The 1,153,433-nt window shown below is 44.3% G+C and overlaps 4 protein-coding genes and 1 non-coding gene across 10 annotated transcripts; 2 read left to right on the top strand and 3 right to left on the bottom strand.

Moving 5' to 3' along the window:
- Positions 1-254,821: 254,821 nt before the first annotated feature.
- On the bottom strand, positions 254,822-263,187 carry shox2 (shox homeobox 2). Of its 2 annotated transcripts, none has more exons than XM_070882351.1 (5): positions 262,941-263,187; positions 260,368-260,576; positions 257,970-258,027; positions 257,493-257,581; positions 254,822-255,100 (listed from the first exon to the last, which is right to left on the bottom strand). In XM_070882351.1, the coding sequence occupies exons 1-5, from the start codon at positions 263,185-263,187 to the stop codon at positions 254,822-254,824; spliced, it is 882 nt and encodes a 293-aa protein (XP_070738452.1). The 2 variants fall into 2 exon arrangements, with proteins under 2 accessions (XP_070738452.1, XP_070738453.1); XM_070882352.1 differs by having other exon boundaries at positions 254,822-255,064.
- A 3,392-nt stretch (positions 263,188-266,579) lies between these two features.
- On the top strand, positions 266,580-893,599 carry rsrc1 (arginine/serine-rich coiled-coil 1). 3 transcript variants are annotated; one of them, XM_070882349.1, is made up of 11 exons: positions 266,580-266,599; positions 268,693-268,736; positions 294,840-295,043; positions 299,658-299,786; positions 388,935-389,111; positions 516,696-516,732; positions 622,166-622,217; positions 791,873-791,941; positions 882,157-882,260; positions 886,619-886,762; positions 893,059-893,596. In XM_070882349.1, the coding sequence occupies exons 3-11, from the start codon at positions 294,862-294,864 to the stop codon at positions 893,155-893,157; spliced, it is 993 nt and encodes a 330-aa protein (XP_070738450.1). In that variant the 5' UTR covers positions 266,580-266,599; positions 268,693-268,736; positions 294,840-294,861; the 3' UTR covers positions 893,158-893,596. The 3 variants fall into 3 exon arrangements, with proteins under 3 accessions (XP_070738450.1, XP_070738448.1, XP_070738451.1); XM_070882347.1 differs by having other exon boundaries at positions 266,594-266,680; XM_070882350.1 differs by lacking the exon at positions 791,873-791,941 and having other exon boundaries at positions 266,594-266,680; positions 893,059-893,599.
- On the bottom strand, positions 671,466-671,663 carry LOC139266367 (U2 spliceosomal RNA). The gene has a single exon (XR_011593700.1). It is a non-coding gene; the product is annotated as a U2 spliceosomal RNA (small nuclear RNA).
- On the bottom strand, positions 730,051-730,217 carry LOC139265374 (large ribosomal subunit protein eL39-like). The gene has a single exon (XM_070882346.1). The coding sequence runs from the start codon at positions 730,204-730,206 to the stop codon at positions 730,051-730,053; it is 156 nt and encodes a 51-aa protein (XP_070738447.1). The 5' UTR covers positions 730,207-730,217.
- A 4,429-nt stretch (positions 893,600-898,028) lies between the features above and the next one.
- Positions 898,029-1,092,034, top strand: mlf1 (myeloid leukemia factor 1). Of its 3 annotated transcripts, none has more exons than XR_011593545.1 (7): positions 898,029-898,319; positions 923,959-924,121; positions 954,709-954,795; positions 955,035-955,163; positions 983,093-983,252; positions 1,020,316-1,020,414; positions 1,067,451-1,067,538. XR_011593545.1 is itself a non-coding variant. In XM_070882345.1 (7 exons), exons 1-7 carry the CDS (start codon positions 898,285-898,287, stop codon positions 1,091,822-1,091,824), a joined length of 798 nt encoding a protein of 265 aa, XP_070738446.1. In that variant the 5' UTR covers positions 898,029-898,284; the 3' UTR covers positions 1,091,825-1,092,034. The 3 variants fall into 3 exon arrangements, 2 of the variants coding, with proteins under 2 accessions (XP_070738446.1, XP_070738445.1); XM_070882345.1 differs by lacking the exon at positions 1,020,316-1,020,414 and adding an exon at positions 1,091,713-1,092,034 and having other exon boundaries at positions 1,067,451-1,067,562; XM_070882344.1 differs by lacking the exon at positions 1,020,316-1,020,414 and adding an exon at positions 1,089,085-1,089,253 and having other exon boundaries at positions 1,067,451-1,067,562.
- The last annotated feature ends 61,399 nt before the right edge of the window (positions 1,092,035-1,153,433 follow it).

Genomic DNA, 1,153,433 nt, shown 5'->3' with positions numbered 1-1,153,433 from the left:
CCATGATTTTATTGAATGGCGGAGCAGGCTCAAGGGGCCGGATGGCCTACTCCTGTTCCTATTTCTTATGTTCTTCTGAGTACTTCATCACACTCCTGGCATGTGCCTTGTAGATGGTGGAAAGGCTTTGGGGAGTGAGGAGATGAGAAACTTGCCACAGAATACACAGCCTTTGACCTGCTCTTTTTGCCACGCTATTTATGTGGCTTGTCCTGTTAAGTTTCTGGTTAATGGTGAAGTTGTAATGAACATATTTATCACTATAGCTTTCTGTTGAGAATTTGTTGAGTGTCCAAGAAAGCCAACATATGTCAGGATTGTTTATACAACCTTCAACATGTTTTAAACTAAGAATAAGGGGGTGAAATTGTACTGTGCCCCATTTGGGATCAGTAACATCTGGGAGGTGGGACATTCTGCACATTTCAGGTTACCGCCACTGAAAGGAAGTGGAGCACAAAATAACGTGCTCTACTTCTTTTCTGAGGTGATAGTGCGGCGGACGGTTCGGGAGCGGGGCGCAGCGCTACGCACTGGGCCGCGTAGGAGGGGCTCTTCCCTTCATTAAAGGAAAGAGCCCAAGCTGCAAACTTTGCAGGTATAAACCGAGCCTCCAAGGGCCACTGGGAAGTCGGGTTGCTGTGCCAACAGCTCAGCATTCAAGCAGAGTGACGGGCTGAATAGCTGTGGCACAGACCCCACGATCACGACGCCCCAGTAAAATGCCACATTTTTTTTTTTTTACATGGCCGCCACCTCCCCTTTAAGTCGCCCAGTTCACGCCACTGGCATCGCCCGGCGCAGCTTCAGGTGGCCCTCCCCAATTTTTGTACCAGGGCAGTGCAGTAGAACAGGGCGCTACAGGTTACCGCCGCTGCTAAACTCCTGCGGAATATAGCGGGAGTCGTTAGCGGCACCGTGCCCGGCAAAAAAGTCGTTTGCGCTCCATGGGGGCGCTAACGAGGGCGTAAATTACCCGAATTTCTGCACCAGAGTGAATAGTATTGGAAAAAAGCTGAACTATGCACTGATGGGGGTATGGCGAGAAAGCAGGAATGGGGTACTGAATTTGCATGTTCAGCCATTGAATGGCGGTGCAGGCTCAAAGGGCCGAGTGGCCTACTCCTGCACCTATTTTCTATGTTTATGTTTCTATGATATCTAGCCTGGTTTCTGCCAGACCGAGAGAGTTATACTTGCCCTTAGAATTTTTATCCTGATTTTAATTTGATCTTTTATCCCCAAACGAAAGCACTACTTATCACCTGTCTTTTTATTGCTGTTAATTAAAATGTTTACATTTCTTACAGCTGTGTGAGAGAGACAGTGATATATAGATACAGACAGACACAGTGATACAAGTTCAGAACCCATCACAAAATAGCAAATTCAAACTTCACAGATGATATCTATGCTTATCACTGTAATAAATCAAACGTGGCCCATGCTGGAGCTGATCACCTTGTGACCTTTAGGTTTAATGTAAACCCCAAAAGTGAGCACTGCAGGGGGAGCCTGCTTTATGTTGGGAGGCAGCATGAGGTGTACTAATGTGTACCTCCCGGGCTTTCCCCATCTGTTGGCTATTACATGTAATTACATGTTACAATGCATGGTACAGAGCATGGCTGCAAATACATCACAACACTTCCCCTCCAAGTCTTAGATGCGGTTTACAGGTGAAGCTTGACCGGGGGTCTGCGCTCTCTGGTTGAGTGTCTGAGTTGGACACTGGGTGTGGGCGGCCTGACCGGAGTATTGCTGTCTTGCGGTGCTGCGGCACTGGTCGGACTGTCCGGTGTGACGGGTTCTGTCTCTTGGTGAACCACCAGTTCCGTTGTTTGTGGTTGGAAGTTGATGTCACTGTCGTCATCCAGCGGTTTTGGATCATCGATGAACCTCAATTGGGTTTGATCGATGTGCTTCTTGCAGGTTTGGCCATTAGTGAGTCTTACCACGAATACCCTACTCCGCTCTTTAGCTACGACAGTGCCTGCGAGCCACTTGGGGCCCATACCAAAGTTCAGCATGAAAACAGGGTCATCGACATTGATACAAAGCATTACAGAGTTGCGGTCATGATATGTACATTGCTTAAGACGCCGGTTTTCGACAATCTCACTTAAAACCGGGTGCACAAGGGACAACCTTGTTTTGAGGGTCCTCTTCATGAGGAGTTCGGCGGGCGGAACCCCTGTGAGTGAGTGGGCCTCGTCCGATAAGCAAGCAGCACGCGAGACAGACAGGTCTGCAAGGGGCCTTCCGTCACTCACTGCATGCCCTGCTTTATGATCTGTACTGCCCGTTCAGCTTGGCCATTGGAGGCCATTGAACAGGGCCGACCTGACATGCTTTATGCTGTTACAGCACATAAATTCGCAAAATTCAGAACTCGTAAAGCATGGTCCATTGTCACTAACAAGGACGTCGGGCAGGCCATGGGTGGCGATCATTGTCCGAAGGCTCTCTATTGCGGCGGTGGATATGCTGAACGACATTATAACACATTCAATCCATTTCGAATCAGCATCAATTACAACTAGGAACATTTTTCCTAGAACGGGACCTGCGTAGTCTACGTGGATATGGGACCAGGGTTTGGAGGGCCAGGACCACAGGCTCAGGGGGGCTTCCCTGGGTGCGTTGCTGAATTGCGCGCACGTATTGCACCGGCATATGTACGACTCTAAGTCTGCGCCAATGCCGGGCCACCACACATGCAATCTCGCAATGGCTTTCATCATTACGATGCCGGGGTGTGTGCTATGGAGATCCTTGACAAATAAATCTCTGCCCTTCTGGGCAGGACTATGCGATTTCCCCACAAAATGCAATCGGCCTGGACGGATAGCTCGTCCTTGCGCCGGTGAAACGGCTTAAAATCGCCATGCATCTTGCCATACGTGGTTGCCCAGTTTCCACTTAATATACAGTTTTCACCTGGGACAGCAGTGGATCTTAGCTGGTTCATATTCTTATCTGGCGTGCCGTGACGGGTGACCCTTCGCCCTCAAAGGCTTCCATGGCCATGACCAGTTCCGCGGGCTGCTCCGCTTCACCCTCGGTGGTGGCAAGCTGGAGCTGGCTGAGTGCATATGCGCAGTTATCTGTGCCTGGTCTGTAGCGGATCGTGTAAGGGGACAGCGTTAATGCCCACCTCTGAATGCGAGCTGAGGCATTAGTATTAATGCCTTTGCTCTCAGAGACTAATGACGTGAGCGGCTTGTGGTTGGTTTCTAGTTCGAACCGCCGGCCAAATAGGTACCGGTGCATCTTGTTTACCGCATACACACAAGCTAGGGCCTCCTTTTCGACCATGCTGTACCCCCTTTCAGCCTTGGAAAGGCTGTGGGACACATACACTACAGGTTGGAGCTTACCCGACACATTCACTTGCTGAAGCACACACCCGCTCCCGTAGGATGACGCATCGCACGCTAAAACAAGATGCCTACAGGGATCATACAGCACCAGTAGTTTGTTTGAGCACAATAAATTTCTGGCCTTCTCAAAGGCAGTTTCTTGATTTTTACCCCAGACCCAGTCATCACCCTTACGGAGCAGTACATGAAATGGTTCAAGCAAAGTGCTCAGCCCAGGCAGAAAGTTACCAAAGTAGTTCAGTAGTCCTAGGAACGAGCTCAGCTCCATCGTGTTGCGTGGTCTCGGGGCCTTCTGGATCGCCTCCGCCTTAAAGTCTGATGCCATCTGCTGCGATTCTCCTTCCCAGGAATTCCACCTCTGGTGCCAAGAAGATGCATTTCGTTCATTTCAATCTTACACCTACTCGATTTAGTCGACGTAGCACCTCTTCCAGGTTATGGAGGTGTTCACCGGTGTCCTGTCCGGTGATCAAGATGTCGTCTTGGAAGGCGACCATTCCTGGGACAGATTTCAGCAGGCTCTCCATGTTTTGTTGGAAGATCGCCGCCGCAGAACGGATCCTGAAGGGGCACCCATTGTATACGAACAGCCCCTTGTGTGTGTTTATGCACGTCAGCTTTTTGGACGATTCCACCAGCTCCTGGATCATGTACGCCGAGGTGAGGTCCAATTTCGAAAACAGCTTTCCGCCCGACATGGTCGCGAACAAATCCTCTGCCTTGGGTAGCAGGTACTGGTCCTGTAATGATACTCGGTTTATGGTTACTTTATACTCTCCACAGATTCTAATTGTCTCATCACTTTTAAGAACGGGGACAATGGGATTGGCCCAGTCATTAAATTCCACTGGTGATATGATGCCTTCGTGTTGAAGCCGACCTAGCTCGACTTCTACTTTCTCCCGCATCATGTAAGGGACCGCTCTGGCCTTGTGGTGAACGGGTCTCGCGTCTGGGCTGAGGTGAATTGTCACCTTGGCCCCTGTGAAACTGCCGATGCCAGGCTGGAACAGGGACGGAAACTTGTCTAAGACCTGCACACACATGGCTTTCTCCACCAACGATAATGCTTTTACATCGCCCCATTTCCAGTTAAATTTCCGTAGCCAGCTTCTGCCAAGCAGCGTAGGCCCGTTACCAGGAACAATCCATAGTGGCAATTTATGTACAGAACCATCATACAGCACCTGAACTATTGCACTTCCGAATACCGGGATAATCTCTTTACTCTAGGTGCGCAGCTTCGCATTGATCGGAAAAACTTGGGCCTGTGTGCCTTGTTTGCTCATAACTTCTCGAAGGTCTTCTGGCTCATGATCGACTGGCTCGCACCCATATCCAGTTCCATCGGTACTGGTATGCCGTTCAATTTAACGTTCATCATAATTGGGGGACCCTTGTTGGTAAAGATGTGCACTTCATGCACGTGCACCCCATGAACCTCTTCCTCCTTGGTCATCTATGCGCGATCCTCCGCTACGTATCGAGTTGTAGCACGTTTACACTTTCGTTGGAGGTGCCCCATTATTGAGCAGTTCTTGCATATTGAACCTGCACAGGTTTGCTCGATAAGCCCCTCCACAGCACCAACAGCTTGCTGATGGACTTGCATTCACAGGTACTGATCTCTTCACATTAGTCCATTGTTGTGTTGAGTGAGTCATTTCAGGTCGAGCAGAGGTAGTATTAGCCCAACTGGGGGCATTTCTCCTGTCTGCCGACGAACTTAGCTTATTCACAGTGTTTGGCCCTGGGTGATTCCGAAGTTGTAAGTAGAGTAGCTTTGTTTCTTCCTCTCTGGCCATGTATGCCTGAGCCATTAGGGTGGCTTTGGCTAGGTTCAAGTCTTCCTCCGCTAGCAATTTGCGGAAAATCCCTTCGTGCTCAATTCCATAAACAAAGAAGTCTCTTAACATGTCTTCAAGAACTGTCCCGAGTTTGCATAGTCCAGCAAGACGCCTTAGCTCAGCAATGAACACTGCCACGTCTTGGCCTACTCCGCGCCGGTGTGTGTAAAAACGGTACCTCGCCATGAGCGCACTGAGTTTTGGCTTTAGGTGATTTCGAACTAGCTTGCACAGTTCTTCGTAACTTTTCTCAGCGGGTTTCGTCGGGGTCAGTAGGTCCTTGATCAGTGCGTATGTCCATGATCCGCAGACCATGAAGAGGACGGCCCTGCATTTGCTGGCATTCGCAGCTCCTTCTAAGTCTTTCATGACAAAGCATTGATCCAGCCGGTCAATGAAGTCATCCCAGTCTTCCCTGATGCAATATCGCTCAATGTAGTCAACGGTGACCACAGCTGCGTGTTAGTATCCCATCCTCGTCGCCAGTTGATATGTATGCTTATCGCGGTAATAAATCACACGTGGCCCATGCTGGAGCTGATCACCTTGTGACCTTTAGGTTTAATGTAAACTCCAAAAGTGAGCACTGCAGGGGGAGCCTGCTTTATATAGGGAGGCAGCACGAGGTGTAATAATGTGTGCCTCCCGGACTTTCCCCATCTGTTAGCTATTACATGTAATTACATGGTACAATACATGGTACAGGGTATGGCTGCAAATACATTACAACAGAGGCCCTTAAGAAATATCATAAACCAGTAATTGGATCTCCCACCCAGTGCTGTCAGGGTCATGCCTGGCCCTTCCCTCCTCTCCCGACATCTAGTTCTGGATGAGCAGAAAGTTTCTCTCATTGAATATTAGAAAGACCGAAGCCATTGTTTTTGGTCCACACCACAAACTCCGTTCCCTAGACACTGACTTCATCCCCCTTTCCAAACTTCTGTCTGAGGCTGAACCAGACTGTTTGTAACCTTGGTGTCAGATTTGACCCTTCGACCACATATCCGCAGCATGACTAAGACCGCCTATTTCCACCTCTGTAACATCGCCCGTCTCCACCCTTGTCTCAGCTCATCCGCTGCTGAAGGCCTCAACCATGCCTTTGTTACCTCTAGACATGACTATTCCAACACACTCCTGGCTGGCCTCCCACATTCTACCCTACGTAAACTAGAGGTGATCCAAAACTTGACTGTCCGTGTCCTAATTCGGACCAAGTCCCGCTCACCCATCACCTCTGTGCTCGCTGGCCTACATTGGCTTGCGGTTAAGCAATGCCTCGATTTCAAAATTCTCATCCTTATTTTCAAATCCCTCCATAGCCTCACCCCTCCCTATCTGTGTAATCTCCTCCAGCCCTACATCCCCCCTGAGATGTCTGCGCTCCTCTAATTCTGCCCTCTTGAGCTCCGCTGATTATAATCACTCAACCATTGGTGGCCATGCCTTCTGTTACCTAGGACCCAAGCTCTGGAACTCACTGACTAAACCTCACCACCTCTCTACAACTCTACCTCTCTTTCCTCCTTCAAGACGCTCCTTAAATCATACCACTTTGACGAAGCTTTTGATCACCTGGGATAATTTCTGCTTATGTGGCTTGTTTCCAAATTTTTATCTCGTAATACTCCTGTGAAGCGTCTTGGGTCATTTCACTATGTTAAAGGCGCTATATATATACAAGTTGTTGTTGTTGTTGTTGATAGATATCATGAATCCACCAATGAGCCAAACCTCACAATGTACTGTAGTTCTGCCAAACCTCAGGGCTGACTTCCACAGTTGCGCTAAACCCTAGGTTCCTCCTCCACAGTGATGCCAGATCAAAATAGTCCTCCAACGCAGACCCCGCCTATGCTGCCAAACTCCCAGACTCACTGCAATATTATAAAATTCCAGGGCACCAACAAGTTCTGCGAAGCCCTGGGACCATTCCCCAAGTGTTCTGAAAACCCATGTCCTACCCTCAATGCTACAAAATCATAAGACTGCCCCCAAGTGCAGTTAATCCCATTTGCCCCCTCCAAGTATTACAAAATACAAAGGCCTCAAATTTAAACTGGCCATGGTCTCAGCAGTTATGATGGGATTGCATCCACTGGTGTTCTCCAGCACTGATGTTGCCAGAGTATATAGGGTCACTTGGAGGACACCTCACTTATAGGTGGCTGGCAGGTGCCTGCTCCACTACGGGCGCATCTCAGGCACATTCCAGGCCAATACTGCTCGAAACTCTTGCACCTGCTGTAATGTATGCACCTGTGAGTATGCTCACAGGTTACGTTCGCACCAGGGTGTCCCTGGAGATGGAGCACGCGGTCTCCACCGGTACACTCGTGGCCTTCCACGAGAGGTGGGCACCGGAGGGACTGGAGTGCATCATCACCCCCGGCAACCAAATTTTAATTTGATTTGTTACCGTAAAAGTTTTCATTCGTCAATTTGTCGGCTCTAGTGCCCCTTTTAAGGGAGGGCACTTGATTTATAGTTTTACTTAAAATAGTGTAGAGCTGTTGTATTGGTTTAATGTTCCAAAGTTTAATTTGTTATTTTTTGGTTCTAGTACTCCTTTTATAAGGGCGCACTTGATTTTATGTTTTACAAAAAGAGTTATAGAGCTGTTGCATTGTAAGTGGCTTAGCCAGTCACGTGATGTTCACAAGACTCAATAAAACCCCAGTCAGTTGGGTCTCGGTCATCCATGATGAGGGATGCAGTTGTGAGCCTAGTGGATGAACTGGTAATATGTAATGTAATTGTTAAACCTTGTTAATAAACCAACTAGTTATTAATAGCAATGTGTTGCTATGAATTCTTAAGCAAAAAACCCATGAAATAATACATTACAAAATGGTGACGAGGATGGGATTTTCTTCAGGAAATAATTTTGGTGGAATTTCTCTTTGAAAGCAGAATGCAGTGGTGGATGCCCTTTCAAGGTTGCCTCATGAAGATTCTGAAATTGGCCGCCAATAGTCAATCTTTACTCTAGATGTGGTTGATGAGGAGTTTCCGGTCACCACCTCTGTTATTGCAGAGCACACAGAGAAAGATGTCACATTGCAGCGGGCCTATGAGCACACCCTGCGAGAGTGGTTTGAAGATCAAACGCATTTAGATGAGGGTGTAAAGCCCTTTTACTCATCGTCGGCATGATTTATCATGTGAGTAGGGATATCTAAAATGGGGCCTGAGAGTAGTCATTCCCAGTGCACTGTGGGCCAAAGTCTTGACGGAACTTCACGGTGAGCGTGCTGGCATAATAGGCATGCAAGCGGTGACCCGAAGTTGTGTTTATTGGCCTGGGTTGGATAAAGACTTAGAAGTATTAGTAAGTAAGTGTGCTATCTGTCAAGACTGCAGGGCCATGCCAGCTAAAATGTCGCTGCAAACATAGACTTAGCCAACGAGACCATTCCAAAGAACACAATTTGATTTTTGCGAGAGTAGCAGTGAGAATTTTCTGGTTCTAATTGATAGCCATTTGAAATGGCTGGCCATCTACGATTACAGGACATACATTGGATGAATCACAGGATATTTTTGTGTGCCATAGCCTGCCCGAAGAAATGGCATCAGATAATGAGCCACAATTTCGGTCCATGCAATTTGCGAATTTTGCCAGACACAACAGTATCAAACACACATTGGTAACATCATATCATCCTGCTTCGAATGGCATAGCTCCAAATGTCGGTCAGGATTGTCAAGGGGACTTTACGGAAACAAGTTTTACAGACTGGATCATCGGAGAGCATAAAGCATAGGTTAGCGAATTTTCTATTCAAATACAGAACTACGCCTCATTCTACCTGCTGAATTATTGATGAAGCATAGGCTGAGGACGTGTCTCAGTTTATTGCAACAGAACTTATCTGATAAGGGAGAGAAGGCACAATCAGTGCAGAAACGTCATTATCATTCCGGTATTAAAGAACGGTGCTTTCAGAAGGGTGATCAGGTCAGAGATCTCAGTCCATCGAAAAGGGCAAATCCACGCAAATGGGATATTGGTACAACTATTTGGACATGTGGCACCAAGCAGTATCTGGTCAAAATTGGTGAATAGATCAGGAAGATTCATAAGAACATAAGAAATAGGAGCAGGAGTAGGCCATTCGATCCCTTGAGCCTGTTCTGCCATTCTATAAGATCATGGCTGATCTGATCTTGGCCTCAACTCCACTTTCCTGTAGATTAAATGTGTCTAGCGAGTGATGTACCTTCGGTAGCATGAGTAGATGATAATGAGTCTGACTTGTACAATGATCAGAGTGAGTTGGCAGGTCCAAGTGCTTCAACGAACACAAGGTCACAACGTCCATATCCCTACCAACTCAGGTGCAGCTGACTGAAGGCAGTTCTGCGGGTATGGGACAATCTTGCAGAGACTCTGTATCTTTCAAGGGGGATGTGGAGTTGGGGTTCAGTTGAGAAGATCAACCAGGCAGGATATTGATAACTGGGAATATCAAGATCTTAGGAAAAAGTGAACACGAGGACTGCTGTAAGGGGTTCAAGGAAACTCAAGAGGACACAGGAAGATAGAGGTCAGGAATCCTGGGCTACATGCCCTGAAAACAGAAATTCCCCAAGACAGTCTCCGAAGTCAAATAAGAATATAGAAAATGGGAATAGCCAGCCAACTGAAGGTCAAGAAATGGAGGTCAGAGCAGGAGGATGCTAAAAGCTTGCAACAGGATGCATCAAATTTGTAAAATTGTAATCAGTATAAGTAATCTTTTGAAATATTGCATAAATACCTTGCTTCTAAAAAAAAAGGGGAAGCAGTGTAACATATGCTCCTGTGACTATGCTCGCAGGTTTGTAGAGTTGTTGTCCTGGGCCGATGACCGGCTCGTGGCCAAAGCCATCGAGTCGCTAAAAATGGTACTGGGCCCTGAGTCCACGAGGTGTGTCGAGGAGGCTCAAGCATGTGGTGAATCCCATCTAAACTGGCCTCCGTCCAGACAGAATTCCTCATCGGCACCAAGCCCCGAAACCGCCCTCGGGAGCTAGCACCTCACAACATGATCTGCCTCCGGGAAATCCCCTCCGTGCCTGTCAGTTCTGTGCAGAGGGGATTCCTGTACGGGCTGCTCTAGCTCACCCTCCATTTGCCACCCTCGTCTTCCATCCAGACACACCATGGCGTACCATCTTGACATCCGGAGGAGGCGGGGGTCCCCACTGGAGGGCTCGCTATGTGAAAGTCCTCCCTTTATCTATTGGAGACTCGGCCTGGAGGGTGTTACATGGGGCAGTCCCGTGCAGTAAGTTTTTAAGTCGGTTCACGACTCCTAGGCCACCTGCAATTTCTGCGGTCTGGAGGACTCCGTGTTCCACGTTTACATGCAATGTGTGAGGTTGCAGCCTCTATTCCATTATTTGAAGGGGCTGCTCCTCGAATTTTGGCTGCACTTCAGTCCCATGCTCCTGATCTTTGGGCACCCGGTGAGGAGAGGAGCGGGCACGTCAGAAGGCCTCCTCGTAGAACTGCTCCTGGGCCTGGCCAAGGTGGCCATTAACAGGTCCAGGCAGTGGGCGGTCAAGGGGGTCGTTCAGCATGACTGCCTACCTCTCTTCCATGGCTATGTTTGCACCAGGGTGTCTCTGGAGGTGCAGCACACGATGTCCACCGGTACGGTCGTGACCTTCCACGAGAGGTGGACACCAGAGGGACTGGAGTGCATCATTACTGCCGGCAAACAAATTTTAATTTTGGGGGGAAATTTATGGGTTCTAGTGCCCTTACCAAAAGGGGGCATTTGATTTTAAGTTATGCTCAATATAGTTGTAGAGCTGTTGCATTGTGAGTGGCTGAGACAGTCATGTAATGTTCACAAGACTCAATAAAACCCCAATCAGTTATGTCATCCACGATGAGGTATGCAGTTGTGAGCCTAGATAACTGGTAATGTGTAGTGTGATTGTTAAACCTTTGTCAATAAACCAATTCTTAATAGCAATGTGTTGCTATGAATTCTTAAGCAATGAACTCATGAAGCAAATACATTACACCTTCTATTATCCGAAGAGAGGTACCTAGCTCCACCCCTCCAGTAAAAGCATATCTCTGGCCCCTCCAGTCCTTTTTGCCAGTGGAGCAGTAATGACATTATTTTGAAAGAAAACATACTGTTTCTTCCAGAGTGAAGGTCCAAAACTTGGTCTGACCCCCAGGTGAGGTCTACTTGTGCCCTTCTGGAGATTGGTATGTATGCTTCACCTGACTTATTGCATTGGCCTGGCCATGTGTGTCCCATTACAGCCAAGGAAGCTGGAACTCACTGCATAGAAAATCCCCATCCAACTCAGTGGCCTTGTTTGAGGCAGGCAGAGGCTGCGTCCTGAAACAAGGCCACTGGAAACTCCGATGTAACGCCTAGACCAAGCCAATCCGGGTCGTGGTAGAGTTTCCAGGCATTTTACTAGACACCCAACAAAGTTACTGGAATGCCCATGTATATTTGAATCCAGGATATCTATCTTCAATTCATGCAGCTTGTATACCATCATGCTGTGTATTCTCAGCTTTAAAAATGTTAAGGGATATAAATTAAGCGCACAAGTAAAGGTATATACACACAAGGCCATTCATTTTCAGTTTTCACAGTATATAGGACAGAGTTGTGGAATTCAAACCCCAAAATACTGTAATACCATTTAATACAAATGGAATTTGAGTTATTCAGTCACTGTAAATAGAAACATAGAAAATAGGTGCAGGAGTAGGCCATTTGGCAAATCAAGTAGCCCTGGTGTTATCCCCTACATAGCAATAACACCCTGGTAAAACAGCGAATCTTCGGAAACACTGAGCAACAATGTTGAATATCTACTAGTTTAAAGTACCTGTACACATAAAACAGAGTGCTTATTACTAATATTAAGCCGCAAAAGACAACATTTCTGTCACTATTAAGCTTTCAGATTGAATCAGCAAACATCTGAATATGGAGCTATCTTGCTGAAATGATGAGCCATACTCAAACCTCTAAATTCTAAACAGCCCTCATAATAAACTTTAAATAACAAAGCAACGAGGAATTTCTAAATCCTGTTATTCCTGATTGGTTAGGAGTGACAGTTGCAAGTGCAAGGTACAGGCTCACAGTGCTGAGAACTGTGTCTTAATCTGAAGCAACAAAGGGAGCACACAGCCTCAGTGCAATTGGCTGTGTGCTGTGTTGCTAAGCAACCCACAGACTCCATCTCAATATTTGTGGGGTCAAAATGTGTTTTTCTTATTTACCCAGGCTGGCGGTAGTGCGAAGATTGTTATTTTTTCCATTGTTTGGCCATGGTGAGTGCAGAGACTTTCAGTACCATAGTGGTGTACAAGAATGTTCCAACACTTGTTGAGGGAGTGCTTGGGTATTTGAGTACAGTCTCCAAACTATCTCACATACTAAGAATTATTCAGTTGACAACGCACAGTCCTACAGCAAATTAGGGAGTCCCAAAATTGTACTCTCAATTAACAGAGAACTCCCTCAACAAAATATTATAAAATTATATGAGAGATACAATGTTGAGTGATTTCTGAGACATTTATGATAAGGAAACCAATAAACTAATCATTCAGTGGGGATTTGAACCATATTGATGTAGGGAATTATGCGAGTTAACATTTAATCATTTCAAATGTTCATTCTTCACTGTAAGAATGATCTTCCATGAGAAACAATTCATACAATTTAATACATTTCTATTTATGAATATTAAACAAATTAATTAGGGAACTGAGCAAAGCTGGAAGTAAAGAGCAATGACTTCATCAGAGGTAAAACATTGAGAGAATAAGGGCTGGATTCACTTCTTGTTAGTTTTAGTGTGGGTCTTCCACCTGCCCATGTGGCTCAGTGACCAAACTGGTAACTTTCCTAAGAAGGGCCTAATCGCTGATGCTGTGCAGGATGGCAATGGTAAAACCACTGTTCACTGTTGGGAGGGATGAATAGAGTCCTGCTACAGTATTTAAAACACTGCATCTTATTAAAGGGCCACATTTTCTTCTGTGCAAGGTGTAGCGGAAAAGAGCAACAATAATTGAGGAAGAATCTGCATCCAAGGGGTGGGGCAATAGGACTCCAAGGTTTTCTGATCCATCTACTGATATGTTACTAGCAGAAATAAGGGGAAAGAGGAACAGTTTCTTGGGGAGTGAGAACAGGAAGTCACATACAAGGTTGGTGCAAACATTATGGAGGCAGATTGCTGAGGCAGACTGTGCAACCCCCACCACCCTCAGAACTGACAGGCAGTGTAGGAACAGATTTAATAACTTCCCAAGGTTGGCCAAGGAAAATGCAAGCGCTACTTCCCATGCACAACCTCTAACTCTTGGATAGGTTATGATTCCAGCTATAAGAGGATATACTACCCTGGATGGATAGGTATTTAACGGGAGTCAGTACCTGCAAGCATGAGAATAATGCAATGGATTAATACTTCTGTGCATCTTATTTGACCCTAAGCACAGCTTCCGTAGCCTCTCCATTACAAAGACGGCCTAATTCCACTTCTGTAACATCACCTGTCTCTCCCCTCCCTTTGTTGCCAAAACCCTCATTGATGCATTCGTCACCTTCAGACTCAACTATTCTACTGCTTTCCTGGCTAGTCTCCCATCCTCCATTCTCGATAAACTTCAGTTCATCTTATGCTCTGGTGCCCATATCCTATCCTGAGCCAAGTCCCACTCATCTGTGTTTATCTATAGAACTGGGCAGCTTAATCTTTTTATTTTTCCTGTTCTATTGAGAAGTTTATGAAGTGCGAGCCCCCCCCCCCTGAATAAAATGTTGTGCTGCTGCCTGACTAACATGACAAAAGGTCATCTGAGGATGCCTGGAAAGGCTCAGTGGTAAAGCAATTCAAGGCTGTTGCCACTTCCACTGCTGAAGACTTAACTGCTCTCTTGATGGTTGTGGACTTCAGGACTTCATCCAGCAACTGGTATAACTTCCCAATAGCCTCTAGGTGAAAGCTCAGTGTTCTGAGACATTGATGGTCAGAAAAATCTAAATAAGACTTTCTAGGTTTAGCTACCATGTAGAGTGAGTATTGACATGAAGGAAACAAATGTCTTCCGTGATGCCTCACTCCAAATGTTAATTGAATAGTATATGATCGATTCAGTATTTTTTTTCTCAGTTACAATAAACCATCCATTTTCCCAGTCCAAAATGTATTTTCTCAAGTATGCACAAAACCCATCAGGAGAAGTCTTGAGAGCAGTTCCAAAGCAAGAACCAACCAAAAATCACTGTGAAGGCAATGTTCCTGCAAACTTCAGTCATAAAATCCAAATAGCCTCCTCAATGCAGTGTCCACCTCTGGGATAGCACTGTGCTGCTCATACAACCACTGAAATAGTAATTGTATGAGCTCAGGTTAGGGGTGAGAGTTGAGGAGATGGTATAGGAATATCGGCTATGTCGACCGACAATCACCTCCTCCCTCCCACCCCCATTTAAAATACAGCAGGGCAGATTCCAGGCAGGCAGCAATATCAATGGACCAGCTTGTCAGTTGACAGTTTTGGTGGCCATGTTTTGGGGCATAAGTATGATGGTAAACCGGATCATTCCATTTTAAGGGCTCAAATTTTCCCAGGAGTTGCCCTACTTTTTTTGGAGCAAGTAGCTTTTTTTGGAGTAACTTAAAAATCGCAAATTTCCCCATTTAATTTGTTCCAGTGTAAGTCAGTTAGTTAGGTTTTTTTTTTTAGTTTAGTTTTGTTTCTCCAAAAGGGGGCGTGACCAGCCACTTAAGCCTGTTTTGGCCATAGAAGCAAATGTGGCCAGCTAAAAGTTACTCCAAACTAACTTAGGCCAGTGTATGTGGCCACTTTTGTTGGCACAGAAAAACCTTACCTATATTTAAGAAATCAGTGTAGGTAGCCAGAGATAGCAGGGGGAAGATGAGTTAGAGGATTCTAAAACACTAAACACCTTCACAGCACCAGCACAAGATCAAAACAAATTCAGCACATCTTCATGACATCATCAAAATTAAATGAAAGTTAAATCAGCTGCTGAAAATAAAGCAGTCCTGCCTTGCCGACTGCAGAACGCACCGGCTAGCCCTTCGGCCAGGGCTAGGGGTGGCAGGCATGCATGACTGTTGGGGTGAGGGATGTTTTTTTTTACAGTTGTTCCTAAATGTTGTGTGGTGATAATGGAACATGATTCAGTTTTAATGCAAAATATCTTTTATTGGAAAGTTTACAATGCACTTCCACAACAATAACAAGAACAACAGCAAACAACGGCTGCACCCATCTCTCACCCACATCTCGGGTAATGTGCACTTCCTCATAGGAACGGTGATGATGGCGGGGGGGGGCACTGGGGGCCCAACTTGGATCTCAGCAGAGGCTGCTGTGGGGATTGCAGTGGGAGTGGCATTTGATTGTCAGTCTGGTGTGTCTTTATTGCAGCAGCTAGCTCCCTCGTGGCCTCTGCCACCATCTGCACTCCCTCTGACATGCCCGCCTTCAGTTCCCATCTCAGTGCTGATATTTTTCCTGACAATGTCTCAACCTCATCACGCACCCCACTGACGGTGGCCATGAGTGATTGGATGAGGAGACCAATGCCCTTACCCAATGATGTACATCTGATGAAGACTGCATCTCAGGAGAGGCTGGTTGGCTTCTCTTTCCCCTCGCCGTGGGTCTGCCTAGCGGCACCCATCCAGTGCGAGGTGCAGGCTGGGATGGTGGGGCTCTGGGTGTTCCAACCTGCATTCCACCACCGCCACTGGGACCCGCAACCTCGGAAGGTGTGAAACCAAGGAATGTCGTGGCAGAGCTCATGGAGGTGTCTTGCAAAGTGATGCCCTGTACCATGGACTGATCCATATCACGATCAGCATTCTCCCATGAACACAGATCCATGGACCCCTCCTTCCCCCACCCGCCTTGGTCTGGAGCGGACGCATCTGGATCTTCTTGTTGATCTTCAGGATGTTCAGGATTATCTTCTTGTTCTGCAAAATACAACAGATCAGTCAAATGGTTAGCAGGAAAGCAGGGGGCAGGATGGGTGTAATGAGTAGTCTCACGCGTAGCAGGCCAGTCAGCAAGTTGATTTGAAGGGCAACGATGCATTTTCATGATTGACCCTCACCCTCGCGTGTGAGCCCAGCTTGTGCAGAGCTGATTCTTTTTTTGCAGGTGCGACTCAGCAAGACAGCAACCCTCTGTTTCAGTGGTGATAGTTGGTGCGGATTTGGCGGCCCTCCTCCTGTTCTAGTTCTCTCCCTTTTGTTATCGGCCAATTTCTTCTGCAAAGCTGAAAATATAATGCTTGCCACATGGTGAGCTTCTGATGGATAGGACAGATACAGATGATCACAGTAACAATTGCAATTCCATTTAAAACTCAAGATAATACTTACACTCACAACTTGACCAACGTCCTGCCATTTCTTTTTACATTGGTTTCCAGTTCTTGCGTATTCATCCCTGCGGTGAATTCTTCTGCAACTAGATTCCAGCGTTTCCTCATTTCTTTGGGTGTAACTTTTGTGGGACCACTCTTACTGATATCCAGCTCCTGCCATCTGTCCTCAATGAGAGTGACTATTTTCTCCACTTCCTTATGCAAGAAGTTCTTCGTTCTTGTTGCATGCTCTTGCGTTATTGGTGTATCGGATTCACACTCAGGTAGTGTTGAAAAACACAATTCTCACCTATGCAGCACTCCTTTCCACTCCCTCAGCCACCCAAAAATCAATATTAACACCTTACCTTCCAATATGGCCCACTACCAATGCTGCTGACACTCTCCCTTTAAATGGTCGATTGCCAAAGTTCCTGGCCCATTGCGCATGCGCACACGCTTCAATGCGCATTGTGCATGCGCGCACGCACAGACGGACATGCGTCCCCGGCCGGCACTCGAAGACACGCTGGGCCCAAGCCCCGCCCCCCCCGCTGGCTGCGCTGAGCAAGTACGACCCAAGCTCCGCCCCCCGCAGGTTTCTCAGTGCCACACCACAGGACCACAGGGATCCAGGAGCAGCCAAATTATCCCGGTAAGTTTTCGGCGCGTTTTCTCCGCCACGAAGCCGGCGTACCTTGTCTAACTACGCCGCTCTAAACGGCTGGGGAAATTTGGGCCCTAAGCTTCGTAACCACCTGAAAACTGAGAGGTTTTCAATGGGAATTCCAAGCGTAACTAAAATCGAAGTGCTGATACCAAATAATATTATTTTCCAGTACATTAAAATTTCAGAAACAGTTTCAAATAATGCTTGCAAGTTTTGAAAACAAAATCATTGACTTTGATGTATATGAGTGGTCTTCCTAGATTTAATTCTTTGAAATAGTAACCTGATAATCTGAACAAAAACACTACAGACAATTAAAAGGTGTGTAGGAAACTGAGTTAAAAATTCCACTGAACTAGTTTGACCAGTGCAAACATAGCTGAATGCTAAGACCAAATGTTTAACCATATCAAATGCCACATCAGAAGCAGGAGTAGCAGCACCAGCAAAAGAACCAGTGTCAAATTACATTTTATATTTCATAACTGCATCAGCAGGGAACATGGGTGTCCCAATGGTGGCGGCAAATGGAGTAGACTTGATCTTGTGTGTGGCAGAAGTGATATTGTTTTTGTCAGTTACTATTAGTGTTACTGGGGATGCTGGCTAGTTCTTGTTCCTTTCTTCATTCTCTGGGAACACAACATACTGAAATTCTTGTGTGGTTAGTCAATTGCAAATTCTAAGTAATTCAGATTTTGGATGCCGGGTCATTTTAAACAAAAGCTCCACTTGATCATTCTTTCTCTTTTTTCAGGTGCTATGCTTCCCCGAGGAGAAAACAAATTGAATTACAATGTAAGCAACATAATGCCTACATTCATTATATCTATATATTTTTTTCAGTATTAAACTCATTACTATACCATCACAGTAATACTGGAAATGCATAGCACACCAGTATAATTTCAATACAACACATGCATATTAAATGGCATTTAACAGCCATGTTCAGTCCAAACAATATTATCAGGCTATAAGCTCAGTATTGTTTACCTTTGCTCCAGTCATATCTACCTTTGCTTAAAATGTTAATTGAATAATATATGGTCAATTCAGTATTTTTTTTCTCAGTTACAATAAACCAGTCAGCATATGAAAGGAAAAATATGCTGATAGCTCCTCAGTGTTAGAGATCAACAAGATGGCAGTTATAATGCACCAAAACTTGCTCATTAATTATTACCAACTATACCTGACTCTTTTCTTATTACAGGCATTAATAATAACAAACACAATCTAATTTAGCACTTAATGTAATCACTCACTGAATGAAATGTTTTCATTGAATTCAATTATAAAATCGAATTGTGCATGAGGATATAATGTTGATCGAGTATACTACAGAAATAAACAGTATATTACATCACATTAAAGGATGTGACTGTAAATTTCAAATAAGAAGAAATGATTATTATGGCAGTTAAATGCACAACTGTCCACCTGAAATTATACTTACAATGGGTAAATTTTATTTTTAATTGAGAAATTATGATAAGAAAATAAAAGTAAAATCTTCCAAGAAAGAAAGATATTTAGTGCTGACAAGTAAATGAAACAATGCAATTAAAAAATTGAGGGGGTTTAGGAAGCTTACAAGTTGCAGAACAAAACCAAAAGGTTGACTTGATTTATTTTAATCTTCCTTAAAACAATGATTTGAAACTAATTTTAGATTTCACAGATTTTTCTTGCACAAGTATAACTAATTACATTTCAACTAAACTATTTTCCATTTATAACAAACATGTAATGAATTTGATTAAATGAAGCTGGGATACGAAAATTATTTCAAAAGAAGGAAAAATGCCAAGTTACTAAAGCCTTAAAATATATTTGAAAGAGACATCGTTTTAGTCATTTTCTTTCTGACTTGCTTGCTTTTATTCAGACTTCCAAAAACATACAATGGTATATAAACAATTGGGACAGCACGTCTCTTTATGCAGTTTTTATTAGATTCAGTGCTTTTTGTTGAAGACATTCTTAGAACTTCACTATGACAACATTAGATCAAACTGCTTTAGTTATACAATAGTAATAGCCTTGCTACACCGTCTCTTCTGCATAGTATCTATTAAGTATGCAGTCGGCATTCAACATAACTGTTAAAGTTTTCTGTATTTTTACAACAATGGATGCCTAACTTACTTGAACAGCTCAAAGATATCAACAGTGGCCTGACCTCTGATCACTGTCAAAAGAACAGAACTGAATAAGGTAGTAATACCATTTTAAAGGTTCTGCCAGTGTTTTCCCTTAAGGGCTTCATAGATTCTGATCTATTTTTTATTGCAACATACAATCTTCAACCAACAGAGTTTTGGTTTTAGTGTTAGATACTAGGAAGGTAAAATCTTACGGGAAAATTGCTGTCATGCATTTAATATACCTTCCCTGGTCTCTCACTGGTTCATATTTATGCTTTGTTTTATGTTTATATAACTTGTTTTTGTTTAAAAAAAGGAGCCGTTCTTCCTGACTTAGCTAAAAATATACAAATACTGCATGATATTCCTCAATTACCAGACTCTTTAAAAGGACCTGAAATTAATATCTTGCTGTATTCAAAGAAATTTAACTGTAATAAGGATAGCATACTCTTAATTCATAGAAAAACTGTGAAACCATTATACAGGTATTACAAGTATTAACCAAACTCAATACTGATCTTGGATAATGCAATTGGTAAAACACAATCATATGATTCATGAACGGGTTTAATCATGTTATAATCTAAACAGTTTACAGATGTATAAACTACAAACTGTACAGATCCTATGTCATCATCAGAAATAATGCTCTAAATCTTATCATACAGTGATCAACACAGACACAAGCGAATCATTTGAAGTAACAGAAATGGCTCATCAGTCATACCTAGAAATTAAAAACTAAGATCCATCTGAATAAAAACCTAACATGATATCTATATTTAAATATTATTTATATAAATGCTACGCAGCTAGTTATTAAATACAAGGGGAGATTTTCCAAATCCCTGCCAATGGAAAAGTTTCAGGCTGTGAATGAAAATGCAGAATATCTACCCTGTATCGTAGAATTATTTTTACCCCAAGACAAGAGTCGTCATAAACTGTTTTCATCAAACTACTTTCATCTTTGTACAAGCATCCCAGATAATGCTGAACATTTGAGCTAAAGGCAGTACTTTCCCTTCAATACATGACAGAAAATCAAACAATAAGCTAACATTTGTTAACAACCATCAATGAATAGATAAAGACATCCTCAACTAGTTAATTAAACATTGTCTATGTAACTAAGCATGGTAACATCTACGAAAGAACATTGAAATTTACAGAATTAGAATATACCATTGCAGTCCAACGAGCCTTTCCCAAAGTTTAAAAAATACCATACTCGACTTCAATATATTGTACCATTTAATCACGTCACCAAAAAACTATCCAGCTTGAATCTGCTGACAGTATCTGCCTTCACTGTCGCCCTCAGAAATCTATTTAATACTTCAGCAACTTCTGAATGAAATAGTTAAATCAAAACTCTCTGCTCATCTTCCCTATTCTGAGCTTGAGTTCATGTCACTGATTGCAAAATTTGTGGTTACATCAAACAATTGATGAGGGTTCAGTTTATCTATTGCCCTTATAATCTTGAAAACCTCGGTAAGATCTCCCTCAAGACATCTTTTCTCCAGTGTAAAGACATCAACCTTCCTTAGCACCCCTCGCAGTGTAGGTGCCTAATTTCTGTAATTACTTTAGATACCCTCCTCTGTATACTCTCTAAAACCTGGATGTCTCATTTGTAGTATGGTGACAAGGGCTGTATACAGTTCTGCAGGTGAGGCAATCAGTGCATCATATAAGCTCATTATTGTAATGTGTGTTTTAATTTGCATTAATTTGACCATACACCTCAAAACCTGGTATGCCTTCTTTACCATTGTGCTAAAGGTTCAAACAAGTTATCCACCAGCTTCCCTAGATCCCCCTCCTGCATTGTCTCCTATTATCTGTATTTCATTTTTTATTATTTGTTCCTGAGATGTGGGCTTCGTTAGCAAGGCCAGCATTTATTGCCCGTCCCTAATTGCCCTTGAGAAGGTGTTGCTGAGTCGCCTTCTTGAACTGCTGCAGTCCGTGTGGTGAAGGTACTCCCACAGTGCTGTTAGGGAGGGAGTTCCAGGATTTTGACCCAGCAGGAACGGCGATATATTTCCAAGTCAGAATGTTGTGTAACTTGGAGAGGAACATGCAGGTGATGGTGCTCCCATGCGCCTGCTGCCCTTGTCCATCTAGGTGGTAGAGGTTGTGGGTTTGGGCGGTGCTTTTCAAGAAGCCTTGGCGAGTTGCTGCCTTGCATCTTGTAGATGGTACACACTGCGACCACAGTGGTGGAGGGAGTGAATGTTTAAGGTAGTGGATGGGCTGCCAATCAAGCAGGCTGCTTTGTCCTGGATGGTGTCAAGCTTCTTGAGTGTTGTTGGAGCTGCATTCATCCAAGCAAGTGGAGAGTATTCCATCACACTCCTGACTTGTGCCTTGTAGATGGTGGCAAGTCTTTGGGGAGTTAGGAGATGAGACACTCGCCGCAGAATACACAGCCTCTGACCTGCTCTTGTAACCACAATAATTATGTGGCTGGTCCAGTTAAATTTCTGGTCAATGGTGCCCCCAGGATGTTGATGGTGGGGTAATGCCTTTGAATGTCAAGGGGCGGTGGTTAGACTCTCTCTTGATGGAGATAGTCATTGCCTGGCACTTGTGTGGCACGAATGTTACTTGCCACTTATCAGTCCAAGCCTGAATGTTGTTCAGGTCTTGCTGCATGCTGGCATGGACTGCTTCATTATCTGGGGAGTTGCGAATGGAACTGAAGACTGTGTAATCATCAGTGAACATCCCCACTTCTGAGCTTATGATGGAGGGAAGGCCATTACAGAAGCAGCTGAAGATGATTGGGCCTAGGGCACTGCCCTGAGGAACTGCTGCAGAAATATCCTAGATATGACTTCAGCCAGTGAAGAGTTTTCCCTTCGATTCCCATTGACTTCAATTTTAGTGGGGCTCCATGATGCCACACAGTCAAATGCTGCTTTGATGTCAAGGGCAGTCACTCTCACTTCACCTCTGGAATTCAGCTCTTTTGTCCATGTTTGGACCAAGGCTATAATGAGGTTTGGAGCCAAGTGGTCCTGGTGGAACACAAACTGAGCATCAGGTTATTGCTGAGTAAGTGCCGCTTCATAGCACTGTCGATGACACTTTCCATCACTTTGCTGATGATTGAGAGTAGACTGATGGGCCGGTAATTGGCCGGAATGGATTTGTCCTGCTTTTTGTGGATAGGACATACCTGGGTAGGCAGATGCCGGTGTTGTAGCTGTACTGGAACAGCTTGGCTAGAGGCCCAGATAGTTCTGGAGCACAAGTCTTCAGCACGAGAGATGGGATGTTATCAGGGCCCATAACCTTTACTGTATCCAATGCGCTTAGTCGTTTCGTGATGTCACGTGGAGTGAATCAACTTGGCTGAAGACAGGCTTCTGTGATGTTGGGGATCTGAGGAGGAGGCTGAGATGGATCATCCATTCAGTACTTCTGGCTGAAGATGGTTACAAATGCTTCAACCTTGTCTTTTGCACTCACATGCTGAGCTCAGCCATCATTGAGATATTCATGGAGCCTCCTCATCCTGTTCATTTGTCCCCCGCCATTCACGACTGGATGTGGCAGGATTGCAGAGCTTAAATCTGATCTGTTGATTGTGGGATCGCTTAGCTTTGTCTACAGCATGCGAGCTTTCGCTGTTCAGCATGCATGTAGTCCTGTGTTGCAGCTTTCCCAGGATGCCACCTCATTTTTAGGAATGCTTGGTGCTGCTCCTGGCATACTCTTCTGCACTCCTCATTGAACCAGGGTTGGTCCCCTAGCTTGATGGTAATGGGAGAGTGAGGGATATGCCGGGCCACGAGGTTACAGATTGTGGTGGTATACAATACTGCTGCTGCTGATGGCCCACAGCGCTTCATGGATGACTAGTTTTGCACTACTAGATCTGTTCTGAATCTATCCCATTTAGCACGGTGGTAGTGCCACACAACATGATGGAGGGTGTCATCAGTGTCTCCACAAGGGCTGTGTGATGGTCACTGTTACCAATGCTGTCATGGACAGATGCATCTGCGACAAGTAGATTGGTGAGAAAGAAGTCAAGTAGGTTTTTCCCTCTTGTTGGTTCTCTCATCACCTGCTGCAGGCCCAATCTGGCATTTATGTTCTTCAGGACTCGGCCTGCTCGATCAGTACTACCGAGCCACTCTTGGTGATGGATTTGTAGGCCCCCATCCAGAGTACATTCTGTGCCCTTGCTACCCTCAGTGCTTCTTCCAAGTGGTGTTCGACATGGAGGAGTACTGATTCATCAGCTGAGGGAGAGTGGCAGGTGGTAATCAGCAAGAGGTTTCCTTGACCATGCTTGACCTGATGCCATGAGACTTCAGGGGGTCCAAGTCAATGCTAAGGACTCCCAGGGTCACTCTCTCCCGACCGTATACCACTGTGTGCTAACGATGGTGGGTCTGCCCTGCTGGTGGGTGGTGATGGAGGAGTTTGAGATATTGGCTGAAAGGTATGATTCTGTGAGTAGTACTATGTCAGGCTGTTGCTTGACCAGTCTGTGTGACAGCTCTCCCAATTTTAGCACAAGTCCCCAGGTGTTAGTGAGAAGAACTTTGCAGGGTCGACTGGGCTGGGTGAGCCGTTGTCATGTCTGAAGTCGGTGCTGAGGTCGATGCCGGGTGGTCCGTCCAGTTTTATTCTTATTATTTTTTTCTGTAGCGGTTTGTTACAACTGAGTGGCTTGCTAGGCCATTTGAGAGGGCAGTTAAAAGTCAACCACATTGCCATGGGTCTGGAGTCACATATAGGTCAGGCCAGGTAAGGATGGCAGATTTCCTTCCCTAAAGGATATATTCACACGATTTATTCACCATCAGTTCCATCACCTTGCATTTGGCCACATTGAAAATCTGCTCCAACAATGCCCAATCTTATCCAAATCCTTCTCTCGTATTCTTCGTTATTGGCAACAACCAATCCCCCACATGATCCCCCATCCACCTCCCCCCACTCCCTCCAGAATGTTATAAATTTTCAGCAGACATTGGCAGTTTTGTTTCTACCCCCACTTCCAAGACCATGTTTCTCTATTTTCTCATGGCATCATGTTCAATTTTGTTTCTTCTGACTCAACCAATTTCTGCTCCACTCCTGAAACTGCACGTCATTCCATGCTTTCTGACCTGTGGACATTCTCCCATGTGGCAACTGAGTGAAACGTTTTGCTAAAAATTGAATAACAGCCACTGAACTCCCGTTAAACATTAGGTTCACGATCTCCTCAAAGAAGTCATGCAGATTTATTGGACAAGAGCTCCCTATAATAAAGCTGTGCCGACTTCTTTGTTGTTTATATTTCTCTCAACACTTCATTGTTCCCTCCTTCAAAATACCTTCCAATATTACCGACCACAGATGTCATGCTCACTGGTTCGTAATTCGCAGGGTTATCTTTAAGCCCCCTTTTTATAATTTAATGTTACTTTTTCTCTTCTCCAGTCATTGGAAATTTCCCTTTTCAATGAATCCCGAAAGTGGTCCCTTAGACTATGATCAATTCACTATTTTAATAATCATAGCCCTGAAACTCCTGGGCCTGGAAAGGCAGAACAAGGATACAAGTGAGGCAGGGGATCCAGCATTTGGTGCAGGATCTGGTTCCACTGGCTCTTCACGCTTTTCATGTTGTGAAATTCCAACAGGAGGGACAGCACTTCTTGCACCTGTCCCCTTTAATCATGATATCATTGACAGTTGGGTCTGCCTGGAGAATATACCCTGGCAAAAATCTTGCTAGTTCCTCATTTCTGTGGTGAAAGAGCCAGAAGAAAGCTTGCCTGCATGATACAGGAGTACATAAGTGGAAGCCTAATGATGCTTTTAATATGGATATTAATAAGGCTCTCTAAGTTAGCCAAGTGGACAAGAGTAAAAGGAGCATTGTTGCTGTTATATATGTATACGTATTTACTCTGTATAGCCACCAGAGGGCTCATTTAAGGAGGCTTTACAGGTTGGAGAGGCACTCTGGAGACCTGCAATAAAAGACTAAGATCACACTTTACTTTGAGCTCATAGTGTTTAGTCTGACTCTTTCTCCACACACAAGAACTGGCGACGAGATACAGATAGCGAACCCAAAAATGCAGAGAACGGTGGGAATCTTGGAGAAATTCCCGGAGGGAGATGATTGTGAAACTTTTGTGGAGCGACTCGACCAATGAGCAAGATGGGGAAGAGAGCGCTGCCAAACGAAGGGCGATCCTCCTCACCGTCTGTGGGGCACCAACATATGGCCTCATGAAGAATCTGCTCACTTCAGCGAAATGCACGGAGAAATCGTTCGACGATTTGTGCACACTGATCCGAGAGCATTTGAACCCGAAGGAAAGCGTTCTGATGGTAAGATACCAGTTCTACACCTACAATAGGTCTGAAGGACAGGAAGTGGCGAGTTATGTTGCCGAGCTAAGACACCTTGCAGGACATTGCAGATTTGAAGGACATTTGGAGCACATGCTCAGAGATTTCTTTGTACTTTGCATTGGCCATGAAACCATACTTCACAAACTTTTGATTGTAGAGACCCCAACCTTGAGCAAGGCCATAGCGATAGCCCAGGCGTTCATTGCCACCAGTAACAAGCAAATCTCTCAGCACACAAGTGCTGCTACAAGTACTGTGAACAAAGTTGATGTTGTTTTCGAATCGTAACATACAGGGTAGGTCACACATACCTGCAGCTACACGTCCGCAGATGTCTCAGAGTCCACCATCAAGGGTGATGAATGCAAGGCCGTTAACACCTTGTTGGCGCTGCGAGGGTGATCATCGGTTCCATTCATGCCGATTCAAAGAGTACGTCTGCAAGGGCTATGGAACAATGGGACACCTCCAACGAATGTGCAGGCGAGCTGCAAAGCCCGTTAAACCTGCAAATCACCATGTTGCAGAGGAGAACAGATCCACGGAGGATCACGACGAACCAGAGCCTAAGATAGAGGAGGCACAGGTACATGGGGTGCACACATTCACCACGAATTGTCCCCCGATAATGCTGAATGTTGAACTAAATGGACTCCCGGTGTCAATGGAGCTGGACACGGGCGCGAGCCAGTCCATCATGGGCAAAAAGACTTTCGAAAGTTTGTGCTGCAACAAGGCCTCAAGGCCAGTCTTAAATCCAGTTCGCACGAAACAAAGAACTTACACTAAAGAGCTGATTCCTGTAATCAGCAGTGCTACCATAAAGGTCTCCTACGATGGAGCGGTGCACAAGCTATCACTCTGGGCGATGGTCCCACACTGCTCGGCAGGAGCTGGCTGGGAAAGATACGCTGGAACTGGGACGACGTCCAGGCGCTAATCGCCTGCTGACGACACTTCGTGTGCCCAGGTCTCAAACAAATTTCCTTCGCTGTTCGAACCAGGCATCAGGAAATTCCAAGGAGCAAAAGTACAAATCCACCTAATTCCAGGGGCGCTACCCATCCATCACAAGGCGAGAGAAGTACAGTACATGATAAGCGAAAGGGTAGAGATCGAGCTAGACCGGCTGCAAAGAGAGGGCATCATTTCACCGATCGAGTTCAACGAGTGGGCCTGTCCTATCGTCCCAGCCCTCAAGGGAGACGGCACCGTCAGAATCTGTGGCAATTACAAAGTAACTAGCAATCGTTTCTCCCTGCAGGATCAATACCCATTACCAAAGGCCGACGACTTCTTTGCAACGCTGGCGGGAGGAAAGACGTTCACGAAGCTGGATCTGAGTTCAGCCTACATGACGCAGGAACTGGAGGAATCATCGAAGGGCCTCACCTGCATCAACACGCACAAAGGTCTTTTTATTTATAACAGATGCCCATTTGGAATTCGGTCAGCGGCGGCGATATTCTAGACAAACATGGAAAGCTTACTGAAGTTGGTCCCCCACACCATGGCCTTCCAGGACATCTTGGTCACAGATCGGAACACAGTCGAGCATCTGCAGAACCTGGAGGAGGTCCTCAGTCGACTCAACCGCGTGGGGCTCAGGTTAAAATGCGCAAAGTGCATTTGCCTGGTGCCTGAAGTGGAGTTCCTGGGAAGGAGGATTGCGGCGGATGGCATCAGGCCCACCAACGCGAAGACGGAGGCAATCGAGAATGCACCGAGGCCACAGAATGTGACGGAGCTGTGTTCATTTCTGGGACTCCTGAACTACTTTGGTAACTTCTTAGCAGGTCTCAGCACACTGTCATAAACACTGCATGTCTTACTATGAAAAGAGGAATGGGTTTGGGACAAAAGCCAAGAAAATGCCTTTGTAAAAGCGAGAAAATTGTTATGCTCAAACAAATTGCTTGTGTTGTATGATCCATGTAAGCGTTTGGTACTAGCTTGTGATGCGTCGTCAAATGGCGTTGGGTGTGTATTGCAACAAGCTAATGATTTCGGGAAACTGCAACCAGTTGCTTATGCATCTAGGAGTCTGTCTAAGGCTGAGAGAGCCTACAGCATGATTGAGAAAGAAGCGTTAGCGTGTGCCAATGGGGAAAAGAAAATGCATCAATATCTGTTTGGGCTAAAATTCGAATTGGAAACTGACCATAAGCCACTTATATCCCTGTTCTTGGAGAGTAAAGGGATAAATACCAACACATCGGCCCACATCCAGAGATGGGCGCTCATGCTGTCCGCATACAACTACGCCATCCGCCACAGGCCAGGCACAGAAAACTGCGCCGATGCTCTCAGTAGGCTGCCATTACCCACCACAGGGGTAGAAATGGGGCAGCCCGCAGATCCAGGTTATGGAAGCATTTGAGAGTGAGCAATCACCCGTCACTGCCCAGCAGATCAAAACCTGGACAAGCCAGGACCCCTTATTATCAGGTTAGATGCAGGAAGAATGTTCCCAATGTTGGGGAAGTCCAGAACCAGGGGACACAGTCTAAGGATAAGGGGGAAGCCATTTAGGACCGAGATGAGGAGGAATTTCTTCACCCAGAGAGTGGTGAACCTGTGGAATTCTCTACCACAGAAAGTTATTGAGGCCAATTCACTAAATATATTCAAAAAGGAGTTAGATGAAGTCCTTACTACTAGGGGAATCAAGGGGTATGGTGAGAAAGCAGGAATGGGGTACTGAAGTTGCATGTTCAGCCATGAACTCATTTAAAGGCGGTGCAGGCTAGAAGGGCCGAATGGCCTACTCCTGCACCTATTTTCTATGTTTCTATGTTTCTATCTCTAGTCAAAAGCTGTGTGCTTCACGGGAGCTGGTCCAGTGTCCCTCTGGAAATGCAGGAAGGGGTTGACTGTGGATGGGCAATGGCAGACATTTAGAGACCGCATGGATGAACTACAACAATTGTACATTCCTGTCTGGCGTAAAAATAAAAAAGGGAAGGTGGCTCAACCGTGGCTATCAAGGGAAATCAGGGATAGCATTAAAGCCAAGGAAGTGGCATACAAATTGGCCAGAAATACCAGAGAACCCGGGGACTGGGAGAAATTTAGAACTCAGCAGAGGAGGACAAAGGGTTTGATTAGGGCAGGGAAAATGGAGTACGAGAAGAAGCTTGCAGGGAACATTAAGACGGATTGCAAAAGTTTCTATAGATATGTAAAGAGAAAAAGGTTAGTAAAGACAAACGTAGGTCCCCTGCAGTCAGAATCAGGGGAAGTCATAACGGGGAACAAAGAAATGGCGGACCAATTGAACAAGTACTTTGGTTCGGTATTCACTGAGGAGGACACAAACAACCTTCCGGATATAAAAGGGGTCGGAGGGTCTAGTAAGGAGGAGGAACTGAGGGAAATCCTTATTAGTCGGGAAATTGTGTTGGGGAAATTGATGGGATTGAAGGCCGATAAATCCCCAGGGCCTGATGGACTGCATCCCAGAGTACTTAAGGAGGTGGCCTTGGAAATAGTGGATGCATTGACAGTCATTTTCCAACATTCCATTGACTCTGGATCAGTTCCTATGGAGTGGAGGGTAGCCAATGTAACCCCACTTTTTAAAAAAGGAGGGAGAGAGAAAACAGGGAATTACAGACCGGTCAGCCTGACATCGGTAGTGGGTAAAATGATGGAATCAATTATTAAGGATGTCATCGCAGTGCATTTGGAAAGAGGTAATATGATAGGTCCAAGTCAGCATGGATTTGTGAAAGGGAAATCATGCTTGACAAATCTTCTGGAATTTTTTGAGGATGTTTCCAGTAGAATGGACAAGGGAGAACCAGTCGATGTGGTATATTTGGACTTTCAGAAGGCTTTCGACAAGGTCCCACACAAGAGATTAATGTGCAAAGTTAAAGCACATGGGATTGGGGGTAGTGTGCTGACATGGATTGAGAACTGGTTGTCAGACAGGAAGCAAAGAGTAGGAGTAAATGGGGACTTTTCAGAATGGCAGGCAGTGACTAGTGGGGTACCGCAAGGTTCTGTGCTGGGGCCCCAGCTGTTTACACTGTACATTAATGATTTAGACGAGGGGATTAAATGTAGTATCTCCAAATTTGCGGATGACACTAAGTTGGGTGGCAGTGTGAGCTGCAAGGAGGATTCTATGAGGCTGCAGAGCGACTTGGATAGGTTAGGTGAGTGGGCAAAAACATGGCAGATGAAGTATAATGTGGATAAATGTGAGGTTATCCACTTTGGTGGTAAAAACAGAGAGACAGACTATTATCTGAATGGTGACAGATTAGGAAAAGGAGAGGTGCAATGAGACCTGGGTGTCATGGTACATCAGTCATTGAAGGTTGGCATGCAGGTACAGCAGGCGGTTAAGAAAGCAAATGGCATGTTGGCCTTCATAGCGAGGGGATTTGAGTACAAGGGCAGGGAGGTGTTGCTACAATTGTACAGGGCCTTGGTGAGGCCACACCTGGAGTATTGTGTACAGTTTTGGTCTCCTAACCTGAGGAAGGACATTCTTGCTATTGAGGGAGTGCAGCGAAGGTTCACCAGACTGATTCCCGGGATGGCGGGACTGGCCTATCAAGAAAGACTGGATCAACTGGGCTTGTATTCACTGGAGTTCAGAAGAATGAGAGGGGACCTCATAGAAACGTTTAAAATTCTGACGGGGTTAGACAGGTTAGATGCAGGAAGAATGTTCCCAATGTTGGGGAAGTCCAGAACCAGGGGACACAGTCTAAGGATAAGGGGGAAGCCATTTAGGACTGAGATGAGGAGGAATTTCTTCACCCAGAGAGTGGTGAACCTGTGGAATTCTCGACCACAGAAAGTTGTTGAGGCCAATTCACTAAATATATTCAAAAAGGAGTTAGATGAAGTCCTTACTACTAGGGGAATCAAGGGGTATGGTGAGAAAGCAGGAATGGGGTACTGAAGTTGCATGTTCAGCCATGAACTCATTGAATGGCGGTGCAGGCTAGAAGGGCCGAATGGCCTACTCCTGCACCTATTTTCTATGTTTCTATGTTTCTATGTAAAGCCGTTCCAGTGGCGCAAAGATGAAATGTCGATACAAGCAGACTGCCTTCTGTGGGGCAATCAAGTAGTGGTCCCCAAGAAGGGCAGAGACACCTTCATCCATGACCTCCACAGTACCCACCCAGGCATCATAATGATACAAGCGATAGCCAGATCCCACGCGTGGTGGCCCGGTATCGATGCGGACTTAGAGTCCTGCGTTCATAGATGTAATACATGCTCGCATTTAAGCAATGTACCCAGGGAGGCGCCGCTAAGTTTATGGTCTTGGCCCTCCAAACCATGGTCTAGGGTACATGCCGACTATGCAGGCCTGTTCTTGGGTAAAATGTTCCTTGTGGTTGTCGACACGTACTCCAAGTGGATTGAATGTGAGATAACATCGGCTAGCATGTCCGCTGCCACTACTGAAAGCCTGCGGGCCACGTTTGCCATACACGGCCTACCCGATGTCCTGGTGAGTGACAACAAGCCATGTTTTACCAGTGCTGAGTTCAAAGAATTCATGACCCGTAATGGGATCAAACATGTTACATCTGCCCCGTTTAAACCAGCGTCCAATGGTCAAGCAAAGAGAGCAGTGCAAACCATCAAGCAAGGCTTGAAGAGGGTAACTGAAGGCTCACTGCAGACTTGCCTATCCCGAGTCCTGCTTAACGACCGCACGAGACCCCACTCACTCACTGGGATCCCACCTGCTGAACTGCTCATGAAAAGAGCACTTAAGATAAGGCTCTCGTTAGTTCACTCTGATCTACATGAACAGGTAGAGAGCAGGCGGCTTCAACAAAGTGCATACCATGATAGCGCAAATGTGTCACGGGAGATTGAAATCAATGATCCTGTTTTTGTATTAAATTATGGACAAGGTCCCAAATGGCTCCCCAGCACTGTCGTGGCCAAAGAGGGAAGCAAGGTGTTTTGGGTCAAACTTTCAAATGGACTCATTCACCGGAAACACTTGGACCAAATCAAACTCAGATTCATGGACTATCCTGAGCAACCCAGCTTGGACCCTACTTTTTTTGATCCCCCAACATACACACCAGAGGCAACCGGCACCATGATTGACCACGAAGCAGAACCCATCATCCACAGCAGCCCAGCAGGGCCCACCACAGCTGCACAGCAGCCCAGCGAGGACCCAACACATGATTCAATGACACCAGCTTTCACACCGAGATGATCAACCAGGGCAAGAAGGGCCCCAGATCGACTCACATTGTAAATAGTTACACTATTGACTTTGGGGGGGGATTATTGTTATATATGTATACTTGTATTTACTCTGTACAGCCACCAGAGGGCACATCCTCTGGAGTCCCAAGGGGTCCCATAATCCCTTGGAAGCACAGGTATTTAAGGAGGCTTCACAGGTTGGAGAGGCACTCTGGAGACCTGCAACAAAAGACTGTCATACTTTACTTTGAGCTCACAGTGTTCAGTCTGACTCTTTCTCTATACACAACAGTTGCCACTTCTCCAAAAGCAGCAACAGCGAAAACAATGTTCTCTGAGAAAAAAATTGCTACAACTTACCCCTGAACCTGAACTACGGCCACTGTCTGACCTTGAGGAGCGAGTTCTGCATCTCATTCACCCGCAGGTGGACGCCGTGGCCGGCGGAGATGTCGACCCCGCTGGGGGCAACAACGGTCTCTTTATCCCATCACCTTTTCTCATACATTTTCCACCCCTGCCACCGCTACATCAGAATGCTTTATCACTTTCCAGCTCCTGATACTGTCTGCCTTCCTTGCTCCATTCCTGCCCCACTGCCCTCACCTTAATACAAGTCTTTTGTCATTTATGCTTTCAGATAACCAGGCAGAAGCAGTGGAGCCTGCAACTGAGTTCCCCCTGCCACCCCCGCCAAAGAGATAGTGGAGGGAGGGGAAGAGGAGGAAGAGCAGGAGGAGGAGGAGGAGGAGGAGGAGCTGGAGCTGAACATTGCGTCATTGCTTCTCTCACCCGCAGGCACCAGATCAGATACTGGCACTACACATTTGTTCGAGGTTAGATTAGTCGAGGGGTCTGCACTGGGTGATGCACCAGAGCCTAGTGAGCTGCAGCAAGGCCAAGGGGAAAGGGAACCTCAGGAGCCATCTCCCCGGAGTGCGAGTCCTGCTCCACAGGACTCAGATGAGGACCTCGATGGGGAAGCATTCACACAAAGGGTGATGGCCATGCAATGACATCATAGGTGCATTGGCAAGGGTGCCGAAGAGTCTCCCGGCAGTGGTAAGGAGCATGGAGGAGTCCGCCTCCAGCATTGCACAGAGCTCTGCGCACACCATGGAACCCATCATTGCCAGTCTGCAGACGATGGTGGACTCCCAGAGAGACCTCTTGTCACGGGCAATGTGACAGCTTCCATTGCAGCACAGGTAGAAGCAACGCAACGTATTTCTGGAAACAACTCAATGGGCTAGAACCTCCACTTTTTTTGCATGCTTAATGCCCACTTTACCGCTGAAATGACGCATAACGCCCATATATCGCCCATTTTAACAGAAAATGGAAACTGACGGGCATTTTTAGGAAACTTATCGCCGAGCGTTACTTTCCCATGTGCTTAACACCGGGAAAAAATATTACCACCCGCCCACTTTTTTTGGGCGGAATCAGCAGAATGGGTGATTTCAACGCCCATATTGTCACCCAACGTTACTTTCCACACGGAATTAATGCCGAAATTCAATATTAACACCCACCCACTGTTTTTTGTCGTAAAGAGTATATTTACCCAAACTAGCGGCCATAAGGATCAATTTCACCACCTCACACCCATATCGTTCATAATATCGCTCTCCAAAAAAAACACCCGCAAAAAGTGGAACTAACTGGGACAGAAGCCAGCGGTGTGGCTGCCATTTGTTAAATCCCACTATTACGTGAGGAGCTGATATCTGAAAGATTTGCCTGAAAGAGCGCTGATGTGAGTGACAACGCTGACACACTGCAGTGTGTGTGTGCAGCTCAGACATCAATGGTGTCCATCACCTTGGTGCCAATTAAAGTTTACGTTGATTGATGTTAAGTTGTATTTAACCCTTTCATGGTAAGAAATCACCAGTGTGTAATGGTCCAGCTATCTGAGACAATGCGCAACAAAAATTTAATACCAACATTGGTCTGAAATCATAAGTATCGCAGCCAATAACACCCAATTCCCGCCCATACCCCACTTTTCCCACCATTGACATAAATCACATGTTCAACATGTCCAGCAACACAGAATACAAAGGCAAAGCAGGATCGTGGTCCCCAGCCCCCATACATTGCAACAAATTGCATATACCCAGATAGAGATATAACACAGCCATCACCTGCGCACATGCACCTCACTTTCCTTCCCCCCTCCCCTTATTCTCCCCACCTTTATCCCTTCCCCTCCTTGCTCCATGGCGCCTGGCCGAGGAGCTCCTCAGGCGGTGCCCCATTGGGGGGATGAAGGCAGATGCGGTCTTTGGACGGGGACGGGAGCGGGGGTGCCGAGGGGGCAACATTCTCTGATGCAGAAGCAGGATCTTGGTCCTTGCTCTCATCTGTCATTCGTAGTGGTGGTGCGGAACCTAGGGGTGGAGTGCCGTGCTCGGGGACCACTGGGAGGCCTGTGGCAGCAGTGTTCCTGGCTATCGCATCCAGGGACTCCGCCATGCGCGGAATGTACTCTGTCATGGTGGCCAGCTGTTGGGATATGCCCCCCAATGCTTCGATGAGCTGGTCACCAATGTCTACAGTCCTCCTGGACAACTGTACCATCTCTCCGCTCTCATGTCGCGTTCGTGGAACAGACCTGCCGCGTCCACGAGGCCTCCACGGAGTCGGCGCCGTCCTGGGGACAAATGGGGTGCCCTGTGGAGAGGTGCTTGGGGCTGGTACCTCCAGAGTGGAGGCGGGAATAACCAGAGGACCACTAGATGGCCTTGGGGTGGAATGGCTTCTGGAGCGTGGCGATGCAGCTTCTTCGAAGTCCCCGCACTCATCCATGCAGAACAGACCCAGCAGATTGACAGGCGAGAATCGGAGCTCCTCAGCACCAGATATAGTAGGATCGGCCGCCGACTCCTGACCCGCGCCCCCACCTTCTGGCCTCTGTGGTCTTGCTGCTGGCTGAGCTGCAAAACACAAATTAGGTTATTAGAGGAGAAGGGAGTGCTAGGGTCACAAGGTGAGTCCAGAGCTACACACAGCATATGCACGGCAAAAGCACCACTGCTATTAAAATCATCACAGACATCACATTTCATGACCATCAACACATTGTGCATTGCAATGATTTTCATTAGGTCAGCATTATTTCTATGATAGCTGATTTCTCAAATTGTCATATAAGATTGTTTGGATATGAGTGGGTGTGGCATCTATTGACTTTACATGCCGCAATGGTGTAAGCTTTACTCACATGGCATCACTTCAAGGTCTGCAGATGCATCCATGGCTGTCCGGAGGTGCTTCCCCACGTGTGCGAGCACACGCTCCTCCATGTCAGTGATGTCGCTGGGGACTGGTGGCCCCCCACCCATTCGCCTCCGCGTGGACCTCATTGTCGATAAAAGTTGACAGGACGACATGGCATGAGATCATTGCGGGATATCATTGCTAGGTACTGTCACAGAGACTGATACAACACGTAACCAACAGATCTAATCACGATTATTATGATAATTATCATTCTTTACCTAAAGACGTACACCGTGACCGCAGGCTTTGAGTAAAATATTCCCAGTAAAAGTGCAAGACCTCACATATGCTGATAGTCATTCATGACTGTTACAAATCAAATTATATAAATATATAAGTACATGTAAATCAATGTAATACTTACTCTTGCAGATCCCACAAGGTCGTTCCATCGTTTGCGGCATTGGCTGCCCTCACGCACCTCGTTGGTCGCCGACGAGACCACCTCTGCTATCTCGGTCCATATCTTCTGGTAGGCCTTTGGGCTGGGTTTCCCTGTGTCAAATCACCCCAGCGTAACGTGACCTCCTGCAGGAGGGAGGCATTTGCCTTATCCGAGAACCTCCTGACTCTTTTGTGCCCTCCAATGTGCTCCTCTCCCACCTCACTGCTCTCTCCAACATCAGTGCCTCCTCCTCTCTCTCCATTATAGGCCAAATTAGGTCAAATATGTGGCTGGTAACACCTACTTTTTGTTTGCCTACTTGCTGTGAAGCTCTAAAGTCTCCCTCCCTCCAAAAGCAACCACACCACACCCAGTCATGTCTTCAGTCCCTCTGAGCTCCCTCTCTTTCTGTCTCCTCTTCTGCGCATGTCATGGTGACCCTTGACCTCCAGAATCGCGGGAATTGAGCGTGGCCATGCCGTTGCTAAGGACGGCCACACTTTACGGCAGGTGGTCAGAAAAATGTAACGCTACTGCCCATTTTATATCGCTCGTGGTAACGCCCATTTTCAGAAGTGGAGACTAGGTGGTTTGAGAATGGGCGAGAAGCCGGCGATCTGAAAACGCTTTTTTACCGGCCACGCCGGAAATATCGCCCACCACAAAAATGGAGGTTCTAGCCCAATGTCTTGGTGCTGTAATGCAGACAATGGTTGGTGACATGGAAGCTCAGACTGCTCTCATGCAGTCTCAGCTGGATGCCATGCATGCTCTGACTGCTACCATCGCCACTGGGTCCACCACAGTCCACCGAGGATCTCATGGTGCCGCAGCAGCCCACCAAACTGCATCACAATCCTAAGCGACATGGGTGCAGTCAATGTCACCCTGCACTATGGAGACACCCACTATCCTGAGGAAGCCACATGCACGCTCATGCTGCTTCTCTCTCTGGTCATGGGGAAGGAGATGTAGCCCCTTCTCCTTCTGCTCGCGGTGGAGCAATGGACGGCAAACTGGGAGATGTTGGAGATGTCTCCCATCACTCCATGGAAGGATCCATTGGCATAGAAATTGATGGTGACTTTGACTGCACCCTGGTTTGAGGCTCGAGGTCTGGTTGCAGCAGATGGCAGAGCTCTGTGACCACATCCTTGCTGAAGCGCAGCCTTCGAACACACCGTTCCTCAGTGAGATTGATGTCGGAGAACTGCTGCCAGAATAGCCTGGGAGGGTAAGGTCTCCTGTTGCCATCCCTGTTGGGCCTACTTCCTCTGGCCACATTTTGCTGCCTTGCTCCCCGTTTTTGTCTGTGCTTTGCTCCCTGTGCTTCTCCTTGTGCTATCAGCAGGAATGTGGCACTACCTCTTCGCGCCCCTGCAAAACCCTTGCCCAATTCCATAGAGGGCGATGCTCTCACCCAAATATCACCCTGCAATGTCTTAACATTAATACCTGTAACATAAACAACTTCTTTTGGTACAAAGTCTTCTCAAATTCAGTTCAGTTGTGAAGTTGAATTCATTGAAATTAATTTATAAATCACATCACCATGGTATTGCATTGGGAAGTCGATAGGGTAGATTTTCCACTTACTGTCAGGCGTAAAACTGGCATTTCGGATGGAAATGAAAAAGAGCTGTTTCAATGGTGGCTGACGAATCCACCACCGCAGTTTTATATCTGGGCAGTGAGTTCAAAATCTATCCACATGAATGTCTGCTTCATCCACAAGTCTTGCAGAACATCAGACTATGTAAGGATGTTTTAAAAAGGATAACCCCTTGTGGACTATGGATATTGTTTTTGTACCATCAGTAAGCTTGCTGTGTCTTTCTGCTTCTGTTTATTATTTTACTTAGAAATAAATCTATTAGTTTTAACCTGAATGTAAGAGTCAGACAATGAGGTATTTACCACCCTGCAGAGTACTCAGGTGAACAAGGTGGGCAGCTCACTTGTAATATTATATCAGCTGCAGCCTTACTACTCACAATACTCCCCTCCCCACTTCCTTTCACTCTCTTACAATCACAGCATCTCCTTCTGCTCACACACTCTGCATCTCCTCCTCCCACTACTATTGCAACCCTCACTTGTTTTTATAATTACTCACCGGATGTGAGCGTCATTGGCAATGTCAGCATTTATTGTCCAACCCTAACTGCCCTTGAGAAGGTGGTGGTGAGCCGCCTTCTTGAACCGCTGCAGTCTGTGCGGTGAAGGTGCTCCCACAGTGCTGTCAGGTATGGAGTTCCAGGATTTTGACCCAGTAATGATGAAGGAATGGCGATACATTTCCAAGTCAGGATGGTATGTGACTTGGAGGGGAACTTGGAGGTGGTGGTGTTCCCATGTGCCTGCTGCCCTTATCCTTCTAGGAGGTAGAGATCATGGCTTTGTGAAGTGCTATCAAAGAAGGTTTGGCGAGTTGCTGCAGTGCATCTTGTGCAGCCTTTGGCATGGTTGACCATAGAATTCTGCTCCAACACCTCTCCACCATCGTTCAGCTGGATGGAACTGCACTCTCCTGGTTTCATTCCTATCTTTCCAGCTGTAAACATGGAATCATCTCCAATGGATTCTCTTCCAGATCCTGCATGGTCACCCCTGTTGTCCCCCAAGGATCTAATCTTCGACGCCTCCTATTTCTTAACTACATGCTGCCCTTCGGTGACATCATCCGGCAACACAATGTGAGTTTTCACATGTATGCTGATGATATCCAGCTCTACTTCTCCTCCACCTCTCTCGAACCCTCCACCATCTCTATACTATCAGACTGCTTGTCCGACATCCAGCACTGGATGAGTAGAAATTTTCTCCAATTAAATATCGGGAAGACCAAAGCCATTATCTTCGGTTCACACCACAAACTCTGTTCCCTTTTCACTGATTCGATCTCTCTCCCGGCAACTGTCTACAGCTGTTCAAGTCTGTTCACAACGTAGGTGTCATATTTGATAACGAATTGAGCTTCCTCTCTCATATCGATTCTATCACTAAGACTGCCCATTTCCACCTTCATAATATCGCCCATCTCCGCCCTTAGCTCAACTTATTTGCTGTTGAGACCCATCATGCCTTTATCACCTCCAGACTTGATTATCCCACTCTTGGCTGGCATCCCTAATTCTACCCTCCATAAAATTGAGGACGTCCAAAACTCTGCCACCCTTGTGTGCTAACTCGCACCAAGTCCCACTCACCCATCACCCTTGTGCTTGGCTCTCTGTTAAGCAATGCTCGATTTTAAACTTCTCATCCCCGTTTTCAAATCCCTCCATACCCTCGTCCCTCCTTATGTCTGTATGTCCTCCAGCCCTATAATCCCTCGAGACTTTTGCACCCACCTATTCTGGCCTTATGAACATTCCTGATTTTAAATGCTCCACCACTAGGGGTCATGCCTATAGCCGCCTAGGTCCAAGTTCTGGAATTCCCTCCCTAACTCTCTCTGCCACTCCACTTTTCTTTCCTCCTCTAAGATGCTCCTCAAAATCTACCTCTTTGATCAAGATTTTGATCATCTGCCCTAAAAGTGTCAATTTTTTTTTCAATACTCCTGTGTAGCTTCTTGGAACCTTTTGTTACATTAAAGGCATTATATAAATATAAGTTGTTGTTGTAAACACTGCAGAATCAGTGCGCTGGTGGTGGAGGGAGTGAATGTTTAAGGCAGTGGATGGGATGCCAATCAAGCCGGCTGCTTTGTCCTGAATGGTGTCGAGCTTCTTGAGGGTTGTTGGAGCTGCACTCATTCCTGATGTGCCTTGCAGATGGTGGAAAGGCTTTGAGGAGTCAGAAGTTGAGTCATTTGCTGCAGAATACCCAGCCTCTGACCTATTCTTGCAGCCACATGATTTGTGTGGCTGGTGACCCCCAAAATATTGATGGTGGTGGATTCGACACTGGCAATGCCATTGAATGTCAAGGGGAGGTGTTAAGACTTTCTCTTGTTGGAGATGGTCATTGCCTGGCATTTTTCTGGCACAAATGTTATTTGCCACTTATCAGCACAAGTCTGAATCTTTTCCAGGTCTTCCTGCATAAGGGCACAGACAGCTTCATTATCTGAGAAGTTGCGAATGGAACTGAACACTGTGCATTCATCAGCAAACACCCCCACTTCTGCCCTTATGATGGAGGGAAGGTCTTTGATGAAGCAGTTGATGATAGTTGTGCCTAGGACACTGCCCTGAGGATCTCCTGCAGCGATGTCCTGGGCCTGAAATGATTGGTCTCCAACAACCACAACCATCATGGTGTCAGCCGTGACTTAGTTGGTAGCACTCTCGCCTCTGAATCAGAAGGTTGTGGGTCCAAGCCTCACTCCAGAGACTTGAGCACAAAAATCTAGGCCGACACTCCAGTGCAGTACTGAGGGAGTGTTGCACCGTCAGAAGTGCTGTCTTTCAGATGAACCGAGGGCCTGTCTGCTCGCTCACGTGGCGTAAAAGATCCCATGACACTATTTCAAAGAAGAGTAGTGGAGTAATTCCCGGTGTCCTGGCCAATTTTTATACCTCAATTAACAGCACTAAAAAGAAACAGATTATCTGGTCATTATCACTCAGCCGTTTTATGGGAGCTTCATGTGTACAAATTGGTTGCCGCATTTCCTACATTACAACAATGACGACACTTCAAAAGTATTTCATTAGCTGTAAAGCGCTTTGAGACATTCGGAGGTCATGAAAGGTGCGAAAAAAAATGCCAGTCTTCCTATTTTCTTCCTTTATGCTAGGTACGACTCCAGCCAGTGGAAAGTTTTCCCCTGATTCCCTTTAACTTCAATTTTACTCAGGCTCATTGATGCCACAATCGGTTAAATGCGGCCTTGATGCAGTCACATTTTTTATCATATAACACTCCTGTGAAGCGCCTTGGGACGTTTCATAAGAACATAAGAAATAGGAGCAGGAGTGGGCCATACGGCCCCTCGAGCCTGCGCTGCCATTTAATACGATCATGGCTGATCTGATCATGTACTCAGGTCCACTTCCCTGCCCGCTCCCCATAACCCCTTATTCCCTTATCGTTTAAGAAACTGTCTATTTCTGTCTTAAATTTATTCAATGTCCCAGCTTCCACAGCTCTCTGAGGCAGCGAATTCCACAGATTAACAACCCTCAGAGAAGAAATTTCTCCTCATCTCTGTTTTAAATGGGCGGCCCCTTATTCTAAGGTCATGCCCTCTAGTTCTAGTCTCCCTTAACAGTGGAAACATCCTCTCTGCATCCATCTTGTTAAGCCCCCTCATAATCTTATACGTTTCGATACAATCACCTCTCATTCTTATGAATTCCAATGAGTAGAGGCCCAACCTACTCCACCTTTCCTCATAAGTCAACCCCCTTGTCTCTGGAATCAACCGAGTGAACCTTCTCTGAATTGCCTCCAAAGCAAGTATATATTTTTGTAAATATGGAAACCAAAACTGCACGCAGTATTCCTGGTGTGGCCTCACCTATACCTTATATAGCTGAAGCAAGACTGCCCTGCTTTTATACTCCATCCCCTTTGCAATAAAGGCCAAGATTCCATTGGCCTTCCTGATTACTTGATGTACCTGCATACTAACCTTTTGTGTTTCATGCACAAGTACCCCCAGGTCCCACTGTACTGCAGCACTTTGCAATCTTTCTCCATTTAAATTATAACTTGCTCTTTGATTTTTTTCTGCCAAAGTGCATGACCTCACACTTTCCAACATTATACTCCATCTGCCAAACTTTTGCCCACTCACTTAGCCTGTCTATGTCCTTTTGCAGATTTTGTGTGTCCTCCTCACACATTGCTTTTCCTCACATCTTTGTATCGTCGGCAAACTTGGCTACATTACACTCGGTCCCTTCCTCCAAATCATTAATATAGACTGTAAATAGTTGGGGTCCCAGTACTGGTCCCTGCGGCACCCCACTGGTTACTGATTGCCAACCCAAGAATGAACCATTTATCCCTACTCTCTGTTTTCTGTTCGTTAACCAATCCTCTATCCCTGCTAATATATTACCCCCAACCCCGTGAACTTTTATCTTGTGCAGTAACCTTTTATGTGGCACCTTACATTTTTATTATGTTAAAGGCTCTATATAAATACAAGTAGTTGTTGTTGATATCAAAGGCAGCCACTCTCATCTCACCTCTGGAATTCAGTTCTTTTGTCCGTGTTTGGGCCAAGACTAATAAGGACTGGAGCCGAGTGGTCCTAGCGGAACCTAAACTGAGCAGGTTATTGGTGAGTAAGTGCCACTTGATAGCACTGTCGCCAACATCTTCCATCACTTTGCTGATGATTAAGAGTAGACAGATGGCGCGGTATTTGGCTGGATTGGCTTTGTCCTGCTTTTTGTGGACCATAGCAATTATCCATTTTGTCGGGTAGATGCTAGTGTTGTAGCTATACTGGAACAGCTTGGCTAGAGACACGACTAATTCAGTTGCACAAGTCATCAGCACTACAACCAGAATGTTGTCGGGCCCCATAGCCTTTGCTTTATCCAGTACGATCAGCCGTTTCTTGATATCATGTGGCGTTAATTGAATTGGCTGAAGACTGGCTTCTGTGATGTTGGAGACCTCAGGAGGAGGCCGAGATGGATCATCCACTCTGCACTTCTTCATGAAGATTGCTGCAAATGCTAAGCTTTGTCTTTTGCACTCATGTACTGGGCTCCACCATTATTGAGGATGGGGATGTTCATTGAGCCTCCTCCTCCTCCTGTTAGTTGTTTAATTGTCCACCACCATTCACGACTGGATGTGGCAGGACTGCAGAGCTTTGATCTGATCTGTTGGTTGTGGGATCAATTAACTTCCCCACACCTCACATCTTATACACTACATACAAACTATTTACCATGACACAGGGGCCAAAATTGGTCAGTTGTGCGCCTCCGGAGGGCGGTAACGGGGCGTGAAAGTGTTTTCGCCTCGGGGGGGGGGATGGGAGGGGGGGTGGGGGGCGTTGGCTGCGCTACTGGCTCCCAAGAAATTGCAGCGGAGTTAGCGGAGGCACAAGACCAGTAGCGTCGCACCCCAGCTGGTAACCCCGGGACACTGCGCGTCTGGCGATGACGTTAGTGCCGTGTGCGCCAACTCCTTTTCGCCCAGCAGTGGCCTGTTTTCGCCCTGCGGCAAAAATTGGGCAGTGCCCCGTGAAGCTGCCATGGGCAATGTCAGCACCAGCCTCGCGGGTCACGTACCGGGCTGTACTCCATACGCGGAACGAAATTTAAAGGGGAGGTGCGCAGCGTCATTTTTCTTTTTACCGACTTATCGATTGGGCCTTTCTCTACCGATTTCGCAGGGTCCATGCTGCGATCATGCAACCCGGCACTCTGTTTCGATGCCGGGCTGCGGCCACGGCACTCCGCTTCCCCGGAGGCATAGTGGTGGCCCATCAAGAGCTGTGCAGAGCTCGCAGCGTCCCTATAACCAAAGGGGAGGGCCCGTGGAACACATCGTGTTGGACACATTTTGCGCCCCCGAGAGGAAGTGGAGCATGCGACATTACGCTCCACTTCCTCTCGGGGCGGTGACCCCAATTTGGGTCACGGGGCATGACTTCACGCCGGGCACAGGAATTCCCACCTCGCATGGGTTACCACCCCCAAAACGGAGCCCTCACATTCTCTAAACATCTCACAAGGATGTCACTAATGAATACACTCCTTTCTTTCTTACAGGGGAGAAGTCCGTGACTACAGAATGCTGAGCCCACCTGCACATCCTCTACCCTGTGGAAGAAGACATGATGAGCATCACGGGCAGGGGTAGATCAGGGCCGTGGCGAATGTCAACCCTGGACAATACGTCGTGCAGGGTTTCTTCACACCTTAATCCTCTTTTTCCCTTCTGACTTCTCTCTCACCCAACACACACTGCATTACAGTCTGCAGCTGCTATTAGCAGCTTCTCTCTGATCTCCCTTCACACTAAAAGCCAACCATTGTCTCTCTCTTTCATTTCAGATTCTGAGAATGTGGATGTTCATCTGCCACTTCAGTAAGAGGTGGCCAGCCTTCCTGCAGCGTCACTCGATCTGACCCTAGCAAGCACCAGCTCAGAGACTGGCGCCATGCACACTTTAGAAAGTAGGCTCGAGGAGGATCATGATGTTGGTGAATCACCAGCCACAAGTGCCCAGGAGCTAAGGCAGCGGGACAGGACACCCCAGGTGCCAGCTCTCCCAAGGGCGATACCACATACCAGTTCTGCTTGCAGAGGTCTCAGGTACAGATTTCAAGGGCCCAGGCTATCAAAGAAAGTTGAATAGCAAACAACAAGAAATACTTGCTGCACTGGGCAGAGTATGGAGGAGTGCAGCTTCATTTTGTGTTGGGGCTTTGCACAGAGCATGGAGATCATTCTTTGCAACATAGAGCAAGTGGTCAGCTCCATGAACAAGATAGTTGCTCGACCAAGATGGAGCCTCTGCTGACAGCTTCCATGGCAGCTCACAGTGCTGTCATGGAATCTTAGACACCTGACATCTTGGCGCTGGGCTTCACATCACTCATGCTCTTTTCTCTCATAGAGCAGTAGGAGTGCTGAGGTGCAGTCCCAGGAGAGTGTGCTTGGCTCCATAGCTGAGGCACCTACTGTTCTCTTTCAGGGTGATAGCATGTCTGCTCCTCAGCCGCCCACTCCACCAGTGCACTTGTTAGTGCCAAACAGCCAGGTGGGCTAGACTGCCCCAGCCTATGCTGAAATGCTACAGTCTGTCAGCTAAGCCCTGATGTCCTAGAGCTGCTCAAGGTCGCCTAACATGGCCATCTGAAATGTCCTCAATGGAAGCTCAGTTATCTTCCATCTTTTAAGCTGTAGCTGCTGGGGATTCACTTCATAGGAGCACTGGGCCACCTAACCTAGCACTCAAGACCAACTCAAAAAGGATGTACAAGAGTGATTCTTAATTAGTCCTGTTAAAAATTAGCCACAGATGGAATTGAGTGATTAGAAAATCGTTTTTTTTATTCTGGATTTAGTATTCATATTAATATTTATAGTGAAGTGATGGCAACGCCCAAAGGGCTCGAGTGAAGGAAGACAATTGGATGGTAGTAGAAAGGACGGTGGTGATAAGGATTGTGAATCGTTTATTGCATTGGGTATGAGAGGGATGGTGAATGTGAAGCGCTCTTGGATGAACTGCTGTCTAATAGTTCTGACAGCTAGGTACACTGGTGGTTTATGTTGTTTCTGTTCTTCCTATTTGTGCTGCTCTTCTTCCTCCTCCTCCTCTTCTTGCTGCGCAGCTGGTGGTAATGGCTGGTCCTTCATTATCACAAAGATATGCAGCATACAGAAGACAAACACAAATCTGAATACACAGTCAGGACTGTGCTGCAAAACTCCTCCTGAATGGTCCAGGCAGTGGAAGTCGTTGTTTGAGCATGCCGACTGTGCCCGATTAAGTTTCTGGTGGCAGTATGGCTCTCATGTACACCAGATCTGCAGCTGTGTCCAAGTTCCTGACAGGAGTCATGAGCCATGTCTGAAGAGGATGGTTCTTGCTGCCCAGTAGCCAGCATATGACTTGAAGACCTGGTTGGAATAAAGGTGGCGCTGAAGACTGGTGCAGGATGAATGAATCATGACTGCTTCCATGAAACCAAGCAGTCTATATTGCCTGTGGTGACAAACACCTGAAATTATCTATTACTGACTGTATGAGATTATATTTATAAATAAATGGAAGATGTAAATAAATTTGTTTAATTATTTAACAAACAATTCCATTGGTTAATTTCAGTTGCTCTTTTGCGATTTATAATTGCTATTTAGATTTTATACTGTGTTGTTTATCACCAAATTTTGTAATACAGAACACAGGAGGTGAAATTCAACTTCGGCAGAGGCACAAAACAGGCAGTAGCAGACCAGCCATCTACTATACACTTGATTTTCCTTTCCACTGAACTCAGAAGAAAAATCAAGCAGCATGTATAATGGGTGGCCCATCCGCTACTGCCTCGCCAAAGTTGAATTTCGCCCCCAGAATATTTTAGTTTTTGACAGCACATTTGCAAAAGTTGTGCGATTCCCAATCACAGATTATGAACCTTGTTGTATAGTAGCCAGCCTGTGACTTGACAAACACAAATTTATAAATTAAACTTGGTAGATATAGCAAATATTGAAAAAGGTAAATTAGAAGCAGCGATGATATCTTGACAAACAATAAAGTATTGGGACTGAGTGATTCAGTGGGTTAGCAAATCTAGTTCGAATTGATGGTTGAAAGCCTCCTCTCTCTGCGTATGTGAAATGAATTTTTCAAAGTATCAATCTAATTTCCAGTGGATGTGGGCCTGTCACACAGAACTACTCACAATTCAGTCCAATTTGGTAATCTCGCTCAGAAAGACGTTAAGGATCTTTGTTATAGGAAATGGAGAAAATCACATTGATGGAATAAGAGATGCTCTCCTAAATCCTGGAATTAAACCACATCTTGAGGACATGTTAAGAGAGCTGTACCATGCAAGCAGCTTATGTTATACCAGGTTAAGGTTTCTACTTATTTTGTAGCTGATTGGTGAAAAAAGAAAATTCAAATAATATGCTACACAAAATAAAATTATGTACATTTAGGCTTTGTATATTTTTGTATATTTGAATATTTTTAAAATATTCACAATATGAATTTTTAGATAAAATGATCTGGAATTAAGAAACATTATAATAGATCAGAATGGAAGATGATTTTGGATTATACAATCTTATTCACTTAACTAGCTTCTGTTCACTTGTAACTACTAAAAATCCCACTTCAGTAAATATTTGACAAATCAAAATTCTATGAAAAATTATACAACTAAAGAATGCTAGCAGTACACAATTATATAATTTTGACTCAGAATGCATCAATGCACCGCAGTAAAAAATGGATTTCTGTGGTACACAACATAATGTGTGCCTCAACAACCAGCAGAGGATTACACTTGTGAATAAATCTATGTAAACAAAACAATGTCCACCCCTGTCTATCTTTCCCTTTTGAATGATCTAATTGATGTGTAAAAATCACATGACTCCTAAATCGGAGCTCATAATGGTCGGAGAACCCTCTTCTGATTGATTGCTTCTAAACACGTGCTCTTGCATAGATCTGAGAATCACGTTTCAAAACAAACACAGAAGGCAGCCATTACACACTAAACTGAAATTTTAAATAAGTTGAAGTAACTTTAACTGTTTAAAAGTTGTAACTAAAACCTTAACTAAGTTGAATTATTTAATAAGTTAACATTTAATATTTGATGGGGTTAAAACATAAGAACATAAGAAATAGGAGCAGGAGTAGGCCATTTGATCCCTCGAGCTTGTGTCACCATTCAATAAGATCATGGCTGATCTGATCATGGACTCAGCTCCACTTCCCTGCCTGCTCCCCATAATCCTTTACTACCTTATTGCTCAAAAATCTGTCTATCTCCACCTTAAATATATTCACTAACTTGAGGAAGGACATTCTTGCTATTGAGGGAGTGCAGCGAAGGTTCACCAGACTGATTCCCGGGATGGCGGGACTGATCTATCAAGAAAGACTGGATCAACTGGGCTTGTATTCACTGGAGTTCAGAAGAATGAGAGGGGACCTCATAGAAACGTTTAAAATTCTGACGGGTTTAGACAGGTTAGATGCAGGAAGAATGTTCCCAATGTTGGGGAAGTCCAGAACCAGGGGTCACAGTCTAAGGAAAAGGGGTAAGCCATTTAGACCGAGATGAGGAGAAACTTCTTCACCCAGAGAGTGGTGAACCTGTGGAATTCTCTACCACAGAAAGTTGTTGAGGCCAATTCACTAAATATATTCAAAAGGGAGTTAGATGAAGTCCTTACTACTAGGAGGATCAAGGGGTATGGCGAGAAAGCAGGAATGGGGTACTGAAGTTTCATGTTCAGCCATGAACTCATTGAATGGCAGTGCAGGCTAGAAGGGCCAAATGGCCTACTCCTGTACCTATTTTCTATGTTTCTATGTTTCCATGACCCAGTCTGCACAACTTTCTGGAGCAGAGAATTCCACAGATTTACAACCCTCTGAGAGAAGAAATTTCTCCTCATCTCATTTTAAATGGGCAGCCCCTTATTCTAAGACTATGTCCCCTAGTTTCAGTTTTCCCTATGAGTGGAATTATCCTCTCTGCATCCACCTTGTCGAGCCCCCTCATAAGTTTCAATAAGATCACCTCTCATTCTTCTGAACTCCAATGTGTATAGGCCCAATCTACTCAACTTATCCTCATAAGTGAACCCCCTCATCTCCGGAATCAACCTAGTGAACCTTCTCTGAACAGCTTCCAATGCAAGCATATCCTTCCTTAAATACAGAGACCAAAACTGGACGCAGTACTCCAGGCCTCACCAATATCCTGTACAATTGTAGCAGGACTTCTCTGCTTTTATACTCTATCCCCCTTGCAATAAAAGCCAACATTCCATTTGCCTTCCTGATTACTTGCTGTACCTGCATACAAACTTTTTGTGTTTCATGCACAAGGACCTCCAGGTCTCTCTGTACTGCAGCACTTTGCAATTTTTCTCCATTTAAATTATAATTTGATTTTCTATTGTTTCTGGCAAAGTGGATAACCTCATATTTTCCCACATTATACTCCATCTGCCAAATTTTTGCCCACTCACTTAGCCTGTCTATATCCCTTTGCAGATTTTTTGTGTCCTCCTCACAATTTGCTTTCCCATCCATCTTTGTATCATCAGAAAACTTGGCTACATTACACTCAGTCCCTTCATCCAAGTCATTAATATAGATTGTAAATAGTTGAGGACCCACGACCGATCCCTGCGGCACCCCACTAATCACTGTTTGCCAACTGGAAAATTACCCATTTATCCCGATTCTCTTTTCTGTTAGTTAGCCAATCCTCAATCAATGCTAATATGTTACCCCCAAACCCCATGAGCTTTTATCTTGTGCAGTAATCTCTGGTGTGGCAGCTTATCGAATGCCTTCTGGAAATCCAAATACACCACATCCATTGGTTCCCCCTTATCCACCCTGTTCGTTACATCATCAAAGAACTCCAGCAAATTTGTCAAACATGATTTCCCTTTCATAAAACTATGCTGACTCTGCTTGATTGAATCATGCTTTTCCAAATGTCCCGCTACCACTTCCTTAATAATGGACTCCAGCATTTTCTCAACGACAGATGTTAGGTTAACTGGTCTATAGTTTCTTGCTTTTTGTCTGCCTCCTTTTGAAGAAGGGTGGGAGGAGGCTTGTGGGAAGCATAAACCTGTTGGCCCGAATGGCCAGTTTCTGTGCTGTATATACACTAATATTTTGTAACTATAAGCATTTAAAAATTCAAGTTCTAACTAAAATTTTCATTAAGTTGGGGACCTTGGCATTGTTAAGCCCTGGGCATGCTGGACCAATCTGGGATTCAATTCATGAGCAGGCTGATGTTAAAACTGTATGTTGCTGAGGTCAACAACTCAATTTCAAATTGAGATTGTCTTAAAATATTTTCTATTATGCAGAACATAATCGTGTTCGTCATGTTTATTGCTGTGTTAGCAAGGGGTCAGTTTATTCGACCTTCAATCAGCTGTAGACCATAAAATGTATTTTCAAGAATTGTAGCTATTTTGCTTGGGATGTACCATTGTCAGTATCATATTATATTCCAGGAGCCAACTTATGAAAAATAGTTAAATAAATGGAAGCAGAGCATGCACATTTACATTGGTAGAATGGGTCTAAAGATGATCCTTAGACTCTGCTCTATCACACACGTGTCTTAAACGTTTTCTGTTAGGGAAAAGGGTGCTACAACTTCACATATATCTCACATTGGCTCCAGGACTATTTAATAAAATTTGTTCGTGTGTATTGGATTTTCCCCCTTTTTCTTTGTTGCTCTTGCTACAAAGTTTGGTCAATCTTTCAAACTCATTATTTAAGAAAAAAACACTACATTGGCTGATAAAATCCAAGGAGAAGATATCAGTTTCAGAATGTGCCATTTATCAACTTCATTCTGGAATGCAATAAACTGATATGATAGAATTATGCAAATCAAAGAAATCTGTGGGTGGATGAAACTGGGTAACCTTGACAACCACAGGTGCACATACTCAACTGAAAACTAGCTGTCGAGATTCTATATAACACAGATAAAACACTAAAAACCTTGTGGTTGCGGGAAGGAAGAAGATAAAATGATTAGGCCCAAAGAACACCAGGGAAAGTAGTCTTTAAAAATGTTGAGAATTAGAGGTACAACTGAAGAGTGGAAGGAATCAATTACATTGTCTGATTTAGATGCTTAAATCTCAAACCATCTATGATTAGTTGTGCAATTTAAACACCCACATCAGATCAGGGATTCTTGGGGAGACTGTCTGGTCCTTTCCAGCCCAACCTGATCATGGTTATATTTGTTAGATTAAAAATGTGATATCCCCCTTCCAGCTTGATAAGCAATATTACTCTAAAATACGTAGAAGGGAATATTATTTTTTTCACTCCTCTATATCAAGAATGAATGCTTATTTTCCAGCTTCACATTCTAGTGGTAGTATCTTTCTTCCCTTTACTGGAATAGCTAAGAGATGATTCTACCAGTTTACTCGCAAGTAGCAATATTAGCTTTCTTTTTCCCTTCAAATTTTATTTTGTGACTAGCTTATTTCATTGAGGTACATTCTGCTTCCTTCTACCTAAATTAACAAGACCCAATTTATCTTACGTGAAGAAATAATCATTCTCCCTTGTCTGCTAACTCACCAACCATTTTATCTGGAGACTAATGTGTTCTCATCATTTGTCTGTTACAGATAAGGTATACGGCAGTGATCATTCCTTTTTCTATTAAATGAGGGTTGTAATACTTGAAAAGCAACTCAAAATTATTATGAACAATTGAATTGAATGATCTAAAACTAAGAATGGCAAGATTCATATTTCCAAAAACAAGATTGCAGTAGACACAAAATCCAAAATGGGGGAGAAATTCAAAAATGAACTAACTTGAAAGTGATTGTGTCCAGACTTCAGAATAGTATGTTTAAGCTAAGAGCAAAAAAGAACTTGAAAGAAATATACCTGAATCAAAAGAAAGAAAACTTATGTCTAACTCTTCAAAATTCAAAGGAAAAAGTACTGGCTGAAAAAGTAGTTAAAAGTAGCTAGGAAAATGGTTGTTTTTTTGTTAAACTGGAATGTGGAAGACAATAAATATTGAAAAAGACAGTTTCATAATATCATTTTACATGCCATCATAGCAACATTACAACAGTGACTACACTTCAAAAAGTACTTCATTGGCTGTAAAGCGCTGAGAAATCAAGTGGTCATGAAAGGTGCTATATAAATGCAAGTCTTTCTTTTCTTTTTAGCATAATGATTTAAGATGTGTACCCTGCACATAACATTGCCACTATGAAGAATGTAAAGTGGTATATAAATCTACTTTTGGCTGCTGAGTTTAAGATGAAATTGTACATTTAAAATTTCCATAAATATTTATTAACATATTTAGGTTGAAATTTTACAATGTATCCTTGATAAAAAGTGGATAAAAATCTTAATTCTAAGAGTTTGGCTTAGGATCAGAATTTGAAAAAGGAAGAACATCCTTACAACTCAGTGCTTTTATTCAGTGAGTCTGATCCATACAAATCCGGAAATTCCCTGCTGAGTTATAAGATCTCAGGCAGAACTGTGTTGCGGTAATATAACTGGCCTTAATACCACTTAGTTAGGGAAGTAAAGATCTGTTAGGATTCCCATCCATGCTCACGATCCAGTGACACCTGCTGGGAGTGCACGCATATGCATATGGAGTGAAGACAAAAATCAAGCTTGGCTTTGATGTCCCAATGAAGCTGAATAAGCTACCAACATTTGCAGCTTACGCATGCATAATGGTTAATTAGGCAAGGGACGAAAAGTAATCACTGCTTGTGTAACCATATCCCAATAAGAAGTCAATGCCTTCAGAAGAAACTGGCAGTAAATCATTTGTGAAGGAAAAAGAAACCAAAGATGGCAGTTTTTGGTAACATTTACAGCAATCCATATGGAGATAGAAAAATCAAGCAGGGCAGCTGTAAATCTAGTCACGGAACTGCAAAGTTTCATCAAAGGTTAAAATGCCAATGAGCTATGTTTTGATGTTGTTTCCTCAGTAAGTAAGTAATTCATTAGGCTGTCTCAACAATTGATAAACACCTCATATGCACTGTTTTGGGAGGTCTCCAGTCTCGGATGCAGGGTTGTCTGGTGTAGATCCACCTTTTGGATTGTGAACATAAAGAGATTTATAAAAAAAAAAAGAGATGTATAGAGTCAGCCAGGTTTTTAAAGGGAAAGCATCATTGGCAAGGGTATTGCCAGGCTCAGAAGAAGAATGTAAGCTGGTATTCAGCAGCTATCTTATTTAAGGCATGCAAGATAACCCAATGAAGTGGGGGAGCGTTCATTATTGTCATATTACTAAGAGGAAAGAGAGAATCAAAAGAGAAGCAGCAAAGACAAGCAAAAGAGTGTTCATATTCTCTCTCTCTTAACACATATATGTATATATAGAGAAAGAAAGTGAGCTTATGTATATATGAATCACAATCAAAGGGAGAAATAACAATGTTGATGCACGTTTCATCCTGTGATAGTATCAAGCACTCCAGTATAGGTGAAGCATGGATACTAAACATGGTTCCCAAACAATTATTTGGCAATCACATACTTCAACTTGAACATTGCAGGGATCCCAGGAGCCCAACTCTAGCACTTTTGTCCAGCAGATTTATGTCCACCGGGAACCAAATTAATATGACTGGGATGCACTTCACTTGTGAGCTGCCAGTCACCTGAGAGGGAAGACTTAACTGCAGTCTTTCAGGCTGAACTTGTGCACAGATCCCAAAAGTAAATGGCACCTGTTCTAATATATGCCATTTACTGCTTGAAAACACTAATAAGCTTGATTAGAGCACTGACATAAATGATTTTAATAGAATCCAAAAACATTTAACCTAGCAAATAACAGTGAGATCAATTTGTTTAGCAGTTAAAAGCTTATTGATTAAATTTAACCAGAAAGAAGGTCCAAGTGTTAATTATGTTGCTGAGAAGCTCTGAAGAATTATGCCCTCTTTATTCAGATGCATTATATTTATATTACTTTTTGGTACATTTTGTAGTAATTGCACAGGAGCTTTGCTACATGCTTCAATGTAGATAAATTTAATTTAGTTTTGCAGTTGCTATGTAACTTAATTTCATTAGCTAAGACCTGTTGAGTCTATTCAAAGTACTGTAGTAGACGCACTTGAAATGAAAAGATGCTTCCACTTCCCAATTAACAGAATCATTTCCTTTCAACTAAAATGAATGTTATTGAAACCAATTAATGTGGACTGGAAAATCTCTCATTAATGAGGGGAGTGTGGGTGAGTAAACAGCAATGAAAAGATGAAATTAGAGAAGAGCCTCTTCTTGTTGGCCTGGAATAATTACACGCTTAGTTGACTAATTGTCTGGTAAAAAGCACTGCAGTGATAGTAACAGATTGCCACATTCATTAGGCTGCAAAAGCCCACCTGCTGCAGGGCCTCATTTGCTTCCAGTCTTTATACATGTGTTTATCCCTAGGGGTTGATATTAGGACATAACATTAGCTGTGAAAAGCAAAGCAGCTTGCCAATATGCTGCAATATTGTGTCCTTTATGCAAAATACAGGAGCTTAATATGTCAACTGTAATGAATAAAACAAACAGTAATAACTCAGTATGTTACAAAAGTGACCTCATAATATGACATTAGAGTTTCATTTGGAGTGCAGATTAATCGTTTTGCAACCAAAAGTTGTTGTACTTTCAATGGCTTATGAAGTATATAAAACTTAGCCCAAGCTAAAGAATTTCTCAAAAAAAAACAACTGGCTAAGCATTCTGCTATGTTATGGTTATCATGCATATTATATTAGATTTTGAATCTGAGTGGAAGCGATTCAGTCATATAATTGAACTGTGTAGTTTCCACTATGTAGAAGCTATGACCCAACCTGACTCTGATCCAAGTGGAATTCTATCTGGAAAAAATTTTATTTTTCTGGATTTAACTCTATTCCATCCAATTGTCTGGTTAAAAAATGACTACGGAGTTTCTTGATGATCAGGTTTTTAGATCTAAAACCCTCGGCAGATATTGTTCTAAGGTCAAATAGAAACAAAATGAAGGAGAGTGATTCCCTGGCATATTACACCAACATATCTGGACTACTTTGCTCCTCAAAAGTTTGTTTTGTGCATTAAAAATTAATTACAGCAAACCAAATCCAATCATATCACTCAGTGGATTTTGCTTGATTTCATATTTCTCTAAATGTTTTCCTGTGCTCTTCATTTGTCTCCACAGAAGCCACAGATTGAACCATTTCAATTAGACCGATATATACTGCAATCCTATCATAATGGATTTAGCTTTCTAATTACATTCATTGCTATTGAACCAGTTTAACAATACCTTCACCTGCTCATCATACTTATCTTACAAATAATCTCCAGCAGGCCCAAGAGTGCAACACTCTGTGCAATGCAGGCCATGTAAATTAAAATACTCTCTCCATGGAGATGTTGTTCATGCTATCATTCCTAGAGCATTTAAAGAATGTTGAATTATAACATTCTAGATACAATAGTAAATATCAATTGACTGTACACAAATTGAAAGCGCCAAACTTCCAGCAGTTAAGGATTTTAACCCTAGCTTAATTGTCGATTATTTATTATCAGCAACATTTCATTTTTCTAACAACTTCTGATACTCACTGGATTAGATACAACAGAACCAGATTGCCGAGGCTCCCTTGTGTCAACTGGAAGCAAGCAACTGTTGGCCTCCTATATAGCACTAAACAGATGCATCTGCTGCAACCTTTCATTCTATTCTTTAGTACCTGGTGAACCCTCACGGCTTCAGAAGATGGGTCTGAATGTTAGGAAAAATGTTTTTGGCCATAAATTTTTATTACTGTTTCCTTTTTAACTAGGCTAGTGATTAAAATAATGAATAAAATCAAACATCTACAGTGTTCCACCTTATAACTCTTCGAAATTCAAGATAGTTTGCCAACAATATTTTGTCAAACAAAATCATTTTTTGTACTATAGAAATTAGGCATATTTATTTGCTTCCATAAAGCTCCGATTTCTATTTAAAACTGAACATAACTATTTCTAAAAGCTGCAGTTTTTAATGCAAGCTTTCATTTGAATTGCAACATACCTGTGTATGTATATAGAAAGAATATTTTACTTTGTTAATTGTACTTGTACTTAAAAGCAAAATTATGCTCTAATTTAACTATTAATTTATTAGAATATTCCACTGTAAAAATGACATTTCAACAAACAGTATGACACAAGAAACTTATATGGTTAATGGTGTAATATTATTAAACCTTCAGATAGTGAATATCCTTTGGGTCTTTCAAAATGTATCCATGCTTTCTGGTCACATAATAGTTCCAGCAAGACTCGTGTGTGCTATTTTTATGTCAATGCGATAATCTAGTATTTCCTCTTATATTAATATCAAATGTAATTGAAAAAATCTTACTGGATTTAATGTTGAAAGCAAGAATCCTAGTGCAACTACTTCAATATTCAGTATTGTCATGTACATATATAGATCAGTATTGCTAAGACGCATGGTGAAGAAAGTAAATGGGCAAAGGGGAAAATTCCAGTTACTTCTCTACAAAGTGGGGGAAAAAAACAAGAATAAGTCAAAGCTCTAAAGCAGCACTGGTAGATGCAAACTATGTCACCTGTCTGCTCTCTCAGTCAGGTGTCTAGAATATGAAGTCCAAGAGTAAAAGGGTTTTTTGTTACAACGGAAAAAAAATGAAAAATGCCAGTTATTTTGCAGTGTTCCTTTAATTTCAAAGCTGGATAAATACTAACAATAGATTGCTTTTGATAGAAATTTAACAAACAAATCAAGAAAAAATGAAACATAATGTAGAATAAAGAAAAATAGAAAGAATCAAAAATGGAATGAAGACCAAAAGAAAAACTGAGCTGAAGTTAAAATATAAAGTACGAGAAAGTTTGGAAGCACAGATCCAAAGGTTTTAAGTTTCCATTTAACTCGCTGTAAATCTGGCAAATGCAAACTGCAAGCTTGGGGTAAACTAAGGAGCACACAGTACACCCTAGATCAAAAAATAAAAATGCTTCAGAGATAATGGGGTAGATTTTAACTTTCACCATTGGGCGTAAAACTGGAAGGTTACGGATTGCCGCTGGTTTTACACCCCACCTGATTTTATTTTCCATTCAACAGGATAAACATAGGAGGGGAGCATCTGTCATCATTACTGTCTTGCCCAAAGACCAACCAGGCCACTGACATGATTCAGCTTGATCACCGATCAATGCAGGTATAAAAACAAAGCCCCCCATTCTTGCCCAACTGTACCCCAGTAGAATCGATCAAACAAATTGCTTCAATCCTTAAGCACACAATTTTGTGAAGCCAGGCCAACAAAACCAAGGTACTGGTGTACTCATTATATTCTTCCCTGTTTCATTATATGTTGGAAATACACAGCAATTCTGTCAGCACCTGAAAGAAAGAAAATGGGCGTACACGTTCATCAAAAAGCACTCCGACAAATGAGCGGAACAGACTCGAGGGACTGAATGTGAAACTTTCATTGGAACAGAAATAGGCCAATCAAAATATTAACCTGTCTTTTTCTGTTACGGATGTTGAAAGGTTTGCTGTTTATTTCCAGCATTTTCTGGTTTTGTTTCAGAATTCCAGCATTTGCAATCTTTTTTTAAATTTTATTTCTTCCCAAGAAATATGCAAATTGTATACTGACCTCACAACATATACATATGTACAATAACTTCCTGAAATATATGTATGGATGTAATGTTTAATAAATAAATATTACTGTAGAACAGGCCTTGATCATAGTCTGGCCTCACATTCAGAACAGATGGTGAACAAGTTTGAAATGCTGCTGAAATTTAGAGTTTAGCACTTTTTATAAATGGAGGTTTGTCCTTGAACACAGTACTTTGAAAGAGAAAAAAAATCAGTAACTGGTCATAATTTTATTTCACTTGCTGCTTCTGAACATCTCAGTCACTGCCGAGACAGAGGGCCCAAGTTTCCACATGATTCGCACCTGATTTTTAGGAGCAACTGGTGGAGAACGGACTATTTTAGAAATCGCAATTCTCCACATTTTTGTTTCTGCAGTTCTAGTCAGGTAGAACAGTTCTAGTTTAGAACAGAATTTTTTTCTTCAAAAGGGGGTGTGTCCGGCCACTGACGTCTGATTTGAAAGTTTCCACAGTGAAAATGTACTCCAAACTAAAGTAGAATGGAGCCAGAGAAGATTTTTGTAGAACTGAAAAAACCTGTTCTACACATTAAAAAATCAGGCGCAGGTTACAAATTAGGCGTCCAGAACGAGGTGGGGGGGAGGGAAGTCATTAAATTCGACAATAAATCCTTATTTATACTTCTACAATAAATCCAACCTGAATAAACATTTATAAGCCAAGAAAAGATTAAATAAACCATCTTCCTACCTGTGTGAAAGTGCTTCAGCCAGGGAGAATTCTGCAGCCGTTCGTGCCGCTGAGCGGGAGGGGGAGGGAGAAAGCCGTTCGTGTCGCTGAGCGGGAGGGGGAGAGAGAGAGAGAGAGGGAGAGAGAGAGAGAGGGGGGGGAGGGAGGGAGAGAGAGGGGGGGGAGGGAGGGGGAGAGGGAGAGAGGGAGAGAGAGAGGGAGAGAGGGAGAGAGGGAGAGAGAGAGAGAGAGAGAGAGAGAGAGAGAGGGGGAGGGAGAGAGAGGGGGAGAGAGAGAGAGAGAGAGAGAGAGAGAGAGAGAGAGAGAGGGGGGGGAGGGAGGGGGAGAGGGAGAGAGGGAGAGAGGGGGGGGAGGGAGGGGGAGAGGGAGAGAGGGAGAGAGAGAGGGAGAGAGGGAGAGAGGGAGAGAGAGAGAGAGAGAGGCAGGGAGGGAGAGAGAGAGAGAGAGAGAGAGAGAGAGAGGCAGGGAGGTAGAGAGAGAGAGAGAGAGAGAGAGAGAGAGAGAGAGAGAGAGAGAGAGGGGGAGGGAGAGAGAGGGGGAGGGAGAGAGAGGGGGAGGGAGAGAGAGGGGGAGGGAGAGAGGGAGAGAGAGGGGGAGGGAGGGAGAGAGAGAGAGGGGAGGGAGGGAGAGAGAGAGAGGGGAGGGAGGGAGAGAGAGAGAGGGGAGGGAGGGAGAGAGAGAGAGGGGAGGGAGGGAGAGAGAGAGAGGGGAGGGAGGGAGAGAGAGAGAGAGAGAGAGAGAGAGCGGGGGGGGAGAGAGGGGGGGGCGGGGGGGGGAGAGAGAGGGGGGGCGGGTCGGGTCGGGGAAGAGGAGCGCGGGTCGGGTCGGGTCAGTCGGGGGTGGGGGGGAGCGGGTGTCGGGTCTCGGGTGGGGGGGGAGCGGGTGTCGGGTCTCGGGTCGGCGGGGGTGGGGGGGAGCGGGTGTCGGGTCGGGTCGGCGGGGGGGGGAGCGGGTGTCTGGTCGGCGGGGGGGGGCAGAGCGGGTGTCGGGTCTGGTCGGCGGGGGGGGCGGGGAGCGGGTGTCAGATCTTGTCGGGGGCGGGGAGCAGGAGCTGGCCGTGGGAGGAGCCTTATTCACGCAGCCCCAGTGAGGCCATTCGGCCAGGGCTAGGGGCTGCGTGCTTCGGGCCCCTCCCACACAGTTCGGCGCCTGGAGCTACTGCACTTGCGTGCCGACTGTAACGCGCATGTGCAGAGGTCCGGCACTGTTTTCAGCGCCGGGACCTGGCTCCGCCCCCCCCCCACAGCTCGTGCTGGCTGCGCCGAGGGCCAGAGGACCTGTAAGTAGGTGGAGAATACCGAGGATTTTTTTAGGCGCCGTTTTAGGCGCGAAAAACGGGCGCCCAGCTCGGAGGGGCGCCCGTTTTTTTTCTTGTGGAAACTTGGGCCCAGAGAGTGGCATCAGCTGCACAGTTTCAAATGTTTCTGGAACCTTTGGTGCATCTCTATACCTTCAATACACATAGATTAGGTCATCTCAGTTATTTGCTTTAAACAGGGTGATTTTCACAATCAGGCAACTCCTTTAAAAATCAAACAGTTAAAAATAATTAGGATTCTGTTTTTTTATTTTTCTGTTTATTTCTATTGATTTTGTGTGTATTATTATTTAAGCACTAAGCACCAATTATATCATTTGATGAAACTGGACTGAAGAAGTTACTGACCCGGCATGAGAAGAAGCTGAATTAGCCTCGACAAATACAAGGACTAACCGAAGGTACTTCAGTGGTCATGTCATTTCAAGTGTGCATCATCATTCAGCTTTCTTGAACTATTCAGCTCCCTGGTGCCTTTATCAATATTCATTCTTCACAATAAAATTAAGAAGGCAACACAAATGGGTGGATTATTTTTTCAAAAATAAAAATTAGAAACTGTTTATTTTTAAAAGGTATTATTATACATGCCTTTCTACACTACTTTTTTTTAGTGATTTATGTGAATTTCTCAGGTTTAACTCTTCCAACTACTGTACTTCCTTTAAGGAACAATTGCTCCCATTCCCCATTCTCATGGGCATGATTTCTCAATACTATGCGTAGCAAGAGGAGAACAATCAGCGTGGAACTGATAATGAGAAACCAGCTGAATGGAGTCATTAGTGACGAACAATACAATAGGAGCAATCTGTATAGGACTGGCAGTGAGGTACAAGAACAAGATCACAAGATAATTACAGATGAGGAAGCCCATTCGGCCTATTTGATTCATTCATCCAGAGAGCGCCAAATATCCACCAATTGCACTATCCAATTGTTTTTTTAAAATGACTTTAGTGTTTTTGCCTCCACGAGTTAATCTTTTTTTTATTCATTCATGGAATGTGGGCATCGCTGGCAAGGCCAGCATTTATTGCCCATCCCTATTTGCCCTTGAGAAGGTGGTGGTGAGCCACCTTCTTGAACTGCTGCAGTCTGTGCAGTGAAGATACTCCCACAGTGCTGTTAGGGAGGGAGTTCCAGGATTTGGATCCAGCGACGTTGAAGGAACAGCGATATATTTCCAAGTCAGGAAGGTTTGCAACTTGGAGGGGAACTTGCTGGTGATGGTGTTCCTTCTAGAGATTGGGGGTTTGGAGGTGCTGTGGAAGAAGCCTTGGCGAGTTGTTGCTGTGCATCTTGGAGATGGTACACATTGCAGGCAAGGTACGCTGGTGGTGGAGGGAGTGGATGTGTAAGGTGGTGGAATGGGTGCCAATCAAGCAAGCTGCTTTGTCCTGGATGGTGTCGAGCTTCTTGAGTGTTATTGGAGTTGCACTCATCCAGGCAAGTGGAGAGTATTCCATCACATTTGTGCCTTGTCAATGGTGGGTAGGCTTTGTGGAGGCAGGAGGTGAAATGCTTGCCACAAAATACCCACGTATTTATGTGGCTGGTCCAGTTAAATTTCTGGTCAATGGTTACCCCCAGGATGTTGATGGTGGGGGATTCGCCGAAAGTAATACCGTTGAATTTCAAGGGGTGTTAGTTAGACTCTCTCTTGTTGGAAATAGTCATTGCCTGGCACGAATGTTACTTGTCACGTATCAGCCCAAGCCTGAATGTCGTCCAGGTCTTGCTGCATGCGGGCATGGACAGCTTCATTATCTGAGGAGTTGCGAATGGAACTGAACACTGCAATCACCAGCGAACATCCCCATTTCTGACCAAATGATAGAGGGAAGTTCATTGATGAAGCAGCTGAAGATTGTTGGGCCAAGAACACTGCCATGAGGAACTCCTGCAGCAATGTCCTGGGGCTGGGATGATTGACCTCCAACCACCACACCACCTGGAAATTTATTCCACATGTTGATTATTCTGTGTGTGAATTTCCTGATATCAATCAAATTTAAACCTGTGTCCCCTTGTTCTACTCCCACACTTTTTCTATATTAATAATCTTATAAGTATCACTGCAGTTGTTTCTTTTCTATGTTGAATCGTCCAACTTTCTCCTGTCCTTCCTCAAAACGCAAAGACATTGAGGTTCAACCTTGTGCTCTTCTTCTCTACATTGCTTACAACACTTGAATGTCTCTTGTTCTTGGTGATCAGAACTAGACACATTACTCAAGATGTGGTCTGACCAGAGCACTAACAATTGTGATCATTATCTCCTTTGACTTATATTCTACTGTTTTAGCATTCCAGTTAAAAATCCTATTGGTTTTTTTGATTGCTGCTCTGCATTGGTTAGACAAGTTGGATCAAACTTTTATTGAGACGAAGAAGGTTGAGAGTAATCAGCATTGATCTATACCAAGAAGCCTTAGGTTCAGAGCAATCAGTCTGCAACTGTTAGTGAGGAAGGCCAAGATCGTAGGAAAACCAGATAGTAAAAGCTTTTACACAGATAGTAAAAGCTTTTACCGATATATAAAAAGGAAAAGAGTGACTAAAGTAAATGTTGGTCCCTTAGAAGATGAGAAGGGGGATTTAATAATGGGAAATGTGGAAATGGCTGAGACCTTAAACAATTATTTTGCTTCGGTCTTCACAGTGGAAGACACAAAAACCATGCCAAAAATTGCTAGTCACAGGAATGTGGGAAGGGAGGACCTTGAGACAATCACTATCACTAGGGGGGGTAATGCTGGACAGGCTAATGGGACTCAAGGTAGACAAGTCCCCTGGTCCTGATGGAATGCATCCTAGGGTATTAAAAGAGATGACGGAAGTTATAGCAGATGCATTCGTTATAATCTACCAAAATTCTCTGGACTCTGGGGAGATACCAGCGGATTGGAAAGCAGCTAATGTAACGCCCCTGTTTAAAAAAGGGGGCAGACAAAAGGCAGGTAACTGTAGGCCGGTTAGTTTAACATCTGTAGTGGGGAAAATGCTTGAAGCTATCATTAAGGAAGAAATAGCGGAACATCTAGATAGGAATAGTGCAATCAAGCAGATGCAACATGGATTCATGAAGAGGAAATCATGTTTAACTAATTTATTGGAATTCTTTGAGGATATAACGAGCATGGTGGATAGAGGTGTACCAATGGATGTGGTGTATTTAGATTTCCAAAAGGCATTCGATAAGGTGCCACACAAAAGGTTACTGCAGAAGATAAAGGTACGCGGAGTCAGAGGAAATGTATTAGCATGGATGGAGAATTGGCTAGCTAACAGAAAGTAGAGAGTCGGGATAAATGGGTCCTTTTCGGGTTGGAAATCGGTGGTTAGTGGTGTGCCACAGGGATCGGTGCTGGGACCACAACTGTTTACAATATACATAGATGACCTGGAAGAGGGGACAAAGTATAGTGTAACAAAATTTTCAGATGACACAAAGATTAGTGGGAAAGCGGGTTGTGTAGAGGACACAGAGAGGCTGCAAAGAGATTTAGATAGGTTAAGCGAATGGACTAAGGTTTGGCAGATGGAATACAATGTCGGAAAATGTGAGGTCATCCACCTTGGAAAAAAAAAAACAGTAAAAGGGAATATTATTTGAATGGGGAGAAATTACAACATACTGCGGTGCTGAGGGATCTGGGGGTCCTTGTGCATGAATCCCAAAAAGTTAGCTTGCAGGTGCAGCAGGTAATCAGGAAGGTGAATGGAATGTTGGCCTTCATTGCGAGAGGGATGGAGTACAAAAGCAGGAAGGTCCTGCTGCAACTGTATAGGGTATTGGTGAGGCCGCACCTGGAGTACTGCGTGCAGTTTTGGTCACCTTTCTTAAGGAAGGATATAGTTTTGGAGGGGGTACAGAGACGATTCACTTGGCTGATTCCGGAGATGAGGGGGTTACCTTATGATGATAGATTGAATAGACTGGGTCTTTAATCATTGGAGTTCAGAAGGATGAGGGGTGATCTTATAGAAACATTTAAAATAATGAAAGGGATAGACAAGATAGAGGCAGAGAGGTTGTTTCCACTGGTCGGGAAGACTAGAACTAGGGGGCACAGCCTCAAAATACGGGGGAGCCAATTTAAAACCGTTGAGAAGGAATTTCTTCTCCCAGAGGGTTGTGAATCTGTGGAATTCTCTGCCCAAGGAAACAGTTGAGGCTAGCTCATTGAATGTATTCAAATCACAGATAGATAGATTTTTAACCAATAAGTGAATTAAGGGTTATGGGGAGCCGGCGGGTAAGTGGAGCTGAGAACACGGCCAGATCAGCCATGATCTTGTTGAATGGCAGAGCAGGCTCGAGGGGCTAGATGGCCTACTCCTGTTCCTAATTCTTATGTTCTTATGTTCCACAGTAGTTGCGGCGAGAGTGCACCAGAGGGGTCACACAATTTTAGCTCCGGTTACTTTATGTCAGAAACATACAGCAGGTTAATCAGCATATGTGAAGAAAACAGATAGACTATGTTTTGGGGGAGGGTGCGGGCTTGTGGGAGTAACCTTCTGCAGAACTCAAAAAATAAGAGACAGGCAGGTATATTAACATAATCAGAAAAAAAGGGAGGAATAGAGATTTAATAAAAAAACAAAAACACAGAGAGAAAGCATCAATAAAGTAATGTGACAGATCACCTAAGTCAAGTAATGGACAGAAGTATATGAAGAAATAAAAGACATTAAAGAAACAAAGAACATGTGAAAGAAGCAAGACAAACGGAAAGGAAAAACGGGTGGCTGATCCACCACCGACAGTTTTCCGCCCGGCAGTGAAAGTTAAAATATCCCCCAATGTTCCTGAAGCTTGCAGTGAGCTTTGTTAGAACAATATACAAAGCCAATAACAGAGGTCAAAATGGGAATGCCGAATTATAAGTGGCTGGAGTGTCATATGAGGAGAGATTGGATCAACTGGGCCTCTATTCACTGGTGTTTAGAAGGATGAGAGGGGATCTCATAGAACGGATAAAATTCTGACGGGACTGGACAAGTTAGATGCGGGAAGAATGTTCTCGATGTTGGGGAAGTCCAGAACCAGGGGACATAGTCTTAGGATAAGGGGTAGGCCATTTAGGACTGAGATGAGGAGAAACTTCTTCACACAGAGAGTTGTTAACCTATGGAATTCCCTGCCACAGAAAGTTGTTGATGCTAGTTCATTGGATATATTCAAGAGGGAGTTAGATATGGCCCTTACGGCTAAGGGGATCAAGGGGTATGGAGAGAAAGCAGGAAAGGGGTTCTGAGGGAATGATCAGCCATGATCTTATTGAATGGCGGTGCAGGCTCGAGAGGCCGAATGGCCTACTCCTGCACCTATTTGCTATGTAATTCAGAGCTGCTTTTGTGGAGGAATGGAGGTGTTCAGTAAAACAGTAACCCAGTTCTGTTGTCCAATACAAATTGCTGACTAACCGCAGGTTTGGCTAAAGCGACACCGTTGTAGTCACAGGCACTAGTTTTAGTAGAAAACTACTGCTCCACTCACGCAATACAGGTGTATGAAATTCACATGTATATTTACTTAACAAACATCTACCACCATACAGTAACCAAGGAAGTAAAGCACTGGCAATGATCAAAAAACACTTACACACTTTGCTTTTAGTTTTACCATTTTACCAACAATTGCAAAAAAATGTTAAATTACATATGCATACGCTGTGCAATTGAGTATCATGATAACTTGCTCAATGACTGCGTCTATTACTCATTTTTTATTTACTAATCAGAAATGCAATTAGCCACATCTGTATTCCCAATTAGCCACATGTGACTGGTGGATAATGTATTGGACAACACAGGTGTAGAGATTGTAGCATGAGCAGCAAACACAGTATAATTAATTGGAGAAAATACACGTAAATTCCTGTCTCACAGAAGGAGTGTTTGAGCCATTGGATAAAGCGGTGAGTAAAGGGGAATTGGCAGGTGTTGCATCTCCTGTATTTACCTGGGAAGAAGTAGGGATGGGGAGTTGGAAGTTGGGTGATGGTAGAGTGAATCAGGGTGTTGCAAAGGGAGTGGTCTATCCAGAAAATGGAAAGGGGAGATGATGGCCTCGAAATTCATGTACTTACCGCCACCGTGTAATGCCAAAAAATGGCTAGCGCCACTCTTCCACCAGCTAGTGGAGAGTTCTGCGGCAGTCGCCATATTCCTCTCACCCTTTGCGCTGCCAGTAACTGGCAGTACCCGGAGTGGGGAGGGGGGGAATGACGACGTAGTGCCGTCATTTGGCGTGTAACGCCGACTTAGCATGTGTACAGTTTTGGTCTCCTAACCTGAGGAAGGACATTCTTGCTATTGAGGGAGTGCAGCGAAGGTTCACCAGACTGATTCCCGGGATGGCGGGACTGACATATCAAGAAAGACTGGATTAACTGGGCTTGTATTCACTGGAGTTCAGAAGAATGAGAGGGGACCTCATAGAAATGTTTAAAATTCTGACGGGTTTAGACAGGTTAGATGCAGGAAGAATGTTCCCAATGTTGGGGAAGTCCAGAACCAGGGGTCACAGTCTAAGGATAAGGGGTAAGCCATTTAGGACCGAGATGAAGAGAAACTTCTTCACCCAGAGAGTGGTGAACCTGTGGAATTCTCTACCACAGAAAGTTGTTGAGGCTAATTCACTAAATATATTCAAAAAGGAGTTAGATGTAGTCCTTACTGCTAGGGGGATCAAGGGGTATGGCGAGAAAGCAGGAATGGGGTACTGAAGTTGCATGTTCAGCAATGAACTCATTGAATGGCGTTGTAGGCTCAAAGGGCTGAATGGCCTACTCCTGCACCTATTTTCTATGTTTCTATGTAACATCACCAACTCCAAATTCGACCCCAGTGCTGAGGTGGGATAGAATCATCTGCCTGCAGTTCCACTGGCTGGGCAGGCTGCCTCTTCTTGTTAACCTGCCGTGCAAGCAGGCTGAGTGTGGCAATGTCTGCAGCTCTTAAAGGGAAACACACATCATTCAGGTAAGCTTGAATTTAAGGGTTTGAACTGTTTTTTTTATTTTATTGAAGTGGTGGCTTGCTCCATAGATATGAAAAGTTTTTTTAAGTGTGTAGGGAGTGGTGCTCGATGCTTGCAAGTGCTCAGATGGTAAATTAATTCCTTTGAGAAGACAGAACATGTTAGGAATACTGAGCAGGTCATGCAATATCCATGGAGAAAAAAAACAGAGTCCACGTCTCAGGTCTACATGCTGCCTGACCAACTGAGTATTTCCAGCATCCGCTTGCAGAAGGAAGAGGAAGATGCAGAAGAGGAGGAAGCCGAAGTAGAAGAATCAGATGGAAGGATGCATCCCAGACAGCCCCTTTGTGGCCGGTATATCTGAGATGGAATCATCCGCCTGCGGTCCCACTGGCTGGGCAGGCTGCATTTCTTGGATGTGTGAAATGAGGAAGGCACGGGTGGAGTTGTGCTGATGGGGGTGGCGGGGCAGGAAAGCAACAGGTGCATGCAAGAAGGAGGATAACGTATGAGGATACCTGCATCTTGTTTCCTTTCAGTCCTGCCACTGGCCAAGGGCTCAGCTATGCCTCTGCCAAAAATGGTCTGCACTGTCTTCTCTAAGGGATGAGGTGAGGCTAGAAATGGGAGATATGCCTCATCATTGGTGCAGATTGTTGGTAGGTGAGTGATTGGGGATCGTGCATTGAGCAGTGTGCAAGGCTAGTGGTGCAGTTAGTAGAAGATGGCTTTTGAAGATGCATTCACTGACCTTGACCACTGGTCTGAGGTCATGAAGCTTCTTTGGGCACTGGATTCAGATGGTGGGGGCAACACTGCTGGCAGTGATGGCCTCAGTGATGTACTCCCACATCGTTCTTTATGGAGGGCCTCCTGGATCCTGTGGGTAGGCCAGTCTTGCAGTGTTCACCCCTGCACAAAGCTGGAGTGCTGCATGTGAGACCCTCGGTGTCCCTCCCCTGGCTTGCTGAGCCATTTCGGTTAATGCTGAGGCAGTTTTCCCATTTGTTGAGGTTAGGAAAGTAATTCTGTTTTAACAGCTGAATATTCACGTTTGGAACTTCCTTGAAATGATGAATATTTCTAAAAAGGCAGAAAGGGCTGAAAAATGTATTGATTCACTGCATTTTATTTTATATTGCTTCAATTGCCCCTTTAAATCTCAGACCTCTTCAATACCCTCAGTTCCTGACTAACTCCACAACTTCGCTCATAGAGACCATGGAAAGCTGATCAGGAACTTAATCCCAGATCCCTCCAGCAATGCCACCAAGACGGCGTTGCATGGCAAGTGAGCGCTGCACCACCTATCTCCATGCTCCATGCACCCAGATCAATTTCATTTGGTTAGCATTGCAGTCATTTCCAGTGGCCATTAACTGCAGTTGCTGCCGGTGATACCGGCAACTTTGTTGGCAAATTTTTCCCTCGACGTGTTTGTTATCTGTATGATATACAGATTGCTGAACTTTTGTTCTTTCAGAAAGCTATCAAGCAAGACTCCTTGTTATCTGAATCGAGACCTAAACAAAATAGTAAATTATCTTACATCAGTGTTGGAACCCCTGCTTTTTCTAACTTACGATATCATTTCTGAACCCAAGTTGTTAGTGTAAAGAATAAATAATATACACAGAATATTACTACTGTAACAATGCACAAGATGACTAACAAACCTGGAGAATCAGCGTATAAATGGCAAATGAATTTCAATACAGACTAGTGTGAGATGGTGCATTTTGGTAGGAGAAATAAGGCACCCTCAAATCTTGGAAAATAAGAGTCGAAATGGGGTAAAGGCGAAAAGGGAACAGATACACAAATCATTAAAAACAGCAATGCAGGTTAACAAAGTCATTAAAATTGCAAATAAAGTACTGTGGTTAATTTCTAGAGCAGTAGAATTCAAAAGCAGAGATGCTAAACTTATATAGAACCTTGGTTAGACCAGGGAGTACTGTGCACAATTGTAGTTGCCATATTAAAAAAGGAATATAGAGGTACTGGAAAAAGTGCAAAAAAGATTCACAATGATGATACCAGAACTTGATGGGACAACTATCAGGAAAGACAGAACATTATAGCGCTCTTTTCTTTCTCTAAAAATAGACTGAGCTGTAACCATAAACAATAGTAGTGAGGTTGGGGACAGCATCAAACAAGAAATTAAGGATGCATGCAATAAAGGTACAGCAGTTATCATGGCCGACTTTAATCTATATATAGATTGGGCTAACCAAACTGGTAGCAATGTGGTGGAGGAGGATTTCCTGGCGTGTATTAGGGATGGTTTTCTAGACCAATATGTCGAGGAACCAACTAGAGGGCTGGCCATCCTCGACTGGGTGATGTGTAATGAGAAAGGACTAATTAGCAATCTTGTTGTGCGAGGCCCTTTGTGGAAGAGTGACCACAATATGGTAGAATTCTTTATTAAGATGGAGAGTGACACAGATAATTTGGAAACTAGGGTCCTAAACTTAAGGAAAGGTAACTTTGACGGTATGAGGCGTGAATTGGCTAGAATAGACTGGCAAATGATAATTAAAGGGTTGACGGTGGATAAGCAATGGAAAACATTTAAAGATCACATGGATGAACTTCAGCAATTGTACATCCCTGTCTGGAGTAAAAATAAAACGGGGAAGGTGGTTCAACCATGGCTAACAAGGGAAATTAAGGATAGTGTTAAAGCCAAGGAAGAGGCATATAATTTGGCTCGAAAAAGCAACAAACCTGAGGACTGGGAGAAATTTAGAATTCAACAGAGGAAGACTAAGGGTTTAATTAAGAAGGGAAAAATAGAGTACGAAAGGAAGCTTGCAGGGAACATAAAAACTGACTGCAAAAGGTTCTCTAAATATGTGAAGAGAAAAAGATTAGTGAAGACAAACGTAGGTCCCTTGCAGTCGGACACAGGTGAATTTATAATGGGGAACAAAGAAATGGCAGGCCAATTGAACAAATACTTTGATTCTGTCTTCACGAAGAAAGACACATATAACCTTCCGGAAATACTAGGGGACAGAGGGTCTAGCGAGAAGGAGAAACTGAAAGAAATCCTTATTAGTCAGGAAATTGTGTTAGGGAAATTGATGGGACTGAAGGCCAATAAATCCCATGGGCCTGATAGTCTGCACCCCAGAGTACTTAAGGAAGTGGCCCTAGAAATAGTGGATGCATTGGTGATCATTTTCCAACATTCTATCAACTCTGGGTCAGTTCCTATGGACTGGAGGGTAACTAATGTAGCACTACTTTTTTAAAAAGGAGGGAGAGAGAAAATGGGGAATTATAGACTGGTTAGCCTAACATCAGTAGTGGGAAAAATGTTGGAATCAATTATTAAAGATGAAATAGCAGCACATTTGGAAAGCAGTGACAGGATCAGTCCAAGTCAACACAGGTTTATGAAAGGGAAATCATGCTTGACAAATCTTCTAGAATTTTTTGAGGATGTAACTAGTAGAGTGGACAAGGGAGAACCAGTGGATGTGGTGTATTTGGACTTTCAAAAGGCTTTTGACAAGGTCCCACACAAGAGATTGGTGTGCAAATTAAAACACATGGTATTGGGGGTAATGTATTGACGTGGATAGAGAACTGGTTGGCAGACAGGAAGCAGAGAGTAGGGATAAACGGGTCCTTCTCAGAATGGCAGGCAGTGATGGGACCCCAGCTATTTATAATGTACATCAATGATTTAGATGAAGGAATTGAGTGCAATATCTCCAAGTTTGCAGATGACATTAAGATGGGTGGGGATGTGAGCTGTGAGGATGCTAAGAGGGTGACTTGGGCAGGTTAGGTGAATGGGTAAATGCATGGCAGATACAGTATAATGTGGATAAGTGTGAGGTTATCCACTTTGGTGGCAAAAACATGAAGGCAGAATATTATCTGAATGGTGGCAGATTAGGAAAAGGGGAGGTGCAACGAGACCTGGGTGTCATGGTACATCATTCTTTGAAGGTTAGCATGCAGGTACAGCAGGCGGTGAAGAAGGCAAATGGCATGTTGGCCTTCAGAGCTAGGGGATTTAAGTATAGGAGCAGAGAGGTCTTACTGCAGTTGTACAGGGCCTTGGTGAGGCCTCACCTGGAATATTGTGTTCAGTTTTGGTCTTCTAATCTGAGGAAAGATGTTCTCACTATTGAGCGAGTGCAGTGAAGTTTCACCAGACTGATTCCCGGGATGGCAGGACTGACATATGAGGAGAGATTGGATCGACTGGGCCTGTCTTCACTGGAGTTTAGAAGCATGAGAGGGGATCTCATAGAAACATATAAAACTCTGACAGGACTAGACAGGTTAGATGCAGGAAGAATGTTCCCAATGTTGGGGAAGTCTTGAACCAGGGGTCACAGTCTAAGGATAAGGGGTAAGCCATTTAGGACCGAGATGAGGAGAAACTTCTTCACTCAGAGAGTTGTTAACCTGTGGAATTTTCTACTCCAGAGAGTTCTTGATGCCAGTTCGTTAGATATATTCAAGAGGGAGTTAGTTAGATATGGCCCTGACTGCTAACGGGATCAAGGGTTATGGAGAGAAAGCAGAAAAGGGATACTGAATTGAATGATCAGCCATGATCTTATTGAATGGTGGTGCAGGCTCGAAGGGCCGAATGGCCTACTCCTGCATCTATTTTCTATGTTTCTATGTTTCAGATAGAGATCTTTAAAATTATGGAGAGGTTCGATAGGGTAGATGTACAGAAGATATTTCCACTTGTGGGGCGGGTCCAAAATTAAAGGCCATAAGTATAAGATAGTCAGTAATAAATCAATATGAAATTCAGGAGAAACTTCTTTACCCAGAAAGTGCTTAGAATTTGGAATTCACTGGAATAGCATAGATGCATTAAAGGGGAAGCTAGTTAAGTGCACGAGGGAGAAAGGAATAGAAGTATATTTTGATTGGGTGAGATGAAGCAAGGTGGGAGGAGGCATGTATGGAGCATAAACACTGGCACAGACCTGTTGGGCCAAATGTTATGCTGTAAAATTCTCCTTGCATTGCTTAAAATTCAATCATGAGAGTAGAATAAGGGGGCACAGATTGTAACTTAGGAATGATGGCAGAAAGTTCTTACTTCACACAAAAAGTAATTAACACATGGAATGGACTTCCAAGTCGAGTAATGAAGGAAAAATCCTGGAATTATTTAAGAAACAGTAATGACCTTGTATAGCAATGGATATAATTAATGGTACAAAATGGAAGCATGCAAAGGACCACATTTCTAGCATGAGATCTGATTTTTTATGTGCAATCTCCAAGTATTGCATCTTTACATTCCAGGATACTGTAATGAACTTGCTATAAATCATTAGAAACAAGACTTTAAAAAAAAATTAATTGTAAATGTTTGAGGGGCAAATTTTTTCACCAGAACTTTTAGTTATCAAATGGTGTGACTAAAAATCATCACATGCATAATGGGAAAATATAAAATTTTCACAATGACGACGACATCAATCCTCAATCTTCCAGCAAAATATTTAAACCAAATATAACATAGTTACAATAAATGTTTATGGCTTAGACTTTTCTCTTCATTGTCGGCAGTTTTCTTGGCGGCACAGCTCTTTTTTTAGCAGAAAATCACCTGGAAAAAGTTTCCACTTCATTTTTTAAAGAGTTCCACCAATATTTTCCCTTTCATAAATCCATGCTGACTTGGACCGATCCTGTCACTGCTTTCCAAATGCGCCGCTATTTCATCTTTAATAACCGATTCCAACATTTTCCCCACTACTGATGTCAGGCTAACCGGTCTATAATTACCCGTTTTCTCTCCCTCCTTTTTTAAAAAGTGGTGTTACATTAGCTACCCTCCAGTCCATAGGAACTGATCCAGAGTCGATAGATTGTTGGAAAATGATCACCAATGCATCCACTATTTCTTTGGCCACTTCCTTAAGTACTCTGGGATACAGACTATCAGGCCCCGGGGATTTATCGGCCTTCATCCCATCAATTTCCCCAACCCAATTTCCCGCCTAATAAGAATATCCTTCAGTTTCTCCTTCTTGCTAGACCCTCGGTCCCCTAGTACTTCCGGAAGGTTATTTGTGTCATCCTTCGTGAAGACAGAACCAAAGTATTTGTTAAACTGGTCTGCCATTTCTTTGTTCCCCATTATAAATTCGCCTGAATCTGACTGCAAGGGACCTACGTTTGTCTTCACTAATCCTTTTCTCTTCATATATCTATAGAAGCTTTTGCAGTCAGTTTTTATGTTCCCGGCAAGCTTCCTCTCATACTCTATTTTCCCCTCCTAATTAAACCCTTTGTCCTCCTCTGCTGAATTCTAAATTTCTCCCAGTCCTCGGTTTTGCTGCTTTTTCTGGCCAATTTATACATGCCTCTTCCTTGGCTTTAACACTATTCTTAATTTCCCTTGTTAGCCACGGTTGAGCCACCTTCCCCGTTTTATTTTTACTCCAGACAGGGTTGTACAATTGTTGAAGTTCATCCATGTGATCTTTAAATGACTGCCATTGCTTATCCACCGTCAACCCTTTAAGTATCATAAGTCTATTCTAGCCAATTCACGCTTCATATCATCGAAGTTACCTTTCCTTAAGTTCAGGACCCTAGTCTCTGAATTAACTGTGTCACTCTCCAGCTTAATAAAGAATTCTACCATATTATGGTCACTCTTCCCCAAGGGGTTTCACACAACTAGATTGCCAATTAGTCCTTTCTCATTACACATCACCCAATCTAGGATGGTCAGCCTTCTAGTTGGTTCCTCGCCATATTGGTCTAGAAAACCATCCCTAATACACTCCAGGAAATCCTCCTCCACCATATTGCTACCAGTTTGGTTAGCCCAATCTATATGTAGATTAAAGTCGCTCATGATAACTGCTGTACCTTTATTGCATGCGTCCCTAATTTCTTGTTTGATGCTGTCCCCAACCTTTCTACTTCCGTTTGGTGGTCTGTACACAACTCCCACTCGCGTTTTCTGCCCTTGGTATTCCACAGCTCCACCCATACAGATTCCACTTCATCCAAGTTAATGTCCTTCTTTACTATTGCGTTAATTTCCTCATGTACGATCCCTATTTTGCAGAAACACACAACCTGGTTAAAATGTGAAAAGAGCAGATAATCATTGCCAGATTAAACTGTTGTCTTTTTTCAAATCCCTTAATTTTCCCGCTGACCTCTGACTCATGCCCAATCCTGTTAAAAATATCTTGCATTTATAGAATACAGCATACTCTCACTGATTGTTTCTCTTCCTAATCTAGCCAACTGACTGTGCAACCTTAAACAAGTTAACAATATATAAATTCTGAAAAATCAGATTTGACATAGATTACATAAAATGGAAATACTGGGGCCGAAATTGCCCCCTTTTTTTTTAAGGGCTGTTACTGCCTTCACCAATTACTGGCCCTCCATTTGTGCGGCCAGCAATACCTAACCTCACTCCAATACCTAGCATTAGCAGAGTAGCCCACTGCTTGCCAGTAACGGGCTCAGTCCTGGCAGTGGACCGCCTCTTCCACATTCTGGTTCGCAGAAAAGAGCGGCATCGGTAAATGCAGAGGCAGCGGGAGAGGGACACAGATAGCATGGCACACCCAGATGGAAATGGCCATGGAGATGGCCATGTAGCTGGACATACAGAAGGACGCGGAGAAGGGCGTGAAGAAGGCCATGCAGCAAGGAGGAGGGGCAGGAACGCGGATATCCAGAGCCAAAGAGAGAGGGACATGGAGAGGAGAAGGAAACAGCAGCAGCAGCAACAGCAGGCCGATGTGCAGCAGAAGCAGGTAGATGTGCAGCAGCAGGATGCACAGGATCAGGAGCAGCATGACCAGGAGGCAGAAGGGGATGAGGAAGGTAGCAGAGCAAGACGCAGACACAGACGTGGTAGCGGAAGGCTCGATGCTGCAAGGGTCTTCCGACAACAGTTTTCCTACATCAATCTCAATGATGACCAGTGTCTCCAGAGACTGCAATTCAGGAAAGACATGGTGACGGAGCTGAGCCATCTCATGCAGCCAGACCTGGAGCCTAAAACAAGGGTGAGGATGGCTCTATCAGAGGCATCCAAGGTCACCATCACCCTGAATTTCTATGCCACTGGATCTTTCCATGGAGCCACAGCAGACATCCCCAACATATCCCATTGCTTCATCTGTCAGGTCACAGACGCTCTGTACAAGAGGAGGAGGAACTACATCTCATTTCCGATGACCAGAGAGAAGTAGTTGGAGCGGTCAACTGGCTTCTTCAGGATCGTGGGCTTCCCCAGGGTTCAGGGCGCCATAGACTTCACCAACGTCGCATTGAGGGTGCCGCTAAACAATCCGGAGATCTTCTGAAACTGGAAGGGATACCACTCACTCAATGTGCAGTTGGTGTGCGACCATAAATGGCAAATCATAGCCATTAATGCCCGCTATCCTGCAGCAAGTCATTTGTGCCAGGTCATTTCAGCCGCCAAATGAAGGTCGCAGCTGGCTCCTAGGAGACAAGGGGTACCCGCTATGCACCTGACTCCTGACTCCCATTCACAACCCCACCACTCCTGCACAGCAATCTTACAATGAGTGTCATTCAGCCACCAGGAGCATCATTGAGCAAACCATCGGAATCATGAAACAGCAGTTCCGCTGCCTTGATCGCTCAGGAGTGCTGCAGTACTCGCCTGACCAGGTGTCCCTGTTCGTCATTGTCTGCTGCATGCTTCACAACCTGGCAATCATGAGGGAGCAGCCATTGACCGACGACATAGCCGTAGCACCTGAGGATGAGAAGCAGGAGGAGGAGGAGGAGGAGCAGTAGGAGGTTCAGACGCCACGCAGAAGGCGGCCTCACCATCCTGATCCTGCAAAGGACCTTCAGGACTGTCTTATTGTAACTCATTTCCAATAAGTTGGTCGCCACTTCCAGCTTCCTCTGTGTATCCCCATGCCCACACCAATGAGCCCGTCCACACATCATTCCCTACACTAAAATGAGACACAGCAACAGATATTAAAGTTTCAAATCAACAGTTATAGAACAAAAATGTGCGCAACAACATAAACGTTTTCATTCACCCATGTGAATTTCCGTTTAGCCCCTTTTATGTTGACCTGCTCAAGAACTACCTCGCAGTGTCTCCTCTTTGGCTGCAGCATGGCTGCTGGAAGGCTGCTCTCTTTCAACTCCAGATGCTACGGATATCCTTCTTGGTCACCCTCAACCAGCTCTGGCCCTGGAAGGCCTGGCTGCAGAATGGGCTACCTCAGCCTCAGTGCCAGCAGTCTGGATTGGCTGGGTGCAAGTCATGGTTGGTTGCAATGACAGAGTATGGCAGGGCTGGAATCGGGAATGCTGTGATTGTGAGAGAGCACAGCAGGTTCCTGCTCCAATGACCAGGCACCACTCCCCCGGGGCAGCACCTCAGCATCCCCACCAGTTTGCTGCAGCACAGTTGGGTGCGACACCGTCAGATCCCCGGTGGACTGCGGTGGACCCAGCGGCGATGGCAGCAGTCAGAGGTCACGTGGCATCCAGCTGAGACTGTATGAGAGCAGACACAGACTCAATGCCACCAGCCGCTGACTGCATGACAGCAGTAACACGTGGCATGGCATCTTGCTGAGACTGTGAGAGCGCAGTCTGAGCTTCCATGCCACCAGCCATCCTCTCCATTTAGTCGCTTCCGCCTGTGCTGCAATGGCCCATGCCACGCGTCATGAGGTCTGGATCCGCATGGTCTCTCTGGGAGTCCACCGTCACCTGCACACTGGTAATGATGGGCACTGTGGTGTGCACAGAGCTGTCTCCAATGAGGGAGGTGGACTCCTCAATGCTCCTTACCACTTGCAGCAGGCTCTCAGGCACCCTTACCATTGCCCCCAGCAAGTCCAAGAACATGGCCAGCACCCTTTGTGTGAACACCTCCACATCGAGGTCCTCATCCGAGTCCAATGCAGCAGAACTCACGTGCAAACTCACCCTCCGGGGAGCTGGCCCCTGAGGTTCCCTTCACCATTGACCATGTTGCACCCCGCTAGGCCCCGGTGCATCACCCAGTGCAGACCCCTCTCTTAAGCTAAGCTGTAAAGAACGTTTACTCCCAGTATCTGAGCTGGTACATGCTCGGGTGATAAGTGACACAGTGCTTGGATCTGTCTCTTCCTTGGCATTCTCCTCCTCACATTTGCTTGCTCACCTCATTTGGCTCTGGGAGCTCAGGCACAGGCTGGTCCACCTCTGGGGCATCATCTGCAAGCATAAGTGGGACAGAAGTGGCATAAAGGTGAGGGAGGGGGGTCCACCATGCAGCAACCAAGATGCACACATTGTTCACCACGTTACTGACAGGCATTTGTCGAATTACGGCCAGATGGCATCAAAGAAAGGGCTTCAAAAACCAATGCTGTCCCCAGCAGGATCGACGGTGCTGACAGCCACTGAGCAGCCAACCTGCGGCCCCATTAACCACAGTACCCTTTCCGCCACATAGTGAGCTGCCGCAGTTGCACCTCTCCACCTCCCGTTCTCTGTTGCTCCCGACAGTTATATGCCATCTTGGCCTGCAAAGCAAAGAAAGGTTAGTGAGTAGCAGTCCAGTTAGGCATGTGGAACTAATGGGATGTACAGCTTCATGAGCTACAACTCTAAGCAGCAAATGAAAGGAGCCATCAACTGTGCGTATGCACACATAACATATGGTTGACTTATCAGTGAAATGGTGGTTTGCTGACTACAAACAGAGGCAGGTTAATAAGAGTTGGAGAAGGAGAGGCTCACAGGCTGTTGGTCAATAGTAGGGGGGGCATGTACTCACTTTCTCCATTGGAATGATGTCGTTAAACCTCTTTCGGCACTGAGTCACCGTTCGGTCCACTATTGAGGTGCCTCTACATCCACCTCTGCCAAAGATTGTGGAAGATCTGCCAAGAGGGCCTGCCAGACTCTGGAAATAGGAGATGCCTCCTGTCCTCCACAGCTTGCACCAGCGCCTCAATTTGGGTATCGCTGAATCTGGTTGCCCTCGTGCTGCCTCTCGGACTTGCCATTTTCGCACACAACAAACGCTCGAGCAATTGTTAATTTTAAATCTGAGTTTGACAGATTTTTGTCAACCAAAGGTATTGAGGGATATGGGGCAAAGGCAGGTATATGGAGTAGATCGCAGATCAGCCATGATCTCATTGAATGACGGAATAGGCTTCAGGTGCTAAATGGCCTACACCTGTTTTTATGTTCATGGGGAGGTGGCTGGGCTTCCTCTTGTTTGCGATAGATATTAGCTGATACTTATGTAGTGTGAATGTTAGCTGCCATTTGTCAATCCAAGTTTGGATGTTTTCCAGGTCCTATTGATGGCTGCTACATTATCAGAGGAGTCGTGAATGGAGCTAAACACTGGAGCTGCTTCATTAATGATCCTCCCTGATCAGAAGATCAGGAGTGGAATTGAGCAACACCACTCAAACTTTTGACAGAGGATGGATCATTAATGAAGCAACTGAAAATAGTTAGTTTGAAGATGTTTCCCTGAGGAACTCCTACAGTGATGTCCTTTGGCTGCGATGACTGCCCTCCGACAACCACAACCATCTTCCTTTGTGTCAGTTATAGCTCCAACCACTGAAGCATTTTCCCTTTGACCTGCGTTGATTAGTTTTGCTGGGGCTTCTTGATGCTGTACTCACAAATGCTCGTTTGATATAGAGGGCATTTACGCTCACCTCCCCTCTGGCAGTTAGCGCTTGGGTGGATGTCAGGATTGAGGCTATAATGAGGTCATATGTCACATGGTTCTGGTGGAACCTGAACTTAGCATAGGTGAGCAGGTTATTGGTGAGTAGATGCTGCTTGATGCACAGTTGATGACTCCTTACATCATTTTACTGATGATTGGGAGGAGACTGATAGGGTAGTTGGCCTGGTTAGATTTGTCTTATTTTTGTGGATAGGACATACCTGAGTAATTTTCCACATTTTAGGTAGATGCCAGTGTCATAGCTACATTGGAATAACTTGGCTCAGGGTTAGCTAATTTTTGTGCACAGGTCTTCAGCAATACAGGCAGAATGTTGTCTATGCCCAGGCCCAGATCTTTTGCTATGGCCAATACAGCTGCTTATTGATGTCATGTGAAATGAAGCAAATTGGCTAGACAGTGGCATATATGATGGTAGGGGCCAAGAGAGAGAGAGAAACAGAGTAGGATAATTTACTTCATACTCCAATGTGGAGGACAGGATGCACACGCTCAATGCAAGATGGAAGCATGCGGTCCGCCATATTGGTAAAGGCCAAAAAAAATCCACATGCTGTGCCCACGTCTGAAACAGGTATTAGGGCCTTTGCCTCTGCAAACAAGGGGCCCAATGCCTGTTTGAGGCCCCCGCTGCAAATTTAAATTATCCTGAGGCAGCCGGCGCTAGCCGCACTCAGGAATACCAAGTCTGCATGCGGCCTAACCAGCGGAACTTAAAAGGGACTACTGCTAGCTGAAACCAAGATGGTGAGATATTAAAATATACTGACCTAAAAGTGGAGCCGGAGACATCAGGAGATCTCCTCCCGACTCCACTTTAAAAGAAGGCGGGCCGCTACCAGCCACCACATCCCACCCTTCCCCACAAAATAGTTTTACTAATATTCTTAAACTAAGAGAATGAAGGTCAAAAAAGTTTAAGATAGCCATCAAAAATGGCTGACTGAATTACTGTCTTCTATCTCACTGCAGCTCTGTTACAACATACGTAATTCACTCGAATTTATTTTTAGTTCGAGTCTAAAGTTTTAGTCTGTTAAAACCTAAAAAATTAGACCTAAAATGGTCATTATTGTCTTTAAACATATCAATAACTCCTTTTGATAAAAATACATATTCTGTGTTACAGCTTATTCTTGTTAATTTTAAGCTTTATTCATACATAGTAAAGATGAACAGGCATTGCATTCTAGTTTAAAGATAAAGGGGTCAAAATTCCATTTCTACAGCCATTCGTTACTTTTTGCGGGAGGTGGCTAACGAACGGCAAAGGCCTACCTTCGATGGTGTGCAGTGTCCACACCTGCGCAGAAATTCAGTCGGCTCTTTGGTAGAGGTGCCAAAAGCTAACGCTGGGCCGGCTAACGCCACCCATGTGGTGATGTCATCCAGCGAGCAAAGTCTCCTTGGTGCCTCTATCGCAATATTTAGTTTGAACGTCGGCCTTCCCTGGAAAAAGTGGTGAGTAAACAGCGGAATTTTCTTTATTTATTTCTTCATTTTTTCATTAGTTATAACAGTGGGGAAGTTTGTGTGTAGGTCAGAGAAGTTTGAGGTGTTTTTTCTTTCTTCCCTTTTCTTCCTATTTTCCAGCTAGCATGGCGGCTCCTGATGCGAAATTCAGTCGGTCTCCTGAGCTTCCGCCTGAGGATGAGTGTGCAATGCCATTTTTTAGCGCTGCTCTCACATCTTTGGGCGTAAAAACTGAATTTGGCATCTGGAGCCTGCACCTGACGCCTGGTGGTAAAATTCGCACTCAGGCGGTAACATCACCTAAAAAAATGGCGAATTTCGGCCATAAAGTCTGGCTTTTCAACTGCCGGCTTTGTTTTTGGAAATATTCTGAGTTCACCACGAAGCTCACCACCGCAAGGTCATCCAACAGAGTGCCTGCTCATTAGCCTTCAGACTAACTTGCCAACCAAAGCATTAAAAAAAATAAGCCAAAAGTTAAAATAAAAATGATGAGAAATAAAGGCAACAGAAACTTCCCCAGAAAAGCAGTTTGATGGAAAGGCAAATAAAGAGTACTCACTGTAACTTGGGAATATAAGAGCACATTACTGATGTGATGAGGAGCTGTGAATATCAAGATTAAAAAGTAGCATCTAATTGCCTTCATTCTTCCACTGGAGTATGGAAAGAGATGCAAGAGTTAAACCTACCATGTGCAGGAACAGAATACACATCAACAATTATTCCACCATGCCATCATTTTTAACTATGCTTTGACCTCAATTATTGCCATGGCATCGCGACATAATCGGTGCTCACATTTCATACCCATGGTGTACCCACTCAAGCATATACTTTTGAATATGGAAAGAGAAAGGTTTACCTGCATTTAAACTTCCTCAAATTAACACTGGTTTTGAGTACACAGAAAACAGATCTGGGGAAAATGTGTTTAATGTTGTCTCAGCTGCGTGCAATCTTAATGGCCAATAAACAACCTATTCAGGGAGATGGAAGCGCACGGTCCGTCATATTGGTAAAGACCAAATAAAATCGACATGCAGTGCCCATGCCTGAAACAGGTGTTTGGGCACTCGCCGTATCAAAATTAGTTACTTAATAGTGAGCAAGGTAAATGAGATGAAGATCAAATTTTTCTGTGAATTGAAATGGTGGTAGCCAATGTGTACTTTGAAGTTACCAAAGACACAACTCCCAACATACAAGTCATTCTGAGTCAACAGCTACAACCAGCTGCAAATCCACCTGGTCACTTTTGGGTTTCCTGGATCATTAATAATCAACTGTGAGATTCAATGATAAAACTGATGAGCAATTATGCTGTCTTAGATCAATGACAAGGCAATGAAATAGAAGTCCACTGAGTTGCAGTCTCTTGGGCGCAAGTGTCCAATCTAAGTATCACTTCAGGATACTACAATCACTTCTGCTAACTAATCAATGTTTTCATCAATTCATTTTTTATTATCCCCATTACATTAATTCCTATAAACTGTGGAAAGTACTCTTCCATATTTACTTGGCCAAATTGTCTTGTTTACTTTCCACATTATGTTCTTCTATATGATGACCAAAACCAAAGAAATTAAAACACAGACAAATGTAAAAAATATTTCAAATTCCTATATCTTTAGAAGCATACTGCACACGTAACTGCAGGTAATGATATTCGTATTCCGAACAAGTGAGGTGAACTTAATGACAATTTATTTCATCCTTTTTACTAATTTTTTCCAATGGTGTTAAATGTTTAATTTAATCAATTAATCAGTTGCCAGACTCCATTTACTCATGAAAAGTAAAGTATTAATTTTACTTGAGTCCAAAACAAATTAGTCCCATTCATGTCATGCCCTGTTCCAATGCCTTAACTAAATTAATTAGTGCAGGTAGCTCTGAACTGGATTAAGCTATTTGTTAGCTTGACTTGTTATTTTTCAAGTGTCTAATTTGATTTTTGTCCAGATAGGCGATTGTTAAATTGATGTAACTAATCTCACGCAATAGGCTGACCAGGGATTTATGTTTAATGAGGCACCCCACTGCTGTGTATCTTGTTCAGACTGAAACTTAGTAAACCTAGAATAATGAGAGGTAGAATGAGCACACCTTGAACTCATAATTAGGTTATCCAGGCAGATAGAACCACAAAATAAATCATAAGTAAGCCTAATGAATTTCCAATCACCACCAAACCTGATACCTGGCAAGACAGGTGACACTTAATTACTTTCATTCCTGGATTACATGACATTGTGTCTTTATTTATCGCAAGTAATCCCAGATTCTTTTTTATAAATTTAATCTGATTTCCTTGAAGCTTTTTCTTTGATCACTTTCATTTGATATACAGGAGATTTTAACATTTGTTTCACCTGCAAGCATTTTTATTGCTTTACATTTTTAAGTAGGAATCTGATAATAAATCATAGTTATAATTTGCATTTTTTCTAAAGTACAGCAAAGTACATCTTCTACAAATTAAAATATACCCATTCAAACATTACACTATTAAAGAATAATCCTTTTAGTTTACTTCATGTTACAAAAAATAAAAAAATTGGATCAAAACGAGATCCAGTGCCATTTTTTCCTGTAACATTTTCTAAGCTTTTGTAAAACAGTAAATTTAGGAAAGATGTAATCATTTTCTGGTTTTACAAGCACATTTTAGTTATAGGTGTTTAAAATATTTCATCAGCAATTTGAAATATTAAAAAGTATGTCTGGATTTTTATTATTATGGTCCATGCATCCAAAACACTGCTGTTTGCATCATCACCTGTACTAAATTCTACATTCCCATCACCCCATCTTCTCCAAACTCCAGAGATGCTCTATGCCTCACTCAGCATGTCAATTTCCAAATTCCTGTCCTAGTTTTCAAATCTGCCCATGCCCTCTCGCCTTTCATCGTTGCATTCACCCTCCACTCCTTAAGCATTATACTTTTTTCACACCTAACTCTGACCATTCCATGATTGGTGGGTGCTTTTTCAAACACTATACAGCTACACTCTGGAATTCTCCTAACAGGTACTCTCACTGCTTGCATCAACCTCCTCAAAACCTTGTGCCTTCAGTTATAAATCATACCCTCTCTGTTACCCTCTCCTTTCTTCATGATCACTTACCACTGACTATTTCTTCTCTGAAACAGCTTCCTCCACATGATGTGTGTAAGAATAAATGTTTCTTGTGCAAGCTAAGAAATAAATTGTCTCAGTCTCTAAAAGAAACCAAAATGAATCTCTCAAGTATGTTAGATATCTTTGGTCTGTTTTTGGAAAATCCTTCTTATAGCATTTTAATTTAATCGTAGTGATCCCTTTCATGCCACAAATGAATTGTTTATAAGACATCAAATTATTAAAAGGTATTGATTCATTGATCAATAAAGCCACGCTGTCATATTATCGAAAATCCCTCTCCAAAATGAAAGATGAAGTGCAAGTTACAGAACTCTAAATATCCAATGATTCAATGTGACCTGTAGTGACTGGAAATCAAACAGTCACATAAATTTTATGGTGGAAATCTATAACATTTTGGTGGTAAATCTTTCCAGTCCACTATTTAAATCTCATTGTTATTTGTCCAAGCCATTGAGTTCCTTAGTTTAATCCTCACATATTATTCGGTTTATTTTGGCATTTTAGTTTTGTAGAGCATGGACCTTACAAATGATGGTTTTATTTGCAAGGAAAAAGGAAGCATATTTTAAGCAGTTAGTGAAAAATAGTAGTAACTACAGGAAAACAACTGGAAGATAACCATTTTTCCCCAAGACCAGTTTATTCCATGCTATTTTCTGCAGTCACCGGGGTAGTAAACTGATGGCAGCTCACAGGGAAACCAATCTAGAAGTGCACTCGAACATTCATTATAATGTGTCCCCTCAACCCTCAAATAATTTGAACCAGATAAATCTCACAAAGAGGGAATAGAATCAGTCCAAACTGAAGTTTAAAGAGATCTGAATTCAAGTATTGTAGTACTCGTGTCCTAACTTGCACCAAATCCCCATCACCCATCATCCTTGTGCTCACTGACCTACATTGGCTCCCGATTAAGCAATGCCTCAATTTCAAAATTCTTATCTTTGTTTTCAAATAACTCCATGGCCTCGGTTCTCCCTATCTCTAATCTCTTCTAGCCTCACAACCACCCCCCCGCCGGAGATGTCTGCTCTTCTCTAATTCTGCCCTCTGGAGCATCCCTGATTAGAATGGCTCAACCATTGGTGGCCGTGCCTTCTGTTGCCTAGGCCCTAAGCTCTGGAATTCCCTCCCTAAACCTCTCCACCTCTCTTTCCTCTTTTAAGACGTTTCTTAAAGCCTCTTTGACCAAGCTTTTGGTCATCTGCCCTAATTTCTCTTCATTGGCTCGGTGTAAAAATGTTTTGTCTTATAATACTCCTGTGAAGCGCTTTGGGACGTTTTACTACATTAAAGGCACTTTATAAATACAAGTTGTTGTTGTTTTTTCTTTTTATCACTAATGATATGTTAAACGAAATAATTCTTGCACTGTTTTAACATTGAAATTTTCACCTATGACCAGAGGTAGGAGGGCCTAGAAATTCAGCTGTGTAACATCCATTTTTTCTGGCGCGAAGCTGACTCCTAATCCTCCAATATGGCGGGCAGGAAACACACACTCATTACAAACTGGAAGGGCGTCCCCCGCTCTATTGGTAAAGACCAAAGGATGAGCATGCAGTGCCCACATCTGAAACAGGCATTAGCCACTTTGCATATGCAGCTAGGGCCTTACACCTGTTTGAGGCTCCCACTGTAAGATTAGTTCTCCCAAGGTTGCTGGCATCGGCAACACTCAAGAAAACCAGGTCAACAGCGGCCTAACGGGCGTCCCTTAAACGAAGCTGCCGGTTAGGCCACAACCAATAAGATATGTTTTTTTTTTAAATACCTACATGAATATGGAGCCGCAAATGCCACTGCCTACTGCCATTACCCCCATTAACACCCCCCCCCCCCCCGGTGATCGCAACTCATCTCCCCATGTCAATTTCCGCCGCAAATCATTCCCCCACCCCCCGCCTCCCCGCCCCTACTTGTTTGTGCCTTTTTGTGAGGACCATTATGAAGCTGGCAGCAGCCGATCTTCAACTGCTTTGGGCAACTCGCTGGCACAGTGTAAATGAGCCCCAAGCTCCAAGCTCCAATATTGAGATCTCTTGAGCCTCGCCATTCAGGCCGAGAGGTTGATCCCTACCCGCCCAAAAATGGACGTGCCCGAATTTCTAGGCCTATATGTTTAGTGTTGGTAGGGTGAAAACTTTAGCATTAAACAACACTAAAAGAGGCAGTTTGCCTCTGAACATTCAATAACATTTATCTTTTAGGTCAGCGGGGGCTTGAATGTCTGGTAGCTTCGCTCAACTGGCAGAACAGTGGAAGAACTGTAAGTTTAACCAAGCAAGTAGGCCTAGGCACAATCTCAAATACAGGGACGTTCATTTCCATATGTGGAGCAGGTAATTGCCCCAATGAGCCACTAGCAAAATTGAGCCAATATGGCAATGCTTCAACAACAGAGGAGAGGCCAAGAAGGGCCCAACAATAATAAAGGTAAGGGGCTTTTCACCTCCAAAAGGAGTAGAGCCATTGTTGAGATTAATTGATCCCCTTCACGATTAATAAACTGTTGAAGAATGTTCCAGTCTCTGGTGAGGCCTGAGTGAGACTCAAATCACCTCTCAGCTCGCAAAAGTTTGCTGAGGCCTACCAAGGGTACACCAGACAGAATTCCCAGAGTAGCCCAGGAATTCTTCCAGTCATGCTCTACTGACATAGGGGGCAGGGGCAATATCGATGGAAGATCTATTCATACTCGCCATCCACAGGAAAATGGCAGAATGCAAATCACAGGGTGGAATCCCAGCAAAATTTGGTTCTGCCCTGTTTTCTGGTCTTCTGTGGGTGATTCACTCAGCTCTAACCAGGACCTATTGCTTTTCACAATCAATGGATCAGATCAAAGCTCTGCAGTCCTGCCACATCCAGTCATGAATGGTGGTGGACCATGAAACAACTAATGGGAGGAGAAGGCTCCATGAATATCCCCATCCTCAATGATGGCAGAGCCCAGCACGTTAGTGCAAAAGACGAGGCTGAAACGTTTTCAACCATTTTCAGCCATGTGCTAAGTGGATGATCCATAACAGCCTCCTCTTGAGTTCCCCACCATCACAGAAGCCAGTCTTCAGCCAATTTGGTTCACTCCACGTGATATCAAGAAATGGCTGAGCACATTGGATACAGCAAAGGCAATGTGCGCCAATAACATCCTGGCTGCTGTGCTGAAGACTTGTGCTGCAGAACTAGCTGTGCCTCTAGCCAGGCCGTTCCAGTACAGCTACAACACTGGCATTTATCCGACAATGTGGAAAACTGCCCAAGTATAGCTTGTACACAAAAAGCAGGACAAATCCAATCTGGCCAATTACTGCCCCATCAGTCTACTCTCAATCATCAGCAAAGTGATGGAAGGTGTCATTGACAGTACTATCGAGCGACACTTGCTCATCAATAACTTGGTCACCGATGCCCAGTTTGGGGTCCACCAGCACCACTCGGCTCCGAACCTCATTGCAGTCTTGGGCCAAACTTTGACAAAAGAGCCGAATTCTAGAGCGGAGGTGCGAGTGACTGCCCTTGACATCAAGGCAGCATTTGAACAAGTGTGGCATCAAGGAGCCCCTAGTAAAACTGAAGTCAATGGGAATCAGGGGGAAAACTCTCCACTGGCTGAAGTCATACCTAGCACAACAGAAGATGGGTGGAGGTCAATTATCACAGCCCCAGGACATCGCTGCAGGAGTTCCTCAGGGCAGTGTCCTGGGCTCAACTATCTTCAGCTGCTTCATCAATGACCTTCCCTCCATCATAAGGTCAGAAGTGGGGATGTTCGGTGATGACTGCACATGTTCAGTGCCATTCGCAACTCCTCAGATAATGAAGCAGTCCATGCTTGCATGCAGCAAAACCTGGAAGACATTCAGGCTTGGGGTGATAAGTGGCAAGTAACATTCACGCCACACATGTGCCAGGCAATGACTATCTCCAACAAGCGAGAGTCTAACCACCGCACCTCGACATTCAATCCCCCACCATCAGCATTCTGGGGGTCACCATTGACCAGAAACTTAACTGGCTACAAGAGCGGGTCAGAGGCTGAGTATTCTGCGGCGAGTGTCTCACCTCTTACTCCCCAAAACCTTCCACCATCTACAAGGAACAAGTCAGGAGTGTGATGGAATACTTTCCATTTGCCTGGATGAGTACAGCTCCAACAACACTCAAAAAGCTCAACGCCATCCAGGACAAAGCAGCCCGCTTGATCGGCAACCCATCCACCATCTTAAACACTCACTCCCTCCACAACCAGCGCACCATGTCTGTAGTGTGTACCATCGACAAGATGCACTGCAGCAACTCGCCAAGGCTTCTTCGGCAGCACCTCTCAAACCCGCGACCTCTATCACCTAGAAGGACAAGGGCAGCAGGCGCATGGGAACACCACCACTTGCAAGTTCCCCTCCAAGTTACACACCATCCTAACTTGGAAGGGTCAAAATCCTGGAATACGCTCCCTAACAGCACTGTGGGAGTATCTTTATCACACGGACTGCAGCAGTTCAAAAAGGCGGCTCACCACCATCTTTTCAAGGGCAATTAGGGATGTGCAATCAATTTTCTGGCCTTGCCATCGACGCCCACATCCCATGAACGAATTTTAAAAAAAATTCCAGCAGGATTTGCAATTGAAACATTGAAAATGTAACTGTCATTCCTTAGTATTGCTTTTCTCATGCTCCTTGTTTCTCTGTCTCTTCTATCCACACTGGCATTGAGCTCAACTAAACTCAGTCTCCAATTATGCCGACATAATTAAAAACAACTGCTGAAATTATCTGAGAAAAGGGATCATTGTGAGGCAGAATTTGTGGTTGGTATGACAGCATACACTCAGTAAGCTGTCATACTGCCTTTGAAATGGACAGCAAGTTGCGACTCGACAGATCATTCACTCCGACACTGAAATCCTAATTGATGGTGCAGAGTTCGGCTAATTGCCCACCAACTGCCCAGCAATTACATCTGCCCACCAATTGCACAGTGGTGTACATTTAAGGAGATATTTCACAACTCTCAAGAAAAATATATTCCAGTGAGGAGGAAAGGGTGTAAGAGAAAAAATAGCTATCCGTGGCTAACTAAAGAAATAAAGGACGGTATCCAATTAAAAACAAGGACATACAAAGTGGCCAAAACTAGTGGGAGGACAAAAGACTGGGAAGCTTTTAAAAGCCAGCAAAGAACGATTAAATAATGATTAAGAAAGGGAAGATAGACTATGAAAGTAAACGAGCGCAAAATATAAAAACAGATAGCAAGAGTTTCTTTCGGTATATAAAAAGGAAAAGAGTGGCTAAAGTAAATGTTGGTCCCTTAGAGGACGAGACCGGGGAATTAGTAATGGGGAACGTGGAGATGGCAGCAACTCTGAACAAATATTTTGTATCAGTCTTTACGGTAGAGGACACTAACAATATTCCGACAGTGGATAGTCAAGGGGCAATAGGGGGGGAGGAACTTAATACAATCACAATGACTAAGGAGGTGGTACTCAGTAAGATAAATGGGACTAAAGGCAGATAAATCCCCTGGACCTGATGGCTTGCATCCTAGGGTCTTAAAAGAAGTAGCGGCAGGGATTGTGGATGCATTGGTTGTCAAAATTCCCTGGATTCTAGGGAGGTCCCAGCAGATTGGAAAACTGCAAATGTAACGCTCCTATTTAAAAAAGGAGGCAGACAAAAAGCAGGAAACTATAGACCAGTTAGCCTAACATCTGTGGTTGGGAAAATGTTGGAGTCCATTATTAAAGAAGCAGTAGCAGAACATTTGGAAAAGCAAAATTCAGTCAGGCAGAGTCAGCATGGATTTATGAAGGGGAAGTTATGTTTGACAAATTTGCTGGAGTTCTTTGAGGATGTAACGAACAGGGTGGATAAAGGGGAACCAGTGGATGTGGTGTATTTGGACTTCCAGAAGGCATTTGACAAGGTGCCACATAAAAGGTTACTGCACAAGATAAAAGTTCATGGGATTGGGGGTAATATATTAGCATGGATCAAGGATTGGCTAACTAACAGGGAAGAGAGAGTCGGGATAAATGGTTCATTCTCAACCAGTAACTAGTGGGGTGCTGCAAGGATCAGTGCTGGGACCCCAACTATTTACCACCTATATTAACGACTTGGAAGAAGGGACTGAATGTAACGTAGCCAAGTTTGCTGATGATACAAAGATGGGAGGAAAAGCAATGTGTGAGGAGGACACAAAAAATCTGCAAAAGGACACAGACAGGCTAAGTGTGCAGGCAAAAATTTGGCAGATGGAGTATAATGTCGGAAAGTGTGAGGTCATGCACTTTGGCCGAAAAAATCAAAGAGCAAGTTATTATTTAAATGGAGAAAGATTGCAAAGTGCCGCAGTACAGCGGGACCTGGGGGTACTTGTGCATGAAACACAAAAGGATAATATGCAGGTACAGCAAGTGATCAGGAAGGCCAATGGTATCTTAGCCTTTATTACGAAGGGGATGGAGTATAAAAGCAGGGATGTCTTGCTAAAGCTATATAAGGTATTGGTGAGGCGACACCTGGGATGCTGCGTGCAGTTTTGGTTTCCATATTTACGAAAGCATATACTTGCGTTGGAGGCAGTTCAGAGAAGGTTCACTAGATTGATTCTGGGGATGAGGCGGTTGACTTATGAAGAAACTTTGAGTAGGTTGGGCCTCTACTCATTGGAATTCATAAGAATGAGAGGTGATCTTATCGAAACATATAAGATTATGAGGGGGCTTGACAAGGTGGATGCAGAGAGGATGTTTCCACTGATGGGGGAAACTAGAACTAGCGGGCATGATCTTAGAATAAGGGGCCGCCCATTTAAAACAGAGATGAAGAGAAATTTCTTCTCTCAGGGTTGTATATCTGTGGAATTCATTGCCTCAGAGGGCTGTGGAAGTTAGGACATTGAATAAATTTAAGACAGAAATAGACAGTTTCTTAAATGATAAGGGGTTATGGAGAGCGGGCGGGGAAGTGGAACCAAGTCCATGATCGGATTAACCATGATTTTATTGAATGGCGGAGCAGATTCGAAGGGCTGTATGGCCTACTCCTGTTCCTATTTCTTATGTTCTTATGTTCTTATGTGAGGATACCTCCTGACAAATCCAAGTACATATTTGATTTGAAAAGCTTAAACTACAAGGCAGTTTTTCAAACTTACCATCAGGTGAGTGGTGTTCCGAGTGAGGCTGCTATCTTTGAGATTATGAGCCCAGAAATAGAAACATTTGCATATGACCCACAGGATTATTGGTTATATTTATTGTCCATAAAAAGTGTTATTATCCATGAAAAGTAAAGAATTGTCTTCCTATAGATTTTTTAAGAAAGCATTATTCTCAGGTTTCTGACATGGTTTTCTGGGAGGAAAAAATGATTCGATGATTTACAAAGTAACAATACATTCTGCACACTCAGACCCCAAAATCACAAATGTAAGTATATTTTTGAAGTTCTGAAGTTTAAATAGAGAATATCTCTATTATCTCTAATAGTATTAATGAGTGACCTTCTGTTTGCTGATTGGAGCACCGCCCCTTGTGATCCCAAGTACGCTTACGGACACGGTGCTCCCCAGGATCCGTGAACCACTATGCTGCCCTCTGCTACACAGCATCTGAGAGCAACTTCTTGGAGGAGGGTTCCCAGCAGGTAAGTACGTATTCGGATTGGATACAAGCGACATAATCCTTAATTATGCCACCAACCGCAAAATACTTTCCCCAAGAATCTGAGCAGCAATTTGTTTTAATTGGGCAAGAAACATAGCAGTGCAGTAAGATCAGAACATTTTTCATTTTCCTACTTATGTTCTGCATTTCCCCAATATATCTGTTAAATTCAGTAATTTCTATAGATTGGGAATTCCACATTTAAAAAGTCTGAATGCTTAATTTAGTGACTTTTAGAAAAGCAGACTTGGAAACAGGCTTTATCAAATCAACATGAAATTTAGATATAGTTTTGTTTCAATTTTAATATAAATAAAAATATGCAACTTCAAATACCTCCATTAAATTTTCTCCCATTGTTTCTAATGAATAGTCCATTTCCTTCCACTGTGAGCGAGACATACTTCTCTATGTTTGCCAGGAAGTGCATCCATTTATTTGTACTTTTAAATATGCTGCGGCACATGTCACTGGCTATCTCCACATCCAAACCCCCTTCCCACAATTATTCCAATCCACTGTGAGTGGAGTACATAAACACGGGCAGCAATTTCGACACAGGAAGTAAATTACCTAGATGTTTTGAAATTAACAACCCTCTGCTCAGTCTATGAGATGGCTGATAACACTTATTTGGTATGACTAAGACTGCCATATCCAATCAACAAATAACCTCAAGGAAACGTCCCCACATACATTGCATGTCATCCTACAGTAGGCCATACTTTCAAAAGGAAACGTAAATGCATAACCAAAGTTCATGTCCTGTGCCACCATTATAAATAAAGCAATAAATCCAATTAAAAGCCAGCTGGGTTGATTGGCCACTCATAATTCAGATAGCTAATTAATTGTAATAGTGCTCTAGTTGGATCTATTGTTCAATAATCTAATTACTCTAATTTTCTGTAAGTGCACCAAGTTGGATGATCTAACATATAGCTCAGCAAACAAAAGAAGATATTTTGGAATTTAGCATAAAAGCTTGGAACTGTATCGGAACTTTGAGTGGGGTTTTTGATTTGAATAGCAAAACAAACTTTAAAATTCTTTATATTTTAGAATGCTTTTTTGCTTAATGCTTAATCGCCAAATGACAGTCACAACAAAATCTATAAAGCCTAATGAACTGAGTGTGTTTTCCTCTGGTGATAAACTAAATATTCAATACTTATCTAATCAACTCTCTTGTTATGGCATCAAAATTCTACATTCTTCAACTTCTGAAATGCATTTTATAAGTCTTAATTTTATTGTGTTGTATTAGCCATATTCTTTTTGGGTACACTATTGAAATCCATTTTACTCTGATCGAACTCCAAAAAATAAATGCAGCCATATATTTATGCACAAGAAAACAATATTAGAACTGAGAAGATTTGATATTGTTTTATTTCAGTCATTCATTTAGAAGAGTCTTTGCTGATTTGGTCAATGTCCAATGTCCCCCAGATCCAACAATGACTGGTGCTATATATATATATATATATAAATACAGGCAGTTGTAGTTTCTTCCACCAGTAACTTATCATCCTGCAGGTACTGACATGTTAATTAAAATGTACAAATATTATGTGAGCTCACGGTTTTGTATATTTATATCAAAAATCATCAGCTACTCCAGACAATAAAATTGACATTTTTTTATACCAATTGCCAGTTTTATGTGTTGGAGTCAGGTAACTGGTAAGAAAAAGCAGGCAGCAAGGCCCGACAGTGGTGGGACACGAATAGAAATTAGGAGCACATATGCCAGTGAACAATAGCAGAGGGAATGAAGTGATGCAGGAAACCTGTTAATAAAATTGGTGTCAGCCATTCTTTACTAGTTACTTTCACAGAATCAGAGAATGACAGAAATTTAAGGCACTGAAGGAGGCCATTCACTCAATCATCTCTGTGCCGGAAATCTTTTTTTCTGCAGTCTTTAAATATTTTATGTCATACTTTATAAACAGAATATCACACTATGTATTGGCATACCAAATATTTTTAGTATATTTATATGTGAATTGTATGAATTCGTAATTTGCAGTAAGTAACAAATAAAATCGGTTAATTAGATTTTTATTGCAGACTATACCATATGGGCCTGAAATTGAGGTCGGAGGCTTCCTTTGTACAAACACCTCCGACCCGAAAAAATCTATGAATCTACCTGTTGGTCCCGGAGAAACATAGGTTCCCAGTCGAGGCCTTGATTCGCTGCACAGTGCATGGGGACCTGTCTTCGAGGTACATAAGTTCAAGCTGGAGTCACGTGGGCCTGGACAACCAATCATGATGCAGTATTCTCATTGATAATAATGGAAACTCTGTACGAGTTCCTATTACTAACAATGAGAAAAAACCCTAAAACACTCAATCACAGCATAATAAATAAATAAAACACCTCACATATTTAAAATTAATTGAAATTAAATCTAATTAAATGTTTTCGAAAAAAAATATATTTTATGGAATTTTTTAAAATGTGTTTTAATAGTGTTAAAAATAAATTTGCCTTGATGGACAGGGTTTTTAATTATAAAAATGTGTATTTAAATTTAATTTTTCATATGTTTTAAAACTCTTACGCTGGTAAAAGTAATCTATGCATCTGCTTTCACCAGGCGCAAAAGTTTGAAGGACATTCGCTGGCCAAAAGTTGGGCAAATAGCCCAATCTCTGCCGCGCGAATGGATTTCTCATGGGGATGCATTGCACCCCGAAAACCGGCTTTTGCGAGGCCTCACCGGGTCCGTGCGCACTTCGTACAGACACAGCGAGGCCGGAATTTTAAGCGCATTGAGATTGAAAAGGCCATCTGACAACTGGAGAAGAGGAGCAGATGGAATCCCCGCCGAAGCACTAAAACATGGCGGAGAAGCACTATTGGCACGAATACATGAACTAATTTATCTTATTTGGAAGGAGGCGAGCATGACAGGGGATCTCAGAGACACCGTAACCCTGACCATCTTCAAGGGGACAAGTCCGATTGCGGTAATTACAGAGGAGTTTCCCTGCTGTCTACCACAGGGAAAGTCATCGCAAGAATCCTCCTCAATCGCCTTCTCCCTGCGGTTGAAGAGTTCCTCCCAGAGTCGCAATGTGGATTCCACCCACTAAGGGGCACAATGGACATGATCTTCATCGCGTGTCAAATTCAAGAGAAATGCAGGGAACACCAACCTCTGTACATGGCATTCTTTGACCTCATAAAGGCCTTTGAAACTGTCAGTCGTGAGGGATTATTGAGAGGCCTCTTCAAATTCGGCTGCCCTCAAAAATTTGTCAACATCCTCCGCCTGTTTCACAATGACATGCAAGCCATAATCTTGACCAACGGATCCACCACAAACCCAATTCATGTACGGACCAGGGTCAAGCAAGGCTGTGTCATCGCACCAACACTCTTCTCAATCTTCCTTGCTGCAATGCTTCATCTCATCCACAGTAAGCTCCCCGCTGGAGTTGAGCTAATCTACAGAACAAACGGGAAGCTGTTCAACCTCCGTCACCTCCAGGCCAGATCTAAGGTCGTCCCATCCACTGTCATTCAATTACAGTATGCAGTCGATGCTTGCGTCTGCGCGCACTTGGAGGCCGAACTCCAAACCATCGTCAACACCTTCACAGTAGCATACAAGAGCATGGGCCTTATATTAAACATCCGTAAGACAAAGGTCTTTTATCAACCTGCCCCCTGATTATCAAAATCCGCGATGAGGCCTTGGACAATGTGGACCATTTTCCATACCTCGGGTGCCTACTATTAACAAGGGCAGTTGTCGATGATGAGGTCCAACACCGCCTTCAGTGTGCCAGCGCAGCCTTCGGTCGCCTGAGGAAGAGAGTGTTTGAAGACCAGAACCTCAAATCTGGCACCAAGCTCATGGTCTACAGAGCTGTAGTGATACCCGCCCTCCTATATGCTTCAGAGACATGGACTATGTACAGCAGGCACCTCAAAGAACTGGAGAAGTACCACCAACGCTGCCTCCGCAAGATCCTGCAAATCCATTGGCAGGATAGGCGCACCAACATCAGTGTTCTCGCTCAGGCCAACATCCTCAGCATCAAAGCATTGACAACGCTCGATCAGCTCCGATGGACAGGCCATATCGTCCGCATGCCCGATACTAGACTCCCAAAACAAGCACCCTGCTTGGAGCTCCGACAGCAAATGAGCCCCAGGTGGGCAGAGAAAACGCTTCAAGAACACCCTCAAGGCCTCCTTGAAAAAGTGCAACATCCCCACGGACACCTGGGAATCCCTGGCCCAAGACTGCTCAAAGTGGAAGAGAAGAATCCGGGAAGGCACTGAACATCTCGAGTCTCTTCGCCGGGAGCAAGCGGAGACCAAGCACAAACAGCGAAAGGAGCGCACGGCAACCCAAGCATCCCAACCAACTGGCCCTTCAACCAACATCCTCTCAACCACCGTCTGCCCCACCTGTGACAGAGACTGTAGGTCCCGCATCAGACTCATCAGTCACCTGAGAACTCATATTTAGTGTGGAAGCAAGTCATCCTCAACTCCGAGGGACTGCCTCAGAAGAAGAGATACACTATATTAAAATTCATTCAGGAAAATAATTGCATTTTTAAAAATACACTTCATATAAACATCACTGAACAAAAGATATTTCAGCAATCTGCCCCATATGATTTGACATCACACCCATTCTTGAAAGGGATATGAAAAAATTACAACTTAAAGTCTATCTTTAAAAACTATTTTCTATCACACAGCAATTTCAATCAATTTACAAAGGATTTGATCATCCTCTCAAAGAGCAAAATTTCTTTCTGCTGTCAGTTCCACTTTATAGGATATGTATTGTAACAACAAGGAAATTAACAGTCAACAGTCCTGCAGGGTCCTTGGACTCTTAATCAGATTGCAGGACACCATGTATGTTTCCTGGTGTCTGGCCTGCCAACATCAGCGAACACATAAAATAAATATTTACTGTAGAAAGGGAAACATTTATTTCCTTTCCATGCCACAGAACAATAATTATTTTTTTATACAATTAAATGCACAACCAGTTCTCAGACCAGGAGTAATTATCACACTTCCCGGCATTCTTCACAGGCATTGTCATAGACTGACAGTGTCCATTAGGCTTCACCAGATTTTTCTCACAGTGTCAAGGAAATTTATACAGAAAAGAATAAACAAAATAATTATTACAGGATATTATTCTGAAGTTATGGACAGTGCTAACTTTTAGACAATAACCATATTTCAATATAACATTTCCTCTTTGTCGTTTTCACTGAATGACTCCATACTTACAGACAAAACAGAGCATTTTAGCATTACATGAAAGCTAATAATATCTTACAAATGAAAGACCTGCATTTCCAACTATTAAATGTTCAAAATAAATATCTTCAAAGATCACATTTGTTTGAAGGGAGATTTTTGCAGAAACAAAATAAAACAATGGCATCAACATTCAGATATGCTTTACATACTAAAGTGTCATCACTTTGATTGAATGTGCAGTTCATTCATTTTAAGGCAAAATTAATCGCTGAGGTTCATAATGCATGGATCTATAGAAAGTGATAAGAATCTGCTGCAGTTACTCTGGCACCTGTTTCTTTGGTATTCATGCTATCAGGACAACACTGCTTAAAAAAAGCCACAAAACTGGAATTCGTATTTAATTTTTTTTAGACAAACTTTGCAAAAAATAAACGTTTATTTTCACACAAACAACAGAACTAGCTCAAGATCATTGACTACGAATGCAGTTAAACAAATTGGGAGGAAAATGCATAATGAAACAAAATATGATTCACTCCAAACTTCAAATCGTTATTGATTTTCACATTCACGTTTACACTGAAAATTTATATTTTTTTAAACAAATTCAATTTAAATCAAATCAACAGATAACTGTACCCTTTCTTCTTCTAACCCAGAAAAAGACGGACTCCATCCCTCTCCCCAACATCTATCTGAGGTTGAACCACACTGTTCGCAACCTTGGTGTCATATGTGACCACTTATCCGCGTCGTAACTAAGAGCGCAGATTTTCACCTCCACAACATCACCCATCTCCGCCTTTGCCTCAGCTCATCCACTGCTAATGCCCTCATCCATGCCTTTGTTACCTCTAGACTTGGCTATTCCAACACACTCCTGGCTGGCCTCCCACATTCTACCCCAAGTAAACTTGAGGTGATCCAAAACTCGGCTGTCCTAACTCGCACCAAGTCCCGTTCACCCATCACCCCTGTACTCGCTGACCTACTTTGGCTCCCAGTTAAGCAACGCCTCGATTTCAAAATTCTCATCCTTGTTTTCAAATCCCTCCATGGGGAGATTACAAAATGCTGAGGTACAGAGGGATCTGGGGGTACTTGTACATGAAACACAAAAAGTTAGCATGCAGGTACAGCAAGTAATTAGGAAGACAAATGGAATGTTGGCCTTTATTGCAAGGGGGATAGAGTATAAAAGTAGGGAAGTCCTGCTACAACTGTACAGGATATTGGTGAGACCACACCTGGAGTACTGCGTACAGTTTTGGTCTCCTTATTTAAGGAGGGATATACTTGCATTGGAGGCAGTTCAAAGAAAGTTCACGAGGTTGATTCCAGAGATGAAAGGGTTGTCCTATGAAGAAAGATTGAGCAGGTTGGGTCTATACTCATTGGAGTTTAGAAGAATGAGAGGTGATCTTATTGAAATATGGCGGCTTGACAGGATAGATGCAGAGAGGATGTTTCCCCTCATGGAGGAATTTAGAACTAGGGGGCATTGTTTCATTTAAAACAGAAATGAGGAGGAATTGCTTCTCTCAGAGGGTCGTGAATCTTTAGAATTCTCTACCCCAGAGAGCTGTGGAGGCTGGGTCTTTGAATATATTTAAGGTGGAGATAGACAGATTTTGGAATGATAAGGGAGTCGAGGGTTATGGGGAGTGGGCGGGAAGTGGAGTTGAGGCCAGGATCAGATCAGCCATGATCTTATTGAATGGCGCAGCAGGCTCGAGGGGCCAAATGGCCAACTCCTGCTCCTATTTCTTATGTTCTTTATGTTCTTATGTGTAGTAGCACACCAGCTGCACGTTTAGGGAGTGGTAGCCCTTTCAGTTTTGGAATACCTCTGCATTGTCTAATAGTGCTCGCAAGGCGATGTGTGTGCAGTCAATGTCTCCTTGAACTCTCGGGAAGCCCTCTCATTCTGGCTCTCCCTGCTCATAGGGAAATTTATGAAGCCCATTCTGCGGGCGAACAGAGCCTTAGTTACGTGACGAATGCAACGATGTGCAGCATGTTGAGAGATGCTGCGTATGTCCCCTGTTGCTGCCTAGAATGAGCCGGAGGCATAGAAGGCCATCACCACAGTCACCTTCACTGCGACAGTCAGCACAGTCCTGTTGGCACTGGTAGGCTGTAAGTCTGCCTGTAGGAGCTGGCATATCTCTGTCAGCACTTCCTTTCGGAAGTGCAGCCTGCTCACGCACTGTGCCCCAAAGAGCTGGAGGTGTGAGCAATGGTCCCTGTAAACCCGTGAGTGGGTAAGGCCACCTCCCCCAACATCTTCGACCTCTCCTCTTACATGGGCAGACATGGCCAAGAGCCCTTCTTCTAGTTTAAAGCTGCCTGCCAATAGCAACCAGCATGATACACTGGTGAACCAGTAATGCCCCCATTCAAATCTTTCACTGACTTTGTAAGAAAACTGTAATGGCACATAAAAGTGCCGTTTGCAAGTCGGAGCCTCACGCAGCGTGCTGTACGCAGCCGTTGCAGTCAATGTCAACTGCAATGTCTAAACCTCTACCCTCCATTTAAATACGTTGCCCATGCTGCCTGCTGCACTCTGGGAATGCCGATTTTTTCTGACTTTTCCTGAGGTAGGCATTAAATGATGCGTAAGGGCCAAATTTTCCATCCGGGGCACGAGCGCAGTGCTGCACGACGATTAACGTCATGATCTGTCAAAATGGAGGGTGGGGCGATAAGTTTTTTCGCCACCGCAAATCAGTAGCCGAATTTACCGGCCGAGCGCTAAAACCTGCATGCCCGGAGTAACGCCCAAGCACAACATTTATTGCCTCTCCAGGGCACAAACAGGTGCAAAAGAGCCGAAAATCCTGCCCTATGACTCTGTGATTCTGCAGCACTCAACATTTATAGCTCATTTCAAGCTGCCACAGGGAATCTGTGTAATATCACCTCGGGTATTGACAGGGTATACATTTTTCAGAATACTGACACCATTTTTAGAACAGCAGAGACATTCATTAAGCTTGGCATGACTACACGGTATCCACGTGATGGAGCCATGTAGCTTAATTAAGGTTCTGAGAACCCAAAATGCAGTGTGCAATAGATGGCCTGCTTGATTTCTTAAAGGAAGCATCTGAAGTAAGCTGAAGATTTGTGGGTAACAGTGTACCCTCTGTTGCCATAGATCATGATCCCTCTGTGAGTTTCAAGAACAGCAGCTGAGGAGCACTGCAACAAGGCATATACCTCTAAGAGCTGTCATTGAGAGAACTATAGGGCCTTAAAAGGAACGCTATTGATACCTTGATAGTTCTGCAATATATGCCAGAGCGTGAATCGTGCATAGTGGTAGCTTGGTGTGGCCTGCAAAATTGTTAAAATGGTGGAAGAATTCTTAAATCTCTGCAGACATATCATTCTTGTGAATCTAAAATAGGGATGTTGGAGCATGTGTGAGGCTATGCAAAGCTCCAGCTTACATCTTGGCAAAATCCTTCAAATTTTTCTGTACTCTTAGTTATTAGCAGGATTGGTATCATAAATATAGATTTGCCCTTGTTAAGTTGTTTGCAGTTGTACCCTGTCATCATGCAGCCAAACGTGCAGCCATCAGAGAAGAGAAACTTCCATCCCGTCATTCTGCAATTAATTTGAATCTATGTTGTAGAGCTGAGTGTTCTAAAACAGAGCACTGCCCTGACTTTAAAATGTGCATTACGATTTTAAAATATTCTAGCAAGAGACAAGTTTTATCTAAATGTGACAACTTTTTTATTATTCCACGGCTTTATTAATTCCCCACAAAAGATAGTCCCAAAAACTTTGGAGGATAAGTTTTGAAAATTTAGCACCAGGCGCTAATGATTCTGAACTTCTACTAAATTAGGCTTTAGCGCCAAAGGACGGCTGTGGGACGCTAAATCGAGTGCTATTGACCTCAGTGGGGTGAGTCAGGGGTGCTACCACCAGACACTAATGAATTTAAGGTGCAACGCATTCAGCCATGATCCTTCCATCCTTCACATTGACTCATTCCAGCTCTTAAAGGGGAGTTTGTACCATTGTGCAGCTGCTCATTTTCAGCATTCCTGGATCTGACCGTAACCTGCGAGGAAGTAAATCCCCTGATGGCAATGGCTGATTCCAAGCCCAGGGAGAGCTTGTTGCTTCACAGACCTGGTTATGGGAGCGACTGGTGACTGCAGTGGAGCAAAGGAGGGAAGCGCTGTTGCCCCAAGTCTTCAGGGCAATGTGGAGGGAAGTGGCAGAGGACCTCTCAGCCAGTAGTGTGGTGCAACGCAGCCTCACACAGTGTCAGAAAAAATTCAACGACCTCAGTTGAGTGGTCAAGGTGAGTTTCAACAAGTCCTGCATACCAGCATCTGAACCTCTGACTGTGCACACTACACAAAGCACCACACCCCTACCACTCACCCACCAAACATCGGCACCTACTCAAACTTTTATCCACACCTCACATCTTGTCTACAATCACAGCTATTCAACGAGGGCAGGCATATCTCACAGACACATAGTTGGACTCTGCCTTACAAACATTTGTTTCTTTGGCAGGCCAAGATTGCCCACAATAGGAGGGCGTAGCAGAGGACAGGCGGGGTGCGATGTTCAGCTCCAGCAGCTTTCAGAACTTGAGGAGCGAGTGTTGTGACTCATTGGACAGCAGGTGGAAAGCGCCAACGCCATCTGCGACCCCGCTGGGGGCAACAATGGTATCCTCGTCCCCTCTTCTTCTCTCATCCCACTTCCCCCTCACACCACAAGCCTTTCTTACTTTCAAGTTCCTGATACTGTCTGCATTTCTTGCTCCATACCTGCCCCCCTGTCCTCACCTCAGCACGAGTCTTGTGCCTTTAGGCTTTCAGATAATCAGCAACTAGATGAGCAGCCTGTCCCTGAGCCTCCCACTGACAGCAAGGAAGGAGAAGAGGAGAAGGAGCAAAACACCACGTCACTGCATCTCTCACCCGCAGGCACCACCTTAGAGACTAGCACCACGTGATTGTTAGAGGCAAGCTTAGTAGAGGGGTCTGCACTAGATGATGCACTGAGGATGAGCGGGTTGTAGCAAGGCCAAGGGGAAAGGATACCTCGGGAGCCAGTGCCCCAGAGTTCACGCGCGAGTTCAGCTGCACGGGACTCAGATGAGGACCTCGTTGAGGAGGTGTACGCAAGAAGGGTGATGGCCATGCATTCCGAGATGATAGGTGCAATGGCAAGGGTGCCAGAGAGTCGCTCAGAAGTGGTAAGGAGCGTGGATGAGTCCACTCCAACATTGCACAGAGCTCTGGACACCATGGAGACCATCATTTCCAATCTGCAGATGATGGTGGACTCCCAGAGAGACCATGTGGACCCAGACCTCATGACACGTGTCAGGGGCGATGTGGCAGTTTCCACTGCTGCACACGTGGAAGCAACACTGTAATGCAGACAATGGTTGCTGACATTGAAGCTCGGACTGCTCTCATGCTGTCTCAGCTGGGTGACATGCAAGCTCTCGATGTTGCCATCGTTGCTGGTTCCACCACAGTCCACCAGGGATCTCACTGTGTCACAGCAGGCCACCAATCTATGCTCCAGCAGATTGGTAGGGATGCTGAGGTTCTGCCCTGGGGGAGTGGCAGTGGGTCAGTGGACCAGGAACCTGCTCTCAGGATGACAGCATTCCTGTTCTCACCATTGCACTTTCACTGCCTGTCATCCAGCCAGCCCAGACTATTGCCGCCCAGTCTGAGGTGATGCAGTCTGCAGCCAGCCCTTCCAGGCGCAGATCTGGACGAGGGCGTCCTGCAAGGCCATCTGTAGTCTCTGGCCCTGAAACTCAGCAGCCTTCCAGCAGCTCTGCTGCAGCCACTGAGGAGACACTACATAGGAGCAGTAGATTAGGAAAAGGCACTGTAAAGAGGGGAAGTAAGGGTTTGCCCAAGGGTGATTAGTAAATTTTGTTGTTGTATATATATCTGGTTAATGTTTTTAGGTTAAATTTGTTATTGAAATGTTGCACATTTGGTGGTCTCTCTCATTTCAGTTTTAGGGTCTGGTATGGATTGAGAAATTGATGTAATGATGGAGACGTGCTGAGCAACTGGGAAGTGGCCTGGAATTCATTGGAACCGAAGTCGGATGAGGCAGACCGCCCTTCCAGAAGACCGATTGAGTGGCTGCCTCCTCCGTCACTGCTGTTCCTCCTCCTCATCCTCATCCTTGTCCTCCTCATCATCATCCTCATCTTCCTCGTCCTCCTCCTGAGATGGTGGAGCTATGCCGGGTGGCAATTGCTACATCCTCATGAAGGCCAAGTTGTACAACATGCAGCAGACAATGATTAAAAGGGATATCTGCTCAACTGAGTACTGGAGGGCACCACCCGAGCAGTTAAGGCAGTGGAAACATTGCTTGAGCACTCCGATGGTCTGCTCAGTGATGTTCCTGGTGGCGGCATGGCTCGCATTATATGAGTGCTGGACACGAGTGTTGGGGTTGTGGAGGGGAGTCATGAGCCAGGTGGAAAGCAGATAGCCCTTGTCTCTGAGCAGCCAGCCGTGAGCCTGATGTGGTAGCTGGAACAGAGCTGGCACATCGGTCTGGTGCAGGATGAATGCATCGTGGCTGCTGCCAAGATAGCACACATTGACCGTGAGGATTCGGCGTGTGTGATCGCACACCAAGTGCACAGAAAGTGAATGGTAGTCTACGGTTACAACTACCTCAGGTACAAATATCCAAGAGGGGGTGCCAGGCTGCATGTTGGAGGCCCAGCCGAACTAGCGGCTGCCATTGTCGGGCCGACAACAAAGTGTCCGACAAAAAAAAATGGCAGCCATGGCGCAAGGCCCTCCCCTTTAAGGGTGGCTGGGGTGCCCCAGCCACGGCTGTCGTTGGCATTGCCCCACGCCAATCTCGTGTCCTGCGGGGCAATTTCCCCCATGGGTCGGTGCGCACGCCGATAACGTCATCACCGCTTGTGCGACGGCCCGGGGCGCTCACAGGGTGCGGCGCTGCCGGAACAGTGCCCCCCAAACCTCCGGGGCAATTTCCCCAGAGGCGCTAACGTCTCCCTCCCCCTGGCAAAAACGTCATTGCACTCTGTTCGCCCCCCCCCCCCCAGAAATGCCAACAGGGCTATAAAAAGGGTCAATTTCGCCCCCGCTATCACATAACAAATAAATTGAGCTTTGCCATGAACTGGGATTTTTTGACTATGTCAAATATAAGGATAAATTACAATAAATCCAGAATACTATGAAATCACTGAATAAGCTGTTGGTCTTTTTTTCCCATTTGTTAAACGCTGCACTTCTAAGCACAGAGATTTATAGACCTAAATCATTGACCTATGAATTGAGCATTTTTTCAAGTTAATTGCTAGTGGGTTGTGACCAACAGTGATGACATGAGAATTTTATTATTTCTTGGTAAATTATGTTTTATAGGACCATGCTGTATAGATACAAAGTGGATTAACACAATTGGGTCAACTACGCGTACAAATATGCATGTGATTGTAACTTACTCTTAAAACATATCACTACAAACTGCTATGGAGTGTTATTTATTACAATTAGGGTAAATATTAATTGACATTCTTTTTTTTTTTAAATCTAATTACTTATTTCCTTCAGTTATGGATTATTTGAGTTGGTTATTGCCTGAGTTCTGATAATTAAGTTCCGAGTGAAACTGATGTTGCAATTCTCATTTTTGTGCCCACGACTATAAGCTGCTAAGCTTGCACTCCAGACTAAATAAATTGCATATAATCAGCTTAGGTGCAGACCAGGGTAGAGGCAATGAAAGTTGCTCAGTTTCAAGGTTGAATTGCCTATGGATTTGAATAGGGAATTACAAGGTCATTTTTAAGTTCCTGATTCTTTCTTTCTGGACCTTCTGAATCAAACCCCATAATATTGCAGCATTGTGATAAACTCTAATCTCTTCAAGTAGTTTGAATTTCTTGAAGTATATTATGCTTAACTCAATCAATATACTTCAGTGCTCCATTTGTTCTTCAAACTAGCTTCAAGAGATCACATTTTCTCAGCTTCTCCAAAGTAGAGGAAATTTGACATGATCTCTTCTTCTGTAATACTGATTGGTTTCATCATTGTTTGGTGTTACCACTGCTAATTGAACTATACCCCTATATACCCTGTCCTAAAAAGCATTAATGCACAGATTTTCTAAATTTACAAACAGGTAAAGAACACTCATTCTGATCAGTACATTTCTCAACAATGGCTGTTCTCTCCAATTCTTTCCAACAAGAAGTACATATTTTCTGCTAAAATACAATTTACAGATGAGTAAACAATAATTAGTATAACACTCCACTTAATTTATTTATTTCAGCTACTGAACTCCATTTTTCAGATACATTCGTCTCACTAATTCAGCAGCTTTTGTCTAATTATTATAACATAATCTTTGCAATTATTTATTTTTTCCCCTTTATTGATAGTGATGAAGTACAGGATTTCCTATTTTGTTTCCTGAAACAATGGGGATAACATTTAATTCACAGTTGCCCATTTTGCCAAATGGGCATCCAGCAGTTGAAAAACAGCGGGGGGGTGGGGGAACACCTCGTCTACCCCAATGATGTCCAAGGCCCTACTGATGCCATGTTCAGGTGGGCCTGTAAATGGGCTAGCAACCCAACTGCCTGAGATAGGTGTAAGGATGCTTAAATATGCAAATTGGGTTCTTATGACGGTGGTAGGACCACAATTGCAAAATTCAGGTACAAATGGGTGGAGCATATGCTTGCATGCTCTGCCCAGTGCACCAGATGTTGAATAAACTAACCAGCGGACCTTAGAAAGACCACTGGAGGACACTGAAAAAGATGGCCCAAGAAATGTTGTATGCCCATGAGGAGTAGGAGTGCTCCACAAAATAGTTCCGGACCATTTCTGTACACATTCGAGGTTCTTCCCGGAATTGCACCTCCCAAACCAAACCTGTCAGCTGGCTCAGTGTAGGAGCCGGCCAATTTCACACCCTGCTGAACCAACGAGCTGTAGAATTTAAATGCATCTTGAAACTAAAATTGGCTTGGACTTCAAACCGACATATACCAACACACTGTCGACTTTATGCCTATTTTGGACCAAAATCAAACCCTCCCAAAGCCAGTTATTTTCCATATTTTACATCCATGTGAAATGGTTTTGGTTTTGCATCAAAGTGAACTTAGCTGTTCAGTTCAGGTAACCTGAACTGAATTTACCCAAGTAGCATGACACCATGTTGAAAAAAAAGTATGATTTTGCCCTGACTGTAATATAACTGCCATCAAACTGCAAAACAAATTTTAAAGAGTTTCCAACAAGTCTAATGTAAAACAGACTTGGTAGATCATACAAAATGCTGCAGTTCATAGTGGCCAGGAGTAATGTTAAAATTAATTTTGTTTTTCTCTGGGGGGGGTAAAAATCTTTTGCCTCATTCCGAACAAGAATACATAAATTATGGTTTTGATGATTATATAATAAGATAGGTAGAATACTTCAATGAGCTACTGAGTACAATCCACCTAAAATGCCAAGTTACAGCTAAAGTATTCGATATGAAATTAAATATTGACCTCAGCCCATCATAAAGAGAAGCAATAATGTATTGAAACATTTGAAAAGAAAGAAGCTCTTTGATGTGGGAGATGCACAGAATATTTTGAAGGATGATGCTGAGAGCATCGCCCAAAGTCCATATCAGGTCTCCATTAGTATTTGGTGCACCGAATGAATCCAGAATGATGAGCACCAAAGTGTCATTATTCCCATGCCAAAAAAGCAATAAATCACTCGGTAAAACCTATCAGGAAATCATGTTTGTCAATTCCTACTAAAGCCTTTTGCAAAATGATTTTTTGGGGAATAATAACTGCTGTTGACAAGCTGTTTAAAAAACAGCCCAGTGTCTGGAAACAATGTTTCAGCATCAGCTAAATTTTCAGTCTGCACCTGCTTGTCAAAACATGACTTTGATTTCAGATTTCCATTGCAGCAAATGTTATTGATTTTAAAAATACCTTTGATTAAGTGCATAGATCAAACATGTGGAAAATTGCATGTCTTGTTTTCTTGCTTTTGATTCCAATACTTCCTCAGATTTTCTTCCCTTACCGCTCCTCTCCTTAAGGCAAGTGAATCATGTCAAAATATGGTTCTAGAAGTGGTGACAACCTGACAGTACCACATTAGTGTCTCTTCTACATGTGTGAGCCTTACCCAACTGTGAGTGAGCTATTCAAATCTGCTGGCATCATCGCCAAAACCCAGGTACCCACACAAAGACAGCTTCAGTGGGGTCACACAATATGAATTACCAGCAACAATCCTGTAGCAATTGGTCACATCACCGACTGAGAATGACTGATTTCACACAAATCAATACCAACTATTTTGTTGCTTAAGACTCAATGCCACAACAAATATGGCACTGACCCACTCAGCAATCTAAGAGGTCAATTATGGGATTCCCTAAGATATACTAAGGTAAATTTCCACAAAACTGTCAATAAGATGTTGCATAGAACTGAAAATCACCGATCTGAATCTCTTGACTCCAGTACAAACGAAGCTAAAGATATATTTGGCTGCCTTTGTGCTTTGCAAATCGTTATTTTTTTCCAAGTACTTTATTTTCCACTGTTGCTCTCACTGTAACAAAGGTTACTGTACTAAAAGGTATCTTGTATTAAAGCTTTTGGATTTGCAGTTTGTAAATAATTTGTTTTATAGATGGCAATTGCACTCATCTATAGAATGTTGAAAAACTACGCTTTTGTCACACTTTAGGCTCTTTCAAAAGCAAGATATTTTGAACAATTGTGCTCAACTCACAAGAGGTTTATTTTTCACTCAAACCTCACTTGTTTATCTTTCTTACATCCAAGTTGACGAGTTTTGTGAGTTACTGGAAATTAAATTGGAAACCCCCCAAAAACGGGCGCAAGGACTGTAATGCGCGTTTAACCTGCACCCGTTAATTGAAATGCAGGCAGGACCCGAACTTCGTCTTGCCCGCGCATGATTTCTGCATGCAGCCAGCTCCCCGCACTGTTCATTGGCTGCATACATCAGCTGGGGGCCCAATATCGTGAGTCCCTAGCAGTACTTAAAGCTAACCTATACTACTTAAAGTTAGCCTACACTTCTGGAGGTGCATTGTGGCTGCTGGGAATAATGTGCTATGCAACAATCAACAATGGCTGACCATGGGAGGGAGCAGGCTCCAAAGTTTTAGGACGCTGCACTAGAGGTCATTGTTGAAGAGGTCGAAAGAAGGACTGATGTCCCTGATGTCTTGTATCCTCGGGGGCGGGGGGGGTGGGGGGACGGTGGGGGAGGAGGTCCTTCAGGCACTTGCTCAAAAGACTCAAAATCAAGAGATTGCCGCGGAGGTCAATACCAGGAGTATAGCTCCATGGGCGCAGTGCAAGAAGTTGTTCAATGATCTCAAACGAGTGGTCAAAAGGTCAATGAATGCATCTTCAAATGCCAGATCCAACCAACTGCCTTAGTTTTAGTGACTGTTCAATTCACCACACCACCATCATTCATTGTCATGTCTGTAAGCTTGTAATGTTTGTAGCTCCACACTGTGGATGTGAACGTATTGTGTACTGCAACTGCAGAGTTAATAATAAACAGAACCAGGCTGTTCCGGAAGCTTCCGACAGAACTGCCTTCCATGTTAGGAGCTCTGTGTGCTGTGCTCTGTGAATATATCACATTTGGCGACGAGGATGGAATTTTTCGGATGATTTAAAGCTTAAATTTTGTTGGTGAAGGATTCAGCCAGCTGATAGAGACTTTGGAAGTTTCTGTCTTTGGATAAAGCTACAAAAATCTGAGGTATAATACAGCTAGAGATTAAAATGGCAGGTGTAATGAGACATTTGGGTGAATATAGACACGACCGGGAACATTTTAAAACATATGTGGATCGGCTAGAAATGTATTTCACTGCAAATAACAATCAAAGTTCCAGACAATGCAGTCCAGAACCGGGCAATATTGGAACGAAAGCAAGCGATCTTCTTATCGGAGGCAGGTCCAGCATTTTATGAAATGCTGGTAAATCTGCTTGTGCCTGACGAGCCAAAGGACACAATGCTTAAAGAGATTTTAATGAAGCTGGAGCAGCATTATAATCCCAAACCATTAGAAATTGCTGAATACGAAATTAAAAGACTGATCATTGTATCAGTGATTACATCGTAGCATTAAAAAAGCTATCGATGCACTGCAATTTTGGAAACTTTCAAAACCAAGCATTACGGGATTGTTTTGTTTGTGGGGTGAAAAATGATGCGATCAGAAGAAAGTTATTGACGACGGATGACTTGACTTTTGAGCTTGTTTGTCAGATAGCGAGGTCGATGGGCATGGCCGATCAATATTCCTGAGAATTGCATAATAATTACGGTCGTCAGTCAACCGAGGTAAATCGCCTGCAGGTTCAAAGTAAAAGGTGATGGGGGTCCAAAGTCTCAGAAACTGGAAATTCTAACAGAGCGTCGAAGTCGTGCTATAGGTGCCTGGGATAACACATTGCTCAAAGTTATCCATACGTGAAGGCAGAGTGTTTCATCTGCAGAAAGACTGGGCATCTTGCGAAGGCATGTTGGCTGAAGGGTAAATCAGCATTCAAAGCTATGAGTCCAGCATTCAAAACTATGAATAGAAATCCCAAGAGACTACATAGCATGGAAGAACAACAACAGGACGTGGAGATGTTAGAGTTACACGTCATCAGCAGCACGAGGTTAACGGACAGCGATTCGGAAAGAATCAAAATCCAAATAGCTGTTGCAGGATTCAAGATACCAATGGAATTCGACACTGGTGCATCCGTGAGTGTAGTACCGGAGTCGCTATACCTTGACAAATTGCATGATTTCCCATTGGAGAAATCCAAGATAGAGTTGCGAGGCTACTCGGGAGAGAAAATTCCTGTGGTAGGTCGTATCACCCTGCCGGTGAAATATAAGGATCAATTTCAGAACCTGCCTCTAATAGTAGTGAAAGGAGAAGTGTTTTATTTTTCATACATTGATGAACTCCCAGTCACAGCTGAAGAGATTGGTAGAGCAACCAAACGTAACCCAGTGATGTCAAAGGTGTATGATTATATTGCAAATGGATGGCCAAACCAGGTAACAGACAAAGATACACATCCACTCTTCATTCGTAGGAATGAATTATCAGTCATTAAAGATTGTATCATGTGGGGTGCAAGAGTGGTTATACCAAATAAATTCAGGTCCAAATTATTAGGAGACCTCCATGACCAGCACCTGGGAATGTGCTTGACCAAGAGTTCTGCACGCAGTTATTCATGGTGGCCAGATCTTGATAAAGATATAGAGTAGATCGTGAGTCAGTGTACGACATGTCAATCGGTAAGCAAGCAACCACCATCAGTACCATTACAGCCATGGAAATGGCCTCCCAGGGTGTGGCAAAGGCTATATATTGATTTTGCTGCATTACAAGGACAATAATTGTTCATTGTGATTGATAGCCATTTGAAGTGGGTTGAGGTGTGCCCAACGTGGAAAATAACAAGAAGTAATTCACTGGACATTTTACGAAGATTATTTTCTTCATTTGGCCTCCCTGAAGAAATTGTGTCGGATAATGGATCATAATTTCGTTCAGAGGATTTTGCACAATTCACGAGCAAAAATAATGTGAAACATACCAAGGTTCCACCATACCATCCTGCTTCGAATGGTGCAGCAGAGCAAATTGTAAAACGTGCCCTCATAAAACAAATGTTAGATCCAAATCCAAGGAAACAACAGTTGTCATTGGATCACAATTTGGCTAATTTTCAAATTACATATCAAAATACTCCTCATACAATTACTGGTGGAACACCAGCAGAGTTGTTTCTCAAACGACAGACATGAACCAGATTCTTGTTGTTAAATTTGGCACAGTCCGTAGAAAAGATACAATTAAGACAGAAAGGGAATCATGATCGAGGTAGAGTAAAAGAGAGAAGTGTGAAATTAAACCAGAAGGTGAGAGTGAAGAACCATCACCATAAATGGTTAAAGTGGTTACTCGGAAGAGTGGTGAAGATATGTGGTCCTCGCACATATTTGATAAAGATGTTTGATAATGGACAGGTTAGGTTTGTTCATGTTGATCATATTTTAACTACAGACATGGAAGGAGTTGAAGGTGGGAATGATTCAATTATTTCTGACTCATCAGATAGTTTTGATACACCAGTAGCAAATCCTAAATCCAATGTACTGGAAACAAATCCAGGAATCAGAATGAAGGTCTGAGTCCGAGTCAGGAAAACAAACAGCCTGAAGTTAGAGTGAGTTCAAATGAAAATCAAGGAAATTCCATGTAGGAAAACGTTTCTCAGGATGAGCCTCGAATGAGTTTAGATTCGACACCATGTTTGGAAGGTTCTGTTCGAGAGCGAAGATATCCTCTTCGAAACAGAAAACAAGTGGTAAAATTAAATTTGTAAATATGGAAAAAAAAGTAAGTTTATATCCTGTGTTATGTATAAAAATGAAAGTTATGTATGATGTTTGTTATAATAACGTCTTCATTAAGGAGGGAGAAGTGTAAAGTCTGTAAGCTTGTAATGTTTATAGCGCCACACTGTGGATGTGGACATATTGTGTACTGCAACTGCAGAGTTAATAATAAACAGAACCAGGCTATTCTGGAGGCTTCCGACAGAGCTGCCTGCCATGTTAGGAGCTGTGTGTGCTCTGTGAATATATCACACTCATCTACCAACAATCTCTATCGATCAGTACTCATACTCAACATTCACATGCTTCACCTCATCCTCACACACTTCACACTGTTGCAAGCCTCAAGCCCACATCTCACAGATTGCACACATTGGCCACATCACCCAAACAGATTGCATGACACTCACAGACACACTTCGCTCTCTCTTGCAGCAGAAGGTGGCGCACAACCGGAGGCAGTAGGAACTAACCAGAGGGGGAGAGGTGTGCTTGCATGTTCTTACAGACAGAGTGGGAGACTTGAAAAGAGCGCCCGGAGACCAGCGCCAGAACAGACCAGAGTGGGGATCAAGGAGCTAGCTGTGAGCAGGACCAAGGGACCTGTGAGGGGTGAGGAATAAAAAGAAATCAAAGTGTGACATCACTAGAAAGCAGGTAAGAGATTGGTTGGGGAGTATTTCTCTATTTCTCTTTTTTTCTAAACTTGGGCATTAGTTTAATTTAAGAGCCATGATAAAGATTAAAAACGACACGTACATCATTTTATATCTCAAACTTGACAACCAAATTAATTAAATAAAAACCATTAGGAATGGCAGGACGGGTGATGTGTTGCAACTGCAACATGTGGGAGCTGGTCGACACCATAGTGATCCAGGCAAGCACATCTGCAATAATTGTTGACGGCTCAAGGAACCTCGGTTCAGAGTTGATGAGCAGGAATCCGAGCTCCAGACACTGCGATAGAGAGGGGGAGAGTTACCTGGAGCCAATCACATCCCTTAGTTTAAATAATTCAAAATTGGTCCGGTGATCGGAAACTTAAAAAGTCAAAGAGAAAGGAGAAGGCAATAGTGAAGGGTAGCGATAGGGGTAATGATAACCAGAGTGTGACAGGAAGGGACAGAGCATATAAACATGAGTGCATCAGAAAGTGGGGTCAGAGTAGGGGAAAATGGGAAAAGACAAAATTAAAAGTTCTTTATCTGAACGTACGAAGCATTCATAATAAAATAGATGAGTTGACAGCACAAATAGAAATACATGGGTATGATCTGATAGCCATTACAGAGACGTGGTTGCAAGGTGACCAAGACTGGGAACTAAATGTTCAGGAGTATTTGCCATTTCAGAAAGATAGGCAGAAAGGAGAAGGAGGTGGGGTAACTCTGTTAACAAAGGATGAGATCAGTGCAGTAGTGAGAAATGATATTGGCTCAGAAGATCAATATGTAGAATCAGTCTGGGTGGAGAAAAGAAATAATGGGAAATAAGCTACTGGGTGGGAGTAGTCTATAGGCCCCCTAACATTAGTTACACTGTAGGACAGAGTATACATCAATAAATAATGGAGGCTTATAAGAAAGATACGGCAATAAACATGGGCGATTTTCATCTTGATTGGACAAATCAAATTGGCAAAGGCAGTCTTGAGGAAAAGTTCATAGAGTGTATTTGGGATGGTTTCTTAGAACAATACATTGTGGAACTAAACAGGGAGCAGACTATTTTAGATCAGGTAATGTGTAATGAGACTGGATTAATTAATAATCTCATAGTAAAGGATCCTCTTGGGAAGAGTGATCACAATATGGTAGAATTTCGAATTCAGTTTGAGGGTGAGAAAGCTAGGTCTCAAATTAGTGTCCTGAACTTAAATAAAGGTAATTACAAAAGGTATGAAGGCAGAGTTGGTTAAAGTGGACTTGGAAAATAGATTAAAGGGTAAGATAGTAGATAAGCAAGTGCAAATATTTAAGGATATATTTCATGACTCTCAGCAAAGATATATTCCAGTGAGAAAGAAAGACTCTAAGAGAAGGATGAACCATCTGTGGCTAACTAAGAAAGTAAAGGATGGTATCTAATTGAAAACAAAGGCAAATAATGCTGCAAAGAACAGTGGAAGGCCAGAGGATTGGGAAATGTTTAGAAACTAGTAAAGGACGACTAATAAAATAATAGAGAAGATATACATTTATGAGAGTAAACTAGCAAGAAATATAATAACAGACAGTAAGAGCTTCTACATGTATATAAAAAGGAAGCGAGTAGCTAAAGTAAATGTTGGTCCCTTAGAGGATGAGACTGTGGAATTAATAATGGGAAAGAGGGAAATGGCAGAAACTTTGAACAAATATTTTGTATCGGTCTTCACGGTAAAAGACACTAAAAGCATCCCAATAATTGATAATCAAAGGCCTATTGGGATGGAAGAACAGAATACAATCGCGATCACTGGAGAAAACATACTAGGCATACTAATGGGACTAAAGGTGGACAAGTCCCCTGGACCTGATGGCCTGCATCCTGGGGTCTTAAAAGAAGTGGCTGCAGAGATAGTGGATGCAGTGGTTGTAATCTATCAAAATTCCCTGGATTCTGGAGAGGTCCCACTGGATTGGAAAACCACAAAAACGTCCCTATTTAAGAAAGGAAGGAAACAGAAAGCAGGAGACTATAGACCAGTTAGCCTAACATCTGTCACTGGGAAAATGCTGGAGCCCATTATTAAGGAAGTAGTAGTAGGACATTTAGAAAATCATAATATAGGATGTACCTCTCCAGTCCAGGACTCATTAGTCCAGAAACAACTCTGGTCCGGCATCAGTCCCGGTGTGGGTGCCACCCGCACTGTTCACTGAGGTAAGCGGACCAGACAGGAAAAGGAAGGGAAAGGCAGGTGGCTGACTGAGGCGCCAATGCTGGGCCTGGCCACAGACTCTCTCTCTCTCTACACACCCCTCCCAGGCTCTCTATCTCCCCTTGCCGCCCGCCGCCGCCACCCCACCATTCTCTCCCCGCGGCTCAGCGGGAGGCTCGGGGCCCGATCGGAGACTCAGGGCTTGGCGACTTGCAGTTCAGTGCTCTCTCACTCCGTTGCTTCTCTCTCTGGCGCTTCTCTCCCAGTCCCGCTGCTTCACTCCCCACCCCGTGGCTTCACTCCCCACCCCGCGCTTCTCTCAACTTCTGGACAACCAAGTGCTGTGCAGTAGGTTTATGCGCAGAACACGTCCGGGTCATTATCAGCAGCGTTGCCACCAGTTGACCTCCCATGGTTTGGAAAATTCTCTGGTCAGCACCAGTCAGGTCACAAGGGTGCCGGATCAGAGAGGTCTAACTGTACAGTCAAGCAGAGCCAGCATGGTTTTATGAAAGGGAAATCATGTTTGACTAATTTACTGGAGTTCTTTGAGGATGTAACGAGCAGGGTGGATAAAGGGGAACCAGTCGATGTTGTGTATTTGGATTTTCAGAAGTCATTCGATAAGGTGCCACTTAAAAGGTTACTACACAACATAAGAGCTCACGGGGTTGGGGGTAATATATTAGCATTGCTGGAGGATTGGCTAATTAACAGAAAACATTGAGTCGGGATAAATGGGTAATTTTCAGGTTGGCAAAATGTAACTAGTGGGGTGCCACAGTAATCAGTGCGAGGGCCTCAACTATTTACAATCTATTAACGACTTGGATGAAGGGACGGTGTGTAATGTAGCCAAATTTGCGGATGATACAAAGATAGGTGGGACAGCAAGTTGTGAGGAGGACACAAAGAATCAACATAGATAGACTAAGTGAGTGGGCAAAATTTTGGCAGATGGAGTATAATGTGGGAAAATGTGGTTATCCACTTTGCTAGGAAAAATAAAAAAGCAAATTATTATTTGAATGGGGAGAGATTACAAAATGTTGTGGTACAGAGGGATTTGCGGGTCCTTGTAAATGAAACACAAAAAGTTAGTATGCAGGTACAGCAAGTAATTCGGAAGGCAAATGGAAATGTTGGCATTTATTGCAAGGGAGATAGAGTATAAAAGTAGGGAAGCCCTGCTACAACTGCACAGGGTATAGGTGAGAACACACCTGGAGTACTGTGTACAGTTTTTGTCTCCTTCTTTAAGGAGGGATATAGTTGCATTGGAGGCAGTTCAGAGAAGGTTCACGAGGTTGATTCCTGAGATGAAGAAAGATTGAGCAGGTTGGGCCTATACTCATTGGAGTTTAGAAGAATGAGGGGTGATCTTATTGAAACGTATAAGATTCTGAGGGGACTTGACAGGGTAGATGCAGAGAGGATGTTTTCTCTCGTGGGGGAATCTAGAATTGGGGCCGTAGTTTCAGAATAAGAGGTCGCTCATTTAAAACGGAAATGAGGAATTATTTCTCTCAGAGCGTCATGAATCTGTGGAATTCTCTACCCAGAGAGCTGTGGAGGCCAGGTCATTGAAAATATTTAAGGTGGAGATGGACAGATTTTTGAACAATAAGGGGAGCAGACAGGGAAGTGAAGTTGAGGCAAAGATCAGATCAGCCATCATCTTATTGAATGGTGGAGCAGGCTCAAGGGGACAAATGGTCTACTCCTGCTCCTATTTCTTATAATAATAACTTTTATTTATACAGCGTCTTTAACATAGTTAAAAAGTCCCAAGGCGCTTCACAACAATTTTACAACACGTTAGATATTGACCATTGAGGAAAGAGAGAAAAAGCGTGAGAAGGAAGTGTCAAAAGAGGTTAAAGGCTCGGGTCTGAAGAGGGAGCCAAAATGCGCATGCAGATAATTATGTTCTTATGTTCTCATGTTCTCAACCCTATGGAGGAGATGGTCCTGTCCATTATGGAAAGGGACATTACTGAAACCGTGGACACCAGCGGGACTGAAGCGATTGAAGAGGAGGGTATCCACACACCTAATCTTCCTTCTCTCATCCCACTTCTCTCTCATCCCACAATCTCTTCTGGTTGAAAAGCTGCTGATGGTGTAAGTATGCACTTCTTACTTTCTCCTCTCGTCTCACCACAACCCGACCCTAGTCCCTTTTTCCTTTAAGATAGCCAAGGACTGTAACTTGCCAGACAGTGGAGGAAGAGCAACAAGACACTGAAGATGAAGATACATCGTCAGTCAATTTCAGTCACAGCCAACAGTTCAGATACTGACCCTGCTAGTCTTTTAAAGGATAGCATAGAAGCAGGATCTTCACACGATGAGACACCAGACACACGTGCACTGCAGCCAGGGCAAAGGGAAAGCATAGCACAGGTGTCAGCTCGTCGGAGAGTGAGGTCACACAAAGGGCTCAGATGATGACTTTGATGGGCCAGGCTACAGAAGAAGGCTTATGGATGTACACACCCAAATGCTTGATGTACTGGAAAGCCTGCACTCAATGTCAAGGAGCATGGGGGTGTCCAGCAGCAACATAGCAAAGAGCGTGGTGCAATTCCCATCCTTTCCAATATGGAATAAGTGGCTACCTTCAGCAGCACACCTGTGGAACTAACCATGATAGCCAATGTCTCAGCTTCCATTGCAGCACAAGCAGCATCGACCAAACGTTTTGAGTACTGCGGTGGAAGCTCAGACTTCTGCCATGCAATCTCAGCTTGCTGCCATCATGGTTCGGCATACCAAGGTGTAAAGAGGCCTCCAGGATGTCATAGCACAGCAGCAATCTATTCTCCAACAGATCTGCTACCGAAAGACACTCTGCAGATATGGTCTCCTGCTGAGACCACTTCTGCCCCTCCTCCTCCCTCTTCTAGCAGCTTGCCCAGTTCTGTGCAGCCTCTGCTCATTTTCCCAGACATGTTCAATGCTAAAAGGAAGCCCTACAAGGCCACCCATGTCTGGAAGCAACTTTTTAAAATATTTGATTATAGGATGTGGGCGTCGCTGGCAAGGCCAGCATTTATTGCCCATCCCTAATTGCCATTGAGAAAGTGGTGGTGAGCTGCCTTCTTGAACCGCTGCAGTCCATGTGGTGAAGGTACTGTCACAGTGCTGTTAGGGAGGGAGGTCCAGGATTTTGCCCCAGCGACAATGAAGGAACACCGATATACTTCCAAGCCCGGATGGTGTATGACTTGAAGGGGAACTTGGAGGTAATCGTGTTCCCATACACCTGCTGCCCTGGTCCTTCCAGGTGGTAGAGGTTGCGGATTTGGGAGATGCTGCCGAAGAAACCTAGGCGAGTTGCTGCAGTGCATCTTGTAGGTGGTACACACTGCAGCCATGGTGCTTTGGTGGTGGAGGGAGTGAATGTTTAAGGTGATGGATGAGGTGCCAATTAAGTGGGCTGCTTTGTGCTGGATGGTGTTGAGCTTCTTGAATGTTGTTGGAGCTGCACACATCCAGACAACTGGAGAGTATTCCATCACACTCCAGACTTGTGCCTTGCAGATGGTAGATAAGCTTTGGGGAGTCAGGAAGTGAGACACTCGCCATAGAATACACAGCCTCTTATCTGCTCTTGTTGCCACAGTATGCATGTGGCTGGTCCAGTTAAGCTTCTGGTCAATGGTGACCTGCAGGATGTTGATGGGGCATTCAGCAATGGTATTGCCAATGAATAAGAACATAAGAATTAGGAGCAAGAGTAGGACATTCTGCCCCTCGAGCCTGCTCCGCCATTCAATAAGATCATGGCTGATCTTCGAACACAACTCCACTTTCCTGCACTGTCCCCATATCCCTCGATTCCCTTAATAATCAAAAATCTATCAATCTCTGTCTTGGATATATTCAAAGATTGAGCCTCCATAGCCTTCTGTGCAGAGAATTCCAAAGATTCACCACCTTCTGAGTGAAAAAGTTTCTCCTCATCTCAGTCCTAAATGGCCAACCCTTTATTCGGAGACTATGACCCCCTGGTTCTAGACTCCCCAGTCAGAGGAAACATCCTCCCTGCATCTACCCTGTCTAGACTTGTAAGAATGTTGTATGTTTCAATGCGATCAACTCTCATTCTTCCAAACTCTAGAGAATATAGGCCTAGTCTGTTCAATCTCTCCTCATAGGACAATCCCCCCAGCCCAGAAATCAGTCTGGTGAACCTTCATGGCAAGTATATCCTTCCTTAGGTAAGGAGACCAAAATTGTGCACAATACTCCAGGTGCGGTCTCACCAGGGCCCTATATAATTGCAATAAAGATGTCTTTACTAATATACTCAAATCCTCTTGTCATAAAGGTCAACATACCATTTGCTTTCTTAATTGCTTGCTGTACCTGCATGTTAACTTTCAGTGATTCGTGTACAAGGACACACAGGTACCTCTGAACACCAACATTTCCCAATCTTTCAGCATTTACAAAATAAGAACATAAGAACAGAAGAAATCGGAGCAGGAGTAGGCCACCCGGCCCCTCGAGCCTGCTCCGCCATTCAATAAGATCATGGCTGATCTGATCATGGACCCAGCTCCACTTCCCTGCCCACTACCCATAACCCTTTATTCCCCGATCGCTCAAAAATCTGTCTATCTCAGCTTTAAATGACCCAGCCTCCACAGCTCTCTGGTGCAGAGAATTCCATCGATTTACAACCCTCTGAGAGAAGAAATTCCTCCTCATCTCAATTTTAAATAGGTAGCCCCTTATTCTGTGACTATGTCCACTAGTTTTAGTTTCCACTATGAGTGGAAATATCCTCGCTGCATCCACCTTGTCGAGCCCCTCATTATCTTATATGTTTCGATAAGATCACCTCTCATTCTTCTGAACTCCAATGATTATAGGCCCAATCTATCTTCATAAGTCAACCCCCTCATCTCCGGAATCAACCTAGTGAACCTTCTTTGAACTGCCTCCAATGCAGGTATATGACCAGTTACTTCCTACTCCCTGTTTTCTGTCCGTTAACCAAACCTCAATCCACGATAGTATATTACCCCCAATCCCATGAGCCCTAATTTTGTTTAATAACCTCCGTGAAGACAGACACAAAGTATTTGTTTAATTTCTCTGTCATTTATTTATTCCCCATTATAATTTCTTCTGCCTCAGCCTGTAAGGGACCCACATTTGCCTTCAATAATCTTTTCCTTTTTACATACCTATAGAAGCTTTTACCATCTGTTTTGTGTCTCTCGCTAGTTTACTCTCATATTCTATTTTTCCTTTCTTTATCAATTTCTTGGTCTTCTTTTGCTGAATTCTAAAATCATCCCAATCCTAAGGCTTACTGCTCTTTTTGGCAACATTATAAGCCTCTTCCTTTGATCTAATATTATCTTTAACTTCTCTCGTTAGCCATGTTTCGATCACTTTTATTGTGGAGTAAAGGAATGTATGTTTGATGTAAATGATGTATTAATTCTTTAAATGCCAGTCATTGCTTGTCTGCCATAATACCGTTTAATGTAGTTTCCCAATCTACCTTAGCCAACTCGCCCCTCATACCTATGTAGTTTCCTTTATTTAGATTTAAGACCCTAGTTTCAGATTTAACTAAATCACTTTCAAACTCAATATAAAATTCTACCATCTTATGGTCACTCTTCCCTGAAGGCCCCTTGACTGCAAGGTTATCAATTAACCCTTTCTCATTGCACAATACTAGATTTAAAATAGCCAGTTCTGATGAAGGGCCATCGACGCGAAGCGTTAACTCTGCTTTCTCCACAGATGCTGCCTGACCTGCTGAGATTTGCAGCATTTTCTGTTTTTATATCCTGTTCCCTAGTTGGTTCCTCAGTATACTGATCTCGTAAACCATCTTGTATACATTCCATGAATTCATCCTCTACAATATTACTGCATATTTGGTTTGCCCAGTCTATAAGTAGATTAATGTGCCCCATGATTACTGTATTACCTTTGTTACATGCACCTCTAATTTCCTGATTTATACTGTGCCAAACAGTAGTGGTAAACAACTCCCACCAATGTTTTCTGCCCCTTGCTGTTTCTTAGCTCCACCCAAACTGATTCTAGTTCTTGATTTTCCAAGCTAAGATCCTTTCTCTCTACTTTCTTTATCCCATCCTTTATTATCAGGGCTTCCCCTCCTCCTTTTCCATTTTGCCTATCTCTTTTGAAAGATAAATATCCTGGAATATTTAGTTCCCAACCTTGGTCACTTTGCAACCACGTATCCATAATGGCTATTAGATCAAACCTATTCAATTCTACCTGCGCTATTAATTCATCTATTTTGTTGCAAATGCTTCGTGCCTTCAGATATAATGCCTTTAGCTTTGACTTTTTTCTATTTTTCCTTGATGTCACTTTAGTCAGTGATGCCCTATTACCGTTGTTACTCTCTGTCCCTTCCTGACCCACACTGTTTATTTTTATCCCAAATTCTGCTCTGCTCTAGAGCCTTGACATTTCTCTGTAATGAGGTCTGGAGCCTAGTGGTCCTGGCGGAACCCAAGCTGGGCATCGGTGAGCAAGTTATTGGTGAGTAAGTGCCGCTTGATAGCACAGTCGACAACACCTTCCATCACTTTGCTGATGATTGAGAGTAGACTGGTGGGGTGCTAATTGGCCGGATTGGATTTGTCCTGATTTTTGTGGATAGGAAATACCTGGGCAGTTTTTCACATTGTCGGGTAGATGCCAGTGTTGTAGCTACACTGGAACAGCTTGACTAGAGGCACAGCTAGTTCTGGAGCATAAAACTTCAGCACAACAGTCGGGATGTTGTCAGGTCCCAAAACCTTTGCTGTATCCAGTGCGCTCAGCCATTTCTTGATATCACATGGACTGAATCGAATTGGCTGAGGACTGGCTTCTTGATGGTGGGGAACTCAGGAGGAGGCCAATATGGATGATCCACTCGGCACTTATGGCTGAAGATGGTTGTAAACGCTTCAGCCTTGTCTTTTGCACTTCCGTGCTGGGCTCTGCCATCATTGAGGATGGGGATATTCATGGAGCCTCCTCCTCCCATTAGTTGTTTAATGGTCCACCACCATTCACGACTGGATGTGGCAGGACTGCAGAGCTTTGATCTGATCCACTGATTGTGGGATCACTTAGCCCTGTTTATAGCATGCTGCTTCTGCTTTTTATCTTATATGTAGTCCTGTGTTGCAGCTTCCCCAGGTTGGTACCTCATTTGGTGCTGTTCCTGGCATGCTCTTCTACACTCCTCATTGAACCAGGGTTGGTGCCCTGGCTTGATGGTAATGGTAGAGTGAGGGATATGCCGGGCCATGAGATTACAGATTGTGGTGGAATACAATTCTGCTGCTGCTGATGGCCCACAGTGCCTCATGGATGCCCTGTTTTGAGCTACTTGATCCGTTCTGAATCTATCTCATTTAGCAGTGCGGTAGTGCCACACAACACGATGGAGAGTGTCCTCAGACAGGACTTCGTCTCCACAATGACTAGCAGTGACCATCGCACACCCATGCTGTCATGGACAGATGCATCTGTGACAGGTAGATTGGTGAGGACAAGGGCAAGTAGGTTTTTCCCTCGTGTTGGTTCCCTCACCACCTGTCGTAGGCCCAGTCTGGCAGTTATGTCCTTCAGGAGTCAATCACCTCGGTCAGTAGTGGTGCTACCGAGCCACTCTTGGTGATGAACATTGAAGTCTCCCACCCAGAGTACATTCTGTGTCCTTGCTATTCTCAGTGCTTCTTCCAAGTGATGTTCAACATGGAGGCGTACTGATTCATCAGCTGAGGGAGGTGGTAAGTGGTAATTAGCAGGAGGTTTCCTTGTCCATGCTTGACCTGAAGCCATGAAACTTCATGGTGTCCAGAGTCAATGTTGAGGACTCCCAGACCACTCCCTCCAGTCTGTATATTACTAAACCCATTACAAATATGGCATTCGGTGCACTTCCCATTGGAAATGCATGCACATGTCACGGATGCCATCTGGTTCGTTTAAGAGGCCTAGTAATGCCCAAAAAAGGGGCGCTACAACACCCAATTTTGCCCACACTTTAAGATTGAGGTCACATGTGGTTTAGCCTGTGGGAACTACATGATACAAAGTTGTTGTACCAATATGATTTTGTCATATACCACTTAAATTAATGAGTTCAGTGTGGAGGTGGAATGATTGGTTTATATCTGGTGGAATGGTGAAAAAAGACAAAGGACCGAATTTTGCCGAACAAAGGACAAAACTGTCAGCGTTTGCCGTCATTACCCTTCTGAAACTGACTGTAACTTCAGGATTTAGCGCAAAGTGCAGATAAATTCTGAAGTTGTGGTCAGTCTTTTCCTGCTCTGCCACAGGCGGAACATAGACGCAATTAGCGAAATCACTTGAACTGACAAAAACTTCCCCTTTTCTGCTCCAATATTGCTGTTAAACACCCCATAAAAGTTGAGCCTAGTTGAAATAGGGTTAATGGACTTTAATGTCAGATTGATTGCAGAACAAGCATTCAGGCCCTTACAAACTCAATTTATATTTGAGGAATGTTACATTTCTCCATTATAATAAAAATGACTAGATTTTTAAAATAAAAAGTATTTTTTTTAGTTTAGTTTTATGATATTTTGACTTAAACATAGAAACATAGAAACATAGAAAATAGGTGCAGGAGTAAGCCATTCGGCCCTTCTAGCCTCACCGCCATTCAATGAGTTCATGGCTGAACATTCAACTTCAGTACCCCATTCCTGCTTTCTCGCCATACCCCTTGATCCCCCTAGTAGTAAGGACCTCATCTAACTCCTTTTTGAATATATTTAGTGAATTGGCCTCAACAACTTTCTGTGGTAGAGAATTCCACAGGTTCACCACTCTCTGGGTGAGGAAGTTCCTCCGCATCTCGGTCCTAAATGGCTTACCCCTTATCCTTAGACTGTGACCTCTGGTTCTGGACTTCCCCAACATTGGGAACATTCTTCCTGCATCTAACCTGTCTAACCCTGTCAGAATTTTAAATGTTTCTATGAGGTCCCCTCTCATTCTTCTGAACTCCAGTGAATACAAGCCCAGTTGATCCAGTCTTTCTTGATAGGTCAGTCCCGCCATCCCAGGAATCAGTCTGGTGAACCTTCGCTGCACTCCCTCAATAGCAAGAATGTCCTTCCTCAGGTTAGGAGACCAAAACTGTACACAATACTCCAGGTGTGGCCTCACCAATGCCCTGTACAACTGTAGCAACACCTCCCTGCCCCTGTACTCAAATCCCCTTGCTATGAAGGCCAACATGCCATTTGCTTTCTTAACCGCCTGCTGCACCTGCATGCCAACCTTCAATGACTGATGTACCATGACACCCAGGTCTCTTTACACCTCCCCTTTTCCTAATCTGTCACCATTCAGATAATAGTCTGTCTCTCTGTTTTTACCACCAAAGTGGATAACCTCACATTCTGCCTTTACCTCCTGTCTATTCAACAATCTTTATTTTATGCTCTGTAAAATCTTTAAGAAGTGAATGATAAAAGCTGCCTTTTATTTCCTGGTTTGCTGTCTGTGAGTTCACAAGATCTTTGTGGATAGCTTTCTTCGAAGTCAGCAGCGATCACTGTCACTTTGTCGCTGACCACAAATTTGCGTCATAATGTTGATCTTTTTATGAGAATATGAACTATTCCGATCATTAATAACATCCTGATTGCCCTGCGAGATATTAAAAATGAGTTAACCGGAAATTATATCACAAGCTATCAACGATTCTCGTTGAAGATTTGGTACAGTTAATGTAAATCTGGATAGTATTACACTCATAACTATATACAATTTATGCTGAAGGTTAGCTAGATAAGGCTAAAATGTTGGTGGAATTTTACACTGATTGAGATTAAAGTCAGAGAAAACTTTGGATTTATGCTAGAGGACAATCCAATCTTTAAAAAAGCATCGCCTTCATCAAAAAGTAATCGGCAATTTTTTTTAAACTGTGTTTGCCAAATACTATCATGCAATCACACAATTTACAATGAAACACATCACTGCACTTCAAAAATATCTCATTGTTTGAATACTACATCATTGCAATGAAAATGATGTGCAGCTGTTCTGCTTCTGCCCTGGCAGAAAAGACAGTACCTCAGTACAAATGAAACATGAATAATGAGAGCTTAATCCTCACTGATGTATCTAACTGATGTGATGACTCAATATTACACATTTTTCCGTGACAGAATCTAAATGTCAGAAGTCATTCCTAGTTCAAATATGAACACCGTAATAGCTTATCAAGTTGATCTAATGTGCAGTGAAGGAAGGTCCCGGGTATAAGTACCACCATGTGCTAAGTCTGCTGAGCCAGGATGGCAGTAGGGTCCCTAGAATTAAACTCTGTGCCCCTGGGTTGGTGGGTAAGGAGGAAATTGATCAGAGTCCCACATCTGATCACTATTCAATTACCCCTGCAAGAAGTGCAAATATATGGATAATGGCCCGGAATTTGCGGTCAGCAAACTGGCAGCGTTCGCCGTCAAATCGGCTTCGAAACTGACCTTAAATTCAGCATTTAACGCACATGTAGCCTAACGCGGAAATCCTGAAGTTGCAGTCTGTCATTCACTGCTTCTCCACAGATTACGCTGTCCCCACCCATCCCGTCCAGATCCAGCAATCAGTGTAATCTGTCAAATCATGTAAACCGACAAAAACGTCAGCTCTTCTGCGGTAATATCGCTGTTAAATACCCCATTAAAAGTTAGACCCTTTTGGATCAAGTTTTGAGCCGGATTTTCAGCTTTCGGGGTTTTTTGGCGAAAATGGTAATGATACGTCAAACATACCATTTTCACTGCGTTACCGTTTTTAGCCTGAACTTTCAGCCTTTATGTCTGCGCCAGGGACGAAGCGGTGAGGGAGGCGTTGCACAAGCATTCGCGGTGCAAAACGCGAGTTTCGGCAACTTTAGTCCGGGGCCGGGAGTCATTCCTAGTCATTCAATAACCTAACCAGGTTTGTTAATGTAAGGCTCCTAACTCCACCTGTCGAGCGTCACTCGGGAAAAAAATCCCAAAAACATTCGCAAAACCGTTAACTATCTAATCGCTGCAAAAAATTTAAAAATTAAAACTTTAACTTACTTTTTTTGCAGGTTTTCATACTTACCGCTGCTGGCAGGGCTGCACAGACAGGTTTGACCAGTCACTATTCTGGGCGCGTGTACAGGTCAGGAGAGTGCCGAAACTTGGATACAAACGCAATCCAAGTCGCTGCACGTCAGCGCACCTATCCCCTGTGGTACTTGAAAGCACGCCGCAAACAGATACCCGAGAATCCCGCCCGGGCTTGGTGTCCGGGTTTTGGCCGCGGAGGGTCAATTTGTGGCGAAAATCCAGTCACAAACCTGCCGAAAATCCAGCCCAATTTAATTATTAAACAAAGGTTATGGCACTGAAAAACAAATTTTAATTTTGTGGAGTGTCAAATTTATCCATTTTAACAAAAATTTATATTTTTAACAAACTTTTAAAAAATGTTTAAGTTTGTTCATTTTTATTTCAGGCTTGCCTTTTCCCCATGCGAAAGTACCAGGGGCCGAAATTTACCTGTTCTGCGCCTCTCGTGAGCACCTCCGGGGGACGCTAATAGGGCATAAAACTGTTTTCACCCTGGGGGGAGGGGGACGCTAACGGCTCCCACCAAATTGCACAGGAGTTAACGGAGGCATGAACACGGTCACCTCGTATCATCACCATGCGCGGCAACCCTTTTGCGCCCTGTGGAAACCCCTTTCTGTCTCATGGCGGAAATTGCCTAGCGCCCCATAAGGCCACCGCGGGCATTGCTCCCGGGGCGGAAGTTAAAGGGGAGGTGCGCTGCGTGCCGCTATTTTTTTTCTTCAGCCAACTTACCAGTCAGCCCGTTCTGCTTGCCTGTCGCGTGATCCGAGCTGCCATCGTGCAGCCCGGCACTCCGATTGGGTGCCGGGCTGCGGCCAGGGCACGACATAGCCCTGGTGGAGGCCATCAAATGGCCTGCAGAATTTGCAGTGGCTCTCCCTTTTAACGGAAGGGGAGGGGCGTTGAAACACGTGAGCGCTACGCGGAGAAGCTACATAGCACTGACGATCCCACTCGCGTAGTACCCCGGGCATTGCCCCAACAGGAAGTGGAGCACGTGACATTGCGTACCACTTCCTGTGAGTGGCGGTAACCCAAATTTTGCAGCCAAGGCAGTACCTCCCATTTTCCCCCCCTCCAATCTTTGTTTTGCTCTCTCTAACATTTTTTAAAAGTTCGAATCAAATGAGCTTAACCACTTCTTGGATCGCTGTCTGTGAGAATTCTGCATTTTGATTGGCTGCCTCGACAGCTTGTTGACGACACAGCAGCTCCGTTAGGGATTCCCCGTTAATTTGCGTTGATTTCAATTACGCGTCGAAAAAGCCGATCTTCTCGCCACAGAGATTGCAAGATCTTTGTGGGAAGCTTACTTCGAAGCCAGTGCCGAACAACTTTGCTTCGGTGCTGACCGCAAATGACGGGCCAATATTGTGTTGGAATAGATTCATACATGGGATATGAACAACAAAGATACTTTATTCCCGGCACCGGTCTTCTCTAGTATAATGTGGTCTCCTTCCAACTGGCTTACTTTCCATTTGCACTCACTCAAGTATCTTCCTCCTGACCTTTTTATATTACACACAATTGACATGTAATCTTCTATTGTGGCTATGTAACCCTAGAGAATAGGATCAGTTTGGCTGTGATGCTTCCCCTACCCCCTGATCACCACCACAGTCAAATAGCTTGCTGGCACTCTTCATCAAGACTCACACGTGAATAATGGCCACTGAAGCAAGTTCCTGGAATACATCCTGCATTGTGGAATCTTACTCAAGCAAGTAGCCAATGATAGAAAGGTGAAAAATGGTGAATAAAGGAATGTGACATAAATACAGAAGGCTCCAACTTTCCCAAGCAAGAGGTCAGCTGAATTGATGTCCGCAGTCGGAAGGTATACTTTCATAAAATAGAAAAAAATAGGCTGGCACCAATTGTGAACCGATCAAAGCCTCAGTACAAAGTCAAGACCATTGATATGCATTATGCAATTTCCAATATCTCAGTTGTTAGAGACAAATGTACAGTCCAGATGAAAGTGCTGCTTAAGATTTGGGAGAACAAATACATACTCTGTAAATGCATCTGCGGAGAGCTATTAGCTACTGACTGGATATATATAAATGATGCATCTGAAACACTAAGAAATGATGATCAGGAAATGTTATTCTCACTTCACCTTCATTTCAACTGGTACAAATAGTAAAATGGGCAGGGCACATACAATACTATGAATCTATTCGAACACAATATTTATACAGCAACTTCAGCATTGCTGTGACTTTAAGTTGATGTGTAGACTGGGATTGGCCCAAGCAATCTTGCAACAAATCACGAGAGCTGTTGATGTGAAATGTCCAGTAGCTGGGACTGCAGATCCCAGACCAAAGTGGAAACAAAATCATCTGAAGATTGGGTTCAAAAGTGCAGTGATACTGGATACCCTAAAATGCCACTGCATCACATCATGATATCAGTTGCTTGAACATTAATTGGGTGGAGCTAAACATTTTTTTTTCTTAAAGTTTGTTTCACAACTTTTTTTCTCATTTCCAATTGGATGGCATTCCTACTGAAAATATAGCAAATGCTTTTCATTATTAGTAAACTTTCAAAGCTTGAACATATAAGTGGTATGATTATTTTTTTTTATATTTCCGCAATAAATTTTAAATGGTGCCAGGACTAGAATACGGATTCCAATGATTTGTTTTTGGAAAGCAAGTTCTTTTTCAAAAATTGCTATAATTTAGTTCAGCTCTTTATGGCATTTTCATGCACTGCAACTGCAGCAGGATTATAATCACAGTACACACTTCTCACACGATTACACATATGGTAGGCAATGCCTCATCGAAGAAATGTGCAAACATGCAGAACTTCCAACATGTTCCCAAACATCACAAAGTCATAACCGCCCAAATCTCAACTGGAACAGTACAACAACAGCTTGTATCCACTTGAGATATATGGGTATGTGCTTCACCTTTGATAAAGAAGGACATTTCTTTACTGACTCATGAATTCTCCAAGCAGTCTGTAAATGAGAATGCTTTCCTCACAAAACAGTTTTTCCGCACAGCTTGCTTCAAATTTATCAGTATGCAGTGACAATCTATTGAAACTTTTTCTTGCAAAGCAACAAACCTGTTTTGGCACCTAGGTGGTATAGCAGTGGACCATAAACATCAAGGTTTGCATTGCCCTAAAATTTGTAACATCTGGTCTGTCATGTCAACACTGTTATCAATCATAATAAAAAGAATTTGCACAATTTTATTCATTTCTCAACCTATGATTAATCTATGTTCCATTCACACAAAACTACCCAAATCCAAAGCAAAAACAAGACTCTGGAAACAGTCAGCAGTTAATCAGCATTTGTGAAAATAATAGACAAGTTCAGGTAGACCTGCAAGGAAAACTGGAAAATAATGCACATAACTAGCATTTAAAAAGGAATAGAACAAATGGAAGAGGGAGTAATATAATCATACAGCAGAGGGAGGCCATTTGACCCATTGTGTCTCTTTGAAAGATTTATCCAATTAGTCCCACTCCTCTGTTCTTTCCCCATAGCTCTGCAAATATTTTTTCAAAGTATGGTGAGAATGGACACACACACACACACACACACGTGAAAGAAAGTAGAATGACCCGTAAAGTGCTTAAGTAGAAAACAGAAGATGGTTAAATGGCTTTAATACTATCCAAGGGAAATCAAGGATAGTATTAAAGCCAAGGAAGTGGCATACAAATTGGCCAGAAATAGCAGCGAACCCGGGGACTGGGAGAAATTTAGAACTCAGCAGAAGAGGACAAAGGGGTTGATTAGGGCAGGGAAAATAGAGTACGAGAGGAAGCTTGCAGGGAACATTAAAATGGACTGCAAAAGCTTCTATAGATATGTAAAGAGAAAAAGGTTAGTAAAGACAAACGTAGGTCCCCTGCAGTCAGAATCAGGGGAAGTCATAACTGGGAACAAAGAAATGACAGACCAATTGAACAAGTACTTTGGTTCGGTATTCACTAAGGAGGACACAAACAACCTTCCAGATATAAAAGGGGTCAGAGGGTCTAGTAAGAAGGAGGAACTGAGGGAAGTCCTTATTAGTCGGGAAATTGTGTTGGGGAAATTGATGGGATTGAAGGCCGATAAATCCCCAGGGCCAGAGTACTCAAGGAGGTGGCCTTGAAAATAGCGAATGCATTGACAGTCATTTTCCAACATTCCATAGACTCTGGATCAGTTCCTATGGAGTGGAGGGTAGCCAATGTAACCCCACTTTTTAAAAAAGGAAGGAGAGAAAACAGGGAATTATAGACCGGTCAGCCTGACATCGGTAGTGGGTAAAATGATGGAATGAATTATTAAGGATGTCATAGCAGCGCATTTGGAAAGAGGTGACATGATAGGTCCAAGTCAGCATGGATTTGTGAAAGGGAAATCATGCTTGACAAATCTTCTGGAATTTTTTGAGGATGTTTCCAGTAGAGTGGACAAGGGAGAACCAGTTGATGTGGTGTATTTGGACTTTCAGAAGGCTTTCGACAAGGTCCCACACAAGAGATTAATGTGCAAAGTTAAAGTACATGGGATTGGGGGTAGTGTGCTGTCGTGGATTGAGAACTGGTTGGCAGACAGGAAGCAAAGAGTAGGAGTAAATGGGTACTTTTCAGAATGGCAGGCAGTGACTAGTGGGGTACCGCAAGGTTCTGTGCTGGGGCCCCAGCTGTTTACATTGTACATTAATGATTTAGACGAGGGGATTAAATGTAGTATCTCCAAATTTGCGGATGACACTAAGTTAGGTGGCAGTCTGAGCTGCGAGGAGGATGCTATGAGGCTGCAGAGTGACTTGGATAGGTTAGGTGAGTGGGCAAATTCTTGGCAGATGAAGTATAATGTGGATAAATGTGAGGTTATCCACTTTGGTTGTAAAAACAGAGACACAGACTATTATCTGAATGGTGACAGATTAGGAAACGGGGAAGTGCAACGAGACCTGGGTGTCATGGTACATCAGTCATTGAAGGTTGGCATGCAGGTACAGCAGGCGGTGAAGAAGGCAAATGGCATGTTGGCCTTCATAGTGAGGGGATTTGAGTACAGGGGCAGGGATGTGTTACTACAGTTGTACAGCGCCTTGGTGAGGCCACACCTGGAGTATTGTGTACAGTTCTGGTCTCCTAACTTGAGGAAGGACATTCTTGCTATTGAGGGAGTGCAATGAAGGTTCACCAGACTGATTCCCGAGATGGCGGGACTGACATATCAAGAAAGACTGGATCAACTGGGCTTGTATTCACTGGAGTTCAGAAGAATGAGAGGGGATCTCATAGAAACGTTTAAAAATCTGACGGGTTTAGACAGGTTAGATGCAGGAAGAATCTTCCCAATGTTGGGGAAGTCTGGAACCAGGGGTCACAGTCTGAGGATAAGGGGTAAGCCATTTAGGACCGAGATGAGGAGAAACTTCTTCAGCCAGAGAGTGGTGAACCTGTGGAATTCTCTACCACAGAAAGTGGTTGAGGCCAATTCACTAAATATATTCAAAAAGGAGTTAGATGTAGTCCTTACTACTAGGGGGATCAAGGGGTATGGCGAGAAAGCAGGAATGGGGTACTGAAGTTGCATGTTCAGCCATGAACTCACTGAATGGCGGTGCAGGCTCGAAGGGCCGAATGGCTTACTCCTGCACCTATTTTCTATGTTTCTATGCTTCGAAGTGATATTAACATGAGTCCATAGGAAGCATAATGAGAGAAGCTAAAGACATTTAAGAGACAAAGAAAATATATGAATAGTTGAGGAAGCAGGAGGTAAAACAGGTCAAAATGGAAAGAAAACTGGAAGAAGCTCGAGTAGCCCAGGAGCAGTGAAGAACAAATAAATAAGCTGACACAAAGGGTGCCGGCTGCTCCGCCAGCATGGTGTTCCGAGGGACAGCAGCTACCCATCTCTGTCCCCCTTCCCAAAATGCCAAAACTTCCACACCACGTTGCTAGCATTTTCTGCCATAGAGGAAATAGGTGCTGATGTTAAGGTTTTAAGTTATTAAAGTCAATATTAATGGCAGACGGTTGCAAAACACCAAATAGAAAGATATGGTACTGTCTCACAAGCTTGTGTTCAGCTTCATCGGCGAGGTCAGAGTGGCAGTAGGATCGGTAATTGAAGTGGCAAGTGACAGGTTGCTCAGGGTCACACTTGTGGACAGAACAGAGCTGTTCTACAATGTGTTCATATAACCTGCATTTGGTCTTATCAATGTAGAGACTGCAGCAGATACAGTACAGTAGGTTGGGGGAAGTATAATGGGCTCAATTTTCCCCAATGCCGTTTTTTGGCATATTCGAAGAGTTACGCCCATTTCTTTTGGGCCTGACTACGCCAAAAAGAACTTTAACGTTTCCCCAGTTTAATTTTTGAAATTGGCGGACAGCCAGTCCTTTAGCCATGTGGGGTGGAGTCTAATGTCCGTGCCAAAAAAAGATGCACACCCCCCGCCTTCTGCACACGCGCGAAAAATAAAATGACGTTTTTTACGTGACTGGTATGGGCACGCATGCCCAGTACACCTCCATTCAGCTATTCTTAAAGAGCCAGTTGTGTGTGAGAACTTTAATTGAATGGAAAAAATCAGAGCTGTAATATGCAACGCTGCTCAAGGACCAAGAATTTCTCACAGGACGAAGTGTAGGCCCTGGTTACTGTAATTGAGGCCAGATGGTATGAACTGGACACCAGCAGAGGTCAAATAAAAGTTTCATCAAAAGAAATGAAGAAACGCTGGAACCAACTTGCACAAGATTACTGTGTAATGGTGACCACTCTGAGGTCCGGAGGCCAGTGCAAAAAGAAGCGGTAGGACCTTGGTCAAGCAGTTGGTGGAAGTAATATTTTAATTTATTCACTGGAATTGCAATTGTAAATGTGACCATCTGTATGTCCCACCCAGCAGAAATACACCCTCTCTAAAAAGTTATATTTTCATCTTTGCAGAGGAAGGTGGCCCACAACAAAAGAGAGAGAACTGGGGGCCCAGCAAATCTGCACCCATTGACACCCTTGGAAGATAGGTTTTGATGGGTCCTGCCTAGAGAAAAGCAACCACCACTGCACAAGCTGGGCCCACACTCAAGGGAGAGGGTAAGTCCTACAAATTCCACATTCTGGCTTTGCTAAAAGTTAAGTACTGCGCGGGCTTGCTATGCTTCGGTCGATGCAATGTGCGATCATTCATCATGGTCCTTCAAATGAGATTGCAGCTGTGGTGTATATAGCACACAAATCACTGACTCCACACGGTCTGGTGTTGATATAACTGCTGTGACCTTAGTCCTTTATTGTGTAACTCCAGAGTGCCTCTCAGGTGTGGTGGGCAGCCTTTTATACTCTGTCTTGCAGGTACTTTCAGGTCTCCCACCACAGCGCCCTCTGTGGCGCACCATTGTACTTATACATTTAATGTACCTAGACAATACATAACAGCAGCCTGCGCTGTGTGAGCCTATTCATGCTACCCTGCCCCCTCCTCTGCTGTTCTGTTATATTTTGCAGAATTTGAGGCCAACCCTGATGAGGCTGAAGCCGATGCAGAAGATGTATCAGACGTGGATGAGCCCGAAGAGAACATCTTCCAATCCCACCTTCCAGGCCAACAGCATGGGGGTGAGGGTGAGGGTGAGGATGAAGCCCTCACTGTTGTACTCACTCTGGAGGTGGTGCTGGTGCCACCCATTGAGGTGCCAGCCCCTTTCCTGTGTGTGCGGGTGTTGGGATATTTCATGGTTTCACACTTTCCGAGGCTATGGATCCCAATGAATTGCAGCAAGCCACACCCAGGGTGAGGAGGGGAAGGAGAGCTCGACAGCGCTCTCCTGAGGTGCAGGATGTAACAGATGTGGTTCAGATGATGGCAATGAGTGGAGAGAGCATTGACCTTACGCGATCACTCATGGACGCCATCGGTGGGGTGGGTGATGAGGTATCAGGACTGTCGGGAGAAGTAACAATACTCTTGCGAGAAATGGGAACACTGTCCAGGAACATTAGGGATGGAATGTCACAGGTAGCTGAGATGCTAGCGGAGCATGTGGGTGGGAATGTCGGAGGTAGCTGCTGCAATAAGGGAACACGCCCAGACCCCGCAGCCATTGACAGAATCAACTTCCACTCCCACTCCAATCCCCAGACCAACCTCTGAAGAGGCCCAAGCCAGGCCCTCCACATTACCGCTTGCCCACGCCTCCCAACAAGAAGTGCGCATTACCCGAGATGCTCAAAAGAATAAGCTTGATACCAACCCGAGAAATGCTGCGCCACCACCAGCGGGCAGGGGTGGAGTCACCAAGACCAAGCGCAGCAGGCGGTCTTAGAATAAGGTGGAGGAGAAATGGGTGCAGCCTTTCTTTGCTGTTGTTGTTGTTATTATTATTGTTGTTACTGTTGTAACTGTTCTCAAATTTTAAAAGTTTTTTGTAAGTGATGTCAATTTATAAGTTTAAAGTTTGTAAGTGATCTTAAAGTTTGCAAGTGATCTTTACTAAATAGTTTAAAGTTTGTTAAAAATATTCTTGTATTGAAGTTAAGTACAAACTGGTACACTCATAATAAAGGATGAAACTGAGTACTGTGTGCAATGAGCAAGTGTGAACTTAGCTCCTTGAATAAGACGCCAGAGTGGAGGTACCTCGTGAGTGGTCTGCTTTTGTACTGTGCTCCCAAGGGATCCCTTGGGACTCCAACAGGTGGACCCTCTGGTGGTCAGGTGTCATGCAGGTTACAAAGGGTTAAATACATAACATCACTCCCCCGTGAAGTCAACAGTACACTTATTTACAAGGTGAGATGATCTGAGGCTTTACGCTCCTTGTCAATCGTCTCGGTACAAATGCAGGTGTGGGTGGATTGGTTAGTTCTTCACTGGGCTGTTGGGCAGCCAGGCTGCTAGGGATGATGAGTTCGGCTTCATGATCAACCATGATGTCAGTTGCCACTTGTGTGTGTGTTGGAGGGCCAAAGTTGGTGGTGTCCTCTTCAGGTTGTTCGCAGCTGTTGGTGAACCGCAATTTGATTTGGTCCAAATGTTTTCTGTGTGTTTGTCCATTGGCCAATTTGACCGAAAACTCCCCTCTTTGGCTGTGACCGTGCCAGGGAGCCATTTGAGACCATGTCCATAATTGAGCACAAACACGGGATCGTTGATCTCAATATCGCGTGACAAATTTGTGTGGCCATGGTACACACTTTGTTGATGCCACTTGCCCTCCACGTGATCATGGAGATCAGAGTGGACAAGAGAGAGCCTTGTTTTAAGCGCCCTTTTCATGAGCAGCTCAGCTGGGGGAACCCCGGTGAGTGACTGGGGTCTGGTGCCATAGCCGAGTAGCACTCTGGGCAGCCAGGTCTGATAGGAGCCTTCTGACACTCGTTTCAAGTTTTGCTTGATGGTCTGAACTGCCCGTTCTGCCTGGCCGTTGGATACAGGCTTGAACGAAGCAAGTGTGACGTGTTTGATCCCATTGCAGGTCATGAATTCCTTAAATTCAGCACTGATGAAGCACGGCCCATTGTCGCTGACTAGGACATCAGGCAAGCCGTGCGTGGCAAAATGGCTCGTAGGCTTTCAATGGTGGCCGTGGACATGCTTACAGACATTATTGCACATTCAATCCATTTTGAGTAAGCATCCATGACAACCAAAAACATTTTGCCTAGAAATGGGCCCGCATAGTCTACTTGGATCCTCGACCATGGTTTGGAGGGCCACGACCACAAACTTAGCGGTGCCTCTCTGACTGCATTGCTCAGCTGAGAGCAAGTAGTGCACTAGCGCACGCATGACTCTAAATCTGAGTCGATGCCGGGCCACCATACATGGGATCTGGCTATGGCTTTCATCATTACGATGCCTGGGTGGGTGCTGTACAGTTCACATATGAACATATCTCTGCCTTTCTTGGACAAGGCCACATGATTGCCCCACAACAGACAGTCCGCCTGCAGGGACAACTCGTCTTTGTATCTGTGGAACAGCTTAATCGCCCCCTGCATCTTCATTGGGACATCGGACCAGCTCCCATGGAGGACACAGTTTTTTTTACTAAGGACAGTGAAGGATCCTGGCTGATCCTGGTCCTGATCTGGCGGGCCGTAACGGGGGATTTCTCACTCTCGAATGCCTCCATTAACATGAGCAAGTCCACTGGCTGTGCCAATTCCACCCCAGTGGTGGGCAATGGCAGCCGACTGAAAGCATCTGCGCAGTTCTCTATGCCTGGTCTGTGGTGGATTACATAATTGTATGCCGACAGCGTGAGCGCCCATCTTTGGATGCGGGCAGAGGCATTGGTATTAATTCCTTTGCTCTCAGAAAAGAGCGATATGAGCAGCTTGTGGTCAGTTTCAAGCTCAACCTTAAGGCCAAATAAGTACTGGTGCATTTTTTCACCCCGTTGATGCACGCCAGTGCCTCATTTTCAATCATGCTGTCGGCCCTTTCAGCCTTGAACAAACTCCTGGACGCATAAGCGACCGGTTGCAAAATCCCCGATTCAATAACCTGTTGTAACACACACACGACCGCATACGACGATGCATCGCAAGCTAGCACTAATCGTTTACAAGGGTTATACAGGAAAAGCAGTTTGTTTGAACACAACAGATTTCTGGCTTTCTTAAAGGCAGCCTCTTGTAAATTCCCCCAAATCCAGTCGTTTCCCTTGCGCAGGAGCGCATGTAGGGGTTCTAGCAGGATGCTTAACCCAGGTAGGAAATTATCAAAATAGTTAAGGAGTCCCAGGAACGACCGCAGCTCCGTCACGTTCTGTGGTCGCGCCGTGTTCTTGATGGCCTCCGTCTTGGCGTGGGTCTGATGCCAGCTGCTGTGATTCTTCTTCCCAAGAACTCGACGTCCTGTGCCAGGAAAACACACTTCGAGTGTTTCAACCTGAACCCCACGCGATCCAACTGACTAAGAACCTCTTCCAGATTCTTCAAGTGCTCCATGGTGTCCCGACCTGTAACCAATATGCCGTCCTGGAAAACCACTGTGCAAGGAACCGACTTTAGCAACTCTCCATGTTCCACTGGAAGATAGCCGTGGCCTACTGAATCGCAAATGGGCACCGGTTGTAGATAAACAGACCTTTTGCGTGTTGATGCAAGTGAGGCCTTTTGAAGACTCCTCCAGCTCCTGCATCATGTAGGCCGAGGTCAGGTCCAGCTTGGTGAAAGTCTTCCCTCCACCAGGGTCGCAAATAGGTCGTCTGCCTTGGGTAGCGGGTACTGGTCCTGCAGCGAAAAACGGTTAATCATTACTTTATAGTCCCCACAAATTCTAACCGTACCATCCTCCTTAAGTCCCAGGACAATCGGACTGGCCCAGTCGTTGAATCCCACCGGTGCGATGATGCCTTCACGTTGCAGCCTGTCCAGCTCAATTTCCATTTTTTCACGCATCATGTACGGTACCGCCCGTGCCTTGTGGTGGATGGGTCGTGTACCGGGAACCAAGTGGATCTGCACTTTCGCCCCCGAGAAGCTTCCAATTGCCTGGCTCGAACAACGATGGAAACTTTCTCAGAAGCTGGGTACACGAGGCATCGTCGACGGACGAAAGCGCTTGGATGTCGTTCCAATTCCAGCGGATTTTTCCCAGCCAACTTCTGCCGAACAATGTGTGGCCATCCCCTGGCACAATTCACAGCGGGAGTTCGTGCACTGCTCCATCATAGGAGACTTTGACTTCTGCACTGCCAATTACAGGGATTAGTTCCTTGGTGTTAGTCCTTAGTTTGGTGTGAATGGGACTGAGCTTGGGCTTGTGTGCCTTTTTGCCCCAAAGCCTGTCGAAGGCCTTAATACTCATAATGGACTGACTTGCCCCCATGTCCAGTTCCATAGATACTGGAATACAGTTCAGTTCAACTATTCAACATCATTGGTGGACATTTCATGGTGAATGTGTGTACCCCGTACACTTCTGCCTCCTCAGTACGAATCTCCAATTCAGCCTGATCCACAGTGCATCGATCTTCCTCTGCAACGTGGTGGTTTGCAGGGTTTGCAGCTCGCCTGCACATTTGTTGGAGGTGTCCCATTGTTCTTTAACCATTGCACGCATAGTGCTTAAAGCAGCATTGATGGGGCCGATGATCACCTCCGTAGCGCCAACAGGGTGTTAACTGCCTCGCATTAACGATTGATGGCGGACTCTGGGTCAACTGAGGTTGGGCCGCTGCAGCCGGCGTGTACATTCTGCCATGTATATTTCTGCTCGAGACCGACATTATGTTATGCACAGTACTGGCCGAAACTTCTTTACTCTGCGAAATCTGTTTGATGTTGTTGCTGATGGACATAAATGCCTGGGCTAACGTTATGGCTTTACTTAGATTCAGAGTTTCTACAGTCAACAGTTTGCGAAGGATTGTCTCATGTCCAATGCCCAGTACAAAAAAGTCTGAGCATTTGTTCTAGGAATCCCTCAAACTCACAATGTCCTGCGAGGTACCTTAGTTCGGCAACATAGCTTGCCACTTCCTGCCCTCCGATCGTCGACACGTGTAGAACCGATATCTCGCCATCAAAACGCTTTCCTTCGGATTTAGGATCCCGGACCAGCATACACAATTCTTCGTAGGATTTCTCTGTTGGTTTTTCCGGGGTCATGAGATTCTTCATGAGGCCATAGGTTGTTGCCCCACAGACAGTTAGGAGGATCGCCCTTCGTTTGGTAGTGTTCTCGTCCCCTTCCAGCTCATTGGCCAAGAAGTATTGGTTGAGTCTCCCCATGAAGGCCTCCCAATTGTCCCCTTCTGAGAACTTCTCCAGGATACCAACTATTCTTTGCATTTTCGCACAGATGTTCATTGTACCAATTGGCGACGAGGCACTCATAATAAAGGATGAAACTGAGTACTGTGTATAATGAGCAAGTGTGACCTTAGCTCCTTTAATAAGACTCCAGAGTGCAGGTACCTCGTGGGTGGCCTGCTTATATACTGTGCTCCCAAGGGATGCTGGGATCCCTTGGGACTCCAACAGGTGGGCCCTCTGATGGTCAGGTGTCATGCAGGTTACAAAGGGTTAAATACATAACACAAACAAGTTACAATATTGAATAAAATATATTTTAAATTATAACTGAATCATTTCCATTATTTTTTCCATTATTAGCACAACACAATATTACGGAACAGGTCCAAACATTAAACATGGTCCATTTGGAATAGTTGCCGCTGAGCCTTCAGGTAGTAAAGCGTTCACGGATGGGCTACTGATGCAAGGCTCGAGCAATCGTTAAAGGGGCATGACGGCCCGTCCTCCTCCGCCGTCGTGCTCCGGGTTCAGGTAGTTGCATGGCTACCTCGTCATCCTCCTCCTTATCATCATCAGCCACTCTCACTTCAGGTGGGTCTTCTACTACCAGCTGCTGTTACCTCATGATGGCTAAGTTGTGCAGCATGCAGCAGACAACAGTGAACTGACTGAAATCTCGGGAGTAATGCAAGTAGCGTCCGGAATGGTCCAGGCATCGGAAACGCTGCTTCAAGATACTAATGGTCCTCTCTATTATGCTGCGCGTTGCAATGTGCGACATGTTGTATTCACGCTCACTTTCCGTCCGGGTTACATGTAGGGGCGTCATGAGCCAGGTGGTGAGGCCATACCCTTTGACCCCAGCAGCCAGCTCTGCCCTTCTGGCTGCTGCTGAAACATGGCGGATGTAACTTGCGTAGGATGAACAAATCATGGGTGCACCCAGGATATCTCGCATCAACTGCCATGATGCGATGCATGTCGTCAAAGATGAGCTGTACATTAATGGAGTGGAAGCCTTTTCTGTTCCTTATACATCTCGGAATCCTCCAAAGGTGCTCGGAAGGCGATGTGGGTACATAGAAACATAGAAAATAGGTGCAGGAGTAGGTCATTCGGCCCTTCAAGCCTACACCGCCATTCAACAAGATCATGGCTGATCACCCACCCAAGCACCTCCCCCCCATGCCCCCTCCACACCCCGCCCCCGACCCCCCCAGCTTCAAGGACCACATCCAACTCCCTCCCGAACACATCCAATGAACTGGCATCAACAACCCCCCACGGCAGGGAACCTCACAGGCCAACAACTCCCCGAGTGAAGAAGTCTCTCCCAATCCCAGCCCCAAACAGCCCACCCCCCATCCCAAGAGTGTGTCACCCCCTGGCTCCGGACCCACCCAACACCGGGAACACTCCTCCCGCACCCAACCTGCCCCGTCAGAATCCTTCCCAAATGCCGAACACCCCCGGATGTCGAGCCCTCAGCCCTGGCCACCCCGGAGCCACGCCCCCGCGACACCAACCACACCGCCATCTGCGCAGTCAACCCATCCACCCCACTCTGAACACTCCCCGCACCGAGGCACAGAGCCCCCAGGCCCGCCCCTCCAACACACTTCGCCCCCCCCAGACCTTCGCTGCAATGTGGCCCCTCCTGTCCCCCGCCCTGGGTTTCTCCGCCCCCACCTCCACCACTCTCGCCACCATCCCCCGCCCCCGTCTCCCCTCATCTTCCCTCTACCTCCCCGCACAGGCTCCCACCTTGGGGGCGGTAACCTTCTGGGGCAGGGAATTTTAGCCCCCAGCGTGGAAGTCCTGCTCCCGCCGCAGAATTGGCCTTATCACCCCTCAATGGAAGCGGAGTGCAATTCCCCACACTCCACTTCCTTTGGGGGCAGTTACCAGGACACGACTGGATGCTCTTGTGACAGTTGGAACTGGTGCTCTCCACTCTCCCGTCCTGCGACAGTTTGAACTGGTGCTCTCCACTCTGTCCTGTGACAGTTTGAACTGGTGCTCTCCACTCTCCTGTGACAGTATGAACTGGTGCTCTCCACTCTCCCGTCCTGTGACAGTTTGAACTGGTGCTCTCCACTCTCTGTCCTGTGACAGTATGAACTGGTGCTCTCCACTCTGTCCTGTGACAGTTTGAACTGGTGCTCTCCACTCTCTGTCCTGTGACAGTTGGAACTGGTGCTCTCCACTCTCCCGTCCTGTGACAGTATGAACTGGTGCTCTCCACTCTCTGTCCTGTGACAGTATGAACTGGTGCTCTCCACTCTGTCCTGTGACAGTTTGAACTGGTGCTCTCCACTCTCTGTCCTGTGACAGTTGGAACTGGTGCTCTCCACTCTCCCGTCCTGTGACAGTATGAACTGGTGCTCTCCACTCTCTGTCCTGTGACAGTATGAACTGGTGCTCTCCACTCTGTCCTGTGACAGTTTGAACTGGTGCTCTCCACTCTCTGTCCTGTGACAGTTGGAACTGGTGCTCTCCACTCTCCCGTCCTGTGACAGTATGAACTGGTGCTCTCCACTCTCTGTCCTGTGACAGTATGAACTGGTGCTCTCCACTCTGTCCTGTGACAGTTTGAACTGGTGCTCTCCACTCTCTGTCCTGTGACAGTTGGAACTGGTGCTCTCCACTCTCCCGTCCTGTGACAGTTTGAACTGGTGCTCTCCACTCTGTCCTGTGACAGTTGGAACTGGTGCTCTCCACTCTCTGTCCTGTGACAGTTTGAACTGGTGCTCTCCACTCTCTGTCCTGTGACAGTTTGAACTGGTGCTCTCCACTCTCCCGTCCTGTGACAGTTGGAACTGGTGCTCTCCACTCTCCCGTCCTGTGACAGTTGGAACTGGTGCTCTCCACTCTCTGTCCTGTGACAGTTTGAACTGGTGCTCTCCACTCTCTGTCCTGTGACAGTGGGAACTGGTGCTCTCCACTCTCCCGTCCTGTGACAGTTGGAACTGGTGCTCTCCACTCTCCCGTCCTGTGACAGTTGGAACTGGTGCTCTCCACTCTCTGGGCTCAAGTTTCCACACGCGCCTAGAACGGCGCAGTCCCGACCTGGACGCCTGTTTTTCGCGCCACAAAGTGCGCCTAAAAAAATCCTCGGTATTCTCCACCTACTTGCAGGTCCTCTGGCCCTCGGCGCAGCCAGCACGAGCTGTGGGGGGGCGGAGCCAGGTCCCTGCGCTGAAAACAGTGCCGGGACCTCTGCACATGCGCGCTACAGTGGGCACGCAAGTGCAGTAGCTCCAGGCGCCGAACTGTGTGGGAGGGGCCCGAAGCACGCAGCCCCTAGCCCTGGCTGAATGGCCTCACTGGGGCTGCGTGAATGAGGCTCCTCCCACGGCCAGCTCCTGCTCCCCCCCCCGACCAGACCCGACACCCGCTCCCCCCCCCCTGCCTCCAGACCAGACCAGACCCGACACTCGCTCCCCCCACCCCCCCGCCTCCGGACCAGACCCGACACCCGCTCCCCCGGCCTCCGGACCAGACAAGAGCCGACACCCGCTCCCCGCCCTCCCTGCCTCCGGACCAGACCCGGCACCCGCGCCCCCGCCCCCACCCCCCGACTCGACCCGCGCTCCTGTTCCGCCTCCCCGACTGGACCCGACCCGACCCGCGCTCCCGCCCCCTGACCCGACCCTCCCCCACTGGATCCGACCCGACTCCCGCTCCCGGACTGGATCCGACCTGACCTCCCCCCCTCCCTCCCTCTCTCTCTCCCTCCCTCCATCCTCTCTCTCTCCCTCCCTCCATCCTCTCTCTCTCCCTCCCTCTCTCTCTCCCTCCCCCCCACCTCCCTCCCTCTCTCCCTCCCCCCTTCCCTCTCTCTCTCTCTCCCTCCCCCCTTCCCTCTCTCTCTCTCCCTCCCCCCTTCCCTCTCTCTCTCTCCCTCCCTCTCTCTCTCCCCCCGCTCTCTCTCTCCCCTCCCTGACCCAACCCAACCCAACGCCACCTACCTGTAAATCTGGTGCTGGGGACGGGCCCTGCCCGAAGTCTCGGGCCGGCCCGTTCAGCCTTCGGTCCCGAAAGGCCTGCCTGAAGCACTTTCACACAGGTAGGAAGATGGTTTATTTAATCTTTTCTTTGCTTATAAATGTTTATTCAGGTTGGATTTATTTGTATAATATTTGTATAAGTATAAATAAGGATTTATTATAGAATTTAATGACTTCCCTTCCCCCCCCACCTCGTTCTGGACGCCTAATTTGTAACCTGCGCCTGATTTTTTAATGTGTAGAACAGGTTTTTTCAGTTCTACAGGAATCTTCACTTGCTCCATTCTACTTTAGTTTGGAGTACGTTTTCACTGTGGAAACTTTCAAATCAGGCGTCAGTGGCCGGACACGCCCCCTTTTGAAGAAAAAATTCTGTTCCAAAGTAGAACTGTTCTACCTGACTAGAACTGCAGAAAAAAAAATGTGGAGAATTGCGATTTCTAAAATAATCCGTTCTCCACCAGTTGCTCCTAAAAATCAGGTGCAAATCATGTGGAAACTTGGGCCCTCTGCCTCCACAATCTCCACAATCAATGCAGCCTTGTACCTTGGGGAAGCAAGCATTCATAGAGAAGCCCACAGCCCTGTCGTGCAGGGGGAACTTAAAGTAGTCATTCCTCCGGGCAGAAAGTCACCTGCCAAATGCAGATATGTGTTGCATGTTGAGAAATGGCGCACACATCCCCAGTTGTGGCCTGGAATGATCCAGATGCATAAAATGAAAGTGCAGCTGTAACCTTTACTTCAACTGACAAAACAGTCCTCCAGACACTTTTTTTAACTCTCAGATCTCGGTTACAACTTATTTGTGGAAACGCAGCCTTCTCACACAGTCTGCCTCATTCAGGTGCAGGTATAAACGCCTGTGTCGATATACCTGTAGGTAAGGCCTCCTGCCCATCATCCTACGTGCTCTGAGGTTCCTCAGGTGATGCTGCCAAATCAATCTTCTCCTCCACAGCACCATCATGCAGAAGGCTTGTGCGAGGTATGACATTGCTTTGCAACAACCTCAAAACAACAGGACAAAGCACTCACACCTCTTCTTTCCTCGCTCTCTCTCCAAGTTGCACGCCCTAGTATGGACCACACCCTAGTCTGTGCATGTGCAATGGACTTGCTTAGAATGGGAAGCCAAGCATTCAATGAAGATATTTGGGACAACAAAGTCTAATGCAATTCTTGAATTTTTGATGTTTTTCAAAGTACCACCCCACTACCGAACGTCTCCTCACCGGGCTTGAGGCCGGAATGTCGTCCGGAAGAATTGCTCCCTCATCTAGAAACAGGGGCTCGACTTCCACCATCTCCACCCCCCCCACCCCCGGACTTCTTTTGAAGCTGAGCCCCAAGCCCGTGTCCGGGCGAGGGAGCAATTCTGCTGGCCGACGCTCCTACCCTCGAGCCCGGTAAGGAGACGGTGGTGGGGTGATACTTTGAAAAAAATCAAAAATTAAAGAATTGCATTAGACTTCCAATTTCTCCCTTTGGACTTTGGAAAAATTTACATTTATGATGAATATTCTCTGCCTTCTTCACTCCCTCCAAAATTTCGGCTAAAATCAATGGCGTCTTTCTGCGCTAATTTTGTAATGTGTGTTGCTTTTTCTTAAGTGCCCAGAATGCTTTTTGGGAGTGGTCAAATACGCTGTCCGAAGAAAAACGTAAACTTGCTTAAATCTGAAAAACTGGCGCAGACATCAGGTCACCTATGACGCAAAAAAATCGTAACCTAAAAAAATCATACCTAACTGAATTACATTGGCGCAGAATCTTTGGGGAAACTTGGAGATTTTTTATTTATTCAAAAAAAAATGGTGCATGCCAAAAAAAGTGCCGCAGATAATTGGGGAAAATTGCGCCCATGGCGTGATTTCACACTTCGGGATTACATGGGGCCATGGACAGTGGTATGGGCAGTGGTGAATGCAAAGGTGTTGCATCTCCTGTTTACATGTGAAGGTGCTGAGAAGAGCAGCTGAGAGTAGGGTTGTGAACCAGAGTGTCACAGAGAGTATGGTCCATTCAGAAAGCAAAGAGATCATCACATGGTTTGATCACATTGAAAGTGCCGGGAATGGTGGACAATGATGTGGTGAAGATGGGTTGGTGGTGCAGGGGATCCTACCAAGGGGGATCTTATCATGGTTGTCAGGAGGGCATGTAGGGGCGAGAGCAGATGCATTGAAAATCAGACAGGGTGTATAACAGACAGACAATCCAATGTGCTCGTTTTGCATCCTGACAAAGTTGAATTTTACCCTCATTATTCCCAAATTGTTGGATCACAATTAGTTAAAATAACTTTAACTGTATCAGATGGCTGGATATGTAAGGAAGAAGTTAATTTATAAAATTTTAGCTTTTATATTTATCCTCTGTAAATCAACAAAGGGGATACTAGAGGTGAATTTATGTTTCTGGCAGCTGGCTCGAGGAGCCCATGGACTAGTGGGAGGAACAGTCCAACATGCTGCAGCTTTCTGTCACCAAGCCTGCGCAATATCAGGTGACCTAGAGGCTGGTTTGGCTTGTAGAAAGGTACGTCCGGTGGGGGCATCCAGTGGGGGAAGCCCAGGGCAGCAACATTATTCTTCTGACCCCACAAAAATAATTTTAGACTTGCCATTTTGGGGCCTCTTCCTCTTGACGCCCAGATTTTACTGAGCAGAGCGTCCACAGTGCACACCTTTCCAGCAGGCTCTTCAAATTGTATCAGGGTCCTATGTATGTCATATACTATACTGGGAGGCCAGATTGATAACTAAAGTGATCACTGATGGATGGGTAATATTGTTCTCCATGCATCTTGTCACTCACATTGAAGTATGTGACCGTCGTAACATGGTACTTCACAAGCAAACTTTGGAAAACAATTTAATATTTTCTGCTTCACAAATTTCACAACTTTTGATAATATATATGAGTCTTATTAAATCATATATACTTGGCTCTTCTGCAATAGACACCTTGGTAGCTGAAGTTCTAGAAATAAGTTCCTACACATCGTACATGGCAACGTTCAACCCTATATGACAACAGAAGACACAGTGGAGTTTGTCTCATTAGCAAGCAGTGCATTACAACCTAGACATGGCTTTATTTGTGCTAATCATATCACAGACCTAAGGGAGATTTACAATCTGATTTGCTACTGCGAACTCTATGTAATCTTCACTGAAGACCAACACCATTTTATCTACACTTGATTCCCTGTTCCACATGCAAGTAATTCAGTCCTATACATTGTCAGCTCTGACAGCCTGATTTAATCTGTAGCATTCCAAGCACCTCTGACCACTGTGCAGAGTCATTAACCTTGACTCACGTAATTGAATTCAAGGTTGATTGCCTATGACCCCTATCGCTTAGGTCCTTAAAATGTACATACTCATTACTGGCTGCGTAGCTAAACGGATTGCACAGGGAAAGCTGTAGCAATCTGCCTGTTTGGTATTCCGGGGGCAAGAAGGGCACTAATTGCATGTTAGACCTGAGGATTAGATTATGAAAAGAGTGAGAAAATGAAGATAGATCCTTCTGACACTGTCAGATTAAGGGCAGTGATATACAGGAAGAAGACACTAAAATCTACAATGACATTAGTGGAAGAAATTGCTGAAAAGGAAAAGGAAATTACACAAAACTGCCGTACATGATGTGTCACTGTTTAAGGGAAAAGCTATGGGTTTTGACATTTCAAAGTCAACTTCGTCGTCTTTTTTAAAAAAACTTAAGTATACAGTGTGTTTATATTCAGCACATAAGAATGAAGGAGAGTCCTTTAAGTTTAATCTTTCATTATCATAACATGAATTGTCATGCTCTGCTATAGCAATAAAATAAAGCAAAACAAGACTCAAGTGCATATGAAAAAACACTAGAAAATTTGGATTGTACATAGTATTTTAATAGAGAATTTGTCATGCATTGCATTCTATGGGGGGAAGAATTTCTCTGTACACTATGCGTAATGAAATTGTAAACCCATTTATAAAGAACAAATTAACTTGCAATAATACAGCACTTTTCATGTCCTCAAGACATCCCAAAGTACTTTACGGTCAATGAATTACTTATGAAGTGTAATCACTGTTATTTTGTAGGCACACACGACGGTCAATTTGCACAAACAGCAATGAGACACAGGACCACTTAATCTGTTTTGGTGTTGTTGCTTGAGGGATAAATGTTGGCCAAGACAATGGGAAAATGCCCTGCTCTTATTCAAATAGTGCCATGGGATCTTTTACATCCACCTGAACAGGCAAAGAAAGCCTCAGTTTAATGTTTCATCCAAAAGATGGCACATCTGATAATGCAGTACTCCCACAGTACTGCACTGAAATGGCAGCTGAGAATATGTAGTCAGTTCTTGAAGTAGTGCTTCAAACATAAAGAATTGAGGAAATCGTCCCCTTCCATTGGTGTACTCTTGGTGGATAAACACAATATCCACACACCCACATATTTTGGCAATATTGTTTTATTCACAAAATGTTTGTTAAAAAGGGTCCAATTTTAAATCATTATTTTCCCTCTCTGCAATAGAGTATATAGAGGCTGGTGCATGCCAGTTCATATTATGAAAGCGCTCCATCCTTCAAATTTTACAGATATTCCATTGTTTTACAGATTGGTTTGGCACAGACTGTTTTTGGAGATTTGGATTTAATAAGCAAATGTTGTAAGACCGGTGACAGGAGTTTAAAGAGGATTTAGAAAATCAGGCTCACACAAAATACTCACAGCCAGTGAAGCTGACCAGAGCGCTCATCCTCTGTGCTACCAGCAACTAACAGCACAGCAAATATAGGCAATCAGTTCGAAATGACAAAATTAATTTCTCTGGTTGCAACAACTTTGCTGAGGAATACATCATGTGAACGACAGAAGTATTCTTTCCATTACTAATTTCTCTAATTAATGCTTCATACCACCCACAAATTTGCTAAGAAATCACAGAACGTAACAGAAAAGGTTTCTATTCAATTAATGTCCAAGTAGTGCTCCAGCAATATCATCACAGATGTTTCACTGATAACATCGACAACTCATTTATTGTTATCAATTCTGAACAGGGCAAAGGCTTTATGGAAGATGTACCGATTGGTAGATGGCTACTAGGAAATACATTAACGTACATATCTCAAGGTGTGTGTTGATGTTTTGAAGCCAAATAACGAAACCCAATGACAGGAGGTATAATGAAGCACACTAATTTGGGATTTACAAATGCAATTTATATATTCAAATTTCACAAGAAACAAATCACAGTACAGAGGTTTGCAAATGTGCTGTCACCTGTTACCATGTGCAATATAGAATTTTTATGTCGTGATTGTTGAATTACCAGAGGGCAATAATGACAGCTAGATAGTGGAAGTGAATATGCCAGGTGATGCACAAGAACACGATCATGCGACACCAGGGAGGTGTAAAATGCAACCACTTTTATAAGAGTCCTTTGCAAAACAGCTCTATGCTTGCATGCAATGCATTGTAATAAATAAAGTTATTGGTACTTGTGTACAGTTATAGTTTTATTAGCTACTGAGGGAATAAATACATAGGCCGGAATTTTGCTTACCTCGGCGGGTATGGTGCAGGTAATGTCTGTGGCAGGTCAAGACCCCGCTGCTGGCTCCAAACCGCTGTTGAAAGTGAACTTACCTTAATGGGGCCTATTAAGCCCGCCCAGCACATTACCCGGCCCAATGTGCAGCGTGTCTAGTGACATCATTCATGACGCGTTTTCAGCTGAGATCCTGAAAGGGACCATGGCCACATTAGATTCAGGGAAATTGGCCTCCTTTGCGCCTCCCATTAGCGCCTCGCAGGGGGCCAACAGTGGAACGCTACCGGCTCTGCGATCGGGCATAGCGAGAGTACCGACGCTTGGAGGTTTGCATGGCGGTAACCTCTAACATCACAATCATCTGCGCCTTGGATATTGTGACATCATCTGGCGCGCAGTGCCCCGGTACCGACCCGGAACTTCGGTTCCGCTCCCTGCAGCATCGTCGGGCATCAAAACCGGCAGCTGCAAGAGGCATTGTAAGGGAGGTCGGTCGCGACTTAACAATCCTCCGTGCATTTTCCCCCTTTTCTTCGGCCGCGATTGATCAGCCTTGCACTCCAACAGAGTGCTTGGGGCAGGTCGTCATGGATCGCAGCTGCAGTCGGCGAGCATGGCAGGCGATTTAATGCAGAGCTTGTAGCAATGACCCTTCCCTTTAAAAGGAGGAAGAAGCCTCCGATCTCATCAGTGCTGTACTGGACATTGTGCAGCGCTGTAACGCTACTTCCCCATCTGCCTGGTTTAGCACTCCAGTGAGAGGTAGCGCTCGAATTAGTGCTCCACTTCCCTCCTGGAGCGCTAAACCGGAAGTTTGTATCTGCTGGAATTAGATAGCACCCGGTGATAATTTTGCGCTCCCGCATAAGTTAGCGCCCCGTTTCGCAATTTCTAGTCCTGCAAGTTTAATCTAACATAGTGCTGTCAGTGCATCATCATCATCATAGGCAGTCCCTCGGAATCGAGGAAGACTTGCTTCCACTCCTGAAGTGAGTTCTTTGGTGGCTGAACAGTCCAATACGAGAGCCATAGACTCTGTCACAGGCGGGACAGACATTCGCTGAGGGAAGGGATGAGTGGGACTGGTTTGCCACATGCTCCTTCCGCTGCCTGCGCTTGACCTCTTCATGCTCTCGAGGTTGAGATTCGAAGAGCTCAACGCCCTCCCGGATGCACTTTCTCCACCTAGGGCGGTCTTCAACCAGGGACTCCCAGGAGTCAGTGGTGATGTCGCACTTTACCAGGGAGGCTTTGAGGGTGTCCTTGTAACGTTACCGCTGCCCACCTTTGGCTCGTTTGCCGTGAAGGGGCTCCGCATAAAGCATTTGCTTAGGGAGTCTCGTGTCTGGCATGCGAACCATGTGGCCTGCCCAGCGAAGCTGATCAAGTGTGGTCAGTGTTTCAATGCTGGGGATGTTGGCCTAGGCGAGGACACTAATGTTGGTATGCCTGTCCTCCCAGGGGATTTGCAGGATCTTGCGGAGACATCATTGGTGATACATCTCCAGCGACTTGTCTTCTGTACATTGTCCATGCCTCAGATCCATACAGGAGGGCGGGTATTACTGCAGCCCTGTAGACCATGAGCATGGTGGTAGATTTGAGGGACTGGTCTTCGAACATTCTTTTCCTCAGACGACCGAAGGCTGCACTGGTGCACTGGAGGCAGTGTTGAATCTCCGCATCAATGTTTGCTTTTGTTGACAAGGTATGGGAAATGACCAAGCCATTCCTTTCACACTCATCCCCATTGCGGGGACATCCGTTATGTCTCACCAGTCACTGCAACTCATGACAGAGTCAGAGCACACAGGGAGGCCCTCTTCCCTTCCCATGGGCGGAAGACACCTCCCCAGGAGACCAAGACAGCCTGGCTGCAGATTGCAGAGGTCACAAGCAGGATGTGGTCGGGAGGTCCTGGGTGCAATGCCGCAAACGTTTCATTGTTCTCATTAGATCAGGAAACATTAGTACAAAGCCACATTCAACTTCATCCTGCTGTGCCTCTCATCCTATCCCCATCACTCTGCCTTCCCTACTCTACTCCTGCATACCTTTCCTCACACCAACATACCTTGCACCTCCACCTATCCCTCTCTATCTACATTATCACTTCCCATCTCACTGGCCACCCTCACACTCCCCCTCATCCTAGTGCAATCATAGCAACTAACAACACACAAGGGTAGTCACTTGGGTGTTTTATGCAATGTTTATGTAAAGTTTCTATTAATATGGTGTGAAACATAAAATTCTTTAAATTCAACACTTTCTGGTCTTGGATAGATGTGTGTTCACCTTTGGAAGTGGCTTAGTAAATTACACTGAATGATGAGACATAACGGTACTTTCCCCCCTCCACCGCCCCCCTCCCTCCCCCAGCAATAGTGACGAGTGCGAAAGAAATGGCTTGGTTATTGCCAATCTGGCACATAATGTGGCAGTCATATGGGTGTACAGCGTCAAGTTAACTAAATCTGGCCATGATGAGGCCATCCTGGTCTCCCAGGCAGCAATGTGCTCGGGTGCTGATGCCCTCTGTCCTGTGCAACATCAGGTGATTGCAGAGAAGATTGGTGTTGTTGTTGATGCTGCTGGTGTGCCTGGTACTGCTGGTGTTAGTGCTCATCATGGTCAGATTCTGAGGACCAAGATGAGATAGTATAAATTGCAAACATGTTGATGGAATAGATGGCAGGTGAAGTGGAGATGGCAGAAGCATAGAAAATAGGTGCAGGAGTAGGCCATTCAGCCCTTCGAGCCTGCACCACCATTCGATAAGATCATGGCTAATCATTCCCTCAGCAATCTGTCAATGGTGCGAAAGGTTCTTACAATGACACTGGATGGAGTCCATGGTTGAAAGACTTGCAGCCTGCAGAAAACTCAATCTGTGTTACAAATGCAGTGAGAAACAGCATCTGCCTGAGGAAAGTGACCATCCGTCAGGTGGGAGCTTTCACAGTACATTTAATTCTGTCAACTAATCAGCTGGAGCAATGGTCACTCAACGCCCGCCTCAGGTTTATGGACATGGTTCCTGAGCAGTATGACCCCTGTGGGCATCCAGTTAAATTTAATCAGTAAGTTTAAAAATACTCTTAAGGGTCTGACAACAAGCAAATAATTGTTTAAATTGGGTCACCCGCTTCTGCCAGTTAGGTCGGCTCTGCGATGTCAGACGCGCCTGGGGGAAAGGTGCATGGGAGCAAGATGACAGCGGGTTCCTGACCCGCCGTCAAAAATAACAACTTTCCCATCCGCACCTGCCACCGATCTCACCCGCTACAACCCTGGAAAATTCCAGCCATAGTGTGAGAAACATGCGAACATGTCTCTTCATTATTAAAGCCTCTCATCCCTGAGATTATGTGCATCTCTTTTGCAAGCTACTTAAAAATCTTAGTACACTGAATGGTTTGTCCCACAAATGGCTAAGTCAATAAATGTGTCACGGACTAACCTATGTGGATCTCAAGTCTGAGCTGACGAAGCTGGATTCACCCATGGTTTGTTATTGCTGCCCACTGTCACCCAGCAGGAAAGTGTGTATGTGGACATCGGGTTAGTATGGCAGCATCATCAGCTTGGATGCCGCTTCATGAGGATATATAAATATAAGTTGTTGTTAGCTCATCCACCAAGAATAAACAACATTCCTCCTACCACAGCATCCAACGGTGTCTTGAATTACATCAAGATTTTTACCTTCACCATCCGACACAGAAGTGCATTCCCAATATTCGTCATTCCTTGCATGAAGATTGTTCTGAACATTTTGTAAAGTTGTCCTACAGTGGTTTGAACCTGTGCTCTACTGGCAAGGATTACCTTGAAGTAGTGCTCCAGATTTACCTTTTCTGTATTGTTGATTAGCTTTTATATCTCTACAAATTCACCATTCAATCCCCTTCTTTCAAGAAGGATAGCTCAATTTATCCAGTTTTTACCTCATAACTCAATTTTCTGACACTAGAGATCAGTGTTATGGATTTTCTCTGCACAAACTTCAGGTCTTGATGTTTCCCTTGTCTCTTGCTGATCAAAACTGCAATCCTCAGCTGGCATCCAGCAAACACTTCAATCTGTCAGACCACAATGCACATTTTATTCAATGTCATATAAATTACACATACATGCAAAATATGAACAATTGCATACAGATAGCTGATTCGCCACATATTTTCTTCCACAGTAAAATAACAAAAATTAATTAGAGGTAATATAATCCTCTATGTTACACTGTAGAGATAGATCTCCTTATTGAATAAGCCATAGACATGAAAAGCAAATTCTGGACACATGTAGGGCACCTCATGGATTAGCTGGTCTTCTCCTGCGCATCATTTTTGTACATTTGTATGTCAGAGTGCATAACCCAGTGAAGATAATGAAGTTATGGAGCATACTTTCTTGAAAATGTAAACTGTATCTGCCTCCAGCTAACAAAATGTAAGCATTCTCCCATTTCCAGAGGCTAGAAGACATCTATCACAAATGTTTGTATAAATCTGTAAGCTGCCGAACAAGACCTTGCATGTCAAATGACACTATTTGTAGTCCACCAATTGAACGTACAATTGACAGGCAGGAAAAGATCAGTAAGTCTGTCAAGCTTGTCCCACATTCATGATGCGCGGAGACTCATGACTCAACAGTTCCTACCATGCCTCCTTCCCCCCGCCCCCCCCACCCCGACAGTGATGTAATCTCTATGGGAGAAGCAAAAAACCCAGTCAAATAAAGGAAAGAAAAACTCTGGAAATTCCTCTCCGACCTGCTCAGGCAATCAAAAACAATCCAAGAGATCACACTGACCATGTGTACATTAACTGTTAATCCACTTATCTTCTATATGATACTATCTCTGCTCCTGCCAAGAACCAGTCCAGCTCCATCATGAAGGCATGCAACGAGTCAGCAGACATCACATAAGCCGGCAGTGCATTTCAGAGGCTCATTACTCTCTGGGAAAAGAAAAGCATCTAACATCTAGCTTATTGCGACTACTGTGTAAATTAAGTGCATGTCCCCTGGTCCTCCCCAATCTGTCGAACTTGAGAAGAATCTCACTTCTCCAGTTGAACAGAGAAAGTCCAGACTTCCTACCAAGGTAGAAGGCAAAATGGTTCGGAATACGATATAGTTGGACTTGAAAAAAGAAATGAACATAAAGGGCGAGAAATTCAGTTTTGTAGCGCCTCAGTTAGCGCCTTGGAGGGGCAGTAATGAGCCTCGAATGGCTTACCGCCCGACCGTGCATGTTGTAGCGCCCCGCTGGGAAATTTGGTTTAGGTTTACTGGTGGCGCAAATCGATACCGCCTCGCTGTGTAACTTCAGTCAGATCATGACATCATTACGTTTGCAACGACCCGCGAACACCCCACTCGCAAAATTAGGTGTCTCCGCCTCATTTACCGTCTGCTGCTGAACACACCGGAGAAACCAGGCAATCCCAACTTCTTGAGGCGATACCTGGAGTCTATTTGAAGGGAGGAGCAACTGGATTAATTGGAGGTCAGAGTGAGTGCAACGTTTCAACAGAGCACTGTGCGTAAACCTCTTACTTTGCAGCAGCAGATTTATCTGACCTTACAGGTTCCTAGGGTTTACCGGGAACAGAGAGGATGTTTCCCCTCATGGGGGAATCTAGAACTAGGGGCCATAGTTTCAGAATAAGGGGTTGCCCATTTAAAACCCCGATATAAAGATGAGGAGGAATCTCTTCCCTCAGAGGGTCATGAGTCTTTGGAATTCTCTACCCCAGGGAGCGGTGGAGGCTGGGTCATTAAATATATTTAAGGTGGAGATATAGACAGATTTTGAACAATAGGGAAGTCAAGGGTTATGGGGAGCGGGCAGGAAAGTGCAGTTGAGGCCAAAATCAGATCAGCCATGATATTATTAAATGGCGGAGCAGGCTCGAGGGGCCAAATGGCCTACTCCTGCTCCTATTTCTTATGTTCTTATGACCCAGCAACTTGAGTTTGAGAGTTCCATGGGAGCATTACTAGCACACCAGCGTCGCCTTCTACATGCTCTTGTTTAGGCGGCATCAAGATAGAAGGGCTGTTGGCCTTGTCAGGTCACGACTGAGGAGACCCCATAGATGTTGAGACAGGAGGCCTTACCTCATATGGGTTTACTGGGAGCAACGCTCATACCTGGACAGGTCGGAGGAGCAGTGTGTCAGAAGGTTGCGCTTCCAAAAGGAGGTACTCACAGAGATATGCCATCTCTTGCAGGCAGACCTGCAGCATGACATCGGAACTAGGACTGCGCTGCCTACCCCAATGAAGGTCATTGTGGCGCTAACCTTCTAAGTCTCCGGTTCCTTCCAGGCTGCATCGGGGACATATGCAGCATCTCTCAATTCACAGCACATCGTTGCATCCACAACGTGACTCAAACTCTGTACAGACGGAGAATGAAATTCATCATGTTCCCAATGAACAGGATGAACGGACATGGGGCTTTGCCAGGATAGTGGGCTTCCCAATGTGAAGGAGCCGCTGACTGCACACATGTTGCCTTGTGAGCACCATTCCAGAATGCCGAGATTTTCTGAAACTAAAAGAGATAACACTCCCTGAATGTGCAGCTGGTGTGGGACCACACACAGTGCATCCTCGCAGTGAATGCCCGCCATCCAGGCAGCACACATGATGTGTTCATCCTGCACAAGAGCACTGTGCCATGAATGTTTCAACCACCACGGGAAGGGCGCGGCTGGCTACTCAGGGACAAAGGATACGGATTAGCCACCTGGCTAATGATCCCACCGCTGCAACCCCACCACCCAGCGGAGCATCACTACGACTGCCATGCGGCCACACACATCATCGAACTGACAATAGGGGTGCTGAAGCGGCGTTTCCAATGTCTGGACCGCTCTGGAGGCAGCCTTCAATACTCCCCTGACCAGGTGTCGCTATTCATTGTGGTGTGCTGCATGCTGCACAACTTGGCCAAAATGAGGGCTCTAGCATTGCCAGTGGGGATTGCAGCCCCACCTCAGGAGGAGGAGGAAGAGGAAGAGGAGCCGGCCGAGGTCCTGAATGGCCAGAGAGACGAGGAGGAGGAGCAGCCATGGAGGAGGCAGTGTGGCAATGCTGCTGGTGCAAGGGCCACACGTCAGCGCCTCATAATGCACCGGTTCACTTGAATAGAGGAAGCTGATAGCCCAGCCAATATTAGCTGTACCATGTGCTACGATAATGGCACATCTCGGTGAAATTACACATTAATACACAAGACGGGAATGTAAACGTTCCAAATTACATTTTATTAACGGCATCAAAAGTCTCAAACATCACACCAACAACCCCTCACCAGGAACGAATAAAAAATTTAACAAATGCCCCTCCAAACACCATAACACACAACCAACTTCAGTAATATCTGTACAAATGCCCCTGCCATTTGTAATTCCACACCAGCTTCCATGTACCAGATTAGGCCCAGACCCATACACCAATAGCAGGCGTGAAACAACAGCAACGAGATATTTACAATGATATTTACAGGATGACATCTGTCCACGGTAGCCAAAACCTTGAGACTCCCTCAGCGATTTGCCACCCCTTTTATTAACCCCCCCTTCCACGCCGACTGCTCCTCTGTAATGGGGCCGCAGTGCCTGCAGCAAAGTAGCTTGAGAGCTTGAGTGTCTGGACCAGCTCTGAGCCTGGAAGGCCCGGCTGCAGACAACACCACCTCAGCATTGGCGGCAGCAATCTCGGATATCTGGGGTGTAGACCGCGGCAGGTGCAAAAGTGGAGTGGCAGTGGTGGGAGTCAGAATGCTGTCATCTTGAGCAAGGACATCACCTTCAATTTCCAGCGCCCCACTGCCACTCCCCCAGGGCAAAGCGTCAGCATCCTGAGAGCACAGATTGCTGGCCTGCTTCGACACTGTCACTTCCCCATTAGACTGTGGGGAACACAGAGAGGGTGGCAGCAGTCAGTGATTGCATGGCATCACTCTGCGGCTAACTCACAGCACACTGAGACTGAATCGCAGCAGTCCGAGAGTTGATGCCAGCAACCATTGACTGCATCACATCACGAAAGTCTTGTGTGGCTTCGTCCTGTGATGTGATAGCTGTTGCCACATCAACCATGGAACGCGACGTCACCTCTGGCACTCCACTGTTGCTCGTTGAATCCATCTCCCTATGTAAGCGAGCAAGAATGGGCTCGTTGGGCTGCTAAAAGGCATGGGCAATGCTTGAGGCAGCCTCACCTAACCTCAGGAGCAAGTGCATGCTTTGTGAGAACCTTTCCAATGCACCCATAGGCTGGCATTGCATTTCCATGGACTCTCTTGACATAGCCTCCAAGTCCAGGTCCACATCTGAGTGTCTTGAAGCAGGACTCATGGGCCGACTCACACTCCGGGGAGCTAGCCCCCAAGCTTCCCCTCATGCTAGGTGTTGCTGCAGGCCACTGGGGCCAGGAGCCTCAGGATCTTCGAAGCCCAGGAACGGTGACTCTTCCACCAAGGTGGTGTCCACACTCGGTGCTGCTGATGGAGGGTCCTGCTCTGTGGTTACATTTTGGTCCCCTTCCTCCTTGTCTCCACCGTCGTTCGAAATCGACGGCTCACGGTCAGGCTGCTGCGCTTCTGGCTCATCATCTGTAAGCACAAAGCAACAGAACTGTGGTTAGCAGCAGGAGAGAGGGCAGGGAGAGAAGGAGGTGACATTAGACATTTATATGTAAAGGGGGTAAGGCATGTGGTATCAAAGGTAAAGGGTCTCACATAAAACTCAAAGGGCATTAACATACCGTCGCTGCCTCAGGGGACTCAACTTGGTGCTTGGGACTGAACACGTGGTATTAGGGATAATGTATTGACGTGGATAGAGAACTGGTTGGCAGACAGGAAGCAAAGAGTAGGAATAAACGGGTCCTTTTCAGAATGGCAGGCAGTGACTAGTGGGGTACCGCAAGGTTCAGTGCTGGGACCCCAGCTATTTACAATATACCTTAATGATTTAGACGAAGGAATTGAATGTAATATCTCCAAGTTTGTAGATGACACTAAGCTGGGTTGCAGTGTGAGCTGTGAGGAGGATGCTAAGAGGCTGCAGGGTGACTTGGACAGGTTAGATGAGTGGGCAAATGCATGGCAGATGCAGTATAATGTGGATAAATGTGAAGTTAACCATTTTGGTGGCAAAAACAGGAAAGCAGAATATTATATGAATGGTGACACATTAGGAAAAGGAGAGGTGCAACAAGACCTGGGTGTCATGGTACATCAGTCATTGAAAGTTGGCATGCAGGTACAACAGGCGGTGAAGGCAGCAAATGGCAAGCTGGCCTTCATAGCTAGGGGATTTGAGTATAGGAGCAGGGAGATCTTACTGCAGTTGTACAGGGCCTTGGTGAGGCCACACCTTGAATATTGTGTACAGTTTTGGTCTCCTAATCTGAGGAAGGACGTTCTTGCTATTGAGGGAATGCAGCGAAGGTTCACCAGACTGATTCCCGGAATGGCAGGACTGACATATGAAGAAAGACTGGATCGACTAGGCTTATATTCACTGGAATTTAGCAGAACGAGAGGGGATCTCATAGAAACATATAAAATTCTGACGGGATTGGACAGGTTAGATGCAGGAAGAATGTTCCCAATGTTGGGGAAGTCCAGAACCAGGAGACACAGTCTAATGATAAGTGGTAAGCCAGAGACCAAGAACCTGACCTTAGAGGCAGCAGCACTGGTTGCACAGACATTCTTGGTAGGGGAAGAAGAAACGAGGTTGATTTACAATGCAGGTACGACAACTAACGAAATATCGGAAGTAGGAGTTCACAGCACTAAACAAGCTGCTACCCCAACACACAGACAAAACCAGGAGAACAGGCTCTCGACAGCAGGCAGAAGCCATCAAGGACCACAGGAACGGCCGTTCACACCTCATCAACCCACAATGCGAGCAATCAACTACAAACTGAGAGAAGCTCACGAGAGATCAGCCAGACGCAGCTCATTCTTTGGGAACACTGTGAACAATGGAACAGGTCTGTGCTGGAGGTGTGGGGGTGGGCACTCGTCAAGGGGATGTCGATTTCAGCAGGCTATTTGCAGAAATTGTGAATGTACAGGGCATTTGGCCCGCATGTGCAAAAAAACGGCAGCTCGGCTGGTATATGAATCGGATGGGTCGGAAAGCGGACCAGAAGATGGTAGGGACAGTACCCGGGACACCGATGTACAGCGGACCAGCACGATCAATGGCTGCTGCTCCTACGACAGGATGCCTCCTATAATGATGAGTGTCCTACTCAACGGGATATCTGTCAATATGGAGCTGGATACGGGAGCGAGTCAATCTCTCATGGGCGCTCAACAATTTGAACAACTGTGGCCGCATAAAAGAGACAGACCAAAACTCATAAGGGTCGACACCAAACTAAGGACTTACACCAAAGAAATCGGACCAGTCCTCGGCAGTGCCATGCTCTCTGTCACACACAAAGGGACAGTGAACCGACTTCCCCTGTGGATTGTCCCCGGAGAACCCCCAGCACTGCTGGGGAGAAGCTGGCTGGCAAAACTAAACTGGAAATGGGATGATGTCCATGCCATGTCATTAGAAGAACGGATCTCCTGCTCAACAGTTATAAAGCGATTTGAACATCTCTTTCAGCCAGATGTGGGCACTTTCAAAGGGGCCAAAGTCAAAATCTACATCACACAGGATGCTAGACCAGTCCATCACAAAGCCAGAGCTGTACCCTATGTGATGAGGGAAAAGATTGAACACGAACTAGACAGGCTTCTGCGCGAAGGCATTATATCACCTGTGAAATTTAGCGACTGGGCAAGTCCTATCGTCCCAGTCATGAAGCCTGATGGATCCGTACGAATCTGTGGGGACTACAAATCTACCATAAACAGAGTCTCCCTACAGGACCAGTACCCGCTGCCCAGAGCGGAGGACTTATTTGCCACATTGGCTGGAGGTAAACTTTTCTCAAAATTAGACCTCACATCTGCGTACATGACGCAAGAATTGACCGAGGAATCCAAGCTGCTCACCACCATCAACACACATCGATGCCCATTCGGCATCAGGTCGCCAGCAGCCATATTCCAGCGCAACATGGAGAGTCTGCTCAAGTCCATCCCGGGGACGGTTGTATTTCAAGACAACATACTTATCATGGGCAGGGACACCGACTCCCATCTCCATAATTTGGAGGAAGTACTAAAGCAGTTGGATCGGGTAGGCCTACGAGTCAAGAAATCCAAGTGCCTGTTTCTCGCACCCGAGGTTGAATTTTTGGGCAGAAGGATTGCCACTGATGGAATCCGCCCAACAGAGTCCAAAACAGAAGCAATTCGCCTGGCACCCAGGCCCTGGAATGTCTCGGAACTGCGCGCCTTTCTCGGGCTACTCAATTACTTTGGGAACTTTATGCAGAACTTAAGCACACTGCTGGAGCCTCTCCACGTGCTACTCAGGAAGGGGTGCGATTGGTTTTGGGGGGACGCAGAGGAACGCGCCTTCAAAAAGGCACGCAACCTTCTGTGTTCCAACAGTGTTTTGACTTTCTTTGACCCAGGTAAAAAGCTAGTTCTCACATGCAATGCGTCAGCGTATGGGGTCGGGTGCGTTTTGCAACATGTCAATAGTGCAGGCAAATTACAACCCATAGCTTATGCCTCCAGGTCACTTTTGCGGGCGGAGCGCGGGTACAGAATGGTTGAGATGGAGGCGCTAGCGTGTGTGTACGGTGTCAAAAAGATGCACCAATACCTTTTCGGGGCCAAGTTCGCATTAGAAACCGACCACAAGCCCCTCACGTCCCTCCTATCCGAGAGCAAGGCAATAAACGCCAATGCCTCGGCGCGAATTCAATGGTGGGCACTCATGCTGGCGTCCTACGACTATACCATAAGGCACAGACCAGGCACAGACAACTGTGTCGATGCGCTCAGCAGGCTATCCCTGGCGACCACGGAAGGGTCTGACGAACAGGACTGTGAGATAGTCATGGCAATCAATGCCTCGGAGTCCACAGGTTCGCCAAATCAGAGCCTGGATGGCCAGCGACCCCACGTTATCCTTAGTAAAAAGATGTGTCCTAACTGGTGACTGGGCAGAGGCTCGCGATGCCTGCCCCGAGGAATTAAAACCCTTTCACAGGCGCATGCATGAGCTATCACTACAAGCAGACTGCCTGATGTGGGGCAGCCGAGAAGTCATGCCTCTGTGAGGCAGAGAGGCATTTGTCTGGGAGCTCCACCGCGGGCACCCGGAGATGGTTCTCATGAAGGCCATAGCCAGATCCCACGTTTGGTGGCCTGGTATTGACGCGGACTTGGAGCTCTGCGTCCGAAGGTGCATCATTTGTGCCCAACTCAGCAATGCCCCCAGGGAGGCTCCACTGAGCCCCTGGCCTACCAAACCGTGCTCGCGGGTGCACGTAGACTATGCGGGCTCATTCATGGGCAAAATGTTCCTCGTAGTTGTCGATGCATTTTCAAAGTGGATCGAATGCACCATTTTAAACTCGAGCACAACCTCCACCACTGTGGAGAGCCTCGCAACCATGTTTGCAACGCACAGAATCCCTGACATATTGGTCAGTGACAATGGTCCGTGCTTCACCAGCGCAGAATTCCAAGACTTTATAATTGACCACGGCATAAATCACGTCAAGACGGCATCGTTCAAGCCGGCCTCCAACGGCCAGGCGGAGAGAGCAGTGCAAATCATTAAACAAGGCATGCTTAAAATTCAAGGTCCCACACTGCAGGGTCGCCTGTCGCAACTAGTGCTGGCATACAGATCTCGTCCGCACTCACTGACTGGGAGCCCCCCCCGCGCAACTGTTGATGAAAAGGACTTTAAAAACAAGGCTCTCATTAATCCTCCCGAACATGCACGAAATCGTTGAGGCAAAGCGCCATAAGCTGACTGAGTACCATGACAGAAATTCAAGGGGGAGATGGAATGAGATAGGGGACAAAGTGTTTGTACTAAACTATGGCAAGGGTCCCAAATGGCTTGCAGGGACAGTAACGGGCAAGGAAGGAAACAGGCTACTGGTAGTACAAATGGACAATGGCAAAACCTGCCGGAGGCATGTAGACCAAGTCAAAAGCAGATTTACCAACAACACTGCGGAACCAGAGGCAGACTACAATGTGGAACTCGCACCACACCTGGTGGACAGACAGAGGGAACAATCTGAGGAAAGGGCAATCCCAACAGACAGCCCAGGCGAGTCAACAACAATCACACCAATCGAAACAGACAGCCCAGGCGAGATACCAGCAACCACACCCAAAGAAAAACAGACACCAAGGCAAACAACTGAACCACAACTCAGACGCTCCACGCGAGAGCGTAGACCACCTGAGAGACTGAACCTATAAAGACAATAAGACCTTGGGGGAGGGTGATGTCATGTATCTTACATTATTATATATAACTGTATCCTAACATGCTATACATGACTGTAATAAGATATGACCTGTAACCACCAGCATACCTTACCACCAGGGGTGCACTTGCAAGAGACAGGTAATTAAGGACAGGTCTCAGGCAATTGCAGCATTCCAGAGCTGCGAAATAAAGGTGCAGGTCCAGAGTGACCTTGACTTCACTACATGCCTCTTGTGAATCTGTACTGAGGGGACAGGACTTTACAAACTCTGAGCGAAAAAGTTTCTCCTCATCTCGGTCCTATATGGCTTACCCCTTATCCTTAGACTGTGTCCCCTGATTCTGGACTTCTCCAACATCGGGAACATTCTTCCTGCATCTAACCTGTCCAATCCCATCAGAATTTTATACGTTTCTATGAGATCCCCTCTCATTCTTCTAAACTCCAGTGAATACAGGCCCAGTCGTTCCAGTCTTTCCTCATATGTCAGTCTTGCCATCCCGGGAATCAGTCTGGTGAACCTTCGCTGCATGTCCTTCCTCAGATTAGGAGATCAAAACTGCACACAATACTCAAGATGTGGTCTCACCAAGGCCCTGTACAACTGCAGCAAGACCTCCCTGCTCCTATACTCAAATCCCCTCGCTATGAAGGTCAGCATGCCATTTGCTTTCTTTACTGCCTGCTGTACCTGCATTCCTACCTTCAATGACTGATATGCCATGACACCCAGGTCTCGTTGTATCTCCCCTTTTACTAATCTGTCACCATTCAGATAATAATCTGCCTTCCTGTTTTTGCCACCAAAGTGGATAACCTCACATTTATCCACATTATACTGCATCTGCCATGCATTTGCCCATTCACCTAATCTGTCCAAGTCCCCCTGCAGCCTCTTAACACCTCCTCACAGTTTGCACTGCCACCCAGCTTAGTGTCATCTGCAAACTTGGAGATATTACATTAAATTCCTTTGTCTAAATCATTGATGTATATTGTAAATAGCTGGGGTCCCAGTACTGAACCCTGCGGCATCCCACTAGTCACTGCCTGTCATTCTGAAAAGGACCCGTTTATTCCCACTCTTTGCTTCCTGTCTACCAACCATTTCTCTGTCGATGTCAATACATTATTCCCAATACCGTGTGCCTTAATTTTTCACACCAATCTCTTGTGTGGGACCTTATCAAGAGCCTTTGGAAAGTCCAAATACACCACATCTACTGGTTCTCCCTTATCCACTCTACTAGTTACATCCTCAAAAAATTCTAGAAGATTTGTCAAGCATGATTTCTCTTTCATAAATCCATGCTGACTTGGACCGATCCTGTCACTGCTTTCCAAATGCACTGCTATTACATCTTTAATAATTGATTCCAGCATTTTCCTACCACCGATGTCAGACTAACCGGTCTATAATTCCCTGTTTTCTCTCTCCCTCCTTTTTTAAAAAGTGGCGTTACATTAATTACCCTCCAATCCATAGGAACTGATCCAGAGTCCATGGAATGTTGGAAAATGACCACCAATGCATCTACTATTTCTAGGGCCACTTCCTTAAGTACTCTGGGACTATCAGGCCCTGGGGATTTATCGGCCTTCAGTCCCATCAATTTCCCGAACACCATTTCCTGATTAATAAGGATTTCCTTCAGTTCCCCCTTCTCGCTAGACGCTCGGTCCCCTAGTATTTTCGGGAGGTTATTTGTGTCTTCCTTGGTGAAGACAGAACCAAAGTATTTGTTCAATTGGCCTGCCATTTCCTTGTTCCCCATTATGAATTCACCTGATTCTGACTGCAAGGGACCTACATTAATTAGTCTTCACTAATCTTTTTCTCTTCACATATCTATAGAAACTTTTGCCATCTGTTTTTATGTTCCCTGCAAGCTTACTCTCATACGTTATTTTCCCCCTCCTAATTAACCCCTTAGTCCTCCTCTGCTGAATTCTAAATTTCTCCCAGTCCTCAGGTTAGCTGCTTTTTCTGGCCAATTTATATGCCTCTTCCTTGGATTTAACACTTTCCCTAATTTCCCTTGTTAGCTACGGTTGAGCCACCTTCCCCGTTTTATTTTTACAACACACAGGGATGTTCAATTGTTGTAGTTCATCCATGTGATGTTTAAATGTCTGCCATTGCCTATCCACCGTCAACCCTTTAAGTATCATTCGCCAGTCTATAGTCGCCAATTCACGTCTCATACCATTGAAATTTCCTTTCTTTAAGTTCAGGACCCTCGTCTCTGAATTAACTGTGTCACTCTCCATCTTAATGAAGAATTCTATCATATTATGATCACTCTTCCCCAAGGGGCCTCGCACGACTAGATTGCTAATTAATCCTCTCTCGTTACACAAGACCTAGTCTAGGATGACCTGCTCTCTCGTTGGTTCCTCGACATATTGGTCCAGAAAACCATCCCTTATACACTCCAGGAATTTCTCCTCCACAGTATTGCTACCAGTTTGGTTAGCCCAATCAATATGTAGATTAAAGTCACCCGTGATAACTGCTGTACCCTTATTGCACATATCCCTAATTTCCTGTTTGATGCTGTCCTCAGTCTCCCTAATACTGCTTGGTAGTCCACCTGCCAAATTTTTGCCCACTCACTTCGCCTATGTCTTTTTTTGCTGAGGCTGAAGTGGTGCGAATGCATATCAAGAGTGAAACGGTATTGCGAGGAGGGGTCAGGCTGAGTCGGAAAGAAGAAGGTCAGCGCCGCTTGAATGGCCAGAGCATGGCTGCTGAACTATGCCTGAACTTTTATGGTGTCTTCAGCAACGAAGACCATGGCCTGGTATACATAGTGAAGGAGCAGGTACTGCAAAGACTTGACATTGTATAAGGCAGTGAGGTTCACATTATGGCATTCAAATATTTATATAAAGGGTACTCACCCTCACGACCCTAGTGAGGTCACTGAACTTCTTGCAACAGTGTGTCACAGTTCTGGCCACTGTGTTCCTGGTGGAGACATGTTGGGCCACCTCGGTCCATAGCCTCCTGAAGATTCAAGGAGCGGGCCTCCTTCCAGTGGAAGGTTGGAGCACATTCCAGCGCCTCTCCATTGCCTTCATCAATGCGTCCACGGCCGAGAAGCAGAGTGCACGATGGCGACCTCCTTCATCCTCCGTTTTCCTGCTCTGAGCAGACCGAGAAGTTAGAAATGGCAAGCGCATACTTATCTTATCATGCCTTGAAGATTCGACTGTCCATGGGATGGATACCAATCTTCGCATCAAGCGCATTCCTTCTGCAAATTTACCGCTGAGAGTTTCAGTTCCACCGCCCTAAAAGTATTGTGTAATGATTGATTTAGTGCTCACTTTCCCTCTTGGGGCGCAGAAACCTAATTTTGCGGTCGACGGCGCAAACTTTTAAAAGGCGCTATTGTTACCACCCCAACAGGATTAACGCAATAAGATTGGCAATTCCGAATTTCTCGCCCCAAAAATATTAACCAACAGCAGAGGATCACGTTCTATTTCGAAGATATCACAGTGGGCTATTCCTATGGTCTCCTAGCCCGTGTTGCAGATAGATTTTGCTCATTGTGGCCCATCATTGGACAAAGAGAAAATTCCTGACCACCTGCATTACTTTCCTCAAAACCTTGTCTACTCCATTCAGCTAACAACCACAAGTAACCTTCAGCCAGAAAATCCAGCAGGTTCATTAGGAACATGACAGCTCCAGCAAGTCTACTTAGGGAGCTTTTCAAACGGATTCTGCATCGGTGGACGTAGCTATCTAGACTGGATGGAATCAGATCAATGGAGCAATCCAGTATGGCATGGCTGTGTTAAGAAGACACATGTTTGGTCTGAGACTGTACTATTTCAGTCTTAGAATTAATGCTTCAGCAGCAGTCTAATCAGTTATATCCTTCAGTGTTCTAATCATCAGGCCATTCTGGATATTCCTGCTGTTTTTCTGAGCTGTCCCATTTCATAAACTTAGTAAATTTCAAAAGACATATTTCAGATGCAAACAAATGTTTATTTTTTAAGATGCAAATAAAACTGCTGAAAAATCCATTTGCAGCATGTTGCAGCAGAAACATTTGCCCAGTGCTAACCATACAGCCTTTGCTCTGCAGTCTGTTCAATTAAATAGATATACTCTCTGCTCTGACAGCTGTCATTAATTAGAATGTTTATATTTTCTAACAATTAACTAAACACAAGTAATGCTAATAACAGCTGTTCTGTTTTCCTGAGAAGTTTAAAAAAAATCAACTGAATTGTTCCTGGTTTTGGGAAAATAAAAAACTCAAATTAGGATGCGGAAAGGCAACACCCTTGTCTGTTCCCATCTTGCTTACTCACTCAGCTGACATGCTTTCCAATGTAAACATTTTTTTAATCGTTTTTATTTTTAAAATTAGTCAAGTCCATGATCCAATTTGAATTCAAATCATTTTCCAAAGCACACAAACTGAAATACAATTATGCAGAAATACAATTTGGCTTTTCCACTGAAACAATATTAAATAATAGAAAGCTTATCATTCAAACGTCAGCAAAAACGACACCAGGTGTGTAATTAGTACAGTCTGCAATATTTGCTGTCTCACCCTCTTTCGGTTTCCCTTTCTCACATACATACAAATTCGCTGTTTAAAAAATGCACTCAGCTTAAACTTTACCTGAATAAAGCTTTTGAAATTGTCCTCTAACTTAATAAGTTTGAGGATAGTTTTGTTGAAAATCAACTAAGTACAACTGGAAGCTTAAACGAAACATTGCAGCAGTTGATCTAACTGTTACTGATGCACCCTAGGAAATTGAGCACAACACGCATGCTTAGACTACTGGATCTGTCTCCAGCTAACAAAAATCACAGCTCTGAACAAAAATATCAAGTCTAAGTCCAAGCTATTGGGAGAGGCTGAGGCCATGCTGCAAAAACTTTACTGAAAACTTTACAAAAGACAACTGAGCAGGTAAATTCGATCTTGTTATTGTGAAATATGTAATTTTGGAGATTAGATCTTTAGGGGCTAGATTTTCAACAGGTTTGCGACTGGTTTTCCGCCTGGGCGAAGCTCAAAAACAAATTTTATTGGCGCTAAAGGAGTCACACAACATTTTGTGCCTGGACAGAAATTTCGCCGCTGGTTTTGCGGTAGCGCCCGCTTGATGTTTTCACCGTTTGGATGACGTCAATCGGCCTGCTATGCTGCGCTATCGTCCCAGGTGAAAAATTTGGTGAATTCGCCCATTTTACCTTCTGCCCAGTAACCCGCCCAAAAAAAATCAGTCGAACGCAGATCGGACCCAGGACGCAGCCGGCGCCATCTTGGAAATGGAGCAGAAGTTCAGTGCATAAAAGGATTTGGAGAAGGAAGGCTGTGTTATACACACTGAAGTTTTATGTGAGTTTATAGTTCATTTTAAAGGATATTTAAGGACATTTTAAAAAATGGGGGCTGTACTATGTCAGCCATTATTCCTAGCTGTTTTTTCTATGCAGCGTCGAGCTGGAAGAAGGCTTATTGAGCATAATCAAAGAGGTCAGAGATATATGGGGAGGAGGTCTTACCCCCCACGAGTTTACAGGGAACATCACTCATACCTGCAGCTCTCTGAGGCACAGTGCATTAGAAGGCTGCGCTTTCGAAAAGAGGTGGTCAGAGGTGTGCCAGCTCAAAAATGCAGAACTACAGCCTACCAGTGACATCAGAACTGCACTGCCCATCAAGGTGAAGGTGACTGCAGCAATTGCCTTCTATGCCTCCGGCTCCTTTCAGGCAATAACAGGGGATATATGCTCCATCCCGCAGTACGCTACACATTGCTACATTCGCCAGGTGACTACTACACTGTACACACGCAGGATGGACTTCATAAACTTCCCAATGACCAAGGAGACCCAAAATGAGAGGGCTGTAGGTTTTGAATGAATTGTTGACTTCCCCAAGGTTCAGCTTCCATTGACTGTACGCACGTTGCCCTGTGAATAACTTTCCTCAATCCAGGGGTTTACCAAAACCGAAAGGGATTCCACTCCATGAATGTACTGATCGTCTGCGACCATACTCAGCACATCATGGTAGTCAATGCCCAATATCCAGGGAGCATCCATGATGCTTTCCTCTTGCGTGAGAGCAGTGTCTCATTCTTGTTTGAGCGTCAACCACAAGGCCAGAGCTGGATGCTGGGGGCAAAGGTTACAGCCTCGCCACCTGGCTCATAACACCCCCTCCAAAACCTTCAGACAGAAGCCGAGCATCGCTATAATGTGAGCCATATAGTCACACGCAACATCGTCGAACAGACAATTGGAGTGCTCAATCAGCGCTTCCAATGCCTGGACCACTCTGGAGTTTGCCTGCAATACTCACCTCAGCAAGTCTCTGAGTTCATTGTGGTGTGCTGCCTGCTACACAACTTAAGCCATCATGAGGGGACAGGAGTTGGCACTGGGGACTGCAGGACCACCTCACGAGAGGTGGGGGGGGGGGGGCGGTGGGAGGAGGAGGAGGAAGACAAAGACAAGGAGCCTGGCGAAGAACCCATGCCCCCCCCCCTCCCCCCTACCCCCGGGGAGGCCTCGTGGACCTTTCACCACTGCAAAAGCCTTATGTCAGCAGCTCAAATGCAACACTTTGCTTGAAGAGTGAACAGCACGTTTGACCGTTGCCTGGCCACTCTTTCCCACCATGTTGACTATTCCCTCTTAATCTGTAAATGAGACACTACATAGGAATGGTTAAGGTGAACAAAATAATTTATTATACATTGTAAATGTTTTGAACTTTCTAAACGTAATTGTGAAACGTTAATGACATTTATTAAACATTATTGTGAACTTTTAGAACTTAACAGAATTGAGAAACTTTTAACACTTTTATAAAATAACAAAATAACAAAGCAACTCCTGCACCGAACGTCTTTTACCTCTGGCTCATCTCCCCCCTTCATTCTAACCCCTTCCCTCGCACCCCCCTCCCTCGCATCATGACCCTACCCTAGTTGGCACCAGGAGTTTGTGCAGCAAAGTGGCCAGAGTCCTGCTGTATTCGGGGGAGAGACAATGCAGACGCCATATGTGGATCCACTGGAGAAGCTCGGGGTATGGAAGGCCCGGCTTTTGACAGGCGAGCCTCTTGCTCAGCCTCGCCACTCATAGGTGATATGGGTCTGGGTGTGACACTGGGGACTGCAGTGTCACAGATGGAGACCATCAATTGTGGGTGGGCATTGACAGCCTCACAGGTTTCGCGGCCCGGACTGACAATCTGTGACCCGACCTCAGTCACGTTCACAGATAGTGTCACGATGCTTGTGGGAATCCTGCCCAATACCTCTAGGAGCTGTCGGGTGAACTGGACGCTCTCCCTGAACAGTCCCACCATGTCCAGGTATGCGTCCGCCTGTTTGTCAGCAGACCATCTTTGCCGACTCACTCTCCGGAGAGATGGTATACGGGATTCAACCGTGGTGCGTTGCTGCAAGCCACTTGTACTCGGGGCCTCGGATGGCTCAAAAACTTCTTCCTCGGACAAGGTGCTGTCCAGAGAAAAAAAATGAGGTCTTAAGTGCATCAGCCCCCCCCGCCCCCCCCTCGGAATAGGCTGCTCAGTCTGCTCCGCTCCTTGAAGTTCCTTGCCCTCGTTCCCCCTCCTCCTGACAGCCTGAAGTGGAGGCTTCCATTGGAGGATGTGGCACATGCGACTCCTCATCTGGAAATAGAAAACAACAGACGAGTGGTTAGCAGCAGGGGAGGGGGCAGGGTTACATAGCACAGGCTCATTTGAAGGATAGCCGCAATTCCATTATATGTAGCCCAGAGACACTACATCACATTGCCCCAGCCCTAGTCCACAGACACTACATCACATTTCCCCAACCCAGCCCAGGGATTTTGCAGGACCTACCCTCACTTTGGAACGGGGGCTAAGCAGCCCCACAACAGTTGCCCTCCAAGGCACCAATCAGCCCTGCCACAGGCTCCTCCAGGTCTGTCAGAGGCATTGTTCTGGGTGGACCGCTGCCTGTCCATCGCTGCTCTCGGCAGTTGTGGGACACCTTTCCCTACAAAGATGACAATGGGAATGGTTACGAGAGGGCCCTTCTGCTCTTGTTACACACACAGATAGCCATCAAAGCACTTGTACCATACTGTGTGCATTTAACACAGTCCTCTGTTTAATGACCCTGGAAGTTGCACGTGGTCCATGAGAAAGACATCGAAGTGCAGAAACATCTTTTAAAGATCTCAGAAAGCAATTTTAATAATGTGTAAAGATCATTCATGGCAAATAAGGTGTAACACTAAGCCTACATATACAAACATGTGTCATATTTATAATTTAAGTAATGAAGGAATGCATCAATAAAAATATTACTTACTCTCAGGACCCTGCAATGGTTGTTGAACCTCTTGCGACACTGGGTGTGGGTCCTTCGGATGTCATCGATACAAGACACCTCCTCAGCGATGCTGGTCCAAATGTGCCAAAAAACCGCTGTGTGGGATTTACTTGCACCCCTCCTGTTTAATTCCTCCCATCTCCTTGCCACAGCCTTGTTGGCCTCATTATTAAACTTTCTGGCTCGCTGCCTGTTCCCATCTCCTTCCATTGTGAATGCAATCTAAAAATGGCTGATTCAGCCCTGGGTGTACTGCGCATGCGCAGGCACTCCCTGCAGCTTACCAGAAGTGCGGGAAGAAAAAAAATGGCAAAAAAAAAATTCCCCAAAAAAACAATTTGCGCATGCTCAGAAGGTACTGCTGACAGTGACAATGCTGCTGACAACCGGGTCATTGTCAGCTGCATTGTCAGCAGTACCCGGTTTAAATAAACACTAAGATCCCCTCACATGACACCCAGTCGAGCCCTCACCTCCTCTCTGACCCAGCAGTGCTTCCGCCTGCTCTGTAGTGTCGTCCACCCCCTCGTTCCGTCCCTATGGAAACCCGCAACTCCTCCTATCTCAACCCCATTTTCAGGTGTGACGGCTGTGAAGCGGTTCTCATCGACATGGGGAAATCCTTCGCCAATTTCATGTGTAAAAAGGATTTCCATCCGGCCTCCAAGTCCAACATCAAAAAGGTGATCGGCAGCTCGGGGAGGGTGTTGTTGGGAGGGGGCAGCAACAATGTCACTGGGCCCAAGGGCCGCCCGCCCGCTCACCGGCATTTGTGCCCCAGGTCTGTGGCAGCTTTCAGCCTGTTTTGCTTTGGTTGATGTCTGCGCCGTTTGGAGGAATTGGCTTTCGTGGGCACCCAAGTGCTTTATCGCGTATAGGGATCTGTGTAAAGATAGCAATCGGCCTTTCCTTGTCGTCTTTCTTACTCTGCATACTCTTAAAAATTACTCGACTTGACGAACACAACATTAAAAAAAAAACAAAGGATAACAAATTGTTATAATAGTATATTATTCTACACCTAGATATTCAACATGGTCTCTCTGTAGTTTTACAAAGTTAACCACTTGTCAGTTGGCCTGTAGGGCACTCCTGACAACGCTAGGGTCGGCGTGACCTCCCCGGTCTGGAAAATTCTCTGGTCTGGCACCAGTCGGGTCCCAAGGGTGCCGGATTGGAGAGCTTCACCTGTAGTAGTTCTTTATTGGAAGTTTTGCACATGCTTTCCTTGCTCTCGATTCATACGGTCCCTAACCCTTAAGTTTTAATTTGCTGCTGTTTTACTTTGCGCTAATCAGAAAAATGTTAAGACAAAAACACAAAGCATGCATGAGATGCAAGATTTTTTATATTTTTAGTAAATCCCTATTTGGGCAGCATTATAAATAATGCAAAATGAAGCACAAATAGATTACTGATGTCACTTCGACCAAAAACATTTGACTGGCTTGGAACTCACCATCATATTTTTATAATACTAGACTATCTTCCATGACACTGGTTGAAAGAACATGTACAGAAAGTGACAAAGACCAAGCCAAGTTTCTATAGTAAAGAGAAGCAGCACAACAACAGAAAAAATAGCTGAGGAAACAAGTTAAACGTGATTTACAAAAAAAAATAATGCGATAATAAAAGGAAGAAGCACAGGAGGTGATCATGGTCAGGCCCCATCATGTATGGGATCACTATAAGGCAAAGAAATGGCAAACAAGGATCAAAGGAGCAAATAAGGTTTCAGTTAAAAAACAAAAAAGTGACTCCCAGATCCTTGAAATACAGATAGGCCTTTGACCAGAAATGGCAGTGTCAGAATGTGGAATGCCATAGAGCCAAATGCATGATTTTAGGGGTAAAGTAAGACAGTTTTTATGGATTTCAAATTTTATAAATATTATTTATTCAGCAATACATTTAGCTGGGTCAGAAATAAAAATGGCAGCCGGAATCACTTTCCAGAAGTAAATACAGTATGATGTGTTTGATTCAAATTGCAACCTTTCAAGTGATGGCTCTTTAGTACATTTCTTTGGGATTTTTGCGGATTTATATTTCAGTAAGATAATACTGCGAATAATAGAATTTTACAGCACAGAAGCTGGACATATGGCCCATCAGTTTCTGAAAGAGTTAACAGTTTAGTCCCATTTCCCAGTCCTTTCCCCAGTTTTGGCAATGGGAAAAAGCATGACTTCTTTGAGCCAATAGAAAATCAGGAACTCGCAGGACAAGAAATCACAAGCAAAACCTAAACCTTACCATTCCAGAATTCAATGTAACCAGTCATTTCTAACTTTCTATGGTTCTATATACATATGCCATAATAGATACCCATGAAAAGCAAATATTTTATTCAATGTAATTATCATTGAGTCACAATGCTGATGTGCACTTATGGTTTCCTGTCACTCACACTACCTGAATTCTGCACAGGAAATGATTTAATGATCAGAAAATACCGATAACATATACTTCAAAAAGCAATCGTACCCTGGTGATAATTGTCTACCTTGTAGTGACGCTAAAAATGGCCCTCTGCCAAAATTGTGATTTTCTCCAGTTAAAGCCATTATCTACAGTTGAATGTTGATGATCATTGTTACAAATAAGAGCTGATAAAAGATAAAAGTGCAGAAATGTACAATCAGTAGAGATTTGCTGTAGGCATATTTCTGGGTGAGTTAGTGTGGTAGTGGGAGTGCTACATATTGCCTCATCAATCTTGCTTTAGAGAGGGAAAAATTAGCTCAGTTTCTCGCATCTGATTGGAATCCAGCAACTCATGCTGGAAGTACGCATGTTCAGGATCAGATGTAGCCGTGATGCCTCCAGGTGTTAAATACCCTGCGAACACTCTGAGTTGCCACCCATTTTGGGGTAGATTTGGAGTAATACACAGAGGATAATATGTTCTTAAAGGCAACTACTGCTCCTGAATTCTCCTCCCTAAAACATGCCACAAGACCATTCCAACACATTTAAAAAGGGACCAAGGGGGCATATCTACCCCATCTGCCCCATTTCCCTCCATTTCCACTTCAAATTTGCCCACATAATTATCCCCACTATATTAGTGGCAGTAAGAACTGTTGTAAGGTATCCCTGAAGTAGATATCACATTAAGAAGGCTGTTTATGTCCTGCGATAGAGGTTGGTGTTGCTTGGTCTGCATAGAAATCCTTCCAGTACTTTGGGGCTTGAGTCAAGATTTTTACTACTACTTTCACTCAGTTTTGCTCAAAGTACTGCTTTGCACTCTGGACATGGGAATACCTTTTGATGTTGTGAAGGGAGGATGAATAGGCTCGGTTACAGGGTCTTAGAGTTAGGCATCGCTAAAGTTATGTCCTCCCCACATGTAATAATTCACTCACCAGCATCGACTGACCAAGAAGACATCCCCATAGCACAAGGAGGGTGCAGGAGTGAACCGTCAGCCAGAGCAAGGAGAGCACAAATCAGAACCCAGAACCTTCAAGAAATAAAAGTTGACTCAACAAATAAAGTCACTTTACACCTGCCTGTTTTACCTCCACACTCTCTCACAAAGTTCCCCACTTCAAGATTTCGGCCAAGTTCTTCATAAGACAGAAGTCTACATTTCCCCTGCCATCATCCAACTTCCAAAAGTTGAAAGCAAACACAGAAATGAACTCACAACTTGTGATCATGCACATTTAATTTAAACAATAACATTCACCAGGAAGTGCCACAAAAATCCATTCTCCTTATTTACAACTACTACTTATCACCATGACTACCCTTTGTGCCAGTTATTTACTTACACTGTTCATAATCTACCTCTCCTATGAAGTGTTTGCTCAGTGGCATGAGATAGAATAGTGGTGGCTCAGATGGTTCTCCTGGAGCTTTAGAGACCCGAGGTGACTCTCGTCTTAGGATAGCTGCTGTCCAAGAGGGACCAACTTCTACCATCTTGGTTATTGCAATAGCCAGGGCTACCAGGTCAATATCTGGAGCTTCCTCATGTGAAGGCATTAAGCCATCAACAAAACAGGCTGACAGCCACTCTGGAGAGACAATGACATCTGATCCTACTCCTTGCAACCCATTAGTGCTGGGCACAAGCTACTTGGTGCTAGTGGTCAGTGTCATCACAGCCCTATTCATCCCAATGAGTTCTTGGAAACCTTGTGAAAGCATGCTGGTCAAAGCATCTACTAAAGCAATGGTAGCTGCCACTCCAGAGGCCACCAATGCCCTTAGATGCTCTTCTTGATAACTATATACTGCAGTCATTTCCTGGGCTGTCTCAGTCTCCAGGGTATTCTGCAGGCCATAAGAAACTTCCTACAATTCGTTGCAGATGTGGACTCCTTGAACTTAGCCGTCTGATCAACCATATGCATGGAAACTATCTCCATATGAGATTGAGGTTGCAAATCAATGGTCTTTTGAAGAGTAAGCTTATGAAATATGGGTTTTTATGTTCAACAGAGGACAATTATTTTTCAACTCTTTACAAAGGAACAAGAAGCTCCTTCTCTCCTGCTTCAAGGTCCTCATTCTCACTCGAGCTCAGTTACTCACTGGGTGACAATCCTTCTCTCTAACTAATTCATCATGAGCGGCTGTATCTGTGCTGGTGCTTGCACAGGTAGGATGCCAAGGCAGGATTGATAACATCATGGCAGCAGCAGTTGATCTGCAAGTGTCTTGGTGGTCATAGGAGTGGGTGGCCTCTTCCTGCAAGGCACCCCTATGATATGAAAGGCAGAAGAGCTTGATTAGCTATGCACATAATTACAGTTGCCCTTGAAGAAAGAGTGAGTGTAAGGGCATTACTATACTTTAAAAAAGCACAAGGAATTGAAACTACATATGAGGAGCCTTGCCACATCTTTACCAACCTTCTCTTAGCACTTCCCCTACAGGCTTACTGGTCCTCCTGCCTACTAAATCTAACATCTCCTCTCCCTACAGACTCAGGATTTTCTGTAATGGTGGTCCTCCACTGGTTTTACATCTTTGGCGCTGATTGTATGGCTTTTTTTCCCTTTGGGAGAAAAGAAGACAATGTTACAGACCTACAAATGTTATGGAGACTGTCCCCACATAGGTCATGCGTGCCTTGGTGATGAGAGATGAAGCTGCCTTCTTCATTTAAAAGACCTTGAAGACCAGCAGGCACAGTGGGGATGAAATTCGGTGCCGCCCTGTTTGGGGGCTGTACCAGCTATAAAACAAGACTTCTTGCGCCACGCGTGGAAGTCCCGTCCCAGCAGCTAAATTGGGCCTACTGCCTCAGAGTGGGAGTGCGCGCTCCACTCCCTCTCGGGGGTGGGACTGGGGCACTAACTGCAGGATCGGTTTGCACCTTCTCTAACTCCCGTGGAATTTCATGGGAGTCGGTGGTGGCCCCGTGCCCCGGGCGAATTTCTCCCCCAGTGAATTGAGATAGTTGTTTTTGAGTAAGGCTGACACATGAAGAATGATAACAGAAGAGGGACCTGTAGTATTGGACCTCAGCAAGAATTCAATCACATTCAGAAGAGGTGAAATAGGGGAAACAATTAGGAGACATGGATATTGATATTAACCATCACTAACTGCAGTTACAGAAAATATCACAATCCAAATCATCCCACATTTCAAGTGGAGCAGCCATCATGGATCCGAGAAGACTAAAATTGGAGATATATTAGTTGGGGAATATTAAAATGCAGTACTCTCACACATTGTTGAGTATGAGTAGTACTGACAAATGTGATGTGGATTCACCAAATGTATAAATGTAAATATAAAAATCTAATAGCACATTTGGTCAAGAAATTCTGTACTGGCTGTGTTGCTCAATAAAATGAACTAATTTGATGATTCAGAAAATATAAACTTAACCAAATCGTAAACCTTATCTGAAATAAATTCTAATGCTGAGCAAAATAAAGTTTGATGAATAATCATAAGGTATGAAAATCTTAAAAACACTGAAAAGCACTCTATTACGAGTTGGTTTTGGTATAATATGAAAAGTTAATGGATCCGTCATTTTCAATACAAGTATTTCAATACTGATGATATAAAGACATGTGAAGAAATGAAACAGCACATTTTTAAAAAGTAATTCAGTCATTCCAAAGCAGCTCTGCGTTACAGGGAAAGCTCCAGTATCACTGACATGCTACATGGTCAGTGACTTATTATCCATCATTTATTCACATATTTCTGTTTGTAGATGGACAATATACGTCAGAACAGTATATTGGACTAGTGGATCAATTTTTATAACTTCTGCATTGAGTGCATATAGACATTTATTTTTAAAATCTTTGGTGAAACAAATTGCATCTGACGGACAAATAATTTTGTTCCTTCTAGACCTACACAAGTTTGCTCACTTCAAAAATGCAATTTGTAAAACCCATTTGTAGCTGCATGGATATAATATATCTGCTTCAAATTTTACAGAAATAACAAGTTTAGTAAGTTTACCAGAGACATGGCTGAAACAATAGGTTAGTGCAATTCTAAAATGCAATAAAAACATTGGATATAGTCCTAGTTTGTAGATTTTTTTACAGTACTTCAATATTGCACATTTACAGAATTTTTTTGAATGTCTACATTTGGGTAACTATCCTGTATCACTACTGTGTCTATTCCCTTGTGCCTTTATTAATAACTAATCATTTTGTCTGTAAGTCAATAAAAATCCTCACAGAGCCAAACTACAGACATTTTTGTGATTCCCATATATCTAAGACAAATACTCTAATTTATTAGTGTTGAAATTTCATTTACTAAACTACAGTGCTAACGAGCTGTTGCCCCGGGACCACTAATTAGATTCACTTTATTTGAGTCATTATAATTAAGTTATCTTCCACAGTGATAGCCTGAAGTAATCAAATATTTTCATGAAATTTCCTAATGGAATGGTGTCAGCAAAACTAAAGAGCTTCCAAGCTCACTAAGTAGCAATTTATTTCCAGGTCATTTCCAATTTACCATTTGATCTATTTGCTGTAAACCGTAAATAATATACAATATAACACACAAAGAATACAGTTTAACACATGCTGAAAAAGCATACAAACTTACATTGAAACATTGACCCTGATTTCTCATTTTTGTAGGGCTTGGGGAATAGCCTGATGTGAAGTATCATATTATGTAGCACCGTACAAAAATGCACTTTATCACACCCTGCTGCTGTGACAATCAGATTGAGTACTTAAAAGAACATACCTTTCTGAACAAAGTACCAAAAACAAAAATATCTCTTATTACAATTTGAAATGAATAACCGAGTAACAGTCTGCATTCTGAAATGTGGAAAATTATCCAATTTGTAAATTTTCTTATGGGTACGTTATCCTCTTCTGATCTTCCCTCTAGTTTTTTTTTGCGAGTTTTTCCCCAGGCCATACACCTCCAATTGCTAATAGAGGCCAATGAGCAGTCTACTTCCAGGCTATTACCAATGCCTCTACTGACAAGCAAGATCTGCCATCTCAGCTAGAACATCTTTACGTGATGCTGATATTCTCTTGCCATAAACCAACAACTATACTTGATGAAATAAGAAATCCTAATTAAGCCAAAAAGATATCGCAAACTGAAGGAAGAGGCTGAAACTGGGCAGAATAAGTAGAAGAGAAACATTGGCCCAGAATTTCCTGCAATGGTGAGATCAGCGATAACGAGTGCAAGTCAAGGAAATTCGCCAAGGGGCTGTTTTGAATGTGAGGTGGAGTCATTATAATTAACTTTCAACTGTTTCGGCAACAGTCTTGGTGAAGCAGCGCCATCATTTCCATAAAAAAGAAACTACAACATGGATGTTCCATTGCGACAACGCAGGGCTCACCGTTTATATAAGAAACAAGCGCGTACAGATGAGATTTACTAGAATGGTTCCAGGGATGACAGAATGCAGTTACATAGATAGACTAGATAAGCTAGGGTTGTCCTCCTTGGAGCAGAGAAGGCTAAGAAAAGATTTGATAGAGGTGTTTAAAATCATGAAGGGTTTAGATAGAGTAAATAAATGAGAAACTGTTTCCAGTGGCTGAAGGGTCAATAATGAGAGGGATCAGATTTAAAGGTGATTGACTAAAGAACCAGAAACGGCATGAAGAAAAAAATACGCAACAAGTGGTTAGGTTATGGAATGCACTACCTGATAGGTTGGTAGATACAGAGTCTATAATAGTCTTCAAAAGGCAATTGGTTAAATACTTGCAGGAGAAAATAAATTGCATGGGTATAAGGAAAGAATGGGAAGTGGAACGAATTGGATTGCTCTTCGAAAGAGCCGGCGCTGATTCGATGGGCCGAATGGCCACCTTCTGTGCTGTACTATTCTATGATTCTATGATTTCACAAGACAGATGACTCTAAAAAAGCAAAATGGTAAGAGTGAAAAATAATGCTAAAAAGGTAGAATTAGTGAGAGCAACAGGTGAGACCTAAGCAAAGGAAAATGGATGAGAAAGACGGGATAAACAAAATAGAAACAGGAGATGAAATGCAAAGACAAAATAGAAGCAGGAGATGAAATGCAAGACAAAACCAAGAAAGCGTAAGGTTGCAAAGCATAAAATTATTGAGCAAGAGAAGCAGAAATTAGAGCAAAGTGTGTGAAAAGAGAATGATAGCCCTTTGTTCTCAAAGATCTATTCATGGGTTCATACCACTACTGTAAAGAGGGAAGAATAGAAAGTTTGAGGCTAACTATTACTTTGCACAACTGCTGGGCTCAACTCCTTTTGTTCCTACCACAGTTATCATTTGGGTCAGTGAGGCTGGGGAAGACTGGGATCATTGGACTTTGCTCAGACAAAAATAATAATTCTTAAAATATGACAAGACAATAGTTGCTTTATGTTAACAAGTTTGTTATTGTCTGTTATAAAAGTATAACTGATGGTTTGTTGATTGCTTGAAATAAATGAGGAAAATATCACATACCTACTGATATATCACTGCATACCATCAAAAATTCTGGAATAAATTTTAAAATGACACACTGAAAGTTATGCAGATAGCCCAGGGCAATGGTCAGAAAGTCAGAGGATATTCACTTTCATAATAATATTGGTCTTTATATCATGTAGGGGATAACATCAGGGCCACTGATTTACAATGACTGAATAAATAAAATTAATTTTATTAAAAAGCTTTCATGTGTTTTGAGGATCAAATTCCACATTTTATTCATGGCTGTATTAAAAACATAAATGAGTGGCCTTTATTTATATTTCCTTCTGTATGTATATAATTTTTCATTCCTTATCAGTTTTAATACTGAGAATAGATGGCAAGATAGCAGGTAAGATGTACCAGTTGGAGATAGATGTCTGGAAATTAGCAGTACTGAATTATGACAGTGGGCTTTATCTGCACTGGGGTGTCTCAGTAGTCGAGCAGATGACCTTGGATTTTGGTATAACTGGGGGAAGTTCCTGCTCTTCGCCAGCACTGGAATAGGGGTCCAGGAGTTTGGCAGCACTATGATGAGGCTGCTAGGGTTTGGCAGCATGGAGGAGATGGAATGGGGGTTTGCTTTATTGATGTCTTGTCAGCAGAGAGTTGAGGGGGAGCGCATGAGCCTGATGCCATTGTGAGTGGAGGCACCCCAGGTCCGGCAGCATTAGTTTGTAACTTTCAAAGCGATCTCTGAAAATATTTTTCTATATCTGTCTCTGTCCCTGTCTCCCAGGTGTCAGTAATTAAAATATTCACATAGTCCATCAACAAACACAGGTGGTAATCCAGTGATAATTAGAGGTTTTCACTTGTAAAAGTTAATTTTCAGTGCCAGAGTGGTTGTTTGGCAGTAATTGAGACTTGTCACGCCATTAAAATTCACTTACACTTGAATGAACAAGGCCTTATTCTTACTGGCATGTTTAATGGGTAATTACTGGGTAAATACCATAACTCTACACTCTTCATATGTGTGAATGCCGAGTTTCTTGGCGAAGTACTGATGTAACAAAGCTTGTGGGGGAGTAGGGCAAATCGGACAGCAAATTCCTAATTTCTGCGTTTTACTGCACATGTGCGGACACCAGAAGTTACTGTCTGATTTACTCCATAACGGTGAGTGCGGATAGCCTCATGTTAATGTGATTTTTTTTAAACTTTGTCTCAAACCTTATTTTGAAGTTAGAGATTAACTCAGAAAAAGAACACTTTTTTTCAAAATCACTGATTGATTTGATCGGCTCAATCAACAAAATGGTGAAATGTTGACATGTTGAGCTAGGGTTTAGCCATTATAAATGTCGTCATACAGATTTCCATTATATGTCAACATTTAACATTGATACTGCATAAGAAGCATGATTCAAAATTGTGACACAGGAAGTAGAGTTTGTGGATAGGTAGAGTGCACCATACACCAGCTTTTTAATAATATGCTGGTCAAGCTCCAGTGGCATTACACGCGATAAATCAAGGCCAGTGTAGTTTTCAGAGTCTGAGGACGGGATAATTGAACTGGGGAGTGCACATGTAATTCAATCCCCATTTTAAAGTCATGTATCCTTATTTTATCATACTTTGATTATTATTTATAGTTACATTGCAAAACTTACAGCAATTTTAGAAGAGAAGTAGAATTGGTTGGAGCACAGGAGTTTCTCTGCAGTACAAGACAGGAGCTGGGAGGCAGAATACTGAGGCACAATAGTGCCACCACAAGTGGGAGGCTATCATTGCAGCATGACAAGCTTACATAGGCAATTTCTATTATAAATGTGGACACAGGAATTTAGAATAAAAAAAGTTGTCAAATATAAATCACAACAGAAAATAAGGTTTTGCAGACCAGATATGCATGTTGCTGTATGTATATATATATATATATAATATATATATTATATGTGTGCATATATATTTTTTTTTTAATTTACTTGAAACTGCAGAAATTATCAGAATTACATACCATTATTAACAAAACTTATTTTGTGTACAATATATTTTTCATCTTTTCTTTTTCAACATCTGCTGTGACACAAATCAAGAGCAAATCTCACCTTCTCATAGTCTGATAATCAACCTGAAAATTGGATAAGTACAGACAAACTTTAGGAAGCAGGAACAGAAGCAAACTTATTTTTGTAAGTCATGAGTGGGCAAAACTATGGCAGATGGAGGACAAATTGGGAGTGAAGTCATTCGTGGATCCGAAAAAGACAAATCGGAATATATTCTTAATAGTGAGAGTACAGAAGCTGGGGAGGAGCAAAGAGATTTGGGTGTCTATGTGCACAGATCACTAAAAACTAGAGTACAGGTACAAAATGTCTATTTTTTTGTTCTGGGAATTGGGCATCGCTGGCAAGGCCAGCATTTATTGCCTATCCCAAATTGCCCTGTAGAAGGTGGTGATGAGCCGCCTTCTTGAGCCGCTGCAATCCTTGTGGTGAAGGTACTCCTACAGTTCCAGGATTTTGACCCAGCGGTGATGAAGGAATGGCAATATATTTCCAAGTCAGGATGGTGTGTAACTTGAAAGTGATGGTGCTCCCATGTGCCTGCTGCCCTTGTCCTCCTAGGTGGTAGAGGTTGCAGGTTTGGGAGGTGCTGCCGAAGATACCGTGGCAAGTTGCTGCAATGCATCTTATACATGGTAAACACTGCAGCCACAGTGGGCCAGTGATGGAGGGAGTGAATGTTGAAGATGGTGGATGGGGTGCCAATCAAGCAGGCTGCTTTGTCCTCGATGGTGTTGAGCTTCTAGAGTGGTGTTGGATCTGCACTCATCCAGGCAAGTGGAGAGTATTCCATCACACTTCTGACTTGTGCTTTGAGGAGTCAGGAGGCGAGACACTCGCCGCAGAATACCCAGCCTCTGACCCGCTCTTGTTGCCACAGTATTTTTGTGGCTGGTCCAGTTACGTTTCTGGTCAATGGTGACCCCCAGGATGTTAATGGTGGGTGATTTGGCTCGAATGTTTCTTGCCATTTATCAGCCCAAGCCTGAATGTCATCCAGGTCTTGCTGCCTGTGGGCATGGACTGCTTCATTTTCTGAGGAGTTGTGAATGGAACTGAACACTGTGCAATCATCAGCGAACATCCCCACTTCTGACCTTTTGATGGAGGGAAGTTCATTGATGAAGCAGCTGAAGATGGTTGGGCCTAGGACACTACGCTGAGGAACATCTGCAGCGATGTCCTGGGGCTGGGATGATTTACCTCCAACAATCACAACCATCTTCCTTTGTGCTAGGTATGACTCCAGCCAGTGGAGAGTTCCCCCCCTCCCCCCACCCCCCGCAATTCCCATTGACTTCAATTTTACTAGGGCTCCTTGATGCCACACTCGGTCAAATGCTGCCTTGATGTAAAGGGCAGTCACTCTCACCTCACCTCTGGAATTCAGTTATATTTTCCATGTTTGGACCAAGGCTGTAACGAGGTCTGGAGCCGAGTGGTCCTGGCGGAACCGAAACTGAGCATCGGTGAGCAAGGTTATTGGTGAGTAAGTACCACTTGATAGCACTGTCGACAACATCTTCCATCACTTTGCCGATGATTGAGATTAGACTGATGGGCAGTAATTGGCTGGATTGGATTTGTCCTGCTTTTTGTGGACAGGACATACCTGGGTCAGCTTTCCACGTTGTCGGATAGGTGCCACTGTTGTAGCTGTACTGGAACAGCTTGGCTAGAAGTGCGGCTAGTTCTGTAGCACAAATCTTCAGCATGACAGCCGGGATATTGTCAGGTCAAATAGCCTTTGCTGTATCCAGTGCGCTCAGCCGTTTCTTGATATCATGTGGAGTGAATTGAATGGGCTGAAGACTGGCTTCTGTGATGGGGATGTCTGGAGGAGGCCAACATGGATCATCCACTCGACACTTCTGGCTAAAGATGGTTGCAAACGCGTCAGCCTTTTCTTTTGCACTTGCGTGCTAGGCTCCGCCATCCTTGAGGATGGGGATATTCATGGAGCCTCCTCCTACCCCTGTTATTGTTTAATTGCCAATCACCATTCACAATTGCATGTGGCAGGACTGCAGAGCTTTGATCTAATCCTTTGATTGTGGGATCGCTTAGCTCGGTTTATAGCATGCTGCATCCATTGTTTAGCATGCATGTAGTCCTGTGTTACAGCTTCCCCATGTTGGTACCACATTATTCAAAAAGGTTAATGGAATGTTGACTTTTATCTCAAGGCCACTGGAATACAAACATGAGGAAATGATGCTTCAGTTGTACAGAGCATTGGTCAGATCCCATCTGGAGTACTGCAATCTGTCTTGGGCAGCGAATCTCAGGAAATATATATTGGCCTAGATGTGGGTACAGAGCCAATTCACCAGAATGATACCAGGGTTTATAAGGTTATATAATGAGACCAGGTTGCATAAACTTGGTTTATATTCCCTGAAGTTTAGAAAGTTGAGGGCTAAGTTCTCTAAAATGATAAAGGGATTTGTTAGGGTAGGTGCAGAGAAATAATTTCCTCTGATGGGGAATCCAGAACAAGGGGGCATAGTCTTAAAATTAGAGCTAGGCTATTTAGGAATGAAATCAGGCAGCACTTTTTCAAAAAAAGGGTAGTGGAAATCGTAAACTTCTCCCCACCCAACCCCCCAACGACTGTGGATGCTGAGCCAATTGAAACTTTCAAGACTGAGTTTGATAGATTTTGTTAGTTAGGGGCATCAAGGGATATGGAGCCAAGGCGGATAAATAAAGTTGAGGTACAGATCAGCTATGATCTAACTGAATGGCAAAACAGGTTTGAAGGACTGAAAAGCTCACTTCTGATCCCTTGATCATCATAGTGAGATTTTTTTTTTTAAATTGCAATCAACCCTATTTAACAAATGATAAACTTCCATAGTTCACTCAGAAGTATAATCCCTTGTCTTGTTTTGTTTTCACAACCATAACAGATTGTTCTGAAGACAATCCAAGCTTATAATATTGCATTTTCTCCCCACATGGGCTGCAAGAATTTACTTTCTTTTTTTTTGTTTGCCTGCTGACTTCATTGTGGACAGGTTTCATGTAAAAAAAAAAATGGTCCCAGGTGGGACACATTATCCATAATACTGGGTTGCAAAAGACTGTTGTAATCAACCACGTTGAATAATATGTCCCATCTGGAATTGTGTTTTTTGGATTTAACTTTATTGTACAGCAGAGCCCTCTTAAGATCAAATTGAGTTTGCCAGTAAATGATCTCAGCAACAATAACCCATTTTACTTTGTCAGTGTGCCCAAATATTTTAGTATTCCAAAACACAAATTTAGAGCAGCACTTGAATCTTATTCCATCAGGTCAACTCATGCTGATTCTCTTAAAATTTTGATACACTGCAGCAATAGATGATTGAGGGGTACTGTGCTGCAAAACGTTATGCCATGTGCGAGGGGGAAAAAACTGTGTTCAGAGAGAAAATTAGTCTATTCAGAATGAATAGCTTGATTAAGAAGCCAACAATGGATGGGGAATATAAACAGAAAATGCTGGAATTATTCGGCAGATCAGGCAGCAACTGTGGAGAAAGTAACAGAGTTAACGTTTCAGGGCATTGGCTTTCCATCAGAAAACAATATGGAAAATGTTTACACTAAATTAGAGTCAATGAGCCATGTTTTTTTAATTGGCCATTACATTGAATTCGTTTCATTTTCTAAAGTAGCTACAATTATTGGACATCAGTTCTTTAACAATAAAATTGACAACATTTGAACATGAGCAAGTAGAGCTTTCCATATGTATTTAAAGAAACATGCAGTGCTCTGTTTCTCTACTAATGTAAGAGTGATGCAGAACCAACAGTATAACCTGATGCTGCAAGATCACACTATAGGTTGTACCTGTCCAGTCCGGCACCCTTGGGACCTGACCTGTGCCGGACCAGAGAATTTTCTGAACCACGGGAGGTCAACTGGTGACAAAACTGCTGACAACGACCCGGACATGTTCTACGCATGTACTGTACAGAAGCCTACTGCACAACATTTAGTCGTCCAGAAGTCAAGAGAAGCGCCGGAGAGAGAAGCGGCACAGCGGGGAGAGAGAGAGCTGAGCCGTAAACCGCCGAGATCCCAACCGGACCCCGAGCCTCCCGTTGAGCCGCGGGAAGGAAGAGCGGTGGCGGAAGGCAGTGGGCGGCAGGGGGAGAGAGAGAGCCTGGGGAGGGGGGGGAGGGGGAAAGAGAGAGAGAGCCAGGCCCAGCTTCGGCACCTCAGTCAGCCACCTGCCCTTCCCTTTCCTTGTCCAGCCCGCTTACCTCAACGAACAACGCCACCCACGCCGGGACTGATGCCGGACCAGGGATTTTTCTGGACTAAAGAGTCCCAGACTGGAGAGATACAACCGGTGCTCTCAAAGATATGTTCCAAAATCAGTATGTATAGTATAATATGCAAATGACAGATTTTCCATCAACGCAAAGTAGATTTTGTTATGTATGTTAACACTACTAATGTGTAAGACTTGCCACCAGGGGGCGCACCTGTGGGAGACCGAAGGGTCACCTGCACACCCCGGGCAAGCAGGTATAAAAGGCAGTCTACCATGCTGCTTCCTCACTCTGGAGTTACAATAAAGAGACCAAGGTCACAACAGTTTGAGCTTAAGATGTACAGTCTTGTGGAGTTATTCTAAATGTAACAATTGGCCATGAGTAACAGATCACGAACTTTCACGCAGTTATGGCTGCAGTTGGTATTCTTGAGAGATTTGTTGAGGGTGATGATTGGGAAGCCTTCGTTGAGCATCTTGACCAGTACTTCGTGACCAACGAGCTGGAATTGGAAGAAACCGCGATCAAGCGCAGGGCAATTCTCCTCACCGTTTGCAGGTCCACGATATATGGCCTCATCAAAAATCTGCTAGCACCAACGAAACCAACGGACAAGACATATGAAGAGCTGGGCACGCTGGTTCGGGAACACCTCGAGCCGAAGGAGAGCATCTTGATGGCCAGGTATCACTTTTATATACACCACCACTCCGAGGGCCAGGACATGGCGAGCTATGTCGCTGACCTATGGCGCCTTGTGGGACCATGTGGATTTGCTGGATTTTTGGGGGAAGTTTTGCGGGACTTTTTCATGCTTGGAATTGGCCACGAGGTCATTCTTAGCAAACAGCTGTCTGCCGAATCCATAGATCTGAGCAAGGTCATTACGATAGCCCAGGATTTCATGTCCACGAACAATAACATTAAACAGATATCATTGCAGCATTGGAACCCACCAGCAAGTACTGTGCATAAAATAACACCTTCAGCAGGCAGAACTGTACATGGCAGGGTCGCAGAGGCCAGACCTAGGATGACTCAGAGCCCGCCATGGGGCGTGAATGAGAATCCATTTGCACCATGTTGGCGCTGTGGGGGTAATCATCAAGCCCATCAATGTCAATTCAAGCACTATGTGTGCAAGGGCTGTGGAACAATGGGGCACCTCCAGCGAATGTGGAGACATGCTGCAACTCACCACGTGGCAGAGTTGGCAGAAGATGACCAATCCGGTGCGGATCACGCTGAACGAGTAAGAAAGGCAACTCAACGCGAGGCTGATGAGGAAGTGTATGGGGGGTAAGCACCTTCACCACCAAAAGCCCTCCGATAATGTTAAAAGTCAAATTAAACGGCATTCCAGTTTCCATGGAATTGGACACGGGGGCAAGTCAGTCAATTATGAGCCAGGAGACTTTTGAGAAACTGTGGGGCAACAACACAAAGGCCAAAACTAAGCCCGATCCACACCAAGCTGCGTACTTACACCAAAGAGCTCATACCAGTCATTGGCAGTGCGGAAGTGAAGGTATCGTACGATGGAGCTGTGCATGATTTACCACTATGGATAGTACCAGGTGATGGCCCAAAGCTGTTCGGCAGAAGCTGGCTAGGAAAGATCCGATGGAACTGGGACGACATCAAAGCACTGTCTTCGGTGGATGATGCCTCGTGCGCCCAAGTGCTAAACAAATTCCCGTCGTTATTTGAGCCAGGCATCGGCAACTTCACAGGCGCCAAAGTGCAGATCCATCTAGTCCCTGATGCATGACCCGTTCAACACAAGGCCCGAGCGGTTCCATATATGATGCGAAAGAAAATCGAGATCGAGCTGGACAGACTTCAACGAGAAGGGACCATATCGCCAGTTGAGTTCAACAAGTGGGCCAGTCCAATCGTGCCGGTGTTGAAGAGCGACGGGACGGTCAGAATCTGCGGAGACTACAAGGTAACGATCAACCGAGTCCTGTTACAGGACCAGTACCCACTACCCAATGCAAATGACCTGTTTGCAACATTGGCAGGGGGAAAGTCGTTCACCAAGCTGGATCTAACTGCTGCTTACATGACACAGGAGCTGGCTGAACCTTCAACAAAATTGATGTGCATCAACACGCACAGAGGACTGTTCATATACCACAGATGCCCCTTTGGGATTCGCTCGACAGCGGCCATCTTCCAGAGGAACATAGAGAAGCTGCTGAAATTGGTTCCAAGACAATATCTTAATCACTGGCCGCAACACCACCGAACAATTGTACAACCTGGAAGAGGTTCTCAAACGACTGGACAGAGTGGGACTCAGGCTGAAATACTCCAACTGTGTTTTCCTGGCACCAGAGGTCAAATTTCTGGGGTGAAAGATTGCGGTGGACGACATCAGACCCACAGACTCCAAGACAGAGGCCATCAAGAATGCACCCAGACCACAGAATGTGACGGAGCTGCGTTCATTCCTGGGACTCCTCAACTATTTTGGTAACTTTCTACCGGTGTTGAGCACTTTTCTGAAACCATTGCATTTATTGCTATGCAAGGGTGATGACTGGGTTTGTGGCAAATCTCAAGAGACAGCCGTTAACAAGGCCAGAAACCTGCTAGGTTCTAACAAGTTTCTTGTATTGTATGACCTATGTAAACGTTTAGTACTAACTTGTGAAGCATCTTTGTACGTGGTTGGTTGTGTGTTACAGCAAGCCAATGGGTCAGGCAAACTGAAACCGGTTGCATATGCATCCAGAAGCTTATCTAAGGCTGAAAGAGCCTACAGTATGGTTGAGAAAGAAGCATTAGCATGCGTATACGGGGTTAAGAAAATGCACCAATACGTAGTTGGGCTCCGGTTCGAGCTTGAACCCGACCACAAGCCACTCATTCCATTGTTCTCAAAAAGCAAATGTATTAACACCAATGCTTCGTCCCACATCCAAAGATGGGCACTAACATTATCTGCGTATGATTATGTAATCCGCCACAAACCAGGCACTGAGAACTGTGCGGATGTCCTCAGTCAGCTACCATTGCCCACCACCGGGGTGGAAATGGCGCAACACGCAGACTTGTTTCTTGTAATGGATGCTTTTGCGAGCGAGGGGTCACCTGTCACGGCTCGCCAGATCAGGACCTGGATTAACCAGGACCCGGTGCTATCACTAGTAAAAAGCTGTGTCCTCAATGGAAGCTGGTCGACGGTTCCAGGGGAAATGCAAGATGAAATTAAGCCATTCCACCGACGTAAGAACAAAATGTCCATCCATTCAGACTGCCTCCTATGGGGGAATCGTGCAATTTTGCCAAAAAAAGGCAGGGAAACATTTATATGTGACCTTCACAGTACCCACCCAGGCATAGTCATGATGAAGGCTATCGCCAGGTCGCACGTTTGGTGGCCCGGCATTGATTTGGAATTGGAGTCATGCGTACACCGATGTAACACTTGCTCACAGTTGAGCAATGCACCAAGGGAGGCCCCACTGAATCTGTGGTCATGGCCCTCCAAACCGTGGTCAAGGGTCCACGTAGATTTCGCTGGCCCCTTTCTAGGAAAGGTGTTCCTAGCAGCAGTGGATGCTTACTCTAAATGGATTGAATATATAATAATGTTGTCATGTACGTCCACTGCCACCATTGAAAGCCTCCGGGCCATGTTCGCCACCCATGGTTTGCCCGACATCCTCGTTAGTGACAATGGACCATGCTTCACCAGCTCGGAATGACCCACAATGTCATTAAACACATCAGGTCTGCGCCGTTTAAGCCCGCATCCAATGGTCAAGCAGAATGGGCAGTCCAAACCATCAAGCAGAACTTGAAACGCATGACGGACGGTTCCCTGAAGACCCGGTTATCTCGGATTCTGCTCAGCTACCGCACGCGACCCCACTCGCTTACTGGTGCTCCCCCTACAGAATTGCTCATGAAGAGAGCACTCAAAACCAGGCTCTCCTTAGTCCATCCAGATCTCAATGATCATGTAGAATCCCAGCATCACCGGCATAACATGTACCACAATCGTGTGGCTGTATCACGCGACATTCAAGTTAATGACCTTGTATTTGTTCTCAATTATGGTCATGGTCCCAAATGGGTTGCTGGCACTGTGTTAGCCAAGGAGGGAAATAGAGTGTTTGTTGTCAAACTTTTGAATGGAAAACGTGCAGAAAGCACTTGGATCAGACCAAACTCCAGTTCACTAACAACCAAGAACAGTTTGAAGAGGACATTACCATCATTGATCCACCCACACACACCCAACCAGCAATCGACCTTGCGGCCAACCACGAGGATGAACCCACCATGCCCAACAGTCCAATCAGACCAGCCACACCGCAGCACAGCAATGATCCAACCGACTCACCCATGCCAGGACTTCAACTCAGGCGATCAACCCAGGAACGAAGAGCCCCGGATCGCCTCAACTTGTAAATAACTTGTACATAAGATTTTGGGGGGGAAATGCTGTTATGTATGTAAACACTACCAATGTGTAAGACTTGCCACCAGGGGGGCGCACCTGTGGGAGACCCAAGGATCACCTGCACACCCTGGGTAAGCAGGTACAAAAGGCAGTCTACCATGCTGCCTCCTCACTCTGAAGTTACAATAAAGAGACCAAGGTCACAACAGTTTGAGCTCAAGATGTACAGTCTTGTGGAGTTATTCTAAACGTAACAGATTTATCTTCACATGAACACAAATTTTGGGGGTAGATTTTGTTGTTCCTGCATCTGGGCACCTTGGATCACCTAGGTACAGCAAAGAGAGAAATACTGAGCGGGCAGCATCACATGGCTGTAAGGCAGCCTGTCCAATTTTCCGTCCATTATTTATTGTGCTTCCTTTCAGGTGTCTGATCCTCCTGACCAGATTTTTTTCTTTCACTGTGTCAAGGCAATTCAAATGTCCAAGGCACAGGAAGAGGAAAATCTGCACTCTGATGTAAATCAACCATGAAAGCACACTATTGACAGTAATTTGTCTTTTCGCAACTGGTGTGAGGCCACTCAAGGAAATAGTCCAACACTTCTTCCGTTATGCACCAACGACAGCACAACTGCAACCAATGCAAAGTGAAGTTTGAAAAGTTCCTAGGAGACCAATTGATTGCCTCTGGTCTTCTCGACTTAATTTTTAACGTGAGCAGAGAGCCAACAATCAGTCAAGGCATTCAGTTCTCTCTTAATCGTCAGATTTAACTGGCACTTGACTGTCAATTAACAGAGCTTTATGCACATGTATTACTCCACAAAGCATAGAAAATAAATGTTTTCTTTTTTGGTGTACACATTCCACACTGTACCTGTTGTGCTACATTTAGTTTATTTCTAAATGAGTTCCACATGTGCAATGGCCCTTTTAAAGATTTCCCAGCATTCAATTGATGGTCCACTGCAGAAAAGCATATTTTTTAATTATTCCATTGTAAAAGTAGAAGCAGATTAAATCTAAAACTATTAGGTGGATAAATATGGTGGGAGTAAAATTGGTCTTGGGCAGTCGTAGTAAATAGCAATAATGAATCAGCCACCTGGTTTACATCCAAGAATACTGGGCAGGGTGTAAGACGGGTTGCCGATTTGCGGTCACCCGTTTTGCACTACCGCCCAAGAGCAATTTCGCCTTTGGTGTCTCAGTAGAGTTTGGAGGGTAACAACCCTTAGCATTATGTAATCACTTTGGTGGGAAAGGATTAAGTTGTCACATAATTTTGTATCTGTGATGTAAATGTTTAGTTTACACTGAATGTTCTAGTATCTGTGCATCAAATTTAAATTCTAAATTATATGTTAAAAAGATACCAAAATAAATGTTAACAATAAATATGCCTCATAGTGCATGTAATAGATTTGTCTTGATATTCCTCCAGCATCATGTATCATAGATTCAATTCTGTTACTCACGAGACTGTGCAACTCACAGCAAGGCATCTGTTATAGGGTCAACATAAGTCAGATCTTGACATGAAACAAGCAAGCCATGACAAAAGCAGAGACTGCTGGAAAACATATCTTTGTTGTTGCTTTGAGAACTTAGCTGTTCGGCTGACATATCCATCAACAAAACAGTAGCTTCACCCGTGAAAACAACTACTATTCTCTTCAATCTTACAATAACTGTGTTTAGTTAGATCATCTCTACCCATGTTCAATTTGTTTCAATCAAAATCTAAATTAGTGAAGAAAACAAATTAAACACAACTGATGAGACTGAATAGAAATAAGAAATTTTGTTAACCTAGAAACAGAATCTGCAATTTTGTTCTGGAAAGAGTCAGTAGAATTACTTTGAAACATTTTTACTAAGTTTGCAATCACAATTATTGCAGGAGGGACCAACTGATAGACAAAAGTAGAATCAATCTGCAATTTAATTTTTGTTGCCTGCTGTGTTCTGTCAAATTCAATCATTGATAATTGTAAGTGAAATGCTTTGAAAGCTTCCACATATGAAGAAAGATTCTATTTTAAAGTAAAGCTTCTCATAACTTACAATAATGTAAAATATAATGATAGAATCCATCACTTGTATATTTAAAGGGTACTCATCAATTTCACTATCGGGGAAATTTTTGACCGTCATCATTAGAATTGAAGAAGTACGAGTGTTATAATACCTAAAGAGCCACTAACAGGAGTGTAAAGTGCAAACATGTTTTGGCAGCTGATGGGAGTTATGGTTAAAAAAAAGTAAATAAAAGGGGAATTAAAAGGATCATCTAAGTGGTATGGGAAAAAGCTTTACGAATTGATGAGTACAATATCCGAACCAAGCCTAATATATTTTTTCTACTAAAGGTACTGAAGAGGTAAACTACAAAATAGTAAAAGCTGAGGGGATTTAAAAATAAGCATAGAAAGATTATTTAAAAAAAACATGTTTGATGTATATTAAACACCACCACATAAAGAAGCATACAAGTAAAGCAGGAAGGTTAACAAGAGAATACAAGAGTTGAAGAACAAGAAACAATGGAGCTGAAGTTCGTGAAGGGCAAGGGCCGCCCAAAGGACTGCCGAGATACCAGACGGTACTCTGGACGGGGTTTTTGGCAAAAAACTCCTGGAAAGGGCAGCTGGCAGCAAAAGAGGGACTTACGCCATCAATCTGGGCGGCAGCGGGCGAGAGTCACCGAGGATGGAGTCGGGCCCACGGAGGGTTGAAGAGCTGCAAATAAAAAGCATCAAAAAAAAACAATCGGAAGACCTTCAGGGGACCCCATCCTGGTAAGTCGCTGTAAAGAAAAAATGTTTTAATTGTTTACTAACTATTTTTTCAGCTCGTCATACTCACAGTCAGGGATAGACCAGCCTCCTCACAGCTGTCCACCCCCGTTTTGGCACTGACTCCCGCCCGCATCAATCTGGCATCTCGGCGAGCGGGAGGTCAGTTATGCCACTTGGCCATCCACTGACGTCAGCGGGCGGTTCCCAGCAGTTTGCCCCTCCCATCTGCTGCAGACCAAATCGAAACTGGCACTGGGCGCAACTCAAGGAGGAATGTCGGTGGCACTAGGCGGCAAGGCCATCAATTTTGGCCCCAATGCATATACTTACTGCTTATATACTCTTAAGTACAGCTAACATTCTCTGGGGCTGTGAGAAGACGTTCCACACTTTGAATGATGGGAATGGACTTCTTAGGCCTAGAATTTCAGGGGGCGCTAATGGAGCAAAAATGCATTAGCAACCAGGCAAGGCGCCGACGGCGACTCTCACCGTATTGGGCGGAAGTTTCGCGGCGGCGCTACAGCATTCCGAAAACACCGGCAGCTGCAGGAGGTGTGGATCAGGCGGCCACTACTGGGGCAATAATTCAAGATGAGGTTGCACGAATAAGTAAAAGAAAACTTACCTTTGTTTCTGCTGTTTTGATCACTTTTCTTTGCGGGGTCCGTCCCGCAATCGTTCAGCCCGGCACTCTGTTTCAGTGCCGAGCTGATTGCGCAGGTCCCCCGCTCCCTAGGTGGTCCAGGTAGATGAATCTTTATTTGCAGAGCCTGTAGTGATGGCCGTTCCCTTTAAGGGAGGGAAGAGCCCTTTGAACACAGCAGAGCTGCACAGCACGGTGTGCAGCACTCCTGAAGCATGCGCCCGGTTATCAACTCTCAAAATTATCCTTATTTAACATTGTACTCTTATGTTTTGATGGGTCATAAACACATCTCCTCTGTTCATGTGGGCGAGGTTACATAGATGATGTTGTGTATAGAAGAACTCCACGAGGCTGAGTACTGTGAGCTAAACTTAGTGTGACCTTAGTCTTTATTACAACTCCAGAGTGCCTAAACAACATGGCAGCCAACCTTTTATAATGGCCCTGCACGGGTGAGCAGGTGACCATTAGGACTCCAACAGTCATGCCCTCTGGTGGCAAGTATTACATAATTATATACATAACAGATAACCCATACATTTTCCCAATCAATGGTATGTTCTGTCACTGTTGCATTAATCTGTTCCATTCATTTAGATCTGCACTAAAGTGTCTGCTGCCTCATGTTCACAAAGCCCAACTCCAATGTTTTCTTGAAATCTTGTGCATGAGATTTTGCTGTGTACCAAATTTTTATACTTTGATTTGTTCTACAGTTTGCTCTGATTTATTTTTTGTGCTGGCATTAGTCTTTTTTTTAATTTGCTCCTGGGTGAGGTGGGCATTGCTGGCAAGGCCATCATTTATTGCCCATCCCGAATTGTCCTTGAGAAGATGGTGCTCAGCTGCCTTCTTGAACCGCTGCAGTCCATGTGGTGAAGGTACTGCCATGATGCTGTTAGGGAGGGAGATCCAGGATTTTGACCCAGTGACAATGAAGGAATGGCGATATATTTCCAAGTCAGGATAGTGTGTGACTTGGAGGTGGTGGTGTTCCCATGTGCCTGCTGCCTTTGTCATTCTAAGTGGTAGAGGTCGCGGATTTAGAAGTGCTGTTGAAGATGCCTTGGAAAGTTGCTGCAGTGCATCTTGTAGATGATACACACTGCAGCCATGGTGTGCCAGTGGCGGAGGGAGTGAATGTTTAAACATAGAAAATAGGTGCAGGAGTAGGCCATTCGGCCCTTTGAGCCTGCACATCCATTCAATAAGATCATGGCTGATCATTCACCTCAGTACCCCTTTCTTGCTTTCTCTCCATACTCCTTGATCCCTTTAGCCGTAAGGGCCATATCTTACTCCCCCTTGAATATATCCAATGAATTGGCATCAACAACTCTCTGCAGTAGGGAATTCCACAGGTTAACAACTCTTTGAGTGAAGATGAGGGATGGTAAGGTGGCGGATGGGGTGGCAACCAAGCGGGCTACTTTGCCCTGGATGATGGTGAGCTTCTTGAGTGTTGTTGCTGCTGCACTCATCCAGACAAGTGGAGAGTAAGAAAGAAAGATTTGCATTTATGTAGCACCTTTCACGACCACCCGTCATCCGAAAGCACTTTACAGCCAATTAAATATTTTTGGAAAGTGTAGTCACTGTTGTAATGTAGGAAACACAACAGCAGCACAGCAAGCTCCCACAAACAGCAATGTGATAATGATCAGATAATCTGTTTTTAGCCAATACTTATCCCTCAAGGGATAAGTATTAACCTTACACCAGGGGTAACTCCCCTGCTCTTCTTCGAAATAGGGCCATGGGATCTTTTACATCCATCTGAGAGAGCAGACCGGGCCTCGGTTTAACGACTCATCCGAAAGGCGGCACCTCCAACAGTGCAGCGCTCCCTCAGCACTGCACTGGAGTGTCAGCCAATATTTTTATGCTTAAGTCCTGGAGTGGGACTTGAACCCATAAACCTTCTGACTCAGAGGCAAAATTGCTACAAACTGGCTGAGTATTCCATCACACCCCTGACTTGTGCCTTGTAGATGGTGGAAAGGCTTTGAGGAGTTACTCAATGCAGAATACCCAACCTCATGACCTGCTCTTGTAGCCACAGTTTTTATATGGCTGGCCCAGTTCTGTTTCTGGTCAACAGTGATTCCCCCAAGATCTCGATGCTGAGGGATTCAGCAATGGTAATGCCATTAAATATCAAGTGGTGGTTTTAGACTCTCTCGTGTTGGAGATAGTCAATGCCTGGCATTTGTGTGGCACGAATGTTACTTGCCACTTATCAACCCAAACCTGAAACTTGTCCAGGTCTTGCTGCAGCGGGCATGGACTGCTTCATTATCTGAGGAGTTGCGAATGGAACTGAACACTGTGCAATCGTCAGCAAGCATCCTCACTTCTGATCTTATGATGAAGGGACAGTCATTAATGAAGCAGCTGAAGATAGTTGGGCCTAGGACACTGCCCTAAGGAACTCCTACAGTGATATCATGGGACAGAGGTGTTTGGCCTCCAACAACCACAACCATCTTCATTTGTGCTCGGTATGATCCAGCCAGGAGAGTTTTCCCCTTATTCCCATTAATTTCAATTTTACTGGGACTCCAGAATTCCACACTCAAGTCAAATACTGCCATGACGTCATCAAGGGTAGTCACTCTCACCTCAGCTCTAAAATTCAGCGCATTTGTCCATGTTTGGACCAAGGCTGTAATGAATTCTGGAGCAAAGTGATCCTGGCAGAACCCAAACTGAACATCATAAACCAGTTATTGGCAAGTAAGTGTCCTTTGATGGCACAGTCAATGATATCTTCCATCACTTTGCTGATGCTTGAGAGTACGCTGATGGGGCAATAATTGGCCAGATTGGATTTGTCCTGCTTTTTGTGGACAGGATATATCGGTAATTTTCGACCTGGTCGGGTAGGTGCCAATGTTGTAGCTGTACTGCAGCAGCTTGGCCAGAGGTGCAGCTAGTTCTGGAGCACAAGTCTTCAGCATGACAGCCGGGATGTTGTCGGGGGCCCATAGCCTTTGCTGTATCCAGTGTGCTCAGCTGTTTCTTGATATCACGTAGAGTGAATCGAACTGGCTTCTATGATGTTGGGGACAAGGGAGAAGGCCGAAATGGAACACCACTCGACACTTTCAGTTGATGATGGTTGTCAATGCTTCAGCCTTGTCTTTTGGACTCATGTGCTGGGTTCCACCATAAATAAGGATGGGGATGTTCATGGAGCATCCTCCTCCCGTTTGTGGTTTAATTGTCCACCACCATTCAGAACTAGATATGCTAGGACTGCAGAGCTTTGATCTGATCCATTGGTTGTGGGTTTGCTTAGCTCTGTCTATAGCATGCTGTTTAGCATGCATGTAGTCCTGTGCTGTAGCTTCTCCATTTTGGAAATTCATTTTTAGGTACGCCTGGTGCAGCTCCTGGCATGCTCTTCTACACTCCTCATTGAACCAAGGTTGGTTCCCTGGATGATGGTAATGGTACAGTGAGGGATATTCCAGGCCAGGAGGTTACAGATTGTGGTGGAATACAATTGTGCTGCTGCTGATGGCCCACAGCGCCTCATGGATGCCCAGTTTTGAGTTGCTAGATCAGTTCTGAATCTATCCCATTTAGCACGGTGGTCGTGCCGCACAACACAATGGAGTGTCCCCAGCGTGAAGACGGGACTTTGTCTCCACAAGGACTATGAGGTGGTCACACCTACCCATGCAGTTATGGACAGATGCATGTGTGACAGGTAGATTGGTAAGGATGAGGTCAAGTAGGTTTTTCCCCTCGTGTTGGTTCTCTCACCATCTGCCGCTGGCCCAGTCTCGCAGCTATGTCCTTCAGGACAGTAGTGTTGCTACCAAGCTTGGTGATGCGCATTGAAGACCCCATCCAGAGTCATTCTGTGTCCTTGCTGCCCTCAGTGCACGTTCCAATTGGTGTTCAACATGGAGGAGTACTGATTCATCAGCTGAGGGAGGGTGGTAATCAGCAAAAAGTTTCCTTGCCCAGGTTTGATCTGATACTATGAGAATTGATGGGGTCCGGAATCAATGTTGAGGACTCCCAGGGCCACTTTGACCTGACTGTATACCACTGTGTACCACCTCTGGTAGGTCTGTCCTGCTGGTAGGAAAAGACATAGCCCAGGGATAGTGATGGAGGATTCTGGGATGTTGGCTGAAAGGTATGAAACTCTTTTGAGTTTACCTGTGAAAACATAAAACATGTATCCGTGCCACCCGACCTGGATGACACACACAAGACATTTACAAGGCCCTTTTTTCCTTTTTTTGTTTTTTTTTTTGTGTTTTTTGTTTTTTTTTTTGGTTTTTTTTTTGGGCACTAAAATCACAATTTCTCCGGTGCCCCCTATAAAAGGGAAGGGGACACTAAAAGCACCGGCAATTAAAACAAATTAAACTTTAAAACGTAAAATCAAATTAAAATTTGGTTGCCGGGCGTGATGATGCACTCCAGTCCCTCCGGTGCCCACCTCTCGCGGAAGGCCGCGAGCGTACCGGTGGACACCGCGTGCTCCATCTCCAAGGACACCCTGGACCGGATGTAAGAGCGGAAGAGAGGCAGGCAGTCAGGTTGAACGACCCCCTCGACCGCCCGCTGCCTGGACCGGCTGATGGCACCCTTGGCCGTGCCCAGGAGCAGTCCTACGAGGAGGCCTTCGGACCTACCCGCTCCCCTCCGCACAGGGTGCCCAAAGATCAGGAGAGTGGGACTGAAGTGCAGCCAGAATTTCAGGAGCAGCCCCTTCAAATAGTGGAACAGGGGCTGCAACCTCGTGCATTCAATAAAAACATGGAACACGGACTCCTCCAGACCGCAGAAATTGCAGGCGGCCTGGGAGTCCGTGAACCGGCTTAAAAATTTGTTGCACGGCACTGCTCCGTGCACCACCCTCCAGGCCAAGTCCCCGATGAATAGTGGGAGGACCCCTGCGTAGAGTGCCCTCCATCGGGGACCCCCGCCTCCTCCGGACGGCAAGATGGTACGCCATGGCGTGTCCGGACGGCCGGCGAGGATGGCAAAGTTGAGGGTGTGCAGGAGCAGCCCGTACAGGAAACCCCTCCGCGCGGAACTGAAAGGCACGGAGGGGATTTCCCGGAGGCGGCTCAAGTTGTGAGGCGCCGGCCCCCGAGGGAGGTTCCGGGGTTTGGCGCCGATGAGGAATTCCGTCCGGACGGGGGTCAGTTCGGACGGGATCTCCCCACGTGCTTGAGCCTCCTCGATGCACCTAACGGAGTCAGGGCCCAGAGCTGTTTTTAGCGACTCGATGGCATCGGCCGCGTGGCGGACGTTGGCAGAATTTAGGCGCCGCGCCAGCGTGTCTGGCGCCATCCAGCCCGCTCCTCCGCCATCGAGCAGGTCCCTGACCCTGGTCACCTCACCAGCCACAGCCCTCTCTTCCGACCGCCACATGAAGCCTCGGCCGTGGAGGTACGGATTCCCGAGCAGCGGTTCCTGCAGGACGGCGCTGAAAGGTATGATTCTGAGTATGATTAGTTAAGCTGTTACTTGATTAGTCTGTTGGACACCTCTCCCAATTTGGCCACAAGTCCCCAGATGTTCGTGAGGAGGACTTTGCAGGATCTGGGCTGGGTGTGCCTTTGTCGTGTCCGGTGCCTAGGTCAATGCCAGGTGGTCCGCCCGTTTTTTAAATTCTTAATGACCTTTGTGGAACTGCCTGCGTCCCTGGGATCCGTGGGCCATTACACTGCCCTCCACCTCGCAGCCTCTGATCGCAAGTTCTCATAGCCCCACCACCAGCAGATAGGTGCATAATTCTTTCGCAGGTCGGAAGCATACTCCAGAGGTACCTCCAATCGTAATTTTTGGCCCTTGTAGCGGTTTGGTACAACTGAGTGGGTTGTTCGGTCATTTCACAGTGCATGTAAGAGTCAACCCCATTGCTGTGGGTCTGGAGTCACCTAGACCAGGCCAGGTAAGGATGGCAGACTTCCTTCCCTAAAGGACATTCGTGAACCAGATAGGATTTTACGTCAAATCCGGTAGTTTTATGGTCACCAATACAGATACTAGCTTTTTATTCTAGATTTTTTTAATCAACTGAATTTAAATTCCCCAGCTGCCATGGGGGGATTTGAACTCATGTCTCCAGATCATTAGTCCAGGCTTGTTGATTACTAGTCCAGTAACATGAGCACTATGCTACTGTACTGTATCTTGTGCAGATACAATAATAACATAGAAACATAGAAAATAGGTGCAGGAGTAGGCCATTCGGCCCTTCGAGCCTGCACCACCATTCAATAAGATCATGGCTGATCATTCACCTCAGTATCCCTTTCTCTCCATACCCTTTGATCCCTTTAGCCGTAAGGACCATATCTAACTCCCTCTTGAATATATCCAACAAACTGGCATAAATAACTCTCTGCGGTAAAGAATTCCACAGGTTAACAACCCTGAGTGAAGAAGTTTCTCCTCATCTCAGTCCTAAATGGCTTACCCCTTATCCTTAGACTGTGTTCCCTGGTTCTGGACTTCCCCAACATTGGGAACATTCTACCTGCATCTAACCTGTCCAGTCCCATCAGAATTTTGTATGTTTCTATGAGATCCCTTCTCATCATTCTAAACTCCAGTGAATACAGGCCCAGTCGATCCAGTCTCTCTTCATATGTCTGTAATGGCTTACAACGAATCCTCCATGGATGACTCTTACATCAAGTCTTGCTCCTTCTGGATATTTTTTTTTTTAAAGTGATGTTTAGGATTGGTCAGAATCAAATGGGGACTATGATGTCAGAACATAGTTGATATAATTAGTTCTCAAAACCTCTCCATGCACAAGTGATAATTGTCAACTGAGCCTCTGGCATGCTCAAAGTCTACTTCAGGAGTGCGAAATTGGGCTCCTTTGCACCTCCCGTTATCGCCTCCAGGGGGCGATAACAGGGCACAAATGGGTTTGCGACCAGGCGTGGCAAGATCAGCGACTCCCGCTAAATTCGGCGGGAGTTTTGCAGCGGCGGTAAGGCTTTGCACCCCGATCTCCTGCTCCCGATGATCATGACATCATTGCCGTGCGCAGCACCCCTGTAGCAACCTGTATGCAAAATTCCCTCTCGCCTCCCGCTTGTGCGCCTGCCGTTAACAACGACAGATAGTGGAGGTGGCATTCAGTCAGATGTTGGCTCAAGGAGTACTATTTAAAGGCATCAACATCCGATTTAGTTTTAGTCGGACAACTAGTTTGCCTTGTTACTTTCACATAGGCAATCAGGCCTTTTGACCGATTTGAGTGCTCTGTCTCAAAGATGCATGCATTTCATTGAGAGGAGATGTGAAACTGCAATATTTGGATCCTTTCATGGGGGCTGTACTGGCACTGGACCTCACCCTCCAACATCAACATTGGAGGCAACTGAAGCAGAGAGAAAGAGTGCAAAATGTGGCCAGAATAGGAGGACCTACAGGGCTCTCAACAGGAGTCCTTACCCACCCAGGGTATTCCGGCAGCAGTTCTTCTACATGAAGTTCACTGAGGAACAGCATGTTCGAAGGCTGCACTTCATCAAGGACATGGTCACAGAGCTTTGCCACCTCCTGCAGCCACACCTCGAGCCTCAGACCAGGGTGACCATGGTTCTCTCAATGGCAGCCAAGATCACCACAATGCTCAATTTCTACACCAGCGGATTCTTCCAGTGTGCAACAGGCGTCATCTCAAACATCTTCCAGTTTGCTGTCCATTGCTCCATCCACCAGGTCACAGATGCTCTATACAGAACAGATTACATTTCATTCCCCATGACCAGAGAGAAGCAGCTGGAGCGTGCATGTGGCTTTGGCTTTGCCAGGATAGCGGGCTTCCCCATGGTGTAGGACGCCATTGACTGCACCCATGGTGCTTTGCGGGCACCTCATAACAATCCTGAGGTATTCCGTAACGACAAAGGCTACCACTCACTTAATGTGCAGTTGGCGTGCGACCGCACACAGTGAATCCTCAACCATAATGCTCGCTATACTGGCAGCAGCCACGATGCCGTCATCTCACGCCAGATCGGTATGCCAGCTCTCTTCCAGCCACCACAAGAGGTTTGCGGCTGGGAGACAGGGGCTATCCATCTCCACCTGGCTCATAACTCCCCTCCACAACCCCAACACTCGTGCCCAGCACTCATATAATGCCATGCTGCCACCAGGATCATCATTGAGCAGACCATCGGAGTGCTCAAGCAACGGTTCCGTTGCCTTGACCACATGGGAGGGGCCCTCCAGTACTCGACTGAGCAGGTGTTACTTTTCGTCATAGTCTGCTGCATGCTGCACAATAGGAGGGCGCAGCCATTGCCTCCAGGAGAACGAGGACGAGGACAAGGAGGAAGAAGAGGAGCAGGAGGAAGAGGAGAATGAACAACAGTGACGGAGGAGACAGCCATTCAATTGGACTTCTGGATGGTCGGTCCGTGACCGTCTTATCAGACTTCGATTCCAGTGACTTCGGGGCCTCTTTCTGGTCGCTGAGCACATCCCCATCATTATATCAATGTGTCATTCCATACCACACCCCAAACTGAAATGAGAGACAGCACCAAATCTGCAACATTCCAGTAATAAATTTATCAAAAAACATTAACCACATATGTACAACAATATTGACTAATCACCCTTGTGCAAACTCTTACTACCCTTCTTTACAGTGCATTTTCCTAATCTACTGCTCCTATGTAGTGTCTCCCCAGTGGCTGCAGCAGGGCTGTTGGAAAGCTGCTGAGTGTCAGGGCCAGAGACTACAGATGGTCTTACAGAATGCCCTCGACCAGCTCTGGGCCTGGAGGCCCGGCTGTAGACTACACCACCTCAGGCTGGGCAGCGGCAGTGTGGGCTGGCTGGATGACAGGCAACGACAAGTGCAATGGTGGAGTGACAGTGGTGGGATCAGGAATGCGGTCATCCTGAGAGAGGACAGCAGGTTCCTGCTCCACTGACCCAATGCCACGCCCCTGGGGCAGCACCTCAGCATCCCTACCAATCTGCTGGAGCTCAGATTGGTGGCCTGCTGTGACACCGTGAGATCTCTGGTGGACTGTGGTGGATCCAACAACAATGGCAACAGTAAGAGCTTGCATGGCATCCAGCTGAGACTGCATGAAAGCAGTCCGAGATTCAATGCCAGCAACTATTGTCTGCATTACAGCACTAAGACGTTGAGTCACTTCCACCTGTGCTGCAATGGAAGTTGCCACATTGCCCACGATATGTGTCATGAGGTCTAGGTCCTCACAGTCTCTCTGGGAGTCAACCATCCACTGCAGAGTGGAAATGGTGTGCGCAGAGCTCTGTGCAATGTTGGAGGCAGCCTCCTCCATGCTCCTTACCATTGCCGAGAGGTTCACGGGCTCCCTTGCCATTGCACCTATCATCTCAGAGTGCATGGCCATCACCCTTCTTGTGAATGCCTCCCCATCGAGGTCCTCATCAGAGTCCTGTGCAGCAGAACCAGTTCACGAACTCGCCCTCCAGGGAGCTGGCTGCTGAGGTATCCTTTCCCCTTGGCCTTGCTGCAGCCCGCTCGTCCCCGATGCATCACCCAGTGCATAGCCCTCTATGAAACTTGCCTCTAAAGATCGAGTCATGCCAGTATCTGAGGTGGTGCCTATGGGAGAGAGATGCAGTGACGTGGTGTTTTGCTCCTCCTTCTCTTCTCCTTCCCCACTCTCAGTGGGGGGGCTCAGGGACAGGCTGCTCATCTGGTTGCTGATTATCTGGAAGCATAAATGGCAGAATATGAAGGCAGGAATGGATCAAGGAATGCAGACGTTGTTGGGAGCTGGAAAGTGATAAAGCCTTGTGGTGTGAGGGGTAAGTGGGATGAGAAATGGAGGGGGCACCCACCAGCTGCTACCCAATCAGTTGCAGTATTCGCACCTCATGGTCTGAATGCTGCTGGAGCTAAGCATCACCCCCGCCTGTTCTCTGCTGCGCCCTTCTATTGTGAGCTACCTTGGCCTGTAAAAGAAACAAATGTGTGTGAGTCAGTGTCCAGTTATGTGTTTGGGTGATATGACTGCCATCGTTGAATAGCTGTGATTGTAGGCAAGATGTGAGATCTGGATGTGATTTTGAATAGGTGCAGATGTTTGGTGGGTGAGTGGTGGGGGTGTGGAGCTTTGCTCAGTGTGCACAGGTCTCTCCTGCCTTCCACCCTATCACAAACCTTCCCTTTTGTTCTTTCCTCCCCTCCCCCTTTCAGTGTCCCGTGCACTTCCTGAAGAATCTGTTACATTTCGAACTTTTGCCAGCACTTTGCCAGGTCATCAACCGGAAACGTTAACTCTGTTTCTCTCAACAGATGCTGCCTGGCCCGCTGAGATTTCCAGCTAGTTTTGTTTTTATTTCAGATTCCAGCATCTGCAGTATTCTGCTTTTGTATTAGTGCACAGACTGAGGTTCAAATGATATTAAAGCACGTACTCACCTTGACCATCCGACTAAGGTCATTGAATTTCTTCTGGCACGGCGTCAGGCTGCATTGCACCACACTACTGGCCGCGACCTCCTGGGCCACTACCCTCCACATTTCCCTGAAGACCTAGGGCAATGCCCTCCTTCGCTCCACTCCAGTCACCAATGCCCCGTCTGTGAAATGACAATCTCCCACCCCCTTGAGTGGGATCAGCCATTGTCATCAGGGGATTCAGTTGCTCACAGGTCGCCTTCAGAGCCTGCAATGCTGAAAATGAGGGTCTGCACAATCTGCACAGCTTTAAGAGCTGGAGGGAGCCAGTGTGAAGGATCATTGCTGAAAGCAATTCACCTGAAATTCATTATCGCTCCAGTAGCCCTTGTAGCACCCTACTGAGGTCATTAGCGCTCCACTTCCTTCCTGAGGTGCTAGCACCCAATTTAGTGGAAGTTCAGAATCATTAGCGCCTGGCACTAAATTTTCAAAATTTATCGCCCCAAACAGGGCTCCACCGAATTTCTCCCCTCAGATGTCTTCACACTGCAGGAGGTGATCCTAAGTATGCACTTAAGCAGATCTGAAGAAGACTATATGTTACATAACACAATAATTCAGAACTGGCATCATAGTGGGCTTTTCAGAAGAGACTGTTTGGTCCCATGATGGAAACCAATAATGTACAGCAACCTGACGACAAAGGCAATGAATTCAGGGTCTCATTAATGTCCAGGGACCAAATATGGGGCCCCCGCCAGGGGCACTGCGAAGACAGCTCACCAAAAACTTAAAACAGTGCTGCCTGTCAGTGTGTTAAGTGCAATACAGAGCAGGCAGTGACTGGAAGTTGAGCACTGGAGAGGGTTCAGTTACTTGACTCTGGTCAAGCCCGTGCTGTGTGGCCTGCATGTGGTCCCAGTGGTGGGAAGACACAGTCAGAGAAGCCTGTGAGCAGCATGGGAACAGTGGAAGATGCCGTCGGAACCTCACAGCAGGGCAGGAAGACATGGTGGAAGAACTTCTAGAGAGAGGCTTCTGCAGCTCTTCACAAGATTATATATTTAATCTTTTAGGCATTTTATTACATGTTTGTGTTTCAATGGATGGGGAGAGGGGCTAGTATGGGGTGGGGAAGGGCTCTCCAATACTCATGGTGACCTGGGTCCCAAGAATTTGTAATGAAAATCTGAGTAAATTTCATGTAATTGAAGCATCACCATGTCTGAACTCAAATACTTATCAATTGGGATGTCATTACTGCAAATTTATTAAAAAAGCAACTTACAACTAATTACTGGGAAACAATATGGTCAGTAAGTAATATAATCCCCAGTTGTGCCAAGCAGTACGGTATCGACTGTATTTTCAACAGTGAAGTGAGCAGAAGGTGTTAATACTGCCCACTCAACCGACAGAGCACACAACTCCCATATGTGTGTTCTAATGCATGCATGGAGCTCTACTCATGGGCATCCAACTGCTGATGAATTTTTGAATAATAGAGATAGCTCCTGGAAATGTCAGCTCTTTTCTATAGTTTAAAAAGTTTCAAATTTATCGTGGTTCAGCAGGCAGCCCAAGTTATTTTACGGCCGCGAAATTCGGTGTTGTAGCGCCAGCCAGTCTTTAAGGTCGGTTTTGTTGAAAAAGTGGCAGTCACCTCCCCTGCCTCCGGTGCGGAATACAGCAGTCGCCATTTTGGAGAGGTCAGCAGCTCGCCTCTCCCAGATCGTTACTCGGCGTGCAATGCCGGAATTAACGCACGACTGCGATTTTCGATGTTGCCGCACTCCATACCACCCTCTTCCAACCACGCACGGAAGAATGTGCGTGCAGCTGTACAGAGACGCTGTCAGCGCTTCTTAAAGGGACACACACATCTTTCAGTAAGTTTCGATTTCAGCTTTTGGAGTGATTTTTTTTACACTTTATTGGAGTTGTGCTCGCAGAGCTCGAAGGAAGCAAAATAGGATTCAAAGTAGGAGAAAGTGGAAGGAAGGAAGGAACCCAGACAGACCCTTTCTGGCCGGGAAATCTGGAATCGAATTATTCACCTGCAATGCCAGTGACCACAACCCCAATTTCCATTTCAACATTTGCCCCACACGTTGCCTTCCCTCTGTTGCTGGCCACAATGCTGAATTAAAAATCACTTCAAAGCAAACTTTCCAATCCAAGTTTATCCATATGAGCATCCAATATTACATCAGAAGGTCAACTGATTACCCTTGTGTATTTCCTTGCGTATGCCTTTGCCTATTCTTGTGATATCACACAGTGCTACCCCAGTGGCTGCAGCATGGTTGGTAGAAGTCAATGGGAGACACTACAGATGGCCTTGCAGGACGACCTCAAGGAGCTGGTGACTGAGAGTGTCAGTGAGCGTTTCTTCTTCTTCGCTCTCCTCTCCCTCTTGTAGGTCAATCACTGGCTGGATTTTTGGGTGTTCGAAATGAGGAAGGCACAAGAGTAGGTTGTGGCGAGGGGAGGGACAAGTGTAAAGAAGAGGTGCTTGTAAACCAGAAGAGATTGTGGGATGATGGGGAAGTGGGATGTGAGAAGGAGGATAACGTCTGAGGATATCAGCATCTTGTATACTTTCAGCCCCGTCACTGGCCAAGGCCCCTGCCAAGAATGGTCAGCACCATCTCCTCCAAGGGGATAAGGTAAAGCTCGGAATGTGAAGTGCGTTTCCTGTTTGGTAGAACTTGTTGATTGGTGAGTGATGCGGGGTGGTGGTAGTGGGAGGTGTCATGCATTGAGCAGTGTGTGATACTAGTGATGCAGTTGGTTGGAGACAGCTTTTGAAGATGTATTCACTGACCTTCACCATGTGGTCATGAAACTTCTTTGGGCACTGAAGTCAGGTCCTGGGGAGCCACACAGCTGGCAGTGACTGCCTAGGCGATCTGGTCCCATATCCTTCTTGCTGGAGGGCCTTCTGGCTCCTTGTGGGTAGAGGACTTCTTTCAGTGTTGATCCCCTGCACAATGCTGGAGCTCTCCATCTGAGACCCTGGGTGCCCCTTCCCTGGCCTGTTGAGCCACTTTGACTATTTTCTACCTGCAGAAGGCAGTTCAGCTGTAAGAGATGAGGACTGCCTATTTATGATTTTTTTTTTCAGAAGGCAGTTCACCTTTAAGGGCTCAAGACTTCCTTCAAAAATGACAGCCTTCCTAAAGAGAATGTAGTATCGCTATAGTGACATGACATTGGGACTCCTGCTGAGCACACAGCCTGAAGCAGTGTGTTTGTCACTGGACTGTGCGCTAAAATCATTCAAATTAGCAGGCAGCACCAAATTAACCTGTGCTTTCTAAATGGGCGCGACCAAATCTCACCCCGTGGTAGCCCCACCCATTTTCGGGCCTTATCAAACTTCACCCCCTTATAAATCTAAGTTTTAAGTTCAAATCTGTACCAATGCACAGTATCATTTTTTTTTCCAAATGGAGTTATCACCATCACAAAACTCACAGATGTTGTACCAGAAATTTTGCATCCGTAAGGTGCAAAAGATCACACTATAATCAATGGCAAATCTTTAGTATAAATGGGGCATTCATTCTTATTTTGTATTTATAAACTTAATTAAAACTTTAAGTTCAAACAACCTACTGCTCTTATTTGATATCATTAGTGAGGTCCTCTCTTCCACAATTTGGAAATTCTTTTTGTATGTGACTGGTTCACTAACAGTGACCCGTATGGCATTCTCCTCCTTAGTCTATAACCAAATACCATTGACTTTTTATTGTAGTCATCCTTGTCCTTTTGAACTATAAAATTGTATTGATTTTTGTTACCAACTCCTTCCAGTTTTTTTTGTACATATACCCTTGGACAAAGTACAAACTATTTTTTTTAATCTATTCAATAAGGAGCTCACTCCAGTCAAATGGAAACATATTTTTCACTAATTTTCCACATTTTCCTCTTTACCATGAGTTAATTTGGACTATTGCCAATCGAGCAAAATATGTGGAGTGCATTTAAATTAAGCCAATACATAATTTGCATGTAGTTGACATGCTTGGATCCCTGGGATTTACATGAACCTTTTTTTTTGGAAGAAAAATATTGATTTTGCATCAAAGTCCATAACCAAAGCAATATAATTGAATTTTGCAGAATAACTTGTGTTAGCAGCAAGAAAGGAGAAATTTTGGCTCACTGTGCAAAAATTGGGAAAATATAAGCACGACTTAAAATACGATTGTAAAATCTAGATTACTTGTGAAATAATATATTGTTTCAGAGTAGCAGTACACAAATTGACATCAGTGCTTCTCCATTAAGCAAGGTCCATTTTGGCCAAATTGTCATTGTGAGGTGACTTCTGGAGGTGACTCAGTTCCCCAAAGGGAAAGGAAGGAGAAACATGCTGGTATCATGGCAAGGGACCAGAATTACAGAAGCCCATAGTCAATGGGTGAAATATCTCATGCTTTTGCCTACTTTCTAATCGTCAACAACAGATAGATTGCTATAGGGCTGAGTGTAAGTTGTGTACCCGACTCGGGGGAAATGTGTCTGACATCAGTGGAACGCAGGAAGAGGCAAGGTAACTGAAAGGTAGAAGTGAAGCTAAATCTAAACATATTTAGAAAAAAGTCATAGTAAAAAAAACTGACAAGATATTAGTGAATTTTGATGACAATTTCTAGAAGGCTTTTTCAAAATCTCACCATAGGTCAGTTCACCATTAGAGAAATTCACACACCATGAATGATTCTATTAAACCGCAGTTTCCCTTTACTGGATAAACAAAATCTGGGGTTCACTCTTTGGCTCAGTGGTCAAATGCACAACATGGTCTGTATGACTCCATAATCACATCAAGAAAGTCTGATTCAATCGTTTATCTGTGTTATGTTAGCTGTCCCAGCAGGTCAGCAGTAGAGCTACTACAGCATTCGTATCCCTGGATTAGAAAGGGGAAATTTAAAAAATACAACAACCATGGTTGATGCTCCTGACTGTTATTCAGTGATGCCTGCTGGAAATGTGTACATGTGCAAAATGCTGGGTAAGGAAGGTAAAAAGAAAATGTTATAAAATAGATAGTATCGCTGTCTAACTAAATCAGTCATTTCCTGTCTTTAATACAGAAACATGCCCCATTTAAACTTGCATTTTTTCCATGCACCAAAAGTGGGGTTATCTTATTGTAATAATTGTTTGAAAATGCTGCTATTGTGCACTACATTCATATATTGCTTGTCATGGTGCATCGCTCCCTGATATTATATCAAACCATTATGGCTCTCAGTGTGCTCTTTTCTTCATATGAAAATAATAAATCTTTAATCTTAAACAAATTATATTCAGAGAAAAAGACAAATGCACCCTTTCCTTTTTTGAAAAGCTCTTTGAATTTTCCAAAGGGAGTATTCTGTACTCATTATCTTTAACAGAAAAGCTCCATGAATTTTCTCATGGGTAAAAAATATTCTTTACAAAAATGTCTGTAGGACTCTGATATGTGAATTGAAAGAAAGGCATGTGCATGTGCCTTTTGCAGCATTCATCATCCTATTTTTAATAATTCTGTACATGTTGCAGATGTGACTGACTTCAGTAAACTGTGACCTTGAATCAGCAATTTGGACCATTGGGACAATAAACCCTTCAGTAAGGTTATTTGGTTTGGCATTAAAAAAAATAAAAGTGCAGCAATGAGATTGCAAAACAAATTGTTTTGGGTCCACAATATAATTTAAAGGAGTGTCATTGCATTATTTAAGAATTTTTAGGGAAGGTCAGTTCCTGGATCTGCATAGTGAATATTCTGCTGCAACATTGCTACATCTCCTGCCTGAAAAAGTTTAATCTGCAGCAGACATACCGATTATGACAAAAAAAATGCATAAAAAGTTTTAAATACTTAGCACTGGAGAGTAATGACACATACATCATTGTATTGATGTATCTTCTGTATGCAAACTTGAAAGATAAATTCCCATCCTGCCAAAGTATTTCCACCCCTTTGGCTAAGAACTGGCTCAAGAAAGCAGATTTGCATTAACAAAATGCTAAAATATCATGTTCATAGGAAATATGATATTACAAAAGATGTCTTTAACCTACAAAAAAGAATGTCTAACAATTAGGTCATGTTTTATTTCTATATATGGCCTTTGTTTCTGCCATTCAGATAACTCATGAAGCAAAATTTTGGACAGCATTATGGCTTTTATTGGCACAGAGTTGTTAAAAGCTATTGCAAAACCACAATTGACATTAAATATTGGTGTTAAATTGATACCTACCATTTTCTCGACTTTGTTGTATTGGACATTGAGGATATGTTGTAGTTAGCATAGACGAGGCTGAGTCTATCACCCAAGATTCAAGAAAGTGATGGTAACTTCATGAGTGAAGATACTGTGCATAATTTGTCACATTGTTGTCTGTAACAATCTTATTAACTCATTGAAAATCTATCACAAATTTTAATTTTACGTTCGTGTTTAATTTTTGAACTCATCCCTTAGAACGTGTCAGCTGTGGCTCAGTGGGTAACACTCTCGCCTCTGAGTCAGAAGGTTGTGGGTTCAAGGCCCACTCCAGGGACTTAAGCACAAAAAAATACAGACTGACACTCCAGAGCAGTGCTGAGGGAGTGCTGCACTGTCAGAGGTGCCATATTTCGGATGAAACATTAAACCAAGGCCCCGGCTATCCTCTCAGGTGGACGTAAAAGATCCCATGGCACTATTTTGAAGACGAGGAGTTATCCCCGGTGTCCTGGCCAATATTTATCCCTCACATCAACATAACAAAAAAAAACAGATTACCTGTCATTATCACATTGCTGTTTGTGAGAGCTTGCTTGTGCGCAAATTGACTGCCGCGTTTCCTACATTACAACAGTGACTACATTTCAAAAAGTACTTCATTGGCTATAAGGTGCTTTGAGACATCCAGTGATCGTGAAAGGCGTTATATAAATCCAAGTCTTTCTTTTTTTTTTACAGAAGCCAGTGTTAAATTTTCATTAGATTACTATTGGTGCAACTTTATGGTACCAGAAATGAGTGGAGGCAAAGAAAGCTTAATGCAGTTGACAGCAGACACGTTTAGAACTGTTGAGCTGAATTATATTTTAATGTGTGCATCAGTATAAGCACCAATGCATTGTAGCTCTAGGCATTATCTTCCCTAATTAAAGCAGCACTTTACCCACCGAGAATATGTCGATTTTATATAATTGTTCACTGAGCTTTTGCATCTACACACCAACATTTTTAGAGAAAAAGGAAAAAATATCTTTAGTGGTGCACCAGAAATACTCAGGTCATTTCTTTCCAGAGGTAAAAAAAAACTGTTTTTATAATGTACATTGTATATCAGGAGAGTTTATTATGGTTCATTTAATCGCAAAATAAATAATTTCATACTCAAAATGTGTATCATTTTATTATTTGTATTTTGTTGCTTGTGCCTGCCACATTAGTATTGCCTTAACCCTCCTCCCCTCCCCCACCTTTAACATGATAAATTGCAAATGAGATATTCCATGGGGCAAAGCGGGGAAGACCGAACAGCTGAATTTACTTACATTGCCTCAAAATGTGTGCGTGTTACAAACCGAGACAAACGCATTTTGCTGTGGCACAGAGAAATTAGATTTAGCAGGGTTTAAATGATGTAAAGAAGTTTTTAAGAAAAAAAACAGCAAAATATTACTGGCAAGAACTCTGATGGCATCTGCCCCTGGAGTTGTGATTTTATCATTCATTACAAAATGTCTTTTTCCTTTTGTAAATATATATGAAATTGTCTGCACTGTAACATCACCCTTCTGAACATTCCATTGCACCACTACCCTCACAGTCACTTGGGAAGTAGATTTAGTAATTGGTTAAACTATCCTCACAACAATGATGTCAGTGAGTTGTTTGATTGACTGATTTGGCATGATTAAATTAATTATTGTCCCTGGAATGTTTTCATTAAATTTGCCAGATTATTTGGCCCCCTGAGCCCGATAAGACATTTTGTATGGTTGAAGTGTTTTTGTAGATATACACAAGCTCTTGTATCATACAAATCCTGATAGCTTCTGAGAGAGAAAATCCACCCTGAGCAGCCAATACTTTTATATTGAACTTACCTATTTCAATGTAAACTTTAAATATAAAATCAAAATGTAATAATCAAACAAAATTGAAAAAATAGCAGGTAACAATGATAAGTTTGCAACAATCCAGTTAAAATCTAGTTGCTCACTACCCCTTTAAAAATGTAAAATTGATTCGCCTTTATTGCTTAAAGTTTTTTTTGTTAAACAATGTGTCTGCGATGTTTTTGACATCCCAGTGGCTACCAGTTTGACACACAATACAAATCATATCAGGCATATTCAAGATAATGTAATAAAAAAAGCTACACAATTTGCATTCAAACTGGGTTTTTGACAAGAGCATAACAACAGGCACCTAATCTGGTCTTAGGTCTCCACCTGCCCTCTCCTTAAACCTGTGATCTTGAAAAGGAGCTTTAAATTGGAAATTATTACACATTAGAACCTCAACATGGGTCAGATCGAAGTGGATCGATATCTTGCCGAGTACAATAAATCAGCCTTCTTCTCTGCGGTTACTGTTTGCTGAACATATTTAAATTTTCTTGTAACAAATTAATTCCAACATTTTCTGTTGATTGAATTAGGGCAAGTGTTGGTGCTGTCACAAGTATTTCACTGCTTCAGTGAGACAAATTGCTCGTCTGGACATGGGTAACAAGCCAAAGTGTTGAGTCCCTGATAATCTTCCCACTAATTCTCCATTACGGCAAAATGAAGCCATAAATCACCGTGACAGCTGATCGATGTAAACATTGTTTCCGCCATGATTGCCAGAGCTCCCTGTGGAGTTACTGTCCACTTACAATTCGCTGAAATTACTCCCACTGCAACCTCCCTGGAAACAAAGTAAGCCTTGGAACCAAAGTCACTCCTGTCTAAAAGTAACCATCTCATTTCAGCTTTCAGACCACTCACAAAATAGAAAATATTAATCAAAATGCCCTATTTAGATATATGGAATGTCATTTTTTCAGAGCTAACAATACTATAAGCAATCATTCTTTGTGGAAAAAATGAAATTTTAAATTCCTATTCGATAAAATATATTTGTAGAAATGTAACACTGTCATCCTCAACTATTGTCATTTTTCCTTAACTAACTAGTGGCAACTTGGATGAAATTACTTGACCCTTTATCGAGTTCTTCTAATGTCTTCTAAAAAAATAAATTAAACTGCCTTATGGCTTGCCCTATGGCATTGCTCTACACACATAATTCTAAAAAGATGCATTACGTGCTACTATGAAGGATTAATTCACAGGACAAGGCAGATGTACTTTAACCTGAGTTTGTGAGAAACATTGTAGTGTAGGGACACTAAGAAATTCTATTTTTTTTATATTGATAAAGTGACCTGCTAATTGTTGAAAGAAAATAATTATGTTTGACACTGAAAAACTTGACACATGTCTATAGGTCAGTTTCTAAAATGGTGAATATTTTTGAGAAGATTTACAATTTAGCATTACAAAATGTTACACTTTGATGAACAGGTCGCAGCCCTTGTTGAACTAGCCTACCGCAGTCATATCACAATTATTATGACATCATCAAAAAGACTAGTTGGAAGAAAGGAACAGCTTCAGATCATCTGTCAATGTCCATCTCAGGTTACCTCTCAACCAATCAAGTGAACTGATCAATAGTCAATCATTAAAGAGAAGAAGAATTTATGAGGTGCACATTGGGAGATAAAGAATAACTAATCAATAAGTAATGATGGATTTTATCTTTTTACGAACTTCTGCTCTGAGATACAGGCGTTCACAAATTTTTATAACACAAGGACAGGACTAATATCTGACAAAAGCTCTGGAGAGCACAGAAAATGTGAAGATTTGTTGTCTCTGTTTCATTTTTTTTTGACAACAGTACTTAAAAAAAGGAGAAAAATCATTTTCTCAATTTTATATATGAAACAATTTATTCTTTTCCTTTAAATGCATCAACAATCATAGAATTTTATTGACACAACCTTACAATGTTAAACATACATCTGATTGATGATATTGTTAACTATTTAAAAAACCCTTTGATAACACTTCAATTTGCATTTAACTGGGTAAGTAGAAGTTGATTGATTATTTAAAAATACCAAAGAACAGACCTGTGTTACTGAGTTTACGATTCAATTGAAGGGTCATATGATGTACTATTCCTGAAAACTGCCAATCATTCACAATAGAGTCTATACTTTTGCAACAAAGACTGTATTTTACTACACAAGTAAGACACAGAACTTACAAAATGACTGCACCTTCTGTTCAGAGCTGGCATTTGGTGATATTATAGCCTTGTTGATTTGGTGCTTTTGACTCAAAGGAGGACAGAAATGTGAAAACATAAAGCACAATTTAATTTGTGTATCTGTGGTTGCAAAGTATTTTAATTCAGACAGCTGTGACTGAAGAGTTAATATTTTACTTGTCAGAAACCGAAACGAGGACAGTGAATCACTGTAATTCTCATTAAGAGGCTTTCCCCCAGTAGCACCCTAATTCAAAATAATGAAAGAAAAGACTGAGCACCAATCTAATACCAGTTGAGGCCTATCTTTTAATATTTCTTCAGTGATGGATTAGAGATTGGAGAAATTCATCTCAGATCTTAGAGCCTAATTTAATAAGGAATCGTTCCAAGAGTATTGCATTTTATAATAATGTCATTTAATGTGTCGTCTTCCATTTTTACTGTCCCATATGTATGCTTACATAATGGTGCTACAGGGATAAACTTTTAAAGAGACAGTCATCCCTTTTGATGGAATGTACAGACTTGATTTCAAAGCTTCAACCAAATAAACTTACACATTATCTTGCACATCCCTGCAGTATCATGAAGTTTACAAAGTCCAAATAAATGTAATTGAAAAATGGCAGAAAATGTACCTGCATGAAGACTAAATAAATGTAATTGAAAACATAATAAACTAATATGATATTCAGACAGCTTTTAAAAGCATCTAAAAAACTTAACTCAAAAGGTTTTCAATTTTTGGTAAGGAATTTTTGTACAGTCACAAATTCTGAAAGCTGACGAACTGAACCCAATTAAGTACATCAGACCTGATATGTCTTCTTGATACAACTTCAAACTTTAATTTCTTTTCTGGAATTTGTGAAAGAGGAACTCAATCTCTTTTTAAAAAAGAAAATTACATGCTTTACGCATGAACAGAATCCTCCACCAACAGATGATAAATCCAACTTATAACCTATACACAGGGGATATCATTGCTTTTTCTTCATCCCACAGATGCTTGGAAAGAGCTCACAAAAACACTGTTGGTTGAGGTACATCTGCAATTTTTGCTTTACAACTTTAGACAGAGTTCATAAAGAGAAAAATGTTTTAATGAAAAACAGGATGCACTCAAATCTTATAAAAATGTCAAATGGATTCTTCATAATTTAATTCTCTAAATACTAAACATCTTGGCTTCTCCCAAATTTCAGTACTTCCCCATGATTTGCTTCTCCTTCTTCCATACTTCAATTATTCTACAGAGCCACATTTCGAAGTATAAATACTGGCCAAAACTGTGACATGTGTTCGCTCTAAAAAGGAACATCAGGGATAAAAATTGGGACTAGTCTAACTGATTTAGCCAACAAAAACCATGTAAAATTGTGATCTGATCCGACAGGATTGGATATAGGATTCATCAGATGAATCTGACATCTGTGTTCCTGAATGCTTATAGAGCTGTCCTTTTATACTACAGTCAGTTTCAGATGGTGGCAGTTAAAGCAAAAATGGAGCCTGTTGTCCCCGACTGTTTCTGCCCTCCTCTAGCCAGATAGTACTTCTGCAAGCAGGTCTCCCTTGCCAATTATGATCATTAAGCAGGAAGTGCAGAAGTTGTCAAAAAATATACCTCCAAAAATATTGAATATGGAAAAAAGCCGGATAGTTGCACATGTGTATACACATACAAGTGCTTATAGAATGCTTTCCCATTGTTTAACTTTTTAACGTGCATTGGAAAATAAATTCCCCCCTAGTCTCTGCATGGAAGCCAAATTGGATTAGGGGAAAAACATTGCACAAAGTGGAATCCAATGATGGGAGATTGAGAGCCATAGCAGAACTTTCAGGTTTTGGACAAAGCATATTGTATCCAAGTATGAAATCCATGTGAACAATGTCTACTCTTGATCATGAATTAGTCCATGCCTTGGACCAACAGCGGAGGTGAACCAAGGCTCGGAGTTTTCACAGGTTTGTTCACAAAATAAACATTAGGTTCAGCATTGTTTAGAATTGAATCCGATGTCCTTTCTATAAATGACACCCAATATTTTGGAATTTGACCAGTGATAGAATTGAGCTCTGCTGGAAATTAAAATAACTACTCCTGGTAATGAAAGAGTACAAGGGAGGTGGAACAATTAGGTAAGATAGCTACAGGTAAGAAAGTAGCACTGAAATAGTTGGCAGAACTTTAGTGGAAAATGCACTGGGTTCTGATGGCATGCATCCTAGAATGCGGAGAGAAGAGAGCAAATAGTATAGGCTCGGACTATAATCTTTGGATATGGAAGTTGGGCCAAAGGACTGGAAGGTTGCCAATGTAATACCTCTGTTCAAGAAGAAAGGGATGAACCAGGTAACTGGAGACTAATCTGCCTAACATTAATAGTGGATATATAATAATTAGGATAACGTTAAGACTCACTCAAAGACACAAACTAATTAATGACAGCAAATTTTGTAAAGGGCATGTCATGTTTGTCAAATCTGACAAGAGTTCTTTGAGGAAATGATGGAGTGCATATGAAATAAATGCAATGGATATTTTTTTTTTAAACTTGCAGTTTATATAGCGCCTTTCATGATCACCAGATGTCCCAAAGTGCTTTACAACCAATGAAGTACTTTCTGAAGTATAGTCACTGTTGTAATGTAGGGAATGCAGCAGCCAATTTACGCATTGCAAGTTCCAACAAATAGCAATGTGATAATGACCAGATAATCTGTTTTAGTGATGTTAATTGAGGGATAAACGTTGGGCCGAAAATTCCAGCCTCGTCTGGTCCATACGGATTGCGCACAGACTCGGCGAAGCCTCGCAAACGCCGGTTTTCGAGGCACGATGCGCATGCGCCGAAAACCGGCTTTTACGATCTGTCAAGATTTCTCTAGACAGCTCCTCTGCGTCCACGGGGGAAGGACATAGGCACAGGAGAGATTGGGCCATTTGTCCAACTCATACCCAGCGAATGTCCTTCAAACCTTTGCACCTGGTTAAAGCAGGCACATAGCTTACTTTTACCAGCATAGCACTTTTAAAACATACAGAAATTAAATTTAAACATTTTTATATTAAAAAAACCCTGTTCATTAAGACAAGTTTATTTTTAACCCGATTAAAACACATTAAAAAAAATTCCAAAAAACATTTTTTTTTCTAAAATATTTAATTACATTTTTATTTCAATTACATTTATATATGTGAGGTGTTTTATTTATTATACTGGGTTTTGGTGTACAAACTCATACAAACTGAGTTCCCATTTTTATCAATGAGAATACTGCACAGTGATTGGAGGTCCAGACCCACGTGACTCCAGCTGTATGTACCTGAAAGACATCTTCCCATGTGCTGCACAGCAAATCTAGGTCTCCGACCCGGATTCGACGTTCCTCTGGGATCACCAGGTACTTTGGAAGATTTTTTTCGGGTCGGAGGCATTCCTACGAAGGAAGCCACCGACAGCAATTTCCCCCCTCCTCCCCCATTGGCTAGGACAAAATATTTTTTTTTCAAAATACATTTGATAATGTGCTACAGCAAATACTTTTTAAATCAGATTAAGGTGCACAGTATTAAAAAAGAGAATGTAAACAGGAAATTGGTTCAAGGACAGATAGCAAAGAGAAGTAGTTCATGGATTTTTTTGGAATGGAGAGTTATTAACAGTGGTGTCTCCAAGAGTTAGTATAATGACCATTGTTGCTCTAAACCTATTAATATTTTAAAATTCTTGCATATAGTTTGCATTCCTGTCAATGTCACACTTATTTCATGTAACTCTTTTCCTACCAAACTTGTTGATAAAACCTCTATGGTTAGGAACATTGGGCTAGAAATTGCAATGGCTCACTGCCCTGTTTCTGGGCGGTATTTGCCGTTTTGGGCGATAACCGGGTCGGTGAGAAATTGCCAAGCTGAGTTACGCCGGTGGTTTCGAGGTACCGCTGGGGAGCGGACCGCCAGTGTGCAGCACCCTCAGAATGCCCTGGTGTGATATTTGGCTCAGCGGTGACCTGTAGGTAAGTATTATAAAAAACATCCACAAGAATCAGCAGAGCTGGGCGGTAGGTGAGTAGTTCTGCAAGAAAAAGCTAAGTCATTGGTTTTTTACTCATTATTTTAAAATTTTGTTGTGGTGATTTAAGTTAAAAGGGTCCTGAGAATGTTTTTCTGATTTTTTTATGTTCTGTTTTTTGAAAAAATATTTTTCGTGTTTTTCTCCTCCTAGACCCAACCTGCAGCCTCGGGGTGAATTTTTAATGATTTTTTAAATTATCGCCCATTTGACCCAAAATTCCACTTTTTTGCCGGGAATCGGGGTGCAACACCCATTTTTTTCACTGGGCGGATTTTTTTCTTTTTGGGGGGAGTGGGTGACGTTTTCGCTGGCGATAATCTTGGGAAAATTAGTGGTCTTTTGGGCGGCAATTGGGCGCTGGCGGGTTGTTAGCCCATTGTTTCACCTGACTCACTGTAAGAAACACTATGGGACATCTGCTAGTATACACAAGTGATCTGTACTCGGATATAAGATGCACAATATCAAAATTTGCAGATGACATGAAAAGTAGGGAGGTTGGTTAACAGAAGAGAACTGCAAGTGATTTTGGTCGGACAAAGACAGGTTGATAGATTGAGCAGATAGATATCAGATGAAATTTCCTGTGGAGAAATTTGATGCGATTCATTTTTGGAGGAAAATGAGAGGATATAGATACAGGGCTGGAAAATGCGGTAATTTCCTGCGCCCGGCCTGGAAGTTCTGCCACCGACGTGGAACTGGGCCATGCGCCCCTCAAAAGGAAGTGGAGCATTGTCTCCGGTGCTCCGCTTCCTTGTAGTGGCGCTCCGGGGTGATAGCACCGGCCAAGTCCACGCGGCACTATGTGGATGCTCTGCGTAGTGCTAATGCGCTTCAATTAAAGGGGAAGGTCGTTGCGCACTCTGCAGGCCCTTTGGTGGCTGCCACTGGGCCACCAGGGATGCAATCGACCGGGCCAGCAGCCCAGCACCCAAAGCGGAATGCCAGGCTGCACGATGCTCGCCCGATCAACACAAGGGCCACCATTGTCAGCCCAACGCAAGAGTCGGCTGACAAATAAAAATGGCGGCCCATGGCGCTAAAAGGTCTGCCCTTTAAGGGGCGCCCCAGCAACAGATGTCCTCCAATGACTCGCGAAGCTGGCATTGACATCTGCCCATGCCAGCTTCGTGGCCAGTGGGGCAATTTCTCCCGCGGGGCACAAAGGGATCGGCGCGCACGCCGATGAAGTCATTGCCGGTTGCGCTCCAGCCTGGGGCGCTAATCGTGGAGCAAGGCGCTGCTAGGACAGCAAACCCTCCCCTGCCCCCCACCCACCAAAACCACCAGGACAATTTCACCAGAGATGCTAATGGGGCTATAAAAAGGGGCAATTTCACCATCAAAATTTACTATTTTAAAAGGAGCAACTGAGCAAAGAGACAGAAGGGTTCATATACACAAATCTTCAGAATGGGAAGAGTGTCAGCTGTTTCTTCCAACTCAATATTCCCATTCAATGATACCTTTGTCAAATCCAAGATCAGGGTAGTTGCTGCCTCTAAAATATGCAAAAAAGCATGGGCGGAAAAATTGTCTTGTCCAATGTACCACTTTTTTTTTTACATAATCTTATATTTCTATATATAATCTTCTCCATGTCTACCTGGGAAAAATGTAAGGCCATTGTTGTGTATCTGTAAAGCATGCACTCCCATGTTCCACCACCATCCCTTGGGAGCACTGTATATAAGCCAGCCCCGAAGGCCTGTTCCTCACTCTGGAGCGGCTTAATAAAGACTGAGGTCGCTGTTACTTTAACCTCCGTGTGCAGTCTCATCTGTGTTAGGAACACAATAACTGGCAAGGAGTATACGAATCCAACACAAAGATGCAGCAAACTGTGGGCATCCTGGAGAAGTTCTCGGAGGGTTAGAACTGGGAAGCCTATGTCGAACGGCTGGACCAGCACTTTGTAGCCAAACGAGCTGGACGGAGAAAGAAGCGCTGCAAAAAGGAGAGCAGTCCTCCTCACGGTCTGCGGCGCACCGACCTACAGCCTCAAGAAGAATCTTCTGGCTCCAGTGAAACCCACAGATAAGTCGTATGAGGAGCTGTGTGTCATGTATTCAGCTATCATTGTAACCCATGTATAAGCTGACCTAAGTTGTACACCTTGACAACATTGACCACAAGGGGGTGAACTTGTGGGAGACACTCCTAACCTGGACTTCCAGGTATAAAGGGGAAGCTCCACCCACCTTCATCACTTGAGGTCTTGGTAACAAAGGTAACTGGTCACAGAGTGACCTTCTCTCAAGTATGGGTCTCGTGTGCATTTACATTGTATAGTAAGGACATATCATTGGCGACGAGAAACTGGGATTCAAACCACGCAATCATGGCCACTAGCAGCACAGAAGAGAGGTACTGTGTTGATGATGATTGGGACGACTTTATCGAAGGAACGGCTGGGACAGGACTCGGCCGACAAACGCAGGGCTCATCTCCTGGCGGTTTGTGGATCCAGAACGTACTCATTGATGAAGGACCTTCTAGCGCCAGAAAAGCCGGCGGACAAGACGTTCAAAGAGCTCAGTAAGTTGATCGGGGAACACTTTAAGCCGGCGAGCAGCATGCACATAGCGAGACACCGGTTTTACACGCACCGGCGGCGAGAAGGGCAAAGCGTTCCTGACTTCGTGGCAGATCTCCACCGACTGGCGAGCCTATGCAAGTTCATGGATGCATGCAAAGCAGAGATGCTGCGAGACATTTTTATTGAGAGCATCGGGCATGCTGGGGTTTTCAGGAAACTGATTGAGACCAAAGACTTGACCTTGGAAGCGGCGGCTCGGATAGCCCAGAGATTTATCTCAGGGGAGGAAGAGACCAGAATGATGTTTGACAAAAATCTTAGCTCAAATGCGGCAAACGACCAGGGAGTCAACATTGTTAATGCGGCACAGTTCTCTAGGCAGACAAGGGCAATTGGACATGCCCCAGCATGTAGTCAAACCCAAAGGGGGAATTCAACAGAGACAATGACTAGCTGAACGGCAATTCATGCCATCGCAATGGACAATGCAGCCAGTGATGGGGCCATCAACGCCTGTTAATGGTGCGCTTAAGGACAGTTACAGAGACAGTCAAAGACGATCGACTGGTAATGGACCTTTTGTTTCCAACAACAGGGCCTTCAGCTCATGCTGGAGGTGTGGAGGCAAACACCCAGCCAGAGCTTGCAGGTATCAGCAATATACCTGCAGAAACTGCAACGTCAGCGGTCACTTAGCACGTATGTGCAGGAAGCCTGCAGCCAGTTTGATGTACGAGGAGGACGGGCCCGATGTAAGCCCTACGAGGCCAAATGAATACTGGGGGAAATCACTGGAAGCTGAAGTTCAGCGAGTTCATGTGGAGCACATATACAGTTCATATACCAGAACGCCACCGATAATGATGGAAGTGCTCCCCAATGGCATCCCAGTATTAATGGAGCTGGACACGGGGGCCAGCCAGTCCCCGATGAGTATCAAACAGTTCAAAAGGCTGTGGGTGTCCAAGGCCAGGAGGCCAAAATTATTGCCGATTGATGCACAGCTACGGACATATACAAAGGAGATCATTCTGGTGCTAAGCAGTGCCACGGTAGTCGTGAGCCACAAAGATACGGAGAACAGGTTGCAATTCTAGATTGTCCCGGGGGACGGTCCCACACTACTGGGGAGGAGTTGGCTTGCTGTCATGAACTGGAAATGGGGCGATGTCAATGCAATTTCTTCTATGGAGCGAGTATCATGCTCACAGGTCCTGGACAAATTTGACTCATTATTTCAACCCGGCATCAGCACTTTCATGGGGGCCAAGGTAGTGATTCACATAAACCCAGACGCCAGGCCAGTACACCACAAGGCCAGAGCAGTGCCGTACGTGATGCGGGAAAAGATAGAATGTGAATTGGACTGCCTGCTGAGGGAAGGCATCATCTCGCCAGTCGAATTCAGTGACTGGGCGAGCCCGATCGTGCCGGTGCTCAAGGCGGATGAGTCGGTCAGGATATGTGGCGATTACAAGGCCACCATCAATCGGGTGTCACTCCAAGACCAGTACCCGCTACCCAGAGCGGAGGACCTCTTTGCGACGCTATCCGGTGGCAAACTTTTTTCAAAATTGGACCTGACCTCAGCTTACATGACCCAGGAGCTGGCGAGTGAGTCGAAGAAGCTGACCACCATCACGACACACAAGGGTTGTTTGAGTATAACAGATGTCCGTTCGGGATTCATTCGGCCGCCGCGATCTTTCAGTGAACTATGGAAAGCCTCCTCAAGTCGATTCCAAGGACAGTGGTTTTTCCAAGACAACATCCTCATCAGGGGTCGCGATACGGAAGAACACTGGAGGAGGTGCTACGCAGACTGGACCGGGTAGGGCTGCGACTGAAAAAGGCGAAGTGCGTCTTCTTTGCTCCAGAGGTAAAATTCCTGGGGAGGAGGTTGGCAGCAGACGGGATCAGACCCACTGCGTCCAAAATGGAAGTGATCCAGAGAGCACCCAGACCCCGTAACACGAAGGAGCTGCATTCGTTCCTGGGGCTCCTGAAATATTTTGGTAACTTTTTTCCCAAATTGAGCACGCTGTTAGAGCCGCTACATGTGCTCCAACACAAAGGTCACGATTGGGTCTGGGGGGGACAGCCAGGAAAGGGCTTTTGATGGAGCATAACAAGTTGCGTGCTCTAACAATCTGTTAATGTTATATCACCCATGTAAGAAACTTGTTCTAACATGCGATGCGTCATCCGATGGGGTCGGGTGTGTAGTGCAGCATGTGAATGCCAATGGTCAGTTACAGCCGTTAGCTTATGCCTCCAGTAGTCCTTCCCAGGCAGGAAGGGGCTATGGGATGGTCGAAAAGGATGCGCTAGCATGTGCATATGCAGTAAAAAAAAAATACACCAGTACCTGTTTGGCAGGAAATTTGAGCTGGAGACAGATCACAAACCCCTAACATCCCTTTTGGCTGATAAGGCCATAAATGCGAATGCATCGGCCCGCATACAAAGTGGCCACTTACGTTAGCCGCCTATGACTACACAATTTGGGACAGACCGAGCACTGAAAACTGCGCCGATGCACTCAGCAGGCTCCCACTAGCCACCACTGAGAGGGCAACTGAGCATGATGCAGAGATGGTCATGGCTGTTGAAGCTTTCGATAGCGAAGGCTCACCTGTGACAGCCCGTCAGATTCAAGTCTGGACAAATAAAGACCCGCTACTGTCTTTAGTTAAGAAATGTGTCCTGAATGGGGACTGGGCAGCCACGTACGGGACATGCCCTGAGGAGTTTAAACCGTTTCATAGGCGCAAGGATGAACTCTCTATTCAGGCCGATTGCCTGTGGGGAAACCGAGTACTCCTGCCCCAGAGGGGCAGTGAGGCGTTTATCAGAGAACTTCACAATGAGCACCCGGGCATTGTCATGATGAAGGCAATTGCCAGGTCACACGTTTGGTGGCCAGGGATCGATGCAGACCTGGAACTTTGTATTCGCAGGTGCAACACATGTGCTCAGCTGGGTAACACACCCAGGGAAGCCCCCCTTAGCCCCTGGTCCTGGCCCGCCAAGCCATGATCACGCATCCATGTGAACGACGCAGGTCCTTTCATGGGAAAAATGTTTTTGGTTGTAGTAGATGCCTACTCGAAAAGGATTGAGTGTGCCATTTTAAATTCAAGCACATCCTCTGCCACGGTAGAAAGTCTACGGGCAATGTTCGCCGCCCATGGTCTACTGGATGTCTTGGTCAGCAACAATGGCCCGTGCTTCACAAGCACTGAATTCCAGGACTTCATGGCAGGCAATGGAATCAACCATGTCAGAACAGCACCATTCAAGCCGCCCTCAAAAGGCCAGGCGGAACGAGCAATGCAGGTAATCAAACAGGGGATGCTCAGAATCCAAGGGGGTTCCCTACAAAGCCGCTTATCACACCTCCTGTTGGCCAATAGATCCCGACCACACTCGCTCACAGGGGTTCCACCCGCAGAGCTGCTAATGAAAAGGATGCTCAAAACCAGGTTATCCCTTATACACCCGACTATGAAAGAAATTGGTGAGAGCAGGCGTCAGTCACAATGTGACTACCATGACAGAAATGCGAGGGCGCGATGTATTGATGTCAATGACCCCGTTTTTGTCCTTAATTACACTGCAGGGCCCAAATGGCTTTCAGGCACTGTGATTGCCAAAGAAGGGAATAGGGTTTTGGTAGTTAAGCTTACCAATGGACAAATATGCCGCAAACACGTGGATCAAACTAAAAGGAGTTTCAGCAACCCCATAGAAGAAGCAGAGGAAGAACACGACGTAGAGTTCACTCCACCACAGGTGACCGAACACCGGAACCAAGTGGAGGAGAGCCCAGTCACTGTGGGCAGTCCGGACAGGCCTGAGTCACCGCAAACAGCAGACAGTCAGGCCAGTGCCCAATAACCGGAGCCCCAACTCAGGCACTCTACAAGGGAGCGTAAACCACCAGTGAGACTTAACCTGTGATCCCAATAAGATTTGGGGGGGGGGGGGGAGGAGGTGATGTCATGTATTCAACTATCATTGTAACCCATGTATAAGCTGATCTAAGTTGTACACCTTGAGAACATTGAACACAAGTGGGTGAACTTGTGGGAGACAGTCCTAACCTGGACTTTCAGGTATAAAAGGGGAAGCTCCACCCACCTTCATCATTTGAGGTCTTGGTAATAAAGGTAACTGGGCACAGAGTGATTTTCTCTCAAGTATGGACCTCGTGTGCATTTATACTATATAGTAAGAACTGTGTACACTGGTTCGGGAGCATCTTAACCCGAGGGATAGCGTGCTGATGGCGAGGTATCGGTTCTATACGTGCCAGCGATCTGGAGGTCAGGAAGTGGCGAGCTACGTCACTGAGCTAAGGCGACTTGCAGGACAATGTGAGTTTGATGACTACCTGGAGCAGATGCTCAGAAACTTTTTTGTACTGAGACGAGACCATCCTACGAAAACTTTTGACGATAGAGACACCGACCCTCAGTAAGGCCATTGCAATAGCACGGGCGTTTATGTCCACCAGAGATAACACCAAACAAATCTCTCAGCACACAAGTTCTAGCAATGTTCATAAATTAACTGAAACTGTGTTTGCGAGCAGAAATCATGAGTCTGCAACTGCCAGCAGGCCTCAGGTGACCCAGATGACTCAGAGTCCACAACAAAAGGATGAATGCAAGGCAATTCACATCTTGTTGATGTTGTGGAGGCTTCCATTCAGCCTATTCATGCTGCTTCAAAAGGGTATGTTTGCAAGAGCTGTGGAACAATGGGGCACCTCCAATGAGCTAGCAGACGAGCTGCAAGCTCTGCAAAATCTGCTAACCACCGCGTGGCAGAGGAAGATTGGTCCATGGTGGAGCAAAGCAATTTCGAGCCTCAGAGAGAGGAGGCAGATGCTGAAGTACATGGGGTGCACACATTTTCGACGAAATGTCCACATATAATGCTAAATGTAAAATTGAATGGCTTAGCCATTGCCATGGAACTGGACACTGGCGCTAGCCAATCCATCATGAGTAAAAAGGTGTTTGAGAGACTGTGGTGCAACAAGACACTCAGACCAGCCCATAGCCCCATCCACACGAAATTGAGAATGTACACGAAAGAGCTTATCACTGTCTGGGCAGCGCCATGGTCAAGATCACCTACGAGGGCATGGTGCACGAACTGCCACTCTGGATTGTCCCGGGAGGTGGCCCCAAACTGCTTGGAAGGAGCTGGGCAAAATCCGCTGGAACTGGGATGACACCCGAGCGCTATCACATGTCGATGAGGCCTCATGTACCCAGGTTCTTAACAAATTTCCTTCCCTTTTTGAGCCAGGCATTGGAAACTTTTCCGGGGCGAAGGTGCGGATCCACTTGGTCCCAGAGGCATGACCCATTCACCACAAGGCGCGAGCGGTACCTCACATGACGAGGGCGAGAGTGGAAATCGAGCTGGACAGGCTGCAACGCGAGGGCATCATCTCCCCAGTGGATTTCAGCGAGTGGGCCAGCCCAATTGTTCCTATATTCAAAAGTGATGGCACGGTCAGGATTTGCGGCGATTATAAAGTAACTATTAATCGTTTCTCGCTACAGGACCAATACCCACTACCTAAGGCAAACGACCTATTTGCGATGCTGGCAGGAGGCAAGACGTTCACCAAGCTCAACCTGACTTCGGCCTACATGACGCACGAGCTGGAGGAGTCTTCGAAGGGCCTCACCTGCATCAACACGCACAAGGGACTGTTCATCTACAACAGATGCCCATTTCGAATTCGGACGGCTGCAGCGATCTTCAAGAGAAACATGGAGAGCCTACTCAAGTCGGTACCATGCACGGTGGTTTTTCAGGATGACATATTGGTCACAGGTCGGGACACTGTCGAGCAACTACAAAACCTGGAGGAGGTCCTCCAGCGGCTGAAGAGGTCGAAATGTGTCTTCATGGCAACAGAAGTGGAGTTTTTGGGGAGAAAGATCACGGCGGAAGGCATTCGGCCCACAGACGCCAAGACAGAGGCTATCAGGAATGTGCCCAGGCCACAGAACGTCACGGAGCTGTGGTCGTTCCTGGGACTCCTCAACTATTTTGGTAACTTCCTACCGGGGTGAAGCACCGTTTTAGAACCCCTACATGTGTTATTGCGTAAAAGGTGAGAACTGGGTATGGAAAAAAAAGCAAGTAATTGCTTTTGAGAAAGCCAGAAACATTTTATGCTCCAACAAGCTGCTTGTATTGTGTAACCCGTGTAAAAGACTTGTGCTAGCATATGATGCATCGTCGTAGGAGTCGGGTGTGTATTACAACAAGCCAACGTTGCGGCGAAGTTGCAACCTGTCGCCTATGCCGCCAGGAGCTTGTCTAAGACCGAGAGGGCCTACAGCATGATTGAGAAAGAGGCATTAGCGTGTGTGTTCGGGGTAAAAAAAATGCATCTGTACCTGTTTGGCCTCAAATTTGAGCTGGAAACCGATCACAAGCCCCTCATATCCCTGTTCTCTGAAAACAAGGGGATAAATACTAATGCCTCAGCCCGCATACAAAGGTGGGCACTCGCGCTATCAGCGTATAACTATACCATCCACCACAGGCCAGGCACCGAGAACTGTGTGGATGCTCTCAGTCGGCTACCATTGCCCACCATGGGGGTGGAAATGGCGCAGCCTGCAAACTTGTTGATGGTGGCGCAGCCCGCAGACTTGTTGATGGTCATGGAAGCGTTTGAAAATGATAAATCACTTGTCATGGCCCGCCAGATTCGAATTTGGACCAGCCAAGCTCCTCTGCTGTCCCGAGTAAAAAACTATGTACTGCATGGGAGCTGGGCCAGCATCCCCGTTGAAATGCAAGAGCTAATCAAGCCGTTCCAGCAGCGAAAGGACGAGCTGTCCATTCAGACAGACTGCCTGTTGTGGAGTAACCGTGTAGTGCTACCCAAAAAGGGCAGGGAGACCTTCATCTCGGATCTCCACAGCACACACCCGGGGAAAGTAATGATGAAAGCGATAGCCAGATCCCACGTGTGGTGGCCCGCTATCGACTCTGACTTAGAGTCCTGTGTACGGCAATGCAGTGCGTGTGCTCAGTTGAGCAACGCGCCCAGAGAGGCACCACTAAGTTTGTGGTCCTGGCCCTCGAGACCATGGTCGAGGATCCATGTCGACTATGCGGGCCCGTTTCTCAGTAAAATGTACCTCATGGTGGTGAATGCTTGTTCAAAATGGATTGAATGTGAAATAATGTCGGGAAGCACTGCCACCGCCACCATTGAAAGCCTGAGGGCCATGTTTGCCATCCACGGCCTGCCTGATATACTGGTCAGTGACAACGGGCCATGTTTCATCAGTGCCGAATTTAAAGAATTCATGACCCGCAATGGGATCAAACATGTCACCTCGGCCTCGTTTAAACCAGCCTCTAATGGGCAGGCAGAGCGGGCAGTACAAACAATCAAACAGAGCATTAAACGAGTCACAGAAGGCTCACTCCAAACCCGCCTGTCCCAAGTACTGCTCAGCTACTGCATGAGACTCCACTCGCTCACAGGGGTGCCCCCGGCTGAGCTACTCATGAAAAGGACACTTAAAACCAGACTCTCGCTGGTTCACCCCAACTTGCATGATCAGGTAGAGAGCAAGTGGCAGCAACAAAATGTAAACGATGGTTGCGCCGCTGTGTCACGGGAAATTGATCTGAATGACCGTGTATGTGCTAAACTATGGACATGGTCCCGAGTGGATCGCGGGCACGGTGATAGCTAAAGAAGGGAGTAGGATGTTTGTAGTCAAACTCGACAATGGACAAATTTGCAGAAAGCACCTGGACCAAACGAGGCTGCGGTTCACAGACTGCCCTGAACAACCCACAGCAGACACCACCTTTTTCGAGCCCACAATACACACCCAAAGGATCAACGACACCACCCCGGACCAGGAAATTGAACCCATCATGCCCAACAGCACAGCAAGGCCAGGCTCACCCAGCAGCCCTGCGGGGCCAACACGCCAGCCCAGCGAGGGCACAACCAACACACCAGAACAGACCTTTATACCGAGGCGGTCCACCAGGGAAAGAAAGGCTCCCGACCACCTCACCTTGTAAATATTTTCACTTTGACTTTGGGCGGGGGAATGATGTTGTGTATCTGTAAAGCATGCACTCCCATGTTCTGCCACCAGGGAGTGCATCCCCTGAAGTCCCAAGGGACCCCAGCATCCCTTGGGAGCACTGTGTATAAGCCGGCCCCTAAGGCCTGTTCCTGACTCTGGAGTGTCTTAATATAGACTGAGGTCACTGTTACTTTAACCTCCCTGTGTGCAAGGAACACAATAACCATCAGGTGCAAACAGATCAGGCTTCATCTTTTATAGTCCTGTTGTTAGCTTTGTAACTGTTTGGTGCAGGCAGTAGCTTTGTCAGTATGAGAAATATAGAAACATAGAAAATAGATGCAGGAGTAGGCCATTCGAGCCTGCACCACCATTCAATATAATCATGGCTAATCATGCAACTTCAGTACCCAATTCCTGCTTTCTCTCGATACCCCTTGATCTCTTTAGCCGTAAGGGCCACATCTAACTCCCTTTTGAATATATCTAATGAATTGGCCTCAACAACTTTGTGGTAGAGAATTCCACAGGTTCACAATTCTCTGAATGAAGAAGTTTCTCCTCATCTCGGTCCTAAATGGCTTACCCCTTATCCTGAGACTGTGACCCCTGGTTCTGGACTTCCCCAACATCGGGAACATTCTTTCTGCATCCAACTTGTCCAATCCCGTCAGAATTTTATATGTTTCTGAGATCCTCTCTCATTCTTCGAATTGCCACTTACACTTGCTAATGAAACTGATGTATCTAGGCAAGATGCGTCACTGCTAGGGGTTGCGGGAAGGGCCGGGGGGGGGGGGGGCGGCGGGGGAAGGGAGGGAAAGAAAATTTACCTCAATTGTGCTCGCTGACACCTGAAAATTTGCCTAGCATCTTATCACAAAGTGTGGATGACCTTTCTCCTGATATGAAGGAAGATGGGAAAGCAGATGATGTTCGGCTGTCTCTCATCACTGAATCCACGTAAACCTTTCCAGTACTAAATGAAAACACAAGATGAAGCAAAACTCCCCTAAAGCTGGAAAATGCTTTCAATGAGCACGTCCCTCCATGACATGAAAATGTTTGAGGGTGTTGCCACAACTTTCTTTGCAGAACCCTGACAGATAAACACTCTGGCTTCAGCTTTTCATAGTTTCCAGATTTGAAAAATGCCTCAGTCCATACTTTTCAAGTTCCATCTCACACATAAATATTCTTCATACCACTTAGTCCTTCAAAATTTGCCCAGTAATATGCACTGAATGTAAGCTTGCCATTCTCGAGCTGGGTCAGCCTACTGGTATCTTGATAACTCTGTTCTGCAAGAGATGTGGTTCATGCTACCATTCTGTCAACTTTGATCTAATTGGCAAGAAAACAATAATGTTTTAAAAATGATATGCATCCCAGCTGCTAGGAGCTTATGGAGAGGAAATGTAGTTCACTAGTTTCAAGTTAACGAAATATCAGACCAGCCGGTTGCAAGCTAATACCAGGGGCGAGAAGGGGTCAGGGCATGGGAGGGGAAGAATGCGGGGTGGCAGCAGCTCAGATTATCTTTGTGGGGCCTGCAGAAGCACTCCTGCTCCTTTGGCCCCACAAAAATAAATTTAAACTTATCTTTTGCCTCCTCGTCGGCTCCATCTCCAGTTAAACTGGTCAGAATGCAGTGCAGGCTCCGACCAGTTCTATCATAAAATTAAGGTCCTTTGTAGGTCATAGGACCTTTATTTGGATATTAAAAGAGGTCGAGCACCTGAAACCAGCAGGCGCTTCACCCACCCAGGCATAGGTCCCTGTAGAAGTGGCAGTGGGCAAAGCGTTGGCATTAAGTCTACCAACACCATTTTGAGGCTATTACCACCCTGATTTTGGCAAGTTAAAATCCACTCCTATGAAATTCCTCTTGGACTCTCTAAGGCAGTCAATCAAGCTCTGAAAGATTACGGTCGCCAATGACTCTTCATAATCACAACTAAGTAGTAACAAAGTGATTCTAACTGGAGATGTCATTTTCTCTTAGAAAATTATCCATTTGTCTTCTAAAAGGACTGTAATGACTCTGCACTCATCACATGTCTTGGTAGTTTGTTCCACAACACAATGACTTTGTGTGAAAATAATTATTTCCTAGCAAGGAACTGAACGCTTAGCCTATGGATTTTATAGGCATGACCTCAAGTCCTTCCAGTCCCTATTTCAAACAACCTTTCTAACAATTTTAAACACTTCAATCATATCCCCAAGTCTGATATTTATCCAAAGTAAATAATGCAAGAAAACCTTTCATTGACTCAAAGGACAATGTATACAAATGATTATGAGCATATAGTTAGTTTTATTTTGCAGCAAGTTTGCAGATTTTTTATTCTTTACCGGAATCAGACTGTCTCAATATTTATTTCCTCTTTAAGAAGGAAACACTTGCTGTAAGTTATTAGAATTGATGACTGAGCAATCTTACTTAGTGTGCTGAGTCTAAGTAGATCGAGACTATCAGAGGAAAGGCAATTCAATTAAAGAGAATAAATAAAAGGTTACGAGGGCAGGGGTCAAGACTCCCAAGGTAAAGCTTAAGTTTTGAAAATAATTTGTTATGCATTTGACATTTTGAGCGAGTCCAATACTTTGTATTGTGATCTTTATGTATTACCTGCATCAGCCAAAATTATAAAGACAGTTGTAAAACAAAACAAAAGGCAACACATGGTTTTTACCTAAAAATATCAACAGCAAAAGACTTCTCCAACTTCCCACTCCAGCTGCATCTACCCAGTGCCACATTAACAGCTGATTTTATTGGCTATGATGCTGCTGAAACTTGATGTGTCACATGCAAATTTACTCTGCCAGGTGCTGTTGAGGTGTTGGGCTAGCAGGCTACTAATGATTTCAGTATGATACATCTATGATATAACTGTGCAAGCCTATGGAATCTTGGTTTTCAACAAACTGGAAAATCACGCTTTAGAGATGGTGTTGAGCAAAGGGAAACCTTTTTTTTTTAAAGTTGCCCCTCAACTCTGAAAACAACAGTGGGAATAGAGAGGCAAAAGAATAAAATTAAGGAAAATGTTGAGATTTATCAATGGAAGAAAAGACGAGAATGTACAGAATAGAGCTGGACTCACTAGAATAGACTGCCGTTAAAAATTTTAAAAGGCAGAGACACAGGGTTCAAGTTTCGGCCTTCCCTTAGAATGGCGCACCTCCGAGAGGCACACCTGTTTCATCGAACAAAAAGTGCGCCTAATGCCTATCTCCATATTCTGCTATGTTTTTTGGGCCCGTTCCAGGTCAGCGCGGCGTATCAGCAGCTGCGGGGGGTGGGGTCAAGCATGGCGCCGAAGAACTGTTGGCAGGGGGCTGGGCTACTCAAAGCAGCACATTTAGTGCTGGCAGCCCTGCGCATGCGCGCTGGAGCGTGCGCGCATGCGCAGTGGGACACAAACACTGGGATTCGGCCATTTTTAAAGGAACTTGAAGAAAAGTGCCGTTTGCTTTTGTGGAGCTGTGGAAAGGCTTATGAGTGAATTTTGGTGATTTTTTGTGCCTGAAGGAGTGCTTTTAGCAGCACTGTTGAAGAAATCACCTGCTGAAATCAGTTTGTTGCTGCTAAACTTCCAGAACAAGTGTTGCATAGGTGCATGCAAAATAAGGACTGTGTGTTTTGAAAAATCAGAATGTCAATTCAATACAGCGTCCACCAAGAACAAAGAATTTCTTGCATGAGGAAGTGGAGACATTAGTCAACGTCATTGAGCAGAGATGGTAAGAGTTGGATACCAGCAACAGAGGTCGCAGAAAAGTGCCACCCAAAGAAATGAAGAAACGCTGGAAGCAAGTTGCAGAAGATTACTGCGCAGTGGTGCGTACCACGAGATCTGGAAGCCAGTGTAAAAAGAAATGGCACGACATTGGTCAAGTAGTTAGTGTAAGTAATATTTTCATTTTTCAATGGAATCTTAATTGTAAATGTGACCATCTGTATATGTCCCACCCTGCAGAAAGACGCACTTGGTAAAAAGTTATATTTTAACCTTTGCAGAAAAAATTGGCCCACAACAAAAGGGAAAGAATTCGAACAGGAGGAGGCAAGCCAAATCTCCATCCCCTGACACCCTTGGAACAGAGGGTAGCTGCTATGATGAGTCGTACATGGAGAAAAGCAATCAGTACAGCACAAGCTAGACCCACACACGAGGGAGAGTGAAAATGAATCGTGGCCCATCAAATCAACGTGCTGCCTGGCCTGCTATGTGTGAGAGTACTCATGCCACCCATCCTGCCTCCTCCTGTGCTGCTAAACATTTGACTGTTCTGATATATTTTGCAGAAGATGATGTCAATTCTGAAAATCCAGAAGAAGAACCAGAAGAACCAGATGCGGATGATCCAGACCAAAGGTGGCTGCGGGCGTGGACTGAAATGTCTTCAGGGGAGACCTTAGAACTTAATATTTATGAGCCCACATTAACGGACATCAGTGTTTCAAACCCTTGCATAGGTTCTGGTTCCACCTTCCATAGTTTCACAGATTCCGACGTTGCGGGTCCCAGTGATGCTGCTGATGTAATGCAGCCGTTTATACCCACTGCCCCACCATCCCAGCCTGCGGCTCCCAGTGGAGTGGTGCCGCGAGGCAGACCCAGGCAGAGAAGAAGGAGATTGGAAACATGCTCTCCTGAGATGTGACTCAGGATGTGGCATTGGGTGTGGAGAGCAATGACCTTACCCGATCACTCGTGGGCAGCGTCAGTGCAGTGGGTGAAGAGTAACGGTACTGACGGGAGAAATAGCAGTAATGACACAGGAAATTAGGGAGGGAATGTCCGAGGGAGTGCAAGTGACGGCACAGGCCGTCAGGGAGAGGATGGAAGTGACGGCACAGGCCAGCAGGGAGGGCCTGGGTGAGATAGCTGCTGCAATAAGAGCACACAGCCTGGCCAATCAAATGATACCCCCATGAAGGTGGTGAACATTCACTGAGGTGTGGATGAGAGATGGTTGCAGCCTTTCTTTGCTGCTTTTGTTCTTGTTCTTGATGTAACTCCAGTAACTTTTTTCAAATTGAAATTGTTTTGTAACTTTACAACTTAGAAGTGATTAGGGTTTTGAAGTGATCTTAGAGTCATATTTAAAAAAGTAGTTTGATACAAGAAATATTTTATTACACCAACGTGAGCTTTTCAATAAAATATTTTTTCATTAAAACTGAATCATGTTCCATTAACACAACACAACATAGGAATAACTCCAAAAAACCAACATGTCGATGTGGAATAGTTGTCGGAGAGCCCTCAGGCATCAGTAATTGAAGCATTCACGGGTGAGCTGCTGGCGCAAGGCTCAAGCAATCGTTAAAGGAGCACGATGGACTGCCCTCCTCCAACCTCATGCTCCGGCATCAGGCACTTGCACCCGATCGTCGTCATCACCCTCATCCTGCTCTTCCAAATTACTATCATCAGGCACTCTCCTCTCATGTAGGTCTTCTGGTTCCACTATCAGCTCCTGCTGCCTCACGATGGCTAAGTTATGCAGCATGCAGCACACAACACTGAAGTGACCGACAATCTGAGGAGACTATTGCAAGTGGCCTCCGGAATGGTCCAGGCATCAGAAATGCTGTTTCAAGATGCCAATGGTCCTCTCTATGCGACACGCAGCATCAATGTGCGACATGTTGTACTGACGGTCAGCTTCCGTCCGTGTTACACGTAGGGGTGTCATGAGCCAGGTGGCAAGGCTGTACCCTTTGTCTCCCAGTAGCCAGCTCTGCCCTTCTGGCTGCTGCTCAAACATGTCAGATATAACGCTGTCAAGTAGGATGAACGAATCATGGGTGCTGCCAGGGTATCTTGCATCGACTGAAATGACGCGCTGCTTGTCGTCACACACGAGCTGCACATTGATGAAGTGGAAACCTTTTCTATTCCTGTACTGCTCGGAATCCTCCACAGGTGCTCGCAAGGCAACGTGGGTACAATCAAAGCAGCCCTGTGCCTTTGGGAAGCTAGCAATCCTGGAGAAGCCCACAGCGCCGTCATGCATTGCTTGGCTGGTCATTGGGAACTTGATGAAGTCATTCCTCCGCGCATACAGTGCAGCCGTGACCTGGTAAATGGAGGCATATATTGCACGTTGAGAGATGGCATACACATCTCCAGTTGTAGCTTGAAACGATCCCGAGGCATAGAAGGAAAGTGCAGCTGTAACCTTCACTTCAACAGACAAGGCAGTCAGCGTTCTGCTTCTCGGCTGTAAATCTCCTCTCAGCATATCACAGATCTCAATGACAACTTCTCTGTGGAAACACAGTCTTTTGACACAATCAGCCTCGCTCATGTCCAGGTACGAACACCTGGCTCGATATTGCCGACATGGGTAAGGCCTCCTGCCCATCAGCCTACGGGCTATGATGTTACTGGTACAGTGAGCTCTAATCAATTCTGAATTGATGGAGAAACATTGCATAATCCGTAGTGTTGATAATGCAGCACCCATACTTGCAGTACAAATTAAACTTTTAAACTTGCTGGCTTGCTGGCTCTCCCTCCCGGTGCTTTGTACGCCTCCCCTATCCCCTGGCCTAACGGTCGAACTCCTAAACAGCTCGGAGCCAGCTGCTGCCGGGCTGTTGTGACCTCGCTCTCGCCTCACACCGCCCCTATCCCCTGGCCGAACGGCCTAACTCATAAACAGCTCGGTGCCTGCTGCTGCTTCAGACAGGTAGGAAAATTAAATGTATTTTTTATTTGCTTTATTTTCATTTATTATTCAGGATGGCTCTTTATTTGTAGAAGTGAAAGTGTTAAATGCTTGTAAAATTCCCTAACTTCACTCTAACTTCCCTTCCACAACCCCCCACCCCACACTCCCTATCTCTCGTTCCCTGCGCCTAATTTATAAAGTGTAGGCAAGGTTTTTCTGAGCGTACAAAAATCTACACTTACTCCATTCTAAGATAGTTTGGAGTAGGTTTTCGCTGCCTAAATTTGCAAAACAGGCGTAAGTGGCTGGACACGGCTACTTTTGAAAAAAAACTTCTAAAATGAAACTATCCTAACTCACTAGAACTGGAGCAAACTAAATGCCGAGAATTGCAACTTCTAAGATGCTCCATTCTAAACTAGTTGCTCCAAAGAAATAGGAACAACTCAGGCCGAAACTTGAGCCCATAATGGGAGGAAAAGCAGTAACAGTGCAAGCATTAGTAGAATTTACATTTTTATGTGAGTATGTGTTTCAGTTGTTCAGCGTTTAGCAAAGCGGTTTCCGAAATATGAATAGATTTATTATTTTAATATTAATACTCTTTTCTGTGCTGGGTTTTGACTTTCCAACCTAGTTGAGACAGTTCCAATTATCTCTGGCACACAGCCAAACCTTGCATTTGGTATTTCTCTCAAGATGCTGTGAAAGGTCTTGAAGGGATAGTTACAAATCCTCTGTGCTATCTAATCTGGTATTCAGCCTAAAATATTAGTAAATATGCCTATTCATAACAGACAATCGTTTATGTACATGGATGGTGAACTTACATTACATTTGGGGCATTTGTGACTTTTGAATCAAACCATCATCCTGTATTGATGGTGTAGTTTTTAACAATCCTGACATACTCCTCCTGCAGATTTTGCATCAAGTACCATCAAAGTTCAGACAGTATTACTCCTCAAGGAGAGGAAATCCTTTTGGCAAGAATTTACCATTCACCATCTGCTGCACTCTCATACTGCTGACTTAGATCTAGCATTGGGCAATTCCCCTGGTCACCTGGAGGCACTAAAAAAAATAGCAGCTGGCACATCTGACCACAACTTCATCTGCATCCGAGTAGCCTTTCATAGTATCTTGAGAGAAATATCAAATGCAAGGTGCGGCTGTGTGACAGAGATAATTGGAACAGGCTCAACCAGGAAGTTATTACTTCAGACTGGCATCCTCTCTATCAGAAGGTCAGATTTCATTGGATATTAGACCAAAAAGCCTCTGAAGAGTTATGCCTTCCTTGGCTTTGCCTCAAAACTTGGTTTGTTTGTTTTCAAATGCTTGCTTTTTCCTTATTGTTTATTCACTCCATATGATAGTGGGATATAATGGGAATCCAGGCTAATTCTTCCCCTCCATTACCTAAGACATTAAAGCCAATTGTCAAGTCCCATTGCTGCCATAGCTGGATTAATGAAAATATGCTGCAACACTGCACTGCCCCCCCAAAAATACTTTGGCACATTGGGTGATCAGGCAACCAAAAGGACAGGGAGCATATTTTCATACCAAGTTCCACTATTCCCATCATCGGAATGCCAGAAACACAAGTCCAAGATCAGTTCCAATCTGCTTGATGTCACAGGCTCCAGGGGCTTGTGGAAGATAGCCAAATGTGTTCCCAACATTTTATCTAATCCCACTATCTTTTTTCTTAACAAAGACAGAATTTAGTATCTAATTCCATGGGAAAAGTGGCCTTGTTGAACACTATGCTTTCTGAAAAGGCTTCTGAAATTCAAGGTTACATTTCAAATACTATCAGACCAAGAAATTTAAACATATAATTCAAACACTTGGTGCTGGATTTTCGGCTTTTTGCGTTTTCACCAGTTTCCAGGTGCAATTCGCGTCGGATTCAAAAATTTACTGCCGGGTTAATGTTAGCGCCAGAGCGAGCAACTTTCGCCAATGACAGTTCACGAGGAGCGTTAGCATTAAGTCCGGCGTTACACCACACAATTTGTGCACCGGAACCAAAAGTTCAACATGGTAGGATAGAGTGGCCAGGCAATGCTCAAACATGCCGTTGATTCTTCAAGCAACGAGCTCAATTATGAGCTGCCGACACAAGGTTTTTGCAGCAGCAAAATCTCTACGATGCCTCTCCTGTGGTTGTGGTGGTGGCATAGGTTCCTCGCCAGGCTCCTCTTGCTTGTCTTCCTCCTCCTCCTTTTCTTTCTCCTGAGGTGGTCCTGCAATCCCCATTGGCAATTCCTGTCCCCTCATGATGGCCAAGTTGTGTAACATGCAGCACACCACAATGAACTCAGAATCTTGCTGAGGGGAGTATTGCAGGCAGCCTCCAGAGTGGTCCAAGCATCGGAAGCACTGCTTGAGCTCTCCAATTGTCAGTTCAATGATGTTGCATGTGGCTGCATGGCTCTCATTTATAGTGATGCTCGGCTTCTGTCTGAGGGTTCCAGAGAGGGGTCATGAGCCAGTTGGCGAGACCATAACCTTTGTCCCCGAGCATCCAGCTCTGGCCTTGTGGTTGACGCTGGAACATGCGTGAGACACTGCTGTCACACAAGATGAAAGCATCATGGATGTTCCCTGGATATTGGGCATTGACTGCCATGATGCGCTGAGTATGGTCGCAGATGATCTGTACGCTCAAGGAGTGGCACCCCTTTCGGTTTTGGAAAACATCTGCATTCTGTAAAAGTGCTCACAGGGCAATGTGCATACAGTCGAAAAACCTCTGCATTCTGTAAAGGTGCTCGCACGGCGATGTGCATACAGTCAAGGGCCCCCTCAACCTTGGGGAAGCCAGAAAATCATTCAAAAGCTACAGCCCTCTCATTTTGGGTCTTCTTGGTTATTGGGAAGTTTATGAAGTTCATTCTGCATGTATTAGTCATCTGGCGAATGCAGCAATGTGTAGCATGCTGAGAGATGGAGCATAGGTCCCCCACTGATGCCTGAAAGGAGCCGGAGGCATAGAAGGCAAGTGCCGCCGTCACCTTCACCTCAACGGGCAGTGCAGTCCTGTTGCTGCTGGTAGGCTGTAGGTCTGCCTTATCTCTGCAACCATCTCTGATCGGAAGATTTTAATTCCAAACACAATATTGTAATGAATTCTTTTGTCACCCAAATGATCAATCTATAGTGTTTATTAAAAGAAGGCGACTAATTCTAATACTCCTCTGAGATGCTCCCCCAGTGGCTGCTGGAATGCTGCTCTCCCATGTGGAGTCCCTGGAGATGCTTGTGACCAGCAACTTCTGGAGTGTTAACCTATGAGGGCCCGGCTGCAGACTACAGCACTTGGGCAGATGCTGGGGCAGTCTGGTCTAACTGACTTTCTGGCAGCGTGGTGTGCCTTGGATGAGGGGGTAGGCGAGGGACCAGACATGCTGACATCCTGTAACACATGCTGCTCTTGCTGTGCCACCGTCATGCCCATGGGGTTGGGGTTAAGCACTTCCATTGATCTGCAAGAGAGCAGATTGCAGGAGATGAGTGACACCTTCAAAACCCCTGTCCATTTGCTCCATCAATCTGTCCAAGGTGGATGCCTGCCTCCAGGTTTGAGCCCTGAGTCTGCATGGCAGCTGTGTGAGATTCCACCAAAACTGCAAAGGCTATAAACATTGATGTGAGGGCCCAGCTGCAGTGCCACACTCTCCAAAGTAGACTGCAGAGTGCTGATATCCTTGGATATCACATCACACAGGCTGAAAGCAGACTCCTCCACACTTTTAGCTGTGATGGTGAAATCCATTGGCAGGCCTTCCAATACCAAATACAATTACTTGTGCAAAGCAAGTAGTTCTTTCCTCATAGCTGGGTCCCTGAAGTCCGCTATCCTTCCCAGCAGAGGTGAGAGAGGTCCTCATCCTCCAGTGAGCTGCCCCTTGGCCTGGTCCAGCCATCAGTACCTGCTGCTGCTCACTAGTGTACGGTGTTTTGCCATGTGCAGACCCCTCTAATTCATTCTCTAACTCAGCCAGGGTGGCAATTTCTGGGCTGGTGCTTGGGAATGACAGAAAACATGAACTTGATTCCTCAGAAGGATTGTCCTTTTCTGAGGTGTCTTCGACTGTGGCTGTTGAGAAGGAATGAGAGCAAAAAGAGGGACCAGACTTATGCTGGCACGGAGAGGCTGAATAGTTTTTTTTTCGTTCACGGGATGTGGGCATCATCAGCAAGGCCAGCATTTATTGCCCATCCCCAATTACCCTGGAGAAAGTGGTGGTGAGCTACCTAGGCTACTTCAGAGGGCAGTTAAGAGTCAACTGCATTGTTGTGGGTCTGAAGTCACATATAGGCCAGACCAGGTAAGGACGGCAGGTTTCCTTTCCTAAAGGACATTGGTATCAGATGATAGGCAACGCAATGCAGTGTGATGCAATCAAGCTGTGTGATTGTGTGTTTTTCAGAGGTTCATGAAGTAATAGTCAGAAACCCTGTTCACAGAAGACCCTAACTTTGTACACCTATCCCGACTGCACTGGAGGGGACACTGATTTCAATAACAACTGAAACTTGAATTCATATACTGTCTTTAACATAATAAAATGTCATAATGCACTTCTATGTTTCTATGTTTCACAGGAGCGTTATCAAACAAAATTTGACACTGAGCCACATAAGAAGATATTAGGACAGATGACCAAAAGCTTGGTTAAAGAGGTAGGTTTTAAGGAGCATCTTAAAAGGATAAAAGAGAGGTAGCGAGGTGGAGAGGTTTAGGGAGGATGGCTAGTGAATGGAGTTTGTAGTGAAGACCGAAGACAATGGTTTTGTTCTTCCCAATATTTAGTTGGGAGGAAATTTCTGCTCATCTAGTGCTGGATGTCGGACAAGCAGTTAAGACAATTTAAAGAAAGTGGAGGGGTCGAAAGAGGTAGTGGTGAGGTAGAGCTAGGTTTCCAGTGCTTGCTGCTCCAGCTCCAAAAGCACCAGAAGGTTGACTGGTCCTCCCCCAATTTTACTCCTCTCCCTGGTGTTGTGCACTGTTTTGTCCTTCAGAGCGACAGGGCGAGAGTTAGTATCTTCTACCAAGGAGAGTGCAGATGTATGGGGTTTCTGTTTGTTGTGCAAATGCCGAGAGGAAGAAGCAAGAGGCAATCAGGATGGGGACGTGTTGAATTGAAAGCAGATATGTGGAGTGTGAAGTGAGGAAGGAACCATGAGAGAAGTTGGTGATTGTGAAAAGACTAACAAGTGTGAAAAGAATTGTGTGAGTGGCAGCTGTGAAAATAACAAGAGGTGAGTGTATGTTTGTAAGGAGAATGAGATATGGTATGGTGTAGCCTTGTGCTGGGTGGTGAAGGATGTAATAGAGGAGAGGAAATTGTTGAGAGTGGTTGGGGGAGGGGTAGTGAAGGGTTGTTGCCATGGGTTCTTGACAGATATGGAGAAATAAATAACTTTTCTCACCCTTGCTATTCTTGAGAGGTCATTAAACCTGCACTGGTCCGAAGAATGATGCTCCTGAATCTGGCAATTTGTGCAATGTTGCTTCATGGCTGAAGGACCTGGTGTTTTGGGATCCACCTGCCATTGGCTGGAAAGGCTACTTCCCTCCTCGACTGAACATCTTACAGGAGGAGCAGAAGGGAGGCTTCAGAGAAACCTATTCAACCCGAGGATTGTTTTATCAGCATCTGACATTCCCCTTCTTTTTGCAGCAAAATGTATTCAGCAACCAGAAGCAATGGAACCTCAATCCCACATTAAATAAGCCTCTGGCTGACCCACATGTGAGATTTTAAAAGAAGCCCGGAAGCTAAAGTACCCCAGGGTTGTTTTCTGGGACAGTGGACAAGCTTCGAACTTGCCCCGCTACCCACCTGCTGAAAACCCACCCACCGACAACCCACCCAGGGCCTATGTTTACCCTTTCTTAAATCCCAGAGTACACAAAAAAAGATGGTAGCGAACACGTTGCAGGTCAGAGGTTGGTACTGGGATTGGGTGTAAACAGGCTCTACAGGAGCTTTTGCAATATGCACAGGTGGGAGAGAAAGCCTGGGTTTAAGGGTGGGAGGGAGTAGTGGGCCACAGGAGATTGGGCAGCCCGGGTTTGGGAGTGGAGAAGGTGCTCTGTTGCCTGGCAGCATATCAAATTGGCAGGATCTGGATTCTTTACTATGTTAAAGGTGCTATATAAAAACAAATTGTTGTTGTTGTTGTCTGGGTCTGCATGAACTCTAGGATGGGGTCAGGGGTCTGGTAGCATCGGGAGAGGGGCAGGTGTCTATCAGTTGTTGAGACTGGCAACACTGGTTGGGTGGATGAAGTCTGGCAGCTGGAGCAGGTCAAGAGCTTGGCAGCACTGGGGAAGAGCTGAGGAGCTCTGGAGAAGTGTGTGAAGGTCTGACAGGTCTCGGGAGAGAAGTATGTTTCATCCTCCCTCCCTTATGTGATGTGATGTGCTGCTCAAGAAAGAACAGAAAAGAAATACAAAACTATGTTTGAAGTTTAGATTGCTCAACTTATATCTTTCCATTTGGAGATTTCCCATTACTTATTTATGAAGTATTTGTTGTAGAAATAAATTAAGTCAAGTTGCACAACCATCTGACTTGATAGGGGCTGTTTAGATTTGATAGATGTTTTTAAAATCATGAAGGGTTTAAATGGAGTAAATAAACTGTTTCCAATGGCTGAAAGATCAATTAACAGAGGGCACAGATTTAAGGTGATTGGCAAAAGAACTAGAGGTGACATGAGGAAAAACTTTATGCAACGAGTGATTAGGATTTGAGCCTGATAGGATGAAGGAAACAGGTTCAATCGTAGCCTTCAAAAGGGAATTGAAGGAGAAAAAATTGCATAGATATGGGGAAAGAGCAAGGGAGTGGGACTATCTGAATTGCTCTTTGAAAGAGCTGGCACAGACTCAATAGCCGAATGACCTCCTTCTGTGCTGTACTATTGTATAATTCTATGGTCGGACTACTTATCACAGTAGCAGAGAATAAGGCTTTGCAGGAGTAAGATTTTGCCAAGCATAAAATTGTCAATCTCCTAGTTGTCACCAGTTGTAAACAGAGGTCCAGTGCAAGCAATGTGAATCCAGAACACCAGTCCTAGAGGAAGAGGCAGTGCTGTGTAGAGGAAAATTGTTATAGGGATTTCTAAGAAAACATTTGGCTATCTTTAATGGTTTCTTTGAGAATCACTTTTTCTGTGCTTATTAATTTAATTGTTAGATATATAAACCTAGATTTTCCTCAATGGCTAAAGTGTGACAAGACAGAACTTCTGTTCACCTAATGTACTCGGCACTGACAAATTTGTGGAGTCAGCTTAATTTAAATTGCTTGCCATCTGCAATTGGGAGCTCAGGACTGGGCTTCTGTGGGAAATGACAATTGTTACAGGATTTCAAACACCTTTGCTGCTAAGAGGGCCTGACGTCTTTCTTACACATTTCCTTTGCGGGAAAAAGAAACCGTCATCATATCGACAGCTTTAGAGCTGTTTGTCATGCCATCAGAAGGCATTTTTAAATTGTCCTTACAAAAGGAAAAAAAGCACAACATAAGGGAGGAATTGACAATGAACTATGGCCTCCTGAATTCAAGCCTCTAAACCTCTAAGAGGAGGAAGCACTGGAACACCTGAGGAGGCAGAAAGGAGTGTTGGAGAAAAGGAAATCAAAGAGCAGGTGCCAGCTGCAGGTTCATCATGATAAACTGCTTTTCTTCTTCCTTGTACAAAAGGATCATACATAATCTGTCAGATAGCTTATACCATAAACTCTCATGGAACTCCTTCTACTGCAAAGGCAGAACAATGCAGTTTATAAAAGGCAACCACACTGCCACTGTAGCAACATTGAAGCAAAACTATTAACACGTAATTAACTGATCTGCAGCATATTTGGTTTAACTATTCGCACCACTGTTTTTAGTTAGGCTTAAATGCAACTTTAAAATTGAATATATTTATTTAAAAAGTAACAATTTCTATATATTGTTAAAATGTTGCCACGAATATGCAATGCCAAAGTATTTCAGTTACAATCTGTTGCATAATACTTTCCCCAAGTTTAGGGAATTGTACAGGAACTGCTAAATTTATCTTCGAGCTCCTGGGGGAACATATTTAATCATTTTGTAAATGTAGATGCACTCAAATATATATCAAACAGTTAACTGCCACCACATACTAGTGAGTTTTCTTATGCCTGGGACACCGCACATCTTCCATGGAAGGGGTCGGGCAAGTTAAAAAAAAAGAGTAATTTTGTCAAGGAAAGTGTGGTGACAGAAATAGTTAGTTAACTTTGTGCAGGGTGAGAAGAGGATCCACTCTTCAATTCTTGTTTGTTAAGTTTTCTTTCGCCACTTTGAAGCTTCAAAAGCCTCATGTTTAGTATTTGCAAAAAATCAAATAGCCCATTAGTTGTTCACTAAATTAAAATAGCCAATATTTTGAGGCAGATAAGTGGAGCAGGGAACAATGCAGAGTCAGAACTATAACTCAAGCTTGCCAGTTACATAATAAACTAAACTGGTGCCACTGCCAAACCAGTATCTGCATTGTATGTCATTTATTTATGTATTATATCTGCTTAACTTAACCCCAGTAGTCATTAGAAAGTCACAGTATGGGGAACAGTAAGGGTTGAATCTACATACTGCACACCATGGGGTCAAGTTTCAGCCTGAGTTGCTCCTATTTTTTTGGAGCAACTAGTTTAGAATGGAGCATCTTAGAAATTTCAATTCTCGGCATTTAGTTTGCTCCAGTTCTAGTGAGTTAGAATAGTTTCATTGTAGAACAGATTTTTTTCTCAAAAGGGGGCGTGTCCAGTCACTTATGCCTGTTTTGCAACTTTAGGCAGCGAAAACTTACTCCAAACTAACTTAGAATGGAGCAAGTGTAGATTTTTGTACGCTCAGAAAAACCTTACCTACACTTCTAAATCAGGCGTAAGGAACGAGAGATTGGGGGTGAAAGGGGGGTTTACAGATGATTAAACACATCACTTTTACAAATAAAGAGCCATCATCAACAATAAATGATAAATAATTCAATAAATCAATCAAAAAAATTAAAAAATTAAAAATTAAAAGTAATTTTTAAAAAATCAATAAAAAAAATGTACTTTCTACTCACCGACTGCAGCACCGGGAGCCATCCAACAGCGTGCTGGAATGCACCCCCCCCCTCCCCAGCATCTCTCTCTCTCTGTGTTTCTGACAGCGAGGAGTGGGGGGGGAATAGAGGAGAGTGGAGGGTGGAGGGAGGGGGGGGGGATAGAGCAGGGTGGAGGAAATGGGAGATAGAGGAGGGTGGGGGGGATAGAGAAGGGTGGAGGAAGGGCGGGGGGATAGAGGAGGGTGGAGGAAGGGCGGGGGGGGATAGAGGAGGGTGGAGGAAGGGCGGGGGGGATAGAGGAGGGTGGAGGAAGGGCAGGGGGGGGATAGAGGAGGGTGGAGGAAATGGGGAGGGGGGAGGGAGGAGGGAGGGCTGAACAGGCTCCGCTGCCGACGCCGGTTCCAAGGACGACTTCGGGGGACTTCGGGCGGGCGGTACCCACTGACGACGACGCCGGCTGCGAGGACGACTTTGGGCGGGGCCCGCCCCCAGCGAGAGGCCGGGCTGGCAGGCACCGCCGACTACGACGCCGGCTCCAACGGGGGACTTCGGGCGGGGCCCACCCCCAGCATGATGCTGGGCGAGCGGGTCCCGTCGACGAGGTAAGATGCGTCAGGCCATTCGGCCCGGGATAGGGATGACGTCCCTTCGGCCTGGGATAGGGTGGTCGCCCCAGGGACAGGATGCGCTGGGAGGGCCGGGAGCTACTGCGCACACACGCAGCTGCCGCCGCTGTTTTTGGCACAGGGCTATAGCTCCGTCCCAGCAGCTCCTGCTGTGCCACGCCCAGCTGCAAACGGGCCTACAGCTATCAGAGAATCGCGAGGTAAGTATGCAGCGCAATTTTTGTTCTACAAATTAGGCGGGCCTCTCCGATGTGCGCCGTTCTAGCAGGCATCCGAAACTTGAGCCCATTATTCCAATAACCCTGCTCACATACAAGAACAGCAGCAGCCATTCTCTAGTTGATCAGGTTCTGCACAAGAGATTATTAGCAAAAATAAAAGCCCACGTAATTGGAGGCAACCTTATGACATAGGATGGATATTGATTGGGAGATAGGAGGCAGAGAGTAGAGATAAAGGGTATGAGCTCTATTTGGCGGGTTGAGACATGGTCTGGTGATACAGCCTATGGACTCAGGCTGGTATCGAATCGGCAGCCCAATAGGTTACTAGAACCAATTGCAGACGAGATTTTGCATCCATATGCTTCCACAGACCAATGAACTCACCACAAATGATTCATCATACACTGACATTTGAAGAATTGATAAAAGTAAGGAAACCAAGGTACATCAGCAGATAGAGTACCAGATGACATCAGGAAGCATTTCCCAAAATAAAAGTGTTCCCAAAATTGCTGATATCTGCATTTGTTTGATAATCATTGTATATAAATCATTAATCTGATTTGTACAAATATTTGTGATTTGGCAAAAAATCAATTCAAACTAAAAACTGAAAACAGTTAAGAAAAGGGAGTCGCCCCTTTAACATGAATATGCCCCCACAAGGAGGGTTACTAGTATTTAGCTAGTCCACTAGATGGGGCGGTTTGCAATGATAGTCTTCCCTCCAAAATGGAGCGTTCTGTCAGGGGTGATATCCTGCATGCCTCAGAGTGGCTGATCATGGAGCAACATTGATGACAGCTTGTCAATGCTCTCACATAGCCGAGTTTAATATTGTGGCAGCTATAAAGTGGGGAGACAAAACTGCGGAGACAATAATTTTAAAGAAGTTTTAAAAATATAAAAATACTTGCCTTAAATAGTGGTCCTGGCTCAAAGAACATTTATATTACTTCCATGCAGAAGAAACATTATAAAGACATCAATGTGTATAATGTAAAAACAAATTGGGAAGTAACCCCTTTGGCAAATTGCATTTGAATAAGGTATTCCATTCTGTCCCATAGACCTCAGTAGTTAAAAGGTTATCTTTCTTGCATGACTTTTTAAAATAGCCTTTACATCTGTAGAAAATTGTGCATTGTTTTCTATCAATTAAACATACCAAGATACAAAGGCTTAAGCCAAGGGATACTTATTACAGTTCTGGTATGGACTAAATCTCATAACATCTGGGTAACTCAAAGATACAGAATTTGCAAAAGAAATAAGAACACAAGAAATAGGAGAAGGAGTAGACCATTTGGCTCATCGAGCCTACTCCCCCATTCAATAAGATCATGGTTGATCTGACCTTGGTCACAACTTCATTTTCCTGTCCACTCCCCATAACCTTTGACTCCTCTTAATCAAGGTAAACAAATTCATTGATATGGTGCTAGAAAATAACCATGAACATAACTTCAATTTTAAATTACGCTTGTCTGTATGGAACTGTATATTCAGTGTGCTAGGAGAACAAAAGATATACCTTACTTGCTTTTCAGAAATACAAAAAAAGATACATTCACCTGTTTAAATGCGCTTCCATTGCTTTATTTGAAAATGTCACTTTATAATTTGATTTAATTATGCTACATTTTGTTAACATAATAACATAAGAAATAGGAGCAGGAGTAGCCCATTTGACCCCTCGAGCCTGCTCCACCATTTAATAAGATCATGGCTGATCTGATCATGGACTCGGCTCCACTTCCCTTCCCGCTCCCCAGAACCCTTATCGCTCAAAAAATCTGTCTATCTCCACCTTAAATATATTCAATGACCCAGCCTCCACAGCTCTCTGGGGCAGAGAATTCCAAAGATTTACAATTCTCAGAGAAGAAATTCCTCCTCATCTCAGTTTTAAATGGGCAGCTCCTTATTCTGAGACTATGCCCCTTAGTTTTAGTTTCCCTGGGCCCAACTTTGGCCATGATTTGCATCAATTTTTTTGGAGTAAGTTGTTTTTTCTGACCCAAGTTAAAAAATGCCATTTTCCCCAAAACATTTTCTCCAGAGTAAGTCAGTTAGTTACGATTTTTTTTAGGTCAGTTGTTTTTTCAAAAGGGGGCGTTCCCAGACATTTATGACAGTTTTGGTTATTTATGCCACTTTGACCACCAAAAACTTACTCCAAATCGACTTAGGTCAGCATATGTGGCCAGCTCTGAAAAACCTTGCGGGCAGTGAAGAAAAGGCACGCATATTCGGCAGACATTAGGGCAGGGATAGGGGAGAAAAGGGAACTGGAGAGGACCTCAACAACCAAGCACCAAACAATTAAAATACTAATAAAAATGAAGTAAATCTTACCGCGATGTCACCAGGGGGGGGGATAGCCAGAGAGAGAGAGAGAGAGAGAGAGAGAGAGAGAGAGAGAGAGAGAGAGAGAGAGAGAGAGATATGCTGGTATATAAAACACTCTTTCTCTCCCCCCACCCCAAAATTATCCTCCTCCTCCCCCCCTCCCAACAATAGGCTCTTTCTCTCCTCCCCCCGCCCCCCCAAAACTCTCCTCTTCTGCCCCCACCCCAATCAAAACTCTCAAGCACAACCAATAAATAAAAAATAAAACCGAAGCCCGACCTCGCCCGGGAACTCAGCGGGCCAGCCGGCCGGTGCAGGAGGCCACTCAGCCGAGGATAGGGTGCGGCGAGATCGGGCGCCCCTTCGGCCGAGGAGAGGGGCTGTGAGCATCGGTTCCTGCTCATAGCCCGCAGGACACGATGGGAGGGCAGGAGCATGCGCGCAGACTTCACTGCGCATGCGCGCAGGTGCCGGCAATGTTTCTAGCGCTGGCCTGTTGCTCCGCTCCCCACTTCAGAATGCACGCCACGCCAGGACTCCAGGGACTCGGAAGAGCAGCCCCTTTTTTCCGGCGCCCTTTCCAGCACGCAAAGTCGCCGCACTTAAGGTAAGTGCACCGAAAAAAGGAAATGGGCAAAGTTGGGACCCCTATCAGTGGAAATACCCTCTCTGCATCCACCTTGTCGATCTCCTCATTATCTTACATGTTTCAATATCATCTCTCATTCTTCTAAACTCCAATAAGTGTAGTCCCAACCTACTCAACCTATCTTCATAAGTCAACCCCCACATCTCCAGAATCAACCTAGTGAACCTGCTCTGAACAGCCTCCAATGCAAGTACATCCTTCCTTAAATACGGAGACCAAAACTGTACGCAGTACTCCAGGTGTGACCTCACCAATACCCTATACAGTTGTAGCAGGACTTCTCTGCTGTTATACTCCATCCCCCTTGCAATAAAGGCCAACATTCCATTTGCCTTCCTGATTACTTGCTGTACCTGCATTCTAACTTTTAGTGTTTCATGCACAAGGACCCCCAGGTTCCTCTGTACTGTAGCACTTTGCAATTTTTCTCCATTTATTTTATAATTTGCTTGTCTATTTTTTCTGCCAAAGTGGATAACCCCAATTTCCAACATTATACTCCATCTGCCAAATTTTTGCCCACTCACTTAGCCTGTCTATATCCCTTTGCAGATTTCTTGTGTCCTCCTTACAATTTTCTCTCCCACCCATCTTTGTATCAGCAGCAAACTTGGCTACATTACACTCAGTCCCTTCATCCAAGTTATTAATATAGATTGTAAATAGTTGAGGCCCCAGCACCGATCCTTGCGGCACCCCACGAGTTACTGTTTGTCAACCGGAAAATGACCCATTTATCCTGACTCTCTGTTTTCTGTTAGTTAGCCAATCCTCTATCATAATATATTATCCCCAACCCCATAAACTTTTATCTTGTGCAGTAACCTTTTATGTGGCACCTTATCAAATGTTTTCTGGAAATCCAAATAGACCACATCCACTGGTTCCCCCTTATCCACCCTGCTTAAAAACGTATTTAAAAAATGATCTCCAATTATTTCTGGTCCTGATGAAGCCTTTGATTAAGATTTTGGGCTCAAGTTTTGGCTCGAGTTGCTCCTTTTTTTTGGGTCAACTAGTTTAGAATGGAGTATCTTAGAAATTGCAATTCTCGGCATTTAGTTTGCTCCAATTCTAGTGAGTTAGAATAGCTTCATTTTAGAACAGTCCTTTTTTCCCAATAGGGGGTGTTACCAGCCACTCACGCCTGCTTTGCAAGTTTAGGCAGCAAAAACTTACTCCAAACTAACTTAGAATACAGTAAGTGTAGATTTTTGTAGGCTCAGAAAAACCTTGCCTACACTTATAAATCAGGCATAGGGAATGAGAGATGGGGGGGGGGGGGGGGAAAGAGGGGGGAGGGAGAGAAGTTTACAAACATTAAACACTTCACATTTACAAATAAAGAGCCATCATCAATAACAAATGATAAATAAATCAAAAAAAATTTAGCAATTCAAATTTTTTTTTTTTAAATATCAATAAATAAAAAATTAAGTTTCTACTCACCTACTGCAGCACCGGGAGCCCTCCAACAGCATGCTGGGACAGGCCCCCCCACTCCCAGTATCTCTCTCTCTCTCTGTCAGTGTCTCTCTGTGTTTCTGACAGCGAGGAGGGCGAGAAGGGCGGGGGGGGAGAGAGGGAGGGAGGGAGGCGGGGGGGGGGGGTGGGGAGAGTGGGAGGGTGGGGGGGGGGGGAAGAGTGGGAGGGAGGAAGAGAGGGAGTGAGGCGGGCGGGAGAAAGAGAGGGAGGGAGGCGGGGGGAGAGAGGGAGGGAGGGCGGCGGGGGGGGGGGGGGGGGGAGAGAGAGAGAGAGAGAGAGAGAGAGAGAGAGAGAGAGAGAGAGAGAGAGAGAGAGAGAGAGAGAGAGAGAGAGAGAGGGAGGGAGGCGGCGGGGAGAGAGAGGGAGGGAGGGAGGCGGCGGGGAGAGAGGGGGAAGGAGGGAGGGAGGGAGGGCGGCGAGGGGGGGGGGGCTGAATGGGAGGGAGGTCGAGGGGCCTAAACAAGAGGGAGGGGTAGGGGTGCGCTGAAGTCCTCGGCGGCTGCCCGGCTTACACATCGTCGGCGGGGCCCGCCCCCAGGAGATGCCGGGTGGGCTACGCCGCCGACGAGGTAAGAGGTGTCAGGCCACTCGGCCCGGGATAGGGGCGACGTCCCTTCGGCCTGGGATAAGGTCGTCGTCCGGAGACAGGACGTGCTGGGAGGGCTAGGAGCTACTGCGCACGCGCGCAGCTGCCGAAACTGTTTTTGGCGCGGGGCTGCAGCTTCCCCCCAGCAGCTCCTGCTGTGCCGCGTCCAGCTGGAAACGGGCCGACAGATATCGGAGAATCGCAAGATATGTATTCGGCGCAATTTCTGTTCTACAAATTAGGCGGGCCTCTCCGATGTGCGACATTTTAGCGGGGGTCCGAAACTTGAGCCCTATAATTCTGCTAAGCCCCAACTCACTTCCAGAACCAGTCCTCCAGTTTCTTTCTCACTCACAAATGATCCAGGACATCTTTCCCCCACCTAATCATCACATCTGCCTCTGACACAATAATGACCAGAAAGCAGCAATGAAACAAAGAGTGAGAAACCTGTGGCACTGAGTGAGGAAGGCATCACAGGAATGTTCAATATTGGCACATTTAACCTCTTTTTAAAGTAATTTTATTACTTATATTTACTTCTCAGAACTCAGTAGTACCCAATGGCACTCATGGATATCGTCCTGGGATCTTCCCAATGATATAATTCCATATAACTTCCCACATAACATGGACATCTGCACACAACCTTAAAAATAAAATATATGCTTAAAAATGCACAGCATAGGTCAATAAGTGGTCTAATGAATAAATATTGGAATCCAGAACATGAAACTCCTGGTAATTGAGTCAGAGGAACAATTACTAGTGACTCTGGAGCTTTCGGGTCCTGGGCCTCGATACATATGCTTGCGTAAAGGCCCACGGATCCCAGAGATGCAGATAGTTCGGATTCCTGGATCACATCCAGCATCCCTGCCAGTGGCCCAGCATCCCTGGGATCACATGGGTCAGGCCAACCAATTGGAAACGGGGATTCCTCATAAGCTTATGGGGATCCAATTAAGAAATAAGCTTGAGAAATCCTCAAATAAATAATTAACCCAATTCTAATAAAATTCTCATGTTCAAAATTAATTAAAAATTAAACATTTAAAATAAAAATGTATTTTGAAAAATAATAAAAACATTTTAATCTGGCCCAACATTTACATGAACTAATATTAAATGTTTGAGTATGTTTTAATCATTGAAAAAAAAATTAACCTTTATGCTGGTAAAAGCAGGCCCAAGAGTTTTGTGGGCATTCGCTGGGCACATTGGAGAAACTCGACAAATCGCAAGTTCCTGATTTTCGCACATGCGCAGCACATGCGGAAACCTGGAACTTTCGGGGCCATTCTGAGGACTTATGATTGTGTATGCTATCATCAGCCCTGTAAAATCTGGGCCATTGTCTCAATATAGCAATTGGATTAAAAAGTCGTAAAATACTGTTACACAAGTGTATAACAGCATTGCTCGTGTAACACTAATTACCACATAATATTTTCTGCTGTTAATAGACTTAAAGTTGAAAGATGTTAAATGGCATTTGCCCAACTACAGACAAAAAGTTCTCTCACCACAATAAAAGATTGTACAGCATTATTTTATTAAGGACCATAAACACAAGCGAAAACACTTGTGCAATTTTGTGACCAATAAATTATAGTAAAATCTAAATTTCCAATTGTTCAAGTCAAATATTTTAAAGGTAAATATAAAATATCTAAGTATAGTAATGCAACTAGAAAGCAAACATTCACACTCATTCGATCACCTTTTGTATAGGCAAAAGGTCTTATGACCATTAACAGATCAATACTCCTCAGTATTTGCAAAAGAATGAAGGTGAAATTATACCACAATGTTCTATTGGACACCATGGTGGGCAGGGCATTTCTACTTAATCACCCCGGCAAGAAACTCACAGGATTGGATAGCCACAGATTTTACACACCACCCACATTAAAATAGGGTGGGGTATAAAAAGGCAGCCGATCCAATCCTATAAATTTCCCACCAGATGGGCAAGGTTAAAATTGAACAGCACCCATGGGATCTCAGATCGGGTATAGGATGGATGGCCAATCCACTGCCGGCCATTTTACACCTCTGCCGAAGTTCAATTTTACCCCATCCCCACCCCTCAAATGTCTCGTTTGGGATGCAACAGATCTTAAAATAGTTTGTCACCAAATTGCCTGTCACTCAATCAGTCATCTATTCTTCCACTCTGGCAACCAGTGTGCTGTTAATCATAATTTCACAATAAACTCTAAACAATAACTATATTACAAACTTTTCAAATAAAGAGGTGGCCAATATATGAGTCACAATCTTGTGCGATCAAAAGATCAATCTTCAGTCAGAAATTATGAATAAATGATCCTTCTCACTCTCAGCCTCCTCCTGAGGTACCCATCATAGATGCCAGTCTTCAGCCAATTCAAGTCATTCCATGTGGCATCAAGAAACAGCTGAGTGCATTGGACACAGCAAAGTCTATGGGCCCAACAACATTTCAGCTGTAGTGCTGAAGACCTATGTTCCAGAACTAACTGTGCTCCTAGACAAGCTGTTCCAGTACAATTACAACACTGACATCTACCTGACAATGTGGAATATTAGCCAGCAATGTACTGTCCACAAAAAACTGGACAAATCTATCCAAGCCAATTATCACCCTATCAGCCTACTGCTAATCATCAGGAAAGTGATGGGAGTCGTGTCGACAGTGCCATCAAGTGGCACGTACTCAACAATAACCTGCTCATCAATGCTCAGTTTGGGTTCAGCCTGTGCCACTCGGTTTCAAATGAAATTACAATCTTGGTCCCAACATGAAATAGCTGAAAATAGAGAGGCGAGTCGAGAGTGACTGCCCTTGATATCAGGCAGCTTTCGATCTTGTGGGGCACCAAGGTACTCTAGTAAAGCTAAAGTCAATGCCTGATTAGGGGAAAACTCTCCAGTGGCTGGAGTCATACCTGGCACAAAGGAAGATGGTTGTAGTTGTTGGATGCAAATCATTCACCCGCATGACTCCCTCAGGGCAGTGTCCTAGGCTCCACCATCTTCAGTTGCTTTATCTTCCCTCCATCATAAAGTCAGAAGTTGGACAGTTCACTGATGCTCCAAGTGCAGTTCCTCAGATAAAGGAAGCAGTCCATGCCGCATATAGCAAGACCTGGTCAACATCCAGCTTGGGCTGATAAATGGCAAGTAATATTTCTACTATCGCCAATAAGATAGCGTATAACCACCTTCCCTTGATATTCAATGGTATTAACCATCGCTGAGTCCCCCACAAACAACATCTTAGGGATCACCATTGACCAGAAACGAACAATACCAACCATATAATTGCATGGCGAATAGAGCAGGACAGCGTCGGCTTTCCACGGCAAGTGGCTCACCAAAGCCTCTCATTACCTAAAAAGGCACAAATCAGGAGTGTGATGGAATATGCACCACATACCTGGATGGATTCAGCTACAATAATAATAAAGCTCAAACCATCCAGGATAAAGCAGTCTGCATGATTTGCACTCCATCCACTAGCCTAAATATCCATTCCCTCCATCACCATACTGTGGGTGCAGTGTATCCCATCTATAAGATGCACTGCAGCAATTCACCAAGGCTTCTTTGGCAGCACCTCACAAACCTACAACTCCATCATCTTGAAGGAGAAGGGCATGGGTGCAAGGGAACACCATTACCTCCAAGTTCCCCTTCAAGTCACACAATCCTGACTGGGACATATATCACCGTTCCTTCATCCCAAAGTCGTGGAACTCGCCGTCAAACAATGTGTGGGAGCAAACGGATTGCATTGGGTCAAGAAGACCCACCACCAACTTCTCAGGGAAACGGGCAATGGACAGGCAATTTTGACCTTGCCAGGGACATCCATATCCCCTGATTTGTTTAAAAATAAACAGTTCCACACTCCCACCAGGTCTATCCTAAAGTGCCAATGGGGTGAATTGCATATCAAAAGGGATCTATCACCTGAAACAGAGGTTTTGGCAGCTCATCCCTGTGAAGGTGGCAGCCGGCGGATTATCGGCGTTAACGAAGTGGAAAATCTCCCGACCCTATTTTGAGCCCATTACCGCCGATTTCGACGTTAAAATCGACCCAACCGCTGCGGAGTCCGAAAGCCAACTCGGCGCCATGGCAACTTCAAAACAAAATGTCACAACAAACCTAAGTGGAAACGGCTGTGGAGTTGAGCGCACCTTCAGTACAACAAAGCAGAGCAGAGAGACACAGGCCAGCTGGAAAGAGGCCCCAGAGCGAGCTGGTGCAGAATTTCTTACCAGACACCCCTCCTCCTCTGTGCAGATCGGTGGCCTTTTGGTCGCTTTGCGTCTCCAACTGTTGTAGCCTCCGCTCGCCAAGGAATCGTGAAGCAAAACCTTTGGCTGACCAAGCCAGCTGTCTGCTTTCTGGAGCGCTTCTTCCCCGCATCTTACTCAGCAGAGTTATTGCAGAAGTTACTTTTGCAAACAAAAGACCTTTTTGATATAAAAGCTCACTAACACTCGGCTGGAGATTAATGTAAGTAATGTTAGGAGCTCTTGGTGAAGTGCACCAACAGGCTACATGCCCACCCTTAAGTGAGCCACCTGTCGGGACGCAGCAACACAGTGCAGTGAGGCACTTCCTCTCACCCCACAGGTGCCTCAATCGACCCAACCGCTGTGTGCACATCCGCGCTACAAATCGCCACCCGAGAAATTGCCAGAGCCAACTGCAAAACAAATGGCCCTCGTGTACAAATCTATACCTTTTTATGAATAGACATTTTCCAGATTTGGTAGTATTTGACGCCAAGAGTGCTAAGGTTAGAGTATCTGATATTGGACAGTTCATACTTCATTAGACACATTTATTTTTCAAGACGAAATGTTAGTAACTTATGGCCCTTAGAATACCAGTAATGCTGCATAAGAACCTTCTGTTCACGAAGAATTTTTCGAAACTTATTCGTATCAAATTTATCAAGCTAATCCAATTCTAGATTTAATTCACGATACTTACCCTGTGGTAAGAAATACATTGTCCGGGATTTTAAAATAATTATCAGTGTAAAAGTTTACAACTGCAAATTGTTAAAAAAAATTCCAACGTCATCCCAGCTATTCCCGTGTGGCAGATTTCTCCATTTTCTCTCGGCTTCCCCTCAACAAATCGTTGGATGTTGAATACGGCAGTCACCTTGCACAATTCGAGACGATTTAGATCATTTGTTTTTGTTCCACGTGCTTACCCTTCAGTATTTTTGACCTGAATATTAATTTCAAGAAGTAGAACCAATGAGGAATGTAAACAGCATTGCATGATTACCAAAAATTGATGAGAAGATTCCAATATGCTACCCTGATGCATTTAAAACATGGGAATTTTTACACGTATCTGTCATGCATCACTGACGAAAGTTGCAGCTTGTTGTATTTCCCAACCCTTATATCTAAAAATAGCAATTAAGCGAAAATTCCATTATAATGGTGTATACCACAACCAACATTGGTTAATAGGGTAAGCCTTCTTGCTCTTGCAGTGATATTGGAGTTCGAAAATACCTTCGCGTTCATATTCTCGAATACAAAAAAGAAACCATATACAAAATTCAACAATACTGTATAACATACAAACCCAAATTTGAAAATAGATGCAAGGAAGGTATAAAAGAAAAACAATGACGACTTCAACATATTTTAATTAAATATATAAAATCATTTCACTCTGCCTTGGCACTCGTTGCAATAAATGCAACATCGGATCGATATCAGCTGATTTTCGTTAATCAATTTCATTCAAATTAATTGCATTGACATTAAACCGTAGAACTGTACAACAGCGAAGGTTTTGTTTCATTTTAGAGTCATCGTTGAACACTTGTACAAATTGTCTGTTCATTTTATTATAAATAATCCTAGAATGGCGCAGCATCTACGAACTGCAATACATCTTTGCTTCCAAGGTCTACCATGACGGCGGGAAAAGGCATTATTACTCCGAGTAATATCCCTTTACAGTGAGCTCTTCAAATTCTGCTGTTCATTGATTGAATCAAGGTTTCAATGAAACCAACACCTCATAGAAACATATCCCATAAACATCTATGTGAAATAAATTCCCACAACAGCACAAGAGAAATATTTATGAATAAACACACTTCTATGAAATAAAAATTAAATATTGACAGTCTATCAGTCATACACAATTTTAACCAAAATAAACTTTGTTCCTGTATCAACATTTTTTTTTACAGAGGACCGTACCTTATCGTAGGCTTTAAACTACAAGTGTTCAGTACGGTAAGAATGTAGCTTACATAATTTATATCTTTTGATCTAAAACAAATGGACATCTAGGTAGAATAGTTATCATTATCCATCACTTCTGTTATTGTAAGGACAAGAAAATAGTACATATGAAACTTCTAAAATGAAAACCTTTGAATCTATTTTTGTCTCCACACTTGCATTAGCAACGATATGTTCCACCTAACATAAACCAAGTGCAATTCTGACTTAAAGGACATAAGCGTCATTGAAAATAGTATAAATATACATGCAAGTGTCATTCTTCGTATTTCATTTGATTGTTGCCTCTTGATTCTCATAAACGGTTCACTCATACAGATTTGAAATCCATTTCCCCCTCTGAATAATTATCCTTAACAGTTTATGGGAAGCAAAAGTATGCGTCAGGAATTTCCATTGTACTATAGGAGACCAGCCCCCATGTGAATCAAGTAAAATTGTGCTAAAATTGATTCGCAGAAAGCTCACTTCTGAACTTTTTCCAGCTGCGCGTCCTTCCTCCTTTGGAGGTTTTTTTTAAAACCAGTGTATTTGAAATCACTGTTCGGATCACAGGCCTAAAGCTGCGGCGTGTTTTTTCGCTTTAAGTCTCAAGTCTGCAATGCTGGAGTTTTTACTGGTGGTTTTGGCTGCTGCCGCCGCTGCCACCACAGTAGCGGATTCTGCCAAGGTGGCCAGAGGCAAACCGAAGGGCGGTGGCGGGAACATCATGTAGGGCGCATGTGCAGCCAGGTGTGGGTGGAGGTGGTGGTGCGCGTGCGCCACGCTATCCAACTGCAGCTGAGCTTGGACCTGAAAGGACAATGGCGTCATGTTGCAATGATTCTCCTAAAACAGAGTAAGGAGAGAGAAAATTATTAAAACATCCTTTCGTAAAAATTACATTGCCAACAAATATTAAATTATTGGCGAGAACGTTATGAAAGGTGTTGGTGCATTGATCAATAAAGAAACGGTTAAACATAGTTGGTCCAGGGCCTGGGCTATGATCTCTGAATGCTACCTCTAGTGGGGGGAGCACTGAAAATACAGCACATCGTTCTGGCACTATCAGATTACTGGACTCTTGCTTTTTTGAAAGTGCGAAAACACGAAGAGTAAAATAAGACTAAAAAAGCTGTGGCTGGTGAGGGCTTGAAAGAAATAGTAAAGTGGTTACATGATTTCCCCAACCCGGGTACTATCTAATTGAATAAGCAAGAGGCATTTTCCACCATTCGAACACAGTCATCATACGGGCAATGTGGCAGTCTCACAAATCGTGGAAAATATAATGCCTTCCCAATACCCAGCAGTTAGTCTCTTTTTTTTCCCCAGGAATAGTGAACACTTTACATCACAACTGGTAAAGACGACCGTGAGTTACAGAATGTTCTTAGGAGTGCAACAAATCGTGTGGGCCAGGGCGTCCAGATCAGCCATGATCTTATTGAATGGCGGAGCAGGCTCGAGGGGCCTTATGGCCTACTCCTGTTCCTATTTCTTATGTTCTTGTGTCCCACTATGCAGATAGTTTTAACCAAAAATAATTTTAAAGAACGAATAATTTTCGGCAAAGTGTAAAAGCTTCAGGGACACTTGAAATAATACGTTCCCCTCCCATACCCACGACTAAAGGAAGAACCTTGTAGAAATCCGTTTGTAGTGAACGGGGTATTTGAAAAGCTTTTGGAAACGTCAATTTTAAAAGGGAAAGGCGAGAGAAGACAACATTGGAATTTAGATTTATTTGGCGGAGCCAGTGTTCCTTAATTTATTTTTTAAAAAGACATTGACTTGTGACTGGTACCCCAACTGCTTTAAGTTCCCTGGGTTATACTCTATTTCCCGAGTCAGAGAATAGATAGCTGAAGGGATTCAAATCTGTTGAGTTATCCCTTCACAAGACCTCAAGGGAGGAGACAGGAGGGGAAAGCAATAATATACTCCACCCCAGTGAGAACTGTACCAGACTGTGTTTGTTTCATATACTTCAACTCAGCCTGCAAATTTTCGTCAGGAGATCGTTTTTACAATTGACAGAGAAAAGAAGGATGGTAAAGGTTTCAAGAAATAGTCTGTCAGAATCTGGGATTACGTGAGGAAGATTATTAAAATATAAATGTACCACAAGTGTACAGAGAATCAAAGTGGAACCAATAAACATGCATGAAATCAATAGTTGCGAGGCGTAGTGGGTAAGTGCACAGTATGATCTTGAGGCAACAGACCAGCAATGTCCCAACCCCTCGTTAATGTGGGGTAGGAGCGTTAAGCCTGAATTGGCTTCCCATTGGTATCAAGTAAATTCTACTTGAAGATACATATGTGTTGACTTGGAGTGATGTCCATACAGTCAATATAGCCTGCAGATATATATCCAGGTTCAAATATGCAGATGTCACTTGGGCGAGGTCGCTCAGTACTGCCAGCGTGGGTGAAACCCGATATTCGTATTAGCTGCTATCTTGTAATAGAGGGGAGAAAGTTGTGTATATTAAAATAAATTAATGGCTTGTTAAGAGATAAACGTTTACAAATTGTCCATGAAAGATAAAAAGTTTAAAAAGCTTTTAAGGTAAATGTGTGCAAAGGACTAAAACTCAGTTTCAATTGCTCAGATATTTTGAAAGTCTAGACAAGGGACAACTGGAAAATATAGTCCCATTCAAATTCAATTCAATGAACCAGATATTTAGCAAACAACAGGTCGTTCTGCGACATGGGAGTCCTTTCACCAGGATGAAAGCCTCGTAAAAGAAGAACATTGCAGGTGCACGACGATTAGTGAAAGACTTTCACAGGAAAACCCATCTCCTCAATACACTAACCATGTTGCAGTATTCGCGGGTAAATTGGCAGAACACGCCACATACTACGGATGGTTCGGTGATAATCAACTGTAACTAATTGAAAATGGTTATTCCTTACTGAACTGTAAAAAATATCTCGAGAAAATCCATGTGTTTTCCTCTCCCCCTCAATGGTTCTAAACTATGTTTTCACCTTTGGGACAATGCCCAAGGGGAGGTAATGATTTCACCTGTTCATTATCAGTATCATTTTAACAATAAAAGGAACAGAGTTGCTCTGAAAGATTAGGAAGATGGTGACTTTAAAAATTACTCAGTGGTATTTTACTTTCAAAACAAGATTTATTCAAGGGACGAGTGTAAAAGTTAACACTTTATCTTCACTATTGGGTCTTGTATGTGATCATTTATGATGGTTTAATACTTGCCTGTTGAAATGGCATTCTCAAGGCTCCCACATTAACATACGGTGCGACTCGACAAGCTTCGAACTGACTGGTGGTTCCAATAAGTACACCTGCAATAGAAAAAAAGGGAAGTTCAGTTCCAAGTAAAAGTTTTCACCTCCGTTACAGTTAATTAGTTTTTGTGAATCCGGATACAACGACCAAATTGCTATTATAAGGATGAAATAACCATAATAATTCTGCTTAAAGCCATGTTACATAGTATATGAATAATGCATGATTGTAACATTTACTAGTTTTGTTCTCACCACCTCCCCCCACCCCACGCCCCCAGATACAAACAAAATGCATACCATTACTCGTGGTCTTATAACCTTGGTTGAAGACATTGCACATTTAAAGTTTACAATAATGCATTAAACTGCATATGTCAGGATATTTGCAATGATTAAGATTATGAGTGTCACCATTGCCGAGTCTGTAATTTAACAAACATACCTTTGTGAAGTTGATTCTCTTGCTTTCGACATTTTGCTCTTCTGTTCTGAAACCATACCTATAGGGCAAAAATAAAGTAATTTAATGGCAATGATTGGCAGCTGCATCTCAGATGTACGAGTTAGACTGTTCAAACTGACAACTATGCGATGCAATATCCCGTCGGACTTATTAATTATTAATGTGATTGACCTCGTTTATTTTAATTATCTGACTCTTACATACACGATGCATGGCAATCTCTTCGGGGAAAAAAGATGCTGCAAACAACCGAAAACATATTAGATCTTATTTTTCTTAATTTTTATTGGTTCATGAGAAATTATTCTTTACGCCCCGTTTCATTTCTAGTATAGGTTACCATCCCAGAAGAACAAGATACACTCCATGATATCCAATACCAGAATCATAATGGCCCTGACGTTTCAGCAATGAGCTCCATCCAATAAGGTTCTGCTCATTAGCAGACTAAAATAAAATAAGTATCTGCAAGAAAAAATGTTCCCCTGATACTAAGTGATAGATACTAGGTCATTAGTATTATTCAAGGTTAATATATATAATATATAGATATATAACCGGATGTTTATTCCTTTGTTGATTTTAGCAAGGCAACATTATGCTCACAAGGACACAGATTAAAACCCATACAATAAATACCGCATTAATATGTTAAGCTGCTTTGCAATTCTCTGTTGAAAGTCTGGTGTTAAATTATGCATGTACTATATCGAAATCATTTTTATCTGCAAGTAGCATCACATGAGTAAGTTTCCCAGAAACATATACTGGCAGAAAAACTTTGGTGTATTTTGGAATTGTGAAGCCAAATTTACTTTCGATCAAACGGTGCTGAATTAAAATCTCAGTGCTGTTCTTGCACAAAGCACAATGGAAGGTATTGTTGTCAACAGATTATTTGTTTAACATACGGATTCAACAGCTTAAATAAAATCAAATACAATTTGATGCGTATAAAAAAAGACTCAATCTTCTGAAAACCTTTCACTGCATTTTATTCAAATTAATCTTAATCAATACAATATTTTATCGGCCCATTACAAAAGAGCATCCAAATCATACTGTGGGAACTAAAATGTTGTTCTTATATAGCAACTAAAGTTAGCGTTGTTTGGTTCTTCAATGATTACTATATCAAAACCCAATCTCCATAACATGTTTTCAGAGTTCTGATTTGTTACATGCACGTTTGAACTTGGGAAGTAGAATTTATTTACATCAGATTGCATCAGAGAACAAAAGATGATTATACAGTAAAGGATATCGGTGAGACTTTTAGTACGATATAGCTGCAGTTGGCTGTTACAATGTAACTAACAATGACGTTATACTAATGTACAGAATTGTTTTCAGAGAATCGGAATAGGTAACAGAGAAAACTGTTGAAGACGATTGTTACAAGGCTGCAATTGTTATAGTGCAAGTTTTTAAATATGGTTTGAAAAGATATGGTTCTTGAAATGTGCAGTTTGCAGTCCTGAATGTATAATAAATATGAAAGACAGGAAGACCTGTATCGAGTCTACTAGACACAGACCAATACAGCGCTCTGTACAACTCTTAATAAATAACTCAATTTAGATATTCGTAGCAAAGGGCTACTTAGTATTGCTAGTATGTAACAAGTTAAGTTTATTCTTGCCTTTTACGTTGCGATAATGTGAAATCATCTACACTGAGCACGAGTCAAATGGGAATTTGTTAGAAGAATGTTATTTATTATATTCAGAGAAGCCACAACAAGGAGTACGCAAAGCGATCATAAAAATAAAGTTTTTTTCTTCTATGGTTCTTTAGGAACAACCTTATTCTTTTGCAAGTCTGTTTGATGGTTTTGAACGTTGGTCGATTTGTTCAGGTCAAGTTGCTGCTAAGTTTACCTCGTTATCGTATTACAAGCTGGAAACCCCCATAAGAATACTATATAGCTTGATGCAGATGGTACTGTAACAGAGGGCGCATGCTGTAAGCAATTTCCCAATAGCAGCTGCAGCTGCCGCTGGCCGATCAACCACAACTTCTTCCAAACTTCCAGTAAATTAAATATCAGTTCTTACGGCACAGGCCTATTTAATTCATCATAGCGGCATACATTGTCGACATCTGAAGGATTACTTATGTAAACATAAATCATTTTCTTTGTGTGCTGAACCCGTTGTAGTGTAGTTGTTCTAATTTGTTTCCTCTGCACGTAAAACCAAGTGTACAGTACAGTATTTAGTTCGAACAGAAGTGCAACCCACAACCTTTGCTTAAATATAAATAATGAAATCCCTCACTATAGTAACACGTTATGGGTACCAAATTCAACTGAGATATACATGTTTTCTATACTCCAATGTACCAGATGGATGCGTATAGGGAATATTTGTCTTACTTGTACTCTGGCTTCTGAGAGCCCCAGCCTCTGACTCAGCTCTTCCCTCATAAATGCATCCGGATAATGGGTCTCATCGAACAATCTCTCTAGCTCATTTAGCTGCTCCAGTGTGAAGTTAGTCCGACTTCGTCGTTGCTTAATTTTTGTCTGCGCCTCTTCTTCTACTGGTTTGGCATCTTCTTTTCTCTCTTTCATTTCACCACTTCCTATAAATGACCATTACACGCGATCATTACACGCATGTTTTAGGTACAATTATAGACAAGAATATCTTGAAACAAGGATATACAAAAAGTTACCAGGTATATGAAGTAAAAAACAGTACAAGTCACACTCATTACAATTACAAACGGTACGATTAATTTTCAACGTAATTTAACTTCTGTCTTTTCCAGCGAACTTGTCACTGGAGTCCGTTCGGCTTTTACCATTGCCACGAGCCAATGTTTTAATCCTCAAAAGAAAGCTCAGCATTCGGAATAAAACGGGGTTTTTTCAAGATGAATTTCTATCTTTGTCTGAATCAGTCTTCTGTTTTTATAATTTTCTTATACAAGTACACACTAACGTAATAATACACTTCGATGTTCGATGGCGTCGGCCAGATTATGCCAGAATATAACAATAGGCAGCACCTTTGAGCATTAAAGATGTGTATATCATTTATTGAAATAACTTGATTCAGTAAATTTGTCGTTGTATACAAAGAACGCACATGCAATTAAAATATTTTAAATATTCCAAATTAATTATATTAGAAATTCAAATTACATCTGCTCTCTTTTTCTCTTTATTTTTAAATTCCGTTCGCTCATTCCCTTATCTACCAAGAAGAATCAGGTGCTGTAACATGCGTTAGATAACAAAGAACCAAGTTTGAATAGCTAAACTATTATGTTTATTCATTATATATTGTGGAAGCTTTTTTGGAAACTATCAAATTAAAGCTTCCAATCGTTTCCAGTTTAGGTTTAGTTATCATGCTAATTTTTACGAAATACATAAACAGAGCCACAAAACGCAGCGAGTTCAGCCTCTCAATTAATGATACAACAGACAGGTTAACCAGATTTGACACTTCGACAATGTTCACAATCTTTTATATTTAAGACAATACATTTTCAACCAGAATACTTTCGGTCAGAACGACCTTTATTCGGATTTCTGAAATGTTCGTATTATAATGCCTTGAAAAGAATAATTTATTTTTAAACGAAATCAAAATACAATATATTAATGTTTATTATAAAGAATATTTACAAAGTACTTTACAATTACATGTGCATTAACACACTTTGTTGCCTTAAGCTCTGGAAACTTACTCATCAGTGCTATTATTTTAATTGTCTTGTGAATGAGCAATACGTTTTCCACCTAATCGCTGATTTTTTTTTAAGTGCAGCATCTGTCAAATACTTGTGTATCTGAAGAGTCATGAGAAATAAACTGTGCCATACGTTATGGACAGCCTGAAAGCATTGCACGTTACACGGGAGAGATTTAAGCGGTTGGATTTTTGTTGTTGCAATTTACTGCGAAGACAGATAAAAGGAGAAAAGGAAATCGTTTTTGCCCCAGTATAAATGCTGATTGAAAACGTTGTCCACACCTAAAATGTAATGACATTTACTGTATCAAAGAGAGCTGATTCATGTTATTTAACCACGAGAACCCCATTTATTATCGTAAATTAATTTACCAAAGAAAATATCAGAGTGATTAATGAAATGGTTGTATTCAGTGAGGCTAATGGGGACTGTATTTTCATTGCTGAAATCATATTCGGTAATCAGTCATTTTAGGCTCCACAAAACCGCAATATTCTGTGAAATATAGGTTGTAAAGTATCGTGAACGCATGTATTTTGTTTAATAAGTGTCCTTATAAATGGCGTCCTATATAAAGTAATAGTATTTGTTTATTAAACCATTTCCGGACGATGCTCTGGAATCGTGTTCCGATCTCAGCAAGGGGAAAAAACTTAGCTGTACAGCGTCTAGTGTAAACATATCAACAAGATTAGTTCCGTCATTGTCATCTACCTATCGCTAAACGTCTATAAAAAGCAAAGTACTGCAACTGGCTTTGAATGTTTATTTTATAACATACTTCCATTACATTATTCTGAGTATCACCAAATCCTGTCTAATTAAAACTGATACTAAACTGACGTCCACGTTCTTTAAAAACAGAAACCAGAAGAAGCTGTTAAGTTTTACACAATAATTCATGTTTGATTGAACTCCATCAGTCACCGATTCCTTCTGTAAACATCCTCTCCTTTCGGTATTATCCCGAACACATTCCCTTATTAATAAGCAACTTTCATTTAAAAAATCATTGATTATGTAACAATTAAACACCCTTCTTATATTGTGACTATGATTTAATGTACTTGAAAAGCTACTAACTTAAATTAGTACATTAACAGTATTCTGTAGTTTGCTCTATGCATTTGACTGATATTGTTGAAAATGTCCGTGAAAAATCAGTCTAACATTGACATAGTACCTCGCGGTACATCTGAAGTCTCGCTAACTACCATCTATATGAGTATGAGGTTTGTTTACCCGGATCGGTTAGTTTCGGAGTGCCGCTGTCCCGCGGTCTCTCTGGCCCGATCTCCGGCTCGCTGCTCGGGGATCGAGACGCCCCACGCTGTGCGCTGATCACTTCATCCCGGCTTCCTTCACTCATACCCGGCTCTCGAGCTCGCACAGGCCCGCTCTCCAGAACTTCTCTATATGTGATCACATCCTTCTTTTCCTTCACCTTTTGATCAAAAGACTTCGAAACAAAAGCTGTAAGTTCTTCCATTGCTGTTCTAAGGAATATGTCCCTGTCTTTCTTTCTTATTCTCTCCAATACATCAACCGTGTAATATTTATTTCTCTGTGGTACGTCGTCTTGGAGTTAAAATGCAAACCTGATCTTCCAGAATTCGGCTTGCTCGGAGATGTAGATCTAATACTGATGTGCTATTGAAGTCAGACTATTTATACTTTGCAATGCTTGCCCAGCTGCGCCCCTTGTACTCAGCAATTACCTCCCCTTGTACTCTTGATGTGTCCCCACTCCTGGAACACAGTTATCATCAGCCCCTGGGCTGCAACTCATACCTAGCGGCTGCTATTGGCCATTAATCCACCACTGACAAGCATTGGTAATTAATTTAATTAGCGAGTATTACTGCTATTGTTATTACTTAGCTAAACACGGGGGAGCTGGGATGGCACTGGGGTGTGGCCAAAAAGAATGACACATCGTGGAGCGCAGTGACTGGATCGTCCCCAAAACCAGCGACATTAAAACACCAAAGCACGCTAAAATCAGGTAAACTTTTGATTTGCTTAAGGTAAATCAAAATGGTATTTACAGCTTACATAACGTTTTTTTTAGAAGAGCTTTTACACAATACAAGCGCACGCATGAACTATTTTAAAAATACACGCATAATTTTGCCTAATAGTAAATTATGAAATACCTGTTCATCTTTTTTTAATGGTATCCTGTTTGGGTCAAGTACCTCATAGTCATTTTGTTTAATAATTCGATTTAAATGCACACTTACATAATTCGAATTTGCCCATGTTTCTATATTATTGCTGGAAACCGAAACATGCAAAAAAATTAAGTAATGCATTACTTAAGTCATTGCAGCTATTTTCTTCGAGGTGCTTTAAACCTTCAGTTGGCAGATATTGTACATAATAACGTGTGGACAAAACAGACTGAAAGCTTTGATGTCGATTTTTTGAGGGAACTGACACATTTAAATGTTTCTTCCTTCTTAATTTATACAGATATCCAACAGTTAGTGCAATGTGTGTGGAAATGCTTTATATGTCGTTGTTTATGCAATATTCATACTTTCTGCATACTTTATAGGAAGTATAAAGTGGGTCATTCAAAAAATCCGGCGGCGCTTTAACCAGGTCGTGAACGAAACTAAATCTGTTAGGTCTTTCTCAAGTGCTTTAAATGCACAACTTTAAAACATTTGAAATTTTAAAAGTATCGAAGAAGTTGTTTACTGTAATATTCGTAAAGAGCAATTGATGCAGATCTATTTTTTCACTTAAATGTTGAGAATGGTATCCATGTTTGACTGAACCTGAAGTCATTTAATCTGTATCGCTGCAGTGCCATCAGTCCACAAATACTTCATTATCGTTTAAAGATTAACACTTTGCACTGTTTATCCAGCAAGATAATTACACTATTTACATTGTATCTCATTTAGATCGATTACCTGCATTTTGTCACATATTGTTCATCAAATTAATATATGGAAGTATGAAACCTCGATCCTATGCAGAAAATATATCGAATTGTCACATAGATGAAACTAGACCTTAACTGTTAGATCTCTTCAGTTGCATTATCTGATCTGAATGGCCTGAGCTAATATTTTATTGCACCAAGCAATAGAAATGCATTTATTTAAATATAATCTCTGTTGTCCGTTCTTCAAAAGCGATATGATAAATTCTGCATGCAATTTTAATTAAAAAGAAAACTACTTGGGGAAAAGAGCGATTAATCCATAATGATATTAACTTTCATATGGAGATTAATCGTTTTAATGCAGTATGTTTGAAATTTGTCTTAGCATAAGAAACAAAATGTAGCCATTTCTGTTCGCTAACATTTAACATAAACCCCTGCAATTCCCAAATGTTTTTGACAAAATAAATTACAAAGTTTGCAATCAGTTAAACAGCCAAACAATCAACATTTTAATTTCAGTGATGTTCAGGATTTTTCAGAGAAACAGATTTTATTACGATAGTAACAAAAAATACTGTATAATTTTTCAGAATACTGATAATAGATAACACACAGACGCTTGAATCATAGCGCTGTAATTCTCATTAGCTTTGCTTACTACGCCAAAGATAAACTATAAATAGTTCTCAAAGTTGTTGAATACATTAATGGTCACGAAATTTAAGATAGTGTGTTAATCGTCACAGATACCATAATAAAAATTCTTACGATTGCGAAATCACACGTTCGTTCATGGATTGGGGATTGGTTTCAAATTATGCATAGTTATTGGTATTAACATATTGCAAATATATTTATTTTCTAAATTTAAAATATACTTCTCATAAATTCATGCACCTTTCACTAAAGGTACAGAGGAAATAAATTGGTCCACCCAACAAACCTAATTATGATCTATTTGTATTTGATACACACTTAAACTCGTGTATTTGCAACTTCTAATGGAGCATTATGGTAATCCACTGTCCACCGTTGTATGTGTAAACTAAAATTGTTTTCTTAAGTAGGTGAAAATTGCACTATAAGTTGTTTTATTGTTTCTGTTTATTGCTTTAAGTGTACATAAACACTTGGGATTTTATGGTGTGTAGTTATTTCAATCAATTTGTAAGTTGCTGGACAAATATATTAATTTACAATAACATGGTGAATACCATCACGGTAAGACAATTCTCTGTGTCAATATAACTTTCCATTTGTTCACAACATTAAATACGTTTCTGATAACGTACTGAAACTTAACTATGTTCACCTTTCCCATAATTGCCAGAGATACTATTGGAAACATATGACAATTGCCCAGTTATTACATTGTCAACAGACGTTTTTAAATTCGAGCGCACATACCTAGAAATCTCGATATTAAGTTTTTCCTAAAAGTAAATATTTGACACAGAAAAATATACTTAACTAATAATTGTTATTGCCCAGTTTTCAGTGCTCAAGGCAAACCCTAAGTAAAGCAAACACAAAAATAATTATTAATTCATGATGTGTGAAACGGCTACTACAGTACTTCCAGCCATGCGGCTCAGCTAATAGAAGCAGCGGAGCAATAAAAATTTAGACTTTCCAAAGTGATTTGCTTCCTTTTGCAATAATAGCATTTGTGCGCGGAACATCTTTTTGAGGGAGTATCCATCTTTCTTGGAGAAAATCTTGTTTTAGCTCGTCTCCCCCATACACTGTTTTTAACTGCATATGAGTATGTAAACATATTTGCAGTTGCTTCTTCTTCGTATTATTAACTATTAAACAATCTCCCATTTGACTATAAGGTTGGCAACATTGCCCACTGAGAAAAAGAGATAGTTGTAAACTTCCCCAGCGGCACGCGCTGAACTAACTGGTCGTGAAAAGGTTCGGGTCAGGAATCGATGATTCGGGATTGATTTTCTTCCTCCCCCATTCGGGCTGGAGTGGATCGGTTGTCGGCTGAGTGAGTCTGTTACATATGGCGCCGCCCTCGCGCCGGGGATTGCGGTAGATTCTCTTTAGTTAAAGTCCAGCGCTCGCGCAGGTATTTACTTTAAAAAAATAAATAACGGAAACAACAGATAAATATTGCTATCCGTCGGCATCCCCTTTGTCAGCTGTCGGCAGTCTGTCTGTGTGTGTGTGTGTATGGAGGAGGGTGGGCGGGCAATGTGTAAACACTGCGGCCTAAAAACGGCGCCCTCGGTCGTGGCCCGCTTGTTTCTCGCTTTCTCTTTGGTAAATGTGTTCAGCTTCGTGTGAGGGGCTGCGGAGCCCGGCTCGCCTCGCTACACGCAGTCAGAGCGGGGGGCTTCTGTTTGGTGCGGACAGAGGGCTCGGCGCCGGCCAGTGCGAGTTGCTGCTTGCGAGCGGCCGTTTTTGTTAGCGCGGCATTTGGAAGCGGGCACGCGGCGCTGCCCGGAGCGTGCAGCGACCGCCAATATTACTGGCCTGCAAACCAGAATATACCGCTCACAGAACTGGTGCCGCTGCTCTGGTTACCCAAGATTTTGGAACAACGTGAATCCACCACTGCGGTTTTGAATCTTGTTCTTTTTAGTTGCGTTTCAGTTTCTAAACAACCTCATTTTACTTATAAAAGATTCGACACGAGAAACTATTTAAATATCTTTTTGTTAAGATGAATATGAACCACCGGGACTGGAATGTTTAACATTTAAGTCCCTCCTCCTGTCGGCATCAAACACAAACATGCAGGGCACAAGCAGATGCAGAATAAACTACTCTGTTCAATATCAACAAACGTTTCTTGCTCGACCCCGAGAGAAAATAGTCCTTCACTGCACCAGTGTGAATTTTATTGCTTTCTAAACCCGCAATCCTTTTAATCTGTTGAGTGAGATTGGCGGTTGTTCTGAATTTTGGGGATTTTATGCAGTGCCCACATTCATCAGGGTCCGACTCGAGACTGGGTAATCTCAGTTGTAATAGGACCCTTTGAGTTGATAGAAACTTGCATCCTGTTTGACAGTGTTGTCACGAGGCTTATTTAATTAATTGGTACCAATACATGATTTTAAAATGCCACACATTCTTTTTATTTGAGCCTTATTTCATCCCTCAATTTTTTGTCACCATCCCAGTACTTCACCCAAGTATTGTATAACTGCACAGAAACCACAAGTTTGGAAGGAAACAATCTATAATTGTATTGCCTGGTGCTTTTTTGCAGTTCAGATAGACATAGTTTGAAACGTTCATGCAGCCACATCACTATGCTTCACTGACATTCTGGGAGAAAAGCCAGAGTGCAACCATGTGAAAACTCCACATATTCATCATGACATTGCTGAAAGTATGGTGATAGCACTTGGTCTGGGCTAATTTTAAACCCACTTTCTGCACATGAAAGGACTTTGCCAATCCATTGCATTACTTGATTTAGATGATGGGATTCACTTTATCAATTTTTGACTTTTTACAGTTCTATGAATTTAATTAAGAATGCCGTTGGTAATACTTTTTAAAGTCCGATCTCGTGCAGCAGAAAAAGTCAGTGGGTTACAAGTCCATGTTAGTCAATGTAATAGCCATTATGTCCACTTTTTTTGTAATATCAATACTATTGAACAGTTTCTGACCAAGATGTAATTTTGAAATTGAAAACATAGCCAATCAAATTAAATAAATAAACTACTGCCCACATTTTTGGATATCACAAATTTGACTTGGTAGAGCTTTTGTCTTATAAGATGGCAATGCCCTTTTTAAACCATCTTGAAACATTTGAATAATTTGCATAAACATTTGGATAAAAGATGCTATATAAATGTAAGTTGCTTATTTTTTCCAATTGTCTTGTTACAGCTTGCATATTTTCCAGATAATTTTTTTTTACTAAAATAGATTTCTCACTGTTAAGTCAGAAATGGAGATCCTGATGTGCATAAGGAGTGATTTAAGTTTTTTTTTTAACCACCAACCTGATTGAGATCAAGATATGTGCCTTTCTGAAGTACCCAGCTTCAACTATTAATAGGTAGATTTAAATGCCTCAATTGTGGAAAGATTTTAAAATAATGTTTTGTTTTCTAGGATACTTGGGAGCAACTTATTTCAACAGTTGGATTCAATTACAGGTTAGTGAAAACTGAAGATGTGTTCATATAGAAAATTGGGCCTGAAATTCTGATGTCCCGGATCCGTACGAAGTTTCTACGGACCCGGGAAGGCATCAGAAAAGCTGTTTTCAGCGCGAAATGCACATGCACTGAAAACCGGCTTTTCTGATCTGTCAAGTTTCTGGCTTGACAGATCTCGCGCATATCGGGAGCGAGGACACTTGCAGGGCAAGATTTGCGATATTTACAAATAGCTTGCCCAGCAGACGTCCTCAAAAATCTTGCGCCTGAAAAAGCAGGCATTTAGCCTACTTTTACAGGCGCGTGTTTAAAAACATACATAAACACACATTAAATAAACACACATGAAAACATATTTTATTGTTAAAAAAACCTCCCCAATATGGTAAGTTTATTTTAAGGCATAATTTAAAAAACTTAAAAAAAAAAAGTCAGGAAAATATAAGAACTTTAATTTAAATGAATCTTAAATATGTAGTGTATTTTTCTATTTTTTATTAGTGTTTTGTGTGTTTGGGGGGGGTTTCTCATAATAATGGGAACTCCAACTTATGGAGTTCCCATTATTATGAATGAGAAAATACTGTACCTTGATTGGCTGCCCAGAGCCATGTGACTCCAGCTTCAGCATACAGACGTCCCAATGTGCACGCGCTCCGATGCGTAGGGAGTGAAGGCCTCAGGATCGGAAGTTCGAGCGGGCGCAGCAGGAACAAGTAGGTGCGCATCTTTTTTTAACTTTTTCAGTTGATTGCCCGCGGGAAGAGCTCGACCGGGATTTCTATGCCATTGTTTTCTCAGAATGTGGAAAAATATCAACATTTCCTTCTCTCCATGTTCTGTGTGATCAGTTGCTTTTCAATTTATTTTCTTTCAAAAGCATTGACACAAGGCGACTGTCATTTTATTTTTCCTCATATCGTCAGAGATTTTACCCAGCGTTGCTTTCTTTCCATGTATTTGGGCTGGAAATTTTTCTACTAACAATGTCGCACAGAATTCTGTTTCTGGCATAGTACAAGGAATATTATTCCCCATGTGAATGGGCCTTTTATAAGAACACTTTATTCTGTTCCCACTGATGCCCTAGTCTTTACATTGATATTTCCTATCTGCAAAACCCATCATTTTGGGTTATTTTCTTCCCTGTCTTTATTATCATGCACCAGTCTTAGCTCAGATGACAGGAACAATCTGCACCCTTATGCTCATGGCAAGGCATTCTGAAACTACTGTTGGGATATTGAAAAAAAAAAACAATTCTCAGGATGTGGGAGTCACTGGCAAGGTCAGTATTTATTGCCCATCCCTAATTGCCCTGGGAAGTTGGTGATTCAACTCAGTAGCTTTCTAGACAACTTTGGTTAGGAGTTAGTTAAGAGTCAGTTATGTTGGTGTGGGACTGGAGTCACATGTAAACCAGACCAGGTAAGGACAGCAGGTTTCTTAAAATACATTAGTTAACCAGTTGGGCTTTTACGACAGTCCGACAGCTTTGTGGTCACTTTTACTGATATAGTCTCCACTGCATAGAGCAGGCGAGTTTGTGTGAAGTCAATTTGCCCGCTATACGCGATGGATGCTAAATCTATACGAAACTTATCAGGAAGAAGCGGTAAGTTGGGGTCTGCAGCAAACCCTGAGAAAATTGAGGTAAAAGTGTCTGCGCTAAGTGAAGTGGGCTAGGAAGCCCAACCGTCCCCAGTGACGGACAGCTCCTGCTAAAAATTGCACGGGATGTGTCTGGCTGAGCTCGGGGAGAGGAGGTGAGCAGTTGGGTTTCGAGTGGATCCGGAGCCAGCCGCCTCTTTTCCCGAGCTGCTAGTTAGGAAGTGGGAAGTGGAGGAGCTTTGCGCTGTCTCCCCTCCCCCTCCTGTCCAAGGACGAGTGCCTAAGATTTTGAAGAGGTAAGGATCTAGGATCCCTAATCTTGCTAAAAAGTGGTAGGAACTATATTGCATGATGCTAAATCGATCCAAAATCGGATTATTTATTTAAATGACAACCGACAGATCATCTGTATTTAGAGAACAGCTGATTGAAGCTGCCTGAAGTCTCTGTCAGCTGTTCACACTGTTAAACTACTGCAGTCGGAAAGTAAAAATTTGGGCAGCTTCAATCAGCTCTTCCTGAGGTATTAAAAACAGCTAAAAAGGGGTGCTCAGAGGCACTCGGCTGCTCAGGTAAAACGAAGTGCGAAAAGCTTATTGAATTGACCGAACTAATCAGCCTGCTTGTGTTTTGAGCATTTATAATTTAATTCAATGATAATGGAAAAGGACACAACTGTTTGTACTAATGAAATGGCTGCCGTGTCTCTGATTGGCTCTCCATTATCACATGACCTATCGCTGATTGGTCCTCTTGGAGGATCACCCTGAAGTTTCTCTGGAATAAGTAAATGGAACCGCCCAGCCCAAGTTCCCACTGACTTTGCAAATTGTAATTTGATCTATTCTGACTTCTGAAGCCATAGAGGGCAGATCTGGAAAAACCCAGCAGAAGCCACCAAGTTCCAGCCGATGTCCCTTACCCCAGCGCAAGTGCTGCCTCCCCCAGCCGAAGTCCCTTCCTTCCTTCCTCTCTTCGTTCCTTCCTCTCTTCCTTCCTCTCTTCCTTCCTTCCTCTCTTCCTTCCTTCCTCTCTTCCTTCCTCTCTTCCTTCCTCTCTTCCTTCCTTCCTCTCTTCCTTCCTCTCTTCCTTCCTCTCTTCCTTCCTCTCTTCCTTCCTCTCTTCCTTCCTTCCTCTCTTCCTTCCTTCCTCTCTTCCTTCCTTCCTCTCTTCTGTCCTTCCTCTTTCTTTCTTCCTTCCTCTTTCTTTCTTCCTTCCTCTTTCTTTCTTTCTTCCTTCTTTCTTTCTTCCTCTCTTTCTTCCTTCCTCTCTTTCTTCCTTCCTCCCTTCCTTCCTCTCTTCCTTCCTTCCTCTCTTCCTTCCTTCCTCCCTTCCTTCCTCTCTCCCTTCCTTCCTCTCTCCCTTCCTTCCTCTCTCCCTTCCTTCCTCTCTCCCTTCCTTCCTATCTTTCTTCCTTCCTATCTTTCTTCCTTCCTCTCTTTCTTCCTTCCTCTCTTTCTTCTTTACTCTCTTTCTTCCTTCCTCTCTTCCTTCCTCTCTTCCTTCCTTACTCTCTTTCTTCCTTCCTCTCTTCCTTCCTTCCTTCCTCTCTTCCTTCCTCTCTTCCTTCCTTCCTCCCTTCCTTCCTCTCTTTCTTCCTTCCTCTCTTTCTTCCTTCCTCTCTTTCTTCCTTCCTCTCTTTCTTCCTTCCTCTCTTCCTTCCTTCCTCTCTTCCTTCCTTCCTCTCTTCCTTCCTTCCTCTCTTCCTTCCTTCCTCTCTTCCTTCCTTCCTCTCTTCCTTCCTTCCTCTCTTCCTTCCTTCCTCTCATCCTTCCTTCCTCTCATCCTTCCTTCCTCTCATCCTTCCTTCCTCTCATCCTTCCTTCCTCTCTTCCTTCCTTCCTCTCTTCCTTCCTTCCTCTCTTCCTTCCTTCCTTCCTTCCTTCCTCTCTTCCTTCCTTCCTCTCTTCCTTCCTTCCTCTCATCCTTCCTTCCTCTCATCCTTCCTTCCTCTCTTCCTTCCTTCCTCTCTTCCTTCCTTCCTCTCTTCCTTCCTCTCTTTCTTCCTTCCTCTCTTTCTTCCTTCCTCTCTTTCTTCCTTCCTCTCTTTCTTCCTTCCTCTCTTTCTTCCTTCCTCTCTTTCTTCCTTCCTCTCTTTCTTCCTTCCTCTCTTTCTTCCTTCCTCTCTTTCTTCCTTCCTCTCTTTCTTCCTTCCTTCCTCTTTCTTTCTTCCTTCCTCTCTTTCTTCCTTCCTCTCTTTCTTCCTTCCTCTCTTCCTTCCTCTCTCCCTTCCTCTCTCCCTTCCTTCCTCTCTTTCTTCCTTACTCTCTTTCTTCCTTCCTCTTTCTTTCTTCCTCTCTTTCATTCTTCCTCTCTTTCTTCCTTCCTCTCTTCCTTCCTTCCTCTCTTCCTTCCTCTCTCCCTTCCCTCCTCTCTTTCTTCCCTCCTCTCTTTCTTCCCTCCTCTCTTTCTTCCTTCCTCTCTTTCTTTTCCTCTCTTCCTTCCTTCCTCTCTTCCTTCATCTCTTCCTCTCTTCCTTCATCTCTTCCTTCCTTCCTCTCTTCCTTCCTCTCTTCCTTCCTTCCTCTCTTCCTTCCTCTCTTCCTTCCTCTCTTCCTTCCTTCCTTCCTCTCTTCCTTCCTTCCTCTCTTCCTTCCTCTCTCCCTTCCTTCCTCTCTCCCTTCCTCTCTCCCTTCCTTCCTCTCTCCCTTCCTCTCTTCTTTCCTTCCTCTCTTCTTTCCTTCCTCCCTTCCCTCCTCTCTTTCTTCCCTCCTCTCTTTCTTCCCTCCTCTCTTTCTTCCCTCCTCTCTTTCTTCCTTCCTCTCTTTCTTTTCCTCTCTTCCTTCCTTCCTCTCTTCCTTCATCTCTTCCTCTCTTCCTTCATCTCTTCCTTCCTTCCTCTCTTCCTTCCTCTCTTCCTTCCTTCCTCTCTTCCTTCCTCTCTTCCTTCCTCTCTTCCTTCCTTCCTTCCTCTCTTCCTTCCTTCCTCCCTCTCTTCCTTCCTTCCTCTCTTCCTTCCTTCCTTCCGCTCTTCCTTCCTTCCGCTCTTCCTTCCTTCCTCTCTCCCTTCCTTCCTCTCTCCCTTCCTTCCTCTCTTCCTTACTTCCTCCCTTCCTTCCTCCCTCCCTTCCTTCCTCTCTTCCTTCCTTCCTCCCTTCCTTCCTTCCTTCCTTCCTTCCTTCCTTCCTTCCTTCCTTCCTTCCTTCCTCTCTTCCTTCCTCTCTTCCTTCCTTCCTCCCTTCCTTCCTCTCTTCCTTCCTTCCTCTCTTCCTTCCTCCTTTCCTTCCTCTCTTCCTTCCTTCCTCTCTTCCTTCCTTCCTCTCTTCCTTCCTTCCTCCCTTCCTTCCTCTCTTCCTTCCTTCCTTCCTTCCTCTCTTCCTTCCTTCCTTCCTCTCTTCCTTCCTTCCTCTATTCCTTCCTTCCTCTCTTCCTTCCTTCCTTCCTCTCTTCCTTCCTTCCTTCTTCTCTTCCTTCCTTCTTCTCTTCCTTCCTTCCTCTCTTCCTTCCTTCCTCTCTTCCTTCCTTCCTCTCTTCCTTCCTTCCTCTCTTCCTTCCTTCCTCTCATCCTTCCTTCCTCTCATCCTTCCTTCCTCTCTTCCTTCCTTCCTCTCTTCCTTCCTTCCTTTCTTCCTCTCTTCCTTCCTCTCTTCCTTTCTTCCTCTCTTCCTTCCTTCCTCTCTTCTTTCCTTCCTTCCTTCCTCTCTTCCTTCCTTCCTCTCTTCCTTCCTTCCTCTCTTCCTTCCTTCCTCTCTTCCTTCCTCCCTTCCTTCCTCTCTTCCTTCCTTCCTCTCTTCCTTCCTTCCTCTCTTCCTTCCTTCCTCTCTTCCTTCCTCTCTTCCTTCCTTCCTCCCTTCCTTCCTCTCTTCCTTCCTTCCTCTCTTCCTTCCTCCTTTCCTTCCTCTCTTCCTTCCTTCCTCTCTTCCTTCCTTCCTCTCTTCCTTCCTTCCTCTCTTCCTTCCTTCCTCCCTTCCTTCCTCTCTTCCTTCCTCCCTTCCTTCCTCTCTTCCTTCCTCTCTTCCTTCCTTCCTCCCTTCCTTCCTCTCTTCCTTCCTTCCTTCCTCTCTTCCTTCCTTCCTTCCTCTCTTCCTTCCTTCCTTCCTCTCTTCCTTCCTTCCTTCCTCTCTTCCTTCCTTCCTCCCTTCCTTCCTTCCTCTCTTCCTTCCTTCCTTCCTCTCTTCCTTCCTTCCTCTCTTCCTTCCTTCCTCTCTTCCTTCCTTCCTCTCATCCTTCCTTCCTCTCATCCTTCCTTCCTCTCATCCTTCCTTCCTCTCTTCCTTCCTTCCTCTCTTCCTTCCTTCCTCTCTTCCTTCCTTCCTCTCTTCCTTTCTTCATCTCTTCCTTCCTTCCTCCCTTCCTTCCTCTCTTCCTTCCTTCCTCTCTTCCTAACTCTCTTTCTTCCTTCCTTCCTTTCTTCTTTCCTTCCTTCCTCTATTCCTTCCTTCCTCTCTTCCTTCCTTCCTCTCTTCCTTCCTTCCTCTCTTCCTTCCTTCCTCTCTTCCTTCCTTCCTCTCTTCCTTCCTTCCTCTCTTCCTTCCTTCCTCTCTTCCTTCCTTCCTCTCTTCCTTCCTTCCTCTCTTCCTTCCTTCCTCTCTTCCTTCCTTCCTCTCTTCCTTCCTTCCTTCCTCTCGCTCTTCCTTCCTCCCTCCCCCAGCGTGGTCAATTGCGGGGCCCCACCTCCGGTTCTGGTGGGGGTGCGGAGTCCAGAGGACGCAGGTGCGGAAGGACAGAAAATCGTTAGTACAAATAGTCACTTTGAATGGATAATGGTTAGTGTCATTTGCCTGATACAACTCTCATGAGTTTTATGATGTGTATGTAATGGGCACAATTACTTAACATTTTCTCATGGGTAATATCTTTTGAGCTCCAATGGTATAACCAGCACAGTGATGCAGTGCAATGAATTGGTGATTATCAAGTTCTGTTATCAGCGAGAACTGGCAAAACAATCTCCCACAACGAAAACTTAAAACAAAATAAAGTACTTTTCTTTTAAAGAATTCTTAACGTACATAAAATGGATAGCACAATACACAAATGTACATAGTCATTGAAAGCAAACATGCAGGTGCAGCAAGCAGTTATGAAGGCAAATGGTATATTGGCCTTCATTGCAAGAGGATTTGAGTACAGGAACAAGGATGTCTTACTACAGTTATACAGGGCCTTGGTGAGACCTCACCTGGAGTATTGTGTGCAGTTTTGGTCTCCTTACCTAAAAAAGGATATAATTGCCATAGAGGGAGTGCAGTGAAGATTCACCAGACTGATTCCTGGGATGGTAGGACTGTCGTATGAGGAGAGATTGGGTCAACTAGGCCTGTATTCGCTAGAGTTTAGAAGAATGAGCAGAGATCTCATTGAACCGTATAAAATTCTGACTGGGTTGGATAGACTGAATGTGGGGAGGATGTTTCCCCTGGCTGGAAAGTCTAAAACAAGGGGTCACAAGCTCAGGATATGGGGTGGGAAATTTAGGACCGAGATGAGGAGAAAGTTTTTCACTGAGGGTGATGAACCTGTGGAATTCTCTACCACAGAAGGCTATGGAGGCCAAGTCACTGAATATATTTAAGAGGGAGATCGATAGATTTCTAGAAACAAAAGGCATCAAGGAGTATGGGGAAAAAGCGGGAATATGGTGTTGAGATAGAGGATTAGCCATGATCATATTGAATGGTGGTGCAAGCTCGAAGGGCCGAATGACCTACTACTGCTATTTTCTATGTTTCTATGGGAGTTCTTTTACTTGTGAATAAAAGTCCTCAACGATTTCAATGCTTGTGAATTATGTGTCTTTTAACAATCTGGTAAGGGAATATCTATTTAGATGGGGTGAATGAGTGAGTTCATAGAATCTCAGGGGCCAAAATTGCCCCTCTCCTTAAGGCCCGTTACCACCGCAAATTGGCGGCCATGCTGTGGAAGAGCTAGCCCAATTGCTCTTCCGAGTTTTCCCGGCGGTGCCCTGATCTTTTCCCCCCCCCCCCCACTGCTCCACTGCTGCTGATCTGTCTGAAGCGCGTCGTCACCGCGCACACCGTCGATCTAACCCCCCCCCCGATGGTGACATTCCCCTCGGAAAATCTTTGGCCCGCCCGGTGGTGCCAAAACATGCTTTCACCCGGTGGTCCAGTGAGGCTGTGGCGTTCTGCAGCGGCGGGGCGGCTTCCCTTAAAGGAGAGGGTGCACTGCCGCTGCCGCCATGTTCTTTTTTGTCGGCTGACTGTCAGGTCGGCTCGAGAATTATGCACCCGGGTTCGGTCGGACCGCCAACAGGCAGCCTGGCATCCGCTCTTGGGTGGAAAAAACAACAAAGAGCGGTATTTCGTTCAAATGGCGATCTCAATCACAGCTGCGGTAAAAACCATTGAAACGGGGTGCAATTTCTACCCCATCGAATCTTGCAACACAGAAGGAGGCTTTGACAGAGCTATCTAATTAGTCCCATTACCCTCCTCTTTCCCTTTGCCCTGCAGTTTTCTCCCTTTTTAGTATTTATCCAATTCCCTTTTGAAAGTTACTATTGAATCTGCTTCCACTACTCTTTCAGGCAGTACATTCCACATCAAATAACTTAAATCTGTGTCCTCTGGTTATCGACCCTTCAGCCAGTTTCTATTTATTTACTCGTATCATAACCCTTCATGATTTTGAACACTTCTATTAAATCTCCTCATAGCCTTCTCTGCTCTAAGGAGAATAAACTCAGCTTCTTGTCGGATATGTTCAAGAGGGAGTTAGATGTGGCCCTTACGGCTAAAGGGATCAAGGGGTTAGGAGAGAAAGCAGGAAAGGGGTGCTGAGGTGAATGATCAGCCATGATCTTATTGAATGGTGGTGCAGGCTCGAAGGGCCGAATGGCCTACTCCTGTACCTATTTTCTATGTTTCGATGTTTTTTCTATTGTCTTTCCACATCATCATCATCATCATAGGCCATCTCTCGAAACGAGGATGACTTGCTTCCACGCCAAAAAAGGATGAGTTCACAGGTGTTTCAACGAAGGACCCGAACTACACCCTGAATGGTGAAAGATGCCTGTGCGTGGATTCTTTTTTGTTTTCTGCCTCTCCACATAACTAAAGTCTCTCATCCCTGGTACCATGTCTTCCAAGGCCTTGACATCCTTCCTAAAGTATGGTGCCCAGAATTGGACAGAATAATTTAGCTGAGGCCTAACTAGTGATTTATAAAGGTTTAGCATAACTTCCTTGCTTTTATACTCTTTGGCCTAGAAATTCATGAACGGCAAAAAAACTGCCAGTGCCACTGTGGGCTGGTGTTAACGTCCATCGAAAATGATGCCGCTGGCAGGACTGAAAAATTGCCGCCTGGGACTAATTAACATTCGCCTAGCACTAAGTTCACAGTGCAGCACAGTCTTGGTGACATTCGTCCTGGCAGGAGGCCCCAATGTAGTGTGGCTGTAGATTCATTGCAGCAAGAGCAGCCTACTCTGAAAGCGAGGCTGCCATTTCAGAGAGCAGTGCCGGTCTCTTAACGGGGAACTGCCTCCTGAAATTTAAAAAAAAGTCATGTAAAATTAGACAGTTTTTAGCCTTTAGAGCTCAATTGCCTTATGAAAAAAAAATTAACGTTTAAAAGTCTCCCAAATGGCAGTCTTCAGCTCTTAAGCTAAATTCCCTTACGCATCTAATAAAATGGGAAAAGTGCTTTAGCGCTCACACACATGGCTCAGCAAGCTGTGTGTTATCAGTTGGCTAGGCAAAGACACCCACAAGGCAGTCGCTAAGGGAGTGAATAAGGGTGATGAGTTGATTTCTTGATGTCCTCTTAGATAGCTTGTATTCATATAGCATCTTTAACGTAGTGAAACATCACAAGGTGCTATGAGATGAAAAATTTGACACCGAGCCGCATAAGTAGAAATTAGCACAGGTGATCAAAAGATTGGTCAAAGAGGTATGTTTTAAGGAGCGTCTTGAAAGAGGAAAGAGAGGCGGAGAGGTTTAGCCAGGGAGTTCCAGAGCTTGGGGCCTAGGCAACAGAAGGCACAGCCACCAATGGTTGAGCGATTATAATCAGGGATGCTCAAGAGAACACAATTAGAGGAGCGCGGATATCTTGGGTGGGGTTGGGGGCGGTCGTGGAGCTGGAGGTGATTACAGAAATAGGGAGGGCGAGGTCACGGAGGGGTTTGAAAATAAGGATGAGAATCAAGAGGCGTTGCTTTACCGGAAGCCAATGTAGGTCAGCGAGCACAGAGGTGATGGGTGAGCGGTACTTGATGCGAGTTAGGACATGGGCAGCTGAGTTTTGGATCACCTCTAGTTTACGTAGGCCAGCTAGGTGTGCATTGGAATAGTCATGTCTAGAGGTAACAAAGGCATGGATGAGGGCTTCAGCAGCGGATGAGCTGAGGCAAGGATGTTACGGAGGTGGAAATAGGCGGTCTTAGTTATGCTGCTGATATGTGGTCGAATATATAAAGTTGGATTGGAAAGTTTGCTGTGTGATGGATTTTATTTCAGCATTGCGGTAGTTGAGATGCTCAGTAACAGAAGGACGGTGAGATGTGGGACAAATGGTGAAAGGGGAATTGGGGCTGTGGTCACTGGTACCGCGGGCGGATGATCCCATCCTGGATATCCTGGCCAGGAAGAGGCTGTCTGGGTTGCATCCTTCCTTCTGCTTCCTCCTCTTCTGCGTTTTCCATTTCCCTCTGCGGCCGGATGCTGTAAATCTGAAATAAAAGCATAAAATACTGGAAGTACTCAGTAGGTCAGGCAGCATCTCAACCTGAAATGTGAACTGTGTTTCTATCTCCACGGATGCTGCCTGACCTGCTAAGTATTTTCTGTCTTCTCAGAGGCCTTCCTTTACCATCTGAGGCCTTTTCAAGTGTCTAGCAGCACTCCCTGCACATCTTAAATCCTCCAGTCCTGTGTCATTCCTCTCATATCCAAGGAGGATTGAAAACTTGCAAATGTTTCCCTGAACCTCTGTTATTTCCACCCATACCACAGCAACCTAGGATGCATCCCTTGCAAAACCTTTGAAATTATTTGGGAGATTTGCAAAGTATTAAATATTTATAAGACAGGAAGGGGTATATGGTTCATCATACAATTGTTTATGTCCAAAAGGTTATTTACTTAACAGTTTTGCCTTTAAAGTTGTTGAGATAATCCATGTATGCTTGACAACCTACTGAAAATCCTGGAATAATTTACACTCCAATTTGTGATGATGTTAAAATGTGATCTTTTTGTGTCAACATATATTGAATTGTTTATACAAATGTTTAAAAAAATCTTGTTTTGTTTATGTGAGTGAAGGATCTAATTTGTAGTGCCAATACACAGACTTGAAACAAATTTCAGAATTTTTCGGTCAGTCTGCAAGAAAAGAGAAAGCCTTCCTTCTCTCTCCCCTCCTACCTAAATGCCCCTATTATCTCACCACCTCTCCTGGAGGTGCTGACTCTCAACAACATCACAGGCACCAACATCCTTTGGTACTTCATATAGTTGCCCATTTTCCATGTGAGTCAAGATGAAGACTTAAATAAATGGAAAGATAAGCAGAACTACATGTTGTTTTGAAATGCTTCAGATAGATCGTTGAGGAAGCAGACATCTCTATAGGTAAGTGGTATATGGGAAACAATAGTTTTTTTTTACTTTGCAGTCTGACTGGATCCCAGAATTTAGTGTTGAGCTGTGTAGATGATCATCCTGTAAATTGGCTGCACTGTGGAGTGCCGCTTATTAGCTGATCTGCTGTGACATTTTGGGCAGTGTATATTGTTCATGTAGTAATGTCACAGTGTGGCAACACAGTGTCAATACAGAAGGAATAGTGGTGTGTATGTGTGAGGACATAACCAGAGTATACTGTTTCTGTTGAACCAGTGCATTTACTGGCACCAGGAAGACTGGTGGTAGTCAGGAAGATCCGGTAATAATCTTCAAAAAAAATTCAGGTAGGTTTATTTTAATTCGGTTGCAGGTTTTGGGACTTGGTGACTGAAGACAGTTATGAAAGCAGCTAATGATGCGCTCAACAAGAAAGAAATCCCCTTAATGGGATCCTGGATGGGTTTCATTGTAGTATCTACTGACATGGCTCACCTCCTGCTGAGTTCAGCTGTTGCGTACTAAGCTTTTACATGAGGACAAAAGCATCATCATGGCAGCTGTAAAATGGTATGTGATAGGGAAAAATAAAGGAAAAATACATTGAACAATCTGACAAATTGCAGAAGGTTGAATATCATGAGATTGCTCCTGCTTTCAAAACTAAGCTCTGTGCAAAGTTCTGTGATTGCTATTTCATCCAAGTAAATAGCATTGATCTAGGTGGATAGATTTAACTTTAAAGTCACTTAGATGAAAGTCTGTGATAAAGTAGAATAATTCTGGTGCATATTGAACTCTTTAATTCAGTCACTGTACATAAGGGGTTAAACACCAGCATCACTCACAGAACAGTGTTACAGCTCATTTTTGTTGCAACAGTTAGCAGATTTTCTGAAAAACAGGCCTCCGGGAGTGACCAAGCCATTCTGTTCAATGATTCTATGGATTTTCCCAATATGTTTGATTTGTGTGTCCTTTTGAATTTAGCAGGCAGTTATTTAAATTGACATGGTTCAGATAGCGTTTTTTTATGTTATTTATAAGCCAGCCTTTTTCAAATTGGTGAGTATATCTGGAGCCTCTGAAGAGAGTTAGCTAAGCCAGGTAACACGTTGGTGAGAATAAGGACCTCTACATATGAAAATTAATTACTGCATAGTTTTGCAGAAAAGTTCAAAACTATTTCTGATTTTCTATTGCAACAGGAATTTAGCCAATCTTTATTGTAAAAATAAAATGTCACTAGTGCTGCTGCAGCTTATCTGATTCCTGTTTATTATATTTGTTCGGTAATTAAAGCATAAAACAAGGAATAACAATGATGTTGTTCTGCTACCTTCCAAAAGCACAAGATAAAATCTCTAGTTAAGAGAATCTGAAAAGAGTTCTCTGTTCACTTCGTGGGCAGGCTAGATACATATGGCTCAAAATTGCCCAGGAGTTGCTCTGTTTTTTTTGGAGAAACTTGATTTTTCTGGAGTATGTTAAAAAATCCCCATTTTGCACATTCAATTTGCGCCAGTGTAAGTGAGTTAGTTAGGACTTTTTAGTTTAGTTTTTTTCAAAAGGGGGCGTTACCAGCCACGTTCACCCGTTTTGGCCATTTAGGCCACTTTGGACAGCTAATAGTTACTCCAAACTAACTTAGGCCAGCGTATGTGGCCACTTGTGGCCGCACAGAAAACCTTTGCGGAGAGTTAAGAAATCAGCGCAAGTAGGTACTACTGACTTGACTAAAGAATGTGAATTGGATCAAATAGCTATACAGGACATCATATGATAAACTTCGCAAAGTTAATTTACCATACAATAGAAGCATTCATGGAAGCTTAAACTACAAAAATAAAAGAAATAAAGAGACAAAACAAATTTACATAATTAAAAAAAATATATCCAAATAAAAAATAGAAGTACCTCCTGCTTGTAATTCTTATGTTCTTATGTAGGAAAGTATTTTCATCAACAGGGTTAAGGAAAGTCTTGAGTAAGCTCATTAAAATTACTGGCTACACAGTTATCACCCCCCACCCTCCCGGGATCAAAACTCTTCCCCCTTTGCATGGCAATGTCCTCAAGTCTTCAAGTTGTGTGTAGAATATAGACATAAAGTGGCAATAATGCAGGCAGCCAACAAAAGAACCAAGTGCTTTAGAAGAAGGCAGGCTTCTCTTGTTGCTGTGCGGCAGGCCCGGGATAGGGGCGGGATGCATCGGGTCCCACACTGCGGCACACATTATCATTGGCAGGAGCTATTGTGCATGTGCGAACGCTCCAATGCGCATGCGCAGTGCTGCCGGCACTCTTTCACGCCCTAGCTCCACCTCTCAATCCACTGGCCATGCTGCACCAAGCCTTGGGAGAGTCAACAGAGCGGCTAGAATCCGGGGAGATCTTTTTGGCGCCGTTTTCAACCTCCGAAGTCCGCGCATCTCTGGTGAAGTAATGGGTGGGCCAAATTTGGGCCCATAGATACTGGGACAAGTGCAAATACTCCTGGGGTGTAAGGAGTTAGGGCTCATCTACTAGAGTAATATGCAAGCTAAACAAAGTTAAAAGGTCAAAAATATAATAACCATCAAGATTAAGTTGGAGGTAAAACTACTTTTAGTAAATCAGAAAGTGATGCTGATACTTAGTACTTACTGGCCCTGAAATTCTGGCCTCCCGTACGGACCCTCGCAAAAGCCGTTTTTTGGCATGCAATGCGCATCCGCCGAAAACCGGCTTTTCCAATCTATCAAGATCTTCCACATTCCCGGAAGAAGGACATCCGCGCGGGCGAAATTGGGCTATTTGCTCAGGGAATGTCCTTCAAACTCTTACGCCTGGTAAAAGCTTACTTTTACTAGCGTAAGAGTTTTAAAACATATAAAAATAAAATTTAAATACATATTTTTATCATAAAAACCCTGTTCACCAAGGTAAGTTTATTTTAAACCCTTTTAAAAAAAACACATTAAAAAAAATCCCCAAAATATATATTTTTTCTAAAACATTTAAGTAACTTTAATTTCAATTATTTTAAAATATGTGTGGTTTTTTAATTTATTATGTTGTATTTGGATGTTTTAGGGGGTTATTCTTATTGATAGTAATGGGAACTACTGGTCGGCGTAGTTTATAGGCCCCCAAATAATAACTTCATGGTGGGGCGGGCAATAATCAAGGGAATAATGAAGGCATGTGAAAAAGGAACGGCAGTAGTTATGGGGGATTTTAACCTACATATCGATTGGTCAAATCAAATCGTAGGGGGTAGCCTGGAGGAGGAATTCATAGAATGCATACGGGATTGTTTCTTAGAACAGTATGTAACAGAGCCTACAAGGGAGCAAGCCATTTTGGATCTGGTCCTGTGTAACGAGACAGGAAAAATAAACGATCTCCTCGTAAAAGATTCTCTCGGAATGAATGATCACAATATGGTTGAATTTGTAATACAGATTGAGGATGAGGAAGTTGTGTCAGAAACGAACGTACTATGCTTAAACAAAGGGGACTACAGTGGGATGAGGGCAGAGTTGGCTAAAGTAGACTGGAAACAAGGACTAAACGGTGGCACAGTTGAGGAACAGTGGAGGACTTTTAAGGAGCTCTTTCATAATGCGCAACAAAAATATATTCCAGTGAAAAAGAAGAGCAGCAAGAGAAGAGATAACCAGCCGTGGATAATAAAGGAAAGTATCAAATCAAAGACCAATGCGTATAAGGTGGCCAAGGTTAGTGGGAAACTAGAGGATTGGGAAGATTTTAAGCAACGGCAAAGAATGACTAAAAAAGCAATAAAGAAAGGGAAGATAGATTACGAAGGTAAACTTGCGCAAAACATAAAAACAGATAGTAAAAGCTTTTACAGATATATAAAACGGAAAAGAGTGACTAAAGTAAATGTTGGTCGCTTAGAAGATGAGAAGGGGGATTTAATAATGGGAAATGTGGAAATGGCTGAGACCTTAAACAATTATTTTGCTTCCGTCTTCACAGTGGAAGACACAAAAACCATGCCAAAAATTGCTGGTCATAGGAATGTGGGAAAGGAGGACCTTGAGATGATCACTATCACTAGGGAGGTAGTGCTGGACAGACTAATGGGACTGAAGGTAGACAAGTCCCCTAATCCCAGGGTATTAAAAGAGATGGCGGAAGTTATAGCAGATGCATTTGTTATAATCTACCAAAATTTTCTGGACTCTGGGGAGGTACCAGCGGATTGGAGAGCAGCTAATGTAACGCCTCTGTTTAAAAAAGGGGGCAGGCAAAAGGCAGGTAACTATAGGCCGGTTAGTTTAACATCTGTAGTGGGGAAAAAGCTTGAAACTATCATTAAGGAAGAAATAGCGGGACATCTGGATAGGAATAGTGCAATCAAGCTGACGCAGCATGGATTCACAAAAGGGAAATCATGTTTAACTAACTTACTGGAATTCTTTGAGGATATAACGAGCATGGTGGATAGAGGTGTACCGATGGATGTGGTGTATTTAGATTTCCAAAAGGCATTCAATAAGGTGCCACACAAAAGGTTACTGCAGAAGATAAAGGTACGCGGAGTCAGAGGAAATGTATTAGCATGGATAGAGAATTGGCTGGCGAACAGAAAGCAGAGAGTCGGGATAAATGGGTCCTTTTCCGGTTGGAAATCAGTGGTTAGTGGTGTGCCACAGGGATCAGTACTGCCACCACAACTGTTTACAATATACATAGATGACCTAGAAGAGGGGACAGAGTGTAGTGCAACAAAATTTGCAGATGACACTAAGATTAGTGGGAAAGCGGGTTGTGTAGAGGACTCAGAGAGACTGCAAGGAGATTTGGATAGGTTAAGCGAATGGGCTAAGGTTTGGCAGATGGAATACAATGTTGGAAAGTGTGAGGTCATCCACCTTGGGGAAAAAAACAGTAAAAGGGAATATTATTTGAATGGGGAGAAATTACAACATGCTGTGGTGCAGAGGGACCTGGGGGTCCTTGTGCATAAAACTCTTTTTGGTCCTTGTGCATGAATCCCAAAAAAAGGTTAGTTTGCAGGTGCAGCAGGTAATCAGGAAGGCAAATGGAATGTTGGCCTTCATTGTGAAAGGGATGGAGTACAAAAGCAGGGAGGTGTTGCTGCAACTGTATAAGGTATTGGTAAGGCCGCACCTGGAGTACTGCGTGCAGTTTTGGTCACCTGACTTAAGGAAGGATATACTAGCTTTGGAAGGGGTACAGAGACGATTCATTAGGCTGATTCGAGAAATGAGGGGGTTACCTTATGATGATAGATTGAGTAGACTGGGTCTTTACTCGTTGGAGTTCAGAAGGATGAGGGGTGATCTTATAGAAACATTTAAAATCATGAAAGGGATAGACAAGATAGAGGCTGTTTCCATTGGTGGGGGAGACTAGAACTAGGGGGCACAGCCTCAAAATACAGAGGAGCCAATTTAAAACTGAGTTGAGAAAGAATTTCTTCTCCCAGAGGGTTGTGAATCTGTGGAATTCTCTGCCCAAGGAAGCAGTTGAGGCTGGCTCATTGAATGTTTTCAAGTCAAAGATAGATAGATTTTTAAGCAATAAGGGAATTAAGGGTTACGGGGAGAGGGCGGGTCAGTGGAGCTGAGTCCACGACCAGATCAGCCATGATCTTATTGAATGGCGGAGCAGGCTCGAGGGGCTAGATGGCCTACTCCTGTTCCTAATTTGTGTGTTCTTATGTTCTTATGAACTTGTAAAATTGGAATTCCCATTACTATCAATGAGAATACTGTACCGTGATTGGTTGTCCAGGCCCACGTGACTCCAGCTTCTCTGTATTTGGAAGACGTGGATGCACTGCGAAGTGTGTGGAAAGAAGGCCTCCAACTGGAATCCAAGGTACCTCCAGGACCACCAGGTACATTCGTAGAGAAATTTCGGGTTGGAGGCGTTTGGCCGAAGGAAGCCTCAGACCGGAATTTCAGGGCCATCAAGAGGGGAGGAGAAATAGCTGGGACTGTTTTCCAGTCACAGCGACATTAAGGGTAACGCAAAGACTAAAAGATGGTGGAAATCAGAGGGACAAATCAAACTTTAAATTTTTTTCAAGAAGGAATGTGTCAGCTAATATTTGATTGCATGAGGTTGATGTCAAATTCTTGGTCTCAAAACATAATAAAGAAAGCTGTTGAAGCCAACCTGAGTAGTATTGTACAACTGTCAAGAAGGACAGACCCCAAATTATCTATTGGTGGTTCAGTTCCTGTTTCGGTACACCAATCCAGATACAATTCAAAGCTGCACCTAACGAGAAGTGACATGATGTAGAGATGAGCATTGGCATTTAGGAACTGTTGACGAAGAAGATTTGGAAACCTGAAAAATAGCACCAACCATGAAGTCAATACAAACTAGACAGTTTTGGTTAGTCAAACTATTTTGGGATTGGAAGTTGTTTAATGAGCAAGAAGGAACCTATCATTGCATAATTTAAATCAATTACATTAATGAATTGTAAAAGTACGATATTTTCAATGATGGTCATGCTATTGAGGGAGGGAATGACAATAATTTCACTCTTTTATTACTAGGTTTAAAAATAATAGGTAACAATGTGTTAATGTCACAAAATTCCAAATAAGAGGATTATCTTCTAAATAATCAGTGGAAACATGGGGTTGCAGCTAAGAAAGGAAAAGCTGATGTAAAAGACTGCTACATTTCTCAATTATGAGAAATATTTGGTTTAACGATTAGTACACAGCCTTCACTATCGGAGCTCAGAAGAATCAGAGGTGATCTTATTGAAACATATAAGATAATGAGGGGGCTCGACAAGGTGGATGCAGAGAGGATATTTCCACACATAGGGGAAACTAAAACTAGGGGACATAGTCTCAGAATAAGGGGCCGCCCATTTAAAACTGAGATGAGGAGAAATTTCTTCTCAGATGGTTGTAAATCTATGGAATTCTCTGTCCCAGAGAGCTGTGGAGGCTGGGTCATTAAATATATTTGAAGATTTATTACATGAGATCGACAGATCTTTGAGTGATAAGGGAGTAAAGGATTATGGGGAGCGGGCAGGGAAGTGGAGCTGAGTCCATGATCAGATCAGCCATGATCTTATTGAATGGCGGAGCGGGCTCGAGGGGCCAAATGGCCTACTCCTGCTCCCGTTTCTTATTTAGTAACAGAAGATAAGAAACATAAGAGGCTGCATTCTGAATACCGTTTTCTGAACTGTAGGCGAACAGACTGCTGAAGATGTTAAGCTTTTGAAATCTACTTTACAAATAGTAAGAATTCGGTGAGCAGAGGAAAACAAAAGATTCAAAAGAACCAACAATAGGCTTGGTTTGATAATATTGGCAGTTAATTTGGAGCTGCTGGAATAATTAGACTGCCATAATAGAGGCTAAACAATAACTTGGTTATGACAGGGACAGGATGGCAGAGCTCCAGTATTTTGTGTTTGAGGTAGGATTTGGATGAAAGAGAGCAGAGCTTCTCACTTCCCCACTCTAAATAATAAGGGGGTAATTTTCAACTTTCTGCAGCAATGGAAAGGACAATTTGGCAGTTTCTATAATGGGTGCCCAACCCACAATGCCATTTTTACATTCAAATGATCCTGTATGGCATGTATTCTGGGATGCACTGGGTGCTTTCCTTAACAGGTAGTTAATGCTCAAGCCAGGTAAGAGCCAAACAATATCAACGGGATTCTTCCTGACTGGAAGCTGAACTGCACAATTGTAGCTGCAATGCAGATAAGAGGCTGTGGGATGAATCCAACAGTTTGTCTTGGGCTGCTACTATTGATGTTGCCTATATTGCCTGCCATTCCCGTTTGACGTGCCATGTTGTCCTTGTTCTATACAGTAAAAGAGGCAGAAAAGTGCTCCAATCTGTTTTTCGGATCTGGTGGCTTCCATCTGTTAAACATACTTCACCAATTGACGTACCCACATGCAAAAATGTGTCAGAAAGACTGTAGGGTTAGGAAAGGAGGAAGAGAGAAAGTTAGGTGGAGGCCTTCTACGATGGGGAAGTAAACCACATAAATAGCTTGTCTGGCTTGTTAAATTGTCAGAAGATTGCCTCATGAAAAAAATGGGGATAATTTTCACTTTGGGCACATGAAGAGAACTGGTGATTGTGGATTGGTCACCTGTTAGACACCTCACCTGATTTTATTTTCCACAATGGAAAGAAAATTGGATAGGAGTTTATAATAGACGGCTGATCCGCAATCGCCAAAAAATAACCCCTGATGAGTTTGTTGGACTGCTATTCTTTTATAATTGCTGGTGCAGTTTCATTCAGTGCATGATAATTAAATGCACATAACAGCTAAGTGCACACTTTCTCAGAATTCCAAAGCTTTGCTATTAACTGTTAATTATTGTGGTAAAATATTTTAAAGCTAATTCCATTTAGTATTCACATTATCTTTATAGAAGGCAATTGTCCTACACATTTTTCATACCTGCAAAGTATTTGGTTTTACATCATTTGTGTTGATAAACATCAATTCACTAAAGTCATCCATTCATTTCAGTGGCAAATTGTTTAAATCATAACCAGGTTTACTGCATATTTTTAGTTGGCAAACAATGTGTATTTAAATTAGCTTTGTTGGACTAATACTTTTTCTCATTGGCCATTTTAACTGTTATGAACAATGACATTTGTAATTGATGTATTTAAACTTTGTCAGATTTTTAGTGTGAAGTATTAACTGTAAAAGCATAAAATGTAAAACTTCTGCGCTTTTAAATTTGCATATTTTGCATTCCCATCATCTGCCTAGTCATTCAAATATCTATTCTTCACCCATCTCTTTCTAGCCCCATTTTTTGTGACACAAATAGCCTTTCCTCTAAAATACTCAATTTGATGCTTAAAATCTCCATCTCACTTCTTGAGCTGCTTTATATTCCCCAAGTTTATTTGTTTTTTCACTGTCTCTTTCTCTCGATTTCACTTTGTCTATATATTCATGCTGCTCTGACACCAAATTTGCAGATGATTTAGATGATTGAATTTGCATCATATGTGTAGAATGCTTTTAGAAAGATGCAATTGCGTGAGCTTTGTTTTGGACTCGTGCCTTGTCCCTCCTTCATGTTTCCCCCATCGTCCATTTCCCACTGAGAGCCTGGGCGCTGCTAATTGAAATGCATCCATACTCTCTTTTTATTATAAATTGCCTCAGTCAGAGCGATGCTGGTGTGATGTACTTGAAGTTTGCTTCCAAGTTGCTAAAGTAGTGCCATGTTTTTGGGAATTCATTTCTGAAAGAATTATAATCAGGATTTGCTGAATCTCTTTGTAAGTTATGAGAAGTTGTTTACGATAAACTGATTGTTTAGTTGGTTTCAATGCATAATACATAATTAATTTTACCTATTTTATAACAATATTTTGTATATAGTTATGTTTTGTTTAGTTGGGATGCACCTAGTAATTCCATGATATTGAAAGATATCCCAAAAATAACATTGTCAAGTTGTGCAAGTATTTTGTGTCAGATTATAACATGCTTAAAAAGCACCATATTATAGGCAGCAAACAAAGAGAGCATCCCAAATTAATTTACACTTTCTCGTTTTCATTGTGCTATATTTTTATGGCTCTTTGAGTAGATGGATGGATGTTGCAATAATACTGTGGTATGGGCATGGCATTAGTACACTTTTTGGAATGGTACAAGTTAATATCCTGGTTGTGCTGTTTTAGTAGGGTTAATAACAGCATTTCCTTAAGTTCTGTGCATGGGCAGTTGAGGAGCAAATGCAAACACCTTTTGTTATGTAACTGTTTTTGCATGTGTACACTCATCTGTGTTTTTGACGACTTGACAATATAAATAAATTAAATATACTTGAGATTTTTAAAAATAGCTGCTCTTGGATTTAGTTGTAACTGTACATATTTATGACCGTTCTTTTATAAAAAATATCTCATGCTTGACATGGATGTGTGCTTGCCTTTATATTATGCTCTACGTTGCATTATAGGACAGTATTCTAGTAATGGCTCAGAAGTTGCTTTAGCTGATGTACATTAGCATTAATACCTCCTCCAGGTTGTCTCTCGGCTCTATTAAAAACTGGGTATTGCTTTATATTGGGTGTAGTGATATTTTAGTGATATATTGCGATCCTTGGATTCATATTGGCATCAAAACTGCCTTGCATTGACCCAGAATGTGCAGTAGACGAAACATAAAGCAACTAAAAGAAAGAAAAAAGTAACTTGCACTTTTTATATAGCATCCTTAGAACATTCTAAAGCAATCCATGGCAGACAAACATGTCGGTCACTATGTGCACAGCAAGGCTCCACAAGCATCAATGAGATAAATAATAATCTGCTTTGTTGTTATTGGTTGAGGGATAAATATTGGACAAGACACCGGGAGAGCTCCCTTGCTTGGGACCTTGTTTTAATGTCTCATCTGAGAGACAGCACCTCCAATGCAGCAGTCAGTGCACTGATGTGTCAGCCCAGATTATGTGCTTAAGTCCGAGAGCATGAACCCATGACCTTCTGACTCAGAGGTCAGAGATGACACTTGTAACTGGTATTTTACATCTCTTTTGATGATGACAGGAATAAGAGGAGGTCAGCTTTCGTGTGTTTTTAGATCCAAGATCTCAATCATATAAGACTGACCTTTTTTGGTGATTCATAAGTTTTGTATCTTTATTGATGCTTATCCTTTATATATGCTCTGCTTTGACCCATAAAAATTAAAAAATAAGTTTATATAATTGTATTAATTTGTAGTAATTATTTAGTAATGATTTTAATTAAAGGCTTACCCTTTTTAATTTTTAAGTATGCCACCATAATTGTTTTTCTCAAGCCTTTCCTCTTTGCAAGTGCTTAATTACTGCCATCTCCTGTGAGTCTTTATTGCAAAATGTGGTGAATGGGGCATTCAAAAAACGATGTTGAGGCAGGACAGGATATTTTGGGGAAAAATAACGTGATTTGCTCTTCATGGTGCATATTAAACAACCATCATATTGCCAAATAGCTGCTGTATTACTACAAGAACAACCTACATTTACACAAGTCTTTAATGTAGCAAAACATTACAAGGTACTTGACAAAGGTGAAAACGATGGTCACAGTGGCATTCTTGAGGTGACTGCAGAAATGGGAGGAGATGCCACTGCAAATGTTGGCTATGTTAGGGCAGGTAGATTGAAATTAACATTTATACAGAGCCTTTAAGGTAGAAAACATCTCCCGCCACTTTACAGAGAGTAAGGGAACGGACATGAGACAGAGAGAAGAGACGATGGAGGAGGACGGAGTAGTTGAACATCATGGAGAGGTGATGGACACCAAGTAACAGATGTTGTATTATAAAAATGATGAAAGCAAACTTCAAGTTTCTCAGCCAGATATTTTAATAGAATAATCACCATTGTACAGCAACTGGTATAAAAAAAAAATTAATGTCATTAAAACCCTTCTAAACAAATATTTGAGGAGATGTGGCTGTTAGATTTTAAATGAACTTATTATCTTGATTATTGTGCAGTATTCCTTTGCCAAAAATCAAAGCTCAAATCTTGACACTAATGAGGAAGGCAGCTAGCTATACACATTTTCTTCTGTCCATACCTGGCTAAACCTCATTGATAATATTGATATTGTCGATTGCCTGAGTTAAATTTAAATGGACATAGGCATAACTTGTATCAGGTCCTGGATTTTCACAAAAAGTGTGGTACGATAAAATACTGGTGCCTGCACAATTGGTTGCATGCTTCACAGAAGTTACAGCTGGAAAAAAAAGTGATCTTGCATATTCGAAGAAACTAATTTAGGAACATAAGAATTGCTAGATGAAAAAAGGCCAAGGTCCATCTAGTTCTCATTCTATCATCCTGTTAGTTGCATGATAGAATGATAATGGAGTTGTTGGCTAAGCATGACAATCAATCTCTTACCAGTTGGTCTGCAACAGACCCAGACATGAGGTGAGGAAAATCCCAATGGTGAAAAGCTTTGAGAACCATAGGTTCAAAGTCACCTGTTCCTTCTAACATGCTATACTTACCACGTCATGTCTCAAATTACTCATATACTGTATCCCAACATATATTCTGAAAGAAATCTATCTAATTTACTTTTGAATGAATCAATACTATCTGCTTCCACTCTCTCCCTTGGGAGACTGTTCCATAGATTGACCACTCGTTCACTGAAATAATGTTTCCACAGATTAGAATTCAAGCGCAGGCCATGCCGGTTGTTCTGGACAAGGCGAAACAGCCGATCTACATTATCTAGTCCCTTTAGAATCCTAAAAACAGCAATCATATCACCTCTCAACCTTTTCCAGTGAAAACATGCCCAATTTACATAATCGTTCCTCATAATGCGATCCTTTCCTCCTCTCAATCATTCCGGTTGCTCTCTTTTGTATCCCTTCAATAGCTGCAATATCCTTTTTGTACAGTGGCGACCAGAACTTTACTAAGTGCGGTCGAACCAATGATTTATAAAGTGGCAGGATTACCTCACTATTTTGGTTCAATATTGACCTTTTAATACATCCCAATGTCTGATTTTCTTTACTCGCCGCAATGGACATTGTTGCAATCGCTTTAATTTATTGTCACTCAGGACTTCCAGGTCACTTTCATTTTCAATGCACGTTATTTTCTTCGTTTAGTTTACAATAGGACAGTAAAATTTATAATGACTGACTTTAGCAGCTAGAAAATTAACATACATGCCCTACTTTTTTAATATCTACTACAGCCAGATAGGAACTGTAATACAGTAGATGTTAGTTGAATGATGGTTGTGCTAGTGATGAAAAATAATTTAATATGGTGCATCATTCCTATTTTAGTAAAATGGATAACAATAGAGTATGATGCTGAATTGTTAGATTCTACAGACGTTGCTGAAAACTTGCTCTTGTAAAAGTTCCAAAACTGAAATTGGTAGTTGCAATATAGTTACCTTAATGTTGCAATATAGTACCCTTAATGTTATGATTTGGGTTTTTTCTCAATACTTCTACTTGTGTTCACAATATAAAGATAGTTTGCATAAACAGACTCTCAAAATGAACTGCAACCTTATAGCCTTCTACCTGCTGTGAATGCAATAGTGTGCCACAGCACCAACCATTATTCTTTTACCGGGGTATTATACAGCGGAGACCACAGGATGCACACCACACACTCCAAAAGGTGGTAAATAACACTTCACATGTACAACTACTTAGAAAGACACAGATTGAATCAGTCCACAAGGATTTAACACAGCTTTTTCAGAACATATTTCTTAACCTCTCTGATTATCTGCAAGACTTTGGGAGAAAAGCAGACTTTTGTAGATTACACTTAATGATGATTTGATAAGATGAGGTGATACTGCTGTCTACCATATAAATCCAAGAGCCAATTCCCAAAACTGAACTAAAGGAATGGAAGGGGTGTCCTGTTGTTACATACCCAGATTCCAGTACCATGTAATTGGACAGTGGATAGGATGGACACACATCAATAACTTGTTTTTCTATAGCGCTTTTAACATAGTGAAACGTCCCACAGCGCTTTGCAGGAGTATTATGCGCCAAAAATTTGACACTGAGCCGCATAAGAAGAAATTAGCGCAGGTGACCAAAAGCTTGGTCAAAGAAGAATGTTTTAAGGAGCATCTTGAAGGAGGAGAGGTTTAAGTCATGGAGTTTTAGAGCTTGGGGCCGAGGCAACAGAAGGCACGGCTACCAATGGTTGAGCAATTATAATCGGGGATGTTCAAGAGGGCAGAATTAGAGGAGTCTCTGGGTCGGGGGGGTGGGAGTGCTGGAAGAGATTATAGATTACAGAGATAGGGGCAAGGCCATGGAAGGATTTGAAAATAAGGATGAGAATTTTGGAATCAAGGTGTTGCTTAACCGGAAGCCAATGTAGATCAGCGAGCACAGGGATAATGGGTGAGCAGGACCTGATGCGAGTTAGGACATGGGCAGCCGAGTTTTGGATCACCTCTAGTTTATGTAAGGTACACTGTGGGAGGGCAGCCAGGAGTGAGTTGGAATAGTCAAGTCTAGTAACAAAGGCATGGATGTAGGCTTCAGCAGCAGATGAGCTGAGGCACGGGCTGAAAGGGGTGATGTTATGGAGGTGGAAATAGGCGGTCTTTGTTATGCTGCGGATATGTGGCCGAAAGCTCATTTCAGGGTCAACTATGACACCAAAGTTGCGAACAGTCTGGTTCAGCCTCAGACAGAGGTTGGGAAGAGGGATGGAGTCAGTGGCTAGGGAATGGAGTTTGTGGCGGGGACCGAAAACAATGGCTTCGGTCTTCCCAATATTCAATTGGAGAAAATTTCTGCTCATCCAGAACTGGATGTCAGACAAGCAGTCTGACAATTTAGAGACCGCGGTGGGGTCGAGAGAAGTGGTAGTGAGGTAGAGCTGGGTATCATCAGCGTACATGTGGAAACTGACGCTGTGTTTCTGGATGATGTCGCCTCGAGGCAACATGTAGATGAGAAATAGGAAGGGCCAAGAATAGATCCTTGGGGGACATCCGAGGTAATGATGCATGCTTAATTGTAAGATAATCAGAGTGCTTGAGGGAGTGACAAACACTGCTGTACCTAAAATAATATATAAAGTAGACCCAAACACTGTAAATTGCAGCAGCGGACATGTAGGCAGGTCAAGAGTAATTTCTGGCTTCACTAAAAATGTAGTGTTTGCTGGAAAAAATAAAAACCAAAATTGTTTGATTTTAACTGTTTGGAAACACAAGTCAAGGTGGAGTCTTCTTATATTAGGAATAACACTGATGAGATCAAATTAATTTTTTTGTTGCAACTTTGTTACTGCTTTTTAAAATTGACTCAAAATTAACAGTTCAACCACTCCAAAGACTAAATCCTACAATAAGTGTTTTTTCTAATATTGGCGATTATTTGTCTTTATTTCTTAAGCAATTTTGGAAGAAGTCGGAAAATGGGGCATCACTCCTCAGGCAGTGAAGATGATACCAGAAGCCGTCGTAAAAAGAAACACCGGAGGAAATCAACTTCCAGTAGTTCTTCAGATAGTAGAACATTCATCCGAAAAAAATCTAGTAGAAGGACAAGATCGCATTCTCGTACTCGCTGCTCTCATTCCTGCTCCAAAGACAGAAGGTGAGTCTTGTAAAATATCTGTTACAACATGGTAGCTACAAAACCAACTGGTGTGACAGGGAAACAGCAGTGTAGAAAATTGACAAGAATCTGAAATTAACAAAAATTCATCTTTTCCTTGTTTTTGAGCTATTTTATCTGTTGCCACTCTTGTTTTTACCAAGTATTTTTCAATTCTTTCTTCATACTTTTTATTTTGCCAGATTTCATTCTCTTTATAATTTTAAATGTTTGACAGATTAAGGGCCCAAGTTTCCACATGATTTGCGCCTGATTTTTAGGAGCAATTGGTGGAGAACGGACTATCTTAGAAATCGCAATTCTCCACATTTTTTTTTCTGCAGTTCTCGTCAGGGAGAACAGTTCTACTTTGGAACAGAATTTTTTCTTCAAAAGGGGGCGTGTCCGGCCACTGACGCCTGATTTGAAAGTTTCCACAGTGAAAACGTACTCCAAACTAAAGTAGAATGGAGCAAGTGAAGATTTTTGTAGAACTGAAAAAACCTGTTCTACACATTAAAAAATCAGGCGCAGGTTACAGAACGAGGTGGGGGGGGAAAGGGAACTCATTAAATTCTACAATAAATCCTTATTTCTACTTCTACAAATATAATACAAATAAATCCAACCTGAATAAACATTTATAAGCAAAGAAAAGATTAAATAAACCATCTTCCTACCTGTGTGAAAGTGCTTCAGCCAGGGAGAATTCTGCAGCCGTTCGTTGCCGCTGAGCGGGAGGGGGGGGAGGAGAAAGCCGTTCGTGCCGCTGGGGGGGTGGGGGGGAGAAAGCCGTTCGTGCCGCTGAGTGGGGGGGAGGAGAAAGCGGTTTGTTGTGGAGGGGAGGGAGGGGAAGGAGACAGCGGGTTGTTGTTGTGGAGGGGAGGGAGGGGAAGGAGACAGCGGGTTGTTGCCGCGGAGGGGAGGGAGGGGAAGGAGACAGCGGGTTGTTGCCGCGGAGGGGAGGGAGGGGAAGGAGACAGCGGGTTGTTGTTGTGGAGGGGAGGGAGGGGAAGGAGACAGCCGTTTGTTGCCGTGGAGGGGAGGGAGGGGAAGGAGACAGCTGTTTGTTGCCGCGGAGGGGAGGGAGGGGAAGGAGACAGCCGTTTGTTGCCGTGGAGGGTGGGGAGGGGAAGGAGACAGTGAGAAGGGTAGCCTCAGTGCTGATGGCAATGTGCTTTTATTAAAAAATGTTCAAAAATTAAACAGCTACAAAGAACTACAAAAATGGCCGAGTGCCAATGTTTTTTTTCACACTGAACATGCGCGAACGCTCCAACGCGCACGCGCAGCGATGCCGGCAGGAAAAAAACTAATTTAAATAATACCCGCCCTCTCCCACTTACAAAATCGGCGCGAGTGTAGGCTCCGCCCCCCCTGGGTGCCGCGCCAAACAGACAAGGAGCTGCAAAGCGCTCGAGAATAGCGCGTTTTTTTTCTGGCGCCGTTTTAGGCGCGAAAAACGGGCACCCAGCTCGGAGGAGTGCCCGTTTTTTATCCTGTGGAAACTTGGGCCCTATATGTTTGAACACCGAGAATAGTTTACTGCCAGATACAGAGGAAGTGACTGGGATTCTTGTGACCAGTAGGGTAACTAGCTATTGTGGGTGTTGGATCTAATGTGATTTCATTACAGCCGAAGACACAGGGAATGAATGCTGCTGACCACAGGGTGGATCTAGTATAGTTCCTAAAGAGCAGGCAAAATTTAGGAATGTCAGAAACTTTGGAACTTATGCTTATTACTTTTCTTTCACCGTAACAGAGCCAATGTTATCTGGGGGTGAGAATTGGAATAGATTGTACACTGTTGAGACTTATTTTACAGTTCACTCCTCCCAGAGGTAATTATGGTTGAATTTAAAAAAAAACTCAGTCCTAAAAAAATGCAACTTCCAGCTTCCAATTGTATACGGACTTGGGAAAGGCAGATGGACACAGTAGCTTACCAGGTGTTTTATCAAGTGAGATTATATCGTCGCATTAAGTGGTATTTCTGTGCATTTTGTTTCTTCATCCAATGACACTGTTACATATATATTTTAGTTCAAACAGCAGTGTCGAACTGGTGCAAATCACATAATTGCTGGTGGAATTGAAAATAACAGTTTGTCAGATTTCCCATCAGTTCAGTATGTTCAGAATAGCAGTTTGAAGTGAAATTGAGTAAGTCTACATGTTGTTGATCATGTGAATGCCACTGCTGATGTGAGAAAGGTTATGAAATCACTGGGCAGATTGTCATGTACACTTTAGTTTGAAAGTTGCAGAAAACAACTTGAGCAAATAAATTGGCACCACGATGATCCAAATTAACTTCTGCTTTGTTTCATTTTATTTACTTTTGTGCTCCTCAAAATAATTTAGAATTCAGAGTAAACTGTTCATGCTGAATTAGTCTTTGAGAATTATAGCTGATGATTATTCCTGCTGCACTTGCAATTTTCTTGTTTTCAAACAGTAATATTTTATTTTAATTTTAAAAAAGAGATCCTATGGGTAAGAGAAGGCATTTAATTGAAGAGTAATAGAGTAGATAGCTCTTAGTGTCATATTTGGGTTGTCAACCACAATATGACTGAAGTGCCAGTGACAATAACAGGGGTTTTGTTCCAATATGATGATGTTTTCCTCAGAGAAACATTCAAGATGAACCATTTTGCAATAAAACTCTATAAAATGAAGTCGTCACTTTTTGGAGTGACTGCGAGTGCAATTTTGAGAAGATTGTGATAACATTGCTCATTTAAAGGTGGCTACAAACACTTGAATCTGACTTGAATGAGAAGAAAATTATGACAAAGTGTAGATGTGCATGAACACTTGGTGTTTAAAAAATGATAATAGTTGGAAATTGACAAAATGACACTATCAGATTAAAAATGTGAATCAGGATCTATTGGAAAGAATTGGGATCTTGGAAAAAGTGTAATAAGTGCAATGAGATAGAACAGAAGAATTACTGTAAAATAATAGTCGTTAAAATTTTCAGATTTGCAGCTATACAGCCATGTCATTCAAAATGATACAGAGACAGTCGAAAAACAGTTTGTGAGGCTTGGAATATAATAAAACCACAACTGAGAAAAAGAATGAAAATCATACAATACAAGTAAAATGCTGATAATGTGTATCTTGGCTGGAAGAAAAAAGTGGTCTTGGGAATACTGTGCTTAATTGATAGGCTGGGCAAATGACCAACTAACAATTACTGTATGCATAACCTTTTGCACTATTAATGGTTAAAATTTAAATATTCGATATGAGCACACTTTGTGTCAGTAGAGACTGGATCAACTGGGCCTTTATTCACTGGAGTTTAGAAGGATGAGAGGGGATCTCATAGAAACGTATAAGATTCTGACGGAACTGGACAGGTTAGATACGGGAAGAATGTTCCCGATGTTGGGGAAGTCCAGTACCAGGGGACATACTCTTAGGATAAGGGGTGATAGGCCATTTAGGACTGAGATGAGGAGAAACTTCTTCACTCAGAGGTTGTTAATCTATGGAATTCCCTGCCGCAGAGAGTTGTTGATGCCAGTTCATTGGATATATTCAAGAGGGAGTTAGATATGGCCCTTATGGCTAAAGAGATCAAGGGGTATGGAGAGAAAGCAGGAAAGGGGTACTGAGGGAATGATCAGCCATGATCTTATTGAATGGCGATGCGGGCTCGAAGGGCCGAATGGCCTACTCTTGCACCTATTTTCTATGCTTCTATGTACTATAGTTCACGTTGGACATATTGTGCTGTCTGTTGATCATCAGCAATGTTAGGAACAAAATTATTGGGGGAGAAATTCGGGAGCGCCCCATTTGGGGCTTTTCAACTTAAAAAAAATTTGGGGTTTGCGTTCCAGGAAGGAAGTGGAGCCCTAAATCAAGCGCTCCACTTCTTTCCTGGAGCTTGACAGGACGCAGGCGGGGAGATAGGTGTGCAGTGCTGTTGCGATTGGAGGCTTCCTTAAAGGGAAGGACCATCGCTGCAGGCTATGCAATGGAAACAGTTACCCGGTTCCTGACGGCAGCAGCGATGCGGCCCGATGCACTACAGTATAATGCTGGGCTAATCAATCGCGGCTGAAAATGAAGCTTAAAAAAAGGAGAAATACCAGTTTGGAAGTTTTGTTTACTTACCTCGCCTTTAAGTTTCGCCTCTGAAGCACCCGGCCTCCTGATCAACGCTTCCTGCAGCTGCCGGTGTTTTCGCCCGGCGATGCTGCAGGGGTTGGAACCGAAGTTTGGGTCCGGGGTGATGCGCATGGCGATGACGTCCGACCACTAATGCAAACCTCCCACCGAATTTAGTGGGAGTCGTTCATCTCGCCGTGCCCGGTTGGTAAGTGGTTAGCACCCCGTTATTGCCCCCTGGAGGCGATAATGGGAGGCACAAAGGAGGCCAATGTCTAGGCCTTATTGTTTTCCAGTGAATTGTTGTCTGTTGTCTGTAATACTTTCTTCCTGCATAAGACTATTTTGTTGCAGTGAAGTACTCTACATGTTGTCTGACTCTATCGCTTATTTTTAAAATCTGAATTAAGACAAGGTTTCAAACAGAATGCATCATTACAATTTTGAATACACATTAATGTATTATCATCAATGTTTCAGGCATAGGCGACGCTCCAGCAGCTGCTCGTCATATGAGGTCCGAAAGAAGCGAAGCAGTCATAGCAGATCACGGGATCGAGGGAAATCCTACAGATCACGACGATCTAGGTCAAGAAGCAAGAACAGAAGGTATGGACAATTTATAATTTCTATATTGCAAATAATTACAACCTTAAGTTAATCTTTTCTTCAGTTTTAAAGCTTCTTTGTCTTATTTTATTTTTCATCATGTATCCCAGTTCTTCAGAAAGCTGTGACTAAACACCTCCGTGCATTTTTATAAGATGTCCTGCAGTGCTTCACAGAGGCAACAGATTGACACCCAGTAGTAGGTGAATAGTTAGGGGAGGTGACTGAAGGCATGATGAGTGTTTTGCAGGGAACAAGGGCATTGTAAACACAGGTGGGGAGCAGCTGAGCACATCAATAAGGACAGAAGTGTCTTGACTGGTGGGATGTCAGAAGGGATGCAGTCAGAAGTTTTAGAATGAATTTGTGAGGGAGCTAGGGGTGAGTTTTTTTTCCAGGGGAGGAGTTTGAGGGGAGTGGTGGTGGAGGTAGGCAGAAAGATGTGAGTGGTAAAGGAGGCAGAGATCTGGTCAGAGATATCATTATCACTGACCAAAATCTTGGAGGTGCAGAGACTGCTTGAGATGGCAAGGTCAAAGGGTGTGGGTTAAGGAGTTAATGTGAAGGGTGCAAATGAATGAGCACAGAAGGCCAGAGAAGTTGGAGGAGCTGGGGCTAGGAGAAGTGGGTTAGGTTGAAATCACAAAGAATGAGGAGTGCTCAGTGCAGAGGCGAGGAGGGAAACTTGGTGATTCAGTTGCTATGAGTATGCGGTAGACAGTGATGAGTTCAACTAAGACATGAGGAATGGAAGAGCATGAGGTGCTCAAAGGAGAAGAAAATGGCAGAGGTGTAGAGGCGGAGGTCAAACTTGGCTATGCTAGCTTTATCAGCACTCCTGTAGTTTGGGTGGGACAACTGATGGAATATCTGTGCCCAGGTGGGTGGCGTTGAACACGGAGGGGCAAGGGAAGAACTGCCACTGAGAGCTAGGTTTCTGTTGAGGCCTGAATGTCTATGTGTTCCTTTATGGTTAAGTCATGGATAGCGAGAACTTTGTTTGTGAGTGAGAAAACATTCGGGAGGGCAATGTGGAGTAGGGCAATTGTAAATAGCCCAATGGCAGGATCGTGTGACACTGGAAGAGATAAGAGAGAAGAGGTTAGAGAGGTTATCCATCAAGGCGTGAGCTGGATGCAGTGGTCACCAAGAATGGAGGATTGGACATTTGGCATTGCTCCCTAGGGTGCTGTCATGGATGTGGCAAAGACTACCAAGGAAGGCTGTGGGCTCATTTCACAGGGACTCGAGTCTCTGGCAGGATAGTAGGAAAGTAGGATAGACGACGCTTGCATTTGCGCACATTCAGAGGCTGAACTCCAAGTCATCGTCAGCATCTTCACCGGGGCGTACGAAAGCATGGGCCTGACACAAAACATCCGTAAGACAAAGGTCCTCCACCAACTTGACCCTGTCACACAGCACTGCCCCCCAGTCATCAAGATCCACGGCGCGGCCCTGGACAACGCAGACCACTTTCCATGCCTCTGGAGCCTATTATCAGCAAAGGCAGACATCGACGACGAGGTTCAACACCACCTCCAGTGCGCCAGCGCAGCTTTCGGCCGCCTGAGGAAGAGAGTGTTCAAAGATCAGGCCCTCAAAGCTGGCACCAAGCTTATGGTCTACAGGGCTGCAGTGATACCCGCCCTCCTGTATGGCTCAGACGTGGACCATATATAGTAGACAGCTCAAATCGCTGGAGAAATACCACCAATGATGTCTCTGCAAGATACTGCAAATCCCCTTGGAGGACAGACGCACCAACGTTGGTGTTCTCGATCAGGCCAACATTCCCAGCATCGAAGCACTGATCACACTCGACCAGCTCCGTTGGGCAGGCCACATTGTTCGCATGCCCGACACAAGACTCCCAAAGCAAGCGCTCTACACGGAACTCCTACACGGCAAGTGAGCCCCAGGTGGGCAGAGGAAACGTTTCAAGGACACCCGCAAAGCCTCCTTGATAAAGTGCAACATCCCCACCGACACCTGGGAGTCCCTTGTCAAAGACTGCCCTAAGTGGAGGAAGAGCATCCGGGAGGGCGCGGAGCACCTCGCGTCTCGTCGCTGAGAGCATGCAGAAAACAAGCGCAGGCAGCGGAAGGAGCGTGCGGCAAACCAGACTCCCCACCCACCCTTTCCTCAAACGACTGTCTGTCCCACCTGTGACAGAGACTATAATTCCCTTATTGGACTCACTTTTAGAGTGGAAGTAAGTCTTCCCCGATTTCAAGGGACTGCCTATGAATGAATGAATGAGCTGGAAAGCAGTTTTTAGTGAAGAAATGGTCCAGGGGGACGTGATGCTGGAAAAGAGGGAGTTAGAAAGGAATCATAGTTGGAAGAGGTGAAGCGAGCAGAGCAAGACTAGGAAGTGGAAAGAAAGAAAAAATTCAAGTCTGGCAGCTAATACACATGCATGAGTGAATACAGAAGGAGTCCAAGGGTATAAGCACAGAGGCAGGCATGACAAGAAACAGTTTTGCAGAAGGACCCTCTTACTTCGAGGGCTTGTCTCGAGAGGAATGCTGAGCATTAAAGAAAACAATCTTGGCTCCAGATTTATGTGGTGGCACTAAAGACACTTCTACACTGACAGCTCAAATTCAAATCCAAGGAACTCAGATTAAAAACAAACTACTGGTGGGGGCAGTTACGTTCTCTTGTAGCAGTATTAAAATTTAGTATGCTCTACACTTGATGCAGAGTCCGATTAACCAATGTTACTTTTACAGGTGCTAACGTGTCCTCACAGTGTCAGCCAGTGGCTGTTGGTAGCCAGAAGATTGTGGGTTCAAGTCCCGCTCCAGAGACTTGAGCACAAAAATCTAGGTTGCCACTCCAATGCAGTACTGAGGGAGTGCTGCATTGTCGGATAAGATGTTAAACTGAGGCTCCAACTGCTCTCCAGGTGGACGTAAAAGATCCCATGATATTTCAAAGAGGAGTAGGGAGTTATCCCCAGTGTCCTGGCCAATATTTATTCCTCAATCAACATCACTAAAAGCAGATTATCTTGGTCATTATCACATTGCTGTTTGAGAGCTTGCTGAGCGCAAACAATTTGCTGCTGCGTTTCCTACATTATAACCGTGACTACTTCATTGCCTGTAAAGCGTTTTGGGACATCCAGTGGTCGTGAAAGGCGCTTTATAAATGTTCACAAAGATCCACTTCCAGCAGGAGTTCTGACAAAAATTCGGGTTGTGGGAAATCTGGTTGTGTTTCTACCCAACCCTCCCCAGAGGACATAAGTCAACTGTGGCACCCCCAATTACTGCCCTGGGTGAGATTGTCAATTTTTTGCACAGAACATAAGAACATAAGAAATAGGAGCAGGAGCAGGCCATTTGACCCCTCGAGCCTGCTCCACCATTTAATAAGATCATGGCTGATCTGATCATGGACTCCATTCCACTTCCCTGCCTGCTCTCCATAACCCTTTATTTCCTTATCGCCTATCTATCTCCACCTTAAATTTATTCAATGACCCAGCCTCCACAGCTCTCTGGGGCAGAGAATTCCACAGATTTACAACCCTCTAAAAGAAGGAATTCCTCCTCATCTCAGTTTTAAATGAACAGCCCCTTATTCTTAGACTATACCCCGAGTTTTAGTTTCCCCTACGAGTGGAAATATCCTCTCTGCATCCAACTTGTCGAGCCTTCTCATTGGGCTCAATTTTCCCCAAAGCATTTTTTTGACATACTTTGATGATTTTTTGGGGGTCTAAGTACACCAAAAAAAATATTCTGTTTCCTCATTGGATTTCTTCATTTTGGTATGGCGTAACCCGACCTTTAGTTTTGGGGGTGGAGCCTTGATCTGCGCCAAAAAGATCAGACTGCCATGGTAACCAGGGATACAATGTGAGCTGAGGCTGCAAAGTGAAGCATCAGCCAGCTCCCAACACATTAAAAGAATTGAAAATCACATAGCAGCAACTTACCTCCAACCCCGCTCGAAGAGCTTGCCGGTCCGATACCATTCTCGGTCCATCTTCCAAATTTTTGCCCACTCACTTAGCATGTCTATATCCCTTTGCAGATTTTTTGTGTCCTCACAATTTGCTTTCCCACATATCTTTGTATCACCAGCAAACTTGGCTACATTACACTCGGTCCCTTCATCCAAGTCATTAATATTAATTGTAAATAGTTGAAGCTCCAGCATTGATCCCTGTGACACCCCACTAGTTACTGTTTGCCAACCGGAAAGTGAGCCGTTTATCCTGACTCTGTTTTTTGTTAGTTAGCCAATCCTCAATCCATGCTAATATATTACCCCCAACCCCGTGAACTTTTATCTTGTGCAGTAACCTTTTATATGGCTTATATATCGAATGCCTTCTGGAAATGCAAATACACCACATCCACTGGTTCCCCCTTATCCACCCTGCTCGTTACATCCTCAAATTACTCCAGCAAATTTGTCAAACATGATTTCCCTTTCATAAAACCATGCTGATTCTGCTTGATTGAAGTATGCTTTTCCAAATGTCCTGCTACTGCTTCCTTAATAATGGACTCCAGCATTTTCCCAACGACAGATATTAGGTCTATAGTTTCCTGCTTTCTGTCTGCCTCCTTTTTTAAATAGGGGCGTTATATTTGCGGTTTTCCAATCCGCTGGGACCTCCCCAGAATCCAGGGAATTTTGGTAGATTATAACCAATGCATCCACTATCTCTGCAGCCACTTCTTTTAGGACCCTAGGATGCAAGCCATCAGGTCCAGGGGACTTGTCCACCTTTAGTCCCACTATTTTACCGAGTACTACTACTTCAGTGATAGTGATTGTATTAAGTTCCTCCCTCTCTATAGCCCCTTGATTATCCCCTATTGGGATGTTTTTAGTGCCTTCTACCGTGAAGACTAATACAAAATATTGGTTCAAAGTCTCTGCCATTTCCCTGTTCCCCATTATTAATTCCCCAGTCTCATCCTCTAGGGGACCAACATTTACTTTAGCCACTCTTTTCCATTTTATGTCCCTGTAGAAACTCTTACCATCTGTTTTATTTCGTGTTAGTTTGCTTTCCCAATCTATCTTCCCTCTCTTTATTTTTTTATTCGTTCTTTGCTGGCTTTTAAAAGTGATTAAACTTTAGATCTTACTGGTCTTTCTGGCTCAGTAATATACAGCAAGATGCATTTACATTCTGATCTCTTTCTTTGAAGTTTTTAAGGTGAGGAATTCCATACCAGCCTTCCTCTTGGAGTCATATTGTTAATTTAGTGCCAATTCATACAGAAGTAGTTTTCTCACTGTGAGCCTGTGCTCACTTGAAACTGGACTGAGATTGTGCCAATTTATTTCATGCAGGTTTAAAGGGATTAAAAATGCAAATGCTGGAAATCTGAAAAAAAAATTCAACATTTTGGAAATACATGGATGCATCAGCATTTGAAAACAGGAATGTTTTGGGTGTACATTCTTTATCCAAACTGAAACTTGTATGAGCAATCCTTGTTATAGGATAGAATAAATTGATGGTATGGAGACAGCAGGTAAAAGTTAAGATTCAGGGGCTTAATGGCTTGCAGACAAGTTTACAAAACAGGTAAAAACTGGTGAATGATGAATGTTAAATGAAGAGCACCTGAGTGAGGCAGTGGCAAGGCACTAGAGGAACCACAGGGCATGAAAATAGTGAAGTAATGCCATGAAAAAGCATGGGAAAAGTACTCAGAAAAGAAACCTCAAGACTGAAGGGGAATGAATTGAAAGGTGGATGGGAGAAATAGACAAGAACATGGAGATGAATTTTCTATATTAATTTTCGGACCAGAGTTCCAAGGATAAACATAATTTATCGCTTTTTTTATTGAGCTTGATTGGAACAGTGTGGGAATCTGCTGACTGGTCAGATTGGAAATGGGAGGGAGAGTTGAATTGGTGAAGTTTGGTATCATACGTGCAGAGTATCTCAATATGCATTTGATCTCCCCAGTGCAGAGAGGACAACATTGTGAGTAACTTAACACAGTAAACTGAACTGGAAGAATTACACATAACTTGCTGTCTCGCAATGAAAGAATGTTTTGAGCCCTGAACAATGGTTGCTGATGAAGTGAATGAACAGGTGTTGCATTTGCTACGGTTGCATGGGGAAGTGCCAGAGGAAGGATGGCTGGATGTCAGAGGTGATGGAAGAATAGACAGGGTATTCTGGAGGAAACAGTCACTCTGAAAATCAGAGTGAGATGTATTTATTAGTGGAGCCACTTTGCAAATGGAGGAAATGGCAGAAGACGAGGATTGTGGTATGGAAATTGAGAACAACGGGGATCTTGTTGTCGTCGTGAGAACAGAGCCATGGGAAATTGATCCATCTGATTTCCCTGTGTAACTGATGACTGGGATATGCCCAGAAAGGTTCACGTTTATTTATATGTTCTCTATCTCTCTTGGCTACTTCTTGTGTCTGCTTGGCACTTTCTCCTTTCCGCCTAGTTTTCATTGGCAACCTGATGCGCGGAAAGTTGGAGGAGCAAAGCTGTTCTATGCTCTTGTATGCTAGCAGCTGACATAGTGCGTAGCCAACATGCAACCTTGTTTATAAACAAACACATTTAAAATCTGACACATACAAATTGTGGCAGAATAGAGCAACAACAACTACTTGCATTTATATAGGGCCTTTAACATGGTAATAGGCACGTATTCAGACAAAAATTGACACTGAGCCAGAGAAGGAGGCATTGGAACAGGTGACCAAATGCTTGATCAAAGAGTTAGGTTTTAAGCAGTGTATTAAAGGGAGAGAGGTGGAGAGGCGAAGAGGTTTGAGGAGGGAATTCCAGGGTTAATGGCCTCAACATCTGAGGTAGGAAGAAGGAAGTGGGTTATGCACAAGAGACCAGGGTTGGAGGAACATAGCGTTATCAGAGGGTTGTGGGGCTGGAGGAGGTTAGAAAGATAGGGAGGGGTGAAGTCATGGAGGGATCCAAACATGAGAATAGTTTTTTTTAAATTGAGGCGTTGGTGGACCGACCAGGAACGAATGTAGGTCAATGAATAAAGGGGTGATGGGTGAACAAGACTTGGTGTGAGTTAGGATACGGGCAACTCAAAGCAAATCTATTTGAAAATGTGTTTGTGTAACATTGGTAGCATGTTGCCAGTAAATAATCATCTACAATTGTACAATGGTAAAAGGGCACTTAGAAAATTAATAATAGGATTGGGCAGCGTCAACACGGATTCATGAAAGGGAAATCATGTTTGACAAATCTGTTTTTTAAAGTTGTAACTAGTAGAATAGATAAGGGGGAACCAGTGGATGTGGTGTATTTGGATTTTCAGAAGGCATTCGATAAGGTGTCACACAAGAGATTATTAAACAAAATTAGCTGCCCAAGTTTCGGCATCTGGTGAAAACGGCGCACCTCCGAGACTTATGTGACCTGCCTGGGCTCGAAGGTGCGCCGGAATATTCTGCAGCAATTCTCCGGTCCTCCTGGACCGTGGAGTGGCGTGGCGCAGCACAGTGTAGTTGCCCTGGGGGAGGAGACTGTCTGCAGGGGGGTGGGGCTAGGGATCATGCCTTCTTCTCAGAGCCGGCAGCGTTGCGCAGGCGCGCTGGAGCATGCGCGCCTGCGCAATGGCTTGGGAGAGCGTGGATACCGGTGGGGGGGGGGGGGGGGGGGGGGGGGAGGAGCGTGGATACTGGGGTTGGGGTGGGGGGGGGAGGGAGAGGAGCGTGGATACCGGGGGAGGGGGGGAAAAGCAGGTACCGGGGGGTGGAGAGCGTGGGTACCGGTGGGGGGGGGGGGGGGGAGGAGCGTGGATACCAGGGTTGGGGTGGGGGAGGAGCGTGGATACCGGGGGAGGGGGGAAAAGCAGGTACCGGGGGGGTGGAGAGCGTGGGTACCGGTGGGGGGAGGGGGGGAGCGTGGCAACAGATGCAGGGGGGAGCATGGCAACAGGGATGGAGGGGGTAGCGTGGCACAAGGATGGAGGCGGTAGCGTGGCAAGGGATGGAGGAGCGTGGATGGGGGGCACTCAATGATCGAAGGGCCGGAGGAGAGAGCAGGGTGCCTCCTTCCAGCCTCTCCCACACATACACCCACCCACACACACACCCCCCCACACACACACCCACCCACACACACACCCACCCACACACACACACACACATACACCCTCCCACCCCGCCCCCCACACACACACACACACACACACACACACACCCCACACACACCTCCCCACACACACACCCCTCCCACCCCCCCCCACACACACCCCCCCCCCACACACACACACCCTCCCACCCCCCCCCACACACATACGCATCCCTTCCACCCCACCCACCCCCTCCCCACACACACATACACACACCCCACCCCTCCCACACTCCCCCCCCCCCCCCCCACTCCCACACATGCACACACACACCGACACACACCACACACACCCCACCCCCCCACATCCCTCCCGGTCAGATACAGAGAGAGACACTACAGAGAGAGAGAGACACTACAGAGAGAGACACTGTCAGAGACACCTTCCCTTCACACAAAGGTAGGACTTCTATTTTTTATTGATTGATTACTTATTACTTTGGTCTAGATGCTTTAGGTGCAGGGTTCCTTCTATATTTTATTAATTAATTGCTTATTACTTTTTGTGCTTTGTTTAGTGCTTGGTGCTTTAAATGTACTTTGCTTCTTTAATGTTGTTGTGAAGGTGTTTATGGAAAATCCTCTAACTTCCCTTACCCCCCGCTGTTGTGATGTTGATGCTTTGTGTTTAATACTTCCCACCCGCCGTCTCTGGCTGTGCCTGCACTAAACTTAACTCTAGGTAAGGTTTTTCAGAACTTACAAAAGTGGACACTTACTCCACCCTAAGTTAGTTTGTAGTAAGTTTTCACTGCCGAAACTTGCAAAACAGGCCTGAGTGGCTGGACACACCCTCTTTTGAAAAAAAAGTACCTTACCGAAAGCCAACCGAAACTAACTCACTCGAACTGGAGCAAACTAATATCCGAAAATTGCAATTTCTAACATACTCCAAACTAAACTAGTTGCTCCAAAAAACTAGGAGCAACTCCACCCGAAATTTGGGCCCCATGACTCATGGGATTGGGCGTAATGTACGAGCATGGATTGAGGATTGGTTAATGGACAGAAAATAGAGTAGGAATAAACGGGTAATTTTCGGGTTGGCAGGCTGTAACTAGTGGGGTACCTGAAGGATCAGTGCTCGGGCCTCAGCTATTCACAATCTATATCCATGATTTGGATGAGGGGACCAAATGTAATATATCCAAGTTTGCTGATGATATAAAGCTAGGTGGATATGTAAGTTGTGACGAGAATGCAAAGAGACTTCAAGGGGCTATATACAGGCTAAGTGAGTGGGCAAGAACATGGCAAATGGAATATAATGTGGAGAAATGTGAAGTTATCCATTTTGGTCGGCAAAATAGAAAAGCAGAGTATTTTTTAAATGGTGAGACATTTGAAAATGTTGGTGTTCAGAGAGTCCTGGGTGACCTTGTACACGAATCACTAAAAGTTAATATGCAAGTACAGCAAGCAATTAAGAAAGCAAATGGTGTGTTGGCCTTTATTATACCTAAACGCACGCAGCATTCAAAATAAAGTAAATGAGTTGACGGCACAAATCATTACAAATGGATATGATTTGGTGGCCATTACAGAAACGTGGTTGCAGGGTGGCCAAGACTGGGAATTAAACATACAGGGGTATCTGACAATTCGGAAAGATAGACAAGAAGGGAAAGGAGGTGGGGTAGCTCTGTTAATAAAGGATGATATCAGGGCAGTTGTGAGAGACGATATTGGCTCTAATGAACAAAATGTTGAATCATTGTGGGTGGAGATTAGAGATAGTAAGGGGAAAAAGTCACGGGTGGGCGTAGTTTATAGGCCCCCAAATAATAACTTCACGGTGGGGCGGGCAATAATCAAGGGAATAATGGAGGCATGTGAAAAAGGAACGGCAGTAATCATGGGGGATTTTAACCTACATATCGATTGGTCAAATCAAATCGCACGGGGTAGCCTGGAGGAGGAATTCATAGAATGCATACGGAATTGTTTCTTCGAACAGTATGTCACAGAACCTACAAGGGAGCAAGCTATCTTCGATCTGGTCCTGTGTAATGAGACAGGAATAATAAACGATCTCCTAGTAAAAGATCCTCTCGGAATGAGTGATCACAGTATGGTTGAATTTGTAATACAGATTGAGGGTGAGGAAGTAGTGTCTCAAACGAGCGTACTATGCTTAAACAAAGGGGACTACAGTGGGATGAGGGCAGAGTTGGCTAAAGTAGACTGGAAACACAGACTAAACGGTGGCACAATTGAGGAACAGTGGAGGACTTTTAAGGAGCTCTTTCATAGTGCTCAACAAAAATATATTCCAGTGAAAAAGAAGGGCGGTAAGAGAAGGGATAACCAGCCGTGGATAACCAAGGAAATAAAGGAGAGTATCAAATTAAAAACCAATGCGTATAAGGTGACCAAGGTTAGTGGGAAATTAGAAGATTGGGAAAATTTTAAACAACACCAAAGAATGACTAAGAAAGCAATAAAGAAAGGAAAGATAGATTACGAATGTAAACTTGCGCAAAACATAAAAACAGATAGTAAAAGCTTTTACAGATATATAAAACGGAAAAGAGTGACTAAAGTAAATGTTGGTCCCTTAGAAGATGAGAAGGGGGATTTAATAATGGGAAATGTGGAAATGGCTGAGACCTTAAACAATTATTTTGCTTCGGTCTTCACAATGGAAGACACAAAAACCATGCCAAAAATTGCTGGTCACAGGAATGTGGGAAGGGAGGACCTTGAGACAATCACTATCACTAGGGGGGTAGTGCTGGACAGGCTAATGGGACTCAAGGTAGACAAGTCCCCTGGTCCTGATGAAATGCATCCCAGGGTATTAAAAGAGATGGCGGAAGTTATAGCAGATGCATTTGTTATAATCTACCAAAATTCTCTGGACTCTGGGGGAGGTACCATCGGATTGGAAAGCAGCTAATGTAACGCCTCTGCTTAAAAAAGGGGGCAGACAAAAGGCAGGTAACTATAGGCCGGTTAGTTTAACATCTGTAGTAGGGAAAATGCTTGAAACTATCATTAAGGAAGAAATCGCGGGACATCTAGATAGGAATAGTGCAATCAAGCAGACGCAGCATGGATTCATGAAGGGGAAATCATGTTTAACTAATTTACTGGAATTCTTTGAGGATATATCGAGCATGGTGGATAGAGGTGTACCGATGGATGTGGTGTATTTAGATTTCCAAAAGGCATTCGATAAGGTGCCACACAAAAGGTTACTGCAGAAGATAAAGGTACGCGGAGTCAGAGGAAATGTATTAGCATGGATCGAGAATTGGCTGGCTAACAGAAAGCAGAGAGTCGGGATAAATGGGTCCTTTTTGGGTTGGAAATCGGTGGTTAGTGGTGTGCCACAGGGATCGGTGCTGGGACCACAACTGTTTACAATATACACAGATGACCTGGAAGAGGGGACAGAGTGTAGTGTAACAAAATTTGCAGATGACACAAAGATTAGTGGGAAAGCGGGTTGTGTAGAGGACACAGAGAGGCTGCAAAGAGATTTAGATAGGTTAAGCGAATGGGCTAAGGTTTGGCAGATGGAATACAATGTCGGAAGTGTGAGGTCATCCACCTTGGGGAAAAAAAACAGTAAAAGGGAATATTATTTGAATGGGGAGAAATTACAACATACTGCGGTGCAGAGGGACCTGGGGGTCCTTGTGCCTGAATCCCAAAAAGTTAGTTTGCAGGTGAAGCAGGTAATCAGGAAGGCGAATGGAATATTGGCCTTCATTGCGAGAGGGATGGAGTACAAAAGCAGGGAGGTCCTACTGCAACTTGGTGAGGACGCACCTGGGGTACTGCGTGCAGTTTTGGTCACCTTACTTAAGGAAGGATATACTAGCTTTGGAGGGGGTGCAGAGACGATTCACAAGTCTGATTCCGGAGATGAGGGGGTTACCTTATGATGATAGATTGAGTAGACTGGGTCTTTACTCGTTGGAGTTCAGAAAGATGAGGGGTGATCTTATAGAAACATTTAAAATAATGAAAGGGATAGACAAGATAGAGGCAGAGAGATTGTTTCCACTGGTCGGGGAGACTAGAACTAGGGGGCACAGCCTCAAAATATGGGGGAGACAATTTAAAACCGAGTTGAGAAGGAATTTCTTCTCCCAGAGGGTTGTGAATCTGTGGAATTCTCTGTCCAAGGAAGCAGTTGAGGCTAGCACATTGAATGTATTCGAGTCACAGATCGATAGATTTTTAACCAATAAGGGAATTAAGGGTTACAGGGAGCGGGCGGGTAAGTGGAGCTGAGTCCACGGCCAGATCAGCCATGATCTTGTTGAATGGCGGAGCAGGCTCGAGGGGCTAGATGGCCTACTCCTGTTCCTAATTCTTATGTTCTTATGTTGTTATAAGATGTCTTACTGCAATTATATAGGGCTGTGGTGAGACCACACCTTGAGTATTGTGTGATCTCCTTACCTAAGGAAGGATGTGCTTGCCATAGAGGGAGTGCAACAAAGGTTCACCAGACTGATTCCTGGGATGGTCAGTTGTCAGCTGTCAAGTATCAGATTTGACTCAGTGGGTAGCACTCTCGCCTCTGAGTCAGAAGATTGTGGGTTCAAGTCCCACTCCAGGGACTTGAACACAAAAAAATTTAGGCTGACACTCCAGTGCGGTGCTGAGGGAGCACTTGCACTGTCGGAGGTGCCGTCTTTCAGATGAGACGTTAAACCGCGGCCCTGTCTGCTCTCTCAAGCAGACATAAAAGATCACATGCCACTATTTCAAAGAAGAGCAGGAGAGTTATCGCTGGTGTCCTGGCTGCGGCAACTACAGAGGAATCTCCCTGCTATCAGCCACTGGGAAAGTCGTCGCTTGAGTCCTCCTCAACCGTCGTCTTCACGTAGCCGAGGAACTCCTCCCGGAGTCACCGTGCGGATTTCGTCCCTCCGTGGCACAATGGACATGATTTTTGCAGCGCGACAGCTACGGGTAAAATGCAGGGAACAGCGCCAGCCCTTATACATGGCCTTCTTCGACCTTACAAAGGCCTTTAACACTGTCAACCGCGAGGGTCTATGGAACGTCCTCCTCCATTTCAGATGCCCCCAAAAGTTCGTCGCCATCCTCTACGACGACATGCAGGGCGTGATCCTTACTAACGGACCCATCACAGACCCAATCCACCTCTGGACCGGGGTCAAACAGGGCTGCGTCATCGCCCCAATCCTCTTCTCAATCTTTCTTGCCGCCATGCTCCACCGCACAGTCAACAAGCTCCCTGCTGGAGTGGAACTAAACTACAGAACCAGTGGGAACCTGCTCAACCTGCGCTGTCTCCAGGCCAGATCCAAGATCACCCAACCTCTGTCGTTGAGCTACAGTATGTGGACGATGCCTGCGTCTGCGCACATACAGAGGCTGAACTCCAGTATATAATCGATGTATTTACTGAGGCGTCTGAAAGCATGGGCCTCTTACACTAATCGTCCGTAAGACAAAGGTCTGTCTCCAACCTGTCCTCGCCGCACAGCACTGCCCCCCGTCATCAAGATCCACGGCGCAGCCCTGGACACCGTGGACCACTTCCCGTATCTCGGGAGCCTCCTAGCAACAAGTGCAGGCATCGATGACGAAACTTAACACCGCCTCAAGTGTGCCAGTGCAGCCGTTGGCCGCCTCAGAAAAAGAATGTTTGAAGACCAGGCCCTCAAAACTGCCACCAAGCTCATGCTTTACAAGGCTGTAGTAATACCCACTCTCCTGTATGGCTCAGAGACATGGACCATGTAGAGTAGACACCTCAAGTCGCTGGAGAAATATCACCAACGATGTCCCCGCAGGGGAGGACAGGTGCATCAAATCAGCACCCTCGTCCAGGCTAACATCCCCAGCATTGAAGCACTGACCACACTCGATCAGCTCTGCTGGGCAGGCCACATAGTTCGCATGTCAGACATGAGACTCCCAAAGCAAGTGCTCTATGTGGAGCTCCTTCACGGCAAACGAGCCAAAAGTTGGCAGAGGAAACGTTACAAGGACACCCTCAAAGCCTCCCTTATAAAGTGCGACATTCCCACTGAAACCTGGGAGTCCCTGGCCAAAGACCGTCCTAAGTGGAGAAAGTGCATCCGGGAGGGCGTGAGCACCTCGAGTCTCAACGCCGAGATTGTGCAAAAATCAAGCGCAGGCAGCGGAAAGAGCGTGCGGCACGCCAGTCCCACCCATCCCCTCCCTCAATGACCATCTGTCCCACCTGTGACAGAGTCTGTGGCTCTCGTATTCGACTGTTCAGCCACCAAAGAACTCACTTCAGGAGTGGAAGCAAGTCTTCCTCGATTCCGAGGGACTGCCTATGATGGTGATGGCCAATATTTATCCTTCAATCAACATAACAAAAAATCAGATTATCTGGTCATTATCACATTGCTGTTTGTGGGAGCTTGCATGTGTGCAAATTGGCTGCCGCGTTTCCCACATTACAACAGTGACTACGCTCCAAAAGTACTTAATTGGCTGTAAAGCACTTTGAGACGTCCGATGGTTGTGAAAGGCACGATATAAATCCAAGTCTTTCTTTATGGGCGGGATTGTCCTATGAGGAGAGATTGAGCAGACTAAGCCTATATTCTGTAAGTTTAGAAGAATGAGAGGTGATCTCATTGAAACATACAAAGTTCTTGCAGGGCTTAACAGGGTAGATGCAGGGAGAATGTTTCCTCTGGCTGGGGAGTCTAGAACCAGGGGTCACAGTCTCAGAATAAGGGGTCGGCCATTTAGGACTGAGATGAGAAATTTCTTCACTCAGAGGGTGGTTAATCTTTGGAATTCTCGACCCCAGAGGGCTGTGGATGCTCAGTCATTAAGTATATTCAAGACAGAGATCGATAGATTTTTGAATATTAAGGGAATTAAGGGATATGGGGATAGTACAGGAAAGTAGAGTTGAGGTAGAAGATCATCTATGATCTTATTGAATGGAGGAGCGGGCTCGAGGGGCCGAATGGTCTACTCCTCCTAATTCTTATGTACACATAGAATTTTTAAAAAGCAATGAAAATGACACCAGTAATACAAAACAGAAGGTTACCAAATGTTGGAAAAATTCTCAAGGCACTGTGAGCCGTTAACTATCTGCCATTGGTTAAGAAAATTATTTTATGACACTGCAGTACTGCAGTAGTAATGGCTCCTAGTTTCCACATGATTTGCTCCTGATTTTTAGGAGCAACTGGTGTAGAACGGAGTATCTTAGAAATCGGAATTCTCGTCATTTAGTTTGCTCCAGTTCTAGCCAGTTAGAGCAGTTTCACTTTGGAACAGAATTTTATTTTCAAAAGAGGGCGTGTCCCGCCACTTACGCCTGATTTCAAAGTTTCGTGAGTGAAAACTTACTCCAAACTAACTTAGAATGGGGTAAGTGAAGATTTTTGTACGCTCGAAAAAACCTTGTCTACACTTTAGAAAATCAGGCGTAGGTTACAAATCAGGCGTAGGGAATGGTGGGGGCGGGGGGTCGGTTTAAAGGGAAGTTTACAAACATTAAACACTTCAGTTTTACAAATAAAGAGCCATCATCAATAATAAATGATAAATACATCAATAAATCAACCAATAAATCAATCAAAAAAAATTAATAAATAAAACATTTTCTACTTACCGACTGCAGCACCGGGAGCCCTCCAACAGCGTGCTGGGATGCCCCCCCCCCAGTGTGTCTCTGTCAGTGTCTCTATCTCTCTGTCTGTCTGTTTTTGTGTGTCTCTCATTCTCAGTCTGTCAGTGTCTGTTCTGACAGCACGGGGAGGGGGAGGAGGGGGGTAGAGGGAGAGAGTGGGGGGGAGCAGGGGGAGGGATGGGGGAGGTGGGAGGAGAGGGGGAGAAAGGAGATGGGGGGGAGAAGAAGGAGATGGGGGGGAGAAGAAGGAGATGTGGGGGGGAAGAAGGAGATGTGGGGGGGGCGGAGAAGGAGATGTGGGGGGGGGGAAGAAGGAGATATGGGGGGGGAGAAGGAGATGGGGGGGAGAAGGAGATGGGGGGGAAGGAGATGGGGGAGGAGGGGGAAGGGGGAGGGAGGCTGAACGGGCAGGGCCCGTCCCCAGCACCAGATTTACAGGTAGGTGGCGTTGGGTCAGGTCGGGGGGATGGTGGGAGGGAGGTCGATTCGGGTCGGGGGGGGTGGGTGGGTGGAGGGAGGGAGGGAGGGAGAGGGAGGTCAGGTCGGATCCAGTCCGGGGGCGGGGGGGAGTGGGTGTCGGGTCGGGTCCAGTCGGGTGGGTGGTGGGGGGGGGACGACCAGGAGTCGGGTCGGGTGCGGGGGGGGGGGGAGCGGGAGTCGGGTCGGGTCTGGTCCGGAAGCGGGAGTCAGGTCGGGTCGGGAGGAAGCAGGAGCTGGCCGTGGGAGGAACCTTATTCACGCAGCCCCAGTGAGGCCATTCAGCCAGGGCTTGGGGCTGCGTGCTTCGGGCCCCTCCCACAGTTTCGGGCGCCTGGAGCTACTGCACTTGCGCGCCCACTGTAGCGCGCATGTGCAGAGGTCCCGGCACTGTTTTTAGCGCAGGGACCTGGCTCCGCCCCCTACAGCTCCTGCTGCGCTGCGCCGAGGGCCAGAGGACCTGCAGGGAGGTGGAGAATATGGAGGTTTTTTTTAGGCGCACTTTGTGACGTGAAAAACAGGCATCCAGGTTGGGACTGCGCCGTTCTAGGCGCGGCTCGAAACTTGGGTCCAATGTTTCTGCTCTTCGGTTGTTTGGTTACTCAGGTGAAGTCTTGGAATGAAATGTTCAGGAATTGGCAATCCATACTAAATTTTGGAACAGTAGAACAGTTAGGATAAACTACTTAAATTACAAAATGCAATCCATGTACAAAGCCATTTAAGATCCCTGCAAGGTAAGATATTTATTAAGCTCAATGTTGCAATGCAATTTTAACCCACAGCTAGTTAACATTCCTTGTCCTTGTTGAATAACAATAATATTTTTGTGTGAATTGGACTTACATACTTTAACATTTTTAATGTGTTAACATTAATGTCCCTCATGCTATTAAATTGTGAATCTAGATATTTACAGAAATGGCTGCATCACTGAAAGGAATGGATGGCCGAATTCTAAATGCATGCAATAAAAAGTGAAGAATTTAGGCAGCTGTGACCAATGTTCCCTTGCGGCCGTGCAGTAATGGGAAAGGTCCCGCGCAGGCTGCTCACCGGCTTCACCATTGAAAATACTGTGCACGCGCGGAACTTTAAAGGGACCGCGCATTAAAAGAAACAAGCCGCGCAGAACAAAGCGCAGCTTATACGGAACATTGTTTGTTACTGACATTGGAGAGTGACTTGATACATCCAAGTGTGCTGGACATCGTGGGCAAGCACATGAAAAATTAAGTATTTCCTCAATAAATTAGAAGAATACATATTTCAGTCAAAATGTTTTTCCACTAACTCGTAAAACCTAGGGAGATGTTAGTATCAAGTCAACATTTGCTTTGGTCAATAACAGTCATTAGAGAGCTATGTTGTATTTGTTTAGGAAATATTAATGTAATGGCTCTCGTGAAGTATATTTAGTATTCTCTTGAGATTCGCAGCCTCTGTGAGATGTCACGGTAATGATAACACATGCACATGTAATACTGTTTACGGTAGGGTCAGTGTTCACATGTCCTATTATCTTGTATAAAATACATAGAAAGCTCCAATGTTAATGATGTGGTTGCAGTTTTCCTGAAGCAGTCTGCCACTGTGTGCTGAAAGACAAAGTTTCTTTTATGGATTTAAATATGTTGTTGACACAGTTCTCTCATTTGACTGTTTTGTACTTCTCCCAAAAATAGATTAGATGGTGAAAAAGAAGTGTTTATGCAAATACACTTGAAATTTAATATTTGTATCCTGTGAATGTTGTGGAGTATAATTTTGTTGAAACAATGTTTTCCTTTGCCTTATGTTTGGTTTAATTGACCGAATGATTTTCAGTGTTATGCCACACTAGCTCTGAGCTGATTGTTGCAAAAGTGTTTTTAAAACAATTAGAATAATAACAATATTAAGGGGAAATATATTTAAATTATTTGGTGCATCTGACATAATTTCCATTTTATAAAGTATACTTTGCTATAATACAAATATTCGTGTCACTAAAATGTATTTAAACATATCTCGATTTAACAATTGATTTTAAATGTCCTCCATGTTTGAAGTGTATATTAAGTAAAGAAAGCCTGAATTAATCTCATTTAATATTCTAAATGCTAAAAATAAAAGTACCAATTTAAAATAGGCAGATTCTTCATAATATTTGACCCATGTAATACTTTTAATATTATAATAATCTTAGAAATTGAGGAAAAATAGAAACATTTTGTCTTGGGCAGTGGCAGCAGTTAGTTTCTAGAACTGCCTACATGAGAACATAGAGAAATCTTTCAGCATGACAAAATTTAATAAATCATCCCATTTCCTAATTTGATCATATTAGATGCTGATGTGGAAGAAGCGTTTCAAATAGCAGCTCCTCATTAATATACATCAGTCTGGGGAATAGAATGTAATACTTATGCAGGGATGTCATAGTTACTGTTTCTTAGTTTACTAAGTGGAACAGGTTGATGTGATATGGGGTGTTATTTGTCACTGTCGTATTAAAATGGTTTGGGTCGAGTTATGGAGTCCAGAAAGCCGTCTGCTGATAAATCAAAACTGGATTGAGTGGACAGGAGACAGTGATTGATACTCTGACAGGATATGAAGAAAAGAGTCTTGATATAAGGATGTAAGATATTGAAAATGAGAGGAAAATGGCCCTGGAATATGGATATTATTCAAAGAAATGAGAATAATAACAGTGGCATGAAAATATTGCTGAGAGAAAATTTGGATAGTAATTATTGGGATATCACACATTTAGCTGTAATAGAAGATGTTTGAAGTGCTTTCCATGAAGAATTTTTGTGAATAAATAAATCACTCCCAATATTTTTATTCAAAAAGTATTGAACGTAGTGCCTTTTAGATTTAACTTGTATTTTGCATATTTTCACCTGACACGTTTACAACTGACAAGCCACTCGCTGTGTTTTTTTAAATGTCATTAGTGTTGAAGACGGAATATTAAACTTGAGTTTTCACAAGTACGTGACAGTGCAGTATTTAAATTGATAACTAAAGAGGAGTTTTCATGTAATGGAATTTAAAATTATTAAAATGAGACCACTATATTACTGAAGGCAAATCTGTTTTTAAAGAGGCCATAAAGATGTTATAAAATTGATAATTTTCTTACGCAATAGTAAAGGTTAAAGAAGTTTTGCCGATTTACATCTATTAATGTTTTGTAAAAGTTATATGACTTTTGTCTTTTTGGGAAAAGTAATATGGCATATAGCACCTTGTTCAATAACATACAAATAACATTACAGATCGAGAAATAAAAAGTGAGAGGAATTAACTTCATTTCCATTTTTGAGTCAATTTTTAAAAGTTATTTTATGCTTATACGGGTTTAATGATCGTGCGTTGGGTTAAGCATTTGGGTAACAGCATTTCAGACTTGCAATTTTTAAACAGGATGTAAAAGATGCATGAAATGTCAATCTGCTGAATCCCTTGTTTTGTTGACCTATTGATTGATGTCTGGTTCTTCATGGTTGCAACATATATTGTGGCAGTTCTTTGGGTCTTGCAAGCAGAACAGATCCAATTGCAGTTGTTTTTAGTTCTAGTCTTTAAAGAGATTGCAATTTTATGTACAAATAGTTTTGTAAATAATAGTGCTTTTGTGATATATAGGAAAATATATTTATATTCACTACACAAAATTAATGGCACATTTTAAGCTTGGTGTTTTAGATGAGCATCGTTTGAGTTCTTTTTGATGGAGCAAAGTATCATTCATAAATAAATGTCCTCACTTGCCTCAAATAAATACTTTGAAAATTCAATCTTACTCGATAGTCTTTTGAAAAAAAAACTCTCAGATCCTCACAGGATGAGAGTACACTTCCCTATCAACTCATACTGTTGGAAAGCTTAAAGAAAGAATTATAGCTTGAGAGCAAGGTGCAGGAACTTGGAAGGGAAGACAAAAAGGGGTATTTTTGAGGACAGGTAGACATTATTAAGTTTGGTAAGTGAACAATCTCAGATTAATGGCCAGACAAACATAAGACCTTAACAAGTTTCGGCCTGAGTTGCTCCTATTTTTTTGGAGCAACTAGTTTAGAATGGAGCATCTTAGAAATTGCAGTTCTCGGCATTTAGTTTGCTCCAGTTCTAGTGAGTTCGAATAGTTTCATTTTAGAACAGATTTTTTTTTTTCAAAAGTGGGGTTGTCCAGCCACTTACACCTGTTTTGCAAGTTTAGGCAGCGAAAACTTACTCCAAACTAACTTAGAATAGAGTAAGTGTAGATTTTTGTACGCTCAGAAAAACCTTGCCAACACTTTAGAAATTAGGTGTAGGGAACGAGAGATTGGGGGGGGGGGGGCGGCGGGGAGTTTACAACATTAAGCACTTCACTTTTACAAATAATAAATCAATAATTCAACCAATAAATCAATCCAAAAAAAATCAAAAAATAAAAATAATAAAAAATCAATCAATAAATAAAAAATTAAGTTTCTGCTCACCTACTGCAGCACAGCCCTCCAACAGCGTGCTGGGATGGGGCCCCCCAGGAGATGCCGGTCAGATGGGCCCCACCGAAGCCACTTCGAGCAGGGCCCACACCCAGCGATGATCGCTGCCAAGGACTTCTGGCGGGTCCAGCTGCCGATGCCACTTCGGGCGGGGCCCGCACCCAGCGATGATCGCCGCCGCTGAGGACTTCTGGCGGGCCTCGCTGCTGTAGCTGACGCCACTTTGGGCGGGGCCCGCACCAAGCAGATGATTGCCGCGGAGGACTTCGGGCGGGACCCGCCCTCAGCGAGATGCCGGCCGGATCCCGCCGACGACGTGGAAGCCGGGCCGCCGCGGAGGACTTTGGGCGGGTCCCGCCCCCAGCGAGATGCCGGGCGGGCGGGCCTTGCCGACGACATGGAAACCGGGCCGCCACGGAGGACCTCGGGCGGGGCTGGCCCCAGCGAGATGCCGGCCGGGCAGGTCCCGCCACCGCTGAAGCCGGGCCGCCGCGGTGGACTTCGGGCGAAGCCCGCCCCCAGCGAGATGCCGGGCGGGTGGGACCCTCTGCCGACACCCGCACCGAGAAGCCAGGCCGCCGAGGACTTCGGGCTGCCGACGAAGTAAGAGGTGTCAGGCCACTCGGCCCGGGATAGGGGCGACGTCCCTTCGGCCTAGGATAGGGTCGACGCCCGGAGACTGGATGCACTGGGAGGGCCAGGAGCGACTGCGCATGTGCGCAGCCTTCACTGCGCATGCGCGCAGCTGCCGGCACTGGTTTTGGCGCAAGGCTGTAACTCCGCCCCCAATAGCTCCTGCTGCACCGCGCCGAGCTGGTAACGGGCCTACAGATATCGCAGAATCGTGAGGTAAGTATTTGGCGCAATTTCTGTTCTACAAATTAGGTGGGCCTCTCCGATGTGCGCTGTTCTAGTGGGGGTCCGAAACTTGAGCCCTAAGAGTGAACTTTGATAGAGTGGGGCTGGATGCCAGTCTCATCAGGGTTGTGAAAACAAAGAAGAAAATTGACCCCTACAAATCCTGTAGTGATAAAGAAGAAAAGAGCTCACTGGGATGAATATAGGATAATATAGAAAAGAGTTAAAAGGATGATCAGGAGGGCTAAGAGAAACCTAGAAAAAAGCATTGCGACTGAGGCAAAATGTAGCAGCAAAATAATATTTTTGTAATGCAATAGTAATGCAATGTCCAAGGGGGAGTGTTTGCTAGTGCTGTTGGGGAGGAGTTAAACTAATATTGCAGGGGGATGGGAACCTATACAGGGAGACAGAGGGAGACAAAAATGAGGCAAAAGCAAAAGACAGAAAGGAGATGAGGAAAAGTGGAGGGCAGAGAAACCCAAGGCAAAGAACAAAAAGGGCCACTGTACAACAAAATTCTAGAAGGACAAAGGGTGTTAAAAAAGCAAGCCTGAAGGCTTTGTGTCTTAATGCAAGGAGTATCCGCAATAAGGTGGATGAATTAACTGTGCAAATAGATGTTAACAAATATGATGTGATTGGGATTACGGAGACGTGGCTCCAGGATGATCAGGGCTGGGAACTCAACATCCAGGGGTATTCAACATTCAGGAAGGATAGAATAAAAGGAAAAGGAGGTGGGGTAGCATTGCTGGTTAAAGAGGAGATTAATGCAATAGTTAGGAAAGACATTAGCTTGGATGATGTGGAATCTATATGGGTAGAGCTGCAGAACACTAAAGGGCAAAAATCGTTAGTGGGAGTTGTGTACAGACCTCCAAACAGTAGTAGTGATGTTGGAGAGGGCATCAAACAGGAAATTAGGAGTGCATGCAATAAAGGTGCAGCAGTTATAATGGGTGACTTTAATATGCACATAGATTGGGCTAGCCAAACTGGAAGCAATACGGTGGAGGAGGATTTCCTGGAATGCATAAGGGATGGTTTTCTAGACCAATATGTCGAGGAACCAACTAGGGGGGAGGCCATCTTAGACTGGGTGTTGTGTAATGAGAGAGGATTAATTAGCAATCTCATTGTGCGAGGCCCCTTGGGGAAGAGTGACCATAATATGGTGGAATTCTGCATTAGGATGGAGAATGAAACAGTTAATTCAGAGACCATGGTCCAGAACTTAAAGAAGGGTAACTTTGAAGGTATGAGGCATGAATTGGCTAAGATAGATTGGCTAATGATACTTAAGGGGTTGACTGTGGATGGGCAATGGCAGACATTTAGAGACCGCATGGATGAATTACAACAATTGTACATTCCTGTCTGGCGTAAAAATAAAAAAGGGAAGGTGGCTCAACCGTGGCTATCTAGGGAAATCAGCGATAGTATTAAAGCCAAGGAAATGGCATACAAATTGGCCAGAAACAACAGCGAACCTGGGGACTGGGAGAAATTTAGAACTCAGCAGAGGAGTACAAAGGGTTTGATTAGGGCAGGGAAAATGGAGTACGAGAAGAAGCTTGCAGGGAACATTAAGGCGGATTGCAAAAGTTTCTATAGGTATGTAAAGAGAAAAAGGTTAGTAAAGACAAACGTAGGTCCCCTGCAGTCAGAATCAGGGGAAGTCATAACGGGGAACAAAGAAATGGCAGACCAATTGAACAAGTACTTTGGTTCAGTATTCACTAAGGAGGACACAAACAACCTTCCGGATATAAAAGTGGTCAGAGGGTCTATTAAGGAGGAGGAACTGAGGGAAATCTTTATTAGTCGGGAAATTGTGTTGGGGAAATTGATGGGATTGAAGGCCGATAAATCCCCAGGGCCTGATGGACTGCATCCCAGAGTACTTAAGGAGGTGGCCTTGGAAATAGCGGATGCATTGACAGTCATTTTCCAACATTCCATTGACTCTGGATCAGTTCCTATCGAGTGGAGGGTAGCCAATCTAACCCCACTTTTTAAAAAAGGAGGGAGAGAGAAAGCAGGGAATTATAGACCGGTCAGCCTGACCTCAGTAGTGGGTAAAATGATGGAATCAATTATTAAGGATGTCATAGCAGCGCATTCAGAAAATGGTGACATGATAGGTCCAAGTCAGCATGGATTTGTGAAAGGGAGATCATGCTTGACAAATCTTCTGGAATTTTTTGAGGATGTTTCCAATAAAGTGGACAAAGGAGTACCAGTTGATGTGGTATATTTGGACTTTCAGAAGGCTTTCGACAAGGTCCCACACAGGAGATTAATGTGCAAAATTAAAGCACATGGGATTGGGGGTAGTGTGCTGACGTGGATTGAGAACTGGTTGTCAGACAGGAAGCAAAGAGTAGGAGTAAATGGGTACTTTTCGGAATGGCAGGCAGTGACTAGTGGGGTACCGCAGGGTTCTGTGCTGGGGCCCCAGCTGTTTACATTGTACATTAATGATTTAGACGAGGGGATTAAATGTAGTATCTCCAAATTTGCGGATGACACTAAGTTGGGTGGCAGTGTGAGCTGCGAGGAGGATGCTATGAGGCTACAGAGTGACTTGAATAGGTTAGGTGAGTGGGCAAATGCGTGGCAGATGAAGTATAATGTGGATAAATGTGAGGTTATCCACTTTGGTGGTAAAAACAGAGAGACAGACTATTATCTGAATGGTGACAGATTAGGAAAAGGGAAGGTGCAACGAGACCTGGGTGTCATGGTACATCAGTCATTGAAGGTTGGCATGCAGGTACAGCAGGCGGTTAAGAAAGCAAATGGCATGTTGGCCTTCATAGCGAGGGGATTTGAGTACAGGGGGAGGGAGGTGTTGCTACAGTTGTACAGGGCCTTGGTGAGGCCACACCTGGAGTATTGTGTACAGTTTTGGTCTCCTAACTTGAGGAAGGACATTCTTGCTATTGAGGGAGTGCAGCGAAGGTTCACCAGACTGATTCCAGGGATGGCGGGACTGACATATCAAGAAAGACTGGATCAACTGGGCTTGTATTCACTGGAGTTCAGAAGAGTGAGAGGGGACCTCATAGAAACGTTTAAAATTCTGACGGGTTTGGACAGGTTGGATGCAGGAAGAATGTTCCCAATGTTGGGGAAGTCCAGAACCAGGGGTCACAGTCTAAGGATAAGGGGTAAGCCATTTAGGACCGAGATAAGGAGAAACTTCTTCACCCAGAGAGTGGTGAACCTGTGGAATTCTCTACCACAGAAAGTAGTTGAGGCCAATTCACTAAATATATTCAAAAGGGAGTTAGATGAAGTCCTTACTACTCGGGGGATCAAGGGGTATGGCGTGAAAGCAGGAAGTGGGTACTGAAGTTTCATGTTCAGCCATGAACTCATTGAATGGCGGTGCAGGCTAGAAGGGCTGAATGGCCTGCTCCTGCACCTATTTTCTATGTTTCTATGTAAGAGGACTCTTAAGGAATAGGTAAAAACAATAAAAGATGTAAATTGATTTGAAACCAGTGATGAGCACAAGACAAAATTATAAACTTTGATAGACATGATTTGGACAAGCTGAAAACTTAAAACAAATAAAGACCCAGGATTACATGGTATTTATCTGAGTGTCCAGAGTCAGTAATGAGATTTGCAAAGCAGGGACAATTGTCATGAGGCATCAGTGAATTCTGGGAATACATTGAAAACAGGTTAATGTTCAAAAAGGATGACAAAACAGTCAACTGTGTATTTCAATTCCATGTAAAATAATGGAATCTATTATCATGAGTAAAGTTGAGAATTATCTGTAGAACTACAACCTAGTAAACAGCAGTTAACATGGCTTTAGATGGGGAAGGTCCTACCTGACAATCCACCTTCAAAATCTTTGAGGAAGTGGTAAATTAACTATGATAAACCCTACGTCGTTGTGTACCTAACACATTTGACAAAGTTCCAAGTGAAAGTTTTAAAATTAAGCTCAAAGTTATGGGGAGCCAGGACAAAGCTTGAGGATGGATAAGAAACTGTCTCGAGTAGAAAACAAAGGGGTATTGTTTTGAGGGGTAATGTCTGGGTGGGGGAAATACGGAGTGGTGTGTCCTGAGAGTCAGTGTTGGGGTTCCTACTGATTCCAATTTATATCAATAACTTGGATTTGGAAACTCAGAACAAATTGGTTAAATTTGCACATGATACCAATCTTGGAGGAGCATGCAATTGAAGAATGCAACCCAGAAACTATGGAATCAACTAAACAAAATATGTGAGTTGGCCAAACAATGGAAGATTAAATTTAATGCAGACAAGTATTGTGTATAGGAAAAGTAGACATATTGTATGAATGGTATTGAAATAGCTAAGTTTGAAGTTGCCAGAGAACTAGCCGTCTTAGTAGATTCGATGCTCAGCGAGTACGCAGCAGCAATCAACAAAGCCAGTAGCCTGTTGACATATATGATCAAAACAGTAGCCTACAATCCAAATGAAGTCATAATTAAGTTGTTCAGTGTTTTGGTCAGACTCCACCTTGAGTGCGCTGTTCAGTCCTCGTTGCCGAGAAACAAGGGAGAAATTCAAACGCTGGTGGTAGTGCAGAGAAGGCAGATCTCAAGTGTTAGGAGTCTGACTTCTGAGGAGAAGCTCAAGAGACTTGAGCTTTTCAGCCTAGAAAGGAGGGGTCTGAGAGGTTATATACTTATAGTAGTATATAACAACGACTTGCATTGAAATAGTGCATAGTAAGCGGTTCCAAGGCACTAACAGGAGCACAATCAAGCAGGGTTGGACATCAAACCACATAAAGAGATATTAGAAAAGGCAACCAAAAACTTTGTCCAAGAGGAAGGTTTTAAGGAGTGTTTGAAAGGAGGAGCGGCAGAGAGGTTTAGGGAGGGAATTCCAAAGCTTAGGGCCTAGGCATGGCCATCAATAGTGGAGCGATGAAAATCGAGGATGTGCAATCGAGGATTGGAGGACCGCAGCCATTTAGGAGAGTTATAGGGTTGGAGGAGGTCACTGAGAGAGAGGACTAAGGCCATGGAGGGATTTGAATACAAGGATGAAAATTTTTTAATTGAGGCATTTGGGGAGCGGGAGCCAATATAAGTCAGCAAGCACAGGGGTGATGGGTGAAAGGGACTTGGTCCGAGTTAGGATACGGGCAGCAGTGTTTTGGATGAGCACAAGTTTACGGAGAGTGCAAGGTTTAAGGCTGGCCAGGAGAGCATTGGAATAGTCGAGTCTACCGGTAAGAAAGGCATGGATGAGGGTTTCAGCAGCAGCTGAGCGGAGGCAGGGGCGGAGACGGGTAATGTTATGGAGGTGAAAGTAGGCGGTCTTGGTGATTGAGAGGATGTGTGATTGGAAGCTCACCTCGGGGTGAAATAGGATGCCAAGGTTGAGAAAAGACTGGTTAAGCCCAAGACAGTGATTCAGGAGAGGGATAGAGACGGTGGCTAGGAAACGGAGTTTGTGGTGGCGTCAGAAGACGGTGGCTTTGGTCTTCCCAATATTTGATTGGTAGAAATTTCTGTTCGTCGAAAAGTGGATGTCGGACAAGCAGCATGAGAAATCAGAGGCGTATGAAGTGGGTGGTGGTGAGGTCGAGCTGGGTGTCGTCAGCATACCTGTGGAACTTGATGTGTTTTCAGATGATGTCGCAATGTAAATGTAGATTCTTTTCTCTCAATCTGGTTCAGCAAAATTACTGAAACGAATACCGTTTTTGTGCTTTACACAAAGCAAGCTTTTATTTAAAAAGCAAATCCCGATCGGGGACTTTATCAGACAGAAGGAATGTAAGTCTGTTCGAATGCACTCACTTCCTACGGCCAAAGTGACGTTACATTGTAAAGGCACGATGGTTATACATTTTCGGCAAAAGATAACAAGATAGGGCTAGAGTGACATCCTAGTCCAGCCTATCCTCTTAGATCCCTCTTTCCCTTTGTCCACTCATAAGCCAACCTAAGTATGGTCTGATTTTAAACAAAGACCTTCTGTTAATGTTTCAGGTTAATAACATGATTTAATAAGACCTTGAGGTTTTTCTGCAAGCTGTGGGTTTTGTTTCAATACGTGTTAGTGTTGTAACATTTCGCAGTCTCGAGTCTGAGATGTCATGGCTATTCCTCCATGAATTCTTTGTTAGCTTATACTGTCCCTATACAATTCCCACATTCTCAACTTCAAAGTCTCTATACATTTTTAAACATTCACAGGGAGATAAGAAATAGAAGGGAACCAAGGATAGATCATTGGGGGACTCTAGAGGTATAGTAAATGGTATGGAAAAGGTTAATGCAGAATATGACTTTAAATTAGACTGTGGAGTTGGACAATAACAATTTGCATTTGTACAGCTCCTTTAACAACAAAAAACATCCCAAAGCATTTCACAGATGCTTAATAATAAAAAATATGCTCAGCCAAAGAAGGAAATATTAGGAGTGGGTGACGAAAAGCTCGGTCAACAGCTATGTTTTGAGAAGAGGGAGGCTCAGAAGTGTGGGGTTCTAGGTACCTGAAGGCACAGCTGTCAATGATAGGGTAAAGAGTGGGGGGGTGCACAAGATACTGGATTCAGAGGAGCAGAAGAGTTTTTGGGGAGGGGCTGTAGAGCTGGAGGAATTTAGAGGAGGGTGATTTAGGGAGGGTGAGATCATAAAGAGATTTAAGCCTGAGGGTGAGAATTTTAAATTGAGGCAAGGAGAAACTAGTAAACGGTAACTTGCGAACTGTTATCACGAGATGGTTCTTCCTGCAGAGTGATCAATGTTTGGAATGGACTTCTGGGCAGACTGATGGAGGTGAAAACTCTGAAATCATTTAAGAAGTAAGTGGATGCAGCAATGGAAGGATTGTAGGGTTGCTCAAGATGAATGGGTTAAGCTGAATGGCCTTCCTCATCTCTAAGGATCTTGTGATAATTCAAAATTTGTGGACATGCAAAGAGTGTGACAAGTCAAATAGTTATTATGATTGTCCTCGGGTCTGTCAAGGGTTTTGTGGATACATGGGGGAAGACCTAAACTAACACACTGTCTGATAAAATAGTTTTATAGTGCAGCTGATCTTGCTGGAGGCCACCTGATCGTGTTCAGCTGTTTATAATGCTCAAGTTGGGACCTATCCATAGTGATCACTGTAAGTGGATTCCATTGTAGTTGCATAATTTTCAGTCTAGTTTACATATTATTTATAGAAAAAAATAAACTTGCTTTATTAGGTGCACTTCAGATAGTCATGTATATTTGCTTGTTATGGATGATTGCTGCCAGTGTTCTAAACCATCTTAGTTCATTTTCTATGGTACAACCTGATGCTACTTGTGGAGAATTATATACTCTCCAATTTAGATTAATTTATGTAGAAAAGGTATAAGTTGTTACTGAACACCTTATCTTTGAACTGAATGTGAGCACAGACCTCCAGCATTTCAGCTGTGTGTTTGTAACACAATGCCTAGCTTGTTATTGTACCTCTTACTGTCAACTATGTTTCTCAAAACAGTTCTACATCTGCCCCGGAATAGTTCATGGGGCTCCAAGTGATGGTTTATCTAAAGCCAAATTATATCTCAAAAAAATGTTTAATAACCGACCCCACACACTACTGCTTTTCAGTTAGGAAGGTAGAACACTCCAGTCCATAAACTTTAGCATGGGCAGAGTTGTTGCTCGTAGTAATGGTAAGTCCCCTATCCAGCCAACTTCCCCCCTCCTCTGCATAAATGATCTGATCAAGAATGGCAATATGAAGTGTGACTGTCACACATGACAGTAAATGAAACTTAGATATCCCTCAATCCAAAACTGTAGAATTGAATCTTTGGTGAAGTGCTCCTCTGAAGGCTTGGGGGTAAATGCACTACATGTGATAATGACCCACACAGACCAGGAGTGTCCCACGTTCAATCCTTAGCTTTTGTAAGCAACTTTCTAAGGGGCCAAAATTGATGGCCTTACCACCGCCCACTGCCGCCTGCCGCCGACATTCCTTCCCAAGGTGCGCCCAGTGCCAGTTTCGATTTGGTCTGGAGCAGGCAGGAGGGGAGAACCGCTGGGAACCGCCCGCTGACCTCAGCGGACGGCCAAGTGGCGTAACTGACCTCCCGCCCGCCGAGATGCCAGATTGATGCACGTGGGAGTCGGCGCCAGAACGGGGGTGGACCGCTGCGAGGAGGCTGGTCTATCCCCGACGGTGAGTATGAAGAGCTGAAAAAAAGGTTAATAAATAATTTTTAAAAATGTTCTTTACAGCAACTTACCTTGATGGGGTCCCCTGAAGGCCTTCCGATGTTTTTTTTTAATGCTTTTTTATTTGCAGCTCTTCGACCCTCCGTGGGCCCGACTCCATCCTCGGCGGCACTTGGACAACAAGCGTCTTTGCCGCCGAGAATGAGTGCTCCCGCCCGCTGCCGCCCAGATTGACGGTGTAAGCCCCTTTTTTGCTGCCGGCCGCCCTTTCAAGGACCTTTTTGATGAAAACCCCACCCAGAGTACCATCGGTGGCACTTGGGCGGCCCTCGCCCTTCACCAATTTCGGCCCCTAAGAGTGCATTTACATTATAATTATAGTGATGCTGACAAATTAATTTGCTTCTCACTGACGTTGCAGTTATAGTGTAAATGCTGACTGAATCAGGGCATGACTCGGAGAAAGGAGTTTCAGTCATTTTTGATTTTGCACAAGTTCAGTGTCAGGGCGAAGCCTAAACCACTTTTCACCAATACTAAAGTTGTTGTATAAATGCACCCTAAGATACAGAATTGTTGGGGGATTTACTGAAAAAAGACTTGTCCAATAGGCTCTTGTCTGATAGGTAAAAAGGAGATTGAATCAGATTATGACTAATGGAGGACAGGCCAATCTTTAGTATTGTGACCTTGTCAGAGTTTCTGTTAATTGAACAAAATACACACAATAGAGTACTGTAATGTTTCGAATGACACACAACAATGTTAAAGCTACTTTTAGATAATGAGTTATTATAAATGATATGTTTGTAATCCTTAACGAATGTATTTAAATGTTGAAAATGTCTTATAGGATGCATTTTATCGAACCCATATTTAGTTAATTTTCTTCAGAATTGAGAACAATAATGTTTTTCAAGGGTCCGTGTATTGCATTTAGCCTTTTATCATCAGGAATTGTAAGTGTTTTATGTGTAATATTTACATATGCAGAGTTTGTATGACAAGTTGTTTACTTAAGATAACATTTTACTTTGCAGTTAATGATTTATGGGAACCTTTTAATAGATTTTTTGTTAATGAGCAATAGATAGACTTAAAAGGGATACCATTTCCAGTATGTCAGTATGTCACACTGTTAACATTTTAATATAATAGTGTGTTGTATTATTCATTACTCTCAAGTTTATCTGTTGGCTTTATAACATCCTGTACAGCTATGAAATTCTGTACACTCAATAGACTTTTTTTCACATATGAGGAGGTTAAATCCTAATGTGTAGTAGACACATACTTTTATTAAATGCTCTATGATTTAGAAGAATTTTGAGGTTTATTTTAACCAAATAAGTTCAGTGACAATTTTCTTATTTGGTTCACCATCTCTTGTATGAAATAATTGATGCTGATTTTTAAGGAAAAATCCATTGCATATTGTGCCTTAGTGTCGTGTGTCCATTGTACATTGCCCAGTTCACAATGTGTATCAGTGTGTTTAAAGGTTTTTGGTATAAACAGAACTGATGAAGATTGTCATTGTGTGATTTCTTTGAAAATGTTTATTTTTGGGGGGGAGAAAACAAATCGTCCCAGCCACACATGTTTAAAAATTTGCAAGTTGAAAGTTGTATTCTTTATTTGAACAAGGTATCTATACCAAGATTTAAATTCAAAATGATTTTTCCTGTAAGTTTTTTGCTTCAATTTAAGCTTCTTGAAGTTCTCCCAAATTGGATTTTAAATGCCAATTAGAAGGTTGAATGTAGTAAAATAAAAGCAAATACAACCAAAATGGCCTCACCTTATGGCTAGTTAGACTTCTAAGAGGAAAAATAAACCTTTGCTCTAAGCATGGCTTTGAGAAAGATATTCATCATAATGAACACATTAATTAGGACGATAACTATTTATAAGATGATAATTAGAAACGAAGCACAGAAAACTGGTCTTTTCCTGCAATTAATGGAGGATTAATTACTGTAGGTAATGAAGTAGATTTTTAAATGCATTAAGGTGAAGTACAGAGATGTGCAGGGCTTTAGTAATACACACAATTATTTCAGGCTGTTTGAGCACGCTTATGTGAGTTGGCTAATAAGCATCATTGCATCATTATGTATGCACTTAAAAAGACTTGCCACCAAAATGACTGCCTAATTATTTCTAATTGGCAGGACTCTATGCAGTTATTGAGCTGTTTGTAGCCATTTTAATGTTCATTTAACTGTCCTCAGGGCCATGTGATAGAGAAAAAGTTTGAAATATTTGCTGGCCTTGGCTGGCGCCGTTAATCACTTTTGGTGAACTACAGTTAAAAATGCTTTTACTTATGCAGAGGTCAAAGCCTGAAGTACTCCGAGTGAAGTTTTTCTTTTCTAAGGCTACTTGACAGTGTTAATTTTCAATTAGTGAAATAATTGTGGGTGTCACTTTGTTTAGCTTTCACAACAGCAGAGTCTTCTTTCATCACTGTCCCTTCTAGTGACATATTGGTCCTGATGGGAGCCAAAAATTCTCTCAATCTCAGCATGTACTGAATTCGGTGCTGTGGTTTATACCTTATGTTAAAGACGACTGTACATTTTTAGGTTAAATACTGATTATCTTTTCAACACTGCCACGTAATACCTTAGATTGACTGCTGAGTGAAACTTCTTTCCCAAGGATACATTTTTAAGGCTTTTAAGCAACATCCCTCAGGAATTGGTTATTACTCTTTAAAATGCAAGCAAGAAGTATCCCCATCCACTACTGACATTTTCCAGAAGAGTTTTGTTGTGGGTTAGTGGCATCTAAACTCCAGCCGTTGACAGCTGTATACGTTCTCAAGGCCAGCACTTAACAAGAAGAGAGCGAGACATGGTATCCGTTTCTGTCTTTCTGTCTTTCACTCAGTACATTCATGGATATATTGCAATGCCATTACCTGTATTTTTGACAGCTAATAAAGAAAATTTACAAAGTAAGACAGTTTATAATTGTCTGTCAACTATGTAATAAATTCAGCAGTTTTACTCCCTTCTTTACATTAACCCAGATTACATTTGAGTTGACATTCCATTAAGTGTGTGTATGCTGCCCAGTTGAACTTAATCAAAACCATCTGTATGATGTTGTCAGTGTAGAAATACCATTCTTATGGCTTAACTACCCAGCTGTAGAGCTAATTGTAGACTTGGAACTGAAGGCCAACTTTGTCTTCAATTCAAGTGAAGAATGGTAGTTTTCATCTTTTTGATTATGGATAGTGTGTACTTCAGTTGAGCCAATTCAGATCATCATGCTCCATTTTCCAACCATATCTATATTTATTTGGTTGTGACTATCTTTGAATATGTAAAAATCACTGAAGAAGGGTAGAAACAGAATTGAAACTGAGAAAAGGGAAATCAAATAAAATGAGAAGAGACAGACTCTAACTTTAAGGAGGTAAGAAGAGTGTGAAAGGTGCCAGAAATGTTTCAAATAGGTGTGAAGTGATTTACAGATTAATTGGTCAAGGTTATTTTGAGGGCCTTGGTGAGGCCACACCTGGAGTATTGTGTACAGTTTTGGTCTCCTAACTTGAGGAAGGACATTCTTGCTATTGAAGGAGTGCAGCGAAGATTCACCAGACTGATTCCCGGGATGGTGGGACTGACCTATCAAGAAAGACTGGATCAACTGGGCTTGTATTCACTGGAGTTCAGAAGAATGAGAGGGGTCCTCATAGAAACGTTTAAAATTCTGACGGGTTTAGACAGGTTAGATGCAGGAAGAATGTTCCCAGTGTTGGGGAAGTCCAGAACTAGGGGTCACAGTCTAAGGATAAGGGGTAAGCCATTTAGGACCGATATGAGGAGAAACTTCTTCACCCAGAGAGTGAACCTGTGGAATTCTCTACCACAGAAAGTAGTTGAGGCCAATTCACTAAATATATTCAAAAGGGAGTTAGATGAAGTCCTTACTACTAGGGGGATCAAGGGGTATGGCGAGAAAGCAGGAAGGGGGTACTGAAGTTGCATGTTCAGCCATGAACTCATTGAATGGCGGTGCAGGCTGGAAGGGCTGAATGGCCTACTCCTGCACCTATTTTCTATGTTTCTGTGTTATTGTTTTATTAGGCAATTCGCATGTTGGCTCAGTGTGATAAATTTATATTTATTTCCAGGTGAAATTCAAATCCTTTGTCACTCACTTCCAGAAAATGTTTAATATTAAATGTGCTCTGTGATTTTTAATACTTAAATTGCATTGAAAATTGGAAAGAGTTCGGTATTGAATTCATTAAATTTTTTTCTAGTTTTTGATGTTTTATCCTTATCCCGATAATTTTGTATCCCCTGTCTCTGATTGTGTATGTTTTCCACCTTCCTTTGCTTCCACCTAGCTTAACATGTTATCTCATCTTGAATTCTGCTCTTTCACTTGTATCTAGAGTTTTGAAGTGTAGTACAGTAGTGAAAATGCTTACGATTAGACATTTGCATTTTTTTTGTGAATCGGAGATATGCCAATGATTACATTTCCCTAAGTAATACCAGAGGCATTGTATAGTTCCATCTTATGCTCTGTATATTGTGTATTTATGGTGGGGGCAAGATTTAGGTTGAGAATGGTCAATAAAATAATGGACTATATAGGGTAACACGGGCTCAATGGGATCCTCAGTTGAGAGTTAAAGACAGCTCAACGTCCAATTAGAATTCAGATCTGTGTGCAAATTAGTAATAAAAGAGACATAGATATTTTAAGCTGCATTTTTTATATCTGTTATCAGTGATAACATAAATTTATCATAGTGATAAATTGTCTCCATTGATCTGTGACATAGTTACAATAGGGTGCAAAATTAAGATAATAAAAATGGAAGGTTAGAAAAATGCCTTTACATAAAGGATAAATAGAATGAGGGATTTTTTTTTGTTGCCAGGAACTGTTGGAACAGTATTCATAAGTTTTAAAGGGAATTTGATAGTTGCTTGAAAAAGAGGAATATTAAAGGCTATGAGGAGCAAGTAGGAGAGTGGGATTGGACTAGATAGCTCATGGGAAGAAAAACACTGGTGCAGACTTAGTGGGTCAAATGGCCTGTTCTTATGTTGTAATATTCTAAGCAAGAATTGATCTTATGATCTATTCAGTGCCTATTTTCAATCACTAAATGTCAAAAGTATGTTTTGTAAATAAATGTACAGGGGGCATCTAGTGGCAGTCAAGGGTTACTGCATGTACTTAAATTTATTACATTGCAGGACAATGTGACTGGAAGTCTTGATGGCATTGGCCATTAGAAGGTCATAATAACACTTTTTAGTACTTCTCATTATACTTAAAATGTGTCCTCTATGGTGTGTAGAATTGTAGTTGTGAGCCCATATCCTACCTACTGATGTGAATGTACCAGAATCTGTATTTATCTTTGATTATTTCCCCCCCTCCCCCCCCCCCCCCACAGAATTTAGCTGGATTTCATATGAACTTTTGATCTAAAAAGTAGATATTTCCATTTGTATGGCGGAACAGTCTGATAACAAAAATGAATCACACATCATGTCGTTTCCTTTGAGGTTTCAGTACACTGGAAGGTTGGAATGCTCATGAAGAAACTCTGGCATGTAGAATTCCACTTGTGTGACGCACTTGTTTTCGCTGTTATTTTTCTGAATCATGCAGTGAAGTAAAACTCAATCTGACTGTAGTTCATGTCACAATTTAAAGTCAGTTATTTTGATTGCAGTTTATCATGGATATTCCCATTCCCATTGTCCCAACCACTGACGAAAAAATAAAAAATAGCTGAAAATGGAATTAAAATGCCCCATAATTCCAATTTTATGCATTTTAATGAATAACATAAGTTGGAATGTGATTTTGAGAAATTACACATTGAATTCAAATTATATTGATAAGCTGTTCCAAACTTAAATGTTTGTGACATCATCGTAACCCCTTGGTATTCTACTGCCTTGTAATGTACTCCAGCCTACATTATAAATCTGCATGAAGCAAGCTTGTGATTTTATTCATCTTGGATCATAGCCTGTGTTTCACATTTCCTTAAGTTGCATCTTTTCTTTTTAAACATGAATTGGATCAATGTTGTAATGGTGTGTGTTGGAGCTTACCATGCTGCGCCATAATACAATATGGATTCACAATTGTGAAACCCAACTTTTTGAGTTCCTTGTCTCAAATCATGTTGCTGTGTGAAGGCAGGAAATTCACCATTGATGTTGGGACTAAATTGGAGTGAGTCACTATGGTATGCTCTTGTTTGCCTATTGTTGGAGGCCTGGAAGTGGCTCAGCTGCTGAGTTACATGGATTGGGACAGTACATGAAGCACAATGACTCTAGAAAGAAGAAAATGACTAATAAATATTTAAAATTTAACCTTTAACAATATAATAGATATGAAAAATAACTACATATTTTTTCTAAGTGCAAAATCAATCTCGAGATTTATTTTTGTCAGTTTATTTTATATTGGTTTTAGTGTAAATCACAGCTTTGTTGCAACAAAATAATTTTTTTAATTATTTGTACAGAATAACTGCAGCTTAGGTTGTGGATATTGCCTGCAGTTCATAACGAGGATCACTGGTTATTGCCTGGGTTTGCTGATTGTCCTTTTAACATTTGTTTTTCCAAGAAGATAAAATGTTTATCCAGTGTACAATTAAAATGTATAAAATGAAACTCAATTTAATAAGGTTGCAGTAAATATCTGAATGCATTTTTAAAATGAGTATTTTTTGTAGTTAGTTTCTTTTTTTGAACAATTTATGTAAAAATCAATACTGCAGGGCATATTACATTGTCCTGTGCAAATTTAAAAAGCTAAATACATGAACATCTGCTCACAATATTGTTATATGGAGCACAGTGCCCTTGACTGCTGCTGCTGATTGTTTTAGTTTGGAAGTATTTGTTGAAAAGTAAATTTGTCAATTAATCCAATCCCAATCATACTTCAAAAAAGACAGGAAGAGCCGCTAAATTATCCAGTGACTTTTGACACATAAGCTACCAGTTCTATTCTGTTCAATACATGATCAGATGGAGTCAACAACCTAACCTCATAGTTGGCCTGAGATTCTCAAATATTGATATTCCCAAAAGATTTTGTACCTGCTGTGAAAATGCTTATGTTAGATTTATGTCCTGGAAGCATTATGGAACAATTTGCAATAATAATTTGTGTAAAGAATAGTTGATTTTCCTATTAAAGCAGTTACTTGTGAGAAAGTCTATTAAAATGAAGGAGCCCTGCAGCATGACGATCTTATCAACTCTGTGAATAATGTTTGAAAAGCCACGGTATATCTATTATAATTCTGAAAGACAACATTAATCCTGTAATTTTTATGTATGCATATGTTTAAAACCCCATTTCTCCTTTTGTCATGATCAGTGAGTTGTTCCGACTTTCATTCTGTGATTGGGAAAATAATGGCTCACTGTGAATACCACAATAGTGCCATTGTAACTTTGTAATATTCCAATTAGAGACAGTTAAAAGATTTCTGCATACTAAAAGAAAAGTAACCATAATTTTGTTTTGTAATAAACTTAACACCCTTACTTGGATATGCACTTGAAGTGCCGTAACCTACAGGGTTGTGGACCAAGAACTGAAAAGTGGGATTAGGCTGGCTAGCTCTTTATTGCAACACAGTGGGCCGAATTTCTATGATTAACATCTATTCCAGGTGTATGTTTGGTTTTACTTAAATTTTAATTATGCACATTACTAGGGTTGTGCATTCTCACATTTGGCCATTCCTTGTAATCTCAGGTCAACTTTGATAAGAATTTGATAGTGAATAAATGTCCTTATGGAAACTGTTTTGTTGCAGTAGAAGCATGAATAATACTTTTGAATAATTTGTTCCCCCCTTGATAGACAACATTTTTTGTGTACTTGACATGCTGAAACAACTTCTGGGTTTCTCAACCGATATCGCACCCCACGCCGCTCGAACATGCCTTGAAGTTACCAATGGGGCTAATAATCTGGGACAAAATTAATTGCCACTTGGAAAAATATGGGTTCATAAATAAAAGCTAGCACTGGTTTGTCAAAGGCAAATCGTTTTTGACTAACTTGATTGAGTTCTTTGATGAAGTAACGGAGATGGTTGATGTTGGTAGTGCGGTTGATGTTGGTAGTGCAGTTGATGTTGTGCATTTGATTAAGTCTCACAAAATAGACTTGTTGACAACGATTAAAGGGGCAGTGGCTGCGTGGGTATGAAATTGGCTAAAGGACAGAAAGCAGATTGTAGCGGTGAATGGTTGTTTTTCAAAAGGCCTTCGATAAGGTACCACACAGTAGGTTCATGATAGGTATAGCTAACACTGAGGAAGAATGCAACTTAATACAAGAAGACATTAGAAAACTTGCAGACTGGGCAATTAAGTGGCAAATGAACTTTAACAGATAAATGTGAGGTGATACATTTTTATAGGAAAAATAGAAGCATCACCTACACCTGAGAAAATAAGGAACCAAAAGAGATAGAAGAGCAAAGAGATCTAGAGATACAGGTGAATAAATCATTAAAAGCAGCATCGCTAGTGAGCATAGCAATTAAAAATGCTGACAACGCTCTGGGATTTATTGCTCGGGGTGTAGAATTCAGAAGTAGTAAAGTTATGTTAAACTTGTATAGGACTCTGGTCAGGCTGCACTTATAGTACAATACACAGTGCTGGTTTCCATATCATAAAAAGGACATAGTAGCACTGGCGAAAGTGCCAACAAGTTTGACAAAGATCGTACCAGAACTGAGAGATTACAGCTAGTGGGAAAGATTGAACAGGTTGGGGCTATTTTCTTCAGAAAAGAGAAGACTTAGAGGAGACCAGTTGGAGGTTTTTAAGATTATGAATGGATTAGACAAGGTAGATGTAGAGAGAATATTTTCACTTGTAGGAGAATCCAAATCCAAGATAGTTACTATTAAATCCAATTGGGAAGTGAGGAGAAATTTATTTGCTGGTTAGTTATTAGTGGAGTTATTATGGAGTGGTTAGAATGTGAAACACGCTATCACAGGAAGTGGTTGAGGTAAATAGCTTTGCTGCTTTCAAAAGGAAACTTGATCAATACATGAGAGAAAAGTGAATAGAAAGGCTGAGATGAGTTAGGTGGAATGGGAGGTGACTCGTGTGGAATATAACCACCAGCATAGACTAGTTGGGCTGAACGGCCTTTTTCTGTGCTGTATATTCAATGTCATGTTGAAATCACATCATTTGGCACATTTGGATAAAGACAGTCCTTTGGCCATTTAATCTCTTTTCAGAATATCAACCCTCAAACGTTCAAGTCCTGATGTGGGATTCAAACTCTCAATCTTCTAATCCAAAGATGGGAGCATTAACAAGGAAGCCAAATAAACTTTGTGAGACTTCTTCCAGACTTTTGAATAATCTCCTAAATTTCTCACGAGAAGTTTAGTGCTCCATTAATTGTACTACAGAGCCTCAATCTCACTTCAATACTTAAATGGAGCTGCAGGGGGCAAGTAACTTGCATTTATGTTGCAGACCAGGGCCTGGAGTTTCCTGCATATTTACACCTAGAGACAATCCGAGCACAAAGCTAATACAGCGCCGAAAAGATTGTGTAATTTTGGCCATAATTGAGTTATGCGCGCAAGTATAATACGATCAAATCGCCTTGATTTTTACAATCGTCTATTGATTCCTTTGCCTAAGCTCATCTCCGCTCAAATTATCGGCTGATTTGCACCCCATTTAGCGCCTTGGCGGGGTGCAAAAATGATTTATTTTGGGCGTGAAACAAGGCACACAAGATTATGTGCTGGGCACAACTTTCACCAGTGGTTTTGCGGCAGCGCTAAAACTTAGCGCCCCGCTGCTGTTTTGACCGTTTGGATGACGTAAATCGCTGTGCTAGCGCCCTGGCCGGAACTTTCGAGCATTTCGCCTGATTTAGTGTCAGCCCGAGAACCCGCCCAGAAAAAACAGACAGACCCAGGGCGCACCAGGCGCTAACAGTGCCATGTTGAAAGTGGAGGAAATAGTCGCAGTTGTGAGTCATTAAAAGTATTGGGAGAAGAACGCTGCGTTACTGCATACTTTTGATTGTGAAGTTTGAGAGTTTCTAGTTTTACAAAGGACATTTAAGGACATTTTAAAAGGTGGGAGCCATGCTAGGTCGGGAGCCAGTAATCCTAGCTGCTATATTCATACGGCTTCAAGCTGGAAGAAGACTTACTGTTGATCATTTGCAACATAATTGAAGAAGTCGCAGACGTATGGGGAGGATGCCTTACCCCCCCCCCCCATGAGTTTACAGGGAATATCGCTCATACCTCCAGCTCTCTGAAGCATAGTGCGTTAGAAGGCTACGCTTATGAAAAGAGGTGATCTTAGAGATATGCCAGCTCGTACAGGCAGATCTACAGCCTACAGCGGCAATAGGACTGCACTGCCCGTCGAGGTGAAGGTGACTGTGACACTTGCCTTCTACGCCTCCGGCTCCTTTCAGACATCATTGGGGGACATATGCTCCATCTCTCAGCACGCAACACATTGCTGCGTTTGCTAGGTGACTAATGCACTGTACGCACGCAGAATGGATTTCATAAACTTTCCAATGAGAGAGCTGTCGGTTTTGGATGATTTGCTGGCTTCCCCAAGGTTCAGGGTGCCCTTGACTGTACGCACATCTCCCTGCGAGCACCTTTACAGAATGCAGAGGTTTTCCGAAACCAAAAGGGGTTCCACAGCATGAACGCATAGATTGTCTGCGATCATACTCAGCGCATCATGGCAGTCAATGCCTAATATCCAGGGAGCATCCATGATGCTTTCATCTTGCGTGAGAGCAGTGTCTCACGCACGTTGCAGCATCAACCACAAGGCCAGAGCTGGATGCTCGGGAGCAAACGTTATGGCCTCGCCACCTGGCTCATGACCCCCCTCTGGAACCCTCAGACAGAAGCAGAGCATCACTATAAATGAGAGCCATGCAGCCACATGCAACATTGTTGAACAGAAAATTGGAGTGCTCAAGCAACGCTTCCGATGCCTGGACCACACTGGAGGCTGCCTGCAATACTCCCCTCAGCAGGTCTGAGTTCATTGTGGTGTGCTGTATGCAACACAACTTAGCCATCATGAGGGGACAGGAATTGCCATTGGGGATTGCAGGACCACCTTGTGAGGAGGAGGAGCCTGCCGAGGAGCCCATGCCACCACAACCACAGGGGCGACATCGTGGAGATTTCGTCACTGCAAAAGCCTTATGTCGGCAGCTCATAATTGAACGCTTTGCTTGAAGAGGGAATGGCACATTTGAGCATTGCTTGTCCACTCTATCCCACCATGTTGACTATTGCCCCTCTTATTTTTCAAATGAGACACTACATAGGAATGGTTAAGGTGAACAAAAAAAATGTATTAAACATTGTAGCATTGTAAACTTTGTAACCTTTATTCTGAGACTTAAATAAAATGAGCTGCATCCAGCAGTGTGATAATTCAACAACATAATCCAGTATGATACTTTAACATAATTTGTAACATAATAATACTGTAACATAAAACATACAATGCATCGAGCATCAACAACATAATGCAACAACATCATATCCTGCCCCACTACTTTTTTCCCACCGTTTTTTGCCCCTTTCCCCTTATCACCCTCCCTTGCCTGCTGTTCCTACCCAAAGTGGCATCAAGATGGCGTGCAGCAAGACTGTCAGAGCTGTGTTGGGGGAAGAGACAATGGAGACGCTGTCTGGGTATGCACTGGAATTTCTGTGGCATGGAAGGCTCGGTTTCTGACTGGCTAGCCTCTTCATCAGTGTTGCCAGTCACAGGTGGTTTGGGTGTGACAGTGGGGAATGCAGAAAATATGGTGGCAGACATGGACTGAATCACCTGCCCAAGCTTAAGCAGAGCTTGTGCCTGAGATCCGCCATACTCTGCAAGGGTTCGTGCCACACTCTCCGGGACTCCACTGTCACTGCTGGAGACCACCAGCCTCGTGTGAGCAAGTATGAACTTGCTGCTATCACGCCTCGCACTGACCTATCTCAGTAATGGTCGCTTTCAGAATGTCGATGCCAGCGGGAATCCTACCCAAGACATCAAGGAGCTGACGGCTGACCTGGATGCTCTCGCTGGACATTCCCACCATGTCCAGTTCCACGTCTGCCTGCATGTCAACAGACTGAGTTTGCCGACTCACCCTCTGGAGAGATGGCATGCGGGATTCAACCCCAGCACTGTGTTGCTGCACGCCACTGGGCCTAGGAGCCTCTATTTTGTCGAACCCCGGGAACCCATGTCGTCCTCAAAAGAGCTGAGTGATGATGGTGGAACAGGGATGGATTGATGCTGCGATAAAGTCGGCTCATCGGTATCCACTTCCTCCTCCTCCAGACAATAGCCTGACGTGGAGTGGTCCCTTGAGGGTTGCTGCCCTGTGGCTGTTCATCTGGAAGTAGAAAGCAACAGACGAGTGGTTCGCAGCAGAGGAGGGGGGCAGGGTTACATGAGGAGGGTCGCATAGCACAGGCTTATTTGAAGGACTGCCGCTACTCCATTATATCTAGTCCAGAGACACTGCAGGACATTGCCCCAACCTATGCGAGGGAACGTGCAGGACATTGCCCCAACCCTAGTCCAGAGGCACTGCATGACATTGCCCCAACCTATCCCAGGGCGTGTGTAGGACTTGCCCTCAGTATCCGAACGGGGGTCAGCGCCTCCAGCGGCAGCTGCCCGACCTGTGACGCCGATGAGGCCTGCCACTCTGTCCTTAATGTCAGTGAGTGGCAGGATCTGAAGCGGACCGCTGCCTATCCGCAGCTGCTCGCGGCTATTATGAGACTTCTTGGCCTGCAAAGGTGAAAATGGGAATGGTTACAAGAGGGTCCATCTGCTATTGTGGCACAGATAGCCACACAGCACTTATATCATACTGTCTGAATGTAATACAGTCCTGTTTAATGGCCTTGGAAGTTGCAAGTGGTTCATCAGGAGGACATCGAAGTCGAGAGCAAACTTAGGAGATCTTGGAAAGCAATCTTAATAATGTGTAAAGATCATTCATAGCAAATAGAGTGCCGAACTAAGGCTACCTATATGTCATGCATTTTAGGAGGCAATCCAGAGTGCTAAGAGGCACCAACAATATGAGAACAAATAGTGAAGTAATGAAGGAGTGCATGAATTAAGATTGTACTCGCTCTGACTACCCTTGTCAGATCATTAAACTTCTTTCGGCACTGTGTGCCAGTCCTGACCACAGTGTCTGAGGCAGAGACCTCCTTAGCGATTTCCCTCCAAACCTTTCTAAATTTGGATGGCAGTGGTCTAGATCCACCCCGAAGATGTAACTCCTGCCATCTTCTTTCCACAGCCCCCACTAGAGCTCCATTAGCCTCGTGGCTAAATCGCCTGGCACACTGTCTGGAATCGTCATCCTCCATGATCAAAATCAAAATGGGTAATTCAGCCCCGATTGTACTGCGCATGTGTGTGGCCGCGCCCTGCATTAGCATTTGCAACTGGAGACCAGACCAGAAGCGCCGGAAGAAAAAATAAATAAAATAAAATTTGCGCATGCGACGAACGGCCGATATTTTCAGCGCCGGAACTTTCGGCTCTGGCGCATAAAGTCTGTGGTGCGATGCCGGAGTTGACGCTGACGCTCCTCGTGAACTTTCATTCGTTGGAAGTTCCTCACTCTGGCATTAACGTTAACCCGGTGCTAAATGTTTAGCTCCACCGTGAATTGCACCCAGAAATGGACGAAAACGCAAGAAAACGAAAATCTAGCCCAATGGCTCTGTCCCTAATTTACTGAGTTGCATACGGGAGTTTCTTGCAATTGCACTTGCTTGGAGGCTCACTTTAAATTACAATCAGGTTTTCAGGTGCTGCAGGAACCAGTCATTCATCTGGTGTTTTATTGTAATGTTTTGAGAGATTTTTGTTAATTTATTGTCATTGAAACCTGCACCTATATTTCTGTTTCTTTGAATACATTTTTATAATGGAAGGATACACAGCAACACAAGAATGATGTAAGGATTATTTCTTACACACTGATTACTACCTATCTTGTTTCCGGTCCAAACATCAGATTTTTGACCTGATCTGAAATCTCAAAAAAATAAACTGGTCCAGTGCTTAAAGCTGTAATTTTTTTCCACCTGCTTTTTTGTCTCATGATTAGAAACATTAGATATTCAGGTTGTACTATGAGCAAAGAAATCACCAAACCTCAAGATGTTATGTCATGTCCTATCTGCGCTTAACCAGCCGTTTTCTTTGATTTTGGACATGACAAAAGGTGGTGACTTTACTTCAGAACAAAATTCCTATTTAGATAATTCACGCTGCATTTTAATAAACCAAAGCATGGTATAGCTATTAGATTAAGCAAATTTAGTCATAAATTGTAGCAAATTTAATAATGCTTCTTTATTCCTTGTGCATATTTCATATTCTTTAGCCATCATTGAGCTTGGGGAGGGGGACACTCAGCAGTACTAACATTCTGTTTGATAGTTCATCTTGGTATCAATTCTTGGCTTAACCTATATTAAACATCAATGTACCTGAGGTTTAGCTGACAGTTGTGCAGTGTGATTATTTTCCATTTTCAGACTCTAAGCAATATTACTTTATTTTTTCAGCTATCAATATTATCTGTGGGATATTCATTGATAGTGCTGGTCAAAATAAAACGGTATCAAGTATACCATATTGGTTATTTAGTTTAAAATCTGGCCATTTTTCTTTAATTGCTGTTTAGAGCCATACTGGAAGTAGATAGATTTTGTAAATCTGCTAATCTTGAGCTATTTTTGTAGATGCTTATTTCTCAGTAAGAGGGTCCCTGCATATGACAAAATTGTCCAATTGTTGAAGCACAGAGATGCTTCTGATCTGGCTAAAAATAAAATGATTGAATGAGACACCTAGAATACAAATTGGATGAAGTTTTATTACCCCATACTTGCTTCTGATCCCTTAACAACTGTTAAAAGGGTAAGACTTTCATCCTTAAGGCTCTGACTGGGATGTTGGATGTAGAGTTGAAAGACAGTTATTCAGGAAAAAATAATTGGAATGTATTGGGAGTCATAGATGAGATTAATTGCGTAAAATAAACAGAACTACCAAAATTATAAAACATCCGTTATCAGTTTCAGAATTTGTACTGCATGTGTACAGTCCACCAGTGTTTGAATATGTCATCAAATTTGCAACATCTAAACTGTAGTCAATTTTTCATCAACATTTACTGTAACTTTATAAGGGTCATATAATTGAAACGTACAAATTTATTAATTTTCTGTATCAATAGCATTACAGTACTACCATTGCAGTATGCTAGATTGTATTGTCAAAACTACTTTAACCTGCATATGTTAATTTTGAAATATTTTTTCCTTTTGCTGAGTATTACTATTAATAAAATTGCAATTCTTTTTTGTGGGTGCTTTTATGGAATTCTGTACTTTTGTAAAACATTGTTAGTAACATTAATATTTGGAACATAAAGAACAATGCCAAAAATACTGATCTCATTTCCTTTAAAACATTAGAAATTAATCGTTTCACTTTTTATTAGGGCAAGATTCCAGGTGCAAGAATACATTTAATTAAGTGCAGTTTCCTTTTGGTGCTGGTATGTGTATCTGCTTTTTGTCATGAGTCTGTTCTAAATATAATTGTCCATGTGTTTTCTTTTGGTGTTTCTGTTTTTTTCTTTTTTTTTCTTCCTCCCAGGCTGCTAAATTCTAAATGACCTGAGTTATCAAAGTGTGAAGCAAAACAGTTCACATGTAAGCTATAAATTTAGTTTAAAGAAGTCTTTGGGTTTTCAGGCACTTCATAAATACAAATCTACAAATCAGTACTGTATGTACTTTAAAACACATTTGCTAGTTAAATATAAATTTTATAATACCACTGCACATTTAAAGTTATGCTCTGGTTTGTTTTAACTACGGTACCTTTCTATGAAGTCAACATACAGATGGTTCTAGTGAAACTAATTATGTGAACGGAACAGCTGTTAAATTTAGTGCAACTAATTGTGTTCTTGTATTCCAATTTTCAACTGATTACCTGTGAAGAATTAGCAAATTATCACTCTTTGGACAGTTACTGTAGATTGACTTTAAGTATTTAGAATTTAATGATTGGGCTAAGTGCTTATGAAATGAGGGGATTTTTCACCATTCCTATAGAAACCTTATCTGCAATTATTAATGTAAGTTTTGTACAGTATTTGCACTGTTGATGAAATCATGTAATTCACATAGTTAGAAACAGAGGGAAGGAGCAGATTTTCACAGCCTTTTGGTACCATATGGACGTGTGTAGATCTAAGAAACCTTTTAAGATTTTTACTCAGAAGCCCCATTTACATGCACACTGTTAATTTGAATTAAATCTGAAATGATTAACCACACATCTGAATTAACTCATATTCTGAATTATAGATGGGAGTTTAATTCACATGGTGGTTGCTGTGTATATATTCTTAGGTGCTGCATTTTTGCAATATTGAATAGGAGCACTGCAAACAGTCCTATGAGCACTAACCATTTTTGTCAAACACTTTCAAAATTGATCTTCTGAAACATCTAACTGCACTTTGAAACTGTTTTCACTTAAAAATTCTGAAAAAAGTCATCCTAAAATACAGATCCAGCTGATAAATGTAATGACAAAAATGGGTAAAAGGTTAGCCATCAAAACTTTGACAGTTCAAATGGTCCCTTTTGCTGTTTGGAACTTGATTTGCAGTTTTGTTTTTGAATCTGAATAGCATCCAGGTTTATCAATTCTGTTCTTATAATATAGAATCGCTACTGAAGGCAGCTTAGATCCTTGTGCCAGTGCTGCAATATAAATGAGGTGGTGCTAGTTCCTCCAGCAGTACAGAAACTGAACTCTGGAGGTGGTTTCTCTCTATATCGCTGGAGGGGATGTGCACAACATTCACAAAAGAACGATTTAGCTTTAAATAGTGCATTGTTTTTGTTCGACATTTCTGTTAAACTATTTGAAGCTAAATCATTCTTTTGTGAATGTTTTGCACATCCCCTCCAGCGATTATAAGGAGAAACCACCTCCAGAGTTCAGTTTCTGTACTGCTGAGTCAATGAAAATAATTTGTCTTCCAAGGAAAATTCCTTAATGCCTTTTCGAAGTCCAACCATTGCTACAATTCCATAACATTTGGAATTGCAAAGGGGATGGAGTATAAAAGCAGAGATGTATTACTACAGTTGTACAGGGTATTGGTGAGGCCACACCTGTGTGCAGTTTTGGTTTCCATATTTACGAAAGGATACACTTGCTTTGGAGGCAGTTCAGAGAAGGCTCACAAGGTTGATTCCAGAGATGAGGGGGGTTGTCTCATGAGGAAAGGTTGAGTAGGTTGGGCCTCTACTCATTGGAATTCAGAAGAATGAGAGGTGATCTTATCGAAACGTATAAGATTATGGAGGGGGCTTGACGAGGTGGATGCAGAGAGGACGTTTCCACAGATCGGGGAGACTAGAACTAAAGGGCAAAATCTTGGAATAAGGGGCTGCCCATTTAAAACTGAGATGAGGAGAAATTTCTTCTCTGAGGGTTGTGGATCTGTGGAACTCACTGCCTCAGAGAGCTGTGGAAGCTGGGACAGTGAATAGGTTTAAGACAGAAATAGACAGTTTCTGAAACGATAAGGGAATAAGGGGTAATAAGGAGCGGGCAGGGAGGTGGACCTGAGTCCATGATCGGATCAGCCATGATCATATTGAATGGCGGAGCAGGCTCGAGGGGTCATATGGCCTACTCCTGCTCCTATTTCTTATGTTCTTATGTTCTTAACAGTGACTACACTTCAAAAATACTTCATTGGCTGTAAAATGCTGTGGGATGTTCGGTAGCCATGAAAGGCGCTGTTGAAATGCAAGTCTTTTAATATGCAACAAAAGTATTATTTGGACCAGAAGTGAGTGTGGAAGATTCTTGATTTCCAGTGCATTATATATCATGTATGTTACATATCTCAAATGCATGTTGCATAACTCAAATGCATGTGCTTGGACTCCCTGGTTGACAATTTTCAAAACTTTATTATGTTTGAATTGACAGAGTAACTGCATTTTCAGAAACAGTACCAGTACAGCACGATAATCATCAACCATAGGCAGTCCCTCGAAACGAGAATTACTTGCTTCCACACCAAAAAAGGACGAGTTCACAGGTGTTTCAATGAAGGACCTGAACTACATATTGAAAGATGGAAGATGCCTGTGCGTGGATTTTTTTAACGTGGGGTGGCCGTTGCACACCAGCCACCACATGGGCTTGACAGAGCTAGGTTATGTTATGTTCTTATGTGAATTTAAGTGCTGACCATTAATTCAGTAATATTCTGCAGTGTGATTTGATTTCTTTCTCTAAATCTCACCTCAAACATATAAGAACATAAGAAATAGGAACAGGAGTATGCCATACGGCCCCTCGAGCCTGCTCCGCCATTCAATAAGATCATGGTTGATCTGATCATGGACTCAGCTCCACTTCCCTGCCTGCTCCCCATAACCCGTTATCCCCTTATCGATTAAGAAACCGTCTATTTCTGTCTTAAATTTATTCAATATCCCAGCTTCCACAACTCTCTGAGGCAGCAAATTCCATAGATTCACAGCCCTCATCTCTCTTTTAAATGGGCGGCCCCTTATTCTAAGATCATGCCCTCTAGTTCTAGTCTCCCACATCAGTGGAAACATCCTCTCTGCATCCACCCTGTCAAGCCCCTTCATAATCTTATACGTTTCGAAAAGATCACCTCTCATTCTTCTGAATTCCAATGAGTAGAAGCCCAACCTACACAACTTTTCCTCATAAGTCAACCCCCTCATCCCCGGAATCAACCTAGTGAACCTTCTCTGAACTGCCTTCAAAGCAAGTATATCCTTTTGTAAATATGGAAACCAAAACTGCGCGCAGTATTCCAGGTGTGGCCTCACCAATACCTTGTATAGCTGTAGTAAGACTTCCCTGCTTTTATATTCCATCCCCTTTGCAACAAAGGCCAAGATACCATTGGCCTTCCTGATCACTTGCTGTACCTGCATACTATCCTTTTGTGTTTCATGCACAAGTACCCCAGCTCCTGCTGTACTGCGGCACTTTACAATCTTTCTCCATTTAAATAATAACTTCTCTTTGATTTTTTTCTGCTAAAGTGCATGACCTCACACTTTCCAACATTATACTCCATCTGCCAAATTATTGCCCACTCACTTAGCCTGTCTATGTCCTTTTGCAGATTTTTTTTGTGGCCTCCTCACACATTGCTTTTCCTCACATCTTTGTATCATCAGCAAACTTGGCTACGTTACACTCAGTCCCTTCTTCCAAGTCGTTAATATAGATTGTAAATAGTTGGGGTCCCAGCACTGATCCCTGCGGCACCCCACTAGTTACTGGTTGCCAATCAGAGAATGAACCATTCAGCCCAACTCTCTGTCCTCTATTAGTTAGCCAATCTTCTATCCATGCTAATATATTACCCCCAACCCCGTGAACTTTTATCTTGTGCAGTAACCTTTTATGTGGCACCTTGTCAAATGCCTTGGAAAGCTATTACATATATTTTTAACTTGGCATTTTGTGTCATCTGCTAAGTTACATATTAGAATGATCTTTCAATTGAATATCTCTGCACTGAATAAATACGTTAATTAGTTTCTGTGACAAACAGCAGATTTATTAGTCCCATTGTCAAATATTGGCTCTGGGGTCTCGAACCTTTGCTGCAGATCCAATTGAGAGAAGAAAGCTGCATGTTGATCAGAGCTACTCAGGTCTTTGGGGATATATTTTTACATAAACATTTTTTTGCCTCTGTCTCTATTATACTTCTAGCTTGCGATGATTTATTGTCTGTGTTGTAGTATGTACTGCCATTTTTCAGCTTTGGTTTTATTTTCATTTAATTTTTTAAAAACTTTTAAACTTAGATGGTGTCTGAATTGCAGCATTGCTTTTCTTAAAATACCAGGATTTCTAAGCTTTTTCAGGCTGAAGCTCAATTTTCTTCATATTTCAGAGATTTAGTTGCTGTCAGCACTGATTTGAAATGTGTTCAGAGTGTAATGGAGCTTTTCTGTTATCAAATATCCATGACTTTTGCATGCTGCTTTTATCAACTCACAATTTCAGCACATTAGGCATGTACAAAGATAAGCATTTAGGCTAGCCAGTATCACTCGAAAGAAATATTGGTCTTCATGATCCAAACTCAACCAGTCTTGGTGGAAGGAGACTTTGGGCTCCAAAATGTGACTCCATGATTGACGTTAAGAGAGGTAGGTGTTGGCTGAGAATAATGAAATCCACTCGCAACATTGGAGATTAGTGCACTATCCAGGAGGGCTGTTAAGTAGGATCCCATAGAAATTCCTCTGGTGTCAGATGATGATGCTGAAGGAGTGAATCATTTCTCCTTCCAAGGAGGTTCTCAGGTTCCAATAAAAAATCCAGGATATGGCCCAGTTCTGCGTGCTTCCATACCGTGGGTTACAACTGGCTTTCTTGAGCTTGAGCTCGGATTTAAGTAGGTGATGCTTAACCAACCTGAAAGATTCTTTGGAGAAATAACAAGGTGGATAGATTTAAAAAACACAGTGGATGTGGTTTATATGGATTTTCAAAAAGCATTTGATAAGGTACTACATAAGAAGCTTATGGCAAAGATAATGGCATATGGAATTAAGGGGAATGTGGCCAAATATTAGAAGGCAAAAAATTAATGACAGGTGAGAAATGCATTTTTTAGACTGGAGAGATGTGATACATGTCTCACAGGGGTCTGTGTTGGGGCCATCCTTATTATTTGTATGCATAAATGATCTTAACTTGGAATAGAAAGCACAATATTGAAATTTTCAGACAGCAATCAGAAACCGAGTGATGTGTTCCCTCCATAGTGCAGGGATGCTGAGGCCAGGTCTAACATTTGTACCACAACTCCGAAGATCAGCTGATTCAGTATACACCAGGAAATTGTATGCCTTCTTTAATTATATGTTTTTTGCTTATGCTTTTGGTATATTTTGTATATATGAGAAAAAAAGGATGAGGAGTGGATTCCTATTGGTATTTTTACTGAACATTCCTATTAATTTAGATATTAAATATCGATTCAAAGTCACTATGATTAAAGGGAGTGGTTGGTTATGGACAGCATTACTTACCTTCAGAGTGTGTGCATCCTGGAATTATTCCAGCACCTTACAGGTGTGTTAACTGTGATGCTAATTGGAGTGATTCATTTTTTTCAGGCTCTAAGGCTGAGTGCATTTAATCTTTTTGTTTCATAGAATCATAGAAATTTACAGCACAGAAGGAGGCCATTTGGCCCATCGTGTCCATGCCGGGCGACAAAGAGCTATCCGGTCGAATTCCACTTTCCAGCACTTGGTCCATAAGAACATAAAAAATAGGAACAGGAGTAGGCCATTTTGCCTCTCGAGCCTGCTCCGCCATTCAGTAAGAGCAGGGCCGATCTGATCTTGGCCTCAACTCCACTTTCCTGCCTGCTCCCCATAACCCTTGACTCCCCTATCATTCAAAAATCTGTCTATCTCTATCTTAAATATATTCAATAAAGCCTTGTAGGTTACAGCACTTCCTATCCAAGTACTTTCTAAATGCTATGAGTGTTTATGCCTCCACCATCCTTTCAGGCAGTGAGTTCCAGACTGTTAGAAATAACCTTTTTACGGCTATCTCTGGTCAATTTAAATAATCAGATTCGAGTGCAAACCAATATGATGGGTATATATGTTTAATCAGAGTTTAAGATGGAATGCAATATATTTGTTATACAGCAAAAACATACGACCATGACAAGTAGCTGATGCTGATCCGATCAGACAGATGGTTGGCACACGTGAGCAGTTCTCTGAGCGGCTTCTCTTCCTTTTGTCTAGAGCCTCCTCTCTCCTTCACTGTCGGAGGACAAGCTCTTGGGAGGTTACTTTTATTCTATTTTTTAGAGATGGGCCTGAAATGGGATATTGACGAGACCTTTTAACTTATAGAGGTTCCCCATAAAACTCAAATGTCCAATGGGGCTTTGAGTTCTTTGTCTCGATTTTTGAAACAAATCCCTCCCTAAAGATGTCTTGTGATTTGTCCACATGTCTTTCCTGTTTATTGCAATTCATCTCTTATCTCCCTGGTACCCATCCGCTCGGGCACCATTAATACAAGACCTGGCCCAGTACTCTTTCAACCATGAGGCCCAAAGTGGAGCTATATAAGTTCAATTGGTCGTAACCTGCTTTATGACCTAGCAAGCTGCTTTGTGTTTACGTCAACTTCCTCAACTTCATTTCATCCTAAGTCTTTCTATATTAATTTACTTTTGCTTATCTTCGCAAGCAGTTCTGTTAAGCTAACTTCAATCCCTACTTGAGCAGATTACATAAAATACGTAAACAAGGTTCAAGTCTTAACTTAAAAATAACAGATAATGGCAGTCATAGTGCAGAATGCTATAACATCCACAGGAAACCAAAACATTCGCACATTCCAAGCATCGATCCAGCCATCCTAATACTAGCCTGAGGAGACTTTTGTCTCCAGTTCTAACACAACCATATAAACACAGCATTCTTCGCGTCACAGTTTTAGTCGCATTACCATATTTATTTTAGGTATCTCTAGTTTCTAACAAGACCTCCACCATCTTCTGGGTGAAAAAATGTCTCCTCAAATCCTCTCTAAACTTCCAACCAATTACTTTAATTCTATGCCCCCTGGTTATTGATGTCTCTGCTAAGGGAAGTAGGTCCTTCCTATCCACTCTATCTAGGCCCCTCATAATTTTATACACCTCAATTAGGTCTCCCCTCAGCCTCCTCTGTTCCAAAGAAAACAACCCTAGCTTATCCAATCTTTCCTCTTAGCTAAAATTCTCCAGTCTGGGCAACATCCTCGTAAATCTCCTCTGTACCCTCTCTAGTGCAATCACATCTTTCCTGTAATGTGACCAGAACTGCATGCAGTACTCTAGCTGTGGCCTTACTAGTGTTTTTACAGTTCAAGCATAACCTCCCTGCTCTTGTATTCTATGCCTCGCCTAATAAAAGCAAGTATCCCATATCCCTTCTTAATCACCTTATCTACCTGTCCTGTTACCTTCAGGGTTCTGTGGACATGCACTCCAAGGTTCCTCTATTCCTCTACACTTCGCAATGTCCTACCATTTATTGTGTATTCCTTTGCCTTGTTAGCCCTACCCAAATGCATTACCACACATTCTCCAGATTGAATTCCATTTGCCACTCTTCCCACCTGACCTGTCCATTGATATCTTCTACAGCTTTCTTCTTCATTATCAACTGCACAGCCAATTTTACAGGCCAGTCAGCCTAACCTCGGTGGTCAGAAAATTATTTGAAAAAATTCTGAGGGACAGGATTAATCCTCATTTAGAAAGACATGGATTAATCAAGGACAGTCAGCATGGATTTGTTAAGGGAAGGCCTGACTAACTTGATTGAATTTTTCGAGGAGGTAACCAGGAGGGTTGATGAGGGTAGTGCCTTTCATGTAGTGTATTTGGATTTTAGCAAGCTTTTGGTAAGGTCCCACATGGCAGACTGGTCACGAAGGTAAAAGTCCATGGGATCCAGGGTAAAGTGGCAAGTTGGATCCAAAATTGGCTTAGAGGTAGGAAGCAAAGGTTGATGGATGTTTTTGTGATGGGAAGGATGTTTCCAGTGGGGTTCCACAGGGCTTTTTGTGGTATACATCAATGATCTAGATTTGAATATAGGGGGTATGATTAAGAAGTTTGCAGATGACTTTGCTGGAGTTCTTTGAGGATGTAACGAACAGGGTGGATGAGGGGGAACCAGTGGATGTGGTGTATTTGGACTTCCAAAAGGCATTTGATAAGGTGCCACATAAAAGGTTACTGCACAAAATAAAAGTTCATGGGGTTGGGGGTAATATATCAGCATGGATTGAGAATTGGCTAACTAACAGAGAGTCGGGATAAATGGTTCATTCTCTGGTTGGCAACCAGTAACTAGTGGGGTGACGCAGGGATCAGTGCTGGGACCCCAACTATTTACAGTCTATACTAACACTCAGTCCCTTCTTCCAAGTCGTAATGTAGCCAAGTTTGCTGCTGATACAAAGATGGGAGGAAAAGCAATGTGTGAGAAGGACACAAAAAATCTGCAAAAGGACACAGACAGGGTAAGTGAGTGGCCAATAATTTGGCAGATGGAGTATAATGTTGGAAAGTCATGCGCTTTGGCAGAAAGAATCAAAGAGCAAGTTATTATTTAAATGGAGAAAGATTGCAAAGTGCCGCAGTACAGCGGGACCTGGGGGTACTTGTGCATGAAACCCAAAAGGGTAGTATGCAGGTACAGCAGGTGATCAGGAAAGCCAATAGTATCTTGGTCTTTATTGCAAAGGGGATGGAGTATAAAAGCAGAGAAGTCTTGCTACAGCTATATACGGTATTGGTGAGGCCACACCTGGCATACTGCATGCAGTTTTGCTTTCCATATTTACGAAAGGATATACTTGCTTTGGAGGCAGTTCAGAGAAGGTTCACTAGGTTGATTCCGGGGATGAGGGGGTTTACTTATGAGGAAAGGTTGAGTAGGTTGGACCTCTATTCATTGGAATTCAGAAGAATGAGAGGTGATCTTATCAAAACGCATAAGATTATGAGGGGGCTTGACGGTGGATGCAGAGAGGATGTTTCCACTGATGTGGGAGACTAGAACTAGAGGGCATGATCTTAGAATAAGGGGTCGCCCATTTAAAACAGAGATGAGGAGAAATTTCTTCTCTGAGGGTTGTAAATCTGTGGAATTCGCTGCCTCAGAGAGCTGTGGAATCTCGGGATTGCTACCAGTGTCACATGCTAGTCAGAGTAGGAATCGCAGGATAGCTCAGATGAATACGTGGCTTGAGCAGTGATGAAGCAGGGAGGGATTCAAATTCCTGGGGCATTGGAACCGGTTCTGGGGGAGGTGGGACCAGTACAAACCGGACGGTCTGCACCTTGGCAGGACCGGAACCAATGTCCGAGGGGGAGTGTTTGCTCGTGCTGTTGGGGAGGAGTTAAATTAATATGGCAGGGGGATGGGAACCAATGCAGGGAGACAGAGGGAAACAAAATGGAGACAGAAGCAAAAGACAGAGAGGAGATGAGTAAAAGTGGAGGGCAGAGAAACCCAAGGCAAAAAACAAAAAGGCCACTGTACAGCAAAATTCTAAAGGGTCAAAGTGTGATAAAAAGGCAAACCTGAAAGCTCGGTGCCTCAATGTGAGGAATATTTGGAACCCAGGAGAGGATTCTGAGCAAATTAGAGTGGGTGAGAGCTCAGATTAACAGGACCCCAAGAAAGAATGCGAAAGGCAGGAGGCAACAGAGCAGAGTAGCATTGGGGTAAGTGTAAACCACAAGGTGATAGGAAGGGACAATATGTATGAATATAAAGGGGCTGCAGGAGGGGTCAAAACTAAAAATCATGGTTTAAAAACTAGTATTCAAACACTCTACCTAAACGCACGTAGCATTCGAAATAAAGTAAATGAGTTGACGGCACAAATCATTACAAATGGGTATGATTTGGTGGCCATTACAGAAACGTGGTTGCAGGGTGGCCAAGACTGGGAATTAAACATACAGGGGTATCTGACAATTCGGAAAGATAGACAAGAAGGGAAAGGAGGTGGGGTAGCTCTGTTAATAAAGGATGATATCAGGGCAGTTGTGAGAGATGATATTGGCTCTAATGAACAAAATGTTGAATCATTGTGGTTGGAGATTAGAGATAGTAAGGGGAAAAATTCACTGGTGGGCGTAGTTTATAGGCCCCCAAATAATAACTTCACGGTGGGGCGGGCAATAATCAAGGGAATAATGGAGGCATGTGAAAAAGGAACGGCAGTAATCATGGGGGATTTTAACCTACATATCGATTGGTCAAATCAAATCGCACGGGGTAGCCTTGAGGAGGAATTCATAGAATGCATACGGGATTGTTTCTTCGAACAGTATGTTACAGAACCTACAAGGGAGCAAGCTATCTTAGATCTGGTCCTGTGTAATGAGACAGGAATAATAAACGATCTCCTAGTAAAAGATCCTCTTGGAATGAGTGATCACAGTATGGTTGAATTTGTAATACAGATTGAAGGTGAGGAAGTAGTTTCTCAAACGAACGTACTATGTTTAAACAAAGGGGACTACAGTGGGATGAGGGCAGAGTTGGCTAAAGTAGACTGGAAACAAAGACTAAACGGTGGCACAATTGAGGAACAGTGGAGGACTTTTAAGGAGCTCTTTCATAGTGCTCAACAAAAATATATTCCAGTGAAAAAGAAGGGCGGTAAGAGAAGGGATAACCAGCCGTGGATAACCAAGGAAATAAAGGAGAGTATCAAATTAAAATCCAATGCGTATAAGGTGGCCAAGGTTAGTGGGAAACTAGAAGATTGGGAAAATTTTAAACAACAGCAAAGAATGACTAAGAAAGCAATAAAGAAAGGAAAGATAGATTACGAAAGTAAACTTGCGCAAAACATAAAAACAGCTCGTAAGAGCTTTTACCGATATATAAAACGGAAAAGAGTGACTAAAGTAAATGTTGGTCCCTTAAAAGATGAGAAGGGGAATTTAATAATGGGAAATGTGGAAATGGCTGAGACCTTAAACAATTATTTTGCTTCGGTCTTCACAGTGGAAGACACAAAACCCATGCCAAAAATTGCTGGTCACGGAAATGTGGGAAGGGAGGACCTTGAGATAATCACTATCACTAGGCGGGTAGTGCTGGACAGGCTAATGGGACTGAAGGTAGACAAGTCCCCTGGTCCTGATGAAATGCATCCCAGAGTATTAAAAGAGAGGGCGGAAGTTATCGCAGATGCATTCGTTATAATCTACCAAAATTCTCTGGACTCTGGGGAGGTACCAACGGATTGGAAAGCAGCTAATGTAACGCCTCTGTTTAAAAAAGGGGGCAGACAAAAGGCAGGTAACTATAGGCGGGTTAGTTTAACATCTGTAGTGGGGAAAATGGTTGAAGCTATCATTAAGGAAGAAATAGCGGGACATCTAGGAATAGTGCAATCAAGCAGACGCAGCATGGATTCATGAAGGGGAAATCATGTTTAACTAATTTACTGGAATTCTTTGAGGATATGTCGAGCATGGTGGATAGAGGTGTACCGATGGATGTGGTGTATTTAGATTTCCAAAAGGCATTCGATAAGGTGCCACACAAAAGGTTACTGCAGAAGATAAAGGTACGCGGAGTCAGAGGAAATGTATTAGCATGGATAGAGAATTGGCTGGCTAACAGAAAGCAGAGAGTCGGGATAAATGAGTCCTTTTTGGGTTGGAAATCGGTGGTTAGTGGTGTGCCACAGGGATCGGTGCTGGGACCACAACTGTTTACAATATACATAGATGACCTGGAAGAGGGGACAGAGTGTAGTGTAACAAAATTTTCAGATGACACAAAGATTAGTGGGAAAGCGGGTTGTATAGAGGACACAGAGAGGCTGCAAAGAGATTTGGATAGGTTAAGCGAATGGGCTAAGGTTTGGCAGATGGAATACAATGTCGGAAAGTGTGAGGTCATCCACCTTGGGGAAAAAAAACAGTAAAAGGGAATATTATTTGAATGGGGAGAAATTACAACATACTGCGGTGCAGAGGGACCTGGGGGTCCTTGTGCATGAATCCCAAAAAGTTAGTTTGCAGGTGAAGCAGGTAATCAGGAAGGCGAATGGAATGTTGGCCTTCATTGCGAGAGGGATGGAGTACAAAAGCAGGGAGGTCTTGCTGCAACTGTACAGGGTATTGGTGAGGACGCACCTGGGGTACTGTGTGCAGTTTTGGTCACCTTACTTAAGGAAGGATATACTAGCTTTGGAGGGGGTGCAGAGACGATTCACTAGGCTGATTCCGGAGATGAGGGGGTTACCTTATGATGATAGATTGAGTAAACTGGGTCTTTACGCGTTGGAGTTCAGAAGGATGAGGGGTGATCTTATAGAAACATTTAAAATAATGAAAGGGATAGACAAGATAGAGGCAGAGAGAATGTTTCCACTGGTCGGGGAGACTCGAATTAGGGGGCACAGCCTCAAAATACGGGGGAGCCAATTTAAAACCGAGTTGAGAAGGAATTTCTTCTCCCAGAGTGTTGTGAATCTGTGGAATTCTCTGCCCAAGGAAGCAGTTGAGGCTAGCTCATTGAATGTATTCAAATCACAGATAGATAGATTTTTAACCAATAAGGCAATTAAGCGTTACGGGGAGCGGGCAGGTAAGCGGAACTGAGTCCACGGCCAGATCAGCCATGATGTTGTTGAATGGGTGAGCAGGCTCGAGGGGCTAGATGGCCTACTCCTGTTCCTAATTCTTATGTTCTTATGTTATGTTCTTATGACATTGAATAAATTTAAGACAGAAATAGACAGTTTCTTAAATGATAAGGGAATAAGGGGTTATGGGGAGTGGGCGGGGAAGTGGAGCTGAGTCCATGATCAGATCAGCCATGATCTCATTGAATGGCGGAGCAAGCCCGATGGGCCGTATGGCCTTTTCCTGTTCCTATTTCTTATGTTCTTATATGTTCTTACGACACTAAAATTGGCTGTGTCGTTGATGATGAAGAGGAAAGTCATGGACTGCAGGAGGATACCAATCTACTGGTTAGGTGGGCAGAACAGTGGCAAATGGATTTTAATTCGGAGAAGTGTGAGGTAATGCATTTGGGGAGGGCTAATAAGGAAAGGGTATACACATTAAACAGTGGCCCACTTAGAAGTGTAGATGAACAAAGGGACCTTGGAGTTGCTTGTCCACAGAACTCTTTTGGGAGGAAACGAAAACATTAAATCGTGGCCCCCCGATCTGGGGGACGCATTGCTTGTCCACAGAACTCTTTTTGGGAGAAAATTAAAACATTTTGGGAGAAAATTAAAACATTAAATCATTAAATCGTGGCCCCCCGATCTGGGGGACGCATTGCTTGTCCTCAGATCCCTAAAATTAGCAGACCAGGTGAATAAGGTGATTGAGAAGGCATATGGAATACTTGCTTTTATTGGCTGAGGCTTAGAATACAAGAGCAGGGAGGTAATGTTTAAATTATAATAATCTGTATAATAATCTGGTTAGGCCACAGCTGGAATACTGCGTGTAGTTCTGGTCGCCATATTATCGGAAGGACGTGATTGCACTGGAGAGGGTGCAGAGGAGATTTACGACGATGCTGCCTGGAATGGAGAATCTTAACTATGAGGACAGGTTGAATAGGCTGGGTTTGTTCTCCTTGGAAAAGAGGAGGCTGAGAGGAGACCTCATTGAGATGTATAAAATTTTGAGGGGCCTGTATATAGTGGATAGCAAGGGCTTATTTCCCTTAATGGAGGGGTCAATTACGAGGCGACATATTTTTAAAATGGTTGGTGGAAGGTTTAGAGGTGATTTGAGGGGGAAGCTTCTTCTCACAGAGAGTTGTCGGGGTCTGGAACTCACTGCCTGGAAGGGTGGTAGAGGCAGAAACCCTCACCACATTTAAAAGGTGTTTGGATGCACACTTGAAGTGCAGTAACCTGCAGGGTTACGGACCTAGAGCTGATAAGTAGGATTAGATTGGATAACCTCTTGTTGGCTGGCACAGATACGATGGTAAGTACTTCAGGGAATCGAATATGGCCAGAGTGATCTTCTGGACTCATTTTGATCACCTGGATGAGTCAGAGAGGAATTTTCCCAGATTTTTTTCTCTGAATTGGCCTGGGTTTTTAAGCTGTTTTTTTTTTCCAGTCCCAGGAGATCACATGGCTCCGGTTGGGGTGGAGTGTAGAATGTTGCGATGCATGGGATTTTGCAGTTGTGTGGTACAGACTGTTTGGGCTGAATGCTCTTTATCTTTCCACCATTGTTCATTGTTCATAGGTTTATATGTAACCTTCAGGGCTGCTGACCGAGGGCCGTGTGACTTTGTTGGCCGGCACGGACACGATGGGCCGAAATGGCCTCCTTCTGTGCTGTAGATTTCTATGTTTCTAAGGCTGTTGGTACTTGAATTGATCTAACCTCGAAGAGGCAAACTAAAACGTCTAAAAAAAAAAGATGGCTCAGTTACAGTTTGGCGGTATAATACTGTTCAAATTATTTCAGTAAAACAAGGTGAGCAGAATTGTTTGAAACCCATCTCTTTGACCAAGGTTTTGGTGATCCTCTTTAATCTTGCTTGCTTGGCTTACCATTTCAACAAATACAAAAGCAAAATACTGCAGATGCTGGAATCTGGAATAAAAACAGAAAATACTAGAAATCTCAGCAGGTCAGGCAGCATCTGTGGAGAGGAAGCAGAGTTAACGTTTCGGGTTGATGACCCTTCGTCAGAACTGGAGAGTGTTTAGAAAGAACAGATTCTTAGCAAGCACTGAAAGGGGAGAGGAAGAAAGAACAAAAGGGAAGGTCTGTGATAGGTTGGCAGACAGAAGAGATTAGAGAGACGAAAGGGATGATGGCCCAAATTCAAATAGTAATGCCAGGAGTTCAAAAAACATTTGTCAAGATAGGGTGTGAATGAGGAGATAATGACCAACTGCCATTAGAGACGAGGAGAAAAAAAGAAAGAAACAGGCTCTGGGGCAGGGGGCGAGGTGGAGGGGGATGGGGTGGGGAAAGGGAGCCAAAGATTGGCAGCGGTCAGAATCTGACATTTTTGAACTCGATGTTGAATCTTGAAGTCTGTAAAGTGCCTAAGCAAAAGATGAGGTGCTTTTCCTCGAACTTGCGTTGAGCTTCATTGGAACAGTGTAGGAGGCTGAGGACGGAGATGTCGGAGTGGGAATGGAGTGGCGAATTAAAGTGACAGGCGACCGGAAGCTCAGGGTCACACTTGCGGACTGAACGGAGGTGCTCCACAAAGTGGTCACCCAATCTACGCTTGGTCTCCCCAATGTAGAGGAAATCACATCGTGAGCAGCGAATACAGTATACTAAATTGAAAGAAGTACAAGTAAATTGCTGTTTCATCCGGAAGGAGTATTTGGGGCCCTGGATAGTGGGAAGGGAGGAGGTAAAAGAGCCGACGTTGCATCTCCTGCTCTTGCACGGAAAGATGCCGTGGGAAGGGGAGAGGGTGCTGGGGGTGACTGCGGAATGGACCAGGGTGTCGCAGAGGGAGCAGTCCCTGTGGAATGCTGAGAGGGGAGGGGAGGGGAAGATGTGATTGGTGGTGGGATCATGCTGGAGGTGGCGGAAATGGCAGAGGATGATCTGTTGAATGCGGAGGCTGGTGGGGTGAAAGGCGAGGACAAGGGGAACCTTTGTCATGGTTCTGAGAGGGAGGGGAAGGTTGAGAGCAGAGGTGTGGGAAATAGAACAGATACAATTGAGGGCCATGTTAACCATGGCGGAGGGGAGTCCTCTGTTGAGGAAAAAAGAAGACATGTCAGAGGCACTCGTGTGAAAGGTGGCGTCGTCAGGGCAGATGAGACGGAGAAACTGGGAGAATGGAATGGAGTCCTTACAGGATGCGGGGTGGGAGGAAGTTTAGTTCAGGTAGCTGTGGGAGTCAGTGGGCTTATTGTGGATACTGGCCGAAAGCCTATCCCCAGAAATGGAGACGGAGAAGTCGAGGAAGGGAATGAAAGAGTCGGAGATGGACCATGTGAAGGTGAGGGAAGGGTGGAAATTGGATGCAAAGTGAATTAAATTTTCAAGTTCAGGGCAAGAGCAGGAAACGGCACCGAGATTTCTGTAATCCTGGGTGGATCCAAAACATGAAGGGTAGAATTTCAGTTGGAATCCACGTGGATTAAGTCCGAGACGGAGACAGTTACTGAGGAAAGAGATGTGGCTGTGAAAGCAAGTCTTGGCAGATACTTGATCAACCATTTGCGCCACACCTCTTTGAAGTACCTTGGCATGTTTCTGTATGTTCAAGGCACAATATAAATGCAAGTTGTTGTTGTTCTCAGACCCTTGAATCCTTCAGAATATTGTGAGCTTTCTGTTAATTTTTGATCCCAAAATTGTGCTGCAAGTGCAGTGAGATGGGACATTTTGCAGAACCATGTACGGCAATAAAGAGCTAGAGCAGTGGGTAGTACCATGAGATAAAATACTTGGGAAATGCGCCCAAGAAAAATCAAGCTCAGCAACAAGAGGAAGGATTTTGTGAACCAGTTGAATCGGAAGCAGTGGATGTGGCCGCACCAATGGGTGGAGGAAGATGGCAACAAGAAATTCCACATTCAACATCTAGAGGACTTTGCATGGATGAAACTGCGGTCTAAAATAAGATGCTGTGGAATCATTACAACAGAACAGTTTAGTGGATAAATGAAACTGAGAACAGAATTGGGGAGGTTCAAAATTGTTGCTTACAAATATGATAGAAGGAAATCAAGAGGCGAGTGCGCAGAATGTGGCTTCAAATAATAAAATGTGAAAGGTGATAATTTGTCATGAATTGTTGAAGAATCAAATTTTGCTGTGGCAGACATTGTATTTATGCCATATTATAGGTGTGACAAGGTAAAGGCACTGGAGATGGAATTTAAGAATCAGGATAAAGGAGACTAAAGAAAACTTGGAAAAGACTGCGAAGAGGACAAACAGATTGGAAAAATTGTGTAATCATTTATCAGGAATAAAACAGAAGAGAACTCATATGAAAATAACCAAAAGAAGGAAAGACAGACTTGCATTTATATAGCGCATTTCACGACCTCAGGACATCCTAAAGCACTTTACAGCCAATGGAGTACTTTTGAAGTGTGGTCACTGTTGTCATGTAGGAAATGCGGCAGCCAATTTGCACACAGCAAGATCCCACAAACAGCAATGTGATAACCAGATAATCTGTTTTTCAAATTTTGTCAATTGAGGGCTAAATATTGGCCAGGACACTGGGGATAACTCCCCTGTTCTTCGAAATAGTGCCATGAGATCTTTTATGTTCTGAGAGAGCAGACGGGGAGTCAGCGTAATGTCTCATCCGTGGAGCACTCCCTCAGCATTACATTGGAGTGCCAGCCAAGATTTTTGTGCTCAAGTCTCGGGAGTGGGACTTAAACACATAGTCTTCGGACTCACAGGTGAGAGTGGTACTCGCTGAGCCATGGCTGAAAGAGAACTGAACAGGGATTGTATCTGGGCTGATCAATGTGAAATGAAATTCACTGTAGGCAAATGCCAGATACTGCACTTTGGAAGGAAGATCAGGAGGCATGTATATTCTTTGGGTGGAATTAAACTTGTCAAGGGATGTTAGTTGACTCATATCGCTCACCTTATGTAAACAAAGCAAATTGATTGTACTGGCAAATCACTTGAATTCAAATTCCCAGAGATAATGCTGAATCTGCACAATATCCTGGTCATATCATGCCTGGAGTACTGTTGCTGTAACATAAGGGGTCGTCCAAGCCTTCGAGGCAGTGCAGAGAAGAGCACCTAGGCTGGTCGCTGGTGTTGGAGGGAAGAGCTATGAGAAACAACTTGATAGACTTCGGCTCTTCAGCTATGAAGAGAGAGATTTAAGAGGAGCGTTATAACGTTATAATAGTTACTTAAAGGGAATAACAAAATTTGAGAAAAAAACATTTACATTGTGACTTTACATCCAATCAGTTGCTTTTAAAGTGTGGTCACTTTTGTAATGTAGGCAGATATGACAACCATATATGTGCACAGCAAGGTCCCACGAGCATTAATGAGACAGATGATGTGCTAATTTGTTCATCGTGGTGTTGGTTAAAGGGGTAATGTTGGCTAGGAGACCTAGTAAACTTCCTTCTCTCCTTTGAATAGTACCATGGGATCTTCTGTGCCCACTGCAATTGGCAAAAGGGACCTAGATCATAGAATCATATAAATCATAGAAGTTTATAGCACAGAAGGAGGCCATTCGGCCCATTGTGTTCATACAAAGAGCTATCCAGCCAAATACCACTTTCCAGCTTTTGGTCCGTAGCCTTGTCAGTTACGGTACTTCAAGTGCATATCCAAGAACTTTTTAAATGATATGAGGGTTTTTGCCTCTACCATTCTTTCAGGCAGTCAGTTCAAGACCCCCTACCACCCTCTGTCAAAAAAAATCTCCTCAATCTATACCCCCTGGTTATTGACCCCTCTTGATTTAACGTATCAACGAAAAGATGGCACATCCAACAGTGCAGCACGCCTTCAGTTTTAAATGTCAGTCTAGATTAGCTGCATTAAAGCAAACTCTAAACAATGCTTTGATATTCCAGGCCATTAGAAGAAGATACAGAACCAGGGATGTGAAGGACTGAAGTGTGGAAGCACTTCTTTATACAGAGAGTGATCGGAAGCTGGAATGGGTTACAGCGAGAGCGGTTGAAACCAGGATACTGGAATTATTTAAGAAACAGCTAGATGCTGTAATAGGAAGGGTTGGTATTCTGGAAGGGCGAGATCGAATGGGATGAAGGGTTGTCTTCATCCACTCCGATCTTGTGATTTATTAAATGACAAGGTGACAATATACGCAGAATATTAACAGTGCGCAGACTCTTAATTAGACGAGGACTGGTAGGATATTAAAGATGCACAGTTTTGATCCTTTGCAATATGTCTAATTATAGTATGGGTGTAAATATTACGCCATGTATAATATCTCATTGTGTTGAACATTGGATTCAATGAGTTGAGTTTTGTATAGCCTTCAGTTAATGCAACGATGATTCTAACCAAAATTGATTTGTATATTCCATCAAATGATTAGATGGAGTCAACTTCACCCTCGCCTTCCTTTCTCACAAAAGATATTTGACAGTTCACTGATGCAGATAAAAGTTCATGAGTTCATCCCTTAGACCCTTTATATCATTGTTTTGCCCTGAACAGTATCCGTGTGGAATGTCTCGCTGCCTGTGTGGTTTGCAATTGACTTGGAGGGCTACAGGCGTTTAAGACAACAGTGCACAAACACTAATGCAGCCGCACTGTTTTTGTTTTTGATATTAAGTTACGAAGGCCCTTGAGCAGTGCTGGAGCCCTTTTCCTTTATTCTTGTAGTGGCTTTGGTTGATAAAACTGTTTATTGTGGCTGGAGTTACGCTGCACCAGCTGCACACATGGTAGTGTGAGACTGCTTCCTGAACATGGTCACCCACTGATTGGCTTTAGTTCAGGACCTGACGCTGGAGTTACAGTCAGTTTTGCATCAATGTGAACCTAGAAGCATTTTCTATTGAAGCAAAAGTGGCAGTATAAATACAGGTTCGACCTCCCAAATTCGGAGTTCTGAAATCTGGACATCGCGTTGATTTGTGGAGGGGTCGTCTGAAATCCGTAAAATGTTCTGAAATCTGGACATTTTTTTCACAACAGTAAATAATCCCCCTCCCCACGCACAGACACACATACACCCCCAAAAAATTGCAAAAAATAAAAAATTGCAAAACATTCACAAGACACTTAACTATCGAATCGCTGCAAAATAATTAAAAAATAAAAACTTACTTTTTTGCAGGTCTTCATACGTACCGCTGTCCCAAAGACTGCAAGGCAGGTTTTTCCCAGGTGTTTTTTTTCTTACTAACTACTGGTCACCGCTGAGCCAAATAGGTTTCTGGATTCAGGACGTCGGATTTCGTCTCCAAAATCCGGTAATACCCGAACCTCAGCCCAGCCGTTTCCGGATTCAGGACGTTGGGAATATGTCCCGAAATCCGGAAATACCCAAAATCCGAAACGGCCTCTGTCCCGAGGCTTCCAGATTTGGGAGGCCGTACCTGTACCCCCTTAAAAAAGATTCATAACTGCTTTTTAATTTCTGATGCTGAAAATTGATAAAGTTACAACATTTTTATATGATTTTTAATATACTGTAGTTTTTCAAATTTAGCATGGAACAATTTGTTAATACCTGAAATGAAGTACACTCTTTTGATAGGAAAATTGGTGTAAGCAAAATAGATTTGTGGAAGGAAAAATAAATTAAGCTCAAGTCATCTGAAAAATGCTGGACAAAATCTTTTTTGGATGCTTTATTTTTTTAGTACCTAACATTTTGTAATGAACTAATCTGTCAAAGTAGACTGCTTAATTTGAGATTTAATTTGACAATCTGCAAGAATTCCATTGAGTAATTAATATATGTTTGCTTTTTGTTTATCAGAAGTAAAAAAAATCGAGAGTTGTAATTAGGTAAATGACAAATCATGTTATTTTATTTGATGTCCTGACCTGCACATGGTGAGTGACAGGTTAATGATATTTAGGATGAAAGTCATGTACATTTAGTTATGATATGCAGTAAATTTGCAGAATACTTTAGATAGTAAAACCATATCATATCCTGAATGACCGTGGTAGCATGCACAGTTAGTGTTGGTGTTTGTTGAAAATGTGTGACAGCATCAACTGTGATACTCAGTCGGTCCTATTAACCCAGTCATCTGTGGTCTGGTTCAGGTTTATATCCATGCATGTGGTGGGTCACTGGAGATAAGCTGGTGTCTGCAGTTGTATGGCAGTAATTACTTTATTGATAGTATAGTGGGAATATGGACAGTGCGTTAGGAAGATTAAATGGGTTGGCTGAAAAATAGTCGAAGAGGGATGAAAATGTGATTAGCTCGTGGAAACATTTTTGCTAAAGAGATTATTAAACCTGTTAAATAGAAAATATGGAAACCATCTTTCGTTATGTCTTGAAATAAGTTATTTAAAATAAAGTGCTTTGGTTTTTATACATTAGCTCCAAAATTGTGGTCGGAGGCTACCCGCCGACGAAAGCCTCCGACCGCAAAAATATCTGAAATCCCTGGTGGTCCCGGAGGTTCAGAGACTTGCGGTCCTGGGCTTCTACGTGAAGGCCTTTGTAGGGGCCCAAGTATCCCAGGAGCGTTTGGGTTTCATACGCATCAATGGAATCACGTGAGCCAGTCCAACCTATCAGTGTAGGGGGATCCCCATTCATACTTATGAAAGCCTCTGACTGCAATTTTGGGGCTAATGTATGAAAACCAAAGCATTTAAAAAAAAAAGTTCTTATCCTTTTATACGGAGCTGCCATAAGTATGAATGGGAATACTCCCGGAAACAAAGTGGGCTCAAGTTTTGAAGCCCCCGCCAGAATGGCGCACATCGGAGAGGCCCCCCTAATTTGTAGAACAAAAATTGCGGCGAATACTTACCTCGTGATTCTCCGCGATCTGTAGGCCCGCTTCCAGCTCGGCGCGGCGCAGCAGGAGCTGCTGGGGACGAAGCTACAGCCCTGCGCTAAAAACAGTGCCGGCAGCTACGCGCGTCCTGTCTCCGGGCGACGACCCTATCCCAGGCCGAAGGGACGTCGCCCCTATCCCGGACCGAGTAGCCTGACACATCTTATCTCGTCGGCAGTGGGGCCTGCTCGCCCGGCATCTCGCTGGGCGGGGTCCCGCCCAAAGTCCTCTGTGGCGGCCCGGCTTCTCATTGTGGGCGTCGGCATTGGCGGCGGCGGTGGGGCCCACCACCCGGCATCTCGCTGGGGGCGGGCCCCGCCCGAAGTCCTCCATGGCGGCCCAGCGGCGGCGGCGCCCTTTCAGCCTCTCCCCCCCCCCCCCCCCCCCCACCCCCGTTCCGTCCCCCCACCCTCCCGTTCAGCCCTTCCCCCTCGCTCTCCCCTCCCCTCCCCCTCGCTCTCCCCTCCCCTCCCCCTCCTTCCTCCTCTCCCTCCCTCCCCCTCCTCCACCCCCTGCCCCCTCTCTCCTTCCTCCCCCCCCCCACTCTCCCCCACCCCTCGCTGTCAGAAACACAGAGAGACACTGATAGAGAGAGAGAGAGACACTCGGGGGGGCGGGGGCGGGGGGCTCCGTCCCAGCATGCTGTTGGAGGGCTGCTACTCGGTGTGTAGAAACGTAATTTTTTATTTATTGATTGATTTTTAAATTATTTTTTATTAATTTTTTTTGATTGATTTATTCATTGATTTATCAATTTATTTATCATTTATTATTGATGATGGCTCTTTATTTGTAAAAACGAAGTGTTTAACGCTTATAAACCCCCCCTCCCGCCCCCCCATCTCTCGTTCCCTACGCCTGATTTATAAGTGTAGGCAAGGTTTTTCTGAGCATACAAAAATCTACACTTACTCCATTCTAAGTTAGTTTGGAGTAATTTTTCACTGCCGAAACTTGCAAAACAGGCGTAAGTGGCTGGACACGCCCCCTTTGGAAAAAAAATCTGTTCTGCAATGAAACTATTCTAACTGATGAGAACTGGAGCAAACTAAATGCCGAGAATTGCAATTTCTAAGATGCTCCATTCTAAACTAGTTGCTCCAAAAAAATAGGAGCAACTCAGGCTGAAACTTGAGCCCAGTAACACTGAAAATAGTTATTAAAAAATCACATATCAAATTAGTAAAAATGTAATTTAATTAATTATTTAAAACAAAGAGTGGATTTTTTGAAAAATAAATTTACCTATTTTAAAGGGCCTAAAAGTAAACTTACTTTATTTAACAGGATTTTAAATGTTTCAATTATTTTTTTAAGTTTATTTTTTGTACTTTAAAAATCTTTCGCCTGCTTTTATCAGTCATAAAAATTTAAAGGGCATTTGCTGGGCAGGAGTTGAGCAAATAGCCCAATTCTCCACCCATGGAGACCCTTTAGTTTCGGATACGTGTGATCTGTCAAGAGAATTTTTATGTTCTTTGCATATCTAAACCCAGAACTTGAGGGGAACCCCGGGCATGTGCGTACCTTGTACACGCCCGTGGGGAGCGCAATTTCAGGCCCAATGTGATTAACTGAGACCTGCTTAAGGAGATAATATTCCACTGAAATTGACATCTAACCGCAATGTTTTGCAAAACAGCAACTTTTGTGTGGATTGAGAGATTTAATGTTTACTCTATATGTTCAGTATTTACAGTGAAAAGTGTAAACTTTTAAATATTGCACACAAATTAAATTTTTTATTAATTTGATTGCATTTCCTTTTTAAAACTATTTGGGACCAGATGATTTTCTTTCAACAGGCAGTTTTGAACGCACAGATGGTAAAAGCGAAGGTCAACCTGTCACTCCTGAACAGCCACTCAGATTTTTTTTTCCAGAATCTTACATTTTTTTATTCTGCAAGCTTCATGGTTTCTCCTGAACTATATATGTAACTAGCCAGGGTTCTATTAGAAAGCTTCAACCCAGCAGAATAATAAATATTTTTTCTACCATTTTTTAAGATATAGTTTCTGAGATGTACATTAACAAATATAATATTGAGGGCTCTACCGTTCATATTCTGTATGCTGAAACTCAGACAGAGTTTTCAGCTTTTGAAGTTTTAAACTGGCTATCGGAAGACAAATAATCAGATGTAATAATGATCTAAATCGTTTTGAAACATTAATTTAACTGAACAAAAATGTATAGCTATATCTTAATTTAAAAATAGCAGAACTGTGCATTTCCTGTCAATCAGACTTTAAGGGCCCAAGTTTCCACACGCGCCTAGAACGGCGCAGTCCCGACCTGGACGCCTGTTTTTCGCGCCACAAAGTGCGCCTAAAAAAATCCTCGATATTCTCCACCTACTTGCAGGTCCTCTGGCCCTCGGCGCAGCCAGCACGAGTTGTGGGGGGGCGGAGCCAGGTTCCTGCGCTGAAAACAGTGCCGGGACCTCTGCACGTGCGCGCTACAGTGGGCACGCAAGTGCAGTAGCTCCAGGCGCCGAACTGTGTGGGAGGGGCCCGAAGCACGCAGCCCCTAGCCCTGGCTGAATGGCCTCACTGGGGCTGTGTGAATAAGGCTCCTCCCACGGCCAGCTCCTGCTTCCCCCCCCCCCCCCCCGACCAGACTCGACACTCGCTTCCCCGCCCCCTGCCTCCGGACCAGACCCGACACCCGCTTTCCCCCCCCCCCCCCCGCCTCCAGACCAGACCCGACACCCGCTTCCCCCCCCCCCCCCTGCCTCCGGACCAGACCCGACACCCGCGCCCCCCCCCCCCCATGCCTCCGGACCAGACCCGACACCCGCGCCCCCCCCCCCGACCCGACCCGCGCACCTGTTCCCGCTCCCCGCCCCCCCCGACTGGACTCGACCTGACCCGCGCCTCCCCGACTGGACCCGACCCGACTCGACTCCCGCTCCCGGACTGGATTCGACCTGACCTCTCCCCCTCCCTCTCCCTCTCTCCCCCCCCCTCCCTCCCTCTCTCTCTCTCTCCCCCCCTCCCTCCCTCCCTCCCTCCCTCTCTCTCTCTCCCCCCCTCCCTCTCTCTCTCTTCCCCCCCCTCCCTCTCTCTCCCTTCCCCCCGACCCGACCCAACCCAACGCCACCTACCTGTAAATCTGGTGCTGGGGACGGCCCGGCCCGAAGTCTCGGGCCGGCCCGTTCAGCCTTCGGTCCCGAAAGGCCTGCCTGAAGCACTTTCACACAGGTAGGAAGATGGTTTATTTAATCTTTTCTTTGCTTATAAATGTTTATTCAGGTTGGATTTATTTGTATAATATTTGTATAAGTATAAATAAGGATTTATTGTAGAATTTAATGACTTCCCTTCCCCCCCCCCACCTCGTTCTGGACGCCTAATTTGTAACCTGCGCCTGATTTTTTAATGTGTAGAACAGGTTTTTTCAGTTCTACAAAAATCTTCACTTGCTCCATTCTACTTTAGTTTGAAGTACGTTTTCACTGTGGAAACTTTCAAATCAGGCGTCAGTGGCCGGACACGCCCCCTTTTGAAGAAAAAATTCTGTTCCAAAGTAGAACTGTTCTACCTGACTAGAACTGCAGAAAAAAAAATGTGGAGAATTGCGATTTCTAAGATAGTCCGTTCTCCACCAGTTGCTCCTAAAAATCAGGCGCAAATCATGTGGAAACTTGGGCCCTAAGTGTCACTCTTTTTGTATTACACATCCATCATTTGTGTTCACAAATTCCCCTCTCACTTTTATCCGATGGGCTCAAATTTCACATTCATAAAATAGCTACAAATCAGAAATCTGTAGATGTGAAAAGTGATGAAAATCTAGTGTTTTTTTAAGTAGAAACACGAACCAAATAGGGCAAATTTAAAAAAAGAAATTCTATCTACCATTTGTCTTTCTCACCATTTCACGTATCTAGTGCTCAAAGTAAAATTTCTAACATAATAAAACCATGGAAAATTCCATATTGAATTAATAAGATTGAACTTATCTATAAAATTATTATTTTTTTGTTTCTTTGACACTTCATTAAATGTTTTACTCGGAAGCTTTCGCAGCTTTCAAAAGTCTGTACATGGAGTTGATATACTTCCCAGAGCTGTCACAGTTAGCTGAAGGGAATTATTAGCCACACCTGTGTTTGCAACTCCCAAGATGCCACAGTCTGAGCTTGTGCGATGTGGAAAATTTCCCAGCACACATCAGTTTGATGTTCTCAGAACAACAGCTGGAAGCATGCCTTCCAACAGACAATAACTAGTTGAATTTGTTTCATCAAATGATTCAAACAAGCTATGGCAAGAGTTTCAAATCTTTTTTGAAGTTGTTTCCTAGAAAACTATTAGCAAATACAGAGAGATTGACATAAAGGCATATAATTAGAGGACCTATACTTTATTTTGTTTTTATTGAGGATTGTAAAACAATGATTGCCATGCAATGCTACAGGAGAACTGCTACTAAATATACTTGTGCATATATGTACGATGTATACACCAGTTGATCGCCACTGGCATTGCACATGAGGAGTAGAGACCAAATGTCGTCTTCAGGTGAAATGGGGTGAGAGGCTGGTGGATAATTGGGCCAGACATGCAGATGTAATCTAGTCCACATTTTTAAGTAATACATTCTACCCTTATTTTTTTTAATATATTTTGATTTTATATTCTGGTTAAATAGAAAAAGTTACTGCAATTTGGGAAGCAGAGAAGTAAAGATAGTTGGAGCATACACATTTCTTTGCAGGACAGGCTGAAGAGCTGGGAGACACAGAACTAAGGTACGACATTGGAAGGGTGCAATTACAGAGTGACAAGTTTACATAGGCAGTTCCCATTATCAAGGTGGACACAGGAATTTCTATAAGGAGCAAGGTGTTGCAAATGTAAGATTTTTTTATATATATTATGTGACTGTGTACAATTCCTATTGTCACACTTAACGTCCTGTGTCAGAATTTTCTGCTGCCTTTTGATACCGAGTAATACCTGAAACAGGGTTGCTTGTATTATTTTTAATGAGCAACACTGTGATGCTTTCAATCCAAATACACTTGCCAATATAATTAGCTGTCAGTCTTCATAACACCAGGTGAAGTGGTAGTGCGAGTCATCTCGGGCCATCCACTATTTTGTTAGCACCAAATCTACACTGCCATCCTTCAAGACTTTCGATGGATCACAGACAGCCTTGTTCCCAACAAATTATTTTTGGTTCTCTGGCCTCTGCAGATTTCATCCCCCTTCTATTTCTGCAGCTTCATCATCACCACTGGCCTACTATGCATTGGCCTCAGCATGCTGTACCTCTCTTTTCTCCCTTCACCAAACCTCATGAACTTCTCATTCTGATACTTCAACTTCATCATGGATCTCTGGTGTGTTAGCCCCAGTCTGTTGCTACTTGATGCTGCCAGCCCATCTCTTGCCCCACAACAACAACAACAACAACAACAACAACAACTTGTATTTATCTAGCAACTTTAACACAGTAAAAAGCCCCAAAGTACTTCACGGGAGTATTATAAAACAAAATTTGACAGCCACATGAGGAGAAATGAGGGAAGATGGCCAAAAACTTGGTTAGAGAGGTAGGTTTTAAGGAGAATCTTAAAGGAGGAAAGAGAGGTAGAGCGGCTTAGGGTGGGAATTACAGAGCTTAGGATGTAGGCAGATGAAGCCACGGCCACCAATGGTTGAGCAATTAACATCGGGGATGCTCAAGAGGCCAGAATTAGAGGAGCGCAGGTATCTTGGAGGGTTGTGAGGCTGGAGAAGATTATTGAGATGGGGAGGGGTGAGGTCATGGAGGGATTTGAAAACAAAGATGAACATTTTAAAATTGAGGCATTACTTAAGCGGGAGCCAATGTAGGTCAGCGAGCACAGGGGTGATTGGTGAATGGGACTTGATGCGAGTTAGAACTTGGGCAGCCGAGTTTTGGATGATCTCAAGTATACGTAGGGTAGAAAGTGGGAGGCCAGCCAAGAGTGTGTTGGGATAGTCAAGTGTAGTGATAACAAAGACACGGATGAGGGTTTCAGCAGCAGATGAGCTGATGCAGATCCAGAGATGGACAATGTTCCCGAGGTAGAAATAGGCGGTCTTCGTTATGGCGTGGATATGTGGTTGGAAGCTCTTTTCAGGATGAAATATGACACCAAGTTTGCAAATAGTCTGGTTCAGCGTCGGACAGATGTTAGGGAGAGGGATAGAGTCGATGGCTAGGGAAGAGAGTTTGTGGTGATACCGAAGACAATGGCTTCGGCCCTCACAATATTTAATTGGAGGAAATTTCTGCTCATTATCCAGTACTGGATGTCGGACAAGCAGTCTGGCAATTTAGAGACAGTGGAGGGGTTGAGAGAAGTGGTGTGAGGTAGAGCTGCTTGTCATCAGCGTACATGTGGAAACTGACGCTGTGTTTTCGGATGATGTCGAGGGGCAGCATGTAAATGAGAAATAGGAGGCGGCCAAGGATAGATCCTTGGGGTCACCAGAAGTAACGATGCGGGAAGAGAAGCCATTGCAAATGATTCTCTAGTTACAATTGGGTAGAGACAAATAGAACCAGGCAAATGCAGTCCCACCCAGCTGGATGATGGTGGAGAGGCGTTGGAGAAGAATGGAGTGGTCAACCATATCAAAGGCTGCAGACGAGTTGAGAAGGACGAGGGGAGATAGTTTACCTTTGTCACAGTCGCATAGGATGTCATATGTCATGTATCCTTTCTCTTTTTGATGCATGAACTTCTCTGCAGGCCTCCTATGTGTAGGCCCCAACCTACATCTCCTTGTTTGTGAAGTTTTCCTCTCAATTCTTTTTTAAAATTCATACATGTAATATGGAAGTCGCTAGCAAGGCCAGCATTTATTGCCCATCTCTAGCTTCTCTTGAGAAGGTGGTGGTGAGTCTTCTTCTTAAACAGCTGCAGTCCATGTGATGAAGGTGCTACCACAGTGCTATGAGGTTGGGAGTTCCAGGAGCTCCCGCTTCTGTTTGTTAGCACTTAGATTTGCCAGTTTTGTGAAACCGGCACTTCAATTTTGAAACACCGCATATCAAATATTCCAGAATGGAGCTTTAGAATGGTGCAGGAGAACTGAAGCTTTCTGAATTTATTAAAGCCTTTTTCGAAAACAATATTTTGATTCCTTGCATTCTAATAGAAGGAATTTTCTTTGAGTAATTACTAAATGTCATGTTTTAATTCTTGCAATTTTTCTTCATTGTCCTTTAATGTTTGAAATGGACAAAAATGTTTCCACAATCTGTTGCTTTCCCCATTCTACATAATAGAAGTGATGGGATTTATCATCATCATAGGTAGTCCCTCGGAATTGAGGAAGACTTGCTTCCACTCCTAAAGTGAGTTCTTTGGTGGCTGAACAGTACGACACGAGAGCCACAGACCCTGTCACAGGTGGGACAGATATTCGTCGGGGGAATGGGGGGGTGACACTGATTTACCACATGCTCCTTCCGCTGCCTGCGCCTGACCTCTTCACGCTCGCAGCGTTGAGCTTCGAAGAGCTCAACGCCCTCCCGGATGCACTTTCTCCACTCCGGGCGGTCTTCGGCCAGGGTCTCCCGGGCATCAGTGGTGATGTTGCACTTCACCAGGGAGGCTTTGAGGGTGTCCTTGTAACGTTTCTGCTGCCCACCTTTGACTCGTTTGCCGTGAAGGAGCTCAGCATCGAGCAGTTGCTTCGGGAGTCTCGTGTCTGACATGTGAACTAAATGGCCTGCCCAGCGAAGCTGATCGAGTGTGGTCAGTGCTTCAATGCTGGGGATGTTAGCCTGGGCGAGGACACTGATGTTGGTGCGTCTGTCCTCCCAGGGGATTTGCAGGATCTTGCGGAGACATCGTTGGTGGTATATCTCCAGCAACTTGATGTGTCTTCTGTAAGTCGTCCATGCCTCTGATCCATGCAGGAGGGCGGGTATTACTACAGCCCTGTAGATTTATATTGTGATCCTGACTGCTCACAAGCTCCAAATGCTACTTTGCTAACTTAAATAAAATCTCTGAGCTCCTTTCAAAAATGCTCCTGTTTGGAAGCATCTATTTTTTCGTAAACAACAAATCCTTCAACAGCGCTGTTACTTATCATCATTCCTTACGTAGCTTGTGTTAGATTTTTATTAGTCTTGGTGATTTGCTGTCAATCCCACCTACTATGCTTTTCCACATATTGAAGCTCACAGTAACCATGGTTCATCATATTTTGTGCAGCACTCTGTTTATTTTATGTTTAATTCTGTGTTTACAGTGTATCCTGATGCCTTAATCTTGGCATTTTATGTGAGCCAATGCACGTGGATTGAAGGAAGTTGCCTTGTTTTCACTGCTCCCTGTTTATTATAGGTTGTGGTTAAAACAAAATGACCTGGATATTACGGTCTTGCAGCCTGCGTACGCATTTGAACTGCAAGAAAACTCCGTTATTACCTTGTGGCTAGAATTTTGTTTGGGGAGGCAGGTTGCGGGCTGCGGGGCTCCAAGGCGGGCAGGAAATCTAGGAGGCCGTTTTTACCAGCAGAGTCTAATTTGAATGTGAGGACTTGGTTTCCCGCCCGCAGCCAGCCAGCTTGAGAAGGCTTTTGGTTACGAGGGATCGGTCTGGGGGAGGGCTCAACGCGGGGAGGGTCGTGGATCCCGGAAACTTGCAGGACCGTTCACAGCACTGCATATGCCATCATAGATCCTGTAAGTTCTGGGCCATTGTGCCTTGGTATGAATGCAATCGACATACTAAGGAAAGTGTGGTCAAAAAGGAACAGGTTTAGCAATAAATCTGCTAATTGTTTACATTGCTTTGAATTGGTCCTGCCATGAAACGTAAGCAGGAGGTGGGTTAGTTTCATATTGGGGGCATTTGAGACCAGAGAATCGGGTGAGTTTCGAACATGAATCAGATTGGATTTAGGTTGGTACCAACAATGTGCATAGTTCTAATTGTCAATGTAAATAAAGTATCAAGTTCTTACAATTGCATTTACAGCTTAATTCATTTTCACTTATTGTTTTAAACCATATTTTAATAAGTTGAGATTTTTATGGTGGAGTACAATTTAAGAATAAACAGCTTGTGTACTTAAGCCACATGCTCATTCCCCATCACCCCTGAGTTCCTATCTGTCATGCAGGCAGAATGCAGGGGTGAATGGCAGAGATTAGCACTGTTACTAATATGGTTGGGAGGGCTTTAAACTAGCTTGGCAGGGGGATGGGAACCCAGGAGAGGGCTCTGAGCTAGTTAGAGCGGGTGAGAGCTCAGATGAACAGAACCCCAAGAAAGAATGCAAAAGGCAGGAGGCAACAGAGCAGAGTAGCACTGGGGTAAGTGTAAACCACAAGGTGATAGGAAGGGACAATATGTATGAATAGAAAGGGGCTGCAGGAGGGGTCAAAACTAAAAATCATGGTTTAAAAACTAGTATTAAAACATTCTACCTAAGCGCACGCAGCATTCGAAATAAAGTAAATGAGTTGACGGCACAAATCATTACAAATGGGTATGATTTGGTGGCCATTACAGAAACGTGGTTGCAGGGTGGCCAAGACTGGGAATTAAACATACAGGGGTATCTGACAATTCGGAAAGATAGACAAGAAGGGAAAGGAGGTGGGGTAGCTCTGTTAATAAAGGATGATATCAGGGCAGTTGTGAGAGACGATATTGGCTCTAATGAACAAAATGTTGAATCATTGTGGGTGGAGATTAGAGATAGTAAGGGGAAAAAGTCACTGGTGGGCGTAGTTTATAGGCCCCCAAATAATAACTTCACAGTGGGGCGGGCAATAATCAAGGGAATAATGGAGGCATGTGAAAAAGGAACGGCAGTAATCATGGGGGATTTTAACCTACATATCGATTGATCAAATCGCACGGGGTAGCCTTGAGGAGGAATTCATAGAATGCATACGGGATTGTTTCTTCGAACAGTATGTTACAGAACCTACAAGGGAGCAAGCTATCTTAGATCTGGTCCTGTGTAATGAAACAGGAATAATAAACGATCTCCTAGTAAAAGATCCTCTCGGAATGAGTGATCACAGTATGGTTGAATTTGTAATACAGATTGAGGGTGAGGAAGTAGTGTCTCAAACGAGCGTACTATGCTTAAACAAAGGGGACTACAGTGGGATGAGGGTAGAGTTGGCTAAAGTAGACTGGGAATACAGATTAAAAGGTGGCGCAATTGAGGAACAGTGGAGGACTTTTAAGGAGCTCTTTCATAGTGCTCAACAAAAATATATTCCAGTGAAAAAGAAGGGCGGTAAGAGAAGGGATAACCAGCCGTGGATAACCAAGGAAATAAAGGAGAGTATCAAATTAAAATCCAATGCGTATAAGGTGGCTAAGGTTAGTGGGAAACTAGAAGATTGTGAAAATTTTAAACGACAGCAAAGAGTGACTAAGAAAGCAATAAAGAAGGGTAAGATAGATTACGAATGTAAACTTGTGCAAAACATAAATACAGATAGTAAAAGCTTTTACCGATATATAAAACGGAAAAGAGTGACGAAAGTAAATGTTGGTCCCTTAGAAGATGAGAAAGGGGATTTAATAATGAGAAATGTGGAAATGGCTGAGAACTGAAACAATTATTTTGCTTCGGTCTTCACAGTGGAAGACACAAAAACCATGCCAAAAATTGCTGGTCACAGGAATGTGGGAAGGGAGGACCTTGAGACAATCACTATCACTAGGGGGGTAGTGCTGGACAGGCTAATGGGACTCAAGGTAGACAAGCCCCCTGGTCCTGATGAAATGCATCCCAGGGTATTAAAAGAGATGGCGGAAGTTATAGCAGATGCATTCGTTATAATCTACCAAAATTCTCTGGACTCTGGGGAGGTGCCATCGGATTGGAAAGCAGCCAATGTAACTCCTCTGTTTAAAAAGGGGGGCAGACAAAAGGCAGGTAACTATAGGCCGGTTAGTTTAACATCTGTAGTGGGGAAAATGCTTGAAGCTATCATTAAGGAAGAAATAGCGGGACATCTGGATAGCAATAGTGCAATCAAGCATACGCAACATGGATTCATGAAGGGGAAATCATGTTTAACTAATTTACTGGAATTCTTTGAGGATATAACGAGCACGGTGGATAGAGGTGTACCGATGGATGTGGTGTATTTAGATTTCCAAAAGGCATTCGATAAGGTGCCACACAAAAGGTTACTGCAGAAGATAAAGGTACGCGGAGTCAGAGGAAATGTATTAGCATGGATAGAGAATTGGCTGGCTAACAGAAAGCAGAGTGTCGGGATAAATGGGTCCTTTTCGGCTTGGAAAACGGTGGTTAGTGGTGTGCCACAGGGATCGGTGCTGGGACCACAACTGTTTACAATACACATAGATGACCTGGAAGAGGGGACAGAGTGTAGTGTAACAAAATTTGCAGATGACACAAAGATTAGTTGGAAAGCGGGTTGTATAGAGGACAGAGAGAGGCTGCAAAGACATTTAGATAGGTTAAGCGTATGGGCTAAGGTTTGGCAGATGGAATACAATGTCTGAAAATGTGAGGTCATCCACCTTGGGGGAAAAAAAACAGTAAAAGGGAATATTATTTGAATGGGGAGAAATTACAACATACTGCGGTGCAGAGGGACCTGGGGGTCCTTGTGCATGAATCCCAAAAAGTTAGTTTGCAGGTGCAGCAGGTAATCAGGAAGGCGAATGGAATGTTGGCCTTCATTGCGAGAGGGATGGAGTACAAAAGCAGGGAGGTCCTGCTGCAACTGTAAGTATATTGGCGAGGTCGCACCTGGAGTACTGCGTGCAGTTTTGGTCACCTTGGAAGGATATACTAGCTTTAGATGGGGTACAGAGACGACTCACTCGGCTGATTCCGGAGATGAGGGGGTTACCTTGTGATGATAGATTGAGTAGACTGGGTCTTTACTCGTTGGAGTTCAGAAGGATGAGGGGTGATCTTATAGAAACATTTAAAATAATGAAGGGGATGGACAGGATAGAGGCAGAGAGTTGTTTCCACTGGTCGGGGAGACTAGAACTAGGGGGCACAGCCTCAAAATACGGGGGAGCCAATTTAAAACTGAGTTGAGAAGGAATTTCTTCTCCCAGAGGTTGTGAATCTGTGGAATTCTCTGCCCAAGGAAGCAGTTGCGGCTAGCTCATTGAATATATTCAAATCACAGATAGATAGATTTTTAACCAATAAGGGAATTGAGGGTTATGGGGAGCGGGCGGGTAAGTGGAACTGAGTCCACGGCCAGATCAGCCGTGATCTTGTTGGGTGGCAGAGCGGGCTCGAGGGGCTAGATGGCCTACTCCTGTTCCTAATTCTTATGTTCTTATTAATGTTGCGGTAGTCCAGAACCAGGGGTCACAGTCTAAGGATAAGGGGTAAGCCATTTTGGACCGAGATGAGGAGAAACTTCTTCACCCAGAGAGTGGTGAACCTGTGGAATTCTCTACCACAGAAAGTTGTTGAGGCCAATTCACTAAATATATTCAAAAAGGAGTTAGGTGTAGTCCTTACTACTAGGGGGATCAAGTGGTATGGTGAGAAAGCAGGAATGAGGTACTGAAGTTGCATGTTCAGCCATGGCGGTGCAGGCTTGAAGGGCCGAATGGCCTGCTCCTGCACCTATTTTCTATGTTTCTATTTACTTCACATAGTGCACAGTCTTGAAATTGACATTCTGTGCAAAACATCATTATCTTCTTGACAGATAGCATAAGGAAGCCTTCTTCAAGAAAAAATAAACATGACAGCAAAAGAAGTTGGTGACAGCTACAATAAATGCATCTATATATAAATTCTTTCGACCTTCCATCCATCACATTGTGCAATCTGTGTGTGTGACATAAAAACAAGTGTTGATTGCACACCTTAGCTTAGCGATTTGAAAACTTTCAAAGATTAATTTTTGAAATTGTTTGCACTGAAGCTTCACAGCGAAGTAATTGTGAAGTGCATATTTTTTTACTTCCGAAAGAGAGAGTACCTCCGATAGAAAAGTGCTTCCTGAGCCCACAGCCATCCTTTCCCCAATACTGGCAAATGCCAGATATTTACCTCCATCATGGTGCAGGAGATCTTTGGTGAGTAATCCCTGATTTTCCCTGATTCTCTCTCCTCCTCCCCCCCCCCCCCTCCCCATCTCTGTTTCAGACAACACAACATCCCCTCTCCTGTGCTACCAGAGCATGGCAACCCACCTATGCACACTTCAAGATCTTCCCAAAATCTAACACACCCAGGCCCCTCCCACGAGTCCAGATTCTATCATTACCTCCAATAATTCCAGACCTTTCGCCCACCCATCCATCCCCTCAGACTCTGAAGTGCTTGCAACCTCCTCTCGACTGCTTTAAGACCCTGGTAACCCTCAGCTGCTACTGAACCATGGAAGCCGCCATCTCCATTGCTGCTAGGACCCAGGAACTTGCTCCTTGGTGCTTCCTGACTACAGGACCCCTCTCCCTGAGTGCACCGAGACCCAGGTTGCTTGATCCCAACACATCCCACGAGTGCTATGAGAGCGCTCTCTGGTGCAGCAAGGTCCCAAGACTCCACTCCATCCCAAGTGCTAAAATATATCAGAATTTCCCTCCCTGTGTCACAAGCCCCCAGGGATTCCCTCACTATTCAATGCTGTATGAATGCAGGAGTTCCTCGAACCACTTCTGCCATTCCCTGAATCACCCAATTTCTTCCCCTTTGCCAATACTGCCATACCACAGAAATCATCCAGTGAACCAAATCCCACATTTTAATACAATGCTGCCAAAGCTCAGCAGCCCCATAACTGTTTCCCCTCCCTGCTACCAATCAACCCCAAATACCTCCCTCCAATCTGCTACATGTTGTGTACCATCTTTCTTTGTATCCTGAGTTTTAACAAGAAAGGAAAGATATACATATTAATTATATATTAGGAACATTAATAATAACCAAGGGCACTCATTTACAGAGTACTTGAAAGGTATTTAGGTTAGGGCAACATTACCTCTCGAACTTATACTCCCCTTTGATTCCTGGAAGTGAGTACTGGACATTGTACTGCAAGCTTTGCTGCTAGATTCACATTCCTGAATATTAAATTGTACAGAAATATCTTTTAACTGTGATCCGTGTTGGTTATATTTGTGCAATTTGAGTGAGAGAAATCCTTTTTTGTAAGAAAAAAAATTGGCTTTTTGCAACTTGCAGACTTAAGATTTATTAACCTTTAGTGAGTTTACAAGTTCAGGCTTATATTTTATTCAGAGGATCTAGTTATACCAAGTCCTGGATTCCAAATGTTAAGCATTTGTAGGAATACTTAACTTTAACAAGTCATGACCAGTGCCTCTGATGCTTTTCATCAGACCATATCTGTATTGTACTAATTTTGACATTATTTTGAAGGATGTTTGAGCAAACAAAATCTCTGAGATGAAAGACCTGATTTGATTTGAGATGGTTAAAATAGCGTATTTCTACATAATTGACTACAATATTTAAGGCAGATTGGACCAGTCATCAAATTCGGGTGAATGTACACCAGCTAAGAAAGTGAGGCACTGAGATGGATGTACTTCCTAGTCTAAGTCAACATACATGCTGAAATAACAGTGTATAAACACTTGTAAATATCTAAATGCTATTTGCTCTTAATCTGAAATTCTCCCAGCCAATCAATCTGTGAGCCATCAGACTTCAAGATGGCTTTTACCCTGCAGGCTTTGTTCATCTCTGGTTACGCATTACTCCTCGGGGCCTATATTGGGCAAGTTCGAAGCAGATGCTTCATAATCTTTGCAGGGCATTAGGTTGGAATTATCAAATCCTGCTTCTGATGTCGTTGAAGTAGTGTAATACAACGCCAACTGGATTCCCTGAGGCAGCAGGGAATACCATGACTGTCCCATCTGGGGCAGAGACAGCTTCAGGACAACACTGGCAATCCTAGTGTCGTATCTCAAATACTTCTGTGTACTTAGTGCTGGCAAGTGTGATCCAAAATGTAAACACCATTACAAACAAAATCAAAGCCTTAAAAATCCACTTCACAAAGGCTTCCTGAGTGTTTGGAACTGGTTCAAATATTGCAATAGTGGATGGAATTGGCCTCTTATCAAGAACAACTACACAAGTTACAGTACAGTTATATCCACATTTACATAAGAACATAAGAAATAGGAGCAGGAGTAGGCCATTTGTCCCCTCGAGCCTGCTCCGCCATTCAATATCATGGCTGATCTGATCTTGGCCTCAACTCCACTTCCCTGCCCGCTCCCCATAACCCTTGACTCCCTTATCATCTATCTTCACCTTAAATATATTCAATAATGCAGCCTCCACAGCTCTCTGGGGTAGAGAATTCCAAAAGATTCATGACCCTCTGAGAGAAGAAATTCCTCCTCCATCTCTGTTTTAAATGGGCGACCCCATATTCTGAAACTATGCCCCCTAGTTCTAGATTCCCCCACGAGAGGAAACATCTTTGCATCTACCCTGTCAAACCCCCTCAGAATCTTGTGTTTCAATAAGATCACCTCTCATTCTTCGAAACTTCAATGAGTAAAAGTCCAACCTGCTCAACCTTTCTTCATAAGACAACCCCTTCATCTCAGGAATCAACCTTGTGAACCTTCTCTGAATTGCCTCCAATGCAAGTATATCCTTCTTTAAATAAGGAGACCAAAACTGTACGCAGTACTCCAGTTGTGATCTCACCAATGCCCTGCACAGTTGTAGCAGGACCTCCCTACTTTTATACTCCATCCCTCTTGCAATAAAGGACAACATTTAATTTGCCTTCCTAATTACTTGCTGTACCTGCATGCTAACTTTTTGTGTTTCATGTACGAGGACCCCCAGATCCCTCGACCGCAACATTTCGTAATCACTCCCCATTTAAATAATAATTTGCTTTTTTATTTTTCTTAGCAAAGTGGATAATCTCTCATTTTCCCACATTATACTCCATCTGCCAAAGTTTTGCCCACTCACTTAGCCTATCTATATCCCTTTGCAGACTCTTTGCGTCCTCCTCACAACTTGCTTTCCCACCTATCTTAGTATCATCAGCAAATTTGGCTACATTACACTTGGTCCCTTCATCCAAGTCATTAATATAGATTGTAAATAGTTGAGGCTCCAGCACTGATCCCTGTGTCACCCCACTAGTTACAGTTTGCCAACTGAAAAATTACCCATTTATCCTGCCTCTATGTTTTCTGTTAGTTAGCTAATCCTCTATCCATGCTAGTATATTACCCCCAACCCCGTGAGCTCTTATCTTGTGCAGTAACCTTTTATGTGATATCTTGTCAAATACCTTCTGGAAATCCAAATACGTGACATCTACTGGTTCCCCTTTAATGCACCCTGCTCGTTACATCCTCAAAGAACTCGAGCAAATTTGTTAAGCATGTTTTCTCTTTCATAAAAGCATGCTGACTCTGCTTGACTGTATTGCAATTTTCTAAATGTCCTACTTCCTTAATAATGGACTCCGGCATTTTCCCAATGACAGATGTTAGGCTAACTGGTCTATAGTTTTCTGCTTTCTGTCTCCCTCCTTTTTTAAATAGGGGCGTTACATTTGTGGTTTTCCAATCTGCTGGGACCGCTCCAGAATCCAGGGAACTTTGGTAGATTACAACCAATGCATCGACTATCTCTGCAGCCACTTCTTTTAAGACCCTCGGATGCAGGACATCAGGTCCAGGGGATTTGTCCACCTTTAGTCCCATTAGTTTGCCTCGTACTTTTTCTCTAGTGATAGTGATTGTTTTAAATTCCCCCCCTCCCAATAGCCCTTTGATTATCAATTATTGGGATGCTTTTAGTGCCTTCTACCCTGAAGACCAACACAAAATATTTGTTCAAAGTCCCTGCCATTTCCCTCTTTCCCATTATTAATTCCCCAGTCTCATCCTCCAAGGGACTAACGTTTACTTTAGCTACTCTCTTCCTATTTATGTACCTGTAGAAGCTCTTGCTGTCTGTATTTATATTTCTTGCTAGTTTACTCTCATAATCTATCTTCTCTCTCTTTATTATTTTTTTAATTGTCCTTTGCTGGTTTCTAAAAAATTCTTAATCCTCTGGCCTTCTACTAATCTTTGCAACATTGTATGCCTTTGTTTTCAATTTGATACCATCCTTTACTTCCTCAGTTAGCCACGGATGGTTCATCCTTCTCTTAAGACTCTTTCTCACTGAAATGTATCTTTGCTGAGAGTTATGAAATATCTCCTTAAATGTCTGCCACTGGTTATCTATCATCTTATCCTTTAATCTATTTTTCCAGTCCACTTTAGCCAACTCTGCCTTCATACCTTTGTAATTGCTTTTATTTAAGTTCAGGACATTAGCTTGAGACCTAACTTTCTCACCCTCAAACTGAATTTGAAAATCTACCATGCTGTGACCATTCTTCCCAAGAGGATCCTTTTCTGTGAGATCATTAATTAATCCAGTCTCATTACGCATTACCAGATCTAAAATAGTCTGCTCCCTGGTTGGTTCCGAAACGTATTGTACCAAAAAACCATCCCAAATACACTCTATGAACTCTTTCTTAAGGCTACCTCTGCCAATTTGATTTGTCCAATCAATTGTGAAGATTAAAATCGCTCATGATTATTGCCGTACCTTTCTTACAAGCGTCCATTATTTCTTGATTTATACGCTCTCCTACAATGTAGCTAGTGTTAGGGGGACTAATCCCACCAGTGACTTCTTTCCCTTATTATTTCATATTTCCACCCAAACTGATTCTACATCTTGATCTTCTGAGCCAATATAACTTCTCACTGCTGCACTGATCTCATCCTTTATTAACAGAGCTACCCCACCTCCTTTTCTCTTCTGCCTATCCTTCCGAAATGGCATATACCCCTGAATATTCAGTTCCCAACCTTGGTCACCTTGCAACCATGTCTCTGTAATGGCTATCAGATCATACCTATTTATTTCTAGTGTGCCGTCAACTCATCTCTCGTTACGACTGCTGCGTGCATTCTGATGAAGAGCTTTTAATTTTGTCTTTTTACCATTTTTCCCTACTCTGACCCCACTTTCTGATGCACTCATGTTTATATGCTCTGTCCCTTCCGGTCACATTCTGGTTATCATTATCTCTATCGCTGCTTTGCACTATTGCCTTCTACTTTCTCTCTTTAATTTTGCAAGTCCTCCCAAATTGAAATCTGGGACCAGACAACAGCGCTTGCTGGCATTCAACTTAATGCCGTCGTCCAACTGGGTGGGACTGCACTCGCCTGGTTCCATTCTTATCTAATCGTAGTCAGAGAATCACCTGCAACGGCTTCTCTTCCCACCCCGCATTGTTACCTCTGGTGTTCCCCCAAGGATCTATCCTTGGCCTCCTCGTATTTCTTATCTACATGTTGCCCCTTGGCGACATCATCTGAAAAAGAGTGTCAATTTCCAAATATGCGCTGATGTCACCCAGCTCTACCTCGCTACCACTTCTCTCGACCCCTACACAGTCTCTAAATTGTCAGACTGCTTGTCCGACATCCAGTTCTGGATGAGCAGAAATTTTCTCCAATTAAATATTGGGACGACCAAAGCTATTGTTTTCGGTCCCCGTTACAAACTCCGTTCCCTCGCCACTGACTCCGTCCCTCTGTCCAACTACTGTCTGAGGCTGAACCAGACTGTTCGCAACCTTGGTGTCATATTTGACCCTGAAATGAGCTTTCGACCACATAGCCACAGCATAACCAAGACCGCATATTTCCTCCTCCATAACATCGCCCTCTCCGCCCTTGCCTTAGCTCATCCACTGCTGAAGCCCTCGTCCATGCCTTTGTTACCTCTAGACTTGCCTAGGCCCCAAGCTTTGGAACTCCCTGCCTAAACCTCTCTGCCTCTCTACCTCGTTTTCCTCTTTCAAGACATTACTTCAAACCTACCTCTTTGACCAAGATTTTGGTCACCTGTGCTAATTTCTCCTTATGCAGCTCAGTTGTTAGAAATAGCCAAGTTAAGACTATCTCTGATCACTTTAATAATCAAGATCGACTGTAAACCAATGTGTTGGGTATATTGTGTTTAATCAGAGTTTAAGACGGAATAAAACATCATTAGTTATACAGCAAAAACATACGACCGTGACAAGTAGCTAATACCAATCCGATTGAACAAACAACTGGTGCATTTGAGCAGTTCTCTGGCTTGCAGCCTCTTTCTCTTCATCGAGAGCTTCCTTCGGTAATGCATGGGATCGCTCACAGAGCATTCGACCAGCCCAACTTGTGTTTTGCTCTCCCCTCACACCGTTTGTGAGGACAGCCTTGATGAGGCTCTTTTTAGGGGTGGCCCTGAAATGGGATATTGACCTTTGGAGGTTTCCCTAAAAACTTGCTATCCAATGTCGTATCAAGTTCTTTGTTTCAATTTTGAATCAAGAGCCCTCCCAAAAGATGCCTCATGATTTTGGCCACATTTTCCCAGAGTTTCATCCTTTGAAAATCATGTCTTATCTTTTTCGTTCCTATCCTCTCTCTGATCTCTTGAGGCCCAAGGCAGAATCCTGTTCACTTCAACTGTTACCTCCTTTATGACATAGCAAATGTTTATGTTAACGTCCCCAAACTTCCATCCTTTCTGTAACGAATTGTCTTAAAGATACATAAACAAAGTTGAAGTATTAACTTGAAAACAGCAAATAATGGTTGTCATAGTGCAGAATAACATCTCAACAGGGTCGCAAAACATTAGCATTTCAAAGCATCTAATCCCAGTCTGAGGAGACACTTCATCTCCCGTTCAAAACATAACCATTTTAATACAGCATTCTTCGCATCACAGTTTTAGTCACATAACCATATATATTTTGGACATCCCTGATTTCTGACATGGTGTCAATTTTTAAATCTCATCATACTCCTGTGAAGCGCCTTGGGACGTTTCACTATGTTAAAGGTGTTATATAAATACAAGTTGTTGTTGTTGTAATATTCATGATCTACTCAAAAGGGCAAGTTCTAGAATGCGCCTTAACGGGAAATGGGATAATGCTTTGACTGATTACTGAGGGCACAATTGCTTTTTTTTCTTGTCACTGTTATTTGTGGAAGATGTTAAATATATTTTGCTGTTTTAATGGACTTTTGATATATAGAGTCATTATAGGACTGTGTTGACGGCCCCCCCCCCCCCCCCAGTAAGATATCTAAAATCATATGTATTCCCGTGTGCGCTAATGGTCCCGGGATTGGTACTTAACTTAGGTACCAGACAAACTTTATGTCGCATGAAATAGGCTCATTGAAGAATGCAGCAAGGCCAATGTCAGTTTGGCTTCGGATTCAGTAGCTACCAACGGCATTCTATGTGACTCTGACCATAGTGCGTTATCTCTCTTTTGCTCTATGGCCTTTGACATGGTCAACCAAGCCATCCTCCTCCAATGACTCTCCTCTGTGGTGCTGCCATCTCGTGGTTTGATTCCTACTTGTTTCAACATTTCCAGGACATATGGTTACTATTGGTGTGGTCAAGGTTGTAACAATAGTCCCTCTCCCTATTCGTCATCTATATATTCTCCTCGATAGTATTATTCATGAGCATGAGGTTGTTTTTGATATGTATGCCGTTGATACCTAGCCATATCTTTCGACTGCCATCCCTGAACCCTTGCCTGTCTTTGCTTTTACCTAAATTCACTGTTGCTGAAGCTTAGTCACACTTTTGTCAACTCCAGACTTGACTCTTCCAATGCCTTGCATGTCAATCTCCTGAACTTGACTCTACAGTTACTTCAACTCATCTAAAGCTCCACCACCTGCATCCCATCATGTATAAAATCGTCCTCACCTTTCACCCCAATCCTTGCTAAATCTTATTCGCTGCCTCTCTCCTAGAATCAGAATTTTCTTGATCATCTTGAAATCCCGCTGTGGCCTTACCTCTTTCAAACTTTGCAAACTCCTCTAACCGTATATCTGTGCCCGCATCCTCCTGTTACCCAAAGCTGGTCTGCTGTAGAATCTGCTCTCTGCACTCTACGATCAGTGGCAGAGTCTTCAGTAAGCTTGCCCCCACAGTGTGGAACTCATTCCTTAAACCTCTTTCCCTTTCTACATATCTTCGGAATCTTTACCATCTTTAAAAATTATCTTCAAATCTACTTGTTCAATCGAGTCTTCAGCCCAAGTCTCCCTTTACTTTTGTTCTGGCCCTCAACTGTGAAGCACCTTGGAATGTTTTTCAACTTAACTGTGATGTATAAATGCAAATTGTTTTCCTCAAATAGCACTGTTGTAAAGATTAATCAACATGTAACTGAGCGTGTTTCTCAAAAAGTTCCAAAGATGCATTACTTTGTATGGCAGCCATGCAGAGAGAAAGAGAAAAAATAATACTGGGAGTCTCACACCTACAGGTTTCACACACTTTCACACACTGGCTGAAGGGATTTTGAAATTCTTCCCATGGTAGGTGCTATCACTGCAATGTAGTAAATGCCTTACAGCAGCTACAAATCTACATCCTCTGAGAGTGTAGTCAAAAAAGAGATAGGAAAGCTAGCACCTGAAATGCAGTACTCTTGTTGCTTATCGGGTCTACCTAGCCTAGCTGGAACTAATGAATTTCTTTGGGTACCAGGACATTGTGTCATGGAACCAAATTCCAAATATACAATCTGTACCAGAAGAATCTTTCCCAGATATTCACAAACCGCTGTCATCATTCAAGCATGGATTTGGAATCTCAGGCACGTTCTCCCTGAGTCACATATTACTCCTAATTGCTAAAAAAATGGGTATCTGACCTATTCTTAGGTCTGTATTAATATCATATTTGAACAGCTTACTAGGATGTATATGAAACCAGTTTTAGCCTGAGAAGACTCATCCACCATTTTTTTTTCCTATTGAAAAGTAATTTATTCACTGGCATCCATTCATCAGCAATCTTCAGATCGTGTTAATGGCACTGCTCCCATGACATGGGCGAGGTTGAGGATTTAATCTATGGAAAATTGGTGGCAAATTGTCCACCATTTAATGACATAGCACATATGAGAACCACTGCGTAAGAACTCTTCAAAAAAAATGTAGAACTCAGGTTTAACTGTGTAGAATAGAGAAAAAGGAATTTGACTTATTTTATTTAATGCTTTCACAATAGTTCAAGATCTAGACATCGACAACGTTCCCATAGTCGAAGCAGTGAACGGTCAAGCCGCAGACGAAGTTACAGTCGAAGCAGATCTCGAGAAACGGGTAGACGTAAAGGCAGAGACAAAGGACGAGAAAAGGACCGGGAGAAAGAAAAAGAAAAGGAGTCACGGAATGATAAGAAAGGGTAAGAAACAATTGTGGACGATCATGGTTTTTGATTAAAAATTGCTATATTACATATTGTTGTCCAATGTTCTGTCAAATCGGATGTTCAACAAGCAGGAATATTTGAAAAAATGGTTTGTATTCATACACTTGTTTAATGCCGCAAATGGTATATGTTAAACTGAATATATCTGTACAAAATTGAATTGTATGATTAAAGTGGTTTGTGGAACGCTAATATATATGAATAAGTGCAGCAATTGTACTTTTACAAGAACTTCAACACCTTCCCATAATAACTTATCCAAGTCATTGTCTTGATGATGTCATCATCACTCACTATTTAAATGAAAACTTGGCATGAAAATGAATATAAAGATATAAATTAAGAAGTGTTTAACACAATCTTACTCATTTTGATCAGCTTCTTTTTTTAGTATGTAACCCTTGTTTAAGCGATACTATGTACACAAACCTTATCTGCAGGTCAGTGGATTTAATACTTTTGTAATGTGCCTTAATGTAAACCATGAGTGCAAATGCAATGAACCTCTAATTCAATTGTTTCTCTACAAATTATTTTGTGTTTCAAGGATAGGGAAGGATTTAATAACATTTTGATATATCTTCCTGAATGAACATGTAACTTTTATTTTGTCTTCAATAATGGAATGGATTTTTTTATAGAAGAGTTGAATGTAACTTTGGCATATGAAGAGAAAAAGAAAATGTGGCTTTTAATTTGCCCTTAAAATTGTGCTCATCTTACTTTTGCACCACTCGGTCGGTGTCTGTTTCCTAATTGAAGTCCTTACAATGACCCATGGGTCATTTTCTTAAGAATGTGACAAATGATTCACATTACATCTGCAACTGCAACATATCAATGCGCTATCAGTCAAAGTGTTGGAACATTTTTATTTACATTAGATCTCATTAAATTATTGCAGTATTAACACTGGTGTAGAAATAGTTCTACAAAATGCCAGGTATAGCTCTTGGTATTGTAGGAAGTACTTTGTTTATAATGCAGGATGGTGCCTTTTGTATCAAATGCACATTTAAATGATTGTATTTGTGCAGTTATTTTAAAATAGCGATGCTAAGTTTTTGCCAGGGTCTACTCCCTTCCTCAGGAGCAAAAATGCTTTGCTGACCTGTATTTGGTAGATGTGAGACATTCAGCTGTTCAGCCTGCCTGCCACGGGCAAAAATAAGGTCGGCTGCACTTCCCATAGCAGGTCTTATGTTGTTTCCTGAGGTGGCAGTACTGTCAGAAGTGTTGGCCAATATTGCTTCCAATAGCATGTGACACCTCATTTATTTTGTTGCTTTTCTGAAATGTGAAAAAATAAATTGGGTGGAACTGGTACATTTGAAGAGGTTAATTTAATGAATTTAGTGTGAGACTTGTTTCAAAGTGACTGATTTTTGCAAAATAACTTAGTTGACAGCTTTTATGTAAAATGTTCCATCATTTTTTTATTTATTAGTGAAACCTGTGGATGTTCACTAGTACAGTATTTCTGAACCTGTAGTTAATGTTGTGTAGTGATAATATTTTACTTAAATAAATGAAATGTCCAGGAACTAATGATTTTCAACCCAGGTTATTAAAAGAAATAAGTGAGAAAATTGCAGATGATTTAGTCTTAATTTTCCAAAGCTCATGCGATTCTGGAATTGCGTCTTTGGATTGGAAAATTGCAAATGTTACTCCAATTATTTCAAAAGAGAGAAATAAATCAGATAACTACAGGTCTGTCAGTTTAACATCAATTGCATAGAAGTTACTGGAATCTGTCATCAGGGACAGAGTCACTGAGCATTTGGACAAGTATAAGCTGATCAAAGAGTCAGCGTGGATTTGTGAAGGGTAAGTCAGGTCTGACTAATCTAGTTTAATTTTTTGAGCAGGTCACTAGCATGGTCACGTCTATGGATGTTGTATATATGGACTTCTAGAAGGCATTTGATAAAAGGAACATTGGGCCCAAGTTTCCACATGATTTGCGCCTGATTTTTAGGAGCAACTGATGGAGAACGGACTATCTTAGAAATCGCAATTCTCCACATTTTTTTTTCTGCAGTTCTAGTCAGGTAGAACAGTTCTACTTTGGAACAGAATTTTTTCTTCAAAAGGGGGCGTGTCCGGCCACTGACGCCTGATTTGAAAGTTTCCACAGTGAAAACGTACTCCAAACTAAAGTAGAATGGAGCAAGTGAAGATTTTTGTAGAACTGAAAAAACTTGTTCCACACATTAAAATTAGGCGTCCAGAACGAGGTGGGGGGGGGAAGGGAAGTCATTAAATTCTATAATAAATCCTTATTTATACTTATACAAATATTATACAAATAAATCCAACCTGAATAAACATTTATAAGCAAAGAAAAGATTAAATAAACCATCTTCCTACCTGTGTGAAAGTGCTTCAGGCAGGCCTTTCGGTACCGAAGGCTGAACGGGCCGGCCCGAGACTTCGGGCAGGGCCCGTCCCCAGCACCAGATTTACAGGTAGGTGGCGTTGGGTTGGGTCGGGGAGGGGAGGTTCGGTTCGGGTCGGGGAGGGGAGGTTCGGTTCGGGTCGGGGGGGAGAGAGAGAGAGGGAGAGGGAGGGGGGGGAGAGGTGGGGGGCAGCGGGAGAGAGAGCGAGGGCGAGGGGGGGGCGGAGGGAGAGAGGGAGAGGGGGGGGCGGAGGGAGAGGGAGAGGGGGGGGCGGAGGGAGAGGGAGAGGGGGGGGCGGAGGAAGAGAGAGAGAGGGGGGGGCGGAGGAAGAGAGAGAGAGAGAGAGGGGGGTGGAGGCGGAGAGAGAGAAACAGAGGGAGGGGGAGAAGCGGGGGGAGAGAGAGAGAGGGAGGGGGGGAGAGAGAAAGAGGGAGGGGGGGAGAGAGAAAGAGGGAGGGGGGGAGAGAGAGAGAGGGAGGGGGGAGAGAGAGAGAGGGAGGAGGGGAGGGAGAGAGAGAGAGAGGGAGGGGGGGGGAGGTCAGGTTGGATCCAGTCCGGGAGCGGGAGTCGGGTCGGGTCCAGTTGTGGGGGGGGGGGGGTCGGGTCGAGTCCAGTCGGGGAGGCGGGGAGCGGGAACAGGAGCGCGGGTAGGGTCGGGTCGGGTCCAGTCGGGGGGGGGGGGGGCGGGGAGCGAGAACAGGAGCGCGGGTCAGTCGGGGGTGGGGGGGAGCGGGTGTCGGGTCTGGTCCGGAGGCAGGGGGGGAGCGGGTGTCGGGTCTGGTCGGGAGGCAGGGGGGAGCGGGTGTCGGGTCTGGTCAGGGGGGTGGGGAGCAGGAGCTGGCCGTGGGAGGAGCCTTATTCACGCAGCCTCAGTGAGGCCATTCAGCCAGGGCTAGGGGCTGCGTGCTTCGGGCCCCTCCCACACAGTTCGGCGCCTGGAGCTACTGCACTTGCGTGCCCACTGTAGCGCGCATGTGCAGAGGTCCCGGCACTGTTTTCAGCGCAGGGACCTGGCTCCGCCCCCTCCACAGCTCGTGCTGGCTGCGCCGAGGGCCAGAGGACCTGCAAGTAGGTGGAGAATACCGAGGATTTTTTAGGGTGCACTTTGTGGCGCGAAAAACGGGCATCCAGGTCGGGACTGCGCCGTTCTAGGCGCGTGTGGAAACTTGGGCCGTGGTGTTTCCCAGCGATCTGTACTAGGGCCTCAGCCTTTTACCATATATATCAATGACTTCGATAAAGGAATAGAGAGTTGTATATTCAAGTTTAGAGATGACACCATGGGCCCAGTTTTCCCCAACCCCTTTTTTTGGCGCACTTACCCTAAATGCAGCAACTTTGCACGCTGGAAACAGCGGCGAAAAAAAGTGGTCTCATTCTGCCCGCTCTGCCGAGTCTCCCGTGTCCTAGTGTGGCGTACATAGTGAAGTGGGGGGCAGAGCAACAGCCCAGCGCAAAAAACCCTACCGGCAGCTGCGCGCATGCACAGTGGAGTCTGCACGCATGCTCCTCGCCCTCCCAGGGTGTTCTGTGGGCTGTGAGCAGGATCCGATGCTTGCAGCTCCTATCCCCAGCCGAGTGGCCTCCCACACCGGCCGGCCGTCCCGCTGACTTCCCGGGCTGAGGTAGGACTTGAGTTTTAATTTTTATTTATTGATGGTTGTGCTTTGTTTCGTGAGGAAAGTTTTGATTGGGGTGGGGGAGGAGGAGAGTTTTGATGGGGAGGGGGGGGGGGGCGGGGAGGGAAGCGTGTTTTGATGTGGGGGAGGGGGATCTTTTTTTAAAAAACTTGTTTCTGGCATAAAGATAGGACTTCTATTTTAATTTGTTATTGATTGATTGCTTATTACTTTTTGTGCTTTAAGTGCTTTGTAAATTTTGGTTCAGGTCCTCAACTTCCTTCTATTTTTTATTTGTTAACTAATTGCTTACTACTTTTTGGCCTTTGTTTAGTGCTTTGTAAGTCTTGGTGCAGGTCCTCTCAGCTTCCTTGTATTTTTTATTTGTCATTGAATGCTTATTTTTGTGCTTTGTTTCGTGCTTTGTAAGTCTTGGAGCTTTAAATGTACTAACCTGCGCCGAATTCTTAACTGCCCACAATGTTTTTCAGAGCTGGCCACATACGCTGACCTCAGTCGATTTGGAGTAAATTTTAGCTGGCCAAAGTGACATAAATGTCCAAAACTGGCGTAAGTGGCTGGGAACGCCCCCTTTTGGGAAAAAAACTCAACTGAAAAAAATTGTACCGAACTGAGTTACTCTGGAGCAAGTTTATTGGGGAAAATGGCATTTTTTTAACTTGCGCCAGAAAAACCAACTTACTCCAAAAAAATTGGAGCAAGTCATGGCTAAAATTGGGCCTTAAGTTAGGAGACTCAGTAAGTTGTGTAAATGAGAGCAGGAAGTTACAAAGAGACATAGATAGATTAAGTGAGCAGGCAATACTGTTGCAGATGGAGTTCAATGTGGGGAAGTGTGAGATCATCCACTGTGGATCCAAGAATGCCAAATTGGAATATTTTCTTCATGATAAAAGATTAGAAACTGCAGAGGAGCAAAGGGATTTGAGTATCCATGTACGGACATCACTAAGAGATAGTACACAAGTCCAAAAAGTAATCGAAAATGCCAATGGAATGTTGACCTTTATCTCGAGGGGTTGGATTACAAAAATAAGGAAGTGAAGATTCAGTTGTACAGTTGGTCAATCCCCATTTGGAGTACTGCGTTCAGTTTTGGGCACCACATTTCAGGATGGATTTATTGGTGTTGGAAGGTGTTCAGTCTGGGTTCACTAAAATGATACTGGGGTTTAAAGCGTTAAATTATGAGGACAGTTTGCATAGACTTGGTTTATATCTGAATTTAGCAGGTTGACAGTTAATCTAATTGAGGTGGTTAAAATGATAAAGGGATTCGATAGGGTAGATACAGAGAAATTATTTCCTTTGGTGGGGGAAATCCAGAACAAGGGGACATTGGGCCTAAAATTCGCCACGATTTAGCTTTATTTTTTGGAGACTTGTCTTTTTTTGGAGCTAAATGAATTTAGGACCATTTTGCCAGTTTTGCCAGTGGTGTAACTCCTTCCTTAAACAAGGGCCGATTTTTTTCCAGTACCAATTTTGTGAGGTCACTTGGGGTCAAACCCACCGATAACGTCATTTTTTGCGAGTTTCGCCAATAAGGATATTTTTAAGGACAGTGCTAAATACCGTTTTTAAAAAGCTTGCCGTACCTTGTGGAGTTGGATGGAAATCCGCGCTCACGGCACCATCTTGGGTTCTGTTCAACATAAATCCAATCACTGGTTCGTTTACAGTGGTCCCGTTAAAACTAATTGGTCTCCTAATCTGAGGAAGGACGTTCTTGCTATTGAGGGAGTGCAGCGAAGGTTCACTAGACTGATTCCAGGGATGGCTGGACAGACATATGAGGAAAAACTGGATCAACTGGGCCTTTATACTCTGGAGTTTAGAAGGATGATAGGGGATCTCATAGAAACATAAACGATTCTGACGGGACTGGACAGGTTAGATGCGGGAAGAATGTTCCCGATGTTGGGGAAGTCCAGAACCAGGGGACACAGTCTTCGGATAAGGGACAGGCCATTTAGGACTGAGATGAGAAGAAACTTCTTCACTCAGAGAGAGTTGTTAACCTGTGGAATTCCCTGCCGCAGAGAGTTGTTGATGCCAGCTCATTGGATATATTCAAGAGGGAGTTAGATATGGCCCTTACGGCTAAGGGGATCAAGGGGTATGGAGAGAAAGCAGGAAAGGGGTACTGAAGGAATGATCAGCCATGATCTCATTGAATGGTGGTGCAGGCTCAAAGGGCCGAATGGCTTACACCCGCACCTATTTTCTGTGTTTCTATGTTTCAAATCATTCCGAATTAGCTGGTATTTTTTTTAATTTGAGAATTGATGGGAAACTTTTTAGTTCTCCGCAATTTTAGATGCAGCAATGTTCCTCTTTTAAAACACCGGGCTGTTCCAAAAAGAACAGGTACAACTGTGAAATAAGAAAGTCATAGATCGGCAGCCTTTGCAGGTTGGGTGTTGAAACGGGTTTTGTGTAAAAAGTTTTTAAAAGTTGTGAAACGTCACCGGCGCCATCTTCGAAAACTGAGCTGAGTGAAAGCTTTTGGAGGGAAGGCTGCGTTTACAGATTGAGCTTTTTGTGAGTTCATCATTTGTTTTTATGGACATTTAAAGAATGGGAGTTATTCTATCTTGGCCATATGTGGAGCGTGTTTATGCTGTCCTGTCTTATCGAGGAAGGCTTATTCGGCAGCACTATCTGCACAATCAAAGAACTCGCAGGCTTATGGGGAGAAGGGTTTACCTCGAACAAGGTTACAGGGAGCGGCGCTCATACCTGCACCTGACTAAAGGACCATGCGTCGACGTCTGGGCTTTCAAAAAGAGGTGGTTGCAGAGATATGCCAGCTCATAAAGGCAGACATACAGCCTCGAAGCGGGAGGACTGCACTGCCCATCGAGGTGAAGGTAACTGGCACTTTCCTTCTATGCCTCCGGTTCCTTTCAGGCATCATCTGGGGACGTATGCTGCATCTCGTAGTACGCTACACATAGCTACATTCGCCAGGTGACTGCTGCACTGTACGCACGCAGGATGGACTTTATAAACTTCCCAGTGACAAGGGAGACACAACATGAGAGAGCTTTAGGCTTTGCACAATTTGCTGGCTTCCCTAAGATATAGGTTGACATTGACTGTCCATACATCGCCCTGCGAGCTCCTTTAGACGATGCAGAGGTTTACCTAAACAAAAAAGGATTCCACTCGCTGAATGTGCAGATCGTCTGCGACCATATGCAGTGTATCCATGGCAGTAGATGCTAATTATGCAGGGACCATCCATGATGCTTTCATACTGCTTGAGAGCAGTGTGTCACAGATGTTTCAGCAGCAGTCAGAAGGGCAGAGCTGGATGCTCAGGGACAAAAGTTACAGGCTCGCCACCTGGTTCTTGACCCCCATCAGGAAACCCTCAGACAGTGGCCATAATGATAGCCATATAGCCACACGCAACATCGTCCAGAAGACAATTGGAGTGCTAAAGCAGTGTTTCCGATGCCTGGACCACTCTGGAGGCTACCGGCAATACTCCCCTCAGTAGGTCAGTGAGTTCACTGTGGTGTGCTGCATGCTACACAACTTAGCCATCATGAGGGAACAGATATTCCCACTGGAGGACATTGCAGAACCAGCTCAGGCGAGCGGGTGGGGGGGGGGGTGCGGTGGGAGGAGGAAGTTGACGGCGAGGGGGGGAGGGGGGGGAGGACAAGGAGGAAGAGGAACCACTACAACCCGCAGGTCGACGAGGTTGGAAGCCTCATGTAAGTTATGCCATTGCAAGAGCCTTGCGTCTGCATCTGATACTTCACCGCTTTGCATGAAGGGTGAACGACACATTCGATCATTGTATCCCATCACGTTGTTATTGCCACCTGTTATTCTGCGAATGAGATGCTACCTCAGTTTGGTTTACTTGAAAAAATAATGTACATAATTTTAGTTTAGTTGAAAAAAACATAATTTTGGTTTAGCTGAAAAAGTTATTTGCAGTTTATCAAACATTTGTACACTTGGCACTTTAATAAAAAATGTTATGTTAAACTTTAAACTTTTCAATTAACATCATTTGAATAAAAATAAAAGAACAAATGAACAGGAACAACAACAGCAGCAAACAAACTTCAGCTGCAACCATCTCTCTTCCCCCATCCCCACCCTTATTTAAACACCGCTACGCCCCCGCCCGCTCTTCCTGCCCTTGACCGTGCCCTTAGCCCTATTCCCGGTGAGCCCAAGGTTTTTGATAGTGTCTCGGGTAGGGCGCTCCACTTGTTTGGGCGAGGGGACTGACCCAGGAGACGGCAATGGAAGCCCTTGAAAACCTCTGGCTGTGGAAAGCCCAGCTTGGGACTCTTCAGCCTGTAGATCAACTTACACACTGACTGTTGAGGTTGGTCTAGGGATTGGAGTGGGAGTGGCATCACTTGATACCGTCAATTGACGCTGGGCAATGACAGCCTGGGTCTCGCATTGCAGCAGCTATCTCCGATATGCCCTCCCTAATCTCTGCAGATATTGCTGCTGTTCCCTCCGACATGCCCTCCTTAATGTCAGCAGAGTTTGTTGCCATTCCTCCCGACAGTGCTGCTATTTCTCCCTTGATCCCACCCATGGCCTCCAAGAGCGATCTGGTAAGCTCAACGCTCTCCCCATTCATTCCCATGAGTTCTAACACCTCCCGTGTAGCCTGCATTTCAGGAGAGCGCTGTTCAGGTCTCCTCTTCACCCGTGCAGACGGGCCACCCTGGGTATGCTTTGCTGCAACCCACTGGGACCCGCCGTGAACTTGGAGGGTGTACAACCATGCAATGTCCCCTCGCGCGTAGAGTTGCCGAACGCGCTTGGTACATGCGTGTCCTGCACCACCTCCAATTGCAACGTCACCATCTCATCCTCGAAATCCTCCTCTTTCCTCCCCATTCTCGCCTTCGGCCTCTATAACTTCTTCAGTATATCCGAGGTCGGCAGGCTCAGCCAATTCTGGTTGTGGCACGGTGGCGGAGCCTTCTGCTTCATTATTGGATGTTTGTGCAACATCTGCAAAATATAACGGAACAGACGAATGGTTAGCAGCAGGGGAGGGAGCAGAGTGAAATGAGTAGGCTCAGATAGTGCAGGCTCATTTGAAGGACCACGACGAATGATAGTACATCACATAAACCGAAGCGTAGCCGGCTGAGAGTCCACACAGTACTTAACATTGAGCCAACCCAAACTGTGGATTTTGCAGGACTTACCCTCTCTGCAACCTGGGCCCAGCTTCTGCATAGGTGGTCGATCTTCTGGCACCACCAATAATACCTGCTTTCCTCATTTCCAGGGGTGTTAGTGGCTGTAGTCTTGCCGGACCTCCACCAGTTTTCATCTGCTCTTGGTGGTTGTCGCACAACTTCTGCAAAGATGGCAACATCAATTTTTAAAGAGAGGGGCCTTCTGCTGTCGTGGAATACACAGATAATCACATTCAAGTAATTGTAGTGCATAAATAAAAATATTACTTACTCTAACTACTTGGCAAAAGTCCTGTCACTTCTTCCGGCACTGCTTGCTGTCCCTCTGGATGGACCCCACTGGCGAAACCTGCTCGGCAACATGCTCCCAAGCTTGACCCATTGCTGCAGGTTTCAGTTTACCAGCACCCTTCTTGCCAATTTGTTGCCATCCAGTTTCCACAGCGGCTACCAGGGCATCATTGACGTCTTGGGTGAACTTCCTGGCCCTTTTACTTTCCAATTTAAGGTCCACTTTTCGTTTGGGAGCTTCTGTGTGGAAGTACTCAGAAATCTCCTGCAAGTTACAATGGTCTTTAAAAATTACTAATCCAGACCAGGAAATGTACTGCGCATGCACGTGCACAACCGTCATATGGAAAACGGGCAATTTTTTTTTCTTTTTTGTGCATGTGCAGAACGGGGGTTTTCATCGCGAAAAATTTTAGCTCCATCCTTAAAAACAGAGGTATTTTAGCACTGTGCCAAAATTTTAAAAACTTTTGGCGAAACTTAGTCCTTATTTTTTTTGCCACTATTTTGGCATAAAAAAATCATCCGTTACTCAGAAATAGCGCCAAAAAACGGATCTATCTTTCAATGTGGCAAATCTTGCCCATTATCTTAAAATTTCTTGGCCAGTTAGGAGTGAAATCTGGAAGCATTTTTTCCTCGCAAGGAGTAGTAGAAATCTCAATTTCCCTCCACCCTCCTATCCAAAAGGCAGTGGATGTGGGATCAATTATATTTTTCAAGACTAAAGATTGATAGAATTTTGTTTGGTTAGCATATCAAGGGATAGGGAGAAAAAGAGGATAATTGGAGTTGAGGTACAGATCAGCCATGATCGAATTGAATGCTGAAACAAGCTCAAGGGGATGAAGAGCCTATCCCTGTTTGATATTCCTATGCCAAATAACCTGCCAACATTCACTGTCTCGAAACATATAAATACTGGAGAGTTGCCTGTATTATGGAATAACACTCCAGTGAGAGTTTACACATAACAAAAACAGATTATCTGATCATTATCGCATTGCTGTTTGTGGGAGCTTGCTGTGCACAAATTGGTTGCGGGGTTTCCCACATTACAACAGTGACTACATTCCAAAAGTACTTCATTGTCTGTAAAGTGCTTTGAGACGTCCAGTGGTCATGAAAGGCACCATATAAATGCAAGTCTTTTTTCAGGGTGGAGGGAGGACATATTTGGTCAGAAACCTGAAAATTTCAATTCAGGTTTTACCAGGGTGGACTTTGGGAACAATAAATATGAATAAAACCTGACTGGATTCACAGTCACACCTGAATCATTTTGGATATAATTAGATGTTTTGGTTAAACCATTTACTAATATGACATAACCCCAGGGCTCAATTTTCCCCAATGCCTTTTTTGGCGTATTTCAAGAGTTACACCCGTTTGTTTTGGCCCTGACTACTCCAAAAAAAAACTTGAAAGTTTCTCCGTTCTAATTTTTTAAATTGGCGCCACGCAGTCTGTCCTTCAGCTTCACGGGGGCGGAGCCTAATGTCTATGCCAAAAAAAGGATGCCCCCCCCTTCTGCGCATACGTGGTAAACAAATGACGTTTTTTACATGACTGCTATGGGCACGTATAACCAGTACACCTCCCGGTCTGCATTCGGCCATTTTTAAAGAGCCAGTTGTGCGTGAGAACTGTGAGAGAACTTTAATTCTCAGTGGAAAAAATCGGAGCTGCAATATGCAACATGGCTCAAGGACCAAGAATTTCTCACGAGGAAGTGGAGGCACTAGTTACTGTAATTGAGACCAGATGGCACGAGCAGAGGTTACATAAGAGTTTCACCAAAAGAAATGAAGAAACGCTGGAACCAACTTGCAGAAGATTACTGTGCAATGGTGATATCTCCGAGGTCTGGAGGCCAATGCAAAAAGAAGAGGCAGGACCTTGGTCAAGTAGTTATTGTAAGTACTATTTTCATTTATTCACTGGAATTGCAATTGTAAATGTGACCATCTGTATGTCGCACCCAGTAGAAAGACACCCTCTCTAAAAAGTTATCTTTTCATCTTTGCAGAAGAAGGTGGCACACAACAAAAGAGAGAGAACTTGAATAGGAGGAAGCCCAGCAAATCTGCACCCACTGACACCCTTGGAAGACAGGATCGCTGCTTTGATGGGTCCTGCCTGGAGAAAAGCAACCACCACTGCACAAGCTGGACCCACACTCGAGAGAGAGAGAGAGAGAGAGAGAGAGAGAGAGAGCGAGGGTAAGTCCTGCAAATTCCACATTCTGGCTTTGCTAAAAGTTAAGTACTGCGCGGGCTAGCCATGCTTTGGTTCATGGGGATGTCTCCGTCAGCTACGCTTCGGTTGATGCAATGTGCTATCATTCATCGTGGTCCCTAAAATGAACCTACAGCCTACGCTGTTTGAGCCTACTCATGCCAACTTGCCCCCCTCCTCTGCTGCTAACCATTTCTCTGTTCTGTTATATTTTGCAGAACTTGAGGCCAACCCTGACGAGGCTGAAGCCGATGCAGAAGAAGATTCAGACGCGGACGAGCCTGAAGCGGAGGACATCTTCCAGACCAAGAACATGGGGTGAGGGGGAGGGGCATGGCGAGCAGAAAGATGAAGCCCCCACTGTTGTACTCACTTTAGAGGAGGTGCTAGTGCCACCCATTGAGGTACCAGCCCCTTTCCTGAGTGGTACGAGTGTTGGGATATTCCATGGTTTTACACAGTCCGAGGCTGCGGGTTCCAGTGGGGTGCAGCGAGCCACACCAAGGGTGAGGAGGGGAAGGAGAGCTCAATAGCGCTCTCCTGAGGTGCAGGATGTAACAGATGTGGTTCAGATGCTGGCAATGAGTGCGGAGAGCATTGACCTTACGCGATCACTCCTGGACACCATCAGTGAGGTGGGTGATGAGGTATCGGGACCGTTGGGAGAAGTAACAACACTCTCACGAGAAATGGGAACACTGTCCGGGTACATTAGGGGCGGAATGTTGCAGATAGCTGATACACTGTTAGTGAACATGAGGGAGGGAATGTTGTAGGCTATGGAGAGGCTGTTGGGGCACATGACGGAGGGAATGTTGCAGGTAGCTGCTGGAACAAGGGAACATCCCAGACCCCGCGGCCATTAGAGTGGGAGTGACTGTCCAATCCCCAGACCAGCCTCTGAAGAGGCCCAAGCCAGGCCTTCCACATTACCATCTGCCCACGCCCTCCCATCAAGAAATGCGCATTATCCGAGATGCTCGAAAGAATAAGCTAGGTACCAACCCGAGAACCGCTGTGCCACCGTCTGCAGGCAGTGGAGTCACTAAAAACAAGCGCAGCGGGCGGTCTTGGAATAAGGTGGAGGAGAGATGGCTGCAGCCTTTCTGTGCTGCCGTTGTTATTGTTGTTACTGTTGTAACTGTTCTCAAATTGAAAGTTTTTGTAAGTGATGTAAATTTAGAAATTTAAAAGTTTGTAAGTGAGCTGAACTAAAAGCTTTAAAGTTTGATACAAGAATATTTTTATTAAAGTTAATTACAAACAAGTGTTAAACTTTTGAATAAAATATATTTTAAATTCTAACTGAATCATTTCCATTATTTGTTCCATTAACACAACACAACCTTACGGAACAGGTCCAAACAGTAAACGTGATCCATTTGGAATAGTTGCCGCTGAGCCTTCAGGCAGCACAGCGTTCACGGATGAGCTACTGTTACAGGATGAGCAATCATTACAGGAACACGACGGCCTGCCCTCCTCCGCCGTTGTGCTCCAGGTTCAGGTAGTTGCATGACTTCCTCGTCCTCCTCTTCCTCGTCACATGCACCTTCCTCCTCATTATCAGCCACTCAGGTTGGTCTTTTACTACCAGCTGATGCTGTCTCGTGATGGCTAAATTGTACAGCATACAGCACACAACAGTGAACTGACAATCTCAGGGGAGTATTGCAAGTAGCCTCCGGAATGATCCAGGCATCGGAAACGCTGCATCAAGATGCCAATGGTACTCTCTATTATGTTGCACGTCGCAATGTACGAAATGCTGTATTTCCGGTCAGCTTCTGTCTGGGTTTCGCTTAGGGGCGTCATGATCCAGGTGGCGAGGCTGTACCCTTTGTCTCCCTGCAGCCAGCTCTGCCCTTCTGGCTGCTGCTGAAACATGGCAGATATAGTGCTCTCGCGGAGGATGAAAGCATCATGGGTGCTCCCAGGGTATCTCCCATCAAGTGCCGTGATGCGATGCATGTCGTCACAGATGAGCTGCATGTTCATGGAGTGGAAGCCTTTTCTGTTCCTGTACATCTCGGAATCCTCCAAAGGTGCTCACAAGGCGATGTGGGTACAATCAATGCAGCCCTGTACCTTGGGGAAGATAGCAATCCTGGAGAAGCCCACAGCCCTGTCACGCATTGCCTGGGCGGTCATGGGGAACTTTATGTAGTCATTCCTGTGGGCATATAGTGCAGCAGTCACCTGCCGAATGCAGATATGTGCTGTATGTTGAGAAATGGCGCACACATCCCAGTTGTGGCCTGGAATGATCCAGATGCATAAAATGAAAGTGCAGCTGTAACCTTTACTTCAACTGACAAAGCAGTCCTCCTGATGCTTCGATGGTGCAGGTCTGCTTTTAGTAACTCATAGATCTCGGTTACAACTTCTTTGCCGAAACGCAGCCTTCTCACACAGTCTGCATCACTCAGATGCAGGTATGAACGCCTGTCTCGATGTAACTTGATGTGGGTAAGGCCTCCTGCCCATCATCCTACGTGCTCTGAGGTGCCTCATGTGATGATGTCTATTCAATCTTCACTGCAACTCAATCATGCAGAAGCCTTGCACAAGTTATGGCATTGTCAATATTGCCCCCATAATTTAATTGTAGCTTTGCAAGAAGCTCAAAACATCAGGAGAAAGCACACTCTCTCTTCCCAGGGTCGATGCCCTAGTATGGACCAGACCCTGGTCTGCGCATGTGCAATAGGCTTACTTAGAACGGGAAGCTAGGCATTCAATAAAGAAACAAAGTCCAATACAATTCTTGAATTTTTGATGTTTTTTTAAAGTACTACCCCACCACCGAACGTCTCTTCACCAGGCTCGAGGGTCGGCCGGCAGGATTGCTCCCTCGCCCAGACAGGGGCTCAGTGTTCCCCCCCCCCCCCCCCCCCCCCCCCATCCCAGTTTCTTTTGACTCTGCTGTATAGCCTAAGAGTTCTCATCCGTTCAGTTTGGCTTCCACCCCACCCGGGCTTCTTTTGAAGCCGAGCCCCTATGTCTGGGCGAAGGAATGATTCTGCCGGCCCACGCTCCAACTCTTGATCCCGGTGAGGAGACGTTTGGTGGTGGTGTGGTACTTTGAAAAAAATCAAAAATTAAAGAATTGCATTAGACTTCCATTTACTCCCTTTTGACTTTGAAAAAATTAAGCTTCATGATGCATGTTGTTTGCCTTCTTGACTCCCTCCACAACTTCGCCTGAAAACAGTGGCATCTTGCTGTGCCGATTTTTAAATTTACGCTGGTTTTTCTTAAGTGCCCAGAAGGTTTTTTGAGAGTGGTCTTATACGCTGTCCTAGGAGAAATGTAAGTTGGCCAAACTTAGTTAAAGGTGAAAAACTGGCGCAGACATCCGTTTGCACTCCCGTCACGCACAAAAATACTAATCTAAAAAAATCGTAATTGAGTACGCTGGCGCACAATCTTTGGGGAAACTTGGTGATTTTAATTTACGCAAAAAAATGCGGCGCATGCCAAAAAAACGGCGCAGATAACTGGGTAAATTGAGCCCTATGTCATTTGGTTGGCTGTCTCACTTTCCTCAATGTACTAACTCAAGATAAATTTTTCTTTTCAAATCTCGACGTAGCTCAACACGATCATGATCATAACTTACACTGAACATTATGAATCTTTGTATTTCTTCGCATGTGATGCATTTTAGAAGGAAAATTGAGGAAAGACAATATCGAAAGAAAGAAAGACTTGCATTTGTATAGCACCTTTCATGACCACTGGATGTCTCAAAACGTTTTACAGTCAATGAAGTACTTTTGGAGTGTAGTCACTGTTGTAATGTGATAATATAAATTAAATGGTACAATTTTTAAGGGGGTGCAGGAACAGAGAAACTTGGAGCTTTACAGACACAAATCTTTGAAGGTGGCAGGACAAGTTGAGAAGTTTGTTAAAAAAGCATTCGAGATCCTTGGCTTTATAAATAGAAGCATAAAGTACAAAAGCAAAGGAAGTTATCCTGAGCCTTTTTTAAGAAGCTGGTGAGGTCTCAGCTAGAGTATTGTGTTCAATTATAGACACATACTTTAGGAAGGATATCAAAGCCTTTGAGAGGTTGCAGATGAGTTTTACCAGAATTTTTACCAGTGATCAGGGACTTCAGTTATGTGGAGAGCGACGAGAGAACTTGGGGTTGTTTTCCTTACAGCAGAGAAGGTTGTGGGAAGATTTAATAGAGATGTTAAAAATTATGAAATGTTTTGAGTAGATGGGGAGAAATTATTTCCATTGACCGGAGGGTCGGTAACCAGAGGACAGGTTGTTCTCACATTGGACAACTTCTCCTTTGAGTCCACTCACTTCCTCCAAATAAAAGGTTGCTATGAGAACCCACATGGGTCCTCGCTATGCCTACCTTTTCGTGGGATATGTGAAACATTCTTTGTTCCAGTCCTACTCAGGTTCCCTCCCTCACCTCTTTTTCCGGTACATTGATGACTGTATTGATGCCATTTCCTGCTCTCGCCCTGAACTGGAAAATTTAATTCACTTTGCCTCCAATTTCCACCTTTCCCTCACCTCCGCATGGTCCATCTCTGATTCTTCCCTTTTCCCTTCCATAACTTCTCTGTCCCCCTTTTCTGGGGATAAGCTATCGACAAACATCCCCTATAAGCCCACTGATTCCCACAGCTGCCAGGACTAAACTTCCTCCCACCCCGCTTCCTGTAAAGCCTATTCCATTCTCCCTGATTTTAAGTCTCCATCGCATATGTTCTGATGATGCCACCTTCCATATTAGTGCTTCCAACATGTTTTTCCCTCAACTGAGGATTCCCCTATACCGTGGTTGACATAGCCCTCGACTGTGTCCGTTCCATTTCCCACACTTCTGCTCTCACCCCTTCCCCTCCCTCCCAGAACCACGATAGGGTTCCGCTTGTCCTCACCTTTCACCCCACAACCTTCAAAGTCAACGGTTCATCCCCCGCCATTTCCACCACATCCAGCGTGATCCCACCACCAAACACATCTTCCCCTCCCCTCCCCTTTCAGCATTCCGAAGGGACTGCTCCCTCTGCGACATGTTGGACCACTCCTCAATCACCCCAACAACCCATCTCCTTCCCATGGCACCTTACCGTGCAAGCGCACGAGATGCAATACCTGCCCTTTAACTCCACCATCCAGGGTCCCAAACACTCCTTCCAGGTGAAACAGCGATTTACTTGTACTTCTTGCAATTTAGTATACTATATTCACTGCTCATGATGCAGTCTCTTCTACATTGGGGAGACCAAACGTAGATTGGGTGACCACTTTGTGGAACATCTCCATTCAGTCCGCAAGCGTGACCCCGAGCTTCCGTTCGCCTGTCACTTTAATTCTCTGCTCCACTCCCACTCTGACCTCTCTGTCCTCGGCCTCTTACACTGTTCCAACAAAGCTCACTGTAAGCTCAACGACTAGCATCTCATTTTTCTATTTGGCACTTTACAGCCTTTTGGACTCCACATCGAGTTCAACAATTTCAGACTACAACCTCTGCCCCTGTTTTTTTAGATTATAGCTGTTGATGATTTTGCTATTCCCACTTACACCTCTTCTAGACCCATCTTTTGTTTCTTTACTTGTCCCATTACCATCTCCTTTTGCTTTGTACATTCATACCTTTTGTCATTTAATCACTCCTGCCTTCCACCCTATCACAGAGCTTCCCTTTTAATCTTTCCTCCCCTCCCCCCGTTCCCTGCCCCTGCACTTGTTTAAAATCTTTTACATTAGTCAACCTTTTCCAGTTCTAACAGAAGGTCATCAACCTGAAACGTTAACTCTCTTTCTCTCTCCATAGATGCTGCTTGACCTGCTGAGTATTTCCAGCATTTTCTATTTTTGTGACAGATTTAAGATAATTGGCAAAAAAAATCCAAGGGGAAATGATGAAAAAATTTTTATGCAGTGAATTGTTACTATCTGCAATGCACTACCTGAAAGGGCGGTGGAATCAGATTCAATAATATCTTTCAAAAGGGAAAAGCAGAAATTTGCAGAGCATTGGGGAAAGAACAGGGAGTGGGATTAATTAGATAGCTCTTTCTGTGCTGTATGATTCTATGTGTAATGACCTCCATGTGCCATTTTGCACTCTTTTCAATTATATCATTTGGCCGCTGAAGTTTGGAATACACTATTCCTGACAGTACATAAATTGTATTACCAATCTTAATCTAATTTTTATTTTAAAAATAGTTGCTGTCAGCATAAGTGCAGCTTAAAAATTAAAGAAAGTAGATTATGCCATTAATTGTTAAGTTAATAATACCAGTGGCTAGTCAGAAAGAGCAATTTCTCAATAGATATTTATGGCACGTTTGGAATATATTGTAGTTGCATTGGTCAAAGATGATTGCTTGATTCCTTAGATTTGCTATGATTGTGCAAAAAGTTTGCTTTAAAACATTTAAATATTTGGAACCCACCCAAATAAAGCACACGGAAATGTGCGGGAAAACAGACTTGTGCGTTGTCATGCTAAATACATCTTAAGTTTTTTTTCAAATCAATAGATACTTGACTTCATGGGACTGATTTTTCCCCCTGCTGTTTGCAGTAGAAGATGACAGGTCATTTTAATAACTCTCAATCTAAGAAATATTTATGTATTTCTCTGAACATCTAATTCAGCCTTGTTTGTTTGTGAAGAATACATAATGGTATTGTAGATCAAAGCATTTGCATGTGATGATGATATATGTGTTTTAAATATCGAAGATGCACAGAGCAAGGTTGTCATTAGGACACCGGTGCATGCTTTTGTACTATGTTGCTTTTTTTTTGCTTTTTCAAGTGTTTTGACAGGGTGTGTTCTGTGCGAACAAATAATAGTCCAGAGTTTTTCAGTTTGACAGCATCCCTAAACTCTATCAACCTGCCATTTCTTTAATACTCTCCCCCCTCCCCATGTTGCAGGAAGTCATTATGCTAATTTTACATCATTAGCATACAGGTTACAGAGTTCTGCTGCATGAAGCATGCATAGAACCTCTTTAAAGTGTCTGCTCAGATCAAAGCAAGCTTATGTGATTGCTGTTGTCTGACACCAAGCTGTGTGGTGTTGTTTTCATTAAACATTTATCACACTTCCAGTGTGACAGCAGGCAACTTTGTGCTCGAGTAACGTGTTTTCATGCAAAATTTATTGAAAAAGACGAGACATTGTAAAGAGATCTTGTTGCCTTTCACCAGTGGCAAAAGGGTAAACGGTTGATTGGAAAGAAGGAAGTATGCCTTTGACATGGCATTATAATTGTTTCATTTGACAGGGTCACATGGGAAACAGCAGAAGTGTTAAATGGCATGTTTATTTTTGATATATAGGTATATCATTGACACCTATTTGAAATTATTTGAATCAGATGTACCCAAACATACCTTGTGAACATTTATATTTATGATATGGTACCCTAGCGCACAACATAGTATACTAGATATGATATTTATAATTTTACCTGGAGCCACTCAGAGCCACATACCTGGTAACTGTAGATGAATTTCAGTATTGCATTCCTAGAGTCATAGAATCGTAGAATGGTTACAGCACAGAAGGAGGCCATTTGGCCCATCGTGCCGTGCCAGCTCTCTGCAAGAGCACTTCAGCTCGTCCCACTCCGCTGCCCTTTCCCCGCAGCCCTGCAATTTTTTTCCCTTTAGGTACTTATCCAATTCCCTTTTGAAAGTCACGATTGAATCAGCCTCCACCGCCCTCAGGTTGTGCATTCCAGACCCTAACCACTCACTGCGTAAAAATGTTTTTCCTCATGTCGCCATTCTGTGATTCTATGATTCTCCAGTCTATCCATGTAACTGAAGTCTCTCATCCCTGGAACCATTCTTGCAAATCTTTTCTGCACCCTCTCTAAGGCCTTCACATCCTTCCTAAAGTGCAGTGCCCAGAATTGGACACAATACTCCAGTTGAGGCTGAATTTGGATTCATCATAACTTCCTTGCGTTTGTACTCTATGCCTCTATTTATGAAACTCAGGATCCCACATGCTTATTTAAATCGCATTCTCAACCTGCCCTGCCGCCTTCAATGATTATGGGCAGTACCTCTGCAATTTCCACCTTTACTTCCCTCAGTATCCTGATATGCATCCATCCGATCCTGGTGACTTGTCTACTTTAAGTACAGCCAGCCTTCTTTCTAGTACCTGCTCTTTATCAATTTTTATCCCATACATTATCTCAACTACTTCCTCTTTCACTATGACTTTGACAGCATCTTCTTTGCTAAAGACAGATGCAAAGTACTCAATTAGTACATCAACCATGTCCTCTGCCTCTATGCGTAGATCTCCTTTTTGGTCAGCCCCACCCCTACTCCTACTACCCATTTATTATTTATACGCCTGTTGAAGAATTTTGGATTCCCTTTTATGTTAGCTGTCAATCTATTCTCATACTCTTCCTTTGCCCCTCGTATTTCTTTTTTCACCTCCCCTCTGAACTTTCTGTATTCAGACTGGTTCTCCTTTGTATTCTCAACCTGACATCTGTCATGACCTTTCTCTGCTTCATCTTGCTCTCTATCTCTTTCATCATTTAGGGAGCTCTGACTTTGGTTGTCCTACCTTTCCCCTCATGGGAATGTACCTCGACTGTACCCAAACATCCCTTTAAAGGCAGCCCATTGTTCGATTACAGTTTTGTCTGCCAATCTTTGATTCCAATTTACCCGGGCCAGCTCCATTCTCAACCCACTGAAATTGGCCCTCCTCCAATTAGGTATTTTTTTTTACTTTAGCTTGCTCCCTGTCCTTTTCCATAGCTAATATAAATCTTATGATACTATGATCACTGTTCCCTAAATGTTCCCCTACTGACACTTGCTCCACTTGCATAAATTAAAAAAATTATTTCTTATCTATATAATTGAAAATAAAGATAGCTCAGTGAATTCAAGTCACCATTCTTGTTGGGGGTGGGGAAGGGGGCAAGGATTAGGCAAGTTGGAGACATGCTTGTAAGTAAGAAATGAAATAGAAGGCAGAACTTGGACATTTTTTAGTAGTCAAAGAAGTTAATATTTTTTACCAGGAGCGAATCATTTTTTTTGCTTGACAGATATTTTTTCCACGCGCTGGATATAAGACTTTATCCATCTATTTAAAAATGAGGCTGAGGTATTAGAGTACTTTGCATCTGTTTTCAGTGGAGAAGAGGATGCTGCCAATGTAGCAGTGAAGGAGGCGGTTGTAGCAATATTGAAAAGGATAAAATCAGATAAAGACGAGGTACTTAAAAGGTTGGCAGTCCTCAAAGTAGAAAGGTTACCCAGGCTGGATGGGATGCATCCTAGGTTAGAGGGGCAGTAAAGGTGGAAATTGCAGAGGCTCTGGCCACAATCTTCCAATCCTCCTTAGTTGTAGAGAATTGCAAATCTTACATCCCTTTTCAAAAAAAGTGGAGATGGATAAACCCGGCAATTACAGACTAGTCAGCCTAACGCCAGTGGTGGGAAACATAGAAACAGGAGTAGACCATTCAGCCCCATGAGCCTGTTCTGCCATTCATTGAGATCACGGCTGATCTGTAACTTCAAATCTATCCACTTGCCTTGGCTCCATATCTTTTTATACCCTTGGTTAGCAAAAATCTATCGATCTCAGATTTAAAATAATTAATTGGGCTTGCATCTCCTGCATTTTATGTGAGTGGGTTCCACACTTATGTCACCCTTTGTCTAAGCTTTTAGAGACAACAATCGAGGACAAAATTAATTGGCACTTGGAAAAGTATGTGCTAATGAAAGTCTGAATTAATTTATTGAAGGCAAATCGTATTTGACTAACTTGATTGAGTTATTCGATGATGTAATGAAGAGGGTTGATGAGGGTAGTGCAGATGATTTTGAGTTTATGGAATTTCAAAAGATGTTTGACAACGTACCGCATAAGACTTGTTAGCAAATTTAAAACGCATGGGATACAAAATTGGCTAAGGGACAGAAAGCAGAGAATTATGGTTTTTCAGACTGGAGGAAAGTATACAATGGCATTCCCCAGGGGTCGGTATTGGGACCATTGCTTTTCTTGATTATGTATTAATGACCTGGACTTGGGTATACAGGGCATAATTTCAAAGTTTATATTGTGTGTTTTTAAAGCAGAGACTCTGGCTGGCATTTTACTTACCTGGGCGGATCCGGGGCAGGCGATGTCGGTGGTGGGTCACGGCCCCGTTGCTGGCGCCATCCCGTTGTCCAAAATGAATTTTTGTTTATAGTGCTTGATAAGCCCGTCCAGCGCATTTCCCGGCCCAATTAGAGGAAACAGTCTGGTGACATCATTCATGATGTAACATCAGCTGGTTTCCTGAAAGGGACCATTGTCTTTTGACATTTGTGCAGTCAGTGTTCTACAGCATTGAAGTGCTGCAAACACTGTCAAGCAATGCACTGAGGGTACAGGGCTGCATCCAGGTTCTCCCATGACTCCTTCCATGTGCTTATGGAGAGAATCAGAGTACGCAGGGAGGTCCTCTTCCCTTCCCACGGGCAGAAGGCACTTCCCCGGTCGATCAAACCAGCCTGGTTGCACATTGCACAAGAGGGAACAGGCAGGATGTGGTCAGGAGGACCTGGGTGCAGTGCTGCAAACGTTCCAATGATCTTAGTCGATCACAAAACATTAGTACAAAACCACACTGAACCTCATCCTGCTGTGCCTCTCATCACATCCCCATCACTCTGCCTTCCCTCCCTACTCCTACACATCCTTACTCACACCAACTTACCTTGCACCTCCACTCATCCTTCTCGATCCACATTATCACATTCTCATCTCACTAACCACCCCTCACTCTCACCCTTATCCTAGTGCAATTATACCAATTAACAACACACAAGGGTAGCCACTTGGGTGTTTTATTCAATGTTTATGTAAATTTCTATTCATGTGCTGTCAAACACTTGTTAGAAATTAAAGATGCCTTTAAAAAAAGTCTAAAACTAAAGATACGAATGTATAAAACTGATACGAATACTATGTTTTAAATCGTTGTTTAGAACTGGAGACAAATTGTCTACTCAGAATGCTTAGAAATGCTAATATCTTGGTACTCTGCTGAGATGTTATAGCATTCTGCACTATGACAACCATTATCTGTGGTTTTCAAGTTAAAGCATCAGTTTGTTTATATATCTTTAAGACAATTTGTGTAGAAAGACTTAGAGTGGAAGGAAGTTTGTAGGAGTTAACGTAAACATGTTGCGACGTCGTAAAGGAGATAACGGCGCTGAATGAGTAGTTTTCAGGTTTGGGCCTCATAGTTCAAAGGGTAGAGGGCTAAGGCTTTGTATTGATTGCACCTGAGAGAATAGGGACAAGAAAGATGAAACGATTTCCACAGGAAGAACCCTTGGGTTAGTGTAAACAGAGAATGACGTGGACAAAATCATAAGACACCTTTAGGGCAGGTTATTGAAACAAGAATCGAGACAAAGAACATGATACGGTATTGGCTATGTTTTATGGGGAACCTCAATAGGTCAAAAGGACTTGTCAATATTCTGGTTCAGGCCCACCCCTAAAAATAGGTTAAAAGTGACCTCTCGGAAGTTTGAACTCACAGAGGAAGAGAGAGAGTGAGTGAAGGAAGCCCTAGATGAAAGGAAGGAAAGAATTGCTCACGAGTGTCATCTGTCTGTCCGATCGGATCGATATCCACTAGTGTTACGGTCGTATGTTTTTGCTGTATAACTAATGTGTTATATTCCGTCTTAAACTCTGACTAAACACAATGGGCCAAAAATTGGTGGACTTACCGTCTGCTGCCGCCGAGTTTTCTGGGCGGTCTCCCCTTCGAGCGAGTTTGGTGGAGGCCTCCCGCTGGCGGGGAGAGAAGACCGCTGGGTACCGTCCGCTGGCATGCGCCGCCTAGAAGAGTCCTCCCGCCCACTGAGTTGCCAGTTTGGTCCGGGCGGTTCTCCGCTCCGGCAGGGGAAAAGACTGCTACGTGGAGGCAGGTCTAATCTCAATGGTATCAAGTCCACTTTTATTTTTATTTTTGCAAGGCCCCTGAAGGATTTCTAGTGGATTTTTTAATGTTTTGAAAATGTTTTATTTGATCAGTTCCCCCCTCCCTGGGCCCAACTCAATCCTCAGCGGTACTTTGCCGAGGATTGCATTTGCCGCCGAGAATGGGAGCTGCCGCCCAGCATCGGCCCGCAAGTCCCATTTTTGCCGCCTGGCAGTCTTTCCCAGATTTTTCCATGAAACTTCTGTCCAAAGTACCGTCAGGATCTCAGCAGTCCTTTGGACAGTACTTGGGCAGAACTTGGCTTTCACCAATTTCGGGGCCAATGTATCCACCATATTAGTTTGCACTCAAACCTGATTATTTAAAGTAACCAGAGATAGCCGTAAAGAGGTTATTTCGAACACATAGAAATTTTTATTTTCAGCACTTGGACAGATTTGTGTGCATCTTTGGATGTGGCTTAGTGAGTTGCAGTGAATGGTGAGGCATAACAGTGCCCCACGCAATGGTGATGAGTGTGAAAGGAATGGCTTGGTCATTGCAGGAATGATTTATGGTGTTGGTGTGGGGTGGTGTCAACCTGGCGCATCATGTGGCAGCCAGGGTGTACAGCATAAAGTTAAGTAAATCTGGCCATGATGAGGCCATCCCAGCAATATGGTCGGATGCTGATACCTTCGTCCTGTGCAGCATGAGGTGATTGTGGAGATGGTTGGTGGTTTTGTTGGGGCTCATTCTGGTCGGATTCTGTGGACAAAGGTGAGACAGTATAAACGCCACCCATGCTGATGGAATAGATGGCAGGTGAAGTATTGATGACAGAAATGATCTGTCAATGGTGAGAGAGGTAATGAGGTGAGATTGGATGGAGACTTGTGGAAAGACTTGCAGCATACTGAATCTGTTGCGGAAATGCAGTGAGGAATAGCTTGTCGTGGAGTAAAGTGATCTTTGTCGGGAGGGAGCTTTTACTATACATTTGAAGTAGTGAAGGAATCAACTGGTGCAATGGCCACTGATCTCCCACCTCAGGTTGACAGACGTGGTTACCGATCATCGTGGTTCCCATGGCCATGGTTAAAGTTAAAAAATAAGGTAAAAAAGCCTGTTAAGGGGCTGGTAAATATATTATAATTAATTTAATTGGGTCGTCCGCCGCTGCCTATCGGGTTTACTCAGCGCTGACAGACCCAAAATTGGGAAAGGTGCGTTGCGTCGGGTTGACAGCGGGTTCCTGACCCCCTGTCAAAATAGAACAGCAATTCTTCTAGCAAAGTATGTTTAATATCTGGAATGGTCTTCTAGTTAGGGTAGTTAAGCAAAAAACTTTGGAGTTATTTGGGAGGTACCTGAATGGATGACCTCAAATCTGGCACCAAGCTTATGGTCTACAGGGCAGTAATGATAGCTGCCCTCCTATATGGCTCAGAGACGTAGACCATATAAAGTAGACACCTCAAAGCGCTGGAGAAGTACCACCAGCGCTGCCTCCGCAAGATCCTGCAAATCCACTGGGAGCATAGATGCACCAACGTCAGTATTCTCGATCAGGCCAACATCCCCAGCATCGAAGCACTGACCACACTCGACCAGCTCCATTGGATGGGCCACATCGTCCGCATCCCCGACACGAGACTCCCAAAACAAGCGCTCTACTTGGAATTCCGACATGGCAAGTGAGCCCCAGGTGGGCAGAGAAAACGTTTCAAGGACAACCTCAAAGCATCCTTGATAAAGTGCAACATCCCCATCGACACCTGGGAATCTCTGGCCCAAGACCGCCCTAAGTGGAGGAAGAGCATCCATGAAGGCGCTGAGCACCTCGAGTCTCGTCGCCGAGAGCATGCAGAAATGAAACGCAGACAGCGGAAGGAGCGTGTGGCAAACCAGAGTCCCAGTCCACCCTTTCCTTCAACGACTGTCTGTCCCACCTGTGACAGAAACTGTAATTCCCGTATTGGACTGTACAGTCACCTGAGAACTCACTTTTAGAGTGGAAGCAAGTCTTCCTTGATTTCGAGGGACTGCCTATGATAATGATGACCTGAATGCTGTGATGGTGGATTGTAGATCCCTGTGGAAGGATAGTTAGGTGGGATGAGAATAGCTTCCTCATCTGTACTTTCTTTATTATTTTTATAATATATTATCAACTGCTCAATATATTTTAACCGGCCTTCAGAATAATTTGACTTCAGACAACCGGAGAAAAATTGACAAACAGATGAATGCAGTTGTGCTTTCCATTTCATTAGACATCCCCAAAAAATTATTGTTTAAGGAATATATGTTTGTTTTAATGCTACTCCTTTTCCTTTTTTTTTTGTCCAAGCTAACACCTTGTTCGTTTATTTCTGCTCATATCTGGTCAATTTTTGTCTTAACCTCATCTATTTTTATCTTATCTACTTTCTCTTTCTGATTGCATTTCTTTTTCTTTTCCCCTTAGCTTAAATTACTCTTCACTTCCCGATTCATCTGTTTTGACCATTGCGTTAACTCCCTTCCTGTTCTGATATTGCCCATCCTTGTTGAATAGCTCCCATCTTCCCATAACTATTGCATAAGTTGGAAACCCTCTTCCTGATGCCACCATCGAGGCACGTATTGAGCTCCATAATATTCCTATCTTTCTCTGTTCTAGCACAATATTGGGAGAATGGTCTGGAGATTACTACCCTGGAATTATGCTCCCAAGCCTTTTTCCTAGTTTTCTTTTGCAGAACCTTCATTTCCCATATTGTTGGCTCTGTCTTGAACCATGGTGTTGGGCTGCTTTGTCTCCCATTCCATAATCTTTTCCAGAACTGTGTTTCTGAAAAGTCCTTTACCCTAGCACCTGAAAGGCAACAAAGTATTCTGCAAAAGATAGCGTCCACCTCTTTTACTATTGAGTCCTCAGCTGCTCCTCAGGAAGCCAGTTGGAGAGGATAATTTGCTCTGGGTATTCCTGCCCTAAACTGTCCTTCCTCCTTTTCCCTGCACTGTGGATAAACTGCGAGTTGAAACATTTGCGCCAGCAACTGTTCGGCCTGCCTGATGTGTCTGATTGTCTCAAACTCTGCCTCAAGTTCTAAGATCTTGGACTCAAATAATTTACTTTACATTTGTTCAAGTTGATGTAGAAACATAGAAAATAGGTGTAGGAGTAGGCCATTCGGCCCTTCGAGCCTGCACCACCATTCAATAAAATCATGGCTGATCATTCCCTCAGTATCCCTTTCCTGCTTTTTCTCCATACCCCTTGATCCCCTTAGCCGTAGGGGCCATATCTAACTCCCTCTTGAATATATCCAATGAGCTGACATCAACAACTCTCTGCGGCAGGGAATTCCACAGGTTAACAACTCTCTGAGTGAAGAAGTTTCTCCTCATCTCAGTTCTAAATGGCCTGTCCCTTATCCTAAGACTGTGTCCCCTGGTTCTGGACTTCCCCAACATTGGGAACATTCTACCCGTATCTAACCTATCCAGTCCCGTCAGAATCTTACATGTTTCTATGAGATCCCCTCTCATCCTTCTAAACTCCAGTGTATAAAGGCCCAGTTGATCCAGTCTCTCCTCATATGTCAGTTCAGCTATCCCGGGAATCAGTCTGGTGAACCTTCGCTGCACGCCCTCAATAGCAAGAATGTCCTTCCTCAGATTAGGAGACCAAAACTGAACACAATATTCCAAGTGAGGCCTCACCAAGGCCCTGTACAACTGCAGTATAACCTCCCTGCTCCGATACTCAAATCCTCTAGCTATGAAGGCCATCATAGCATTTGCTTTCTTCACCGTCTGCTGTACCTGTATACCAGCTTTCAATGACTGATGAACCATGACACCCAGGTCTCGTTGCACCTCCCCTTTTCCTAATTTGCCGCCATTCAGATAATATTCTGTCTTCGTGTTTTTGCCCCCAAAGTGGATAACCTCACATTTATCCACATTATACTGCATCTGTCATACATTTGCCCACTCACCTAACCTAGCCAAGTCACCCTGCAGCTTCCTAGCATTCCCCTCACAGCTCACCGCCACCCAGTTTAGTGTCATCTGCAAACTTGGAGATATTATACTCAATTCCTTCATCCAAATCATTGATGTATATTGTAAAGAGCTGGGGCCCCAGCACTGAGCCCTGCGGCACTCCACTAGTCACTGCCTGCCATTCTGAAAAGGATCCATTTATCCCGACTCTCTGCTTCCTGTCTGCCAACCATTTCCCTATCCACGTCAGTATATTACCCCCAATACCATGCGCTTTGATTTTGCACACCAATCTCTTGTGTGGGACCTTGTCAGAAGCCTTTTGAAAGTCCAAATACACACATCCACTGGTTCTCCCTTGTCCACTCTACTAGTTACATACTCAAAAAATTCTAGAAGATTTGTCAAGCATGATTTCCCTTTCATAAATCCATGCTGACTTGGACTGATCCTGTCACTGCTTTTCAAATGCTGCTATTTCATCCTTAATAATTGATTCCAACATTTTCCCCACTGTCAGGTTAACCAGTCTATAATTACCCGCTTTCTCTCTCCCTCCCTTTTTAAAAAGTGGTATTACATTAGCTACCCTCCAGTCCATAGGAACTGATCCAGAATCGATAGACTGTTGGAAAATGATCACCAATACATCCACTATTTCTAGGGCCACTTCCTTAAGTACTCTGGGATGCAGACCATCAGGCCCTGGGGATTTATCGACCTTCAATCCCATCAATTTCCCGAACACAATTTCCCGCCTAATAAGGATATCCTTCAGTTCCTCCTTCTCACTAGACCCTTGGTCCCTTCCGGAAAGTTGTTTGTGTCTTCCTTCGTGAAGACAGAACCAAAGTATTTGTTCAATTGGTCTGCCATTTCTTTGTTTGTTCCCCATTATAATTCCACCTGAATCAGACTGCAAGGGACCTACGTTTGTCTTCACTAAGCGTTTTTTCTTCACACATTTATCGAAGCTTTTGCAGTCAGTTTTTATGTTCCCGGCAAGCTTCTTCTCGTACTCTATTTTCCCCCTCTTAATTAAACCCTTTGTCCTCCTCTGCTGAATTCTAAATTTCTCCCAGTCCTCAGGTTTGTTGCTTTTTCTGGCCAATTTATATGCCTCTTCCTTGGATTTAACACTGTCTGCTATTCCAAACTCCCAAATCCTTCAGGAACCACATATCACTGCCATCATTAATATAAATGTTAGTGGGCTGGGAAAGGGATCTAAGTGTAGGCTACTTTTTTCAGTGGCGGATGTGGGGGCGAGATCTGACCAGGTCACAGGCCAGCATCTGGGAGCGTTGGGGCCATCAGGATTGCAGGGTGAAATTGGAGAGTTGGAGATGGTCACATCAAGGGAAAAAAAAACGGCATTGAGGGTGTAATTCTGTGAAGCATAGTTTTACAGTGCCATCTACTTTGGAAATTCAAATCTGGATCTAGAAGGACTGAAAGGTGAATATATGTGAAATTTAATCCACATCAGATTAAATACTCAGATACAGATAGCATGATACTTTTCTGTGAGCACAAAAAATGTGTGCCATATACGGGACTTCGAAGGTAAAATTGATTAGATAAATGCAGGAAAAACAAATTAACAGGTCTGCGAGTTAGGAACTGAAGGGCATGAATTTAAGATCATCACCAAAAAAAATGAGTGGAGAGGATTACGATAATTGTTTTTGCACATGGAATGCCTTACCATGAACAGTGGTGGATGCAACATGTTGCAAGTTTTTAACAGGGAAGTTTTTAAGGGTTTGGGGAAAGGGCAGGGGGATGGGATAAAGCCAACGGCTCTTTCAGAGATAAAAGCAAGATACTGCGGATGCTGGGAATCTGAAACAAAAACAGAAAATGCCTTAAATACTCAGCAAGTCAGGCAGCATCTGTGGAGAGAGAAACAAGAGTTAACATTTCATTCAGGTCGATGATCTTTCTGCAGTTCTGACGAAAGGTCATTGATCTGAAACGTTAGCTCTTTCAAAGCTGACACGGTATGATGGGCTGAATGTCATCCTTTTGTGCTGTAAAATTCTAATATAGATTACTATAGAGTAGACTGAATTAGCTTGTAACAACTAGTTTGTGACACATGACATTTATATATCACAAGTTTTTTTTGAAGGCATAAAACATAGATTGTAAATTTCAATATTTGCAAGCCATCAAGAGATGCACTGGTCTTTGCCTCACCAATCCTCGTGACCATGTTTTCCATGCTTCAACTGCCTCCTTACCTTTTAGTGACAGTTTTAAATTGATGACCCCTTGTCAGAGAAAATAGTCATTTGGTATTTACCCGAAAGAACTCATCATAATTTTTTTTTTTTAATTGTTATTTTAAATCTCTTAATCTTCTCTGCTTCAATATCTAAAGACTCTCATCAGAACTTTTGTTCCCTTTCCTGACATCACATAGGCAAATGTATGCTCTCTGCCCAAAACTGCACCTACTACATGAATTGTAGCTGAGCTTTTGCTTTGTACAAATTTATCAATACTCGTTAATGCTTGTGCTCTTTTCTCTTACTTATAATGCCTTTGGTTATTTTCATGGCTTTATCTGCTTGCACTTGCACTTTCAGGGATTTCTTATTCTCTCTGTTCATGCACATGCTTCACTGTCTTTCCATTGAGAGTACATTCCTGTTCCTTATTTTTCTTCCCAAAATGTATTGTCCACATGAAATTGCATCTGACATCTCATTTAATCATGGGATGTGGACGTTATTGGCAGGGCCAGTATTTATTGCCCATCCCTAATTGCCCTTGAAAAGGTGGTGGTGAGCAGCTGCCTTGAACCGCTGCAGTCTGTGCGGTGAAGGTACTCCCATCGTCCCGTTGGGTAGCTTGAAGATTATGATCCATCAACGATGAAGGAACGGCGATATATTTCAAAATCAGGATGGTGTGTGACTTGGAGCTGATGGTGATGGTGTTCCCATGTGCCTGCTGCTCGCAGGTTTGTGAGGTGCTTTCAAAGAAGCCTTGGCAATTTGCTACAGTGCATCTTGTAGATGGTACACACAGTAGGCACAGTGCGCTGGTGGTGGAGGGAATGAATGTTTAAGGTGGTGGATGGGGTGCCAATCAAGTGGGCTGCTGTGTCCTGAATGGTGTCGAACTTCATGTGTGTTGGAGCTGCACTCATCCAGGCAAGTGGAGAGTATTTCATCACACTCCTGACTTGTTCCTTGTAGATGGTGGAAAGGCTTTGGGGAGTCAACAGATGAGTCACTCAATGCAGATTACCCAGCTTCTGACCAGCTCTTGTAGCGACAGTATTTGTGGCTGGTCCAGTCAAGTTTCTGGTCAATGGTGACCTTCAGGATATTAATGGTGGGGGATTCAACAATGGTAATGCCATTGAATGTCAAGGGGAGGTAGTTGGACTTTCTCTTGTTATATAGGATTATATAGATCTCGTCTTCCCTCATCTAAATCCATCAGCATAATCATCTATTCCCTTCTCCTTCATGTGCTTGTCTAGCCTCCCCTTAAATGCATCTATACTTCATCAACTCCCTGTGGTAATGAGTTCCACATTCTCAGCATTCTTTGGGTAAAGAATTTTCTTCTGAATTCCCTATTGGATTTCTTGGTGACTATCTTATATTGATGGTCTTTAGTTATGCTCTTCCCCACTAGTGGAAACATTCTCTCTATATCCACTCGATCAAAACCTTTCATAATTTTAAAGACCTTCTGTTCGGTCATCCCTCAGCCTTCTTTTTTCAAGGGGAAAAAAGACCCAGCCTGTTCATCCCTTCATGATATGTGTACCCTCGCATTTCTGGTATCATCCTTGTAAATCTTCTCTTCACCCTCTCCAGTGCCTCTATATCCTTTTTATGATAAGACAACCAGAACAGTACAACAACAACAACTTGTACTTGTATAGCATCTTTAACGTCATGAAATGTCCCAAGGCGCTTCACAGGAATATTGTGATAAAAATGCGACACAGAGCTGTTAAGTAGAAATTAGCGCTGGTGACTAAAAGCTTGGTCAAAGAGGTATGTTTTAAGGAGTGTCTTGAAGGAAGATAGAGAGGCGGAGAGGTTTCGGCAGGGAGTTCCAGAGCTTGGGACCTAGACAACAGAAAGCACGGCCACCAATGGTTGAGTGATTACAATCATGGATGATCAGGAGGGCAGAATTAGAGGAGTGCAGACATCTTGAGAGTTGTGGGGCTGAAGGAAATTACAGAGATAGGAAGGGGTGAGGCCATGGAGAGATTTGAAAATAAGTATGGGAATTTTGAAATTGAGGCGTTGCTTAACCGCAAGTCAATGTAGGTCAGCGAGCAAAGGGGTGATCAGTGAGTGGGACTTGATGCAAGTTAAGATACGGGCAGCCGAGTTTTGGTTCCCATCCAGTTTACGTAGGGTAGAATGTGGGAGGCCAGCGAGGAGTGCATTGGAATAATCAAGTCTAAAGGTAACAAAGGCATGGCTGAGGGCTTCAGCAGCCGATGAGCTGAGGCAAGGGCGGAGACTGGAGTACGCATTACTCCATGTGGTCTAACCAAGGTTCGATACAGGATTAGCATAACTTCCCTACATTTCAATTCTACACCTCTAGAAATAAACCCTACTGCTTGGTTTTCTTTTTCTAATGGCCTTGCTAACCTGCATCGCAACTGTTCGTGATTTGTGTATTTGTACTCCGAGATCCCTTTGTTCCTCTACCTCATCTAGACTCGCACTCTCCAAGTAACAAGTGATCTCCCTATTCTTCCTACCAAAATGTAATCATCATCATCATAGGCGGTCCCTCGTATCGAGGATGACTTGCTTCCACGCCAAAAAGGGATGAGTTCACAGGTGTTTCAATGAAGGACCTAATATTCCAGGTCCCGAACTACATCCTGAATGGTGGAAAATGTCTGTGTGTGGATTTTTTTAACGTGTGGTGGCCGTTGCACACCAGCCATCATACTGGCTTGACAGAGCTAGGTCTTGGTCCAGTGGCAAGGGTTAACCAAGATGACTGGAGACCAGCTCTGCTGCACGGTCCCAGTGCGCACACACATCGCAGTGTGGGCTGGCCCTGGGCCCTTGCCTCTCCTGGGCCCCGAAATCACACCTCTCCTGAGCTCCAACTTAGCCGCTCCTGTGCCCTGACCTCGCTGGTCCTGCTGTATCTGCCCACGCTCCAATCACCGACCTGGACCTTGATGACGTCCAATCCAGTCGCCCTCTTGGCTGCCGTCGCCCTCCTGCACCAGCTCGCAGTGGGACCGCTTCAGAGTGTTACCTCCTTTATGCCATGTGTTTACGCTAAATCCTACCAACTTCCTTCCATTATCTTTGCAAGCAGTTCTATCAAGCTAATTTCAAATGCTACCTTAGCATTATGGCCCAGAAAACCCTATCGGCTGCTTCCTGCAGGCGATCGAGGGAAAAACTTAAAAAAGATGCGCATCTACCTGTTCCTGCTGCACCCACACGAGTTCCCTGTCCTGAGGCCTCCACCGACTGCGCGTAGGAGAGTGCGCAGGGCTGGAGCTGCAGTCACATGGCTCTCGGCAGCCAATCCAAGTAAAGTATATTCTCATTCATAATAATGAGAACTCCATAAGTTGGAGTTCCCATGGAGTTCTCATTATTATGAATGAGAATCCCCCCAAACACACACAACTCTAATAAAAAAATAGAAAAAATACACCACATATTTTTATTAATTTAAATTAGTTACTTATTATAAAAAAAATATATTTTTCCGATTTTTAAAAATGTTTGTTTAATTATGGTTTAAAATAAATTTACCGTATGTTACTATAGTGGGAAGGGTTTTCAACAATAAAATTTGTTTTTATAATTTTATTTTAAAATGTTTTTGTGTATTTAAAAACTCTTACACCTGTAAAAGTAGGCGCAAGAGTTTTCAGGACACTCGCTGGGCAATCTATGGGTAAATACTGCAATCTTTTCCATGCGAATGTCCTGGATGTGGAGTTGCGGAGGATCTGTCAAGCTCCAGCTTGACAGATCGGAAAAGACGTTTTTCAGCTCATACGTATTGTGCGCTAAAAACTGGCTTTTGCGATGTCTTCCCGAGTCCGTAAACATTGCATAAGGACACGGGAGGCAGGAATTTCTGGGCCTATACATAAAATATATAAACAAGGTTCATGTCTTAACTTAAAAAGAACAGATAATCGCTTAGCAACAGGGAGATTGTATATAATACAAAGAAGCCATACCATCCACAGAAAACCAAGACATTAGCATTTTTAAGCATCTATCTGATCTGAGTAGACTTTTCATCTGCAATTCGAATTCTACCATTTAAACACAGCATTTTTCACGTCAGTTTTAATCACATTATCATATATATTTTTAAGCATCTTTAGTTTCTAAAAGCGGAATATATTGTTCCTGCACTCTGTTGAAAACTGTTTTAAATGTTTGCCATTGCTGTTCTACATTTGTTTTTTTGCCAGTTTGTTGCCCATTTTATTTTCCCATGTTCTATTCTCAACCCCTCAAAATCAGTTTTTCTCCAATATTACCCTGGTCCTTCTCTATTATCATCTTAAAGCATATTATGGTCACTATTGCCAAGATGTTCCCCTACTTTTACTTCTCTTATTTGCTCTGGATCATTCCAAAACATTTTTTTTGCAAGCCTACGGGGAAAGGGCGGGACATTGGGACTAGTTGAAGTGCTTTTGTCGAGACCCGGCATGGGCCAAATGGCTTCCTTCTGTGCTGCAACCATTCTATAATTCCCCAATACTCGATCCAATAGCAAATCCTCCCTTGTTGGGCTTTTTACTTATTGGGTTAGAAAGAAGACCTGTACACATTGTAGGAACTCCATTCCCTTATCCCCTTTACCTACTTCTTCTGTGCAATTAATATCAGGTTAGTTGAAATGCCCACATTTATTATTCTATGTTTTTTACTCATTTCCCTAATTTGTCTGCATATTTCTTCCTCCACCTCCCTTCCACTATTAGGTGGTCTGTACACTACACCTTTAGTGTGATAAATCCTTTATTATTTTTTATCTCTATCCATATGGATTCTATTTTTGTCTTGCTGATAGCTGCGTCACTTTTTTCTGCTGCCATTATGTTATCCCTAATAAGTACAGCTACTCCACCTCCCCTTTTTTCCTCTCTATCTTTTCTAAATATGTTATACACTACAATGTTTATTTCCCAGTCATGATTTTTCTGTAGCCATGTCTTGGTAATCCCAACTATATTTAATTCTTCGCAACACATGATTGCCTCCAGCTCCCCTGTTTTATTACGGACACTGTGTACATTGCTGTACTCATTTTAACTCATTTTTAATAGGATTATGCTGAACCATCTTTTTAGACTCCTGTTCTATAACTCTATTTATTCCCTTGCCATCAGTATCCTCCCTTACTTTATTCTTTCCTATGCTCTCTTTTCCTGTTCTGTTCATATTTAGGCCAGTTGCGTTTCTTGTAGATTTCCCCCCCCCTTCCCCCCCCCCCCCCCATCTTACTAGTTTAAAGCCTTTGCCACCTCCTTATTTACCCTTTCTGCTAGGACACGGGTCCTATCCCGGTTCAGGTGGAGCCCGTCCCATCGGTACAGCTCCTTCCTGTCCCAGAACTGGTGCCAGTATCCCATGAAAAGGAACCCCTCTTTCCCACATCAGCCCTTTAGCCACATGTTAATTCTTCTGATCTGTCTGCTTCTATGCCAATTTTCACATGGCTCAGACAATAAGCTCACGATTATTTCCCTCGAGGTCCTGCTTTTTAATTTAGAGCATAACTTCTGATAGTTTCAGCAGGACCTCCTCCCTCTTCCTACCTATGTCGCTTGTACCAATATGGACCGTGATGTGGAGTATTAGAAAGATACTCGACACAAGTCTGTTTTGGAGAAAAGAATCATTTATTAAGTACTTGATCGAGAGAGAGACAGCTTCTACACGAGTTCAGTAACTCGGTGACCTAAACCAGCTGTTCTCTCTGAACAATCGTCGGGTTACTGTTTTTATACAGTCAAAATACATACAAAATCATGAAGTTCCGCGCGGAGGCTTTCCATTTGTTGTTTCCCTGCTGCGTCAAAAAATCTTCCCCTACCTACTATAATTAATTGGTTAATACAATTCTATTGAAAGCAAGCTTCGTTACCTCCCCTGTGCGCCTTTTATCTGATAAGTTACGTGCCACATCAGTCTCGGGTCTGCGAACTCTTGTCCTCTTGGCCTAACTGCTTTCAACCAGTTGAGATGTTTTTTAATCGTCTTTTGTTTCCCGTAATCTCTTACCACCCCATGAGACCTAGCCTTGTAGTGTATTTTTCCCAACTGTCTGGTTTATACTGTGATAAGATGATCTATCTTCCTGAGAGTTCTAATTTTCCCTGTGTTCATAGCGCATATTTTTTCTTTTTTTTTCTCACAGCCTTGCTTTTGGTTTTTAACTTTACTTAATTAGGTCCCCTTTGATTAATTCGGTTCCCTCTACTTAAATTTTTTTTTTCCGCAACTGGATTTACCCCCTTCCTTTCCAAGTTCCTCTCCAGCCTTCATGAGATATCCCTTACCCTGACACCGGGTAGGCAACACACCCTTCGGGATTTTCGTTCTTGGCTGCAGAGGATGCTATCTATCCCCCTAATTATAGAGTCACCTATCACTAGCACATTTCTGTTCTGCTCTCCCCGCGTCCCCCACCCTCGACAGCCTTCTGAGCCAAGGTGCCTTGGTCTGCATTGTGGATGTCCTCCCTGCAGTCTTTCTCCTTGTCCTCACAGGTAGTGAGTACATCACACCTGTTGGACAGGACCAGTGTCTGCGGGATCTCTTCCTCAACCTCTCCTAAATCCCCGCTACCCAGCTCCCTAACAGTCACACCCTCCATTTCCTGAACCGGTATTTTCCTCTGGGGTGAGACTGTATTCTGGATAAAACTGTCTAGAAATTTCTCCCCCTCCCTTATGTGTCGGTGTGTCTCCAACTTGCACTCCACCTCAACGACTCTGAGCCGAGGAGATTTGAGATGGAGACATCTTCCGCAGGTGTGTTTCTTTGGGACAGTCTTGCTGTCCGCAAACTCCCACAATACTGCAGTCCAGACACACAACTGTTCTGCCAGATTTTAGTCTAGCCTTATTTTATTTATTTAATTAGTTAAAAGTCTTTATTCAGTGATTATTTATAGTTATATTAATTAGTTTAACCAATTAAGCTATAAGTTCAATACAGTACGTTATAGTTTCCCGCACCTAGTTTAAACCACAGTTGTACTTTAGTGAGAAAAGAGAGAAAAAATTCCCAATACTCACCAGCCAATCGCCTACCTGTTGTCCTAGTTTTTTTTTGGAAATTGTCAAAGGTTCTACTGCCGCTGATACCTCCTCCAATCTTCTCCGAATTCCCACACTTTCCAAATTCCCAAATAAAACACTCTGGTTAAGTGCACTCTGGTTAAGATGGTCATTGCCTGGCACTTGTGTTACTTGCCACATAAGAACAAAAGAATTAGGAACAGGAGTAGGCCACCTAGCCCCTCGAGCCTGCTCCGCCATTCAACAACATCATGGCTGATCTGGCCGTGGACTCAGCTCCACTTACCCGCCCGCTCCCCATAACCCTTAATTCCCTTATTGGTTAAAAATCTATCTATCTGTGATTTGAATACATTCAATGAGCTAGCTTCAACTGCTTCCTTGGGCAGAGAATTCCACAGATTCACAACCCTCTGGGAGAAGAAATTCCTTCTCAACTCGGTTTTAAATTGGCTCCCCTGTATTTTGAGGCTGTGCCCCCTAGTTCTAGTCTCCCCGACCAGTAGAAACAACCTCTCTGCCTCTATCTTGTCTATCCCTTTCATTATTTTAAATGTTTCCATAAGATCACCCCTCATCCTTCTGAACTCCAATGAGTAAAGACCCAGTCTACTCAATCTATCATCATAAGGTAACCCCCTCATCTCCGGAATCAGCCTAGTGAATTGTCTCTGTACCCCTTCCAAAGCTAGTATATCCTTCCTTAAGTAAGGTGACCAAAACTGTACGCAGTACTCCAGGTGCGGCCTCACCAATACCCTGTACAGTTGCAGCAGGACCTTCCTGCTTTTGTAATCCATCCCTCTCGCAATGAAGGCCAACATTCCATTCGCCTTCCTGATTACCTGCTGCACCTGCAAACTAACTTTTTGGGATTCATGCACAAGGACCCCCAGGTCCCTCTGCACCGCAGCATGTTGTAATTTCTCCCCATTCAAATAATATTCCCTTTTACTGTTTTTTTTCCCAAGGTGGATGACCTCACACTTTCCGACATTGTATTCCATCTGCCAAACCTTAGCCCGTTCGCTTAACCTATCTAAATCTCTTTGCAGCCTCTCTGTGTCCTCTACACAACCCGCTTTCCCACTAATCTTTGTGTCATCTGAAAATGTTGTTACACTTCACTCTGTCCCCTCTTCCAGGTCATCTGTGTATATTGTAAACAGTTGTAGTCCCAGCACCGATCCTTGTGGCACACCACTAACCACCGATTTCCAACCCGAAAAGGACCCATTTATCCCGACTCTCTGCTTTCTGTTAGCCAGCCAATTCTCTATCCATGCAAATACATTTCCTCTGACTCCGCGTACCTTTATCTTCTGCAGTAACCTTTTGTGTGGCACCTTATCGAATGCCTTTTGGAAATCTAAATACACCACATCCATCGGTACACCTCTATCCACCATGCTCGTTATATCCTCAAAGAATTCCAGTAAATTAGTTAAACATGATTTCCCCTTCATGAATCCATGTTGCGTCTGCTTGATTGCACTATTCCTATCTAGATGTCCCACTATTTCTTCCTTAATGATAGTTTCAAGCATTTTCCCCACTACAGATGTTAAACTAACCGGCCTATAGTTACCTGCCTTTTGTCTGCCCCCTTTTTTAAACAGAGGCGTTACATTAGCTGCTTTCCAATCCGCTGGTACCTCCCCAGAGTCCAGAGAATTTTGGTAGATTCTAACAAATGCATCTGCTATAACTTCTGCCATCTCTTTTAATACCCTGGGATGCATTTCATCAGGACCAGGGGACTTGTCTACCTTGAGTCCCATTAGCTTGTCCAGCACTACCCCCCTAGTGATAGTGATTGTCTCAAGGTCCTCCCTTCCCACATTCCTGTGACCAGCAATTTTTAGCATATCAGCCCAAACCTGTTGTCCAGGTCTTCTTGCATGAGGGCACGGACTACTTCATTGTCTGTTCTGCTAATCTGCCTGTGTCCTTTGTAGCTCGCCTTGCTGTTTGCCAAACTGCCTACTTTTGCGTTGTAAGTAAATTTTGATACTGTGCTCCAATTTCCAAGCTCATATTGTCTTAATATAGTGAGAGCAAAAGTGGAGCCAACACTGACCCCTGGTTTACACTCCTTCCACCTCTTCTCCAATCCTGGCAACACCCATTAACTCTAACCCTTTAATTTTTGCCTGTCAACCAACTTTCTATCTGTGCTGCTTCTATTACACCTGAATATTTGTCACAAGACTTCCATGAGATACCTCTGAAAATCCATGTACACTACATCTGCTGCATTCCTTTTTATCTATCCAGTCACTTCAAAAAAAAACTGTTAAATTGGTAAACACAACCTGTTTTTAACAGATCAGCTCTGGCTGTTCTTGTTTAATCCATGTATTTATAAATACTCAGTTCATCTTGACTTACGGACTCTCGAGTCCCGATTGTAACTCCGGTTGAGAGGTCAGCTTGGGGCCGGTGGGGCGAGGGACTCGCTGACGTGTGGCCTGGGCTATTTTAACTCCCAGGCCTCATTACCATTGTATAGGCCTGCCTTTCACCCGTACTCGGTGGGAATGATGTGAGGCCAGGAGGCAGGAGTGGGGGGAGCATGGAAGGAGGCCGCCACCAAGGGGCCAATCACAGCATGAACCACATCTTTCTGACTCTCAATTCTGCTGAGTCCTAATGGCCACATACTCTTACCTTCCCAATTCTTCTGGATCTGTTTCCATGTAAGCAGCAGAAGACCCAGAACAAATCCTTGCAGAATTCAACTTACCATTACGCCAAATAAAGCCATTTATCATCATCATCTGTTTTATATCACTAAATCAGTTTTTAATCCAACCTGTCAGTTCGTGAATATTTCAAATAGTTCATAATGAGAATCAGGCTCCCACTATGGTTTAGTAGATAAATGTATCAGGTGGTATGGTATTCGGCTACCCTTGCTGAGGCTGGCTGTCAGCTTCGTCCCAGCAATTAAAACTGTGACTTTTAGTTAATTCACAAGTTCAGTTCCTGGGATTGTAACTTACAGGTTCAGTTTTTGAAGCTGTGTCGAACTTGGCTGACCCTCAGTCAGGATACTGGTGGTGCCACTGCAATTGATTTCACAATCCCTGGATTCAGGGGTGGGAAATAAATCACAGTAGCTGCTTGTGATCACGTTGGATTTGTGTATGTGATAAACTCGCGTAAGGACAAATGACGATTATTGATTACTTCACTAAGTGTCATTAACCAGACATATTACACATGGAATACCTTATACCTGTTTCAGCCAGGTTGCTGCCTGCTATGGGACTGTGCCCAGCGTGAGTCATGATCTTCAGGAGGACTGATAAGGGGGAAAATTGGAAAAAAGAATGCACTCAATTAAAAAGAACCAAGAAGATAAGACTGATTGAACTCTGATCTTTCTAATGTTCAAGCCATGAAATAACATTATTTCTGCCAAGTGGCATAATAAGTTGTTTTATTCATGACCATATTTCTAATATCATTTAGCATCTGGAATAATACTTTTAAATATTGGTAGATACAATCGATATTTTAATAGCCCCATACGTTCATTCATGGTGAAACTGTTTGTTATCTCACAGTTACTAGTGCCAAATGCTTGTGACATATAATGGTTAGTGATATATAAATACACATAACATACTTGTGTCTCGTGTCGTCTGGACTAGGCATTTGTTAGTGGTTCATCCATTCTAGTTGTCAGATTTGAGAGTGACCTGCTGTTATAAAAAATGGGAAGAAAAATTGAACTGAATCATGTTAATTTTGATCAGAGCAATGCTACGTGAGTTTTTGAGAGCTGCGAAAATCCAGTTAGTGTGAGCTGTAATCTCTTTACCGCCTAAGAATAGTCATGGTACTGTTCAGATACCCTGGAGACTCTGTGCTGCAAAGATGAATAGTTCACCAAAGATAATAATCCTACACAAAATGAAAAGAATAATTTGGTCTGCTAATGCACAAACAAGTAGAAGCCGCTGGGAGCTTTTGGACTCAGTTTATAACTGACTGCTAGATATTGAGTTGACCCTTTATTGTTGGGCATTAAATTATTTTGTCAAATTAATATGAGCAGCAACTTTACTTAGTAACAACAACATGATTTGTTTTACTGAAAATAAAATGGCATTACAAAGACTTATTCTCCTTAATATATTACCATCTTGCCATTTTTTTTTCTCTTTCTTGTCCATTCTCCTTCCCAGCCTTCCCTTCCTGATGACTCCTTCCTGTAGTATTGTTCCATGATCACTCGTCATCTTCTGGTACCTCATCCAAGTGGAGATCACTCTTGTGGAAGTCTTGACAGTGAATATTTAAAGGACATTTCACTGCAGCAGTATCAGTTAATCCTGATCTTGCCCTCATCTGATGCGCTGACGCATACACATCTAGATGGGTTTATTGAATAGTGATCAAAAGCAGGAAGGCCGACTCATTATTCTTTCCCTAGCTCAGGGGAATTAAGGTCAGCTGTAGCACCCCTACTCCCATTCTTGCTGAAATCAGCTAACTTAGTACAGATCTGGGACCTTTCTTATCTGTACGGCTGAATTCCTCACTGGAAAAGCTTGTTGAGCCATTGGGGCAGTTAACTGTATTTTTCAAGATACATATTCTGTACTAAAAGATACACCAGCTAGATATGTGATTGAATACATTTTGATGGAAATCATAAGCCTTTCATGATTATATTAGCACTTCATTGTACAAGGGACAAATCATAGAAATTTAGAGCACGGAAGGAGGCCATTTCAGCCCGTTGTGTCCCTGCCGGCTGACAAAGAACTATCCAGCCTAATCCTACTTTCCAGCTCTTGGTCCGTAGCCTTGTAGGTTACGGCACTTCAAGTGCACATCCAAGTGCTTTTTAAATGTGGTGAGGGTTTCTGCCTCTACCTCCCTTTCAGGCAGTGAGTTCCAGATCCCCACCACCCTCTGGGTGAAAACATTTCCCCTCAAATCCCCTCTAAACCTACGAATTACTTAAAATCTATGCCCCCTGGTTGTTGACCCCTTTGCTAAGGGAAATAGGTCCTTCCTATCCCCTCTATCCAGGCCCGTCCTAATTTTATACACCTCAATTAGGTCTCCCCTCAGCCTCCTCTGTTCCAAAGAAAACAAACCCAGCCTATCCAATCTTTCCTCATAGCTAAAATTCTCCAGTCCAGGCAACATCCTCGTAAATCTCCTCTGTACACTCCCGAGTGCAATCACATCTTTTCTGTAATGTGGTAACCAGATCTGCATGCAGTACTCTAGCTGTGGCTGAACTAGTGTTTAATACAGTTCAAGCATAACCTCCCTGCTCTTGTATTCTATGCCTCGGCTAATAAAGGCAAGTATTCCGTATGCCTTCTTATCCACCTTATCTACCTGGCCTGCTACCTTCAGGGATCTGTGGACCTGCACTCCAAATCATGTGGTTAAACAATGATGTGAACAAGTATTAATTCTTCTCGATCAATACAACCGATACATCTCTCAGTCGTCAACTAATAAACCGAAGAGAAACATAGAAACATAGAAACATAGAAAATAGGTGCAGGAGCAGGCCATTCAGCCCTTCTAGCCTGCACCACCATTCAATGAGTTCATGGCTGAACATGAAACTTCAGTACCCCTTTCCTGCTTTCTCGCCATACCCCTTGATCCCCCGAGTAGTAAGGACTTCATCTAACTCCCTTTTGAATATATTTAGTGAATTGGCCTCAACTACTTTCTGTGGTAGAGAATTCCACAGGTTCACCACTCTCTGGGTGAAGAAGTTTCTCCTCATCTCGGTCCTAAATGGCTTACCCCTTATCCTTAGACTGTGACCCCTGGTTCTGGACTTCCCCAACATTGGGAACATTCTTCCTGCATCCAACCTGTCCAAACCCGTCAGAATTTTAAACGTTTCTATGAGGTCCCCTCTCACTCTTCTGAACTCCAGTGAATACAAGCCCAGTTGATCCAGTCTTTCTTGATAGGTCAGTCCCACCATCCCGGGAATCAGTCTGGTGAATCTTCGCTGCACTCCCTCAATAGCAAGAATGTCCTTCCTCAAGTTAGGAGACCAAAACTGTACACAATACTCCAGGTGTGGCCTCACCAAGGCCCTGTACAACTGTAGCAACACCTCCCTGCCCCTGTACTCAAATCCACTCGCTATGAAGGCCAACATGCCATTTGCTTTCTTAACCGCCTGCTGTACCTGCATGCCAACCTTCAATGACTGATGTACCATGACACCCAGATCTCGTTGCACCTCCCCTTTTCCTAATCTGTCACCATTCAGATAATAGTCTGTCTCTCTGTTTTTACCACCAAAGTGGATAACCTCACATTTATTGTCTTATTCTAAGGTTTGCAGCAATTTTCTGTAAACACAATCTGAACCACCAGAACAAATGTACAGTTGAGTACCATGATCAGGCAATCTCTTCTCCCTGGCTGGATTGTTTGAAGATCCAAATGCATCTTTTATTTGCACTGTAGCCTGTTAAATTGATTTGGCACACTGATACTCATTGTTCGCAAAAACAGAAAATAACAGCCCAATTGAGCCGCAAGTTTATGCACTGAGACACTATCCCATGGAATTGTGGTACATATATTGTTAGCCCTGTGATTTTCCCACAAAGTGAATTTTAGATCTCAGCTGGTTCAGATGAGGGTTGTGGATAAACCCTTTCAGCAGAATAGTATGTTGTGTTGGAGGCATATTTGGATTTTGGGATTTTTTTTACAATGGAAAACAAATCGCTTAGTGGCTAAGCCACACAGATCAGGGAGCTCTGAAGTTCAATCCCTGATTTTTATTGAGTTGTTGATCTTCAGCAACATGACAATTGGTCCCAGGGCAAAGGAGTGGAAAAATCAGTAAGATCAGCGATCCCTCCTGGAAAAGCAAGCATTGAGGATAGGATTAGGCTCAGCTATGCTATGATGTTGCCTGGAGTCAGGTAGTCTACTGACACATGCTGCCTCAGTTCATATTTGACAAATAACCATTTTGGTGAGTCAGTGTTGTGCTGACACTATCCCACCCAGGATGAATTAATGACTTCAGAATGTTTTTAGGGGGGCGGGGGGGCAAGGAGAGAGAAGAAAAATGTGAGGAGTGAAACATTAGTTAATTGACAATATTTTGAGAAATAAATGGTATTATTTTTTTCAAAGGTTTAATTTGTGTAATTCTAAAGTTCTCTATTATGCCACATTGCTGGAATGTCGGGAGGGAATCATGTTTGTCTTGTGCTTTTCTACAAATGTTTCTTTCCGAACCGTGAGAATTTAATGCAACAGCTGAGGGTTTGGTTCGGAAATGTGTGCATTCTACAGTTTTATAATTTACTGACTGACCCTCACATGAGATATTGGGCCCAAATTTGCCCAGTAGTTGCTGTTTTTTTTGGAGCAACTTGATTTTTCTGGAGTATCTTAAAAATCCCCATTCTGCACATTTAATTTGTGCCAGTGTAAGTGAGTTAGTTAGGATTTTTTTTAGTTTAGTTTTTTTTTTCAAAACGGGGCATTACCAGCCGTTTTGGCCATTTAAGCCAGTTTGGACAGCTAATAGTTGCTCCAAACTAACTAGGCTAGCGTATATGGCCACTTGTGGCTGCACAGAAAACACTTGCGGAGAGTTAAAAAATCAGCGCAGGTTCGTACATTCTAAAGCACCAAGACTTACAAAGCACTAAACAAAGCACAAAAAGCATTCAATAACAAATAAAAAAATAGAAGGAAGCGGAGAAGACCTGCACCTAAAGCACCAAGACTTACAAAGTTTTCAGGAAAGATGAAAATAAAATAAAGGAACTCTGCACACACACAATCACAGTAGTTTAAACAACACAAGCAGCTACTTACATGTACAGGGCTTTTTTCATGTCATTACTTTGCACATTTTTACAGGTCTCCTTCACAATCACTTTTTTACCTGTACAGGGATCTCCCTGAAACAAATTAAGCCGAGCGATGTTTCCATTCTCTGTAAGTAATTGGCTCCAAATTGTATGCCGAGATACTCCCAAAAGATGCATAAAATAGAAACAACTTCCCCATATTTTTGCCAAAAACAAGTTAGCACAGCAGGTTTCCATCTGTTCAATAGCTCGCGGGCCGGTGCGGGAGAGCATTCAGCCAGGGATAGGGGTGGCGAACATCGGGTCGTCCCTTCGGCCAGGGATAGGGGCGACGAGTATCGGGTTCCACTCACAGCCTGCAGGACGTGCTGGGCAGACTCCACCGCGCATGCGGACAGCTGCCGGCACTGTTTTCGGTGCAGGGCTGTAGCTCTGCCCCCCCACTCCACTATATACACTGCACCAGGACCCGGGACACACAGCAGAGCGGACAGAATCGTGAGTACGTTTTTTGGCGCCGTTTTGAGCGCAGAAAGTCGGCGCATCTCGGGTTAGTGCGCCGGAAAAAGGGGTTGGGGAAATTTGGGCCCACAATAGCTACTCAATTAAATTTGTGTTATATGTTTGTGTTAAGTGTGCAAGGAAAAAATTTGAGCTTTTGTGGATATGAAAACAAACTGGCTGTTTGTGCTAGGCAGGCTTAAACCAGTATTAATATAAGATGAGCAGTAATACCGCTTCAAGCATATTTAATGCTTGGTTGAAGGAACAAAGCTACTGAAAAAATAGTAAAAGGTCAGAAAAAAGCTGACTGACTGGGGCAAAAGACAGTTGGAAGAGATGCTTTTGTACCCTTAGGCTAAAACATCAGCTGTGGTTACCCTTCTCATATATTTGAGCTGTACTTTGCATCATACTTCTGGGCTTACTGTACACATGAGATAAAACCAATAATATATTGGCCTCGTTTGTCTTTCTTTTGCCTGTAGTCGTAAAAAAAGAGACTCCAAATGAATAAATAACATAACTTTATTTTTGAGTTATTTTCGTTTTGAGTGCGGCTTAGAAAAAATGCTCTAAAATATAGTCGGGTGTGCAATTACAATTGTACAGGATCGCAGAGTGCTCATTTGCTGGAATTGGTTTGCAATCCACTGCTTGATAATTTCTGATGGTCTGAATAAAAATAATGCAAATAGAAAACTAGAAACAAAAAAAAGTGAAAATTAAATATAAGAGAATGAAAAGCAGGAACAGAATGTGGGTTCTAATAGGAAAAAGACAATCCATTTCTTTAATTCATTGATTTCACTCCCACCCCCATCCACCCCCAGTATTTTCTTCAGTCAACTTTTCTCACAATTACTTGGTACACAAATCTACAAGCTCAGAGTAGTTGAACTTATGAACATCCTGACAGAAACATGGTTCACGGGTAGGGTCACCTTCTGTCTTACTCTCTGCCCAAACTGTCATGTGGTGGCCTGACCCTAACTCATCACACCTTCTGCTCACCTTCTCATTTGGATACCTCACACTGGTCCATCCCCAGCTACTTTTGTTTATAATCCTCATTGTTTACCCACTCAAGCTCCATCCTGACTTTCACCTTGGGATGTTCTCACTTCTCTCAGTCTCTGCACCGAGTGGCTCCTCAGCCTTGGTGATTTCAGTCTTCACCTTAACTCCTCCACCACAACTTCTCCTCTTAGGCAGTCCCCCAGAGTCGAGGATGACTTGCTTCCACACATAAAATGAGTTCTAAGGTGACTGATGAGACCAATGCGGGAACTACAGTCTCTGACACAGGTGGGGCTGACGGTGGTTGGTGGATGGGGTGCTTGATTTGTCGTAGGCTCCTTCTGCTTTTTGTACTTGGTTTCCGTGTGCTCCTGGCGAAGAGACTCGAAGTGTTCGATGCCTTCTCGGATGCTCCTCCTCCACTCTGAGTGGTCTTGGGCCAGGGATCTCCAGGAGTCGGTGGGGATGTTGCATTTTTTCAAGGAGGCTTTGAGGGTGTCCTTGAAGTGTTTTCTCTGCCTTACTGGGACTCACCTGCTGTGACGTAATTTGGAGTAGAGTGCTTGTTTCGGGAGTCTAGCATCGGGCATACAGGCAATGTGACCACCCACCGGAGCTGGCCGAGTGTGGTCAATGCCACAATGCCGGAGATTTTGACCTGAGAGGGAACGTTGACATTGGTGCGCCTATCCTGCCAATGAATTTGCAGGATTTTGCGGATGCAGCATTGGTGGTGCATTGAGGTGCCTACTGTACATAGTCCATGTCTCTGAAGCATATAGGAAGGCAGATATCACTACTGCTCTGTAGACCATGAGATTAGTGCCGGGTTTGAGATCCTGGTCTTCGCACACTCTTTTCCTCAGGCGGCCAAAGGCTGCACTGGCACACTGAAGGCGGTGTTGGACTTCTTCATCAATGTCTGTCCTTGCTGATAGTAGACTCCCAAGGTATGGGAAGTGGTCCACATTGTCCAAGGTCTCATCGTGGATCTTGATAACCAGGGAGCATTACTGTGGCGGGGGCAGGTTGGTAGAGGACCTTTGTTGTCTTGATGTTTAATATGAGGCCCAGACTCTCGTACGCTTCGGTGAAGGTACCAATGATGGTTTGGACTCCTATTGTGCACAAACGCAAGCGCCATCTGCATATTGTAATTCAATGTCAGAGTTTGGAGCAACCTTAGATCTGGACTGGAGGCGTCGGAGGTTGAACAATTTTCCACTTATCCTGTAGATTAACTCCACTCCAGCGGGGAGCTTGTTAAGGGTGAGATGAAGCATTGCAGCAAGGAAGATTGAGAAGAGCGTCGGTGCAATGACACAGCCTTGCTTGACCCCGGTCTGCAATTGCATTGGGTCTGTGGTGGATCCATTGGTAAGAATCACGGCTTGCATGTCATGATAAAGCAGGCGGAGGATGATGACAAATTTTTGAGGACAGCCGAATTTGGGAAGGATACTCCATAATCCCTCGCGGATGACAGAGTGAGGTTAAAGAAAGCCATGTACAGAGATTGATGCAGCCCCCTACATTTTTCTTGGATTTGTCGCGCGGTGAAGATCTGGTTCGTTGCGCCCCTTAATGGGCAGAATCCGCATGGGACATTGGCAGGAGCTCTTCAGCCACTGGGAGAAGACGATTGAGGAGGATTCTTGCAATGATTTTCCCTCTGTCAGACAGCAGGGAAACTCCTCTGTAATTACCACTCGGACTTGTTCCCTTTCTTGAAGATGGTCACGATTATGGCGTCCCTGAGATCCCCTGGCATGCTCTCGTCCTTCCAGATAAGAGAGATGAGGTCATGGATTTGTGCCAAGAGTACTTCTCCCTCTGGGTGAAGAAATTTCCCTCATATCTCCTTTCAACCTCCCCTCAATTACTTTAAATCTATGCCCCTTGGTTGACCCCTCTGCCAAGGGAAACAGGTCCTTCCTATCCACCCTCTCCAGGCCCTCATAATTTTATACACCTCAATCAGGTCTCCCCTCAGCCGCCTCTGTTCCAAAGAAAACAGACGCAGCATCTCCAATCTTTTCTCATAGCCAAAATTCTCCAGTCCAGGCAACATTCTTGTTAATCTCCTCTGCAACCTTTCCAGTGCAATCATCTATTTCCTGTAGTGTGGTGACTAGAACTGCACACAGTACTCCAGCTGCAGCTTAATCAGTGTTTTATACAGTTCAAGCAAAACCTCTTCGCTCTTGTATTCCATGCCTTGACTTATAAAGGCAAGTATTCCATATGCCTTCTTAACCACCTTGTCTACCTGGCCTGCTACCTTCAGAGATCTGTGGACCTGCACTCCAAGGTCCCTTTGTTCCACTACACTTTTCAGTGTCGTACCATTTAATGTGTATTCCCTTGCCTTGTTAGACCTCCCCAAATGTATTACCTTACACGTATCTGGATTGAATTCCGTTTGCCATTGTTCTGCCCATCTGACCAGTACATTGATATCTTCCTGCAGTCCTCAGCTTTCTTCTTCATTATCAACCACACAGCCTATTTTAGTGTCAACTGCAAACTTCTTAATCATACTCCCAAAATTTAAGTCCACGTCATTGATATATACCACAAAAAGCAAGGGACCCAGCGCTGAGCCCTGCGGAACCCCACTGGATACAGCCTTCCAGTCACAAAAACACCCATCAACCATTACCCTTTGCTTTCGAACCAATTTTGGATCCAATTTGCCACTTTGCCCTGGATCTCATGGGCTATTACTTTCGTGACCAGTCTGCCATCTGGGACCTTATCAAAAGCCTTGCTAAAATCCACATACATTACATCATTCACACTGCCCTCATCGACCCTCCTGGTTACATCCACGAAAAATTCAATCAAGTTAGTCAGACACGACCTTCTCTTGACAAATCCATGCTGACTGTCCTTGATTAATCTATGTCTTTCCAAATGAAGATTTATCCTGTCCCTCAGGATTTTTTCCAATAATTTTTCCGCCATCGAAGTTAGGCTGACTGGCCTGTCGTTACAAGATCTATCCCTTTCTATCTTTTTAAACAAGGGTACAACATTAGTCCTCCAGTCCTCTGGCACCGCACCTGAAGCCAGAGAAGATTGGAAAATTATGGTCAGAGCCTCTGCTATTTCCTCTTTTGCATCTCTTAAACATCCTGGGATACATTTCATCCTGTTATGGAGATTTATCCACTTTCAAAGCTGCTAAGCCCCTTAATACTTCCTCTCTCACTATATTTATCTCGTCTAATATTTCACACTTCTCCCTCATTGCAAAGTCTGCATCGCCCCTCTTTTGTGAAAACGGATGCAAAGTATTCATTAAGAATCCTACCCACTTCTACTTCTCTGCTGCTCAATTCCAGCTTTACTTCTCTCCCCACTAAATTTATTCTCCGGTTCCCATCCCCCTGTCAAGCTAGTTTAAACCCTCCCCAACAGCACTAGCAAAACCTCCTATGAGGATACTGGTCCCGGCTCTGTTGAGGTGCAACCCGTCTGGCTTGTACAGGTCCCACCTCCTCCAGAAATGGTCCCAATGCCTCAAGAATCTAAAGCCCTCCCATCTGAACCATCTCTCCAGCCAAGTATTCATCTTCTCTCTGTCCTCCTATTTCTGTACTCACTCGCATGTGGCACCGGCAGTAATCCGGAGATTACTACCTTTGAGGTCCTGCTTTTTAATCTCTCTCCTAGATCCCTAAACTCTGCCTGCAGGACCTCATCCCTCTTTCTACCTATGTTTTTAAAAATAAAGTATTACAAAACTTTAATTGTGCTAATTTTTGCAATTACAAACTTCTCATTCTAACAATTAGTGCAGAACATTCATCACAATAAACTCTGTTATGACAAACTATTTGTTATGTAAAAATTATTGTTACAAACTATGCATCCCGCAAGTTCCGGATTTCATCATGTGCTAAAACCCAGAACTTGCGATCTGCCACGATTCGCCTTGACAGATCACACAAGATCATTCTTGAGATAATTTACAGTTGTGTAAATTATTTAATTTTGGGGGGATTCCTCATATGCTAATGGGGATTCCGTTCATAAATGTAATCCCAATAAGCATATGAGGAATCCTCCTTTCTGATAGGAGGACCTGGCCCCCGTGATCCCAGGGATGCTTCCGACCCGCCTGTGTCCCTGGGATCTGTGGGCCTTTATGCAGGCATACGTCTGAAGGCCCAGGACCCGAGGTGTCCGAAGCCCAGAAGCCAGCAGGTATGTTCCGATTTTTTTTCGGGTCACAGGCGTGCTGCGGAGATGTGCCTCCAACCACAAATTCCGGCCCATTATCTTCAATATTGCATACCCAGAAATCTTTCTGATCAACCATTTTCTTTTGCTGCATTTGCAAATAGTTCTATGATCTTAAAGTTTTAACTGTTAATTGTGAAGGGCCCAAGTTTCGAGCCGCGCCTAGAACGGCGCAATCCCGACCTGGACGCCCGTTTTTCGTGCCACAAAGTGCGCCTAAAAAAAACCCTTCAGATTCTCCACCACCCTGCAGGTCCTCTGGCCCTCGGCGCAGCGCAGCAGGAGCTGTAGGGGGCGGAGCCAGGTCCCTGCACTGAAAACAGTGCCGGGACCTCTGCACATGCGCGCTACAGTGGGCGCGCAAGTGCAGTGCACTGTGTGGGAGGGGCCGAAGCACGCAGCCCCTAGCCCTGGCCGAATGGCCTCACTGGGGCTGCGTGAATAAGGCTCCTCCCACGGCCAGCTCCTGCTTCCTCCCGACCCAACTCGACTCCCGCTTCCCGCCTCCGGACCGGACCCAACACCTGCCCTTTCTCCCCCCCACCCAGACTGGACCCGACACCCGCTCCTCCCCCCCCCCCCCCCCGCCTCCGGACTGGACCCGACACCCGCCCCCCCCCCCGGACTGGATCCGACCTGACCTCCCTCTCCCTCTCCCCGACCCGAACCGAACCGACCTCCCTCCCACCACCCCCCCCCCCCGACCCGACCCAACGCCACCTACCTGTAAATCTGGTGCTGGGGCCGGGCTCTGCCCGAAGTTTCGGGCCCGGCCATTCAGCCTCCCTCCCACTTCTCCTTCCCCCCTCACCACCCCAATCTCCTTCCCCCCCCTCCCCCCAATCTCCTTCCCCCCCCCACCAATCTCCTTCCCCCCCCAATCTCCTTCCCCCCCCAATCTCCTTCTTCCCCTCCCCCATCTCCTTCCCCCCATCTCCTTTCTCCCCCATCTCCTTCCCCCCCATCTCCTTCCCCCCCATCTCCTTTCTCCCCCTTCTCCCCTTTATCCCCTTCTCCCCCCTCCTCCCTTCTCCCCCCACCCCCTTCTCCCCCATCCCTCCCCCTTCTCCCCCCTCCCCCTTCTCCCCCATCCCTCCCCTTCTCCCCTTTCCCTCCCTCTGCTCCCCCATCCCTCCCCCTTCTCCCCTTTCCCTCCCTCTGCTCCCCCCCTCTCTCCCTCTACCCCCCTCCTCCCCCTCCCCTCGCTGTCAGAAACACAGACACTGACAGACAAAGAATGAGAGACACACAGACAGACAGAGAGATAGAGACACTGACAGAGACACACTGAGGGGGGCATCCCAGCACGCTGTTGGAGGGCTCCCGGTGCTGCAGTCGGTAAGTAGAAAATGTTTTATTTATTGATTTAAAAAAAAACATTATTTCTTATTAATTTTTTTTGATTGATTTATTGATGTATTTATCATTTATTATTGATGATGGCTCTTTATTTGTAAAACTGAAGTGTTTAATGTTTGTAAACTTCCCTTTAAACACCCCTCCCCCCACCATTCTCTACGCCTGATTTTCTAAAGTATAGACAAGGCTTTTTCAAGCGTACAAAAATCTTCACTTACTCCATTCTAAGTTAGTTTGGAGTAAGTTTTCACTGACGAACCTTTGAAAACAGGCATAAGTGGCCGGACACACCCCCTTTTGAAAATAAAATTCTGTTCCAAAGTGAAACTGTTCTAACTGACTAGAACTGGAGCAAACTAAATGACGAGAATTCCGATTTCTAAGATACTCCGTTCTCCACCAGTTGCTCCTAAATCATGTGGAAACTTGGGGCCTAAATCACTAATGGTCCTGTACATGAAGCTTTTTGAATTTTATTAATCATAGTATGATTTGAATATTTTTTAGGTTTACATGCTCCAAAGCACCCAAAAATTGAGTAAAAGCTCCATGTTGACGTTTTAATATTTTTAGTAGATATTTTTTAATGATTGTTAACCAATTTTCAATGAAGCTTGATATAAATAAGAGGATTTCTTTCAACCAAATTTGAATTAGAGAAATGAAAAGGCTGTAGATCATCAAGGTAACTTTTAAAATATAATTCTTTTAAAAATGTAATTGATGTTAGATGGTCTTTTATCTTCCAAGGTGTTGGAAGCAACACATTTATTTCACAGATTCTTTTGAGGACAACTTGAAAAACAAAATTTTTTAAAGTTCATTAATTTGACAGATTTCTAATGACCTTTGCAGCAAAACAGTTAATAGGGTATTCTTACTGAATCGTGTAGGGAAGAAAAATAGGTTTAACAGCTATCAAAAAGGTTTTTCTTCTTTGGAACAGGATAATTGTTGGCCTTTAAAATTCTGTAACAAAGTATTAACAGAAAGTGTTAATATTAGACGCTATAAAAGGTCATAACTAGGTTACGTTTATGTATAAAAATAGCTGGAAACCTCACTGGAACTCTCTTTTCGATGTTTATGTCAGAAAAAACACATCAGCTTTGGATTATTTTCTTAGTATTTCACCTGGGATTTGCATTTGTATAATCCTGATGTCCTGAAATGGTCCTCATTTGCCAAGTGCTTTGGGCCATTTTTCAGTTACTTCTGATGAAAACTGTGACTATCCTAAAACTGTAGATGTTATGAATAACAATTGTTTCCAAGATCTTGCCATATCTCCCTGGATAACCTGCAGCCTGCAAAAGCAGCATAAGTAGCACATAGCCTTTGTTACTGCTTATCCAGGCTATACACTTGTAAGAGAGTGAAGGGATAATCACCTAAATCTAATTAGAGGTTAAAGTAGGCCATGACTGTGATGTGGCGGTCAGACACCTTGCTGTAGCAATCCTGTTTGCATCAAAAAATAAGGTGTCATATTGATTATTCAAATTAGCTCTTAATGGCCATAGATCATCCCTCGTGGTGCAGCTGAACCAGGCTGAGCCCTGAGATCGCAAAGAAGCCCAGTGTTTGTTGCCTACCGTATGTTTCGCTTTTTTTTGTTAATTTCAGATTTAAGAAAGCCTTGATCGCAGGAGAGTTTTAATGGAAGGGAGATCAGCAGGGTTTAACTACCGAATGTTAGTTTCCACGTGAGCTTTTGTGATCTTTTGCAGCTTCATTAACTGTCAATTCAAGAACCTCATTACTTACAAAACTGTTTTCTGATGTATCACTTACTGAGCTACAAAAATCAAACAATAGAAGCAGCAGCTCTATGAAGTTTAAAACAAGGAGACAGTTTATACTAATTGTGTTTCAGAACCAACTAAAAAATATTATCTCTGGAACTTAGGAGATACAGTCTGTTATTCCATATTTAGTAAAATTGCAGGATGATATGGCTTTATTTACTTCACTGTTTATGTCAAATTAACTGTTGCCTATATATACATGCCCTTGATATAACAGCTTAAACTACCATTGCTGTGGGAAACGTTTTCCTTTTGTACAATCTTGTTGAGATACTCCCAATCTTATTTTTAATGGATACTAGACCAAGGTTAAGCAGCTATTTTTTTTGCTGCTTTTGCTTTATAAAAAATATGGCTCCAGTGGATAGTCTGCTTTGACTTCTGGCATATTCTTCATTTTTACCATGTTACACTTCAAAAAAATATATTCCACTACTTTTTAGGAAAAAAACTTGTTTTTCATAATTTATTATCTCTCTGTACAATAATGTAATGTTTGTTGTCTTAGTCCACATAAAGTGAGTTCTTGCACCAGCCAGATTCTTGCCTCTGTGGCTTCAACTAAATTAAAAAATCTGCTTTGGTAAATCTGACACATAGGTTTCATATAAAGTGAAGGTAGTAAAGTACTTGGTGTTCAGATAATTAAGTTTATGATGTCCTCTGAATTCAATTGTTGAACCCCCTGACACATTGCTCGATGTATGCTGTTTTTTGGGACGGAGGGAGGACTTGCTATGGTTATATGTGTGATGTCTCATTGTATGCGTTATCCCTGTGATTCTCCCTCCAACACGAGTCCAACTTTCAAGTCTAATTTCGGAAGCAAGTGAAAGCTTAAACTTTTAACCTAATCTCAAACAAAACAGACTTTATAAAACCTTTTTGTTTAAAGTTTTTAATCAGGAACATAGAGGTGCATCACTAAAGTTTGCAGTAATTTATAGAGATTATAAATTGAAACTGGTGTCACTCTGGAGTTAAGATACCAGTGAGAAGGGTTTTAAATTTGAAACTAATCCAAGTAAGGTTTCTAAGTCGATGTTAATTAATTTCGGTTGTGGCTAGTTTCTGTCTAATCTAAATAAACTTTGTGGAGCACTTTTAGGCACCAAAGTGTCCTATTGCACTAAGAACGTATAGCAAATCAACTTAAAACTCTGCTTTATTAAGTTTGGTGCATAGGTTTCCTAGAAACTTCAAGACCTAATTTAGTTTTATCTTAAATTTAAAACTAATCTCACTGGTACCTTAATTTAGGAATAATGGGCCCAAATTTCCCCAGGAGTTGCTCCGTTTTTTTTGGAGCAACTTGATTTTTCTGGAGTATCTTTTTAGTTGCAATTCTGACCATTTAATTTGTGACAGTGTTATTGAATTAGTTAGGTTTTCTTTTTGTTCCGTATTTTTTTCAAAAGGGGGCGTTCCCAACCACTTACCCCTGTTTTAGGGTTAGGGTTTGGCCAACAAATAGTTGGTCCAAACTAACTTAGGCCAGCATATGTTGCCGCTTCTGTCTGCACAGAAAAACCTTACCTACAGCACCACCAACCACCAAACAAAGCACAAAAAGTAATAAGCATTCAATAAAAAATAAAGGGCCCAAATTTCCCCAACCTCTTTTTTTCGGCGCACTCTCCTGAGATGCGCCGACTTTGCGCGCTGGAAACGGCGCCGAAAATCTTATGATTCTAGCCGCTCTGTTGTGTGTCCCGGGTCCTGGCACGCGCTCCTCGTGGAGTGGGGGGCGGAGCTTCAGTCCTGCGCCGAAAATAGTGCTGGCAGCAGCGCGCGTGCGCAGTAGCTCCGTCCCATGATTGTGATGATGATGCCTGCAGAACGCATCCAACCCCTATCCCCTATCCCAGGCCGAATGGCCTGCCGCACAGGCCGGCCGCTGAGGGCTGCAAGAAACAGATTGGTGCGACTGAGTTTTGATCGGGACGAGAGAAAAGATTGGTCGTCTTTGGCTGCAGTCTAGTGGTTTGGACCGAGGATAGCTTGTCGTGTAGCGACGTTGCTTGCCATGCTGGGCTGGCTTTGCGTTCATTTGGTTGGGTGGTGGTCTTGTCACGTTAAAGAAGCACATATACAGTGACAGCCATATGCTTAACTTACATTTCATTCTATGTATCAATAAATAACCAACAACATGCAGTTAGGTTGTATTACAAATAATTTATGTGTGAAGCTCTTTGAAGATGTCAGTGGGCAAAAAGGTAAAAAGGGAAAATGGGCAAAAAGGGAAAAAATTCCCGCCTGAAAAGGGATGAAAGTCGGTGGGGCGGCAGCTTCCCCAATCCCAAGCCAAGGGACTCCCGCACGGCCAGCCGTGCTGAGTTTAGTTGAAGGTAGGATTTACTTCAGCTCTATTTGTTAATTTCATTATTTGCTTCAGTTCTTTAATTTTTATTGAATGGTTATGACTGCTTGTGCTTTGTTTGGTGCTTGGTGGTGCACCAAGACTGGTTCGATGAAAACAACGTTGAGATCTACAAGACGCTGGATGAAAAGAAAAAAGCATACCGAGACTGGCAAAATGATCCTTCCTCAATTTCCAAGAAGGACCACTACAGACACATGCAGAGCAAAGCACAAAGTGACTTTCGCCAGATGCAAGATAAGTGGTGGCAGAGGAAGTGGAGCATTATGCTGAAACTCACAATACAAAGATGTTCTTCAGCACCATCAAGTCAGTCTATGGACCATCAAACCCAGCACTACTCCACTCCTTTCAGCAGATGGCAGTACTTTGATCAAAGACAGGATGGGCATAAATGAGAGGTGGAGAGAACACTTCAGTAATCTTCTTAATCGACCTTCAACAGTGAACGAAGAAGCACTTGACTCTATACCCCAGCAACCTATCAAAGAAGATCTTGAACTTCCTCCCAGCATGGACGAAGTAAAGAAAGCCATCAACCAGATGAGTACTGGAAAGGCTCCAGGAAAGGATGGAATCCCTGCCGAAATCTACAAGACAGTAGGCCCAGCAACTCTCGAGGCCTTTCATGACATAATAACTAGCATCTGGGAAGATGGACATGCCACAGGACTTCCGTGACGCTATGATAGTTTCCCTCTACAAGAACAAGGGCAACAAAGCTGACCGTGGCAACGACAGGGGAATATCGCTTCTGTCCATTGCTGGGAAGATCATCACCCACATAGTATTGAACCGACTCATAACTAGTGTCTCAGAAGTAAATCTTCCAGAAACACAATGTGGCTTTCGACCTGGTCGGAGCATAGCGGACATGATCTTTGCACTCAGACAAGTGCAGGAGAAGTGCATTGAGCAGAACATGGACCTGTGCGCTGTATTTATTGACCTCACCAAGACCTTTGATACTGTCAACAGAGCAGCGCTGTGGTCAATCTTGACGAAACTTGGGTGCCCAAGGAAGTTTGTCGACATCATCGAGCTGTTTCATGACAACATGACGGGTGAAGTGCTCTCAGACGGCACAACCACGGCCCCATTTGCCATCTCAAATGGAGTGAAACAAGGTTGTGTACTCGCTCCAGTTCTGTTCAACCTATTCTTTACCTGCATCTTGAACTATGCCATAAAAGACTTGGAGTTTTGGGTCTACCTGAAATATCGATTAGATGGTTCACTGTTTGACCTCCGCCACCTTGCTGCAAGGACCAAAGTACAGAAACGACTCATCCTAGAGGCACTCTTTGCTGACGACTGCGCCCTTATGGCACACAAGGAGAGTGACCTACAATTCATACTCAGCAAATTTGCTGAGGCAACAGAATTGTTTGGCCTAACCATCAGCCTTAGTAAAACCGAGGTTCTCTATCAGCCTGCTCCTGGCACCACAGCACCTGCTCCCACAGTCTTCATCGGCAGTATACAACTAAAGTCAGTGGACAGCTTCAAGTACCTTGGCAGCACCATATCAAGTGATGGGTCCTTGGACAAGGAGATTGATGCAAGGTTCTGTAAAGCCAGCCAGGCACTTGGTCGCTTGCGCACTAAGGTGTTGAGTCACCACCACATCCGACTGTCAACTAAACTGTTGGTGTATAGAGCAGGTGTTCTCTCATCTCTCCTTTATGGATGTGAGACCTGGACACCCTACAGGCGTCACATCAAAAAGTTGGAAGCTTTCCACATGCGCAGTCTCAGATCTATACTCCACATACGCTGGCAAGACCGGGTGTCAAACTTTGAAGTTCTGGAGAGAGCACAATCAACTTGCATCGAGGTGATGATCATGCGAGCCCAGTTCAGGTGGGCTGGACATGCCATCCTCATGGATGAGTGAAGGATCCCTCGTCAGCTTCTTCACGGCGAGCTCTGTGAAGGCCGAAGATACCAGGGGCGCCCCCGCAAGGCTAACCTCCAGTATTGTGGCATCTGACCAAAGGACCTCGAGAATACAGCAGCTAATAAAATCCAGTGGCGAACCCTCACAAGGACTGCCTGCCAGAACTTCGAAGAAAGTCGATGTCAACGCCTGCGGGACACTAGAGATAGACGACATCAGGTGGCAGTACTGTCAGCATCAGGCACATCGAACTTCCCTTGTCCGACGTGTAAGAGGCTATGTGCATCCAGAATTGGCCTATACAGCCACTTGAAGACACATGCCATTGATGATTAGCACATCAACATCTTTGTTGGACACGACAGACTACCAAGATGGGGGGTGGTGCTTGAAATGTTGTTTAGGTGCAGGGTTCCTTTTATTTTTTATTTTTTATTTATTGATTGTTTATTACTTTGGTCTTGATGCTTTAGGTGCAGGGTTCCTTCTATTTTATTTGTTAATTAATTGCTTATTACATTTTGTACTTTGTTTGATGCTTGGTGGTGCTTGAAATGTTACTTGCGCCGATTCCTTAACTGGAAGTAAGGTCTTTCTGTGCGGACAAAAGTGGACATACACGCTGCCCTAAGTTAGTTTCGTACAACTTTTTTCTGGTCAAATTGGCATAAATGGTGTAAGTGGCTGGGAACGCCTCCTTTTGAAACAAAAACTGACCAAACAAAAAACCTAACTAACTCACTTACACTGGCTCAAATTAAATGGCCATATTTGCAACTAAAAAGATACACCAGAAAAATCAAGTTACACTAAAAAAAACGGTGCAACTCATGGGGAAATTTGGGCCCAAAGAACTGAAGTAAATAATTAAATTAACAAATAAACAACTGAAATAAATTCTATCTTCAACTAAACTAGGCAGCGGCTGGCCGTGTGGGAGTCCTTTCGGCCTGGGATAGGGGAGCGAGAATGCGCCGACTTTCAACACTTTTCTGGTGGGAATTTTTTCCCTTTTTTCCCATTTTTCAGGTTTTTGGTCTGGCTTTAAAAACGGCAGCCTGAAACGTGGCAGAGGCATGGGGCTTCAGCTCCCTCGCGTGAGGGACCGCAGACTACTCCATTTAGCCCTGAAAGGAGTTCGGAGATCGGCCGACATGCCCGAGTTCAGCCCTGGGGTCGTAGGTCGGATCTCCAGCACAACAACACGCACACCGCTGTCCTCAAGACCAACCTGAGCGGGCTAGTACAGGCGAACGGATGGGGGTTGGGTGCATGAGTGCACTGAAGCCCGGGCTCAGCTCATACCGTTCTGGAGTCCCGATTCAGAGAGAGAGAGAGGGACAGGCGACATTGGATATAACAAGAGAGAGAGAGATAGAAAGACCAGAAGCAGTGGCTGGGCAGCGCGGAGTGTTGGAGGATAAAAGCAGGCAGCAGCGACGGTGGCGAGACGTATGGGGACTGACATCGGCGCACGCTCAGCGGTCAGCAAGTGTGCTAGAGCCAGGCGGGCCATGTGTGGAAGGACACCGAGGTCCAGCGGAACACATGGCACTGCAGAGACTCTTTGCAAACCGCCACCCAACTAAACAAACGCAAAGCCAGCCCAGCATGGCAAACAACATCGCTACACGACAAGCTATCCTCGGTCCAAACCACGAGAATGCAGCCAAAGACGACCACGATCAAAACTCAGTCACACCAACCTGTTTCTTGCAGCCCTCAGCGGCCGGCCTGTGCGGCAGGCCATTCGGCCTGGGATGGGCAGGACGCGTTCTGCAGGCATCATCATCTCAATCATGGGAAGGAGTTACTGCACATGCGCGACTGCTCTACTGCGCACGCACACAGCTGCCGGCACTGTTTACGGCACAGGACTGTAGCTCCGCCTCCCCCCGCTTCACGAGGAGTGCCGCGCTAGGACCCGGGACACATAGCAGAGCGGCCAGAATTGTGAGTAAGTTTATCGGCGCTGTTTCTGCACACAAAGTCGGCACATCTCGGGAAAGTGCACCGAAAAAAGGGGTTGGGGAAATTTGGGCCCAATATCTTTTCAATTCCTATGCAACACCTGTAAACAAGTACAAACTTTGATGATGCTTTTTATTTGTATTGAGTACATCAGGCAGTAACACAAAAGAATTTGAAGAACAAGGGGATTTCCTAAATCTGTATTTAAACCAGTGTTGTAAGCAAGTAAGAATATTTCAATTTTTTATTAATTCACTTTCATTGACCAAAGGAATTTGCTAGTTATTTACCAAGAAAATACTCAAAGCCCTTTGGAATTTTCAGAATGAACTTTCATGCATGTAACTGTTACAATAATGTCCTCCTGCACATATTAAAAGAGATATCTACTGAGCTTCCAAAATGACTTCATGTTTTCACAAAATTATTTTAATCTCAATATTTTATTTTCGTGTAATGTGGCACATGCAGTTCCCAGAGTTTAGGCATTTTCAAAAATGTAATTTTAATGAAAAAATGGTTTTAATGGCAGAATGGGGTTGTTTGAAACAAGTGTTGGTAGAAATTCCAGTTTAAGTACAGTTTTTCAGTCGTGCATTACTGTATATGATTGTAATATGTGTAAGATTCATGGTATTTACAGTAATTTCTAAAAATAGGGCATCACTCTGTAGCTGCAAATGAGATTGTTCAGCATTATGTTTCCTTGGTAGTATAATGGCCCAAAAATTGCAGCCTTTCTGGGTGCGTAAGATGTGCGCACGCACCCGAAGAGGCCTCACAAATGCCGGTTCTTGCCGTGCAATGAGCATGCATGCGCCAGATACCGGCTTTTGCAATCTGCAAAATTTCTTTTGACCGCTCCAACGCATCACCGGGAGAAGGACATTTGCAGGTGAGATTTGGGACATTTGCCTCGTGAATGTCCATCAAACTCTTACACCTGGTAAAAGCAGGTGTATAGCCTACTTTTACCAGCGTAAGAGTTTTAAAACATAGAAAAATTTCATGTTATTACTTATTTTTATATTAAAAACCCTGTCTATGAAGGTAAGTTTATTTTTAACATGATTAAAACATTTTTTTTTTAAATCAGCAAAATACATTTTTCTCAAACATTTAATTTAATGCAATTTCTATTAATTAAAAAAAGTGAAGTGTTTTTTTTATTTATGTTGGTGTTTTATGAGAATACAACATAGTGATTGGTGGTCCACGCCCACGTGATCCCAGGATATGCGTTTACTCCTGGAAGACATGGGCCTGTACGCTGGACTGCGCAACTAAGCCTCAGAGCGCAATTCTATATTCTTCCGGGATCACCAGGTATTTTCGTTATAAACATTTTGGTCGGTGGTGTCCGCCGTAGGAAGCCTCTGACCTCAATTTTCGGGCCAATACTTTAGATCAAGCCTCCTAATGCAATATATCTTTTCTTAAGAATTTTTACACTTTAATATTTGGCATACTCTGCAACTGTTTAAAATTATGATTGTCCACATCTGATGATTTTTACCCTTCAGCCCCACAGTTAAAATATCTTCTGTAATATCTGCCAGTATGAGCAAGTGTCTTTTTTAAAAAAAACTCCCAATCACATTCTTGATTTTCACACTTTCAGCAGCAGACCCAGCAGTAAAGGCGATTGAAAAACTTAATTTTTTAAAGAATTACGCACCATTATTGTAACTATTACATAAAATAAATATCTTGGAAAGCGTTCAGTATGTAATTTAGGATACAAGTTCTGATAACATTTGTGAACTGCACAGACTTCCACTATCACAGCATCTGACAGTGTGTAAATCACCTTCTGATTGAATTACAGCCTTGTAACTGGATTGGAGACATCTATTATTTTTGATGTTACACCATTTCACTGATCATTCTGGTGTTGTATTTCTGCTTTTGTTTACATTACAATAATTTGTGGTACCCATTTATTGGTGTCCTTTGGCATACATGGGCCCCAGAGAAGAACAAATTTATTAAATAATTGTTGCCACAGCAAAATCTTACATTTTCTTTTCAATGTTTTACAAAAATAATTGCATATTGTGTACAAACAAAAGCGTGCTTTAAAACTTTTCTCATTTTTGAAAGTGTAATTTTTTCAAGGAATTGTTGAGTGTCATATCTACACAGTACATTTATGTATTAAAATACATTCATTAATATTTAATTTTACTGGGAATCTCTGCAAGCAAATAATAGTTCCTGAATGCATGTGACCTAGATTTCATCATTGAGTAGCTCCAAAATGGAGATTTTACTGAAACAGAAGGAAGCGATTTGATCCATCATGTCTGTGCCGACTTAATGCGAGAGCAATCCAAAACAAATCCCACTGCCCCAGTTCCTTTCTGAAGTCCTATATGTTCCCCTGCTTCAAATATATATCCTATTTTCCTTCAAAACATGTCTCAAACCCTGTGCCAAAAGCATTCAATGATTCATCAATCCTCTGTGCAAAAAATAATTATCTTAACCTCTTGTCTCACTCTCCTAGTAACAATTTAAATTGATGGCCATTCATTACTGATTCCTCAATCAGTGAAAATAATCTTTCCTTATTCACTCAATCAAAATACGTAACAATTTTAAACTTCTGTATTAAATCGACTCTTAGCTTTTTCGGAATCCAGTGGGAATAGTCCCAGTATCTCAAATTTCTCCTCATTAAGATAGTTTTCATGCATGGCATCATGCTGGTGAAGCTACATTGTACGCTCTCTATGGCTTCAAAGCCCTTTTATAATGGGGCACCCAAAACTGCAACATAGTACAACTGTGGCCCAAGCATTGTTTTGTACAAATTTATCATTATGTCTTTACTGTTGTATTCTATGTCCCTACTTATAAAACACAAACGGCTGTTGGGCTTTTTTGACTTTATCTACCTGAACTCGCGCTTTCAGGGAGTTAAGTATTTGAATCCCTTGGTGTTTCTGTTCATCCACATCCTTCAGTGAATTTCAATAGAGAGAATGCTCCCATTCCTTGTTTTTCTCCCAAAATGTATTACCTCACACTTAGCCACATTAAATTGTGTCTTATCCCTGTTTTCCCAGTTCACTATCCTTCTATCCTCCACCCTCCATAAACTTCATGCCATTCCAAACTCTGCTGTCTTTCCTGCACACGGTCCTGCTCATCCATCACCCCTGCCTTCGTTGATCTACATTGGCTCCCAGTCCCCTAACACCTCAAATTTAAAATTCTCATTCTCAACTTCAAATCGTTCATGGCTTTGCTCCTTCCCATTTCTGTAACCTTATCCAGCCCTGTTCTGTGTTCTTCTACTCTGGCTTCTTGTGCATCCCTTCGCCCCACCAATTGTGGGCGTGCCTTCAGCTGTCTTGGCCCTAAGCTCTCTAATTTCTTTCATAAACCTTTCTGGCTCTCTACCTCCCTCTCCTCCCTTAAACCTCAATTAAAACCTACCTCTTTGACTAAGCTTTTACTCACCTCCCCTAATATCTCCTTATTTGGCTTGGCATCTATTTTTGTCTGATTTTGCTTCTGTAAAGCATCTTTGGATGCTTTCCTACATTAAAGGCGCTTTTTATAATTCCTTCTTTATTGCCTGCTAGATTTTTTTTCATGTTTTCTTTTAACTATTTTAATTCCCTTTTTCAACTTCCTACTACACTTTCTGTATTCCTCATGATTATCTTCAGTATTGTTAGCCCTTACTTTATCTTGTGTTTCTCATTACAGTCTTAGTTTAGTTTTAATTTCCCTTAACTTCTGTTGAATGAAAATTAAAATTACTTTTCAAAATTTAGACATTAGAAAAGGTGTTGGTGGTTCCCGCAATTCCGGTGCAAATCGTGAAACTTGTTTCAAAAGAACATTTTGAAACTTTTGAAATGTCTTGGAGCCAAAGGTTTTCACTTGTTCAAAACTGCATTGTATTTGGGGTATGTACACTGTCTCAATGGGCCTGCTGAAGAACAACTGCTGCCGTTGTCAGAGGTTTGACAACTGTTCTGATTGTAGCATTACTTCAATTTTTAAAATGTCATGCAAATCCTTCACCATACGAGTGGTCTAAATGAAGTTACACTATATTAAAACTAATTAACAGTTAAAACACATTCTATTTACTGTTTTTCTTCCTATGTTAAGGGCTTTCAAAACAGTAGTCTATGAGGCCTGAAGCACCAGTGATGCTAAGTGGACACAGATGTAGTCAGAATGTCTTGTCCCGCCTGGTAGCAAGTGCCGTCAGATAAATATCCATAAAGGGATTTCTTGCTTGAGCTCCAAGGATTTTTGTTGTGACTTTTTGTGAGAGTTTTAAATGAAATGTATTCATCTTTGGCCCCAAAGAGAGAGCCTATTGAATGGGATAACGGGTGTAATGTGCCATTGAAGGCAGGATTGAAAGTGATTATCTTGTTAACTCCTGACAGTTACGGCCAGCTTGAAATAGAACTGGCAGGGTTGATTTGCAAGTGAATTAGAGGGTTTTTCATTTTGTGCCAGGATCATCTTTTTATATTCTGATATGACAGATGCTGTGTTCTATGCTTTTGTTCTCTTTCAGTTTTACACTTGCAAAAAAGATAGAGATTTTGATGCGGATTTCAATATTTGCATCTCTCTGTTTAGAATTCATTCTTTGGGTACAAGTACTTCAATGAAAATCTTACATTTCAGAATTTGATGGTACTAATATATTTTTCAAATTGTGGTCTAGATCATTTTTTAAAGTAAAAATATAAGTGCTCCTTTGTGTCATAAGTGGGTGCTGAAGGGTACAGGCCTTTTTCGAAGATTAGAGCTAGATTGCTTACGCTGTCTCAATTATTCAATGAGAAGAAAGATGATGAAAAAGCAGTTTACAGTTTTAAAAAAATCTTCATTGGCAGTTATGGAGCTACCATCTTTCACTTGCATATAACAATTTTGAATACTGATATGAAAATGTATACTATTGGCAATATATGAAAAATATCATTAATGTTACTTTTTTCCCTTTGTCTTTAAACTCCTTTTGGTATGATTCTTCTCATGGTCTGTTCTGCAATCACAACTAAATGAAAAGGGACTTTAAAGGAAGTCTGAAATATGTTACACTCATGCACTTATTTAGTTGAAATTTATGCCGACACAGATGGTGTGTTGCTAATTATTGTAATCATTGTACATTTTATGTTTCTTTGCTGAGAAATTACCATAAAACAAAAGTATAAAGTACTTAACCCTTTCCTAACCACATGTAAAACATTCATGTATGCTTTTAACCATGGATTAACACAAAGTTTATCTAAGCTCAAACTGAATAACTACAGTATATAACTAAGAACTTTGAGATGGAAAACCTGCAAAATGAATACCCTTACTGCCACTCGACTGCAGTGCTGTGCTTGTTTATATGGTGTTTAAGTACTAGCAATCTGTTTGCTGCTATTTACAGTTTTTAAGGATATATTGGTGGATTTTCTGTGGTGTTGCTCACAGAAAGTTAAATGGTAAGCTGGTTAGAAGTGTTTTTTTATCAGCTGGTGCACAATGTTGGAGCTGTAAGTTGGCCTGTCTTCTTAAGGCAAGAAAGCTTAATTGTTGTTCAGGTCAATCTGAATGTAATTGTTTTGTGGTGAGGGAACTGGAAGATGAAAAATACTTTCAGGTTTCAGACATCCACCATTAAGTGACTGGCTTTCTTTTTTTTAAAGATTGTTTTGCATTTGTTCTGAAGTGTGATGTCTAGTGTTGGGTTCAAAGCAGATTTCAGGAATGGCCCATAGAGACTGGCTCTTGGGATGGGCCAGGTGGGGAGCTGAAACCATAGAGCGAGCAGTGATGGGAGTTACTCCATCCTTAGGATGCCCCAAAGTGCTTTACAACCAATAAATTACTTTTTGAAATCCAGTCACTGTGGTAATGCAGGCAAACACAGCCAATTTTCACTTAGCAAAGTTGCACGATCAGTAAATGAATAAATGACCAGATAATCTGTTTTTAATAGTGCTGCTTGGGGGAGAAATGTTGGACAGGACATACTTTTTAAGAATAATGCAATAGAATATTTTACATCGACTTGAGCAGGCAGTTGGGAGCCACAGTTTAACATCACATACGAAGGATGGGACCTATGATAATGCAGCACTCTCTCAGTACTGCTGTAGAGTGTCAGTCTAGATTATGTGATCAAGTTATGGGGATTGAACCCACAACCTTCTGATTCAAAGGTGACTGTTCTACCAACTCAGCTAAACTGATACCAAGTGTAACAAACAGGATTAAGGATTGTAATTTTTAGCAAAGAGGTGTTAGAAGCAGATTTCACAAAATAGAGTGACAGGGGAGTATTTTATAGGAATTCTTATATTTACAGAAAGTGTGTGGTATATGCAAAACTTCTAATTTAAAAAAAAATTATTCGTGTTCATAGTGAGTCAAGGTTATACTGTTGTGGTAATGAGGGGAAGGTAAAGTAAGCGAGCGGTGCATACCTCCAGTGAAATAATTTGTAAAAAAGATTCTAAGACGACTTTCCAGAGACAGTGAAGCGATTGTTTATTTATGGGCGTAAATGGAGGACCCAATTAAAACATTTCCAATCTTCTGTTGTCATTCCTGATGGCTTTAGGAATTACCCACCCATTTTTGGGTGGTTGTGTGCAGATGAGGCAAAAATTATGTAACACATTATGGTTTCCATCAGTGCCACCTCATTTGTATAAAAATATGGTTCAAAGGTAGAGGGTAAACAAAATTTTCAAGAATCCATGTTTATCCCATCAGTTTTAAACTTAACTCTAACTAATTTTTGGAGTTTTTTGTATTTTTGCTGTTGGCAACTGCCTTGACATCTCCCTTTGTGCTTTTGCTGTGGGACTGTCAGTCCCTAGCATTTCACACAGGGCACCAAAGTTTTCCCATTAGGAATTCAATTGTATTGTTTTTTTTTGGAAGCAATCTGGCTGATCAGGTTGCACCTGAACTACATGACAGTCACTCGCTGTTATGCTCACATCAGAATAGATGGGCAGGGACATTGTAGCATTTTTAGGTTTAACACTGGGGGCCCAAGTTTCGGGCCGCGCCGGACCTGAACGCCCGTTTTTCGTACCAATAATTGCGCCGAAAAAAAACTTACCTATTCTCCGGCTCCCTGCAAGTCTTCTGCAGCCGGGCGCAGCGCAGCACGAGCTGTTGGGGGCGGAGCCAGGTCCCTGCGCTGGAAACAGTGCCGGGACCTGTGCACATGCACGCTACAGTGGGCGCGCATGTGCAGTAGCTCCAGGCACCCCAAACTGTGGGAGGGGCCCGAAGCACGCAGCCCACTAGCCCTGGCCGAATGGCCTCACTGGGGCTGCGTGAATAAGGCTCCTCCGACCCGACCCACGCTCCTCCCGCCCCCCCCGCCCCCGGACCTCTGCAACTCTCCTCACCCCCCCATCCCCGCCCCCCGACCTCCGCGACTCTCTCTCTTTCCCCCCTGACCTCCGCGACTCTCCCCCCCCCCCCCCCCCCGCCCTGGACCTCCGCGACCCCCCCCCCCCGAGACCCGACGCCACCTACCTGTAAATCCAGCCCGAGGTCTTGGGCCCGGCCGTTCAGCCTCCTTCTTTCCCTCCTCCTCCCCCCTCTCCTTCCCTCTCTCCCTCCCTCCTCTCTCCTTCCCTCCCTCCTCTCTCCTTCCCTCTCTCCTTCCCTCCCTCCATCCTCTCTCCTTCCCTCCCTCCATCCTCTCTCATTCCCTCCCTCCATCCTCTCTCATTCCCTCCCTCCTCTCTCCTTACCTCCCTCTCTCCCTCCTCTCTCCTTCCCTCCCTCCCCTCTCCTTCCCTCCCTCCCTCCCCTCTCCTTCCCTCCCTCCCTCCTCTCTCCTTCCCTCCCTCCCCTCTCCTTCCCTCCTTCCCCTCTCCTTCCCTCCCTCCCCTCTCCTTCCCTCCCTCCCCTCTCCTTCCCTCCCTCCCCTCTCCTTCCCTCCTTTCCCTCTCCTTCCCTCCCTCCCCTCTCATTCCCTCCCTCCCCTCTCCTTCCCTCCCTCCTCTCTCCTCCCCTCCCTCCCCTCTCCTTCCCTCCTTCCCCTCTCCTTCCCTCCCTCCCCTCTCATTCCCTCCCTCCCCTCTCCTTCCCCTTCCCTCCCTCCCCTCTCCCTCCCTCCCTCCCCTCTCCTTCCATCCCTCCCCTCTCCTTCCCTCCCTCCTCTCTCCTTCCCTCCTTCCTCTCTCCTTCCCTCCCTCCCTCCTCTCCCCTCCTTCCCTCCTCTCTCCTTCCCTCCCCCCCTCCTCTCTCCTTCCCTCCCTCCTCTCTCCTTCCCTCCCTCCTCTCTCCCTCCCTCCCTCCTCCTTCCCTCCCTCCCTCTTCTCTCTAATTCCCTCCCTCCTCTCTCCTTCCCTCCCTCCTCTCTCTTTCCCTCCCTCCCTCCCTCCCTCCTCTCTCCTTCCCTCCCTCCCTCCTCCTTCCCTCCCTCCCTCCTCTCTCCTTCCCTCCCTCCCTCCTCCTTCCCTCCCTCCCTCCTCTCTCCTTCCCTCCCTCCCTCCCTTCTCTCTCCTTCCCTCCCTCCCTCCTCTCTCCTTCCCTCCCTCCCTCCCTCCTCTCTCCTTCCCTCCCTCCCTCCCCTCTCCTTCCCTCCCTCCCTCCTCTCTCCTTCCCTCCCTCCCTCCTCTCTCCTTCCCTCCCTCCCTCCTCTCTCCTTCCCTCCCTCCCTCCTCTCTCCTTCCCTCCCTCCCTCCTCTCTCCTTCCCTCCCTCCCTCCCTCCTCTCTCCTTCCCTCCCTCCTCCTTCCCTCCCTCCTCCTTCCCTCCCTCCTTCCTCCTCTCTCTTTTGCTCCCTACATCCTCTCTCCCTTCTCCCTCTCTCCCCCCTTCTCCCCTTCTCCCCCTCCCCACCCCCCTTCCCCCCTCCCCCCATCCTTCTCCCCCCCCACCCCCCTTCTCCTCCCCCCCCCCCACCTCCCTTCTCCCCCTCCCTTCGCTGTCAGAAACACAGGCACTGACAGACCGAGAGTGAGAGACACACACACAGATAGAGACACTAACAGAGACACACTGGGGGGACCGTCCCAGCACGCTGTTGGTGGACTCCCGGTGCTGCAGTCGGTAGGTAGAAAATGTTTTATTTATTGATTTTTAATTTTTTTTATTTTTTATTAATTTTTTTTGATTGATTTATTGGTTGATTTATTGATGTATTTATCATTTATTATTGATGATGGCTCTTTATTTGTAAAACTGAAGTGTTTAATGTTTGTAAATTTCCTTTAACCCAACCCCCACATTCCCTACGCCTAATTTGTAAAATACGCCTGATTTTCTAAAGTGTAGACAAGGTTTTTTCGAACGTTCAAAAATCTTCACTTACTCCATTCTAAGTTAGTTTGGAGTAAGTTTTCACTGCCTAAACTTTGAAAACAGGCGTAAGTGGCCGGACACGCCCCCCTTTTGAAAAAAAAATTCTGTTCCAAAGTGAAACTGTTCCAACTGACTAGAACTGGAGTAAACTAAATGCCGAGAATTCAAATTTCTAAGATACTCCATTCTAAACCAGTTGCTCCAAAAAAATAGGAGCAACTCAGGCCGAAACTTGGCCCCTAGGTGTTCTGCTTTGGGTTCAGCATCAACAAACATTCCCATAAACAGACCCTGTATTACTTACGATCCAAACTGTGTTTATCTACCAAATATCTAGGTAAAAGATAATGAGAACAGAAGACCCTTGACACTATGGCCCTGAATTCGCAGTTGGCATGATGGTGTACTCTGAGTTCGCCGGCATGCCACCTTTAAAATTGACAGCAAGTTCAGGATTTTGCGCATGTGCGAAATCCCAAACTTATGATCTGTCAAGTTTCCAATTATCTGATGCTTCGCTGCGACTTTCACCTTCTCATACAAATGAACGTACTGGCAAAAAGTTGGGCTAATTGCCCACTATTAGAAATAGTCGAGTTTAAGTCTATCTCTGGTCACTTTAACAATCAGGATCGACTGTAAACCAATCTGGTAGGTATATTATGTTTAATCAGAGTTTAAGACGGAATATAACACATTAGTTATACAGCAAAAACATACGACTGTACCAGATAGTTGATATCAATCCTGATTGGACAAACGGCTGGCACACGTGAGCAGTTCTCTGGCTTGCAGTCCCTTTCTATTTGTCTAGAGCTTCCTTCGATAAAGCATGGGATCATTCGAAGAGTGTTCGACCAGCTCAACTTTTGTTTCACTCTCCCCTCACACCGTTTGTGTTGAAATGATCTCTAAGTGTTACTTTTATTCTCTTTTTTAGGGGTGGGCCCGACCTGGGATATTGATAAGACTGTTTGACCTATAGAGGTTCCCCATAAAACTCAATATCCAATAAGGCTTCTAGTTCTTTGTCTCGATTTTGAATCAAGAACCCTTCCTAACGATGTCCCTTGCTTTTCTTGGCCTCATGTCTTTCTCTGTTTACTTTCCCAGAGTTTGTTCTTTGAAATTCATTTCTTATCTCTTGTCCTTATTCTCTCCTTTGATGTCATGAGGCCAAACCAGAAACCTGCTTGCCCCAGAGTCATTATCTCCTTTATGACGTAGCAACATATTTATGTTAACTCTATCAACTTCCATCCATTCTAAGTCTTTCTATAACAAATTGTCTTAAAGATACATAAACAAAGCTGAAGTCTTAACTTGAAAACAACAGATAATCGCTTCGCAACAGGAAGATTGTATCTAGTACAAAGAGCTATAACATCCATAGGAAAGTAAGACATTAGCATTTCTCTGATCTGAGGCGACTTTCCGTATGCAATTCAAACATCAGAGTTTAAATAGCAATTTTTCATGTCACAGTTTTAATCGCATAACCATATTCATTTTTAGGCATCCCTGGTTTCTAACATCACCTGTTGCGAGGTAATTACGCTGAAAATTTTTATGTGCGTGCAAACAGGCGCAGGAAGCCTGTTGCACAGTGTAAGGTGGCCAGATGAGAAAATTGTATTACAAAAAGATCTGCAACAAGACAATGCTATAATGGGAGATTTGTTTTAAGAGGTTATCACATTCACAGTGTTCTATATTCCTCTCACACTCATTATTTTACTACAGGATCCCTAGGGTTTTCCTGTTATTGTCCTTTTCTCTTCCTCTCCCCAATGTTTAGCATATGTAAATATGGTGAGAATTATTTGGTACAGAAATCGATTTACCTAACAAATATAAAGGTAGATGTGCTGCTACCTGTTCCAAGCATTGCTACTGTCACGCATAAAGGCCAATTTGTATTCAATCTCCCATTCTCTTCCATATATGATATATGAAGGGAGCTCTTTCTGTCCATTAGATGATTTGTATTGATAAACACATAGCAAATTTGTTTCCAGTAGATCAGGTTATTCATACTAAAAGAAAGGGATTGTGTCCATTATCCCAGCTGTGTTTTGCTTTTAGAAGTAGTGGTAACATCTTATCTTGATTATTGAGTAGTAAATAGCTAGAGAAAATTGAATGGGACAATTGTTTTATGTGCTTTATGAAATATGTCATAGCTATTCTATTTGTACAATGAACTATTAATTTATTTAACTGAATGGCATGCATGTTTTAATAGCTTTTAAAATGACTTGTGGGCAAATCAGCAATCTCCTCTATTTTCTGATTGGCTAAGAGTCAGAAAGAGAAAGGAGCACCGCTCCATGTGATCCTAAGTTCACAGACACACAATGGTGCGTTCCTGGGCTCCTTGGGACACTACGCTGCGCTGCGCAGCGTTTTCAGAGCAAGTTCTCAAAGCGGGTTTTGTATGAAGTAAGTGCGGATTTCCTTCGTATGTCAGCGACGTACTCCTTAACTACGCTGCCGACTGTGAATTCAGGGCCAAGTGCTGGCTTACTGGAATATACCAATTGCTGCCATGTGATTGTCTTTTGGTAGACAGATTGTGTCTGCACTTAGACAGAGACTTGGTCTGTAAACTAACAGGCAATTTGTTTTAACATTGAATATGTAGATGCCCAGTATTCCGCACAGAACAATATATTTACAGGCTTTGCTATCTGACACACTGCCTATCTCAAAATAGACCTACAGCTTATCTCTGCTAAAGGCAGTGTACTTCTAATGGCTCTTGCGGTCACAACTGTCCGAGTTAATGCCATCGGGTCTTTCCAGATTATTATTGGGGATATCATTAACATTAGCCAATCAGCTATGCACAGATGTATGAAGCAAGGGATGGATATGTCGTTTGCTGAAGCAAACAATTTCATTCTCCTTCCATGTGGACAGTCAGTAGCTGCCTGCCCAGACATTGTGGGCTAGACTTTCCACTTCACATCGCCCATATATTGCCCAAAACAACCTTTCATCGCCCATTTTGACTGAAAAGTGGAAAGTTAGGCTGGAATATCGCCGGAAAATTGTCCCCCAACTTTCGGCTCACATCGCTGAGGTGATCGCCTGCACATCGCCGGGTGCAACTTTCGGAACATCGCCAGCACATTGTCGGGTTGATCGCTCGCCGAGAACATCACTGCAGAATAGTAGCTTTTCTCTGGCCTTCCTCACAGAACTCGGTCCTACGGACGTCATTTTGAACGTCGGAAGGGAGGAGGCTGCTAAAACAAGGGGCTTATAATTTGTGAGTTATTTAAGGATCTTTTACAGATAGAGCCACTCAAATTTATACTTATATTTATAAATATAATTATATTTGCATTTAGTTTTGTAGAAAGGGCAGTTTAGTAGTAGTAGAAAGGGCATTTATATCAACAGTGATCGTATTTGTGATAGTGATGGGGGCTGTAGCTTCTCTACCATTACTTGTAACTGCTGACTGAAGTCCTTTACATTCGCAGGATGGACTTTATAAGCTTCCCTATGACCAGGGAGGCTCAGACTGGGAGGGCTTTGGGTTTCTCGAGTATAGCAAACTTCCCCAAGATGCAGGGAACAATAGACTGCACGCACAGTGCCCTGAAAGCCCCTTTACAGAACCCGGAAGTGTTTCGTAACCAAAAGGGATTCCACTCCCTGAATGTGCAGCTCGTTGTCAACCACATCAAATTATCATGGCAGTAAATGCTACATTTCCAGGCAGCATCCATGATGCGCACGTCCTGCATGAGAGTGCTATCCCTGACCTGTTTACCAGTCAGCCAGAAGGTTATGGCTGGATGCTGGGGGATAAAGGATATGGTCTTGTCAGTTGCTCCTGACCCCCCCTGCCTAATCCCCAGATGGAAGCCGAGAAGCGTTACAATGAAAGCCACGTAGCTACACGCAATATCGTCAAAGACAATTGAGGTGCTGAAGCAGCGCTCCAGATGCCTGGACCACTCTGGAGGCAGCCTGAGTACCATCTTGACCAGGTCGCTGAGTTTATTGTGGTGTGCTGTATGTTGCATAACCTAGCTATAAGGAGAGGACAACAATTGCCAGATGGGGTTTGATGGCTTGATAATTTTTTTTATTACAATAACAACATTTCTTAAATACTTTAAAAGGATGCCCAAACACCCACCACCCCACCCCCTCATCCCACACCCCAACAGCGAAACAACAATAAACAACAGCAACAAACAGTCTGAACAATATCAACTAAATAAAAAACATTATTGCACCCTCCCCTCCCTACCTGCGGTGACATTTCCCTCCAGGTCCTGTCTTCCCCCCCCACCCCGTGTCCTAGCCCTACCCGCCCGTTTTGGTCCCAGGGTCGACATAGGCGTGTAGCGGGTAACGTCGAGACTTCCTGCCTTGGCGGGGGTGGTGATGGCGCGATTGCCTGTTGGTGAGGTGTTGGAGGGGAAGGCGAAGCTGTGGAATCGCCTTCCGAGTCAGAATGAAGTGATCCTCCTGACTCGCTTGTGTGCTGGTGCTTGTGATCTGCGGCATCACGGTATGTTCGGGTGCAGCACTGTGTTCCACCAACAACACATGCCGCAAGGCATCTCCACGAGCGTCTGCTGAGACACCCGGGAGAAGTCCTCCGTGAAGACCACAAACACCTGGAGAAGGTCGCGACTAATCGCGACAGTCCCCTCGTACAGTCGAGTCAAGCCCTCTATGCGATCGGCCAGGGTATGCGTGTGCTCACCTCGCTGACCCGCCCTCCGTAGGGTCTGCGACAGCACTAATGAGTGCCTTGGCGTCGCCAGCTGCAAGCCGCTTGGTCCCGCTACCTCTTCATTCGACGACGAACTCATGGCTGCCGCAGGCCTCCCCAATTGAGCCAGTTTCCTGCACCAATTCCTCCTCCATCTCCTCCAGCTCGCTTGTCTCTTGCTCGGCCTCCTCTTTGTCCTCCTCACCACCCGTGTTAATGAGCACTTCTAGCGCTGGCGCTGTTGTTGGTGCCTCCATTGTCACCTCTGGTGTTGGCCGAACTGCAAAGCACAATTTGAACAGAAGGGTACATGTTAGTCTTACGCTGCGCTGGCATACGTATGAGATGCAGTACTACTACAATAAATGTGACCGAGAGACCTTACAGATTAATGCATCATTTGGTCGTATATATGGTAGTACATCCATGTGAAATTAAGTGATCCAGAGAGCTTTGGAGGATGGATCAGTCGGTGATAGACAGAATGATAAGGGGCTGTATGAGAAGAAGGGGACAACGGACAGATCGTCTACACCTGCTCTTACGTACTTATGTTCTTATGTTGTCAATCTGAGAGTAGCACAGAGGCAGCATGCATAACATGACATCATTTGTATTTTATAATTAAATTGCGTTACATTACTTTTACATTACTTTAACACTGCTTAAAACACTCACGTGGTGCATGCGTGGGCCGAGCGACTGTCGGTCCCCACAAGTGCCGCCGCTCTCTCCTCAATTGACGACAGCTCCTGGAGCTGAGCAGGGCCGCGTCTGGTTCGCCTCTGCTCCCTCCTCTTGTTCGATAACTTCTTCTGCAAAAGTGACAAGAGCATGGCATGAGCTAAGATACTAAAATGGATAGTCAACAGTTTCCGTAGTTATATGCTAATAGGGTTTTTATCCACAATTGATCTCCACTGAACTTGGCGATTATATTGACAGGAGCTAATGTCCCAAAGTCTCCCATGGCAGACAGTGAGCAAGCATAGCTCTTCCTCCAGTGTAAGTGAGAGCAGCAGGACAGATTTAAAAAGGGCACAGGTTAATAGCCCTGTCCGTATCTTAGCAGGGAATATATGTAGGAATAACAAGCTTAAATTCAATGCAGGAGCTTAATTTTAAAATCAATTTGCTTCTTTACAATAAAAAATCCTCTTACTCTTGCCAAAGCAACCAGGCTATTCCATCGCTTACGGCACTGGTCGGCGCCCCTCGCCTCATGCGACGCTGAGGAGACAACAGTGGCGATCTCGCCCCATATCTTCCGATATGCCCGGGGGGGGGGGTTTCCCCTTAGCACCTGGTTAATTGGGCCTACCGGGAGTGCACCTCCGTGATGAGGGCCTCATTGGTCTCGTCAGAAAATGGCTTGGCCCTCTTCCTCACCCCCTCCACATCATGTAAACTCTGATCAGAGTCAGACATATTACTGTTATTTCTCTCTCTTATTTTGAAAACTGTTATTTATCTGCTTTTTCTACTGTCAATCTGCTCTTTCTCTGTCCTTTTATGTGATACTGTTAATAATATCTATTATTTTGACAAATACTGGTATTTATCTGCATTTTCTACTGTCAACCTGCTCTTTCTCTCTCCTCTGCCTTCCTCCTCTCTCTCTATACTCTCTCTCTCTCTCTCTCTCTCACTCTCTACCCCTCTGTTTGCCTTCTGCGCATGTGTGGATGACCCCTGACCTCCCGAAACGTGCAAAATGCTGTCAACCAGAAAAATGTTTAAAAATCGCATGCACAGCACGCCATTGCTAGGGAAGCTTTTACCTTCCACATCGCTGGCCTTCGTTGGGCGAGCGTCACATCGCTGACCTTTTGCTTCGCCTATTTGACATTGCTGGCCTTTCGCCGAGTGGAAAATCGGCATCCAAAAAATGGGCGATGAGCCAGCGATCGGTAAGGCTGTGACATCGAACATCGCTGGAACATCGCACATTTTTTGGGCGATAGACAGCAAAGTGGAAAGTCTAGCCCTGTAATTTTACAGAGTATCAGGGATCCTGAAGAGACAAAGTCTTAGCATTACACCTGAGCGGCCCTGAAGTAAACAGGAAAAGATTCTATTTTTTTAATGTACAGCTTGTTTGCGACCAGCAGCACAGCATGATGCAAATGAACACTCACAATTGCTACAGTGCTTTTCTTTTGAAAGATTCCATTGTGCCAACACTCGTGGCTCAAGGAAAGCCGATCTCTCTGTGCCTTCTGCTAGATCAAGGCTATCTTCTGTAGCTATGGCTGATGACACCTGTGTGGTTTCCCAGGATAAGAACTGAGATACTGCTATGATATGGTCCATTCAAGCATCAGAGTAATGATTTAGCACATCATTGGCAAATTGTAGGTATACTTCAGGCTCATGGACCAATCTGGCAGGGCATCCTGCAATCTAGTCCTTCCAAGGTCTCCAGGATCATGGTTGTGAGTTGCATGCTGCACGGCTTTGTGTTATAATGTGGCTTCATCATGGATGCCCCAGAGGCGGAAGGTGCCCATGAGCAGGAAGAGGAGCAGTAGAAACCTGAAGAGGAAGCAGCGAAAAACTCATGCTGCCTTCAAGACACAATTTTAACATCTTTATAAAAGATAGCTTCTCTTGACTACCATTTCTGGCCAATGCAATAACAGTCATGTGATTGTTTCACAACTATGCTATCACTTAACTGTTCTGCAGTTAACTAGCTAACCACTTATGGCGGCAGATGAAAGTAAATTCCACATCTTTCCTAGAACAATGTCTGCATGGAAAATAACTTCACCACAACCATAATTTTGCTTTTGTCTTAGCTTCCTTAGCACATTATTTCCCCTCGATGTACGTATATGCTCTTAAATCTAGTCTTCAGCTTCTCTTCGATGCTACCTCAGTGGCAGGAGTGTATGAGATGGCTGGCTGCTGTCCTGCTGTTCTTTGCTCCCTCAAGTTAGAGGACTGTAAACTTGATCGTACCTGGCACATTACCTGTCTCATCCTCCATCACCACATTGGGCTGGACAGTGTCACGCCTCGCAACCCTTCAGCTAAAACAGCCCAGTACTCCAGGTTCATCCTGAAGGACAAAATCAACTCGCAGCTTCTTTTCTCCATTATTAATCGCCATTTCAAACCCCTTATCACCACTGCCCTCACTTCCAATGCCAGATATAAAGAGCTTGTGCATTCCTCTATCTCTAATAATGAGATGAGGAGAAACTTCTTCACCCAGAGAGTGGTGAATCTGTGGAATTCTCTACCACAGAAAGTTGTTGAGGCCAATTCACTAAATATATTCAAAAAGGAGTTAGATGTAGCCCTTACTACTAGGGGAATCAAGGGGTATGGCGAGAAAGCAGGAATGGGGTACTGAAGTTGCATGTTCAGCCATGAACTCATTGAATGGCGGTGCAGGCTCGAAGGGCCGAATGGCCTACTCCTGCACCTATTTTCTATGTTTCTATGAAACGACTTACACAGCTGACTTTGCTACTTCAATGCCTTCCTTCCTCGCTCCTCTTCCTCATCCAAATGCTACTTCTCTGAGATCTGATATGCAGGCGTGGGTTCAGCTTCCACACATATGCCACAGGCAACTAATTCTGTCTCTCCACCAACTGTCTCGACCCCATGACCACCTCTGTGCTGTCAGAATTCATAGATGATTAACAACTCCCTTCAACTGGACATCAACAAGACTAGGAGGAGTGTGGAATCCAAGAAACCAGCTCAGAAATTACAGAATGAGCTGGACAAAATATATGGTGGGCAGAACACTTGACAGATAAAATTTAATGCAGACAAGTGTAAAGTTCACAGGTAAAAGAAAAACATGCGACATGCACACTCTTGGGAAGGTATTGAAATTGCGAAGGATAAAGTTGAGAGAGACTTAGGAACCTTACTTGACCTGGCACTAAATATCCTAAATCAATGCAACCGCAGCAATCAACCAATCTAACATGTTGAACTACATAGCCAAAACAGTAGAATATAAATCAGAGGAAGTCAAACCACACTTTGAATACTGTGTCCAGTTCTGATTGCTCATAGACAAGGGAGACATTCAAGCACCTGAGTGCCGTGCAGAGAAGAGCCACAAGGCTGATCCCGAGGGTCATTTCTGAGTTATTAGGAAAGGCTGAGAAACCTATGCTTTTCAACCTGGAAAGGTGTTGTCTGAGGGGTGACAGATATATATAGAGTTATATCAGCTATTTATGGGAATGGAAAAGGTAAATCTGTATTATTACTTAAAATACATTTTTCAAAGTAGGAAGGGGGCATAGTAAAAGGTAAATTTAAATTGATGATATGAAGTTCTTCTGCAAACAAAGAGTGATCAACGCTTAGAATGGTCTTTCAGATAGAGTAGTGGAGGCAAAATCTCTGGAATTATTTGAGAAACAATTAAATGGGGGGCATTTTTAGATGGATTAATTATGACTGTCTACATGGACTTCCTCATCAATAATGATCTTGTGAAGACTAAAGTCATTGGGGGGGGGGATTTGAACCTTTAAAAAAACAGGTGTGCTGGGTGTGTGGGGGTCATTAAAGTGTTAAAAATCGGAATCTCAACCTGAACCCCCCTCCAACCCGCCCACTTCCGGTTTTATGGAGGCGGGACGGGGGCAGGTAGCCAATCCGTTGCTCGGAGACGGACTGCACATTGAAATATTATAATGAGAATCGAAGGCTAATTTTTAACCTCCATTTTAACTGTAGCTGGTTGGGTTTTCCATACCTTGTGAAACCTGCCAGCAACAGCTAGGCGAGGACTGCTGTATCCTGGAGGTAAGTGCTTTTACATTTATCTCCTGAATTCAGAGTCCCTGCTATCATCCTCCGGCCCCTGATCATCTTGCAGCTCCCGTCTGCCCTCTTTCCCCCCCCCACCCCATCTTCTTACCAGTCCGGCAACTCGATCTTCTCCCGGCCCAAATCCCCATCTTCTCCCAGTGCGATCCCTTGATCTTATCCCAACCTGACGCCCATGCTCCCTCACTCCATCATCTTTGCGGTCAAGTGCCGCAGGCCTACCCGCCCCGAGCCAGCCAGCCTCTCAATCTAGCTGGCCGTGGCTTGGAAACTGAGGCTTCCCATTCAAATTAGGCCATGTCGTTAAAGTCAGCAGGGCCTGCAGGAAACCCATTCTCCCAAGTTTCACGACCACCTCGGAGCCTCCCTGCCCCCAACCCTCATTCCCCATTAAAATTCAGTGCATTGTTTTTGCCTTCTGTCACAAATTCCACTCCTTTGCAACTGACTTCCACCTGCATTCTAGGTCACTCACTCTGGCTGAACTATACTGGCTGAAACATTAACATTTTGCTTGATCAAGAGATGAGCTTCAAACCCCACATTCTGTCCATCACCAAGACGGCTTTCTTCCACCTCCACAACATTGTCCATCTCCACCACAATCTCTGCCCCATTGCTGTTGAAGCCTTTAACTATGCTTTTAACAAAATGCCTTTCTTGCTGACCTGCCATCTTCCAACAATTTCAACATGTCCAAAACTCATGACCATATCTGGTCCCGACACCAAGTCTTGCTCGCCCATCGCCCCTGTTGTTGTTATTATATTCAAAATCCCAACCTTCAATTCCTTCCACAACCTCGACCCATCCTATCCCTCAAATCTCTTTTGCATATAGGTTCCCTCTTGGCCCTCCGACTCTGGCCTTTTATGCATTCACCCCTTTGCTCCCCCCTGCCCCCTCTCCTCCATCACATATCATCACCATTGGTGATAAAACCTTCAGCTGCCTTGCTCCCTCCCAAAACCTCTCTACCTCTCCATATGTTTTCATCTTTAAAAAATCTCCTCAAAACCCATGTTTTCAACCAACCCTACTGTCACCCTTTTTAATCTCTCCGATCACACCTTAGAATCTGTTCCCCTGTATCCATTTGTGAAGAACGTACAACTTAATTTTTTTTTAAGGCACTATATACACAGAAGTTGATATTGTTAATGACATCCTATGTGGCCGTGACAAAGGTAACTATTCCTCCTCGTCCTTCTCGACCTGTCTGCTGCCTTTGACACAGTTGACCACTCCATTCTTCTCCACCGTCATCCAGCTGAGTGGGACTGCACTCGCCTGGTTCCATTCTTATCTATCGAATCATAGCCAGAGAATCACCTGCAATGGCTTCTCTTCCCGCTCCCACATAGTTGCTTCTGGTGTCCCCCAAGGATCTACCCTTGGCCTCCTCCTTTGTCTTATCTGCATGCTGCCCCTTGGCGACATTATCCAAAAACACAGCATCAGTTTCCACATGTACACTGACAACACCCGGCCTCTACCTCACCACCACTTCTCTCAACCCCTCCACTGTCTCTAAATTGTCAGGCTGCTTTTCTGACATCCAGTACTGGATAAGCAGAAATTTCCTTTAACGAAATATTGGGAAGTCCGAAGCCATTGTCTTCAGTCCCCGCCACAAACTCGGTTCCCTAGCCACTGACTCCATCTCTGGCAACCTTAGTGTCATATTTGACCCTGAAATGAGCTTCCGACCACATATCCGCACCATAACTAAGACTGCCTATTTCCACCGCAGTAAAATTGCCCTTCTCTGCCTCTGCCTCAGTTCATCTGCTGCTGAAACCTTCATCCATGTTTTTGTTTCTTCAAGACTTGACTATTCCAGTGCACTTTTGGCTGGCCTCCCACGTTTTATCCTACGTAAAATAACATATAATTGGCAAATGAAGTTCAACACAGATAAATGTGAGGTATTACATTTTGGTAGGAAGAACAGGGAGGTCACTTATTACTTGCAAGGTGTGACTCTAGGTGGGGTAGAGGAACAAAGGGATTTCGGAGTACAAATGTACAAATCAGTAAAAGTTGTGACACAGATTAGCAAGGCCATAAAAATCAAACCAAGCACTCGGGTTTATTTCTAGAGGTATAGAATTGAAAAGTAGGAAAGTTATGCTAAACCTGTATCGAACCTTGGTTAGAGCACACATGCGAGTACTTCATGCAGTTCTGGTCTCCATATTATAAAAAGGATATAGAGGCACTAGAGAGGGTGCAGAGAAGATTTGCAAGGATGATATCAGAAATGCGAGGGTATACATATCAGAAAAGGATGAACAGGCAGAATCTCTTTTATCTTGGGGGGAAAAAAGGTGACCTAATAGAGGTCTTTAAAATTATGAAAGATTTTGATTGTGGATACAGAGAGAGTGGGGAAGAGCACAACTAGAGGCCATCAATATAAAATAGTCACCAAGAAATCCAATAGGGAATTCAGAAACTTTACCTAAAGAGTGGTGAGAATGTGGAAGTCACTACCACAGGGAGTGGTTGAAGCAAATAGTATAGATGCATTTAAGGGGAGGATAGACAAGCATATGAGAGAGAAGGGAATAGAGGGTTATGCTGATAGATTTAGCTGAAGAAAGACGGGAGGAGGCTCGAGTGGAGAATTAAGGTGGCATATACTGGTTAGGCCGAATGGCCTGTTCTGTGCTATATATTCCCTATGTAAACTTGAGGTCATCCAAAACTCGGCTGCCCATGTCCTAACTCGCACCAAATCCTGTTCACCCATCACCCCTCTGCTCACTGACTTACATTGGCTCCCTGTTAAGCAACTCCTCGATTTTAAAATTCTCATTCTTGTTTTCAAATCCTGATGTGGACTCACCCCTCCATATCTCTGTGATATCCTCCAGCCCCACAACCTTCCGAGATATCTGCGCTTCTCTACTTCTGGCCTCTTGAGCATCCCTGATTTTAATCACTCAACCATTGTTGGCCGTGCCTTCAACTGCGTCGGTCCTAAGCTCTGGAATTCCCTCCTAAACCTATTTGCCTCTCTACATCTCTTTTCTCCTTTTAAGGCGCTCCTTAATACCTACCTCTTTGACCAAACTTTGGATCATTGCCTTAATTTCTGCTTATGTGGTTCCATGTCAAATTTTGTTTTGTAATGCTCTTGTGAAGCGCCTCGGGGCGTTTTGCTTCTTTAAAGGTGCTATAAATACAAGTTTTTGTTGTTAGAATAGAATCCTTCTGGGGCTGAGGTGGATCTTGTCTCACAGCAGGGAAATACTCTTATGAACCTGTTGTAAGCCGCACCTCATGCTGTTGCATGGGAAACTTAGCCCTGTGTTATTTTTGCCATAGGTGCAGGCATCGGACAGGGCTGATGGAATGGCAGTATTGTGCATGCCCATTCCTGACATACCATACTGAGCACTGACTTAACATCTCATGGTGCCTTTTACTGTTTTTAATTATTACACTAGATATTCTACTTGTCGGCCAGTGTCACAGATGACTCCCATAAGTGGACGTTGTGCTTCCTATGACTGAAAGTGCAACATCACCAATCAAAATTCTAGATAAGCAATCCCAAGACTCATGGATCAAACAGAGAACCCTTCCCACTGTACATTGGCTTACTGGAATGTATCACATGCTTGACCTTGTCTTTGGTAGGCAGATTGAATAAACACTCTTTCAGACCGATACTCGATTGGAAGCCAACAGACCAGTTATTTATTGTAGAATAAGTAAATGAACAGAATTCACTACAAAACAGTACATGTTACAGTAATACAGTTAATTATCCTTCCCAAAATAGCAAAGGCACATCTCGCTGGGCTATGTTCCTACATGCATTGATGATTGAAAACAGATGTCCATTTTTTACATGGTGGACCACTGCCACAGTGTGAAACTGAAACAGTTTCCCTATGAGGTACAGACTGTATACTGATTTGGGGTAAATTTACCCAGAGAAGTGTCATTCCAAATCTTTTGACGGTCATTGAACAAAGCCTGTTCATAAAGAACTACATTTCCCATAATTAAATTAGATGGTTAATTATTCTTTGACAATTGCTAAAGATGTTTTAACTCTAGTTGATATATCTGAAGTAAGTGCCCATCCACTCATCAAGCAAGTACAATTCAACGTACCTGCATTAAATTCATATTGGCATATTAATACCACCGTTTGCTTCACAAAACCAAGACCCAGCTGCATATTAATCAACCTTTTGCCTGCAAGAATGAAAATGTGCAGAGGTAACTCACAGAAACCCTGTGGGTACTATTTCTAGTAATAAGGAATTCAAATCGTACTCGTGCATGTTGGGATATATTCCACACTGCGCACACACTCAGACTGCTGGCACAAAGGTAATTTCTAACTTCCTTAAGCTGACAGAGCAATAGCTCTGGGAAGCTAATCAGCTCCAAGTGAGACTTTTGAAAGAGAGAAAAATGGGTACTGGAGGGTTCCTGACAGCTGTGGAATTATACCCCAGCAAAAGTCAGTATCTTCAGAACAGGAAGGAAGAAAAACATCAGCTTCAGTAAGTGCATGGTCACTGAAGCATCATGATGCTCACTGGCAGCAGAAATAGGAACCTAAATTAAATAAAACAACCCCAGAATAGCACAGGATCTTGACCGGTACAAAAGACCGATTTCAAGACTTTGAACTGTCTTGGGCTCCAACAATATTTATACATTACTAAAGTTTCATTTTTTGTATTTTATGACATCATCTGAACTCCTCAACAATATTATTGGTTTGTAACCATTCCAGAGTATCCATTATTCTTTATTTAATTATATTGTAGTGACTTACTGACATTCCGCTGGGCTGCTGTATATTATTTTTAGGATATTGAAGTGCTTTACTGCTGCTTGCTGTGTCCATTTTTATGTGATCTTGAAATAACACTCGACAGACTAATAAAAGCAAAATAATGTATTTGTGAAAGTGATTCTATTTAAAATGGGTTGAAAGTTCAGTGTTTTTCTGTTTTGACAAGATTCTAGCTAATGTACAATAGTTGACTTTTCAGTTTTTCTTTTGTTTTGTGGTAGTCTCGTCATTCAAATAAATATAATACAGAATTTTTAATTTGATGTTTTATGTTTGACTATTTGTTAAATGATTTACAGCAGTCGCACTTCAAAGCAAGATGAATAAATAATTAAATTTCACTCTTTTAAGTGACAGTGATGTGTGTGAATCTTACTTTGAGTACTGCTCATAAGTGTCAGTGTGATACGACAGTATAAAACAAAAATTAAAATGAGGTTTGTGGTTGTTCCTTGATTGTTTTCTTCGTTTTGCTTTTGTTATTGCAGTAGGTGTAGAACTAGACTGATGAGAATTTGTTCTAGATGATAATCGATGTTATGTGTGAAAATATTGGGAGACATTTTCATTGGCACTGCTGGGCAGAAACATGACGATATGCCCTTTAAAATGGTGAGGAAAAGCTTACCACCCTACTCTCACTCCTAATCTGGCCATTGCTATCTTCGGCAGGGTGGCAGGAGCGCTTGCCTGATTCCACCGATAGGCCCTTTTACAGTGCAAATCGGGGCTCCTCAAAAATAATGCAGGCTGTATCGGGTTCCCCTCTATGTGTGAACAACTCCCCACCCCTGGACCGACCTTGATGAACCTACCGGCTGGGTCAGCCTCTGGCCCGCCTGACACTGAAATCCACCTCAGAGGAGATGAATCCCAAGCTTCCCTAACCAAGTGTTTAAATGAATGACTGATTTGATTAACAGGGGTCTAATCAGGTTCAGGTTGTATGTTATCAGGCCCATTGAGAAGAATTTGGCAGTGAGGTCCATCAAATTGGTCCATGGGTCTGCAGACTGGCAGCCATTGCAACTACTTTGAGGGGATAGGTATTTTTAGGATACAGATGGAGCAATTGCTGGAATCCATCAGCAAAATATGCGTGCTCTGAACAGCATGGCTATGAATCTCTGTTAAGAGTACTCCTCGGTCAACTGACTGTTTATGGCAAAGCCATGCTTATTAGACGTGGCCCTTCTGTAGTGCTACCTGTAATGGCCAGTCATCACACGCTGGAGTGTCCCTATACATTTTGAATGATTAACTATACCCCAAATCTCCTGCCACAGGTCCTCTAATGTGCTTAATGCTTGGCTTCAATGATTCACTTTTTATTCCTCTCCCAGTTGAAACTCAAGTGGTGGGCTGCTTTCAGTAGTTTGGAACCATTATAAGAACACAAAATGCATGAATCCTAGGGTTTATCACTGAACTTTACGCGTGTCATTTCACAAACCTCCATCAAGCAGACTAAAAAAAAAAGTTAAAAAGCTTACCTGTTTGGACCTCATCTGGCACTGGCTCTTCATCTAGCACTGGAAAAGCCACAACAACTTCCCACGCAGACCACTGGCTAAAATATCAGTCAGGCCCCGGTGATATAATCGGATAACAATCAATTTAAAGAAGGATTCCACCACTTTATGGTAGGTGTCCTTCCTATCTGCTCAGAGAGCAGTTTAAAATGAAAAGCTACGGGAAAGGAGTGGGACATTGGCGGGTAAGTCTCTTGGGAAATTTTTACTGTCTGCCCACCCGGTTTCCGTCAGGTGCGCAGGGTTAAAATCACTACCATTGTTTTTAAAACACAAAGTTTTAACAGCTTATTCCCAAATTCGATGATAATTATTGGCAGGTATCAGGACCAGTAAAGGCAGTTGTAAGTGATTTCAGCAGCTTATTGGCACCTGTTATTAGACGGTAGTGATGGCTTCATCATGAGTTACAGGAACTGTGTGTATGGGAAAGCTAACTTTGCTTGTGAATAGTTCCAACATTAAGTGAAAATGCAGTGGTACCTTATTATGGTATTTTTCTATGCTCCAAGCAAAAGTCCACAGAGGAATTTGAACCTCAATATCATCAAATCTTTATTAAAAGAAATACATTGCTGGAGTATGGTTGTGTGGTAGTTATGCTACTCGACGGGTAATCCATAGGCCTGGACTAACAATCCAGAGAACATGAATTCAAATCTGAATTCAGCTTAAAAAAAAAACTGGAAATAAAAAGCTGGTGTCGGTAAAAGTGACCATGAAGTTGTCGGATTGTCGTCAAAACCCAACTGGTTCACTAATGTCTTATAGCGAGGGAAACCTGTTGTCCTTACTTGCTCTAGCCGACATGTAACTCCAGACCCACAGCACTGTGGTTGTCGCTTGCCTGCTCTCTGAAGTACCCTAGCAAGCCACTCAGTTATATCAAACTGCTAGGGGTGGGCATTAAATGCTGATCCTGCCAGCGAAGGTCAGTCTGTGAATGAATAAAAACAAAATAGCAAGTTTGGCTGTCACGTACTGGGATAAGTGGAGCACATTGAATGTTGAACATCTGGAAAAGTCATGACCGTAAAAAGTTGTTTTGGAAAGGAGATAAAGTTGGAGGCAGATGAAAGAATAGAAAAATCTGAGGCAAAGACCACAACAGCTAGAACTCCGAGGAGATGCTGAACAGAGAAGTGAGAGAGGTGAGCAAGATGGAGAGCCAAGAGCAGAGCAGGAGAAGTCAATGTACACGATGAAGTGTATCTATTGTAAGTTGTGATGTTCTTCTAAAGCTAATATATTCTGTATTTGTACAAATAATAGAGGCATTTTACTTTTCACTTCTCTTTGACCAGTTATTAATGTGTAATTAATTATCAAGACTAATTCATTTCCTTGCCTTGTGCATCAAATAGAAAGCTTAGATGTTTTGAGATTATTTTAATGTTTTAATTAGTTATTTGTACAGAGAGTCTTGCTGGTGAATGAATGATTGCAAAGGACTTGGCATTTAATCAAATTTTGAATATTGCACATGGCGTGTGATGTAAGGTTAATTGAAGTAACAAATATTAAAATTTTAAGTATATACATGTTTAAAATGTGAGGTTAGTAATGATGTCACCACTGAGCAAATATAACTGGCTTCAACTATTTAAAGGGCAAGGCAAGTATTGTCAGGCCGTTTTTCAACAGAGTGGGAAAGACTAATGGTAGGGGAAGAAACGTGCATTACACAAGTTCTGAAGGTAGAGTTAACTGGATGAAAACAGGATTCGTTTTCCTCTCTCAAGCAATGGGAATTTACTAGTTTAAGTAACATTTCCTTGTCAAGAATTTTTATTTGTATTTACAAAAAATGCATACAGTAGTGATTCAAATGGAAATAAGAGATAATGGTTTTTAATTAAAATAGCAACTGCGGATGAATTGATCATGAAATAATTAACAGAATACAAAATGTCTTCCAGCATGTCTACAAAACTAAGGGTAGTGATTATTTGCCATCTGTTGGTCAATTCTAAAAGTGTTGCGTAAATAAAATGCCTCCTATTTGATTGATTTATTGCCTCATTGACCCTATTTACATAACAGCAGCTAAAGAGCAGCTAATTTGCTAGCTGCTAGTCTGTTTCCTAATTTTTAAGGCTACTGAATTGTGGCATTTTTCAGTATCATTGCACTCACCATCATCATAGGCAGTCCCTCGGAATCTAGGAATACTTGCTTCCACTCTTAAAATGAGTCTTAGTTGGCTAAATAGTCCAATACGAGAGCCACAGTCCCTGTCACAGGTGGGACAGACAGTCGTTGAGGGTAAGGGAGGGAGGGAAAGATTTGCCGCATGCTCGTGCCGCTGCCTGCGCTTGATTTCTGCATGCTCTCGGCGATAAGACTCGAGGTGCTCAGTGCCCTCCCGGATGCACTTCCTCCATTTAGGGCGGTCTTTGGCCAGGGACTCCCAGGTGTCGGTGGGGATGTTACACTTTATCAGGGAGGCTTTGAGGGTGTCCTTGTCACGTTTCTTCTGCCCACCTCTGGCTCGTTTGGCGTGTAGGAGTTCCGAGTAGAGCGCTTGCTTTGGGAATCTTGTGTCTGACATGTGGACAATGTGGCCTGCCCAGCGGAGCTGATCAAGTGTGGTCAGGGCTTCAATGCTGGGGATGTTGGCCTGGTCGAGGATGCTAATGTTGGTGCGTCTGTTCTCCCAGGGGATTTGTAGGATCTTGCAGAGACATCGTTGGTGGTATTTCTCCAGCGACTTGAGGTGTCTACATGTCACATGGTCCATGTCTCTGAGCTGTACAGAAGGGCGGGTATTACTACAGCCCTGTAGACCATGAGCTTGGTGGTAGATTTGAGGGCCTGGTCTTCGAACACTCTTTTCCTCAGGTGGCCGAAGGCTGCACTGGCGGCAGTGTTGAAACCTCGTCATCAATGTCTGTTCTTGTTGATAAGAGGTTCCCGAGGTATAGGAAATGGTCCATGTTGCCCAGGGCTGCGCCGTGGATCTTGATGACTGGGGGGCAGTGCTGTGCGGTGAGGACAGGCTGGTGGAGGACCTTTGTCTTACGATGTTTAGCATAAGGCCCATGCTTTCGTACGCCTCAGTAAATACATTGACTATGTCCTGGAGTTCAGCCTCTGTATGTGCACAGACGCAGGCATCATCCACGTCCTGTAGCTCGACGACAGAGGTTAGGGTGGTCTTGGACCTGGCCTGGAGACGGCGAATGTTGAACAGCTTCCCACTGGTTCTGTAGTTTAGTTCCACTCCAGCGGGGAGCTTGTTGACTATGAGATGGAGCATGGCAGCGAGGAAGATTGAGAAGAGGGTTGGGGCGATGACGCAGGCCTGTTTGTCCTCGGTTTGGATGTGGATTGGGTCTGTAATGGATCAGTTGGTAAGGATCACGGCCTGCATGTCACCGTGAAGTAGACGGAAGATGTTGACGAACTTTTGGGGGTATCCGAAACGGAGGAGGGCGCTCCATAGACCCTCGCAGTTGACAGTGTCAAAGGCGTTTGTAAGGTCAAAGAAGGCCATGTATAAGGGCTGGCGCTGTTCCCTGCATTTTTCCTGCAGCTGTCGCGCTGCAAAAATCATTTTCAGTATCCTTGCACTATTTGGTAAGTATACCACATTTATGAATGGAGTCGTAATCGTTAATTTGAAGCGGATTACTTCTGTAACAGGTAAGTTTTTGACTCAAATAGTGAAGTATATCATGTGATGCACACGCACTGATTGCAGCCTTTTAAATTATCATATCTTTTGCCAATATTTAATTTCTACAACATCAATTTCTTACATATTACTATTAGCGTTTTAAGTAGAGGATTTGTTTCTACTGATTCAGAATGCATACTTGCCAGTTTCCACCATGAGCTCACTAACTGCTGCGTCAATAATGTGCCTGCAAAGGAAACCACGTGAAGTCTTTTTCCAAGAGTCCTCATGGAATAAAGGCTTTATACTGTTTTAATCTATATGTTAAAAAACAAACTATTCTTGGGTGCCAGGCCGCTGGTCCGGCCGAAACCTTACCTAGTGGCCCAGTGAACCGAAGTTTAAAAATCGCAGAGGCTCTCCCCTTTAAGTGAAGGGGTGAGCTGTGATGGCATCATTCCGCACCGCACCCAGCTTCCGTCCCTCTAGTGTTGCCACCGCCGCATAACCGTCCCCATTAAGAGCGACTTCCGAATCTGAATAAAAAAAAACAATTGAGCGGGAATTTCGCTCAAGAGGAAACCTCAACAACAGCTGCGGTAAAAGCCATTGAAACTGGGTGCGTGCGCCCAATTTCGGGCGGGGGGTGGTCGGGGGGGAGGTCCAATTTCGGCCTCTTTGAGTTTTGTATCTGTGTTGAATTCTTAATATTTGCACTGGAATTTATTCTCGTCTTTTATCCTATATATTTGTAATTCTGATATGCTCGTCGGTTGTATAGGATTTGGAATCACTTGTCATCTGCTGTCTTCAGTACTTAATATCCTTTTTAACCATATTCTGATCCACCTTTTTCTATTGCATCAAATTTCTTTTGAAGTTATTTTATGTTTATTGTATTTGGTAAAATAAAGTAGGAAATAAATAGAATTGGGATCTGGTGAATTAAAAAAATTGCTCATTACTTCAAAATAGCTCTTCAAAGTTTAGAATAGATGGGAAGTATGCTGGGAAGTTTAGTATATCTGTATGAAGAATGCTTTCTTTGTTGGTGTGCTAAGGTAGGCAATCCAATGTCCTGCTGAGTTGCAGACTTCTTGGAACTTAAGTACACAAACATCTACAAGATCCTTTCATCAGTTAGTAAATCCTTTCATCAGTTAGTTTTATACCAGAGATGTATGTAATGGTGCAGTAACCTCAAATCTTACAAAGATAATTTAGCATTAAAAAATTGCTAAAAATATCATGTGCTTATGCTGAGTTTTATTCTTCCCTTTCACTATTAGATTTTACTCGCTGCTATTGTAATATGCTATCGAATTTATCATAGCACTTAGGAGAGAACTTTTTCACTACTTTGTGCACCACTATTTTAGATTTCTTATAAATACATTTTAAGATTATTCAGTCCACACTGACATTTACTAGTTGTTGCTGTAGAAACTTAACTGTTTTTCTACAATAGAAAATAACATTGATAGATTTTTAAGTAAATTAAATGTCATATTAAATCGGATGCTACAGACAATAGCTGCAGTAATTTTTTTAAGAACATAAGAAATAGGAGCAGGAGTAGGCCTTTTGGCCCCTCGAGCCTGTCGTACTTGGTTAAAATTTGCAGCTTAATTTTAGAGATTTCTATCGGGCTAGAATATTTCTGCAGGTAGTTTTTTGGCACTTGGCTAAATTTAAATGTCAAGGACTTAATTGTAGGATTTCCTGTATGCTCGTGGAAACCTTGTCATAAAGCATAATGTAGCGGAGGCATTTCTTGTGGAATAAACATGATCTCCATATAGTGAACTTACACAATATTGTGATGAAGAATTTCAACCCATTTATAAAGTTTGGTTCAAAAACTAGGAAATTTTTGTTAAAATCTGCAAAAACACAATGACATTTTCTGGATTTCGTGAAGTGAAATGCTTTTCATTGGTCAAATTCTCAGTTGTATCGCACTTTTTTAAGACGTTTTTTTCGGCAGCAGGATGTATGCGATTTGAATCATGATTGGGATTAGTAGGTTGTTTGAGAAAGCAACTTTTTGCCATTTAAATTTTAGTGTTGGTCAGTGTTGGATGCTTTGAAAGATTTGGATTGCAATAAATATGGCAGGCATGTTTCTTGTCATTAAATAGCAAGAATATGGCTATTGGCCATCCCAAGCATTGCAATAAGAACAAAAGAAATAGGAGCAGGATTGGCCATTTGGCCCCTCGAGCCTGCACTGCCATTCAATAAGATCATGGCTGATCTGATCATGGGCTCAACTCCACTTCCTGCCCGCTCCCCATAATCCTTTAATCCATTATCGCTCATAAATCTGTCTATCTCCACCTTAAATATGTTCAATGACCCAGCCTCCACAGCTTTCTGGGGCAGAGAATTCCACAGATTTACATCCGTCGGAGAGAAGAAATCCCTCCTCATCTCAATTTTAAATGGGCGACTTCCTTATTCTAAAACTATGCCCCTAGTTCTAGATTCTATCATGAGTGGAAATATCCTCTCTGCATCTACCTTGTCAAGCCCCCTCATTATCTTACACCTCTCATTCTTCTGAACTCCGAGTACAGGCCCAACCTGCTCAACATTTCTTCATAAGTCAACCCCTTCATCTCCGGAATCAATGAAGTGAACCTTCTCTGAACTGCCTCCAATGTAAGTATATCCCTCCTTAAATAAGGAGACCAAAACTGTACGCAGTACTCTAGGTGTGGCCTCACCAATACCCTGTACAGTTGCAGTAGGACTTCTCTGCTTTTGTACTCCATTCCCCTTACAATAAGGGCCAACATTCCATTTGCCTTCCTGATTACTTGCTGTACCTGCATACTAACTTTTGTGTTTCATGCACAAGGACCACCAGGTCCCTCTGTGCTGCAGCAATTTGTAATTTTTCTCCATTTAAATAATAATTAGCTTTTTTATTTTTTCTGTCAAAGTGGATAACCTCACACTTTCCCACATTATACCCCATCTGCCAAATTTTTGCCCACTCACCTAGCCTGTCTATATCCCTTTGCAGATTTTTTGTGTCCTCCTCACAACTTGCTTTCCCACTCATCTTTGTAGCATCAGCAAACTTGGCTGCATTACACTCGATCCCTTCATTCAAATCCCCAGGGCCTGATGGTCTGCATCCCAGAGTACTCAAGGAGGTGGCCTTGGAAATAGCGGATGCATTGACAGTCATTTTCCAACATTCCATAGACCCTGGATCAGTTCCTATGGAGTGGAGGGTAGCCAATGTAACCCCACTTTTTTTTTTAAAAAGGAGGGAGAGAGAAAACAGGGAATTATAGACCGGTCAGCCTGACATCGGTGGGTAAAATGATGGAATCAGTTATTAAGGATGTCACAGTAGTACATTTGGAAAGAGGTGACATGATAAGTCCAAGTCAGCATGGATTTGTGAAAGGGAAATCATGCTTGACAAATCTTCTGGAATTTTTTGAGGATGTTTCCAGTAGAGTGGACAAAGGAGAACCAGTTGATGTGGTGTATTTGGACTTTCAGAAGGCTTTCGACAAGGTCCCACACAAGAGATTAATGTGCAAAGTTAAAGCACATGGGATTGGGGGTAGTGTGCTGACGTGGATTGAGAACTGGTCGGCAGACAGGAAGCAAAGAATAGGAGTTAATGGGTACTTTTCAGAATGGCGGGCAGTGACTAGTGGGGTACCACAAGGTTCTGTGCTGGGACCCCAGCTGTTTACATTGTACATTAATGATTTAGACGAGGGGATTAAATGTAGTATCTCCAAATTTGCAGATGACACTAAGTTGGGTGGCAGTGTGAGCTGCGAGGAGGATGCTATGAGGCTGCAGAGTGACTTGGATAGGTTAGGTGAGTGGGCAAATGCATGGCAGATGAAGTATAATGTGGATAAATGTGAGGTTATCCACTTTGGTGGTAAAAACAGAGAGAAAGCCTATTATCTGAATGGTGACAGATTAGGAAAAGGGGAGGTGCAACGAGAGCAGGCGGTTAAGAAAGCAAATGGCATGTTGGCCTTCATAGCAAGGGGATTTGAGTACAGGGGCAGGGAGGTGTTACTACAGTTGTACAGGGCCTTGGTGAGGCCACACCTGGAGTATTGTGTACAGTTTTGGTCTCCTAACTTGAGGAAGGACATTCTTGCTATTGAGGGAGTGCAGCGAAGGTTCACCAGACTGATTCCCGGGATGGCGGGACTGACATATCAAGAAAGACTGGATCAACTGGGCTTGTATTCACTAGAGTTCAGAAGAATGAGAGGGGATCTCATAGAAACGTTTAAAATTCTGATGGGTTTAGACAGGTTAGATGCAGGAAGAATGTTCCCAATGTTGGGGAAGTCCAGAACCAGGGGGGTCACAGTCTAAGGATAAGGGGTAAGCCATTTAGGACCGAGATGAGAAGAAACTTCTTCACCCAGAGAGTGGTGAACCTGTGGAATTCTCTACCACAGAAAGTTGTTGAGGCCAATTCACTAAATATATTCAAAAAGGAGTTAGATGTAGTCCTTACTACTAGGGGGATCAAGGGGTATGGCGAGAAAGCAGGAATGGGGTACTGAAGTTGCATGTTCAGCCATGAACTCATTGAATGGCGGTGCAGGCTCGAAGGGCCGAATGGCCTACACCTGCACCTATTTTCTATGTTTCTATTAATATAGATTGTAAGTAGTTGAGGCCTAGCACCGATCTCTGTGGCACCCCATTAGTTACTGTTTGCCAACCGGAAAATAACCCATTTATCCCGACTCTCTATTTTCTGTTAGTTAGCCAATCTTCTATCCATGCTAATGTGTTGCCCGCAGCCCCATGACATTTCATCTTGTGCAGTTTAGAGACAGTTTTCTTTATCGTTCTTATTCTGTTGAACTGCAGAAATTTTTGCCTAGTCTTTGGACATTAAAATTAACTCCACAATTGCACAATTTGTGGGTGAAATATACACCTAGGGAGATAACTTCAACTCATGACTGTCCATTTTACGACTTGAGAAACAGGCAGCCTGGAGTTGAAAATTGGGGGAGGGGGCACCTCAGTCATTCTATTGACGCCCAAGGCCTGTCTGATATGATACTTCAGGCAGGCCTGTAAATGGGCAAAGAAGCCTGCCCCCCTCAAACAGGTGCATGGCTGCTATTGTATGCATAAAACAGCAACAAATCGTAGGGCTCAATTTTCCCCAGTGATTTGCGCCGTTTTTTGGCGCGCATCGCTTTTTTTAGCCAAAAATTAAAAATACAAGTTTCTCCAATCACTGTGCGCCATTGTAACTCAGTTACAATTTTTTTAGGTTAGTTTTTTTTTGTGTCACAAGGGGTTTAATCTGCCACCCACGCCAATTCTGGCCATTTAAGCAAGTTTGGCCAGCTCCGATTTACTCCAATTTTTCTGAGGCCGGTGTATGTGACTTCTGTGGAAAAACCTTTTGGGCAGTTAAGAAAATCGGCGCAGGTAAGTAAATCAGCGCAGCAGGTGCAGTTCCAGGGCCCGGACAGCAGCAGCAGCAGAGAGGTGAGAGAGAGAGGGAGGGAGCTGGGGAAGGGGGGTGGGCACGGTGTGGGGAGCCTTTCCGGCATAGTTAGGAGCGGGGACCGGGAGGGAGGAGACTGTTCGGCCTGGGATAGGAGTGGAGACTGGTGCAGGGAGGCCATTCGACCTGGGATAGGAGTGGGGACCGGGACCAGGAGAGGAGTGGGGGCGGGGAGGGGGAGATAGACTTTTGTCATTACACTTCAATAATTTAATGGAGGTAAGTTACTGTAATGTGCTTATGCAGGTTGCAGTGAGCTAGCTGTATGTTTCACTTTGCAGGCTCAGCCCGCAGTATGTCCCTGGTTACCATGGCAACCCGATCTTTTTGGCGCAGGTCTTAAGCTCCACCCCCAAAACTAAACGACAGGCTCGGCGGCACCAAAATGAAGAATTCAAACGGGTAAACTTGGATGATTTCTTTTTGGCGTACTTGGGGCCCCAAAAAACGGTACTTGAACTCATCAAGTACGCCAAAAAACAGCTGTGGGGAAAATTGAGCCCAAAATGAGGGAGAGAATGTATAAATTACAAAGGAAAGCATTGGGGAAAAACTACCGAATCAACATCCACTAAGAACATTTGAGAACAATGCTCCAAACACGAACAGTCAACAGAATTACCAGTAAAGAGGAACCAATTAAATTACTTCAAATATTTTTTCGAAATCCTTTTGGTCCATAAGTTCGTAGTCTTCCCAGACTCATCACTGTCAGCTTGAAGAGACCAAATAAGGTAACAGACTACATCTCCCTGCATGCACCTGTACCTACAACTCCAAGTTTGTTTGTGATTGCAGCAAGACCAGCCATTCATAACACATGCCAGGGGGTTTGCCGTTTGTAAGTTTCACCACCCCTGGTACTTCATTGTACAAATGGAAAATTACAGAGGGCAAAACCCTTCAGGGAAGTCATTTTGAGGAACAGTGACCAGTTTTTTGTATAAAACATGAACCATTGAACTTTTTCTAGGTAATTTTGCTGGAAAAATAGCAGTATAGCTTAATATGTTGATGGGTTATTTATTTAGCAACACAACATATTACATGTTTTCACCCCCAATTTCCCCCCTTCCACTGTTTAAGCTTCCCCTGGTCTGCATTTCTTACCCTAAAACACACATCCCACAAATTTGGGTCTACCTCAGGCGCAAGCCTTCCCTCCGAGCCTCCATCCATCGGCAACGACCGGACTGCTCTCCAACCAGCGGCGATTGAGCCTCTTCCCTCCTTCGGCAACTGGACCGCTTCCCTTCCTGCGTGACCGGACCTCTTCCCCCTCCTATGGCGACCAGACCTCTTCCCCTCCTGCGGCGTCTGGACCTCTTCTCTAGCGGCGTTCGGACCTCTTCTCCCCCACGCTCCCGACTGGATGTGGCTGACTCAGCTGCTCCAGTCGATGCCCGACGACACCCAGTGAGCCTCCGGCCACAAGTTTGGGCCTATCTCACGCTCCCCACTGAAAGTGGCCAATTCAGGTGTTCCACCAATGGCAGTCGGGCCTCCTCTCCTCCAGCAGCAACTGGGCCTCTCCTCCTCTACTGACGACCTGGCCTCTTCTCCTCCAGCACGTGATGAGCACAATGACCTCCTTCCACTCTGAACACTCTGACCTCCACCCCAAAAATGGACCACTAACCTTCCCAATGCCCGCCCCCAGCCTACCATCTCACCGAAGGGCGCTACTCAGCACTGAGCTTACGGCCCGCTTCTCGCCGTAGGCAACGAGGCTCACACAGCAGTGCCTGGTCCCAAGTCGTCTTGGACCCCCTTGCCACTGGACCAAGACCTTGCTCAGCTAAGCCCATGTGGTAGCCGGTGTGCAACGGCCACCCCACGTTAAAAGAACTCGTGCACAGGCATCTTCCACTCCTTTAACATGGAGTTTTGGACCTGGAACGTCAGCTCCCTCATGGACAACTCTAACAGCGACAGACCGGAACGCCGCACCGACGCTTCGACGTTGACATCGCCGCCCCAAGCGAGACCTGGCGGGCAGGGGAAAGGCCAGCTCAAGGAACAAGGTGGAGGTTACACCACCTTCTGGAAAGGAAAACCAGAGGAAGAACGCTGCCTCCACGCAGTCGGTTTCGCTATCAATAACGAGCTGGTCGACCGCCTCAGAGACTCCCCCTGTGGGATTAATAGATGTCTCATTTCTCCGAATCACCGTATCCCAGAATCAATGCGCCACAGTCATCAGTGCGTACGCCCCAACACTCAATGTGACAGTTGAGACCAAAGAGGATTTTTACTCCAGCCTCAAAAAATCCCTGTCCCGCATCCCTACGGACAACAAACTGATCCTCTTCAGTGACTTCAATGCCAGGGTTGGCAAGGACATAGCCCTGGTACCCTGCTCCTGACAAATGTCTAGAACACAACCTTGTCATCACCAACGCCTTGATTCGCCAGAGGGACAAGTACAAGGCATCGTGGCAACACCCTCGTTCCAAACACTGGCACCTGCTCGACTATGTCATCGTCCAGTCCAGGGATCGCAAAGGTGTGCGCATCACCCGTGCCATGACAGGAGCTGACGACTGCTGGACGGACCAGTGCCTAATCCGTTCCATCATTAACATCAACATAGCCCCAAAGCGGCGACGGCAGCAGAAGCAGTGCCGCAAAAAAATCAATGCCGGGGCACTCAAAGACCCAGCTAAGAGAGCCCTATCCAGTCAGCGCCTCACTGCTAATCCCAAGACGCAGAATTCTTACAGCGCTTGGGTCTGCCCTACAGGCCTCCATAGCCAGTGCCTGCGAAGAGACGCTCGGTCACTCAACCAGGAAACACCAGGACTGGTTTGATGAGAATGACCAGGCGATCCAAGAGCGAATAGATCGCAAGCGCAGAGCATTTCTGAGCCTCAAACAACAACCCAACTCGGGAGCAGCAAGGCAGCACTACAGACGAGCTACAGTACACGGATGCCGCCTGCGTCTGTGCACATTCAGAGGCTGAACTCAAGTCATAGTCAACATCTTCACTGAGGCGTATGAAAGCATGGGCCTTATGCAAAACATCCGTAAGACAAAGGTCCTCCACCAGCCTCTCCCCGTCGCACAGCACTGCCTCACAGTCATCAAGATCCACAACGGGCCCTGGACAACGTGGACCATTTCCCATATCTCGGGAGCCTCTTATCAACAAGGGCAGACATTGACGACAAGATTCAACACCGCCTCCAGTACGCCAGTGCAGCCTTTGGCCGCCTGGGGAAAAGAGTGTCGAAGATCCGGCTCTCAAATCTGCCACCAAAGCTCATAGTCTACAGGGCAGTAGTAATACCCGCCCTCCTGTATGGCTCAGAGACATGGACCATATACAGTAGACACCTCAAATCGCTGGAGAAATACCACCAACGATGTCTGCGCAAGCTCCTGCAGATTTCCTGGGAGGACAGACGCACCAACATTAGAGTCCTCGATCAGGCCAACATCCCCAGCATTGAAGCACTGACCACACTCGATAAGCTCCGTTGGGCAGGCCACATTGTTCGCATGCCTGACACAAGACTCCCAAAGCAAGCGCTCTACTCGGAACTCCTTCACTACAAACGAGCCAAAGGTGGGCAGAGGAAATGTTTCAAGGACACCCTCAAAGCCTCCTTGATAAAATGCAACATCCCCACCGACACCTGGGAGTCCCTGGCCAAAGACCACCCTAAGTGGAGGAAGTGCATCCGGGAGGGCGCTGAGCACCTCAAGTCTCATCGTCGAGAACATGCAGAAACCAAGCGCAGGCAGTGGAAAGAGCGTGCGGCAAATCTGTCCCACCCACCCTTTCCCTCAACGACTGTCTGTCCCAGGGACAGGGACTGTGGCTCTCGTATTGGACTGTTCAGTCACCAAAGAACTTATTTTTAGAGTGGAAGCAAGTCTTCCTCGTTTCCGAGGGACTGCTGATGATATTACATGTTGTGACAAATTAAATTTTGCACTTTGAAATTTATTATTTGAATTTTTATATTTTGTAATGTAGTTTTTTGTTTTGCTTGCAACAAGTCTATTTATTTTATTTATGTTCAACTTGAAAAATTACTGTGTACAAAGGGGATTCTGGACTGTACCATTATTCAGAGTTGTTACTGAGTAAAAGTCTGAAATTTAAACATATTTACTATTCACAAAACCTTTTCATAATACTGTGGTAGAGATATCTGGGATTAAAGGAAAGATGCAAATTATTTTAAATTTCAGCTTTTTTATTCTTGGTCTTCATTATGAAAATCTACACTTTGAACAGATAGACAGTAAATATAAAAAGCTGCTCTCCCTTCTTAGATTTTTAAAATGTTTTTATTTACCTGCAGGGGATTCGGAAAATTCAACTTTTTTTATTTTCCAGAAACCCAGAACTCCAATCTGAGTCGCTTTTATTTAAGAAACTTTCCTTTCAGAGAAATTCTGCACCACCTACCAAAAAACAATGTAACGCCTGAGTCAGTGTGAGGCAATACACTGGAGATCAGCCAGTAGTAGAGAAAATGCTGCTCCATTTATTGTGATGTCATATGATACATGTTAACATGCACACATCTTCAGACTGGCTGCCCACTTTTGTCCCGGTTGGTACACTTCTTTCTTGGAATCCTTTGTGAATAGTTATATGTGTTACAATGCAATGTTTGGGAACAAGCAAAATCTGTGTCCGAATGAGATATAGGTTATAATTGAGAACTCCTTTTGCTTCTTTAAAAATGTCTGATACTTGCATTAGGCACCCTTTGTACTTGGTTCACAATTCAATCCTCACTGATCACTTCTTTATTTGACTCCCTCACAAAACAATTTAAGTTGTCTTTGGCTGCAACTATAATACCCTTCTGAATTTTCAATCTTTGATCCTGATCTTATATACTGTATTCATCTATAGGGCTTCTTTTGAATGTATCTTCTTACATTTATGTTTTTCTTAAAGTTACCAGGAAGTACATGAGAGCAGCCTACTAATTTTATTTCCTTCCTCAAAGGAAGGGAGAAGAGAAACTTGGTTTGTGCTTACAGTGTGTAGAATATGTATGTAAATCTGTGTTTTAACACTTTTAAAGTTTGTTGAAGCTCCAAAACAACTCGCTGTTATTATGTAATTTTTAATTGCACCAGGTACAAATGTTCAAATTTATACCCGAATGGTAGTTAAGAAATTGTATTTTATTTCCTCCTTTCCAGTATTTTCTTTTTAATTTTCTCCCCTTATCCTTCTTTTGATGATGCAAAACATATTGGAGTATGGTTTTCAAGATGCATTAGCCTTCCCTAAATTACCATCTTTGTGTGAATCAGAACATTGTGATTGGCGTGCTCTTTATACAGATCAAAGCCAAGTCTAAGCAGGCCCACAGAGGTATACATGTGGAAGAGGTTGTAAGTTAGTTACCAGCAACAGAAATCCTGGATGATTACTTTTCTCTTCCTCCCATGAAGGGATGTTGAGGTAATTTTACGTGCCCTCCCTCGGCTAATAGTGGTAGGTGCAGTACCAAACAGTATCATACTTTGGATGTCGATGATCTTCAATGATGCGGGGCTGTGGTCTGAGTTATTGGATGAAAAATTGGTTTTGGTCAAGGAAGAAAAATTAAAATATGTACCCGCATAAAGTGAAGTGGGGATGAAATAAATTTAAAACCCTTTGTGCTTATCTACTTCTTCTGGAAATGATAAACTGGCCTATTTTTTTACTTTCATTATCGATTTGTTCTGTTTGCAAGTGTCGTAAAGAATGAATGTTTTTTTCACAAAACATATTTTGTCTCCTTCTGTTAAACACTTTACAATATATTAAATACTCTATTACTTGGTTGATGAAGCTTGAAGTTGCCTGTGATTTTCTGTCATCACTGGCAGATGCTTCCATGCACCAACATCACATCTTTACAAAGATTTCTTTTTTAAATTAGATGTCGGGGATTCAAGCTATCATACCATAATGCATCACTGATGAGCAGTGTGCTAATGGGCCACCCTGTTAGGTGGAAATCAAATGACTGGCTTTGCATTTTAAATTTATGGTTCTTAGCTTGACTGACGATAGGCATTTGCCTCAGCTGTGGCAGGAAGAGACAGAATAGCAAAAAAATCTAATGCAGTTATTTGAAATTTTACCGTGAATGACAATTCAACTGGTGTTCTGGCTTTAATTAATTGTGTGCTACCTGGAATTCAAGCTACAGATTAAAGGAAGCTGTAGCAGAGAAATTTAGTAACTACGAAACATAACAGTCGCCTTCAGAATTAGTCGATAATGATGTCGATGTGGGACTAAGAGACTTGGGTTGGAGCCACACAGTTCCCTTGACATGAATGATATGCTAGACATTTCCAATTTGCCAATATTGACTACAGCAAAAGCAGTGCATTAAATTTAGCCCTTTTTAACACTTTGACTTGTTCTTCCTCTTTTGCTTAATTAAGTGTGGTATAAATAAGACTTTTTGCTTGGTAAAAGAATCGTGGTTTTCCTTTTGTACTGTATAAGCATTTTTGGTTCTTATTGGTTCTTATTTTATTGTTTATTGTTAAGAGGCTGACCAGGCTTATGCTCTTTCATCTTTCCAGACTGTAAAATAAAACTCAGGAAGCAGATGGCTTTACTCATCGTCAGTTTAGACATCTTATGGCAATCACATTAATTAAAAAGTGGAAATTTGTCTTCCATGGGCAAATAAAAATCTTGTACTCTTGTGCAGCAAGGCTATGATATCTGAGGCAGATAAGCTTATGGAAAGCTCGCAGGATAGGATTCTGATTTGATAAATAAAATCTGTATTCATGTTTTTCGAAGACCTGTTTTCTCCTGGACCTGATGAAAGGCAGTTGTAGATGATGGTTTATTTCTGTGTGGACCTGGTTGTGATTGAAATTGACAGGTGCCGTGAGGTTTATTTAGGGCAGGCTGAGCTGTGTCTCCATAAGTTTCATAATCTCTGACTTATGAATGTTAAACCAGTACATTTCCTGCTTCAGAGCTTCGTGTTACACCAATATGACTATCTGGGCTGCTTCAACTACAAATTGGATGAACAGCCCCTGACACTTTTTCAATATTATTACATTAAACCAAGTGGATTTTGATTGATAACCTAATATTCAACTAATGCAAAACATCAATCATGGCAAGTATATTAATTATTTAATATTGCAGTCTAATTCAGAAATCGATGTGCTGCATGAGAGAAAGGGAAACTTAAGGTTCCCAGCAGACCAAAGGCAGAAGATGATAAAAAAAGGACTGTTGTACTCCTGTGTGCTTGTTCGATACAAATCTTTATTCATTTGCCAATAATCTCTTCCCATTTTCCACTTTAGGACCATTTTATCAGTTTTGAGACCCATAATTGAATTAGGTCTGCTTTCAGCGCAGGGGAAGAAGTTGTACAAATATTGATGGAATAATGACAGGGACAGTACTGGAGACAGACCACTGATAGGGCAGTCTTCATATGCCATTAACTGGAGGCTTCTTGTGAACTGTCTTCAAATGTGATGTAAACGGTTTCCTGTTAATTGCCGTTCATTAGGCCGATTACACTGTATTGCCTCTGCAGTAATAAATCAGAAATAAACTGCACTAATTTCTCTTTGGAGTCATATATTGTTGAATTGTTCCTTGTTTATTGCAATTTGAAAAGAGGGCAGTCATTTTCAAGTTGCAGTGCAAAAATGCGTGAAAGGCAAATTTAAGATTTTTGAGTTTCAATATTCTGCAGCATTGTGGCAGATTGGATCTTTAAAAGATATGTTTTTATTTTTAGGAGTGTTATATAAATAGTATTTTACTAGTTAGTAATACATTTGTAACAGTTGAGTGTCCTGTCTTTTTGAGAGTAGAAATGGCGGAGCCTGTATATCTGCATGGAACAGGTAAATGAGCTTGTTTTTAAGTGATACTTAGATTTAACTCATTGCGTACATTGTGTGATAATATAGGAATATACAGGACTGGAAAAGAACTGGCTGGTCCCAGTGTCCAGCAAATATCACAACCCATAATACCTGCTGAACAGAAAATCATAAATGTATATACTGAGGTGCCGGGCCATTTTCTTTATTCTGGCATCTTAAAAAAAAAGTAATGATCTTGATTTACCAAAGAGGTAAGATTTCAGAGCAGCTTTGATGCAGATTTTTTCTCCATTTTCAAATGAATTCATTACTCACAATCCCATTAATACATCTGTATTTCTCACTTCCTTTGAGGTTATCTAGCTGGCAGGAAGAGTGTCCAGCCTTGTAAATTTTGTTTTTTTTCCCTCCCTATGGAGAAGCACTAAGCATGGTACACTGTGCTTCTTCTGACAGCATATCAAGGGATGAAGGGCTCAGCATGGGAAAATTGTAGTCCTGAATTCATGTCGAATTAGTCTGTGGCACAATGCATTATTGGACCAGGTTGCCAAGCTACCATTTGGACTTTTTAAAAAGTTCTTATTTTTTTGTGGTCTGAATAGCCCTTTTATTTCTTTTGCGATATATGCTTTTATGCACTAAACTATAGTGAAAATGACATGCGTAAGTTGCAGAAATGTATGAGTAAATTTACATACTCATCTGGAACTATCAGCTATAGTTCAGTTGGTAGCACTCTCGCCTTTGAGTCAGAAGGTCGTGGGTTCAAGGCCCACTCCAGAGACTTGAACACAAAAATCTAGGCTGACAGTCCAGATGCAGTACTAAAGGAGTGCTGCACTGGCGGCGATACCGTCTGTCGGATGAGACATTAAACTGAGGCCCAGTTGGCCCTCTCAGGTGGACTTAAAAGATCCCATAACACTATTGTGAAGTAGCACAGTGGGGTGGGTGGGGGGGGGGGTAATCCAAAATGTTCTGGCCAATGATCTCTCAAACATTGCTGTTTGTGGAACCTTGCTATGCGCAAATTGGCTGCTGTGTTTCCTACATTGATTGCAACAGTGACAACACTTCAAAACATACTTGATTGACTGCAAAGCGCTTTGGGACATCCTGAGGTCATGAAAGGCGATGTATAAATGCAAATCTGTCTTTTTTTTCTTTTAACTATCACATGCCCAAATAGAATATAATTTGCTTACCATGATGTACTGTTTATAATATAGTAGCAAAAAAGATCATTTTTCCTTTAGACCTATGAAAAATGGCCATTAATCAAGCTGCATTTTTAAAGAAACTTAAATAATATGTCAAAGAAGTCTTTGGATTAGCACACTATTCTGTTTTTGAATCTAGCACAGAGTGATAGGATGAAAGGTTCCTTACACTGCAATATCTCTGGCAGTGGATGTGATCAGTCTGAACTGAATTTCTAATTGATGTGAGTCCACAGAGCAGAACTGCCCATGTTGGCCCTAGGATGGAAATCACGCTCGAGGACATTCTGATTTGGGAAATGTTGGTGGTCGGAAGAGTTTCAGGTGGGCTTACAGCAGCTATATTTTTTTGCTGCAGCAAAATTAGAACATTTCCTCTCAGATCCTGCACAAGAGTAACTTTTAAAAAGAAACAGACTGTTAAATGACTGTTTCTATCTTATTGCATCTAAAAGGTTTTCCATTTTTAAGGTTTTACTGAGAAGAGATTCACTTCTGATGTCAGGACAATAAATTTGTTTCAACATGTGAATTCTGCAAAAGTGCAACTGCTTTGAAAACGGGTCTTTTCTCCCATTTCGAACACCAGCATGGGATCTTAAACCAAAGAATGCATTTATTTCTGCATTTTAAAAAATCCACAAAGTAAATTAAAAAGTTGTGACTTCAAAATAATACTTATGAACAGCAAGTTTTAGGACGCAGAATAACCCTTCAGATGTTTATGAAGTCTTGAAGTTTGATTTAGAATAAATATTTCATGTCATCAATGGCTAGAACATGTTACGGGTTTGGTAGATTTCAACTGTCTGAGTTGACGGTTGCACACCATGTGCGCATTAAGGGGTAGAATTTGGCCAGTACAGATTTCTGGCGCACTCACCAGAGGTGCGCCGCTTTTGTCCGCCTCAAAGTGTTCCAAAAATCTTCAGCTGAGTTTGGCCGCTCCCCAGCCTCTCCTCGATGGTGGCGTAGCATGACCACTGGATTTGTGGGCAGAGCCAGGTCTCGGCGCTGAAAACAGTGCCGGGACCTCTGCACATGCGCGCTAGAGTGTGCGCACATCCGCAGTAGCTCCTCGCACCCAGAATCTGAGAGTGTGCTGCAGACTGTGTGAGAGGGGCCAAAGCACGCCGCCCCTATCCCTGGCCGAATGGTCTCCCTCATCGGCGGCCCGCTGCCTTCCTGGGCCGTGTTTTGGTAGGACTTCTATTTTTTATTTGTTGTTGACTGATTGATTGCTTATTACTTTGATCTTGGTGCTTTAGGTGCAGGGTTCCTTCAATTTTTTATTGGTTAATTAATTGCTTATTACTTTTTGTGCTTTGTTTAGTGCTTTGCAAGTCTTGGTGCTAGGTGCAGGTCCTCTCAGCTTCCTTGTATTTTTTATTTGTTATTGAATGCTTATTTTTGTGCTTTGTTTAGTGCTTGGTACTTTAGAATGTACTTACCTGCGCTGATTTCTTAACTCTCTGCAAGGGTTTTCTGTGTGGGCCACAAGTGGCCACATACGCTGGCCTAAGTTAGTTTGGAGAAACTATTAGCTGTCCAAACTGGCTTAAATGGCCAAAACAGGTGCAGGTGGCTGGAAACACCCCTTTTTAAAAAAAAAAACAAATAAAAAAAAAAATGCTAACTAACGCACTTACACTGGCGCAAATTAAATGTGCAGAATGGGGATTTTTAAGATACTCCAGAAAAATCAAGTTGCTCAAAAAAAAACGGAACATCCGGCCAAATTTGGGCCCGTAATGTGGAAATGTTTCGGTATAATGCAGTGCTCTTAGTTTTATTTGGTGACATTTGGCAAGATAAAAATTGCAACTTTACCATTCTAAATTTGCTTGATGCTCTGGAATATGTTTTCGGATTCTCACATCAGCTGTTTATATTTTTCCTGCTGCGCGCATACTTTTGCATTCCTTTTACTTTTCTATGTACATCTGAAATGAGGCCTTTGAGAGTTTGGTTGCAATGGACATGCTGCAATAACAAACTCTGTGTGATTAGTTCCAGTATCAAAGAAAACTTCTAATCAAATCAATTTCATACCATTAATATTAGGGGTGATGAAGTGTAGGAAAAAAGATGAATTGGTGAGGAATAAAATGTAAAATAAGTCAAAAGAAAAACTGAATAAAAGTAGATGCTATAGAAATAAACATCTGAATTCTAATTAAGTGAAGGAAACAGCCTACAGAGACAAAGTAAAAACAAGGAAATCAAAATGAAGAAAGAAATTGAAAAAAGGAATAAAATCGAAGAAGGGTGGCGGAAAGCAGATCACAAACTACTACAGTACTCCAATTAGAGCGCCTAATTTTAAATTCAGGCTGAAACTGTAATTTGAGCTCAACTTCTTCCTGCTTTGCTGTTTTGAATGCTCCATTTTTGGGATAGCGAAGAAAAAATTGGGGCTAATACTGCCCCACACACTTCCATCTGTAATTGAAAGAGCATATAAACAGAAAAAAGAAAGACGCATTTATATATTGTCTTTCATGACCGTTGAACATCCCAAAGCGATTTACAACCAATGAAGTACTTTCGAAATGTAGTCACTCTGTTCTGTTTTTTTTCTGAAGCAAAAGATAGAAAGAAGAGGAGTAAAAGTGGAGGGCAGAGAAACCCAAAGCAAAAAGGGCCACATTACAGCAAAATCCTAAAGTGGAAAAGGGTGTTAAAAAGAAAAGCCTGAAGGCTCTGTGCCTCAATGCGAGGAGTATTCGGAATAAGGTGGACGAATTAACTGTGCAGATAGCAGTTAACGGATGTTATATAATTGGCATCACTGAGACATGGCTACAAGGTGACCAAAGCTGGGAACTTAACATCCAGGGGTATTCAACATTTAGGAAGGATAGACAGAAAGGAAAAGGAGGTGGGGTGGCGTTGCTGGTTAAAGAGGAAATTAATGCAGTAGTAAGGAAGGACATTAGCTTGGATGATGTGGAATTTGTATGCGTGGAGCTACGGAATACCAGGAAGGGCAGAAAACGCTAGTGGGAGTTGTGTACAGACCACCAAACAGGAATAATGAGGATGGGAACAGCATCAAACAAGAAATTAGGGATGCGTGCAATAAAGGTACAGCAGTTTGGTTAGCCCAGTCAATATGTAGATTAATCTACATATTGACTGGGCTAACCAAACTGGTAGCAATGCGGTGGAGGAGGATTAGGGATGGTTTTCAAGACCAATACGTCGAGGAACCAACTAGAGGGCTGACCATCCGAGACTGGGTGATGTGTAATGAGAAAGGACTAATTAACAATCTTGTTGTGCGAGGCCCCTTGGGGAAGAGTGACCATAATATGATAGAATTCTTTATTAAGATGGAGAGTGACACAGTTAATTCAGAGACTCGGGTCCTGAACTTGGGGAATTGTAACTTCGATGGTATGAGACATGAATTGGTTAGAATAGACTGGTGAGTGATACTTAAAGGGTTGAAGGTGGATAGGCAATGGCAAACATTTAAAGATCACATGGATGAACTTCAACAATTGTACATCCCTGTCTGGAGTAAAAAATAAAACTGGGAAGGTGGCTAACAAGGGAAATTAAGGATAGTGTTAAATCCAAGGAAGAGGCATATAAATTGGCCAGAAAAAGCAGCAAACCTGAGGACTGGGAGAATTTTGTAACACAGCAGAGGAGGACAAAGGGTTTAACTATGAGGGGGAAAATAGAGTATGAGAGGAAGTTTGCTGGGAACATAAAAACTGACTGCAAAAGCTTCTATAGATATGTGAAGAGAAAAAGATTAGTGAAAACAAACGTTTTGCATTCAGATTCAGGTGAATTTATAATGGGGAACAAAAAATTGGCAGACCAGTTAAACAAATACTTTGGTTCTGTTTTCACGAAGGAAGACACAAATAACCTTCCGAAAATACTAGGGGACCGCGGGTCTAGTGAGAAGGAGGAACTGAAGGATATCCTTATAAAGCGGGAAATTGTGCTAGGGAAATTGATGGAATTGAAGGCTGATAAATCCCCGAGGCCTAATAGTCTGCATCCCAGAGTACTTAAGGAAGTGGCCATAGAAATAGTGGATGCATTGGTGATCATTTTCCAACAGTCTATCGACTCTGGATCAGTTCCTATGGACTGGAGGGTAGCTAATGTAAAACCACTGTTTAAAAAAGGAGGGAGTGAGAAAACGGGTAATTATAGACCGGTTAGCCTGACATCAGTCGTGGGGAAAATGTTGGAATCAATTATTAAAGATAAAATAGCAGCGCATTTGGAAAGCAGTGACAGGATCGGTCCAAGTCAGCATGGATTTATGAAAGGGAAATCATACTTGACAAATTTTCTGGAATTTTTTGAGGATGTAACTAGTAGAGTGGACAAGGGAGAACCAGTGGATGTGGTGTATTTGGACTTTCAAAAGGCTTTTGACAAGGTCGCACACAAGAGATTGGTGTGCAAAATCAAACCACATGGTATTGGGGGGTAATGTATTGACATGGATAGAGAACTGGTTGGCAGACAGGAAGCAGAGAGTCGGGATAAATGGGTCCTTTTCAGAATGGCAGGCAGTGACTAGCGGAGTGCCACAGGACTCAGTGCTGGGACCCCAGCTCTTTACAATATACATTAATGATTTAGATGAAGGAATTGAGTGTAATATCTCCAAGTTTGCAGATGACACTAAACTGTGTTGCGGCGTGAGCTGTGAGGAGGACGCTAAGAGGCTGCAGGGTGACTTGGACAGGTTAGGGGAGTGGGCAAATGCATGGCAGATGCAGTATAATGTGGATAAATGTGAGGTTATCCACTTTGGAGGCAAAAACACAAAGGCAGAATATTATCTGAATGGCAGCAGATTCAGAAAGGGGGAGGTGGGTGTCATGGTTCATCAGTTATTGAAAGTTGGCATGCAGGTACAGCAGGCAGTGAAGAAGGCAAATGATATGTTGGCCTTCATAGCTTGGGGATTTGAGTATAGGAGCAGGGAGGTCTTACTGCTGTTGTACAGGGCTTTGGTGAGGCCTCACCTGGAATATTGTGTTCAGTTTTGGTCTCCTAATCTGAGGAAGGAAGTTCTTGCTATTGAGGGAGTGCAGCGATGGTTCACCAGACTGATTCCCGGGATGGCGGGAATGACATATGAGGAGAAACTGGATCAACTGGGCCTTTATACACTGGAGTTTAGAAGGATGAAAGGGGATCTCATAGAAAGTTACAAGTTTCTGACAGGACTGGACAGGTTAGATGCGGGAAGAATGTTCCCGATGATGGGGAAGTCCAGAACCAGGGGACACAGTCTAAGGATAAGGGGTAGGCCATTTAGGACTGAGATGAGGAGAATCTTCTTCACTCAGAGAGTTCAAGGAGAACAACTGCAGCTTCTTTAGTCTATCCACAGTAACTGAAGTCCCTGATCCCTGGAACCATTCTTGTAAAACTTTTCTGCACCCTCTCAGTTCTGGTCAGATCACTTGCACACAGTCATGAGTGCTGTAGTTGTCATCACCCTTGGCCTGCAGCATGACAGACAGCAGAGGCAGCAAAGAAGAGGACAAGTTTTTACAGAGGGAGGAGGGAGGAAAGGGCTCTCAGCAGGAGGCCTCACCCACCTAGGATCTTCTGAGAGTAATTCTCTAAGCTCAGCCTGAGCCAGGAGCAGTGTGTGAGGCGTCTGCACTTCACGTAGGAGGTGTTCACAGAACTCTGCCACCTCTTACAACCTGACCTGCTGTCTCACACCAGGGCAAGGCCACTGGCTGTGAAGGTGACCGTGGCCCTCAATTTGTGTCAAGATTCTTCCAGGCTGGAGCAGGCGACATCTGTAGCATCTCCCATTTCGCCGTTCGCTGTTGCATAAGAGAGGTGACAAGCACTCTTTATGCCAAGAGAGGGGAGTTCATTGTATTTTCTCTGACCTGAGAGAAGCAGGTGGTGCTTGCACATGGCTGTGCCAAGGTAGCGGGCATCCCCATGATGCATGGTGCAATGACTACACGCACGTGACTTTGCGGGCGCCGCATCTAAATGCTAAGATGTACCGCAACCGCAAAAGTAACCACTCGCTGACTGTGCAGTTGCTGCGCAACCTTGATCAGCACATCTTGATGGTGAATTGCCCGGTATCCTGGCAGCAGTCATGATTCGTGATGCTTATATTCTGTGCCATTCTTCTGTTCCCTCAGTCTTTGAGCCACCACGACAAACCAGAGGGTGGCTGCTGGGCAACAAGCGCTATCCGCTGGCCATCTGACTCATAAATCCGCTGCACAACCCACACACGTGGGCAGCATGCATATAACGAAAGCCATGCTGCCACTCAGAATCTGATAGAGCAGACCATTGGCATCTTTAAACAACGCTTCCGCTGCAGTACTCACCAGATGCATCTCAAGATTCGTCGTGGTCTGCTGTATCCTCCACATCTTGCCATCATGAGGGCACAGCCCTGGCCACCAGGCATGCGATGACCAGCTGAGGAGGAAGCGGAAGGGAGGAGCCAAGCCAGATAGCCTCTTTCTGTCTGGGCTGTCCGTGACTGATCTGACTGGTACCAGTGAACGCAACCACAATTCCCCATTCAACTGTCGTCCCACATCTTACCTTCCCTCTGTTACTGACCATTACAGCATCCTCTTGGCCACAATGCTGGAATAAAAGCCACTGCAAAAGAAACATTCCAATCCACCATTATATATTAATCCATCCAAAATTGCATAACAAAATCAACTAATCACCCGTGCCCTCCTTAGTGCCTCTTCCGTGTGTGTTTGCCCATCCTCGTGTTCCTACAAAGTGCTACCTCAGTGGCTGCAAAATAGAAACATAGAAAATAGGTGCAGGAGTAGGCCATTCGGCCCTTCGAGCCTGCACCACCATTCAATAAGATCATGGCTGATCATTCTCTCAGTACCCCTTTCCTGCTTTCGCTCCATACCCCTTGATCCCCTTAGCCGTAAGGGCCATATCTAACTCCCTCTTGAATATATCCAATGAACTGGCATCAACAACTCTCTGCGGCAGGGAATTCCACAGGTTAACAACTCTCTGAGTGAAGAAGTTTCTCCTCATCTCAGTCCTAAATGGCCTACCCCTTATCCTAAGACTGTGTCCCCTGGTTCTGAAGTTTTCCAACATGGCTGTTGAAAGGCTGCTGACTTTTAGTGGGGGAGAGTGCAGTTGGCCCTGGAGCATGACCTCGAGCAGCTCTGGGCCGAGAAAGACCGGCTTTAGACTGCACCATTTCGGCATAGGCAGCAGCAGTCTGAGCTGGAATACTGACAGGCAACATCAAGGGCACTGGTGGACTGGCAGTGGTGGGAGGATGAATGCTGTCATCCTGAGAGAGGACAGCAGGTTTGTGCTGGCACGCTCCTGAGGTGGCGCCTCAACATTCCTAGCAATCCTTTGGAGATTGCTGGACTGCTATGACACCCTGCAAGGCCCTTTCCATGCTGGTAAACGCAGCCATGATGGCAGCAGTCTAGCTTGCATAACTTCAGTCTGAGCTTCCACAGCAGCACTTAGTCGTTGAGTAGCTTCTGCTAGTGCTGTAATGGAAGCTAAGACAGTGGAAATCATACGCAGCATCATGGTTGGGTCCATAAGTGCGTTAATGGTGTTGCCCATCACTTCCATGCTGGAAATCATGGGCTCCAAGCTCTGTGCATGGCCCTGTGCAAGATTGGTGCCAGACTTCTCCATGCTCCTTGCCAATGCACCAAACATTTCATTGTACGGACCCATTTGTGTTCTTCTGTCGGTCGTCCCATCGAATCCTCATCCGAGTCCTCTGCAGCAGAACCCGTGAGCGCCCTCGCCCTTTGGGGAACTGTCACCTGCGCTACCCTTTCCCCCTGCCCTGGCTGCAGGCCATTCGTGCCCGCTGTCCCACCATGTGCAGATCCTGCATCTAACCTATCCTCTAAAGTACACAATATGTCAGTATCTGAGCTGGTGGCTCCGAGTGTGCAATCAAGTGACGGTGCTGTGTCATCATCATCGATGCCTTGGTGCTCTTCAATTTCATGCTCCTCCACCAGTGCCTGACCAGGTGACAGTTCTTGACTTTCTGAAAGGAGAAAGGCACAAAGGTAAGGCTGTGGTGAGGGGAGGGGGGGAAAGTAAGAGGTGTATGTGCAGCTTCTGAATCAGAAGAGATTGTGGGATGAGGGGAAAGTGAGATGTGAGAAGGAAGATTACGTATGAGGATACTGGCATCTTGTATTGTTTCAGCCCTGCCACAGGATCATAGAAACATAGAAATTTACGGCGCAGACGGAGGCCATTTCGGCCCATCGTGTCTGCGTTGGCCGACAAATAGCTGCACGCCCCTTGATCAGCAGCCCTAAAGGTTGCGTATAAACCTATGAACAATGACGGAAAAGCAAAGAGAACCCAGCCCAACCAGTCCACCTCACACAACCTTATACTGAAAACATCTACACTCCACCCCAATCGGAGCCATGTGATCTCCTGGGAGAGGCAAAAACCAGATTAAAAACCCAGGCCAATTTAGGGAGAAAAAAAATCTGGGGAAATTCCTCTCCGACCCATCCAGGCGATCGAAACTAGTCCAGGAGATCATCCTGGCCGTATTCTATTCCCTGCAATACTTACCATTTATATCTGCACCGTCCAATAAAAGGTCATCCAGGCTAATCCCAATTACTAACTCTAGATCCGTAACCCTGCACGTTACGGCACTTCAAGTGCCCATCCAACCATCTCTTAAAAGTGGTGAGGGTTTCTGCATCCACCACTCTTCCAGGCAGCGAGTTCCAGATCCCCACAACCCTCTACGTAAAGAAGCCCCCCCTCAAATCTCCTTTAAACCTTCCACCAACCACCTTAAAACTATGCCCCCTTGTAATAGACCCCTCCACCAATGGCAATAGACCCTTACTATCAACTATGTCCAGGCCCCTCAATATTTTGTACACTTCAATGAGGTCTCCTCTCAACCTCCTCTGTTCCAATGAGAACAAATCCAGCCTTATCCAATCTGTCCTCATAACTAAGATTCTCCATTCCAGGCAGCATCCGAATAAACCTCCTCTGCACCCTCTCTAGTGCAATTACGTACTTCCTATAATACGGCGACCAGAACTGCACGCAGTACTCCAGCTGTGGCATAACTAAAGTATTATACAATTTAAGCATAACCACCCTGCTCTTATATTCTGTGCCTCGGCCAATAAAGGCAAGCATTCCGTAAGCCTTCTTAACTACCTTATCCACCTGGCCTGCTACTTTCAGGGAACTGTGGATAAGCACTCCAAGGTCCCTTTGTTCATCTACACTATTAAGTGGCCTACCGCTTAACGTTTATACCCTTTTCTTATTAGTCCTCCCAAAGTGCATCACCTCACACTTCTCTGAATTAAATTCCATTTGTCACTGCTCTGCCCACCTGACCAGTCGATTGATATCCTCCTGCAGCCCATGACTTTCCTCTTCATTATCAACCATACAACCAATTTTAGTGTCGTCTGCAAACTTCTTAATCATACTACTTATATTCAAATCTAAATCGTTGATATATACCACAAAAAGCAAGGGACCCAACACAAGCCCTGCGGAACCCCACTGGAAACATCCTTCCAGTCACAAAAACATCCATCAATCATTACCCTTTGCTTCCTACCTCTGAGCCAATTTTGGATTCAACTTGCCACTTTGCCCTGTATCCCATGGGCTTTAACCTTCATGACCAGTCTACTATGTGGGACCTGATCAAAAGTCTTGCTAAAGTCCATATATACTACGTCGTACGCACTACCCTTATTGACCCTCTTGGTTACCTCCTCAAAAAATTCAATTAGGTTCGTCAAACACAATCTTCCCGTTACAAATCCCTGCTGACTGTCCCTAATTAATCCTTGCCTATCCAAATGCAGATTTATCCTGTCTTTCAGGATTTTTTCCAATAGTTTTCCCCCCACTGAGGTTCGGCTGACAGGCCTGTAATTACTTGGCCTATCCCTTTTTCCCTTCTTAAACAAGGGTACTACATTAGCAGTCCTCCAATCCTCCGGCACCATGCCCAGATCCAAAGAGGACAGGAAAATGATGGTCAAGGCCTCTGCTATTTCCTCTTTTACTTCGCTCAATAACGTGGGATACATTTCATCCGGGCCTGGGGACTTATCTACTTTCAAAGCTGCTGAATCCCTAATACTTCCTCACTCACTATATTTATTTCATTCAGAATATCACACTCCTCCTCTATAGCAGTATCGGCATTACCTCTTTCCTTTATGAAAACAGATGCAAAGTATTCGTGACGAACCCTACCAACATCTTCCGCCTCCACACAAAGATTACCCTCATGGTTTCTAATAGGCCCTACCCTTTCTTTCGTTACCTTCCTACTCTCAATATATTTATAGAACATCTTACGGTTTTCCTTAATTTTACTGGCCAAGAATTTCTCGTGCTCTCTCTTAGCATTCCTAATATCCTTTTTAATTTTGCCTCTTAACTTTCTATATTCCTCTAAAGATTCCAAAGAATTTAGCCATTGATATGTGACATAACTGTCCCTTTTATTCTTAATCCTCCCCTGTAAGTCCCTAGACATCCAGGGGGCTCTCGAATTATTTTTCCTAGCCTTTTTCTTGGCCAGAGCATTCCAGATCTCCTACTTGAATGCCTCCCACCGTTCCGACACAGATTTACCCACAAGTAGCTGTTTCCAGTCCACTGTGGCCAAATCATTTCTTAACTTAGCAAAATTAGCTTTGCCCCAATTCGGAACTTTTATTCCAGGCCTATTCTTGTTCTTATCCATAACCAACTTGAATCTGACTGAATTATGGTCACTGGCACCCAAATGCTCCCCCACTAATATCCCTTCAACCTGCCCAGCTTCATTCCCCAAAAGTAAATCCAAGACCGCTCCCTCTTGTGTTGGGCGTACTACATATTGACTGAAAAACTTCTCTAGAATGCATTTCAAGAATTCCTCTATACCCTTCACACTAAATTTGTCCCAATCAATATTTGGATAGTTAAAATCCCCTACTATTACTACCTTTGGTTTTAGACTTCACAACAATTTGCCTACATATTTGCTCCTCTATCTTCCTCCCACAGTTTGGGGGTCTATAATACACGCCCAGCAGTGTGATCGCCCCTTTTTTATTTTCAATTTAATAAGGCCTCATTTGATGATCCCTCTAACATATCATCCCCACTCACCGCTGTAATAGTTTCTTTAATCAGTTCCGCAACCCCGCCCCCCTTTTTATCCCTCTCTCTGGGCCCAAGTTTCCACATGATTTGCGCCTGATTTTTAGGAGCAACTGGTGGAGAACGGACTATCTTAGAAATCGCAATTCTCCACATTTTTTTTTCTGCAGTTCTAGTCAAGTAGAACAGTTCTACTTTGGAACAGAATTTTTTCTTCAAAAGGGGGCGTGTCTGGCCACTGACACCTGATTTGAAAGTTTCCACAGTGAAAACGTACTCCAAACTAACTTAGAATGGAGCAAGTGAAGATTTTTGTAGAACTGAAAAAACCTGTTCTACACATTAAAAAATCAGGTGCAGGTTACAAATTAGGCGTCCAGAACGAGGTGGGGAAGGGAAGTCATTAAATTCTACAATAAATCCTTATTTATACTTCTACAAATATTATACAAATAAATCCAACCTGAATAAACATTTATAAGCAAAGAAAAGATTAAATAAACCATCATCCTACCTGTGTGAAAGTGCTTCAGGCATGGAGAATGCTGCAGTCAGCCTGAGGCGCCCGTTCTTCCCGCGGGGGGGGGGGGGGGGGGAGGAGGAGGCGCCCGTTCTTTCCCACGGCGGGGGGGGGGGGGAGGAGGCGCCCGGTCTTCCCGCGGGGGGGGGGGGGGGGAGGAGGCGCCCGGTCTTCCCGCGGTGGGGGGGGGGGGAGGAGGCGCCCGGTCTTCCCGCGGGGGGGGGGGGAGGAGGCGCCCGGTCTTCCCACGGCGGGGGGGGGGGGGGAGGAGGCGCCCGGTCTTCCCGCGGGGGGGGGGGGAGGAGGCGCCCGGTCTTCCCGCGGTGGGGGGGGGGGGAGGCGCCCGTTCTTCCCGCGGGTGGCGGGGGGAGGCGCCCGTTCTTCCCGCGGGGCGGGGGGGGGGGGGGGGAGAAGGCGCCTGTTCTTTCCCGTGGGGGTGGGAAGGAGGCGCCCGTTCTTTCCCGCGGGGGGGGAGGAGGCGCCCGTTCTTTCCCGCGGGGGTGGGGAAGGAGGTGCCCGTTCTTTCCCGCGGGGGGGGGGGAGGAGTCAGTGAGAAGGCTGCAAGTGCTGATGTGCTGATGGCAATGTGCTTTTATTAAAAAATTTTCAAAAATTAAACAGCTACAAAAAACTACAAAAATGGCCGAGTGCCAATGTTTCCTTCACGCTGCGCGTGCGCGAACGCTCCAACGTGCACGCGCAGCGTTGCCGGCAGGAAAAAAAATAATTTAAATAGTACCCGCCCCCTCCCACTTACAAAATCGGCGCGAGTGTAGGCTCCGCCCCCTGGGCGCCGCGCCAGGCAGACAAGGAGCTGCACAACGCTCCAGAATCGCGAGTTTTTTTTTAGGCGCCGTTTTAGGCGCGAAAAACGGGCGCCCAGCTCGGAGGGGCGCCCGTTTTTTATCGTGTGGAAACTTGGGCCCTCTATCTTGTCTAAAAATCCTGTAGCCAGGAATATTGATCTGCCAAACCTGCCCCTCTTTCAGCCATGTTTCTGTAATGGCTATAATGTCATACTCCCAAGTGTCTACCTGTGCTCTGAGCTCATCCACCTTATTCGCTGTACCCCTTGCATTAAAGTATATACCATTCAGCACAGGAAGACTTCCTTACTACGACACACTAATCCCTGTTTCCTCTGTCTTACAGATTCGCTTTCTAGATTCTTGCTATCCAACTTCTCCTTTACTTCCCTCCCTTTTGAATTCATTCTCAGGTTCCCATCCCCCTGCCAAGCTTGTTTAAACTCTCCCCAACAGCACTAGCAAAACTCCCCGCGAGGATATTGGTCCCGGTGCTGTTGAGGTGCAATCCGTCCGGTTTGTACAGGTCCCATCGCCCCCAGAAGCGGTCCCAATGCCTCAAGAATTTAAAGCCCTCCTGCCTACACCAATTTTCCAGCCACGTGTTCATCCTCTCTATCCTTCTCGGCTTATACTCATTAGCACATGACACCGGTAGTAACCCGGAGATTACTACCTTTTGAGGTCCTACCCTTGAATTTTCTTCCGAGTTCCCCAAATTCTTCCTGTAGGATCTCATCCCTCATTTTACCTATGTCGTTGGTCCTGATAGCTGTTTACCCTCCCCCCCTGCCCACCCACCGGATGCCCTGCGTCCGCTCTGTGACATCCTTGACCCGGGCACCAGGGAGGCACAAAACCATTTAGGAGTCACGTCTCCTCACGTCTCCTCACGTCTCCTCACGTCACAAATCAGCAATGGCATTCCCAGCACCGTCTCCTCTGTCGGGGTCAGGTTATGCAGGCGCGCCTGTCCCTGCCCGTTAGGTCCTACTGCCTGCGGTTGTGAGCCACCTTGTCCTGCAAGAGAAAGAGAAGTGTGCCAGTGAGTGTAGTGTAATGTGTTTGGGTGATATGCCTGTCATGGTTGAACAGCTGACGGTGTGTGCAAGCTGTGAGATTTGGGTGTGAGTCTTGCAGCAGTGGTAAGTGTGTGAGAGTGAGGTGAAGCTGTGAATGAGTCGTGTTTGGTAGAGATTGTTGATAGGTGAATGGTTGGGGTGTGGTACATTGAGCAGTGTGTGAAGCTCGGGTGCAGATGGTGGGATGTAGCATTTGAAGATGAATTCACTGACCTTGACCACTCGTGAGGTCATTAAATTTCTTCCCACACTATGTCCACTGCTTTACTGCTGGCATTGACCACGACAGCTATCTGGTCCCAATGCCTTTTCCTCATTTCCCTGGAGGGCCTCCTGGCCCCCTGTGGAAACAAGACCTCTCTCCTCATGTTCAATTCCTGCATCAAGATCTCCAGTGCTGCATCGGAGAACCTTGAAGCATACACTCTACCCTGTTGTGACATCAGTAGTCCATTTTATTGCTCTGACACTCATCTCGAGCCAGTTGAATGAGCTGCTGTAGACAGAACGTATCTCAAATGTAGGCTAGCTTTAATTCGTGCTCGCCTTTCATGAACTTGGGCCCTCTGCTGAGCGTTCAGCCATTCAGCAACACGTTGGGCTGAATGCCACAATCATGTTAATCAGCAGGCAGCACGAAGTTAGTGTGCTGCCTGCATAACTTTGAACAGGCCCGGGTTGATCCCCGTGCCCGTTTTCGGTTGCAAACCAATTTCTAGCTGATAGTGTTTTTCAACTTTAGACACAGAGGAAGATGTTTACAAATGTTTTTACAAATTGGTTTCCAGGTCAGAAATTTCTGACCATGTCCTATTAAAATGACTGTTCCTTGCTGTGCATATATTGTACACCATCATAAATCTTTAACATGCTCAGACTGTGTTCAGTGCAGCAAAATCAACATAATTTTGCACAAATTAGTTTTAATTTTCATTGGGTAGTTAACTGTGGGAACTAGATGGCACAAAGGGATAGGGCACTGTCCTATCACTTCTAGGTCTCATACAGCTGAAGCTGATGGGATGAAAGTTTGTTTTCCGTGCCATCTATGAGTAGTTAAAAGGGAAGAAAATTAGTTTGTACATACAGTCTCAATCCATTTTATAGTGGTCCTACATGCAAAACACATCTGCCTACAGTTTAGGAATAAATTGGCTGGTGTTGGAAATAATAATTTTTTAAAAATCACAATTTCCCTGCTCAATAAGATCTTGAAAGATATGCAGGTTGTTTAAAATTTGGATTCAATTGAAAATGTTTTGCCGTTGAGAGTAAATGAAAAGGTATGATTTTACTTTCATTAGACAATAAATATTTGTGGAAAATTTAGTTAATTCTGTGAGACAATTAAGAATAAAAACGTGAACATCATTAGAAAGGATAATACGGCAATAAGTCATAAAATCAGTTTTTTTGTTTAAAATGAACATTTTAGTCGGTACTGAGGGACCACTGCACTGTCGGAGATGCTATCTTTTGGATTAGATGATAAACTGAAGTTCTGTCTGCCTGCTCGGATGGATGTTAAAAAAAACACAGCACTATTCTAAGAAGGGTAGGGGACTTCTCCCAGTATCCTGGCCAACATTTATCCCTCAATCAACACCGCCAAAAGCAAAATACTGTAGATGCTGGAAATCTGAAATAAAAACAGAAAATACTAGAAATACTCAACAGGTCAGGTAACATCTGTGGAGAGAGAAACACAGTTAAAGTTTCAGGTTGATTCTGATATAAGTTCATAAGTTCATCAATCTGAAACGTTAACTCTGTTTCTCGCTCCATTGATACCACCTGACCTGCTGAGTATTTCCAGCATTTTCTGTTTTTATTTCAGATTAACTGATCATTTGTCTCATGGGAGTTTTGTGTGTGCAAATGTGGCTGGCGCGTTTGCCTACATTACATCAACGACTATACTCAAAAATAATTAATTGGCTGTGAAGCATCCTGAGGATGTGAAAGGTGCAATTTAAATGCAAGTTTTTTCTTTTACTTTTACTTTTGAAGCCATTTTCAGTGTTATGGTGCTAATTTTGAAAACACTTAAGGGCTGGATTTTAGTCTTTTCTGTTTTAAGGGTGAAAACGGAGTCAGACCGGGAAAGTTTGTGTCTTGGTACTTAAGTTTGGGCATCTGGGATTGCGTCAGGGGGCGCAGCGCTAAGGGAGGCGTTATACACCTCCCTGGAGCGCCCCGAGAGAGGCCTGGAGCGGGGGAGGGGGGAAAATTAACAAAAAACACACAAACATTCCCAAAACATTGCCCACGCCACCACAACACAAATCGCAAAAAAAATTAGAACAAACACTTGCACTTACCGTTGCAGTCCACCGTCGCTGGCATGGCTGGACCGCTCTGATTTCCCAGGCAGTCATTGCGGGCGCACTTCCGGGCAGGAGCTCAAACTTGTGGTGGTGTCGCAACCCAGTGCTGCTCAGTGCTGCCGCAAAACCTGACTGGAGAATCGAGGTGGGACACTGGAGACCTCACCACCGCCTTTCATGCCTGTATGGGGCAAAAAATGGGGTGAAGAGGACTGGAAAATCCAGCCCTAAAAACTTACATTGTTACGTCTCAGAACTACTTCAAAGCACTTCACATACAACACGTTATTTTGAAATAGAAATATGTAGGCATTCAGGACAGCCATTTAATGCACAGCAAGATCCAATTAGAAACACTGACAAGAATGATCAGTTAGTCTATTTTGGTAATGCTAGTTGACGGAGCAATGTTGGTCAGGACACCTATAAAATCAGAACAGAGCCACGGGATTTTTGAAGTCCACCTGATCGGCAGACAGGGCCGTGGTTCAATATCTTATCTGAAGGACTGCACCCATGGGAGTGCAGCACTCCCTCAGTGGCAGTCATGATTATATGTCCAAGTCCTGAAAAATCAGTTAATTCCTCATCAAGGACAATATTTATCTTTGTTTTTTTTTCTAGATTTCCATTTTCATTTTTGTACAATTTAAAATAAAAGAGGCTCAGTTGTACATATTGGAGTAGTAACAAGCAAACAACAGATCGGGTTTGGATACTTCTGTGCACATAATTTCTGCACATTGTGACCCTCATCTCCTCTGGGGCATCACGGGGCTGTGCACAAATTTCTTTGTGGAAGAATGATATCGACAAAGAAGTGAGTTTTGGAAGACCTGAAAGGGTTGGTGGGGAGTTTGCATAATTTTTTTAAAAAGCACAGAACAATTTTTTAAAAATGAATGAAAAACAATACATGAGAAATGATGTTGCTTAAGCTTGGGTACACCTAAAGCTGGTTGTCATTTCATGTGTCGTAGTCATATTTGCTACATATATGTTTTAATGTTGTTACATGAGTTGCACGGATCTCTTCCATGCCAACAATGTTGAATTCAGTTAAAAATAAATCTAATTAGAACAGAATAAAAAAGGGGGTCCTGTCGTTTGAAAGCATTTTTGTTGAAATTTTAGAATTCTGTGCGATTTATTATTATTTCAATAGATTTTGTTTGTCAGTGTTCAAGAATGTTAATTTCCTTACAAATTAGCCAACAATCCAAAAATGCAAAGAATATTGATACATAAAGCTAACAGCCATGCAAGAGCAAGATTGATTATCAAAGATGTTATCTGGCTATTATGGAGGCTCTGAGCTGGCTAAACAAAAGGTATGCTTAAAACCACACGTACCACTCGTTGACCTCGGGCTCAAGAGAGCAATAAAGAACATCCAAAGAGGAACTAATATAACCATATAACAATATAAGGCAAGTGACACCTGGAAGAAGGGAACAAATGGGTATTTGACCATGCGTTGGTACAACCAATCACGTCACTGTTAAGATCTGTCCACGAGGATACTCGTGCCTAAACCTGTATAAATTAAGGTGCAATTTGAACAGTTCGTTGGAGATCCTCTCTCAGGCGGCTGAGAAGTGAGATGCTCCCCCTTCACGTGTTGGAATTAAAGTCACTGAAACTTATCCAAGTTATCCATCTGTTGAATCTGGGCTTATTAAGAGAGGAGAAGAGCGATTCTCCCCATCAAGCCATAATTTCCTTGCTGCCTCGTAGCACTTTAAAAATGGTGACCAGTTATGTTTGCAGAATCGGGATTGCTATTTTGCAGAGCAAGAGTAAATTTAGAACTTATGGCTTGGATTGGTGTCTTTTGACACAAAATGTCAATGCATTGCTTGTTTAAAATAACAAAAAAAATATTTTGGTCAAAAGGAAAACTACACACTACTCGCCAATCAAATGATACATCCAGTATTCATTGAGTAATGGTAATGGCAGACCTTATTTAAACATGCAGTAGATCGTTTCAAAGGAAATAATCTGTAGAGAGCAAAACTATTGAAGTTGCAACTGTTGATAGTTGCATATGAACCCATTGTGACAAACCAGGAGTTTTGATCACAATTCTAAATGTAAGTCTATTTGGAAGTCACTTTAAATGTTGGTTACTGCCACAGCCAGTGTTCAATTTTGAATTACACAAGCCACTGTAATTGAAATCCATGCTTTTTTATATCCAGTTAACGAGACATGTCATTCTTCCCATGCAAGTACAGTTTATTTGAAAAACTCTTAGTGTGTCTATTTCAATTAAGAGATATTTGGCATAGTGCTTTGTTTTGTTCAGTGAGTTGATAAAGATTGAAGGAATTTACAGTCAGGTGACAACTGGGTTTGAATCTGATGCTTTGATTGAATGTTATTGACCTTTCAGGAGGGTCGTCACTGGAACTGTCGACACACTGTGTCTTTAGGTATATGCATAATTTTTTAACTTCATTTGATTTTGAAAAAACATACGAAAATAATGGACAGGAAAAGACCAGCTGGACCATTGAGCCTGTCTCATACCTTCATGATGCACTGCGCATCATGACCCCCATCACACCACACCCACCAGCATCAGAAAAAACCCTAAACTCTACAACCCTATTCAGGGGGAAATAGAATCTGGGAAATTTATCGACGACATCCAAAGGCGATCGAAACAAATTCTAGGCGACCACAGTGACCAAGAAGCACATTGTCCAATAATTCATCTACCTTTTGTACTCTGGTATCAGCCACAGCTAGGAACTCCCTTTTGATTTTGAAAAAACATACGAAAATAATGGACAGGAAAAGACAAGCTGGTCCATTGAGCCTGTCTTATACCTTCATCAGCAAATCTGCACTCACTACATGAGCCGGCAACTTTTTCCAAAGGTGAATGACCTTCTGTGATGATAAAAGCCTCCTGATATCTAACTTAATTATATGCTTACGAAACATATAAGCATGTCCTATGCTTCTCCCTAATCTATCTAGCTCAAGTAGTCAATCACATGGACAGCGTCTGATTCTTTCATTATTTTAATCCCAATCAAATCTCCTCAAAGTCTACATTTCTCTGGAATGAAAAGTCCCAGCTGTCGAAGCTTATCATGATACATAGGGACTTTTAAACTAGGTATTAATCTAGTAGACTCCTATGAACCTTTCCCAGAGCCTCTCTATCACCTACTATATTAAGGGACCAAAACTGGCATTGTAGATTAGGCCTAACCATGGTCTTTGGCAGGGCCAGTATAGTGCCTTTTGTTTTGTATTGGAATGTCCGAATAAGATATTATTTTCTTTTGCTATGGCCAAGACTGGTCATAAGAACATAAGAACATAAGAATTAGGAACAGGAGTAGGCCAGCTAGCCCCTCGAGCCTGCTCCGCCATTCAATAAGATCATGGCTGATCTGGTCGTGGACTCAGCTCCACTTACCCGCCCTCTCCCCGTAACCCTTAATTACCTTATTGGTTAAAAATCTATCTATCTTTGACTTGAAAACATTCAATGAGCCAGCCTCAACTGCTTCCTTGGGCAGAGAATTCCACAGATTCACAACCCTCTGGGAGAAGAAATTCTTTCTCAACTCGGTTTTAAATTGGCTCCTCCGTAATTTGAGGCTGTGCCCCCTAGTTCTAGTCTCCCCTACCAATGGAAACAACCTCTCTGCCTCTATCTTGTCTATCCCTTTCATGATTTTAAATGTTTCTATAAGATCACCCCTCATCCTTCTGAACTCCAAGGAGTAAAGACCCAGTCTACTCAATCTATCATCATAAGGTATCCCCCTCATTTCTGGAATCAGCCTAGTGAAACGTCTCTGTACCCCTTCCAAAGCTAGTATATCCTTCTTTAAGTAAGGTGACCAAAACTGCACGCAGTACTCCAGGTGCGGCCTTACCAATACCTTATACAGTTGCAGCAAGACCTCCCTGCTTTTGTACTCCATCCCTCTCGCAATGAAGGCCAACATTCCATTTGCCTTCCTGATTACCTGCTGCACCTGCAAACTAACCTTTTGGGATTCATGTTCAAGGACCCCCAGGTCCCTCTGCACCACAGCATGTTGTAATTTCTCCCCATTCAAATAATATTCCCTTTTACTGTTTTTTTTCCCCAAGGTGGATGACCTCACACTTTCCGACATTGTATTCCATCTGCCTAACCTTAGCCCATTCGCTTAACCTATCCAAATCTCCTTGCAGCCTCTCTGAGTCCTCTACACAACCCGCTTTCCCACTAATCTTTGTGTCATCTGAAAATTTTGTTGCACTACACTCTGTCCCCTCTTCTAGGTCATCTATGTATATTGTAAACAGTTGTGGTCCCAGCATTGATCCCTGTGGCACACCACTAACACTGATTTTCAACCGGAAAAGGACCCATTTATCCCGACTCTCTGCTTTCTGTTCACCAGCCAATTCTCTATCCATGCTAATACATTTCCTCTGACTCCGCGTACCTTTATCTTCTGCAGTAACCTTTTGTGTGGCACCTTATCGAATGCCTTTTGGAAATCTAAATACACCACATCCATCGGTACACCTCTATCCACCATGCTCGTTATATCCTCAAAGAATTCCAGTAAGTTAGTTAAACATGATTTCCCTTTCATGAATCCATGCTGCGTCTGCATGATTGCACTATTCCTATCTAGATGTCCCGCTATTTCTTCCTTAATGATAGTTTCAAGTATTTTCCCCACTACAGATGTTAAACTAACCGGCCTATAGTTACCTGCCTTTTGCCTGCCCCCTTTTTTAAACAGAGGCGTTACATTAGCTGCTTTCCAATCTGCTGGCACCTCCCCAGAGTCCAGAGAATTTTGGTAGATTATAACGAATGCATCTGCTATAACTTCCGCCCTCTCTTTTAATACCCTGGGATGCATTTCATCAGGACCAGGGGACTTGTCTACCTTCAGTCCCATTAGCCTGTCCAGCACTACCCCCCTAGTGACAGTGATTGTCTCTAGGTCCTCCCTTCCCACATTCCTGTGGCCTGCAAATTTTGGCATGGTTTTTGTGTCTTCCACTGTGAAGACGGAAGCAAAATAATTGTTTAAGGTCTCAGCCATTTCCACATTTCCCATTATTAAATCCCCCTTTTCATCTTCTAAGGGACCAACATTTACTTTCGTCACTCTTTTCCGTTTTATATATCTATAAAAGCTTTTACTATCTGTTTTTATGTTTTGCGCAAGTTTACCTTCGTAATCTATCTTCCCTTTCTTTATTGCTTTTTTAGTCATTCTTTGCTGTTGCTTAAAATTTTCCCAATCCTCTAGTTTCCCACTAATCTTGGCCACCTTATACGCATTGGTCTTTGATTTGATACTTTCCTTTATTTCCTTGGTTATCCACGGCTGGTTATCCCTTCTCTTGCCGCCCTTCTTTTTCACTGGAATATATTTTTGTTGCGCACTATGAAAGATCTCCTTAAAAGTCCTCCACTGTTCCTCAATTGTGCCACCGTTTAGTCCTTGTTTCCAGTTTACTTTAGCCAACTCTGCCCTCATCCCACTGTAGTCCCCTTTGTTTAAGCATAGTACGCTCGTTTCTGACACAACTTCCTCATCCTCAATCTGTATTACAAATTCAACCATATTGTGATCACTCATTCCGAGAGGATCTTTTACGAGGAGATCGTTTATTTTTCCTGTCTCATTGCACAGGACCAGATCTAAGATGGCTTGCTCCCTTGTACTCCAAAGATTTGTGTACTGTAACACTCAGGCCTATTTTTTTCTCAATAGTCTTAGTTTGGAACCCTGCATGGTATACAGATACTTGGCATTGTCCCGACCCGTGTGCACAACATAATATCATCTGCGAGACACTGGTCTAGTCCCCATCTCATTGGGATAAAAGGGGTAGTAGAAGCATGGATACAAAATTGGCTAAGGGATAGAAAACGGAGCGTTGTGGTGAATGGCTGTTTTTTTGGACTGGAGGTGGTATACAGTGGCATTCCCCAATGTTCAGTACTAGGACAACTGCTGTTTTTGATCTGCATTAATGACTTGAACTTTGGGGCACAGGGCACAAATTTGAAATTTGCAGATGACACAGAACTTACAAGTGTAGTAAACAGTGAGATAGCTAGTAATAGATTTCAAGAAGACATCGGCTGGTGGAATTGGTGGACATGTGGCAGATGAAATTCAACGCAGTTGATACATTTTGGAAGGAAGAATGAGAAGAGACCATACATACTAAATAGTAGAATTTTAAAGGGGTAAGCAAGAACACAGAGACCAGGGGGTGCTTATGTACAAATCTTTGAAGGTGGCAGGACATGCTAACAAGCAGTTAATAAAGCATTTGGGATCCTGGGCTTTATAAATAGAGGCATAGAGTACATAAGCCAGGAAGTTATGCTAAACCTATATAAAACATTAGTTCGGCCCCAGCTGGAATATTGTGTCCCATTCTGGGCACCGCATTTTAAAAAGGACGTGAAGGCTTTGGAGAGGGTACAGAAGAGATTTACTGGAATGGTTCCAAGGATGCGGGATTACAGTTACCTGGATAGCCTGGAGTAGCTGTGGTTGTTCTCCTTGGAGCAGCTAAGGCTAGGAGGAAATTTGATAGAGGTGTTTAAAATTATGAAGGATTTAGATAAAGAGAAACTGTTTCCAATGGCTGAAGGATCGTTAACAAGAGGGCACAGATTTAAGATGATTGGCAAAAGAACCAGAGGCGACACGAGGGAAAATCTTTTTTCGCACCGATTTGGAATGCACTGATAGGGTGGTGGATACCATTCAATAGTAGCTTTCAAAAGGGAATTGGATAAAGCCACTTTGACTTTATTATACTACGTGTCTTTTTTTCGACTTAGGGACATACATGGCTTCCTTTTTCTTTTAAGTTTTAAAGGTATTTGATTCTGTGTAGGTAATATCCTCGCCTAGGAGGATTGCCCAATTGACCTGATTCAAGTCCTCTGCTATCTTTACGAATCTAGCCCTCTTGAAATCGTAAACTCGTATTAAATTTTCGGCAACTTTGGTTTGACTTATTTTCTAATAATATCATGGTCACTATTGCAATATGCTGATTTCCTTTGTCCCGGGTCAAACTTGAAAAAGTAGCTCGATAGCTCTAAGTGCACTCAGTTCACCAGTTCTTCTGAGGCTGTCAAGAGAAATGTGGTAAGCTCTGTGAAGGAATAAATAAAGAACCTCAGGTAAAAATATTGTTGTACCTGTACATCTATCTCTGGTCCAGTTATAAACATACTGAAAGGAGGAATAGAATAGTACTCTACTGCAGTCATTTGTGCTCCCTTCTACTGCTTATCTGTTCCTGTTTTATAAACCTATTCTGGAGTTTGTAACCTCAGATTTTTTTATTCTACTGCTTTTCAAAGTTTAGCAGATCACAAGAGGGCTTGTGACATATCCAGTGGGAATTAAACAAATTAACAAGGATTTTTGTTCCACCCCTGCATTACCAGATATTGGGCAGCAAAACATATACTGCAATATGTAGTGAGTATAGTTTTTTTTACATATGTGGCATTTGACACAGAATGTGAGGGATATATTTGAGTAAAATGCACAAAAACGTAACAGAGGCAAGCATATATCACCCAAAATTTCAATATGTGACTGGAGGACTGTATATGCAGTGTCGTCTTCTGCTTTCTTTTTGTATTTTTTAAGTTTCTCCCTGCCTTTCAATGTCCAATACCCCAGCTTTATCTACTGGGATAAATGTACATTTATTTGGAAGATCTTTATGATCATTTTAATATATTTAGATATCCCATTAAATGTTTCAATAACCAATAAAATATTTGATTTCCAAAATGTATCCTCTTACACACAGCTAAAATTGTTGGATGCTTGCTTTCAAATCTTAAATGGGTTACACATTGGGTGGGAGAAATGTATTAGAACCTACAATTCTATATTTAAACTCAGCAAAAATGGATATGATTATCCAATAATAACAGTGTGATAATTTGCCATTTTAATCATTAGTGTTTTGTAGATTACACAATTCTACGGTTTTAATGTAAGTTTATTACTTGAAGACTGGGATATTAGGGTGGACATTGCATGGAATTGAATAACTGTTATTTAGGACTTTATTTTTTCTTTCACAGTGATTCTGGGAACATCAAAGTAGGATTAGAACATCTGGTAAGTTTCATGATTATCTCTTGAATATTTGCATCGTCTTTTGATATCTGTATTCTAAATGAACACTTTTGAACAAGCTTTGAATACCTAGCACTCTGAAAGTAGACAATTTCCCAGAGGAGCAGCCTTACTTTTCTTATGTGCAAGGCACTCACACTTCCATTTATCTCTGCATTCCAAGGGAATTAATTTTTTTTGTTATAAATTATAGCTTTTTGATGTAAAGATGAAATAAAATAGACTGAAACCCATATCATAGAAGAGAACTCGTGGATAGTACTGCAGCATACTGCTGATAGAAAAGATTGGCTACGTATTCTGTGTTATTTTGTTCTTGTTTTTTTATATTACAAAAAGGAAGATCAGTAATGGGTCTTCTGTCGTAACAATAGTTGAGATTAAGGTTATGTAATAGAATGTCACATACATGAATATATATTTTTGTATACAAACATATATGTTTGTTTCAGTGTTGTAACCTACTTAACCACAATGTTCTGTGGCGTACTAGATCATCTCTGTCTGTACTTAAATATACAATCCCATTTTTAAATAGATGCCCATGCATTTCTTTTTAAGAAGTACAATGATGTACTATACTTGTAAGGGTATGTTTCTCTTGTCCAGAGGCTGGGGAAAATAATCTTAATCTCTAGTCTCGATTGATGTTAATTTTATATTTATCTCCTTTATTTTTATGTGTACATGATACCTCTCAGTTTTTTAAAGATTTAGATTCTTTTCACCATGAAATCAAACATTTTTATGCAAGCAACAATTTCTTCAAAATCTAGAATCCTAAATCTCAAATCATAATAATAATAACTTTTATTTATATAACGCCTTTAATGTTGTAAAATGTCCCAAGGCGCTTCACAACAGTGTTAGAGATAAATTTGACACAGAGCCACAGAAGAAATTAAGGCAGATAATCAAAAGCTTGTTTAAAGAGATAGGTTTTAACGAGCGTCTTAAAGGAGGGAAGCGAGGTAGAAAGGCGTAGAGGTTTAGGAAGGGAGTTCCAGAGCTTAGGGCCCAGGCAGTTGAAGGCACGTCTATCGATGGTTGAGCAGTTATAACGATGGATGTTCAAGAGGCCAGAATTTGAGGAGCGCAGACATCTTGTGGAATTGTGAGGCTGAAATCACCCTAATCACTGAATTTTACAATGCGCCCAAGTCATTTTGGATGTAGGTTGTCTAAATGTGTGACTTGTACTCCAAATTATACTGGATTAATATAAACTGGTTGACTTATAATTGTTACCAAACTGTTAATTTTGTGAGTCATGGAATTATATGATACGATCAAAGTAGGTGTCTGCCTCGGCTCAGTGGTACCATGCTCACGCTGAGTCAGAAGATCCTGGGTTCAAACACCACTCCAGAGACTTGAGCACAAAATCTCGGCTGACGCTTCAGTACTGAGGGAGTGCTGCATTCTCGGTGGTCCCATCTTTCAGATGTTAAAGGTCACATGGCACTATTTGAAAAAGTGCAGGGGAGTTCTCCTCGTATCCTGACCAACATTTTTCCTTCAATCAACAGCACTAAAACAGATTCCCCGCTGATTTATTCCATTGCTGTCTGTTGGGACTTTACCGTGTGCAAATTGGCTGCTGCATTTCTCAACATTATAACAATGACCACATTTCACAAGTACTTAATTGGCTGAGAAAGGCTTTGGGATGTCCTGAGGTCATGAACGGTACTATATGAATGCAAGTTCTTTGTTTTTCTTTCTTTTTTTTACTTCAACTCATAATGTTTGGAGATGAATTACAGAACAGTCCTATCACAAGGTAACTGGAAATTTGGTCCATCTTTGCTCATCCATCTCGGATAAAAACGAACGCATTCTTCTCCATCACCTCATTGAACCGTTTGTTAAAGGAATCTAAGATTTTCATCTTCACAAACCTTTACAGAAGACCACTCCCAAGTGCTGATCATTTTTTGTGTGAAGAGATTCTTCTATCTTAAGTTGACCTATTTCTCCTTGTTCTTGTATCCTGATATACTTTGAGGTAGTGATCTAGATTTATTTTAGCGAGACCTTTAATATCTCATTATCTCTATAAGGTTACTTCTCATCACCTCCTTTCAATACAAAAGAGACTCAGTTTCTCCAGTGTTTTCTTGTGCCTCAATCTTTTAATGCTCCACTCGGCACTGCTCCACTCTGGCTTCAATGTTTCCCTTGTGTCTTGGTGACAAGGACTGAACACAGTACTCAAAGTGTGGTCTGATCAGGTTTAAGGTACCTTCTGACCTGATCTGAAGAACTTCTTGCTGTTGTGTATACCATCTGCAATTATGCTGGTTTCTATTTTCTTCTTTGCCCTTCTGATCATTCTTTTTGACATGCTTCTGGTTTCCTGCATTGTTCGCTGTGGATCCTTTCTCCCATTATTGCAGGCTTTGGGAAATTAATTTTTCTTGCATATTTCACTATGGATTGTCTGTTGATCCAGTTAGAGTCAGTTTTTTTTAGTCTACTCTTGTTAAACTTAAATATTTATTTTTTGACCAGATGGATATGGATTCCCAAATCCTCGAGAGACTTCTGTATCTTTGTAATTTATCCTTCAATCATTCATGATTTTATATAATTAATGCTGCTGCTATTCTTTTTGACTGTTCATTAAAATTGGCTCATGTTATGCACGGAAGTAGTTTACAATACAGCTGAGCAGGGATTTGGTGATTAAGAGCAGCAGCCAAATGAGATTGGAGATAGACACAAAGTTTGTTGGAAAGATCGGGGAAATGAAGCGTATGTTCTGTCATGAAATGTGCAGAATACAAACATTTTTTAAAAATACTAGTCGATCTCCTGTGGTGTTGCACAAGGACACCAAGTATAGTCTTCAGGTGAAATAGGGAGATAATTGAACCGGGGTGTTGACGTAATTCACTCCTTGTTTTTAAGTCATACATTGTCCTTATTTTGATATAATGCTTCTATTTTATATTATTACTTACGGTTAAATAGCAAAACTTATGACAATTTAGGAAAAAGAGTAGAGTTGGTTGGACTAAAGAGATTTCTTTGAAGTATAGGTTAAGGAGCTGGAAGATGTGAACCATTAATACACTTGCAGAATAGGCATTCAATTTCAAATTAATTTCAATATAGATAAATGTAAGGTGGTGCATTTTTGTAGGAAGAATAAGAATAATAACTGCTTGGATAATAAGAATCTAAATGGGGTCGAGGAGCAAAGGGATCTAGGGGTACAGATATACAAATTACTAAAAATAGCGACGCAGGTTAATAACGCCTTTAAAAAGGCAAACCAATCACTGGGGTTCATTTCTAGAGGGGTAGAATTGAAAAGCAGAGAAGTTATGTTAAATTTGTATAAAACCTTGGTTAGACCACACTTTGGAGTACTGTGAACATTTTTTGTCTCCATATTATAAAAAGGTATATGGACGCATTGGAGGAGGTGCAAGGATGATACCAGAACTGAGAGGTTATTAGTTTGTGTACTGTAGACTCGATGTATCTCAATGTAACTACTGGTGGGAGAATGTAATTACAGTGTGAGAAGTTTACTCAGTCAATTTCCATTGTAAATGTGAACATAGGAATTTATAATTGGAAATGATAGTGTGCATAGAAAAAAGGTTTTTCATACATTATAGTTGATCTTACATGGCATTGCACATGGGGAGCCATGTCCAAGTGTACTCTATGGGTGAAGTACTGTTAGAGGGAGGTGCATGATTGAACCCTGGAGTGCTGATGGAATTCAGTCCCCATTTTAAACACATAGGCCAGGATTTTGCTGACGCTCAAAGGTGGGTCTGCTGTCGAAATCTAAAAGTTTGACTGCGGGGCGGTATTCCGCTGTGAACTCTCCTCCATGTCAGTTTCCCAAGTGCCGGTTCTGCCTGCGCTACACAGACCCTACTCGGGAGGGTGTAATTGTAGCTTGACATGTTATTCAGAGATCATTTCCTTTACAAATATGAACATTGGAATTTATTGTGGAATTTACCTGTGCCATTGCACATGTTAAGTTTGAGAATATGGTCTCATTCTCTAAGGTGCTGCTCGGGCAGGCCCCGCCGCCGATAAGGTGCTGCTCGGGCAGGCCCCGCCGCCGATAAGGTGCTGCTCCGGCGGGCCCCGCCACCGACGAGATGTTCAGGCGGGCCCTGCCGCCAATAAGGTGCTGCTCAGGTGGGGCACGCCCCTGACGTGATGCCGGTCAGGCGGGCCCCGCCACCGAAGAGGAGTTCGGGCAGTCCCCGCCACCGAGGAGGTAATGGCAGGCAGGCCAGGGATAGGATCGTCGCCCGGAGACAGGGCGCGCTGGGAGGGGCAGGAACGACTGCGTACGTGTGCTGCCTCCACTGCGCATGAGCGCAGCTGCTGGCACTCTTTTTGGCGCAGCACTCTGTAGCTCCACCCCCAGCAGCTGCTGCTGCGCCGCGCTGAGCTGCAAACGGGCCTACAGATATCGGAGAATCGCGAGGTATGTATTTGGCGCTTTTTCAGTTCTAGAAATTAGGCGGGCCTCTCCGAGGTGCACCGTTCTACCGGGGATCCGAAACTTGGGGCCCATGATTCTACAATTCTAATGAATGGTGAACTATGTATGTGCAGCTGGTCCCACTTCATAGTGTAAAAGCACATCGAGTTTTTGGATATTATTATTATGACCAAGCAAATGGAACCACACACATGAAACATACAAAAATGAAGGACACAAAAGACCAGCTGGCTACGGTGGTATTTCTTTTGTTTATGAGCATGCTGATGAGTTTTTACATATCTGGTAGGTTGCAATTCACCTGTAAGTTGGACATTGCTGCTGTGGACTGGGATTGTTATTTGTCAATTGAATGGACATTATTCTATAGAAAATGATGTAATGTAAAGCTGTTACTTGAAGAATTCCATAAAAACACATCAAGAACAGTTTGTCTCCATACACAGAATCACTTTAAACAAATTACCCTTTCGTTAATCACTACCTAATTGTTACCCAGATATGCCTAAATTTGCATATCAATAAGGCTCCATTATAATTTCTTCTTTTGGTCTTTTTAAGAAATCTGCCCAATAGCAAATGATAAAATATGTGTGCTGTATAATATTAACATATAATGATATAGAATTACTTAATAACCTTTGCTTCAGAAAATAATTGGTTCAAATAAATTTTTGATAAATCATTTTATCATGTTTATACATGAATCAGACCAAACCTTTCAATGAAAACAAATTTGTAAAATATATTTAAGAGCTTAGTTGTGATGGAAATTGAAAAGCAAAGCTAGATTTGCGTGAAAATGATAGAAATAATATTAAAAAGTTGCTGTCACATGTGTAATTGTGCTTTTTATTGATACTTCGGAAAAAAAGAGTTGAGTAAAGTATATTACGGTAAAATGTCAACTTTTTAAGGACATGAAGAAATGTAAATCCATTTGTTTCAAGGACAATATGCAAAATAAGTTGGGCAAACACTTCTGTCTTCCTCTTCCCAATGCCATAAATTTCATTTTTACCGACATCAAACTAAACAACCTTATAGAGCCTTGAACATTAATTCAATCACTTGGCATTAATAGCTCCTTTCTTTCAGCTACCACAAACAAACCACTTCTTTACTTCAAAAGAAAACCAGAGGAGCAGACTCTATCCAATAATGCATAATACTCCGCTGAACTTAGTTATTTTTAAAAAGTATTCATTTTGAGATTATGAACCATGTTTCTCAAGTTATCGGGCCCAAGTTTCCACACGCGCCTAGAACGGCGCAGTCCCGACCTGGACGCCCGTTTTTCGTGCCACAAAGTGCGCCTAAAAAAATCCTCCGTATTCTCCACCTCCCTGCAGGTCCTCGGGCCCTCAGCGCAGCCAGCACGAGCTGTGGGGGGGCGGAGCCAGGTCCATGCGCTGAAAACAGTGCCGGGACCTCTGCACATGCGCGCTACAGTGGGCACGCAAGTGCAGTAGCTCCAGGCGCCGAACTGTGTGGGAGGGGCCCGAAGCACGCAGCCCCTCGCCCTGGCCGAATGGCCTCACTGGGGCTGCGTGAATAAGGCTCCTCCCACGGCCAGCTCCTGCTTCCCCCCCCCCGACTGGACCCGACCCGACCCGGCCCGCGCTCCTGTTCCCGCTCACCGCCCCCCTGACTGGACGCGACCCGACCCGCGCTCCCGCCCCCCGACCCGACCCCCCCCCCCCCACTGGACCCGACCCGACCTGACTCCTGCTCCCGGACTGGATCCGACCTGACCTCCCCCCCTCCCTCTCCCCCCGTCTCTCTCCCTCCCCCTCTATCTCTCCCCACTCCCCTTCCGGACCCGAACCGAACCTCCCCGACACGACCCGACGCCACCTACCTGTAAATCTGGTGCTGGGGACGGGCCCTGCCCGAAGTCTCGGGCCGGCCCGTTCAGCCTTCGGTCCCGAAAGGCCTGCCTGAAGCACTTTCACACAGGTAGGAAGATGGTTTATTTAATCTTTTCTTTGCTTATAAATGTTTATTCAGATTGGATTTATTTGTATAATATTTGTAGAAGTATAAATAAGGATTTATTATAGAATTTAATGACTTCCCTTGCCGCCCCCCCTCCCCCCCACCTCGTTCTGGACGCCTAATTTGTAACCTGCGCCTGATTTTTTAATGTGTAGAACAGGTTTTTTCAGTTCTACAAAAATCTTTACTTGCTCCATTCTACTTTAGTTTGGAGTACGTTTTCACTGTGGAAACTTTCAAATCAGGCGTCAGTGGCCGGACACGCCCCCTTTTGAAGAAAATATTCTGTTCCAAAGTAGAACTGTTCTACCTGACTAGAACTGCAGAAAAAAAAATGTGGAGAATTGCGATTTCTAAGATAGTCCGTTCTCCACCAGTTTCTCCTAAAAATCAGGCGCAAATCATGTGGAAACTTGGGCCCATAGAAACATAGAAAAATAGGTGCAGGTGTAGGCCATTCGGCCCTTCTAGCCTGCACCGCCATTCAATGAGCTCATGGCTGAACATGCAACTTCAGTACCCCCTTCCTGCTTTCTTGCCATACCCCTTGATCCTCCTCGTAGTAAGGACTTCATCTAACTCCCTTTTGAATATATTTAGTGAATTGGCCTCAACAACTTTCTGTGGTAGAGAATTCCACAGGTTCACCACTCTCTGGGTGAAGAAGTTTCTTCTCATCTCGGTCCTAAATGGCTTACCCCTTATCCTTAGACTGTGACCCCACTGGTTCTGGACTTCCCCAACATTGGGAACATTCTTCCTGCATCTAACATGTCTAAACCCATCAGAATTTTAAACGTTTCTATGAGATCCCCTCTCATTCTTCTGAACTCTAGTGAATACAAGCCCAGTTGATCCAGTCTTTCTTGATAGGTCAGTCCCACCATCCCGGGAATCAGTCTGGTGAACCTTCGCTGCACTCCCTCAATAGCAAGAATGTCCTTCCTCAAGTGAGGAGACCAAAACTGTACACAATACTCCAGGTGTGGCCTCACCAAGGCCCTGTACAATTGTAGCAACACCTCCCTGCCCCTGTACTCAAATCCCCTCGCTATGAAGGCCAACATGCCATTTGCTTTCTTAACCGCCTGCTGTACCTGCATGCCAACCTTCAATGACTGATGTACCATGACACCCAGGTCTCGTTGCACCTCTCCTTTTCCTAATCTGTCACCATTCAGATAATAGTCTGTCTCTCTGTTTTTACCACCAAAGTGGATAACCTCACATTTATCCACATTATCCGTATCAACTACTTGTTACGGTCGTATGTTTTTATTGTATAACTAATGTGTTATCTTCTATCTTAAACTCTGATTAAACACAATATATCCACCAGATTGGTTTACAGTCGATCCTGATTATTAAAGTAACCAGAGATAGCTTTAAACTTGGCTATTTCTAACAGGGAATAAGACTCAAATAATTTTGGCAATCAATGTGATAAGCTCTTTTCTTTAGATGTGAAAAACCGGCTGGAGCTAATGGTCAAGCTTAATGATGCTTACTAACTTACCACCATTTTAACAGCGCACCAACATCAGAAGGGATTAATCTGTTTTTAAAAGGTTTTTTTTAAAGGACATGTTTATATGTAACACCTAAAACTCTGATTGGGTCCGCTTGATCACATGACAGATTGCTGATTGGTCCCCTTGGAGGATAAGACACACCCAGTAGTTTCTCTGGAATGTGTAATTAGAACCATCCTGCTCTACATAATTAGTGACTTTGCAAAGTGTAATTCAAGCCATTCTGACTGCCGACTCGAGACAGAATGGATTTCAGGTTCAGATCCTTTCCCAAACCCCAAACAGGTTCCTGCCCAACCCCCACTCCCCAGCCCAAGTTCCTGATCTACTCCCCCACCTCCCAGCCCAAGTGGCTGACTTACTCCCTCCCAGCCCAAGTTCCTGACCTAATCCTCCCGTCAGCCCAAGGTCCTTTACCTAATCCCCCCGCCATCCCAAGTTGCTGACCGACTCAGCCCCCCACCTCCCGCTGCCCAACTTCCTGACATTCCCCACTGCCCCCACACCCCACCTGGTTCCTGATCTTCTCCCCCAACCCAAGTTTCTCCTCCACAAATTCATGACCTTCTCCTTCCAATAGGTTCCTGACCTTCTCTCCACCGCCCACCCACACTGACCCCCACCTCCCCCATTTGTGTGGGTCACGGATTGTTAACAGCTTTATTGGGTATGAAGTGAAGAGTGACAATGCCATGACTTCTGGATTTCATCCAGTCTTGCCATCTGTATCACGCTCTCAATCCCCTCCCCCCCTCCCTTTAGGCCTGGATCATGTTCTTCTGCCATCCCCACTGCGCTCTCCAGACTCTTTACACCGCCCCCACCGAGTTCCTGACCTCTCTCCCCCCGATCTCCCTTCTCCGTCCGATACCGCCCCACTCTCTCCCTCTGACCCCCCTTTCTCTCTGTCTCCAACCACCCTCTTTCTCCCCTCTCTCCAATCCCTCAGTCTCTCACTCCCATCTCCATTCTCGCCACAGATCCAGTGAGGGGCCTTCTCCCACAGAGCCGGGGAAAGTGTGGGCCTTGCCATGTGCGACCGAAATTTGGTGCCATTGCACATTGTGCAGCCCGGCACTCAGTTTGGGTGTCGGGCTGCGGCCACAGTATCACGCTGCACTGGTGGCACAGTGGATGCCATCAGAGCACTTTTCAGATTGCGTAGCTGCCCTCCCCTTTAACGGAAGGGGAGGGGAGTTGAAACATGTCAGCATTACATGGAGATACTCCCACCACATCGTAGTTCTCTCATATGACAACAGCCTCCAGTTCTGGCATCTTATTTATAATGCTTCTAGAACATAAGAACAAAGAAATAGGAGCAGCAGTAGGCCACCTGGCCCCTCGAGCCTGCTCTGCCATTTAATATCATGGCTGATCTTATCATGGATTCAGCTCCACTTCCCATAACCCTTTTTTCCCTTATCGCTCAAAAATCTGTCTATATCCGCCTTAAATATATTCAATGGCCCAGGCTCCACAGTTCTCTGGGGCAGAGAGTTCCATAGATTTACAACCCTCAGAGAAGAAATTCCTCCTCATCTCAGTTTTAGATGGGCGGCCCCTTATTCTGAGATTATGTCCCCTCGTTTTAGTTTCCCCATGAGTGGAAATATGTTCGCTGCATCCACCTTGTCGATCCCTCTCATTATCTTATGTTTCGATAAGATCACCTCTCATTCTTCTGAACTCCAATGAGTATAGGCCCAACCTACTCAATTTATCTTCATAAGTCAACCCCCTCATCTCTGGAATGAACCTAGTGAACCTTCTCTGAACAACCTCCAATGCAAGTATATCAAAGCAAGCGCTCCATTTGGAACTCCTACACAACAAGCAAGCCCCAGGTGCGCAGAGGAATCGTTTGAAGGACACCCTCAAAACTTCCTTGATTAAGTGCAACATCCCCACCGACAACTTGGAATCCCTGGTCCAAGACCGCTATAAGCGGAGGAAGAGCATCCGGGAGGGCGCTGAGCTTCTCGAGTCTTGTCACCAAGAGCATGCAGAAACCAAGCACATACAGCGGAAGGAGCATGCGGCAAACCAGACTCCCTCCCACCCTTTACTTCAACGACTGTCTGTCCCACCTGTGACAGAGACTGTCATTCCCACATTGGACTGTACAGTCACCTGAAAACTCACTTTTAGACTGCAAGCAAGTCTTCCTCGATTTCGAGGGACTGCCTATGATGATGATCCTTCGTTAAATACGGAGATCAAAACTGTACACAGTCAGTAATCTAGGTGTGGCCTCACCAATACCCTGTACAGTTGTAGCAGGACTTCTCTGCTTTTATACTCTATCCCCCTTGCAATAAAGGCCAACATGTGCCTTCCTGATTACTTGCTGTACCTGCATACTAACTTTTTGTGTTTCATGCACAAGGACCCTCAGGTCTCTCTGTACTGCAGTACTTTGCAATTTTTCTCCATTTAAATTATAATTTGCTTTACTATTTTTTCTGCCAAAGTGGATAACCACACATTTTTCCACATTATAGTTCATCTGCCTAATTTTTGTCCACTCACTTAGCCAGTCTATATCCCTTTGCAGATTTTTTTGTGTCCTCCTCACAATTTGCTTTCCCACCCATCTTTGTATCATCAGCAAACTTGGCTACATTACACTCGGTCCCTTCATCCAAGTCATTAATATATATTGTAGATTGTTGAGAACCCAGCACCAATCCCTGCGGCATCCCACAAGCTACTGTTTGCTAACTGGAAAATGACCGATTTATCTAGACTCTCTGTTTTTTGTTAGTTAGCCAATCCTCTATCCATGCTAATGTATTACCCCAATCCAGTGAACTTTTATCTTGTGCAATAACCTTTTATGTGTCAACTTATCGAATGCCTTCTGGAAGTCCAAATACACCACATCCACTGGGTCCCTCGTATCCACCCTGCTCGTTGCATGCTCAAAGAACTCCAACAAATTTGTCAAACATGATTTCCCTTTCATAAAACCATGCTGACTCGGCTTGATTGAATTATGCTTTTCCAAATGTCCTGCAACTGCTTCCTTAATAATAGACTCCAGCATTTTCCCAACGATAGATGTTAGGCTAACTCCTGCTTTTTGTCTGCTTCCTTTTTTAAATAAGGACGTTACATTTGTGGTTTTCCAATCCGCTGGAACTGTCCCAGAATCCAGGGAATTTTGGTAGATTGCAACCAATGCATCTACAGCCACTTGCATGTCTGCAGCCACTTCTTTTAAGACCTGAGGATGCAGGCCATCAGGTCCAGGAGACTTGTCCGCCTTCAGTCTCATTATTTTACCGAGTACTACTTCAGAGAGTCGGTTTTGCTATCAAAAACGAGCTGGTAGACCACCTCAGAGACTCCCCCTGTGGGATTAATGAACATCTCATGATTCTCCGACTCACCCTATCCCGGAATCAATGCGCCACAATGCATACGCCCCAAAACTCGATGCGACAGATGAGACCAAAGAGGGTTTTTACATCAGCCTCGAAAAATCCCTGTCCCGCGTCCCTGCGGATGACAAACTGAGCCTCCTCGGTGACTTCAACGCCAGGGTCGGCAAAGACACAGCCCTCTGGGGAGGCGTGATCGGCAGAGAGGAGGTAGGGAAAACCAACTCCAGCGATACCCTGCTCCTGACAAAATGTCTAGAATACGACCTTGTCATCACCAACACCTTGTTCCGCCAGAGGGACAAGTACAAGGCATCATGGCAACACCTTCGCTCCAAATACTAGCACCTGTTCGACTATATCATCATCCGAGCCAGGGATCACAAGGATGTGTGCATCACCTACGCCATGACAGGAGCTGATGACTGCTGGACGGACCACCGCCGAATCCGTTCCATCATTAACATCAACATAGTCCCAAAGCGTTGACGGCAGCAGAAGCAGTGCCGCAAAAAAGTCAATGCCGGGGCACTCAAAGACCCAGCTACAGTCAGCGCCTCACTGCTAACCTGGCATGCCTTGATGACCCCGAGATGCAGAATGCCCACAGCACTTGGTCTGCCCTCCTGGCCTCCATAACCAATGCCTGCTAAGAGACGCTCGGTCACTCAACCAAGAAACACCAGGACTGGTTTGATGAGAATGACCAGGAGATCCAAGAGCTGATAGGTCGCAAGCGCAAGGCATTTCTGAGTCTAAAACAACAACCCAACTCGGGAGCAGCAAGGCAGCATTACAGACGGCTTAAGGCTGAGGTCCAACAAAAAACCTGCGACCTAAAGAACAGATGGTGGAGAAAGCACAGGAGATACAGCAGCTGGCCGACAGCCATGATGTGCGAGGATTCTTCACCGCAGTCAAGGCCACCTACGGCCCAAACACCCAAGACCCCACCCCACTGCTGGCCAAGAATGGGGAGACACTCAGCAAGGACACCGAGGCAGTCAGGACCCACTGGAAGGGGCACTTCGAAGATCTCCTCAACCGAGACTCTGCCTTTGACTTGACTGTGGCTTTAAAAAAGGAGACAAGTCCAACTGCGGCAACTACAGAGGAGTTTCCCTGTTATCAACCGCTGGGAAAGTCATCATGAGAGTCCTCCTCAACCGTCATCTCCTTGTGTCTGAGGAGCTCCTCTCGGAGTCACAGAGCGAATTTCGTCCCCTATGGAATACAATGGAGATGATTTTTACAGCGCGACAGCTGCAAGAAAAATGCAGGGAACAGCAGCACCCCATGCACATGGCCTTCTTTGACTTACAAAGGCATTTGACACTGTCAACCACGAGGGTCGATGGAGCGCCCTCCTCCGTTTCGGTTGTCCGCAAAAGTTCATCACCATCCTCGGCCTGCTCCATGACAGCATGTAAGCCTTGATCCTTACCAACGGAACCATTACAGACCCAATCCACATCCGGACCGGGATGAAACAGGGCTGCATCATCGCGCCAACCCTCTTCTCAATCTTCCTCGCTACCATGCTCCACCTCACACTCAACAAGCTTCCGGTTGGAGTGGAACTAAACTACAGAACTAGTGGGAACCTGTTCAACCTTCATCATCTCCAGGCCAGATCAAAGACCGTCCCAACCTCTGTCGTCAAGCTACAGTACACGGACGACGCCTGCGTCTGCGCATACTCAGAGGCTGAACTCCAAGTCTTAGTCAACATCTTCACTGAGGCATATGAAAGCATGGGCCTTACACTAAACATCCGTAAGACAAAGGTTCTCCACCAACCTGTCACCTCACACAGCACTGTCCCCCAGTCATCAAGATCCACGGCGCGGCCCTGGACAACGTGGTCCATTTCCCATACCTCGGGAGCCTCTTATCAACAAGGGCAGACATTGACGACGAGATTCAACACCGCCTCCAGTGCGCCAGTGCAGCCTTCGGCTGCCGAAGGAAAAGAGTGTTTGAGAATCAGGCCCTCAAATTTGCCACCAAGCTCATGGTTTCCAGGGCTGTAGTGATACCCGCCCTCCTGTATGGCTCAGAGACACGGACCATATACAGTAGACACCTCAAATCGCTGGAAAAATACCACCAACGATGTCTCTGTAAGATCCTGCAATTCCCCTGGGAGGACAGACGCACCAATGTTAGCGTCCTCGACCAGGCCAACATCCCCAGCATTGAAACACTGACCACACTCGATCAGCTCCCACATTGTTCGCATGCCTGACACAAGACTCCCAAAGCAAGTGCTCTACTCTGAACTCCCTCACAGCAAACGAGCCAAAGGTGGGCAGAGGAAACGGTTCAAGGACACCCTCAAAGTCTCCTTGATAAAGTGCAACATCCCCATTGACACCTGGGAGTTCCTGGCCAAAGGCCACCCTAAGTGGAGGAAGTGCATCCGGGATGGTGCTGAGCACCTCGGGTCTCATCGCCGAGAGCATGCAGAAACCAAGCGCAGACAGCGGAAAGAGTGTGCGGCAAACCAGTCCCACCCACCCTTTCCTTCAACGACTGTCTGTCCCACCTGTGACAGTGACTATGGTTCTTGTATTGGACTGTTCAGTTACTTAAGAACTCATTTTTGGAGTGGAAGTAAGTCTTCCTCGATTCCGAGGGACTGCCTATGATGATGATGAGTCCCATTATTTTACCGAGTACTACTTCATTAGCGATAGTGATTGTATTTAGTTCCTCCCTCCCCATAGCCCCTTGAGCATTCACTATTGGGATGCTTTTTAGTGTCTTCTACCGTGAAGACCGATACAAAATATTTGTTCAATGTCTCTGCCATTTCCCTGTTCTCCATTATTAATTCCCCAGTCTCATCCTCTCGGAGACCAACATTTACTTTAGCCAATCTTTTCCTTTTTATGTACCTGTAGAAACTCTTACTATCTGTTTATATATTTCATGCCAGTTTACTTTCATAATCTATCTTCGCTCTCTATCATTTCTTTAGATGTTCTTTGCTTGCTTTTAAATGTTTCTCAATCCTCTGGACTCCCATTAGTCTTGGCTACATTGTATGGCCTTGTTTTCAATTTGATACCATCCCTTATTTCCTTAGTTAGCCACGGATGGTTATCCCTTCTCTTAGTCTTTCCTTCTCATTAGAATTCAGATAGATACATCTTATTTTAGATTTGCCTCCTCTCACATTCCAAAGTGTCTTCTTATACATGATTTCTGGTTCATGTGAGTCCCTGAGTTCATATCTGCTTGGTAACTACTTTTTATCCAATGACTGCCTCATCCAGCAGCTTGTTTCCTCCATGCCCAGACTGCCCACCCCACCACACCCTCACCTCATCTATCTAGGTTAAATGAATTTGTATTGCTGTCTCGCAAGTGTTTTTGGACTGTACCTGAACAAAGCAGAAGATGATTTGTGAGGAACTCTGATGTAGCTGTTGAAAATAATTTAAATTAGAAAGGTGGTGGGGAAGTTGAGGCAGGGTTGGAGGAGGAAATTGGACCCCAAATAAGAATGATTGTAAAGTGAAGATAGCCTACAGAGACATACAAGGACTAGATACCAACAGCAGGCAGACATTCGGGACCAAAAAGAGACAAGTAACACGTCACAAAGCCAAATATTGAATGTTATTGAGTTGTATTGCTATTTTTCGTAAGCAACTGTATTTGCTATCAATACTTCAATAACATTTAAACATGTAAACATGTACACATCGCTTGTCTTAGGAAACATTTGAAATTTGATGCCTCTATTCTTTAATTATAATTATAAAGCAGCATGAAATTCTTAGTAAGTAAATTAGTCTTCAATAATATCAACATGATAGATATTATTATGCAAAGCTTGAAGATTTTAGAAAATGCAATCATGTAAGAAATACTTTTAATGACTATCTTCATTCAGTATCTCTGATGAATGCCTTCTCGTTTACATTAAATGACAATTAAATTGAAGATATTTTGTTTCATTGGTCAGAAAATTTACGTGGTACCTTGTGGCACGAATTTATGACTGAATGTGTACAATAGAATCAAAATTTCAATCAATGAAAAGAATGTTAAAAAAGTATAATCTCATCTATTTTCCTTTGATGTCTGTGCAAAGAGACTGCTCTCATTGTTTTTCCCCTCATACGCATCCAGGATAGAAACCATATATCACCTCAAAATCATGCTGTGCGCTTGCATTAACAAGACAACTTTATGGAAAAAAGTGCATAAATATAATTTCAAATAGGCAGATCAATTTAAAATGAAATAAGATTTAAATAAGGATATTAATGCTCCACTGAGATTTACTGCTATTCCAATGAAATTAGAAGCGCAAAGTTGCTGTGTTTTTGTATAAATATTGCATTTGTGCAGGTGTTATTTTCATTGGATGAAGTTTTTCAAAATAAGGAGTATATTTTGCCATTTCACTTGATTTGGTTTTGCACTTTGAAAGAAGTCAGTACCGAACAGCTCTTGCATCAATCTGCCTACGATTGGAGAAAGTTGCATATTGGCTTGCTATAATGCAGAATAAAAGTCTTGACATTTTATTTTGATGATTCTTTTTTGAAAACAGAATGAAGTTTTAAATTTAAATGAATGATTCAAGGTAAGGCTTAACAATGGAACAAAAAGCACAGTTGCACAGTTACAAAATGGCAAACGTGGGATCATGCCTGTGAAGCTGTGAAACATGTTGCTGTGGTAAAGCAGTGAGGAATAATCAGAAACATTCCCAAAGTGAGAAGGAAAGTCAGAAAGAGAGTCATGGCGGGATCATTTTCACAAAATTTCTATTAACGAGATCATTGCAGCATCTTTCTTGGTGCATAGTTCAATGAAACAAAGGATAAACTGAGACGATGGGCCCCAAGTTTCCACATGATTTGCGCCTGATTTTTAGGAGCAACTGGTGGAGAACGGACTATCTTAGAAATCACAATTCTCCACATTTTTTTTTCTGCAGTTCTAGTCAGGTAGAACAGTTCTACTTTGGAACAGAATTTTTTCTTCAAAAGGGGGCGTGTCTGGCCACTGACGCCTGATTTGAAAGTTTCCACAGTGAAAACGTACTCCAAACTAAAGTAGAATGGAGCAAGTGAAGATTTTTGTAGAACTGAAAAAACCTGTTCTACACATTAAAAAATCAGGCGCAGGTTACAAATTTGGCGTCCAGAACGAGGTGGGAGGGAGAAGGGAAGTCATTAAATTCTTTAATAAATCCTTATTTATACTTATACAAATAAATCCAACCTGAATAAACATTTATAAGCAAAGAAAAGATTAAATAAACCATCTTCCTACCTGTGTGAACGTGCTTCAGGCAGGCCTTTCGGGACCGAAGGCTGAACGGGCCGGCCCGAGACTTCGGGCAGGGCCCGTCCCCAGCACCAGATTTACAGGTAGGTGGCGTTGGGTTAGGTCTGGTCGGGGAGGGGGGGAGAGAGAGAGAGGGAGAGAGAGAGGGGGGGAGAGGGAGGGAGAGAGAGGGAGAGGGGGTGGGAGAGAGAGGGAGAGAGGGGGTGGGAGAGAGAGAGGGAGAGGGGGGGAGCGAGAGAGGGAGAGGGGGGGGGAGAGAGAGGGAGGGAGGGGGCGGAGGGAGAGAGGGGGGGGCGGATGGAGAGAGAGGGCGGGGGGGAGAGAGAGAGAGAGAGAGGGAGAGGGAGGGGGGGGAGGTCAGGTCGGATCCAGTCCGGGAGCGGGAGTCGGGTCGGGTCCAGTGAGGGGTGGTCGGGTCGGGTCCAGTCGGCGAGCGGGAACAGGAGCGCGGGTCGAGTCGGGTCAGTCGGGGGGGGGGGGGCGCGGGTGTCGGGTCTGGTCCGGAGGCAGGGGGGGGGGGGGGGGGAAGCGGGTGTCGGGTCTGGTCCGGAGGCGGGGGGTGGGGGGGGGAGCGAGTGTCGGGTCTGGTCCGGAGGCGGGGGTGGGGGGGAGCGGGTGTCGGGTCTGGTCTGGTCCGGAGGCGGGAGCGGGTGTCGGGTCTGGTCTGGTCCGGAGGCGGTGGGGGGGGGGAGCGGGTGTCAGGTCTGGTCGGGGGGGGGGAAGCAGGAGCTGGCCGTGGGAGGAGCCTTATTCACGCAGCCCCAGTGAGGCCATTCGGCCAGGGCTAGGGTGAATAACGGTCACCACACGTTAAAAAAATCCACGCACGGGCATCTTCCACCCCCTTAATTGGAGTTCAGGACTGGAACATCGGGTCCTTCATTGAAACATCTGTGAACTCATGTGGAAGCAAATCATCCTCGTTCGAGGGACCGCCTATGATGATGAATGTAGAAAGCAGGCAGTGTAACTCGTTCTCCATAACGTCCACTTGCACTCAAGTACATGGGGCAATCAGTTTTTTTTATGGATTAAAAACATCATGTGATTACATTTGCGAAACTGGGAAGAACATGTTCTTTCGTCTACTGCAGAGATGCATTTGAGCTCTTGCGCAGGAGATAGGATATGTGATAATATCCCATATTGCTCAGCCCCAATCAGGATAGTGGCAATACAGCAACAAATCACTGCAACAAGCATACTATGTATACAAATAAATGCTGCCTACTGTGTAGCCCCATTCGTAATGCTTTCCACTCAGGTATTGTAAGTCTTTACGGAGCAGACTATTCCAAAGTAGATGGGTATGGCACAGAAAACAATGTGAAGTTGAGATAGTTCTGCTGAAGGCATTGAGGCGTAAACCACTGGATCTTAAATTTAGCCTTTTCTTCCTTCTTTTTCCACTCGCTCCTTTGGACCACGATTTTTACAGTATCATGTTGGCTTTGAAGGCCATAATTTTCCGATAAACCAGCTAGCGAATATCATGATGAAAGCATGTTTGAAACTAGAGTTATAAAGAAGAGACCTGAGATAATGGGACTATTTCCACTTGGGAAGAGAAGGCTAAAAAGAGATTAAAAAATTTTAAATTTCAAATTTATGAAAGGTTTTGATGAGTAAATTGGTAAAGACTTTATCCCTTGGTGGGGAAACAGTGATGAGTGGTCCTTAATTTAAAATTGTCACTGAGTGAGGAAAGAGATCAGGAGAGGGTTGTTGAAGCCTTGAATGTTGCACCGCTGGAAGTGTTTCAGCTGAGACCATGGCATTTTTTCAGGGAAAAGTGGATAAATATAAAGGAAGATGGAGGGCTATGGGGAGAGCAGGGCAGTGGGATTCGCATAGGATTGCTTTAACAAAGAGCTGGCACAGTCACAATAGGCTGAATGGCCGCATTCAGTGCCATAAACGTCAGTGGTTTTAAATATTCCACTCTCTATGCATCTGTTTGTCTTTCCATGTCTCTCCCGCTTTATCTCTGTTTCTCCCTCTCTAATTTTATTTTCGTGAAAAACTGTATATAAAAACTTCTAGTAGATACATTTTGTTTTCAAAGTGACTACAAAAGAATTTTAAAAATTCATGCTTTATGCTATTTTCATCATTTTGATCTATTAAAAAAAATGTTACTTTCAAATTGTTCGGTTCTATCAGCGAGATAAACATTCAAAGCAGAAGAAATAGATCTCTGGGAAGAGAGCAAGGCAGAGTGAATATTTTGGATTGATTTAGCAAATTGGATGGGCCGAACTGCCTCCTGTGCTGAAAACTTCTATGGTTCAGGCAGGGAATATTTTGGTGGTTGGTATAGTGCATTCTTCATTACTATTAACTAACAGGGATAAAGGACAAATGTTACAGGTGTCCATTTCAAAAATATTGTTTTACCTTTTTAAGATAAACGGAGTTGCCACATGGAACAACCACAACATTTACTCAATATGAGTTTGAACTTCGTTGAAAATATGAGAGGGCTACAATTCAGGAAGAGCTTTTCCTCCCACCAACTTCAAAGAAGCACCATTAAAGATGTAAAGCTGTGCCTTTTTACTCATGGTACCACACCAACCTGACATGAAACCCTTTTTAAAATATATTTCTTGTTTTGCATCAGTTAAATTACCTATTACTTGCAGAAATGTATGCAACCACCATTTTACTTTTAAACACAACCATCCATCTGAAAGATTATGCTTCAAAATAAAATGGTTATTTTATACATTGCTGGAAATAATTCTAGATCTTTCATTTTGATGATTTTTAATGTCAGTACTTATGGACTATCTATTAAGTGCATCCACATTTGTTATGATGCTCTCAGTTGTAATTATAAGGGTTAATTATGTGATTCTGCACTTACAGAAGTGAAGCCACATTCAAAGGGAGTGTGGGTCGGAACTAGGGTTATAATATTGTAGTCCTGATAATCTGATCTGTATTTCATACGAACACAGCTTCTCAATGGTAACATAGAAACATAGAAAATAGGTGCAGGAGCAGGCCATTCAGCCCTTCTAGCCTGCACCGCCATTCAATGAGTTCATGGCTGAACATGAAACTTCAGTACCCCCTTCCTGCTTTCTCGCCATAACCCTTGATCCCCCGAGTAGTAAGGACTTCATCTAACTCCCTTTTGAATATATTTAGTGAATTGGCCTCAACTACTTTCTGTGGTAGAGAATTCCACAGGTTCACCACTCTCTGGGTGAAGAAGTTTCTCCTCATCTCGGTCCTAAATGGCTTACCCCTTATCCTCAGACTGTGACCCCTGGTTCTGGACTTCCCCAACATTGGGAACATTCTTTCTGCATCTAACCTGTCTAAACCCGTCAGAATTTTAAACGTTTCTATGAGGTCCCCTCTCATTCTTCTGAACTCCAGTGAATACAAGCCCAGTTGATCCAATCTTTCTTGATAGGTCAGTCCCGCCATCCCGGGAATCAGTCTGGTGAACCTTCGCTGCACTCCCTCAATAGCAAGAATGTCCTTCCTCAAGTTAGGAGACCAAAACTGTACACAATACTCCAGGTGTGGCCTCACCAAGGCCCTGTACAACTGTAGCAACACCTCCCTGCCCCTGTATTCAAATCCCCTCGCTATGAAGGCCAACATGCCATTTGCTTTCTTAACCGCCTGCTGTACCTGCATGCTAACCTTCAATGACTGATGTACCATGACACCCAGGTCTCGTTGCACCTTCCCTTTTCCTAATCTGTCACCATTCAGATAATAGTCTGTCTCTCTGTTTTTACCACCAAAGTGGATAACCTCACATTTATCCACATTATACTTCATCTGCCATGCATTTGCCCACTCACCTAACCTATCCAAGTCACTGCAGCCTAATAGCATCCTCCTCGCAGCTCACACTGCCACCCAACTTAGTATCATCCGCAAATTTGGAGATACTACATTTAATCCCCTCGTCTAAATCATTAATGTACAATGTAAACAGCTGGGGCCCCAGCACAGAACCTTGCGGCACTCCACTAGTCACTGCCTGCCATTCTGAAAAGTCCCCGTTTACTCCTACTCTTTGCTTCCTGTCTGACAACCAGTTCTCAATCCACGTCAGCACACTACCCCCAATCCCATGTGCTTTAACTTTGCACATTAATCTCTTGTGTGGGACCTTGTCGAAAGCCTTCTGAAAGTCCAAATGTACCACATCAACTGGTTCTCCTTTGTCCACTTTACTGGAAACATCCTCAAAAAATTCCAGAAGATTTGTCAAGCATGATTTCCCTTTCACAAATCCATGCTGACTTGGACCTATCATGTCACCATTTTCCAGATGCACTGCTATGACATCCTTAATAATTGATTCCATCATTTTACCCACTACTGAGATCAGGCTGACCGGTCTATAATTCCCTGTTTTCTCTCTCCCTCCTTTTTTAAAAAGTGGGGTTACATTGGCTACCCTCCACTCCATAGGAACTGATCCAGAGTCAATGGAATGTTGGAAAATGACTGTCAATGCATCCGCTATTTCCAAGGCCACCTCCTTAAGTACTCTAGGATGCAGTCCATCAGGCCCTGGGGATTTATCGGCCTTCAATCCCATCAATTTCCCCAACACAATTTCCCGACTAATAAAGATTTCCCTCAGTTCCCCCTCCTTACTAGACCCTCTGACCCCTTTTATATCCGGAAGGTTGTTTGTATCCTCCTTAGTGAATACCGAACCAAAGTACTTGTTCAATTGGTCTGCCATTTCTTTGTTCCCCGTTATGACTTCCCCTGATTCTGACTGCAGGGGACCTACGTTTGTCTTCACCAACCTTTTTCTCTTTACATACCTATAGAAACTTTTGCAATCCGTCTTAATGTTCCCTGCAAGCTTCTTCTCGTACTCCATTTTCCCTGCCCTAATCAAACCCTTTGTCCTCCTCTGCTGAGTTCTAAATTTCTCCCAGTCCCCAGGTTCGCTGCTATTTCTGGCCAATTTGTATGCCACTTCCTTGGCTTTAATACTATCCCTGATTTCCCTAGATAGCCACGGTTGAGCCACCTTCCCTTTTTTATTTTTACGCCAGACAGGAATGTACAATTGTTGTAATTCATCCATGCGGTCTCTAAATGTCTGCCATTGCCCATCCACAGTCAACCCCCTAAGTATCATTCGCCAATCTATCCTAGCCAATTCACGCCTCATACCTTCAAAGTTACCCTTCTTTAAGTTCTGGACCATGGTCTCTGAAATTACTGTTTCATTCTCCATCCTAATGCAGAATTCCACCATATTATGGTCACTCTTCCCCAAGGGGCCTCGCACAATGAGATTGCTAATTAATCCTCTCTCATTACACAACACCCAGTCTAAGATGGCCTCCCCCCTAGTTGGTTCCTCAACATATTGGTCTAGAAAACCATCCCTTATGCACTCCAGGAAATCCTCCTCCACCGTATTGCTTCCAGTTTGGCTAGCCCAATCTATGTGCATATTAAAGTCACCCATTATAACTGCTACACCTTTATTGCATGCACCCCTAATTTCCTGTTTGATGCCCTCCCCAACATCCCTATTACTGTTTGGAGGTCTGTACACAACTCCTACTAACGTTTTTTGCCCTTTGGTGTTCTGCAGCTCTACCTGTTCCATGGCTTATTACCAACAATGTTGTCACAAGGCTTATTTTGTGTATTGTTATCAGGAAGATTGTATTGACTCAATACATTTTAAGACTGTGATAACATAGTTGTGTGATACTTTTAATTCATCACTTCAAATTATTCTTACCATTGCCATTGATGGACATGGACTGACCAAGCCTTCACCCAAGTGCTATGTAGCTGAAAATACTTTCTGTGGACATACCCTAAGCTTGAATGGGACAAAATGTATGCACAACTGGTTATTTTTCATTGTTCAGCTGTATACAGGACAAAAAAGTTATACACCAACTATTAAATGATACTGAACTCGTAATAACAACATGGATAGTAATATATAGCAGCTTTGGTATTTTCCAGTATCAATCCATTGTCTCTGGCTGAATCACGAACTATACAGTCTGGAGCAACATCTATTGTTGTCCACCATGACAGAAAACCAGAGAAAGAAAATAAAAGTCATGAACATAAAAATGGATAAGCAAGTGTCCTATTTGTATACAAATGACAGATTTCAGATTATATTCCAGAGCAATAATGGCATTTAAATCCTCAGCATTTGTCAGCATCTGTATGATCTTAAATATGTAGACAGACAATTTAGTACCTGAGTCCCGTGATATGATGTTGGGACGCAAAATATATATAAACAAAGCCGTAATGAAGAAATGTCGATCTTAAACATGTATATACAGCGTAAAAATATCCAGACCAAATATGTATATAACATGTATACTAAATAGTGAACAATCTTTTGTTTTCAGAATAATATTTCAAATAAATTGAAAATCATATAAATTAATGCATGAATGCTAATACATAGGATTACATAGAATATACGGTAATGAAACAGGCCATTCAGGCCAACCAGTTCATGCCGGCGTTTATGTTCCATTCGAGCCTCCTCCCGTCTTTCCTCATCTTAATCTGTCCACATAATCCTCTATTCCCTTCACCTTCATATGTTTGTCTAGTCTCCCCTTAAATGCATCTATTCGCTTCAACCACTCCCTGTGGTAGCGAGTTCCACATTTTCACGACTCTCTGGGTAAAGCAGTTTCTTCTGAATTCTGTATTGGATTTCTTGGTGAATATCTTATATTGATGGCCTCTAGTTATGCTCTTGCCCACACGTGGAAACATTGGGGTCAAATTTTCGGCCGCGCCTGGAACGGCGCAGCCCCGATATGGACACCCGTTTTTCGCACCTAAAAGCGCGACAAAAATCTACCTCGTAATTCTTGGGCTCCTTGCTGGTCCCTGGGAGCTCGGCGCGACACGCAGACAACAGCGGGGGGCGGAGCCACAGAGGCGCGCTGATTCTGCAAGTGGAGGGGGCGGGGCTTAGTCAAATGAGGGAACGTCGTGCCGACAGCCCTGCATGTGCACGTTGGAGTGCGCGCGCGCGCGCACGCGCAGTAGTCTAGAAACATTGGCACTCGGTCATTTTTAAAGGAACTTAAAGAAAAGTGCTGATTTGTCTCGTGGACCTCTGGAAAGGCTCAGCATTGAATTTTGGTGATTTTTTTGGTGTCTGAAGGAGTGCTTTTAGCAGCACTGTTGAATAAATCACCTGCTGAAATCAGTGAGTGCTGCTAAACTTCCAGAACAGGTGCTGCATAGGTGCATGCAAATTAAAGACTGTGTGTTTTGAAAAATAAGAGTGTCAATTCAATACATCAATGGAACAACGTCCATCAAGAACAAAGAATTTCTTGCATGAGGAAGTGGAGATATTAGTCAACGTCATTGAGCAGAGATGGCAGGAGCTAGATACCAGCAACAGAGGTCGAATAAAAGTGCCACCGAAAGAAATGAAGAAACACTGGAACCAAGTTGCTGAAGATTACTGCGCAGTGGTGCATACCATGAGATCTGGCAGCCAGTGTAAAAAAAAAAGGCACGACCTTGGTCTAGTAGTTAGTGTAAGTAATATTTTCATTTTTTAATGTAATCGTAATTGTAACGTGACTATCAGTATGTCCCACCCTGCAGAAAGACGCACTCTGTAAAAAGTTATATTTTACTCTTTGCAGAAGAAATTGGCCCACAACAAAAGGGAAGCAACTCAAACAGGAGGAGGCACGCCCAATCTGCATCCACTGACACCCTTGGAACAGAGGGTAGCTGCTATGATGAGTCGTACATGGAGAAAAGCAATCAGTACAGCACAAGCTGGGCCGCACGCGAGGAAGAGGGTAAGTCCTGAAAATGCATCGTGGCCCTTTAAATCAACCTGCTGCCTGGCCTGCTATGTGTGAGAGTACTCATGCCACCCATCCTGCCCCCTCCTGTGCTGTTAAACATTTGACTGTTCTGATGTATTTTGCAGAACATCATGATGATGATAATGATGATGCTGCCAACTCTGAGGATCCTGAAGATACAGAACAAGAACCAGTACAACCAGATGTGGACGATCCAGACTGGATGATGGCGGCGATGACTGAAATGTCTACAGGGGAGAGCTTCCAAATTAATGTTTATGAGCCCCCATTAAGGGGAATCAGAGTTTCAACCCCTTGTATAGGTTCTGGTTCCACCTTCCATGGTTTTGATTCCGATGTTGCAGGTCCCAGTGGTGCTGCTGGTGTAATGTAGCAGTTTATAGCCAGTGCACCACCGTCCGAGCCTGCGCCTCCCACTTGCATAGGTTCTGGTTCCACCTTCCATGATTTTGATTCCGACGTTGCGGGTCCCAGTGGTGCTGGTGATATAATGGAGCAGTTTACACCCATTCACCCACCATCCCAGCCCACGACTCGAACTGGAATGCTGTCGTCTGAAACACCAAGCACCCCACTGTCCCAGCCTGCACCTCTCTCTCTAGTACTGCCGTCTGCAACACTGAGCGTCCCATCGTCCCAGCCTGCGCCTCTCAGTGCAGTGGTGCCGCGAGGCAGACCCAGGCAGAGGAGAAGGAGGCCGGAGGCACGCTCTCCTGAGATGCAGCGTGCAACAGATGCGGCTCCGGTTGTGGCATTGGGTATGGAGACCAACGAGCTTACCCGATCACTCATCGGTGGCGTCAGTGCAGTGGGTGAAGAGGTGACGGTCCTGACTGGAGAAATAGCAGTAATGACACGGGAACTTAGGGAGGGAATGTCCGAGAGAGTGCAATCGACGGCACAGGCCATCTGGGAGGGCATGCAAGTGACTGCACAGGCCCTCATAGAGGTAGCTGTTGCAATAAGGGCACACAGCCCGGCCAATCAAATGACACCCCCATGAAGAAGTGAACATTCACGGAGATGTGGATGAGACATGGTTGCTGCTTTTGTTCTTGTTCTTGATGTAACTGTAGTAGCGTTTTTCAAATTGAAATTGTCTTGTAAGTTTTGAAACTTTACAACTTATAAGTGATCTTAGGGTTTTTAAGTGATTTTATAGTGTAAATGCTCTCACTTTTTGTAACTTATTTAATTTTGCACCTAAAAGTGATCTTGAAGTTTAAATGATCTTAAGAGTGTAAGATTTTTCACATTGAAATTATTCTGTAACTTTACAAGTTTATAAGTGATCTTAAAGTTTTTAAGTGATCTTCAAGAGACATAATAAAAAGTAAAGTTTGATACAACAAATATTTTATTACAGTGACGTTAACTTTTCAAATAAAATATTTTTTCATTAAAACTGAATCATCTTTCATTAACACAACACAGCGTGAGAACATGTCCATGCGCAACAGTTGTCGCAGAGTCCTCAGGCATCAGTAATTGAAGCATTCACGGATGAGCTACTGGCGCAGGGCTCGAGCAATCGTTAAAGGAGCACGATGGACTGCCCTCCTCCGATCTCGTGCTCCGGCATCAGGCACTTGCATGCTTTCCTGATTGTCGTCATCATCCTCATCCTGCTCTTCCAAAATACTACCATCAGGCACTGGACCCTCACGTGGGTCTTCTGGTTCCACTACCAGCTCCTGCTGCCTCATGATGGCTAAGTTATAGAGCATGCAGCACAGAACAGTGAAGTGACCGACAATCTGAGGAGAGTATTGCAAGTGGCCTCCGGAATGGTCCAGGCATCGGAAACGCTGTTTCAATATGCCAATGGTCCTCTCAATGATGCTGCGTGTCGCAATGTGCGCCATGTCGTATTGATGGTCAGCTTCCGTCCGTGTCACGCGTAGGGGCGTCATGAGCCAGGTGGTCATGCCATACCCTTTGTCTCCCAGTAGCCAGCTCTGCCCTTTTGGCTGCTGCTCAAACATGTCAGATAATAACGCCATCGTGTAAGATGAATGCATCATGGGTGCTGCCAGGGTATTTCTCATCAGCTGACATGATGCGCTGCTTGTCGTCACACACGAGCTGCACATTGATAGAGTGGAAACCTTTTCTATTCCGTACATCCTGAATCCTCCACAGGTGCTCGCAAGGTTATGTGGGTACAATCAATGCAGCCCTGTACCTTTGGGAAGCCAGCAATCCTGAAGAAGCCCACAGCCCTCTCATGGATCGCTTGTGCGGTCATTGGGAAATTGATGAAGTCATTCCTCCACGCATACAGTGCAGCCGTGACCTGGTAAACACAGGCATGTATTGCACGTTGAGAGATGGCGCACACATCTCCAGTTGTAGCCTGAAATGATCCCGAGGCATAGAAAGCAAGTGCAGCTGTTACAGACAAGGCAGTTGGCGTTCTGCTTCTGGGCTGCAAATCTGCTCTCAGCATATCACAGATCTCAACGACAACTTCTCTGCGGAAACGCAGCCTTTAGACACAATCAGCCTCGCTCATGTCCAGGTACGAGCGCCTGGCTCGATATTGCCGACGTGGGTAAGGTCTCCTGCCCATCAGCCTACGGGTTATGACTTTTCTGGTGCGGTGAACTCTAATCAATTCTCTCCTATGCAGTGAATTGCTGGCGAACCATTGCATAATCGGTGGTGTTGACAATGCAGCACCCATTCTGCAATTACAAATTTAAGTTTCAAACTGGCTATCTGGCTGCCTCCCCCTGTCCCTGGCCGAATGGCCACCTCCCTCGCAGCTCGAAGGCTGCTTGCTGTGTCTTTGGCCACCGTCAGCCACTGCCGCCGCCCCTATCCCGTGGCCGAATAACCTCAGTTAACCTTGCAGCTCGAAGGCTGCTTCCTGTGTCTTCAGCCGCCGCCCCTATCCCGTGGTCGAATGGCCTCAGCTTCCCTCGCAAATTGAAGGCTGCTTGCTGTGTCTTCGGCTGCCGTCGAGCCACTGACGCTGCCTCTGTCTCCTACATGGAAGGAAGGCCTGCCTGAAGCACCGATGCTCGAAGGCTGCTTGCTGCCGTTGTTGGGCTGCCGTGGAGTCACTGGCGCCATCCCTGTCTCCGACATGGAAGGCCTGCCTGAAGCACCGCAGCTCGAAGGCTGCTGCTGCTTCACACAGGTAGGAATATTCAATATTTTGTATTTGCTTTGTTTATAATTTTTTATTCAGAATGGCTCTTTATTTGTATAAGAAAGACTGTTGAATGCTTGTAAAATTTAATTACTTCCCTTCCCCCCCTTTCCCCCCCCCCCCCCCCCCCACCCTCCTCGTTCCCTACACCTGATTTGTAACCTACGCCTGATTTCTAAAGTGCAGGCAAGGTTTTTCTGAGCATACAAAAATCTAGACTTACTCCATTCTAAGTTAGTTTGGAGTAAGTTTTCACTGCCTAAACTTTCAAAACAGGCGTAAGTGGCCGGACACGCCCTCTTTTGGAAAAAAAAAATCTGTTCCAAAATGAAACTGTTCTAACTGACTAGAACTGGAGCAAACTAAATGCCGAGAATTGCAATTTCTAAGATACTCCATTCTAAACCAGTTGCTCCAACTCGGGCTGAAACTTGACCCCATTCTCTCTGTATCCACTCAATCAAAACCTTTCATAATTTTAAAGTCCTCTATTAGGTCACCCCTCAGCCTTCTTTTTTCAAGATAAAAGAGATTCTGCCTGTTCATCCTTTCCTGATATGTATACCCTCGCATTTCTGGTATCATCCTTGCAAATCTTCTCTGCACCCTCTCAAGTGCCTCTATATCCTGTTCATAATATGGCGACCAGAACTCGACAAATGTGGTCTAACCAAGGTTCGATACAGGTGTAGCATAACTTCCCTACTTTTGAAGTCTACACCTCAAGAAATAAACCCTCATGTTTGGTTTGCCTTTTTTATGGCCTTGCAAACCTACGTCGCAACTTTTTAGCGATTTGTGTATTTGTGCTCCGAGATTCCTTTGTTCCTCTACCCCACCTAAATTTACCCTCCAGAAATAACCTCTTCATGGCTATCTCTGGTCACTTTAAATAATCAGGTTCGAGTGCAAACCAGTATGGGAGCTATATTATGTTTAATCAGAGTTTAGGACGGAATATAACACATTATACAGCAAAAACATACAACCGTAACAATAGTTGATATCGATCCGATCGGACAGATAGTTGACACATGTGAGCAATTCTTTTCTTTCCTTTCGTCGTCTTCTAGAGCTTCCTTCACTCTTTTTCTCTCTCTCTCTCTCTCTCTCTCTCTTCCTTCTGGGATGTCACTTTTAACCTATTTTTAGGGGTGGGCCTGAACTGGAATATTGACGAGACCTTTTGATCTATTCAGGTTTCCCTAGAAACTTGCTATCCAATACCGTATCATGTTCTTTGTCTCGATTCTTGTTCCAAGAACCCACCCGAAAGGTGTATTCCGATTTTGGCCACATGTCTTCGTTTATACCTTCTCGAAGATGCTTTTCTGTGGAATTCCTTTAATCTCTCTCTGTCCATATTCTCTTGGGTGCAATCAATACAAAGCCTAGTCCTCTAATCTCTGAACTTATGATGTCCAAAACAGAGCTTTCTCAAACTAACCAGTCGTTATCTTCTTTACGACATAGCAAATTGGCTGTGTTTACGTTAATTCTTACAAACTTCCTTCCATTCTAAATCTTTCGATACAAATTGTCTTAAAGATACATAAACAAGCTGAAGCTTTAACTTGAAAACCACAGAAATTGGTTGTCATAGTGCAGAATGCTATAACATCTCAACATGATACCAAAACATTAGCATTTCAAAGCATTTACTATCATTCTAAGGAGCCACTTCGTCTCCAGTTCAAAACAACGATTTAAAACACAACATTCTTATAAAGTTTTTTACATTCGTATCTTTAGTTTCCTACCAAAATGTAATACCTCACATTTATCTGTGTTGAACATCATTTGCCAATTATATGCCCATTCTGCAACTTTATTAATGTCCTCCTGTAATTTGTTGCAGTCCTCCTCAATATTGACTATCGCCCCAATTTGCTCTCATCCGCAAATTTAGAAATTGCCTTTTTAATTCCAAAGTCTGTATCGTTAATATAAATTGGGAACAATAGCTACCTTTTACTCCCACTCTCTGCTTTCTGTCTTGAAGCCAGCTAGCTATCCATTCTGCTCCTTGTCCCCTGACTCTGCATTCTCTAACCTTGATCATCAGTCTATTATGGGGTACCTTATCCAAGGCATTTTGAAAATCTTGGTAAATTACATCTACTGCATTAGCATTGTCTATTCTCTCTGTTACCTCTTCAAAAAATTCAATAAGGTTGGTCAAGCAAGACTTTCCCTTTTGAAATCCATGCTGAAAATTAATTTATATTTTTGGTTTTTAGATGTTCTATTTTCTCCTTTAGTAGGGATTCCATTATTTTTCCTGCTAGCGATGTTAAGCTGACTGGTCTATAATTCCTTGGACATGTTCTATCTCCCTTCTTAAATATAGGTATTAAGTTAGTTATCTGCCAGTCCTCTGGCACTACACCTTTTTCTAATGAATTATTAAATATGTGTAGTAAGGTCTCTGCTTTCTCGTCCCTAGATTCTTTTAAAATGTGTGGATGCAATCCACCCGAACCAAGGGTTTTATCCTCTTTGAGTTTGATTAGTTTATCTAATATATCCCCACTTTTAATTTTAAATGTACTTATCTCATTATTAATCTTATCATCCAATGTCATGTCCACGTGTTCTATCTCCTTGGTAAATACTGAAGCAAAATAATTATTTAATATTTCTGCCATCTTTCTATCGTTACCAGTGGTATTATCCTGTGTATCCCTTAATGGCCCTATTCCCATCCAAACCGTCCTTTTTTTATTGCTGTGCCTGTAAAATGTTTTACTATTTTATTTTATGTTCCTTGATAATTTAATTTCATTGTTCCTCTTTGCCGTCCTAATAGTTTTTTATTCTTCTCTCTTAATCTTTGCATATTCTCCCTTATCATGCACTCCCCTTTTATACAGCCTATAAAATGTTCAAAACTCATTAGGGGCGGAATTGCCCCGCGGCAACCAGCTGGGGCCGGGACTTTCTCCGCCCAGCGTAGAAGTCCCGCCCCCACCGCTGAATTAGGCTTACTGCCTCTCAATGGAAGTGGAGTGCAATCTTGCACGCTCCACTTCCTTTGGGGGCAGTTTCTGAGGTGCTACTGGGGCGGTGAGTCAAAGGGACTTAAAGGGGAGGGTCACTGTGCACTCTGCAAGGCCTCTGATGGCCTCCACCCAAAATGGAGTGCTGGGCTGCACGACGGCGGCCCACACCACGCTAGGGCCGCCATCCTGGAGCTGACCCAAGAGTCGGCAATCCAAAAAAGATGGCAGGGCGCTGGCACCATCCCCTTTAAGTAGCGACCCGAGAGCGGATGGCAGCCAGTTTCGCGACCAATGAAGCTGACATTGACATCTGCTCACGCCAGCCTCTCGGACTGCGGGGCAATTTCATCACCGGTTGCGCAGCGGCCCAGGGCAATTTCCCGGGAGCAGTAACGTTACCCCCCCACCCCCCCGGGTGAAAAGTCTCCTCCGCCTCATTATAACGGGCCTCTTTTTTTTAAAAAGGGGGACAATTTAGCCCCCATTGTTAAAATTAAGAAAATATTAATTTTCAGAAAATTAAGACTGATAACCTAATGTGAACCTGATTCTTTGAGGAAAACCTGCATAAAATGAAGGCAACATCATGGTGGTAATGCAAGTCAGTTCATAAGTCATGCTACGAATGCACTCTGAGGAATTTGTGCTGTTGAGTGGAAGGACTCTGCATGGTGAATTCAGAGGCCTCTTCTCCTTCAACTGCTTCCTTCAGGTTTGTAATCAGAAATCATTTTTCCTCATACCCTGACACAGCCAATTTTTGAGATCAATTATAAGAAAAGGTGTGGACATCAATGCTAAATAGATTCAAAAATCTAATTTACAATACACCAACATGATAGTAAAGTCTTTGTCCCAGATTTTGCAGTCAGCGGCAAAGTGACTGCACTCGTCGCAGACTCGAAGAAAGCTATCCACAATGATCTAGTGATCTCTGACGTGGATTTCACCTTTCCCAACGTTAATTTCATTCTGGTGACATGTATAGGGAACTCCGGTGTCCAGCAACAGTGATGTCATCAAGCAGGCAAACAACCAATCATATTGAAGAATTCTCACAGATAGCAAACCAAAAGGTAAAAAGCATTGATTATCTGACACTTTTTAATCATTTTACAGAGAGCAAAATAAAGATTGGGACACACACACGGGATTGAAGGTAGAAAATGAAATATCATAAACAAACTTAATTTTAAAAAAATTATCATAATGGAGAAATGAAGATATTCCACAAATATAAAATTAGTTTTTCAGAGGCAGAGTGATTGTTCAGCAGTAGTTATGACTTAGTATGCCGTTAAAAATCCGGTTACACCTCATTTAGCAAGGCTTGACTTTTTCGGGGTTTTAGCGTTAAAAAGTGGAAGTTCACATCAATTCATGTGATTTGTAACATATCCAAAATTAAGGGATATGTGGAGCAGCGGGGAATCATTGACAGCAACTTCTGGATTTCCACATTTAACTGCGCACATGCGGACGCCAGAGGTTGCCGTCAGTTTCACAGAGTGATGGCAGCGAACAGTGATAGTTTCGCAGTCATTACAGCTGCAAATTCCGGGCCAGTATATCTTAAGTATTACAAGAATTCTTAAAATTAAGGGTTATGATTATGTCAGTCTTGACTTAATTCAAATGAATATAGTAATAGTGCCTTTTGTGAACATTATACCCACCAATGTCTCTGTCATCAATAATTTAGGTTGCTGTTGATAATAAAAAGTGTGATTTCATTGTCTGTATGGTCAGACCAAACAACTAACCACTTGAAATGCTGCAGAGTAGCCTCATTAATAGTTTGTTTAGGCCATGAAGATGGTTTGCCACATTGCCATTTTGTCTACTAATGATATGGGCACTTTCATTGTTGGTAACTGTTAATCAATATTCAGTAGCAAGTGCTGATGAAAGCTGTCCAGAATTTCAGCTCGAATGTCTTGAGACCAGGGTGGTCCCTTATGCAAAGCTAAAAATGTCCCCTCAAAAAAAATCACATAACAACTTGTTCAATAGTGTATTAGAAAGTTTACTTCATATTAATGGTGACTGATTTTAATTATGTTTTTGTTGTCTTGCAGTTTGGAGTTTTGTCCCCCTAAGAATTTTAATGCATTGAGTTTTTAAATCACAACACATATAGCTAGATCTTATAGAGAACAATATTGGCCCGAAATTCATGGGAGGATTAACAGTGAGGACAGCAACTTCCAGCGTCCGCACATGAACAGTTAAACGTGGAAATCAGGAAGTTGGTTTCCAAGTTTTCCTGCTCCTCCAGAAGCTTTGCTTCATCGGTAACTCGCCGAGAGATTTGGCATTCAAACACATGAAGAGCGCGAAGTTGTGGTATTTACCCACTAGTTATCCACTAAACACACCCGAAAAAGGCTAGGGCTTGTCCATTCAAGTGTAAGTGAATTTTTAATAGCGTGATAAGTCTTAATTACTGCCAAACAACCTCTGGCACTGAATATTTACTTTTGCAAGTGTGGCTTCTCATTCCAGCAGATTTTAATTATTGTTGGAATTTTACATTTAACTTTTCCTTTCTGTCTCCTTTGTCTTTCTCTTCATCCAATCTTCTTTCCCTCTATTTCACTTTCTGCACATGATTTTACAATTGAATAAATATTCTTACACTTCCTGCTTTTGACTTTGCGTGTCTCAGTAAGGATGCTTCAGTCTGATTGGTTGAAGAGACACACTGTTGCTTTACCGGCTCACAGGTCCCATATCCCCTGCATGCTGAAATGGATCTCTAATTACCGTAAGCTGCAGTGCAGAAGTCCAAGAAAAGTTTGCAGGCAAGTGTAAGTGTAATAAAGGGCTAATGCCATGCCTTCACCGCTGACCACAAACTCCAGGCCAATATAGCTTTTGTAAAACTTTCTAAAAGATTGTGATCTCTACAATGTCAACAACACCAAACCCATTTGGTTCAGCACACTAGGTACCTTTGCCTTTTAAAATTATGCTTAACCAGATTTGTCCCACGCACTCCCTTTCCCAAGATTGCCTGACAAGTGTAAAACCCAGTTTAAATGTCTTAATAGAGGGTTTTCGCTAAAGCAGGAGTCATTTTTTTTCAGTTCAATCTCAATCATAAACCAATGACTTTGCAATTCAGACTGTGGCTACTATGTTCAGGATGGGAGAGGGAACATAACAGAGATGGAGTTATGAACCTAAATATTCCTGTTCTGGTGAGGTCAGACCAGAATGGGCAGAAATGAATGAAAAGCTGGCCAGAATTGTTGTTTGTGATTGAAAACAGTTTTCTCTGGTCAGCTCATCAGCATAAGTATTCACAGCTCCATGTGCAGCTGGATAGCCGAATGGACAGACTCAAAAATTCCACATCAAAATGAAATTTAAAGACACTTAGGGCTCAATTTTCCCCAAAGCTGTTTTTTACTTGAAGAGTTAAGCCTGTTTTAATTGTTGATTTTGGCGCCGCCTAGCCTGTCCTTTAGCTTTGGGGGTGGAGCCTAAGATCTGCGCCAAAAAGATCGGGTTGCCAGGGACTCACTGCGGGCTGAGGCTGGAAAGTGAAACATACAGCACATTCTGGCCAGCTCACAGTAACCTGCACAAACACATTGCACATTGCAGCAGCATTCCAGCATTAAATTATTGAAGTATTTATGCCAACAGTCTATCCCTCCCACTCCCGGTGCTGCTCCTAACCCTGGCCGAAAGGCCTCCCTCCTCTTGATGCCGGTTGCCGCTGCTAGCCCTGGCCGAAAGGCCTCCTTCCCCCCGATGCCAGTTGCTGCTGCTAGCCTTGGCCAATGGGCCTCCCTTCTCCTGATGCCGGTTGTCGCTGCCATCCCTGTTCAAAAGGCTTCCCTCCCCTACCGATGCCGGGTGCCGCTCCTAACCCTGGCTTAAAGGCCTCCCACCCCCTCTCCCCTTTCTCCTCTCTCCTCTCTTTCCCCCCCCCACCGTCCTCTCTCCTCTCCTCCCTTCCCGCCCTCTCTCCTCTCCCTCTCAACTGCTGCTGTACGGGCCGTGGAACTACATCTGCTACCCTGATTCTCTTACCTGCACCGATTTTGTTAACTGCCCAGAAGGCTTTTCTAGAATGGTCACATACGCTGTCCTAAGAAAAATTGGAGTAAATCAGAGCTGGCCAAACTTGCTTAAATGGGCAGAATTGGCGCAGGTGGCAGGTTGCGTCCCCAATGAGGTAAAAAAAAATCGTAGCCTAAAAAAATCCAACCCAAGTGAATTACGCTAGCACAGAAACTTTGGGAAAACTTGGAGATTTGAATTTATTCCCCCAAAAAACTGCCCGCCAAAAAAACGGCGCAGATAATTGGTCAAAACTGAGCCCTTAAAGTAGATGGGAAGCAAAGATTCTTCAAGCCTAGAAAGCCACAAAATGCATTAAATCTGTTAGCAAAGCTAAAGGGGGAGAGGCAAAAATGAAGTACAAAGAAAACCAAAGTGGGGCATGCAACGAAGTGATAGAGTGACCCAGCACCCAACCCTGTGTTTGGCGACTGGTGAGTTGGAGATGGTGGTTGTGAGGTGCAGAGCACCAGCACCATATCTTAGCATTGCAGAATGCTTGGGAGGAGGTGAGAGAAGATTTGAGGCAGAGGCTACCCATTACTGTCACTGGCTGTGCCAGCCGTGCGGAGCAGTTATCTTTGCAACAAATGGCACAACTATCTACGCCACTGTGCCTTGTTTTAGTCAGACCACTGAAAGTATAAAATACTGATTGGGTGTTTTGGAATAACCATCCAGCATAAGGGTTAGGCAGGCCTTCACATTTGTCTCTTGTTCCATCAGGTTTGCTCTCATGACCTCCTTTGGGAATTGAAACCTCCTTATGCATGAATCCTTTGACAGTGAGGTGTTTGCATTTCTTTCTGTAGATGTGGGTGTGACACTATCAGTGGTTAATAGCAGTAAGTCTCTGAAGCAGTGCATCCTTCCTGGTAACCCTCCACTGGTTCTTCTTTTCTTCCTCCAAAAAATGCTACAATTTTGGTTGACAAACCATTGCTCTACCGCCAATAGTTATCACAATGCCTCCGGACCACCTAAATCAGAACAGTAGAAAAAGAAAAGCCAGAAAATAAAGAAAAGTTGCCTGAAAATCCTTATACCATCCTTCAGGCAGGGTTTTCTGCATACACTTGTGCCTGGCAACCTTGGATACAAACTTCCAATGGGTAGAAACATTAATTAGTGCAATATGGGCAAGAAAACTGGAAAAGTATGCCCATGTCTGAGCAATCTACAACAAAGGAAATTTTGATACAAATTAGTTTTTACTTGAATTGTTTGAAAGTTTCTCATTTGTGCCCTCTGATATTTGTTAATTTTTACATTTGAAATCAGATCCCTGTGTAGTATATGGAAAATTTACTTTGTGCAATATATCAAAAAATGTTTACCATTTTCACTTCCGAAAAAAATCATTGTGGTGCTTTGAAATTTCAAGTTTTTCTTCATAAATAAGAAACCATGAATATACAGACCATAGCAGTAATTTTTGCTATCAGCATCTGTCATAGTCATAGGTTCAGTTGTGCAATCTTTTTAGATGATCATTTCTTCTCAGGAGTTGTATTGTGCACATTCTGGCCCATCACTGTTTTGTTTTATGTATTTTAATTATTTTTAGATTTATTTTTCATTCTATTTTGCCCTTCTTCCTGTTCAGTCCTGTTAACATTATTTTCTTATGGATTTCTCTATGACCAGCATAGGGCACAGTTTAAGTGAAATTGACTGACTTTCCCCACCTCACACCCATCTGTATCAGGCTGAACCAGATTGTTTTCACCCTTTATGTCTTATTCGACTCTGAGCTGAATTTCAGACCCGATATTATCTCCATCAATACCGATTGTTTCCACTTGCACAATAATGTTCACCTTCATCCTTGCGTCAGGCCCTCCACATGCCTCTGTCGCCTTCAAATTCAACCATTAAAATGCTGTTCTTGTTGGGCTCCCATTCTCCATCCTTCATAATTTGCGACTTGTCCAAAAAGCTGCACATATCTCGTACCACAGCAAATCTCGCCCGCATTACTCTTGTCCTTGCTAATTTATATGCCTCCCAATGCCTTAAATTAAAAATTATCATCTTTAAATTTGCTATGGTCCGATCACTGCAGCATATCTACCAACAAACCATCCTCCTCAGCACTCCGCTCCTCTGACTTTGACCTTATTGCATCCCCTTTCCCATGCCGCATTGGCCCTGAAATTCCGGTAACACCATTCCCGCGGCCAATCTGGTAAAATAAAGAAAAAAAATGAGGACTTACCGTTCTCTCCTGCGCCCTCTTGAACTGCCGATTCTGTGATGAAGATTCCCAGGCAGCGTATGACGTCACGCCGCCCGGGAATGCAGCGCGCACGAAGCCTGTGGCTTCTTTCGGAGTCTGTCCCCGCCCACAGGAGCTGTCGAAAGGGGCTCATTTACATAGGCCATGCCCCCGATTTTTTATCCTCAGTGCTGTAGCTGGTTTAGAGATAACTACAGGGCTTTGAAAGCTGAGATTTTTCAATTATTTTTTAATCTTTTAGAATAGTTTAAAGATTGTCTAATTTATTTTAAACATTTTAACAGTTTTAAAAGTTAATTAAAGCGATATAAAGATTTTTAAAATGTTTTGCATTTCTGAGCGGGTCGTGGTTGTGCAGTGTGTAATAGCATGGCCAGCAAATAAAATGTAGCGACTTCTAAACTGCATGTACAAATGAAAGGAGGAGAAAGTGTTTATAAGATTGATGGCCACAAAATTCTGGTTTGGGGGAGAGTGTAAGTTGGTGGGGACAGCAATTGTTGGCTGGGCCGATGTATGACGGAACACACTGAAGAAGCAACTGCCCTCCTAGTGCAAGAGCAAAAAATGACGGAATTAGGATGGGATGACGGCACTTGTCCTAAATTCCAAAACTCCTGCCCTCCCATCAGTTCTCGAGAAGCTGAGCTTCTATGTAAAAGGTGCAGTTTGTTGAGACCCATTCACCAAGGTGGGATTACGTGGTTGAAAGTACGCTGTTCAACTGAGATTGTTTGTGGAAACCTTTGGCCATATTTTGGGACTCACTACAATTGCTGGAAAGCCTTTGCACTATTATTCTCACAAAGCCATTCTCTACATTCTGCATTACCCTTGGAAAGCATTCTATCTCAACACAATTACTGAGCTAGGTACTGAGTGTCTGACTTTAAAGTCGATCATAGACAACACAGTACCTCAAATGTTAGAAAAGTTGGAAGATTTGAATCTCTCATTACTTTGAGAGGAAACTGCTTGCTTCCATTTCCTGCTGTTTATTTAGTTTGTGTTAAGCTTTTACTCTACAGAACTCCTCAGCATCGACTCTGCTTATGCTGAAGGCTATTGAGCTGTTTGAAGCAAAGTTTCAGGTAGATGCACACAGAATGCAGGTTGTACGCCTGCTCTATCTCGCGCAGAACTTTCGTACCCTATTCCTGGGCAGAAGATCTCTAAATGTCGGAATTTTGCACGAGAACTCATTGCATGGGCAAGACCTGTCAAGCTCCAGCTGGACAGGTCGGAAAAGTCGGGTTTCAGCACATGTGCATTATGCGCTGAAAACCGGCATTTCCGATACCTTCCCGGGTCGGTCGAAACTTCGTGTGGACCCGGGACATCGGAATTTCAGGGCCATTATTGACAGCAAAATGTTCAGCTGCCTGAGTCCCACTCTCTGAAGTTTCCTCACTTTACCACTCTGCCTCTCCACTTCTTTCTCCTGATTTAAAAATCTCCTCAAATCCCTTCTTTCCTGCTTGGGGGTCTTTTTACTATATGCATATCTGTGAAAGTGCCTTGCGATATTTTTATATTAGTGGTGCTAATGGCAAAGAAAGGTGTGAGAGAGAAACAAGGAAATTATAGACCTGTTAGTCTAACATTTATTGTGGGGAAGTTATTAGAATCTATAATTAAGGACAACAACAGCAACATGTATTTATACATGCACAGCGCTTTTAACGTAGTGAAACGGCCCAAGGCACTTCACAAGAGTATTATGCGATAAAAATTTGACACCGAGCCACATAAGTAGAAATTAACGCAGGTGAGGTATGTTTTAAGGAGCATTTTGAAGGAGGAAAGAACAAAGGAGAGGTTTACGCAGGGAGTTCCAGAGCTTGTGGCCGAGGCAACAGAAGGCTCCTGCTGCTATTTCTTATGTTCTTATAGCTGTGGAGGTTGGGTCATTGAATATATTTAAGGCGGAGATAGACAGATTTTTGAGCGATAAGGGAATAAAGGGTTATGGGGAGGGGGCAGGGAGTGGAGCTGAGTCCATGATCAGATCAGCCATGATCTTGTTAAATGGCGGAGCAGGCTCGAGGGGCCAGGTGGCCTACTCCTGCTCATATTTCTAATGTTCTTAAAGCACGGCCACTAATGGTTGAGCGATTACAATCAGGGATCAAAAAAGGAGGCAGATAAAAAGCAGGAAATTATAGACCAGTTAGCCTAACTGTGGTTGGGAAAATGTTGGAGTCCATTATTAAAGAAGCAGTAGCAGGGCATTTGGAAAAACATAATTCAGTCAGGCAGAGTCAGCATGAATTTATGAAAGGGAAGTCATGAGAACAGAAGAACATAAGAATTAGGAACAGCGGTAGGCCATCTAGCCCCTCGAGCCTGCTCCGCCACTCAACAAGATCATGGCTGATCTGGCCGTGGACTCAGCTCCACTTACCCACCCGCTCCCCATAATCCTTAATTCCCTTATTGGTTAAAAATCTATCTATCTATCTGTGATTTGAATACATACAATGAGCTAGCCTCAACAGCTTCCTTGGGCAGAGAATTCCACAGATTCACAACCCTCTGGGAGAAGAAATTCCTCCTCAACTCGGTTTTAAATTGGCTCTCCCGTATTGTGAGGCTGTGCCCCCGAGTTCTAGTCTCCCCGACCAGTGGAAACAACCTCTCTGCCTCTATCTTGTCTATCCCATTCATTATTTTAAATGTTTCTATAAGATCACCCCTCATCCTTCTGAACTCCAAGGAGTAAAGACCCAGTCTACTCAATCTATCATCATAAGGTAACCCCCTCATCTTCAGAATCAGTGAATCATCTCTGTACCCCCTCCAAGGCTAGTATATCCTTCCTTAAGTAAGGTGACCAAAACTGCACGCAGTACTCCAGGTGCGGCCTCACCAATACCCTGTACAGTTGCAGCAGGACCTTCCTGCTTTTGTACTCCATCCTTCTCGCAATGAAGGCCAACATTCCATTCGCCTTCCTTCTTACCTGCTGCACCTGCAAACTAACTTTTTGGGATTCATGCACAAGGACCCCCAGGTTCCTCTGCACCGCAGCATGTTGTAATTTCTCCCCATTCAAATAATATTCCCTTTTACTGTTTTTTTTCCCAAGGTGGATGACCTCACATTTTCCGACATTGTATTCCATCTGCCAAACCTTAGCCCATTCGCTTAAACTATCTAAATCGCTTTGCAGCCTCTCTGTGTCCTCTACACAACCCGCTTTCCCACTAATCTTTGTGTCATCTGCAAATTTTGTTACACTACACTCTGTCCCCTCTTCCAGGTCATCTGTGTATATTTGTCATGTTTGACAAATTTGCTGGAATTCTTTGAGGATGTTACAGACAGGGTGGATAAAGGAGAACCAGTGGATGTGGTGTATTTGGACTTCCAGAAGGCATTTGACAAGGTGCCACATAAAAGGTTACTGCACAAGATAAAAGTTCACGGGGTTGGAGGAAATATATAAGCATGGGTAGAGGATTGGCTAACTAACAGAGAACAAAGTGTCGGGATAAGGGATTCATTCTCTGGTTGGCAACCAGTAACTTGTGGGGTGCCGCAGGGATCAGTGCTGGGACCCCAACTATTTATAATCTATATTAACGACTTGGAAGAAGGGACCAAACGTAGCCAAGTTTGGTGACGATACAAAGATGGGAGGAAAAGCAATGTGTGAGGGGGACACAAAAAATCTGCAAAAAGACATAGACAGGCTAAGTGAGTGGGCAAAAATGTGGCAGATGGAGTACAATGTTGGAAAGTGTGAGGTTATGCACTTTGGCAGAAAAAAAATCAAAGAGCAAGTTATTATTTAAATGGAGAAAAATTGCAAAGTGCTGCAGTACAGCGGGACCTGGGGGTACTTGTGCACGAAACACAAAATGTTAGTATGCAGGTACAGCAAGTGATCAGGAAGGCCAATGGAATCTTGGCCTTTATTGCAAAGGGGATGGCGTATAAAGCAAAGAAGTCTTGCTACAGTTATACAGGGTATTGGTGAGGCCACACCTGGAATACTGCATACAGTTTTGGTTTCCATACTTAAGAAAGAATATACTTGCTTTGGAGGCAGTTCAGAGAAGGTTCACTAGGTTGATACCGGAGATAAGGGGGTTGACTTCAGAGGAAAGATTGAGTAGATTGGGCCTCTACTCATTCGAATTCAGAAGAATGAGAGGTGATCTTATCGAAACATATAAGATTACGAGGGGGCTTGACAAGGTGGATGCAGAGAGGATGTTTCCACTGATAGGGAGACTAGAACTAGGGGGCATAATCTTAGAATAAGGGTCTGCCCATTTAAAATTGAGATGAGGAGAAATTTCTTCTCTGAGGGTTGTAAATCTGTGGAATTCGCTGCCTCAGAGAGCTGTGGAAGCTGGGTAATTGAATAAATTTAAGGCAGAGATAGACAGTTGCTTAACCGATAAGCGAATAAGGGGTTATGGGGAGCGGGCAGGGAAGTGGAGCTGAGTCCATGATCAGATCAGCCATGATCGTATTAAATGGCGGAGCAGGCTCGAAGGGCCGTATGGCCTACTCCTGCTCCTATTTCTTATGTTCTTCTGGATGCTCAGGAGGGCAGAATTAGAGGAGCGCAGACATCTCGGGGGGGGGGGTTGTGGGGGGGGGGGCTTGTGGGGCTGGAGGAGATTACAGAGATAGGGAGGAGTGAGGCCAGGGAGCGATTTGAAAATAAGGATGAGAATTTTGAAATTGAAGCATTGCTTAACCGGAAGCCAATGGCGGTCAGCAAGCACAAGGGTGATGGTTGAGCGGGACTTGGTGCAAGTTAGTACACGGGCAGCCGAGTTTTAGGCCAGCCAGGTTGGAATAGTCAAGTCTAGACAGGGTGACTGAGCACTTGTAGAAATTTGATCTGATTAGAGAGAGCCAAAATGGATTGGTAAGGGGTTGGTCATGTCTTATGAAGTTAATAGAATTTTTTGAGGAAGTAACTAAAGTAGTAGACGGGGGAATGTCTATGGATGTAGTTTACATGGACTTCCAGAAGGCATTCAGTAAGGTTCCACATAAGAGACTGTCAGATAAAATTAAAGCTCATGGAATTGAAAGCAAATTATTGATGTGGTTAGGTGGTGGAAGGCAGAGAATAGTGGTAATGGGTATGTACTCGAATTGAAAGGAAGTGATCAGTGGTGTCCCACGATGATCTGTCCTGGGGCTTCAACAATTCACTATATTTATTAATGACCTTGATAACACAATAGAGAAACATATAATCCAAGTTTGCCGATGACAGAAAAATTGGTGGCATAGAGGTAGTGTAGACGGGAGCATAAATTACAAAGAGACATTGAACAGACTAAGTGAGTGAGCAAAACTGTCGCAGATGGATTTCAACGCAGGTAAATGTGTGGTCCATTTTGGACCAAAAAAGGATCGATTCAATGTTTTTTAATTGGTGAAAAGCTAGGATCAGTCGATGTCCAAAGAGATTTAGGGGTCCATGTACAGAAATCTCTAAAATGTAGAAGTTGGGGACAAAAAGAAATTCAAATGTCAAATAGAATGTTAGCCTTTGTAACTGGAGGGTTAGAATATAAAGGGGAGGAAAGTTTACTACAGCTATACAAAGCCCTGGTTAGACCATATCTGGACCACTATGTACAGTGCTGGGCACCGCCCTTCGAAAAGACATATTGGCCTTGGAAGGAGTGCAGCACAGATTCATCAGAATGTTACGAGGGCTCCAAGGATTAGATTATGAGCAGCTATTACATAAACTCGACTTGTATACCCTGGAATATAGAAGGCTAATTTGATTGAGGTTTTCTTTTCAGGATTTTGAAAGGAATTGGTAGGGTAGATAGGGAGAAACTTTTTCCACTGGTGGGAAGTCGAGGACAAGGGGACGTCAACTTAAAATCAGAGCCAGGCCATTCAGGAGAGAAGTTAGGAAACACTTTGTCATACAAAAGGTTGTAGAAGTATGGAACTCTCTGACACAAAAACAGTTGATGCTAGCTTAATTAATAATTGTAAATCTGAGATTGATAAATTTTTGCGAGCCAAATGTATAAAGGGATTATGGAGTCAAGGTGGGCGGATGGAGTTAGAATACCAATCAACTATGATCTCATTGAATGGTGGAACAGGTTCAAGGGAGTGAATGGCTACTCGTGTTCCTATGTTCCTCTGAAATTGTCGCACTTACATAGAAACATAGAAAATAGGCCATTCGGCCCTTCGAGCCTGCACCACCATTCAATAAGATCATGGCTCATCACTCACCTCAGTACCCCTTTCCTGCTTTCTCTCCATACCCCTTGATCCCTTTAGTCGTAAGGACCATATCTAACTCCCTCTTGAATATATCCAATGAACTGACATCTACAACTCTCTGCAGTAGGGAATTCCACAGGTTAACAACTCTTGAGTGAAAAAGTTCCTCTGCATCTCAATCCTAAATGGCTTACCCCTTATCCTTAGACTATGTCCCCTGGTTCTGGACTTCCCCAACATTGGGAACATTCTTCCTGCATCTAACCTGTCCAGTCCCGTAAGAATTTTATATGTTTCTATGAGATCCCCTCTCATCCTTCTAAACTCCATTGAATACAGGCCCAGTCGATCCAGCCTCTCCTCATATGTCAGTCCTGCCATCCCGGGAATCATTCTGGTGAATCTTCGCTGCACTCTCTCAATAGCAAGAACTTCCTTCCTCAGATTAGGAGACCAAAACTGAACTCAATATTCCAGGAGAGGCCTCACTAAGGCCCTGTACAACTGCAGTAAGACCTCCGTGCTCCTATACTCAAATCCCCTAGCTATGAAGGCCAACATACCATTTGCCGCCTTCACCGCCTGCTGAACCTGCATGCCAACTTTCAATGACTGATGTACCATGACACCCAGGTCTCGCTGTGCCCTTTTCCTAATCTGCCGCCATTCAGATAATATTCTGCCTTCGTGTTTTTGCCACCAAAGTGGATAACCTCACATTTATCCACATTATACTGCATCTGCCACGCGTTTGCCCACTCACCTAACCTGTCCAAGTCACCCTGCAGCCTTTTAGCGTTCTCCTCACAGCTCACACTGCCACCCAGCTTAGTATCATCTGCAAACTTGGAGATATTACATTCAATTCCCTCATCCAAATCATTAATGTATATTGTAAATAGCTGGGGTCCCAGCACTGAACCCTGCGGCACCCCACTAGTCACTGCCTGCCATTCTGAAAAAGACCCGTTTATCCAGACTCTCTGCTTCCTATCATTGCCTATCCACCGTCAACCCTTTAAGTATCACTCGCCAGTCTAATCTAGCCAATTCACATCTCATGCCATCAAAGTTATCTTTCCTTAAGTTCAGGACCCTAGTCTCTGAATTAACTGTGTCACTCTCCATCTTAATAAAGAATTCTACCATATTATGGTCACTCTTCCCCAAGGGGTCTCGCACAACAAGATTGCTAATTAGTCCTTTCTCATTACACATCACGCAGTCTAGGATGGCCAGCCCTCGAGTTGGTTCCTCGACTTTTTGGTCTTAACTTTAGAAAGAGTCATTTTCACACATCACAACCTGAAAATGCATCTGATGCTTTGGGAATCTTTTTGGAACTATAATTTGAATGCCTGTAAAATTCAATCACAACATTATAATAGGTTTAAGTTCAGTAGGTTTAGTAAATTTCTGCAGTCTGTCCACTCACCTTCTGACCACTTACACATGATTATTCACGGTGTACAATATTAAAACGTTTATGGAATTATGTAATACAGATGCAGCATCGAGAATCCGGAGTTCCGGAATGTTCTGGACTCCGGGACAATCGGTGGCAGGGTCGTCCACAATCCGTAAAATGTTCCGGAATCCGGACCCGACGGCCCAGCCGACCTTGGAACTCTGCCGCTGCTCTTACCTCAGGGCCTCCTCGCTGGCCTGCCCGACAACCTCCTTGGCGGGCCCCGCCCAGCGACATCCTCAGCGATCCGGCCTGCCCGACAGCATCCACATCATCGGGGCCCGCCCGAACACCACCTCGGTGGGACCCCGCCAGAACACCTCCTCGGCGGGGCCCCGCCCGACAAAATCCTCAGTGCAGCAAAGATTAAAAGTATTGGGCCCAAGTTTCCACATGATTTGCGCCTGATTTTTCGGAGCAACTGGTGGAGAACGGACTATCTTAGAAATCGCAATTCTCCACATTTTTTTTTCTGCAGTTCTACTCAGGTAGAACAGTTCTACTTTGGAACAGAATTTTTTCTTCAAAAGGGGGCGTGTCCGGCCACCGACGCCTGATTTGAAAGTTCCCACAGTGAAAACGTACTCCAAACTAACTTAGAATGGAGCAAGTGAAGATTTTTGTAGAACTGAAAAAACCTGTTCTACACATTAAAAAATCAGGCGCAGGTTACAAATTAGGCGTCCAGAACGAGGTGGGGGGGAAGAGAACTCATTAAATTCTACAATAAATCCTTATTTGTACTTCTACAAATATTATACAAATAAATTCAACCTGAATAAACATTTATAAGCAAAGAAAAGATTAAATAAACCATCTTCCTACCTGTGTGAAAGTGCTTCAGCCAGCCTCACAAGTTCGTTCGTTCGTTCCCGACGGCAGGGGGGGAGGAGGAAGCTGTTCCTGACGGCGGGCGGGCGGGCGAGCGGGAGGGAGGGAGTGCGGGACCGACCGACCGCCCGCCCGAATGCAGCGGGGGGGGAGGAAGACGTTCCCGACGGCGGGCGGGCCCGACCACAGGGGCGGGGGGGGGGGGAGGAAGACGTTCCCGACGGCGGACGGGCCTGAACGCAGTGGGGTGGGGGGGGGGAGGAAGCCGTTCCCGACGGCGGGCGGGAAGGAGACGGTGAGAATGCTGCAGGAAGCCTCAGTGCTGATGTGCTGATGGCAATGTGCTTTTATTAAAAAATGTTCAAAAATGAACTACAAACATGACCGAGTGCCAATGTTTCCTTTACACTGCGCGTGTGCGAACGCTCCAACGCGGACACGCAGGGTTGCCGGCAGGAAAAAAACTAATTTAAATAGTACCCGCCCCCTCCCACTTACAAAATCGGTGCGAGTGTAGGCTCCGCCCCCCTGGGCGCCACGCCAAACAGACAAGGAGCTGCCCGGCTCTCCAGAATCGCGAGTTTTTTTTCCGGCGCCGTTTTAGACGTGAAAAACGGGCGCACAGCTCGGAGGGGCGCCCGTTTTTTATCGTGTGGAAACTTGGGCCCATAGTTTCCCATTGTAGTGTGGTAATGCACTAGTGCTTATTCTCCACATAATGTGCTCGCGATTTGAACTTGGACTGGTTGGTAGTATGGTGAGCATAGATGAGGACTTCCTCAAAGGAGGGAAAGATAATTGCCCAGAATTTGCAGTCAAAGGCTTGGAACCACCATAAGTATGAATGAGAATACTCCAAAAACACACAAACACTGAAAATAAATTTTTAAAAATCACATAGTTCAAATTAATCAAAATGGAATTTAATTAATTACTTAAAACAAAAATGTAATTTAGTTTTAAAGGGTCTAAAAATAAATATTTAATAGGATTTTAACTGTTTAAATTATTGAAAATTTTTTTTTATTCTGAGCTTTAAAAGTCTTGTGCTGATCAGTCATAAGAATTTGAAGGACACTTGATGGGCGCACCTCGCACGCACCCGTGGGGAGTCAGGCCTGATACGTGGGTGTTGGTCTCACAGATCCTACTAACCAGTTCAAAGCAGCACAGATAGAATTCAACAAAAGAGGCCATCTTTTCATCCTCTTGGTGGTGGGATAATTTATAAACTGGGTTGGGTTTATAAAACATTTTGTTTCTCAAATGTGAGTTCTCTACAGCCACAAAAAGGATCAGCTCAGATGTTCACTGGTGTATTAATTCCTAACGATAGATTGTCTGTCTACTTTTATTGGCATAAAATTAAACTTTTGCTGCTGTATAAATAAAAATGCCAATCAGGCATGCTGTTCTCATTTGCAGCCGTGATATGTTCATGGTTTCAGTAATTTGATCGTGGCTGATGAAAAGCTGACAAGATTTCCACAGTGCCCCATTAGATAAAAGCAGCGTGAAACCATGGGTTAATCTGCAAACAGATTTCCATGCTTATTACTCTAATGATTTCATCATATTTGATGTACCAGGCAGCATAACCATTTCAGCAGCAGCACCATGCTCAGTTTTGATCTCTTCCCTCATTTAATGATGTAGTAATTTAGCTGACCTTTGACCAGTTGCATATCTATTCATAATTGTATGTCATTCTGATGGGGAAATTACTTTAGAGAAACCAAAGTATTCATCCTGCTTTCCAAGTCAAAAAATAACAAAAGAAATATTGCATTAATTTTCAAATGATGATATTACATTTAGCGCCTAGGCCTCATATATCAAAATATGAAAAATGCTCAGTTACTGTATGTGCTTAATCTTAATGGTATCTGTGGATGTCAAGGGCATGGAGGAAATTAAATCGGAAAGTGCAGATAGACCTAAGACGATATTATCTACTGATGATTGCAGTTTTGATAGGTATTTTAGTGGATTTCATTTTGCAGAATGGGAGAAGATGAGTTGGGCACCAGATTTTCTCATTTTTCTTCTACATGATTTATGTGAGTTCAGTATAAAACTTTTTACAGAAGCACGGTTACTGGAGATGAGAGGTAAATTAATGCACTAGGTTTCCATCTCGGCTTCGTGCGCAAATGTCAGAACAACAATCACAGAACAGTCCACATCATTATTCAGAGTTGTTTACATTTAAAATATGTAATGAAATCTGTTCAGAATAATAAGTGGAAATAAAAGTTTTGGAAAATTTTAAAGGTCATGAAGTTTGAGGAATGGTGCAAAGCTACGAAAATAACATTGAGCCAATATAAATTATATTATTATGCATCTACTCTCCTTTAAAGAAACGCTGAATAAATTGCTCCCTGATAGTAAAATGCTTTTGCAGGAGGTCAGCATTTTCCTGCGCCATTACGGTACATGAAACCACTGAAAGAAATTTTGCTGAAATTGCATTTTTATATCGAACTGTAACAATTTTTATATAGATCTGTGCGTAACAATTATTTTAGTAGGAAGAGTCCAGATTATATGTTGCCCTACTTCATGAACTTTTGAACAACGTAGCACACCAGTTACTACCAGCAATGGAGTTTATTTGTTCTGAATTAACTGATTAATATTTTAAATTATTTTTGCAATTTTTAATTTGGATTTTCATTACTGTGAACATCAAGATTATAAATTCTTAATTCATGTTTGCATTTTACTTAAGCCTCCAATTTGAACAGCTTTAAAAGCTGTTTCCTTTTATTTAGAGGATATAAAAGACTTGGACACTGCATTTTATGGCTAATTGGAGTAAACGATTTCATAGATTTTTAAAATACATAAAGAATACCATTTTAAGATATGATTTATGTCCCATGTGTAAGCTGAGTTAATAGTCATGAATACAAACAAATAAACTTGCATTTACATAGTACCTTTCTATCCTCAGGACATACAAAAGTGCCTTGCTGTCAATAAATTACTTTTGAAGTGTTATAGTGTAAGCAAATGGTTAGCTTCACAAGTGGGCAATTACATGGATCTTGCAATTGTATTTTGTGTGTATATAGTATTTAAAACAGTTATATCTACATTTAAAAAAAATAATGTCTTAATTAAGTTTCATGATGCACTATCTTCAATTGTGACACCAGAAGTCTATTTTCTGCAATGACATTTAAATACTTTTTGAAACAATTGTATTCATGTTGGAGAAACAAAAGGGGGAAGACAAGATCAATGAGTATGTTGTGCAATGATAGCACAAACGGCATGGAGTTGGCAGTTTCACTCGGGTCCATGGATGGTTTGTAGGCAAAATGTGACTTTTACACAAATGTAGAAGGGGTAATCTCTGAGATTGGTATTGAGGTACAATTTTGGGGCATAGTCGAAGGAATTTTACTCTCTCTGGGCTATACCTGACACACAATCATTCTACTCCCTAGCACTAATATCCTTCAATGTGATGAGTGCCCAAAATATATGGATTAAAAATGTAGAAAATCTCTGTTCTAATATTTAGAATTACATAAGAAATAGGAGCTGGAGTAGGCCCTTCGAGCCTGCTCTGCCATTCAACAAGATCATGGCTGATCTTCGACCTCAACTCCACCTTCTCGCACTATCCCATATCTTTGAATTCCCTTAGTTCCCCAAAATTTATCGATCTCTGTCTTGAATATACTCAATGACTGAGCATCCACAGCTCTCTAGGGTAGAAAATTCCAAAGATTCACAACCATTTGAATGAAGAACTTTCTCCTCATCTCAGTCCTAAATGGCCAACCCCTTATTCTGAGACTGTGACCCTGTATTCTAGATTCCCCAGCCAGGGGAAACAATTTCTCAGCATTAACCCTGTCAAGTCCCTTAAGAATTTTATATGTTTCAATTAGATCACCTCTCATTCTTCTAAACTCTAGGGAATATGGCCGCAAATTACCCCAGGAGTTGCCCCGCTATTTGTGGGTGGAACATATACAGCTGGTCACATTAACAATTGCAATTCCATTTTAAGATGAGGATATTACTTACACTCACTGCTTGACCAACATCCTGCCATTTCTTTTTGCACTGGCTTCCAGATCTTGCGGTGTTCACCCCGGCGGAGTATTCTTCTGCAACTAGGTTCCATTGTCTTCTCATTTCTTTGGGTGGAACTTTTGTGGGACCACTCTTAATGACAGTGACTAGTTTCTCCACTTCCTCATGGAGGAAATGCTTTGTTCTTGTTGCACCGCTCTTGCGTCATTGGTGTATTGGACTTACACTCAGGTTATCTTGAAAAATAACAGTTCTCACCTTTCTTCCACCTATGCAGCACTCCTTTCCACTCTCTCAGCCATCCAAAAATCACTATTCACAACTTACCTTTATATATGGTCCATTGCCAATGCTGTTGAGGCACTGAGGCCACTCTCCCTTTAATTGGCCGATTGCTAAGCTTCCTGTTCTATTGCGCATGCGCGCATGCTGAAACGCGCATTGTGCATGCGCGCACGCTCAAACGGACATGCGTCCCCCTGCCGGCACTCGAGGAGACGCTGGACCCAAGCCCCGCCCCCCTGCCAGCGCGGCCGAAGCTCCGCCCCCCACAGTCTCTACAGAGCGATGAAGGAGCGGTCAAATTGAAAGGTAACTTTTCGGCGCATTTTTTGCCCCACAAAGTCAGCGTACCACGGATAACTACGCTGCTCTTGGCGGCTGGAGAAATTTGGGCCCTATAGGCCGAATCTATTCAATCTCTCCTCATAGGCCAATCCCCACATCCCAAGAACCAGTTGAGTGCATTGCACTCCCTCTAAGGCAAGTATGTCTTTCCTCAGGAAAGGAGACCAGAACTGTACACAGTACTCCAGGTGTGGCCTCATCGATGCCCTGTATAATTGTAGTAAGACTTTACTCTAATACTCTACTCCCTTTGTAGCTAAAGCTAACTTACATACAATTTGCTTTCCTAATTGCTTGCTGTACCTACATGTTAACTTTCTGTGATTCATGTACAAGGACACCCAGGTCCCTCTGAATGCAAACATTTCCCAGTCTCTCACCATTCAAAAAATATTCTTTATTGTTTTTCCTACCACAGTGCTAACTTCACACTTCTTCACATCGTATTCCATTTACCAAGTTCTTGCCCACTCAGCCAGCCTGTCTATGGGCCCAAGTTTCCGGTTCTGGCGAAAACGGCGCACCTCTGAGACTTACGAGACCTGCCTGGGCTCGAAGGTGCACCGGAACCTTCTTGAGCAATTCTCCAGTACTCCTGGAGCGTGGTGTGGCGCAGCATAGTCTCGCTGGGGCGGAGCAAGCCGATCGCAGCCTGCAGAGGGGCGGGGCGTGGGATCAGCCTTCTTGTCAGTGCTGGCAGCGTTGCGCAAGCGTGTTGGAGCATGCGCGCCTGCGCAATGGCTCAGCAGAGCGTTTTTCCCCCAGTCTGTGTTTGAATGGTGTGGGTACCGGGGAGGGATAGAGGAGCGTGGGAGGGGGGCACTGGGGAGGTGATCGGTGGGGGAGGAGCGTGGCAAGGGATGGAGGAGCGTGGGTTGGGGGGCACTCAAAATGATCAAAGGGCTGGAGGAGAGAGCAGGGGTGCCGCCTTCCAGCCTCCCCCCACCGCACCCCCCCCCACACCCCCTCCCACACCCCACCTCCCACACCACACCCCACACACACACCTCCTCCCACACCCCATTCCACACACACACCCCCTTCCACAACCCCCACCCCACACACCCCCCCTTCCACAACCCCCACCCCACACACCCCCCCTCCCACATCCCACCCCACACACCCCCCCCTCCCACACCCCACCCCACACACACACCCCCTCCCACACACACACCCCCTCCCACACCCCACACACACACCCCCTCCCACACCCCACACACACACCCCCTCCCACACCCCACACACACACCCCCTCCCATACCCCCTCCAACACCCCACCTCACACACACACACACCCCCTCCCACACCCCACCCCACACACACACCCCACCCCACACACACACACCCCACACACCCCCCCTCCCACACCCCACCTCACACACCCCCCCTCCCACACCCCACCCCACACACCCCCCCTCCCACACTCCACACACACACACACTCTCCCACACCCCACACACACACACTCTCCCACACCCCACACACACACCCTCCCACACCCCACCCCACACACACCCCCTCCCACACCCCACCCCACACACACCCCACCTCCCACACCCCACCCCACAAACACACCCCCTCCCACAACTCCCCCTCCCACACCCCACCTCCCACACCACACCCCACACACACACCTCCTCCCACACCCCATTCCACACACACACCCCCTTCCACAACCCCCAACCCCCCTTCCATAACCCCCACCCCACACACCCCCCCTTCCACAACCCCCACCCCACACACCCCCCCCTCCCACACCCCACCCCACACACCCCCCTCCCACACCCCACCCCACACACACACCCCACCCCACACACACACACCCTCCCATACCCCCTCCCACACACACACCCCCTCCCACACACACACACACCCTCCCACACACACCCCCTCCCACACCCCAACCCACACACACATCCCCCTCCCACACCTGCATACCCCCTCCCACCGCCCCCCCATACACACACACCCTCTCCCCCCACACACACACCCCCTCCCACAACCCACCCCACACACACACATCCCCCTCCCACACCAGCATACCTCCTCCCACTGCCCCCCCCACACACACCCCCCACTCACACACACACACACACACACACACCCTCCCCACACACACACCCCCTCCCCACACACACACACACACACACACCCCTCCCACCCCTCCCCCACACACACACACACATCCCTCCCCCCCCACACACACACTCCCCCCCACACACACACTCCCCCCCACACACACACTCCCCCCACACACACACTCCCCCCACACACACACACACCCCTTCCCACACACACCCCTTCCCACCCCCACACACACCCCTTCCCACCCCCACACCCACACACACCCCTTCACACCCCCCCACACAGACACCCCCTCCCCCACCCCCGCACACAACCTCTCACACCCCTCCACACACACACCCTCCCACACCCCCCCCCACACACACACACCCTTCCAACCCCCCCTCCCCAGACACACACACACCCTACCACCCCCACACACACCCTACCACCCCCCCCCTCCCCGGACATACACACACGCTCCCCCCCCACACCCACACACACACCCCCTCCCACACCCCCCACACACACACCCCCTCCCCACACATACTCCCCCCCCCCCCCACACACACCCACCCCCCCCCCCCCACACACACCCACCCCACGCACACACACACAAGCACCCACCACACACAGATACACCACCCCCCCGACCCCTCACTGTCAGATACAGAGAGAGAGAGAGACACTGACAGAGACACATTCCCTTCACATAAAGGTAGGACTTCTATTTTTTATTGATTGATTGCTTATTATTTTGGTCTTGGTGCTTTAGGTGCAGGGTTCCTTCTATTTCTTATTAATTAATTGCATATTACCTTTTGTGCTTCATTTAGTGCTTGGTGCTTTAAATGTACTGCTTTGTTTAGTGCTTAGTGCTTTAAATGTACTTTGCTTCTTTAATGTTGTTGTGAAAGTGTTTATGGAAAATCCTCTAACTTCCCCCCCCCCCCCCCCCATTGTGATGTTGATGTGTCCTTTGTGTTTAATGCTTCCCACCCGCCGTCTCTGGCTGTGCCTGCACTAAAGGTTTTTCAGAACTTACAAAAATGGACACTTATTCCATTCTAAGTTAGTTTGAAGTAAGTTTTCGCTGCCGAAACTTGCAAAACAGGCCTAAGTGACTGGACACACCCCCTTTTGAAAAAAAATACCTGAACTAAAATGAACCTAAACTAACTCACTAGAACTGGAACAAACTAAGTGCAGAGAATTGCGATTTCCAAGATACTCCAAACTAAACTAGTTGCAGCAACTCCACCCGAAACTTGGGCCCTATATCTCTGCAGCTTCTTTGCATCCTCACAGCTTACTTTCCCACCTAACTTTGTACCATTAGCAAACTTGGATATATTACACTCAGTCCCTTCATCTAAGTCATCAATATAGATGGTTAATAGCTGAGGCCCAAGCACTGATCCTTGCGGTTCCCCGCTAGTTACAGCCAACCAATCTGAAAAAAAGTCCCATTTATTCCTAATCTTTGATTTCTATCCATTAACCAATCCTCAATCCATGCTAATATATTACCCCCAATCACGAGTTCTTTGAGGATGTAACGAGCAGGGTGGATAAAGGGGAACCAGTAGATGTCGCTTATTAGGATTTCCAAAAGGCATTCAATAAGGTGCCACGTAAAAGATTACTACACAAGATGCTCATGGTGTTGGGGATAATATATTGGCATGGATAGAGGATTGACTAGCTAACAGAAAACAGAGAGTCGGGATAAATGGGTCATTTTCAGGTTGGCAAACTGTAACTAGTGGGGTGCCATAGGGATCAGTACTGGGGCCTCAACTATTTATAATCTATATTAATGACTTGGATGAAGGGGCCGAGTGTATTGTAGCCAAATTAGCTGACGATACAAAGATAGGTGGGAAATCAAGTTGTGAGGAGGATACAAAGAGCCTGCAAGGGGATATAGATAGGTTAAGTGAGTGGGCAAAAATTTGGCAGATTGAGTATAATGTGGGAAAATGTGAGGTTATCCACTTTGGTAGGAAGAATAGAAAAGCAAAATATTGGGCCGAAAATTCCGGTCTCGCCGGGTCCATACGAAGTGCACACGGACCCGGCAAGGCCTCGCAGAAACCTATTAAAACACATTAAAAAAATTAAAAAAATATATATATTTATTCTAAAACATTTAATTACATTTAATTTCAATTAATTTTAAATACGTGAGGTGTTTTATTTATTTATTATGCTGTGTTACGGTGTTTTTTTTTCTCTGATAGTAATGGGAATCCATACAAATGGAGTTCTCATTTTTATGAATAAGATATTGCATAGTGATTGGTGGTCTAGGCCCACGTGACTCCAGCTTACGTACGTAAAAGACATCTCCCCGTGCGCTGTGCAGCGAATCTAGGTCTCCAACCGGAATCCTACGTTCCTCCTGGACCACCAGGTACTTTCATAGATTTTTTGGAGGGTCAGAGGCGTTCGTACAAATGAAGCCTCCAACTGCAATTTCCCCCCCATTATTTAAATGAAGAGAGAATACAGAATGCTGCGGTGCAGAGGGATCTGGGTATCCTCGTACACGAAACACAAAAAGTTAGTATGCAGGTACAGCAAGTAATTAGGAAGGCAAATGGAATGTTGGCCTTTATTGCAAGGGAGATGGAGTATAAAAGTGGGGAAGTCTTGCTTCAGCTGTACAGAGCATTGGTGAGACCACACCTAGAGTACTGCATACAGTTTTGGCCTCCTTATTTAAGGAGGGATATACTTGCATTGGAGGCATTTCAGAGAAGGTTCACCACATTGATTCCTGGGTTGAAGGGGTTGTCTTATGAGGATAAGTTGAGCAGGTTGGGCCTGTACTCATTGGAATTTAGAAGAACGAGAGGTGATCTTATTGAAACATACAAGATTCTGAGGGGGCTTGACAGGGTTAACGCTGAGAGGATATTTCCCCTCATGCGGGAATGTAGAACTGGGGGAATAGTTTCAGAATAAGGGATCATCCATTTAAGACGGAGATGAGGAGGAATTTCTTCTCTGAGGATTGTGAATCTTTGGAATTCTCTACCCCAGAGAGCTGTGGCGGCTGAGTTATTGAATATATTCAAGGCTGAGATAGACAGTTTATTGTACTATAGGAGACCCAAGGGTTATGGGGAACAGGCAGGAAAGTGGAGTTGAGGACAAGATCAGATCAGCCATGATCTAATTGAATGGTGAAGCAGGCTCGAGGGGCCGTAAGGCTTGCTCCTGCTCCTATTTCTTATGTTCTTATGTTGACTCTGCCTAATCATATTACAATTTTCTAAGTTCCCTGTTACCATGTCCCTAATATTAGATTCTTGCATTTTGCCTGCTACTGATGTCAGGCTAACTGGCCTATAGTTCCCCAATTTTTCTCTTCCTCCTTTCTTAAATAACGAGGTTATGTTTGCTACCTTCCAATCCTTGGGGACTGTTCTAGAATCGAGGGAATTCTGGAAGATTAATACCAGTGCATCCACTATCTCTGCAGCTACCACTTTTAAAACCCTAGTATGCAGATCATCAGGAGATTTGTCGCCACTTAGTCCCATTAATTTCTCCAGTACTATGGATCCGAGTTTGGTCAAACCTAAGTTCCACCAATGTACTGTCGAAAGGACGGTACTTTGGGCGGAAGTTTGGTAGAAAAGTTGGGGGGGGAAATCGCCCGCAGAAAAAATGGGCCTTACATGCCAATTCTGGACAGCAGCGGGCGGTAGGTCGGATTCTGGGGACAAATACGATCCTCGGCAAAATAACATCGAGGATTGAGTCGGGCCCGGGGAGGGGGGAATTGGGGGAAAAAAATGTTCTTCAAATGGAAAAAAACCCTATTACAAATCCTTCAGAGGACCTATCCAACAAAATTGCTGCAAAAGAAATGAATAAAACTAGTTCACTGACCTTTTCTTGCAGGTCTTCATACTTACTGTTCAGGTAAGACCTGCCTCCATGCGGCGGTCTTTTTTGCTGCTGGAGTGGAGGACCACCCGGACCAATCTCGGGAGGGAGCCGACGGGAGGACTTTTGTTGGTGTTGCACGCCAGCGGATGCTCCCCAGCGGTCTTCTCTCCCCGCCGGTGTGAGGGCCTCACCAAAAGGGAGAGCGCCAAAAAAACAGGGAGACCGCTGAGGAAATTTGGCGGCAGCCAGCGGTAAGTTCACCAAATTCGAGACCTATGTCTTTACTTATAATGATTTCTTTAAGTTCCTCAGTTTCATGGCATCTGGTTAAAGATGGGCAAGGAAACCTCCTGCTGATTACCACTTACCACTCTCCCTCAGCTGATGAATCGGTGCTCCTTTATGTTGAACACCAATTGAAAGGTGCACTGAGGGTAGCAAGGGCACAGAATGTACTCTGGGTGGGGACTTTAGTGTCCATCACTAAGTGTGGCTCAGTAGTACCACAGCTGACTGAGTCCTGAAGGACATATTTGCCAGACTGGGTTTGCGTCAGATGGTGAGAGAACCAATGTGAGGGAAAAACCTACTGGACCTCATCGATACCAATCTACATGTCGTAGATGCATCTGTCCCGGACTATATTGGTAGCAGTGATCACCGCACAATCCTTGTGCAGCTGAAGTCCGGTCTTCACACTGGAGACACCCTCCATCGTGTTGTGTGGCATTACCTTTGTACTAAATGGAATAGATTCAGAACAGATCTAGCTGCTCAAAAACTGGGCATCCATGAGACGCTGTGGGCCATCAGCAGCAGCAGAATTTTATTCCACCATAATCTATAACCTCATGGCCCAGCATATCCCTCACTCTACCATTACCATCAAGCCAGGGGACCAACCCTGGTTCAATGAGGAGTGTAGAAGAGCATTCCAGGAACAGCACCAGGAGTACCTAAAAATGAAGTGCCAACACCTACATGGTAAACAGCAGAAGTAGCATGCTTTAGACCGAGCCAAGCAATCCCACAACCAACGGATCACATCAAGCTCTGCAATCCTGCTACATCCAGTCGTGACTGGTGGTGGACAACTAAACAACTAACTGGAGGAGGAGGCTCTATGAACATCCCCGTCCTCATTGGCGGCACATCCCAGCACGTGAGTGCAAAAGAAAAGGCTGAAGCGTTCACAACCATCGTCAGCCAGAAGTGTCAAGTGGATGATCTTTCTCTGCCTCCTCATGAGTTCCCCACCATCACAGATACCAGTCTTCAGCCAATTTGATTCACTCCATGTGGATACAGCAAAAGGCTGTGGGCCCTGGCAATTTCTAGGCTGTAGTGCTGAAGACTTGTGCTCCAAAACTAACCGCGCCTCTCGCCAAGCTGTTCCAGTACAGCTACAACCCAAAAATGTGGAAAATTGACCAAGTATGTACGATCTACAAAAAGTCGGACAAATCCAATCCAGCCAAATACCGCTTCATCAATCTCAATCATCATCAAAGTGATGGAAAGTGTCATCAACAGTGTTATTATGTGGCACTTACTTACCAATAACTCCTCACCGATGCTCAGTTTGGGTTCCGCCAGGACCCCTCGAATCCAGACCTCATTACATCGTTGGTCCAAACATAGACAGAAGAACTGAATCCCAGGGTGAAGCGAGAGTGACTGTCCTTAACACCAAGACAGTATTTGACCGAGTGTGGCATAAGGGAGCCCTTGTTAAACTGAAGTCAATGGGGATCAGTGGAAAAACTCTCCACTTGCTGGCATCATACCGAGCACAAAGGAAGATAGTTGTGGTTGTTAGAGGACAATAATCTCACCCGCAAGACATCGCTGCAGAAGTTCCTCAGGGTAATGTTCTATGCCCAGTCACCTTCAGCTGCTTTGTGAATGAACTTCCCTCCATCATAAGGTCAGAAGTGGGGATGTTTGCTGATTGTAGTGTTCAGTTCCATTGGCAATTCTTCAGATAATGAAGCAGTCTATGTCCACATGCAGCAACATCCAGGCTTGGGCTGATAAGTGGCAAATAACAATTGCATCACACAAGTGCCAGGCAATGACCATCTCCAACAAGAGAGTGTCTAACCATCTCCCTTTGACATTCAACGGCATTACCATTGTGGAATCCCCCACCATCAAAATTCTAGGGATCACCATTGACCGGAAACTTAACTGGACCAGCCACATAAATACAGTGGCTGCAAGAGTAAGTCAGAGGCTGGGTATTTTGTGGCGAGTGACTCACCTCCTGGCTCCCCAAAGCCTTTCCACCATCTGCAAGCCACAAGTCAAAAGTGTGATGGAATACTTGCCACTTTCCTGATTGAGTGCAGCTCCAACAATACTCAACAAGCTTGACACCATTCAGGACAAAGCAGGCCGCAGGATTGGCATCCCAGCCACCACCTTAAACATTCACTCCCTCCACCAGCAGTGCACCATGACTGCAGTATGTACTATCGCCAAGGCTTCTTCGACAGCATCTCATAAAACCCGTGAATTCTACCCCGTAGCAGGCGCATGAGTATTAGATTTGAGTATAAGAGTAAGATGTCTTACTGCAATTATATAGGGCCCTGGTGAGACCAACCTGGGGTATTGTGTACAGTTTTGGTCTCCTTACCTAAGGAAGGTTATACTTGCCATAGAGGGAGTGCAACGAAGGTTCACCAGACTGATTCCTAAGATGGGGGGATTGTCCTATAAGGAGAGATTGAGCAGACTAGGCCTATATTCTCCAGAGTTTAGAAGAATGAGAGTTGATCTCATTGAAACATACAAAATTCTTACAGGGCTTGACAGGGTAGATGCAGGGAAGATGTCTCCCCTGACTGGGAAGTCTAGAATCAGGGATCATAGTCTCAGAATAAGGGGTTGACCATTTAGGACTGAGATGAGGAAAAACGTCTTCATTCAGAGAGTGGTGAATCTTTGAAATTCTATACCCCAGAGGGCTGTGGATGCTCAGTCTTTGAGTATTGGAATCAATTATTAAAGATGAAATAGCAGCGCATTTGGATAGCAGTGTCAGGATCAGTCCAAGTCAGCATGGATTTATGAAAGGGAAATCATGCTTGATAAATCTTCTAGAATTTTTTTGAGGATGTAACTAGTAGAGTGGACAAGGGAGAATCAGTGGATAGAAACAGAAAATAGGTGCAGAAATAGGCCATTCGGCCCTTCAAGCCTGCACCACCATTCAATACGATCATGGCTGATCATTCCCTCAATACCCCTTTCCCGCATTCTCTCCATACCCCTTGATCCCCTTAGCCGTGAGGGCCATATCTAACTCCCTCTTGAATATATCCAATGAACTGGCATCAACAACTTTCTGCGACAGGGAATTCCATAGGTTAACAATTCTCTGAGTGAAGAAGCTTCTCCTCATCTCAGTCCTAAATGGCATACCCCTTATCCTAAGACTATGTCCCCTGGTTCTGGACTTCCCCAACATCGGGAACATTCTTCCCGCATCTAACCTGTTCAGTCCCGTCAGAATCTTATACGTTTGCCACTCACCTAACGTGTCCAAATCACCCTGCAGCCTCTTAGCATCCTTCTCACAGCTCACACCGCCACCCAGTTTAGTGTCATCTGCAAACTTGGAGATATTACACTCAATTCCTTCATCTAAATCGTTAATGTAAATGATAAAGAGCTGGGGTCCCAGCACTGAGTCCTGCGGCACTCCACTAGTCACTGCCTGCCATTCTGAAAAGGACGCGTTTATCCCGACTCTCTGCTTCCTGTCTGCCAACCAGTTCTCTATCCACGTCAGTATATTACCCCTACTACCACGCGCTTTGATTTTGCGCACCAATCTCTTGTGCGGGACCTTGTCAAAAGCCTTTTGAAAGTCCAAATACACCACATCCACTGGTTCTCCCTTGTCCACTCTGCTAGTTACATCCTCAAAAAATTCCAGAAGATTCGTCAAGCATGATTTCCCTTTCATAAATCCATGCTGACTTGGTCCGATCCTGTCACTGCTTTCCAAATGCGCTGCTATTTCATCATTAATAATTGATTCCAACATTTTCCCCACTACTGATGTCAGGCTAACCGGTCTATAATTAACCGTTTTCTCTCTCCCTCCTTTTTTAAAAATTGGTGTTACATTAGCTACCCTCCAGTCCATTGCGACTGATCCAGAGTCGATAGACTGTTGGAAAATGATCACCAATGCATCCACTATTTCTAGGGCCACTTCCTTAAGTACTCTGGGATGCAGACTATCAGGCCCCGGGGATTTATCGGTCTTCCATCAATTTCCCTAACACACTTTCCGCCTAATAAGAATATTCTTCAGTTCCTCCTTCTCACTAGACTTACCGTCCTCTACTACAATCGGAAGGTTATTTGTGTCTTCCTTTGTGAAGACAGAACCGAAGTATTTGACCAATTGGTCTGCCATTTCTTTGTTTCCCATTATAAATTCACCTGAATCCGACTGCAAGGGACCTACGTTTGTCTTCACTAATCTTTTTCTCTTCACATATTTATAGAAGCTTTTGCAGTCAGTTTTTATGTTCCCTGCAAGCTTCCTCTCGTACTCTATTTTCCCCCTCTGAATTAAACCCTTAGTCCTCCTCTGTTGAATTCTAAATTTCTCCCAGTCCTCAGGTTTGTTGGTTTTTCTAGCCAAATTATATGCCTCTTACTTGGCTTTAACACTATCCTTAATTTCCCTTGTTAGCCATGGTTGAGCCACCTTCCCCGTTTTATTTTTACTCCAGACAGGGATGTACAATTGCTGAAGTTCATCCTTGTGATCTTTAAATGTTTGCCATTGCTTATCCACCGTCAACCGTTTAAGTATCCTTTGCTAGTCTATTCTAGCCAATTCATGCCTCATACCGTCGAAGTTACCTTTCCTTAAGTTCAGGACCCTAGTTTTGGAATTAACTGTGTCACTCTCCATCTTAATAAAGAATTCTACCACATTATGGTCACTCTTCCCCAAGGGGCCTCGCACAACAAGATTGCTAATTAGTCCCTTCTCATTACACATCACCCAGTCTAGGAAGGCCAGCTCTCTAGTTGGTTCCTCGACATATTGATCTAGAAAACCCATCCCTAATACACTCCAGGAAATCCTCCTCCACCGGACTGCTACCAGTTTGGTTAGCCCAATCAATATGTAGATTAAAGTTGCCCATGATAACTGCTGTACCTTTATTGCACACATCCCTTATTTCTTGTTTGATGCTGTCCCCAACCTCACTACCACTGTTTGGTGGTCTGTACACAACTCCCACTAGCATTTTCTGCCCTTTGGTATTCCGCAGCTCCACCCATACCAATTCCACATCATCCAGGCTAATGTCCCTCCTTACTATTGCATTAATTTCCTCTTTAACCAGCAACGCCACCCCGCCTACTTTTCCTTTCTGTCTATCCTTCCTAAATGCTGAATACCCTTGGATGTTGAGCTCCCAGCCTTGGTCACCCTGGAGCCATGTCTCCGTGATGCCAATTACATCATACCCGTGAACTGCTGTCTACGCAGTTAATTCGTCCACCTTATTCCAAATACTCCTCGCATTGAAGCACAGGCTTGTCTTTTTCACACACTTGGCCCTTTTAGAATTTTGCCGTAATGTGGCTCTTTTTGCTTTTTGCCTTAGGTTTCTCTGCCCTCCACTTTTACTATTCTCCTTTCTCTCTTTTGCTTCTGACTCTATTTTATTTCCCTCTGTCTCCCTGCATCGGTTCCCATCCCCCTGCCATATTAGTTTAACTCCTCCTCAACAGCACTAGTAAACACTCCCCCTGGGACATTGGTTCCTGTCCTGCCCAGTTGCAGACCGTCCGGTTTGTACTGGTCCCACCTCCCCCAGAACCGGTTCCAATGCCCCAGGAATTTGAGTCCCTCCCTTCTGCACCACTGCTCAAGCCACGTATCCATCTGAGCTATCCTGCAATTCCTACTCTGACTAGCATGTGGCACTGGTGACAATCCTGAGATTACTACTTTTGAGGTCCTAATTTTTAATTTAACTTCTAGCTCCCTAAATTCGTTTCGTAGGACCTCATCCCATTTTTTACCTATATCGTTGGTACCTATATGCACTACGACAACTGGCTGTTCATCCTCCCTTTTCAGAATGTCCTGCACCCGCTCCGAGACATCCTTGACCCTTGCACCAGGGAGGCAACATACCATCCTGGAGTCTCGGTTGCAGCCGCAGAAACGCCTATCTATTCCCCTTACAATTGAATCCCCTATCACTATCGCGTTCCCACTCTTTTACCTGCCCTCTTGTGCAGCAGAGCCAGACACGGTGCCTTGAACTTGGCTGCTGCTGCTCTCCCCTGATGAGTCATCCCCCTCAACAGTACCCAAAGCGGTGTATCTGTTTTGCAGGGGGATGACCGCAGGGGATCCCTGCACTACCTTCCTTGCACTGCTCTTCCTGTTGGTCTTCCATTCCCGATCTGGCTGTGGACCCTTTACCTACGGTAAGACCAACTCACTAAATGTGCTATTCACATCATTCTCAGCATCGTGCGTGCTCCAGAGTGAATCTACCCGCAGCTCCAGTTCCGCAACGCGGTCCGTCAGGAGCTGGAGGCAGATACACTTCCCGCACACGTCGTCGTCAGGTGACACCAGAAGTGTCCCTGACTTCCCACATGGTACAGGAGGAGCATAACACGTGTCCGAACTCTCCTGCCATGACTTAACCCTTGGATACACTTAAATTGGTAACAACAATGCTAAAGGTTACTTACTGATTTAAAAAAAAAAGAAAATAGAAAAACTACTTACCAATCATCAACCAATCACTTACCCCCTTGGCTGTGACATCACCTTTCAATTTCTTTCTACTTTTTTGTCTTCTCACCCTGCTGCAGCTGCACAAGCACGGCTTTATAGGCCTCTCGACGCTGCTTCCGCCTCTCTGCCGCCGACTCCCGCTGCCGCTGGGCCTTTATAGGCCTCTCGACGCTGCTCCCACCTCTCTGCCGCCGACTCCCGCTGCCGCTGGGCCTTTATAGGCCTCTCGACGCTGCTCCCACCTCTCTGCCGCCGACTCCCGCTGCCGCTGGGCCTTTATAGGCCTCTCGACGCTGCTCCCACCTCTCTGCCGCCGACTCCCGCTGCCGCTGGGCCTTTATAGGCCTCTCGACGCTGCTCCCGCCTCTCCTGTGGTGTATTTGGACTTTCAAAAGGCTTTTGACAAGGTCCCACACAAGAGATTAGTGTGCAAATCACCACCTCGAAATCGCACACCATCCTGACTTGGAAATAGCCGTTCCTTCATTGTCACTGGCTCAAAGTCCTGGAGCTCCCTCCATAACCGCACTGTCGGAGTAACTTCACCACACAGACTGCAGTGGTTTAAGAAGAAGGCAGCTCACTCATTTTCTCAAGGGCAGTGTTACGGATGGGCAGTCAATGCTGGCCTAGCCAGCAGCACCGACATCCCAGGAAAGAATAAATAAAGTAGGAATATTTCTACTTAACTGAACAAAAAAATTATTTTAATTATCTATTTGGGCAGTAGAGCCATTTAATTAGCTCCTGTCAATTATTTCACGCTCCAACATTTGTAACTTTGTGAAGCAAGTTTTCATTGTATCTTACAGTTCACAGCCTGTAGTGATGCTGATGAGCTTGTCGGTAATTTTTTGAGGTAAGTTAGAGTAAGTAAACTGCTTGTACAGGTACTCAAATGAGGAATTGTGGATGTAAGTGTCAGCCTTGACTCAGCGGTAGTAACCTAAGCTGTGTTAGAAGGTTGTGGGCTGAAGTCCCACTCTAGAGACTGAACACTTAAATCTCAGCTGACACTTGAATGCAGTACTGAGGGAGTGCTGCATTGTTGGAGGTGCTGTTTTCTGGATGAGATGCTAAACCCAGGCCCCATCTGCCTTCTCAGATGGACATAAAAGATCCCATGGCACTATTCGAAAAAGAGCAGGGGAATCTTGGCTGATATGTGTCCCTCAACCAACATCACCAATACAGATAATCTGGTTGTTATCTCATTACTGTTTGTGGACCTTGCTGTGTGCCAATTGGCTGCAGCGTTTCCTACTTTACAACAGTGACTACATTTTAAAAGTGCTTCATTGGCTGTAAAGCGCTTTGGGATGCCAGGTGAGAAGAGGATTGGATTTGGCTACCAAAATAGTCTACCAATACTCATTTCACCTATGAAGAATAACATTGACAAAGGAAGAATCCCCACAAGATCCAATTAGTGGAGGTTAATCGATACCTGCAAAAGTTTATGCCAGCAAGAGCCAGTGTCCTCCAAATTAAAGGGGAAAATTGGGAAATACAAAAAAGCAGCTGTGCATTTCGAAACAACATGCCAAATGCAGTTTTTTTTAAAACACACACAAGGGCACTATATAAGGGTTTAAGGCTTTCACAGGACTCCAGATTTGTATAATTTTCACAAACAAACCCAGTAAAATGCAATATTACGTGGCCCTAGAGTGGCTGTCATTTTTCCATTTCCATCTTTTATTCCCCCGCCGCCCCCCCCCCCCCCCCTCCTCAATAAACACTCAGTCACATGCTGAAAGACGTGTCCAAACATAACAAAACAGATTATTTTAGGACGTCGGGGCGGTGGCAGGGGAAGGATGATGACAATTCCTCATTGTAGAATCTACACTTGTATAGACCCTTTCGGATCTCCTTCACTGCTAGACCATTCAGGTAACATAACTGATGGAAGTGCCCTCGTGCACTTTGGATTTACTCTGTAGGAAGGGCTAGTGCTGCGCTCTCTGATTGAACTGAAATACAACCCAGAGCCATCCGACTCCAGGAAATTACACCACCAGCGGGGAAATCTGCATCCCCTGTTGGTAGCATGGTGCTCTGGAGTTGCAGGGCTCTGGATTAGCTCCTAGGCAGTTTGAAGTCACTGCCTGCACTGTTTCCTGCAAAGCCTCTGCAAAATGCACCAGGGCACTTGTCATAAATGCTGTCACGAGAGTGGCCCAACCATGAAGGAGATCCCGTTTTAGGGTCACTGTGTCAACAATAAAATTGCTATTGCTAGGAAAACTTCAAATACAATAATGACAAGTTATTATTTTCCTCTGACAAATAAGTCCTCCTCGACTTTCCTTCACTTTTTGTCAAAATTATGTCAAATTTGCTGCGTCCTTTATGTGATAATTCCCAATACATAGCACATAAATACATAAACAGAGCTGAGTCTGCACTTGTAAATTGGGTGTAGCTCTTAAGACTATAAAAGTAAATAGTTTTTGAGAGCATAGAGTGATCTGCACAGAGCGGTTAAAGCACACGGGATTGGGGGTAGTGTGCTGACGTGGATTGAGAACTGGTTGTCAGACAGGAAGCAAAGAGTTGGAGTAAATGGGGACTTTTCAGAATGGCAGGCAGTGACTAATGGGGTACCGCAAGGTTCTGTGCTGGGGCCTCAGCTGTTTACACTGTACATTAATGATTTAGACGAGGGGATTAAATGTAGTATCTCCAAATTTGCGGATGATACTCAGTTGGGTGGCAGTGTGAGCTGCGAGGAGGATGCTATGATGCTGCAGAGTGACTTGGATAGGTTAGGTGAGTGGGCAAATGCATGGCAGATGAAGTATAATGTGGATAAATGTGAGGTTATCCACTTTGGTGGTAAAAACAGAGAGACAGACTATTATCTGAATGGTGACAGATTAGGAAAAGGAGAGGTGCAACGAGACCTGGGTGTCATGGTACATCAGTCATTGAAGGTTGGCATGCAGGTACAGCAGGCGGTTAAGAAAGCAAATGGCATGTTGGCCTTCATAGCGAGGGGATTTGAGTACAGGGGCAGGGAGGTGTTGCTACAGTTGTACAGGGCCTTGGTGAGGCCACACCTGGAGTATTGTGTACAGTTTTGGTCTCCTAACTTGAGGAAGGACATTCTTGCTATTGAGGGAGTACAGCGAAGGTTCACCAGACTGATTCCAGGGATGGTGGGACTTATCTATCAAGAAAGACTGGATCAACTGGGCTTGTATTCACTGGAGTTCAGAAGAATGAGAGGGGACTTCATAGAAACGTTTAAAATTCTGACGGGTTTAGACAGGTTAGATGCAGGAAGAATGTTCCCAATGTTGGGGAAGTCCAGAACCAGGGGTCACAGTCTAAGGATAAGGGATAAGCCATTTAGGACCGAGATGAGGAAAAACTTCTTCACCCAGAGAGTGGTGAGCCTGTGGAATTCTCTACCACAGAAAGTTGTTGAGGCCAATTCACTAAATATATTCAAAAGGGAGTTATATGTGGTCCTTACTACTAGGGGGATCAAGGGGTATGGCGAGAAAGCAGGAAGGGGGTACTGAAGTTGCATGTTCAGCCATGAACTCATTGAATGGCGGTGCAGGCTAGATGGGCTGAATGGCCTACTCCTGCACCTATTTTTCTATGTTTTTCTATGTTTTCTAAATGGATTGGACTGAAACAAGTAGTTTATTTGGAAATTTGGAAATAGTGGGAATTCGGAGAACGGGGGAAAGAGTTGCAGCTTTTTGCCCACATTATTTGCAGTGCTTTGTGTTACAGGTAGATATTTAATGTCATGATCCAAATTAATCCAGAGCAATTAAGAAGTCAAGGAACTAAACTGTAAACTAAATAAATACAAATGTAATTACATTTAATTAAATAGAACAAGGTCATATAGGGATGGCAGTGCAGGTGTTGTGCCGCAACTGTAGCATGTGGGACTTTGTGAAGAGCATTGTGATCCTGGACAACCATGTTTTCAGTAAGTGCCTGCAGCTTGAGGAACTTCAGCTCAGAGTTGTTGAGCTGTTGCCTGAGGTACAGACATTGCGGGGCATCAGCGAGGGGGAGAGTTACCTGGACACTTTGATCCAGGAGGCAGTCACACCCCTTAGGTTAGGTAGTGGTGCAGGTCTGGTTAGTAGTCAGGAATAGAAGTGTGTGACTGCAACTCAGGCAGGTAAGGGGACCCCAGATGCAGTGCTGGAGGAGCCTCAGCCTTTGCCTTTATCCAACAGGTTTTTTTCTGCCTGTGTGGATGAGGGAAAAGCCTACAGGATGGATGAGCAGGCTGACCATGGCACCATGGTGCAGGAGGCCATTCAAGTGGGGGGAGTGAAAGGGAATGTAGTTGTGGTAGGGGACAATATAGTCAGAGGGATAGATATTATTCTCTGCAGCCGCGATTGGGAGTTCTGAACGTTGTGTTGCTTGCCCGGTGTCAGGATTAAAGACATCTCCTCACGGCTGGAGAAGAACTTGGGGTGGGAGGGGGAGGATCCAGGTGTCGTGGTCCACATAGGAACCAATGATATAGGTAGAACTAGAAATGAGATTCTGCTGAAAGAGGTTGAGCAGTTGGGGTCCAAATGAAAAAGCAGAAACTCAAAGGGATTGTTACCTGAGACACGCGCCAATTGGTATAGGGATTAGCAGATTAGAAAGTTAAATGCATGGCACAAAGAGTGGTGTGAGAGGCAGAGGTTTTGCTTCATGGGGCACTGGGACCAGTACTGGGGAAAGAGGGAGCTGTTCCATTGGAACCAGTGTCCTGGCGAATCTACATATAGACTGGGCAAACCAAATATGCAGTAATAGCTTGGAGGACAAATTCATGGAATGTATACAATGGTTTTCTAGATCAGTATGTTGAGAAACCAATTGGGGAACAAGCTATTTTAGATCTAGTATTGTGCAATGAGAAAGGGTTAATTAAATACCTCGCAGTAAAGAGGCCTTCCGGGAAGAATGATCATAATATGATAGAATTTTATATTGAGTTTGAAAGTGATTTTGTTAAATCTGAAACTAAGGTCTTAAATCTAAATAAAGGAAACGACATAGGTATGAGGGGCGAGTTGGCTAAGATAGATTGGGAAACTACATTAAATGGCTAGCATTTAAAAAAAATTAATACATAGTTTACAACAAACATACATTCCTTGAAGGCACAAAAACTCCACAAGAAAAGTAATCCAACCGTGGCTAACAAGAGAAGTTAAAGATAGTATTCAATCAAAGAAAGAGGCTTGTAATGTTGCCAAAAAGAGTAGTAAGCCTGAGGATCGGGAGAATTTTAGAATTCTTCAAAGGAGGATCAAGAAATTGATGAAGAAAGGGAAAATAGAATGAGAGTAAACTAGCGAGAGACATAAAAACAGACTGTAAAAGCTTCTATAGGTATGTAAAAAGGAAAAGATTAGCGAAAATAAATGTGGGTCCCTTACAGGCTGAGGCAGGAGAAATTATAATGGGCAATAAGGAAATGGCAGAGAAATGAAACAAATACTTGGTGTCTGTCTTCACGGAAGAAGACATAAAAAACCTCCTGGAAATCGTGGAGAACCCAAGGGTCTTGTGAGAATAAAGAACTAAAAGTATTAGTAAAAAAATCGTGCTGGAGAAATTAATTGGACTGAAAGCCTATAAATCCCCGGACCTGATGGCCTACATCCAAAAGTTTTGAATGAGGTGGCTATCGAGATAGTGGATGCATTGGTTATCATCTTTCAGAATTCCATAGATTCTAGAATGATTCCCACAGATTGGAAGGTAGCTAATTTAACCCTGCTATTTAAGAAAGGAGGGAGAGAGAAAACAAGAAACTACAGACCTGTTAGCCTGACATCAATAGTAGGGAAAATGCTAGAATCTATTATTAAGAACGTGTGTTAGAAATTGCCTCTTTACAGCTAACTCTGCTCACTTTAAATAATCAGGTTCTAGTGCAAATCAATATGGTGGATATATTGTGTTTAATCAGAGTTTAAGACGGAATATAATACATTAGTTCTACAGTAAAAACATACAACCGTAACAATAGTTGAGATCGATCCGATCGGACAGGTGGTTGATACACGTGAACAATTCTGTTCTTCCTGTTGTCTAGGACTTCCTTTACTCTCTCTCTCTTTCTTCCTCCTGCTCTCTCTCTTTCTCTTCTGTCTGTGACTACAAACTTCCAGGAGTTCACTTTTAACCTATTTTTAGGGGTGGGCCTGAATCTGATTATTGACAAGACCTTTTGACCTATAGAGATTCTCCATAAAACTTAATATCCAATAAGGCTTCTAGTTCCTTGTCTCGATTCTTGTTTCAAGAACCCATCTTAAAGATGTCTTACGATTTTGATCATATGTCATCATTTATACTTATCGAAGACGCTTTTATTTGGAATTACTTTGATCTCTCTCTGTCTCTATTCTCTTGGGTACAATCAATACAAAGCCTAGTCCTCTATCCTTTGAATTATGAGGTCCAAACCAGAGCTTTGTCACCTTTAACCAGTCTTCACGACATAACATAATGCCTGTGTTTACATTAATTCCGACAAACTTCCTTCGATTCTAAGCTTTCTATACAAATTGTCTTAAATATATAAACAAACTGAAGCTTTAACTTGAAAACCACAGATAATTACCATTTCTAAGCATTCCCTGTCATTCTAAGGAGACACCTCGTCTCCAGTCCAAAACATCATCATCATAGGCAATCCGTCGAAATGAGGATGACTTGTTTCCACGCCAAAAAGGGATGAGTTCACAGGTGTTTCAATCAAGGACCTAATATTGTGGCATCCTGAAGGGTGGAAGATGCCTGTGCGTGGATTTTTTTAACGTGCGGTGGCCGTTGCACCCCAGCCACCTTGACAGAGCTCGCACTTGGTCCAGTGGCAAGGATTAACCAAGACGACTGGAGACCAGCTCTGCGATACGCACCTAGTGCGCACACATATCACAGTGTGGGCTGGCCCATGCTGCCCCCTGGGCCCTCACCTCTTCTGGGCCCCGAACTCTTGCCTCTCCTGGGCCCCGATCATATCCCTCTACAAATTCTCGCCGCTCCTTCGCCCCGACCTCGCCACTCCTGCTGTATCTGCGCGCACTGCAGTCAGCCGCTGCCCTCCTGCAGCAGCACGTGCTCCCTCTAATGGCCCCAGCCTGCTGAAGGTCTTGCAGGCCGGGACCGCGTCGATTTCCGGGCCGAAACAACGATTTAAAACACAGCATTTGTATCAGTTTTATACATTTTTAGGCATCCTTAGTTTCTGACACATGACAACAGGGCACTTAGAAAATAATAACAGGATTGGACAGAGTCAACATGGATTTATGAAAGGGAAATCATGTTTGACAAATCTGTTAAGAGATTTTTGAAGTTGTAACTAGTAAAATAGATAAGGGGGAACCAGTGGATGTGGTGTATTTGGATTTTTAGAAGGTATTTGGTAAGGTGCCACACAAGAGGTTACTAAACAAAATTAGGGCTCATGGGATTGAAGGTAATATACTAGCTTGGATTAAGGATTGGTTAACGGACAGTCAACAGAGTAGGAATAAACGGGTCATTTTCGGGTTGGCAGGCCGTAACTAGTTGGGTGCTGCAAGGATCGGTGCTTGGGCCCCAGTTATTCACAATCTATATCAATGATTTGGATGAGGGGACCAAATGTAATATATCCAAGTTTGCTGATGATACAAAGCTAGGTGGGAATGTAAGTTGTGAGGAGGATGCAAAGAGACTTCAAGGGGATATCGACAGTTTAAGTGAGTGGGCAAGAACATGGCAAATGGAATATAATGTAGAGAAATGTGAAGTTAGCCACTTTGGTAGGAAAAATAGAGAAGTAGAGTATTTTTTAAATCGTGAGAGATTGGGAAATGTTTTTGTTCAGAGGGACCTGCTTGTCCTTGTACACGAATCGCTGAAAGTTAACATGCAGATAGATCAAGCAATTAAGAAAGGAAATGGTATGTTGGCCTTGAGTATAATATTTGACTATAAGCGAAAGACGTCTTATTATATAGGGCCCTGGTGAGACGCAATCATAGAGGGCCCTGCACCTGGTGTATTGTGTAGAGTTTTGGTCTCCTTACCTAAGGAAGGATATACTTGCCATAGAGGGAGTGCAACGAAGGTTCACCAGACTGATTCCTGGGATGGAGGGATTGTCCTATGAGGAGAGATTGAGTAGACTAGATCTACATTCTCTTGAATATAGAAGAATGAGAAGAATTAGAGATAGTGTTAAATCCAAGAAAGGGGCATATAAATTGGCCAGAAAAAGCAGCAAACTGAGGACTGGGAGAAATTTAGAATTCAGCAGAGGAAGACAAAGGGTTTCATTAGGAGAGGGAAAATAGAGTATGAGAGGAAGCTTGCTGGGAACATAAAAACTGACTGCAAAAGCTTCTGTAGATATGTGAGGAGAAAAAGATTAGTGAAGACAAACGTAGGTCCCTTGCAGTCAAAATCAGGTGACTTTATAATGGGGAACAAAGAAATGGCAGACCAATTGAACAAATACTTTAGTTCTGCCTTCATGAAGGAAGACACAAATAACCTTCCAGAAAGACTCGAGGACGGAGGGTCTAGCGAGAAGGACGAACTGAAGGAAATCCTTATTAGTCAGTAATTGATGGGATTGAAGGCCGATAAATCCCCAGGCCTGATAGTCTGCATCCCAGAGTACTTAAGGAAGTGGCCCCAGAAATAGTGGATGCATTGGTGATCATTTTCCAATATTCTATTGACTCTGGATCAGTTCCTGTGGACAGGAGGGTAGCTAATATAACCCCACTTTTTAAAAAAGGAGGGAGAGAGAAAACGGGTAATTATAGACCGGTTAGCCTGACATCGGTAGTGGGGAAAATGTTGCAATCAATTATTAAAGACGAAATAGCAGCACATTTGGAAAGCAGTGACAGGATCGGTCCAAGTCAGCAAGGATTTATGAAAGGGAAATCATGCTTGACAAATCTTCTTGAATTTTTTGAGTGGACAAGGGAGAACCAGTGGGTGTGGTGTATTTGGACTTTCAAAAGGCTTTTGACAAAGTCCCACACAAGAGATTAGTGTGCTAAATTAAAGCACATGGTATTGGGGGTAATGTATTGACGTGGATAGAGAACTGGTTGGCAGACAGGAAGCAGAGAGTAGGGATAAACGAGTCCTTTTCAGAATGGCAGGCAGTGACTAGTGGGGTGCTGCAGGGCTCAGTGCTGGGACCCCAGCTATTTACAATATACATCAATGATTTAGATGAAGCAATATCTCCAAGCTTGCAGATGACACTAAGCTGGGTAGCGGTGTGAGCTGTGAGGAGGATGCAGGGTGACTTGAACAGGTTAGATGAGTCGGCAAATGCATGGCAGTTGCAGTATAATGTGGATAAATGTGAGGTTATCCACTTTGGTGGCAAAAACATGAAGGCAGAATATTACCTGAATGGCAGCAGATTAGGAAAAGGGGAGGTGCAATGAGACTTGGGTGTCATGGTACATCAGTCATTGAAAGTTGGCATGCAGATACAGCAGTCGGTGAATAAGGCAAATGACATGTTGGCCTTCATAGCTAGGGGATTTGAGTATAGGAGCAGGGAGGTCTTACTGCAGTTGTACAGGGCGTTGGTGAGGCCTCACCTGGAATATTGTGTTCAGTTTTGGTCTCCTAATCTGAGGAAGGATGTTCTTGCTATTGAGGGAGTGCAGCGAAGGTTAACCAGACTGATTCCCAGGATGGCAGGACTGACATATGAGGAGAGACTGGATCGACTGGGCCTGTATTCACTGGAGTTTAGAAGAATGAGAGGGGATCTCATAGAAACATATACAATTCTGACAGGACTGGACAGGTTAGATGCAGGAAGAATGTTCCTGATGTTGGGGAAGTCCAGAACCAGGGGTCACAGTCTAAGGATAAGGGGTAAGCCATTTAGGACCGAGATGAGGAGAAACTTCTTCACTCAGAGAATTGTGAACCTGTGGAATTCTCTACCGCAGAGTGTTGTTAATGCCAGTTCGTTAGATATATTCAAGAGGGAGTTGGATATGACCATTACGGCTAAAGGGATCAAGGGGTATGGAGAGAAAGCAGGAAAAGGGTACTGAGGTGAATGATCAGTTTTGATATTGAATGGTGGTGCAGGCTCGAAGGGCTGAATGGCCTACTCCTATACCTATTTTCTATGTTTCTATATTTCTATGTGAGTGATCTCATTGAAACATATAAAATTCTTACAGGGCTTGACAAGGTGGATGCAGGATGGATGTTTGGATGGATCTCATAGAAACATATAAAATTCTGACGGGACTGGACAGGTTAGATGCAGGAAGAATGTTCCTGATGTTGGGGAATCTAGAACCAGGAGTCACAGTCTCAGAATAAGGGGTCCACCATTTAGAACTGAGCTGAGGAGAAATATATTCACACAGAGGGTGGTGAATCTTTGGCATTCTTTACCCCAGAGGTCTGTGGAGGATCAGTCTTTGAGTATATTCAAGACAGAAATCAATAGATTTTTGGATGTTAAAGGAATCAATGGATATCGGATTGTGCAGGTTCGTGGAGTTGAGGTCGAAGATTATCCATGATCTTATTGAATGGCAGAGCAGTCTCAAGGGACCGAATGCCTACTCCTCCTCCTAATTTTTATGTTCTTATAACTCCTTGACTTTGATTTTCTGGTCAGTTATTTGTTATTCCCAATGATATGACATATATTGTGGAAGCAGATGCACCAGCATGATACCAGAGCTTAAAGGGTGAAATTATGAGGACAGATTACATCAACTTGGTTTGTATTCCCTTGAGTTTAGAAGGTTGTAGGGTGATCGAATCGAGGCGTTTGAAAATGACAAGGGGATTCGATACGGTAGATACAGAGAAACTATTTCCTTTGGTGGGGGAATCCAGAACAAGAAGGCATGGTGTTGAAATTAGGCCGAGAACATTTAGGAGTGAAATCAGCAAGCATTTTTGCACACAGAGCATAGCAGATATCTGGAACTCTCTCAAATGGCAGTTTATATTTTTTAAACTGAAATCAATAGACTTTTGTTATATAAAGATATTGGGGCTCAATTTGCGGTCGGAGGCTTCCCGCGGGCTCATGGCTCCGACTTGCAAAGGGTCTACGAACTTACCTGATGGTCCCGGAGGTTCAGACACTTGCGCTCCTGGGCCTCTACGCGTAGGCCTGAGTAGCGGCCCACATATCCAAGGCCGCAGACGGTTCGCAAGCGTCCCTGGGATGATGTGAGCTTGTCCAACCAATCAAAGAAGGGAATCCCCATTCATGCTTTATGGGGATTCCGTATGTACGGAATTCCCATAAGTATGAATGGGGATCCATAAAAGAAATACCTCTGCACATCAAGTAAATTTAAAAAAATCATTACATATTTAAAATTAATTATTTAATCATTGAATTTAAGACAAAAATGTAATCTTTTGAAAAATAAATTTGGATGTTTCAACGGGGCTAATAATAAACTTAGCTTATTGACAGAGTTTTTAATGTATAAATGATTGATAACATTTTATTTTTCTGTTTTTAAAAACTCTTACCAGGCGTAAGAATTTCACAGACATTCGCTGTGCGGAAGTTTGGCAAATAGCCTAACTCTTCGCCCACGGAGGCCCTTTTCCCGGGGATTTGTACGATCTGTCTCGAGAATTCTTGACAGATCGCAAGCTCTGGGTTTTATCGCATGCGCAACACATTCCTAAACCAGGAACTTGTGCGGCCCCTACGGGCACGTACGCATTTTGTTCGCGCTTATAGGGGCCGCATATTACGGCCCACAGAGGGATATGGAGCACAGGCAGGTAAATGGAATTGAGGTACAGGACCAGCCACAATCGAACTGAATGGTGGATCAGACTTGTCGGGTTAAATGGCCTACTCCTGCTCCTAATCAAAAGATGCACTTGCAAACTTTACAGTATCTATCCTGATAAGATTACATTTGTTGAAATGGTCACCAATCTTCCATCTCTGTGTACGTCAGAATTTTGACTTTGAATTCAAAATAGATTTAATTGAAGTAACTATTTCTTGTATCTTTGTTAGACCAGACATTTTATGATCATTCAGACATGGGGAGTTGCAGTTGCACATTGCAATCACCTGCAGTTTGACACCATATCCATTACAGTGCTTAGAACAGGGTTGATATAGTAGTCATTATTTACCATTCAGCCACTGTAACTGTTTCTGGTGGCTGCAGTAGTCGGGTGGCTGTTGCTGTATTGTGGGTGTGTTGTGCAAAATCATTTTTGGAAATATAACATTTAATGCAAAAAAGCCCTTTTTAACGTAACAAGTGATCAGACAGCAATTTTAACAGCTCGGCTGAAAACTAATGGGAATGTAGCTTGGATGTTGCTCATCACTTGAGTTACAGCTGCAATTATAATGTGACTAGGTGAAAGATCTCAAGCATCTAGCGAAGATAATGATTTAAATTTCTGTTATGGTACATGGTATTAGAAGGTTTGAACATGTTGCGTGTTTCGATACAAAGTAGGTACTTGGAAGGTTGCATATATAATTAGAGGCAAAGTCTACAGGCAGCTAGAAAAGAAATGTGAGCTGAGATCCAGCTGAAGTTTGTGCTTGAAGGCAAGCCCTGCCCCATGACAAACATAATTAGATGCTTGTAGTTTATTAATGAATTAGTCCATAACCGTCTGCAACCACATGTTAACATTGAACTGATAATTATTGTTCGTAGTGACCAAAATAAACATATGCAGCAAATGAGAATGCATGCACCCATTCTTAATTTTTTTTTCTTTATTTTTAGCTGCTAGCCAGAATTAGCCACACAGGAAACAATTAAGTAAATAAACAAACAAGTGACGTCGGCAGAATCCTGTTTATAAGGATATCTTATTTCAGATGGTAGTGTGTTTGAATTCTGAGTCTGAGAATGACTGTTAAAGTGCATGCAGTTTTTGTGACGAGGTTATGCTATTCTTGTTTTTTGGGGATGGGGATTCATTCTAGGGTTCTGTCACTGTGTTCAGAAGCAGACTCCTGCGAGATACTCGAGAGTAAAGGAATACAGTTGAACTATAATGCAAAATCATTCTGTATTTTCTGTCTTATATTTTTCAAGAAAATTAATTCGTACAGGATGGCCTCGAATTTGCGGTCAGCACCCCGAAGTACGCTTCACACAAGGAACTCACGATCCCTGTGTCAGGAACTTTGTGTTTTACGACATTCAATTCAATTCAATGGAGTAGAATGGGGATCTCCTTGTGTGAACTGCTGTGATGTCAATAGGCTGTCAAAGCAACCAATCAAAACGTAGAATTCTCATAGACAGCAATCAAGAAAGTGCGTAAGCTCCTCAAATTCTAACTTCGTTGGAGAGAGCAAAACATTAATGGGCTCAATTTTCCCCCAATTATCTGCGCTGTTCTTTTGGTGTGCCCCTTTTTTTTGGAGTCAAAATAATCTTCCAAGTTTCCCCAAAGTTTCTGCACCAGCGTAATTCACTTAGGTACGATTTTTTTTAGGCTACGATTTTTTTGCGTCATAGGGGGCATAATTTGATGTCTGCGCCAGTTTTTGACATTTAAGCAAGTTTGGCCAACTTACATTTTTCCCAGGACCACTCCCAAAAAACCTTCTGGGCACGTAACAAAAATCAGCGCACGTTATAAAATCGGCACAGAAAGACGCCGTTGTTTTTCGACGAAGTTCTCGAGGGAGTGAAGAAGGCAGAGAATATGCATCATAAATCTTAATTTTTTCAAAGTCAAAAGGGAGAAATTGGAAGTGTAATGCATTTCGTGAATTTTTGATTTTTTCCAAAGTACCACCCCACCACCTCTCCTCTCCTCACCGGGCTCGAGGGTCGGAGCGTCGGCCGGCAGAATCGCTCCCTCACCCGAACACGGGTGCTCGGCTTCCCCCGCCCCCCCGCACCCCCTCCGGGCTCCTTTTGAAGCTAAGCCCTGAGCCATTGTGTCCGGGCGAGGGAACGATTCTGCTGGCTGATGCGCCGATCCGCGAGCCCGGTGAGGAAAGGTTTGGTGGTTGGGTGGTACTTTGGGAAAAAAATCAAAAATTCATGAATTGCATTACACTTTGTTGCCCCAGATGTCTTCATTGAATGCCTAGCTTCCCGTTGTAAGCAAGCCTTTTGCGAATGCGCAGACAAGGGTGTGGTTCATACTAGGGGGTCCACCTTGGGGAGAGAAAGAGGAAAGAAAAGGTTCAAGAGCTTTGTCCTGCTGTTTTTAGGTTGTTGCAAAACTACAATTTAATTATGGGGCCAATATTGACAATGCCATGCCATGTGCAAGCCTTCTGCATGATGGTGCTGCAGAGGAGAAGATTGATTAGACAACATCACCTGAGGAACCGCAGAGCACATAGGATGTTGGGCAGGAGGCCTTACCCACATTGGGTATATTGAGACAGGCATTTATACCTGCACCTGAGTGAGGCAGACTGTGAGAGAAGGCTGCATTTCCACAAAGAAGTTGTAACCGAGATCTGAGAGTTAATAAAAGCAGACCTGCACCCTAGAAGCGTCAGGAGGACTGCTTTGTCAGTTTAAGTAAAGGTTACCGCTGCACTTTCATTTTTTGAATCTGGATTTTTCCAGGCCACAACCGGGGATGCATGCGCCATTTCTCAACATGCAACACACATCTGCATTCGGCAGGTGACTGCTGCACTATATGCCCGCAGGAATGACAACGTAAAGTTCCCCATGACCGTCCAGACAATGCGTGACAGGGCTGTGGGCTTCTTCAGGATTGCTGGCTTCCCCAAGGTACAGGGCTGCATTGATTGTACCCACATCGCCTTGCGAGCACTTTTGGAGGATTCCGAGATGTACAGGAACAGAAAAGGCTTCCACTCCATGAACGTGCAGCTCGTCTGTGACGACATGCATCACATCACAGCAGTTAATGCAAGATACCCTGGGAGCACCCATGATGCTTTCATCCCACGCGAGAACGCTTTATGTGCCATGTTTCAGTAGTAGCCAGAAGGGCAGAGCTGGCTGCTGGTGAACAAAGGGTACGGCTTCGCCACCTAGCTCATGAGGTTCCTACACATAACCCAGACAGAAGCTGCGCGGGAATACCAACATGTCGCACATTGCGACGCGCAGCATAATAGAGAGGACCATTGGCATCTTGAAGTAGCGTTTCCGATGCCTGGACCATTCCGGAGGCTACTTGCAATACTCCCCTGAGATTGTCGGTCAGTTCAATGTTGTGTGCTGCATGCTGCACAACTTAACCATCATGAGGCAGCAGCAGCTGGTAGTAGAAGACCCCTCTGAGGTGAGAGTGGCTGATGATGAGGAGGAAGATGCAGTTGACGAGGAAGAGAAGCCATGCAACTACCTGAACCCAGAGCACGATGGCAGAGGAGGACTTGTTTGTACTTAACTTAACTTTAATAAAAATATTCTTGTATCAAACTTTAAACTATTCAGTTAAGATAACTTACAAACTTTAAGATCACTTTAAGAAACTTGTAAATTTACATCACTTACAAAAAACTTTTAATTTGAGAACAGTTACAACATTAAGAATAATAATAATATCAGCAAACAAATGCTGCAGCCATCTCTCCTCCACCTTATTCTAAGACTGCCCGCTGCGCTTGGTCTTGGTGACTCCAACCCCTGTCCGCTGGCAGTGACGCAGTGTTTCTCGGGTTGGTACCAAGCTTCTTATTTCGAGCATCTCGAGTAATGCGCACTTCTTGTTGGGGGTGTGGGCAGGCGGTAATGTGGAAGGCCTGGCTTGGGCCTCTTCAGAGGTTGGTCTGGGGATTGGAGTGGGAGTGGCAGTTGATCTGTCAATGGCCGCGGGGTCTGGGAGTGTTCCCTTATTGCAGCAGCTACCTCCAACATTCCCTCCCTCATATGCCCGACAGCGTCTCAACTACCTCTGACATTACCTCCCTCGTGCTCCCCCAGCATCTCAACTACCAGCGACATTCACTCCCTCATGTTCACCAACAATGTATCAGCTAACTGCAACATTCTGTTCCTAATATGCCTGGACAGTATTCCCATTTCCCGCGAGTGTGTTGTAACTCCTCCCGACAGTCCCGATACCTCACCACCCACCCCACCGATGGTGTCCAGGAGTGATCGCATAAAGTCAATGCTCTCCCCACTAATTGCCATCATCTGAACCACATCTGTTACATCCTACATCTCAGGAGAGCGCTGTTGAGCTCTCCTTCCCCTCCTCACCCTGGGTGTGGCTCGCTGCACCCCACTGGGACCCGCAGCCGCGGACGGTAGGGCCCTGGGTGTGGCTTGCTGCACCCCACTGCGACCCGCAGCCTCGGACAGTGGGGCCATGGTTGAGGCTCGCTGCACCCCACTGGGCTCCGCAGATTCGGATGGTGGGGCCCGAGGTGAGGCTCGCTGCACTACTGGAACCCGTAGCCTCGGGCAGTGTGAAACCATGAAATGTCCCATCACTCGTACCACTCAGGAAAGGGGCTGGCACCTCAATGGGCGGCACTAGCGCCTCCTCCAGAGTGAGTACAAGATTGGGGGCTTCATCCTCCCCCTCCCTCTCAACCCCATGCTCTTCTTCTGGTCAGTCGGATTCAAAGCTGTCCTCCTCTTCAGGCTCGTCCGCGTCGGCTTCAGCCTCGTCAGGGTTGGTCTCAAGTTCTACAAAATATAACAGAACAGGCAAATGGTTAGCAGAGAGGAGGGGGCAGGGTGGCATGAGTAGGCACACACAGCGCAGGCAGCAGGCTGATTTGAAGGACCACGATGAATGGTAGCACATTGCATCAACCGAAGCGTAGCTGACAGTGACATCCCCATGAACTGAAGCATGGCTAGCCTGCGCTGTACTTAACTTTTAGCACAGGCAGACTGTGGAATTTGCAGGACTTACCCTCTCCCTCGAGTGCAGTGATGGTTGATTTTCTCCAGGCAGGACCCATCAAAGCAGCAACCTTCTCTTCCACGGGTGTCAGTGTGTGCAGATTTGCCGGGCCTCCTCCTGTTCGAGTTCTCTCTTTTGTTGTGGGCCACCTTCCTCTGCAAAGATGAAAATATAACTTTTTAGAGAGGGTGTCTTTTTGCTGGGTGGGACATACAGATGGTCACATTTACAATTGCAATTCCAGTGAATAAATTAAAATATTACTGACATCAACTGCTTGACCAAGGTCCTACCACTACTTTTTGCACTGGTCTCCAGATCTTTGGGTGCTCACCATTGCACAGTAATCTTGTGAAGGTTTGTTCCAACGTTTCTTCATTTCTTTTGGTGAAACTTTTATTTGACCTCTGCTGGTGTCCAGCTCGTGCCATCTGGCCTCAATTACAGTAACCAGGGCCTCCACTTCGTCCTATAAGTAATTCTTGGTCCTTGAGAGGTGTTGCATATTGCAGCTCTGATTTTTTCCACTCAGAATAAAAGTTCTCACACACAGCTGGCTCTTAAAACAAATGGCTAAATACAGACCGGGAGGTGTACTGGACATGCAAGCCCATACCAGTCATGTAGAAAACGTCATTTTTTTTTTGCGCATGCGCAGAAGAGGGGCTTCCTTTTTTCGGCGCACTCCTTGGGCTCCACCCCCCGAAAGCTAAAGGACAGGCTGCGCCGCGACAATTTCAAAAATAAGAACGGGGAAACTATAAAGGTTTTTTTTGGTGTAGTTGGGTCCAAAGAAAACGGGCATAACTCTTCAAACTGTTAAAAAAACGGCTTTGGGGAAAATTGAGCCCAAAGATTGGGGCTCTCACATGGGGAAAAGGCAAACCTGAAATAAAGCTGGAAACTTTTTTAATTTAGAAATTTTTTCAAAATTTTTATTTTTATTAAAATGGACAAATTTCTCACTGCACCGAATTAAAATTAGTTTTTCAGGCCCTTGCAGCAAGAACCTTGTCAAAACCCGAGTTACACATAATCCGGTTGGGTCTAACTTTTGGTGGGGAATTTCACAGCGTACTTACTGCGGAAGAGCCAAAGATTTTGTCAGTTTCGATTACTTAGCTGATTACATAGATTGCCGGCTATGGAGGGAAGGGCATTGTTTTGGAGCTGCCAATGACCGAATCACAAAGTTGCTGTCAGTATTAAAGGTGGAATGGCGGCCAGATTGCCGTCATGACTGCAAATTCTGGGCCGATATCAATAATTTATGTATTTGATTTTACTAATATAATCGAAATATTTGGTGTATGTTCTAAACTTAAGCCAGTATAAATGTTACCTGCTGTTCACAATACTTAGACCTGTATTGACAGTTCTCATCTAGAGCTAGTGCAGCACCAAATTACAACCCATGAAGAGCTTTGTGTTCAGTAAGTACAGCTTATAGTCAATCAGTTGTCAATTTGACTTCTCTCTGAGCCAACTTTAATTGCCTGTGGTATACAACACAATTCGGACTCTGCTCTACATCACTGGTACTGTTACAACAGAACAAGCGCACAAAATGTACTTTTACATTTTAATAGATTAATTTCTGAGTAATTATTTTTTGTTGTTGTTGCTTGAAAGAGGCTTTTTGAATTTTTATTCTGAAAAGCATTACAGCTGTGTAGTGTATGGAGAAAGAGTCAGACTGAACACTGTGAGCTCAAAGTAAAGTGTGACCTTAGTCTTTTATTGCAGGTCTCCAGAGTGCCCGTCCAACCTGTGAAGCCTCCTTAAATACCTGTGTTCCCAAGGGATTATGGGATCCCTTGGGAATCTAGGGGATGAGCCCTCTGGTGGCTGTACAGAATAAATACAAGTTTACATATATAACAACACTCCCTCCCCCCCACCCCCCCCCCCCCCAAAGTCAACAGTGTAACTATTTACAATGTGAGTCGATCTGGGGCCCTTCTTGCCCTGTTTGATTGTCTCGGTAAGAAAGCTGGTGTTGTTGAATCATTTATTGGACCTTCGCTGGGCTGCCGTGCAGCTGGCCTTGCTGGGCTGCCTGGTGTGCTGGGCCCTGCTGGGCTGCTGTGGATGATGGGTTCTGCTTTGTGGTCAACCGTGGTGCCAGTTGCCACTGGTGTGTATGTTGGGGGATCAAAACAGGTAGGGTCCAAGGTGGGTTGTTCAGGATAGTCCATGAATCTGAGTTTGATTTGGTCCAAGTGTTTCCGATGAATGAGTCCATTTGAAAGTTTGGCCCGAAACACCCTGCTCCCCTCTTTGGCCACAACAGTGCCGGGAAGCCACTTGGGACCTTGTCCATAATTTAATACAAATACAGGATCATTGATTTCAATCTCGCGTGACACATTTGCGCTATCATGGTATGCACTTTGTTGAAGCCGCCTGCTCTCTACCTTTTCGTGTAGATCAGGGTGAACTAACGAGAGCCTTGTCTTAAGTGCTCTTTTCATGAGCATTTCAGCAGGTGGGATCCCAGTGATTGAGTGGGGTCTCGTGCGGTAACTAAGCAGGACTCGGGATAGGTGAGTCTGCAGTGAGCCTTCAGTTACCCTTTTCAAGCCTTGCTTGGTCAACCAGCCTGACCATTGGACGCTGGTTTAAATGGGGCAGATGTGACATGTTTGATCCGTTACGGGTCATGAATTCTTTGAACTCAGCACTGGTAAAATATGGCTCGTTGTCGCTCACCAGGATATCAGGTAAGTTATGTGTGGTAAACATGGCCCGCAGGCTTTCATTAGTGGCAGCGGACGTGCTAGCCGACATTATCTCACATTCAATCCATTTGGAGTACGTGTCTACAACCACAAGGAACATTTTACCCAAGAACGGGCCTGCATAATCGACGTGTACCCTAGACCACGGTTTGGAGGGCCAAGACCCATAAACTTAGCGGCGCCTCCCTGGGTGCCTTGCTTAACTGCGAGCATGTATTACATCTGTGAACGCAGAACTCTAAGTCCGCATCGATACTGCGCCACCACATATGGGATCTGGCTATCGCTTTCATCATTACGATGCCTGGGTGGTACTGTGGAGGTCATTGATGAAGGTGTCTCTGTCCTTCTTGGGGACCACTACTCGATTGCCCCACAGAAGGCAGTCTGCCTGTATAGACATTTCATCTTTGTGCCGCTGGAAAGGCTTTATTTCTTCCTGCATTTCCACTGGGACACTGGACCAGCTCCCGTGAAGCACACAGCTTTTGACTAGAGATAATAAGGGGTCCTGGCATGTCCAAGTTTTGATCTGCCGGGCAGTGACTGGTGATTGCTCACTCTCAAATGCTAACATAACCATGGCTAGATCTGCGGGCTGCACCATTTCCACCCCCGTGGTGGGTAATGGCAGCTTACTGAGAGCATCGGCGCAGTTTTCTGTGCCTGGCCTGTGGCGGATGGTGTAGTTGTATGCAGACAACGTGAGTGCCCATCTCTGGATGTGGGCCGATGCGTTGGTATTTATCCCTTTACACTCAGAGAACAGGGATATGTGGTTTATGGTCAGTTTCCAATTCGAATTTTAGCCCAAACAGATATTGATGCATTTTCTTTACCTCATAGACACACGCTAACGCTCCTTTCTCAATCATGCTGTCGGCTCTCTCAACCTTAGACAAACTCCTGGATGCATAAGCAACTGATTGCAGTTTCCCGAAATCATTAGCTTGTTGCAATACACACCCGATGCTATATGACGACGCATCACATGCTAGCACCAAACGCTTACATGGATCATACAACACAAACAATTTATTTGAGCATAACAATTTTTTCGCTCTTACAAAAGCATTTTCTTGGCTTTTGCTCCAAACTCATTCATCCCCTTTTCGTAGTAAGATATGCAGTGGTTCTAACAGTGTGCTGAGACTCGGTAAGAAGTTACCAAAGTAGTTCAGGAGTCCCAGAAACGACCGCAGCTCCGTCATGTTCTGTGGTCTCGGTGCGTTCTTGATTGCCTCCGTCTTCGCGTTGGTGGGCCTGATGAAGTCCGCCGCAATTCTTCTTCCCAGGAACTCCACTTCAGACGCCAGGACAACGCACTTTGAATGTTTTAACCTGAGCCCCACGCGGTTGAGTCAACTAAGAACCTCCTCCAGGTTCTGCAGATGCTCAACTGTGTTCCGACCTGTAACCAAGATGTCGTCCTAGAAGACCACGGTGTGCGGGACCGACTTCAGTAAGCTTTCCATGTTTCTCTGGAATATCGCCGCCGCCGATCGGATTCCAAACGGTCATCTGTTATAAACAAAAAGATTTTTGTGCGTGTTGGTGCAGGTGAGGGCCTTCGATGATTCCTCCAGTTCCTGCGTCATGTCGGCTGAAGTCAGATCCAGCTTCGTGAACGTCTTTCCTCCCGCCAGCGTTGCAAAGAGGTCGTCGGCCGTCGGCGTGATCCTGCGGGGAGAAACGATTGATAGTTACTTTGTAATTGCTACAGATTCTGGCGATGCCGTCTCCCTTGAGGACTGGGACGATAGGACTGGCCCACTCGTTGAACTTAATCGGGGTAATGATGCCCTCTCTTTGCAGCCGGTCGAGCTCGATCTCTACCCTTTCTCTCATCATGTACGGTACTGCTCTCGCCTTGTGATGGATGGGTCGTGCCCCCGGAATTAGGTAGATCTGCACTTTTGCTCCTTCGAATTTCCCAATGCCTGGCTCGAACAGCGAAGGAAATTTGTTTAAGACCTGGGCACACTAAGTGTCGTCAGCGGGCGATAGCGCTCGGACTTCGTCCCAGTTCAAGCGTATCTTTCCCAGCCAGCTCCTGCTGAGCAGCGTAGGACCATCACCCGGTACCACCCAGAGTGGCAGCTTGTGCACCACTGACTCGTAGGAGACCTTTACGGTCGCACTGCCGATAACAGGAATCAGTTCTTTCGTGTAAATTCTTAGTTTCGTGCAAACTGGAATTAAGACTGACCTGAAGGCCTTGTTGCACCACAACCTTTCGAAAGTCTTTTTGCCCATGATGGACTGGCTCGAGCCCGTGTCCAGCTCCATTTAGTTCAACATTCAGCATTGTCGGGGAACAATTCGTAGTGAATGTGTTCATCCCATGTACTTCTGCCTCCTTGCTCTGAGGCTCTGGTTCGTCGTGATCCTCCGTGGATCTGTCCTCCTGCATCACGGTGGTTTGCAGGTTTAACAGGCTTTGCAGCTTGCCTGCACACTCGTTGGAGGTGTCCCATTGTTCCACAGCCCTTGCAAACGTACTCTTTGAATTGGCATGAATGGAAACGATGATCACCCCCGCAGCGCCAACAAGGTGTTAATGGCCTTGCATTCATCACCCTTGATGGTGGACTCTGAGTCATCTGCGGACGTGTAGCTGCAAGTATGTGTGACCTGTCCTGTACATGACGATTCGAAAACAACATCACTTTGTTCACAGTACTTGTAGCAGCACTTGTGTGCTGAGAGATTTGCTTCGTATTGTCACTGGTGGCAATGAACTCCTGGGCTATCGCTATGGACTTACTCAAGGTTGGGGTCTCTACAGTCAAAAGTTTGCGAAGTATAGTTTCGTGGCCAATGCCAAGTACGAAAAAGTCTCTGAGCATGTGCTTCAAATGTCCTTCAAATTCGCAATGTACTGCAAGGCGTCTTAGCTCGGTGACTTAACTCGCCACTTCACTCGCCACTTCCCGACCTTCAGTCCTTTTGTAGGTGTAGAACCGGTACCTCACCATCAGAACGCTTTCCTTTGGGTTCAAATGCTCTCGGACCAGTGTGCACAAATCGTCGTATGATTTCTCCGTGGGTTTCGCTGAAGTGAGCAAATTCTTCATGAGGCCATACGTTGGTGCCCCACAGACGGTGAGGAGGATCGCCCTTCGTTTGGCAGCGCTCTCTTCCCCATCTAGCTCGTTGTCCACGAAGAATTGGTCGAGTCGCTCCACAAAAGTTTCCCAATCATCTCCCTCCGAGAATTTCTCCAGGATGCCCACTGTTCTCTGCATCTTTGGGTTCGCTATCTGTATCTTGTCGCCAGTTGTAGTGTATGGAGAAAGAGTCAGACTGAACACTGAGCTCAAAGTAAAGTGTGACCGTAGTCTTTTATTGCAGGTCTCCAGAGTGCCTCTCCAACATGTGAAGCCTCCTTAAATACCTGTGCTCCCAAGGGATTATGGGATCCCTTGGGATTCCAGGGGATGAGCCCTCTGGTGGCTGTACAGAGTAAATACAAGTTTACATATATAACAAGCTGCAACTTGTTATTTCATCTGTGATTTAATATGGTTGTCCTTATAATTTCTGTTGCCAGTTGCTCTACTTCTCTGAGGTTGATAATGATTTATTTTTCAATTACTTTGCTTTGACCGGATCAAATACACTGTTTGGGAAGATGTCACTAATGTTTTGTCAGCTAGTTTCACTTTTGTTGGGACTCAAACAAGAGTTAAGAAAACATTTTGCAAAACGACTTCATTCTTTACAGTTTGACTGAGGCACTTGTGGTTGCTGAATGTCTGCCTTGATGACATGTGGACTGGAGTGCTAAGAATTTAAGGTTAAGGATTTAAGTAGCTTTTGTATCAATAAAAACAGAAAATATTGGAAACATCTCTGCAGAGATTTAAAAATTATGAGGGCTTTTGATAGAGTAAATAATGAGAAATTGTTTCGACTGGCGGAAGAATCGGTAACCAAAGGACACTAATTTAAGATAATTGGAACTCGTGGGAGATGAGGATATTTTTTTGATGCAGTGAGTTATGATGATCTGGATTGCACTGCCTGAAAGAGTGGTGGAAGCAGATTCAATAATAACTTTCAAAAGGGAATTGTATATATATTTGAAAAGGAAAGATTTGCAGGGTTATGGAGAGAGAGCAGGGGACTGGGACTAATTGGATAACTGTTTTCATCAACAGGCACGATTCTGTGTAAGATTCTATGATTTGGGCTGTGTGAATTACACGTTCATTTTAATCAAGGTGTGAAATTAAAGCTGTTCGAATTATTTGAAATATAACACGAAAAATGTCCTATTTATTTTCGTACAGTGGAAAAAAACTGATAAATTTAGCAAGCTCTTTACCCTCCCAGTCCTGCAAAAATAACGATGTATAGAATATGCGTGCACACATGACCAGTCACTAGCAGATATCCCGTAGGACCTGATCCAATTGTCCTCGACACCTGAGGCAAAATAAACCTTCTCTGTGGACACATACTCATGTAACAATGCTTGCGTATGTTCGATGGGAAGTTGTTTTGCTTATCACAAATTATCACATCATTAATTAAACCTCCTGTAGAGAGTTGCTTGTCCTTAGGCAGAACTTTGAAGATATTCCTGGCTTGAGGAGAACAGTCTGGACTAAACAAATGTATCTTGAGCAAGAAAAATTATTAATTTATGTTTTTCTGGAATGAGTGAAATTTTCCTCATGACTGCAAGTGTCCAAAGAGCAGGAAAATATAACATTTGTAACAGTCGGCACATTCCTTTTGATGAAACTGAAAGCTTGAGTTGTATTATTCTTCTGCACCTCGCCTTCCCTTCTCATCTGTCCAATCTTCTCACTCTTATTGTTCATCTTTCTACTGATCTCAACCAAGTTTATTTTTCTTGATGTATAATTCCTATTGTTGCAACATATGGTGTTGTGCAGGAGGACTGAACTGTGGTGAAAAATTCTCGCACATCATGGCTGTCGGCCAGCTGCTGGATCTCCTGTGCTTTCTCCACCCACCGACTATTCTTTCGGGTTTTTTGTTGGATCTCGGCATTCAGTCGCCTGTAGAGCTGCTTTGCTGCACCCAAGGCCCCACCCCACTGCTGGCCAAGAACGGGGAGGCACTCATTAAGGACACCGAGGCAGTCAGGGCCCGCTGGAAGGAGCACTTTGAAGATCTCCTTAACCGAGACTGCCTTCGAAACGAGTGTCCTTGATTCCATCCCGCAGCATGCTACCTGCCACCACATTAGCAAAACCCCAGGACTGCATGAGGTAGAAAAGAACATGCGTCAGCTCAAGAACAACAAGGCGTCAGGAGCAGATGGAATCCCCGTTGAGGCACTTAGGTATGGCGGTGAGGCACTATTGGCACGAATGCATGACCTCATCTCTTATCTGGAAGGAGGAGAACATGCCGGGGGATCTCAGAGATGCCGTAATCATAACCATCTTCAAAAAAGGGGACAGGTCCGACTGCGGCAACTACAGAGTAATCCCTCTGCTGTCAGCGGGAAAGTCATCGCAAGAATCCTCCTCAACTGTCTTCTCACTGTGGCTGAAGACCTCCTCCCAGAGTCACAATGCAGATTCTGTCCACTAAGGGGTACAACAGACATGGATCGTCATCGCGCGACAACTACAAGAGACATACAATGAATATGGCCTTTTTTGACCTCACCAAGGCCTTTGATACTGTCAACCGTGAGGGACTATGGAGCGTCCTCCTCCGTTTGGCTGCCCCCAAAAGTTTGGCACCATCCTCTGCCTGCTCCACGACGACATGCAAGCCGTGATCCTGACGAACGGATCCACCACAGACCCAATCCACGTCCGCACCGGGATCACGCAGAGCTGAATCATCACCCCAATGCTCTTCTCGATCTTCCTTGCTGCAATGCTCTATCTCACTTTCAAAAAGCTCCCTGCTGGAGTGGAACTAAACTATAGAACCAATGGTAACCTGTTCAATCTTCGTCGCCTTCGGGCTAGATCCAAGGTTGTCCCATCCTCTGTCATCGAACTACAGTATGTGGACGATGCTTGCGACTGCACACATTCAGAGGCCGAACTCCAAGCCATTGTCAGCATCTTCACCGAGGCGTACGAAAGCATGGGCCTTACACTAAACATCCGTAAGATAAATGTCCTCCACCAACCTGACTCCGCCACACAGCACTGCCCCCCCAGCCACCAAAATCCACGGCGCAGCCCTGGACAACGTGGACCATTTTCCATACCTCGGGAGCCTACTATCAGCAAGGGCAGACATCGATGACGAGGTCCAACACCGCCTCCAGTGTGCCAGCGCAGTCTTCGGTCGTCTAAGAAAGAGTTTGAAGACCAGGACCTCAAATCTGGCACCAAGCTTATGGTCGACAGGGCAGTAGTGATACTGGCACTCCTATATGGCTAAGCGATGTGGACTATATACAGCAGACTTCTCAAAGTGCTGGAGAAGTACCAGCAGAGCTGCCTCTGCAAGATCTTGCAAATCCACTGGGAGGATAGACGCACCAACATCAGTGTTCTCGCTCATGCCAACATCCCCAGTATCGAAGCACTGACCACGCTCGACCAGCTCCATTGGGCAGGCCACATCGTCCACACACCCGACACGAGACTGCCAAAACAAGCGCTCGACTCAACTCCTACACGGCAAACGAGCTCCAGGTGGGCAGAGGAAATGCTTCAAGGACACCCTCAAAGCCTCCTTGATAAAGTGCAACACCCCGACCGGCACCTGGGAATCCCTGGTCCAACACCGCCCTGTGGAGGACGAGCATCCGGGAGAACGTTGAGCACCTTGAGTCTCGTCGCCGAGAGCGTGCAGAAATCGAGCGCAGACAGCGGAAAGAGCGTGCGGCAAACCAGACTCCCCACCCACCCCTTCCTTCAACCACTCTGTTCCACCTGTGACAGAGACTGTAATTCCCATATTGGACTGTACAGTCACCTGAAAACTCACTTTTAGAGTGGAAGTAAGTCTTCCTCGGTTTCGAGGGATTGCCTATGATGATGATGATGTGCAGGTGAAAATTATATGTGGAAAAAGTAATACCGGAAATTTGTTTCCTGAGGACGTGTTTACAGGTAGTTTGGTGGATTTGTTTAATTAAACACCTAAAATTATGATTTGAATGTTTGATTATTTAGCTTTTAATGCATGAATTAAAGGCAATTTGATGCAATTTAGTAATTTGTAAATGACAGAAACATAAAAGAAATGCCAAACTTTTCTTCAGCTTTGCATATTTAGAATCTTCTGTGTACTTTTTTCCACATCTTTAGTAGGTGTTGCAACTTAAATAACTTTTATTTAAAAAGGCTTCCTGTGTCACACTTGCATGTTTCTCATAAATGAGCATGCCACAGTAACATGTAAAAAGTAACGTTTATCTTCAGCAAATTAAAGCCTGTTTGGGTTTTTCAAGAATTTAGAAAGTGACATCATTGCATTACGCAGTGCATCAATTTTTTTTAAAAGCATCCATCATAGACAGTCCTTCGGAATCGAGGAAGACTTGCTTCCACTCTAAAAATGAGTTCTTAGGTGACTGAACAGTCCAATACGAGAATTACACTCTCTGTCAACGGTGGGACAGACAGTCGTTGAAGGAAAGGGTGGGTGGGACTGGTTTGCCACACGCTCCTTCCGCTGCCTGCATTTGGTTTCTGCACGCTATCGACGATGAGACTCGAGGTGCTCAGCGCCCTCCCGGATGCACTTCCTCCACTTAGGACGGTCTTTGGCCAGGAACTCCCAGGTGCCAGTGGGGATGTTACATTTTATCAAGAAGGCTTTAAGGGTGCCCTTGAAACATTTCCTCTGCCCACCTTGGGCTCGTTTGCCGTGAAGGAGTTCCGAGTCGAGCGCTTGCTTTTGGAGTCTTGTGTCGGGCATGTGAACAATATGGCCCGCCCAGCGGAGCTGGTTGAGTGTGGTCAGTGCTTCAACGCTGGGGATGTTGGTATGGTCGAGGACGCTAACGTTGGTGCATCTGTCCTCCCAGGGGATTTTCAGGATCTTGCAGAGACATTGTTGGTGGTATTTCTCCAGCGATTTGAGGTGTGTACTTTTGGTCCATGTCTCTGAGCCATACAGGAGGGCGGGTATCACTACAGCCCTGTAGACCATGAGCTTGGTGGCATATTTGAGGGCCTGATCTTCGAACACTCTTTTCCTCAGGCGGCCGAAGGCTGCACTGGCGCACTGGAGGCATAGAAACATAGAAAATAGGTGCAGGAGTAGGCCATTCGGCCCTTCGAGCCTGCACCACCATTCAATAAGATCATGGCTGATCATTCCCTCAGTACCCCTTTCCTGCTTTCTCTCCATATCCCTTCATCCCCTTAGCCGTAAGGGCCATATCTAACTCCCTCTTGAATATATCCATTGAACTGACATCAACAACTCTCTGCGGCAGGGAATTCCACAGGTTAACAACTCTCTGAGTGAAGAAGTTTCTCCTCATCTCAGTCCTAAATGGCCTACCCCTTATCCTAAGACTGTGTCCCCTCGTTCTAGACTTCCCCAACATTGGGAACATTGTACCTGCATCTAGCCTGTCCCGTCAGAATCTTGTATGTTTCTATGAGATCCCCTCTCATCCTTCTAAACTTCAATGTGTAAAGGCCCAGTTGATCCAGTCTCTCTTCATATGTCAGTCCAGCCACCCCGCGAATCGTCTGGTGAACCTTCGCTGCACTCCCTCAATAGCAAGAATGTCCTTCCTCAGATTAGGAGACCAAAACTGAACATAATATACCAGGTGAGGCCTCACTAAGGCCCTGTTCAACTGCAGTTAAGACCTCCCTGCTCCGATACTCAAATCCCCTAGCTATGAAGGCCAACATACCATTTGCCTTCTTCACCGCCTGCTGTACCTGTATGCCAACTTTCAATGACTGATGAACCATGACACCCAGGTCTCGTTGCACCTCCCCCTTTCCTAATCTGCCACCATTCAGATAATATTCTGTCTTCGCGTTTTTGCCCCCAAAGTGGATAACTTCACATTTATCCACATTATACTGCATCTGCCATGCATTTGCCCACTCATCTTACCTGTCCAAGTCACCCTGCAGCCTCTGAGCGTCCCCCTCACAGCTCCCACCACCACCCAGTTTAGCGTCATCTGCAAACTTGGAGATATTACACTCAATTCCTTCATCTAAATCATTGATGTATATTGTAAAGAGCTGGGATTCTAGCACTGAGCCCTGCGGCACTCCACTAGTCACTGCCTGCCATTCTGAAAAGGACCCGTTTATCCCGACTCTCTGCTTCCTGTCTGACAACCAGTTCTCTATCCATGTCAGTACATTACCCCCAATACCATGTGCTTTAATTTTGCACACCAATCTCTTGTGTGGGACCTTGTCAAAAGCCTTTTGAAAGTCCAAATACAGCACATCCACTGGTCCTCCCTTGTCCACTCTACTAGTTTCATCCTCAAAAAATTCTAGAAGGTTTGTCAAGCATGATTTCCCTTTCATAAATCCATGCTGACTTGGACCGATCCTGTCTCTGCTTTCCAAATATGCTGCTATTTCATCCTTAATAATTAATAATTGATTCTAACATTTTCCATACTACTGATGTCAGGCTAACCGGTCTATACTTACCTGCTTTCTCTCTCCCTCCATTTTTAAGAAGTGGTGTTACATTAGCTACCCTCCAGTCCATAGGAACTGATCCAGAGTCGATAGATTGTTGGAAAATGATCACCAATGCATCTACTATTTCTAGGGCCACTTCCTTAAATACTCTGGGATGCAGCCTATCAGGCCCTGGGGATTTATCGGCCTTCAATCCCATCAATTTCCCTAACACAATTTCCCGCCAATAAGGATATCCTTCAGTTTCTCCTTCTCACTAGACCCTCGGTCCCCTAGTACTTCCAGAAGGTTATTTGTGTCTTCCTTTGTGAAGATAGAACCAAAGTATTTGTTCAGTTGGTCTGCCATTTCTTTGTTCCCCATTATAAATTCACCTGAATCCGACTGCAAGGGACCTACGTTTGTCTTCACTAATCTTTTTCTCTTCACATATCTATAGAAGCTTTTGCAGTCAGTTTTTATGTTCCCAGCAAGCTTCCTCTCGTACTCTATTTTCCCGCTCTTTATTAAACCCTTTGTCCTCCTCTGCTGAATTCTAAATTTCTCCCAGTCCTCAGGTTTGCTGCTTTTTCTGGCCAATTGATATGCCTCTTCCTTGGATTTAACACTATCCTTAATTTCCCTTGTTAGCCACGGTTGAGCCACATTCCCCATTTTATTTTTACTCCAGACAGGGATGTACAATTGTTGAAGTTCATCCATGTGATCTTTAAATGTTTGCCATTGCCTATCCACCGTCAACCCTTTACGCATCATTCGCCAGTCTATTCTAGCCAATTCACGTCTCATACCATCGAAGTTACCTTTCCTTTTCAGGACCCTAGTTTCTGAATTAACTGTGTCACTCTTCATCTTAACAAAGAAGTTTACCATGTTCTGGTCACCCTGCCCTAAGGGCCTCGCACAACAAGATTGCTAATTAGTCCTTTCTCATTACACATCACCCAGTCTAGGATGGCCAGCTCCCTAGTTGGTTCCTCGACATAGTGGTCTGGAAAACCATCCCTAACACACTCCAGGAAATCCTCCTCCTCCGCATTGCTACCAGTTTGGTTAGCCCAATCAATATGTAGATTAAAGTCACCCATGATAACTGCTGTACCTTTATTGCATGCATCCTAATTTCTTGTTTGATGCTGTCCCCAACCTTATTACTACTGTTTGGTTGTCTGTACACAACTCCCACTCGTGTATTCTGTCCCTTGGTATTCCGTAGTTCCACCCATACCAATTCCACATCATCCAAGCTAACGTCCTTTCTTACTATTGTATTAATTTGCTCTTTAACCAGCAATGGCACCGCGCCTCCTTTTCCTTTCTGTCTCTCCTTCCTAAATGTTGAATACCCCTGGATGTTGAGTTCCCAGCCTTGGTCACCCTGGAGCCATGTCTCCGTGATGCCAATTACATCATACCCATTAAATGCTATCTGCACAGTTAATTCGTCTACCATATTCCGAATACTCGCATTGAGGCACAGAACCTTCATGCTTGTCTTTCTAACACACTTTACCCCTTTAGAATTTTGCTGTAATGTGGCCCTTTTTGCTTTTTGTCTTAGGTTTCTCTGCCCTCCACTTTTACTTTTCTTCTTTCTATCTTTTGCTTCTGCCCCCATTCTACTTCCCTCTGTCTCCCTGCATAGGTTCCCATCCCCCTGCCATATTAGTTTAACTCTTCGGTGTTGAATCTCGTCATCAATGTCTGCCCTTGTTGATAAGAGGCTCCTGAGGTATGCGATGTGGTCCACGTTGTCCAGGGCCGGGCCGTGCATCTTGATGACTGGGGGCATAGTGCTGTGTAGCGGGCACAAGCTGGTGGAGGACCTTTGTCTTACAGATGTTTAGTGTAAGGCCCATGCTTTCGTACGCCTAAGTGAAGATGTTGACTATGACTTGGAGTTCAGTCTCTGAGTGTGTGCGGACGCAAGCATCGTCCGCGTACTGTAGCTCGACAACAGAAGTTGGAACGGTTTTGGATTTGGCCTGGAGATGATGAAGGTTGAACAGGTTCCCACTGGTTCTGTAGTTTAATTCCACTCCAGCGGGGAGCTTGTTGAGTGTGAGGTGGAGCATGGCGGCGAGGAAGATTGAGAAGATGGTTGGCGCGATGACGCAGCCCTGCTTGACCCCGGTCCGGACTTGGTAAGAACATACTGGAGTGATCATGGATACACTCAATCAGAAACCACCAGCACTCTACTGCCAACGAAACACCAACCACTGGAAGTGGGTAGACTTCATCCCTCCAGCGATCGACGTCCTCCACGCTCGGAGACAAAGCAAGCCCTCACTTGAGGGTGGACCCGGCACCAGAGAGCAGACCAGCACAGCACCTGAGGCACAGACCGCTCAGCACGACTGCATGGTGATGATCCAGCTGAGACGACCCGAATGCATCTTCCAGGCTCCAGTGGCAGGACTCCGGAGGAAGAAAATCGGATCCAAAGGCGACTTCCCAGCTTCGGTGGCAGAACCCGGGGAGAAGAGGATCACCGCAGTCGACATCGTGGATGGATGAAAGATGGCACCCAAACCACGAGGTAAGGCGCTGCAGAAACAGATGGCCACGGCCAGACCACAAGGTGCAGCGCTGATGGAGCAACAAGTGACACCAAACGGAGAAAAGGATTGGGGTAAAGAAAGCAAGGCTCTCTTAAAGGAGGCCTGCTACCCACCACACTTAAAGGGACAGTTCCACATTTTCAAACAATGTAAGAGCAATTGTGAGTTAGAAGTAAAATGTGCAGTTGATGAGCAGAATTGTGTACATGCAATAAGCAAAGAAAAGTCTCAATATAGTCGCAACTGTGAGTTAGATGTAAAATGTGCATTATGTGATCAGAGTTGTGTACAAGCAATAAGCAAAAAAAAGGCACGCGATCGCGATCAGAGCTGACAGGGTATTTACAATGAGTAATGTGCGATGTAGGATTTCAACTGCACTCAGTCAATGCAGCGAGCAGACACCCATCGGGAGCACACAGGTCCAGCGAGCTACCCAATGTAGTAGCCTGCGTCCCTGGGACCAGAGTTGTGCACCATGGAGTGTGGCCACAAGCAGCTAATACTTAAGAACTGCAAAGCAAGTGATCTCAGGAGGGCAACAGCACCGATATCGATATCCTGCCCCTGATCGGCTCCACCTCCCAGGCACCCGATGGCACCTACTGCCACGAACCTGAAAGTCAAACTGTATTAAGGCGCAGCCCCCTGACCTCATCGCCACCAAGACCTTACCCGGGAACGAAGGGTCACCCGCAGCAGTTCTCCCAAAGGAGACTGGGACCAGCAAGGATCCCAAACCAAGCAACGTCCAGGCAAGCGAGTGAGCAGTTCCCTGTGCACTGCTAGACAACAGCTCCTCAGGGAGCAGCAGCGACCCAGGGCGCAAAGAACGGATAGGGAGGTCACAGGCATCTGTGTACCTGCCCGACACTTGGAGCAACGGCACAGCCCTGAGAGCAGGCAACTTGAGCCAACCAGGTTCCCACTGCCAGTACGGGGCACCGTGCCGGCACCAGACTACCTGGACACCATCCAGCAGTTCTGGAACTAGCTTGTCCTTGCACACCGGTTACTGATCCCCTGTATGTATCAATAATGTATCTCACCAGTCGAATGTACTTGCCTCACAACTGAACCACAAATGTAATGCAAACCTTTTTTTTTTCTGGACTTGAATGTATATGAATGTAATGAGCCTCTGGCATAATCTGTATGTGGCGGGGGAGAAAATGGAGTGGTCATGGACACACACAATCAGAAACCACCAGCACTCTACTGCCAACGAAACACCAACCACTCACCCAAGATAGAAACGACCCGCCAAGGATCAACCAGATAGAGCTAAGCCCAGAGCACAGTCAATGCAGAGGCGATTTGCACGAAAGGCTTGGGAGAAAGTGATGTCATGTATCCTACATGGTTACTGCTTGCACTATTACAAGGTGTGCCACCAGAGGGCACCGCAGTGGGAGACTTGCAGGTTACCTGTACAGGTGTGCCTGGCCTAGTATAAAAGGCAGGCCCCATGTGTGATCCTCACTCTGGAGTTATCAATAAAGGACGAAGGTCACTACAGTTCAAGTACAACACATTGCCTCGTGGAGTCATTATCAGAGCATCTAAAGACATAACACATACGACTTGAGTGATTACTAGTTTAAACTCCGAAGCAATTCACATTAAAAAAAAATCTGCCGCTGTTGGAAATCTGAAATAAAATCAGGAAATGCTCTGAGATCTGCTGCTGCTCCGTAAGCTGCGTGAAAGTGGCTTCTTGCCGTCTGGCTTCCCATTCAACTGTATTGAACAGCGTGAAGCTCCAATACTGATGTTGCAGAAATGGACTAAACTCATAACCACAGAGAGTTAGGGCTTGTCCATTTCAGTCTTAAGTACCCTGTTTAATAGTGTGATGAGTCTTAATTACTGCCAAATAACCTCTCTGGCACTGACAATTAACTTTTACAAGTGTTGAGTCTCATTCCTTCATATTTTAATTGTTGTTGGAAAATTTTAAAAAAATTAATTAAATATTATTTTTAACTTTTTCTTTTTATCTCTTTTTTTCCTCCCTCTCTTCACCCAATCTTTCTTTCCCTCTCTTTAATTCACTTTCTGTACCTGATTTGTCATTGAATTCACTATTCTAACTTACAATTCCTGATTCAGACTCTGTACTGTTCATTAACAATACTTCAATCTGGTTAAGGACATACACAATTGCTTGCCCTGTTCAGGGCACCACGCTGGTTGGATTTCTAATTTAGAAACATAGAAAATAGGTGCAGGAGCAGGCCATTCAGCCCTTCTAGCCTGCACCGCCATTCAATGAGTTCATGGCTGAACATGAAACTTCAGTACCCCCTTCCTGCTTTCTCGCCATAACCCTTGATCCCCCGAGTAGTAAGGACTTCATCTAACTCCCTTTTGAATATATTTAGTGAATTGGCCTCAACTACTTTCTGTGGTAGAGAATTCCACAGGTTCACCACTCTCTGGGTGAAGAAGTTTCTCCTCATCTCGGTCCTAAATGGCTTACCCCTTATCCTCAGACTGTGACCCCTGGTTCTGGACTTCCCCAACATTGGGAACATTCTTTCTGCATCTAACCTGTCTAAACCCGTCAGAATTTTAAACGTTTCTATGAGGTCCCCTCTCATTCTTCTGAACTCCAGTGAATACAATCCCAATTGATCCAATCTTTCTTGATAGGTCAGTCCCGCCATCCCGGGAATCAGTCTGGTGAACCTTCGCTGCACTCCCTCAATAGCAAGAATGTCCTTCCTCAAGTTAGGAGACCAAAACTGTACACAATACTCCAGGTGTGGCCTCACCAAGGCCCTGTACAACTGTAGCAACACCTCCCTGCCCCTGTATTCAAATCCCCTCGCTATGAAGGCCAACATGCCATTTGCTTTCTTAACCGCCTGCTGTACCTGCATGCCAACCTTCAATGACTGATGTACCATGACACCCAGGTCTCGTTGCACCTTCCCTTTTCCTAATCTGTCACCATTCAGATAATAGTCTGTCTCTCTGTTTTTACCACCAAAGCGGATAACCTCACATTTATCCACATTATACTTCATCTGCCATGCATTTGCCCACTCACCTAACCTATCCAAGTCACTCTGCAGCCTAATAGCATCCTCCTCGCAGCTCACACTGCCACCCAACTTAGTATCATCCGCAAATTTGGAGATACTGCATTTAGTCCCCTCGTCTAAATCATTAATGTACAATGTAAACAGCTGGGGCCCCAGCACAGAACCTTGCGGCACTCCACTAGTCACTGCCTGCCATTCTGAAAAGTACCCGTTTACTCCTACTCTTTGCTTCCTGTCTGACAACCAGTTCTCAATCCACGTCAGCACACTACCCCCAATCCCATGTGCTTTAACTTTGCACATTAATCTCTTGTGTGGGACCTTGTCGAAAGCCTTCTGAAAGTCCAAATATACCACATCAACTGGTTCTCCCTTGTCCACTTTACTGGAAACATCCTCAAAAAATTCCAGAAGATTTGTCAAGCATGATTTCCCTTTCACAAATCCATGCTGACTTGGACCTATCATGTCACCATTTTCCAGATGCACTGCTATGACATCCTTAATAATTGATTCCATCACTTTACCCACTACTGAGGTCAGGCTGACCGGTCTATAATTCCCTGTTTTCTCTCTCCCTCCTTTTTTAAAAAGTGGGGTTACATTGGCTACCCTCCACTCCATAGGAACTGATCCAGAGTCAATGGAATGTTGGAAAATGACTGTCAATGCATCCGCTATTTCCAAGGCCACCTCCTTAAGTACTCTAGGATGCAGTCCATCAGGCCCTGGGGATTTATCGGCCTTCAATCCCATCAATTTCCCCAACACAATTTCCCGACTAATAAAGATTTCCCTCAGTTCCTCTTCCTTACTAGACCCTCTGACCCCTTTTATATCCGGAAGGTTGTTTGTATCCTCCTTAGTGAATACCGAACCAAAGTACTTGTTCAATTGATCCGCCATTTCTTTGTTCCCCGTTATGACTTCCCCTGATTCTGACTGCAGGGGACCTACGTTTGTCTTCACCAACCTTTTTCTCTTTACATACCTATAGAAACTTTTGCAATCCGCCTTAATGTTCCCTGCAAGCTTCTTCTCGTACTCCATTTTCCCTGTCCTAATCAAACCCTTTGTCCTCCTCTGCTGAGTTCTAAATTTCTCCCAGTCCCCAGGTTCGCTGCTATTTCTGGCCAATTTGTATGCCACTTCCTTGGCTTTAATACTATCCCTGATTTCCCTAGATAGCCACGGTTGAGCCACCTTCCCCTTTTTATTTTTACGCCAGACAGGAATGTACAATTGTTGTACTTCATCCATGCGGTCTCTAAATGTCTGCCATTGCCCATCCACAGTCAACCCCCTAAGTATCATTCGCCAATCTATCCTAGCCAATTCACGCCTCATACCTTCAAAGTTACCCTTCTTTAAGTTCTGGACCATGGTCTCTGAAATTACTGTTTCATTCTCCATCCTAATGCAGAATTCCACCATATTATGGTCACTCTTCCCCAAGGGGCCTCACACAATGAGATTGCTAATTAATCCTCTCTCATTACACAACACCCAGTCTAAGATGGCCTCCCCCCTAGTTGGTTCCTCAACATATTGGTCTAGAAAACCATCCCTTATGCACTCCAGGAAATCCTCCTCCACCGTATTGCTTCCAGTTTGGCTAGCCCAATCTATGTGCATATTAAAGTCACCCATTATAACTGCTGCACCTTTATTGCATGCACCCCTAATTTCCTGTTTGATGCCCTCCCCAACATCCCTATTACTGTTTGGAGGTCTGTACACAACTCCTACTAACGTTTTTTGCCCTTTGGTGTTCTGCAGCTCTACCCATATAGATTCCACATCATCCAAGCTAATGTCTTTCCTAACTATTGCATTAATCTCCTCTTTAACCAGCAATGCTACCCCACCTCCTTTTCCTTTTATTCTATCCTTCCTGAATGTTGAATACCCCTGAATGTTGAGTTCCCAGCCCTGATCATCCTGGAGCCACGTCTCCGTAATCCCAATCACATCATATTTGTTAACATCTATTTGCACAATTAATTCATCCACCTTATTGCGGATACTCCTTGCATTAAGACACAAAGCCTTCAGGCTTGTTTTATTAACACCCTTTGTCCTTTTAGAATTTTGCTGTACAGTGGCCCTTTTTGTTCTTTGCCTTGGGTTTCTCTGCCCTCCACTTTTCCTCATCTCCTTTCTGTCTTTTGCTTTTGGCTCCTTTTTGTTTCCCTCTGTCTCCCTGCATTGGTTCCCATCCCCCTGCCATATTAGTTTAAATCCTCCCCAACAGCACTAGCAAACACTCCCCCTAGGACATTGGTTCCAGTCCTGCCCAGGTGCAGACCGTCCGGTTTGTACTGGTCCCACCTCCCCCAGAACCGGTCCCAATGCCCCAGGAATTTGAATCCCTCCCTGCTGCACCACTGCTCAAGCCACGTATTCATCTGCGCTATTCTGCGATTCCTACTCTGACTATCACGTGGCACTGGTAGCAATCCCGAGATTGCACTTCCAGTGCAAAACGTTGCAGAAATTAGAAGGCCAAGGGCAAAGCTAATGGTTCGCTGACTGCAGTAAATTCTGACCCAAGCAATCGGTCTGCTTTGTAACTCCAGCTCTGTTTAGTTGAATGTACATTCTTCGCATGCCAGTTGTAAGTGACCTGTTTACATGTGTGGTTTACCGGAATGTTTTGACTAGAGCAAAAGAAACGTTGAAGAAATCCCTGTAAAATTTGTTCCATCTAATTTGTGTTTTTCTAGCAGATTTATTTTAGCATTTCCCAAGTTAATTACAAAGATCAAGAAGAACATAAAAGCAGTTACTCTTGAGAAATGATCAAGAGAACTATTGTTTTTCTGCTGGTACTGGTGCAATTAATGCTCTATTGTTACACTGAGAAAAACTATTATTTTACATATACTGCTACTGGTGGGGACGGTGATGCATTTTAGGTGGTTTTGAGAGTGATGTTCATTCTGCGTTATTCCTTAAGGATTTGCACGACAGCAGTAACTTACCATTAGAAAGTTCACATCACCCCATCGCTACAATACTTCAAATCAATAATTATGGGTCTCACATAGGGAAACTGCCCATAAGTTTTCTCATTACTTTTTAATTAGCAATTAAAGTTAAATTTTTTCCATAACACAAAGAAAATAGAATTTTATTTTATGGTCTAGTCTTGGCATTGTCTTATTTGGACGACTGCAGAGAAATCCTGTAACTTGCTTCTGGTCTCAAAACTGTACAGAGCTATGGGAAGAAGTAGCCCAGTCTTTTGCAACATCGTTATTAGAACAGCCCACCAATATTAGTTAAACCACATTTGGCGTACTATGTGCAGTTCTGGGCGCCATATTATAAAAAAGATGTAGAGTCACTGGAGAGGCTACAAAAAAGATTTACAAGGATGATACCAGAACTGTGAGGCTAAACTTATCAGGAAAAGATGAACAGGCTCTTGGAGAGAAGGCTGAGGGGTGACCTAATAGATATCTTTAAAATTATAAAATGTTTTTGTTAAAATTATGACAGTATTTGGTACAGTAGACAGAGAAAGAGTGTTTCCACGTGTGGGGAAGTGCAAAACTAGAAGCAACCAATATAAGATAGTCACCAAAAAATCTCATAGGAATTCAGAAGAAACTTCTTTACCGAGAGAGTGATGAGAATGTGGAACACTCTACTACAGGGAGTGCTTGAGGCGAATAGTATAGATGTATTTAAGGGGAGGCTAGATAAGCATATGAGGGAGAATTGAATAGAGGGTTATGCTGATACAGTTAGATGTGGAAGGATGGGAGCAGACTCGAGTGGAGCATAAACACCAGTATGGACTCTGTGACCCGTTTCTGTGTGTATATTTCATGTGATATTGTTAACACTTAAGCCAGATTTCCATGTCATTCCATCACAAACATCAACCACTTATCACCACTTCTGCCTGTGGAACTCTCTCCCAGAAGGCACTGTCCATTGCATTCAAGTACAGAGCTGGTTGGCTTGGGTTAAACTTGGGATGCATGAAGCATGCAATTGGTCATGGGAAATCTCTGGCACCTGGTACAATTTCTTTTGATTTTTTTTTTCTTCTATGCTCCCTGGACCCATGAATGTCAAATTTGTGACATCTTCTTGTTATTACCAATGCACCCTGTTGTTATGTTACTTAGGGCCCAAAATTGCCCAGGAGTTGCTCCGTTCTTTTTGGAGCAACTTGATTTTTCTGGAGTATTTTACAAATCCCCATTTTGCACATTCACTTTGCGCCAGTGTAGGTGAGTTAGTTAGGATTTTTTTTAGTTTTGTTTTGTTCTGTTCAAAAGGGGGCGTTACCAGACACCTACGCCCGTTTTGGCCATTTAAGCCACTTTGGACAGCTAATAGTTGCTCCAAACTAACTTAAGCCAGCGTATGTGGCCACTTGTGGCCGCACAGAAAACCCTTGCGGAGAGTTAAGAAATCAGCGCAGGTAGGTACTTAATGACTTGACGAAAGAATGTGAATAGGATCAAACAGCTATACAGAACATCGTATGACAAACTTTGCAAAGTTAATTTACTATACAACAGAAGCATTCATGGAAGCTTAAACTACAAAAATAAAAGAAGTAAAGAGACAAAACATATTTACATAATTTTTTCAAAATATCCAAATCAAAAATAGAAGTACCTCCTGCTCATAATTCTTATGTTCCTATGTAGGAAAATATTTTCATCAACAGGGTCAAAGAAAGTCTTGAGTAAGCTCATTAAAATTACTGGCTACACAGTTATCACCTCCCCCCCCCCCCCCCTCCCCCAGCCCGGATCAAACCCCCCCTCCTCCCCCCCCCCCCCCCCCCCCAAGGCCAAAACTACCCTCCCCCCCAAGACCAAAACTACCCTCCCCCCGATCAAAACTTCACCCCCCCCCCCCCCCCGGCAATCAAAACTCTTCTCTCCCCCCCCCCCCCCCCCCCATCAAACTTTTGAGATGGATTTCAAAATAGACAATTCTACCTGAACCTTTGGCATGGCAATATCCTCAAGTCTTCAAGTTGTGTGTAGAATATAATGCAGGCAGTCAACAAAAGAACCAAGTGCTTTAGAAGAAGGCAGGCTTCTCGTTACTGTGTGGCAGGCCACCGGCCCAAGATAATGGCGGAGCGCATCGGGTCCCATGTTGCAGCACGCATCATCATCATCATCATCGGCAGGAGCTACTGCGCATGCGCGAACGCTCTAATGCGCATGTGGACAGCTGCCAGCACTCTTTCACGTGCAGGGCCCTAGCTCTGCTCCCCAATAGAATCGCTACGCCGCGCCAAGCCCTGGGAGAATCAACAGAGAGGCCAGAATCTGGGGACATCTTTTTGATACCGTTTTGAGCCTAGGAAGTCGGCACATTTCACGTGAGTGCACCGATAAAATGGGTGGGTCAAATTTATGCCCTGTGTATATAAAAAGAAAAAATACACATTGCCCTTTATATTTTCATTTTCAATGAACTCCGCCAGTATTTATTTTATTTTAATGAACTATTTCAGAAAGTTACTTTCCACATGTAATTTTTCTGTTACATGTGTTGATCACTTGAGTCAGAAGGTTGTGGGTTCAATTCTCCAGATACACTAATGCAGTACTGAGGGAGTGCTGCACTGTCAGAGGTACCGTCTTTTGATGAGACATTACACCGAGGCTCCGTTTGCTCCTCTCAGGTGGACGTAAAAGATTCCACAGCAATATTTCGAAGAAGAACATGGGTGTTCACCTCAATGTCCTGGCCAACATTTATTCCTCAACCAACATCGCAAACAGATCATTTGGTCATTATCACATTGCTATTTGTGGGATTTTGCTGTGTGCAAATTGCCTGCTCCATTTCCTACATTACAAAAGTGACTGCACTCTGGTACGGAAGGATAAACTTACCACAGACTGATTCCTGAGATGGGGGGATTGTCCTATGAGGAGAGACTGAGTAGACTAGGCCTATATTCTCTAGAGTTTAGAAGAATTGAGAGATGATCTCATTGAAACATACAAAATTCTTACAGGGCTAGACAGGGTAGTTGCAGGGAGGTACTTTCCTCTGGCTGAGGAGTCTCGAACCAGGAGTCACTGTCTCAGAATAAGGGGCCGGCCATTTAGGACTGAAATTAAGAGAAACTTCTTCACTCGGGGTGATGAATCTTTGGAATTTTCTACCCGAGGGCTGTGGAGGCTCAGTCTTTGAGTATATTTAAGACAGAGATCAATAGACTTTTGATTATCAAGTGAATCAAGGGATATGGGGACAGTGCAATAAAGTGGAGTTGAGGTAGAAGATCGGCCAAGATCTTATTGAATGGTGGAGCAGGCTCAAGGGGCCGAATGGCCTACTTCTGCTCCTAATTCTTATGTTTTGGAAGGCAGTGGTACTAAAATTGGCCTGAGCAACTCAGGGTTGGGAAAGGATTGGCTAGGGAACCTATTCAGTGCAGATGGGGGCAAGTACTGACATGACTGTGATCGCTCCCTATTCAAATAGCTTGTTAATGCTCATTGCCAAGGCCCCATGCATGAAGAATGGTCACTTTGACAAGTTACTGTTGGATTGCAAGTGTATCCCAGCAAGGAGCCAATGCCTTCAGGAGATGAGGGAAATGGAAAAACAGAAACGTAACAGTATGCTGTGCTTGAAAAGCATCCCCATAAAACTGTGCCTCACAGATATTACTGCATTCATTTTGATGTTTTCATGTCTCTAGAATTTTTGCATACCCCCAGTTTGTCTTAACTAAACCATTTTACAAAGTGGTGTATATATTTGCATCACACAAAGTTGCAGAAAGTGTAATTTTGATAATACTTGAAGCTATAATGTTAAATCTAAGGATTTGTGTGGGGGAGGAGGAGGTTGATGCCTTTGAAGGATTATGCAAATGTGAACATTTCTTTGCTGAATGGGATTGCATGGAGCTCTGGTGGCACATGTGTATGAACTGACTATGCAAATCCTCAAATAATCTAATGATCCCATACTACAAAGAATTAAAGCAAACTTTACATCTTTTTTATTCGTTGGAACTTCATTATATTATAATAGATGCAGCACACCAGCATGCATGTGAAAATGAAGTGTCATTTTCTCTGACAAAATGGTATCGTTGGTGGAAAGAGTACTTTTTGGAACTGAAGGATGGATGTTGTACAAGTGGTTGGTCACAGTACAGTTAATTATATTTTGACAATTTAACATCTTACATTTTGCTACAGCCAAGTTATTAGAACAGTACTGCTACAAGAAGCTATATCTCAAGTAATGCAGAAATTATGCAGAAATTTTAAACTTCTAATTGGAAACGCTGTTTCAAATTATGTAAAATGTCTAAAAGGTTTAGTGTTGTCTGGTTAATGTTTTTAAGGGCATCCATCTAGTGTTCCACTCTAAATCAGAAACTGAGGGTGTTCCACCAATCATTCAAAATATTTTGATGACTGGTGTGTCTTTTTGATTCCACATTGTATATTGTCGCGAACAGTTCTTCTATTTCTTGATGAATGAAAATCTCTTGGACTGTGTCATCATTAATACAGAAATCCATTATATTTGATGTGGGTTTATCTTTGTTGTTTTGCAGCCCCCTGCGGAACAGGCCAAAGCTAGACTACAGTTGGTCCTCCAGGCTGCTGGTAGGTGATGGGATTGAAATTATCATGTTGTTTTCTATTCCTTAAGTATCATGCACAATATGAGACCGTGAGGTTGAATTTCCCTATACACATATTGTGTCGATGCTTTCAAAAGGTAGTTTATATTTTCACTTAGTTTCATTATTTTCTTAGTTGTGAAAATAAACTTTGCCTCACTAAAAAAAAATTGAGTAAATATTTTTTCTCATGAATGCTATTAACTCCAGATACTCTGCTTGCTAAAAGCAGATTCTGAAATTGGTTGTTAAATTCTTTGTGCAATTTCATTCTTTGGCAGGTCTGACTTGTTTGTATTTGCTTGCCCAGTTCTTTCAATTTTTTTGAACTTAGATTTAAACTAAGTTTACAAGGACTTGTGTGAGCACTTAATGAGAAACAGACTTATTTGTCTCTTAGAAAACAATGATAAATTACTGCTGATAAGTTTTACCAACATATTTCACATTTCCTGATGAAGGGCATTTTTACCATTTATGTATGGATAGCTAGCTATTATCTTCAAAGTGCTTTGAAATTATTTTTTGTTCAAATGTAAACATTCTAGAAATTCAATTAAACAATGGTATATTCTGGTTGAAGGACAGTGTCACAGGTTGAGTCCTTCAAGCAATCAAACTGCTCTCAATTCGCAACTGTAGTACATGAACATATATTTTATTTTCTTCTCACATTTTGGTGAAAATATCAATTTTTTCTTGTTCTGTTACTGATTTTCTCTGATGACATGGCAACTTGTAATTGATTGATGAAACTGGAATGTGTGTGTGTGTGTGGAGGTTGAAGGAGGAGTATAATAATTGTACACAGAGTAGAGGCTGGTTACACTGTCCGAGAAAGATACAACTTGTGTTGGCTAATACAGAGCATTGTTGGTGCTGGTCATGGAAACCACCAGGCATAGGCATTGGGTAGACTTACTAATCTGGAATTTTCTGTAAATTTGTGCCAAAAAATGCAGTAGTCGTGGTGTAATGTCGGTTTCTGGCGCAAAAGACCAAGGACTGGATTTTCGGCTTTTGAGATTTCGGGGTGGTAATGGCGATGGGGTGGTCCTGATACCGCCTGGAAAAAGTTTGCGCACTCATCTGCAAAATACAGCAAAAAATGAAGTTCCATAATCGGGCACGCAAAATCAGGCATCACACACGGAAGTTTTTGCGCCCCAGCCGAAAATAACACCGTTAAAAAAAGTTTTGTTGTTTAAGGATCTTCATTGTTGTTCAGTGCCCTGCAACATAATGTTGTATATTTGGTTTTATTTTAGTGGGGGGAGTTTTTATTACTTTGTTGCAGTAAAATTTATGGTTCATCCTTTGCCATTGGTGTCTTGTGATTCATTCCAACGTTCACCAAAGATGTGCCTTTATGGGGCATGTAGTGTGTCCAGTATTAGCTCCATTCCTCAGTTTCCTGCATTTAGGAGAACCGCTCCATTATGAGCTGGCAATGTGCGACTCTTAGTCTGGCAGCATCTCCACACTGCCTCCCCCGTGGATGGTGTGGCTATCCAATAGGGGCCTCACCAGACTCCTCTTCATCGTCTTCCTCCTCTGGTAATGCCTTGCAGAGCAGTGCAGGCATTGGTCTGCCTGTAGGAGATGGCATATTTCTGTCAGCACTTCCTTTCGGAAGCGCAGCCTTCTCACACACTGCTCATCAGAGAGCGAGAGGTATGAGCGTTGGTGCCTGTAAACCTGTGGGCGGTGTAAGCCCTCCTCTCCAGATGTTTTTGGCCTCTCCTCATTCGTGGGCCGACATGAACAAGTGCCCTTCTTCTAGCTTGATACCGCATGGCAATAGCATGGAGCATGATACCTGGCGAACTAGTAATGCCCCCATTAAATTTTCTCACTCACCTTATAAGGGCATTGTAATGGCAGATAAAAGTGACGTTAGCAAGTCTGAGCTTCACGCTGTCGTCAAGGTGACCTACGATGGAGGATCCACATCCCTCCATTTAAGTACGCTGCCAATACCGCCTGCTGCATCCTGGGAACGCCTGTTTTTTCAGACGTTTCCGGTAGCGGGTGTTAAATGAGGTGTTCGGGCCTAATTTTGCATCGGGGCACTAGCGGAGCATTGACGTTGATTGACGTTATGGTTTCAGTGAAACGAGAGGGCGGGGCGGGGCGGTAAACTTTTGTGCCGCTGCAAAACATGAGCCGAATTTGCCAGCCGGGCAGTAAAAGCTGGACGCCCGCCGTCGCGCCTAGAAACATAGAAACATAGAAATTAGGTGCAGGAGTAGGCCATTCGACCCTTCGAGCCTGCACCACCATTCAATTAGATCATGGCTGATCATTCAACCTCCGTACTCCTTTCCTGTTTTCTCTCCAAACCCCTTGATCCCTTTAGCCATAAGGGCCATATCTAACTCCTTTTTGAATATATCTAACGAATTGGCCTCAACAACTTTCTGCAGTAGAGAATTCCACAGGTTAACAACTCTCTGAGTGAAGAAGTTTCTCCTCATCTCGGTCCTAAATGGCTTACCCCTTATCCTTAGACTGTGACCCCTGGTTTCTGGACTTCCCCAGCATCAGGAACATTCTTCCTGCCTCTAACCTGCCCATCTCCATCAGAATTTTATATGTTTCTATGAGACCCCCTCTCATTCTTCTAAACTCCAGTGAATACAAGCCAGTCGATCCAGTCTCTCCTCATATGTCAGTCCTGCCGTCCTGGGAATCAGTCTGGTGAACCTTCGTTGCACTCCCTCAATAGCAAGAATGTCCTTCCTCAGATTAGGAGACCAAAACTGAACACAATATTCCAGGTGTGGCCTCACCAAGGCCCTGTACAACTGCTGTAATGCCTCCCTGTTCCTATAGTCAAATCCTCTAGCTATGAAGGCCAACATGCCATTTGCCTTCTTCACCATCTGCTGTACCTGCTTGCCAACTTTCAATGACTGATGTACCATGACACCCAGGTCTTCGTTGCACCTCCCCTTTTCCTAATCTGTCACCATTCAGATAATATTCTGCCTTCCTGTTTTTGCCACCAAAGTGGACAACCTCACATTTATTTATCCACATTATACTGCATCTGCCATGCATTTGCCCACTCACCTAACCTGTCCAAGTCACCTTGCAGCCTCTTAGCACCCTCCTCACAGCTTACACCGCCACCCAGCTTAGTGTCACCTGCACACCTGGAGATATTACATTCAATTCCTTCATCTAAATCATTAATGTATATTGTAAATATCTGGGGTCCCAGCACTGAAGCCTGCGGCACCCAACTAGTCACTGCCTGCCATTCTGAAAATGACCCATTTATTCCGACTCTCTGCTTCCTGTCTGCCAACCAGTTCTCTCCACGTCAATACATTATCCCCATTATCCCCAATCTCTTGTGTGCGACCTTGTCAAAAGCCAAGTCCAAATACACCACATCCACTGGTTCTCCCTTGTCCACTCTACTAGTTACATCCTCAAAAAATTCCAGAAGATTTGTCAAGCATGATTTCCCTTTCATAAATCCATGCTGACTTGAACCGATCCTGTCACTGCTTTCCAATTGCTCTGCTGTTTCAGCTTTAATAATTGATTCCAACATTTTCCCCACCACCGATGTCAGGCTAACCGGTCTATAATTCCCTGTTTTCTCTCTCCCTCCTTTTTTAAAAAGTGGTGTTACATTAGCTACCCTCCAGTCCATAGGAACTGATCCAGAGTCAATAGAATGTTGGAAAATGATCACCAATGCATCTACTATTTCTAGGGCCACTTCCTTAAGTGCTCTGGGATGCAGCCTATCAGGCCCTGGGGATTTATCGGCCTTCAATCCCATCAATTTCCCTAACACAATTTCCTGACAAATAAGGATTCCCTTCAGTTCCTCCTCCTCGCTAGACCCTCGGGCCCCTAGTATTTCCGGAAGGTTATTTGTGTCTTCCTTATTGAAGACAGAACCAAAGTATTTGTTCACTTGGTCTGCCATTTCTTTGTTCCCCATTATAAATTCACCTGATTCTGACTGCAAGGGACCTACGTTTGCTTTCACTAACCTTTTTCTCGTCACATATCTATAGAAGCTTTTGCAGTCAGTTTTTATGTTCCCGGCAAACTTCTACTCATACTCTATTTTCCCCCTCCAAATTAAACCCTTAGTCCTCCTCTGCTGAATTCTAAATTTCTCCCACTCCTCAGGTTTGCTGCTTTTTCTGGCCAATTTATATGCCTCTTCCTTGGATTTAGCACTATCCTTAATTTTCCTTGCAAGCCACGGTTGAGCCACCTTTCCTGTTTTATTTTGACTCCAGGCAGGGCTGTACAATTGTTGAAGTTCATCCATGTGATCTTTAAATGTCTGCCATTGCCTATCCACCGTCAACCCTTTAAGTATCATTTGCCAGTCTATTCTTGCCAATTCACATCTCAGACCATCGAAGTTACCTTTCCTTAATTCAGAGATTAGGGTCCTGAACTTAACTGTCACTCTCCATCTCAATAAAAAATTCTACCATGTTATGGTCACTCTTCCCCAAGGGGCCTCGCTCAACAAGATTGCAAATTAGTCCTCTCTCATTACACAATACCCAGTCTAGGATGGCCAGCTCTATAGTTGGTTCCTTGATATATTGGTCTAGAAAACCATCCCTTATACACTCCAGGAAATCCTCCACTACCATATTGCTACCAGTTTGATTAGCCCAATCTATATGTAGATTAAAGTCACCCATGATAACTGCTGTAACTTTATTGCACGCATCCCTAATTTCTTGTTTGATGCCATCCCCAACCTCACTACTACTGTTCAGTGGTCTGCACACAACTCCCACTAGCGTTTTCTGCCCTTTGGGATTCTGCAGCACTACCCTTAGAGATTCCACATCATCCAAGCTAATGTCCTTCCTTACTATTGTGTTAATTTCCTCTTTAACCAGCAATGCTACCCCACATCTTCTTCCTTTCTGTGTATCCTTCCTGAATGTTGAATACCCCTGGATGTTAAGTTCCCAGCCTTGGTCACCCTGGAACCATGTCTCCGTAATCCCAATTATATCATACACGTTAATAGTTGCCTGCACAGCTAATTCATCCAGCTTATTATGAATACTCCTTGCATTGAGAACAGAGCCTTCAGACTTGTCTTTTTAACACTCTTTGTTCCTTTAGAATTATGCTGTAATATGGCTTTTTTTGAGTTTTGCCTTGGATTTTTCTGCCCTCCGCTTTTACTTTTCTCCTTTCTATCTTTTCCTCCCCATTTTACTTCCCCTTGTCTCTCTGCATAGATTCCCATCCCCCTGCCATGTTAGTTTAACACCTCCCCAACGGCACTAGCAAACACTCCCCCTCGGACATCAATTCCGGTCCTACCCAGGTGCAGACCGTCTGTTTTGTATTTGTCCCACCTTTCATAACAGTTTCAATGTCCCAGGAATTTGAATCCCTCTCTCTTGCACCATTCCTCAAGCCACATATTCATCTTAACTATCCTGCTATTTCTACTCTGACTAGCACGTAGCACTGGTAGCAATCCTGAGATTACTACCTTTGAGGTCCTACTTTTTAATTTAACTCCTAGCTCCCTAAATTCAGCTTGTAGGATCTCATCCCGTTTTTTACCTATGCCGTTGGTACCTCTATGCACCATGGCAACTGGCAGTTCACCCTCCCCCTCCAGAATGCCCTGCAGCCGCTCCGAGACATCCTTGACCCTTGCACCAGGGAGGCAAGGTACCATTCTGGAGTCTCAGTTGCGACCGCAGAAATGCCTATCTGCTCTCTTAGAATAGAATCCCCTACCACTATAGCTCTCCCACTCTTTTTCCTGCCTTCCTGTGCAGCAGAGCCACCCACGGTGCCATGAACTTGGCTTCTGCTGCCTTCCCCTGATGGGCCATCTCTCCCAATAGTACCCAAAACGGTGTATCTGTTTTGCAGGAAGATGACTGCAGGGGACCCCTGCATTACCTTCCTTCCACTGCTCTGCCTGATGGTCTTGCATTCCCTATCTGCCTGAGTAACCTTTACCTGCGGTGTGACCAACTCACTAAACGTGCTATTCACAACATCCTCAGTATCGCGGATGCTCCAGAGTGAATCCATGCGCAGCTCCAGTGCCGCAATGCGGTCTGTCACAAGCTGCAGCTGGACATACTTCCTGGAAGTGTCCCTGATTTCCCACATAGCACAGGAGGAGCATAACACGGGTCTGGGCTCTCCTGCCATGACTAACCCTTAAATTAACTTAATTTGGCAACAATGCCAAATGTTTCTTACTGATAAATAAAAAGAAAAAGAAGAAAAACTACTCACCAATCACTTACCCCCTTGGCTGTGACGTCACATTTGGATTTCTTTTTACTTATTTTTTGCCTTCTCTCCCTGCTGCAGCTGCAGTAGCTGGCTTCTCCTCCGATGCTGCTGCTCCTCCGACTGTTGGGCCTTTCATGGGCCTCCCCTCGACTCATCACTCCTTCTCCGACGCTGCTGCTCCTCCGACTGTTGGGCCTTTTATGGGCCTCCCCTCGACTCATCACTCCTTCTCCGACGCTGCTGCTCCTCCGACTGCAGGGCGTTTCACAACCTCAGGATGTCCCAAAGCGCTTTACAGCCAATGACGACCTTTTGTTGTAATATAGGAAACATGACAACCAATTTGCACACAGCAAGCTCCCACAAACAGCAATGAGACCGATAGCAAAATACTGCGGATGCTGGAATCTGCCACTTCCCCTGCCTCTCGGTCCGGTTTGAATATTTACCGCTTCCCCGTTTCTCAACATCATTTACCACCCCCTCTGGGGTGCTAACCAAGGTGCAAATGATCTGGAATTCCATCCCCAATGAAGTTTGGACATAGGTGATGTACTTTAATTTTTGCATACAAATTTCCTCGATCTTTTACACCAATTCATTGCACCCCTCTGGCACTCATTAACATAGTTCCAACCCCCATGCAGAAGTGCAGCTCACGCAAATTCCCTGAATTTACGCCAGTTCTAAGCAGTCTGTAACTGTACGCCCAAATTTTAGACACAACAGAACCCAAAGTCATATATATTTCTGGTATGTTATGGCAGTTTTTTTCCAGCAATCTTTTCTCACTGAGACTTAAAATATATTTTCTGTATCTTTGAATGCATCTTTATGCCACTAGAATGATTTGCATAAAAAACTGAAAAACTTCCGTACATGCTTAATACATATAAATAATGGTTTAAAGGCTTGAAACTTCAATTTTTACGCATAAGTCGGGACCTGAAGGAGTATGGCATCAGTTCAGCGCTTTCCTTGGGCCTGGATTGATTACGCTCATTTCCACTTGTTTTAAGCATTTTCTTTTCATTCCAGCATATGTTAATGAGATTCTCAGAACATTTTGACATAACTTGCCTACGGGAAGATCACTAAGTTTTCACGTAACTTGCCGGTTATGCTGTTTCAAGAACCTCCAGGCCATTAACTTGTAACGGCAATTTTTAAAAAGATTCTTGTGTGTGGGGGATGAAGAGATCGCAAGTTAGGTCATGTCACCGTTCCTCTGTTAATCTGTCTCTTGCTGAATAAATTATTTGTGTAAATATTTGTATTTATTTGTCTTAAAATGGCTTTTAGATTTTCTTTAGAATTCACGGGGCCAAGTTTCAGCCTGAGTTACTCCTGATTTTTTGGAGCAACTGGTTTAGAATGGAGTATCTTAGAAATTTGAATTCTCGGCATTTAGTTAGCTCCAGTTCCAATCAATTAGAACAGTTTCACTTTGGAACAGAATTTTTTTTTTTCCAAAATGGGGCGTGTCCGGCCACTTACGCCTGTTTTCAAAGTTTAGGCAGTGAAAACTTACTCCAAACTAACTTAGAATGGAGTAAGTGAAGATTTTAGTACGTTCGAAAAAACCTTGTCTTCACTTTAGAAAATCAGGTGTAGGTTACAAATTAGGCGTAGGGAATGGGGGGGGGGGCGGGGGGTTTAAAGGGAAGCTTACAAACATTAAACACTTCAGTTTTACAAATAAAGAGCCATCATCAATAATAAATGATATATACATCAATAAATCAACCAATAAATCAATCAAAAAAAATTAATAAAAAATAATTTTAAAAAAATCAATAAATAAAACATTTTCTACTTACCGACTGCAGCACCGGGAGTCCTCCAACAGCGTGCTGGGACGGCCCCCCCAGTGTGTCTCTGTCAGTGTCTCTATCTCTCTGTCTATGTGTGTGTGTCTCTCACTCTCTGTCTGTGTTTCTGACAGCGAGAGGAGGGGGAGAGAGCGGGTGTGTGGGGGGGAGGTGGAGGGGAGGAGGGGGGATTAAGGGGAGGGGAGGGGTGGGGGAGGAGGAGGAGAAGGGGGGGAGAGAGGAGGAGGAGCGGGGGAGAGAGGAGGGAGGGAGGGAAGGAGGCTCAACAGCCAGGCCCAAGACTTCGGGCTGGATTTACAGATAGATGGCGTCGGGTCTTGGGGGGCGGGGGGGAAGAGTCGCAGAGGTCCGGGAGGGGAGTCGGGGCGAAGAGAGTCGGTCGCGGAGGTCCGGGGGGGAGTCGCGGATGTCCGGGGGAGGTGGAGTCACGGAGGTCGGGGGGTTGGGAGAGTCGCGGTTGGGGGGGGGTGAAGAGAGAGAGTCGCGGGGGGCGGGCGGGGGGCAGAGGTTGGGTCGCCGGCGGTGGCGCGGGGGGAAGCAAAGGTCGGGTCCGGTTGGGTGGGAGGAGCCTTATCCACGCAGCCCCAGTGAGGCCATTCGGCCAGGGCTAGGAGCTGCGTGCTTCGGGCCCTTCCCACAGTTTTGGGCGCCTGGAGCTACTGCACATGCGCGCCCACTGTAGCGCGCATGTGCAGAGGTCTCGGCACTGTTTTCAGTGCAGGGACTTGGCTCCGCACCCTACAGCTCGTGCTGCGCTGCGCCCAGCTCCAGAGGGCCTGCAGGGAGCCGAAGAATAGGTGAGGTTTTTTTGGGCGCACTTTGTGGCGCGAAAAACGGGCGTCCAGGTCGGCGCATCCCGAAACTTGTGGCAGCGGTGGCAACTATTTATACTGTATTTGTGTATTTTTAAATGTGTTAGCTTTGCAACCTAGGATTTTACTATGCTCATTAGCAAATTTGGATTTAATCAGACCGTTGATTCTTGCTTATAAATAACTTACTTGAAACATGTAATTACGATCCCAATAACAAAGAAATCCACCCTCTTCTATTTGATTAGCTGTTTATTTTGTGACCGAATTCCACTCGTTTTCTTCTTGATTGCAGTATTTCTACTGTACATTTTCGTACCATGAACACAAAAATACCGAAGCTTGAAATTCAGGATGATCTCTTAGGCTATTCACAAAGTGAATTGTGACATTTGTGCTATTGAAGTTTATTTTGCATAGCTTTATATCAAGAAGTAAAATGTCAATGTGTTTTGGGGATGGAGTATAAAAGCAGGGAAGTGTCCTCTGATTTTTTTAAATACAATACTTCCTGTAAAGCAGACATATCGTTACAAGTGTTCTATAGGACATACATTTATATTTATATGTTTTGTGTAGTTCAGATATTCTGAATAAAATAGGGTTGATAATCCTGATTGTGTTTTGCAATTTGGGGATTTGAATTAAAATTCTGAGTTCTTATAGATCAGGATTGTTTTTTTACCATTACTTTTATACTTCTATCAGGATCTCTCTTTCACCATCTCCTCCTTTACTGTTTACAAGTTTTTGTTTGAACCAATAAAAAGTCACTGGGTTGGAGGTAATATATTAGCATGGATAGAGGATTGGCTAACTAACAGAGAACAGAGAGTCGGGAAAAATGGTTCATTCTCTGGTTGGCAACCAGTATCTAGTGGGGTGCCACAGGGATCAGTGTTGGGACCCCAACTATTTACAACCTACATTAACGACTTGGAAGAGGTGACTGAGTGTAACATTGCCAAGTTTGCTGATGATTCAAAGATGGGAGGAAAAGCAATGTGTGAGGAGGACACACAAAATCTGCAAAAGGACATAGACAGGCTAAGTGAGTGGGCAAAAATTTGTCAGATGGAGTATAATGTTGGAAAGTGTGAGGTCATGCACTTGGGCAGAAAAAAATCGAAGAGCAAGTTATTATTTAAATGGAGAAAGATTGCAATGTGCTGCAGGACAGCGGGACCTGAGGGTACTTGTGCATGAAACACAAAAGGATGGTATGCAGGTACAGCAAGTGATCAGAAAGGCCAATGGTATCTCGGCCTTTATTGCAAAGGGGATGGAGTTTCAAAGCAGGGAAGTCTTGTTACAGCTATACAAGGTATTGGTGAGGCTACACCTGGAATACTGCATGCATTTTTGGTTTCCATATTTACGAAAGGATATACTTGCTTTGGAGGCAGTTCAGAGAAGGTTCACCAGGTTAATTCCGGGGATGAGGGGGTTGAGTAGGTTGGGCCTCTACTCATTGGAATTCAGAAGAATGAGAGGTGATCTTATCGAAACGTATAAGATTATGAAGGGCTTGACAAGGTGGATGCAGAGAGGATGTTTCCACTGATGGGGGAGACTAGAACTAGAGGGCATGACTTTAGAATAAGGGGCCGCCCATTTAAAACAGAGATGAGGAGGAATTTCGTCTCTCAGAGGGTTGTAAATCTGTGGAATTTGCTGCCTCAGAGAGCTGTGGAAGCTGGGACATTGAGTACATTTAAGATAGAAATAGACAGTTTCTTAAAAGATAGGGAGATAAGGGGTGATGGGGAGCAGGTGGGGAAGTGGAGCTGAGTCCATGATCAGATCAGCCATTGAATGGCGGAGCAAGCTCGAGGGGCTGTATGACCTAATCCTGTTCCTATTTCTTCTGTTCTTAAGTAATAGAAGAGTCACAGTTCTGCACAGTATTTAAGCCAGATTGCTCCAATATACTTTTCGCTCCTGTAGTCTATGGTGCATTGAGCACTGCCCTGTCTCCTATTCTCAATCGCCAACAGGTATCACACTTTTAAACTCTTGCTCCTTTTATTTTCACTCCCAAACTGCCTGGCAGTTTTCTCCAAGGACAACTTTACATATCAAACAGTCACTCTCTCACTAGTGCCTACCTCAGTTCTCTCTATCCCACAATATCTTTCCATTTCTACAGGCATATAAACAGTAAACGGGTAGGAAGACGAGGGGTGGGGCTGATTAGGGACCAAAATGGAGACCTATACATGGAGGCAGAGGGCATGGCTGAAGTACTAAATGAGTACTTTGCATTTGTCTTTTCAAAGGAAGACGATGCTGCCAAAGTCATAGTGAAAGAGGAGGTAGTTGAGGTACTGGATGGGATCAAAATTGATAAAAAAGCAGGTACTATAAAGGCTGACTACTTAAATTAGATAAGTCACCAGGACCAGATGGGATGTGTCCTTGGATACTGAGGGAAGTAAAGGTGGAAATTGCAGAAGTACAGGCATAATCTTCCAATCTTCCTTAGATGTGGGGGTGGTGACAGAGGATTGGAGAATTGAAAATGTTACACCCTTGTTCAAAAAAGGGTGCAAGGATAAACCCAGCAACTACAAGCCAATCAATTTAACCTCGGCAGTGGGGAAGCTTTTAGAAACTATAATCTGTGACAAATTTAACAGTCACTTGGACAAGTGTGGATTAATGAAGAAAAGCCAGCACGGATTTGTTAAAGGCAAATTGTGTTTAACTAAATTGATTGAGTTTTTTTGACGAGGTACCAGAGAGGGTTGATGAGGGCAATGCGGTTTATGTGGTGTACATGTACTTCCAAAAGGTTTTTGATAAAGTGCCAGCAAGGCTTGCCAGCAAAGTTCAAGCTCATGGAATAAAAGGGACAGTGGCAGCATGAATATGAAATTGGCTTAGTGACAGGAAACAAAGAGTAGTGGTGAATGGTTGTTTATCGGACTGGAGGAAGGTATACAGTGGTGTTTCCCAGGGGTCAGTACTAAGACCATTGCTTTTCTTGATATATAGCAATGACTTAAACTTGGGTGTACGGGGCACAATTTCAAAATTTGCAGATGACACAAAACTTGAAAGTATAGTGAACAGTGAGGAGGATAGCGATAGACTTCAAGAAGACATAGACCAACTGGGCGGCCACCTGGCAGTTTAAATTTAACACAGAAAAGTGCGAAGTGATACATTTTGGTAGGAAGACCGAGGAGAGGCAATATAAACTAAAGGGTACAATCCTAAAGTGGGCGCATGAACACAGAGACCTGGGGATATATGTGCACAAATCATTGACGGTGGCCCGGCGGGTTGAGAAAGTAATTCAAAAAGCATATGGGATCCTGGGCTTCATAAATAGAGTATAAAAGCAAGGAAGTTATAATGAATTAAAAACAGAAAATGCTGGAAACCTCAGCAGGTCAGGCAATATCTGTGGAGAGAAAAACAGAGTTAACGTTTCGGGTCAATGACCCTTCGTCAGAATGAGCGAGTGTTCGAAAAGAACACATTCTTAAGAAGCACTGAAAGCGGGGTGGTGAGGGTGGGAAGAAAGAACAAAAGGGAAGTTCTGTGATAGGGTGGAAGGCAGGAGAGATTTGAGAGGCAAGAGATGATGGGCCAAATTTAAATGGTAATGGCTGTAGTTAGAAAAATGTTAGTGTAGGTCGGGTGTGAATGGCAGAATAATCACTAGCTGCCATTGGAGATAAAGAGAAAAAAAACACAAGCTCGAGGGGGAGCGGGGCGAGCGAGGGGCGGCGGCGGGGGAGGTGGGGAGGAAATGGAGCCAAAGATGGGCAGAGGTTATGCTCTGAAATTGTTGAACTCGATGTTGAGTCCAGAAGGTTGTAAAGTGCCTACACAAAAGATGAGGTGCTGTTCCTCGAGCTTGCGTTGAGCTTCATTGGAACAGTGCAGGAGTCTGAGGACGGAGATATCAGAGTCGGAGTGGGGTGGAGAATTAAAGTGACAGACGACCAGAAGCTCAGGGTCACACTTACGGAATGAACGGAGGAGTTCCGCAAAGCGGTCACCCAATCTGCGCTTGGTTTCCCCACTTTAGAGGAGACCATATCGTGAGCAGCGAATACACTATACTAAATTGAAAGAAGTACAAGTAAATTGCTGTTCCACCTGGCAGGAGTATTTAGGACCCTGGCTAGTGGGAAGGGAGGAGGTAAAAGGGCATGTGTTGCATCTCCTGCGCTTGCACGGGAAGGGGAGGGGCTGCTGGGGGTGACTGCGGAATGGACCTAGGTGTCGCGGAGGGAGCGGTCCTTTCAGAATGCTGAGAGGGGAAGATGTGATTGGTGGTGGGATCATGTTGGAGGTGGCGGAATTGATGGAGGATGATCCGTTGAACGTGGAGGCTGGTGGGGTTAAAGGTGAGGACAAGGGGAACCCTGTCATGGTTCTTTTTTTTCCTCTTTGTCGTCAATGACAGCTGGTTATTATTCCGCCATTCACACCCTATCTACACTAACATTTTTCTAACTCCGGCCATTACCATTTCAATTTGGCCCATCATCCTTTTTGTCTCTAATCTCTCCTGTCTTCCACCCTATCACAGATCTGCTCCCTCTCCCCCACCCCCCCATCCCCCTATCAGTGTTTCTTCAGAATGTGTTCTTTTCGAACATTCACCAGTTCTAACGAAGGGTCGTCAACCCGAAACGTTAACTCTGTTTTTCTCTCCACAGATGCTGCCTGACCCACTGAGATTTCCATCATTTTCTGTTTTTAGTTCAGATTCCAGCATCCCCAGTATTTTGCTTTTGTATTAGAAGTTATAATGAACCATTATAAAACACTGGTTCGGCCTTAACTGGAGACACCGCACTTTAGGAAGGATGTGAAGGCCTTGGAGAGGGTGCAGAAAAGATTGATAAGAATAGTTCCAGGAATGAGGAACTTCAGTTACGTGGATAGATTGGAGAAGCTGGTGTTTTTCTCCTTAAAGCAGAGAAGGTTGAGAGGAGATTTAAAAATCATGAGGGGTTTAGACAGTAGCTAGAGAGAAACTGTTCCCATTGGCGGAAAGGTCGAGAACCAGACGCCACAGATTTAAGGTGATTGGCAGATGAACCAAAGGCGACATGAGGAAAAACTTTTTCACGCAGCGAATGGTTAGGATCTGGAATTCATTGCCTGAAAGGGTGGTGGAGGCAGACTCAATTGTGGTTTGCAGACTCAATTGTGGTTTTCAATAGGGAATTGTACCTGAAGAAAAAAATTTGCAGGGCTACGGGGAAAGGGCGGAGTGAGACTATCTGAAGTGTTTTTGTAGAGAGCCGGCACGGACCCGATAGGCCGAATGGCCTCCTTCTATTTCTGGCGCCGCTCCTTTCTCTTGTTGCATTTTCTCTCTTTGCCTCTATTCAGTTGTACCTTATTTGATTGCTCACCAACTCTTCTCTTCCTGTGTACCTGTGCTTGCCAAGGCTTCATTTCAGCTAATCACTAGGAACACCACAGATTCTTACTGTCATGTCACTTCTGCATTCCCCAAATCCCCAGTTTCTCAGCTGTCAATTCAGGGGATTTTGGAACTGTTAAAATGGCTGGGATCCTCAGGATCCCAGTATTGTGAACCCCAATCAAAAAACTAATATTGATTTTCAGTTGCAACTGTATAAATGCATGCCCTTTTTTTCAATTCCAAGTGTATATTTGCTGGTGTCATCACATTTGGCCTGCCTTTCAAAAATGATTTTCAGATCTTTTTTTGTTCTTTATCTTTTTTTAAATTTAGTTTGGCATGAATGATTATCAATGAGATCTGTTTAATTACAGAAAGTTACTAAGAAAGCATTTCATACCACTACTCATTGCATTTTATTTGTTGGATCAGACACATCTAGAATCCATGTGAGAAACGAACAGTGAATTACAAATTTGGCATGATTCTGAGTGACTGTCTTGTGCACTTAATTTGTGTTCCCCTGACAACGTGAAAGCAAAACAATACCTCTATTCCTATCATGTTGGGTCCAACACTATCAGTTGAATTTTCTGTATTTTTTGGCACAAAAGATTTTATACAGAATGTACCTGTAAACTTTAAACTGCGGCCATGACTACCCTCTCAGGTGGACATTAAAGATCTTATGGCACTATTTTGAAGAAGAGCAGGGACCTTCTCTCCGGTATCCTGGTCAATATTTATCCCTCAATCAACACATAAAAACAGATGATCTGGTCATTTATTTCCTTGTTAATTTATTTGTGGTATCTCGCTGTGTGCAAATTTGCAGCACTGTTTCCTGCACTGCAACAGTAACTACACTTCAAAAGTACTTCATTGGCTGTAAAAGCGCTTTGGATCTTGAGGCCCGAAAAGGCGCCCTATAAAATGCATGTTCTTTTTCTTTTTAGTGGCCCTTTTCTGAACCATTTCCAGAGCCTCCATATCACTCACGAAGTTAGAGGACCAAAACTGGACATGTTATTCTAGATGAAACCTTACCAAAGTCTTATACAGTATAGTGCTTTCTATTTTGTTTGGGTTGTCCTGGCAATACATCCTAATACATTTGCTTTTGCGACACTATTCATGAACCGTAAGAGATTCATGCACTATAACACCGAGGTCTGTTTTCTGCTCACCAGACTTAAATTCACAAAGCTATATCCCAAAGCGGTTTACAGCCAATTAAGTATTTTTGAAATATAGTCAGTGTTGTAATTTAGGGAAAGACGGTAGCCAATTTATGTGCATCAAGATCCCACAATTAGCAATGTGATAACGAGATAATCTATTTATTTTTGGTGATACTGGTTGAGGGATGAATATTGACCAGGACAGCAGGAGAACTCCCCTGTTCTTCTTCAAATAGTGCCATGAGATTTTTTACATCCAACTGAGAGGGCAGATGGTGCCCGAGTTTAACGTCTCATCCAAAAAACAGCATCTCCAACAGTGCAGCACTCCCTCAGTACTGCACTGAAATGTCAGCTTGGATTATGTGCTGATGTCTCTGGAGTGGGCTTGAACCCACAACCTTCAGACTCAGAGGCAAAATGCCACCACTGAGCAAAGGCTGAAAAGCAGATAGAAGTGCCAGGACAACCTTAAAGACCTGATATCGACAGGATTCTTCCATAATTTTTGGGCACTTCAAAGTAATGTGCCTGGATCTCGCAAGCCAAGGCTTGGACTCTCATAGGGTATCTTTACCCAGACAAAGTTATCCAAACATTACCTCAACTTTCACTGCACGTTTGTCCTGATTATTGATCATAGCCATATACTGGCCTTTTTTAGTATCTGAGAGCAACAGCCCGGCTTTAAATAACTTGCTGACCATGGTCTTTGATCATTCGCTGCATTTCCTGTAAGGCAAGAACATGACTGTTGCAGGAAAAAGAGAAGTGTGATCTCAGCCTCCATATCATCTCAATGATATTTTCCAAGTGACAAAAGAGAGGCCACCCCTTGAGAGGGAATCTTTATGCTTCTTGTGATGGAATGATCTCTGAGGCTGGTCAATGCAGTGTCCAGGCGAACTCATGTACCATCCATGATAATTACTAATGACTTGAAGCACATTGAGCAATTAAGTTTCTATACCTCTCCAGTCCTTGTCTCAAACCAAAACTTTCAAGGTCTTGATGCTAGACAACAGTATTGAACAATGTGGTTCATACCAAAATCCACTTAAGATGTCTCTCAAGGACATCGAGGATCAGGTTCCCCGGCTTTGAACTAATTGCAGCTATGTGACCACTTAAAAAGATCCTGGCACTGCTATCAAGCCCACTGCGAAGAGCCCGCTCCATCTGGAAAAAATATCAGAGTGCACACTTTCCACCTTGTGAAAACCGAGATTTCAGGGCCATGCTTTTTGTTGCTAGCAATCTGGCATCTTCACTGACAGGCTGACCCCATCCTTGTCTGCTTGCCCATTTCCCCAGGTGCGGTGTATCTTTTCCAGCAGGGGCCAACTTAGACCATTTACACCCAGAATAATGCTGGTTTATCAGGGTCAGTCATCCATGAAGTAGATTTACCTTGCTATCACTCCTTTATACAGAGTTTAGCATTGATCTCATTCAGTTCCAACAAAACTGCCCATTTCTCAGTGCATGGTCTTTAAACCTAGCAAGAGTTGGACATTGACTTCAATCACTCATACCACAGGACAAAGTTCCCCATCTTCTATATTAAACAGATATTCAGTATTTCATCTAAGCCTAACTGGTAAAGAATTGTTATCTTCTCAATATTATCTAAACTCCCTGATGATCCTTTATGTTTTTGGTGGTTAAAGAGTCTCCAGGGTTTGATAATGAGGTTTCCCACTTTCCAGGTAGGCGGACATCAGCAACAGACCCAGAGCGGCTGAGCATAGCAGCAGCAGCACCGGCAGTTATGTGAACTATTCTGCCAATTACCTTAGTAAAGCAGCAGTAATTTATTGCATAAGCATCTGTCAATTTTGATGACATTGGAAATCAGGAAATGGGTGGTATCGACATGGCTGCAAAGGTGAAAGAGGATCAATGTACAAATCACAGAATAGCTGGCAGCTGAAGATAAAGGATTTGGCTGTACTGTCAGCTGTGGCTCAGTGGGTAGCATACTCGCCTCTGAGTCAGAAGGTTGTGGGTTCAAGTCCTGCTCAAGGGACTTGAGCACATAATTCTAGGCTGACATTCCAGTGCAGTGCTGAGGCAGTGCTGCCCCATTGGAGGTGCCATCTTTCGGATGAGATGTTAAACCGAGGCCCTGTCTGCTCTCTCAGGTGGACGTAAAAGATCCCGTGGCACTATTTCGAAGAAAAGGAGGGGAGTTATCCCCAGTGTCCTGACCAATATGTATCCCTCAATCAACATAACAAAACAGATTATCTGGTCATTATCACATTGTTGCTTATGGGAGCTTGCCGTGTGCAAATTGGCTGCTACATTTCCCACATTACAACAGTGACTAGATTCAAAAAGTACTTAATTAGCTGTAAAGACTTGGAGACGTCCGGTGGTCATGAAAGGCCCTATATAAATGCATTCCTTCTTTCTTTCTGTACTGATTCTCTGTCTGAGTACTGATGTCTTTCAGGCGCAATGAGACCTAGCTAGCACTCTTTTCCCTGTTTCCTTGTTCTGATATCTGCCCTACTATGTTCAGACTGCCGCTACTGGAGGAAGAAAGGTTATTGCTTACACATGAATAATAGCCACTTGGGTGGCATACCATTGGTCGACTGGCACCCATGGCACGGTAGCCCAGCAAGGAGTTAATCCCTTCAAGAGGAGGAGAAGAAAATAACATTGTGAAAAGAAATGAAACTTTTCATTAACCATCTATATATCTTGTTACCTCCTTTATAAAATACAACTAATTTTGTGTTACCTTAATAGTGATTGGTGTCAAATTTGATGCTTTGGTATTATTTTAGAAGAAAACTGAATGGATTTTTTTTTGCAAATTACTCTACATGATCAATATTTTATTTTCATTTATATACTTTAAAGAAGTCACTTAATTATTAACTACAAAAGCAATTGATACAATAAAATGAAAAAGCTTCAGTAGAAACTTTGTTTCTGATTGTTTCTGTTTTTTTGTTCACCATTTTGGCTGAACTTTCAATGTATCTATGCTTTCATCTCAGTTTCCCCTCAATTAAACAATATCATGGTTCAAGGTTCAAATTGTATATATAACTTGGAGTACCTTTAATATATTTTTGAAATGTATAATTATAAAGTAGATGTGACGGTTGTGAGCTGAATGGTACAATTTGTTTAGTTTCCACAGAGCTGTCAGCATTTATTTCTTAATCTTCCTCTCCAAAATATGATAAAGCTACTATGGGTTATATATCATCTCAGTCCTGAATCCGTGTGATTCAAATGAAATATATCGTGCATGACACCTTATTTTTAGAGTGAAAAATTGAAGGAGAGGATGGATCACATGCACTCTTGATGGGAAACAGGAAGCTGTTTCTGTTTTTAAAAAAAAATGATTTTCTATTTGAATTTCACTTTGTGACTACTTTTAAGATTCTGGATTACAATTTCAGCAATGCACAGCATTATTTAATTTTATTCTGAAGATAAAGCGCCAATATTTCTTTCAGCATTTCGTAAATAGCAAATCATTAATACCTAAGCAATAATTAAAATGTATTTCGAGCGGTGATTTTCTTTATGGTTAATCATAGCTGTTTTATTTAAAACCATTCAAAATTCAATGGGCACCAATGTGTGGTAATTGTTCAAAGCTCCAATTTGTAAAATAATTTAATTTTGATCAAAATAGTGCATTGATAGCGCAGTAAATAAAGATAGTTGGTATATATTTTATTCAAAATGTTATGGCTTCTAAAAGCACTTAAGTAGTGTTGCATGGTGTGTTGGATGTTTTAATTTCCATTGTTAAATAAACCTGTATAGTAGAGTAAATGGCAGTTAATGAGAACCCTATTATTAGCTCCATTACTTAGAAGCGAACATTGAGAATGTTTGTTTTAAGAACACATTAAATCTAATTAGCAGTTACTAATGGGAAATACTGGTGAGTTGCAGGAACAATTAAGACTGTGGTTGCTGCTTTAAAGGCATAATTTAATGGATGCAATCTTAAACAATAAAAAGTGTGTTACTTAAATGTAGTTAGCCAGTTTCTTGTAATATATATCACAACTGGATGAAATATGGATTGCATGATTGCTCAGGTTATTGCATAATCGCCTACTATTGTACTGACATTCAGTAGATGCAGCCCGAAGAAACTCAGCATTTCATGGCTGAGTTTCGAACAAGAGATCAAGGGCCATAACAGAACATGTTATTGCCGTAGATAAGCAATAGATGTATTTTTAGGCGGGAGTTCAACTGCAGCTACAAGTTTCAGATCAATATCTGTGGAGTGAGATGTGCAGCTTTGATCCTTGTGTGGCAAATTTTTAATGTTACAAGAGCACAGAGAGAATTTCTACTTTTTCCTAGCATTACGAGCATTGAGAAAAGGTTTAATGAAGCGCCAAGAAATGCTGAATTGGCATTTAAAATGCTAGCCCTATACTGCACCTGATCAGGACTCAGCCTCACAGATTTAGTGTGCTTTGGAGTCAGATTGTTACTTGACACCTTTGTTTCAACTACTTTTGCATCAGTGTCTGCCTGAAACAGCTTCCTATCGATGAGAAAATGGTAGTATAATGGCACCCTTAATGAATAGGGACAACTGGGAAAAGCTTACTCCCCATGACGGGCTTCTCTTTACCTCGTGGAGTATGAGATCATTTTTGTAATTTTTCATTTTATGAAAAAGTGGCAAACATTGACCCGGATTTTACGGGGCCTGTGACGGTGTATGCACAGTTATAAGTGCCCCGCAAGTTCTGGGTTTCCACATGCGATGCGTATGCGTAAAAACCTGGAACTTGTGATCTGTCAAGTTTCTCCTTGACAGATCGTACCCATCTGCTGGAAATTGACTTTCGCTAGCGCAGGGTTGGGCTATTTGCCCAACTACTGCCCAGCGAATACCCACCAAACCTTTATGCCTGGTAAAAGCAGGCGTAAACCTGGTAAGCCGCCTTTTACCAGCTTAAGGGTTTAAATAAATGTTAAAATAATTTTTTTATATGATTTAAACATTCACTTACATTTAAAATTAGTTTAGGTCAATTTTGTTCCGATTAAAACTGTTTACATTTATTTTTCAAAAAAGTAAATCTTTGGGCTCAATTTTCCCCAAAGCATTTTTTTGGCGTACTTGAAGAGTTCCGCCCGATTTTTTGGGGCCTAAATACGGCAAAAAAATATTCTAAATTTCCCCGTTGGATTTCTTCATTTTGGCGTGGCATAACCTGACCTTTAGTTTTGGTGGTGGAGCCTTGATCTGCACCAAAAGGATCGGGCTGCCATGGTAACCAGGGACACAATGCTTTCTATCTCTCTCTCTCTCTCGCTCTTTCTCTCTCTCGCTCTTTCTCTCTCTCTCACTCTCTCTCTCTCTCACTCTCTCTCACTCTCCGATTTCCTTTACTCTCCGGAAGGTTTTTCTGCAGAGGCCACATACGCTTAAATAGCCATAATTGGCATAGGTGATTGGTTACGCCCCCTTTGGCTGAAAAAAAAACTGACCGAAAAAAATCATAACTAACGGAGTTACACTGGTGCAAATTGATTGGGGAAACTGCAGTTTTTCAACTTAGTCCAAAAAGAGCAGCCTGCTCAAAAAAAAACGGCACAAATCACTGGGGAAAATTGGGCCCATAATTTTTCATGTTTAAGTAAATGCTATTCAAACTAATTTTGAACCTATGATCATTTATTTTTATTTCAGTGTTGTGAAATTGTATATTTTAGGTGATTTCTAATATGTTTATGGAAATTCTGTACATAAATGGAATCACCATAAGCTAAGGGAAATCCCCTTTGTCATTGGTTGGCTTGGCCCACGTGATCCCAGGGACGCTTGTGAACCACATGTGCCCTTGGGAGGGATGGGCCTTTACACAGGCGTACCCCTGCAACCCCAGAACCTCAAGAGTTCGAAGCTTCAGAAGCAGCATGTAAGTGCGTGTTTTTCTTGCAGTTCGGAGGCGTACGCGGGCGGCAAACCTCCGACCACAATTTCCAGGCCATTATATATTTTTATGATTAATGTGCACCTATTGGGAAGAGGTATCTCATGTTTACAACAGTCATTTGAAGCATGAGCTACAAACCAACAATACAGTGTATTTTATTGTCCTTAAAATATATTAACTTATCCTTAAGAAAGCAAGAATTTATATTTGCATAGTTCCTTTCATGTCCTCAGGTCATCTTAAAGTGCTTCACCTTTGAAATGTTGTCACTTGTCGACAAATACAGCAGCCAATTTGCACACAGCAAGTTCCCATAAATAGCAAGTGAGATAAATAACAACTTTGGTAGTGGTGGTTGAGTAAAGAATGTTGGCTGGGATACCTGGAGAACTCTTTGCTCTTCTTTGAATTGTGTTGTGGAATCTTTTAGGTACACCTACATGTATTTGTTGTTGGGACGTGGGCCATTGTTTATTGACCATTCCTAGTTCCCCCTGAGGTCATTAAGATTCAACCATCTAGTGTGGTACTGGAGTCATTTGTCTGCCACATAGGTAGGGATTGCAGGTTCCTCTCTGAAGGACGTTAGTCTATCAGTTAGGTTCTTGTTGTGGCAACTTTTATGGTCATTTTTTCGAGTGCCAGCCCATAAATTACTAGACTTATTAAATTCACTTTCATAATTTGCCATGGGGAGATTTGAATTTCTACCTTCTGGTTACCGGGACTCTTTGATCCAGGTGGCAGTCACACCCCTTAGGTTAAGTAGTAGTGCAGGTCTGGTTAGTGGTCAGGGACAGGAGGGTGTGACTGCAACTCAGGCAGGTAAAGGGACCCCAGGTGCAGTGCTGGAGGAGCCTCAGTCTTTGTCCTTATTTAAAAGGTATGAGGTTTTTGCTGGCTGTGTGGATGAGGGAAAAGCCTGCAGGATGGTCATGGCACCATGGTGCAGGAGGCCATTCAAGTGGAGGGAGTGAAAGGGAATGTAGTTGTGGTAGGGGACAATATAATCAGGGGGATAGAAAAGCAAAATACTGCGGATGCTGAATCTGAAATAAAACAGGAAATGCTGGAAATCTCAGTGGGTCAAGAAGCATCTGTAGAGAGAAACAGAGTTAACGTTTCAGGTCGATGACCTTTCGTCAGACTCATCTTTTTCTAACTTCTGCCAGTACCATCTCAAGTTGGCCCATCATCCCCTTTGTCTCTCAAATTTCTCCTGTCTTCCACCCTATCACAGACCTTCCCTTTTGTTCTTTCCTCCCCTCCCCTTTCCAGTGCTCCTTAAGAATGTGTTAATTTTGAACTTTAGCCAGTTCTGACGAGGGCTCATCGACCTGAAACGTTAACTCTGTTTCTCTCTGCAGATACTGCCTGACCCGCTGAAATTTCCAGCATTTAATGTCAGAGGGATAGATACTGTTATCTGCAGCCACGACTGGGAGTTTCAACGATTGTGTTGCCTGCCCGGTGCCAGGGTTAAAGACATCTCCTCACTGCTGGAGTAGAACTTGGGGAGTGGGAAGGGGAGGATCCAGTTGTCGTGGTCCATGTAGCAACAATGACAAAGGTAGAACTAGGAATAAGGTTCTACTGAAAGAGTTTGAGGAGTTGGGGTCCAAATTAAAAACCAGAACCTCAAAGGTAATCATCTCATCTCTGGATAGTTACCTGAGCCACATGCCAATTGGCACAGGGATAAGCAGATTAGATGGTTAAATGCATGGCTGAAAGAGTGGTGTGGTAGGCGGGGGGGTTTGCTTCATGGGGCACTGGCACCAGTATTTGGGAAAGAAGGAGCTGTTCCATTGGGACGGGCTCCACTTGAACCGGGTTACATAAGAATATAAGAAATAGGAGCAGGAGTCGGCCATTTGACCCCTCGAGCCTGCTCCGCCACTCTACAAGATCGTGGCTGATATGATCATGGACTCAGCTCCACTTCCCTGCCCGCTCCCCATAACCCTTTACTCCCTTATCGCTCAAAACTCTGCCTATCTCTGCCATAAATATATTTAATTACTCAGCCTTCATAGCTCTCTGGGGCAGAGAATTCCATTGATTTACAAATTTCTCCTCATTTCAGTTTTAAATAGGCAGCCCTTTATTCTAAGACGATGTCCCCTAGTTTTAGTTTCCCCTATGAGTGGAAATATCCTCTCTGCATCCACCTTGTCGAGCCCCCTCATTATCTTTTAAGTTCCAATAAGTTCACCTCTCATTCTTCTGAACTCCAATGTGTATAGGCTCAACCTATCGTCATAAGTCAATCCCCTCATCTCCGGAATCAACTTAGTGAATCTTCTCTGAACAGCCTCCAATGCAAGTATATCCTTCCTTAAATACAGAGACCAAAACTGTACACAGTACTCCAGGTGTGGCCTCACCAATACCCTGTACAGTTGTAGCAGGATTTCTCTGCTTTTATACTCTCTCCCCCTTGCAATAAAGGCCAACATTCCATTTGCCTTCCTGATTATTTGCTGTACCTGCATATTAACTTTTTGTGTTTCATGTACAAGGACCCCCAGGTCTCTCTATATTGCAGCACTTTGCAATTTGTCTCTGTTTGAATTATAATTTGCTTGTCTATTATTTCTGCCAAAGTGGATAACCTCACATTTTCCCACATTATACTCCATGTACCACATTTTTGCCCACTCACTTAGCCTGTCTATATCACTTGGAACCAGTGTCCTGGCAAATCGAATAACTAGGGCAGTAGACAGGACTTTAAACTAATGAAGGGGTGGTGGGCAGATTCAGGAAAGAGTAAATTTAAAAGCAGCAAGAGAAATGCCAATGCTCAGGGGCAGAGCAGAGTTTTGGGTAAAAATAAGTAGATTGTGTCAGGAAGGAACGGAGAGAGTAACAAAGGTAATAGGGCATCACTGATTAAGGTGACATCAGGGAAAAATAGAAAGGCACTATATCTGAATGCATGAAGCAATCAGAACAAAATAGATGAATTAATAGCGCAGATAGAAATGAAAAGGTTTGACCTAATAGCCATTATGGAGACGTGGTTGCAAAAAAAGTGACCACGGTTGGGAACTAAATATTACAGGATACGTAACTTTTAGAAGAGATAGGCAAAATGGAAAAGGTGGCGGGGTAGCCTTGATAATAATGGGATAAAGACAGTAGAGAGAAAGGATCTTAGCTCAGAAAATCAAGAACTAGAATTAGTTTGGGTGGAACTAAGAAACAGCAAGGGGCAGAAAACATTGGTGGGAGTTGTTTATAGGTCCCCAAACAATAGTGGTAATGTAGGGCTCAGTATAAATCAGAAATTAAAGATGCATGTAACAAAGGGAATACAGTAATCATGGGGGACTTCAATCTACATAGGCTGGGCAAACCAAATTTGCAGTAATAGTGTGGCGGATCAATTCATGGATTGTATAGAAGATGGTTTTCCAGATCAGTATGTTGGGGAACCAACTAGAGAACTGGCGACTTTAGATTTAGTATTGTGCAATGTGCAAGGTTAATTAGTAAGGGCTTTTAGGGAAGAGTGACCATAATAGGATAGAATTTTACATTAAATTTGAAAAGGATTTAGTTGAATCCGAAACTAGGGTCTGAAATCTAAACAAAGGAAGCTACGTAGGTATGAGGGGAGAGTTGGCTTAGGTAGATTGGGAAACTACATTAAAAGCTATGATGGTAGGCAAGCAATGGCTGGCATTTAAAAAATGAATACATAATTTACAACAAACCTACATTCCTTTAAGGCACAAAAACTTCACAGGAAAAATGGTCCAACCGTAGCTAACAGGAGAAGTTAAAGATAGTGGGGCCGAAATTCACTGTTCCTGAAGGGACGGCTACTGCGGAGTTTGGGCGGGAGACCGATAGAATCGATCGGCTGTCGCTGTCGGATGATTTTCCCTCCCTGAGCCATATTCAGCTTGGGGGATTTGAGCGGTGTACACTTCCGCCGGAAACGGCAGGATGAAGCCAGAGTAAAGGAGAAGTTTCGTGCGGTAAGGGAAGCAGCGGGCGGGCCGCTGGAAAACGGACACCACCTGGATTTTCGGCTAAAAAAAGGGTAGGATTCTTCAGGCAGTGCCCCACCAGTATTCGAGTCGGTGCTCGAATGCAACACTGCCGGAGTGTTGCTGGGATTGGGGCCCTTTGGCAGGAAAATATTTTAATTAAGTTTTGAGTTGGATTTAAAGTATAATAAGTTGTAGTGATTGTTCTTGCTTCTTTAAACCTGCTGACTGTTTAGTGGAGGCCTGTAGGCCTCATTGTGGGCAGCAGAGACCTGCTTGGCAGGGTTCACCCTGAGGATGGGCTCAATGTTGGGAAGACGACACCTGGTACACCTGGTCAGATGCAGGGCGGCACGCAGGAGAAGGCGCCGCCGTCAGCACCGTGCAGAGAGGCAGCACGCAAGAGAGGCAGCAGCCATGGCTGCACAACCGAGAGGAGGACGTGCGGATATGCGCAGACCCGCAGCGAGAGAGGGTGGCCAGGAGGGAGATGGCATCAGGAGGAGGGTGAGGGATGCTGCCCCCCTCTCCAAATACTGGGAGAGGAACCTTTCCAGCAAGAGCCTCCACAGGAGCCCGAGAATGAAGAGGACCAGGGAGATGGCCAGCAGGCAGCTGCCAGGGGAGGTGGCAAACACAGACGTGGGGGAAGGAGGCCATACCCTCAAAGAGTCTACAGACCTCAGTTCTCCTTCCTCCAGCTCACTGATGAGCAATGCCTGCGAAGACTACGATTTCTTTGTCAGCACTGAGGAAGCTCTACGCTGTCCTGTGAGAAGATCTGCAGCCTCAAACAGGAACACCCTCACCGTGGAGACCAAAGTCACAATCGCCTTGAATTTTTACGCAACGGGGTCTTTCCAGTCTGCCACTGCAGACATTGACAACGTCTCCCAATTCTCGGCACCGGCAGGTCACAGATGCACTGTACAGGAGAAGGATCCAGTACATCTCCTTCCCGATGACAAGGAATAAACAGGTGGAGCGGCAGGCTGGATTTGCCCAAATGGCAGGCTTCTCGAGGGTGCAGGGTACCATTGACTGCACACACGTTGGGCTGAGGGCGCCACATCATCACCCTGAAATCTTTGTCAACCGCAAAGGCTTCCACTCTCTGAACGTCCAACTCGTGTGTGACCACCAGCGTCGGATCCTGACAGTTGATGCAAGGTACCCAGGCAGCAGCCATGATTCGTTCATTCTGCACCAGACCAGTGTGCCCGCCATCTTCACTGGCCCGAATCAGGACTGTGGTTGGCTACTTGGGGACAAGGGCTACTCCTTGTCCACTTGGCTGCTCATTCCACTGCGAAACCTCAGGACAGCGCCAGAGCATGCTTACAATGAGGCTCATTGTGCCACCAGGTGCATCATCATCGGTGCCTGGACTGCTGTGGTGGCACCTTGCAGTACTCTCCTCAACAAGTCTCCATAATGGTCGTGGTCTGCTGCATGTTGCACAACCTGTCCATCATGAGGGACAGCTGCTGGAGGTCGAGCCAGCAGTATCACCTGAGGAGGCGCAGGAGGAGGAGGATCCCCGTTGCCCCAGAGCTACGAGGAGGCGTCCCCATCGCAACCCTGGAAGGGAGGTGCAGCTGCGTCTCACAGCTGCTCGCTTTATATAATCCTATCGACACAGGATCCTTCAGCTACCACTTTCAATGGCCATCGCAATGAGTGCCTTAATGCAGAATTGCCCACTCCCAGATGAAACACCTGGCCAGATATATGTGCCAAAAATAAAGATTTATCCAATTATCTAAATCACTGCAAAAAACAGACCACAAATAACAATATAATAATACTGTTACAATTTTTTACCCCTGTGCATCTCCCTATAACACCTGTTACGCGTGACTACCCTAATACCACGCCTAACTGTCATCCCTCGAGGAGCGGGAGTCCGATAAAAGGCCCAGCAGCGTCGGAGGAGTGGCGAGTCGTCGGTGGAATGGTGATTCATCGAGGAGCGGGAGTCCAGGGGAGGCCCGTAAAAGGCCCAGCGTCGGAGGAGCCAACTGGTGCAGCTGCATCAGGGAGAGAAGGCAAAAAAGAAGTAAAAAGAAATAGAAGCGTGGCGTCACAGCCAAGGGGGTAAGTGATTGGCTGGTGATTGGTGAGTAGTTTTTCTTCTTTTTCTTTTCCTTTATCAGTAAGAAACCTTTGGCATTGTTGCCAAATTAAATTAAAGTAAGGGTTAAGTCATGGCAGGAGAGCCTAGACCCGTGTCATGCTCCTCCTGTGCTATGTGGGAAGTCAAGGACTATGTGTGCGGAAAATGTATCCAGCTGCAGCTCCTGACAGACCGCATTGCGGCACTGGAACTGCGCATGGATTCACTCTGGAGCATCCGCGATGCTGAGGATGTCGTGAACAGCACATTTAGTGAGTTGGTCACACCGCAGGTAAAGGTTACTCAGGCAGATAGGGAATGGGTGATCATCAGGCAGAGCAGTGGAAGGAAGGTGGTGCAGGGGTCCCCTGCGGGTCATCCCCCTCCAAAACAGATACACCGCCTTGGGTGCTGTTGGGAGGGGAGGGGAGGGGGGGTGGATGACTCATCAGGGGAGGGCAGCAGCAGCCAAGTTCATGGCACCATGGGCCCAAGTTTCGAGCCGCGCCTAGAACGGCGCAGTCCCGACCTTGACGCCCGTTTTTCGCGCCACAAAGTGCGCCTAAAAAAACCCTCCAGATTCTCCACCTCCCTGTAGGTCCTCTGGCCCTCGGCGCAGCGCAGCAGGAGCTGCAGGGGGCGGAGCCAGGTCCCTGCGCTGAAAACAGTGCCGGGACCTCTGCACATGCGCGCTACAGTGGGCACGCAAGTGCAGTAGCTCCAGGCGCCCAAAACTGTGTGGGAGGGGCCGAAGCACGCAGCCCCTAGCCCTGGCCGAATGGCCTCACTGGGGCTGCGTGAATAAAGCTCCTCCCACGGCCAGCTCCTGCTTCCTCCCGACCCGACTCGACTCCCGCTTCCCGCCCCCGGACCGGACCCGACACCGACTCCCGCTTTCCATCCCGCCCCTGGACCCGACCCGACTCCCGCGCCCCCGCAGCCCCCGCCTCCGCCTCCGGACTGCATCCGACCTGACCTCCCTCCCCCCGACCTGACCTCCCTCTCCCTCCCTCCCCCTGACCTGACCTCCCTCTCCCTCCCTCCCCCCGACCTGACCTGACCTCCCTCTCCCTCCCTCCCCCCAACCTGACCTCCCTCTCCCTCCCTCCCCCCGACTCGAACCGAACCGACCTCCCTCCCACCACACCCCCCGACCCGTGCTCCCCCCGACCCGCGCTCCCCCCGACCCGACCCAACGCCACCTACTTGTAAATCTGGTGCTGGGGACGGGCCCTGCCCGAAGTCTCGGGCCCGGCCCGTTCAGCCTCCCCCCACCTTCTCCTTTCCCCCCCCCCTTTTCTCCTTTCCACCCCCCCCTTCTCCTTTCCACCCCCCCTTCTTCTTTCCCCCCCTTCTCCTTCCCCCCATCTCCTTCCCCCCAAATCTCCTTCCCCCCCAATCTCCTCCCCCCCCAATCTCCTTCCCTTACCCAATCTCCTTCCCCCCCCAATCTCCTTCCCCCCCCAATCTCCTTCCCCCCAATTTCCTTCCCCCCCAATTTCCTTCCCCCCGCAATCTCCTTCCCCCCGCAATCTCCTTCCCCCCCAATCTCCTTGCCCCCCAATCTCCTTGCCCCCCAATCTCCTTCCCCCACCAATCTCCTTCCCCCACCAATCTCCTTCCCCCCCCCATCTCCTTCCCCCCAATCTCCTTCCCGCCCCCAATCTCCTTCCCCCCCAATCTCCTTCCCCCCCCAATCTCCTCCCCCCCCCAATCTCCTTCCCTTACCCAATCTCCTTCCCCCCCCAATCTCCTTCCCCCCCAATCTCCTTCCCCCCCAATTTCCTTCCCCCCGCAATCTCCTTCCCCCCGCAATCTCCTTCCCCCCCAATCTCCTTGCCCCCCAATCTCCTTCCCCCACCAATCTCCTTCCCCCCCCCATCTCCTTCCCCCCCCATCTCCTTCCCCCCAATCTCCTTCCCGCCCCCAATCTCCTTCCCGCCCCCAATCTCCTTCCCCCCCAATCTCCTTCCCCCCCAATCTCCTTCCCCCCCCAATCTCCTTCCCCCCCCAATCTCCTTCCCCCCCCAATCTCCTTCCCCCCCCAATCTCCTTCCCCCCCAATCTCCTTCCCCCCCCCAATCTCCTTCCCCAACCCAATCTCCTTCCTTCTCCCCCCCAATCTCCTTTCCCCCCATCTCCTTTCCCCCCATCTCCTTTCCCCCCATCTCCTTTCCCCCCATCTCCTTCCCCCGCATCTCCTTTCCCCCCATCTCCTTTCCCCCATTTCCTTTCCCCCCATCTCCTTTCTCCCCCTTCTCCCCTTTATCCCCTTCTATCCCCCATCCCTCTCCCTTCTGCCCCATCCTACCCCTTCCCTCCCTCTGCTTCCCCCTCTCTATCCCTCTACCCCCCTCCTCCCCCTCCCCTCACTGTCAGAAACACGGACACTGACAGACAGAGAATGAGAGAGACACACAGAGAGATAGAGACACTGACAGAGACACACTGCGGGGGTGGGGCATCCCAGCACGCTGTTGGAGGGCTCCCGGTGCTGCAGTCGGTAAGTAGAAAATGTTTTATTTATTGATTTAAAAAAAAAATTATTTCTTATTAATTTTTTTGATTGATTTATTGCTTGATTTATTGATGTACTTATCATTTATTATTGATGATGGCTCTTTATTTGTAAAACTGAAGTGTTTAATGTTTGTAAACTTCCCTTTAACCCCCCCCCCCCCCCGCCCCATTCCCTACGCCTGATTTGTAACCTACGCCTGATTTTCTAAAGTGTAGACAAGGTTTTTTCGAGCGTACAAAAATCTTTACTTACTCCATTCTAAGTTAGTTTGGAGTAAGTTTTCACTGACGAAACTTTGAAAACAGGCGTAAGTGGCTGGACACACCCCCTTTTGAAAAAAAAATTCTGTTCCAAAGTGAAACTGTTCTAACTGACTAGAACTGGAGCAAACTAAATGACGAGAATTCCGATTTCTAAGATACTCCGTTCTACACCAGTTGCTCCTAAAAATCAGGAGCAAATCATGTGGAAACTCGGGGCCCATGGGTGGCTCTGCTGCACAGGAGGGAAGGAAAAAGAGTGGGAGAGCTATAGTGGTAGGGGATTCTATTGTAAGGGGAATAGAAAGACGTTTCTGCGGCCGCAATCGAGACTCCAGGATGGTATGTTGCCTGATGCAAGGGTCAAGGATGTCTTGGAGCGGCTGCAGGACATTTTGGAGGAGGAGAGTGAACAGCCAGTTGTTGTTGTGCATATAGGTACCAACAATATAGGTAAAAAAACGGGATGAAGTCCTACAAGCTGAATTTAGGGAGCGAGGTGTTAAATTAAAAAGCAGGTAGTAATCTCAGGATTGCTACCAGTGCCACGTGCTAGTCAGAGTAGGAATTGCAGGATAGCTAAGATGAATACATGGCTTAAAGAGTGGTGCAGGAGGGAGAGATTCAAATTCCTGGGACATTGGAACCGGCTCTGGGGGAGGTGAGACCAGTACAAACCGGACAATCGCACCTGGGCAGGACCGGAACCAATGTCCTAGGGGGAGTGTTTGCTGTTGGGGAGGGGTTAAACTAATATGGCAGGGGTATGGGAACCTATGTAGGGAGACAGTGGGAAGTAGAATGCGGGCAGAAGCAAAAGATAGAAAGAAGAAAAGTAAAAGTGGAGGGCCGAGAAACCCAAGGCCAAAACCAAAAAGGGCCACATTACAGCAAAATTCTAAAAGAGCAAAGTGTGCTAAAAAGACAAGCCTGAAGGCTCTGTGCCTCAATGCGAGGAGTATTCGGAATAAGGTGGACGTATTAACTGCGCAGGCAGCTATTAACGAATATGATATAATTGGGATTATGGAGATATGGTTCCAGGGTGACCAAGGCTGGGAACTAAACATCCAGGGTATTCAACATTCAGAAAGGATAGACAGAAAGGAAAAGGAGGTGGGGTAGCGTTGCTGGTTAAAGAGGAAATGAACGCAATAGTAAGGAAGGACATCAGTTTGGATGATGTGGAATCTGTATGGGTAGAGCTGCGGAATAGCAAAGGGCAGAAAACGCGAGTGGGAGTTGTGTATAGACCACCAAACAGTAGTAGTGAGTTTGGGAACAGCATCAAACAAGAAATTAGGGATGCGTGCAGCAGTTATCATGGGCGACTTTAATCTACCAAAGTGGTAGCAATATGGTGGAGGAGGATTTCCTGGAGTATATTAGGGATGGTTTTCTAGACCAATATGTTGAGGAACCAACTAGAGGGCTGGCCATCCTAGACTGGGTGATGTGTAATGAGAAAGGACTAATTAGCAATCTTGTTGTGCGAGGCCCCTTGGGGAAGAGTGACCATAATGTCGTAGAATTCTTTATTAAGATGGAGAGTGACACAGTTAATTCAGAGACTAAGGTCCTGAACTTAAGGAAAGGTAACTTCGATGGTATGAGACGTGAATTGGCTGGAATAGACTGGCGAATGATACTTAAAAGGTTGACGGTGGATAGGCAATGGCAAACATTTAAAGATCACATGAATGAACTTCAACAATTGTATATCCCTGTCTGGAGTAAAAATAAAACAGGGAAGGTGGCTCAACCGTGGCTAACGAGGGAAATTAAGCATAGTGTTAAATCCAAGGAAGAGGCATATAAATTGGCCAGAAAAAGCTGCAAACCTGAGGACTGGGAGAAATTTAGGATTGAGCAGAGGAGGACAAAGGTTTTAATTAGGAGGGGGAAAATAGAGTGTGAGTGGAAGCTTGCTGGGAACATAAAAACTAACTGCAAAAGCTTCTATAGATATGTGAAGAGAAAAAGATTAGTGAAGACAAACATAGGTCCCTTGCAGTCAGAATCAGGTGAATTTATAATGAAAAAAGAAATGGCAGACCAATTGAACAAATACTGTGGTTCTGCCTTCACGAAGGAAGACACAAATAACCTTCTGGAAATACTAGGGGACCGAGGGTCTCGTGAGAAGGAGGAACTGAAGGAAATCCTTATTAGTCAGGAAATTATGTTAGGGAAATTGATGGGATTGAAGGCCAATAAATCCCCAGGGTCTGATAGTCTGCATCCCAGAGTACTTAAGGAAGTGGCCCTAGAAATAGTAGATGCATTGATGATCATTTTCCAACAGTCCATTGACTCTGGATCAGTTCCTATGGACTGGAGGGTAGCTAATGTAATCCCACTTTTTAAAAAAGGAGGGAGAGAGAAAACAGGGAATTATAGACCGGTTAGCCTGACATCAGTAGTGGGGAAAATGTTGGATTCAATTATTAAAGATGAAATAGCGCATTTGGAAAGCAGTGACAGGATCGGTCCAAGTCAGCATGGATTTATGAAAGGGAAATCATGCTTGACAAATCTTCTAGAATTTTTTGAGGATGTAACTCGTCGAGTGGACAAGGGAGAACCAGTGGATGTGCTGTATTTGGACTTTCAAAAGGCTTTTGATAAGGTCCCACACATGAGATTGGTGTGCAAAATTAAAGCATATGGTATTGGGGTAATGTATTTATGTGGATAGAGAACTGATTGGCAGACAGGAAGCAGAGAGTCGGGATAAATGGGTCCTTTTCAGAATGGCAGGCAGTGACTAGTGGGGTGTCGCAGGGCTCAGTGCTGGGACCCCAGCTATTTACAATATACATCACTGATTTAGATGAAGGAATTGAGTGTAATATCTCCAAGTTTGCAGATGACACTAAGCTGGCTGACGGTTTGAGCTGTGAGGAAGATGCTAAAAGGCTGCAGGGTGACTTGGACAGGTTAGGTGAGTGGGCAAATGCATGGCAGATGCAGTATAATGTGGATAAATGTGAGGTTATCCACTTTGGTGGCAAAAACATGAAGGCAGAATATTATCTGATGGCGGCAGATTAGGAAAAGGGGAGGTGCAACGAGACCAGGATGTCATGGTACATCAGTCATTGAAAGTTGGCATGCAGGTATAGCAGGCGGTGAAGAAGGCAAATGGTATGTTGGCCTTCATAGCTAGGGGATTTGAGTATAGGAGCAGGGAGGTCTTAACTGCAGTTGAACAGGGCCTTGGTGAGGCCTCACCTGGTATATTGTGTTCAGTTTTGGTCTCCTAATCTGAGGAAGGACATTCTTGCTATTGTGGGAGTGCAGCGAAGATTCACCAGACTGATTCCTGGGATGGCAGGACGATGAGGAGAGACTGGATCGACTGGGCCTGTATTCACTGGAGTTTAGAAGGATGAGAGAAGATCTCATAGAAACATATAAAATTCTGACGGGACAGGACAGGTTAGATGCAGGTAGAATGTTCCTGATGTTGGGAAAGTCCAGAACAAGGGGTCACAGTCTAAGGATAAGGGGTAAGCCATTTAAGATCGAGATGAGGAGAAACTTCTTCACTCAGAGTTTTAACCTGTGGAATTCTCTACCGCAGAGGGTTGTTGATGCCAGTTCATTGGATATATTCAAGAGCGAGTTCGATATGGCCCTTACGGCTAAAGGGATCAAAGGGTTTGGAGAGATAGTAGGAAAGGGTTCCTGAGGTGAATGATCAGCCATGATCTTAATGAATGGTGGTGCAGACTCGAAGGACCGAATGGCCTACTCCTGCACCTATTTTCTATGTTTCTATGTTTCTCTGCATCATGGGTCCGGGAAGACTGCTATGGTTGTTGTCTGAGACCTTCAGCTGTCATTCTAGGATGCCCACGGAACACCTCTGAGCCTGGAAGTGCCGGGTGCAGACTTGCCAGCATTCTCCTGGGAGGGTGCGTTGTGACATATATGGAGGTGCGTAACACCTCCATGCATTATGTACTGCTTGTCTGCCAGGTCTCCCTACATCAGGAAATAGTATTTTTCTTCTGTCCTCCACACCGTCCATCAGTGTCTCCAGCTCCATATCAGTGAACCTGTTGGCTCTTCTTGCACCTCTTACAGCAGCCATCCTTCCAAACAGCTTCCCCCCCCCCCCTCAGGGCCTTGCTGCATAACCCTGGGGAGCAGCTGGCTCATTAGAAACCCTTACCTGCATGCTGAATTTCTCATTGGTGATAACGCTCAAATTGAGACAGCCACACTGCTGAAGATACCACTTTGATAGGGTTCATAAGCGCTGGAATCCGTTTTTTCACTTTTGGAACTGAACATGTGGTGGCCCAGCCACAAAAACATTTCGGCGCTAATGGCAAAAAGGTGCGGGGAAGCACCAGCTTTCCAGCGGTACTGAATTTCAGGGTCAGTATTCGATCAAAGGAAGAGGCTTATAATGTTGCCAAAAAGAGCAGTAAGCCTGAGGATTGGGAGGATTTTAGAATTCAGCAAAGGGGGACCAAGAATTTAATAAAGAACGGGAAAATAGATTGAGAGTAAACTAGCAAGAGACATAAAAACAGACTGTAAAAGCTTCTATAGGTATGTAAATAGGAAAAGAATAGCAAAAGTGTATGTGGGTCCCCTACAGGCTGAGACAGGAGAAATTTTCATGAGGAATAAGGAAATGGCAGCGAAATTAAACAAATACTTTGTGTCTGTCTTCACAGAAGAAGACACGAAAAACCTCCCAGAAATAGTGGAGTACCAAGGGTCTATCGAGAATGAGAAACCGAAAGAAATTGGTATCAGTAAAAAAAAATAGTATGGAGAAATTAATGGGACTGAAAGCCGATAAATCCCCTCGACCTGATGGCCTACATCCTAGGGTTTTGAAAGAGGTGGCTATAGAGATAGTAGATGCATTGGTTATCATCATCCAAAATTTCATAGATTCTAGAATGGTTCCCACAGATTGGAAGGTAGCTAATGTAACCATGCTATTTAAGAAAGGAGGGAGAGAGAAAACGGGGAACTACAGACCAGTTAGCCTGATGTCAGTAGTAGGGAAAATGCTAGAATCTATTATTACGGACGTGGCAATGGCACTTAGAAAATAATAATAGGATTGGGCGGAGACAACATGGATTTATGAAAGGGAAAGCATGTCTGACAAATCTGAGTTTTTTGAAGTTGTAACTAGCAGAATAGATAAGGGGGGGAAACCAGTGGATGTGGTGTATTTAGATTTTCAGAAGACATTCGATAAGATGCCACACAAGAGGTTATTGAACAAAATTCGGGCTCATGGGATTGGGGGTAATAAAGCATCATGGATTGAGGATTGGTTAACGGACAGAAAACAGAGAGTAGGAATAAACGTGTCATTTTCGGGTTCGCAGGCTGTAACTAGTGGGGTGCTGCAAGGATCGGTACTTGTGCCCCAGCTATTCACAATCTATATCAATGATTTAGATGAGGGGACCAAATGTAATATATCCAAGTTTGCTGATGATATAAAGCTAGGTGGGAATGTAAGTTGTGAGGAGTATGCAAAGAGTCTTCAAGGGGATATCGACAAGCTAAGTGAGGGGGCAAGAACGTGGCAAATGGAATATACTGTTGAGAAATGTGAAGTTATCTACTTTAGTCGGAAAAATAGAAAAGCAGAGTATTTTTTAAATCGTGAGAGATTGGGAAATATTGGTGTTCAGAGGGACCTAGGTGTCCTTGTACACGAACAACTGAACATTAACATGCAAGTACAGCAAGCAATTAAGAAAGCAAATAGTCTGTTGGCCTTTATTACAAGAGGATTTGAGTGTAAGAGTATAGACATCTTACTGCAATTATATAGGGCCCTGGTGAGACCACACCTGGAGTATTGTGCACCGTTTTGGTTTCCTTACCTATGGAAGGATATACTTACCATTGAAGGAGTGCAACAAAGGTTAACCAGCCTGATTCCTGGGATGGGGGCTTGTCCTATGAAGAGAGATTGAGTAGACTAGGCCTATATTCTCTCGAGTTTAGAAAAATGAGAGGTGATTTCATTGAAACATACAAAATTCTTACAGTGTAGTTGCCAGGAGGATGTTTCCTCTGGCTGAGGAGTCTAGAATCAGAGATCACAGTCCTAGAATAAGGGTGGGCCATTTAGGACTGAGATGAGGAGAAAGTTCTTCACTCAGAGGGTGGTGAATCTTTGGAATTCTCTTCCCCATAGGGATCAGAATACTCAGTCTTTCAATATATTCAAGACAGAAATCGATATATTCTTGGATATTAAGGGAATCAAGGGATATGGGGATAGTGCAGGAAAGTGGAGTTGAGGTAGAAGATCGTATTGAATGGTGGAGCAGGCTCGAGGGGCCTAATGGCCTACTCCTGCGCTAATTCTTATGTTCTTATGTTATGTTCTTAAGTACCATAACTCCTGGACCACTTTACCCAAGAGAGCTCTCCTGGCAATCCAGCACTCCCTCACTACGGCACTGAAATGTCTTTTAGCACAGATGACGTACTCGAATATTGGAGTGGGGCTAGAGTCCACAACATTCTAACTAGGTGAGAGCGTTATCACAGAGCCAAACTGACACTTGACCTGCAAGGTCAATGTAGCTTTATATTGCACAGACATGTGAGACCAAATGCTGGAAATAAAAACAAAAATTGTTGGAAGTACACAGAAGGTCAGTTAACAAGTAAAATGAAAAAAGATCGGTTAATCTTTAAGCTATCTTCCCTCTTTTCAGATGCCAACAGATTTGTAATGTATTTTAGGTAATTGTGTTTTTATTGTTGGTCAATTTAGGTCTGTTTAGGTTCATCTGCATGCATTCATACCTCTTGGAGATCAAAGCAGAAAATTAAAATGGAGTTTTGTGGCTAGTATTTCCAAGTTAAGAGCAAATTTCTCCACTGCCAAAATGTTACTTCAGACCAAGACTTAAAGTGATGTTAAATACAGGTCATGTATTTACAGTCGTTATTTGAAACCAACTTATTGTAAAAGACAGGGTTCATCATACTTTCCACATTAATATAAAAATTGCAGTGTTCAATATTTGTGTCCTGTTCATAGTTGATTTAAATAACATGAATGGGATAACATCATGAACTCTCCAGAACAAGCTTAAATCGGCAACTCCATGGAATGTTCAATGACCCCTGACCTGAATCAATGATACTTCCTGTCTCTACCCCACAGTTTTCCCTTGACAGTAACCATAGTAACTGCAACCAACCAATTAAAATGAAAAAAACCCGGTAAGAATGCATAACATTGACACAAAACCGAAACAAAAGGGTTAAATAATGGAATGAAGACAACAGCCAGCCAAACTATAGTAGACTTCAAGTACTGTGTTGTGTTACAAATACAAGAAGTCATGGAAGAAGAAAACTTCTATCACTCAAATCCAATCAAATAAAAATTCTTGTTCAAAACAATGGGAAAATGGACTGGAACAAAAATCAATCCTGCCTTGTAAAAGAATTGACCACAATATGAAGACATTCTCATTCCATGGACACCAAAATCTGATTGAACAAGATTTCCAGAACAAAGTCTGACCACACATGATGTCACCTTGAATTTTGGCTTTCACCTGTTCCAAATCACATTTTAAAAAGCCCCATAAATGTTAATACCATAAAATGTTTTATTACCACATATTGTTTCTGTATGGTAACTGGAAAATGTATAACTTGTGAATTATGTGCAGAATTTTCATATCTCATTTGGAAATGTCGGGTTTCCTTTATTTACACTTGTGCATAACAGGCAAATATAACAACAAAGTAATTTAAAAATGTTGCATAATTGAAGAACTAAAGGTGGATTACCCAGTATCTTACTGATTTCTTGCAAATGATAATGATGCACTAATGATTAGAAAAAATCTTTTCAGCTATTGATAAAATATATTTGATCAGGAAAATGCTACAGAGTTTTATAGTTTCTCTGCAGGAAAATAATTATTCTTGCCAGTCCGAGCTTTGTTTTCCCTACACATTAAGACAATCTGATTATATAGCCTATCTTAAAATCATATATTCCTCCACCTTGCCAATCATCTTTCTTTTGAAGGGAAAAAGATCCAGAAAGTTGCAGTATTTACCATACTCATGCTCAGTAATGTAATAAATTATATGTATATTGCAAATATTTTTCTACATTAGAATTGCAATGCGTTTTTTTCCTGCTTTGTGTATGATAGGGTAGGAAACAAAGACCTGCAAAATTCTTAACCCCTTCGTGAAACTCATTTTACCACAGTCCTGTTACACATTTAAAAAAAAACAAAAAAAAGTAAAGTAGTAAAATTGTAAAGATTATTTATTTATCGATGTATGCTCATTTTTATGCCTATTATTTACCTTTATCCCTCATTTTTGTGCATAGCAAAATATGAGAGGATATACAACTGATAGTCTGTCTTTTCCTAAGCAGATGTTAAGCATGCAGAAGTTGAATGTTAATGTTACAAAACTGGTGCCATAAGCTTGTACAAAGCTGAGTTGCACATGGCTACTTGGTCTTGGATTCTGCTTTGTGTCCCTGGAGAGGTTTAAAGCTGGGCCCTTTTCTAATGTCACACTATATGGACTCTCTCAAGTCAGTATGAAGCAGATCATCCCTAGGCTAAAGCTCTTCAGCTTTTGTTATTAGACTCTGTAGACCTGTAATTAGGCCTCCTGGCAAGCCTTGCAGGGCAGTTAATGGTCATATGGGGTTTGTGACAGGCAGACTTTCTTTGTATAAATCTAGTGTAAAGATGTATTTATGGGTCACTTCCTGCCAGGTCCATGCTTTGTCCTTATGCCCCAATGGCTGACAGAGAGCAGGTTCCCTTGACCATGGACAGTTCAGTTTGCTGCTCAATACCTACTCGGTTAATCCCTAGTGTAAACAGAGGATTTAGTGAAGCTTCTGTCACTTAGTGCTGCCAAATTATGAGGGTGTTGGGTGATTTATTTCCTCAAAGCCTTAGTTAAACTTTTCAAAATACGTAAATGTAATTTTTGCACGTTTATCAATATAAGCTGTAATTTAACTTAATTCTGATATAATTTCTGAAATGCAGTTTGAAATACATTTCTGTAATCAAATCTGTTTTTCAGTTTAGTATTTCACTTTGACACAAAACACAGATCTTCTAGTTTAATTGTATGTTGAAATAAAGTAAGCTCTCTCAGTGATTGGCATATGTACATTTTTTTTATAGATCATTTTGTTTGTGGTTAATTCATTTGAGAAAGGGAAAGTAGTTGGATTTTCCCTAATGCCTACACAGTAAATAAGAGCATTAAGTGATCTGAACTCTGCAGGAGCCTGAACTTCGAAATGGCCCATGACAGATGTGGCAGAAGAGACCACATACATAGACTGTATCATTTTACTCTGGTGGAACTAATTGGATCACTCTTCACTTTCAGAGGCCTAGGCTTATTATAAGAACTGTTTTAAAAATAAAAGAGGATCCCATTCAGCCAATCTGTATGTGGGAAGATATGGAGAACAAAAAAATTACTGACAGGTGGCTACATATGTGAAACGTGTGAAAATCTGCCTTTTGGCAATATTCTAATTTTGGTATTATTTTTGTTACTGAAGAGTTCTGATTGGTCTGTTCATAGTTTTCATTATATTTATGACATACTTGTTTAACACGTTTATTCATAGTGGCATACCTAAGTCAAAGAATTAATTTTATGTTTTGGTTTGTTCTATCAGAAATAACCAAACTGTGTTGCTTTCTGTAATTTATATTTCTTCAATATTTATTTGGGAGGAGGAAACTGCAAGGACCTTCCAAAAAAGGCATAATTCTTTTACAATAATAAAATCCTTAAGAAAACAAAGGTCAACTTTTGATTCAACTATATTCATCTTGTTGTGGTGGATTGTATTTCAGCTACTTGTTAACTTAGATTACAATTTGGACTGAATAATAAAAAATACAGTGCCTGTTTATTTTGATAGATCGGTGTGCCATGCATGCTGTGTTGTGTATTAGAACTAGGTTAACCCATAAAACATATCTCGGTTATCATATTACATGGAACATGTTTTTTGATAAGAGTGATATACCACACATAAAATGATTGAACTAAAGTACTTGGTCACATAATGTGAAGCAATCACAGAGAGGGGTGGCTGATGGCAGTACTTTGTACTCCTATTGAAAATAATTAGAGTATAAGCTAGATTTGGGTGCATTACCCTCTCATGTTTCCATTATTTATTCATCAAAAAGCATATAGATGTCCTGTAATAATTTTAAACTGAATTTATTTGCCTTTACAATAAGATAATTATTTAAAAAAGGAAGCAGACAAAAAGCAGGAAACTATAGACCAGTTAGCCTAACATCTGTGGTTGGGGAAATGTTGGGGTCCATTATTAAAGAAGCAGTAGCAGGACATTTGGAAAAGCAAAATTCAGTCAGGCAGAGTCAGCATGGATTTTATGAAGGGAAAGTCATGTTTGACAAATTTGCTGGAGGTCTTTGAGGATGTAACGAACAGGCATTTGACAAGGTGCCGCATAAAAGGTTACTGCACAAGATAAAAGTTCACAGAATTGGGGGTAATATATCAGCATGGATAGAGAATTGGCTAATTAACAGAGAACAGAGAGTTGGGAAAATGGTTCATTCTCTGGTTGGCAACCAGTAACTAGTGGGGTGCCACAGGGATCAGTGCTGGGACCCCAACTATTTACAGTCTATATTAATGACTTGGAAGAAGGGACTGAGTGTAACGTAGCCAAATTTGCTGACGATACAAAGATGGGAGGAAAAGCAATGTATGAGGAGGATACAAAAAATCTGGAAAGGGACATAGACAGGCTAAGTGAGTGGACAAAAATTTGGCAGATGGAGTACATTGTTGGAAAGTGTAAGGTCATGCACTTTGGCAGAAAAAAATCAAAGAGAAAGTTATTATTTAAATGGAGAAAGTTTGCAAAGTGCCGCAGTACAGCGGGACTTGGGGATACTTGTGCATGAAACACAAAAGGATAGTATGCAGGTACAGCAAGTGATCAGGAAGGCCAATGGTACCTTGGCCTTTATTGCAAAGTGGATGGAGTGTAAAAGCAGGGAAGTCTTGCTACAGCTATACACGGTATTGGTGAGGTCACACCTGGAATACTGCGTGCAGTTTTGGTTTCCATACTTACGGAGGCAGTTCAGAGAAGGTTCACTAGGATGATACTGGAGATGAGGGGGTTGACTTATAAGGAAAGTTTGAGTAGGTTGGACCTCTACTCATTGGAATTCAGAAGAATGATAGGTGATCTTATCGAAATGTATAAGATTATGAGGGGGCTTGACAAGCTGAATGCAGAGAGGATGTTTCCACTGATGGGGGAGACTAGAACTAGTGGGCATGATCTTAGAATAAGGGGCAGCCCATTTAAAACAAAGATGAGGAGAAATTTCTTCTCTGATGGTTGTAAATCTGTTGAATTTGCTGCCTCAGAGAGCTGTGGAAGCTAGGACATTGAATACATTTAAGACAGAAATAGACAATATCTTAAATGATAAAGGGATAAGGGGTTATGGGGAGTGGGCGGGGAAGTGGAGCTGAGTCCATGATCAGATAAGTCATGATCTTATTGAATGACGGAGCAGGCTCGAGGGGCTGTATGGCCTACTCCTGTTCCTATTTCTTCTGTTCTTATGTAAGTAATCCATTCATAAATGCAACTATGCAGAGTGTTAAACTTAGACAAAAGTGGGTGCTAGAAATCTGAAATAAAAACAGAAAATTCTGGAAAAACTTGGCAGGTCAGGCAGCATCCGTGGAGAGAGAAACAGAATTAATGTTTTATGTTGATTACCTTTCATCAGAACAGCATCGATCTGAAACGTTAACACTGTTTCCCTCTCGCAGTTTCTACCTGACCTGTTGAGTGTCTCCAGCATCTTCTCCTTGTATTTAGGCATTGATTCAAACTTTGAATTATAATTTGGAAAGAAAACTAATGTTGACCCCTTTTCTTAAATATTGCATAGTATTTACATCTATTAAATATAGCTGTTACATCGACTAAATTCACATATAATCATGATCATAATCCGGTTCAGGTTCAGAATAATGATAGCTGATTCTTCATGACCCATACACAAAAGAATTATATCAAAACCATACTGCTTAATTTTTCAAAATCCAATTAACTGTTAAACTATACTTTTCTCTTTATACACAGTTGTTTTAGCCATTCCAAAATAGTTTGAGAAAATGAACCTCCCTTCTTAATAAATGAATCTTAGCTGTTGGTTGGCACTTTAACACAGGCAGGAAGATAATGGTGCTTCACGCATTCAGGAAGTAATATAATGTGTAAGTTGATATCATATGCTAGATTTTCCTCTTTATCCACCTGCTTTCAGGCAGATTCAGGACACCTGGAAGAGAAAAATGATTCAGGAAGGCACATCACTCAGTCCCTAGCTGTAAAAAAGGCTGAAATTTTCCTCTCAGCATGATGTCAATAGTTGGAAGTGCATGCCTAAATACTGGCCTCCACATAAAAATGTTACTTAAAAGTTCCCTTGATGTCCGAGATCAGGTGCCAGCCTTGGCTCAGTCATAGAACTCTTGCCCTGAGTCAGAAAGCCCCACTCCAGAAATTTGAGCACATAATCCAATGCAGTTATGAGGGAGTGTTGCACTGTTTCACATCTTTCACATAAGACCATCTGCTCTCTCAGGTGGACACAAAAGATCCCATGGCATTATTCGAAGAAGAGTAGACTATTTCTCCCAGTGTTCCAGCCAATAATTATCCCTCTACACCATTACTAAAATCATATTATCTGGTCATTGCTGTTGGTGGGACCTTGCTGTATGAAAATTATTTGTTGCGTTTCCCACATAACAATGATGACTACACTTCAAAAATACTTATAGGTGATGAAACACTTTGGGATGTCCTGTGGCACTATAAAATGCAAGTTATTTCTATTGAATGTCCCTCATTTGCCAGCTGTTCTTCACATCCCGAAATGAATGCCTGTACAAAAGAGATTTTCAGGGTTTCAAGCTAGCTGAGATAGGCGAAAGTGGATTTACAAGGCAGCTGCTGAGGATTCTGTATTAGCTCCTACTTTGATGCTGAATACTCCATTTCTTTTGTGCCTTTTCCATTTCAACGTTGCTGATAGTTCAGTATCACTCTTGGAACTGTGATCCTTCAGGGGAGATATGGGGTCCTTTCTGTCTTCCATTAGTGCCACCGGGGGGGACGATAACGGGGCGCAAATGGGTTTGTGACCGGGCGCGGCGATATCAGCGACTCCCGCTAAATTCGGCGGGAGTTTTGCGGCGGTGGTAAGACGTTGTGCCCTGATCTTCTGCATCCGGAGGTCGTAACATCATTACCATGCACAGCACCTTGTATGCTAAATTCCCTCTCGCCCCCTGCTTGTGTGCCTGCCGTTAACAACGACAGGTAGAGGAGGCGGCTTTCAGTCGGATGACGGCTCGAGGAATTACTGTTTAAAGGCGTCAACATCCGGTTTAGTTTTAGTCGGCCAACAATGCTGCCTTGTTACTTCCACATAGGCAAACAGGCTTTTTGACCGAATTGAGCATTTGAGTTTAACGAGTGTTCTGGCTCATAAAGATTCTTGGGTTTCATTGAGGGGAGATGTGAAACTGAAATATTTGGATCCTTTCATGGGGGCTGTATTGGCACTGGACCTCACCCTCCAGCATCAATATCGGAGGCAACTGAGGCACAGAGAAAGAGTGCAAAATGTGGCCAGAGGTAGGAGGGCAACAGAGCTCTCAACAGAGCTTACCCACCCACGATATTCCGGCAGCAGTTTCCCTACATGAATTTCTCTGAGGAAGTGTGTTCGACAGCTCTGCTTCAGCAAGTACGTGGTCACAGAGCTTTGCCACCTCCTGCAGCCACACCTCGAACTTCAGACTACGGTGACCACGGCGCTCTCAGTGGCAGTCAAGGTCACCATCATGGTTAATTTCTACGCCAGACGTTCCTTTCAGTGTGCAACAGGCGACATGCCCAACATCTCCCAGTTTTCCGTCCATTGCTCCATTCACCAGGTCACACATGCTCTGTACAGAAGGGACTACATTTCGTTTCCAAGACCAGAAAGAAGCAGCAGGAGTGTGCATGTGGTTTTGCCAGGATAGCGGGCTTCCCCATGGCGCAGAGCGCCATTGAATGCACCCACATCGCTTTGCGGGCACCTCATAATAATCCTGAGGTATTCCGTAACCGCAAAGGCGACCATTCCCTTAATGTGCAGTTGGTGTGCAACCACACATGGTGAACCCTCACCGTCAATGCCCACTATCCTGGCAGCAGCCATGATGCCTTCATCCTGCGCCAGACCAATATGCCAGTTCTCTTCCACCCACTACATGAAGCTTGCGGCTGGCTGCTGGGAGACAAGGGGTATCCGCTCTCCACCTGGCTCATGACTCCCCTTCACAACCCCAACACTTGTGCCTCGCACTCATATAATGAGAGCCATGCTGCCACCAGGAACATCATTGAGCAGTCCATCAGAGTGCTCAAGCAATGGTTCCATTGCCTTGACCGCTTGGGAGGAGCCCTCCAGTACTTGGCTGAGCGGGTGTCCCTTTTTGTCATCGTCTGTTGCATGCTACACAACTTGGTCTTCATAAGGGCACAGCCATTGCCACCAGGCATAGCTCCATCTACACAGGAGGACGAGGAGGAGGAAGAAGAACAGGAGCACCAACAGCAGCGACGGAGGAGGCAGCCACTCAATCAGCCTTGTGGCACCGCGGTGTGTGACCGCCTCATCATACTTCCAGGCCACTTCCTGATTGCTCAACACGTCCCCATCATTGCATCAATTTGTCATTCCATACCACACCCCAAAACTGAAATGAGAGACAGCACCAAATCTGCAACGTTCCAGTGATAAATTTATCAAAAACATTAACAACATATATACAACAACAATATTGTGCAAACCCTTACCTCCCCTCTTTACAGTGCCTTTTCCTAATCTACTGCTCCTACTTAGTGCCTTCTCACTGGCTGCAGCATGGCTGGTGGAAGGCTGCTGAGTGTCGGTGCCAGAGACTACAGATGACCTTGCAGGACACTCTCAACCAACTCTGAGCCTGGAAGGCCCAGCTGTAGACTGCACCACCTTAGTCTGGGCGGCGGCAGTCTGGGCTGGCTGGACAACAGGCAGCGGCAAATGCAATGGCAGTGTCGCAGTGGTGGGATCAGAAATGCTGTCATCCTGAGAGAGGACGGCAGGCTCCTGCTCCATAGATCCACTGCCACTCCCCTGGGGCAGCACATCAGCATCCCTACAAGTCTGCTGGAGCACAGATTGGTGGCCTGCTGTGACACTGTGAGATCCCTGGTGTACTTTGGTCGATCCAGCAACGATGGCAGCAGGCAGAACTTGCGTGGCATCCAGCTGAGACTGCACTCGAGCAGTCTGAGAGTCGATGCCAGCAACCATTGTCTGCATTACAGCACTAAGACGTTGCATTACTTCTGCCTGTTCTGCAATGGAAGCTGCCACATCGCCCATGACACGCGTCATGAGATCTGAATCCACATAGTCTCTCTGGGTGTCCAACATCCTCTGCAGAGTGAAATTCATGGGCTCCGTGGTGTGCGCAGACCACTCTGCAATGTTGGAGGCGGACTCCTCCACGGGGGAAGTGGGATGAGAAAAGGAGAGGGGATGAAGATGTAGTTGTTGCCCCAACAAGGTCAACGTCGCCGATGGCTACGGCGCCCACCACCTGCTGCACAGTGAGTCGCAGCACTTGCTCCTCAAGGTCTGAAAGCTGCTGGAACTGTGCATCTCCCCCGCCTGTCCTCTGCTGCTCCCTCCTATTGTGGGCCACCTTGGTCTGCAAAAGAAACAAATGTGTATGTCAGAATCCAGCTACGTGTTTGAAAGATATGCCTGCCATCGTTGAATAGCTGTGATTGTAGGCAAGGCGTGAGATGTGGTTGAGAGTTTGAGTAGGTGCAGATGTTTCGTGGCTGAGTGGTGCGGGTATGGTGCTTTGTGCAGTGTGCACAGATTGAGGTTCAGATGCTGGTATGTAGGACTTGTTGAAGCATGTACTCACCTTGACTGCCTGACTGAGGTCGTTGAATTTCTTCCGACACTGTGTCAGGCTGTGTTGCACCACACTTCTGGCTGTGACCTTCTGGGTCACTTTGCTCCACATTGTCCTGAAGACCTGGGGCAATGGTCTCCTTCCAGTGGTCGGGAACAACACTGCCCTCTTTCTCTCCACTCCAGCCACCAATGCCTCCAATACAACGTTTGTGAAACGACAAGCTCTCTTCCTTGGAGTGGGATCAGCCATTGCCATTGGGGGATTCAGTTGCTCGCAGGTCGTCTTCAGAGCCAGCAATGCTGACAAATATAATCTGCACAATGATACAACCTCCCCTTTAAGAGCTGGAAGGAGCCAATGTGAAAGATCATTGCTGAATGTATTGCACCTGAAATTCATTATCGCTCTGCTGGTAGCGCCCCTGCAGCACCCTACTGAGATCATTAGCGCATGATTTAGCACTCCACTTCCTTCCTGGGGTGCGAACACCCAATTTAGTAGAAGTTCAGAATCATTAGCGCCCGGCACTAAAATTTCAAAAGTTAGCGCCACGAATTTCTCCCCCTTAATTTCTTCACCTTCAGGCATTCACCACAGGAAATAATACTTTTTTTCTGCAATAAGATTCCCCATTACCTATGCTATGATGACTGGGAGGGGCAATACAGGGAGGTCAGGTTAATGATACACCATCGGAGGCATCTGGCACCTACCTACAAGTATCCATGTTTCCATATTTATAGACCAAGGTAGTACATCTCAACCTCAAAAAAAAGCTGCACTTCCTTCATGAGGCAAATCAGAAGTTGTGCCACCTGCTTGGTCAGACTTGGAGCCTACCTCTACCAGAGGCATCACAGTACCAATGTCAAAGTCACAGCAGCTCTCAACTTCTGTGTCACTGACTCCTTTCAGGCTGCATCGGGAGATATATGTAACATCAGCCTGTCAATTGTCCATCAGTGCATCAAGTAAGTCACTGAAGGATTGTTTGCTTGAGCTGACCAGTTAATAACCTTTCCATTGGATCTGCACCATCAGCGCGAGAGGGCTGTTTTATTGAGTAGTTGGATTTTCCTGGGGTGCAAGGAGCAATCAACTACGCCCATATCGCCAGACATGCCATTTTTCAGATGCTATCGAGTTTCTCAACAGGAAAGGACTTTTACTCTATCAATGTGTAGGTATTGTGTGATTGTAAACTAGTTCGTTCATAATGTGTAAGAATGCGTACTAATGAGAAAAAATGTAATGAGATATTCCTGTTGCAGTAAGTGGTTCGATGTACAGTTTCCCCACATAAGTTGCCAATCTTAAGCTAGGCAGTTAGAGGAAGTGAAAGGGTAGCTCTCGAGCACTGCCTGGAGGCTCTGTGAGCACTCATCTGACCTCTGGTCCCCAAAAATCTCTTCAAAAAACCCAGAAACTTATCTGGTTTTGGAGCAGTAGGTTGCTCAATGCTTGGTGCCAATAATAAAAACACAAAATGCTGGAAACACTCAGCAGGTCAGGCAGCATCTCTGAGAGAGAAACAAAGTTAACAGAACTGATGAAAGGTCAGCGAACGGAAGAGTCAACTCCTGTTTTTTTCTCTGCACGGATGCAGCTTGACCTGATGAGTATTTCCAGTATTTTCTGTTTTTATTTCAGATATATAGCATCCGCAGTATTTTGCTTTTGTGTGGCCCGGTACCAATAGGTCCAGTGTGCACTTTGCACACTCTGCCCATTAGTACTTCAAAATTGCATAGGGGTTGTACAACCAGCCTGGGTCGCTCTGCTGAAAGCCCTGAATAAAAAGTGGTGACCATTCCAATAGCAACAACAGGGCAGTAAGTGTTGCACTGTCATGTTTGGACCAGGGCCATCCCATTCCCGCTGGGTGAAGGGAGTTACAAGTGGTCACATTGACTTCTGCATCACAAAAGTTAAATGGACACAGTAATCTAACTGCAGCCTAACCAATGATTGTCATTTTACAGCAAATGGTTTTGTTTGTCTAAGGAAGGCATGACTTGTTTTACATTGTCTGCTTATTCTACTAATCAAATACGAGTGGAACAAACGCATTAATAGTTCCACTGGAGTCATAGCATCATAGAACTTTACAGCACGGAAGGAGGCCATTTCGGCTCATCGTGTCCGCGCCGGCTGACTAGCTATCCAGCCGAATCCCACTTTCCAGCTCTTGGTCCGTAGCCTTGTCAATTACGGCACTTCAAGTGCATATCCAAGTACTTTTTAAAAGTGGTGAGGGTTTCTGCCTCTATCACCCTTTCAGGCAGTGAGTTCCAGACGCCACCACTCTCTGGGTGAAAACATTTCCCCTCAACTCCCCTCTCAACCTCCTACCAATTACTTTAAATCTATGCCCCCTGGTTGTTGACCCCTCTGCTAAGGGAAATAGGTCATTCCGATCCATTCTATCTAGGCCCCTCATAATTTTATACGCCTCAATAAGGTCTCCCCTTAGTCTCCTCTGTTACAAAGAAAACAAACCGATCCTATCCAATCTTTCCTCATAGCTAAAATTCTCCAGTCCGAGCAACATCCTCGTAAAACTCCTCTGTACCCTCTCCAGTCCAATCACATCTTTCTTATAATGTGGTAATCAGAACTGCACACAGTACTCTTGCTGTGGCCTAACTAGTGTTTTGTACAGTTCAAGCATAACCTCACTTTTTTTTTATTTATTCGTTGCCAATCTTTCTAATTCTTTGTCAGATCATCTTGTCAGATTACAAACGCCAGAGGTCACCTTGGGCCCATTCAAGGATCACTCTGCGCCAATGCTCTTAGCCAAAAGGCCTCGAGCCACTGCACCATTCCTGGAAGTACTGCAATACCAGGTTCGTGCCATGGAGGTGGATGTGTGCCCCCCACCCACCTCCTATTTCCAAAAAGCATAGGAGAACCACCTTCCTGATCCAGGGAGAACCACTTTCTGGTCATGGTTACTCCCCTGTCAGGTCAGTTACGCATGATCTTAGCCAAAAGGCCGAGAAGCATAACCTCACTGCTCTTGTAATCGATGCCTCGGCTAATAAAGGCAAGTATTCTGTTTGCCTTCTTAACCACCTTATCTACCTGGCCTGCTACCTTCAGGGATCTATGGACATGCACCCCAAGTTCTCTTTGTTCCTCTACACTTCACAGCATCCTACAATTTAATGTGTATTCCCTTGGCTTGTTAGCCCTCCCCAAATGTATTACCTCACACTTCTCAGGATTGAATTCCATTTTCCACTGTTCTGCTCATCTGACAAGTTAATTGATATGTAGCTGGAGGGAGATTTAAACATCTGCGTCTCCCTGACAACGGAGGTTAACGCGAGCCTGGAGCAACTGGAGGGAGATTTAAACATCAGCGTCTCCCTGACAATGGAAGCAGCACGTAGCTGGAGGGAAATGTCAACATCAGCGTCTCCCTGACAGCGGAGGCAGCTCGAGCCTGGAGCAGCTGGAAGGAAACATAGAAAGATAGAAAATAGGTGCAGGAGTAGGCCATTCGGCCCTTTGAGCCTGCACCGCCATTCAGTAAGATCGTGGCTGATCATTCCCTCAGTACCCATTTCCTGCTTTCTCTCCATGGCCCTTGATCCCCTTAGCTGTAAGAACATAATAAGAATATAAGAATTAGGAACAGGAGTAGGCCATCCAGCCCCTTGAGCCTGCTCTGCCATTCAACAAGATCATGGCTGATCTGGCCGTGGACTCAGCTCCACTTACCTGCCTGCTCCCCATAACCCTTAATTCCCTTATTGGTTAAAAATCTATCCATCTGTGATTTGAATACATTCAATGAGCTAGCCTCAACTGCTTCCTTGGGCAGAGAATTCCACAGATTCACAACCCTCTGGGAGAAGAAATTTCCTCTCAACTCGGTTTTAAATTGGCTCCCCCGTATTTTGAGGCTGTGCCCCCTAGTTTTAGTCTCCCTGACCAGTGGAAACAATCTCTCTGCCTCTATCATGTCTATCCCTTTCATGATTTTAAATGTTTCTATAAGATCACCCCTCATCCTTCTGAACTCCAATGAGTAAAGACCCAGTCTACTCAATCTATCATCATAAGCTAACCCCCCTCATCTCCGGAATCAGCCTAGTGAATCGTCTCTGTACCCCCTCCAAAGCTAGTATATCCTTCCTTAAGTAAGGTGACCAAAACTGCACGCAGTACTCCAGGTGCGGCCTCACCTACTCCTGCACCTATTTTCTATGTTTCTATGTTTCCTTCCAGCTGCTCCAGGCTCGAGCTGCCTCCGTTGTCAGGGAGACGCTGATGTTGACATTTCCCTCCAGCTGCTCCAGGTTCGTGCTGCTTCCATTGTCAGGGAGACGCTGATGTTTAAATCTCCCTCCAGTTGCTCCAGGCTCGTGCTAACCTCCGTTGTCAGGGAGACGCAGATGTTTAAATCTCCCTCCAGCTACATATCAATTAACTTGTCAGGTGAGCAGAACAGTGGCAAATGGAATTCAATCCTGAGAAGTGTGAGGTAATGCATTTGGGGAGGGCTAACAAGGCAAGGGAATAGACATTAAATTGTAGGATGCTGAGAAGTGTAGAGGAACAAAGGGAACTTGGGGTGCATGTCCATAGATCCCTGAAGGTAGCAGGCCAGGTAGATAAGGTGGTTAAGAAGGCAAACAGAATACTTGCCTTTATTAGCTGAGGCATCGATTACAAGAGCAGTGAGGTTATGCTTGAACTGTACAAAACACTAGTTAGGCCACAGCAAGAGTACTATGTGCAGTTCTGATTACCACATTATAGGAAGGATGTGATTGCATGGAGAGAGTACAGAGGAGTTTTACGAGGATGTTGCTCGGACTGGAGAATTTTAGCTATGAGGAAAGATTGGATAGGATCGGTTTGTTTTCTTTGTAACAGAGGAGACTAAGGGGAGACCTTATTGAGGCGTATAAAATTATGAGGGGCCTAGATAGAATGGATCGGAATGACCTATTTCCCTTAGCAGAGGGGTCAACAACCAGGGGGCATAGATTTAAAGTAATTGGTAGGAGGTTGAGAGGGGAGTTGAGGGGAAATGTTTTCACCCAGAGAGTGGTGGCGTCTGGAACTCACTGCCTGAAAGGGTGATAGAGGCAGAAACCCTCACCACTTTTAAAAAGTACTTGGATATGCACTTGAAGTGCCGTAATTGACAAGGCTACGGACCAAGAGCTGGAAAGTGGGATTCGGCTGGATAGCTAGTCAGCCGGCGCGGACACGATGAGCCGAAATGGCCTCCTTCCGTGCTGTAAAGTTCTATGATGCTATGACTCCAGTGGAACTATTAATGCGTTTGTTCCACTCGTATTTGATTAGTAGAATAAGCAGACAATGTAAAACAAGTCATGCCTTCCTTAGACAAACAAAACCATTTGCTGTAAAATGACAATCATTGGTTAGGCTGCAGTTAGATTACTGTGTCCATTTAACTTTTGTGATGCAGAAGTCAATGTGACCACTTGTAACTCCCTTCACCCAGCGGGAATGGGATGGCCCTGGTCCAAACATGACAGTGCAACACTTACTGCCCTGTTGTTGCTATTGGAATGGTCACCACTTTTTATTCAGGGCTTTCAGCAGAGCGACCCAGGCTGGTTGTACAACCCCTATGCAATTTTGAAGTACTAATGGGCAGAGTGTGCAAAGTGCACACTGGACCTATTGGTACCGGGCCACACAAAAGCAAAATACTGCGGATGCTATATATCTGAAATAAAAACAGAAAATACTGGAAATACTCATCAGGTCAAGCTGCATCCGTGCAGAGAAAAAAACAGGAGTTGACTCTTCCGTTCGCTGACCTTTCATCAGTTCTGTTAACTTTGTTTCTCTCTCAGAGATGCTGCCTGACCTGCTGAGTGTTTCCAGCATTTTGTGTTTTTATTATTGGCACCAAGCATTGAGCAACCTACTGCTCCAAAACCAGATAAGTTTCTGGGTTTTTTGAAGAGATTTTTGGGGACCAGAGGTCAGATGAGTGCTCACAGAGCCTCCAGGCAGTGCTCGAGAGCTACCCTTTCACTTCCTCTAACTGCCTAGCTTAAGATTGGCAACTTATGTGGGGAAACTGTACATCGAACCACTTACTGCAACAGGAATATCTCATTACATTTTTTCTCGTTAGTGCGCATTCTTACACATTATGAACGAACTAGTTTACAATCACACAATACCTACACATTGATAGAGTAAAAGTCCTTTCCTGTTGAGAAACTCGATAGCATCTGAAAAACGGCATGTCTGGCGATATGGGCGTAGTTGATTGCACCTTGCCACCCCAGGAAAATCCAACTTCTCGATAAAACAGCCCTCTCGCGCTGATGGTGCAGATCCAATGGAAAGGTTATTAACTGGTCAGCTCAAGCAAACAATCCTTCAGTGACTTACTTGATGCACTAATGGATAATTGACAGGCTGATGTTACATATATCTCCCGATGCAGCCTGAAAGGAGTCAGTGACACAGAGGTTGAGAGCTGCTGTGACTTTGACATTGGTACTGTGATGCCTCTGGTAGAGGTAGGCTCCAAGTCTGACCAAGCAGGTGGCACAACTTCTGATTTGCCTCATGAAGGAAGTGCAACTTTTTTTTGAGGTTGAGATGTACTACCTTGGTCTATAAATATGGAAACATGGATACTTGTAGGTAAGTGCCAGATGCCTCCGATGGTGTATCATTAACCTGACCTCCCTGTATTGCCCCTCCCAGTCATCATAGCATAGGTAATGGGGAATCTTATTGCAGAAAAAAAGTATTATTTCCTGTGGTGAATGCCTGAAGGTGAAGAAATTAAGGGGGAGAAATTCGTGGCGGTAACTTTTGAAATTTTAGTGCCAGGCGCTAATGATTCTGAACTTCTACTAAATTCGGTGTTCGCACCCCAGGAAGGAAGTGGAGTGCTAAATCATGCGCTAATGATCTCAGTAGGGTGCTGCAGAGGCGCTACCAGCAGAGCGATAATGAATTTCAGGTGCAATACATTCAGCAATGATCTTTCACATTGGCCCCTACCAGCTCTTAAAGGGGAGGTTGTATCATTGTGCAGATTATATTTGTCAGCATTGCTGGCTCTGAAGACGACCTGCGAGCAACTGAATCCCCCAATGGCAATGGCTGATCCCACTCCAAGGAAGAGAGCTTGTCGTTTCACAAACGTTGTATTGGAGGCATTGGTGGCTGGAGTGGAGAGAAAGAGGGCAGTGTTGTTCCCGACCACTGGAAGGAGACCATTGCCCCAGGTCTTCAGGACAATGTGGAGCAAAGTGACCCAGAAGGTCACAGCCAGAAGTGTGGTGCAACACAGCCTGACACAGTGTCGGAAGAAATTCAACGACCTCAGTCAGGCAGTCAAGGTTGAGTACATGCTTCAACAAATCCTACATACCAGCATCTGAACCTCAATCTGTGCACACTGCGCAAAGCACCATACACCGAGATTAGGCTGACTGATCTGTAATTACTCGGTCTATCCCTTTCTCCCTTTTTAAACAAAAGTACAACATCAGCAGTCCTCCAGTTCTCCGGCACCACATTTGTAGCAAGAGAGGATTGGAAAATGATGGTCAGAGCCTCTGCTATTTCCTCTTTTGTTTCTCTTCCCAGCCTCGTATACATTTCATCCGGGCCTGGGGATTCATCCACTTTCAAAACTGCTAAACCTCTTAATACTTCCTCTCTCACTATGTTTATTTCATCTAATATTTCACACTCCTCCTCCCTGATTGCAATGTCTGCATCGCCCCTCTCCTTTGTGAAAACAGATGGAAAGTATTAAGAACCATACTCGCTGCTTCTGCCTCCACACGTAGATTATCTTTAAAGTCTTTAATAGGCCCTACTCTTTCTTTAGTTCGTGTATGACAACACATAGTCTTTCTGTATTGCTCACATACATGGTTAATACAGAATAGATTATGTGGTTCTTCGGGCACTTAAATGTTAAGGTCTCAGCAGAGTCATACTTAAAATGGAAACTTGTGACCTCTATGCACCGACTTACCTTCAAGCTTGCTTTTATTACAAAAGCAAAATACTGCGGATATTGGAATCTGAAATAAAAACAGAAAATGCTGGAAATCTCAGCAGGTCAGGTGGCATCTGTGGAGAGAAAAACAGAGTTAACGTTTCAGGTCGATGACCCTTCATCAGAACTGGCAAATGTTAGGCAAATGGACATTCCGTCTGAGGGAAAAGCAGAACTTCTTCAAGGTAGGCATTCCGAGAAAAGAAGTGCAGTGAATTGAACACTAATACAAAAGCATAATACTGGGGATGCTGGAATCTGAAATAAAAACAGAAAATGCTGGAAATCTCAGCGGGTCAGGCAGCATCTGTGGAGAGAAAAACAGAGTTAATGTTTCAGGTTGCTTTTATTGTTGGCTTATTGGGAGTACCACGTGCCAATGGCACTCTCTATCAATATAAAAATGCATTATAATGATTAGAGTAATAGCTAAAAGGTAGTTTGCAGTAATTCATTTTGCTCTTGAATTTTATAGTGCCAGCCTTGGCTCAGTGGTAGCATTCTCTACTCTGGATCAGAAGGTAGTGGGTTCCACTCCAGAGACGAGCACATAATCTTGGCTGACATTTCAGTGCAGTATTGAGGGGCTGCTGCATTGTCTGCCTTCTCCGATCCCATGGCACTATTTGAAGAAGAGCATGACAATTCTCTGCGGTGTCCTGGCCGATATTAATCCCACAAACAACATTACTCAAAGACATTATCTGGTTACTATTTCTTTGCTGTTTGTAGGATCTTGTGTTCAAATTGGTTGCTGTGTTTCACTACATTACAACTGTGCTGATGCTTCCAAAGTACTTAATTGGCTGTGAAGCGCTTTGGGATGTCCTCAGCTACTATATAAATAGCACTCTTTCTTGCTTTCTTTAGTGTCATCTGGACATCTAAATGTCCATTCGGAAAAATATTGTCAATCAAGTTGCTGGTAAAAGTTTATTACAAGCCTTGATCTTAGAATGAAAACCATGTATAATTTACATCAGTATTTTTTTGGGGGGTAGAATCAGACATGTAATGATTTAACATTACTTCAGCATTGAAGTAATATTGTTCACATGGATACAAATTTCGAAAATTACCTGCAATTCAGTGATTTACTGATGGGCAGGGTAACTTAAGTTTTGTTTAAGACCTGTAACTTGGTATGATGGGGAACTCAATAGATATAGCAAGCAAGCATGAAACTTCATGGCTTTTATGATTGTTTTCCTCATCAAAAAGACTTATTTGCAAAGCTTTTTCCCTTTTTCTTTAAAACAACTGTTGCAATGGAATAGTATTTGCAATATAATGCTCAATGTTTGGGGCTGCAGTGTCCACTGAGCTGAATTTTACAGGTTTCCATCATGGCTAGTACTTCGGCATCAGAGATCCAAGCTAGTTGAGAAAATATGAAGTTTGGCTTTGGACCACCTGAAGTGTGAGGCTGAAACCAAATACTAATCTCCTATCAATTAACATTGACTATGCTAGGAAAAAAATACCCAAACTGTTTGAAATGTCTGTGTTCATACAAAGGATTTGATTCAAATTGTAATTTTTAACTTCTCTTCAAAAACAAACGGTAATTTTGGTATGTAAGCTTTTGTATGTGTTAATTTTGGCCATAATGGCCCTGAAATCCCGGTTTCTTTCTTCACGCGGGCGTTCGACTAAAAATAGGAGAAAAGATGTGCACTTATCTTTTGGTCGAACGCTCACCAGTGATTCCGGACTCGAAGCCTCCTCTTCTTGCGCAACGGAGCGCGTTCACGTTAGGACGTCCGTAGGAGTCACGTGGGCCTGGACACCCAATCACGGTAAAGTATTTTCTCATTCATCGTAATATTACTATGAATGAGAAACCACCCAAACACTACATAAAAAATAAAAAAACACCTCAAATAAATACATTATAGAAATTAAAGTTGATAGAAATGTTTTTGAAAAACAAAAATATTTGCCAATTTTTAGAAAAAGTTTTAATTATGGTTTAAAATAAAATTGCCAGAGTGGGCAGGGTTTTTAACATAAATATGTATTTTAAAATTTTATTTTGATAAGTTTTAAAACTCTTACGTTGATAAAAGTAGGCTATGCGCCTGCTTTTACCAGGTGCAAGAGTTTTAAAGACATTCACAGGGCAAGAGTTGGGCAAATATCGCAATCTCTGCCATGGGAATGTCCTTCTCCCTGATATGCGTGCGATCTGCCGAGCTGAAACTTGACTGATCAGAAAAGCCGGTTTTCAGTTCATGCACATTGCACACTAAAAACTGGCTTTTGTGATGCCTTCCCGGGACCGTGCACACTCCGTATGGACCCGTGGAGGCTGGAATTTCACTGCGAATGTTTTGGTGTGTACTTTAAACTCGTAAGTATCATCAAATTACCTTCTTAGGCATGGCATAAAACTGATGCCATGGAACATTCTCCGAATAATAAATTTAAGGCATTTGTTTGTGATTATTGTTAACCAAAAGTAAACTTTGCAATCATTTAGATTTTGTTTCTCATTTGTTGTTAAATAAATGATGTTAAGTGCCTGAATTACCTCATACTTTCTCTACAAATTGCAACCTGCACATGGAGCACATTTACAATCTGCATTCAAATCTCTTCACAGTGGATGTTTTCAGTTTGTTCTCATTAAACTTTGCATTTTTAATTATCTGATTGATCACTGAGTTAGAAAAACCTAATCACAGATTTAATGCTAGCATTGCCTTTTTACTTGATGTGTCGTAAAAGATGTTGACAGAGGCCATCGTAGTTTGATTTTGTGTCTTAGTAATTAGAATTATTTAAGTATATTTGTTGCATTTTGAACTTGAGTATTTGAATCCGTTACAAAATTATAGCTGTGAGGATATAAACTGCAAATTGAAATGAATTTAAAAAAACACCTTGCAGCTCAAAGCACTTTGCATACAGTGAATTACTTGGAATTGCAGTGACTGCTGTTGTGTAGATGAACTTGCAAATTGCAATATTCTACAGACAGTTATAAGATGAATGACCGGTTAATCTGTTTTTGGTTGAGGGGAGGAACGTTGGTCAGTATGCTGCTTTGAAGTATGTAACTATTTTATGCATACATTATGGATTTATTTGTAAAGTGAAGACATTTGGTTCAATAAATACAAGACATTTATGACCTTAAAATTGAAATGAAGATTCACAGTATCCTTTTCCATATGTTTATTGGCTCATGTTTTCTTTGTTGACCTAAATGAGTGAAATTAGAATAAATACTCAAATTCATTTGTAATCATGAACTGATTAATGGAGTTTGGTTTCATAGCCATTATTCATTCAAGAACACCTGATATCTTTCCCATAAACAAATTGTGTTTGTCTAAATTAAGAAATTAAATGAAGCATTTGATGAGTTTATGATTGACCCTTCTAACTAGCAGCCCATTAGTCAATGTCAATATCTTGCAAAACTATTCTGACTAATGTGCTGTCAAAAGAAGAATGTAGATTTATTATGATTTCTGATTAATGCATAGAAACAGTGGATGTTGGAAACCAAACACGATGTGATAATCTTTTAAATCTCAATTTGGCAGTCATTAAAAATTTCCCTCTTGGATGAAGTATTTTATGCTGCTGCATTATTAAATGTGACAATGAAGTGCTGACTAACTATAAACCATTTATATTTAGGATTCTTAACCTGTATACACACAAAACAGGTACATTTTCGTTGATTTATTTATATTTCTATTGATACCCACAACAAAGGATCTGTTGTAGGACTCTGCATCTGCAAGGCATATGGTTAACCTAACTTGCAATTACTGAATGTTGAACTCATTTGGTGATACACTTGAGCCATTCCGATGAATCCTGGCATTTGGAGGGTTTATGACTAACTTCCTTAAGAATGATGTTGCATTCTCCCATTTATTTCACTGATTATTTACAATAAATGTACGTTGTTCGCTCCCAACTTCATTTTTGTATATCAGATTTATGTTAATTGAGACTTTACACCAAATAGTTGCTAGCATACATGAAATGACAGTAATTTTGTTTCAGTAGAATAAGATGATCTCTTAAAAGTAACATCAAATATGAGTCATTTTGTAACAGAAGGATTCCAAAGTAATTACGTTGCTAAGACATTGGATTTAAAATGCTGTTAAAGAGGGAAATGCAAATAATTGCATATAACCTGTGTGATGAGATTGATAACAATAAATCTCTTTTATTTATGTATATTTTATATATATATCTATATATTATGGATATTACTTTTTACAGCAGTATTTGTCTGTTCATCGCTAATCCATATCGGTTTTCTAATACCTAATAACGTCACTATTACAGATACATAGTAATCTTTTCCCAAACAGTGCTCTTTTAAATCAGATGTCAGAAAAGCACCTGCTATTTCAACAGTGTGGATTTTTCCACTTCACATACCATCTATCTTTATGGCTTCTCTGAGCAGAAGTACTCGATTTGGTCAGAAGACGTGTGCTCACTGGCATCTGAATTTTAACTGCTTGAAGTCCCAGAGGTAAAAGGGCACTGTTGCAGCACTGTGCCACCCAGCTCCAAATAATTTGCAATGGTAGAGTGAATCCAGTTTTTCCTATTTGAAACTGGGCTTTCTAATATCAAAGGCAGAATATGATCTGCAAAGATGATCCCATTTAGATGATAGAATGTTACAGCACATATACAGGCCATTTGGCCCATCAAGTCTGCACTGGTGTTTTTCTCCTCATAAGCCAACTCATCTAATCCCATTTTCTTGCTCATTTCCCATATCCTTTAATCTTTCTCTTTTGCTAGGAACTGTCCAATTCTTTTTTAACTTCATGAATTCTACTTCAACTAAGGTTTATGGCAGAGAATTCCAAATTCTAACCACCCTCTGTGTAAAGAAATTTTTCTAACCGTTCCTTTAATACTGTTTATTATTTATTTCCTCTTGTTACATTTGCACCAACCCATGAAAATAATCTATCACTATATACCTCATTACAACCCTTCATAGTATTAAAGATTTTTTACAGCTCAATTGATAGAAATCTTTTACTTCATTTACTGAAGCTTCGGCAGGATTGGGTTGGCATGTACAGTGACATTATTTCAAGCATAAGACTCAGGAAAAATAGCAACACTATGATATGCCGCCAAATAAATAATTTGATAAGAATTTAATGAGGTTTTTAAATTGATGATCTTGCTCAAGAAGTCTGTTGTGATCCAAACACAAAATTCTTCAAAAACATTACTTTTTTCCTGCCATTGTGAAAACAAGTCTATTGTAAATGAAGCATGACTCTGAAATATAGCACTGGATTACAATATTGGACCTGCCTATTTTGAGCTCTATGTCAGGACTGTTATAATTCTGAATTAAACTTGTTAGCAAAACTAGTACAATAATTTATACAGCTAAGTAATTAATTCAATATCAATCTAGATAAAGGGTTAAGAACACTCAATTCAAGTAATATCTATTCAGTTCACCAATTTTTGAATGACATTTCATTTACATTTGTGAAGGGGACTGAATTGGAAGAGTGCAATATGCCAGTAAATGTAATAGATGCTTTAAATGTAATGTGTGCTTTAAAGTGAAAGTGAACATTTAGAAGCCTTGGTTTCAAGTATAGATTTGATTTGTACTATTCAATTAGTTCTGTTGCTTCATGCCAATGTTTTGCTGATGATCTCACTCTGCATTTATCAACTGCCTTCAGATCGCATGCCCTCAGTGCTAGTCTTCTTGATGTCTTGATCTCCTCCATGCTTTCAATGGGGCAATAAAAATCTTATTTCTTTCAATTCGGCAAAGACATAGTTCCTTCATGTGTCTCGAGTCCAACCAACCACTACCATTCTTGGCCTTTGAGAGCTCCGCCCTCAATCCCTCATCAATCAATTTCTTTAGCCTTTGATCTTATAAGGATCTGCCACATCTCTTCCTTGTCATCCAGCAAGCAATCTCCTACTCGCCTTTGGCCAATAACAGCAACAACTTGCATTTATATAGCACCTTTAACATAGTAAAACATCCCAAGGCGCTTCATAGGAGTGTTATCAAACAAAATTTGATACCAAGCCACATAAGGTGATATTAGGACATTGGAGATAGGTTTTAAGTTTATAATGTTTATAAATGTAAGTCTTTCTTTCTTAAGGAGCATCTTAAAGGAGGAAAGAGAGTTAGAGAGGTTTAGGGAGGGAATTCCCGAGCTTAGGGCCGAGGCAGCTGAAAGCACAGCCACCAATGGTGGAGTGATTAAAATCGGGGTTGCGCAAGAGACTAGAATTGGAGGAGTGTAGATATCTCGGAGGGTTGTAGGGGTGGAGGAGGTTACAGAGATAGGGAGGAACAAGGCCATGGAGGGATTTGAAAGGAGGATGAAAATCTTTAAATCGAGGCGTTACATAACCGGGAGCCAATGTAGATCAGCAAACACAGAGGTGATGGATGAACGGGACTTGGTGTGAGTTGGAATACAGGCAGCAGAGTTTTGGATGACCTTAAGTTTATGGAGGGTGGAAGACGGGAGGCCAGCCAGGAGTGCGTTGGAATAGTAAAGTCCAGAGGTAACAAAGTAACCTCCTTTTGTTTTTTTATTTTATTAACACTGTTACAGCTGGTGCTCCTTGTTTTCATGCAGGGATTCCAATGATTACACAATTAGGGGCTAACCTGACTCACATCAAATTGTATACAAACTTGTTGCATAAATCTGTGTTGTCCAATGGAAATCACTGACTTGCCTCAGGTGTGTCCATGGTGACACCGTTTTAGTGCACTAATTTTCATGGAAAATGCATTAGACACAATACATGGTATATTTACTTAACAAACAGTTATCATTATTCAGTGCAAAAACTTTGCTGTCTTTATTTTTGACCAAAGTTCAAAATTCTGGTATAAGTCTATCAAGTCACAGCACATCTTGGTGCAGCTTCTAGATTTTTGCCCAACAGTTGCGAGCGATACTTCGACTTCATCAGAGTGATTCCTGAGAAGTTGACTCACATAATGAGACATGCTTGCTCTCCATCCAGAATGTGGATGTTGCTTGCCCTTTGCCATCACATGCCGTGTTCGAGCTGCTCGTTATTGATTAGGCTTGCTTTCTTCTGCTGACATAAATGGATGTTCCTATTGGTCAAGCTGACCATGACGACGGATTGCCTCATCATACAATGCTGGTGTTTCGATGGTCTGAAGTAAGGCTGGAGGAGGATAGAGGCAACACCATATTATATAAACATACTAAAAGCCAATATCAAAATGGAAAGTGTACTTCTAAATGAGATGAATTGGAAGAAGGTGCAACATTTCATATGGAAAAATGCAATGCTTTACTTTAGAACTTAATAACCAGAGAGTTTATCTAACAAGTGAACAAATAAATACAAGGAAAAAAAAGGAAATTAACAAATCGTGCAAAATTACCTTTACAGAATACCTCAGGGATTCTGACGACAATAAATTAAAAGAAGTAACACTATATTTGTAATATTAGTCAGGGCAGAATTGAAGCAGTTCGTTTATGATGGATTATTATTGGATTCTTTCTTGCTGGTCACAGAAGCTGAGTACAGCACCAACAGTATTAAAACTGGCTACTGCAAGTTGCAGAGACTTTTTCTTTATTCATTCCCAGGATATGGGATACTGAAGTTGCATGATCAGCCATGATCATATTGAATGATGGTGCAGGCTCGAAGGGCCAAATGGCCTACTCCTGCATCTATTTTCTATGTTTCTATGATATGGGTGTCACTGGCAAGGCCAGCATTTATTGACCATCAAGAAGGCACCTTCTTGAACTGCTGCAGTCCATGTGGTGAATGTAGTGTTGTTAGGGAGGGAATTCCAGGATTTTGAACCAGCAATGTTAAAGGAATGGCGATATATTTCCATGTCAGGATGGTGTGTAACTTGTGCAGTGCATCTTTGTCCTGGATGATGTCGAGCTTCTTGAACATTGTTGGAGCTGCAAGTCTCCAGGCAAGTGCAGAGTATCCCATCACACTCCTGACTTATGTCTTATAGGAAAGGCTTTGGGGAGTCAGGAGGTGAGTCACCGCAGAATACCCAGCCTCTAACCTGCTCTTGTAGCCACAGTATTTATGTGGCTGGTCGAATTGAGTTTCTGGTCAATGGTGACCCCCAGGATCGAGATGGAGGGGGAATTCGGCAATGGTAATACCATTGAATGACGAGGGGCGATGGTTAGAATTTCTCTTGTTGGAGATGGTCATTGCCTGGCACTTGTATGGAACAAATTATACTTGCCACTTATCAGCCGAAGCTTGAATGTTGTCCAGGTCCTGCTGCATATGCGGGCATTGACTAAGGAGTTGTGAATGGAACTGAACACTGCAATCATCAGCAAACATCCCCACCTCTTGACCTTATGATGGAAGGAAGGTCATTGATGGAGCCACTGAAGATGGTTAGGCCTAAGACACTGTCCTGAGGAACTCCTGCAGTGATATCCTGGGGCTGAGGTGATTGACCTCCAACAACCACAACCATCATTCTTTGTGCCAGGTATGACTCTAGCCAGTGGAGAGTTTTCTCCTTGATTCCACTAGGGCTCCTTGATGCCTCACTCGCACAATTGTTATCTTGATCTCAAGAGCAGTCACTCTCACCTCACCTCTTTTGTCCATGTTTGGACCAAGGCTGTAATGAGGTCTGGAGCCGCGTGGCCCTGGCGGAACCCAAGCTGAGCATCGGTGAGCAGGTTGTTGGTGAGTAAGTGCTATTTGATAGAAGGTGTCGTCGACAGTGCTATCACTTTGCCGATGATTGAGAGTAGACTGCTGTGGCAATAATTAGCTGGATTGGATTTGTCCTGTTTTCTGTGAACAGGACATACCTAGGCAGTTTTCTACATAGTCGGGTAGATGCCTGTGTTGTTGCTGTACTGGAACAGCTTGACAAGAGATGAGGTTAGTTCTGGAGCACAAGTCTTCAGCATGACAATCGGGATGTTGTCGGGGCCCAGAGCCTTTTGCTGTATCCAGTGCGCTCAGCCATTTCTTGATATCATGTGGAGTGAACCGAATTGGCTGAAACCAGGCTTCTGTGATGGTAGGGACGTCAGGAGGAGGCCGATATGGATCATCCACTCAGTACTTATGGCTGAAGATGGTTGCAAAAGCTTCAGCATTGTCTTTTGCACTTGCATGCTGGGCTCTGCCATAATTGTTGTTATTATTTTTCGTAGCGGTTTGGGCTTGCTAGGCCATTTTAGAGGGCAGAAAAGAGTCAATCACATTGCTGTGGGTCTGGAGTCACATAGAGGCCAGACCAGATAAGGGCAGCAGATTTCCTTCCCAAAAGGACAGATGGCTTTTTACAACAATCCAATAGTTTCATGATAGCTTTTTTAATTTCAGATTTGTTTATCCAGATTTGTTTAATTAGCTGAATTTTAATTCCCCAGCTGCTGTGGTGGGATTTGCACTCACGTCTCTGGGCCATTAGTCCAGGCCTCTAGATTACTGGTCCAGCAACATAACCACTATGCTACCATTCTCTGTGCACGATGATGGGATAAACTGCATTCCATTTCATAATTATTGATATATATCTGAAGGTTGTTCCTGTGGAGCCAAATGTTAATAACAGTTAAGTGCAGAGCCTTAGTAATAATCTGTTTGGCAGTGTTCCTGATATCTGACTGGATAAATGTTAATTTTCCACAATCACATATTCTTCAAAGTAGTTGGATCAGATCATTAGGTTTCTCAGGAATGGCTGACCATCTAAATGCCATCTGTTCTGGGATATCTGGTGTTACAACACAGGAGTAAATTTGATGTCAGGGCCAATAGGGCAAATTAGTGACTTTCCAGTAACAACAGTCATGTAAAAGAATTGTTTACATTAAAAGCTCAATCTTAAAATGCAGCTCTATTCAGATCCTTTCTGTGTAAAATTGGCCAAAAAATCCAGAAACACGACAGGCACACAATGGGTTGTAGGAGCACGTAGATTCTGATCGAATTGAACACCAGAAAATATCGACGATAAGAGCATAACGCTAGTCCTTAAATAAACTGCAATCACAGAAAATATAGTGTAATGTTACTGATAATGAATTTGAAATGTTTTGCATTTTATGGAAACTAAGAATTGTATAAGAGCAAAAGTACATAAAAAATATCGTATAAATATGTGGTTAATGCTAAGAGACATGTGGGAACTATTGGTGTCTGTTATAGACAAACCAGGAGGAAGGATTGGACCAAGAACTTGATAGTCAAATCAAGGGAAGCTTGCACAGGAGCTTCTGACCTTGTTTTGGATAACTTGAATTTGCCAGGGATAAATTGAAAGATCTATAAAGGCTGAAAGTCTGGCCTTGGACTCAGCACAATCAGTAATAGTAAATAAAAAACAGATAGAGCATATCAGAATTAAAGAACACTTTGATAACAGTAGACACAATATGGTGGAGCTTTAGGTTAGGTTTATGATGCGATTTAATTTTTAATAAAAAAGGAGATTGGGTAGATTAGTGCAGCATTGTTATGTGAATTCTTTCCACCTTGCATATTTCAAGATGGCTGATTGGGCAAGTATTCAGACTTAAAATTCATTTTTAACAATGAAACTGAATTATAAACTCAACAACATTTGTAATTTTAATAAATACAACAATTTAAATTATCATGATGTCAAATTAGTTGTGCAGCAATGCTATTTTGAGTCATTTGCCCCAATTCACTAAAGTATTAAGTACAACAATTAAAATAAAAGTGGCTGTCTTAAAAGAAAATTATTCTCACTGTGTGGTTGAAATATTTAAATATCACTCATGGACAAGTGAAATAAATTTTATAGAATACTGTTGAAAGTGATCAGTGGAAAAAGTACCTGAGGCACTGGCTCTCTGTCCCAATTAGATATTATTTGAAATGTTTTCCTTGCTCCGATTTGTTTCCTCCCTATTGCCTTACAGCACTTTTTTATTGACATTTTATTTGAAGTGCCCAGTCCATAACAGATAATAAAAATGACCTGTGTTCTCAAGCGAGTCCATTCAGTTTGTTCAGTAGTATGTAGGTGATCATGGTAAGCTGCAACAAAATAAAGCCTACAGCAGTACATTAACTGTTCCCTTATAAGGGGCTAATACACTTTGAATAAAACCTTCAATTACTAAGCACTTTTAAGTCGTGTCAAGACCGTCACATGATGTTAATCGTGTCTTTATAACCTTTTTAACTTCTTGTTGCTGTAACAGAGCTCAACAATAAAGGCAAAATAGTTGCCCATGGCAAGTAAAAACTCATTTTGAGCCTATAATAACTATTTACTATTTAGATAGCGTGGCAATAAAATTTGTCTGTATGTGATTTTCCTAGAGAATAGAAAATGATTAAATTACTTTCTTTAATGGACTGGAACAGCATGTAATCATTGTTTGTGAGAGTTCTATGGCAGGAGCAACTGTGCTTACTGACATAGCGGTCGGTGTTGGCTTTTGACAATATTCTGCAAAAATGTTGCAGATATTTAGAATCAGTGGGGTAGATTTTGACTTTGTGCGACAGTGCAAGAAGGGTGACAACGAATCGGCAGCTCGCTTTACATTTCTCTTGATTTTTATTTTCATTCGAATACAAAAATCAGGATAGATGCAAGACTAGCTGCCGATTCACTATCACCTGTTTCACACTATCGTACAAATCAAAATTACCCCCACCCCATTTGTCACAGTAAGTGTTGTGTCCGTAAAGCATGCACTCCCATGTTCCGCCACCAGGGAGCGCATCCCCTGAAGTCCCAAGGGATCCCTTGGGAGCACTGTATATAAGCCGGCCCCTAAAGCCTATTCCTCACTCTGGAGTGTCTTAATAAAGACTGAGGTCACTGTTACTTTAACCTCCCTGTGTGCAATCTCATTCGTGTTAGGAACACAATAACTGGCGACGAGTATACGAATCCAACGCAAAGATGCAGCAAACTGTGGGCATCCTGGAGAAGTTCTCGGAAGGTGAGGACTGGGAATGGCTAATGGCTATGTCGAATGGCTAGACCAATACTTTGTAGCCAACGAGCTGGACGGGGAAGGAAGCGCTGCAAAAAGGAGAGCGGTCCTCCTCACGGTCTGCGGGGCACCGACCTACAGCCTCATGAAGAATTTTCTGGCTCCAGTGAAACCCACAGATAAGTCACATGAGGAGCTGTGTACACTTGTTCGGGAGCATCTTAACCCAAGGGAGAGCGTGCTGATGGCGAGTTATTGGTTCTACACGTGCCAACGATCTGAAGGTCAGGAAGTGGCGAGCTACGTCGCCGAGCTAAGGCGACTTGCAGGACAATGTGAATTTGATGGCTACCTGGAGCAAATGCTCATAGACTTTTTTGTACTGGGCATTGGCCACGAGACCATCCTACGAAAACTTTTGACTGTAGAGACAGCGACCCTCAGCAAGGTGTTTATGTCCACCAGTGATAACACCAAACAATTCTCTCAGCACACAAGTGCTAGCAATGTTCATAAATTAACTGGAACTGTGTTTGCGAGCAGACCTCAGGTGACCCAGATGACTCAGAGTCCGCAACAAAGGCTGAGTGCCAGGCAATTCACACCTTGTTGGCATTCTGGAGGTTTCCATTCAGGCTATTCATGCCGCTTCAAAGGGTATGTTTGCAAGAACTGTGGAACAATGGGGCACCTCCAACGAGCTTGCAGACGAGCTGCAAGCTCTGCAAAACCTGCTAACCACCACATAGCAGAGGAAGATCGGTCCATGGTGGATCAAAGCAATTTCGAGCCTCAGAGAGAGGAGGCAGATGCTGAAGTACACGGGGTGCACACATTTTCGACGAAATGTCCACCTATAATGCTCAATGTAAAATTGAATGGCTTACCCATAGCCATGGAACTGGACACTGTCGCTAGCCAATCCATCATGAGTAAAAAGATGTTTGAAAGACTGTGGTGCAACAAGGCACTCAGACCAGCCCTGAGCCCCATCCACATGAAACTGAGAACATACACCAAAGAGCTCATCACTGTCCTGGGCAGCGCCATGGTCAAGGTCACCTACGAGGGCACGGTGCACGAACTGCCACAATGGATTGTCCTGGGCGATAGCCCCACACTGCTTGGAAGGAGCTGGCTGGGCAAAATCCGCTGGAACTGGGATGACATCCGAGCGCTATCACATGTCGATGAGGCCTCATGTACCCAGGTTCTTAACAAATTTCCTTCCCATTTTGAGCCAGGCATTGGAAACTTTTCTGGGGCGAAGGTGCGGAGCCACTTGGTCCCAGAGGCACGACCCATTCGCCACAAGGCGTGAGTGGTACCTCCCATGATGAGGAGAGAGTGGAAATCAAGCTGGACAGGCTGCAACACGAGGGCATCATCTCTCCAGTGGAATTCAGCGAGTGGGCCAGCCCGATTGTTCCAGTACTCAAAAGTGATGGCACGGTCAGGATTTGCGGCGATTACAAAGTAACTATTAATCGTTTCTCGCTATAGGACCAATACCCGCTACCTAAGGCAGATGACCGATTTGCGACGCTGGCAGGAGGCAAGACGTTCATCAAGCTCGACCTAACTTCGGCCTACATGATGCAGGAGCTGGAGGATTCTTCGAAGGGCCTCACCTGCATCAACACGCACAAGGGACTGTTCATCTACAACAGATGCCTGTTTGGAATTCGGTCGGCTGCAGCGATGTTCCAGAGAAACATGGAGAGCCTACTCAAGTCGGTACTCAAGTGGTTTTTCAGGTCAACATATTGGTCACGGATCGGGACACCGTCGAGCACCCGCAAAACCTGGGGGAGGTCCTCCAGCGACTGGATCGCGTAAGGCTGCAGCTGAAGAGGTCGAAATGCGTCTTCATGGCAACAGAAGTGGAGTTTTTGGGGAGAAAGATTGCGGGGGACGGCATTCGGCCCACAGACGCCACGACAGAAGCTATCAGGAACCCGCCCATGCCACAGAAAGTCACGGAGCTATGGTTGTTCCTGGGACTCCTCAACCATTTTGGTAACTTCCTGCCGGGGTTAAGCACCCTCTTAGAGCCCCTACATGTGTTATTGCATAAAGATGAGAACTGGGTATGGGGAAAAAAACAAGTAATTGCTTTTGAGAAAGTCAGAAACATTTTATGCTCCAACAAGCTGCTTGTATTGTATAACCTGTGTAAAAGACTTGTGCTAGCATGTGATGCATTGTCGTATGGAGTCGGGAGTGTATTACAACAAGCTAACGTTGTGGGAAAGTTGCAACCTGTCGCCTATGCTTCCAGGAGCTTATCTAAGGCCAAGAGAGCCTGCAGTTTGATTGAGAAAGAGGCATTAGCGTGTGTGTTCGGGGTAAAGAAAATGCATCAGTTCCTGTTTAGCCTCAAATTTGAGCTGGAAACCGATCACAAGCCCCTCATATCCCTGTTCGCTGAAAACAAGGGGATAAATACGAATGCCTCAGCCCGCATACAAAGGTGGGCACTCGCGCTATCAGCGTATAACTATACCATTCGCCACAGGCCAGGCACCGAGAACTGTGCGGATGCTCTCAGTTGGCTACCATTGCCCACCACGGGGGTGGAAATGGCGCAGCCTGCAAACTTGTTGATGGTGGCTCAGCCCACAGACTTGTTGATGGTCATGGAAGCGTTTGAAAATGATAAATCACCTGTCACGGCCCGCCAGATTAGGACTTGGACCAGCCAAGATCCTCTGCTGTCCCTAGTAAAAAAAACTGTGTACTGTATGGGAGCTGGGCCAGCATCTCCGTTGAAATGCAAGAGCTAATCAAGCCGTTCCAGCAGCGAAAGGACGAGCTGTCCATTCAGGTAGACTGCCTGTTGTGAGGTAACCACATAGTGCTACCCAAAAAGGGCAGGGAGACGTTCATCTCGGATCTCCACAGCACACACCCAGGTATAGTAATGATGAAAGTGATAGCCAGATCCCACATGTGGTGGCCCAGTATCGACTCTGACTTAGAGCCCTGTGTACGGCAATGCAGCGTGTGTGCTCAGTTGAGCAACACGCCCAGAGAGGCACCACTAAGTTTGTTGTCCTGGCCCTCCAGACCATGGTCGAGGATCCATGTCGATTATACGGGCCCGTTTCTTGGTAAAATGTTCCTGGTGGTGGTGGATGTTTTTTCAAAATGGATTGAATGTGAAATAATGTCGGGAAGCACCGCCACCACCACCGTTGAAAGCCTGAGGGCCATGTTTGCCACCCACGGCCTGTCTGACATACTGGTCAGTGACAACGGGCGATGTTTCACCAGTGCCGACTTTAAAGAATTCATGACCCGGAATGGGATCAAACATGTCACCTTGGCCCCGTTTAAACCAGCCTCCAATGGGCAGGCAGAGCGGGCAGTACAAACAATCAAACAGCCTTTAACGAGTCACAGAAGGCTCACTCCAAATCCGCCTGTCCCGAGTACTGCTCAGCTACTGCACGAGGCTCCACTCGCTGGGGTGCCCCCAGCTGAGCTACTCATGAAAAGGACACTTAAAACCAGACTCTCGCTGGTTCACCCCAAACCTGCATGATCAGGTAGAGAGCAGGCGGCAGCAACAAAATGTAAACAATGGTCACCCCACTGTGTCACGGGAAATTGATCTGAATGATCCTGTGTATGTGCTAAACTATGGACATGGTCCCGAGTGGATCGCGGGCACGGTGATAGCTAAAGAAGGGAGTGTAACTCGACAATGGATAAATTTGCAGAAAGCACCTGGACCAAACGAGGCTGCGGTTCACAGACTGCCCTGAACAACCCACAGCAGACACCACCTTTTTCGAGCCCACAACACACACCCAAAGGATCAACGACACCACCCCGGACCAGGAAATTGAACCCATTACGCCCAACAGCCCAGCAAGGCCAGGCTCACCCAGCAGCCCTGCAGGGTCAACAACACGCCAGCCCAGTGAGGGCACAGCCAACACACCAGAACAGACATTTGTACCGAGGCGGTCCACCAGGGAAAGAAAGGCTCTCGACCGCCTCACCTTGTAAATAGTTTTCACTTTGACTTTGGGGGGGCGGGGGGGGGAGTGATGTTGTGTATCTGTAAAGCATGCACTCCCATGTTCCGCCAGCAGGGAGTGTATCCCCTGAATCCCAAGGGATTCCAGCATTCCTTGGGAGCACTGTATATAAGCCGGCCCCTAAGACCTGTTCCTCACTCTGGAGTGTCTTAATAAAGACTGAGGTCACTGTTACTTTAACCTCCCTGTGTGCAGCCTCATCTGTGTTAGAAACACAATAGTAAGGATATTTGAAAAACAAAAAATAACTGTCAATGATATCATATGTACATGTGCAACACACATATACTTCCCCAATTAAGTGGAAGTTTGCAGCTGCTATCTTTATTTTAATTATATCAAAACTGTTGACAGTTAACCACTAATAGAATGGTAGCGACCGGTATTAGATGTTGTGAAAAGGAACTGAACCATCCAAAATTGGACAAAGGCATCATAGTACTGGTCATAAGCAGACCAGACCAACACTAATGATTATTTTTTTGGTTAGGATTCATATTTGATGTTCATAACGTTTTCATTCAAGCTTTGTTAATGGACCTTGCAACACCGTTTCCTGGTGGAGCAGCTCAGCTGCACAAACTAAACCACGTGTACAGAAATGTGTGCAGCTAGAACTTCAATTATTGAACACTCTAAAGTTGTGTCAAGATTTAATTGCGTGCAGATACTAAAACATATGATTCTTTTTTGGAATATATTTGTTTCAGTCACTATCTGCTAATGCAGCAATTTCATCTGCTGCAGCATCTAGTTTGAAACAGCTGTTGGGATGAATCCTTTGAGCGGCTAATGTACAGTATTAGCATTCACATTGAACATGTTTAGAATTTGTTTATTTTTGTGCTATTTTCGTAAAAACAGATTGATTTCCAAAGCTTAATGAAGGTAGGAACTGCTTCAGTATCAGAAAGGCAGCACTTTTCTGTGTACAGAACATTGAGTAATTTTTTAAAAAATGAGTTAAAATGAAAGAACCAAAGATAATAAAACTATTGAACCAATAATTAATTCTTAGTTTCAGGAACTATAAAACCCAAAAACATCAAATGTGAATGAAATTAGAAATACATTTCTTGCATTACAACAGTGATACACCTCAGAAGTACTTCATTTGATGCAAAGCGCTTTGGAACGTCCTGAGGTTGTGAATAAATAGCACTATCTTAATGCAAATCTTTCTTATTTTCTTTCATAGAAAAACAACATAGAAATGGGCCATTTGGCCTAACCAGTCTATGCCAGCATTTCCCCTCCACGTGAGCGAATAGTTCTAATTGCATTTCCCCACTCTGTTCCTGTATTCCTTCATCCCCTTTGTTTTCATCGACCTATGCCATCTAATCCTAATGTTGACACCATTTCTGCTTCAACTACTAACCCTGGATGTAAATTCCACAGTCTCACAACTCTGTTAAACAAGTTTCTCCTTTCCTTTGTTCTAGATCATTTAAGTTTGTATCTATGGTGCCTTGTTCTAGACCCCTCAACTATTGGAAAGTCTGCTTCAATTTACCTGTCCGATTGTTTCATAATTTTAAACACCTGTCATTTCGCCCCATGAACTATGTTGTTCTGATGAAAAAGACCCAATTTTTCAAGTATTTATTTGTATTTGTATTTCCTTATACCAGGAAACATCTGAGTGATTCTGCATTGTACCTCTGAAGCCTCAATATCCTTTCTATAGCGTAGAGCCCAATATTGCATACAGTACTCCAACATAGATCTTATAGGTTTTTGTATAGGCTCAACATTACCTCTTTGCTTTTACATTCTATACTCTATGATGAAACCTATTATTGTATTAGCTTTCTTTCTAGCCTCAACAACTGATGTGTTGCCTTTAATGTCCTATGAACCTGTCCTCCCAAATCCCTCTGCTCTTCCACAGCATCGAGCCTACTTCCATTAAGAGTGTAATCCACCACCGCCTCCAGTGTGCCAGTGCAGCCTTCGGCCGCCTGAGGAAAAGAGTGTTTGAAGACCAGGCCCTCAAAGCTGCCACCAAGCTCATGGTCGACAGGGCTGTAGTAATACCTGCCCTCCTGTATGGCTCAGAGACATGGACCATGTACAGCAGACACCTTAAGTTGCTGGAGAAATATCATCAATGATGTCTCTGCAAGATCCTACAAATTCCCTGGGAGAACAGGTGCACCAACAGCTAACATCCCCGGCATTGAAGCACTGACCACACTCGATCAGCTCCACTGGGCAGGCCACAAAGTTCGCATGCCAGACACAAGACTCCCAAAGCAAGTGCTCTACTTGGAGCTCCTTCACGGCAAACGAACCAAAGGTGGGCAGCGGAAACGCTACAAGGACACCCTCAAAGCCTCCCTGATAAAATGCGACATCCTCACTGACACCTGGGAACCCCTGGCCCAAAACCGCCCGAAGTGGAGGAAGTGCATCCGAGAGGGCACTGGGCACCTCGAGTCTCATTGCCGAGAGCATGCAGAAATCAAGCGCAGGCAGCGGAATGAGCATGCGGCAAACCAGTCCCACCCACCCCTTCCCTCAACAACTATCTGTCCCGCCTGTGACAGAGTCTGTGGCTCTCGTATTTGACTGTTAAGCCACCAAAGATCTCACTTCAGAAGTGGAAGCAAGCCTTCCTCGATTCGGAGGGACTGCCTATGATGATGAATTATTTAGTAGAATCATAGAATGATTACAGCACAGAAGGAGGCCTTTCAGCTGTTGAACCCATGCCAGCTCTCTGCAAGACCACTTCAGCAAGTCCCACTCCCCCGCCATTTCCCCGTAGCCCTGCAAATTTTTTTCCTTCAGGTACTTCCCAAATTCTCTTCTGAAAGCCACGATTGAGTCTGCCTCCACCACCTTTTCAGGTAGTGTATTCCACATCCAAACCACTCGCTGCGTAAAAATGTTTTTCCTCGTGTAGCCTTTGGTTCTTTTGCCAATCACCTTGAATCTGTGTCCTTTGGTTCTTGACCCTTCCGCCAATGGGAACAGTTTTTCTCTATCTACTCTGTCTATACCCCTCATGATATTGAATACCTAGAATCATAGAATGGTTGCAGCACGGAAGAAGGCCATTCGGATCGTCGAGCCTGTGCCGACATACTTATCCAACACCCTTTTGAAAGATAAAATTGAGTCTGCCCCCACTACCCTTTCAGGCAGTGGATTCCAGATCTTAACCACTAGCTGCGTAAAAAAGTTTTTTCTTAAGTCACCTTTGATTCTTTTGCCAATCACCTTAAATAAGAACATAAGAAATAGGAACAGGAGTAGGCCATATGGCCTCTCGAGTCTGCTCCGCCATTCAATAAGATCAGGCTGATCTCATCATGGTCTCAGCTCCACTTCCCCGCCCGCTCCCCATAAACCCTTATCCCCTTATCGTTTAAGAAACTGTCTATTTCTGTCTTAAATTTATTCAATGTCCCAACTTCCACAGCTCTCCGAGGCAGCGAATTCCACAGATTTAGAACCCTCTGAAAGAAGAAATTTCTCCTCATCTCTGTTTTAAATGGGTGGCCCTTTATTCTAAAATCATGCCCTCTAGTTCTAGTCTCCCCCATCAGTGGAAATATCCTCTCTGCATCCACCTTGTCAAGCCCCCTCATAATCTTATACGTTTCGATAAGATCACCTCTCATTCTTCTGAATTCCAATGAGTAGAGGCCCAACTTACTCAACCTTTCCTCATAAGTCAACCCCCTCATCCCCGGAATCAACCTAGTGAACCTTCTCTGAACTGCCTCCAAAGCAAGTATATCCTTTCGTAAATATGGAAACCAAAACTGCACGCAGTATTCCAGGTGTGGCATCACCAATACCTTATATAGCTGTAGCAAGACTTCCCTGCTTTTATACTCCATCCCCTTAGCAATAAAGGCCAAGATACCATTGGCTTTCCTGATCACTTGCTGTATCTGCATACTATCCTTTTGTGTTTTATGCACAAGTACCCCCAGGTCCCGTTGTATTGCAGCACTTTGCAATCTTCCTCCATTTAAGTAATAACTTGCTCTTTGATTTTTTTCTGCCAAAATGCATGACCTCACACTTTCAAACATTATAGTCCATCTGCCAAATTTTTGCCCACTCACTTAGCCTGTCTATGTCCTTTTGCAGATTTTTGGTGTCCTCACACATTGCATTTCCTCCCATCTTTGTATCATCAGCAAACTTGGCTACATTACACTCAGTCCCTTCTTCCAAGTCGTTAATATAGATTGTAAATAGTTGGGGTCCCAACATTGATCCCTGCGGTACCGCACTACTTACTGGTTGCCAACCACAGAATGAACCATTTATCCCGACTCTCTGTTCTCTGTTAGTTAGCCAATCCTCTATCCATGCTAATATATTACCCCCAACCCCGTGAACTTTTATCTTGTGCAGTAACCTTTTATGTGGCACCTTGCCAAATGCCTTCTGGAAGTCCAAATACACCACATCCACTGGTTCTCCTTTATCCACCCTGTTCATTACACCCTCAAATTTGTCAAACATGACTTCTCCTTCATAAATCCATGCTGACTCTGCCTGACTGAATTTTGCTTTTCCAAATGTCCTGCTACTGCTTCTTTAATAATGGACACCAACATTTTCCCAACCACAGATGTGTCCTCTAGTTCGTCACCCTTCTGCCAATGGGAACAGCTTCTCTCTACTCTGTCCAGACCCCTCATGATTTTGAACACTTCTGTCAAATCTTCTCTCAATCTTCGCTGCTCCAAGGAGAACAACCCCAGCTTCTCCATTCTCTCAACAGACCTGGAATCCATTCCCGTAAATCTTTTCTGCACCTTCTCTAAGGCCTTCACATCCTTCCTAAAGTGTAGTGCCCTGAACTGTGGACACAGTACTCCAGTTGGGGTTGAACCAGTGTTTTATACAGGTTCATCATAATTCCAACACTTTTGTACTCTTATAGTTCTATTTATGAAGCCCAGGATCCCGTAAGCCTTTTTAATGTCTTTCACAACCTGCCCTGCCACATTCAATGATTTATGCATACATACCCCCAGGTCTCTCTGTTCGTACACCCCCTTTAGGATTGTACCATTTAGTTCTTTCTACCAAAATACATCCGTTCACATTTTTCTGCGTTAAATTTCATCTGCCACGTTTCCGCCCATTTCACCAGTTTGTCTATGGCTTCCTGAAGTTTATCACTCTCCTCCTCACTGTTGACTATACTTCCAAGTTTTGTGTCATCTGCAAATTTTGAAATTGGGCCTTATACACCCATGTCCAAGTCAATATATATCAAGAAAAGCAATGCTCCTAGAACCGACCCCTGGGGGACGCCACTGTAGGCCTTCCTCCAGTCCAAAAAACAACCGTTCACCACTACTCTCTGTTTCCTATCACTTAGCCAATTTCATATCCAGGCTGCCACTATCCCTTTTATTCTATGGGCTTCAATTTTGCTGGCAAGCCTATTATGTGGCACTTCGTCGAATGCCTTTTAGAAATCCATGTACACTACAGCAACCGCATTACCTTCCTCAACCCTTTTTGTTACTTCATCAAAAAACTCGATCAAGTTGGTTAAACACAATATGCTGGCTTTCCTTAATTAATCCACACTTGTCCAAGTGACTGTTAATGTTGTCCCTGATTACTGCTTCTAAAAGCTTCCCCACTACAGAGATTAAACTGATTGGCCTGTAGTTGCTGGGTTTATCTTTACACCCTTTTTTGAACAATCGTATGACATTTACAATTGGAATATTATGGTCAGTACCTCTGCGATTTCTGTCCTCAATTCCCTTAGCATCCGAGGATGCATCCCTCGGCTCCTGATGATTTATCTACTTTTAAATACAGACAGCCTTTCTAGTACCTTTTCTTTATCAATTTTTATTATATCAAGTGTCTCCACTACCACCTCCTTCACTATGTCTACAGCAGCATCCTTGTCCATGGTGAAGACAGATGCAAAGTACTCATTTAGCACCTCTGCCATACCCTCTGCCTCCATGCATAAGTTTCTTTTTTGGTCCCTAATCGGCCCCACCCCTCCTCTTACTACCCTTTTACTATTTATATGCCGATAGAAGATTTTGGATTACTTTTTATGTTGAATGCCATTCTATTCTCAAACCCTCTCTTTGCCCCTCTTTTCTTTTTCACTTCTCCTCTGACCTTTCTGTATATAGCCTGATTCTCAGATGTATTTGCAACCTGACATCTGTCATATGCACTCTTTTTCTGCTTCATCATATTCTCAGTCTGTTTCATCATCCAGGGAATTCTGACTTTAGATGCCCTACCTTTCCCCCTCGTGGGAATATACCTCGACTGTACCGAACGATTTCCTCTTTAAAGGCAGCCCATTGTTCCATTACAGTTTTGCCTGCCAATCTTTGATTCCAGTTTACCCGGGCCAGCTCATCCCACTGAAATTGGCCATCCCCCAGTTTAACATTTTTATTCTAGATTGTCCCTGTCCTTTTCCATAGCTAATCTAAACCTTATGATCATTGTTCCCTAAATGTTCACCGACTGACTTGCTCCACTTGACCTACTTTATTCCCCAGAACCAGATCCAGCAATGCCTCCTCCTTTTTCGGGCTGGAAATATACTGATCAGGAAAGTTCTCCTGAAGACTCTTCAAAAATTCTTCCCCTTCTCTGCCCTTTACACGATTACGATCCCAACATATAGGCTCAAATTTCGGACCCCCGCTAGAACGGCACACATTGGAGTGACCTAATTTGTAGAACAGAAATTGCGCCGAATACTGACTTGCGATTCTCCGATATCTGTAGACCCGTTTGCAGCTCGGCACGGCGCAGCAGGAGCTGCTGGGGGCAGAGCTAAGCCCTGCGCCAAAAACAGTGCCGGCAGCTGTGCACGTGCGCAGTGGCTTCTGGCCTTCCCAGCGCGTCCTGTCTCCGGGCGACGACCCTACCCTGGCTGAAGGCAGCGGCCCGGCATCTTCTGGGTGCGGGCCCCGCCCGAAGTGGCGTTGTTGTCGACGGCAGGGCTCGCACGCCCGGCATCTCGCTGGGGCGGGCCCCGCCCGAAGTTCTCGGCGACGCCGATCGTCGCTGGGTGCGGGTCCCACCCGAAGTGGCGTTGTCGGCTGCGGCAGGGCCCAACCAAAATCCTCGGCGGCGGCGGGGCCCGCCCGCCCAGCATCTCGCTGGGGCTGACCCCGCCCGAAGTCCTCAGAGACAGCGATCATCGCTGGGTACAGGCCCTGCCCGAAATGGCATCGTTGGCTGCAGCGGGGTCTGACCGAAGTCCTCGGTGGCACCGATCATCGCTGGGTGCGGCCCCTGCCCGAAGTGGCGTCGTCGGCTGCGGCGGGGCCCGACCGAAGTTCTCGGCAGCGGCGGGGCCCGCCTGATCGGCATCTCCTGGGGGGGCCCCATCCCAGCATGTTGTTGGAGGGCTCCCGGTGTTGCAGTAGATGAGTAAGAACTTAATTTTTTATTTATTGATTGATTTTTTTTTGTTTGATTTTTTAATTATTTTTTCATTTTTTATATTTAATTTTTTTGATTGATTTATTGATTTATTTATCATTTATTATTGAAGATGGTTCTTTATTTGTAAAAGTGAAGTGTTTAATGCTTGTAAACTTCCCTTCCTCTTCCCCCCCGCCCCCATCTCTCGTTCCCTCCGCCTAATTTCTGAAATGTAGGCAAGGTTTTTCTGAGCGTAGAAAAATCTACATTTACTCCATTCTAAGTTAGTTTGGAGTAAGTCTTCGCTGCCTAAACTTGCAAAACAGGCGTAAGTGGCTGGACATGCCCTCTTTTGAAAAAAAAATTCTGTTCTAAAATGAAACTATTCTAACTCACTAGAACAGGAGCAAACTAAATGCCGAGAATTGCAATTTCTAAGATGCTCCATTCTGAACTAATTGCTCCAAAAAAATAGGAGCAACTCAGGCCGAAACTTGAGCCCCATATTACGATAGTTGAAGTCCCCTATTATTACTACTCTATAGTTCTTGCACCTCTCTGTAATTTCTCTGTAAATTTGCAACTCCATGGGCTAGAGTTTCCCTAACCTGTTTTTCTGGCGCCTTCACCTGAGGTGCACCGTTTTTGTCCGCCTCCAAGCGTGCCGAAAAAAGACATCAGTATTCTGGCTGCTCCCCAGCCTCTCTTCGGTCATGGTGCAGCGTGGCCCAATGGGGAGCCAGGTCCCGATGTTGAAAACAGTGCCGGGACCTCTGCACATGCACGCTAGAGTCTGCGCGCATGTGCAGTAGCTCCTGGCAGGCCGAATCTGTGAGCACGCGCTACAGGCTGTGTGGGAGGGGCCCGAAGCACGCCATCCCTAGCCCTGGCCGAATGGGTTCCCCCATCTGCGGCCCGCTGCATTCCCTAAGGCAGGACTTCTATTTTTTATTTGTTATTTATTGATTGCTTATTACTTTGGTCTTGGTGCTTTAGGTGCAGGGTTCCTTTTATTTTATTTGTTAATTAATTGCTTATTACTTTTTGTGCTTTGTTTGGTGCTTGGTGGTGCTTTAAATGTAGTTACTTGCGCCGATTCCTTAACTCTACGTAAGGTTTTTCTGTGCGGACAGAAGTGGCAACATACGCTGGCCTAAGTTAGTTTGGAGCAACTATTTGCTGGTCAAACACCTAAAACAGGGGTAAGTGGCTGGGAACGCCCCCTTTTTAAAAAAAAACTGAACTAAAAGAAAACCTCATTAACTCACTTACACTGGTGCAAATTAAATGGCCAGAATTGCAACTGAAAAGATAGTTCAAAAAAATCAAGTTGCTCCAAAAAAAAAGGAGCAACTCCTGGGGAAACTTGGGCCCATGCATATTTTTACCACTATTTGGTGGTCTATAGAATACATCCAGTTGTGTAATGGCACCTCTATTATTTGTTAACTCGAGCCATATAGATTCTGTCCTTGACCCCTCCAGGATATCTTCCCTCTCCAGCCCTGTAACATTCTCCTTAACCAATACTGCCACACTACTCCCTATCTTTCCTGAACACATTATAACCAGGAATATTTAATACAAAATCCCGCCCTTTTATGAGCCAGGTCTCCATTATCGTCACAACATTATATTCCGATGTGGCTATTTGCATCTGCAGCTCACCAACCTATTTACCATGCTTCGTGCTTTTATACACATGCACTGTAAGCCTGCCTTAGACCTTCTTGTATTATCACTTAGTCTGACCCCACCTAATACCTTACTATTTCTTACTCGAGTGCTATCTGTCTCTCCCCATATATTGTGCACTTTGTTTTCTCCTTTTTAATGCTATATCCTGGTGCCTATCCCCATGCCAAATTAGTTTAAACCCTTCCGAACAGCACTAGCAACCCCCCTCCCCCCGCCGCGAGGACATTGGTTCCGTCTCTGTTGAGGTACAACCTGTCCGGCTTGTACAGGTCCCACCTCCTCCAGAACCGGTCCCAATGTCCAAAAAATCTGAAGCCCTCACTCCTGCACCATCTCTCCAGTCACATCACAAATCTGCTCTATCCACCTATTTCTATACTCACTAGCTCGTGGCATAGAGAGTAATCCAGAGATTACAACCTTTGAGGTCCTGCTTTTTAATCTCTTTCCCAGCTCCCTAAAATCTGCCTGCAGAACCTCATTCCCTTTTTACCTATGCCGTTGGTACCGACATGGATCACAAACGTTGGCTGTTCACTCTCCCCCGTCAGAATGTTCTGCAGCCGCTCAGTGACATCTATTTCCATTATTTTACCAAAATACGTCACATCACAATAACTGACATTGAATTCCATCTGCCACTTTTTAGCCCATATCTATTTAGTTTCTTTTGGTCTTCTAAAGAATTAATTATACCTCCTATTTTGGTATCATGTGCAAATTTTGCCACCATCCCCTCTAGGCCTATACACAGCGAACAGAAGTAGCCCCAAAACTGAAACCTCAGACATACTACTACGCATTTCCAACCACTCTGAAAACCTGCCTTTAACTCCTACTCTCTGATTTCTTTCTATTAACCAATTATTAATCCAGTTTGTTATCCTTCCCCAAACTCCATACCCCTTAATCTTCTCTCGTAATTTTCCGTGTGGCACCTTGTTGAGGCTTTCCGAAAAAGAAATGTACATTACATCAACTGCATTTCCCCTATCTACCATGTTTGTTATCTCCTCAAAGGATTCAATGACATTTGTTCAGCAAGATCATTCTTTTTGAACTCCGTGCTAGCTACTTCTAACTATTTTTTCTTTATCTCGACATGTGGTAATTTCACCCTTAATTAAAAACTAAAATTTTCTGTACCGCAGATGTTAAGCTAACTGGCCTGTAATTTACCTACATTAGCTCTGTCTCCCTTATTAAAAATAGGTGCTACATTGATCAATCTCCAGTTTTCCTGCACACATCCATATTCATTAGAGCCCTGAAATATAATTTCTATGGCCTTTGCAATTTCCTCCTTCATCTCCCTCAGGATCCTTGGATATATCCCAGCAGGCCCTGATGCTTTGTCTTCCTTTCGCTTAACTAACTTAGCTAAAATGTTTCTTTTATTTATCATAATATTGTTTATTTCCCACACAAGCACTTAAGGAAGAAGTCCCACTGCCACCTCAGGGCAACTAGGCATGGGCAATAAATACCAGTCTTTCCAGCGATGCCCAAATCCCAAGAATACATTTTTTCTAAAGGAATTAATCTCCAATCAGTAAAGACCAATGCAAATTACTTATTAAATACCTCTACCATTTTTTGATCATCTACAAATTGACAATCCTCGCATCACAGGAGTCCGTCCCACCTCACTTTAACCAATTATCTTTTTATTCATATACTTTTATTATAGGTGTCAGACTTGCCTCAGTGGTAGCACTCTCGTCACTCAGCCTGAAGTTTGTAGTTTTGTCCCACTCGAGACTTGAGCACATAATCTAAGATAACACTTAGTGCAACACTCCCTCAGTACTCTACTGTTAGATGTGTTGTCTTTCATATGAGACGTTAAACCAAGGCTCTGCCTCCCTTCTCAGGCAAATGTAAAAGTTCCCATGGCACTGTCAATCCAATATTTATCCCTCAATCAACATCATTAAAACAGATTATCTGGTCATTATCTCATCGCTGTTTGTATGACCTTTGGATAGTCATCTATTTTTCCTCCTCCAATGTTACTCCATTTCTCTGATTGGTGTGACTACCTTCTCAAACTCTGACGTCGAATTGTCTCTATCTCCTTCTCAAGTTCTGAGATTTTGAGTTATGCAATGTAAGTTAGTGACACTTTTCACTGATTTATTTGCCCAAGTTAAACCTGGTGCTCGAAACTTCCACAACATGTAACAATGACACATCATTCACAATTTCCGTGCTACTATTTTAATGTTTTGTTAGTTTGTTCTACTTTAAAGTTCATATTACTAGCGTATAATATCAGCTAGTTTACTCAGCACTTCTTTCTCACTCTGTACCTAATTCCTATTGTAATTACATGGATTAGCATGCTTGGAATGTAATTTTAGATACACAGGCATTGAAATTCCTCTGGATGATTTTGCAGGCAGATCTGTAGTGTTCCAAATCTCAGGGTCAAGTACACTTGCATATTTCGCACAGGCACCAGCAAATGGTGTGCTCACTTCAGCACTAAGCAGCAATATTTGAGGCAATAGCCGTGGAGAAACTGGCCTTGGTTAACTTTAGTGGCCCCACTTTCACCAATACTGGCAAGTAAGTATACCTGCTTTGTACTAGCATAAATTGCGATGGGGCAAATTAAATGAAACTGGCAGGAATTCGAATGGATGATATCATCCTGCCAGTTCCACTCTTTGTCTGCTGTCCACACAGAAGAGGACAAGTGCAAGGCGTGCCTATCCCCACGCCTGGCATAATTTTAAAACACAAAGGATTGTTTATACACCTGGCATAATTCCTGCCCTGTCTCCAAGGGAGGAATTTTGGAACTATACAATAAAGCAGATGTAAATAGACTGATATTTTGAATTCTAAACATAACCTCGTATATGGAAGTGGAGTTAATTAAAATCTACTTCATAGCACATGGATTATTATGGTGATATTTCAATAACTTAAGTACTTAAGTATTGTTCTACCAATGCATACTGACAATTTCTCATTTGGTGAAGAGTTCTCAGGTAATCTCAGTTGTTTAAATGTTGCAGAAGTAATTTTGTACCAAAATATTAAACTTTTAAGGTGTATTTCATGAGTGTCATTAGAGAAAATAAGTGTTTTATAGTTTTATACATTTCTTCAATTTTGCACGTTATTTTTCAAAATGTATGGAATTTTATTCATTTTCAATGGCAGTAAACAGAAAGGGAGTTGGTTTCACCTAACAAAGTACATATTTGAGGTGGCAATTAGGGAAAATTCTAGGTTGAGGTTTTTACAGCGTTTCCCAACTGAAAGATTGCATTGTAGAAGCTGATAATGATAATCTGGGGAAGTTATAAAAAAATTATCAAGCTTGTACTTTATGTAGAAGTTACCAACACACAAGCCATCTAAGAGAGAGTTCTGATTAAGTTTGAGTTTAATTAACTCTACCAATTTGATTCTAATTTGCATCATGACTTGTTCTCAAGTTACTAAAGCTCATCACACAAGAACATAAGAATTAGGAGCAGGAGTAGACCATTTGACACCTCAAGCCTGCTCCACCGTTCAATAAGATCATGGTTGATCATCTGCCTCAACTCCACTTTCCTGCACTATACCCATATCCCTTGATTCTCTTAATATTCAAAAATCTATCGGTCTCTGTCTTGAATATATTAAACGACTGAGCGTCCACAGCTTTCTGGGGTAGAGAATTCCAAAGATTCACCACCCTCTGAGTGAAGAAATTTCTCCTCATCTCATAGAAGTGCAAATGTACGTCAAGATACATATTATCCATGTATTATTATACAGTTCCATCAAGGAAATTGGGTGGAACTTGCCAAATGTGCAGTGTACATGTAAGGAAATAGTTATTTCAGTTTTATCCTTGTATAGTACATTCAAGCTGTTGTACGTGTTCCCAGTTGTAAACTGTCTTTGTATTATTAAGACATTTATGCATTGAAACACATGAAACAGATATCACATGCTTAGATGTTCAGATGTGACCTTGTCCTTTTTCCTTTGTGTAACTCCATATGTTCATGTGTAATAGTGCATATATTCAAGGTATTATAACTCGCACCAAGTCCCATTCACTCATCACCCCTGTGCTCGATAACCTACATTGGCTCCTGTTCAGCAACACCTTGATTTTAAAATTCTAATCCTTGTGTTCAAATCCCTCCATGGTCCTCCTAGTATCTGTAATCTCCAGCACAACAACCCTCAGATTGCTGCATTCCTCCAATTCTGGCCTCTTGCGCATTCCCAATTTTCGTCGCTCCACCATTGACGGCTGTGCCTTCAGGTGCCTAGGCCCTAAGCTCTTGAATTCCCTTCCTAAACCTCTCTATGTCTCTCTCTCCTTTAAGCCACTCCTTAAACCTACCTTTTTGGTCACCTGTCCTAATATATCTTCACGTGACCCAGTGTCAAATCTTGTTTGATAAAGCTCTTGTGAAGTGCCTTTGGATGTTTTTACTACGTTTATGGCACTATGTAAATGCAAGTTGTTGTCAGCTTTTTCGGGCTGTCAGTTTTTCTAAAGTGCTTGGTCAACATTTGCTAATTTGCTACCCAAGTTCCAATGTGATGTCATTTGCATTCACATTTCAAGTAAAATATTGAGATTTTTCCAATCAACAGATGTAATCTAAAACAACATTATGCAAACGGTAATCTTTTAATTTTATTTTTTGAAAAATTGCTGACAGTCTTTAAAGAACGGAAGCAACTCTCCTGATGGCTTAGTGGTGAAATGTACACAAATCAAAAGATCTTGGGGGAGAAATTCGGTTGTGCCTCTGTTGCGGCGTTAACCCAGGTGGAGCGGTAAATTTTGCGCCGGTAAATGGTTTGTGTCTGCTGTGGAAAAATTCATCAGCTGGGTCCTGAGTTTGGAACAGAGCGCTAAGGGTGGCGTTGCATACCTCTTTTGGGGTGCTAGGCCAGCTGAGCAAGGGAAAATCCTGAGCTTAAACAGCTGACCTCGGAGCGACCTAAGAGGAAAAAAACCACCAAAAACATTCCCAATAAATAACTCATGCCACCACAACATAAATCACAAAAGAAATTAAAGCCAATCACACTTACCTCAGGCCGACATTACTTGCCTCATTGCAGCAATTACAACTCTGAACACCAGCTTCCACAGGCGTTCACACCAGGGCGCGTTACGGGGTGCTAAAGGTCGGACACGATCCAAATATTGAGCCGGTGTCGCAACCAGGGGCGTTGCACGTAGGCCCGCCACCTCCGAGCCCCCTCGAAACCGGCATCAAATGTCTCAGCGGAGCACTGGAAACTGGCCGCCCACCCGGAAAAGCTTACCGTTGCCATTGCCACCCCTCCGGGGTGCTAACAGAGCCAGTAGAAAACCGAAAGTCCAGCCCATGGTGTTCAATTTCCTGTCTGTTTTGAGCTTGTTAATCTCAGTTGGAGTAGCTACATTTGTTCTCAGTTCCCCTGAGCCTGGGAGGCGAAAAATCAGCCAGGATTCCTGCTTCTGATTGCTATCCGGTAAGTGCTGTTGGAAAGTGTACATGTATTGATGTCAATGAGAACAGAATTTGGATTGGCTGTGATACACTTGTTGCTTGAATAATATGGTAAAACTCAAAGGGCTGGAATTTTGTGAGCATTTCCGCCAGGTTTTTTGATGGTATTCTTCGTTTTCGGCGGAAAACCACCAACTTTGGTCAAAGTGTTCTGTCGGCGGTTTCGAAATACCGCTGGGGAGCGGACTGCCGGCGTGCACCGGCGAAAAGAACGCGACCGCCCAAGTTTGGTCACAGCGGTGACCCGTAGGTGAGCAGAAAAAAACACTCACAAGAAACTAGCCGGAGCTGGGCGGTAGTTATGAAACCCTTCAAAAAAAATGTAAGTTAAAGTTTTTTTTAAATTCTTTTACAGCAATTCAGTGAAAAGGGTCCTGAGAATGTGTTCCGATTTTTTAATTTTTTGTTTTATTGAAAAATATTTTTTGTGTTTCCCCCCACCCTCCCTAGGCCCAACGTGTAGCTTCGGTCTAAATTTGACAAGGTTTGGGTTTTCCGCCAAGAATCGACGTACAACGCCGATTTTTTACACTCGGCGGATTTTTTTTCCATTTTTGATTAATTTTCCGCTGGCATTAATTTATTAATCTTCGCAGTTTTTTGGGCGGTATACCGTAGGTGGTGGTTTTTCATCAAATTGCAGCCTATTGTCTCCCTGGTACATAAAAAATGACTACTTTTACAAGATGCTGTAGGGCTGTTGAGATTACATATCTTTATTTGAAAGATTAATCAGGTTCGAGTGCAAACCGATATGGTGGGTGTATTGTGTTTAATCGGAGTTTAGGATGGAAAATAACACACTAGTTCTACAGTAAAAACATATGACCTTATCAAGTAGCTGGTACTGGACCCGATCAGACAGACTCTTACTCGTTCTCCTCCTTGTCTCACGTGTCTCTGTCTCTCTCTCATCTTGAACTACCCAAGAGAGTTAGACTAGGGCCAGCATGGGTCCACTCTTGGAAGTGTTAGACCACCTGATCCACTGCCTAAGGATTCTTTAGCACTTTCTTTTATTCTCTTTTTAGGGGTGGACGGGTGGTAGAATAATGGACAAGATCACTTAACCTATAGAAGATCCCCTTAAGACATAGTGCCCAATGTCATGTCGAGTCCTTTGTCTAAACTTACCAATGAAGACCCTCCTTCAAGGAGGGGTCTTGACAGCCATTACACATCTTTTCTTGTTTATATGTTTTGAAGGCCAATCTATTCATCTGAACTCTCTTATCTCATCCGGCCCTGTCCCCCGAAAGCTATAGTCTCTCATCTCATCCTGTCTTATCTCCCTTGTCCAGCCGGTCTCAGGCAAAACCTAGGGCCATTAAATCAGAGGCCCCAGGCTAGAGTTGTCTGCCTAAATAGCCACTATCCAAACTAACTCCCTTTAATCGAACAGATTGTTCCATCCTGAGATGATACCTCAGCTCCCATAAATTCCTTCTGTTCTAGTTCCTTTTTACCAATTAACTTTTAATTTTCTTCGCAAGTAGTTCTGATGAACAAACTCCAAATTCTACCGTAGCATTATTAGTGATGATGCAAGAAACATAGGGCCCAAATTTCCCCATGAGTTGCACCGTTTTTTTTAGTGTAGCTTGATTTTTCTGGTGTATCTTTTTAGTTGCAAATATGGCCATTTAATTTGCGCCAGTGTAAGTGAGTTAGTTAGGTTTTTTGTTAGGTCAGTTTTTTTTTAAAGGGGGCGTTCCCAGCCACTTATGCCATTTATGCCAATTTGGCCAGAAAAAGTTATACCAAACTAACTTAGGGCAGCGTATGTGTCCACTTTTGTCCGCACAGAAAGACCTTACTTACAGTTAAGGAATTGGTGCAAGTAACTACATTTAAAGCACCACCAAGCACCAAACAAAGCACAAAATGTAATAAGCAATTAATTAACAAATAAAATAGAAGGAACCCTGCTCCTAAAGCATCAAGACCAAAGTAATAAGCAATCAATAAATAACATAAAAAAATAGAAGGAACCCTGCACCTAAAGCACCAAAATCAATCAGTAAATAACAAATAAAAAATAGAACACCTACCTTAGGGAACGCAGCGGGCCGCCGATGAGGGAGCCCATTCGGCCAGGGCTAGGGACGGTGTGCTTCGGCCCCTCCCACACAGCCTGCAGCGGCATTTGCCGAAACAGCCTGCCAGGAGCTACTGCACATGCACGCAGGCTCTGGTACGCATGTACAGAGGTCCCGGCACTGTTTTCAGTGCTGGAACCTAGCTCCGCCCTCCTCTCTTCATTGTACGCCACGACAGCTCCACAGATGGCCCGAGAATCAGCCATGATCACAGGGAGTTTTTTCGGCGCTGCCTCTGAGGTAAAAAGTCGGCGGGGGGCTCGGTGGTGCACGGAAAAAACCAGAGGGCCAAATTTGGGCCCATAGCTTGGGCCTTCATTGGCCAAATTAAAGACTTAAGAGCCCGAATTTGGTGGACTCACTGCCGGCTACTCAGCAGTCTCCCTGTTTTCTGGGTGCTCTCCCCTCCGAGCGAGTTTGGGATGCCCTCATGCCGGCGGGGAGAGAAGTCTGCTGGCGTGAACCAGTGTGCAACAGCGACAAAAGTCCTCCTGCCCACTCCCCCCCCCCCCCACCCCAGAGATTGGTTCAGGCGGTCCTCCCGTCCAGCAGCAGAAGAGACCGCCGTGTGGAGGCAGGTCTTACCTGAACAGGTAAGTATGAAGACGTGCAAGAAAAGGTTAGTGCACTTATTTTCTTCTTTTCTTTTGCAGTGATTTTGTTGGAGAGGGTCCACTAAAAGATTTATAAAAGTTTTTTTTCCATTTGTTGAAAATGCTTTTTTCCCATTCCCGCCCCCCCCGCTCCCTGGGCTTGACTTTATCCCTGCCGTTACTTTGCCGAGGATTGCATTTGCCACCCAGAATCTGACCTGCCACCCAGAATCGGTGTGTAAGGCCCATTTTTTCCACCGGGTGTTTTTTCCCCCCATTTTTCCGCCAAAACTACTGTCAGGACCTTAGTGGTCCTTTCAACAGTACATGGGCGGAACTTAGGTTTGACCAAACTCGGGCCCTAAATCAAAATCCTAAACTTACAGACAGTTCAGCTTGGCAAGGCCATGTCATGCTGTGGGCGTCTCTATAGAATACAAACAATGACGGACAGGTGAAGACCATCTGGTCCATTGAGCCTGTCCCACACAATTGCGATACTTTGTGTATCACAACGTATACACGCCACATCACCCAAAACCATGTGATCTCCTGGGAGAGGCAAAAAAACAGATTTAAAAAACCCAGGCCAATTTGGGGAAAATAAAATCTGGGAAATTCCTCTCTGACCCATCTCGGCAATCGAAACTAGTCCAGGCCATCACTCTGACCTTGAATTCGCTGCAGTACCGACTTTCTGTAAGAGATGATCTCCGCTGCAGACAGAAACAAATCCACCTTTTGTTTGAAGGAATTCATCAAGTCTGCATCTGCCACATGAAACGGCAGCTTGTTCCAGAGGTCTACTATTCTCTGGAAAAAGAACCACCTCCTGACGTCTAAAATAAATCTAACCCAAAACAACTTAAGTTTGTGACCCCTGGTCCCGCCTAACCTATTTAATTGAAATAAACTATCAGCTGGAACACCGTCTATTCCCTTTGTTATCTTATAAACCTCAATCAAATCTCCCCAAAGTCTACACTGCTCTAAGGTATAGAGTCCCAACTCTTTTAGCCTATCTTGATAACTAAGATGCTTTACACTTGGAATTAGTCTAGTGGCCCTTTTGTGCACCCTTTCCAGAGCCTTAATATCACCCACCAGATGAGGAGACCAAAAGTGGACACAGTAGTCCAAGTGCGGCCTGATTAAAGTCTTGTACATGGACAAGGGTGTTATGCATTCTCTAATCTAACTAATTTAAAACACTGTCTCAAATTCTAATACAAGTTTCCCTATGAAATCTAAACTTACACAGTTCCAGTAAGACACAACTTATGCATTTACCCCTTACTTGTCTCGAGCAGAAACATACAATCATTTAAACACAGTGTTATTTGTGTCACAGTTTCATTCGCATAACAATATATTTTTAGGTATCCCTAATTTCTAATAAGGTTTCCAGCGGCTGTGAACTGTGCCCCAGTGACTTCAGTAGAGATGGGGAGGAAACAGGAAAAATAATTAAAATGCACATTCCTTCTATTTCACTTCAGGTTATTTTTGAAAAACAAATATTAAAGGCATAACAAAGCATAAAATGAATAAAGGTATCCAACAAAAACAACTTAACATTTTAATACTGCTGCTTACATGGAAAATGCTACAGAACCCATCCATGGACCATGTGCAATCTACTGTAATGGACCATGTCCCATTCATGTAAATTCTTGGGGGAAAGTTCTGCATAAATACGCCTTGATCACCAAAGATTATTAAACAAAACTCCAATTTTTTATGCATCTAAACAGCTTCACTATTCTATCCTGGCTTGCTGCTCTCCACAGACAACTTTCTCTTTTCTCTATTTTGACAGCACAGTGAGCCATGGTGCCCTCTGGAGTATTTGTCTACCTATCTATAAGCTATCAGTCCTGTTCCCAACCAGATATTTTATCCAGCTCCTTTTAAAATGGGTTACTGGATTTTGTTTCAACTGCTTTTGTTAAAAGTCTGGTCCCCATAACCACTATTCTAGACTAATTACAGTGTCTTCTCATCTCTTACTTAGATAGAAGATGGGCGTCAAATATTTAATAGGTTATGTTTTATAACATGTCTGAATCACAATTTTGGGGAAAAAAAACATTTATTCAGATTTCCTAACTATTTTAGATTATCGGTTTTGGTAAAATGCACTTCTAAATGTAACAGGAAATTGAACAGCATTATTCAAGCTGGGTGATTGATTGCCTGTGTTAAATTATACTTGCCATTCCTGAGTAAGCTTTATTCAATTACAATTTAACAACAAAGCGCACTTATTTAATGTAAGCAAAAATGAAATGAACTGCTTTTTTCCCTCTATATGGTCAGCTTTCTTACTACAAATGTACGAGCTGAAAGCTTACTCAAAATTGTACAGTGACATACAAACATCATTTCCACTAAGCTCTTGTTCCAGTGTACCTGTTTATTACTACTACTTTGGTACACAGGTGGTGGTGAAATAGTTTATGCTTTATATATCAATTATTTACAAGTGACCTCTTCGCTTTTGGCAGCATCACCCTGATGGGCAGGCTTTTTTGTATAGAAACACAGCAGCAGGTTAGAGTCGTCTTAGAGTATTAATCCATGGGTAAATTAGCCAGAAGGCTGGATTTTACAGACAAGCTGAACAACAGGTTGCTACTATTTGGACTCGGGCAACAAGAACCACCTGAGGGAATTGGAATGAATTATAGGGGGTGAGGTTGGAGGAGGGGTAGGTGATAGCAGCCAGTCAGTGCTTATCCAATGAGAAATATCTGGATTACATTATGAAATTATCACTACATTCATATTACTTATGAGTAAAATATGTAATCTGTTTATGTCATGTGGTAAATACATTGCACAGTACAATAATAGTTATTGTAAAGACATTTCTCCTGGAGCCCTTGTATTCTAGTTCCATACTGATTCTTTTGCCAAAGATTTAAAAATGTGAATTAATTTCAAGGTTTAATTAGGGTGATAGGATGCTACACAGGAATATGATGTGTGCATTTATACAGTCCACTTGAGCTGCTATGGGGCTGAAGATTTTGTGTACGTGAGACTCCAAAATGTAATCATTTTCAAGACCAATTTCAAAACTGTACAACACATGTTTATTCTTGTTTTTCATGTTGTTTAATTCTTCGTTTGAAGAATGCGAGTTGGGACAAGCTACATCTTTAAAATTAGCCACAGGTTTTGATCTTAATTACTTTTTCCCAATTTATTTGCATGTCAGTTTGATGAGTAAAGTTTTTTTTTTCTTAGTCTGGATACTACACACCCATCAAATAATAGGTAGCTTGGACCAAGTATTGGGCTGACTGTATTTGTATTGTAAAGAGATACAAGTGTAAGGTCACCTTTTCCAGGTGGCCTTGATACTATTACAAATTTTAAATTTGTTGAAGATTTGTCCTATATGCACTGCACTTCTGATATCAATCCAGAGCCAGAAGTGGCATGGTACAAATACTGTTTCACTGTTTATATGTTTATTTTGAGCCGATTTCCAGTGTCATCTTCGTTACATTATAACTATATTCGGGCAAAACAATGTAAATGACAGAAATGATTGTACTCTTTATTATTCTGAGAGATCTCTAAATGCCACTGGATTTCTAGGTAAGACAGTGTAGTAAAGAAGGCAAAATTAAGTCAACATATAACACAAGCAAATGCTGTTGCAGGATTTGTAGGTTTATTGTACATATCGGGCCACTAACAAAATTACCATCAATATATACAACTGTTATAAAGACACATTATGTGGAAAATTGATATGAGTTTGAACGTAGTATGGCTGCCCTGATCCTCCTCCATGTTCTTCTCAAAATGCTTTTAATTTTCCATTTAGTAGGAATTTTATAGGGGATCGATATAACGGTCTGTTGATGGTATTATATCTAATTAGAGTAATCAAAAACCATGCTCAGAGCATGACACCTGCCTGGGAGAGCTTCAAAAGGACTGCAGGCATAGCATGATGGTAGAGCTGCTTCTGCCTGTCCACAATCACTAATCCACCGTACGTCCCAACCGGGGATAGATAGTAGGCTATTTCATTGACTTTGATCCAGTTTTGGGGGCGGTTTAACTTCCCATAATGCCATTGATCAATGATTTCCTTTCAGCAGTGATGTAATTAAAGGGTTTTAGTCGACTTGTGCTATGTTGTCCTGAAATTTATTAATCAGTAGGTTTAAAGGAGATCGATAGGGTGCAGCAGCTCAGTGTTTCCACAGCGGCAAAGGACCCTGTTGATGCAAGGTATACATGGGGAAGAAAACAGCCAGAGGATTTAAGCAAGGTTTTCGCCTCAGACCTTGAAGTGACCTATATACCACATTTCCTTTGTGAGTTTTGGTATGTTAGGCTCTATAAATTATCTCAATTTGATAAAATGATATTTGTCATTTTTTTCAAGAAATCTTCTAAAATATTCTACATTCATACTTATTCATTTATGTTTTCTAATTTACTACTTTTTTCTCCACAAAGACAATTGTATGATTATCACCCAGTTGTGTTCTTGGATCATTCCATGGTGCAGAAATCTTCATGCTTTCTGTTAATTCCACTCTACTTAGTTGCCAAGAAATGTGATTGTGGACAGGGAGGGCAATGTCAATATTTCTGATTCCAGCTTCTCAAAGTGCAACATGCCAATTAGACAAGCACTGTGTCTGAAAATGAATGCATTCTCTATTTAGGAAGTAAAATAGAACAAGTTTGATGAGATGTGTAAAGTGTTAATGGAAATTTTTTCAAAGTGTAGTAAAACTGGTCATACTTTATTATCAACACAACTCAAAATTAGTTTCATTTCTTCCATAAACTGCTCTATGCCATGAGATAGCAATTCAAGATGATATTAGCAGTTTAAAATGTTTAAATAGTTGTTAAATACAGGTTTCAGAATACGATACCGGGCCTGAATATGGTAAACCTAATTTAGGCAGTGTTTGTGTGGGAGCAACTACCATGTGATGTGTTTTTTAACTAAAGCTAAGATTTTAACCCTACAGTTAGCTGTCTTTTCATCACAAACAGTTTGGAATCAATTAAACCGTATGCCTTGGCTGTTTTGCAAGTCATTTGTTAGCAAGCAATACTAGTAGCTCTTTCGTTATGACAAATGCAGCCACAGCAATAAGACTGATGTGCTGGAAAGTGACCATTTTAATTGCCGCATTTCAAATCTATGATGTAACATTGTTTTCAATCACACATAGCTGGCATTTTGTGCACTGAAAGAAAAAGAAAATAAACTTGCAAATGTCCCAAAAAGCTTCTCCTACAATAAATTATTTTGAAGTAGTCACTGTTGTTATGTAGCTGAACACATTGCACAACAAGGTCACACAAACAGACATTTCCTGCTTTTCTTCAAATAGTGCACTGGTATCTATCAATATCTTGTCTGAAGGACAGACTTGCATTTATATAACGCCTTTCATGATCTCAGGATGTCCCAAAGCGCTTTACAACCAATTAAGTACTTTTGAAGTGTAGTCATTGTGTTAATGTAGAAAACACAGCAGCCAATTTGCACAAGGTCCCACAAAAGTGATGTAACAATGACCAGATTTTGTCCACGACCAGGGAGACCTCTCCCTGCTCTTCTTCAAAATAGTACCATGGGATCTTTTAAGTACACCTTGGTTTAACATCTCACCCTAAAGACGGCACCACTGACTGCAGCACTCCTTTAGTGCTGCATTGGAGTGTCAGCCTAGATTAAGTGCTCAAGTCTCTGGAGTGGGGCTTGAACCCAGGACTTTCTGACTCAGAGGCGAGAATGCTACCCACTGAGCTACAACTGAGACCTGTTACCTGTTTCCCACAATAGCAATAGTGGGACCTTTTCCCTGTGGTCTCATGAGTATAACTTATGTGAGGAAAATACATAATTTGGCTCCATATCATTGGCTAGGGAACAATTTTCAGTGTTGCCTTTGGAAAGATAGGCTTGGAGGTGATCTACTTCAATCTTGGAATGTGGACATCAGTGGCTGTGCCAGAATTTACTGCCCATCCCTAGTTGCACTAGAGAAGGTGGTGGTGGGATTTTGTTTTGAACCGCTGTGTGTTGAAGTTGCTCCCACAATGCAGTTAGGCAGTGAATTTCAGGATTTTGACCCAGCAACGATGAAGGAGAACTTGGAGGTGATGGTGATCCCATGCACCTGCTGCCCTTATCCTTCTAGACAGTGGAGGTCACAGGTTTAGGATAAGCTGCTGAAGAAACCTTAGTAAATTGACATTTAAAAGATTATGAAGAAAATTGACAAAGCTGAACCAAGCAAATTGTTTTATTAAATGGTTTCAACACATAATTTAAAGTTTGGAGTTAAATGAGAAGCCAATTGTAACATTTCACCTGAAGTATAATAGACTTGTGCAATAGATTACCAGAAAAGGCCATCAATGCAAATAGTATAAATGGGCCCAGGTGGCAACAAGATGTGATTCCCAAAACGCTGCTGCTGGTATCCTATTATAGAAATTTAAAACACAGAAGGAGGCTATTTGACCCACCATGTCTATGCCGGCCGAAAAACAGTTCGCCAGCCGAATCCCACTTTCCAGCTCTTGGTCTGTAGCCTTGTAGGTTATGGCACTTCAAGTGCATATCCAAGTACTTTTTAAGTGTGAAGAGTGTTTCTGCCTCTACCACCCTTTCAGGCAGTGAGTTCCAGACACTCTGGGTGAAAGAAGTTCTCCTCAACTCCCCTGTAATCCTTCTGCAAATTATTTTAAATCTATTCCCCCCCCCCCCCCCCATCCCCTCCGGTTATTGACCTCTCTACGAGGGGAAATAGGTCCATGCTATCTACTCTATCTAGGCCCTTCATAATTTTATACATCTCAATTAGGTCTCTCCTCAACCTCCTCTGTTCCAAAGAAAACAACCCCAGCCTATCCAATCTTTCCTCATAGCTAAAATTCTCCAGTCCTGGCAACATCCTCTGTACCCTCACATCACATCTTTCCTGTAATGTGACCAGAACTGTACACAGTATTCTAGCTGTGGCCTAGCTAGTGTTTTATACAATTCAAGCATCATCTCCCTGCTCTTATATTCAATGCCTTGGCTAATAAAGGAAAGTATCCCATATGCTTTCTTAACCACCTTATCTACCTGTCCTGCTATCTACAGGGATCAGTGGAATGCTCTCCAAGTTCCCTCTATTCCTCTACATTTCTCAGAATGCTACCATTTATTGTGTATTCCCTTGCCTTGTGAATCCTCCACAAATGCATTACCCCAGACTTCTCAGGATTAAATTCCAGTTGCTATTTTTCTGCCCACCTGACCAGTCCATTGATATCTTCCCAGAGTCTACAGCTTTCTTCCTTACTATCAACCACAAGACCAATTTTTATATCATCTGCAAACTTCTTTTCATGCCCCCTACATTGAAGTCTAAATAATTGATGTATACCACAAGAAGCAAGGGACCTCATACTGAGCTCTGCAGAATCCCACTGGGAATAGCTTTCCAGTCACACAAATATCCTTTGACCATTACCCTTTAGTTCCTGCCACTGAGCCAATTTTGGATCCAACTTGCCATTTTGCCTTGGATCCCACGGTCTTTACCTTTTCTGCCATGTGGACCTTGTCAAAAGCTTTGCTAAAATGCCATGCAGACTACATCAAACACACTACCCTCATCAACACTCCTTATTACCTCCTCAAAAAATTTAATTAAGTTAGTTAGACACGACCTTACCTTGACTATCCTGCTTTTGGTTAGCCCACAGATATCTCCTTTCTTAGCTTAGCATCCAATTTTTATATACTTCTTTGTGAAGCACTTTGGGACATTTTCCTGCATTAACGGTGCTATATAAATGCAAGTTATTGATGTTGTGAAGAGAGAAGGGAATGAAGGATATGGCGAGAAGGTATATAGGAGGATTTGAGAGCAAGTAAAAAGTGGTGAACTTGCTGGGCCAAATAGCCTTTACCTGTGAGTAAAGTTTCTGATAAAGTTGCCCCTTGGGTTAATGTAACATCTCCTGTTCAAAAACCGAAACACATCTTGGTGATTGAATGGAGGTGATCTTCTTTAGTGTTTTAGGAGATCCTCAAACACATGCAACTTTCAGTGATGTGTAATTGGAAGAATCTGTTGGAGACCTGAAGCTCAAGACAAAAAAATTTACTTGCCACAGGGAAGTAATCCTTTTTCCAGCAGTTGTATACTTACATTCCTTGGAAACTTGAAGTTAAAATGAATGAGACACAACTCTAATTGCAGTGGAAATAAGGTGGTAATGCTGGAGGCAAACCTCCATCTAATGTGGGCAGGAAATATTACTTACTTGCCATTTGCAAGAGTGATCTAGTGCTTATAAAATTAAAATTAAAGGCACTTTTCTCAGGGCATAGCCAATTGAAGCCAATGTATGGAGAAGATTTTAGTTTGGAGAATGCGGGAGAATCAGCAGCATTGTTATATTAAATAATGTCTGTTAGTATCAGGGTGTGATTCAATAGGATTGTTCATATGCTGGCTGAGCAGTGTTATACATTTTTGTGTATAAAATATGAATGTAGACCTTGGAATTAGTAGATATTGCTTCAAATCTAAAACAAATGCATTTTAACAACATAAAAATAGTTTCAAATACATATGGTGAAAGTCAATATATCTACTTGTTGTAATATTGTCCCGAGGTAAGCTTTGACGATGATATATCCTTGCCTCTTCTTAAAATGAACTCCAAGCTTGTATTTGACCAGAGTTTGCTGCAGGCATTATTGGAAAAAAAAGTCATTCGTTTTTTTCCTCTAATTGTGGAAAATATTTACTATTCCAGCTGATTCACACATTTTTGGGAAATTAGGAAAGATGTTTAACATATCATTGTTTTTTGATTTATTATCCAATGCATCTGCAACCACCAACATCATAATCATATTAAGTTTGTAATCTCCTTTCATGAGTTTTCCAATTTATTCTCAAACTAGCTAGGTTGAATCTCAGAACTACAGGAAAATTGCTGCACAAATCAAATAATTGAGAACCTCCAAGTACCTGAGAGTACATTTGCTACGGTTATGATATAAATGTAGCCTCTATCTCAAGAAAGGGTCCAACTGGACTGCTTGGAGAAAGGAGTCTTACTCTCCTTCACTTTAGAGTCAGCTCAAGCCTTGACACCCGATTTGCACTACACAAGTTTAGCCTATAGCTGAAACCATTTCACACTTATGCTAAACTTGGAAGTGTAAATTTACCCTGTGAACACAAAATCAAAGCAAATGTTTCTGAATTCAATTTGAATGCTGTAATAAGAACTTCATAGTCTTGGGTTATAACCCAACATATTAAGGTTTCAGTAAAAGTTACAGGCAGTTAGGTAAACTAGCATTGCGGGTTCTTGTATTATACAGATGATTTGAATCATTTCAAAAGTTGATCAGACCATCTTTCTTTGAATTTTATTTGAAAATGTTTTAACAACAGAATGGAATTTTGGTTTGGAAGATAATGACGAACAGTAAGGCTATAATCTGAGGAGTTCAGACAAAGTTTCAAACCATGAAAGTAAAACTATAGTGGTCGATGAAAGTCATCGAAACTTCAAAATTAAATTGAAGCTTTTTGCTCACTTCCTACTATCCTTGATTTTGTATGTTGCATTTAAGTAAATGCTACTCCAGTAGCTAAAAGCAGTGCAGAAATAGGATTAACTGAAAACTGTAAGGGGATTATGATGTCATCACTACAGTACATTAATGTGACATGATACATGGGCATATAACTGGAAAATATTGTGCAAGTGGGAAGGTAAATTATAGGACAATTGAGAAAGCAATGTGAATTATATATGGGACCTTGAGCTTTTCCCTTATGGGTTATGACTATCTCAAGTCATCAGTGTGTTATTGCTTTCTAACATGCTGTAGAGTGTATTATTCCAAATAATATATATAAACTTAGTGATTTCTTCGTATTTTTTCCTCTTTGCTCTTATCATGTACAGCAATAGATAATACGCTTCTCTGATCAAACTGTGATTTGACAAGCAGTGATATTAGAATTTATTTAACCAAATGAGAATAATACCACAGCGTCTGTTTGTTGTCATACAATTATAAATGTGTTTTTTTAAAAGGATAAAAAAATTACCACACGTTTGTGTGATCCAATTATTCAAACTGACAGTTTCAAGCTGAAGTGAAATTCTTTTAGTAAGAAATTTGCGAGGAAACAATGCTTAAACCATCATCTCCATTTTAATAAAGTTCTGAATAATGTTCTATGGTCTTTCAAGTAGCAGAAGGACAACTGCTTACAAGCCATATACAAATACCTAAATAACAACATTGACAACCCCACCCAAAACTATCTTTATCATTCAATATCTTGCTCCTCATAGACAAGCAAATTACAGTTCTTGTGCTACAACCTATGTTCCGAAATACAGTGGTTTCATGTGACTCTTTAATTTAACTTAACAAATGGTTCTTACAATTGCTGTGTTGGTTATAAGTAATTACTATTTTTAAAAGTAAGCTCTGCTATTCCAAAGCAAATAGTCAAGGCTAAGTGATTGCAAAGGGTGTAGTATTGACCTGATCCCAGTAATATTGAAATGGTGATTATAGTTCAGTTCACTTTGAAGAATCCAGTGATGTCAGAATGTACCGCAGGCCATACTAAAGATCTCAAAATATATGATCAGCATTTGAACCAAAATAATGTAGCTTTAACCCAGAATTATCAGGCCACTTGGCAAACACGAGAATGAAAATAATGCAATAGTATTTTGGATGTCAAAAACAGGTTCAGTTATTAGGCACTATATGGTGCAGAATATTTGTCCATCTTTCAATGAGCCTATAGTTACAACTTAAGAAAATTGACAGGAACTGCAATAAACATTTTTGTGGAGATTAAATAATGAATGAAAAGAAAACTACTCGTTTTAATAATGTTGCTTTAACAATCAGCAAACATTTAATTAATGGGGCTAATTGATATGTGTTTAAGATGATTAAAAGATTTGATAGGGTAGATAGAGGGAAACAATTTTCTCTGAAGGGGAGTCCAGAACGAGGGAGCATAACATCAGAGCCAAGCCATTCAGGGGTGATGTCAGAAAACACTTCTTCCCACAAATGGTAGTGGAAATCTGGAAATCTTTCCCACCCCTCCACCAGCCCCCCACCTACCCCCTGCCAAAAGAAAAAGCTGTTGAGGGTAGGTCAATAGAAAATGTCAAAACTGAGCTTGATCGATTTTTGTTAAGCAAGGGTATTAACGGTTATGGAACCAAGGCGGGCCAATGGAGTTACGATACAGATCAGCTACAATCTAATTGAATGGCAGAACAGACTTGTGGGTCTGAATGGATTACTCCTGTTCGTAGATTCCTTTGTTCCTAATGGTAGTTACTTCAGATGTAGCCTTAAGCTGTGCTGAAGTTTTGACCATTCTACACCAGACATATTGCTGTGGATTAATAGAAAGTTCTGATTTGTTGTAACTTTATTTGAACACACATTTGTACCTCAATTATCCATCACAATGGAGGGGGCACTCTGGTGGACAGTGGAAATTGGTGGATAATTGAGAGTGTATCTGTGGTCAGCAGTACCCTAGGTAATGGAAGAACGGAAGTACAAAACAAATTATAAAAGAAATGTTGTGTAGTATTATTCACCAAAAAAGAGAGATGAAATACAAATAATACAATGGACAACACGTAGGGCTCAATATTCCCCAATGTCATTTTTTGGTGTATTTCAAGAGTTACGCCCGTTTCTTTTGGCCCCGACTACTCCAAAAAAATAACTTGAAAATTTCCCCGTTCTAATTTTTGAAATTGGCGCCATGCAGCTTGTCCTTTAGCTTTGGGGGATGGAGCCTAATGGCTGCACCCAAAAAAAGGATGCCCCCCCCCTTCTGCGCATGCATGAAAAAAAAATTTTTTTTACGTGACTGCTATGGGCACGCATACGCAGTAGAACTCCCGGTCTGCATTCAGCCATTTTTAAAGAGCCAGTTGTGTGTGAGAGAACTTTAATTCTCAGTGGAAAAAATCGGACCTGCAATATGCAACGCGGCTCAAGGACCAAGAATTTCTTACAAAAGGAAGTGGAGGTGCTGGTTACTGTAATTGAGGCCAGATGGCACAAGCTGGACACCAGCAGAGGTCACACAAAAGTTTCACCAAAAGAAATGAAGAAATGCTGGAAACCACTTGCACAAGATTACTATGCAATGGTGAGCACCCGAGGTCTGGAGGCCAGCCAAGAAGTGGCTGGACCTTTGTCAAATAGTTAGTGTAAGTAATATTTTCATTTATTCACTGGAATTGCAATTGTAAATGTGACCATCTGTATGTCCCATCCAGCAGAAAGACACCCTCTCTAAAAAGTTATATTTTCATCTTTGCAGAGGAAGGTGGCGCACAACAAAAGAGAGAGAACTCGAACGGAGGAGGCCCGGCAAATCTGCACACACTGACACCCGTGGACAACGGGGTCGCTGCTTTGATAGGTCCTGCCAGGAGAAAAGCAACCACCACTGCACAAGCTGGGCCCACACTTGAGGGAGAGGGTAAGTCCTGCAAATTCCACATTCTGGCTTTACGAAAAGTTAAGTACTGTGCAGGCTAGCCATGCTTCAGTTCATGCGGATGTCACCGTCAGCTACGCTTCGGTTGATGCAATGTGCTAGCATTCATCATGGTCCTTCAAATCAGCCTGCTGTCTGCACTGTGTGTGCCTACTCATGCCACCCACCCTGCCCCCTCCTCTGCTGCTAACCATTTATCTGTTCTGTTATATTTTGCAGAACTTGAGGCCAACCCTGACTAGGCTGAAGTCGATGCAGAAGAAGATTCAGAGGCGGATGAGCCTGAAGAGGAGAATGGGGGGGAGGGGGAGGATAAAGTCCCCACTGTTGTACTCACTCTGGAGGAGGTGCTGGTGCCGCTCATTGAGGTGTCAGCCCCTTTCCTGAGTATTACGAGTGTTGGGACATTCCATGGTTTCACACAGTCCGAGGCTGTGGGTCCTAGTGGGATGTAGTGAGCCGCACCCAGGGTGAAGAGGGGAAGGAGAGTTCGACAGCGCTCTCCTGAGGTGCAGGATATAACAGATGTTTTTCAGATAATGGCAATGAGTGCGGAGAGCACTGATCTTACGCGATCACTCCTGGACACCATCAATGGGGTGGGTAATGAAGTATCAGGACTGTCAGGAAAAGTAACAACACTCTCACAAGAAATGGGAACACTATCTCGGCACATTAGGGATGGAATGTCGCAGGTTGCTGATACACTGTCAGTGAACATGAGGGAGGGAATGTTGCAGAGAGTTGAGACGCTGTCAGCACACATGAGTAAGGGAATGTTGGAGGTAACTGCTGCAATAAGGGAAGATGCCCAGACCCCGCAGCCATTGACGGAATCAACTACCACTCCCACTCCAATCCCCAGAGGCCCAAGCCGGGCCTTCCACATTACCACCTGCCCATGCCTCCATCAAGAAATGTGCATTACCCGAGATGCTTGAAAGAATAAGCTTGGTACCAACCCGAGAAACACTGCGCCACCGCCTGCGGGCGGGGGTGGAGTCACCAAGACCAAGCGCAGCGAGCGTTCTTAGAATAAGATGGAGGAGAGATGATTGCAACCTTTCTTTGCTGTTATTATTGTTACTGTTCTCAAATTAAAAAGTCTTTGTAAGTGATGTGAATTTACAAGTTTAAAAGTTTGTAAGTGATCTTAAAGTTTGTAAATGATCTTAACTGAAAACTTTAAAGTCTGATACGAGAATATTTTTTATTAAAGTTAAGTACAAACAAGTGTTAAACTTTTGAATAAAATACATTTTAAATTATAACTGAATCATTTCCATTATTCCATTATTAATACAACTTTTTGAACTAAAGAAGAATCATTTCCATTATTTGTTCCATTAACACAACACAACATTACGGAACAGGTTCAAACAGTAAACGTGGTCCATTTGGAATAGTTGCCGCTGAGCCTTCATAGAAACATAGAAACTTAAAGCGCAGAAAGAGGCCATTTCGGCCCATCGTGTCCACGCTGGCCGACAAAGAGCCGCACAGCCCTTGGTCAGTAGCCCCAAAGGTTACATATAAACCAATGAACAATGACGGAAAGGCGAAGAGCACCCAGTCCAACCAGTCCATGCCACACAACTGCAACACCCCTTATACTGAAACATTCTACACTCCACCCCAACCGGAGCCATGTGATCTCCTGGGAGAGGCAAAAACCAGATAAAAACCCAGGCCAATTTAGAGAGAAAAAATTGAGGAAAATTCCTCTCCGACCCATCCAGGCGATCGAAACTAGTCCAGGAGATCACCCTGGCCGTATTCTATTCCCTGCAGTACTTACCATTGTAGCTGCGCCATCCAACAAAAGGTCATCCAGGCTAATCCCAATTACCAGCTCCAGGTCCGTAACCCTGCAGGTTACTGCACTTTAAGTGCCCATCCAACCATTTCTTAAAAGTGGTGAGGGTTTCTGCATCCACCAATCTTCCCAGCAGCGAGTTCCAGATCCCCACAACCTCTGCATAAAGAAGCCCCCCCACCCTCAAATCCCCTCTAAACCTTCCACGAGCCACCTTAAAGCTATGCCCACTCATAATAGACCCCTCCATCAATACCTTTCTGCCTTCTTAAACAAGGGTACTACATTAGCAGTTTTCCAATCCTCCGGCACCATGCCCAGATCCAAAGAGGACTGGAAAATGATGGTCAAGGCCTCTGCTATTTCTTCTTTTACTTCGCTCAACAACCTGGGATGCATTTCATCCGGGCCTGGGGACTTATCTACTTTCAAAGCTGCTAAACCCCTAATACTTCCTCACTCACTATATTTATTTCATCCAGAATATATATCTCCTCCTTGATAGCAATATCTGCATTACCCCTTTCCTTTGTGAAAACAGATGCAAAGTATTCGTGAAGAACCCTACCAACATCTTCCACCTCCATACAAAGATTACCCTCATGGTCTCTAATAGGCCCTACCCTTTAGTTACTCTCGTGCTCTTAATATATTTATCGAACATCTTAGGCTTTTCCTTAATTTTACTGGCCAAGAATTTCTCGTGCTCTCTGTTAGCATTCCTAATATCCTTTTTAATTTTGACTCTTAACTTTCTATATTCCTCTAAAGATTCTATAGTACTTACCGTTGGTATATGACATAAGCATCCCTTTTTTTCTTAATCGTCCCCTAGAATTATTTTTCCCCAGCCTTTTTCTTTAAGGGCACATGTTTGGCCTGAGCCTTCCGGATCTCCTCCTTAAATGCCTCCCACTGTTCCGACACTGATTTACCCACAAGTAGCTGTTTCCAGTTTTCTTTGGCCAAATCACTCCTTAACTTAGCAAAATTAGCTTTTCCCCAATTTGTAACTTTTGTTCCAGGCCTATCCTTGTCTTTATCCATAACCAACTTGAATCTGACTTAATTATGGTCACTGGCACTCAAGTGCACTCCCACTAATACCCCTTCAACCTGCCCAGTTTCATTCCCCAAAACTAAATCCAGGACCGCCCCCTCTCGTGTTGGGCTGCTACATACTGACTAAAAAAGTTCTCTTGAATGCATTTCAAGAATTCCGCACCCTCGATACCCTTCACACTAAATTTGTACCAATCAATATTTGGATAGTTAAAATCCCTTACTATTACTACCCTATGATTTTTGGACCACAGCAATTTACCTACATATTTGCTCCTCTATTTCCCTCCCACTGTTTGGGGGTCTATAATACACGCCCAGCAGTGTGATCGCCCCTTTTTTATTTTTCAATTCGACCCATATGGCCTCATTTGATGATCCCGCTAACATATCATCCCTCCTCACCGCTGTAATAGTTTCTTTAATCAGTACCGCGACCCCTCCCGCCTTTTTGTCCCCTCTCTATCTTGTCTAAAAATCCTGTAGCCAGGAATATTGATCTGCTAAACCTGCCCCTCTTTCAGCCATATTTCTGTAATGGCTTATAATGTCATACTCCCAAGTGTCTACCTGTACTCTTAGCTCATCTGCCTTATTCGCTATACTCCTTGCATTGAAGTATATATCATTCAGCACAGGAATACCTCTTTGCTTTCTACTTACTAAGCTCTGATTCTTTCCTCTGTCTTACAGATTCGCTTTCTACATTCTTGCTATCCAATTTCTGCTTGACTTCCTTCCCTTTTGAATTTGTTCTCAGGTTCCCATCCCCCTGCCAAGCTAGTTTACACTCTCCCCAACAGCACTAGCAAAACTCCCCGTGAGTATATTGGTCCCGGCGCTGTTGAGGTGCAACCCGTCCGACTTGTAGAAGTCCCATCTCCCCGGAAGCGGTCCCAATGTCTCAAGAATTTAAAGCCCTCCTTTCTACATCAACTTTCCAATCACGTGTTCATTCACTCTCTATCCTTCTATTCTTATACTCATTAGCACGTGACACCAGTAGTAACCCAGAGATTACCACCTTTGAGGTCTTACCCTTTAATTTTCTTCCTAGCTCCCTGAATTCTTCCTGTAGGACCTCATTTTCAGGCAGCAAAGTGTTCACGGATGAGCTGCTGGCGCAAAGCTCGAGCAATTGTTAAAAGGGCACGATGTCCGCCCTCCTCCACCGTCATGCTTCGGGTTCAGGTAGTTGCATGGCTTCCTCGTCCTCCTCTTCCTCCTCCTCGTCATCTGCATCTTCCTCCTCATCATCAGCCAATCTCACCTCAGGTGGATCTTCTACTTGTAGCTGCTCCTGCTTCATGACGGCAAAGTTATGCAGCATGCAGCACACAACAGTGAACTGACCGACAATCTCAGGGAAGTATTGCAAGTAGTCTCTGGAATGATCCAGTCATCGGAAACGCTGCTTCAAAATGCCAATGGTCCTCTCTATTATGCTGCACGTCATGTTGTATTCCCGCGCAGCTTCCGTCCGGCTTATGCATAGGAGTTTCATGAGCCAAGTGGCGAGGCTGTACCCTTTATTCTCCAGCAGCCAGCTCTGTCCTTCTGGTCCGAATGCAAATATGTGTTGCATGTTGAGAAATGGCCTGGAATGATCCAGATGCATAAAATGAAAGTGCAGCTGTAACCTTTACTTCAACTGACAAAGCAGTCCTCCTGATGCTTCTAGGGTGCAGGTCTGCATTTATTAACTCACAGATCTCGGTTACAACTTCTTTGCACAAATGCAGCCTTCTCACATAATCTGCCTCACTCAGGTGCAGGTATGAATGCCTGTCTCAATATACCCGATGTGGCTAAGACCTCCTGCCCAACATCATATGTGCTGTGGGGTTCCTCAGGTCCTCAGGTCTAATCAATCTTCTCCACAGCACAATCATGCAGAAGGCTTGCACGATGTATGGCATTGTCAATATTGCCCCCATAATTTAATTGTAGCTTTGCAAGAAGCTCAAAACAGCAGGAGAAAGCATTCACAGCTTCTTTCCTTTCCCTCTCCCCAAGGTGGACGCCCTAGTATAGATCACACCCTGGTCTGCGCATGCGCAATAGGCTTGCTTAGAACGGGAAGCTAGGCATTCAATGAAGAAACAAAGTCTAATGCAATTCTTTAATTTTTGATATTTTTCAAAGTACCACCCCACCACCGAATGTCTCCTCACCGGGCTTGAGGGTCGGCCGGCAGAATCGCTCCCTCGTCCGGACTTCTTTTGACGCTGCTATATAGCCTAAGGATTCTCATCCCTGAAATAAGTGGCTGGCAGTTCAGTTCGGCTTCCCCCACCTCCCCCCCGCCCCCCCGGGCTTCTTTTGAAGCCGAGCCGCTGTGACCGGGCGAGGGAGTGATTCTGATGGCTGACTCCCTCCAAAACTTCGCCTAAAAACAATGGCATCTTTCTGCGCCGATTTTTAAAATGTGCGATGGTTTTTCTTAAGTGCCCAGAAGGTTTTTTGGGAGTGGTCACATGGGCCGTCCTAGGAAAAATGTAAGTTGACCAAACTTGCTTAAATGTGAAAAACTGGCGCAGACATCAGGTTACGCTCCCTATGATACAAAAAAATCCTAACTTAAAAATATCGTAACTAATTGACTTAAGCTGGCGCAGAAACTTTGGGGAAACTTGGAGATTTTAATTGACTCCAAAAAAAAGACGCACGCCAAAAAAACAGCGCAGATAACTGGGGAAAATTGAGCCCATAGTTTTGATGTCTAAGTGTTGATGGACTCCCTTATCTGTATTGATCGTGAAGAGTAACAATCTCAGAGATGTGCACTGTTTTCATGCAATATATTTTCCATTAAGTATTATAAATTTCACAGCAATGTGTCTGAACAGGTCTGTAATGATGGACGAAAACTACCTACAAAACTGATAATGAACCATTCAGGTAGTATTTTAATAGCAGATATTTCACAACAGCTGAAGAGTGTACAATACTGTGTGTTATAGGGCAATGCTGTGTCGGCCTTGTAGGGATTCATGGAGCATTGATGGATGCCTTTTCTTTTGAAAATGCTCATCAGTAACAAATTAATTAGGCTTCTTTTAAATACAACACTCTTAACAACTTCATTTGTTGATCTCCCATTATAACATATCTTGCCGAGATTTTTTATTGAAATTTCACAGCCTTGTAGGGATTCATGGAGCATTCATGGATGCCTTTTCTTTTGAAAATGCTCATCAATCTATCCACATATAACACACCCTCCACTTTTTATTCATTCATGAAAATGAAATTCTATTACATCCTGCTTGCATTTCCAGATCTGAAAGGAATCCCATGTTTATCAGGAGTCCTGCGCAGATACAGAGAAGAAAGCAGCAAATCTATCATTTCGCACTATATTTATATGGATACATGCCTAGTTCAAGTCTATCAGGCAGTCATGCATAAGTTGGGATCTGACAGCTGGAATTGTTTCTGCTCCACTATAATCTGGTTTTCATTAGAAATGCATACTTTGCAATAAGATTACAATAGAAGTTGTAATCTCACAAGTTGATTGGCCAACTGACTGCAACAACCATCCTGAGAAAGTGAAAATTAAAGGCAGTTGTAGTCATAATACAGCCTGGAGAATATTTGACATCCATTTCTGTCCCGCCTGTGGAATTTAACACTTCTGCCACTCCATTTGTATCTCACTCACTGCTCAGTCAGCTGTTGGAAGTTACTGATCTCTGGACCTCTTTTGAAGACTGACTGGGTAAAGACAGCGACCAATGTAACAGCAACCCAATTAGAACAGTTCCAATTCCTGATCTGTACTGAGTTAGCTGCTTTCACTAATTGGGAACTATAAACGGCCTCAGCATTGAAGGGAGGGCAGTGAAGCCTTTTGAATCTCTTACTCCAGTGAGAGTCAACACTTTCAGGAGAAATGGGGAGAAATTGGGGGAGGGAGCAGAATCCACTGATCTGGATGCACTCCACGAATGCTTCCTATTGTATGCAGTTACTTCAGCATAGGAAAGATGGGTTTCTCCAAATTATTAAGTCCAGGTCAGATTTTGTTCAGATCAATGATGTTCCTGAAATTTACCAATATTTTGGGAGTTATAACCAAGAACAGTGATCAGATGTTTCTAGAAAGATCCACAGTGATAGAAAACATTTTGTTAAAGGAATTGTGGTCCACAGTATACACAGTCATAACCTCCTCCTGACATGACCTTGATAACATTGACCCAATTGCAGGTATCAGTGATTCCAGCTCGTTACTTATTTGGAAGAATTCATTTAGTGAACATTACTTAAGATATTCATGTATGAGCAATTCAGCATGCAGTCGTGTCTTACCATGATAGGACAATTGGAGGGCTTGACAGGAGCCTTTGCCTTTTTTTTTAATAAACATCTCAATATTTATTTTCCACAATAGAAAACGTGAAACAAGAACAGGAAAGTTGTGTTTTGCTCCCACCCGATGTTGCTCGAGATCTGCTCTTCCATTTTCTTTCTGGACAGGAAACGCAGATCGGGAGAGATGGCCAATGATGATGATGTGCCGATGGTGATGAATTGGCTTTACAAGCCCAGCTTGGTCCTTCTCCACTGTCTCCTCTTGGAGTTGTACCTGATCCTGTTGCCGGTCTTCATGCGGATCCACTGTGGGATCGGCTGGTTCTGCTTTATCTTCTTGGCGAGGAAGCGCTTGATCCTGAAGGTCCTGTGGGACGGCATGGCTGCGGCTCCCACAATGGCGGAGCCTTTGCCTTATCTGTATCGTTGTTAAAATTCATCCACGAAGGGATACATAAGTGGTCCCAGAACTGGTGCTTCCACCCCTTTGGCATGAGTATATGGAAGGAACTACAGCGCGTATTTTTAATATAGCATTTGTCTACAATGATCAGCTCCCCAATTAAAATGTATATTTTCTGCAAACTGGTTGGTGGCTTAGAAATGGACCACTGAGTTACAGATCTCACCATATTGTGTTTTGTTATATTCTTAGTGAATGCATCGCCTTTGCTAATCTGGTAAAAATAGGATTTTTTTTTTTGGTCTTTAGTTACATTTGTCTACATTAAAACAATCCAATGTCCCAATGGCAGAACGTGTATCCTTTCCTCAGTTTTCTATTCACTGTGGCATTTCAGGGAATGGAGGTGCAGAGCACGTTAATAAGAATCTTGTAGGGCTAGAAATTCGGTTTGCAGTGAAAACAGTATTTTTTCGCCAAAATTACCGTTATCGCTTCGCTGTCGCTATCAGGCTGTAAATTCGAGCTTTAATTTGCGCAGCGGTAAAATTCGCCGTTGCGCGAGAATTCGCGGCGCCAACCGTGAATTTCAGCAACTTTAGTCCGAATTGGGCCTTGGGAGGGCGGAAAAACACCTAAAAATAAATTGGGAAAATAAAAAATTCACAAAACATCTATCGAATCGCTGCAAAATAATTTAAAAAATAAAAATTTTAACTTACCTTTTTGCAGGTCTTCATACTTACCGCTGCTGGCAGGCCTGCTGCGACAGGTTTTTCCCTGTCGGTATTTTTCGCTCTATTTTGGGTCTCGCACGGCGGCGCTCCTTTCTCCAGCAGTATTTGAAAACAACTGCCGCAAAACATCATCGAATTTTTCACCGACTGGGTTTTCGCCAAAAAAGGTGAAATAGCACCAAAAACACGGTCGCAAAATCGCCGAATTTCTAACCCTATACATGGGCTCAAAATTGTCCAGGAGTTGCTCCGTTTTTTTTGGAGCAACTTGATTTTTCTGGAGTATCTTAAAAATCTCCATTTTGCACATTCAATTTGTGCCAGTGTAAGTGAGTTCGATAGGATTTTTTTCGTTTAATTTAGTTTTTTTACAAAATGGGGCGTTACCAGCCACCTACGCCCGTTTTGGCCATTTAGGCCACTTTGGACAGCTCATAGTTACTCCAAACTAACTTATGCCAGCGTATGTGGCCACTTGTGGCCGCTCAGAAAACCCTTGCGGAGAGTTAAGAAATCAGCGCAGGTAGGTACATCAGTGGCCAGCAGAACTTAATGACTTGACTAAAGAATGTGAATAGGATCAAACAGCTATACAGGACATCAGATGACAAACTTCCCGAAGTTAATTTACTATACAACAGAAGCATTCATGGAAGCTTAAACTACAAAAATAAAAGAAGTAAAGAGACAAAACATATTTACATAATTTTTTCAAAATATCCAAATAAAAAATAGAAGTACCTCCTGCTCATAATTCTTATGTTCTCCCAGCCGCCTAAGCTCACCCACCATCATAGAAATATTTTATATCATATAGCCAGGAAATTTACTGTTTGTTTTATACTTTTAAATATTTTGAAAATTCAAGCAAAATTATTCCACCAAATCTAATGTTCAAGAATTGATTATGATGTATTTGAAAGTATTTTCTATTAACTTGGTTAGGAAAGTATTTTCATCAACAGGTTTAAGGAAAGTGTTGAGTAAGCTCACTAAAAACTACACATTTATCACCCCCTTCCCCCTGCCCCCCCCCCCCCCGAGGAAAAATGTCATTGAGTGTGTGGAAAATTAAACTGGCAACCTAATGATTATAATTGTTTTTCTATAAAAATACCTGGATATAACTTTTGAGATGGATTTCAAAGTAGTCAATTCTACCTGAACCACCTTCAAGTCTTCAAGTTGTGTGTAGAATCTTGACATAAAGCGACAATAATGCAGGCAGCCAACAAAAGAACCAAGTGCTTTGGAAGAAGGCAGGCTTCTCTATCAAAGTCTCGTTACTGTGCGGCAGACTACTTGGCCCGGGATCGGGTTCCACGCTGCAGCACGCACACAGAGGCTGGGGGCAGGAGCTCTGTGCATGCGCACACACTCCAGCGCGCATGTGCAGAGCTGCCGGCTTTGTTTCTGGCGCAGGGCCCTAGCTCTGTCCCCCAATCGACTGGCCTGGCCACGCCGCGCCAAGCCCCAGGAGAGGCAATACAGCGGCCAGAATCGGGGGAGATTTTCGAGGCGCCGTTTTCAGCCCATAAAGTTGGCGCATCTCTGGTGAGTACGCCGAAAAAAAGGGTGGGCCAAATTTGAGTCCATAATTATCAGAGAATGCGCCTTTCTAAAAACTTACTGAAAGCAGCTGGAAGATCCTGAGATCCTGTTTGTTTATAATGCATGTTTGATTATTGTACCGCACAGAATCCTGTAAATAAATTGGAAACAGTAGTTTCGATTGATTGCAGTGGCTTATTGGTGTGTATTTTCTGTTCTTTGAGGTGACAGAAGAACATAGTTGGCATCCTTTGTATTCTCAAGTGAGCGTCTTACTGCAATAGGTATTAATTGTTCATCTGGGGCAAAGCTAACTTCAACATAACGGAAAATGAAGATGAAGATTTCAATTCAGAGGAGATCTGGTCTCCTTATGAAAGTTGTTATCTTGCAGTTTATAAGAGCAAAGGTGTTTGGGGGCGGGAGGGGGGGGTCAAAGCTCAAACTATAACAGAGGGTAAGAATGTTAATACAACTGACATTGCAGGAGACAGCACGAGGCTGTAGTTTGGATTATTGCTTTGGTATGAATCATCTCTAGGTCCTTCTACTATAACACTGATCCATACTCCAGTTATCTCATATCCAGTGACCTTCCCAGGACCACACTCTTCTTCTGTTTTATTGCCTTATTGAATTCCTTTGGATACACTTTTGTTCAAACAAAGACATTTTTTCCCGAGGATAAATGTTGTCAGTTTGTAATAACAATAGACTTGCAGTCAATTCAAACAGCCTTGCATGCTTCCTCTGAATGAATTGTGTAATGTTTTGAGACGACTCATTTCAGAGAGTTTGTTACTGATAATATATTTATTGTTTTGGGTAGTTTTTACCAACTGTGGTCTGAAAGTAGGCTATTTTTCATCAGCACAAATGGGTGTTGGCGTTGTGATGGGGCTGTGTTCCTACTACATAAGTTTGCTTTTTCTTGCTGTTGTCTTCTGCACTTGACTCATGCTTATCAGACAAAGATCTAAGGGAAGTAGAAGATGGATTGGATTTACCTGGGAATATTTTGGCTGACTGTGACCCAGAAACACAATGTATTTTAGACACTTGCAGTTGAACTGGCATTGCCTTTATATACAGATATTTGAAGCAGAGGGGGTTTGTGACTGCCTCAATGACAACCTCAGTACTTTTGACTGAAAGCAGGAAAAAACTCACTTGTACTATGTAATATATAAAAAACCATGAAGCAAGAAAAGACAATTTTCTACACAGGCTACCAAATTATAATTGGTAATATAGTTATTGTTCTTGGTAGTATGTGTCCAATGGAACGTGAGCAATTTACATCCCAATGAATTTTCCTTAACTGGTTTGAGTATATAGAAACATAGAAACATAGAAAATAGGGGCAGGAGTAGGCCATTCAGCCCTTCTAGCCTGCACCGCCATTCAATGAGTTCATGGCTGAACATGCAACTTCAGTACCCCCTTCCTGCTTTCTCGCCATACCCCTTGATCCCCCTAGTAGTAAGGACTTCATCTAACTCCCTTTTGAATATATTTAGTGAATCTGGGTGAAGAAGTTTCTCCTCATCTCGGTCCTAAATGGCTTACCCCTTATCCTTAGACTGTGACCCCTGGTTCTGGACTTCCCCAACATTGGGAACATTCTTCCTGCATCTAACCTGTCTAAACCCGTCAGAATTTTAAACGTTTCTATGAGGTCCCCTCTCATTCTTCTGAACTCCAGTGAATACAAGCCCAGTTGATCCAGTCTTTCTTGATAGGTCAGTCCCACCATCCCGGGAATCAGTCTGGTGAATCTTCGCTGCACTCCCTCAATCGCAAGAATGTCCTTCCTTAAGTTAGGAGACCAAAACTGAATACAATACTCCAGGTGTGGCCTCACCAAGGCCCTGTACAACTGTAGTAACACATCCCTGCCCCTGTACTCAAATCCCCTCGCTATGAAGGCCAACATGCCATTTGCTTTCTTAACCGCCTGCTGTACCCGCATGCCAATCTTCAATGACTGATGTACCATGACACCCAGATGTCGTTGCACCTCCCCTTTTCCTAATCTGTCACCATTCAGATAATAGTCTGTCTCTCTGTTTTTACCACCAAAGTGGATAACCTCACATTTATCCACATTATACTTCATCTGCCATGCATTTGCCCACTCACCTAACCTATCCAAGTCACTCTGCAGCCTCATAGCATCCTCCTCGCAGCTCACACTGCCACCCAACTTAGTGTCATCCACAAATTTGGAGATACTACATTTAATCCCCTCGTCTAAATCATTAATGTACAATGTAAACAGCTGGGGCCCAGCACAGAACCTTGCGGTACCCCACTAGTCACTGCCTGCCATTCTGAAAACTACCCATTTACTCCTACTCTTTGCTTCCTGTCTTCCAACCAGTTCTCAATCCACGTCAGCACACTACCCCCAATCCCCCATGTGCTTTAACTTTGCACATTAATCTCTTGTGTGGGACCTTGTCGAAAGCCTTCTGAAAGTCCAAATATACCACATCAACTGGTTCTCCTTTGTCCACTTTACTGGAAACATCCTCAAAAAATTCCAGAAGATTTGTCAAGCATGATTTCCCTTTCACAAATCCATGCTGACTTGGATCTATCATGTCACCTCTTTCCAAATGTGTCACCTCTTTCCAAATATAAGGGAGGTAACTCTCTACAGGTAAAACCTTCAGGAAGTGAAAACAGTGATATTTTTGCCTGATCCTAATCAAGCAATGAAGAAAAAAAAGCTTCCAATTTTTATAAACTTAATGCACATCATTCAACTGTGATTGGTTGCACCGTACAGATGACACTCCCATGGCCTCAGCAGCATTGGAACCAAATTGATCTGTAGAGTATTTAATCATCTCTGCCTGCACTTATCCCTGTAACCTTCAATCCTTTTCATAACTAGATATCCAGCCCACTCCTATTTAGAAGAATTAGATTGACATAAAATTAATTGCTTTTGGAAGGATTTTATTCTGCATATCTGCTGGTCTGCAGAGAAAGAATCTTCTTGAAAATTCTTCTAATCTCTAGTACTGCTTGAGGCTGGCTAATTTTGTATTCATGTCTTCTGGCCCTGTAACCACAGCTTAAGTTTAATAACCTGCTTATATCACATTATCTGTGCCGATCAGCATTTGAGAAACCAAGATCAAATCCATTCTCAACCTTCTCTTCTCCAGTGAGAAGAAGCTCAATTCTGACAGTCAAATTTTTTCAGTCCTCAATGCATCCTTGCCACTTTTCCATGAGCCCCGTCTAACATACCATTGCACACAATATTGAAACAACCTGTTTTGAATTCCAGTCATCCAAGATTTTTATTTGCCGCACTGCTTATGGCCTGGGATAAGAGGGCACAGATTTTTAATTACACAATTGTTTTTCCTTTGTCAGTTGGCATTCAGCTATTGTGTATATATTGTGTTTTTATGTTCCATGTTTCCTATACTGGCCTTCATTTTTCAACAGTAGTTGTCATCTGCCATTCTGTAGCCAGTATACTTAATAATATTTTTGTATTGTGCATTCAAAATGAAGAGCTAAAACCTGTTGTGAAAGATATCCTGAGGTTAAAGATTGTACGATGAATGGAAGACTGATATATAAGGAAGTGTAGTGAGTCTCGACTTCAACACAGTGAGAATGTAAGAAGGATAAAGAGTTGAACAGGAATGAAAGGCAAGTTCAGAGAAGCACTGACCACAGTAGTGTTGATAAAAATAGAGAAGGACGAGATTACAGCAATGAGAGGGAATTTGGAGCTGGACGTGAGAAAGGGATCGCCTATCACTCAACAAGCTTTTTTGTGCATCTTTCTAGGAGTGTGGCAGAAGTGTTGGAACAGCCTCTTCAGACATTGTGAACTCTCCACTTCCATTATTACAACACCTCTATCACTTGCTTTTCCTTGAAACAATTTTGTTTGCAAAATAAAGCTACATTCTCAGAAAGAGTATATAGCAAGTAATTATACAAATAAATCAGCTTTTAAAGAAATAGCTGGCGCGCTTAATACATTTTAACTGAAGCCTTTGTAATTGACACCTATGATGATGGAAAATGAGTAACGCCATTAGCCCGATGTAGGCAGCTGTCTGGGCTAAGTGAGGAAAGTGTAAGTAATGTGAACTGTAGTCGCATGATACAACGATAATAGAGTTGTTGACAAATCACAACAATCAATCTCGATTAGTCTGCAACAGCCCCAGAAATGACACGAGGAAAACCCTAGTGGTGGAGAAGTTTGGGAGCCATCGATCCAAAATTACCATTTTGCACCCAAGCATGCTACATTTACCACATGTCATGTCTCAAATTACTTATATACTGTTCACCAAAATATTATTTTATGAAAGAAATCTAGCTAATTTGCATCAGTTTTGAATTTACCCCCCTTCAAATGTAGGTCCTGTCTCTGGTTCTACAGTTCTGGGCGTGGTGTAATAGCTTGTCATGATCGACATTATCCAGTCCCTTTGGAATCCTAAAAACATACCATATCACCTCTCAACCTTCTCTTTTCCAGTGAGAACATGCCCAATTTACATATGCACTCATAATCCAGTCTCTCCGTCTCCTCAGTCATTCTGGCTGTTCTCTTCTGTAGCCTTTCAATAGAAGCAATATCCTTTTTGTGCAGTGGCGACCAGAACTGTACCCAATATTTTAAGTGCAGTTGTACCAATGATTTATAAAGTGGTAGGATTACCTCACTATTTCAGGTCAATACTGACATTTTAATATTTCGCAACATGTGATTTGCTTTACTCACTGCCGCCGAGCATTTTTTTTTTTTTACTCGGTCCTGGGATATGGACGTCGCTGGCAAGGCTAGCATTTATAGTCGCGTTAGTTTGCAACACCTAGAGTTCTGATTGGGTCCCCTTGATCACAAGACCTGATTTCTGACTGGTCCCCTTGGAGGATAAGACACACCCAGCAGTTTCTCTGGAATGTTTAATTAGAACTGCCCTGCCTATGTAATCAGTGACTTTGCAAAGTGTAATTCGAGCCATTCTGACTGACGACTCCAGACAGAATAGAGCTCACTTGGAACAGACATTGCTCACTCTCACGGGTTAAGACCTTCTCCACCAGCCCCCCTCTCCTCCCCCCGGCCCAAACAAGTTCCTAGCCCCACACCCCACCGCCAAAGTGCTTGACCTCCCCCTCTTCTCCCCCCCACCCCAGTTACTGTCCTTCTCCCCCTGCCCGAGTTCCTGATCTTCTCTGCTGCCCAAGTTGTTGACCTTCTTACCCCTTCCCCCCCTAGGTTCCTGACCTTCTACCCCTACCCAAGTTTACCCCCCCCCCCCAACCAATGGATTCCTGACCTTACCGCACCCCCCCCCCCTTTTCCGGCCCCGCCATTGATGGGGCATTGTGTGTGGATCATGGATTGTTAACAGGCTTATTGAGTATGAAGTGAATAGTGACAGTGCTGTGACTTCCGGATTTAGTCCAGTCCAATTATGTCATTTGCCACGCATGCATCGTGCTTCCCCCATTTTAGACCTGGATCACATTCTTCTGCCATCCCCACTGTGCTCTACATGCTTTTTATTGCTGCACCCCCCCCCCCCCCACCGATTTCCTGATCTGATCTCTCCCTGAGTTCCCTCTCTCCCCTCCGATCCCCTCTCCCCGTCCCCTCTCTCTCTCACTCTCTCTCTGCCTTCTCCCAGTCTCTCTCTGCCCACTCTCTCTCTCTCTCTCTCTCTCTTTCCCACTCTCTCTCTCTGCCCCCATCTCTCTCTCTCTGCCCCCCTCTCTCTGCCCCACTCTCTCTCTCTCTCTGCCCCCCCTCTCTCTCTCTGCCCCCCTCTATCTCTCTGCCCCCCTCTCTCTCTCTGACCCCTCTCTGTCTCTCTGCCCTCTCTCTGTCCCTCTGCCCCCTCTCTGTCCCTCTGCCCCCTCTCTGTCCCTCTGCCCCCTCTCTGTCCCTCTGCCCCCTCTCTGTCCCTCTGCCCCCTCTCTGTCCCTCTGCCCCCTCTCTGTCTGCCCCCTCTCTTTCGCTGCTCCTCTGCTCTCTCTCCCTGCGCACTCTCCCCGCACGCGCTCTCCCCCCGCGCACTCTCCCCGCACGCGCTCTCCCCCGGGCCCTCCCGCTCTCCCCCGCGCCCTCCCGCTCTCCCCCGGGCCCTCCCGCTCTCCCCCGCGCCCTCCCGCTCTCCCCCGCGCGCCCTCCCGCTCTCCCCCGCGCGCTCCCGCTCTGCACCGCTCTCTCTCGCTCTCCGCCGCTCTCTCTCGCTCTCCGCCACTCTCTCTCCCCCAATCTCTCTCGCTCTCCCCCACTCTCTCTCGCTCTCCCTCGCTCTCTCTCGCTCTCTCTCGCTCTCCCCCGCTCTCTCTCTCTCTCCCCCGCTCTCTCTCACTCTCCCCCGCTCTCTCTCGCTCTCCCCCGCTCTCTCTCGCTCTCCCCCACTCTCTCTCTCTCCCCCACTCTCTCTCGCTCTCCCCCACTCACTCTCTGCCCCAGACACACTCTCTCACTCTCTCTTTCTCCCTTCCCAGTCTCTCTCTCTCTCTCTCTCTCTGACTCACTCCCTCCTACCACCTCCGATTTCCGGATCGAGTGCGTATGCGCAAATAGGCAGAGTCCATGGTGCACATGCACAGAAGGACACAAAAATGTTTGTGCACATAATCATTCCGAGCATTTATTGCCCATCCCTGAGCCACCGCCTTGAAACGCTGCAGTCTGTGGTGAAGGTACTCCCACATGCTGTTAGTAAGGGAGTTCTAGGATTTTGAACTAGCGATAATGAAAGAACGGCGATATATTTTCAAGTCAGGATGGTGTATAAATTGGAGGGAAACTTGGAGGTGATGGTGTTCCCATGTACCTGCTGTCCTTGTCCTTCTCGGTGGTAGAGGTCGTGGGTTTGGGAGGCGTTGTTGAAGAAGTCTTGGCGAGTTGCTGCAGTGCATCTTGTATACGGTGCACACTGCATCCACGGTGCGCCGGTGTTGGAGGGAGTGAATGTTAAAGGAGGTGAATGGGGTGCCAATCGAGCAGGCTGTTTTGTCCTGGATGGTGTTGAGCTTCTTGAGTGTTGTTGGAGCTGCACGCATCAAGGCACGTGGAGAGTATTCCATCACACTCCTGACATGTGCCTTGTAGGTGGTGGAAAGGCTTTGGGGTGAGATACTTACTGCAGAATATCCAACCTCTGACCTGCTCTTGTAGCCACAGTATTTATGTGGCTGGTCCAGAAAAGTTTCTGGTCAATGGTAACCCACGGGATGTTGATGGTGGGGGATGCGACAATGGTAATGCCATTAAATGTCAAGGATCGGTGGTTAGACTCTCTATTGTTGGAGATAGTCATTGCCAGGCACTTGTGTGGCACAAATGTTACTTGCCACTTATCTGCCCAAGCCAAAATGTTGTCCAGTTCTTGCTATATGTGGACATGAACTACTTCAGTTGCGAATGGTACTGAACACTGCCATCATCAGCAAACTTCCTCACTTCTGACCTTATGATGGAGGAAGGTCATTGATAAAGCAGCTGAAGACGGTTGGGCCGAGGACACTGCCCTGAGGAACTCCTGCAGCAATGTCCTGAGACTGAGGTGATTGGCCTCAGGCCAGTGAAGAGTTTCCCCTTGATTCCAATTGATTTCAATTTTACTAGGGCTCCTTGATGCCACACTTGGTCAAATGCTGCCTTGATGTCAAAAGTAGTCACTCTCCCTTCACCTCTGAAATTCAGCTCTTTTGTCCATGTTTGAACCAAGGCTGTAATGAGGTCTGGAGCCAAGTGGACTTGGCAGAGCCCAAACTGAGCATCGGTGAGCAGGTTATTGCTGAGTAAGTACCGCTTGATAGCACTGTCGATGATACCTTCCATCACTTTGCTGATGATTGAGAGTAGACTGCTGGGTGGTAATTGTCTGGATTGGATTTGTCCTGCTCTTTGTGAACAGGACATACCTGGGCAGTTTTCCACATTGTCGGGTAGAGACCAGTGTTGTAGCTGTACTGGAACAGTCTGGCTGGAGGCTCGGCTAGTTCTGGAGTATAAATCTTCAGCAGGACAGCCGGGAAGTTGTCAGGGCCCATAGCCTTTGCTGTATCCAGTAGGCTCTGCCGTTTTTAATATCACATGGAGTGAATCGAATTGGCTGAAGACTGGCTTTTGTGATGGTGGGGCCTCGGGAGGAGGCCAATATGGATCATCCACTCAGCACTTCTGGCTGAAGATGGTTGCAAACTCTTCAGCTTTGTCTTTTGCGCTCTCATGCTGAGCTCTGCCATCATTCAGGATGGGGATATTCTTGGAGCCTCCTCCTCCTATTAATTGTCCACCACCATTCATGACTGGATGTGGCAGGACTGCAGAGCTTTGATCTGATCCATTGACTGTGGGATCGCTTAGCTCTGTCTATAGCATGCTGCTTTCGCTGTTCAGCATGCAAGCAATCCTGTGTTGCAGCTTCCCGAAGTTGCCACCTTATTTTTAGGTATGCCTGATGCTACTCCTGGCATACTCTTCTGCACTTCTCATTGAACTAGGGTTGGTTCCCTAGTTTTATGGTAATGGTAGAGTGAGGTATATGCCGGGCAATGAGGTTACAGATTGTGGTGGAGTACAATTCTGCTGCTGCTGATGGCCCACAGCATCTCACGGATACCCAGTTTTGAGCTGCTAGATCTGTTCTAAATTCTATCCCATTTAGCACGATGGTAATGCCACACATGTTGGCGGGTACACTCAATGTGAAGATGGGATTTAGACTCCACAAGGACTGTGCAGTAGTCACTGCTACCAATGTTGTCATGGACAGATGCATCTGCGATAGGTAGATTGGTGAGGACGAGGTCAAGTAGGTTTTTCCCTCGTGTTGGTTCTCTCACCACCTGCCGCAGGCGCAGTCTGGCAGATATGTCCTTCAGGACTCGGCTAGCTTGGTCAGTAGTGGTGCTACCGAGCCACTCTTGATGATGGACATTGAAGTCCCCCACCCAAAGAACATTCTGTGTCCTTACTTCCCTCAGTGCTTTTTCCAAGTGGTATTCAACATGGAGGAGTACTGATTCATCAGCTGAGGGAGGGCAGCACGTAGTAATCAGCAGGAGGTTTCCTTGCTCATGCTTGACCTGAAGCCATTGTTGTGATAGCTTCAATTTATTGTCAATCAGAACGATCGCTTTCATTTTCCATGCACAAACTTTCAGACTGGGAGAGTTATTATATCACTGAATATAATATACATGTGTTATTAATTAAATCAACAGGCAAAAAGTGTGTCGAACTCGGTCCTCAGTAACTAGTAATGCAAGTAGAACTCTTAACAATTTCACAAATACGTGGACCGTGGAAAATAGGCTTTGTGTGAAAGCTAGAGCTACTAAAACTTCCGAACAGCACTGAGACAGTTTTTTTTAACGAGCATAGATATTGGTAGATTGTACCAATAGCAACAGTAATGCACAAAACTGATAAAATTGCAATAAGATTGACATAAATATTGGTTGAAATATTGTAAATTCATTAAAATTGGCTGAACATTTTTTTTATCCACTGTAGTGAATGGAGTCAAAATAGTTGACTGTTAAATTCCTCTTTTTTCAGGTATATACTAATAATGCAAGCCAGCAGAGATGTGTTTCCTCCCACCTGGTCTCCCTCTTAATTGTCAGAAACCTTTTGATTGCATATTAATGTGCATCCCCACATTCATAAAAAAAAGAAAATAGTGGAGTCCAAATACCATAACTGACCATATGCAATTTTCATTTCATCTTTGGCAGAAAACCAAAAGTTCCTGCTGTAAATTAAAATCACATGCAAATCTGAAAGCACTCATCGAAATAGGCAGTTCAGGAATTACATTGATAGAGGCTTATTAACATGCCTCCTCATCTATATGGGAATTGTGTACTTCACAGTACATGTTGGGAAAACTGTTTAAGAGCCCAAGTAAAATAACAAGCATCAGAAAAATTAAATGATGGTCAATTAAAAATGCTTGGTGTTTACGAAAAAGTTTCAGTGAAATACATGGCAATCTGCTTTACACTAGAGTGCAGTATTTATCTCTGAGCACAAAAGTATATTTTAAAAGTAGCTTCTTTTGTTGTGTCAGTTTCAACTTCCTGAACTTTGGGATCTTTACCTGCTAAACACTTTTCAGATTGCACATGCATGGTGCTATTATACTTAAGTGTACATCACTGTTTATCATTCCTGGCAATTACCATGTATGTAGTTTATTTCAGGTCTCTTGAATTATATACAGAGTACATAATTAGGATAGTGCAGCTCCATTAGATGCAGTAATAATGTGCGAGAGTGGATGAGAGTGCAATGGAACCCTTATGTAATTAGTGCATATTCAAAAGCAGAGAATTCACTAAAATCTGACTGAAACCTTTGGAGGTTGGTGAGAGGCGGGAGCAGCGTCGGAGCGGCCTATAAAGGCCCAGCGGGTGTTCCACAGGCAGCGGCAGTTGGTGAGAGGCGGGAGCAGCATCGGAGCGGCCTATAAAGGCCCAGCGGGTGTTCCACAGGCAGCAGCAGTTGGTGAGAGGCGGGAGCAGCGTCGGAGCGGCCTATAAAGGCCCAGCGGGTGTTCCACAGGCAGCGGCAGTTGGCGAGAGGCGGGAGCAGCGTCGGAGCGGCCTATAAAGGCGGACTTGTACAGCTACAGCGGGAGAGAAGGCAAAAAAGAAGTAGAAAGGAATCAAAAGGTGACATCACAGCCAAGGGGGTAAGTGATTGGCTGGTGATTGGTGAGTAGCTTTTCTTTTTATTTTTTATATCAGTAAGTAAACTGTAACATTGTTGTTACCAATTTAAGGGTATCTAAGGGTTAAGGCATGGCAGGAGAGCTCGGTCACATGTTATGCTCCTCCTGTACCATGTGGGAACTCGGGGACACTTCCGGTGTCCCTGAGGACTACGTGTGTGAGAAGTGTATCCACCTCCATCTCCTGACGGACCGCATTGCGGAATTGGAGCTGAGGGTGGATTCACTCTGGAGCATCCATGATGTTGAGAATAACATAAGTGGCACGTGTAGTAAGTTGGTCTTACCGCATGAGAAGGATCCACAGCCAGCTAGGGAATGGAAGACCAGCAGGAAGAGTAGTACAAAGAAGGTAGTGCAGGGGTCCTATCTAGTCATCCCCCTGCAAAACAGATACACTGCTTTGAGTGCTGTTGAGGGAGATAACTCATCAGGGGAGAGCAGCAGCAGCCAAGTTCATGGCACCGTGGCTGGCTCTGTTGTACAGGAGGGCATGAAAAAGAGTGGGAGAGCGATAGTGATAAGGGATTCAATCATAAGGGGAATAGATAGGCATCTCTGCGGCCGCAACCGAGACTCCAGGATGGTATGTTGCCTCCCTGGTGCAAGGATCAAGGATGTCTCCGAGCGAGTGCAGGACATTCTAAAAAGGGAGGGAGAACAGCCAATTGTCGTGGTGCACATTGGTACCAACGACATAGGTAAAAAAAGAGATGAGGTCCTACGAGACGAATTTAAGGAGCTAGGAGCTAAATTAAAAAGTAGGACCTCAAAAGTAGTAATCTCGGGATTGCTACCAGTGCCACGTGCTAGTCAGAGTAGGAATCACAGGACAACACAGATGAATACGTGGCTTGAGCAGTGGTGCAACAGGGAGGGATTCAAATTCGTGGGGCATTGGAACAGGTTCTGGGGGAGGTGGGACCAGTACAAACTGGACGGTCTGCACTTGGGCAGGACCGGAACCAATGTCCCAGGGGGAGTGTTTGCTAGTGCTGTTGGGGAGGAGTTAAACTAATATGGCAGGGGGATGGGAACCAATACAGGGAGACAGAGGGAAATAAAAAGGAGACAAAAACAAAAGACAGAAAAGAGATGAGTAAAAGTGGAGGGCAGAGAAACCAAAGGCAAGAAACAAAAAGGGCCACTGAATATAAAAGGGCTGCAGGAGGGGTCAAAACTAAAAATCATGCATTAAAAACTAGGATGAAAACACTCTACCTAAATGCACGCAGCATTCAAAATAAAGTAAATGAGTTGACGGCACAAATCATTACAAATGGATATGATTTGGTGGCCATTACAGAAACATGGTTGCAAGGTGGCCAAGACTGGGAATTAAACATACAGGGGTATCTGACGATTCAGAAAGATAGGCAAGAAGGGAAAGGAGGTGGGGTAGCTCTGTTAATAAAAGATGATATCAGGGCAGTTGTGAGGGATGATATTGGCTCCAATGAACAAAATGTTGAATCATTGTGGGTGGAGATTAGAGATAGTAAGGGGAAAACGTCACTGGTCGGCATAGTTTATAGGCCCCCAAGTAATAACTTCATGGTGGGGCGGGCAATAATCAAGCGAATAATGGAGGCATGTGAAAAAGGAATGGCAGTAGTCATGGGGGATTTTAACCTACATATCGATTGGTCAAATCAAATCGAACGGGGTAGCCTGGAGGAGGAATTCATAGAATGCATACGGGATTGTTTCTTAGAACAGTATGTAACAGAGCCTACAAGGGAACAAGCTATCTTAGATCTGGTCCTGTGTAATGAGACAGAAAAAATAAACTATCTCCTCGTAAAAGATCCTCTCGGAATGAGTGATCACAATATGGTTGAATTTGTAATACAGATTGAGGATGAGGAAGTTGTGTCAGAAACGAGCGTACTATGCTTAAACAAAGGGGACTACAGTGGGATGAGGGCAGAGTTGGCTAAAGTAGACTGGAAACAAGGACTAAACGGTGGCACAATTGAGGAACAGTGGAGGATTTTTAAGGAGCTCTTTCATAGTGCGCAACAAAAATATATTCCAGTGAAAAAGAAGGGCGGCAAGAGAAGGGATAACCAGCCGTGGATAACCAAGGAAATAAAGGAAAGTATCAAATCAAAGACCAATGCGTATAAGGTGGCCAAGGTTAATGGGAAACTAGAGGATTGGGAAAATTTTAAGCAACAGCAAAGAATGACTAAAAAAGCAATAAAGAAAGGGAAGATAGATTACGAAGGTAAACTTGCGCAAAACATAAAAACAGATAGTAAAAGCTTTTACAGATATATAAAACGGATAAGAGTGACTAAAGTAAATGTTGGTCCCTTAGAAGATGAAAAGGGGGATTTAATAATGGGAAATGTGGAAATGGCTGAGACCTTAAACAATTATTTTGCTTCTGTCTTCACAGTGGAAGACACGAAAACCATGCCAAAATTTGCAGGCTACAGGAATGTGGGAAGGGAGGACCTTGAGACAATCACTATCACTCGGGGGGTAGTGCTGGACAGGCTAATGGGACTGAAGGTAGTAGACAAGTCCCCTGGTCCTGATGAAATGCTTCCCACATTCCTGTAGCCTGCGAATTTGCTGGTGTAATGCCAGCGAAACTGTCAGCGCTTGCCGTTATTACTGTGAAAAAACTGATGCCAACTTCTGGCATCCGCACATGCACAGTTAAATGTGGAAATTCGAAAGTTGCTGTCAGTGATGCTCTGCTCCTCCACAGGGTGTGCTGTTGCAGATTTCGCAGATGGAATCATTCGCAATCACTGATTTGATGTGAACTTCAACTATTTACACACTCGCTATATAAACCCATGAAAAAGTTGAGCCTTGTTCAAGGAGTAACTGAGTTTTTAATGCTGTACTAAGTCATTATTTATGCTGAACATCCTCTCTGGTCCTGAAAATGAATTTTGCAAGTGTGAAGTCTCAGTCCCTCTGAAGAACATTTAAAAATTGCAGATTTTTAATAAAATAAATGTTTATTTTAAGTTTTTGTTCTGATATTTATGTTTTTTCTTTAACCCCATGTGTATGTCCCAATCTTTATTTCACTTTCTGTACTATGATTTAAATGTGATTTATAGTCCTTGGTTTTTACTTCCTGCTTTGCTGTCTGTTAAAATTCTTCAATCTGATTGGCTGATCAACCTCCCTGCTGCTTGCCCTATTGTTGAACGCCACAGATCCCTTGTAGATTGCGCCAATTGAAACTGACATGGGAAATGTGGAAATCTACGCTGTGGAGCCTGCTAAATCATTGTGGGCAGCTTTTTTCAAGGTCAGCGCCGAACATGGTCCCTTCGGCGCTGACCGCAAAATCAAGGCCAATATGTTAAAATAAATCCACCCAGCTTCCCGTACATTTGTTAATAGATATATTAACACTGTTTAGTTTGAATGTATTAATTTTAACATGAACGCAATTCTGCAGTGAAATAAACATCTTGAAACAGTTCTGGTTTATTTATTTAATCTTAATGTTCTTGTCTTCACACTAATTTTAAAGTCAAAGGGGCAATTCCTTTTCATCATTTCAAGTTCAAAATATTCACTGTGTCACAGATGTTCATGAATAATGTCCATTTAAAACTGTTGGCAAGACTGCCCTGAAGTTGGCGAGATGAATTAAATGTTGGGGGGATCTGACAGGCAGCACGCTGCTTTGTGATCATTGTAAAGTTCTAATAATCTCCCTCACCTTCCCTGCTTGTGCCTAATGAAAGAGAATAGGTGATTGCACCTCAGGCTATGTTCTGCACTTAATGACTTCTCCAAAGGCAGATTTATGAAGAAAAAATTAACTTTGAATAAGGACCGAATTGGTCCTGACAGTCTGATAGACTGTGACACAGAATCTGTAGCAAAACAGACGTAGCTGTAATTGATTATCAATATTTTAAACAAAGTGATGAAAATAAGCATTAAGTGATGAGAAAGGCAGACTTAATATAGCAGGCAGTAACCAGCACTTGCCATGTCTATGGGGACATTGAAGAGCATTGTATTTTTACTGTAAATTTTGAGATCTTTTTTCACCTTGGGCCTCTTCCCTCCATTGTCTTTTGAAAAGACTAACAGAAAATTTTCATTGCATCTCTAAAACGTGTATATTAATTAGCTCGTGTTGTGCACCCTCATAGTGGATTGCCTTACACCTTGAGTATTTTAATGTTCAGTGTCTTATCAAAAGTTGTTTCGTTTTCAATTAATTTTGCTGTTTGCAAATTACTACCTGCTTACTACCATTGTGACACTGTTATTTTTTTAAAATTATATAAAAGTGCTTCAGATTACTAACTAATAATTAGCCCAACAAATAGTTCTTTGCTTTTTCAATTTGAAAGCATTGTTATGTATTGTGCAATCTACTACTTTTATGGAGGTGAGAAAAACTGGGAGTCTTTTCATTCGAGCATAGAAGTGTAAGAGAGCATAAATTAAAGATCATCACCAAAAGAATGAAGGGAGAGGTTAAGGAAATTATTTTTATACAGAGGGTTATTAGGAGATGGAATACCTGACCACAGTGGTGGAAGCAAAATCCATAATGGCGTTTGAAAGGGAAGTGGATAAATACTTGAAAAAGGAAAATGTGAAGGCGTATTGGGAAGGAGCCTGGAAATGGGACTAAATGGGTAACTCTTTCAGAGAACTGTCACAGGTGCAATGGGCCAAATGGCCTACTATGTTGTAATATTCTATGATTTACTTAAGGCATTTTTTCCTGCTCTGAATTCTATTATGGCATCAGTACCTAAAATAATTATTACATTTAAATGGTGTTATTTTTATGTAATGTTGCTGACATCCCAACGGGGAAATAAACACAAACACAATCTAATGCAACACAGAATGCAGTGGAGAGATTTCCTGATAAAATTAAAATTTAGCAGCTCCTAGTTTGATTTTGACTCTGTAGAATGGAACAATGATATCTGAGATAGAAAAGACACAAAATAATCTTGCTTAGCTTTTTAGTACTTACTAAAAACTGTTGGTGAACACTGCCTTTTTGCCTAAAAACAGCAACATGAATAAGTATTACTTTGTACTTTGGTAATCCATGATTTTTGTCACCTTGACCACGAGACTGCTGTATGTCCACTTCTACCCAATGATATTATTTTCCTAAATATTTAATAAAAATACACTTGACCATATAGATTTTTTAAAAGTCAGGTTAGAATACACAAAAATGAGTTTGAATACATGCATGGTACTGCAGCTTATTTACAAAACCTAGACAATGGGGTAGATTTTCATCTTCACGCTTGGACAGTAATCTCGCAGATTTATATCATGGAATGAGAATCAAATAGGTTATATAAAGCGATCCTCTGTGCCAGATTACCATCCAGGTAGTGAAGACGAGAATCTACCTCAGTGACTCGAAGAGCCAACCGAGGAGCTGCAGTTTGAAACAGATAAGCCCAAAGTATCTTGGCAGAGGGAAATTTTGACATTTGTGTCAGGTTTGGCTCAGTGGTAGCACTCTCACCTCTGCGTCTGAAGATTCTGGTGCTGTATCCAGATCCAGATATGTGAGCACCTAATCTCGGTTGGCAATTCAGTGCATACTGAGAGAGTGCTGCACTGTCAGACTGAGGGAATACTGCACCGTCTGAGGTGCGTTCTTTCGGTTGAGACGTTAAACCTGTCTGCCCTCTCAGGTAAAAGATTCTATCACACTCTGAGAAGAAGAACAGGGTAGTTCGGTCTCCCCGGTGTCCTGGCCAATATTTACCCCTCAATCAACATCTAAAATTAAATTATCTGGTCATTATTTAATTGCTCTTTGTGAAACTTTGCTGTGCATAAATTGGCTACCACATTTCCTACATTTCCTAAATATTTAATAAAAATACACTTGAACATAGAGATTTTTTTTAAGTCAGGTTAGAATACACAAAAATGAGTTTGAATACATGCATGGTACTGCAGCTTATTTACAAAACCTAGACAATGGGGTAGATTTTCATCTTCATGTTTGGACAGTAATCTCGCAGATTTATACAATGGAATGAGAATCAAATAGGTTCTATAAAGCGATCCTCTGTGCCAGATTACATTTCAAAAGTACTTAATTGGCTGTAACGTACTTTGGGAAGACCTGAGCTTGTGAAAGGCACTATATAAATGCAGAAGATACGATCACCAGTTGTCAGTAGATTATTGTAAAAAAGACTTGGGGAAAACAACACTGCAAGGCAACCAAGTTTATATATTATATGCCAAGCTTCCTTGTCATGCTTATAAAATCAAAATCAACCATCTACAAAACTATTGTACAACCAGTACAGGTTGTATGTCCGAAATCCGGAGTTCCAAAATTCAGAATGTTCTGGAATCTGGACACCGGGCCGATCCGTGGTGGGGTCATCTGGAAACCTGAAAATGTTCCGAAACCCGGACTCCTCCCGCCACGGCGGCCCGACCTCGTCCCGGCCCGACCTCGCTCCGGCCCTCGGTGGCCCGAACTCCGGCCCAACTTCGCCCACCCCGACTTCGCCCTACCTCGCTCCGGCCCTCGGCGACCCAACCTCACTCCGGCCCTACTTCACCCCGGCCCGACCTCGCCCCGGCCCTCGGCAGCCTGACCTCCGGTCCGACTTCACCCGACCCGGTCCGACTTCACCCGTCCCGGCCCTCGGCGGCTTGACCTGGCCCGACCTTCGGCCCGACTTCGCCGCGACTTCACCCGCCTCCGGCCCTCAGCGGCCTGACCCCGGCTCCTGCCATTCTCCCCCTCCGGCCCCGGCTCCGCCCTTCTCCTCCCGGCCCCGGCTCCGCCCTCCCCCCCCCCCGGCCCCGGCTGCCCCCGGCTCCGCCCTTCCTCCCCCCCCGGCCCCGGCTCCGCCCTCCCCCAGCCCCGGCTCTGCCCTTCTCCCCCCCCGGCCCCAGTTCCGCCCTTCTCCTACCCCCGGCTCCGCCCTTCCCCCTCCCCCCGGCCCCGGCTCCGCCCTTCCCCGCCCCGACTGCCCCCTTCTCCCCCCGGCCCCGGCTGCCCCCTTCTCCCCCCGGCCCCGGCTCCGCCCTTCACCCCCCCGGCTCCGGCTCCGCCCTTCTCCCCCCCGGCCCCGGCTCCGCCCTTCTCCCCCCCGGCCCCGGCTCCGCCCTTCTCCCCCCCCGGCCCCGGCTCCGCCCTTCTCCCCCCCCCGGCACCGGCTCCGCCCTTCTCCCCCCGGCCCCAGCTCCGGCCTTCCCCCCCCCGGCCCCGGCTGCCCCCTTCTCCCCCCGGCCCCGGCTCTGCCCTTCTCCCCCTGGCACTGGCTCCGCCCTTCTCCCCCTGGCCCCGGCTCCGTCCTTCTCCCCCCGGCCCCGGCTGCCCCCTTCTCCCCCCGGCCCCGCCCTTCTCCCCCTGGCCCCGGCTCCGTCCTTCCCCCCCATCCCCGGCTGCCCCCTTCTCCCGCCGGCCCCGCCCTTCTCCCCCTGTCCCCGGCTCCGCCCTTCTCCCCCCGGCCCCAGCCCCGGCTGCCCCCTTCTCCCCCCGGCCCCGGCTGCCCCCTTCTCCCCCTGGTCCCGGCTCCGCCCTCCCCCCCCCCCCCCCGGCTCCGGCTCCGCCCTTCTCCCCCCGGCTCCGGCTCCGCCCTCCCCCCGGCCCCGGCTCCGCCCTTCTCCTCCCGGCCTCGGCTCCGCCCTTCTCCCCCCCCCCCGGCACCGGCTCCGCCCTTCTCCCCCCGGCCCCAGCTCCGCCCTCCACCCCCCGGCCCCGGCTGCCTCCTTCTCCCCCCGGCCCCGGCTCTGCCCCTTCTCCCCCTGGCCCCGGCTCCGCCCTTCTCCCCCTGGCCCCGGCTCCGCCCTTCTCCCCCCGTCCCCGGCCCCGGCTGCCCCCTTCTCCCCCCGGCCCCGGCTCTGCCCTTCTCCCCCTGGCCCCGGCTCCGCCCTTCTCCCCCTGGCCCCGGCTCCGCCCTTCTCCCCCCGGCCCCGGCTGCCCCCTTCTCCCCCCGGCCCCGCCTTCCTTCCCCCCCCCCCGGCCCCGGCTCCGCCCTTCTCCCCCCCGGCCCCGTCTCCGCCCTTCTCCCCCCGGCTCCGCCCTCGCACTTCTCCCCCCGGCCCCGGCTCCGCCCTTCCCCCCCCGGCCCCGGCTCCGCCCTCCCCCCCCCCCCCCAGGCCCCGGCTCCGCCCTTCTCCCCCCGGCCCCGGCTCTGCCCTTCTCCCACCGGCCCTGGCTCCGCCCTTCTCCCCCTGGCCCCGGCTCCGCCCTCGCACTTCTCTCCCCGGCCCCGGCTCCGCCCTTTCCCCCCTCCCCCCCCGGCCCCGGCTCCCCCCCTTCTCCCGTCTCTCCCCCTTACCTCAGCTGCCAGAACCCACCTACCTCGGCTCAGGCAAAGACGTTCCAAAATCCAGAAAAACCGGAATCCGGAACAGTCTCGGTCCCAAGATTTCAGACACTCAACCTGTATTATAGTACAAAAACAGAAAATGCTGGAAACACTCAAGTAAGGCAGTCAGCATCTGTGTAAAGAACTTTGGGTGTAACTCTTCATCAGATGTGATAACATTAATATTTAAAAAAGGAACAGAACAAAAGGAAAGGGGAGGTTTAGACTTCCTTTTTTATATCGGTTATTTATTTCCCTTCCCCTTGCACTGTTTCTATTTAAATGCTGTTCATTTTGTTGGTTCTGACGAAGAATAAAAACTGAAACGTCAACTTATATATTCTCTCAACGGGCGCTGGTTGATCTATTTAGTGCTCTCAGCATTTTCTGTTTCAGATTTGCAGTTTTTTTTGCTTTTTACAATTAATATTGTAAATGTGCATACAACCATGTAGTATTTGATGCATGTTTAGTGTTGATTATATTTGTAGTAGTGTGTATCTAAATCAGCAATGTATAAAACTAGTGCACAACAACAACGTCTGGAAAAACAGTCGGTATAGGCTTGCATGGTCATTAACTGGTGGCTGCTTAAAGGGAGGTCACAATCAGTGCAACGTTTACACACAGCACGGTGCATGAGCCTACAAGTTTGCAGTGGCAGACAGACATAACAGTACAGGTTGAAAACAAGTGATTTTGAAAATGTTAATCGGTGCATTATAATGCCACATGTTTAAGAGATCTGATTCGGAGTTCCGCGCATGCGCAATGGATCGGCAAAATTTACCGACCGACCTTTCGTTATTGCCCCCCCCCAAACCCCAGCTCTGATGTGCAACAGCTGATTCTTTGACCGATTCTGATGAATTTCTGGGTGGGAGGCACAAACTTTTTCAAGGCGCTAAAAGTACCGCTCTGCCTGGATTAACACCGCAATAGAGGCGCGACCGAATTACTCCCCCTATATCTATAATCAAAATCATATGCATTATGCTTCATACAAATGTTCTACGTTACTTGATTGTACACTAGTTTTATACATTGCTGATTGAGATACACACTACTACAAATATAATCTACACTAAACACGCATCAAATACTACATGGTTGACTCCATAAATGTTTTGCAGACACAAAACGGACGCCTAAGCGTTCAATATGGCGGGTGGCGTGCACCCATCCTGCACCACCCGCCATATTGGATCTGGCTTCTCTCTAAATGTCCAGAGCATGCACTGGAAGTATGGTAAACAGTATGTACTAGTAAACAGTATTTACATAAGGGTCTTACAGTTGTAGTGGGACCTGTTTGTGATATTGAGCAGCCCCAGCGCTTGACTCGCCACATGAGGTACTTGCACAACAACTCTGTCAAGTGCTCATCCACTACATACAGGCTAGTTGCAGGTTTGTACTTTTAGGCTGCTGGTTAACATTTGGGCATTTTTTGGCTTATTTTCTCACTTCTTTAACTGATTTGTGACAAAAGTAGATCATTTTAATTTCTAGACTCCGTATTAGAACACTATGCATTCAGTAATGTGCATAAAATGTGGCATGGGCATTGATCAATCTGTCCTGCATGTACTTCACCTCTTTCTCACCAGTCACAGATCAGCTTTGATAGTGGTTATGAGGAAGTACACAGCTGAGCTGCTAGAGCTGGACGCCATCCTTCAGATGAAACTAGATTAATCATTTTAAAGTTACCGTAAAAGTTAGGTTTTCTGTCCTGTTATAAAATGTAGAAGAAATTAATTGGAATCCACCATCCTTTACACCCAAACATTTTCAGTGGCTATATGAAAAGGGCTCTCCTCTGAGTTAGCGATCCCATCAGGGACATTTGTCCATTGAGAGGGAATATTGGAAAAATGGTGGTCAGGATTTTCCAGCCTTTTAAAATAATGGTTGTAAAATCACCTGCAGCAATTGCAGAAATTTCTAATGTGCACTTTCAGCAAGCGAGGTTTCCCATCAAAAGATCACCCTCGAGTATAATAAGAAATGTCCCATAGCAACATGAAATGAAATGTGACAAAAGTCAGGAAGCACAGTCAGTAACCTTTATATGACACTAAGCTGGGTGGCAGTGTGAGCTGTGAGGAGAACGCTAAAAGGCTGCAGGTTAACTTGGACAGGTTAGGTGAGTGGGCAAACGCATGGCAGATGCAGTACAATGTGGATAAATGTGAGGTTATCCACTTTGGTGGCAAAAACACGAAGGCAGAATATTATCTGAATGGTGGCAGATTAGGAAAAGGGGAGGTTCAGCGAGACCTGGGTGTCATGGTACATCAATCATTGAAAGTTGGCATGCAGGTACAGCAGGCGGTGAAGAAGGCAAATGGTATGTTGGCCTTCATAGCTAGGGGATTTGAGTATAGGAGCAGGGAGGTCTTACTGCAGTTGTACAGGGCCTTAGTGAGGCCTCACCTGGAATATTGTGGTCAGTTTTGGTCTCCTAATCTGAGGAAGGACGTTCTTGCTATTGAGGGAGTGCAGCGAAGGTTCACCAGACTGATTCCCGGGATGGCAGTTCTGACATGAGGAGAGACTGGATCGACTGGGCCTGTATTCACTGGAGTTTAGAAGGATGAGAGGGGATCTCACAGAAACATATACAATTCTGACGGGACTGGACAGGTTAGATGCAGGAAGAATGTTCCCGATGTTGGGGAAGTCTAGAACCAGGGAACATAGTCTAAGGATAGAAACATAGAAAATAGGTGCAGGAGTAGGCCATTCGGCCCTTCGAGCCTGCACCACCATTCAATGAGATCATGGCTGATCATTCCTTCAGTACCCCTTTCCTGCTTTCTCTCCATATCCCTTGATCCCTTTAGCCGTCAGGGCCATATCTAACTCCCTCTTAAATATATCCAATGAACTGGCATCAACAACTCTCTGCGGCAGTGAATTCCACAGGTTAACAACTCTCTGAGTGAAGAAGTTTCTCCTCATCTCAGTCCTAAACGGCCTGCCGCTTGTCCTAAGACTGTGTCCCCTGGTTCTGGACTTCCCCAACATTGGGAACATTCTTCCAGCATCTAACCTGTCCAGTCCCGTCAGAATCTTATATGTTTCTATGAGATCCCCTCTCATCCTTCTAAACTCTATAGTGTATAAAGGCCTGGTTGATCCAGTCTCTCCTCATATGTCAATCCAGCCATCCCTGGAATCAGTCTGGTGAACCTTCGCTGCACTCCCTCAATAGCAAGAATGTCCTTCCTCAGATTAGGAGATCAAAACTGAACACAATATTCCAGGTGAGGCCTCACCAAGGCCCTGTATAACTACAGTAAGACTTCCCTGCTCCTATGGATATGGGCATAGAGAGAAAGCAGGAAAGGGGTACTGTGGTGAATAATCAGCCATGATCTTATTGAATGGTGGTGAAGGCTCAAAGGGCCGAATGGCCTACTCCTGCACCTATTTTCTATGTTTCTATGACATACTTGATGTAATATTTAACTGTATGCTGTGCAGTTCTAATGCATAAAAGTGCATGTTACAGAGATAGAAGAGCCAAGTGTCATTTTTGTTGCAGTGACAACACACTTAACTGAAGTGATGGTGGATTGATACCAGTTTGTCATTCGTTGTGTGTTTCAAATTAACTTTGACAAACACTTTTTATGAACTTGTTCAACTTGGTTCTTTATATATTTGTGGGAATTAACATCTCCAGTAGGAGGATTTCGAACAATTTTATCACTGCTCATTTTGCAAATTGTTTATACTTTTTCAATTACAAAAGAAATCCAGTCTAGATATTAAATTTGAATGAATTTTCATTAAGATCTTGAGATGCTAAATAAAAAAAATAGAAAATCTGTCTTATTACAAAAAATGAGACCAAAGCACCTAAATTCAAAACTTCCATATCCTAGAAACCATCCGAAAAACATGAATTGTATTCTAGTGCTCAGTGTTATAATGCCACCTACTGTCAAAAAGTGAGCAAAAGTTTAATATTTTCTTAAATTATTATGGAAAAATCTGTGAATATTTTTTGATAGTGGAATAAAAATCAAAACTTTCCGTTCATTCAGAACATGCCCTGTAGCATGCAAAATAATTAGGGAAGTCATATCAATTTACACAGCATATTAATTCAATCACCATTGCTTTCAATATTAAAATGGGGTAAATTTGAACACTTAGTAAAGCTGATAAATAAATTGCATGGTATTATCAACAGAGATTCTGTTCCTTTTACAAGCCATGACTTTCATTTTAAGCTGTCGTGCTTTTTTACTTAGAACGTGACCCCTTGGTTGGAAGCGCTTTGAATAGCTGTCAGCCATGGAGTGAATAAGTTATGAAAATTCTTGAAAAGACTGCTTGTAAAGTACCCAGTGAGATTTTAAAATCCTAGATGGTTTAGGAAATGTTTCAGAAGGTCGTGCTTCGCCTGCCACCCTCTGACGGTTCTGAGTTATAGCACATGAAATGGAGCTTCATAGTTCAGTGTCATCATGCTCAAACCGAAGGAAAATTGACTTTCGTGTACCCTCACGTTTCAATTTAGACAAAAAATTGCTGAAAATCAGCTCTCTTTCATTTGGCAGACCTTTTAAAAATGATTGTGCAGTGTTTTAAAGAAGATGGTGAATAATCTTCAAGCAAATAAATGGATAAAAATCTGGGACAATATCATTGTAAAATACTTCTACACATGCCATGTATAATTCGTTGTCCAATATGGTTTAGTTGAGAGCTTTGTGCTGAAATCTATTTGGCAGAAATCTATTAGGTTACTTGAATCATTAGTATCCTTGGGTCAATTTTTTCTGCCAGTGTTGCTCGCTCATAGATCTGATTCTGTATTTTTCACCAATGTTAAATTATGTTTCTTTGGATGCATAAAGTAAGAATGTTATTCTACAGTGTCAGTAACATTGATCAGCATTCTGTTATGAATACTTCACTGCAGATGGGCTAACATTTATTAAAAAAACTTTAGTGTAATGTGGTCAATTGGCTTTACAGCATTAAGTATAGAATAGGTAATGAGGCGATTGCTACCTAGAGAATTACGAGAGTATTATTATTTTATCCAGAGAGGTTGTTTTACACTTGGAATCCCTCCCTACTGACTCAGAATAGAGATATTTGAAACAGAAGACTCAATAATAAATAGAGATATGTGGCAGGGAACAGAAGTGTATTAAGAAATACAGTCTCAGGACTGAGTAACTTTCAAGTGACTCAGATATGAGTGTTCTAGGATCACATAGATCACAGCTACCATGACGTGTATTCTGTGTTATCATTTTTTTCTTCCTTGTTTAAGCATGGCTCATGAGTGGTGTTTACTTCCTGTGATGTAATCGGTATGGGCCAATTTTCTAGCACTTGGTCAGTATGGGTTGTGATGCAAAGCTAAACAATATTGTGAAAGAAAAGTCAGGTTACTTTTGAATATTTAGTTCCAATGGGCTCAAGTTTCGGACCCCCGTTACAACGGCGCACATCGGAGAGGCCCACCTAATTTGTAGAACAAAAATTGCGCCGAATACTTACCTCGCAATTCTCCGATAGCTGTAGGCCCATTTCCAGCTCGGCGCTGCACAGCAGGAGCTGCTGGGAGCGGAGCTACAGCCCTGCATGAAAAACAGTGCCGGCAGCTGCGTGCGTGCGCAGTAGCTCCCAGCCTTCCCAGCGCGTCCTGTCTCTGGGGGACGACCCTATCGCTGGCCGAAGGGATGTTGCCCCTATCACTGCCCAAGAGTCAGCGGCGGCGGCAGCCCGGCATCGGCTCCGTGCTGCCGCCGCCTGCCTGAAGTCCTCGTCGGGGGCCCGACTTCTTCGTCGGCGGCTGGGTCTGCCTCCCCGGCATCTCGCTGGGGCGGGCCCCGCCCGAAGAGTCAGCAGCGGTCCGGAATCTCCCCCGCCCCCTCCCCCCTCCCCCCGGCCCTTCATCTTCTCCATCCCTCCCCCCCCCCATCCCCACCCGTTCATCTTCTCCCCCCCCGCCCCCCCTTCATCTCCTCCCCCCTTCTTTTCTACCCCCTCCTCCTCCCCCCCTTCTCTCCATTGCTGCTGTAGGTGAGTAGAAATAATTTTTTATTTACTGAGTGATTTTTTATTATTTTTTTTACTTTTTATTAATTTTTTTTGATTGATGTATTAGTTGATTTATTGATTTATTTATAATTTATTATTAATGATGGCTCTTTATTTGTAAAAGTGAAGTGTTTAATGTTTGTAAACCCCCTCTTCCCCCCCCCCCCAATCTATCGCTCCCTATGCCTGACTTCGAAGTGTAGGCAAGGTTTTTCTGAGCATACAAAGATCTACACTTACTCCATTCTAAGTTAGTTTGGAGTAAGTTTTCGCTGCCTAAGCTTGCAAAACAGGCGTAAGTGGCTGGACACACCCTTTTGAAAAAAAAAATCTGTTCTAAAATGGAACTATTCTAACTCACCAGAACTGGAGCAAACTAAATGCCGAGAATTGCAATTTCTAAGATGCTCCATTCTAAACTAGTTGCTCCAAAAAAATAGGAGCAACTCAGGCTGAAACTTGAGTCCAATGTGTTTTGGAAGTTTGAGGGACCATGGCGTACAAGGTCCAGAGATGATGATGTTTAAGTACTAAAGGCCAATGCATACGATGTTGAGGCATGATGGTGTAAAGATGATTGGGTTGGTTTGATGTTCTTGTAGTTAAAATAAACATCTGCATACAGCACCAAGAAATGATATTCAGGACCTTTGCCCAGTCAGGAACACGTCCTTGCATTGTTTATTTTCATGTGAAAATATTGGAAATGATGGTATGGTGCTACCATTATGTAATTATGTTTATTATTACACGGTGCTGAGGCCAATACCCATTAAATTAAATAATGCCATTATCAGTACTTGCTGCATTGCATTCATAGGGATTTGGTTCTCAGTAACACCTTCCTGCACAGCATTGAAATCCTGCTTTATTTTCAATAGGGTGAATAAAAAAAAATACCACACAAAATTGCATAATATTAGTTAAAGGCAACACCACAGTAATAAATCCTTGAACCATGGAAATTTGACATCATAACCATGGTACAGTAATAGGAAAGAAATAGAAAAAATTATTCAAATCGCAGCTTTCTTAGAATGGTTGATCCAAACAATTGTGTTGGAAAATTTAACAAACTAGTAACTCAACTAATTAACGGAGGATTATAGCAGCATTACTTTGATATGTTTGCATTTTTATTGTTTTTCTGTCAAAGGACGACAGGTACAACAATGAGAAATGTTCCATACTTGGTTAAATTTTGCTGCATATAATAACCTATAAAAAAATTGCCAGTTTCATCAATGTATGTGATGGTAAAGATAAATGTATTTTGACATTTGCAAAGGGATTTTACTATTTACAAGGCTAAAGCAGCTGAATACTAATTTCCTTTCATAAACATTGGTGTATAAATTAGAAAAAATATAGTGAAACTGAAAATCACATTTTTATCATGACTGATACCTAAAGGTTATTACTATATGTTTCCCTTGTAGCATTCATTTTCCTTTTCCTTGCTTTTGTACTTGCTTCAGACCAGTTACATCTGTAACTTTTTCCCGTTCTAATGAATGGTCATCAATGAGAAATGTTAACTTTGTTTCTCTCTCCACAGATACTGTCTGATCTGCTGAGTATTTCCAGCATTTTCTGGTTTTATTTCAGATTTCCAGCATCCACAGTTTCCAGCATTAATTTTTCTCCCTGATTTTCACTCTCTTTTAATATTGCGTTTTTATTATCTGATTAACAAGTGGTCTCTTTGTGTCTCAGAAATAATATTGTCTTTCAAAGCATAGTCACTTTAACTAGTTTAAACAGTTATTTAATAACCATGGGAAGTGAATGGGAGACTACAATGCAAAACAAGCATGAGAACCAAGAAGATATTGTGTAAGAAGCCAAAATCTAATAAAGCAGCAGAGGACGAGTTACTTCTATACTTATTATTTTTATTACTGGTTTTTAAACAGTCAAGTAATTACTGAAAATGGCCCTGATTTTTTTTAAGAAATAAAAACCAAAAACTTGATTTCTACCCTACCAATTTTATTCTAACCTTGGATAGAGATTACCATTGTATCTCAACTGGCATTAATGCAGGGTGGGCTGGCCTTTAGTAGACTATTAAAACATTGATTTATTGGGTTCCTATCAGCAGCTCATTGCACTGAAATTCATTTTGATGATAAACATCAGTGGACTTGCAGTTACAGATTTTCATTCATTAGTGTCTCTTGGTCAGTGAGAGTAATCTTTTGATTAACGTATGGTAGCATTTTACACCCAGTATAAAAATATGTTAATAAATTGTTTTTGTGTTAAATTGCCAACTGCATTTAAGGAAGAAAAATAAAATGTATTTTTAATATTATATTCTTTATAATATTAATATCAGATTTAGAGGTACAGGTACAATATCTGTTTCAACAAGTAACAAAATAGGTGATTTTGAAGATTATTTTAACTCAGCTTTGTATATAACCAGTTATAAATTTCATTAATATATTTCAAATCAATTTAAGTTGTAATCTTCACAAAGGCATATGGATAAGGAAGATAGAGATGAGCTTGGTCAAACAAATCCAAATTGGAATTCAGAATTGGAGTTGCAATTCCATTTGTGATCTCCAAATCTGAATTCCGGATTCAGATTCTACTGCATTGCAATAATTTTTATAATACTTCAGGTCAGAACACGTATCCCCAGGAACCTAATTACATTTATGTAAAGTATCATCTTGATATGATCTGATGTTTCAATTAATCCCCCAAAAATTGGAAAAATCTTGAGTTTGCAATTAAATATATTAACCACCTCTCCCTCCCCAATTCTCAGGTATCTGTATCTTCATAACGATTGTGAACAGAACTCAAAGAATCGTAGAATAATGCAGCACAGAAGGAGGCCATTGTACCCATCAAAATTGTGCCGGCTCTTTCCAAGAGTAATCTTTCCCCATATTGCTGCAATTTTTTCCCTTCAAGATTTATCCAATTTCCTTTTGAAAGCTACGATTGAATTTGTTTCCACCACCCTATCAGGCAGTGCATTCCAAATCCTAACCACTCGTTGCGTTAAAAAAAGTATTTCCTCATTTTGCCTCCGGTTCTTTTGCCAAAATCACCTTTAATCTGTCCCCTCTAGTTAACGACCTGTCAGCCATTGGAAACAGTTTCTTTTTATTTACTTTATCATAACTTTATTTTTTTGTCCCTTGTGCAGTCTCTTCCGACCTCCATCCGTGACTCTTCAAATGCACTCCGCAATTTTAACAGTTTCCAGCTTCCTTGCTGTAACTGTCTCCTTTTACCATGGACTTCCAGTCTCTCTGCACCTCCATCTCCCATCAGGACAGTCTGCAGGCCCACCACTTCTTCCTTGAACGGAGCCCCAACCAGTCCTCATCCACCATCACCCTTCTCCACCTGGCTGAACTTGTTCTTACATTGAACAACTTCTCCTTTGTATCCTCTCACTTCCTCCAAATAAAAGGTGTTACCATGGGAACCCGTATGGGTCCTGGCTATGCCTGCCTTTTCGTGGGATACTTGGACCATTCTTTGTTCCATTCTACTCAGATCCCCACCCTGTACCCTGATGATTGTATCGAAAAGTTTCTCTTTATTTACTCTATCTAAACCCTTCATGATTCTAAACACTTCTGTGAAATCTCCTCTTAGTATTCTCTATTCTAAGGAGAAAAAGCCCAGCTTCTCCACAGTCTATCCATGTAATCCCTCATCTCTGGAACCATTCTAGTAAATCCCTTCTGTACCCTCTCCAAAGCCTTCACATCCTTCCTAAAGTGTGGTGCCCAGAATTGGACACAATTCTCCACTGGGGCCGAATTAGTGCTTATATTCAAAGAAAATACACAGCAGGTCAGGCAGCATCTGTGGAGAGAGAAACAGAATTAACGTTTCAGGTCGATGACCCTTCGTCAGAACTGGAAAAAGTTAAGAGAGGGAACAGGTTTTTAAGAAAGTATGGGGGGGGGGGGAGAGGGGAGGAAAGAACAAAAGGGGAGGTCTGTGAGGGTGGAAGGCATAGATTGTGGGGTTGAAATTCGGTAAATCCCTGTTTGGGGACAGTAACTGAGGCGAGGCGGGACTTATAAGAACATAAGAAATAGGAGCAGGAGTAGGCCATATGGCCCCTCGAGCCTGCTCCGCCATTTAATACGATCATGGCTGATCCGATCATGGACCCAGGTCCACTTCGCTGCCCGCTCCCCAGAACCACTTATTCCCTTATCGGTTAAGAAACTTGTCTATCTCTGTCTTAAATTTATTCAATGACCCAGCTTCCACAGCTCTCTGAGGCTGCGAATTCCACAGATTTACAACCGTATGAGCGAAGAAATTCCTCCTCATCTCAGTTTTAAATGGGCGGCCCCTTATTCTAAGATTATGCTCCATAGTTCTAGTCTCCCCTATCAGTGGACACATCCTCTCTGCATCCACCTTGTCAAGCCCTCTCATAATCTTATACGTTTCAATAAGATCACCTCCCATTCTTCTGAATTCCGATAAGTAGAGGCCCAACCTACTCAACCTTTCCTCATAAATCAACCCCGGAATCAACCCAGTGAACCTTCTCTGAACTGCCTCCAAAGCAAGTATATTCTTTCTTAAATATAGAAACCAAAACTGTACACAGTATTCCAGGTGTGGCCTCATCAATACCCTGTGTAACTGTAGCAAGACATCCCTGCTTTTATACTCCATCCCCTTTGCAATAAAGACCAAGATTTCATTGGCCTTCCTGATCACTTGCTGTACCTGGATACTAACTGTTTGTGTTTCAGGCACAAGTACCCCCAGGCCCCGCTGTACTGCAGCACTTTGCAATTTTTCTCCATTTAAATAATAAGTTTGATTTTTTTTTCTGCCAAAATGCATAATCTCACACTTTCCAACATTATACTGTATCTGCCAAATTTTTGCCCACTCGCTTAGCCTGTCTATGTCCTTTTGCAGGTTTTTTTTTGTCCTCCTCACACATTGCTTTTCCTCTCACCTTTGTATTGTCAGCAAACTTGGTTACATTACACTTGGTCCCTTCATCCAAGTCATTAATATAGATTGTAAATAGTTGGGGTCCCAGCACTGATCGCTGTGGAACCCCACTAGTTACTGATTGCCAACCCAAGAATGAACCATTTATCCCGACTCTCTGTTTTCTGTTAGTTAGCCAATTCTCTAACCATGCTAATATATTACCCCCAATCCCGTGAACTTTTATCTTGGGCAGTAACCTTTTATGTGGCACCTTGTTAAATGCCTTCTGGAAGTCCAAATACACCACATCCACTGGTTCCCCTTTATCCACCCTGTTCATTACATCCTCAAAGAATTCCAGCAAATTTGTCAACCATGACTTCCCCTTCATAAATCCATGCTGACTCTGCCTGACTGAATTATGCTTTTCCAAATGTCCTGCTACTGCTTCTTTAATAATGGACTCCGCAACATTTTCTCAACCACAGATGTTAGGCTAACTGGTCTATAGTTTCCTGCTTTTTGTCTGCCTCCTGATTTAAATAGGGCCGTTGCATTTGCAGTTTTCCAATCTGCTGGGACCTCTCCAGAATCCAGGGAATTTTGGTAAATTACAACCAATGCATCCACTATCCCTGCCGCTACTTCTCTTAAAACCCTAGGATGTAAACCATCAGGTCCAGGGGATTTATCTGCCTTTAGTCCCATTATCTTACTGAGTACCACCTCCTTAGTGATTGTGATTGTGTTAAGTTCCTTCCCCCCCATAGCCCCTTCACTGTTGGGATATTTTTTGTGTCCTCTTCCGTAAAGACTGATACAAAATATTTGTTCAGAGTTTCTGCCATCTCCATGTTCCCCATCACTAATTCACCGGTCTCGTCCTCTGAGGGACCAACATTTACTTCAGCCACTCTTTTCCTTTTTATATACTCTTGCTCTTGCTATCTGTTTTTATATTTTGTGCCAGTTTACTTTCGTAGTCTATCTTCCCTTTCTTAATCATTTTTTTAGTCTTTCTTTGCTGGCTTTTAAAAGCTTCCCTATCTTCTGTCCTCCCACTAGTTTTGGCCACTTTGTATGCCCTTGTTATTAATTGGATACTATCTTTTATTTCTTTAGTTAGCCACGGATGGCTATCTTTTCTTTTACACCCTTCCTCACTGGAATATATTATTCTTGAGAGTTATGAAATATCTCCTTAAATGTACGTCACTGTTCATCAACCGTCCTACACTTTAATCTATTTTCCCAGTTTATTTTAGCCAACTCTGCTCTCATAATATTGTGGTCTCCTTTATTTAAGCTTAATACGCTGGTTTGAGATCCAACTTTCTCACCCTCCATCTGAATTTGAAATTCAACCATACTATGGTCACTCATTCCAAAGGGATCCTTTACGAGGAGATTGTTTATTAATCCTGTCTCATTACACAGGACCAGATCTAAGATAGTCTGCTCCCTGATTGATTTCATTACATACTGCTCAAGGGACCCTTCTGCACTCTGTAAACTCTTCCTCAAGGCTAGCCTGACCAATTTGATTTGTCCAATCAATATGGAAGTTAAAATTACCCATGATTATTGCTGTTCCCTTGTTACAAGCCCCCACCATTTCTTGGTTTATACTCCGACCAACAGCACTCCACTGGGTCGGGACCGGGGCACTAAGTGTGGGAAGTTTCCAGCGCTACGTGGAGCACCACGCAGTGCTGGCCAGAGGACAGGGCCCTCCCATTCTATTAAAGAGGAGGGGCACCACTTCTCCACCAGAGAGTGGCGTGCCATGGCAGCAGCCTGGCACAGAAGCTGAGTGCCAGGCTGCAACGTGGCGGCATGGACCCCGTGAAATCTTCAACACAAGGCCGCGACCGGTAAGTTGGCCATTGAAACAAAATGGCGCCACATACCTCCTTTAATTTTCACCCGTGCGGAGTGTGGCCCCGTTTGGCGCAAACATCGCCCCCGGCAGCCTCACAGGACGCTATCGAATTTCCACTGCGGGGTGAAAACAGGTCATTGCGCACAGCAGGGGCGCTAACGGGAGGTGCAAACGATACGAATTTCTCCCCCTACGAAACAAAAGGAATGATGCTGCAAGGCAAAAAGAGATGGTAATGGGGCAAGTTAAGAAACAAAAGATCAGTCTCGAGAGGGTGTAAATGGAAATGGCAGAATCAACTACAGCTGCCATGTGAAAGAGAAAAATACAGAAAAATAAATAAAATAGAGACGGGGTTATGGTCTGTTAGTGTTTCTATTCAGAACCAGGTTAGTGTTTATATTCATAACCAAGTTTACAAGCTCATGGTCTACAGGGCTGCAGTAATACCCGCCCTCCTGTATGGCTCAGAGACATGGACCATGTACAGTAGACACCTCAAGTCGCTGGAGAAATGCCACCAACGATGTCTCCGCAAGATCCTACAAATCCCCTGGGAGGACAGACGCACCAACATTAGCGTCCTCGACCAGGCCAACATCCCCAGCATTGAAGCACTGACCACACTTGATCAGCTCCGCTGGGTAGGCCATATTGTCCACATGCCAGACACGAGACTCCCAAAGCAAGCGCTCCACTCGGAACTCCCTCATAGCAAACGAGCCAAAGGTGGGCAGAGGAAACGTTACAAGGACACCCTCAAAACCTCCCTGACAAAGTGCAACATCCCCATTGACACCTGGGAGTCCATGTCCAAAGACAGCCCTAAGTGGAGGAAGTGCATCTGGGGTGCACTGAGCACCTCGAGTCTCATCGCCGGGTGCATGCAGGAATCAAGCGCAGGCAGCGGAAAGAGCGTGCGGCAAATCTGTCCCACCCTCCCTTAGCCTCAACAACTATCTGTCCTAACTGTAACAGGGACTGTGACTCTCGTATTGGACTGTTCAGCCACCTAAGGACTCATTTTAAGAGTGGAAGCAAGTCTTCCTCGATTCCGAGCGACTGCCTATGATGATGATACATTTTGGAATTGTGAACCGAGATTGTTTTGAATGAGCTGCTGGATAATAGGCCAAATCTTGCTGAAAAAATAACATGTTAACGACGCACACCACTATTAATGTGCTAATCGGCTAGCAAGTTCAGAGGTTTAAGAGATACGCCACGAGTTGCGAATCTACAGAATGTGCTGGTCGATTTAATCCACTCCCGTTTGCTTCGCACCAACGGCATTTCACTCTTAGTCTCCCCGTTATTTTAAAGAACTCGCAGGATTTGCACATTAATGGCCCATTAAACTTGCTGCAGAAAGTTAAGACTGGTAATTGATAGCACACGCTGCCTTTTAACGATGTGATAATTGATTTTTCAAAGCCAATCAACCTCTCTGGCCCAAAAAGGGAACAATTTAAACTGTTCGGTCTCATTCCTGCATGTAGTAAATTCTTCTTCGAGATATTAAACATGTTAGACTGGAGTTTACGCTAGGTGGCGCCGTTTTCGCCTAAAATTGGCCAAACTAACATGAAAGATCGTGGAATTTCAAGGGCAAATTGCATCCGGCGCAAGTTGAGTTTCCACAATCTTTTGCATGAGTTTAAAAAAGCACTGAATTAATCACTTTTGCGAGTTTCCACTAATTGCACACGTTTACAGACCTTCAATGGGGCTCTTGAAATTCAGCTGGCTCTTTTGTGCACAAGGACACTAAAATACATGTTTCGAAATCTTTTGAATATAATATTTTTATTTACTAAGAAACTGACCACCAATATAACTAGAAAATTATTCTGTATCGATTTTTAAAGTAATTTTAAGTTATTTAAAATTGGTTTACTCACAGGTGGTGAACAAGTCACTCTTATTATTTTTTGTGATTAAACCCTTTTTCGGCTGTATTAATCAAAGTGCAACATGTTACCACTCTTAAATATATCAAAGAATATTTTTAAAACAAATTTTTAAAGAAGAATTACATTGTAAAATGCTGCCCAATTGCGCTGGTTCATTGCAGAGTTTGCATTTGGCAATATGCAAATGAGTTTGCGCAGAAACTTGGGGGAAGAAGCACTCCTCAAAATTAGCGCATTTTTGGGCGCTATTTGCGCCCGGATCGCCAATTAAAACCAAAGTGGAAACACTACCCTGTAAAAAAAAAAAATTTCTTGCTTTTCTTTTCTGTTTCTTTTTTTTCTATCTCTCGAAATCAAATCTTTCTTTCCCTCTCTTTCTCTACGTGATTTGACTCTAATTCACCCACTCTAATTCGCTCTCTGTCATTCCGCTGTTTCTTTCTCCATCCTTAAATCTCATTGGTTAAAGAAATAGACTGTTGGTCCCACCATTCACTAAGGTCCCAGTTTCCCGTTGCCCTTGTCACGCCATTATCACACTTCCAACAGGTTACAGCACAAAAAATTTTCGAGCTGAAGATGCAGAAAAAGTCTAACAGTGTACACCGCAAGATGTCCCACTCTCGCAAGATTTAGCCCAATATTCCTACACATCTCCTTCAACTGTTGTAGATCCCGCCCTACAAAAAAAAACACTTGGTAGTTTACTTGGCCTTTTGTTCACAACTTCACAGTAAACATAACTATCAAAAACATTTGAGAAACTTTCTGGGTTATTGCTGTTCTGCAGTTTTCAGACTAAAGATTTTGGGCTCAATTTTCCCGGGTCATTTGCACCGATTTTTTGGCGCGCACCATTTTTTCTGGCGTAAGTATTTAATTCAAAGTTTCTCCCTGGAATCTGCACTGGCATCACTGCTTTAGTTACGATTTTTCTAGGTTAGATTTTTTTGACGACATGTCTGCGCCAGTTTTCATCATTCTTCGCAGTTTGCCCAAAAAATTTGAATCCTAGGTCGGCGTATCTGGCCACTTCCGGAAAACCTTCTGGTGAGTTAACAGAAAGCAGCGCACATTGAGAAATCGGAGCTGAAAGACACCATTGTTTTTCATCGAAGTTTTTGGAGGGAGCCAAGAACACTTTAAATATCCATAATAAAGTTCAACTTTTTTTACCTTTCAACGGAGTACATGGAAGTTTCTTGGATTTCTGAAGTTTTCATTTTTTTTTTATTCACATGCTACAACCAAACGTCTTCAAGCAGGGCTGGAGGGTCGTAGTGTCGGCCGTCAGAATCGGCCCTGGACATGTGCTCGGGGCTCGGCTGGAAAACAAGTCCGGCGGGGGGTTGGGGGGAGGTGGAGGGGTGGGGAGAAGTAGCGATCGGAAGGCTGCTGCACTGAGCCTGGGGAGGGAGGTGCCGATCGGAAGGCTGCTGCACTAGGCACAAGACTGCAATAGTTTGGGGGAGGGGGAGAAGGCGAGAAGTCACAAGACTGCAGTGAGTTTGGGGGAGGGAAGGAGGGAGAAGGGGAACAGTCACAAGACTACAATGAGTTGGCGGGGGGGGTGGGGGGGGCGTTGGGGGGAGAGGCGAAGTCGCAAGACCTGGGTGTGGTCCATCCATACAGACCTTGGGGAGAGAGAACAAACATCCTGACCTGCCTGCCTACCTGCCGTTTTGAGCTCCTTGCAAAGGTAAAATGTAACTATGGGGGCAATACTGACAATGCCATCCCTTGTGCGAGCGTTCTGCATCATGGTGCTACGTAGGAGACAATTGATTCAACGTCATCGCATGAGGAACATCAGAGCCCGTAGGGTGCTGGGCAGGAGGTCTTACCCACCTCGTATAAGATTATGAGGAGGTTTGACAAAGTGGATGCAGAGAGGTTTTCCACTGATGGGGGAGACTAGAACTAGAGGGCATGAACTTAGAATAAGGGGCCACCCATTTAAAACAGAGATGAGGAGAAATTTCTTCCCGCAGAGGGTTGTTAATCTGTGGAATTCGCTGCCTCAGAGAGCTGTGGAAGCTGGGACATTAAGAAATTGTCTATTTCTGTCTTAAATTTATTCAAACGATAATGGGGAGCGGGCGGGGAAGTGGAGCTGAGTCCATGATCAGATCAGCCATGATCTTATAAAATGGCGGAGCAGGCTCGAGGAGCCGTATGGCCTACTCCTGCTCCTATTTCTTATGTTCTTGTGAGACAGGTGCTCGTACCCGCACCTGAGTGATGCAGACTGTGTCAGAAGGCTGTATTTCCGCAAATAAGTTGTAACTGAGATCTGTGAGTTGGTGAAAGCTGACCTGCAACCTAAAAGCGTCAGGAGATCTGCTTTGTCAGTTGAAGTGAAGGTTACAGCTGCACTTTCATTCTATGCCTCCGGATCGTTTCAAGCTACAACTGGGTACGTGTGCGCCATTTCTCAACATGCAGCACATGTCTGCATTCGGCAGGTGACAGCTGCACTATATGCCCGGAAGAATGACTACATAAAGTTCCCCATGACGACCCAGGCAATGCGTGAAAGAGCTGTGGGCTTCTCCAGGATTGCTGGCTTCCCAAAGGTACAGGGCTGCATTGATTGTACCCACATCGCCTGGCGAGCACCTTTGGAGGATTCCGAGATGTACAGGAACAGAAAAGGCTTCCACTCCGTTAATCTACAGCTCGTGTGTGACGACATGCATCGCATCTTGTCAGTCGATGCAAGATACCCTGGGAGCACCCATGATGTGTTCATCCTACGCGAGAGCGTTATACGTGCCATGTTTCAGCAGTAGCCAGAAGGGCAGAGCTGGCTATTGGGAGACAAAGGGTACATCCTCGCCACCTGGCTCATGACGCCCCTACATGCGCAGCATCATAGAGAGGATCATTGGCATCTTGAAACAGCGTTTCCGATGCCTGGGCCATTCCGGAGGCTTCTTGCTATACTCCCCTAAGATTGTCGGTCAGTTCACTGTTGTATGCTGCATGCTGCATAATTTAGCCATCATGAGGCAGCAGCAGCTGGTAAGAGAAGACCCACCTGCAGTGAGAGTGGCTGATGATAATGATGAGGAAGATGCAGATGATGAGATGAGGACGAGGAAGCCATGCAAGTACCTGAACCCGAAGCACGATGGCGGAGGAGGGCGTGCTGTCGTGCCCCTTTAACGATTGCTCGAGCCTTGCGCTAGCAGCTCATCAGTGAGTGCTTTGCTGCCTGAACGCTCAGCGACAACTATTCCACATGGACCATGTTTACTGTTTGGACCTGTTCCGTAATGTTGTGTTGTGTTAATGGAACAAATGATGGAAATGATTCTTGTTTACTTCAAAAGTTGTGTTAATAATGGAACAAATAATGGAAATGATTCAGTTTTAATGTAAAATATATTTTATTCAAAAGTTGAACAAGCAGTTCTTTGAACTTCACTTAACTTTAATAAAATTATTCTTGTATCAAACTTTAAAGTTTTCAGTTACAATCACTTACAAACTTTAAGATCACTTACAAGCTCTAAGATCACTTATTAACTTTTAAACTTGTAAATTTACATAACTTACAAAAATCTTTCCATTTGAGAACAACAGTAAACAATAATAATAATAACAACAACAGCAGCAGCAAAGAAATGCTGTAACCATCTCTCCTCCACCTTATTCTAAGACCGCCTACTGCACTTGTTCTTGGTGACTCCACCACCCCTGCCCGCAGGTGGTGGCGCAAGATCTCGAGTAGTGCGCGCCTGTTGAGGTCAGGATGGGGAGCAGGGGGGGGGGCGGCAGGTGGCAATGTGGAGGGCCCCGACGACAACGTGAAGGGCCCAGGAGCAGGCTCGAGGGGCTAGATGGCCTACTCCTGTTCCTAATTCTTATGTTCTTATAGGTGGCAATGTGGAGGGCCCGGCTTGGCGCCCTTCAGAGGCTGGTGTGGGGATTGGAGTGGAAATGGCAGTTGATTCTGTCAATGAGCGTGAGGTCTGAGCGTGTTTCCCTATTGTAGCAACTAACTCCAACATGCCGTCCCTCATGCACCCTGACAGTGAGTCAATGACCGACAACATTCCCACCTTCATGTTGAGCAAAACTGTCTCCATTTGGCAAAGAACAGGAAATTATAGACCAGTTGGCCCAATATCTGTGATTGGGAAAATGTTGGAGTCAATTATTAAAGAAGCAGTAGCAGGACATTTGGAAAAGCATAATTCGGTCAGGCAGAGTCAGCATGGCTTTATGAAGGGGAAGTCATGTTGACAAATTTGCTGGAATTCTTTGAGGATGTAACAAACAGGGTGGATAAAGGGGAACCAGTGGATGTGGTGTACTTGGTCTTCCAGAAGACATTTGACAAGGTGCCACATAAAAGGTCACTGCACAAGATAAAAGTTCACGGGGTTGGGGGTAATATATTAGCTAATGGATAGAGGATTGGCTAATGAACAGAAAACAGAGAGTCGGGATAAATGGTTCGTTCTCGGATTGGCAATCTATAACTAGTCGAGTGCCGCAGGGATCAGTGCTGGGACCCCAACTATTTACAATCTATATTAACGACTTGGAAGAAGGGACGAAGTGTAACGTAGCCAAGTTTGCTGACGATACAAAGATGGGAGGAAAAGCAATATGTGAGGAGGACATACAAAATCTGTAAAAGGACATAGACAGGCTAAGTGAGTGGGCAAAAATTTGGCAGATGGAGTGTAATGTTGGTAAGTGTGAGGTCATGCATTTTGGCAGAAAAAATCGAAGAGCAAGTTATTATTTAAATGGAGAAAGATTGCAAAGTGCTGCAGTACAGCGGGAGCTGGGGGTACTTGTGCATGAAACACAAAAGGTTAGTATGCAGGTACAGCAAGTGATCAGGAAGGCCAATGGAATCTTGGCCTTTATTGCAAAGGGGATGCAGTTATACAGGGTATTGGTGAGGCCACACATGGAATACTGCATGCAGTTTTGGTTTCCATATTTACGAAAGGATATACTTGCTTTGGAGGTAGTTCAGAGAAGGTTCACTAGGTTGATTCCGGAGTTGAAGGGGTTGACCTATGAGGAAAGGTTGAGTAGGTTGGGCCTCTGCTCATTGGAATTCAGAAGATTGAGAGGTGATCTTGTCGAATCGTATAAGATTATGAGGGGGCTTGACATGGTGGATGCAGAGAGAATGTTTCCACTGATAGGGGAGACTAGAACTAGGGGGCATAATCTTAAAATAAGAGGCCGCCCATTTAAAACTGAGATGAGGAGAAATTTATTTTCTCAGAGGGTTGTAAATCTGTGGAATTCGTTGCCTCAGAGAGCTGTGGAAACTGGGACTTTGAATATATTTAAGACAGAGATAGACTGTTTCTTAACCGATAAGGGAATAAGGGGTTATGGGGAGCGGGCAGGGAAGTGGACCTGAGTCCATGACCGGATCAGCCAAGATCGTAGAAAATGGCGGAGCAGGCTCGAGGGGCCGTATGGCCTACTCCTGCTCCTATTTCTTATGTTCTTATTACCTGTGACATTCCCTCCCTCATGTTCAGTAATAGTGTTTGCACCATCTTTGACATTCCCACCCTGATGTTCACAGCGCATCAGCTACCTCTGACATTCGCTCCCTCATGGTCACTGACATGGTTTCAGCTGACTGAGATATTCCCTCACTCATGGTCCCGGACATCGTTCCCATTTCTCGTGAGATTGCTGTTACTTCTCCCGACAGTCCTGCTACCTCATCATCCGCCCCACTGATGATGTCCAGGATTGATCGCATAAGGTCAATGGTCTCCCCACTCATTGCCATCATCTGAACCACATCTGTTTGATTCTGCACCTCAGGAGAGCGCGATCAAGCTCTCCTTCCCCTCCTCCCCACGAGTGTGGCTCGCACCCCACCACTGGGACCCGCAGCCTCGAAAGGTGGGGCCCTGGGTGTGCCTCGGACGGTGGGAAATCATGGAATGTCCCACCAACACTCAAACCACTAGTCAGGGAAGGGGCTAGCAACTCAATGGGCGGCACCTGCACCTCCTCCAAAGTGAGTACAAGAGATGGGGCTTTATCCATCCCTTTCCCCTCACCCCCATGCTCTTGGTCTGGAAGGTAGGATTGGAAGATGGTCTCCTCTTCAAGTTCGTCCTCGTCTGAATAATATTTTGCATCGTCAGGGTTGATCTCAAGTTCTGCAAAATGTAACAGACAAATGCTTAGCAGCAGAGGAGGGGGCAGGGTGGCATGAGTAGGCTCACACAGTGCAGGCAGCAGGCTGATTTGAAGGACCATGATGAATTTTAGCACATTGCATTAACCGAAGCATAGCTGATGGAGACATCCCCGTGAACCGAAGCATGGCTAGCCCACGCAGTACTTAACATTTAACAAAGCCAGACTGTGGAATTTGTAGGGCTTACCATCTCCCTCGAGTGTGGGTCCAGCTTGTGCAGTGGTGATTGCTTTTCTCCAGGCAGAACCTATCAAAGCAGCGACCCTGTCTTCCAAGGGTGTCAGTGGGTGCAGATTTGCCGGGCCTCCTCCTGTTCGAGTTCTTTCCCTTTTATTATGTGCCAGCTTCCTCTGTAAAGATGAAAATGCAACTTTTTAGAGAGGGTGTCTTTCTGCTGGGTGGGACATATACAGCTGGTCACATTTACAATTGCAATTCCATTGAATAAATGAAAATATTACTTACACTAACTACATGACCAAGGTCCTGCCACTTCTTTTTACACTGGCCTCCAGATCTCGTGGTGGTCACCATTGCGCAGTAATCTTCTGTAACTGGGTTCCAGTGTTTCTTCATTTCTTTGGGTGGAACTTTTATGTGACTTCTGCTGGTGTCCAGCTCCTGCCATCTGTTCTCAATCACAGTAACTAGTGCCTCCACTTCATCCTGTAAGAAATTCTTGGTCCTTGCACCACGTTGCATCTTGTATTGCTGCAGCTCCAATTTCCCAATGCTCTCACACAGCGCTCAACGTTATCACATACACAACTGGCTCTTTAAAAATGACCGATTGCCAACCCAGAGCTGTACTGTGCATGCGCATCCATTGAAATAACGTCAAAAACATCACTTATTTTGTTGCGCATGCGCAAAAGGTGCATCATTTTTTCGATGCAGACAGCCGGCTCCATACCCCGAGGCAACTGGACACGCTGCGCGTCACCAAATTTGAATTATACATGGGGGAAACTTTGGCAAAATATTTCTGCCGCATTTCTGTCCTAGAAAAACGAGCGTAACTGGCAATACGCCAGAAAACTGGCTTGGGCAAAATTTGTTTTTTTGGGAGTCCATATTTTACTATTTTTAAGTGACCTGCTGTGAGTGCATGCTGTAGTTTATCATGGGTCCACCAACAGTTCTAATTACTACATGGGCTGGCTGATATTGCCCGCAGGCATCTGAAATTGTCTGTCTGGGTATTTTTTTTCTCTCTCCTGGATATTTGTGGACTGTTGATCATTTTCAGTCGTGATCCTTAGTCACATCATAATCCTTTTATTTACACAGATTTTGCTCATGTTGGTTTACTTCTGTTCTACTGAATTTAACAGCTGCGCAACACAAGGCAAAACTAACACTAATTATAGGTTTTTAGGTGCTGATTTCTTAAAGACTAAGGCTGTGGGCAGTGACAGTGTCTCAAATATTGATGGCTGCAGAATCATATCACCAAAACACAAGACTGAAATGGTTAGGATGTAAAGAACATCACTATTGCAGTGTAACAGCTGGAGGGTTTGTCTATTTTTGTGCCCAAAATTAATTTACACTGCACATAATGATGGTGTCTGTCTGTGAATCCTGTATTAATAAAGGCACCAGTCCATTTCACACTACTGTTTTTCACCAACTGGCATGCCTCCTCCCAAATGACAGCAGTTTCTGCAAGATCCTTCCCTTCGATACTTGGCAAGATATTCTTCACCTTCCACACTTTTCCATTGACTGCAATTGCTTGCATTTTAAGACTTGAGTTATGATCACATGACCTAGTTAGCTTTGGTGCATTTACTTGGCAAATTGACTTAGTTGCCAGTTCCTTTGTTCTTTCCTTGACTATCATGTTGTCTGTGTCATCTTGGCTCAGCCATTAGCACTCTCACCTTTGAATCAGAGGGTTATGGATTCACAGCCCATTCCAGAATTTAAACGAGCAATCTAGACTGCCATCACTACAGTGAGTGAGTGCTGCATTATCAAAGTTGCCATTTTTTTAAATGACACGCTAAACCGAGGCCCTATCTACATCACCTGGTGGTCTTAAGGATCTCATAGTACAATTTGAAGAAGAGCAGCAGCAGCGAGTTCTCGTGACCAACATTTTTCCTTCGACTTCTCCCTTATTTCTGACTCTTCACTTCCCTTCGTCGACTTCTCTATCTCCATTTTTGGGGATAGGCTGCCGACCAATGTCTACTCCTTCCACTAGAGGCTGCCTGACCCGCTGAGATTTACAGCATTCCCAGAAGAGGCGAGGGCCCAGGGGCAGCACGGGCCAGCCCACACTGCGATATGTGTGCGCACTGGGCCCGTGCAGCAGAGCTGGCCTCCAGTCGTCTTGGTCAATTCTTGCCACTGGACCAAGACCTAACTCTGTCAAGCCTGTGTGGTGGCTGGTGTGTAACGGCCACCACACGTTAAAAAAATCCACGCACAGGCATCCTCCACCCTTCAACATGTAGTTACGGACGGATATTAGGTCCTTCATTGAACCACCTGTGAACTCATCCCTTTTTGACGTGGAAGCAAATCATCCTCATTTCGAGGGACTGCCTATGATGACTACAAGCCCACTGACTCCCACTGCTACCTTGATTACACTTCCTCCACCCCACTTCCTGGAAGGACTCTATTCCGTTCTCTCAGTTTCTATTATGTTTGCTGCATATTTTCCCAAGATCGGAGAAATGGTATACAATTGTACAGTAGTGATTAAATTATGGGGTTGATTTCCCAGGAGTCCCTGAAACGGGAAAAGAGCCTTTTTAAAGTGTCACATTTTTCCAGTTGATAACACTCTGACTCGGAGTGGGTGCAAGCTGCACTATGGACTGGAACTCATGATTTCAGCTGACACTTCAGTGCAGTACTGAGGGAGTGCTGCATTGTTGGAGGCCTTATTTTTTGGATGAGGTTAAACCAAGAGCATGTCTGCCAGTGCTGGTGAATATCCCAGTACACTATTGCATAGTAGTGTAATACCCCATAACAATTTTTTCCGATTAATGCCAAATTGTGGGATGTTTATGCTGTTGGTCTGTGACTGAATTGAGGCTATCCAAGCTCATTTCAGTCCATAGTGAGAAGAGATTTGTATTCAGTCAGTCTGAGTTAGGTAGATTGCATAAGTCAAGCAACAATGTTAATCCACTGCATAACCCGATGCCCTTTTTGGCTGATTGAAATAAACTTTTATTGAAGCAAAATGGCACAATGCCCATGAAAAAAATAGCTCAATTATGAACATAGACCAATCGTATATGAGAATTTCAGCTCAGTACAATGAATTTTTATGCTTGAAAATATAAATTTTGAACAGTGTGACTGAGTAAATATTAGCCACATGACAAAATATTGCTCTTTGTTACATTATATGAATGAGTGATATAATAATGACCACTTCTGTATTTACATGTCTTGCCTTTTTTCATCCCCACGTATGTAGTCACTCTGACTTTGGTTTTATTGGTCACTACACAACTCACCCAGTCTTTTGTCTGAAATTCAAATGCATTGACAATGGAAATTATCCAGTATTTTATTCATGAATACAATACATATATCTAAGACGGATCAAACCTTTATGATCCTAAAGAAAAACTTTATTATGTGGTATGCTGTATAAAATCTTTCAAGTATTAGAATTTGAAATAAATATTACGCAGATCGTAGAATAGAATCATAGAAATTTATAGCACAGAAAGAGGCCATTTCGGCCCATCATGTCCACGCGATATGTCATTATAACTCTTAGAAAAATATCTAAATGTTACGTTCGTGCACAACTCACCCCAGGCTGCCCGGACGGAACATCATGGGGGTAACTTTTAACTTCAGCATGGACGTAAAACTGGCAATCTTAGATTGGTTGCCATTGAAGTCAATGGGAAGGAGAATCATGCGAGTGTATAAAGAGCGGGCACTCCGATACCTCCAGTGTTGCTTCTTTGGTAAAGTTGAAAGTTATCCCCATATCATGAGTTTTTTTTAGCTTAAATTACTTTGCCTGAAATCCTAAGGGCTAGAAATTTGGTTGGTTAGCGCCTGGGGGTGGGGGTGCTAAGGGGTTAGCGACTGGGTGCGGTGAATGCAGTGACGCCTGCGAACTTCAGTGCTGGTTTAGCGCTGGCGCTAACACTTACCCCCTGGGCCTCTAGCGCCTCTCAGATCGTGACGTCATAAAGTGCGCAGCGCCCCATTTTTCAACTTTTCAAAATTTAGTGCCCTAATCGGGACGCGACCGAATTTCAAGCTCTAAAGGTTTTAGTTCTTCCTGAAATACACAATTCTTTAATTGTCAGCAACATCTTGAACTTTCAGATGCACATTAACACAAGGCAATGAAAGCTAAACAATTGACACTGAAGTTGGAGTACAGGTACTTGAATTTTTTGTGAATGTTCTAGGATTACTGAAATTTCTCTGGGCCATTGTAAGTTAACAACATAAGATAATATCTAAATGTCATGTTACTACACAAATCAGTTCTGGCTGCCCAGAACAACATTGGGGTTACTTTCAACTTCAGCGCGGGTGTAAAACTGGCAATATAAAAAAAACATAGAAACGTTAGAAATAGGAGCAATAGTAGGCCATACGGCCCCTCGGGCCTGCTCCACCATTCAATAAGATTGTGGATGATCTTCTACCTCAACTCCACTTTCCTGCCCTATCCTCATATCCCTTGATTCGCTTTGTGTCTAAAAATCTAGCTATACTCAATGACTCAGCATCCACAGCTCTCTGGAGTAGAGAATTCCAAAGATTCACAATCCTCTGAGTGAAGAAATGTCTCCTTATCTCAGTCCAAAATGGCCGACACATCCTGAGACCATTACCTCTAGTTCTAGACTCTCCAGCCAGGGGAAACAGCATCTACCCTGTCAAGCCCTCTAAGAATTTTATACGCTTCAATGAAATCACCTCTTATTCTTCTCAACTCCAGAGAATATGGGCCCATTCTGTTCAATCTCTCGTCATAGGACAACCCTCTCATCTCAGGAATTAATCTAGTGAACTTTCGTTGCACTCCCTCTAAGGCAAGTATATCTTTCGGTAAGGAGACCAAAACTGTACACAATACTCCAGAAGCAGTCTCACCAAAGACCTATATAATTGCAGCACAACTTACGCTTATACTCCAACCTCCTTGCAGTAAAGGCTAACATACTAAATTGCTTGCTGTACTTACATGGTAACTTTCTGTGATTCATGCACATGGACACCCAAATCTCTCTGCATACCAACATTTACTAATCTCTCACCTTTTTAAAAAAAAATTCTACTTTTCTATTCTTCCTATCAAAGTGGAGAATTTCACATTTCCTCATATTCCCCATATGGCTTCCCCACCTTCTGGCCCAGTTGTTTAACCTGTCCATATCCCTTTGCAGCCTTTTTGAATCCTCCTCATAGCTTACTTTCCTACCTAACTTTGTATCGTCAACCTAATCCTAACCCTAAACTTGGATACATTACACTTGGTCCCTGCATCTAAATGATTGCTATAAATTGTAAAAAACTGAGGCCCAAGCACTGATCCTTGCGGCACCCCACTAGTTCCAAGCTGCCAACCCAAAAATGACCCGTTTATTCCTAGTCTCTGTTTTCATTAACCAATCCTCAATCCATTCTAATATATTACCCCCAATCCCATGATCCTTAGCCTTGTGCATCAACCTCCTGTGTGGCATCTTATCGAATGCTTTTTGAAAATCCAAATATAGGACATCCACTTAGTTTCCCCTTAGCTACCCTGCTAGTTACACCCTCAAAAAAAAACTCTTAATAGATTTGTCAAACACAATTTCTCTTTCATAAATCTGCGTTGACTCTTCAAGGGTTATGAATTCATGTGTCGTATGTGCCATATAATTTTCCTTTGTAAACCAAAAAAACCCAATAATTTTCTTGTTTTCTCATCAATATTCTCCTCTCCACTCTTTCAAAGGTGTTGGCTCCTTGTTAGAGTACAGTTCCATGAATGCTGGTCACTCTCCAGTACCTTGCTAACATGGCCACTGTTGACATATGAACTCGACCGTCAGTGTCAACTGACTGTTTAAGATATTGTTAAATGGATCAATCTGGGACAGTGTATCAAAGCAACGGGAAAGGGGACAAGATCAAACATTATTAAAAGGGCAGGGAATTACCGATTTTACCTATTGTATTGCCTGATTTGTTCACTATATGTGCAGGTTAATCTCACTTACAGACTAAACAGCACTACTTCCAGAGTTGAGCAATCATGCATTTTCCTTAACCTCTCCCATTTATCATCATCATCATAGACAGTCCCTCAGAATCGAGGAAGACTTGCTTCCACTCTTAGAATGAGTCCTTAGGTGGCAGAACAGTCCAATACGAGAGCCACAGTCTCAGCCACAGGTGTGGGTAAGGGAGGGTGGGACAGGTTTGCCACACATTCTTTCCACAGCCTCCGTGCACTCGGCGATGAGACTCGAGGCGCTCAGCACCCTCCTGGATGCACTTCCTCCACTTAGGGCGGTCTTTGGCCAGGGACTCCCAGGTGTCGGTGGAGATGTTGCACTTTATCAGGGAGGCTTTCAGGGTGTCCTTGTAACGTTTCCTCTGTCCACCTTTGGCTCATTTGCCATGAAGGAGTTCTGAGTAGAGCGCTTGCTTTGGGAGTCTCGTGTCTGGCATGCGGACAATGTGGCCTGCCCAGCGGAGCTGATCAAGGATGATCAGTGCTTCAATGCTGGGGATATTAGCCTGGATGAAGACACTAATGTTGGTGCGTCTGTCCTCCCAGGGGATTTGTAGGATTTTGCGGAGGCATCGTTGGTGGTATTTCTGCAGCGGCTTGAGGTGTCTACTGTACATGGTCCGTGTCGCTGAGCCATACAGGAGGGCGGGTATTACTACAGCCCTGTAGACCTTGAGCTTGGTGGTAGATTTGAGGGTCTGGTCTTCAAACACTCTTTTCCTCAGGCGGCCGAAGGCTGCACTGGTGCACTGGAGGCGGTGTTGGATCTCCTCATCAATTCACCACTAGTACAAGTCACAGCAAATGCAGTCATTTTTGAAAGCAATATGAATTATATGGTGTCACTACTAAAATAAATCATCTGTTAAATCTGGAGTGCAAAGACTGTGCCTCACTTTTCTACAATAACATTTCTGGAAGCCTACCCCCACACCACCTCAGAATTCTGATAAATTGATCAAGCTGAAGAGTAATAAAAGATCACTATAAAGACAAAACTTGTGAAGTACAACAGATAAATCAAAATCAGGCGCATTAGTTTGTTGAATCTAAATTGTGCCCAGTTGGCTTCTGAGCAGCATAAAAGCTATCAATCTTCTCCTGATAATGGGGGTTCTTGAAATCCACCTGATGTTTTTGTTATTAAATTTCAGTCTAATGAGAACTGCTAATACATTTTGAAGATCTTTGTAAAGTGCCGAATGTGTACTGGAGCAAGATAATTTGAATGAAACATTAGCCAAACGTTTTACATGACTCAAGGGGTATATCTACAATTACACTTATAGGCAAAATTGAATTTAAATGGAATTTCTATTATCCTTTCTTTTCTATCAGTGAGAATGAAGTGTAAATGAAGTATGGGTCTTTACCATTCTAAATGATTGTTTTTGTAAGCTAATTTAATACATTTGAATTGAGAGAGAGGTTGGAGACTTGGATTTAAATGACATTAGCAGTTCTTGTAGTCATCTTACAACAAAATTACACTTTGTTTCTTGATAACATAAGTACAAGTGTTTGTAAATTTGAATCTTTAATTGATTTGCATGTTTATTTTAGACACAAAGTAATCATTTGGATCGATCGGTATGTAATTGAAAAAATGAATTGCAACTAAAATTTCTGTGATGATTTAAATAACAAAATTTAGTGTGGCAAAGATTCATCAGTGATATTAGCATTTTTTGATTTAATAATCACAGCAAATATATTTGGATGAATGCAGAGGTTTTTGATTAGTGAAATTAGAAAATGTTTGGCTATAACACAATAAAAGCAAGGTAAAGTAAGTCAGCAACTGTTATTAAAGACTATTTCTAGAGACTTCTTTGCACATAGTTCACTCACTAGCAACTTAGCAATAAAGGGAAATGGTTCCCTCGAGACATTTATGTATTGAAATAAATGATATGCTGGAACAGAAATTTAATTAATTTAGAGTTTATTGACAACCCCTGGTTACTTGGCAGTGTATGTTAATCTTTTTCTAAAATCTACTGTAGTGTTTGGAAACTGTTTCTGAGAACGTGCGATAGATTGTACCGTAAAAGTAAATATGACCAGATATATTTTTGGAGGAAAATATGCAAAAAAATTACTTTGGGATAGAGGCTTCTTTTTGTGTTTAATATTGAAGTTTACTCTGGTCTTTGAATTTTTTATTACCAATAGAGTATATTATCCAACATTCAAATGTTGTATGTTTCACATTTCAAGAGTGCTAACATGACTGTGTAATGCAACAAATCAGTTGGACTAACATACATAATGTTGTTAACAGTTGATACGTACACTATGTAGGGTTGCCAACCCTCCAGTATTCTCTTGGAATCTCCAGGAATTAAACACCATTCTTCAGGAAACTGTTGCGAGCAAGCCAGGAGGAAAAATATGGGGAATAAAAAAATAATGTTTTTTTAAATTTACTTTGAACAGTTTTATTTACCAGTGATTAAAAATACTGGATATGTTTAACTGACCATCAAGAATCATCCAATCGAGCAATGAAGAGTCTATCCGCTTTCCAGTAGGTATGGGAAGGTGGTGCCCCGCGAGCATGGACATGTTGGGCGACTAATGGCAGGAGTGTGGGGGCAGGGTAATTGGAGGCAAAAGGTCATGTGTTGACGCCCCCAGGATTACGTCCAACCAGAGATGGCAACCCTAACTCTAGAGGGCAACAGAAATGCCAGATTGTCTCTTTACATGTGAATTGGGGTCAGATGAGATTAATTCCTGTTTTTAAATTTTATTTGAAGTTTACGATAAAATAAACATCTAGATAACTTTGCAAACCTGTACTTTAGCTTCGGAATTCTGTTCAAGAGCCATTATCTTAACTTCAGTTACACCAGCTAGTTAACAATGGGTTTTAACCATTTGGCGATCACCTATTGGTCAACTCATTTTATAAGAGCTCTTTTTATATACTTATAAAGCAAACACTTTCAAATGTTGGGAATCTGAAGCAAAAAGCAAAAATGTGGGGGAAACAGCAGGTCAGTCAGCATTTGTGGAGAGGGAAAACTGGTGAATGTTTCCGGGTGTGGTCTTCAGAACTGAAAACTGAAAGATGAACGAGTGTTATAAATTAAAATAAAAACAGAAAATGTTGAAACTATTCAGCAGGCCAGGCAACATCTGTGGAGAGAGAAACAAAGTTAACGTTTCAGGTAGATGATTTTCATCAGAACTGTTACAAATTTCTCATCTGTCCAAGATATTCTCTCCCAAGTTCAGCGTCCCCATGGGGTGCCCCATGTCCTTTTCAATCTGGAGTTTATTTTTTACTAACCAATGTGTACTTGGGTCACAGCAATGAAAGCCCTCATGTGCTGGGTACTGTAATCCCACAATGCTCCCATGTGTGTTTCTCCTAACTTCTAGAAGCTAGAGTGATGAACACTCTAATCAGATGAGGCCAAATATAAACAAACGAGCTGATTTATTTTACGTGCGACTGATGCTTTCTTTGAAATTTGCTCCAATCCCTATTGCCCCCTGTAACATCAAAATAAAATTAGAAAAAAAGACTTGCATTTATATAGCACCTTTCACTACCCCAGGATGTCCCAAAGCGCTTTACAGCCAGTGAAGTACTTTTGAAGTGTAATCACTGTTGTAATGTAGGAAACATAGCAGCCAATTTGCACACAGCAAGCTCCACAAACAAGAGTGAAATAAATGACCAGATGATCTGTAAAATGAATAGCATGCAAAATTAGCCCCTAGTCCAGATCTGTCTTCACATTTCAGTAGGAATAGTTCCTGAACTGGCTGACTCCAACCTTAGAAAGAGCGATTTCTATCTCTGTGACTGTTTCCAATTCCAACTTCTGCAAACTTGATTGAGCTAATTTCAGTTTGACGTCAACCCAAAGTCTTGACCTCTGATGCTCCCCCAGCTATCTATATTGGGGATTAGCCAGTTCAGCTGCCAATCAAACTTACAACCAAACTTCTGGGTGTGGGTCCCCTGGCTGTTTAAATCAATTAAACTATTTCAATGTTATATTTGTAAATGTCAGTAGAATGTGTTCATGTACATCATTATCTCAAACTATGTGAGAAACAAATTCTATCAGACACTTTATCTGGTCCTGGCTGCTAGCTCCCAACACCAAAATGAATAACTTACGCACAATTAGCCCCTGATAACTAGCTTCCCCAGATAGTCAGTGTGTTGCGTGGTCTTCACCCCTTCTGCACTGAATTTAACTTAATAGCAACATCTTGATATAAATAAATCTAAAATTTCCCCCAAGTTCAAAACAAGCATTTTAATAATATTTTAAAAAGAGGAAAGCAATACAAACTAACAGACAGGAAGTATTAGTGGAATGATTGTTGGATGATCTAAAAGAATCATCTATTATCAAAGTAAAGAAGCATCAAAGAAATTCAAGAAATGAGCAAAAAAAATGGTGTGCATAGCTAAAGCAAGGGACAGGCACACCCAGTGAAAATGGAATACAATTAAAACACAGCCTGTAGATCAGGTTTGAAATCCAAAAATAAGATGATGAAAATTATGCATATTTTATTTTTATTTGCTTTATCGAACACTCCTGTATGGACAGATGATGCTCCTTTAAATGCCATCTGAGAAGGACCCCGTGAAATAGTTCAGTAAACTATCTTCAGCCAGAAGTACCGAGTAGATGATCCATATCGGCCTCCTCCTGAGGCCCCCACTATCACAGGAGCCAGTCTTCAGCCAATTCGATTCACTCCATGTGATATCGAGAAACGGCTGAGCATACTGGATACAGCAAAGGCTATGGGCCCCGACAACATCCCGGCTGTCATGCTGAAGATTTGAGCTCCAGAACTAGCGGCGCCTCTAGCCAAGCTGTTCCAGTACAGCTACAACACTGGCTGGCATCTATCCGATAATGTGGAAAACTGCCCGGGTATGGCCTGTCTACAAAAAGCAAGACAAATCCAATCCGTCCAATTACTGCCCCATCAGTCTACTCTCAATCATCAGCAAAGTGATGGAAGGTGTCATAGACAGTGCTATCAAGCAGCACTTACTCACCAATAACCTACTCACCAATGCTCAGTTTGGGTTCCGCCAGGACCACTTGGCTCCAGACCTCATTACAGCCTTGGTCCAAACATGGACAAAGGAGCTGAATACCAGAGGTGAAGTGAGAGTGACTGCCCTTGACATCAAGATAGTATTTGGCCGAGTGTGGCATCAAGGAGCCCTAGTGGAATCGAGGGGAAAACTCTCCATTGGCTGGTGATGACTGCAGTGTTCAGTGCCATTCGCAATTCCTCAGATAATGAAACAGTCCATGTCCGCATGTAGCAAGACTTGGACGACATTCAAGCGTGGGCTGAATAGTGGCAAGTAACATTCGCGCCACACAAGTGCCAGGCAATGACTATCTGCAACAAGTGAGAGTCTAACCATAGCATCTTGACATTCAACGGCATTACCATCGCCGAATTCCCCCACTATCAACATCCTGGGTGGTCACCATTGACCAGAAACTTGACCAGTCATACACATACCGTGGCTACAAGAGCAGGTCAGAGGCTGGGTATTCTGCGGTGGGTGTCTCACCACCTGACTCTCCAAAGCCTTTCCACCATCTACAAGGCACAAGTCAGGAGTGTGGTGGAATACTCTGTACTTGCCTGGAGGCGTGCAGCTCCAACAACACTCAAGAATTTCGACACCATCCAGGACAAAGCAGCCTGCTTGATTGGCACCCCATCCACCTCCTTAAACATTCACTCCCTCCACCACCGATATACTGTGGCTGCAGCAACTCACCAAGGCTTCTTTGACAGCACCTCCCAAAGCTGCGACCTCTACCACCGAGAAGAACAAGGGCAGCAGGTGCATGGGACATCATCACCTGCAGGTTCCCCTCCAAGTTACACATCATCCTGACTTGGAAGTATATCACCGTTCCTTCATCGTCGCTGGGTCAAAATCCTGGAACTCCCTCCCTAACTGCACTGTGGGAGTACCTTCACCACATGGACTGCAGCAGTTCAAGAAGGCAGCTCACCACCACCGTCTCAAGGGCAATTAGGGATTGGCAATAAATGCTGGCCTTACCAATGACACCCACATCCCATGAACGAATTAAAAAAAAACTTGAATGCAGTGCTTTGAGATAGAAAAAGCAACAAGCCTAACAAAGGAGCTGTTCATAGACATTTTAAACATTTTACTGGTTCACAAGTGTTTAATTGTAAAACTGAAACCAGTCCTGTCTGCACTGTTGGAGTATCAGTTCTGGTGCACTTATTCCAGGTGGATCATCTTGTATGATCATTCAAAAACTGCACAGAATGATGGTTTCTGATATGATAAACATCTAAACAGGCTTGAAGACGATAAGAATAAGTAGTGATAGAGATGAATAAATAGATCTTTCATAGAATATATTGGTTCCTGAGCTACTGAAGCAATGGAAATGTTTAGGGAACGCAACTGGTCAAAGTTGTGATACAGGTACATAGTGTTATGTCTTCAGATGCTCTGATAATGACTATGAGACAATGTGTTGTACTTGAACTGTAGTGACCTTAGTCCATTTAATATATCTCCAGAGTGAGGCCTTTTATACTAGGCCTGGCATACCTGTACAGGTAACCTACAAGTCTCCCACTGCAGTGCCTTCTCGTGGCACACCTTGTAATAGTACAAGCAGGAACCATATAGGATACATGATATCACTCTCCCCCAAGTCCTTAGTGCAAATCGTCTTTGCATTGACTGTGCTCTGGGCTTAGCTCTATCTGGTTGACCCTTGGAAGGTTGTTTCCACCTTAGATGAGTAGGTGGTGTTTCGTTGGCAGTAGAGGTGCTGGTGGTTTCTGTTTGTGCATCCATGACTATTCCATTCTCTCCGCCACCCCACCCACCCCCATGTACAGATTGTGCCATTGGCTCATTACATTCATATATATACAAGTCCAAAAAAAAATTTGCATTTACAGTATTACATTCGTGGTACCATAGAGAGGCAAATACATTTGAATGGTGAGATACATATTTGGGATATACGTGGAGTAGTGCTGGGGTCGTGTGCGTGAGGACAAACTAATGCCAGAACTGCTGGATGGTGTCCAGGTAGTCTGGTGGCGGCGTGGTGCCCAGTGCTGGCAGTGGAAACCCGGTTGGCTCAAGTTGCCTGCTCTCAGGGCTTTTGCCATTGCTCCTCGTGTCAGGCAGGTTCACAGATGCCTGTGACTTCCCTGTCCTCTCCTTGTGCCCCGGGTCACTGCTGCTCCCTGAGGAGCAGTCGTCTAGCAGTGCACAGGGAACTGCTGACTCGTTTGCCTGGGCGTTATTTGATTTGGGATCCTGGCTGGTCTCAGTCCCATTTGGGCGAACCGTTGCGGGTGACCATTCGTTCCCAGGTGTGGTCTTGGTGGCGATAGGGTCTGGGGGCTGTGCCTTAGCACGATTTGCTCTTTCAGGCTCATGGCGCTTGGTGCCATTGGGTGTTTGAGAGGTGGAGCCGATCGGGGGCAAGGTATCGATAACGGTGCCGTTGCCCTCCTGAGATCGCTTGCTCTACAGCTTGTATATATTAACTGCTTGTGGCCAAACTCAGTGGTGCATCACTCTGGTCCCAGGGACGCAGGCTACAGCATTGGGTAGCTCGCTGAACCTGTGTGCTCCCGATGGGTGTTTGCCCGCTGCATTGACTGTATGCAGTTGAAATCCTACATCGCACAACGTTTCATTACTCATTGTAAATAACCTGTAGCTCCGATTGCAATCGTGCGACTTTTCTTTGCTTATTGCATGTACACAACTCTGATCATCAATTACAAATTTTACATCGAACTCACAGTTGCTGTTACATTCATTGAGAGTGTGGAACTGTCCCTTTAAGTGTTGTGAGTTGCAAGCCTCCTTTAAGAGAGCCTTGCTATCTTTTCCCCAATCCTCTTCTTCGCTTGGTGCCACGTGTTGCTCCATCAACGCTGCACCTTGTGGTTTGGCCTCCGCCATCTTTTTCTTCAGCACCTCACCTCGTGGTTTGGGCGCCATCTTTCTTCCATCCTCAATGTCCACTGCTGTGAATCTCTTCTTCCCGGGTTCTGCCACCGAAGCTGGGAAGTCGCCGTTGGATCCGATTTTCTTCCTCCGGAGTCCTGCCACTGGAGCCCGGAAGGTGCGTTCGGATTGTCTCGGCTGGATCATCTCCACGCAGTCGTGCTGAGCGATCTGTGCCTCGGGTGCTGTGCTGGTCTGCTCTCTGGTGCCAGATCCAACCTCAGGTGAGGGCTTGTTTTGCCTCTGAGCACAAAGGACGTCGCTAGCTGGAGGGATGAAATCTTCCCAGCTCCAATGGATCTTCTCCATCCACCTTGGTCCATTGGTAGCGTTGGTCCATCACCTGCAACAATCCACAGCGGTAACTTGTGCACCGTGCCGTCATGGAGTACCTTTACATTCACACTACCAACGACTGGGATAAGTTCATTGGTGTAGGTGTGCAGATTTTCCTGAACCGGGACCAACTTTCAAAGGCTTCTTGATTCATTACTGACTGGCTCGCCCCCATGTCCAATTCCATGAAGACTGGAACGCCATTTATCTCGACTTCCATCCTCAACGAGGAACTGTCGGGGGTGCAGGTAAACATGCTATATACCTCATCGTGGGGCTGAGCTGCCTCTCTGACTCGCTTCATAATCCTCGCGGGATTCATGGCCATCTGCAGACTCTTCATCAACACAGTGAGTCATATTTCTTTTACACATTTGCTGGAGGTGGGTGGTCCTTTGTGCTGCAGCCTTTACACACATTGTCTTTAAAACGGCACTGGTGAGCCCTGTGATTTCCTCCGTAAAGCCAGCATAGTGCTACTCAATTAGCCCCCCCCTTGGCGGACTCTGAGTTAAGGGACTCGCGATGCAAGATTAAATATGAATTCTGAAATTTAATTTGATTTGCTTTGGAGGGACAGGAATAAACTTAGCAAAAGCTTTCCTTAGGAGAGGGTGACCGCAGCCCATAACAGAATAATTGTTTATTTTTGGAAGAAATAAGCCTGATGGACTGAATGGCCTTTGTTCATTCCATGCTTTCTCATGTTTCTTATATTTAATTGCTTAAGCAAGAACAGTTCAATATTTAGCAGTTGGCTTGTCAATTGATTTATGACACTTAACTATGTAAATGCTGCAAGTTACATTCACTTTAGTTATCGTTATCTGAACTAATTGTGCTGTTCCATTGTAAACATAATAGTCCATTTACGCTTGATTCAAACAGAATTCCCAGTATTTACACACACTACTCCACTGAACCAGGACAGGTGGCAGCTAGTATTACATTTCAGTGCATGGTTTAGGCATAACAGGAGACCAGAGAGGATTCATATTGGCCCAGAATTTGCAGTCGGTGACGATGATGAACGAACAGCATTCGCCATCATTATCCCCATGTAACTGACTGCAACTTCAAGATTTAGCGCATGCGCATCGCAACGTGAAAATTCTGAAGTTACTGTCAGTCATTCACTACTACGACACAAGCTGCTCTGTGGATGCCCCCTCCTCACCATCACCATAATTGCAAATCAGTGAAATCAGTGATACTGATGAAAACTTGGCCTTTTCTGCATTAATATTGCTATCAAATACCCCGTTAAAAGTTAAGGCTTGTTGGAATATGTGTAACTGGAGTTTTAACAGCGTATTACCTGGTAAACAAACATTCTGGCCCTGAAAAAATAATTTGTGGAGTGCCAAATTTCTCCATTATAATAAAAATAAGATTTTTTTAAAACTTTAAAAAATAATTTTTCGTTTTAAAGTTTGTTAATGATATTTCAGCTTCTACCTTATCCCCATCTTTATTTTGCTCAATGTAAAGTTTGTAAAAGTCCTGATAAAAGCAACTTCTCATTTCCTGGTTTCCTCTCTGAGAATTATGCAAATGTGATTGGCCTCTTAGACAGCTTGTTATAGAACATAAGAACATAAGAATTAGGAACAGGAGTAGGCCATCTAACCCCTCGAGCCTGCTCCGCCATTTAATAAGATCTTGGCTGATCTGATCATGGACATCACAGCAGCATCGCACTAGGGATTCCCACTACAGAGCACGCTAAAATCAATTGAATGTTGAAAAAGGCAGACTTCTTGGTGGGCAGATTTCATTGGGACCAGTGGCAAGCATTTTTGCTTCGCCACTGACCACAAATTTATAAGAGCATAAGAAATAGGAGCAGAAGTAGGCCACCTGGCCCCTTGACTCTGCTCCGCCATTTAATAAGATCTTGGCTGATCTGATCATGGACTCAGCTCCACTTCCCTGCCCGCTCCCCATAACCCTTTATTCCCTTATCACTCAAAAATCTGTCTATCTCTGCCTTAAATATATTCAATGACCGAGCCTCCACAGCTCTCTGGGGCAGAGAATTCCATAGATTCACAACCCTCTGAGAGAAGAAATTCCTCATCTCAGTTTTAAATGGGTGGCCCTTTATTCTGAGACTATGTCCAACCAGGTTCTCATCCATTTGTATTGGAAATGGTTAAAAACAACATGGCTTTTACTATAGTTTGACATTCAAGTAAATTCATTTGCATAAGTTACAGTGCAGGTTTATATTTTAAACGGTTTTAAATTTGGAAGCATCCATAGTTACAGCTGCATTGTAAATGAGGCAAGGGTGTCAGTTATTATATGTTTGAAAGCTAAATTAATATTGTACTAGAAAAAGCATCCAGTAGGGTTTATCCTTTCAACCTATAGCTGTAATCTTCTTGGATACAATGGAGAAAATGTCAAAAATGGTCAAGAAATAATCATTTTAATAATTGGTTAAAAAGTGAAATTGTTATTTTATAACTTCTGATTTTGAATGAACTGCAACAATTGTACATCCCTGTCTGGCTTAAAAACAAAATGGGGAAAGTGGCTCAACCGTGGCTAACAAGGAAAATTAGGGATAGTGTTAAATCCAATAAAGAGGTATATAAATTGGCCAGAAAAAGCAGCAAACCTGAGGACTGGGAGAAATTTAGAATTCAGCAGAGGAGGACTAAGGGTTTAATTAGGACGGGGAACATAGAATATGAGAATAAGCTTGCAGGGAACATAAAAACTGACTGCAAAAGTTTCTATAGCTATGTGAAGAGAAAAAGATTAGTGAAGACTAATGTAGGTCCCTTGCAGTCAGAATCAGGTGCATTCATAATGGGGAACAAGGAAATAGCAATCGAATTGAACAAATACTTTGGTTCTGTCTTCACTAAGGAAGATATGAATAACCTCCCAAAAATACTAGGTAACTGAGGGTCTGGCGAGAAGGAGCAATTGAAGGAACTGAGAAAATCCTTATTAGTCAGGAAATGGTGTTGGGGAAATTGATGGGATTGAAGGCCGATAAATCCCCAGGGCCTGATAGTCTGCATCCCAGAGTACTGAAGGAAGTGGCCCGAGAAATAGTAGATGCTTTAGTGGTCATTTTCCAACATTCCATGGACTCTGGATCAGTTCCTATGGATTGGAGGGGAGCTAAACCACTGTTTAAAAAAGGAGAGAGAGAGAAAACAGGGAATTATAGACCGGTTAGCCAGACATTGGTGGTGGGGAAAATGCTGGAATCAATTATTAAAGATGTAATAGCAGCGCATTTGGAAAGCAGTGACAGGATCGGTCCAAGTCAGCATGGTTTTATGAAAGGGAAATCATGCTTGACAAATCTTCTAGAATTTTTTGAGGATGTAACTAGTAGAGTGGATAAAGCAGAACCAGTGGATGTGGTGTATTTGGACTTTCAAAAGGCTTTTGACCAGGTTCCACACAAGAGATTAATGTGCAAAATTAAGGCACATGGGATTGGGGGTAATGTATTGATGTGGATAGAGAACTGATTGGCAGACAGGAAGCAGAGTGTGGGAATAAATGGGTCCTTTTCAGAATGGCAGGCAGTGACTAGTGGGGTACTGCAAGGTTCACTGCTGGGACCCCAGCTATTTACAATATATATTAATGATTAGGACAAAGGAATTGAGTGTAATATCTCCAAGTTTGCAGATGACACTAAGCTGGGTGGCAGTGTGAGCTCTGAGGAGGATGCTAGGAGGCTGCAGGGTGACTTGGACAGGTTAGGTGAGTGGGTAAATGCATAACAGATGCAGTATAATGTGGATAAGTGTGAGGTTATCCACTTTGATGGCAAAAACAGGAAGGCATATTATTATCTGAATGGTGAGATTAGGAAAAGGTGAGGTGCAACGAGACCTGCGTGTCATGGCACATCAGTCATTGAAAGTAGGCATACAGGTACAGCAGGCAATAAAGAAAGCAAATGGCATGTTGGCCTTCAGAGCGAGAGGATTTGAGTATAGGAGCAGGGAGGTCTTGCTGCGTTTGTACAGGGCCTTGGTGAGACAACACCTTGAGTATTGTGTGCAGTTTTGGTCTCCTACTCTGAGGAAGGACTTTCTTGATATTGAGGGAGTGCAGCGAAGGTTGACCAGACTGATTCCCGGGACGGCAGGACTGAATATGAAGAAAGACTGGATCGACTAGGCTTATATTCACTGGAATTTAGAAAAATGAGAGGGGATCTCATAGAAGCATGTAAAATTCTGACGGGATTGGACAGGTTAGATGCAGGAAGAATGTTCCCGATGTTGGGGAAGTCCAGAACCAGGGGTCACAGACTAAGGATCAGGGGAAAGCCATATAGGACCGAGATGAGGAGAAACCTATTCACCCAGAGAATTTTGAACCTATGGAATTCTCTAACACAGAAAGTTATTGAGTCCAGTTCGTTGGATATATTCAAAAGGGAGTTCGATGTGGCCCTTACAGTTACAGGGATTAGAGGGTATGGAGAGAAAGCAGGAGTGGGGTACTGAAGTTGCATGATCAGCCATGATCATATTGAATGGTGGTGCAGGCTCGAAGGGCCGAATGGCCTACTCCTGCACCTATTATCTATGTTTCAAAGGGTTTGAGAATTAATAAATTAATTTTAAGACTTTCTCAATAATTAATATTTTTAATTTTCAGCAAAAGCAGACGAAGTATTAAAAGCAAAGGAAAAGAAAGAGGATGATGCCAGAAAGAAGAGAGAGCAAGGTAACAAATTAATTTCAACAAAGTAACATTTCCAATTATGCAGTGAATGTTATGGAATACTATTTTCTGGTTTTCCAAAAATACTGTCAGTTTTGAAATGAATTTTGGAAAATAGATGACTGAACATTTACTAAAGAAGTAAAGATGTCACTGATTTAAAGGCTTGTGAGTGGTATAAACTGAGTGTGCTACTGTTTATTGTTCATGAATCTGTATCAATGTGGGAGCATCATTTATTTTTAAAAGAATACTCCAGGCTGCATTTTCTAAATTTCAAGAAAGTGAATTTACAAGTGTTACGTTTGCTTAGTTATGTATTTTCCTGCGGATAAAACAAATAATTGCTTTATAAGGTACAACATATATATGAAATTGGTCTATGATGAGTGCTAACATTAACTTGATTTCTCAAAAATTGTCTTTTTTTATAATGGTTGTTCGATGAAACAACCAAAATCATGGCATGTGACTGTAGGCTGCCTTCATAAGAACATAAGAAATAGGAGCAGAAGTAGTCCATCTGGCCCCTCGAGCCTGCTCCGCCATTCAATAAGATCATGGCTGATCTGATCTTGGCCTGAACTCCACTTCCCTGCCCTCTCCCCATAACCCTTGACTCCCTTATCTCTCAAAAATCCGTCGATCTCCACCTTAATTATATTGAGTGACCCAGCCTCCACAGTTCTCTGGGGTAGAGAATTCCACAGATTCACGACCCTCTGAGAGAAGAAATTCCGCTTCATTTCCGTTTTAAATGATCAGCGCCTTATTCTCAGACTGTGCCCCCGAGTTCTAGATAACCCCATGAGAGGAAACATCCTCTCTGCATCTACCCTGTCAAGCCCCATCAGAATCGTATACGTTTCAATACGATCACTTCTCAATCTTCTCAACTCCAATGAGAAAAGGCTCAACCTTTCTTCACATGACAACCCCTTCATCTCAGGAATCAACCTTGTGAACCTTTTCTGAACTGCTTCCAATGCAAGTATATCCGTCCTTAAATAAGGAGACCAAAACTGTACGCAGTACCCCAGGTGTGGTCTCACCAACGCCCCGTACAGTTGTAGCAGGACTTCCTTACTTTTATACTCTATCCCCTTTACAATAAAGACCAACATTCTATTTGCTTTCCTAATTACTTGCTGTACCTGCATGCTAACTTTCTGTGTTGCATGTACAAGGACCCCCAGATCCCTCTGTACTGGAGCATTTTTTAATCTCTCCCCATTTAAATAATAATTTGCTTTCTTATTTTTCCTACCAAAGTGGATAACCTCACATTTTTCTACATTATACTCTATCTGCCAAATTTTCACCCACTCACTTAGCCTATCTATATCCCTTTGCAGAATCTTTGCGTCCTCCTCACAACTTGCTTTCCCATCTATCTTTGTATCAGCAGCAAATTTGGCTACATTACACTCGGTCCCTTCATCCAGGTCATTAGTATAGATTGTAAATAGTTGAGGCACTGATCCCTATGGCACCCCACTAGTTACAGTTTGCCAACCTGAAAATGACCCATTTATCCTGACTCTCTGGTTTCTGTTCGTTAGTCAATCCTCTATCCATGCTAATATATAACTCTCACCCCCAGGAGCTCTTATCTTGTGCAGTAACCTTTTATGTGGCACCTTATCGAATGCCTTCTGGAAATCCAAATACACTACATCCACTGGTTTCAATTTATCCACCCTGCTCGTTACATCCTCAAAGAACTCCAGCAAATTTATCAAATAGATTTCCCTTTCATAAAACCATGCTGACTCTTTTTGATTGCATTATGATTTTCTAAATGTCCTGCGACTACTTCCTTAATAATGGACTTCAGCATTTTCCCAATGACAGATGTTGGGTTAACTGGTCTATAGTTTCCTGCTTTCTGTCTCCCTCCTTTCTTAAATAGGGGCATTACATTTGCGGTTTTCCAATCCGCTGGGACCTCTCCAGAATCCAGGGAATTTTGATCGATTACAATCAATGCAACCACTATCTCTGCGGCTAATCCTTTTAAGACCCTATGTTGCACGCCATCAGGTCCAAGGGACTTGTCCACATTTAGCCCCATTAGTTTGCCAAGTACTTTTTCTCTATAGTGATTGTTTTAAGTCATCCCCCCCCCCTCTGTCCTACAGTTTGGCTACTGTTAGGAGGCCTATAGATCACTCTCACCAGTGACTTATTTCCCTTATTATTTCTGATCTCCACCCAAACTGATTCTATATCTTGATTTTCTGAGCCAATATCATTTCTCACTACTGCACTGATCTCATTCTTTATTAACAGAGCTACCCCGCCTCCTTTTCCCTTCTGCCCATCCTTCCGAAATGGCAAATATCCCTGAATATTCAGTTCCCAGCACTGGTAATCTTACAACCACATGTCTGTAATGGGTACCAGATCATACCCATTTATTTCTATTTTGCCGTCAACTCATCTATCTTGTTACAAATGCTGCGTGCATTTAGATAGAGCTTTAATTTCGTCTTTTTACCATTCATCCCTATTCTGATCCCACATTCTGATGCACTCTTATGCTCTGCCCCTCTGGTTATCATTACCCTTATTGCTACCCTGCACTATTACCTTCTCCTTTCTCTTTGACTTTTTAAATTTATGCTCACCGGATCCCTCTCCCTGCCCCCCCCCCCCCCCCACTAATTAGTTGAAAGCCCTAACTACAGCCTTAGTTATTCAATTCGCCAGGACACTGGTCCCAGCCTGGTTCAAATGAAACCCGTCCCGACGGAACAGCTCCCTCTTATCCCAGTGCCCCATGAATTGAAACCAATTTTTCCCACACCACTCTTAGGGCCCAAGTTTCCACATGATAAAAAACGGGCACCCCTCCGAGCTGGGCGCCCGTTTTTCGCGCCTAAAATGGCGCCGGAAAAAAAACGAGCGATTCTGGTGCGCTTTGCAGCTCCTTGTCTGCTTGGCGCGGCGCCCAGGGGGGCGGAGCCTACACTCACGCCGATTTTGTAAGTGGGAGGGGGCGGGTACTATTTAAATTAGTTTTTTTCCTGCCGGCAACGCTGCACGTGCGCGTTGGAGCGTTCGCGCATGCTCAGTGTGAAAAAAACATTCCCTTCCCCCCCCCCCCCCCCACGTTCGTCGGCTCCCTTCCCTTCCCTCCCCCCCCCCCCCGCGTGCGTCGGCTCCCTTCCCCCCGCCCCCCCCCCGCGTTCGGTCGGCTCCCTCCTCCCCCCGCCCACCCGCGTTCGGTCGGCTCCCTCGTTTTGTGAGGCTTGCTGCACCATTCTTCCTGGCTGAAGCACTTTCACACAGGTAGGAAGATGGTTTATTTAATCTTTTCTTTGCTTATAAATGTTTATTCAGGTTGGATTTATTTGTATAAGTATAAATAAGGATTGATTGTAGAATTTAATGACTTCCCTCCCCCCCCACCCCCGACCTCGTTCTGGACGCCTGATTTGTAACCTGCGCCTGATTTTTTAATGTGTAGAACAGGTTTTTTCAATTCTACAAAAATCTTCACTTGCTCCATTCTACTTTAGTTTGGAGTACATTTTCACTATGGAAACTTTCAAATCAGGCGTCAGTGGCCGGACACACCCACTTTTGAAGAAAAAATTCTGTTCTACCTGACTAGAACTGCAGAAAAAAAATATGGAGAATTGCGAATTCTAAGATAGTCCGTTCTCCACCAGTTGCTCCTAAAAATCAGGCGCAAATCATGTGGAAACTTGGGCCCTTAGAGCCACACCACTCTTAGATTACAACTTCTTGTTGTACACGGTCCATTTTGAAGGGAACAATTTGTCTGAAATAGATCAAATAGCGCTACGGATTTCAGATGCAAAGAATTTCTTTTTAGATAGAAAAATAATAAAATAAATGGAATTTCCAGATGACATAACATCCCTGGAAAGGATTGTTTGTTGAAATTTTGAGACGATAGGCTGAAGTATTCCTTTGAATAAAACGTAGATATCATTCTCCTTAATTTAGCATTTAATGATATAACAGGCACAGAAAATACTTGATTACTGCCTGTCATGTTGCACGAGCTACGTTTTCTAAGAGCTGGCTTCAAGTACTGTCGTGAACTTAAAAAAGGAATAAGTTTTAATTTCATGGGCAGTCTGCCCTTTTTAACTGAACATAAGACCATAAGAATTAGGAACAGGAGTCGGCCATCTAGCCCCTCGAGCCTGCTCCGCCATTCAACAAGATCATGGCTGATCTGGCCGTGGACTCAGCTCCACTGACCTGCCCGCTCCCCATAACCCTTAATTCCCTTATTGGTTAAAAATCTATCTATCAGTGATTTGAATACATTCAATGAGCTAGCCTCAACTGCTTCCTTGGGCAGAGAATTCCACAGATTCACAACCCTCTGGAAGAAGAAATTCCTTCTCAACTTGGTTTTAAATTGTCACCCCTGTATTTTGAGGCTGTGCCCCCTAGTTCTAGTCTCCCTGACCAGTGGAAACAACCTCTCTGTCTCTATCTTATCTATCCCTTTCATTATTTTAAATATTTCTATAAGATCACCCCTCATCCTTCTGAACTCCAACGAGTAAAGACCCAGTCTACTCAATCTATCATCATAAGGTAACCCCCTCATCTCCGGAATCAGCCTAGTGAATCGTCTCTGTATCACCTCCAAAGCTAGTATATACTTCCTTAAGTAAGGTGACCAAAACTGCACACAGTACTCCAGGTGCGGCCTCACCAATACCCTGTACAGTTGCAGCAGGACCTCCCTGCTTTTGTACTCCATCCTTCTCGCAATGAAGGCCAACATTCCATTCGCCTTCCTGATTATCTGCTGCACCTGCAAACTAACTTTTTGGGATTCATGCACAAGGACCCCCAGGTCCCTCTGCACCGCAGCATGTTGTAATTTCTCCCCATTCAAATAATATTCCCATTTACTGTTTTTTTTTTCCAAGGTGGATGATCTCACATTTTCCGACATTGTATTCCATCTGCCAAACCTTCGCCCATTCGCTTAACCTATCCAAATCTCTTTGTAGCCTCTCTGTGTCCTCTACACAACCCGCTTTCCCACTAATCTTTGTGTCATCTGCAAATATTGTTACACGACATTCTGTCAGGTCATCTATGTATATTGTAAACAGTTGTGGTCCCAGCACCGATCCTGGTGGCACACCACTAACCACCGATTTCCAACCCGAAAAGGACCCATTTATCCCGACTCTCTGCTTTCTGTTCGTCAGCCAATTCTCGATCCATGCTGATACATTTCCTCTGACTCCGCGTATCTTTATCTTCTGCAGTAACCTTTTGTGTGGCACCTTATCGAATGCCTTTTGGAAATCTAAATACACCACATCCATCGGTACACCTCTATCCACCGTGCTCGTTATATCCTCAAAGAATTCCAGTAAATTAGTTAAACATGATTTCCCCTTCATGAATCCATGTTGTGTCTGCTTGATTGCACTATTCCTATCTAGATGTCCCACTATTTCTTAATGATAGCTTCAAGCATTTTCCCCACTACAGATGTTAAACTAACCGGCCTATAGTTACCTGCCTTTTGTCTGCCCCCTTTTTTAAACAGAGGCGTTACATTAGCTGCATTCCAATCTGCTGGTACCTCCTCAGAGTCCAGAGAATTTTGGTAGATTATAACGAATGCATCTGCTATAACTTCCACCATCTCAGTTAATACCCTGGGATGCATTTCATCAGGACTAGGGAACTTGTCTACCTTGAGCCCCATTAGCCTGTCCAGCACTACCCCCCTAGTGATAGTGATTATCTCAATGTCCTCCCTTCCCACCTCCCCGTGACCAGCAATCTTTGGCATGGTTTTTGTGTCTTCCACTGTGAAGACCGAAGCAAAATAATTGTTTAAGGTCTCAGCCATTTCCACATTTCCCATTATTAAATCCCCCTTCTCATCTTCTAAGGGACCAACATTTACTTTAGTCACTCTTATCCGTTTTATATATGGGTAAAAGCTTTTAATATCTGTTTTTATATTTTGCGTAAGTTTACTTTCGTAATCTATCTTTCCTTTCTTTATTGCTTTCTTAGTCATTCTTTGCTGTCGTTTAAAATTTTCCCAATCTTCTCGTTTCTCACGAACCTTGGCCACCTTATACGCATTGGTTTTTAATTTGATACTCTCCTTTATTTCCTTGGTTATCCACGGCTGGTTATCCCTTCTCTTGTCGCCCTTCTTTTTCACTGGAATATATTTTTGTTGAGCACTATGAAAGAGCTCCTTAAAAGTCCTCCACTGTTCCTCAATTGTGCCACCGTTTAGTCCGTGTTTCCAGTCTACTTTAGCCAACTCTGCCCTCATCCCACTGTAGTCCCCATTGTTTAAGCATAGTACGCTCGTTTGAGACACTACTTCCTCACCCTCAATCTGTATTATAAATTCAACCATACTGTGATCACTCATTCCGGGAGGATCTTTTACTAGGAGATCGTTTTTTATTCCTGTCTCATAACACAGGACCAGATCTAAGATAGCTTACTCCCTTGTAGGTTCTGTAACATACTGTTCTAAGAAACAATCCTGTATGCATTCTATGAATTCCTCCTCAAGGCTACCTCGTGCGATTTGATTTGACCAATCGATATGTAGGTTAAAATCCCCCATGATTACTGCCGTTCCTTTTTCACATGCCTCCATTATTCCCTTTATTATTGTCCGCCCCACCGTGAAGTTATTATTTGGGAGTCTATAAACTACGCCTACCAGTGACTTTTTCCCCTTACTATCTTTAATCTCCACCCACAATGATTCAACATTTTGTTCATTAGAGCCAATATCATCTCTCACAACTGCCCTGATATCATCCTTTATTAACAGAGCTACCCCACCTCCTTTCCCTTCTTGTCTATCTTTCCGAATTGTCAGATACCCCTGTATGTTTAATTCCCAGTCTTGGCCACCCTGCAACCTCGTTTCTGTAATGGCCACCAAATCATACCCACTTGTAATGATTTGTGCCGTCAACTCATTTACTTTATTTCGAATGCTGCGTGCGTTTAGGTAGAGTGTTTTAATACTAGTTTTTAAGCCATGATTTTTAGTTTTGACCCCTCCTGCAGCCCCTTTATATTCATACATATTGTCCCTTCCTATCACCTTGTGGTTTTCACTTACCCCAGTGCTACTCTGCTCTGTTGCCTCCTGCCTTTTGCATTCTTTCTTGGGGTCCTGTTCATCTGAGCTCTCACCCACTCTAACTAGCTCAGAGCCCTCTCCTGGGTTCCGAATACTCCTCGCATTGAGGCACCGAGCTTTCATGCTTGCCTTTTTATTACACTTTGACCCTTTAGAATTTTGCTGTACAGTGGCCCTTTTTTTGAAGATCAAATTAAAGCATATTTTCAAATTAATCTTTGTATCAAAAAAAACTGCTGTTAAGGCTTTAACTTAATTCACAAGCCAACATAACTGCAGGGCGACTGAAATAAGGGCCTGAATATGCTAGTAGTGGGAGAAGAAACACTTCCCTTCAAAATGTTCTTGCACATATCAGACTCCTGTTAGATAATGGGTTTATTGTATAGAAAAAACCCTTCCATGTTCCATGTAGAAAAGATACTGACCTAGAAATTGGATCACACCCAAATTCTAGCTTTCTTAACTGTGAGAAGGAAATGGAAAAGGAAATCTGTACACAGATCAGAGAGATGAAAAGGAGTAACACAATTATTGCTCTCGGAGATTTTAATTACCCATTCTGATTGGCACAGCGAGTAAGTAAACAGAGAAAACAGACTCATAACCACAACCCACATCCCAACCGACCCACCTTCACCCCATATCCCTCACCCCATCTTCTCCCCATATCCCTCACCCCATCTTCCCCCCATCTCCCTCAACCCTATCTTCTCCCCATATCCCTCAACCCCATCTTCTCCCCATATCCCTCAACCCCATCTTCTCCCCATATCCCTCAACCCCACCTTCTCCCCAAATACCTCAACCCCACCTTCTCCCGATTTCCCTCAGCCTCACCTTCTCTCCATATCCCTCAACGCACCTACCCACTGGTCCCAGGGGAAGCAACATCAGAAGATCAGTCATCTGGGACACGTGCTGAGGTCAATAGGAAAGTCCGGAAGGGGAGGAAGGAAATTGGGGGATGGGGGAGAGCGGCGACTGCCAACGATCTACGGATTTAATGTGGTGTTGGGAGAAGCACTCCTGCTCCTCCTGGCTTCACAATAAGGCAAGTAAAAATAATGGCCTGTAATTTGAGGTCAGCGGCGAAGCAAATACGCTCGCCCTGAAAAAAGCTGCCCACAGTCTCGAGATCTCTGTGGTGAGAAGTTTGCCTTTTCCGACATTTAATTGATTGCTGTGACTAGGGGATTCCTAGGGTGATGCAGCAGTGACGTGAGCAGGCTGTCTATACAGCCAATCACGTTGAAGAATTCTCATAAACAGGAAACCAGGAAATGAGAAACTGCTTTTATCCGAACTTTCTAAAAATGTTGCAGAGAGCAAAATAAAGATTGGGACTTGCACATAGGGATAAGGTAGAAGCTGGAATACCATGAACAATCTTTTAAAAAAATGTTTTAAATTGTAATTTTTATCATAATGGATAAATTTGACACTCCACAAATCTAAAAATTTGTTTTTCAGGGTCAGAATAGTTATTTAGCAGTCAATACACTGTTAAAACCTCAGTTACACCTATTCTAACAAGGCTTCGCATATAATGGATTATTTAGCAGCAAAATCACCGTGGAAAAGACCAATTTTCCGTCAGTTCCACTGATTACAGTGATTGCCAGCTATGGTGGAGTGGACGGGGGGGTGGTGGGGGGGGTTTGCCGGTGGGGGCGGCAGAATACACAGCACACCCAATGGGCGGAGCAGTCAATGACTGACTGCAAGTTCAGAATTTCCGCGTTTAGATGCGAATGTGCTAAATCCTGAAGCTGAGGTCAGTTTCAGAGGGGTAATGACAAGGGATAATGACAGCGAATACTGTCAGTTCGCCGTCATGAGCCTCCGCAAATTCTGGGTCATTGAAAATTCCAGTGGCAGCCTCCAGCAGTCTCTTCTAACGGAAATCTCTATGGTTAGGATTTAGGAAGGAAGATTGTTGCTCCTGAAAATTTATCATGTTTGGTGTGTCACTCAGGTAGCTAAAACTGCTAACTCTCTGCATCAGTACATGTTTTTAAGATATCCTTGATTTTAAAAAATTGCTTGTGAGTTTTACCTGTTAAGCAGTTATGCTCAGTGAGTAAAATTTCTATTCAGCAATGAAACCTAATCCCTGCAAGGTGGGTTTTCACCATCAGCATCAGCACATCAACACTTAAACAGTGATTGACACCCAGTGAAATCTAGATGTTTTGAATGTGGCAGAGAGAATCAGCCTCTTTGGCTCTCAGTTGGCATGCAGAATTTTTTTTTGGTTAAATTAATATGTCACAGAGCTAGTAAAATAGTTTAGATCACAATTATCTGCATACTGAATCCCACAGGAAAGAGCATATGAAGGCGAGTCAATCACTTTTGCATACCGAGAGGCTGCATTCAGAGTAGCACTGAAGGATACAAAATCAGTTGCTTCCATATTGAGAATAAACCTAGAGAGAAGTAGTCATTTTAAAATGAGAGCCAGTATCAATCTATTGATAGTATTTTAAAAGTCTTGCATATGAGAGAGCGAGAGAGAGAGAGAGAGAGATAGAGCAGCGTGCGATGGCATACCACTGCAGGAGGGTAACGGCTGCGAAGTTCGGTCGCTGATTGCAGTGCGGGCAGGCACAGCAGGAGGGGAGCAGGAGCGGCAAGAGTTTGTAGACAGAAGTGACCAGGGCCCAGGAGAGGCGTGAGTCTGGTGCCCAGAAGAGGCGAGGGCCCAGGGGCAGCACGGACCAGCCCACACTGCGATACGCGTGCGCACTAGGTCCGTGCAGCAGAGCTGGTCTCCAGTCGTCTTGGTTAATCCTTGCCACTGGACCAAGACCTAGCTCTGTCAATCCCGTGTGGTGACTGGTGTGCAACGGCCACCACACGTTAAAAAAATCCACACACAGGCATCTTCCACCCTCCAAGATGTAGTTCGGGATCTGGAATATTAGGTCCTTCATTGAAACATCTGTGAACTCATTCCTTTTTGGCGTGGAAGCAAGTCATCCTCACTTCGAGGGACTGTCTATGGTGATGATGCTGATGGTACTATAGGCCTGATCAAATCAGTGCAGAATGACATGGCCAATGAGATGAGGCATAGCAGCATGGTGGGATCCAGACTGGGAAGCAGATTGAACCTTAGAAGGATATTGGCCCTTTACACAAGGCCCTCCAAGGAGGACAACGTTTGGATCGGGAAAGCTACCTGCTGCCCTGGGCAGATGAGTGCCCAATTTGCACCTGAAGCGGTTGGGATTACCAGCTCTGCTTGGACATATTCCCAGAGATTTCATCACGTCACACAATCATGTAAAACTTGATCACATGACACTCGATTGCTGGAGTTTGCAAATGTTACTGTACTTTCTTATAAAGGTTGGATTCCCTGTAGTTTGAGTTTTTTCTTTTGCTGGCAGTTTCTTTTCTTCTGAAACTGGTCCTGAAATTGGCTTCTTGCTGCTTTCAGCAACTCTGGAGACTTTTTGACATAATCATAAAAGTCAGCACAAGGCATCCTGCAGTTCAGCAGCACCTGTAACTCTGCTTTCATAAGACTTTCACTTAACTGGATCCTTTCTTTGCTCCAAAGCTGAGTATTAAGCTGAAAACATTTCACAGTAGGCATTTGAGACTAGAATTGAAAGGTTGAAAGATACAAGTTTAAAAATGTGACTGTATTCACTTTGTTGTATTCGTTTGAAAGCTTCCACCCATTATTGATCCATTTTTTTGTTCCTTTGAAATTATTTCTCATATTTGCTGTAAAATGCAGTATTCATCATACAGTTTGTCAAAATTAATCTTAATGCAAAGACCTTCAGCCAACTTCTCAATCAGACCATTTCACTTCCCGTGAGAGGACTAACATTTGTTTGAAAACAGATGTCTTGAAATCATACTATTCCTCAAAGTATATAATACATCTTGACAGTCCTATGTCTGCTTCCACCTCAAATTTTCTCCTTATCGATAAAGAGAAATAGTCTGAGCTGATTGTCCAGAATTTATCCTCTTTCCAACTCTAGTTTAGAACAGAGACGTTCCACGACACAGTCTAGCCGTCTTTTAGATGAGACATGAAATGTCTGTGTACATAAAAGATCCCATAGCACTATTCGAAGAAGAGCAGGAGAGTTTCACCGATGTCCTGACCAACATTTATCCTTCAACCAACATCACTAAAAGCAGAATATCTGGTCATTATCTCATTGCTGTTTGTGGGATATTGCTGTGCACAAATTGGCTACAGCATTTGCCTACATTATAACAGTGACTACACTTTTTAAAAAGTACTCCATTGGCTGTAAAGCACTTTTGGATGTCCTGAGATTGTAAAAGGTACTATATAAAAGCAAGGTTATAAAAAACGTTTTTGAGAGCTTCGTAAAAGACTCCCATTAGGTTAAGCATGAAGTAAATGTAATAAAGAGGAAGAGAATTGTTCATCCTTGCTGAATGTTTCTCATATAACCTTTCTGCATTCTTCATCCCCCTCCAAAACAAAATACGTCTTAATGCTGTATCACAGGCAGAAGGGATAGCTACCTCCTGATGAAGTTCCTTAGACTCAATTTCTATAAAATCGAAAAATGTACTGAGATTTGGAGGAAGAAAACTCACTATACACTTTCACTATAAGACAATCCACGTCAAAACTGGAAGCTTTCCTACTGTTTATCATATCATCATCATAGGTGGTCTCTCGAACGAGGATGACTTGCTTCCACATGAGTTCACAGATGTTTCAATGAAGGACCTGATATTCCAGTCCTGAACTCCAATTGAAGCGGTGGAAGATGTCTGTGCATGGATTTTTTTAACATGTGGTGACCGTTGCACGTCAACCACAACACGGGGTTTACAGAGCTAGGCCTTTATCCAGTGGCAAGGATTAACCAAGACGACTGGCGACCTGCTCTACTGCACGGACCTAGTGCGCACACATATCACAGTGTGGGTTGGCCCATGCTGCCCCTGGGCCCTCGGCTCTTCTGGGCCCCATACCCTCATTTGCCGCACCTCTGCCACGATCACTAGCCGCTCCTCCGTCACAAACATTCGGCACACCTCCGCCATGATCTCTCACCGCTCCTCCGCCACGATCTCTCACCACTCCTCCGCCACGATCTCTCACCACATCTCCACATCAAGCATTCGCTGAGCCTCTGTTTATAGCACAGTTGTGAATTACATGGCACTTGCATCCTAACTGAATTTTTCTGTTGTTCAGTAGTTTCATCTTCTGGTAAATTCACCTGTGTTTCCCTAAATTGACAGAGGCTTTATCTGTAACAAGGGACGAAACGCAGTTTATACTATGTCTGTTCTCTTCTATAATGTTCAAAAGATATGCAGCAGTAGCATCACTTGTCTCATCGTTATGGTAAAAATTAAGTACGCAGTATTTCATCTCTTCCATCCTCTGTTCCAATTGATTCCAAGTGTGCTAATTCAAGATCATTAACTAAAAGATCCTGCGATTTCAGAGCCAAAACACTTTCAGTGATGCTGGTTCCTTTTGTACATCTGCAAAACACTTTTTTTGTGATTTCTGAATCCGGTAGAAACTTGAAGCTATTTGTTACCACAGTCTTGAATGAAATAACTTAAGTGATGAATCATGCCATGGCAACTTTCTCTAATTTCTGCTGCTGTCATTAGATTTTTCTGAGGGGTATCCTTTTTTGTAAAATAAAGACGTAAGTTGAGGCGTTTGTTGATTTTGTGGTTTGTACATTCCATGTGCATGATAATGGCTCTTCTCCCTTCACATTTAATGGAAAATGCTTGATGACACATTGGGATATCTGGCATTGAAGTGCAGGATAAGGTGATTGGTAATTGGTATTGCACAATAGCTGCACATTAATTTGTTCAAAAGTAGAAAGTGGCAACATTCTCTTTCCTTTTCGGTGAATGTGAAAGAGAAGCAGAGGAGCTCTCCCTCTGTTCTGGCCAACATTTATCTCACAACTTGTATCTATACTATGTTACGGTATTCTGGGATTTTTACTGGTGTTTTGTTGATGAATGCCACAACTCTGTCCATTATTCTGTGAAAACTTTAAATGAGTGGCCCTTTAAAACATGTATTAAAGGAACTCGCGCCGATCCGGGACAAAGGTACTTTGTTTGGCATGCACAGTTCAAGCCTCCATGGCCCAGACTCTCTATTCCCACCCCCCCCCACCATCCTACCTGTCTTGCAGGTGCTGGAGGCTTTGCCCTTTCTTGGTTTCAGCCGATCATTTATTCCATGCTGGAGTTTCCTTCTGGCTGGTCGCTCCGGTGCCAGAATGACAACTTTCAAACACATCTTGCGAAGTCGCGATGCCGCAGAGCTCCCTCAGGACCCTTCCCTGCGGAAGGAAAGACGTGTTAAACAGATACAGCGGAGGCAGAATCGGAAGTTTAAAGAAACCAAACCAAAGTGAGAGAATTGTAAGGGAGTGGATCACAAATCCAATGCAATCTACAAATATACAAGACCTAATGTGCAGAATATGCTGAAAACACTCAGCAAGCTAGGCAGAATCTGTAAAGAAAGGAAACTACAGTGTCTCAAACAGAAGCAAAATACTTTGGAAGCTGGAATCTGAAATAAAAACAGAAAATGCTGGAAATCTCAGCAGGTCAAGCAGCATCTGTGGAGAGAAAAAAAAGAGTTAACTTTTCAGATTGATGACCCTTCCTCAGAACTGGCGAATGTTTGAAATGAACGGATTCTTAAGGAGCACTGAAAGGGGGAGGGGAAGAAAGAACAAAAGAGAAGGTCTGTGATAAGATGGAAAACAGGAGAGATTAGCGAGACAAAAGGGATGATAATCCAACTTGAAATGATAATGGCAGAAGTTAGAAAAAGGTTAGTCTAGATAGGGTGTGAATAGCAGTATAATTACCAGCTGCCATGGGAGACAGAGAGAAAAAAAATTACATAAGATCGGGGTGGGTGGGGAAGGGAGCCAAATATGGGCAGGGTTTATGGTCTGAAATTGTTGAATTCAGTGTTGAGTCCAGAAGGCTGTAAAATGCCTAAACGAAAGATGAGGTGCTTTTCTTCAAGCTTGCGTTGAGCTTAATTGGAACCGTGTTGAAGGCTGAGGACGGAGATGTCGGAGTGGAAGTGGAGTGGGGAATTAAAGTGACTTAATATAGGTATTACAGATAAACAGCTTCTAAGAAGGAACGTAGCAAGGGTTGATGGAATGGGTGGGGGAGGGACCAAGGAGAAGAAAATAAATTAGAATGAGCTGTTTAATTGATTGGAGAAGAGGAGATAGTTGACTGTCAGAACTGATAATGGGATAAGACAACTTTTGAAATAGAACCATGAAAAACTGATGAGCCACATTGAGTAAATCATCTGCCGGATTTGGCCCCAGCATTACAGGAAATTAAAAAGCATTCAAAAAATATTTTTGGGTGCATGTACCCTACTATCTTCCCTTCTGGACTACAGCTTTATTTTGGAATATCAGTAGATATATACTACCTATTTCTGGTGATAGGGCAGCAATGATCTATGCCAGCTCCCAATGTCTTGTTGATGTATTTACATTACAGAACCCATTGTCTGAGAACTGAAGAAGAATATCCACTGAAGTCTCACCTTTCTTTTTGAGATACTGACTAGTCTGTTTGCAGTATTTTTTGTTTTTGCTTTTGCTTTGCATTTGTCATTCTTCCAGGTTATGGACAAACATAAAAGTGCTTTAGTTTTATAAGTGGATTTCAAGTAGATTTTGTTTGAATTTGACTGGCTGCAAGTGACATAGATCTACATCCAGAGAAGCAATTAATGTTGCTTAAATACAAAATGACTTCCTTGCTTTAATATGAATAAATTGTTCTATCTTTCCAGAACATAAAATTGGTGCGAATGGTAAATTAATTTTCATTCTTTTCTTGTCTGTTTGCATTTTGAAATATTCTGTAATTGACGATGCGGTACTTCTAGCTTAACTTTTTTCTATATATCTTCGCAACAAACAAATGAATGGTTGGACAATAGTGTTAACTGTAATCTGCTTGAAAATCAAATTATTTGACCTCCAAGACCTACAAAATACACTCCTGCTGGTTTGCTGTTAAATATTCAGGACCATCATGTCATGAATACAAATAGAGGACAAATTAGAATCTACAAGCGACTGACCTAGGCATTAGATTAGAGGCTAGGGGTTTGTGCTGCTTTAAATCTTTTAATTACCACAGTCTTCACTGCCAGCTGAAGGACACACAAAATTTAGAAAACTGTTGGTAAATAGCATGTTCTTCAGTAGAAATGTGCAGTAACATGTGAGTGTAATTAGATTGCTTTATTTTTAGTCACAAAATAAGCATTGTTCAGTTTTAATTATTGTGCGACTGAGTTTACATTTAACCAGTGTATGTTTTTTGTAATATCCTGAAGGTTTTTAAAAAATCATTAAGTACCAGTGATTGTAACTGTGATAGATTTTCAGCAATACAAAATGGCAAAACTCCCAATGTATTGTAGGCGGTTATGCAAAATAAACTTTTGTCACAGTGAACTATCTGTGATGCATAACAGCAACTGAGGGCTTCCTGCAGGGCAAAATAATGTGGTTCTGCATCAATAGTATTATCCTTTATTCTGTAATCTTTGGGAATGTTTTGAATTTATACTAAATATTTGAAGTCAGCAAATAAACTGAGGAGCAAGTTACGGTTTCAAGAATAGCAATTCCTTTGTCCGAAATTAAGTAAAAGATTTATATTCAGCCTAGTGTGATTTTAAGACATCAAGCTGTTTTAAAAACCTGTGGGAAGTTCTGTAAGTCCAATAATTTACACTAGTTACTTGTTCATGTTTTAGCATCAAAAAGTATGTGTGCCTAGATAATAAGTAACTGCACTTAAAAAATAATTAATTGTATGAAGTGAATGAGATGCCTCAGTGTGAAAAGGTGCTATATAAATGCAAGTATGATTTTAATTATTCGGTTAGCCCTTCGAATTTTCCATGTGCTTTGTAGCTTTCTGTGACTTGTGGAAATTTGTTCATTATTTCATTGCAATTATAGAAATATTCCTTGTGTTATATTTCTAAATATAATATATATGAATATTACATATTCCAATTAGTTGACGAGCAGCCACTAGCCCCTAATAGGGTCTTGCATTCTAAGAATGTCATTCGACCTTGAGAGTGATACTGTGAGCAATCGCGCTATCTATCTACTAATGGCTGTAGTGCAGATTTCAGAGTTCTATTCTAGTGTGGAGACCTCATGCTGATTAATGCCCCGTTTATTATTGAAAAGGGTGTCAAATTTGCTTTTAAACCCTATGTCCTTGTACCTGTCAGCTCGTGCAATCATCAGTTTATACTGCTGGTGATTTTCAGAGCTGGCAGGCTATGAGAAAACATGACCGTGTGACCTGCGTGCACCAACACTCAATGTGTTTCCCTCTCCTTGACTTGGATGCTGTGCATGGAAAGCAAGAAAACGGAAGTTGAAAATAAATGCACAAGTGCAAGCACTGTAAATGTAACCACTGTTAAGAATATTACTTGCGCTTACACAGATTTTTTTTTGGACATAATTTTATTTCTAGCAGGCCAAACTGCTACGCAGAAGTGTTACAGACTAAAGTTTGTAAAGAATGGGCATTGAGAACGTTTTCATGTCTCTAGTTATGTAGCATTTCGGAATGATGGCCAAGCATTGGGTAATGACCAGCAAGCCCCCAAGCTCCAAGTCCTTTGGGACTGAGACCTACAATTGAGATTGAGTCTCAGTCAGCTTGGAGTTCAAGCATACTGGCTGATTTTGAGTTACCTCGGATTGAAGAAATTAGCATGCAGATTCAATACCTTTGTGAAATACTGAATGTAGCACTTGGCTACCATCTACCATATTGTACATTAGTCAGCTCTCTATCCTCCATTCTACGATGGAATTGGATGAAGTATATTAATCAATGGAGTGCAAATGTTGCAGTTATTTTTTTACCTGTATTCCTGTGCATAAACGTTGCAACAGTCTTCATTGGTTCATTGCAGCTAAGAAGTGAAGAAATACAACAAACAATTAACAGTTTTGAAATAATATATTTTTATTGTATCCCAATCTTCAGTCTGCCTGTCCCATTTCCTGGGCAAAAGGAACAGGAGACAAACAGGTCAATGGCAGCACCATTTGCAATGTTGCGAGTTGAACCAGGGCAGTCCAAGGTGATTTGGGTATCAATTTTCTTTCATTTCAAAAATCCAGTCTCTGCTCAGCATCTCCCCCTAATGGCACAAGTGAGAACACACACTTTTTACATACTGAAACCTGTGCAAAGATCCTAATCCGACTACCATATGGCACAGCATTTTGAAATTCCAACTCGTTGCGCCATGAGACTTCAGATTACTATTGAGAGTACTTGTATTTTGATTATTGAGATGTCAACCAAACACATTTGGTGTACTTAGTAAAAGTATTTAAACAATCTAGTTATACCACTAGAATCTTTTGGAACACTTAGAAATAACAAAAGTAATTCAAACAAAAATATGTTCTCTATGTATTTTTTAAGCGGTCCTTAACAAACCAGTAAGAAACTTCTACCTTTTAAAATATTTTTAAAGCTTCTTATACCTTTTTAATTGATGTTTACAAAGGGAGGTAGTGCATCTGTGGTGGATTGATTAGTTATGCCTGGTTTGTAACCAGCAAATCAGGGTTATACACTCTTGGGAAATAAATTTGGCAGAAAATCAGCATGAGAAGATTTAATTATCACTTGGAGACCTTTCCCTTTTCCAAGCCAGTGATCCTGAAACTGTCAGTGTTACAGGGAAATCTGTGTAGACGCCAAGCTTCGCTTCCCAATTTGTCCTTCCACATGATGATAAGCCAAGCAATTACAGGTTTATTGATTTTTCATCATGGCAAATTTTAAGTTGATTTTTTCTTGAAAAGGCTAGGGTGATTAAGTGTTTCCCCTTGGTTTAGTATAAGAGAGAACTGTGGCAGAATCTAATATCCAGGGGTCAACCTTTCCAGGCAGATAATGTGGTGTCTTGCCCACGTGTTAAATAGAAGATTTGGGGTACAAATGTGATAGGATATCTGTGGAGACAGTTTAATTTGCTCCATTTATATGAACAAGTCATGTGGCACATGATATTGTAGCATCAGTTGAATGAGCTTGAAAGTAAAATCCACGTGCCCTGAGAGAGTGAATGAGTACAGCCAGTGTCTAATAGGGTTAGTGTCATAAAGAACAGAATTGACCAGAGTCATGCTGTGGTGAATGTGTGTAACAGAAACACTTGTTTATTAGGCAAAGGGAAGTGTGATATATCATGACAAATTAATTGATCGAAAAGCTGCATTTTTTCGACTTCCAAAATTCAAATGATACGTCCTTTTTCACATTTAAACAATATGCTAGGAGCAGTAGTAAAAAAAAAAAGCTGATGCCATCTATGTAGAGGTCTCACTTATTAAATAGAGTATTGGATTGTATTTAACAGCAAACATTTTAAATATTTTACATTTGATTTATTCTGCAGGCAGTAAAACCTAAATGAAAACCATTTCATTGCATTGGTAATGTAATTGATTGAATCTCTTGGATTGATTTTGACTCTTTCTGATATGTTAATATGTAGAATAAAAACTGAAATTATTTTGCCATTTTTTAAGGAAGAAAAATAACTGAGAAGCACAAATTTAATTTCAGACAAGCCTGTTTATCTGTAATAATTTAAAAATGGAGAATCTCAATGGCTGCTGGTAAGCACATGGCTGACCAAATTGTTCCGTGTTTCACTGTTGGTAAATAAATTAGAGGTGGGGACAGGAATTTGGTTAAAATGAATTCCTATGCACTAAAATGTAATCAATCGAATTGCTTGAGAAAAGAAAATTACCTGATTTTCAGAAGTCATTGTTTCCCCCCCACCCGCCTCGCTTCCCCATTAGCACTCTATCACCTAAGTCTCAGCTGGCATTACTAACTTGCATAACCTCATAATTTCAGTCACATCACTCCATCCTGTGAATTTTATCCTGCTGTCTGTCAAGCTTTGTGTCACAGTTGCACCCAGCTTGTACCTTCCCACTGTTTCCTGAGCTTTGAACTATCTCTCCCAACTCAATCCGCGTGCCATGCTTGCTGGCATGAAGCTGTTCTTCACTCAGCCAAGCCAACCTGGTAGGGCTTTGGCTAGACAGACGGTGAGTGACATGAGCCAGGATCCAGAAGCAAGGCACAGGCAGTCCCAACGTTTGGCGGCCACGCCCCAGCTGCTTACTAATTATCCCAAGTGCAGCCTTGCATTACAACACATCCCATATACAAGCCGGAGCAACAACAGTGATCCCTTTCTTCGCAACCCGACACTCACTTGCCACCACCATTTGGAGAGGGTTTTGCAGAATTTTTATCATTATTTGTGTTTATTTTATTATTTTGCAAGGTCCTTCAAAGACAAGTGATTTTATTGCCAATAAAATTTGTTAAGAAAATAAGTATTTCTGTTTATTTCATGGAGGAGTGATGGCTACTGATGAGAATGTCAGCCACCTTTTACCTCTTATTTTGGTTATAAACTCCAAACCCTGAGCAACGCATGAGCAATGCCATGGGAGATTTATTCGTGTTTTTTTGATGTTTCAATGGCTGGATTGGCACGTTTACCAACTTTATAAATTAAACTGTTTGGCCTGGTAGTAATTAAGCATTTAGTGAACTCGTGTCTCTCTAGTTATAGGTTGGAATTGAAGTGGAAGTTGACATTCAAACTTAATATGGTACTTAAAACAGCAGGTGGCAGAAAGCAGATTGCAGCATTATAAAATACCCAGCTGTTCCACTCATGCAGTCCTTCATAACTCAGTACTACTTATATATTGTTAAGAGTGGAACACTGCCCCAACTATGTTGTCTGTTTTTGTAACATTTGTGATGTAACGCTATAATATAATATAATTATAATGACATTTTCATTGTGAGAAATGTGTTTATTTTGTTTTTATACTGGAATTACATTCATATGTTTTCACAAATGACTTCCAGACATCTTCAAAATCCCCCAAATTGGGCAATTGGATGGTACCTAGAATTAGCACAATCCTTTTACCTCTGGGACTTGAGTTCAAATCCAGCCTTGACTAGTGAGATAAAAGTCTTTGTAATGTTTGTAAGGTTACTGTATGGTAGAAAATTAGGCAGTCTGAACTTAGTGAAAACAGATCTTGAATACAGAATTACCACACATTTTCACTAAAATCTTTCCCTCATTCAAAAAGATCATATAGATGGTTTGTTTAGCAAATGGAAAAACTTAGTTGGAGACTGGTGCTGAAGAACGTTATTGGAGCAGATGGGAATATTCTGCCTGACTTGACTGCTTGGCGATGACATTGGCTGGCTGAAATGGGAAAATATTTGCTCCCCAATACTAATGTCTTATCACCTTGCTGAATCAAAATTTCTACTCACAAAAAAGAAAATCCCCAAAACGTGATTTAGTCACAAATTTATAAGTCCAGTGAAGTAACTAATACATGACTGAAATTGAATCTCAATATCTAAAACATTGTGTAAACAGAATACATAGCCACGAGTGAATCGTGGAGGTCTTTGCATGAGCTGAATAACCAAGAACCACTGTTGCCCCTTGTCAATTGAGTAAACACCTATGTTGTCATCAAGTTGGTATGAATCCATGACATGAAATGTCATTAACAAGTATCATTTAAAATCTGATTCATGCCTCCTGTGCAGACAGAAAAGCTGCCTTTCCATTGATAATACCAGCTGTACCAACTCTACTGAATTGAAGCAGATAAAGTTAACTTTTTGTAAAACATTTTAAAAGTTGGAGTTCCTTGTTATTGAGACTGCAGGCTGTTTAGAGTGATTGATCTGAATAGAAGCATCTAACTTTTGTATGTTAATATCAGCCATTTGTTCTTGTAAATAGCCAGGTATTATTTTTCATTTAAGTATATAATTTTAAAATCCTGATTTCCATTGTGTAATAAGGAATTTGTCTTGACCACATATTTCCATAATTAACATATTAACCTCAATGTACAACTTCAATTAAAATTTGTGGCCGAGAAATTTAAGAGCACCCAAAAGAACATTCTCTGTGTTTGAATGGATAGGCTCAATGCGCATTTAATATTGAGCCTCTGCCCTCATTATCAGAGCCGCGGTGAGTCGCGGACATCTAATGGGTGTCCCCACGCAGCTCCCTGACAAAGAGGTCTCGAAGATCAGATAAGTCCTTCAGGAGGAGGTGTGATCAAAAAGGGGGACAGCAGCCTGCATGGGTTTAATGTGGGGGGAGCAACAGTCCTGATCCTTGCAACTCCACATTCAGCTAAGTGTATTCTAAACCCACCTTGTTAGTTGTGGCCTGCAGCGGTCCATTTAAGGACCACTTGTTAGGCCACATGTAGACCTGATACTGGCTGCATTCAGGGCAACCCAATATTGCAGAGGGACCTTCAGAAAGGCATTGTGCCCCTTATTTGAATACACAAAGGACCTAACCCCTGTTTCAGGCATGGATCCTGGATCTGGATTTTTTTTGCCTACACCAATATCCCGGGCAGCACACTTACAGCTTGTAATGAGTGTGCACTTCCATATTGGAGGCTTAGGAGATCATTTAGCACCCAAAAAATGGGTACTTTGTAGTCAAATTTCTAGGCCTATGGGTCTTGAAATGCATGTGAATTGTGCTAGTTACTGCCATCCACCATGCTTAAAGAGTTTCTTAAATTTTAACTATGATTCAAGAAAGTATAGTATGCATGTCTGTTGGTTTGTGATTCGGCAAACTGTTTTCTGTACTTCATTGGCTGTGAAGCACTTTGAGACGTCTGGTGGTTGTGAAAGGCGCTATATAAAGCCAAGATTTTTTTAGGATCTTGTTCTAATTTAGAAGAATATTATTTCAACTAATCTTGAGTTATTTTGGCTTATTTCAGGAACTATTCCTGATCCATACTGCTGTTGGTTTCCCAAGTACCAGCTCCTGATTTGAGTGTGACTATTAGTGTATATTAGCAGATTCATTGGCAATAAATAAAACATTCATTTATTTTGCTCTTTTGAAAGTGCTTCACATAATGAGTTCTTGCTAAGTACTGATGGTATGTTATATAGTGGTTAGTATTGTTTAAATGATTAAAAATAGGATGATGTGTCTCTATTTGGGGGGGGAGGGGTTCTTTGTTGAGAAATTCAAATTAAATATGTGCTGTAAATCTTGTTTTTGTTGTACTTGGACATATAATTCATCTTGGACACATAATGGGGAATTTAGCACAGATCATTCATATTTTCTGTTGGCTCAGGTAGAATAGAATTTTAAGTTGTAAATAGTAAACTCACTGGTAATCAAGTAGTGATCTCTGAAATATTAAGAACATAGCAAAATCCCAAAATATTCTAGTGTCGGCCCAGTGTGTTTTGTGCTAAGGGGAAATCCGGACATTAATATTAATAAATATGCAAATAAAATAATTTACAACACACAAAGGTTTGGTTTCTAATCTTTTATTTATGTTCATTTGAACTGTACAAATGCAATTAATATAATCTAGTTGACCTCAAGGTTACTGAAATTATCCACAAAATTTAGATTATGTGATTATTCTTACAACTCGCACAGACTTCCTAGAACAATTCCTGTGTGATGCAACCAAATAACCTTCAACTTCAAATGAAATCAAATATATACTACCTGGTATATGTTTTTTTTTAATGTGTGCTCCAAGATGTAACACACTCTCATGGCCACTTTACTCTTGTGGTTTATGACATTCTTCAGAACCTGCAGATTGTGTTACATCTTTGTGGCAAACTCATGGCCATCTGTTCTCTGTTTTTCACATAGCAAATCTCAAAACACATGTTACATAAATATGGGATACAATAGGTTGAAATGTTTGGTATAATTTTTATTTAATGAGTGAGACATGGTATAACTCAGGAGTAATAAAACTGAACGTCAGTTCTGCTGTTCATCCTTACATCTCAAACAGAAATCATGATCAAATGCTTCAAAATATAGTGCACTGTTTATGCCAGGCGAATATTTTGGTTTCAGTTCATTTATTGCCCCAAAATGTTACATTTGATTTCCATTGAGTTCAGAATAAGCTAAGATATAATATATAGAAATCAAGACCAAAAATAGTAATTTCACACATATGTGAGCACAGATTTGTTGTTGATAGAATCTTTCTGTTTATATTATTTAATGTAAATATTTTACTTGAAGTTCTTGTTACAAGATTTAGAGTGTTACAGCCTTATAACATACACTTACAGTATTCTGTATATTATCCACTGCAAAATTATTATTGTGGTGTTTAATAAATTGAGTCCTATTCAATTTGCTTAATAAGTACCTTCCAGTAAATATTATCAGTTTATTAGGAGCAATTTATAGCTTTACCATTTGTCGTTGAATTGACCGATCATTGAGAAATTACTTTGCTGGAAAAAAGATATGTCCATCATTTTACACCCACAATGAAGGAGAAAAATTCCATACAAAGTTCAAGACCTATTTTTAACATGTTGGTCTGCAGTAAAATAATCCCATCTTATTGAATAAGCCAAAACTTTGCACTACCAGCTTTGTACTGTAGGAAGAACTATCCTAAGGGCACTGAGTGGCAGAAACCAGGCAAGCTTGTAAAATGCCTGAGGAATACATTTTGATACTATCAGAACTTGGATTAGCATACCTCAAAATTTCACTCCTTGCATGAAAAATATAATTAATATTTTTATTGTATCGTGATAGTTTTGCAAACTCACGCAGGCTAGTTGAAGCAATAAACTCTGACATGATGAGCTTTTGTCTTGTATTATACTGTCTATTTAAACCAAATATAAAACAAACCATTAAACGTTTGTGCTTCATGTTGATTAATTTTGGGGAGGTAATGTTCAAGTTTGCAAGAGCGACATTCGATTTGGGAAAGGTCACATTTTGCAAGTGCAATTCCTTAAGTGCTATGCTAGATGATAAGATAATATATTAAGATGTATTTCAGTTCATTAGCTTTTGTCAAAGGTCAGACTTGCTTGTTCAATTACTCAGGAATACTGAAGTATATTTTATCCCAATGTGAGTGTGTAACAATGACCTAAGCCCATGATCAGCAGTAAAAGCTAAAGGCACTGACATCATGTATTACCATTAATAGAACAGATTTCTTTTTTCAGCTGCTGTGATAATTAATAATTTATAGTGTAAAATCTAGAAGAACTACCTTGCGAACTTCATATTAAATATTTGTGATCTATAATTTAAATGCATTTTCAGCAAAGTCAGGCAGCTTTTGTTATGAAAGTTGATGGAGGCATACCAATTTAGAAAGTACCACATCATCTGTAAATTGTGCCCTTTAAGAATGTAAAGAACCAAATCAGGGACATACTGATGTTTTAATACATTGGTTAATTGATTTTAAATAATTGGTTGATCTTATATGATTTAATTAATTAGCCTGTCACCTTCTAAAATTCCTGATTCGTTTCTGTCTCAGGATAGGGTATCCAAAGGCGAACTGAACACTCTGGTATAATTTACCGAGTACCTTGATGGGGTTGGATTACTTGGTGCTACATTCATACTGTAGAACTGCATGTGATGTTGTTTTAAATCCAAAATTTGCACATTTATTTTCTGACCACAGAACCTTGCCCTAGTGATGAGTGGAGAGGACCAAGCAGACCAAGAAGTGAAAAACCACTAGGGTGAGCTGTTCGGCCTACTGGCAGCTGGCAAAAAGGGCAGCCTCACCCTCTGGCATAGTTTACAGATTACACTGAGGTTTGTTTGATTTGTAACACAGGAAAACAGCATCGGTATGCTGGCTCCCCAATTACGATGCTAAAATTAGCTTTCTTATCCTGGTAGCAGAATTGGAGATCTGCTATTTTCTCTTTTTAGTGGTGTAAACACACACAACTGGCTCATGAAGACTGATTATAGGCATCCCATGATCTGAACTAAACAAGCGGAAATGTAAAAATACCTTATGCTGCCACCTCCAGAGTCCTGGAGAAACCTACCTTTCAGTTGGTTCTTGGAATCAGCAGAGGCAGCAGTCCCACCTTATTTACCTTACAACATAGACACCACAGTTGAGGCTGCTATCGATGGCAGCTCTGTAAGGTAAACGCAGCATTAGTTGTACAGATGGGTCTTGTGGAAGTTGAAAGCCTCCCCAGCGTATATGTCGTGGCCTCATTAAGCTGGCTCAGCCACCTGCTGTGTACATTGTCAACCTCCTGAGGTTCCTTTAGCATCTGGCTGTGACTGTGATCTTAATCTATTGACCTGCTGATTGATCCTCATTAAGATTCATTTTATGGACAGGCAGGGGAAAGATGTACAACCATTAGGAATTATTGTGGACTGGCAGCTGAAACTTAAACACTATTTGTTTCTAATACAAGATGATCTACAACAACTAATTTTGACTGCAATTTTCAAAAAGCATCCAATGTAAACTAACTTTTAAAACTATTGAAGCATTATACCGTGGGACATGTTTTCATTCGTAAAGAAAGACTTGCATTTATATAGCGCCTTTCACGACCACCAGACATCTCAAAGCGCTTTATAGCCAATGTACTTTTAGAATGTAGTCACTGTTGTAATGTAGGAAACGCGGCAGCCAATTTGCGCACGACAGTAATGTGATAATGGCCAGATAATCTATTTTTGTTATGTTGATTGAGGAATAAATATTGGCCAGGACACCGGGGATAACTCCCCTGCTCTTTTTCATAATAGTGCCATGGGTTCTTTTACGTCCACATGGGAGAGCAGAAGGGTCCTTGGTTTAAAGCCTCATCCGAAAGACAGCACCTCCGACAGTGCAGTACTCCCTCAACAATGCACTGAAGTGCTAGCCTAGATTTTTGTGCTCCAGTCCCTGGAGTGGGAGTTAAACTCATGATCTTCTAACTCAGAGGCGAGAGTGCTACCCACTGTGCCACAGCTGACACTGTGGCAGTAATTAGCGAATATAATTATTTAAGCAGCAGGGTTGAAAAGAGTTCAGAAGATATTTTTAAACCTTTCTTCATTGTTCAGTGCTTATTACAGCAGATCACAATCATAATGCAGATCCATGCAGATTGAGCTGAGATACCTTTAGCCTCAAGGTTTATTTATCTAAAACATTTCAAATAAGAACAGCTTGCTATCAGGTATTCATTATAATTTATCAATATGTTGGGGGAGAAATTCGTGTTGATTGCGCCTCCTGCAAACGGCGTTTCGCACTGGGCCGCTACCAACTCCCGTAAAATTCCGCAGGTAGTGGGCCGCTACGCTGGCAACGACAACGTCATCACCGTACGCAGCGACCCGTTTTCATATAAACATAAAAAATAGGGGCAGTAGGAGGCCATTCGGCCCTTCGAGTCTGCACTGCCATTCAATATGATCATGGCTGATCCTTTATCTCAGCACCATATTCCCGCTTTTTCCCCATACCCCTTGATGCATTTTGTTTCTAGAAATCTATCTATCTCCCTCTTAAATATATTCAGTGGCTTGGCCTCCACAGCTTTCAGTGGTAGAGAATTCCACAGGTTCACCACCCTCTAAGTGAAAAACTTTCCCCTCATCTCAGTCCTAAATTTCCTACCCCGTATCCTGAGCCTGTGATCCCTTGTTCTAGACTTCCCAGCCAGGGGAAACATCCTCCCCACATCCAGTCGATCCAACCCAGTCAGAATTTTATATGTTTCAATGAGATCCCCTCTCATCTAAACTCTAGTGAATAACAGGCCTAGTCGACCCAATCTCTCCTCATACGACAGTCCTGCCATCTCAGGAATCAGTCTGGTGAAGCATCGCTGCACTCCCTCTATGGCAACTATATTCTTTCTTAGGTAAGGAGACCAAAACTGCACACAATACTCCTGGTGTGGTCTCACCAAGGCCCTGTATAACTGTAGTAAGACATCCTTGCTCTTGTACTCAAATCCTCTTGCAATGAAGGCCAACATACCATTTGCCTTCCGAACTGCTTGCTGCACCTGCATTTCGCCCCGGAACGGAAATTCGGTAGCACCCCATGAGGCTGCTATGGGTGATTCCGGCGACAGTCTCGCGGGTTGCGATCCGGGCCTCAGTCCACTCTTGGGGCGAAGATTAAAGAGGAGGTGCAGTGCACAGTTTTATTTAAAAAAATGGCCTTGACTTTTCCAATTCGCGGGGTCCGTGTCGCGATGTTGCAGTCCGGCACTCTGCTTCTGTGCCGATCTACTGCCCCGCACCCTGCTCTCCAGTGGCGTAGTTGTGGTCCCTTCTCCCCAATGCAGAGTCTGCAGCGTTTCCTCCCCTTTAACGGAATGGGAGGGCCCTGTGCTCTCCGCGTAGCGCTGGAAAATTCCCGTGGTTAGTGACCCAGTCCCGCCCCAAGTGGAAGTGGCGCGCGCGACATTGTGCTCCACTTCCACTCGGGGGAGCATTAACCCCAATTTTGCTGCTGGGGCGGGACTTCTTTGCCGGGTGCAGGAAGTCCCATCTCGCAGTGGTTACCACCCCCAAACGGGGCAGTACCAAATTTTGGCCCCGTTATCTCTTGTGAGTGAATTTGGTGCTGATCAACTGAGGGATGTTAACATTGGAGAATAGCAAACTACTTTGGGCACACATTTTCAGCATCAAGCATTCCAAGGTCAGGTACCTCTATTTTGTCCCATCAATACACCACAGTGTCAACTTATTTCATTTGGTAGTACTCTTGTCTTGGAATCAAAAGGATGTGAATTCAAGCCTGCCCTCATGGATGGCTAGGGCCTTGTTCGCGAGTGGATGGACATTCTCGAGGGAAATGAGAAGAGAAGTGGTGATTGTTGATCTGTTGACGGGGTGGGGTGGTGGTGGATGGGGAGTGGAACAGAAAGGAAGTTGGTGAGATTAGCCTCAATGTATTCTCTGAGTGGGAAGATGGGCGAGAAAGGGCCAGTTGGGGCTACTTCTCATAAGGGAAACAGCGACGAGTACCTCAGTGGATCCTTCAAAGAATGCCAAGAGAGGCACAGAGGGTAACTGTGGGCGTATCCAAGTGGGAGTCAAGCCTGGGATTGTGGCAGGAGAGTAAGAAGGCAGAGGAGTATTGATTGGTTAGGTTTGTGTTTATAGGGGGATGGAGATAAAGTACCAGAGAGGGAAGAAATGAAAGGTGGCATGACTGGGTGACTGGAAGGGGAGAAGACAGGAGAGAAGAGCCTGAGAGGGGCCAAAAGGGAGATGGAAATAATGGGCTTGGGTTTGGAGCAGCAGGAAAAATGTGCATGTGAATGGACACTTAGGGTCTTTTTATTTAGGCCCAGTTATTCAAGCTAATGGCATCAGAATAATAATGGAAATGTTGAATCTGACTAAACCAAAATCAGAAGATTGAGGGCCCGAGTTTGGTCAAATCTAAATTCCTCCTATGTACTGTAGAAAGGACTGCTGAGATCCTGACGGTACTTTGGGCAGAAGTTTGGTGGAAAAATGGGGGGAAAACGCTGGGCGGAATAAATGGGCCTTGCACGCTGATTCTGGGCGGTAGGTCGGATTCTGGGCGGCAAATGCGATCCTCGGCAAAGTAACACCAAAAATAGAGTTGGGCCCAGGGAGGGGGGGAAACGGGAAGAAAAATGAAACAAATGATAAAAACTATTACAAATCCTTCAGAGGACTCTATCCAACAAAATCGCTGCAAAGGAAATGAAGAAAACAAGCACTAACCTTTTCTTGCAGGTCGTCATACTTACCGTTCAGGTAAGATCTGCTTCCACGCGGCGGTCTTTTCTGCTGCTGGAACAGAGGACTGCCCGGACCAATCTCGGGAGGGAGGACTTTTGTCGACGTTGCACGCCAGCACACGCTCCCCAATGGTTTTCTCTTCCCGCCGGCATGAGGACCTCACCAAACTCGTTTGGAGGGAAGAGCGCCCAAAAAACAGGGAGACCCTCGGCGGCAGCTGGCTGTAATTCTGGCCCTGAATGTCATAAAGCACATCGTATGAGGAAAAAATGCATCAGGGGCCCCATTTTGGTGTGGATAAACAAATCTCTTCCCAGAAACAAGAACAGAGAATGTGGAAATAACAGGCAAGTCAGCATCTGTAGAGAGAAGACATATTAGCACTTGGGGCAAAATGTTTCTTCAGAATTGGAAACTGAAAGATAAATGAGCATTTTAATAAAATCAGGGATAATAGGTAGTGGGGAATGAACCTACAGATACTACAATGACAAAAAAAAATAATAGGATGCTGTTGTTTTTGTATTTTCACGCTCTTTCCTTGGAGTATAGTGTGAAATAGTGGAAGCATTCACAGGCTGATTAACCATCTGACAAGCCACAATCTGAACTGCTCCTTCATGACTGTTACCACTAAGCCAAAAGCTCTCTCCCAGTTAATGGGTTGAATAACCAGCAACCTGCTTAAAGTAAAGTGGGGCATTGTTAGAGGACACAAAAAGTCTCAGTTGGGCAGTGGAGAGACATTCAAAAAAATGTGCAAAAGGTTCAGAGGCCCACCCAATTAAAAAGGTGAGAAATTTAAGGGTAGTTGGAGGAAACAAAGCTAGAAACTCTGTAGATGCAGGTCTAAAATGAAAATTGAAATATTGGAGTGTTCTGATGAAGAGTCTAACCCGAAACGTCAATCTAACTCAACTCCCCCCACATACCGATGTTCCTTTTTCCTTGGGTAGGCCTCTCGCCATCTTAGTATGTTCTCTCAATTTTTTAATGTTTTTCCATTGCCTCGCTGAGATGACCTTCAATATTGCTTAACAATTCCCTGCTTTTCTTTTAAGCAGGTTGCAATTCATTCAGCCAATTGATTTGCAATCTGAAATTGGAAGTATCTGTTGTTGATTTCAGTGTTCAAGTCTGAAGAATGCTTCAGCCCAAAACATTTGAGTTGCTGTGTTTTTCCATTTTATGATTTTGTTTTAGATTTCCACCATTTGCAGTTTGTTTTCTTTTTAACACAATTCTGCTCTTAAATTGACAACTAATTAGATGTAAGTAGAGATTTTTGAGTACCCAAAAGATTATTCATCCTTACAGCCTTCCTTTCAAAAACCTCTACTGATCAACACTGAGGAAGGAACCAACAGTTTTTCAGGGATAACTGTCAGTAGTACATGCAAGCAATGGAGAATGATTTACCATTGCTTCTTCAGCATGTTGATCAGCGTTGAGGTGTGACCTCAAATTGTGCCTCACATCCAATGCATGCAGCGAGCCTTGGATATCTACCTATCCATGCCAACAGAGATCAATGTATAAGGCTGAAAAACTTTAGGGAGCAGTATTGCAGAATGTGGTTCACTTATTCCTGTAGTAGGCTTTCTCTATTGGGAGGCATCACATCCCTCCAATGCACCAGGTGCTGTGCATTTACTTCAATGGCCCTTATCCAAATTTCTAATTGTAACTTCTGCCATGTTGATGATGTTACTACTACGTAATGTATTTAAATAAGTGTATTGGGCCGCAAATTGCGGTTGGAGGCTTCCTTCGGATGAACGCCTCCGACCCGAAAAAAATCTTCGAAAATACCTGTTGTTCCCGGAGGAACGTAGCATTCCGGTGGGAGGCCTTCATTAGCTGCGCAGCACACGAGAACGTATCTTCGATGTGCGTATGCATATGCTGGAATCACGTGTGCCTGGACCACCAATCACTATCAAGTATTCTCATTGATAATAATGGGACCTCCGTTTGTACAAGCTCCCATTACTATCAATGAGAATACCCGCTAAAACAAGAAACGCAGCACAATAAATTTTAAAAACATCTCACATATTTAAGAACATAAGAAATAGGAGCAGGAGTAGGCCATTTGGCCCCTCGAGCCTGCTCCGCCATTCAATAAGATCATGGCTGATCTGATCATGGACACAGCTCCACTTCCCTGCTCACTCCCCATAACCCTTTACTCCCTTATCACTCAAATATCTGTCTATCTCCGCCTTAAATATATTCAGTGACCCAGCCTCCACAGTTCTCTGGGACAGAGAATTCCATAGACTTACAACTCTCAGAGAAGAAATTTCTTCTCATCTCAGTTTTAAATGGGCGGCCCCTTATTCTAAGACTATGGGGTCAAGTTTCGGCCTGAGTTGCTCCTATTTTTTTGGAGCAACTGGTTTAGAATGGAGTATCTTAGAAATTGCAATTCTCGGCATTTAGTTTGCTCCAGTTCTAGTCAGTTAGAATAGTTTCATTTTGGAAGATTTTTTTTTCCAAAAGGGGGCATATCCGGCCACTTACGCCTGTTTTGAAAGTTTAGGCAGTGAAAACTTACTCCAAACTAACTTAGAATGGAGTAAGTGTAGATTTTTGTACGCTCAGAAAAACCTTGCCTACACTTAGAAAATCAGGCGTAGGTTACAAATCAGGCGTAGGGAAGAGAGATGGGGGGCGGGGGCGGTGGAGCGGGGGAGAGAAAGGGAAGTTTACAAACATGAAACACGTCACTTTTACAAATAAAGAGCCATCAATAATAAATGATAAATAAATCAATAAATCAACCAATAAATCAATCATAAAAAATTAAAAAATCAATAAATAAAAAATTAAGTTTCTACTCACTGACTGCAGCACTGGGAGCCCTCCAACAGCGTGCTGGGACGGGGCCACCCCAGTGTGTCTCTCTCTGTCTCTGTCTGTCAGTGTCTCTCTCTCTCTGTCTGTCAGTGTCTATGTGTTCCTGACAGCGAGGGAGGGAGCGGGGGGAGAGGGGAGGGAGAAGGAAGGAGGGAGGGGGTGCAGAGGGAGGGGGAGAGGAGAGGGAGGGGGACAGGGGAGAGGGAGGAGAGGAGAGGGAGGGAGGGGGAGAGGAGAGGAGAGGAGGGGGAAGTGGGAGGAGAGGAGAGGGAGGGGGAGGCGGGGAAGAGGAGAGAGGAGGGGGGAGAGGAGAGGGAGGAGGCTGAACGGGCCTGGCCGACGTGAAGAAGCCGGGCCTAAGACTTAAGGCGGGGACCGCCCCCAGCAAGATGCTGGGCAGGCGGGCCCCGCCGAAGGAAGAGGAAGAGGGAGCGAAGCCGGAGTGGAGCGGGAGCTGGGGGGGGGGGGGGGCGGGCGTGCAGTGGGCAGCGGAGCAGGAGCTGGGGGTGGGGGGGGGGTGGCAGGGGAGGGGAGCGGGCAGCAGAGCAGGAGCTGGGGGGGGTCGGGCAGCAGAGCGGGAGCTGGGGGGGGGGCGCGGGCAGCGGAGCGGGAGCTGGGGGGGGGGCGTCGGGCAGCGGAGCAGGAGCTGGGGTGGGGTGAGAGAGCCAGAGGGAGCGTGAGCGGAACAGAGAAGGAAGCTGGAGCCCACAGCCAGAGCAGGAGCTGAAGAGGAGGGAGGAGGGAGGTGCAGCCTGATCTTCGCCGCCCCAGTGAGCCCATTCGGCCAGGGCTAGGGGTGGCGTGCTTCGGGCCCCTCCCACACAGTTTTGGGCGCCTGGAGCTACTGCACATGCGCGCCCACTGTAGCGCGCATATGCAGAGATCCCGGCACTGTTTTCAGCGCAGGGACCTGGCTCCACCCCCGAAAGCTCATGCTGCGCAGCGCCGAGGGCCTGGATCGACCTGAGGGAGTGGAGAATACAGAGGCAAGCTTTCGGCACGGTTTTGAGCGTGGAAATCAGGCGTGGCTCGTGGGGCTGCGCAGTTCGAGGCGCAGCCCGAAACTTGACCCCTATGTCCCCTAGTTTTACGTTCCCCTCTGCATCCACCTTGTCGAGCCCCCTCATTATCTTATAAGTTTCAATAAGATCACCTCTCATTCTTCTGAACTCCAATGTGTGTAGGCCCAACCTACTCAACCTATCCTCATAAGTCAGCCCCGTCATCTCCAGAATCAACCTAGTGAACCTTCTCTAAACAGCCTCCAATGCAAGTATATCCTTCCTTGAATACGGAGACCAAACCGTACGTAGTACTCTAGGTGTGGCCTCACCAATACCCTGTACAGTTGTAGCAGGACCTCTCTGCTTTTATACTCTATCCCCTTTGCAATAAAGACCAATATTCCATTTGCCTTCCTGATTACTTGCTGTACCTGCATTCTACCTTTTTGTGTTTCATGCACAAGGACCCCCAGGTCTCTCTGTACTGCAGTACTTTGCAGTTTTTCTCATTTTAAATTATAATTTGCTTTTCTATTATTTCTGGCAAAGTGGATAACCTCACATTTTCCTACATTATACTCCATCTGCCAAATTTTTGCCCACTCACTTAGCCTGTCTATAACCCTTTGCAGATTTTTTGTGTCCTCTTCACAATTTGCTTTCCCACCCATCTTTGTATCATCAGCAAACTTGGCTACATTACATTCGGTCCCTTCATCCAAGTCATTAATATAGATTGTAAATAGTTGAGGGCCCAGGACCGATCCCTGCGGCACCCCACTAGTCACTGTTTGCCAACCAGAAAATGACCTATTTATCCCGACTCTCTGTTTCCTGTTAGTTAGCCAATCCTCAATCCATGCTAATATATTACCCCCAACTCCGTGAGCTTTTATCTTGTGCAGCATGTGGCACCTTATCAAATGCCTTCTGGAAATCCAAATACATCCACTGGTTGCCCTTTATCCACCCTGCTGGTTACATCCTCAAAGAACTCCAGCAAATTTGTCAAACATGATTTCCCTTTCATAAAACTATGCTGACTCTGCTTGATTGAATCATGCTTTTCCAAATGTCCCGCTACTGCTTCCTTAATAATGGACTCCAGCATTTTCCCAATGACAGATGGTAGGCTAACTGGTCTATAGTTTCCTGCTTTTTGTTTGCCTCTTTTTTTAAATAGGGGCGTTACATTTGCGGTTTTCCAATCTGGTGGGACCGCCCAGAATCCAGGGAATTTTGGTAGATTACAACCAATGAATCCACTATCTCTGCAGCCACTTCTCTTCAGACCCTAGGATGTAAGGCATCAGGTCCAGGGGACTTGTCTGACTTTAGTCCCATTATTTTACCTAGTACTACTTCATTAGTGATAGTGATTGTATTAAGTTCCTCACTACCTATAGCCCCTTGATTATCCACTATTGGGATGTTTTTAATGTCTTGTATCGTGAAGACCGATACAAAATATTTGTTCAACATCTCTGCCATTTCCCTGTTCTCCATTATTAATTCCCCAGTCTCGTTCTCCAGAGAATTAACATTTACTTCAGCCAATCTTTTCCTTTTTATGTACCTGTAGAAACTCTTACTATCTGCTTTTATATTTCATGCTAGTTTACTTTCATAATCTGTCTTCCCTCTCAATCATTTTTTTAGTCGTTCTCTGCTGGCTTTTAAAAATTTCCCAATCCTCTGGCCTCCCACTATTCTTGGCCACATTGTATGCCTTTGTTTTCAATTTGATACCCTCCCTTATTTCCTTAGTTAGCCATGGACGGTGTCCCTTCTTAAAATGAATTGAAATTGAATGTAATTAAATGTTTTTGAAAAAAAAATATTTTTTTGAATTTTTAATGTGTTTTAGTAGGATTAAAAATAAACTTACCTGAATGGACAGGGTTTTCACTATAAAAATTAGTAAATTAAATTTTTCTAATTTTTAAAATTCTTACGCTGGTAAAAGAAAGCTGTACGCCTGTTTTTACCAGGCGGAAAAGTTTGAAGGACATTCACTGGGCAAGAGTTGGGCAATTAGCCCAATCTCTGCCCCGCAGCTGTCCTTCCTGCGGGGATACATTGGATCTGTCTAAAACGGTTTTGATCGATTGGAAAAGCCGGTTCTCGGCGCATGCACATCACACGCCGAGAATCGGCTTTTGCGAGGCCTCGCGGATGCGTGCGCACTTCGTACGCACCCAGCAAAGCCGCAATTTTCGGCCCAATATCTTCTGGGTGTCATGAGTTCAACAGAAATGTAGGTTCTGTTTCCTCTAATTCATAGAGGAAGGACCCATCCTTAATCTTAAAAAGCCAAGCAAAGATATCCAAGAAGTGATCACAGAAGAGGCTTTACATTCTCTTAGCAAGTATGCAATCTCATGTGATTCAAGGTTCTTCTGGTATTTGGGTTTTATGGTATTGATCCCAATACAGACAGTCATCTTTGACACAATATTTACTCTCCAACTCAGGTTTTTCTAAGACCTTACTTGCAGGGCATATCTGAATTTCTTCTTACTCTTTATTTTTTTTTTAACCCATATGGCTGAAAGGTGCTTCCATTAAATGGACAGTTATTGGACTTTGTTGCATTTTTATTTTGGTCAGATCAAAGAGCACTCCCATTCGGTAAATCATTTATTTCCGAAAAGCAGGAGTAATGGGTACACATTACAACTCTTACTGCCTGTTTATTTTCTTCTGTTATTTCCTTGCAGTTCAGTTGCTTATTGAGTGAGTTGAAAATCGTTCAACCTGAATGGTTGCTACATTACATGTGTACATTTGTTCCGACCTACTCCAAATAATTTGTTTCACAAGCCACCTTGTCCTGGGAGAGAGAACCATTATGAAGGAAATCCAGAAATTGAAGAAAAAATGTTAGTCTTTGTGCTAACAGCCCATAAATACATAGGGACAACTTTCAACTTTGGCAAAGACATACAACTGATGGTATCACATGAGCCACTTATTGGACAACCTGCCTGATTTTCCTTCAATGGAGACTACCTGACATTAAAAAAATGCATTTTTATCATGCTCTGCCAATCCCCATCTTTGGAAAATGTAGCATGAGGCAGGCAAATATTTATTACATCAGAAAGGTCTGCTTATATGTCTAATAGCTTCTATTTTTTACTGTTCTTCATCCATACAAATTAATATTTTGCTGTAATGCTAATGGAGGTTTGCATTTGTCACTGTTGTTATCTTTGGGCATTACTCATGCAAATATTGATGTGCTCCTTTAGCCTGGAAGCTATCAATTGAAATCAGCAAATCAATAGCCTTAATAGCTCTTCATTATTGTACACAGTTGATGCATTTGCATGGCAAAGTCTAATACTGTCAATGTTATGGGCAGTTCAGTTCACAACTATTATCTCATCACCACCAGGCCATGGATATTAATATTTATTGCATCATCATTCATGATTACCTTCATTATTTTACAATGAAGAAGGGATTTTCTTGAATGAAATTTTAAGTTTCTTGTGGAAAAGATGTCAAAGTATTTATTTATTATGAGACAGTTCTGCAAAACAAAGAGCTAGATTAAATAAATAATTAATATCTTCATTAATTATTTTAAGTAAGCAAAGTACATTTCAAATAGGACAAATAGACAAAGCTATACATTAGCTATTTCAGAGGGATACAGGCGAGTTACAATTGCAGGGTTCTGATGAAATAGCACCTGAACTTCAAGATTGTGTAAGTGTTTGTCATGTATTAGTCGACAATTTAGATTTTGTCTATGTTGCCTGGGCTGGAATTTTTACTTATATTTCTGTAATGTAAGATTTGGTTTATAAAGGGTTAACTTCCAAGGTTGCACATAGCGTTTTTTCTCTACAATAAGCCAGTAGCCTGAAATTAATCTCACCAATAGTGATTTAAAGTGTTAATTAGCTGTTCAGTGGGCGGTTCATTCCACACAATCTCAAACATTGCGTGCTATTGAGATTACTCCTTGCAACACCTCAGAAGCAAGGTTTAATCCCATTCCATTTGTGTTGTGGGGGTGGGTGGAGGTTTAACTAAGACAGAAATACGGGAGTTTCCTGTTCCCATATCACAGAATTGGCGTTCCACTAAATAACTTTGATTGGCAGCTTAGTGGGCCCAATCCCCCATCTCAGAGATTTATGACAGATTGCAGAAGTGTGTGTGTGTTTTCTGTCTGTTGTTTGTTCACTCTCTCTCATGCAAAGGGTGAGCTGTGTTCTAGCAGGCGGCAATAGGAAGTTACCTGTATTTTAAAAGTCGAAACCAACTAACCTTGAAAAGTGAATGTATGTTGAAAGAGAACTCGAGAGAATATCTAGAACAAACTCCTGAACTATGTTACATTTATAATTATGCACAAAACATTTGATTTTCTGCTGAGTTAAGTACAGTTCATTTTTTTAAGATATGACCAGCTAATTGTTTTCTTTCATTGCAAGTTTCGATTAGACCCCATTTTTAACTTCTGTAGTGCTCTGCTGTTTCTCCTCCTTTCTTTTTCCACCATACTGTATTGACAAACTGGTGAGATGTAACATAGAAACATAGAAAATAGGTGCAGGAGTAGGCCATTTGATCCTTCAAGCCTGCACCATCATTCAATAAGATCATGGCTGATCATTCCCTCAGTACCCCTTTCCTGCTTTCTCTCCATACCCCTTAATCCCCTTAGCCATAAGGGCCTTATCTAACTCCCTCTTGAATATATCCAATGAATTGGCATCAACAACTCTCTGCGGCAGGGAATTCCACAGGTTAACAACTCTCCGAGTGAAGAAATTTCTCCTCATCTCAGTCCTAAATGGCCTATCCCTTATCCTAAGACTGTGTCCCCTAGTTCTGGACTTCCCCCAACATCGGGAACATTCTACCCGCATCTAACCTGTTCCGTCAGAATCTTATATGTTTCTATGAAATCCCCTCCCATCCTTCTAAACTCCAATGTATAAAGGCCCAGTTGATCCAGTCTCTCCTCATATGTCCATCCAGCCATCCCTGGAATCAGTCTGGTGAACCTTTGCTGCACTCCCTCAATAGCAAGAACGTCCTTCCTCAGATTAGGAGACCAAAACTGAACACAATATACCAGGTGAGGCCTCATCAAGGCCCTGTACAACTGCAGTAAGACCTCCCTGCTCCTATACTCAAATCCCCTAGCTATGAAGGCCAACATACCATTTGCCGCCTTCACCACCTGCTGTACCTGTATGTCAACTTTCAGTGACTGATGAACCATGACACCCAGGTCTCGTTTCACCTTCCCTTTTCCTAATCTGCCGCCATTCAGATAATATTCTGTTTTCGCATTTTTGCCCCCAAAGTGGTTAACCTCACATTTATCCATATTATACTGCATCCGCCATGCATTTGCCCAATGTCCAAGTCACCCTGCAGCCTCCTAGCGTCCCCCTCACAGCTCACACCGCCATCCAGTTTAGTGTCACCTGCAAACTTGGTGATATTACACTCAATTCCTTCATCAAAATCATTGATGTATATTGTAGAGCTGGGGTCCCAGCACTGAGACCTGCGGCACTCCACTAGTCACTGCCTGCCATTTTGAAAAGGACCCGTTTATCCCATCTCTCTGCTTCCAGTCTGCCAACCAGTTCTCTATCCACGTCAGTATATTACCCCTAATACCATGTGCTTTGATTTTGCACACCAATCTCATGTGTGGGACCTTGTCAAAAGCCTTTTGAAAGTCCAAATACACCACATCCACTGGTTCTCCCTTGTCCACTCTACTAGTTACATCCTCAAAAAATTCCAGAAGATTTGTCAAGCATGATTTCCCCTTCATAAATCCATGCTGACTTGTACCGATCCTGTCACTGCTTTCCAAATGTGCTGCTATTTCATCTTTAATAATTGATTCCAACATTTTCCCCACTACTGATGTCAGGCTAACCAGTCTATAATTACCCACTTTCGCTGTTCCTCCCTTTTTAACAAGTGGTGTTACATTAGCTATCCTCCAGTCCATAGGAACTGATCCAGAGTCAATAGACTGTTGGAAAATGATCACCAATGCATCCACTATTTCTAGGGCCACTTCCTTAAGTACTGTGGGATGCAGACTATCAGTAGTGAGTCGACAAATTCATTTAAATCTAAGAGAATGGTGCAAAAGTTTGTATGATGGAACTATTGAGGAACAAATAAAATGATATCCATGCAAGTATTGAGTAGAAATCTCGGATTTCCTGTTTACTGTTTGGTGGAAGTTTCTGCCATGGCTCAGCGGAGGACAATGCCACAAAACTAATGCAAATTACTGCAGTTTGTATGGATCGTATGGATTAAAAACTTCTTATGAACTGGGTTTGAAGAAAAGTATCAACAGGTGCTTAACCTGATGAGTGAAGATTAGAGGCATGTGTGTGGTCCATAAATATTTGCCATCTTGTGGTACACCTTCGATAATGCAACATTATCATGTTATATCATTGAATGCAATCAGCAATTTTTGTGATGTAAAACAAAACCAAAGTATCTACCACGTGACTGTAAGAAGTGTTACAAGATTGTTTTTGGGCAAGGATACCCAAAGGATATGCTGTAGTTATTTATACAGCATGTTGTACATAGTCAATGGAATTCATTAATTAGTCAAAAAAGGTTCCCTCAATGACTCACTCATTGCTTTTGCAATGGAGTAATTCACTATTCATTTAGCTGTTTCCCTGTACAATGTAGTGTGTAGTGTTTAGTCCATATATCTATATTGTGCAACTAGCCCCTAGGTAAGTAGAAATCATGAAAGGTTGAATGGGATCTGTGAAAACACTGGCAGGCATGTAGTCAATAACTTAGAATTCTTGTGTGCAAACCTAATTTCAGTAAACACTGGAGGAAAATAAGCCTTAATTTTATCTGCAAACCTCTATATTAAACAATTGTCATTTTGATGTAGCACAGCAAATTACATTACAGTGCTTCGATTTTTGAAAGAAAACTTATTAATGTTTTGCTTTAGGAAGTAGGCTGTGTTTTTTATTTAATGACTTCTATTTATTTAAATTATTTTCAACCACATAACTAGAAAGTACTAGGAAAGGCTGCAGTGTGTGTGCATATGCAAATAAGCTATTGTGCTGCAGCAATTATTTGTCCTGCAAGCTACAAAAGATATATGGGCTAGAAATCCGGCGATTTTGCGATCGAGTGTTTGGTGCTGTTTAACCCTTCTTGGCAAAAACCTGGTCGGCGGGAAATTCGGTGACGTTTTGCGGCGGCGCTTTCCACGTACCGCTGGGCAGAGCAGCGCCACTGTGCAAGACCTGAAATAGCATTTTCACCAAAAATTTGGCTCTCTCCGCACCCGTATTCTGCGCTCAGAATATCGACAGGGAAAAACCTGTCGTAGCGGCCCTGCCAGCAGTGGTAAGTATGAAGACCTGCAAAAAGGTAAGTTCAAGTTTTTATTTTTTAATTCTTTTTCAGCGATTCGATCGATAAATGTCTTGTAAATGTTTTGTGAATTTTTTTTTTTCCAATTTATTTTTTGGTGTTTTTCTGCCCTCCCAAGACCCAACTCGGTATCGGCCTCGGACTAAAGTTGGCGAGGATCACGGTTTGCGCCGCGAATCCTCGTGCAACGCCAGTTTTTACCGTTGTACAAATTAATGGTTGAATTTCCAGACTGATAGCGATAGCAAAGTGAAAATGGTAATTTAAGCGAAAAAATATTGTTTTCACTGAGAACCGAATTTCTAGCCCATACAGTTTTATAAATGTAAATCATTTGGCTAACTGTCCAAAATATCAGGGAATAGCTAAAGCTTAATTTTTAAAATTGCAAATGTATGTACTTTTATAATCAGTAAAATGTAGGCACTGAAAACATTTCCCAACTGAGAATTGTGTGGCCTCCACAGGTTTTTGAACAGGCAGTTTTCATATCTTTTTTCACATGACCTTGATGTACCTGCTTGGGCTATTTATATCATTGCTTTTGTCAAGGACCATGAAATTAAATCTAACTGATATTTATTCAGTCGCCTTCAACGAGGAAAAATATAGCAGAGAAGTGTGAAGTGATATATTTTGGTAGGAAGTATGAGGAGAGCAATGGTACAATTTTAATGGGGTGTAGGAACAAAAACACCTGGAGGTGTAGATACACAAATCTTTGAAGCTGGCAGGATAGGTTGAGAAGGCTGTTAAAAGAAGCACATGGGATCCTTGGCTTTATTATTAGAGGAATAGAGTGCAAAAGCTAAGAAGTTATGCTTAACCCTTGTAAAACACTGGTTAGGGCTCAGCTGGAGCATTGTGTTCAATTCTGGGCACCACACTTTAGGAAGGATGTCAAGACCTTGGAGCGGGTGCAGAGGAGATTTACTAGAATGGTACCAAGGATGAAGGACTTCAGTTATATGGAGAGACTGGAAGAGCTGGGATTGTTTTCCTTAGCGCAGGAAAGATTAAGAGGAGATTTGCTCGAGATGTTCAAAATCATGAATGGTTTTGATAAAGTAAATAAGGAGAAACTGTTTCCAGTGGCAGAAGAGTCAGTAACTAGAGGATATAGATTTAAGGTGATTGACTAAAGAACCAGAGGTGACAAATCATATTTTTATGCAGCAAGTTAGTTATGATCTGGAATACATTACCTAAAAGGCTGGTGGAAGCAGGTTCAATAGTAACTTTCAAAAATGAATTGGATTAATACTCAAAGCAGAGATTTCCAAGGCTATGGGGAAAGAGTAGGGAAGTGGGACTAATTGGATAGCTCTTTCAGAGAGCCAGCACAGGCACAATGGGCAAAATGGCCTCCTTCAGTGTGTCTCATTCTGTGATTCTATATGTGGCCAATTGATGTATACAATAGAAGTGAATTTCATATCATACCATAACCTATTACTAAGTAGCATGCAAAAAGTACATTGGCATTGCTAAGATGGTTATTGTGCAGAAACGAGCAGCAAAAATGTTAGTAACAGAAAAGTTGTTTTTTCAGTTCCATATTTATTTTAGTTAGAATATGCATTATTTGGAGGGGGTTTTGATGAAACAATGCTGCATTTTCAGTCATAGTCAAGCTTTATATCCAACTTAGACTTCAGATGCAGTTTTCCACACTGATTGTTGCTAAGGGTGCAAATTAAAAAGGCAGCAACATGCCTTGGGGAGATATCAACAGAACAAACTGTCCCTTAATTCAGCACTAATTGGCATTATTATAGTAGTCCCTCTTAGGGAGGCAGTACAAATTTTGTGTCTACATATATGTCGGACCAGTGGCAATGTACAATTGTACAGATTCCTTCCAAAAGATTCCCTGCTGGCACCACCATTTCTAGAGAGTTCGAAGAGGCTGCTCCCCAGAAGATTATGATTTTTTTACATTAAAAATGATGCATTCTATAGGTTAATAATCTCAACATTTCTCGGAAAATAAGTGGTTTGGTATTCTTTCACCCCCTAACCAGCGACCCCCCTCCACCAGTTCGTAAAAGCAGTCTCCTTCCTTGATGATTTTCTCACTGTCAGTCCTGGCTACAGTTCCTACCTGACGGAGTTGTTTTGCTCCTGGAAGAGGACTCTATCATAGAGGGAATTGCGATCTGTCGTGCGACCAGGAATATCCCAGTTCCAGCCCAGAGCCCATTCCTGGAGCTGCAGCTGGGACCAACAATGAGAAGCTCATCATGCAAAGGAGCAATGATTTGCTGGCTAGTCTCTTGGGGCAGCAAATCAATTATTATGTTGAGAACTCACCAATTTGTTGCCCCAGGAGATAAAAATTATCCAGATCTGCAAACTGTATCCCTGGCTACACTCAGGTGTCTGTATGTGGGAAGGGGTGGAGAAATTACCGTCTAGAATATCACAATTGTACAGTTTATGGGGGAAGAAATAGGCAGGTATAAACTTTCTACTTTTATCATTATTAGAAGTGCAAACTTCTGAAAAGCTGAATGATGTGTACGTTGGTGTTTTTCATTTTTGGCAGAAGTAATATCACCCTGATTTTAACAAATGACGCGTTAAATTTGGAAGCAATACTTTCAATACTGAGAACATTTATTTATGACAGTGATAACTTGGAATGCTCCACAAAATAAGTTAATTTTGAAAGGTGATTTATTTTTGCAGTGGAGACACTGCGTTTGTTGAGGCAGATAAATGTATTAAATCAAATTCCTGTATAGATTTAAATGTGATATCGTATTTCGAACACAGTAGTATTTTACTGTAAAAGTATTTTGGTCAATCTAGTATTTTTGACTTGTTCTTAACTAAAAGCCACTGGAAAGATGTAATTTGAGGAGTAAGTATCTAAATTACAAATCTATACCTGATGTATCAATGCAAAAGGTTACAAGAGAGAAATAGGTCAGAATTTTAATTTTTAGGCGGAGGGGGTGGGTATGGAAATCGGCCTGATTAGCATTTTGATTCTCTGTTTCCCACCCGCAACCAGCCAGATGGATATTACACCAGGGCCTTGCAACAAAGTTTGTATTTACTTGTACTGTTAGCAACTGCTGCTTTTGATGTCAGCAGCAATGCTTCCTCTTCAGAGTGTTAGCAAACCACGTTATGGTTCTCATATTGGGAAAGCCAGGTCACGTTTACGCCTGAGGCCTCCACAACTCTCTCTTGGTCCCACTGCTCCCTTCCTGATGCTATCACAATACTTTCTCCACTGTAACCCTCTTCCAGCCAACACTTCCCTCCTTGATATTATTTTTCTGGTCATTGCCTTCCCATGTTGTTATCTCCCTCCTCATCCAATTACTCAAAAGATCCTTTTATATTGATATTGAGGAACAGAGATAGAAGGTACCTGTGACTTCTGAATGCTACTCCTTGACCAATCGTTTGATCATCTGTCATGGTATCTCCTTCTGTGGCTCGGCATTAAGATGTTTTTATTGATATCGCTCTTGTTCTTGTTAAGCACCTTGGGACATTTTGCTACCTTAAGTGCATTCTAGACATGTTGTTACTCCCCTCACTTCACTTTACAAACATAGAAACATAGAAAATAGGTACAGGAGTAGGCTTTTCGACCCTTCGAGCCTGCACCATCATTCAATATGATCATGGCTGATCATGCAACTTTAGTACCCCATTCCTGCTTTCTCTCCATACCACTTGATCCCTTTAGCCGTAAGGGCCACATCTAACTCCCTTTTGAATATATCGAACGAACTGGCCTCAACAACTTTCTGTGGTAGAGAATTCCACAGGTTCACAATTCTCTGAGTGAAGAAGTTTCTCCTCATCTCGGTCCTAAATGGCTTATCCCTTACCCTGAGACTGTGACCCCTGGTTGCCAGTTAACCTCCGGGACCTTGCTCAAATGGCCAGTATTCATGTGTAGCCTTGTCAGTGTTTGAGAAACACAAAGTTCTTGGATGCTTATACGGCTGGAGGAGGCTACAGAGATAGAGAGAGGTGAAGCCCTGGAGAAATTTGAACACGAGGATAAGTATTTTAAAATTGAGGCGTTGGTGGACTGGGAGGCAGTGTACATCAGTGAGCAGAGGGGTGATGGATGAGTGGGACTTAGTACAGGTTAGGATACGGGCAGCAGAGTTTTGGATGAGTTCAAGTTTCTGGAGGGTGAAAGATGGGAGACCAGCCACGAGAGCCTTGGAACAGTCAAGTCTCGTGCTAACAAAAGCATGGATGAAGGTTTCAGCAGCAGATGGATTGACAGAGGGACAAAGACCAACGATGTTATGGAGATAGAAGTAGGCGGTCTTTTTTGGTCAATATGATATGAGGTCAGAAACTTAGCTCAGGGTTAAATAGGACAGCATGGTTCAGTCTGAGATAGTGGCCAGGGAGGGAGATGGGAATGGACTCTGTGGCAGGGGCTTAAAACGATAGCTTCGGTCTTTCCAATGACTACTTCACAAGGAAAGAAAATAAAGGGGAGTTGAAACTAAAATGTAAAAATGATATCTTTATTATTACAATTTTATAGAAAGAGCAAGGAACAGATTAAACAGCATTATGGTAGTCAAATATTATTTGACAAATATTTACCAGCAGACATTTATCATACTTTGGAATGGGAGCACTTATTTTAAACATTGTCAATTTTTTTCAAAGTGAGTAAAATGCAGATCATTCTGGCTTAATTTTGCTTTAATTATTTGGTGATTTGGTTCCTTGTATGATGTATAAGTATCGATAAAATTTAAACTATATATAACAATCAGATACAGAAAAGCTCTTTAAATCCTGAGATTTTACTTTGAATTATAATGAATTTTAGTTTTTGGGGGAATTTGCAAACCTTAGATTCAAAGCATTTCAATGAGCTGAAAATAAAAGCAAACAGAAAGAAAGGATTTGGAATAAATCAGTAGTAAAAGGTTATTGGGCAGACAGAGAGATAAAAGATAGAAGAAGCCAGTAATTGTCTTTAAGATCAGACTACAAAGCATTACTGTAGATTTTACAAGGCCAGCCAGCAACAGAAGAGCTGTAATTTATGAGCTCAGCGTAAAAGAATAGCATAATTGCATTAAAAATTAATGCTAATGAGCACTAAAATGGTGAAGGTGGTTATTATGAAAGTTTGTATTCATCTTCCCTGGCTTGAATGATGGCTAGTGGCTTGATTAATGGCTTAATTTCTATCAATTAGCAGGAAAAAAATCTCCTGTGAGGCAAGGGTAAATTGAGCATTGAATTACATATCTAGCCCTGCGTATTTGAAATAGGGAGCTGCTCATTGTAGGCATATCTCTGACGTTGGCCTAAGTGACAAATGTGGTATGCCCTACAACGTCTGTGTTACCTCTCCTGACAGACCAGTTGTATGTAGTTATGGGGTGTTTGGAGATGGCTAGCAGATGGCATCTAATGACTGGTACCTTGTAAACATGTTGTGCCTTGGTTCACAGTAAATTAATCAGTTGGGTCAAAAAGAGATTCCAAATTTGGAATGGACAGCAACAGTAACTTTGGCCAATCATTTTCCAGCCGGGGAGTGTGATAGAGTTTTTCCTGTGTTCATAAAAAATTAATAATATAATTTCTAGTAGAACTGTGATAACTTTATAAATAAGTTATATAAGGCGAAACTCAATTCTTTTGCCATTATAAATTTCACAAATAGTAGAAAAATTATGCATTGTTTTATTTTCAGCAATCAATTCCTTGGTGCTTGCTGGTTTTCAGAAGGTTTTCAGAATGAATTAGTTAAGGTAAAAAATATAGATTTAATCAGAATTCCATTCCTACACGAAGAGCAGTTGTATCACAGCATCAGTGGCCATCCAGGAACTCCAACAGCATAACTGATCGTAAAACTACCTTCAGTTATTTAAGTGCTCTCTATTTTGTAAAATGCTTAATATTTAAACATTTACTGTGTTATTGCATATTAATAACATTCCTTGTCTTCTGCCACCCTAGTTAAAGAGGGTACAGAATATAAAGGACTGTCAGAGGGGTTTTAAAATCTGAAGAATTATTTAATTATTTCAAATTCTTTTGAATATTAACACAGTTTTATTAAATCATCCCAACAGTAACCTATTTTTAATTACACAATTTATAATCCCAAATAGTTCCAGTTACTTGCCTTGTTATAAGGTGGAGTCAGATATTCTGAATCTAAAGAACAAAGAGGCGAGTAAATCAGTATCATTTGATAGCTTGAATTCTGTTGCCGTTCTTGTTAAGTTTACAACATAGATATGCTTTCTGTTCAGGGTAACCGTTAAGTATTTATGGAGTAACACCGTTAGCTAATTTGCTTGTATGCTGTGTAGTACATAACTAGAATTTAATTGCTAGGCAGAGAAGTGTGGAATTTGTCAGGTAGGAGGCTAATCCATCAGTGATTGTGTCACAAATACTCCATTAATACTTACATCTTTATAAAAATGCTACATCTTGATTTAAAAAAAAACTACATGTAATTCTAGGAATAAAAGTGAATTGCACACAGAGTGTTCATCAAAGTTTAATTTCAGAACACACAAATTTATGCATATTCAGCATAATCCTGAGTTGTGTGTTTGCATGAGCCATCTGTGATTTATTCACAGATGTATTAGGTTAGCAATGTAGTGAAAATAGCATACCTGAGTCTGTAGTCCAATTTTTTCCCCCCTGTTGTTTGAAGTCTCCTCCCCTCTCCCAGCACGAAGTACCATTCTCTGTCTCGCAAACCATAGCATTTACTCCCAGGCCACTGAAGAGGGCAGCAGAATGTACACAATGGCCACCCAGAGTAACCGAACGTTTGCTTTTGTTTTTCTTTTTTCCTTTTATATGAGTATCTACCAATTCAGTTTGTTCAGTCTCTCAGCAGTGGGATTTTGCTGTGTGAGATTTTAGACATTTGTAAATCTTTTATTAATGGTGCTGCACAGAACACAGAGTCCAATGTTTGCAAACAACTCAGTCAAAGCCATTTAAAAAAAAATAACAACCAAACGGTACACTTATGTTGCACAATAATTGTTACTCAGGAAACCGTTAAACATTTTCACCCAATCTTGATGTCCAAATTTAATTTTTGAAACCATTCAACATTGTTCTTAATATCCTCTATTTTCTTTACAAGCTGGTAATACAAGAATTAATTATTTTAGGCGCCTGCAGTTACACTACAATTATCGAATTGTTGTGAAGTGGTTTCAGGTGCATGTTGGCAAAAGTTCACAGTCTACCTCCGAACTCAGGTTGCTGATCTGACTGACGAGTGTACTAATAAATTGAGACTGCTTCAGTTAGATAGCTGCTCACTGCTTGCATTTTTTATTGGGTGTAGTACAACTGTTGCTGAGTGCAAAACCAAGTTCAAAGTGCCCACTTAATCAATTGGACCTCCTGGGAACCTTAAAATGTTACTTTTGACTTTCTTTAATGCTATAATGTGAAGCACCTCTTGTCAGATTAAAAATTAGCTGCCCAAAGAAGGAAGCTCTGTGCAGAGGTGCACAGTTGTTGAATTAGTGCTGGGTGCTGCTAGCAACATAATTGGGGTCTGCCAGCTGAACCAATATCTATCATACAACTACGGCATTATAATTTTTTTCATAACAGCTTTAGTTAATACTGTCTGCTGAAATTAGACACATTGTGGTACAAGTATATCCCATATATTTTAAATAATCCATTAGTTTCAAATTAATGACTATTCTATTGCTATTATATTTAAAGATGATAGAAAAATTGGCAGTACTTTGGTGATATAATTAATTCAGCATTAAGAACATAACTTTCCTTTCCAAACACATACTTGAATAGCTTTTGGAACAAATATTCATGGTACATACAATAATATTGGCACACATATTTGGGCAAGTGACCCCGATTCACGTGCAATAGGTTAAAGGCCACTTTGTACAAAAGGCTCGATTTTAACTTGGACACAAATCATGTGTGCAGTGGCCGGAGCAGATAGCAAACCATACTGACCTCAGAGCGTGAGGCCCAGGTGATTCTAACTCTTCAGCTTCATCTGCATGCCTCTGGTCAGTTGCCCGCCCAAAGCCAGGAGGAAGTGGCAGCTGGCCAAGGGGGCAGGAGCGAAAGGTCACAGAGAGGGGGTTTCTGGAGGGCCTTGTGATCAGTAGTGGGAGAAGGCCAGGCAAGGACATTTTGTTTACTTTAAATACTTGCCTGTTTGGGCCTCTTCTGGGCCCGACTCTTCCCACTATATTAATTTGGGAGGAAACCCACAACCCCTCCTCCACTCAGGCCACTGTTTAAAATAGCAGTTGTCCCAGATGACATCCTCAAAGCCCACTGGTTTCTAGCAGGTGTCCTTCCACCTGCTGAGAATAGCAGGATGAAATTGAAGAGTGTGGGAGGTCAGTGGGTAAGTCTCTTGGGAGATTTTAACTACCCGCCTGTCCAGTTTCTGCTGGGTGGGAAGGTTTAAAATCGTTCCTCAAGTGTTATGATATTCAAACAGTGAACTTTACACCAAATAGGAAGAATGAATCTATCTCGGATAGACCCAGTTTTCAAAATTAAATGCGCCGTGCACATTAGCAATGCACACATGCAAATAAGGAGGAGAAATTGTGATACAATATGCCAGTAGGGTGTTTTTTAATGTGTGATTATAAATGGGAGTCAAGGGTTATGGGGAGCGGGCAGGGAAGTGAAGTTGAGGCCAAGATCGGATCAGCTATGATCTTATTGAATGGCGGAGCAGTATGGACAGTGCACCTCGAGTATCATCACCGAGAGCATGCAGAAACCAAGCACAGGCAGCGGAAAGACCGTGCGGCAAACTCATCCTTTCCCTCAACCCACCCTGTCCCACCTGTGACAGAGACTGTGGTTCTCGTATTGGACTGTACAGTCACCTGGGAACTCATTTTTAAAATCGCTCCAAAAGCAAGTCGTCCTCGATTCCGAGGGACTACCTATGATGGACAGTGCAAATGTGCCCATCACAGTGCAAAACATAGAAACATAGAAAATAGGTGCAGGAGTAGGCCATTCGGCCCTTCTAGCCTGCACCGCCATTCAAGAAGTTCATGGCTGAACATGCAACTTCAGTATCCCATTCCTGCTATCTCGCCATACCCCTTGATCCCCCTAGTAGTAAGGACTTCATCTAACTCCTTTTTGAATATATTTAGTGAATTGGCCTCAACAACTTTCTGTGGTAGAGAATTCCACAGGTTCACCACTCTCTGGGTGAAGAAATTTCTCCTCATCTCGGTCCTAAATGGCTTACCCCTTATCCTTAAATGTGACCCCTGGTTCTGGACTTCACCAACATTGGGAACATTCTTCCTGCATCTATCCTGTCTGAACCCATCAGAATTTTAAACGTTTCTATGAGGTCCCCTCTCATTCTTCTGAACTCCAGTGAATACAAGCCCAGTTGATCCAGTCTTTCTTGATAGGTCAGTCCCGCCATCCCGGGAATCAGTCTGGTGAACCTTCGCTGCACTCCCTCAATAGCAAGAATGTCCTTCCTCAAGTTAGGAGACCAAAACTGTACACAATACTCCAGGTGTGGCCTCACCAAGGCCCTGTACAACTGTAGCAACACCTCCCTGCCCCTGTACTCAAATCCCCTCGCTATGAAGGCCAACATGCCATTTGCTTTCTTAACCGCCTGCTGTACCTGCATGCCAACCTTCAATGACTGATGTACCATGACACCCAGGTCTCGTTGCATCTCCCCTTTTCCTAATCTGTCACCATTCAGATAATAGTCTGTCTCTCTGTTTTTACCACCAAAGTGGGTAACCTCACATTTGTCCACATTACACTTCATCTGCCATGCATCTGCCCACTCACCTAACCTATCCAAGTCACTCTGCAGCCTCTTAGCATCCTCCTCGCAGCTCACACTGCCACCCGACTTAGTGTCATCCGCAAATTTGGAGATACTATATTTAATCCCCTCGTCTAAATCATTAATGTACAGTGTAAACAGCTGGGGCCCCAGCACAGAACCTTGCGGTACCCCACTAGTCACTGCCTGCCATTCTGAAAAATCCCCATTTACTCCTACTCTTTGCTTCCTGTCTGACAACCAGTTCTCAATCCATGTCAGCACACTACCCCCAATCCCATGTGCTTTAACTTTGCACATTAATCTCTTGTGTGGAACCTTGTCGAAAGTCTTCTGAAAGTCCAAATATGCCACACCAACTGGTTCTCCCTTGTCCACTCTACTGGAAACATCCTCAAAAAATTCCAGAAGATTTGTCAAGCATGATTTCCCTTTCACAAATCCATGCTGACTTGGACCTATCATGTCACCTCTTTCCAAATGCGCTGCTATGACATCCTTAATAATTGATTCCATCATTTTACCCACTACTGAGGTCAGGCTGACCGGTCTATAATTTCCTGTTTTCTCTCTCCCTCCTTTTTTAAAAAGTGGGGTTACATTGGCTACCCTCCACTCGATAGGAACTGATCCAGAGTCAATGGAATGTTGGAAAATGACTGTCAATGCATCCGCTATTTCCAAGGCCACCTCCTTAAGTACTCTGGGATGCAGTCCATCATGCCCTGGGGATTTATCGGCCTTCAATCCCATTAATTTCCCCAACACAATTTCCCGACTAATAAGGATTTCCCTCAGTTCCTCCTCCTTACTAGACCCTCTGACCCCTTTTATATCCGGAAGGTTGTTTGTGTCCTTCTTAGTGAATACCGAACCAAAGTACTTGTTCAATTAGTCTGCCATTTCTTTGTTCCCCGTTATGTCTTCCCCTGATTTTGACTACAGGGGACCTACGTTTGTCTTTACTAACCTTTTTCTCTTTTCATATCTATAGAAACTTTTGCAATCCGTCTTAATGTTCCCTGCAAGCTTCTTCTCGTACTCCATTTTCCCTGCCCTAATCAAACCCTTTGTCCTTCTCTGCTGAGTTCTAAATTTCTCCCAGTCCCTGGGTTCGCTGCTATTTCTGGCCAATTTGTATGCCACTTCCTTGGCTTTAATACTATCCCTGGTTTCCCATGATAGCCACGGTTGAGCCACCTTCCCTTTTTTATTTTTACGCCAGACAGGAATGTACAATTGTTGTAGTTCATCCATGTGGTCTCTAAATGTCTGCCATTGCCCATCCACAGTCAACCCCTTAAGTATCATTCGCTAATCTATCCTAGCCAATTCACGACTCATACCTTCAAAGTTACCCTTCTTTAAGTTCTGGACCATGGTCTCTGAATTAACTGTTTCATTCTCCATCCTAATGCAGAATTCCACCATTTTATGGTCACTCTTCCCCAAGGGGCCTCGCACAACGAGATTGCTAATTAATCCTCTCTCATTACACAACACCCAGTCTAAGATGGCCTCCCTCCTAGTTGGTTCCGCGACATATTGGTCTAGAAAACCATCCCTTATGCACTCCAGGAAATCCTCCTCCGCCGTATTGCTTCCAGTTTGGTTAGCCCAATCTATGTGCATATTAAAGTCACCCATTATAACTGCTGCACCTTTATTGCATGCACCCCTAATTTCCTGTTTGATGCCCTCCCCAACATCGCTACTACTGTTTGGAGGTCTGTACACAACTCCCACTAACGTTTTTTTGCCCTTTGGTGTTCTGCAACTCTACCCATATAGATTCCACATCATCCAAGCTAATGTCCTTCCTAACTATTGCATTAATCTCCTCTTTAACCAGCAATGCTACCCCACTTCCTTTTCCTTTAATTCTATCCTTCCTGAATGTTGAATACCCCTGGATGTTGAGTTCCAGCCATGATCATCCTGGAGCCACGTCTCTGTAATCCCAATCACATCACATTTATTAACATCTATTTGCACAGTTAATTCATCCACCTTATTACGGATACTCCTTGCATTAAGACACAAAGCCTTCAGGCTTGTTTTTTTAACACCCTTTGTCCTTTTATAATTTTGCTGTACAATGGCCCTTTTTGTTCTTTGCCTTGTGTTTCTCTGCCCTCCACTTTTCCTCATCACCTTTCTGTCTTTTGCTTTTGTCTCCTTTTTGTTTCCCTCTGTCTCCTTGCATTGGTTCCCATCCCCCTGCCATATTAGTTTAACTCCTCCCCAACAGCACTAGCAAACACTCCCCCTAGGTCATTGGTTCCGGTCCTGCCCAGGTGCAGACCGTCCGGTTTGTACTGGTCCCACCTCCCCCAATGCCCCAGGAATTTGAATCCCTCCCTGCTGCACCACTGCTCAAGCCACGTATTCATCTGCACTATCCTGCGATTCCTACTCTGACTAGCACGTGGCACTGGTAGCAATCCCGAGATTACTACTTTTGAGGTCCTACTTTTTAATTTAGCTCCTAGCTCCTTAAATTCGTTTCATAGGATTCATCCCTTTTTTTACCTATGTCGTTGGTACCAATGTGCACCACGACAACTGGCTGATCTCCCTCCCTTTTTAGAATGTCCTGCACCCGCTCCGAGACATCCTTGACCCTTGCACCAGGGAGGCAACATACCATCCTGGAGTCTCGGTTGCGGCCGCAGAAACGCCTATCTATTCCCCTCACAATTGAATCCCCTATCACTCTCGCTCTCCCACTCTTTTTCCTGCCCTCCTGTGCAGCAGAGCCAGCCACGGTGCCATGAACTTGGCTGCTGCTGCCCTCCCCTGATGAGTCATCCCCCCAACAGTACTCAAAGCAGTGTATCTGTTTTGCAGGGGGATGACCACAAGGGACCCCTGCACTACCTTCCTTGCACTGCTCTTCCTGCTGGTCTTCCATTCCCTAGCTGGCTGTGGACCCTTCACCTGCGGTAAGACCAACTCGCTACACGTGCTACTCACGTCATTCTCAGCATCGTGGATGCTCCAGAGTGAATCCACCCTCAGCTCCAATTCCGCAACACGGTCCGTCAGGAGCTGGAGGCGGATACACTTCCCGCAAATGTAGTCGTCAGGGACACCGGAAGTGTCCCTGAGTTTCCACATGGTACAGGAAGAGCATATCACGTGACCGAGCTCTCCTGCCAAAAGTTTTGTTCTTCATTTTTGGTATAACTATATTTGTTCACATTTAATTCCTTGTGTCATTTTGATCACTGTTTGCCATAAGATAACATTTAAAACAGACTTTCTTTAGCAACTATAGAAAGAGTAGTAATAGAACGATTACACGCATGGTGACAGCTTATTATCTACTGACCTCTGCTGGTTCGAGTTGCACATTACTGTTCGAGAACGGAGACAGCTGAACTGTGGTTTTATGTGCCATCTAGTGGTGGTGTTCTGGAACTGCCTTCTATCCAAAAATAAAATTCAGTTACGTAAGAACATAAGAAATAGGAGTAAGAATAGGCCATTTGGCCCCTCAAGCCTGCTCTGCCATTCAGTAAGATCATGGCTGATCTGATCTTGGCCTCAACTTCACTTCCCTGCCCGCTCCCCATAACCCTTGACTCCCTTATCGTTCAAAATTCTGCCTATCTCCACCTTACATATGTTCAAAGACCCAGCCTCTGGGGTAGAGAATTCCACAGATTCACGACCCTCTGAGAGAAGAAATTGCTCCTCATTTCCATTTTAAATGGGCAACCCCTTATTCTGAAACTATGCCACCTAGTTCTAGATTCCCCCAAGAGGGGAAACATCCTCTCTTCATCTACCCTGTCAAGCCCCCTCAGAATCTTACATGTTTCAATAAGATCACCTCTCATTCTTCTTAACTCCAATGAGTATAGGTCCAACCTGCTGAACCTTTCTTGTGAACATATTAGTCAGTCTCACATGTCAGAGCATATGGCCACCTATACCTGGTCTGCTGCCTTAGTGTTTCTGTTTCTTTCTCAGTCTCTTTTTCTACTTCTGTCTTTCTCTTTCTCTTTTCTCCTGCTACTCGTTCCCTAAGTCTTTTTGCTTCTCTTTCTCCCACCTTACCCTTCTCTATATTTTTGTCAAATTTCCTTTCAGCTAGCATGATATGGTAAGGTGGGGAAAGTAGGACTGTAAGCTCCATTTGGGATAAGAGCTGCGGCGAAAATGTGTTCCTCAGCAAATTCCACATTCCACAGTCAGGATCCCGGTATTCCGCATCCCACAGTCAAGGTCCCGGTATTTCACATCCCACCGTCTCTATCTCAGTATTCCATATCCCACAGACTCTATCCTGGTATTCCACATCCCACAGTCTCTTTCCCGGTATTCCACATCCCACAGTCTCTATCCCGGTATTCCACATCCCACTGTCGCTATCCCGGTATTCCACACCCCACTGTTACTATCCCAGTATTCCATATCCCACAGTCACTATCCCGGTATTCCACATCCCACAGTCGCTATCCCGGTATTCCACATCCTACAGTCAGGATCCCGGTTTCCACATCCCACAGTCACTATCCCGGTATTCCACATCCCACAGTCGCTATCCCGGTATTCCACATCCTACAGTCAGGATCCCGGTATTCCACATCCCACAGTCAGGATCAGGTATTCCACATCCCACTGTCTATCTTGGTATTCTACATCCCACAGTCACTATCCCGGTATTCCACATCCCACTGTCACTATCCCAGTATTCCACATCCCACAGTCACTATCCCGGTATTCCACATCCCACTGTCATTATCCCGATATTCCACATCCCATAGTATGGGCCCCAGTACGCCGCCATACCACAGCTGCAGAATTTGTCTCCTGCTGCAGAATCAGAATCATGAGAGCTGGCAGGAGCCGAAAAGAGTGAAAGATTGGAAGCGATAGAAAGGCCAATCTCTTGGTTAGAACATTGTAGCACAGCAGCAGGCTTATAACCAGCTTTTGGAAAGAGATTTGGGCTCCCAGTCAGACTTCCATATTAACTAAGGTTTATTTTAATAATTGACTTTTTTTTTTGCATTATTTCCATTCCAATTGTGTTCAGGTCTGCCTTGCCTCTTCCAATCCTGTCACATCTGGTGATGAACCCACTGTTCCACCTCCCCTAACCTGGCTAAACTAAACCTTCTCCGTCTGTCGGTGATAGCTATTGCAGGTTGACTATGGGCAGGATGAATGCTGATGGCACTGACTGGTGGTTGATGGGTTGGCTGATTGTGCACTTGCTTCAGGTACTAACAGGTGGCTGTTGTGGCTTCAGGCTGGCCCGCTACGAGTTGATTGGTTGCCTGGCTACAGGTTGTTGTTCCAGGCCTCTCTTTACCACTCTGCAGCTACGTGCTGTGTTTCACCTGCAGCTTCTGCTTTAGGTCTTGTTCTGTTGCTGCTCTCTTGTCCTCCTCCATGAGTTTCTATAAGTTTACAGTTCAAGTACCATTCGCTAAACTTGTCCATTGTTTTAAACCTAGAAGTGCTGCCTTTACATTTTTTTGGGATACATTTGTAGATGAATTATAATGCAGAATCTATGTTCTCTTGCTGCAGAATTTAGTTGGGCTTGCCACAAATATCAACTTTGAGATACTGCAGGATTCTAAGAACCTTGATAACAGTTAAATGAGTAATGGAGCTAAGAAAAGTTGGGATACTTATCCTTGTAAAAAGCTTTTCAGCTGGATACCTTAACCTTTACTTACTGTATTCAACAAAACCACCATCACATATAATTTTCATTCTTTGTTCCACCGGCATCAGTTGCTCACCCCCACAAAAGGACTAAGCTTTCCAAGCAAACTATAAAAAGTGACCAATATTTGAGTTTTTGGAAGGTTCCCTAACTATTTTATAATAGTTTCTGCCTCTGTTTGTACTAGTTTCCAGATCCTTGTCTCATGATGGTTGTATCTGCTACTGAACAGAATTGTTGTTTTTTTTTATTAAACAAGGTGACAATTTCATTATATTTCCAAGCTATCAACAAGACTACAAATGACAGGGAGATGATTGTTCATTTTTCATATATTATGTTCTCCAAAAGGAGAGGATTTCATCCTAATTGCCCAAAGCCAACTTTCATTGTTCAGGAGCAATAGGGTTTTTTCCAAAAGCCCCACAGTCAAGGTTCCGGGACTCCGCATCAAATGTAATTCTTTAATTATGCTTATTAGGAACACAAGCTCTCTGCAGGAAATACATTTTGCAGTGTGAAATTTTCCTTTAGAATTCACAAAAACATTTGCAGAAATATACCTAAATGTCAGGACTTGATGTGATGACAGTTTTTTTTTGGTTAACCAGATGTTTGATATATGGCAAAACCCATTGCCATGCCTAATAGTCTCCATCGAAAGGTACTGAGAAATCCACATAGGTAGAGTTTCAGTTTGCTTGTTAGAGTGTGTGCATTCTCTCCCTAGAGAGACACATCCTGCTTTCTTACATCTAGCAACCTTAAGTGCAGGTTGGCAAGAGCTGTGGCTTAGGGACACCAAATTGTGTGAAAGATACTGCTAGAGTTTTTCATCTGAGTCTACACAACTTATCGGAAGAGAACACTCACAAGTTTCTCACTGCTTGTTCAGCGACAATCACCAAACTGGTTACAGTATTGACTTGGAGGCCGAGTGGAAAGACCCCCAACCACCAAGTGAAGGTTGACTAATTAGGTCTCAATGACAAGCCAGGCTAGTTTGTCAATCACCGGTATCCTGGATTACTGCAGACCTGCCTGATTCAGTTATTGGATTATCCAATCCACCACAAAGGGTTGACTCTTCCTCTCTGGCCACGCCCTCAACCCACAAAGGAGGAAATTCACATTTTGATCATTAGATGAGTGACAACATGCATTTCAGCTCTTAGTAGTTGAGCAGCATCTGTACAAACCACATGAGTGGCATGGCGAGCAGGACAACTCAGTATAAAATGTTTGAGTGCATTGCCACCATCATCCTGACCACACATCATACCTCATTGAAGGGTGCTTGCTAGAGGAGCACTGATTCAGCAATGCATGATTATCCCACTGGAACTGAACCCTGGATATATGAGCCTCGAGGTATTACTTTCCAATAGCTGTCAACCCACACCTCACATTTCCTTATCTGTTATGTAATGATGTGTGTATCGTCCCAGTACCTTAAATGTATTGTAAGTACTATGCCACAACACAGAGGGCGCTGCAGTGGGAAACCCTGGTAGTACCTGTAACAGGTGCTATATAAGGCTGACCACCACACCTGGGAGGCACTCTGGAGCTGAACAATAAAGGACAAAGGTCACAGCAGTTAGACTTACACCAGACCGTGTGGAGTCAGTGATTTGTGCTACATACACCACATTGGCAACGAGGAAGCGGACGAACTCCACGCAACCATGGCTACTCTGGGCTCGCTAAAGGATTTTACCGTGGGCAATGATTGGGAGGCCTTTACGGAAAGGCTCGAGTACTACTTCACAGCAAATGACCTGACGGAGGACACATACGCAATGAGAGAGAAGCGTAAGGCGATATTGCTCTCCAGTTGTGGAGATGAGGTTTAATGTCTCGTCAGGGATTTGCTGGCACCGGGGAGCGCCAGGGACAAGTCATACGAGGAGCTGACTGAACTCATTCGTGACCAGTTGAAACCGAAGGAGAGCATCCTCACGGCCAGATACAAATTTTACCATCACTGCAGATCTGAGGGCCAGGATGTCACCAAATATGCTGCGGACCTCAGGAGACTCGCGGCGCCGTATGATTTTGGGGCACACCTTGACGAGGCTTTGCGGGACGTTTTTGTTATGGGGATTGGCCACGAGGGCCTCCTTCACAAGCTGCTGGCCACGGAACCCACAGTCACTCTGACAAAGGCCATCGCCATCAGCCGGGCATATATGACCTCGACTTGCAGCACCAAGCAAATAATCCATACAGTCTTGAACCCGGCAGGCACTGTCCACAGGGTAGCGCCGACCACAGACAAAACTGCAGAACGTGGCTCTGCCCGGGGCAGAGAGCACGGACCTCGGGATCCTGGAGCTCAGAGTCCGCCGAGGGGGGCCAATCAAGCAGCACCATGCTGGCGCTGTGGAGGAAGCCATGGGGCTCACCGGTGCAGGTTTGCGGAGTACATGTGCAATACCTGCCACGTTAAAGGCCACCTTCAGCGTATGTGTAAAAGAAATCAGACTCACCGTGTGGCTGAGGAGATGGTGGATGACCCACTGTTCAGCGAGGAGCAGGTAGAAGAAGATGAGGTGCTTGGACTGTATACGTGCACCGACAATTCGCCCCCAGTGATAAGGGAAGTAAAAATCAACGGAGTCCCTGTGAGTATGGAGTGTGGACACGGGCTCGGGTCCGTCATTGATGAGTCAGAGAACTTTTGATAAACTGTGGATTAACCCAGCTGCACGACCCAAGCTGGTCCCGGTCACGGCGAAGCTGCGTACCTACACCAGGGAACTGATACCTGTTTTCGGCAGAGCGATGGTGCAGGTATCCCACGGAGACGAGACGCACACTTTACCTTTGTGGGTCGTTGCAGGCGATGGGCCGACACTCCTCAGCCGGAGGTGGATGGGGACGGTCCGTGGGAGCTGGGAAGACTTCATCACATCACAGGCTGCTGCTCCCCGGGGTGCTGCCATGCCCCGGGTCCCCAGAGAGCACCGCCAACCGAGCTGGAACTGCAGCCTCAATCCCCCCACAGGCAAGTCCCAGGCCCGGACCTCACACAGAGACCCTGCAGCCTTAATCCCCACAGGCAAGTCCCAGGCCCTGACCTCAGGCCCCAGAGATCCCGCAGCCCCAGCCCCCACACGCAAGCAGCCTTGCACAGAGGGGCCCAAGGGGGGGTGGGGATTGAGCCTGCGGGGCGCTGCGGTGTGCTGAGGGATCCAGGGGCCGGCGGATCGCAAGAGCCCCACAGAGGAGCTGTTAGCGTCGGGCGGCGGCAGCAGTTGGAGGTCGGGGGCTACGGAGGCCGTGGGGGACGCGGCAAGTGCGACCGCTGGAGAGGCCACGACAGCCGCAGGAGAGGCGGCAAGTCAGGTGGCAGCGGAGGGGAGCGGAGGCTGCGGCGGCGGCATCGAAGATGGCGGCGGCATCGTGTCGGAGCTGCAGAGCATCAAAGATGGCGGCGCCTAAGGAGAAGCCTCGTGGAATCCTCCTGCATCAAAAATGGCGCCTTAAAGAGGAAATGCACCTGGGAGTCTTAAAAGGGCCTTACAAAGAGGTGGTCCCCACAAAGGACTTCTGTTTGGCAGAGCGAGTCTAAAATGAGCTATGTTAATGTGAAATAGTGAATTTATAATAAGAATTACTTTTTTTTTATGCTGAATGGCCACTGTATTTGTGTAAAATAATGGATGAAGTACAATTAATGATAACGGCTAACAAGGAAATCAAGGTTCCGCTGCCAGTCAATAACCAGATAATGTACCAGATAAAATGTACCATACTAACGCACTATCTATGCCCGCCTGCCTTCCGTTGGACAAGTGTGATGTTATGTAATGATGTGTGTATCGTTGTCCTGCGTCCAGGTGGAGGGGGGGAAGGTGATGTTATATAATGATGTGTGTATCGTCCCAGTACCTTAAATGTATTGTAAGTACTATGCCACACCACAGAGGGCGTTGCGGTGGGAAACCCTGGTAGTACCTGTAACAGGTGCTATATAAGGCTGACCACCATACCTGGGAGGCACTCTGGAGCTGAACAATAAAGGACGAAGGTCACAGCAGTTAGACTTACACCAGACCGTGTGGAGTCAGTGATTTGTGTGCTACATACACCACATTATCAACTATACATTAGACATCTTCAGCCCTCCCTCCCTGCACCCATTTCCCCTTTGAGCCACAAATCTCCCTGACAGCTTCATTCTGGATCTCATAAAAAACCTTTCTGATGCATGTCTAGGATTTCTGAAACATGAAGGAGAAATGTTTATAGACATGTTACTGGCTTAACCTGCACTGGGACTCTGCTGTCTTTGAAAACCATGAGAAAGACAAAAACACTGTTTGCCCTTTCTCAGCACAGTCTTGAAGATTGTGTCCAAGCTGCAGATGGTATCCACCAAATCCCTAGGTACAGATATGAATTGGTACAAATACAACAGTTCCTCCTTGCACCTTCCAGTCAATGCTTTTGAGATCCTCCCTTCAACTATGCAAAGTCCGGATAAAATGCTTAGAGGCTCCGATTACCACCTCCCACTGGTTTGCTGGGTCAAAAACCTCAAGGTAATTGCTAAAAACAATATAAGTTAGTTTATGCCTGAGCCTTGTGATGTTCTCATATAAAACCATGGAATTTGCCTGTTCCTTTCGCTGATAATAATAGTAATAATCTAAAAGGTACTCAGATTCCTCTAATCTTCAGTCACAGTAGAATCCTCATTCTCGTGGATAAAACCCAAAGTTGCACTCTGGAACACAGAGAGTATCCGTGCCTCAAATAGAATCCTAATCAGAAGGGCTGTTCCAAAGCACTGAAATCCTAGACCATTACCATTCTCCTTGTGCTTGAACCCTTGCCAACAGCAGCTTGTAGAATTTGATTTGTATACTGTTTTTTTCAGCCTCCCCTACATTAGCTATGGAACTAAGTGGGAATCCACCTACTCCATGAAAATTCATTCATTCACGTATTCTGTCTGTACAAAGCATTCCGCCAACTTTCTAACCTCCACCCAGATGGTCTTGTACTATTTCAATATTACTTCACAGGTTTGTTGGAAGATGCTCTCACAGGTCTGTTGAAAGAACACTGGATATTGTTAGTCATTGTCAATAGCCCAGAGGAGCCCTCGTGACTGTGATTAATGACGGACTTTGGCCGCAGGAAAAATATTGTATCACTTTTATATATTGGCATACCTTTTCAATTGAATGCTATCCACTGTTCGTTTTTCTTATCCTTGGTGACCCTGTTAGCACACTGCATTATAATTCACTTTCCAAGCAGATTTCAGGTTCTCCAAGGATGCTTCAAATACTGTTTTAAAGACCCTTTGCTTTTCCTTCCCAGTTGTCTTAACGGGACTCTGCTTAGTGGGGGAGTAGGTAGATGATGGTTACTTCTCAGCAGGTCAGGCAGCATCTGTGGAGAGAAATGGAGTTAACGTCCTCAGAACTCTGACAAAGGGTCACAGAACTCTGACAAAGGGTCACAGACCTGAAACATTAACTCTCTTTCTCTTCACAGATGCTGCCTGACCTGCCGCGATTTCCAGCATTTTCTGTTTACATTTCAGATTCCAGCATCCACAGTATTTTGCTTTTGTGTTGTGATGGTTGCTTCTGTTATGTGGTGACCTGCAGATCCCGTTGGATAGTGAAAACGTATGCAGCTTTTAAGAACTTTTTTTTAAGCAGTGGAAAACTTCAAACAACACCCTGATTGGAGTACTCTTGCCAACCCATGTATTTCGCCCTTGTTACTGATGTTCCCCTTTCAATCAGGAATTGCATCTGCAATACATTTCTCAAAGATCTGACTACTTGGCGGCACATTTTGTAATGCAATACTTCCATCCTGAGATACCAAAGCACGAAATGTTCTTGTAGTTCAACGCCATGAGAGTGTTTTGTTATATCAACAAACAGGAGTGGACATGTGTTACTGAACTCTGCTTTTTGCAGAAAGCACGTTACGTTGATTGGCTAACACCCGACGAGCATGGCTGATTTTATTTCAAAACTTCATAGTAGGAACATGAAGGTTGATCCCTTCAGAAGCAAATAATTTCCATGTTTTTATGTCAAATTATAGTCCTGCTCAGAAGCAGACCCTAAAGTTGGAAGGTCGATCCCCATCCTAGTAAAAGTTCCTGGGCTGGATATTTGGTTTTGCTGTTTTCGGGGTGAAAAAGGAGGCGGGGCAGGAAAGTTACCGGCTGGGAACGTCTGCTCTCTGGGGAGAAATTTTTGCCATCTGTGCCCTGCGCCAGGCGCAGTGCGAAGGGATGCATTGTATAACTTTCGCGGCGCAAAAATGAGAACCTCACCAACTAAAGTGCGTGGCTGGAAGCACTGCAAGAGAGGCCTTGAGTGGGGTGGGGGGAATGCCTCTAAAAAAAAATCACAAAACATTCCAAAAACATTGCCCACGGCACCACAATACAAATCGCTAAAACAAAATTAAAGAATAAACACTCTCACTTACCTTTTCTGCACTTTATCTACTTCACCGCCGCCGGCATGGCTGGACCGCTCTGGATTACCTGCTGGTCATTGCAGGATGCGCTTCAGGGCATACAGGTCAGGTGTGAGTCAAAACTCGCGCCAGTGTCGCAACGAGAGGCGTTGCACACCCAGTACAGCTCTTCGCGGCGGTGATTAGAAGCACCGCCGCAAAACCCAACCTGAAGCTCCCGACCAGACGCAGAAAACCTTGCCGCCCCATTTCTCGCAGCTCCGGGGCGCAAAGGACCCGAAAATCCAGCTCTCTTGTGTCCTTTCCAATGATTCCTAGTACCTTACTGTAAATGTTTGAGAAGTGACCTGATCCTTCTCCAGACTATTCCTTTCAAAACAGTTCTGGCCAACAGCTGGCTGTTCAGAGCAAGACTGAGCTTCCAGGGATTATCCCTTAAGATTTAGTGAGACTATTATTTGGTGTTTTCCGGTTTTCTACTTAGACTAGTGGAGTGTAGACATAGACTACGATATATTAAGTAGCTCAAGTACAGTGCTGCTTTGAGTAACTGAGGGGGTCCATGTCCCATGTCATGAGAAAAGTGTTCCACATATCCACTCTTTTGTGGGAACAAACAAAAAATGACTCAATTGTTTTTAGAGGATAATCTCTGCACAATTATATTTTCTTTATATTGGTGAAGTTGCATAGTGTATTATAAACCACACAATTTGCTTAACTTGCAGTAAGTTTTAAGACAGGAAAATATTTAATCTCATCATTAAAAAAAACATTAATGTTTGTACAGTTTACTATGTATTTCAGGAAGCAGTGACAGAAATTGTCTTTTAGATATTGCTGGAAATACAAATTCTTCCCAGCAGTTTAATTAGGTGTACGATAAATGGAATACGAACTTTGAAGCTGATTTTCAAAGTTTAATGGTAAAAAAAAATTAATGATGTTGATTGGAGTATGGAAACGACCTGTATTTTTCATTTTTAAAATCCGTTCACCAAAAAAACACTTTAAGGAATGCATGCATTACAGTGCCGTTTATAAACTTTTCTTTGGTAACCTTAGATTATGGCACAGTGCGAAATTACAGCCTTCTATCGGTCATTTTCTATTCCCATCCTACTACTTGCCAAACTGAAAACAAGAACTGGAACTAAAATAGTCAGAAAAACATGGAGTGGTTTTTCTGTGCTCTTTGAAACAATTTAAGTACTGTACTGTATAGCATGCTTTCAATTCTGCAGATTATTAAAACATCTTTAATAATGACGAAAGACAGATAAATCCCCTGGACCTGACGGCTTGCACCCTAAGGTCTGAAGAGAAGTAGTGGCACGGATTGTGGATGCATTAATTGTAATTTGCCAAAATTCCTTGGTTTCAGGGGAGGTCCCAGCAGATTGGAAAACTGCAAATGTAACGCCCCTATTTAAAAAAGGAGGCAGACAAAAAGCAGGAAACTATAGACCAGTTAGCCTAACACCTGTGGTTGGGAAAATGTTGGAGTCCATTATTAAAGAAGCAGTAGCAGGACATTTGGAAAAGCAAAATTCAGTCAGGCAGAGTCAGTATGGATTTATGAAGGGGAAGTCATGTTTGACAAATTTGCTGGAGTTCTTTGAGGATGTAACGAACAGAGTGGATAAAGGGGAACCAGTGGATGTGGTGTATTTGGATTTCCAGAAGGCATTTGACAAGGTGCCACATAAAAGGTTACTGCACAAGATAAAAGTTCATGGGGTTGGGGGTAATATATTAGCCTGGATAGAGGATTAGCTAACGAACTGAAAACAGAGAGTCGGGATAAATGGGTCATTCTCTGGTTGGCAACCAGTAACTAGTGGGGTGCCGCAGGGAACAGTGCTGGGACCCCAATATTTACAATCTATATTAACGACTTGGAAGAAGGGACTGAATGTAACGTAGCCAAGATTGCTGACAATACAAAGATGGGAGGAAAAGCAATGTGTGAGGAGGACTCAAAAAATCTGCAAAAGGACATAGACAGGCTAAGTGAGTGGGCAAAAATTTGGCAGAAGGAGTATAATGTTGGAAAGTGTGAGTTCATGCTCTTGGGCAGAACAAATCAAAGAGCAAGTTATTATTTAAATGGAGAAAGATTGCAAAGTGCCGCAGTCCAGCTGGACCTGGGGGTACTTGTGCATGAAACACAAAAGGATAGTATGCAGGTACAGCAAGTGATCACGAAGGCCAATGGTATCTTGGCCTTTATTGCAAAGGGGATGGAGTATAAAAGCAGGGAAGTCTTACTACAGCGATATAAGGTATTAGTGAGGCCATACCTGGAATACTGCGTGCAGTTTTGGTTTCCATATTTACAAAAGGATATACTTGCTTTGGAGGCAGTTGAGAGAAGGTTCACTCAGCTGAGGGGGTTGACTTAAGAAGAAAGGTTGAGTAGGTTGGGCCTCTACTCATTGGAATTCAGAAGAATGAGAGGTGATTTTATCAAGAGGTATAAAATTATGAGGGGGCTTGACAGGGTGGATGCAGAGAAGATGTTTCCACTGATGGGGGAGACTCGAACTAGAGGGCACGATCTTAGAATAAGGGGCCGCCCATTTAAAACAGAGATGAGGAGAAATTTCTTCTCAGGGTTGTGAATCTGTGGAATTTGCTGCCTCAGAGAGCTCTGGAAACTGGGACATTAAACTTGGACAGAAGTAGATAGTTTCTTAATCGATAAGGGGTGATGGGGAGCAGGCAGGGAAGTTGAGCTGAGTTCATGATCAGATCAGCCATGATCTTATTGAATGGCGGAGCAGGCTCGAGGGGCGTATGGCCTTCTCCTGGTCTTATTTCTTATGTTCTTATCTTCTTATTTATCTTCACGATAAACAGAACTTGTTCAAAGGAACATATGCAATGTATTAAAAGGATTTGAATGATGTTGCTGTATTGCAGATGTTTAATTTTCAAACAAAAATTAATGGAGTACAACAAAACTTCAATCCTTCCAGGAACATACTTACATGAATCATAAAGGAACATCAACTCCTAATTCAACTAAAAATTAAATATATATTGAGTGCTATTCCTCACATGGGCTCTGAAAAACCCACAGTGAACATATTTCCATTTGTTTTGAAATTATTCTTGTAACACTCCTAATTCAGAATTCACAAGTCTGCCATCATTTGATTTGATTCCCACTCATAAAGCAAGCCAGAAAAGGTGCGATGGCTCCAATGCAATTCTCAGTTAGTGCAACAGAGGGTATTGAACATAGAAATAAAGACTTGCATTTATATAGTGCCTTTCATGACGTCAAGATATTCCAAAGTGCTTTACAGCCAATGAAGTACCTTTTGAAATATAGCCACTGTTACAATGTTGGAAACACGGCAGCCAAACAGCAATGTGATAATGACCAGATAATCTGTTTTTTTAGTCATGTTGATTGAGGGATAAATGTTAGCCAGGATGCTGGGAATAACTCCCTGCACTTCTTTGAAATAGGACGATCATCGAAATGGGATCTTTTACATCCACCTGAGAGAGCAGACGGGCCTCAATTTAACGCCTCATCCGAAAGACGACACCTTCGACAATGCAGCAATCTCTCAGTACTGCACTGGAATGTCACCCTAGATTTTTGTGCTCAAGTCTCTGGAGTGGGACTTGAACCCACAACCTTCTGACTCACTGAGCCACGGTTGACATGGCATCACACATGTTGCTTCTTAGATCTGCAGTACTCGGGTGTAAGGCAGACAACATATTAGTTATTTCATAATTTCCCACATTATAATAGTGACTGCAAAAAAGTACTTAATTGGCTGTTAAGTGCTTTGAGACATCCGATGGTCGTGAAAGGCGCTATAAAAATGCAGCAGTTGCTATGATAAAATAACACTGCTGAAATTTTTTAAAGATTTCTTTCCAAGTCATGTTAAAAATGATTTTAGTATCTCGTAGTAAATTTACAAAGGAATAGACTTAAAAATAAGAAAGTCAATTGTTAAACGATTAGGGAGAGAGATTGCCAAAGATAAATCTTGTTATATCTGATCAAAGTTATTCTATGTGTAGTCATTTAATTAGACTGCCATAACGATATGAGAAATCCTAAATACCCGAAGACAAATTTGTTGACTTTATACGAGCATAATCAAAATTTTAAATCCAATATCAATTAATGTTAAAAGTCAACAATGACTTTTCACTCCAGACCATAAGTTTTGCTTAATGTGTGATTTATATTGATCTCAACACATATAAAGCTTTTCTGGGATTTCAGAATCCATTACATTTGATTTTTCTATCAAATACACATCCTTTCTTCTGGCATCTGACAAACAATACCAAGGTAGGAATTTTATCAACCATAATATCATTGTCAAAAAATACCACACTAATGGATCTTAATGTCATATTTATTTTCCATATTATTCAATCTGTGACCATCAATATGGTATCTGTTTTAAAAATGTGGATTAGTAATTTCCAATTGCAAGTTTTACCTATTAGGTTCCACAATTGTTCAGATAAAAAAACAAAAGTAGATTTACCGCAAGATATTTTATTTTAATTAATTCTGACTAAACCTTTCAATTTTGTACAAGATGATTATGATTTTATTAGGTTGATGAACATGGTGACAAGATAGTGATAAAATGACATTACTGATTCAGTCTCATGTTAAAAAAAATTGATGTATCTTGGACATAAACACCCCCCGCCCCCCTCCATAAGATTGGAAAAATCAATATCCGGACATAAACATCCATCAATTTAGGAATTATATAGGAAAAAATAAAAAAGCAAATTATTATTTAAATGAGGAGCGATTACAAAATGCTGTAGTACAGAGGGATCTGGGGGTTCTTATGCATGAAACGCAAAAAATTAGCATGCAGGTACAGCAAGTAATCAGGAAGGCAAATGGAGTGTAGGTCTTTATTGCAAAGGGGATGGAGTATAAAAGTAGGGAAGTCCTGCTCCAACTGTACAGGGTGCTGGTAAGACCACACTTGGAGTAGTGCATACAGTTTTGGTTTCCATATTTAAGGATGGATATACTTGCATTGGAGGCTGTTCAGAGAAGGTTCACGAGGTTGATTGCTGAGATGAAGGTTGTCATATGAAGAAATGTTGAGCAGGTTGGGCCTATACTCTTTGGAGTTTGGAAGAATGAGAGGTGATCTGATTGACACATTTAAAATTCTGAGGGGGCTTGACAGGGTAGATGCAGAGAGGATGTTTCCCCTCATGGGGAAATCTAGAACTAGGAGTCATAGTTTCAGAATAAGGGGTCACCCATTTAAAACATAAGAGCATAATAAATAGAAACATAAAAACATAGAAAATAGGTGCAGGAGTAGGCCATTCAGCCCTTCTAGCCTGCACCGCCATTCAATGAGTTCATGGCTGAACATGCAACTTCAGTACCCCCTTCCTGCTTTCTCGCCATATCCCTTGATCCCCCGAGTAGTAAGGACTTCATCTAACTCCCTTTTGAATATATTTAGTGAATTGGCCTCAACTACCTTCTGTGGTAGAGAATTCCACAGGTTCACCACTCTCTGGGTGAAGAAGTTTCTCCTCATCTCGGTCCTAAATGGCTTACCCCTTATCCTTAGACTGTGACCCCTGGTTCTGGACTTCCCCAACATTGGGAACATTCTTCCTGCATCTAACCTGTCTAAATCCGTCAGAATTTTAAACGTTTCTATGAGGTCCCCTCTCATTCTTCTGAACTCCAGTGAATACAAGCCCAGTTGATCCAGTCTTTCTTGATAGGTCAGTCCCACCATCCCGGGAATCAGTCTGGTGAATCTTCGCTGCACTCCCTCAATAGCAAGAATGTCCTTCCTCAAGTTAGGAGACCAAAACTGAACACAATACTCCAGCTGTGGCCTCACCAAGGCCCTGTACAACTGTAGCAACACCTCCCTGCCCCTGTACTCAAATCCCCTCGCTATGAAGGCCAACATGCCATTTGCTTTCTTAACCGCCTGCTGTACCTGCATGCCAATCTTCAATGACTGATGTACCATGACACCCAGGTCTCGTTGCACCTCCCCTTTTCCTAATCTGTCACCATTCAGATAATAGTCTGTCTCTCTGTTTTTACCACCAAAGTGGATAACCTCACATTTATCCACATTATACTTCATCTGCCATGCATTTGCCCACTCACCTAACCTATCCAAGTCACTCTGCAGCCTCATAGCATCCTCCTCGCAGCTCACACTGCCACCCAACTTAGTGTCATCTGCAAATTTGGAGATACTACATTTAATCCCCTCGTCTAAATCATTAATGTACAATGTAAACAGCTGGGGCCCCAGCACAGAACCTTGCGGTACCCCGCTAGTCACTGCCTGCCATTCTGAAAAGTACCCATATACTCCTACTCTTTGCTTCCTGTCTGACAACCAGTTCTCAATCCACGTCAGCACACTACATCCAATCCCATGTGCTTTAACTTTGCACATTAATCTCTTGTGTGGGACCTTGTCGAAAGCCTTCTGAAAGTCCAAATATACCACATCAACTGGTTCTCCCTTGTCCACTTTACTGGAAACATCCTCAAAAAATTCCAGAAGGTTTGTCAAGCATGATTTCCCTTTCACAAATCCATGCTGACTTGGACCTATCACGTCACCATTTTCCAAATGCACTGCTATGACATCCTTAATAATTGATTCCATCATTTTACCCACTACTGAGGTCAGGCTGACCGGTCTATAATTCCCTGTTTTCTCTCCCTCCTTTTTTAAAAAGTGGGGTTACATTGGCTACCCTCCATTCCATAGGAACTGATCCAGAGTCAATGGAATGTTGGAAAATGACTGTCAATGCATCCGCTATTTCCAAGGCCACCTCCTTAAGTACTCTGGGATGCAGTCCATCAGGCCCTGGGGATTTATCGGCCTTCAATCCCATCAATTTCCCCAACACAATTTCCCGACTAATAAGGATTTCCCTCAGTTCCTCCTCCTTACGAGACCCTCTGACCCCTTTTATATCCGGAAGGTTGTTTGTGTCCTCCTTAGTGAATACCGAACCAAAGTACTTGTTCAATTGGTCTGCCATTTCTTTGTTCCCCGTTATGACTTCCCCTGATTCTGACTGCAGGGGACCTACGTTTGTCTTTACTAACCTTTTTCTCTTTACATACCGATAGAAACTTTTGCAATCCGCCTTAATGTTCCCTGCAAACTTCTTCTCGTACTCCATTTTCCCTGCCCTAATCAAACCCTTTGTCCTCCTCTGCTGAGTTCTAAATTTCTCCCAGTCCCCAGGTTCGCTGCTATTTCTGGCCAATTTGTATGCCACTTCCTTGGTTTTAACACTATCCCTGATTTCCCTTGATAGCCACGGTTGAGCCACCTTCCCTTTTTTATTTTTACGCCAGACAGGAATGTACAATTGTTGTAGTTCATCCATGCGGTCTCCAAATGCCTGCCATTGCCCATCCACAGTCAACCCCTTAAGTATCATTCGCCAATCTATCCTAGCCAATTCACGCCTCATACCTTCAAAGTTACCCTTCTTTAAGTTCTGGACCATGGTCTCTGAATTAACTGTTTCATTCTCCATCCCAATGCAGAATTCCACCATATTATGGTCACTCTTCCCCAAGGGAACAGGAGTGGGCCCCTCGAGCCTTCTCCACCATTCAACAAGATCATGTCTGATCTGATCATGGACTCAGCTCCACTTCCCTGCCCGCTCCCAATAACCCCATATCCCCTTATCATTCAAGAAACCGTCCATTTCTGTCTTAAATTTATTCAATGTCTCAGCTTCCACAGCTCGCTGAGACAGCAAATTCCACAGATTCACAACCCTCTGAGAGAAGAAATTTCTCCTCATCTCTGTTTTAAATGGGCGGCCCCTTATTCGTAGATCATGCCCTCTAGTTCTAGTCTCCCCCATCAGTGGAAACATCCTCTCTGCATCCATCTTGTCAAGCCCCCTCATAATCTCATACTTTTCGATAAGATCACCTCTCATTCTTCTGAATTCCAATGAGTAGAGGCCCAACCTACTCAACCTTTCCTCATAAGTCAACCCCCTCATCCCCGCAATCAACCTAGTGAACCTTCTCTGAACTGCCTCTAAAGCAAGTATATCCTTTCGTAAATATGGAAACCAAAACTGCACGCAGTATTCCAGGTGTGGCCTCACCAATAACTTATATAGCTATAGCAAGACTTGCTTGTTTTTGTACTCCATCCTTTTTCCAATAAAGGCCAAGATACCATTGGCCTTCCTGATCACCTGCTATCTGTTATGTATGGAGAAAGAGTCAGACTGAACACGGTGAGCTCAAAGTAACGTGTGACTTTGGACTTTTATTGCAGGTCTCCAGAGTGCCTTTCCAACCTGTGAAGCCTCCTTAAATACCTGTGCTCCCAAGGGATTATGGGATCCCTTGGGACTTCAGGGGATGAGCCCCCTGGTGGCTGTACAGAGTAAATACAAGTTTACATATATAACAACACTTCAGCCCCCCCCCCACTCCCCGCAAGTCAATAGTGTAACTATTTATAATGTGAGTCGATCTGGGGCCCTTCTTGCCCTGGTTGATCGTCTCGGTGTGAAAGCTGGTATTGTTGAATCGTTTGTTGGCCCTCGCTGGGCTGCTGTGCAGCTGGCCTTGCTGGGCTGCCTGGTGTGTTGGGCCCTGCTGGGCTGCTGTGGATGATGGGTTCTGCTTCGTGGTCAACCGTGGTGCCGGTTGCCACTGGTGTGTATGTTGGGGATCAAAAAAGGTAGGGTTGCTCAGGATAGTCCGTGAATCTGAGTTTGATTTGGTCCACATGTTTGCGGTGAATGAGTCCATTTGAAAGTTTGACCCGAAACACCCTGCTCCCCTCTTTGGCCACGACAGTGCCGGGAAACCACTTGGGACCTTGTCTATAATTCAATACAAATACAGGATCATTGATTTCAATCTCGCGTGACACATTTGCGCTATCATGGCATGTACTTTGTTGAAGCTGCCTGCTCTCTACCTGTTCATGTAAATCAGGGTGAACTAACGAGAGCCTTGTCTTAAGTGCTCTTTTCATGAGCAGTTCAGCAGGTGGGATCCCAGTGAGCGAGTGGGGTCTCGTGCGGTAGCTAAACAGGACTCGGGATAGGCGAGTCTGCAGTGAGCCTTCAGTTACCCTCTTCAAGCCTTGCTTGATGGTTTGCACTGCTCTCTCTGCCTGACCATTGGTTTAAACAGGGCAGATGGGACATGTTTGATCCTGTTACGGGTCATGAATTCTTTGAACTCAACACTGGTAAAACATGGCCCGTTGTCGCTCACCAGGACATCGGGTAGGCCATGTGTGGCAAACATGGCCTGCAGGCTTTCAGTAGTGGCAGCGGACGTGCTAGCCGACATTATCTCACATTCAATCCATTTGGAGTACGCGTCTACAACCACAAGGAACATTTTACCCAAGAACGGGCCTGCATAGTCAACGTGTACCCTGGTCCATGGTTTGGAGGGCCAAGATCATAAACTTAGCGGCACCTCCCTGGGTTCATTGCTTAACTGCGAGCATGTATTACATCTGTGAATGCAGGACTCTAAGTCTGTATAGATACCGGGCCACCACACATGGGATCTGGCTATCGCTTTCATCATTACGATGCCTGGGTGGGTAGTGTGGAGGTCACTGATGAAGGTGTCTGTGCCCTTCTTGGGAACCACTACTCGATTGCCCCACAGAAGGCAGTCTGCCTGTATAGACATTTCATCCTTGCGCCGCTGGAACTTCCTGCATTTCCACTGGGACACTGGACCAGCTCCCGTGAAGCAAACTACATTTGACTAGGGATAATAAGGGTTCCTGGCTCGCACAGGTTTTCATCTGCCGGGCAATGACGGGTGATTGCTCACTCTCAAATGCTTCTATTACCATGGCTAAATTTGTGGGCTGCGCCATTTCCACCCCTGTGGTGGGCAATGGCAGCCTACTGAGAGCATCGGCGCAGTTTTCTATGCCTGGCCTGTGGCGGATGGCGTAGTTGTATGTGGACAAGGTGAGCGCCCATCTCTGGATGCGGGCCGATGCGTTGGTATTTATCCCTTTACTCTCGGAAAATAGGGATATTAGTGGCTTATGGTCAGCTTCCAATTCAAATTTTAACCCAAACAGGGATTGATGCATTTTCTTTACCCCATAGATACACGCTAACGCTTCTTTCTCAATCATGCTGTAGGCTCTCTTAGCCTTAGACAGACTCCTGGATGCATAAGCAACCAGTTGCAGTTTCCCGAAATCATTAGCTTGTTGCAATACACACCCGACGGCATATGACAATGCATCACATGCTAGTAGCAAACGCTTACATGGATCATACAACACAAGCAATTTGTTTGAGCATAACAATTTTCTCGCTTTTACAAAGGCATTTTCTTGGCTTTTGCGCCAAACCCATTCGTCCCCTTTTTGTAGTAGGACATGCAGTGGTTCTGACAGTGTGCTGAGACCCGGTAAGACGTTACCAAAGTAGTTCAGGAGTTCCAGAAACGACCGCAGCTCCGTCACGTTCTGTGGCCTTGGTGCGCTCTCGATTACCTCCGTCTTCGCGTTGGTGGGCCTGGTGCCGTCCGCCGCAATCCTCCTTCCCAAGAACTCCACTTCAGGCGCCAGGAAAATGAACCTCGAGCGTTTTAACCTGAGCCCTACGCGGTTGAGTCAACGAAGAACTTCTGCAGATGCTCGACTGTATTCTGACCATTGACCAAGATATCATCCTGGAAGACCACGGTGTGCGGGACCGACTTCAGTAAGCTTTCCATGTTTCTCTGGAATATCGCCGCCGCCGATCGAATTCCAAACGGGCATCTGTTATAAATAAAAAGACCTTTGTGCATGTTGATGCAGGTGAAGGCCTTCGATGATTCCTCCAGTTCCTGCGTCATGTAAGTTGAAGTCAGATCCAGCTTCGTCAACATCTTTCCAGCGTTGCAAAGAGGTCGTCGGGCTTTGGTAGTGGGTATTGGTACTGCAGGGAGAAACAATTGATAGTTACTTTGTAATCGCCGCAGATTCTGATGATGCCGTCTCCCTTTAGGACTGGGACCATAGGACTGGCCCACTCGTTGAACTCGATCGGTGAACTGATGCCCTCTCTCTGCAGCCGATCAAGCTCGATCTCTACCCTTTCTCTCATCATGTACGGTACTGCTCTCGGCTTGTGATAGATGGGTCGCGCCCCCAGAATTAGGTGGATCTGCACTGTTGTTCCTTGGAATTTCCCGATGCCTGGTTCGAACAGCGAAGGAAATTTGTTTAAGACCTGGGCACATGAAGTGTCGTCAGCGGACAATAGCGCTCGGACGTCGTCCCAGTTCCAGCGTATCTTTCCCAGCCAGTTTCTGCCGAGCAGCGTGGGACCATCACCCGGTACCACCCAGAGTGATAGCTTGTGTACCGCTCCATCGCAGGAGACCTTTACGGTAGCACTGACGATTATGGGAATCAGTTCTTTTGTGTAAGTTCTTAGTTTCGTACGAATTGGAGTTAAGACTGGTCTTGAGGCCTTGCACCACAATCTTTCGAAAGTCTTTTTGCCCATGATGGACTGGCTCGCTCCCGTGTCCAGCTCCATTGTCACCGGGAGTCCATTTAGTTCAGCATTATCGGGGGACAATTCATGGTGAATGTGTGCACCCCATGTACCTCTGCCTCCTTGGTCTGAGGCTCTGGTTCATCGTGATCCTCCGTGGATCTGTCCTCCTCTGCAACATGGTGGTTTGAAGGTTTAGCAGGGTTTGCAGCTCACCTGCACATATGTTGGAGGTGTCCCATTGTTCCACAACCCTTGCAAATGTACCCTTTGAATCGGCATGAATGGAAACGATGATCACCCCCGCAGCGCCAACAAGGTGTTAATGGCCTTGCATTCATCACCCTTGATGGTGGACTCTGAGACATCTGCGGATGTGCAGCTATAGGCATGTGTGACCTGCCCTGTACGTTACGATTCGAAAACAGCATCACTTTATTCACAGTACTTGTGGCAGCACTTGTGTGCTGAGAGATTTGCTTAGTATGGTGGCAATGAACGCCTGGGCTATCGCTATGGCCTTATTCAAGGTTGGGGTCTCTACAGTCAAAAGTTTGCGAAGTATGGTTTCGTGGCCAGTGCCAAGTACAAAAAAGTCTCTGAGCATGTGCTCCATATGTCCTTCAGATTCGCAATATCCTGCAAGACGTCTTAGCTCGGCGACATAACTCGCCACTTCTTGGCCTTCAGACCTTTTGTAGGTATAGAACCGGTACCTTGCCATCAGAACGCTTTCCTTCGGGTTCAAATGCTCTCGGACGAGTGTGCACAAATCATCATACAATTCTTCTGTGGGTTTTGCTGGAGTGAGCAGATTCTTCATGAGGCCATACGTTGGTGCCCCACAGACGGTGAGGAGGATCGCCCTTCATTTGGCAGCATTCTCTTCCCCATCTAGCTCGTTGGCCACGAAGTATTGGTCGAGTCGCTCCACAAAAGTTTCCCAATCATCTCCCTCCGAGAATTTCTCCAGGATGCCCACTGTTCTCTGCATCTTTGGGTTCGATATTTGTATCTCGTCGCCAGTTATTGTGTATGAGGAAAGAGTCAGACTGAACTCTGAGCTCAAAGTAACGTGCGACCTTAGTCTTTTATTGCAGGTCTCCAGAGTGCCTCTCCAACATGTGAGGCCTCCGTAAATACCTGTGCTCCCAAGCTATTATGGGATCCCTTGGGACTCCAGGGGATGAGCCCTCTGGTGGCTGTACAGAGTAAATACAAGTTTACATATATAACACTATCCTTCTTTATTTCATGCACAAATACCCCCAGATCCCACTGTACTGCGGCACTTTGCAATCTTTCTCCATTTAAATAATAACTTGCTCTTTGATTTTTTTTCTGCCAAAGTGAATGACCTCATACTTTCCAACATCTGTCAAATTTTTGCCCACTCACTTAGCCTGTCTGTGTCCTTTTGCAGATTTTTTGATTCCTCCTTACACATTGCTTTTCCCCCCATCTTTGTATCATCAGCAAACTTGGCTACGTTACACTCAGTCTCTTCTTCCAAGTCGTTAATATAGATTGTAAATAGTTGGGGTCCCAGCACTGACCTCTGCAGCACCCCACTAGTTACTGGTTGCCAACAGAGAATGAACCATTTATTCCGACTCTCTGTTCTCTGTTAGTTAGCCAATCCTCTATCCATGCTAACATATTACCCCCAATCCTGTGAACTTTTATCTTGTGCAGTACCCTTTTATGTGGCACCTTGTCAAATGCCTTCTGGAAGACCAAATACAACACATCCACTGGTTCCCCTTTATCCACCCTGTTTGTTACATCCTCAAAGAACTCCAGCAAATTTGTCAAACATGACTTCCCCTTCATAAATCCATGCTGACTCTGCCTGACCGAATTTTGCTTTTTCAAATGTCCTGCCCTTGCTTGTTTAATAATGGACTCCAACATTTTCCCAACCACAGATGTTAGGCTAACTGGTCTATAGTTTCCTGCTTTTTATCTGTCTCCTTTTTAAATAGGGGTGTTACATTTGCAGTTTTCAAATCTGCTGGGACCTCCCTGGAATCAGGGAATTTTGGTAAATTACAACCAATGCATTCACAATTCATGCTGCTACTTCTCAAGACCCTAGGATGCAAGCCATCAGATCCAGGGGATTTATCTGCCTTTAGTCCCATTATCTTACTGAGTACCACCTCCTTAGTGATTGTGATTGTGTTAAGTTCCTTTCCTCCCCATAGTCCCTAGACTATCCACTGTTGGAATATTGTTAGTGTCCTCTACCATAAAGACTGCTACAAAATATTTGTTCAGAGTATCTGCCATCTCCATGTTCCCCATTATTAAGTCCCCCGGTCTCGTCCTCTAAGGGACCAACATTTACTTTAGCCACCCTTTTCCTTTTTATATAGCTATCGAAACTTTTGCTATCTGTTTTTATATTTTGCGCTACTTTACTTTCACAGTCTATCTTTCCTTTATTAATCATTTTTTTAGTCGTTCTTTGCTGGCTTTTAAAAGCTTCCCAGTCTTCTGTCCTCCTACTAGTTTTACCTACTTTGTATGCCCTTGTTTTTAATTGGACACCAGTCTTTATCTCTTTAGTTAGCCATGGATGGCTATCTTTTCTCTTGCACTCTTTCCTCCTCAGTGGAATATATTTTTCTTGAGAGTTGTGAAATATCTCCTTAAATGTACACCACTGTTTATCAACCGTCCTACACTTTAATCTGTTTTCCCAGTCCACTTTACCCAACTCTGCCCTCATACCTTAATAATCTCCTTTATTTAAGCTTAGTACGCTGGTTAGAGATCCAACTTTCTCACCCTCCATCTGAATTTGAAATTCAATCATGCTATGATCACTCATTCCAAGGGGATCCTTTAGTAGGACATTGTCTATTAATCCTGTCTCATTACACATGACCAAATGTAAGATAGCCTGCCCCCTGGTTGGTTCCCTTACATACTGCTCAAGGAACCCGTCCCTTACGCACTCTATGAACTCCTCCTCAAGGCTACCCTGACCAATTTGAATTGTCGAATCAATATGGAGGTTAAAATGACCCATGATTATTGCTGTTCCCTTTTTACAAGCACCCACTATTTCCTGGTTTATGCTGCGACCAACAGAGTTGCTACTGTTAAATGAGGAGGAATTTTTTATCTCAGAGGGTCGTAAATCTTTGGAATTCTCTCCCCCAGAGAGCTATGTAGGCTGAGTCATTGAATATATTTCAGGTAGAGATAGACAGATTTTTGAATAATAAGGGAGTCGAGGGTTATGGGGAGCGGGCAGGGAATTGAAGTTGAGTCCAGGATCAGATCAGCCATGATCTTATTGAATGGCGGAGCAAGCTTAAGAAGCCAAATGGCCTACTTCTTTCCTATTTCCTATGTTCTCATTAGCTGGACAATCCCCAGTTTATGATGCCCACAATTGATGAAAGAAATATATCTTTTGAAATTTACTGTTTTATATCCAGGGTTTCACATATTTTGCCTTATTTAGGAGTGAAGTCTCTAATATAAATTTCACCAATTACATTTCTGCTTGTTTTTTCCATAACTTGCTTTTCTCTTAGGCAGTCCCCCAGATTCGAAGATGACTTGCTTCCACTCTACTACGAGTTCTAAATGGGGTTGTCCATCAGGGTCCTGATGCTGCAGGTCCCGAATTTCATTTTAGAGGGTGGAAGATACCTGTGCGTGAATTCTTTTAATGTGGGAATGGCCGTTGCAGACCAGCTACCACACAAACTTGACAGAGCTAGGTCTTGGTCCAATGGCAAGGGGAGCCAAGACGATTGAAGACCAGGCTCTGCTGCATGGGCCTAACGCACGCACACACACATAACCAGCGGGCAGCCAAGTGGGAGGGAGGACTAGGTGGGAAGGAAAAGACAGAGATACAAACGCGCGCACGCGCGCACACACACACACACACACACACACCCAGATATACACACAAAAACAAATGTGCGCGCACACACATGCACACGCACACACACACACACACAGTATGTGCTCAGATTCTTCACTTCGGCAGATATTTGGGTCTGCAGCTCACTCGTGCTGCACCCCACTTCTGCTCGAGCGTTGTGATGCTCGCAATGGGAAAGTGTTCCATTTCCCCAAACAAGAATCCCTCATCTGGAGCACTAAAGAAAAATAAATTTGTTTGAAATAAAAAAAGGTGTTGCAGGCCCAAAAATAGGTGTTTAAAAAAAAAAATCTACGAATCTCTCCATAAATTTTCTTAAAATAATATCAGATAGTTGCTTGAAAAGGATTGCTTCAGGACATGGGGAATGAGCAAGGATTAGATTAGATGACTGATGAGGTGAAAAACACTGTCGCAGGTTTGATTTACTGAATGGCCTCTGTGTGCTGTAACACTCCATGGTTCTATGACTGGTTCTCCCTTTTTGATAATTGAATAGTACAACTAGCCATCAAACCTCACCTCTACCATAACTTGCTACTTAGGCTTCAAATCTGGGTTCCACTATTGAGACTCAATTAGCATTTTTATCTTGAAATCGTGTGTTTTTTATTTCTGGATATGCAAGTGGATTTATTGCCGTATTGCCCTGAGCAGGTGTCCTTCTTGAATCACTGCAGTCTGTGTGATGAAGGCATTCCCACAGTGCTGTTGGGTAGGGTGTTCCAGGACTTCGACCTAGCGACAATGAAGGAACAGTGATGTATCTCCAAGTCAGGATGGTGTGTAACCTGGAGGTGATGGTGTTCCCATGCACCTGCTGCCCTTGTCCTTCGAGGTGGTGGAGATTGCAGATTTGGGAGGTACTGCTGAAGAAACCTTGGCGAGTTGCTGCAGTACATCCTGTAGATAGTACACACTGCAGCCACTGGTGGTGGAGGATGTGGATGTTCAGGCTAGTGGGTGAGGTGCCGAACATGCGGGCTATTTTGTCATATATACTAGCAGTTCTCCCATGTATTGCCCACATAAGTGAGAGGGTCACAATTGCACTTATTTACAATAAAATATGTTAAAGAAATGAGTTGTTTTCATCAATGTAAATGAAATATTGTTGAATATTGTAATGTGTGAAGTGATACAGTAAACCATTGGAAAAATATGAAAAAATAAGAAAATGTGTTAAATAGAAACGAGCCAGTGGGGGCACAAAGTTTTAGTGAAATAGTACAGAGCAAGGGAAGAGGTTTTATTTAAAAAGTAGCTGGTATGGCAAGATGTGTTTTTTAAAATAAATTTTATTTACAAAAGGAGCAAGTGGGTAAACAAGGTTGCACTGTAAAAACCACAGGAAACATAGAAACATAGAAAAGAGGTGCAGGAATAGGCCATTCGGCCCTTCGAGCCCGCACTGCCATTCAATAAGATCATGGTTGATCATTCCCTCAGTACCCCTTTCCTGCTTTCTCTCCATACCCCTTGATCCCTTTAGCCGTAAGGGCCATATCTAAGTTCCTCTTGAATATATCCAATGAACTGGCATCAACAACTCTCTGCGGCAGGGAATTCCACAGGTTAACTCTCTGAGTGAAGAGGTTTCTCCACATCTCAGTTCTAAATGGCCTACTCCTTATCCTGAGACTGTATCCCCTGGTTCTGGACTTCCCCAACATCGGGAACATTCTTCCCGCATCTAACCTGTCCAGTCCCGTCAGAATCTTACGGGTTTCTAGGAGATCCCCTCTCATACTTCTAAACTCCAGTGTATAAAGGCCCAGTTGATCCAGTCTCTCCTCATATGTCAGTCCAGCCATTCCTGAAATCAGTCTGGTGAACCTTCGCTTCACTCCCTCAATAGCAAGAACGTCCTTCCTCAGATTAGGAGACCAAAACTGAACACAATATTCCAGCTGAGGTCTCACCAAGGCCCTGTACAACTGCAGTAAGACCTCCCTGCTCCTATACTCAAATCCCCTAGCAATGAAGGCCAACATACCATTTGCCTTCTTCACCGCCTGCTGTACCTGCATACCAACTTTCAATGACAGATGAACCATGACACCCAGGTCTTGTTGCACCTCCACTTTTCCTAATGTGCCGCCATTCAGATAATATTCTGCCTTCGTATTTTTGCTCCCAAAGTGGATAACCTCACATTTATCCACATTATACTGCATCTGCCATGCATTTGCCCACTCACGTAATGTGCCCAAGTCACCCTGCAGCCTCTTAGCGTCCTCCTCACAGCTCACACCGCCACCCAGTTTAGTGTCATCTGCAAACTTGGAGATATTACACTCAATTCCTTCAAATAAATCATTAATGTATGTTGTAAAGAGCTGGGGTCCCAGCACTGAGCCCTGCGGCACTCCACTAGTCACTGCCTGCCATTCTGAAAAGGACCCGTTTATCCCGATTCTCTGCTTCCTGTCTGCCAACCAGTTCTCTATCCACGTCAGTACATTACCCCCAATACCATGTGCTTTGATTTTGCACACCAATCTCTTGTGTGGGACCTTGTCAAAAGCCTTTTGAAAGTTCAAATACACCACATCCACTGGTTCTCCCTTGTCCACACTGCTAGTTACATCCTCAAAAAATTCCAGAAGATTCGTCAAGCATGATTTCCCTTTCATAAATCCATGCTGACCTGGACCAATCCTGTCACTGCTTTCCAAATGCACTGCTATTTCCTCCTTAATGATTGATTCCAACATTTTCCCCACTACTGATGTCAGGCTAACCGGTCAATAATTACCTGTTTTCTCTCCCTCCTTTTTAAAACAGTGGTGTTACATTAGCTACCCTCCAGTCTATAGGAATTGATCCAGAGTCGATAGACTGTTGGAAAATGATCACCAATGCATCCACTACTTCTAGTGACACTTCCTTAAGTACTCTGGGATGCAGACTATCAGGCCCCAGGGATTTATCGGCCTTCAATCCCATCAATTTCCCTAACACAATTTCCCGCCTAATAAGGATGTCCTTCAGTTCCTCCTTCTCACTAGACACTCGGTCCCCTAGTACATCCGGAAGGATATTCGTATCTTCCTTCGTGAAGACAGAACCAAAGTATTTGTTCAATTGGTCTGCCATTTCTTTGTTCCCCATTATAAATTTACCTGAATCTGACTGCAAGGGACCTATGTTTGTCTTCACTAATCTTTTTCTCTTCACATATCTATAGAAGCTTTTGCAGTCAATTTTTATGTTCCCAGCAAGATTCCTCTCGTATTCTATTTTCCCCCTCTTACTTAAACCCTTAGTCCTCCTCTGCTGAATTCTAAATTTCTCCCAGTCCTCAGGTTTATTGCTTTTTCTGGCCAAATTATATGCCTCTTCCTTGGATTTAACACTATCCTTAATTTCCCTTGATAGCCATGGTTGAGCCACCTTCCCCGTTTTACTTTTACTCCAGATAGGGATGTACAATTGTTGAAGTTCATCCATGTGATCTTTAAATGTTTGCCATTGCCTATCCACCGTCACCCTTTAAGTATCATTTGCCAGTCTATTCTAGCCAATTCACGCCTCATACCATCGAAGTTACCTTTCCTTAAGTTCAGGACCCTAGTTTCTGAATTAACTGTGTCATTCTCCATCTTAATAACAAATTCTACCATATTATGGTCACTCTTCCCCAAGGGGTGTCGCACAACAAGATTGCTAATTAGTCCTTTCTCATTACACATCACCCAGTCTAGGATGGCCAGCTCTCTAGTTTGTTCCTCGACATATTGGTCTAGAAAACCATCCCTAATACACTCCAGGAAATCCTCCTCTACCGCATTGCTAGCAGTTTGGTTAGCCCAATTGATATGTAGATTAAAGTCGCCCATGATACCTGCTGTACCTTTATTGCACACATCCCTTATTTCTTGCTTGATGCTGTCCCCAACCTCACTACTATTGTTTGCTGGTCTGTACACAACTCCCACTTGCATTTTCTGTTCTTTGGTATTCTGCAACTCCACCCATACCGATTCCACATCATCCAAGCTAATGTCCCTCCTTACTATTGCATTAATTTCCTCTTTAGCCAGCAACACCACCCCACCTCCTTTTCCTTTCTGTCTATTCTTCCTAAATGTTGAATACCCCTGGATGTTGAGTTCCCAGCCTTGGTCACCCTGGAGCCATGTCTCCGTGATGCCAATTACATCATACCGTTAACTGCTATCTGCGCAGTTAATTCGTCCACCTTATTCCGAATACTCCTTGCATTGAGGCACAGAGCCTTCAGGCTTGTCTTTTTAACACACTTTGCCCCTTTAGAATTTTGCTGTAATGTGGCCCTTTTTGTTTTTTGCCTTGGGTTTCTCTGCCCTCCACTTTTACTATTTTCCGTTCTATCTTTTTCTTCTGCCTCCATTTTATTTCCCTCTGTCTCCCTGCATAGGTTCCCATCCCCGTGCCATATTAGTTTAACTCCTCCCCAACAGCACTAGCAAACACTCTCCCTAGGACATTGGTTCCGGTCCTGGCCAGGTGCAGACTGTCTGGCTTGTACTGGTCCCACCTCCCCCAGAACCGGTTCCAATGTCCCAGGAATTTGAATCCCTCCCTTCTGCACCACTCCTCAAGCCACGTATTCATCTGAGCTATCTTGCGATTCCGACTCTGACTAGCACGTGGCACTGGTAGCAATCCTGAGATTACTACTTTTGAGGTCCTACTTTTTAATTTAGCTCCTAGCTCCCTAAATTCGTCTCGTAGGACCACATCCCGTTTTTTTACCTATATCGTTGGTGGCTATATGCACCACGGCAACTGGCTGTTCACCCTTTCTTTTCAGATTGTCCTGCACCGGCTCCGAGACATCCTTGACCCTTGCACCAAGGAGGCAACATAATTCCGGAGTCTCGGTTGCAACTGCAGAAACGCCTATCTATTCCCCTTACAATCATATCCCCTAGCATTATAGCTCTCCCACTTTTCTTCCTGCCCTTCTGTGCAGCAGAGCCACCCACGGTGCCTTGAACTTGGCTGCTGCTGCTCTCCCTTGATGAGTCATCCCCCTCAACAGTACCCAAAGCGGTGTATCTGTTTTGCAGGGGGATGACCGCAGGGGACCCCTGCACTACCATCCTTCCACTGCTCTTCCTGTTGGTCACCCATTCCCTGTGTACCCTTTATCTGCGGTAAGACCAACTCGTTAAACGTGCTATTCATGTCATCCTCAGCATCGTGGATGCTCCAGAGTAAATCCACCCGTAGCTGCAGTGCAGTCTGTCAGGTGCTGCAGGCGGATGCATTTCCCGCACATGTAGTCGTCAGGGACACTGGTAGCGTCCCTGACTTCCCACATAGTACAGGAGGAGCGTGACACGTGTCCCGAGCTCTCCTGCCATGACTTAACCCTTAGATTAACTTAATTTGGCAACAACAATGCTTAAAAGTTACTTACTGATAAAGAAAAGAAAAAGAAAAACTACTCACCAATCACCAGCCAATCACTTACCCCCTTGGCTGTGACGTCACCTTTCGATTACTTTCTCGTTCTTTTTTTCCTTCTCTTCCTGCTACAGCTGCACCAGCTGTGCCTTTATAGGCCTCTGCCGATCCTCAGACACCCCGCTGCTCGCACTCCCGCCTCCGACAACTGCTGTGCCTATTATAGGCCTCTGCCGATCCCCGGACTCCCCGCTGCTCGCACTCCCGCCTCTGACAACTGCTGTGCCTTTATAGGCCTCTGCCGATCCCTGGACTCCCCGCTGCTCGCACTCCCGCCTCCGACGACTGCTGTGCCTTTATAGGCCTCCGCCTATCCCCGGACTCCCCGCTGCTCGCATTCCCGCCTCCGACGACTACTGTAGTGAGACAAGAAGTTTTATTTTACCAAAATTAGCCATTGAGACAAGAAGCTTTATTTTAGAATAGCAGGCAGTGGGAGAAGGTAGGGAGAGAGTTGGGTACCGGAAGACAGCCACGTACAGCAGCAAGCCAATTTTTATTTTCCGACGATTGATTGATTTATTTTAAGACCAGAGAGAAAGGAAACTATAAGTAAAGGCCGTTAGAAAACCAGCACTAATTTTTTGTATTTATTTTAAAATTGGAAGGTCAATGTTTAACATGTGGCCACTTATTTATTTGAACAACATACCCTGTGAGGACATAATTATTTTAACACCATGTATATTATAAATTTAACAATTTATGTACATTTATTTATTTCATCGTGGCGGAGAAACCGGATGGGATTGATTTATTTGAACACTGGAGCAACTGCACTGACATTTAAAGGCTAATATTTAATACGTGATCATGGATTTATATTTATTTATAAAGAGTGGGACGGATAGCAATTTATTTATTTCAGCTTAGTGGGAATCAGTGGACACTGAGAAGTTTCATTTCTAGGATATAAACTTTGAGATAAAGACAGCCAGCACTGATTTTGTATTTAACAAAGAAAAGCCAAAGGAAACCAATAGAAAAGGCCATAAAGTTCAGGTGATTTCTTTTTAGCATTGTGGCAAGAACTAACAGCCACAGGGAAAATTGATTTTTACTACCTATTTTCTATAAATTGAAAATACAAATATTAAATAAATTGTACGGTAGAAGTAACGATAATCCACTTTACCTTTGATTTTCTTGGAATGAGTAAAGAGACTAAGGGCTGCAAATTCACCAACCGTGCGCCGGATTTTTCGGATTTATTTCGCCATTTTGGGCGGAAAACGGTGCAGCGGGAAATTCCTTGAAGTCTTGCACCGGCGGTCTTGAAATACTGCTGGAATGGACCCCCGGCGTGCAAGACTGGAAAAAGCGCTTTCACCCCATATTTGGCGAATCCTCATGCAACACTGGGCGCATTTTCTTCCCAAATGTTAGGCTTTTTGGCGAAAAAAAAACACTATAACCAAAAACCGAATTTCTAGCCCTTGGACAGGTCCATAGCTACAGTGAATATAGGAGTGGGCAGCGCCACCTATGGATTAAGTATGCATACCATATTAATATCTCCTTATGAGGCACGGTATCAAATTTTGTTTTATAATCCTCTTACGAAGCGACTTGGGACGTTTTAGGTGTTATATAAATACAAGTTGTTGTTGTTGTTTCAGGGAATTTGGTTGCAGTGATTAATGCGTTTAGAAGAAATTGATGGGATATGATTTGAGTGGGAAAGAGGGAATCAGAAGTTATGATGAGCACGAATAACGATGCCAGGATAAAGCCCGAACTGTAACACCAAAAATATAGGATCCTTTCTTGATTGAGAATCCTACCGTGAAACCAACTTTTAGGCTACTAAGGTGTGCCTAATAATTGGATTCCAATGACTCCTTGATCAATAAAAATAACAATGTGCCAACCTTGCATGTACAATCATCATTTTAGTTGGGCCCTGAGACTATCATGACCATTTTGCCATTATCAGCACATTACATTCAAGGTTAAGTATGGGAAACTAATGAAGTTTGGTTAATCTAGATTTTTTTTGTGAGTATGTTCGAATCCCTCTGTGACCTTGCTCCACCATACCTCTGCAACCTCCTTCAGACACACTCTCGCTCCCACACTCTTCGATTTTCCAACTCTGGCCTCCTGAACATCCCATGGTCCCTCCATATCCTCTATGAAATTTCTTGCCAAGACCTATCTATCTCCTTATCTCTCTTTCCTCTTTTAAAAATCTTCTTAAAACTCACCTTTTCTCCAAAGCCTTCAATCAGGTCCCCTATTTTCTTTCACCTGGCTCGCTGTTCCATTCCTCTTGTACTCCTTTAAAGTAGTACGATATGTTTTATACATTAAAAGCACTATGTAAATACTAGTTATTGTTAAAATATTTCAAGTGACACATATCTTTTCCTTTTTGTTATGTTCTAGGTTATGTATGTTCTTTTTAGAATCCATGTTTTTTGATAATTAATGACATTTAGCCTTTTGTTCATTCCATATACATACAGATTAATCTATACCACTGCCATCTCACATAGAATCCTACAGCACGGAAGGAGGCCATTCGGCCCATCATGCCTGTGCTGGCTCTCTGAAAGAGCTATCAAATTAGTCCCACTTTCCCACAGCCCTGGAAATCTTTACTTTTTGAGTATTCATCCAATTTACTTTTGAAAGTTACTATTGAATCTGCTTCTGCCACCCTTTCAAGCAGTGCATTCCAGATCATAACTAACTTATTGTGTCAAAAAAATTCTCCTCATCTCCCCATTAGTTATTTTGCCTATTGTCTTAAATCTGTGTTCTCTGTTTATCGACCCATCTGCCAGTGGAAACGGTTTCTCCCTATCGACTCTTTCAAAACCTCTCATAATTTTGAACACTTCTGTTACATCTCCCCTTAACCTTTGTTGCTCAAAGGAGAACAATCCCAGCTTCTCTAGTCTGTTAACATAACTGAAATTCCTCAGCCCTGGTACCATTCTAGTAAATTTCCACTGCACTCTCTCCATGGCCTTGACATCCTTCCTAAAGTATAGTGCCCAGAATTGGACTCAATCCACCAGCTAATGCCTAATCAGAGATTTCTAAAGAGTTAGCATAACTTCCTTGCTTTTATACACTGTGCTTCTCATAATAAAGCCAAGGATCCTATATGCTTTATGACAGCCTTATCAACATGTTCTACCACCTTCAAAGATTTCTGTATGTGATCCCCCAGATCTCTCTTCTTGTACCTTATTAAAATTGTACCATTTAGTATGTGTTACCTCTCCTCATTCTTCCAAAATGCATCACTTCACACTTCTCTGCATTAAATTTCATCTGCCATGAGTCTACCCATTTCACCAGTCTTTCTATGTCCTCCTGAAATCTGTGACTATTATCCTTACTGTTTACTGCATTTTCAAGCTTTGTGTCATCTGCAAACTTTGAAATTGTCCAGGTCATTAATGTAAATCAAGAAGAGCAGTGGTCCCATAACCGATCACCACTGTAGCTTCACTCCAATCTGAAAACAACAACCATTTACTACTGCTGTCTGCTTTCTGTCTCTCAGCCAATTTCGTATCCATGCAGTCACTGCCCCTTTAATCCCATGGGCTTCAATTTTACTAACAAGTTTATTATGTGGTACTTTATCAAATACATTTTGAAAGTCCATATACACAACATCAACTGCCTTCATCAACCCTCTCAGTTATTTCATCAAAGAACTCAAATCAAATTTGTCAGACACGATTTGCCATTTTTAAAAAAGTCCATGTTGGCTTTCATTTATTAATCCACCAAGTGACATTCAATTTTGTCCCGGATTATGATCTCTAAAAGTTTCTCCACCATCGACGTTAGACTGATTGGCCTATAGTTACTGGGCTCGTCCATCTCTCCATTTTTGAACAGGTTGTAACATGTGCAGCCCTCCAGTCCTCTGGCACCACTCCCATATCCAGTGAACATAGAAAGATTGTGGCAGAGCCTCCGCTATTTCCACCATTACCTCCCTCAGCATCCCATCCAGACCGGGTGACTTTTCTACTTTTGAGCACTGCTAATCTTTGAAGTACCTCCTCTTTATCTATTTTTATCCTATCCAATTTGTCTAATCCCTTCTCTTTTACTGTGACAACCTCTTTTGTGAAGACCGATGCAAAGCACTGATTTAGTACCTCAACCATGCCCTCTACCTCCACAAGAAAATGTCCTTTTGGTTCCTAATTGGCCCCACCCTTCCTTTGACTCTTCATGTGTTTATAAAAGATTTTAATGTTCCCTTTTATGTTAACCACTAATCTTTCCTCATACACTCTCTTTGTCCCTCTTAATTCCTTTTTCAGGTCACCTCTAAAGTTTCTGTATTCTGCTTGATCCTCTATTGTATTATGAATCTGCCATTTATTATAAGCCTCCTTTTTCTGTTTCATTTTAATCTCAATATCTTTAGTCATCCAGGGAGCTCTAGCTTTGAATGCCCTTCAGGGAGCAGGCTATCTTAGATCTGGTACTGTGTAATGAGACAGGATTAATAAACAATCTATTTAAAGGATCCTCTTGAGTGACCATAGCATGGTTGAATTTCAAATTCAGTTGAAGGGTGAGAAAGTTGGATCTCAAACCAGTGTCCTAAGCTTAAATAAAGTAGGCTGCGAAAGTAAATTAAAGTGTGGGACAGTTGATGAGCAGTGGCACACATTTAATGAGATATTTCATAACTCTCAACAAAAATATATTCCAATGAGAAGGAAGGACTGTAAGAGCAGGGATAGCCATCCGCGGCTAACGAAGGAAATAAAGGATGGTATCAAATTGAAAACAACGGCATACAAACTGGCCAATACTAGTGGGAGGCCAGAGGATTGGGAAATGTTTAAAAGCCAATAAAGAACGACTAAAAAAATAATAAGGAAAGGGAAGATAGATTATGAAAGTAAACTAGCACAAAATATAAAAACACATAGTAAGAGTTTCTACAGGAATATAAAAAAGAAAAGAGTGGCTAAAGTAAATATAGATCCCTTAGAGGATGAGACGGGGCAATTAATAATGGGGAACAGGGAAATGTTAGAGACGTTGAATAAATATATTGTATTGGTCTTCACGGTAAAAGACACGAAAAACATCCCGATAATGGATAATCAAGGTGCTTTTGGGAGGGAGAAACTTAAAACAACCACTATCACCAAAGAAGTAGTACTTGGCAAAATAATGGGACTAAAGGTGGACAAGTCCCCTGGACCTGATGGCTTGCACCCTTAAAACAAGTGGCTGCAGAGATAGTGGATGCATTGGTTGGAATTTACCAAAATTCCTTGGATTCTGGGGAGGTCCCAGCGGATTGGAAAACATCAAATGCAACGCACCTGTTTAAAAAAGGAGGCAGACAGAAAGCAGGAAACTACAGACCAGTTAGCCTAACATCTGTAGTTGGGAAAATGCTGGAAGCAGCAGCAGGACATTTGGAAAAGCAGAGTTCAATCAAGCAGCGTCAGCATGGTTTTATGAAAGGGAAATTATGTTTGACAAATTTGCTGGAATTCTTTGAGGATGCAATAAGCAGGGTGGATAAAGGGGACCAAAGGATGTGGTGGATTTGGATTTCCAGAAGGCATTCTATAAGATGCCACATAAAAGGTTACTGCACAAGATAAAAGTTCACGGGGTTGGGGGTAATATATTAGCATGGATAGAGGATTGGCTAACTAACAGAAAACAGAGAGTCGGGAAAAATGGATCATTTTCCGGTTTGAAAACAGTAACTAGTGGGGTGCCGCAGGGATCGGTGCTGGAGCCTCAACTATTTACAATCTACATTAATGATTTAGATGAAGGGACCGAGTGTAATGTAGCCAAGTTTGCTGATGATACAAAGGTGAGTGGGAAAGCAAATTGTGAGGAGAACATAAAAAATTGCACTGGGATATAGACAGGCTAAGTGAGTGGGCAAAAAGTTGGCAGATAGAGCATAATGTGGGAAAATGTGAGGTCATCTACTTTGGCAGAAAGAATAAAAAAGCTAATTATTTTTTAAATGGAGAAAGATTGCAAAGTGCTGCAGTACAGAGGGACCTGGGTGTCCTTGTGCACAAAAAGTTAGTCTGCAGGTACAGCAAGTAATCAGGAAGGCAAATGGAATGTTGGCCTTTATTGTAAGGGGGATAGAGTATAAAAGCAGAGAGGTCCTGCTACAACTGTACAGGGTATTGGTGAGGCCACACTTGGAGTACTGAGTACAGTTTTGGTCTCTGTATTTAAGGAAGGATATACTTGCATTGGAGGCTGTTCAGAGAAGGTTCACTAGGTTGATTCTGGAAATGAGAGGGTTGACTTATGAAGATAGGTTGAGTAGGTTGGGCCTATACTCATTGGAGTTCAGAGGAATGAGAGGTGATCTTATCGAAACATATAAGATAATGAGGGGGCTCGACAAAGTGGATGCAGTGAGAATATTTCCACTCATAGGGGAAACTAGAACTAGAGGGCATAGTCTCAGAATAAGGGGCTGCCCATTTAAAACTGAGTTGAGGAGGAATTTCTTCTGAGGGTTGTAAATCTGTGGAATTCTCTACCCCAGAGAGCTGTGGAGGCTGGGTAAATTGAATATATTTAAGGCTGAGATAGACAGATTTTCAAACAATAAGGGAATAAAGGGTTATGGCGAGCGGGCAGGGAAGTGCAGCTGAGTCCATGATCAGATCAGCCATGATATTATTAAATGGTGGAGCAGGCTCAAGGGGCCAGGTGGCCTACTCCTGCTCCTATTTATGTTCTTCCCTTCCCCCTCATAGGAATGTATTTAGTATGTAGCCAAACTATCTCCTCCCTGAAGGCTTCCCATTGCTTATTTACCATTTTATCTGTCAATCGTTGTTTCCAAACTGCTTGGGCCAGATCTCTTTTCAACACCCTGAAATTATCCCTCTTGATTATCTTCCTCTTTGAATATTTCTTAATTTTTTCCAGAACTACTCTAAACTGAATGATGTTGTGTCAGCCTAAGTTCACACAGCTGCAATTATGCAATGCCATCTAGCCGCAGTATTCAATGTGATGGCTTTATAACAGAGTTTTGGAATTGAGTGTTCCAGGACCTTTTCTGAAAATTGCAACCTTCGTCCTTCAAATGAAAATGTGAAATACTTGCACTTTTTTTCAGAAAATACTATTGAAGAACAGGTGAAGCGAGTAAAAAGTATTGAAGCTATTGAAAGTGATTTCTTTGTCCAACAAACTTTCAGATCAAGTAGAGATATAAAAAAGGTAGGTGTTATCTTCTATTGTTCGAAGATTTTTATTTAAGTATGTGGACCAAACATTTTTAGGACACAACACCTAAAGCCCTAATTGGGTCCCCTTGATCACATGACATCATTTCTCCCACAGACCCAGTGACGGACCTTCTCCCATGGACCCAGTGAAGGGTCTTCTCCCACGGACCCAGTGAAGGGTCTTCTCCCACGGACCCAGTGAAGGGTCTTCTCCCATGGACCCAGTGGAGGGGTCTTTTCCCATGGACCCAGTGGAAGGGTCTTCTCCCATGGACCCAGTGAAGGGTCTTCTCCCATGGACCCAGTGATGGACCTTCTCCCACAGACCCATTGAAGGGCCTTCTCCCATGGATCCATTAAAGGGCCTTCTCCCATAGACCCAGTGATGGACCTTCTCCCACGGACCAGTGAAAGGCCTTCTCCCATGGACCCAGTGAAGTGTCTTCTCCCACGGACCCAGTGAAGGGCCTTCTCCCATGGACACAGTGAAGGGTCTTCTCCCACAAGCTGAGGAAAGCGTGGCCTGCGCTGCACTGCGCTGGGACTGTGCATGCGCGGCCGGACCTCGGTGGCAGTGTGCACTCGCAGAAGAGGATGGAGCGCGCATGCGCAAAAAGGGGCAGGACAGAACGCACACATGCACAGAAGAGCATAAAAATGTTCGTGCACATAATCACTCCTACATTTCAAAGCTGTAGTTACAATCCTAGTCCCTGTTTTCTATCCTTTTGGGTGCAGGCTTTTGCTGGGGTACAGTTGCATGGCCTCCCGCAAAATTTAAAAGTTGGTTATAAAATTAAAAATCATAATGTGGTGGCAAACTAATCAAATACAGAGAAAATGAGTCAAAAGATATCCTTTTTATTGTTTGGTTGAGGTCACTCACTTTGATGAGCACAATGTTAGAGAATGGAACACTTTCCATTTGAGACAGCCAGGGCTGAATTTTCCATGGTGGTAGTGGGCACGATCAGTGGCGAATCAGGTGGAAAAATTGTTGATTGTGATAGTGGTTCGGGAACCTGCTGTCAACTCGCTCCCACGCGCCTTTCCTACAGGTGTGTCTGTCATTGTCGACCTGACCTGCAGCGGCGGGGGACCCAATTTAAATCATTATGAGGTACTTTACAGGTACTTAAGAGCCTTTTGACCCTACTTTTTAAATCTCCCTGCATGGCCACGGGATTCCTGCAGCTCGGGAACCACGTCTGTCAACCTCAGGCGGGAGTTCCGTGGCCATTGCTCCAGCTGATTACTTTGACAGCATGGAAAACAAAACAAAATAAAAACATGTTGATTACATTAGCTAACAGATTGATGGAGATTCTGTTCTACTTGCACTATAAATGGTGAGGTAAATACATTTTTTATTGGCCATTCTCGGCTGTTGCCTTCCAACTCAACAGTAATTGCAGTGAATTGATCTGCACTATAAAAAAAATGACTTATACCATTTAAATACATTTTTGTGTTTCTGATCAGATTTTTCTCACAGTATACTGTGATTGTCCAGTTACACATGAAATCAAGTCATCAACCATAACAATTTCATTCCCACCACTCATTCCACTGATTCAATTTGCTTTCCGTCCCTGAATATGACTAATTTAATTTTTCAGTCTGAGACTTTTGGGTGAATTTCTGCGGACCTTCTCTCGCTTGTTCATTGTTAACTTCAACAGAAGAGCTTCAGAAATCCTAGAAACACATGGGAGCACGACTTGCACTATTTGTCAGGGATTTTGCAGCGCTTCCACTGAACTTGCATAAGATTGTAAATCCACCCCTTTACATTTACATTTAAAATCTGCTTAATTTTATGTTTTACCTGTACACACATCTTTTATTTGTACCAGTTACTTATACAAAAGTCTATAGATTTGTGATTAAAGCACCAAAAACTTCCCAATTAATGAACTTTTTAATTATGTTCTTGATTGTATTTGTAGATGGAGTCATATTACTTAATGATAATGTTATTTAAATATTTCTTTGTCACTCATATATAACTTTTATTATATTATTGTACAGTAAAGATTCAACATCCACTCTATGAGATTAAATTTAGAATTTAATGTGGCCAGGGTCCCTTTAAGGATCCTGGCTTAAAATGCATCATGAATGACATCACCAGACTCATTGGGCCAGCAAACACGCTGGGCAGGCTTAATAGGCCCCATTAAGATAAGTTCATTTTCTGCAGTGAGATGGAGCTAGCAGTGGGGTTGGGACCTGCCACAGACACCAGCCTCACTGGATCCGCCATGGCAAGAAAAATTCTGGCCCAAGTGTCTGCATCAAGCACTCTCAGTTACAGCACAGCCAGCTGCAGAGCACCCTCTGCTCAACAGTGTGCCTCAGCCTAACTCTTGGTGTGCTTCAGCCCCACCCTATATCAAACATTGAAAACATTTAATTCATAAACTTTTTTCTCAAGTAACAGAATTTATGGGATTATTTATGTAACTACAGCTATTTCGTGCACTGATTTATTTATGTAACTATAATATGAGAGGGGAACAAATGTATTTATTAATATCTAAGGCATATGAAAGCATGGGCCTTACGCTTAACATCCGTAAGGCAAAGGTCCTCCACCAGCCTATCCTCGCCGCACAGCACTGCCCCCTAGTCATCAAGATTCATGGCGCGGCCCTCGACAACGTGGACCACTTCCCATACCTCGGGAGACTTTTGTCAACAAAGGCAGACATTGATGCGGAGATTCAACATCGCCGCTAGTGCAGCCTTCGGCCACCTGAGGAAACGAGTATTTGAAGACCAGGGCCTCAAACCTACCACCAAGCTCATGGTCTACAGGGCTGTCGTAATACACCCGCCCTCCTGTATGGATCAGAGGCATGGACGACTTACAGAAGACATATCAAATTGCTGGAGATATATCACCAACGATGTCTCCGCAAGGTCCTGCAAATTTACTGGGAGGACAGACACACCAACATCAGTGTCCTCGCCCAGGCTAACATCCCCAGCATTGAAACACTAACCACACTCGATCAGCTTTGCTGGGCAGGCCACTTAGTTCGCATGCTAGACACGAGATTCCCTAAGCAACTGCTCTATGCAAACGAGCCAAAGGTGGGCAGCGGATACGTTACAAGGACACCCTCAAAGCCTCCCTGGTGAAGTGCGACATCACCACTGGCGCCTGGGAGACCCTGGCCGAAGACCGGCCTAGGTGGAGAAAGTGCATCCGGGAGGACGTAGAGCTTTTCGAAGCTCAACGCTGCGAGCGTGAAGAGGTCAAGCGCAGACAGCGGAAGGAGCGTGTGGTAAATCAGTGCCACCCCGCCCCCCCCCCCCCTTCCCCCAACGAATATCTGTCCCACCTGTGACAGGCTTTCGTGTTGGACTGTTCAGCCACCAAAGAACTCACTTTAGGAGTGGAAGCAAGTCTTCCTTAATTCCAAGGGACTGCCTATGATGATGATATCTACACTGGATAAAAAGCACTGTTTTCCAGGAACCAGTCAACAAATACATTTCACTGTCTCTCAGAAACTTCTTTGTAAATGTTTTCACTGGAGATGTGCATTGGTTCAACAACCCCCTACCCCACAACAACATAAGCTCCAGCTCACTCTGCCAGAGGAGATCTGTTTGCAATATAATAATGTTGGCAGTATCTCCAGATGATGGTTATAAACAGCTTGAATTTAATTTTGAAGTTTGGTATTAGCTGAGCCTCTTGGTAAGGTTGCTGCCTTAAATGATGTCCACATATCCATATTCTCCATTTAATTTGCTAAAAATATACAACAGAATATTTATGTTATGCCTTTTATTCTTTTCAAAATACAACCCTCTGATCATTACATGTGTTTCATGATTTGAAAGCGGACAGCAGTTGTAGATTTTTTTCAGATTTAGATATTATTCTGGATGCAGGATTGCAGCATGTTTGTGTTGATAGAGTGATTACTGTTGTAAAATTAGATTAAAATGCACAACACAGTTAATCATTAATGCTATGTTCTGCATAATTTAGAATATTTTACTTTTTAAATCTGATGCGAGTATCCTATTAAACACAATACTAGTAATGTGTTGCGAAGATGAATTGGTGTGCTAGAATTTAATTTTAAGTCAGCCACAATGTGCTTCATTTACAGAATGTTCTGGCAAAAATGGTAAACTACACAAATCATAGGATATTGTGCCACAAAATATCATGCATAGTTAATCTGCCATGCAGAAACAGCTAATGGATACTTTCACATCAAAACTGATGGATATTGCTGTATGGATAGGATCTGATCGCAAAAGATTAAATTTGCACTGAGATTTAAGATCATATTTATGGTTTAATCTTATTTTTCCTTTGCTTAGGCACAAGAACCTCCTGAAGCTAAGCACGAATCTGTTGTGCTTAGCAACAGAACAGCTGATTTTAACATTGAAATCAAACAAGAGATTGATTATGTCCCTTCTGCTATTAAATACCAAGATGATGACTCATTGGCTCATCCTAGTGTAAGTATTTCGGGACTAAAATACAAATTTGTATTTGCCACTTAGTTTATGATTTGGCAATAACATGGTAATAAGACATTGTGTAGCCAACAAAATGCAACCAAACTGAACCATCTAACTAAGTATTCATAGCTACCACTTGGTGTGTGGTGTGATTTTGTTTTAGCTGCAGTGAATTATCAGCTGCCAGTCATTTGGGGGTTGAAATTCTGTTGAGTGCTAATTTTTAATGCACTGGTTACCATGCTCATGTAAAATTCTCATGTACAATAGCCTAACTAAGTTGTTAACAAACAATTTAATTAAAATAAGCAAACAGTTATCCAGTGCGCTAAAACCACTCAGTTGAATTTCAATCCCTTGGACACATCTTCAGTAATTTTCATTGGGTTATATATCCAAAACTGATTTGGCCCATACGATGTGATTACCAAATCATACATCAGCTGATAGCTTCACTTAAGGACAGTTTAGCCTTCTTAATCGGTAAAATTTAAATCTTAAGATGGGTCAAAATCCCTCTATACTTTTTAAATTATATTTTTGATACACATTTTAAAATAAGCCAGATATTGCAAATAGATATGAATTTCTGAAGCTATGTGGAAAGACAGTAGAGGTCATTCTTGACTTCAGCAGAGGCAGAAAACTGCAGTAATGGATGGGCCACCCGTTACATGCCCCGTCCAATGCTTCTTTCCCTATCATCAGTTTATTGTCTCTGCCAAAGTTGAAAATTACCCCCATTGTTTTTATTCTTCATTTGCAAATATTGCTTTTCATTCTGTCTCCTTGCAATAGTGCTTGTGTGAACTTTAGATTCAGATATTTAATTGTGATGAAAAATGACTAGTTTACTCCAAAACCTGAGAGTAAAGTACAATAAAACATCATATTACAAAGACACAGCATTCATTCGAAATAAATCTCTACCAGTCATTTAAAACTGTCACTTTAAGAAGTATAAATAGTGAATCTTACCTAACTTGCTGTTTGAGTTAGACTACAGCTGATGAGATCAGACCAAAACATTCTGAAGAAATCATGCAACAACAACATCGCAGATGACAGCAAGATTTAATTTACACTTGCTCTTCTCTAGATGATGGATAATGATTGAAGTCCAGAATAGCACATAAGTGAATTAGACACTCATCCTTTTGGAGTAATTCAAATGATCCCATCACATGATATGTCCCATTAACTCTTTGGTGCTCCTGACATTTGTTTTCCTTTCATTATATTGGCAATCAGTTGCATTTGCACTTTCTGATAAATGTGAAAGAAGACAATAGGGCGGATATTATGGAAATTAGCTGCAGGTATTTGAAACCTGCAAAATGACCTTCGGCGTTCATTGTGCCCCAGAATAGGCAGCAAACACAAAAGGAGATTTGAGAGCCTGCGCAAGGTGTGCACTTGGCTCATTATGGCCCTGGTTCCATCCAAATGAGGTGGCTGCCCAATAATGCAACTAAAGTGCCTTAACAGCTCTCCAGTTGCACAGTGCCTATTTAAAATAGGTGCTGAAGGGAAGGCCACCATTGAACTTTTAAAAATAAAATTGGGACATCCGTGTTCTTCACTGGCCTTTGCCCACAGCTTCAAGTATTCTTTAGCCCTCCCTCCATCTGGTACCCCCTCCCCCAAGCTGGAAAGGGTCCTGCTTTCCTGGCTATTCTGGTCAGTGACTGCTGGTGCCTGACAATGCATCCCTGACACTCTTGGCACATCATGAAACATGTATCCAGAACACCAATAAATCATGAGGTCAGCATTATTGGCCCCTGTATATGTAGTATCATATGCATAAATTGAGGTAATCCAAAACTCAGCTGCCCATGTCCTAACTCGGACCAAATCCCGTTCACCCATCACCCCTGTGCTCGCTGACCTACTTTTGGCTCTTGGTTAAGTAACGCCTCGATTTCAAAATTCTCATCCTTGTTTTCAAATCCCTCTATGGCCTCACTCCTTATCTCTATAAACTCCTCCAGCCCCACCATCCCACAGGATATCTGCGCTCTTCTAATTCTGCTCTCTCAAGCCTCCCTGATTATAATCGCTCAACCATTGGTGGCCGTGCGTTCTGTTACCTAGGCCCTAAGAAACATAGAAACATAGAAAATAGTTGCAGGAGTAGGCCATTTGGCCCCTCGAACCTGCACCACCATTCAATAACATCATGGCTGATCATTCCCTCAGTACCCCTTTCCTGCTTTCTCTCCATATCCCTTAATCACTTTAGCCACAAGGGCCATATCTAAATCCCTCTTGAATATATCCAACGAACTGGCATCTCTGCGGTAGGGAATTCCACAGGTTAACAACTCTGAGTGAAGAAGTTTCTCCTCATCTCAGTCCTAAATGGCCTACCCCTTATCCTAAGACTGTGTCCCCTGGTTCTCGACTTCCCCAACATCGGGAACATTCTTCCCGCATCTAACCTCTCCAGTCCCATCAGAATCTTATAAGTTTCTATGAGATCCGCTCTCATCTTTCTAAACTCCAGTGTATAAAGGCCCAGTTGATCCAGTCTCTCCTCATATGTCAGTCCTGCCATCCCGAGAATCAGTCTGGTGAACCTTCGCTGCCTCAATAGCAAGAACGTCCTTCCTCAGATTAGGCAACCAAAACTGAACACAATATTCCAGGTGAGGCCTCACCAAGGCCCTGTACAACTGCAGTAAGACCTCCCTGCTCCTATACTCAAATCCCCTAGCTATGAAGGCCAACATACCATTTGCCTTCTTCACCGCCTGCTGTACCTGCATGCCAACTTTCAATGACTGATGAACCATGACACCCAGGTCTCGTTGCACCTCCCCCTTTCCTAATCTGCCGCCATTCAGATAATATTCTGCCTTCGTGTTTTTGCCCCCAAACTAGATAACCTCACATTTATCCACATTATACTGCATCTGCCATGCATTTGCCCACTCACCGAACCTGTCCAAGTCACCCTGCAGCCTTTTAGCATCCTCCTCACAGCTCACACCGCCACCCAGTTTAGTGTCATCCGCAAACGTGGAGATATTACACTCAATTCCTTCATCTAAATCATTAATTTATATTGTAAAGAGCTGGGGTCCCAGCACTGAGCCCTCCGGCACCCCTTTAGTCACTGCCTGCCATTCTGAAAAGGACCCGTTTATCCCGACTCTCTGCTTCCTGTCTGCCAACCAGTTCTCTATCCACGTCAGTACATTACACCCAGTACCATATGTTTTGATTTTGCACAGCAATCTCTTGTGTGGGACCTTGTCAAAAGCCTTTTTAAAGTTCAAATACACCACATCCACTGGTTCTCCCTTGTTGACTCTACTAGTTATATCCTCAAAAAATTCCAGAAGATTTGTCGAGCATAATTTCCCTTTCATAAATCCTTGCTGACTTGAACCGATCCTGTCACTGCTTTCCAAATGCGCTGCTATTTCATCTTTAATAATTGATTCCAATATTTTCCCCACTACTGATGTCAGGTAACCGGTCTGTAATTACCCGTTTTCTCTCTCCCTCTTTTTTTTAAACAGTAGTGTTACATTAGCTACCCTCCAGTCCATAGGAACTGAGCCAGAGTCGATAGACTGTTGGAAAATGATCACCAATGCATCCACTATTTCTATGGCCACTTCCTTAAGTACTCTGGGATGCAGACTATCAGGCCCTGGGGATTTATCGGTCTTCAATCCCATCAATTTCCCGCTTTATAAGGATATCCTTCGTTCCTCCTTCTCACTAGACCCTCAGTCTCCTAGTATTTCCGGAAGGTTATTTGTGTCTTCCTTCGTGAAAACAGAACCAAAGTATTTGTTTAACTGGTCCGCCATTTCTTTGTTCCCCATTATAAATTCACCTGAATCTGACTGCAGGGACCTATATTTGTTTTCACTAATCTTTTTCTCTTCACATATCTATAGAAGCTTTTGCAGTCAGTTTTTATGTTCCCAGCAAGCTTGCTCTCATACTCTATTTTCCCCCTCCTAATTAAACCCTTTGTCCTCCTCTGCTGTATTACAAAATTCTCCCAGTCCTCAAGTTTGCTGCTTTTTCTGGCCAATTTACATGCCTCTTCCTTGGATTTAATACTATCCTTAATTTCCCTTGTTAGCCACGGTTGAGCCACCTTCCCCATTTTATTTTTACTCCAGACAGGGATGTATAATTGTTGAAGTTCATCCATGTGATCTTTAAATGGTTGCCATTGCCGATTCACCGTCAACCCTTGAAGTATCGCTCGCCAGTCTATTCTAGCCAATTCACGTCTCATACCATCGAAGTTACCTTTCCCCAAGTTCAGGACCCTAGTTTCTGAATTAACTGTGTCACTCGCCATCTTAATAAAGAATTCTACCATATTATGGTCACTCTTCCCCAAGGGGCCTCGCACAACAAGATTGTTAATTAGTCCTTTCTCATTACACATCACCCATTTCTGGGATGGCCAGCCCTCTAGTTGGTTCCTCGACATATTGGTCTAGAAAACCATCCCTAATACACTCCAGGAAATCCTCCTCCACCGCATTGCTGATTTTGGTTAGCCCAGTCAATATGTAGATTGAAGTCGCCCATGATGACTGCTGTACCTTTATTGCACGCATCCCTAATTTCTTGTTTGATGCCGTCCCCATCCTCATTACTACTGTTTGCTGGTCTGTACACAACTCCCACTAGCGTTTTCTGCCCTTTGGTATTCTGTAGCTCCACCTATACAGATTCCACATCATCCAAACTAATGTCCTTTCTTACTATTGCATTAATTTCCTCTTTAACCAGCAACACCTCCCCACCTCCTTTTCCTTTCTGTCTATCCTTCCTAAATGTTGAATACCCCTGGATGTTGAGTTCCCAGCCTTGGTCACCCTGGAGCCATGTCTCCGTGATGCCAATTACATCATATCCATTAACTGCTATCTGTTCACATTGAGGCACAGTGCCTTCAGGCTTGTCTTTTTAATACTCTTTGCCCCTTTAGGATTTTGCTGTAATGTGGCTTTTTTGCTTTTTGCCTTGGGTTTCCCTGTCCTCCACTTTTACTTTTCTTCTTTCTATCTTTTGCTTCTGCCCCCATTCTACTTCCCTCTGTCTCCCTTCATAGGTTCCCATGCCCCTGCCATATTAGTTTAACTCCTTCCCAACAGCACCAGCAAACACTCCCCCTAGGACATTGGTTCCAGTCCTGCCCAGGTGCAGACCGTCGGTTTGTACTGGTCCCACCTCCCCCAGAACCGGTTCCAATGTCCCAGGAATTTGAATCCCTCCCTTCTGCACCACTCCTCAAGTCACATATTCATCTGAGCTATCCTGCGATTCCTACTCTGACTCGCACGTGACACTGGTAACAATCCTGAGCTCTGGAATTCCCTGCCTAATCCTCTCTGTCTCTCTACCTCTCCTTCCTCCTTTAAGAAGCTCATTAAAACCTACTACTTTGACCAAGCTTTGGTCACGTCACCTGTCCTAATTTCTCCTTATGTGGCTCAGTGACAATTTTTTTGTCTTATAATACTCCTGTGAAGCGCCTTGGGACGTTTTGCTACGTTAAATGTGGTATGTAAATATAAGTTATTGTTTTGACTTTTTGTGAACAGCAATTAGTTTTGGTGTCAATGCAACTGTTTCCAACATGAAAGTAAAATTTTTTGTACTGATTCTGGATCAAAGCTTTAGAACTTTCAATAAAGCTTTTCACGTTTGGTTGGCCACGGGGGATACTGCTCATGGATACCTGGCTACTACGTTCTGAGTTTACAAGATGAAGATTTTGTCACTAGTTTCAAATATAATCAAAAGAGCAGAGTTGAACAATCCATGATGGTTTCAGGAGCAATGTCTTGTACTTCAAGAAATTAAACTCTCCAACATCCTTATATTTTTCTTAAAATAGGGTATTTTCTCAGTATTCTTGTTCTTGGGTCTCCTCTTGCCACACATCATCCTGGGAAAAAGGGCAGTGGGATCATTTTGTATCCATCCTTGTGCTGGAATTCCTGGCCTCTGCTTGTTGCCTCTGCACTTAGATTCATATTCCACAGTTTTAGCACAAAGTCTACACCAGTCATTTTATGATGCTGCATCAGTTTCTTCCAACCACTGCAACTTTTGTTAACGAGCAAGTTGCATGAGTTCTCATTCTCTTGCAGCTGCACTTAAAAAAATGCTTTGTATAAACATAAGTAATTGAAATTGGATTTAAATGCTTCACATTCAGAAAAATTGAGTTAAACAATAATTGTGCACTATGTGAATGGTGAGAACTAATTTCTACACTTGACTCTCTTCTGCTGCTGCTACAGTTATTCATGGACAAGAAAGAAGCAGAAGAAAAGTGGTTCAAGAGATTAATCACTCTGCGGCAAGAGAAATTGATGGGAAGCCCAGTGTCTGGATTCTGAATGCTTTATGTTGTTTCTTAAATGATTTAACCATCAGCCAATAAGTTTGTTGTAAAATTACTGCATTTCGTTATTTTATCTTGCAAAAGTAATGTATGCATTTCTACTATGAAGATAACTAATTATTGATTAGATTTAGATTTCTGTTTTAGTAAACTAGCTGTAATTTGTACCAGCTATATCTTTCTTTCATTAAATAATTGGCATATCTAGAACATTTTCATCTTTAAATATATACTTATTCACATTGCATATTATTGATAAATCATGTTCACATCCATTCAGAAACTAAAATTCTTGCTGCTTCCAGGATTTTTTATGTAAAATTGTTGTATGGTGCAGAAAATTTCTACATACATTGTATTACATGCAGTAATTTTGGACAAATATCTGGAAATAAGTTTACAAATTAAAAACAATAAATACATTTGGGAATTTGGAAGATGACAAATAATGACAATTGTTTATGAATGTTGTCTGAACCCCAAGTTAAGTATTTTTGCTTTAAACTGTTCTCGCTTTAAAAGTATTACTTAGCGGCTCAAGTTAAGATCTAATCCAAAGCTGGTTTATGCCCCACCCCAACATCCCCCTGCTGGTTTAATAGATGACTGATGCGCTTGCTTCAGGTGGAAGTTTCATTATTACATTTAAATAGATAGGGCCCTGGAGCCATTTTTATGAACTGACAGACAGTTGCCAGACAGGAAGCAAAGAGTAGGAGTAAATGGGGACTTTTCAGAATGGCAGGCAGTGACTAGTGGGGTACCGCAAGGTTCTGTGCTGGGGCCCCAGCTGTTTACACTGTACATTAATGATTTAGATGAGGGGATTAAATGTAGTATCTCCAAATTTGCGGATGACACTAAGTTGGGTGGCAGTGTGAGCTGCGAGGAGGATGCTATGAGGCTGCAGAGCGACTTGGATAGGTTAGGTGAGTGGGCAAATGCATGGCAGATGAAGTATAATGTGGATAAATGTGAGGTTATCCACTTTGGTGGTAAAAACAGAGAGACAGACTATTATCTGAATGGTGACAGATTAGGAAAAGGGGAGGTGCAACGAGACCTGGGTGTCATGGTACATCTGTAAATGTAGATTCTTTTCTCTCAATCTGGTTCAGTAAAATTACTGAGTCGAATACCTCTTGTGCTTTGAACAAAGCAGTCTTTATTTTACCGGCCGGCAAGACCTATCAGACAGAAGATATACTCTCTCGATAGAGCGTACACACTCCCTACGGATAAGTGATGTTACATTGTCAAGGCACGATGGTTATACATTTTCGGCAAAAGATAACAAGATAGGGCTAGAGTGACATCCCAGCTCAGCCCATCTCTTTTGATCCCTCCTTCCCTTTGTCCACTCATAAGCCGACCCAAGCATGGTCCGATTTTAAACAAAGACCTTCTGTCAATGTTTCAGGTTAATAACATGATTTAATAAGACCTTGAGGTTTTTCTGCAAGCTGTGGGTTTTGTTTCAATATGTGTTAGTGTTGTAACATTTCGCAGTCTCGAGTCTGAGATGTCATGGCTATTCCTCCATGAATTGTTTGTTAGCTTATACTGTCCCTATACAATTCCCACGTTCTCAACTTCAATGTCTCTATACATTTTTAAACATTCACACATCAGTCATTGAAGGTTGGCATGCAGGTACAACAGGCGGTTAAGAAAGCAAATGGCATGTTGGCTTTCATAGCGAGGGGATTTGAGTACAGGGGCAGGGAGGTGTTGCTACAGTTGTACAGGGCCTTGGTGAGGCCACACCTGGAGTATTGTGTACAGTTTTGGTCTCCTAACCTGAGGAAGGACATTCGTGCTATTGAGGGAGTGCAGCGAAGGTTCACCAGACTGATTCCCGGGATGGTGGGACTGATCTATCAAGAAAGACTGGATCAACTGGGCTTGTATTCACTGGAGTTCAGAAGAATGAGAGGGGACCTCATAGAAACGTTTAAAATTCTGATGGGTTTAGACAGGTTAGATGCAGGAAGAATGTTCCCAATGTTGGGGAAGTCCAGAACCAGGGGTCACAGTCTAAGGATAAGGAGTAAGCCATTTAGGACCGAGATGAGGAGAAACTTCTTCACCCAGAGAGTGGTGAACCTGTGGAATTCTCTACCACAGAAAGTTGTTGAGGCCAATCCACTAAATATATTCAAAAAGGAGTTAGATGTAGTCCTTACTACTCGGGGGATCAAGGGGTATGGCGAGAAAGCAGGAATGGGGTACTGAAGTTGCATGTTCAGCCATGAACTCATTGAATGGCGGTGCAGGCTAGAAGGGCCGAATGGCCTACTCCTGCACCTATTTTCTATGTTCTATGTTTCTATGTAACTGCTGCCAGAATGTCCACCTTGGAGCCTCACTCAGTAGAATGAAGCAGAGGCCCTCAAAGGTCAGTGAAATCTTATTTTTGTGGGGCCAGGAGGTGCAGGAGTGCTGATCCAGATCCCACAAAAATAATCTGGGTTGCTGCCACCTCTCCCCCATCCCTCCCCCCCCAGTCTTCCCTGATTGCTGGCTGGGTAGCCTGAATCTTGCATTGAGGCGCCTGTTTGGGACGTGCAGGTCGCTGGTTCTATTTAGATGAGACTTGGTCCCCTAAATGGTCCGGGCCTTCTGATGCACCTTCCGGGCAGCAGACCACTAATTCTAAATCAGAAGGCCACGGGTTCAAGCCCCTTTAGCATAAATATCTAGGCTGACACTACCAGTGCAGTACTGAGGGAGTGCTACACTGTTGAAGGCACCGTCTCGGATGAGACATTAAAGCGAGGCCCCGTCTGCCTTCTCAGATGGACTTTAAAGATCCCTTGGCACTATTTCGAAGAAGAGCAGGGGTATTCTCCCATGTCCTGGCCAATATTTATCCCTCAACCAGTACCATTTAAAAAAAACATTACCTGGTCATTGCTGTTTGTGGGACCTTGATGTGCGCAAATTTGCTGTTGCATACATTGTTTCCTACATTACAACAGTGACTACACTTCAAAAGTACTTAATTCGCTCTAAAGTGCTTTGGTACATCCTGAGGTCATGAAAGGTACTATATAAATGCAAATCTTTTTTTCTTTCTAGTAATAAAATACCCCAATAGTCTTTTGTTTTACATTTATTTCAGCAAGTAACAATTTTTCAAAGTAGTTTTCATGGTTCTTTCCAAAGAAAGTAAGTCATGTTTAACTTGCAGATAAGTACACTCTGTCTTTGATGAATTTGTCAACCATTTTTTTCGACATTATTTCATCACCGATGCACACGTTTCCAGTGCTCAACTTCATTTCGCTAAGGGGTAATGACTTTTACCAACTATCTTTTCCTTGTTCAGACAACAGGACATGTGTTTCTTTTTTCTTCCAATGTTGACACACTGTTGAAAAGGTACTCCCTCCAGAAATTGGATTCAGTACTCAAAGCACATCTCAAATGTTGTACGCAACAGCAAATGAGAGTCTCGTGCTTGAACCAAAGTGCATTTGTTTAAGTAATAGTGCTCTTTGCTTACACAATGAGATAGTTTATCAAATTTCAAATTGTATATATTGAGAGTAGGGAACATGGATTAAAATTTATATAGATTATTAATTCACACCTAAACCTTAACTCCTGAGAAAGTTCACTAGGTTGATTCCAGAGATGAGGGGGTTGACTTATGAGGATAGGTTAGGCCTATACACATTGGAATTCAGAAGAATGAGAGATGATCTTATTGAAACTTATAAGATAATGAGGAGACTTGACAAGGTGGATACAGAGAGGATACTTCCACGCATAGTGGGAATCTAAAACTAGGAGACATAGTCTTAGAATAAGGGGCCACCCATTTAAAACTGAGATGAGGAGGAATTTCTTCTCAGAGGGTTGTAATTCTATGGAATTCTCTGCCCTAGAGAACTGTGGAGGCTGGGTCATTGAATATATTTAAGGCAGAGATAGACAAATTTTTGTGCGATAAGGGAGTAAAGGGTTATGGGGAGCGGGCAGGGAGTCCATGATCAGATCAGCCATGATATTGAATGGTGGAGCAGGCTCGAGGGGCCAAATGGCCGACTCCCGTTCCTCTTTCTTATGTTCTTATGTTTCATGCCCAATTTAGCTGCTGTATTGGGCATTGAAGCTGTCGCATTGTATGTCCTCGTAACTTTGTTATGAATTCGTGAAGTGTAATAATTGACATTGATGTAAGTATCCAACTGTTGAATCTCAGATGTGTTTCTCCATTGCCATCACTTATTCAGGTTTTAAATATTTTTGCACCTTTGTTGTGGTGAAGATACAACTTACCAAGTTTATAACATGTACACCAGAGCAAGACATATACAACTTACTCAAACAGAACAATTGAATTAATGTTAAGCTTTTACCTATTCAGTAAAATAGTGTATATTGTCACACTTTCAAGGTCATGGTCATATTGTAATACAAAATAAATATTTTAGGTTACTGCATTTCGACCGGAAAAGATGCAGTTCATATATTTAAAGTTCCAATTTGTAGCCTAATCTTATTAGTTTTGGGGGCATTCTTATGATAATTAATTACTTTGCTGCTGTTGATGTGGGACCAAAGCATTTCTTTAGGGTATAGCTTGGATAGATGAATGCACCTTTCCCTGAATCAAATGCATATTAGCTCATCTCCCCCCTCCCGTTGGTGAGCTTTGGGGGGGTATCACCATTGTGTCATCGCTATCCTGGAGGTGACATCACTCCACCTCCTCTTGTGACGTGCTGGCGCCAGAGACTGATTTGAAGCTTGTTGAGCTTTTTTTTTGTCGTTAGCGGGAGCCGGAGGGTCATTGGCCACTTTCCGCCAATCAGCGTGCAGCTCGCATTTTTTCACAGGTCCGCGTTGTCACAGCAACGCCAGCATTCCGTATCGTCATAGCGACGCCAATCTTCCGCACCAAAACAAAAATTGCTGCGTGTCCAACGCTCCAGAAGTTTCCACACCGAGAGAGAGAGAGAGAGAGGAAAGGATTCGGGGGTGGGGGGATGAGCGTCTGATTGATTACATCTGATCCTGGGGGGGGACATCTGAGCCTGAGGGAGCCCAAGAGCTCGACAAAGCGCCGACCCGAGCAGCAGGACCACCAGCAGCTCGCAAACCCCCTGCAACCATGTTCACTGACCTGGAGGATGATCCCTTCTTCTCGTAAGCTGCAGCCCTTGAATTACAATGTTTGCTTTAAGTTGTCGAGATATCTTTTTTATTTTCTTGTAAGAATAATTTAAGCCGCCCGATCGTGTTCGAGGACCGGAGAACCGAGTGGGACCCAATCAATCCGAACGGGAGACTACAGCAAACTTCCCTCCAACAAGTTGTGGAGATGAGACCCCTTCCGTTATCTGATTGTTTCCCCCGTTGAGATTTATTTTCTTCCAGTTTTGAGAACTTTTTATAAACGTTCCAGATATTTAAAAAAAAACAAACGTGCCTGTTGTTTTCGAATGCGCTCATGTTCATCTCCAACAACAACTTGTATTTACATAGCGCCTTTAAAGTAGTGAAACATCCCAAGGCTTTATAGGAGCATTATAAGGCAAAACAAATTGAAACTGACTACATAAGGAGAAATGAGGGCAGATTACCAAAATTGGTCATTGCGATAGGTTTTAAGGGGCGTCTTAGAGGGGAAAGGGGTAGAGAAGTGGAGGGGTTTAGGGAGGGAATTCCAGAGCTTAGGGCAATAGAAGGCACGGCCACCAATGGTTGAGCGATTATAATCAGGGTTGCTCCAGAGAGCAGAATTAGAGGAGTGCAGAAAAGTGAGGTTTGTGGGGCTGGAGGAGATTACAGAGATAGGGAGGGGCAAGGCCAGGGAGGGTTTTGAAAACAAGGATGAGAATTTTGAAATTGAGGCTGTTATGTATGTAAACTTTATAATAGTGTAAGACTTGCCACCAGGAGGCGCACCTGTTGGAGACCCAGGGGTCACCTGCACACCTCGTGCAAGCAAGTATAAAAGGTTGCCATGCTGGAGTTTGATTAATGAGACTAAGGTCACACCAGTTTGAGCTTACAGCATACAGTCTTGTGGAGTTATTCTGAACAAAACAATTGGCAATGAGTAACAGATCACGAACTTTCATGCGGTTAGGGCTGCCGTTGGTATTCTTGAGAGATTTGTTGAGGGTGATGATTGGGAAGCCTTCGTTGAGCGTCTTCACCAGTACTTTGTGGCCAACGAGCTGGATACGGACAGTAACACGGTCAAGCGCAGGGCGATTCTTCTCACCGTTTGTGGGTCCACGATATATGGCCTCATCAAAAATCTGCTAGCACCGACGAAACCAACGGACAAGACATAATCAGAGTTGTGCACGCTGGTTCGGGAACACCTCAAGCCGAAGGAGAGCATCTTAATGGCTAGGTATCGCTTTTATACGCACCATCGCTCCGAGGGCTAGGATGTGGTGAGCTATATCGACGACCTAAGACGCCTTGCGGAACCGTGCAAATTTGCTGGATTTTTTGGGGAAATGTTGCGGGACTTTTTCGTGCTTGGAATCGGCCACGAGGTCATTCTTTGCAAACTGCTGCCTGCCGAATCCCTAGATTCACGATAGCCCAGGCTTTCATGTCCACGAACGATAACACTAAGCAGATATCTTCTCAGCACTGAAGCTCACCAACAAGTACTGTGCATAAAATAATGCCTTCAGCAGGCAGAACTGCAGAGCCTTGAATGCAAATCCATTAACACCATGTTGGCGCTCTGGGGGTAATCATAGAGCCCATCAATGTCGATTCAAGCACTGTGTGCAAAGGCTGCGGAACAATGGGACACCTCCAGCGAATGTGCAAACGTGTTACAACTCACCATGTGGCAGAGTCGGCAGAAGATGACAGATCCAGTGCAGATCACGCTGAACGAGTAAGAGAGGCAATTCAACTCGAGGCTGAAGAGGAAGTGTATGGGGTACACACCTTCACCACCAAAAACCCTCTGATAATGTTGAAGGTCAAATTAAACGACATTCCAGTTTCCAGTTTCAATTATGAGCCAGAAGGCTTTTGAGAAACTGGAGCAACAAGGCACAAAGGCCAAAACTAAGCCCGATTCATACAAAGCTGCGCACTTACACCAAAGAGCTCATACTAGTCATTGGCAGTGCGGCAATGAAGGTATCATACGATGGAGCTGTGCATTATTTATCATTATGGATTGTACCAGGCGATAGCCCAACGCTGTTCGGCAGAAGCTGGCTAGGAAAGATCCAATGGAACTGGGACGACATCAAAGCACTGTCTTTGGTGGATGATGCCTCGTGCGCTCAAGTGCTAAACAAATTTCCGTCGCTATTTGAGCCAGGCATCGGCAACTTCACAGGCGCCAAAGTGCAGATCCATCGAGTCCCTGATGCACATGTTCATCACATGGCCCGAGCGGTTCAATATATGATGCGGGAGAAAGTCAAGATCGAACTGGACAGACTTGAACAAGAGGGAATTATATCGCCAGTCGAGTTCAACACGTGGGCCAGTCCAATTGTTCCAGTGTTGAAAAGCGATGGCACAGTCAGAATCTGCAGAGACTACAAAGTAGCAATCAACCGAGTCTCGATGCAGCCGAGTCTCGTTACAGGATCAGTACCCACTACCCAAAGCGGATGATCTGTTCGCAACGTTAGCAGAGGGGAAGTCGTTCACCAAGCTGGATCTAACCTCTGCTTACATGACAGAGGAGCTGGCTGAATCTTTGAAAAGATTGACATGCATCAATATGCACAAAGGACTGTTCATATACCATAGATGCCCTTTTGGGATTCGCTCGGCTGCTGCCATCTTCTAGAGGAACATGGAGAGTCTGCTGAAATCGGTTCCGCGCACCGTTGTGTTTTAAGATGACATCCTGATCACTGGTTGTGACACCACCGAACATTTGCACAACCAGGAAGAGGTTCTAAAGCGACTGGACAGAGTGGGACTCAGGCTGAAACGTTGCAAGTGTACTTTCCTGGTGCCAGAGGTTGCATTTTTGGGGAGAAAGATTGCGGCTACGGCATCAGACCCACGCTCTCTAAGCCGGAGGCCATCAAGAATGCACCCAGACCACAGAATGTGATGGAGCTGTGTTCATTCCTGGGACTCCTCAACTATTTTGGTAACTTTCTACTCGGGTTGAGCACTTTGCTGGAATCTTTGCATTTATTGCTACGTAAGGATGACGACTGGGTTTGGGGTAAATCACAAGAGACAGCCTACGATAAGGCCAGAAACCTGCTATGTTCTAACGTAGAAACATAGAAAATAGGTGCAGGAGCAGGCCATTTGGCCCTTCGAGCCTGCACCACCATTCAATATGATCATGGCTGATCATGCAACTTCAGTACCCCACACCTGCCTTCTCTCCATACCCCCTGATCCCTTTAGCCGTAAGGGCCACATCTAACTCCCGTTTGAATATATCCAACGAACTGGACTCAACAACTTTCTGTGGGAGAGAATTCCATAGGTTCACAATTCTCTGGGTGAAAAAACTTCTCCTCATCTCAGTCCTAGATGGCTTACCCCTTATCCTTAGACTGTGACCCCTGGTTCTGGACTTCCCCAACATCGGGAACATTCTTCCTGCATCTAACCCATCCAATCCCGTCAGAATTTTATATGCTTCTATGAGATCCCCTTGTTACTTGCATTGTATGACCCATGTAAACGTTTAGTACTAGCTTGTGACGCATCTTCGTATGGGGTCGGTTGTGTGTTACAGCAAGCCAATGTATCAGGCAAACTGCAACCGGTTGCATATGCGTCCAGAATTTTATCGAAGGCTGAAAGAGCCGACAGTATGGTTGAGAAAGAAGCATCAGCATGCCTCTACGGGGTTAAGAAAATGCACCAATACTTATTTGGACTTTGGTTCGAACTCGAGACCGACCACAAACCGCTCATTTTGCTGTTTCAGAAAGCAAAGGTAATACCACCAAAGATGGGCACTAACATTATCTGCCTATGACTATGCAATCCGCCACAGACCAGGCACTGAAAACTGTGCTGATGCCCTCAGTCGGCTACCATTGCCCACCACCGGGGGTGGAAATGGCACAACCCGCAGACTTGCTTCTTGTAATGGATGTTTGAGAGCGAGGGGTCACTCGTTACGGCTTGCCAGATCAGGACCTGGACTTGCCAGGACCCTGTGCTATCACTAGTAAAATAACTGCATCCTCAATGGGAGCTGGTCGGCTGTTCCCGGGGAAATGCAAGACGAAATTAAGCTATTTTACCGATGCAAGGATGAACTGTCCATTCAATCGGATTGTGTTCTATGGGGGAATCGCGTGGTTTTGCCAAAAAAAAGCAGGGAATCGTTTATACGCGACCTACACAGTACCCACCCAGGCATAGTCATGATGAAGGCTATTGCCAGGTCACACGTTTGGTGGCCCGGCATTGACTCGGAATTGAAGTCATGTGTACACCAATGTAACACTTGCTCACAGTTGAGCAATGCACCTAGGGAGGCCCCACTGAGTCTGTGGTCATGGCCCTCCAAACAGTGGCCCGGGGTCCACTGTTCCTAGTAGCAGTGGACCCTTACGCTAAATGGATTGAATGTGTAATAATTTCATCATGTACGTCCACTGCCACCATTGAAAGTCTCCAGGCCATGTTCGCCACCCATGGTTTGCCCGACGTTCTTGTTAGTGACAACGGACCATGTTCTATCAGCTCGGAATTCAACGGGTTCATGACGCGCAATGGCATCAAATATGTCAGGTCTGCCCTGTTTAAGCCCGCATCCAACGGTCAAGTGGAACGGGCACGCCAAACTATCAAGCAGAGCTTGAAACACGTGACAGACGGTTCCCTGCAGACCCGGTTATCCCGGGTTCTGCTCAGCTACCGGACACGACCCCACACGCTTACCAGTGTTCCCCCGGCAGAATTATTAATGAAGAGAGCACTCAAAACCAGGCTCTCCTTAATCCACCCAGATCTCAATGTCACCGATTGCGCGGCTGTATCGCGTGACATTGAGGTTAATGACCCTGTATTTGTTCTTAATTATGGTCATGGTCCCAAATGGGTTGCTGGCACTGTTTTAGCCAAGGAGGGGAATAGAGTGTTTGTTGTCAAACTTCTGAATGGACAACCATGCAGAAAGCATTTGGATCAGACCGAACTGCGATTCACTGACAACCAAGAACAGTTTGAAGAGGACATTGCCATCATTGATCCACCAACACACCCAACTAGCAATCGACCTCACTGTCAATTACAAGGATGAACCCACCATGCCGGACAGTCCGATCAGACCAGCCATGCTGCTGTGCAGCAATGATCCGACCAACTCACCCATGCCAGGACTTCAACTCAGGTGATCAACCCGGGAACGAAGAGCCCCTGATCGCCTCAACTTGTAAATAACTTGTATCTAAAACTTTGCGGGGGGCGGGGGGGTGGGGGGGAGGCAAGTGATGTTATGTATGTAAACTTTATAATAGTGTAAGACTTGCCACCGGGGGCGCACCTGTTGGAGACCCAAGGGTCACCTGCACACCTCGTGCAAGCAAGTATAAAAGGTTGCCTGCCATGCTGCTTCGGCACTCTGGAGTTTAATTAAAGAGACTAAGGTCACACCAGTTTGAGCTTACAGCATACAGTCTTGTGGAGTTATTCTGAACATAACAGAGGCGTTGCTTAACCAGGAGCCAGTGTATGTCAGCGAGCACAGGGGTGATGGGTGAACGGGACTTGGTGCGAGTTAGGACACAGGCAGCCGAGTTTTGGATGACCTCAAGTTTATGCAGGGTAGAATGTGTGAGGCCAGCCAGTTGGAATAGCCAAGTGTATTGGTAACAAAGGCATGGATGAGGGTTTCAGCAGGAGATGAGCTGAGGCAAGGGCAGAGGTGAGCGATGTTACGGAGGTGGAAATAGGCAGTCTTAGTTATGCCTGGGGAAATAGATTAAAGGGTAAGTGTAGTTATGCAGTGGCAAACATTTAAGGAGATATTTCACAACTCTCAGCAAAGATATCTTCCATTGAGAAAGAAAGAGTCTTAAGAGAAAGATGAACCATCCGTGGCTAACTAAGGAAGTAAAGGATGGTATCAAATTGAAAACAAATGCTGCAAAGAATAGTGGAAGGCCAGAGGAGTTGGAAATTTTTAGAAACCAGCAAAGGACGACTAAAAAAATAATAGAGACAGAAGATAGATTATGAGAGTAAATTGGCAAGAAATATAATAACAGTAAGCTTCTACAGGGATATAAAAAGGAAGAACATAGCTAAAGTAAATGTTGGCCCCTTAGAGGATGAGTCTGGGGAATTAATAATGCGAAAGAGGAACTGGCAGAGACTTTGAATAAATATTTTGTATTTGTATTGGTCTTCACAGTAAGACACTAAGAGCATCCCAATAATTAATAATCAAGGGGGTACTTAAAACAATCACTATCACTAGAGAAAAATTACGAGGCAAACTAATGGTGGACAAGTCACCTGGACCACATGGCCTGCATCCTAGGGTCTTAAAATAAGTGGCTGCAGAGTGGATGCATTGGTTGTAATCCACCAAAATTCCCTGGATTCTAGAGAGGTCCCAGCGGATTGGAAAACCGCAAATGTATCGCCCCTTTTGGGAAAATGCTGGAGTCCATTATTAAGGAAGTAGTAGCAGGTCATTTAGAAAATCATAATACAGTCAAGGAAAGTCAGCATGGTTTTATGAAAGGGAAATCATGTTTGATTTTCTGGAGTTCTTTGAGGATTTAACGAGCAGGGTGGATAAAGGGTAACCAGTAGATATTGTGCATTTGGATTTCCGGAATGCATTCGATAAGGTACCACATAAAAGATCACTGCACAGGTAAGAGCTCATGGGGTTGGGGGTAATATATTAGCATGAATAGAGGATTAGCTAACTAACAGAAAACAGAGAGTCGGGATAAATGGGTCATTTTCAGGTTGGCAAACGGTAACTAGTGGGGTGCCACAGGAATCAGTACTGAGGCCTCAACTATTTACAATCTGTATTAATAACTTGGATGAAGGGACCGTGTGTAATGTAACCAAATTTGCTGATGTTACAAAGATTGGTGGGAAAGCAAGTTGTGAGGAGGATGCAAAGAATCTGCAAAGGATTATAGATAGACTAAGTGAGTGGGCAAAAATTTGGCAGATTGAGTATAATGTGGGAAAATGTGAGGTTATCCACTTTGGTAGGAAAAATAAAAAAGCTAATTATTATTTAAATGGGGAGAGATTACAAAATGCTGCGGTACAGAGGGATCTGGAGGTCCTTGTATATGAACCACAAAATGTTAGCATGCAGGTACAGTAACTAATTAGGAAGGCAAATGGAGTGTTGGTTTTATTGCAAGGGGGATGGAGTATAAAAGTAGGGAAGTCCTGCTACAACTGTACAGGGCGTTGGTGAGACCACAGCTGGCGTACTGTGGATAATTTTGGTCTCCTTATTTGAGGAGGGATATACTTGCATTGGAGGCAGTTCAGAGAAGGTTCAGGAGGTTGATTCCTGAGATGAAGGGGTTGGCATATGAAGAAAGGTTGAGCAGGTTGGGCCGATACTCATTGGAGTTTAGAAGAATGAGAGATGATCTGATTGAAACGTACAAGATTCTAAGGGGGCTTGATAGGATAGATGCAGAGAGGATGTTTCTCGTAGGGGAATCTAGAACTAGGGGGCAAAGTTTCAGAATAAGGGGATGCCCATTTGAAACGGAAAGGAGGTGGAATTTCTTCTCTCAGGGTCGTTAATCTTTGGAATTCTCTACCCCAGAGAGCTGTGTATTATGGGTCATTGAATATATTTAAGGTGGAAATAGATTTTTGAACGATAACAGAGTCAAGGATTGCGGGGAGCGGGCAGGAAAGTGGAGTTGAGTCCAAGAGCCGATCCAGCCATGATCTTATTGAATGATGGAGCAGGCTCGAGGGGCCAAACGGCCTACTCCCGCTCCTATTTCTTATGTTCTTAAGCTGCGGATATGTGGTCAAATATGACACCAAGTTTGCGAACAGTGTGGTTCAGCCTCAGACAAATGTTAGGGAAAGGGATGGAGTCAGTGCCTTGGGAATGGAGTTTGTGACTGGGACCATAAACAATGGTTTTGGTCTTCCCAATATTTAATTGGAGAAAATTTCTGCTCATCCAGAACTGTATGTCGGACAATCAGTCTGACAAATTAGAGACCGTGGAGGGGTCAAGAGAAGTGGTGGTGAGTTAGAGCTGTGTGTTGTCAGTGTACATGTGGAAACTGACGCTGTGTTTTCCGATGATGTCGCCAAGGGGCAGCATGTAGATGAGAAATAGGAGGGGGCCAATGATAGATCCTTTGGGACACCAGAGGTAACGATGTAGAAGCAAGAAGGGAGGCCATTGCAGGTGATTCTCTGGCTATGATTAGATAGATAAGAAAAGAACCAGGCAAGTGCAGTCCTACCCAGCTGGACGACGGTGAAGAGGCGTTGGAGAAGGATGGAGTGGTCAACCATTCAAAGGTTGCAGACAAGTCAAAAAGGACGAGGGGGGTTAGTTTACCTTTCTCACAGTCACAAAGGATGTCATTTGTGACTTTGATGAGAGCCGTTTCAGTACTGCAGCAGGGTGGAAACCAGAGAATAGGATCCTGAACTCAGGGAAAGGTAACATCGATGGTATGAGACGTGAATTGGCTAGAATAGACTGGCGAATGATACTTAAAGGGTTGACAGTGGATAGGCAATGGCAAACATTTAAAGATCACATGGATGAACATCAACAATTGTACATCCTGGTCTGGAGTAAAAATAAAACGGGAAAGGTGGCTCAACCGTGGCTAACAAGGGAAATTAAGGATAGTGTTAAATCCAAGGAAGAGACATATAAATTGGCCAGAAAAAGCAGCAAACCTGAGGACTGGGAGAAATTTAGAATTCAGCAGAGGAAGACAAAGGGTTTAATTAGGAGGGGGGAAATAGAGTATGAGAGGAAGCTTGCTGGGAACATAAAAACTGACTGCAAAAGCTTCTATAGATACGTGAAGAGAAAAAGATTAGTGAAGACAAACGTAGGTCCCTTGCAGTCAGAATCAGGTGAATTTATAATGGGGAACAAAGAACTGGCAGACCAATTGAACAAATACTTTGGTTCTGTCTTCACGAAGGAAGACACAAATAACCTTCCGGAAATACCAGGGGACAGAGGGTCTAGTGAGAAGGAGGAACTGAAAGATATCCTTATTAGTCAGGAAATTGTGTGAGGGAAATTGATGGGATTGAAGGCCGATAAATCCCCAGGGCCTGATAGTCTGCATCCCAGAGTACTTAAGGAAGTGACCCTAGAAATAGTGGATGCCTTGGTGATCATTTTCCAACAGCCTATCGACTGGATCAGTTCCTATGGACTGGAGGGTGGCTAATGTAACACCACTCTTTGAGAAAGGAGGGAGAGAGTAAGCAGGGAATGATAGGTTAGCCTGACATCAGCGGTGGGAAAAATGTTGGAACCAGTTATTAAAGATGAAATAGCAGCGCATTTGGAAAGCAGTGACAGGATCGGTCCAAGTCAGCATGGATTTATGAAAGGGAAATCATGCTTGACAAATATTCTCGAATTTTTTGAGGATGTAACGAGTAGAGTTGACAGGGGAGAACCAGTGGATGGGGTGTGTTTGGACTTCAAAAGGATTTTGACAAGGTCTCAGACAAGAGATTAGTGTGCAAAATTAAAGCACATGGTATTGGGGGTAATGTATTGACATGGATAAAGAACTGGTTGGCAGACAGGAAGCAGAGAGTCGGGATAAACGGGTCCTTTTTAGAATGGCAGGCAATGACCAGTGAGATGCTGCAGGCCTCAGTGCTGGGACCCCAGCTATTTACAATATACATCAATGATTTATTTGAAGGAATTGAGTGTAATATCTCCAAGTTTGCAGATGACACTAAGCTGAGTGGCGGTGTGAGCTCTGAGGAGGATGCCAAGAGGCTGCAGGGTGACTTGGACAGATTAGGTGAGTGGGCAAATGCATGACAGATGCAGTATAATGTGGATAAATGTGAGGTTATCCATTTTTGGGGCAAAAACACGAAGGCAGAATATTATCTGAATGGCGGCAGATTAGGAAAAGGGGAGATGCAACGAGACCTGGGTGCCATGGTACATCAGTCATTGAAAGTAGGCATGCAGGTACACCAGGCAGTGAAGAAGGCAAATGGCATGTTGGCCTTCATAGCTAGGGGATTTGAGTATAGGAGCAGGGAGATCTTACTGCAGTTGTACAGGGCCTTGGTGAGGCCTCACCTGGAATATTGTGTTCAATTTTGGTCTCCTATTCTGTGGAAGGACGTTCTTGCTATTGAGGGAGTGCAGCGAAGGTTCACCAGACTGATTCCCGGGATGGCAGGACTGACATATGAGGAGAGATTGGATTGACTGGGCCTTTTTCACTGGAGTTGAGAAGGGATCTCATAGAAACATAAAAAGTACTGATGGGACGGGACAGGTTAGATGCAATGTTGGGAAGTCCAGAACCAGGGGACACAATCTGAGGATAAGGGGTAAGCCATTTAGAACTGAGAATGTAAATTCCTGGATTCTTTTACCTCAATCTGGTTCAGTAAAATTACTGAGTCGAATACTTCTTGTGCTTTGAACAAAGCAGTCTTTATTACCGGCCGGTAAGACCTATCAGACAGAAGATATACTCTCTGGATAGAGCGTACACGCTCCCTACGGATAGGTGAAGTTACATCGTAAAGCGTTAACAGTTATACAGTTTTGAAATCAGATAACAAAATACAAATGGATTGACAGTCTAACTCAGCCACTCATTAGTCAATCTATATGAGATGTTTTTCTTGAAAGCTCACGCATTGCCTCTAAATGTTTCAATCTAATGGTGTGACTATTAACTGAGACCTTGCAATTCTGCAGATGTATTTCATGTTACAATTAGATGTTATTGGCAGGAGTAGTGACTTGAAACCTTGAGACAGACTGTTAGCTATGCTGATGTTGCACTATTTGCAATCTGACATTCTCCCAGCTATTCTTCCATGGCTTATACATTTTCATATATCCCGTTTACCTTACTGTCCTTAATTCCATATATTCCGTTCAGATATCCACATCCCCCCTTTTATCATTCTATGATAACATTTAGGATCATTCTATGAGTATTGCATTGTTGAGTAGTTCTCTAGTTTGTTGGATCATAACCCGGGAACCCTTGACCACAAGAGGGTCTGCTAACCTTGTCATTACTTTACAGCAGAGGTTAAGGCAACCAACAATCAAACAGCAGGTAATTACGATGAGAACAATTGCCCCATGTATTAGATAGGATCTCCAAGATCCACCCAGAAACCAATCAAACCTGCTAAGTTCTTTTGCTGGTGTGGATAACTTTTTCACCTCCCTCCTTATGTGATCAGCAAGGTGGGTTATGTTTTCTGAACTATCAGGAATGTAAGTGCAACATTGAGATCCTATCAGGGCACACGTTCCCCCTTTCTCAGCTAACAGGTAATCGAGGGCCATTCGGTTTTGTAATGCTACGGTCCTTATTGCTACCATTTCAGCTATGATGCCGTCCAGAGCCTCAGCAGTGTGGTTAGCTACCTGTTCCAATATCGTTTCTTTGAATCCATCTAACAGTCTCAGTTAGGGTCAGGGGAACGGTGCGCAAAGGAATTCCCCCTTTGGAATGTATAGGGATATGTGAACACACCCAGCATCTAGTGAAGTGCCCTTTTTCCGCATAAACGTAAGACATATACAAAAAGGTGTGTACATGGAGCTCTCGCCTTTGTCTTCCTTCCCGTGCGCCAAAACTGTCATATATCAACACTATTATGCAGACAGTGGCATACAGACACAGTCTCATCTTATAAATAGTCCAATTATTTAGCTGATAAAAAGAGTTCTGTTTTCCCGTTTCCCTTCTTCAAGTCTCCGTCAGTGTATTTGGCTGTCTTACGGGTAAAAGTTCAAACTGATCCTCCTTCAACTGCCTTGTTCAGCTATGGGGAAGAGGAGATCTGGAACAGAAACAGGAATTAGACTAACCAGCAAAATTTGTTTAAATGGTGATGAGCTTGCAGTGGTGCAGGTGAACCCAGGCACTTTTCCCCTCAACCTTGGCTGCAGTGGGGGTAGTGAGTGACACCTAAAAAGGCCCCTCCCATTGTGGCTCTAATCCCTTCCGAATCCATACTTCCCTGGTGCCACGAGGGACAATTCGGGTAAAACTGGGAGGTCGAGGTGAGCATCTTGAACCTGGTTGTGAACTAGTCGCAGAGCCTGAGTCAGAGAAAGAACATAGGTGGTCATCAATCTAGCTGAGATCTCATATCTAGGAACAATTTCCCTCATTAACACCTTAACAACAGTCTGAGTCTTATTGTCCAGGTTAGGGTAGGCTTCAATCCATCTGCAAAACACATCTACTATTACTAACACATATTTGTAACACTGAACTTTTTGCAACTCAATGTAGTCCAACTGAAATGTCTTAAAGGGACCTTCGGGTAGGGGCGTTTTACCCCAATCACAGGGGACTCCCTTCCCTGGATTATGTTGCTGGCCAACCAGGCAACGACTACTAATGTTCTGGGTGAGCGCCTGGAGTCTAGGGTGCCCCCAAGTAGCCAAAAGTGTGTCACTCGTGGTCCTTGCTCCACAATGAGTAGCAAAATGCATACATTCAATAACCCATAGAGCCAACTTGTCAGACATGCAAGTCTGTTCCGCGGGAATGGTCCAGAGTTTAGAAACATTGTCATAAGTACATGCATAATATTTCCACAACAGTTTATCTTTTTCAGGAGCGTTCTCCTGTGCTTTTATAACATCTTGGATGGTTGCCATTGGTTTTTCCGAGGCTAACTTATCCTTCGCAGGATTTTTAGTCTGACTCATAATTTTGGGCACTACCATATGTTGGTCACGAGAGGCCTGTTTGGCCTCTTGGTCAGGACAACGATTCCCTATATCAACCAGAGAATTTCCGGTAGTATGGGCGGTACATTTGACAATGGCAATGTGTTTGGGGAACATGAGGGCTTGCAACAAATCAGATACTAACTGTTTATGAGATATCTCATTCCCCTGTGAGGTTAGGAATCCTCTATTTTTCCATAATTGTCCAAAATCATGGACCACCCCAAAGGCATACCCAGAGTCGGTATAGATATTAACCTTGAGGTCTTTAGCCAGTATGGGGTTATTTTTAACTCCTCTTTTTACCGGAGTGTTAGGTGGAGGGTGTTGGGAAGAGGACTGGAGCAAGAGGCCAGGGGGTGCGGGAGGCGCCGTTGGGCGCTGAGTCAGTGGCCACTCATCAATTTCATCATCAGCCTCGGTTAACACAATGCCAGCCATTTTAACTCGTAGTTGATCAATACCTTTCTCAGAGGTCCCAGAGGATCTCTTAGCAAGTTTCTCGTGTGCACATTCTTTCTTTAAGACGTCTACAGTTTTAACATGTGTTCCCTCTGTCAATGCAAGTCCTAATTTAATAGCATTTGTTTGCCAACTTGACAGAAGTGATGCATCTTTTAATTTCTGACAATGTCGCCAGGTTGCAATTAAATTTTTATCCCCTTTTCCTCGTCCCCTTCTCCAAATTAATCCCTGTGCTTTTTTTTGCTACCTCTACGCTTCTAGTGCCACCTAGAGGCCACTGGTCATCCCCTAATAATTTATTCAGGGCTCCTGATAATTTTCTAAAGTCTTCAGCTCTTTCAGGGAATTCCTCACATAACTTTTGTAGCGGACTATCCGCATCCGTGGTTTTATCTAACTGATTACCCATTTTCACGCTGCTCCTCGTATTACTGTGTCGTTACGCGTTCGTGTCGTCGTGCAATTTAAACAAACTTAAAAATAGACACAGACTTTACAGAAACTAACACTGACTTTAACTAACTCCAAATAAACAAACTTTACTAATGCTAACACTTATCCGCGTCGCCGCGCGATACTTAAAACTCTCACGTCGCCGCGCAATCCGCGTTGCCTCGCAGTTCACGTCGCCACGCAATCCGCGTCGACCCGTGGCTCGCGTCGCCGCGCGAGTTAAGATACTTAAAACTTTAAAAGATAAACAAGGACTTCTAACACTTACCCGCGTCGCCGTGCGGTTCGCATCGCCGCGCGATTTCAATACAAGATAGACAAAGACTTCTAACACTTACCCGCGTCGCCGCGCGATTTAGGATACTTAAAACTTTACTTAAAACTCTAAACACTTAAGACTTACAAAGACTTACTGACATTAGCACTGACTTTCGCGATTCGCGTTGCTGCGCCTCTGCGTCACTACGCGTCGGCATCACTGCGCATTTACGTCACTGCACGTTTACGTATTGCGCGTCTACGTCACTGCGCGTTCGTTTTCCTGCGCGTTCGCTTCCCTGCGCGTTCGCTTCGGACCTTCTCCTCTCAGCCGCACGCTCGCACCGCTGCGCGTCTCGCGTTGTTTGTGCGTCTGCGCCGCTGCGCGTTCGCGTCGGCCCTACCTTCCGAGTTGCTGCGGGTTTTTAAATTCAATCAGAGCCTAGACGGGCCAAGTGATATACAAGGTCGACGTCGTACCTGAGTTGAACACCTATCCTCTATTTAAATCCCCATTTTATTCCCTGTGAGCCTAATTTTCTAATTTTGATCTCTGATGAGCCTCAATTAATTTCTTTCAGTTTCCAAATTTCCCTATCCTTTCGCGTTACTGCGCAGTTTAAATTCAATCAGTCAATGAAAGCCCTAATTTAATGGAGTTTTTCTGCCAACTGGACAGGAGTGATTTATTTTTTTTAACTGCAGTGGAATTTTTTTCATAATTTAAAATCTCAGAACATTTTTTTCTTTCAGCACCTATTTAGTACGTTACATTTTTTTCCATGACTAGAGAGAAGTCTGGCACGTAGGCTGTGGACTGCTTTTCGTTATCTCAATTGTTCCAGCCTCAAGGTCGTGTTATTTAATATAATTTTTTTTTTAAATCCTTTTGAATCCATCTCAGTTGTTTTGCTGTGCCTTCTCTGAATGTTTTCTTTCAACAAGTTTTTCTTTTTTTTTTAACCACCGGGACCATGTAATTTTTTTCTTTTTTTTTAACAAACCTATCCTTTGTGCATTTCCTGGCTCAGTAACTTATCATCCGAATATACGTAATTCAATAAGGTTCACACTCTTAAACTTCCCACATACAGGACAACACTACGAAGGGTTAAAACAAACTTTCATTCTGTTTGAGATAAAACAAACCACAACTCCCCGGCTTTTTTTTCTACAGTAAAAATCACAGAAGCATTTCTCATTTAAACAGACACTCACAAGAGTCTCTTTTCTTTCCTATTAATTTTTGGATCCATGATTGATCATCTATCCCTATCTAGCTCTAACTATAACCTATCTTTCCAAGTCGCCGCTTGGTTTGCGTCATCGCGCAATTTCCCTATCTCTATCCCTATTCTAAGTTTGAAAGGTATTCACCAGATTGTCCTGGATCTCGTTCAGACACTACCTGAGAACCAGCGAGTGGCTAAACTTTCCTCAGACTTTTGAAACCGGGGGAAACTGGAGCAGTATTGAAATCATACTCACTCCAGTGGCCACTTTCCCCTCGTCTCGTCCAAGGCTAGTCTGGCTCTTAATTCGCAAGTTTTCGGCAGTCGTCCATTGAGATCCCACTTCTGACACCAAATGTAAATTCCTGGATTCTTTTACCTCAATCTGGTTCAGTAAAATTACTGAGTCGAATACCTCTTGTGCTTTGAACAAAGCAGTCTTTATTACCGGCCAGTAAGACCTATCAGACAGAAGATATACTCTCTGGATAGAGCGTACACACTCCCTACGGATAGGTGAAGTTACATCGTAAAGCGTTAACAGTTATACAGTTTTGAAATCAGGTAACAAAATACAAATGGATTGACAGTCTAACTCAGCCACTCATTAGTCAATCTATATGAGATGTTTTTCTTGAAAGCTCACGCATTGCCTCTAAATGTTTCAATCTAATGGTGTGACTATTAACTGAGACCTTGCAATTCTGCAGATGTATTTCATGTTACAATTAGATGTTATTGGCAGGAGTAGTGACTTGAAACCTTGAGACAGACTGTTAGCTATGCTGATGTTGCACTATTTGCAATCTGACATTCTCCCAGCTATTCTTCCATGGCTTATACATTTTCATATATCCCGTTTACCTTACTGTCCTTAATTCCACATATTCCGTTCAGATATCCACAAGATGAGGAGAAACTTCTTCACTCAGAGAGTTTTAACCTGTGGAATTCTCTACCGCAGAGAGTTGTTGATGCCAGTTCGTTGGATATATTCAAGAGGGAGTTGGATATGACCCTTACGGCTAAAGGGATCAAGGGGTATGGAGAGAAAACAGGAAAGGGGTACTGAGGCGATGAACAGTCATGATCTTAGTGAATGGTGGTGCAGGCTCGAAGGGCAGGATGGCCTACTCCTGCACCTATTTTCTATGTTTCTATAATTGGAGAGATTCAAACCAGGAGTTGTGGTTAAGATGGTAGTTTGCAAGAACGGAGGGTTCAAGGGGTGGTTTTTTGAGGAGATGGGTGATGACGGGTGATGCCACAAAAAATTAAAAGAAAATATTTGGCTTGGAGGTTTGTTTTGAAACCCGTTTGATTTATTTTGTAGGGACAAAGGCCCCAAGTTTCCACACGCGGCGAAAAAGGCGCCACTTAGAGCTGGGCGCCTGTTTTTCGCGGCGAAAACGGCGCCTGAAAAAAAACGCGGTATTGAGCTCGATGTCTGCTTGGCGCAGCGCACAGGGGGCGGAGCCTACCACTCGCGCCGATTTTATAAGTAGGAGGGGGCGGGTACAATTTGAAATGAGTTTTTTTGGTGCCGGCAACCCTGCGCGTACGCATTGGAACGTTCGCGCACGCGCAGTCTGAAGTAAACATTGGCACTCGGCCATTTTAAAAAGTGCTGCAGAAAAAGTGAAAATTTGTTTATTGAACCCTTGCAAAGGCTTGCATTTTAATTTTCTTGATATTTCTGTGTGTAAGGGAGTGCTTTTAGCAGCACTGCTGAATAAATCACCTGCTGAATTAATGTTGGCTCTTTAACCAGTGTTACTGCAGCAACTGTGCATTTTAATTCAGCTTTTACAACTCGTTACCGTTTTAATCTCCACCACTCATTCTGTAATTAAAGATAGACTGTGATAAACGGGACACATGCACTTGTTTGAGACTATTCAAATTCTTTGTAGCTGTTCAATTTTTAACATTTTTTAATAAAACCACATTGCCCTTCCATGATCAGCACTGAGGCTTCTTGCAGCTTTCTCCCCCTGCCGTCGGTCGGTCCCGACGGCAAACGGCTGCCTCAAGCACTGAGGCTTCTTGCAGCTTTCTCCCCCTGCCGTCGGTCGGTCCCGACTGCAAATGGCTGCCTCAAGCACTGAGGCTTCTTGCAGCTTTCTCCCCCTGCCGTCGGTCGGTCCCGACGGCAAACCGCTGCCTGAAAGGCCTGCCTGAAGCACTTTCACACAGGTAGGAACATGGTTTATTTAATCTTTTCTTTGCTTATAAATTTTTATTCAGGTTGGATTTATTTGTATAAGTATAACTAAGGATTTATTGTAGAATTTAATGACTTCCCTTCCCCCCGTCCCCCCCCCCCCCCCCACCTCATTCCCGACGCCTAATTTGTAACCTGCGACTGATTTTTTAATGTGTAGACAAGGTTTTTTCAAGCGTACAAAAATCTTCACTTGCTCCATTCTAAGTTAGTTTGGAGTACGTTTTCACTGTGGGAACTTTCAAATCAGGCGTCAGTGGCCGGACACGCCCCCTTTTGAAAAAAAAATTCTGTTCAAAAGTGAAACTGTTCTACCTGACTAGAACTGCAGAAAACTTAAATGTGGAGAATTCCGATTTCTAAGATACTCCGTTCTCCACCAGTTGCTCCTAAAAATCAGGAGCAAATCATGTGGAAACTTGGGGCCAAAGTTAGCAGTTTCTGTAGACAATGCAGTGGCAAGCTGGTAATGATTAGGAGTTAAATATTCCAGGCTATAAGATCTTTAGAAAGGATCTGGGAGAGCAGTCGGGTAACTTTATTGATCAAATACACTATTACAACATTAATAAGAGAAGATATAGGTAAGGATAAGCAACCAGCAGAGACTATGGTTAGAATTGAGGAATAAGAGAGGACTTAAAACTTTAATGGAGTTGTCTCCAGGCCTCCTGATATCATCAGTGAAGTGGAAGAATGTATTCATTCAGAGATTGGAGATGCTTGTTGAAAAAGTAATTTACTGGGAGACTTTAATTTTCATATAGATTGGGAACAGCTTGTCAGAAAGGTAGTGAATTTCTTGCGGACATTTAAGAGAGTTTTCTGAAGTAATATTTTCTAGAACCAGCAAGAGGGCATTCTAGATATTGTAATGAGATTTAGTTAATAATCTAACAGTGAGGGAACTTTTAACAGTGATCATAATATGATCAAATTCAATATAAGGTTTGAAAACGAGAAACTTAACAGTTAGTAAGATTTTAGATTTTGGTAAGGCTAATTTTAACAGGATGATACAGAGACTGATGACATAAAACTGGTCAAAACTGTTATCGGATAAAACTGCAGATGAGCAGTGGGAGGTATTCAAAATTAATTCAGCTCAATACAGGACCAGTTTATCATCATCATAGGCAGTCCCTCGGAATCAAGGAAGAATTGCTTCCACTCTTAAAATGAGTCCTTAGGTGGCTGATCAGTCCAATACGAGAACCACAGTCCCTGTCACAGGTGGGACAGATAGAGGATAAGGGAGGGTGGGACAGGTTTGCCGCACGCTCTTTCTGCTACCTGCGCTTGATTTCTGCATGCTCTCGGTGATGAGACTTGAGGTGCTCAGCTCCCTTACAGATGCACTTCCTCCACTTAGGGCGGTCTTTGGCCAGGGACTCCGAGGTGTCACTGGGGATGTTGCACTTTATCAGGGAGGCTTTGAGGGTATCCTTGTAACGTTTCCTCTGCCCACCTTTGGCTCGTTTGCCATGAAGGAGTTCCGAGTAGAGTGCTTGCTTTCGGAGTCTCGTGTCTGGCATGCGGACAATATGGCCTGCCCAGTGGAGCTGATCAAGTGGACTATTTCCCATACCTCGGGAGCCTCTTGTCAACAAGAGCAGACAGTGACGATGAGATTCAACACCGCCTCCAGTGCGCCAGTGCAGCCTACGGCCGCCTGAGGAAAAGAGTGTTTGAAGACCAGGCACTCAAATCTGCCACCAAGCTCATGGTCTACAGGGCTGTAGTAATACCCGCCCTCCTGTATGACTCAGAGACATGGACCATGTACAGTAGACACCTCAAGTCACTGGAGAAATACCACCAACCAGTTTATACCCCGAATGGGAAAAGAGTTTTACTTACCAAATAAAACAGCCACGTTGTCAAAAGAGGTGAGAGATTAAATGAAACTAAAGGAAAGAGCATATAAAAGTGCAAAGAATAGTGTAGATCCAGGGGACTGGGAGAGATATAAAAACAAAGGAAGACAGAAAAATAGATGGAGCTGCAAAAGGAATACAATCAGTGTAAAATAGCAGCCATATCTCATTAGTTTTGCATTAAATTGTAAGGTGCCCAATTTGGATCAAAATTTCACAGCATGTTTGTTTTTTTTTTGTCTTGGCAAAAGCTGCAGTGAAGGTCTAAGAAAAAAATCCAAGCCAGATGCTGGCAGGAAGATTGGTCACCCAACATTAGTTTCCAAAGGCCATTCATCTTTCTATGGTAATTGTGCAGAAATTGTTGGGGTGACCTTATGCAATCAACTGCTCTTTCTCATTCTGAGAGAAAAGCTTTTGTCTAGAGTACAGAGAGAGAGTGACTACCATATAATACAGATTTTTTTTTAGCCTCTGATTAAGGTTCTGTTGCCTGAGTCACATTGGATTTGGATGTTTCTGCCAAAAGTTCCAGCAACATTCATATTGGAAGCCTGCAGCGTTCTCTGTCAATCCTTATGCATCATGCAGTAGAGCAATTCTGCAACATTGCTGGAGGTGTGATACCGTCCCTGGAATGTTGGCTGGCATTAAGATAGTAGGCTGTATTCAGCACCAGGCCTTATGCAGTAATACAGTTTCTGTTACGTATGTATGCAAACCTCACCAATGTGTAATACTTGCCACCAGGGGGCACACCTGTGGGAGACCTTAGGGTCACCTGTGCACCCTGGGCAAGCAGGTGTAAAAGGCAATCCACCGTTCTGCTTCCTCACTTTGGAGTTACATTAAAGAGGCCAAGGTCACAATGGTTTGAGCTTACAACAGTCTTGTGGAGTTATTCTGAACATAATAGTTTCCATGTACTGGTGTGCCAGATCAGCAATTCATATCTGACAGGCTTTGAAAGTGTTTGATGCTCATTCAAAATTTTAGACAGCAACATCAATGCTCAAGAAATAAACTAATCTGCCAGAAATTAGCCCTGAATGAGCTAGTAAACTCACTTAAAACTGGCATGATCTTCATCAATAGCAGTCTGTTGTGACTTTGATTCAGATGTCAGTGTAACATTTTGAGATTTTTACCTATTTGTCCAAGAAAGGATTTTTGGTTTAACTTATGTGACTGATATAAAGTCAGATGCAAGTTCCAAAGGGTTAATTTCAGGGAGGCACAAATCATCAGTTATTGGAATATCAAGTGAAATTGCTGTCAAAAGTGTGTATTCTGACATACTACATCAGTTTTAAGACAATTGGGGGCCAGTGAGCACATTTTCAAGCTCTTTGCAGCTTTAATTTTAGAATTGTCATCATTCAATATGGCCAGTGAGGTGGTATAGTTAAACAGACAATGTAGTTTCTACAGTTCCCACACCAAGAGAGATAGTTTGATCTAATTTTTAACACTGAGCTGAGAGAGGGGGATCATAGTTCACCCTTACATAAGAACATAAGAATTAGGAACAGGAGTAGCCCATCTAGCCCCTCGAGCCTGATCTGGCCGTGGACTCAGCTCCACTTACCCGCCCGCTCCCCGTAACCCTTAATTCCCTTTTTGGTTAAAAATCTAGCTGTCTGTGATGCGAATACATTCAATGAGCTAGCCTCAACTGCTTCCTTGGGCAGAGAATTCCACAGATTCACAACCCTCTGGGAGAAGAAATTCCTTCTCAACTCGGTTTTAAATTGGCTCCCCCGTATTTTGAGGCTGTGCCCCCTAGTTCGAGTCTCCCCGACCAGTGGAAACAACCTCTCTGCCTCTATCTTGTCTATCCCTTTCATTATTTTAAATGTTTCTATAAGATCACCCCTCAGCTTTCTGAACTCCAACGAGTAAAGGCCCAGATTACTCAATCTATCATCATAAGGTAACCCCCTCATCTCCGGAATCAGCCTAGTGAATCGTCTCTGTACCCCCTCCAAAGCTAGTATATCCTTCCTTAAGTAAGGTGACCAAAACTGCACACAGTACTCCAGGGTGCGGCCTCACCAATACCCTATACAGTTGCAGCAGGACCTCTCTGCTTTTGTACTCCATCCCTCTCACAATGAAGGCCAACATTCCATTCGCCTTCCTGATTGATTACCTGCTGCACCTGCAAACTAACTTTTTGGGATTCATGCACAAGGACCCCCAGGTCCCTCTGCACCGCAGCATGTTGTAATTTCTCCCCATTCAAATAATATTCCCTTTTACTGTTTTTTTTTCCAAGGTGGATGACCTCACATTTTCCGACATTGTATTTCATCTGCCAAACCTTAGCCCATTCGCTTAACCTATCTAAATCTTTTTGCAGCCTCTCTGTGTCCTCTACACAACCCGCTTTACCACTAATCTTTGTGTCATCTGCAAATTTTGTTACACTACACTCTGTCCCCTCTTCCAGGTCATCTATGTGCATTGTAATCAGTTGTGGTCCCAGCACCGATCCCTGTGGCACACCAGTAACCACCGATTTCCAACCCGAAAAGGACCCATTTATCCCGACTCTCTGCTTTCTGTTAGCCAACCAATTCTCTATCCATGCTAATACATTTCCTCTGACTCCGCGTACCTTTATCTTCTGCAGTAACCTTTTGTGTGGCACCTTATCGAATGCCTTTTGGAAATCTAAATACACCACATCCATCGGTACACCTCTATCCACCATGCTCGTTATATCCCCAAAGAATTCCAGTAAGTTAGTTAAACATGATTTCCCCTTCATGAATCCATGTTGCGTCTGCTTGATTGCACTATTCCTATCTAGATGTCCCGCTTTTTCTTCCTTAATGATAGCTTCAAGCATTTTCCCCACTACAGATGTTAAACTAACCGGCCTATAGTTACCTGCCTTTTGTCTGCCCCCCTTTTTTAAACAGAGGCGTTACATTAGCTGCTTTCCAATCCGCTGGTACCTCCCCAGAGTCCAGAGAATTTTGGTAGATTATAACAAATGCATCTGCTATAACTTCCGCCATCTCTTTTAATACCCTGGGATGCATTTCATCAGGACCAGGGGACTTGTCTACCTTGTCTCTCTATCTCTGGCAAAGGTAGTCAATAACAGTTTAATTACAGAGGATTGCATATAAATTACAAAAGCAGTCCATTCTTCTCAACCAAATCTGTCTGCAGTTTTCCTCTTCTGAGGTCTGACTTTCTTAGGTTATTGCCAGTTAATTGAGGGACTGCCAACTTGAGTTTGCTTTGGGCAGGGTTATGTTTTTATTTTAATGTTACAGGAGAGATAAAAGAAATAGATACATGTCACTAAAAAGTTACGGGGTAGAATTTCTACGAAGCTCTCCTAATCTCCCGCCGTAACTACACTGATTCTGCAATCTGCTTGCTTCCAAGCTTCTATTATGCCAGTTTCTAACGGGCTGATCAGTGGCCCACAAGAATAGACTGAATGTGCTTATTTTTGCTCTTTTAATTTTATCTCAGACTGTCTAGCTCAGTTTGGGAACTTGCCATATGAGAAACCAACAGAATGCAACAGCAGACCAATCTTTTTTATTTATATTGGATTTAATCAATAACTAATAGACTGTCCGTCATGTTTCTTATGGAGAAAAAAATGGTGTTGCTCCTGTAACTCTCTACTTCTCTCTTGTATTAATTCTTTGCATCTGGCTTCCTCACTCACTCTGCCCTTCTGCTTGTCTTCCGCACTCAGTTGGCTGTCACGCTTCCTCTTATTAGAGGAAATTTTAACACCCTCTTCCAGGCAGCAGAATGTCTGTTTTGGATGCTCTGCTCAATAAAACCTTGCAGTACAGCAGGCAAGGCTCGAAAAAGTAAGCACTAATATTTTTGTGGGTCCATCTCAAACAACAAATGTGAGAGCTCATGGGTCTTTGTCACTAAAATAGAAAACATCTGTTCAGCTGCTTCTGCTATTTCCCTCCTTCCCCTTGCTACCATGCAAAACCTTCTCACCAGCCTTCTCTGTGTTCATTCTGTCCTATTGAAGTCCCACTTCCACCTCCCTCAACCTCATTTCCACTGAAGAACTTACCACCCAATTTTCTTTCCAGGTGCTAGCCTTCATTATAAATGGTCCCCCTCTCTTTAGGCACTGTCCTCTCCATTTCAGAACCTTAGTCATCACCTCCCTCTTCAACAATCCCACCCTCGACCCTCTATCTCTGCAAGCTACCATCCCATCTCCAACTTCCCTACCATCTTAAAATACCTTGAACATGTAGTTACCTCCCAAATCTGTATCCATCTCCTTGTTTGAATCTCTTTTTCAGCTCTCCTGCAAAGTCGGAAGAGTCCTCACCAAAGTCATGAATGACAGGTGACTCTGGTCATGACGCATCATACACCTTGTTTTCCTTGACACTCTGTGGCCTTTGACACAGTCTACCACACCATCCTCTTTAAATGCCTTTTCTCTGATGTCTAGCGTGGTTGGACTGTCTTCACTAGTTTCCATCCTTAATTAACCGAGCATAGCAAAAGCATCCTGTCCCCACGTCATAACCTTGGGAGTCCTGCATGGATCTGTCCTTGGCTCCTTCCTCTTATTCATCCACTTTCATGCTACCCTTTGGCAACATCAACCACAGACATGGAGTCAGCATCCACATGTAACTCTCTACCAGCTGTACCTTACCCTTCCACAGCCTCTCTGCTGTCGGACTGCTTGTCCGACATTCAGTCTTCGATAGCCACAATTTACTTAACGTGCACATTCAAGGACTGAAGCCATCATCCTTGGCCCTAGCCACAAACTACGTACCCAGTGTCTCAGATTAAATCAGACTATTTACAATCTTGGTATCCTATGTGATCCCAAACCGAATTTCCAACCACATATCCTTTCCCTTGTAAAAATCGGCTACTTCTACATCCATAACATCGCCTGCCACTGTCCCTACCTCAGCCCATCTGCCATTGAAACCCTTATCCAAGCCTTTGATTTGACTTCTTAAAAGTTAAATTTCTCATTCTTGTGTTTAAATCCCATCTCTGCCTTGCCCTTCTCTATCTCTGCAACATCTTCCAGTATTACAGCTGGCCTGAACTCTTCAGACTCTGACCTTTTGTGCATTCCCCCTCCACTGCACCCCACCAGTTATGGCTATGCCTCCAGAGACCTAGGCACTTTGGAATTCCCTCACTAAAAACCTCTGCCTCTCCATTTAAGACCCTTCTTAAAATCCACTTCTTTGACCAAGCTTTTGGTGATGGCTTCTAATATATCTCCCTTGTCTCGGCATCCAATTTTTTGATCGAGCTTCTGAATTGCTTTGGAATGTTTTTCTCTCTTCAAGGTGCTACATTAATGCAAGTTGTTGTGATAGTCCAACAGTGTTTGGAAAGGAGCATAAAACAGTAGAGATAACTTAGAGGAGATTGGGAGAAAAGTGGAGTTTTTTGTTTTTTTTAAAAACAAAAGTGAGCTGATGACCTGGCAAGACATATTATGCAGTACAAGGCATTTTTCAAATCTAATGGCCCGTAATTTGCGGTTAGTGGCGAAGCAAATGCTTTCACCGCTGACCCTGAAGTAAGCTTCCCACAAAGATCTCGCGTTAAGATCAGTGTAAGTTAATGGGGAATCTCTAGTGCGAGCTGTTATGATGTCAACAGCTGTTTAAGCAGCCAATCACAATGCAGAATTCTCACCGACCGGAACCAGGAAATGAGTAAGCTCCTTTTATTCTAACTTTTAAAAAATGTTATAGAGAGCAAAAGAAAGATTGGGGCTTTCACATGAGGAAAAGGCAAACCTGAAATAAAGAGGAACAAACTTTTAAAAAAATGTTAAAATTAAAAAATGTCTTAAAATTGTAATTTTTATCAAAATAGATAAACATGGCACTCTCCAAAATTTAAATTTGTTTTTCAGAGCCATAACATTTGTTTAGCAGTCAATACGCTGTTAAACCCCAGTTACACCTAACCCAAAAGGGTCTAGTTCTTAATGGGGTATTAAATGGCAATGGAAGAGCAAAAGTTTCACTGATTGCTGGCTATGGAGGGCGGTGGCAGTGTCGGAGCAGTAAATGACTGATCGCACATTCAGGATTTATAAAGGAACGAATGCTTTTCTTTCGCTGTTATTCCCCCCAAATTCCGGGCCATTGCTTTTCTTTGTTCTTTAATCTAAATCAAAATTACCAGGTAGGTCAATTTTGACAGGGCCATCATCAAATCCAAGACCTTATAACAGTTGCTTGGTGCTAGAAAGGATTTCAACTACATTGTGTACAATAATATGTTCCTTTTAAAATATGAGTTAGCAGGTTTTTATTTATGCAATATTTCATGTGAGTTACATGAAGTTATTACAGTTTAAAACAGTTCATTTTTTCCCCAATTTTAGGGACCCTTTCCATGCACACCAACAACACCTTCGTCAGATGATGACCACTGCTCCAGGAGATTTGGAACACGACGTCATGTTAAATTTGACAAATGGCAGAACCTGCAATCAGGGATGCCCAAGGCAACGTGCCACTAAAGAGGCTGTAAATGCTAATAATGGGGTATGATAGTTAATATTTTGTTATTCTAGTTGAAATTCATGGATTTAGAGTTTCAGGTAAATGATATTCATGACTTTGAGGGTGAAATACCTAGAGGCCAAAATTAGTGAAGGGCAAGGGCCGCCCAAGTGCTGCCCAAAGGACCGCCGATGGCCGCCGAGGTACCTGACAGGACTCTGGGCGGGGTTTTCGGCCAAAAGGTGGCAGTATCGGAGCAGTGAATGACTGATCGCACATTCAGGATTTCCGAAGGAACAAACGCTTTTCTTTCGCTGTTATTACCCCCCACCCGCAAATTCCGGGCCATTGCTTTTCTTTGTTCTTTAATCTAAATCGAAATTACCAAGTAGGTCAATTTAGACTGGGCCATCATCAAATCCAAGACCTTATAGCAACAATGAGGATCTTAAAATAGCAACCTACTAGTTACATTTGGGGAAAATCTGCAGTTTAATGTTCCAAAAAAGGCCTGGAGTCTTGGCCTTCCTGGTATGAAGACAGCACAAAAATAGATTTCAGACATCTATAAGCTGCATCATTTTCAGCAATAACACAATATCGGCGGAAAGGGCGGCCGGTGGGAAAAGAGGAACTTACGCCATCAATCTGGGCAGGAACTTTCATTCTCGGCGGCAAAGGCACCGAGGATGGAGTCGGGCCCACAGAGGGTCGAAGAGCTGCAAATAAAGAGCATGAAAAAAAACATCGGAAGACCTTCAGGGGACCCCATCAAGGTAAGTCGCTGCAAAGAAAAAAATTAAAAATTGTTTACTAACCTTTTTTTTCCGGCTCTTTATACCTACTGTCGCGGACAGACCAGCCTCCTGCAGTGTTCCACCTACGTTCTGGCGCTGACTCCTGCCCGCACCAATCTGGCATCTCGGAAGGCGGGGGTCCACTTACGCCACTCGGGCATCCACTGACATCAATGGGCGAGTCCTGGCGGTTCTCCCCTCCCACCCGCTCCAGCCCAAATCGAAACTGGCACTAGACGCAACTTGAGGAGGAATGTCGGTGGCAGTGGGTGGAGAATTATGACATTGCCATGACGATGTAATGTTTAAAAAAAACTCTCATAAAGTTGAGCTGTGAACCTGGACATGTAAGAAATGTTTCCAAGTTTAATGGATCGTATATATTCTAATTAAGTTAAGTTATTGCTGAAAATGATGCAGCTTATAGATGTTTGAAATCTAATTTTTGTGCTGTCTTCATACCAGGAAGGCCAAGACTCCAGGCCTTTTTTGGAACATTAAACCGCAGATTTTCCTCAAATGTAACTAGTAGGTTACTATTTTAAGATCCTCATTGTTTTTGGTGGAATAGACTGTTGCATATAAGTAATGTATGTTAATTACTGCATTCTCCACTTCTTTTTAAAGTCTCCTGCTTCTTGGAAGACAGACTCTTGCAGAGGTACAATTCCCTATACACTGGCCACAAGTGGCCTTTATTCAGTTGTAAGCCTAGACAGTGATTGTTAGCAGTGACTCCAACACAGTCCCTTCAGGAATCCCTTTGGTATATATTGTTCGCTCTGCCTCTTGCACATCTACATGCGGCCCTTTGGTGATTTCATCTACCAGCACAGGATCAGATTCCACTTGAACGACGCTGACAACCAGCGTCTACTTCACCAGTTCTCCTTATTCCTCCACTGCCTTTGTTGCTAGATTTCTTGTCTTGAGTTCAGTTTTGGATGAGCTGCAATTTCTTCCAGCTAAACGTGGAAAAGACAGCAGCCATTATTTTTAGGCTCTGACATAAACTTCTCCATACCCTCATCACTGACCCCATTCCACCTTCTTGTCACTATCTCAGGCTCAACCTGACTATATCCTCTTCGATCTCGTGCTGAATTTCTGACCTCATCTATTCTCCATCACAAAGACTGCCTACTTCCCCCTCTACAACATCAGTCTCTGTCCAGTAACTTCTCTCGCTATAAATGCCAGGCATTAAATGGGAGTGCATACTTCTTATTACAAAAGATCAGGCTCTAAAAAATATTTGAGTGCATTTCATGTAATGTTATGCTTGAATATCTCCACCATCTGTTGAACTTCTGGATAAAGCTTAGCTTCATTTATGTTTATATCATAACTATTTCTTTCTTTTATGACCCAGTCGCATTGGGTCTATTGAACAAATACTGTTTGTTGTTGAGCTGTACCAAGACTATTTTGAAAATAAGACTTCATTGTTCTTAACGAGGACTTCAAGCTGCTTCACAAGTTATGTATAGTCTACTCAAATCTCTTTCAATGTGTGACTAAATAATCAATGGTCTTGGTTTCAGCTCATGGAAGGATGAATTAACAGCCATGTGGCTTCTATTGATGTTTTTTTAGGTAGCTTTATTGATGCAAAACATGGACCTGCAGTAGAAACAAAGCATTTTTTTCCTCTTGGAAAAATGATTTGCTCTCTCTTTTATTGGGTGTGCACCTTGCCTCCATTTGGCATTGCATTTGGTGAACCATAAAATTACTTATCTGATCAAAACCAGTAACTTCAATGGGAAGGGAGATCGGGCCGTCTGTATAACGGATGGCTGATCCACTACCAACTGTTTTGTGCCCTGCCAAAGAATATCATCCCCATTGTCTGTTCTGTGGAAGGAGGAAATGCTTCTATTCCCTAGTTTTGCTTGAGGCTCATTTGATTTTATACATATACTTTTTTCTGCATTTGCAATTCATATTAAATGGTAAATCAAGCTATAATTTAGACTCACCAAACTAAACTGAACTTGCATATTAGAATCATCCTTGTGTACTTCTCTGAGCTTGGTGCAGCATATCTACATCCCTCTAAATGTTTGTATTGCTATCCATGAAGTTCAAAAAGTGGCCTCACTAATGATCAGTGCAGGATTAGAATTACCTGCTTTGACACCCTGTGAAGTGCCCTTGTAAAGCAGCCAATTACATGATTAGCAAATTTATAACTTCATACTTGCAGTGAATAGTTAATCATTCCTTCGCACTTTTGTTTAATTGGATAGATTCAACTTTTCTTAAATTTGGCAACAAAACGTGGTGTTTACCAGTAAACTTTGCAACACTACTATAAAAGAAGACAAAAGCAAAATAATGCAGTTGCTGGATATCTGAAATAAAAACAGAAAATGCTGGAAATACTCAGCAGGTCAGGCACCATCTGTGGAGGGAGAAACAAAGTTGACGTTTCAGGATGATGACCTTCTGTCAGAACAAGAAGTACCTATCTCCCAAAAACCTTTTATGAATAGGGTGAAGTGCAGGGACGCAGAACAGGCTTTTGCAAAACTTCACTGATCATTACCTCCTGGACAGAACATAAGTTTATCAACACCTTTTGATTTTTATTGCCATGCCCCTTGTTGGGATAATAGGAAGACTTATCTTCCTCGAGGCAGACTACCTGATATAGGAAGTCGACACCTCGCCCTCGTCCTCCGTATAACGACCACGGAATCAAACAAACGAAACCTTCGGTTCAACCGGCTTTATTTCAAGCAAGGGAAAGTTCAATCGTGGAACCTTCAAAGAACAAGGGGTTTCAAGTACAATTTATACAGTTTTTCGAGTGGGGCTACCCTTCTACAAAATCATCGATAGGTCTACAGTGTCAATGAAGTTGCATTGATTTGTCGTCTCTTATCAGACTGGCTCTGAGTGGTACATGCAATGTCAATCATATTATTCAGTGATGTGATCTTTGCTTTTTCTGAGCATTTCTGAGCCTTAAACAGCAATCCAACTTGGGAGCAGCAAAGCAGCATTACAGACGGTTGAATACTAAGGTCCAACAAAAAATACAGGACCTAAAGAACAGGTGGTGGATGGAGAAAGCACAGGAGATACAGCAGCTGACCAACCATGATGTGCGAGGATTCTTCATTGCAGTCAAGGCTACCTACGGTCCAAACACCCAAGGCCCGACCCCGCTGCTGGCAAAGAACGGGAAAACACTCATCAAGTTCATCGAGGCAGTCAGGGCCCGGTGGAAGGAGCACTTTGAACATCTCCTCAATCGAGACTCTGCCTTTGACTCGAGTGTTCTCGACTCCATTCCGCAGCATGCTACCCGTCACCACCTCATTGAGACCCCAATACTGCATGAGGTAGAAAAAGCCATAAGACAGGTAAAAAACAACAAGGCTACGGGAGTGGATGGAATCCCTGCTGAGGCACTGTGAAGCATGGCAGAGAGACACTGCTGGCGCGAATACACAACCTCATCTCTCTCATCTGGGGGGAGGAGAGCATGCCGGGAGATCTCAGAGATGCAGTGATCGTGACCATCTTTAAAAAAGGGGACAAGTCCGACTGCGGCAATTACAGAGGAATCTCCCTGCTACCAGCCACTGGGAAAGTCGTCGCTAGAGTCCTCCTCAGTCGTCTTCTCCCCGTGGCCGAGGAGCTCCTCCCGGAGTCACAGTGCGGATTTTGTCCCCTCCGGGGCACAACGGACATGATTTTTGCAGCGCGACAGCTGTAGGAAAAATGAAGGGAACAGCGCCACCCTTGTACATGGCCTTCTTAGACCTTAAAAAAGCCTTTGACACTGTCAACCGCGAGGGACTATGGAGTGTCCTCCTCCGTTTCGGATGCCCCCAAAAGTACGTCGCCATCCTCCGCCTGCTCCACGACGACATGCAGGCTGTGATCCTTACCAATGAATCCATCACAGACCCAATCCACATCCAGACCGGGGTCAAGCAGGGCTGCGTCATCGCCCCCAACCCTCTTCTCAATCTTCCTCGCTGCCATGCTCCACCTCACAGTTGACAAGCTCCCCGCTGGAGTGGAACTAAACTACAGAACCAGTGGGAAGCTATTCAACCTACACCGTCTCCAGGCCAGGTCCAAGACCACTCCAACCTCTGTCATCGAGCTACAGTACGCGGACGACGCCTGCATCTGTGCACACACAGAGGCTGAACTCCAGGACATCGTCAACATATTTACCGAGGCGTGTGAAAGCATGGGCCTTACGCTAAACATCAGTAAAGACAAAGGTCCTCCACCAGCCTGTCCTCGCCGCACAGCACTGCCCCAGAAATCAAGATCCACGGCGCGGCCCTGGACAACGTGGACCACTTCCCTTATCTCGGGAGCCTCCTATCAACAAGAGCAGGCGTTGACGACGAGATCCAACACCGTCTCCAGTGCAGCCTTCGGGCGCCTGAGGAAAAAAGTGTTTGAAGACCAGGCCCTCAAAGCTGTCACCAAGCTCATGGTCTACAGGGCTGTAGTTAACACCTGCCCTCCTGTATGGCTCAGAAACGTGAACCATGTACAGTAGACACCTCAAGTCGCTGGAGAAATATCACCAACGATGTCTCCGCAAGATCCTACAAATCTCCTGGGAGGACAGTCGCACCAACATTAGCGTCCTCGTCCAGGCCAACATCCCCAGCATTGAAGCACTGACCACACTTGATCAAATCCGCTGGGCAGGCCACATATTTCGCATGCCAGACACGAGACTCCCAAAGCAAGCGCTCTACTCTGAACTCATCCACGGCAAACGAGCCAAAGGTGGGCAGAGGAAACGTTACAAGGACACCCACAAAGCCTCCCTGATAAAGTGCAACATCCTCACTGACACCTGGGAGTCCCTGGCGAAAGACCGCCCTAAGTGGAGGAAGTGCATCCGGGAGGGTGCTGAGTTCCTCGAGTATCGTCGCTGAGAGCATACAGAAACCAAGCGTAGCAGCGGAAGGAGCGTGCGGCAAACCAGGCTCCCCGCCTACCCTTCCCTTCAACCACTGTCTGTCCCACCTGTGACAGAGACTGTGGTTCTCGTATTGGACTGTGGTTCTCGTATTCGATTCTGAGGGACTGCCTTTGATGATGATGATGACTTTGCCTTAGTCTCTTAATCGCTCTGTTCCCAAAATACTAGCTTTCTTATCTCTTCCTCAGAGACTTCTAGCCAAAATGTTATGTATTGTAACTGCTGACCTCTACTGTCTTTGTTCTGTGTTACTAAGGTTAAGGATGAATTAACCATCGGGTTTAATTCATTATAAGTGTGCTTTACTTAAATAAGCAAGTGAAGTGTTACATACAATAGGCAATAATCCATACCGTAAAATCCATACATAAAAACTGACTGCAAAAGCTTCTATAGATATGTGGAGAGAAAAAGATTAGTGAAGACTCATGTAGGTCCCTTGCAGTCAGAATCAGGTGAATTCATAATGGGGAACAAGGAAATGGCAGACCAATTGAACAAATACTTTGGTTCTGTCTTCACTAAGGAAGACACGAATAACCTCCCAAAAGTACTAGCGGACCGAGGGACTAGCGAGAAGGAGGAACTGAGGGAACTCTGAGAAATCCTTATTAGTCAGGAAATGGTGTTGGGGAAATTGATGGGGTTGAAGGCCGATAAATCCCCAGGGCCTGATAGTCTGCATCCCAGAGTACTTAAGGAAGTGGCCCTAGAAATAGTAGATGCATTGGTGGTCATTTTCCAACATTCCATGGACTCTGGATCAGTTCCTATGGATTGGAGGGGAGCTAATGTAACCCCACTTTTTAAAAAAGGAGGGAGAGAGAAAACAGGGAATTATAGACCGGTTAGCCTGACATAGGTAGTGGGGAAAATGCAGGAATCAATTATTAAAGATGTAATAGCAGCGCATTTGGAAAGCAGTGACAGGATCGGTCCAAGTCAGCATGGATTTATGAAAGGGAAATCATGCTTGACAAATCTTCTAGAATTTTTTGAGGATGTAACTAGTAGAGTGGATAAGAGAGAACCAGTGGATGTGGTGTATTTGGACTTCACAAAAGGCTTTTGACAAGGGATTAGCATGTAAAATTAAGGCACATGGGATTGGGGGTAATGTATTGACCTGGATAGAGAACTGGTTGGCAGACAGGAAGCAAAGAGTGGGAATAAACGAGTTCTTTTCAAAATGGCAGGCAATGACTAGTGGGGTACCGCAAGGTTCAGTGCTGGGACCCCAGCTATTTACAATATATATTAATGATTTAGATGAAGGAATTGAATGTAATATCTCCAAGTTTGCAAATGACATTAAGCTGGGTGGCAGTGTGAGCTGTGAGGAGGATGCTAAGAGGCTGCAGGGTGACTTGGACAGGTTAGGTGAGTGGGAAAATGCATGGCAGATGCAGTATAATGTGGATAAGTGTGAGGTTATCCACTTTGATGGCAAAAACAGAACGGCAGATTATTATCTGAATGGTGACAGATTAGTAAAAGGGGAGGTGCAACGAGATCTGGGTATCATGGTACATCAGTCATTGAAAGTAGGTATACAGGTATAGCAGGCAATAAAGAAAGCAAATGGCATATTGGCCTTCATAGCGAGAGGATTTGAATATAGGAACAGGGAGGTCTTGCTGCAGTTGTACAGGACTTTGATGAGACCATACCTTGAGTATTGTGTGCAGTTTTGGTCTCCTAATCTGAGGAAGGACATTCTTACTATTGAAGGAGTGCAGCGAAGATTCACCAGACTGATTCCCGGGATGGCAGGACTGACATATGAAGAAAGACTGTATCAACTCGGCTTATATTCACTGGAATTTAGAAGAATGAGAGGGGATCTCATAGAGGCATATAAAATTCTGACGGGATTGGACAGGTTAGATGGAGGAAGAATGTTTTCGATATTGGGGAAATCCAGAACCAGGGGTCACAGTCTAAGGATAAGGAGTAAGCCATCTAGGACAGAGATGAGGAGAAACATTTTCACCCAGAGAATTGTGATCCTATTGAATTCTCTACCACAGAAAGTTGTTGAGTCCAGTTCGTTGGATATATTCAAAAGGGAGTTAGATGTGGCCCTTACGGCAAAAGGGATCAGGGGGTTATGGGGAGAAGGCAGAAGTGGGGTACTGAAGTTGCATGATAAGCCATGATCATATTGAATGGTGGTGCAGGATCGAAGGGCCGAATGGCCTGCTCCGGCACCTATTTTCTATGTTTCTATCCAAGGTAGAGGAACTTCACCGATTCCTCAGACCCTCCTAATACTGATAAGCCCTCTTAATCTGTCTGCTCTTTACCTGCTACAACTCTATACCCCTTACAATTCCCCCGAATGGCCCTTAGCTGTATCCTAAGATAGGCCATTTCCCAATTAATTCCTCATGGGTGAGCTTCCAGGGTTGCCCTTTCGCGTGAGTAGCGCTACTTCCCGAGCTGCAGGACCTACCTGTTGGCTTTCCCATCAAGGTTATACTAAATAAGTCCTTTCTGCCGGACTGTCAAATTTCCTTTTATTCAATGTTTTAACTAAAGTACGGGCTAGGGCCTGCCTCTTACGTAAGTCACACTTCTTACAGGCTAACAATAGTAGGATGACCAAGATGATCCCTTGCACTACAACCAGTATATGTGACACAATCCGTATCCACGGCTGCACTTGTACATTGAGTCCAGTGTTCCAAACTCTCTTATATCACGGCTGAATAGCCAACATTTTCTCAGTATCTCTTCACAGTTTGTCTATGTCTTCCATCAGGATTATATATTTTAGTCGTTGCTTCCGAATATCCTGCTCCAGTCGAGTTTGTTCCTCATTCAGTTGGGGTATCGGATTTCCTTGTGGCCCGATGGCCGCCTTATACCCTTCGCAGATAGAATCTATCATTGTCCCATTGATGGTTTCTTCTTTCAGTTCAGAGTTTATAATGTATCCATTTATGTGTGCCTCCTCATGCAGGGTAAAGCAGAAGTCAGTATTCATGATGGCACGTAAAGTGAGATCTCCTCCTTTATTTGTGACCGTCATCTCAGTCGCCGTGGTGCTCACACACCATTTCCCATTTCCTCGTGGAGCAGCGGTAGTTTCGTAGTCCTGGGCTAGTGGGGTGATACTCAAAGTGCACCCGTCCACTTGGTCATATCCACATTCATCTCTGAGCATTTGTAGTGGATCTCAACATAAAACAAATTGGTTATTTTTATAGCAATCATCTATGCTGAGACTTTTAGTACTGTTGTTCTCTTTAATTATATATCTGGTTAGGTCATGATAACGCACGCGAGTTTGATTTCTTATTTTTCCTACATTGTTTGTTTGGTATAGAGGATCTCCCTTTGTCACATCATACTGTGGTATAGATAATACAAAACCTATTATATTTAAATATCCGGTTACACATCTGACCTTTGGGACCCAAGCATGACTGTTTCTCCGCACCTCGCAGGCATGAGTCATGTTTTTGTTCAACGTCCAGTTGGTAAATACATCAAGTGTTATCCAGTCCGGCATCTTTCCATTCTGAAGTTGCTCTAGGTTATGTTGTATTCCACTGAGCAACCATGCTCCGTATCCTGTACATACTTGTTCTGTCTGTATGGTTTTACTCAAGTTTCGTTCTGCACTATTTATCGAATTTAGAGTTCTGGCGTGGTCTCACAATGTGTGGGCCACGTGGAATAATTCCCTTTCTGCGCCATTACCCAGTTGTGCTTGTACCTTTTCATTATCCTCATCCCTCTCCAGCAATCTTTGTAAGGTTCGTGTTAGGGTGTCAACTCGATCATCTATCGTGTGCAGGTCTATAATGTTTACCTTCGCAACTTGCGCCGCGTATCCCGCACCTACCATTTCCAGTATCCCTCTTTTTTCCCCGATTCCATCTTTTACCTGACACTCTTCCCACATTAAACTTCATGGTTTTTGATTCAGGGCCTTCAGGTGCCCGCAGGGCCAGGTTTTTATACAGGCTTATACAGTGTTTATCCTGCAGAAGTTGGGGATGGTTAAGTCTGTTAAATTTAGGAATACAGTAATTATTCGCTGGCGTACCCCGAAGTATATCTTATTCTTGGTCTGCCTTATTACCAATCCCCTTTTGCCCCAGCGTTTATAATTGGATATATTGGTGGCGCTGGGGGTATATCTCGGGGATTACCAACACCATTTCTAGGCATCGGTACTTTGAGAGGGCGGGCATAACTTCCAATCATCCTTCCCTTGTTGGGGTACTCTGGAGAATTGAGTGTAATTTGGCGTGCACCTTATCTGCACCTCCCCCTTCTCCTGGGTGCAGTATCTTTGCCCCCCACCCTTCCTAAGTGCAAAACACACTGTGATTTTATTCACCCAAATTATTAGTCCCGCTATATTTGTCAATCCCCATTGTTGATCCGACCATGTTGTCTTATGCCTGTTAGTCCAAAGCTGCAATTTAAGTCCATTGTTGCTCCGACTGTCACCGTCAGCGTTCCTGATTCTTTATCACAACCGATGTCGCCTGAGTCCCTGTAATACAGGCCTTGCTGTCTTCAGCTGGTTGTCCTTGGTATGGGTTACCCAACGATGTTTCCACGAGCACCAGAATTCTGCAAAAAATAATATTTCCTGGTCGTCACCGGTTAATTTAGTGATTATGCTTTTTCAACTGGGTCCAGAATTTCCATCTGCTGATACCCCTTATAACTACACATGCGCACATGTCACTTACCATTATTACCTGATAGGGCCCGGTCCATTTGGGTGCGAGCCCGGACCTCTCTGGGGTAATCCTCACCATTACCTGACTGCCTATTTGGGATATTTAGACCTTCTGTTCCTTAGTGTCGTTCTCTAAGTCCTTGATTATTTTCTGATCTCTAGCCTGTGCCTACTGGCCTGTAACTGCTTACAGAGTTCCATCACAAATCTCTGTAATCTGTCTTTATATGGTCCTACGCCCTCGCTTCCTGAAACCAAGACTTCTGGCAGTCTCATTGCCCTTCCAATCATTAGCTCAAAGGGTGTCAGTCCTGTCGTCCGACCAGGGGTTGCTCTGAGCATCAGTACTCGGGGTAACATCTCTATCCACCCTTTTCCAGTTTCCTCGATTGCTTTAGCTAGGACTGCTTTTAAGGTCCTATTCATTCGTTCCACTAATCCGGAGGATTCCGGATGGTATGGGATATGGCCGAATTCCTAGTCAAGTGCAGGCCTGTTTCACCTTCCTGTGACGTAGGTACCTTGATCTGAGTCCAGCTGCAGTGGCATTCCTCATCGGGGTGTTATTTCTTCTGCTAGGATCCTGGCCACAGTTTCTGCTGAACAATTTCTAGTGGCGAAAGCTTCTACCCACTTCGTAAACTGGTCTATTATAACTAGGCAGTATGTCTTCCCCTTGTTGCTGGGTAACGGTCCAGTGAAGTCTATCTGCAAGTCTTCCCAGGGTCCTTTCGGTCGGGGCTGATGTCCCATTCTGACCTTTACTTTCCCCCCTGAGTTGTATTTTGCGCATGTCACGCACCTTCTACAGTGGTTCTCTATATCTCTACCTATTCCCTTCCACCACCAGCATCTGGACATCGAGCTTATCATGTTGATTCTACCTGTGTGGACATAGCCATAGTATAAATTTAGTAGGCTCCCCTGGATGCATTTCAGGGCTACCACATTCCCATCTTTCCTCCATATCCCTTCGGTTCCTTGTTGGGCCCCTCTCTGCTTCCACCCTCCTTTTCCTGTGGAGTGGCTTCTCCCTGTACCTTAAGCATGTTTACTTCCTCAGGCCCGATTGTACATGCTCCGACCTGGGCTTCCCCGGCCAGTGTACCGGTCTCCGCCACCCGCTTGGCTGCCTCATCTGCCCATGCGTTTCCCTGTTGATGTTGATTGGTAATTTTTGTGCGCTTTGACATTTATTATTGCACACTCTTGGGGTAGGAGGGAGGCTTCCACTAATTTTTTAACAATCTCCTCATGTTTAATTTGCCCTCCTCCTGAGGTCATGGATCCCCGTCTGCTCCAGGCTATCATATAATCATGCACTACTCCAAAAGCACATCGACTGTATGGATGTTTACTCTTTTTCCCCTCGGCAGCCTCCGAGCCTCAGTGAGAGCCACTAATTCAGCCACTTGAGCTGATAGGCCCCCTTCTAACCGTCCTTCCCTTCTGATCTATCCACTGCTATCTACCACGGCCCATCCCGTCCGTGGTGTCCCATTGATATAGCACCGAGATCCATATAGATCCATGTCTGCCTCCTCAAGCGGGATTTCATTCGCCTGACTACTTCCCTCGTCTTCTCCTGTTGGGCTACACTGATGCTCTTTTCCCTCCGTAATGATCCACCCTGCAGGGTTGTTACAGTTGTCTTTTATTATTGTTATCGTCCCGCTGGGGGATAAGAGCATTGCTTCCCACCTAGCCTTTCGCGCGTCGGATACCGTTTTTAGCCTTCCTGTGTTGAGCAATTCTACTAAAGTATGCTGGGTATGTAGAATAATGCATCACACATTACTATTGGTTCGCTAACTCTGATGGTCCATGCCGCACAGTCTAGGGCAGCAACGCACCTCAACAGTCCTGCGGCTACAGGTTGCGGGTTACCTGAGTAATATGCCACTGGCCTATGCCTGTCCCCATGTAATTGAGTCACTACCGCGTTATAATGATTGTTACTATGGTAGGTATAGACGTGAAAGGGCCTATTCTGGTCGAGTAGTCTCAGGGCTGGAGCACTTGTGAGAGCTTGTTTTAACTGCACATTTGCAGTTTCCTGATCAGGGCCCCAGTTTACTGGCTCTTGGGAGAGTTTCCCCCCTTTGACCAGGTCCTGTATAGGTTGGGCCATCTCGGCATATTCGGGAATAACATTTCTGCAGTAGTTGAATAGCCCTAGTACCTGCCTGACTCCTTTCATGGTTCCTGGCCTGGGCATTGATCGAATTACTTCCTTTCTGTCCTCAGTCATCTGTCTCTTCCCTTGTGATATGATGTATACTCGATATGTTACTTCGCTCCTTCCTACCTGAACCTTCCTAGGGTTTATTTCTAATCCCGCACTCAGTAGAGCTCCTAGCACTGTAGTTAAAGCTAGTACGTGTTGTTGTTCTGTACTGGAAGCAAACATCCACATACTGCAAAAGGGTGCTCCCTTCTTTGTCTGTTGGGGGCCTCGCCTTCTTGCGCCTTCTCCCTTATTCCAGCAATCCTTAGACAAGTGTCCTGGTTTACCACAATTGTAACATTTCTCTCTAGAATTTCCATAACCTTTCCTCTTCTGCGGGCAGTCCCTACTGAAGTGGCCTTCCTGATTGCAGTTAAAAAATATCAGGGAAGCTGTGCGAGGGTGTGCCTCCTCCCCCTTCGTTTCTGCTGCTACCATTGCTGCTGCTATTTTTGCTATTTTCTCCCTTTGTTCTAACTTTAACTCTTCTACATGTTCTGCTCATTCCAAAGTTTGATCGTAGTCATCCCCTACCTTAAATCCTAACTTAATTATCTTTTGATGTGCTTCTCCTAGCCCGTCTTTAAACATTTTCAAGAATGCGGCGTCTAGCATCTCTTCCACCTTTTGTCAGAATTCTGTATTCCCACTATTTGCTTTAGGGGTTGGTAATTAATTCAATAGTATTTGTCTCTCCTGTGGGCTGAGGGGTACCTCCTGTATGGTAATTTGGGCTGGTCTACGTCCGCTGGTGGGAATCGTAATGGTGCGTATCGGCGCCTCTGGTAGGTAGCCATTATCATGTGCCGGGGGCCACTCTACTCCGCACTCGTTATCGGCCAACTTATTGCAGTCTGGTTTACTGTTAGGTTGGTTATGGACTACACTAACCCATCGAGGGGTACAGCAGCTCTATTGCCGTAAGTGATGGTGCTACGGCTGCGCACTGCACTATCCGTCCGGTCCCGTCTTTTTTCAGCTTATTTATCTTAGCTTCTAACTCTTGAATTTGTTTTGTTTGAGTATCTATTTCTTTTATTTATCCTCTGTAGCAGGTGAGTATTATTACTTAGACTTGCTCTGTTTTATTCTTCTGACTATCCCACCATTTCGTCTGTCTGTCAGGTGAGTCTTCTGGCTGCCATCCTTGCATTCTCATTTCTTTTATTAATTTCCCATTTTTCTCAGCTAGCAGAGATCCTTGCGGTCCCCATTCCCATTCTGTTTCACTGGCCATTTTTCCTCTAATGATCGTTGGGGTCACCTCACCTTTAGGTTGTATTCCTTCCTTGTTTGCGCTGCGCACGATCAATACCGGCTTCTCCGTGTTATTACCGTGTCACGCTTTGGGACATACACCTTATCCCACCTTGGTTTTCGTCCTTCCATGGTTCGTTATAACTCAGTTAAACAGATTACCCCCTCTTCGTTCTTTATACAGATTACCTCTTTCCCTGTCAATGCTACAGCTCTAACTCGTAGGTAGTAAAAAGATTATTCTCACCACAGTTTCTGCCACATCCTGGGGTCGGAGGGTCTGCATCCTGCTCGCAGCGCCAATTGTTGGGGTAATAGGAAGACTTCTCTTCCTCGAGGCGGACAACCTGATATAGGAAGTCGACACCTTGCCCTCGCCCTCCGTATAACGACCACGGAACCAAACAAACGAAACCTTCGATTCAAGCGGCTTTATTTCGAGCAAATGCAAGGGAAAGTTCAATCGTGGAACCTTCAAAGTACAAGAGGTTTCAAGTACAATTTATACAATTTTTTCGAGCGGGGCTACCCTGCTACAAAATCATCGATAGGTCTACTGCTGTCAACGAAGCTACATTGATTTGTTGTTTCTTATCAGACTGGCTCTAAGTGGTACATGCAATGTTAATCATGTTGTTCAGTGATGTGATTTTTGCCTTAGTCTCTTGGTCGCTCTGTTCCCAAAATACTAGCTTTCTTATCTCTTCCTCAGAGACTTCTAGCCAAAATGTTATATATTATAACTGCTGACCTCTACTGTCTTTGTTCTGTGTTACTAAGGTTAAGGGTGAATTAATCATCAGGCTTCATTTGTTATAAGTATGCTTTACCTACATAAGCAAGTGTTACATACAATAGGCAATAATCCAGGTTTCAGGATTTTGACCCAGCGACTATGAAGGAACGGCAATATGGCCCCAAGTTTCCACACGCTACAAAACGGGCGCCCCTCCGAGCTGGGCGCCCGTTTTTCGCGCCGAAAACGGCGCCTGAAAAAAAACGCGCGATTCTGGTGTGCCCTACAGCTCCATGGCAGCTTGGCGCAGCGCCCAGGGGGCGGAGCCTACCACTCGCGCCGATTTTGTAAATGGGAGGGGGCGGGTACCATTTAAATTAGTTTTTTTCATGCCGGCAACCCTGCGCGTGCGCGTTGAAGCGTTCGCGCACGCGCAGTGTGAAGGAAACATTGGCACTCGGCCATTTTTGTAGTTCTTTGCAGCTGTTCATTTTTTTAAATAATTTTTTAAAAAAAGCACATTGCCCATCCATGATCAGCACTGAGGCTTCTTGCAGCAGTGAGAAGGCTGCAGGAAGCCTCAGAAGTTGGGGCAGCCATTTCCCGACGGCCTCCCCCCCCTCCTGCCGTCGGGAATGGCTGCCTCAACTTCTGAGGCTTCCTGCAGCCTTCTCACTGCCTCCGCCATCACCCGCCGCCCCCCCCCCCCGCGGGAACGGCTGCTGCCGTCGGTCGGTCGGGCCCTCACTGCGTTTCTCCCCCCCCCCCCCCGCGGGAACGGCTGCTGCCGTCGGTCGGTCGGGCCCTCACTGCGTTTCCCCTCCCCCCCCCCCCCCCCCCCCCCCCCCCGCGGGAACGGCTGCTGCCGTCGGTCGGTCGGGCCCTCACTGCGTTTCCCCTCCCCCCGCCGCGGGAACGGCTGCTGCCGTCGGTCGGTCGGGCCCTCACTGTGTTTCCCCCCTCCCCCCCCCCGCGCGGGAACGGCTGCTGCCGTCGGTCGGTCAGGCCCTCACTGTGTTTCCCCCCCCGCGGGAACGGCTGCTGCCGTCGGTCGGTCGGGCCCTCACTGTGTTTCCCCCCCCGGCGGGAACGGCTGCTGCCGTCGGTCGCTCGGGCCCTCACTGTGTTTCCCCCCCCGCGGCGGGAACGGCTGCTGCCGTCGGTCGGTCGGGCCCTCACTGCGTTCCCCCCCCCCCCCGCGGGAACGGCTGCTACTGTCAGTCGGTCGGGCCCTCACTGCGTTTCCCCCCCCCCACGGGAACGGCTGCTGCCGTCGGTCGGTCGGGCCCTCACTGCGTTTCCCCCCCCCACGGGAACGGCTGCTACTGTCAGTCGGTCGGGCCCTCACTGCGTTTCCCCCCTCCGCCCCCCCCCACGGGAATGGCTGCTGCCGTCGGTCGGTCGGGCCCTCACTGCGTTTCCCCCCCCCACGGGAACGGCTGCTACTGTCAGTCGGTCGGGCCCTCATTGCGTTTCCCCCCTCCGCCCCCCCCCACGGGAACGGCTGCTACTGTCAGTCGGTCGGGCCCTCACTGCGTTTCCCCCCTCCGCCCCCCCCCACGGGAACGGCTGCTGCTGTCGGTCGGTCGGGCCCTCACTGCGTTTCCCCCCCCCACGGGAACGGCTGCTACTGTCAGTCGGTCGGGCCCTCACTGCGTTTCCCCCCTCCGCCCCCCCCCCACGGGAACGGCTGCTGCCGTCGGTTGGTCGGGCCCTCACTGCGTTTCCCCCCCCCACGGGAACGGCTGCTACTGTCAGTCGGTCGGGCCCTCACTGCGTTTCCCCCCTCCGCCCCCCCCCCCACGGGAACGGCTGCTGCCGTCGGTTGGTCGGGCCCTCACTGCGTTTCCCCCCCCCACGGGAACGGCTGCTGCCGTCGGTCGGTCGGGCCCTCACTGCGTTTCCCCCCCCCCCGCGGGAACGGCTGCTGCCATCGGTCGGTCGGGCCCTCACTGCGTTTCCCCCCCCCACGGGAACGGCTGCTACTGTCAGTCGGTCGGGCCCTCACTGCGTTTCCCCCCTCCGCCCCCCCCCCACGGGAACGGCTGCTGCCGTCGGTTGGTCGGGCCCTCACTGCGTTTCCCCCCCCCCCCGCGGGAACGGCTGCTGCCGTCGGTCGGTCGGGCCCTCACTGCCTCCCCCCCCTCCCCCCACCCCTGCCGTCGGGAACGGCTGCCTCAACTTGTGAGGCTTCCTGCAGCATTCTCCCTGCCTGAAGCACTTTCACACAGGTAGGAAGATGGTTTATTTAATCTTTTCTTTGCTTATAAATTTTTATTCAGGTTGGATTTATTTGTATAATATTTGTATAAGTATAAATAAGGATTTATTGTAGAATTTAATGACTTCCCTTCCCCCCCCCCCACCTTGTTCAGGACGCCTAATTTGTAACTTGCGCCTGATTTTATAATGTGTAGACAAGGTTTTTTCAGGCCTACAAAAATCTTCACTTGTTCCATTCTAAGTTAGTTTGGAGTACGTTTTCACTGTGCAAACTTTGAAATCAGGCGTCAGTGGCCGGACACGCCCCCTTTTGAAGAAAAAATTCTGTTCAAAAGTGAAACTGCAGAAAACAAAATGTGGAGAATTGTGATTTCTAAGATAGTCCGTTCTCCACCAGTTGCTCCTAAAAATCAGGAGCAAATCATGTGGAAACTTGGGGCCTATATTTCCAAGTCAGGATGGTGTGTGATTTTGAGGGGAACTTGGAGGTGATGGTATTCCAATATGCCTGCTGACCTTGTCCTTCTAGGTGGTAGACATCGCAGGTTTGGGAGGTGCTGTCGAAGAAGTCTTGGCGAGTTGCTGCACTGCATCTTGTAGATGGTACACACTGCAGACACAGTACGCCGGTGGTGGAGGGAGTGAATGTTGAAGATGGTGGATGGGATGCCAATCAAGCGAGCTGCTTTCTCCTGGATGGTGTCGAGCTTTTTAACCTATTGCTTCTAAGTCCATGCTGACGACACCTTATGTGCTCTTCAAATAGGAATTGATAGCAACTGTAAAATGCTCAACTATTTCCCCACAATTGATAGTAGGCATAATTCCTTGGTTTAATGCCTTTTTATTAATGTAACATATGATGATAATCAGTCCTTAGACTTATGGAGACTCAAAAAAAAAAGACACATTGATAGCTCAGTTAATAAATGCACCGCATAATACAGTACAGAGCCCTGTCGATGAAGAGGGTCCAGGTTTGTACTGGTTTGTGCTTATATCAACCCTATGGCTAAATTGATCTCCATATCCCTGGGCTAGGGAGAATGGGAAAATACTCAGCCAGATTCCTCCTTGTGATTCTTTGGCTGCTATCTATGTTGTGCAGTACACATGTATGGATGTTGAATGAGCTCAGACTCAGCTGCGATTCCCCTGATGAGGCAAATAGCCAACCAGTTGCTGTGAAGGCTCATTTGAAGATGGCCACTTAGGTAGGGTACCAGAGTGTTGCTGCTAACTGCGAAACTACCCCAGAATGAGCTGCCAACTTCCAGAAGAAAAGGAGTCAATTTAAAGGAAGAGAAGGTAGCCTCATACATTCCTTCAGGTTTCTGGACAAATGCCATCTAGGTCAAATGCCTTTTATGTTTAATTCCTTGAGTTTCATAACACATGCTTGAGTAATATCTGTACACGTTATAAAGTTACGGTTAAGTTTGTATGTCGTCTGATGTGTGCACTTTATTCAATTAATATTTAACTCCATCTGAGAATTTATTAGCATACTTGACTTTAATATGCATATAGATTGGGCTAACCAAACTGGAAGCAATACGGTGGAGGAGGATTTCCTGGAGTGCATAAGGGATGGTTTTCTCGACCAATATGTCGAGGAACCAACTAGGGGGGAGGTCATCTTAGACTGGGTGTTGTGTAATGAGAGAGGATTAATTAGCAATCTCATTGTGCGAGGCACCTTGGGGAAGAGTGACCATAATATGGTGGAATTATACATTAGGATGGAGAATGAAACAGTTAATTCAGAGACCATGGTCCAGAACTTAAAGAAGGGTAACTTTGAAGGTATGAGGCGTGAATTGGCTAGAATAGATTGGCGAATGATACTTAAGGGGTTGATTGTGGATGGGCAATGGCAGACATTTAGAGACCACATGGATGAACGACAACAATTGTACATCCCTGTCTGGCGTAAAAATAAAAAAGGGAAGGTGGCTCAACCGTGGCTATCAAGGGAAATCAGGGATAGTATTAAAACCAAGGAAGTGGCATATAAATTGGCCAGAAATAGCAGTGAACCTGGGGACTGGGAGAAATTTAGAACTCAGCAGAGGAGGACAAAGGGTTTGATTCAGACAGTGAAAATAGAGTACGAGAGGAAGCTTGCAGGGAACATTAAGACGGACTGCAAAAGTTTCTATAGATATGTAAAGAGAAAAAGGTTAGTAAAGACAAACGTAGGTCCCCTACAGTCAGAATCAGGGAAAGTCATAACAGGGAACAAAGAAATGACAGACCAATTGAACAAGTACTTTGGTTCGGTATTCACTAAGGAGGACAGAAATAACCTTCCGGATATAAAAGGGGTCAGAGGGTTGAGTAAGAAGGAGGAACTGAGGGAAATCCTTATTAGTCGGGAAATTGATGGGATTGAAGGCCGATAAATCCCCAGGGCCTGATGGTCTGCATCCCAGAGTACTTAAGGAGGTGGCCTTGGAAATAGCGGATGCATTGACAGTCATTTTCCAACATTCCATAGACTCTGGATCAGTTCCTGTGGAGTGGAGGGTAGCCAATGTAACCCCACTTTTTAAAAAAGGAGGGAGAGAGAAAACAGGGAATTATAGACCAGTCAGCCTGACCTCAGTAGTGGGTAAAATGATGGAATCAATTATTAAGGATGTCATAGCAGCTCATTTGGAAAGAGGTGACGTGATAGGTTCAAGTCAGCATGGATTTGTGAAAGGGAAATCATGCTTGACAAATCTTCTGGAATTTTTTGAGGATGTTTCCCGTAGAGTGGACAAGGGAGAACCAGTTGATGTGGTATATTTGGACTTTCAGAAGGCTTTCGACAAGGTCCCACACAAGAGATTAATGTGCAAAGTTAAAGCACATGCGATTGGGGGTAGTGTGCTGACATGGATTGAGAACTGGTTGTCAGACAGGAAGCAAAGAGTAGGAGTAAATGGGTACTTTTCAGAATGGCAGGCAGTGACTAGTGGGTACCGCAAGGTTCTGTGCTGGGGCCCCAGCTGTTTACATTGTACATTAATGATTTAGACGAGGGGATTAAATGTAGTATCTCCAAATTTGCGCATGTCACTAAGTTGGGTAGCAGTGTGAGCTGCGAGGAGGATGCTATGAGGCTGCAGAGTGACTTGAATAGGTTAGGTGAGTGGGCAAATACATGGCAGATGAAGTATAATGTGGATAAATGTGAGGTTATCCACTTTGGTGGTAAAAACAGAGAGACAGACTATTATCTGAATGGTGACAGATTAGGAAAAGGGGAGGTGCAACGAGACCTGGGTGTCATGGTACATCAGTCATTGAAGGTTGGATGCAGGTACAGCAGGTGGTTAAGAAAGCAAATGGCATGTTGGCCTTCATGGCGAGGGGATTTGAGTACAGGGGCAGGGAGGTGTTGCGACAGTTGTACAGGGCCTTGGTGAGGCCACATCTGGAGTATTGTGTACAGTTTTGCTCTCCTAACTTGAGGAAGGACATTCTTGCTATTGAGGAAGTGCAGTGAAGGTTCACCAGACTGATTCCCGGGATGGCGGGACTGACATATCAAGAAAGACTGGATCAACTGGGCTTGTATTCACTGGAGTTCAGAAGAATGAGAGGGGATCTCATAGAAACGTTTAAAATTCTGACGGGTTTAGACAGGTTAGATGCAGGAAGAATGTTCCCAATGTTGGAGAAGTCCAGAACCAGGGGTCACAGTCAAAGGATAAGGGGTAAGCCATTTAGGACCGAGATGAGGAGAAACTTCTTCACCCAGAGAGTGGTGAACCTGTGGAATTCTCTACCACAGAAAGTTGTTGAGGCCAATTCACTAAATATATTCAAAAAGGAGTTAGATGTAGTCCTTACTACTAGGAGGATCAATAGGTATGGCGAGAAAGCAGGAATGGGGTACTGAAGTTGCATGTTCAGCCATGAACTCATTGAATGGCGATGTAGGCTCGAAGGGCCGAATGGCCTACTCCTGCATCTATTTTCTATGTTTCTATGTTTTCTATGTTTGACAGTTGATGAACCGGTTTCTCAGTTCTGTATTTTGACCTTTTTGAAGCTGTGGGAATTGAAAAAATGTCACTGGAGCAGGTGAGATGCTTGTAGGAGACTCATTAACCACTGGCTGAACAGGCTGCATTTCTTGGGTGTGTGAAATGAGGAAGGCACAAGGATGGTGTTGTGGTGAGGGGAAGTGGGAAAGCAAGAGGCGCACGCGAGATCTTGTATCCTTTCAGTGCCGCCGTTGGCCATGGCCTCTGCCATGTCCATGCCAAGAATGGGCAGCACCGTCTCCTCCAAGGGGTTGAGGTGAAGCTAGGAATGGGAGGTGTGCCTAGCATTTGGTATAGATTGCTGGTATGTGAGTGGATTGGTGGGGGGAGGGGGTTGGCGCTGGGGGGAGTTGTGCATTGAGAAGTGCACGAGGCTGGTGGTGCAGTTGGTAGGAGACGGCTTTTGAAGATGCATTCACTGACCTTGACCACTGGTCTGAGGCCATGAAACTTCTTTGGGCACTGGAGCCAGGTCATGAGGGACAACAATGCTGTCTGTGACAGCCTCGGTAATTAGTCCCACATCTTTCTTTCTGGAGGGCTTGCCTGGCCCCTGTGGGCAGAGGACCTCTCTTGCAGTGTTGACCCTCTGCACAAAGCTTGAGTGCAGTGCGCGAGACCCTGGGTGCCCCTTCCCTGGTTTGCTGAGCCATTTGTGTAAGTGCTGAGGCACTTTTCCCATTTTTTTTAGAGGCGATGTGGAATTCAGCTTTAAGAGCTGAAGACTCCCATTTGGGAATTTTTTTTAATGTTAATTTTTTTTTCAGAAGGCAGTTGAGCTGTAGGGGCTAAAAACTGCCTATTTTGACATGATTTTTTTTTTCATTTCAGAAGGCAGTTCCCTTTTAAGAGACAAAACTGCTTTCTGAAATGATAGCCTTTCTTTCAGAGCAGGCTGCTCGTGCTTGCTGCACTGACGCTATGGCTACGCTATATTGGGGTCTCCTGCTGGGACGAATGCCACCAGGACGGCATTACACAGTAAGTTTAGCGCTGGGCTAATGTTAATTAATCCCCAGCGCTAATTTTTCAGTCCTGCCACCGTCACCATTTTCAGTGGCCGTGAACACTGGCCTATGGTGGCATTGGCAGGTTTTTACCGCTATCGAATTTTTAGCCCCAAATTTTTCTAATGTATATTAGATAATGATTTTGTATTGTGCAGTTGTGTCTGTTTTCTGTATTGTAAATGTTTGTCATTACTCTGCTGAGTTATACTCATTCCAGCATTTCTGTGCTTAATGCCATACTTCACTTATAAACTAATAGCAACAGCATTGTGTAAGTAGGCTTACAGATTTAGAAACAGTAATAGAACAGTGGGGGATGGGGACGTGAATCTGCCATCTAATGTTTTGTTTCTTTTTCTTATTGTGTGTATTTGCAAAGTGAATCTCACTTTCCTTTTTCCTTCTCTCTTGGTATCACTCAAAAGGAAGCAATGCCACGTGAAACCAGGACACAGGAAGCATGCAAGAGTAACCTCGAATATGTTTTTTTACAATGCAGGTGCTCCCCAATGTAACTCTTACGTTCACAGCAAAAAGACAATTTTAATCAGTAGACCTAGGTCAGCTTTTGAACTGAAACTTGCAACCTTTTGCTTAAGATGAATGGTACAGTGTGCCACAGAGCTAATTACCATTTTACTGCTGGATTTTGGATCTGAGACTACGTGGACTGTCCACCACTTTGTTCTATCCACTTCAAAAGGCAGTACATACCATGGGCCTAAGTTTCCGCCCTCTGTAAGAACGGCACACCTCCATAAGGAATACATTTCTGAAATAAAACGGGCACTGAAAACTTACCTTGTGATTCTGCGATCCCCTCAGGATGTCTTCGTGCTTGGCGTGGCGCAGCACAAGGGGTCGGGGGCGGAGCCAGGTCCCTGCGCTAAAAACAATGCCGGGACCTCTGCACATGCGCGCTAGAGTGTGTGCGCATATGCAGTAGCTCCGAGACTGCGTGGGAGGGGCCCGAAGCACGCCGCCCCTAGCCCTGGCCGAATGGGCTCCCTGGGCGAAGATCGGACTTGGGCCTCCCTCCCTCCTGTTCAGCTCCAGCTTCTCCCCCCCCACCTCCCTCCCGTTCAGCTCCCGCTCCCGCTTCCCCACCCCTCCCGTTCAGCTACCGCTCCCCCATTCAGCCGTTGCCCTTCCCCCCCCCTCCACGTCATCGCGGTGGGGCCCGCCCGCCCAGCATCTTGCTGGGGGCGGGCCCCGCCCGAAGTCTTCGGCAGCGGCCCGGCTTCTGCGTCGTCGGCGGGGCCCACCCGCCTGGCATTTTGCGGGTGACGGGCCCCGCCCGAAGTCTTAGGCAGCCCGGCTTCCACTTGTCGGCGGAGCCCATTCAGCCTCCCCTTCCTCTCCCCCCCCCCTCCTTTCCCCCCTCTCCTCTCCCCCCCTCTTCTCTCCCCCCTCCTCTCCTCTCCTCTCCCCTCCCTCCTCTCCCCCTTCTTCCCTCCTCTACCCCCTCCCTCCCTCCCTCCTCTCCCCCCTCCCTCCCTCCCTCCTCTCCCCCTCCTCGCCCCATCTCCATCCCCCCTCCCCCCTCCTGTTCCCCCAATCCGTCCCAGCACGCTGTTGGAGGGCTCCCGGTGCTGCAGTCAGTGAGAGAAACAACTTTTTATTTATTGATTTTTAAATTTTTTAAAATTGATTTATTGGTTGATTTATTGATTTATTTACCATTTATTATTGATGATGACTCTTTATTTGTAAAAGTGAAGTGTTTAATGTTTGTAAACCCCCCCCCCCCCAATCTCTCATTCCCTACACCTGATTTATAAGTGTAGGCAAGGTTTTTCTGAGCGTCCAAAAATCTACACTTACTCCATTCTAAGTTAGTTTGGAGTAAGTTTTCGCTGCCTAAACTTGTAAGTGGCTGGACATGCCCTCTTTTGAAAAAAAAATCTGTTCTAAACTGGAACTATTCTAACTCACTAGACCTGGAGCAAACTAAATGCCGAGAATTGCAATTTCTCAGCTGCTCCATTCTAAACTAGATTCTCCAACTCAGGCCGAAACTTGAGCCCCATATTGCTCATTCATGGCAATCAGGCTAAAGCTAATAGTGTAATGTATTTATAACTAGTAAATTAATTACACTATTAGTTTTAGCCTAGTGTAATTTAAGTACACATCAAGCGACTAAAGTGCATAAGCTGTTTCAATTAAAACTACTGACTCAGTATATTCCAATAACTTTTTAACCAACTCTTTTGCTTTGAGTACCTGGGAATGGTAGAAATCATTTAAAATATAAGTCTGCAAGTTTGTGTGCACAAACATTTCAAAGACAACTACCAAACAAACTTGACATGGATAGTTTCTGTCTTAAATAATAACACAAAACAATAGATGGCTGCTTCCCTACAAAATGTTTGTATATTATTTTTCTATCTTTTGATGCTAAAGCAAAAGAACTCTGTCTCAGCACAGCTTGCTAATAATTTTAAACTATATGACCAACCTGTGCTTCCATCAGTCTTAATATAATGTTCTTTAGTCCCATTCACCCCACTTTGGTGAAATGTCTGCCTTTTGCTTGCTGCTTTCCACACCATATGGCAGAATAAGCTGCAAATTGCCACTCTATAGTGCAAATCATTGGAATTACAGCATGCTGTGCTTGATAGTAGTTGAGGGTTCTTGTTTGAAAAAAAATCTCAAAACAAATACGCATAATTTTCTTTTAGAGGTGATTTAATTGTCACAATAATCTGTAAACCTGCTGTATAATACACACTTTCATCAACATTTACAGTTTTTGATTAAAGCTTATGCATGAAATTACTAGCTGTAGATGGCAAGGTAAAATGAATCTTAACTCCTGTTACTCCCTCTCCAAAATCACGCCCCTCTAATCCCCTAATACTACGATCTGTCTGCCCCTACTTATCTGTGTCTGCTGTGGCTGAGTTCATAGCATTCTCACCTCTGAGTCAAAAGGTTGTGGATTCAAGTCCCACATCATAAACCTGAGCACAAAAATCTCGGCTGACACTCCAGTGCAGTACCAAGGGAGTGTTGCACAGTCGGAGGTGCCGTTTGTGGGAGCCTGCTGTGCGCAAATTGGCTGCCGCGTTTCCTATCTTATAACAGTGACTACACTTCAAAAGTTTTTCATTGGCTGTAAAGCGCTTTGGGACATCCTGAGGTCTTAAAGGGCGCTATATAAATGCAAGTCTTTTATCTAGCTGTGGCTCAGTGGATAGCACACTCGCCTCTGAGTCAAAAGGTTGTGGTTTCAAGTTCAACTCCAGGAACCTGAGTACATAAATCTAGGCTGCCACTGCATTGCAATGCTGAGGGAGTGCTGCCCTGTCAGAGGTGCCGTCTTTCAGATGAGACATTAAACCGAGGCCCTGTTTGCCCTCTCTGGTGGACGTAAAAGATCCCATGGCACTATTTCGAAGAAGAGTAGAGGAGTTATCCCTGGTGTCCTGGCCAATATTTATCCCTTAATCAACAGAACAAAAATAGATTATCTGGTCATTATCACATTGCTGTTTGTGGGAGTTTGCTGTGCGCAAGTTGGCTGCTGCATTTCCCATATTACAACAGTGACTACACTTCAAAAAGTACTTAATTGGCTGTAAAGTGCTTTTGAGACATCCAGTGGTTGTGAAAGGCGCTATATAAATGCAAGTCTTTCTTCTAACATGAGAGTTTGTGCCTCTAACATGCCTTTATTATCCTTTGCCTATCTCACGTTTCCTAATGGGCTTGCAATATTTCTGTCTCTACCTTTGCTCCCCAACAGCTAGCATTTCTCTCCCCATCAGTCTGTAATATGTCACCTCCTACCTACTGCCTTCAGCTCAGTAATCGTCATTAGTTGCACGAGGTGGAACCTGCATGAAGTAGAAAAAGCCATAAGGCAGCTTAAGAACAACAAGGCTACGGGAACGGATGAAATCCCTGCTGAGGCACTGAAGTATGGCGGAGAGGCACTATTGGCGCGAATACGTGACCTCATCTCTCTCATCTGGTGGGAAGAGAGCATGTCGGGAGATCTCAGAGATGCAGTGATCGTGACCATCTTTAAAAAAGGGGACAAGTCCGACTGCGGAAACTACAGAGGAATCTCCCTGCTATCAGCCACTGGCAAAGTCATTGCTAGAGTCCTCCTCAACCATCTTCTCGCTGTGGCCGAGGAACTCCTGCCGGAGTCACAGTGCGGAATTCGTCTCCTACAGGATACAACGGACATGATTTTTGCAGCGTGACAGCTGCAGGAAAAATGCAGGGAACAGCGCCAGCCCTTATACATGGACTTCTTCGACCTTACAAAGGCCTTTTGACACTGTCAACCTTGAGGGTCTATGGAGCGTCCTCTGTTTCGGATGCCCCCAAAAATTCGTCATCATCCTCCACCTGCTCCACGACGTCATGCAGGCCGTGATCCTTACCGTCGGATCCATTACAGACCCAATCCACGTCCGAACCGGGGTCAAACAGGGCTGCGTCATCGTCCCAACCGTCTTCTCAATCTTCCTCGCTGCCATGCTCCACCTCACAGTCAACAAGCTCCCCGCTGCAGTTCAACTAAACTACAGAACCAGTGGGAACCTGTTCAACCTCCGTTGTCTCCAGGCCAGGTCCAAGACCACCCCAACCTCTGTCGTCGAGCTGCATCTGCGCACATAGGCTGAACTCCAGGACATAGTCGACGTATTTACTGAGTTGTACGAAAGCATGGGCCTTACGCCAAACATCCGTAAGACAAAGGTCCTCCACCAGCCTGTCCTCGTTGCACAGCATTGTCCCCCAGTCATCAAGATCCACGGCACAGCCCTGGACAACGTGGACCATTTCCCAAACCTCGGGAGCCTCTTATCAACAAGAGCAGACATTGACGATGAGATTCAACACCGCCTCCTGTGCGCCAGTGCAGCCTTCGGCCGCCTGAGGAAAAGAGTGTTCGAAGACCAGGCCCTCAAATCTGCCACTAAGCTCATGGTCTACATGGCTGCAGTAAAACCTGCCCTCCTGTATGGCTCAGAGACATGGACCATGTAAAGTAGACACCTCAAGTCACTGGAGAAATACCACCAACGATGATTCTGCAAGATCCTACAAATCCCCTGGGAGGACAGACGCACCAACATTAGAGTCCTCGATCAGGCCAACATCCCCAGCATTGAAGCACTGACCACACTCGATCAGCTCCGCTGGGCAGGCCACATTGTCCGAATGCCAGACATGAGACTCCCAAAGCAAGCGCTCTACTCGGAACTCCTTCATGGCTCACGGCAAACGAGCCAAAGATGAGCAGAGGAAACGTTACAAGGACACCCTCAAAGCCTCCTTGATAAAGTGCAACATCCCCACTGACACCTGGGAGTCCCTGGCCAAAGACTGCCCTAAGTGGAGGAAGTGCATCCGGTAGGGCGCTGAGCACCTTGAGTCTCATCGCTGAGAGCATGCAGAAATCAAGCGCAGGCAGCGGAAAGAGCGTGCGGCAAACCTGTCCCACCCTTCCTTACCCTCAACAACTATCTGTCCCACCTATGACAGGGACTGTGGTTCTTGTATTGGACTGTTCAGCCAGCTAAGGACTCATTTTAAGAGTGGAAGCAAGTCTCCCTCGATTCCGAGGGACTGCCTATGACTGACTATGAATCGTCATTACTGAAGCTGGGGAGAACCGAGCAGGCTGAGAGAAAAACTGAGAAATAGAACAGGCCCCAAACTTTAGCGGAGCAAGCTTGAACAGGTGGGGAGTGGCAAAGCATGCTGATCACCCTGATGAAAAGCACAGTGAGAGGTGAAGCCTGATTACCTGAAAGTGGAAGAATCGGCTGCTGGACTCAAGGCTAAAGGGCAATTAGGGATGGGCAATAAATGCTGCCTTTGCCAGTGACGCCCACCTTCCATTAACAAATAGAAAAGTACAAGAATGCCAGACAGTGGGGTGGGTCAGTAGTGAGCAGAAGAGCGAACAGAGGAAGATAATAAAGAGCCACTGGAGGAGAAAGTAGAGCAGGGCCATCAGTTGAGCCTTGCTAGGACAATGAAAGAGTGTGGAGGACAGAACCAGTGCAGGGCCCAATGCATTATTCCAAGATGGTAGGGGAGTGGTTTGCCACAGCTGTAAGATGTTTTGTTGACCAGTACAAGAATTTAATGCAGACAGAGTTCTTGCATTAGCAGCAGTGACATCTCAATAAGAATCATGGTTTGCTGCATGCAAAAGACACATTTAAAGGAGGCCCAAGCAGTTTAGGTGTAGAGCTTGTAATGAACATTCTGAATGGCGCAGGGCTGTGAAAAGCAAAAGTGGACATTTAAAAGGCAAGCGGTAACTTTCCTGCTGTCTGCAGTTTTGGTGAGGAACCACAGTATGGTGTTTTCACTTTGAACTGCCCGGAAATAAAAGGTCAACAACAGCAATTGATCATCTTGCACAAATGGCACTTTGGGTAATTCTGCATGGATACATTTGCAACAGCATAAAATAAGGGAGTTGGAGAAAGACTGATGCCACAGTACTGGAAAGTGTGGGTTTGGGAACTGAGTCTCCAGGAGGTGGGGGGGGGGCGTCGGGTCGGTTGGTCGGGCCGCCGGAGGTCGCGGGGGAGGTGGGGGTCGGTCGGGTTGAGGCCGGGGGAGGTCGGGCAGCCAGAGGTCGGGCTGAGGCCGGGGAAGGTCGGTCCGGCCGGGGAGGAGCGCGGTTGGTCAGGCAGCCGGAGGTCGGGTCGAGCGGCCAGAGGTCGAGCCGAGGCCGTGGAAGATCGGTCAGGGAGAGGTCGGGCGGGCCGAGGCGGGGAAGGCCAGGTGAGGTCAGGCCGAGGCAAGGTTGGGCGACCGGAGGTCGAGCTGCCGAGGCGGGAGAGTCCAGATTTCGGAACATTTTCCTGTTTCCGGACGACCCCACCACGATTAGCCATGATCATATTGAATGGTGGTGCAGGCTCGAAGGGCCGAATGGCCTACTCCTGCACCTATTTTCTCTGTGTCTATGTTTCCCCAGCAATACATGGAAAACGAGAACAGTTAAGTGGGCAGAAAAAGAGGTTACAGCAATTTGCTGGGTCACTGGGGCTGTCACAGGTAGTAGAGCCCCACAGCAGTTAAGATCGATAGATTTTTGAATATTAAGGGAATCGAGGGATATGGGGATAGTGCAAGAAAATGGAGTTGAGGTAGAAGATCAACCATGATCTTATTGAATGGCAGAGCAGGCTCGAGGGGCCGAATGGCCTACTTCTGCTCCAATTTCTTACAGAAGTTTACAGCATGGAAAGAGGCTATTTCGGCCCATTGTGTCCGTGCAGGTTCTTAATGGGTCACATAACAAGATCCTCACATTGCCCTTCAGCTGCAATGCCCTTGGAATGTTGTAGCCACTCACTGTTTTTAATATCTAATATAAAATACAACTCACTATGCTGTTCATAATTTATTGTTAGTATTCCCTGTATGTTGTGAGAAATAGCCTCTTTTATGGTCTATGGTCACTTTAATAATCAGGATCGACTGTAAACCAATATTGTGTTTAATCAAAGTTTAAGACGGAATATAACACATTAGTTATATAGCAAAAATATACAACCATAACAGGTAGTTGATACCAATTCCGATCGGACAGGCTGGCGTACGTCAGCAGTTCTCTGGCTTGCAGTCTCTTTCTCTGTCTCGAACTTCCTTCGGTAAAGCATAGGATCGCTCGAAGAATGTTCGATCAGCTCAACTTCTATTTCACCCTCCCCTCACACCGATCTCTAAGTGTTACTTTTATTCTCTTTTTAGGGGTGGGCCTGACCTGGGATATTGACAAGACCTTTTGATCTATAGAGGTTTCCCTAAAAACTTAATGTCCAATAAAGCTTTTAGTTCTTTGCTTCGATTCTCGAAACAAAGCCCTCCCTAAAGATGTCTTACAATTTTCTTGGCCACATGTTTTGTTTCTACTTTCACGAAGATGCTTTCCTTTGAAATTGTTTCATCTCTCTTGTCCCTATTCACTTGGATACAATCCTGAGGCTCAAACCAGAAAACTGCTCGCTTAAGAGTGGTACCTCCTTTACAACGTAGTATCATGTTTACATTAAATCTCTCGACTTCCATCCATTTTCTTCACCAACAGTTTTGTTAAGCTAACTTCAAATCCTACCCTTAGCATTATACATAAAATACATAAACAAGGTTCAAGTCTTAACTTAAAAACAACTGATAATCACTTAGCAACAGGGAGATTGTATATAGTACAAAGAGCTATACCCTCTGGAGGAAACCAAGACATTAGTATTCCTCTGAGCCGAAGAGACTTTCCATCTGCAATTCGTAACACTTAGAGATCGGTGTGAGGGGAGGGTGAAACAGAAGTTGAGCTGATCGAACATTCTTCGAGCAATCCTATGCTTTACCGAAGGAAGCTCGAGACAGAGAAAGAGACTGCAAGCCAGAGAACTGCTTACGTACGCCAGCCTGTCCGATCGGAATTGGTATCAACTACCTGTTACGGTTGTATATTTTGCTATATAACTAATGTGTTATATTCCGTCTTAAACTTTGATTAAACACAATTTAAACACAGCTTTTTCCCGTCAGTTTTAATCGCATAACAGTATACATTTTTAGGCATGCCTGATTTTTAACAATATTTTATAAAGAACCATTTTCTATGTTTACTTTCTCACTTGCTTTTGCTGTACTATGCTAGGCTTCTTCCTCGATGGATCCATTCAGTAAGATGAGCAGCATGATGGAACAAATGAGAAAAGGAATGTTTGAGGTGCAAACCAACCATGTAAGTGCAAAGTGAGCACAGCCAAACACAAGCTCTTATTTTCCCCTATTATGAGTGTTTTTATATTGCAAAATCAAATGTTAAAGTAGGCTATCAGATAATTCAAGGCCACACACAGTTGTGATTCAGATTTAACTTACAGTATAAGCTTCCAGAATTTTCTTATGTGCAAAGGCCATGAGAGAATTTTTTAGCTTTGCAGAACTACAGTTAAACGATGTGCATTTTTTTTTCTGTAGGCAAGTCCACCTTCAGATTCCATTTCTCACTCTTTGAACACTACCAGTGTAATGAGCTATGCAAAAGTCGGAAATGAACCTCCCAAAGTATTCCAAGCTTCCAGTCATATACATAATGTTCCTGGTGGAGTAAGTATTCTGAATTGGAGAATTCTTCAATAGGCCTAAAGTATTCTGTCAAAATAGGCATATGCTTGAACATCAGTATTTTATAGCATCACATGTAAGAGTGGACTCCAAGGTTTTGGGGTGCCATGTGACCTCGGACAGCCACGACCTATAAGTTGTAAATTTGTCCAGACAACCCACTTGCGAAAGGATTAGCCACCATCCTTGGGTGTTTAACAACAACAACTTACATTTTATATAGCATCTTTAACATAAAAATGTCTCAAGGTGCTTCACAAATGAAAACAGATAGGGGGGCAGATGCCAAGCCATTGAGAGATTAAGGGTAAGATTGGAAGCTTTGGAAAAGATGTTAAGACTTTAAAGGGGGAAAGAGAAGTGAAAGAGTATAAAAAAGGAGTTCCAGAGAATAGGGCCAAGGCTGAAGGCTGTTCACTAATAATGGTGGGATAAAGGCAGGAAGGGAATGCAAAAGGGCTAGAGTGACAGGACCAAAGGGCGCAGCATGGATATCAGGTTGGAGGAGATTCCAGAGGTAGGGTGGGGCAAGGATGGATTTGGAAGACAAGGATTAGTTTAAACTTAACATGCTAAGAGTAGGAAAAATGTTGGTCAGTTAGGATCAGCAGTAGTTAGGCTGCAAGCAGCTCCATTTTAGACAAGGAGGATTTTACGTAGGAAATTACAAATTTGGACTGCTGCAGTTATCCACTTGCGTTCAGTGGTGTCAGTCATTCTCTCCATAGCCCACCACCTTTATCTGCTTCAAATATTTATCCACTTCTCCAAAGGATGTAATGGTTTCTGCCTAAACTATTCCCTTTGGCAAAGCATTCATGCACCAACGATTGTCTGTGCAAAGTATATAGGTTGTATCTCTCCAGTCCAGCACTCTTTAGTCCAGAAACATCCCTGGTCTGGCATCAGTCCCGGCGTGGTGGCGTCCCGTGCTGTTCGTTGAAGTAAGCGAGCCGGGCAAGCAAAGGGAAGGGAAGGGCAGGCGGCTGACTGAGGCGCCGAAGCTGGGCCTGGCCCCAGGCTCTCTCTCTCTTCCGTGCCCCCTCCCCCCAGGTTCTCTTTCTCTCGCTCTCTCCTCACCCCCCGCCCCGGCTCTCTCTCTCCCTGCTGCTCTCCGCCTGCCATGGCTCAGCGGGAGGCTCGGGGCTTGGCGGCTTGCGGCTCAGCTCTCTCTCTCCCCGCCCTGCCATGCCGTTTCTCTCCCCACCCCGTCGCACTGCTTCTCTCCCCGCCCTGCCACTTCTCCGGCCCATCGCTTCTCTCGACTTCTGGACGACTAAATGCTGCGCAGTAGGTTTCACGTCAGGGTCGTTGTCACCAGTTGACTTCCCGTGGTTCGGAAAATTCTCTGGACCCAAGGGTGCCGGACTGGAGAGATACAACCTGTAATTTCTTGGAACAAAATTAAGGCTCATGGGATTGTGGGTAATATACTAACGTGGATTGAGAATTGCTTAACGGACAGAAAACAAAGAGTAGGAATAAACAGGTAATTTTTGAGTTGGCAGGCTGTAACTAGTGGGCTGCCGCAAGGATCGGTGCTTGGGCCCCAGTTATTCACAATCTATATCAATGATTTGGATGAGGGGACCAAATTTAATATATTCAAGTTTGCTGATGATCCAAATCTAGGCGGGAATGTAAATTGTGAGGAGGATGCAAAGAGGTTTCAAGGGGATATAGATAGGCTACGTGAATGGGCAAGAACATGGCAAATGGAATATAATGTGGAGAAACATAGAAACATAGAAAGTAGGTGCAGGAGAAGGCCATTCGGCCCCTCAAGCCTGCACCACAGTTCAATATGATCATGGCTGATCATGCAACTTCAGTACCCCATTCCTGCTTTCTCTCCATACCACTTGATCCCTTTAGCCATAAGGGCCACATCTAACTCCCTTTTGAATATATCTAACGAACTGGCCTCAACAACTTTCTGTGGTAGAGAATTCCACAGGTTCACAATTCTCTGAGTGAAGCAGTTTCTCCTCATCTTGGTGCTAAATGGCTTACCTCTTATCCTTAGACTGTGACCCCTAGTTCTGGACTTCCCCAACATTGGGAACATTAATCCTGCATCTAACCTGTCCAATCCCATCAGAATTTTATATGTTTCTATGAGATCCCTTCTCATTCTTCTAAAGTCCAGTGAATATAAGCCTAGTCGATCCAGTCTTTCTTCATATGTCAGTCCTGCCATCCCGGGAATCAGTCTGGTGAACCTTCACTGCACTCCCTCAATAGCAAAAATGTCCTTCCTTAGATTAGGAGACCAAAACTGCACACAATACACAATAGTGAGGCCCTGGACAACTGCAGTAAGACCTCCCTGCTCCTATATTCAAATCCCCTCGCTATGAAGGCCAGCATGCCATTTGCCTTCTTTACTGCCTGCTGTACCTGCATGTCTGCCTTCAATGACTGATGTACCATGATACCCAGGTCTCGTTGCACCTCCCCTTTTACTAATCTGTCACCACTCAGATAATAACCTCACATCCACATTATACTGCATCTGCCATGCATTTGCCCTTTCACCTAACCTGTCCAAGTCACCCTGCAGCCTCTTAGCATCCTCCTCGCAGCTCGCACTGCCACCCAGCTTAGTGTCATCTGCAAACCTGGAGATATTACATTCAATTCCTTCGTCTAAATCATTAATGTATATTGTAAATAGCTGGGGTCCCAGCACTGAACCCTGCGGTACCCCACTAGTCACTGCCTGCCATTCTGAAAATGACCCGTTTATTCCCACTCTTTGCTTCCTGTCTGCCAACCAGTTCTCTATCCACGTCAATACATTACCCCAAATACCTGTGCCTTAATTTTGCACTCTAATCTCTTGTGAGGGACCTTGTCAAAAGCCTTTTGAAAGTCCAAATACACCACATCCACTGGTTCTCCCTTATCCACTCTACTAGTTACATCCTCAAAAAACTCTAGATTTGTCAAGCATGATTTCCCTTTCATAAATCCATGCTGACTTGGATCGATCCTGTCACTGCTTTCCAAATGCGCTGCTATTACATCTTTAATAATTGATTCCAACATTTTCCCCACTACCGATGTCAGGCTAACTGGTCTATAATTCCCTGTTTTCTCTCTCCCTTTTTTAAAAAGTGGGGTTACATTAGCTACCCGCAAACCCATAGGAACTGAACCAGAGTCTATAGAATGTTGGAAAATGACTACCAATGCATCCACTATTTCTAGGGCATTTCCTTAAGTACTCAGCGTTGCAGACTATCAGGCCCTGGGGATTTATCGGCCTTCAAGCCCTTCAATTTCCCTAACATCATTTCATGACTAATAAGGATTTCCCTCAGTTCCCCCTTCTCGCTAGACCCTCGGTCCCCTAGTATTTTCGGGAGGTTATTCGTGTCTTCCTTAGTGAAGACAGAACCAAAGTATTTGTTCAATTGATCTGCCATTTCCTTGTTCCCCATTATGAATTCACCTGATTCTGATTACAAGGTGACCTACATTAGTCTTCACTAATCTTTTTCTCTTCACATATGTATAGAAGCTTTTTCAGTCAGTTTTTATGTTCCCTGCAAGCTTACTCTCATATTCTATTTTTCCCCTCCTAATTAAACCCTTTGTCCTCCTTTGCTGAATTCTAAATTTCTCCCAGTCCTCAGGTTTGCTGCTTTTTCTGGCCAATTTATATGCCTCTTCCTTGGATTTAACACTTTTCCCTAATTTCCCTTGTTAGCCACAGTTGAGCCACCTTCCCTTTTTTATTCTTACGCCACACAGGGATGTACAATTGTTGTAGTTCATCGATGTGATATTTAAATGTTTGCCATTGCCTATCCACCGTCAACCCTTTAAGTATCATTCTCCAGTCTATCTTAGCCAATTCACGTCTCATACCATCGAAGTTTCCTTTCTTTAAGTTCAGGACCCTAGTCTCTGAATTAACTGTGTCACTCTCCATCTTAATGAAGAATTCTACCATATTATGGTCATTCTTCCCCAAGGGGCCACGCACGACCAGATTGCTAATTAATCCTCTCTCGTTACACAAGATCCAGTCTAGGATGGCCAGCGCTCTAGTTGGTTCCTTGACATATTGGTCTCGAAAACCATCCCTTATACACTCCAGGAAATCCTCCTCCACAATATTGCTACCAGTTTGGTTAGCTCAATCAATATGCAGATTAAAGTCACCCATGATAACTGCTGTACCCTTATTGCACGCATCCCTAATTTCCTGTTTGATGCCATCCCTCCCCTCCCTACTACTGTTTGGTGGTCTGTATACAACTCCCACTAATGTTTTCTGTCCTTTGGTGTTTCACAGCTCTACCGATATAGAGTCCACATCATCGACGCTAATGTCCTTCCTTACTATTGCGTTAATCTCCTTTTTAACCAGTAACGCTACCTCACCTCCTTTTCCTTCCTGTCTATCCTTCCTGAATATTGAATACCCCTGGATGTTGAGTTCCCAGCCTTGATTACCTTGGAGCCATGTCTCCGTAATCCCAATTACATCATATCCGTTAACAGCTATCTGCGCAGTTAATTCATCCACCTTATTACGAATGCTCCTCGCATTGCGATTCAGAGCCTTCAGACTTGTTTTTTTAACACTCTTTGACCTTTTAGAATTATGTTGTAATGTGGCCCTTTTTGATTTTTGCTCTTGATTTCTCTGCCCTCCACTTTTGCTTTTCTCCTTCCTACCTTTTGTTTTTGTTCTCGTTTTACATAGAAACATAGAAAATAGGTGCAGGAGTAGGCCATTCAGCCCTTCTAGCCTGCACCGCCATTCAATGAGTTCATGGCTGAACATGAAACTTCAGTACCCCCTTCCTGCTTTCTCGCCATAACCCTTGATCCCCCGAGTAGTAAGGACTTCATCTAACTCCCTTTTGAATATATTTAGTGAATTGGCCTCAACTACTTTCTGTGGTAGAGAATTCCACAGGTTCACCACTCTCTGGGTGAAGAAGTTTCTCCTCATCTCGGTCCTAAATGGCTTACCCCTTATCCTCAGACTGTGACCCCTGGTTCTGGACTTCCCCAACATTGGGAACATTCTTTCTGCATCTAACCTGTCTAAACCCGTCAGAATTTTAAACGTTTCTATGAGATCCCCTCTCATTCTTCTGAACTCCAGTGAATACAAGCCCAGTTGATCCAATCTTTCTTGATAGGTCAGTCCCGCCATCCCGGGAATCAGTCTGGTGAACCTTCGCTGCACTCCCTCAATAGCAAGAATGTCCTTCCTCAAGTTAGGAGACCAAAACTGTACACAATACTCCAGGTGTGGCCTCACCAAGGCCCTGTACAACTGTAGCAACACCTCCCTGCCCCTGTATTCAAATCCCCTCGCTATGAAGGCCAACATGCCATTTGCTTTCTTAACCGCCTGCTGTACCTGCATGCCAACCTTCAATGACTGATGTACCATGACACCCAGGTCTCGTTGCACCTTCCCTTTTCCTAATCTGTCACCATTCAGATAATAGTCTGTCTCTCTGTTTTTACCACCAAAGTGGATAACCTCACATTTATCCACATTATACTTCATCTGCCATGCATTTGCCCACTCACCTAACCTATCCAAGTCACTCTGCAGCCTAATAGCATCCTCCTCGCAGCTCACACTGCCACCCAACTTAGTATCATCTGCAAATTTGGAGATACTGCATTTAATCCCCTCGTCTAAATCATTAATGTACAATGTAAACAGCTGGGGCCCCAGCACAGAACCTTGCGGCACTCCACTAGTCACTGCCTGCCATTCTGAAAAGTACCCGTTTACTCCTACTCTTTGCTTCCTGTCTGACAACCAGTTCTCAATCCACATCAGCACACTACCCCCAATCCCATGTGCTTTAACTTTGCACATTAATCTCTTGTGTGGGACCTTGTCGAAAGCCTTCTGAAAGTCCAAATATACCACATCAACTGGTTCTCCTTTGTCCACTTTACTGGAAACATCCTCAAAAAATTCCAGAAGATTTGTCAAGCATGATTTCCCTTTCACAAATCCATGCTGACTTGGACCTATCATGTCACCATTTTCCAGATGCACTGCTATGACATCCTTAATAATTGATTCCATCATTTTACCCACTACTGAGGTCAGGCTGACCGGTCTATAATTCCCTGTTTTCTCTCTCCCTCCTTTTTTAAAAAGTGGGGTTACATTGGCTACCCTCCACTCCATAGGAACTGATCCAGAGTCAATGGAATGTTGGAAAATGACTGTCAATGCATCCGCTATTTCCAAGGCCACCTCCTTAAGTACTCTAGGATGCAATCCATCAGGCCCTGGGGATTTATCGGCCTTCAATCCCATCAATTTCCCCAAAACAATTTCCCGACTAATAAAGATTTCCCTCAGTTCCCCCTCCTTACTAGACCCTCTGACCCCTTTTATATTTCCTTTATATTTATATTTTACTTCCTTCTGTCTCCCTGCATAGATTCCCACCCCCCTGCCTTTTTAGTTTAAACCCTCCACAACAGCACGAGCAAACACTCTGCTTCGGACATCGGTTCCGGTCCTGCCCAGGTGCAGACCATCCGGTTTGTACTGGTCCACCTCCCCCAGAACCGGTTCCAATGTTCCAGGAATTTGAATCCCTCCCCCTTGCACCATTCCTCAAGCCACGTATTCATCTGAGCTATCCTGCAATTCCTACTCTGACTAGCACGTGACACTGGTAGAAATTCTGAGATTACTACCTTTGAGGTCTTACTTTTTAATTTAACTCCTAGCTCCCTAAATTCAGCTTGTGGGGCCTCATCCCATTTTTTACCAATATCGTTGGTATCTATATGTACCACGACAGCTGAATGTTCACCCTCCCCCTCCAGAATGCGCTACAGCCGCTCCGAGACATCCTTGACCCTTGCACCAGGGAGGCAAGATACCATCCTGGAGTCTCGTTTGCGGCTGCAGAAACGCCTATCTATTCCTCTTACAATAGAATCCCCTACCAGTATAGCTCTCCCACTCTTTTTCCTGCCCTCCTGTGCAGTAGTGCCACCCCTGGTGCCATGGACGTGGCTGCTGCTGCTGCCTTCTCCTGATGAGTCATCTCTCCCAACAATACCCAATGTGGTATATCTGTTTTGGAGGGAGATGACTGCAGGGGCCCCCTGCACTACCTTCCTTCCACTGCTCTTCCTGATGGTGACCCATTCCCTAGCTGCCTGAGTAACCTTTACCTGCGGTGTGACCAACTCATTAAACGTGCTATTCACGACATCCTCAACATCGCGGATGCTCCAGAGTGAATCCATACGCTGCTCCAGTGCCGCAATGCGGTCTGTCAGGAGCTGCAGCTGGATACACTTCCTGCACATGGAGTTGCCAGGGACACGGGAAGGGCCCCTGACTTCCCCCATAGCACAGGATGAGCATGACAGGGGTCTGGGCTCTCCTGCCATGACTTAACCCTTAAATTAACCTAATTGATAACAACGCCAAAGGTTTCTTACTGATCAGATTAAATACTCACCAATCCACCAGCCAATCACGTACCCTCTTGGCTGTGACGTCCACTTCGCTTTATTTTTTACTTCTTTGTTTACCTTCTGCCCCTGCACCAGCTGGATCCTCTGACTTGGTCACCTTGAAACCATGTCTCTGTAATGGATGCTTTTCTGTGATGTTCCTGTGATTTCTTTTTACTTCCCTCCCCTTACAGGTCTGTTTGCGTTGTTCCCAGTTAGCTCCTCCATCTCCTCCTCCGATCTCGCGCTGTTTGAATCTCCCCGGTAGGCTCTCATTCCTCTATCTCCCCCTCCGATCTCGCGCTGTTTGAATCTCACCGGTTGTTGGCTCTCACTCCTGTATTTCTCCCTCCAATCTCACGCTGTTTGAATCTCCCGTGTTGGCTCTCGCTCCTCTATCTACTCCTCCAATCTCGCGCTGTAGAAAAGCAAAGTATTTTTTAAATGGTGAGAGATTGGGAAATATTGGTGTTCAGAGAGACCTGGGTGTCCTTGTACACGAATCACTGAAACTTAACATGCAGGTACAACAAGCCATTAAGAAAGGAAATGGTATGTTGGCCTTTATTACAAGAGGATTGAAGTATAAAATCTTATTGCAATTATATAGGGCGCTGGTGAGACCGCGCCTGGAGTATTGTGTACAGTTTTGATCTCCTTACCTAAAGAAGGATATACTTGCCATAGAGGGAGTGCAACGAAGGTTCACCAAGCTGATTCCTAGGATGGGTGGATTGTCCTATCAGGAGAGATTGAGTAGACTAAGCCTATATTCTCTAGAGTTTAGAAGAATGAGAGGTGATTTCATTGAAACATACAAAATTCTTACAGAGCTTGACAGGGTAGATGCAGGGAGGATGTTTCCTCTGGCTGGAGAGTCTAGAACTAGGGGGTCACAATCTCAGAATAAGGGGTCGGCGATTTAGGACTGAGTTGAGGAGAAAGTTCTTCACTGAGAGGGTGGTGAATCTTTAGAATTCTCTTCCCCAGAGGGCTGTGGAGACCCCGTCTTTGAGTATATTCAAGATAGAGATTGATAGATTTTTGACTATTAAGGGAATCAAGGTATATGGGGACAGTGCAGGAGAGTGTAGTTGAGGTAGAAGATCAGCCATGATCTTAATGAATGATGCTGCAGGCTTGAGGAGTCGAATAGCCTACTCCTGCTCATAATTCTTTTGTTCTTATGTTCTCTCCTCATTATCTCAGTGACCATTGAGATTGATGAGTCCTTGTTACAAACTCCCCAACCAGGGAAAATATGCTTTTCATATACATTTAATTATAAATCTAGCAACAAATTAAGATACTGACTTATGTCAGCATTTCATTCTAGTTTACACAAAACTGTACTGTTGCCTTAAATATAAAAAATAATAATTAAAAAGAAGAAAATCACTTTCTGAAAATTATGTGATTGGCTGGTAGAGTGCAATTTCTAATGGCATCATTGTGCAGAAAATTCAGCTTGAACTGTAGGAAACATAGGGCCCAAGTTTCAGCTCGAGTTGCTCCTGTTTTTTTTACTCAGTACTCACGGCTGCTTTCTTACCTGCTCATGGAAAAGAGTTTGTTCATTACTTTTGCTGGGAGATTACTTTCTACACTTCGGAGGTTTTCTCAATCACATCAAATGGGTGGCACTATGTCTGCCTTAGATTGGAACTTGGACGAGGACCAACATGACCACCATCAGAACCAGCCTCCTATTCAGATACCTGTAGCTGGACAGCAGAGAGGGGATCTGCAGAGAGGGTGGGTGTCGCTCGCAGGAGGCATTACCTGCGAAACAGGGTCTTTAGGCGAGGCTGAGTTTAATTGAAATGTCTGAACAGTAGTGTCTGAGGAAGCTCAGGTTTTTGTGTCAGGTGGTGGCCTCACAGTACCAGTGGCTGTCAAAGTCACCACCGCCCTCAACTTTTTTGCCTCAGGATCCTTCCTGCGGAATCATATCCAGGATCTCCCAGTCGGCAGCCCACAAATGCATAAGACAGGTTACTGATGGCTTGTTTGTGAGGGCTGACAATTATATCAACTTCGTCTGCGATAACGCCAGTCAGAATGAGTGGGCAGCTCTGTCGAACTTGCAACAGGCACAGGACATCATTGATTGTACATATGTAGCAACATCACCAATTGTTATGCTCATAATAGATGGTCAGACCGAATACTATGTGTAATGAGCAAGTGTGACCTTAGCTCTTTTATTGTAGTTCCAGAGTGCAGGTACCTCGTGGGTGGCCTGCTTATATACTGTACTCCCAAGGGATGGTGGGATCCCTTGGGACTCCAACAGGTAGGCCCTCTGGTGGACAGGTGTGATGCAGGTTACAAGATTACAAGTGGTTAAATACATAACATCACTCTCCCGTGAAGTCAACAATACACTTATTTACAAGGTGAGACGATCTGGGGCTTTGTGCTTCCTTGTCGATCGTCTCGGTACATATGTTGGTGTGGTTGGCTTGGTCAGTTCTTCATTGGACTGTTGGGCAGCCGGATTTGCAGGGCTGCTGGGGATGATGAGTTCTGTTTCGTGGTCAACTGTGATGTCAGTTGCCATTTGTGTGTGTGTTGGAAGGTCAAAGTTGGTCGTGTCCTCTTCAGGTTGTGCGTAGCTGTTGGTGAACCGCAGTTTAATTTGGTCCAAGTGTTTTCTGTGCATTTGTCCATTGGTCAGTTTGACCTGAAACACCCGACTCCCCTCTTTGGCTGTCTGTGCCAGCGAGCCATTTGGGACCATGTTTGAGCACAAACACAGGACCATTGATTTCGATATCGCGTGACAAGTTTGCGCGGTCATGGTACACATTTTGTTGATGCCGCTTGTCCTCCACGTGATCATGTAGATCAGGGTGGACCAGAGAGAGCCTTGTTTTAAGTGCCCTTTTCATGAGCAGCTCGGCTGGGGGAATCGCTGTGAGTGAGTGGGGTCTGGTGCGGTAGCTGAGCAGTACTCGGGACAACCGGGTCTGCATGGAGCCTTCCGACACACACTTCAAGCTTTGCTTGATGGTCTGGACTGCCCGCTCTGCCTGACCATTGAATGCGGGCTTCAACAGCGTAGTTCCCCAATAAATGTGTGTCTGCCTTTCTTGATCAAGACCACACGATTGCCCCACAAGAGACAGTCCGCCTGCAGGGACAGCTCATCTTTGTGTCTGTGGAATGGCTTAATTGCTTCCTGCATCTCCACTGGGACACTGGACCAGCTCCCATGGAGGACACAGTTTTTTTACCAGGGACAGTAAAGGATTCTGGCTGGTTCAGGTCGTGATCTGATGGGCCATAACAGTGGATTTCTCATTCTCAAATGTCTCCATGACCATAAGCAAGTCCGCTGGCTGTGCCATTTCCACCCCTGTGGTGGGCAGTGGTAGCCGACTGAGAGCATCTGCGCAGTTCTCTGTGCTCGGTCTGTGGCGAATTATATAGTTGTATGCCGACAGCGTGAGCGTCCATCTTTGGATGCGGGCAGAGGCATTGGTATTGATCCCTTTGCTCTCCGAGAATAGCGATATGAGCGGCTTGTGGTCTGTTTCAAGTTCGAACTTGAGGCCAAACAAATACTGGTGCATTTTTTTTACCCCGTCAGAGCCTCTTTTTCAACCATGCTGTAGGCCCTTTCGGCCTTGGACAAACTCCTGGATGCATATGCAACCGGTTGCAAAATTTCCGATTCATTAGCCTGTTGTAACACACACCCAACCCCGTATGGTGACGCATCGCAAGTTAACACTAATCGTTTACATGGGTGATACAGGACAAGCAGTTTGTTAGAACACAATAAATTTCTGGCTTTCTTAAAGGCAACCTTTTGTGAATTTCCCCATACCCAGTCATCTCCCTTGCACAGTAACGCCTGTAGGGGTTCTAGCAGGGTGCTTAAGCCAGGTGGGCCATAACAGGGGATTTCTCATTCTCAAATATCTCCATGACCATAAGCAAGTCCGCTGGCTGTGCCATTTCCACCCCTGTGGTGGGCAGTGGTAGCCAACTGAGAGCATCTGCGCAGTTCTCTGTGCTCGGTCTGTGGCGAATTATATAGTTGTATGCCGACAGCGTGAGCGTCCATCTTTGGATGCGGGCAGAGGCATTGGTATTGATCCCTTTGCTCTCCGAGAATAGCGATATGAGCGGCTTGTGGTCTGTTTCAAGTTCGAACTTGAGGCCATACAAATACTGGTGCATTTTTTTTACCCCGTCAGAGCCTCTTTTTCAACCATGCTGTAGGCCCTTTCGGCCTTGGACAAACTCCTGGATGCATATGCAACCGGTTGCAAAATTTCCGATTCATTAGCCTGTTGTAACACACACCCGACCCCGTATGACGACGCATCGCAAGTTAACACTAATCGTTTACATGGGTGATACAGGACAAGCAGTTTGTTAGAACACAATAAATTTCTGGCTTTCTTAAAGGCAACCTCTTGTGAATTTCCCCATACCCAGTCATCTCCCTTGCACAGTAACGCCTGTAGGGGTTCTAGCAGGGTGCTTAAGCCAGGTAGGAAATTACCGAAGTAGTTTAGGAGTCCCAGAAATGACCGCAGCTCCGTCACGTTCTTTGGTCGCGGCGCTTTCTTGATGGCCTCCGTCTTGGCGTCGGTGGGTCTGATGCCGTCTGCTGCGATCCTCCTTCCTAAGAATTTGACATCCTGTGCCAGGAAAACACACTTCGAGCGTTTCAACTTGAGCCCCACACGATCCAACCGACTAAGAACCTCCTCCAGGTTCTTCAAGTGCTCCATGGTGTCCCGACCTGTAACAAATATGTCATCCTGGAAGACCACTGTACAAGGAACCGACTTGAGCAGACTTTCCATGTTTCGCTGGAAGATCGTTGCAGCCGACCAACTCCTGAACGGGCACCGGTTGTAAATAAATAGACCTTTGTGCGTGTTGATGCAGGTGAGGCCTTTCGAAGACTCCTCCAGCTCCTGCATCATGTCGGCCAAGGTTAGGTCCAGCTTGGTGAATGTCTTCTCTCCAGCCAGGGTCGCAAATAGGTCGTCTGCCTTGGGTGGCGGATACTGATCCTGCAGCGAAAAACGGTTAATTGTTTGTTTATTGTCACCGCAAATTCTAACTGTACCGTCCTCCTTGAGTACTGGAACAATCGGACTGGCCCAGTCATTGAACTCCACCAGCGTGATGACGCCTTCACGTTGCAGCCTGTCCAGCTCGATTTCCACTTTTTCACGCATCATGTACGGTACTGCCCGAGCCTTGTGGTGGATGGATCGCGTACCGGGAACCAAATGGATCTGCACTTCCGCCCCCGAGAAACTTCTAATGCCTGGCTCGAATAACGATGGGAACTTGCTTAGAACCTGGGTACATGCGGTGTCGTCAACTGACGAAAGCACTCGGATGTCTTCCCAGTTCCAGCGGATTTTCCCCAGCCAGCTTCTGCCAAATAACATGGGGCCATCCCCGGCACAATCCACAGCGGGAGTTCATGTACTGCTCCATCATAGGAGACTTTGACTTCAGCACTGCCAATCACCGGGATTAGTTCCTTTGTACAAGTCCTTAGTTTTGTGTGAATGGGGCTGAGCTTGGGCCTGTGTGCCTTCTTCCCCCACAGCCTGTCGAAGGCCATTTTACTCATTATGGACTGACTTGCCCCTGTATCTAGCTCCATAGACACTGGAATACCGTTCAGTTCAACTTTCAACATTATTGGTGGGCATTTCGTTGTGAACGTATGTACCCCGTACACACCTGCCTCCTCCGTACGAGTTTCCAATTCTGTCTTATCTACTGTGGACCGATCTTCCTCTGCAACATGGTGATTTGCAGGGTTTGCAGCTCGCCTGCACATTCGTTGGAGCTGTCCCATTGTTCTGCAGCCATTGCACGTATAGTGCTTAAAGTGGCATTGATGCGGCCGATGATCACCCCCGCAGTGCCAACAGGCCTCACATTAACAGATGATGGCGGACTCTGGGTCATTTGAGGTCGGGCCACAGCAGTCGGTGTGTACATTCTACCCTGTACATTTCTGCTCAAAACCGACATTACTTTATGCACAGTACTGGCCGATACTTCTTTGTTCTGCGAAATCTGCTTGGTGTTGCTTGGGCTATCGTTATGGCTTTACTCAGATTCGGAGTTTCTACAGTCAACAGTTTGCGAAGCATTGTCTCATGTCCGATGCCCAGTACAAAAAAGTCTCTGAACATTTGTTCTAGGAATCCCTCAAACTCACAATGTCCTGCAATGCGCCTTAGTTCGCCACTTCCTGGCCCTCCAATCGTTGACAAATGTAGAACCGATATCTCGCCATCAAAACACTTTTCTTAGGATTTAGGTGCTCCCGGACCAGCGTACACAGTTCTCTGCAGGATTTCTCTGTTGGTTTAGCTGGGGCCAGGAGATTCTTCATGAGGCTATAGATAGTAGCCCCACAGACAGTTAGGATAATCGCCCTTCATTTGGTCGCGTTCTCGACCCTTCCAGCTTGTTGGTTACGAAGTATTGTCTCTCAATGAAGACCTCCAATCGTCCCCCTCCGAGAACTGCTCCAGAATGCCGATTGTTCTTTGCATTTTTGCACGGTTCGTTACCTTATCGCCAATTGTTATGCTCATAATAAATGGTCAGACCGAGTACGATGTGTAATGAGCAAGTGTGACCTTAGCTCCTTTATTATAGTTCCAGAGTGCAGGTACCTCGTGGGTGGCCTGCTTAAATACTGTACTCCCAAGGGATGCTGGGATCCCTTGGGAGTGCAAAGACAAAGATAGAGGGGTAGAAATCGAGAGGTGACGTCACAGCCAAGCTGGTAAGTGGTTGGCTGTTCAACTTGTAAGTATAACTCTCTTTTAGACTGATTTTAGATTGGTTAAATTGGCAGCGAACTACTAAGTAGCTGTTTGGTGTTTACGTAAATTTGGTAAGTAAATTAATTTAAGGGTTAAGTCATGGCAGGAGAGCTCTGACCCGTGTCATGCTCCTCCTGTGCTATGTGGGAAGTGTCCCTGACTACTATGTGTGCGGGAAGTGTGTCCAGCTGCAGCTCCTGACAGACAGCATGACGGCACTAAAGCTGCGGATGGACTCTGGAGCATGTGCGATGCTGAGAATGTTGTGGATAGCACAAAAAGTGAGTTGGTCACACCGCAGGTAAGGGTTAGGACAGATAGTGAATGGGTGATCAAGAGACAAGGCAAGAGCAGGAAGGTAGTGCAGGAGTCCCCTGCGGTCATCTCCCTCCAAAACAGATATACCGTTTTGGATACTGTTGGGGGAAATGACTTACCAGGGGAAGACACCAGCAGCCAGGTTCAGGGCATCATGGGCGGCTCTGCTGCACAGAAGGGCGGGAAAAAGAGTGGGAGAGCTATAGTGATAGGGGACTCTATTGTAAGGGGAATAGATAGGAGTTTCTGCGGCCGCAACCGAGACTCCAGGATGGTATGTTGCCTCCCTGGTGCAAGGGTTAAGGATGTCTCGGAGCGGCTGCAGAGCATTCTGGAGAGGGAGGGTGAACAGCCAGTTGTCGTGGTACATGTAGGTACCAACGATATAGGTAAGAAGCGGGAAGAGGTCCTACAAGCTGAATTTAGGGAGCTAGGAGTTAAATTAAAAAGTAGGACCTCAAAGGTAGTAATCTCTGGATTGCTACCAGTGCCACGTGCTAATCAGAGTAGAGGGAGCAGAATAGTTAGAATAAATACGTGGCTTGAGGAATGGTGCAAGGGGGAGGGATTCAAATTCCTGGGACATTGGAATCAGTTCTGGGGGAAGTGGAACCTGTAGAAAAGGGACAGTCTGCACTTGGGCAGGACTGGAACTGATGTCCTGGGGGTAACATTTGCTAATGCAGTTCGGGAGTGTTTAAACTAATATGGCAGGGGGATGGGAACCTATGCAGCGAGACAGGGCGAAGTAATATGGAGTCAGAAAGAGATGGTAGAAAGGTAAAAAGCAATAGTGGAAGGCCGAGTAAACAAAGGCAAGAAACAAACACTACATCATAATTCTAAAAGGACAAAGGGTGTTAAAAAAACAAGCCTGAAGGCTTTATATCTGAATGCAAGGAGTATCCGTAATAAGGTGGATGAATTAACTGTTCAGATAGATGTTAACAGATATGATGTGATTGGGATTACAGAGACGTGGCTCCAGGATGATCAGGGCTGGGAACTCAATATCCAAGGGTATTCAACATTCAGGAAGGATAGAATAAAAGGAAAAGGAAGTGGGGCAGCATTGCTGGTTAAAGAGGAAATTAATGCAATAGTTAGGAAGGACTTTAGCTTGGATAATGTGGAATCTATATGGGTAGAGCTGCAGAACACCAAAGGGCAAAAAACGTTAGTGGGAGTTGTGTTCAGACCTCCAAACAGTAGTAGTGATGTTGGGGAGGGCATCAAACAGGAAATTAAGGGTGCATGCAATAAAGGTACAGCAGTTATCATGGGTGACTTTAATATCCAGAAAGATTGGGCTAACCAAACTGGAAGCAATACGGTGGAGGAGGATTTCCTGGAGTACATAAGGGATGGTTTTCTAGACCAATATGTCAAGGAACCAACTAGCGGGAAGGCCATCTTAGACTGGGTGTTGTGTAATGAGAGAGGATTAATTAGCAATCTCATTGTGCGAGGCCCCTTGGGGAAGAGTGACCATAATATGATAGAATTCTACATTAGGATGGAGAATGAAACAGTTAATTCAGTGACCATGGTCCAGAACTTAAAGAAGGGTAACTGTGAAGGTATGAGACGTGAATTGGCTAGGATAGATTGGCGAATGATACTTAAGGGGTTGACAGTGGATGGGCAATGGCAGACATTTAGAGACCGCATGGATGAACTACAACAATTGTACATCCCTGTCTGGCGTAAAAATAAAAAAGGCAAGGTGGCTCAACTGTGGCTATCAAGGGAAATCAGGGATAGTATTAAAGCCAAGGAAGTGGCATACAAATTGGCCAGAAATAGCAACGAACCCGGGGACTGGGAGAAATTTAGAACTCAGCAGAGGAGGACAAAGAGTTTGATTAGGACAGGGAAAATAGAGTACGAAAGGAAGCTTTCAGGGAACATTAAAATGGACTGCAAAAGCTTCTATAGATATGTAAAGAGAAAAAGGTTAGTAAAGACCCCTGCAGTCAGAATCAGGGGAAGTCATAACGAAACAAAGAAATGGCAGACCAATTGAACAAGTACTTTGGTTCGGTATTCACTAAGGAGGACACAAACAACTTCCGGATATAAAAGGGGTCAGAGGGTCTAGTAAGGAGGAGGAACTGAGGGAAATCTTTATTTGTCGGGAAATTGTGTTGGGGAAATTGATGGGAATCAAGGCCGATAAATCCCCAGGGCCTGAAGGTCTGCATCCCAGAGTACTTAAGGAGGTGGCCTTGGAAATAGCGGATGCATTGACAGTCATTTTCCAACATTCCATAGATTCTGGATCAGTTCCTATGGAGTGGAGGGTAGCCAATGTAACCCCACTTTTTAAAAAAGGAGGGAGAGAGAAAACAGGGAATTATAGACCGGTCAGCCTGACATCGGTAGTGGGTAAAATGATGGATTCAATTATTAAGAATGTCATAGCAGCGCACTTGGAAAGAGGTGACATGATAGGTCCAAGTCAGCATGGATTTGTGAAAGGGAAATCATGCTTGACAAATCTTCTGGAATTTTTTGAGGATGTTTCCAATAGAGTGGACAAGGGAGAACCAGTTGATGTGGTGTATTTAGACTTTCAGAAGGCTTTCGACAAGGTCCCACACAAGAGATTAATTGCAAAGTTAAAGCACATGGGATTGGGGGTAGTGTGCTGATGTGGATTGAGAACTGGTTGGCAGACAGGAAGAACATAAGAATTAGGAACAGGAGTAGGCCATCTCGCCCCTCGAGCCTGCTCCGCCATTCAATAAGATCATGGCTGATCTGGCCGTGGACTCAGCGCCACTTACACGCCCGCTCCCCATAACCCTTAATTACCTGATTGGTTAAAAATCTAACTATCTGTGACTTGAATACATTCAATGAGCTAGCCTCAACTGCTTCCTTGGGCAGAGAATTCCACAGATTCACAACCCCCTGGGAGAAGAAATTCCTTCTCAACTCAGTTTTAAATTGGCTCCCCCGTATTTTGAGGCTGTGTCCCCTAGTTCTAGTCTCCCCAACCAGTGGAAACAACCTCTCTGCCTCTATCTTGTCTATCCCTTTCATTATTTTCAATGTTTCTATAAGATCACCCCTCACCCCTCAGGAAGCAAAGAGTAGAAGTAAATGGGTACTTTTCAGAATGGCAGGCAATGACTAGTGGGGTACTGCAAGGTTCTGTGCTGGGGCCCCAGCTGTTTACATTGTACATTAATGATTTAGACGAGGGGATTATATGTAGTATCTCCAAATTTGCGGATGACACTAAGTTGGGTGGCAGTGTGAGCTGCGAGGAGGATGCTATGAGGCTGCAGAATGACTTGGATAGGTTAGGTAAGTGGGCAAATGCATGGCAGATGAAGTATAATGTGGATAAATGTGAGGTTATCCACTTTGGTGGTAAAAACAGAGAGACAGACTATTATCTGAATGGTGACAGACTAGGAAAAGGGGATGTGCAATGAGACCTGGGTGTCATGGTACATCAGTCATTGAAGGTTGGCATGCAGGTACAGCAGGCGGTTAAGAAAGCAAATGGCATGTTGGCCTTCATAGCGAGGGGATTTGAGTACAGGGGCAGGGATGTGTTACTACAGTTGTACAGGGCCTTGGTGAGGCCACACCTGGAGTATTGTGTACAGTTTTGGTCTCCTAACTTGAGGAAGGACATTCTTGCTATTGAGGGAGTGCAGCGAAGGTTCACCAGACTGATTCCCGGGATGGCGGGACTGACATATCAAGAAAGACTGGATCAACTGGGCTTGTATTCACTGGAGTTCAGAAGAATGAGAGGCGATCTCATAGAAACGTTTAAAATTCTGACGGGTTTAGACAGGTTAGATGCAGGAAGAATGTTCCCAATGTTGGGGAAGTCCAGAACTAGCGGTCATAGTCTAAGGATAAGGGGTAAGCCATTTAGGACCGAGATGAGGAGAAACTTCTTCACCCAGAGAGTGGTGAACCTGTGGAATTCTCGACCACAGAAAGTTGTTGAGGCCAATTCACTAAATATATTCAAAAAGGAGTTGGATGTAGTCCTTACTACTCGGGGGATCAAGGGGTATGGCGAGAAAGCAGGAATGGGGTACTGAAGTTGCATGTTCAGCCATGAACTCATTGAATGGCGATGTAGGCTCGAAGGGCCGAATGGCCTACTCCTGCACCTATTTTCTATGTTTCCATGTTACTAGGTGACAAGGGATATCCACTTCAAACTTGTCTGATGACACCCGTCAGAAACCGAAACAATGAACGCATCAGCGCAACAATGGATGCCATATGATCATCAGATGTGGTTAAGCCATCGGATCGGCATGCTGAAGATGTGCTTCAGGTGCCTAGCCAGATCTGGAGGCGCCCTTCGGTATACACCAGCAGGATTGTCATGGTGTGCTGCACTCTGCACAACATTGCGCAGCAGCGATCTTTGGATCTGCAGGAGGAACAAGGTGAACAGCTCAGATCCTCTTCAGATGATTTGTATGGGGAGATGGAGGAAGATGAGGAGGAAGGTGATGAGTGCAATACAACCCTAGCTGCTAATATTGCTACCAGGGCTGCCCTTATTAATGCAAGGTTCACTTATGTTGTACCAATGGACCCATGTCATAAGTACATGCAACAGCCACACTTATCGTTGTGAATGGCAAGCGCCATTCCTTCACTGCTGACTGCAAAATCTGGGCTAACTCGTTGGATTGTTCATGTTGCCAGAGCTAAGTGCAGCATTGAATTATTGAAACGTAACCTAATTTTAATTTTAGAGCTTCAGGCAATGAAAACACAAGCTGAATAATTGCTTCCGTTTCTTGTCTTGATACAGCAAGTGATCAGGAAGGCCAATGGAATCTTGGCCTTTATTGCAAAGGGTATGGTGTATAAAAGCAGGGAAGTCTTGCTACAGTTGTATGGAGTATTGGTGAGGCCACACCCAGAATACTGCATGCAGTTTTGGTTTCCATATTTATGAAAGGATATACTTGCTTTGGAGGCAGTTCAGAGAAGGTTCACAAGGTTGATTCCGGAGATGAGGGGGTTGCCTTCTGAGGAAAGGTTGAGTAGGTAGTGTCTCTACTCATTGGAATTCAGAAGAATGAGACGTGATCTTATCGAAACATATAAGATTATGAGGGGGCTGGACAAGGTGGATGCAGAAAGATGTTTCCACTGATAGGGGAGACTAGAACTAGAGGGCATAATCTTAGAATAAGGGGCTGCCCATTTAAAACTGAGATGAGGAGAAATTTCTTCTCTCAGAGGGTTGTGGATCTATGGAATTCGCTGCCTCAGAGAGCTGTGGAAGCTGGGACATTGAATAAATTTAAGACAGAAATAAACAGTTTCTTAAACGATAAGGGAATAAGGGGTTCTGGAAAGCGGGCAGGGAAGTGGACCTGAGTCCATGATCGGATCAGTCATGATCGTATTAAATGGCGGAGCAGGCTCGAGGGGCCGTATGGCCTACTCCTGCTCCTATTTCTTCTGTTCTTATGTTCATGTGGCATTTTCAAAGTAGATTTAGCTTGGAGTTTCATGTGGTCTGATGTTAAAAGTGCAGTTCCTTCCCTGAGTATATTTAGTTTAGAGTTCAACATTTTATATATTGAATAGTTGGAAAATCATAAAAAGCTCTTTATTCCCTAAAAAAAAACTTTCAGTGAGTAATGTTAGTTTGAATGTTTCCAATTACTGTGTTCAACTATATTCAGATAGGGTTATCAGTAGCAAAATTGTAATAAAAGTTCTTTCAAGCTCTATAACAGAAATACAATCCATATTCAGAAGACCCAGTAAGAGTCAAAGTAATAAATACTCAAACTTGGTTACTTTCAGCTCTTCTAATAGCATCACCCAGTTTAACACTATCAAGGAGAGCAGAAGTTCCTAGATTCAATCACTGGTTTTTGCTAACTTGATCCTAACCTGAGAAGCATTTGGGGTGTTACAATTTCATCGCCACTGGCTCATAATCCTGGAACTCCCTCCTTAACAGCACTGTGAGAATACCTTCATGGGTGCAGCAGTTCAAGAAGGCAACTCACCACCAGCTTCTCGAGGGAAAACAGGGATGAGCAATAAATGCTGGCCTTGCCAGCGACGCCCACATCCCATGAATGAATAATAATAATAAAATTGGTCACAGCGCCTCTGATTTCTAACCAGTGACCATTGCTAGAAAGTCACCAGGAAAAAGGGAAATTTAAAAAGAAATCGCTGACTTACCACCTGACGTTTGCCTTGTCCGAGGTACAGGCAGAACTTGACTTTGGCAGCCAGCACTCCTGCGGGGGCCTCATTAATATATTGAAATCGGGGTTAAATTATGCAATTTTGATATCAAAGTGCTCTGCCACAGCTGCTTCCTCAACCCGCCCACAACCCATGGGCGGCACAGGTTGGATTATGGCCATTTGCATCACAACTAAAAAAGATCATAAAGTGCAGTGGGTAAAGCCGGAAGCAGGTTTGAGCATGGTCATTAAGTGTAACTCCTTGCTGCTTGGTTTTCTTTTTACGTTTCCATCTAACTTAAAATTTTACTGCTGTTTCCCTACCCCAATCTTTTACATGATATTCTACTAGGTTTTTAATTTGATAACTTCTGTTCCATCCACATGCACAAAATGGCGATTGCCCCCTACCCAAATTCCCTTGCCTTCCCGGTTTCCTCCTCTCTGTCTTGCTCTGTCACCCCAGGCGCCTGTTTCTCGGCCCAAGTATAGGTGCTTGCAGCCTCAGTCCCGCTGACCCACCACCACCATCCTAATGGCCCAAGTGTATCTCTCTGTTCCAGCTTGAACTTCAGCAGGCTCGCAAATCAAGTGACATGTTGGCAACTTAGCCAGCAGCTAATCAAATGGCCCCATTCTCCTCTTCCAGCATATTAGGGGTAATGTTATCCCTCAGGCGGTGGGGGTTAAAAATTAATAAAACGTGAAACTCGACCCCACCCACCCACCTACAATTTTAATGGATGTGGATTGGGGGGCGGACGACCAATGTGCTCTCAGGACACGGATCGGTCACTAAACTCTTTTAAGGAGGCTATCTGCCTCCATTTTAACTTGTTATATTTTTAATACATGAAGGTTGGGATTCCGGGGCCTCGGGAATCCTGGCAGATGAAAGGAGGCAAAAAGGGTTGGATCCATGAGTTAAGCACCTTTTTTGCACTGCTTCTGGTGGTAAGACAAAGGTCCTCCACCAGCCTGTCCTCGCCGCACAACACTGCCCCCCAAACATCAAGATCGACGGCACGGCCCTGGACAACATGGACCACTTCCCCTATCTCGGGAGCCTCCAAGAGCAGGCATTGATGATGAGATCCAACACTGCCTCCAGTGCGCTAGTGCAGTCTTCGGCCGCCTGAGAAAAAGAATGTTTGAAGATCAGTCCTTCAAAACTGTCACCAAGCTCATGGTCTACAAGGCCGTAGTAATACCCGCCCTCCTGTATGGCTCAGACACGTGGACCATGTACAGTAGACACCTCAAGTCGCTGGAGAAATACCACCAGCGATGTCTCCGCAAGATCCTGAAAATCCCCTGGGAGGAGAGATGCACAAACATTAGCGCCGTAGTCCAGGCCAACATCCCCAGCATTGAAGCACTGACCACATTTGATCAGCTCCGCTGGGCAGGCCACATAGTCCGCATGCCAGACACGAGACTCCCAAAGCAAGCGCTCTACTCGGCAAATGAGCCAAAGGCGGGCAGAAGAAACCTTACAAGGACACCCTCAAAGCCTCCGTGATAAAGTGCGACATCCCCACTGACACCTGAGAGTCCTTGGCCATAAAACGCCCTAAGTGGAGGAAGTGCATTCGGGAGGGCGCTGAGCTCCTCGAGTATCGTCGCCGAGAGCATGCCGAAATCAAGCACAGGCAGCGGAAAGAGCATGCGGCAACCCAGGCTCCCTGCCCACCCTTTAGCTCAACGACTATCTGTCCGACCTGTGACAGGGACTGTGGTTCTCGTATTGGACTGTGCAACCACCTAAGAATTCATGCTAAGAGTGGCAGCAAGTCTTGCTCGATTCCGAGGGACTGCCAATGATGATGATGATGATGAACCAGGAGGAGCAGAAGCACTTCCCCCAACCCACCAAGCTTCATCAACATCCCCCACCCCACCGCCATTGCGAAGTCTGATTCACCCTTCCACGATGTCCTGTCTTGTGATGTCTGATTTACCTGACATCCACTCCACGGTTGCTTTCCAACCCGGCAGACGGCAGCTGGCTTTCGGGCGATAGACCTGGTGAAAACATTTAGAACAGGTCCTGCCATTATTTTTGACTAGACCTGCGGGAAACCCTTAATTCCGGGGTTCACGTATAAACCCCCCCACCACATTTCCCCCCAGCACAGGGTTATTACCGGGCCCAAATGTTGTATTACTGCCTGTAGAATTCTACAATGGAGAAGTTCTGTATTTCTCTTAACAAGACCAAACTATATTGCCAGTAGCACATTGTACCTGTATTTTTTAAATTCATTCATGAGATGTGTGCATCGCTGGCAAGGCCAGCAGTTATTGTCCATCCCTAATTGCCCTTGAGGTGATGGTGAGCTGCCTTCTTGAACCACTACAGTCCATCTGGTGAAGGCAGTCCCACAGTGCTGTTAGGTCGGAAGTTCCAGGATTTTGAACCAGTGACATTTCCAAATCAGAATGGTGTGTGACTTGGAGGGGAACTTGGAGGTGATGGTGTTCCAATGTGCCTGCTGTCTTTGTCCTTCAAGGTGATTAATATCCGCTGGTTTGGGAGGTGCTGTCGAAGAAGCGTTGGCGAGTTGCTGCAATGCATCTTGTAGATGGTACACGCTGAGGACACTGTGTGCCGGTGGTGGAGGGAGTGAATGTTGAAGGTGGTGGATGGGTTGCCAATCAAGCGGATTGCTTTGACCTGGATGATGTCGAGCTTCTTGAATGTTGCAGCTACACTCATCCAGGCAAGTGGAGAGTATTCCATCACACTCCTGATTTGTGACTTATAGATGGTGGAACGGCTTTGGGGAGTCAGGAGGTGAGATACACGCCGCAGAATACCGAGCCTCTGACCAGCTCTTATAGCCACTATATTTATGTGGCTGATCCGGTTAAGTTTCTGGTCAATGGTGACCCCCAGGATGTTGATGGTAGGGGTTTCGATGATGGTAATTCTATTGAATGTCAATGGGAGGTGGTTAGACTTTCTCTTGGTGGAGTTGGTCATTGCCGGTCACTTGTGTGCCGCAAATTTTGCCTGCCACTTATCAGCCCAAGCCTGAATGTTGTCCAGGTCTTGCTGCATGTGGGAACAGACAGGTTCATTATCTAAGGAGTTGCAGATGAAAGTGAAAAATCCCCACATTTGACCTTATGATGGAGGGAAGATCATTGATGAACCAGCTGAAGATGGGTGGGTCTAGGATATTGTCCTGAGGAACTCCTGCAGCGATGCCCTGGGACTGAGATAAGAGGCTTTCAACAACCGCAACTATCTTCTTTAGTGCTAGGTATGACGCCAGCCAGTGGAGAGTTTCCCCCGATTCCCATTGGCTTCAATTTTACTCGGACTCCTTCATGCCACACTTGGTCAAATGCTGCAATGGTGTCAAGGACAGTCACTCACACTTCACCTCTGGAATTCAGCTCTTCTGTCCATGTTTGGACTAAGGGTATAATGAGGTCTGGAGCTGAGTAGTCTTGGCGGAACCCAAACTGAGCATCGGTGAGCAAGTTATTGGTGAGTAAGGTGTCACTTGAAAGCTCTGTCGACGACACCTTCCATCACTTTGCTGATGATTGAGAGTAGACTGATGAGGCAGTAACTGGCTTGATTGGATTTGTCCTGTTTTTTGTGGACAGGACGTAGCTGGGCAATTTTCCACTTTGTCAGGTAGATGCCAGTGTTTTGGCTGCACTGCAACAGCTTGGCTGGAGGCACGGCTAGTTCTGGAGCATGAGTCTTCAACACTACAACCAGGATGTTGTCGGGGCCCTAGCCAGTGCGCTCAGCCATTTCTTGATATAAAGTGGAGTGAATCAAATTAGCTGAAGACTGGCTTCTGTGATGGTGCGGACTTCGGGAGAAGGCTGAGATGGATCATCCACTTGGCACTACTGGCTGAAGATGGTTGCAAACGCTTCAGCCATATCTTTTGCACTAGCATGCTCGCTCCACCATCATTGAAGATAGGGTTGTTCATGGAGCCTCCTCCTCCCATTAGTTGTTTAATTACCCACCACCATTCAGGACTGGATGTGGCAGGACTGCAGAGCTTTGATCTGATCTGTTGATTGTGGGATTGTGGGATAGCAGCGCATTTGGAAAGAGGTGACATGATAGGTCCAAGTCAGCATGGATTTGTGAAAGGGAAATCATGCTTGACAAATCTTCTAGAATTTTTTGAGGATGTTTCCAGTAGAATGGACAAGGGAGAACCAGTTGATGTGTATTTGGACGTTCAGAAGGCTTTCAACAAGGTCCCACACAAGAGATTAATGTGCAAAGTTAAAGCACATGGGATTGGGGGATAGTGTGCTGACGTGGATTGAGAACTGGTTGGCAGACAGGAAGCAAAGAGTAGAAATAAATGGGTACTTTTCAGAATGGCAGGCAATGACTAGTGGGGTACCACAAGGTTCTGTGCTAGGGCCCCAGCTATTTACATTGTACATTGATGATTTAGACGAGGGAATTAAATGTAGTATCTCCAAATTTGTGGATGACACTAAGTTGGGTAGCAGTGTGAGCTGCGAGAAGGATGCTATGAGGCTGCAGAGTGACTTGGATAGGTTAGGTGAGTGGGCAAATGCATGGCAGATGAAGTATAATGTGGATAAATGTGAGGTTATCCACTTTTGTTGTAAAAACAGAGAGACAGACGATTATCTGAATGGTGACAGATTAGGAAAAGGGGAGGTGCAACGAGATCTGGGTGTCATGGTACATCAGTCATTGAAGATTGGCATGCAGGTACAGCAGGCGGTTAAGAAAGCAAATGGCATGTTGGCCTTCATAGCGAGGGGATTTGAGTACAGGGGCAGGGAGGTGTTGCTACAGTTGTACAGGGCCTTGGTGAGGCCACACCTGGAGTATTGTGTTCAGTTTTGGTCTCCTAACTTGAGAAAGGACATTCCTGCTATTGAGGGAGTGCAGCGAAGGTTCACCAGACTAATTCCCGGGATGGCGGGACTGACATATCAAGAAAGACTGGATCAACTGGGCTTGTATTCACTGGAGTTCAGAAGAATGAGAGGGGATCTCATAGAAACGTTTAAAATTCTGACGGGTTTAGACAGGTTAGATGCAGGAAGAATGTTCCCAATGTTGGGGAAGTCCATAACCAGGGGTCGCAGTCTAAAGATAAGGGGTAAGCCATTTAGGACTGAAATGAGGAGAAACTTCTTCACCCAGAGAGTGGTGAACCTGTGGAATTCTCTACCACAGAAAGTTGTTGAGGCCAATTCACTAAATATATTCAAAACGGAGTTAGATATAGTCCTTACGACTAGGGGGATCAAGGGGTAAGGCGAGAAAGCAGGAATGGGGTACTGAAGTTGCATGTTCAGCCATTAACTCATTGAATGCCGGTGTAGGCTCGAAGGGCTGAATGCCCTACTCCTGCACCTATTTTCTATGTTTCTATGTTTAGCTCTGTCTATAGCATGCTGCTTCCACTGTTTAGCATGAATGTGGTCCTTTGTTGTAGCTTCACCAGATTGGCACCTCATTTTTAGGTATGCCTGGTGCTGCTCCAAGCATGCTCTTCTACACTCCTCATTGTACCAGTGTTGGTCCCCTGACTTGATGGTAATAGTAGAGTGAGGAATATGCTGGGCCATGAGATTGCAGATTGTGGTGCAATATAATTCTGCTGCTGCTTATGGCCCACAGCACCTCATGGATACCCAGTTTTGAACTGCTAGATTTTTTCTACAAATATCCGATTTAACACGGTGGTACTGACACACAACACGATGGAGAGTGCCCTCAGAGTGAAGACGGGACTTCGTCTCCACAAAGACTTTGCGGTCGTTACCCCTACCAATACTGCCATGGACAGACGTAACTGCGACAGGTAGATTGGTGAGGACAAGTTCAGGTAGCTTTTTCCCTTGTGTTGGTTCTCTCGCCACTTGCCGTAGCCCCAGTCTGGCTGCTATGTCCATCACGACTCATCCAGCTCAGTCAGTATTGGTGCTACCAAGTTATCCTTGGTGATGGGCGTTGACATCACCCATGCAGAGTACATTCTGTGCCCTTGCTACCCTCAGTGCTTCTTCCAAGTGGTGTTCAACAAGGAGGAGTACTGATTCATTAGCTATGGGACAGCGGTAGGTGGTAATCAGCAGGAGGTTTCCTTTCCCATGTTTGACCTGATGCCATGAGACTTCACGGGATCTGGAGTTAATGTTGAAGACTCCCAGGGCACTCTCTCCCGACTGTATACCACTGCACCGTCACCTCTGATAGGTCTATCCTGTCGGTGGGACAAGACATACCCAGGGATGGTGATGGAGCAGCCGTGGACATTAGCTGAAAGGTATGATTCTGTGAGTATGACTGTCATGCTATTGCTTGATGAGTCTGTGGGACAAGTCAATTTTGGCACAAGTCGGGCTGTTTGTGCCTTTATCGTGTCTGAATCCGGTACCTAGGTCGATGCCAGGTGATCCATCTGGTTTTATTCTTGTTATTGCCTTTTGTAGCTGTTTGATACAATTGAGTGGCTTACTAAGTCATTTCAAAGGGGAGTTAAGAGTTAACCACATTGTTGTAGGTCTGGTGTCACATTTAGGCCAGCCGGGTAAGAACTGGCAGATTTCCTTCCCTAAAGAACAGATTTTTTTTTAATGATAATCTGGTAGTTTCATGGTCACCAGTACCAATGCTATATTTTTATTCCAGATTTATTTAATTAGCTGAATTTAAATTCCCCAGCTGCCATGGTGGGTTTTGAACTCTTATCTCTGGATCATTAGTCCAGGCCTCTAGATTACTTGGGTTACACATCAAAGCATTCTATTTAAAATGTTCTAGATGGTACTATACATTTTTGCGTAACAACTTCAGCAGTGTATGCTCCACAGCCAGGGGTCCCGATGTTTATACCTTGTCAATATGATTGTGAATATCAGTGACTTGCTTATTTACAGTTTACAGTACAAAGATCTGTCTTTACTGCTCATTACCTATTAAAGCAATCCATTCTTTTCGGAAAACCAACTTCAGTGGGTTTAAATTTTGTGGTGTAAAATGTTGAGTTGTTTTGTCGGTATCATTGAACTAATTAACAAGTTAGGAATTTTACAGCTCAAAGAGATAAAGCGGGCAGTAAAAGACTCTGAAAGTGGACTTGAAAAGATGTCAATTGGTCATCACATTAAAGACCGTGCTCATGTCATTCAGAAATCCAGAAACCAGAAAACAGGTGATGAAGAAATCGATCAAGAATTTATCAACCTAAATGAAGGTGAGGCAACCATATTATGGTTAAGTCCATTTCAAAAGATTGCCATTAAGTAAAATGAAGATATCAGCATAAATGCACAGGAGTTAATTTTTCATTCATCCTTTGTATACTCAGATTATTTGCAGAAGCCAGTCTCTCAGGGCCTATTGTCTATAAATATATCCTTTTAATTTTTAATTTAATGTGCTTTTGGATTGCCTTATTGTGTCAGGGTGTTAGCATCACATTTAATTGAGATGTTTAAAATTCCATGGAGAACAATCTTGACAATTAGCTGGGATGATGCTTCCATCGTGGGACTCTGCTCATAACCCCACCAAGGTTTACAGGGTCAAGAGGAGCAGGCCTTCAGTAGTTTGGGAGTACAAAGGGGACAGATTCAAAACCTTGACAAAAAATACTTGCTCCCTTTTTTTCGGGGATTCAGGCTGGGATTGGAGCCTGGATCCCCAGATTATCCCCACATGCATTCTTAGGTCCCAACTGAGAAACTGCATTGTTACACAATCCTGTGTCTAAACTGAGGGCTGGAACGAGGGACCCAAACATCCGAGACTCACATCCTCCACATCACTGACCTTGTAAAGAATGGACAAAGGCTCCGCCGCTTACAAAGCTGATCAGAAACTTTTGTCCCTAGACTGGGAAGTCGTGCATCAGAGTCCTGGCTGAGTATGTGACCATTCTGGAAGACTCCTAACGAAGTTACGGCAGCAATCTGCTGCTTTTTGGAACCCTGTTCAATGGACAGGTAGTAAACAGAAACTTTGTCTTCTGCAGAACAGAGTCCTATAACTTGCTAATTGGTCACAAACTAGGTGCCAAATTTTTAATTTTACCAACAGATCTCCTGTGACATTACCCTGATTCAAAGGATAAACATTTTTATAATATTAGCTGTATTAATGTCATGTGACGCATAACATTAGGACACTAATATTATGTGCAACATGGCATTTGTATTAAATTGTATTCTGGGAATCTTGCTGGTGCTTTTAGGATCATAAATGAGTGTCCTTATTTATTTGCCTAATATGTATCTCTTTTATACATTACTAGTTTTAAAGTTGACACTATACTGCAAGGTGGTATTCCAGCTGGAGTTAGACATCTGGTGTTCAGAAGTAATGCATCGGGAGAGTGTGGTTTAGCTGGGGGAAATCCTACATTTTGATAACACTGGATGGCAGGACTAGGATGCATGGCCTGAAATTTGACAAAATTGCTGGGATTTGGCAAAATGAAGGGGATGCTTTTGTCTGGCCTCTTTGTGGAGAGGGAACCTATGTGTCAAAACTGGGGGATGAAATGTAGGGTTTGACTCATTGATGGATTCATGGACCCTGATATTTATGGAAAGGCAATGGGGGAGCTCAGTTGCAGAGGGGAAATCGGGGAACGCGGAGATCCTGCTGAATTTAACAGCAAGACTTCATTATAATTTTTTTATTCTGTTTCCTGCCCAGCAGCTGGCCAAATAATCAGGTGGGAAAGCCAGCGGTAAAAGACTCAATCTATGGGAAGATAATTATGACACAATAAAGTGGGATTTATTAGTAAAAATAACATCTTTCAACAATAAAAATAACCAATGTTTGGCCTAGAATATAGGACCTAGATCTAACTGTGCCTGAGATGATCACAGATGTTGGTTATTACTTTGCTCCATGTGCATTGAAACCATCCCAGTTGTGAGTGGGCCCCACCACTGCAGTAAGAGCTGTATGGTTTGTGACTGCTGTCCAAACCGCTGCTGTTGTCATCCCCTCCAACAGGAGCAGGAAGATGTCTAGCCACTTGGGTCATACTGTGTGCATCTGTACACTCCGGCTTGAGCTCTGATTTGTCCCTGGCAACCATCGCTATTTGACTAGCAGATAAATAGCTAAAAAATTATTTTTAATCCCCACCCATACTATCAATTGAAAGTTTTCTATTTTTTTATGTTTCTAATATATGGACCTCAAAATTATTTAAATTATTGTGGCTTGATTTTGGAGTGGGATTAGCCAATACAATCAAAGATAAACACGCTTTTATTAGGGCTTGGTGGGGATTGGGGGTCAGAGCACAGAAATCAGGAGAGAATGAGGCAAAGAACGGGGGTTGGAGGGTGGGAAGTACAGCTGAATTTGGCAGCGAGGAAAGACAGCTATCGGCAGAAGACTTTGCTTGTGGGGCCATGGGGAGCACTCCTGGCTGAAGAACAGTACTATTAAAATGTTATAATGAGCTGTCCGGCCTCTTCAGAGCGGAACACTGATGCGCCATGCAACTTACCACCATTGGGGAGAGGTTACGTGATTTTAAATTTTTAATCCCACCTTCTCCCGCATGACGTGGAGGGCGGCGATAATATCGACCCAATGTTATCTGTCAGCAGTGAACAAGGAAATGCGGGCATCAGCCTGACAGCATTGATGAAGATGTCCTATATCTGCAGCACTGGTTTCTAACTTCCTAAGATATCTCTGGAAAACATTATGGGTGAGAAATTGGGCATGGTAGCGCCCATTTTTAGGACGCCACGAGTGCCCTGAGAGCTGCAAAATGGCGTCCGCATCGCGCACATGCTTCGAGCACCATGTATAGTGAATGTCCGCTTGAAATATGTAGAACAGGCAAATCATGAGATTGCTACCATTTTCAAGCTGAACGCTCCAGCCAACACCCTCTCTTAAGCTCGCACAACTGAACACGCGTTAAGCAACATAAAGGAAACCCTTCCCAGCACTATTTAAAGGGATTATCAACTATTTACAGGTTAGTTGCTGGTTGATTTATTCTGTCTGTTTCTACACTGTACACGTTTTTGGTGCTTTTTATAGTAGTTGCAAATTTCTAAAAGTCTACAGGGAGTGGTGTGGCAGGTGCCGAAGTACTTTTTGCTGGCTTCAAGGCATGTGCACAAACCAGTTGCTCCTAGATATGGGTGTACTAGTTGTAATGTATTTGCTTCATGGGTCCTTTGCTTAAGAATTCATACCAACACATTGCTATGAAGAACTAGTTGATTTATTAGCAAAAGTTTTAACAATTACACTACATATCAGCAGTTCATCCACCAGACTCACAGCCACCTGCTACATTGTGGATTCCCCGAACCCAAATGGCTGCGGTTTACACAAGAACATAAGAAATAGGACCAGGAGTAGGCCACCTGGCCCCTTGAGCCTGCTCCGCCATTTAATAGGATCATGGCTGATCTGATCATGAACTCGGCTCCACTTCCCTGCCCGCTCCCCATAACCCATTATTCCCGTATCGCTCAAAAATCTGTCTATCTCCACCTTAAATATATTCAATGGCCCAGCCTCCACAGCTTTCTGGGCAGAGAATTCCATAGATTTACAACTCTCTGAGAGAAGAAATTTCTCCTCATCTCAGTTTAAATGGGTGGCCCCTAATTCTGAGACTATGTCCCCTAGTTTTAGTTTCCCCTGTGAGTGGAAATATCCTCTCTGCATCCACCTTGTCGAGCCCCCTCATTATCTTCGATGTTTCAATGAACATTGCCTCTTATTCTTCTAAATTCCAATGAGTGTATGCCCAACCTACTCAACCTTTCTTCATAAGTCAACCCCCTCATCTCCGGATCCAACCTAGTGAACCTTCTCTGAACAGCCTCCAGTGCAAGTATATCCTTCCTTAAATACGGAGACCAAACGGTACGCAGTATTCCAGGTGTAGCCTCATCAATACCCTGTACAGTTGTAGCAGGACATCTCTACTTTTATACTTTATCCCCTTTGCAATAAAGGCCATCATTCCATTTGCCTTCCTGATTACTTGTTGTACCTGCATACTCACATACTCCCTCTGTACTACAGCACTTTGCAATCTTTCTCCATTTAAAAAATAATTAGCTTTTTTATTCTTTCTGCCAAAGTAGATGACCTCACATTTTCCCACATTATGCTCTATCTGCCAACTTTTTGCCCACTCACTTAGCCTGTCTATATCCCAGTGCAGATTTTTTATGTCCTCCTCACAATTTTCTTTCCCACCCATCTTTGTATCATCAGCAAACTGGGCTGCATTACACTCGGTCCCTTCATCCAAGTCATTAATATGGATTGTAAATAGTTGAGGCCCCAGCACTGATCCCTACGGCACCCCACTAGTTACTGTTTTCCAACCGGAAAATTATTCATTTATCCCGACTCTCTGTTTTCTGTTAGTTAGCCAATCCACTACCCATGCTAATATATTATCCCTAACCCCGTGAACTTTTATCTTGTGCAGTAAACTTTTATGTGACACCTTATCGAATGCCTTCTGGAAATCCAAATACACCATATCCACTGGTTCCTCCTTATCCACCCTGCTCGTTACATCCTCAAAGAACTCCAGCAAATTTGTCAAACACGATTTCCTTTTCATAAAACCATGCAGACTCTGCTTAATTGAATTATGCTTTTCCAAATGTCCAGCTTCTGCTTCCTTAATAATGGACTCCGGCATTTTCCCAATGACAGATGCTAGGCTAATTGGTCTATAGTTTTCTGCTTTTTGTCTGCCTCCTTTTTTAAATAGGGGCGTTACATTTGCGGTTTTCCAATCCGCTGGGACCGCCCCAGAATCCAGGGAATTTTGATAGATTACAACCAATGCATCCACTATCTCTGCTGTCACTTCTTTTAAGACCCTAGGATGTAAGCCAGCAGATCCAGGGGACGTCTCCGCCTTTAGTCCCATTATTTTACCCAGTACTACTTCTTTAGTGATGGTGATTGTATTAAGTTCCTCCCTCCCTATAGCTCCTTGATTATCCACTAATGGGATGTTTTTAGTGTCTTCTACCATGAAGACCACTACAAAATATTTGTTCAACGTCTCTGCCATTTCCCTGTTCTCCATTGTTAATTCCCCAGTCTCATGCTCTAGGGGACCAACATTTACTTTATCCACTCTTTTCCTTTTTATGTACCTGTAGAAACTCTTACTATCTGTTTTTATATTTTGTGCTAGTTTACTTTCATAATCTATCGCTCCTCTATCATTTTTTTAGTCGTTCTTTGCTGGCCTTTAAAAGTTTCCCAATCCTCTGACCTCCCACTAGTCTTGGCTATATTGTATGCCCTTGTTTTCAATTTGATATCAGCCCTTATTTCCTTAGTTAGCCACGGATGGTTATCCCTTCTCTTACAGTCTTTCCTTCTCAATGGGATATATTGTTTTCTCGTGTCTTGTGAACATCAGAGACTGGCTAAGCCACTCCCACTCAATAGCTCTACAAACCTGTGGGCATACATTACACTACTTCCCCTATTTTTAGAAGCAAGGTATTGTTGTAGTTATTTATACAATATTTCAAAAGATTACTTATCTACATCATGATTACAATCTTACAAATTCGACTGCTGAGCCTGAGTATCATGTTGTAAGCTTTTAGCTTCCTTGTGCATCTATCTCCATTTTATTGCAGTTGGCTGGCTGGCTATGCTCATTTTCTATATTCTTATTTGACTCCGGAGACCGTCTTGGGGAATTTCTGTTTTCAGGGCATGTAGCCCAGGATTCCTGACCTCTATCTTCCTATGAGCTTCCTTGGAACCCTTCCATCTGTCCTCGTGTTAGCTTTCTTCTTACAATCTTGATTTTCTCAGTTATGAATATCCTGTCTAGTTGGTTTGCGTTTCCTCGTTGATCTTCACGAGTCAGATTATAATGGACGAGAAGAGCAGTACTGCTCAAGCGTCGCTTGCATGTGTCATATGGATTCTGATGCTCTTTGTCCCATATCCAATGCACCCCTTTCGTTAATAAATAATGGAATGCTGCGAGCACGGTTGCTAGTCTAGGAAGAAAACGAATATAATACTGGTCCATGCCAAAAAAGGATCATAATTTTTTCAGTTTTTCGGTTCCGGAGCCATCATGATGGCTTGCACTTTCTCCTTAACTGGTTGGAGACCATTTTCATCAACCCGCAATCCTAGATAAACCACCTCACGCTGTATGAGTGCACATTTACTCCTCTTCGGCTTCAAATTATGGTCATTGAACCGTCTGAATGCTTCTAAGATTTCCAGGCTTTCTCTCTCTGTGCCGGTGGCTATCAACACATCATATTGATTGCACAAGCTGTAATTCCCTGTAAGATCTGACCCATGGTAGCCTGAAATATCTTTGGTGAGGACTTAATACCATAGGGCAACTTAGTGAATGAATATACAGGTGCAAAGTCCCAAATCCGGAACTCTGAAAACTGGAATTGTCTGAAAACCGAACATTTCGGCGAGTGGCGAGGAGCATAGGATTGGCGGGCATCGAGGTCCGAAATCCGGCAAAACCCAAAATACGGCACGGATTCGGTCCCGAGGATTCCAAAGTTCGGACGTTATACCTGTATGACCCGAGCCATTCATTTTTATTTCCACTTCCTTCTCCTGCTTTTTCTTTTCTCTCTCTCCCTCCCTGACCAGTCTCTCCTGTCGTCATCCCTACCCAAACCCTTCATTACTCATCGACCTTCCTACTCTCATGCTGCTGTCCCAGGCTTGACTCCCTTTTAGACAAGGCTACAGCTTCCCTCTGTGCCTCTCTTGGCATTCTCTGAAGGGCCTACTGTGGTACTCATCACTGTTTCCTCACGAGCAGCAACCCCAACTGTCCCATCCCACACTCTCATCGACCTTGCCGCCCAGTTTGCCCAGGGGGTCTAACCTTGCCAATCTCCTCCCTGTCCAACTCATCCTTCCAAGCACTGATCCTGTGTATGCTGGCAGTGGATCAGCCATCACGGATCCTCTCCAAATCTCCTTGCACAATGTCCATTCACTTGCGAACAAGGCCCTTGCCATCCATGATTGCATTGACATAATGGCCCTGATGGAAACTTGGCTGAGGGATGATGACACATTACCTTTAAACAAAGCCTCCCCGCCTGGCTATACCTTCCACCACTTGCCCCGCCCAGAGCGCCGTGGTGATGGTGTGGCTCTCATCACCAAATCATACCTTGGTCTGTCCCCCTACTCCTCCAGCACTTTCTCCTCTTTTGAACATCTCACCTTATTCCACCCCTTTCACCTCTCATTTAAAATTCTTGTTCTCAACCGCCCACCCAAAAATAATAAAAATGTTATTATGGATATATCTTCACTGCTTTCTACCTTCAGCCTCTGCACCGAGCGACTTCTCATCCTCAGGTGATTTCAACCTCCTTCTCAATTCATCATGCTCTCTCTCCTCTGAGTTCACTATCCTTAATCTCTCCCTCCATGTGAATTCCTCAATCCATATTCATGGCCATCCCCTTGATCTTGCCATCTCTTGTGGCCTCGTTATTCCTACCGTGTCAATTACAAATGAGGCCATCTCTGACCATTTCCTTGTATTGCTCATCACCCACATCCTCCTTCCCCAATTCAACCCTACTTCCTTCTGCATCCGCCCCTGGAAAAAACTCTCTCCAAACTCTCTTACACTGGCACTTAAGAACTCCAAACTGTCCAACCTTTGGCCCTCCTTTCACCATGACATTTCTGCAGTCACCGATCTGCTCAACCACATCGTCACTACAACCTTTGATGCCCGAGAACATATTAAACCCATTACTCTCTCTCACCTTGGCTGTTCCCCCTGGTACAGCCCCCATCTTCACTCCCTCAAGTCCAAGGGACACAGACTTGAATGGATGTGGCGGACAACTGGTTTAGCCATTCACCGGGCAGGTCTGGCTTGACCACATAATGCATTATCGGGTCCTACTCTTGTTTGCAAAAACGGTTCACTATTCCAGGATCATTCTGGAATGCAAAGATAACACCCGGCTACTATTCTATACTGCTAACAGTCTTCTTAAACCACTGTCCCCTATCTCCACCACACTTACCTCCAACAAGTGTGAGGAGCTCATGGACCTCTTTGTCTCAAAGATTGAGACAATCCAATCAGCTGCCTCTTCGAATTCCCTTCCTTCCCCTAGCCCACCGGGAAAAACTTGCTCTGTGGCTCCCCCACTGCTCTAGCCCAACACTCGCATCTTTCTCTAAATTCTCTTTGATCTCTCCTCTTGACCTCTCCATGCTCATCTTGTCCATGAGACCCACTTCCCGCTAAACCTCTGACCACCCAACTTCATTTTTTGGCTTCCATGTTGACCGATATTGTTAACAGTTCTCTTTCCTCAGGTACTGTCCCCCTCTCCTTCAAATCTGCTGTCATCACCCCTCTCTAAAAACCAACCCTTGACCCCACTGTGCTTGCTAGCTACTGCCCCATTTCCAATCTCCCTTTCCTCTTCAAGGTCCTTGAACGTGCTGTCACCTCCCAAATCCATGACCATCTTTCCCGGAACTTCATGTTTGAATCCCTTCAATCTGGTTTCTGCCCCTGCCACAGTACCGAAACAGCTCTGAAAAAAGTCACTAATGACATCCTTTGTGACGGTGACAAAGGTAAGCTATCCTTCCTCATTCTTCTGGACCTGTCTGAAGCCTTTGACACAGTTGACCACTCCATCCTCCTCCAACACCTCTCCACCATCGTCCAGCTGGGTGAGACTGCAGTCATCAGGTTCCATTCTTAGCTATCTAATCGTAGTCAAAAAATCTCCTGCAATGGCTTCTCTTCCCACTCCCGCATCATTACCTCTGGTGTCTCCCAAGGATCTATCATTGGCCCCCTCCTATTTCTCAACTATATGCTGCCTCTTGGCTATATCATCCGAAAACGTGGAGTTAGTTTCCACATGTATGCTGACGACACCCAACTCTACCTCTCCACCACTTCTCTCGACCCCTCCATGGTCTCTAAATTGTCAGACTGCTTGTTCGACATCCAGTACTGGATGAACAGAAATTTTCTCCAATTAAATATTGGGAAGACCGAAGCCGTTGTCATTGGTTCCCACCACAAACTGTGTTCCCTAGCCACTGACTCCATCCCGCTCCCTAGCATCTATATGAGGCTAAACCAGACTGTTCGCAACCTAGGCATTATATTTGACCATGAAAAGAGCTTACAGCCACAAATCCACGCATAACTAAAACCATCTATTTTCATCTCTGTAACATTGGCCGCCCCTGCCCCTGCTTCACTGCTGCTGAAATCCTCATTCATGCCTTTGTTATCTCTAGACTTGACTACTCCTATGCATTCTTGGCTGGCCTCCTACATTCTACACTACGTAAACTTGAGGTCATCCCAAAATTCGGCAGCTTAACTCGCACAAAGTCCCAGTCACCCATCATCCCTGTGCTCGCTGACCTACATTGGCTCCCGGTTAAACAACGCCTTGATTTCAAAATTCTCATCCTTGTTTTCCAATCCCTCCATGGCCTCGCCCCTCCCTATCTCTGTCATCTCATCCTCACAACCCCACGAGATGTCTGCGCTCCTCAAATTCTGCCCTCTTGAGCGTCCCTGATTATAACTGCTCAACCATCGGTGACCATACCTTCAGCTGCTTGGGCCCTAAGCTCTGGAACTCCCTCTCTAAACCTCTTTACCTCTCTACCTCTCTTTTCTCCTTTAAGACACTCCTTAAAACCTACCTCTTTAAGCAAGCTTTTGGTCATTGCCGTAATTTCTTCTTATATGGCTCGGTGTCAAAATGATCTGTTTTGTCTTAAAACACTGCTGTGAAGCGCCTTGGGACATTTTACTATGTTAAAGGCACTATATAAATAAAAGTTGTTGTTTGTATGTATCAGATATTGCTGACTATCCTGGTCAATGTTGAGTTGAGCATAGGCGTGGGAGAGATCCAATTTTGTGAAGACTGTGGCTCCCGCCAGTTCTGCAAACAGGTCCTGTGATGTCGGTAAAGGGCCTTCATCAGTTGTTCGATTCAGGGTAATTTTATAATCCTGACAGAGCCATACCATTTTGTCTGCCTTCAGAACTACAACTATCAGTCTTTACTAAAACTCCGTTTTTCTCCAACTTATCAAGCTCTTGCTCAACCTGCGATTTTAATGCATATGATACCGGCCTTGGTCTACAAAAAAATAGGTTTGACATCCGACCTAATCCAAATATGTGCATTGTATCTCTTGATGCCCTCCTATGAGTCCTCAAATATGTTAGCATATTTCTCCAACAGAGTATCTAGCCGAGACTTAACCATTTCTGTACTACAGACGCTGTACCAATCCAAATGAAGCACTCTTCGTTAATTTTTGCCCATGAGTGTCGGCTGATTGACCTATTTCGCTATAATAATAGGTAATCTTGCTTGTTGCTCTTGGTATTGTACTATACACTCCATTTGTCCAGCATCTGCAGTTTTTCCCCTGAATATGTTTTCAGCTCTGCTGAGCTCGCCTTTAGTGGTATGCCCCTGAAATTCTTGTAATACACATCCTGACTCATTATTGAGCAATCAGCAGCTGTATCTATTGTCATAATGATCCGTTGATTAATAATCACTACTAATGTTCTGAAATCTTGACATAAGAAATGTACTGCCTTGCACTTCACTGCATATATACCAAAACCTACACTGTTCTGCTCGGTTTCCCCCCAGTGAAGTTTTTGATTATCGTTGGGCCTGTCCTTGAATTTACATGTGGCTGTAATGTGTCCCCTTACTTGGCACTGATAGCATCTTGCCCACTTACTGACACTGTTGTACGATATGGTTGCCATTACACCTATGACATCTATCCCTCTTGATTTCATAACTCTTCCTCACACTAGGGCTCACCCTTTTCTACATTTCTACAGCCCGGTGACTGTGAATTGCTACTACTACTGGTAAATTCCTGAATATTTTTGTCTGCCGTCTCCATGGAGGTGGCTATCTTGCAAGCTTTCTCAAAAGAGAGATCATCCATACCTAACAATTTTGATTAATTGTATTCATTTGTTAGTCCACATACAAATTAATCTCTAAGAACCCTATCTAGGATTCCTCCAAAATTGCAATGTAGAGATAATTTTCTTATGCCAACAATGTATTCACTGATGGTTTCATCAGGTCTTTGGTTTCTCATTGCGAACTTATAGCTCTCCGCTATTTCTAAAAGCTGTGGATCAAAATGATTCTCCAATATTTGTAATATGTCTGGGAATGAAGCATCCATAACATTTCTCAGGGTTAACAAATTCACTAAGATACCATAATTCTCTGCACCAATCATGACTGACAGAATAGCTTTCATCTTCTTGTGCACTGCTTGATTGCTTAATTGCGAATCTGCCACATCTGCTGAGACTTCATTGATGTAATTAGCTCTCAAAACATTTGTAGTCTTTCACTGCAGGATCTAAATGATTTCTAATTCCTGTTAAAAGCTCTCAAATTACTGACATAACTGAATCCATGATCAGATTAGCCATGATCTTATTAACTAGGGGTCACAGTCTAAGGATAAGGGTAAGCCATTTAGGACTGAGATGAGGAGAAACTTCTTCACCCAGAGAGTGGTGAACCTGTGGAATTCTCTACCACAGAAAGTTGTTGAGGCCAATTCACTAAATATATTCAAAAAGGAGTTAGATATAGTCCTTACGACTAGGGGGATCAAGGGGTATGGCGAGAAAGCAGGAATGGGGTACTGAGGTTGCATGTTCAGCCATGAACTCATTAAATGGCGGTGCAGGCTCGAAGGGCCGAATGGCCTACTCCTGCACCTATTTTCTATGTTTCTATGTAAATGGCGGAGCAGGCTCAAGGGGTCAAATGGCCTACTCCTGCCCCTATTTCTTGTGTTCATGTGTTGTCACATCTATATTGCCTTCTTAGCTTAGTAGCCATTAATCACTCTCAATAATCTTGAATTGCTTTTCAATGATTCGAAATGGCTTCCACAAGCTCATTTTTCAGTTCAACACTGTTCAGTACTCACAGAAAAATGGTATTGCCAGACTCTCATTTGGGAACCACACTGCCAGAATATCTTCTTGCTGTGTTCCAGTTGCATCTGCCTTCTCATCAATGGAAATTCCACCAAAATGTCTTCCATCCTCATTGCCATTTTGTAATGTATTTGCTTCATGGATCCATTGCTTAAGAATTCATAGCAACACATTGCTATTAAGAACTAGTTGGTTTATTAGCAAAAGGTTTAACAATTACACTACACATTACCAGTTCATCCACCAGGTTCACAACCACCTGCCACATCGTAGATTCCCCGAACACAACTGGTTGGGCTTTTATTGAGTCTTGTGAACATCACTTGACTGACTAAACCACTCTCGCTCAACAACTCTTCTAACTATTTTTGGTATAACTTTAAATCAAGTGCCCCCTTTTTTAAGAGCATCGAACCCCACAAAATAACAATTAAACATTATTGAAACCGTGTCAAATCAAATTAAAATGTTGTTCCCTGTTGAAATTATGCACTCCAGCCCTTCAACAGCTCTACAACTATTTTGGTGTAAAACCATAAATCAAATGCCCCCTTATTAATGGGGGGCACTAAAACCGATAATTAAACCAATTAATATTTTTTCAGAAACTTAAATCAAATTAAAATTTGGTTGCTGGGGTTGATGATGCACTCCAGTCCCTCCGGCGCCCACCTCTTGTGGAAGGCCGCAAGCGAACCGGTGGACACCGGGTGCTCCATCTCCAGGGATACCCTAGCTCGGATCAACAGCTCTACAACTATTTTTGTATGTTTCCGCCGAGTTTCGAACCTGGGACCTTTTGTGTGTAAGGCGAACGTGACAACCACTACACTAGAAACCTGTGAGCATCCTCACAGGTGCATATATTACACTAGCAGGCCCTCCTCTTGGAATAGACCATGACTGGGAGAATGAACAGAGACCACACATCTTCAGCCAGAAGTGATGAGTGGATGAACCATCTCCTCCTCCTGAGGTTCCCAACATCACCGAAGCCAGTTTGATTCACTCCACCTAATATCAAGAAACGGCTGAGTGCACTGGATGCAGCAAAGGCTATGGACCCCGATAACATCCAGGCTGTAGTGCTGAAGACTCATGCTCCAGAACTAGCTGTGCTTCTAGCTATTGCAGTACAGCTACAACACTGGATCTACCGGTCCTGTCCACAAAAAGCATCACAATTCCAATCCGGCCAGTTACTGCCCCATTTGCGTACTCCCAATTATCAGTAAAGTGGTGGAAGGTGTTGTCAACAGTGCTATTAAGCAGCACTCACTAATAACCTGCTCACAAATGCTCAGTTTGGGTTCTGCAAAGACTGCGCAGCTCCAGAACTCATTACAGTCTTGGTCCAAACATGGACAGAAGAGCTGAATTCTAGAGGTGAGAATGACTTCCCTTTACACTAAGGCAGTATTTGACTGAGTGTGACATCAAGGAGCCGCAGTAAAATTGAAGTAAATGTGAATCGGGAAAACTCTCCACTGGCTGGAGTCATACCTAGCACAAAGGAAGGTGGTTGTTGGAGGTCAATCATCTCAGCCCCATGACATCGCTGCAGGAGTTCCTCAGGACAGTGTCCTAGGCCCAACCATCTTCAGCTGCTTCATCAATGATCTTCCCTCCGTCATAAGGTCAGAAGTGGGGATGTTCACTGGTGATTGCACAGTGTTTACTTCCATCTGCAGCTCCTCAGATAATGAAGCACAACGTTCTCACATGCAGCAAGACCCGGAAAACATCCAGCCTTGGGCTGATAAATGGCAGGCAACATTAGCGACACACAAGTGCCAGGCGATGACCATCTCTAACAAGAGAAAGTCGAGCTACCTCACCTTGACGGTCAGCGGGATTATCCTCGCCGTATCCCCCACCATCAACATCCCAGGGGGAGTCACCATTGACCAGAAGCTTAACTGGATCAGCCACATAAATATTATGGCCAAGAGAGTGGATCAGAGACTGGGTCTTCTGCGGCGAGTGACTCACTTCCTGACTCTCAAAAACCTTTCCACCATCTACAAGGCACATATCAGAAATGTGATGGAATACTCTCCACTTGCCTAGGTGAGTGCAGCTCCAACATTACTCAAGAAGCTCGACACCATCGAGGACAAAGCAGCCTGCTTGATTAGCACTTCATCCACCACCTTCAACATTCACTCCCTCCACCACCTGCCGTGGCTGCAGTGCGTACCATCTACAAGATGCAATGCACCATCTACAAGATGCACTGCAGCAACTCGCCAAGGCTTCTTCAACAGCACCTCCCAAACATGTGACTTCTACCACCTAGAAGGACAAGGGCAGCAGGTGCATGGGAACATCACCATCTGCAAGTTCCATTCCAAGTCACACACCATCCTAACTTGGAAATACACCATTGTTCCTTTACCGTCGCTGGGTCATAATCCTGGAGCTCCCTCCTTAATAGCACTGTGAGAATACCTTCATGGGTGAAGCAGTTCCATTTCCTTCATGCTCCTTGACATTGAATGCAGGCTTCTCAATGCATCAAGAATTTTATTATGTACACCCATCAGCCTTCTTCTGTAGCCTGGTCCAGCAAAGTCTTCATCTAAGTCCTCTACAGCAGAACATGTGTGCAACCTCGCCCTCTAGCGAGCAGGCATCTGCGCTATTCTTGTCCTGTCCTGGCTGCAGTGCATTTGTGCCCGGTGTCTCAACACCTGCAGATCCCGCCTCTTGTCTATCTTCTAAGATGCACAGTGTCAGTACCTGAGCTGGTGGGTGCTAGTGTGAAATCAAATGCCGATGTGTATTTATCATCACTCTTTTCTTGGTGTTCAACCATTGCTTGGCTAGGTTGCACTTCTTGGGTTTCTGAAAGACAAAGACACAAGGGTAAGGTTGTGGTGAGGGAGTGGGGCGGGGAAAGTAAGAAGTGCATGCTTACACTATCTGCAACTTGTAAGTCAGAAGATATTGTGAGATTAGGAGGAAATAGTATATGAGAAAGGAGGTTTAGGTATGAGCATACCATCATCATTAATGGTTTCAGCCTCGCTGCTGGCCAGGATCTCAGCCATGGCACTTCCAATAATGGCCAACACCATCTCCTCCATGGGGGTTAGAGCATGCAGGTGTGCCTCTCCCCCTCCAGTTAGTTCGTGTGCTGCCTTCAGTTATGTGCCACCTTCTCCTGCAAGAGAGAGCGAAGTGTGTCAGTGAGTGTCGTGCAATATGTTTGGGTGATATAGCTGTCATGGTTGAATAGCTGGCAGTGTGTGCAAGCTATGAGTTGTGTGTGTGAGGCTTGCAACAGTGCTAATTGTGTGAGGGTGAGGTGAAGCAAATGCATATTAAGTATGAGTCCTGATTGATAAGAGACTGCTGGTAGGTGAGCGATGGGGATGTGGTGATTTGAGCAATGTTTGAGGCTATTGATACACTTGAGAAGATATGGCATTTGTAGATGCATTCACTGACCTTGACCACTTGTGTAAGGTTATTAAACTGCCTCCAGGTCCTCGGGGCTAGACTCTTGGCATTGATCTCTGTGGCTGTCTGCTCCCGGTGCCTTTTCACCGTATTTCTGGAGGGCCTCCTGGCCCTCTGAGGAGAAAGGAGGATTCTCCTTCTTTCCACCTCTTCCATCAAACCCTTCAGTGCAGCATCATAAAACTTGGGTGTTCAGCCATTCTTCTGTCTTTCTCAGGTCAGACTCAGCTCACACTGGACTCCCAGCACCTGCTCCAGCCACAATGCATCTCCCCTTTAAGAGATGCAGGCTAGCTTTAAGTCATGCAAGCAAGTATCGATGTTGTGCCTGCTGCTGATGTGTGCAGTTCGCGCTGGCCGCACAAATAAATTATGTAAATGAGCATATTGGTGAGAGCATTGGGAGTCATGATGCTCAATTGCAGGATGACTGTACTGGACAAGCTGGATGGACCAGCTGTTTCTTCTCCTCTCCATCATTTACGTATGTTCATTGGTGGTTCCTGAATTCTCTGAACATGGCTCCACCTACTTCAGGCTGTTGCAGTTTCGAAGAGAGACAATCTCATCCACTTTACGCCTACGTTTGTCCCTTTTCTTGAGCTTTCTATCACTGTGCCCAAGGATTTATGGGCTGGTAGACCCCATGGTAACAATTAAATTATGGAAGGCCCTTTCAATGGATTTTTCCATTCGATCAGGCATCCTGCTCAAAGATGAGATTTCAGTCCTAGTCCTGTGCGGTAGCAGTCTTAATTATTCAGCAGCGATACAAAGAGTGACACAATGGTCTCTTCCAGGACAGACTGTGGTACAGACGTATCTGCAACCACCACTCATTCCATGGCTGACTACACACTTTCAATCCCATGCACAAGAACACCACACATGCAGGTTATTGACCAACTTGTATTTAAAACTCCTAAGCAAGCCTATCAATGACTCAAACAATCTCTCAATCTTGGAAAGTATGACTTTTAAAAGCTGGGCACCAGAGACTAGTATCCCTGCCTTTCTTGATTGTGAGTGGAAGTAACCTCTGGACTGGTGCTTGTTGTTTATGCTGGAACACCTCCTTTTGCTCCCGTACACTTGTGCCCTGTCGATAATCTATTGTACTGCCCTCAAACAGACTTGAATTTGCTACAGCTATATGAATCTATGCTTGTGCTGGGCAGAGTGGGATTGAAGGACAGAGTGGCATATGAAGTGCTGGAGAGATCGTGAGAATTTTAACCCCAAGAATGGGTGGTTTGTGTTATGTATTTAACCCTTTGTAAGCTGCATCACACCTGACCACCAGAGGGCCCACCTTTTGGAGTCCCAAAGGATCCCAGCATCCCTTGGAAGCACAGTATATAACCGGGCCACCCACGAGGTACCTGCACTCTGGAGCCTAAACAAAGGAGCTAAGGTCACACTTGCTCATTGCACATAGTACTCAGTCTCACCATTTATTATGAGTGTAACAATTGGCAAAGAGGTCATAAACAACCGCGCAAAAATGCAAAGAGCAGTCTGCATCCTGGAGAAGTTCTCAGAAGGGGACAATTGGGAGGCCTAAGAAAAGTGTTTTGATTGCGAGATATCGGTTCTACATATGTCAACGATCGGAGGGCCAGGAAGTGGTGAGCTATGTCGCCGAACAAAGGTGCCTCGCTGGATATTGTGCGTTTGAGGGATTCCTAGAACAAATGCTCAGAGACTTTTTGTACTGGGCATCGGACATGAGACAATGCTTTGCAAACTGTTGACTGTAGAAACTCTGAATCTGAGTAAAACCGTAACGATAGCCCAGGCATTTATGTCCACCAGCGACAACACCAAGAAGATTTCGCAGAACAAAGAAATTTCAGCCAGTACTGTGCATAAAGTAACGCCGGTTTTGAGGCGCTGCGGAGGTGATCATCGGCCCCATCAATGCCACTTTAAGCACTATGCGTGCAATGGTTGCAGAACAATGGGACACCTCCAACGAATGTGCAGGCGAGCTGCAAACCCTGCAAACCATCACATTGCAGGGGAAGATCGATCCACAGTGGATCAGACTGAATTGGAAACTCGTATTGAGGAGGCAGAAGTGTACAGGGTTCACACATTCACGACAAAATGCCCACCAATAATGTTGAAAGTTGAACTGAACGGCATTCCAGTGTCTATGGAGCTGGACATGGGGGCAAGTCAGTCCATTATGAGTAATAAGGCCTTCGACAGGCTGTAGGGAAAGAAGGCACACAGGCCCAAGCTCAGTCCCATTCACATAAAACTAAGGACTTACACCAAGGAACTAATCCCGGTAATTGGCAGTGCTGAAGTCAAAGCCTCCTATGATGGAGCAGTACAGGAACTCCCGCTATGGATTGTGCCAGGGGATGGCCACACGTTGTTTGTCAGAAGCTGGCTGGGGAAAATCCGCTGGAACTGGGAAGACATCCGAGCGCTTTCGTCAGTTGACGACACCGCATGTACCCAGGTTCTAAGCAAGTTCCCATCATTATTCGAGCCAGGCATTGGAAGCTTCTCAGGGGCAAAAGTGCAGATCCATTTGGTTCCTGGTATGCGACCCATCCATCACAAGGCTCGGGCGGTACTGTACATGATGCGTGAAAAAGTGGAAATCAAGCTCGACAAGCTACAACGTGAAGGCATCATTGCGCCAGTAGAATTCGACGACTAGGCCAGTCCGATTGTCCCGGTACTCGAGGATGGTACGGTTAGAATTTGCAGGGACTATAAAGTAACGATGAACTGTTTTTCGCTGCAGGACCAGTACCAGCTACCCAAGGCAGATGACCTATTTGCAACCCTGGCTGGAGGGAAGACGTTCACCAAGCTGGACCTGACCTCGGCCTACATGACGCAGGAGCTGGAGGAGTCTTAGAAAGTCCTCACCTGCATCAACACGCACAAAGGTCTGTTTATCCATAACCGGGGCGCGTTTGGCATTAGGTCGACCGCAGCGACCTTCCAGCAGAATATGGAGAACCTGCTAAAGTCGATTCCTTGCATAGTGGTCTTCCAGGACGACATATTGATTACAGGTCGGGACACCATGGAGCACTTGAAGAATCTGGAAGAGGTTCTTAGTCAGTTGGATCGCGTGGGGCTCAGGTTGAAATACTCGAAGTGTGTTTTCCTGGCACAGGACGTCGAATTCTGAGGAAGGAGAATCGCAGCAGTTGGCATCAGACCCACCGACGCCAAGACAGAGGCCATCAAGAATGCACGTGACCACACAACATCACGGAGCTGCGGTCATTTCTGGGACTCCTTAACTATTTCGGTAATTTCCTACCTGGGGTAAGCACCCTGCTAGATCCCCTACATGCACTACTGCGCAAGGGAGACAACTGGGGATGGGGGAATTCACAAGAGGCTGCCTTTAAGAAAGCCAGAAATTTATTGTGTTCTAACAAACTACTTGTCCTGTATAACCCATGCAAACGATTAGTGTTAGCTTGCGATGCGTCGTCATACGGGGTCGGGTGTGTGTTACAACAGGTTAATGAATCGGGCATTTTGCAATTGGTTGCGTATGCATCCAGGAGTTTGTCCAAGGTCGAAAGGGCCGACGGCATGGTTGAAAAAGAGGCTCTGGCGTGCGTTTACGGGGTAAAAAAAAGTGCACCAGTACTTATTTGGCCTCATGTTTAAGCTTGAAACTGACCACAAGCCGCTTATATTGCTATTCTTGGAGAGCAAAGGGATTAATACCAATGCCTCTGCCCACATCCAAAGATGGGCGCTCACGCTGTCTGCCTACAACTATGTAATCCGCCACAGACCAGCCAGAGAACTGCGCAGATACTCACAGTCGACTATCATTGCCCACACCGGGGTGGAAATGGCACAGCCAGCGGACTTGCTCATGGTCATGGAGGCATTTGAGAACGAGAAGTCCCCCGTTACGCCCCGGCAAATCAGGACCTGGACCAGCCAGGATCCTTTACTGTCCTTGGTAAAAAAAACTGTGTCCTCCATGGGAGCTGGTCCAGTGTCCCAGTGGAGATGCAGGAAGCGATTAAGCCATTCCACAGACACAAAGATGAGTTGTCCCTGCAGGCGGACTGTCTTTTGTGGGGCAATTGTGTGGTCTTGCCCAAGAAAGGCAGAGACACATTTATTTGCGAACTGCACAACACCCACCCAGGCATCGTAATGATGAAAGCCATAGCCAGGTCTCACATATGGTGGCCTGGCATTGACTCAGATTTAGAGTCATGCGTGCGTCAGTGCAACACTTGCTGTCAGTTGAGCAATACACCCAGAGAGGCACCGCTAGGTTTGTGGTCATGGTCATCCAAACCGTGGTCGAGGATCCATGTAGACTATGCGGGCCCATTTCTAGGCAAAATGTTTTTGGTTGTCGTGGATGTTTACTCAAAATGAATTGAATGTGCAATAATGTCCACGGCCACCATTGAAAGCCTACGAGCCATGTTTGCCACGCACGGCTTGCCTGATGTCCTCGTCAGCGACAATGGGCCGTGCTTCACCAGTGCTGAATTCAAGGAATTCATGAACCGCAATGGGATCAAACATGTCACATCTGCCCCGTTCGAGCCCGCATCCAACGGCTAGGCGGAACGGGCAGTTCAGACCATCAAGCAAAGCTTGAAACATGTGTCAGAAGGCTCCCTGCAGACCCGGTTGTCCCGAGTGCTGATCAGCTACTGCACCAGACCCCACTCACTCACTGGGATTCCCCCAGCTGAGATGCTCATGAAAAGGGTTATTAAAACAAGGCTCTCTCTTGTTCACCCTGATCTCCATGATCACGTGGAGGGCAAGCGGCATCAACAAAGTGTGTACCATGACCGCGCAAATTTGTCACGCGATAGTGAGATCAATGATACTGTGTTTGTACTCAATTATGGACATGGTCCCAAATGGCTTGCTGGCACGGTCACAGCCAAAGAGGGGAGTAGGGTGTTTCAGGTCAAACTGACCAATGGACAAACACACAAAAACATTTGGACCAAATCAAATTGTGGTTCACTAAAAGCTACGAACAACCCGAAGAGGACACCACCAACTTTGACCTTCCAACATACACACAAGTGGCAACTGACATCATAGTTGACCACAAAACCGAACTCATCATCCCCAGCAGCCAGGCAAGGCCGGCTGCCCAACAACCCAGTGAAGAACTGACTAACCCACCCACATCAGCATTTGTACCAAAACGATTGACAAGGGAATGCAAAGCCCCAGATCGTCTCACCTTGTAAATAAGTGTACTGTTGACTTCACGGGGGAGTGATGTTATGTATTTAACCCTTTGTAACTTGCATCACACCTGACCACCAGAGGGCCCACCTGTTGGAGTCCCAAGGCATCCCAACATCCCTTGGGAGCACAGTATATAAGCAGGTCACCCACGAGGTACTTGCACTCTGGAATCTAAATAAAGGAGCTAAGGTCACACTTCCTCATTGCACACAGTACTCAGTCTCACCATTTATTATGAGTGTAACAGTTTGGGATTTGGTGAGAAATAAAAATTGAAACGCAGCCGCAACCCAGTTCCAATGCTCCCACATCCAGGCTTAATGCTGGCATGTTTGGCTGCGTGCGCACTACAGTCGGCAGAATCCATTAGGACAGGTGGGTTAGTAATTAGCACAGCTGGTAACATCATTAGCACATGGTAATGAGCCGATTTTTCAATTAAACAGCATTGGAATTTAATGGGTTTCCCGGGGCTTAAGAAACCTGCCAGTGAAAAGGAGGTGAGATTGAGCATCTGCAGGCTAAGATTGACATGGCAGGTGGTCGCAGAAATCTGCAGCTTCCTTCAAGAAGAGCTGCTCCCTGCTGGACCTTGTGGCCACGCATTTCCCATTGCTGTCAAAGTCATTCGCCTCAATTTTTTGCCTCTGGCTCCTTCCAGTGCGCCACCAGAAATATCTCAAGTGTCTCCCAGTCGGCTGCCCGTAAATGTATGCGGCAGGACACGGATGAGTTGTTAGTCAGGTCATCGACCTCTGTGAACTTCACCTGCGACGACAATAACCAGAATGAGCAGGCACTCACATTCGCCTCTCTGGCTTCTCATAAGTACAGGGTGCACAAACGTGGCAATCTCAGGACCACCACATCAACAAGGTTTCTATCAACCACAAGTGATTTTATCCTCACTGCACAGCTGGTGTGCGTCAACAAGAAGAGGTTCATGCAGGTGTGCGCCATATTCCCTGGGAGCTGCCACGATGCTTTTATACTGAGGCTGCCCACACTCCATACCTTTTTGTTCCAGGAATCAGAATTAAGGGATACCCCCTTCAAACTTGGCTCATGACACCTATGAGGAACCCCAGCAATGAGGTGCAGAAGCGGTACACTGAGAGCGACATGACCACCAGGTGTGTCATCGAGCAAGCCATCAGCATGTTGAAGATGCGCTTCAGGTGACTCGATAGATCTGGAGGTGCCCTTCAGTACTCACCAGCGAGGGTGTCCAGAATCATAGTCATGTGCTCTGTGCTACACAATATTACACAGCAGAGAGGATTAGCAGAGGGAGAATACGAAGGTGCTCATAGGAATCATCTAATCAGGAGAACATTGATGAGGAGGAGGAATATGAAGATGGGGCACCCATCGCCAGAACAGCCGAGTACATTGCTGCTGGTGATTCCCTCATAACTCAAAGGTTCAGTTAGTTATTCCAACTGGAACAAATAACAAATGAAAGCCGCCAACCAACGATCCCCACCTCAGCCCCCCGCCACTTGCAAAAACAATCCTTCAACCACGCATACACCCATTGCACATCAGCCCATTGGGTCATAGAAACATAGAAAATAGGTGCAGGAGTAGGCCATTCGGTCCTTCTAGCCTGCACCGCCATTCAATGAGTTCATGGCTGAACATGCAACTTCAGTACCCCATTCCTGCTTTCTCGCCATACCCCTTGATCCCCCTAGTAGTAAGGACTTCATCTAACTCCTTTTTGAATATATTTAGTGAATTGGCCTCAACAACTTTCTGTGATAGAGAATTCCACAGGTTCACCACTCTCTGGGTGAAGAAATTCCTCCTCATCTCGGTCCTAAATGGCTTACCCCTTATCCTTAGACTGTGTCCCCTGGTTCTGGACTTCCCCAACATTGGGAATATTCTTCCTGCATCTAACCTGTCTAACCCCGTCAGAATTTTAAACGTTTCTATGAGGTCCCCTCTCATTCTTCTGAACTCCAGTGAATACAAGCCCAGTTGATCCAGTCTTTCTTGATAGGTCATCCCGCCATCCCGGGAATCAGTCTGGTGAACCTTCGCTGCACTCCCTCAATAGCAAGAATGTCCTTCCTCAGGTTAGGAGACCAAAACTGTACACAATACTCCAGGTGTGGCCTCACCAAGGCCCTGTACAACTGTAGCAACACCTCCCTGCCCCTGTATTCAAATCCCCTCGCTATGAAGGCCAACATGTCATTTGCTTTCTTAACCGCCTGCTGTACCTGCATGCCAACCTTCAATGACTGATGTACCATGACACCCAGGTCTCTTTGCACCTCCCCTTTTCCTAATCTGTCACCATTCAGATAATAGTCTGTCTCTCTGTTTTTACCACCAAAGTGGATAACCTCACATTTATCCACATTATACTTCATCTGCCATGCATTTGCCCACTCACCTAACCTATCCAAGTCGCTCTGCAGCCTCATAGCATCCTCCTCGCAGCTCACACTGCCACCCAACTTAGTGTCATCCGCAAATTTGGAGATACTACATTTAATCACCTCGTCTAAATCATTAATGTACAGTGTAAACAGCTGGGGCCCCAGCACAGAACCTTGCGGTACCCCACTAGTCACTGCCTGCCATTCTGAAAAGTCCTCATTTACTCCTACTCTTTGCTTCCTGTCTGACAATTAATTAATTGACATGCATCATGAAGCAAATGAAAGGGTGCGTTGGCAGTCGGGATGCAATAATGATTAAGATGTGGAAGTGATGCTATAAAGCTTTCTAAAAAAAACGTAACAATGGCATCATCATCATCATCATAGGCAGTCCCCAGAAAGGAGGATGACTTGTATCCACGCCGAAAAGGGATGATGTTCACAGGTGTTTCAATGAAGGACCTAATATTCTGGATCCCGAACTACATTTTGAAGGGTGGAGGATGCCTGTGCATGGACTTTTTTAATGTGTGGTGGCCATTGCACCCCAGCCACCATACAGGCTTGACAGAACTAGGTCTTGGTCCAGTGGCAAGGATTAACCAGGACGACTGGAGACCAGCTCTGCTGCACGGACCTAGTGCGCGCACATATCACAGTGTGGGCTGGCCCGTGCTGCCCTTGGGCCCTCGTCTCTTCTGGGCCCCGAACTCTCGTCTCTCCTGGGCCCCGATCACATCCCTCTACGAACTCTTGCTGCTCCTGCTGTACCTGCCTGCACTGCAATCAGCCGTTGCCCTCCTGCAGCAGCATACCGCCACACGCTGCTCCCTCTAATGTCCCCGGCCTGCTGATGGTCTTGTCAAAGTAACAGTGAGGCTACTGGCACTCGCCGTTAATTATGCATAAATGATACACCAATTTCAGGTGAGGGCAGATGCATGGTTAAACATGGAAATCCAAAAGTTGCTGTTCCAAATGCTTCGCTACATTGTTAGCTTCGCAAAAACGGCATCTCACTGTCCACCTCACTATTAAATTGCATTCAATGGCGTGAAGTTGCTGTACTTGTGCAGTAGATATGAACTCACCACAGAAAGTTCATTCTCTGCCTACTTCAGTCGAAGTAACCTTTTAACAACATGAAAAGATGTTAATTACTGCCAGTCAACCTCTCTGACATTGAAAATGAACTATTAAAAGTGTGAAATCTCATTCCTCCAGGTTTTAATTAATGTTGGAGATTTAAAAAATTTCAAATTTAAACTTAAAAGAATATTTTTCCTTTTTTTTCTGTCTCTCTTAATCTATAGTCTTTCCTTGTGTGAGAGTAAGGATGTGCAGAAGTAGTGACGGAAAGGCAGAGTGATGAGTAGCATAGCAGGATGAGGCTGAGTGTGGCTTTGCAGTAATGTTTCGAGATCATTGAAAGGTTTTTATCGCTGCAGCCTGGTCCTCCTGACGACATCCCTGCATGTGTCCTGTGCAATGTGCAACCAGGCTGCATTGATCTCCTGGGGAGGCCTTTTCCGCTCATTGGAATGGAAGAGAATCTCCCAGTGTGTTGTGACTCCCTCCATAAGCATATGGAGGGTGTCATGGGAGAGCCTGGGTGCAGCCGTGCACCTTTGTGCAGTGCTTGTCAGTGTTTGCATAACCTCAATGCTGTAGAACACTGTTAGCACAACTGTCAAAATCAATTTGCGCATGTTCCCTTTAAAGAAACCATCTGATGATGCGTCATCAAATGATGTCATCAGACCCGCTTCCTTCATTTGGCCTGGGAAACGTGCTGGGCACATTTTCACACAGCGGGCTGGAGCCAGCAGCGAGGTTGGGACCGCCACCTACCCATGCTGCACAGACCCGCCGAGGTAGGTAAAATGCCGGCCAAAGACAAGGAAAGACTATAGTAACAATGTAATATTTTATCATACACATACGTGCGCTTACCCTTGGTGAATTACAATTGCTTTAAATACCGCTTCTACATGATGCATTTCGTGCATCAGTCGAGGTAGAGGCAGGCTGCTCAGATCCCTGTCCTGACTGCTAAGATGCTTTTGGCTTATAAACTCTGGGTTACAGAGCCCCTGAGCCCCCCCCTCCCCCACCAATAGACTGCTCTACCTGCACCTGTGCAGGGGCAGACTCTGCCATCAGGAAGCAAGGCAGCATGTTGGATACTGGCTGATGGGATGGGGGCAATGGGTGAGAAGTTGGAGCGCTTTGAGTAGAGTTCCCACTAATATGTCCCCTTTCACCATAATCCCTCTCCTGGGCCAGCGCCACAAAACAACATGAGAAATAGGAGCAGGATTAGGACATTTGGCCCCTCGAGCCTGCTCCGATGTTCAATAAGATCATGGCTGATCTGATCTTGGGCTCAGCTCCACTTCCTTGCACATTCCCCCTAACCCTTCACTCTCTTATCGTTCAAAAATCTTTCTATCTTCACCTTAAATATATTCAAATACCCAGCCTCCACAGCTCTCCAGGACAGAGAATTTCACAGACTTACAACCCTCTGAGAGTAGAAATTGCTCCTCATCTCAGTTTTAAATGGTCGACCCCCCCTTATTCAGAAACTATGCCCCCTAGTTCTAGATTCCCCCACGAGGGGAAACATCCTTTCTGCATCTACCTTGTCGAGCTCCCTCATTATCTTATATGTTTCAATAAGATCACCTCTCATTCTTCTAAACTTCAATGAGTACAGGCCCAACCTACTCAACCCCTTCATCTCAGGAATCAACCTCGTGAACTGTCTCCAATGCAAGTATATCCCTCTTTAAATAAGGAGATCAAAACTGTATGCAGTATTCCAGGTGTGGCCTCACCAATTCCCTGTACAGTTGTAGCAGGACTTCTCTGCTTTTGTACTCCATCCCCTTTGCAATAAAAGCCAACATTCCATTTGCCTTCCTGATTACTTGCTGTACTTGCATACTAACTTTTTGTGTTTCATGCACAAGGATCCCCAGGTCCCTCTGTCCTGCTGCATTTTGTAATTTCTCTCCATTTAAATAATAATCTGCTTTTTTATTTTTCCTGCCAAAGTGGATAACCTCACACTTTCCAACATTATAATCCATCTGCCAAATGTTTGCCCACTCACTTAGCATGTCTATATCCCTTTGCAGATTTTTTGTGTCCTCCTCACAACTTGCTTTCCCACCCATCTTTGCAAACTTGGTTACATTACACTCGGTCCCTTCATTCCAGTCATTAATATAGATTGTAAATCGTTGAGGCCCAGCACCAATCCCTACGGCACCCCATTAGTTATTGATTGCCAACCCGAGAATGAACCATTTATCCCAACGCTCTGTTTTCTGTTCGTTAGCCAATCCTCTATCCATGCGAATATATTATCCCAACACCATGAGCTTTTATCTTGTGCAGTAACCATTTATGTGACACCTTATCGAAATGCTTCTGGAAATCCAAATTCACCACATCCACTGATTCCCCCTTATCCACCCTGCTCATTACATCCTCAAAAAACTCCAGCAAATTTGTCAAACATGATTGTATTATGCTTTTCCAAATACCCTGCTACTGCTTCCTTAATAATGGACTCCAGCATTTTCCCAATGACAGATGTTAGGCTAACTGCTCTATAGTTTCCTGCTTTCTGTCTGCCTCCTTTTTTTAAATAAGGGCATTATATTTGCGATTTTCCAATCCGCTGGGACCTCTCCAGAATCCAGGGTATTTTGGTAGATTACAACCAATGCAGCCATCCTAAGATGCAAGCCATCAGGTTTAGGGGGGCCTGTCCACCTTTAGTCCCATTATTTTATCGAGTACATTTTCTTTAGTGATAGATTTAAGTTCCTCTCTTCCTATAGCTCCTTGATTATCCATTATTGGGATGTTTTTCGTATCTTCTACCGTGAAGACCGATACAAAATACTTGTTCAAAGTCTCTGCCATTTCCTTGTTCCCCATTATTAATTCCCCAGTCTCATCCTCTAAGGGACCAACATTTACTTTTGCTACTTTCTTCCTTTTTATATACCTGTAGAAACTCTTACTATCTGTTTTTATATTTCTTGCTAGTTTACTCTCATAATCTATCTTCCCTCTCTTTATTTTTTTAAAGATCTTTGTTGGTTTTTAAAAGTTTCCCAATCCTTTGGCCTCCCATTAATCTTGGCCACTTTGTATGCCATTGCTTTCAATTTGATACCATCCTTTACTTCCTTAGTTAGCCACGGTTGGCTCTCCCTTCTCTGAAAGGCTTTCCTTCTCACTGGAATATATTTTTATTGAGAGTTATGAAATATCTCCTTAAATGTCCACCGCTGCCTATCAACCGTCTTACACTTTAATCTATTTCCCAGTCCACTTTAGCCAACTCTGCCTTCATAGCTTTGTAATCTCCTTTATTTAAGCTCAGGACAGGGTTTGAGATCCAACTTTCTCACCCTCCAACTGGATTTAAAATTCAACCATGCTATGATCACTCTTTCCTAGAGGATCCTTTACTAGGAGTGTTAGGGTTAACTTCAAACCACCACTCGGAGTCCGTTAGTCTTAAAGTAAATGCAGTTTTATTAATAAAAGATAGAAGCCGACAGGGGAGCTATCCTTGAAGGAATGCTCAAAGAAACTGCCAGAGACATCTTGGGCCCAAGTTTTGAGCCGCGCCTAGAACGGCGCAGTCCCGACCTGGACGCCCATTTTTCGCACCACAAAGTGCGCCTAAAAAAACCCTCCGTATTCTCCACCTCCCTGCAGGTCCTCTGGCCCTCGGCGCAGTGCAGCAGGAGCTGTAGGGGCCGGAGCCAGGTCCCTGCGCTGAAAATAGTGCCGGGATCTCTGCACATGCGCGCTACAGTGGGCAGTAGCTCCAGGCACCCGAAACTGTGTGGGAGGGGCCCAAAGCACACAGCCCCTAGCCCTGGCCGAATGGCCTCACTGGGGCTGCGTGAATAAGGCTCCTCCCACGGCCAGCTCCTGCTTCCTCCCGTCTCGACTCACGCTTCTCGCCCCCCGCCCCCGGACCGGACCCGACACCCACTCCCCCCCCCCCCGCCCCCGGACCGGACCCGACACCTGCTCCCCCCCCCCCCCCCCCCCCCCGCCCCCGGACCGGACCCGACACCCGCTTCCCCCCCCCACCCCCAGACCGGACCCGACACCCGCTCCCCCTCCCCCCGCCTCCGGACTGGATCCGACCTGACCTCCCTCTCCCTCCCCCCGACCCAAACCAAACCGACCTCCATCCCACCACCCCACCGACCCGACCCAATGCCACCTACCTGTAAATCTGGTGCTGGGGACGGGCCCTGCCCGAGACTTCAGCCTCCCTCCCCCTTCTCCTTCCCCCCCCCAATCTCCTTCTTCCCCCCTTACCCCCCATCTCCTTTCCCCCCCAATCTCCTCCCCATCTCCTTTTCCCCCCCATCTCCTTCCCCCCATCTCCTTTCTCCCCCTTCTCCCCTTTATCCCCTTCTCCCCCCTCCCCCCTTGTCCCCCATCCTGCCCCTTCTCCCCCAACCCTCCCCCTTCTCCCCCATCCCTCCCCCTTCTCCCCCTCCCCCTTCCCTTCCTCTGCTCCCCCGCTCTCTCCCTCTACCCCCCTCTTCCCCCTCCCCTCGCTGTCAGAAACGCAGACACTGACAGACAGAGAATGAGAGACACACAGACAGAGAGATAGAGACACTGACAGAGACACACTGAGGGGGGCATCCCAGCACGCTGTTGGAGGGTTCCCGGTGCTGCAGTCGGTAAGCAGAAAATGTTTTATTTATTGATTTAAAAAAATTATTTCTTATTAATTTTTTTTGATTGATTTATTGATGTATTTATCATTTATTATTGATGATGGCTCTTTATTTGTAAAACTGAAGTGTTTAATGTTTGTAAACTTCCCTTTAAACACCCCTCCTCCCCCACCATTCCCTACGCCTGATTTGTCACCTACGCCTGATTTTCTAAAGTGTCGACAAGGTTTTTTCGAGCGTACAAAAATCTTCACTTACTCCATTCTAAGTTAGTTTGGAGTAAGTTTTCACTCACGAAACTTTGAAATCAGGTGTAAGTGGACGGACACGCCCCTTTTTGAAAAAAAAATTCTGTTCCAAAGTGAAACTGTTCTAACTGACTAGAACTGGAGCAAACTAAATGACAAGAATTCCGATTTCTAAGATACTCCGTTCTACACCAGTTGCTCCTAAAAATCAGGAGCAAATCATGTGGAAACTCGGGGCCCTTATTTTATACAGTTTCAGATTATAGCATTACGCAATTACGCAAGTTACAATTAATACGTGCTGATTGATTAATACATGATTGATTGGCAGGGTGCTTCCTCTAATCTGGCTTCTATATGCCTTAATTGGTAATTCCGGATACATGGTGTTATGATTCTTTTTATTTAACTCTTATCTTGTTATACAAATTCTATGTTATCTGTGTCTGTGCCTGACTCCCAAGGCCTTTGGTCACTGAATTGGAACATCTGCTCCTCTGTGGAAAGCATCCCACACATGCTTCCCACAGTCTGAAAAACAGGCTATAGGATCCATTTTAAAAACCTGTTAACTCCATTTTAAAACATCCCAATTATTATTATTAATTGTAATTACGATTTGTAATCTGCTCTTTCAGTCCCTCTTGTTGGTCCCTGATTATTTCTAAATAATCAGCTGACCACATATATACTCTGAGCCATCTGCTGGAAATGGTGATATCAAGTCTATATTCTTGGAATTGCTCGTAGTTCCGTCTTTTGCAAAGTCTTTACATACTACCCCTGACCATTTCCCTGGGATATTGGCATGTCACTTATATTTGTTTTTGTACATACAGAGCATAAGCTCAGGGGTCTTAGTTGTTTCCCTAACGCGTTACAAAGTCATTCGCCTCCCTATCATGCCTGCATTACATAGTTAACAAGGCTGTTTGCTGTTCGGCTAGAACCACGCGGTTGTATATCCCTCTGATCTTACACATCAGATATAGTTGTATCACGATACATATCCCTACCACTACCATTATTACCACAATTGGATGCCACATCAATTTGAGGACCGCATAGACTTTAGGTGACCAGCCCTTAAAAATGTCCCACCAATGATGAATCGTAAGGTCACTTAATTTCTCAGTCACTCGGATCAGTTCTTGTTTTGTGTAAGTCATTAAGACCTTTTGTCTGAGTAACCGTTCCTTCTCTTCTCCCAGGTACTTGGTCACCTGGGTGTGCTTTTCCAAAAAGGCCCTTAACTTTCTCAAGTCCACTACTGGCGGTAGTACGGATAGTCCTTTGGTGTTCCTGTGTTGTGCAATATCTTTCCATCGTCCTATTTCGTAGGACTTGGTCGTTTTAACGTTGAAGATGACATAGATTTCCTTCCAGCATTCATTTACCGGGGGTTCCAATCGATCCGCGTTTAAGTATACCGTGTGGGTACTGGTTACACATATGTAATTTTGTCCGATTTCATGTATTATGGTATCATTCAAGGGTTGCAGCTGCCACTCACAAGCCCCTCCTGTGCCTTTCATGCTGCATGGTTCCACTACTGGTGTATGTAGCGGGCATACTTGCCCGAATGGGCACTTTACGAAATCCATACCATTGTGCGTTTTATTCTTCGGGTCTATCCATTGTCCGTTAAACTGTGGCTTCCATAGGTTTTTACCGAATAGCTGTGGTAGGGTCACAAACTTACACCATATTTGACTGTTAGTAACATTAGCCAACAACATAGTCATATTACGTCCCTTTTTATCACATCGCGTATGCTTCATGTCTGGCCTGAGTGTCAGATTTCGTTGATCAAACTGAAACAGTTTAGCTCATCGTGGGGCATTCCCAGAGAATGCTATCCTTTCTAATTCAGCCCGTTGTCCTTCCTTGATTCGACGCATTATAAGGCAGTGAGTCTTATTGGCTTCCCGCGTTAAATTAGCCGATACCTGTTGCAGTTCCCAGTTAGTTTTGTTTGCCCATTGCCATATCATATTGTTTGACAGCCATCCCTGCAGGCTATTAGCCTGTAATGGTTCGTGCCACACATCTGACAGCCTTACGGCATCTTTAGTCAATTGTCCTACTTTCTGTATTTTATTCTGCAGCGTTTCGATATCCATTGAGTTTAGTGCTCCTAGTCCCGTTCCTAACCCCCCCCCGCCCCCACCCCCGCACCCCAGTACTGTATTTAGTATGTTTAGCCGATAACGAGCTTTGGTTATCTTTAGGGCAAGATCCGGGTTCTTACAATAGCTGGGTATAATTTTTTGATCATTCTATATGTTTATTGTTAAATTTATTATTGCAGGAGCTATTAGTGTACTCAGACATGTATCATGCAGCCTTTGTAAGTGTGGCATTTGTTCCTGATTTGGATGATGTTTTACGTTTATTATGATCACCCATGGAATCCTCTTGCCCAACTGTGAATTATTCATACACACCACCCAGTCTGCATCTCCCAAGGTTGCCTGTTTCCACTCTGTACTATTGGTGTACTCCATTCTGTTAGTATACCAGGCTTTGTTCTGTATTTTGGTTATATTCTGGGGAGTATTGTCGCTACCCTTTTTACACATTATCCTGGGACCAGCGGCCACCCATGTAAAATTGAGCGTTACATTCTCATTCTTATAAGTGATTAGTGTAAGATTACCATGGACTGGTGCCCAATAGGTACACCGTCCGCAGTCAATTGTTAAATTAAAAACATGACATTTAGTCCACGCGGGACATGTATAGTTTCCCTGGATTGCTGCTTGTGGAGTCCTTCACATATAATACCGTTTAAGCCCTTTCCGTTTAACTGTGGAGGCACTGGGAGGGCCAGAGCGGCCACTATCCCAGTTGCCACCAGCACTATCCACAGGTTCATGCTGTTGTTTTCCAGCCTGTTCCCTTATCGGATGCCTCTGTGGTCGCCGGGTGCACTGTCACTATGGGTTAAAACAGACGGGGGCTGTTTAGTGTTATATGGTTTTACCTGTGACCAGTGCTTCCATCTAATCCCCGTGGGCTCCTGCAGACAAACACAAGTATCACTTGTTATTAGCACAGTGTATGGCCCCATCCATCGGGGCTCCATTCCCTTTCGCATCCCTGTTACTTTTATCATCACCTGTTCTCCTATTTTAGGTAGTGTTTCGGGTTTCACTCCCTCATTCTGAATTTCTAGGTCTCTTATCTGCTGTCTGCTTTTAACTTCTTTATTCATAGCCTGCACTTCTTGGTTTAGCTGGACCAAGTATCGCCTCAGCCTATCTGTATTGGTCCTGCTTCACCTGTCCCTCCGGCTAAGTCCTCTGGTAGTCTCATAGCCCGTCCAGTCATCAACTCATAAGGTGTTAGTCCTGTAGTTCTGGGGTGGCTCTAAGCTGCATTAGAATTGCTGCTAACACCCCGGTCCATCCCTTGCCTGCCTCCTGGATTGCTGTGGACAGGGCCGTTTTTAAGGTCCTGTTCATTCTTTCCACCATTCCCGAACTTTGGGATGGTATGGTATGTGGTACCTCTGTTTGATTCCTAGCAGGGCACATGTTTCTTTCATTATTTTGCCCGTGAAATGTGTTCCATTGCCTGAGTCTATCTGTAGGGGCACTCCCCACCGAGGTACCACCTCGCTAGCCAGGATCTGCGTTACCATCCAAGCGGAGCAGTCCCTGGTAGCAAAGCCTTCCACCCACCGGTGAACTGGTCTATAATTACCAGGCAATACCTTTTTCCCCTATCCTCGGGCAGGGGGCCGGTGAAGTCTATCTGTAAATTTTCCCAAGGTCCCTGTGGCCTTAGTTGATGTCCCATTCATACCTTGCATCCCCTGCCTACATTGTGTTGGGCAGAAATAACACACATTTGGCAAAATGTAACTACATCCTTCTCCATCCCTGGCCACCACCAGTACTGCGAGAGCAGGTACAGCATGTTACCTCTCCCGGTATGTGTTATCTCGTGATTTAATGTTAGGAGTTGTTGCCTACAGCATTGCGGTGCCACAACTTGCTCCCGGGAACCCCATACCCATATGTCACCCTTTTGGTGGGCTCCGTGCTTATTCCATTCACATCTTTCTTCCTGATTGACACTCTGTGGACCTGTGCTATATTTATGTCTGTCTGAACCCTGTTAGTCATTACTGGTTGAATTTCAGCCTTAAATGCTGGCTCTGGCTTTTGTTCAGCTGCCAGGTCGTTTGGCTGCTAGGTCTGCAAACCGATTTCCCAAGGTGGGTAGGTCTTGCGGGTGTGTGTGGTCCTTACCAGTTAGTTTTGTGTGTGCTTTTACCTTGATTACCGCTGCTTCCCATGGTTCCTTTGCTGCTTTTACTGACCTTTCTACTAGCCTTCTATGTTTTACCACCTCACCAGTAGATGTCACATACCTTCGTCGTGACCAGGCTGCCATATAGTCGTGAACCACCCCAAAAGCGTACCAACTATCTGTATATATGTTTACTTGGTTTCCTTTAGCTAACTCGAGAGCCTTTATAAGGGCCCCAGTTCTGCCACCTGAGCTGACTTGTCTCCTGGGAGCGCTCCTGCCATTACTGTCTCTCCCTCCTGTGTCACTACTGCCCACCCAGTTTGGGTTCTCCATCAATGTATTTTCTGGATCCGTCTACAAATAGAGTCTCATCTGGGTTGTCCAATGGCTCTTCCTTTACTCCGCAACTCGTTTCCTCCTCTACTTGTTCCCTACAGCTATGTTCCTCCCCTTCTGTCAGCACCCGGTCGCAGGGTTAATTCCATTATGCTTTTTTATTATTACTGACTTGTCTTTGGGTAGCAATACGGCCTTCCACTTAGCCTTTCGGCTATCCGAGATCGACCGCAGCTTTCCGGTATTTCGTAATTCTACCAGGTTGTGTGTGCAAAATGGTCTGTCCCATCATCACTACTGGTTCGTTTACTTTGACCGCCCAAGTTGCGCAGTCCAGGGCGGCCACACATTGGGGCATCCCACTAACTACTGGGTCTTTCTTCGTCGAGTAGTAGGCTATAGATCTCTGCCGGTCCCCATGTTCCTGCATTACCACAGCGGAATAGTTTCCACCATCCTGATAACAATATAGGTGGAATCCTAGGGCTTGGGCCGATATCAGAGCTCTTTTTAGTTCCCCGTATGCCTCTTCCTGCTCCGGTCCCCAATCTATCTAGGGGTCCCCCAGTTCCTTTAATTAATTTCTATATGGGTTTCGCTATTATTGTGCATTGAGGTTTAAAATTCCGACTATAATTAAAGAGTCCTAATACCTTCCGTACTCCTCTGACATTCTGGGGCTTATGCATGACCCTAATAGCCATCCGTCTTTCCTCTGTCATGGCTTTCTCGCCCTTACTGATCCAATGCCCAAGGTACCGCACTCTAGTCTCGGCCACCTGGGCCTTGGTGGGTGATGCCTTAAATCCCGCCCGCTTCAGGGCTCCCAATACTTTAACTAAGGCCCTTAAGTGCCCTACCATTGTAGTTGAGGCGATCAAAAGATCGTCAACGTATTGTAACACTGTGTTTTTCTCTGCTTCTACATTTATCTGTTCAATAGCTCGGGCCATTGCCTGGTGAAATATAGCCGGACTATTATGGAACCCCTGGGGGAGATGTGTTCAGGTGTATTGCTGATTTTCAACGGTAAACGCAAACTTGTCCTGCGACTCCCGGGCCAAAGGAAGGCTCCAGAACCCGTTAGCTATATCCAGGACAGTAAATATACCATACCCTGGGTCCAAGCCGTTGAGGATTGTGGATGGACTGGCCATGATTGGGTGCTGCGGGGGCGTGCACCTATTGAGGGCTGTGTAGTCGATAGTTCATCGGTATGAGCCGTCTAGTTTCACCACCGGCCATACGGGGCTATTGGTAGTGGACGTGGTTTCCCCAATTATTCCGGAGGCTTCCAACTGCTGGATTATCCCCTTTACCACCTGCTGGGCCTCCTTTAAGGGGTATTGCCGGTGGGCTTTGTGGCTTTCTCCCGGGATTACCAAAGACTCCATATTTACTAATCCGCAATCCTGTTTATGGGTGGCCCATACCTCGGGAAATTGTTGGCATACTCAGCCCGCCGCCGTCTCCTGATCCCAATCGTGTTTTATTACTGTGGCGCTGGCCACTCTGGCCATTTCTCTCATGCCTAATCGTGGTTCTCTCTTACTATCTGCCCAACCAATCGCCCTGTCTCGAGGTTGTATTAGTAGAATTGTGCCCTCTGGGTTGGGGCATACTCAGAAACTTACTGGTATTGATCGCCCCATTATTTCCACTAGTTGGGGTTCACTTAATCTTGCCGTCATAGTGTCCCCTCCCACTCCACTTATTTTAATCTGCTTGTTTGTAGTCGGGAGCTCTAGATTTGTTTTCGAGACCAATGCCCCTGTATCAATTAACATTTGGTACTGCCGACCCCCTAACAGCCCTGTTAGATACATCCATGGATCCTCGGTACCAGCCCTGGGGGTCGAGGCCACCTAGTCCTCCTGTATGGCCTTCTTAATCATTTTGAGGATCTGCACTTGGGTCAGTCTCCCATCCTGTTTACTTCCATGACTGTCTCCCCCCAGTTTACCCTTCTGCTGTCATGGGGCTTTTCCCTCCTGTCCCCCTCCTTTTCCATAGCATTGCGCTCTCGTGTGTCCCTTCTTACCGCAATTGCTATATGTTATTTCCCCTTTTGTCATCTTATTCCTATCTCCCATCTGTTTTTCTGGGCAATTGCGTATTTGGTGGTTGTCCAAACTACGCCCATAGCATGCCCAGCCCTTCCCTTCTCCTGCCCTTTGGGTCCCGACTGCGGCTACTATGGCTTCCAGGGCTGCTGTCTTTACCTTCCCCTTAGTGTCCCGGTCCCGGAGCCGCCGCCGGTCTATTTCACATGCCCAGGCTACTACTTCTCCGTAATTATTTCCGACGGGGAGTCCAAGGTCCAACACACCCTGGGAGCTCAGCCCTTCTTTAAGCATGTTTAGAAATACCTCGTCATCCCTCCCGGGTCGTGCTACTCCAGAATATTCCTCAGAAGCTTTAAACTTTCATTCTGCATAATCTGTCACTACCTCATCCTTGCCTTGGATTACCCCCATGATACTTCCACAGTTACTGCATCCTTGTCCCAGGGCAACCTTTACTGCTGTGCAGAAGTTCTGGATCTTCACATCCCGTGCCTGATCCTCATCGCCCCATCTTCCACCCTGCATATCGGGGGGAAGACCTTCCCACTTATTCGGCGGGCACTTAGCCTTTACCAATGTGTACACATCTTTCCCATGCATTTGGTGGAGCCCAATCATTTCCATTAGTTTAGTCCAGAACTCGGGGTTGCCATGCGCTGGTTTTAGCATGGGCAAATCTGCTAGTATCAATTGTTTCTCACCGGGAGTGAAATGCTTGTGAACCTCTTGTCACTTTCGTCCTATCCGAAGCCCCGTCCACTCCGGGGATTTTTGTCTTACGGACAGTGTCTGGGGTGAGTTTCATCAATTCTCTAGTTTCATCGGGTCCTAATCCTAACCCTGTTAATGGGGGATACAAATTTGGGTCAGATTCCTCTGTCCATTCTCTTTTGTCATCTATATCTCTTTTTATACTTACATCCTCTTGCCTTTTGTCACTTTCTCTGTCCATCTCACCTTCGGGTATCTTTCTATTCGTCTGTACGGCTGCTAAAATTATCTTTTTCTTGTCCTCGCTTATTTTAGTGAGCTGGCTAACTTTATCTTCCTTGCATTTTTCCTGACTTTTCACCAAATTCTCCGTTTATTGCTTAATGCGGCTCTGTCCCTCTCAACACCTGTCCTTCCACTTCTTCTTTTCTCCTTGCGTTTGTGAAATCTCCACACACACTACAACCGCCTCTCTCCCTTTGTTTCCCTTTCTTTGTAACCACCAGTTGAGTTTCCAGGGTATCTTTTTCCCTTCATCATATCCTGTCTTAACCATCTTCTGCTTAACCTTTTCAAATTTATCTCTCAGAAACTCTTCTGGTAGTTTATACCTCACCCCTCTAAGGGCCTTGGCAGTTTCCTTTGCCATTTTTTTACACTGAGGCTTTTTCCCCAGTACACCGAGGCTTTTTCCCCGATACTGTTTTTCCGCCTTTACTTATGTGAAATCTTTTACACCGAGGCTTTTTCCCCGATATCCTGTATACGTACTTATTCTCCCGACACATATTTATTTACAGTGTCCTGACGCACCCCTCAACTAGATTTACCGGCTGCACGGACTCCGCTCCAGATTCGTTGGATCTCTGGCCGGGACTTTGGGAGGAGAATTTCTCAAGGTAATTCTCTACTCGGTTGTTTCGGCTTTTTGAGTCAAATCTGCCCGTCCAGTAGATCCTGCCCGACTATGCCAAGTTGTTCGGCTTAACTTCAAACCATCACTCGGAGTCCGTTAGCCTTAAAGTAAATGCAGTTTTATTAATAAAAGATTAATAAATACATGATTAATACATGATTGATTGACAGGGTGCTTCCTCTAATCTGGCTTCTATATGTCTTAATTGGTAATTCCGGATACATGGTGTTATGATTCTTTTTATTTAACTCTTATCTTCTTATACAATTCGAATTCTATGTTATCTGTGTCTGTGCCTGACTCCCAAGGCCTTTGGTCAATGAATTGGAACATCTGCTCCTCTGTGGAAGGCATCCCACACATGCTTCCCACAGTCTGAAAAACAGGCTGTGGGATCCATTTTAAAAACCTGTTAACTCCATTTTAAAACATCCCAATTATTATTATTAATTGTAATTACGATTTATAATCTGCCCTTTCAAGGAGATCATTTATTAATCCTGTCTCATTATACAATACCAGATCTAAGGTAGCCTGCTCCTTGGTTGGTTCCGCAACGTACTGTTCAAGGAAACCATCCCGGATGCACTGTATGAACTCTTTATCAAGGCCGCCTTGGCCAATTTATTTTGTCCAATCAACATGAAGATTAAAATCGCCCATGATTATTGCCATTCCATTTTTACAAGCCTCCATTATTTCTTGATTTATACTCCATTCAACAGTTTAGCTACTGTTAGGGGACCTATAGACTATGTCCACCAGTGACTTCTTCGCCTTATTATTTCTTACCTCCACGCAAACTGATTCTACATCTTGATCTTCTGAGCCAATATCATTTCTCACTGCACTGATCTCATCCTTTATTAGCAGAACTACCCCACCTCCTTTTCCTTTCTGTCTGTCTGTGATATATGTAGCACTCAAATCACTGACTCCACACAATCTGGTGTTGTAGTAACTGCTGTGACCTTGGTCCTTTATTGTGTAACTCCAGAGTGCCCCTCAGGTGTGGTGGGCAGGCTTTTATACTCTGTCTCGCAGGTACTTTTGGGTCTCCTATCACAGTGTCCCTTGTGGCGCACCATTGTAACTATACATTTAATGTACATGGACAATACATAACATCTCACTCCCCCGCCCCGCCCCCCACCCCCAGTTCCAAAAGCAAATTGCCGGTAACCTCAGCCTTGTTCGTCCTGGTTGATTTGTGAGTGTGAGTCCATGATCATCCACTTCCCTCTTCCCCCCCATATAGAGATTATGCTTGTGATCCGATGCAAGCATGTGGTATTTGCAGTCCTTACATGGGTGATAGAAGTACATAAACATAATCTCCAGTAGAAAGCAGGTACACATAGACAGTACATTTGTATGATACATATAGCTGTGTTGAAGAGTTATATCAAAAGGTTGCAGGTACACTGAACAGTTATTAAATCCCAGCTCCACTGGGTGAGGTATGGTGACGGCATACTGCCCCTTTTTGCCCGAGGTAATAGGCTGCGCTGAGACAGGGTATGGCAACTAGTGTGTTGCCTCTGTTCTCAGAAAATAGTTGCCTTTGCGGCTTGTCTGCAGCTGCTGAACAATTGCATAACTCACATAAAATCAGAAATCGCATTAATCCATTGGTCATGTTAGTCACAGATCCATTAACCCTTTTAACTGCATTGTGATATTAACTCTTTTCACCAATCATATCAATTATTTTAATCACAGTAATCATTTTGACTCACTCTTGCCCTTACAAAAGTTTCTTTGTGGGGACCGCCAACGGTGTAAGGCCCCTAAGACTCCCGGGTACATTTCCCTTTTAAGACACCATTTTGTTTTTCCCACGAGGTTTCTACTGGGTGCCGCCATTTTAGGTGCTCTGCTGGTGCCTGCCTGCCTCTCTCTGCAGAACTCTGCTGCCACGAGGCTCGCCGCCATCTTAAGCTCGATGTGCTGCTGCCTGCTCTCCCTCTCTCTCTCTCTCTCTCTCTTTCTCTCTCCAGAGAGAGAGAGAGAGCCGGCACACTCTGAACGCACCCAGGAGCCGCAACGCAACGGCCCCCGCACCGCTGCATCCTCCGGAGCACCCCACGCAGCTGACCTTTTTGCCCAGGAGTCGCCACACACACACACACGTCCTCCGGAGCCGACCTCCTCACTGCCGCAGGCAATCCTGGACGAGTCCCGCTCCTCGGAGCACCGGCCCTCACGACGTCGTCGAGTGAGTCCCGCTCCCGGAACTGCTGATTCACCGCTCCTCCCGCTGCAAGCCCCGCGAACGGCCGCCTCTTCCTGCGGGCCGATGGTGCCTGCTGGAGCAGCCCGTCGAAGCCCTTCTCTCTTCTCCAGCTTGGTCGGCGCTGCTGCTGGTTCCAGCACCGCTTTCTCACTCTCAGACTTTGCAGGGGAGAGTTGACGGCTGCCGCTGCTCTGCCCAACCCCACACACGCTTCCTTCGCTGCCATCCGATCCGAAGGTGGAGGCCTGCTCTGCCTGTGAACACGGGGGACAGCGGTCAGTGGAGGAATGAAGTCTTCCCAGCTCCCACGGACCTTCCCCATCCATCTCCTGCCGAGTAGCGTCGGCCCATCGCCTGCAATGATCCACAAAGGTAAACCGTGCGTCTCGCCACCGTGAGATATCTGCACATCCGGTCTGCCAAGAACAGGTATCAGTTCCTTGGTGCAGGTGCGCAGCTTTGCCATGACCAGGACCAGCTTGGGTCGTGCAGCTGAGTTGATCCACAGTTTATCAAAAGTTTCCTGACTCATCAGCGACTGACCCGACCCCGTGTCCACTTCCATACTCACTGCGACTCTGTTAATCTTGACTTCCATAATCACTGGGGCCGAATCGTTGGTACACGTATACAGTCCAAACGCCTCATCTTCTTCTACCTGGGGCTGGGATGCCTGTCGAGCCAAACCGCAATGCTCCTCGCTGGATAGCAGATCATCTACCATCTCCTCAGCCACATGGCGAGTCGTGTTTCTTTTGCACATACACTGAAGGTGGCCTTTCGTGTGGCAGGTATTGCATGTATACTCGGCAAACCTGCACCGGTGAGCCCCATGGCTTCCTCCGCAGCGCCAGCATGGTGCTACTCGATTAGCCCCCCTCGGCGGACTCTGAGTTCCAGCACCCTGAGGTCCGTGCTCTCTGCCCTGGGCAGAGCCACGATCTGCAGTTTTGTCCATGACGGGCGCTAACCTGTGAATAGTACCTGCCGGATTCGAGACCGTGTGGATCATCTGCTTGGTGCTGCAAGTCGAGGTCATAAATGCCCGGCTGATGTTGATGGCTTGCTGCAGGCTGACTGTAGGTTCAGTAGATAGCAGCTTGTGAAAGAGACCCTCATGGCCAATCCCCATAACAAAGACGTCTCGCAACGCCTCGTTAAGGTGTGTGCCAAAATTGCATAGCGCCGCAAGTCTCCTGATGTCCGCAGTATATTTTGTGACATCCTGGCCCTCGGGTCTGCAGTGGTGGTAGAATTTGTGCTTGGCTGTGAGGATGCTCTCCTTCGGTTTCAGTTGGTTACGAATGAGTTCAATCAGCTGCTCATATGACTTGTCCTTGGCGCTCGCGGGTGCCAGCAAATCCCTGACGAGACGGTAAACCTCATCACCACAACTGGACAGCAATATCGCCTTATGCTTCTCTATCAGAGCGTTCGTGTTCCCTGTCAGGTCGTTTGCTATAAAATAGTTCTTGAGCCTTTCCGTAAAGGCATCCCAGTCATTACCCTCTGTGAAATCCTTTAGCATGCCCAAAGTAGCCATGATTGCGTGAAGAGCTCGTCTGTGTCCTCATCGCCAATTTGTGATGTATGTAGCACTCAAATCACTGACTCCACACAGTCTGGTATTGTGGTAACTGCTGTGACCTTGGTCCTTTATTGTGTAACTCCAGAGTGCCCCTCAGGTGTGGTGGGCAGCCTTTTATACTCTGTCTCGCAGGTACTTTTGGGTCTCCCACCACAGTGGCCCTTGTGGCGCACCATTGTAACTATACATTTAATATACATGGACAATACATAACACTATGCTTCCGAATTGTCAAATACCCCTGAATATTTAGTTCCCAGCCTTCGTCACCTTGCAACCACCTCTCTGTAATGAGATCATACCCATTTATATCTATTTGTGCCATCAACTCATCTATTTTGTTACGAATGCTGTGTGCATTCAGATAAAGAGCTTTTAATTTTGTTTTTTTTCAACCATTTTTCCCTGCTTTGACCCCACTTTCTGATACACTCATGTTTATACATTCTGTCCCTTCCTGTCACACTCTGGTTATCATTTCCCCCAATGCTACCCTGCTCTATTGCCTTCTCCTTGCTCTTTGACTTTTTAGATTTCCGCTCGTCTGAACCCTCGCCTCCCCCACCCCACTATTTAGTTTAAAGCTCTCTTTGCAGCCCTAGTTATTCGATTTGCCAGGCCACTAGTCCCAGCATAGTTCAACTGAAGCCCGTCCCAACAAAACAGCTCCCTCTTACCCCAGTACTGGTGCCAGTGCCCCATGAACCGAAACTCATTTCTCCCACACCAGTCTTTGAACCACATGTTCATTTCTCTGATCTTCTTTACCCGGTGCAAATTTGCTCGTAGCTCAGATAGTAATCCAGCGATTATTATCTTTGTGATTCTGCTTTTCAATTTAGCCCCTAGCTGCTGATACTCTCTCAGCAGAGCCTCTTTGTTTGTCCTACGTGGACCACGACAACGGGATCTTCCCCCTCCCACTCCAAGTTCCTCTCCAGCCCAGAGGAGATGTCGTTAAACCTGGTACTGGGCAGGCAACACAGCCTTTGTGACTCACGCTCTCGGCTGCAGAGGACAGTATTTATTCCCCAAACAATACTGTCCCCTACCACTACTACGTTTCTTTTTACTTCCCCCACTTGAATGGCCCCCTGTACCACGGTGCCGTTGTCAGTTTGCACATCCACCCTGCAGTCCCTGCCCTCCTCCAAGCAGTAAGCAAGAATCTCGTACCTGTTGGACAAGAGCAAGGGCTGAGGCTCCTCCATCAGTACCTCCTGGGTCCCCATATCTGCCACGCTCGTAGTCACACCTGTAAAGTCCTTACACAATACCACAAATCCACACGAGGCACATTCTATGGACAAGGTCGCTCTGTGACCTCACCTTTATTCACAGGACCCAGAAGTGATGACCCTACATGGGACCTCCCTTTATATACCTGGATGACCAGGTGAGGAGTATCTCCCACAAGTTCACCCCCTGTGGTCAATGTGTGCATTTCTCAAGTATATACAGTATTGCAGTGTTGTTACATGAAGGTTACATACATGACAGCACCTCCCCCCCAACGTCTTATTGGGATCACAGGTTAAGTCTTTCGGGTGGTCTGCGCTCCCTCGTGGAATGCCGCAGTTGGAGCTCTGGCTGTTGAGCCTTGGCCTGCGTGTCTGTCCCCTGTGGTGATTCCAGCCTGTCCGGGCTGACCGCAGGGATTGTGCATGCTGCTGATTGTTCTTGTTGCTCGTTCACTGGTGGTAGTGTGAATACCATCTCATGATCTTCCTCAGGTTCCTCAGAGTCCATGCTGAACCTTTTTTTTTTGCTTGGTTCAGATGCTTGCGGCATATCTGCCCATTGTTAAGTTTAACCACGATGACCCTATTCCCCTCTTTGTCTATTCCAGTACCTTCAAGCTATTTGGGCCCCAAAGCGTGATTGAGAACAAATACGGGGTCACCAATTTCTATACATCTCCCCCTTGAATTACGGTCATGGTACTCATTTTGGGACTGGCGCTTGCCTTCAACAATGTCGGACAAGACAGGATGAATGAGGGACAGCCGAGTTTTGAGTGTACATTTCATAAGGAGTTCCGCGGGCGGAGCGAGTGCAGTTGGAACCTATAGGCCAGCAGGAGGCGCAATAGGTGGCATTGAAGGGAGGGACCTTGAATCCTGAGCATGCCTTGTTTTATGATTTGGACCGCACGTTCCGCCTGGCCATTGGAGGCCGACTTGAACGGTGCTGTCCTGACATGTTTGATACCATTACCCGACATCAACTCCCGGAATTCGTAGCTCGTGAAACATGGGCCATTATCGCTAACAAGGATGTCACGCAAACCGTGGGTCGTAAAGACCGCACGTAGACTCTCCACAGTGGTGGATGTCGTGCACGAATTCAAAATGATGCACTCGATCCATTTCGAGTACGCATCAACCACAATGAGAAACATTTTCCCCATGAACGGGCTCGCGTAGTCTACGTGAATGTGTGACCATGGTCTGGTGGGCCAGGGCCACGGGTTGAGCGGGGGCATTACCCAGCTGGGTACACGTCGTGCACCTGCGAACACAGTGTTCCAAGTCTGAATCAATTCCCGGCCACCATACATGTGACCGGGCAATGGCCTTCATCAGCACGATGCCTGGGTGCTCGCTGTGGAGTTCCCTGATGAAAGCTTCCCTGCCCCTCTGGGGCATGACTACCCAGCTGCCCCATAGTAGGCAGTCGGCTTGGATGGAGAGCTCATCCATCCGCCTGTGAAACGGTCTGACCTCCTCAGGGCATGCTCCGTTTGCGGGCGCCCAATCCCTAGTCAGGACACATTTCTTAATCAAAAATAGGAGGGGATCTCTGTTGGTCCAGATTTTGATCTGGCAGGCTGTGATGCGGGAGTCTGCGCTGTCAAAGGCATCAACGGTCATGACCATCTCAGCGCTTTGCTCCGCTGCCCTCTCAGTGGTGGCCAGTGGAAGCCTGCTGAGCGCGTCAGCGCAATTTTCAGTGCCTGGCCACTGCCGGATGGTGTAGTCATACGCAGCCAGCGTGAGAGCCCATCGCTGTATGCGAGCTGACGCATTGGCATTGACAGCCTTGCTGTCTGACAACAGGGATGTTAATGGCTTGTGGTCCGTTTCTAATTCGAACCTCCTGCCAAAAAGGTACTGGTGCATCTTTTTCACCCCATAGACACATGCGAGTGTTTCCTTCTAAACCATCCCATATCCACATTCTGCTTGAGAGAGCGCCCTGGAGACATAAACCACAGGTTGGAGTTGCCCCTCAGCATTGCACTGCTGCAACACGCACCCAACCCCATTGGACAATGTCAGAACCAATTTCTTACAGGGGTTGTACAGGGTCAACAACTTATTTGAACAGAGTAGGTTACGCACCCAATTGAAAGCCCGTTCTTGACAGTGCCCCCAAAACCAATTGCAACCCTTACGCAGGAGCATGTGTAGCGGCTCCAACACTGTGCTTAAGTTCGGCAGAAAGTTCCCGAAATAGTCCCAGAAATGAACGCGATTCCAATGTGTTGCCGGGCCTGGGCGCTCGTTGAATCGCCTCTGTTTTGGATTCGGTGGGCGAATCCCGTCTGCAGCAACCCTCCTGCCCAGAAACTCGACCTCGGGAGCCAAAAACACACACTTTGGCTTCTTGAGTCGCAGGCCTACTCTGTCCAGTTGGCGTAGCACCTCCTCCAGGTTGTGTAGGTGTTCCTCGGTGTCTCGACCCGTGATGAGGATGTTGTCCTGGAATACGATCGTTCCAGGAATGGATTTGAGCAGGCTTTCCATGTTTCTTTGAAAGATCGCGGCCGCTGATCGAATGCCAATCGGGCACCCTAAACAAACAGTCCCTTTTGCGTGGTGATTGTGGTCAGTAGTTTGGATTCGTCGGCCAGTTCTTGGGTCATGTAGGCTGAAGTGAGGTCCAACTTGGTGAACAGCTTGCCGCCTGCCAGCGTGGCAAAAAGATCCTCCGCTCTCGGAAGCGGGTATTGGTCTTGTAGTGACACCCAGTTGATAGTGGCCTTGTAGTCGCCACAGATCCTGACCGAGCCATCCGCTTTTAGGATGGGAACAATGGGGCTTGACCAGTCACTGAATTCAATGGGCAAGATGATGCCCTCTCTCAGCAAATGGTCCAATTCACTTTCAATTTTCTCCCGCATCACATACGGCACAGCTCTGGCTTTGTGGTGCACTGGTCTGGCGTTCGGGTGATGCGAATCACTACTTTGGTACCTTTGAACGTCCCGCGCCAGATTGGAATAGCGACTCAAATTGCTGTAGGACCTGTGAGCATGGACTTCGCTCCACAGGTGACACTGCGTGCACATTCCCCCATTTCCAGTTCATCTCAGCAAACCAGCTCCTCCCCAACAGTGCGGGCCCATTGCCCGGGACAATCCAGAGCGGCAGTCGGTTCACTGATCCATTGTGTGTGACAGCCAACATTGCACTGCCTAGCACTGGAATTATTTCTTTGGTGTATGTCCGTAATTGAGTCTCAATGCGTTCTAGTTTGGGTCTGCTGGCTTTGAGTGGCCATAGCTTTTCGAATGGTTGAATGTTCATGAGTGACTGGCTGGCCCCCGTGTCCAGCTCCATGCATACCAGGATGCCGTTTAATAGGACCTTCATCATCATAGGTGGCGTTTTGGTATATGAGCTGTGAATGTTTGCCACATGAACCCGCTGAACTTCAGCGCCATTGATTTGCCCCACACGTCATCCTGCCTCACAGACCCCTCTTCTGGTCCATCTGCCTCGTAAATTAGCCTGGTTACAGGCTTCCTGCACATTCTGGCTAAATGGCCAGTGAGGTTACAATTTCTGCAGGTGAACTGTCGAAACCTGCAAGTCCTAGCAACATGTCTGCCCCCACACCTCCAGCCTGAACTGAGATTCCCATTGTTGTGAACAAAAGAGTTGTTACCAGACATTCTGGAGATTAGAGATAATAAGGGGAAAAAGTCACTGGTGGGCGTAGTTTATAGGCCCCCAAATAATAACTTCACAGTGGGGTGGGCAATAATCAAGGGAATAATGGAGGCATGTGAAAAAGGAATGGCAGTAGTAATGGGGGATTTTAACCTACATATCGATTGGTCAAATCAAATCGCACAGGGTAGCCTGGAGGAGGAATTCACAGAATGCATATGGGATTGTTTCTTAGAACAGTATGTTACAGAACCTACAAGGGAGCAAGCTATCTTAGATCTGGTCCTGTGTAATGAGACAGGAAAAATAAACGATCTCTGAGTAAAAGATCCTCTCGGAATGAGTGATCACAGTATGGTTGAATTTGTAATGCAGATTGAGGGTGAGGAAGTTGTGTCAGAAACGAGCGTACTGTGCTGAAACAAAGGACTACAGTGGGATGAGGGCAGAGTTGGCTAAAGTAGATTGGAAACACAGACTAAACGGTGGCACAATTGAGGAACAGTGGAGGACTTTTAAGGAGCTCTTTCATAGTGCTCAACAAAAATATATTCCAGTAAAAAAAAAGGGCGGTAAGAGAAGGGATAACCAGCCGTGGATAACCAAGGAAATAAAGAAGAGTATCAAATTAAAAACCAATGCGTATAAGGTGGCCAAGGTTAGTGGGAAACTAGAAGATTGGGAAAATTCTAAACGACAGCAAAGAATGACTAAGAAAGCAATAAAGAAAGGAAAGATAGATTACGAAAGTAAACTTGCGCAAAACATAAAAACAGATAGTTAAAGCTTTTACCAATATATAAAACGGAAGAGCGTGACTAAAGTAAATGTTGGTCCCTTAGAAGATGAGAAGGGGGATTTAATAATGGGAAATGTGGAAATGGCTGAGACCTTAAACAATTATTTTGCTTCGGTCTTCACAGTGGAAGACACAAAAACCATGCCAAAAATTGCTGGTCACAGGAATGTGGGAAGGGAGGACCTTTGAGATAATCACTATCACTAGGGAGATAGTGCTGGGCAGGCTAATGGGACTCAAAGTAGACAAGTCCCCTGGTCCTGATGAAATGCATCCCAGGGTATTAAAAGAGATGGCGGATGTTATAGCAGATGCATTCGTTATAATCTACCAAAACTCTCTGGACTCTGGGGAGGTACCAGCGGATTGGAAAGCAGCTAATGTAACGCCTCTGTTTAAAAAAAGGGGCAGACAAAAGGCAGGTAACTATAGGCCAGTTAGTTTAACATCTGTAATGGGGAAAATGCTTGAAACTATCATTAAGGAAGAAATAGCGGGACATCTAGATAGGAATAGTGCAGTCAAGCAGACGCAGCATGGATTCATGAAGGGGAAATCATGTTTAACTAATTTACTGGAATTCTTTGAGGATATAACGAGCATGGTGGATAGAGGTGTACCGATGGATGTGGTGTATTTAGATTTCCAAAAGGCATTCGATAAAGTGCCACACAAAAGGTTACTGCAGAAGATAGAGGTAAGCGGAGTCAGAGGAAATGTATTAGCATGGATAGAGAATTGGCTGGCGAAGAGATAGCAGAGAGTCGGGATAAATGGGTCCTTTTTGGGTTGGAAATCGGTGGTTAGTGGTGTGCCACAGGGATCGGTGCTGGGACCACAACTGTTTACAATATACATAGATGACCTGGAAGAGGGGACAGAGTGTAGTGTAACAAAATTTGCAGATGACACAAAGATTAGTGGGAAAGCGGGTTGTGTAAAGGACACAGAGAGGCTGAAAAGAGATTTGGATAGGTTAAGCGAATGGGCTAAGGTTTGGCAGATGGAATACAATGTCGGAAAGTGTGAGGTCATCCACCTTGGGAAAAAAAACAGTAAAAGGGAATATTATTTGAATGGGGAGAAATTACAACATGCTGAGGTGCAGAGGGACCTGGCGGTCCTTGTGCATGAATCCCAAAAAGTTTTTTCAGATGCAACAGGTAATCAGGAAGGCGAATGGAATTTTAGCCTTCATTGCGAGAGGGATGGAGTACAAAAGCAGTGAGGTCTTTCTGCAACTGTATAGGGATTGGTGAGGCTGCACCTGGAGTACTGTGTGCAGTTTTGGTCACCTTACTTAAGGAAGGATATACTGACTTTGGAGGAGGTACAGAGACGATTCACTAGGCTGATTCCGGAGATGAGGGGGTTAACTTATGATGATAGATTGAGTAGACTGGGTCTTTACTCATTGGAGTTCAGAAGGATGAGGGGGTGATCTTATAGAAACATTTAAAATAATGAAAGGGATAGACAAGATAGAGGCAGAGACGTTGTTTCCACTGGTAGGGGAGACTAGAACTAGGGGGTACAGCTTCAAAATACGGGGGAGCCAATTTAAAACCGAGTTGAGAAGGAATTTCTTCTCCCAGAGGGTTGTGAATCTGGAATTCTCTGCCCAAGGAAGCAGTTGAGGCTAGCTCATTGAATGTATTCAAGTCACAGATAGATAGATTTTTAACCAATAAGGGAATTAAGGGTTACGGGGAGCGGGCAGGTAAGTGGAGCTGAGTCCACGGCCAGATCAGCCATGATCTTGTTGAATGGCGGAGCAGGCTCGAGGTGCTCGATGGCCTACTCCTGTTCCTAATTCTTATTCCTCGCTGATTGTCCCTTTGACTGCCCTTGAGCACCCTGTTAGTGGGTGTCAATGGCCCCATCCCGGAACGAATTGTCCACTGGGATGGCGCAAATGTCTGTTCAGCCTGCCATTGTCTGTGTTGAAAACCTGTTCTGAGGTCTATTGCTGCCTTGGGTGTGTCAAACTGCCCTTGCCTGCCTGCTGGGCTCTGAGTCGCATTTATGATATTGACCCCCTGATCCATCGCCACGTTGGAGTCAGAGTTGCGCGCATATATTATCTTGGTTTCCTCCTCCCCCGCCATAAAAGTCTGAGCCATCAATGCCACCGCTTCCAAGGTCAAGTCCTTGGTCTCGATTAACTTTCTGAAAATCCTGGCATGACCGATGCCCTCAATAAAGAAATCCCTTCGCATTTCCCATCTGCAGGTGTCTGTGAACTTACAGAGGCTGGCCAAGTGCAACAAAGTCCGGTATGCTCTGTCCTTCCCGACGTCGGTGGGCATAAAATCTGTGTCGGGCCATGTGTATACTGCTCGCCGGTTTGTGGTGCTCACTGATTAGCTTGCTGAGCTCGTCAAAGGTTTTGTCCGCCGGCTTCTCGGGTGCTAGCAGGTCTCTCATGAGCGCGTAAGTCTTGGATCCACAGCTGGTCAGTAGATGTGCCCTTCGCTTGTCTGCCGCTGCATCTCCCAGCCAGTCCTTTGTGACAAAGCTCTGCTGAAGCCTCTCAATGAAATTGTCCCAGTCCTCACCAACACAGTACCGTTCCTCTGTGCTACCGGTGGCCATTCTCGTGGGTCGTTGATTCCCGTTTCTTGTCGCCACAATACCACAAATCTACACGAGGCACATTCTATGGACAAGGTCATTCTGTGACCTGCACCTTTATTCACAGGACCCAGAAGTGATGACCCTGTGTGGGACCTCCCTTTATATACCTGGATGACCAGGTGAGGAGTGTCTCCCACAAGTTCACCCCCTGTGGTCAAGGTGTGCATTTCTCAAGTATATACAGTATTGCAGTGTTGTTAACTGAAGGTTACAAACATGACAACACCCTCCTGTCCCTGACCATGGATCAAATTTGAATGAATTAATCTAAGGGGTATGATTGCCTCCTGGAACACAGCATCCAGGTAACTTTCCCTCTCCCTGATGTGTCACAGTGTCTGCAGCTCGGACTCCAGCTCATGAGCACGGAGCCGAAGTTCCTCAAGCTGCAGACACCTACTGCAGATGTGGTCGCTGTGGACCTCAATAGAGTCTACCAGCTCCCACATGCAGCAGCAGTAAGACATGACCTGCCCTGTCATCTCTAATGTATTTAATTCATTAGGTTTTGAAGTTTTCAACATTTCGTTTTTAATCCCAGCTCTTAATTTAAACCACTGCCCAAGAAAAGAGAAAAACTGACCAACCAATCAATCACTTCCCTGCTCTTCTGTGACGTCACACTTTCAATCTTTTGACTTCTTATCTTCCCAGGTCAGTTGATGCTAGTTGGGCTGGCTTTTTTGCAGGCTGCTGCTCGGGTTGGGTCTCGCGCTCTTTTGCCGGCTGCCGCTGAGGTCGGTTCTCCTGCTCTTTTGGAGGCTGCCACTCGGGTCGGGTTTCGCGCTCTTTTGTTGGCTCTGCTGGAGAGCAGCTTGGTGAAGATAAGTAATGTGCTGTAAGTCCACGTGTAAGGCATCTGTCATCCTGTTTAAGGCGGCAGACACATTGGCAGCCAAAGTCTGCACGACCATGATCTTGACTTGCATGGAGTCATTTGAGAGCTGGGCTTGAAATTCCAGGGAGATGGTGACTCACTCCATGGCAGACAATTTTACAATTCCCTTCACCACCCATCCACTAGTGTTGGAGTTGGTCATCTCCATTCCCTTTGCTATAGTAGCGAGTATGCATGGCACGTCTGTTGGTACTTCACCAAGTTGCTCTTATATCTTTATCATTCTCCTTCCCAACAATCGACTTTGGGGTTTTGCATCTGTGTCCAGGTGAGCAGAATTTGGAGAGGATTGCAATACCGATGCGGACTTGTCCCTGCCACCAGTGTTTACTTGTGCTCACTTGTGAATTGTGAATCACCAGATGAAAACCCAACTAACTCTCCAACTGGACCATCAAAGTGCAAGTATTTGTGCTGGCGCATTGTTCTATGTTCTGTGACAGTGCATCATCCGAAGGAATGAAGTCCTCTGAGGAAGCGTCTTCGGACATCTCCAGCAACTCTTGTTGTATGTGTGAAATGTGTGAAAGTCCTGGAAGTCAAAAAAAAAGGGATATCAATTAGTCATGGCAAAGTAAGAATCTTGACAAATCGCTATACACCGTCTATTCATAGTTCAGTCGTTGATGAAATAAAGTCAGCATATGTGTATCAGAGTATTTTTCTTTGTGTCACCAGCGATCTTCAAAATATGCCACTTATTTCCACAGTATCCTCCTCTTGCATCTGTAAGCTATACAATTTGTGGTGGGCTACTTTTAGTCTCTCCCTCTCCCTTGCATTTTGTGTTCTGATCTCTTGCAAGGGTGAAAAAACTGACCTGTGAGTGAATGAAGGTCACATATTCACCCAGTGGATGAAGTACATTCGGTGAGGGTAGTTATTGGACAGATGAATCGCATTGCATAAGAATTGGGGTGAGTGGCAATGCTGGATGGTTACATGCGGATGTGAGCAAGTGCATAGAAAGAGAAAGATGGGTGGTGCTGAAACTTAACTGGGTGTGTAGATGTGATGGCATATGATTGGCAAGAGTTGTAGTGAAGTTGAGGACAGCATCAAACAAGAAATTAGGGATGCGTGCAATAAAGGTACAGCAGTTATCATGGGCGACTTTAATCTACATATAGATTGGGCTAACCAAACTGGTAGCAGTGCGGTGGAGAAGGATTTCCTGGAGTGTATTAGGGATGGTTTTCTAGACCAATATGTCGAGGAACCAACTAGAGGGCTGGCCATCCTAGACTGGGTGATGTGTACCGAGAAAGGACTAATTAGCAATCTTGTTGCGCTAGGCCCCTTGGGGAAGAGTGACCATAACATGGTAGAATTCTTTATTAAGATGGAGAGTGACACAGTTAATTCAGAGACTAGGGTCCTGAACTTAAGAAAAGGTAACTTGGATGGTATAGAATGTGAATTGGCTAGAATAGACTGACAAATGACACTTAAAGGGTTGACGGTGGATAGGCAATGGCAAATATTTAAAGATCACATTTGAACTTCAACAATTGTACATCCCAATCTGGAGTAAAAATAAAATGGGGAAGGTGGCTCAACCGTGGCTAACAAGGGAAATTAAGGATAGTGTTAAATCCAAGGAAGAGGCATATAAATTGGCCAGAAAAAGCAGCAAACCTGAGGACTGGGAGAAATTTAGAATTCAGCAGATGAGGACAAAGGGTTTAATTTGGAGGTGGAAAATAGAGTATAAGAGGAAGCTTGCAGGGAACATAAAAATTGACTGCAAAAGCTTCTATAGATATGTGAAGAGAAAAAGATTAGTGAAGCCAAACGTAGGCCCCTTGCAGTCAGAATCAAGTGAATTAACATAGAAAATAGGTGCAGGAGTAGGCCATTCGGCCCTTCGAGCCTGCACTGCCATTCAATGAGTTAATGGCTGAACATGCAACTTCAGTACCCCATTCCTGCTTTCTCGCCATATCCCTTGATCCCCCTAGTAGTAAGGACTACATCTAACTCCTTTTTGAATATATTTAGTGAATTGGCCTCAACAACTTTCTGTGGTAGAGAATTCCACAGGTTCACCACTCTCTGGGTGAAGAAGTTTCTTCTCATCTCGGTCCTAAATGGCTTACCCCTTATCCTTAGACTGTGACCCCTGGTTCTGGACTTCCCCAACATTGGGAACATTCTTCCTGCATCTACCCTGTCTACACGCATCAGAATTTTAAACGTTTCTATGAGATCCCCTCTCATTCGTCTGAACTCCAGTCAATACAAGCCCAGTTGATCCAGTCTTTCTTGATATGTCAGTCCCGCCATCCCGGGAATCAGTCTGGTGAACCTTCGCTGCACTCCCTCAATAGCAAGAATGTCCTTCCTCAAGTTAGGAGATCAAAACTGAACACAATACTCCAGGTGTGGCCTCACCAAGGCCCTGTACAATTGTAGTAACACCTCCCTGCCCCTGTACTCAAATCCCCTCGCTATGAAGGCCAACATGCCATTTGCTTTCTTAACCGCCTGCTGTACCAGCATGACAACCTTCAATGACTGATGTACCATGACACCCAGGTCTCGTTGCATCTCCCCTTTTCCTAATCTGTCACCATTCAGATAATAGTCTATCTCTCTGTTTTTACCACCAAAGTGGATAACCTCACATTTATCCACATTATACTTCATCTGCCATGCATTTGCCCACTCACCTAACCTATCCAAGTCACTCTGCAGCCTCATAGCATCCTCCTCGCAACTCACACTACCACCCAACTTAGTGTCATCCGCAAATTTGGAGATACTACATTTAATCCCGAGCGCGATAGTGATAGGGGATTCAATGGTGAGGGGAATAGATAGGCGTTTCTGCGGCCGCAACCGAGACTTCAGGATGGTATGTTGCCTCCCTGGTGCAAGGGTCAAGGATGTCTCGGAGCGGGTGCAGGACATTCTGAAATGGGAGCGAGAACAGCCAGTTGTCGTGGTGCACATTGGTACCAACGACATTGGTAAAGAAAGGGATGAGGTCCTACGAAACGAATTTAAGGAGCGAGGAGCTAAATTAAAAAGTAGGACCTCAAAAGTAGTAATCTCGGGATTGCTACCAGTGCCACATGCTAGTCAGAGTAGGAATCGCAGGATAGCGCAGATGAATACGTGGCTTGAGCAATGGTGCAGCAGGGAGGGATTCAAATTCCTGGGGCATTGGAACCGGTTCTGGGGGAGGTGGGACAGTACAAACCGGACGGTCTGCACCTGGGCAGGACCGGAACCAATGTCCTAGGGGGAGTGTTTGCCAGTGCTGTTGGGGAGGAGTTAAACTAATATGGCAGGGGGATGGGAACCAATGCAGGGAGACAGAGGGAGACAAAAAGGAGGCAAAAGCAAAAGACAGAAAGGAGATGAGGAAAAGTGGAGGGCAGAGAAACCCAAGGCAAAGAACAAAAAGGGCCACTGTACAGCAAAATTCTAAAAGGACAAAGGGTGTTAAAAAAACAAGCCTGAAGGCTTTGTATCTTAATGCAAGGAGTATCTGCAATAAGGTGGATGAATTAACTCTGCAAATAGATGTTAACAAATATGATGTGATTGGGATTATGGAGACGTGGCTCCAGGATGATCAGGGCTGGGAACTCAACATCCAGGGGTATTCAACATTCAGGAAGGATAGAATAAAAGGAAAAGGAGGTGGGGTAGCATTGCTGGTTAAAGAGGAGATTAATGCAATAGTTAGGAAGGACATTAGCTTGGATGATGTGGAATCTATATGGGTAGAGCTGCAGAACACCAAAGGGCAAAAAACGTTAGTGGGAGTTGTGTACAGACCTCCAAACAGTAGTAGTGATGTTGGGGAGGGCATCAAACAGGAAATTAGGGGTGCATGCAATAAAGGTGCAGCAGTTATAATGGGTGACTTTAATATGCACATAGATTGGGCTAGCCAAACTGGAAGCAATACGGTGGAGGAGGATTTCCTGGAGTGCATAAGGGATGGTTTTCTAGACCAATATGTCGAGCAACCAACTAGGGGGGAGGCCATCTTAGACTGGGTGTTGTGTAATGAGAGAGGACTAATTAGCAATCTCATTGTGCGAGGCCTCTTGGGGAAGAGTGACCATAATATGGTGGAATTCTGCATTAGGATGGAGAATGATACAGTTAATTCAGAGACCATGGTCCAGAACTTAAAGAAGGGTAACTTTGAAGGTATGAGGCGTGAATTGCCTAGGACAGATTGGCGAATGATACTTAAGGGGTTGACTGTGGATGGGCAATGGCAGACATTTAGAGACCATATGGATGAATTACAACAATTGTACATTCCTGTCTGGCGTAAATATAAAAAAGGGAAGGTGGCTCAACCGTGGCTATCTAGGGAAATCAGGGATAGTATTAAAGCCAAGGAAGTGGCATACAAATTGGCCAGAAATAGCAGCGAACCTGGGGACTGGGAGAAATTTAGAACTCAGCAGAGGAGGACAAAGGGTTTGATTAGGGCAGGGAAAATGGAGTACGAGAAGAAGCTTGCAGGGAACATTAAGGCGGATTGCAAAAGTTTCTACAGGTATGTAAAGAGAAAAAGGTTAGTAAAGACAAACGTAGGTCCCCTGCAGTCAGAATCAGGGGAAGTCATAACGGGGAACAAAGAAATGGCAGAACAATTGAACAAGTACTTTGGTTCAGTATTCACTAAGGAGGACACAAACAACCTTCCAGATATAAAAGGGGTCAGAGGGTCTAATAAGGAGGAGGAACTGAGGGAAATCTTTATTAGTCGGGAAATTGTGTTGGGGAAATTGATGGGATTGAAGGCCGATAAATCCCCAGGGCCTGATGGACTGCATCCCAGAGTACTTAAGGAGGTGGCCTTGGAAATAGCGGATGCATTGACAGTCATTTTCCAACATTCCATTGACTCTGGATCAGTTCCTATCGAGTGGAGGGTAGCCAATGTAACCCCACTTTTTAAAACAGGAGAGAGAGAGAAAACAGGGAATTATAGACCGGTCAGCCTGACCTCAGTAGTGGGTAAAATGATGGAATCAATTATTAAGGATGTCATAGCAGCGCATTTGGAAAATGGTGACATGATAGGTCCAAGTCAGCATGGATTTGTGAAAGGGAAATCATGCTTGACAAATCTTCTGGAATTTTTTGAGGATGTTTCCAGTAAAGTGGACAAAGGAGAACCAGTTGATGTGGTATATTTGGACTTTCATAAGGCTTTCGACAAGGTCCCACACAAGAGATTAATGTGCAAAGTTAAAGCACATGGGATTGGGGGTAGTGTGCTAACGTGGATTGAGAACTGGTTGTCAGACAGGAAGCAAAGAGTAGGAGTAAATGGGTACTTTTCAGAATGGCAGGCAGTGACTAGTGGGGTACCGCAAGATTCTGTGCTGGGGCCCGAGCTGTTTACATTGTACATTAATGATTTAGACGAGGGGATTAAATGTAGTATCTCCAAATTTGCGGATGACACGAAGTTGGGTGGCAGTGTGAGCTGCGAGGAGGATGCTATGAGGCTGCAGAGTGACTTGGATAGGTTAGGTGAGTGGGCAAATGCATGGCAGATGAAGTATAATGTGGATAAATGTGAGGTTATCCACTTTGGTGGTAAAAACAGAGAGACAGACTATTATCTGAATGGTGACAGATTAGGAAAAGGGGAGGTGCAACGAGACCTGGGTGTCATGGTACATCAGTCATTGAAGGTTGGCATGCAGGTACAGCAGGCGGTTAAGAAAGCAAATGGCATGTTGGCCTTCATAGCGAGGGGATTTGAGTCCAGGGGCAGGGAGGTGTTGCTACAGTTGTACAGGGCCTTGGTGAGGCCGCACCTGGAGTATTGTGTACAGTTTTGGTCTCCTAACTTGAGGAAGGACATTCTTGCTATTGAGGGAGTGCAGCGAAGATTCACCAGACTGATTCCCGGGATGGTGGGACTGACCTATCAAGAAAGACTGGATCAACTAGGCTTGTATTCACTGGAGTTCAGAAGAATGAGAGGGGACCTCATAGAAACGTTTAAAATTCTGACGGGTTTAGACAGGTTAGATGCAGGAAGAATGTTCCCGATGTTGGGGAAGTCCAGAACCAGGGGTCACAGTTTAAGGATAAGGGGTAAGCCATTTAGGACCGAGATGAGGAGAAACTTCTTCACCCAGAGAGTGGTGAACCTGTGGAATTCTCCACCACAGAAAGTAGTTGAGGCCAATTCACTAAATATATTCAAAAGGGAGTTAGATGAAGTCCTTACTACTCGGGGGATCAAGGGGTATGGCGAGAAAGCAGGAAGGGGGTACTGAAATTTCATGTTCATCCATGAACTCATTGAATGGCGGTGCAGGCTAGAAGGGCTGAATGGCCTGCTCCTGCACCTATTTTCTATGTTTCTATGTTTCTATCCCCTCGTCTAAATCATTAATGTACAATGTTAACAGCTGGGGCCCCAGCACAGAACCTTGCGGTACTCCCACTAGTCACTGCCTGCCATTCTGAAAAGTACCCATTTACTCCTACTCTTTGCTTCCTGTCTGCCAACCAGTTCTCAATCCACGTCAGCACACTACCCCCAATCCCATGTGCTTTAACTTTGCACATTAATCTCTTGTGTGGGACATTGTCGAAAGCCTTCTGAAAGTCCAAATACACCACATCAACTGGTTCTCCCTTGTCCACTCTACTGGAAACATCCTCAAAAAATTCCAGAAGATTTGTCAAGCATGATTTCCCTTTCACAAATCCATGCTGACTTGGACCTATCATGTCACCTCTTTCCAAATGCGCTGCTATGACATCCTTAATAATTGATTCCATCATTTTACCCACTACCGATGTCAGGCTGACCGGTCTATAATTCCCTGTTTTCTCTCCCTCCTTTTTTAAAAAGTGGCGTTACATTGGCTACCCTCCACTCCATAGGAACTGATCCAGAGTCTATGGAATGTTGGAAAATGACTGTCAATGCATCAGCTATTTCCAAGGCCACCTCCTTAAGTACTCTGGGATGCAGACCATCAGGTCCTGGGAATTTATCGGCCTCGAGTTCCATCAATTTCCCCAACACAATTTCCCGACTAATAAGGATTTCCCTCAGTTTCTCCTTCTGACTAGACCCTCTGACCCCTTTTATATCCGGAAGGTTGTTTGTGTCCTCCTTAGTGAATACCGAACCAAAGTACTTGTTCAATTGGTCTGCCATTTCTTTGTTCCCAGTTATGACTTCCCCTGATTCAGACAATGTTTGTCTTTACTAACCTTTTTCTCTTTACATATCTATAGAAGCTTTTGCAGTCCATTTTAATGTTCACTGCAAGTTTCTTCTCGTAATCTATTTTCCCTGCCCGAATCAAACCCTTCGTCCTCTTCTGCTGAGTTCTAAATTTCTCCCAGTCCCTGGGTTCGCTGCTATTTCTGGCCAATTTGTATGCCACTTCCTTGGCTTTAATATTATCCCTGATTTCCCTTGATAGCCACGGTTGAGCCATCTTCCCTTTTTTATTTTTACGTCAGACAGGGATGTACAATTGTTGTAGTTCACCCATGCGGTCTCTAAATGTCTACCATTGCCCATCCACTGTCAACACCTTCAGCATCATTCGGCAATCTATCCGAGCCAATTCACACCTCATACCTTCAAAGTTACCCTTCTTTAAGTTCTGGACCATGGTCACTGAATTAACCGTTTCATTCTCTATCCTAATGTAGAATATTATGGTCACTCTTCCCAAGGGGCCTCGCACAACGAGATTTGCTAATTAATCCTTTCTCATTACCCAACACCCAGTCTAAGATGGCCTCCCCCCTAGTTGGTTCCTCGACATATTGGTCTAAAAAACCATCCCTTATGCACTCCTGGAAATCCTCCTCCACCGTATTGTTTCCAGTTTGGTTAGCCCAATCTATATGCATATTAAAGTCACCCATGATAACTGCTGCACCTTTATTGCATGCATCCCTAATTTCCTGTTTGATGCCCTCCCCAACATCACTACTACTGTTTGGAGGTCTGTACACAACTCCCACCAGTGTTTTCTGCCCCTTGGTATTCCGTAGCTCCACCCATACCGATTCCACATCTTCCAAGCTAATGTTTTTCCTTACAATTGCCTTAATTTCCTCTTTAACCAGCAACGCCACCCCGCCTCCTATTCCTTTCTGTCTATCCTTCCTAAATGTTGAGTACCCTTGGATGTTGAGTTCCCAGCCTTGGTCACCCTGGAGCCTTGTCTCCGTGATGCCAACCACATCGTATCCGTTAACTGCTTTCTGCACAGTTAATTCGTCCACCTTATTCCAAATACTCCTCGCATTGAGGCACAGAGCCTTCAGGCTTGCCTTTTTAACACACTTAGACCCTTTAGAATTTTGCTGCAAAGTGGCCCTTTTTGTTTTTTGCCTTGGGTTTCTCTGCCCTCCACTTTTACTCATCTCCTTTCTGTCTTTTGCCTCTGTCTCCAATTTGTTTCCCTCTGTCCCCCTGCATTGGTTCCCATCCCCCTGCCATATTAGTTTAACTCCTCCCCAACAGCACCAGCAAACATTCCTCCGAGGACATTGGTTCCAGTTCTGCCTCGGTGCAGACCGTCCGGTTTGTACTGGTCCCAGCTCCCCCAGAACCGGGAACAAAGAAATGGCAGACCAATTGAACAAATACTTTGGTTCTGTCTTCACAAAGGAAGACATGAATAACCATCCGGAAATACTAGGGGACCGTGGGTCTAGCGAGAAGGAGGAACTGAAGAAAATCCTTATTAGTCAGGAAATTGTGTTAGGGAAACGGATAGTCTGCATCCCAGAGTACTTAAGGATAAGTCTAAGGATAAGGGGTAAGCCACACAGTCTATGGATAAAGGGTAAGCCATTTAGGACCGAGATGAGGAGAAACTTCTTCACCCAGAGTGTGGTGAACCTGTGGAATTCTCTACCACAGAAAGTTGTTGAGGCCAATTCACTAAATATATTCAAAAAGGAGTTAGATGAAGTCCTTACTACTAGGGGGATCAAGGGGTATGGCGAGAAAGCAGGAATGGGGTACTGAAGTTGCACGTTCAGCCATGAACTCATTGAATGGCGGTGCAGGCTCGAAGGGCCGAATGGCCTACTCCTGCCACCCATTTTCTATGTTTCTATGATTCTAAGTGGCTCTAGAAATAGTGGATGCATTGGTGATCATTTTCCAACAGTCTATCGACTCTGGCTCAGTTCCTATGGACTGGAGGGTAGCTAATGTAACACCACTTTTTAAAAAAGGAGGGAGAGAGAAAACTGGGAATTATAGACTGGTTAGCCTGACATCAGTAGTGCGAAAAATGTTGGAATCAATTATTAAGGATGAAATAGCAGCGCATTTGGAAAGCAGTGACGGAATTGGTCCAAGTCAGCATGGATTTTTGAAAGGGAAATCATGCTTGACAAATTTTCTAGAATTCTATGAGGATGTAACTTGCAGAATGGACAAGGGAGAGCCAGTGGATTTGGTGTATTTGGACTTTCAAAAGGCTTTTGACAAGGTCCCACACAAGAGATTGGTGTGCAAAATTAAAGCACATGGTATTGGAGGTAATGTATTGACGTGGAGAGAGAACTGGTTGGCAGACAGGAAGCAGAGAGTCGGGATAAACGGGTCCTTTTCAGAATGGCAGGCAGTGACTAGTGGGGTGCTGCAGGGCTCAATGCTGGGTCCCCAGCTATTTACAATATATATCAATGATTTAGATGAAGGAATTAAGAGTAATATCTCCAAGTTTGGAGGATACTAAGCTGGGTGGTGGTGTGAGCTGTGAGGAGGATACTAAGAGGCTGCAAGGTTAAGCGAGTGGGCAAATGCATGGCAGATGCAGTATAATGTCATTGAAGGTTGGCATGCAGGTACAGCAGGCAATGAAGATAAATGGCATGTTGGTCTTCATAGCTCGGGGATTTGAGTATAGGAGCAAGGAGGTCTTACTCAAGTTGTACAGGGCCTTGGTGAGGCTTCACCTGGAATATTGGAGTTTTGATCTCCTAATCTGAGGAAGGACGTTCTTGCTATTGAGGGAATGCAGCAAATGTTCACCAGACTGATTCCTGGGATGGTAGGACTGACATATGAGGAGCGACTGGATCGACTGGGCCTGTATTCACTGGAGTTTAGAAGAATGAGAGGTAATCTCATAGAAACATATAAAATTCTGATGGGACTGGACAGGTTAGATGCAGGAAGAATGTTCCCAATGTTGGGGGAGTCCATAACCAGGGGTCACAGTCTAAGGATAAGGGGTAAGCCATTTAGAACTGAGATGAGAAGAAACTTCTTCACTCAGAGTTGTTAACCTCTCTACCGCAGTGAGTATTGATGCCAGTTTGTTAGATATGGTCAAGAGGGAGTTAGATATGGCCCTTATGGCTAAAGGGATCAAGGGGTATGGAGAGAAAGCAGGAAAGGGGTGAATGATCAGCCATGATCTTATTGAATGGTGGTGTAGGCTCGAAGGGCCAAATGGCCTTTTCTTGCACCTATTTTCTATGTTAAGATGGAGTGAGGATGGGGGTGCAAGGTTTAAACCACAGGATGTACGTGAATCAGCAAATGTACTCGCTTTTCCAAACCTGGTTAAGTAATTAACCTGTTCTCTGCACTGCATCCAAGACCTGGGCACAATGCTCCTGCTACTCACCACCTCCGCCACTTCCAACCATGCCATCTTGGTGACAGCAGCAGGTTTCTTCCTCCCATTGCTGGGGGAGCAGCATACAGAAGAGGAGGACTAGGCAGGTAGTTCAGGAGTCCCCTGAGACCATCTCACTCTCCAACCAGTATTCTCTTCTGATGGTGCCCCTGGGGCGTGCAGCCAGAGCCAAGTCCACGGCACCACGGTTGGCTCAGCTGCACAGGGTGGGAGGAAGAAGAATGGAAGAGCTATAGTGGTAGGAGATTCAATAGTAAAGGGAGCAGACAGGCGTTTCTGCGGCCGCAGACGTGATTCCACGATGGTATGTTGCCTCCCTGGTGCCAGGGTGAAGGATGTCACTGAGCAGCTGCAGGGCATTCTTGGGGGAGAGGGTGAATAGCAGGTCATGGTTCATATCAATACCAATGACATAGGTAGAATAAGGGTTGAGGTCCTGTCGGCAGAGTTTAAGGATCTAGGAGAGAGATTAAAAAGCAGCATCTCAAAGATAGTAATCTCTGGATTACTCCCGGTGCCACATGCTCGTGAGTACAGAAATAGGAGGATAGAGCAGATGAATGCGTGGCTGGAGTGATGGTGCAGGAGGGAGGGCTTTAGATTCCTGAGGCATTGGGACTGCTTCTGGGGGAGGTGGGACCTGTACAAGCCGGACGGGTTGCACCTCAACAGAGCCGGGACCAATATCTATGCGAGGAGGTTTGCTACTTTTGAGGAGGGTTTAAACTAGCTTGGCAGGAGGATGGGAACCTGAAAATAGATTCAGTCGGGAGGGCAATTGGAAAGCAAAAATGTGGAAAGTGAATTTGAAGGAGAGGAAACAAGTCAACTTGAAAGTAGACAACAAGGAGATCTAGTGGTACTAAATGGAATATACTTCAATGCAACGAGTATAGCGAATATGGCAGATGAGCTGAGAGCACAGGTAGTCATTTGGGAGTAGGATATAGCTATTACAGAGACATGGCTAAAAGAGGGACATGTCTGGTAGCTTAACATTCCTGGTTCCAGGATCTTCAGACAGGATAGAGAGGAGGTAAAAAGAAGGGGTGGGGGGGGGTGCGGGGGAGAGGGGTGGTCACGGTATTGATCAAGGGGTATGGCGAGAAAGCAGGAATGGGGTACTGAAGTTGAATGTTCAGCCATGAACTCATTGAATGGCGGTGCAGGCTAGAAGGGCCGAATGGCCTACTCCTGCACCTATTTTCTATGTTTCTATGTTTCTATGATTAAAGAAACTATATGCAGCTGTCAGGAAGGATAATATGTTAGAGGGATAATCAAACAAGGCCATATGGGTTGAACTGAAAAACAAAAAAGGGGTATCACCCTCCTGGGCATGTACTATTGACTCCCAAACTGAGAGGGAGATAGAAGAGCAAATATGTATGCAAATTTCTGAGAAGTGCAAAAACCGTAGGACAGTAATAGTAGGGGATTTCAACTATCCTAATATTAACTGGGACAAAATTAATCTGAAGGGTATAAAGGGTGTAGAATTCCTAAAATGCATTCAAGAGAACTTTTTTAGCCAGTATGTAGCAAGCCCAACATGGGAGGGAATGGTTCTGGATTTAGTTTTAGGGAATGAAGCTGGGCAGGTGGAAGGAGTATCAGCAGGAGAGCATTTAGGTGCAAGTGACCATAATTCAGTCAGATTTAAGGTAGTTATGGAAAAGGACAAGGATGGACCAGGGATAAAAGTTCTAAATTGGGGAAAAGCCAACTTTGCTAAGCTGAGAAGTGATTTGGCCATAATGGACTGGAAACAGCTATTTGAAGGTAAATCAGCGTCAGAGCAGTGGGAGGCATTCAAGGAGGAGATCCGTAGGGTTCAGGCCAAATATATGCCCTTAAAGAAAAAGAGAGGGACCAACAAATCTAGAACTCCCTGGATGTCGAGGGACATATAGGATAGGATAAAGAAAAAAAGGGAGGCTTATGACAGATAGCGATGGCTAAATACTGCAGAATCTCTCGAGAAGTGTAGAAAGTCCAGTGGTGAAATTAAAAAGGATATTAGGAAAGCAAAAGGAGTGCATGAAAAATTCTTGGCAAGTAAAATCAAGGAAAACCCAAAGATGTTTTATAAATATATTAAGAGCAAGAGGATAACTAAAGAAAGGGTAGGGCCTAATAGGGACCATGAGGGTAATCTCTTTGTGAAGGCAGAAGATGTGGGTATGGTTCTTAATGAATACTTTACGTCTGTTTTCACAAAAGAGTGAGGCAATGCAGACACTACTATCGAGGAGGAGAAGTGTGAAATATTAGATGAAATAAACATAGTGAGAGAGGAGGTATTATGGGGTTTAGCAGCTTTTAAAGTGGATAAATCCCCAGGCCCGGATGAAATGTATCCTATGACATTAAGTAAAGCAAGAGAGGAAATAGCAGAGGCTTTGATGATAATTTTCCAATCCTCTCTGGCTTCAGGTGTGGTGCCAGAGGACTGGAGGACTGCTAATGTAGTACCTTTGTTTAAGAAGGGAGAAAGGAATAGACCGAGTAATTGCAGGCCAATCAGCCTAATCTCGGTGTTGGGAAAATTATTGGAAAAAATCCTGAAGGACAGGATAAATCTTCACTTAGAAAGACACGGATTAATCAAAGAAAGTCAGCACGGATTTGTAAAGGGAAGGTCGTGTCTGACTAACTTGATTGGATTTTTCGAGGAGGTAACAAGGACGGTTGATGAGGGCAGTGCATATGATGTAATGCATATGGATTTTAGCAAAGCTTTTGATAAGATCCCACATGGCAGACTGGTTACAAAAGTAAAAGCCCATGAAATCCAGGGCAAAGTGGCAAGTTGGATCCAAAATTGGCTAAGAGGCAGGAAGCAAAGTGTAATGGTTGATGGGTGTTTATTGTGACTGGAAGGCTGTTTCCAGTGGGGTTCCGCATGGCTCAGTACTAGGTCCCTTCTTTTTGTGATATCCATCAATGATCTCGACTTGAATATAGGGGGTATGATTAAGAAGTTTGCAGATGATATTAAAATCGGCTGTGTGGTTGATAATGACAGAGAAAGCTGTGGACTGCAGGAAGATATCAATCAACTGGTCAGATGGGCAGAACAGTGGCAAATGGAATTTAATGCAGAGAAGTGTGAGGTAATGCATTTTGTGAGGGCTAACAAGGAAAGGGAATACTCATTAAATGGTAGGCTACTGAGAAGTGTAGAGGAACAAAGGAGCGTTGGAGTGCATGACCACAGATCCCTGAAAGCAGGCCAGGTAGATAAGGTGGTTAAGAAGGCATACGGAATGCTTGCCTTTATTAGCCGAGGCACAGAATACAAGAGCAGGGGATTTATACTTGAACTGTATAAAACACTGGTTAAGGCACAGCTGGAGTACTGCGTGCAGTTCTGGTCACCGCACTACAGGAAGGACGTGATTGTACTGGAGAGGGTATAGAGGAGATTTACGAGGATGTTGCCGGGAGTGGAGAATCTAAGCTATGAGGACAGAGTAGATAGGTTGGATTTGTTTTCATTGGAACAGAGGAGGCTGAGGGAAGACCTCATTGAGGTGTATAAAATTATGAGGGGCCTAGATAGAGTGGATAGAATGGGCCTATTTCCCTTAGCAGAGCAGTCAACAACCAGGGGGCATAAATTTAAAGTAATTGGTAGAAGGTTTAGAGGGGATTTGAGGGGAAATTTCTTTTCTGAACTGCCTGAAAGGGTGGTTGAGGCAGATATCCTCACCACATTTAAAAAGTACTTGGATGTGCACCTCAAGTGCCGTAACATGCAGGGTTACTGACCTAGAGCTGGGAAGTGGGATTAGAGTGGATAGCCTCTTGTTGGCTGGCATGGATACGATGGGCCGAAATGGCCTCCTTCCGTGATGTAAACTTACATGGTTCGATGAGAAGTATGTCATCATGCTGCTGTGCACCCAGCAGTAATTCAAGGGAAGCCTCATTATGAGTGCAGCCCTTTCCCTTCATGAATCCATCCTGAACAACTCCTGGCTCCACCAAATTTCAATTCTGCATTGGCCTTTTCATTAGTGGACTTCAGATCACGTCAAGCGGGTGCTCATCACATCTGCTGCGCAACTTGGAGACACGAAACCTGAAAGGAAAAATTTAATGATTCAATCAAGTCAGAATCGGAGAATCCAACCCACGAACTTTACTTGTGGGTTTTGTTCACACAATCAGTCAGAACCCACTCGGAACCTGCTTTTGCATGAATATTGGGGCCATCATTTCTGAGAACCCTGAAACAACTTATGCTGCCAAACTCAGACACAAAAAACAAAAGTTTTGGTAAGATACCTTCATAATAACTTGTTGTTAAGCTGGCCTTAACAAAGAGCTGGTATAGAATTCTCTTATTGTGAAGACATAAACTTGCAGCATGTTGATGCTTGTACTAGAACAGTGATGGGCAAAATATGGCCCGTGAGCCATATCTAGCCCACCAATGGATTCCATCTGGTCTACCAACTGATTCTCGAACTCAACAGCAAAAAGTCACGATTTTTGCTTCTGCTGTCTTCATCTTCGTCACGCCTCCTGTGCTTGGCTGCTGCTGGGACACGTGCGTCCCCTAGTGGTCAGTAAGTTTGGTTTCTTCCATCAGTAGTCTCCCATGAGTTGGAATAGTCTCAGATACAAAGACTGTGGATGCGCACTGTTGGACTCCATTTGCAACGCATGTTGGGCGAGTCCACTGCTTGAGGAGATTTTCTTGGTAAATTCTTTTTTAATTATCAGACATTGAAACCTGAGGGCTGAGTGGGAAAATTACTTTATTCATCCTGGTGCCATGATTTTTAGAGCTTGGAACCCACTTGATTGGCACCCCACCCACCACCTTCAACATTCACTCCCTCCACCACCAACGCACCATGGCTGCATTGTGTACCATCTGTAAGATGCACTATAGCAACTTGCCACGGCTTCTTCGGCAGAACCTCCCAAACCCATGATTTCAACCACCAAAAGTACAAGGGCAGCAGGCGCATGGGAGCACCATCGCCTGCAAGTTGCCCTCTAAGTTACGCACCATCCTGACTTGGAAATATATTGCCATACCTTCATCATCGCTAGGTCAAAATCCTGGAACTCCCTCCCTAACAGACCTGTGGGAATACTTTCACCACAAGAACAACAGCGGTTCAAAAAGGCGGCTCACCACCACCTTCTCAAGGGCAATTAGGAATGGCCTTGCCAGCGACGCCCACATGCTGGAACGAATAAAACAAAATCCTTGCATGATTTGCCTTTCTGACCTGGGATCGGCATATTTTATTCTTTTCCGGAGAGGGCAACCGAGTGCCTGGAGAGACCGGTCCAAAGTTTCAAAATTTGTGAAGCGTCTCGGATGGAGTTGGCGGGGATTGATGGCAACCAGGTTCATTGCTGTTTTCGGCAAGAGCAGTAGTCTGGAGCAGACAGGGAAGAGAGTTGGTGTTGACGGCCTTGGAGTCCGGATCTTCTCGGAAGCAGCAGTCAGCGGCTGCTCGGCTCCTCGCGTTGTGGTGAACAGGACTGGACTGGCTCGTCCAGTCTGGCCTTGGAGTAGTGGGATGGCGGGGGGTCGGCGGCGGGGGGGTGTGTGGAGGTGCGGTTGGAAAGAAAGAGATTTGCTAGACTCTGGCCCTACAGCGGGCATTTGTCCTCTTCCGGTTTGTTCTAGTGAATTTGTGGGCAGATGAGGATTAGAGGTGGGGTGGGGGAGTGAAAGGGTGGAAAAGAGCAATGTTGTTGGATGGTGGAGGGCTATGACAGTCATAGCCCTTGGACAGAGGAAAATCAGCTGGGGCGCTCGCTTTCAATTGCGATGGAATGGTGTTTGAAAAAATCAGGACAAAAATTATTTTTTGAAATAGAATTAAAATATTTTACTGTAGTTATTAGTATATGATTTGTTTCATATCTATAATTGTTAAAATGGTATCTTAAAGTTTATAATTGCTTAAACTTCTTTTTTTACAGCAGTTTTACAGTTTTAATTATGGTATAATGTCAATGGCTAATGTTCATTAGCATGTTAATAAGTATTGTTATTTTATTAAGTGTGGAAACGCCATGAAGTGTTCTCTATATAATAAACGCAATAACAAATATTAATGGTAGTTGTTAACACATTTCACTTTATGTGTGTTGGACTCAACAGCTCAGCAAAACTGGTTAAGTTGCCCTCCAGCCCAAATAATTGCCCATCATCATCATCATCATTGGCAGTCCCACGGAATCGAGGAAGACTTCTTTTGCTCTTAAAAATGAGTCCTTAGGTGGCTGAACAGTCCAATACGAGAACCACAGTCCCTGTCCCAGATGGGACAGATAGTCGTTGAGGGAAAGGGTGGGTGGGACAGGTTTGCCGCACGCTCTTTCCATTGCCTGCACTTGATTTCTGCATGCTCTCGGCGATGAGACTCGAGGTGCTCGGCGCCCTCCCGGATGCACTTCCTCCACTTAGGGTAGTCTTTGGCCAGGGACTCCCAGGTGTCAGTGGGGATGTTGCACTTTTTCAGAGTGTCCCTGTAACATTTCCTCTGCCCACCTTTGGCTCGTTTACCGTGAAGGAGTTCCGAGTAGAGCGCTTACTTTGGGAGTCTCGTGTCTGGCATGCAAACGATGTGGCCTGGCCAGCGGAGCTGATCAAGTGTGGCCAATGCTTCAATGCTGGGGATGTTGGCCTGGTGGAGGATGCTAAATGTTGTGTATGGAGAAAGAGTCAGACTGAACACTGTGACCTCAAAGTAAAGTGTGACCGTAGTCTTTTATTGCAGGTCTCCAGAGTGCTTCTCCAACCTGTGAAGCCTCCTTAAATACCTGTGCTCCCAAGGGATTATGGGATCCCTTGGGACTCCAGGGGATGAGCCCTCTGATGGCTGTACAGAGTAAATACAAGTTTACGTATATAACAACACCGCAGCCCCCCCCCCCCCCGCCGCCCACCGTCAAAGTCAATAGTGTAACTATTTACAATGTGAATCGATCTGGGGCCCTTCTTGCCCTGGTTGATCGTCTCAGTGTGAAAGCTGGTATTGTTGAATCATTTGTTGGGCCCTCGCTGGGCTGCTGTGCAGCTGGCCTTGCTGGGCTGCCTGGTGAGTTGGGCCCTGCTAGGTTGCTGTGGATGATGGGTTCTGCTTCGTGGTCAACCGTGGTGCCGATTGCCACTGGTGTGTATGTTGGGGATCAAAAAAGGTAGGGTCCAAGGTGGGTTGCTCAGGATAGTCCGTGAATTTGGTCCAAGTGTTTCCAGTGAATGAATCCATTTGAAAGTTTGACCCAAAACACTGTGCTCCCCTTTTTGGCCACAACAGTGCCGGGAAGCCACTTGGGATCTTGTCCATAATTTAATACAAATATAGGATCATTGATTTCAATCTCGTGTGACACATTTGCACGATCATGGTATGCAGTTTGTTGAAGCCGCCTGCTCTCTACCTGTTCATGTAGATCAGGGTGAACTAATGAAAGCCTTGTCTTAAGTGCTCTTTTACATAGAAACATAGAATATAGAAAATAGTTTCAGCAGTAGGCCATTTGGCCCTTCGAGCTTGCACCACCATTCAATAAGATCGTGGCTGATCATTTACCTCAGTACCCAGTTCCTGCTTTCTCTCCATACCCTTTGATCCTTTTAGCCGTAAGGACCATATCTAACTCCCTCTTGAATATATCCAATGAACTGGCATCAACAACTCTCTGCGGTCGGGAATTCCAGAGGTTAACAACTCTCTGAGTGAAGAAGTTTCTCCTCATCTCAGTCCTGCTGAGGCGTGAGTCCGGGGTCGGCGAGAGGCCTACAAAGGCCGCGAGTTCAGCAGTCGGGAGGTGCGTGGAGAGGCGTGAGTCCGGGGTCGGCGAGAGGCCTACAAAGGCCGCGAGTTCAGCAGTCGGGAGGTGCATGGAGAGGCGTGAGTCCGGGGTCGGCGAGAGGCCTATAAAGGCCGTGAGTTCAGCAGTCGGGAGGTGCGTCGCTGAGGCGTGAGTCCGGGGTCGGCGAGAGGCCTATAAAGGCCGCGAGTTCAGCAGTCGGAAGGTGTGTGGAGAGGCGTGAGTCCGGTGTCGGCGAGAGACCTATAAAGGCCGCGAGTTCAGCAGTCGGGAGGTGCGTGGAGAGGCGTGAGTCCGGTGTCGGCGAGAGACCTATAAAGGCCGCGAGTTCAGCAGTCGGAAGGTGTGTGGAGAGGCGTGAGTCCGGTGTCGGCGAGAGACCTATAAAGGCCGCGAGTTCAGCAGTTGGGAGGTGCGTCGCTGAGGCGTGAGTCCGGTGTCGGCGAGAGACCTATAAAGGCCGCGAGTTCAGCAGTTGGGAGGCGCGTGGAGAGGCGTGAGTCCGGTGTCGGCGAGAGACCTATAAAGGCCGCGAGTTCAGCAGTTGGGAGGTGCGTCGCTGAGGCGTGAGTCCGGTGTCAAACGAGAGACCTATAAAGGCCGCGAGTTCAGCAGTCGGGAGGTGCGTCGCTGAGGCGTGAGTCCGGTGTCGCCAAGAGGCCTATAAAGGCCGCGGGTTCAGCAGTTGGGAGGTGCGTCGCTGAGGCGTGAGTCCGGTGTCAAACGAGAGACCTATAAAGGCCGCGAGTTCAGCAGTTGGGAGGTGCGTCGCTGAGGCGTGAGTCCGGTGTCAAACGAGAGACCTATAAAGGCCGCGAGTTCAGCAGTCGGGAGGTGCGTGGAGAGGCGTGAGTCCGGTGTCGGCGAGAGACCTATAAAGGCCGCGAGTTCAGCAGTCGGGAGGTGCGTGGAGAGGCGTGTGTCCGGGGTCGGCGAGAGGCCTATAAAGGCCGTGAGTTCAGCAGTCGGGAGGTGCGTGGAGAGGCGTGAGTCCGGGGTCGGCGAGAGGCCTATAAAGGCCGCGAGTTCAGCAGTCGGGAGGTGCGTCGCTGAGGCGTGAGTCCGGGGTCGGCGAGAGGCCTATAAAGGCCGTGAGTACAGCAGTCAGAAGGTGCGTGGAGAGGCGTGAGTCCGGTGTCGGCGAGAGACCTATAAAGGCCGCGAGTTCAGCAGTCGGGAGGTGCGTCGCTGAGGCGTGAGTCCGGGGTCGGCGAGAGACCTATAAAGGCCGCGAGTTCAGCAGTTGGGAGGTGCGTGGAGAGGCGTGAGTCCGGTGTCGGCGAGAGACCTATAAAGGCCGCGAGTTCAGCAGTTGGGAGGTGCGTCGCTGAGGCGTGAGTCCGGGGTCGGCGAGAGACCTATAAAGGCCGTGAGTACAGCAGTCAGAAGGTGCGTGGAGAGGCGTGAGTCCTAGGTCGGCGAGAGACCTATAAAGGCCACGAGTTCAGCAGTTGGGAGGTGCGTGGATAGGCGTGCTTGTGCAGCCATAGGAAGAAGGCAAAAAAGAAGTAGAAAGAAATAGAAAGGTGACGTCACAGCCAAGGGGCTAAGAAGTGATTGGCTGATGATTGGTAAGTAATTTTTCTTTTTTCTTTTCTATATAAGTGAGTAACATTTAGCATTGTTGTTGCCAATTTAAGTGTATCTAAGGGTTAAGTCATGGCAGGAGAGCTCGGACACGTGTTATGCTCCTCCTGTACTATGTGGGAAATCAGGGACGCCTCCGGTGTCCCTGACGACTACGTGTGCGGGAAGTGTATCTGTCTCCAGCTCCTGACGAACCGCATTGCGGAACTGTAGCTGCGGGAGGATTCACTCTGGAGCATGCACGATGCTGAGAATGACGTGAATACCACGTTTAGTGAGTTGGTCTTACCGCAGGTAAAGGGTACACAGCCAGATAGGGAATGGAAGACCACTAGGAAGAGCAGTGCAAGGAAGGTAGTGCAGAGATCCCCTGCGGCCATTGCCCTGCAAAACAGACACACCGCTTTGAGTACTGTTGAGGGGATGACTCATCAGTGGGGAGCAACAGCAGCCAAGTTCATGGCACCGTGGCTGGCTCTGTTGCACAGGAGGGCAGGAAAAAGCGTGGGAGAGTGATAGTGATAGGGGATTCAATTGTAAGGGGAATAGATAGGTGTTTCTGCAGCCACAACCGAGACTCCAGGATGGTATTTTGCCTCCCTGGTGCAAGGGTCAAGGATGTCTCGGAGCGGATGCAGGACATTCTGAAAAGGGAGGGTGAACAGCCAGTTGTCGTCGTGCATATAGGTACCAATGACATAGGTAAAAAAACGGGATGAGGTCCTACGAGGCAAATTTAGGGAGCTAGGAGCTAAATTAAAAAGTAGGACCTCAAAAGTAGTAATCTCAGGATCGCTACCAGTGCCACATGCGAGTCAGAGTAGGAATCGCAGGATAGTTCACATGAATACGTGGCTTGAGGAGTAGTGCAGAAGGGAGGGGTTCAAATTCCTGGGACATTGGAACCGGTTCTGGGGGAGATGGGACCGGTACAAACTGGACGGTCTGCACCTGGGTAGGACTGGAACCAATATCCTAGGGGGAGTGTTTGCTAGTGCTGTTGGGGACGAGTTAAACTAATATAGCAGGGGGATGGGAACCTATTCAGGGAGACAGAGGGAAATAAAAAGGAGGCAGAAGCAAAATATTGAAAGGAGAATAGTAAAAGTGGAGGGCAGAGAAACCCAAGGCAAAAATCAAAAAGGGCCACATTACAGCAAAATTCTAAAGCGGCAAAGTGTGTTAAGAAAACAAGCCGAAAGGCTCTGTGCCTCAATGCGAGGAGTATTCGGAATAAGGTGGATGAATTAACTGCGCCGATAGCAGTTAACGGATACGATGTGATTGGCATCACGGAGACATGGCTCCAGGGGGACCAAGGCTGGGAACTGAACATCCAAGGGTATTCAGCATTTAGGAAGGAGAGACAGAAAGGAAAAGAAGACGGGGTGGTGTTGCTGGTTAAAGATGAAATCAATGCAATTGTAAGGAAGGACATTAGCCTGGATGATGTGGAATCGGTATGGGTGGAGCTGCGGAATTCCAAAGGGCAGAAAACGCTAGTGGGTGTTGTGTATAGACCACCAAATAGTAGTAGTGAGGTTGGGGACAGCATCAAACAAGAAATAAAGGATGTGTGCAATAAAGGTACAGCAGTAATCATGGGCGACTTTAATCTACACATTGATTGGGCTAACCTAACTGGTAGCAATGCGGTGGAGGAGGATTTCCTGGAGTATATTAGGAATGGTTTTCTAGACCAAGATGTCGAGGAACCAACCAAGGAGCTGGCCATCCTAGACTGGATATTGTGTAATGAGAAGGGACTAATCAGCAATCTTGTTGTGTGAGGCCCCTTGGGGAAGAGTGACCATAATATGGTAGAATTCCTTATTAAGATGGAGAGTGACAAAGTTAATTCGGAAACTAGGGTCCTGAATATAAGGAAAAGTAACTTCGATGGTATGAGGCGTGAATTGGCTAGAATAGACTGGCAAACGATACTGAAAGGGTTGACGGTGGATAAGCAATGGCAAACATTTAAAGATCACATGGATGAACTACAGCAAATGTACATCCCTGTCTGGAGTAAAAATAAAACGGGGAAGGTGGCTCAACCATGGCTAACAAAGGAAATTAAGAATAGTGTTAAAGCCAAGGAAGAGGCACATAAATTGGCTCGAAAAAGCAACAAACCCAAGGACTGGGAGAAATTTAGAATTCAACAGAGGAGGACTAAGGGTTTAATTAACAGGGGGAAAATAGAGTACGAGAGGAAGCTTGCAGGAATATAAAATCTGACTGCAAAAGCTTCTATAAATATGTGAAGAGAAAAAGATGAGTAAAGACAAACGTAGGTCCCTTGCAGTCGGATTCAGGTGAAATTATAATGGGGAACAAAGAAATGGCAGACCAATTGAACCAATACTTCGGTTCTGTCTTCACAAAGGAAGATACAAATAACCTTCCGAAGGTACTAGAGGACAGTGGGTCTAGTGAGAAGGAGGAACTGAAGGATATCCTTTTTAGGCGGGAAATTATGTTAGGGAAATTGATGGGATAAATCCCCGGGGCCTGATAGTCTGCATCCCAGAGTGCTGAAGGAAGTGGCCCTAGAAATAGTGGATGCATTGGTGATCATTTTCCAAAAATCTATCGACTCTGGATCAGTTCCCATGGACTGGAGGGTAGCTAATGTAACACCACTTTTTAAAAAAGGAGGGATAGAGAAAACATCATTATAGGTAATTATAGACCAGTTAGCTTGACATCAGTAGTGGGGAAAATGTTCGAATCAATCATGAAGGACGAAATAGCAGCGCATTTGGAAAGCGGTGACAGGATCGGATCCAGTCAGCATGGATTTATGAAAGGGAAATCATGCTTGACGAATCTTCTGGAATTTTTTGAGGATGTAACTAGCAGAGTGGACAAGGGAGAACCAGCGGATGTGGTGTATTTGGACTTTCAGAAGGCTTTTGACAAGGTCCCGCACAAGAGATTGTTGTGCAAAATCAAAGGACATGGTATTGGGGGTAATATACTGACGTGGATAAGGAACTGGTTGGCAGACAGGAAGCAGAGAGTCGGGATAAACAGGTCCTTTTCAGAATGGCAGGCAGTGACTAGTGGAGTGCCGCAGGGCTCAGTGCTGGGACCCCAGCTCTTTACAATATACATTAACGATTTGGATGAAAGAATTGAGTGTTATATCTCCAAGTTTGCAGATGACACTAAACTGGGTGGCGGTGTGAGCTGTGAGGAGGACGCTAAGAGGTTGCAGGGTGATTTGGACAGGTTAGGCGAGTGGGCAAATGCATGGCAGATGCAGTATAATGTGGATAAATGTGAGATTATCCATTTTGGGGGCAAAAACACGAAGGCAGACTATTATCTGAATGGCGGGAGACTAGGAAAAGGGGAGTTGCAACGAGACCTGGGTGTCATGGTTCATCAGTCACTGAAAGTGGGCACACAGGTACAGCAGGCGAAGAAGGCAAATGGTATGTTGGTCTTCATAGCAAGGGGATTTGAATATAGAAGCAAGGAGGTCTTACTGCAGTTGTACAGGGCCTTAGTGAGGCCTCACCTGGAATATTGTGTTCAGTTTTGGTCTCCTAGTCTGAGGAAGGACATTCTTGCTATTGAGGGAGTGCAGCGAAGGTTCACCAGACTGATTCCAGGGATGGCTGGGCTGTCATATGAGGAGAGACTGGATCAACTGGGTCTTTATTCACTGGAGTTTAGAAGGATGAGAGGGGATCTCATAGAAACATATAAGATTCTGACGGGACTGGACATGTTAGATGCGGGAAGAATGTTCCCGATGTTGGGGAAGTCCAGAACCAGGGGACATAGTCTTAGGATAAGGGTAGGCCATTTAGGACTGAGATGAGGAGAAACCTCTTCACTCAGAGAGTTGTTAACCTGTGGAATTCCCTGCCGCAGAGAGTTGTTGATGCCAGTTCACTGGATATATTAAAGAGGGAGTTAGTTAGATATGGCTCTTACGGTTAAGGGGATCAAGGGGTATGGAGAGAAAGCAGGAAAGGGCTACTGAAGGAATGATCAGCCATGATCTTATTGAATGGCGGTGCAGGCTCGAAGGACCGAATGGCCTACTTCTGCACCTATTTTTCTATGTTTCTAAATGGCTTACCACTTATCCTTAGACTCTGTCCCCTGGTTCTGGACTTCCCCAACATCGGGAACATTCTTCCTGCATCTAACCTGTCCAGTCCCGTCAGAATTTTACATGTTTCGATGAAATCCCCTCTCATCCTTCTAAACTCCAGCGAATATAGGCCCGGTCGATCCAGTCTCTCCTCATATGTCAGTCATGCCATCCCGGGACTCAGTCTGGTGAACTTACGCTGCACTCCCTCAACAGCAAGAACGTCCTTCCTCAGATTAGGAGACCAAAACTGAACACAATATTCCAAGGCCCTGTACAACTGCAGTAAGACCTCCCTGCTTCTATACTCAAATCCCCTAGCTATGAAGGCCAACATACCATCTGTCTTCTTCACTGCCTGCTGTACCTGCATGCCAACTTTCAATGACTGATGTACCATGACACCCAGGTCTCGTTGCACCTCCCCTTTTCCGAATCTGCCGCTATTCAGATAACATTCTGCCTTCGTGTTTTTGCCACCAAAGTGGATAACCTCACATTTATCCACATTATACTGCTTCTGCCATGCATTTGCCCACTCACCTAACCTGTCCAAGTCACCCTGCAGCCTCTTAGCATCCTCCTCACAGCTCACACCGTCACCCAGCTTAGTGTCATCTGCAAACTTGGAGATATTATGCTCAATTCCCTCATCTAAATCATTAATGTCTATTGTAAATAGCTGGGGTCCCAGCACTGTGACCTGCGGCACCCCACTAGTCACTGCCTGCCATTCTGAAAAGGACCCGTTTATCCCGACTCTCTGCTTCCTGTCTGCCAACCAGTTTTCTATCCACGTCAGTACATTACCCCCAATACCATGTGCTTTACTTTTGCACACCAATCTCTTGTGTGGGACCTTGTCAAAAGCCTTTTGAAAGTCCAAATACACCACTGGTTCTCCCTTGTCCACTCTACTAGTTACATCCTCAAAAATTGCAAAAGATTTGTCAATGATTTCCCTTTCAAAAATCCATGCTGACCTGGACCGATCCTGTCACTGCTTTCCAAATGAGCTGCTATTTCATCTTTAATAATCGATTCCAACATTTTCCCCACTACTGATGGCAGGCTAACCGGTCTATAATTACCCGTTTTCTCTTTCCCTCCTTTATAAAAAAGCGGTGTTACATTAGCTAACCTCCAGTCCATAGGAACTGATCCAGAGTCGATAGATTGTTGGAAAATGATCACCAATGCACCTACTATTTCTAGGGCCACTTCCTTAAGTACTCTGGGATGCAGACTATCAGGCCCCGGGGATTTATTGGCCTTCAATTCCATCAATTTCCCTCACACAATTTCCTGACTAATAAGGATTTCCTTCAGTTCCTCATTCTCACTGGACCCTCGGTCCCCTAGTATTTCCGGAAGGTTATTTGTGTCTTCCTTCGTGAAGACAGAACCAAAGTATTTGTTCAACTGGAATGCCATTTCTGTGTTCCCCATTATAAATTCACCTGAATCTGACTGCACTAATCTTTTTCTCTTCACATATCTATAGAAGCTTTTGCAGTCACTTTTTATGTTCCCAGCAAGTTTCCTCTCATATTCCATTTTCTCCCTCCTAATTAAACCCTTTGTCCTCCTCTGCTGAATTCTAAATTTCTCCCAGTCCTCAGATTTGCTGCTTTTTCTGGCCAATTTATGTGCCACTTCCAAGGATTTAACACTATCCTTAATTTCCCTTGTTAGCCACGGTTGAGCCACCTTCCCCATTTTATTTTTACTCCAGATAGGGATGTACAATTGTTGAAGTTCATCCATGTGATCTTTAAATGTTTGCTATTGCCTATCTACCGTCAACCCTTTAAGTATCATTCGCCAGTCTATTCTAGCCAATTCATGTCTCATACCATCGAAGTTACCTTTCCTTAAGTTCAGAACCCTAATCTCTGAATTAACTATGTCACTCTCCATATTAATAAAGAATTCTACCATATTATGGCCACTCTTCCCCAAGGAGCCTCGCACAACAAGATTGCTAATTAGTCGCTTCTCATTACACATCACCCAGTCTAGGATGGCCAGCCCTCTAGTTGGTTCCTCGACATATTGGTCTAGAAAACCATCCCTAATTCACTTCAGCACCATATTACTACCAGTTTGGTTCGCCCAATTTATATGTAGATTAAAGTTGCCCATGATAACTGCTGTACCTTTATTGCACGCATCCCTAATTTCTTGTTTGATGCTGTCCCTAACCTCACTACTACTGTTTGGTGGCCTGTACATAACTCCCACTCGTGTTTTCTGCTCTTTTGTATTCCGCAGCTCCACCCATACAGATTCCACATTATCTAAGCTAATGTCCTTCCTTACTCTTGCATTAATTTCCTCTTTAACCAGCAACGCTACACCACCTCCTTTTCCATTCTGTCGATCCTTCCTGAATGTTGAATACTCCTGGATGTTGAGTTCCCAGCCTTGGTCACCCTGGAGCCATGTCTCCGTGATGCCACTTATATCATATTGATTAATTGCTGCCTGTGCAGTTAATTCGTCCACCTTATTACGAATACTTCTCGCATTGAGGCACAGAGCCTTCAGGCTTGTCTTTTTAACACACTTCGCCCCTTTAGAATTTTGCTGTAATGTGGCCCTTTTTGATTTTTGCCTTGGGTTTCTCTGCCCTTCACTTTTACTTTTCTTCTTTCTATCTTTTGCTTCGGCCCCCATTCTACTTCCCTCTGTCTCTCTGCATAGGTTCCCATCCCCCTGCCACATTAGTTTAACCCCTCCCCAACAACACGAGCAAACACTCCCACTAGGACATTGGTTCCGGTCCTGTCCATCCGGTTTGTACTAGTCCCACCTCTCCCAGAACCGGTTCCAATATCCCAGGAATTTGAACCCCTCCCTTCCGCACCACTCCTCAAGCCACGTGTTCATCTGAGCTCTCCTACAATTCCTACTCTTACTAGCATGTAGCTCTGGTAGCTATCCTAAGATTACTACCTTTGAGGTCCCACTTTTAAATTTAACTCCTAGCTCCCTAAATTCAACTTGTCGGACCTCAACCCATTTTTTACCTCTATCATTGGTACCTATACGCACCACGACAACTTGCTGTTCATCCTCCCCCTCCAAAATGCCCTGCAGCCATTCCGAGACATCCTTGACCCTTGCACCAGGGAGGCAACATACCATCCTGGTGTCTCGATTGCGGCTGCAGAAAAGTCTATCTATTCTCCTTACAATAGAATCCCCTACCACTACAGCTCCCCCACTCTTTTTCCTGCCCTCCTGTGCAGCAGAGCCACCCACGGTGCCATGAACTTGGCTGCTGCTGCCCTCCCCTGATGAATCATCCTCCCCAACAGTACCCAAAGCGGTGTATCTGTTTTGGAGGGGGATGACTGCAAGGGACCCCTGCACTACCTTCCTTCCACTGCTCTTCCTGAGCAGTTCAGCAGGTGGGATCCCAGTGAGTGAGTGGGGTCTCGCGCGGTAGCTAAGCAAGACTCGGAATAGGCGAGTCTGCAGTGAGCCTTCAGTTACCCTCTTCAAGCCTTGCTTGATGGTTTGCACTGCTTTCTCTGCCTGAACATTGGACGCTGGTTTAAACGGGGCAGATGTGACATATTTGATCCCGTTACGCGTCATGAATTCTTTGGATTCAGGACTGGTAAAACATGGCCCGTTGTCGCTCACTAGGACATCGGGTAGGCCGTGTGTGGCAAACATGGCCCACAGGCTTTCAGTCGTGGCAGCGGACGTGCTAGCCAACATTATCTCACATTCAATCCACTTGGAGTACGCATCTACAACCACAAGGAACATTTTACCCAAGAACGGCCCTACATAGTTGACGTGTACCCTCGACCACGGTTTGGAGGGCCAGGACTATAAACTTAGCGGTGCCTCCCTGGGTACATTGCTTAACTGGGAGCATGTATTACATCTGTGAACGCAGGAGTCTTAAGTCCGCATCAATACCGGGCCACCACACGTGGGATCTGGCTATCTCTTTCATCATTACAATGCCTGGGTGGGTACTGTGGAGGTCATTGATGAAGGTGTCTCTCCCCTTCTTGGGGACCACTACTTGATTGCCCCACGGAAGGCAGTCTGCCTGTATAGACATTTCATCTTTGCGCCGCTAGAACGGCTTTATCTCTTCCTGTATTTCCACTGGGACACTGGACCAGCTCACAGCTTTTGACTCGAGATAATAAGGGGTCCTGGCTTGTCCAAGTTTTAATCTGCCGGGCAGTGATGGGTGATTGCTCACTCTCAAATGCTTCCATAACCATGGCTAGATCTGTGGACTGCGCCATTTCCACCACCGTGGTGGGCAATGGCAGCCTATTGAGAGCATTAGCGCAGTTTTCTGTGCATGGCCTGTGGCGGATGGCGCAGTTGTATGCGGACAAGGTGAGTGCCCATCTCTGGATGAGGGCCGATGCGTTGGTATTTATCGCTTTACTCTCGGAGAACAGGGATATAAGTGGCTCATGGTCAGTTTCCATTTCAAACTTCAGCCCAAACAAGTATTGATGCAGTTTCTTTATCCCATAGACACGCGCTAATGCTTCTTTCGCAATCACGCTGTAGGCTCTCTCAGCCTCAGACAGACTCCTGGATGCATAAGCAACCGGTTGCAGTTTCCCAACGTCATTAGCTTGTTGCAATAAACACCCAACGCCATATGACAACGCATCACAGGCTAGTACCAAAGGCTTACATGGATCATACAACACAAGCAATTTGTTTGAGCATAACGATTTTCTCGCTTTTACAAAGGCATTTTCTTGGCTTTTGCCCCAAACCCATTCATCCCCTTTTCATAGTAAGACATGCAATGGTTCTAACAGTGTGCTGAGACCCGGTAAGAAGTTACCAAAGTAGTTCAGGAGTCCCAGAAACAACCGCTGCTCTGTCACGTTCCGTGGCCTCGGTGCGTTCTCGATTGCCTCCGTCTTCGCGTTGGCAGGCCTGATGCCATCCGCCGCAATCCTCCTTCCCAGGAACTCTACTTCAGGCACCAGGAATACGCACTTCGAGCGTTTTAACCTGAACCCCACGCGGTTGAGTCGACTAAGAACCTCCTCCAGGTTCTGCAGATGCTCGACTGTGTTCCGACCTGTGACCAAGATGTCGTCCTGGAAGACCATGGTGTGTGGGACCGACTTCAGTAAGCTTTCCATGTTTCTCTGGAATATCGCCGCCGCCGATCGGATTCCAAACGGGCACCTGTTATAAATAAAAAGACCTTTTTGCGTGTTGATGCAGGTGAGGCTCTTCAATGATTCCTCCAGTTCCTGCATCTTGTAGGCTGAAGTCCGATCCAGCTTTGTGAACATCTTTCCTCCCGCCAGCATTGCAAAGAGGTCGTCGGCCTTTGGTAGTGGGTATTGGTCCTGCAGGGAGAAACAATTGATAGTTACTTTGTAATCGCCACAGATTCTGACGGTGCCATCTCCCTTGAGGACTGGCCGATAGGACTGGCCCACTCGTTGAACTCAATCAGGGAAATGATGCCCTCTCTTTGCAGCCAGTCTATCTCGATCTCTACCCTTTCTCACATCATGTAGAATACTGCTCTTGCCTTGTGATGGATGGGTCACGCCCCTGGAATTAGGTGGATATGCACTTTTGCTCCTTGGAATTTCCCGATGCCTGGTTCGAACAGTGAAGGAAATTTGTTCAAGACCTGGGCACACTAAGTGTCGTCAGTGGCCGAGCAGCGTGGGACCATCGCCCGATACCACCCAGAGTGGTAGCTTGTGCACTGCTCCATCTTAGGAGACTTTACGGTAGCACTGCCGATGACAGGAATCAGTTCTTTCGTGTAAGTTCTTAGTTTCATGCGAACTGGAGTTAAGACTGGCCTTGAGGCCTTGTTGCCCCACAACCTTTCGAAAGTCCTTTTGCCCATGATGGACTGGCTCGCGCCCGTGTCTAGCTCCATTGACACCGGGAGTCCATTTCGTTCAACATTCAGCATTATCGGGGGACAATTCGTGGTGAATGTGTGCACCCCATGTACCTCTGCCTCCTCGATCTGAGGCTCTGGTTCGTCGTGATCCTCCGTGGATCTGTCCTCCTCTGCAACATGGTGGTTTGCAGGTTTAACAGGCTTTGCAGCTCGCCTGCACACTCGTTGGAGGTGTCCCATTGTTCCACAGCCCTTGCAAATGTACTCTTTGAATCGGCATGAATGGAAACGATGATCTCCCCCGCAGCGCCGACAAGGTGTTAATGGTCTTGCATTCATCACCCTTGCTGGTGGACTCTGAGACATCTGCGGACGTGCAGCTGCAGGTATGTGTGACCTGCCCTGTACGTTATGATTCGAAAACAACATCACTTTGTTCACAGTACTTGTAGCAGCACTTGTCTGCTGAGAGATTTGCTTTCTATTGTCACTGGTGGCAATGAACGCCTGGGCTATCGCTATGGACTTACTCAAGGTTGGGGTCTCTACAGTCAAAAGTTTGCGAAGTATGGTTTCGTGGCCAATGCCAAGTACGGAAAAGTCTCTGAGCATGTGCTCCAAATGTCCTTCAAATTCGCAATGTCCTGCAAGGCGTCTTAGTTCGGCTACATAACTCGCCACTTCCTGGCCTTCAGACCTTTTGTAGGTGTAGAACCGGTACGTCGACATTAGAACGCTTTCCTTCGGGTTCAAATGCTCTCGGACCAGTGTGCACAAATCGTCGCATGATTTCTCCGTGGGTTTCGCTGGAGTGAGCAGATTCTTCATGAGGCCATACGTTGATGCCCCACTGACAGTGAGGAGGATCGCCCTTCATTTGGCAGCGCTGTCTTCCCCATCTAGCTCGTTGGCCACAAAATATTGGTTGAGTCGCTCCACAAAAGTTTCCCAATCATCTCCCTCCGAGAATTTCTCCAGGATGCCCACTGTTCTCTGCATCTTTGGGTTCGCTATCTGTATCTCGTTGCCAGTTGTTGTGTATGGAGAAAGAGTCAGACTGAACACTGTGAGCTCAAAGTAAAGTGTGACCGTAGTCTTTTATTGCAGGTCTCCAGAGTGCCTTTCCGACCTGTGAAGCCTCCTTAAATACCTGTGCTCCCAAGGGATTATGGGATCCCTTGGGACTCCAGGGGATGAGCCCTCTGGTGGCTGTACAGAATAAATACAAGTTTAAATATATAACACTAAAGTTGGTGCGTCTGTCCTCCCAGGGGATTTGTAGGCTGTTGCGGTGTCTGCTGTACATGGTCCATGTCTCTAAGCCATACAGGAATGTGGCTATTACTATAGTCCTGTAGACCATGAGCTTGGTGGCAGTTTTGAGGACCTGATCTTCAAACACTCTTTTCCTCAGGTGGCCGAAGGCTGCACTGGTGCACTGGAGGCGGTGTTGAATCTCGGCGTCAATGTCTGTTCTTGTTGATAAGAGTCTCCCGAAGTATGGGAAATGGTCCAAGTTGTCCAGGGCCGTGCCGTGGATCTTAATGACTGGGGGGCAATGCTGTACGGTGAGGACAGGCTGGTGGAGGAACTTTGTCTTCCGGATGTTTACGCCTCAGTAAATATGTCGACTATGTCCGGGAGTTCAGCCTCTGTATGTGCGCAGACGGAGGCGTCGTCCGCGTACTGTAACTCGACAACAGAGGTTGCGGTGGTTTTGGACCTGGCCTGGAGACTGTACATCTGTACTAGAAGGAATTGACAGTGGGTTGTCTTGTGCAGCCTTCTGCTGAGGGAGGTGGTGCTGGACAAGTATGGCTCTGTAAAATGAGCAGTGTAGTTTAATGAGCACTCATGGGGGAAGGTGGAGATATATGTGAAGGAATGTATGTGTGGGAAGGGACAGTTCATAATAGTTGATACATTCCATAAATATGATTTGATTTTGCAGTCCCTTCCACCTGGTGCGGTCATTAAACACTGTAGCTTTCTCCTCTGCACGGAGCTGCTAGCATTTATAGAGCCTGCCATTTCTTCCCAAGCTATGCATCACTCTACATATTGCAGAAATGGTCGGCCCTTCTTGAACTGCACTTGCTATATATAACAAGATATCTATTGTCCTGCCTTTCCCTGGACATTTGACAGACAACTCTTCAGCCGAACTGCGCAGCCCACATTCGAATTAGCAATTTCCATTTTATTCCCACGCCCATCATACACCCATATCATCATCATAGGCAGTCCCTCGAATCGAGAATGACTTGCTTCCACGTCAAAACAGGTATTTCAATGAAGGACCTAATATTCCAGGTCCCGAACTACATGTTGAAGGGTCGAAGATGCCTATGCGTGGATTTTTTTAACGTGGGTGGCCGTTGCACACCAGCCACCACACGGCTTGACAGAGCTCGGTCTTGGTCCAGTGGCAAGGATTACCGAAGACGACTGGAAACCAGCCCTGCTGCACGGGCCTAGTGCGCGCACATATAACAGTGTGGGCTGCCCCTGGCCCCGAACTCACGCCTTTCCTGGGCCCCGATCATGTCCCTCTGCAATCTCTCGCCGTTCCTTCGCCCTGACCTCGCCGCTCCTGCTGTAGCTGCCCACGCTCCATTCACCATCCTGGATCTTGGTGATGTCCCTCTTCACTGCCGTTGCTCTCCTGCTCCAGCATGTGCTGCTCCCTGAAGCGGTATGCCACTACGCTGCTCCTTCTGCTCCCCGGCCTGCCCCGATGGTGCTCGCAGGCCGGGGGCCGCTTAGCCTGCTGGGCCAGGCCGCCACGCTGCTCCTTCCACTCCCCGGCCTGCTCCGATGGTGCACCCATAACATGCAAGTCATAAGCCCAAACCAGAAAATACAGGTGGCTTCAAATGCGCTTCTGAAATACATCCGAGTGGAACTCATCATTTGAATTATGCTTCAATGAGGGGCGGGGGGTAGTGAAAATAGCTTCACTTCGTCTCATCATCATCATCATAGGCAGTCCCTCGGAATCGAGGAAGACTTGTTTCCACTCTAAAAATGAGTCCTTAGGTGGCTGAACAGTCCAATACGAGAACCACAGTCCCTGTCACAGGTGGGACAGATAGTCGTTGAGGGAAAGGGTGGGTGGGAGTGGTTTGCCGCACGCTCTTTCCGCTGCCTGCGCTTGATTTCTGCATGCTCTCGGCAATGAGACTCGAGATGCTCAGCGCCCTCCCAAATGCATTTCCTCCACTTTGGGCGGTCTTTGGCCAGGGACTCCCAGGTGACAGTGGGGATGTTGCACTTTATCAGGGAGGCTTTGAGGGTGTCCTTGTAACGTTTCCTCTGTTCACTTTTGGCTCGTTTGCCATGAAGAAGTTCCGAGTAGAGCGCTTGCTTTGGGAGTCTCGTGTCTGGCATGCGAACACTGTGGCCTGCCCAGCGTAGCAGAGCAAGTGTGGTCAGTGATTCAATGCTGGGGATGTTGACCTGGTCCAGGTTGGTGCGTTGTTGGTGCGTCTGTCCTCCCAGGGGATTTGCAGGATCTTGCGGCGACATCGTTGGTGGTATTTCTCCAGCGACTTGAGATATCTACTGTACATGGTCTATGTCTCTGAGCCGTACAGGATGGCGGGTATTACTACAGCCCTGTGGAGCATGAGCTTGGTGGCAGATTTGAGGGTCTGGTCTTCAAACACTCTTTTCCTCAGGCTGCAGTGGCGCACTGGAGGCCGTGTTGAATCTCGTCGTCAATGTCTGCTCTTGTTGATAAGAGGTTCCCGAGGTATGGGAAATGGTCCACATTGTCCAGGGCCACGCCGTGGATCTTGATGACTGGCGGGGGGGGCAGTGCTATGTGGTGGGGACAGGTTGGTGGAGGACCTTTGTCTTACGGATATTAAAGTAGTCACATATTATATGGTAACCTACTTCATTATTTTGTTTTTATAATTTAACAGCTGATGCACCATTGTTTGATGAAGAATGGCAGGAGAAGGTGTCAAAGTTTATGTCTCCTGGAACACATCCATATGGTATTCAGGATATAAAACTTGCCATGGAAGGAAAAAGGTACATCACAGTCATGTATTTATAGGATTATGTTTGAAAAATAAAGCAGCCTAATATTGAGGTAGAATATAAAATATATTAGTGAATTTGAACCGTGTGAATAAGAACATTTCTGTTAGGCATTGACAGGCATTTTGCATCTTTAGAGTTGAACTCATTGGGCTCATTAATCAGAATAAACAAAATCAAGGATCAATAAAAATTGCCAACCCCCTTCCATGAGGACTTTTACCATGTTTTGTTAACACTCTTCATAAAACTTTATACTGTTGCTCCGACACATTTGTTTTGCTTGCAAGATGTATGCTTGTTTTATATGTTTAAAACAGGTGCAGGTACAAAACATAATCAAAAAGGCTAATGGAATATAAAGGGAAGTTTTGTTGCAGCTGCACAAAGCCTTAGTTAGATCACATCTGGTGTACTGTATACAATTCTGGGCACCCCACCTTAGAAAGGATGCATTGGCCTTGGAAGGAATGCAGTGCAGATTAATCAGAATGTTACAAGGGCTCTAAGGGTTAGATTATGATGAAAGATTACATAAACTAGGCTTGTATTCCCTGGATTATAGAAGATTAAGGGATGATTTTATTGAGGTTTTTAGGATTCTGAAATGTCACTGTTGCAGTTGGTTCCCTCGACTTAGGAATGAGAGATCTCACTGAAAGGAATTCTGGTTTGCTTGGCTTAACATTGAGCCTTTTGTCCAATGCTTCAAACCAATCTTTTGCAGGTGTCCTTTGGAAAATGTTTCTTTAATATGCAGGTTGAGGATGTGCTGGGGGACTTCAAGCACCACCAGTTGAATCTTGTGCCTGTTATTTGAGACAGAGCTAGCCAATTATTTGGTTGCTTCGGGTGAGCCTTTATATCAACAACTCTGTCGCAAACCAGAGTCCAGCCAGCTTAAAGGGTTTCATCAGAAGCTCCTCCAGCTCCACAACCTGTCTTGGTCGCCCGATAACAGCTCCTACTGCCCACTTGGTAGCTTCTTATTCAGGTGGTAAAATCGGAAATGTCAGATTATGTGCAGAGACAAGTTGAAACTAATGTCAAAATATGTGTATTTGAGAATTATGAATTTTCTGGAAAATTAAGGGGGAAAGTACTTTTACAAAGCAATATTTTTAGACCTCTTTGGCACCGATAATTTATGTACCAGCAAGTCTGAGAAAGCTCCCAAAGTCTAGATTGCATGAAAGAGTCTCTCCACTCCATCCTTCAGCATTATTAAGTCACGTGAGGGATGTGGAGAATGCTGTGAATGAACAAAGGAAAATTACCGCGATTTCTTCACCCAATCCTATACTGCCGTACAATATGGCTGCTTTCTTAGAAATTAAGCCCGACTCATTTTTGAAATCATCCTGGATGATGCAATTCATATTCTTGGCCTGACCTTTACTAAAACCTGGCTCACGAACGACAACACTTTCCTTCTCAGCAAGGTAGCACCCACTTAAGCTACATGTTCTACCATGCCCCTGCTCAAAACCGCCATGGAAATGGCTTAACTCCATATTTCTCTGACATTTTTGTCCTCATTTGAATTATCATCATCATCATAGGCGATCCCTCGAAACGAGGATGACTTGCATCCACGCCAAAAGAAAAGAATGAGTTCACAGGTGATTCGAAAGAAGAACCCGAACTACGTAGGCCGAAGGACATTGACAGGCTAAGTGAGTGGGCAAAAATTTGACAGGTGGAGTATAATGTTGGAAAGTGTGAGGTCATGCACTTTGGCAGAAAAAATCAAAGAGCAAGTTATTATTTAAATGGAGAAAGATTGCAAAGTGCTGCAGTACAGCGGGACATGGGGTACTTGTGCATGAAACACAAAAGGTTAGTAAACAGCAAGTGATCAGGAATTGGCCTTTATTGCAAAGGGGATGGAGTATAAAAGCAGGGAAGTCTTGCTACAGTTGTACAAGGGTATTGGTGAGGCCACACCTGGAATACTGCGTGCAGTTTTGGTTTCCATATTTACAAAAGGATATACTTGCTTTGGAGGCACTTCAGAGAAGGTTCACAAGGTTGATTCCAGAGGTGAGGGGGTTGACTTATGAGGAAAGGTTGAGTAGGTTGGGCCTCTACTCATTGGAATTCAGAAGAATGAGGGGTGATCTTATCAAAACGTATAAGATTATGAGGGGGCTTGACAAGGTGGATGCAGAGAGGATGTTTCTACTGATAGGGAAGACTAGAACTAGAAGGCATAATCTTAGAATAAGGGGCCGCCCATTTAAAACTGAGATGAGGAGAAATTTCTTCTCTGAGGGTTGTGATCTGTGGAATTCGCTGCCTCAGAGAGCTGTGGAAGCTGGGACATTGAATAAATTTAAGACAGAAATAGACAGCATCTGAAACGATAAGGGAGTGAAGAGGTTATGGACAGCGGGCAGGGAAGTGGACCTGAGTCCATGATCGGATCAGCCATGATCTTATTAAATGGCAGAGCAGGCTCGAGGGGCCATATGGCTTTCTCCTGCTCCTATTTCTTATGTTCTCATGTTCTTATGTTCTTATGTACATCCTCAAGGGTGGAAGATGCCTGTGCCGTTGCACACCAGCCACCACACGGGCTTGACAAGGATTACCCAAGACGACTGGAAATCAGCTCTGTTGCATGGTCCTAGTGCGCGCACATATCGCAATGTGGGCTGGCCCGTGCTGCCCCTTGGCCCCTGGTCCCGAACTCACGCCTTTCCTGGGCCCCGATCATGTTTCTCTGCAATCTCTTGCCGTTCCTTCACCCTGACCTCGCCGCTCCTGCTGTAGCTGCCCACGCTCCAATCACCGATCTGGATCTTGCTGACATCACTCTTCGCTGCCGTTGCCCTCCTGCAGCAGCTTGCGCTGTACCTTGTAGTGGTATGCCTCCACGCTGCTGCCTGGGCTGCACGCCACTCCTTTTATGGCCCCAACCCGCCGCTGATGGTCTGTCGCAGGTCGGGGCCTCCACATTTGAATATCTCATTCTTCAACACACTACTCACTTCCACGTCAACATTCTCATCGTTTGCTTTCCCACTGTGCTTACTGGCCAAAATGTTCTGCTTTCTGGGTTCACTCAGCTTAATTATTCATCAAATTCTCATGCTTGGTGACATCAACCTGCACCTCAAATCCTCCTCCTACATCACCTCTAATTTCTCTGCCATCCGTTCTTCCTTCAACCTCACCCTGCATAAAAGCTCTCCCACCCATATTGTGGCCACACTTCAAACTTACCATCACATGAGGCACCTCCATCTCCAAGGTCAATGACAGGACCAGCTCCAAACTTCTTCTCTTTCATCATACATTTCTCCCTGTCAACCACTTTTGTTTTCATGACTAGAAATACCTACCTGCTATTCCTTAGGCAGAACTGCCTCCAGTTTCTTCTTGCTGATCTGTTAACCACAGAAGCATCGGTGACTCTGCCAATCTCCTCAAAAACTGACTTGCTTCCATTTTTGATGCCTCCCTCCACATCAGATCCTCGATCGTCCCCCACCCCCATCATTCCTCTTGATTCAACAGCCAAGTCTGTGGATTCAAGTCCATGTCTGCAAATAGAAGCATAAAACCAACATGAATGTCCACTTCCAGATTTGACTTCACCACATCAAACTATTTTGCCCCCCTTTAAACAGCCAAATTCTTTTATTATTCAACTGTCATTGTGAAAGGCAACAGTAACTCCAAACCCCTGCACCACCACTAGCCACTTCATCTGCCCTCATTCCCCCACACCCTCCTTATTTATCTCTGATTTTACATGTGAGGAGCTCATGGACAGTTTCCTAAATCCAGTTGTCTCTCCTTCCCCCATTACAGTCTGCAGCTTCTCTGCACTTTGCTCTCTCCTCATTAAACTCAGTTTCCCCATGAAGCCCACCATCCATTCTTATGATTGTCAACATCTCCCTATCTTTCAGTATTGTTGCCCCTCTTTCAAAACCATAGTCATCACCTACCTCCTGAAAAAGCCCACCTTCTATCCTCACAAATTTACTATTCTTTCTCTCCGATACACGCGCTTCTCATCACTTCAGTATCTGATTTCCAAGTTAGCCACTGCACTAAGACAGCCCTGATCAAAACCAATAGTGATGTATTTTGTAACTCGTTGTTACTCGTTGATATCCCTGCTTGATTTTGACACTATAAACCAATCTTTCTTCTCCATGATACTAATTATTTTTGGTCTAATCCATTTGTTGCACCTCCCAAAAAAGTTTATCTTCCCTTGTACACACAGTCACATCTGGTGCGCCTCAGAGCTTGATCATTGGCCCCCTCCTATTAATTTATCTATATGGTACTCCTAAATTATCCGCAAGCAAGGTTTCAGTTTGCAAACGTATGCTGATAACACCCAGATTCATCTCTCCTGTACTATCAGGGCTGTTGCTATGCTGTATCACGTTACCATCATTCACCTGTAACAAATCGGCTAATCCTAGAATTTTGCAATGAGTCCGAACTCACATAATATCCCAGCCCAACTCTATTAACTATCTGTGCCCAGAAAATTGACTTTTTTGGATTCCCATTTTGAAATGCATTCATTGCTGCATCCCAGTCCATATCCTCTTTTTCTCTGACTCTCATTTACTGCTTGGCCAATATGCCCCTGCCTTTGGGAATTCTCTTCCAATGCCATTTTGTGTTGCTACCTCTCAACCAGCCTTCTGAAGACTGGGAAAATCTCTTGACTGTGCTTTCAATTTTGACTGTTAGCCCAGTCCTTCATTTGTAAAGTGCTCCAAGATGTTCATTTATGGGAGGAATATTATCTAAATCCATGTTGTTATAATCATCATCGTCCTTGAAGCTTTCTATACCACATGGAATGAGGTCACCTGAATGACTTTCCAATCAAAGTCAAGTGTGAGATGTCAAGGAAAAACATTTTCCCTGGGACTTTCTAAAGGATTTCTTTATTACCTCGAGTTTTAGAACCTTTTTTTTCAAGCATGTTGTTTTTGTTAAAAGAAGCCACCATTCTATTATCTTTAGATAAGGCACTAACTCATAGATGCTGATGCTGGTGTTGGTAAAAGACATTCATGCTTCAACAATAACAACTTGCATTTATATAACATCTTGAATGTAGTAAAACATCCCAAGGTGCTTCACAGGAGCATTATCAGACATAATTTGATATTGAACCACATAAGAAGGTATTAGGACAGGTGGCCAAAAGCTTGGTCAAATAGGTAAACTTCAAGGAGGAGATTGGTTTAGGGAGAGAATTCTAGAGCTTAGGGCCTGGATAGCTTCAGATGTGGCCGCAAATAGAGAAGCAAAGGAAATCAGGGATGCACAAGAAGCCAAAATTGAAGAAATGCAGTGTTCTTGGAGGGTTGTAAGACTAGAGGAGGTTGCAGAGGTAGGGGAGGGGCAAGGCTATGGAGGGATTTGAACACAAGGACGAGAATTTTAAATTTGAGAGATTGCTAGACCAGAAGCGAATATAGGTCAGTGAACACAGGGGTAATGGTTCAATGGGACTTGGTGCGAGTCAGGCTACGGGCAACATAGCTTTGGATAAGCTGAAGTTTACGGAAAGTATAACATATGAGACCAGCCAGGAGAGTATTGGAATAGTTGAGACTGTAGGTAACAAAAGAATGGACGAGCAGCATGAAAAATTTGATGCACTTGAGGTGTTGAGGGAGATGTTGATGAGGTAGAGATGGTTGTCGCATGTGGAATCTGCCATTATGTTTTCAAATAAGGTCACCAAGGTGCAGCATGTAAATGAGAATTAGGACAGGCCAAGGACGATTTTCCTTCTTTTTTTGTACTGAACAGGCCACAAACTCCTTTGAGCGCGACCTTTTCGTCCGTGAGCAAATTTTTAAATAACAACAACAACTTTTACAACAACGACTTAAAAGTATATATATATAATAATGCCATAATGCCAACCCACCATCTCAAATCTTGAGACAATCAGACAAGGTTCTTTGCAAGTTTAACATAACTTCTCAGTTTTTGAATTCTATTCCTCTAGAAATGAGCTCGAGTGCTTTATTTGCACTTCACGGTGGGGCGGACAATAATCAAGGGAATAATGGAGGAATGTGAAAAAGGAACGGCAGTAATCATGGGGGATTTTAACCTACATATCGATTGGTCAAATCAAATCGCACGGGGTAGCCTGGAGGAGGAATTCATAGAATGCATACGGGATTGTTTCTTAGAACAGTATGTTACAGAACCTACAAGGGAGCAAGCTATCTTAGATCTGGTTCTGTGCAATGAGACAGGAATAATAAACGATCTCCGAGTAAAAGATCCTCTCGGAATGAGTGATCACAGTATGGTTGAATTTGTAATGCAGATTGAGGGTGAGGAAGTAGTGTCTCAAACGAGCGTACTATGCTTAAACAATGGGGACTACAGTGGGATGAGGGCAGAGTTGGCTAAAGTAGACTGGGAACACAGACTAAACTGTGGCACAATTGAGGAACAGTGCAGGACTTTTAAGGAGCACTTTCATAGTGCTCAACAAAAATATATTCCAGTGAAAAAGAAGGGCGGTAAGAGAAGGGATAACCAGCCGTGGATAACCAAGGAAATAAAGAAGAGTATCAAATTAAAAACCAATGCGTATAAGGTGGCCAAGGTTAGTGGGAAACTAGAAGATTGAGAAAATTTTAAACGGCAGCAAAGAATGACTAAGAAAGCAATAAAGAAAGGAAAGATAGATTACAAAAGTAAACTTGCGCAAAACATAAAAACAGATAGTAAAAGCTTTTACCGATATATAAAACGGAAGAGAGTGACTAAGGTAAATGTTGGTCCCTTAGAAGATGAGAAGGGGGATTTAATAATGGGAAATGTGGAAATGGCTGAGACCTTAAACAATTATTTTGCTTCGGTCTTCACATTGGAAGACACAAAAACCATGCCAAAAATTGCTGGTCATGGGAATTGGGAAGGGAGGACCTTGAGACAATCACTATTACTAGGGGGGTAGTGCTGGACAGGCTAATGGGACTCGAGGTAGACAAATCCCCTGGTCCTGATGAAATGCATCCCAGGGTATTAGAAGAGATGGCGGAAGTTATAGTAGATGCATTTGTTATAATCTACCAAAATTCTCTGGACTCTGGGGAGGTACCAGCGGATTGGAAAGCAGCTAATGTAACGCTTCTGTTTAAAAAAGGGGGCAGGCAAAAGGCAGGTAACTATAGGCCGGTTAGTTTAACATCTGTAGTGGGGAAAATGCTTGAAGCTATCATTAAGGAAGAAATAGCGGGACATCTAGATAGGAATAGTGTAATCAAGCAGATGCAGCATGGATTCATGAAGGGGAAATCATGTTTAACTAATTTACTGGAATTCTTTGAGGATATAACGAGCATGGTGGATAGAGGTGTACCGATGGATGTGGTGTATTTAGATTTCCAAAAGGCATTCGATAAGGTACCACAGAAAAGGTTACTGCAGAAGATAAAGGTACGCGGAGTCAGAGGAAATGTATTAGCATGGATAGAGAATTGGCTGGCAAAGAGAAAGCAGAGAGTCGGGATAAATGGGTCCTTTTCGGGTTGGAAATCGGTGGTTAATGGTGTGCCACAGGGATCGGTGCTGGGATCACAACTGTTTACAATATACATAGATGATCTGGAAGATGGGACAGAGTGTAGTGTAACAAAATTTGCAGATGACACAAAGATTAGTGGGAAAGCGGGTTGTGTCGAGGACACAGAGAGGCTGCAAAGAGATTTGGATAGGTTAAGCGAATGGGCTAAGGTTTGGCAGATGGAATACAATGTCGGAAAATGTGAGGTAATCCACCTTGGAAAAAAAACAGTAAAAGGGAATATTATTTGAATGGGGAGAAATTACAACATGCTGCAGTGCAGAGGGACCTGGGGGTCCTTGTGCATGAATCCCAAAAAGTTAGTTTGCGGGTGCAGCAGGTAATCAGGAAGGCGAATGGAATGTTGGCCTTCATTGCGAGAGGGATGGAGTACAAAAGCAGGGAGGTCCTGCTGCAACTGTACAGGGTATTGGTGAGGTTGCACCTGGAGTACTGCATGCAGTTTTGGTCACCTTACTTAAGGAAGGATATACTAGCTTTGGAAGGGGTACAGAGATGATTCACTAGGCTGATTCCGGAGATGAGGGGGTTACCTTATGATGATAGATTGGGTCTTTACTCGTTGGAGTTCAGAAGGATGAGGGGTGATCTTATAGAAACATTTAAAATAATGAAAGGGATAGACAAGATAGAGGCAGAGAGGTTGTTTCCACTGGTTGAGGAGACTAGAACTAGGGGGCACAGCCTCAAAATACGGGGGAGCCAATTTAAAACCGAATTGAGAAGGAATTTCTTCTCCCAGAGGGTTGTGAATCTGTGGAATTCTCTGCCCAAGGAAGCAGTTGAGGCTAGCTCATTGAATATATTCAAATCACAGATAGATTTTTAACCAATAAGGGAATTAAGGGTTATGGGGAGCGGGCGGGTAAGTGGAGCTGAGTCCACGGCCAGATCAGCCATGATCTTTTTGAATGGCGGAGCAGGCTCAAGGGGCTAGATGGCCTACTCCTATTCCTAATTCTTAAGTTCTTATGTTTTTATGGCTTTTTTAACGTGTGTTGCTACTTTTAATGATTTATGAATCTATACCCCTAGATCCCTTTGCACCTCTACCCCATTTAGACTCTTATTTTCCAAGGAGTAGGTTGCTTGCTTCATGGGTTCTTTGCTTAAGAATTCATAGCGACACATTGCTCTTAAAAAATAGTTGGTTTATTAGCAAAGGTTTAACAATCACACCACACATTACCAGTTCATCCACCATGCTCACAACTACCTGCCTCATTGTGGATCCCCTGAACCCAACTAGCTGGGGTTTTATTAAGTCTTATGAACATCATGTGATTGGCTAAGCCACTCCCAACTCAACAGCTCCACAACTATTTTGGTATAACTTTAAATCAAGTGCCCCCTTTTGTAAGGGCACAAAAAACCACAAATTAACTAATAAACATTAAAGGGAACCCTGACAAATTACATTAAAAATGTTGTTCCCTGTTGAAATTATGTACTCCAGTCCCTCAGGGGTCCACCTCTCACGGAAGGCCGTGAGCGTACCGGTGGACACCACATGCTTCATCTCCAGGGACACCCTGGTGCGAGCATAACCGCAGAAGAGAGGCAGGCAGTTGGGCTGAACCACCCCCTTGACCGCCCGCTGCCTGGACCTGTTAATGGCCACCTCAACAGCTCTATAACTATTTTGTTGTGAACAATTACGTCATTATATCAAGTGCCCCCTGATTAAAGGGAGGGGGGACACTCCAAACACTTTCAAACAAGTGTCCCCTTGTTTTTGGGGATTTTTTTGTTTTTTTTGGCGGGGGGGCACTAAGATCACAAATTATACAAGTGCCCCCTGGCTAAAAGGTGGGGGGGGGGGCACTAAAACCAGCAAACTAAACAAATTAACCTTTAGACACTAACGGTTCAAATTTAAGTTTGGTTGCCTGGGGTGATGATGCACTCCTGTCCCTCCGGTGCTCCCTGCTCGCGGAAGGCCGCGAGCGTACCAGTGGACACCGCATGCTTCATCTCCAGGGACACCCGAGTGCGAACATAACCGCGGAAGAGAGGCAGGCAGTTGGGCTGAACGACCCTTTCGACCGCCCGCTGCCTGGACCTGTTAATGTCCACCTCAACAGCTCTACAAAGTGCATACATTACACTGCTACCCCTTTTTTTTAGAAACACAGTATTTATACAGTATTTCAAAAAAGATTACTCATCATGATTCCAATTTTACAAATTCGACTGCTGAGCCTGAGTATCTTGTTGTAAGCTTTTAGCTTCCTCCTGCTCCGACCTCCATTTCTTTGCAGTTGGCTCGCTATGCCCATTTTCTATATTCTTATTTGACTCCGGAGACCGTCTTGGGAAATTTCTGTTTTCAGAGTGTGTAGTTCAGGATTCCTGACCTCTATCTTCCTGTGTCCTCTTGAGTTTCCTTGGAACCCTCATCTCCGTCCTAATGTTAGCTTTCTTCCTAATATTTTGATCGTTGCCTCCTTATTCTTCCTACCAAAATACCATTAATTTGTCACTTGCACGCCCAAAAGTTTGTTTACAGTAGAATTAATTAAAAGCTTTTAGTTTGTCATGTACAAACTCTCTTTAATAAAACTTTACTTGTCAGAAATGACTGGGATATAAAAGAACTGCATAATAATGCATTAACACTTCAGAAACGTCACTTAATTACACCGTTATGCATCAACAACAATTCAAAAGCCCAAGGTGAGTTGAAAGAGGCATAACTATTCATGCAATTTGTATCTATTTTAAAGGTTTCAATGTATTAGCCCATCCCTCATGTCACTATAGCAGTGGCTGCGCAGGCAGCAGGAGCAGAGGCTTTCCTATGGCGCTGACATGCTGTACAGCCACATAAGTCATGGTAATATTGATCACAATGCAATCAGACAACCAACAAATATCAATTGCTGTAGTTCTTTAGTCCACAGTATTAAAAAGAATTAAACAAAACGGATATCTGTATTTCCAACTTCAATCACTGCCATTGATAAATGTTGTCTTCTTGAACCAGCACTGCCACCCCTCCCCCCCCACCCCCCGCCACCCCTCCCCATGTAACATGTCAGAAATGCAGCACTTATTCACGTGCAGAAAGACATATACACAATTTGCATCATCAAATTAAGAACAAAAAGCAGGAAAAGCATTTAACAGAAATAAACATTCATCTTTCTTCTTGGACAGGATAACCAATCAGACTGACTTGGAAATGTTTACTAATATGTTGACGTAAAGATGTTAATTTATGAATTTTGCTTCTTATGTTTTTCTCTCAAATATTCTCCTTTAATCCTTGCTCTTATCACGAAAAGTGTTTAATTATTTTAGGTACTTCCATATTAAATAATGGGAAACAAACTTCATTATACTCTCAATTTTTAATCTCCTATTTCAAACATATCAAATCAAAATTGGACATTATCAGTTTAATCAAAATATTTTATGTGTCTTTCTCAATAAACAGATAGTAGTTTCTTCCAAAGTAACTCCATGTAATTTTTATACATCATTACATAACTCATGTTTCTATTAAAACTCCACTAAACATTAAGAGGATATCTACATTTACATTACTCCTGGGACTTGTTAGGACTATAGAACAACAGACAAAATAAATTGATTTGTGTTTTTCCCCTTTTTTAGTTCTCTTCCTAAACATCTTAAATGTTTTAAAAAGTATTATGTCACTCCTACAAATCCTCTCTGCCCTCCCCCTCCTCAACAGCATGTTTGTGTAAAGCTTCTCACTTCAGTTGATCATTCAAAATCAAATTTGAGAAATTTCAATTTTAAAATGTTTTAAGCATTTTGGAACCTCTTTTAATAGTGTTTGAATGAGGAGAAAAGTGATTTTTGTTTCTTTTTCTTCCAAAATCATATTTGAAACTTAGGGGTGAAAAAAGTGTTTTTAACATTCATTTTTGTGAAAAGTTTATTAAAAATCTTTAAATTCTTTCAAGTCTTGTTTCAGCTTTGACAGAAGTTGCTCCAAGTGTCTCTTCAATGCTGTCGTTAAATATACAATAAAAATAATAAAATAAACTCTAATTCCAAACAGAGCTCAAATAAGAAAGTGAATAGTGATTAAAATTCCTAAGAAGGCAGTGAGGTTATTTGTTCCCCCCCCAGTCTTGGCGATGAGTTGGGATCAGTTTTGGAGAAGTTTTTGCTGCCGTTTCCACTGTCTCTCAGACTCTGAGGTACAAAACAGGGGCACAAACCTTTTCCCCTCATAACATTATTTAAAAAATCCAAAAAGGAGACAACACCTGCCAAATTTTAATTGGAACTTAAATATTCAACATCACTTTCCCGTATAGCTTTCCAACTTTAAACAATTTTTGGAATTGAAAGAAAAATCTCATTTTTGTTTCACCGAGGGCCTAAAACTTCTTTGCTTTAGCCTCCTTCCAGCGGCCATTGTGCCTCCACCTGTGTTGTTTCTGTGGCCTGTTTCTGTGCTGTATATCCTATGTAATCCTATGTAAAAGATCCAAAAACTAAAACAGGGAGGCATAAGCGTGAGATGCGGAGCAGCACAACTCTTGACAGCAACTTTTGGATATTCACAATTAAGCATCTGTTCCTCGCCTGAAGTTGCTAAACCTCCGGACATTTTCCTACTTTAAAGGAGCTGTATAAATGCAACTTATTTTCATTCTTCTTGTTGCTAAAGGACAAGGTCAATGGTGTCCACAACTAACAGAATTAGGAATATGTGCTTAAAACCAAATTATCATTGGCTTTAAAAATGCAATCCAGGGTGAAATAATCCTGAGGCAAAATAACTTTTGTTGGAGTTCAGCGTGTAAATATTATTCCATCCTTTCAAAACCATGTATCTCTGGCACACCACCGACATCATCACGACAGCATGTCACAGGAGATGAAACTCTATTTCCCTTTTGCCTCAATGTCAAGTGTCAGGAATTTTAAACATGGCCCTACTAAATTTAAATTACCTTACTCAGTTATTGCTGTGAAGACTTGTTGAAGCTCTTGATCAAAAAAACATCAACCATAAACAGCAACACACACGTTGCAAAATAAGATCACACACTGAAAGGAATAGGATGTAGAGTGCCATCACTCGCACCACAGATTGCAGCAGAGAAGGGTTCTGGAAATAAAGGCCTTGGGATGGAAATTCGGTTGCGCCTCAGTTGGGGCCCCGGGCGGAGCGGTAAATTTTGCGCCGGCAACTGGTTTGCGTCTGCTGCCGCCAAATTCATCAGCTGGGCCCGGAGTTTGGAGCGGTGCGCTAAGGAAGGCATTACACACCTCTTTTACTGTGCTATGCCGGCTGAGCAAGGGAAATTCCTGAGTGAAAGAGAGTGCCAAAACAGAGGTCGGGGAGTGGTGAGGGTGGGGTGGTGGAAAGAGAACTTGAAAAAAAAAAACCAGCAAAAAACATTCCCAATACATAGCTCAGCAGCTCACACCACCCCAACATAAATCGCAAAAAAACCCCCCAAAAACAATCACACTTATCTCAGGTCGGCATTACCTACCTCACTGCAGCTTCGAATGCCAGTTTTTACAGGTGTTCCCACCAGGTCGCGCTATGGGTCGGGCGCGATCCAAAAATAAAGTCGCTGTCACTACCAGGGGCGTTGTGCACTGGCCCGCCTCACCCGGACGGCACTGCTTCATCCACCGTCGATACCGGCACCGAATGTTCCCGCGGGGTGCAGCTGCAGCTCAGTCCCCGGGAACAGACTACACACATGGGTGCTCATCGAATCGCCTCTATTTTGGATTCGGTGAGCTGAATCCCATCTGCAGCAAACCTCCTGCCCAGAAACTCAACCTCAGGAGCTAAAAACACGCATTTAGACTTCTTGAGTCACAGGCCTACCCGGTCCAGTCGGCGTAGCAACTCCTCCATGTTGTGGAGGTGTTCCTCGGTGTCTCGACCCATGATGAGGATGTCGTCCTGGAATACGATCATTCCAGGAATGGATTTAAGCAGGCTTTCCATGTTTCTTTGAAAGATCGCTTAATAATTTGGGGTGCATGCAATAAAGGTGCAGCAGTTATCATGGGTGACTTTAATATGCATATAGATTGGGCTAACCAAACTGGAAGCAATATGGTGGAGGAGGATTTCCTGGAGTGCATAAGGGATGGTTTTCTAGACCAATATGTCGAGGAACCAACTAGCGGGGAGGCCATCTTAGACTGGGTGTTGTGTAATGAGAGAGGATTAATCAGCAATCTTGTTGTGCGAGGCCCCTTGGGGGAGAGTGACCATAATATGGTGGAATTCTACATTAGGATGGAGAATGAAACAGTTAATTCAGAGACCATGGTCCAGAACTTAAAGAAGGGTAACTTTGAAGGTACGATGCGTGAATTGGCTAGGATAGATTGGCGAATGATACTTAAAGGGTTGACTGTGGATGGGCAATGGCAGACATTTAGAGACCGCATGGATGAACTACAACAATTGTACATCCCTGTCTGGCGTAAAAATAAAAAAGGGAAGGTGGCTCAACCGTGGCTATCAAGGGAAATCAGGGATAGTATTAAAGCCAAGGAAGTGGCATACAAATTGGCCAGAAATAGCAGTGAACCTGGGGACTGGGAGAAATTTAGAACTCAGCAGAGGAGGACAAAGGGTTTGATTAGGGCAGGGAAAATAGAGTACGAGAGGAAGCTCGCAGGGAACATTAAGACGGACTGCAAAAGTTTCAATCGATATGTAAAGAGAAAAAGCTTAATAAAGACAAACGTAGGTCCCCTGCAGTCAGAATCAGGGGAAGTCATAACTGGGAACAAAGAAATGGCAGACCAATTGAACAAGTACCTTGGTTTGGTAGTCACTAAGGAGGACACAAACAACCTTCCGGATATAAAAGGGGTCAGAGGGTCTAGTAAGGAGGAGGAACTGAGGGAAATCCTTATTGGTCGGGAAATTGTGTTGGGGAAATTGATGGGATTGAAGGCCGATAAATCCCCAGGGCCTGATGGACTGCATCCCAGAGTACTCAAGGAGGTGGCCTTGGAAATAGCGGATGCATTGACAGTCATTTTCTAACATTCCATAGACTCTGGATCAGTTCCTGTGGAGTGGAGGGTAGCCAATGTAACCCCACTTTTTAAAAAAGGAGGGAGAGAGAAAACAAGGAATTATAGACCGGTCAGCCTGACATCAGTCATGGGTAAAATGATGGAATCAATTATTAAGCAGCGCATTTGGAAAGAGGTGACATGATAGGTCCAAGTCAGCATGGATTTGTGAAAGGGAAATCATGCTTGACAAATCTTCTGGAATTTTTTGAGGATGTTTCCAGTAGAGTGGACAAGGGAGAACCAGTTGATGTGGTGTATTTGGACTTTCAGAAGGCTTTCGACAAGGTCCCACACAAGAGATTAATGTGCAAAGTTAAAGCACATGGGATTGGGGGTAGTGTGCTGACGTGTTGAGAACTGGTTGGCAGACAGGAAGCAAAGAGTAGGAGTAAATGGGTACTTTTCAGAATGGCAGGCAGTGACTAGTGGGAGTACCGCAAGGTTCTGTGCTGGGGCCCCAGCTGTTAACATTGTACATTAATGATTTAGACGAGGGGATTAAATGTAGTATCTCCAAATTTGCGGATAACACTAAGTTGGGTGGTAGTGTGAGTTGCGATCCCATGTTGCATGGCAGATGAAGTATAATGTGGATAAATGTGAGGTTATCCACTTTGGTGGTAAAAACAGAGAGATAGACTATTATCTGAATGGTGACAGATTAGGAAAAGGGGAGATGCAACGAGACCTGGGTGTCATGGTACATCAGTCATTGAAGGTTGTCATGCAGGTACAGCAGGCGATTAAGAAAGCAAATGGCATGTTGGCCTTCATAGCGAGGGGATTTAAGTACAGGGGCAGGGAGGTGTTACTACAATTGTACAGGGCCTTGGTGAGGCCACACCTGGAGTATTGTGTACAGTTTTGCTCTCCTAACTTGAGGAAGGACATTCTTGCTATTGAGGGAGTGCAGCGAAGGTTCACCAGACTGATTCCCGGGATGGCGAGACTGACATATCAAGAAAGACTGGATCAACAGGGCTTGTATTCACTGGAGTTCAGAAGAATGAGAGGGAATCTCATAGAAACGTTTAAAATTCTGACGGGTTTAGACAGGTTAGATGCAGGAAGAATGTTTCCAATGTTGGGGAAGTCCAGAACGGGGTCACAGTCTAAGGATAAGGGGTAAGCCATTTAGGACCGAGATGAGGAGAAACTTCTTCACCCAGAGAGTGGTGAACCTGTGGAATTCTCTATCACAGAAAGTTGTTGAGGCCAAGTCACTAAATATATTCAAAAATGAGTTAGATGTAGTCCTTACTACTAGGGGGATCAAGGGGTACTGAAATTGCATGTTCAGCCATGAACTCATTGAATGGCGGTGCAGGCTCGAAGGGCCGAATGGCCTACTCCTGCACCTATTTTCTATGTTTCTATCGCGGCTACTGATCGAATGCCAAACGGGCACCTGTTATAAACGAACAGTCCCTTGTGCATGATTATGGTGGTCAGTAGTTTGGATTCGTCGGCCAGTTCCTGGGTCATATAGGCTGAGGGGAGGTCCAACTTGGTGAACAGCTTGCCGCCTGCCAGCGTGGCGAAAAGTTCCTCCGCTCTCGGGAGCGGGTATTGATCTTGTAGGGGCTCCCGATTTATGGTGGCCTTGTAGTAGTCACAGATCCTGACAGAGCTATCCGCTTTTAGGACGGGAATGATGGGGCTCACCCAGTTGCTGAATTCAACAGGCGGTCCAATTCGCTCTCGATCTTTTCTCGTATCACATACGGCACCCCTCTGGCTTTGTGGTGCACTGGCCTGGCGTCTGGGGTGATGTGTATTACTACTTTGGTACCTTTGAAAGTCCTGACGCCAAGTTGGAATAGTGAACCGAATTGTTGTAGGACTTGGGAGCACGAACTTCGCTGCACAGATGACATTTTGTGAACATCCCCCCATTTCCAGTTCGTCTCAGCTAACCATCTCCTCCCCAACAGCACGGGACCATTACCCGGGACAATCCAGAGTGGCAGCCAATTGACTAACCCGTTGTGTGTGACAGCCAACATTGCACTGCCTAGCACCGGGATGATTTCTTTGGTGTAAGTCCGTAATTGTGTCTCAATACGTTCTAATTTGGGTCTACTGGCTTTAAGTGGCCATAGCTTCTCAAAGTGCTGGACGCCCATGAGTGACTGATTGGCCCCAGTGTCTAGCTCCATGCGTACTGGGATGCCGTTTGATAAAAGCCTCATCATCATTGGTGGCGTTTTGGTGTATGAACTGTTCGCTACATGGACCCGCTGAACATCGGCGTCCATCGATTTGCCCCAAAAGTCATCCTGCCTCAAAGGACCCTCTTCTGGTCCATCCACCTCACATATTAGTCTGGTTGCAGGCTTCCTGCACATTCGAGCTAAATGGCCACTGAGATTGCAGATTCTGCAGACAAACTGTTGAAATCTGCAAGATCTGGCTGAGTGTTTTCCCCCACACCTCCAGCATGAGTTAAAGTTTCCATTGTTGGGGACAAAGGGACTATGGCCAGGCATTCCACGCTGACTGTCCCTTTGACTCCTCTTAAGTACCCTATTAGTGGGTGTCAATGGCTTCATCCCGGGCCGCATTGTCCGCTGTGATGGTGTAAATGTCCGTTCAGCCTGCCATTGTCTCTGTTGGAATCCTACTCTGGGGTCTATTGCTGCCTGGGGAATATCAGACTGTCCCTGCCAGCCTGCGGGGCTCTGAGTCGCATTGATGATGTTGACTCCCTGACCCATCGCTGCGTTAGTGGCAGAATTGCGCGTGTATATTATTTTCGTCTCTTCCTCCCCCGCCATGAAAGTTTGAGTTAACAACACCACCGCTTCCAAGGTCAAATCCTTGGTCTCAATTAATTTGCGGAAAATTCCTGCATGACCGATGCCCTCGATAAAGAAGTCCCTTAGCATCTCTCCACTGCAGGCATCTGTGAGCTTACAGAGGCTGGCCAAACGCCGGAGGTCCGCTACGAAGTCCGGTATGCTCTGTCCTTCACGACGTCGGTGGGTGTAGAATCTGTGTCGGGCCATGTGTATGCTACTTGCCAGTTTGAGGTGCTCCCCGATCAGTTTGGTAAGTTCTTCAAAGATTTTGTCCGACCACTTCTCAGGCGCTAGTAAGTCCTTCATGAGCGCGTAAGTCTTTGGTCCACAGCTAGCCAAGAGATAAGCCCTTCGATTGTCGGCCGCTGCATCTCCCAGCCATTCTTTCGTAACGAAGCTTTGCTAAAGCCTCTCGACAAAATCGTCCCAGTCTTCCCCAACACCGTACCGTTCCTCTGCACTACCAGTGGCCATTCTCGTGGGTCGTGAGTTCCCATTTCTCGTCGCCAATGTAAAATCCTTACTCTACTGCATGAAACCACACGAGGCACATTCTAGGGACAAGGTCACTCTGTGACCTCAACTCTTTATTTACAGCACTCCACAAGTGATGACCCTGCATGGGACCTCCCTTTATATACCTGGGAGATCAGGTAAGGAGTGTCTCCCACAAGTTCACCCCTTGTGGTCAAGGTGTGCATCTAGGTTGTGTGTATACAGTAATACAGTGGTGTTACATTGTGGTTACATACATGACACTCCCAGTCTCTCTTTCTCTCCCAGTCTATCTTTCTCTCCCCAGTCTATCTCACTCTCCCCAGTCTCTCTTTCTCAACACCTCCGATTCCCTTTCTCTCCCCAGTTTCTCGCCAGTTTCTCTCTCGCCAGTCTCTCTTTCGCCCCAGTCTCTCTCTCTCCCCAGTCTCTCTCTCCCCAGTCTCTCGCCCCAGTTTCTCTCTCCCCAGTCTCTTTCTCTCCCCAGTCTCTCTCTCCCCCTCACCAGTCTCTCTCCCACAGTCTCTCTCCCACAGTCTCTCTCTTGCTCTCCCCCAGTCCCTCTCTCTTGCTCTCTCCCTGCCCCTCTCTCCCTCCCCAGTCTCTCTCTCTCCCCCAGTCTCTCTCTCTCCCCCAGTCTCTCTCTCCCCCCAGTCTCTCTCCCCCATCTCTCTCTCTCTCCCACCCCCCCAGTCTCTCTCTCTCTCTTGCTCTCCTACAGTCTCTCTTTCTCTTGCTTTCCCCCAGTGTCTCTCTACCTCCCCAGTCTTGTACTCCCCCAGTCTCTCTCCCCAGTCTCCCTCTTTCTCTCTCTCCCCTTTCAATCCTCGATCTGGCCCACCTACCGGCCACAAACGGATCTCCTGACCTCTGCACGGAGCCGAAGAAAGCGTGGTCCAACTGGGTACTGCGCATGCGCAGTTCTGGTCAGCAGGTGCTGAAGGCTGCATCGGCAAATAATTAGATGCGCTTATTTGTACTGCAAAAATGACCAACATGCTCCGTCCTTTATTTCTGATTGGTCCCCTTGGAGGATAAGCCACACTCTGAAGTTTCACAGGAATGTGTCACTGGAACCGCCCATCCCAAGGTCTCACTGACTTTACAAATTGCTATTCGATCCACTTTGACTTCCTGAAGCGACAGAGGACAGAGCTCCCCAGAAGACAGCAAGGGCCAGCCAAAGTCATGTACCCCAGTCCAAGTACATCCCTCCCCCAGCCAAAGTGCCTTACCCCAGTCCAAGTACATCCCTCCCCCAGCCAAAATCCCACACCGCAGCGCAAGTGCATGCCTTATTCAAGCGCAAGTGCATCCTTTTCCACCACCCCCACCATAGATGGGGCATTATGTATGGATTGTTAACAGGTTTATTGGGTATGAAGTGAATAATGACAATATCGTAACTTCTGGATATCTACCACTCCAACGATGTCCCTTGTAGGGGGATGGAAGAACGAGATCCATCTTTCCCGAATTCCCCCCCTCCCGTGCCTCTCTCTCTCCCCCCAACCTCTCTTTCTCTCCCTCCCCCCAACCTCTCTCTCTCCCTCCCACAGCCTCTCACACTCTCCCCAGCCTCTCTCACTCTCCCCCCAGCTTCTCCCACTTTCCCCCAGCTTCTCTCTCGCTCTTGGCCCCAATGCAGCCTCCGCTCTCGGCCCCAAGGCGGCCTCAAGGTGACCTCCGCTTGCGGCCCCAGGCTGGCCGGGGAGCGGGGCGGGTGGGGGGGAGAGAGTTGAAGCCTCAGGTCCTGCTTCTCAGCACCACGTGCATGGAATGACTCGGGACGGGAGGGGGCGGGTGGGTCCGGAGCTTGACAGGAGCGGGGCTGGTCACATGTCTGTCAAAAAAGTGCAGCTGGGGCAGGGGCTGGATGGACGCCTGTCTGTCAAAGAAAAGTGCAGTATAAATAGTTACTTCACAAATAATCACAGCGCAGAGGATTCTCCCACTATCCACTCAAAGGTCAAGAGAGAAAACCAAACCCCTCCCGGCGTTACACAGCAAACATCAGATCACACACTTCAAGAGCTGCAAATGCTATTGGCTCTGAGGTGGCAATACTCACAAATGAGTCTGTCTGGATTTCTGGGGCCATTGTGTATTGGCCATTCCCCCGCTCCAACTATTGTTCGGTTCTCTGTGCAGCATTTCAAATCCACTGCGCGTGAGCTCGGGGATCAGTGTGCGCGTCTGCACCCGTGCACTTTAGAGGGAACAGTAGCCAAGTATAATATCCTTAGGGGTTCTAGAGCTAATGGTGCGGAAGCAAGAAGAAAAACAATTGCAGGTACATCAGTTTTGTCTGAAATCATTAATCTGATTGTGGTAGCTTGCGATCTATTCTGAAAACATGTCACCGAAGAATCCAACCTGGCATGGTTTGTGTTCGACTATGCAGACCACAGCATTGTTGGTCTGAAATGAATTTTAAAATTCAAACAGAAAATGTTGTAAACACTTAGCAGGTTAGTCAGCATCTGTGGCAAGAACAGATAAGTTGTATTTTCAGGTGTAGACCCTTATAATTATTTTAAGATGCTACACGTTGAGACTGTAGAAACTATTACAGGTATCAGACAATTATGGGAGACTCATCCCCATACTGGATCATATTATCCTGAGTTCCTTCATTTTAAAAGTTCAACTGCAACAACAACTTGCATTTATGTAGCGCCTTTAACATAGTAAGATGCCCCTAGGTGCTTCACAGCATCATTATCAAACAAAATGTTGACACCGAGCCGCCTAAGGAGCTGTTAGGACAGATGACCAAAAGCTTGGTCAACGAGGTAGGTTCTAAGGTGCGTCTTAAAGGAGGTTAGAGAGGCAGAGAAGTTTAGAGAGGGAATTCCAGAGTTTAGGGCCTAAGCAGCTGCAAGCACAGCTGACAATGGTGGAGCGATTAAAATAGGGATGCGCAAGAGGCCAGAATTGGAGGAGTGCGAAGATCTTGGAAGGTTGTAGGGCTGGAAGAAGTTATAAAGATAGGGAGGGGGTGAGGCCTTGGAGGGATTTGAAACCAAGGATGATAATTTTTAAATTGAAACTTTGCTGGATGGTGAGAGGAGATTTTATTAGGTTATTCAAGCAGTACATCAGGAGCACCAGCTTGCATTCACAAAGATGTGTATTTCTACATAAGATTAAGGAAAACCCATGTTAAATACTTGTGGATTTGTCATGGAAGGGATGCATCAGCAATGCAAAGTACTCCCATTTAGATTTCCATCCCCTGCTAGGATTTTTATGAAATGCCTCTAAGTATTAGCTGAATTCCTTGTGATACATCATAAAAGTATGTAGAATGAGGAGCAAGAAACAGATTAGGCTTACTAAGTTTGGCTCTTTTTGATGTCAACTTCACCTACCTGCCTTCTTACTGTATCACTCAATCCCTTTTCTCCTCAAAAACGCATCCTACTGCCTCATGAACCCATTTATACTATTCACATAAATAGCATCCCCTGTCAACTTGTTCCAAAAGTCTGTTAATCTTTGTGTAAAAAGATTCAACTTTCCTTCTAACTCCTAACTTCCTATTTTTTAAAATAAAAACAGAAAATGCTGGAAACACTCAGTAGGTCAGGCTGCATCTGTGGAGAGAGAAACAGAATTAACGTGTCAGGTCGATGACCTTTCATCAGAACTGGAAGATGTTAGAGATGAACAGCTTTTAAGCAAGTACAGAGCCTTAGCTCTTATTTTTTAAATTGTATCCCATACCCTTTGAGACCTTCACCTGAGTAATGAATTTGCCTGACTTACTTTGTCATTCCTCTTCATTTAATCTTAAAAAATTCAATTAAACCATCTTTATATATCTTTTCAGAAGGAAGTAAAGCCAACCTTTATTTTAACCATTCATCATAATGTAAATTCCTGATACTCAAAATCATTGTTGCTTGCCTCTGTATCCTCACAAGAGCAATAATATTGTTTGTATAATTCATTGAACAGAACTCTGCACAGTACTCCAGAGTCAGACCAATGCCTCAGATAGAACGTGTTGATTTGTACTCTGTCCTTTTTATGCCAAATTGATTTTATTTACCTTTTTTTGATGCAAACCATTCCCAAACAACAAATTAGTTTGACTTGCATGCATGTGATGATGTTGCACTATGTAACTGTTCAGAAATATATTTAGTTCATATTTATATATACGTGATTTTCATAAAATACAGCAGAATCTCCATCATTGATCAAAATATTTGCAGGATAAAGCCTTGCTCGAGACATAGCTTCATTGCACTCTCCACGAACACCAATCTCCTGACTAAAATAAGTCAAATTCAAAGCCCAAAAAATGACATCTGTTTGTTATTTGTATTGTCTCCATTCCCTTGCCAATGTGATGCTGTATCGGACATGTACATGCCAATTTCAATTAGCCACTGCAGAATCTCTCCATTATGGTAGATAATGAAAACTCCACTAGGTGTATATCTTGTGCAAATAAAGATTGGATTATTCAACCATTTAAAAAATGTAACTGCTGAAGAAGCCAGGCAAGAGGCAGTAGCGGTTTTTATGTTATAAACTGAATAATTTTATTGCAACATTTTTGACGATGACACTGTGATACTGCGAAATCTAAAATAAAGAGTCTTATTTGATATCACACTCCGAAGTAGTAATCTTACAGATAAGTACTGCTGCCGTTTAGAGTGGAAACATGCATCTGAAAAGCAATAATGGCCCGGATCTATGGTACTAATAACAGCAAGAGTGTCAGTGCTTGCCGTTACTGCGTAAAACTGACAGCAACTTCTGGCGTCCGCAAAGGCGCAGTTAAATGTGGAAATTGGGAAGTTGCTGTCAGTGATACGCTGCTCGCCCACAAAGTGTGCTATTGCAATCTATGTGGATGGAATTAATTAGAAATCATTTGATTTGACATTTACACACTATTCTCGATCAGGCCAACATCCCCAGCATCGAAGCACTGACCACACGCGACCAGCTCCGTTGGGCGGGCCACATTGTCCGCATGCTCGACACAAGACTCCCAAAGCAAGCGCTCTACTCGGAACTCCTACATGGCAAGCGATCCCCAGGTGGGCAGAGCAAACGTTTCAAGGATCGCCCTGAAAGCCTCCTTGATAAAGTGCAACATCCCCATCGACACCTGGGAATCCCTGGCCAAAGACTGCCCTAAGTGGAGGAAGAGCACCCGGGAGGGCGTTGAGCACCTCGAGTCTCGTCGCCGAGAGCATGCAGAAAACAAGTGCAGGCAGTGGAAGGAGCGTGCGGTAAACCAGGCTTCCCACCCATTCTTTTCTTCAACAACTGTCTGTCCCACCTGTGATGGAGACTGTAATTCCCATTTTGGACTGTACAGTCACCTTAGAACTCATTTGAGAGTGGAAACAAGTGTTCCTCAATTTTGAGGGACTGCCTATGATGATGATTCTTGCTGTAAGAATTAATGCAAAAGTTGAGCTTTGTTCAATCAGGAGAACTGAGTTTTTTAACGGCATACTAAGTCATAATTACTACTGTACAACATCTCTGGCTCTGAAAACGAATTTTATAAGTGTGGAGTCTTATTCCCTCTGAAGAACATTTAAAAATTGCAGATTTTCAAAAAATAAACTTTTTTTAAGTTTGTGTTCTGATACTTACATTTCTCCCATAATCCATGTTTATGTCCCAATCTTTTTTTTGCTTCCTACACAATAATTTTAATGTAATTTATATTCCCTGCTTTTTACTTCCTGCTTTGCTGTCTGTGAAAATTCTTCAATCTGATTGGCTCATCAACCTGCCTGTCCAGTTGCTGGATGCCACAGATCCTTTGTAGCAAGTGCCAAATTCAAAGTAACATCGGAATAGAGGAATTCTGTGCTCTTGAACCCGCTAAAACTTTGTGGGCAGCTTTTTTCAAGGTTAACGGCGTGCATTGTTCCTTTGTCGCTGACGCAAAATCTGGGCCAATATTGACTATCCATGAGTCCTAAATAACAAGCACCTACTTTAATTGAAATTATACACAATAGGGACATCTAAGTTTCAATCTTCTGGACTGTAAATGAATAAACTGTTGCTATAAGTTTCTGACAACTGGAGAAAAAGGATTATCAGTGTCGCTAGTATTATTCAAATAACTGGACAGCAATGAAAATTGATTTTACTCCATAAATGTAAGAATTAAAGTAACAGAATGATGGCTTTTTTGCATTTTAGGACAAAGTGCAATAAAAGATCGACTGCTCCGTTCCCTGCTCCTACCTCTAGTACTTGTGGCTGCCCTGGTACGAGTTCTGCTGCTACAGGAATGAAACATGGAAGGAGATGAGCATTTTGCTGAAACTACCTCGCTCTTCATTATTTGTCTCAGGCCATTTCTGTTTGTTAATACCAAGGCTCCGTTTTTTGAGTTCTAGTTTAGTTCCTGTAGAATACTTCAGTTCATTTTTAGCTAAAGCTCCACAATCAGCATTTCATTTTTGTCATCAGCAACACGCAACAAATAAAGGAACTGCATTTTATAGACGTTTATATTAAATATCTACTGAGTCAAATTAGGCATCCAATAAAGTAGGGTTCAGAAATGTAGGTGAAGTATCTGATTTGATCAAATGGCACTGTATCGAAATACTGAGGTTGATTTTTATATGTGACGCACATTGGGTGGGCAATGAGTGGGATGGCTGCTACACCCACCTGATGATGTTATTGGGAGGCCCAATTGATTTTTTGGGATATAGCCTCATTTAAATATAAGTGGTGAGCTGCCAGCACTAATCGTATTGTTGATCGACTCATCATTTGGAAAGGTGGAAAATCCAGTAGGCCTGCTGCTTTTTAAAGTCAGCCTGGACCTCTTAAAGAGGCGGTGTCATTTTCATGTGAGAGAAATGCTTTCATGGAGCAGCAGGCATGATGCTGCTGGCCAGAGCACCCGATTTTCTGATACTGTGGTGGAAATGCTCATTGAAGAAGTCAGAGCCAGGAAGGAGGGCCTGTTTTCCCTTAGATGACAGACAAATGCCATAACAACTAATGTAAGCTTGCATGTGGAGGGGTAGCTGAACAGGTCCAGCAGCATCACTCCCAAGACCTGGCAGCAGTGCCAGAAAGGGTTAAATGATCTTACCAGGACTGGTAAAGTAAGATTCGTCTTCACATTTCTCTTACTCTCAATAAAACCCTGCATACCACACTTTTCCCCCCAGCACTATCAATCCTTTTTTCCTGCTGAAGAAGCCTGTCCTACAATTATTTCATGATATAGAAACATAGAAAATAGGTGCAGGAGCAGGCCATTCGGCCCTTCGAGCCTGCACCGCCATTCAATATCATGGCTGATCATGCAACCTCAGTACCCCACCCCTGCCTTCTCTCCATATCCCCTGATCCCTTTAGCCATAAGTGCCATATCTAACTCCCTTCTGAGTATGTCCAACGAACTGGATTCCACAACTTTCTGTGGCAGAGAATTACAGAGGTTCACAACTCTGGGTGAAAAAGTTTCTCCTCATCTCGGTCCTATATGGCTTACCCATTATCTTTAGACTGTGACCCCTGGTTCTGGACTTCCCCAACATCGGGAACATTCTTCCTGCATCTAACCTGTCCAGTCCCGTCAGACTTTTATAAGTTTCTATGAGATCCCCTCGAATTCTTCTAAATTCCAGTGAGTATAAGCCTAGCCGATCCAGTCTTTCTTCATATGTCAGTCCTGCCATCCCAGGAATCAGTCTGGTGAACCTTCGCTGCACTCCCTCAATAGCAAGTACGTCCTTCCTCAGATTAGGAGACCAAAACTGAACACAATATTCTAGGTGTGGTCTCACCAAGGCCTTGTACAACTCCAGTAAGACGTCCCTGCTCCTATACTCAAATCCCCTTGCTATGAAGGCCTGCATGCCATTTGCTTTCTTTGCTGCCTGCTGTACCTGCATGCCTACCTTCAATGACTTATGTACCATGACACCCAGGCCTTGTTGCACCTCCCCTTTTACTAATCTGTTACCATTCAGATAATATTCTGCCTTCCTGTTTTTGCCACCAAAGTGGATAACCTCACATTTATCCACATTATACTGCAACTGCCATGCATTTGCCCATTCACCTAACCTGTCCAAGTCACCCTGCAGCCTCTTAGCATCCTCCTTGTAGCTCGCACTGCGACCCAGCTTAGTGTCATCTGCAAGCTTGCAGATATTACATTCAATTCCTTCGTCTAAATCATTAATGTATATTGTAAATATCTTATGCTTATACATGCACACTCAACATATGCTAATGCTCTCAAAATTGCCATTTGTTGGGGCATAGCAGAGCATTTCTGCTCCTTTTCGCCTCACAAAAAAAGTTAATAAACGTACCCGTTTGCGTTTCTTCTGGTCCTGGATCCTCTTCCGCTGTCTTCACCTGATAGGAAAGCCACGATGGTTAAGATCACAATCGAGCCCATTGAATGTCATCGGGGCACGATCTGCATATTTAAAGAAGGTCTGTGCCAGCTTCATGCAGGTTTCTTTTCATCTTCTCAGAACAGATACGTTGGTGCGTAAGTTACTTAGCCGATTGTAATGCTACCTTCCAAGTTCCCACCAGGTGTGTAGGGTTAAGTTCAGCCATCTTAAATTATTTTTTCAGATTTATTCCTCCAATTTATTTATGTTGTGTTTTTGTGATGGCTTCAACACCTCTTTAATTTCATGGTCCACAAATCAATTAATAGAAAGAAAGTACTTCCATTTATATAGTGCCTTTTACATTCTCAGAATGTCAGTGGCCCTTATCTTTACTGGGGTGGGATTTCCAAGCAGGGAGGTGGGGTTCTGGTCAAATGCTGTGGAGTTTTAACTCCACAGTGTGTGCATTTTTTCAACTGGATCCCTGCCCGGAAGCGAGCCTGATTTACATGCTTGATTCCCTGTCAGGCGGAGATCCAGCAGAGGCCACAACCCAGGAACGGGTAGGTTTCTTGCTGCAGGTGTAGAGATCACAAGGTGGGATGGGGGTACAGTGTGGTTTGGGGGGTGATCGGAGATAGATCAGAGTGAAGAGATGGAGATGTCAGTGATTGTGAGGAGGGGTCAGTGGTCGTGGTGAGGGAGTCGGTAATCTCGGGGTCATCAGTGATATCGTTGGGGGGGGTGGGTCTGATCATGTGATGGGGTACATTCACAGGCAGGTAAGCAGATTCACTTGGTGGTTGCTCCTCTTGGCCCACAAGCAGTGCTGGAAAGGCACTTACCTCTTCCACGCAGCAGTCCTTACCTCCCTTTATCTGCCGGGTTTCCCGAGGCCCAGGACTCCCAGCTAGCCAGAGTAAAATAATAATGGAGCTAAAATGTGAGGAACGCAGCCGTGTTAAAATACTTAAATTGGCATCCCACCTCCGGGGAGCGAGCTGGTTGCCCATCTCCGTTAAAACCTGAACTGGATGGGTTGGGATTGGGTTTGAGATTAAAAATTTTTTTACATTCCACCCAACCAAAACCCTTACGTTTTTGGGTGTTAAACTTCCCTTCCATGTTTCACATCCTATGTAATCACTGCTATAATGTAACAAGAGCATAAATGAAGGCCTACTCTTTACTCCCTTTGTATCCGTTCTGTCACCTCATTTACTTTTCCTTTATTTTTTAAAGAAAGGTTTGCATCAGCTCAGAGTGAGAAAACAAGAGTTTGGTAAGTGGGAGAGTTAGGTGAAGTGGGGTCGGGAGGTGTTGCTTTGCCTTGTTTTTCCTAACTTTTACCGCAGAGCAGCGGCGTACCTGAGCGAGTGCAGACCGAAGCCCGAGAGTGGGGATAAAAGCCACAGCATACGGCCAGTGTGATCTCCTGGACTGCTTTCGATCACCTGGTTGGGTCAGAGAGGAATTTTCCCAGATTTTTTCCCCAATTGGCCCAGGTTTTTATCTGCTTTTTGCCTCTCCCAGGAGATTGCACAGCTCTGGGTGAGGAGAACACTACTGTGTGACATCACAGGTAAGACAGGCTAAGTTTTTCTTTTTTCTTTTAAAGTAACATATAGCATATAACTAATAGAATCATAGAAAATAGGTACAGGAGCAGGCCATTCGACCCTTCGAGCCTGCACCGCCATTCAATATGAGCATGGCTGATCATTCAATCTCAGTACCCCACCACAGCCTTCTCTCCTTACCCCCTGATCCCTTTAGCCGTAAGGGCCACATCTGACTCCCTTTTGAATGTGTCCAATGAACTGGACTCAACAACTTTCTGTGGCAGAGAATTCCACATGTTCACAACTCTCCGGGTGAAAAAGTTTCTCCTCAGCTCGGTCCTATATGGCTTACCCCTTATCCTTAGACTATGTCCCCTGGTTCTGGACTTCCCCAACATCGGGAACATTCTTCCAGCATCTAACCTGTCCAATCCCGTCAGAATTTTATACGTTTCTATGAGATCCCTCTCATTCTTCTAAATTCCAGTGAGTACAAGCCTAGCCGATCCAGTCTTTTTTCATGTGTCAGTCCTGCCATCCCGGGAATCAGTCCGGTAAACCTTCGCTGCACTCCCTCAATAGCAAGCACGTCCTTCCTCAGATTAGGAGACCAAAACTTCACACAATACTCAAGGTGTTGTCTCACCAAGGCCCTGTACAACTGCAGCAAGACCTCCCTGCTCCTATACTCAAATCCCTTCGCTATGAAGGCCAGCATACCATTTGCTTTATTTACTGCGTGCTGTACCTGCATGCATACCTTCAACGACTGATGTGCCATGACACCCAGGTCTCGTTGCACCTCCCCTTTTACTAATCTGTCATCATTCAGATAATAATCTGCCTTCCTGTTTATGCCACCAAAGTGGATAACCTCACATTTATCCACATTATACTGCATCTGCCATGCATTTGCCCATTCACCTAACCTGTCCAAGTCACCCTGCAGACTCTTAGCATCCTCCTCGCAGCTCGCACTGCCACCCAGCTTAGTGTCATCTGAAAACATGGAGATATTACATTCAATTTCTTCATCTAAGTCATTAATGTATATTGTAAATAGCTGGGGTCTCAGCACTGAACCCTGCAGCACCCCACTTGTCACTGCCTGCCATTCTGAAAAGGACCCATTTATTCCCACTCTTTGCTTCCTGTCTGCCAACCAGTTCTCTATCCACATCAATACATTACCCCCAATACCATGTGCTTTAATTTTGCACACTAATCTCTTGTGTGGGACCTTGTCAAAAGCCTTTTGAAAGTCAAAATACACCACATCCACTGGTTCTCCCTTGTCCACTTGACGAATTACATCCTCAAAAACTCTAGAAGATTTGTCAAGCATGATTTCCCTTTCATAAATCCATGCTGACTTAGACCGATCCAGTCACTGCTTTCCAAATGCACTGCTATTACATCTTTAATAATTGACTCCAGCATTTTCCCCACCACCGATGTCAGGCTAACTGATCTATAATTCCCTGTTTTCTCTCCCTCCTTTTTTAAAAAGTAGGGTTACATTAGCTACCCTCCAATCCATAGAAACTGATCCAGAGTCCATGGAATGTTGGAAAATGACCACCAATGCATCTACTATTTCAAGGGCCACTTCCTTAAGTACTCTGGGATGCAGACTATCAGGCCCTGGGGATTTATTGGCCTTCAGTCCCTTCAATTTCCCTAACACCATTTCCTGACTAATAAGGATCTCCCTCAGTTCCCCCTTCTCGCTAGACCCTCGGTCCCCTAGTATTTTCGGGAGGTTATTCGTGTCTTCCTTAGTGAAGACAGAACCAAAGTATTTGTTAAATTGATCTGCCATTTCCTTGTTCCCCATTATGAATTCACCTGATTCTGACTGCAAGGGACCTACATTAGTCATAGAAAATAGCTACAGGAGTAGGCCATTCAGCCCTTTGAGCCTGCACCACCATTCAATAAGATCATGGCTGATCATTCACCTCAGTACTCCTTTCCTGCTTTCTTTCCATACCCCTTGATCCCTTTAGCCGTAAGGGCCATATCTAACTCCCTCTTGAATATATCCAATGAATTAGCATCAACAACTCTCTGCGGTAGAGAATTCCACAGGTCAACAACTCTCTGAGTGAAGAAGTTTCTCCTCATCTCAGTCCTAAATGGCTTGCCCCTTATCCTTCGACTGTGTTCCCTGGTTCTGAACTTCCCCAACATCGGGAACATTCTTCCTGCATCTAACCTGTCCAGTCCCGTAAGAATTTTATATGTTTCTATGAGATCCCCTCTCATCCTTCTAAACTCCAGTGAATACAGGCTCAGACGATCCAGTCTCCTCATATGTCAGTCCTGTCATCCCGGGAATCAGTCTGGTGAACCTTCGCTGCACTCCCTCAATAGTTTTCACTAATCTTTTTCTCTTCACATATCTATGGAAGCTTTTGCAGTCAGCTTTTATTTTCCCTGCAAGCTTACTCTCATACTAATTAAACCCTTAGTCCTCCTCTGCTGAATTCTAAATTTCTTCCAGTCATTAGGTTTGCTGCTTTTTCTGGCCAATTTATATGCCTCTTCCTTGAATTTAACACTTTCCCTAATTTCCCTTGTTAGCCATGGTTGAACCACTGTCCCTTTTTTATTTTTACGCCACACAGGGATGTACAATTGTTGTAGTTCATCCATGTGATCTTTAACTGTCTGCCACTTCCTATCCACTGTCAACCCTTTAAGTATCATTCGCCAGTCTATCCTAGTCAATTCACGTCTCATACCGTTGAAGTTTCCTTTCTTTAAGTTCAGCACCCTAGTCTCCGAATTAACTGTGTCACTCTCCATTTTAATGAAGAATTCTACCATATTATGGTCACTGTTCGCCAACTAAAAACTAATCTTTATTTGTTTAACTAATTTAATAAACTATATAGGGTAAATACTTGATTAACGCTAAACTAATTAATTAACTAAAATAAAGGGAAAACAGGAGATGTGTTGCTGCTGCAATATGTGGGAACTTCTGGACATTTTGGTCCAGGATGACTACATCTGTGGTAAGTGCCTGCGGCTCAACAAACTTCGGCTCCGAGTTGAGGAGCTGGAGTCCGAGCTGCAGACATTGCGAGACATCAGGGAGGGAGAAAATTACCTGGACCTTTTGCTCCAGGAGGCAGCCACACCCTCTAGATTAAATATTTTAGAATTTACACGTGGTCAGGGACAGGAGGGTGTGACTGCGAATGAAGCAGGTAGGAGGATCCAGGAGGTAGTATTGCAGGAGCCTCAATCCCTGCACTTGTCCAATAGATTTGAGGTTCTTGCAACGCTTGTGGACAAGTGTGCAGTCTGTGCGATGGATGAGCAGACTGACCAAGGCACCATGGTGCAGAAAGCCATTCAAGTGGGGGGAGTAAAGAGGCACGTGGTTGTAGTAGGGGACAGTACAGTTAGGGGGATAGATAGGGTTCTCTGCAGCCAAGAGCGTGCATCCCGAAGGCTGTGTTGCCTACCTGGTGCCGGGGTAAAGGACATCACCTCTGGGCTGGAGAAGAACTTGGAGTAGGAGGGGGAGGATCCAGTTGTCGTGGTACATGTAGGTACTAATGACATAGGTAGGACTAAGAAAGAGATTCTGCTAAGAGAATTTGAACAGCTGGGACTAAATTGAAAAGCAGAACCACAAAAGTAATAATCTCTGCGTCACGAGCAAATTGGCATAGGGTCAATAGAATCAGGGCGATGAATGCGTGGCTCAGAGGTTGGTGTGGGAGAAGTGGATTTCAATTCATGGGGCACTGGCACCAATACTCGGGAAAGAGAGAGTTGTTCCATGGGGACGAACTACACCTGAACTATGCTGGGACCAGAGTTCGAGTGAACTGAATAACTAGGGAGATAAAAAAACTTTAAATTAAATAAGGGGGGGGGTGGGGGAGGACGGTCACAGTAGAGAGCAATCTAGAATGCTGAAGAGAAAAGAAAAGGAAGCAATGCAGGAAAGTGATTGTGGTAAGGATAACCAGAGTACATTAACAAATAGGGTCCAGGTAAAAAAAATAGCGATAAGACAAATAGGGCTATAGTACAAAATTAAGTTAAGATGTCTAATAATGTTAAAAAGACACATTTAAAAGCATTGTATCTGAATGCATGAAGCATATGTAATAAGGTAGACAAATTAACAGCGCAAATAGATATAAACGGATACGATATAGTTGCAATTACGGAGACATAGTTGCAGGGTGACCAGGGTTGGGAACTGAATATCCAAGAATATTTGATATTTAGAAAAGACAAGCAAAAAGGAAGAGGGGATGCTATGGTGTTGTTCGTAAAGGGTGAAATCACAGCAATATGAGAGAGGATATTGGCTCAGAAAATCAAGATGTAGAATCAGTCTGCGTGGAGCTAAGGAGCACCAAGGGGCAGAAAACATTGGTGGGAGTTGTCTATAGGCCTCCAAACAGTAGGGGTAGTGTAGGGGATGGCATCAAACAGGAAATTAGAGATGCATGTAGCAAGGGTACTACCGTAATCATAGGTGACTTTAATCTACATATAGACTGGCCAAACCAAATTAGTAATAACACTGTGGCAGATGAATTCCTGGAGTGTGTACAAGATGGTTTTTTAGACCAGTATGTTGAGGAGCCTACTCGGGAACAGGCTATCCTAGATCGGGTATTGTGTAATGAGAAGGGGTTAGTTAACAGTCTTGTTGTCCAGGGTCCTTTAAACAAGAGTGACCATAACATGATTGAATTCTTTATTAAGATGGAAAGTGAAGTAGTCCAATCCGAAACTAAGGTCCTAAATCTAAACAAAGGAAACTACGAAGGCATGAGGAATGAATTGGCTATGATAGATTGGGAAGATTCATTAAAAGGCATGACGGTGGATAAGCAATGGCTAATATTTAAGGAACGAATGCATGAATTGCAACAGTTATACATTCCTTTCTGGCGTAAAAACACAAAAGGAAAAATGGCCCAACCATGGCTAACAAAAGAAATTAAGGATAATATTAGATCCTAAAAGGAGTTGTACAAAGTTGCAAGCCTGAAAATTGGGAGAATTCAGCAAAAAAGGACCAAGTGATTGATTACGAGGGGAAAAATGGAGTGTGAGAGTAAACTTGCAAGGAACATAAAAACCAACTGCAAAAGTTTCTACAAGTACGTAAAAAGAAAAAGATTAGTGAAGACAAATGTAGGTCCTTTTCAGACAGAAACGGGAGAATTTGTAATGGGGAACAAGGAAATGGCAAAGCAATTAAATAAATGCTTTAGTTCTGTCTTCACGGAAGAGGACACAAGTAACGTCCCAGAAATGCTAAGATCTAGTGAGCAAGAGGAATTAAAGGAAATTATTATTTGTAAGAAAATAGTGCTGGAGAAACTAATGGGACCGAAGGCCAATAAATCTCCAGGGCCTGATGATCTGCATCCCAGAGTACAAAAAGAAGTAGCCATGGAAATAGTAGATGCATTGGTTGTCATCTTCCAAAATTCTATAGATTATGGAACAGTTCCTGCAGGTTGGAGGGTGGCAAATGTAACCCCACTATTTAAAAAAGGAGGGAGCGAGAAAACAGGGAACTACAGACTGGTTAGCCTAACATCAGTAGTGGAGAAAATGCTAGATTCTATTATAAAAGATGTGATAATGGCACACTTAGATAATATCAATGGGATTAAACAAAGTCAACATGGATTTATGAAAGGAAAATCATATTTGACAAACCTACTGAAGTTTTTGAGGATGTAACTGATAGAATAGATAAGGGAGAACCAGTGGATGTAGCGTTATTTGGATTTGCAGAAAGCCTTTGATAAAGTCCCACAAAAGAGGTTAGTGTGCAAAATGAAAGCACATAGGATTGGGGGTAATGTACTGGCATGGATTGAAAATTATTTAACTGACAGGAAACAGAGAGTAGAAATAAACGGGTCTTTTCGGGGTGGTGGGCAGTGACTAGTGGGGTACCACAGGGCTCAGTGCTTGGGCCCCAGCTATTCACAATATATATAAATGATTTGGATGAGGGAACCAAATGTAATATTTCCAAATTTGCTGACGACACAAGACTAGGTGGAATTGTGAGTTGTGAGGAGGATGCAAAGATGCTGCAAGGCGATTTAGATAGGTTGAGTGAGTGGGCAAACACATGGCATATGCAGTATAACATGGATAAATGTGAAGTTATCCACTTTGGTAGGAAAAACATAAGGACAAAGTATTATTTAAATGGTAATGGCTTGGGAAGTGTCGAGGTACAGAGGGACCTTGGTGTCCTTGTACACCAGTCATTGAAAGCAATCATGCAGGTGCAGCAAGCAGGCTAAGAAGGCAAATGGTATGTAGGCCTTCATTGCAAGAGAATTTGAGTACAGGAGCAAAGATGTCTTACTACAGTTATATAGGGCCTTGGTGAGACAGCACCTGGAGTATTGTGTGCAGTTTTGGTCTCCTTACCGAAGAAAGGATATACTTGCCATAGAGGGAGTGCAGCAAAGGTTGACCAGACTGATTCCTGAGATGGCAGGACTGTCGTATGAGGAGAGATTAGGTCAACTAGGCCTGTATTCACTAGAGTTTAGAAGAATGAGAGGGGATCTCATTGAAATCTCTAAAATTCTGACTGGATTATGTCATGTTTCCTCACACAACTGTAACCTTCATGTAACAACACGGTACACTGTATACACCTGAGAAGTGCACACCTTGACCATGGGGTGAACTTGTGGGAGACACTCCTCACCTGGTCATCCAAGTATATAAAGGGAGCTCCCACACAAGGTCATCACTTCTTGGTCCTGTTAATAAAGGTACAGGTCACAGAGTCTCCAGTATGTGCCTCGTGTTGATTTGCTGTAGTGTGTAAGGACACAACATTTGGCGACGAGAAACGGGAATCAACGACTCAAGAGAATAGCCACCGGTAGCACGGAGGAACGGTACTGTGTTGGTGAGGACTGGGACAATTTCGTTGAGTGGCTCCAGCAGAACTTTGTCATGAAGGACTGGCTGGGAGCGGCAGCGGCTGACAAGCTTAGGGCGCATCTACTGACCAGCTGTGGACCTAAGACGTATGCGCTGATGAAAGACCTGCTTGCACCCAAGAAGCCAGCAGACAAGACATTCGAGGAGCTCGGCAAACTGATAGGTGAGCACCTCAAACCGGCGAGTAGTGTACACATGGCCCGACACCGATTCTATACGCACCGATGTCGGGAAGGACAGAGCATACCAGACTTCGTTGCGGACCTTCGGCGCTCGGCCAGCCTCTGTAAGTTCACAGATGCCTGCAGGGGAGAGATGTTATGGGATTTCTTCATTGAGGGCATTGGTCATGCCGGGATTTTTAGGAAGCTAATTGAGACCAAGGACTTGACCGTAGAAGCAGCAACATTGATGGCTCAAATCTTCATGGCGGGGAGGAGGAAACCAAGATCATATATGCGCGCAACTCTGCTCCCAACATGGCGATGGAGCAGGGAGTTAACATGGTAAATGCGACTCAGAACCCCGCAGGCAGGCAAGGGCAATTCAACACCAACCAGGCAATAGCAGACTCTAGGGAGGGCCCGCAACAGAGACAATGGCAGGTTGAACGGACATTTACAGCATCACAAGGGACAATACATCCTGGGATGGGACCATTGACACAAACAAGAGTAATCAAAGAGACAGTCAGAGAGGAATACCTGGTAACAGCTCTTTTGTTCACAGCAATCTCAGCTCATGCTGGAGGTGCAGAGGCAAACATGCTGCGAAGACCTGCCGGTTTCAACAATTCATCTGCAGAAATTTTAACTTTAGTGGACATTTAGCCAGGATATGCAGGAAGCCCGCAGCAAGGCTGGTTTACGAAGGGGTCTGCAAGGCAGGGGTATGCCTGGGACACAGCAATGGACGCTGAAGTTCAGCGGGTCCAGGTGGCAAACATCCACAGCTCATACACAAAAACGCCACCTATGATGATGAGAGTACTGTTAAACGACATCCCAGTACGCATGGTGCTGGACACAGGAGCCAGCCAGTCACTTATAAGTGTCCAACAATTCGAGAAACTGTGACCGCTCAGAGCTAGCAGACCCAAACTAGAACGCATTGACACGCAATTACGGACGTACACCAAAGAGATCATCCCAGTGCTAGGCAGTGCAGTGTTGGTGGTCACACACAATGGATCTCAGAGCCGGTTGCCACTCTGGATTGTCCTGGGAAATGGTCCCACGCTTTTGGGGAGGAGCTGATTAGCCGAGATGAACTGGAAATGGGGGGATGTGAACGCCATTTCATCTGTGGAGTGAAGTTCATGCTCACAGGTCCTACTAAAGTTCGAGTTATTATTTCAACCTGGCGTCGGGACTTTCAAAGGCACCAAAGTAAGGATACGCATCACCCCGGACGCCACACCAATGCACCACAAAGCCAGAGCTGTGCCATATGTGATGTGAGAGAAAATTGAGAGTGAGTTGGACAGGTCGCTAAGAGAGGGCATAATTTCACCTGTTGAATTCAGCGACTGGGCAAGCCCCATCGTCCTTGTTCTAAAAACGGATGGCTCGGTCAAGATCTGTGGCGACTACAAGGCCACCATCAACCGAGTGTCCCTTCAGGACCAATACCCCTGAAAGCGGAGGATATTTTTGCCACGCTGGTAGGCGGCAAGCTGTTCACCAAGTTGGACCTCACTTCTGGAACTGGCCGAAGAATCCAAGCTACTGACCACCATCACCATGCACAAGGGGATGCTTGTCTACAACAGGTGTCCATTTGGCATTCGTTCAGCAGCCGCTATATTTCAGAGGAACATGGAAAGCCTGCTCAAATCCATCCCCGGAACAATCGTATTTCAGGACAACACCCTTATCACGGGTCGAGACACCGAGGAACACTTCCACAACCTGGAGGAGGTGCTACACTGATTGGACCAGGTAGGCCTGCGACTAAAGAAGTCCAAATGTGTGTTTTTGGTCCCAGAGGTCGAGTTTTTGGGCAGGAGGGTTGCCACAGACGGGATCCGCTCACCGAATCCAAAAGGGAGGCGATACGTCGCGCTCCCAGGCCCGGCAACACATCGGAGTTGCATTCATTTCTGGGACTATTGAACTATTTCGGGAACTTTCTACCGAACTTAAGTACATTGCTGGAGCTGCTACACATGCTCCTGTGTAAGGGTTGCGATTGGTTTTGGCGGAACTGTTAGGAACGGGCTTTCAATCGGGCGCAGAACCTGCTTTATTCTAATAAGTTATTGACTCTGTACGACCCCTGTAAGAAATTGGTTTTGACATGCAATGCATCATCCTATGGGGTTGGGTGCGTGTTGCAGCAGAGTAATGATGAGGGCCAACTCCAACCTGTGGCTTATGCCTCCAGGTAGCTCTCCCAAGCAGAAAGGAGATATGGGATGGTTGAAAAGGAAGCACTCGCATGTGTCTACGGGGTGAAAAAGATGCACCTGTACCTTCTTGGCAGAAGGTTCGAGTTAGAAATGGACCACAAGCTGTTAACATCCCTGTTGTCTGACAGCAAAGCTTTCAATGCCAATGCGTCAGCTCGCATACAGCGATGGGCCCTCACGCTGGCTGCGTATGACTACACCATACGGCACCGGCCAGGCACCGAAAATTGCGCTAACATGCTAAGCAGGCTTCCACTGGCCACCACTGAGGGGGCAGCGGAGCAAAGCGCTGAGATGGTCATGGCTGTCGATACCTTCGACAGCGCAGGCTCCCCCATCACAGCCCACTAGATCAAAACCTGGACAAACAGAGATCCCCTCCTATCTCTGATTAAGAAATGTGTCCTGACTGGGGATTGGGCGCCCGCACATGGAGCATGCCCTGGAGAGGTCAGACCGTTTCGCAGATGGATGGATGAACTCTCCATCCAAGCCGACTGCCTACTATGGGGCAGCCAGGTAGTCATGCCCCAAAAGGGTTGGGAAGCATTCATCAGGGAACTCCACAGCGAGCACCCAGGCATTGTGCTTATGAAGGCCATTGCCCGGTCACATGTATGGTGGCCAGGAATTGATGCAGACCTGGAACACTGTGTTCGCAGGTGCACGACATGTGCCCAGTTGGGCAATGCCCCCAAGGAGGCCCCACTCAGCCCGTGGCCCTGGCCCACCAAGCCATGGTCACGTATTCACGTAGACTACGTGGGCCCGTTCATGGGAAAAATGTTCCTCATCGTTGTTGATGCATACTCGAAATGGATCGAGAGCATCATATTGAATTCGTGCACGACATCCACCACAGTGGAGAGTCTGCATGCGGTCTTTGCGACCCACGGCTTGCCGGACATCCTGGTTAGTGACAACGGCCCGTGTTTCACTTGCTATGAATTCCGGGAGTTCATGTCGGGTAATGGCATCAAAATTGTCAGGACAGCGCCATTCAAGCTGGCTTCCAATGGCCAGGCGAAACATGCGGTCCAAATCATAAAGCAAGGCATGCTCCGGATTCAAGGACCCTCCCTTCAATACTGCCTATCATGCCTCCTGCTGGTCTACAGGTCCCGACCGCACTCATTCACGGGAGTCCCACCAGCAGAACTACTCATGAAACGTACACTAAAAACTTGGCTGTCTCTCATTCATCCAGTCTTGTCAGACATTGTTGACGGCAAGTGCCAGTCCCAAAATGAGTGCCACGACCATAACTCAAAGGGGAGATGGATAGAAATCGATGACCCTGTATTTGTTCTTAATCACGCTGTGGGGCCCAAGTGGCTTGAGGGTACTGTAATTGGTAAAGAGGAGAATAGGGTCATAGTGGTCAGACTCAACAATGGGCAGATATGCCGCAAGCATCTGGACCAAAAAAGGTTCAGCATGGACACTGAGGAACCTGAGGAACATCATGAGACGCTGCCCACACCACTGTCAGTGAACAAGGAACAAGAACCGTCAGCAGCATGCACAGACCCTGCGGTCAGCCCGGACGAGCCGGAATCACCACAGGTGACAAAGACGCATGTCAAGGCTCAACAACCAGAGCCCCAACTGCGACGCTCCACGAGAGAGCGTCGACCGCCTGAAAGACTCAATCTTTGACCCAAAGACATTGGGGGGAGGTGATGTCATGTTTGTCACCTCACATAACTGTAACCTTCATGTAACAATACTGTACACTGTATACACCTGAGAAATGCACACCTTGACCACGGGGGGTGAACTTGTGGGAGACACTCCTCACCTGGTCATCCAGGTATATAAAGGGAGGTCCCACGCAGGGTCATCACTTCTTGGTCCTGTGAATAAAGGTGCAGGTCACAGAGTGACCTTGTCTCCAGTATGTGCCTCGTGTTGATTTGCTGTAGTGTGTAAGGACACAACAGGTTAGATAGACAGGAAGTGGGGAGGATGTTTCCCCTTGCTGGGAAGTCTAGAACAAGGCGTCACAGTCTCAGGATGTCGGGTAGGAAATTTAGGACTGAGATGAGGAGAAATTTTTTCACTCAGAGGGTGGTGAACCTGTGGAATTCTCTACCACAGAAGGCTGTGGAGGCCAAGTGACTGAAAATATTTAAGATGGAGATAGATAGAGCCCTAGAAACAAAAGACATCAAGGGGTATGGAGAAAAAGCGGGAATATGGTGTTGAGATAGAGGATCAGCCATGATCATATTGAATGGCGGTGCAGACTCGAAGGACTGAATGGCCTATTACTGCTATTTTCTATGTTTCTATGTTACATAGCACCTTTCATGACCACTGGGCATCCCAAAGAGCTTTACAGCCAATGAATTTCATTTTGAAGTCACTGTTGGAATGTAGGAAACGCGGTACAGCAAGCTCCCACAAACAGTAATCTGAAAATGACCAGATAATCTGTTTTAGATGTTGATTGAGGGATAAAGTAGTGGCTAGGATACTGGGGATAACTTCCTTGCTCGTTTTCAAAATAGTGCCGTGGGATCTTTTACGTCCACCTGAGAGAACAGACTTGGTTTAACGCCTCATCGGAAAGAGTGCACCTCTGACAGTGCAGCACTCCCTCAGTACTGCACTGGAGTATCAGCCGAGATTTTTGTGCTCAAGTAATTAATAAACTGGAGGATAGGGGTATTTGCAGAAAAGTTTAGTTACACCCTGTTCGGGGATGAATGTATAACTACGAGATATAACTTCACTCTTGAAACAATAGTAGTGTCATCATAGTATAATGAAAATACAAGTCAGCTTAGCGAAACATGAATTTCAGATTGCTGCCTAGCTTGTGGACACACTCTTGGGCCGCGATCTCACCAACCGGGGCGGCCGGGGTCGGTGGCAGGCTGCAACCCCGCTCCTGGCTCCAGCCCACATGGTGTGAAGAATCTTCCCTAGATTGAGCTTGATAAGCCTGCCCTGCGAGGTTCCCGGCCAACTAAAAGGAAGCAGGCCTGATGCCATCATTTGATGACGCATAATCAGCCAGTTTCCTTAAAGGGAGCATGGCCACAATCATTTTGACAGTTCTGTTAGTGTTCAGCAGCATTGACGTGCTGTAAACACTGACGACATGGACATATTGGTGAAATGAGCGGACAGATGGCAGATGAAATTTAACGCAGAAAAAAGTGAAGTGATGCATTTTGGTAGAAAGAATGAGGAGAGGATATATAAACTAAATGGTACAATCCTAAAGAGAGTGCACGAACAGAGAGTCCTGGGGCGATGTGTGCATAAGTTGTTAAAGGTGGTAGAGTAAGTTGAGAAAGCGGTTAAAAAGGCTTATGGAATCCTGGGCTTCATAAATAGAGGTATAGAGTACAAAAGTGTGGGAACTATGATGAACCTGCATAAAACACTAGTTCGGCCCCAACTGGAGTCCTGTATCCAATTCTGGGCACCGCACTTTAGGATGGATGTGAAGGCCTTAGTGAAGGTGCAGAAAAGATTTATGAGAATGATTCCAGCAATGAGGGACTTAGTTACATTGATAGACTGGAGAAGCCCAGGTTGTTCTCCTTGATAGAGGTGTTCAAAATCATGAAGGGACTGGACAGAGTAGATAGAAAGAAATTGTTCCCTTTTTCAGAAGGGTCGCGAAGCAGAGGACACAGGTTTAAGATGATTGGCAAAAGAACTAAAGGCGACGTAAGAAAAAGCTTTTTTACGCAGCGAATGATTAAGATCTGGAATGCACTGCCTGAAAAGATGGTGGAGGCAGACTCAATTTTATCTTTCAAAATGGAGTAATATCTGAATGAAAACAAAATGCAGGGCTACGGGGAAAGGGTAGGGGAGTGGGATGAGCTGAGAATCGGCACAGGCTCGACAGGTCGGACAAGCCGAATGGCCTTCTTCCATGCTGTAACCATTCTATGATTCTATTATTCGATGAAAATGCAAGTGACAGATTGTAAAAGTGAACCAATTTGCATGGGGCAGAAAAAATCTCCTTAAACTGAGACGTTTGGAAAAGCATAAATACAAGTTTTTGGTACAGGGATGCTGGAGTATTTGCCATCCTTGGCCTCGTGAAGAATTTAAATGTATTTAGTAAGGATTCAGCTGCCTATTTACTTCTACTTCCAATCCAGTCTTTGTGTTGACCTGCAGAAATCCTATGGGAAATGTGTGTGGTTCCCTCATTCCCGCTCGAATCTAGATTGCTATTCCTCAGAATTAAAAATAGTGGGCTCGATTTGCGGTTGTCTATAGACTCAGTTAGCACCCAGAGCATTAGAGCTTATTGACCGGGCGTGCAGCTTTTAGCGCCCTGATGGAAAATTCATTCGAGGTTTAGTGGAGGCGCAAACTGATAGTGCCTGGCTGCTGACGATCACTCCGATCCTGACATCGATCCTGGTGCAATGCCCACGCTGGCGCCTTGTTCGCTAAATTAGGTGCGGACATCTCATTTAGCGCCCGTCAATAACAACATCTGAAAAAACAGTCAGTACAGGCTTGCAGAGTTGTTAACTGGTGGCTACTTAAAGGGATGAGGTAGCTCTTCCCTCGGAGGTCACAGTGCAACGTTTACACAGAGCATGGTGCGTGAGCCTCCGACTTTGCAGCGGCAGACAGACATAACAGTTCAGCTTCAGAAAAAGGCATTACTAGTTCGCCAGTGTCACATTCTAATAAGAACATAAGAACGTAAGAATTAGGAACAGGAGTAGGCCATCTAGCCCCTCAAGCTTGCTCCGCCATTCAATAAGATCATGGCTGATCTGGCCGTGGACTCAGCTCCACTTACCCGCCCTCTCCTCGTAACTCTTAACTCCCTTATTGGTTAAAAATCTATCTATCTGTGACTTGATTACATTCAATGAGCTAGCCTCAACTGCTTCCTTGGGCAGAGAATTCCACAGATTCACAACCCTCTGGGAGAAGAAATTCCTTCTCAACTCGGTTTTAAATTGGCTCCCCCGTATTTTGAGGCTGTGCCCCCTAGTTCTAGTCTCCCCGACCAGTGGAAACAACCTCTCTGCCTCTATCTTGTCTATCCCTTTCATGATTTTAAATGTTTCTATAAGATCACCCCTCATCCTTCTGAACTCCAATGAGTAAAGACCCAGACTACTCAATCTATCATCATAAGGTAACCCCCTCATCTCCGGAATCAGCCTAGTGAATCGTCTCTGTATCCCCTCCAAAGCCAATATATCCTTCCTTAAGTAAGGTGACCAAAACTGCACGCAGTACTCCAGGTGCGGCCTTACCAATACCCTATACAGTTGCAGCAGGACCTCCCTGCTTTTGTACTCCATCCCTCTCGCAATGAAGGCCAACATTTAATTCGCCTTCCTGCTCTACATGCTCTAGCACGGCGGCGTAAAGAGAGAAGGACTGTCGGTCATGTCAGCGGCTGAAGGAGGAGAGCCCCTCGAAGTCAGGGCATGAGGCCTTACCCCCCCACAGTTTTAGTGGCAGCAATGCTCATACCTGGACCTCTCCGAGGAGCTGTGTGTCAGAAGGCTGTGCTTCCGAAAGAAGATAGTTGCAGAGATATGCCATCTCCTGCAGGAAGACCTGCAGCCTCACATTGGCACCAGGACTGTGCTGCCCTTTGCAGTGAAGGTCACGGTATCACTTACCAGCTATGCCTCTGTCTCCTTCCAGGCTACATCAGGGGACATATGCAACGTCTCAAAATTTGCAGCACATTGCTGCATCCGCGACGTCACACAGGCTATCTCCACCCTTTGAATGGACTTCATTACCTTCCCGATGACCAGGGAGAAACAGCATGAGCATGAGCATGCATGTGGGTTTGCCAGGATAGCGGGCTTCCTGAGGGTGCAAGGAGCAATTGACTGCACGCACGTGACCTTGCGAGCACCATTCCAGAATGCAGAAGTATTCGGAAAAGGAAAGGGTTACTATTGTGTTTGTAAGCACTCTAGTAATGACTCCATGGATGAACTTCAACAATTGTACATCCCTGTCTGGCATAAAATAAAACAGGGAAAGTGGCTCAACCGTGGCTAACAAGGGAAATTAGGGATAGTGTTAAGTCCAAGGAAAAGGCATATAAATTGGCCAGAAAAAGCAGCAAATCTGAGGACTGGGAAAAATTTAGAATTCAGCAGAGGAGGACAAAGGGTTTAATTAGGAGGGGGTAAATAGAGTATGAGAGTAAGCGTGCAGGGAACATAAAAACTGACTGCAAAAGCTTCTATAGATATGTGAAGAAAAAAAGATTAGCGAAGACAAATGTAGGTCCCTTGCAGTCAGACTCAGGTGGATTCATAATGGGAAATAAGGAAATTGGAGACGAACTGAACAAATACTTTGGTTCTGTCTTCACAAATAACCTTCCGGAAATACTAGGGGACCGAGGGTCTAGTAAGAAGGAAGAACTGAAGGAAATCCTTATTTGTCAGGAAATTGTGTTAGGGAAATTGATGGGATTGAAGGCCAATAAATCCCCAGGGCCTGATAGTTTGCATCCCAGAGTACTTAAGGAGGTGGCTCTTGAAATAGTGGATGCATTGGTGGTCATTTTCCAACATTCTATCGCCTCTGGATCAGTTCCTATGGATTGGAGGGTAGCTAATGTAACCCCACTTTTTAAAAAAGGAGGGAGAGAGAAAACAGAATTATAGATCGGTTAGCCTGACATCAGTAGTGGGGAAAATGTTGGAATCAATTATTAAAGATGTAATAGCAGCGCATTTGGAAAGCAGTGACAGGATTGGTCCAAGACAGCATGTATTTATGAAAGGGAAATCATGCTTGACAAACCTTCTAGAATTTTTTGAGGATGTAACTAGTAGAGTGGACAAGGGAGAACCAGTAGATGTGGTGTATTTAGACTTTCAAAAGGCTTTTGACAAGGTCCCACACAAGAGATTAGTGTGCAAAATTAAAGCACATGGTATTGGGGGTAATGTTTTGATGTGGATAGAGAACTGGTTGGCAGACAGGAAACAAAGAGTAGGAATAAACGGGTCCTTTTCAGAATGGCAGGCAGTGACTAGTGGGGTACTGCAAGGTTCAGTGCTGGGATCCCAGCTATTTACAATATACATTAATGATTTAGATGAAGGAATTGAATGTAATGTCTCCAAGTTTTCAGATGACACTAAGCTGGGTGGCAGTGTGAGCTGTGAGGAGGATGCTAAGAGGCTGCAGGGTGACTTGGACAGGTTAGGTGAGTGGGCAAATGTATGGCAGATGCAGTATAGAGTAGATAAATGTGAGGTTGTCCACTTTGGTGGCAAAAACAGGAAGGCAGAATATTATCTGAATCGTGACAGATTAGGAACAGGGGAGGTGCAGCGAGACCTGGGTGTCGTGGTATATTAGTCGTTGAAAGTTGGCATGCAGGTACAACAGGCGGTGAAGAAGGCAAATGGCATGTTGGCCTTCATAGCAAGAGGATTTGAGTATAGAGCAGGAAGGTCTTACTGCAGTTGTACAGGGCCTTGGTGAGGCCACACCTTGGATATTGTGTTCAGTTTTGGTCTCCTAATCTGAGGAAGGGCATTCCTGCTATTGAGGGAGTGCAGCGAAGGTTCACCAGACTGATTCCCGGGATGGCAAGACTGACATATGAAGAAAGACTGGATCGACTAGGCTTAAAATCACTGGAATTTAGATGAATGAGAGGGGATCTCATAGAAACATATAAAATTCTGACGGGATTGGACAGATTAGATACAGGAAAATGTTCCCGATGTTGGGGAAGTCCAAAACCAGGGGTCACAGTCTAAGGATAAGGGTAAGCCATTTAGGACCGAGATGAGGAGAAACTTCTTCACTCAGAGAATTGTGAACCTGTGGAATTCTCTACCACAAAAAGTTATTGAGGCCAGTTCGTTTGATATAATCAAAAGGGAGTTAGATGTGGCCCTTACAGCTAAAGGGATCAAAGGGTATGGAGAGAAAGCAGGAATAAGGAACTGAAGTTGCATGATCAGCCATGATCATATTGAATGGTGGTGCAGGCTCGAAGGGCCGAATGGCCTACTCCTGCACCTATTTTCTATGTTTCTATGTTTCCACGAGGTAAGATATTGAACTGTTGTGACCTTAGTCCATTTATTGCAGCTCCTGAGTGAGGTTACAGCATGGTGAGCTCCCTTTTATACTTGGTTACCTGTAGTATACAGGTGACCCCTAGGTCTCCACCAGTTACACCCGCTGATGGTACAGGCTTAGTGTACATAGTGTGAAGATACATCCAGTAGTCTTATGCAACTGTACATTGAGTGTATAGGATATATACTTATATTATACATACTCAGCATCACTCCCCCCTAAGTCTTGTGCCACTGGCCTTGCACTGTGTGCTCTGGCCTTAGACTTGAGTGCCCAAGGCCCTTGCACCTTGTCTATGTTTTGGCTTGGCTCTCTCCCTGTCGACCCCCAAATCCTTATTGCCACAACATTGGGAAATGGTCAGCAGGGACTGTTGGAGGTTGTATTGGGTATTGTGTGGGTTCTGGATGTGATCCATTTTTTGTCCATGGCTACATACATCCATTCTCCCCGCCCCTCCCCATGCATAGACCATGTGTGTGGCTCAACATCTGCATGTGCATACATGTACAGAAGGAAAGAACCCCCAAAAAAAGGGAACATAGGATTAATTGCATCACTGTTTGGGTTTTACAGTAGTGGAACAAGTACATTTGACAGATAAGGTACATACTTGGTATCACAGTCTTGCCCCTGGGGTGTAGGTGCAGGTAGGGGAGGGCGCTAGTTCTAGAGTAACAGGACTGTATCTGATGGCAGCGCTGCGCCCCCTGCCAGCTGGGTGGGCTCGGATCACTCACCTGGCTGAGTCTCAGGGCCGTTGCCGTTGCCGTTACCGTTGCCTGGTGGCGGGCAGAGCCACAGGAATGTATGGCCTCCCTGTCCTCCTTTGAGGGCTGCAGTGTTTCCCTGCTGTCCTTTAGCGGTAGTGGGAGCCTGGTCATCACAGGTCCTGTCGGGAGGGCTGGTGGGTGCTAGCCTCTTGCTCCCGGACTTGGCCCTGGTGGCCAGAGAAGTAGGGCCGATCTGGGGCAGGGTTCTAGTAGTGGTGCCTATGCCGTCCGCTGATTGCTGGCCCTGCAGTGGGTATGCTCCCACTGTGTGTGTCCACATTGGTCCCGGAGGCGCAGGCTACATGATCGGGTAGCCCACTGGACCTGGTTGCTTCCGATGGGAGGTTGCCCTTGGTCTTTTCAGCATACATGTAGAACCTGGCATCACACATCATTTCTTCATTTACTGTCATAATACATTGGCTCTGACCACAATCGCCTGACTCGACACTGTTAGTTGCCTTTACATACTCACATTTGTCAATTACATCTTTTCCATGTGTATTACTGGCATCGCTGTACAAAGTTACATTTACATACTTGCATTTGTCAATTACATCTTTTACATGTGTATTACCAGCATCACTGTACAAAGAGTGGAACTGTCCCTTTAATAGTGATAGGTTGCCGGTCTCCTTTAAGAGGGCCTTGCAATCTTTACCCCAATCAGGTTCGCTGTTCGGCATCACGTGTTGCTCCCTCAACGCTGCCCCTCGTGGTCTGGCCTCCGCAATCTTTACTTCAGGTGCTTCATCTCATGGTGCGGGTGCCATCTTCTTTCTCTCCGTGAGGTAGGCTGCGGTGATCCTTTTCTCCCCAGGTTCTGCCACGGAAGCAGGGAAGTTACCTTCTGCGCCGATTTTCTTCCCCCAGAGTCCTGTCACTGGAGCCTGGAAGGTGAGGTTGGGTCGTTTGGGCTGGATCATCTCGCAGTTGGGTTGAGCGTTCTGTGTGGTCTCTGCGCAGTCGAGTTGGACGGTAGTATCTTCAGGTGTTGTGCTGGATCCACATTTGGGGCTGCATCGGACGTCGATCGCCGGGGCCTGGAGGTTTTCCCGGATCAACAGATTTGGATTTGTTTCATCCATCTTCTTCCTAGCAGCGTTGGACCACCACCAGCAATGATCCACAAAGGTAACTTGTGCATTGCACAGCCATGGGACACCTGGATATTCACACTGCCAACGACTGGGATGGTGTCGTTTGTGTAGGTGAGCAGCTTCACTTGGATCGGGATCATTTGGATTGGACTGTCCCAGAGTTTCTCAAAGGCCACCTGATTCATCAGTGACTGGCTCGCCCATGTGTCTGGAACACTGTTGATCTCAACTTCCATTTTCAACGGGAATCTCTCGGTGGAGCAGTTAAACACTCCATACACCTCTTCGTGGGGCTGAGTTGCCTCATGGACTCTCTCTTCATCATCGCTGGAGTCCGGATGATCGGCCAACTCTTCAGCAACTCGGTGAGTAAATTTCTCTTGCACATTCGCTGGAGGTGGCCCTTCGTGTTACAGCCTTTGCAAGTATAGTCTTTGTAACAGCACTGGTGGGCCCTGTGATTCCCTCCACAGCGCCAGCATGGGGCTGGCCGGTTGGCCCCATGTGGCGGACTCAGGGTTGCGGGACTCGGGGTTCTGTTCTCTCTATCTTGAGTGAAACCGCTTGCAGCAGCCTTGCCTCTAAAAGGCGGCAGTCGGTTCACAGTACTTGCCGGGTTAGAGTCCTGGGGGTGAGTCATCATCCGCTTGGAATCACAGGCCGAGGCCATGAATGCCTAGCTGATGTTAATTGCCTTCTGCAGGGTGACCGTGGTGTCCGCAGAAAGCAGCCTGTGGAGAAGGCCCTCATGGCCGATTCCAATAACGAAGATGTCCCACAGCACTTCGGTTAGGTGGTCGCCAAAATCACATGGTGCAGCCAATCATCTCAGGTCTGCAGCATATTTTGCAATTTCTTGGCCTTCAGCCGCCGGCGCATGTAGAACCGGTGTCTGGCTGCCAGTTGCACCCACTGGTGGTACAGGCATAGTGTCTACAGTGTGAAGATACATCCAGTAGTCTTATGTAACTGTACATTGAGTGTACAGAGTATATACTTATGTTATACATACACAACAGATACCACTCCCTAAATGTACAGCTGGTGTGCAACCACACGCAGCGCATCCTCACAGTCAATGTTCACTATCCTGGAAGCGCACATGATGCGTTTATCCTCCGGGAGAGTACTATGCCATAACTGTTTCAGCCACCGTAGGAAGGCCGAGGCTGGCTGCTCGGGGACAAGGACTACAGCCTGGCTAATGATCTTCCGCCACAACCCCACCACAGAGCCAGAGCAACACTACAATGAGAGCCATGCCGCCACCCGCAACATCATAGAGCAGACAAATAGGTCTGCTGAAGCAGTGATTCTGATGCCTGGACCGCTCTGGAGACCGCCATCAATACTCCCCTCAACAGGTTTCACTATTCATTGAGGTGTTCTGCATGCTGCACAACTTGGCCATCATGAGTGCCCAGGCCTTGCCAGTGAGGATCGCAGGCCCATCTCGGGAGGAGGAGGACGAGGGGGATTGGAGGAGGAAGAGGAACAGGAGCCTGGCATTACCCCGAATGTCCAGCAACATGACGTGGATCAGCAGTAGCCACGGAGGAGGAAGCATGCAAATGTTGGCGGAGGCAGGACCATTCGGCGGCGGCTCATAAGGGAACGGTTTTCTTAAATGGAGGGAGCTGAGGGATGCAGCTAATAATTACTGTGCATTGTGCCATGATAATGCCACATCTCCATCACAAGTGCAGTCATACAGCAGAGGCTAAAGAAGATGGTCAAAGTAAGAGTTTATTTAACACACTTTGCTGGAACAACCCCCAAAACACCACACCCTCAGATAAAACAACATGGAGCACATGCCTCTTCAAAGAAAACAAAGGAACATCAGACAAAGGAAGCAACATTTTCACTGAGGTGCCAAATCCTCAAATAAAACAAAACAGAGCACCCGCCCTTTCAGATAAATCAAACAAACATGAGAGTTGATTAATTTTTTACAGAGGTCCCATGGGAAGGCATTTGCTCAGTGGATCTTATGCTGACATTTTCCACCCCTCTACCTCACCCCCCTCCCACATCGACTGCTCCTCCTCAATGTGGCCTCAGTGCCTGCAGCAAGGCTACTCGAGGGCTGCTGTGTGCCTGAGGCAGTTAGGACAGATGATTTATGTGGACGCCCTGGCCCAGCTGTGGCCATGGAAGGCTCGACTGCTGACTGTACTGCCTCAGGATGGGCAGCAGCAGTGTGGGATGGCTGGGGTGCAGGCCGTGGCGGGTGCAAAGGCAGACTGGCTGTGGTGGGAGCCGGAATGCTGTCATCGTGAAGAAGGACAGCACCTTTCATTTCCTGTGGCACACTGTCAGTCCTCCGGGGCAGTGCCAGAGCATCAGGAGCAATGTGTACTACCACAGATTGCTGATCTGCTACGACACCATCTGTTCCCTGTCCGACTGTTGGGATGATAGAGAGGATAGCAGCAGACACTTCTTGCATGGCGACACTCTGAGACTGCATAAATGCAGGGAGCGCTTGAAACGCTGCAGTCTGAGATTGCATGCCAGCAACCAGTGTCTGCATGACATCACAAAGACCTTGCGTGGCTTTGGGCTGTGCTGTCATGGGTGCTGCCATGTCAACCATGACACCCGCTATCACCTCTGGGACCCCACTGTTGCTCATTGAGGTCGCTTCCCAGTTTAGATGGGCAAGGATGGTCTCAGTGTACTGTTGAGAGGCATGTCAATGCTGGAGGTGGCCTCTGCCACACTCCCCAATGCACTTATAATCTCACAATGCATCTGCGATGACTCCCTGAAAAGAGCCTCCCAATCCAGGTCTTCATCTGCCTGACTCTGAGGAGGACTCCTGGGCTGATTTACCCTCCGGAGAGCTGGCCCCTGAGCTTCCCCTCACGCAGTGGATTGCTGCAGGCCACTGGGGCTGGAAGCATCATGATCTGGAAATCCCGCGAATGTGCCCTCCTCCACCGAGTTGGTCTCCCCACTTGCGGGCATTGAGGATGGGCCCCGGTCTGTGGCCACACACGTCTCACGTCCTCCTCATCCTCCCCCTCATATGATGATGGCGGCTGACGGGCAAGCTGCGGCTCATCTGGCTCATCATCTGTAAGCACAAATCTGTAGGTTGGTGAGCAGTTGGTGAGGGGTCAGGAAGGCAAGAAAGAGGGGATATCGTTATTGTGGAGCTACATGTTGTAAGGCATGTGGGCTCAAGGTTCTGGGCTCTCACAAAAAACAGACATCTCATTCACAAACAGTCACTGTCATGCAGGGGCTCTCCCTTGCCCGCTGCCACCGCAGAGTGAGTTCTCAGGTGATTGAACAATCCAATACAGAAATTACAGTCTCTGTCACAGGTGGGACAGACAGTTGTTGGAGGAAAGGGTGGGTGGGGAGTCTGGTTTGCTGCACGCTCCTTCCGCTGCTGCGCTTGTTTTCTGCATGCTCTCAGCGACGAGACTCGAGCCGCTCGTCGCCCTCCCGGATGCTCTTCCTCCACTTCGGGCGGTCTTTGGCCAGGGACTCCCAGGTGTCAGTAGGGATGTTGCACTTTATCAAGGAGGCTTTGGGGGTGTCCTTGAAACATTTTTGCTGCCCACCTGGGGCCTCGCTTGCCGTGTAGGAGTTCCAAGTAGAGCGCTTGCTTTGGGTTTTTGTTGGGCATGCGAACAGTGTGGCCCGTCCAACGGAGCTGGTCTAGTGTGGTCAGTGCTTTGATGCTGGGGATGTTGGCCTGATCGATAACACTAACGTTGGTGCGTCTGTCCTCCCAGGGCATTTGCAGGATCTTGCGGAGACATAGTTGGTGGTATTTCTCCAGCGATTTGAGATGTCTACTGTATATGGTCCACGTCTCTGAGCCATACAGGAGGGTGGGTATCGCTACAGCACTGTAGACCATAAGCTTGGTGCCTTTAGGTTTTAAGGGCCTTAAGGGCTTTAGATTTAAGGGCCTGATCTTCGAACACTCTCTTCCTCCAGCAACTGAAGGCTGCGCTGGCGCATTGGAGGCGGTGTTGAACCTTGTCGTCAATGTCTGCCCTTGCTGATAACTAGTAGGCCCATTAGGGCCAACACTCGCTCCTTGATGGTAGTTAAGTCCTGGAGGTCTGGCTCCCCATCTCCTGTCTGCTCCTGCTCTCGCCTGTTGTGGGTGAGTTTGGCCTCCAATGACTAAAACAAGAAGCTGTCAGTGGCTCTGTAGCTACTCATGTGTTTGCAGTAAGTGACTTGATACTAATGTCATGAGATGGGAATCTCTGCATCTCAGCCTGTGTGGCAGCGCACAGTGGATGTGTCAAAGGTGGGATTTGGGGACAAAGAGCTACGAGAAAGTATTTGGCTGAAAGCCTGTGATTGCATATAGAAAGTTAAAAGGTGTTGGCGGGTGTCCTCAGGCAGAGTTGGGAGCTAGAAGGGGAGAGATGCTTGGATGGGTGGGGCATGTCTGGTGAGTAGATAGAGAGGTTTTAGGATGTCTCCAGCAATGAGGAGCATGGCCTGGTACACATAGAGAAGGACTGGGCAGTGTAAAACCTTTTTATTGTGTAAGACAGGCTCACATGAACGCATTGCAAGGTTAACATAAAGGGTACTCACCCTGATGACCCAAGTGAGGTCGTTGTATTTCTTATGACATTGAGTCGCTGTCCTGACCTCCGTGTTGCAGGCAGAGACGTGTTGGGTCACCTCCCTCCACAGCCTCCTGAACACCTATGGAGATGGCCTTCGTCACCCTCCAAGATGCAGTGCATTGTTGCGCCTCTCCACAACCTCCAACAAGGCCTCAAGCACCATAGCTGAGAAGTGGTGCGCTCTGTGCCTTCCTCCCTGCTTCTCCATTTTCCCGCTCTAAGGTCAGTGAGGAGGTGGAGCTGCGCATATGCATAGTTAACGTGCTGTGCCTTTAAAACTCGGCTTTTCCCAGGATCGCAATCGGAGATCGGCGCATACGCAATGGATCGGATAAATTTAGCGGCGGCATTTTCGTTAGCCACCTCCCAGGTCTAGTGACTAAATGCTGATTTTGCGCCACCTTCAATTCTTCGATTCCAACAAATTTCTCAGCGCCAAAATTACAGCTCTGCCTGGTTTACCGCCTTAACTGAGGCGCGACCGAATTTCTCCCCCAAAGAGTTTCATTCTGTTTAAATCACACTGTTTTGGAGATTAAAAGTAATTTTATATGAAGTAAATTTTATGTACTACCAATGCTTACTACTGCAGTACTGTGGCATTTAAAAAAAATATAAAACTGCAATCGGTGCCTCAAAATTCTTGATATACACTGCACCGTGCATTGCAGAGTTGTTCTGGACCTCTTCCAAAATTAGATGCTATACCATGTGACAAAGCAATTTTTTTCTTCTGCAAAAACTGAACAAATGTCACCTCACAGATTGTTTCAGGGACTGTAAGGTGCGTGTTCTTACTGAGGAATCTCTGCTGCACAACTTTGAGCACCATTCGCCAACAATTAGATTTCCAGTGCATTCATAATCGGAATTTGAGATAAAAGGAGGTTTAACAGTTTACACACTTGGCTAATGGTCAAAACAAATTATCAAAGTAAATTAATTCACTTAAAGTGTCCACCATGGCTCAATTGTAATAATCTTAAGAACATAAGAACATAAGAAATAAAAGCAGGAGTAGGCCATTTGGCTCTTCGAGCCTGCTCCGTCATTCAATAAGATCATGCCTGATTTGATCTTGGGCTCAGCTCCAAGGTTAGTAAAGACAAACGTAGGTCCCCTGCAGTCAGAATCAGGGGAAGTCATAACGGGGAACAAAGAAATGGCAGACCAATTGAACAAGTACTTTGGTTCAGTATGCACTAAGGAGGACACAAACAACCTTCCAGATATAAAAGGGGTCAGAGGGTCTAGTAAGAAGGAGGAACTGAGGGAAATCCTTATTAGTTGGGAAATTGTGTTGGGGAAATTGATGGGATTGAAGGCCGTTAAATCCCCAGGGCCTGATGGACTGCATCCCAGAGTACTTAAGGAGGTGGCCTTGGAAATAGCGGATGCATTGACAGTCATTTTCCAACATTCCATAGACTCTGGATCAGTTCCTATGGAGTGGAGGGTAGCCAATGTAACCCCACTTTTTAAAAAAGGAGGGAGAGAGAAAACAGGGAATTATCGACCGGTCAGCTTGACATCGGTAGTGGGTAAAATGATGGAATCAATTATTAAGGATGTCATAGCAGCGCATTTGGAAAGAGGTGACACGATAGGTCCAAGTCAGCATGGATTTGTGAAAGGGAAATCATGCTTGACAAATCTTCTGGAATTTTTTGAGGATGTTTCCAGCAGAGTGGACAAGGGAGAACCAGTTGATGTGGTGTATTTGGACATTCAGAAGGCTTTCAACAAGGTCCCACACAAGAGATTAATGTACAAAGTTAAAGCACATGGGATTGGGGGTTGTGTGCTGACGTAGATTGAGAACTGGTTGGCAGACAGGAAGCAAAGAGTAGGAGTAAATGGGTACTTTTCAGAATGGCAGGCAGTGACTAGTGGGGTACCGCAAGGTTCTGTGCTGGGGCCCCAGCTGTTTACATTGTACATTAATGATTTAGACGAGGGGATTAAATGTAGTATCTCCAAATTTGCGGATGACACTAAGTTGGGTGGCAGTGTGAGCTGCAAGGAGGATGCTATGAGGCTGCAGAGTGACTTGGATAGGTTAGGTGAGTGGGCAAATGCATGGCAGATGAAGTATAATGTGGATAAATGTGAGGTTATCCACTTTGGTGGTAAAAACAGAGAGATAGACTATTATATGAATGGTGACAGATTAGGAAAAGGGGAGATGCAACGAGACCTGGGTGTCATGGTACATCAGTCATTGAAGATTGTCATGCAGGTACAGCAGGCGGTTAAGAAAGCAAATGGCATGTTGACCTTCATAGTGAGGGGATTTGAGTACAGGGGCAGGGAGGTGTTACTACAATTGTACAGGGCCTTGGTGAGGCCACACCTGGAGTATTGTGTACAGTTTTGCTCTCCTAACTTGAGGAAGGACATTCTTGCTATTGAGGGAGTGCAGCGAAGGTTCACCAGACTGATTCCTGGGATGGCGGGACTGACATATCAAGAAAGACTGGATCAACTGGGCTTGTATTCACTGGAGTTCAGAAGAATGAGAGGGGATCTCATAGAAACGTTTAAAATTCTGATGGGTTTAGACAGGTTAGATGCAGGAAGAATGTTCCCAATGTTGGGGAAGTCCAGAACCAGGGGTCACAGTCTAAGGATAAGGGGTAAGCCATTTAGGACCGAGATGAGGAGAAACTTCTTCACCCAGAGAGTGGTGAACCTGTGGAATTCTCTACCACAGGAAGTTGTTGAGGCCAATTCACTAAATATATTCAAAAAGGAGTTAGATGAAATCCTTTCTATTAGGGGGATCAAGGGGTATGGCGAGAAAGCAGGAATGGGGTACTGAAGTTGCATGTTCAGCCATGAACTCATTGAATGGCGGTGCAGGCTCGAAGGGCCGAATGGCCTACTCCTGCACCTATTTTCTATGTTTCTATGTTTCTCTGCCAACTCCCCATAACCCTTCACTCCTTATCATTCAAAAATATGTCTATCTCCACTCTAAATATATTCAATGACCCAGCCTTCACAGCTCTCTGCGGCAGAGAATTCCACAGATTTACGATCCTCTGAGAAAAGAAATTCCTCCTCAGCTCAGTTCTAAATGGACGACTCCTTATTCTTAAACTAACTCTAATTCTGGATTCCCCCACAAGTGGAAACATCCGCTCTGCATCTGTCTTGTCGAGCCGCCTCAGTATCTTATATGTTTCAATAAAATCACCGCTCATTCTTCTAAACTCCAATGAGTATAGGTCCAACCTACTCAACCTTTCTTCATAAGTCAACCTCTTTATCTCAGGAATCAACCATGTCAACCTTCTCTGAACAGTCTCCAATGTAACTATATCCCTCCTTAAATAAGGAGACCAAAACTGTACGCAGTACTCTGGGTGTGGTCTCACCAATACCCTGTACAGTTGTAGCAGGATTTTTATACTCCATCCCCCTTGCAATAAAGGCCAACATTCCATTTACCTTTCTGATTACTTGCTGTACTTGCATACTAATTTTTGTGTTTCATGCACAAGGACCCCCAGGTCCCTCTGTACTGCAGCATTTTATAATCGCCATTTAAATAATAATTAGCTTTTTTATTTTTTCTATCAAAGTGGATAACCTCACACTTTCTAACATTATACGCAATCTGTCAAATGTTTGCCCACTCACTTAGCCTGTCTATATCCCTTTGCCGATTCTTTGCCAACCGGAAAATGACCCATTTATCCCGACTCTCTTTTCTATTAGTTAGCCAATCCTCTATCCACGCTAATATATTACCCCAACTCCATGTTGTCTTGTTCAGTAACCTTTTATGTGGCACCTTATTGAATGCCTTCTGGAATTCCAAATACACCACATCTACTGGTTCCCCCAAATCCACCCTGCTCGTTACATCCTCAAAGAACTCTAGCAAATTTGTCAAACATGATTTCCCTTTCATAAAATCATGCTGACTCTGCTTGACTGCATTATGTTTTTCCAAATGTCCTGCTACTGCTTCCTTAATGATGGACACCAGCATTTTCCCAACGACAGATGTTAGGCTAACTGGTTTATAGTTTCCTGCTTTCTGTCTCCCTCCTTTTTTAAATAGGGGTGTTACATTTGCAGTTTTCCAATCTGCTCGGACCTCTCCAGACTCCAGGGAATTTTGGTAGATTGTAACCAATGCATCCACTATCTCTGCAGCCACCGATTTTAAGACCCTGGGATGCAGGCCTTCGGTCCAGGGGACTTGTCCACCTTTAGTTCCAATATTTTACCGAGTACTTTTTCTTTAGTGATAGTGATTGTTTTTAAGTTCCCCTCTCCCTGTCTTTTGGAATTTCAAATAGATAAAATAGCGAAAAGTAGCTCACCCTCCAGTATGTCAATCTACTTTGCTGATGCTTGATATAATAGTTTCAGACCACTTCGTAGTTGGAGAACAAGAAAGCCAGCAAACCAATGCAGAAATCAAAAAAGACAATAATGTTCAAAGCCACCAGGACAAAAAGTTGAAGGAAAAATTATAATCAAGGGAAAAGATAAAGTGATTGAAATGGGGGAATGGAATGGATGACGATAAAAGGAAAATTAAACTTTGAAAGGAAAAATGCTTTTAAAAGGGGATGTTAAATAATAACAGGCAAGAAAGATTGCAATAAAAAGATGAGAATATTTTAAAATAGAAAACTAGAAAAGAGAAAAGCAGCAAAGAAAAGGGTAAATATAGTAGAGAAGGAAAATGCTGTTGGTCTTAAACAATAAGAGAAATACAAAGCCCAAACTGGCCCTGAGACGTTTGAGCCATTTTCCATTTTGGCCAGAGATCAAAAATGGACCATGTCTGCAGAGACATGATATATAACTCTCCAGATAAAGTGGGCTGTTGGAGTAAAAAGAAGATGTTTCTTCTTCAAGGTAGATTCCCTGAAATAAGGATTCGACACCGGCCATATAGCAACCACGGAATCACTCAGACGAAACCTTGGTTCCATATTCTGATCTTTATTCAAGCATATGCAGGGGAAGCTTCAATGAACAAGGCTTCTACACACACAGTTACACAGTTTTCGAGGCATGGTGGACTCGTGAACAATAGTTCCTAACTACCGGCTGGCTTACAACTGATTTACGGAGCTACATTGATTTGTTAACCCTTCTCAGACTGGCTGCTGAGTGGCCTCATAGCTTCTATATTTCTCTATTGCAGATGGGCCGACCTCAGCCTTTTGGAATGTGTTGTTCTACAGTGTTAACCTTGCCTTGGTTTCTCATAATTAGTTCTGCATTCTTTATAAGATAAGCACGCAAGCAAAGCTACTCCCTTTAACCTGATTCTGTGCTGTTCCTTTAAAGTCTTAAATATCTAAAGTTTCCATTTTATGTTATACAGCCATTTACTATCTTTTTTAGCAAGTTTTACATACAATCTGTCAATAGGCAATATCTTACAATCCCTACCTTGAGGTGGAGGAACTTCTGACTCCTCACAACCCCAATACTGATAAGCCCTTTAATCTGGACCATTTTATGTGTCAGATCAATTCACTACCTTCATTACCCACTTTGGTGACTGTCTGTCTGTATTTCTTACCCTCGAACAATCCCCCCTAATGGCACTTGGCTATATGCCCAAGATAGGCCATTTCCCAATTAATTCCTCATGGTTGAACCTCCAGGGTTGGCCTTTCACTTGGGTAGCGCTACTTCCCGAACTGCAGGATCCACCTGTTGGCTTTACCATCAAGGTTATATAAAACAAGTCCTTTCTGCCGGACTGTCTCTATTCTCTTTATTCAATGTTTTAACTATTGCTGGTGCCATGGCCTGCCTCTTACGTCGGTTACATTATCCGTATCCACAGATGCACTTGCACATTGAGTCCAGCATTCCAAAACTTCATGTACCAAGACTGACTAGCCAACATCTCCTCAGTGTCCTTTTGCAGTTCGTCTGTTTCGTCCATCAGGACTATATATTTCAGCCTTTGCCTCCGAATATCCTGCTCTAGTCGAGTTTGTTCATCATTTAGTTCAGGTATCAGTTCTCCTTGCGGCCCGATGGCTTTCTCATACCCTTTTGGATAGTGTCCATCACTGTCCCATTGATGGTTTCTTCTTTTAGTTCAGGGTTTATAACATATCCATGTGTCTTGTCAAACGGGTAAAGCAGAAGTCAGTATTCATAATGACGCAGGAGGTATGCCCTCCCTTATTTGTGACCATCATTTCAGTTGCCGCACACCATTCCCCATTTCCTCATGGAACAGCGGTAGTTTTGTAGTCCCACGCTGGGGCGGGGGGGTGATATTCAATATGCACCCATCAATTTGGCCATACCCGCAGTCGTCCTTGATCATTCGTGATGGATCTCGGCTTAAAACAAATTGGTTATTTTTATAACAGTCATCTATGTTGAGACTCTTAGTACTGTTACCAGCCACATATTTGCCTGAATTTGGCCTATAATGAAGGGAGAGGATGAAGCGTCACAGCACGCTGTGGAGACTGACGCTGGCGAGAGCAGTGAGCTGGGAGTGGAGCACATTGGAGGGCGCAAAAGAGTGAAGAGGTTCTTGTAATGTGTGTGAGCTTGTAATGTTTGTAGCTCCACACTGAGAATGTGGACGTATTGTGTACTACAACTACAGAGTTAATAATTAAACAGACCAGGCTATTCCGGAGGCTTCCGACAGAACTGCCTGCCATGTTTGAAACTGTGTGTGCTGTGCTCTGTGAATATATCACAGTTCTCGGATGAGGCAAATGCCTCCCTCTTGCAGGAGGTCGAGTTATGCTGGGGTGATTTGACACAGGGAGGGCGTGGGAAGCCCACCCCAAAGGCTTACCAGAAGATATTGGCCGAGATAGCAGAGGTGGTCTCGTCGGCGCCCAACGAGGTGCGTGAGGGCAACCAATGCTGCAACCGATGGAACGACCTTGTGGGATCCGCAAGAGTAAGTATTACATTTATTTACATGTACTTATGTATTTATATAATTCGATTTGTAAGAATCATGAGTGACTATCGTCAGATGTGAGGTCTTTCACTTTTACCGGGAATGTTGTATTAAAGCCTGCGGTCACGGTGCACATCTTTAGGTAAAGAATGATAATTATCATAATAATCATGACTACATCTGTTAGTGATGTGTTTTCAGTCTCTGTGACAGTACCTAGCAATAATATCACGCAATGATCTCCTGCCATGTCGTCCTGTCACCTTTTATAGAAGGAGCTATCGACGATGTGGTCCGTGTAGAGGTGAACGGATGGGGGGCCACCAGTTGTCAGCGACATCACTGAGATGGAGGAGTGGGTGCTCACACCCGTGGGGAAGCAGCCCCGGATGGCCATGCAAGCATCAGCAGACCCTGAAGTGAAGCGACGTGAGTAAAGTTTACACCATTGCGTGATGTAAAGTCAATAGATGCCACACCCACTCATATCCGAATAATCATATATGATAGATGATTTCTAAAATTGTCCTAGAAATAATGCTGGCCTAATGAAAATCATTGCAATGTACCATGTGTTGATGGTCATGAAATGTGATGTCTGTGATGATCTTGATAGTGGTGGTGCTTTTGTCGTGCATATGCTGTGTGTAGCGCTGGACGCACCTTGTGACTCTAGCACCCCTTTCTCCTGAATAACCTCATTTGTGTTTTGCAGCTCAGCCAGCAGGGTGGCCCCAGGCAAGACCACAGAGGCCAGAAGGTGGGGGCGCAGGGCTGGACTCGCCGGATGATCCTACATCTGCTGAGGAGCTCCGATTCTCGCCTGTCAATCTGCTGGATCTGTTCTCTATGGATGACAGCGCGGACTTCGAGGAACCTGCATCGCCACGCTCCAGAAGCCAGTCCACCCCAAGGCCATCCAGTACTCCTCCGGTCATTCACGCCTCCACTCTGGAGGTACCGGCCCCAAGCACCTCGCCACAGGACACCATATTTGTCCCCAGGATGGCACTGACCCCGCATAATTTTCGTGGACGTGACAGGTCTGGTCCACGAGCGCGACATGAGAGCGGAGAGATGGTACAGATGTCCAGGAGGACTGTAGACATTGGTGACCAGCTCCTCAAAGCATTGAGGGGCATATCCCGACAGCTGGCCACCATGACTGAGTACATTCTGCGGATGGCGGAGGACCTGGAGGCGATAGCCAGGAATACTGCTGGCACAGGCCTCCCAGTGGTCCTGGAGTGCGGCACTCCTCCCCTAGGTTCCGCACCACGACTGCGAACAACAGATGAGAGGCAGGACTAAGATCCTGCTTCTGGATCAGAGAATGCTCCCCGCCTTGGCACCCCCTGCTCCTGTACCTGTACAGTCACTGCCTCTGCCTTCATCCCCCCCAATGAGACATCGCCTGAGGAGCTCTTCAGCCGGGCGCCGTGGAATGAGGAGGGGAAGGGGTAGAGGTGGATAGAAGAAAGAGGGGGGGGAAGGAAAGTGAGGTGCATGTCCGCAGGTGATGGCTGTGTTATATTTCCATCTGCGTGTATGCAATTTCTTGTAATGAATGGGGGAAGGGGACCACCCTCCTGCTTTGCATTTGTATTCTGTGTTGCTGGACATGTTGAACATGTGATTGATGTCAATGGTGGAAAAAGTGAGGTTTGGGGGGGTTTGGGTGTTTTTGCCCATGATACTTATGATATCAGACCAATGTTGGTATAAAAACCTTTTTATTCAACATAACCTTGATACGCATTGTCTCAGATAACTGGACCGTTACACACTTAACATGAAAGGGTAAATAAAACTTAACTTCAATCAACGTAAACTTTAACTGGCACCAAGGTGATGCCCACCATTGATGTCTGAGCTGCACACACATAGCAGTGTGTCAGCGTTGTCACTCACAGCAACGTTCTTTCAGGCAAATCGTTCAGATATCAGCTCCTCATGTAAGAGTCTTGCAGCTGTGTAGCCACCACGGGGCCTTTCCTGTGGTCTGGAGGGGGTTGTGGGCATGGTTGCATAGCCAGCCTGATTGTCTGGCCCTAGGTCAGTGTCCAGTCCTTTGTCGTCCTCTTCCTCTCTCTCCTGAGGTGGAGCACCAGTCCCTTCTGACAATTCTTGACCCCTCCTGATAGCCAGGTTGTGCAGCATGGAGCACACGACTACGAATTTAGCTACTTGCTCAGGGTTGTATTGTAGCTCCCCTCTGAGTGGTCCCGGCATCTGAAGCACTGCTTAAGCACAGTTATTGTTTTCTGGACCACATTGCGTATGACTCTGTGGCTCTGGTTGTATCGCGCCTCGGTGTGGGAGTCACGCGGGAGGGGGGGGGGTCATCAGCCAGGTGGCTAGGCCATATCGGGGTCATCAGCCAGGTGGCTTGGCCATATCGGTTATTACCAAGCATCCAACATTTGTCCTTGTGGCCGACTCTTAAAGATGTCAGAGACAGCGCTCTCACGCAGGATGTGAGCCTCATCGAAGCTGCCCGGACATTTGGCATTCACTGCCATTATGATCTGGTTGTGATCGACAACTCATTGGACCTTCAGGGAGTGAAATCCTTTTCTGTTGCGAAAAAGCTCTGGGTCCTGATAGCGATGTGAGTGCACTGTATTGTTCCCTGCACCCTGGGGAACTTAGTAATGCGGTAGAATGCTCCAGCCCTGTCAGTCTGAGCCTCCATGGTCATGGGGAAGCTGATAAAATCCATCCTTCGCGTGTACAGCGCCTCCGTGACCTGTCTAATGCAGCGATGGGTGGCATGGTGAGACAGAGGGGAAATCTCGACCACAGAGGCCCAAAAGGAACCGGATGCATAGAAAGACAGTGCTGCGGTGACCTTGATCTTGACCGACACTGATGTCCTGATGGCAGGCTGCATATGTGGCCTGATGTGCTCACATATTTCATTGATCACCACCTTGTGGAAGCGCAGTCTCTGATGGCAGGTGTGCTCGGACACGTCAAGATAAGACCTCTTTTCCCTGTACTTGCGGGGTGTGTATGGTTTGGCCCTCCTCCTCATTCTTGCGTGTCTTAAATTGGGCACATAATGATGTGCATCAGACATTGAGCCATTTGCACTCTGCAGCATCTGTGTATTTATTGATGCAGGCTGAGAAATGGCTGGCCCCATTGCAATGAAAGCATAATAGCAATTGATCAGAAGCAATAATTTCCTCACTGAAATACACCGACAGTACCCCCAATAGTCCAGAGTCTGAAAATATATTTGTTGAGATGGTCACTTCACCTGAGAAGAACTCCAGAATCAACGAAGTTGAAGCAGCCTTTTGAATGAAGCGACCTGCGATTTGAAAAATGGCAGCCACATCGCTGGGATTAGTTCAGAACAGTTCCAATTTTCCTGGTGTTTTTTTGGGCAAGCGATATTATGGGTGATATGCGAGCGAGGTGGTGAAAGTGAAGCTGGGCGATCACCTGGGCATTAGTTTCGGCAAATGTGATCTTTACGACTAAAAAAAATGGGTGGTCGGTATTATTGAATCTCGGCGTTCATTCCGAGCGGTAACTAAGGCTGGGTGATATTATGAGCGTTGATTTCGCCCAATCTGATGATTCCACCCAAAAAAAGTGGGCGGGTGGTATTATTTTTTCCCGGCGTTACGCACATGGGGAAAGTAACGCTCGCCGATAAGTTTCCGAAAACTGGATGTCAGTTTCCATTTTGTGGCTAAATGGGCGATATCTAGGCGTTATACCTCATTTCAGCGATAAAATGGATGTTAAGTGGACGTCAAGTATGCAAAAAAAATGGAAAACATAGCTCATAGTGTTTACCGTCGCAACTCCCGCTGCATATCCCGCGCCTACCATTTCTAGTATCCCTCTTTTACTCCGGTCCCGTTTTTTAGCCGACCCTTTTTCCACATTAAACTTCATGGTTTTTGATTCAGGGCCTTCAAGTGTTCGCAGGGTCAGGTTTTTATACAGGCTTATAGTTTTTGGTCCGCAGAAGCTGGGGATGGTTAAGTATGTTAAGTTTAAGAATACCGCAATTATTCGCTGACGTACTCTGAAGTGTATCTTACCCTTTGTCTGCCTTATTACCAAGCCCTCTTCATAGTTGGACATGTTGGTGGCGCTGGGGGTGTGGTGGTCGGGGCCCTGGTCGGGGAGGGCTGGCATACTTTCCACTCATCCTCCCTTTGCTGGGGTACTCTGGAGAATTGAGTGAAATCTGGCATGCACCTTATCTGCACCCCCTTTTCCTGATTGCAGTATCTTCATCCCCTTCTCCTTCTTTCAAAACACACCCTGGTCTTATTCACCCTAATTGTTAGTCCCGTATTACTGATCCACCCCCAATGTCGGTCTGATCCCTCGCTACGTTGTCTTAATCCAATGCTGCAATTTAAGTCCACTGTTGCTCCGACCGTCACCGTCAGTCTTCCTGGTTCCTTATCACAACTAATGTTGCCCGAGTCCCTTTAGTCCCTTTAATGCTTTCCCTTAGCTGGTTGTGCTAGGTATGAGGATGAGTTACTCCACATTGTTCCCACAAGCACCAGAATCCTACAAAAATAACTTCCCGGTCGTCACCGGTTAGTTAGTGATTATGGGCTAGATTTTCCATTATTTTTGCATGCATACTTCCCACTTAACGTCCATTTTAATGCTGAAATGAGGCATAACGCCCATATATCACTCATTTAGCCACAAAATGGAAAGTAACGCCCCATTTCTTGGTCACTTATCACAGAGTGTTACTTTCGGGATGTACGTAACGCCGATAAAAAATAATACCGACCCCCCCCACTTTTTTTGGGCGGATAGATCAGAATGGGCGAAACCAATGGCCATAATATCGCCCAGCGTTACTTTCGGCACATAATTAACGCCGATATTTAATAATACTGCCTGGCCACCGTTTTTTGTCGTAAAGATCATATTTGCCAAAACTAACGCCCAGAAATTCGCCGAGCATTACTTTCGGTACCTCGCACACATCTCGCCGACAATATCGCCGAAAAAACCGCTGTGAAAAAGTTGCCCTGACCTGAACTAATCACAGCGGTATGGACGCCATTTTCTAAATTGCAGATCACTTCATTTAAAAGGCTGCTCTGCTTCAACTTTGGGGGAGTTTGGATGTACTCTGGAGGTCTTTTAAGATAACGTGAACATCTGAACAAACATCTTATCATACTTTGGACGATTGGAATTTACTTTCGGTGTCTTAGTGGGGACATTTATTGTTTGTGAACAATCGGTGTAATGCTGATAGTTATTGGAATTGGGCCAGTCATTTTGCAGCCTGTCTTGATGAGTATGCACATGCTGCAGACTAGAGATGGCAGAAAATATATTCGACAGCAAGGGATTCCACTCCCTGAATGTGCAACTCGTTGTCGACCACTAGCAAATTATTATGGCAGTGAATACCAAATTTCCGGGCAGCATCCATGATGCTCACATCTTGTGCGAGAGCGCTGTATCTGACTTGTTTACCAGTCAGCCACAAGGTTAATGCTGGATGCTTGGTGACAAAGGATATGGCCTCGCCACCTGGCTGATGGCCCTCCTGCGTGACACCCACACCAAAGCTAAGAGCTACAGAGCCACTCGCAATATCATCGAGAAAACTATTGGAGTGCTTAAGCAGCACTTTAGATGCCTGGACCACTCAGGCTGAGAGCTCCAATACCACCCTGAGTAGGTAGCTCAATTCGTGGTGGTATGCTCAATGCTACACAACTTGGCGATCAGGAGGGGACAAGAATTACCAGAAGGGACTGATGGTCCACCTCAGAGAAGAAGAGGAGGACGAGGAGGCGGGTGCTGACCTCGGGCCAGACAATCAGGCTGACACTGAAACCATGCCCTAACCCCCTCTAGACCGCATGGTGGCTACATAGCTGCAAGACTCTTACATCAGCAGCTCATAAATAAGCGCTTTGCTTGAAAGAATGTTGTTATTTACAAAGCTGCAACACTGCTGGGTGTGCAGGTCATACATCAATGGTGTGCATCACCTTGGTGACAGTTAAAGTTAAAGTTGATTCAAGTTAAGTGTAATTATATTCTTTCATGTTAAGGAATCACCAGTGTGTAGTGCAGCTATCTGAGACAATGCACAGCAAGATTATGTTAAATAAAAAACATTTAATCCAATCATTTGTGTGAAATCATAAATATAACTGTAAAAAACACCCCATCCCACCCCCCGCCCCATCCCACAACAAATTTATCACATTTACATCATTCGATTGGTCCCCATTTCCAGCAACACTGAATACAAATGCAAACCATCAAGGTAGCCCCCTCGCCCCTTCTCCCGACCCTCACACCAAAATAACATCAACAACATAAAAGTATGCCCAAGACAACACCTGCGACCATGCACTTCACTACCCCTTCCCCTCCTGATTCCAAGCTGCCTGGCCAGGGAGTTCCTCAGGTGCTGCTTCATTGGGGGGGAAGACGGCAGAACCGCTGCTTGGATGGATACGGGAGAGGACGGTCCCAAGGTGGGAAGGTCCTCCGAGCCAGAAGCAAGATCTGCCTCCTGGCTCTCATGTGTCATTTGCACATGGGGGTGCAGCACCTTGGGGTGCAGTGCCGCGCTCTGGGACCACTGGAAGTCCTCTGTCACCAGTGTTCCTGGCTATCAGCTCCAGGACCTCCGCCACCCGCGGCACATACTCCGTCATGGTGGCGGACATGCTGGTCAGCTGGAGGGATATGCCCCTCATTGTCTGTTGGATCTGCTGACCTATGTCAACACTCCTCCTGGACAAGCGGACCATGTCCCCGCTCAGATCTGCCACTCGTGGAGCAGACCTGCCACGTCGAACCAACCTCCGCTTGGTCGGCACTGTCCTGGAGACACCTGGGGTGCCCTGTGGCAAGGTGCTTAGGCCCAGTACCTCCACGGTGGATGTGGAAATGGCCACAGGAGCACTAGATATCATCGGTGTTGAATGGATTATGGAGGTTCGGGATGCAGGCTCCTCGAAGTCGGCACTGTAATCCTTTGAGAAGGGACCCAGCAGATGCACGGGCGAGAATCGATGCTCCTCAGCACCAGATGGAGGAGAGTTCGGCGAGTCCATCCCCGATCCCCCAGCTTCTGGGCTCGATGTTCTTGCATGGGGCCACGCTGCTGGCTGAGCTGCAAAACATAAATGAGGTTATTAGAGGAGAAGGGGGTATTAGGGTCACAAGGTGAGTCCCGCGCTACACACAACATATGCATGACAAAAGCACCACCACTATCAAGATCATCACAGACATCACATTTCTTGACCATCACCAAATTCTGCATTGCAATGATTCTCATGAGGACATCGTGATTTAGAGAAGAATTTTATGATTCATCTATCATATAATATTGGTCGGATATGAGTGGATGTGGCATCTATTGACTTTACATCAGGCAATGGTGTATACTTTACTCACGTGGCATCACATCAGGCTCTGCTGCTGCTTGCGTGGCCGACCGGGGGTGGGTCCCCAGTAGTGCCAGCACCTGCTCCTCGATGTCGGTGAAGTCTACGATGACTGGTGGCCTCCCCACCCGTTCGCCTCTGCTCAGCCCTATTCCTTGAAAGCTTCTTCTGTAAAAGATAACAACAGCACGACATGGCATGAGATCATTGCATGATATCATTGCTAGGTACTGTCACAGAGACTGATACAACACATAACCGACAGATGTAATTAAGATTCGAATGAAAATGATCATTCTTTACCTAAAGACGTACACCATGCCCGCAGACTTTGATGTAACTAGTAGAGTGGACAAGGGAGAATCAGTGGATGTGGTGTATTTGGACTTTCAAAAGGCTTTTGACAAGGTCCCAAGCAAGAGATTGGTGTGCAAAATCAAAGCACATGGTACTTGGGGTAATGTACTGACATGGATAGACAGGAAGCAGAGAGTCGGGATAAACGGGTCCTTTTCAGAATGGCAGGCAGTGACTAGTGGGGTGCCGCTGGGCTCAGTGCTGGGACCCGAGCTCTTTACAATATACATTAATGATTTAGATGAAGGAATTGAGTGTAATATCTCCAAGTTTGCAGATGACACTAAACTGGGTGGCGGTGTGAGCTGTGAAGAGGATGCTAAGAGGCTGCAGGGTGACTTAGACAGGTTAGGTGAGTGGGCAAATGCATGGCAGATGCAGTATAATGTGGACAAATGTGAGGTTATCCTCTTTGGGGCCAAAAACACGAAGGCAGAATATTATCTGAATGGTGGCAGATTAGGAAAAGGGGTGGTGCAGCGAGACCTGGGTGTCATGGTTCATCAGTCATTGAAAGTTGGGATGCAGGTTCAGCAGGCGGTGAAGAAGGCAAATGGTATGTTGGTCTTCATAGCTAGGGGACAGGTTAGATGCAGGAAGAATGTTCCCAATGTTGGGGAAGTCCAGAACCAGGGGTCACAGTCTAAGGATAAGGGGTAAGCCATTTAGGACCGAGATGAGGAGAAACTTCTTCACCCAGAGAGTGGTGAACCTGTGGAATTCTCTACCACAGAAAGTTGTTGAGGTCAATTCACTAAATATATTCAAAAAGGAATTAGATGAAGTCCTTACTACTAGGGGGATCAAGGGGTATGGTGAGAAAGCAGGAATGGGGTACTGAAGTTGCATGTTCAGCCATGAACTCATTGAATGGCAGTGCAGGTTAGAAGGGCTGAATGGCGTACTCCTGCACCTATTTTCTATGTTTCTATATTTGAGTATAGGAGCAGGGAGGTCTTACTGCAGTTGTACAGGGCCTTGATGAGGCCTCACCTGGAATATTGTGTTCAGTTTTGGTCTCCGAATCTGAGGAAGGACGTTCTTGCTATTGAGGGAGTGCAGCGAAGGTTCACCAGACTGATTCCTGGGATGGTTGAACTGAAATATGAGGAGAGACTGGATCAACTGGGACTTTATACATGGGAGTTTAGAAGGATGAGAGGGGATCTCATAGAAACATATAAAATTCTAACGGGACTGGACAAGTTAGATGTGGGAAGAATGCTCCCAATGTTGAGGAAGTCCAGAACCAGAGGGCATAGGCTGAGGATAACAGGTAGGCCATTTAGGACTGAGATGAGGAGAAACTTCTTCACTCAGAGAGTTTTTGACCTGTGGAATTCCCTGCCGCAGAGAGTTGTTGATGCCAGTTCATTTGATATATTCAAGAGGGAGTTAGATATGGCCCTTACGGCGAAGGGGATCAAGGCGTATGGAGTGAAAGCAGGAAAGGGGTACTGAGGGAATGATCAACCATTCCCTTATTGAATGGTGATGCAGGCTCTGTTTCTATATTTCTATGAGTACAACCTTCCCTGGTATAAGTGCAAGACATCACATCTGATTTTAATCAATCATTTCACTTACAATTCCAATTATATAAATATATAAGTACACGCGCAGCGCCCCGAATCCGGCCCCGAGGCCGTTCCGGATGTTACCTTTTGCCGGATTTTGGAACGTCTTTCTGACATCACGAATCCGGAAACACCCGAGCCCAGGTTTGGGTATTTCTGGATTTCAGAACATTAGAAGGGGCGGGAGGGGGTGGGGGGGGCGGCTGGTGTTTGCCGGGCGATGAAGTCATCAGGCGTGGTGTTCGCCGGACGATGAGGTCGTCGGGGGTGGTGTTCGCCGGGCGATGATTTTGTCGGGGGTGGTGTTCGCCGGGTGATGAAGTCATCGGGGATGGTGTTCGCCAGGCGATGATTTTGTCGGGGATGGTGTTCGCCGGGCGATGAGGTCGTCGGGGGTGGTGTTCGCCGGGCGATGATTTTGTCGGGGGTGGTGTTCGCCGGGTGATGAAGTCATCGGGGATGGTGTTCGCCAGGCGATGATTTTGTCGGGGATGGTGTTCGCCGGGCGATGAGGTCGTCGGGGGTGGTGTTCGCCGGGCGATGAGGTTATCGGGGGTGATGTTCGCCGGGCGATGAAGTCGTCGGGGGTGGTGTTTGCCGGGCGACGAGGTCATCGGCGTGATGTTTGCCGGGCGATGTCATCGGCGTGATGTTCGCCGGGCGATGAGGTTGTCGGCCGGGGCTCCGCTGCCGAGGAGTTGTTCGGGCGGACGCCGCCGCCGGGGAGGTGTACGGGCAGGCCCCGCCGAACAGCTCGTCAGGCAGCCCCATCGCAGGTCGGGCCGGTGTGGCGATGGGCAGTCAGGTGAGGCCCGAGGTCGGGCAGCGGCAAGATAAGGGGTGGTGAGGTGATGCCCGAGGTCGGGCAGCGGCAAGGTGAGGGGCGGTGAGGCGAGGCCCGAGGTCGGGCAGCGATGTGGCGAGGGGCGGTGAGGCGAGGCAGGTAGTCGGGCAGCGGCGAGGCGACAGGCGGTGAGGCGAGGCCCGAGGTCGGGCAGCGGCGTGGCGAGGGGCGGTGAGGCGAGGCCCGAGGTCGGGCAGCGGCGTGGCGAGGGGCGGTGAGGCGAGGCCCGAGGTCGGGCAGCGGCGTGGCGAGGGGCGGTGAGGCGAGGCAGGTAGTCGGGCAGCGGCGTGGCGAGGGGCGGTGAGGCGAGGCCCGAGGTCGGGCAGCGGCAAGGTGAGGGGCGGTGAGGCGAGGCCCGAGGTCGGGCAGCGGCGTGGTGAGGGGTGGTGAGGCGAGGCAGGTGGTCGGGCAGCGATGTGGCGAGGGGCTGTGAGGCGAGGCCCGAGGTCGGGCAGCGGCGTGGTGAGGGGTGGTGAGGCGAGGCAGGTGGTCGGGCAGCGATGTGGCGAGGGGCTGTGAGGCGAGGCAGGTAGTCGGGCAGCGGCGAGGCGACAGGCGGTGAGGCGAGGCCCGAGGTTGGGCAGCGGCGAGGCGACAGACGGTGAGGCGAGGCCCGAGGTCGGGCAGCGGCGTGGCGAGGGGCGGTGAGGTGATGCCCGAGGTCGGGCAGCGACAAGGTGAGGGACGGTGAGGTGATGCCCGAGGTCGGGCAGCGGCGTGGCGAGGGGCGGTGAGGTGATGCCCGAGGTCGGGCAGCGGCGAGGCGAGGGACGGTGAGGTGAGGCAGGTGGTCGGGCAGCGGCGAAGTGAGGAACGGTGAGGCGAGGCTCCAGGTTGGACAGTGGTGTCGCGAGGGTCGGTGAGGTGAGGCCCGAGGTCGGGCAGCGGCGTGGCGAGAGGCGGTGAGGTGAGGCCCGAGGTCGGGCAGCGGCGAGGCGTGAGGCGGTGAGGTGAGGCAGGTGGTCGGGCAGCAGTGAGGTGAGGGACGGTGAGGCGAGGTGAGGCTCGAGTTCGGGCAGCGGAGTGGCGAAGGGCGGTGAGGTGAGGCCCGAGGTCGGGCAGCGGCGTGGCGAGAGGCGGTGAGGCGAGGCAGGTGGTCGGGCAGCAGTGAGGTGAGGGACGGTGAGGCGAGGCTCGAGGTCGGGCAGCGGAGTGGCGAAGGGCGGTGAGGTGAGGCCCGAGGTCGGGCAGCGGCGTGGCGAGAGGCGGTGAGGCGAGGCCCGAGGTCGGGCAGCGGCGTGGCGAGGGACGGTGAGGCGAGGCCCGAGGTCGGGCAGCGGCGTGGCGAGGGACGGTGAGGTGAGGCAGGTGGTCGGGCAGCGGCGAAGTGAGGAACGGTGAGGCGAGGCTCCAGGTCGGACAGTGGTGTCGCGAGGGTCGGTGAGGTGAGGCCGAGGTCGGGCAGCGGCGTGGCGAGAGGCGGTGAGGTGAGGCCCGAGGTCGGGCAGCGGCGTGGCGAGAGGCGGTGAGGCGAGGCAGGTGGTCGGGCAGCAGTGAGGTGAGGGACGGTGAGGCGAGGCTCGAGTTCGGACAGCAGAGTGGCGAAGGGCGGTGAGGTGAGGCCCGAGGTCGGGCAGCGGCGTGGCGAGAGGCGGTGAGGCGAGGCAGGTGGTCGGGCAGCAGTGAGGTGAGGGACGGTGAGGCGAGGCTCGAGGTCGGGCAGCGGAGTGGCGAAGGGCGGTGAGGCGAGGCCCGAGGTCGAGCAGCGGAGTGGCAAGGGGTGGTGAGATGAGGCCCGAGGTCAGGCAGCGGTGAGGTGAGGGACGGGCGGCCCGAGATCGGGCCGCGGCTGGACCTCAAGGTCGGCAGAGTCGGTGGGTCTGGATTCCGGAACATTTTACGGTTTCCGGGTGACACTGCCACCAATCGGTCCGGATTCCGGAACATTACAGGTTCCGGAACTCCGGATTTTGGACGCTCAACCTGTACATGTAAATAAATATAATACTCTGGCGGATCTGACAAGGTAGTTCCATCGCTTGCAGCATTGGTTGCCCTCACACACTTCGTTGGTCGCCGACGAAACCACCTTGGCTATCTCGGCCCATATCTTCTGGTAGGCCTTTGGACTGGGCTTCCCACGCCCTCCCTGGGTCAATTGACCCCAGCGTGACTCCTCCTCCCGCATTGCATAAGAACATAAGAACATAAGAATTAGGAACAGGAGTAGGCCATCTAGCCCCTCGAGCCTGCTCTGCCATTCAACAAGATCATGGCTGATCTGGCCGTGGACTCAGCTCCACTTACCCGCCCGCTCACCATAACCTTTAATTCCCTTATTGGTTAAAAATCTATCTATCTGTGATTTTAATACGTTCAATGAGCTAGCCTCAACAGCTTCCTTGGGCAGAGAATTCCACAGATTCACAACCCTCTGGGAGAAGAAATTCCTTCTCAACTCGGTTTTAAATTGGCTCCCCCGTATTTTGAGGCTGTACCCCCTAGTTCTAGTCTCCTCAACCAGTGGAAACAACCTCTCTGCCTTTATCTTGTCTATCCCTTTCATTATTTTAAATGTTACTATAAAATCACCCTTCATCCTTCTGAACTCCAACGAGTAAAGACCCAGTCTACTCAATCTATCATCATAAGGTAACCCCCTCATCTCCGGTATCAGCCAAGTGAATCGTCTCTGCACCCCCTCCAAAGCTAGTATATCCTTCCTTAAGTAAGGTGCGGCCTCACCAATACCCTGTACAGTTGCAGCAGGACCTCCCTGCATTTGTACTCCATCCCTCTCGCAATGAAGGCCAACATTCCATTCGCCTTCCTGATTACCTGCTGCACCTGCAAACTAACTTTTTGGGATTCATGCACAAGGACCCCCAGGTCCCTCTGCACCACAGCATGTTGTAATTTCTCCCCATTCAAATAATATTCCCTTTTACTGTTTTTTTTCCCAAGGTGGATGACCTCACATTTTCCGACATTGTATTCCATCTGCCAAACTTTAGCCCATTCGCTTAACCTATCTAAATCTCTTTGCAGCCTCTCTGTGTCCTCTACACAACCTGCTTTCCCACTAATCTTTGTGTCATCTGAAAATGTTGTTACACTACACTCTGTCCCCTCTTCCAGGTCGTCTGTGTATATTGTAAACAGTTGTGGTCCAAAAATCATTATCAACATAGAGAGTCTTTTATCTCTTTTTTCAATGTGGTGAAAGTTTCATATCTGGAACTAAGGACATTCACAATTTGAAATAACCAGAATTTCACCGTGCCAACAATGAAAGTCTGGTTTTCATTGGTTAATTACACTCAATAATTCCAATTAAATTAGGACCAATATCTTTTTTTTCATAGCCAATATGTTATTAACTAAACACAATACAGAGCAGACAAAATAAAATAGCATACAGTAAGTTATGTCAGTTTCCATTTTCTCCCTTCTTCAGATGCCTTTCCAATGAACTGTAAAAATACTGAATTAGTTTTTGTATTTCACAAACATCATAAACACATTTTACACAGAAGGCAAAAAGGGCGGAGCTTTCCTTAGCTTGTAGCTCCTAGAAATTTATGTAGGCTTTTTTTTACAAAGGGACACTATGGAAGATGGTACTTTTTAAACATTCAAATTGATAACCAAATTGAAAAGATAGTGCTTTGTTACGATTCTTAATTTAAACTACATAAGATGATCACAATTTTTTGCAATCCAATTAAAACGTTCAATTTGTTTTTCTTTTAGCAACTGTAACTTCAAGGCTGAAATTTTATCTTTTGTTAAACAACCCGTCTTTTGCGCGTTTCATGGCTCCGTAAATCATAATAAATCCACACCTGCATTGCTAACTTAAAATCTAATTCGATTTTAGGTACACAAAGAACATTTTAACACTCAATTTATTCATACTTTCTTAGATACAATACATTACAAAGGGTTAAAAAAGCTTTCAGCTCCATGTCCGAAAAGCGGGGGAGCTAAAAACAAACATACAATTATTTCTCTTTTAAAAGATCGGCTTTCAGACACATATTCCACTGTCAAGAAAACTTCCACACAAACACTTTCATACAAACTCAAACTTTTAAACAACATCCTTTCACTCAATAAATATTATGGGTTGATTTTACACTTTTGTGCATATTGCCCAAAAATGGGCGTTATTTCCAGCTTGGGCAATAAAAATGCGTTTTAGATCGCCAGCTTCTCGCCCATTCGCAAAGCACGAATCTCCATTTTTGAAATTGGGCGTTACTGCGAGCGATATGAAATGGGCAGTAGCGTTAAATCTCGCTGACCTTCTGCTGTAAAATGTCACTATCCTTAGCAATGGCATGGCAATGCTCAATTCCCACGATTCAGGAGGTCAAGGGTCATCATGACACGTGCAGAAGAGGAGACAGAGAGAGAGGGAGCTGAGAGGGACTGTGGCTGTTCTGGGAGGCATGAGGGAGATACACCAGCAGCAAAAAGCCTACTAAGCACCAAGAACATAGTTGGCACCGAATTTTTGTCCAACAAATAAGATATAACATAGAAGGGAGAGTGGAGACCCTGCAGCTGGTAGCCAAGAACACTGGTGGCAGAGGGCTCCCAGTGGTCCCAGAGCGTGGCACTGCACCCCAAGGAGCCGCACCCCCATTGCCAACCACTCATCAGAGCCAGGAGCAACATCTTGCTTCTGGCTCAGAGCACGTTCCCACCTCGGGACCATCCTCTCCCGTATCTGTCTAAGCAGCGGTTCGGCCGTCATAGAAACATAGAAAATAGGTGCAGGAGTAGGCCATTTGGCCCTTCGAGCCTGCACCGCCATTCAATAAGATCATGGCTGATCATTCCCTCAGTACCCCTTTCCTGCTTTCTCTCCATACCCCTTGATCCCCTTAGCCGTAAGGGCCATATCTAACTCCCTCTTGAATATATTCAATGAACTGGCATCAACAACTCTCTGCGGAATTCCACAGGCTAACAACTCTGAGTGAAGAGGTTTCTCCTCATCTCAGTCCTAAATGGCTTACCCCTTCTCCTTAGACTGTGTCCCCTGGTTCTGGACTTCCCCAACATTGGAAATATTCTTCCTACATCTAACCTGTCCAGTCCTGTCACAATTTTATATGTTTCTATGAGATCCCCTCTCATTCTTCTTAACTCCAATGAATACAGGCTCAGTCGATCCAGTCAAGCATGATTTCCCTTTCATAAATCCATGCTGACTTGGACCAATCCTGTCACTGATTTCCAAATGCGCTGCTATTTCATCCTTAATGATTGATTCCAACATTTTCCCCACTACTGATGTCAGGCTAACCGGTCTATAATTACCCATTTTCTCTCTCCCTCCTTTTATAAAAAGTGGTGTTACATTAGCTACCCTTCAGTCCATAGGAACTGATCCAGAGTCGATAGACTGTTGGAAAATGATCACCAATGCATCCACTATTTCTAGGGCCACTTCCTTAAGTACTTTGGGATGCAGACCATCAGGCCCCGGGGAATTATCGGCCTTCAATCCCATCAATTTCCCTAACACAACTTCCCGCCGAATAAGGATATCCTTCAATTGCTCCTTCTTACTAGACCCACTGCCCCCTAGTACATTCGGAAGGTTATTTGTGTCTTCCTTCGTGAAGACAGAACCGAAGTATTTGTTCAATTGGTCTGCCATTTCTTTGTTCCCCATTATAAATTCACCTGAATCCGACTGCAAGGGACCTACGTCAGTCTTTCTCCTTGTCCTCACAGGTAGCAAGTACATCATACCTATTGGACAGGACTTGTGTCTGCGGGACCTCCTTCTCAACCTCTCCTAAATCCCTGCTACCCGGCTTCCTCCTTTTTCATAAGAACATAAGAATTTGGAACATGAGTAGGCCATCTAGCCCCTCGAGCCTGCTCCGCCATTCAACAAGATCATGGCTGATCTGGCCGTGGACTCAGCTCCACTTACCCGCTCCCCGTAACCCTTAATTCCCTTATTGGTTAAAAATCTATCTATCTGTGACTTGAATACATTCAATACATTCATCCCACCCCCCACAATGAAGCATCGCCTGAGGAGCTCCTCGGCCAGGCAGTTTGGAGTCAGGAGGGGAAGGGGAAGGGATAGAGATGGGGAGGAGAAGCGGGGGGGCAGGGGTGGGGGGAGAAGGGTTGGTTTTTACAGAAATACTGATGATTTGAGACAACTGTTCGGTTTAAATGTTTTTTATTTAACAAAACCTTGTTGCGAATTGGCTCAGATAGCTGCACCGTTACATGCTGGTGGTTCCCTAACATCAAAGGGTATAATAACACTTAACTTCAATCAATTTAAACTTTATCTGCCACCAAAGTAATGCCCACCATTGATGTATGACCTGCACACCCAGCAGTGTGACACCTACATTCTTTCAGGCAAAGTGCTCATTGATGAGCTCCTGATGGAAGGCTCTTGCAGCTATCATGGCACCATGGGCCCTTTCATGCGGTCTACAGGAGGCAGGGGCATGGCTTCAGTGACAGCCTGATTGTCTGGGCTGATGTCAGCGTCCACCTGCTCATCCTCCTCTTCCTCTCTCTGGTGAGGTGGACTGTCAGACACATCAGGCAATACTTGTCCCCTCCTGATAGTCAAGTCGTGCAACATGGAGCACACCACCACGAATTAAGCTACCTGCTCAGGGTGGCATTGGAGCTCACCTCCTGAGTGGTCCAGGCATCTAAAGCGCTGCTTAAGCACTCCAATGGTTTTCTCCACGATATTGTGAGTGGCTCTGTGGCTCTCATTATATGGCCTCTTGGCTTCGGTGTGGGTGTCATGCAGGGGGGTCATCAGCCATGTGGCGAGGCCATATCCTTTGTCACCAAGCATCCAGCATTAACCTTGTGACTCATTGTTAAACAAGTCAGATACAGTGCTGTCACGCAGGATGTGAGCATCATGGATGCTGCCTGGAAATTTAGCATTTACTGCCATTATAATTTGGTGATCAACAACAAGTTGGACATTCAGGGAGTGGAACCCCTTGCATTTCCTGAAAACCTCTGCATCCTGAAAAGGTGCCCGCATCGCGATGTGCATACAGTCTATTGCTCCCTGCACCTTAGGGAAGTTTGCAATTCTGGAGAATCCTAGAGCTCTCAGTCTGTGCCCCCCTGGTCATAGGAAAGCTGATCAAGATCCTCCTGCATGTGTACAGGGCTTCAGTGACCTGTCTACTGCAGCAATGTGTGACATGCCGAGACAGACTGCAAATGTCGCCAGCTGAGGCCTGAAAAGAACGACAGTGCCGCGGTGATCTCGACAGACAGTGCAGTACTGATGGTGCTAGCAGGCTGCAGATCTCCCTTATGAGCTGGCAAACCTCAGTGATAACCTTTTTGTGGAAGCACAGTCTCCGAAGGCAGGTGGTGTCGGACAAGTCGAGGTAAGACTGCTTCTCCCTGTACTTGTGGGGGGTGTAACGTCTGGTCCTCCTCATCAGTCTGGCATGTCTTACATTGGGCACATAATTTTGTGGAGCGTACCTTCGGCCATCTCAAGTCTGCAGCATGTACTTGATCATCAAGAGAGGGTGAGAGAGGACAGGCCCCATTGCAATAGCTCTCTATTTTCCACCGATTGGTCACAAACAATGAATGTCCTGACGAAGACACCTCTTAAATTCCAATCGGTCACAGTATGGTCAAGATGTTTGTACAGCTGTTCACATCAACTCCAACGACCTCCAGAATACATATGAACTCCCCCGAGGTTGAAGCACAGCAGCCTTTTAAAGGATGAGACATGTGATGTGGTGTCCATAACGCTGTGATTAGTTCCGGTTAGTTCCACTTTTTCTGGGTGGTTTTTTGGGTGAGCGATATTGTGGGCGATATGTGTGCGAGGTGGTGAAAGTGATGCTGGCCGAACTCATGGCCGCTAGTTTCGGCAAATATGATATTTTGGAAAAAAAAAGTGGGCAGGCGGTATTATTGAATCTCGGTGTTAATTCTGTGCGGAAAGTTACGCTGGGCGATATTATGGGCGTTGATTTCGCCCATTCTGATGAGTCCGCCCAAAAAAAGTGGACGGGCGGTATTATTTTTTCCCGGCATTACACACATGGGGAAAGTAACGCTCAGTGATAAATTTGTGGCTAAATGGGCGATATATGGGTGTTATATGTCATTTCAGCGGTAAAATGGACATTAAGTAGGCGTTAAGCATGCAAAAAAAGTGGAAAATTTAGCCCCATGTCTTTTTTCCTCGGTAACTTAACTGTCGGTTTTAACTGTAAGTTTTTTTGGATTATTTTCACATTCTTTTCTGCTAGCTTATATACCCACGACCCCTCTGGTCCCCATTTCATCCCACTGGCCAGTTTTTTTCCTAAAGATCCTGGGGTCAGCACCCACTGCCCCTTTAGGTTGTATTCCTTCTTTGTTTGTGCCACGCACAATCAATACAGGCTTCTCCTTGTTTTATTACCGTGTCACTCATCACGCTTCAGGACATACACCTATCCTACCTCGGTCTTCATCCTTCCGTGGTTCGCTATAACTTAGTTCTTTATACAGATTACCTCCTTCCCCGTCAATGCTACAGCTCTAACTTGTAGGTGGTACAAAAGGTTATTCACCCCACATCGTCCAGGTCAGAGTGTCTGCACCCTGCTCGCAGCACCAAATGTTGGGGTAAAAAGAAGACATCTCTTCTTCAAGGTGGATTCCCCGAAATAAGGATTCGGCACCAGCCCATATAGCAACCACAGAATCACTCAGACGAAACCTTGGTTCAATATTTCGATCTTTATTCAAGCATATGCAGGAGAAGCATTCCAAATGTACCTTCAATGAACAAGGCTTCTACACACACAGTTATACACTTTTCGAGGCATGGTGGCCTCGTGAACAATAGTTCCTGACTACCGGTTGGCTTACAACTGATTTACGGAGCTTCATTGATTTGTTAACCCATATCAGACTGGCTGCTGAGTGATCTCGTAGCATCTTTATTTCTCAATTGCAGGTGGGCTGATCTCAGACTTTTGGAATGTGTTGTTCTACAGTATTAACCTTGCCCTGGTTTCTCATAGTTAGATCTGCATTCTTTATAAGTTAAGCACGCAAGCAAAGTTACTCCCTTTAATCTGATTCTATGCCATTCCTTTAAAGTCTTAAACATCTAAAGTTTCCATTTTATGTTATACGGCCATTTTCTATCATTTATAAGCAACTTTTACATACAATCTGTCAATAGGCGATATCTTACAATCCCTACCTTGAGGTGGAGGAACTTCCGACTCCTCACAACCCCCTAATACTGATAAGCCCTTTAATCTGGATCAACTTATGTGTCAGATCAATTCATTAACTTCAGTACCCACTTTGGTGACCATCTGTCTGTATTTCTTACCCCCTTACAGGGCAAAAGTGTACCCAATGTTGCCATCGTAATTGGTGGGGAGTAAAAAATACTTCATTTTCAGAGTGGTAATGCAACCTGGCTCTGACGCGGCTACTTTTACGAAGAGAGCGGCCACTCTGGGTTTAAAGGATGCACATTTGCCAGTGAGAAACTTACTCGCCGAAGTCGAGGATTTCACAATGGATGCGGGCTGCTACTTATTGGCACAATTAACATCCTTAGGAGACCTTAATGAGGTATTTTTAAATTGTTTTTACCTTGGCTTCAAATTTTACTTGAGCAACACTGGTTTCCCGGGGCTCGGAAAACTTACCAAGGAACCGGAGGTAAGTTGGAACAGCAGTTCAGGTGTCATTTCAGTTTGTCATCTGAATAAAAGCTCACTTATCTCAGCTGCTGTCTCAGTTCACTCTGGTGAATGTTTGGCAGAGAGTGCTTGTGTGGATACAGCTTTTTTCAATCTTTAAGGATTTCAAATTGACAAGATCAGGATGTGAGATGTATTGACAGCACATCCAAAGAGGAAGATCATCACCATCCATGGCAGTGACGACGTGCTGTTGTGGGATCAGCATGTGCACAGGAGGGAGTTGCACAGGAGAGGTACACGGGAGGGAGTTGCACAGGAGTTTCACAGAAGGGAGTTGCCCAGTAAAGAGGTTCACAGAAGGGAGTTGCCCAGTAAAGAGGTTCACAGGAGGGAATTGCACAGGAGAGAGGTGCGCAGGAGAGGGGCTGAGGTCATAGGAGCCACTACCCATGTTACAGGGTTTACAGACATAAGGGGTGAAATTGCGGTACTTTGTGCCTCCGGGGGGTGATAACAGGATGCAACTGAGTTTTCTCCTGGGCGCATCGAGAACAGCGCCTCTCGCTAAATTGGGTGGGGATTTTGCGGCGGCGCTAACACATAGCATTCCACTCAGCTGCGCCCGGTGATGCTGACGTCATCACTGTGTGCAGCGCCCATTACCTTCCTAGAAGATAAATTGGCCCTCACCCCCTGTTTTACTGCATTTCAGTCGGGAGTCAAGAGGAGGAACACTATTTAAAGGCTCCAGGATTGGGTAAATCCAATAATGGTTGCTGCTTACTTCCGCATATGCAGACAGGCGTTCTAACAGATTTCACCAATTTATAGTTGAAGGAATGTTCTGCCTGTTAAAGATTCATGACTTTCATTGAGGGTACATTTGAAAGTCCAACATTTATATCATTTCATGGAGGCTATGTTGGCATTCGACCTTGCACTCTGATGTCACCATCAGAGGCAACTTAGGCACAGAGAAAGACAGCAAAATGTGGCCAGAGGGAGGAGGGCCAACAGGGCTCTCAACAGGAGACCTTACCCACCCAGGGTATTCTGGCCGCAGTTCTCCCACATCAATTTCACTGAGGAACAGTGTGTTCGAAGGCTGTGCTTCAGCAAGGACATGGTCACAGAGCTCGACCATCTCCTCGAGCATCAGACCAGGGTGACCACGGCTCTCTCAGTGGCAGTCAAGGTTAACATTGTGCTCAATTTCCACGTCAGCGGATCCTCCTATAACGGCCAGTTTGCCGTCCATTGCTCTGTACAGATGGAGAAGGGAATACATTTCCTTCTCAATGACCAGAGAGAAGCAGCTGGAGCGTGCATGTGGCTTTGCCAGGATAGCGGCTTACCCATAGTGCAGGGCACCATTGACTGCACCTACGTCGCTTTTCGGGCACAGCATAACAATCCTGAGGTATTCCATAACTGCAAAGGCTACCACTCACTGAATGTGCAGTTAGTGTGCGACCACACATGCCGAATCCTCACTGTCAATGCCCGCTATCCTGGCAGTAGTCGTGATGCATTCATCCTGCGCCAGAGCGGTGTGCCATCTCTCTTCCAGCCACCACATCAAGCTCGTGGCTGGCTACTCAGAGACAAGGGCTATCCACTCTCCACCTGGCTCATGACTCCCCTCCGCAACCCCAACACTCCTGCCCAGCAGACCATTGGAATGCTCAAGCAATGGTTCCACTGCGTCGACCATTCGAGAGAAGTCCTCCAGCACTCGGCTGAGCGGGTGTCCCTTTTCGTCGTCGGCTGCTACATGCTGCACAACTTGGCGATCATGAGGGCACAACCGCTGCCAGCAGGCATAGCTCCACCATCTCAGGATGAGGAGAACGAGGAAGAGCAACAGCAGTGACGGAGGAGGCAGCCACTCATTCGGCATTCTGCAAAGGCGCTCCATGGCCATCTTATCAGACTTCGGTTCCAATGAATTACAGCCCACTTCCCAGTTGCTCTGCACGTCCCTATCAGCACATCAATTTCCCCTTCAATACCACAGCCCCAAAACTGAAATGAGAGACAGCACCAATATGCAACATTACAATTAAAATTTATCTCATAACATTCATCATAATTATAAACAACAATTACATTTCATACTCAACCTTGTGCAATACCTTATATCCTCTCTTAACACTGACTTTACCTATTCTAGAGCTCCTTCGCATTGTGTCCCTGTAGCTATAGCATGGCTGGTGGAAGGCTGCTAAGTGTCAGGGTCAGAGACTACAGATGGCCTTGCAGGACGCCCTCCACCAGCTCTGGGCCTGGAATCCCTGGCTGTAGATAGCACCACCTCAGGCTGGACGGCGGCAGTCTGGGCTGGCTGGATGACTGGCAGCGACAAGTGCAATGGTGGAGTGGCAGTAGTGGGCTCAGGAATGCTGGTTCGTGTTCCACTGACCCACTGCCACTCCTCATGGGCAGCACCTCACCACCCCACCAATCTGGAGCACAGATTGGTGGCCTGCTGTGACACCGTGAGATCCCCGGTGGACTGTGGTGAACCCAGTGGCAATGGCAGCAGTCAGAGCTCGCATGGCGAAGTGCATGGCCATCGCCCTTCTTGTGAACGCCTCCCCATCGAAGTCTTCATCTCAGTCCTGTGTAGCAGAACTTGCATGCAAACTGTCCCCTTGGCCTTGCTGCAGCCGACTAGGCCTTGGTGCATCACCCATTGCCGACCCCTCTACTAAGTTAGCCTCTAAGGACCGCATAGTGCCAGTCTCTGAGCTGGTGCCTGCAGGAGAGAAATGCAATGATGCGGTGCTTGGGTCCTCCTCTTCTCCCTCGTCAGTATCATGGGGGCTGGTGGGGGGCTCAGGCACAGGCTGGTCATCTGTCTGCTGATTATTCTGAAAGCATAATTCGCATACGACTCGTGTTAAGGTGAGGGCAGGGGGCAGGAATGGAGCAAAGAAAGGCAGACAGTATCAGGAGCTGGAAAGGTGAGGGCAGGGGAGCAGGAATGGAGCATGGAAGGCAGACAGTATTAGGAGCTGGAAAGTTATAAAGCCTTCTGGTGTGAGGGGGAAGTGGGATGAGAACAGGAGAGGGCATAAAGATATCGTTGTTGCCCCCAGCAGGGTCCACGTCACTGACGGCCACGGCGTCCACCACCTGCTGTCCAATGAGCCGCAGCACTCATTCCTCCAGTTCAGATAGCTGCTGGAGCTGAGTTTCACCCCCACCCTGTCCTCTGCTGCTCCCTCTGATTGTGTGCCTTCTTGGCCTGCAAAAGAAATAAACTTGTGTGAGTAAGAGTCCAGCTAAGTGTGTGGTCGTTGAAATGCTGTGAATGTAGGCAAGGCATGAGAGCAGGATATGAATTTCTGTAGCTGCACATGTTTTGTAGGTGAGTGGTGGGGATGTGATGGTTTGCTCAGTGTGCACAGACAGAGGTTCAGAGGCTGGTATGTAGGAAGCATGACCACTCGACTGAGATCATTAAATTTCTTCCAGCACCGTGTGAGGGTTCATGGAACTATAGTGCTGGCCAAGTCCTCCTTTGCCATTTCCTTCCACATGACCCTGAAGACCTAGGAGGGAACAGTGGGCAGTTAAAAGAGCCAGCCCCCACAGGAAGCAGTGCGAGCAGCTCAGAGAGGGTGACAAAGGCAAAGAGGGTGACTACATTCGACAGGAAAGCAGGGAAGTGATTAGTTGGTGAGTTTCTTTCTCTTTTCTTGGGCATTGCTTTAAATTAAGGGCCAGGATTAAAAACTAAAACTAATTAATTAAATACACTATTAATGGCTGAACAGGCGATGTGTTACTGCTGCAACATGTGGGAGCTGGTGCACACCATTGAGATCCATCGTGACCTAATCTGCAGCAAATCTCTGCAGTTCAAGGAACTTCAGCTCCGCGATAATGAGCTGGAGTCCGAGCTGTGGACACTGCGACACATCAGGGAGGGGGAGAGTTACCTGGATGCTGTGTTCCAGGAGGCAGTCACACCCCTTAGATGAATTAATTCAAATTTGGTCCGTGGTCAGGGACAGGAGGGTGTGACTTCGAGTGAGGAAGGTATGGGGATCCAGGAGGTAGTGATGGCGGAGCCTCAGCCCTTGCTCTTGTCAACAGGTTCGAGGCTCTTACTCTCTGTGTGGCCGAGAGCAGGGACTGTAGGGAGGATGAGCAAACTGGCCACAGCACCGTGGTACAGGGGGCCGTTCAAGTGGGGGGTAAAAATAAATGTGGTAGTGGTAGGGGACAGTAAAGTTAAGGGGATGGATACTGTTCTCTGCAGCTGAAAGCGTGAGTCCCGAAGGCTGTGTTGCCTGCCCGGTGCCAGGGTTAAGGACATCTCCTCTTGGCTGGAGAGGAACTTGGAGTAGGAGGGGGAAGATCCAGTTGTCGTGGTCCACGTAGATACCAACGACATAGGTAGAACAAAAAAACAGGTTCTGCTGATGAGCAGCTAGGGACTAAATTAAAAAGCAGAACCACAAGGGTAATAATCTCTGGATTACTAGCTGAGCCACGAGCAAATTTGCATAGGTAAATAAGATCAGAGAGATGAACTCAAAGATTGGTGTGGGAGGAATGGGTTTCAATTCATGGGAAACTGGCTCCAGTATTGGGATAAGAGGGAGCTGTTCCATCGGGACAGACTTCACTTGAACCAGGCTGGAACCAGTGTCCTGGCGAATCAAATAACTTGGGCTGTAGATAGGGCTTTAAACTAAATAGTGGGGGGGAGGTATCTGTTGAGCGGAAATTAAAAAAGTCAAAGAGAAAGGTGCAGGGTAGCGATAGGGGGAATGATAACCAGAGTGTGACAAGTAGGGATAGAGTGTATACACATAAGACAAAATTAAAAGCTCTATATGTGAACGTTGAAGTATTCGTAACAAGATAGATGAGTTGATGGCACAAATAGAAATAAATGGGTATGATCTGATTGCCATTACAGAGACGTGTTTGCAAGGTGACCAAGGCTGGGAACTAAATATTCTGGGGTATTCGCCATTTCGTAAGGATAGGCAGAAAGGAAAAGGAGGTGGGGCAGCTCTGCTAATAAGGGATGAGATCAATGCAGTAGTAAGAAATGATATTAGCTCAGAAGAACAAGATGTAAAATCAGTTTGGGTAGAGATAAGAAGTAATAAGGGAAATAAATCACTAGTGGGAGTGGTCGACAGGCCCCCAAACCGTAGCCACTCTGTGGCACAGAGTATAAATCAAGACATAATGGAGGCTTGTCAGAAAGGTACAGCAATAACTTTAATCTTCAAATTGATTGGACAAATCAAATTAGCAATGGTAACCTTGAGGAAGAGTTCATAGAGTGTATGCGGGATAGTTTCTTGGAACAGTATGTTGTGGAACCAACCAGGGAGCAATCTATTTTAGATCTGGTAATGTGTAATGTGTCTGGATTAATTAATGACCTTGTAGTGAAGGATCCTCTTGGGATGAATGATCATAACATGGTAGAATTTCATATTCAGTTTGAGGGTGAGAAAGCTAGGTCTCAAACTAGTGTCCTGAACTTAAATAAAGGTAATTACAAAGGTATGAAGGCAGAGTTGGTTAAAGTGGACTGCGAAAATATATTAATGGGTAAGACTGTAGAAACGCAGTGGCAAATATTTAAGGAGATATTTCATAACTCTTAGCAAAGATTTATTCCAGTGAGAAATAAAGATGCTAAGAGAAAGATGAACCATCCCTGGCTAACTAAGGAAGTAAAGGCTGGTATCAAATTGAAAACAAAGGCTGCCATTTATGTACTTTTGGGATCACTAGCCACTAGATGGCATCACTGTTAGAGGCCATTGGACTTGCACGCATTTTGTATATTAGTCACTTTGGGCCTTAATAAAGCAGAGCCATGGTTATACCTCTTGGAGTTAAACAGTACTCAGTCTAACAGTTAATGCATACACAACAAAGGCATACAATGTTGCGAAGGACAGTGGAAGGCCAGAGGATTGGGAAATGTTTAGAAATCAGCAAAGGACAACTAAAAAAATAATGAGCAAGAAATATAAAAAGACAGTAAGAGCTTCTACAGGTATATAAACAGAAAACGAGTAGCTAAAGTAAACGTTGATCCCTTAGAGGATGAGATTGGAAAATTACTAATGGGAAACAGGAAAATGGCAGAGACTTTGAACAAAATTTTGTATCGGTTTTCACGGTAGAGAACACTAAAAACATCCCAATAATTGATAATCAAGGTGCTATTGCGGGGGCGGGGGGGGGGGGGAGGGTGTGAGGAGGGGGGACTTTAAACAATCATTATCACCGGAGATAAGGTACTATGCAAACTAATGGGACTAAAGGTAGACAAGTCCCCTGGACCTGATGGCATGCATCCTAGGATCTTAAAAGAAGTGGTTGCAGAGATAATGGATGTATTGGTTATAATCTACCAAAATTTCCTAAATTCTGGAGAAGTCCCAGCGGATGGGAAAATCGTAAATGTAACACCCCTATTTAAGAAAGGAGGGAGATAGAAAGCAGGAAACTATAGAGCAGTTAGCCTAACATCTGTCATTGGGAAAATGCTGGAGTCCATCATTAAGGAAGTAGTAGCAGGATATTTAGACAATCATAATGCAGTCAAGCAGAGTCAACATGGTTTTATGAAAGGGAAATCATGTTTGACAAATTTGCTGGGGTTTTTTGAGGATACAACGAGCAGAGTAGATAAAGGAGAACCAGTTGATGTTGTATATTTGAATTTCCAGAAAGCATACTGCGCAAGATAAGAGCTCTCGGACTTGAGAGTATTATATTAGCGTGGATAGAGGATTGTCTAACTCACAGAAAACAGAGAGTCGGCATAAATGGGTCATTTTCAGGTTGGCAAACAGTAACTAGTGGGGTGACACAGGGATCAGTGCTGGGGCCTCAACTATTTAAAATTTATATTAATGACTTGGATGAAGGGACCGAGTGTAATGTAACCAAATTTGCTGATGATACAAAGATAGGATGGAAAGCAAGTTGTGAGGAGGACGCAAAGAATCTACAAAGATATATATATAGGCTCAGAGAGTGGGGCAAAAATTTGGCAGATGGATTATAATGTGGGAAAATGTGAGGTTATCCACTTTGGTAGGAGAAATAAAAAAACAAATTATTATTTAAATGGGGAACGATTACAAAATGCTGTAGTACAGAGGGATCTGGGGATTCTTGTACATGAAACACAAAAAGTTAGCATGCAGGTACAGTAAGCAATCAGGAAGGCAAATGGACTGCTGGCCTTTATTGCAAGGGGAAT

The sequence above is a fragment of the Pristiophorus japonicus genome, chromosome 6 (assembly GCF_044704955.1).
Source record: "Pristiophorus japonicus isolate sPriJap1 chromosome 6, sPriJap1.hap1, whole genome shotgun sequence".
In the NCBI taxonomy this organism is placed as follows: domain Eukaryota; kingdom Metazoa; phylum Chordata; class Chondrichthyes; family Pristiophoridae; genus Pristiophorus; species Pristiophorus japonicus.
The sequence above is the reverse complement of the archived record's forward strand: the minus strand, read 5'-3'. Positions and strand labels throughout refer to the sequence as shown.

Excerpts from the sequence above, each read along its gene's own strand:
- mlf1 (XM_070882344.1), top strand. The coding sequence starts at position 898,285 with ATGTTCACTGACCTGGAGGATGATCCCTTCTTCTC. Across the intron at positions 924,122-954,708 it reads CTGTAAATGCTAATAATGGG|GCTTCTTCCTCGATGGATCC; the intron begins GTATGATAGTTA and ends GTACTATGCTAG. Across the intron at positions 954,796-955,034 it reads TTGAGGTGCAAACCAACCAT|GCAAGTCCACCTTCAGATTC; the intron begins GTAAGTGCAAAG and ends TTTTTTCTGTAG.
- LOC139265374 (XM_070882346.1), bottom strand. The coding sequence starts at position 730,206 with ATGCCGTCCCACAGGACCTTCAGGATCAAGCGCTTCCTCGCCAAGAAG.
- shox2 (XM_070882351.1), bottom strand. The coding sequence starts at position 263,187 with ATGGAAGAACTTACAGCTTTTGTTTCGAAGTCTTTTGATCAAAAGGTG. Across the intron at positions 260,577-262,940 it reads TCCGAAACTAACCGATCCGG|GAAGTGGTGAAATGAAAGAG; the intron begins GTAAACAAACCT and ends GGTCATTTATAG. Across the intron at positions 258,028-260,367 it reads TCTCAGAAGCCAGAGTACAA|GTATGGTTTCAGAACAGAAG; the intron begins GTAAGACAAATA and ends TTTGCCCTATAG.
- rsrc1 (XM_070882349.1), top strand. The coding sequence starts at position 294,862 with ATGGGGCATCACTCCTCAGGCAGTGAAGATGATACCAGAAGCCGTCGT. Across the intron at positions 882,261-886,618 it reads CAAGTAGAGATATAAAAAAG|GCACAAGAACCTCCTGAAGC; the intron begins GTAGGTGTTATC and ends TCCTTTGCTTAG. Across the intron at positions 886,763-893,058 it reads ACTCATTGGCTCATCCTAGT|TTATTCATGGACAAGAAAGA; the intron begins GTAAGTATTTCG and ends CTGCTGCTACAG.